At 35.9% G+C, this 821,553-nt stretch overlaps 2 protein-coding genes across 17 annotated transcripts; one reads left to right on the top strand and one right to left on the bottom strand.

Annotated features, from left to right (window-relative positions):
• Positions 1 to 23,121: 23,121 nt before the first annotated feature.
• Positions 23,122 to 196,003, bottom strand: DPH6 (diphthamine biosynthesis 6). 4 transcript variants are annotated; one of them, XM_021098213.2, is made up of 9 exons: positions 195,926 to 196,003; positions 191,748 to 191,842; positions 185,059 to 185,252; positions 108,183 to 108,256; positions 103,948 to 104,066; positions 70,271 to 70,332; positions 37,535 to 37,629; positions 26,545 to 26,632; positions 23,122 to 24,947 (listed from the first exon to the last, which is right to left on the bottom strand). In XM_021098213.2, exons 1-9 carry the CDS (start codon positions 195,946 to 195,948, stop codon positions 24,894 to 24,896), a joined length of 804 nt encoding a protein of 267 aa, XP_020953872.1. In that variant the 5' UTR covers positions 195,949 to 196,003; the 3' UTR covers positions 23,122 to 24,893. The 4 variants fall into 4 exon arrangements, 2 of the variants coding, with proteins under 2 accessions (XP_020953872.1, XP_084831263.1); XR_014814563.1 differs by lacking the exon at positions 37,535 to 37,629; XM_084975137.1 differs by lacking the exon at positions 191,748 to 191,842.
• LOC102166428 (uncharacterized) lies at positions 195,458 to 727,351 on the top strand. Of its 13 annotated transcripts, none has more exons than XR_014814706.1 (10): positions 195,458 to 196,834; positions 203,673 to 203,757; positions 228,998 to 229,100; positions 493,121 to 493,221; positions 494,479 to 494,575; positions 524,282 to 524,535; positions 626,145 to 626,227; positions 629,186 to 629,294; positions 634,018 to 634,069; positions 726,008 to 727,351. XR_014814706.1 is itself a non-coding variant. In XM_084975226.1 (6 exons), the coding sequence occupies exons 2-6, from the start codon at positions 524,514 to 524,516 to the stop codon at positions 541,335 to 541,337; spliced, it is 306 nt and encodes a 101-aa protein (XP_084831352.1). In that variant the 5' UTR covers positions 501,152 to 501,543; positions 524,282 to 524,513; the 3' UTR covers positions 541,338 to 543,000. The 13 variants fall into 13 exon arrangements, 1 of the variants encoding a protein (XP_084831352.1); XR_014814720.1 differs by lacking the exons at positions 195,458 to 196,834; positions 203,673 to 203,757; positions 228,998 to 229,100; ... (4 more) ...; positions 634,018 to 634,069; positions 726,008 to 727,351 and adding exons at positions 501,467 to 501,543; positions 507,435 to 507,514; positions 526,087 to 526,156; ... (4 more) ...; positions 540,248 to 540,345; positions 541,266 to 543,000; XR_002345579.2 differs by lacking the exons at positions 195,458 to 196,834; positions 203,673 to 203,757; positions 228,998 to 229,100; ... (4 more) ...; positions 634,018 to 634,069; positions 726,008 to 727,351 and adding exons at positions 501,410 to 501,543; positions 507,435 to 507,514; positions 526,087 to 526,156; ... (3 more) ...; positions 540,248 to 540,345; positions 541,266 to 543,000.
• The last annotated feature ends 94,202 nt before the right edge of the window (positions 727,352 to 821,553 follow it).

The raw sequence follows: 821,553 nt of genomic DNA, 5'->3' as shown, positions 1-821,553 counted from the left end.
GTAGTTCTATGTATAGTTTTATAAGGTACCTCCATACTGTTCTCCATAGTGGTTGTACGAGCTTACGTTCACACCAACAATGTAGTGTGAGGGTACTACATAAAAATCATATATAAAAAGGAGGGTTCCCTTTCCTCCACACCCCCCTCCCCAGCATTTGTCATTTGTGGTCTTATTAATGATGGCTACTCTGACTGGGGTGAGGTGGTATCTCCCAGTAGTTTTGATTTGTGTTTCTCTAATAATCAGTGATGTTGAGTATTTTTTTTTCATGTGCTTGTTGCCCATCTGTATATCTTCCTTGGAGAAATGTCTATTCAGGTCTTTTGCCCATTTTTCAATTGGATTTTGGCTTTTTTTGCTGTTGAGTTGTATAAATTGTTTGTATATTTTAGAGAATAAGTCCTTGTCAGCTGAATCATTTGAAACTATTTTCTCCCATTCTGTAAGTTGTTTTTTGGTTTCCTTTGCTGTGCAAAATCTTGTCAGTTTGATTAGGTCCCATTGGTTTATTTTTGCTCTTATTTCTGTTGCTTTGGGAGACTGACCTGAGAAAACATTTGTAAGATTGATGTCACAGAATGTTTTACTATGTTCTCTTCCAGGAGTTTGATGGTGTCTTGTCTTATATTTAAGTCTTTAAGCCATTTTGAGTTTATTTTCATGTATGGTGTGAGGGTGTGTTCTAGTTTCATTGATTTGCATACAGCCATCCATGTTTCCCAGCAATAGTTGCTGAAAAGATTGTCTTTTCCCCATTTTATGGTCTTGCTTCCTTTGTCAAAGATTAATTGACCCTAGGTGTCTGGGTTTATTTCTGGGTTCTCTATTCTGTTCCATTGGTCTGTCTGTCTGTTTTGGTTCCAGGACCACACTGTCTTGATGACTGTGGCTTTGTAATATTGCCTGAATTCTGGGAGAGTTATGCCTCCTGCTTAGTTTTTGTTCCTCAGAATTGCTTTGGCAATTCTGGGTCTTTTGTGGTTCCATATACATTTTTGGATTGTTTGTTCTAGTTCTGTGAAAAATGTCATGGGTAATTTGATAGGATTGCATTGCATCTGTAGATTGCTTTGGGTAGTATGGCCATTTTTACAATATTAATTTTTCCAACCCAGTATCATGGAATACTTTTCCATTTCTTTACATCTTCTCTAATTTCCTTGATTAATGTTTTATAGTTCTCAGCATATAAGGCCTTTGCCTCCTTGGTCAGGTGTATTCCCAGGTATTTGATTTTTGGGGGTGCAATTTTGAAAGGTATTGTATTCCTTTTCTAATATTTCATTGTTAGTATATAGAAATGCAACTGATTTCTGAATGTTAGTCTTATATCCTGCTACTTTACTGAATTTGTTGGTCAGTTCAAGTAGTTTTTGGGTTGAGTCCTTGGGGTTTTCTATGTATATAGTATCATGTCATCTGTATATAGTGACAGTTTTACCTCTTCTTATTTGGATGCCTTTTATTTCTTTTGTTTGTCTGATTGCTGTGGCTAGGACTTCCAGTACTGTGTTGAATAACAGTGATGAGAGTGGACATCATTGTCTTGTTCTAGATTTTAGTGGGAAGGCTTTCAGCTTTTCTTCATTGAGTATTATATTTGCTGTGGGTTTGTCATAAATGGCTTTGATTATGTTAAGGTATGTACCCTTTATACCTATTTTTGGAAGCGTTTTTAAAATGAATGGATGTTGGACGTTGTCAAATGCTTTTTCTGCATCTGTTGAGATGATCATGTGGTTTTTGACTTTTGTTACAGAATGGCATCACAGAATGTCTTTGGGAGTGTTCCTTCTTCTTCAACCTTTTGAAAAAGTTTAAGGAGGATGGGTATAAGTTCTTCTTTATACGTTTGTTAGAATTTACCTGTGAAGCCATCTGGTCCTGGACTTTTATTGGTAGGGAGTGTTTTTATGACATATTCCATTTCATTTCTAGTGATTGGTCTGTTCAGTTGATCTATTTCTTCTTGATTCAGTTTTGGCAGGCTGTAAGTCTCAAGAAAGTTGTCCATTTCTTCTAGGTTGTCAAATTTGTTAGCATACAATTATTCATAGTATTCTCTCATGCTTTTTTTGTATTTCTGTAGTATATGTTGTGACTTCTCCTTTTTCATTTCTTATTTTGTTTATTTGGGTTTTTTCTCTCCTCTTCTTGGTGATTCTAGCCAGAGGTTTGTCAATTTTGTTTACCTTTTCAAAGAACCAGCTCTTGGTTTGATTGATTTTTTTCTATTGTTTTTTTTGAATCTCTATTTTATTGATTTCCCTTCTGACCTTTATTATTTCCTTCCTTCTACTGCTTTTAGGTTTTGTTTGTTCTTCTTTTTCTAATTTACTGAGGTGGTGAGTTAAGTTGTTGATTTGAGATTTTTATCCTTTTTTTGAGGAAGGCCTGTATTGCTATGAATTTCCCTCTGAGCACTGCTTTTGCAGCATCCCATAAATTTTTAGTGGTTGTATCTTCATTATCATTTGCCTTGAGGTATTTTTTAATTTCCTTCCTGATTTTCTCATTGACCTGTTGGTTTTCTAGTAGCATGTTGTTTAGTCTGTAGTCATTTTTTTCTCATTTCTTTTCCTGTGGTTGATTTCTAGTTCATGCCATTGTGGTCAGAGAAGATACCTGAAGTAATTTCTATACTTTTAAATTTGTTGAGGTTAGCTTTGTGCCCCAGTATGTGATCAATTCTTGAGAATGTTCCAGGTGCACTTGAGAAGAATGTATATTCTGATTTTTTTTTGGATGTAATATCCTGAAAATGTCAATTAAGTTTAACTTTTCTATTGTGCCATTTAGGATCTATGTTGCCTTACTGATTTTCTGTCTAGAGGATCTGTCCATTGATGCGAGTGGGGTGTTAAAGTCTCCTACTATGATTGTATTCCCTTCAATTTCTCCTTAACAAACAAAAGCTAAAAGAGTACAGCAATACTAAACCCATTCTAAAAGAATACTGAAAGGGCTTCTCTAAATTAAAAAAAAAGAGTAAGAAGAATTGGGATGGAGGAAACCACAATTGGAAAGCAATCACTTAAATAAGCCAGCATACAGATCTAAACATGAAGATGCTAAAAAAAAAAAAGACTTCAAACTCATACAATCTGGGGAAGGAAAGTAAGAAAATATAGATTCTTTTTTAAATTTTAATGATGTGTTTGAGCCTATATGACTATCAGGCTAAAGCAAGCAGATAAAGGAAGGGGTTAACATACTTAAAAAACAGGACAACCACAAATCAAAACCGAACATTACATTCATAAAAACTGAAACGTACTCAAGCATAAAACAAATGGAAACAATCCAACTAAAAAAAAAAAAAAAAGAAAGAAATGAAGAGAAACAAAGAATCAACTGGAAAACAAGGTTTAAAATGGTACTAAATACATGTCTATCAATAACCACCCTAAATGTCAATGGACCGAATGTTCCAATCAAAAGACACAGAGTGGCAGATTGGATAAAAAAGCAAAAACCAATCTGCTGTCTACCAGAAACTCACTTTAGGGTAAAGGACACATACAGATTGAAAGGGAGGGTATGGGAAAAGATATTTCATGCCAATGGACAAGACAGGAAAGCTGGAGTTGCAATACTCATATCAGACAAAATAGACTTTAAAATGAAGGCCATAAAGAAAGACACAGAAGGACACTATTTAATGGTTAAAGGAACCATTCAAGAAGATGTGATTTGTATTTTTTATTTCTGCAAATGTCATTGGGATTTTGACAGGAATTGCACTGAGTCTGTGAACTGCTATGGGTAGCATGAGCAATACAACAACATCAAGTCTTCCAATCTTTGAACATAGAATGTCTTTTCATTTTATTTTTATTTTTATTTTTTTTCCCCAGCAATGTTTTGTAGTTCTCAGCTATAAGTGTTCCATATTCTTGTAAGGTTAATTCCTAGGTATTTTATTCTTTTTGAGACTCTTGTAAATGGGACTGTTAATTTCCCTTCTGATTATTTATTATTGGTGCATAGCAATGCAACTAGTTTTGTGTGTTGATTTTGCATCTTGAAACTTTGCTGAATTTGTTCATCAGCTTTAACAATATTTTTTTTTTTTGTGTGTGTGGAATCCTTATGGTGTTCTACATATAAGATCATGTTATCTGCCAAAAGAGAAACATTTACTTCTTCCTTTATGATTTGAATGCCTTTTATTTTTTCTTCTTGACTAATTGGTGTGGTTAGAACTTCTAGTGCTGGATTGAATAGAAGTGGTGAGAGAGGGTATAGTTGCTTTGTTCCTAATCTTAGGGGGAAAGCTGTCAGATTTTTATCACTGAGTACAGATATAGTTTTAGGCTTTCAACGATGGGTTTTATTATATTGCAGTAATTTGCTTGTATTCCTAGTTTGTTGAGTGCCTTTATTGTAAAAAAGTGTTGAATTCTGTCAAATGTTTTTTCTGCATTAATTATTCATGTGGTTTTGTCCATCATTCTATTAATGTGGCATATTGTATGACTGATTTTCATATGTTGAATCATCTTTGCATTACATGGAGAAATCTCACTGGGCATAGTGTATAATTCTTTTAATGTATTATTGAGTTTGCTTGTGGTTTGTTGAGGATTTTCAACATTCATTAGGGATATTGGATTGTAGTTTCCTCTTCTTGTAGTATCTGACTGATTTTCCTTTCGTGCAGTATCTTTGCCAGAGTATTGCTGGCCACATAAAATGGATTTGGAAGTGTTCCCTTCTTTTCACTTTTTTGGAAGAGTCTGAGAAAAATTGGTGTTAGTTCTTTAAATGTTTGATATAATTCTTCAGTGAAGCCATCTGGTCCTATGCTTTTCTGTGTTGGGAGGTTTCTGATTACTGATTCATTCTCCTTACTAGTTATAGGTGTGCTTAGATTTAAAATTTCTTCATGATTCAGTCTTGACAGTTGTACATTTCTAGGAATTTACCTGTTACTTGTAGGTTATCCAATTTTGGGCAGATAATTGTTCATAATAGTCTCTTATGTTTATTATTTCTGTGACACTAGCTGCAACATATTTTCTATTATTTTTATATTTGTTATTGGAGCCTTCTATTTCTTATTAGTCTAGCTAAAGATTTGTCCATTTTGTTGATCTTTTCAAATATCCAGCTTTTAGTTTTGCTGTTTTTTCCTATAATTCTTTGGTTCTTTATTTCTGCTTTAACATTTATTTCCTTTTCCTAGTTCCTTAAAATGTAAAATTAGATTGTTGACTTGACGTCTTCTGTTATTTTTTTCCCCAATCATCTAAATTTTTGAGGTAATATTAGTTTATAGCATTATATGTTTCACATGTACAATATATTTCAATTTTTATATACATTAAAGTGTGCTCACCACCAAAAATTTAGTTTCCACCCTCACCATCAAGTGGCCTCCTTCACCCATTTCACACACACACCTTTCCTTCTTTTAAGTACTACTCTTCACTGTATCTCGGTGTTAGATTTTGATTAATTTAAATTATTTTAAAATTTTATTTCACTATTTTAAAAATATACTCCCCAGCTGAGTGAAATTATATGGTATTTGTATTTCTACATCCGATTTAATTCATTTAGCATGATACCCTCAAGGTCCATCCATGTTGTTGTATGTGGCAAGATGTGGTATATATACCACATCTTTATTCACTCACCCATTGGTGATCACATAGACTGTTTCCCTATCTTGGCTATTGTAAATAATGCTGCTGTCAACATAGAGGTGCATATATCTTTTTGAATTACTGTTTCTATATTGTTTGCATAAATACCAGAATAGAATAGGTGGGTCATATGATAGATCTATTGTTATTTTTTTGAGTGATCTTCATATTGTTTTCCATGGTGGCTGCACCAATTCACATTTCCACCAAGAGTATGTGAGGATTCCTTTTCCTTTGCATCCTTATCAACATTTGTTATTTCTTTCCATTATGATAACAGCCATTCAAATAAGGTTGTGAGTTTGATTTGCATTTCCCTAATAATTAGGGATGTTCAATATCTTTTCATGTGCCTGTTGGCCATCTGTATGGCTTCTTTGGAAAAAATTCTACTCAGCTTCTCTGCCTATTTTTGAATGGGTTTTTATGGTTGAGAATTGTATAAGTTCTTTATATATTTTGGATATTAATTGTTTATCAGATATGTGATTTAAAAATATCTTCTCCTGGGAGGTCCCTTTGTGGCTCAGCAGTTAATGAACCTGACTAGGATCCCTGAGGATATGGGTTCGATCCATGGCCTTGCTCAGGGAGTTAAGGATTTGGCATTACCATGAACTGTGGTACAGGTTGCAGATGTGGCTCGGATCCTGTGTTGCTGTGGCTGTGGAGTAGGCTGGCAGCTGTAGCTCTGATTAGATCCCTGATCTGGGAACTTCCATATGCTGCAGGTGCAGCCCTAAAAAGCAAAAATAAATAAACAAACAAACAAAATATCTTCTCCCATTAACTAAGTTGTCTGTTTTGTTAATAGTTTTCTTTGCTATATAGAATATTTTTAGTTTGCTGTCCTATTTTCTTTTACCTTTGCTTTTGTTTTCCTTGCCTGAGGAGACATATCAAGAAAAGTACCATTCAGACTGATGTCAAAAAGCATACTGCCTATGTTTACATGTAGGAGTTTTATAGTTTGGGGTTTTAAACTCAAATTTTTAACACATTTTGAGTTAATTTTTGTGTATGGAGTGAGATAACATTCTATATTCATTTTTTTTTGTACATGGCTGTCCAATTTTTCCAACACTACAAAAGAGACTATCCTTTCTATATTGTTCTTTGTTCCTCTGTCATAAATTGTTTGTATGTGTGTGGATTTCTTCCTGGGCTCTCAAGTCTGTTCCACTGATATATCTGTTTTTCTGCTAACTCCTGCTGTTTTAATTATTATAACTTTGTAATATAGTCTGAAAACAGGGTGTGTGATACTTTAAGCTTTGCTCTTTTTTTCTCAGGGTTGCTTTGGTTATTCAGAGTCTTTTGTATTTCCACTGAAATTTTAGCATTTTTTTGTTCTGTGGAATGTCCCTGAGATTTTGATAAGTTACATTGGATCTGTACACTGCTTTAAGTAATGTTCCTGGGATTTTGGAAAATGTCCCTGGGATTTTGATAGAGATTACATTGGATCTGTACAGTGCTTTAACTAATATGAACATTTTAACAATGTTAATTCTTCCAATCCATAAGCTTGGAATATTTTCCCATTTCCTTGTGTCTTCAATTTCTTTCAACAACGTCATAGTTTTCAGTGTGCAGACCTTTCACCTCTTTGGTTAAGTTTATTCCTAGGTATTTTACTTTTTTCATTGCAATTATAAATGAGATTTAATTTCCTTTCCTGCTAGCTCACACTTAGTGAGCTAGCAGATTCTTGCACATTGATTTGTATCCTGAAACTCAGCATATTTTTTAATTATTTCTAATAACTTTTTGGCATGGGGTTTTCTATATATAAAAATCATGGCATTTTCAAATAGTTTTACTTCCTTTTCAATTTATATGCCTTTCATCTCTTTTTCTCATCTAATTTCTTTGGCTAGGACTTCCTATACTATGTTGAATCAGAATGATGAAAGTGGGGATCCTTGTCTTAGAGGGAAAGCTTTCAGTTTTTCACCATTAAATATGATTTTAGTTGTGGGTTAGTCACTTATGGCCATTATTATGTTGAGGTATGGTTTTTCTGTATCCATTTTATTGAGATGTTGAATCTCTTTCAAATGCCTTTTCTGCTTCTATTGAGGAGATCATATGGTTTTTATTCTTTATTTTGTTAATGCAGTTTACAATTGCATGATTTGCAGATGTTGAACCATCCTAGCATCCCTAGAATAAATTGCACTTGATCAAAGTATACGATTCTTTAATATACTGCTGTATTCAGTTTTCTGATACTTAGTTCAGGATTTTTGCATCTATGTTCATTAGAGATATTGACATAATTTTCACTTCTTGTGTTGTCCTTGTCTAGTTTTGGTATTGGTATTTGGTATTGGGGTAATTTTGATCTCATAAGATCTGTTAGTGAGCATTCCTTCTTGTTCAACTTTATGGAAGAGTTTGAGAAGGATTCATCTTCTTTAAACGTTTTGTAGTATTCACCTGTAAAGTCATCTGGTCCAGGACTTTTGGTCTTATGAGACTTTTGATTAATATTTCAATCTCTTTACTAGTGATCAGGCTATTCATATGTTACATTTCATCATGATTCAGTCTTAGACAGCTGTATGATTCTAAGAATTTGTCCCATTTCTTTTAGGTTGTCCAATTTGTTGGCATATAGCTAATCAAAATATTATTTCATGTTTCTTTGTATTTCTGAGTATCCATTGCTATTTCTCCTTTCTGATTTTTTACGATTTTTACTTTTTTCTGTTATAGTTGATGTATAGTGTTCTGTCAATTTCTGCTGTACAGCAAAGCGACCCAGTCATATATACACATATTCTTTTTCTCATATTATCCTCAATCATGTACAAAGGAAGTGACTATGTAATTCCCCCAGTGCTATGCAGCAGGATCTCACTGTCTACCCATTCCAAAGGCAATAGTTTGCATCTATTAACCCCAAACTCCCAGTCCATCCCACTCCCTTCCCTTCTCCTTCTTTATGATTTTAATTATCACAGCCTTCTTTCTTTTTTTCTTAGTCTAGCTAAAGGTTGTCAATTATTTTTATCTCTTCAAAGATGTTTAATTAGTTTCATTAATATTTTGTCTTTTTAGTCTTTATTTATTTCCACTCTAATCTTTATTATTTCCTTCCTTCTACTGAATTTGGGCTTCCTTAGTTCTTCTTTTTCTAGTTTCTTTAGTTGTAAGAATAGATTGTTTATATTTGAGATTTTTCTTGTTTCTTGAGGTAGGTTTGTATTGCTATAAACTTCCTTCTTAGAACTGTTGCCACTGCATTCCATAGATTTTGTTATATTGCATTTTTATTTTCATTTGGTTTCAGATACTTTTTTATTTCTTACTTGAATTTTACATTGACCCAATAGTTGCTCAGTAGTATGCTGTTTAGTCTTCATATATTTATGATTTTTCCAGGTTCATTCTTGTGGTTGATTTCTAGTTTCATATAATTGTGATGAAAAAAGATGCTTGATATGATTTCAAATCTTCTTAAATGTATCAAGACTTGTTTTCTGTCAAACATATGGTCTACTCTTGAGAACATTCCCTGTGAACTTGTGAAGAATGTGTATTCTGCTGCACTTGGATCTGACGTTTGGTACATATCTATCAAATCAATCAAGTCTACTATTTACTTTAAGGCCAATATTTCCTTGTTGACTTTCTGTCTGGATAATCTGTCAGTCCCGTACTATTATTGCTGATGTCAATTTCTCCCCTTAGGTGGGTAAAGTAATTGCTTTATGTAGCTTGGTGTTCCTATGTTGGGTGCATATACTAATAACTGTTACATCTTCTTGATGAAATGTGCCCTTTATAATTATATAATTACATCTTTATCATTTATTATTTTTAATTGCTCAAACTATTTTGTCTGATATGAGTACAGCTACAACTGCTTTCTTTTGACTGCCACTTGTTTGGATTATCATCTTCAATCCCTTCACTTTGAGCTTATGTTTGTTTTTAGAGATAAAATAAGTCTCTTGTAGGAAGTATGTCTTAGGGTATTTTAAAAAATTCATTCAGCCTCTCTGGATCTTCAATTTCTTTCATCAGTGTCTTACAGTTTTCAGAGTACAGGTCTTTTACTTCCTTAGGTGGTTTATTCCTTTTGATGTGATAGGAAATGGGATGGTTTCCTTAATTTCTCTTTCTAATCTTTCATTGTTAGTGCATAAAAATACAACAGATTTGTGTAGTAGTTTTGCAGTCAGCAACTTTATCAAATTCCTTGATGAGCTTTAGTAGTTTTTTGGTAGTGTCTTTAGGATCTTCTATGTATAACATTATGTCATCTGCAAAGAGTGACAGTTTTACTTTTTTTTCCCCAAATTGGATTCCTTTTTTTTTCTTTTTCCTCTCTGATTGCATTGGCTAGGACATCCAAAACTATGTTGAATAAAAGTGGCAAGAATAGGCATCATTCTTTTGTCCCTGATCTTAGAGGAAATGCTTTCAGCTTTTCACCACTGAGTATGGTGTTAGATGTGGATCTGTCATATATGGCCTTTATTATGTTGAGGTATGTTCCCTCTATGCCCACTTTCTGGAGATCTTTTAATCATGAATGGGCACTGAATTTTATAAAAAGCTTTTTCTGCATCTATTGAGATGATTCATATGTTTTTATTGTTCATTTTGTTAATGTGATGTATCACACTGATTGATTTGCAGATACTGAAAATTCTCTGCATCCCTGGGATAAATCCCACTTAATTATTGTGTATGATTCTTTTAAGGTACTGTTGGAATTGGTTTGCTAGTATTTTGTTTAGGATTTCTGCATATATGTTCATGTGATATTGCCCTGTAATTGTGTGTGTGTGTGTGTGTGTGTGTGATATCTTTGTATGATTTTGGTACCAGGGTGATGGTGGTCTCAGAAAGAGTTTGGGAGTATTGCTTCCTCTGCAATTTTTGGAATAGTTTCAGAAAGTCAGACTCCTCTTTTTTTATGTTTCATTTCTCTGCTTTGGATTTATGTTTTATGGTTATCATGAGGTCTGTATAAAACATCTCATAAATAGTTATTTTTCTGTTGATAGCATCTTAATTTTCCTATGCAGATTTTGTCTTTTGCCTCTTTTTAATTTTTTTCTTGCCTCGAATCATTCCTGTTTGTATTGTAAATTTGTTTTCAAATTGAGGTAGTTATAGATTTTTTTAACTGCTTTTTTTCCCTTTAATCTTTATGCAATATGAAGTGTTTAAAATTTTTTCTGATATAGAGTTGCAATTTTCTGACTCTATATCATTTTCATAAAAATTTTGGATACTTTTGTCTTTTTTTTTTTTTTTCTGGGAGAGGAGCTTCCGTCAACATTTCTTGTAAGGCAGGTTTAATATTGGTGAACCCTCTCAGCTTGTATTTGCCTGGGACTTTATTTCTCCTTCATATTTGCAGGATACTATAACTGCAGGATAGAGTATTCCTGGTTGACAGTTTTTATTTTTCAGTATTTTGAATATCATTCCACTCTGTTCTGGCCTGTGGAGTTTCTGCTGACATATTTACTGATAACTTTATGGGGGTTCCTTTGTATGTTATCATCCTTTTCTTCCTAGCTGCCTTTTAAAACTATTTTTCATTGACTTTTGACAATTTTGATATAATGTATTTTGGAGAGGTCTTTTTGGGTTGAGGTCTTAGTTGTTCTCTAAATTCATGGGCTTGTATATCCAGTTCCTTCCGTAGGTTTGGGAATTTCCAGGTTATTTTAAAAAAAGCCTCTGTCTCCCCTCTCCTGTCTTCTTCTGGGATATCCATTACCTTCTGGCACTCTTCCTAAAAGAGCCAGATCACTTAAGTAGAATTTTCTTAAATATTTAAAGATACGATCATATTTCTAATTCTACATATATCCTTTCTAGATTTCTGTTTTTCAGATAATTCTGTCTTCCATGGTCTGATCTACTTACAATGTTTCTTTTATTTTTATTTTTTTTAATTTAGTGATTTTTATTTTTTCCATTATAGCTGGTTTATAGTGTTCTGTCAATTTTCTACTGTACAGCAAAGTGATCCAGTCACACATACATATATACATACTTTTTCTCATATTATCCTCCATCATGCTCCATCATAAATGACTAGATACAGTTTCCAATGCTATACAACAGGATCTCATTGCTTATCCATTCCAAAGGCAATAGTTTGCATCTATTAACCCCACATTCCCAGTCTATCCCACTCCCGCCCCCTCCCCTTTGGCAACCATAAATCTGCTATTCAAGTCCATGAGTTTCTTTTCTGTGGAAAGGTTCATTTGTACCATATTTTAGATTCCAGATATAAGTGATATCATATGGTATGTCTTTCTCTTTCTGACTTGCTTCACTTAGTATGAGAGTCTCTAGTTCCATCCATGTTGCTGGAAATGGCATTATTTTTTCTTTTTGATGGCTGAGTAGTATTCCATTATGTATATATACCACATCTTCTTAACCCATTCATTTGTCAATGGACATTTGAGTTGTGTCCATGTCTTGGCTATTGTGAATAGCACTGTGATGAACATATGGGTGCATATGTCTTTTTCAAGGAAAGTTTATGCCCAAGAGTGTGATCGCCCAAGAGTGCGATTTCTGGGTCATACGGTAGTTCTAGGTATAGTTTTCTGAGATACCCCCATGCTGTTTTCCATAGTTTTCTAATTTACGTTCCTACTAACAGTGTAGGAGGGTTCCCTTTTCTCCACACCCTCTCCAGCATTTGTTATTTGTAGGCTTATTAATGATGGCCATTCTGACTGGTGTGAGGTGGTACATCATAGTAGTTTTGATTTGCATTTCTCTAATAATCAGTGATGCTGAGCATTTTTTTCATGTGGTTGTTGGTTGGCCATCTGTATATCTTCTTTGGAGAAATGTCTATCCAGGTCTTTTGCCCATTTTTCAATTGGATTTTGGCTTTTTTGCTGTTGAGTTGTGTAAGTTGTCTGTATATTTTAGAGATTAAGCCCTTGTCATTTGCATCATCTGAAACTATTTTGTCCCATTCTGTAAGTTGTCCTTTTGTTTGTTTGTTAATGGTTTATTTTCCTGTGCAAAAGCTTGTCAGTTTGATTAGGTCCCATTGGTTTATTTTTGCTTTTTTTTTTCTGTTGCCTTGGGAGACTGACCTGAGAAAACATTTGTAAGATTGATGTCAGAGAATGTTTTGCCTATGTTGTCTTCTAGGAGTTTGATGTTGTCTTGTCTTATGTTTAAGTCTTTAAGCTATTTTGAGTTTACTTTTGTGCATGGTGTGAGGGTATGTTCCAGTTTCACTGATTTACATGCAGCTGTCTAGTTTTCCCAGAACCACTTGCTAAAAAGATGTCTTTTTCTCATTTTATATTCTTGTCTCCTTTGTTGAAATTTAAGTGATTGTAGGTGTCTGAGTTTATTTATGGGTTCTCTATTCTGTTCCATTGGTCTGTATGTCTGTTTTGGTACTGTCTTGATCACTGTGGCTTTGTAATATTGCCTGAAGTCTGGGAGAGTTATGCCTCCTGCTTAGTTTTTATTCCTCAGGATTGCTTTGGCGATTCTGGGTCTTTTATGGTTCCATATAAATTTTTGGATTGTTTGTTCTGGTTATGTGAAAAAAAAGGGAGAAATCACAATGGATACCACACTAATATAAAAAGCCAAAAAAGAATACTATGGACAGGTATATGCCAACAAATTTAAAACCCAGAAGAAATGGACAACTTTCTCGAGACTTATAGCCCGCCAAATCCAAATCAAGAAGAAATAGATTAACTGAACTGACCAATTACTAGAAATGAAATTGAATATGCAATAAAAACACTTCCTACAAACAAAGTCCAGGACCAGATGGCTTTACAGTTGAATTTTACCAAACATACAAAGAGGAACTTATACCCATCCTCCTTAAACTTTTTCAAAAGGTTGAAGAAGAAGGAACATTCCCAAAGACAATCTATGACACCACCATCGCTGTAATATCAAAACCAGACAAAGATACTACCAAAAAAAGAAAATTGTAGGCCAATATCTTTAATGAACATAGATGCAACAATTCTCAAAAAAATTTTAGCCAATCGAATCGAAAAACATATGAAAAAGATCATACACCACAACCAAGTGGGATTCATCCCAGGTTCACAAGGATGGTTCAACATACACAAATAAATCAATGTTAACAAAAGAAAAGTCAAAAATCCCATGATTATCTCAATATATGCAGAAAAAACATCTGACAAAGCCCAATATCCATTCATGATAAAAACTCTTCCCAATGTGGGTATAGAGGGAACATATCTTAACCATAATCAAAGCCATTTATGACAAACCCACAGCAAATATAAGTCAATGGAGAAAAGCCGAAAGCCTTACTACTAAAATCTGGAACAAGACAGGGACTCCTACTCTTACCACTTTTAGTCAACATAGTATTGGAAGTCCCAGGCACAGCAATCAGACAAACAAAAGAAATAAAAGGTACCCAAATTGGTAGATAAGAAGTGAAATTGTCACTCTATGCAGATGACGTGATACTATATAGAGAAAATCCTAAGGACTCCACACAAAAACTACTCTAACTGATGAATGAATTAATCAAAATAGCAGGATACAAGAGTAACATTCAGAAATCCAGTGCATTTCTGTATACTAACAATGAAATATTAGAAAAGCAATACAAAAATACAATACCTTTTAAAATTGCACCCCACAAATTTACATACCTGGGAATAAATCTGACCAAGGACACAAAAGACTTATATGATGAGAACTATAAAATATTAATCAAGGAGATTAAAGAGGATTCAAAGAAATGGACAGATATTTTATGTTCTTGGATTGGAAAAATTAATATTGTAAAAATGGCCATGCTACTCAAAGCAATCTACAGATTCAGTGCAATCCCTAGTAAATTATCCAGTGCTTTCAAATGCATTTTCGTCTCCTTTATTGAGTTTTTCAGCTCCAGACTTTTTGTTTGCTTCTTTTTCAGTTTCACTTTCTTTGGTAAAGTGTTCTTTCTGTTCATTAATTTTATTCCTGAGCTCATTGAACTTTTTGAGTTTTCCTATGAATACACGAGTTTCTTCATGACAGTTATTTTGAATTGTTTATCAGTTACTTTGAAATAGTCCATGACTTTACTCTTGGTTTCTGGAGCAGTGTCTTTCTTTGTGTGCTAAGAGTGTTATTGTGATTCTTTACAGTGCTTGAAGATGTGGTCCACATTTGAAGTAGCGAATACCTTTCTTCTTTAACCCCCCCTTTTTTTTTCTTCCTTCACAATAAAGGATTTAACAGGTTAGATATTAGAGGTCTTTCTTTTGTTTTTCAGTAGGTGGTGTTAAAGCACAAGTTTTTTGGTTTCTCTCACTTGAGCTGCCTCTGGTTGTATTTTAGAGATGGCACTATCTACCCTCCACTGCCATTCAGAAGTACTGCCCAGTGTCCTTTTTCACTGCTGATTATTGGTACCTTGCTGCTGCTCATGCTGCTGCTGGCAATACTTGAGTCATTGGGATGGCAGGTGCTACTCCAGTGTCAGACATCTCTTGAGTCATAGGCTCAACTGATGTATTGAGAGTAGGCTGGATTGGGGAGAATTGTGGGTACCTCTGCTGTGTCTTGAATTGTGCAGTTGGTGTCACTGTTGCAGGTGGGAGGCAAGGTGGGGGTAAGCTGTGAGTGCATCTATGGCTGGAGAGTTGGGGTTACAGGCCCTGCACTGCTCTTGCCCACCTGTGGTCACAAGTACTGCTGTGGTCGGGAGGCCAGAGTTGTGTGTGCTCCACCACCTCCCTCTCCCAACCTTCCCCACTGGGTTGCTACTAAGTTCTCTAGGGCTGCAGGTTCAGCTGTTGTGGCTGAGGATCAAGGATCACAAGCACTCCTCTGCTGTTCCCTTGGTTGTTGCCTCCTCTATGTGCTTGGGCCCACCTACCTTTCAGTGTACAGATGAGTAAATTTCTCCAGTGTTCTGCTCTGTTGGGTAGAGCCACCTCTGTTGAGTTGCGAATATTCTACTGGCTGTAGATTAAAGGGGAGTGACAAAGGTTGTGTCTCACACCACCATAATTCTGACATCAGTCTCTCTTGTTTTAGTGTATTGTGTTTACTGGTATAAATTTCCCTCTTGATATTGCTTTTGTTTCATTTCATAATTTTTGGTATGTTCTTCTTTCACATTCATTTGTCTCAATATATTTTCTAACTTCTCTTGTGATTCTTTTCTTTGACCCATTGGTTGTTCAGGAGTGTGTTTTTAATTTCAACATTATTTGTGGATTTTCTAGTTTTCTTTGTTACTGATTTCAAGTTCGATTCCATTCTGGTTAGAAAAGATATGTGGTATGATTTCAATCTTCTTAAATTTGTTACAAAGAGATCATGGCCTAACAAGTGATGTACCCTGGAGAATGTTCCTTGTATGCTTGAGAAGAATGTATATTTTGTTGTTCTAGGTAGAGTATTATTTTAATGTTTTTTAGGTCCAATTAGTCTATAGTATTGTTCAAGTCCTCTTTTTTTTTTAAATCAACATTGGTCTGTTTGATTTCCACATTACTGAAGATGAAATATCAAAATCTCTATCATTACTGTGTTACTATCTAGTTCTCATTTCAATTCTGTCAGTATTTGCTTCACATATCCAGGGGCCCTGCTGTTAGTTGTTTATTTATTTATAGTTGTTATACCTCATGGTGAGCTGACTCTTTAATCATTTTATAATTCCTTCTTTGTGAAAGTTTTTTTATTTAAAATCTATTTATCTGATTAAGTCTGGCCACTCCTGTCCTCTGTTGGTTACCATTTTCATGGGATATATTTTTTTCATCCTTTCACATTCAGCCTATGTATAACTTTATATCTAAGGTGTGTTTCTTATAAGTGGCATATTGTTGTGTCTTTTAAGAAAATCCATTTAATCACTCTATGTCTTGTGGTTTTCTGTGAGAACTGTCCGAGATGTAGATGTAATTTTTGGTGTGTTTGTAGGGGGAGGTGAGCTCCATGTCCTCCTGCTTTATCACCTTGATCTCCACCTCCAACTCTACTTCTTTTGATTGGAAATTTAATCTATTTAAATTTAAAGCAATTACCAGTAGAGAAGGATTCACTATTGCCACTTTGTTGTTTATGTGTCCTAGTCTTCTAGTTATTTTGTCACTCTTCCCTCCTTTGTAGCTGTCCTCTGTATTTTGTTGATTTTTTGTAGTTACACACTTTGACTCCTTCCTCATTTTCTTTTGTGACTCCTCCATAGATATTTTCTTTGTGGTTACCAAGGGGATTGCATCAAACATCTATAACATCTATTTTAAACTGACAATGACAACATTAATTGCATATGAAACTCTACTCTTACATTTCCTCCCTCCTACTTTATGTTATTGATGTCACAAACTGTATCTTTGAATATTCTGTGTCCTATAACATAGTTTTAAATAGTTACTTTGCATTATTTATAACATTCTATACCAGAATTAGAAGTAATTTATACAACACCATTACAATATCACAAAACTATATATACATATGTCTATATATTTACCTTTATCAGAGAGTTTTACATTTTCAAATGCTTTAATATTGGTATCTAGCGTGTCCCTTCCTGCCTCCCAACTTGAAGAATCCTCTTTAGCAATATTCATAAGAAAGGCAAGTCTAGAACTCTCTCAGTTTTTCCTTAGGGAAGGCCTTTTCTCCTTCTTAAAAATATTTTCCTTAGTAAAACGTTGGAGTAAAACAAAAATAAATGAGAAATTTTCAAACAAAAATTTAGAAAAATTATTACTAGCAGATACACCAAAACAAAATAAAGGATATTAAGGTCTTAACATAAATTCTATTAACTAGAGTTAAATATTTGTTTCTTTCTTGAGGATAAAAATTATAGTGAAATAAATAAACCATACATGCACTATCAGTAAGTTTTGACAAATGCATTACTGTTATCCTGAAAGTACTTTTAATTTTTGAAGGACATCTTTACTGGCTACAAATACTAGGATGAGAGTTCTGAACCATTATCTTTGAAATTATTGCACTTTTCCTATTGTATCTCTCCTCTCTGACATTTTAATTAGATGTATAGACCTTTTCACTTTTTATTTCTCAAGCCCTAATATGTATTTTTGTGACTTTGTTTCTCTTTATGCTTCATTCTGAATATTTTCTTTTGACCTGTCTTCCAATTCACTGAAACACTCTTTGGCTGTATCTATAGGCTTCCAGCAAAATTCTTAGCCCTTCCCTATCCAAGGTCTAAATCTATCTGAATCCCAAGTCACATCAATAAAGTTTATAAGATCAGGTTTTAAAACCTGCTAAATGCCTTATCAGATCAGTTCCCTCTTATCAGATCAGTTTTCTGCTCTTTAGCTTGAGGGCAAAGATGAGGAAAGGCTAGAGTAGGGTAGGAAAGTTGTGCTGAAACAAATGCTGATGAATAAAAGTCATCCTTTCTCTTTCTTTTGACTACTATAAGGAAATATTTTTGAGGTGGTATAGAGACTGTGGTAGCATATCTCCATGGAGGAGATTTTCGAATTTGTACATGTTGCTATGAGCTATGAGAATAAATTCCCATGCACAACATAATCAAGAGGCTAGTCATCCAAATATCCAAAATATATGCATATATATTTTTCCCTAAGATTCATTGCTTAGACTTTACTATGGGATCAACTAGACTTCAACCTATATTATGGGTACCATTTTCCCTAAAGTTATGTGCAAAGTTTTAAAGGGCTTTAGTGTGTCTCTTTCTACCAAGACTACTAAAATGTTGTAGAATGATATTTAAATACTTGGAGTTCCCATTGTGGTGTGGTGGAAACGGGACTATGTATCCATGGAATCTGACTAGTATCCATGAGGATGTAGGTTCGATTCCTGGCCTTGCTTGGTGGGTTGGGGATCTGGTGTAGCCCTTGAGCTGTGGTGCAGGTTGCAGATGCAGCTCGGATCCCACAAGGTTGTGGCTGTGATGTAGGCAGGCAGCTGTACCTCTGATTTGACCCCTAGCCTGGGAACCTCCATATGCTGTGGGTGTGGCCCATAAAATAAAATAATAAAATAAAAAAATATATGCTCATTGTAAAAAGTCACAATTAGAGCTATACAAAGAATTAAGCTTCTCTGTGTATTTTCCTTTCATATTCCCTTTCCCAAAAGAAATCAATAGCAATAGTCTGGAGATTATACACTCAAATCTTACTCTTATTCAAATATAATTAAATATATAAGCTACCTACCTGCACGACTAAATTTTAGAAAAACAAGATCATATCCCACATATTACTTTTCACCTTTATATTATGGCCATAACTTCAGTTCTGATTAGCCAAACAAGTGATATCTGTTATTGTAATAATAATGCTGGAGATAAAGATTATCCATAATAACTTCAATTTAAAGTTAGAATTAGAATTATGCTATACTTTGCATGAATCCATGTAGGTTTAACAGTTTTGTTTTGTTTTGTTTTTTGTCCTTTTTAGGGCTGCACCCATGGCATATGGAGGTTCCCAGGCTAGAGGTCTAATTGGAACTGTGCCTGACAGCCTATGCCACAGCCACAGCAATGCAGGATCCGAGCCCCATCTGCAACCTACACCACAGATCACGGCAACACTGGATCCTTAACCCAGTGAGCGAGGCCAGGGATTGAACCCGCAACCTCATGGTTCCTAGTTGGATTTGTTTCTGCTGCGCCATGATGGGAACTCCAAGTTAAACAGTTTTTTAAATAGAGTAGGTGCTCACAGGAATTTGTTGAAGAGAAAAATAAAAGCATAGGGATCATTTGATGTTATAATTTTTTCAATACATTTGATAAGATTTCCTAAATAAAGCAAAATAAAATGAAACAGCACAGAATGGACTATGAAATTATGATGTATTGAAAAGTTAAAACTTCTATGAATATAAAACATTCTAATTATAGAAAATATATAATTGTTCCAAGGATTATTTAAACAAAAACCGAAATTAAGTACCAAGTGATAGTAGGGTTCATTAGTAAAATTAGGCTAAATTTCTGTGAAATTTGTCTCTGTATAAAAGCAATGGCTTTTCCAATAATTAATTTGAAATATTATTTCTCATAAAGCTGTTTGAAAAATCTAGAACAACTACACAAGGAAGAAAGAGCTTCTGAATTGTTAAAAGTCTTGATTCTTCTGTTAAAGGTTATGCATTTTAATAGGATCTTTTGGCTGATTTATGTAAAGCTTTGTATTTTTCATTTTCTCAAGCCTGTCGTGGTAGTGATGTATGGTATATTTTAGCATCAAGTTTGCCATAAGCAATAAACTCAGAGCCCCAAAAGAAATTTTAATATATTTCCCCATTTTTAACCTGGAGCTTTCCATTATTCAGTTATTTTGTTTGGGATCCCATGTTAAGTTGATATAATTTTTACATTGAAATAAACAATTTAAGATTTTAACTTAAAGGTAAAATTTAAACAGATTAATTATTTAATATGAAAATTTCAGGGTCATTGTAAACAATGTGAAAATCTTAGTGATAACTTAAATTTTACACTAACAACCTCTTCTAAAGGTTGTATTTTATATTCTAGTTTGGAGCATTTTTCTCTAAGAAGATGAAAGAAAAATAAAAAAGAAAGTGACTCTTGTTAATTGGTATACAACATCAAATGGAAGCATGTTTATAAAATTCTGTAAGAAGGAAAAAATGAAGTATGAAAATAATAATTAGTTTACTTCAAAAATTCTTATTACAGAACTAGTAGCTGTTACAGGGGGTATGAAGATGACAAAGGAGTCTTTAAGAAATTTACAACCTTGTAGAAATAGTAAGTTAAGTCCTTAACTATAACACAAACTGCCTAAGTTAATCATCACAAGAAAGGAAGAAACAAAGTGTTAGTATGGTTCATCTGGTGTGGGTAGGTGTATAAGAGTATTTGAATTCGATCTGGCCTCATAAGCAGTATGTAAACAGAGAAGAAAGGGAGGAATAAAGTAAGACAGATAAGAAAGAATAAGCAAAGGCAAGGGAAGAGAGAAGCAAGAAAGAGAACAAGAGAGAACAAAGGTATATGTGGGGGAGTCCAGGGAGCAAGACCAAAAAAGGATGTTATGGCAACATGTCATATGGCCCTCAATTCATGTATCCATCTTATTTATTGAGAGAACAATGTAGCACCATTCGTGCAGAGAAACAACAACTAGAAAGAAAGAAAACCTAATAAGGCAGGTGAGTAGAATATGGAGAGAATAAAGCACGGAGTTCACTTAAGAAAGTTACACCTGGTCCAAGAGTTTGGGCAAGATATAAGTTTAACTAGAGAGATGGGCACAGAGATGGAATAATATACAAGACATTAAAACTAGCTTGTAAAGGACTAGTTAACCAACTGAATGTTCCTGGTAATGGAAAGACAACTGTGAGAAATGATTCATTTTTCCTGTGCCTGAGTTTCTAGTGGGAAAACAGACATGTTATATAACAAAAATAAGGAAAAAGTGTACTTGGATAGGAAAATGAGCTCAAAGTTTTTACATAATGAGTTTGACACAGATTGGCTATCACGTCCAGCAGCCAATCAGAAAATAGGGATCTGGAGTTAAGGAGAAAAAAAAAAAATTAGTAGAAAGACCAGAAAGTGTCTTGAGAATTATCTACATAGAGGTAAAAAGTAGACATGTGGGAAAAGACAAAAATCTTAGAGAGGGAAAATATTGAACAAAGAATAAAATGCAGCAATAAAGGCAAACTGAGGTATATATACATGTTGAAGGTCATAAGCAAAGAAGATACTGAAGGAGACAGAAGAAATCTTGAGAAAGGAGAAGAAAAAATCAGAATAATACAATGACATATACACACTATAAGAAAAATTTTCAAGGAGATGGTGGCCATTATCAGAGAAAATGATTAATGATTATGAAGACTGAGAAAAGACCAATAGCAATTTGTCAAAGTAATTGAGGTCAAGCTAGATTGAAGATGTGTAATAAAGTTAATGGAAACTAAGGGATTTTAGGGAACAGATACAGATTTTCAGAGTGGTATTCGAGGCATACATTCGAAGCCTCACTATTATTTGGGGTAGAGTGTTAATTAATTTGTTAATAGGAGTTTGAAATGACAATATGATTTTGATAAAATATGTGGAAGAATATCTGTCATTTTTTGGCCTCTAGCATTTATTCATCTTTCTTTTGTTTTTTTTTTTTTTTTTTTCTCCCTAGAATCCCCTTTTCTACTACTTGGGTAGGTACAGGAGTAAAGCTGGTGACTTGGCTAATGCTTTACCCAAGCCATCGAGATGTAACAGGATTTCTGCGAAAGGAACTCTTACTATTTCCCTCTGGATTCAAACTAAGAATGCCACCCCATAGCCTTATTTGTAGAAAAAGAAAAGAAAAGAAAAAAGTCCTTAAGGAGGTCCCATTTAATAAATTAAGTTAAAATGATGAGGATAAAAAGGATGTCTAAATATATACAAATATACCTATACACATAAAACTCTGATGAAAGAAATCAAAGAACCAAATAGAGAGATATTCTATGATTATGGATAGGAAGTTTCAATATTGTTGAGATGTCAGTTCTTTCCAACTTGATCTATAGATTCAATGTGATCCCACTGAAAATCTTAGCATGTTACTTTGCGGATGATAAAAAACGGATTCAAATGTTTATATGGAAAGGTAAAAGAACAGAATAGCAGCACAGTATTGAATGACAAGAACAAATTTGGAATCTGACATTATCTGACTTTAAGACATACTATAAAGTTACAGTAATTAAGACATTGTGGTGCTGGCAAAGGAATAGACAAATAGATCAATGGAACAGAATACAGAACCCAGAAACAGGTCTACATAAATACAGTCAACTGATCTTTGACAAAGGGAGTAAGGCAATATAATGGAGAAAAGATAGTCTTTTTAACAAATAGTGCTAGAACCACTAGATATCCACACATAAAAAAATGAATCCTGACAAAGGCCGCATACCCCTTTACAAAAACTAACTCAAATTGAATTACAGACCCAAATGTAAAAAGGCAAAACGATAAAATTCCTAGAAGGTAAAATAGGAGAAAATCTTGATGACCTTGGGTTTAGTGATGACTTTTAGATATAATACCAAAGGTATGATCCAAGAAAAAAATAAGTTGGATTTCATTAAAATTAAAAACTTCTGCTCTGTGAAAGGCACTACCAAGAGAATAGACAAGCCATAAATTGGATGAAAATATTTGCAGAAGACATAGCTGATAAAGAACTATTTCCAAAATATAGAGAAAACACTTAAAACTCAATATTAAAAAAACAGTTTGAATAAAAAATCAGCAGACATTGGAACAGATCTCTCACCAAATATGAAATAGAGATGGCAAATAAATATATGAAAAGATGTTCTACACCATATGTCATCAGAGAAATGCAAATTAAAACAGCAGTGATATACCTTTACACACCTTATTAGAATGATGAATGCCCAAAACACTGATAACACCAAAAGCTGGCAAGGATGTGGAGCAATAGGAATCTTTATTCACTGTTGGTGGGAATGCAAAATGGCACAGCCATTTGGAAGACAGTTTGGTGGTTTCTTGTAAACTTAAACGTACTCTTATCATATAATCCAGCAATCATACTCTTTGGAATTTATCCAAAAGAGCTGAAAACGCCACACAAAAACATGCACATGGATGTATTACAGAAGCTTTATTCACAATTGCTAAAATTTAGATGCAACCAAGATTTCCTTTAGTATGTGAATGGATAAATAATGTTATATTCAGATAATGGAATATTATTAAGCACTTAAAAATGCATGTAAAGGCATGCAGGAATGTTAAATGGATATTACTAAGTGAAAGAAGCCAATTTAAAAATGACAACATACTGAATTATTCTAACTATATAACCTTCTGGAAAAGGCAAAAATATGGAGATAATAAAAAGATCAGTGATTTTCAGGGGCTGGATGGAGTAATAAACATGGAAAGGTGGAGCATGGAAAATATGGGGGTAGTGAAAATATTTTGCATGATACCATAATGATGGATACATGTCATGCATAGAATGTACAAAACCAAGAGTGAACGGTAATATAAACTATGAACTCTAAGTGATTATGATCTGCCATGTAGGTAATTACAATTGTAACAAATGTTCCCCTTTGGCAAGGCATATTGATAATGAGGGACACCACACATGTGTGGGGGTGAGGAGTAGTTGGCAAATTTCTGTACCCACCCTCCAATTTTTCTGTGAACCTAAAACTAAAAAAATAAAGTCTTAATTTGAAAAAAAAAAAAGAAATATGCTATCAAACCATGAAAAGATATGAAAGAACCTAAATGTATAAAAATTAGTAACTTAAAGAAGGCAACCCGAAAAGGCAACATACTGAATAAGTCCAACTTCATGATATTCTGGAAAAGGCAAAACATGAGAGATTGCCAGAGGTTAAGAGAAAAAAGAAGGATGAGTAGGAAGAGGATGGAGGGTTTTTAGAGCAGTGAAGCTATTCTGTATGATACTCAAATGGTGGATACAAGTCATTATATGTTTGTCCAAACCCACAGCATGTACACCACCAAGAGTAAATTGTCACATAACTACGGACTTTGGGTGATAATGGCATGTCAGTAAAAATTCATTAACTGTAACAAATATTCTGTTGTGGTATGGGATGTTGATAGTGGCGGTGGGGGCGGGGAGGGGGGGAATTGTGCATGTGTAGGAACTCTCTGTATCTTCTGCTGAGTGTTTCTGTGAACTGAAAAATTAGTCTAAAGTCAGCATAGGTAATACTGAAAAGTTGCATTTTCAATCAGTTATAAAATAACCAGTAAGAGTTAATGGTATTTTTCCTGACTGTCCAACGATGTTGAAACAATGAATATATTCAAAATAAAAATGGTGACACTCAGTAGAATAAACCTGATTGGCTAAATATAGTGATTTCTTTTCATCCTCATTTTCAAATGCCTCTGCAACATATTATTGGCTGAGATGAGAGCAGCAGAAAAGAGAAAAATAAACTGGTATGATGAAAGCAAAGAAATATTACAGAAATAAGTACTGTAGATGAAGTAAAAGGGGAAAAAAAGGAACAGATCACAGAGATCATGGATAGGATGCATTAACCAATTAATCAATGGCTCTTCTGATAAATATACATATTTATAAGAATGAAAAAGTAATGAGAAAAAGTGGAACATGATAATTGAGAACTGTTATGTAATTTTTAAAATATAGAAATAGCTTAGTAAACAAAGTTCAACAATACTTTTCAAGACTTATGTATATAATTAGATGTTCTGCAGTTGTCAGGTACTGGGGACACCTAAAAAAAAAAAAAAAAAGGAAAAGCACCATATTTACTTAGTGTCAGTGAGTTATGCACCTTAAAGAAGTAATAACATTGCTTTCTGAAAGAGGGCAAATGGACAGTGAAAATCAATGAAATACCAAAGCAGTGAATAATGAGCTATTTAGGTAGAGTTGAACATATAATGGCCAATGTATCTAAATCAGAATTTGGTGGTTTTGATTTTTCTGTGTGTGCACATGACAGCAGAGGTAGCAGGGACGTAGAAGAAAGAGGCTCCTTTCAGTGGGTCTGAAAGATGTCTGGATAATATAGCTTCATTCTCTTGAGGGTTACCAGCTTTTTGGTAAAAGGTCATCAATAGTCATCTTCCAGCCCAATTCAATGATCTATTTCAATCCTATCTATCTTAATTTTTTCTGGATAAATGACATCAAATATTATTTTCTACCTTTGGAAACCCACTGTGAGATTTCTGGGGCTCCCATTTGTTTTCGTCCTTAGCCAATCCTCAATTCTCTTGATGCTTTTTTCTTTGTTTTTGTTTTTTTGCCTTTTCTTGAGCCGCTCCTGCGGCATATGGAGGTTCCCAGACTAGGGGTCTAATCGGAGCTGTAGCTGCCAGCCTATGCCAGAGCCACAGCAACGTGGGATCCGAGCCGCGTCTGCAACCTATACCACAGCTCACGGCAACGCCGGATTGTTAACCCACTGAGCAAGGGCAGGGATCGAACCCGCAACCTCATGGTTCCTAGTCGGATTCGTTAACCACTGCGCCACGACAGGAACTCCTCTCTTGATTCTTAATATTTTCTATCATGCACATAACTATGAGAGTGCTTCATGTCTCTGTGAGAGAACACCAAAGATGCAGAAGACTTCTTCCAATCCTTTACATCTCAAGGAGCAGACTTTTAATCAAAGGGTCTAATCCAGACTTTAACTATTCTGCAAAACATTTTAAAATTGACATTCCACTGTATCTTGACAGTCAATGTATTTAAAGGAAATTCTTTATTACACTTTTGCTTTACTTTCCATCTTTTATTTGTATGTTTGTTTCCTTGTATATTTCTGGATAAGCTTTTATTTCTCCTTTTCTCCTCCTTTCAAACTTTGTATAATAAAATTTACAGTTTCTCCTCAAACCTTTCCCCTAATGCTAATGCCCAATAACCTAATTCTTAATTTACTAGATGATTTAATATTTGATATACACTGTCCTGTATTTTCCTCAATTAATGTATATATCATTCCCTTTTCAAATAAATGATCAACCTCAGAAATACTGAGGCTACTTCCACAGTATGCAAAAGTTCCCGGGACAGGGATCAAACTCATGCCATAGCAGGGACCTGAGCCACAGCAGTGACAATGGTGGATATTTAACCCACTGAGTTACCAGGAAACACCTGTAATATCTTTTATATCATAGAGAGCTCTTAAAACTATAAACATTTGCAAAATTCTTAGTAATTAGCTGAGAATCTGAAAAAAAATCACTACTGATAAAATTCTTTACCCTTTCATCTGTTATAGAACTACATACACAGAGACAATGCACATATCTCAACTTTCTCTTTAAATCATTGTCAATCTCAAATTTACTTGCCTTGTCCTCCAAGTGCAATTCTAAAAAGCGTAGGTAAGCCACAGGTGCAAATGCATCAGCTGAATGTATGACTACTTCTGATGAATCCCTGAAATAGAAAAATTTATCATACATTTATCTACTATGCAAGATGTTTCGTGGCAAATTACTCCTTCTAGTGACTACAGGAGACCAAAAATCCTCATTTTTGAATTTATTTCTACTAGTATACTACTGTATACATATTTACTACATAATTAGTGATTAACATCTATTTTTAATAACCCAGTATTTAATTGGGAGAAGGACTGAGGATACAAAACTTTCAGGAACAAGTAAAGAAGCTTTTCATCTTTATCAGGACACATAGTTCAACTTTCAGGTTCACTCAAAGCTCTGAATGATTTTAAAACCTGAAACTTCTACTCAATTTCGTTTTCACAAATTTGGTTGGTATGGGCTAACCATTAAACAATAGTGCTTTATCTTCATTATCCTTTTCATTTTTAAGAGGTAATTCATTCAGGGTTTCACACAAAATCTCAATTATCCTTCACAAAAGCACTACTTGTGATGGTTTTAAGCTCTAGATGAACTCTTCACACTGCAATATCATTGCTATTAAAATTGATTGTCTGACATGGTAATTACCATATTCAGGTGAAATAGTAAGAACTGCTTGTGGCACCATATGGATATATGTAAAATAGCTCAACTTTTATCAAAGATACCCTGTAAAGCACATATGAATAACTAAAATTATGTGTGAAGTTCTAATAACTAATTATCTTTTATTGTTGTTTATTAAGAAAGCAAGAGTGTTTTTGCATTTTAACTGAAGTTCTAAAAGCAGAAATTCCTCATATGTCTTTAATGCCTCAGGAACTAGTTCCAATGTTTATATTAATACACTGTTAGCATTCTAACCATTGCAGTACAGCAAAATAAATTCTTATTTGACTCTTTGCCACTAATGCAAAATATTTTTGAATCTTTTTTTTTTTGTAATACAAAGTTATTTAGTGGCAATAGAAGAAATCTCAAAATACTTGGATCTGACTATTAAATTTTCATGGGTAAAATCTGTTTACTTTCCATTTGAAAGATCAGAGATAGAGAAGAAAAGTTTGATGATAAAAAATATTAACTATTCATGAACCTTTAGTATCAAATATGCAGCTTGTTAGTGCTTTTAAAAAATAACATTTAAAAGGGCTTCTAAGACATTTAAAGAAAAGTAACACATTATAATAGAAATAGAATCATTAAAGAGACAGGATCATGAAAGAAAGTAATAACCTGCCTTCATAGACTACATAAGCCAAAAGATGCCTCCAGGTATAATGAGTAAGAGGGAGGGAAAGAGAAAGTAAAGAGGAGATCCTCTTGCTTTCTACCACCTGCCTCTCTGCTCTGTTAGCCCTAGTCTAGGCATCTTGTCTATTTACTTCAGAGTTGTCTGTTTTGGCCCTATCTTAGCTCATTAATTGATTCAGTTTCTAATTCCTGTGTACAATCTCATTCTTACATTAAATTCCAATCTCTCTGTTGCCAATCCCAGCTTTGGAAACTGACCTTGAGCCTTCATTACGCCTAATCTAGGCAGCTTGGTCCTGATATCCTTGACCATGGGTACACCAAACCTAGACTTAACCTGAGCCCATGATATATCAGTAGAAAGGAAGGGTGTTTCAGGCCCTTCCTTCTCGTGCCAGTTATCCCCACTAACAGAAGGTTGACAGTGAATAGCTCGGTTAATTGATAAAATTACTGCATTCTAAATCAAGACTGTTTTCCAGAGAAAACGTATAATATCCCGAGCACTAAATGAAGAGGAGTATGATTTTTATGGATTCTATTAATCTGTAATTTCTAATTGACTAACATCATTTCATTCACTTATACAAAGCCAGAGCCAACTGGGAGACTAGGTATAAAATGAACAGCTTTTAGCTTCAAATAGAATGATGCCACTATTGCTTTTCTTTTCTTTCATAAACTATCACCTGAAACTCAAAATTTTCCAGGGTTTCTGGTTTCTGTCTGTTTCATGGATTCCTCTGAAACCTAGAGCAGGACCTGCTGGAATACCCTCAGAGCAACCCAGAAAATTAAGAACAAATGTACCATAGCAAAAATGCTTTCCAGTTGGCCCTCCTCCTCTTTCCCCTATTAATAAAGTAATCAGTGTGGTCTGTACCTCTTATACAACTGAGGTTTCTCTGCAGTCAAATCTGGATCCCACGTTCCCTTACATTGCTGTGTTAGGCCTACCCCTAGTACAACGTCAAAAGAGTAGCTGGTTAAGTCTGGTCTGAGTCTGAGTCTCTCTTCCCTGATTCTAGGTTGCCAAGGTATGAGGTCAGGTCACTTCAAAAAACCGCTATTTTCTCTTGAGATTCAGTCATGGTCTTGGTTCCTACTCCCCTCTAAAAGACAACTGCACAGATACTCCCTGTGGATTCATACTTATCCTTACAGATATCTCTGTCATTTCTGTGAATCCTTGCCTGATATCCTCAGACAGTGCTAATTTTCTGATTTATGTGCTTTGGTAATGCATTTATACCCCTTTCATAGCATCCACTATATTATAGTGTTTATTATATAGGGCTTAATAATAATTATATTATATATATATTATAATTATTATACTATAACATATAGGGTTTGTGTGCTTGTCTTCCTTCTTAGAGAGGGACCAAGTTTTGTTTATCTTTGTCTGCCCATCCTTCCACACTCCACCCCTGGCTCAGTACAGAGTACACTGCCTTGTATTCATTCATTTGTTGAAAAAACAAATAACTGTACAGTTTAAGTTTGTTAAGTTACGCTTATATACTAACTATTGATACGATCACAAACCCACACTGATTTTTCAATTACCTATTTTCATACAAATATATACATTCTCATACATGCATACATGTATATGTATACATGAACATATGCACACATATATACCCCAATAACACCATACAGCATCTCAAGAATAATAAAAATGAAAATAAAAATTAAGACTTGTATAGATTTAAATACAAGGAAAATAGTTCATAAATTTTAATAAATTCCCAAGTGATACAGAAAAGATATGAGAAAGTACTTGATTCACCCTTACTGCAAAATGCCACATTATGATGCTCTGGGCTTCGTTATGTCTTGAAATTCAGGTAGGAAATAGAAGTAAGCGGGAAAATGAATGCATAGTGTTTTAATCATAGAATGTAGTTCTTCCTTTCATCTCTCCTTCCTTCCCATTGTTCACCCCTCCTTCCTTCCTATTGTCACTGCCGCATGTGACAACTCTGTAGAAGTAATATATTAATACTGAAAATTCAAATGAAAATATGAGATGGAATCAAATAATGACATTACAAATGTGTTCATTAACAGAGAGAAGAAAATTATCACTTTCAGTAATACAACATTGGGATTTTAGTTCTTACTTTTTTTCCTCAAAATATTGGCCATGTGAGTGGTTCTTACTTATGACATACATATACATACAGACTCCAAAGTAAGAAGTGAAAAGAAAGTAGGATTTTTATTTGAGGACATACAATTTAAAGTCTAGGCTGTAATTTCTTTATTAAAGCTCCTCAGGGAAAAAAATCCTCATTTTCTGATCTAAAAATTTGTATCTAAAAGTGACTAGACACATTATTAATTGATGAGAAACTGAACTGTAAAATATTCTAGTCAGATATTTTAAAAATTATTTCCAGAAAAAGAATATTATACCAATCTCTCCTACAAGATTTTTAAAATATTAATTGGAATTTGGCACAAAATGTTATCACATAATAAACTTCTAGAACCATCCTAATTTGTCTAAATTATTTCTTATACAAAACATATTTAATGTGTTTTTGAAAAAATCCCTAATTATAATCATATCATTTTATATGCAAAAGTTAATTTTTTCTCCTCAGTCTCTTTCTTATCAAAACATTTTTGAATCAGACATTTAAAAGGCAACTCCTTAATAATTAGTTGTGTGCCTATTGTGGAAGACTGCTACTATATCAATTATAATCAGAGAAATTATTAAACTTGTCCTCAAAATAAGTTCTACCTTACAGGATCCAGTACGGTTTTTTTTTTTTTTTTTTTTTTTTTTTGGAATGCAGAAGTTCCCAGGCCAGGAATGGAACCTGTACCACAATAGTGACCCAAGCCATAGCAGTGACAACGCCAGATCCTTTTCCACTGAGCCACTGGGGAACTCCCAGGGTCCAATATGATTAATAGTCAATTGTTAGCGAGTGGTTACAGGGTCTAAACTTATCTTTTAAGTGTATTACATGAAAAAGTATCTCTAAATAAAATACTTCAATTTACATATAGTTTTAGAATGTGCCATGCATTTCATTCATATCACCACATTTAGTGCTTATCGGATAGGCATGATAAGGACATTTTCTATTTTAAAGAGGTAGAAAGATCTTGTATATAGTATTGACATTCTTTTTATATTCAACTAGGAGATGTTCCAACCTATAAGCTCTAATTATAACCTAAAAAAGGAACACATAAAAGTGAAATAGGATATGTAAAAGTAAACAATAAATGAAAAATTAATTCAACGATATTTAACAATCCTTTATTAGCACCTACTGTGTTCCCCGAGAATTCAGGTATGAGAGCAAGCACTTGAGGTGATAACAACCAAAGCCTTTAAAAAGGGAACAATTTAGCAAAGTGGGGAGAAATAGGAAGACATCAAGAGAAAAGAATTCAAACAAGAAAGTTGTGCAGCTGAGGCAAGGTAGAGCCTATGAAGAAAAAAGCAAAGAATATGCTTAAGCATCAGAATTAGATTCATGATTAGCTGATAGATGAATTAAGAAAGAAAAATGCATCTATTAACCCCAAGCTCAAAAATAATTTCATTGAGGAAATAACAATTAAAAAAAATAAAAATAAGAAAGAAAAGTGCTTCCATGTCTATTCTCAAGGTATGCAAGTACAGTATTGCTGATTTGCTGCTCCATTCTTTTTTTTTTTTTTGTCTTTTTAGGGGTGCATCTATAGCATATGGAAGTTCCCAGGCTAGGGATCTAATCAGATCTGCAGCTGCCAGCCTACGCCACAGCCGCAGCAATGCCAGATCAGAGTGTACCTGTGATCTATGCTGCAGCTTGTGAAAACACTGGATTCTTAACCCACTGAGCTAGGCCAGGGATTGAACCTGCCTCCTCATGGTTACCAGTAGGGTTCTTAACATGCTGAGCCACAATGGGAACCCTGCCTCTCCATTCCTTTTTATTTTTTTAATAGTTGATTTACAATGTTCTGTCAATTTCTTTTTTTTTTTTTTTTTTTTTGTCTTTTTTAGGACCATACCCACAGCATATGGAGGTTCCCAGGCTAGGGGTCTAATTGGAGCTGTAGTCGCCGGCCTGCACCACAGCCACAGCAATGCCAGAGCCAAGCCACATCTGTGACCTACACCACAGCTTACGGCAACACCGGAACCTTAACACACTGAGCGAGGCCAGGGATCGAACCCTCAACCTCTTGGTTCCTAGTCGGATTTGCTAACCACTGAGCCACGATGGGAGCTCCATGTTCTGTCAATTTCTGTTGTAGAGCAAAGTGTCCCATTCACACACACACACACACACACACACTCTCTTTTTCTCACATTATCTTCTATCATGTTCCATCACAAGTAACTAGATATAGTTCCCTGTGCTATACAGAAGGATCTCATTGCTTACCCACTTCAAATGCAACAGTATGTATCTACTAACCCCAAACTCCCAGTCCACTCCCTCCCCCTCTCCCTTGGCAAGCACAAGTCTGTTCTCCATGTCCATGAGTTTGTTTCTTTTCTGTATGTAGGTTCATTTGTCCATATATTAGATTCCAGATATAAGTGATACAATATATTTGTCTTTCTCTTTCTGACTTACTCCATTTAGTATGAGAGTCTCTAGTTCATCCATGTTGCTGCAAATGGCATTATTTTGTTCTCTTTTATGGCTGGGTGGTATTCCATTGTGTACATATGTACTACATCTTCTTAATCCTTTCATTTGTCGATGGACATTTAGGTTGTTTCCATGTCTTGGCTATTGTCAATAGTGCTGCAATGAATATACGGGTGCATATGTCTTTTTCAAGGAAAGCTCTGCCTGGATATATGCCCAGGAGTGGGAATGTTGGGTCATACGGTTTTCTATATTTAGTTTTCTAAGGTACCACCATACTGTTGTCCATTGTGGTTGTACTAATCTACATTCTCACCAACTGTAGAAGGGTTCCCTTTTCTTCACACCCTCTCCAGCATTTGCTATTTGTAAACTTACTAATGATGGCCATTCTGACTGCTGTGAAATGGTATCTCATTGTAGTTTTGATTTGCATTTCTCTAATAATTAGTGATGTTGAGCATTTACTTATATGCCTGTTGGCCATCTGTATATCTTTGAAGAAATGTCTACTCAGGTCTTCTGCTCCATTTTTCTTTTTTTTTCTTTGCTGTTGAATTGTGTAAATTGTATATTTTGGAGATTAAGCCCTCACCAGATGCATCAGTCATACCATGAAACTATTTTTTCCCATTCCATAGGCTTGTTTGTTTGTTTTTGTTTTTTGGATGGTTTCCTTTGCTGTGCAAAATCTTGTCAGTTTGATTAGGTCCCACTGGTTTATTTTTGGTTTCATTTCTATTGCTTTGGGAGACTGACCTAAGAAATTATTTGTAAGGTTGATGTCAGTGAATGTTTTGCCTATGTTCTCTTCTAGGAGTCTGATGGTGTCTTATGTTTAAGTCTTTAAGCCATTTTGAGTTTATTTTTGTGCGTGATGTGATGATGTTTTCTAATTTCATTGATTTACATGCAGCTGTCCAGTTTTCCCAGCACCACTCACTAAAAAGACTGTCTTTTTCCATTTTATGTTCTTGCCTTCTTTGTCAAAGATTAATTGATCATAGGTGTCTGCATTTATTTCTGGGTTCTCTATTCTGTTCCATTGGCCTGTATGTCTGTCTTGTATCTGTACTACACTGTCTTAATTACTGCAGCTTTGTAATACTGTCTGAGGTTTGGGAGAGTTATGCTTCCTGCTTGCTTTTTTCCCTCAGGGTTGCTTTGGCAATTCTGGCTCTTTTATGGTTTCATATAAATTTTTTGGATTGTTTGTTCTAGCTCTGTGAAAAATGTCATGGGTAATTTGATTGGGATTGCACTGAATCTGTAGAGTGCTTTGGGTAGTACGGCTATTTTAACAATATTAATTCTTCCAATCCAGGAGCATGGAATATCTCTCAATTTCTTTGAATCCTTTTTATTTCCTTGATTAATGTTTTATAGTTATCAGCATATAAGTCTTTCACCTCCTTGGTCAGGTTTATTCCTAGGTATTTAATATTTTGAGGTGCAATTTTAAAAGGTATTGTATTTCTATATTCCTTTTCTGTCATTGTTAGTACATACAGAAATGCACTGGATTTCTGAATGTTAATCTTGTATCCTACTACTTTGCTGAATTTGTTAATCAGTTCAAGTAGTTTTTGTGTGGATTCCTTAGGGTTTTCTATATATAGTATTATGCCATCTGCATCCAGTGACAATTTTACCCCTTCTCTTCCAATTTGGATATCTTTTATTTCTTTTGTTTGTCTGATTGCTGTGGCTAGGACTTCTAACAGTATGTTGAATAAAAGTGGTGAGAGTAGGAATCCCTGTCTTGTTCCAGATCTTAGGGGGAAGGCTTTCAGCTTTTCTCCGTTGAGTATTATATTTGCTGTGGGTTTGTCATAAATGGCTTTGAATATGTTAAGGTATGTTCTCTCTATACCCACTTTGGAAAGAGTTTTTATCATGAATGGATGTTGGTCTTTTTCAAATGCTTTTTCTGCATCTATTGAGATGATCATGTGGTTTTTGACTCTTTTGTTAATGAGGTGTATAATGTTGACTGATTTGCATATGTTGAACCATCCTTGTGAACATTGGATGAATCCCACCTGGTCATGGTAATAATCATTTTTATATGTTGTTGGATTCTGTTAGCTAAAATTTTGTTGAGAATTTTTACATCTATATGCATCAAAGATACTGGCCTGTAATTTTCTTTTTTTGGTAGTATCTTTGGTTTTGGTATCTTAACCAAAAGATAGAATCTTTGGAATCTCATAGAATCTTTCATTCTATGGTGGCTTCATAGAATGTCTTTAGGAGTGTTCCTTCTTCTTCAATGTTTTGGAAGTTTGAGAAGGGTGAGTAAGTTCTTTGTATGTTTGGTAGAATTCATCTGGTTTGGTAAAGACCTCTGGTCCTGGCCTTTTGTTTGCAGGGAGTGTTTTTATTACATATTCAATTTCATTTCTGGTGATTAGTCTGTTCAGTTGATCCATTTCTTTTTGATTCTGTTTTGGTGGGCTGTATGTCTCTAGAAAAGTTGTCCATTTCTTCTGGTTGTCAAATCTGTTGGCATATAATTGTTCATAGTGTTCTCATGTTTTTTGTATTTCTCCAATATCTGGTGAGACTTCTCCTTTTTCATTTCTTATTCTGTTTGAGTTTTTTCTCCCCTCTTCTTTGTGAGTCTGGCCAGTGGTTTGTCAGTATTGTTTACTCTCTCAAAGAACCAGCTTTTGGTTTTATGGATTTTTTTTCTATTGCTTTTTAATCTATTTTATTGATTTCCTCTCTGATCTTTATGATTTTCTTCCTTCTGCTGACTTTTGTTTTTTTTGTTCTTTTTCTAATTCTTTTAGGTGATAGGTTAAGTTGTTGATTTGAGGTTTTTCTTTTCTGAGGAAGGCCTGTATCCTTATGAACTTCTCTCTAAGTACTGCTTTTTGGCATCCCATAGATTTTGAATGGTTGTGTTTTCATTTTCATTTGTCTCAGGTATTTTTAATTTCCCTTTTGATTTCCTTGTTGACCCATTTGTTCTTTAGTAGAATGTTATTTAGTCCTCATGTAGCCAGTTTTTTTCTCATTTCTTTTCTTGTGTTTGGTCTCTGGTTTCATGCCATTGTGGTCACTGAAGAGACTTGAAATAATTTCTAAACTCTTAAATTTGTTGAGGCTAGTTTTATGCCCCAGTATGTGGTCAATACTTGAGAATTTTCCATGCGTACTTGAAAAGAATGTATATTCTGATTTTTTTTGGATATAATGTCCTGAAAATGTCAATGAAGTCTAACTTTTCTATTGCGTCATTTAGGATCTCTGTAGCCTTACTGATTTTCTGTCTAGAGGATCTGTCCATTGATGTCTGTTAGTGCTTTTTGTATGTAGTTGGGTGCATATATACTGACTATTGTAAAGAACTCCTACAGAGCAGAGTGGCAGCTCGTAGAGTTCCAGCCACATAGTTTTCCCCAATAAATGACTACCCAGTTCAACTGCACAGCTCACTTTGGCACTGTGAGGACTCTACTACACCTTCCTGGACATCCCTCTCTTCAACAGCATGACTGAGTCCCATCACACCATTGTCCTAGTCAGGCTTAGGTTTCCTTGTCTACAAAATAATAAGGTTAAAGGTTCACTTTTCAGGTCTAAAATACCATGCTAAACGAACCTTGTTATGGAGTATAAAGCAGTACATGTCTTATAATTCTATGTTATTCATAAAGACTTCTGGGTATTCCAAGACCTCAAATTGTCAAATAAATAGGAAAAGTATTACTCTTTGGCATTTTTTCTGTTATTACACATTTCTGCCTAATTTGCTTACTTCCATATTAACAAGTAAATATACTTCAAGTCTCCCATTATACTATAATTTCACCCTAGCATGCAAGTGCTTTTCTTGAATCACCAAATAGCATTATTTCATTGAAGTAATATCAAATGCACAGTTCATTCATGATTTATTTTGTGATCACTGAAGCCAGAAGAAATAGCTCATTTAGAAACTTATTCTTGTGACTCTTATTGTCTACCATCTTGTGCCATAATTATATACAGATGTGTCTTCCCTATTACTCCTTTGGAGGCAGGAACTGCATTTCAACACCAATGGTGCCCAGTAGAATGCTTCAGACATAACAGGTTCCTGATAAATATTTGCCAAATAAATTATTATTATGTTGATGATCATTCATGGAAAAGAAGTTAGAAGAAATGAAAGATGCAAGAGTGAGTGAATATTGGATATGGTAATAAAAAGGCCTTGGTCATGTTTCCCAAGATACATGTATTTTTTTTAGAAAATTCACCTAGATTTGTCTTGACTTCTTAAAATATTCCTTCCCTCATTATTAACATGTACAAAGAAGTCACCTCTCAATGCTGAAAATACTAAAGCTGTCCATTCAATACAAGATTCTAATCTTTCATCAGATGAGGTTTCTGAAATCAAGCATAAGTCTGACAGTCTTTTCAAGAAGCTTAAGAACTTGGGAAAAGCAGATAAAGTGCTCTCTTAGCATATGAGAAGGGTGACATAAATTAGATGAGAATGCAACAAAATGAAGAAAGTTCTTGTTTTTTTACCGCATAAATTTTAACAATTTATGGCAGAGAAACCACACTATTCACCATAAATGTAATTCATTTAAAAACAAAGTTTATACGTAAAAATAACCCCAAATAATTGAAGAGAAATGTTTAGTATTACCATTCTAAGTTGTTAAAGTCAAGAAAAAGGAAAAAAGAGGATGGAGTTAATGGAACCCACAGGCTACTGATGTGGCAGTTTATCAAATGTAGCTGTAATGAAAGATAAATAATACAGGCAATTCACACTTCATGAAAGGATAAAAGTGTCAGTGTGTAGGTACCAGTTTTACTGCAGGCCATAATCAGCAAGTAAACGAAAGTGCAATGTCTAAAAAGTTTATAGGCTTCTATGAAGGCCTCGTCTTGTCAGGTATTGATTTAGGTATTCAGACGACTTCACTGGTATTAAACAAATTGAGTATTTGTGAACTTAGAGGACATGTTCTATTTCTCCCAACAAAAGTTGCCTCCAGCTTAATGCTAAGTTGTTTCCATCACTTAAATTTAAGGAAGGGGAAGAAAATGCTGAAATGATATCTTACACAATTATTTTCTTCTTAAATAGAGGGCAATCCAAAGTGAATGTTTCATACTCTCCACCTTCTCCACAAACATGGACTCCATACTTCTTAGAAAGCTGAAAATGGGGGGGAGGGAAGCAATAAAGAAACAGGAATCTTAATATTAGACAGCAGAAATGCTTACTTAACTTATTTTGTCCTAAAAAATATCCATGCAAGAAACTTTAATTCCAAAATAGATTGTGAGCTACAGGAAAATAATTTTATATATCTGCTTAAAATATGTGTTTAAAACCATTTGAAAAATGTTATCATAAGGCATAGTATTTTTAATAATCCCCAAACACAAAAAGAGGTATGAGACCAACATTTTTGTAAATAAAGAGAAAATTTATTAAAAAAAAGATGACTATCTTTTAGTTTAGAAATGATGCTATTTTTAGACTCAAAAAAAGGCTAAGGAGGAAAGATACTAAGTCATTTTGTAGTAAATGAGAATACATGCAGAATATATGCAAATTGTGCTTTCCCCTGCCCTTTGAAGGAAGGGGGGGAAATGCTATGTTTAAAGCATTTTTCAGAGACACAGAGAATGTAATCCAAGGCTGTTTCTTGGGCCTGTGAACAAAAAGAAGTCATAAACATGGTTATTATACTGTAGACTATTATTAGTAGACAAGTTCCAAGGGTATGGAGAACTAAGGAAGTCCTAGCACTGCAGACAGGCCTTAGGATGGTCTAACTCCAGGGGATAGCTTATATTGTTGTCTGAGTAAACCTGACATTAAAGAACAAATGAATGAAGGAAGATTAAAAAAAAAAAAAAAAAAGCCTGTGCTTAGAATTAAAGATAAGCTATATTATTTAAATGCTACTGATACTGAGAGGAAAAGAGTCATTTATTTGGTTGGCACATGGCTGGAATCACTGGTGAGGAGCACGCTCACTGGCCATGTCACAGGATCTTTCTGCTCTTATGTCAAGGTTTTATCACTATGATTCCATCTCCTTCATTCTGAATTTCACAGCTCTCCCTGCTTTTAGCATCTCCTGGCCCAAAGGAAGAGTGAGTTTACTGATGCTCTCTGTAACTCCCATGCTCTCTGTTACTCCCATGTTACTTAGACTGTGGCCTAAGTCTTCAGTTTTACCTGCATAGTTATGCATTTATTTATTTGATTATTTTTGTGGTTGTGCTACCATTATGAATCCATTACACTTCAACTATTGACTATGTGCCCTTGGGGACCTAAAGCATGGATCTATGAAAATTCTACTACCTCCTCTAAGGATCAGTAGTAATGAATAACCTGTAAAGTCAAACAGCAAGAAAAGTGAGGGAAAGAAAACTGAGTGGCATTTTCTGTAATGGCTTACAAGAGCAAAGTAGATAAATTTTCACCTTAGTAGGTTATGAAGTAGGGAATCGGCAAGGCAGAATTACAGCATCAGGTTCTTATGGGAGCAGACAACAGGCACAGACTACTTCACTGTGGTAAACCGAATTAAATTAATATCTGCCTTGCAATAAAAATGCAGGAATAGTAATAACAGCATGTGGATTTTGGGGTACTTCCTTGTTCTGACCAATCCCCTCTTTACTCATCTCTCTTTTACTGGTATTCCCATTCTAGCAACTTCTACCAAGCTAACCTTTTAATCTCACCTTTATGGTCAGTCTTTTTTGTTGTAATATACTTTATCAATTATTAGCTATCATTTATTAGTAAGTGTTTTACAAAATTTCTGTAATTCACCACAAAATAACTGGATTTTGTATTAAAGCTGGCACGTCTGTCATTCTACTGAAGTAGTTTTATTAGTCCCTAGTAAAAATAATGTAAGCTGCTATGTTAAACCAATATATACTATCATTATACAAAGACTGCCAGGGCTAGGGAATCTAAAATTTGGATATATCCAGTGATATTTTTAGTTCACATAAAATATTTCTATAATATTCATTCAATCAGTTCTTCAGCAAATATTTACTGAACAATGATTATTAGGCAGAGCTTGCTAGAAGAAAAAGATCCAAAAGTAAACAAGACAATGTCCTTGGCCTCTTAAAGCTGACTAAATATGCTGCACCCTGTATTTTAACACTACAGTATGATGAAACAGTGATGCTTCTTATATAAATAAAATGTGCAGTCTCTTCTCTCCTTCTATTACTGATTCACTGGCATAGACACAGATTACACGTCAAGAAACTTAGGTAAATCACAATATTGTAGATCAAGTATACGTCAATAAAATAAAGGAAGAAAGAAAAAGAAAAGAAAAGAAAAGAAAAGAAAAGAAAAGAAAGAAAGAAAGAAAGAAAGAAAGAAAGAAAGAAAGAAAGAAAGAAAGAAAAAGTTGGCTAAAGAGCTCAATGGTTTTTATAGCTGATGAACAAGAAGCAGTCTATGAATTCCTAGAATATCTTTTGCAGCCCCTCTAAACTTGACTAGCTTGAAGTTCTAGTAGACAAAAGCATTCAGAAAATTCCGCTTTTATTGGCTGACTTTAGCCAGTTCCAAGGCCCTTAGAAGTCCAGAGAGAACCTCCTCAAAAGTAAAGACTATGCCAGCCACTTTCTTTAATGAATCTTCAGCTAAGGCATAGTACCTTATTAGAAATCAATATTTTGGTAGCACAAAAGCATGGCTGTATGTATGTGATAAAAAGGGTCAGTTTATGTAAGTAGAGAATCCATATGAGCACATTCCAGAGACATATCTGTGGTACAGAACATTCAGTTTACTCTCTGGAACCTGTAGGTCAATGTTGCTCATATCTACACTATTCACAGAAAGTAGCAGTTTTATTCTAACGTGTCTCGGGTCTGTGTCTGGGATTTTCAACTCAAAATTGGCATTAATGTATGTCAACACTTAATCACTCCGAACACAATTTTTTGTAGTTCATGTTGATAAGTTTATCTATTGGTATCATTGTAATTGAAAATACTAAATAGGTAACAGTTTTTTTTTTTAAGGTTTAAAATTATCATTGATTCTTTCCATAGCTTAAGTATATAAAGTAGCAATCTATATTAAAAAATAAAAATTATTTTTATATTGATTTCTGCCCACTGAGGTCTAATGTCCATTAATGATTAAAACATATTTAATAGTTTCAGTTAGTATGTAAAAAGTGGAAGTAGACAGTTGTTACCATCACAAAGTATGTAAACCATGCTTTTGTGTTTTACATACAGATTGCTGAGAATGCAGTCTGGATGAACCAAACTGCAGATCAAGGTGAGCCTTTCCTAGATGAAGATCCATGGCAACTTTCCTAATGGGAGAACAGAGTAGAAGCAAACTTCCACAGATGAGAGACATCTATCAGTGTATGTAGAAAGCAGTTAAACTCTTATGGCCATCTGTGGACCTCTGTGATGGATTATTAGAGTTTTGAGGAGATCCAGGGAGTCTGTACAGCCTGACACTTCTTTTTCACAGGATCTTAATCAAATGCACACAGTGGCCACATGCAGAAGGCTGGGGCCAGGGCAGAAGAAGGGGGAGTGATCCCTTTGAGAACACCTGCCCGTCAAGTCTTTTCTATTGAATTTTCACTATACCAAAGACTGTAGACAGGAGAGGGAAAACTGTGCACTTTCAGCCAAAACTTGGAAAGCCAGAGAGGAGACAGGGAAAGGCTGAGAGAAGTAAGTTCTTGAAAAGGCACACAACACTGGTGGCAGGACTTTAAAGCAGGGGAACGAGGTGGGAGGAAAAGGGAGAGAAGGATCACTAGACTTACTGAAGCATTTATCTTGCTCTCAAAATATTTCAGACAAGTAGCAAACTGAAACAAAATGCAACTCAAACAAGACCCAGCTCAATTTTTGCAGATTAGACTAAAGAGAATAAATATCCAAACTAGCTGTCACATAGAGAAAGGAATGCATCTTTTATGGAGTAAATTTTATTTATTTCAGTCTCTACTGTTCTTTTTCATTCAATATCAATCATGAAATATATAAAATAGATGAAAAGTGAAAAAGTAGAAAATTTCATCTATAATCAAGAGGAAAACAAAACAGAAACAGACCCACACATTAACCAAATTTTTCTTTTTTTTTTCTTTCTTTCTTTTTTTTTTTTTTCTGCTGCCCCTGCAGCATATGGAAGTTCCCAAGCTAGGGGTAAAATTGGAGCTGCATCTGCTAGCCTATGTATGCCACAGCCACAGCCACAGGGGTTCCCAGCCAAGCTGCGACCTACACCATAGCTCAGCAACTCTGGATCCCTAACTCACTGAGTGAGGACAAGGATCAAACCTGCATTCTCATGGATACTAGTCAGGTTTGTAACCTGCTTAGCCACAGTGGGAACTCCCAACCAAATACAGAACTCAATAGACAAGGACTTTAAACATAACTGCTATAAGTACGTTAAAGATTTAGTGAAAAGCATGGACAAAATTTATGAACAGAGAGTAATTTTAGCAGAGTTGAAAAACCAGGGATACAGATCAAGGTTCATATTCTAGCTCTAATACCTTTTGGGGAAAGGACCTGAATGAACTGCTTAACTTATCTGAATTTCCATTTTCCTAGGTAATACCTAAACCTGAGGTGAAGGGGAGGGGGGGAGAGTTGTATTAAAAGAGATAATGCATACAAAGCTCTTGACCTAGTGCCTAGCACAGAAAGTATTCAACACGTACTATCTTTTCTCTGTTAGATTAATTTGCCCCTCTCTTGGGTCTTCTACTCTTTTACCTACATACTCCCTTCTGTGAGAATCATGACCCCTACTATGTCTACTATTTCTACTACAAATTGTTCTCAGAGTAAAATCCCTAGTAATCAACTCCTCTCCCATATATTAGCCCCACCCAAATGCTTACTGAGTGTCTTACTTGGGAGCATTGTTGTTTTAAATTCTACATGAATAAAATAACTTTCTTGATTGTTCCTCAAAACCTTCTCTCCCTGCTCAATTCCCTATTTCTGTAATAGTTCAATCAAGCTTGAACTATTACAGTGTTTAACTCCTTCCTTTCCTTCTGTCACATAGGCTATATTTACAATTTTTCATTAATTCATTTATTGAATCAATATATAGTCACTCAGCACTTAATAAATACCAGATCCTATGCTATACATGAGGCATATGGCAGTGAATGAGACAAAGTACACACTCCTGTCTATTCTAACATCCTTCCTGAGCACTCTGTACTTGAACTATTACAATCAACTCGTGTATTACATCCCCCAATTTACCCTACATGTTATTAACATGCCAACTTTCCTTAACAATATATGACATGGCACTCATCTACTCAAAAACTTTTGCTATCTGACCACTGTCTATTTAATAAAAATCAAGCTCTGTAAACTGACAATCAAAGACTTTGGCCATTTGGTCCCATCCATCACAAGAATACAAAGACAAAAGGTAATACAACAGGTAAAATAAAGTAACATAAAGATTCAAAAGAATCTTGACTAGCTTAAAAAAAAAAAATCCCCAAGACTAAATCTTATGAGGTAAAATATAAAGTGATAAACACAAATCACAACATGTAGTATCCTTCTCTTCAACATATAGAAATCACTGCCTTTGGGACTGTCCTATGCTGCCCTGTGACATATTTCTGTTTGTGTCACTGTGTATCTCTTGAACTTAAATGTTTCCTCTGAGACATAAAGTTTCTAAATTTCTTAGACCCTCTTGTAGTTCTTTCCTAGCAGTATATGGCACACAGTACTCAGTGATCAACTGGCTGTCTTCTACACGGTCCACACAGTCTGCGTACTCCTAGAAAAGGGTCTAACTGGCACGTACTGACATGTCTAGTTTCAGACAGAAAGAAAGCCACTCCCAAAGAGAATTATCAAGTAAAAGGGAGAATTATCAAGTTACTGGTTTCTTCTTCTATAACCTTAGAAATAGGATAAAAATTCCATATTTGGGGAACTCTAAAACAGTGAATAAAATTCACACCTGTTTTTCTTACCTCATTACCTACTGACTCGGTGATGTAACTATTTTTCTCTCTGCCTTTAACCATTTGGGGAATGTAATATAGAAAAAGATTCAGATCAGATGGCCACTGGATAAGATTAACACACCTGCTATTTCTTCTGACATCAGCCAACAGGTGCCATCTTTGAATAAATTCAAAGATACAAAGCTACTACAATAGATAAAATAAAATTTAAAAAGGACCTTGACCAGTTGAAAATAAATATGTTGCGGTTTTCTAAACAGTTAAATTATCTTTAATAAAACAATAGAATCAGTTTCTACATATTTCATAATATAATTTTCCCTGTATAAAAGCATGTTCCTTGCTTCATATTTATCTAAATTTTACTATGTTCTCTTTTGGATAAAATTTTTAGGGAAGATGAAAATTAGTTTTCCAACTAACCATTGTTAAGCTTTTTAAAAAAACATTTTGAGGAGAGAGGATTAAGATGGCAGAATAGAAGGACTGGAGCTTAACTTCTCTCCTAAAAACAACAAAATTCAAAACTAAAGCCTAAGCAATCTCCACTCAAATGGACCAGAAACCTTAAAAAAGATACCCTACTCCAGAGGACAAAGAGGAGGCCACATCAAGAGGTAGGAGGGGCAATTGTGCAATATAAACAACCCCATACCTCCAGGCTCCACAGGCTGAAAACTAACTGGTTTACAGAGACTCACTTACAGGAGTGAGAGTTCTGAGCCCCACATCAAACCCTCACATGTGGGGATCTGGCACTGGGTGAAAGAGCCCCTGGAGCATCTGGCATTAAAGACTAGTGGGGCTTGTGCACAGGAGCTCCATAGGACTGGGGGAAATGGAGACCCTATTCTTAAAAGGCACATACGGACATTCATGTGCGCTGGATTCCAGGGCAGAGCGAGGTCTCCAAAGAAACCTGGGTCAAACCTGACTGCAGTTCTTGGAGGACATCCTGGGAAAACAGGGGTGAATGTGGCTTGTTGTGAGGGAAGCACACTGAAAGCAAAGCTCTCGGGAATATTCAGCAGCTGCTTCTCTCTGGAGGTGGCCATTTTGGGAAAATCTGGCCCCACCCCCATCAGTCAGTGCTGAGAAGCCCCAGGCCAAACAACAACCCAGGGGGGGAATCACAGCCCCACCCCTCAGTAAACAGGCTACCTAAAGACCCCTCAGGCACACAGCTGCCTCTAATCCCATCCAGAGACTAAGCCCCACCCACCAGAGGGACTAGAATCAGCTCCACCTACCAGTGGGCAGGCATCAGCCCCCCCCAATCAGGAAGTGTACAGCAAGCCCCCATACTGACTTCAGCTACAAGGGGGGCAGACACCAGAAGTAAGAGAGGCTATAACTCTATTATCTGTAAAAAGGCCACCACACCAAAAACCTATAAAAATGAAAAGACAGAGAACTATAAGTCAGATGAGGGAGAAAGGAAAAACCCCAGAAAATCAGCTAAGTGATGAGGAGATTCTCAGCATCCAGGAAAAAGACTAGATTGTTGATGCTAAAGATGATGTAAGACATTGGAAATAAACGGGAGGCAAAGATGGATAACTTACAGGAAACAGTGACCAAAGAGATATAAGATATAAAACTTAAATAAGAAGAGATACAAAATACAATAACTTAAATAAAAAATTCACTAGAAGCAGCTAACAGCAGAATACAGGAGGCAGAAGAATGAATAAGTGAGGTGGAGGACAGATTAGTGGAAATTACGGATGCAGAACAGAAAAGAGAAAAAAGATTGAAAACAAATGAAGAGAGTCTCAGAGAACTCTGGGACAACGTGAAACGCACCAGCACCAACATCCGTATTATAGGGGTGCCAGAAGGAGAAGAGAGAGAGAAGGGGACAGAAAAAATATTCCAAGAGATAACAGCCGAAAACTTCCCTCACATGGGAAAGGAACCATTCACTCAAATCCAGGAAGCACAACGAGTACCATATAAAATAAACCCAAGGAGGAATACACCGAGACACATATTAATCAAACTAACCAAAATTAAAGACAACGAAAATCTTGAAAGCAGCTAGGGAAAAGAAACAAGTAACATACAAGGGAACCCCAATAAGGTTATCAGCAGATTTTTCAGCAGAAACTCTGCAGGCCAGAAGGGAGTGGCATGATATATTTAATGTGATGAAAGGAAAAAACCTCCAACCAAGATTACTCTGCCCAGCAAGGCTCTCATTCAGATTTGAAGGAGAAATCAAAACCTTCACAGATAAGCAAAAGTTGAGAGAATTCAGCAACACTAAACCAGCCTTACAACAAATACTAAAGAAACTACTCTAGGTAGAAAAAAAAAGCCCGCAACAGGAAACAAAAATTCCACAAATGACAAGGCTCACCAGTAAAGCTATGTAATCATCCATGTACAATTATACCACCAAAATCATAAATCATGAGAAGAGGTGGGTACAAATGCAGGATACTGGAGATGAATTTGCAATTAAGAGACCAACAACTTAAAACAATTTCATATACATGTAGACTTGTATATCAAAACTTCAGAATAACTGGAAACCAAAAATCTACAATTGATACACAAACAAGGAATCTCTGAAGAAATATATCTCATAGTATATAAGTGCATAATCCACCATGAAGGGGGTCATTTGACATCATTCTTGGAATGCTAAAGTCTTCTTAGATCTGATTCTGATTTCCTCTCCATTAAAGAATTTATGATAATTATAAATTAATTAAAATATTAATTAAATAATGCAACTGTACAATTAAATAATACAGTTCTACAACTGTATTATCAATAACCATTTGTCTCCATGGTACAATGTAAGGTCTATAATGTCTTGTTTATCACATCACCTAGAATGGTGTAATGCCTATACTGAAGAATCAATAAGATGTAACAAATTGTGAGGACATATTTATACAGTTACACTGTTTTTTAACCAATTTATGCATTTTATATTTTACTTATTTTCATAGGGTATATTATTTTTGTTATTCTTACCAGTTAAGTTATTCTTTTTATTATGCTATATAAATATTTAATGGTAAAAAAAAAAAACTCCTATTAAAAAGGAAAAAGATCAACAACTAGTTGAAAAACAGGAAACAACTGACTAGGAATTCCACAAAAATAAAAAGGACAAGCCCTCAACATATGAAAAATAAATAAATAAATACATTTTGAATAGACATGGCTGACTTGGGTTAAGAATGCCTTGGAGTCTGAGCATTTAAAAAGTGAATTCCTAGTAAATCAAAAGGAAATTACTTATATGCTTCTATTTTTTTCTGGCACACTTCTTCATATAGATAAATATTCCTAATCATTGGAATTCAGTTACTGATTATTGAACTGAAAGATTACAGGCACAGGATTTCCCTGTTTAATTTTTAATCCCTTTAAAAGACTAATTACCATAATTATGAGAATTTATTATTAAATCATGATTTTTCTTCTTTTAAATCTGCCTCATGTGCTGTTACTCATCTTAAAATTGGAAAAAGAAGTGAAATTACCCTTCCCTCACACCTCCTACCACCTAGAGAAAAACATGAGGTTTATAAAGCTTATCACAATTTCATTTTATAAATATATTTAACATACAGAATAATTTCTTGCTGCATCTATTCATTCATAACACTTATTAAATAAGTATTTATTGAATTCTACTATGAGTATACTATATACGTATAATTCAAACTATAGGTTTGGCATTGTTTTAAGTGCTGGGGATAACAACAGGAGCAGACATAAATTCTGCATAAAACACTTTAATATCTTGAGGTACAAACAGCATGTTAAACAAGCAGTTATAACAAAGGGTATTGATTGTTTTGATGGATGCATGAGATGCTGTTTGAGTGTAAAGCAGGGGGCCTAAAGCAGCAGTTAACCAGGAAAGTCTGGGGGGGTGGGGAGTAAGGAGGCAGGAGAGAAGAAAAAACTGTTCCAAAAGGAATAGCATGTGTTAAGTCCCAGAGCATGTGATAGGTACTCAAAGTAAGTTTGGCATAGCTGAAGCTTAGTTAGATGAATAATAGTGGAGAAATAAGGCTGGAAAACTAGAAAGAAGACAGATGTTATGGGGCTTCATAGTCATACTAAGTTATTATCCTAAGGTTAATGAGAACCCATGGGGATGTTTTAAACAGAAAGCTGATCTGATCTCATTTGTCTTGTAGAAACATCATGCTGGCTGCACAATGGAGAATGGGCTGGAAGGGGTAAGTCATAAAGCAGAAAGAACTGAGAAGGTACTGGAAGAATCTAGGCAGGAGGTAAAGATTTCCTGGACTGTGGAAGCAGTAGTGAGTATGGAGAAGAGAGGGTAGATATTTTGAGAGATATTTTAGGAGGCTGAAATAAGTGATTGAATGGAAAAATGAGGAAAGTTTAAAAAATTAAGAAAAATTCATGCATTGGGAAACTGGATGGATGCTGGTTGTGTTTACTAGTATCTCAGTATAAGCAGCAATCTGCTAGGTCAGAGTCTAATGACCTTTCTTTTTTCAAATTTTATGTGGCATATGATACCATGTATGTTTCAAATTTTTGTGATTATTTTCCTTAGGATTCAGGTTACTGCATTTTCTAAGCTATTGTTAGGCTTCTCTGACTCCTTTCCCTCCTATTGCTCCTAAATTATAAATATCCTTCATGATTTTCTCTAATATATTTTTCTCTACAAATTTATTCCTTCAGATAGCTTATATACTCCATGGCTTTAACCATCATTTTTATGTTATTCTGCTGCTGTGCATATTAACAACATCATTGTTAAGACAATTTGTTTTATGCCTTAAAGTTAAGAAAAGGATAAAATTATTTAATCTTCAAAATGACTTTTAAGAATAAAAAAAGAGTATAGGTTCTGAAATCAGATAGACTTAAAGAATAAATTCCAGTTCTGCAACTTCCCAGCTCTGTGACGTTAGAAAAGTAACTCACCCTCTTATTTCTCATCTGCAAAATGTACATATTAATAGTAGCAACCTCATAGAATTGTTAGAGGGTTACATAAAATCATGCATAAAAAGTACTTAGCACAGAGTATGGTACTTAGTAAGCACTTAGTAAATACACAGCTTAACTGTAAGTGTAATAAAGCGCATATTGTTGGGAGGCACAGTGAAAGCAACATTGCATAATTGACTAAAAGCAATAGCTTTGGAAACAGATGGTCCTTGGTTCAAATTCTACCTCTGTGATCTTATGTAGGATTTGAACCAAGGCTGTCTGTTTCTAGCTATCCGATCTTAGGTCAGGTAAACTCTTGGAGCCTCAGATTACTGATCTATACAATGAAGATGACAACAGTACCTACCTTCTAGGGATGCTGAGGTAGTTTTTAGTAATAAAACCATATTTTAAAAAAGCCTAATATACTGCCTAGCATATAATATATACTCAATGAAACAGCTACTAATTTTATTTTTTTCTCTTTTCCAGAAGGGAAAACTAGATTGATTTGCAAAAGTTATGTAGCTTAAAACTAAACAAAACCAGAATTTAAGGTTGTGTCTGGACTTTGAGAAATAATACACCTTATTAGTCTTTAGCCTGAATATCTCAATTTTGTGTCAGCCTCATTCCAGTTTTCATTTGCCAAAATATGTGCTTCCAATTTCCCCAATCATTCTGTATGGATTAATCTGTGAGTCTTCCTTTTCCAGCTTCTGGCAATTTGGTACCAATTTCTTTTTCTTTCTTAAATCAAAATCTTTCTTTCAGTTTTGTTCTCTCTCTCCGTCCCTACAGTCAGCAGTTTTGCGATCCAAGCCCTCATACTTGTTTCCTGTAACAGTACCTTGGACTCTTTTTCATCTCCAATTTCTTCTACTCTCAATTCTCTACTCTCTGACTGCTGTCAGACTAAATTTCCTGAGATACCTTTTAATAATACAATCCTTGTTAATGAGCCTTCTGTATCTTATTATTCCTTTTATTTTGTCTTTTTAGGGCCACACCCCCGACATATGGAGGTTCCCAGGCTAGGGGTCGAATCAGAGCTACAGCTGCTGGCCTATGCCACAGCCATGCAGGATCCGAGCTGAGTCTGTGACCTATACCACAGCTTGAGGCAATGCTGGATTCTTAACCCAATAATCGACACCAGGGATCGAACCTGTGTCTTCATGGATAGTAGTCAGATTTGTTTATGCTGAGCCATGACGGGAATTCCCTTATTATTTCTTATCTCAAATCACTTGGTACCTCTCTCAAGACTCCTTATGATTGGGTCTTAAATTCCCCACCTCATCTATTTCTTATTAACCTGCTAATACCAGCTCTTAATTTCATGTAAACCAAGCTTCTCATTGTCCCTGCAAGTCTTCCTGCCAAGGAATCTTCTTTATATTGATTCAGTTTGTTGCCACCATTTGTGTAAACTTCATCCATCTTTCAAACCACTTTAAGTGCTAACACTTCCATGACATCACCTTCAGGTACTCAAGGTCACCTTCCATCTTTTAGCTCCAAATTTCATTTACAGTAAATACCAATTTGGTTTTACTTGATCCAAGTTATTAGGGTCCCTACTCACTTACAAAACTAAATTCCATGAAAAATGCCAAGTCTTTGACTTCTTTTGTACCCCTTATAGAGGTCAACATACAACTGGGCACATAAGAAGTCCTTACAAATACTTATCATTCAATTCTATTAGTAGCACATGACATTAGCAGTTACGAGTTCTTCTACAATACATACTTAGAAAAATGTGAGGGACATTGAAGGTCATGTATTGGAATAGCCACTAACTATGGAGGACCTTCATCTCTTTACCTTCACCTCTTCTCTGACTGCTACAGTTAATAGGCACAACTGCCAGGTCAAATTCCTTAAAGTATACGTTTAAGGATTTTACTTCCTAAATTTTTTTTTAATTAAAAGTTTTAAGTTCTCTAAAACTTTGTGTTACTCCTCATTGTTTAAATAGTTAAATCCTTACTTCAGTATTCAAAATCTCTCTCTCTATGGCTTCAACTTCTTTTTTCAGCTTCCTACCCCAGAATTCAAAATATACTCTGAACAACCTAGCCAGTCAAAAATCCTATCCATTTTTTTAAAGTACAGTTTGGCTGTCAATTTATCTCTGAGTTTACTCAGAATTCTCTCAACATATTTTTTTTCTTTGAAATTATATGGTACACATTTTTTACTTTCTTAGACTACATTTTCATAATTTACTTATTTTTATCAAAGTATAGTTGATTTATAATGTGCCAATTTTTACTGTAGAGCAAAGTGATTTAACTATATGTTAAATAGTTAAACATATAGTTAACTATTGTGTGTGTGTGTGTGTGTGTGTGTGTGTGTGTGTGCATGTATACACACACACACACATATTCTTTTTTTAATATTATTTTCGATCATGGTCTATTCCAGGAGACTGGATATAGTTCTGTGATGTATACAATAGGACCTTATTGTATATCCATTCTAAATGTAATAGTTTGCATCTACCAACCCAGCTTCCTATCTATCTCACTCATAATTTATACTTATAATAGTCACTGTATATCTCAACCATAAAATTTTACATATCCTTCCAACTCAGTTATGTTCAAAATTCAACATCTCCTGTCAAGGATTTCTGCCTCCTCTTGACTTTTTAAGGTTGGTTAAAGGTGTTCTTTTTCATAGAGTTAGCAGTGCAGGGAGCAAGGCTTAAAATTTTATCTCTTTTACCCACACCATCAAATCAACCTTAGTGAAATTCTCTTCCTCTTTTGCTTTTTAAGTGATAGGTAGCTGGGACGGTAAATTGTTCTTTTGTCAAACCCATAAGGAAGACAAGGTAACTCAATAAAATGGAGCTTGAAACAGAGCTTTAAGTTTGAAATCAGCATTACACTTATCCTGCTTTAGCTCTCATAGCACCCAGCTGAGTGGTATGCTCTTTAGTCAATACATGTCGGCTTACCTTTGACTCAAGCTAGAAGTCAGATTTCCCAATTCTATGTGAACAGTCCTAGAAAAAGCAACCAAATCTATATACTCACAATTGTTATATTACATGGTTTCACTCTACCATTTGGCAGACAACTTTGATTTAGATCATCTTAAGAAAGCTCTCAATTAAAGTGTAACTGCTGCTGGTAAAGACAGTGGATTGAATTCATGCATTGACCCCCACCCCCTTATAAAATCTTCAGAGGAGGTATTTCATAAAAAAATATAAACTTAAAAAAGTGGAGAACAGCAGGAAGGAAGTAACAGTGACAATGAAATTAAGAATCAAGAACACTGGGTCCTAGGCCAACAGTGGAAAATGTAGAGGACCAACCCAATTAACACAGTAAAATAACTCCTTCCTCTAAAATGAAAAGGGAAGGTATTGGTGGCAATGGTACTTCTGGAAGTGAAATGGGAATGAAAAAGACACCAAAATAAGAAGGGTTGATTGGCAGCCACAGCCCAAGATCCCTTGCCTCTAGACTGGCAACTGCCTCTCCTCCATCCTGGCAGAACTTTGAAGATTTAATCTCTGCAGAGGGTGAAATAAAGGAAGTAGCCGAGAGAAATGAGACGGCTGAGGGCACAGGTACTATAATAAAAAGAGGGATTCTGTTAATGTATGAACACAAGATTCTGAGGTCTCCAGCCATTTTCCTTATTCAACTCTCAGAAAGACAAACAAACAAAACACACACACACACAAACCCCTGCAGCATGTCTGCAATTTTGAGAGGAAACTGGAGAATCCTTTTCTTTGGAATCTATCCAGCTCAGATTAAATGACCAAGCTATACTTCCCTACAATGAAACTCAAGGTCACAAAGCCCTATCCATACTTTTTACAATAAAAAGTTTAGGTCCCTCCTCTTAAGTATGAGCAGAACACCGAAGATTAGCAGAAACATCTTTAAAATAAACGTTAGAGGCCAAAGTAAACAATGGAGAAAACAGACTATGCTGAACAGAAGAAAAATTATAATAAGGATAAGGTATTATAGATTTAAAATAAGAACATTCGGAGAGGAAGAGGACAAGATGGCGGAGGAGTAGGGGGACACGCTCGCCCTCTCCCACAAACACAACCAAAAAAGCACATCTACAGAATAAATGACTCGCACAGAACAGCAACCAATCGCTGGCAGAGGAACCTAAACTCCAATAACGGCAAGAAGTTCGTGACATTATTGGGCAGAACGGGAGAAAAGAGGAGAGTGAGAGAAGGTGAATCCGAGCGAGACGGGCGCTCCCGAAAGGGAACTGCGGAGGAGAAAGGGATCCCGCACCCTGGAAAGTCACCTACCGGGCGAAAGATCAAATGAACCGGAGGAATCTCCAGATGCAGAGAAGAGTGTAGCAGTAAGTTGGAGTACGGAAAAGCCGATCAAGAACCCAACGGACCATCTGAACTACGGGCACAGTCACCAAAAATTGAGACGCCTGGGTGGGGGCTGGGCACCGAGACCTCGCCTCCGAAGGTTAATCCCTGAGAAAGGGCCAGGCAACGCCTGGGTGGGGGCTGGGCACCGAGACCTCGAGACCTCGGCTCCAGAGATTAGTCCCCGGGTTAGGGGGGTGGGGCAGAGCAGAAACTGCTTGGGAGGTCTAGAAACCATTTGACGGGGCAGAGACTGCCTGGGAGACTAGAAAACAAAGCTGTCGCAGAGGAAGGGAGCAATACTCTAGGAGCGGGGAAGTGGAAAGCCGCATCAGAGGGAACCTGGGAGAAGAGCCTGGTCTGCGCCCGTGTTGGGGAGGGGAGAGAAGAAGGGGTGGGTCCCCATAGAATACCCCCCACACCACAGCAAGCTTACAGGCCCGCTAGCTAGCTGAAAGCTGTGCTTCCCAGTGCATCCCCTCCCCCCACCCCCGCCACGCCCTACGCTCTCAGGGACCTGGGGCTGCCTGCCATCCAGGAGGGCTGGCCTCAACAATTGCCTGAAGCCTACCACCGCAGGGGCTGTCCCTGCACAGGCCTGCTTGCCCTTTGGAGGGGCTACACTTCCACAGAGCAGCACCAAACAGCACCAGCCCCCGAGAAAAGGCCTGCAGCCCAGAAAAGCTAGAACAAGCTTAGCCAGGCTGTGAATAGATTGGCCTAATTCTTGGACGGTTTTTCTGAGTCGGGTTGCCCGGGGGAGGAGCCTCTTGGGTTTCCAACGGCCCTGCTACCTGCCCAAGCCCCCAGGGGATGCTCTAGTGGACCAGCTGCATAGGACTGCCAGCTCCAGGCAGGACCCCCTGCAGCCCAGAAAAGCTGCAACAAGCCTGGCCAAGTCGGGAAAAGATCTCAGATGGTTTTTCTGAGTTGGGCTGCCCTGGGGAGAAGACTCTTGGGTCTCCAACGGCCCTGCTACCCGCCCAAGCCCCCAGGGGGTGCCCCACTCCTGTGAAATAACTGCTCAGCATCACCAGCCCCCTGGAAGAGCCCCTGCAGCCCAGAAAAGCTGCAACAAGCTCGGCCAGACTGTGAAAAGATCCGCCTACATTCTAAGGCTGTCCTTCTGAGTTGGGCTGCCCTAGGGAAGAGCCTCTTAGGTTCTCAGTGACCCAGATAGCTGCTCCAGCCCCCAGGGGGTGATGCACCCCTGAAGAGCAGCTGCCCAACACCACCAACCCCCTGCAAGAACCCCACAGCCTAAAAACACCAGAGCAAGCTCTGCATGACTAAGTGAAATCTGCTACCATCGTGGGGTGGACCTCCCAGTCCTGTCTGCCCTCAGGAAGTCCTCCTTTGCTTCAAAGAAACACTGTTAGCCCCATCAACACTCCAGAAAAGCCACACTGCCTCAAAAAAGATTGACCAACAACGCCAGCCCTCAGGAAATATTCCACGGCAGTGACAAGGCAAACACTGCCCGATAACGGAGAGTACAACTCCCTCAGGAGAAAGAAAACAACAAGCAAGATGAATAAGCTGAGAAACCACCCCCAGTCAAACCAACAGGAGAACTCACCTAAAACAGTCAACAATGAAACAGATCTCTGCAGTCAGACAGACCTGGAGTTCAAAAGAGAAATAATGAAAATACTGAAGGAATTAAGAGAAGATATGAACAGTAATGCAGATACCCTCAGAAAGGAACTAGAAAATATAAGGAGGAGCCAAGAAAAACTAGAACATTCATTTGCAGAGATGCAAACTGAACTAGGGGCAGTAAAAACCAGAATGAATAATGCAGAAGAACGAATCAGTGATATGGAAGATAGAATAATGGAAATCACTCAATCTGGTCAACAGACAGAAAACCGAATCAAAAAACTGGAAAACAATATAAGAGACCTATGGGATAATATAAAGCGGGCCAATCTACGCATAATAGGAATTCCAGAAGGAGTAGAAAAAGATAAGGGGATGGAAAATATATTTGAAGAAAATATCGATGGAAACTTCCCAAATCTAAAGGATACTGGGTTCAAGATACAAGAAGCACAGAGGGCCCCAAACAAACTGAACCCAAACAGACCCACACCAAGACACATCATAATAAAAATGGCAAAAGTTAGTGATAAAGAGAGGATCCTAAAGGCAGCAAGAGAAAAACAGAATGTTACCTACAAGGGAACCCCCATAAGAATATCAGCTGATTTCTCTACAGAAACACTACAGGCCAGGAGGGAATGGCAAGGGATATTTAAAGTGCTAAAAGGAAAAAATATGCAACCTAGACTACTCTATCCAGCAAGAATATCATTTAAAATAGAAGGGGAAATAAAAATTTTTTCCTACACACAAAAATTTAAAGAATACAGCAACACAAAACCCAGGTTAAAGGAAATATTGAAAGGGCTTCTCTAAACCAAAAAGAAAGGAAGGAAAGGGAAGAAAAAAGAAAAGGAAAAAAAAAAAAAGAAGAAGAAGAGGAAGAACTAGGACTGAGGAAACCGCAATCAGAGAGCAGTCACTCAAATAAGCCAGCATACAGATTTAATCATGAACATGCTTCAAACAAAATAAAATTAAAAAGAAAAAAATAAAAAAGAGTCATCAAAACCATAAAATGTGGGCAAGGGATGTTAGGAGGTAAATAACCCTTTTTGTTTGTATGTATGTCTCTCTTCTTAATTTTAATATAGTAATGAAGTGTTTGAACTTACAGGACCATCAGGCTAAAACACACAATTATGGGAAGGGGTTAGCATACTTAAAAAACAGGGCAACCACAAGCCAAAACCAAATACTGCATTTGCAAAAAATGAAAAAAAAAATACACTCAAGCAGATAATAACAGGAGACCATCCAACCAAAAAAAAAAAAAAAAAAAAAAAAAGAAGGGAAGAATGGAGAACCATAGAATCAACTGGAACACGAGGTTCAAATGGCAATAAATAATCATCTATCAATTATCACCTTAAATGTCAATGGACTGAATGCCCCAATCAAAAGACACATAGTGGCTGAGTGGATAAAAAGGCAAAAACCTTCAATATGCTGCCTACAAGAAACTCACCTTAGGACAAAAGATACATATAGATTGAAAGTGAAAGGCTGGGGAAAAATATTTCACGTCAATAGACATGACAGAAAAGCAGGAGTCGCAACGCTCATATCAGACAAAATAGACTTTAAAACAAAAGACATAAAGAAAGACAAAGAAGGACACTATTTGATGATTAAGGGATCCATCCAAGGAGAGGATGTTACTATTGTCAACATATATGCCCCAAATACAGGAGCACCCAGATACATACAACAAATATTAACAGACATAAAGGGAGATATTGATGAGAATACAATCATAGTAGGAGACCTTAATACCCCCCTCACATCAATGGACAGATCCTCTAGACAGAAAACCAATAAAGCAACAGAGATCCTAAAGGAAACAATAGAAAAGTTAGACTTCATTGATATCTTCAGGACACTACATCCAAAAACATCAGAATACACATTCTTCTCAAATGCTCATGGAACATTCTCAAGAATCAACCACATATTGGGACACAAAGCGAATCTCAATAAATTTAGGAGCGTAGAAATTATCTCAAGTATCTTCTCTGACCACAATGCCATGAAATTAGAAATCAACCATGGGAAAAGCAAAGAGAAAAAACCTACTCCATGGAGACTAAACAACATGCTACTAAAAAACCAATGGGTCAATGAGGAAATCAAGAAGAAAATTAAAAACTACCTTGAAACAAATGATAATGAAGACACAACCTCTCAAAATCTATGGGATGCTGCGAAAGCAGTGCTCAGAAGGAAATTTATAGCAATACAGGCCTTTCTCAAAAAAGAAGAAAGATCCCAAAGTGACAACTTAACCCTCCACCTAAACGAATTAGAAAAACAAGAACAAAAAAAGTCCTAAAGTCAGCAGAAGGAAGGAAATTATAAAGATCAAAGAAGAAATCAATAAAATAGAGACTCAAAAAACAACAGAGAAAATTAATAAAACCAAGAGCTGGTTCTTTGAAAAGGTCAACAAAATTGACAAACCCCTGGCCAGACTCACTAAAAAGAGGAGAGAAAGAACCCAAATAACCAAAATTATAAATGAAAAAGGAGAAATCACAACGGATACAGCAGAAATACAAAAAACCATAAGAGAATACTATGAACAACTATACGGCAACAAGTTTGACAATCTGGAAGAAATGGACAATTTTCTAGAATCTTACAGCTTGCCAAAACTGAATCAAGCAGAAACAGACCAACTGAACAGACCGATCACTAGAAATGAAATTGAAGAGGTCATAAAATCACTCCCTACAAATAAAAGTCCAGGACCAGATGGCTTCACAGGTGAATTTTATCAAACATATAAAGAGGAATTGGTGCCCATCCTCCTTAAACTCTTTCAAAAGGTTGAAGAAGGAATACTCCCAAAGACATTCTATGATGCCACCCTCACCCTCATTCCAAAACCAGGCAGAGATACCACCAAAAAAGAAAACTATCGCCCAATATCATTGATGAATATAGGTGCAAAAATTCTCAACAAAATCTTAGCCAACTGAATCCAACAACATACCAAAAAAATTATACACCATGACCAGGTTGGGTTCATCCCAGGTTCACAAGGATGGTTCAACATACGCAAATCAATCAGCATCATACACCACATTAACAAAAAAAATAGTCAAAAATCATATGATCATCTCAATAGACGCAGAAAAAGCATTTGACAAAGTTCAACATCCATTCATGATCAAGACCCTCGCCAAAGTGGGTATAGAGGGAACATTCCTGAATATCATCAAAGCCATTTATGAGAAACCCACAGCAAATATAATACTCAATGGGGAAAAACTGAAAGCCTTCTCACTCAAATCTGGAACAAGACAGGGATGCCCACTCTCACCACTGCTCTTCAACATCGTTTTGGAAGTCTTAGCCACAGCAATTAGACAAACAAAAGAAATCAAAGGCATCCATATAGGAAGAGAAGAGATCAAACTGTCACTGTATGCAGATGATATGATACTATACCTAGAAAACCCTAAGGACTCAACCCCAAAACTCCTTGAACTGATTAATAAATTCAGCAAAGTGGCAGGATATAAGATTAACATTCAGAAGTCAGTTGCATTTCTGTATACCAGCAATGAAACATTAGAAAAGGAATACAAAAATACGATACCCTTTAAAATTGTACCTCACAAAATCAAATACCTCGGAATACACCTGACCAAAGAGGTAAAGGACCTATATGCCGAGAACTATAAAACTTTAATCAAAGAAATCAAAGAAGATGTAAAGAAATGGAAAGATATTCCATGTTCCTGGATTGGGAAAATCAATATTGTAAAAATGGCCATTCCACCCAAAGCAATCTACAGATTCAATGCAATCCCTATCAAATTACCCATGACATTTTTCACAGAATTAGAACAAACAATCCAAACATTTATATGGAACCACAAAAGACCCAGAATCGCCAAAGCAATCCTGAGAAACAAAAACCAAGCAGGAGGCATAACTCTCCCAGACTTCAAGAAATACTACAAAGCCACAGTCATCAAAACAGTGTGGTACTGGTATCAAAACAGACAGACAGACCAATGGAACAGAATAGAGAATCCGGAAATAAACCCTGACACCTATGGTCAATTAATCTTTGACAAGGGAGGCAAGAACATCAAATGGGAAAAGGAAAGTCTATTCAGCAAGCATTGCTGGGAAACCTGGACAGCTGCATGCAAAGCAATGAAACTAGAACACACCCTCACACCATGCACAAAAATAAACTCCAAATGGCTGAAAGACTTAAATATACGACAGGACACCATCAAACTCCTAGAAAAAAACATAGGCAAAACACTCTCTGACATCAACATCATGAATACTTTCTCAGGGCAGTCTCCCAAAGCAATAGAAATTAGAGCAAAAATAAACCCATGGGACCTCATCAAACTGAAAAGCTTTTGCACAGCAAAGGAAACCAAAAAGAAAACAAAAAGACAACTTACAGAATGGGAGAAAACAGTTTCAAATGATGCAACTGACAAGGGCTTAATCTCTAGAATATATAAGCAACTTATACAACTCAACAGCAAAAAAACCAATCAATCAATGGAAAAATGGGCAAAAGACCTGAATAGACATTTCTCCAAAGAAGACAGACAGATGGCCAACAAACACATGAAAAAATGCTCAACATCGCTGATTATAAGAGAAATGCAAATCAAAACTACCATGAGATACCACCTCACACCAGTCAGAATGGCCATCATTAATAAATCCACAAATAACAAGTGCTGGAGGGGCTGTGGAGAAAAGGGAACCCTCCTGCACCTCTGGTGGGAATGTCAACTGGTACAGCCACTATGGAGAACAGTTTGGAGATACCTTAGAAATCTATACATAGAACTTCCATATGACCCCGCAATCCCACTCTTGGGCATCTATCCGGACAAAACTCTACTTAAAAGAGACACATGCACCCTCATGTTCATTGCAGCACTATTCACAATAGCCAGGACATGGAAACAACCCAAATGTCCATCGACAGATGACTGGATTGGAAGATGTGGTATATATACACAATGGAATACTACTCAGCCATAAAAAAGGATGACATAATGCCATTTGCAGCAACATGGATGGAACTAGAGAATCTCATCCTGAGTGAAATGAGCCAGAAAGACAAAGGCAAATACCATATGATATCACTTATAACTGGAATCTAATATCCAGCACAAATGAACATCTCCTCAGAAAAGAAAATCATGGACTTGGAGAAGAGACTTGTGTTTGCCTGATGGGAGGGGGAGGGAGTGGGAGGGATCGGGAGCTTGGGCTTATCAGACACAACCTAGAATAGATTTACAAGGAGATCCTGCTGAATAGCATTGAGAACTTTGTCTAGATACTCATGTTGCAACAGAAGAAAGGGTGGGGGAAAAAACTGTAATTGCAATGTATACATGTAAGGATAACCTGACCCCCTTGCTGTACAGTGGGAAAATAAAAAAAATAAAAAAAAAAGAACATTCGGAGAACCAAAAATAAACTTTTGGAAATTAAAAATAAATTATGAAAAAATTCAATTGAAAAGTCTGAAGGTCGAATTAAGAAATTATCCCAGAAACAGCAAAAATGATGTGAGGTAAAAATTAAAAGAGAAAAGTTATAAATTTAAGAAATGTCTAAATAATAGAAATTGGAAGAAGCAAAAACAAAGGGGAGGCAAACACCAGTGAAATAATCCAGGAGAATTTCCCAGAGCTGAAATTTTCAAACTGAAAATACTACCTCGCTCAGCACAATGGATAAAAACATGCAAACCCAAGACATTGCATGTAAAACTTAACAATTTGTAGGGCAAAAGAAATATCTTATGTACTCTTACAGAGACAAGATGGAGGGAGAAATAATAAGGTTGCATACAAATAGTCAGGAATCAGAATGACTCTGGGCTTCTCAAGTTACAAGGGAATGAAGCAATACTATCAAGATCCAGAAGGAAAAATACTCAAAAAAAATAGAATTTACGATTTGCTAAAGAACTGATGAAATGTGAGAAAAAAAAAAACATTTATAGATACAGTGTCTCAAAACACTTATTTCCTATGGACCCTTTCTCAAAAATCTTAGAGAATGTGCTTCACAAAAATGAGAATAAAATGGATAAACAAGAAGACTCTAGATCAAGGAAACAAGGGCTCCAACACAGAAGGAAAGTTAAGGTATCTCCAGGATTATGGGGAGATGACAGGATGACAGCCTTGTAAAGGCATAAAAGGAAACTAGCCCAGATTACACACACCAGGTCAGAGGGCCATGGAAAGGACTTCAGGTAGAGGAAGCTGAAAAAAATACTTAATATGTTTGAACATGTGGCTAAGAGACTAGAAAACTGGCAATGAGTATAATAGCATTGAATTAATGACTAGTACATAGAATACTAAATAAATGAAGAAAACAAGATAATTATTAATTCAAATTAAAAACAATTTTTATAAACAGGAATGTTTATTACCTCACTCAGCTGTGTTTTGGATTTTCATAGTTATCATAATTTAAACAGTGACTATTCAGCCAACTGATATTGCAATATAAGAGCATGGGAAGATGGAAGGAAAGAAAGAATATATATATGTGATGGAGGCAAAAGAGTAAAGACAGCTAAATCTGCATAATCTAGAGTGAGAAGTCAATAAATAATATTCAAATTGGGAGAGATCATGAAGTAGTAATACCAAGACAGGGAGATAAAAATCAAATAATCAACTATAAGAGATAAAAGATGCTAAAATGAGTGAGAGGCAGGAAAGACTCAGAGGATTGTTTCTGTAGCAAAAGTTGAAGAACCATTTGAGGTTATTACTTTGACAAACATTTAAAAATATCACAAAACCAGGAAGATTCTTAACATTTAAAGAACTGCCCAAAACTTTAAAAATTTGATTTAATTTTCATATTAAAATTCATCTCCTTTTTTGAAAAATGACAAAATAATCACGGGGGAAATCACAAAAGATAAAATTATTTTATTTTATTTTATTTTTGCTTTTTTAGGGCCACACTCGAGGCACATGGAGGTTCCCAGGCTAGTGGTTGAATCAGAGCAGTAGCTGCTGGCCTACATCACAGCCACAGCAATGTAGGATCCGAGCCACGCCTGCGACCTACACCACAGCTCACAGCAACCCCGGATCCTTAACCCACTGAGCGAGGTCGAGGATCGAACCTGTAACCTCATGGTTCCTAGTCAGGATTCGTTTCCACTGCACCATGACGGGAACTCCAAGACAAATAATTTTAGAATCCATCGTTCACTTATCAGAATATAACTTTAGGTACCTGCAGAAATTTAAGAAGCAATAGCTAAAATGATTCTATAATTAAAGTAACAAATATATAAGCCCTGAAGTTGTATCTTTTGACCCAGAAACTACATTACTAGAAATTTATCTAAAGAAAACAATAATCGGAACTGCGGAACTACACAGAAGATTTATTAGGAAATATAATCACATTATTAAAAATAATTTTAAAATAAATAACATTATTTATAGTAGTTTAGAAACAGCAAACATTCCTAATAAGAGATAACATTAAATTTGTCAGGCTATATGTATATTCATTTGTAGAACAGGAATAGGATGGAATTTACACAGCCATTAAGTAATATATTTTCGGGAGTTCCCACAGTGGCTCTGTGGTTAAGAACCCAACATAGTCTCTGTGAGAATGAGGGTTCAATCCCTGGCCTCGCTCAGTGGGTTAAAGATCTAGTGTTGCCACAAGCTACAACGTTGGGTGAAGATGCTGCTCAGATCTGGTGTTGCCATGGCTGTGGCGTAGGCCTCAGTTGCAGCTCCAATTTGACCCCTAGCCTGGGAACTTTCAAGTGCCGCAGGTGCAGCCATAAAAAGAAAACAAAAAACAAAAACAAAACAAATTAATGTATTTTCAAGCAAATTCGGTTATGTGGGAAAATAAACACAGCATAATAGAAGGAAAAAGGAGACAAACTGTAGATTTAGCTGAACCAAATTATGACAATAAAATATATACAAGACACAAAACTGTGTGTACAACAAACTCCCAGGAAATAAAACATTATGGAATGTACCAACATGTTAGCAGTGTGCACCATGGGGCAGAAGAACTAGGCTCTTTGCTTTCCTTTACTTTATTATATCTCAAATTTTCAGCAATGGGTATTCTCATGTTGTTTATAAAGAATTCCCATTTATTGACCAGTTGGGAGAGGGAAGGGGGAGGGGCAATATATGAGCAGGGAATTAAGAGGTACAAACTATTATGTATTATAAAAGCTACAGGGATATTTTGTACAACACAGGGAATACAGTCAATATTTAATAATAATTAAATGGAATATAATCTTTCAAAATTGTGAACCACTATATAGTACACCTATAATTTATATAATATTGTACATATCCCCATTTTTTTTTAATTTCAGGCAAATATATGAAAGTATTCAATGTGAATCTTTTGCTTATGTCCTTGCAAATGTATATCTATTTTGTGTACCTATAGTTTTATTTCAATATTGCTTTTATTTATTTAGCACCTTGCCATCAACACACACACTGAATATATTTTTTTAACTGTAGAACTGAACTTTGTAAAGTATACCCATCACATTTTAATTAAAAACTTTCCCAGGAATGGATACCCACATTGCCTCCAAAAATTCCAACACTATCAAAAATAACCCTGCAAATACTATTCTAGCTGTGTCCTTTATGGACTGCCAGGAGAAGTGGTACAGCAAGGAGAGTAGGGGTATTTAAAGGTAATACAATAATGACCTGAATGTTAGTACCAGTCCACATTCTTAAAGGGGCTCTATAAATCTCTAGCTATCGACAATTGGCATTATGCTGCTTCCTCATTTTTGCCAAAGTGGTACAAGTAATATCCCACTGTTGCTTTAATTTGTATTTCTCTCATACTAAATCATTTTGAGCATCTCTTCAGATCTGTGTTAGGTTTTAGACATTCTCTTCTGTATAGTGATTCTACATAGCTTTGACCATTATTCTGCTAGGTCTGCTGTCTCACATGTTGATATAGGCCAATTAAAAATCCCTTAAGAGTTTTAAATATGATCCCACGTACAGTGTTTATCCAGTTCTCTGTGTATTTTGCAAAGGAGAAAAGTTTCAGAATTCTTTAGTAATGGCAAATTTTACTCATAATAGTAAACATTATTAACATTTATTGAGCACTTATATGTGCCAGACACTGAATTAAGCACCTTAAATATCATTTCACTGTTATTACTTCCTTTTTATATACACATAACTAACTAGATCAATGTTGCAGGTAAGCAGTTCAGTCAGGATTCCCACCTGGGGTCCTGGGTACTGAAGTAACTCACTGACTGCTATCTCACACTGCCCATGTGATCTGAATGAACTATGAAAGACTCCTGCCCAAAGATATCATCTTCTCTCTACAGCCTCTGCCACCAACTTCTCTGTAATCTCAGAGATAAATATTAATTCCTAAAAGAGAAACCATTATAATATGCAAAAATTCCCTTACTTAAAAATATTAACCCTTGGATATGGCAATGAAGAATTAATACACTAGCGAAACTGACATTATAGTAGTTAACAAGTCATGTCAACACATTATATAAGGGGTATGAAAGAAGTGGCTTGGATGATTTGAGGCAGAATGGATTCCTTTACCTAATGTTTTTCTCTCCCACTCCTGCAAGTTCAAAGGTTGTCTATTTTCACTCCATCTTTTGGATTCCTTGACTATTCATTAGAGTTGTGTCAACAAGTTGGAAAATGAATATATGGTTGATTTTTAATCTCACTTAATGAGGTTAATCACATTATTTATAAAGATATTAAGGGACTCCTTAATATCTGATTAGTCTTAGACAATGATGCAGAGAGCCCTAGACAACAAGTTGAAAAAAAAATAAAACATACTTTCTAAGTGCAGAAAGAAGATAGAATTTGACAGATGACTCATTCACTTTTACATTAGAATCACTGTACTCTGGGTACATTAGGCAACTGACTGAGTCTCCTTTATGAGCATATGCAAGAATTAAAAGGGAAAAAAAGCTGGGCCGTCTGAATAAAACTGTAGATTCTGTCAGATAACTGTTGTGAATGATGTGAGAAAAAATTTCTAACTGTGTAAAACTGATTAAGTATTCACTTTACAGAGAGCTCATGTACACACACATTAGACTATGGAGAAGCCAGACAAAAAGACATTTAGATTGCTTGCATAATTTCCTATAACTATCAGGAAACAGAATGCCCATTGAAAGTGTACAATTAGCCATTAATATTCATCCTTCTCTTTAAGTATAATTTCAAAACCATTCTGAGAAGCTACTTATCAAAATTAGCAAAAACAATAACAGCAAGGTCCCAAATTCTCTTCAAACATTGCTTCTGTTCTTTCCTTTCTCTCCTCCACTCTTGCAACTCCAATTACATGTATCATAAACTTCTCTTCCTTACATCTCATATTCTCTTGTCTATTTTCCATTCTATTCTCTCTGTGCTTCAGTTTGGATACTTTTACATCATCCTACCTTCCAGTTCTTTAACTGTCTATACAAATGTATCTAATCTACTGTTAAACACATGTATTGTGCTCTTAGTTTCACAATACAAATTTCAGTTAAATTTATTTTTAAATTCCAGAACTCCATTTAATTCTTTTAAATAGATTCCAAATACCCCCTAAAATAGTTATCTCCTTACCCAATTCCATAGTCATTTTAAAGTCTAAATCTGATAATTTGATTATATAGATATCCTCTGAGACAGTATCTATTGTGTGTTTTTCTCTGTTTTAGTTATCTTCTCAGGTCTCCTGAAATGCCTGGTTATTTTGGATGGCCTGAAGAAAACTGTCTGTAAACTATTTTAAATCTGAGGCTCTGAATCATGTTAACTTTCTTGAGAGAGAAATAAGCAGTAAGAGGGAGGATCAGAACTACAACTATAAATGTAATAAAATTCATTGAGTTAAAAAAAAGTAGGATCAGATCACTTTAATTCAATCTAGGATTGATATGATTCAAACTTGGACACAAGCAATTTGCAAGGGATGCACTACTTCCAGTCTATCTTTACTCCTAAGTTTAGTCCATTTAGGAATCCATCTGAAAACCTGGAGGCTTATGCAGGTCCAATCCACTTTGGTTTGCCCTGAATTTCAATGTTTGTCTCCCCAGCCCTATGAAGCTGCTGAAAGTCCTAGTCAGATTCTTAGCTGGAGTCTTTTCCTCAGCTTCTTGGGGTCTCTGTAGCACTTTTAAATTAGTAAATGTCTTGAGGGGAAAAGGGGCAATGTTCAGGGCTTTCATCCTCTCTGGAATTCTGGCCCCTCAAATTATTTCAGATTTTGTAATTCTCTAATGCCTTCCAACATTAATTTGTTTTAATTTCAGACCACTTTTTTTAAAAACAGTTGGATTTTATTTTATTTTTTAAAAAATTTTTTATTGTTATTTCCCCAATATGATTTTTTTTTTCTACAGTATAGCATGGTGACCCAGTTACATATACATGTATACATTCTTTTTTCTTTTTTCTCCCATTATCATGCTCCATCATAAGTGACTAGACATAGTTCTCAGTGCTACACAGCAGGATCTCATGCAAACTATTGCTTTTGTAATGGATTAGCACACCACTTTTCTAGTTATCTGAATTGGGGGAGTTGAACTGAGAGAAGTTATTCAACCATAGCTGGAAATGAATGTCTTAATATCTATTTAACTTAAAATTAAAATGAAAAACTCTTATACCATCTGAATTGGCATGTCTATTCTAGAATTTTATCCTACAAATAAACTCATAAAAGCCCAAAGATATACGTACAATAATGCCTATCCTAGCATTATTTTTAATAGAAAAATACATGAAAGAATCAATAAAGAATAAACTTTGTCAATAAAGAACAGGTTCAATATATTCTAGGGTATCCATGTAATAGAACACAATGATGTGGAAACCAATGACCTGAAGTTTCATGTGTTAAAATGGAAGATGGAGAATAATATGCATAGTATCCTCCTACTAGGTTAAAATGGACAGACACATGCACACATATTTACATATGCAAAAGATGTTTTTGAAGAGCTACATTAGAAGAGAAAAGAGTTGTTCTGGGAAAGGATAGAAAAACTGAAACCTGGAGACAGTGGAAGACTTTTCACTATCTTACTGTGTTTGAATTTATGGTTTAACGTACTACATGTCTTAGGAAAAGGCAGTTCAAAGAAGGCTTATTTAAGAAAGACAACCTCACAGTATTAAACTCTGAGTTTAGACGTTAAGGGAAGACTGAATTTAGTCAAGTGCTGGAGAGAGAGAAAGCATCCAGAGAAAGGGAGCAGACAGGTAGATGTGAGGGAAATCAACAATTCAAAACTGATAAAGGAGAGGGCAGATGTAGGATATATATCTTACAGGCTTCATTTTCCTCATGGACAGACTGTGCTAAGTTTAAATTTACTCTGAGACAATGGAGAGCAACTCAAAAGTTTCTAATGAAAGTGTGACATGACCAGATTTGCATTTCATATATATCATGATGGCAACACTGTGGACAATGGATGGACAGGGGGCAAGCAGGGAGGAGGAGAAAATATTTCAGGCAGAAGAAAGTTCTAAGGAGAAAAAGGGTAAATAAAGTGTGCTTAAGTAATAAAGAGGCTTATGTGACTCTGGTTCAGTGAGTCAGAGACTGGTTGAAAATGAGCCTGAAAAAGGTTGATACGATGTTGATCATATAAGGTCTCAAAGGGTGTAATCTCACAGGAGTTATTAAATGATATTGTAATTGAAATGAGAAACCCATTTAAACTTTAAATGGAGTAGTGGTGTATTTGATTTATACTTAAAAAAAAAGTCACTCCAGCATCTACAGGAATAGTAAGTCGTAAGAGGGCAATGGCAGAAGTGAGCAGACCAGTTAGTTAGGGGCTGATATAGTATTCCAGGTAAGAGATGATCATGGTATGGTGGTAGCAACAGACAGTGAGACGTGCTTGGATTTGGAATATATTTAGGAGATAGAACAGACAAGATCATGTTGATGGGTTGGACTGAGAAACTGAGAGAGAAAAGTATAAATAATTTGGATTTTAGCCTGTAGTCAAAAGGGACTTTGAAAGTTTTGAAATGAGTGACACAGTTACAGTTGAATATATTAGAACAATGATCTTGAGGCAGTAAGCAAAATGAATTCTTTGAGAAATAGAATGGAAGGGAGAGGCAAATTTGGAGGTATCAGTAATACTCCAGGCCTGAAGTGACAGGCATCTGAATTACGGTGATGACAAAATAAATGGCTGAAGTGATGGATATAAAGGCTATAATCAGGTTTGTAGAGATTTAATTTGCAGTGCCTTTTGGCACTGGAGTTTAGCAGAGAAATCTGGGCTGGAAATATCTGGGAGTCATCAGAACAGAACTGGTAACTAAAGCCATGTGAATGACTGAGATCAGCCAGGAAAAGTTGGTAGACTAAAAATGGAACCTAGACTAGGAACTAGCAAAAGAGACTAAGAGTGACCAGAACCAAAGGGGAAAATTAGGCAAGTGTGGCATCACGGGTGTCAGTACAAGCACTTCAAGAAGAAATATTTGTAACTGTCCCATAAGGACTGAGATCTGCTGGGTTTGGTAAAAATGGAGGTGATAGGTGATTGAGATCAGAGCTGTATGCACTCAGAGAAGGAAAAATAATCCAGATGCTAGGTACATGAGGCATCTGAGATATGAGGAAGTACTGACTATGAATAGAGACAATACTTCTGAAAGTTTTGGTTTTGAAGCAAAGAAGAAAGAGAAATGCCTAGAGAAATTACTAGAGCAGAGGGAAGGAATATTTAGGATGGGAGAGATGGTAGCATGTTTCAACTGCAATGTGAAGGAGACCATAAAGAGAGAGAGGAGGAAGATATTGGAGGGGGTGGGTTGATTGCAAGGTTTCTAAGAAGACAGATGTTAATGGGATCCAGAGCACAGAGAGTGGATTAGCCACACACAGGAAGGAGCACACTTTCCCAGGCACAGCAAGCAAGCATAGGTGTGGGTGTACGTCGGTTGGAAGGAGTGGTGCTCAGAGGTAGAGGAATTTCTAAGATGAAGATTTCTATTTCCTCTGTGAAGAAAGAAACAAATGTAAAGGGATTTGAAACTTGAGGAGAATAGAGGAGGAATAAAATGGTCATTATGGAGAACAGGTAGAGAATTTTTCTAGCGGAATGCAAGGCTGTCAGGTCATGGGAGGAACTTGAAGTTGAATAAGAAATTTCTGCTTATCTGTGTTTAAACATCCTATGATAATAACCAGGTGAATTCACAATTAACATCATGACAACCCTAAAACTTCACTTGCCTTTTCTTTGTTTCTTTCTTTTTTTCAAGCTAGGGGTCGAATCAGAGCTGTAGTTACTGGTCTATGCCACAGCCACAGCAACACAGGATCCGAGCCACGTCTGTGACCTATACCACTGCTCACAACAATGCCAGATCTTTAACCTACATAGCAAGGCTAGGGATCAAACCTGAGATCTCATGAATGCTAGTCAGATTTGTTTCTGCTGAGCCACAATGGGAACTCCTTTACTTGTCTTTTCTACAAAGATTTCTCTACATGCTTGAAATCTTAATTCACAGCTTCAAATTTTAGAAGCAGCTAAGAAATGCTCTTTCACCAAAGCTCCAGTCTCTTATTTCTGAAGTTTTCTTTCTTTCACCTTCATAAATTTAATTTCATTATTTATCTATACTTTGTGCAGAAGAAAAATTTAGTCTGATGGCACTGAATAGATATGAACATAGATATGTTGGCTATAGAACAAACTGCTATTAGAAGAGTCCTATCAGAGGGGCACAAATCCCTCTAACCATGTCCATTGGATAGACTTAAATAAATGACACCAAACTATCTAGAAATCAAATATAACTTCTCACAAATATATAATCATTTCATTTTTATTTTACTCTACTATTTCTCTGGCACATATTAGATTCTCACTAATGCTTAATAAAGAAGAAATTAATACTTTAGTGATTCTGAAGCATTTGGTACATATTGATAAACCATAAAACAATTAAATATAAATGTCTGAAACAAAATGTGAAATCTAAAGTTTACTAAGAGTTCATATCATAGCAATATGATGGTTTTAACAATGTCCAGAGATAATTCTGATGAATTAAGAGCATGAGGGAGAAAAATAACTTAATAGAGGAATTTACTTCTTTCATAGAAGTAGAGTAATTTTCTTTTTTCCACCATGACTGCAAAATAAAAAAAAACCTGAACAATTATACTATTTTAGTTAATTCAGCACGGCCATACTATTCATAACATTCAACCCCAACTCTAATAAAATACACTGAAGTTAATAGAAAAGAGTAAAAATAACAAAATCTTTCTTTAATCTTTAGAACACATTTAGGATTTGACAATAAGGGTTAAACAGTTATAACTTGAAGCTTGGGATCATTTCTTTACTGTTCTGCAAGTTAATTTCCTAACTGGTAAAAGAGAAGGGGTTAGATTAGATAATCTCTAAAGGAAGTCTCCACTCACATTTCTGATCACAGAGACTATCAGGTACTGCAGAAGTATAATACTTTACAATGTCCATTTTAATAAAAGTAAACTTTTTGACAGAACAATTTCCTTTTAGGTATAGCTTACTTACTCTTTTCGTGAGTTCAACAAGCTGGTCATAACATTCATAACTAATTTTAAGGCTATTCTCATATCCATTAGAGGTTTAATTTTTGCATAAAATTAAATCATCAATGTATCTGAGTTTTTCTAGAAACTGATTCTATAACCATCCTCACCATGGCACTGTTTTTTTTTTTTTTTCTCCAAATGCCTATATTTTGAGAAATAATAGCATAAATTCTTACCTCTAAGAGATAAGGCTCCATTTGATCCAGGGTTTTTCCAAGATGCTTATCTGGATCTAAACCTGTCAAGAAAGGTTAATTTTTTTTAGGTAAGTATTAAATTGGATGTTTAAAAACACATTATTCTACCTTTGGCTCATCCTGGCCTAGGAAACCAGTGTGTGTATATTTTAAATTGTTTTGATCCTAAAGCAAAATGTACTTTGCTCCTACTTTCTTTCTTATTTCCCTTGGGTAACTCGTTTCCCTTGTTCCTGAAAAATAAGTTTCATTCCAACTTATTCAATGGCACTTTATCAATTACCAGATGCACTGTTTTGATTCCTTTTTCATTTTTGAGAAATTGTAATTAGGATGGAAAAAAAAAGTGCCATTATGTAACTAAAATCCTTGGTGTTTTAATTATTATGCTTTGTTTTGTTTTATTTTGTTTTCTTGGTCATGCCCTCAGCATATGGAAGTTCCTAGGGCAGGGATCAAATCCAAGCTGCAGCTACAACCTATACCACAGCTGTGGGAACACTGGATCCTTAACCCACCGTGCTGGGCAGAGGCCTAAACCTGCACCTGAGCAGTGACCCAAGCTGCCAGAGAGACAACACTGGACCATTAACCTGCTGTGCCACGCAGGAACTCCATATTATGTGTTTTTATTTTAACCCATGAATAACAAAATTTTCTCACTTACCTCTATCTTATCTAGTTTCAAATGTCTTATTTGGAAAATAAAAGTAGAAAAGAGAAGAATAGACTGCATGCCTATATAATTAATTCACTTAATAACATATGGACATAAACAGTTATATTACCAAGTTAAATAACATTGCATTTCTATGATCACTTGTGTGATAATGCATTTTTTTCCAAGAAATGACAGAAATACTCCAAAAAATCATTATAGTACCAACAGCATGTGTTCAGCTAATAGAATAGTAGAATTTATGCGGGTGATGAAGTACAGGACTTCAGGAACTGAAGCTGTGGACTTCAGGAACTCTCCCCACATTCCAAAACTGACTTGCCAGGAAAAAAATCACATGCCACAAGTCAGCTATGAAATGAATGAATTCATTTTAGATATTTACAACTATAATTATGTATTAGCTTAGGTTCATTTAAATAAACTTATTTATTATTGGTTTAAAACCATTTAGCTTATTAATTATATAGAAGCTGAGTAATAATTTTCTGCTTCTATCAGATGCCTTTTCTGGTAACATGATATTTCTTACAATCACATAAGGAATAATAAAAGGGAAGTCAGGTAAAGATTAAGGATTCTTTTAGTACTAAGTTAATCAAACCCAAAGCAAACAGCTCATACTAGCAGCACTAGGTAGATTATTTGAGTCAGGTCTCTTCACAGCAATATTATTCTCACAGTATATTCACTAAAATCAAAATTTCAGTTGGCTGGGTAAACACAGAGATGAAGCAATCATGGACTTTGTCCAGTTCTTTTATCCCTGTCAACCTGTCCTGTTTACCTGAGTGGTAAACTCTTTTAGTTTTTTTATGTCTGATGATGTTCTATTTTGCTATCACTACCATGTAAGAGTTCAGTTGCAATATATTCCTTCTTTCAGAATCAGTTATTTCTAATGAGATTTATTCTGTCAGTCTAATAGTCTAGTCTGTGCTACACTGTACAATTTTTACTTTATTCAATGACATTCTGTAATTTTAACACAAGGTATCTAAGGGTATGTTTATTTTTATTTATACTGCACAGCACCAGATATGCATTTTCAATTCCAAAACTCATATCTTTCTTACAGTTTAGAAAATTTTCAGCCATTAAATCTATAAATACTGCTTTCTGCCCTTTCTTCTATTTTTCTTCCTGAAACATCAATTACACACATATTGCAATTTCTCAACCTATCGTCCATACTTTTAAATTGCTCTTTCAATTTTTTTTCCTCTGTATCTTTCTGTGTTGTCTTCTGAATAAATTATTTTTTTCTGCTTCATGCATTCTTCAACTTCATTCACTTGGATTTTATTCTGCACATTGAGTATTTTGTTTTCTAAATGACTCTGTCTCACTGCCAAAATTTCTAATTGGTTACTTTTCACATCATACTGTTGCTGTTTCATTTTGAGTTATTAATTTTTCTAATTGATTGTTTTTTCTTTAAAAGATATTTTGTTTTTCTTTAGCTCTTTGAGGTTCTCCTTCATAGGGGGCACCTTCAGTCTCCTTTTCCACAGGATTATGATCTCCTAGTTGCTTTTGTCTGTTTCCTGATACTTTGTGTTATAGCCCCATAGCTTTAGTCCTGTACTGTTTTGTATGTCCATTCATTTCTATTTCACAAAGATCTTTATAATGTTTTCCAGCACAGCTATGTCTTTCATAGTTTTCCTTCACATATTCATCTATTACCGCCACGTTTTATAGTGAAAATTTGGAAAACTCAAAACAAGAATGTAAAAGGCCAGCATGGCAGGAAGCCACTTTTTAGCCTCCCTCCCAATTCCTTGATTCTCCTATGTGATGGTCCCACAACACAAACCACACATACCACCTCAACACTTAGCAGTAGGCTCATCATTAAAATCACTTTAAAAGTCTCTTATGATTGAATCTAAGAATTTAAATTTTGGATTTGGTTGGCTAAAATTTTGTTGAGAATTTTTGTGCCTATATTCATCAAAGATATTGGCCTATAATTTTCTTTTTCTACAACCAGGTGGGATTCATCCCAGGTTCACAAGGATGGTTCAACATACACAAATCAATCAACATTATACACCACATTAACAAAAGAGTCAAAAACCACATGATCATCTCAATAGATGCAGAAAAAGCATTTGACAAAGTCCAACATTCACTCATGATAAAAACTCTTACCAAAGTAGGTATAGAGGGAACATATCTTAACATAATCAAAGACATTTATGACAAACTCGCAGCAAATATAACTCTCAGTGGAGAAAAGCTGAAAGCCTTCCCACTAAAATCTGGAACACGACAAGGATGTCTACTCTAACCACTTTTATTCAACATACTCTTAGAAGTCCTAGCCACAGCAATCAGACAAACAAAAGAAATAAAAGGTATCCAAATTGGAAGAGAAGAGGTAAAACTGTCACTCTATGCAGATGACATGATACTATAAATAGAAAACCCTAAGGAGTCCACACAAAAACTACTCGAACTGATCAACAAATTCAGTAAAGTAGCAGAATACAAGATTAACATTCTGAAATTGGTAGCATTTCTGTATACTAATAATGAGATATTGGAAAAAGAATATAAAAATACAACACCTCTTAAAATCACACCCCCAAAATTAAATACCTGGGAATAAACCTGACCAAGGAGGTGAAAGACTTAGATGCTGAGAACTATAAAACACTAATCAAGGAAAATTAAGAGGATTCAAAGAAATGGAAAGATGTTCCATGATCCTGGGTTGGAAAAATTAAAGTCATAAAAATGGCCATACTACCCAAAGCAATCTACAGATTCAGTGCAATCCCTACTAAACTACCCATGGCATTTTTCACAGAACTAGAACAAACAATCCCAAAATGTATATGGAACCATAAAAGACCCAGAATTGCCAAAGCAATCCTGAGGAACAAAAACCAAGCAGGAGGCATAACTCTCCCAGACTTCAGGCAATATTAAAAGTCATAGTGATCAAGACAGTGTGGTACTAGTACCAAAACAGAACATACAGATCAATGGAACAAAATAGAGAACCCAAAAATAAAACCTAGACATTTACTGTCAATTAATCTTTGACAAAGGAGGCAAGAACATCAAATGGGGAAAAGACAGTCTTTTCAGCAAGTGATGCTGGGAAAACTGGAGAGCCTTATGTAAATCAATGAAACTGGAACATACCCTCACAACATGCACAAAGATAAACTCAAAATGGCTTAAAGACTTAAACAGAAGACAAGATGCCATCAAACTCCTAGAAGAGAACATAGGCAAAACATTCACTGACATCAACCTTACAAATGCTTTCTCAGGTCAGTCTCCCAAGGCAACAGAAAAAAAACAAAACAAAAATAAACAAATGGGACCTAATCAAACTGACAAGCTTTTTGCACAGCAAAGGAAACCATAAAAAAATCCAAAAAGACAACCTATGGAATAGGAGAAAATAGTTTCAGATGATGCAAATGACAAGGGCTAATCCCTAAAATATACAAACAACTTATACAACTCAACAGCAAAAAAGCCAAAAACCATTTGAAAAATGGGCAGAAGATCTGCATAGAGATTTCTCCAAAAAAAGATATACAGATTGCCAATAACTATATGAAAAAATGCTCAGCATCACTGATTATTAGAGAAATGCAAGTCAAAACTACTATGAGGTACCACTTTACACTGGTCAGAATGGCCATCATTAATAAGTCCACAAATAACAAACGCTGGAGAGGGGGTGAAGAAAGGGAAGCCTCCTACACTGCTGGTGGCAATGTAAATTGGTACATCCACTATGGAAAACAGTAGGGAAGTACCTCGGAAAATATATTAACTACCGTATGACCCAGAAATCCCACTCTTGGGCATATATCTGGACAAAATCTCCTTGAAAAAGACACATACACACATATGTTCATTGTAGCACTATTCACAATAGCCAAGACATGGAAACAACCTAAATGTCCATCCATGGATGAATGGATTAAGAAGATGTGGTATATATACACAATGGAATACTACTCATCCATAAAAAAGAACAAAACAATGCCATTTGAAGCAACATGGATGGAACTAGAGATTCCAATACTAAGTGGAATAAGTCAGAAAGAGAAAGCCAAATACCATATGATATCACTTATATCTGCAATCTAATAATATGGCACAAATGAACCTTTCCACGGAAAAGAAACTCATGGACTTGTAGAACAGACTTGGGATTGCCGAGAGAGAGAAGAAAGAAGTGGAATGGACTGGGAATGTAGGGTTAATAAGATGCAAACTATTGCCTTTGGAATGGATAAGAAATGAGATCCTTCTGTATAGCACTGGGAACTATATCTAGTCACTTATGATGAAACATGATGGAGGATAATATGAGAAAAAGAATGTATATATGTATATGTGACTAGGTCACTTTGCTGTACAGTAGAAAATTGACAGAACACTATAAACCAGCTATAATGGAAAAAAAATCATTTAAATAAAAGAAAAAGAAAAAAAAGAATTTATGTTTTGTGTTCTATTAAAAGTGTCTGGGATAAAATAAATGCCTTTTTAAAAAGACCTTTATTTTAAGGTCCACTGAGGTACATGGAATGACTGGCCAAAGCAGACCTGCTACACAGCACAGAGAACTCTACCCAGTATTCTGTGATAATCTATGTGGGAAAAGAATCTGAGAGAGAATGGAAATACGTATTTTTATGACTGGGTCACTGTGTTGTAGAGCAGAAATTATCATAACCTTGTAAATAACTATACTTCAATAAAACTTAAAAAAAAAAGTCATGAAAGGGAAATTAAGAGCATGTGGTTTTTATAGTTAGGCACTGAAAGATCAAACTGATGATATTCTCATCTTTCTTGCAGTCCTTTAATTAATTGCAGAGTCATCAGGCTCCAGTTCTGAACTGTTACAGTAAAAAAAATAGCTGTTATATCTCCTTTCAAAAATGGCTGCATTCCATGACGGTTAAAGTAATTTCTCTTGCCTTTGGGTAAAAGAGTCAATAAAATATGTAAACATAAACCACACTGGGACAACTTTTTCATATGAATCTGTATGCATCACAGAGGTATACTCTAGTATAAATTAGTTAATCATTTCAAGATTTTTGTGTATTCATATAAGTATTTTAAATTTATTTATTTATTTCAGGAATGAGCACTGAAAGTTCTATGAAACTTAAACAGTTAAAATAAACCAAAATTTAAAACTTTATGGAAGATTTTTTTTTTCTTTTTAGAGTCACACCTGCAGCATACAGAAGTTCCCAAGGAGGGGTCCAATAGTAGCTGCAGCTGTTGGCATACGCCACAACTACAGCAATATGGGACCCAAGCTGTGTCTGCAACCTACACAACAGCGCACTGCAACGCCAGATCCTTAACCCACTGAACAGGGCCAGGGACTGAACCAGCATTCTCATGGATCCTAGTCAGGTTCACTACCATTGAACCATGGTGGGAACTCCAAGGAATATTTTTCAATTATTCTTCTGAAAAAACATGATAGCTCTTTTCACCAGGAGATTATTGTAGAACTATAAAATAGCTAACAGAGATACATTTCTTTTTTTCTCATGTAAATGAGAAATGATGTCAATGATGACATAAGTTGCTTGTATCAGTGTTTATAATTCGTTAATGGTTGTGACCCACACACGAAGTCATACAAGTTGGGATTTGTACCAGGCTTTGTGAGGGTAGTAGATGCTATTATGATTCATGGTCTGATAGTAGATATTTCACACAGGGCAGATGAATCAGTAACAATGTTTCATATATACATAATAATATATGATTTTGACAGACTCTTAAAATCAAGGAAATGCCCAGACCAGACCCGAGAAATAAACAATTTTGACATATTGCATTTTTTTTTTTTTTTTGTCTTGCCATTTCTTGGGCCACTCCTGCAGCATATGGAGATTACCAGGCTAGGGGTCGAATCGGAGCTATAGCTGCTAGCCTATTCCAGAGCCACAGCAACTCAGGATCCAAGCCACGTCTGCAACCTACACCACAGTTCACGGCAATGCTGGATCCTTAACCCACTGAGCAAGGCCAGGGATTGAACCTGCAACCTCATGGTTCCTAGTCAGATTCGTTAAGCACTGCGCCATGACAGGAATTCTGACACATTGTAAATTTATAAAAGGTTATGTCTGGTGATTTTGGTAGGCTTATCTGGCACAAATAATGATTTAGGAGTTCTTTTACCTCATCAGATGATACTATTTAAACAGATTATAATTCTTTTTAAGAGTTATAGAAAAAGTATCCAATAGATACTTTTCTAGATTCAATGTAACAGCTGACATATTCTTCTGAATAAATCTTTAAATCAACTACTTTATAAGATAAAGACTTCTGTCAGGCTAACATGTTCCATTGTCCTTGGGAATGACTACTGAAGTCCTTTTCTACTGATGCCTTGCTGGTTATTGTCTGAGTGAAGTCTAGCTTTGGTTCCATTTTTCTGTTCATTAGAAAGTGAAAAGTCATTGGGGACCTCATGATTTTGCCCATAAGATGTGCATTTCAAATTGTTTTTATAAAATATTTTCTTGGGTAAGATCCAGAGATCCCTAGCAATTCAAGCTTCTGTCCTTGAGAAATCAATGGCCTAAAGTCACCCTGATCACTGAGATGTCTTCTAAATTGGTTGAGACTTACATGTGGGATGTTCTTAGTCAGGGATGTAGTAGGAAGATTATTCATCCTACCTTAGAATATATTCAGATATGGAACTTTCCTCAAGAAATTTTTTACTGCCTGAAACACTGATGATTCCATAAATATTAAACTATGCAAATGAAAATTCTTTGTAACTTATTTTTATAAATATAATGATTGAATGTTTAATTTCTTACACATTTTTTCACAAGTTTCTTCATTTAGAAACATCTTAGCATTGTATGTACCATCTTTATGAGATTTACTTTAATTTCTCTAGATGGAACAAGAAAATTATTAAGATAATTTTGGAAAAAGGCTCTGGAGAAACAGATCACTTTATCATTAAAAAAGAAGAATAAAAAACTGTTAGTTTATCTATAATTATAAAGCCCAAAGATATCAGTCTTTATCTCATGTATAAGTTTTGGTATTTTCTAACTAGATGATATGCATGGAGATTTCTGACACAGGATCCTTCATAACTGATAGTGGTAGATCAGGGTCAGATCTGCAACAATAAACTATATTTATCATTGGATTTATGCTGTAAGCAGTTCAAAGAGAAATATTTTAAACAACAAAGTCAACGTTTGAGTTAAAATTTAACACAAAGCTTAGATAACATAAATAACTCCTCAGTTTAATTTACTTGTTTTATCAGCAAGAATCCACTTGTATTTCTAAGCACCACTAAAGAAATATGCTAATATACCAATATATTTGCTCTCAAATGATTCTATTATATAGAATAGAACCATTTTAGAGTATATGAATATATAACAATACTGCAGTAATTTTAAAAACCATCTTATATATTCATTCTATTCTCAATTTTTAAGCAGTAGCCATTTAACCTGCAAATGCAGCCAGTCCAAAGACATAATCTTCTCTTTCTTTAAATAAATCCTAGTATCTAGACCCAATACAATTTCAGAATAATTTGAAAATCTCTCTCCTAATCTTTGTAATGTCATCATTCCCATTTTATTTTATATAAAACTGCATTATGTTAAAATCCTTTGAGGGACTGTGAAAAGCCTATGAAAAAGCCACAATGGTTCATGGGTTTCTTCAATGCAATTCAACTTTATCTAAAAGCGTCAATCTATTCTAGTCTTTGAAAAAGATGTTTCTTTTTTAGATTCATTTGATTTAGGTATCTGCTCTCTACTGAAACCTGGGTCATGAATGGATGTAAACTGTACTTCACCAAAACCCCAACAGTCTGTTCAATTTACCTCCTGAATCAGTCAATTGTGAACTGTGAGCCTCAATGTATCAAGCTCTCTTATAAAAACTTTTTTAATCCTTGAGATGGCTACATTTATTAATGTTGATATAAATATCAATAACAAGAACATCAATATTATTAAAGAAGATTATTACAATCCATAGGACCCAGGATGATGTTATATTTAAAGTACATTTTAACTCAAATACATAGATCAGTTACTAACAAAATTTTCTCCAAAGTGCAGGAAAAATTTACTATAAATCCTGACACCTAACCATTTAATCATGTCTTCTAGACATTCCTTGATGGAAGCTGGGTGAATGAATAAACCCACAACAAGACCTAGGCACTGGATAACTCCATGCAGAATTAAGAAATTAATTAGGAGGAAGAACCATAATTTGCAGAGCTGACATCTATTTTACTTTACTTGCATGTATCAATGGGAAGCAATTACAATTCAATTAAAATATTCAATTTTATTACTTTACTGACTGACCTTGAAGTTAATGCCTGTTTTATTTAATTGCATCATCTATGAATAAATGTTAACCCTACAATGTTATGCCCCATTATTTTCAATGCATTTTTCAACTTCTCAACTGAATTATATCAGTCAATTTATTGTCTACTGTCATGAAAGCAAGTGGAGGTTTATTTCTTCGCGACAGCCCAATATATGATATGAGAGAAACATCACAAAATGTTTGATAATGCTATTTTTAACAAAGTCAAGTAAAATGAATTGTGTTCTCATCTCAACTTTTGTAGCCTAGACTTTTACTATAAAATCAGTAGGTGATATTAGAAAGGTATAATCACTCTGAGAAGCAATTTCTAGTCTGCCTATAATTCTTGATAAATTTCAGTACAGACAGGAATGGAGCATCCTGTGTATCTTCAAAAGTTAAACACACACACATACTCTACTAATCTCTTCTTATTTTTACCAGGCTCACTGGCCATCACGAGTGGACTTCATTTAAAAAGCTCTAATGTTTTGTTGGCAAATATAATTTTTTTTTTTGTCCCAGGATTCCAACTGAGCACATCATTATCTTACAACTGAACATTTCATAAATAAAATAGCTATTATTCATTTCAAAAAGAACAATAAGAAAGATGGATTATATGATATCTAAGGTAAAAATTAGCTTTTGTATCTTGAAATTTGCCTATTTGGGGAAGGATCTTATTTCAATTTCCAGATTTTCCATTTCTATATTTAGATCACTAAAAACTATCTTAGAGGCTATGTTAGGACTCATTTCAACATGTAACTTCTTTCTAAAATCTATGAACTGGTATTCTTCTTCAGTGTGAGTAACATAAAGGACACCCAGACACTTTATGGATTCACTTTTTAGATTCATGGTACCCATGAAATAAGTGATCAATAAATCATATTAAGTATAATTATGCAGTTAATGATAATCAATACTTGCTGATGATAGTCCAAATAATTCTTTCTTCTACCTTTAACAATTCTATAATTTTAATACATAAAAAATGAATAAAAAGTAAAAAGGTATGCAATTCAAACAAATAAATTTTTTAAGGAGTATTTGAAATATTTATTTTAGAAATACCTCTTAATCTTTTCTATTAGTTTTCAACATGATGAGTACTGGAAACTAAAAGAAGCCTGAAATGAGTAGGGATTGTTTTCAGAGTGAAAGCTGAGGTTAAAAAAGTAGACAAAAGCCAATCCCAGAGGACCTTGTTTCATTTTAAAGAGTTTATACTCAAAATGGATTAAAGACCTAGATATAAGACCAGATACCTTAAAACTTTTAGAGGAAAACATAGGTCAAACACTCTCTGACATAAATGACAGCAACATCTTCTCAGATCCACCTCTTAGAGTAATGACAGTAAAAACAAAAATAAACAAATGGGACCTAATTAAACTTAAAGTTTCTGCACAGCAAAGGAAACCCTAAACAAAATGAAAAGACAATGCACAGAATGGGAGAAAATCTTTGCAAATGAAGCAACTGACAAGGGATTAATCTCCAAAATTTATAAACACCTTCTGCAGCTCAATACCAAAAAAACAAACAACCCCATCCAAAAATGGGCAGAAGATCTAAACAGACAATTCTCCAAAGAAGACATATGGATGGCCAAAAAACACATGAAAAGATGATCAACATCACTTATCATTAGAGAAATGCAAATCAAAACCATGATGAGGCACCACCTTACCCCAGCCAGAATGGCCATCATCAAAACGTCTAAAAACAAGAAGTGCTGGAGAGAGTGTGGAGAGAAAGAAACCCTATTACACTATTGGTGAGATTGTAAATTGGTGCAACCACTGTGGAAAGCAGTATGGAGATTCTTCAGAGAACTAAAAACAGAGCTACCATTTGACCCAGCAATCCCACTCCTGGGCATCTATCCAGAGAAAACCATGACTCACAAAGACACATGTATACCAATGTTCATTGCAGCACTGTTTGCAATAGCCAAGACATGGAAACAACCTAAATGTCCATCAACAGAAGAGAGGATAAAGAAGATGTGGTATTATTCAGCCAGTAAAAGGAATTAAAAGGAATGAAATAACGGCATTCTTAGCAACATGGATAGACCTAGAAATTATCATGCTAAGTGAAGTCAGTCAGATAATGAGACACCAACATCAAATGCTATCACTGACATGTGGAATCTGAAAAAAGGACAGCATGAACTTCTTTGCAGAACAGATACTGACTCACAGACTTTGAAAAACTCATGGTTTCCAAATGAGACAGGTTGGGGGTGGGGGATGCGCTGGGGTTGTGGGATGGCAATCCTATAAAATTGGGTTGTGATGATCACTGTACAACTATAAATGTAAAAAATTCATTGAGCTATATACATATATATTGAGCTTTTACACATATATAAAAGAGTTTATACTAGAATGTAAGGTCACAGAGAAGACAGAAATTCTAATCAGAGGAATGACATGATACAGTTTAACCTTTAGAAAGAACACTCTAGCTTTCTTTCTAATTCCCTGGCAGCAAACAAGATCGCAATAAGGCAAATAAAGGGACGGCTGCAAGAATTAGTGAGACAGGATGTAACAGACAAAAGCAATAGGTATGGAAGAGGACAGATTTGAGAGCAACGTATAGTAGGTAGAATATTGAGTTCTTGCTGATGAACTGGGTATGGCGAACACAGGAAAAGAGGAGGCAAGAATGATCTGCAGGTTTCTGATGTGAACAAATGAAAAGATGGTGGCACCAAACACCACTTACTTCAGATATGGAACAGAACATAGGAAAGTTGGGGAGGGAAAATACAAGCAAATTCACTTTCAGACATGTGTTTGAAGTTTCAGGGAATCACCCAAGAAGAGATATTCAACTGGCAATTAGGTATATGGAGTTAAAACCTCATGTGGAAGTCTGGGCTGGAGATACTAATATAGAAATAGAAGACATGAGATGAAATCACTCAAGAAGAATTTGTAAAGTAAGAAGACAAAATACAGGCAAGAGCTTTGAAGAATATCAACATTAATGGACACTATAATCAGATTGAAGAATATCAAACATTAATGGACTCCATAATCAGAGAGCTTTCCAAAATGAAAATCTGATCACCTTCATTTAAAAATCCTTATACTTCTGGGCAAGATGGTTACATGAGCACGGGCATCCAATTCTTCCCTTTTATTCCTGTGATGGTTAATTTTATGTGTCAACCTGAGTGAGCCATAAGGTGCCCAGATGAAACAGTTTCTGGGTGTGTCTGTGAGAATGTTTGTGGATGAGACTGGCAGTTGAACCAGTGGTTTCATTAAACTGTTCCCTCCAATGTGGGTAGGTATCGATCAATCTGTTAGGGCCTGAGTAAAGGTGCAGAGCAAAGAGGAACACACTCCTTTATTCCTGCCTCACTGCTTGAACTGGGAATCTCATCTCAATCTTCTCCTGCTTTCAGACTGGGATAGACATCATTGACTCCCTGGTTCGGAGGCCTTTGAACTGGGACTGAATTATACTACTGGGTTTCCTGGGTTTCCAATTTACAGACAACAGACTGTGGGACTTAGCCTCCATAACAGGTACCTCAGTTCTTCTTAACACACCTTCTTTTCTATCATGGCAGTTCTGTTTCTCTGAGAAACCCTGATTAATACATGCCCCCTCTCCATTCCAAACTCCACTGAATGAAAAGATCACTGACTAAAGTAAGAAGAAAATATCAAGATTGAAAACTAACCAAAACTTTAATTTTGCCTGTGTGAGTGAAATTAGAATCAAATTCAGAAGAAAGTCTGTCCAGAGACTTTTCTAGTGTGAGAATAACTTGCTAGAAAAAGAAGTACAAGGGACCCCAGAGAACTCTGATTATTGTCCACACCTTAGATCCTGCATCATGAGATGCAACACCTCACCTGGTTCCTATGTAAAATTATACTAACTTTGACCTATAAAGATTTCTACACATTTGCCTACATATGTTTGAGACATCAACCTATACAGTAGTTATCTATCTGAAAGAAATTTTGTCAGAGATAAGCCCCACAAACTTTATAACATATTCTTGCTCTGAGCAGTTTTAATATATAAATGTTGGTCCCTAAGCTAAGGTAGGAAAGTCTTACTTTCCAACAATGGCAAATACAGAATGATGTTGGTATTCTTTACACACAAATATTTGCTTGGGTGGTCAAGTTATGAAATAGTCTTACCATTAAATGGACAAACAGAAAAAGACTCAAGGACTTATCTTTCCAGAGGAGTTTTCAGTTAATTGTTACATATTATGATATTTTAGTGTAAGCCGCCTGACACAGACCTAAAGGGTACTACAGAGGGATAATGGCACATGTTAAAGTAAGATCTTATTTATTTGTGAATATTACATTTTGTGTATTTTGAAGAATAAGGAGAATTGGTAGAGATTGGTAGAGGTAGACAAATAGGTTTTAGAATTATAGTATGGTACATATTTCTTAGAAGGCTATATGTATGTATATGTGTATATACATATATATACACACATATACATGTACATACATATACATATATGTATATATATGTGTATACACAAAGTAGCTTGGGATGGATAGAATCTTAATGTATTCAAAAATTCAAAACATATATCCATAGTAGCAACAAACAGTTATATGCATAAGTTATTTTTAGAGCAGCCTGTCCTACCTAGCAAAGGAAAAGTGCTAGTGATGAAATCAGCATTTATTTCCTCTGCTGTTATAATCTGTGACTTCCTTTTTCAGGCTGAGCAAAAGGCACTCTACTCAGAGATGCGTGGCTGTGGGACTTGCAGTATTTGTATTATTTGAAACTTATGGAAAGATTACTCTGCATATACTGAAAATTTGACATTGGAGCCTTTATCTTTTTTCCCCTCAATTTAAAATGGTAGGTATTTATAACACACTTGGGAGATTTAAAAGTTTTAACTTTTGATATTTCAATATCTGCATTTAAAAATTCTGGTCTAAAGTGCTTTGTATAAAAGTAAAAATATATTCCTAACAGCAATTAACTGTACCTGAATGCACATTAAGTAACCTTTTTTAAACAAAATAATTATTTGAACAAAGTTCAGGTGTAAAAAAGTGTTCTGTTAACCACAGAATATGAAAGAATAATGCAAATTGCTTTTAACCTTTACTGTTCACATTTTCTTCTAGGAAGGCTATTGCAATGAATGATGTTAATTATGTCCATTATTATCCAAATGAATGACAGAAAAGCACAATGTGAAGGAGGAATAATTAACATGCCTTATCTTGGCTTATTTGGGCAGATATAAAAGAGGAAACAGATTAATGTAACATATAGGAATTACCACAGGTGAGTATGTATAGGAGTGGAACTCAGCAATAGGGAGGCCTGAACAATTAAAGCTTGTTTTCTAATTAGTATGAGCATCTCTTAATGTTAACCCATTAGGGGTGAAACTACTAAAAGTATATGTTAAAAATGTAAAGAAATAAATGTTTAGTATCTGGAGGCCCAGGTCCACATGAGGACTCACCACCCAGGCAGGGAGAACCTGCAGCTGCTCTGGCAGCAGCCCCAGACACTGACAGGCTCCTGCAGGAGACCGAGGGCCAGAGGAGAATTCAGCAGCCCTGCAGGGAGAGCCTGCACTGACTGCTCCAGCACCCCCTACACTAGGTCCTGCACTGGCTCTCAAAAGAGCTCCAGGCCAATTTCCAAAGCCATCTTCCCCAAGGTCACCTCTGCCCCTGCAAGCGCCCTCCCCATCAGCTCCCCAAAAACCCCATCCACCTGCTCCCCCTCCTGAAATTTACTCTCCTCTCCCTCTTGTGATTTGTCTTTGGATGTTTGCTCATTTCCTGTTCTTCTTCCATATTATTTATGGTATACTTTATGTTTTAAGAATAAAATTAGAAAGTTGGGGAAAAAAAATGCTTAGCAACTGTCTAAGAGGTAAGTGAGGGAGTTTAAAAACTATCCAGGATGCTTGAAAGTCAGAAAGACAGCAGCAATGTGAGATATATACAGTATAACCATTATTTGAAAGGTCAAAAGAGAAAGCTGTGGATAGTTTGAAAGGAAAAAACCTGGAAATAATTCCATTGAATCATTTATGAATAGATTAAAAGTATCTAGAATATTTTTTAACACTTGCCTTTATTTCTGAATTAAATTTCAAATATATTTGTCAGGGAAAAAATAATTTGAAAATTAAAGGATAAAAAGTAAGATGAGGACTAGACAGGCAACATGAGTGGTTGGACTAACTGCTGAATTTCTTTCCATCAATGACTTGCAATGAGGACAAGTAAGAGGATAAGAAACAGCAGAGAAGTTTAATCAGTTTTATTTGGCATTGACCTTTGCTGTACAAGATACTGGGGAAAGGACTATTCCAAGGGCACTTTCTGAGAAAATCAGTGGGGCAGTAGCAGAGAGCAATCTCCTAGGAGGAAATAATATAGCAACTTGAGAAAATCCACTGTAATAAATCACCATGACCAGATGGTGTTCAACTGAGAGTTTCTGAAGGAAATAAAGTGTGAAATGGCTGAGCTACAGATGAGGATATGCAATGTATTCAGAAAACCAGTGACTGTTTCCAAATATTGCAATCTTTCTAATATGGTAGCTTTTCTGTAAGAAAGAAAAACAATCAAATTAAGATTTATAGAATTACAGACCAGTGGCTCTCTTGGTGATAATGGAGAAAGTGATAGAGTCTAATTAAGAATAGCTTCCTTCAACATCAGGATAAGGTTAACCTGCCAAGGTCAAATCACCCACTGAGTCTATAAAGAGAACACTGTTTCTCTCCATCCTATTAAACTTATCTGGAAATGTCAATAAAATACTAGATAGAAGTAAACCAGTAAATGTAATTTATTTGGGAATTACATGACGCTTTTAACAAGGTCACATGAAACTACTGGGGAAAATAAATAAGCACAGTCTTTGGGAGGAGAAGCCACATGAGAAACTTCTGTCATTAACTGTAAAACTTGCTAAGTAATGAAAACAAAGTTTCAGGGACAATTTCTCTTTTTTCCCCTAACAGAGTGTTACCTCTTCCAGACACATACAGATCACCTTCAATTAAAAAAAAAAAATTTCATAATAGACAAGATGAAGAGTAATAGTAGGAAAGGAAAGTGTGCTTCCAAATCAAGAAAAAACAACTAAGAGGGCAATAGGCAATGGCAAAACAACCACATTTTTTACCTAGAAAATGGAATCTGAAAGGCATAAATGTGTTTAAATTTCTCATCACTGTGCCCTGTGCAAGCATCAGATTTTAATGAAAACTAGGAAGCAATAAATTAGACTGATTTTTATATATTCAAATGAAGGCTGTCACCTTCAAAGTGGTCACCTTTGCATATTACATATGCTTAGTCCAGCAGTATATATTTGCCCTTAATCCATTTCCAAAGTTCTCTCTATAGAACTGCCTTTCGAGCCAGTGGCATATTGTTCTGAAGTTAACCAGTGGTGGCAAACCTTCACCCTTGCACAGTGGTGCCAGAAGCCACGAGGGAAGGATGGAATTTTCCCCCAGAAGCAACCTTAACTAGCCCAATTCTACAACTTCAGACAACTTCTGTTGCAGCATGAAGGAGTAGTAGTATTATATAGGAAAGAGGAAGGGCATGCAGCAGAAGCTTGGAAAAAGCCACACAAGGGCCTGTGGCAACCTCCAATGCCACTAATTGAGAGCTCCAAATGTTAGAAAGTTCTGATACCAAACCAAGGCTCATTTGCTATATATATCTTCTACTTCCTCTTAGAATTCTTTTCTGAAGCCACAGAGAGTACCAGTAGCTTTTCAAATACTGTGGATTGCTATAAAAATCCCCATTCTCCTTGGCCCAGTAACCTGCTGCCTTCACTTCAGGCTAAATATATATAGCTCCTTTAAATAGTCCTCCTACGACACCATTTCTTGCCCTTTCAATGTTCTCTGGTCACTCTCTACTCACTGACTTATGGATGTTTCTGTGTCCTATTTTAAGCAATCTTTCCCTTGTTTAAAAAAAAGAAAAAAGAAAAGCAATTTCTGTTCCTTAAAAGAAATACAGAAAACACAAAAAGAGAATTTAAATTTTTCACATTAACACTTTCTGGAGATATCTGCTGCTAATCCATTATCATCTTTATTTTCAGAGTTTTTTCCTAGGAATATCTTTTGCCTAGGCATAAGATCAATTATTTATCCTGCCTTTTTTCTTAGATTACTATAGCTAAAACCTTCTTAAATGAAGGTATTATAACAAAACACAATATTTCACATTAACTGTGTTAATGCAACCCCTCAGATCTCCTTAGCTGCTTTAGCACTTACAATGTACCACTGCCATATATAAGATTTTCCTCTCAAGACCTAGTGTTAAGTGGTATCTCACCTATTCCATGTTTCGAAATTGATTTGAGGGATTAACATTCAGAACTCTTTATTATTTACCTCTATTACATTTTACGTGGTCAGATTTAGTCTCTACTTCCAGCCAATTAATATGAATATTCTATCATTCAAAGTATTGGTGATCTCAAGAATCCCTGTGTCATCTACAAATTTAATTGGCATGCCATTCAAATGCTCATTCAAATAATTGTTTAAAAGAATGAAAGGGCAGGATAAAGAAAGAATGATGTGATACATCAATATGGGTCTTCCTACATATTGACACTGACCTACTATCAATTTCATACTAGCTTTATTTGTTTAACTAAATATGAATTTATTATTAAGTCATTTGTTTTATCTTTAGTGACTGATACATATTCTTAAAAAAACACACTCTGGTGTCCTGATAACAAAGATACCTTTGAAAAACTTTAAGTTAAATTATGTATTAAATATGAACATAATTCAATATTGAAAGGCTTTCTATAATGAAAAAAAATCTATCCTTAAGGTGAATAATATTTGGTGAATGCTATTTTATCATAACTGAATATGGGTATATAGTTTTTATGAGTTAGGAGTGGCAAATTTAGAATAGCAATTAAATGGGGAATGAGATTCCAGGAGACTATTAACAGAAGAGCTAAAACTAGTCTTTGGGAGGAAAAAAAAGAGGAAAAGGTTAATTTGTTAATGGGGATCTGGGTCTTAGAACAATGTTAAACCTTTTTAACTTGTAAAGATTGAATTGAAAAAGAAATTATCAAAATATAATAGTTGCTTGTTCAAATATATGTTGTTTCAGTGAACCTTGAACTTCTTCAGTGAAAGTAAACAGAATGAAGGAGAATAAAAGACGGAAGTAGTCTGACTTTATGCTAATGCTCCTGAATTAGGGACATGGATAGAAGAGCTGCATATCATCAGCTACATTCACTTTTCCCGACAGGAGTCTACAAAGTAGTAATACATTCATTGCTGCTTGGTTTATAAAGTGCATGTAGTTATTTACCTCAAAGATAAATATACAACCTGTGCTTTAACTTTTTTGCTAGTTGCTATGCTAAACAACCTTCATACTTTAAAAAAATGGAATTACTGAAGCACAGCTGAATGGCCCCAGAGCACACAGGCTCCATTATATTTGCATACATCTAATTACTCCTGCCTAAGGCAGATGAGAAATTTATTCTTATAAGAGCTTTCTTTATCTGGTAGCCAAAAAATAAATGAAATAAAATCAGTGATTTTCAATCTAATCACTATCTAAAACTATTTGTAGTATTGGCTCTTTAAGACCTGATAAAGATGGGCTTTGTGAAATAACCACTATAATTATGTTTTTAACGGCTTAATAAAAACATTTTCTCTGAGAAAAATTAGTGTTAGTTATCATCAATATCAATTATGAATTCATCTTTTATCCTTCAAATTAAACATTTGAGTCACTTAAAAGCATGGTTATTCTGAAATTGTGATACTGTTCCAATATCCCCAAACATAAAACTATATCTGATCTGAAATATCTTTAACAAAGCAAATGAAAATGTGAGTTTAACAAGTACAGCATAGGAAGCCAAAAAGCCCCAAGATTTAACCACAGTTTAGACACTGACTTTTCTGAACCTGTCAAAAAAAGAAAAATGTATCTCCTAGCTCCACTGAAAACCACAGGCTCTAATTGTCTTGCTTATATTCCATCTGTTGCATGGAAAACTTCCAGGGATTTTTAGAGGTGGAGATAAGAAAGAGAGGTGTATGGGATTTATTCTGCAGCACAGTTACACAATACCTAAGTTTCTCTTTCGCATAACAAGGAAATGAAACAGAAAATGAAATATACAAGAAAACCAAAGAAATAAGTAAGTTACTTACAAAAGGAGAAAATTCAAATTATCTATAAACTTGTGTTGGCTTTCATATGTTAAGGCAAAAGAAAGACAATCTGAGCTGAAGAAAAAGAAAAAATTTTAAAAACACATACAATTCCTGAAACAGGTACTGAAAACATTATTCTACCTGAATGAATTAAGAAGGAAAAAAATTAAGTGGTCAAGAATACGGAAGTTTTAACAAAAATAGTTGGCGTCAAAAACTAAAACAAAGTCAGTATATAATTGTATCAAAAAAGTTTTCATAAATCAGATTATTATATGCAAAGGTAAAATTTGTTTTTGAGATTGAAACAACATATTTGTGTGTATGTATAACTAATAATAATTAGTAATAATAACAATAATAATATGGGCTCAAACTTCGTGGGGCTTAGGACTTGGGGTGGGAAGATGCTGGGGGGAAACAGAAAATGACTGCTATTGCTATGGATTTCCCTTGGTGGGGGGACAAAAATGTTCTAAAATTTGATTATGATGATGGTTGCACACCTCTGTGAATATACTGAAAAAACATTGAATTGCACACTTTAAATGGGTAAATTGCATGGTGTGTTAATTATATCTCCATAAAAGTGTTAAAAAGTAGTTACACTATTTAATAGTTACATGCTCAGACAAAACAGATAAAGAAATCTTAAAAAATGGGAAGTGAAATTCAGGAAAGCACATATAAAAATTATTTTAAACCGTTCTCAATAATCACATTGATGGTGGTGGTATTAGCACTGTTATTCCAAGACTTTCATACATTGTTAAAATTTTAATATCTATACTTATTAATATGCTGAATGCCAACATGTGCTTCCCAGAGCAGGACAGGTTATTTTTACCACTTACATACAGTACATAGATAGTACCATTTTGGCTCTTTGCACAGGTTCTTATCCCAGGAGCAAGGTGATAAGAAATAGATGTAATCTTTCAAGTAACTGCATCTATTGTAGGTAAGGAGTACTCTCCCCAAATAAATCTGAATATTGGGAAAAAAGAGACAGGCTTTTCCTCTCCCCATCTGAGAGCTTCTTTGGAAAGGTAAAGGGAAAGACTTGGGTCTTCACATTTTGGAACATAAAAAATGTCTCTCTGGGGAGAAATAAAACTAATGTCCACAGCTTTACAACTCAGAGATATCTCCAGGGGTCTGGTCTCATCCCCACCCCTGAAGTGTAAACACAGACCTCCAGAGAAGTAAATTCCTCTGGAGTCCTCTCTGTCTATTCCATCATATATTAAATTCTAATGCTTGTCTTTTAGCCTAGGTTCTAAGTTTCTGTAAAATTTGCTCAGAAAGCCCTAATTGTACAGAAACACAAATACACAGTTTCTCTACAACCCTACATATATAATATGGGACAAAATAAATGAGAAATTGAGATAAACCAAAAGACTAGATTGTCAAGTCAAACAAATCTGAGACCTTATTCAGTCTCAATCTTTAGTGATAATTTAAGAAATAGAAATAAACAGCCCAGTAAATCAAGCAGAGGTCCAGGACCAACAGAACAGCTTTCCATGTCCTTCGCTGTCACACTGGTTATGCTCTAGCACAGGCTAGCAGAAAAGGTCAATTAAGAATTATAGCACCATTCTCCATTTCTTGCCCAACAAAAACAACTTTTCTCATGCACATTCACAGGGTAGTGATCAGAGATTACTGTTCAAATAGGCTGTGGATTTCGTTTGGTTTGAGAATTTAACTATATCCCAGATACCACAGTATAGGATTTAACTGTCACTGGCTTCTACATGTCATTGTACAACATGCTCTCTTCAGGTCAGCGTGGTATTGTTCCTTTACCTGTCCAATCTCAACCATGTACCATGGGAAAGATGAATCCCCTTTATATTTGCGGTACCTGGGCCAATAGAAAACAATTACAGAGGGCATACTGTCTAGTAACAGCCTACCATAATCTAGGCTAAAGACAGCCTTCCCATAAATTGGCATCCTTCGCTTGGCTTCAGATACCCCTGGTCATTGATATTTAAAAATAGCAACTTTCATATTGATTAGAATATTCAGTAGTCTTTCCTGGGTAAGTATTCAGGCCCTCTTCATACACTGTTGACTGATACAATGTTCCATGAAAGTAAATATTCTATTAGTCCAGTCATTTAAAGCTTTGTTTTCCCTCCAGGGCTAGTTCTAGATGCAGCCAGTCTCCTGGAAAAGTGCTCCCTCTAGTGTTTATATTTGGACTAGCAAGTCCTTTTCATCATGATGAGCTTTCAGGAACATTATGTTATTTTGGCCTGATGTACCAGGACCAAAAATCCTTATAGAACATCTGGCACAGCATAGACAATAGTAATGAAGCCACAACATGTGCTATTACCATGGTACATAAGTGACATTTGCACAATTTAGGAAAATGGTTTGCACAGCACACAAAACATTAATATAAGTCCCATGAGATTACCAAGTGGTATATTATACCAAATATTTGGTTCTGCCTGGGTGTCATAGGTTTTTCATAAATGTACTCTGCATACCTCCAGAGAGGAGTTATCAGTAACATCAACTCATTATATCTCTACCAAATCCATCTCCCTCAAGGTGTGATGTTCCAGTTTCCTTAAATGAAGTCTATTACATTCATATATTTGGTATTTGAAGGATTAGATCAAGCTATGGAAGGCAGTAAAAATTTGCTTTCCATTACACCTAGGTAAATGTCTTAGCAATATATTGTTTTGCTTTATGCTCAGAAAGAGCGCAAAAGCTCTACTTTTCTGAATCCTACACCTACATAATTCATTACCAATGGTCAATTTATTAATAAATAATAAACCAATAACTGAGTGGTAACTGCAGTAAACCACCCCTACACTGAATCATCAGTTGGAACTCTGTCATTTTGTTGCTTCAAATTATCCAGCTAAACTCTTCAGGAAGAGCTCATATATCAGCAACTTCCCTGCTCTGCAGAAAAGACATCCAGAGTTTTCTCTCAACATTAGGTTTTGTTTTGTTTTGTTTTGTTTTCTAAAACATTACCCTTTATTTGGAATTTTTTACTTTAAAACACATGTTTAACTCAATAATTACCATCATCAGTTAAATAGTCAGCATCAGATCTGAGAGGGATGCCTAAGAGTGTTATCCTCCAGCTCAGAGACTCTGGCATGGAGGTCACATGATTGTGCCCCTCCTATAGAATGGGAGTACTTTTCCATCTCCTCTGATTCCCTCCATTTCCATTTATTACCTGTTTTGACCTATCCCCATTCCCCTATGACTGGCCTTTCTGGCTCAGTAGATGTATTATAAACCCACAGGGGCAGTAAAAATAGCAGCCTTGTTAACACTTCTCCGACTCACTCCCAGGCTATTACAAGATTTGACAGATAAAGAATCACAGCCCCGTGTTTACAGATAGGCTAGATATGCCGCATGCACACACACACACACACACACACATATATATTTTGTCTTTTTAGGGCCACACCCACAGCATATGGAGGTTCCTATGCTAGGGGTCCAAATGGAGCTGCAGCTGCTGGCCTACACCACAGGTACAGCAATGTGGGATCTGAGCTGCGTCTGCAACCTACACCATAGCTTATGGCAACGCCAGATCCTTAACCCACTGAGCAGGGCCAGTGATTGAACTCGCATCCTCATGGATGCCAGTCGGGTTTGTTAACCGCTGAGCCACGATGGGAACTCCAAGGCTTTAATTTACCTACATAGGTGAAGCTCTGACAGACCTCCAAGAGTCTGTAAGAATATGCATTGTCAAATTTAGTGAGACTAATACTGTGTTTGTGCATTGATAACACTTTCTTTCAGTACACATAACTTTAAACTCAGAACTGGGACCAACAGATCAGGCAAAACAGAAGAAAAATTTTGTGAAATAAGAAAAATATATTAAAAATGCAGAGTTCTGTACTTGCATTGCCCCCCATTGCCTCATTCCTACCTCCCAATCCTAGAAAACTTGCCAGTAGAGTCTTGGCATTGCTTCCTTTTGTAGCCTTTGTTAGCATTTGTAAAATAATTCAATGAATTAAGTTAGCCATTAAATCTTTTTTTTCTTATCAACCATTTAAACTAACTAGTGCATCAACTCTCCATTCCAATTTTCAACGACATTGCTGCTGTTAGGGTGTTAACAAATGTAGTAGGTCCATGAGATATTTCTTGTCCATTTCTGAGTATTTACAGCAGTGAAATGTATGCAATGGTCAGAATATTCTGGTTGCTCCCATCTCTAGCTGTATTTCCCAGTGTTGCTTCCTTAACAAGTTAAATAAAGCTGAGCATAAAAGAGGCAACCTAGTCAACACTCAGTTGTAGTCTCTTGGGGTCTCTGGTAAAGGTTCAATATAATCTACTTGCCAGCTAATATGCCCGTCCCTTGTATTTGGAAATGTTATTCACTGTCATGATTATTTTTATTTTAAAACTTAGTTTTATAATAAAATTTACCAATTTTAAGTTTCAATACACATTTACTGGCATGTAACCATCACCACTCCAAGTGTTGGAGAGCCATGGAGAAAGAGCGAGGGAGAAAAGGAGGGCCTTTTGGCTTTGGGAGAGTCTTCAAGGCACAACTAATGGGAGGGCATCCAGCCCTGCAACAAAACCTCCTCAGGGCCACCCCATCCCCAGTCCTCCCAGAAAGGCTGACCCTTTCAGTTTGCTCCTTAAACAGTATTAACCCTGAAGTGCTCATGGGCATTGTTGTCTCTGTTGCCCCACCTTCCCTCGAAATAGGTCCAGAGTTGGCAGTGGACAGGTGAAATCCTAGCTTCAACACACTTCTGGCTCTACCCCCCACCCCTGAGGGAAGGGGTCCATCAGAAAGCAGCTTATCCCATGATACACAATCTCTTCTTGTCCACACAAGGACTCTTAAGTAGAAATTAGCCTTTCCCTTTTTATAGAATATTAAAAGTGATAATACCACCTATGGAAAAAAATGGGAAAAAATGATATAGAACATTTCCACCACTCTAAAAAGTTCATGAGAGACTTGTAGGCTACCCCTTTTCCTGCTTTGCAGTCAGTTTTTCTCCCACTCTCACCATCTGTCAACTAGTTATTTACTGTGTCTGTATACTTTTCTACTTTTAAAATGTCATATAAATGGAATTATATAATAGGAGCTTTACTTGTACCCCATAACTGTAATGTGCTGCAGTTTTATTTTCATTCAGTACAAATACTTTCTTCTTTGACTAGTAAGTTACTTAGAAGTATATCGGTTAATTTCAAAATGTGGGAGATTCTCCAGATGTACCTGTTAATTTTTGTATATTCAGAGAATATACTTTGTCTGATTTCAGTATATTTCTTTTATGATTCACAATACGGTTTATCTTGATGAATGGTCCATGTGCACTTGAATGTGCATTTTGCTACTAATGGGGAAATGTTAAGGGGAAAGGAGGTTACATTGATTGATAGTGTTGTTCAACTATTCTATAGCCACAGTCATTTTCTACTTGGTTTAGATATTACTGGAAAAAAAATGTTTCAAGCTCCATGTATATTTGTGGATTTGTCCATTTCCCCCTATATAGTTTCATGTTGTGTATCTTAAGGCATTGTTCATAGTCTTAGATCTTTAGACTGCTCGATAAATTGACCACTTTACCCTCATGAAATGCCCCCTCTTTATCCTTAATGGTATTTCTTGTTCTAAAGACTATTTTGTCTGATATTAATATAACCATCTCAGCTTTCTTTGAATTAGTGTTACCATGAAATATCTTTTTCCATGCTTTTACTCTTAACCTATCAATGTATGTACGTATGTATGTATGTATGTATTTGCTTTTTAGGCTGCATCCCACTGCATATGGAGGCTCCCAGGCTAGGGGTCGAATCAGAGCTACAGCTGCTGGCCTACATCGCAGCCACAACAATGCAGGATCCGAGTTGCCTCTGAGACCTACACCATAGCTCATGGCAATGCCAAATTCTTAACCCACTGAGCAAGGCCAGGGATCGAACTCGCAACCTCATGGCTCTTAGTTGGATTCGTTTCTGATGTTTACAACAGGAACTCCCTATCAATGTCTTTAAAATTAAGGTTATTTATAGACAGCTTATGGTTGGGCTTTTGGTTTTGTTTTTTAATTGAACCTGTAAACCTCTCCCTTTTAATTGAAGGTGTTTAGATAATTTACATTTAATGTAATTACTGAAATGACTGGGTTTAAATCTACCATCTTACTTTTTATTTTCTGTTTCATCTGTTCTATGTTTGTTTTTTTTTCCCTTTCTTGCCTTTCTTTGGATTATTTTACAATATTCAATTTACTCTCCACCATTGGCCTATTACCTATATACTTGTTTTATTTTTTAGTAGTTCTTTATGGTTTACAATTTTCATCTGTAAGTTATCAGTCTACTGTTAAACAGCATTCTACCATCTTGCATAATTTAAGGATCTTACACACTGTACTCTCATTTCACTGTTCTTTCCCCCTCGTGATATTTGTGCTACTACAGGACAGTCTCTGAAGCAAAATCTGTTGACGTTTTTATCTTTGCTTTCTGTACAGAATTAATTTTTTCACATTGGCTGCTTTTAATATTTTCCCTTTACCACTCTTTTTGGCAATTCAATTACACTGTGCTTTGTAATTTTCCTTATGTTTCTTCTGCTTGGGATTCACTGAAATTTTGGATCTTTGGATTTACAGTTTTCATTAAATTGGAAAATCTTTTGCCTATTACTTCTTCAAATATTCTCCCGATCCCCATTCCGAGGACTTTAAACCTAGTTTAGTCTGCTTGTTATAGTCTCATGGCTCACTGATACTGTTAATTAATTTAGTCCTTTTATTTCCCCTCTGTGCTTCATTTTGACAGTTCTATTTGTCTACAAATTCACTCATTTTTTTCTGCAATGTCTAACTGCTATGCATTATTCATTTGGATAAGGTGTTTCTGAAATTATATTTGAGTTTTTTATATTTTTATTTCTTTCCTTATCATAATCATGTTTTCCTCTAGTTTTTTTGAGCATAATGATCATATTATAAGAGCTGTTTTAACTTCCTTGCACGTTAATTCCACATCTGAGTCTATCAGCACTGATTTTCCCAGTATTAAAAGTTCTTGCTTCTTTGTATCTCTGGTAACTTAGATACAGGGCATTATGAATTTTATATTATTATATACTATATTTTATTCTTTTCCTTTAAATAGTTTTGGATTTTTTTTTTTCCTGGAATGAGCTGAGTTATTTAAAATCAGTTTGATCCTTTTGAGGCTTGCTTTTAAATTTTGATACATCAGGTTCATAGCAGCCTTTAGTCAAAGGCTCATGACTACCAAGGTGATACCAGTCTGGAGGCCTGACCTGATATTTCATGTACGATAAGATTTTTCTACTGATGACAACATGGATGTTTCTAGTCTTATATAAACTATGGAAATTGTCCAGCCTTCCCTGCTTTTTGATTATTCAAATGGAGGCAGTTCCCTTTCACACATATGCAGATCCATACTAAGCCAAAGACCCGAAGGAACCCTTATATAAGTATATAGAGGTTTCTCTCCATGAAAGAAGAGACCACTTCTTTCTAGTATTCTGTCCCAGAAAATCTCAACCTTTGGCCTCTCTGAATTCTGATCTCTGCCTCCTCAATTCAGTGAAACTGCCTGGGTTCTTTCCCCCTGTGCTGTAGTGTAGAAATTACCTCTAGGCAGTTAGCTAAGACAACTGTAGCACTCCCTTTATCTAATTTCCTTCTTTAAGGGATTATAATTACTTGTTTTTGCTCAGATCTCCAGATTTCTTTATGGTTGTTCTATGAATAAGGGTGAATAGGATTCCTAAATGAGGAATATGTTTTAGCCTAAATCCAAAAAATCCTGCTGGCCTCTGAGATTCTTGCTTATTAGTGAAGTCCGTGGGATGTATTAACTTAATTCTCACATCTTGAGGAATGTTCTATGGTTGCTTCAGCCCTTTAATTCTCAGATACTTCAAAGACTGAGAATTTTTAATTTTAGCTAGATTTGTCATCCAGCCTATATATTATCTATATTTTTCATATAGATATTACAGTTCTTAACTTCTCTTGAGTTTCTTCTTCTAAAGAGGCCATTTTCATGCACTAACTTGGTCAGCATTTATGTTTTTTAAGTCCAAGTCTTACCTCACTGGATTACAATGGTGAATTCAAATACTACAATAAATGTATACTGAGTTTCAGTCCATGAGAATAGAACTCGCTGTACATGGCTGGACTTTGAAACTGGAATGGTAAAGTAGGTGTTGGTCATGGCTATAATGGTATACTGGTCCCCCTGGTCCTTTTGCATTTCCTGTTTATAGTCTTAAGGTATTTCTATAGCAATTGAAAGAACTACCTTGCATAATTCTTGATAGTATATCATTAACCACCAGGAACTAGCCAGAGTAGACTAGTAAAAATGAGCAGTGATCTTCTATTGACCTCCTGGAATCTTTATTGCTTAATGTTTATTACTAAGAAGGTCTTTGGCAATTGCAAAGGTTTCCATTTAGAATGGCCAGTTCAAAATAAATGAAGGGCCAGACTTAGTAGAGATGTGCCCTGTAAAAAGGGTAAGGGCAACATACACTACTCACACATAATATTCATATCCATTACACATTCAAGTAAAGGTGAAAGGAGCACAGAAGAAGCTCAAGAGTTATTTATTTATTTTTTTTCCAGTTCTTAACCTTAGTGCTACTTTGGTTTTCTCCACTATAGCATTCCTATATATCACACATTTCACCCTTCAGTGTATAATTCCTGTCTTTCATAGGGATTGCATAGGATACTGAGACCATATCTAACAATCCTAAGAAGTCTTGCATTCCATCTCATCAGTATATGTGGCCTAAGACTCCTCCTGGGGATTGGGCAAACAGATCTGACTTTTCAGTATTTTTCAGATTCTATGGCTTTAACTGAGAGAATAAATTCAGCCTCCTGTTTATTTTCAATTGTAAATAATGATCCTTATAATTGGGCTGAATTCTACCAGGCTAAAATAGACAGAATGAATTTGCTAAAGCAATTTAAAAGGTGATGCCAGAATGTGTCTCCTATCTTCTAAAACTTTAATAATGCTTTATTAAATCCTTAGTGGAAATTCTACCATTTCCGATTTTGTCATCCTGTTTTGTTTTGTTTTGTTTTGTTTTTTTCCAGAAGTCACCCAAAATCATTCCACCTGGTTAAGCCAGTTATCTGTTCTCCTATCTTTTCATTTCTCCCCCTTTTGCCTCCTTTCTTTTGGATGGCTTGGAAGTTTTTTCACTATGCAGCCCTATGCATGGTAACTAAGCCGGCAGATCTTTACTACCCCTCTGGACAGTCTCTTGGCTTCCCAAGAGGAAGGTTTTCATGACCTACTTCCATGACATCATTTGTGCAAGTGGCATCAAATTATGTCTCCCTCTGGTCATAATAATGCCAGTCTAGGGTTTACTGTAACTTGTACCATTTCTATTATTGCTTTGGAAGGAGTATTCCTCTTGTTCAGGGGATGGGGTGAAGCACTTACTTCTCTCAGAAGAAGACGCCAAATCCCAATCATAATGCACTATAGCAGGTTAGTTGTCATACCACTCAGAAGCATACAGAATGGACTGTCATATCATACATTTGCTCAGCCTAAATAATCCTTTACATTCAACAATGTCTAGGATATTGATGTGGGCTCCTGATTGTTAAGTCTAATAACCCATGCCAATAACTATTCCCCAGGCTTCTGCTGATATTTTCTAAAAGGAACCCTAACTCTTAAATAGAATACTCTTAGCATTGAGTAGTCACCTGACTTTGGTCTCCAACTACCTGTATGGCATTTCTACTGATCAATATGGTTAATCTGCAAGCAAATATATCTTTCAAGAAGCAGAAGGTTTTCCAGTGATGGGTAAATAGAGTCTCAAGCTTTTTCTCCAATTACCATTTCTTTTTCTGTTGTTTTTAAAGGTTCCTGCTTTTACCAGGGCTGCTAACAATAGTTAAATTCTCACTGTCATTTTCTGTCCTCTTTTTTTCTTGCCAAAAAGTGGGGCTAAAAAACAAAATCCCACTGACTAGGCCAATTTGCAATAACAAAAGACTGTATTGTCAAATCAGACTCATACAAACCAGAAACCTTAGCTAGTATCAAATGTTACTGATAATATCAAGGATACAAGCAATCAAACGGTTAAGTGTAAAGCAGGGAGAGGGCCAGGACATCAGTGTAGCTCTCCAGTATAGCTTTTCTGGTCACCTGCTCTGAACCAGGTTAACATGTAAGTGATACAAACTACACATAATCAATGCATGTAGTTTATACCATTAACAGAGAAAATAGCTACCTCAGTCATAAAATGTCTCGATTTCATATTCAGATAGTAACATAACTTATATGATATGTTCCAGGGAGCCATGCTCCCAAAACCCAAAGATTCCAGGCCTGTTTACTAAAATCAATCGGAGCAGCCAGATACAGCCTGCTAAAAGCAGTTCAAAGATAAGGATTCTTCCCCACTAGGAAATATCATTAGTGATTTTGTTTTATTTATTTTTGCCATGAAGTCTATAATTAATGTTTATAAGGAGGATTATATGGGCTCTTCCTTCTTTTTTTCTAGGGGACTTATCCCACTTACTGGAAAAATTGTATTACAGACCTGCTACTTGATCTTTTCATTCCCAGTAATTATGGGGTTTTCTAATCAATAAATCTCCTATGTACTTGAGAATCAAGAATAATTCTGCACTGAGGAAAAAAGCAAGCACAGATGGAAGACAGAATTATTACAGTACTTACAGAGTCCTGAATTTGATTTCAAACTGCCATAAACTCATGAGGCTTTACATATACACACACACATATATCATTTCCCATTTAAAAAAAAAAAGGCTTCTTGAAAAAATGGATATTCTAAGTCTGGGGCAGAAAATGTGTAAGGTGATATTGTATGTTCATAGTATGACTATTTATATTATAATGGCATCAAACTAGAATCTACCTACATGCCATCAAAGATAAAATGGACAGTTAAACTGGTTTATTCCTACAATGGAACACTACACTATAATGAGAAATGAGCAAACTATTGCTCCATTCAATGATGTGAGTGAATCTCATAAGCACAATGCTGAGTCAAAGAAGTCAGACACAATAGGGCATATACTGTATGATTCAACCATATAAAATTCAAAAACTGGAAAAATGAATCTACAGTATTAAGTATCAGAAGAGCTGTTACCTTTGGGAGGGCACATATTGACCAGGGAGATATTAGCAATGTTCTATATCTAGATTTGGGTATTGATGACATAGATATGTTCACTTTTTGAAAATTAAGGTTGAACACAAGAATTTGTGTGCTTTTTTGTATTTATGTTCTACTTCAATAAAAGGCTACTTAAAAACAAAACGTGAGGCAAATCCACATTTATTGACATGGAGAAAAATCTCCAAGTCATATTGTTGAGGGAAAAAAAGTAAGTTGCCTATCAATACACAGCATTAAGATACTATTCATATAATATTTAAAACCCGTAAAACAGTCACAGTATTTCCAGATCATAGAATCATAGTGGAAATATTATGGTTGTTTTATGAGTTTTCAAATATTACATATACACATATTTAAAAAAATGATTATAAAGATGATCAGTATCACTCTGGTGGGTATCTGCTCCTCTCCTGTCAACCATGAAAAATGAATCTACAGCATTAAGTATCAGAAGAGCTGTTATCTTCGGGAGGGCACATATTGACCAGGGAGATGTGATAGGCAACTTACTTTTTTTCCCTCAACAATGTGACTTGGAGATTTTTCTCCATGTCAATAAATGTAGACGGGAGATGAGCAGATTGAACACACATGAAATCTTTTTTGTATCCGTGAAAATTTAGCATTATATGGCAAGAACATTTTCATGTAATACTCATATAACTAAAAATAAATATTTCTAAAAGGAGGGACTGTTCTTAAACACAATGTGGAAATAGTTCTTTAAAAAAATCTAAAAACCAGACACTTTTTTAAACACTTAGCCCTTAATGTGAAAATTTCACAAGTTCACTTATGCCTGTAAGACACCAAGGCTATGCAGCACAATTATCAGAATATGTTTTTATACATCCATGTAGAATAGAATCAACCCTTAAATAAGACCATTCTATAATCTAATGGGCCATAAAACTTTGCTGACCCGTCTCCCCATGGAAAGGTCCTATTGACCCATATTTTTTTTGCCTAAAACATTTTCTGAAAAAAAAATTTTTTTTCTTTTTAGGGCCACACAGGTGGCATATGGAAGTTCTCAGGGTAGGGGTCACACAGGAGCTGCAGCTGCTGGCCGACACCACAGTCACAGCCACAGCAACACCAGATTCGAGCCACATCTATGACCTACACTACAGCTTGCAGCAAAACCAAATCGTTAACCCACTGAGCGAGGCCAGGGATCAGACCCACATCCTCAAAGACACCATGTTGGGTTCTTAACCCACTGAACCACAACAGGAACTCCCTCTGAAAATTTTAAAGTGTGTATGTGTTGGGAGAAGCTTGGAATCCTATATCACAACATTTATGTTTGTATCTTTAGAAGGTCACTCAACAAATATTTCTTTAATAGTGTTCTTGAGAGTAACTTTCATCTTTGTACATCTAGGCAATCAATATTAAAATCAGATCTATACTTTTGTCATTGGGATGTCAAGGACAAATTAATTCAGTTTTATACTTTACTCAAAAGTTGGATAGCCATCAATCCTTACATAGAGGTACACACACATCCATACACACAAATGAAAAGACTAGCAATACCAGCTATATACTGTAAATAATAAAGGCTGTAATAAGGTCATTGTTAATGATATTCTGTTATTCTGTCTTTCTAATTAGGCAGGTTCTCTCAGCATTCCTAGTCTATTCTATCTTCTAGTAGTAAACGGATAGAATGTACTGTCCAGTGAAGTGTCACATGAACTGCCTTCAGAAGTACGCCATCTTATAAAACCTAAGAACGTGAGCAACAAAGAGAGAGGGAGAGCATATTCTGTATACATTCATATAGAAACTCATATGACAAATATATCTATAGTGAGAACTTTCATCATTTAATTTCTTTTTTTTTTTTTTTCATCTTTTTAGGGCCGCATCCACAGCATATGGAGGTTCCAGGCTAGGGGTCCAATTGAAGCTGTGGCCTCCGGCCTATGCCACAGCCCCAGCAACACAGAATCCAAGCCACATCTGCGACCTACACCACAGCTCATGGCAACAGAGGATCCTTAACCCACTGAGTGAGGCCAAGGATGGAATCCGTGTCCTCATGGATGGTAGTTGGGTTTGCTAACCACTGAGCCACGATGGGACCTCTGAGAGCTTCAACCTTTTCTCAAAAATGAGACCACAACACTACTTCAATCTTTTTAACAGCTAAGATCAACTGTATGTTTTCTAAATAAGGCTTGCCACTAAAGAAGACAGTAATATTTTTTTGTTTACCAAGAAAAAATATTATGGAATCTTTCTTTTAATGTTATTTAAAATGTGAATTTATCTGTAAAACCGTTCATAGCTTTTGAGACCTTGTTATTTCAGAGATCAGCAAGGTAAACACTCTCAAATGAGGTATATGATTTAGGCTTTGAGAACCCCAAGGGTCCAGGGCACTTACTGTGATAGGTTCATGAAATAAATGAACTGGGCTCAAATCCCATGGTTTCTCAAAAATGGATATAATTATTAAAATTCAAAACAAGAAATTAAATGTGTTTGTATGTAATATTCATATTTGAATCATATTACTATCTGCCTGTAGTATCTATACTAATTGATCAAATGACATTTTCTCAAACATAAAGTTTTCTCCATCCTTGTCATAACTCCCCTGCCCTGCTTATTTCTGATACCATAAACAAAGCCAACCATTTATTTTAGCATTATTCAAAATATGTCAAAAAATACAAGGAAAATATCACGTGTTGTACCTAATACAGATTTTTTAAAGTGTCAAAAAAAATCAGCCTATATTTCCTATTTTCTATGAACTTGAATTCCATGTACTATAAAAAGAACTTAAGTCGACGGACCACAATATAATACTAGTTTTAGAGGTAGTAATATATATTTTTTAAAAAATTATAACAGGCTCACTATTAATCACTTTGGTAAATGATCAAAAGCCCATTTTAAAACTTTTCCTTACTTAATTTCTTCAGCTTGTAATTCCATATTTTTATATTCTAAGTCTAGCTTCCTTTCGTGCTGTAATTGCTTATTAGTGAACTCAGATGATCTGCATGGTAAGAGACAGCTTCTTTGAATGTCTGGCTACATACCTAGAGCTGCTACTTTGATGATGATTGCTTGAATGTTAGATGATATCATCTCTCGGAGCAAATCTTCCTGGTTTCTCTGCCAAAGGTAAGCTAAAGGCTGGAGATTAAGCCTTTTACACCTATAAAAAAAAAATCAGATGATATTTTAATATTCTATACTTGGATCCATAGCAATTCCTTTGATTTTAAACATACTGCTTCTCTCAAGAATTTTAGCATATAAAATGTTTTAAAAATGTTTTGCATAATGAAGTTTATATATACAACATAAACATATTTAATTTCCATGGGCTATGCATAAACAGATAAAAATGAAATCTCCAGGCAGATTAGAAATATTAATTTTAGTAAGGATCTAAGTTTAGAAATCTATGCAAAAAAGCTTCCGAATGCTAATGGATGATTATTCTTATTTTTAGAACTTCCTTGGGATCACAATTGTGAAGTATGCTCAAAAGAGACAATCAAATTTATCCTAATAAAATATATACTGATTAAATTTTTTATACCTATGGCTACACGGACAACTCTTATCTACTAACTTAGAAAGTTTTTAAAAGAATTTGACTTTGGGGGGGGAGATAAACTAGGAGTATGGGATTAACAGATACAAACTACTACACATAAAATAGGCAACAAGGATTTACTGTATAGCACAGGAAACTATATTCAACAATTTATAAAAACCTATCAAAGAAAATAATCTGAAAAAAAAAATATAACTGAATCACTTTGCTGTATACCTAAAACTAACACAATATTGTAAGTCGACTATAATTTAAAAAAAAAGAGAAAAAAAGGTGAAATAAAGATATTTTAAAACAATCAAAGGAATTAAGAATAATGACAGGAGTTCCCATCGTGGCACAGAAGAAATGACTAGGAACCATGAGGTTGTGGGTTCGAGCCCTGGCCTTGCTCAGTGGGCTAGGGATCCGGTGTTGCTGTGAGCTGTGATGTAGGTCACAGATGTGGCTCGGATCTGGCATTGCTGTGGCTGTGACTAGGCCGGCAGCTAGTAGCTCAATTAGACCCCTGGCCTGGGAACCTTCATATGCCACGGGTGTGGCCCTAAAAAGACAAAAAAAAAAAAAAAAAAGAATAAATATAATGACAGTGACAGCAAAAATAAAGAATTTAACTCTGAGTGAAAAAAAAATATTAAGAACAAAAAGTACATATACTGAGCACCTACTATGTTGCAGGCACTGAACTACATATTTTACAACATGGTGCTGTAGAAAGAATGTGGATTCCAGAGTCCAGACAAACTGGGTTTGAAACCCCTTGTACACTCACTAGCTGTGTGACCTTGAGAAGTTAACTAAGCCCTAACATCTTTAGTTTCCTAGTTTCATACACAGGAACGAAAGTATTTCCTTTCACAGTTCTTGAGAGATTAAAAGATTAGTAAGTGAAGTCATCCTTTATCCCCCTTTCTTCACATCCTACATTCAATTTACCACAATGTGGAACATGATCACTCTGCACCAAGTTCTCTCCTCACTTCTTTACATTTCCAGTCCTTCTCTTTTAAAATTGGTTTTTGGTATAGTAGCCAGTGTGATCCATTTAATAACTAAAGCAGATCATGGGATTCCTCTGCTCAGAGATCATGGGATCTCCCTCCCCATCACTCGTGAAATAGACCTGCATGGATCTTGCCCTGGTTGGCGCTCAGGCCTCATCTCCTGCTAGTCTTCCCACACTCCAAAATGCCAGCCCTAGCCCGCTCACTCCTGCCTAACATACTAGTCATGTTCCTACCTTCTTTGCTTACTTTACGCCTGTGCTTGAACCGTCACTTTCTCAGGAAGTACTGTAACTGATTAGTTGATTAAAAGTGATGTAGATTAATTGATTAATCAATAAAAAGTAATGTAGATAGAGAATGTAGTAGAATGCCCGGATAAAATAGGTTTCAATAAATTGTAGTCAGAGCCAAGTGACTTGCTCAAGTAGCTAAGATCAGATTTCAAGTAAAAAAATATAGCTCTATACCCCATCATCAGTAAGGTTTCCTGGCTAACTATTCCAGCACACACTGAACTCAGAAAATCTCAACACTTATTAAATGTACCACATGTTTGGTCACTTGCTCATATATGGTCTTAGAAATATCACTCTTTTTTTTTCATGCACATATACCCTTTCAAAGAAATCAAAGTCTTCCTTAGAGACTGGTTTATGTAATTTTCCTTCGTACAATGTCCCAAGCATCTAAAACAATGTTGAGGCAGTTAATAAATATAAAAATAAAATTAAAACTACACGTGACACAAGCATTGCAGTTTTCTTCTGTCCTGTTACCAGTATTTAATACCTAATAACCAGCCCGTCTCTTTAACCTTTTTTAGCTAAGTTTCTTTTTTTTGAAAAAAACTTTACTACTTTCTGATCTTATTGCAAAATTCTCAGTTGCTGTTTTGATATCCACGACCTTTTGACTATTTGTAGACTAATGTCATAACTTTTTTACCTATTTAAAATTTCTAACAGTTTGTAATATCATCGCCGAAATGAGCTTCTTTTGTAAATCACTGTTATCTTTGAGCCATCTATTAAATGCTTTACATCTTGAAAATATAATGATGCAACATAAGCTACAAATTGAAAATTGGCTAATTAAAAACTGAGTCTGTAGACCCGTGGACATCCAATAACACTGCTTTAAAATTTTCAAGGGTAAAATTATTGCAGATATGTTTGATAGCATATAATCTGGGCATCTTAAACCATGTCTTGAAGTGTACCTGAGATCGAATTTTGAGAAATAGCCTGCATCGGTCTATGAGTATTGTATAGGCCCTTCTTCCTTATAGATAGAAGACAGCTTCCTAATCAGGACCCATTTTAACTTGGCTCATTAAAGTTTTCACAAATAGATGTCAGCCCTATCTACGGTGTAGCTACCCATTAAACCATGTAGGTGTGAACATATTCAAAAACAGATTTTTAAACAAAATAATTCTCAGAGAATATGACTTAAAATTTTATGAAAATAATAATGTTTTTAACATACAGCTTGAGGAATATGTAATCCATCTCCATCTGTAAAAGCAGTTGTTCTTAAATACAGGCAGACAGAATGTAAAGAAAACTTTTTCAAAATACACATGTTTGACCTCTTCCCCCACTTCCACCTGTACTCTCCATTCTCCAGAGATTCTGACGGTTCACCAAATAAGAGATCATCACATTTCTTTTCACTTAATTATGCTTTGCATTGTTTTCCCTTCATTTATTTTAAAAATTCTGTATACTTAACTGCCTTAAATTCATTGTGGAATCCGAGAGAAAATAAATGGAATAAAAAATAAAACAAGTTTTTAAGTCTATAAATATGCAAGTTTTTAATGAGAAAGTCATTGTGAATGTTTCTGTCAAGAATATGAAATTATTACATAAATACAGTTTTCATCTTATTTCCATTTATCCTTTTGAATAGCAAAATCATTTATTTCCAAGTCAAGCTGTACTCAGGATTAAAGGTGGAGTCCTTATTTTCTTTTTTGCTAACATAATTATATGTAAAGTCTCCATACAATATTTTATTTATCCAAATAAATTAAAACAAAAATTAAATTCACTCAGGGGGTGTTTTGCCAAGCCAACATTAAGTAATCATTATTATCATTTGACCTTATATTTTTAGGGTAGATCAAAGGAGTTGACTGTTGTGGTATTTGTAGATGCAGACAATGTTTTACTAGTACTGTGTTGCTTGGGAGTTGGGAGAAGTGGGAGGAGCAACAATCTAAAAATTCTTGAAATTTGAATGGCTTTTTATAGAGGTATTCCAATCTTATGAATACTTTTAGTCAAGACCTGAATTCTAAGTACCAAAGAAGAAGAGATTTATGTTTTTTTCTTTAAAATATTATTGCATTCCTTCTATTAGCTCTGGATTTTTATTACAAATGACAATGAGTTAAAAGATATTAAAAGGGTGTACTGATTCAAATAAGGAAAAGCTGAAAATAATGCTAATCTTTGTTTCAATTTTTTTATTATAAACAATTTATTTTTCCACATGGTAAGTTTTCTCATGTGTTGACGTAAGGATAGAAAAAAGTAAAAGTGCAACATTTTTTATTTAAGGAAATACATTTAACTTCATGGAGCAGGTAGAATACCATATCTATTTATTATTTGGATATAATTATTAATTTTTTATTTACTCACACTCTCAAAATACATAATTTAAAAATGCAAACAAATTAATGTTTTCTTACACATTTTCTACTCGAACACGCTGGTAGTCAGAGAGTATAGCTCCTACTGATATTCCCTCTACTTCTTCTTTTTCCTGAAAATAAAGAAAACATACAAGTTTAAAAAATAAATAAGCATATGGCTCTGCATCATGTTCTGAAAATTATAAATGAACTGTGTTTCATCTAGAAAACCACCTTGAAACAAACAGAATAATTTAACGAAAATGCAATCCACATTCAGGAAAAAGAAAAGTATATTAAAAATATACTTTTAATATTTAAGCTCTCAGCTCTGGGGGGGGGGGTAATAATTATTCTTTTGACCAAAAATCCAAGTAACTAGAGATCATTTTCCATGGAAAAGATAAAGGCAGCACTTTTAAAAAGGTTTTCTCACTTTAAAGGCTCACTGACGTTTGATGGAAATTTCTGAGAAATCTCTAAGGACAAAGTTTTCCCAGGGTTGCCTAACTTAAAAAAAAAAAAAAAAAAAAGCAATGGCATAAGTAAATTAAAGAACACAATGATTTTAATCTGTATTTTAGAAAGAAAAAATGATTGCCATAGGTGCATCCAGGAAGCCAAGATGATAGAGGTATTTCCTGTCTAACAGTATAGCATTGTGGATAAAAAAAACCTAGGATGGGAAGGAAGCAATGATTATTATCAACAGAGAAACAACTGAGAACATCAAGCAGTATATCCAGCAAAGTACCCTAGGGATGAGGACTAGTCTATCCAGCATACCCATTAATGACATGGAAGAGAATGTAAATTAAAACATGATCAAGTTTGCAAATGATACAAAACTAGGATGGATTAAAAAGAAAATAACAGGAAATCAATCAAGTATGTAGATGGATATGGACAACTTGGGGATCTGGAAGGACAGATCTAAGATGAGATTTAATGTAAAGAAATGTAAAATAATACACTTAGGGGAGAAAGATACCCAATACAGGTATAATTTAAGGAACTGTTATCTAGAACACAGATAGGAAAAAAGTGATTTGGGGGGGTAATTACCGATAACAAGCGAAACAGAAATTCTCTCAACAGACACATAGAAAAGTCATCCTAGCAAATGGAGTACAGAAGTAACTATTTCAGAGCAGAGAGATGACATCATTATTAACACTTTGGTCTTTCCAAACTTGGAAACCTAGAAAGAACAATAGTTGTTCTTTTCGAAAATTTTTTATTGGGGGATAGTTGATTTACAATGCTATATTAGCTTCAGGTTTACAGCAAAGTGAATTGGTTATACACATACATACATCCATTCTTTTTTCCTGTAAGGGTTATTACAGAGCACTGAGTAGAACTCCCTATGCTATACAGTAGGTCCCTGCTAGTCACTTATTCTATACATAGTAGTATGTAGTGTTTCACATAAAAACAAATTTAGTAATTTGAGTTATTCTAAAATAACCCCTAATGTTCTAAAATGATGCCATAATAAACAAAAATGCACAAAAGGAATCTCCCATTTATTTGAAGATAAAGCCAATTTAAAAGTTCCACTCTAAAATGACGAAGAAATATCTGCCCAAACCTCCTCAAAGTAAAATGATTCTATCTATTAGACAAGGATTCCAGGAAAAGAGCTATTTATTTTGCTTTCCTATTTTAGCAACTTTGTGAGAATGTTTGCTTGTAACCTTTCTCTAACCTTCCTAGTCATTTTCTTTTCATAAAAGTCATTGTATTAGGACACCATCAAACTCCTAGAAGAAAACATAGGCAAAACACTCTCTGACATCAACATCATGAATATTTTCTCAGGTCAGTCTCCCAAAGCAACAGAAATTAGAGCAAAAATAAACCAATGGGACCTCAAAGGAAACCCAAAAGAAAACAAAAAGACAACTTACAGAATGGGAGAAAACAGTTTCAAATGATGCAACCGACAAGGGCTTAATCTCTAGAATATATAAACAACTTATACAACCCAGCAGCAAAAAAACCAATCAATCAATGGAAAAATGGGCAAAAGACCTGAATAGACTGTTCTCCAAAGAAGATATACAGATGGCCAGCAAACACATGAAAAAATGCTCAACATCGCTGATTATAAGAGAAATGCAAATCAAAACTACCATGAGATATCACCTCACACCAGTCAGAATGGCCATCATTAACAAATCCACAAATAACAAGTGCTGGAGGGGGTGTGGAAAAAAGGGAACCCTCCTACACTGTTGGTGGGAATGTAAACTGGTGCAGCCACTATGGAGAACAGTTTGGAGATACCTTAGAAATCTATACATAGAACTTCCATATGACCCCGCAATCCCACTCTTGGGCATCTATCCGGACAAAACTCTACTTAAAAGAGACACGTGCACCCGCATGTTCAGTGCAGCACTATTCACAATATCCAGGACATGGAAACAACCCAAATGTCCATCGACAGATGATTGGATTCAGAAGATGTGGTATATATACACAATGGAATACTACTCAGCCATAAAAAAGAATGACATAATGCCATTTGCAGCAACATGGATGGAACTAGAGAATCTCATCCTGAGTGAAATGAGCCAGAAAGACAAAGGCAAATACCATATGATATCACTTATAACTGGAATCTAATATCCAGCACAAATGAACATCTCCTCAGAAAAGAAAATCATGGACTTGGAGAAAAGACTTGTGTTTGCCTGATGGGAGGGGGAGGGAGTGGGAGGGATCGGGAGCTTGGGCTTATCAGACACAACTTAGAATAGATTTACAAAGAGATCCTGCTGAATAGCATTGAGAACTTTGTCTAGATACTCATGTTGCAACAGAAGAAAGGGTGGGGGAAAAAATATAATTGTAATGTATACATGTAAGGATAACCTGACCCCCTTGCTGTACAGTGGGAAAAAAAAAAAAGTCATTGTATTATTAAAAAAGTCAAGGTATAACACTCCTCATTAAATGCAAATATGGCAGAGATCATTGAGTAGTGAATGATTTACCAAAGATCAAAATTTTGGTTATATTCTTACACGATATATTGCTTATCTGAAGTTCTGCCAAAACATAAGGTACTAAATATGTGTGTGTGTTTCACTACAGATCATAAAAACAGGCCCTGTTCTGTGACCCACATCATTTGGGGAAAAAGTCAGAAAATTAGCAATAGTAGCAAAATCAAAGCAATGAAAATATTAGGAGAAAAACAAAGAGAATGATTAGCAGAATAAAAGATATCATACCAAGGCAGCATAAAGACACAGCAAAATAAATCATGTTGTGCCATACCTAAAATAAAAATAAAGATGCTGCAGAAAATAGTTAATACAGAATCTGAGACCCAGAAATTTGGCTAGATTTGAAAAAACTTTCTCTGAGTCCATCCCATGCCCATGAAGCAACCTCCAATCTCTAATTTAGGTTGCCTTGTTACTTTTAACCCCAGAAAGATTACACTAATCTATAAAAACAAGCATTTTTATCCACTTAAAAATGATCTATGTTATAAATTAACAAATTGTCATTCTAGCTTATACATTAGACTTAAATGGATTTGGTCTATACTAGTTTAGAGAGCCTGATAACTTCTGGGCACATGGTCAAAATCAAGTCTCTAGACTGGAGAGCTATACCACAGTACTCACCAAAATAATAGCAATACAAGCTTAACCAGCCATGTAAACTCTTCTAACAATAATACCAACATTCTTTAGTTGTTCACTTAATATTAAAATACACAACAAAAATGTTTTATATGACCATACAAGGTGCCAGTTTCTATAAATAAAATTATCCTTACTGTTAGCAGATTCAGGCATCAAAACTAAGTGATAAAGAAAGTGACATGAAAAGGAAAAGCTAGAGAAAGTTTTACAGAAGAGGTGACTGTAGGGCCTAATGTTCAATGATATACTGGATTTTGTTGATAAAGGAAAGAAAGGTAGTAGGGAACAATTCAGAGTGAAGAATATGAACCACAAGACCACAAAATAAAGTGTTTGGCATCTTAAGGGATGGTCAGCAGTGTGGGGCAGGTGCAGATGAAAGCATACATCGAGACATGGAAGAAAACAAGGCTGGAAAAGTAAATTGGGATCAGGTTGTTCAGAAATGTAGCCTATACCCTGAAGGTAATAGACAGCCCTTGCCTGTAGAAATATTTTTTCCAATCAACTCTATTTGTGGTACAATTCACGTGCATTAACTGCATCCATTTAAACTGCACAATTTGATGAGACAAATGCACACACAAGTAAAACTGCCACCACAATCAAGATACAAATCATTTGGATGACTCCCCAACAATACCTTGCACCTCTCTGCAGCCCAGCCCTTCCCCATCACTCTTGGCTTTAGGCAACTACCGATCTGTTTTATGTCATTATACATTAGTTTACATTTTCTGGAAGGTTATATAAATAACATCCCACAATATGTATTCTTTGTTTCTAGCTTCTTTCACTCAGTATAATGATTTTGAGATTCATCTATGTTACATGTGTATACATAGTTCATTCCTTTTATTCCATTTTAATCCATTGTATGGATATGCCACATTTGTTTATCCTTTCACTTGTTGATGGCTATTTGGGCTGATTCCAGTTTGCGGTTCTTGTGAACAAAGCTATGAATTTTACTTTATGTCTTTGTGTGAATACATATTTTCACTTTTCTTGAGTTACTAAAGAATTTAAGAAGTGAGATATGATCATATTTAAAAGTAAAAAGATAAACCTGGTGACAGTGTGCAGGATTGACTAGAGTAGAGAAAGAGAAGAAGGGGCCTAATCAGAAAAAACTGAAGAATGGTGATAAAAGGACAAATTCCAAAAATGATTTGGAGACAAAATTAGTAGGACTTGTGAACAGAGTGAAGTCCACATAAAGGGTGGGACGAATGACTATACTTTAAGTGACTACATAACCGAGAAAGGAAATATATGTCTTAAAAGAAAATAGTGTATTTAGCATTGTATATGTTGTATTCTATTTGTTTGCTAGGTATCTGAAGTAGATAAGACCAACAGTTGAAGTGAGAGTTTTAACTAAAGAAACAACACCCCACCCCCAGGGCTGAGGAGGCAGCTAGTGTCTGACTGCAGCTTTGCTGGCCCCATACCACCCTTCTTATAATCTTATAGCAACTATGTACCTTATGTCCTTACTAGCAGCCCTGCTAACCAGTGCTCCAAGCATTGTTTATCAGTTTCACTTCTGTAATCTTGTTTGCTCAGCTTCTTAGGCAGGAACTCTGTCTGCTCAGGGAAGGGGGTGGGCCGGGACTATTTGCACAGAAAACCTTAAAACCCAGAAGTCTGTGTTGTATAAAAACTACCCACAACAAAGACCTGGTACTGACTCTGGAGGCGAGTCCTCTGAGCCAGTACTGGTGCTGAATAAACCTGCCTATTGTGCATCTCTGAGTGCCACTGATCTTCTACTGCCACGGTTTCTGCAACATAGGTATACTGAATACAGTCATTCCTCCATATTCATGGGTTCTGCATTCATGCATTCAACCAACAGTGGATCAAAATATTTTTAAAAAATTTCCAGCAAGTTCCAAAGAGCAAAACTTAAATTTGCTGGAGTTCCTGTTGTAGCTTAGCAGGTTAAAAACCCAACATAGTGTCCATGAGGATGTGGGTTCAATCCCTGGTCTTGCTCAGTGAGTTAAGGATCTGTGTTGCCATAAGCTGTAGTATAGGTCACAGATGCAGCTCAGCTCTGGCGTTGCTGTGGCTGTGGAGTAGGCCAATAGCTGCAGCTCTGATTCTATCTCTTAGCCCAGAAAGTCCATATGCAGCAGGTGTGGCCGTAAACAAACAAACAAAAACAAACAAGCAAAAAAACCAAAAAACTTGAATTTGCTGCATACCATCATCATCTATAGAGCATTTACATTGTATTAGGTATTTATATGCAACCCAGAGGGGATTTAAGGTATGAGAGAATATTCACAGGTTATATGCGAATACTACACCCTTGTAAATACAACGACCAGATTAGTCAAGCAGATTAGTCAATGACCAATAACAAGCTTATTTGTTGCTTAGGTCACTCTTTTCCTCAATTCTGTCAATATGAAACACATCTGGAAGACTGCTGGGGTAAGCTAGTCCAGGCAGCTATCTGACCTACATCACCAATCCTAACAATTGAGAGGTCACTTGCAAAAACAGACACTCAGAAACTGGTACAAACACAGATTCATTATTACTATTTCTACACCTAATGTATGCAAAAGGACAGTTATATCAAGGATTTATTCAGAAAGAATAAATATATCAATTTATCAACACTCTGTTTAAGAATCCAAGATCTGAATACAGATGGTCAACCATGCTTCTCAGAATACATTTTCCATTTCTAAACACCAGAAATAGACCAAAATGTAATAATGCTTATTTATGAACAGTAATTCATTTTTGCTATTTTATTTCCAATCTTACACTTCTTTAAATATTTTTATAATGTGTATTACTTTTTTAATTAGAGGAAAAGATATTAAAAATCCATGTAGGCATAGATATACTCATCTCTTATCCTGGTAAACTGATTAGCTGGCAGTCAAAATTATTAATGTATTTATTATACAGTAATTTATAAAGGCCTATTGTGTGACAGATGCTATACAACAAGGAAGGGCAAAACACATTTGAAAATATCACAGTTGCTAGCCTTAAGAAATTAAAACCTAGTGGTGGGGGATATGGGAGAATGGACATATAGAGAAATTAAATAAAATAAGTGACCTAAGTTCATACAAGGTATAATGGACCACAAAGTAAAGAATGCTTGCCTGGTGGCGGGAGGGAGGGATCACACCAGAAAATACTTTAAAAAAATTATATTCCAAATACTAAACAGTTAGAAATGTTGATTCTTTGCCCTTCTTGACTACATAGGTAACATCCCCTACTAACTGTCTTTCTAGATCTTCTTTTACGTAGCATTTATGTACAAAATCCACCAAACATTTTTTCTCAAAGAAACAATTTTGATTCTAAAAAAAGAAACAGGAGTTCCTGTTGTGGCTCAGTGGTTAAGAACCCGCCATAGTGTCCATCAGGATGCAGTTCAATCCCTGGCCTTGCCTAGTGGGTTAAGGATCTGGTGTTGTCGCAAGTTATGGCATGGGTTGCAGATGCAGTTCAGATTCAGTGTTGCTGTGACTGTGGCTCAAGCCTCAGCTACAGTTTTGATTTGAACCCTAGTGTGGGAACTTCCATGTGCTGTAGGTGAGGCTATAAAAAAGAAAAATAAGTAAGTAAATACATAAATAAAAATTTAAAAAAATGAAGAAATATACACATTACCTAACAAATCTACATAATGCTCATTGTTACCTCCATTTGGAATCTGATTGTGTGGTTGAATCTTTCATAATAAACAGCCATCAACAGGGGCCTAATATGCCGTTTGTCCTATTCTAATCACCAAAAGAAGTATGAACATGGACTTGCCCATAAGAGTTTATAACTTAGCCCTAAAGCCTTATTAGCTACTAAGTTCTATCCTTAAAATTAATACCCTAAGGGATCAGGAACATAGATGCACCAGGAAAGAAATGGATTCTACTATGAAGGTACCTGACGTGGCCTCATTCACATCAAAGTTCTAGCATGTAACAGTGAAAAGTCGCCCAATATAGAGACTGGGATCATGAAGGCATTTGGCCATAAGGTAATAGTGATAATTACAAGTTTAGAAGATGGGTTTGAAGGTAGAAATCTAGACCCAAATTAAATTTATTCACTTGATATTCACTTGTCTTCATACTGAGAAGTTGATTCACAAAGCCAACAACATAAACTTTTTAAATAACTTTTAAAATGCAACTTATATAAATTAGGATTATTATTGTTTTATGTTTTTAAACATTTTCAGCTTTATTGAGATATAATTGACAAATAAAACTGTAAGATCTTTAAAATGTGCAATGTGATGAAAACAAGCTGTTCTTTTTTTTTTTTACAAATGAAAACTAGGCGTACTTATTCCAAAGATGAGAAAATAGTCAGCTTGCATTTATCAAGAATATTATTTTCTTTGAAAAATGCCTCAGTTACCAGTATTATTCTGTTAATGAGTTCCTGCCTTTGAGAAAAAAATGATCTGCTGAATTTAAAGTGTTTTTCATCTGAAAGGCATTCTAATATTTTTAACATGAACCATTCATTAAAGAAGCACACTTGCATTATAGCTCTCAAGTAGCGATATTTGGACTTCTGGCAACATGACATTATTAAATAAGAAACATTTGTGAATGCCAATGATATTCTGGGGACTGGATAATTAAACAAGAAATGTATATGTCCAGTAATGCGCTAGATGCTTTTCCCTTAAACTTCCAATTCTTCATTGTAGTAGAATCACACAAGTCCAGGTTAATAAAAATACTATTTCATATAAATACTATTCTATATGAAATAATTCTGAAAGTGACACTTAGAATTCCCAGTGATATATTCAGGCATCCGATTAAAATTTTTTTTGACTTGTTATTGTTTTTCTTAGCATCATCGATAAGAAACATTTCTAAAATGGGAAATGATCACCATCTGGAGTTCTCCCATTAAACAGTAAGCTCATGACAGAGTATTAGGTCACTAATTTGTAGCATTATTGTCTCCCTTTCTCAATTAAATAGGGAAAAGGTTGTTAAAGGCAGGAAATTAAACAACAAAGATATTGGAGGAAATCATACTCATTTTTCATTTATTTGCATTTTAACTAATGTTTCTTTTACTTTTGAACCTCTCTCTTACTTGCAACAGTGCAATACTTCCAGTTTTGAATAAATCAGAAATGAAACTGAAGTCTAGAATTACAATTTTTTTGTTTGTGTGTTTTTAGTTTCCCAAGAATATTCATCTTGCTAACAAGACAAGGTGACATTTTGATGACTTTCTGTGAAACACTTTAACAACAACAAAATAAATAAAGGATTAAGTTGTTAATTTTCCTTGGAAGACTAATGAAACAATCAAGAAGTATTAATTTCTAAACAAACCAGTTTGGTAACAAGTGTTTAATCTGTTTAAAAGATGCTTTCTGAGCTCATTTTCTAAGCTCATAAGAACACTTCCTTCAATCAGCTAAAGACAACTTTGAGAATGCTACACATAAATGGAGACTATTATATTTTGTATTTTTTTTTAATTATTTCAGATTTATTGAGGAATAATTGACAGGTAAAATTGTAAAATATTTAAAATGTTCAACATGATGATTTGATATACACACTATTGAGAAAGGATTCCATCACCTCACATATTTACTTTTTCTTTCTTTTTTTGTGAAATTGTTTAAATTCTATATTCAAAACAAATTTCAACTTTACAAAACAGTATTTTCAACTATAGCTGCCATGTTATATATTAGATCCTCCGACCTTATTCATCTTCTAACTGAAAGTTTGCACCCTTTTGCCAACCTCTCCCTGTTTCCCACATCACCCAGCCCTTGGCAACCACCTTTCCCTTCTGTTTCTATGAGCTCATCTCTTTAAAAAAAATTTTTTTTTGAAGATTCCACATCTAAGTGATACTACGTAGTATTTGTTGCCTTTCTCTGGCTTATATTTATCATGCATTCCAAGTTCATCCATGATGTTACAAATGGCAAGATTTCCTTTTTTTAAAAAAAAACTAAGGCTGAATAATGTTCCATTATATTAATATACCACACTTTTTTTTATCCATTCATGTATCAACACCACTTTGGTTGTTTCTATATCTTGGCTATTGTGAATTTATTTATTTACTTACTTATTATTGATTTAGCTGTAATGAACATTTGAGACATGAAAGTACAGATATCTTTCAGAGATAATGATTTAACTTTCTTTGGATATATACCCAGAAGCAGAACTGCTGGATATGGTAGTTCTATATTTAATTTCTTAAGATAACTCCATATTGTTTTTCATAGTGGCTGTTCAATACACGTTCCCATCAACACTATACAAGGTTTCTCTATTCTCCACATCCTTGCCAGCATTTGTTATCTTCTTTTTGATAACAGACATCCTAACAGATATGAAGTGATATCTCACAGTGGTTTCGTTTTGTATTTCCCTGATAACTAGTGATTTTGAGCACCTTTTCATGTACTTACTGGCCATTCATATGTCTTCTTTGGAAAAATGTCTATCCAGGTCCTTTGCCTTTTTAAAACTGGGTTATTTGGGTTTTGTTGTTGTTTGGTTGGCTGGTGTTTTGTTTTTTCTTTGGTTGTATGAGCTCTTTGTACATTTTGAATATTAATTCCTTATCATATATGTAGTTTGCATAAATTTCCTCCCATCACATAGGATGCCTTTTATTTTGTTGATGGTTTCCGAGGTTGTATTTAAGCTTTTTAGCTTTATGTAGTCCCACTTGTTTATTTTTGCTTTTGGTGTCAAGTCCAAAACATCATTGCCAAGACCAACGACTAGTTTACCCCTTATATCTTCCTCTAAAAATCTTACATTAAAGCCTTTAGCACATTTTTTGAGTTGATTTTTATGTATGGTGTAAGATAGGGGGCCCGTTTCATTTTTTTTTTTTTCCCACAGTATAGCTATAAAGGCATTGCCTTTGTGTATTCTTTTTTTTTCTTTATTACTCAAATGAATTTATCACATTTGTAGTTGTAAAATGATCAACACAATCCAATTTCACAGGATTTCCATCCCACAGCCCAAGCACAACCCCCCATCCCTCAAACTGTCTCCTCCGGAGACCATAAGTTTTTCAATGTCTGTGAGTCAGCATCTGTTCTGCAAAGAAGTTCAGTCTGTCCTTTTTTGATTCCACATGTCAGTGAAAGCATTTGATATTGGTGTCTCATTGTATGGCTGACTTCACTTAGCATGATAATTTCTACGTCCATCCATGTTGCTAAAAATTCTGGTATTTAGTTCATTTTAATGGCTGAGTAATATTCCATTGTGTATATGTACCACATCTTTTTGATCCACTCCTATGTTGATGGACATTTAGGTTGTGTTCATTCTCTTGCATACGGCTAACTAGTTTTCCCATCACCATTTACTGAAGAGACTATCCTTTCCCCATTGTATATTCATTGTCAAAAATTAATTTGCCATATATGTGTGGGTTTATTTCTAAGCTCTCTAATCGGTCTACGGATCTATGTGTCTGTTTTTATGCCAATATTAAACTGTTTTGATTATTATGGCTTTATAATAAAGTTTGCCTCCATTTTTGTCCTTCTTTCTCAAGACTGCTTTAGCTATTTGGGATTTTTTATGGTTCCATACAAATTTTAGAATTGTTTTTCTATTTCGATGAGAAATGTTACTGGAATTTTGATAAGACTGGACTAAATCTATAAATTGCTTTGGGTAGTGTGGACATTTTAACAATATTAATCCTTCCAGTTGATGAACACTGAATGTTAAGTACATTAATACTGTTGTGCAATTGGCTTTACATTTTTAAGTGATTATGCAGGAATACTAATCAGAAAGTATAGAAAGTAAAGAAATATAAGTAAGAAATGATAAAGGTCTAAAGTAAGACAGTGGTTATGATGATGACAAGGAGAAGGCAGATTTGTGATATAAGGAAAGATCAATAGATTTTGGAGATATGTGGCCAAGAAAGAAATCCAGAATGCTCTCAAGTTTTTGGCTCGGTCACTTGACGGAAAGAAATGTTATTAATTTTATAAGAAATACACAAATTTGGGGAGGAATATGGTGAGTACTATTTTGGACATTAAGCCTTACATGTTTTTGGCCATTCTATGAGAGCTGTCCAGCAGACAGCTGGGTATGGAGTTCAAAAAATAGACAAAATTGGGAGTTCCCATCATGGCTCAGTAGTTAACGAATCTGACTAGGAACCATGAGGCTGCAGGTTTGATCCCTGGCCTGGCTCAGTGGGGTAAGGATCTGGCGTTGCCGTTAGCTGTGGTGTAGGTTGCAGATGTGGCTTGGATCTGGTGTTACTGTGGCTCTGGCATAGGCCAGTGGCTACAGCTCCGATTCAACCCCAAGCCTGGGAACCTCCATATGCCGAGGGTGTGGCCCTAGAAAAGACAAAACAAACAAAAAACAGATAAAATTGGGTGATGCAAACGTGCACACCAGTGGAGAGAGAAAAAAGGGTCTTTTAAAGAAAACTAAGGGAGAAACAGATGGAAAACCAGGAGGGAAGAATATCACAGAAGCCAAGGTTAAAGAAGTAAAATCTGTAATTTCCTAAAGAAGTCAAAGAAAGGAAAGGCTAGGAGTGAGAAAGAATAAAATATGTCCACTGGATTTCATTCTTACTGACTTTAACAAGAGAAGTTTTAATGCACAATATTGATGTGAACTGAACTGACACAGGATAAGAGAATGGCCAATGAGAAAGAAAATAAATATAAATATTCCAAAGAGACCTGTTGTAGAGAGATGCTACAATTGCTAGAAGGGAAGGTAGGATTAAGGAGGAATGCATATGTTTAGAATCACAAGTTCACAAAACATACTAGTGGCACTACCATGAAAATAATTTGAAATACCATTTGCCAGTTCAGTCTTACTTCTACAGAAACATGATCCAAGTCAAGAATGACACAACCATAAGAAAATGTTTGTAGGGCGTTCCCATTGTGGCGCAGTGGTTAACGAATCCGACTAGGAACCATGAGGTTGTGGGTTCGGTCCCTTCCCTTGCTCAGTGGGTTGGGGATCCGGCGTTGCCGTGAGCTGTGGTGTAGGTTGCAGACGCGGCTCGGATCCCAAGTTGCTGTGGCTCTGGTGTAGGCCGGTGGCTACAGCTCCAATTAGACCCTAGTCTGGGAACCTCCATATGCCGCAGGAGCGGCCCTAGAAATGGCAAAAAGACAAAAAAAAAAAAAAAAGAACATGTTTGTAGCTTCTTCCTTTTTTAAATTTTTTTTGTCTTTTTGCCTTTTCTAGGGTCGCACCTATGGCATATGAAGGTTCCCAGGCTAGGGGTCCAATCAGAACTGTTGCTGCTGGCCTACGCCAGAGCCACAGCAACACCAGATCTGAGCCTTGTCTGAGACCTACACCACAGCTCACGGCAACGCCAGATCCTTACCCTACTGAATGAGGCCAGTGATCGAACCCGCAACCTCAGGGTTCCTAGTCAGATTCATTTCTGCTGTGCCATGACAGAAACTCCCTATGTAGTAGCTTCATAATCTCTAAAAGAATGAGTAACCTCCAAAAAAGTCAAACAAAAGAAGAGAAAGCTCCTTACTTTTATCTCAATAATTATACTCTCAGAAGAAAAAGGTTTTAAAAAGTTTATAACTTTTCTCTAAAAAACAGGTCCAAAATTAAAGTTATTACAATTAGAAGCTGTGATTTATGGTCAAAAGAATAGATGATCTGAAATGTTATCAAGGAAGCTAATAAGGTCAATTACTAAAAAAAGAAAGAAAGAAAAAAAATGGGAAAAGAGAGATTACAGCTTTACAACATAACCATACCAAAATCTTGTACAAATCTCAACTCTCATAAGCATAGTTTCTTTATAAAATATAGAAGGTAATATCCAATTCATAGGGTCATGTGAGGCAACTAAAATAATATATGGGAAAATGCTCAAATAATCATAAAAGGCAATACAAATACTACTTATTTCCCCATTAACTTCCTTTATATTCTCATGTCTCTATATTTGTCACTAATATTACCCAAGTTCAAAATATACAAATAACCTTAGACTCTCCACTCTATGTGGGTGCTTACCTGGAGCCAGACAGACATTGAGACTAGAAAGACTCCCCATACCCAGGCACTAGGTATGGAAAATTAGGCATTTCACTACAGTACTACTCGTGCAGATCCTCTTAGCTTTCCCTGGGATAATATCAATGGAGCCATCACTATTCTCTCCACTTCTAATATCTTCTCCCTCCAGTTCATCCAATTAACAGATTTATCTTCCTAAAAGCAATCCCTTCACATTTCCCTAGCAGCCAAATACATTTCTCTCTCTAATCTACATTTATTTACATAAATCCTTTACATAAGTATCTACTATTTAGACTGAAAAATAGTACTAATGTCCTATCTCCATGCCTTTGTTCTCACTCTTCTTGGCATTTGCAATTTTTTACTAATCCTCTGGTCCCAATCTCCACTAAGTACAATTCTACTCATTCTTCACAATCCATGAAGCTTTGCCTGATCCCACTGATCAGAGGCGATCTTTTTTTTTTTCCCTCCTAAGGGCCACACCTGTGGCATATGAAAGTCCCCAAGCTAGGGGTATAATTGGAGCTGTAGCTGCAGCCTACACCACAGCCACAACAATGCCAGATCTGAGCTGCCAGATCCACAGCTCATGGCAATGCCCAATCCTTAACCCACGGAGCTGGAGCTAGGGATTGCACCGGAGTGCAGTCCGGTTCGTCACCACTGAGCCAGCACGGGAACTCCAAAGGTGATCTATTCTGCCTTTAAACTCTTTATACTTTTTACTTTGTACATTTCTTGAGGCACTTTAAATATGTTTATACAATATAGTGTCTTACATTCAATCATGAAAAAAGTACGTCAGAATTTAGTCATTTCCACAGATCCTACAATGATAAAAGTTAAGGGATGACTAATTTATTTAGCAATATTAAAGTCACACCTTATAAAAATTAGCACTTCGATGACTGTACAAAGTAAAGTGAAAAAAAAAAAAAAGAAACCACTCTAAGACTTTAAAGAAAAGTACAGGGAATTGATTATACAGGTTACAGAACTGAGAAGCCAAACAGAGCACAGCAAGGGATCCTAGGGACCAGCAATGGCAGAAAGCAGTTACTATCCCTAGGCTGAAGGGACAAAGTAGTTTTCCAGATCCCAGGAGTCAAGGACACTGGTAGAAGCTTGAACCTCAACGGACCTGTCCAATAGGAGCTGAAGCAGGAAGTGAGGCAGCAGAGACTACTCAGGCAAAGAAAAAGGGAGCAACCAAGGATTCTCGCTTCCTTCTGACCTTCAGTCTTCCCAGTGGCTCCCACTGGCCAAGTCCAAGTGAAGGCCAGATAATGGGAGCTCTCGAAGCCCATGAAGTCCCCCTGGGATATCAAGCAGTGCTTGGAAGGGGCAAAAAATGGATACGAAGACAGAGACCCAGGACCTGTAAAATGATCTTAATGGTAATCATTTAAGAAATTCTTTTTAAAAAGAAAAAAACTACTTATGAAAGTAAAATATCAAAACATCAACAAAAGACAAATCCCAACAGCTTTTCTTTTTTTTTTTTTTTTTACTCAGTAAATTATTCAACATACAGTTGAGTTCCTATATGTTCTGCATTAGAGATAAAGCAATACACAGGCAGACATCATCCTTAATGACCTAACCATCTAGCATAGGCTTTCTAGAATAATCAACCTTAATAAATAAGATGCAGTGATATATCACAAAGTTTGGTGGTTTCCAGCATCACTACGTAAATGGTTATGAACTGTGGGCTACCAGCTCTATTTGAAATGTTCTTTTCTTCTGGTTCTCTTATGTACCAATCCCAAAACTAAGAGAAGCAACTTTAACTGACTATACCCCATATGGAAACTTAGGAGGAATAGTCTTTCAGCTACTCGGTTTCAACTATAGAATGCTTTGCCAAAAGTCAAGGATAGCAAGATAATCCATATTTATAAATGCTAATTAATCAACACCATGTAGATCACTCAACAAACAGGAGTCTTCTCATTTTCACATGAAGTCTGGTAATAATCCTGGGAAAGAAAAGTCACGATGCCAGCTTTAAAAATGAAGCATGTGCTATGATTTTCATAAGTTCACCAAATAAATCAGAGGCATCATTATCAGGAAAAGGACTCAGGCATTAAGGAAATGAAAATAAAATTCTTGATCAGTAAGAACATAATCTCTGCATTAGAAAAAACTCAGTTCCTCCAGTGTTTCTTCTTTACTCTCATGCTACTACCACACTTAACAGCACTTCTGACACCAGATGTGGGTGGAACGTTGTCCCATTTTAAGCAATTCTGCAATACCTGCTGAGTGTCCTATACATTTAATGCATCCCTGACACTATCTACCTGGAAATAGCATTAGATCCCATGGGTTAAGGGCTCAGTCCCCTAAGACTGCCCCACACTTCCTTCAGATGCCACCCACAAATAGTTGGTCCCCACATTTCTCACAACTTCTGTCCGATTTGGCTAAAGATCAGAGGTCCCTGTGAACACTCTGAACATTTTGAATTTTGAACCAGGTGAATGCATTGCCTAGTCAATCAATAAATAAAATTAACAGTAACGTCAATGGCAAAATCCTCTGAATCGTTTTGCCCTTAGCAAATTTGGCAGGAAACTGATTTCTAAACCAAGTTAATTTTTCCCCTTTCTTTCAGAGAGAGAAAAATTCAAGGGAAAAATTCCAATTAGCCCTGATCTACATATTATTGCCTGAAGTGCTGTTACAACTTCAGAGTCACTAGGTTTAAAACTCTAGCAGAATGTTTCCACATAAACATATGGAATTACACAAAGGCGAAGCAAATGTTGAGGACCAGTTACATTCTTAACTCTTCTTTGCCCTTGATAAACTCAAACTGGAAAGAAAAAAAAAAAAAAAAGCACCAACAGGCATAACATCAAAATTTCAACGCAGAGTCTGTAGTTTTTAGAATTCTTTTAAGGTTAACCTGCCAATGGTCTGCACATGGTTAGGCTAATTAAGTCAAAACACAGATCTATTTGCCAATTTTTCTTGGTAGATCATCTATTAGTTATTCATTTTAGCATCCCTGAGGAAAAAGAATGCTGACCATCAGCCAAACAGTGTTTCTCTCAAATCATACTGGAATACTATATAAACGTGAAGAGTTAAAATAATTAAAGATTTTCTAATGTTTAGCATTAGCCATCCAGAAGCCAATATTCTCTACTTAATGAATATTAGCTCCATAACTGCAGTAGAAAATAATAAATGCATGAATGAAGATATCTGATGTCAAGAGCTGGGACGTAGGAGTTTCTATCATGGCACAGTAGAAACGAATCCGACTAAGAATCAAGAGGTTGTGGGTTTGATCCCTGGCCTTGCTCAGTGGGTTAAGGATCTGGCACTGCCATGATCTGTGGTGTAAGTCTCAGACACAGCTTGGGTCCCGTGTTGCTGTGGCTGTGGCATAGGCTGGCAGCTGTAGCTGCAATTCGACCCCTAGCTCGGGAACCTCCATATGCCGCAGATGCGGCCCTAAAAAGCAAAAAAAAAAAAAAAAAAAAAAAAAAAGAATTGGGACATAAAGGCTCAGTTCTACGAAGGGAATAGTTAGAATACTGCCTCTCATGCTATCTGCTCACACTTTAGAGAACTGAAAAGAAGCTTAAACATCTACCACCATTCTTGATTTTTCTCTATCCTTCCAGATTTATCCCTACATCTGGATAATGAAGTACTGCAACAGCAGACTTAACATGTTATCCTGGTTCTAGCTGCCAAACATTAAGTACTGCATAGGATAAGGATAGGATGGAGAGTGAAAGTCAAACAAGACATAGAGATGGTCTTTTATAAGTCTTCTTTCCGTACATACATCCATACATAGGTTGTTAGCGTGACTTGCTAGTTTTAGAGTCAGTATCAGCTGTATGGCAGCTTTGGAAATAAACCCAAAGACCAGCAATGGTTTCAGAAGCTTTAGATATCAATGTTTATTTAGCTTCTCTGAACTCTGCAACTGCAGGCCCTTGGAAATCATAAACCTGGAGAACATAATCAGAAACAGTATTCTAAACTTGCCAACGTCTTTTCAGACTGAGTACTGACTAAGATGACATCCAACTACAATTAAAGAGAATGTTAACACTATTGCGGACATGTTGATTAAGCTCAATTATGTATTTCTTAGGTCAAGTCTTTGATATTCTGTGGTCAGTTATATAAGAGAAAACCTTTTTTTTTAACACATTTGCTGAAAAATGGAATTTTAAAGTTGTTTTGAAGCATTTTGTATTTTGCCAGAGTTGTGTACATGTTAACATTTTAATAGTGTTAATTTCTGGACACAAAGCATCAGAGTAACCTGAAATTAATATAGAAAATACTGGATAAAAAAGACAGTCAAAAAAAGAGCGGTAAGAGTGGTAGAGCAAAAATTATAACATGAACCAAAAAAGAAACTGGGAAGAATATTAAACAGCAATATAAGCCACAGTTTCTGCCCTCAAGAAGCTTACATGTAGCTGGAGAAAAAGATATAGGAATAGAGAATGAATAGTACAAAACAGTAAATGAAAAGAATGAAATAAAAATTTTTATAAAACAAAACATCACTGCAAATAGCTTTAAAAAGGGTTCATAAGATGTGAAAAGATTTAGGATAAGAGAAGCCTTAGTAATTTTTAATAAAAAAGTTTTAAAAATATATAGCCATTTTTAATTATAAAAATAATTAGACGATTAATAAAACTAAGAAATATTTCTAACTGAATGAGTTCCTATGACAGAAATAGTGTCTTACCGGGTATGTATTTTTGCTAATCACTAACATGGGTCTTTAGCCAAGATTCCTAATTTCTCTAGATCTCAGTTTCCTCACCAGTAAATAAGAAGTTTAGGCTTTTTGTGGGTCTATTACCCTGATATACAGTAGCTGAACTAATAAATATTGTTGTGCCTAAAGTGAGGATGATGAAATAAAAAATGATCTGAGAAGGCGGAATGTGACTTGGTCCTGTTGTGTTAAATCAAATAAATGAAACAGTTTTACTTTTTCTAAAGCATGTTATCAAAGAAATTAGTACAAATAAGTGATAGGAATGATTTTTAATTCTCAAATACAAGAAAATTAGAACACATCGATTTAAACACAATCTAAAAATCTTGTTTTTCTGAAAGTCTACACAGAAGCACAAAGATTGGGCTTTTTTTCTGGTTGATGATTTTAGTTTATTCCTAATAAACTATGTTCAATGTACAGAAGAAAAATTAAATTACATTAAAATTTGTGACTACAAAATCTGTCCTATGGTATCACTTAAGAGGTGAAACTTCTTTAAAACAAGGTCCTATGATTAATCAGGTACAGGAGAGACTGACTTTAGATTGACTTCCACTTACTAGTAACAATGAATATTACAGAGAAATCTCAATGCATTAGCCTTCAGAGGACTCATTATAGAACAGTTAAAGAACATTAAGTATTAAGAAAAATAATCTAGGAACTATAGATAGCAAAAGACCATGCAGATTTCCAGTTAATAAAGCTTTTCATTTTTTATAACATTTTCTTTCCATGGAAACTATGAAACTTTTCTGTTCTAAAAAAGAACACAATACGAGACTTTCAAAAACTAAACCAAACAAAACAAAATAAAAACAAATACATTTGTGAACTGTGACAAAAGACATTTAGAGGTAGTACAATACTTTATTATAGCTACAAAGATAATACTTCTTAATTATAGGTTTTATTTTTCATACAAGCTGAAATGATTATGTTATTTTCATTTTTATTATACCCTATGCATATCATTAATGAAAGTGGGGAAAAACCCTGGAGGCTTACTGCTAGATTAAAATGTACAATTATACAGTAACTATATATCAAAGCATAACATTTATTGTCTAAATTACATAAAATTTTAAATAAATCTTTTTTTAGATTTTTTGTTTGTTTGTTTTGCTAAGGGATCTTTGTTGGGGGGTAGTTTTCCTCTTAAATATTAACGTGGAGTTCCTATAACTTTGTTATACAGTATGAAGTATTTTTCCAAGTACAAAAATAAATCATATTATGAGGTGTTAAGAACTATATAGCAAACAAAGGCACAGCAAAGCCCCCACAGCATCAGTGTACTCCATCAATCCAGCATATTCATTCATTACAGTAGTGCCATCATAAACAGGGACAGTAGTGATGCATTGATTCCCGGTAATGTATTACTTTTAAACATTAGACCAATGTAATATTTTATAAACTTACATAGTGATTTTATTCATTTAGAAATTTCATTACCTCATCACAGCCTAAAATGAGATTTCTGAACATTCAAAGTAGATTCATTGTCTCTCTGCAAAATGTTTTCACTGGCCAACTAACCAATTGTTTAAATTGGTGTGACTATATGAGTTTTCTTCAATTTCACATTCTCACTTCTTATCTAGCCATCTTAGGGTTCAGCAAAAAGAAAATTAGTGATAATGCTTTCGATTTAATTAGTATATTACATGCACTTTAATTATTAGTGGGAAATGTTATATTAATGAATGTAAAAGTTAGCAGTAAATTACCTTGTAGCTATTATCAATTTCCCAAGCTACTGCTCCTTAAGATAACCCTCTCCCTATGGTCCTTCCGGTAATTTTTCTTTGCCTGATAAACATGATGATTAAATAGCACACAGAGCAAACCTTTGATACTTTTTAAATTAAATCCATGCCCAGCCTAAGGGCTGTGTCTGATTTCAACTAAATGTGTCAGTTAATCAGATAAAAAATTATCAGTAACTCAAAGAAACAGCAGCCTTAGGCTTCATCAGTGCCAGGGAAAGCTGAACAAAATAAGACATTCAGACAATATCACATTATGTGTAAAGGTTACTGATAAGCCTATAACTAAACAGAACTGCTTACCACTGTAACGATGTCGGTCTGGAAAGAACTGTTATAGTCAACATTCAAATTACTCTAAATTTTTTAGTAAAAAAAAAAAGTAATTTAGAGAGAAGACTAGGGATAGTTTGCCCACACATGAAAAAACAAATGTGTACATACTCATATATAAACACACCCATATAAAGATGGTAAAAATATGCAGTGGATTAGGGAAATTCTTAAAACTACATACTCAGATTTTACTGAAAAAGTGCTTAGTATTACCAATACTACTTCTAGGACCTCAAAAATTATACCAAGTAAACCAAATATTTAATGGTTAAAGGAAGGTATATACGAATTCAAGGTCATTCATCCAAACAGTTCTACCTAGTGCCTAAAATGATGCAATTTCACCAATTTTTAATAAAAATCTGGAGTAGATTAAACTATAGCAAGATCCTAAACTAATTAGGAAAGCAGACCATTTTTTAACCTGTAACAATGAACACCAGAGTCATTTGCAATATTACCAATTAAAATAATACATATCATCAGGGACCTGAGCATTTTAATAAGAGGATTTAAAAGCTCTTATGATTATTATTAGATAGGCTAGAAAACACTTAAACTTTCAGAACATATTATGATTTGCAAAGCATTCTCAGATTCCTAATTAAGATTGCTTTAACTATAGAAGAGGGCTATCTTATAAACTGATATATAAGTAACAAGTGCAAGGAAGAAACTAAATCTGAAAAGAATGGAAAATTATCTTTGAAAGACATAATAGGCAGTAGCTATGAAAAATCCATTTATAAGACAGAGCAGGAATCTCAAACCCTCTGACAAAGAAAATTTCAAATTAATACCCCATCATCTTTATTCTCCTCTTCCACTACGATCTGATAATATATTGAACTTCAACGAGATTCTCATACTCTTTATCAAATGCAGCTTCTCAGTAAGCAGACCATTGATAGGAGGAGGACTGGGCCAATTCTATACAAATACAAGCTACTAAGTATCAGAGGCCTATACATATTAAAGTTATTCAACAGAATTTCAAATTTACTGCCCATGTGCATATAGGATCATTGTATCTAAAAGTTTTACTTCTTAGTGCATTTAAAAGCTTTCAGACCCTCTGAAATCACTGTTTTTGTTAAGAATTATCTGAAATGCCAAGGAAGTGGTTTTGTTTTCTTAATTGCTATAAGCAGCAATGTATATATACCTTTCAGGAAACACTCTGACGATGGGAGTCCATCAAGGACTAACACTGCTTAAAACCAGGTTAAAGCTTGCCCATGACGTTTGCACATTTCAGAGTTCACCAAAGAGCAGCTGAAAAATTATCTTAGGGTTACAAGATGAAATTCAAACTGGTCACCAAGAGGTGACTTAATTTAGTTGCTTCTAGCAATCCCCAGGGCTTTTGGTCTCCTCTCATACCACAGGGTTTATTAATGCATGCTCCCTCTGACCTCTGCACATCTCTTGTTAATGGTCACAACACTGTCCCTCTGAATGCTCCACAACATCAAATCTATGCAAGAACACTAACAGTTTGTTTAAATAAAAAACAAAAATGATTCATAATATTAAAAATTCTAACTGAAAAGAAAATTATTCAAAGCTTTAGTTGAGACTATAACTACAATACTAGGTCCATCCTCTAAAAGTAACTACAAGGAAAATAAGAATAATGTCATTTATTAAAATAATATATTTATTATTGTTCTCACCACAATTTGTTATATTTTCAAATGTATTTTCCTGAATACTGAAAAAACTACACTTGAAAAAAATTACTCTAATGATAAAATTATCAGGAATGGCAACATCATAAATACCTTTTTGCAACCTTCTTTTAAATAATAAATCTAAGCAACAACCATCAATAGCTGCTAATGAGAGAGAGAATGTTATATCTCCTGATGGAAGAACAAAACCATTTGTTCTTTAAAAATAAATAAATAAATAAAACCTGAATTAAATGAAGCTAGTTTAGTGTTTTGTAATGACAGAAATGTTTTATCTGCACTGTCCAAAATGGTAACTACTTAGCCACAAGCAGCTACTGGATATCTGAAATGTGGCTAATGAGACTGAAGGAGTAATTTTAAAATTTTACTTAGTACAAATTAATGAAAAATTTAATTTATTTAATGACATGTAGCTAATTGCTACCATATTGGGCAGTACAGCTTTAGATCCAACAATCGGTATACAGGAAATCATACAGAACAAAGAATCATACTGCACTACACTGTGGGTATCTTGTCAGTCTGAGGGAAATTACTGGACAAGTGACCTAGTTTATTCAACAAAAAAGTTAGAAGACAGAGAAAACCTAGATTGCAAGAGACTTAAAATACATATCAACCAATTACAATGCAAAAAAAACTTACTCGAATCCTGATTTAAACAAAATGACAATGTAATATATTTATTAAACAACTGAAAATCTGAATATTGACTGGATGTATAATGAATTAAGAAATTATGATGGGTTATTTTATTTTATTTGCCTGTTTTGTTGTTGTTGTTTTAGGGTTTTAGGGCATATGGAGGTTCCCAGGCCAGGGGCCAAATCAGAGCTGTAGCTGCCGGCCTACACCACAGGCTCACAGCATCACAGGATCCTTAACCCACTGAGCAAGGCCAGGGATTGAACCCATATCCTCATGGATCTTAGTCAGGTTCGTTAACCACTGAGCCATGATGGGAACTCCATGAGTTCTTTTAATGTGTGATTGTGGTATTACCATTATACTTAAAAAGAAAATCCTACCTCTTAGAGAAAGATGCTGAAATATTTGTGAATGATATGTGATATTTGGTGTTCACTTCAAATAATCATGGAAGGAGGTTAAGTAAGTGGGTATATAACTGAAACGAGATAGGTTATTGGCTTAATTGCTGTTGAAGCTTTTCAACAGCTACCATCATATTTATTACTTTATTTTACCTTAACTTCTTTTTAAATGTTTAAATTTTTTAAAAATGAAAAAACATTACAAAAAGTTTAAAAAAGAGAAAATAAGGCATGATGGACTTGCTATCAGCAAATCCTGTCCCCTACAAAAAGCAATGCTAACCTGGACAAACTGTCAGAAACAACTATCTCAGGGATCCAGAAATTGATTTTATAAATACATACACCAAATTAAGAAGCAGTTATACATAAAAAAACTATTGAACTTTGGGAGTCTGTGGCATTCCTGCCTGGAACTGCTCTCACATCAAGGTGAGGAAAGCTGTGAAAATCGGTAGTTTTATTGCTGGAGGAGACTGACTAGATTTGGAGTGGGACATGGAAAAATCCCCATGCCCAGTAGCATTGTCAGTTACAACTGTGATCTCCCTGACAAATGAAGTCAGAAGACCAGTGACTCAGATAGCCTGAGGTTGCAATTTTGGTTGGGTTAAGCAATGGATCTTCAAACTAGTCAGACATTTAACAGGGAAACTCAGAAAATGAAACAGCACAGAACAAATTGATAAATTCTGTACACAAATATGCAGGAAACACCAGAGAGGACCAAAGCCAGGTACACAGTTCTGTCAATGGTAAGCCTATGCAGAAAGGACAAAAGAGGGAGCAGTACCTGATTATCAAAACATTCTAAATTTGCTATAAAACCAAGAAATCAAGATAACGGTACTGGTACTGAAGTAAGAATAGGCACATAGGTCAATGAAAGATAACTGAGAGTCTAGAAATAAACCTTCACCTTTATGGCCAATTGATTTTTGACGAAGTTTACAAGGCAACTAAATGGAAGAAAGAATAGTTTTCATCAACAAATGGCACTGAGACAACTGGCTATCTATATGCAAATGATTTATCTAAATCCTTTCCTCACACCATATAGAAAAAAATATATTGCACCATAGACTTCAAGGTAAAAGGTAACATTAAACACAAGAAAACACAAAAAGAAGTTACCATTGTTTCTCAGCGGGTTACAAACCCCACTAGTATCCATGAGGATGCAGGTTAGATCCCTGGCCTTGCTCAGTGGGTTAAGGGTCCGACATAGCCATGGGCTATGGTGTAGGCTGACAGCTGCAGCTCTTACTTGACCCCCAAGCCTGGGAACTTCCAAATGCTGCAGGTGTGGCCCTAAAAAGCAAACACTGCACACACAAAACACACAAGAGAATACCTAATGGTCTTGGCTTAAAAAACACCACCAAAACACAATTCATAAATGAAAAAAAAAAAAGACAAATTAGATGTCTTCAAATTTAAAAAATTCACATTTCAAAAAATACCATTAAAAAGATAAAAAGTCATGGATTAAGAGAAAATATTTGCAAATCATATATCTGATAAAAGACTGGCATACAGAATATAGGAAGAATTCTTACAACTGAATAAAAGAATTCAAATAACTTAAATAAAAAATGAGCACTACCAAAGAGAACATTAATGGCTAATAAGGCCATAAAAGATGCTTAGCATCTTTAATCATTAGGGAAGTTCAACTTAAAACAATAAGATTCCAGTACACACTCACTAGGATGTCTGAAATCAAAATGACTACAAATGAGATGAGAATGTGAAGAAACTAAAACCCTCAGTCACTGCAGGTAGGAATTTAAAGTTGTACAGTCATACTGAAAAGAGTTTGGTAGTTTCTTAAAAAGCTAAAGATATTTATCATATAACCCAGCAATTCCATTCCTGGTATCTAGGCATGAGAAATGAAAACACATCTCCACACAACTTACATGTGAATATTTATAGCATCCTTATATATACTGCCAAAACCAGAAACAATTCAATTTTCCATTAATTGGTGAATGAATAAACAAAATGTGACATATCTTTTAATGGAATACTATTTACCAATAAAAAGGAATGGAAATACTGATATATGTACAAGATAGATAAATCTAAAAAACATTATGCTAAGAGAAAGAAACCAGATAAAGAAGACTACATACGAGATGATTTCATTTATCTTAAATGTTTAGAAGCAGCAAATTCATACAGACAGAAAGTAGAGAAATGGTTGCCTTGAGTTGAGGTATGGGAACAAGGACTGACTGCAAATGGCACAGGAAAACTGGCTGGGGTAAAATATTCTAAAGCTTGACTGTGATTAACTGCACAACTCTATGAATTTACTAAAATCATTGAACTATATACTTACAATGGGTATTTTATAGCATGCTACAAATTATACCTCACTATCACTATAAAATATAAATAACTGACAAGGAAGAGGGGTAAGGAGATATAAATGAAACAAGTTTGGCACTATCATGATAACTTTTAAAGCTGATTGTATTAGTTATCTATTGCTGCATAAGAAATTACCTTAAAATAATCGGCTTATTTCACAGATTTTGTGCTTCAGGAATCTAAGTACAGCTTAGCTGGACATCTCTGGTGCAAAGTCTCTCATGAGGTTACAGTCATTATGTCAGCCAGGGATGTGATGTCATCTGAAGACTCGACTAGGCAAGATCTGCTTCCAAACTCGCTCATACCATTGTTGGCAAAATTCAATTCCTTGTGGACTGTTAGACTGAGGGTGTGAGTTTCTCACTGGCTGTTAACCAGACGCCTCCATTAGTTTCTGGTCATGTGAGCTTCAGGGGGAAGCTCAAACATGGCAGTTAACTTCCCTCAGAGTGATTAAGCAAAGGAGCAGGAAAGAAGGCACACAAGATAAAAAAACAAATAGTCTTTTTGTAACCTCATCTTAGTGTGATATCCCAATACTTCTGTGGTGTTCTGTTGGTTAAAAGTAACTAGGTCCAGAACACATACGAAGGGAGAAGATTACAAAAGGGCCTGAACACTAGAAAGGAGATATCATTGGGGATGCTCTTAGAGGCTGCCAAACACCATAGGGGATGGGTAATTGGGTTAGTTACGCTATTCCTTCTGCTTTTGCATATGTTTGAAATTTTTCCTAAGAAAAAGTTCAAAAGGAGAGAGAAACTATTATATGCAGAAACTGAATGCAAATAAACATTTCTCTTTATCTCTTTTTTCAATGGCTACACCTGTCGCATATGAAAGTTCCTGGGCCAGGGACTGAATCCAGGCCACTGCTGTGACCTATACCATAACTATGGCAACACTGGATCCTTTAACCCACTGCACTGGGCCAGGGATTGAACCCTCACCTCCACAGCAATCCTAGCTGCTGCAGTCAGGTTCTTAACCTACTGCACCACTGTGGGAACTCCAGCATTTCTTATGTTTAACAAAATTTCAGAAGTTTCTATAAAGCAGCAAAATAATGAAAATGTCACTAAATGAAAAAATAAAAGGATTATTTTAACATTCATTGACCACTTACCACATCAGACACTGTTCTAAACATTAACATGTATTAATGGAACTTAATTTTCACAACAATCCTCTGTAGTAGGTATTACTAATAACCCAATTTTAAAGATGAAAAAAACTGGAGTTCCTGGTGTGGCGTAGTGGAAACGAATCCGACTAGGAACCATGAGGTTGTGGGTTCGATCCCTGGCCTCAATCAGTGGGTTAAGGATCTGGCGTTGCTGTGAGCTGTGGTGTAGGTCACAGACACGGCTCAGATCTGGCGTTGCTGTGGCTGCAGCGTAGGCTGTCAGCTGTAGCTCCAATTGGATCCCTACCCTGGAAACCTCCATATGCCATGGGTGTGGCCCTAAAAAGCAAAAAAAAAGAAAGAACAAATGAACTGAGGCACAAAGAGTTAAATAATCTGTCCAAGGTCATATAGCTATTAAGTAGTAGAGCCAAAAAGTTCCATGGGTGGCAGGGAGCAGGATGCGGAATGAATGGCATGTGGGGAATGCTTCAAAAGTTTAGAATTAGGAATTCTTGGAGAAGGGGATTAAGTTTTCTGTGTTGCTATGTGCTGTCTTATTAATGTTTAAATAATTACTACACAACTCATGTGTTGGGATATGTTATTATGTCAAAATAAGTAAATGGTCTTACTATCCCTTGTCAACCCCTTCACAAGTCGAGGTCCTTATGAAGACAAGTTTATTCTATGGTTCACCCTCTGCTCAAATATCAGCATGAATTATTTTCAGATGTAAGCAATCTTTAGAAGCCAATGTAATTTCTCATTTATACATATCACAAGTGTGGCCAGCTGTTCTTTTCAATTCTCTTTTGTTCTAACAAATCATACCCCTTCATCAGTATCTGATCAGCTGGCAGGGCAAGACTTCCTTTTCCCATTCTTCATTCTTCCTCTGCCAAAATCAAATGTCTAACACCTGTTTGGATAGAATACTTCTGAAGTTAAGAAGTAATTTCATATATGTATTATCTTATTTGATCCTTCTCACAATGAGCCTGTAGTGAATGTGACAGTTTATGGTATTGCTTGATTTAGATTATAGAGTTTTGATGAATAGGTGGTGAATTCAAAAGTCACAACCAGAGTTGTGAGGCCTGCTTGTGAGGCCAGGGCCCTTCCTAGTACCCACTATCCTTCCCCAAATGGTTTTGAACTTTAGGAGACCACAAATCACTAGTTAGCGTAAGTAGTTAAATATTAGTTTGAAAAGAACAAAAAAAGGAATTATATATTATGTAAAATAAAGTTATATGGGGCTATAAAAGAGATCAAAATGATGAGGAAAGTATATCATAATCAGGAAAATAAAACTAAAAAATTTAGTTGAGGGCCATAAACATTTTAATTCTGAAATAATGAGATTTGAATTTTATTAAACTCTCTAAAAATACAAAAATATAAGAATGATACTGCAACTGTGTGCATAGCAAGCTATACAATCACCTAGCACTTTGCAATTCAGTCAATGAATACAGTAAATATGTAGATGTCTGTTTGGCATCTCTTTTGTGCATAACAGCACAGCTATTTTTTTTTCAAGATGACTTGGTCCCTGTGGCAATAACTAATTTGGTTCAAAAATGGACACTCCAAGATGGACAGTAGTCTGCTTCTCAGAAATCTGAAACTGAAACTTGAAGATTTCAATCTCAGGCTAAGATGCTTGAAAAAAGAGTTATAACCTTGGAAACTACGAGCAGTCATGTTTTCTACCACATCAGCTGGGGATCTGAGAAAAGCAGTCTATTCAGAGAAAATACAGTGGATACTTAAAGAGAAGTACAAATAGGAGATAAGAGTTTTAAAAGTGCTCCAATCCCTTGTTCTAGTTTCATTAAGTTCCTTTCTGTCTTTAAAACATTTTTTCCTAGTTTAAACTAGATTAACTTGGTGTCTGTCACTTATAACCACAGATCCAACTAATACATTACATAAAAAGAATATGATGCATATTAATAAATATTAACTAGAATTACAACCAAAACTTATCCACTAAACTTTTATAGGAAAGAGCTTTTATCTTTCTCATGTTTATATTATAGTAAAAATAGAGTAAGATCTTTTTTATCTCCATAATAAAATATTAAATATAAAAACCATTTTTTGGAGCAATATATCAAAACTATTAAATGTTTTGCTTTGAGGGAATTGAAAACAAGTTCTAGACCTTCATGTGTGATTCTATTTGTCTAATAACGCATTTTTTTTTTTAAGAATATCAGCAAAGGTTATCTGGGTTATGGGATTACAAAGTGTTTTAAAATGAATTAAAAATCTTACAATGATTACTTTTGAAAAGTAGGGAAAAAAGCAATAAACTATTTTTGGCAAACAAACAATTAGACAAAACTACTGAAAATGCATAAACCCTGAAGCAATGCCCTTCATGCAGAAAGGGCACCTAAATTTAAAGACAACACCCAAGGCTAAAAGAAGACTGGCATTTAGCTCTGTATTTGTACTGAATCTACACTGGGATCACTGGCCCTTTTCAACTGCACCTCAATTCTTGGGTTAATCTGCACTTCACTAAGTAAAGTCTGAGATTTCTGTGGCTCCCTTTTTAGTCCCTCTTAAAGAAAAACATATCCTCAAAACAGAAAAGGAGTTCCCATGATGGTGCAGCAAAAAACGAATCCAAGTAGGAACCATGAGGCTATGGATTTGATCCCTGGCCTAGCTCAGTGCCTTAAGGATTTGGTGTTTCCGTGAGCTGTGGTGTAGGTTACAGCTTGGATCCTGCGTTGCTGAGGCTGTGGTGTAGGCTGGCAGCTATAGCTCTGATTAGATCCCTAGCCTGGGAACCTCCATGTGTGGCAGATGTAGCCCTAAACAGCAAAACAAAACAAAACAAAAAAGAAGACAGCCTGATTTGTTAATCATAAAGAGAGATTTGTAGTAGATAAAATGAATGTGGAATATAACTAATAAATGAACTATGTTCCATCACTATAAAATACTTTGTCTATCTGGCCAAAAAAGGAAAAAAAATTATAAATAATATGTATGAGACCACATAGAGCCATAAAATGATGGCAATCTGTTGTGCCAACATTTCATTTTCGTTAAGTCCAGGAATAAAAGGATATTTTTTTCTTGTAATAAATTCTTGTGTGCCTCTTCATTCATACTATTTTATTTAGAATTTTTCTTTTCTGAGATAGCCTCCTGGGACATGCATCTCATTTTAATGAGGGTCCCTGAGAGACTTGAGCATACAGTATTTACTTCAGTACAATGTCAACAACATATTGCAGAACATTTCATCTAAAATAATAATAGAAAATGTTGAGCCATCTTTCCATTTGGAAAAATATATCTGGAAGAATGTGATGTCTGACGAAATCCACACTGCTTAAACACACTGTGCCATTTCAGCTTGCTTTGGGAATTTAAAGATACATATATGTTTTTTTCCTTTTTTAAAGAACGAAAGAATGAAGACAGATATAAGGCTATCTAAAATTAGGGAAGAGAAAATTAATGGATTTCAATACACAGTGCCTGGCACAGAGTAAATAAGAATGCCATAAGGTTAGTTGACTACTTGGCTTGGTCAACAATAAATTGACTGGATTTGTAGATAAAGAAAATTTTTCTACAAAGTAAACCATTACTGAAATTAATGTCCTAAGCCAAGTTTTTTCAAGTTCTTCCTATAATCACTTTCTCAGTGGCATTTTCATTTAATCATCTGAATTGCCATAGTCAACATCAAACATGAGGCCAGTGAGGGAAGATAATTAATTCACCTATTATGTTATTCATGTTTTTCATTCAGACCTGAGAATATCTGCCAGGTAACAAATGAAAATTGTTTATCAGACGGGTACTAGAAGGTAATCATAAAATTTCCCTCCCTCTTTATCAGTAATAGTAATCTATACAGATAGATTTTTCTAAGATTTAGAAACATTTTTCTTACTAAGGATTAGTTCCACTGGCCTCCACTGACTGACATTTTTAAGTCTGAGAGTATTATTAACAATCACTGAGGTGTTAAATGAGTGCATACTCTTGCTAAGGGTTTTATATGTATTTTTTATTTAATCTTCATTATAACTTCATAAGGAATGTTCCTTTATTTTTTTATTTTACTAACTTGCTCAAGAACATACAACCCCTAGTGCAGGTTGGCTCCAGAGTCTGGGCTTGTAACTACACTGAAGGATCAGGACAAAGGTACAGAAAGAAATGAATAACGAATTCCATTGTTTTGGTTTATTAATCACAAGACAGAACTTTACAAACATAGATCCAAATGTGTAAATTACTTTTTTCTGATTTTTAGTGTCACCTTATCTATCTGTCTGTCTGTCTGTCTGTCTATCTACCTTTTTAGGGCTGCACCTGCGGCAGGCATATGGAGGTTCCCAGGCTAGGAGTCCTATCGGAGCTACAGCTGCTGGCCTATGCCACAGCAACACAGGATCTGAGCTTCGTCTGCGACCTACACCACAGCTCACAACAACGCCAGATCCTTAACCCACTGAGCGAGGCCAGGGATTGAACCCGTAACTTCATGGTTCCTAGTCAGATTCATCTCCACTGCACCATGATGGGAACTCCTAGTGTCACCTTTCACATTAAAAAAAAAAAAAAAAAAAGATGGTTCTATTTCCTATCTTAGGAAGGCCCCTAATTTTTATGTTCTTTATTCAAGAGAGATGGATTCATGCTGATCTACCAACATTCTTTCATCTGCAGTCTAGACAAAACATGTGACATGGTTTGGTGTAGGAAGGGGAGAGTTAGGGTGAAAGTTAGACAAATGGTTTAGGAATAACAGGAAGGACAGGAACTATGTTCCAAATACCTGTACAGGGACAAAAAAATGAAGTTATAATATTGCAAACTCTTGTATTTCAGATGAGAGTATTTTAATACGATTTTTTGTTTCTCCTGCTGTATTTTTTGAGTCTGAAGTTAAAATGTACTATTACTCATTATTTTAAGATGCTATTTTAAAATTAAAGATTTCTATACCATCATAACATAACATAGCCTTCCAAAGAAAGCTCTGAAGCCAAATGCCTGTGTTCAAATCATGATTCCATCATTTATTACCTGTTTGGCCTAGCAAAAGTTACTTATCTTCCTGTGCCTCGGTCTCTTTATCTGTAAAAAGTAAGGATAAAATAGTATGAGAGTTGGAGTTCCCGTTGTGGTGCAGCAGAAACGAATCTGACTAGGAACCATGAGGTTGTGGGTTCGATCTCTGGCCTTGCTCAGTGGGTTAAGGAGCCAACATTGCCGTGAGCTGTGGTGTAGGTCACAGATGTGGCTCAGATCTGATGTTGCCATGGCTGTGGAGTAGGCCCACGGCTACAGCTCCAATCAGACCCTTAGCCTGGGAACCTCCATATGCTGCGGGTGCAGCCCTAAAAAGACAAAAGACAAAAGACAAAAAAAAAAAAAAAAAAGAAAGAAAGAAAAAAAGTATGAGAGTTAATGTAAGGACTATACTAATAGATGTGAATCGCTTAGAAGAGTACCTGCATTTTTAATTGCTCAAAATATATTATCTTTAGTTATTACTACTAATAAACTATTATTAGGACTACCATCACGACTACCCCTTTCATCCATCTATTTCTGAATGACATACATTTTAATGATTTTCAGATATCTCCAAATGATAGCAATTAGTGCAATGAACAGTTTAGCCTTTTGCATATACTCACTATTTTGGAGCACCAAACTATAAAATACCAAACTACAAAAGACCAAAGCAAAGAAACCTGAGCAGTTACTTCCATTATTGACTGAAAATAAACTGGATGACAACTATGGTTGGAAAAACTAAAAAAAAAAAAAAAAAGAAAAAGAAAAAGAAAAAGAAAACAAAGAAAAGAAAGGTGAAATACTCAAGTACTGATGATTATAAACACCTGAATCTTTAGAAATATTAGATGGCTGAATTTTTAACTTTTTCAATGAAATGTTATACTTCAAATAAGAAATTTCTCTTTTCCATCATTCTCAATATCAAAATTATCCATCAATAAATTCTACCAGCTTTTCTCCATTACAGCAACAATTAACATTCACAGAGTCTAAGAGCTTCAAGGTTGGCTCATGATAAAAAAACAAAACAAAACAAAACAAACCACTAATACATGAGCAATAGAAAGAAAGTTACCATAATTTGATAAAAGTGTCTACAAAAAGCCCACAGCAAGTATTTACTTAAAGGTTAAATACTAAAGGCTTTGACTCAGAAATTGGGAATAAAACTGCCATTATTCACAGGTGATATGGTTATGTACAAAATCCAAAACAGTTAACAGAAATACTATTAGATTAATAAGTGAGTTAAGATCACTATGTAATCAAAGTCAATATTCAAAATTAAATTTTTGTGTTTATATGTCAGCAACAAATAATTTGATACCATTGGGTTATGGGCTGATATGTGTCTCCACAAAATTCATGTTCAAGTCCTAAACCCCAATACCTCAGAATGTAACTGTATTTGGAGATAGAAACTTTCAAGAAATAATTATGGTAAAATAAGGTCATATGGGGGGATCCTACTCCAATATGACTATGTCTTTATAAGAAGTAGATTAGGTCACAGATATACTCACAGACACAGGGAAGACCATATGAAGAAAAGGGGAGAAGAGGGCTATCTGTAAGTCAATGAAAGAGGCCACAGAATGAAACCAACCCTTTAGATACCTTGATCGTCTACTTCTGGCCTCCAGAACTGTGAGGAAATAAATTTCTGTTGTTTCAGCCACTCACTCTACAGTATTTTGTTTTGGCTTTACTAACAAACCAATACATACCAGTACTAGAATAAAAAACACTCAGACATAAATCTAAAAAAAGATGTGACTGACTTCTACACAAAAAAACTTCAAAAAACTGAGAGGAATTAAAGAAGACCCCAAAAGAGTTCCCGTTGTGGCTCAGTGGCTAACGAATCCGACTAGGAACCATGAGGTTGCAGGTTCGATCCCTGGCCTCACTCAGTGGGTTAAGGATCCGGTGTTGCTGTGAGCTATGGTATAGGTCGCAGACCCAGCTTGGATTTGGCATTGCTGTGGCTCTGGTGGTCTGGCGGTGGCTACAGCTCTGATTAGACCCCTAGCCTGGGAACCTCCACATGCCGTGGGTGCGGCCCTAGAAAAGGCAAAAAGACAAAAAAATAAAAAATTAAAATTAAAATCAAAATGAAAAAAAAATAAAGATGACCCCAAAAAAGGGAAGGATATACTAAATTCATAGATGAGACTCAATAGTGTATTATTGATGCCAAATCTCTTCAAATTAATTTATAGGTTCAGTATAAGCCCAATAAAAACCCCAGCAGATTATATTTGTAGAAACTGGCAATCTGATGTAAAATAGCTGAAAACAGCCATAGTACTCTTAAAAAAGAACAAAGTTGGAGAAATTACACTACCAGATAGCAGACACTATAAAGCTGCAACAATTTTAAAAGTGTTCTAATGGCACAAGAAGAAACAAATGAACTAATGGAAGAAAACAGGGAATTCAGAAACAGATCTACATATTTAAGATCACTTGATTTATGTCAGAGATGACAATGTACTATGTGAGGTATTTTCAATATAAAATACTGAGACAAACAGATGTCCATTTGGGACCAAAAAAAATGAATCTTTACCCTAAGTTTATACCATACTCAAATCAATCTCAAGTGTATATCTAAATGTGTATGTAGACAATAGCCTCTAAAAGACAATAAAGAAGAATACTTTCATGACTTTGGGGTAGGTAAAGATTCTATAAACAAGGAATAAAAAATGCCTTATTTAATCATAAAGCAAAAAAGTTATCATTTGAATTTTATTTATTTATTTTGGTCTTTTTGCCTTTTCTTGAGCCGCTCCCTCCGCACATGGAGGTTCCCAGGCTAGGGGTCGAATCGGAGCTGTAGCCACCGGCCTACACCAGAGCCACAGCAACGCAGGATCCAAGCAGCGTCTGCGACCCACACCACAGCTCATGGCAACGCTGGATCCTTAGCCCACTGAGCAAGGCCAGGGATCAAACCCACAACCTCATGGTTCCTAGTCAGATTTGTTAACCACTGCACCATGACGGGAACACCATCATTTGATCTTTTTTTTAACCACAAGAGTAGAAGATATTTTTCTACTGTAGAATGAAAGATATTTGTAATACATCAACCTAACAAAGAATTTATGTCAAAAATATGAAGACCTCCTAAAACAATATAAGAGAATAGAGAATCAAATAGAAAAACTGTCAACAGACTTGACACTCAAAAAGAATATTAAAATTGACAAAAATACATAAAAATTTCAATCAGCTAAGAAACGCAAATTAAAAAAATTAAAATCCTTATACGGTCTAAAAGAAGAAATTGTGAAATGTTTTCTCATTTAATAAACATAAAATTCGGAGTTCCCATCGTGGCGCAGGGATTAACGAATCCGACTAGGAACCATGAGGTTGCAGGTTCGATTCCTGGACTTGCTCAGTGGGTTAAGGATCCGGCATTGCCATGAGCTGTGGTGCAGGTCTCAGACGCGGCTTGGATCCCTCATTGCTGTGGCTCTGGTGTAGGCTGGCGGCTACAGCTCCGATTCGACCCCTAGCCTGGGAACCTCCATATGCCGTGGGAGTGGCCCAAGAAATGGCAAAAAGACCCAAATAAAATAAAATAAAAAAACCATGAAATTCACCTAAAAAATCATAACGCATAATATTATGTAACACCAGAATAACTAACATTTATTTTTTTAAAAAGTGGCAATGCCATGTGCTGACAAGGATGTGGAGCAACTGGACCTCAAACATTATTGGTAGGAGTATAAACTGTTAAAAAAATTTTGGAAAACTATATGGTAGTATCTACTAAAACCAAACACATGCATACTCTATAACCTAGAAATTTGATTCCTATATGCATTTCTAATAGAAATGGGTTCCACAAGCACACCAAAAAATATCTATAAAATATTCGTATCAGCACTTTACATACTAGCCCCATACTGAACGAGCCCAAATGAGTATTCATAGCAGAATGAATAAAGAAAACATGGTATATTTATACATTGGGATACTATGCTGCAATAGAAGTGCTCAAGTTACTGCTCTGTGCAAATACAGAAATATCCCATAGGCATGAAATGGATCAAAAGGAGCCAGGCATACATTCATAAATATTATGATTCCAATTATGTATGTTTAACAATAGATAAAAATACCCACAATAATTGAAGCTAGGACAGTGGTTGTCTTTAGTGAAGTGAGAGTGGTAACTGGGAGTGGGTATAACAGAATTACTAAGGTGCTATTTTGTTTAAAACTTTGGAGCCTTAAAATATTCACTGAAGTGAACCACTATGGAGAACAGAATGGAGGTACCTTAGAAAACTATACATAAAACTACCCAAACAAATTTTAAGCCAATTTTTAAATTTTAGTATAATGCACATACAGAAAGTGTATCGAAGTAGAGAGCTTGATGAATACTTAGAAATAAAACAAACTATGTAGCTAATACCCAGTTCTACCTATTTCTTCCACCTCTTCACATATCACTCTCAACTTTCACTGCAGCCTCACTAGCTTTCTCTCAGACTAATAGTATTGACCAGCTGCTCTCCTGCCTGCTAGGGGCCTTTCTCATGCATGCCCATCTGTGGGATGGAAACACTCTTTCTTCCCAGCACTTATTCAGATACTGTTCAAATGGAGAGACTTCTTGCATTCAAACCTCACTTTAAGAAAGCCTTTCCTAATCTCTAACCAGTTTACATTCCTTCTCATGGACACCTGTACTTCTCCTTTGTAGCACTTGTCATGTCTACAATTTTATGTTTTAGATGGTTTATTTGATTAATGTCTGTACATACTAATAACTAATTGTGTAATTAATTGGTAATTAACATAGACATTAATTACTAGACTCTAAGCAGATGCTCACCATTACACTTTTAGTGAGCACTGGGCCTCTCACACAGTAAGTACTCATTGAGTATTTGTTAAAGATATGAATAAAAAGAAATTTACAATAAAGAAAGAAAATAAAAAGAAATAACAATAACATATCATGGAACCAGTAAACAGGTATTAATGAGCTTTCCCGTATACAGCAATTTTTATTTTTGCTGTTGTCCAGTACTGAATTTACAAACATTTACATATTTTGGAAACCATCACTGATACAAAGAACATTTTCTAGTAGAGCTGAAATCAAGTCTATTCTCTAAAATGGGTTCCTTTTTCATATAGCAAGTTTTCTTACTCTAGGGAGGGTACTCCTAAGTTTTTTTTAACCATATCCATAGTCAAAAGTTGAGAAAGTAGAACTCCATAACATAGCTAACTATTGATAGTAAAAATAAAAACAAAGCCAGAAAAAAACCCTCAAAAGGCCTGTTTTTAAATCAGTCTCTATATTCTAAGGGGTGGGGGGGAGAAGGAGGGTAAAGAAAAAGAATACTAATAACCCTGCTAATCTATAAAAATTTTAATCAACTCTCAATACGATGGAAAGAAAAAGATGGCTCAAAATCATAGTTCAAAGTAATAAAACCAAAACACAAAACTGATCATATTCAAACTTATTCAGTTAACATTATCCGATGTTACTCCAAAGTCATTTACTGAAAGTACAAGTTATTAAAAAAGATTACTATTCTACTGCCATTACCTAATAGTACAAACATAATATTAATATAACATTTTAGAAATGCCAAATACCATATGGAAGGAAGATAACAGGCCAAAAGATTGCCATCTTTTAAAGTGGATTGCTATTGTTGACTGGTATAGACCTGCATTCTTTTTTTAATATAAGAAAGAAGCTTGTGCAACATTAGTTCATTACTCTGCAAACCATCCTCTTCACTTGCTATAGGTTGAGCAGACAAGACTCAAGCCCAGCACCATACATGATCATAATTTCTCTCTCTGGAGTTTAGAGATGTCCCTCAGTTCAGAAGTTAAAAGACCCTCGCCCTTTTAATGCTATCACAAATGTCTTTCTAACCATGCTCTTGGACGTTATAATTCACAAAGAGACTTGTCCCAAATATACCTAGAATGATAAAATGTTTAAAATAAAAAATCAGCAACAAAAAAACCCTGTCAGTCTCGGATCCTTCGTTTTTAATCGTAGTCATGAGCTTATATGAGTACTGGTTTCTCTCTTCCCTATCCTTCATTCACCCCTTCCTCCCCACTCTTAAGTTTTAAAAATTAAAATCAATTCTTGGGAGAAAATGAGAGAATTTTCTTATTCCTTGCCTACCATAAGAAACAGATTTTTTGCATAGGCTGTCACATAGCTAGATAAGTATAAGGTTAAAATTATTCAGACATTATCTACTCATTTCCCTCACTCCATCCCACATATCCCCACTTCCCAGGAAATGTAGTTAAGAACTGGCCACCAGTGGGAAGTACATGCTTCATTGTTGATAAGAATGGGCCATCCTACTGTGGGAGTAAATATAATTTGATCCTTAATGATTCCTATATAATTTCAAACAAGAGACATTTCCTAATATGTTGTAACTTTTTTTTCACAATGCCAATTCTAGCACTCCAATTAATGTAGTTGACATTATTCCATTTTTGCTATGTTCCCTTTTAGTCTCAATTCATATAGCTGTTTTTACATAGGTGTTGATAAAGTATATGTGTAACTTTCTATCTTGTTATATCATGTATTTTTATGTTTTAATATATAGGCTTTAGCACTTAATATTTAATGGGCTATCCCATTGGGCTATTCAATGGGATTCATTAAATATACTACACAAAGTATCCCTTTTAATTGAATAATTTATTTAACCATTCCCATAATGTTGTACCTCTTAGAGCAGCAAGTTCTAATACTTTGCTCTTTCCTGAGAAAGCCACTCTACACTTATCTGTTTCCCTAAATTGTCTCTTGCCAGTTCTAGAATACTAAATATAGAACAACAACCTTGTTCATTCTTCTCATACTCCTTTCCAATTCCCTTTACTCTTGACAAATTTTCTCTTGAGATACTATGACCAGAATCAAATGAAACAGTCTAAGGGTAGGATTTTAAGTTAGGATCCTCTCTCCCTTCCTCCCTCCCTCCCCTTTTTCTTCTTCACTCCCTCCTTCCCCACCTCTCAAGTTCTTTCTCTGATAATTACGAGACCTAACTTACCTTTTTGGTTACAAATGCATTTTAGGCTGATGTGTGTACGTACCTCCTCTGTTCCAGCCTACCAAATTTGGACCTAATGCCAATGTTACTAATGGCACAGAATGTAGAAATAGCTCTTTCCCCCATCTTATGCCCGTGGAAATGCTGGAAAAGGTTTAGATTTGAAAAAGCAATTTTTCCACTGTGTGTTTTAGGAGGAAAGGATAGATAAATAGGAAAGCATTAGAGAGGTGGTCTGCTGGCTATTGCTATAGGGATAGAGGCCCTGGGATCCTAATGTCATTAGCACGGTTGTCATAGCCAAAATCATTGTATCAATAAGTCAACTTGTTTAAGTATTTAAGAGAAGAACTAGTCACAGCAGCAAAGGGAAATCACAGGTTCATGGGTCTAGTAGATGCTTGCTCCATCACTTTCTGGCCACTGTTTATTTGGTGGGCATAGGTACAGGGGTATCATGCTGGTGAGCTTCTCATTTAACTCAGGAAAGTACCTTGCCAATAGCTACAGCAGGGTCAAAAGAAGCAGGAATAAGGTTCTTGGAAGTAACATATCCATAACAACCACCTTGCTAGAGGGACCATTCAGTCTTTTGAATGTTAACGAGGTCACAGACTATAATGTAGCTTGCTTTCTGCAGTGTGAAGAGCTCAAGAAGTTGAAATGAGAGATGAAGCTAATAATTTTAAGAAAGTTGCCATATTTTTCTAGGTTCATCCCTATTGCGAATAAGAGGACTATTTTGGTCCTATCATTTAAGTAAGTCCTCTATTTTCTAGGATAACACATTTATCAGTATATAAATGTGTCACAATATAATTAAAATCCTAATCACTCCACATGATGCTGATGGATCTTACCCTAGGAAGACAACGATGGGCTCTCCCTTGATCGGAAGCTTCCTATTCTTAGTCCTGAACCTTACACTTTCCATGAGTTGAATCATATTGTTACAGTCAATCAACAGATCACTGAGAGTTATACTCTCCACCTTGCAAACGTTTTCAGCATACTAACAAGGAGTTCAATATGATCCAAGTCAATTTAATTTGATACTCACTACCTTTTCTCAGAAGTGTTTCTGCTGGCAATGCAACCCAGTGATCAAGGAGAATGACAGTGCTAGGGCTATTTTTATGAACAAGTATACACTGATTTGGGGATCCTTGTCATGATTTAAATAATAACATCATTCTACAAGCAGTGTTTGTTATTTTACTACATACTTGTTCACATGAAGGCAAAAACTACTATTGCTTTGTTCCCTGGCATTTACTTATTCATTTAACAAACAACAGGGGTATCCAAATATGGACAAGGCACTATGTCTACTAAAATCTGGTATCTTCCAGCATTTTGTTTCTGTTAGGAATAAACTGCAAACCAACAGATTTTAACATGTGCTTTCTTTTCATGATTATTTTTCACGTTAAATGAGTGTAAATTGTATGAATTTCTCCATTCAAATGATTATTCTTTTATTTCTTCTTTTTTTCCCTGTTTCATTGGCCATTCACCTTTCAAAAGATATTTCCCCTAATTCCATAATGACAATCAATAATAATAATGATGACAAGATATGGAAAAACATTAGAAACTTCCTTTCACACTTATGTCACTTTCTGTTGAAAAGCACACCTCTTATCTTGTTTTTTGTTTTTTGTTTTTACTTTTTAGCAAAGCAACTCTCATGAATGCCAGAGCAGACCTCTTATTACCATGAGTATTTAGCTTAATCAAAAACACAATTAGTCTTCCAAATTGCTAACATAGGTCAATTTCTAACAAGTGTAACTTTTCCTGAAATCTTCATCATGTTTCTCATAAAAGATAAAAAACATAGCAAAGTCAGTTGCATATGCCAACTTTTCTTCAATTTCCTGGTGAAAAATAAAGGTTGTTCCATAGAGAGAAAAAATTTTAGGAACCAGGTAGACCTGGGTACTGGAAAGTCAGTCTAGTTGTTTGTTTCTTTGCTTTTTAATAAGTAGATTAAGTACATGCCTGAAAAGTTAACCCTAAAATAAAACTCTTAACATATTTTTGTTTCTTCATTAAGAAACTTCAAAAACTCGGGGGGTTCCCATCGTGGCGCAATGGAAATGAATCCGATTAGGAACCATGAGGTTGTGGGTTTGATCTCTGGCCTTGCTCAGTGGGTTAAGGATCCAGCATTGCTGTGAACTGTGGTGTACGTTGCAGATGCAGCTCGGATCTGGTGTTGCTGTGGCTGTGGCACAGGCTGGCAGCTACAGCTCTGATTCGACCCCTAGCCTGGGAACTTCCATTTGCCGTGGGTGCGACCCTAAAAATACACACACACAAAAAAAGAAAAAAACTTCAGAAACTCAAGTTATTACATTTATCTTCTGGAGAAAAAGTAGGAAGTCATTCTAATTTCAGTTTTGTTAATACACTTTAAAGGGTGACTGTATTTTAAAACAGTTCTCAGAAATTTCCTAACCAATATAAAAAGGACTATTTAATGGGTCAAAGAATTTAAGCCAGACCTTAACTCATCCATTTATGTTTAGCAAGGAATATTTCTAAGGTCAGTTCAATCCTTACAAATAGGCAGCAAATATTCTTCATTTTCACCTATCATTTGAAAAATAATAGAATTATAATGCTTTAATTTTAGTAACTGGAAAACAATAAAAACAATGGCTTTAAAATGCTCATTTAGGGGTTCCTGTCATGGCTCAGTGGTTAACGAATCTGACTATAAACCATGAGGTTGTAGGTTTGATCCCTGGCCTTGCTCTACTGGGTTGGGGATCCAGCATTGCTGTGAGCTATGGTGTAGGTCACAGATGTGGCTCGGATCTGGTGTTGCTGTGGCTCTAGCATAGGCTGGCAGCTACAACTCCGATTAGACCCCTAGTCTAGGAACCTCCATATGCCGTGGGTGCAGCCCTGAAAAGACGAAAAAAAAAAAAAAAAAAAAAAAGCTCATTTAGAGGAAAAACTTATTCCTTCAAAGTCTTTTTATGCAAAATGACAATTTTAAATGATTTTAGAGTTCTTTATATAATTAAGATATAGCTAATTACATTGGCACTGAGCTACCATATGAATCTGAATAAATGAAGTATTTCATACTGATCAGTGAAAGAGGATAGAAAGCCCAGAGATAAACCCATGTACCTATGGCCAACTAATCTATGACAAAGGAGGCAAGCTATAAAATGGAGAAAAGACAGTCTCTTCAATAAGGGCTCTTGGGAAAAGTGTGCTGGATAGCTACCATATAAAAGAATGAAATTAGAACATCTTCTAACATCATATGCAAAAATAAATTCAAAATGGATTAAAGACCTAATTGTAAGGCTAGATACTAAAAACTCCTAGAGGAAAAGAGGCAGAACACTCTTTGACATAAATCGCAGCAGTATCCTTTTTGATCCACCTCCTACAGTAATGAAAATAAAAACAAAAATAATCAAATGGGGCCTAAATTAAACTTAAAAGTTTTTGCAAAGCAAAGGAAACCATAAAAACAAAACAAAACAAAAAAGACAACCCAAAGAATGGGAGAAAATCTTTGCAAACAAGGCAACTGACAAGGGATTAATCTCCAAAATATAAACTCATAGATTTCAAAATCAAACTCACAGTCACTAAAGTGGAAACCCTGGTGGGGAGAGATTAGGAGGATAGGATTAACATATATATACTACTGCATATAAAATAGATAACTAACAAGGACCTACTGTAATACATAGGAAAATCTACTCAATAGTCTGTAATAACTTACATGGGGAAAAAAGAATGGATATATGTATATGTATAACCAATTCACTTTGCTGTACACCTGAAACTTATATAACATTGTAAGTCAACTATACTCCAACGAAATTAAACAAAACACAACAAAACTATTAAATATTAAATAGATAAATAAAACATTTTGTGAGTGGAAAATGATTAAATTTGGGAGATAGGTCTATGGAGATTCATAACACTATTCTTTCTACTTTTATACAATGTCTGAAATTTTCCTCATCTGAAAGTTAAAAAAAAAGAAAAATTATGCATTAAATAGACATCCTAGTGAGAGGAAACAAACAAAATACCACCAGAATCTCTATATTACTATTTCCAACCACTGTTCTCCTATTGACAAGTAATCCCCCATTTGGTTTGGTTTTTTTCTATTGGTGAATCTATTGGTTCATTTCCCAACAGCTAAAGAATAGTAAATAGTTGACACTGGGATATTTATTTGTCTTTTTAATATAAAATAAACTAAGTGATAATATTTTAAAAATATTCTCAATTATTAAAAATGGGAAAACTCATTAATAAATTAAATATAGGGTAACTATTTAAAAAGTAATATTTGAAAAATGAAAAAGCTAATTGAGGAATTCCCACTGTGGTGCAATGGGATCAGTGGCATCTTGGGAGCACTGGGACGTATGTTCGATCCCCAGCCCGGCACAGTGGGTTTAGGAACCTGAATTGCCGCAGCTGCAGCTTAGTTTGCAACTGTGGCTCGGATCTGACCCTGGCTCCAGATGACTCCATATGCTGCGGGGTGGGCAAAAAAGAGAAAAATAAAAAAAACAACTAGCTTTGCTCTTGTTCCAAGATGTCATCTTAAATAGAAAACTAAAGGACAGCACAAAGAGGGCAAGTTCTTTCCCACAATGTAACTGTTCATCCCTTGGGTGAGCATATTTACTAAATGATTTGATTATTAATTATATGCTAATGACCACTACCATCAATCTATCCTGTTCTTATATTTCCCTATTTAGTTTCACTAGCACCTATTTTGAGATACCTTGATCTCAATATATTCAAGACTTAGCCTCAACCTTTTTTGTCTTCATGTTTCCTCTTAGAAGGAAGTTTTTTCCTAATTTCCTCTATGCTGCTACAAAATAAAAATCTATAAATTTTGTTTTTTAACTTTTGAATCTTCAATGACTCTTCATTACCCACAGAATAGGATCGCCAAACTCTTTAGCAAGGCACACAAGGCTCTTCATAACCTCCTCCAAAATTACCTTCTCACCTCTACTCCTGCAATTACTTATACATATCCCTTTCTCATCACTTGAAAAGTAAGTGCCATGCTTTGTCACATCCCACGCTGCACAAAGAATGTTCTCTCAAGTTTGGGAAGCATTCTTTTCTCTCTCTTGATGAATCATTACTCATCCGTATTTCCCCAACTGCCCATCCTGCACCTTCCCCAGGTAAAGTTAATCTCTCTCTACTATATTCCAAAAATATTTGTTTAAAAAAGTAACTGTCATCTCAATATGATAATATTGTACCGTAAACAGTAATACAGACTATGAGCTCTTAAGAGAACTGGGACATTCTCTTATTGACGTTTGTAACCAGTACCCAGAATAGTCATTCAGAATATACTTAATGAAGAGTTGTAGGTCTTCTTTACTATTCAAAAATCAATGTGCTCTGGACATGGGAAGATAAATGAATACATCATAGGAGACTTCATAATCTTAATTAATTATTTGACCATAAAATACCTAAAAACTTAAGAATATGCAAAGAATATTTTTGTTTAATAGTAATACAGGTATAGACCTCCGAAATGCCAGTGAACAAAGAACTCGACCATCTACACAAGCAATCTTAAGTAAATAATAAAATACATAGAGACAAAAAGAGGTCAGAAATGTTAGGCCTATATCCAAGCCATAAAACTTGACCACGAATAGCCATCAGAGTATTAATAATATTACAAAATATCCATATGAACCAAACAAACTCTGAAGTTTTAGTCTCAGTTTTTCCTGCTATTCTTATTCCTACACGTAAAAAATATTTTGGCACTGGTATGACACACCATGGCATTTACTAAATGGTTTATTAAATTACACTTATATATCACAAAGGCATACGTTTACAAACCCAACAAATATAATGGTAAGATGAACTGCAGCTGCCTCACTCAGCCTTAAGTGAGGGAAGTCCACCACACAGTTTTGCTTTTAAGAGTAGAGGTAAACTGCCTTAACTAGATCTTTAAAGAAAAATTCAACCAGAAAAATTCAAGGTTTTAAATGGTGGTTTCCTCTGCAGCCATTTCCTCTTAATTCTAGTGAGAAAAAAATGCAAAGGTTACAAAATATGGTGATGAGAGGAATGCATAGTAGCATAAACAGAGCAATGAGGAAATACCAAGAACAGTTTAGTTACCTAAGCTATAATGATGAAGTCAATTAAATGCCTTATTTCTTTAAAAACTGCTGAGTATATTACTGAATTTCTTCCTAATTTATATTAAAGTCTAATATCAACATTATTTGATTGCATTTAATACTGGGAGTAGTCTTGGGTGATTCTGATCCTAAAGTTACTGCCTTGCTTATACACTAAGGTTCACACATGGGCTAGTCTAAAGTTCAGAGTTCAAAATAATTCAACTTTTAATGCATATAATGAAAAATTACACCTAAGTCACTCACTAGGACACAAAAGCAACATTAATATTGCTGTTGTAGACTAAACAAAAGCAGGAGTCGGCAGTCTTTAAAACTTTTACTGTTTTTCTAGCCTCCAACAGGAAAAGCATTTTAGAAATATAGGGCTCATTAAAGAAGCCCTTTAAACTACTGTTGGAACGCAGGATTTCTGCCTTATAGGTGGAACTCTAAGCAGAGATTTAATGATCATTCTTATTTACACTTGTCAGTATTTTAAAATTTTATTCTCTACAGAGAACAGCTGATGTTTGACATCGCGAGTTCATTATTAAAACCAGAGTATGTCAAGCCCAAGACACGACAAGAGAAATAAAACTTTGATTTCATGTACAGTTTACTTTTTTCTCCTTCATCACCAAGTTTATATTTTTATCTTACAATTTATGGCCAAAAAATAAAATGAATTAAAATTAAATAATTTTTAAAAATCTAACGCAAATACTAAATCACCAAAATACCACAACAAAAGCAAATCTCTAGGAATGCTTAAACAAAAATTCTGGAGCTTAAAAAAGAGCTATTTACAAGCTTTCCTGCATTAACAAAAGGGCAGGTAATAATGATGGCTTGTATGACAATATTGTCTTTGTTAGTTTAGCCCCAACAGAACTAAAGATTTCCTGATTACAACTTGGTAATCTAAGTCAACTGAAAAGATTTCTGGAGAAGGGAAACAAAGAGGAGTCTGAGTGCTAGCATTTAAGTGGAATATATTACCTAGGTTTACTCTTCAGTGTGGGACACTGTAAATAAGAGGGGCTCCTACTTTGACAGCCCATGCTAGGTCATGACCTGAACTCACTGGACGGGTGTAAAAGAGAAAGTTCTGCTGGAGTCTCAGATTTGCATGCTTCTCTGCTTCACCTTCAGGATCCTGTAATCACACAGGGCCTTACAATGAAGTGTTCACTCTGTACTGTATCTCATTGTCAAGATTTTTAAACAGTTGCTTTTTTATTGTAATGAGCCAATTATGAGCCAGTCACTCAAGCAGTCATTAACAATAGATTTTTTTAATTGCATTTTTAATGAATTTTATTTTGGATAAAAGCCCTTAAAAGTACCTATGGCAAAGGGTAATCATACAATGAATTAACAGCAAAATCTGTTTAATAATGACTTGTCTTTTATTTACTACAACAAAATAAATTCCAGTGAGAACACTAAAAAATTGACAGTGTCAGGGAAAAAAGGTTGCAGGGTGGGAGGAGTTGCATTCTACACTGCTTAAAAATAAAAAGGAAAACGTGCCTTTTTTTTGCATTTAGCTATCTTCTTGTTCTTTCCTAATTTTAAAGTACAAATAAAACATTATCTTATCAACATAGGCCTTGCTCTATATTTAAAAAATAATTTGTTATTAATATTTTATCCATAAGATATTAATAATGATTAACATAACTGTAAAACAAGATAAACTGAAAAGAGAAAAAAGGCAGATTTAAAGTACTCATTTGAAATTTAATGTATTCATTTCCAGAGATGAATATATGCTTAAGGTGTTAAAAGTTAAAACTGTTGTTTATACAAAACACCATAGTGGGAAAAATCTTTATTCATCCCCAAATACTTTCTATGAATGTATGATTGGAAATGTCCTTGTTGAAAATAAAAAATATCTTAATAAAAATGTGAATGTGCATAGTTTGTGATCAGTTAGATACATAAACATATTTTTTAAGGTTGACTGTTGAAATCTCATAAATCTTAATCATAATTAAGAGCTTGCTAGCCAGTGTGATTTAATAAATCATTAATTAGGAAGTTTTAAAGATGCACAGTGACACTAGAATAATCCTGTCCTTGGAGATTATACATGTCATACTAAAATTTTTTAATCCATTAAAATCACTCATTGGTGCAAAGGGAAAAATTTTATATATATATATATATATATATATATATATATATATATGCATATGTATACATATATGTGTGTATATATGTGTGTATATATACATATATGTCAAATAATTCCCAGAAAAACTGTCACTATACACTGTGATTTTTGTTAAGAAAATAAAAACTTTTTTGAATGCTCAAGGTTTTAAAAACCTTGTATTTTCTGCCTCAAGAATGGGCTAACTGAAAGCATGAAGCTCTGCAGCCTCTGGTTAATTAATCTGCCGGCTGAATGACAGCGCGCCTAGGGGCACAGCGCTGGCATCCCACACAGGGTCCCAATGTGCTTTAAGCTTTGGATAGCTACATTCTGCACGCCAAGACTTTGCCCAACAAATAGCAGCGAGGCCTTCAGACCCTTTCTTCTTCTGTCTGAGACATTCCATTTAATTAATGTAATCCCTCTTTATCTTGAAGTTTTAATAAATTTAGGTGAGGCAAAACCAACACATCTATGGCACTGAATGCAGTAACTAGTTGCTCTAACACTTTTCTTAGGTACTCTTAAAAGCTTCTTCACAAGGCATAAAGAGAATGAAAGCAAAATACGTTATAACATGTTCAGAAATTTTCAAAACATGCTACTTGATTAAATATAAATATATATATATATATTTGTACAACCCACTGTTTAAGAATTCAATTAAATGAATCTAGTTATTTCCATTTCACTGGGCTCAAAGATTTTATGTTATAAAAATATAAATCATAACCCACCCTAAAACACTTTGAAAATTACTAGTACCTAATCTTGAGCAAGGTAAGGCTATTTTTTTTTTTTTTTTTAGCAACAGGATACAAAGGACAGTCTCCTAATCCCTTTTACTGCCAGAACAAAACATCTTTCAAATCAAGATAAAATCGCTGCATCATGAATGTTAATATCATTCTGAGAAAAATAATACCTTATGACTAGAAAAGCCCATCCCTTTAGGGAGAAATGTTGTGTTAAAGTGGATTATTCTTTTAGTAGTGTAATAGAATGGCTTCTACCTAGTCCCAGATGGAAAATCAAAATCTGCATTTAAATGGAAATATTTTAAAACAGATAGGACAAAAGGCTAAAACCATAAGGAATACCTCCTTCCTTATATTTAAAAAATCCAAAATGAGAACTTTTCTGTATGTTACAGCTTTAAGATTTTGTTTGTACGCTTATTTCATTTTTATGAAGAGTTTGCAGTACAACATTACTTTACAGTTTTGTGATTAAGACATACTATTTGTGGCTATTATATCAAATTCACAAATTGGATCAAGAAGTGGGCCTGTATAATTTTTACTATTACAAGAAACAGATTCATGGTTAAGGTTTATGTAGAGTTAAGAATGAGTCTTCTATTTTCTTCCTATTTTTAGCCATGCTGTTTTATATGTAATTCTTACAAGGCAATAGCAGTTTGTTGAAATCAAATAAAATCTAAGTTTCTTCGGCACTGACTCAAATCACCACCATGTTTAGAGTAAAAAGAAAGCAAAATGCTAGGCAATATTATAACAACTGCTCTTTGCGACCTGAAAGATTATTTTCGGTTCTTCAATAGTTGGGGCAATTTTCTTAAATCCTGAAGGAGCCTGACAGCACTGCACATTTCTTAATGCTTGCATTTACTTTTACATTATAAAACAATAAAACAGCAGGATAATGTTCATGCAGTTTAGAGACTTGTAACATTACCACAAATAATTCTACTGTATTATGGCAAAACATAAGCTTTTTAAATGTAGGCTGACTAAAGAAAGGGCAATCTATATTCATTGAAAATACATAGACAAATAAGATTGGAAATATAACTTAAATGTTGTACCTCGTTCTAAAATAATCTTTGAAGAGAGCTGAAAAAGCAAAATCCATGCTGAGTGAAATTTTTTGTCATAAATTAAAATACAATTAATTTCAAGTGCAGTGCTTATTGGCAAGAGAAAGGATTTCCACCTTTCTTTATCTGAATTTATAACAGAGTACATGGCTTCTGCCATATCGGAAACCAACCAATTTAGGAAATTTGATCATTTTCCTCAACAGTGTTGTAAGCCAAGATACTCTACAATTACCAGCTTCAAAGATGCAGATGTTTTGATGGTAGTCATGTTTGACTACTGGACTGCAAATAATGGGCCATATCATCTCCTTTCTAAAATCAGCCCATCAGTTCTGATGCATCCTTACTACTAGACACTGCAAGCTTTTGTACAGGAAACTGTGTGGACCTCTTTATTTAAAAAACATAAAAGACATCTTATTCAAAACCCTAATGGGAACAACAACTCTTATATATGTACTGGGTGGTTTTCTCACTTTGAACAGGTAATTCATTTCAATTCAGCTGTCCATAATTCTCCTAGTGATAACCATAGGAATGAAAAGGACACAAGCATTTCTCTATAGTAACCTAATTCTCATTTACACTAGAGCCTCTGTGTTTACTTCAAATTCCCCAACCCTCTCCCTCACTCCCAAACCTCCTGGCAGAAAAATTTTCAACTATCAGTGAAAGATAATACATCATAAAATCTAATTATCAGAAATAAACCTTGATACATGTCATCTATTAGTGTACACTAAGTAGTAAACTAAATTAGAGAAGCTGTATATGGGGCCATCACAGAAGATCCAAGACTCATGGATCTTTTAAATCACCATGTTTTACAACCACCTAAATTTAGAGAATAATTAGCAAATTACATTTTAAAAGAAAATGTATACCCTAGTTGCTGCTGTGGCGCAGTGGGTTAAGAATCCTACTGTAACAGCTAGGGTTGCTGCAGAGGTGTGTCGATCCCCATCCCAGCACAGTGGGTTAAAGGATCTGGCATTGTTGCAGCTGCAGCTTGGATTCAATCCCTAGCCTAGGAACTTCCATATATCAAGAGTGCAGCCATAACAAAAGAAAGAAGAAAAAAAAAAAAAAAAAAAAGAAAGAAAGAAATGTATTTCCCCCCATCTTTGGAGATATTAGACTCTTACGGCTAATGTGTGGAAAACTGACTTTTAATCTTTTAAATATTCCTGTTCTAAATAAATGATACTCTCACTTAGCAGAGAACCAGAGTCTAAAACCTCACTATTCTAAGTATGGTTTCAGACCAGCAGCAATGGCACCACCTGGGCATTTGTGAGAAAAATCTTGGGCTCTACCCAGACCAGTAGCATCAGAATGTGAATTCTTAGTAAGAGGCCCAGATAATTCACCCGCAGTTTGAGAACCTCTGGTCTAAGTTTTACTGGTTCCACCATTTATTCCTCAGTGAGAGACAAAAATAGTGAAGAACAGAATAGCTTATATTCATAAAAGAACATAAACATTACAGATGACTACACTTTAATAATGACAAAGAAAACAAGGAAAAAGTGTAAGTGAAACTCTAGAACATGAAATCTTTATTTTTACCACTTGAAAATTTACTTATATGCACATGTGCATGAACAGACACATGTGAGAGGCAAACAGGAAGAGAGAAAGGAAAGGCAGAATGAGAACAAGAGGAAAAAGAAGAGGAAGAGAACGGAACTAGGAGAGTGTACAGAACATATATGTAGATATGCTCAGAGATGAAAAAGAGAAGAGACAAAGTGAGAACCCAGCAGCTTGGAGAAGAGCACCAATGCTTCTTAACCACATTCCCATACACTCTCTCTTACCCATGCCCAAGACAGTGTGGTGAGAACATTTTTCATCTCAGTAACAGGAAATTATCAAGAAATAAGCATTAAAAAACAAAATATATCACAGAAATCAGTACTCCCTAATTTTATTAAACAGTATGAGTAAACATGAAAATAACTAGTTCTAAGAAAGCAGAGACCAATAGCACAAGATAGTTATAATATCTAAAAAGCATACAGTTATAATACTTTTTATGTAGTGTATATAGTTATAATTCTAAAAAGGTGATTTATATTCTTTTTCCAAAGCCTAAATCATCTAGAAATAGCTACCATAAAATAAACGTTATTTGTTTTATTCTTATAAATTAGCACACTATTGTTATTGTTATATCACTATATTAAGTCCACTAACTAAATTCAGAACAGTAGCACTATGGTTTTGATTGTTCTAATGATATAATAAAAATAGCTAACATTAACAACAAATTCAAAAAAAAAATCTATAGGATATTTAGTAAACATAAAGTGATGGTTTAAACCTGCAGAGTGTGATGTTTACCTAAAATATTATATTTGATATTAAATATATGTATAACCCCAAATAATCTATGATTAATCCAATATATCATTTATTTAATGAGAAAATTAGAAATCTTTTCTAAATACTGTCAAATTTAATGATACCAGTGGAAAATAAATCAGTTTATATCAAGGAAGACATAGTGGCTAGTTAGAAAACAACCTTACTAGAAAAAAATGAACTGTAATTAATATTCATTGTACCTGCTTAAAAATAATACATATGTGTCTATATCTGTATCTGTATTCATCCACATGGCACATTATTAGTATACAGTATACTAAAATTCAGCTCATTTTGCAGCTGATCATCTATTGAATATATACCCATTAAATCACTGGCAACTGACTTCTGACATAATAGAGGAAAAAAATCACCTTATATCTTGCATTTCAGAACTGAGTTGCCCTAATGCATCTCTCTTTGGTTTTGTTCCAAGAAAAAAAAATGCAGTCAATGATGGGCAGAATGCTACTCCCAGCTTGTATTCACTAAATGCCAAGAACTGTAAAAAATAGGATTCCAAATTGGAAGTTTCAGATGCTTATTAAACAAAGACTTAAAATTTCCAAATATAAATAAAACATGCATTGAACGGGTATATTATTTATGGAAATCAACTAGGCAATATATATTAGTGGCTTTAAAAATAATCATATACTTTGATCCATTAATTCTATGTCTGAAAATCAATCCTAAGGAATTAATTTTTTTTAATGTCGACAATAATGGATGTACCCACATCAAAGTGCGATTATTTATAGTAAAAATTAGATCCAACCTAATTTACAAAATTAAGGAATCATTAAGGAAATTATTATACAGCCACATGATGGAATATTAAGTAGCCATTAAATTATGTTCATAAAGAGATTTTAATGACATGAAAAAATGCTCCTGATATTTTAAGTTAAAAAAAGCAGTGTATAAAGTTACACACGTATGTCTATGTGTGTTAAATATATGTGTGGGAAATATATCAAAATGTTAACTCTGAATGACTGATTTTTAAGTAAGATCATTTTTACACTTTTGTGTAATGTCTTTAATTTAAAAATCAATTGTTTTAAGTATCATAGAAAAGTAATAACGTAGATAAAAAACAAGGTATGAAGAACAAGAGTGAGGACACTGCAAGGTTACACTGAAGCTATTCCACTGAAGAAAAAGTGTGTGTCTGCAAGAGGAGGATGAAGAACCTAGTGTCAGAGGAAAGAAGCTCTTTCTTCTGACTACCTGAGAAGTAAAAGACACGTGAAACAAACAGTTAAGCATAAAAACAATAAAAACTAAAGTAAAAGCATGTAGAAAAGTCAGATGTATTAGAATCTAATACTGGACAAAGAAAGCAAAGGGGATATCATTGATGCCAATGTAACTTTTACCATACAAAAGTATCAAAGAGTTGCAGCAAATAAGAAGAAAAGTTATAACAATACTTAATTTTAGAATGATTATTCTGTCTTGTGCTGAATGCAAAGAAAAAACTAGTTACTATGAAATCATTACAAAATAAATTTCTACACCCTCATTTTGTTTTTCTACAAAGTTGATAGCTAAAGGACTGCTTTTTCATTTCTTTTGCAGTTAAAATACAACTTTAAACTGTCCAGATAACAAAAATTATATACTGAAACATGTACAATCCACAGGCTGTATCATTTATAAAACAATATTTTAGCTACTATGTTAATTAGTAACAGTAAGTTGTAACTTAACTAGTTTTCCCTTAACTTATCTTGGCTATAAATGCTTCATACATAATCATTTTCATTTCAGATTGCTCAATTGAGCAACTGATCCCAAGTCAATAAAAACATGAGGTAAAGAGTAGTCACACTAAATCCACTACATAAAATAGAGAATTCAATGAATGCACTGACTTTATACACAGTAGGGAATTGGCAATTATTAATGAACCATAAAGCAGAAAGCATCAACTTAAGTTTGACATCTTATAACTCTGTGAAATCTTCACAAACTAGTTTAGTTTTACCTACTATATATCATTGCTTTTTTCTAAAACATACACAAGTAACAGTCTGAGGAGAAACTATGAATGCACAATAGCATAAAGAAGAAATCAAGGTACTCAAAGCTGAAGCTTATAAAATTTCTACTTAAGTACAAATGCTCAAGAAAACAAGGGCCCTTGACATGAACCCAAAATTAAGCTTTATATTACCTAGTCTTTGACAGAATCTAATCTATGATAGCCCTCAAAAATATCTGAAATTAATGTAATGATATTTCCATAAATAAGGGAGAAAGGTGGTTTCCAGCTTTCCAAGTCAACTAATTTAATACAGTAAATCATTTGTAATTAATGGGATACACTGAATCAGAAGTTTAACTAACTTTAGTACTAAATCACACTTCACTTTGGCAAAACTAGTACTGTGCTGGAAGTATTAAAAAAAATGTTAATATGTATTATCTGCTCTCCACTGGGGAGGACTGGCACAGGGAAGAAACCTATAGAGTCTAAGAGTCTAAGACTAAATTGGTTAAACTACTAAATTATTTCAAACTATTCATCAAAATTATAAAATAAATCAAGAATCATAATTACCACACAGGCCCAAATAGAGCAATATTGAGCCTTTAAGACCACAGGATTTTTAGAAGAAAGTCAGTGACAATTGAGAGATAAGGACGGACAAATGCTGTCATGAAACAACTTACTATAAGGATTATGAAATATTTTTTAAAAAGCAATGAATTCATCACAAATCATAATTTTGATGAATAGAGAGCTATAACTTTCTTAAGACCCAAACTGCTAAATCCTTAAGATGGGCACTGTGCCTTAATCATCTCCATCTCTAGCAACTAGAAAAAAATCTGGGAAAAAACAAGGGAAAAAAAAAAAGTATGTCAATGTCCTACAGCTCATATAGCATGGGTAAACATTATTAACAATGGTTTACATAGTAGGTGACTTATCGTTGCGCCTCTTGCATTCAGCATTTAATGAAGCTCAAAGAAAAAGCATATAGAATAAAATCATCTGAAGAAGTTCCACCCACACTGTTTTTCTCATATAAACTTTTCACATTCCAGTGATGTGTCCATTTTCTGTCTGCAAAGCTTTCCCAGTTAAGAATTTTTACTAGGTGGGCACCTGAAAGACTCTTTAGAAAAACTGAACCCTGGAAAATTTTCAATTAATTCCTGCAGAATCGAGCTAAAGCAAAGTAAAAAACAGATATATTGAAATGCATAAGCTTTGATACCATATTCACCAATGCCAAAGTAACTGGTATCTGAAGCTCTAGATGAAAGAAAATTAAAGACAATCGAAGAAGCAGCAGAACCTGTACCACATTATACCTGAAGGTGCAGAAGATCTCCAAAAACCAGACCAACAGATAAATCATGACAGATGTAATGATCCTAAGGTAGTTAAGTATGACCAATGCTCTATTGCTCCAATGCAAAAAAAAAAAAAAAAAAAAAAAACCAAAACCAAAACAACAACCCCCCCTGTCCAAAAAACATAGAAACTTTATATCTAGTGAATAATGATGATGATGTAATAGTTAACATTCATCAAGGCTTCCTTTATGTTATACTTTACTGTCCCATGAAATTTCAAGACAATCTTATAAATATAGGTACTATCACTTAGCACCACTTCACAAATGTGAATGCTTAAGTGTACAAAAGTGAACCAACCAAGGTCACAGAGCTACCATGTGGAAGAGCCCCAAACACAGATAAGCCTGACTCCAGTCCCCACTTATCTCTTGGAAACAAAACCCCAACATTTCTTGTTACACACAACTTTGGTTTCCTAAAATATATGCACTTATGAAAATAACAGTGGCCATCATTACAGTAAAAGATAAAAATACATAGTGTAACAGGGGCTCTCAACTTCTTTTTGGTTTCCAGACACTGACAAGTGCAACATATTATCCCTCATCACAACCCAGTGATGGAGTCGAGGGGGAAATACCAACTAGCTAATCCTGACATACCCTCCCTGAGAATTCCACAGTATACATACCCACATCTTTATTGGTAAGCAATACTACTCATGGCTCCACCCAAATCTTGCTTGTGGATCCAAAAGATTCTTAAAATGTACAAAAATTTTTGTCACATTTCTCTCATGCAAGGCTCACATTAAAAAAAAATGTCATCACATACTTTGATATCAACTTACAGTAAAGAAAACTGAATTAATAAAAAGATAATAAATGCTATTTTTTCCTCAGGCTCAACTGACTTCATTCAGCAGTAGTAATGATCGCCTCTCACATTCTACCACCTTGAAGAAATTTAAAGAAGGCATTTTTTAAGAGGACTGCTATAAAATTATCATTGACATTTTAATTAAAAAAAGAAATGTATGTAGAATAAACAGGACATTTCCTCTAACAGTCTGCAGTGGCTGCTCCACTGCTTCTTTGTATGGTCTGGGTAAATTATACAGGCTCTCACTAGACAGAGCAGCTGTATTTCACTGTCTTCAGTAATGTAATCTACATTTATCATTATTTTAATTAAGTGGATTCTTAATTTGGTACTTTCGTTGCAAAGAAAAAATACCTTACCCATTTTTTTTGGTAGACAGCATCTTGTCAGTCTTGTAAACCAGAATTTAATTTTAAACATGTTCCCTACTGCAACTGGCCCTTATTTTAAAAAGAACTACCATATTTGGTTTATTAAGAGCTTGTTCATTTTCTATCTATAGGCTTAAAATGTTGGTTCCTTCTTAAAAATGATTTAAAAAGATGGTTTTACAGTTCTTAAAATTTAACCCAAGTGACATACTAAGAACAATATATGGTTTATGATAATATTAAATTCAAGGTTATTCAAAATGAATATGAAGCACAAATAATCTTATAAGAAAAACACTGCTTTACAGAATAAGGAAACTTAATTCAGTAGTTCTTTATGAAAGATTATTTTTATCCTTGGGTTATTTGAAATGTCTGAATCTTTAGCTAAATCCATTGCTGTGGATAACAGCAGTTTTTAATTGTCTTAGAGACAAGTTCTGAATTTTTAAAATTTATCTCCCATTATTATTTGTAATTACTTCAAAGACTAAATTAATGGATTAGTCTTGAGGTGTGCTTGTTTTAAATGGTTCACAGAGAAACAATTACTGTAATATTACATTACCGCATTAAATTGTATATTTTAATACATATGGTATCTCAAATCTTACATATCAATTTAAAAAGGCCTGATGTTAAAATTATTTTGTATTCAGCATACATTAATTGAGCATCTTTTATGTGCCAGCTAGAGAATTAAGTGTTTTGCATTCAAATCAAAGGACAACAAAGCTTATGCACAAAAAATGTATATACACATACATATATATACATTATGGTATAGTACCAACTGGTTTTTAAACTTTGTTCCTTCAAAGGGGAGGGACTTTAGTCTCTCAAGTCCACTTCAACCAGAAAAGCTCAACTTTCATCTATTTTTACAGGTCTTTTTTTGTAGCTGGGCAAAGAAAGCAAAAACCGCTAACCTAGAAAATAAAATGAGGACTCTAGACTACCACTAAGAACACAGGTAAGTGAAAAGTATCCTAAGTGTTCCCAGATACACTGCGGAAAAAAAAATTCAAAGACTCCCTTTTTTTCTGAGTTTCATTTATTATCAGTTTTCACATGCTGCCAAATATTGGTTTGTGGGTAAGTGAGTACTAAAGTAAGGTTTATAAACACGACCTATTTAAAACTTTAGAGATGAGGTCTGCAGGGAATGGAAAGTTAATGCACATCTCACTGTCAGTCCACATTACCAAGGAATGCTGTACTAGCTTTCAGATTCACCTAAATCATCAGAAGTTATAAGATCAGAATACTTAAAAAATCTATAACACATTAAATATGTTTACATTTATATTAAAAACTTTCCCATATAAAAAGTGCCATTTACCTTCGCACTGTGATTTTTGTACTAACGTTACCATATCATCTATAAAGACTGGACAGTTAATACACATTATATCTTTCAGCCCTCACAAAACCCTCTAAAGATAAGCTATTTTTACTCCTATTTGACAGATGAGAAAGATGGCTCAGAGGTTAAGATATGTGTTCAATATTACATAGTGAATACAAGGAGAAACTAAGATTTGAGCCCATGCTCTTTTTACTAAAATACTTTCAGAAGCAAAACAAACTTAGTTCATGGAATTTTTTTTCTTCTAATCATAGCTAAATATGATGCCTGCTTTTATTACCATTTAATAGCTTCACATAAAGTTGTTTAACAATGAAAAATTTAGCTATCAATGCATATGATCAAATAGGTAACCATAATAGAGAGAAAGGAAAATCTAAAATTTAAATCAATGCTAATGAATGACAAATACTTTAGGCATTGTGTAACTCTCTTAGTTTGAATTTAAATAATGTCATGTACAAAGCCTGGGTTACCCAATTCAGGAACAAGTAAAAGTTAAGTTCTAGGCAGCCCACTCAGGCTTTAATTAAATAGAAGAAATGAGTACAAAGGAACTAAATTATTTTTAAAAATACTCCTATTGGAACTCAACTTCAAAAAGATATTTCATGAAGAGACAGTACAACTTGTAAGATTCCTTCTATCTCAAATTACTCTGATGAATGTCTGATAAAACTTGAGATTTACCACTGAGTAACAACAAGAAGTAGACAATAATTCTAAATGAAAACTCAGAATGGTCTTTTGTTTGCTTTGTTTAAAGTAAAGCCACTAGTGAAAAACAAGAATGTCTGCTTAGGAAAAAGGAATTTCTTGTCTGAACAAAAATTAAATTTAAATATCCTGCTTCTTACCTGAATATTCCAAATCATCTCCACTGATCTACTGTTACCTAAAAGACTACAGAGGGCACTGTTGCATTAGCTTTGATGCTTTACAATAGAAGTCTAGAAAAACATCTATAATGTGAAATTTCTTTAAGGGGTCGAATGCATGAAAATCTACTAAGCCTAATAAAGGGAAAAAAACCAAAATGTATGTTTTTCTAAAACAGGCTGGACTTCAATGGGGCAAAAAACTTAACAAAAACAACTGTCAAATTGAGAAAACTGCATTGCACACATTTTGCATTTCCCTTTGTAGTGCTTTCATGAGAAAGGTAACTAATCATAGCACTTCCTTATCCAATGGAAACAGCACCCCATTGCAGAATCCTCTTCACAATCAATAGGAAAATGAATGTGGCACCTCAAGCAATCCTTCCATAATTCTATCAACAGAAAGAATGCAGTCTGTTTGCATACTTTTGTCTAAAAGGCCAATTCCATTTGTCCCCTCTTTGGGAAAAATGACAGCTACAGATCAATCACTCTCAACATGAAAGTAAACACACTGCAAAAAAAAACCAAAACAAAACAAAAAGGATTAAAATTGAAATCCTCACCTCTTTTAAACAAAAGTTTCCAACACATAAAAACTCAAACTCAAAGCAAAATAGAAAAAAGTTTTTCCTCAGAGATATGAGTTTTGTGCTATTGTGCAATAATAGTTCCGGGATATAAAGTAAATAAGTTACATACAATAATAATGACAAATCTTATAATTACATATAGACAGCATTCAATTAAGCTTTCACATGTTTTCTATTCTCTCACATCGTTTCTGAAACTAAATTCAATTTTAAGTACAGTCCAAAAGTCTTTTTAAATATATATGCTGTAATGTATTACAATAAGACTACAAAATACAGAACCTTCTTTTTACACTACCACCTAATTTTTTCCACTTGTTTATTCACCAAAAATTAAAATTTGACACTATAAATAATATAAAAGTAAAAGGAAAATTAAATTCTTTCATTTTCATAATTTAAAAATAATGTCCTCAATTGCTGAACCTCTATAGAAACACTAACATTATCTATAAGAATTAAAAAATCATGACCAGGCAACTAGAGATAATATGTAAAATGAGAAATACATTAATGCATATCAAATCACAACACCACATCACATGGTAGATGAATCAACATTAATACAGGTACCATCATAAAACTAAGGCCTTTAATAAAGAATCCTAAATTTCCCAGAAAAACAGTGTACAATTCATTTTGTCACTCTCAAACTTCCAGAGAGATTAGCACCTTCTCTGAAATCAAAGTGCAGAACTGTGAAAGTGCTAAAAATTCTTCAATAATATGTCAACCTACTCATAAATCAAAAAGAGGGGAAGGGGCTTCAGATGGTATGTAGATTTCATTTTATTACAAAAGCCCCAGTTTAACAAGTTATTTTCAGCCAATAAAAGTCAAAAGTAAAGCATTTTTAAAGTAGCCAGCACCGACTCTAAGGCTTTAACTTATTAACTTAACCAAAATGCTACTTGAGTATTGCTCCCTTAAATTATTAATTTATGAGTTTTGCTTAGTCTCCTCCTGAGGCAAGGCAGTTTGTAGGTATGTTGAGTGCATGTAAATAAACAGAAAGCTTTTATAATAGTCTAATAATACACTAAACATAATAAAACAACCCTTTTTAATGAACATTGAATGCACAATCCTATGAACCAAGTTTATATAAATGGGCTCTATAATTTAAAGAAACTGTAAGATCCTCTAGGAAGTAAATGCACAAAACCAGAAAAATTAAACACAAGCCTGTATCTTTTCATTGATCTGACAAATGCATACAACAGAATCAAAGTGCTGCTATGACAAGAAAGAGTATGTCACATGCAATTTCAAAGAAATCTAAGACAAATGTCATGAACTGTGAGAAAATGTATTTGCAATATTGCTTTTCATCTACCATAGGATGACTGCAAAAGAAAGAAAAGCAGGTAATGTCTTTAATATTCAGGATGTTTAGATATTTTAGTTTACTCTTATAGAAAGAAACATAGCATATTAAAATCAATTTTGGTTAACTCTAATTTATGCAAAGCTTGATTGTGAGCAATAGCTGCTAAAAGGATGCAGCATTGTTGATTCATATACAAGCATTTTACTTAACGACATTGGATAATAGCAGTGCTCCTAAAGGAGTATAAAAAGCAAAGTGATTAGCAGTCATTACTGTTAATTAGTGCTCACATTACACTCCTTGGGATGGATCTCCTTTAAGCTAAATACATGGAAAGTTTATTTTTGAAGGACTGCCAAACCTTGCCTAGGTAACTATTGGGATAAGCCGTCAACTACCAGTAAGCAAAATAAAAAACAGGGACAGATCAGCATCCAATTAGTATGTCTAAGTTTTTAAACAGGAAAAGGGTTGAGGGGAATGAGTAAAACTGGAAACTCATACTTCACATTCTGCAATCTCACTGATAAAAGGAGGAAATGTGTGTTTATCAAACTTGCTGTGAGTGCACAGTTCATTTGGAGTCTTGTAAACAATCGCCTGGCTGCTCACTTCCAAATGCATGTGAAAATCTAGGAGATTCAGAGCATCATATTCAGCAAGCAAGGTCACTCAAGTGATGCCCTGGAAATGGGAAATTAGGAAAACGTGGCAATCAGAGGTTTAGGGCTAACCAGAAAAAGCCCTGAGGCTGGTTTACCATCTTTCACCACCAGTCAGGCTATCTCTGCCTATTCAGTACTAACACAACAGTACTGCAAGAGAATGAAATGAATTCCACACACCTAACTGGGACACTGGCTTTCTTGTTTAGCAAATGATAGGCATTTGCCACAGAAGGAAAAAAAAAATAAAAAACAAAAAACCAAAGACAAAAACAAACCTTAAAACACAGCTTTCAAGAACCAGCTCTGAAAGAAAAGAAAAACAGGCTCCCAGCGAACCTTCAGAAAAGGACCTGAGAATGGCAACATCCTGTTGATTATCAGGTTTCCTTTACTCCTATATCATTCTGTACATTTTAAAATGGAAGCCAAATCTTCAACAAAGAAGCTTCAGAAGAAAGAAATGCTGATTAGAGGGAAAAATCAAAAATTCAAATGTGCAAAAATTATACAAATGCTCTTAATACTTTCTATATACAGACTTGAAATATACCCTTCAGATATTTTTCTATGCACAAATTTGTACAAATACATTGACAAAATTGTAATTTATACCATACAGAGTATTTGGTAATCCATTTCCTTCTCTTAATATAAGATATATATAGATGTATTTCTGCAACTTCAATTTTGATGCTATGCAGTATTCCATTATATGGATACACCATAATTTGGTTTGCTAGTCACTTCTAAATCTGAGCACCACTTTATTTTCTTAGAATATAGCCCTTGAAGTGAGCAGGGTGGATAAAGAGAGTATATTTTTGTTAACTGATGAGTTCTGCCAAATTACCCTGAGATAGGCTAAACCAATTTATAGGGCTGCTGCAAGCACATAAACCTACCGTGCTCATTCCTGCAAAACCAATATCATTTCTTAATCCTGCCCAAATGATGTCTGCATTTTTGAGTGGGTGAGGTTGAATATTTTTTGGCTATTTGAATTTATTTCTCTGTGAAATGCCTGTTCATACCCTTAGCCCATTTCTCTACTTGGAGGCCAGCTTTTAACATCCCCAAAATAGTGACAGATTCCTCATCAGATGCTACTTTAGGGGATCACTAGAAAAAGGTTATTTTAAAGAAGAGATGGTAATCGCATGGACAGTAAAAGACTCTAGTAGGATTGGTAACTGAGCAAGTAACTATTTAATAACATATTCAATTATAGAAGACAACTTCTTAATCTACACAAAAAGAAAATTAGAACTGAACTGGTTTTGCAAATATTATTTCAGTGAAGCTATCTTTGCTTTCCATAAATGGAAAATCTATTACACCAAACTGGCATCATCAGCAATGTTTTTTGTTGTTATCTTTTTTACTTTTCTGTTATTTCAAGAAACAATTTGAACACAAAAAATTTAAAGTATCTTATTAGCTACTTTGATAAGTCAAGGAAGGAGACTGTAATTATAAATGATAGACAAGTTCCTCATGCTATTATCTTGGATCAAGGACTAAATTAAAATGTGTCATTCTTGAGAAAAGTACTAAGTATAAGGGAAAAAATGAAAAATGTCCTCCTTCCAAAAAATCCATTCAATTTAGGGACTTTTCTCACAGAAGTAAGTCACTGACAAAGCAGCCAAATATACTAATTCCTAATTCATCTTCAGAATCAGGTTTAGATTAGAATGTAATGTCAAGCAACAGATTGTCTTTTATTTTTCAGACAAACAACAACCTAAAAACTTGAATAGCTGTTACCTATAACAGTGCTTCTCAATCTATGTTAAAGATCAATGTTTTCTTTTTAATTTCCAAAACTTTCAAGATTGAAACTTTATTACACTGAAAATGAGCTTATAAAAAATTGAAAAGATAAAAAACACAAAGCCAAATTTTTATTATTAGAGTCAATAAATATAAAATTACTCTTATATGACTATAAAAGTATCTAAATACTTATTTTTAATTTCTATAAACAGTTGACCTTAGTCAACAGTAAACACTTCTTAGACCAGCAGCAGCCCCAGACCTTATCCTGGGTAGCAATAATCTAAAACTGTACTGAGAGCTTCAAAATAAGGTCTCAGATCATTTTAATCAATGACTTCATAACCCCATTTCCCCTTATCAAACCACACGCCTGCCCCTATGTCTCACTGTTAATTCATATATGTCTTATTGGTCTACATATGTTACTATATATGTTGTTATATGGTAATATCTGCATGAATTAACATACATGTAATGCTGGGAGGTAGCAGAACACAGTGACTAAAAGTACATATTCTACTTTCTAGCTGTAACTTTGAATACAGAGGAATCCTAACCTCATTATCTCAATAACTTACCTGCAAAACATGGATACTACACTGGGGATAAATTAGAATATAATATGTAGAGCTCAGGACAGTGCCTGGCAGATAGAGCTACATAAACAATAGCAATTATAAGTAAAATAAGACAAAAAATAATTGAAAAGGAGCTTCCGCTGGGATGCAATGGGTTAAGAATCCGACTGCAGCAGCTCAGGTGGCTGTGGAGGTGTGGGTTCAATCCCTGGCCCAGTGTAGTGGGTTAAAATGCATTGCCCTGGCTGTGGCTCAGATTCAGTCCCTGCCTGGAAACTTCCATATGCCATGCGTGGGCCTTAAAAAAAAGAATTGATAAAAAAGGTCACATGGTTTTGGGCTTCCTAACAATCAATACAAAGAGGAAAGAAAAGTGAATCGCATGATCTAGAGTTGTTCATACAGTAAAAACTGTGTAATAGTTATATTATAAAGACCAAGTCCTGAGAGATATTTCACCCTTGGATCATTATAAAGTTGAATATGTAATATGGTGAAAGTCCTCAACAGCATCCCTAGGGCAAATATACAACAATAAATTCTGCGCATCTCTTATGGACAAGGAACTGTGATGAGCACTGCAGAGTATCCAAAAATGAAAAACATACAAGTTGTTGCTTGGAGAATTTATAAACTAACAAGGAAGATAGATTCATATGAAAATTATGATGTAAAACAAGGCATAATGTCATAACGACCTAAGAGAGAAACTAAACACAAATTCAAAAAAAGAAAGCTACATTTGCAGAAATCAGGAATATTGCCTTTTGTATCCCTATTATTTTCTCCTTCAACATAAAATCCAAAGGCCTATTAAGAACCACCCAGAACACATACAGGGTCCAGCCTGCTGGCTCATCTCTGTTCCTTATTTCTTAACTGAAATTATAAGATGCCCACTTTTTACTCTATTACCTTTGAGATCTTAACATCTTTCTGGAGAGATGCGTGACATCCTCCTCTGCTCTCAGGTGCTGCATTCATGCTACTCTCCTCACTCTTTGGAAGCCATAGAAGCCCCCCCTGACCTCATAGCACATAGCATGGTATGTGTTACAGGCTCAGAGCACAATGGATTCCTACCCTGAGTAGTCATGAGTACCTCCAGGCTACAAGGCTTTCTGAAATTGATGGCTACAACAGTAGTTCTTAATCTTTTGAATAGAACAGACTGCTACGAGACTATGATAAAAATTTGGACCTCTCCCCAGAAAAATTTACATTCACAAAAAATTTGCACATAATTTCAGAGTTCAAAAACACCTCTCCCTTCTAGAATAAGAAATCCTGTCTTTAAGTATCACATTATACTGCACTGAAGTTCACTAGACTGATTCCTGTGATCAAGTCCAGGTTATACTACCACTCAAAATCAGTAGAACTTGGGTGAGGGCTAAGGAAGTCACAAAAACGACTGTGAGATCAATAAAAATTATTAAAGGAGCAAATTTGTGAAAGACTTGAAAAGGGAAGAACACATTTTGTACCAAGTGATAATGATTTTTCCTCCTCTCCTCATCTCCCTGCAAAATTCCTATAAGGGAAAGAATCCACAAGAGAACTGTCCTTAAAACAGGCCACAGATCATTTCAGTGGTTCTAAAACTAATCTTATAGTAGGTAGCAAAGAAATCTGCACAAGAAAGGGAAATAAATGTTTGATAAATAGTTTCTGATTTGTCTTTATTTTTATAGAAATCTCTAAGGATCAATAGTAGCTGAATTTTGTCAAGGATAGATAGACTTCATTTTGTTTAATAAGTTTAATTTAACAACTGTTGCTCATTGAGCGCCTACTGTGTGCAAGTACACCAAGGGTCCATATGACTCAGCACTGCAGCTTTTATGGGTGAGGGTGGTATAAATCTGCTGGCATTGACAGGTAAATGCTCTTACATACAGTAGTGCATACAACAGTCCCATTTTACTGCCTCTGGACATTCAAAGAGCCATTTTTAAGATCTCTTAATTCTTCGTATGCTATTTCAAAAGTTTAAATACTCTATTAATAAGAACCTTTGTCATCTTTGGCTTCACTTCTTTATCATCTTTTGAAACAATCCATGCCTCAGTTTACTAACACAGGAAACTAGAAAGAAAGCATTAATTCCACATGTTTCTTGGAAGGCTGAATTATTTGAATGAAAGAGCCTAAACAAGACTCAGGAGGAACAAAAATAGGTAGGCAACAAATGGAGAAGAATAAATTCTATCCAATATATAATATCAACTTGCCCCCTTTAAAACCTCTTTCACAATTTGACTGATTACCATTACTTTTCTTCTCTACATTAACGTACGAATAAAGTCAAGAGGAATTACACTCATCTCAATGCCAATTTGCAGCTACTACTTAATATTAATATACTAATGGAAATTGTATGCTATGAAAACTTGACTTTATTTAGCTTTCCTGGATTATTTTGGAAGCTAGGTAATAATTAGGAGAAAAAAGATCTGAGACTGATGTGAAGTTGGCAGGCTTTAAAAACAAAATCCAACTTATATGGCATCCTTTTTTTCTAGTAACCCTAAAAAGGCTCTCATATATCTTTTCACATTTCTCAAAACAGATAAATAAGATAAAAGGAAGATATATCCAAATTTTACAGATGGAAAAACTCAATTCCAGAGGAGAATAGCTGAACACAAAGCCTGCATTATTCAAGGGTTGTAGAGTCCCCTAAAAAATAAAAAAGAATACAATCCTTGCCCCTTAAAGTAATTATAATCTTTAAACAAAAACTCACAACAAAAACAAAATGCATAACAAAACAAAAGCAGGAGCACGGTATAGTATATCAAGACAGATTAAGTACTACAAGAAAAATACAATGTTATATGAAGCTTCCAGGGAGAAAGATACAATCACTGGGGGAAGAGCAAGGATGATATCAAGAAGCAGAAGCTAAAAGAAGGAATTGGAGAGGAAAGGTTACTTCTGACTAAAATACAGCACTATGCAGGAAAGACGTGGACTATGTGGGGAAGAATGAGTTCTGAGAGTAGTCTAGTGCAGGTAGAACACAGATTCCATGTGGGGGAATACTGGGAAAATATGAAAGATCAGATGAAGTCATATTTCAAAGCACATAGGGGTTAGAGAATAAACAACAAAGATTACTGATGAAGAGACGAGTGTGATTGGATCTACACTCTAGAAAGACTAACCTGGCAGGAGTTTCTAGAATATAATATATAAGTATGAGAGACAGGAGAAAGACCATGATAATTTGAATCTCATCTATATGCACTCAGTTATGTTTAAAGTATTAATATTTTACATTGTGCTTTCCTCTAGGTGCTTACAGAGTTAAGAAATAAAGGTAAAATATTTTAGTTGATGTGCACTACATTTAACTCTATGAAGAAAATGGAAAAGGGCCATTAGGACTAACATTTATTAAGAGTTACTCTTGGGAGTTGCCGTCATGGCTCAGTGGTTAATGAATCTGACTAGGAACCATGAGGTTGCGGGTTCGATCCCTGGCCTTGCTCAGTGGGTTAAGGATCCGGCATTGCCATGAGTTGTGGTGTAGGTCGCAGACACAGCTCATATCCCGCATTGCTGTGGCTCTGGTGTAGGCTGGCAGAGCTCTGATTAGACCCCTTGCCTGGGAACATCCACATGCCGCAGGAGTGGGCATAGAAAAGGCAAAAAGACACACACACACACACACACACACACACACACACACACGAGTTAATCTCGATTAAATGAACCCAGATTGATATGAAGCATCTTCCCTTACTATCCTATACCATATTAAAGAGATGACAAAGCTGGCAAAATTGAGAATCACAATATTTATAACACTTAGCTATCATAATATACTTTGATTATCAACATTGCCCAGTGAAAGCTGAGTAAATTAGACATGGAACTGTTAGTCTACGTAAGGTTATCTTACATAGACTCCTTGTCCCTTTCTATTTAAATATCACCATCAAGTCCTATTAAAATACTTCTTCAATGTAAGCAATTCAAGTTTCCCACTGCTACTCCCCCAGTTCAGGTCCTTAGAACCTTTCAGCTAGTCTAGTATCGCACTTTTCAATGTGAACTCCTCACCTCAGAATTCCACTTCTCTAATCCATTTCTTACATTATGAGTGGTTCAACCTAATGTCCTTGAAGCTTCCTTCAACTACAGAATTCTATGTCATTTCTTTCGCAAAATCCTTCAAAGTAGTGGCTTTCAAATTTGTTTGACCACAACAATTTGTCTAATACCAAGAAATATATGCATATTTATATATATATATATCCTAGCATATATATTATATATTTGTATACATACACATTTCACAAAATAATAATTAATGCTACAATGTACACTGCATTTTGATATTTTCTATTTTAGTCTAGCCTCTTTTATTTAAAGAAAAGAATGTGATCACTAAACTGAGTGTGGAAAATACCTAAGTTGCCTTAGGGAACTCTTCACTGCCTGAACAATCCTTAGTCTAAAATTTAAGATAGTCTCTATTTTAGCCTTAATCTACCTTTGCAGACTTATTTTCCAGTACTCCTTCAACTCTGAGCTCTAGACAAATTGAGCCACAATTTCCCTAATATATCTCAGGATTCCCTGCTTCCATGACTTTGACTAAGCTGCACCCTTAATCTGCAACATTTTCTTAGTCATTCCCTATATCTGCCTTTGTCAAAATCCAAACAGCCTTTACGGATATCAAATGCAACTTCCCCTTTAAGGCCTCTCCTGACCCCCCCAACATAAGGGACTTCTTTTTCTCTTCTGAATCCCCAGAGCTCTTTAAATGTACACTCTAATGGCAACTCTACTTTATATTAGTTTCATTGTGTAAGTGTCTTATCTCGTCAGGGTCTGTGAAGGCAGAGATTATGTCTTATATATCTTTTTACTCTCCAACAGAGGTACAATATAAGCATCCAATTAATGTGTGCAAAATCGCTAAGGACATAAGAAAAGTCTCTAAATGGTAGCAGTGTAGGTTAAAGTTAAGAAAAGTCAAGATCAACTAATACATACTTTGGATTCACTCAACTTTTTCTTACATGTCACAGAATAAGACCCTATTAAATCATTTCTTACCAATTAAAAAAAAAAAAAACCCTCTAGGAGTTGCCGTTGTGGCTCAGCAGTAATGAACCCAACTAGTATCCATGAGGACGCATGTTTGATTACCGGCCTCACTCAGTGGCTTAGATCCTGCATTGCTGTGGCCTGGTGTACGCCGGCAACTACAGCTCCAATTTGACCCCTAGCCTGGGAACTTCCATATGTCATAGGTGCAGCCCTAAAAAGACAAACAAGGTGTAGCCCTAAAAAGACAAACAAAACAAACAAACAAAAACAAACAAAAAACCCAACCAAACAAAAAAACCCTCTAATATTTATTGACATTATCATTGAATGTATGGCTATTTTATGACTTAGGCACTACAAATTTGCTGAATGAAGATGTTCCCAATATAAAAAGCAAAGTTGACCTAAAAAGATGAGTTCAAGACCTATCCATAATGTTGAGTGACTACCAATAAAATTCTGTTACAAAAATGTAAGTGAAACAGTAAAGGAATAAGATATTTCATACTTCTATATCTTTGCAATGTGATTTCAGTCATTTAATAGAGAACATAACAAAGACAAGGTAAACTACAGGTCTACAAATGAAATAAAGACTGCAGGACAGAAACGTACATCTAGCATGTTAGACAACAAAACTCCAAGAGTATACATCAACAAAAAGTTTCTTAAAGAAAAAATAAATAGCATAGTCAGGAAAAAGTAAAAAGGTCAATAGGATACAAACACCAGAGGCTGAAAATCATAAAAGAAATTTGAAAGACAAGTCAAACATACCCAACACACTTTAAAATATATAGAGTAGATGATAAGATAGAAATCTATAGTTCATAGAAGAAAGGAATACAAAAACATAAAAGTAAGCCAATTGGTAAATTTATAGAGAGGCAATGAATCAGGCAAAAGATAAAAAGAAGAGTATATATGTGCATGTGTAATTTACACACACAATCACTGATACTAAGTGGAGAAAGTTCAAGGTTGAGGAGACAGAATGATGGTTTTGCTAGAATGAGAGAGTCACATTTTCCTGTCTTAGGGGAAATCTATAGATGAAGACTCTAGACCTGTGATAAGTTTACACACTGTAATAACTGACAAGTATGATCCAACATTTTATTTCTAGACAGATCATCTATCAAGTGCTTTCTCATGCATGTTTGACTTTATCATCTGAAAGGGCCAAAGATGGCACAGCCTTAATAAAGCTGCACCTGGGAGTCAAAATGACACTGGTCTGTGCTAATTCCAACTCTTCCTGTTTGGAGTCCAGAATCAAGACTAGCAAAGTGTTTCTTGTGCCAAGGGACTAGGCTTAATGACCAAAATCTTGGGAAGTGACAGGGCTTGAGGCAAGCTGTGCAATGCTAAAGAGCCAGGAGCAATCTGCACAGGGCTATGTGCCTATGTAATTATAGCACTATGGGTCCTCTTTGCGAATCTTAAGGCCATCTTATGTGTTCTTCCCACTGAACACCCTTTGGATTTGCCTCTAGCCACCCAAAGAGCTGGAGTTTGGTTCCTCAGATCCAAAGTGAAAAGAGATCCACAAAGTAATTTTCCACCATAACAGGCAGGTTTTCTGAGATACCAAAAATAGCTTGAAAAAGTGTCTGTTCAGCCTTTTTATAAAATACTCTGCAGCTGGAAATTATACTTGGTACACTTAGTGATGATACTGCCAAATCTGACAGGATATCCTATCTTGAAAAGTTTTACTAGGATGCCCATTCTATTTCAGCTTTTAAATGAAAAAATAAAAATAAAATGAATTTTCCAATGGTTTTACATCACATTTTGTAACACTGTTATGGTTCCCTACATTAGGAAAATAATTATATTAATTTTTTTTAAAATTTTGGACTAATTTGTTCAATGATCCTTTAAAAGCCATCCGCATTGCAGGAACACAGCTACACACTAGAGAAATAAAAGTGAAGAGCACTGACAATGTCTCTAAGGGTCTCACTGTCTAGCAAGAGACAATCATATAAACAATCCTAGTAATGTCCTGAGAAGCACAGCAAAGGTATGGACAAGCTGCCAAGGAAGAGACAGGAAGGCAAATTAGAGCTTATTGTATAGGAGGATATGAAATAAGAAGGGGTTCTTCAGGAGAATCAAGAGATAAAGGCACAGAAAAGTATAGGGAAAGACTTCCAATATGGAAAAGCAATCTTCTAGAAACTGATAATTAGTCATTGTAACTTGAACCCAGAAGCTTGTGTGGGAACGGCAGTTAGGACTGCAAGGGCCTCTTCTTAAAAGAGTTTTCTTTTAAGAATGTGTTTGAACTTTATCTTAAGGATGGGTTACTTAAGTATTTTATGCAAGTCAGCTGATGACAATGTGGTAGAAAGGCCAGAGGGTGCACAAGGCAATATTGAAGGCAAGTGCCTGAGTCAGAAGACTCTTGTACACGCCAGATGAAAAACAAGTTACAGTGGGAATGAAGTCAAAGGATTGATTTCAGAAGTCAGAGAAGTAATATCAAAAGGTCCCAGGAATCCAATGGCTGTGGCTGATGTGAAAGGGAACCGAGAAAAAGTGGAATCTGGTAGTGAGGTAGACTTAGGTGATGGGGTAAGTGATGATGTTTTTAAGTAAGAGGGAAATATAGGAAAACGAGTAAGTTTGTGCAGAAGCTTAAAGATGAATAAGTATTGAACCTGTTGAGTTTACCATGCATGTAGGATATTAAGGTAGAGAAATCATAAGCAACTGAATACATAGGTCATAGAGTATAAGCTCACTGTTATGGCTCCAATGGTCAACTATTTTTGAAAAAACCCAAGAAGGAAAGAAAGGGAGGAGGAGAGAAAAGAAGGGGGTAGAGGGAGGAGAAAGATACTGAAAGAACTATCTAGAATGGTTCTCAAGTTTTTAAAGAACCCATTTATTTTCAGAAAATCTGTTACTCTTAACCCCCTGCCTCAGTTCACCATTCTAACAGCAACAGCCTGCTTTATATTTGGAGATCCACCCTTCCAACAGTGGGTTATGTTCTTCCTGCAGAAGCATAGTAATTGTGGTCCCAGTAATAATGACTCAGTCTGTCACTCCAGGAATGGTACACAATCTAGACCTGTCCAAATAAAATCGCCTTCTCCTACAACAACTGGCTCATGGATAATATAATTCAGTCCACTGAGTGACAATGAGACATAACTGGATTTTCCTTGGAGTTATTTAAGAGTGGACTTTTCCTACTAGATATGGACTAGGAAGAATGTAACTGTGCGCCATCTTCTAATCACAAGGGTCTAGACTGAGAATAGAATCAACAGAAAGTAAAGAGATAGGAATAGAGGTAAAAATAGGCTCTGATTTTATAGTTTCTGTCCTGTATCCAATCTACTTGAAGACAAATTTATCTTTAGGTTACACTCCATAAATTCTCTTTTTATTCAAATCAGTTTGAACATGACGTTCTACTCCTTATAATTAAAAGAATTCCAACCAATACAAAGAGTAAAGCAGCAACACATGTTTTAGGAAATATTGAATTAAAATCTGTTTTTTTAAAAATCAGTTATTCACAAGCCTTTCTATCAAGAGCAAATACTCTTTTCTTTTTTTTAAGGCCACATCGCAGCACACATGGAGGTTCCTGGGCTAAGGGGTAAACCTGAGCTATAGCCATTGGCCCATGCCACAGCCACAGCAATGCCAGATCCGAGCTGCCATGTCTGTGACCTATACCACAGCTCACAGCCACACCAGATCCTTAACCCACTGAGCTAGGCCAGGGATCAAACCTACATCCTCATGGATGCTAGTCAGCAGATTTGTTTCCACTAAGCCATGACGGGAATTCCATAAATATTCTATTTTAAAAAGGAAAAAGAAGTATTCATGAATTGTTGTATTCAAATTGTAATATAGGTGTCCACTAAGTAATTTGACACCATCAAAAGATACAATGCCTAATGAGAAAAGGAACAAGGAAAGAAGAAAAGTACCAAAGATTAGAAGAGGAAAACTAAAACTGGATATTCGATTTAGGGAAGAATATTAAATGAATTCCATTAGAATCAAATTAACACAAATTTCTGGTTCAAAAGATTTCATTAAAACAAAAACAGTTATAACCTCCACAAAGAAAACAGGGGGGAGACACTCATGGGACAGGGATTTCAATGAGTTTCTTAAGTCAGAAAACAGATGAAGAAGAAACAATGTCTGATAAATCAACAAAGGAAGCTGTAAACTACTGTCTGTATGGAAGAGAAGAAAGCCAAGAAGGAAACCAAATGAGGCCAAATTATCCTGAACTCCAGGTATAACAACTATGAAATGTGAGGGTAGAAAAACTCTACAATCAAAGGCATTCAGTCAGCTTTCCTCCTGCCTTATTCTTAGAAATGAACAAGCAACCATGGCATATGAAAAAAGTCTACAACATGAAAGAGGAAAAAAAAAAAAAAAACGAGAAAAAAGACCCCAAAGAAAACATTAATACTTTAGGGAACAAAAGATAATGTTTAAAATCTCTAATAAATATTTTAAGATGGATAAAGGGATGCCAAATCTATAGGAGAAACAGATTATAAGGAAGGAATAATTAATAAACAAGTAAGGTTCTTGGCTAATGAAAATGAGATTGCTAAAATTAAAAAAAAAATTCAACATGAAAGCAGGGCATTTAAAAAGGAAACTGCATAGAATGTACAAGATATTAGAGATGAAATATATGTGAGAAAATACAAGAGACATGGAAATCCAATCTAGAAGGTCTAATGTCTGATCAATGAGAGTACCAACAGAAGGGAATAAAGAAATTCAAGGGGAGAAAATTATCAAACAAATAACGGAAGAGGATTTTGCTGAGCCATCCTCACATTGCAATTCTATTGGCTTACCATTCTTTGTCAAATTTGACAGTAGGTTCTCCTCTTGAAAGAGAAAGAAAAGGAAGGAAGGAAAGAAAAAAAGAAGGAAAGAAAGAAAAGAAAATCACAGCAGTTCTAAGTCTCACATCCACAAATCACTGCACAAGAGAAAGAACTTATCTTCTGCCAATGATCCATCATCTCAGGCTTCAATCTACTTGGTACAAGACAGGTGAACAAAACCACTCCTGACAAATCTCTACGGCCAGAAGAATACCATGTTTGACTGGCTTTCACCTGGATTAATGCCATCCCTAAACTATCATTAAGAGAAAAAGGACAGAGATATGCTGTTACTAAATAGGAAATTGCAGAAAGGATACAGAAGAAATAATCTTCAAGGTCCAAAGCAATGTTGTGACATTCCAGCATATCAAACATAAAGACACAATCATAAAAGATAACAGATAAGAAAAATGAGTCAGCTAAAAAGGAACAAATATCACATCACCATCAAACTTCTCATCAACAAAATGTTAGAGGACCATGGAGCAATGCCTTCAATGATTTGAGGAAAAATGACCTTCTAAAATTTTTAATTCAACCAATATATCAATCAAATATGAGGTTAGAATAAGAACATTTTCAAAATGCAAGGATTTGAAAGTAACTTCTCTAAGGAAATTTCTTAATGATGGATTCCATTGAAATTAGGGAATAAACCAAGAAAGGAGAATATCACAACCAATAAGTGGCTCCAAGCCAGTGGAGAAAGAAAGAATACATGATCCTTAAATATATTCTCTATAAGGATATGGTGTTTTCATATACCCTTCAGTAACTTTTGCATTGCTTTATGTGACTTAAAAGGAAAAAACCACCGAATCTGAAAATTACTCCATTTTGGAAAAATACAAATTATTTATATATCAAACTAATCCAGATGAGAACCAAAATGATATTTTAATATTAAAGAAATTCTAAATAATAGAGATTAGCTATATGAAAACCAGATATTTTGCTAACAGCTTGATATATATACATTTAAATAAAAAATGCAGTTCCATCTTTTTCTTAGAATAAGTGAAGACTAACTTGAAGAATTATAGCTTTTCTCGATTCCTTTTATAATTACTCAGCTTGATTTTATATATACACACACACATACACATATATATATACACACACACACACATACTTGTCACAATCACCTGATAATCTATGGGACATAAAACTAATTTCTATTAGTTTTCATGACTTCTATAAAAGTTAGGAAACTTTTAATTCTGTAAATTCTCCAAGTCTTTCCTACTTCTTTTTGGCAATTAGTCAATTAAAATCTTTACAAAAATGAGTATCTCCCACTCAAAACATAGCTCTAATATTTTGGGGGGAAAAGTCACAAAAACAAGACTGACAAATGTGAAAATCACAAAATTGCAACCTGTTATAAATAGATGTTTTAAAATGAAAATGAATCTAAATGCTTTCAATTCTTCTTCACTAATATTCAAAAGATTAGAAAATGCAGTTCCATTTTTTTCTTAGAATCAAGTGAAGAGTAACTTGAAGAATTATAGCTTTTCAGGATTCGCTTTTTTCCATAATTACTCAATTATTCATTAGAATATGTAAGACCTCTATTGGAATCTTTGCACCAGTGTTTCATAAATGGATTTAACTATAAAAGCCTGGTTATACAATCTCTTCCATAAAAGCAATATATTTCCGATATTTATGTCCTTAAAATATCCTATAGTAAAATTAATATTTTTGCACAGGAAAAGAAGGAACTATTTAGTCTCAGACAACTTGATAACATCTCTTTCAGTTATAGTTATAATTATCATGTACGAACTTCCAAAGCAGAAGTTGTCAAGATTTAACATTAGCATTAATTTATGTCATAACTGATGGTTACTATAAAGATAATGGCAAAGCATCCATTTCTCCAAAGACAGCATGGATCGAAAGGGAAATTTCTTCTTAATTACTACTAATCAGCCCATTTTTAATTAAATTGATTAGTAATTTATTATCTTCCCCTTTCTCGGAAGGCTGTTATTATCACATAGTTTCTCCAAGGATATCAGTTATCAGTGATTTTTAAGCAATCCAATTACCTCTAGTTTTGAGTCCCACCATTTTGTAATATTGGTTTATACTAAAAATACCTAGTTATCTTTGCGCCTTGAGAAAGAAATTTTAAAAATGCAGAATTTGCACTCAGTATTTCACACCTCAAGGTGAACACTGTCAAGGTCTTAGTTGGCTACATGGACAGAAGTGAAACGTCTTTTATGCCTTCCCCTTTGTTTGATAATCAAAATAGTTGTTATTAGTATGTATATTTCCAGAGGAAAGAAACCAGGTCCCTGTGATTTCCTTTGAAAAGTATCTACTTCTTATACCATCCATAACTAAACAGTGAATAATGGAATTATTCTAAGTGTTTTCCCTATTAGTTTTTTTTAAAAAAGGATAAATAGAAATATTTTCATATACAAAATAGGAAATATTTTCAAATTTAAAAGAACTGAAGAGCTTCACATATTTTTTAAAATCAAAATCCTTAATTAATATTAAGCTTTGATCAGCATCAAATTTAGAGTATAGCATCAAAGCAGCTATTTAGGACTAGAAAATTTTTCATGAGAGGAGCTCATAACATAATTTTTCAGAAGCTAAACTTCTCTAAAGAATGAGAAAATAAAATGTAATGTCCTTTGGTAGAAGAAGGGACAGAGATCTTCTTTACTTTCCTTCTTAAAAAATGTTAAGACATCAAAAAAAATATTGGTTTAAATTTTCTCTGGTTCATTAGCTATACCTTATATGAATTACCTGTAGCTACTGGTAAAATTCATATTTAAGAATACTCAACTGTATTCAAATAGTTGACTATCAATGAGAATGAAAAGATAATTGCTTAATATAAAAGGAACTCCATTAATTAACATCTACTGAGTATAGTACCTACTAGATCTATGAGCCCCATACCTTCTCTCCTAAGTTTTCCGTCTAGAGAAATTAACAATAGCTGCCCTAGTCTTATATACGGGGACTTAAGTATTTAATTCATAACTCTTTCACTAACTTAAAGCAAGGCTCATCAGTCTCTCCCTTTCTTTAGATCTATTTAAATTTCACTATATCAGAAAGGTCTTCCTTGACCACCCTCTGCCATCACTCATTATTGCCTTGACTCTGCATCATCCTTCTTCACAGTACCCTTCGCCACCACCAAGCATATAATTTGTTTCTTTATTGTCTGCCTCCTTCCACTGGAAAGTAAGCTCGAAAAGAACAGGACTTTGTTGGATCTGTTCACTGTCTTATTCCCAGTGCCTAGAACTATATACTACAGGCACATTCTACAGGCACATAGTAAGCAAACAAAAGTATTTGCTAAATACATGATTGAAAGGTCATCAGCTCCAAAATCCCAAGGAAAAGAAAACTTAGTTAAATATCATTTGACAACCATGAGCACCAAATTTCATCAAAAGTGCTATTTTAGAGTACTGTTTAATATGAAAGCATAGTAACAATTTTCTATTCACAAAGACAAAATAGCCTTACGAAGGATAGTGGGCTACTGGCAGTTGTAAATTATAAATTACACACTAAATTCAGTAAATGTAATTAGTCACTATGCATACCTTAACAAGTTTCAAAAGCTCATAGAGATCTTCAACCTCATCACCTTCACATCTGGTATACACTTGTCCTGTATCCACGCTCTTTCCTCTTATGGTGCGGCGATACAGGGGAAGAGACATTGCTTCTGCATACAAGTCAATGGCGTGATGGCCCACTGTCTGATACATGTAGCTATCCAGTTCATCTGACTCCACTGCAACAATTAAAGTGGAAATAAATAGTAAAACAGAGTGAAGGAGAGTGGACTTGAAAGTATAGGTTTTATTGCTTGTGGAGAAATCAACACATAACTTAAAAGTTTACTACACTATATCTCTCTGCATTTATGAAATGAAATAAAATATATGAGTTACACATTTGTTCAAGCTGCAAGTTCACATCATCAGCTCTAATCGTCTCTATTGTTAATTATAAATACAACTACACATGAATTTTTTAAACAATATATAGAATGTTTATAGAGAAGTAATGTTAGCTATAAAGTTTGCTAAGTTTATTCAATTAAAGATTTTATTTCAGGAGTTCCCGTCATGGCTCAGCGGAAAAGAATCTGACTGGTATTCATGAGGACGCAGGTTCGATCCCTGACCCTGCTCTTTGGGTTAAGGATCCAGCATTACCATGAGCTGTGATGTAGGTCACAGTTGCGGCTCAGATCTGGTGTTGCTTTTGCTATGGCTGTGGTATAGGTGGCTACAGCTCCAATTCGACCCCTAGCCTGGGAACCACAATATGTTGCAAGCATGGTCCTAAAAATACCAAAAAAAAAAAAAAAAAAAAAAAAGATTTTATTACATAAGCGTTTTTTCAAATCATTCAAGGTTATTCACGAACTCATTCAGAGTTGTAGAAAAATTTCTTTCTTAAATATCTACTTAGTTGATAAGTAACAAATATTTGTGAGAAAAAGTTAGATAAGCTATTGATATATTTTATCATTTTACTTCAAACACATAAACATATATAAATACAAAACCATTAGAGCAGTTACAAATGTGTATAGAAACATAACTTAAACTAACAAGTAACACAATCAATGGTTGTCACAGAATTCCACAAACATCAATATGAGTAAAATATTCAAAACAAATGGGTCATAGACTTTTTGGTGATACAAATGAACTTAGAAGTACACTGGAATAGGCTTTTTTATTTTTTTATTTTTCTTTTTACAGCTGCACCTGAGGTATAAGGAATATCCCAAGTTAGGGGGCATATTGGAGCCCCAGGTGAAGCCTATGCCCAGCCATGGCAACACTGGATCCAAGCTGCATATGAGACCTACACTGCAGCTTGTGGCAATACTGGATGCTTAACCCACTGAGTGAGGTCAGGAATCAAACCAGCATCCTCACAGAGACTGTATCAGATCCTTAACCTGATGAGCCACAATGGGAACTCCCTTTTTGACTCTTTTTTTGGTGTGTCTTTTGTCTTTTGTCCATTTAGGGCTGCACCAGTGGCACATGGAGGGGTCTACTTAGAGCTGTTGCTGCTGGCCTATGCCACAGCCACAGCAACGCCAGGTCCGAGCCACATCTGCGACCTACACCACAGCTCACGACAACACCAGATCCTTGACCTGATGAGGGAGGACAGGGATCAAACCTGCAACCTCATGGTTCCTAGTCGGATTCATCTTCGCTGTGCCACGACAGGGACTCCCCTTTTTGACTTTTTAACATAATATTTTAGGAAAAAAAATAGTGAATATACAAAAAGATTATTTGCAAAGATATTCATCACATTATTGTTTACAATAGATTGAAAATTATGGTATATTCACATAATGAAATACTATTCAGCAATTAATATAATTTTGAAGAGCATTTTCCAAAGTATGTTTTGCAGAATAGAAACCCAATGAGATAAACAGGTATTGTATGAAAAAAAAAGTCAATTCGATTTATAAAAAAATGAGGATTAACCATGTTAAACAGGTGTCTTTGCTGTGATTCTTCCTAGGCTAATGTGCTTTAAGGTGCTCAAATATAGGGAGAATGTATTTCTTAAATTTCTCTCTCCACAGAACACTTATATTTCATACAGTATTTGTGTCCCAAAGATAATATCTAGAAAATGCTAGGGTAGAATAATACTGAATGACCGGGAAAATGCCCACAATGGTATTAAGTTTTTAAAAAGTTAAAAAACAATGTTTTACATACATGTACGTATATGTGTATACATGCATATAGGACAAGCAGGTCTAGGCTTTCCATTGAATGTGAAAGTATTCTATCAAAAAGCATGAAAAATGGTGTTGGAAGGGCCCCTTCAATAATCAAAACTGCAACAATACGCCTTCAGATTTGGGCTCACTAGGTTCAAATTTAGACTTGATCTTTAAATGTATTAGTTTTAAAGGCTATTGATACAATCAAATTCATATAGTTAAAGAACTTGAGTTTATCAGCATGAAACCTCCTAATATTGGCATGACAATAAAAACATTTTACTGACTACAAAAACCTAGAAGACAATTTCCCTTTAAGGCTCCATTTAGTCCCAACCACAATGTAACTTTTATTAATGGAAGCTACATAGCAACAATGGTATGAGATCAAATAAAACCAAGAGGCTCCACTGTTGCCTGAAGCAACCTCAATTAATAGGCCACAAAAGTTCCTACTACAAATTTAAAGATATGGCTTTGTGAATTTTATGACAAGTTCACATTTGTCCCCTTTAATGGGGATAAATTCATTTCCAGACTAACACTGAAAATTCAGGGCTGTGAATTTACTTTAACCAACTTTATACTGGAGTCATCTCTACCAGTCATTTTTCATCAAGGTTCCTTTACAACATGTTTGAGGGAAAAGATGTCAATCAATGAATCATTCAATAAATACCAATTTCCTGCTGACTTTAAATCAAGATTAAGCTAAACCTTCTCCATCTACCAACCCACAGACAACTATTTTCTTCCATTACAATTATAGTTTTAGCTGATTTTTCCCAGCTTTTATTTTGTAATATTACAGTTCCACTTACTAGTAAAGTCTTTCTCACTAATTATTCTAAATAAATATCTCCATCCCACTATTTGGCATAATGTAAAGATATACCTTGTTTGTCATCTTCCTTACCCTGCTAATGAACCTTAAGCACATGGAATATTATAAACACCAGTCCCCAACTTACAATGGTTCAATGCAAGATTTTTTGACTTTGCAAAGGTGCAAAAGCAATATGCATTCAGCAGAAACTGTATTTCAAATTTTGAATTTTCATCTTCTCCCAGCCTAGTGAGACATGGTTAATACTCTTTGTGATGCTGGGCAATGTCAGGGAGCCACAGATCCCAGTCAGCCACACAATCGTGAGGGTAAACAACAAATACACTCACAACCCACACAACCATTCTGTTTTTCATGTCCACACACCATAGTATTCAATAAACTACATGAGATACTCAACACTTTATTATAAAATATCCTTTGTGTTATATGATTTTGCCCAACTATAGGGCAATATAAGTGTTCTAGACACAGTTTAGGTAGGCTAGGCTAGGCTAAGCTATGATAATCAGTAGGTTAGGATTATTAAATGAATTTTTGACTTAGGATATTTTCAAGTTATATATTTCAACAAAAACCCACTGTAAGTCAAGGATGATCTGTACATTAATGATACACTGCAAAGTAACCGTAATAATTCATGCATGAAATCTGAAAATAAGACAGAAATGCCAGGAAGAGAACTTATATCATGTACACATTATATAAACAATCTACTTTTTAAATACTAAAACTTCTAAAGATAGAAAGTTTAAAAAACTCACTTGCCTGTCTGGCCACAAGGAATAAGAGAAATTCTTTCCTTTGGTAATAGAACACAATCCTGCAAGGAAATTCTGCTTCTTCTTTTATAATACAGAAGTTACAGTATAGTCCCTATTCATCCTTAGTCAAATAATTTTCTCTCGGAGTTCCCATCATAGCTCAGTGAAAATGAATCTGACTAGTATCCATAAGGATGCAGGTTAGATTCCTGGCCTCCCTCAATGGGTTAAGGTTCCAGTGTTGCCCCGAGCTGTGGTGTAGGTTACAATGCAGCTTGGATCCTGGGAACCTCCATACGCCTTTGGTGCAGCCCTAAAAAGACAAAAAAGAAAAAAAGAAAATGGTTTTAGGAGTTCCTGACGTGGCTCAGTGGTTAATGAACCTAACTAGTATCCAAGAGGACATAGGTTCAATCCCTGGCTTTGCTCAGTGGGTTAAGGATCCAGCATAGCTGTGAGCTGTTGTACAGGCCACAGATGTGGCTCTGATCCTGCATGGCTGTGGCCAGCAGGTACAGCTCCGATTTGACCCCTAGCCTGGAAACCTTCATATGCCCTGGGTATGGCTGTTAAAAAAAAACGAAACAAGAATTTTCTCTTTATTAAAGTCAGAAATAGGAGTTCAGAGAGTTCCTGCTGTGGTGCAGTGGAAACAAATCCAACTGGTATCCATGAGGATGTGGATCCAATCCCTGCCCTCACTCAGTGGGTGGGGGATTTGGTGTTGCCATGAGCTATGAATGTAGGTCACAGATGTGGCTTGGATCTGGCATTGCTGTGGTGCAGGCTGGCAGCTGTAGCTCCAATTTTACCCCTAGCCTGGGAACTTGCATATGCGGTCGGCGAGGCCCCAAAAAAGCTAAAAGAAATAGGTCATATTTTAAACACACCAGTTCTAAAAAGCTGTTATTATTCAACATCAGAAATCCAGTACAAAATCCTAAAGCATGTGTTTACGTCGGTCCTCTATAGGATCTCTACAGGACCTGTTCTATTTCATCCTATAAAATATTTCTAATCTCTATCTTTCCACTTCACTTCCAGCATTCCTTGGGTCTTAATCACAGAAGGAAAGAAAATGCAAATATCTGACTGAAATAATTATTTGCTATTCCAGGGCTTATGCTAGTTAGTTCATTATTCATCTGTCCGTCAATAAACCTTGAGTGAATGCCTACCAGAGGCACGGAGTTGTCCCAAGTACTGAGGAGCAATTAAAGGAACACAGAAGATATGACCTCTTTTCTCAAGTAGCTTACACTTTGAGGATTTAAAAACAAAACAAAAAAAGACAAAATGAATAAAATATAATTGTAAAATGATATAAAAGTAGAAATTCAACAGACTGGAAGCACTGAAGAAGAAAGGAAGAGAGAAAGAAAGAAAATATTTAGTGCTAAATTCAAATTTAATTGAATTTACTGGGTGCCTACTTTATGCCAGGAAATATGATTAGCATTTTCATATACAATACTCCTTTAATTCATCCTAAAATAACGGTACAGCAAAAGTATGGAAACTTGAAAGGAGTTGAATAAAGAGGATGACAAAAAAAATTTGTACCAGAAAAGTAGTAATAAAGTTAGGCACGTGTTCATCCCCACTTATTACATTTTAGCAGTTAATACCTATGGTTTTATGGGTATAATAAGAATATAAAAAATAAATAAGTGAATATTCTTCTTTCTTTCTTTTAATTTTTTCTCCTTTTATGACCACATCTACAGCATATGGAAGTTCTCTGGCCAGGGATTAAATTTGAGCCACGGCCATGACCTACATTGCAGCTGCAGCAATGTCAGATACTTTAACCCATTGTGCAGGGCCAGGGATGGAACCCACCCCTTTGCAATGACCTGAGCCTCTGCAATCGGATTCTTAATCCACTGTGCTATGGTGGGAACTCCTTTATTTTTCTCTTGTTAAAAGTCTAATAGGGAAAAGGAATATATATACGTATAATTATGTGTGGTGATGGACATTAAGTAAACTTATTGTAGTAATCATATGACAATATTATATCAAATCAATATGTCATACACCTAAAACCAATAGAATGCTACATATCAATTATACATCAAAAAGAAAAGATATTGTTGTTGGCTGAGTCATGTCACTCTCAAACTGTTGTGTTGAAATCCTAATATCTAGCTCCTCAAAATGTGACCTTACTTGGGAATAGGGTCATTGCAGATATAACTAGTTAAGATGAGATGATAGAGTGACACCAAAGTATGATTGGTGTCCTTATTAAAAGAGGAAATTTGGACACGGACATGGACACAGAGAAAAAAAGTTCTAAATGGAGAAATTTCACCGGAAAATAAAACTGAAAAAAGTAACTAAAATAAGGACTGTGGATTACTTGTGGACATTCTTAGTAGCACAGACAAATAAAAAGTGGGAATGTATTGCTCCATGCCTCTCTCAAGTCTCATACATTTAGCTTACACCGAAAATGGCTAAACTGGATGCTTTTTAATAATAAAATTCATATATTATCATTTATTAATATATTTCTTACTTCCCAAGCTCCAAGAAGCTGTATCTTATTTACCTATAAATTGCCTACAACATTTGGAAAAGTGCTGTATTAGAACAGCAGTGCAAGAAGTAAGAGGATTCAAGTCTCAGTTCTGCAAGTTTACTCTAGCTATTTTACCTTGGACAAATTTATACAACTCTAAACTTTAGTATTTCTGTCCAATTAAACACTCTAGGAGCTCTTATAAGGATTAAAAGCTATGTAATTGAAAACATTTAGTTTAGAATGTAGCACCTAATTGGTGCTAAAGATATATAAGTTCCTTTTAGGTCTCTGCATACTGTATACAACAGAATGCAATTATAAAGTGGGAATTTCAGTCATCTAGAGAATTTGCCAATAAACATATTGGTTACCTTGGTTTTCAGCTGGTCTTAGATTTGCTAAAGCAACGATCTGATGCCCAGCAGCAATGCACTGCATCATATTGTAACAGCTGTCCTTCCCACCACTAAAAAATAAAGAAATAGATAAGGAGATAAATATCAGAGTACTGACCATTATTCAACATAGAATCATTGGCTATCAAAAGAGAACACACTATTTTTCAGAATATTTGAGGGACTATTTTAACATCAGAATGCAAAAACCATGTTAATTTCCATAGCTTATGCAACTGATTAAATGAACCTGAATACCTAAGGTTGCTACTCACAAGGGCTTATGAAATTATACGCCATTATAACAAAGACTATGCTAAATAAAAAATGGCAATTTTGGTTTGCGATAGTGGCATTGCTTAATATATAAGCAATATATATGCATTTTGCAAATAAAAAATGATTTAACTTTACTTTCCAGTTAAACACTTACTATATATACTCCTCAGATGAAATGTCTATGAAAAAGTAGAAAAGAATATCTGTTCTACTTTAAGAAATCTAACATCTAATTACTATCACCAATTAAAGAATTAGGAGTTTCCATTGTGGTGCAGTGGAAACGAATCCGACTAGTATCCTCAAGGATGCAGGTTCCATTCCTGGCCTTGCTGAGTGGGTCAGGGATCTGGTGTTGCCATTAGTGTGGTATAGGTCATAGATGCTGCTTGGATTTTGGATTTCATGTTGCTGTGGCATAGGCCCGCAGCTGTAGCTCTGATTTGACCCCTAGCCTGGGAACTTCCAACTTCCTTGTGCTGTGGGTGTGGCCCTAAAAAGAAAAAGAAGCAAACAAACAAAAAACCCAGTCCAACTAAAGAATCAATAAAGATTTAGGATCCAACCAAATTATCAAATGACAAAGTTTGATATACTTGGTGGGTTCAAATTCTGCAGCGGTTGAAAGCAAAATGCTGAATTATACTAGGAAAATTTAACATCAATACTATCAGTACTTCAACTTTTAGCTATCACTACATATGATGGCAGGATAAGGCCTGAGTCATAAATCTAGTAATCAGATTGGCAGGGACTTCTAAATTCTGGTACCAAACCTACCTAAGGTAAAGGCAAATCACTTAGTCAAGACCAGTAGTAGTTCATCTCTAACAAGGTTGAATGGCAACCTTTATACTATTTTGGTTTAATAGTCCAGTGCTTCTCACTATTCATGCTTCTTCCTTTCTTTTGTCACTGTCTCTCTTCCTTTTTCCCCCCTCCCATTTCCCTTTGCTCCAATCTTTGCTTAAGATCTGCAAATGCACTTCTACATAAAGTTTAGACCTATTCATAAGCAAAGAAACTAGAAGTCTGATTATCCTAGCAGCTGGCCCTTTTGCCTTGTATTTTAGTTTCCAACATCTGTCTGCCTCTACCATACTCTGATCAGTAACAACAGTCATTCCAGAACTTCTCCAGGGGGAAGAAGGCTGTCTCCTCGGATTCTGATACTCCCCTAAGTACATCTTCCACAACTTCCCCTATTGAAGTTTTTCCACAGGGAAAAACATCTAATTCTTTAGAATATTTAGAATATTAAAGATTAAAGGGTATCATCCACAATCAGAACTTGGCCTTGGAGTTCCCGTCGTGGCGCAGTGGTTAACGAATCCAACTAGGAACCATGAGGTTGCGGGTTCGGTCCCTGCCCTTGCTCAGTGGGTTAAAGATCCTGCGTTGCCGTGAGCTGTGGTGTAGGTTGCAGACTTGGCTCGGATCCCGTGTTGCTGTGGCTCTGGTGTAGGCCGGTGGCTACAGCTCTGATTGGACCTCTAGCCTGGGAATCTCCATATGCCGCGGAAGCAGCCCAAGAAATAGCAAAAAGACCAAAAAAAAAAAAAAAAGAACTTGGCCTTCTATTTTAAAATATGCTATCATTTCAAATAGAATTGTAAAATAGTATTTCCCCAGTTGTGTTTTGTGGCACACTAATGTCCAATTAATACTCTAAGAGCAAAAGGTTTTCAAATAGCTTTGTAAAATGCTGAGCATGTTACCTTTTAGAACATCACAAAGTACATAAGCATGTTAGGTAAGACATCCTACAAAAGATCAGAATTTTAGTTCCTGGAGTTCCCATCGTGGCTCAGTGGTTAACGAATCTGACTAGGAACCATGAGGTTGTGGGTTCCATCCCTGGCCTTGTTCAGTGGGTTAAGGATCAGGCATTGCCATGACCTGTGATGTAGGTTGCAGATGCTGTTTGGATCCCACGTTGCTGTGGCTCTGGCGTAGGCCAGTGGCTACAGCTCCAATTCGACCCCTAGCCTGGGAACCTCCATATGCCATGGGAGCAGCCCTAGAAAAGACAAAAAAAAAAAAAAAAAGAATTTTAGTGCCCAATTCTGAGATACTAAGCTAAGTTAGTCCATGTGCTTGGGTTTACATGCTTCATTATAAAACTAGAGAATGGCCTAACTAATTCTTTTAAATTCAATGATTCAATCTTTTGTGTATTAGGAAAATAATGCCCTTCATGGTCTAAGGATATGTAAGAATCTTGGTTTCACTCACTCTCTAGAACACACACGCTTATCCCATCTCTAGTACACACACATACACACACTACATATGTATATTGTAAACAGATTCGCTGTATTGGGTTTAATTCCAAATACATTCAAGTGTATATGAATACAAATATATATGTATTATGTATGCATTCATAAGTATGTATTGTTATGTATTCCTACTTACAGCATGTCTTTCAACAATTTATAAAGATCTAACATTAAAGCAAGAATTTTCCAACACTGCTTTTAAATAATTTGCTTTTTTATTATAAAAGTAATGCATGCACATTCAGAGTATTTAGTGCAATGGATTATACCAATCTTCCTCTCTCTTTTCCGCCAACATTTCTGAGATTTTTAGTTAGGTGTCTTAGTTTAATGGTTAAACTTTTGGCAAATTGCATGTGAATGCGAATTACTCATATCCTGGATTGCCTTTTATCCTTGTTTATCTACATTAAATAAAGTCCATAATGGTCAAAGCTTAATCATTCACTTTACAGAAGAAATTTAGTTAATAAAAATAATTCTCTTGACTCTAAAGTCTAGAATCCTAACCATGGCACTGAGGTAAAATAAACGTGAATATACTATAACTGCAGAAGGAATTAGCATGTTATATCAAGAGTTCTTAACAGGAAACACTATTGTCAGCCAGTATTAATCACCTAGGGCACAGAATAAAAACTTTCATTAAATCTTCAATGGGCTTACAAAAGAAAACACATGATTCCATGCATCACTCTATACAGATCCAAATCTCATCAAACAAATATTTAAGTAGTCTAAATTCCCTTCTGCATGTTATTTTGTTTCCTTTTGCTTGGGTTTACAGATTGAGAATGGAGACACTGAAACTGACCTTTGGTTGTGATAGAACTTTCTTTAGACACCTAAATATGATGGGTTACTATAGATTTCAAATTCCTTTCGGAATATGGGGTATGTTACCACTAGGTCACTCTAAAACAATGAGTGCCCAAAGCAACTGCAACTGGATTTGGGATAAAACGGGTAGAAGTCCCTTTATTCTTGAGCACCAAGGTAAAAATACATCCCTGTCCTAAGCAGCCCAGTCACTACTGGGATGGCAGGCGAGGGAGAGGTGGTCTTTTGTGGGAGAGGGCAGGGCTGGTGACAACCTAGGGAACAAGGCAGGGACTGCAGGGAACTAGACAAGAGGATGAAGAAGGCGAGAAAAGGGAAGGGTGACTGAGTGAGTGGCCTTAAGTAGAGCCTCTCAAACTTCACAGCCCATTACGGCTTTTAAAAATCCGACTCCGGACCGGGTCAGAGGAATTAGGCCAGGCCTCTGGCAGTGAAACCCAGGCATCAGCAGTTTTAAACTGAGGCCACTGTGAACGTAAGTTTGGGGGCCAGAAGACCAGAGGCAGTGACCAGCAGAGAGGAGGAGCGCCAGCCAGGGACCCGGGAATTAGCCGGGCCGGGGAAAGCCCGAAGGCTCCGCCTCTTCCTGCGGCCGGGAGGAGACGCCGAGAGCCCGACATGAGGCTCCTCCAGGGACAGCCGGGGTACGGCGGCGGCGGCGGCGGCGGGAGTAGCAGCGGCAGCAGCTCTAGCACCTCAGCAGGAAAGGACAAGAAACTGTCAGGGAGGAGGAAGGCACCAGTTCCGTGTTACCTGATCAGAGCCGCGACCCTCATGGTCGGCGCAGTGCGCGTGCGTGCGGCAGGCGCAGGCGGGAGCCGGGAAGTCGCCCCGCCCTGACGCGCGCGGGGCCTCGCCCGGGTGTCCGCTCCGCCGCCTGTCAGACAATCGGCTCTGCGGCCCCTGCGGCCGCCGCCAGGACACCTGGGTGTCCAGGATGCCCCACCTTGGCGCCTTGTCCCTGTGGCAGGGACGTCCTGGCCTAGAAAAGAAGACTGTTTAGGCGCGGTCTAACCACCTAACTGAGGGCACTGAAGCTGCCCGGGATGGGTAGGGCCCGCGTCGCAGAGCCCAGGTTGGGGATCAGGGTTTGTTTGGTAGGAGAAAGTTCCAAGTCGCTCACACTGCCAGTTGAAGCTCTTGTGGACTTGCAGAGGGAGAGGAAGTTTGTCCTTACTTTCTCAGCCTCCCACAGCACAGGACCTGCATCCTTTAGGTTTTTAGTTTTTGTCTCCTGAGTTCCCGCAGAACTACTTCTGGGGCTTCTCTCAGGATCGTTGGGCTCCCTGTGGTTTGAGTTCTTTGGTGATAAAGATGCTCAGAAGCGGATTGAAGCTCATCACCAAAGGGCAGTGGCCTTACAGAAAGAAAATCCAACTTCTAAATTGATTCACCAGGTATCCATTGAGTGTCTTTCCTGTACCCGGCAGTGTTTTAGGCTCCTGGGATACGTCTGTGAATAAAACTGGCGCTCCCATGGTGGCTCAGCCGTAAGGAGCCGGAATAGTATCCATGAGGACTTGGGTTCTATCCCTGGCCTCTCTCAGTAGGTTAAGGGCCCAGCGTTCCTGTGGCATAATGCCAACAGCTGCAGCTTGGATTAGACCGCTAACCTGGGAACTTCCTTATGTCATACCTGTGACCCTAAAAGAAAAAAAAAAAGTAAGAATTACTTCCCTCAAGGAGTTTATATTGGAGTGGGGAGAGCAGACAATGTACAGCTTAAAAAAACAAACAAAAAAAAAACAAATGCATGGTACTTTTTTTTTTTTTTAAAGTGCTGTAAGAAAAATAGAGCTTGAGAGGAATCAGGAAGGAGGCGGAAGGAGAAGTTGCCAACTTGAAAGAGGAGAGGCAGCTGCGTTGGTGTTCTCTAGGCAGAATAAAAACTAGAACCAAGGCCTTTGGTGCAGTATGTGTTTGTGGAGGAAAAAAGTCTGTGGTGGGTGTGGCTGAAGCAGAGCAGACAAGGCCCAGAGTGACTGAAAAAAAATGCACAACGTTAAAGTTGTGAGTTAAGATTTATTGGGAGCAAAATGAGGACTAAGCCTGGGAGATAACATTTCAGATGGCTCTGAGAATGTCTCTAAAGTGGTAGGGTGGAATGTTAGTATATATGTGATTTTGGTGAAGGGAGGAGGGGAGGGGGTACATGTAACCAGGCACACATTTTGCAGAAGGTTGCTGTTAGTCTCCTGAAGGTTACTGCTAGTCTGAGGAGTAGATGTCATGGTGAAGGATTTTAGTGCTTTTTTAAATATGAGGAGATTCAGGAATTGGGCTCAGAAAATCTTCTCCTGACAATATCTAACTCTGAATATCCGTTCTGCCAGTTTTCTCAGAGCACAGAGTGTCTCACTCCTGATCTCTACCCTGAGCTCTTTCAGGGGGTGTTGAGGGTCAGCAGATGCAGGGACTCAGGATGTAATCCTTGTAGTAGAGGCAGATGGCAACTGCTGTTCTCCATTTCACACAGTGATGGAGGGAGGATGATCATATAGGTGTTATTACCAACCCTTCCAGACAGACTCCAACCAGGGTCCTCTTGTCTGATTTGGTTCAGAAACAAAAGAAAGTTTAATTCTTTTTATTTTTTTGCTTTTTAGGGCTGCACCCGAGGCATATGGAGGTTCCCAGGCTCAGGGTCTAATCAGAGCTACAGCTGCCAGCCACAGCCACAGCCATAGCAATGCAGGATCCGAGCCTCATATGCGACACCACAGCTCTCGGCAACACAGGATCCTTAACCCATTGAGTGAGGCCAAGGATCGAACCCACAATGTCATGGTCCCTAGTCAGATTCGTTTCTGCCGCACCATGAAGGGAACTCTGGGAAAGGTTAATTCTTTGATGGAAGAGTAGAAGGTATGAGTTCTTTGGCTCCAGAGGACAGGCTTTTCCCAACAGGCCGTGGGTGGGCAGGTCTGCTTTATAGGGTTCTTGTCAGCAGGAAGGGGCACAGCTGTTTTGCTCAGAACACTTCAGGCTTAAGTGCCAGGCACAGCATCTCTGTACCCAGTATGCTGCCCCATCTTGAATTGAGGTGTCCTGTGAAGTGCTTCTGCACACAACTTGACCAAGTCGGGTTGTACTCTGGGAACTGTAATACCATGTATTAGGTTCAAGGCCTCTGCCCACGACCCCTATAGGGAAGTGTAACTAGACAAAGCACAAAAGAAGAAGTCAGACCTTATCATCTAGATTCCATCTTATATTTCCAGGGAACCCCAGAAAGAGCTTTGCCAGTGACATAGGCTCTTATTGGCACATTAATGACTTTGCCTCTTACCTTGAGTGAAGTGAGTGGCCATTGCAGGACTTTAAAACTTTGAAAGAATGACATTTGCCGTCTTGAGAATACACCTATTAGGAGGCTTTTGCAATAATCCAGGAGAGAAATGATGGAGCGTGGAATCAGGATGATAATAGCAATTTTGGTGATAAGTGGGAAAATTCCAGCTCTATTTTGAAAGTAGAGCTAATAGAGTGACATGGATTAAATATGGGATGTGAGAGGAAGAAATCTCTGAAGAACGATGCTAGTGTCATGAATTAAATAAATAAATACATGTAAGGAACTTAGACTTGTACCCAGTATATAACATTCAATTTTGTTATACTAGAATGTTCTTATTAACTCTACTACTCTTAGTATGGGTAACTAGAGCAGTGACAGACTGCAGACCAGTTTCAGCATCTAAAATACAATTTTAAAGTTCTATAATAGTGGTATTTACCATTTCGAGTCAAATATTTAAGGAGCCTGCAATCTAGTTAGGGATGACAGATACAAGTGTTTGGAACATGTCATCCCCAAATATGCCATTTTGGTATACTGATTATTTTAAGTTGAGGGCACTTGAGAAATAGCATATGCAAGAAGGGCACTCTGACCTTATTATTTTTGAAAGCAGGAGATAAAACTCCCATGTAAAAAGTGCCCTTCCTGTACTTGGTGGGGAAAAAAACATTTTCGTTGCCAGAGGTGGAAAGTGGAGAATCAAGGCCAAAAGAAATCTGAGTGAACAGAACTTGTTAAAATACAAATCATTATCCTTGTTTCATGTCTCCACATAGTTTATTTACTTTTCCACAATTACCTCTCTTGTTCCAACCTACTGTAGAAGCATGTAGGTTCTGCCATCTTTGACAGGGTCAGGGGGAGGGGAGGACTTTATTCTATTGTGAAGTCTCCCATTTCCATGTAAGACATTTTAGTAAAACTCGTATGCCTTTTTCCTATTAATCTGTTATATGTGAGTTTGATTCTTGGCCAGAGAATTTACAAGTGTGGAGGAAGATGATACCAGATTACCCAGTGTCATGAAAAGCCAAAATGAGTAATTTCAACACCAGTGTGTTTAAGAAAATGCTTTAATTTATTTTGAAACACATATATCAATCCTGAACATAGTAACACACTAACATTGAAACTTGATGAAGTGTTTTTAAAAGGACTGGCGGGAGTTCCCATTGTGGCTCAGCAGGTTATGAAACCAGCTAGTATCCATATGTGGGTTTGATATCTGACCTGGCTCAGTGAGTTAAGGATCCGGCATTGCTGTGAGCTCTGGTGTAGGTTGCATATGCAGCTTGGATGCTGTGTTGCTGTGGCTGTGGGGCAGGCTGGTAGCTACAGCCCTGATTCGACCCCCAGCCTAGGAGTTTCCATATGCCACAGGGGCGGCCCCCCCAAAAAAAAGAAAAGTAAAAAAGGACTTGTAAGTTAATAAGGAAAACCTGTTTTTAAGTAGGAATGAACATTTGTTGATAATAATTTGCCCAAACTTCAAGAAAATTTGGCTTAGCAAGATCCCTGTTCTACATCACTAGTGTAAAGGCAACTGCAGCCCAGTCAATGTCAACAAGTCAATAGATTTCATAGCAAATAGTCTAAAGTAATTCCTTTTATAATGTATTGAAATGACTTGCCTAAGATTCACCTCTCAAAGGCATTCTGAGTTTCCTTCAATCTCAAATGGTTATAGATGACTATGGATTAGTTTGTAGAGCCAACAAAATAGGTGAGTGGAAAATCAGCCTCAAAAAATCTCAGTCACTTGCCAGTTTACTTAGGGGAAACTCTTCATAGCCAAACACTGTTGCTGGTAATAAAAAGTTGCAAGCTGTCACTGAATTCTGCTTCCTTGGCAGCACATCTCAATGATAGATGGAGATGATTGATAAAGATTCAGATAATCAAATTTAAGACTCTGCAGGTAGTTACTTCTCGACATCTTGAAAGGATTAACATCTCAAGCCAGTGCATCTCCCTGAATCATGCCATGTAGGGAGTTATCAGATAGTTTCCTGGTGAGGATTTAGGAAAAAAGGAATTAAATAATTATTTGGAGCATCAATTTAAGGGCATCATTATATGAGTGTCTGATGCATTTATTTTAATAATGACAACTTATATGGACAAGGCACTCTTCTAAATGTTTTATGGTGTCGTGACATTTAAATATCACAGCAAACCTATGAAGTAAGATACATTGTTATTCCTGTTTGCAGATGAGAAAACTGAGCACAAAGAAGTTAAATAATCTGCCTGTATTAGTCATTTGGGGCTGATTTCACGAAGTACTCTAATCTGGGTGATTTAAGCAACAGATATTTCTTAATAGTTCTGGAGGCTGGGAAGTCTGAGATCAGAATACTGATATGATCAGATTCTGGTGAGAATTCTCTTCCTGGCTTGTAGATGGGTGTATCCCCAGGGTGGAGAAAGTTTTCTTACAAGAGTACTAATCCCATTCATGAGGGTCCAAAGTCATTTCCTAATTACCTCCCAAAGGCCTCACCTCCAAATACCATGATACTGGGGATTAGAGCTTCAACATAAGAATTTTGGGGTGACACAAACTTTCAGTCTATAGCTCAGTCTTAAATCCTAGAACAAATAAGTGACAGAACAGAGATTCAAACCTAGGCAGCCTAGCTCTAAAGTCTATGCTCTTAACCACTATACTATATCTGCCACTGAATATCATATTTCAGATTTTCTAAGAGATTGTATAGAGATCTTCATTTTAGTTAACTCCTTTTTTGATATCGGAGTCTAATTTTTAAAATTGTTATTACTGTGCATAGCAAATGAAATGTACCTGCTTATTATTAATTTCATAATTTATCTTTAGAGAATAACCTTTATTCCTTTACTCAACTGGTATTTATTGATTGCCTATGATATTTATTTATCAAAATTTTATTTTATTTTTATTACATTTATTTATTTATTTATTTATGTCCTTTTACCTTTTCTAGGGCCACTCCTGTGGCATGTGGAGGTTTCCAGGTTAGGGGTCGAATCAGAGTTGTAGCCCCCTGCCTAAGCCAGAGGCACAGCAATGCAGGGTCCGAACCATGTCCGAGACCCACACCACAGCTCACGGCAACGCCGGATCCTTAACCCACTGAGCAAGGCCAGGGATCAAACCCACAACCTCACGGTTCCTAGTCGGATTTGTTAACCACTGCGCCACGACAGGAACTCCTGCATTTATTTTAGTTATAGAAAATGGTACCATTTATATTAGAAGCTTTTGAATATTTTAATAAAATGCGTTTATAAATATAAACTATGAATTAAATTTCATTTCCCTTTTTTTTTTTTTTTTTGCCTTTTTTTCTTGGCCCACTCCCGCGGCATGTGGAGGTTGCCAGGCTAGGGGTCTAATTGGAGCTGTAGCTGCTGGCCTACGCCAGAGCCACAGCAACGTGGGATCCGAGCCGCGTCTGCAACCTACACCATAGCTCACGGCAATGCCGGATCCTTGACCCACTGAGTGAGGCCAGAGATCGAACTCGCAGCCTCATGGTTCCTAGTCAGATTCGTTAACCATTGTGCCAAGACAGGAACTCCTAAATTTCATTTCTTTATGAAAATTCAAAACAGAAAGGTGAAGAAAACTAAATTAGATCTGGATAATTTGAGTTATGCAATATTTAATATTCAACAAATTTGGCTAATTTGAAAAAAATCTGGATAAATTTCCTTTATCATTCAAGATAAATTAATGATTGAACAAGTTCATGCATTTATCACATTTGAAGTCTAGTCCTTTTTGTCATAATCAGAAGGAAACAGTACTCATTTTTCTTGGCTAAACATTTTGTATACAGCATTACTTTTTTTAAAAAAAGCCATAAATGCTGGACTCTTGGGCATGGCAAGCCTAGTGAGGGTAAGCTGATAGCTAGCTGTGTATTCCCTGATTTCAGTGGCACTTGAGCTCAGCATCCCTTCTCAGTGGAAATGTGGGAGAGTAGAGATCTCTTAAAGCCATGGAGTGAACAATGTACACCTCTCCTGGGATGAATGTTTCCCCGCATCTAGAACATGAGAGAGGGCTGGGAGCCCAGAGCCACCTGTTGCCCTGGTCCAGCCAGTCTCCTCCAGAAGAAGCCTTGCCAAAGTCAGGTCAAGAGTAGGGGCAGATCCTATGGCAAAGAGCAGCTTTGTCCCCATTCTCTGCTGGAGCTACTTCCTCCTTATTCTTTGCTGCTTTTCAAATCATGTAAATATATGCCATGTCAGTGGCCAAATGGGCTGGTGGTGGCAGAGAAGAAGGCTGAGATAAGAGAAGATGAGGGATGTGGTGAAGGATCACACATCCAGTCTGCCAGGAAATGTGTCACAGGGACCTCCTCAAAAAACAGGGATGGGCCCTGCATTTCCTATGTTAAACACCTGATTTGATATCAGAGAGATACAGCTCTTGTGCTGTCCCAGAAGTGAGTTCCAAAAGATGGCACCTCCTTGATCTTAGAATCCAGCCTCCAGATTAATAAAAATTACCATGTCCTTGAACATCAGTGCAGATGACTCAAATGTTTATCAAAATTTTAAATGCTTATACTCCTACAGAAATATTCTGCAGTTGTGTATGTGCAAAAATGTACCAGAATGTCTGCTGCAGCATTATTTGCAAAATGGAAATATCAAGACAGGGACTTTAAAATCACCATATGTTACCTATAACATTATTTATTATTATATTTTATTGTTATATAATTATTTTTCATTCATTTATTGAACTGTTCTTGTATTTAGTAGCTACTTACTATACATTTATTGACATGTGTATATGTAATTAACCTAAATTTCATCAACAGAACTAGTTAAATAAATTATGGTGCTTCCACACAGTAAAATAATGTGTAACAGTTAAAGAAAAATGAAAAAATTTTAAGACATATTTTCAAGTATAAAAAGCAAGTTGCAGAAGATGTTTTGTGTCAAAGGAAAATTAAACATATTTACATAAATATATGAGTAAGTATTAAAGGCTCTTTAATGATATATATTAAATTATTAACATGATACTGCTTATGAGAAAAATGGGACATGGGATTTCTCCTTTTGCTTCACATGTCTGTATTGTTTGACTTTTTGATAAATATGTATATGCATTACCTGTACATTTTAAAAGGCTAGCAATTTAGCTCCATTAACAAGTCAATGAAATAAAATAACATATGATATCTTAACTTTCAGGTTAGCAGAGATTATGATGAAGGTAAAGACCAATGTTGGCAAGAACACGGGGAAAGGAACAATCTCATGCTTAGTTGCTGGAGAAGTAAGTACAACTTTTTTGGAGGGCAGTTTGGGACTACATATCAAATCTTTCACATGCATACACTCTGACTAAGCATTCACATCATTAGGGGTTTATGTTAAGGAGATACTTGGAGAATAGTACAGAGAATGTTCTTAGTGATGTTGTTTATAATATTGAAAAACAGAAAATAAGTTAATATCAATAATTAGGGGATTGGTTAAATAATTATGTCATGGTAAATGTAGCACAGTACATCTCTACAAAATTATGAAATAATTATAAAAGGGACACCCTTATTTGTTAGTATGTAAATATAACCATGAGTTGCAATATGATTGTATTAACATACAAAGAATACTCACACACACACATATATATCGGCACATATATGGGAGACAGTGCAGAATCAAGGTTAAGTACTTGTACTCTAGAGTCAGACTCCCTCATTTGACTGTCAGAACTGCCACTTAGTAAGCTTTGTAATCTGAGACAATGTACTGAAGAATTCTTTGTTTTAGTTTTGTTATCTTTAATGTGGGGTTAAAATATGATCCACACAGGATTGTTGTAAGAAATAAATTGTTTATTATAATAACATAGTCTATTTTAATTTTATGTAAAAAGACCTGGAAAAACATGTTAATGGCAGTAGTCTTTGGGAGGTAAAACTGAATGGATATTTTTTTCTTTCTTATGTACACCCGTCTATATCAGTTAATTTTCCAAAATTAACACATATATTTGTAAATAAAGTAGATATTTGGAAGAATGGATGATTGGTCGAATGGAAGGAAGGAAAGAAGGAAGGGAGGGAAACAGGATACCTGATTGCTTTAGGCTAGGTCTCAGAGGTAGGCAATACTTTGATGAAGTTATAGAAAAGTATAGGCTCTAGTCTTTCCCATTCTTCCAGTGTAGATAAGGCTGTAGGGAAATGATGAAAGCTACATAGCATCATGGAAGACTCATGAATAAACCAGAGTGTATATAAGTCAGTTGATTTTTTTTTTTTTTTTTTTTTTTTTTTTGGTCAGAAGGAAAGGCAAATTGGAGATAAATCCTTTTCTTGAAACATTTCTGACAAATTAAAACCACAGTAAGATACCAGCACATACCCACTAAAATAGAATAGTGGCCATAGTAAAGACTGGTAATACTAAGTGTTAACAAGGATATGGAGCAACTAAAACTCTAGGATATTGTTACTAGGAGTGTAAAAATGGCACAGCCTCTGTTTAAAACAGTTTGGCTGTGCCACATAAAATTGAATACATTTTACCTTATAACCCAGCAATTCCACTCCTACTTTTTACTTCAGATAAATAAACACATATATCCATGCAATGGTATATTTGAATATTCATAGCAGCATTATTTATAACAGCTAAAAACATAAAGTCACTCATATTTCCAACTGATGAATAAGTAAACAAATTATGGTATGTGCATACCATAGAATATTGGTATATTGTTCAACAATATACACAGAAACATGGATGAATTTTACAAGCATGCTAAAGGAAATGAAGTCAAACTCAAAAGACTACATTTTGTATGATTCCATTTTTATGAAATACTAGAAAAGGCAAAGCTACCTGCATAGAAAGGGTATCAGCATTGCTTGGAGTCAGGAATGAGAAAAGGTTCATCAAGTGCAAAAGACTTAAGGAGAATTTTTAGGGTGAAGGAACTGTTTTACATCTTGATAGTAGAAGTGATTATGCAATGGTATGCAATTACCAGAATTCATCAAACTGTATACTTAGAATAGGTAAAATTTATTGCATGCCATTAATACCTTAATTAACAAAGCAGTTATTGTTAAAGATGGAGCCTGTTTTTATTATTTGATAAATGGTATAATTTTATCAATTCTGGTTCTCAAAATATAAATGTATGTTTGAGTATTTGTATCTAGAATTAAACTTTGAAGGAGATTAGTATATCTACATCCTTTGGTAGGGCATCTTTTTACTTTCATTCTTTTTCCCAAACAATGGGAGTTCTAAAATTTCTATATAAAAAATGTTTTAGGAGTGGCTATATAGTTTAAAATGAAGGCAAGGGGACTTGTCTTAAAACTGCATTTGTATATTAAGCACAGTCTTATTCAAGTTGTGAGTTTATTTGAGGGGAGCATTAGAGATTATTGGGAGGCTAAAGCCTCCAAAACCATCTTAAGTGGCATTTGCATTTTCAAATACTGTATTGATTTCAGTGAGGCACTGGTCAGTTATAAATATCTGAAATAAAATTTGCATTACACATTAATATTATCAGCAACATATTTTAAAACTTTGCCTTAAGGGTTTACTTCTGCAGGCAGCTAATTTCTTCATTGTTCTGTTTTCCTCTATTTAGTTTCAAATAGGGAGAGATAATAATACCATATTCTTTATTTCTAAATTTTGGTAATCATTACGTTGAGACTCTATATCTCTTAGTTTTCATGCATATATTCAATAATTCAAAATGCAATAACAATTCAGTTTTTATCCTATGCCTTTGTAATGGACTTCAGATGATATCAAGATTGAAAGTTATGACAGTATTTTCCTGAAATTAGAATGTATGTTTTGGAGTCAGGCAAGCCTGGGTTTGAATTCTGGTTCTGAGATATTTATTTTTAATTTCAGTAATATGTTTTTCCTTCATCTGAGAAATAGGGGTATCCATATTTACTTTATGATGTAAGTTAAATATATGTGTATAAAAGTTCCCATTGTGGCTCAACAGGTTAAGGACCTGATGTTGTCTCTGTGAGGATGCGGGTTTGATCCCTGGCCTCGCTCGTTGAGTTAAGGATCTAGCATTACCACAAGCTACAGCACTGGTCCCAGATGCAGCTAGGATTCAGTGTTATTGTGGCTGTGGCATAACCCTCAGCTGCAGGTCTGATTCGACCCCTAGCCCAGAAACTTAAAAAAAAAAAGTATATACACACACGCACACACACCAGTCATAGTTAACTACTATGCCAAAAAGGAGTTAAGAGAGACTCATATAAGAATACTGTACTCCTTCAAAGAAAGGCAGAAAAAAAGAGGAGAATGGGGAAAATTAGACAGAAACAAATATCAAGATGGTGGATTTAAATCCAATAATATCAATTATCACATTAAACGTCAATGTCTAAATACCTAAAATGCAGGTTGAAAGACTGGACAAGAAGGGAAGATCGAACTAGATCATATTTACAAGATACTTTAAATGTGAAGAGGCAGACAGGTTAAAAATAAAAGGATGAAAAATATAAACATGTACCACGCAAACACTGGGTGTGAAAAACTGGGGTGACTATGCATAATCAGACAATGTAGATTTCAAAGCAAGGAATAAAATGAGTCTCACTCCCTCCTCAGACCTCCAGTCCTCCAGATCCCTTCTTGTGAGGCAACACATTACCCATTGTTCTGTATCTTTCCAGAATGAATTTATGAATATGTAAACATATATCACGTTTATTTTTCACCAGGGGGAGCATACTATATTCACTGCTGTGTACTTTGTTTTTCCAAATATATCTAGGGCATTGTTTTGAATCACTATATATAGCTCTATCTCATTCTTTTTAACTACAGCATAGTAAAGAATAAAGTTTTTTTTTTTTTTTAAGGTCTCTATCAAGAACACCAGGGTATTCAAATTCTAGCCAATATGACTGGGTGAAACCCCTCTAAAATAAGATTGGAATGTAATTAATTTAAAGAATGCCAGACACCTGCATCTTCAGCACATTCAAAACTAGGATCACTATCTTAACACGTCACACTCCTACACCATTAACCTAACTCACAATTTATTGTTTTTTGAGGATATCACCTTCCACCTATTTGGTCTCCAAGGTAATTCCTAACTTCTCCCTCTCCCTTATCCTCCCCAAAAGTGCAACCAAGTCTTAGAGATTCTACTCTCAAGATGTCTCAGTAAGTGGGAGATGTATATAAAATTATTCTTATAGTTCATTGCTACCTATTCCATGTATTAGAAATAAGACTAATATTTCAATCTCCATTACCAGAGGTTTTGTCTATAAAATTGCCTCATAGAAGAAATTTAGAGTTATTCAAAGTGACAAATTGATATCTTTAACTTTATTTAAAATGTTTCTTTATAGATTCATTCTCTATAATTTTATACATTGTTCTTATTTAGGAAAATGTTTCTGGTCTAGTGGGATATGTAGTGTTGTTTAACTATAATGGGGATTTATGGATCATCTTTTTTTCTGGACTAATGCCAAGTACTTTAACAAGTTCTGTTTCATATATCCTAGTAATATCCTTTTGAAATAGGAAGAAAATATTTTCGTTTCACTTTATTAATGAAAGAACAGAAACATAGATATATCAGTTAATTAGTGTTTGCCTACACAGTGTGTTAATTAGGGTCTAGAACCCAGGTTTCCTGACTCTCAAGCCAGATTTTAAGTTTCAGGATCATAAAACTGTCACCTCTGCAATTTTTAAAAAGTGATAGCATATACTATCACACATTCTCAATTTCTAGAGCTAAGTAATAATCCATTAAAGAAAGAAAAAAAAAAGGTATTCCTTCAAATCTCACTGGAAAAAGACATTTCTCAAGAAATGTAGAGAATACACATTCAGCCACTGATTCTCTTCATCAAAAACTTCTCTGTAAGATGAGATTAAAATGTGATGACATCAGACTCAATGTTACACTTATTTTTAGTCCTTTAAATTATTGTCCAAACATATAAATGCCCTAGACTCTAAATCAATCATTTGAAACTGGTCAGCTACAGCTTTGAAAATATTGGGAGCATCATAAACATCACGCCCATCTGTCACTTCTCTTTCATCATGGAACATATACAGCCTGTAATCATTCATAGCAATATCTCATGGTTCTGGTAAAAGTTCATGAATAACCTTCTCTGTCCAGCTGTGTATTTCTGAGTAATTAGATGAATTCAAAAATCCAACAAATTAAATTCTAAATGGTGACTCAATGGCAACAGGAAGAGTTGAATAAACGAGTTTGTTTAAATGGAAAACTAACATTTCTCTGAAGTAGAGCAATTTGCAAGAAGAACTAAAAAAAAAAGAAGCCTATGAAAAGAGAATTTAAACTTGGAAAATTTTTATTGCAGTTATAGTAGTATGTTAGAATTGGATTGAGCAACATTTTAACTATGGCCATTTTCTTTTTGAGATTTCATTTCATCAATAAGATGTTTGCACATTTTATAGAACCAAATAGATTAAATTTCTATTGTGTTTAGCAATGTATATTTTGGATTATGAGTGTGCATAAGTCTAATATTTTTTTCATTTCTTATTTCTATATCTGGGTATGTACATATACATGGAGAATAAGTGATATTTTAGAACTATTTGTGAGGAAGGAGAACATATAGTTGGTGTGATTGAACTTATCTACAGTTAAAAAAGTATGTCAGAAATGAAATAGGATTAAGCAAGCAAAATTTACTATATAAGCATTGATGTAATCAAAAGAATGGGAGATGTTTGTTGATAAATAATAGGCAGAGCTTCTGTTGTGGCTCAGTAGCTTAAAAAACTGACTAGTTTCCATGAAGATGTGGAAGTCCCTGGCCTTGATCAGTGAATTAAGGATTTGGCATTATCGCAAGCTGCTGTGTAGGTTCCAGATGTGGATCTGATGCGGTGTTGCTCTTGCTATAGAGTAGGCTAGCAGCTGCAACTCTCATTCCACCCATAGCCCAGGAACTTCCATATGCCCAGGTTCAGCCCTAAACATAAATAAATAAATAAATGGCAATGAATTCCTAAAATTATTCATTGCACAATTGGTATTATAATTCTAGAAATTAGACAAAAACATTCTTCTGTATCTCCTTACAAATACTGATTTTAATTTTTCCACATATAATTTTTATTTTTAATCTATGTACAAACATAATTTTAACACAGTTGTTATTTTGAATGGATGTAATTTTGTGTTCTGAATTTGAAAAATTAATGCTTTTTTTACAGAGAAGACATTCTTTGAAAAAGTATAGTGGATGTTAATTTGATTTAATACTTCAAAATATTGATAATAAAAAAGGAAGAATTGTTCTCTAAAATCTCCTCCAGTGTTTCGTTTGTTTGTTTGTTTGTTTGTCTTTTTAGGGCTGCACTCGAGGCATATGGAGTTTCCCAGGATACCTCTAGCTGCTGGCCTACGCCACAGCCACAGCAATGCCAGATCCAAGCCATTCCTGCAGTCTAAACCACAGATCACAGCAATGACAGATCCTTAACCCACTGAGTGAGGCCAGGGAATGAACATGCATCCTCATAGGTGCTAGTCAGATTCATTTCCACTGAGCCACGATGGGAACTTCTCCTCCAGCGTTTTTAGAAATAAAAGGTGAAGATATAAATTAACGAAGAACAAATAATTAACCTACCTGATTTGTTTATAGGATTTTTTTTTTCTTTTTCTTCATCACTGAGTCCTTTTTATCTCTCAGGAAAAAGGAAATGTGTATGTCTTTAATTCTACCCTCTTTCAAAATGCACAGCAACTATTGTCCAATCAGTTGAAATATTCTAATGCTATTAGTGCAGCATACTAATGGGTAGATGGATCAGAACATTTTGCCCATGTAAGTTAGATCTAGTTAAAAACACAACGTTAATTTTATATCTTATGGAAAAGACTTTTGCTTCCTAAGACTTATCAAGACTTTTCAGGATTGCATGCTTACTGTCTATTGGCAAGATCCCATCTGATAGCTGTAATAGCTTTTATTACTATTCACCAAATGTTCTATTTTTCTTCTCAAAAGAAGTCCCTCTGCCCAAAGATCACATGATTTATTTTAGCCAATTAAATGAGCAGAGGTGACAGAAGTCACTTCTGGCAAGGACTTTTAAAAGCTGAACCTGGTTCACTGGTTATTTTTCACCTGCCAAGAGATTGGTAATGAGACTTGTCATTGCTCTACCAGTGTAGGTCCTGACACAAAGCCCCTAGCTTTCTGGTGTTAAACAATTTATGTAATTGAGAAGTAAACCTTTGTTGTTGCAAACCACGGAGATTTTAGAGGTCACTGAGATTCAGAATCCACTGAGTTATCTCAGGGAGGAGTTAATCCTGCCAGTTTGTATGGGCAGCGACTTGGCAAGTGTGTAGAAATAGCTTCTAAGGAGTATTAGGTCAAAGAGAATTCACTATGAAATTGAATTAGGCAAAATTTACATTTTTCTAACATATACAGAAATAGCAATTTTTTTCTCTTAAAGTCACTTTTCAAGATTCTCAAATAATTTTAGTTCATAGACCTCTTTGATAGAAAGATGCAGAAGACTCAAAATATCGTTACATACATATTCCCTTTATACCTTGGCTATATGACCTTTAACATGTTATACAGCATGTTTAATGAATCTGACTAGTATCCACAAGGATGCGGGTTCGATCCCTGGCCCTGCATGTGAGCTGTGAGCTGTGGTGTAGATTGCAGATGCTGCTCAGATCTGGTGTTGCTTTAACTGTAGTATAGGCCAGCAGCTGCAGCTCCAGTTTGACCCCTAGCCTGGGAACTTCCATGTGCTGAGGGTGCAGCCCTTAAAAAAAAAGCCATGTCATACAACAAACCCTCCTGTACATTGCAGGCTAGGTAACATATCCCTCTGTCTTTCCCACCTGTGATTTCCAGTCATAATACGTTAAATATCTATATTCCCTACTACCTTGTCAATTTAATGAGGGTAAAGAATGTCCTATTCTGTTGTACCAGTAAAGGTAATAGCAGGAAACTTGGGATTTGAAGGAAGTTGAATGATTTTTTAGGGTTGAGGCTAAGATAAAGGAATCACCAAGGGACCTTGAGATTCCCAGAAACTAGCAACACCAGGAAGATAATAGTACCCATAAGTCTGAAGAGACAAGGGAAGAAGACGGTGTCAATGGACCTTCTTAGATACTGGAGTGATGGAGGAAGTATCTCTCAATAGCAGTTGCAGCGATAGAAGGATACAGTCAATACTATAATAGTGCACAAAGAAAGGGAAATCTTTTTGTGCATCTGCTTTGCCATCTCCTACCAGTGCCTCCCACTGGCTGAATTTCACAGAAAGAGAATAAGGAAGCATGGGGATGCAGTTCACAGAGAAGAACCCCTTGCGGCACAGAAAAGGCAAAGAATGAAGGAATGGCCTTGAGAGGGCAAACAGAAGAAACTACACACCTCCTTATTGTTATATTTCCAGTTCCTGTTGTTTGTTTGCCTGGTGTAAAGCTCTTCAAGATAGTTAATGGATGAAAGGCTGAATAACAGACATTAAAAGCAAAGTAATTAATCTGGATGTTAAGATCAGGCTGCATTTCTTCTTTTTTTTTTAAGGAAATTAGTTTACTTCAACAAGTTGTCACTGAATATTGTTATGAGAGCCTTTTAGCTATTGATATTAAATACTTTGAAATTCTATGAAGAATACAAAGAAGTAAAATAATTGGGGAAGCAATTGTGGGAGAGATTGTATTGGTATGCAAAAAATGAGGTGACTCAATTTGAACAAGTTTATTGAGTAGGTAATTAAGTGAAGAAGATGAGTCAGAAAATGTATTCTGTGACATGCAGTTACAACACAATTACTCAAATTATCACTGGTATTCATATTGGGTGGAGTGTCAGCTAGGGCAAGACATTAGGAGATCACATGGTTGTGGAATTTGATCACTATGGCAACAATGATGATTAAAGATTGTGGGATGGGCTCTTTGTTGTAAAGCTTATAAAAAAGAAAAAAAAAAAAAAACAAGCTTAGTGCTTGAACTCAAACCAAAGCATGAAGAGAATATCAGAAACTTTTTGTGGAAGTTTTAAACAAGATTTCCTAACCAAGGGTCTACATTTCTTTTCTAGGGTGGAGGCACTTGTTGGGAAGAAGTGAAAACTATTAATTGAGATTAGGGCATCTGGGCAGGCATAGACAAGGCTGAGAACTTAGAACCTCACATTCCTTTGAAGCTGCCTTGAGAATGGAAGCTGTTCTCTCCCACTGTCTGAGGAAACCCGTCTTTCCTTGCAGAGAAACTTTTCAGTAACTTCACTTAGGGCGTTTGCCTCTCAAAGGGGTACCTGTTCCCCTCAAGACACACCTACCCCATTTACCATGCCTTATTGACCATGGAGCCTAATGAGAATTGAATCCTAACATAACCCTGAGAATCAGCATAACCCTGAGAGAAAATTGCAAGGTCTGCTCTGGGAGATCATCCTACCAATTTATAGTAAGCAAGAATCTGGCAAGTATCAATTAGTTTGCACTCTAAAGGGATTAGATCCAGGTGAATGAATTGTAAGATTTAATTGGCCGCTGGTTCTCAAAATGTGGTCATTGGACCTGCCAGCATCAGCATCACCTAAGAGCCTGTTAGAAATGCAAATCTCCTAGACTGCCATCCTAGACCTAATGAATCAGAAACTTTAGAGCATGGAGCCTGGAAATATTTTTTTAACAAATCATCCAGATGATTCTGGTGCATGGAGAACCATTGGAATATGCTAAATGTATATGTGCAAGCTCTGCTAGAATTTGAGATTTTAGAATTTTACCATTTTAGCTAGAAAAATTGAGAATGAGTCTAACAGTTGGCTAGAAAATGAAAACCTGGACTCAACAGTTGTCTGTGGTCAATAAGTTTGAAATTACAGAACTACCCTGATGTAGTGTAGAAAAGGAAGCTTGATGGCTTAGAGAAATAATATTACAACAAATTTAAGATATGCAGTTGGTTCCACACCCTCTCATCTTCTTTACTCCAAAACATTCTGGAGGATATACCCTTCAATCCGAATACATTAAAATGCAATGATTAAAGGAAGAGCAGCATCCTTGAAACCCTCTGTGGTGACATCCCTAACAGATGATGATGGATTTGAGAGATGTTGCCATGAAAATGAACTATCTGACTTGAATAGAAAAAAAAAAATGGAATCCCAATGTAGTAGAGTCAAATGACTGCTCTTAATTGTCAGAGACAATGTGGGCACAATTATCCTAATATCCTTCTTAATAATACTAATATCTTTTGGGGCACAGTTTATAGAGTGGTAATCAGAGCACAGACATGTGCCAATGACTAATTGATTATAAAGACACTGGGAGTTAAATAGATGGGCAACATTCTAAGATGTTTCTGATATATATGAAATAAAAAGCAGTTTAAGTTGTTGTAGTGAGAATTACCCACATACCCAGTTCCAAGACTTTAGCCAGTTCACAGAGCTGAAGCCTTTTAATTAAGGAGCAGGCCAGGTCCATTTGGGGAAGAATGTAGCCTGCAGTATGGCCACAAATGTCATCCATAGATTTTCCAGCTGAACCCATGGTTACTTACCAGGATGATTTTTACTGGGGAAAGGAAATCCCCTGTCCTCCTGGAGATTTTTAGACATTAACTCTGAGGTAATGCCAATCTTTATGATACAAAACACTATCATAGCTCAGGGGTCAGAGTATGGATGTATAGAGGTCAAGTGATAAATGAAGTCCTGACTTCATTTAATGACAATGGCTTCAAGAAGTCCACAGACCCATTCTGTGATTATATCCACAGTTTCTGAGTATATTAAAAAAAAAAAAAATAGACCTTTTGTATCAGCTGAGGCATCAACTTAGAAACAACTGCCAGTGAGTTTAGATTGCTCTTCTCTAGAATTAATATATGCCTTAAACTAAAATTAGATATATAGTGTCACTTCCCTGATATCCAGAATGTCGAGATTCAGGAGTTGAAGAATCAAAGTGGGATTTACCTCTCTTACTCTTATATTTCATATTTAATTCAATTAAATGTTTAGAAAATTTAGAAATCCCAGTTTCCAAGGCAGAACAATTTCTGATGGCAACATAGTCATTGTTCCATTAAATTAAGAGTTGTGGCAATCCTTTGGCTATGTTGGGCTTCCCATGCTGAGGAACCAAAAGGAAGACCTTACTCTACTGGCTAAGATAATTGTCATGGGGAATTGGGTTACTGTGACACAATAGAGGCAAGAAGAACATGTGTGGAGCTCAGGGGTTTCATGGAAAAACCCCTTACAGTTCCATAAGAATGGTCCATGGGAAACTATGGAATCTCAAGCCAGCACCACTTAGAATTTTAAATTTTGAAAATAAAGGTTTAGATCACACCACCAGGTAAAAACCCCAATCAGAATAATACAGGGAAGAAGTGATGGATATAATTTTAGTACTCATGACCAGCTACAGAAGCAGGTATCATAGTGGCTGTATCTTATATTGTTTTCATTTTCTGCATTTCTCTGCTACTGAATATAAAAAGTTTTGATGGGAGGTTACTTACAATTTAAGTTTCAGGAATAAACTGAAATCACTCCATGTTTATAGAATAGCTGATGGGAATTAGAGTCACTTTTATGTGTGTGGGGTAAGTTTCTTCTTGTGATAGAGGGGCAAAAATGAATGCTATGAGGCAAAAGTTGTGAGCTGAGTTGGTTTTTTTCTGTCCTCCCTCTTTCCATCTATTGGTTGTCTATTCTTGCACAACAAATTTTCCCCAAACCCAGCATCTTAAAACAACAATCTTTTATTATTTCATAATTTTTATGGGTCAGAAATCCAGATGTGGCTTAGCTAGATCCTTCAACTCATGTTCTCTTGGAGGACCAAAGCCCATCCAAAATCTTGTCTGATGAAGAATTTACTTCGAAACTCACTCACATGGCTATCGGCAAGATTCAGTTCCTTGGGGTTGTTGGACTGAGGGCCTCAGTTCCCTGTTAGGCTGGAGGCTTTTCTCATTTCTCTGCCATGTGGGACCTCTATAGGGCAGCTCATAAGATGCAGCTGGCTTCCCATAGAGTAAGAAAGTGAGAGAGCAAGAAAAATGTTCAATATGGAAGTCCAAGATGGAAGCCAGGATGGAATCATATCTTGGAAGTAACTTTCCAACCTTTTTGTCTTATTCAGAAGTATGTGACTATGTCCAGCCTCCCTTCAGGCAGAGAATACAAGGGAATGGATATCCAGAGGCAGTGATCATTGGGAGCCACCTTAGAGGTTGCTTCTTTGCCCTATTATGTCCTGATATGGATCGCAGTTAGACTTCATCACTCAGACTCTTACCCCCTGGCTTTCTGTTAGGTTTTACTAATGGGAGAGACAGATAGAAGAATGAGAAGGGAAGGAGAAGTTGAACTATTTCTTTTCCTGCTTTCTTTCTGACTTCGTGCTGTTTCGGGCAGTGGCTGTACTCTTCTGCCTTATAATTCTCTTGGCTAGCTCCAGACCCTACTAAGTACTGGTAACACCATTTCCTCCCCTTCTGCTTTTAGGTTTAGGAATAATTCAGACTCTCCACAATTGCCAGTCCCTGAATACCTCAACATTCTTTGCTGATATCTTCAATTCTGCATATACATCTATAAGTGTTCCTTTCATTACATTCTTTTGTTTTCCTAATAACACCTTGAATAATATACATGTCATAAGGGATGAGAATATGTATTATTATTTCTTTAGTCCTAGTGCTGAACATGGTAGGCATTTAATCAGTGTTGGATGATTAAGTGGATGAGTGGATGGGTAGATGGGTAGATGGGTGAACCTAGTTTGAGTAAACAAAAGAAAGGAAAGTCAAAATATTTTTAATTATATGAAATTTCTTCACTGACACAGAGACATTAGGTCTTTTATGTTTTGTCAGAGACTATAACAGAGAAAATAGTTAAATGATCTCTAAGGAAAAATGTAATTTTAAAGAAGTAATTTGTTTTTCTTTTGATAGTGGGAGAAAAAAAGAAACATTTAACTCAAGTCTATAGTAATGTAAGGATTTTTTTAAGAGGATTACCAAATTAGGGAGGCAAAATGCATACTAAAGTGGCTTAATATTAAATAACCATAACCAAAGGGTATGGTTATTTTTATATGATACCTAAACAATTAACATTATTCTAGGTAAATATGTCTTTTTTTTTTTTTTTTTTGTCTTTTTGAAGGCCGCACTAGTAGCATATGGAGGTTCCCAGGCTAGGGATCTAATCGGAGCTATAGCTGCCAGCCTACACCACAGCCACAGTAAAGCCAGATCTGAGCCGAGTCTGTGACCTACACCACAGCTTATGGCAACACTGGATCCCTAACCCACTGAGCAAGGCCAGGGATCAAACCTGCAACCTCATCGTTCCTAGTTGGATTGTTTCCACTGTGCCACAACGGGAACTCCTAAATGTGCCTTAAAAAAAATTTTTTTTTGTCCACACCTGTGGCATATGGAGAGGGTCCCAGGCTAGGGATCCAATTAGATCTGTAGCTGCCGGCCTATGCCACAGCCACAAAGCCACAGCAACGCAGGATCCGAGCTGTGTCTGAGATCTACACCACAGCTCACAGCAACGCTGGATCCTTAACCCACTGAGCGAGGCCAGGGATTGAACGTGCATCCTCATGGATGCTAGTCGGGTTCGTTAACCACTGAGCCACGATGGGAGTTCCCATCTTAAAAAACCGTTTAACAGTGATTTTTAAATTTATGTTGATAATCGAAGGCAATTACAGTGATGTTTAAAAATATTTAAGAGTTTTAAGCACAAAATACTTCACAACAAACCATACTGTGTTCTAAATATTAGTACAATTTGTAGATAACTTTGACCTATTAAAGAAAACAACTAAAAGTTGACTGTTAGATAACTTCATTCTGCAAGATGTAATATTGTGGAAATCTGGCATTTTCACAATTTACTTTGTCAAGGTAAAATATATTCTCTGAGATTTTGGCTTGTATCCTTTAGGTACCATATTAAGAAATACCCTTAGAACTCTGGTTTAGAATTTCCCTTTCAATATATGCAAAATTCTAAAGACCATTTTCTTTCTGTATTGTAGTAGTCATGTATATAATCTTCAAAAATTGACTTGTTCATTATTTCCCTGACCTGCTTCACCTCAGGAGGCATATATTTGAATGGTAATTCATATATTAACGGTAAATTCATAGTCTTTATTACTGCTGAAGCCCACATGATTACTTGCCATGGACAAGAGAATAAGGGAATATTAGCAAGGCTGGTATAGAGATGATAAAGAACAAAATTTATAGGTAGAATCCAGCCAACTCAAAAGCATTTTATTAGTGGGAAATCTTTTTTTTTTTAATGTATTTTATATAGCCCAACTACCTAGCTAAGTTATGTTTTAAAAAAATCTCTAGGAGTACCTTTTCTTGTCTTAATTGGCAATTTTATTGGCATAGTGTTGACAATAGTCCTCATTAATACAACATTCATTGAACTTAAAGAAACCTAAGACGGTATGCTGCAGGGTGTAAAAATATCTCAAACAACTCTGCACCTTCCTCCCAACATTTGAAATCAGTAAAATCAAAAATTTGAGAGAAATTAATAAAGTGACAGAAACCAATAATGTTCAGAAAGAAATTCTAACACTAAAAAAACCCTCAACTTCTTAAGTACATCCTCTTTTTCATTTCAAACACACACATGCACAGACCTACATATATCTTAATATCAGCATATTCAAAGATATACTCTATTTTTCAGACCTGAACTACCTTAGTAGTTCCCCAAAGAGGCCCAAGGTCTAGAAAATTGTTCAGTTAATAGAGAACCAAAAACTCTTTTAACTAAAAATATTTATAATCAACCTACCAAGTGGGTAATAAAATATGTGCCTGAATGTGAAACAAGCAAAAGAAAAACATGACAAATCCATTTATTTCTTAAAAATCAAAACATTATATTGAGAAATCTGTTCCTTACTCACCTGCCAAGTTCTAAGATTAGAAATCTTTGTTTTCACTGCAACAGTTGATGCTACTGAAAACTGCTAAGTCACTTGAGGAACCTGTTCCCTGTTCTATTTCAGATGTTTCTTCTTTAATGACTTTTTAATCCAAAAGCTTTACAGATAACCCTCAACTTAGAATCATAACAAAAATGCTCTTAGGTCTTTCCCTTCTCTTATGTGTGTATATGTCTATAATTCTCCAAATTTATTAAACTAAGTGCTGTCCTGCAGGTTGAAATAAATCTATAAATGCAATGTGTGTCTCAATTGTCTAATTGTCTCATGGATTTCTACCATTGTTTTAATTAGCTTCTGGACTTCATGACTGGAAACTATAGTTTCTCCTCTTAATATCATCTGTTCTCAGTATTGTTCATAGTCTTAAAAATTAAATCAATTTTTCCTATAGGTTTCATTTGAAAATGACTTGACCAATCGCCACTGCCATTTAGTCCACATTTAAGACACTACTTCTTTATGCATAATATTATCATGGAACATTTATTTCTTTGTTTGCTATAGAGAGAAATATAATACACCACTAATAGTATCATGGGTTAGGGTTAAGAAGTGCTTAAAGGCCAGACTCTACTGAGAACCATTCTTATTCTATATGATGTAGTGCATGAAACTCTCACCATCAGTGGCACTTTATTTAGTTAAGTTGAATGGGCCAGGACAATTATATAATCTGATAGTATTACAGGGAAGTACTCTAATAACATAATAAATCATGCATGTTTGGTATAATTCAAAACCTATCTAAACAAAGTAAAATCCATAATTCTTGCCTGTGAATTTGGGGCCAAACTTGACTTTTTACTAACTCTTTGAATTCTACAATTTTTCCATTATTTGAGGTGGATTCTTCAAAACTCCAGAAAGAAATAAAAAGAATCTTCTTTTTCCTAACACATCATTACATAGCTGAGGTTTAGAGAAAGCTCCAAAGGTTGAGGAATTTGTGTAAAATATCTTGAAGGACAGAGCTGCTTTTGTTCACTTTCCCTGCTTCTGCTACAAAGAAAAACAGGAACATGAGTGACCTATAAGGATAAGGGAAACAGATTTCCATGTATAAACCTATAAGGGGCCATTGAAAACAAGGGTATGAAAAGAAGTTTTAAAAGTTATAAGGAACACATTCAAAGAAGACTTTCAAATGAAAACAAGTAATTAATGAGTTGGGTAACAACAGAAATTGAGCATACGCCAAGGCCTGCCAAGGTCTGCTATCTATCTTATACCTCTTTGGTGAGAGAAATTGCTTTCTTTTACTATGTAACTCTATCCTGAACTTCATGACCTTTAGAAAAAAGACAGGTGTGTAGGAAATAAAATTAGGATTATCATTGCTGGTAGCAAAATGAGAGACTAGTGGGTTTATTATTTAGAAACCATTCTAAGTAGAATACCAAAGCAAAGAAATTAAAACTTTTGAAAATAACTTTGATACAAAGAACACGTTGTAGCAGCAAATCTATAAATTGCATAATGTTCTGGAATAACTACACAATAATATGAAATGATAGTTTAGGGAGTTTGCTTTTAGATGTAGATACTTAATCTGGATAATTTAAAGAAGTAGTTGTGACCTTGAACAAATTCGATAATCTCCTTTGTGTGCCTCAGTTTCCCAATCCTTAAATTGGAAATAACAAAGAACCTATCTCATAATTTTTTGTTGCTACTAACCTGTATAATATATTTAAAATATTTAGAGCTATGCCTGACACAGAGTAAGCACTCAGTAAATATTACTACCATGCCATTAAAAATATAGACTTTTGTTTAAATATGTGAATAAGTGCTTCAATTCTTCAGTGTACCTTAAAAAGACAGGTTTTGCACAAATGCCTGTAATAGGCTGAATAATATCCCCTGAAGATATCCAGGTAAGTCCCAATCTCTGGAACCTATGAGTGTTACTTTACATGGCAAAAACATCTTAGCCGATATGACTAAGGTTCTTGAGATGGTGAGATTTTCCTGAATTATCTAGCTGGGCTTTAAATAGAATCACAAGGGTTTAAATAGAATCACATGAGAGAGAGGCAGAAGGAGATCTATGTACAGAAGAAAGCAAAGTACTTTTCTGGCTTTGAAGATAGAGGAAGGAGCCATAAACCAAAGAATGCAAGGAATACAGCTCTTGAACCTGGAAAAAGTGAGGAAACAGATTACTCCCTTGAGTCTCCAGAGGGAGCAAGACCTTCCAGACATCTTGATTTTAACCCAGTGAAACTGATTTTAGACATTTGTACTCTAGAACTATAAAAAAATAAATTTTGTTGTTTTAAGTCACTAAGTTTGGGGTAGTTTGTTATATCAGCAGCAGGAAACTAATACAGTGTTTCATCATCTTTTCTTTTGCTATTTTTTTATTGGAGTGTAGTTAACAATGTTGTATTAGTTTCAGGGGTACAGCAAAGTGATTCAGTTATAAATAGATAGATAGATAGATAGATAGATAGATAGATAGATAGATAGATTGATTGATTTCCCTATGCGATGCAGTAAATCTTTGTTAGTAATCTATTTTATATACAGTGGTGTGTACATGCCAATCCCATCCCACTAAATTATCCCTCTCCCACAGTTTCCCCTTTGGTAACAGTTTGATTTCAAAATCTGTAAGTTTGTTTCTGTTTTATAAATAAGTTGTTTTGCATCATTTGTGATTTAAAAAATGGTCTCATTTTATCTGTAATGAGATTACAATGCTCCAAGTCCAGATTGCATTTAGAACCAGGAATTTCAGTCCTTTTTGCAGAGCCCCCCCCCATCGAATGTTTCTGATAATTTGAGTTTCCATTCACTGCCTGAGAGCAACAAATCAGACGTGCCTCTAGCTGGACTTCAACACTGTTGGCCCCTTATAAAGTGTTGGTATCTATTGGTCCCAGAGGCCCTTCCTCTGCTGTTTGCAATACTTCTGAGACAGGCTCCACCCTGCTTTGTTATCCTCTGAGCAGATACATACTGAAGCTTCAAGAGAAAAGATGGATTCTTGAAATGACCAGGCAGAGAGTGTTCTTCTTTCATGTTCTTCCTTCTATGTTACACTTAGTTAGGGTGTGTTCCATAGCAGATAACTGGCCACAAGATGGCCTCCCGGAGATTTTATGTTTTTTAGATCTTTTGATTCTCCCCTGGGCATAATCCCTTGTACTGACATTGATGAATCCAGAAGAATAGTGGCAAGTAAAATTTAGATAAACCCATAGTCAACCAATCCAACAAGTATTAATTGGGAGATACCAGCTCTATTTAGGAGAGCTTCTTAATCTATTGAAGATTACATCAAGAAAGAACTCTGATCTTCTAGGAATTATCCCACTATGTCATTGACTAAGACACAGCATTTGGCCCAATCTCAGTCTCTTCTCTGCATGAAAGAGAATTCACCAAATTTGTAGATGTTTTTCCTTAGAACCTACCATACTGCAAATTCTTCAGAATATGTGATCTTTATGAGCCTGGAAGCTACAAACCAGTAAACTGTCTTAAAAAACACTTGATTACCAGAAAAAAAAAAAAAAAAAGGTTTATCCTCTGACAAAGTTTTCACATGACTTTATTCACTGAGTTAAGTATCTTACTGGGGATCAGCCAGATCATTCATTTGATGATAAATGATTGTCCATCTAAACCCATTAATTAAAATATACAGTACTGGATTTTATTCTGTGAAGAACATCTCTATTACCTGCTGATTGGTCAAATAGAAATAGTACCCCACGATTTAAGTGGTTCTTTTTTTTTTTTTTTTTTTTTTTTTTTTTTGTCTTTTTACCATTTCTTGGGCTGCTCCTGCGTCATATGGAGGTTCCCAGGCTAGGGGTCCAATCGGAGCTGTAGCTGCCAGCCTACGCCAGAGCCACAGCAGCCTACACCACAGCTCATGACAACGCCAGATCCTTAACCCGCTGAGCAAGGCCAGAGGGATTGAACCCGCAACCTCATGGTTCCTAACCACTGCGCCACGATGGGAACTCCTAAGTGGTTCTTAACTTTTGAGGATGGTACACTTATTCCATAGCAATGAATGTATGCAAAACCCACAAAATGTGGTATACAAGAAATACCAAGAAGTTTTGTGGTCTAGGAATCCCAGGTTAAGAGCTCTTAAGACACAAAGAATTTCAAACATGAAGCAGCATTTCAGACATTTCTGTGACAACACAGAACTTAGGTCACCACTTGGATTTTTGTTCTATAACATTGAGTTGCTAAGAGTCAGTTGGATTGTATGTCTTTAATGCATTTAAATGGTAGGGTTGGCCAAAATATGTTATATTTGATTTGGTGTTACAAATAGGTTTTTACTGAAAATTTTCTATTTATATAGGATAATGTATTAGTTTGCTAGTGCTGCCATAAGAAAATACCATGGACTGGGTGGCTTACACACAGAAATTTATTTTGTCACAGTTATGGAGGCTGAAAGTCCAAGATCAAGGTGTTGGAAGTGTTGGTTTCCTCTGAGGCCTTTCTTTGGTTGCAGATAGTTGATTTCTTGTGGACCTTTCTTATGATTGTCCCTCTGTGAGTTCACGTCTCAAGTGTCTTTTCATGTGTCCAAATTTTCTCTTCTTAGGACATGAGTCAGTTTGGATTAGGATACCCATATGACCACATTTAACCCTTATGACTTTTTTAAAGAACTTATTTCTCATACAGTCACTTTCTGAGGTATTGGGGAAGGGGACTAGGGCTTCAGTTCAGGCCATAACATAGTATCTGAATTTATTGCCTTTATTTGCCACTAAAAGTATTACTTCAAATTCCATATTTTCATAGTTCAGTTATCCCTCAGAAACATTACATTACGTAGAAATTTTACCTCATTTTCTTAGGGTAACCCGATGTCAATAAAACTGGTAATGGTTAATCTGTGGCCCAAAGAAAACAACCACAGACAAAAGGCTTTATAAAGAGAAAATAGCATAACTGGAGTTTGAAAAGCTTTTCTTGATCTTAAATGTCATCACAGAATAAGGAATGCCATAATTAATATGTAGTTTTGAAAATATTTATAATATTTGTTTGTCTTGTTTGCTTTTTATGTAGAAGAACTGATATACAAGTTGTTCTTGGCAATTTAAAGACTATCGAATTATCTTTTAATTCTCACCACACTACTGATTTTCCTATGTTGCAAATGTATCAATAATATATTTGCAAATCTGCCAGCTGAGGTTAGAAATTGCAAGGGAGGAAGAATTGGTGGATTTATATTACAATAGGCTAAAAGAGCAAACATTAGACATTTATTAAGAAATAGTATGTTTATTGTTAACTTTTGCTATTAAACGAACCTTCCCAAATAAAATATCTTATATTGGTGCACATGCAGAAATGACAAAAGATGACTACAAAGAGGTAAAAATTATACAACTGAAGCATGGACACAAATCCAAAGCAAATAAAATTAATATTGGATATTAAAATGGTAAATATTTAAGCAATAAATCTTAGAATCTCAAGGTTATCAGTAGGTCAGCTTTCACATTTGTGAAAAAGGTATCAAAAAGAGACCAGTCTATTTAGTTCTTTTCCATTACCAAAAATCTTTTTTTACAAAGAGGAAATCATTATTTTGTGAGAATTGGATCTTTTTTTTTCTTTCCATTTTCCAATGTGCAACCAGTTTTGAGTAATATTAAAGGCATTTAAACCCACAAAAATCAACAAAATTTTAACTCTATTGCACAATATGTCAGATGAACAACGGAAATAATTGCTGTCAGTTTGTACTTTTTTGACCAATAATTCTCTGTATTTCCTGCAAGTAACTTGAGTGATGCAAATGACCTTATTTTTACAGCATGCTTTTATTAAATAGTTTATTATTTTGGCAGACTAATAAAGATTTTGGTATTTGCTTTTATTTGCAATAATATTACCACCACATAAAAAAGGATTTTATGTTCTTTTTGAGGAACAAGGAGGATAAAAGTGGTGATGGATAGCGCAACTGAGGCATCAGCAATGAGCTGGAAATGAGACACATAAATATGAAAGCAGAGCTAAGAAAATAGAACTGCACCCTTGGCCTTTCTTAAAAGAACATGCACACTTCATGGTTCATTCACACTGTTACAGAAACTCCTTTTGTTTCCAATGAATCAAGGAATGCACGTAAAGTCTGAAACACTATTCTTACTCATAGCTGACTGACTCCTATTTAATTAGACTCATTCCAGGGAAATATTTCCAAGCTTTCTGAGGATATTTTGATTTGAGGAAAAAAATAGTCAATTTACTGAAAAGTTGGTGGCTGGAAGGGCTGAAAGAGAATCAAAACAGGTTTACTAATTTTATCATTATTTAGCACAGCATAGAAATGAAAGCATTTCACACTGTAGCATCTTAGGGTCGATTGAGCAATTGAATAGTATTAAAGGATATTTGATGTAGGTGGCTAGGCAACTGAATGTGCCGTTAAGGACAAATAATATTATATATATAAACATTGGGCAGACCACTTTAAAACGAAGTTTTAGGAATTATATTATTATTTCTTGCCAGTGATGGTATGTGTTTATTCAAAAATTAGAATTGTTTTCATGTTTCATGTTTTCAGATTTAATGTCAGTATGTAAATTTTGTGTCAAATATTACATATTTATTGTCACCAGAGTATGTTTAGCATTAATTTTATCTTCCTCCATTAATTACTTGTTTCCTTGTAGCAGCATTTAATTGTTGTCATGAATGAAAGTAGATTGTGATAAAGAAAGGAAGGGAAGGTAAATCTCTTTCATTTTCAGGGCCAGAACCTGAATTGGCAGCTCTTAGCTCAGTAATATTCAAACGTGGAAGTATTTTTCTTTGCACATGAAAGTGCAGCCAGTAGATGAAAGTAGGGAGAAGTAATATATTGTGAGCTGAGAAATCCACTGCTTCATTATCGGCATAATTCTTCGGATCTTACAGAGGGAGAAAGCTCTACCATTTGGACTCTTGTCGCAAAGGCTTACAATAGACATGATTCTGACAAGAGGTTGGTGGTAGCTGAACAGACTTAACAATTAATAGTATGCCAAGGCTGAGTTCAGAGAATTGCTTTACCCAATGCCAATCATTCATTCCTGGCAGTAGCACTTCACATCTTTCCTGGGATGCCATCCAACCACAGTGGCATCTAAAATATATCGAGCAGTGTTACAGTTGGAGGTGAAATTGAAATTTGCGCCAAACAGAAGTGACAAATTCACATGGCTGAGTGTTGCCTAGCAATCAGGTCCAAGGGGGATGTGGCAATTCTGCCTTTACCAAAAGGGGTGTATAAGGAGGGAAAAAGAAACTTCTGCATTAGAGCTTAGGCGGACTCACAAGTAGGGCCAGGTATTTGAGAGACTTCATTTCACTTCCGGAAATTAAGGAGGTAGGAATTTAAGTGACATAGGGAAAGGAGGGCAGCAGCTGAAGTTGGTAGGATAAGCAGCTTTCAAGTTGGAGGCTCTCAGCAATTAACCTGGGGGAGGGGGAGAGCAGCAAGATGCCAAGATGCCAGACTTGCTGCAAAAATTCATGGCAATTGGCCATCCTGCTGCCTTTTGACTGCAGGCCTCTGATACACCTCTGTTCAGCTGACACTTGGCAGCTGGGTGGCCCCAGGGTAAAGAGAGCAAATGGTGACTTTCTCTTCCCAGAAATCCACCTGGGAGCAAAGCTCCCGCTGGGCAGCCAGACTCAAGAGATTAGTGGAATGAATGGAACCCTCAAACTGAAATTCCTGTCTTAAACCCTCCTTTACTCTTTCTTTTGGGTTTCCCAATCCACCTATTTTGTATTGGTCTCTCCTTTATCTTGGGGAATGCTACTCAAACTTCCCCTACCCTATCCTCTAAAGTGTGAAGTGATTATCAATCAATGATCAATATACAGCAAGTGGGTATAGCAAAATACAAACTCTGGGGAAAATGACACAGTTCTTGCTTCATAAAATTGTCTCAGGTCACGACCTGAGAAATTCTGTGCAAATAATCTTGTCTTGGATTTTCCACCCCTCCATATTTAGAAGAAGCATGAACCTGGAAACTTGTAGTGTAGATTTAACTGTTTAGTAGAGGAATTCATGGAGGTATTGTAGCCACCACACCAGAGATTGTTTTCCTCTTTAGCTATGTTTTTGTTGTCCTCTCTCTCTTGAACTGTTAGAGCCTCATTAACCTGCTGAGACTAGTCTTCACAGCCCTGCATGAGAGAAGAGCTCAATCAAGACTGGGATCCTGGATACCATTATTTCCTAGAGTGGTGTGCCCTAAACCATAGGCTAACTCTGGATCTCAGGCCTAAGTGAGTCCCCATTCCCAAGGATGCAAAATTTCAATACTCTGTCTAGGGATTTGGCTGGATTTGTACATAACATGTTGTTTTTTCAAAGAGGCTATAAATTCCTAAAAGCAGGAGCCCTTCTAAGTAGGACGACATAAGATAAAACGGTGAAAATGTAAAGTGCTATACAATTGTAAGGTATTTTTGTTATTCCTATTATGCATAGCACGCTGTTGGTCTTGCAACAGATGTTTAATAAGCGCTGGTGGATCAATGAATGGACTAAAATCACAGATGAATTGATAGTGATATGAGTGTATAAAACTGATATATACATTTAAGAGATTTTATAGATCATAAAGCTGGCTAATAATAATAATAACAACTAAACTTTTGGACTTCTCATTTTGAGTCATCCTAAATTCTTTACAATAATTAACTCATTTAATTACCACCACAACAATATGAGGCAGATAGTATGATTCTCATTTAAAATGAGAGGGTTGTTGCACAGAAAGCTTAATCAATTTTCTCAAATTGTTAGTAAGTGAGAGGAGAATTACTTTCTAACTGGGCTTCAGAAATAACCTCCATCAATGGAGGTTTTATATATATATATATAATTAGTATATATATTCATATATATGGAAATGTAAAATTTGGATCTATTCTATGTAGTTTCTGTAAGCATGAATAATTAAAGCAGAGTGTAGCCAGTACACTCCTGGTAGAGTGCAGCCAGAATAGGGCACTTCAAAAATTTTCAAAAATTACCACCTCGGAATCCCTGGAAACCCTGAATAGGTTAACTTATATGGCAAAGGGGAATTAAGGTTGCAGATGAGATTATGATTGCTTATCATAAGACTTTGATCCAAGGAAAGATCATCCTGGATTGATCAGGTGTCCTAATGTAATCACAAGGAAATACTGAAATACTGGAAAGGCAAAAGTGTCCACATTAGGGAGGCAGTTCTCTGTGAGGACATGACTGGCCATTACTAGCTTTGAAGATAGAAGGGGGCTATGATCCAAGGAATGCACACATTCTCTAGAAACTGAAAAAGGCAAGAAATTGGACTTTCCTCTGTCCATACATTGATTTTAATACAATGAGACCCATTTCAGACTTATAACCTCCAAAACCATAGAATAATACCTTCATGTTGTTTGAGTCATTAGGTTTGTGGTAATTTGTTACAGCAGAAACAGGAAACTAATACAGCCTTCAAATTCCAGTGTTAGGGAATGAATTTTGATTCCTTGCTAATCCAATACTGGAGTTTATTGACATTAACTTCCAAGAGTCAAAAATTAAAAGACTTGACCTAACTTAGATTCATTATTAGTTTTGTTTTCATTTGAACTATGTACAAGGAAAATAGTTCCACATAACATTCTATAATTCTGAATACTTCTTATTTTCTCTAACCAATGTCTATTTTTATTTCATTTTTTTGTCTTTTTTTTTTTTTTCAGGGCTGCACCCACAGTATATAGAGATTCCCGGGCTAGAGGTCTAATTGGAGCTCTAGCTGCCAGCCTATGCCACAGCCACAGTAATGCCAGATCTGAGCCACGTCTGCAACCTACACCACAGCTGAGGGCAATGCCGGATCCTTAACTCATGGAGCAAGGCCAGGGACTGAACCTGCATCCTCGTGAATACTAGCCAAATTCATTTCCACTGAGCCATGATGGGATCTCCTATTTTTATTTCATTTTAAGCATATTATAATCATTAAAATTTTAGACATATAGGCAACCAAATTTACCCAGAAAAGAAAGACATCATATCCTGTGGTCCATGATTTAAACTTTTCTGCTGTGTTGCTTGACCTTTCCTGCTCTATTTGTCTTTCTTCTTCTTTCCCATCTACCTTCACCTGTTCTTTGTTTAACTCTTAAAATAACGATCTCCTTAAACTGATAGTTCTCTGGCTAAAGAGCCATAAGGATGCATCCTTTTTTTTTTTTTTTTTTTTTTTTTTTTTTTTTTTTTGGAGTCTCAGTATTCTAATATTTCCACTTCTCTTTTTTCCTCAACAACAACAAAAACAATAATAATAGATGGAATTTATTAAGCACTTACTATGTGCCAATATTGTGATAATATTGTTTTACATGCATTAAATCATTTAATCCTCATAAAACTCTAGGAGGTAAGTACTCTTGTTATTTCTGTTTTTCAGATAAGAAAAGGGAGACATAGAAAGGATTAGAAACTTACCTTAAGTACTTTAACTCAAAAGTGGAAGAGCTGGGATACAAATCCAGAGAAGTGTTCACCTTAAGGTAAGTGATCTTAACCTTACATTCTGCTGCCTTCTTGCTTATGTTCATCCTGGGAGTAGCAACTAGAATCCCTCCTAGGCAAAAACTACCTGAATTATGCACAGTGCTTAAGGTAATAAAAGATAAAAGTGTTAAGTGTTCTGTCCTCAAGAGAGCCCTAGGTGGTTAAGAAATAAACAGAGTAAAAACAGGAGAGGTGAGAAATCCAGGCAGGTGATGTATGTACAAAAGCCAAGGTTCTCCATGTCAGAAAGTAGACCCTGGAAATATCAAGGAAGAGCCTTTGGATTTTTTAGTTTTATATTCTGAGCAACTTAGTACCAAGCTCAATGTACAGTGAATATTCCCAGTGATTTTATACCCAGGCTTATTGGAACACGAGGGAAGTGATGATAATATTGGAAAGTCCATGTGTTTTACAGTTAATATCTCAAAATATAAAAAAAAATTATCCATCTATAGTGATAGGTTTACATAGACTATTTAAAAAGATGATTTTCTTGGCTGTTGGCTTGAATTCTACAAGTATAATACTATTATATCCTGGTTACTTCATGATGATTAGAAGCTTTGATTAACTGATGTATTTCTGTAGTACAATAGGAAACCAAATATTGCTTAAAATAAATTTCATTTGCTAAACAAAGTATATCTAAACACAAGGGCCGTGGAGTATCATGAATTATAAAAGCTTGACTTAATTGTGAAAAAGCTGAGGACCATAATGTGTACTCAAATGTTAATTAAAAGTGGAGTGAAGGAGTTCCCTTCATGGCTCAGCAGTTAAAGAACATGACTGGCATCCATGAGGATGTGGGTTCGATCCCTGGCTTTCTTCAGTGGGTTAAGGATCACGCTTTCCCATGAGCTGTGGTGTAGGTCACAGACATGGCTCAGATCCCACATTGCTGTGGCTGTGGTGTAGGCTGGTGGCTACAGCTTGGATTTGACCCCTGGCCTGGGAACCTCCATATGCCACGAGTGCAACCCTAAAATAGCAAAAAAAAAAAAAAAAAAAAAAAGAAAAAGAAAAAAAAAATTTGTATGAATAGGTTCAAATTTTGTGTCTCCAAATATCCCCAGTTATAATCTAATGCTTCTATTAACAGATTAATGAATTAATTCTTCTAGTCATCATACTTTAGTGCTAGTTGTCTTAATCAGATGACATGTAACTGAGATCTGGCCATAAAAGGGATGCAAATTTTAACCTGAGGGAAGACAGATTTTCTGGTAAGGGCTACACAAGTTTCTCTAGTAGGAAGTATTAAGGGGCCAATTTTTTTTGGGCTAGTGGTGAAGGTGTAAAAGAGGATAACACAAAAAGAAGAAAAATTATGGATAGAAGAGTGATACAGCTAGAGACAAAGATTGTCTATTACATAGTTTGTTTATTCCTGGAACTTTCAAATAAAACAAGACCAATTAATGAATGATTTCTGGGCCTCTACTTTAAAGGACTGTGCTATACAAAATATGATTCTTGATCTTTGACCTCAAGGGGAAATGTTAAGCATAGGGCTGGCACTAGGATGAGGAGAATAAGGCATCTAAGCATATGAAAATGTAAATAATGATATAAAATAAATCATAATTTCATTCAACAAAATAGTGGAAATCATGAGGTAGTACCAACAGGATTAACTTGAGGCAGGAAATGATGCAAAGTTTGGGGGAGGGAGCCATCATTAAGGCCTGAAATCAAGAGTTACAGAACCAGAGTACTGGGTTTGCAGGGGGCATCAATCTGATTTGCCCTGTATTCCTAGACATGTGCCACCCTGAATTACTTTTACAGAATTAACCTTTTCCACTCTCTTTTCTCTGAATAAATAGAAAAGAGCAACTGAAGCTCAAGGGACCCTCTTTTCTTCTCATGACAGCCCTAAGATCTCAATCTAGTTAGCAAATGCTGTGGCACTAATTAGAGTGCTGGGCCCATAGATCCACTCAATAACTACCTGCTAATTGTATGGTAAAGCATAAAAACACATTTAACTTGGATAAGATCTCATCAAATGTGACTCTATCATGTCTTAGCAGTATGAGCTTGGGTTAGTTACATACTGTTTTTATTTTCCTTATCTGTATAATGGGACTGCTATCTTCTGCAGCAAAATGTCAACCTCTTAACTGAAATAACATGTAAATGTATATGATACTTATTAGACACACAAATGTTCATTATATGTTTGAAAGGTGACCATATTGCTATAAACAGATAGAGGCTGACCCCTGTCATTGAGGAAAATTGTGTGGCATTTAGAAACTGGGTCCTGTTATCTTCAGTTTTCTTACCTACAAAATGAAGGACTTAAAAGGATTTGGAAGGGTACTGAAATTCTAATGGTCTTTGTTTCTGAGAAGAAAGATGTTGGTCAACCACCTAATCAAATCTTTCTATGCTCCAAAGCACTTATTCAATGTTGAAAAAAAAAAAAAAAAAAAGAATGACAAGAAGCTCACCACTAATAAAAAGACAAGATAACATCTCTCTTCTCCTTGGGCATATGCTTCTCTCTTGGATATGTATCAGTTGGTGCCAGTTGATGATGTTATTATTTGGCTGGCAAAAACAAAAGCAAAAGTAGTGAGCATTTTTTTGAGCCACATTATTCAATTTAATAAGAAACTACATCTTTTTCAGGGATTCTTCCTACTAATTTGGTATCAAACTGTCTTTTCTTGATACAAATGTGATAAAGGATAATAATTATTTATTCAAATTACCTTTCATGGTAAAGTGAAAGTTGGCAACTTTATATCATTTTCCTAGTTTTTTCAATTATTGATTAATTTTTAGGTTCATAAAATTTGAAAGTCTAGAAATCACTGACCTATAGCACCAATCAATAAATAGTTTTTATTCTTATCATTAGCATCTACATTATCATAAACAAGTTGAGAGGAAACTTTCTGAAAGGAATATATGATTATTATTGAAAATTACCAAGTTTTTAAAGCCTCACTTGCCTCTCTCAGCATCAAAGCCTGAACCCTCCCCGCTAGCCTCCCACCCCCACTCTGAGGAGGACAAGATGTGAGAAGAAAGAAGGAGGCAAGAGTCAGATTTTTTTCTGCTCCTGTGGGATCCTGCTGACTGAAATATTTACAAGTATGGAAATGGCACAGAGGAAGTCCACTTACTGCTGGAGAAGAAAGGTCGGAATTGGGCTTGTAGCATCCTCAGTGAGCCAGCTCAGAAGGCTTCTTTGCCCTGACCTAGCTCCAGGCAAGTAGCTATCAGGCCTGTTTGGGGTAAGCGATACAAAGAAGATAAAACACCAACAGCAGTTTTAAAGTCAGAACTGCTGCTTGAGTTGCCACACTCCCAGCAGAATAATACAGCCATGTTTTGGAGGATTTTCATGAGATGAAATTTTAACAGGTATATTAGAAAGACTGAGGGAAGTAACTCTATAAAAGTTTAAAGTCCGTGCATAGTGGTAGATTTTAAATCCATAGTCAAGGCTTTGTTTTGACTACCATCTGACTTTCAAAGACATTTCTATTGTAAATTAATAAACTTTTATAATGACGAGATATTTTCTGGCTTAAGAAATCAATCATGAAATTGGTAATCTATAAATAATTTATAAACATAAAACTGCTATTGTTGCTACTGTTTTTTCTATTTATCAGCAATATTTTTCATATTCTTATTGTCCATTGAATTTGACTTGAATAGTAATGTTTATTTGCATATGTTTTTGCATGTGCCAACTTTGAGTGTTAGGGTGAGTTATATCAGACCTCCTATTTAGAAATATTGACATTAAGTAAAGACAAACAAAGGGAACCAAGGAATTGACTCCGAGAGTTCACTAGATTAATCTGTTATCAGAACCAGGAACATATATTTAGAATTTGCCTTTCTCAAACTATATCAAGCCCCATCTATAGTTCTAGATAACTTTTTTAGCCTGAACATATATTCGTATATGAGGGAATATGGCAAATAACCCCATGCCAATCAATGACAGGAACAGCTGAGATGACACAAATAGACTCAACAACATCAATGATAATGTATATTCCCTGTAGATAGAACAATCTCTCCCACATAGTGGTAATATTTGGTCCTTAGCTAATATTTGATATTTTACTTCTCAGGAGAGCGTCCCATCCTCTGATCTCTCTTCTGAGTTGGGAATTACTAGTTGCTCATGCTGTGATTCTGTTTATCTGTTAGAGAAGACAGGAAGGGGTTTCACCTCTTTCGCATTTTTATACATCATTTGTGACTGAATAACCTATATTAAAGTGATTAAAATTTGTATCGGACACCATTCATGCATACACCCATCTTCTTCAGGTTTATTCTGACTCTGTGTTTGTGTTTAGTAGTGTTGATAGGGAAGATAATAAGTACATCCAGGTATATTTTGACAAAACACATTAATGTCATAAAATAACATTTGATACTTTTCTATTTTAAGCCAAAAAAGATCATTCATCACTTAATCTATTAAAGCTGAATTGACTTGAGAATATGTTTATTTCCTTTTAAAAAGAATTGTATTGGCATATAGTTGACTTAAAATGTTTCAGATATACAGCAAAATGAATCAGTTATACATGTACATACATACATTCTTTTTCCCTGTATAGGACACAGACTACTGAGTAGATTTCCCTGTGCTATACATTAGATCCTTGTTATCTTTTTTATATACAGTAGTTTGTCTATGTTATTCCCATCTTCCTAATTTATCCTTCCCCACCACGTTTTCCCCTATGGTAACCATAGGTTTGATTTTGAAATCTGAGTTTATTTTTATTTTATAACTAAGTTCTTTTGTATCATTTTCATTAGATTCCACATTAAGTGATATCATATGATATTTTTCTCTCTCCCACTTCACTTAGTATGATAATCTCTAGGTCCATCCATGTTGCTACAAATGTCATTATTTCATTCTTTTTATGGCTGTTTCATTGTATATATGTACCATATATTCTGTATATGTTCCTCTGCTGATGCACATTTAAATTACTTCCATATCTTGGTTATTGTAAATAGTGCTGCAATGAATGTTGAGGTGCATGTATCTTTTTGAATTATTTGGTTTTCCCTGAATATATGCCCAGGAGTGGGATTTCTGGATCATATGGCAGCTCTATATTTAGTTTTTAAAGGAACTTCCATACTGTTCTCCATAGTGGTTGCACCAATTTCTATGCCGACCAATAGTGTATGTGGGTTCCCTTTCTCTGCACCCTCTCCAAAAATTTATTGTTTGTAGACTTTTTGATGATAGCCATTCTGACCAGCATGTTTATTTTCTTTAACTGTTTTATTTTGTATTTTGATTTTGAACATCATTCTTAACTTCTTCTCACATCCTTGTATACCTGTAATTTTTAAAGATACTCTTTCCAATCAGGGTGAATCTCCAGGTACATGTGAGTGAAGGGTGAGGAAATGTGGCACACACTGCCTTAAAACCTCTCTTGCTGTTAGACTTGCTGCAAAATACTTTATAGTATGACACTTGAATCACATCATTGAAAAAGTTCAAACACAGAAAATTTTAAATATTATTCCCAAAAACTATAGTCTAGAGAATATTTATGACCTCATGCTACCTCCAGAACACAGGATGGACATAGTTATTCATGTATGGCTCCCTGACTGCAGAATTGGGTTTTTATTTCTAGACTTTCAGACAATCAATTTCAGAGGGTGAACATGTAACTTACTTCTAAATTAATTTCCTTGGAAATCAATATGTGTTATATGGGAAAGTAGATGAATATATAGACCACACTAATATGCGGGATTTAAATAGACCACTCTAAGAACAAGCCAGATGTTTATACGTAGGGATGTGTGTGTGCGTGTGTGTGTGTGTGTCTGTGTGTGTCTGTGTATACATGCACATGTTTAATAGTCTATTAAAAAAGAACCCTTAGGCCTATATTCAAACAAAAGTGCACAATTTCATATTTTGTATTCATGCACAATTCTGACATTACTGACACTTTGGAATAGTGTAGGATAGTTCACCAAATAGGAAAATTAATTTCACTCCACCCTTAGTATGCTCATGGAAGCTATAGAATTCATTCTAAGCATATTGCCAATAGACAAACAAACAAACAGCATGTGTATCCTGTTAGATCTTAATCACAGCAGGGAGCCGAGCCAATGGAAATATACTGCATTCAGTCTTAAGCAGTCTCAGTTGTACTCAGAATTACTCATGTATGCCTGGGTTCTACTCAAGTTCTTTATAATTTACACAGGGTTATTATACACTATGCTTCTTCCCAAATCAGCTGTCTCCATAAGAGGCTCGGGCATTATGGAGCCAGGGAACACTCAGGATAAGTCCAAGAATGCTGTGTCTATGGGGGAAAAGGCAAAGTAAAAATCACTCCCTGCATAAATGCACAAAGAATTTGGGTATCTAAACATGAGGTGCTCCTGAAATACCACTTAAAAAAAGTCTAATGGCTGGTCTAAAGAAGTATGTGACTGGCAGTTTGGAGTAGAAAATTTAAGCTATCATGAAGTTGGGGGTCCTGGCTAGTTAAATCTTTTGCAGGTCTATTGCTTCTCCAAACATTCCTCACAGTATCTAACACACAAATATACTTTGTTGAGCATCAGCAAGGGTTTTACTCCCACCCCTACTGCATTATTCAGAGTAATATAAGAATTAAGGTCAATGAAAGGGAAAAAAGTAAACCCTAAGTGTCTAAAAGTTCTTTGTTCAGATAAGATTATTTTTTTAATTTGGAAACTGCAGCATTCATTCATGGGTACCCTGCTTTTAAATTTAAATATGACTCTAATAATATTTTCCATTTAAAAAACTATATTCTTGGGGAATTCCCGTCGTGGCGCAGTGGTTAATGAATCCGACTAGGAACCATGAGGTTGCGGGTTGGGTCCCTGCCCTTGCTCAGTGGGTTAAGGATCCGGCGTTGCTGTGAGCTGTGGTGTAGGTTGCAGACGCGGCTCGGATCCCGCGTTGCTGTGGCTCTGGCGTGGGCTGGTGGCTGCAGCTCTGATTCGACCCCTAGCCTGGGAACCTCCATATGCCGCGGGAGCAGCCCAAGAAATAGCAAAAAGACAAAAAAAAAAAAAAAAAAACCAACTATATTCTTGAACCTATATAGAAGGGATGATTTGAATTCTATATGATACCAGGCTAACCAGTTAAAAAGTGAAATTTTCAGTTAATGTTATTCCAATCAATAAGCATGTTTCTTAGAAAATGAGATATTTCTATGGAAATTAGATATATACTCTAATAACAGATAGATTTTATATATTTTGTTCATTATTCTATTGCTAGTGACTAGACCATAGCAGACATTCAATATGTATTTGTTGAATGGGGGAAAGAAATCAATGGTTTGTGACATGTCAGAGAAAGACCACAGCTGTGTTTATTACAGTGGAGTTTATTTCTCTAAGTGGGTGTGCTCAGAAATTCAGATGATAAGAATTGAAATGTTTTAATAAAGGATATACTAATATCTGTTCTGATATGATATTTGTATATGGTCAGAACAGGGTCAAAGTAGTCTGTTAGGGATGTATTTGGCTATAGATAACAGAAAAACCGCCACAGTGGTCCTAATAGATGAGGCTTTGTCTTCTGCATCAGGAAGTTTGGGAGTAGGCAGTACAGGGTATGTGTGGCAACGCAATAATGCTACTAGGAACCTCAATTCTTTTCATCTTTTTGTTCTGCCAAACATAGTTTGTAGGCTCTTGCTCCCAGGCTTGAGTCTTATGATTCCAAGAAAGATGCTTGCTGCCATGTCTTATGCTAATATTTCATCGACAAAAAGGAAAGGTAGAGTGACTCGGTAGTCAGGCATGGATGGTGACTGCATTAGGAAGCAATAGCTTTCCCATCAATCCCAGCAGATGTCTGCTTACCTGCCATAGGACTGTGTCATGTGATTAGGATGCCATGGAGGCTGGGGAAGCAAGTGATTTTAACTGGACAGTTTGTTACATCTCCAAAAAGCCAGGATCCTATACACAAAGCAGAAGTGAGGAAATATACTGGGTAGGCATCTAGCCATGTGTGCCCCAGGGCTGGAGTGAAGAAATTAGTTTAATTTTCATAACATAAAATCTGAGCAGCGTGCCTCTGATTTCACCCTTTTAAAAATAAAAACAGACTAGAGCAGTTTTATGGGGCAACAGTTTTAGTGGAACTTTTGTTTTTAAATGATTGAGCTAATTCAGACCTTGTTGCTTTCATAAATAGCTTAATAGGTGAAATTTTCTTGATGGGTTTTCATCATTTATGGCCTAGGGGAAAAAAAATACTGCCTTTCTACTGCCCTGAACTTAGGGTCTTCTATTCTCTGGATCAATTTCTTCCTTATTTCTCCTTTCAAAACTATTTTCTTTAAATACCTCTCTGAGAAGGAGTATTATAAAAAATCTGTACCAAAATGTGAATGTTGGACAGTGTCTTTCTATTTTGTCCCATTTGGGGGCTAGTTGAAGTTTAATGGGATAATTGCCTAAAAGGCAATCTCCATTTTCAGAAATCACTGAAAAAGTAGCCAATAGAGACATTTTTGAATAGAAGAATCTTAACTTTAGCTATGTGGTTACCCGTAAGGACAATTTGTCTCTCTATAGAACTCTGTTTTTATTTACCAAGAGTGGTATAAAAATAATAATAATCTTTCTTCAATACTTGTCAGTGCACCAATGGAACAACAATCCCTTTAGCAGATGACCTCTGTGAATCATGTAATTCTATGGCTCTTTGGTCATAGAGATATAAGCAATTTGATAGTAGTCAGGAGCTGGAGATGCTCAAATCTTTAATAAGGTTCTGGCCCTTTCCTTGGATTCATTACTTTTATATTAGGACAAAACTTTAATTAATATAATGTAGGGAAGCGTTTGGCAAAAAGGTACAGTATAAACTGATCCTCTGTCAATTTAAGAAAACTAGCGGAAGGGGAGGGGATAAGTTACTCATGACTAAAACAATGAAGGCTGTTGTTACAGGTGTTCATGAATGTTGTATGTGCATCCAGAAAGTCTTTACAGTGTTCAAAACAATTTGTCTTCACCTGCAAATCACATGGTCTTATCACGTATTTACTGCTCACCACCCCACTTGCTCCTATAATTTTCCTCTTCTGCCTGCAGGCTTAACGTTCTTGGCAAAGAAGAAGGCTTAAGGGAAATATTCATTGACTTTGTGTTGAAGCAGTGTTGTTTCTGCATGGGAGCCAGCTCAAGGAGTGTAATACAGATCCCAGAACAACGTCCTTGATTTTACAAGAAGGGCTCTGAGGGACCCCCTATGCCACAATAATATAAGTAGTAACTCATTCTAAGGTTTCACAGAAATGCACACCACCCTCCCCTATTCATATTGCTCAAAGACTTGCCCTTTGAGAATCAGAATCTGGGCTCTAGGTGTGTGTGGGTAAGAGACAACCGAAGGGGCATTTCCTCTGCTGTTACTTGCTCTAGGACACCCTCTCATCTCTGTCCCTTTTGTCTACTGTGCAGGCCTCCTTCTGAGGCTGTGTGGGGTTTTCCTCTCTGTTGGACCATATAATGGCCCCAAACTTTCTGCCCTAGGATAGGGGTAGGGGATAAGAATGTATAGAATAAATGCAAAAATGGATCTTTTTCAATAATTGTCAAGAGACAAGAAATGACAAGGAATGTTAGAGAAGAATTTCTTTGCTCACACATGGAGCACATCATCCCTGATTGTTCAAAATAAACCTCTCAGTCTCAGAGAATCTTATCCCTCAGGAACACCACAAGACCAGTCCCAATTAGCAGAATGTAATTACTTCAGTGGGAATCATATACTTAATGATGAACTTCTCCTCCCGAATGGCGTGAGCTCTTGAATAATTTAGAAGGAAAGAATAATATGAGGGACCTTAGAGTTAGAGGATGTTTGTGCCTGTGCTTATGCACATGCATGCTGTAAGAGAGGGCTAGTGCTAGAGAAGTTTAACCATCTTTAACATGGAAGAGAATTGATATTTTCAAGCTATAAAAAGCTCATTTAAATACATAAAATGAAAGTAAGATTCCAAATAGATAAATGGACTAGAATTTTTGAGGCAACTTATTCAGGAAAAAATAAAACCAGAAAATAAGGAAAATGTTCACCTTCAGGAGAATCCAAAATATGCAAATTAAAACAAGGGCCATTTTATATCTATTAAAGAAAATAAAACTTTAAAAAATGATATTATGTAAGGCTAGTGAGATTGTGGAGAAGCCAGTATTTATATTTATTGCAGGCTACAATGTAAAACTTTCAGAAACAAATTTGATCATCTTATTGTATCAAAAGCCTTGAAAAACATTTTGATCCTAAGAAATAAATCAATAAAGGTAAAAGCAACATGAACTGAGAGTAATTGTTATATTTTCTGTAATAACAAAAATTAGAGATGAATATTTTAAAAAAGCATAATAGTTACAAATTTAAAAATAATAGTGCACAGGAATGTAATGTATCTTTTACATTATAATGGATGATTAAAATATGCTACACTAAGATACAGGAAATAAAAAATTCAAAAATTTAAGTTACACTACAGATATAGCTATGTAAAATATGTAAATGTCTATGTGTGCAAACACTGGAAAGAAATTGATGTAATAGTATCAATGTGTTAGCATGGTATGATTTTCAGGTATTCTTAATCTAAAATTTGTTTTAATATGATAAAAATTTTTAAAAATCTGTAATGAATTTATTGAGTAGCTTCAACTTGTTAGGGATAAAGATGAATTAGATTTCTTTCTCAGATAATTCTATACTATGCAGACCTCTCCAAGTTCTGCTAAAGTACTACTGCCAATCCTATGACTTTACAGTCTTTTCAGTTATCAGAATAAACTCAGTCCTATGTGTTTTGCAACTTCAGTCTCACATTCAATTCAAAACTTTCCCATTCTCCCTCCAGCTACAGTTAAGTTTATTTATTTAATTTTACTATTATAGATGATTTACAATATTCTGTCAATTTCTGCTGTACAGCAAACTGTCCCAGTTGTATAATTATATACATTCTTTTTTTCACATTACCCTCCATCATATTCCATCACAAGTGATCAGATATAGTTCCCTGTGCTATACAGCAGGATCTCATTGCTTATCCATTCCAAATGCAGTAGTTTGCATCTACTAAGCCCAAACTCCCAGTCCATCGCACTGCCTCCCTGTCCCCCTTGGCAACACAAATCTGTTCTCCATGTCCATGAGTTTGTTTCTTTTCTGTAGATAGATTCATTTTTGCCATATATTAGATTCAGATATAAGTGATATCATATGGCATTTGTCTTTCTCTTTCTGACTTACTTCACTTAGTATGAGAGCCTCTAGTTCTATCCATGTTGCTGCAAATGGCATTATTTTGTTCCATTATTATGGCTGAGCAGTATTCCATTGTGTATATGTACCACTTCTTCTTAATCCATTCATCTCTTGTTGGACATTTAGGTTGTTGTTTCCATGTCTTGGCTCTTGTGAATAGCGCTGCAATGAACATAGGGGTGCATGTATATTTTTGAATGAAAGTTTTGACTGGCTATACACCCAGGGGTGGTATTGCTGGATCCTATGGTAGTTCTACCTTTAGTTGCCTGAGGTACCTCCATACTGTTTTCCATAGTGGTTGTACCAATTTACATTCCCACCAACTGTGTATGAGGGTTCCCTTTTCTCTACACCCTCTCCAGCATTTGTTACTTATAGACTTACTAATGATGGCCATTCTGACAGGTGTGAGGTAGTACCTCACTGCAGTTTTGATTTTCATTTCTCTGATAACTAGTGATGTCAAGCATTTTTTTCATGTGGTTGTCGGCCATCTGTATGTCTTCTTTGGAGAAATGTTTATTTAGGTCTTCTGCACATTTTTAAATTGGGTTGTTTATTTTTTTGCTGTTGAATTGTGTGAGTTATTTGTATATCTGGAGATTAAGCCCTTATCTGTTGTATCATTTGAAACTATTTTCTCCCCTTCCATTGGTGTCCTTTTTTTTTTTTTTTTTATGATTTCCTTTGGTGTGCAAAAGCTTGTCAATTTGATCAGGTCCCATTGGTTTATTTTTGTTTTTGTTTCTATTGCCCTGGGAGACTGACCTAAGAAAACATTTTTATGGTTGATGTCAGAGAATGTTTGGCCTATGTTCTTTTCTAGGAGGTTTATAGTGTCCTGTCTTATGTTTAAGTCTAAGCCATTTTGAGTTTTTTTGTGCATGGTGTGAGGGTGTGTTCTAGTTTCATTGATTTACATGCAGTTGTCTGGTTTTCCCAGTCCCACATGCTGAAGAGACTATATTTTTCCCATTTTGTATTCCTGCTTCCTTTGTCAAAGATTAATTAACCATAGATGTCTGGGTTTATTTCTGGGTTCTCTACTCTGTTCCATTGGTCTGTATGTCTATTTTTGTACCAGTACCACACTGTGTTGATTACTGTAGCTTTGTAATAATTATATGAAGTCTGGGAGAGTTATGCTTCCTGCTTGCTTTTTTTTTTTCCCCCTCAAGATTGCTTTGGCAGTTCTGGGTCTTTTATCATTCCATATAATTTTTTTGGATTGTTTGTCATAGTTCTGTGAAAAATGTCATAGTAATTTGATAACAGTTGCATTGAATCTGTATATTGCTTTGGACACTATGGCCATTTTAACAATATTAATTCTCCCAGTCCAGGAGAATGGGATATCTTTCCATTTCTTTGAATCCTCTTTAATTTCCTTGATTAATGTTTTATAGTTCTCAGCATATAAGTCTTTCACCTCCTTGGTCAGGTTTATTCCTTGCTGTTTAATTTTTGGTGTGTGATTTCAAAAGGTATTGCATTTTTGTATTCCTTTTCTAATATTTCAATGTCAGTTCTGTAATGCAACTGATTTACGAGTGTTAATCTTGTGTCCTGCTTCATTGCTGAATTCCTTGGTCAGTTGGAGCAGTTTTTGTGTAGGGTCCTTAGGGTTTTCTTTGTATAGTATCATGTCATCTGCATAGGGTGACAATTTTAACTCTTCTCTTTCAAATTGGATCAAATTGGATACATTTTCTTTCCTTCCTCCCTCCTTCCTTCCTTCCTTCCTTCCTTCCTTCCTTCCTTCCTTCTTTCCTTCCTTCCTTCCTTTTTCTCTTTGCCAGGGCTGTAACCATGGCACATGGAGTTTCCCAGGCTAGGGGTCGAATCAGAGCTATAGCTGTTGGCCTATGCCACAGCCACAGCAACACCATACACCGTATTCAAGCCATGCTTGCAACCTATTTCCTCTGAGCCACGATGGGAATTCCTTTTTTTTTTTCTCATTTTATTTCTTTTGTTTGTCTGAGTACTATGTCTAGGACTTCCAATACTATGCTGAATAAAAGTGGTGAGAGTGGGCATCTTTATTTTGTTCCAGATTTTAGTGGGAAGGCTTTCAGCTTCTCTCTATTGAGTATTATATTGGCTGTGAGTTTGTCATAAATGGCTTTTATTATGTTATATTCCCTCTATACCCACATTGGTAAGAGTTTTGTATCATAAATGGTTGTTGGATTTTGTCAAATGTTTTTTCTGCATCTATTGAGATGATCATGTGCTTTTTGACTTTACTTTTGTTAATGTGGTGTATGACTTGGAATGAATATTGAAGCATCTTGTGAACTTGGGATGACTCCCACTTTGTCATGGCATATGAGCTTTTTTATATGATGTTGGATTCAGTTGGCTAAAATTTTGTTGAGAATTTTTGCATCTGTATTCATTGAAGAATGGCCTGTAATTTTCTTTTTTGGTAGTATCTTTTCTGGTATTAATATTAGGATGATGGTGGTTTCATAGAATGCCTTTGGGAATGTACCTTCTTCAATCTTTTGGAAAAATTTAAGAGGAATGGGTATAAGGTCTTCTTTGTATGTTTGGTAGAATTAACTTGTGAAGACATCTGGTCCTGGGATTTTGTTTGAAGAGAGTGTTTTTATTACATATTCAATTTCATTTCTAGTGATTGTTTTCCCGTCTAGTGATGATGTAGTTCTTCTTCGTTTAGTTTTGGCAGGCTGTATCTTTCTAGAAAGTTGCCCATTTCTTTTAGGTTGTCAAATTTGATGACATGTAGTTGTTCATAGTACTCTCTTATGTTTTTTGTATTTCTGCAGTGTCCATTGAGATTTCTACTTTTTTATTTATTATTTTGTTTTTTTGAGTTCTTGCTCTCCTCGTCTTGGTGAGTCTGGCCAGAGGTTAGTCAATTTTGTTTATACTTTCAAAGAAGCAGCTCTTGGTTTTATTGATTTTTTTCTATTGTTTTTTGAATCTCTATTTTATAGATTTCCTCTCTGTTCTTTATGATTTCCTTCCTTCTGCTGACCTTAGGTTTCGTTTGTTCTTCTTTTTCTAATTCTTTTAGCTGGTGGGTTAAGTTGTCAAATTGAGATTTTTCTTCTTTTTTGAGGAAGGCCTGTATCTCTATGAACTTCCCTCTAAGAACTGCTTTTGTGGCATCACATAGATTTTGAGTGATTGTGCTTTCATTATCATTTGCCTCAAGGTATTTTTTAATTTCCCTTTTAGTTTCCCATTTAAATTTATTTTTATTTTTATTTTTTTTTAGTAGAATGTTGTTTAGTTTCCATGTAGTCAGTTTCTCTCATTTTCCTTCCTGTGATTGATTTCTGTTTTCATGCCACTGGGGTCAGAGAAGATACTTGAAATAACTTCTATACACTTAAATTTGTTGAGGTTAGTTTTGTGCCCCAGTATGTGGTCAATCCTTGAGAATGTTCCATGTGCACTTGAAAAGAATGTATATTCTGTTTTTTGGGATGTAATGACCTGAAAATGTCAATGAAGTCTAACTTTTCTATTGTGTCATTTAGGGTCTCTCTTGCCTCATTGATTTTCTGTCTACAGGATCTGTCCATTGATATGAGTGTGGTGGTAAAGTCCCCTCCTGTTATTGTATTCCCACCAATTCCTCCTTTTATATCTGTTAGTATTTGTTGTATGTATTTGTATGCTCCAATATCAGGAGCATATATGTTGATGATTGTAATTTCCTCTTCTTGAATTGATCCTTTTATCATTAAATAGTGTCCTTCTTTGTCTTTCTTTATGCCTTCATTTTAAGGTCTATTTTGTAGGAGTATTGCAACTCCCACTTTCTCTCTTTTATATTCACATGAAATATCTTTTTCCATCTCTTCACTTTCAATTTATGTGTCCTTTGGTCTAAGGAGAGTCTCTTGTAGGCAATATATTGTAGGCTCTTGTTTGTTTATCCAGTCTGCCACACTATGTCTTTTGATTGGAGCATTTGGTCCATTGACATTTAAGGTGATTATTGATAAATATGTATTTATTTCCATTTTAAGCCTTGTTTTCCAGTTAATTCCATGTTTCTCCTTTGTTCCTTTCTTTTTTTGGTTGGATGATTTCCTTTTATTTTATGCTTGTGCCCTCTTCTTTTCAGTTTTGTGAATGTAATGTTTAGTTTTGATTTGTGGTTGCCCTGTTTTTCAAGTATGTTAACCCCTTTCTATATATGCTTGCTTTAGCCTGTTAGTCATATAGACTCAAACATGTTCTAGAAAAAAAAGAGTCTAGATTTTCTTAACTTCCTTCCCTGTATTTTATGATTTTGATGTCATTTTTTAATATCTTCATGTTTATCCTTTTGCTGTTTCTTGTGTTTATCATCACTTTTACAATAGCGTCCCCCCCCCCGCCCCCCCTGCCATGCTTTAGTTCTGTAAACTGGCTTATTTAAGTGATTGCTTTCCAGTTGTAATTTCCTCCATCCTATTTCTTCTTCCTTCTTTTTAATTTGAGCATCCCTTTCAGTATCTCTTTTAGAATGGGTTTAGTATTGTTGTACTCTTTCAGTTTTTGTTTGTTGGAGAAATTCTTTATTTCTCCTATTTTAAATGATATCCTTGCTGTGTAGTGTATTCTAGGGTACAGATTTTTCCCTTTTAGGACTTTGAATTCATCTTGCCACTCCCTTCTGGCCTGTAGTGTTTCTATAGAGAAATCAGCTGATAGCCTTGTGGGATTCACTTATAATTAATTCTTTGTTTTTCTCTTGCTGCCTTTAAAATCATCTTTTTATCTTTAACTTTTGCCATTTTTATTATAATATGTCTTGGTATGGGCCTGTTTAGGTTCAACGTGTTTGGGGCCCTCTGTGCTTTCTATTTCTTGATACCTTTTCCTTTAGATTTGGAAAGTTTTTAGCCATAATTTCTTCAAATATATTTGCAATCCCTTTTTCTTTTTCTTCTCCTTCCGGAGTCTCTATTATGTATAGATTGGCCCACTTTGTATTATCCTATAGATCTCTTATATTGCTTTCATTTTTTTTTTAAATTTGATTTTCTGTCTGCTGTCCTGATTGGGTGATTTACATTATTCTATCTTCCAAATCACCAGTTCATTCCTCTGCATTATTCATTCTTCTCCTTAGTATCTTTAACTCAGCTTCCATCTCTGCAAATGGATTTTCTAATATTTCTTGTTTCCTCCTTATATTTTCTATTTACTTTCTAAAGCAATCTGCATTATTGTTCATATCTGCTCTTAATTCCTTCATATTTACCCTTAATTCCTTCAGTATTTCCACTATCTCCTCTTTGAACTTGGTGTCTCTTAGATTTCAGAGGTCTGTTTAATTGTTTACTCCTTCAGGTGAATTCTCCTCTTGCCTTCCTCAGAAATGGTGCCTTGCTTGTTCTGCAGACTAAGACCTCCTCCTAGGTTCCCTCAGCTGTGGTACTGTGTTCCCCAGCCCTTGGTGCACTGGTCTCTAGGCCCCTCCGACTGTTTCCTCACCGTCAACCCTAGTCCTCTCCCAGAACTGATCTCTGGAGTCTCAGAGCCTAGCTATGGACTGTATGTTTATCCTTAGTCCTTGCTATGGACTGTATGTTTATCCTTAGTCAGAATTCATGGATGAAACCTAAACCCCCACTGTACTGGTATTTGGAGGTGGGTACTTTGAGAGGTATAGATAAGGTCATGAGGATGGAGTTTTCATTATGAGATTAGTGCCCTTACAGGAAGAGACTTGCTTCATGTAGGAGTACGGTGATAAGGTGATTGTACAGCAAGAAAAATGTTCTCATCAGAACCCAACCATGCTTGTGCCTTGAAGTTGGATTTTCTGAGAAATAAAGTTTTGTTGTTTAAGTCTGCCAGTCAATATTATTCTGTTATATATAGCAGCCCAAAATGACTGATACATGACTCATTTTCCTTCCCACTTTCCTGCATTCCTATTCTGATGGACATGGCTTCTTCTCTTATATGTTTCCCTTCAACAGGTTATTTTCCATCTAATACTGACTATCATTCTCCTTTGGTTTCTTGGAGGGCCCTGGGAATGCCCACTCCATATTTTCCCAGAATGGAAGATTCAGGTTGGCTTTAATCTTTCCTTCAAGGTCAATCTTTCTTACAAGTCACCCACCCTATAGCTTCTTACTGCCAGGTCCCCTTAGTTAGGAGACAGCCTTCTTGGATTGATACCAGCAAGATAGTTCAAGCCAGCAATTCTACTCAGGGCCTACATAGGAAATTGTGGATCATAGTCCATGCTTAACAGTGGAATGCAAGCTGTTTCACTACCTCTTTTGCATAATATATTCCTCTTTTCCTTTATCCACATTTAGTATCAGACATTCTGCTGGCCTAGTAACCTGGACATTTTAAAATAAATTATTAGTAATTGCCATCTTAGTCAGGGGCAGGACTGTTCAGACAGTCATTGAGAGTAATTCTCCTGGAGCCTTCCTCTCTCTATGTTGGCTAGAAGTATGCCATCTCTACTCTTCCTTGGGAAGGCAATAGCCCTGATTTTCAAATTTATAACTCTTACACTCTCTAGAAAAGCCACATCCCATTTCCGAAACCAAATCTTTCTCTCATATTCATGGTGATGATGGTGGTGAAGGTGAGCTTTTTCATTATGTTGAAAGAGTGCCTCTCTATATGCCCTACAGGGAAGATGACGCTGCTCCACTTACTGGCATTCCTTTGTACTTAGAAGATGCAGTATTTAGATGCCAGTTCTGGCATTCAGCATTTAATACCATTTAAACACAGGGAATTATCATTATAGCTTGAATGTGGCTAGCTTATAGGATCAGGGAAATAAACAAGATGCCCTATTACTAGTAAGTTCAGTTAATGCCATTGATATTTGTTGACTGAACTATTAGATGCTTTTTGAAAAATATCAGGAGCAATCACTTAAAATGGTTCAGAAAGGATTCTTAAATCACTCTAGCACAATCACATAGATGTTTTAATTTCAGGGTTACTGCCATAGAGTTATATCTGCTAAAATTTTTTCTTTCATCAAAATAACTTTTTTTATACATCTTCTACCTGAGTTAAAATAGTTGCTATTATGGGTAGAGGAAGGAGATTGGAATAAAGAGAACAGGAGTGATAGAGCCAATGGGGAGATGGGACTTCTAAAGTAAACTTTACTTGCTTTATATTTTGCAAGGGTAGCACCAGCACTCACATGATAATCATCAGGAATTCTGTGTTTCCTTCTGAAATCTATGAGTGCTTATTAAATAACAGGCAGGAGATCCTGTTGTGGCTCAGTGGTAATGAACCAGACTTGTATGCATGAGGACACGGGTTCAATCCCTGGCCCTGCTCAGTGGGTGAAGGATCTGTCATTTCTATGAGCTGCAGTACAGATTGCAAATGGGGCTTGGATCCTGCACTACTGTGGCTGTGTTGTAGGCCAGCTGCGGCAGCTTCAATTTGACCCCTAGCCTGGGAACTTCCATATGCCACAGGTGCAGTCCTAGAAAGCCAAAACCAACCAACCAAACAGAAAAACCTCACAGACCATTGATTAAAGGGCCTGATGGCACAAATTCTGTCTTGTCAGTTAAATGTGTCAGTATTGCCTAATGTGAAAATGATGTGGATACTTCTATTTTGAATCTTTTCTTGAATTAGAAAAAAATGGTACAGGGAGTTCCCTTGTGGCACAGCAGGTTAAGTATCTGGCATTGTCACTGCGGCAACCCCAGCTCACTGCTGTGGCACAGGTTCAATCCCTCACCCAGGAACGTGCACATGCTGCAGGTGTGGCCCCTGCAAGAAAATGGTACAACTTCAAAACAATCAATTTTTCAGAGCTAAAAATGGAAAAACTAATTAGGGTTGATGGGAGAGAGAGGGAGAGAGTGAGGTAAGAGAGAGGAAAGGAGAGTATCTTTTACTGTTCCTATTTATAAACTTTTGAAAGTTAGAAAATGTCATGGAAACCTAAGTCTTTGGGATACTTTTGAATTTAACCCAAAATAATATTCTAGTGAAGTTATTTATCTAGATTCCAACAGATACTGTCCATTTTTTTTTCTCATGGATTTTGCTTGAAATGTGCATCATATTTTTAAATTGACCAATTTGACATAGTAGTTTAAAATACAACATGTCCCTTAAGACTCAACATCTTTGAAAACGGGAAGCTTGAGGTTGAAATAGCTTAAGGCAGAGTTCAAAAGATGGCCTATATTAATATCAGTAAGCTTGTTTTGCTTTTGATCATGCACAGACAGAAAATCATGTCTCAGAGGTGAAATCGTTGAGCATTATCAACGTACTTCTCCATTGTTCTTATATTTTACAGTGAAAGCTGCTGATGATTCTTTATTTAGAACTATGTGTTCTGTTTTACTAGACTATCTTTAAAATAACATGTAATTGGATATAATAGACTCAGTAAAATGTAAAAAATTACATGCTAGGCAAATCTATAGTAGCTACTATGATAAATTGATTCTGGAAAGATTAGAGCTTAAGGGTCTGTTGACTATAATTTTGGACTACACATGATGCCCACCTCCCCAGAAACAATAGCCAAAAAGCATATTTAAACATAAGCTTCAAATGAGCCAAGTGAATGAAAATTTCCTTTCTTGAAAATTATATTGTCTCAGTTATGTATGTTACCACAATTAGCATTTAGCTACAAATTGGTTTGTTTTCTATTTAACTCTCTATATATGTATAAACGTATGTATATGCAAGGCTTTCCTATTATATTTCTTTTCTATTTCTACTCTGATCATTTTTTTTTTTTGTCTTTTTAGGGCCGCACCCACAGCATATGGAGGTTCCCAGGCTACGGGTCCAATCAGAGCCTATGCCACAGCCATAGCAATGCCAGATCTGAGCCACATCTACAACCTACAGCACAGCTCATGGCAACTCTGGATCCTTCACCCACTGAGCAGGGACAGGGATCAAACCTGCAACCACATGGCTCCTAGTTGGATTCATTTCCACTGTGCCACAATGGGAACTCCCTCTGTGATCACTTTGTATCATAACAACAACAAAAAGAAAGACTATGGAAGATAAACCCCTAGACTATAAGATAAATCTCTTCTTGTATTGTTTTGTTTATTTGTGTTGTATCTTTAACTTGGTACAACATTTGGATTCTGGATTTGTCCTTTCTGCAAACTTGTGATATCTTGTTAAAACTTTGCTAAACTTCTGGTATTCAGGCTTCTCTCCTAGTTTCAGCCTTACCTGCCTTGTATTGCTAACCCCATACCTTAGAGTAACAAGTAACAACTTAGCAGCTAATTGATGAGGGATAAATATCTGTAGTCTTACTCATGCTTTTTTTTTACTGGGAATCAGAAGTCTAGAAGTAGCAGGCAGAAGACTGGAAGTAGCTCAATTTTGTCAAAATGATTTGAGTTGAATCATGATAAATGAAATCTGATATTTTCCCACTTCCTACATGGTTAGGAATTTTGGTTTTCAAAATGTATTGAATTTAAATAGAAGAACCAATGAAAATCACATCTATGTCTCTGAGAACACTGATTAATGATCTAGGTTCTTGAAAATCCAGTTCCAATCTGTGTTACTAAAGAAAGTTGCTAATATTAGATTTTTTCCTATTTCAAGAAATGTCCAGAAATTCCAGACTTTTATAAGTTGGAGTCTTCTTTGAACCACATTTACAATATGTTTTACATGGTCACTGCATGAATTCTCCGTTCCTTTAACATATTCAATAATTTATTACTTTTTGTGTTTTTCTTTTGACACAGATCAAAGAGCTATAATCATTTCATATGATTTGGGCCTAAAATATAATGGAAAAAAGGAGTGAAAATAGTCACTGTATCAAATTACTTTACAAAAGGTGTTCTGTATAACACCTTATTCCATCCAACACGCTTCTCCATAAAAGAATGATCTTGTTATACAAATGTATAATGAATATTTGTTCTACAATAAAATGCTTCTGCTAATCTCCTAAATAATCACTATCACTTCACAAAAGACTTGTTTGCTAATTATAATAATGCCATAGATGTGTTCATTTTAACTGCTTCATCCTTCCATCAAACACCAATTACACATCATATTTCCTAAAGTTTTCATTCCTTTCTTACCAAGGCCAGTTCAGCCAGAGAAAAAGATACAAATATCTAAACTTTGATAATCACCATCACTAAACCCAAGCAATTATGGTAGCTAAAGCTCAAAATGGTGTGGATATTACATAGCATCTCCCACATTTCCTGACCACAAAACATTTTTTTTCCCCTCACAAGCTAACTCAGATGAGGAAACCTATCAGATTCTTTTCATTTTCACCACCTGCAGATGGCAAATTAAATTTCAAGTAAGATGCCATTATGAAGCAATTGGAAGGCCTCAAGAAGTTGTTTTATTTTTTTTATAAGGCTTCTATACTATAGCAACCTGGCAACGGAGGCAAGAGTCCATTATAATTCTGTGTGTGTGTGTGTATATAATTTTACGGCCCTTAATTCTGTGTGTGTGTGTGTGAGAGAGAGAGAGAGAGAGAGTGTATAATTTTATGGTCCATGGAAAGAAATGGGCAAAGATATTATATGATTCTTTCCATCAAAAGTCAAAATATAACACCTCTCTGCAATCTCAAAACTACTCATACTTTCTATGAATAGTTAAAATACAATCATTCATCTGGATTGATAGAAAACAATTTAAAAGATTAATGCTGGAAAACAGACCCTATTCTCTTTTAGTACTTGAAATAAATGGGATGGAGGAAATATACCGAGGCACAAAAATTGTATTTTATCAAAGACGACCACAGCTACCTACTTGGAGATAGGCATGAATCTATCACTCTGGAGCCTTTTTTCACTCCTAATATTTTAGAATCCCGAATTCCTGAGCAGAAGAAGGCAACTGTGATAAGAATCTTAGCATTCTGTAACTACTCTTAGATATTGCTCCCATTTGTTATAGCATTTAAAATTTTTGTTTTTACCTTTTTGGGGGGCTGCACCCATGGCATAGGAGTTCATGGGCCAGGTATTGAGCCTGCATCACAGTAGCAGTCTAAGCCACAGCAGTGACAATGCCAGATCCTAAACCTTTGATACACTGAGCTACCAGGAAACTCCTGTTTTTATCTTTTAAATATAAATTACTGGTTATTGTTAATTTTCTTTGCCAATAGTTATTTGTGTTTATTGAAATTGTATTGGTTTTTGTCCTCATACCTTTTGCAGCACACGTTCCTTTGTGGTTCATTTTCTTTTTTGCTGAAGTGCATGCCTTATTAATGTTTATGGTGAGGATCTGTGGGTAGCAAATTCTTAAGTTTGTAGGTCTTATTATGTGTTTACTTTGCCCTCATTCTGAAGTAACAGTTAAGCAATATAAAATATTCTAAATTGACCTCTTTTTTCCTCAACAGTTTGTAGGTGTTGTTCCATTGTTTTTTGATTTCTGTTGCTTTAGATGAGGTACTATTATCAATCCATTTTCATTCCTTTGTGTGTAAAATCTTTTCCATAGCAAATTCTAAGTTAGCTTTTAAATTTTTTGATATTTTACAGTTTAACATGGGCTTTGGTGTGGATTTATTTTTGTTTTCTTTTTATTTTGGATGCATTCTCTAATTCATGTTTTTCTTCAGTTCTGAAAAATTCCCTTCAAATATTTCTTCAAATATTGCTTCTCTTTCATACTCTTTTATTTTTCTGGGACTTTTTTAGATGAATGAAAATTACTTCCTGTTAAAAAAAAAGCTCATTGTCGGAATTCCCTGGTGGCTTAGTGATTAAGGACTTGGTGTTGTTACTGCTATGGTGTGGATTTAATCCCTGGCCTGTGAACTTCTACATGCTACAGGAGCAGCCTAAAATAAAATAAAAAGCTCATTGTCTCTGGGATACTGGGTGACTTCTTTACCCCTTTTCCTACTCTCACTAATTCTCTCTTTAATTGTATCTAATATAGTTCAACCATTACATTTTTCATTGTAATAGGTATATTTCTACTATTTCTAATCAATCATTTTTGATATAAATAATTTCTTCCTTTTTCATAATTAATTTCTAAATAGAAGTTATTAACTCACATATCTCTATGATCATTTAAAATATACCCATTCTAAAGTCTATCAATCTTTCCTATGAAATTAATTTCATATGAAATAACTTTATGCCCTGATTGTTGTTTTATGTTATTTTTACCCTTATTGGTAGATTTCTTCATATGTTTGGAAATTGTTTTACAAGTTTATTTTGTATGAGAAATTGTTTGTTCTCTCTCACTCTTGGCTTACTGCCTTCTTTGTTTAGAAAATTTGAAGGCTCTTCCACCTGTATCCCTCTTAGCAAATATTTGCGTATTCTTCTATGGTTTATAAGCTTTTTAATATTTACTTTGGAGTTATGTGACTAGTTCTGCAAATAGCTTGTGAGTGAAAGTAACGTGTCACTCCTAGTGCATACGTAAGGGTGTATATGGGATAGCCACTTTTTCTATCTTATTGATGGTGTAAGGAACATTGAATTGGCAAAGATGCTAGATGGATCATCCCAGATTCCATGTCACTGTTGGAGGACAGCTGCCAAGGAGAATCACTTGACCTGCATTGGAGTGTGATGTGAACATGGAATAAAACTTTACCATGTCATCTAAATCTGGCAATATTTTAGGTTAATTTGTTATTGCAACATAACTTAGCCCTAACTGATGTACCACAGGCCACCCTACACTCTGCTCCAGCATCTGATCCAGAACCAGGTTATGAAATGATGGTTCAAATTTCCTAGCCTGTTATGATATTTGAGGTATTTGAGATTAGTCCCCCAAGCTAGCAGGCAGGCTTCAGTTCTTATTAAAAGGCTGGTCTCTATATTCCCAATTCCTTAGGCCCAAGGCCTTCTTTAATCCCAGGCAGCAACCAGCATAAATTCTTTAACCTCTGGCTACAGGTTGTGACTCTGACCCTGGTTCCTCATATAGAGTACCTTTATGCTTTTAAAGCTGAACTACCTACTGTCACTCTGCTTCTAGATCTGATACCCAGCAAGCCAGGAAATTTAGCCCCCTTACCATTCTAAATTCTCATTCATTGAAATGCTTATCTTTAAAAAGAAATATGCCCATTTTTTTGTGTTCTTTTTCATACTTACTATATATTTGTAATTGAGGGGTATGTCAAGTCATGGATTTACTAGCTTGACTAAGAAAACTTTCAGAATGCAGTTCTTTAATCTAGAGTTTTAAGATTAGCATCACGAAAAAACATAGTGGTTTGTATAGGCCTTCTCAAAGCCCTTTGCGGGTAGGAGAATGTGTAGTTGTTTCCAGCCATGTCTTCTTGAATCATCATGGGCTTTATGAAGTTCTTGGCTTTTGGTATGCATTCACTATCAATTGTCCATTTCACACTCTCACAACTTTTATGATGCTTTTTAGAGATATTTTGGAAGCTATGTTAGAGGAAATAAACTAGGCTAGTGAGTCTCAAATTTAAATAATATATGGTCTTCTTTTGAAGACCTTGAAGGTGACTGACATTATTATTATTATTTATTAATTTACTTAGATACATACAAACATAAAACTAGATACATCCCTCTTATGATTAGAACTTAGACCCAACTATAAACAAAAATAAATTTATAAATTAAGTATAATTAAACTATAAAACCAATAAAATTCAGAGTAATACATTTATTTTAATGTGATAGATGATGTTGCTTTGCTGAAACCAAATTGATGCTTGTAATATGAATATAGTTATGAACATAGTAATGACCATGAGATGCCCTGTATCAGATGGATCACAGTGGAAAACGAAAGGCATTTACTTTAGGAGTATTTGAAGAGGGTTTAATAAAAGAAATACATACAAAGGTGTAAAGAGGCTTAGAAGAAACTAAAGATGGTTGAGTGTATTAGTAGTGAAGAGCCATTAACCCCGTGAAACTGTAGAGGCAAATGAAGAAGTAATGATTAGAGCCTAGAGAGAGGGACAGCAGTTATAGGAGAACAACTTAGAGAAGTTATGCTCTTTTTTATGCTCTTTTTTAGAGGGATACAGTGAGTTTGTTAGACTCCATAAGGGAGAAAGCCATCAAAATAAATATCCTGACTTTACTCTTCTCACTCTGTAGCCTCCTGCTATTAACTCGCGTTTGCCGAACCCAGAGAACAGGGAAGCCTCTGATGAAGGTTATGGGCACAGAACAGAATGGAGCAGGGTAGAGCAAGTGGTCTGGAGAGGTAAAGAAAAATATCTATTCAAATTCCCTGGAGTTCAGTATGTCCTATCTGGGACTATGTGATAATATAGTTCTTTCATAATATTTAAAAAGAATTCAAATGAGTAAAAACCATTTGCCTTTTCCTTGGCATGAATGCAGATTTGCATCTGAAGTACCCCTTTTTTTCTTATTAGTCCATGACAATTTAAATTGTGATTAGTACCAACACAATGATAAACAGAAGGAAGGCATAAGCACTGAAATTTGTGGCGACATTTAATTAAAATATGGTCATTTAGCTGAACCTAATGTGTGATTTTAAATCATCACCAAAATGAATATACAATATTTTTAAATGATAAAAACAAATAAGCAAATAATAGCAACAATAAAATCCTCAAAAAGAACTTCAAATTGTACCTAAAGATCCACTTAGTTCAGGGACCTCATTTGAGAATCATTGAGCTAAGCCATTTCATGTTACAATCTGGGTAATGTCTCCATATTCCAAAGCAACCTATACGTATCTGCTAGAAAAATTTACTGAAGCTCTGCTGTGATAATACTATTTTCTTTGTAAAAAAAACCTTTAAGGGTACCTCATTTTCTACAGAATTAAGTGGAATTCAAAGCCTCTGCTTTCTTTTCAAGCTTTATGTTCATGACTGTACCCTTAGATATAGCATATACTGTAGCCAAATTAGTATCCTGGCCTGAGCATATCCTATATTTTTCTGCTTTCTTTTCTCTATATGTGTTTTTTTTCCCTCTTGTAATGCCAGCTGCTTTATTTCTGATTTTAAAATCATAAACATCTAAGTTCATTTCAAATTCTGCCTCTTCTATGAAGACTGAGCTAATACCAAGGATCAGATTGTCAAATCAGACACACAAATCAGAGATATTATCCAGTATCAAGCTTTTCAACAAATTTCAAGAATACAAGCCCTCAAAAGGCACAGGGAAGGTAGAGAGAAGGCTGGGACATCCAAGATTTCCCACGTCCTTTTTTGGGCAGATGTGCTCTACAGTCCAGAATAATAGATGAGATCTCTAAATAGGACAGCAGGTCATCTCACACAGTGGAAAGTATTTAAGTTAGTAAACATCTCCATGTCATGCTCCAGAGAACTCGTCACATTCTGCAAGGATCCGTGCATCATAAATCCATGGATTATAGGCTTGTTGACCATAAGCAATCCTGAACCAGAGATGTTCTGCATCATTAGTCTATTTTCCCAAAATTCCAGTAATCATATTTTCAAGAATATTAGACCGAGCCACTGCCTTTTCCTTTTTCTAGAAGCATCCCTATGGGTAATTGAGAAAGAAATGAATCACTGGCCAACTGCTTTAATTCTTTTCTCCATAAACACTTTCCCGATTGCTTCAACCTTCTATAATCTTTCTTTTCTTCTCTTTGTGACTCTATTATGGCATTATTTTTCTGCTTTGTATTATACTTATATAAAATCTGTCCCCTCTTTCAACTCAGCAGAAAGGACATAATTTATTCATTTTGGGGTCACTAACAGTACTTTACAAAATGCCTTGCACATAACTGTTTTACATTTAATAAATGTTGAATGAAATTAGGAGAAAGATAATTTTCTAGCCGCATTATTTTCCACAAATACTACTGTTAGATCCAGGACAGTGAAGAGGAATAAAACCAAAATCAGTTGAGTCTAAATATCTGCTTGTGTAGATAACTTAATAAAAACCCCACAGAATTATGCAAAATTATGCAGTGGGAGAAGTTGTTCTCATGGTCTTTCCTTCTTCCTGAGCACCATTTCCCTCTCAGGTGCCTATATCTGAATCTCGTTTGAGGGACAGACCTTGCCCAGGTGAGATGCTGGTTAGAAGAGTGTTTTACTGTTACAAGGGAAAGTCTTGGGGATATTATCTAGAAATTCACCCTTGGAGTATCAGAGTCAATGGTAGGAAAAATAAGTGCAATAATGGAGCCATGCTTGGAGGCAGGGACATTGAAAAGTAGTCAATCAATGCATCAACTGGAAGGATAAGGCAGAGACGTTAGCCAGGGGAACACAATGAGGAAGAGAGAGGACAGGAAAATGTTCAATATCCGGGTCTGAAATACTGGAGTATCTTTGGCTTCATTGCTTCTACGTGGGTCTTCAAGAGCTTTACTGGGTTAAGGGCAAAGACTTAGGATAGAGGATAGAACTGACCTAACAGTGTTCTTACGCTCTTTCTGACTCATATGAAATGAGTCAGAAAGGGTTAAGGATCCAGGGTTGTCATCACTTCTGCATGCCACAGGCCAAAAAATAAAAACGAAATAAAATATCTTCTGGAGTCCCCGCTATGGCACAGTGAGTTAAGAATCTGACTTCAGTGGCTGTGGTTGCTGTAGAGGCGAGAGTTCATTCCCTGGCAGGTGCAGCCATAATTTTTTAAAAAAAGTATATAAATAAAAAATCTTCCTTCTAAGTAATACACACATATGCCTAGAATCTTAAGTATTAGGATAAAAGGATGAAGGGCATATTTCTGTTTTGGGGTTGAAGAGAATTGGGGCAATAGGAACTTTCCTAACGTTACTTAAATTACTTGGCTGGATGGTATCATGTGATACTTCTCTTATTGCCTTCTTAACATTGAGAACTTATAGTTGTTTCTAAACCTAACCTCTACAATTGGTAATGAAATAACAATTTTCATGCTATTTTTCCCTGCAGAGAGAAAAAGTCCAAAGCTATACTTACTTAATTCAAGTTTTTGTTGTTTGTATAACTGTGTTTTTCCTTATCTGTTTTTAAACAGTGTACTTCTTGGAGGTTTTACTATTTTTCTGTTACTGTGTAACAAATTACCACAAACTTAATGGATTAAGGCAATACCCATTTATCTCCTTCAGTGTCTGTGGGCTAGGAGTCTGAATATGACTTAACAGAGCCCTTGGTTTAGGTTCTCTTAAGGCTACAATCAAGGTGTTGGATTGGATTGGGTTCTCACTAGAGTCATCTCGCCGGCGGAAGGATCTATTTCTGTGCTCTTTAGGTTGTGGGTGGCTTTATTTCTTAGCAGCGATAGGATTCATGTCAGCTTGTGTCTTCAAAGCCTGAAACAGAGAGTGAGAAATCAACAAGTTGGGTTCTGTGCTAGTATGTGATCACATACATGTCATCACATATATTCTATCACATTTGCCATATTCCACTCAATAGAGGCAAGTCACTGGGCCCGTCCATACTCAAGCAGATACAATTACACAACTATGTGACTACCAGGAGATGAGGATCTTGGAGAGCAGCATTAGGGTCTTTCTGCTCAGAGGTATAATGCTGTTTGTAAAGATTCAAAGTTCACATCAGTCTATGGCGGTATAGTGGCAATGACTCTATTATTGGTGAAGGTCATGGAAGTTCAGGGCCAGATATCAGAGATTTCTGCTAGGGCTCTAAGGAAGAAAGAGCAGCTTAACGTTAGAGACTTTCTCCAGCAATGTTCAATTTGATGTGTGTCATATATGCTGATAAAATGTTTTATAACCAGGTACTACATTTTCATCCTATACATCTCATAATCTTGTAGTTCTTAAATTTTATATTCCCTCCACAATGTTTTGGTGACTTAATGTGTCTATGTCCTCTGCTGAGATTTAGACATATGAAGTAGGTGGTTAAAGTATCTTGGCCTTTTTATATTCTGAAATCATAGAAAGGAAAATAATCACCCTGGTAACTTTTGACTATTTGGGGTTTTGTAACTATTAAAGCTAGAAGAGGAAGTTTGTTGCTGCTTGTTAATATTTAAGAATTTTATACATCCAGAAAAGGACCATGTAGGAAGACACACAGTTGTTTCTTCACTACATCAAGAACTTTTCATGGTTATCTTGTTTATCTCAAGTCTATTAAAAAATATGGGGATAAAGGGCCTAGAAAGAACTTCCAACTTAGGCATTTACTATGGGAATCATTTCAAGGATCTGCTTTTCAGACCTGCTTCAAAGAATATACTGTCCCATCTCATTGCTGAGAGGAAATGTGCCCTGTAGGAAGAAAGAGCAGTACCTTTCCAGGTGCTTGTTGGCCATTTGTGTATCTTATCTGAAGATACTCTATAGACTTTTATGTTCATTTCTCTTTCTTTCTTTTTTTTTGTCTTTTTAGGGCCACACCCTCGGCAAATGGAAGTTCCCAGGCTAGGGGTCAAATCAGAGCTGCAGCTGCCAGCCTATGCCACAGCCACAGCAATGTGGGATCCAAACTTCATCTGAGACCTACACCACAGCTCACTGCAATGCCAGATCCGAGCCACATCTGCAACCTACACCACAGGTTACAGCTATATTGATCCTTAACCCACTGAGCAGGACCAGGGATTGAACCCAGGTCCTGATGGATACTAATTGGGTTCATTAGCACTGAGCAACAATGGGAACTCGTATGTTCCTTTCTTATCTCTCCTCTGAGACTGCAAGTTTCTTGAGGACAGGGTTTGTGTTATTAATCTTTTAATCTCTCAGGGGTCCTATTGGATTGGTTTGAGCAGACTAGGTGCTCAAAAAATGCTTATAGACCTAAATTTAGTAGTCCTAACAAAATATTATATTGCCTGAGTCAACCCTGAGGTGAAGTCCTCATACCATGTAATTTCTTACTCAGGACATCAGTAAACTTTGTTAATAAGTCATTTGGGTCTTTCGTGGCATCCGAACTGTTGACCAAGTGCTCCTTAAAATATTTTCTCCCTCTGACTTTAGGACACCACTCTGCCCTAGCTTTGCTTCCTGGTTCCCTATTAGAAACACTCTTCTTTGTGGGTTCCTCTCTGATGAACATGTAAAAATGAGTATTCCCTAGGCATCTGTTCTTGGTGCTCTCTTTTTACCAATACCAGTTCCAGACCCTAAGGGGAAGGGTCAATGTCTTGAAGAAAAAGGGAAGGATATGGCTGAGTTCCAAGAAGGTGATCAGAAAAAAAGTGGAACTGACTATCTGGAATGGATGATGACACCATCTGTTTTCGTAGTCTTACTTTGGGCAGTGTAGTACTTGATGTTTAAGCAGGGGGGAAAAAAACACAAAAACCTACCACCTTTATATTTTTCATTTAATAAATTACCCAAATCTGGAAATTATCTTTCCAACTATTTTAATTTTGGCATTTTTTTTCCCTTTGAGACTTGGTTCTTGCAGATTTCTTAACTGGAATAGAACTTGAAAAATATTAGTGATACTATTTCTCCTGCTTAAAGACTGGGATATATTAGTATTGCAAGCTTATAGGTACTATAGCTGCTTTGCCAAATGCAGTGTTATAGAGAGTACCTGGAGAGCCTAGAAATGTTTGCATAAAGAGCAAACATTTTAGATGTTTCTTGATTTTTATTATCTATTTCAGCTATATTCTGGGTAAAGAGGTGGACAAAAGAAATCAAGAAGTGGAATAAAAGAAACATGTGGAACAACTTTGTTTATAATCCTTTACTTTCAGAGTGGGCGTGAAGGAGATTGCCATCGTGGTAACTAAAATGTAGATTCAGAAATTTACCCTTAACAGCATATGTTTAGGGTCCTCAAGCTAATGTTTTACTTTTGAGTTGAGAGTCCAGGACAGCATCTTTTTGAGCAACATTCTCCAACCAGGAGCAGAAGAGTAGAACTGTTAGAACATTCCCAAGTACCTTCCTCCATGACTTTTAGACCATTTTATAAAATAGAATTTTTGTGCTAAAAGAAACTAAGAGAATAAAATCAAACCTCTTTAGCCCAATCTTGGATCTCATAAGTTTCAATCCCACAGCTTTCTCATGGTTATTAAGTTGTTAATGGGACAGCTGTGGCTTGAACAAGGTCCCCACTCCTTGTCCAATGTTCTTTCCTTTTACCTGGTATTCAATATTCTCCCTTGCAAAACCTCTTCTGAAGAAATGGAATGAAGCTAGTTTAAAATGGCTGCTTGCCAATTTTTTTCTCATGTGAACTTCTTTTCTATTCTTTCACTACAGTAAGCTCCTCTGATGAAAAGAATCATAGAATATTAGTATTGGAAGAGATGTTTGTGGATCCTAATCTCCTTATCTTACAACTATAAAAACCAAGGCTTGGTGAGTCAACCTGCCTGAGGCCACATAGACATTGGTAAAACCAGGATCTGAGGTTAGTGACTTGAGGGGAGCTTCATAACCTTGGAAGAGCCATCTCTTTTTCTGATCTATGTAGGTACTGGTTGAACATATTAAGGCTGTTAATTAAAATTAAAGATAAGGAAGACTTAGGACTCCAGATTCCATGAGACACAGCTATTCTAATATACCATGTAGAGGTATTAGAAAATTTGTGAGGAAAGAAAATAGCAAAAATTTAAAGAAACAAAGTTGTAAATAAAAATCAATTAAACGGAGCTTAAAATGAAATTCCAGAGATAGTAAAGAATAATTTGTGCTTTTAACAATTATGGGTTTGTTCATTAGCAGCTTTCCTGATGTTAAAGACTGGTGTCAAATATTTTTTTTTCCTCTAGAAAATACAAAGATACCACCTTGTTCTAAGGCTCCAAGCCATTCCCTGTGGACTGTTCTTGGCCTCTGCTGTCACAGACTATAACCAGGAAAAGAAAATTGACATACAGAAAGAAAAACCTTAACAGCTAGAGCTTTAATTTACTTACATGGGAAAAAGTATTTCAGTTTCTGAGATTTCTCCTGGGTTGCTTGATTCGGAGGTGGGAAGAGAAGCCAGAGGAAAAATCACCAAAAAAGCTTTTAAAAGAAACACTATAAAAAGAGCAAATCCTGAGAATTGTGTTTAATAACAGCAATGATGAATTTCCTGGCAGTCTGTACTGAGCAGTTAAAGACCAACCAGCATGTGAAAGAGGCTGAATTAGAGTGGTCTGGAGCAGCCTAATAAAGAGTGCCAGAAGATTTATTCCCTCATATGTATAATTTTGAGATATGAATGACTCTATATTTAAGAAATGTGTTACAACCATCACATTAATTTTTACTAAGGGCTTCTAGTTTGACTGAAATCAGGGTCTGAAAAATGGAAGAACAGTGCTTTGAGTCACCAAGTTAGTGCCCTACAGAATATTTTAAAATTATTTAACACACATCATCTCAGTGTCAACAACTCATCACAGATAAACTATCTAATTAACAGAACCCTTCATAGTATTTGATAACTGAGTCTTGGCTCAGTTTTTATACCAGAAGGGCAATCCTTGATAAGTAGAAATTATAAAAGCAGATTTTAAAAGCATTAATTCGGAAATAAAATCAAATTGGTCTCAAATTAACCCCCTATTGGTATTTAAACTTATTTAAAACCACTTGGCTTAAGATAACATTTGGAGAAGCTGTCTTTGACCGGAGTCAGGCTTTGTCTAGACTGTCAGCCTCTGTATTTTGATTCCCTTTGTTGTATAGCAGCCTCCCCATGCCCAGAGTAATTGATATGGGTCCTGAGCTAGGGACAGATGAGTTTATCCTGTCATTGAAGCCCTTCACAAGATGCCTTAATTATTAGGGTTAATTCGAGGATTTGTGCTCTGTGTTCTACTTAGGAAGCTTGATTGTTTTCTCTTTCTAATTCCATGTTGGCAACATTTCCAATGACAAATCCAATAAAGAATTAGTAATTTGGCTCCCTGTGGTTGTGGAAAAAGGACAGCAAGAATGAGCAACAACAATAGTTTCTGTTTGTATAGTTTTTTTTTTTTTAAATGCTAGAAAGTTATTGTTACAGTTTAGGGACAAAGACTCATGAAAAAGTAGGAAGGAATTTGAATTTCTATAAAGATGATAAATTTTGATTTTTTGATCTCTGCTGATAACTAATATCCATTTTGCAACTAAATGAGAAATTGTAGTTCCCAATGGAGAGATTGGAAGTAAAGAAAAAGTAAGATATTTCTATTAAAAAATGCTCTCCCTATGTTTAGAAAACAAGGTGACAAGGAGGAAAAGCCACAGTTAAATTGTGGTTGTTGTAATCAGATAAATCAGGTTACCAAACTCTTATACATATTTGGTGGCAGTGAATTTTTGGCTAAGAATCTATTCTTATATTTCTTTGGGACCACATGTTTAATTAAGATTTGCTAAATCTCATCCTGCATAATAGTTGGAATGGCAGAGGTATCAATATATTACCATGGTAGTGTGCTTTTCAAGACTGCAAACAATATGTACTGCTTGCTTCCATTTTGGTGTTATGGATGGGTCAGTACATAAATGGTTGATATCCAAGAATCAGTTGTAATTATCTCTGGTGGTGCAACATTTTTTATTTTCTTTTTTTGTGTGTATGTTTAGCTTTATTTTCTAAAATGAGCATGTATTACTTTTGTAATAATAATTATTTTTAAAGTCCCTTCTTTTTGATATTCCTTCAGATGCATACATCCTGATTTCTAACATTCATTTGGGGGAAATTAGGGTATAAAATAAAAACAAACTCTCGTTCTTGCTATTGCGCTGGTTATTTCATTCTTGCTATTGCACTGGTTTCTAGGGTTGATTATTAACTAGATTTTACCCTATGCCTAGAAATCATTATTCAGACAGATCAGATAGATATGGAACATATTCTTGTTACCCAGAAGAATCTTATTTCTTATACACATAAATTCAAAAAGTTTAACAACTTTTACTCATCTCCCTTCATACTAACTACTCTTTGCTTATAAGTAGACTGACAAAGAGGAAACTGTAGCATTATAGTTTTTCAATATTACATTAACGTAGTACAACTTAGCATGGGGACAGAGGGATATAGATTGTGTTTGTATAGGAATTTTCTGGACGTTCAGCTTGTGAATGGGCACTTGCTTTGCAAATGGACTTTGATGTCACTATTGGGAGCTTCACAGAGTAGCCCCTTGAAGAAAAATTTAAATCTTCTAGATTATCTTCTTGTGGTTTGGCTTATTTTACCTTTTGAGTGGCAATTTATCTTAAGATGAGATTTCACAACCTCATTTGAAGGCCAACTATCAAAAACTAGGTTTATTTTTTACCCTAAAATTCTCATATTCATTTTTCCATTCTTTTAATTTACTTTATCTGTGTCCAGATCATTGCATGGAGATCATTCATGCATAGCAAGCCAATCCCTTAATCGATCTTTCATATAGGCCTAGTTTCCTTATTTCCTTTAGGAAAAAAAAATAGATTTTTTTTAAATGACTGCACCTGCAGCATATGGAAGTTCCTGAGCCACGGATTGAAAAAGAGCCACAGCTTCTGTGGCAATGCCAGAACCCTTAACCAACTGTGCTTGGCAGGGATCAAACCCACGCCTCTGCAGCAACATGCCACTGCAGTTGGACTTTCAACCCACAGCACCACAGTGGGAACTCCTATGTATTTTTAAATTGAAGTATGGTTGATGTATAATATTATATAAATTATAGGTGTACAATATAGTGATTCACAATTTTTAAAGATTATATTCCATTTATAATTTTATGAAATATTGTCTATATTCCCTTTATTGTAAATATATCATTAGTGTTTTTCTATATAATAGTTTGCATCTCTTTTTCCCCCATTATACCTTTTTTTAAAATGATTTTTAGTTTTTCCATCATAGCTGGTTTACAGCGTTCTGTCAATTTTCTACTGTACAGCAAAGTGACCCAGTCGCATACATATATACATTCTTTTTCTCATGTTATCATGCTCCATCATAAGTGACTGGATATAGTTCCCAGTGCTATACAGCAGTATAATAGTTTGTATCTCTAAGTCCCTTTCCCTTATATTACCCTTTCCTTCTACCCTTTCCCTACTGGTAACCACTAGTTTGTTCTCTATAACTATGATTCTGCTTCTTCTTTGTTATATTCACTAGTTTGTTGTATTTTTAAAATTCCACCTATAAGTGATATCGTGTAGTACTTGTCTTTCTCTTTCTAAGTTATTTAACTTAGCATAATTCCCTCCAAGTCCATCCATGTTACTGCATATGGCAAAATTTTGTTCTTTTTAATGGCTAAGTAGTATTCCATTGTGTGTGTGTGTGTGTGTGTGTGTGTGTGTGTGTGTGTGTGTGTATCACATCTTCTTTATCCGTTCATCTGTTGATGGACACTTAGGTTGCTTTCATACCTTGAAAATTATAAAAAATGCTTTTATGAACATTGTGGTGCATGTATCTTTTTAAATTAGTGTTTTTGTGTTTCTTTGGATATATACTCTGATATTCCTTTCCTAGGTTATATAGTAGTTCTATTTTTAGTTTTTTGAAAAATCTCCATACTGTTTTCTATAGTAGCTGCCCCAATTTACATTCCTACCAACAGTGTATGAGGGCCTAAGGAGGTAAAAGAGCTGTACTCAGAAAACTATAAGACACTGAGGGAAAAAAGTGAAGATGGCACAAACAGATAGAAAGATATACTGTGCTCTTAATTGGAAGAATTAATATTGTTAAGATGACTATACAACTCAAGGTAATCTGCAGATACAATGCAATCTCTATCAAAATACTAATGGTGTTTTCACAGAACTAAAACAAATAATCCTAAATTTTGTATGGAAACACAGAAGACCCTGAATTGCCAAAACAATCTTGATAAACAACAGAGCTAGAGGAATGATGCTCCCTGACTTCAGACTTTACTGCAAAGCTACAGTAATCAAAACAGTATGGTTCTGGCACAAAAACAGACAAAAAGATCAGTGGAACAGAATAGAGAGCCAGAAATAAATCCATACACTCAAAGAAGGCAATTCATCTTCAACAAAAGAGGGAAGAATATACAATGGAGAAAAGACAGTCTTCCAATAAGTTGTGCTGAGAAAACTGGACAGCTACATGTAAAAGAATGAAATTAGAATATTCTCTAACACCATATACAAAAATAAACTTAAAATGGATTAAACACCTAAATGTAAGAATGGAAACCATAGAACTCCTAAAACAAAACATAGGCAGAATACTCTTTGACATAAATTGTAGCAATATTTTTTGAATCTATCTCCTAAAGCAAAGGAAATAAAAGCAAAAATAAACAAATTAAACCTAATTAAACCTAAAATTTTTTTCAAGTAAAGGAAACTGTAAACAAAACATAAAGACCAGCTATGGAATGGGAGAAAATACTTGCAAATATATGACAAATAAGGGGTTAATATCTAAACTATAAAACAACTCATACAATTGACATCAAAAAAAAACCCAAACAACCCAATTTATAACTGGGCATAAGACCTGAATAGGCATTTTTCCAAAGAGGAAATGTAGATGACCAACAGGCACATGAAAAGATGTTCAGCACTGCTGATGATCAGGAAAAGGTGAATCAAAACTACAATGAGATACCACCTCAATACTTGTCAGAATGGCTATCATCAAAAAGAACCCAAGTAACAGATGTTGGCAAGGATGTGGAAAAGAAAATATACATCTTTTATTTCTCCATGTGGCTCTTCTGTGGTCCATGGAAAAGCCGTGAATATGGCATACTAAAAATCTCAAGTTTTTATTTTTGAGAATTCAAGGCAGTTAATTCTCATTAGTATTTGTTCGAAATGACATGTGGAACCTCATCTTTGGAGATACTGATTTTGTAGGTCTAGAGTAAGACACAAGCTTGTCCTTATGTTTTTTTAACAGTGCCTTTTGAAGACTTTTTTTTTTTAACAAAGTGTAATTTACCAATTTTTTATAGCCTTTAATTTTTGAGTTATTTAGGAAAGCTTATTTGATCTAAGGTGATCAAACTTCTCTAGAAGTTTCATAATTTTAGCTTTTACATTTGGGTCTGTTATCCATTTTGAGTCAGTTTTTGTATATAGACTAAGTGTCCAGAGTTGTAGTCTTTTTTTTTTTTTTTAACATGTGAATATTTGATCTATAATTGTCTTAGTACATTGGAAATAAAACTTTCTGCATTGAATTGCCTTGGCACTTTTATCAAATATCAACATATCACATATATATTGGTCTATTTCTGGACATCTATGCTGGTAATAGATGTTCATTTTTGAACCAGTATCTTAATTATTACAGGTTAATTACAAGTCTTAAAATCAGATAGTCTAACAACTTTTTTATTTTGAAAATATTAGGTCCCTTGCATTTCCATATACATTTAGAGTTAATTTATCAATTTCTGAAAAAAAATTATTGCATTTTAAATAGGATTGCATTGCATCTATAAGTTAATTTGGGGAAAACTGACATTTGAACAATATTGATTTTTTAAATCCTTGAGTGTAGTATATGAGTATTTATTTAAGGCATCTTTACTATCTTTTAATAATATTTTATAATTTTCAGTATATCTTATATGTATTTTAAATTTGTCCCTTTTCGTATTTCATATTTTAATTTGAATAATTTTCTTTATTTTTATATTTCTTTTAGTTGTTTCTCTCCACACATTTATTGAGGTATGAGTACAACAAAATGCACATAGGTAATGTATACAGTTTGATCAGTTTTGACTTATTTATACACTTATGAAAGTATCACAATTAAGACAAAAAATTTTCATCACCTTTCAGAATTTCCTCATGCCCTTTGCAGTTGATCCTTTTCCCTACCCAGAGCCCCAGACAACTATTAACCTCCCTTCTGTCATTATAGATTAGTGTGTATGCTTTAAAATTATATGTAAACTGAATCAGCCAATATTATTCTCTTCTGATTTCTTTCACAAAACATAATGATTTCAAGATTTATCTATGTTGTTGCATATATGAATAATTTATTTCACTTTATCACTGAATAGTAGTCTATTGTATGGATGCACCAGAATTTGTTTCTTTCTTCACCCATTGATGGGCATCAGGTTGTTTCCAGTTTGCATTTATTTCATCACAAATAAAGCTGTGATGAACATTTATGTACAAGTCTCTGTATGGACATACGCTGTTGTTTCTCTTGGGTAAATACCTAGAAGTGGAATGACTTGGTTGTATGTCGTGTGACTGTACAATTTTTAAAGAAACTGCCTAATTTCATTTTTGTGATTTCAGATTCCGATTGTTTGATACTAGTATATAGAAATGCAATTTTTTTCAGTTTGCTAGTGTGTAGAAAAACAACTGATTTTGCATTGTATTATATGGCTTTCCTATACTCATTTATTCTGTAATTTTTTGGTAGATTCCTTTGGGTTTCTAAGGAAATGATTGTGCTGTCTGCAAACATAGACAGTCTTACTTCTTTCTCAATTTGTATGCCTTTTATTTTTCTTGCCTGATTGCCCTGTCTAGGATCTCCACTGTGTTACTGAATGACAATGGTAAGAATGATCATAATAATTTTTTTTCTGGTGTTTGCATCAAGTTATGATGGTCTCATTGTTTGAGTTGGAAGGAATTCTCTCCTCTTCTACTTTTGGGAAAAGTTTCTGTGGAATTGGTTCATTTTCAAATGTTTTGTAGAATTCACCAGAGAAGCCATCTGAGCCTGAAATTTTCTTTGTAGGATGTTTTAAAGTTATAAACTAATTTTTTTCTAATAAATATAGGAACATTCAACTTATCTATTTCTACTTTAGTAAGTTTTGGTAGTTCATGTCATTCAAGGAAATTGCCCATTTTATCTTAGTTATCAAATTATTTGGCATAGTTATTCATAAAATTTCCTTATTAGTCTCTTGCCTATAGAGTCAATAGTGATGTCCTATTTCTCATTTATAATAATGTAAGGTGTCTTCTCTTTTTTTTTCCTGATCAGTGTGACTAAAGGTTTATTAATTTTCTTGTTCTTTTCAAAGAAGCAGCTTTTGATTTCCTTGGTTTTTCTCTAGTGTTTTTCTGTTTATATTTTATTGCTTTCTGCTCTGATCTTTATGGTATTCTTTCTTCTCCTTACTTGAGTTTAATTTTCTCTTCTTTTTCTAATTTCTTAAGGTAGAAGCTTAGCTCATTTATTGAATGTCTTATATATTCTTCCTAAGTACTTAATGCTGTAAACTTTCATCTAAGCACTGTTTCACAAATCTTGTCATATTGCATTTCAATTTTCATACAGTTACAATTATTTTCTAATTAATTTTGTGATTTTTCTGTGACCTAGGATTTATTGTCTGTGTGTCATTTAACTTAAAATATTTGAGGATTTTCCAGATATTATTTTTAAAATTGATTTCTAATTTAAATTAGTGTAATCAGAGAATATACTGTGAATGTTTTTCATCTTTTAAATTTCATTGACTCTGAAGAAACACAACAGTCTATCTTCCTAAATGGTTTATGTGCACATGAAAAGAATAGGCATTCTGCCTTTAGTTTTATCAGATTTTGCTTCATGTACTTTCTTTTTTCTTTTTTTAAATTACTTAATGAATTTTATTACATTTATAGGTGTACAACAATCATCACAACCAAATTTTACAGCATTTCCATCCCAAACCCTCAGTGCATCCCTCCAGCCCCAAGCTGTCTCATTTGAAAACCGTAAGTTTTTCAAAGTCTTTGAGTCAGTATCTGTTCTGCAAAGAAGTTCATGCTGTCCTTTTTTCAGATTCCACATGTCAGTGATAGCATTTGATGTTGATATCTCATTGTATGGCTGACTTCACTCAGCATGCTAATTTCTAAGTCCATCCATGTTGCTAAGAATGCCGGCATTTCATTCTTTTTAATGGCTGAGTAATATTCTATTGTGTATATGTACCACATTTTCTGGATCCACTCCTCTGTTGATGGACATTTAGGTTGTTTCCATGTCTTGGCTATTGAAAATAGTGCTGCAATGAACACTGGTGTACATGTGTCTTTGCAAGTCATGGTTTTCTCTGGATAGATGCCCAGGAGTGGGATTGCTGGATCAAATGGTAGTTCTATTTTTAGTTTTCTGAGGAAATCTACATCCTGTTTTCCACCATGGTTGCACCAATTTACAATCCCACCAACAGTGTACTAGGGTTCCTTTTTCTCCACACCCTCTCTAGCACTTCTTGTTTTTAGACGTTTTGATGATGGCCATTCTGGCTGGGATAAGGTGGTACCTCATAGTGGTTTTGATTTGCATTTCTCTGATGATGAGTGATGTTGATCATCTTTTCATGTGCTTTTTGGCCATCCATATGTCTTCTTTGGAGAATTGTCTGTTTAGATCTTCTGCCTATTTTTTGATGGGGTATCTTTTGGTATTGAACAGTAGGAAGTATTTATAAATTTTGGAGATTAATCCCTTGTCAGTTGCTTCATTTGCAAAGATTTTCTCCCATTCTGTGCATTGTCTTTTCATTTTGTTTAGGGTTTCCTTTGCTGTGCAGAAACTTTGAGTTTAATTAGGTCCCATTTGTTTATTTTTGTTTTTACTGTCATTACTCTAAGAGGTGGATCTAAGAAGATGTTGCTGTCGTTTATGCTGAGAGTGTTTGGCCCATGTTTTCCTCTAAGAGTTTTATAGTATCTGGTCTTATATCTAGGTATTTAATCCATTTGGAGTTTATTTTTGTGTATGGTGTTAGGAAGTGATCCAATTTCATTCTTTTACATGCTCATGTACTTTAAATCTATGATATTAAGTACAAAAGCAGGATAATTAATGCCCTTTGAAAAATCGACCACATCATCATCATGAATTTCCTTCTCTATTCCTGGTAATAGTCATTGTTCTGAAGTCTATTCTCTCTAATATCTTTATAATCACTTCTGCTTTCTTTGATAAATGTTTTCATGCTATATTTTGTATGTTTTTACTTTTAACATATTTTAATTTTATATATCAAGTGAGTTTCCTTAATATGGTATAAAGTTTGGCACTGTTTATTTTTCATGTAATTTAACAATGTATGCCTTTTATTTAGAATATTTGGAAATTAATTTAAATACTTTATTTTTAGGTTATTTTAAATTGCATTGTTTTCTTTGGTTAACTATTTTACAAATTTATTGGAGTATAATAGACGCACAGTAAATTGTACATATTTAAAGTATATAATTTGATCATTTTGACTTATATATTTACACATGAAACCATCTCAGTAGTCAAATAATAATTTTTTCCATTGAGCCATTATATTATATGACTGTAAACTATTTTACAAATATTTGTATGGTTAGATTTAAATCTGCCATCTTGTTATTTTGGCTTTATTTACATTATCTGTTCTTTGTTCATTTTTTCTCTATTACATTTTCTTTTTCTTTTTCTTTGGCCACTTGCATGGCATGTGGAAGCTCCCAGGGCAGGGATCAAACCCATGCCACAGCAGTGACCCAAGCTGCTACAGTCATTTCTACATCCTCAACCTGCTGTGCCACCAGACAACTCCTCTATTATATTTTCTAGTCAGAACAGCTTTTTATAATAATTCTATTTATTCCTATTATTAGCATGTTAGCTGTATGTCTTTATTTCATTTGCTGTATGGTTGGTGTACAGTTCACATTATATACTTTTAATTTATCACAGTCTATTTTCAAATAATGTAATATCATTTGTTATATAACATAAGAAACTTATAATCATGTATATTTATTTTGTCCCTCACAGTCTTTGTGCTATATTTATAGTGAGTTATACTTCCAAATTTACAAGCCCCATAATTTGTGTTTTTTATTTTTGCCTTAAGGAGAGAAAAAAATATCTTTTTTTTCCAGTTATTTTATTATTATTATTATTATTTTAATAGTTATTTCCCTAATACAATTTTTTTCTACCGTACAGCATGGTGACCCAGTTATACATACATGTACACATTCTATTTTTGCACATTATCATGCTCCGTCATAAGTGACTAGACATAGTTCCCAGCACTGCACAGCAGGATCTCATTGCTAATCCATTCCCAAGGCAATAGTTTGTATCTATTAACCTCAAGCTCCCCAACCACCCCACTCTCTCCCCCTCCCCCTTGGCAACCACAAATCTATTCTGCAAGTCCGTGATATTCTTTTCTGTGGAAAGGTTCATTTGTGCCTTATGTTGGATTCCAGATGTAAGCAATATCATACAGTATTCATCTTTCTCTTTCTGACTTACTTCACTCAGTATGAGAGTCTCTAGTTCCATCCATGTTGCTACAAATGGCATTATTTCATTCTTTTTTATGGCTGAGTAGTATTCTATTATATATATATAGCACATATTCCTAATCCAATCATCTGTCGATGAGCATTTGGATTGTTTCCATGTCTTAGCTATTGTGAATAGAGCTGCAATGAACATGTGGGTGCATGTGTCTTTTTTAAGGAAAGTTTTGTCTGGATGTGTGCCCAAGAGTGGGATTGCTGGGTCATTTATATATTGCCACATACTTATTTTTCCTGTGATCTTCATTTCTGTGAGTAGGTCTACTTTTCCATCTAGGTTTATTTACCTTTTGCCTGAAACATTTCCTTTAGTATTTATTTATTTATTTATTTGTAGTTCTAGTCTGCTGGGAATAAACTCATTCTAAAAGAGATTTTGCTGGGTATAGAATTCTAGGTTGATAATTTATTTCTGTTTGTTTATTTTTACTTTAATGATATTCTATTATCTTCTGGCTTGCCTCACATTATATATTATGAGGAATCTAATGCATTCTTTTCCCCTTTGTATGTAGCATGTCTTTTTTCCCCTCTGGCTGCTTTTAAGACTCCCCCCCACCCCTATCCCATCTGAAGTTTACATCAATTTTATTATGATATATTTTTATGTAGTTTGTTTGTTTCTTCTACTTGGTTTTTGGTGAGCTTCTTGGATTTATGCATTTATACTTTTTATTTATCAAATTTGGAATATTTTAAGCCTTTATTATTTCAAATATTACACTCTCCCCCAATTCTAGGATGTCAGTTATCCTTATCCAAGGCTTCTTCTTATTTTCCTACAATCCACTGATGTGCTTTTATATTTTATTTCACTCTTTTTTTTCTCCATATGTTTCATTTTGTATAGTTTATATTAGTATATTTATAAGCTCATTGACTTTTTCTTTTGTAAATCTTGTTCTGGTTTTAACCTTATTTTGGTATCATTTTTATTTTATATATTTTATTTCTCATCCTTAGAAGTTTAGTTGTTCTTTTTGATTTTCCATTTCTCTCCCCCAAATATTCATGCTTTGCTATAGTTTCTTTAACATGTGGAGTATATATATATTTTTTTCAACTGTTTCAACATTCTAGTTTTTAAACTAATTCTAATCTCTGCATAATTTTGATATGTTTCTAATAATTCATTTTCCTCTTACTTTTAGGTCATCTTTTCTTGCTTTGCATGTTTGGATGCTAGCTAGGATTTTAGATTCTTGTTTTTTGGATTTTTTAGGGAGAGATACTTTGAATATTTGGGAGCTTGGTTTTGATATAAAGTTGAGTTACTTTGATCCAATTTTATCCTTTGGAATTTTCCTTGAAGATTTGTTGACATGGGTCCAGACATTCTTTAGTCCAGGTTAATTTGCTATCATTATTAATGCAGTACACTTCTGAAGACTATACACCATGTCTCATATATTAGGAAGTTTTAATACTCTGGTGAGAATGGAACCTATTTCTGGACCAGTTTAACCTTCAAGGATTGCTTCATCTCCTCTTTTCTAGTGGTTTCTTTCCTGGCCTTACACTTATATTCAGATCAGTATCCAGCCAACCACACAAGAGGAATTTTTCTGGAACTCTTCTGCATTCTTTCTCTCAGTGGTATCCTCCTCCTTCTTTGGTTCTTTGCTCTCAAAATTGTACCCACTTGAGTCTACCTAAACTCTGAATTTTTTCTCTGAAACTCAGGAAAAATGTAGTCCCTTTTTGGTGTCCTCACCTTGTGTTGTGACCTGGAAAATCTCTTCAAATAGTGTGCTCAGGTACTACTTGTTGGGGTCAAATATATGTTTCTACTCTCTCAGGGATCACTGTCTAGTGCTTACTGTTGTCTAGTGTCTCCTTTGTTCTATCTCTTTTTTCTTTTTTAAAAAATTATTTACTGATACAGAGTAAATCAAGTCCTAAGACTTTATCAGGGCTGGGCATAGTATGTTTTAAATGCAAAAAATGGGATTTTTATTGTATAGAAGGGCATATCACAAAACTCAAGGGAAAGAATACAACCAAGATTTATGAATACGGAATTATAACCTTCAGCTCCCAGGCAATACATTCTTACCCTATCTGTTATCTCTGCATCTCTATGTCAGTCTCTGTGGCCTGGCTTTCTCTGTTTGTCCATGCTGTGTGGTTAAATGTGTCTACTCCACAGTTGCTGAATTTACATATTATTATTTCATTCACTTGTAGAAACTTCTTCTTGGACTATTTTCCTTTACAAAATGAATTTATTTGCAAAACAATTTGAGATTACCCGAAAATATATTAAATATTATTTTAACAATATTATTTTATCTGTATTTGATAATATGCTTAATGCTATTAAATCTTGATATATTTAGACAGTGCATGGTAGTTAAGAATACTAATTTGAATTCACTACTTGATATAGCAGTATAGCTAGTATCAAAATATTCTCTACATTTTTTTAAACCATTGCATAATCTTTTTTTTTTTTTTTCGGTCTTTTTGCCTTTCCTAGGGCTGCACCAGTGTGGCACATGGAGGTTCCCAGGCTAGGAGTCTAATTGGAGCTGTAGCCACTGGCCTACGCCAGAGACGCAGCAATGCAGGATCTGAGCCACGTCTGCAGCCTACACCACAGCTCAGGGGAATGCCGGATCCTTAACCCACTGAACAAGGCCAGGGATTGAACCTGCAAACTCATGGTTCCTAGTTAGATTTGTTAACTACTTAGCCATGACAGGAACTCCAACCATCGCATAATCTTAAGTCCCACTCACTTTTAAAAATTGTTGTTATGGTTATGTTGATCTACTCATAATGATGTCTATTTGTCTTGAATGATGACAGCTGATTTGGAACTATGTGTCTAGAAATAATTAAAAATTTCCTGCCATTGTCTATTATTTTATATTCATCTCTTCTCAATTTTGTATTCCATTATCTGACTGACATTATTAAAGCTTTTCTGGAAGTCATCATATCTTTTCAACTTTGTGTCAGCCAAATTGTTTGGTGCAATAATTTTTACATTTGAACAGTTTATTAAATATATAGCATATAAACTGTCTTTGCAGTAAATTTTCCCATCATTTAATACCTACTACCGACCATTTTCCAGAACAAAACAGATACTGTTTTTTTCTCTTCAACAAATTAAGAACTTTTTGGACCAAAACTGAAAGTTTTTAATTTTATATCTTCAGTGGACTTAGCAATACAATGTAGAAGGGATACCATTGGCTTAAGAATCAGTGTAAAATTGCATCATTAAAGGGTTTTGAATGAAAGTGAGTGACAAGTTGTGTTCAGCATGTAGCAGTTGTTCAAAATATTGGTTGAACAAATAAATGAATAAATATTAAATGTAATGTGAGCTATCCTCATTCATAAGTTAACTATAAATCTCATTGAATTGGGAATAGTTCATCTGCCAATATTCTGCAACAAAATATGTGATTATACTATTATACAAGCTGGCTGTCTTTCATAATTTTTTCCAATTTATGAAGCATCCTGCTTTTGGATTTTAAAAATAATTAGTAGAGTTCCCATTGTAGCTCAGCGGGTTAAGAATCTGACAGTACCCATGAGGATGTAGGTTGGATCCCTGGCCTCACTCAGTGGGTTAAGGATCTGGTGTTGCTGTGATCTGTGGCATAGGTTATAGGCACAGCTTGGATCCTAAGTTGCTGTGGCTGTGGCATAGGCTGGCAGCTGCAGCTCTGATTGGACCCCTAGCCTGGGAACTTCCATATGCTGTAGGTGTGGCCCTAAAAAGAAATAATAATAATAATAATTTGTAGATGCTCCTTTAAAACAGCACACATTGTTGATTTTATACCTTCCTGGACTGTTTGAATTTTATTTTTACCTTGTATATATCTTTATTTCTAAAAAATAAAATTCTTATTAAACATTGAAAAATGATAAAGTCAAAATGAAAAGTGATTTCTCAGATTTAACACCAAAAAAAAAAGCCCCACAATCCAAAACAAGAAGAATTGATAAATTGGACCTTATCAAAATTTAAAAGTTTTACTCTGCCAAAGACTCTGTTAAGAGGATGAAAGACAAACTCTAGAGTTGGAGAAAATATCTGCAAACCATATATGTGATAAAGAACTTGTATAAAGAATCTATAAAGAACTTTCAAAACTCAATTCTAATAAAGCAAATAATACCACTAGAAAATGGATGCAATACAAGAGCAGACATTTCACTGAGGATAAACATATGGGCAAATAAACACATGAAAAGTTGTTCACCATTATTAACTATTAGGGAAGGGCAAATTAAAACCACAGTGAAATATCATGGACCTCTTTCATAGTGGCTATGGTAAAAAATAAGGATAACACCAAATTTTGACCGTGATGTAGAGAGACTGGTTCACTAATACATTTCTGGTACAAATTTCAAATAGTACAGCCACTCTTGTAAGGAGTGTAGCTTTATACAAAACCACCTCAGAATCCAGTTTACCCTGTGCTGTCCAGCTTCTCCCTTGGAAAAAAGTCCTATTTCTCTTTTTTCCCTGCCCCCCACTGGTCACCACCTTTTTATTCCCTGTCCTCACTTTACTCCCCTCAGGATCCTACCCTATTTGAAAAGACAAAAGCTCTGCCTACATAGAAGACTTTTTTATTTTAACCAAAGTTACTGTCATTTACAGTGAGTTTGGGGAAAAAAAAACAAAAAATAAAAATGGCTTTCCCAGTCCTTGCATCAACGGGGGAAAAAAAAAAAGAGAGAGAGAGAGTAGCAATTCTTACCAAGCTAAATGTGCTTACCCTATAACCAGGTGAATGCACTCTTAGGCATTTATCCAAGAGATATGAAAATATAATCCACACAAAAAACTGTAGACGAATATTCAAAGCAGATATGGTGTAATAACCCCAAATTAGAAATAACTCAAATGTCCTTCAGTGGATGAATGGTTAAACAAACCATGGTACATGTTTCCTATGGAACACTACTCAGCAATCAAAAGAGGAGAACTGTGGTTACATCCCTTGGATGAATTTCAAGGGAATTATACTAAGTGAAAAAAAGCCACTCTCAAAAGTTTATATATTAGATGACTTCATTTATATAAAACAGACCTGAAATGACAAAATTATGGAAATGGAGAACAGATGAATGGTTTCCAGGGGCTAGGGAGGGGAACTGTAATAAACATTATTGTGGTTATAAAAGGTAGCACCAAGAAGCCTCATGATGAAGCCTCATGAGTGCATTTGTGTCTAGTGAAATCTGAGTAGGATTAGTCAATTGTATCACTGTCAATTTACTTGTGATATCGTACTCTAGTTATGCAAGATGTTAACCATTAAGAGAAACTGGCTGAAAGGTATTTGGGACCTCTTTGTATTATTTCTTAGCAGCGCATGTGAATCTATAATTATCTCAAAATAAAACCTTAGGAAATGATTATTCACTACCATTATCAATTCACTACTGTTGTCTGTATTCATCATTTTTGCAGACAGGAGTCTGAAGAATGGTATCAAGTGTCTGATTGGATCAGGTTAGAAAGTGCTGGGAAATCTGCTGAAAAAGGGGATTTACTGTCAACCCTGATGCCGAGATGAGAGGCTGCAGTATCTGGTCCAATTGGAGGACATGATTAAGTGGTAGTATTCGTGATGTAGGTCCAGGTTAAGCAGAGGGCACTGATAGAAGCTTGGGTTCCAGACTTTCTAAAAGCAGAGGATGAGATGGAATTTAGAGTATTTATCAGGGATTGAATCCTATGATAGGAAGGTGAAGGACTGGGTAATAGGGCTCTGGAGGGAGCAGTGCTTTTCTGAGTCATCCTAAGCTGTAGCCAGTGGCCTTACTCAGTCATCAAATGTAGACAATCCTCAGTGGGCATGACCTCAGGTGAAGTGGCTCTCCGCAACTGAGGCAGATCCCGAAAAACCTGGCAGCTTCAGGCTCTCTGCTAATTGCATGCCCCATAGGTAAGCACCACATCCTGCCTGAAGGGAGGATTCAGGCAGTGTACCTCTGTGTTGGCACAGTTGGCATACTAGACCCAGGTCAATGACTGAGTTAATACTGAACTCAGGAAAAAATATTAAAAAAAAAAATGGAACTTAGAGAATGAGACTGGGAACACACATGGAATTCTTCTTAACACAATTGGCTGTAACTTTATCTAAGAAAAGGAGTGATGCTGGGAGGCATTGGCCTTTCTTTGCAAGTTGAGGAGGATATGCAATGTGGCATAGACTTTGGTTTTTTAGGTCTTGCCTTTTAAAAAATATCCCATTCTGGATAGTGTTTGCAATTGTTGGATTATTAAGCAATACCAGTTTAAATGATGTAAAGGCTTTTATTATTAGAATGGATATGTTGGTTTTGCAGAAAAAATGTTTCAACCCATGCACTTCCTGAAGAGGCAGCCTGCTCCCAATCTGTTAGTTGGATGAAATATTGATAAAATCTCACCTTCCATTTGAACAATGTGATATTTTACAGATATGAGGAATTCCTCTTTATCCTTCACTTAGAACTCTTCCAGTGCATTCATAAGAAAGTGGTTAGAACTGGCATGTAACTCAGGAAAGCCCTTTTTCAAAGGAGCCTCTTAGCATTTCCTTATTCCTGCTGAATGAAACATGAAAAAAGCTATTGTTACATTTCTTATGGAGTTCCCCAATGCCTCTTATAAATGAGCCATATTTAGTTTTAAACAAATTTTCTGAAGTAAACAGTATATTTCCCTGATTTTCATCTCTCTTGGTGAGCTTCCAAAAAACTTGGAAGTGAATTAGTGTGCAATTTGCATCCAAATCTTAGCCAAGGGGATGTGGTTTATTATAATGCATGGTCCTTCTAATTATTGAACAGCTCAAGAAAACTCGGCCCAGTGTGCATCTGTTCTTGCTTGACCACACTGCCAAACATAATTTGGCAAGCACAGAAATGTACATTGAGCAGACCTACAGCCTAATTTGCATTAGAGTTTGTGGTAATTATATGAAAGCTATAACTGAGTGAGCTTGTCCTCTCTTTAGATCACTTCATTTCTGAAAAATAAACAATAAGCAAACTCCCAAAGAATTTCCCTTTTTTGTGTCTTTGAGGTTTCTCAATGTGATTTAATCATTGCCCAAGTGTTAGTTCTACTTAGACGTGAAGAAAAAACCTCTTTCCCACATATTTCACGCAGGCTTTCTTTTATTATCCTTGATATCTATGGGTTGACTTCAAGCGCATGTTTCAATATGTATTTGATATCTCTGCTCAAGAGAGTGAATTAGGCTACTGCTGGTCAGATGTCTACATTATATGGAAATTTGTATCCAAGAATCAGTAAATAGATTCATCCTCTAATTTTTTTAAGGAGTTATAAGTAACCATAGCAACAGCTATAAACTAGAAATCACAAAGTTCCTGTTGAATTATCTTTGTTGGGCAACCTTAAATAAATCAGAAGATTTCTCTGAGTCTCATTTTCCTTATCGTAAAATGGGAATATTGATGCCTGCTTTATCCACATTACATAGTTGATGTGGGTGCCAACTGGAAGGAAAAAAAAAAAAACATTTAAAAGTGTTTTGGTGTGAAAGTTATAAAATACAAAGTTAAAATGATGTTATTATTAATAGGTACATACTAATGCATACCCAGAACCTCTAGCCCATAATGTGGCATACTGTAAGACCTACCTACCCTCAGAGACCATCAGGGAATCTGAAGCTTTAGCCAAGGATGGGGGTTCTGGGAGTTGAGTGATTATAGCCTAAGTGCTCTAGAAGCTGCATGGTCCAATGTGGTAGCCACTAGCTACATGTAGCTATTGAATACCTGAAATGTAACGAGTACAAGGTGAGATATAAGTGTAAACTGCACACAAGATTTCTTAGTACTAAAAAAATGCAAAAAAATCATTAATATTTTATGACGATTGTTTTCAGTATGTTGGGTTAAATACAAGGTATTACAAAATTAATTGTCTCTGCTTCTTTTTACTTTTTAACTGTAGTCACTAGAGGTTGGAAATTTCCTATGTGGCTCACTTATATCCTCTTAGACAGTGCTACTCTAGGGTATGGAGCTATGGGATATGTGAATTACATCCAGGGCTAAAGCCAGACTTGGGAACTAAACAAGCAATTGAAACATAAAGCAAGAATAAAGCAAGAGGACAGTGGCTAGGGACACCAAGCCAGAGCTAGTGGATTTGAAAGAAATGGAGCTTAGAGATATTGGTGTTTTTTTGGAACATGTATTGGAATTGTGGTTATGTAAAGCCCTTGGTCTTGTTTGTGGGTGGAGAGGGAGCTGTGAAGGGCACCAACCAGCTCAGATGTACTAGTATTATTCTTCAAAAACAATTATGTTTAGTAAAACCACAGCAGTTGAGAAACTTCAGGGAATACATGATTTTTTGTGTTAGAGTATTCTGGTGATTTTAGTGATTATGCTTTAAATATCAAAGCTAAGACAAAATGTGAAGCATTTTATATGGAAATGTTTCTTTAAATATATTAGAAACTTTTTGCCTTCTTGTACAGAGTATACTGAATATAATTTTTGTGACATCCTACTTATACAAGGTAATCATCTTGGATGTAAATTATAGTTTTCTACAATATATTAAAGATACACACAATGCTGTGGGGTTCAAATTGTAGATAGCTGCTTGCCCCAACAGTAAATGGTCCCAGGTGGGAATATGGTTCAAGTTGTCTCTTATATTTCTTTACATCCCCTCTTGTTATAAGACCACTGAATTGCACATTCTTGCACTCTCAATGTGTCTCCAAATAGCAATCTTCACACCCTAATTTATTGTATCCAATTGACAGTGGGACTGGAAATTGCAAAAAAAAAAAAAAAGTCTCTTTTGAACTGTAGAGAAAGCAAGTGTAAATATGTTCTGAGGGTTCTCACCTACATGTAAGTTATGGTGATGGATTTTGTGACATTTTGCTTAATCACAGGCATTGTTTTTGTTTCAATGTTATATATTATGATCCAAGATTGCCTGATAACTAAAATTTCAAATAGCTGAAATATAAATGTAATAAATTTCATTATGACACAGAATCAGAAATAATAGATCCACTCTGGCTTGGCAAATAGGAAGGCATCTCTTTGTGTTGGGAAGAAGCTCAACACTTTAAGCTTGTTGAGATCCAACACTAAACTATCTTTTCCAGAGCACCAAACTCATGGATCAATTTAGAACTCAGGTGTCTTCTATTACTTCACATACTATTTCTTATCATGGAAGTCTGTGCAAAGAGAGGAGATGGGGGTAGAAATAATGGCAAAATAACTTTGCCAAATGCTTAGTAATGTTACTTGTAAACTTATTTAGACCATAGTACTCTGTTAAGACTAATAATGTGAACTATATAAAATACCCATATTAAACATGAATTAATACATATAAGAGTAAGAAGTCATATTTCTAGTTAGGTCAGTGGTCTTGGATGGTTTTTTTTAATCTATTTTATCATATTTTTATTTTTAATTGTATGTTTATTGAGCATAAAGGCACTTCATTTAAACCTTATGATAACCAAAAATATAGGTTCAGCTACTGAAGACTAACTTGCAACATGTACAAAAAATGTTTCAATGCCCTGGTTTCTCTCTGTCTATAAAACTTGAATTTGTTGGGAGCTGCACATGCCCCAATTTACAGTCAGTAATCGTTGAGTCTGAAAGGGCAGCTGGTTTGTTATCTGTAGGAGACACCCCTTTATTGTTTAGCCACCAAGGGCTCTGATCCTGTGAGGTAACAGTTCAGACATAATCCCAGGAAGCAGTGCAACTTCTTAAGGGGTTAAGGGCACAAGAGACTGGCACTAACCTTGTTTTGGTCATATGACAGCCGTACCATATTTCCTTTCTGTTCTACACTCCTCTGTAGTCGTCTGTGACGTAGGAAAGGTATTAATATCTGCTCCCTGGCACCAAGTTAGAGTAACTATTATTATTGTTGTATTTTGGCCCAGTGACAGTTCTTAAGCAAACTTGAGAAAAGAAACATGAATTTTTATTTATAGTTTTTGCTTCTGAAACAGAGAAGTATACATGTTTATTTGATATTGGGTTTTAAAGTAATTCAGCCAAGAATAAGGTGTTCAACTTTACAGAAAGACGTCTATGGCCTTGAGGAAAAGCAATGACAGCATACGTAATGAGAAACCCCACAAAGAGCTGACAAAATTTCACACTAGAAAAACAGACTATTAATTTGACAAATATTATAGCTACATATTCATGTACCAACAAAGACACATCTAGGCAGACGGATATGGTGTAAATACAAGCAATCTAGCACTTTTTTAAAGGACTATTATTAGATTAGTAGAAATGGTCAATAAACCATCATTTTTTATTTTCCCCTAATATTACCATCAATGTTAAAGAAATAGAGGCTCCAAAATTGAAAAGGAAATAATTCACCCCAAATCAAGTGAAAAAATTACTAAATTGCTTTAGATATATTGTTGGAATATTCCTTAAATTAAAACTTATTATCATTGCTAGCATTGTTAATTTAATAATTGTCCAGTGCCTTCTATAAGTGTTTTTTCTTGTTTAATTTTTATAGTGCCTCCTTTAGTATCCCCACTGTACAGATGAAGAAGTCGAGTCACAAAAAGGCTTAATAAATTGTTTTAGGTTACCTAGCTAATAAGAGGCAGAGGTCAATTTTGAACACAGACACACTGAACACAGACACATTTGAACACAGAGGCAGAGGTCATATTTGAACACAGACACATTGCTTTGTGTGTTTATTGAAGTATAGTTGATTTATAATGTTTCATGTGTACAGAAAAGTGATTCAGTTATACATACATGTATATATACTTAAATAATCTTTTTCAGATTATTTTATCATAAGTTATTATAAGATATTGAACACGGTTCCCTATGCTGTACAGTAGGTCCTTGTTGTTTACCTATTTTGTGTATAGTAAAATGTATATGTTAATCCAAAATTCCCAATTTATCCCCTCCCTCCTTACCACTTTGGTAACTGTAAGTTTTTTTTCTATGTCTGTTAGTCTATTTCTGTTTTATGAATAAGTTCATTTGTATCTTTTTTTTTTTTTTTAGATGCCATGTATAGCTAATATCATTTGCCTCAATTACTTTGTCTCAATTACTTCACTCATTGTGGTAATCTCTAGGTCAGTCCATGGTGCTGCTAACAGCATTATTTCATTCTTTTTTATGGCTGAGTAATATATACCACATCTTCTTTTTTTTTTTTTTTTTTTTTTTTTTGTCTTTTTGCTATTTCTTGGGCTGCTCCCGCGGCATATGGAGGTTCCCAGGCTAGGGGTCGAATTGGAGCTGTAGCCACCGGCCTACGCCAGAGCCACAGCAACGCGGGATCTGAGCGGCGTCTGCAACCTACACCACAGCTCACGGCAACACCGGATTGTTAACCCACTGAGCAAGGGCAGGGACCGAACCTGCAAGCTCATGGTTCCTAGTCGGATTCGTTAACCACTGCGCCACGACGGGAACTCCATATACCACATCTTCTTTATCCATTCCTCTGTTTATGGACATTTAAGTTGCTTCCATGTCTTGGCTATTGTGAATAGTGCTGCTGTGAACATTGGGATGCATATATTTTTTTGAATTATGGTTTTCTCTGTATATATACCCAGGAGTGGGATTTCTAAATGAGGGCAGAACAATTTTGACAGTTATTTTAGCTTAAACAATCAGTGGTGATCAGGTTATTGATAAAGACTCATTAGTGATCATTGTATTAATTATTCTACTTTATAGAACACACAGACTGATCAGTTTTATCCAAATTGTCCATAAAATCTTTCTCAAAGCCATTAAATACCTATATGTAGAATAATTCAAATCATTTTTTGTATTGTCATTGATTTTCATAGAAAGCACACCCTCAAATCTATATAAGAACAAGTTCTGTCTAAAATAGGGAACTTCCTGAAGATCATTTTTTTAATGAGCTCTCTGTGGGGTCTATATTAGTTGTGCCAGATTTCTCTTTTAATTTGATGTGTTAGTCTATTCAGGCTGCTGTAATAAACTAACCATAGACTAAGTGTCTTATAAACAATGAAAATGTATTTCTTGTAGTTCTAGAAGTCTGAGATTAGGGTGCCAGCACAGTTGGGTTCTAGGGAGGACCCTCTTCCAGGCTGCAGACTTGCCAACTTCTCATTGTATCCTCACATGGCAAAGAGCAGAGAAGAGAAGCAAAATTCTCTGGTGACTCCTAAAGGATACTCTTCCCTTTCATGAAGGCTCCACCCTCATGACCTCATCTAATCTTAATTACCTCCCAAAGGCACTACATCCTAATGTCATCAACTTGAGGCTGGGATAAGGGTTTCAACATAGGAGTTTTTGGAGGGTACAAGAACAGTCATTCCATAACAGTTGAGCATAACTAATTCATCTATCAGAGTCTAATTCTAAATGTCCCAACAAATAACCAAATTCTTTAACATTATCACAGTAAATAACCTATGTGAAAGCATTTTTAAAATAACTCTGTATAAGTAGTTATAATTTTATTTTGAACCCCTATTTTCCTTGGCCACATAATCCATACGTAAAAGTGGCTGTTTTAATTTAAGGCTTCCATATCTGTCCACTCAGACTCTCAAATCCCTATTAGGAAATATTTATCTTTCTGTTCAGTAAGGCATGTAGTATGCCACCAGATAGCAAAAGGTCTGATGGTGGTGTGAGGGCCTGAGATTTGGAGAAAGTAAGAGCTATCCTTGCCTGGAACTCTGTAAAGTATAGTAAATTTCTGGAGAGTAAAGACTTGGATCTTACTTAACTAGGTATTCTCAGCATAAATGTTTGTAGAATTGAATTCTTTGCAGTGACTCCATTGGTGTGGGGTGGCAGGGAGGAAGAGAATCTATGCATTAAACATGGTATCCCAGCCTGGCCACTGCCCTAGCTTTCATTCTTCTATCCTGCACAAACTAAGGAGTTCTGTTTTGGTTCAGAGTGAGGTGTTTTTGTTCCATTAGAATACTGTAAAAACCCATTATCTGAATGCAGGTAACTATGGTGCAGTGAGCTTGCTAAATAATTCCAATTGTTCTTTCATATGTAATTCGTCAGAACCCCCGCCCTGATTTTCAGCAATATGGTGCAAAGAAGCATCCAGGTTTATCAAGTTCTAGGGAATATCAAGTAAGGATCTCATAGTTGTATGAGGTAAATATGAGTTAAAAATTACAATCTCTACTAATATTTCTATAAATAATAATACTTTCTATTTCTCTATTTAAATTTATGTTAAAGATGTATATTTTTTAAATTAATGGAAGTTCTAAATTTATTTATGGTGTATTAATATGATCCCTATGACATCATTTTTATATTTACTCTTTTGTCTCTTATATACAGTGTTTTATGGTACCATAAAACCTTTACCAGAGAAACATAGTGAAGTCTAGATTACTTAAGGTCAAATTCTATTCATAGCCCTATAAGTGTTTAGAAAATTGAGATGAAAGAGGCTGAAGTTTTGGATTTGATATCGCTCAGCAATACCCTGCAATAAAATCAACTTTCCTTTGTGAAGTCCAAAAGTAAACACTAATACTCGAATCTTATACTGATTCTAATATCAAAGTAATATTTAGACTGGGCTTGAGGCTAGAGGGGAAGGAGAAAGAGGAAAGCTTCTTTATACACAGACTGTAACACTCTAGCATTTCACACATTTGTAGAAAGACTTATTTAATCCACCTTGTCATGTGCTAACATTTAATAAACACCTCATTCCTCTCCAGGTATTTTTAACAGTGAGCTGTAGAATAGTAAATCCCTGGCCAGTTAACAGTATTGAAATGACCAAACAACTTCCTCTCTTGAAAAATAAGGTAAATAGAAAAATATTTCTATTTTAGTATGATTTTTTTCATTCTGTCAACTATATACATGTTTATACCTGCAATGTACATTGCTTGCTATGAGGGAACCACACATTTTTTTTTGTGATGATAATAATGCTTCTATGACATTATGCATATGGATCTATTTGAATGACATATAATTCGTTACTCTCTTTCATTGGTTAATATTTTTATAAGATTTTTTTTCTCCCTAGACCAATGCAAAATGCGCCACTCTGTGCATAGCACATATCCACAAGGAATGATAATACTTTATAAATTTTCTGGCTAATGTGTTATCTACAGTGAATATCCACCTTGTCTGACAAACACCATCTCAGCTCAGAAAGCCACGTTCAATCAGTCTATCAGATCTGACGCTGGTGGTATCCATGCAGCCCTTCCCAGCACACACCCTGCCTTTAAAGGCCTTCCCATCCCTGTTATTGGTCTCACAGATGATAGAGTATGACACTCCATAAACAATGAGCTAGGCCTTTTGTAGGCTGCTTTGCTTTTCTTGGCTTCAAACTGCCACTGAATGTCAAATCAATTTGGCTCTCATTAGAACAGCTTTATATGTGCAAATGTATTTGGGTCTGGTTGCCACTTTTTTTCCCTATTTTTTCCCTCTTTTCCATTCCTTCTCTTCTCTTCAAGATGATGTAATTTTTCTCTAATCCATGCCAACACCTGTTTCTTTAAAAGAGAGAGAAGAGAAAAAAAAAAGAGAGGAAGAGAGAAGAGAAAGAAGAGTGAAAGAAAAAGCTGTGTGCTGCTCTTTATCACAATCAGCATGAACACCAGGCTGGCACATTAGGGCTCAAGTTTCCCCAGAACAAAGAGAAAAGGCCTTGTTGCCATGATATTGTACATCACAGAGCCCAGATAAAGTCAGGAGTCTATGTAAACCTTGGTTCCTGATGTCTGGAGAGACGACTGTCTAGATAGAGCAAGGTGTGTAAGCTGGTTTTATTGATAAGTGATGAAGCCAGCAATAAATCTGATGCATTTCTTAAGGAAGTCTGAGCCTGAGCACCATGTTTGATGGAAGACTGTTTTCTGTTTGAGCTGAGAGAAAAAGAGGATTGCACCTTAGAAAATAGCATAGAGGCGGTGGGAAGCTGAATGATGAACAGACAGCTGGAGAGAGACAGATGAAAACACAAACTAGAGGTCTGATCAGTCTTTTTATGTTGACCTGTTTATGCTTTTCAGCTTTTATGAGGGTGGATTGAATCAACATTTGTAAATCAGGTAATTATTATAATTCTTAATATTGTATGATAGTCCTGAGAGATTGAGGTGTTTGAGAGTCCACAAAATGTGTCTATATGCATACTTATTTACTGAGCATCTGTTATATACACAGCTTCTAGATGCTTGGGATACATCCATGTATGGATTTTAAAATAATTCTTGTACTGGGAAGTTTATATTTTAGTGGGGGATAGAGACAATAAATAATGAGCCTAAGAAATAGCTAGGATATCATGCGAGAAAGTGATAAATTGTACCCTCAAATGCCGAGTAAGGTAAAGAAGATTGAGAATTCTTGCCTGTTTGGTTATATTTGTAATAAAGGGATCAGAGTAGATATCCTTTAGAGGATGACTTTTGAACAAAAACTTGAAGAAGGTAAAGGAGTGAACTGTCTGCAGATCTGGGGAAGAAGGCACTAGACAAAGGAAACAGCCAAAGTTTCTGATGTGGGGCAAGACTGGGAGACCTGAGGGCAATGTGGCCAGAGAATATGAGCCAGGGAAAAAATAGTAAAAGGGGCCACCAAAGGGGGAATGGAGGTGGCCCAGTAATTTAATGTCTTCTAGAACATTGGAAAGCCAAAAAGTATGTGCTTTGAGCAAGATGGAGATTTACTGGAGCATTTTGAGAAGAGGAATTCTATGATATATATGCCATGCATTTGTCTCTACAAAAACATGTTTGCTCAGATTGTGACTAGTTTCAAGTTTGTAGAATTTCTTAGGAAGCCAGAGAAGAAGAGAAAGATCAGCACACTTTGGGCCTTTGGTGGATTTCTAGGAAGTTCTGCTAATGAGGATGAAAACCAAACCTGTATCAGAACTCTCTTAGGATATCACAGTCAATATCTTGCTGGGTAAATTACTGAAGAATTAACTGAGAAATTAGAAGTGATGACCTATTTATGATCCTAGAAGTAGGAACACAGACTCAATGAAATTAAAGTTAATGTTCCTATGCAATAGACATTGCAACTAAATAGAGTTAGGTTTCTACCCCAGCTATGTTATGATCTCTGTGATGTTAGGCTACTTAATTAATATTTTTGAACCTCTGTCTCCTCCTTGTGAAATAAGAATCACGATAAAACCTCCCTCATACATTTTGTTTTCTCTTTTTGGCTGCACTCATGGCATGCAGAAGTTCCTGGGCTGGGGATAGAACCTGTGTCACAGCAGCTACCTGAGCCACTGCAGTGACAGTGCTGGATCCTTAATCCACTGCACCACAAGGGAACTCCTCATATAATTGTTTTGAGGGTTAAATTATATATCTTATGTGTGCTTGGCATAAAGTATATGCTCAACACATTGTAGTTTTTTTCCTCTGTATACTCTATGGAATTTAACAATTGACAATATTTACACGTTATTTGAGAGATGTTAGTGATCAATTTAAGCAGAGTGAGAGAAAGCACAATGAAATAGAATACATCTGATTCAAACAGACTTCCATAGTTGCCTAGGCAGATGATGAATAAAGATTCACTTACCTACACATTTCTTAGGCATCCCAAACTCTAAAAGTCACAATGCAAATCAAATATACTCGAGATACATATGGAGTTCCCATTGTGGCTCAGCAGAAATGAACCTGACGAGTATCCATGAGGACACAGTTTCGATCCCTGGCCCTGCTCAGTGGGTTAAAGGCTCCAACCAGTGTTGCTGTGAGTTGTGGTGTAGATTGCAGATGCAGCTCAGATCTGGCATTGCTGTGGCTGTGACGTAGGCCAGCAGCTGGAGCTCCAATTTGACCCCTAGGGTGGGAACTTCCATATGCCGCAGGTGTGGCCCTAACAAACAAACAAACAAAAACAACCCCCCCAAACCAAAAAAACAAATATACTAGAGATACATAAACAAAGGGGACTCCTTTTCATGGATATTTATCTGGCCACTTCATGGACTGCTATAGATTGAACTCAGCAAATATTTGTTAAATATGGTTATGTGTGCTCTGAGATAGAATAAAGCATTGTCCTTACCCGTCAGAAGATTCTGGTTTGGGGAGGAGTTCCTAGTGGGACATGATGATCTGACTGCTTTCTCTTCAAACACAGAGCTTCAACTCATTAATTTTTTTGTATTCTGAATAACAATGTTGTCATTTGTTCCTTCTAGAAATATTCCTTTTATTTTCTTATATGACAAGCAGTCACTGTTATGTAAATGAGCAGTTTATGAAGGGATGGGAAGAAACATTTCTGTTGTTATGTCAGTGTACAATTATAGGACTCATCATTCTCCAGAAGATTAATCTTTCAAGGTTAGAGTAGCTGTATTCAAAGTTGGTATTTGGATGGTGGGGGGCAAGAGTTAAGACATGATTCTATCACTGGTGGCAAAGAGCAAAACACTTTAATTCACTATTTTCTAGTAGCTACAAGCCAAAATCCTTCTCAAATTGATTTAATAAAACTAAAGAGGAAAAACGAAGTAAAACTTTTAAGGCTTGAAGACTCTTAAAAATAGTCTTCAAAGGATATAAAGAAAAAAACAGAAAAATTCCTTTAAATTCCTGGGTCCCTCAAATGAGATTTTAGTAGTGGCAAGTAAAACATATTGATTGGCACTAAAGTATAAGATCTTTGTCACCATCTGTTTCCTGATTGTGTCAGCAAGTATTTTTTCCCCATGAGAGTGTGAGAATACACCATAGCCTAAAAGTATCAAAGTGTCAATTATGCACCACATTTAAAAGTTGGAAGCCCAGTTCATGAAAGTCAGTGACAAAAGTCCTGGTTCCTGTTTCTTCCTGAAGCGAAATCCTTGCACTTCATTCATTTTGTGACCTACAAAAAGACCGATGGTTGCAGGGCTTAGCGGGGTGGGGAGCTATAACAAAAGAAGAGGGAAGAAAAGTCATCTTAAGTGAATATTTTTTTTGAAAACCTCCCCCATGCAAGTCACTTTGCTTGGATATGAAGCTATTATGAATGCTATATGCAAATTTTTAACAAGTATGGGTGACAGGGAGGAATAAATAAATGAAAGAAGATCATGAAAGGGAGAAGAGAAGGATGGGTGAATAGGCAAACATTTGGGAATTTGGGCTAGGAAAATGAAAATAAGAGGCACTGATGGAACTAGCTGAAAAATTAGGCCACAGACAATGGAAGTTGAAAAGGATGGGATCTTTCAGAAAGATTCAGAATCCATCATTTTCAGGCTGAAATAAGGCTATCCCCACCTGTCTTCCCTTTTATTTAATAAATATCCTGTTGTTTAAATTTGACTTGTGATATCTTTTTTTCCCCCTCCTATTATGATCACTGTTATTGCTAATCACAGCTGGTGCTTAACTGTTATGATTTTTCTTTGAGTTCCTATGTGTGTCACTCTGTGGTCTGGGTAGGAAGAAGAACCCCCTTCCTTTATGTGCTCTGATTACTTTTTGATGTGTCTGTAGCCAATAGTCAGTGGGGCTATTGATTTCTACTCATTCTGTTACCCAAGAATGTTGCAATAATATATTGAAGACATTCCTGTGTGACTAGAGGAGTGACCTATGCTCAGGTCAGATGGTCACAGATATCATCTGTTTGCTCAAGAGTTTCTTCCTTTTTTGGTAAATCTTGGGAAGATGTTTCTCTGGATTGGCATACATCTTTTCTTTGTTATAGACATGGGAGATTTGGGTTCCCATGGTACATTCATTTATATTAAAAGATAAACTGAAGCATGTAAAAATTGTTGAGTTTAAGCAAAAAAATCTATTCAAATTAAGCAGTGCCAAAGCAGAAGTTATTAGGAACACTTCATTGACGGGAGCTGGCGATTCATGTAGAGAAGTAATGGAAGAAAAGAGAGGAAATTATTTGATTGACTGTAGTTTGCTGTTTGTGACTTATTGTCCTTAGGTTTTGATTTTTACAGTGATGAGACATTTACATGCTTAGATTTTGGTTTGCTTAAGTAGGCCACCATGACCTTAAAGCCACCTCAGTCCAATAGCCTTCTTGTTAGTGACTAATATCAAAAGTCAGCATCAAAACACAAGAATCTGTGTTCTCAACAAGGGATGTATAGGCTTATAGAGACAGAGGACAGGCTGAAACAATCAAAGCTTGTGCCAATCAGAACAAAAACATGCCTTTCTGCTTTCTTGTACTCTCCTGGGTTAACTTGTGACGCGGCAGGAGTACCTTACCTGGTGGAAGGACCAGCTCAGTATTGCAACCAGCCATGCCTCAAGTCTGGGTCTTTAGATATAGCAGTAAACAGTCAGGACTTCCATTCAGGTTTGATTTGATAAAGTATTAGAGGCTGTCAGATATGTCTTTGGTACACTCTCAAATCATAAAATTAAATTTGCTTGTGTGTATCTAGTAACCATGAGATACATTAAGTATTGTAAGTTTGATTTGTGTTTGAATATACTGATCACATGAGGAGAGGAAAAAGTGAAGAGTCTTTTGTCAGAGAAATAGCAAAGTATCAGAGCCAAAAAACACATCATTCATTCATTTGTTCAACAAAACTTAAATCGAATACCTACTATTCGCAGGATGCCATAAAAAGCATTGGATGTATAATATTAAATGGGTTATCTGACAACTTTACTGAGGGAGAAAAAAATAAGTACAGAAATTAATAAAAACATTGTATTCTAATAATGCTATAAAGGACGAAAGCAAAGAACCTCTTCAGTGAGGGAAAGGGACAGTAGTATAAGGAGTTAAAGTAGTATACCTGAACAGAGAGCAAACTGAGACTTGAAAGATAAGATATTGATTTTTTTCCGAATATTTTTAATAGCACGTCATTGCTTCCTTAATAAAGTTAGACCTGGAGCCAAGTATCTAATAATATCTTTATTGTGTCTTTATCTTTCTCTGCTTGTCCTTATGACATATTGTACTTGGAACAGATGGGACACATTGTTTCTCATACACACCCTGTGTTTTCCTGGCTCTGCGTTTTCACTCATCATTCCCTCTGCCCACCATGTACTTCTTCAGAAAGTTTGGACACCCAAATTGGAGCAGATCCAGCTCTGATGTTATCTCCTTCAGTCCTTCTATCCTGGTGCTCTGAGCTCCCTTTTTTGTTGCTTACGTTTGTAACTTTTCGTTACTCCAGTTTTATACACTCTAGTACAACTTTTTTATTTGCAGCTCTTATTTATCTATCTCACCTAAAAATTCCATGATAATATAAAATTGCTGGTTATCGAGGAGGCATTCAATGAATATCCTCTGAATAAAAATAAATCAAATGCAACCAACTTCTGGAAGTTGAAATCACAGAAATTTTGTGTAAGAGTAAATGACATGTCTTAAATTAGTTTCCCTCTCAAAGAAAATCCTGTGACAAGGACTGGATATAAGGAGTTTTTCTTTTTCTTTTTTTTCTTTTAAGTTACCTTATGGGAGTTCCTGTCATGTCTCAGTGGGTTAAGAGCCCAACTAGTATCCATGAGGATGTGGATTTGATCCCTGGCCTCACGCAGTGGGTTAAGAATCCCTGGTGTTACTGTGAGCTGCACTGTAGGTCTTAGACATGGCTCGGATCTGGCGTCTCTGTGGCTTGTGGTATAGGCTGGCAGCTGCAGCTCTGATTCAACCCTTAGCCTAGCCTGGGAACCTCCATATGCCGCAGATTTGGCCCTAAAAAGAAAAAAAAAGTTAACTTATGAAGCATTGTGAGCGAGAAGTTAGAGATGGAAGAAAGGAAAATCAATAAAGAGTATAGGTTTGCCCTAATATTCGAAATTAGAGCATTCCTATGAAAACTTTCTAAGCAGAAATGGCATAAAGTGAAGAAGATGCAAGTACCTTAGGACACATCCTGCGAGTGGATGTATAAAATAAATCCAGATAAAGCACAGTTGCTCACAGAAGGAGTTCAAAGCTAAGGTGGCCTGATGCTGAGATGCTAAGTGAGGTTTCTGGGGGAGGAGCTTGGTGGTGCCACTCTCTCTGCTGCTCAAGGAGCCTGAAGCCTCTCTGAGGGCTCACTGCAAAACCAAGGCTGAACACTTCACAAAAGTGGAAGTCCTCCTAGTATTTCTTCTAGTTAGTGAAAATAGGTACTAACGTGGGTATTTTTGTAAAAGTAAACTATATATAAATAAGTGATTTTTCACAGTGGACAACTGGGTTCAGTCTTGTTGGGGAACTCTGAGAGACGGGGTGAAATATGATTCAGAATTTTCCCTCTGAAATGGAGGAAGGGCGAGGAGCCATCCTTTATTGGTTAGAGCTTGTTTGGGATCTGTTTAGGACTGCATTTACTCTAATTTTTTCTATCTGATATCCCTTCCCTTCCATGACTGTTGTGCTTATTCTCTAACAGCTGGACCTGACCACTTAGGGGTCTGTTTTCCTGTGGGTGGTAGGACTAAGAATAATCTCAAAGTTGTGCAAGAGCCTTATGCTCTCTGGTTTAGTCTCTTTTTTTTTTTTTTTTGGCTTTATGTTTACAAAAAACAATTCTCTATAAGGGTTATATAGCCTGCCAGTGGTAACATAGGTTGTAAAACTCCCTAAAGGGTGAGCCTAAAATTACTTAAGGAAGCCTTCCTTACTTGACACACAGAGTTCTTTAAGAAAATAGTTTTGAGAAAGTACCCATATGAATGTGTAATACTGTTTGAAGTAGAGGGGAACAGGTAATAAATGATACACTGGGCTTCCCTGGTGCTTTTTAACATCATGGGGATCCAGCCAAAGCCCTGTAATGAAGTATTTTGCAAGTATTAGAGCTTTCTTCTATTAATCCAGTGTCTATAAAGGAGTTTATGCTTGAATTCTTTTTTTTTTTTTTGTTCCTGGAAAGGAAGCTTTCAAACCTTGAATAGCATGCTTGGATGAAATGGGCAGGTGTCCATCATTTAATATCTAAAAGGTCACACAGAGAGCCTGGGGCCATCGCAGTAGATGTTATACAAACTTGTTATGCATGCTTGATCCAGTTGTCCTAAAGGAGCGTGCTTCAAAGCCTCAGAAGAGATCACTGAGAGCATTGAGATTACCAAAGCTATTGTGGTGTTGATTACATTTCAATAAGAAAGTCCCTAGCTGTGAATGGCAATGAAAGAAGTTATTGTAGATAACCTTGACAAAAGGGACTGCCTCTAGCTTTGATGTATCTATCATGCCTTAAGTCAAAAGACTTGTGCCTAACAACATATATGGAAGTCCTAGCTGTCTGCAAAGAAGGTGTGGTCCCTGAGATGGTAACTTTTGATTGATGAAGATTATGAGACTAGGAAAGTCTTTCCAAAGAATGAGAAATTTTGGTAAGGCTCACCCAGAATTGGGAAGTTAGCTATGAATGTAACACCAGAATGAAGTCACAGATAATATATTCCCTTTTGCCCCTCACTGCATTCTAAATTGCAGAAAGAGAGAAATTTTATAACTCAGAAACATGATAATGTTGTCAAAAATACATGCCGTCAGCTGCATAAATTATGACATAGGTCACATTTGTTCCTTGATTGTGTAAAAATATAATTGTTTCCATCAAGATAGGAAATGAAAACACAGAAAAACTATGGAATCTATATGCAGTTGGACTATTTACCAGTTATTAATGACCTAGGGTTGAAAGAAAGAATTGTGAGGTAGATGCCTTCCAAGTTCCATCACCCTCAGAGTTAATATTTTGTGCCTGTGTCTTAGCCCTTAGCTTTTTACTGTCTTATTCGCTCATAGCTACAATACACGAGAAGATATTTTGAGAGGCCCAGCTTTTGCCTATTTGCTACATTGGCTGAGTGACACTGACTGTAAAACCTTAATTTACTTTATGCTTCCTCTTCATATTTATGGCCAATCCACATGTGCCCATGCTCTCATCATGGAGGCATGCATAATCTAGAAGATATATTTGATTTTTTAAAAGCTTTATCCACAGACCAGCCCTACTCTTTTCATAGCCTTTCTATTCTAAAGCTTTCAAAATGAAAAAGAGACGAAAAGTTACTTGTATCGCTAAATCTTTTTAAGTTTTATTTTTTAAATGATCATACAGTAAAATGGACTTTTTTTGGTGTAAAGTTCTATGAATTTTAACACATGGTTAGATTTATGTAACAACTACTACCATTAGGAAACAGAGGAGTTCCATCGTTGCCAAAAGCCCTCTGTGCTATCCCTTTATAGTCGCATCCTCCCCTTCCTTTGGCAGCCACTGATCTGTTCACTGTAACTATAGCTTTGTCTTTTTGAAAAATGTTGTATGAATAGAATCATACAGTATGTTATTTTTTGAGACTGAGGATCTAGATAGACTAGATAATAAAGGAGAGTGAAGAGTACATTCTAGATTGTTTTCACATAGAAAGGTGGTAGGAAAGCTTCTAAGGTAATGTTATTATTGAAATAAAGTTGGTTGGGACGTGCTTCATGGAAGAGGTCAAGTGTGGAGGTTGGGTCTCAGAATCCAGGCATTTTGCTGCTCTTAAAATGGAGAGCAATATGAGCAAAACAATAGTTTTAAAAGATTAATTAGCAGAGGCATAAGAGAGGTGTTACCTGGCATGTAGTATTTGGAAGATAAAAATAATGGTTGAAGCCTCAATAACTCTGTGAAAGAGAGAAAGCAGAAGGCTGTTAGCATAGGGTCAAAGACTAAAACTTAAATGACAGCTGGAGGATGGAGAGGAAAGGGAGACCTCTAGAAGATTTAAATGAGGAATATAGAAAGCAATTACAGAGGTTAGATGAGAGCCAGTTTTTAAAAGGGAAGTAGGTGATCAAAACATTAAATGTCATACAGAATTTGAAAGGGTACAATGTAGAAGAAACTATTGATAAAATAGGAAAAATTTAGTTGCAATGGAATTATGGGGATAAAGGCCAGATTGCAATGGAGTTAAGTGGTTACGTTGATGATAAAGAAACAGAAATCAAAGCAGACTTGGTTATGAATTTGTCTCATATTTAGAAGAAATGGCAGGATCAAGTGAAGCATTTATAAGTTGAATAATAAGCATAAGCATTGAAGGCAGAGAGGGGATGTAGTGAGTAAAAACAAAAAAGCCAAGAAATTTCCCTCAAAATCCAGAGCTTATGAGGAGTTACTTTAGTCAGACTACCTTTATATATATTTTATCTGATCAGGTTCATGGGTCAAATGGACTGCCAATAGCTTCCATCTGCTCTCATCACTACCAAGTTGTCACAGAATTTACTCTCACCTATCGCAGACTCTGATTGACTTAAAAAGAGGACTCTTCATTCTGAGCAAATGAGTTAATAGTGAAGTAAACTGATAACAAATATTTACAAATGTAAGCACTTCATAAAGACTTTCATAAGGAGTTTTATTTCACCTACTAGTAACATTTAGAGTGATTGTAAAACCTGCTACTATGATAGAGCAGTATGTGAAGATTTTCCCAACCTCATTGTAAAGACAGCACTATTCTCTCCTGAAACTCAACCATGTCAATCACACAGTAGTGTCCCAAAGCATTTACCTCCAATTTTCTTGAATTGGCAAATCTCTCATAGTTGTTAGTATCTAGCAAGATGAAATTTTAAACAAGGCTTTGCTTGCAACCAAAATTGATTTCTGTAATTCTCTCTAGCGTGGCTTTTCTGACAAGGCTATTTCTAGATTACCCAGTGTTTGGACTTAGCTCATGTTGCTTATGCAACTTTAATTCTTGCCTCTAAGCTGCAACCTGGTCCCTCTGCCAATCACAGCTGGAAGCATCCTCCCATGTTATGGACCTTTTCATCAACTGGGCTCTACCAATCACTACTATCGATCCTTTACTCCTCATAAAATAAAAACAGAGATTTTGAGGGCTTCTTGACATTTTGCTCTGGTTCCCTGAAGACTTATCCAGGACACCTCTATGGATCCGCTTTACCCTGTAAGGATGATCTATTTCACAAAGACCTTACCATAACTCAAAGCAATCTTTAAAATAAACCTTGCAGGGTAGGCTAGGGCATATTGATTACCTCTCTTCTATACTCTTGTCTTGGATAGATGCCAACTAGACTCCTGTGAATTCTGGAAACTTACAACTTTCTATTAAAGAAAGATAGCGGTATGGGAGAGCTAGCACCTGGGATCCAACCAGAATTTAAAACTGTTAATTCCTGAGGCTCTACAGATACCATTTTCTTTCAGGCTGAAGTGCATGTAAATTCACCTCTTAATATTTGCAAAAGGCAAGGGTTTTGCAAAAACCCTGTAAATCCTTATTATAATCTATCTGGAATTCATACCATTTCTACTTAATCATACCTTTCTAAATTTATTGAGCAATCAAAGTGTGGCAGAGTTAATAATTAGGAACGATGTTAGTTAATTCTTTTGAGTTGATTATTGTCCACATTCCATAAAGCTCAAGGTATCCAGTGATTGTCACTGGGCTCTACTTTCATTTTTGTAGAGAGGTAATGAGCAAGGGGAAACAGACTGTCTTTGCCTGATAGAAGATGTGAGCCCCTTAGAAGATGAATGTCTATGTAGAAACAAAGTGAAATAAGACCTTTTCCATACTGGGCTCTGGGTCTAGATTTGCCTATGTGAAGATGCAAAAATCAGTCGCCAACATGGTATAATTTGCCAGCCACCTCTGCTTCCCGTTCTTCTGAAAACATTTAAGGGGGTCTGAATTTCCCAATGAAAGGTAATCTGTTTGAATTAAATATTACCTTCCTCAAGCAGGTTCTCTTGTGAGAGGTAACACTGTAAGTCAGTAACATATTAGTACAAATTAAAACATCAGATTTATCTTTTGCCATATCCAGAGTGATCTTAGCTACATGAGAGCATTGGATTTGAGGAAATGACACATAGGCAAAGGGGAAGAAGAGTTCATTCAGAGAGAGGGGAAAAGTGAGAGTAAAGGTCAACAGTTTGGTAAAATCTGCTCTGGGTTGCTTTCGCTTAGATGGTGGTGAGTGATTCTGTACTGAAATGTCACTGATCCTTTTGCAAACAAAGCATTGAAACGTTATGTCCCAGTGAGGAACAGAAAAGGGAGCGTACTCTGCTGTGTGAGGGCAGAAAGGCAAAGCAGACTTTCAAATCACTAGCATTATTTGCCTTATGTAGAGAAGAAAATTATAAATGCAAAATTAATCAGTTAGAATAAATTGTCCTATAATTTATTATTATAGTGAAAGATGTTTATTACACCTTGATTCCCTTGCTCATTACTTTGTAAAAAGTGAAATAACTGCAGGAAAAGTCTATACTATTTCAGGAAATAGAGGAAACTGTCTTTACAAAAGGCCTACTTAAGCAAGGTCACAGTTCTTGGAGGCAAAGGGGCCAGGAGAGAATAGCATCAAGAGAAAAACTATATAGTCTATACTGAAATCTGAAGGAACCGTTAGGCAGGGAATAGCTACAGGGCTTTAGTGCTCAAATTGAATTGAAGAATAAAGAATCATGCATGGATGCCAAGAAAAAAGGTCAAGTGAGGCAGGAGAAAATGAAGGATTTACTAAAGGCCAAGAGCATCTCTGAGAACTAAGAGGGAGTGGACATTTGAAAAATAAATTAGGTCAGTGGAGAATCAAGCAGTAGTGGTGTGGTAAGAGATGTGTTCTAACAACAAGGGTAGGATATAGCCAAGGAAATAAAACATTGGGAAAGTTGGATTCAAGGCTGTTTCCCAAAAGACTCTAAAATAGATGGTTAATAATAAGTGAAACAATCTGCTTCTATGAAATAGTAAATGACAGAAGAAAAGGGGAGACAGCTAAATAATTTACTGCTGCTGTATAGGAGATCACAAATGAATCCATCCTTCCAACATTTATTAGCCAAAAAAAAAAGAAAATACATGACCCAGGTTCAATATAGAGTTTAGCACACAGCAATTGGAATGAAATAATGTTTGTATTTTAAGAATTAGAATGGAGAGTTTCCATTGTGGCTCAGTGGGTTAAGGACCTGACATTGTCTCTGTGAGGATGTGGGTTTGATCCCTGGCCTGACTCAGTGGGTTAATGATCTGACATTGCTGCAAGCTGTGGTGTAGGTTGCAGATGCAGCTCAAATCCAGTGTCCCCAGGCTCTGGGAACTTCCATATGCTGTAGGTGCAGACGTTAAAAAAAAAATAAAAAGAGAGGAAAAAGAACATTAGAATGAAATCAGAACTAAAGACAGAGGAATTAAATATTACCTTCCTCAAGCAGGTTCTCTTGTGAGAGGTAACACTGTAACCTGGAGTCAGGTGAGAATATGGGTGACTAAAGAGTCTGGTTTCAGTTATGCTCAGAACAGGAAAAAGTAGAAAGCCATTGATCCTCCACTAGGAGCAAATGGAATAAGGATAACAGATAAAGCAAGGCTACTTAATTCCATTTTTTTTCCTCTCTGTCAAGAAGAGATAGACCTACCACAAGGTAAGTCTTAGGAAATAAATTTGTCTGTGAAAATGGTTAGAAAGTACTAAAATACTCTCAAGATCTAACTAGTATCCTTAGGAGGAAATGAGTTTAATTCTACGCTATGATCACATTGAATTCAATAGCCATTTTCTTATTTTGACACGACTTTAAAATTATGCATATTCTTTACAATACCTGTGTGTCGGCTATTTTTAAACTTCTTGGCCCTGACCTACAGTAAGAGATCACTTTGTATTGTATTCAAATACACACACTCACACATAACTAAAACAAAATTTTCATAAATATCTGTCTTTACCACTTGAGTTATATTTGGATCTGTTCTATTCCTTTTCTCAACAATGCAACCATGTAACCCACTAAATTGATGTCACAGCTCACCATTTCGATAGCACCCCACAGTCTGAAAACCACGGTCTAGATTATGGACAGGATATTGGCTAAATGGATTCAGTCCTGTCCTTTGTTCTTTTGTTACTCAAATTTTACATTTTGCCATATTCATTTTATTGAAAAGAGTTTTTAGTGTTTTCTTTTTCCTTTGGTGAAAAAATGTAGCTTCATGAGATTCAATTTGACCTGGCCTGATTGCACATATCTGACCTAATCCCTTAACTTCCAACAGAGTACACACTTGATTTAGGATTAATTACAAATGAAGCTAAACAGTGTTGCCTGAGATAAACTTTGCAACCAAGTGCTTTTCAAACTACTTTTAGAATCACTAAGTGAATTATTTAAACATAGAATCATATTTAAATATATCAGGAAAAAAAAGCATTTAAAGGAAATAGCTACTAAATGTTTTTAAATTGAACAACCACTCCTATGGTTCAATTTTGTTATAAATTTGGCTTTGGTTTTCTAAAATAAGCTTTCTATAGAGAACCACAAAAAATATCTACAAGAGCCCAATTATCTATACCCAGTCCCTCTCCAAAAGAAATGCTTTCAATATAATCATAAATAAGTTATAAATAATTAGACAATATGTTTTTCTAAATAATTAGACAATATGTCCTGTTTGACTAATGCACCCAACCCAACTCTAGCTTCATTTCATATTTTTTTGGTTATTTGTCATTCATAGATACCAGGGTCTCTCAAGATTGACCAAAGTTTGCTACTCCAATTTCACAGTCTATACCCTTTAGTCTGTATAGTTTGATATTGTCGTAATGTTGGGACAGTTATTTTACATTGGTTTAATGCAGGAATTTATACTTTCTTTGTACTTACCATCCTATTTTATTTTGAGGCAGGACTTTGGCCAAAGACCTATGTCTAGAATAGGCTTGAGGACAGCAACAGGAGCCAGAATTAACTTCTGAGGCCTCTAAGTTGCTATGCTTTGGTTCAAAACATTTATCTTGTAGGGAGCAGACAGTCATTTAAGTTTAAATTTCTAAAACTTCTTTCTCCAAACTTCTCTCACAGTAACTTCCAAATGTTGATATTATTATCCTACCAGGTTGTTTGACCTAATGATTCTCAAACATATTTTGTTTATTTGTATATCTTTGATCACAAAAGATCTCTATCAGGCATGACCTTTTTTATTGTTCAAGTCTTACTGTTTCTTCAACCAAATCCAATCACTTTAAAACAAAACAAAATGAAATAAAATGAAATGAAACCACATAATTGCCTATGCCAGTTCAAGGTGGTTTCTTCCACCTCTTAAGTATCTATTATCTGTATATCTTGCTTATTAGTTATGGGCACTATAAATGGTAAAGTGTTTGTTTTCCTTGTATTTTTAGGTAGCTTTTCATTTAGGCAAAATATTTGTATTTATGTAAATCATTAGTTCCACTAGCATCATTTATTCTTTGCATATTTCTCAAAATTATTCCCCGTTATGTATCAGACATTGTGCTAGGAATTAGCTTATATGGAGACATTAATATTCTACATATATTTCAAAATATGAAGTAATATATTACAGGCCAGTATCCTTATGAACATAGATGCAAAAATCCTCAATAAAATATTAGCAAACCAAAACCAATAGTACATTGAAAGGATCATATACCATTATCAAGTGGAATTTATTCCAGGTGTGAAAGATGGTTCAACATCTGCAAATCAATTAACATGGTTCATAATATTAACAAAATAAAGATAAAAATCATGTGATCATCTCAATAGATATAGAAAGAGAATTTTATGAAATTCTTTTATAAAATTATGGTAAAAACTCTCAATAAGATGAATGCAGAAGGAATGTACTTCAGTGTAATAAAGACCCTATGTGACAGACCCACAACTAACACCATACTCAACAGTAAAAAGCTGAAAGTTTTCCCTCTAAGATCAGGAACAAGTGAAGAATGTTTACTCTTGCCACTTTTATTCAACATATTGTTGGAAGTCCTAGCCGTAGCAATTAGCCAAGAATAAGGAATAAAAGGAATCCAAATTGGAAAAGAAGTAGTAAAACTCTCACTATCTGCGGGTGACATGATGCTATATAGAGAAAACCTTATAAAAATTATTAGAACTAATTAATAAATTTAGTAAATTCACAGGATATAAAATCAATATACAGAAATCTTTGGCATTGTTATACACTAATAATGAATTATCAGAAAGATAAAATAAGAAGACAGCCCTATTTACAATTGCATTGCAAAAAATAAAATACCTGGAATAAATTTAACCAAGGAGGCAAAAGACCTATACACTAGAAATTATAACACTGATGAAAGAAATTGAAGAAAACACAAATCAATGGAAAGATGGTCCATGGTTATGTATTGGAAGAATTAACATTATTAAAATTTCCAAATTGTTCAAAGCAATCTACAGAGCCAATACAATCCCTATCAAAATTCCAATGGCATATTTCACAGAACAAAAATAATTCTAAAATTTGTATGAAACCACAAAAGATCCTGAATAACCAAAACAATCTTAAGAGAGAAGAACAAAGTTGTAGTTATTATGTTCCCTGACTTTAGACTCTACTACAAAGTTACAGTAATCAAAACAGTATGGAACTGGAGTTCCTGTCATGGCACAGTGGTTAACGAATCTGACTAGAAACCATGAGCTTGCAGGTTCAATCCCTGGCCTTCCTCAGTGGGTTATGGATCCGGCATTGCTGTGAGCTGTGGTGTACGTTGCAGACGTGGCTCAGATCCCACATTGCTGTGGCTCTGGTGTAGGCTGGTGGCTACGGCTCCAGTTGGACCCCTAGCCTGGGAATCTCCATATGCCGTGGGAGTGGCCCTAGAAAAGGCAAAAAGACAAACAAACAAACAAACAAAAACAAACAAACAAAAAAAACAGTATGGAACTGGCACAGAATTAGACTCATAGACAAGTGGAACAGAATAGACACCCCAGAAATGAACCCACACACATATGGCAAGGAGGGAAGACTATACAATGACAAAAAGACAAACTCTTCAATAAATAATGTTGGGAAAACTGGACAGCTACATGGAAAAGGATCAAAGTGGATTACTTTCTCATACCATATACAAAAATAAACTCAAAACGAGTTAAAGATTTAACTGTAGGATATTAAACCACAAAACTTCTAGACTAAACCATAGTTCACTCTTTGATGTTGTTCTGTTCTTAGCAATACACACACACACATACACACACACACGTAGTGTATATGTCTTAGTCAAAGGAAACAAAAGTAGAAATTAATACATAGGACTACATCAAAGGAAAAGCCTTTTCACAGTGATGGAAAAAATCAACAAAACAAAAATGCAGAATACAGATAAGGGATTAATATCCAAAATAGGCAAAGAACTCATAACTCAGCATCAAAGCAACAAGTGGCCCAACTGAAAAATGGGAAGAGGATCTGAATAGACATTTTTACAAAGAAGACATACAGAGGGCCAACAGACACATGAAAAGATCTTCAACATTACTATTAGGAAAATGCAAATAAAACGCAACGAGATATCACCTCACACCTATCAGGATGACTTATCAAAAAAAATAAGAAATAAATATTGCAAAGGATATAGAGAAAAGGGAACTCTGGTACACTGTTTAGTGGGCCTGTGACTTGGTACAACTACTATGAAAAACAGTATGGATGTTCCTCAAAAAAATTAATAGGAGTTTGAGCTGTGGTGCAGTGGGTTAAGAATCTGACTGCAGTAGCTTGAGTTGCTGCGGAGGTGAGTGTTCGACCCCTGGCCTAGGAACTTCCATGTGCTGCAGCACGGCAATAAAAAAAAAAAATAATAGAACCACCATATGATCCAGCTATTATATTTTGGGGTATTTATCTGAAGAACACAAAACACTAATTCGAAAAGATACATGTTCCCCTTTGTGTATTGCAGCACTATTGACAGGAGCCAAGACATGAAAATAACTTAAATGTCCACCAATTGATGAATGAATAAAGAAATTATATATATATATGTGTGTGTGTGTGTATAGTGTATATATACATACACACATATGTATATATAAACAATGGAATATTAGCCATTAAAGTAATGAAATCTTGCCATTTGTGACAACATAGATGGACTTCAAGGGCATTATGCTAGACAGAGAAATACAAATACTATATGATTTCACTTACATGTGGAATCTTTAAACATAAAACAAATGAACATATGAAATAAAACAAAAACAAATTCATAGATACAGAGATCAGATTAGTGGTTACCAGAGGGGAAGGAGCTTCATGGGTGAGTGAAATGGGTAAAAGAAGTCAAATATGTGATGATGGATGGTAACTAGACTTGTAATGGTGATAATTTTTAAAAAGAAAAATATGAAGTAATATAAGAATCTTATATTCTTATGCTCATTTATGTCTCAGAAGACTCTCACAGAATGCTGGTATTTGCCAAAAATTCATTTGCTTCTCATTATTTCCTAGTCCTGTGCATTTGGGTGGAGTGTTTGACTAAATCTCATTAATAGAATATAAGTAATATGTAATTCTGGTTGGAGGCAGGAGAGAGTAGGGAGTACATTGAATCTTTGGGGCTGGAACTGAAAGACTTCAAGATGGCAGCATTGTTTGCCTTTTTCTTTTTACGGCAACTCCTGTGGCAAAAGGAAGTTCCCATGCTAGGGGGTCAAATAGGAACTGTAGCTGCTGGCCTATGCCACAGCCACAGCAATGCCAGATCTGCGTCCCATCCACAACCTGCTCTGAAGCTCACGGCAACATCAGATCCTTAACCCACTGAGCGAGGCCAGGGATGGAACCTGCATTCTCATAGATACTAGTTGGGTTCTTAACCCACTGAACCACGACAGGAACTCAGAGATGACAGAGTTTTAATTTGGAAGCAGTTTAGTACTCTGAGTTTCTACTTGGAGAGACCAGCACAGGATAGCCATACAACCTCATAATATCAGATTATGGCTTGTATGAGAAATACACCTTCAATTTGTTAAGCCACTGAGATTTGAGAAGTTGCTGAATTATAGCCTATTCCATCCTGATTATTAATGATTTTATGTGTGTGTTGATGATCAGATCATTAAAGATGTTTGAATAATATTAACCCTGACTCAATTATAGGATCCTTGAGAAAAGAGATTTTGTGTTCATGTATATCTTTTTCAGTGTCCAGACCAGTGCTATGTACATAGCAGGCCGTCAGTAAATATTCATTGGATGGATTAATAAACAATCTAAGGGTAGTTACAAGGAGAAATCATTAGGACAGAACTAGAGGAAATAACTAGTGATAAAATCTACTAATATCCAAGATACACATCCAAAGTTAGAAGCAGAATTTAGCAAAAAGAAAGAGTTTAAAGATTAGCTAATGAAAATTGTATTGAATTTGCTGAATTTCTACATTTTGAACTCACTTGGTAGTGCCTAGTAGTAAACTGTTTTCTGTGATTTATCGGTAGCAGGAGATAGGATTGAGCTAATGAGAAAATTTTGTCAGTCCTTTAGACACCTTAATCTTTTTTCTCTAAGCTACCAGGCCTCTTCCATTTGACACGGGAATTTTTCAGCTTCTTAATTATCTCTTGGGGAGTCTTCTTTCTATCTAGCCAATACTTCCCAACTCAAAGGACATCTTTTCCATAGAGTAGGTAGAATCATAGTAAACATAGTACAGGAAGGGACACATTCTCTGTTGAAAAACTAAAAATTATTTCTCTAATCATTATTGCCTTCCATTCTCTGTCATGTGATCTGGGCCAATTCTTTTCATTTGTTCTAGGGCAAACCAGCATTCCAGATCCTTGATGGAGGATGGGAATTGTGGCTAGTAGATATTTAGCTATGACATCAGGTTGGGGAAATTGTGAATGTGTTACTTAATTTTCTTGTAATAATGTAGAATGACAGGAGTTAACTCTCTAAGATAGATATGTCTATATGGCTATCTAGATATATATAGCTAGATCTATGTATAAATATCTTTCATCATTTTACCTCAGTAGTTGTAATTACTGTTGAAATTATCAGGCAGAATTAATTAAGGGCAATACACTGAAATTATAGAGCAGATATCTATATACCTGGTATGTAGACCACCCCTGCAAAAAAAAAAAAAAAAAAAAAAAAAAGAAGAGAAAGATAATCCTTGAGTAAATATTTACTACAAAAAAGAAAGTAGTATTATTGAATGATGTTCCACTTATAAGAATAAATAAGCCAGACACAAAAATGTGACAGAATTGATAACATAAAATTCAACCTCAAAACAGTTTCATTCCCTGCTTTTTACATATTCTACATAGTTTTTTACATAGTCTATTTATTATAAAATGTTATTTCTTTAAAGCTTTCTGGCAGTCCTAGAGAGGAAGCGAGGTAGATTTTATCATCTGCCGATTGGAGATATGGAATTTTCAACCTAAAATCATGATCTGCTTGCTCAGGGCCAGTCAGCTCCTCCCTGGTCAGGCAGCCCAAGCTCAGTTCTGCTGACTCCTAGTCTGGGGCTCTTTCCACTCCATCACATTTTAAGATGTATGAAGATCGTTACTCTAAGGCCAGTCATAGATATGACAGCTAGGTGTGTGTAGGGGGGGACAAACCAACAGAATTTGCCACCACGGTTCACTGACAGCCCGAGATGCCTTAATTTCTCATTCAGGGCTGCACACACTTGAGACACAAAGACGCACAGTTCAGCTCCATCCTTTTGATGTCTTTGGGTCTGGCCCTCCCAGACAATCAGGTATAGCACCCTCCCTTGCATAGTTGATGGCCTTTCCTGAAGGCTATCAAACATATCTGCTGAGACAGCACTAAATATAATGGCTGTCACCAAGCCATCTGGTACATTTGAGCTTTTTCCCCTCTAAGATACAAGTTTTCAGTTTGCACAGCACTTCAAATTCTTAATACACTTGACTAAGTCATTAATATTTCACTTTCATTACCATGTATTAATAACACAAGAATTTAGAATGATCTTGTTCATCTAACTCCTAGAAAACAAATAATTACATTCGTGCATATTGATTGTCAGATAACTGAAGATGTTTAGCCCGGAGCTATGAGAAATACACCAGCAGGCCCAGTTTTGGTTCTTAGCCATGTTCAAAGTATACTAAGCTGATATCTCTGAAACACTAGAGACAGCAGGAGAGAAGTTCTAGGAGTTAGAAGGGGGACCCCTAATGGACCCCATACTGGTCCCCCAATTCTTTAGGAGGTGGTGTCTTCAGCAAGGCGTTGGAAAACCTGAGGGATACTCAAGAGAAATGCTAAAAATTTTGTTCTGGGAGATTTGTTTGGCATTGTTTTATTTTTTTAGTGCACAAGGGTGGAAACTCTTCCCTTTCCTCCTCTTTGTCTTGATTAATGGTAAAAGGTTCTAATGGTGGAAAATTGCCTTAGACATTATTCAGTGATTCAACATTCACTCAAAGAATTGGTGTATATCTACCAAAAACTGGAGACTGGGCTAGATCATTTGTAATTTGACATGGAAAAAACCATCCTATTTCCTGCTTACTAGTAGGAGAGACCAACAATATGCAAGTGAGCTAACTTAAAAAAAAATTCCTTATGACCCCTTTTTTCCAGCTTTACTGAGATATAATTAATATATAACATTAGTTTAAGAAGTGCAGTACAATGATTTGATATAGATTTATATTGTGAAATGATTACTGCATTAAGATTTGTCAATATCCATTACCCCACATAGTTATCTTGTGTGGGTGTGTGTGTGGGGGTGTGTGGGGGAGGGTTGTGAGAACATTTAAGATCTAGTCTCTTAGTAGCTTTAAAGTATGCAATACAGTATTGTTAACTATAGTCATCATGCTGTACTTTAGGTCTCCAGAACTTATTCTTCTTATAACACTGGAGGTTTGTACCCTTTGACCAGTATTTCCCATACCCACCACCTCCCAGGACCTGGCAATCTACTCTGTTTTTTCAGTTTGGCTTTTTCAGATTCTGCATATAAATGACATAAGTATTCATCTTTCTCTGTCTGATTTATTTCACTCATCAGAATTCCCTAAAGCTTCATCCATGTTGAATAGAATTTGCTTTTTTCTTATGCCTGAATAGCATTCTATTACTTACATATATCACATCATCTTTAACTATTCATTTATTGATAGACACATAGATTGTTTCCATATCACGTCTATTGTAAACAATGCTGCAATGAATATAAGGGTGCAAATATCTCCCAGATAGTGATTTTATTTCCTTTGGGTATATACCTAGGCCCGGGGCTGCTGGATCACATGATAGTTTTATTTATAATTTTTCTCACAGAGGCTTTACAAGTTAACATTCCTACCAGTAGTACACTAGGATTCCCTTTTCTCCACATCCTCTTGTGCATTATCTTTTGTCTTTTTGATCAAAGCCATTCTAATATGTGTGAAGTGATATCTCACTATGGTTTTGATTTGCATTTCACTGATGATAGGTGAAGGTGAACACCTTTTCTTAGATCTAGAGGCCATTAGTATGGCTTCTTTGGAAAAATATCTAGTCAGGTTCTTGGCCCATTTTAAATCAGACTTTTTTTTTTTAAACTATTGAGTTGTATAAGTTCCTTATAAAATTTGGATATTAACCCTTACCAGATATACTGCATGCAAATATCTTCTCCCATTCCATAGGTTGCCTTTTTATTTTGTTGATTCTTTTGCTGTGCAGAAGCTTTTTGTTTGAGGTTATCCCATTTGCTAATTTTTGCTTTTGTTGCTTGTACTTTTGGTGTCATAACCCACCCCCTTAAAAAAACAAAACAATATAAAACCACAAACGTTTGCTAAGACCAGTGTTAAAGAGCTTTTGTCCTACATTTTGTTCTAGGAGTTTTATAGTTTTGAGCCTTACATTTAAGTCTTTAATCCATTTTGAGTTTATTTTTGTGAATGGTGTGAGGTAAGAGTCCAATTTCATTCTTTTGCATGTAATTATCCAGTTTTCCAAGCACAATTTATTTAAGAGACTATAATTTATCCATGAGTATTCTTGGTTCCCCTGTCAAATATTAATTGATTGTGTATGCATGGGCTTATTTCTGGACTTTTGATTCTGCACCATTGGTCTACATGTCTGTTTTTATGAAAGTGAGGTAACCTGATAAACAAAATTATTCCAGACTACGATAAATACTATAAAGAAAAAAACCAGGATGCTCTGATGTTTGTGTGTGTGTTTGTGTGTTAAAAGATCCCCTTTTAGATGGAGATTAGGAAGGTCTGTTGTAGAAGATGCTCAGGTTAAGATGAAGGATGAGAAGCCAGGCATATGAAGAACTAGAAGTACGTAATGGGCACAGGGAACAGCAGTGAAAGGCCCACAAGGCAGAATAGAGCTTAACTGGTTCTAGATACAAAAGAAAGACCAGACATAGAGAACAGACAGAAAATAATGTCAGGTGAGGTTCAAGAGATAGGCAAGGGGCTAGATTTTGCAAGCCTGTGTGGGCCATAAGGAGTATGGAATTTCTTCTAAGTGCAGGTTGTTAAGCAAGGGAGTAGCATGTGAGACAAGAGAAACATGGGAACAAGTTTCTGGCTTTAGTCCTCTAGTAGATGCTAATACTAACCATTAAGTTGGAGAAGCCTGGAGGAGAAGATAGGGAAGCAGAAAGCCTAGTGAATAGAGATCAGTTAGGAGGTGTTCTTTTAAATCCCAATGTTTTTAAAGTGTGTGATCCTATGTACTGATGTTCCCAGGACAATCTAATTTATGGCTGTTGTCCCACAATTAATAATTATACTAATTTTTACTAAAAAAATATCAGTTTAGGCACTAAAGCCTTTGGCATGTTAACTACCAATACTTCTCCAGTTCCTTTCCTGGCTTCATCATGTCCTTGTGGCAGAGACGAGAGGTTTTTATTTTATTTTTTTAAATTTTTATTTTTTGTCTTTTTAGGGCTGTAGCCTTGGAATATGGAAGTTCCTTGGCTAGGGGTCGAATCAGAGCTGTAGCTGCTGGCCTACACCACAGTCACAGCAATGCCAGATCTGAGCCGCATCTGAGACCTGTACCACAGCTCATGACAACGCTGATCCTTAACCCAATGAACAGGGCCAGGGATCAAACGCATGTCCTCATGGATACCAGTCATACAAGTCAAGTTTATAACCACTGAGCCACAATGGGAACTCTGAGGGGAGAGCTCTTAATCCTACTAGCTTGCTTTTCCCGCTGTTTCCTGGCCACTTCTTTCCCTCCAGAGTGGGGAGTACAGCTTAGTCCAGAAGAGGTATGCTTCCTCCTCAGGCCTTCCCATGCTGTTCACCACTGCCTGCTCCCCATTACTAACTCCCAATTAAGTTGTGAACTTTCTTCCAAATACCAGTGGGCACTGCTTCACTGTGGGGAAGTTCACTGTACCACTGTACCACACTATTTTTTTAATGGTTTTTATTTTATCCATTATAGTTGGTTTACAGGGTTCTATCAATTTTCTACTGTACACCAAAGTGACCCAGTGACACATACATATATACATTCTTTTTCTCACATTGTCCTTCATCATGCTCCATCACAAGTGACTAGATATAGCTCCCAGTGCTATACAGCAGAATTTCATTGCTTATTCATTCCAAATGCAATAGTTTGCATCTATTAACCCCAGATTCCGAGTCCATCCCACTGCTTCTCCCTCCCCCTTAGCAACCACAAGTCTGTTCTCTAAGTTCATGAGTTTCTTTTCTGTGGAAAGGTTTATTTCTGCCATATATTAGATTACTGTACCACACTTTAAACTTTCTTAACCTATTCTCTTTCAGGCAGTACAGATAAGGTTATAGACAGCAGCTGTGGTTTAGGTGGAGCACACTCCACAAGACTAGTGACAGCTGAGGTTTTTCAGGACTCTGTGCTCTAGGACACCCCCCACCCCATACAAGGAGTGTATGCCAATATTACTCTCCTTTTGGAGTCTCCAAATCAAGGCAACTTAAACAATTATTCGTGTCCTTTCTTATTCTCTGTATTGAGACCTATCTTCCTCAAACCAAGGGCATCAAAACTCAGCTTCACCACTTACAAGCCAAATCAGCCTTAAATAACTATGAGGTTTTTCATGCTCGATATTTTGTCTTCTTTCCTTTCTCTTTCATTTGTTCCTTGCTTCTTTTTTATTCATACCCTAATCCTTAAGAATATTAAGCAGATTTTCCTTCTGTAGAGCATGTGCTCTTACACTATGTTCTGCATGTGGACTTTTTCCCCCTGCCTATCACTGTCATCTGCATGCTCAATTCCTATTCATCTTTCAAGGCTAAGTGTATTGTTTTCAGGGAAACCTCCATTTTATTATTATAATATCTGTGTTTTAGATTGGGCACAGGTACAAAGATGGAAAATAAAGTACCTGAATCCTCAAGGTTTTGTCGTGGTGACATAGGGAGAAAAGGTCCTCAAGCTTCATCCACTGGCTACATGGACAGAAATAGTGACTTCTGGCCCTCAGGTGTGTGACCCGCTCTTTCTCCAAATCCATAGGAGCACTTGTCACTTGATCTACAAAGGCCGCTCAAATGCTCAAACTTTCTCTTTTGGAACTGCAAACCATAGCCTTCCCCTGAATCTGTGGAACTGGCATAGAGGATTCGCCATGTGAAAAAGCAGGCTTAGAAGGGAGGAGAATGATCTTTTTATTAAGCAGATGGTCTCTATAGATGAAGGAGTGTTAACATTAAAAGCATATGCTTGGTACCAGGGAGGGAGAAACACAAAAGAGGATCACGACGCACATGGTCTCTGTAAACAAGTAGTCTTTGTGGGAAGTTTCTTATGTGCAGAGAACAGCTTTATAGAGTGCTATGAAGAAACTTGCTTGAATAATTCTGATTTCATCTGCAAGACTGTTTACCTGACATGAATTATAATAGCACATTACCGAGAAACGACATCTGCAGAGATGATAGCTAGATGAGCTTGTGTTTACTTGTTTGGTTTTGTTTTCCAACCCATTTGATGAAATAAAAGCATTAGGAAATAGTCATGATACTCAGTTTCTGTGTTTGTAGCAGAGAAATATAACTTACATAATGTCAGCATTTGATACTTTCTATGTAGCTATCCTATATATACATAGAAGAAAACAGAAATAGATATAAAGACCATTCATACTTGTTATTTTACTGATAGAATTTCTAATTGGTGTGCTACTTTGATTTTAAAGCAGGAATCTGTATCAAAGATGGAGAGAACTGAGAAGATAGTAAAATATCCTCTTGTGAAAAATATTTTATTGCTTATGGGTTAAATTTAGCCTGGTTTATCTTGTTCTTTATTTCACTAAGTGGAAATTGATATAGAGGCCTAACTTGTATTATGATCAGATTAGTGTACCTTTCCACCTTCCTCCAAAAGAAAACAGAAGTGATAAGAAAGATGATGAGCTAAAACTATAGTGTAATGAAATGAGCACTGGATCAGGAGTTAAAAGATTTTGGTTCTGCTGTTAATTGGCTGGTGACCTTGGTTAACGTCATGTTATTACTATTGGCTTCATTTCCTAGACTTTAACAAAGAGGTTAATCTAAGTAAGGAATCACAAACTCAGATTTCTACATAGTCCAGGCTGGTATCATACATGAGTAAATGTGCCCAGGTGTAAGACAGTAGAGGGTGGTAGGGCTTGTGATGACCTAGAGAGAGCATGTTTCCTTTAAATGGGCAGCTGCTACCAAGCTCCAGAAAAATATTGCTATCTGGGAATGGAAGGATATGTGTTTCCAGAGCTTCTAACTTTTCAGTTTAGAAATTGGGATTTTGTGTAAAATAGCTCAGTTTTTCAAGGAAGGCAATTCATTCAAATTTTTTTTTAAAGTAAAGAAAAAATTCTGTTGGTCAAGTCATCGCATCAGCAGGCCACACAATGTTCCATGAGCCAAAAGTGAGGTCTCTGCACTAAAGGATTTCCAGGGTGTCTTGCAGTTTTAAAATTCGAGGATTCTAGGGTAGAAATTATAGCAAGAAGGTATTCACTTCTGTTCAAAACAGACTCTGCCATAAAAAACAAAACAAAACAAAAGATCTAAAAAGAAAAAGTGCTGCCAGAAATGTGGCATGTTAATTCAAAGATGGAGGTGCTAAGGGAGAGGCTGCATGGCTATTGCTAGGGATTTAATTGAGGGGATTTTCATACCTGAGATGTGTGTTGGAGGGGGGTATGAAAATGTGTGGTATGTATATGTGTGTGTATTTGTGTATTAATGAAAAGAATAGGAGCTAAACTAAGTTATTCCATCAGTGCTTTCTGACTCTGTGAGCCTATGATATGATTCTAGCTTTGTTCTCATTTTTACTGCCTATTTTTTTTCTCTTTTATTCCTCTCCTCTTGCTCTTATTCTTACTTATTTCTCTGTGATTTTTTTCAGGTAAGGGGCCTGGATGTTTAAAAATCTGGGTAGGAATAGAAGTGGGGCAGTTAGCTTGAAGGAATTGTAAAGAAAAAGGGGAGGAAAGTAAGGGGAGTTGAATTACCTGCAGATATTGTAGTTGGGAAAGTCTGTTATTTCAAGCTTGACTTATCTTTACTGTGGACATAAAATATGATCAGGGAGTATGATGTCAGTGCATCCACTCTCAATAATTGATATGATGAATAATCTCAACCTTCCAACACCTTCTGTATCTCCCCACATCTCAAGAAACTTCATTCATCAGCCACGTTTGAAATGTTTAAGTAATCTCAGTGATGTATGGAACCCTGACACTCCCTTGTTAGAAATTCGTGCTACTAACATTCTATCAAATTAAAAAGCCACTGAGCTCTTGTGCATAAAATTATCATAAATTACCTTCTGAAGGTTCATTGCTGTTTGGAATGTTTAATTGCTCACTCAGCTGAACTTTAACAGCTCAGTATTATTAATCAACTTGTCAAAAGGTTTTTCATTATGTAGTCTTTAGATAAAATTGGGCAAGGTACAAACTTGTGCTTAAGGTAGTCTGACTATAGCAAATCGCCCATAAATCTTGATAGAGTTTGGCATCTTTTGTTCACTAATTATGATATTTTTACAAAGGATTGTTAGGTAAACTGGGTTCATCTATAGTTTTCAACTGAGAAAATGAACTCCTTTTCAAAACAGAGAATTTTATTTACCATTTAAGAGCCAAAGAAAGCAGGTGAATAATCAATAATACTCTATGATGATCTTATAAATTACTATTGAATTATGATGAGCATGATAGATAAACTTCAAAATGTTATCTACATTTCTGTGATGGACTGTAACGTGATTTTATAATAACTTCTTAATTACAAACAGTGTTTGGAAGAATCTCTCTCCCTCTTTCTATTTCTGTGTATGTGTAATTTTTTGAACAATTGTGTAAATATCTGAAAAATTAGCATGGAATCATGTTTTTACATTAGTTATGTATTTTTACATCCGTGAAGTAAGTTTGTTTCTAGAAACCTAAGAAATAAATAACATCCACCAAAGGAAGATTCATAGCAATTGGTTGTATTTGTGGGTTATTTAGGGGTGGTTTTCAGAAGGGGTAATACTCCAAACCTACTAATAACATTGCGGTATATAAAATTTTTGCAAATGTCTGCCTCCTGTGGCCACAAAAATAAAACCTAGGATTGCATTATGATGTTGTCCCTGGAATTGAAGCTGTAGGACCACCCTATTTATGGCTAGCATACTAAAAAGACTTTTGGTATTGAAAACTAATCCTTCCTGGTTGGGAAAGAAAATGCCTTTGCCAGACGCTCTTTCATTAGAGAAATAATGTTGAGTGGGGTTTCAGTATATTTGTCTCATTACTTTTCATGTGGCAAGGAATGGAAACAAGACACCCACAGAAAAAACAATTCAGAGGCAGCTGGATCTTGAGGTGACTAAGAATTCTTCTTCCTGCCCACATCCCTCTCCACCCACCTACCCAAAGCCAGAATGACATAATTTCATTCAAAATACCAATTAGTAACATGTGGTAATATTAAAAGACAAAAATTCCATAATTTACCTTATACCTTCTCTCTTGCCATCACTGCTCACCTCATTTTCTGAGAAGAGTGGTACAGTTGGGGAAGGAAACAATTCACAAAGGTTGAGAAATATTTCACATGAATGAAAACGATGTAAATATATAGTAGGTGAAGTACTGACTGAACATTTCCACTAAAATTGGAAGACTGGTGCTGGATATAGCTCAATTGTAGAAGTGACATACATTCCTCATCATAATGATCATGGTATCAGTTATAATTGTGCTGGGCTGCAAGTAACAAAACATGTGATGAATAGTGATTGGAACAAGGTTTTATGATTCTCATATAAGAAGAAGTCAGGAGACAGGCTATTGGTGCTGTCAACTCAGTTGCTCAGATATGCTATTGAGGACTCAAGCTCTGTTTCTAGTTTTGGTTCACTATTCTTATTGTGTTGGCTTTTTGTTCACTTGCTTACTACTGCATAGTTGGGAATGGAGATTTTCACAAGTCAGTCAACTGTTTCAGCCATAAATTAATCAACTTTGTTTAGCATTCATAAATGTCACTGTTGATGACTTAATTTTTATTTCATCATTTTTTTTTTACTCTATCTCCTCTGTATTTGATAGAAAGATTTAGACTTTGAAGAAAGCTTGGAAAACAGGATCTAATGAAAGATTGAAAGAAGTTTATTCAGTATGGGTTTCTCTGGATAGATGCCCAGGAGTGGGATTGCTGAATCAAATGGTAGTTCTATTTTTAGTTTTCTGAGGAATCTCCATCCTGTTTTCCACAATGGTTGCACCAATTTACAATCCCACCAACAGTGTAATAGGGTTCCTTCTTCTCCACACCCTCTCTAGCACTTATTGTTTGTAGATGTTTTGATGATGGCCATTCTGGCTGGTGTAAGATGGTACCTCATCATGGTTTTGATTTGCATTTCTCTAATAATGAATGATGTTGAACATCTTTTCATGTGCTTTTTGGCTATCTGTATGTCTTCTTTGGAGAACCGTCTATATAGATCTTCTGCCCATTTTTTGATGAGTATCTGTCCAGAGAAAACCATGACTCTCAAAGACACATGTACTCTGATGTTCATTGCAGCACTATTTTCAATGGCCAAGACATGGAAACCTAAATGTCCATTGACAGAGGAGTGGATCAAGAAGATGTGGTACATGTACACAGTGGAATATTACTCAGCCATTAAAATGAATGAAATACCAACATTTTCAGCAACATGGATGGACCTAGAAATTATCATGCTAAGTGAAGTCAGCCATACAATGAGACAAAAACATCAAATGCTTTCACTGACATGTGGAATCTGAAAAAAGGACAGACTGAACTTCTTTGCAGAACAGATGCTGACTCATAGACATTGAAAAACTTATGGTCTCCAGAGGAGACAGTTTGGGGGTGGGGGGTTGTGCTTGGGTTGTGGAATGGAAATCCTGTGAAATTGGATTGTTATGATCATTATACAGCTACAGATGTGATAAATTCATTTGAGTAATAAAAAAAGTTTATTGAGGAAAAGTTAAAGTAGTCTTTTCTCTAAGTATAGGAAAGATGTTTAAAAATATGTTGGCCAAAAGCATTACTTATCCAATACAGGGGAAATAAAAAAAACTATTATCACATGCAGAAGAATTTATTATCAATAAGGATTTTTGAATCTTGCAGTGAGTAACTTCTTTGAAAGCTCTAAGAATATCCTACAAAATAATATATTTGAAATAATTCAAGCAAACTTGCTTTGAGTCAGGCTGCATGAAATAATCTCTTGAGGTCCCATTCAATTTGATGTCTCTCTGGTTCTGTGATGCTAAATTTTGGTATGATTGACTAGAATGCCTTAGGACTAAATTTCACTGAGTGATTCCAGTATCACATAAGAAAAAAACCTAGAAATTACCTCTTTATGCACCAGTTGCAGCAGCTGGCTTTTTTCCCCAAGCTTTGTAGTGATGCATATTGGAGAGTAGAGTGGAACTCATAGTGTAAATTTTCTTTAGTGCATGGATTATTGATTTAATAGATCATGACAATCTATTTTGTCAGATCTGCTACCACATGGGTTCTGAGTCAGCAGGCAGATGAGCTATAAAATATTTGCTGTAAAAAAGCCACTGTATAAGATGAAATTAAAGCTCAATATTGTTATAGTCAGTTTTCTGATAAGTAAGGTGATCATAACAAAGGAACCTCACCTTTGACAACCAAGAATTCAACTGGATAAAATTTTACCCTTTATATTATGCATCCTCTGAGTTAAAATTTGTCATTCAGGTGACAGAAGCAAAAGCAAAAAAACAAAACAAAATTATTACTTTACTTTGCTCTAGTGGTTCTGGCTCCTGAGTTGTAATCACCTTACTTATCCCAGGAGCCAGAACCATTAGAGGCAAAAAGAGTAATAAATTTTCTTTTTTGCTTTTGCTTCTGTCACCTGAATGACGAATTTTAACCCAGAGGAAGAAAAAACAAATTTTGGATCATTTAAGGATGTATAATATAAAGGATGAAATTATATCCAATTAGATTCTTGGTTGTCAAAGGTGAGGTTTCCTGGGAAACAGACTGATTTGGCTGTTGGTTGCAGGCCATATATTGAGTAACAAAGGAAAGGGAGACTGGACAGAAAGAAGAATCAAACTCTGATGCAGTTCCAGCCGTAGCTTCAGCTAAGTCAATGGGATCTTTAAAATAGTATATCCCCCCCAAAAAAAATAATAAAATAGTATATCCCTCTAGAGATGTCTCATATGGAAGCAAGAGGATTGAACTTTTGCACTCTTGCAATGATCGGTCATTGGATGTGGTCTCTTCATGGGTCAAGCAGTTCCCTTTGGGCAAGGGCAATTCTTGGAGAGGGTTGCAGTTGATAAAATAAATGGTTTGGTCCTCAGGGCAGTATGGGGGGAACATCACAGAATTTGGTGTAGTCCACTCCCTCTGTCTCTCAAATCTGCTGGCTTTATATAGTAAATTCAACCCACCTGGGAAAAACTACTCCATTCTAGTTGGTTTCTTTTCCTGGGGAGACTTTCAAGAGAACGAGAAACTCTAGGCCCAGGCAGGACAGGTGGTCTCAGAGCTGTACCTGATACTCATCATCTCCCTCCTTAATTATGCATTTTCTAGATTCTGTTTTACCCTTGATTAACAAATCTGCAGGTCCAGGTGGCTTGCCTGCAAGGGTGACTGAATTCTCATCTATGTGCCTATGGTCACCATGCTCTTCTCAGGCATGTCTGAAGTACTTGTCCATTTGCCATTAAAACTGGTCATTGAATTTCCATACATGCCCAATTATTCGTTTCTTATTCCTCCTTGTCCTTTTTGTGTAAAAATAGACCCACATCTTCCTGATTATCAGGGTCGGTTGTGTCTGTTAGGATGGAGACTCCTTTTTCTGTCTGCTAATCTCTTCTTCGTAGGAGCCCCAAATGACCAAGAGACAGATGACAAAGTTTAATGGGACTATGGGTGTATTCAGAAATGAAAATTCCACTTTAGAATCTGTCCTTTAGAACTTTCATACTAACTATGATGGTTTAAGATCCTGGGGAAACAGACACAAGATTTGGGGATTTGAATACAAGAGACTTACTGTGGTGATGATATCACTGTATATACAAGTATCAAATTATTATGTTGTAAACCTAAAACTAGTATTATGTCAAATTTAAAATTTTAAAAGTCAAAAACATTCCTTTTTTCTCTTCCAAATTTGAATCTAATCAGTAGTAAATGGCTTTGTTTTCTACTTCTATCTATCTATCTATCTATCTATTTTTCTATCTATTTCTATCTAACTACCTATCTCCCAGAGTATTAATTGACACCAATTATAGACTAAGACGGAAGAATGAAATTAGTGCCCATCCTTCATCCTTGCAGCACAAAATGGCCAACAACTGAAACACTTTCTCACCATGAAGGCAGAACTGTTTGGGAAAGAGTGGCCGGGCCATTACTTTTTCATCTGGGAGTACAAAACCATCCTTGTCCAGATGATGTGCAAACATCTGCTTGGGAAAAGTATACTTTGCCTAGTATACTTATTTTTTATCAGCTATATTTGAAAGAGATAATTTCTCTATAGCTTGAAAAGTAGTTTGGTCTCTACATTACCTCGCCTGTTGAAGATTTGTCCATATTCTGTTGTTAAGGCTTTACACATATGCCAAGGCCAGACATGGCTGCAGCAACCAGAACTTCTGAGTCTACTCTCAACCATGTACAGTAAGTAATATGGTGAGCCACTGTTTCTTTTCAAGCTCCTAGATCTTACTGGGTTTGGAAAGAAAACCTGTCTCAGAGATGGTGAGAAATGAATTAGGGCATGGCCAAAGGAAAGGCCTGTCATGAATGCATGGTTCTCAGAGGACTAAGCGATATTCAAGCCTTGTCCTTAAGTAAGTCTTGTAAAAATCAAAAAGCATTAAAGTAAAAATTTAGGAGCAAAATCTTGGCCACCCATGCCATTCATATTTCCCAGTGTTTCTACAAAGTAGTTTAGTGGCATCTATTAAGCTGACAAGGAACAGGTTTTATTTTACCAGGCAGAAAAATTTTCTAAGAATATCAGCAATGAAACAAGCATTGCAGAATTAAATAGCTTAAAATGAGCAGTTGGAGGGCAATGTAGAACACCTGGTAGACAGGTAAAACAGTGTGTAAAGATGTATAAGGAATCTTATGCATCTATTTAAGTAAATCCAAAACCTGGAATGGAATGAGAATTTGAGGATAAAACTCAGATATTTCATGGGCTGTGATGACAAGCATATTCAAATTTCTAAGAAAGCACAATGTCTATATTTATTATGGAACTAAGTATTGGTTACAGTTTACTGGCACTACATATTGATTAACATTTATAAATGAGAACCTATCAACTCTGAATTGTCCATGCGAATGAAATAGAAGTCTAGGCATTGATGATTTCAGACAACTAATTTAGAAAATCATGTTTAATTTTAACTAATATTTATTGAATGCCTATTTTGTTGAAGGAACTGTGCTTGGCCTATTAGCGTCTTTCTTCAGGAGGGGAATAAAACCAAGTAATCAACTAGTTGTTCATTTACCAGGTAAAATATAATGAATGCCACTGAAGGAATGCAGAAGAGGGAGAGAGTTTATCTGAAATGGCAAACTATAAAAGACTTCAGGGAGGAGATAGTGGTAGCACTTTGACAGTTAAATGAAGATTGGGGTCGGGTGGTGAGAAAATGTTCCTGGATGAGAGAATAATAGTAAAAAATGAGGGTAAGGGAGAAAGTGAGAGATACATTTGGGAAACCGGGAATAGCTTTTTTATTTTTATTTTTTGCTTGGTTTAGAAAATGCTTTCACAGTGATAAGAGTTTAGTCTGGAAAGGAAGTTGGGTGGTATTTTGAAGAGCCTTATATTTCAGGGTAAGAGATCCATGTGATGCTCTGTACCAGAGTTCCTGAACCTTGGCACTGTGTACATTTTGACACTAAGAATAAAAACCAGATAATTCTTTGTTGTCAGGGGCTATCATGTGCATCTGTCCTATGCCCTGGCCTAGTGGCTTTCTTCTCCTTATCTCCCCTTTTCTGACAATGAAAAATGTCTCCAGACTTTACCATGTTCCCTGAGGGGTGGGGGAAGGTTAGAATTGTCCTTGGTTGAAAATTACTACTGTAGACAGTAGGGATCAGGAAGATTTCACCAAACCTTCATATAATCAAAGAATATCTTCTACACATAATCTAAACTCTTCTTCCTAAATAGCTCTTGAATCTTTTCTTCTATCATTGTTGCTACTGACTTAGGAAAGGCCTGCATTGTTCCCACAGAGACCGCTACTATAGCATCCTACCATCTTTCTGCTCCAGGCCCTGCCTTCTACAAACCAACTTTCATGTCTTGTCATATCCTTTTTCAAAATACAAATATGATCAGGTCATCACTCTACATAAAGAGCTTCAAAGACTCTCCATGGTTTTCATGGTAGAATCAATTATTAACATGGATTATATGACCCATGCTACCTGTACAACCTCATCATTCCTTTCTTAGAATTGCATATTCCAGCTGTACTGGCCTGCTGAAATATTGCCATGTATTTTCCCATGGTATTCTTTCTGCCTGAAATTCTAGTCTCCATGCTTAATGGGTAACACTGACCCAATATAAAACTCAGTTCAGGTGTTATCTCATCTAAGCATCAGAACACCCTTCTACCACCATCACCCATACTCCTAACATACTTCTGTAGCCACTATACTTTGTGTTACTGTTTGACTGAGGACCAGTTATATTCTTTTATAACTCTCTGTGCATATTTTTGCCTCCTCCACTGGAATGTACTTTTCTTGAGGGCAAATACTAGTCTTATTATTTTTTGTATATCCATGGTAGACACTCAATAAATGGTTAAATAGGAAAGGAAGATGAATGTGACCATGATGTAGATGCACTACAGTGGCAAAAGCCTAGAGGTAGGGAGATGAATTCAAGGCTAATGCAGTAATACAGGAAAGAGATGATGAGGAGCTGAAGCAGAGTACAGGGAAAGGGAAATGAAAGGAGGTAGTGAATGGGAAAATATTTATGAGATATATGAGATTTAGTTAGCTAATTGTAGGAATGGGAAATAAGAGGACAAATGATGCTTTACTATTTGATGGTAGGTTGAGATGTTATTATAGGGTTTATTGAGTCCATTTCTGACATAAGGCTCAGCTGGCAAATGGAAAAATAGTCTAGAGTTAGAATAGATAGTGTACATTGAGGAGTCATTGGTAAATTACTGATGTGTTGGTATAAATGAGAATTCAAAGAAATCTTGAAAGGATGAAGAATAGATAGGGTTGAGGACCAAAATTTGTCAAATACTAAAATTTAGGAGTGCGTGAAAGAAGGACGAATGGATTAAGAACCAGAGTCAGATAGTTAGGGGCAAAAAACAGAAAGGTAAATATCAGCCTCATCACTTTGGCTTGCCTTAGGTGCTAATAGTCCAAGATTTCACTAAAGTGACATTGTGAAATCTAGTAGCAATTCTCATTACTTTTTAGAAGAAAATATTAGAAACTCAGATCCTTCTGTCAAGAGTAGCTAGTGATCTGGCTGTAAAATTTTAGGTCATTATAAGATCGTCAGCTAAAATTCAGGGCACCCAGTTACATTTAATTTCAGATAAACAACAAATATTTTTTTGTATAAGTATGTCTCAGACAATGTTTGGGACATGCTTATGATAAATATTTCTTGTCTATCTGAAATTCAAATTTAACTGGATATCCTATATTTTATTTGCTAAACCTGGCAAGCTTAGTTATTATCACTTTTAGACGCTGTGTATTTTCTTAAGAAGAAGCAATGTAGTTTTGACTCATGGTCAGTGGAAACAAATATATTCTCCAAGGAGTTGGCCTTCGCTAGGAGACTTACACATAAAAGCTTGCTGGCCTTTGGGATAATGTCTACTTTTTACTATTTTCCAGAATGAGAAGAATCTACCAACTGCCAACAACTGCTTAAATTATACGGGTTCATTAGTATCTCTTTTATGAAGGAATTCTACTCCTATCTACTAGTAAAAATGCAATCTGCCAGCTATATGATTATTTCTAGCTTCACTTAGATGGTGGTCCTTTACCTGAAGCCCTTGGAACTCTAGATGTTCCACACAGGTTTGTGGTCTTGAACAATTATTTTCTGAGGAAGAATGCATAGTTTTGATAGATTTTGAAAGGGCCCAGGATTCTAAAAAGATTAAGAATCATTTTCTCATAGAGAGCACCCTTTATATAGAGAGCACCAGATTACAAGTAAAATTTGAAATCTTTTCCTCTTGTACAACCTAGTTGGCAATTATCAAAAGATTCTTTAACTACAAACACAATCACAAGGTCTGAACATGGGGAAAAAAGTCAGACATGATTAAAGTGTTAGCTTAATAATAAGTGCAAAATGCCCTGGTTATTCCCCTCTTAAAAGAAAGAAAGAAAGTTGGAGTTTCCCGTCATGGTGCAGTGGTTAACGAATCCGACTAGGAACCATTAGGTTGTGGGTTCAATCCCTGGCCTTGTTCAGTGGGTTAAGGATCCGGCATTGCTGTGAGCTGTGGTGTAGCTCACAGACGCTGCTTGGATCCCGTGTTTTTGTGGCTCTGGCATAGGCTGGTTCTATTGCTCCGATTAGACCCCAAGCCTGGGGAACCTCCATATAGAGCGGGAGCGGCCGTAGAAAAGGCAAAAAGACAAAAAAAAAAAAAAAAAAAAAAAAAGAAGGAAAAAGAAGAAAGGAAAAGACAAGCTAAGAGGCTGAATTTTCTGGAAACAATTTCAGCATCTGTAAAAGGTCTATACTGGTTTTGAGTGTTGGTTACTCCCAGGTCTGACATGTGCCACCTTAATCAACACTTTGGAGTGGGTGTAATGGAAAACATGTTTCTCTGCCATAGTTCTAGCATAAGTTTCTGACATCAGCCAAGTGGGACAAACAGTCTGAGTCCTGTGATAGACTGCTAAATAGAGGACACTCTGCTCATGAAAGATAACCTTCATAGATACCACAGTCTTCAAATGGAAAACCCTCTCTTGGAATAGAGAAATTTGGCACCACTTTCCCCAGAAACTATGTCAAAGATCTTTAATACCAGAGAAAGTGCTTCTAATCACACTCTATTGGTTGGTCTACTGACACAAGTGCTTGGTGCTTTTCCCTCTAATCAGACTTGGGCATGGAAACAACCCAAGGTTTCCTTGGATGTTTATATTATTTCAATAGCACTTCCTTTGATTTACCTAAGGGATGTTTTGTTTTAATTAAAGTTTATGACCAAAGACGGGCTGAAAAGTATTGAAGTGGATGTACATTGTTTATGGGTTTTGAATACAATTATATCAACCATAAAAATAGACCAAACAATTTTGCTTGTCCGCCAGAAATCAATTTTTGATCACAAGATTTCAGGTCTTCATTTTGTTTTCATTTAAAATAATAAAAGGTACTCACTTATCATTAACTAGAGAAAACTGTAAGTCTGTAAAGTCTGTGACTTTGGAAACTAACATTTATTAAATTTCAATGGGGAATGCAGTAAGGAGATCTGATGTTGGTTAAATTATGGACTCTTTCCAATTAGTTGGCTCTCCCTCCAAAGCAAATGCACTAAAAATAAAATGACTTCCTTTTTGATGTCAATTATAAAGTGTGTATTTTTTCTTCTCTTTTTGTCTTTTAGGTTTTGATAAGATTTGGCAAGATAGTTGCTTATGAACCTATTTGACACCTGCCTCAGAAACCATGCCAAATGTTATAAGGTCATGATCCATTTCCTTCACACTCTCTGTGCTTTTATGTGCCAGATTCTTAAATTAGAAGCAAGAGAAATGATGTACCAGGCCATCCATTTTTGTTGTTATTGTTGTTGGGGACTTTTATTAAAACCAAATGAGCTCTCCTGAGGCAAAATATTATATTAAAATGGCTTCCAAAATATACCTATCCACTTGTTGGCAGGTCCTAGTGGTCCCTTGATGTGGAACCTTGATTTTTAGAACTCCTGGGACTTTCCCCTGTATTTGCAAAGATGTTGAGGAACACAGTAGCCCTGCTTCATGATCACCAAATTCATGTAGCATCAGCTCTATAGCTGCTTTGTGTGCTCCTCACATTCAGCAAATAGAGCAGTATGAATCAGGGTTGTGATCCTCAGTCTCAGGTCTCTCCTTGAGAACTAATGTGAGTGTTTTAACAAAGACATCAATATAGTAACAATATCACAATTTTATTTAATATACAAAAATGCCTTGCTTCGGGCAATTTTACTCTTGAAGATGAGTTTTGAAGTTGGGATTTAGAAAACAAAGTTGTTATTTGTGTATGTACAAATCATATCATGGCTTGATTTGATTCTGTTTCAAGTAGAAAATCTGGATTCCATTTCTAGTTTCATTTTTCATTATCGTAGTTCTTAGTCAAGCCATTGACAGATATAAAGTGAGGATACTAATAACTCTTTGCAAGAGAAAAAAGCTGAGGGCTTCTTCCCTGGAGGAATGCTGCTATGAATTGTTTGGGTTCATTTTGTTGACACAGTGCTAAGAGCTGTGCCAAGTTAAAGACTGACTCACACTTGAATATGGCCTTTTAAAATCCACTCACCCCTGTTCCAGAAGCTTGGTTAAGTTCCTTTTAGAGGGTGCAGGCCATCTCCTGGGTTGTCCCATGGATAATGAAGTGAGAATGAATTGTAAGACTGAGGTGTAGGGCAGCCGCTCTCTTGTTTTTGATTTTCTGCTATAGCCTACTGGCACATGTATTCTAGAGTCGTCTTTTCTTCCATTGGAATGGTAAGATCTGATAGTCAGACTTTGGCAATAGAGGCCTTTAGAATTGCTTTGACTTTGCTGTACTTAAGTTTAAGTTGCTAGGACAAAAGACGTCTTCCACATGGCCTGTATCAAAAGGCTAGTGTCCTGGAGTTCTTCTTGTGGCTAGTATCCATGAGGAAGTGGATTTGATGCCTGACCCCACTAATTGGGTTAAGGATCCAGCATTGCCGTGAATTGCAGTATAGGTCAAGACAAGGCTTGGATCTGGCATTGTTGTGGCTGTGGTGTAGGCTGCTCCGATTTTACGCCTGGCCTGGGAACTTCCATATTGCATGGGTGCAGCCCTAAAAAAAAAAAAGGCTAGAGTTCATGTCAGTGTTGGGGTTAAAGCTCCAGAAAGTAAGGTAGTAATGGATTGTCTTTGTTTCCTTGGGCATTTTTTTTTTTTTTTTTTTTTTTTTTTTAAATTCTGGGAACTTGTGGTGAGTTGGCTGGGATAGGGCAGGATTTAGGTATTTAGAATCTTATTTCTTGGCCATTTATCTCTCAATAGATAAGAATCTACTGGCATTCCATTTTGATATGATTTACGCTTATCTCACAAGGTGGTTTACAAGATTAGTTGAAATAATATATGTCAAAATATCTGCTTCAGGCACTATAAATAATTCCACAAGTATTTGTTATTTGCTATTATTTATTGCAGGCATATTGTACAGGTGTATTTCTGCTTCTTATTATTTATTACAGTATATTGTACTAGGGAGTTGACAATTGTTTATTAGTCACAGGTCAGTTCTCCAGCTTCTTTCTTCTCTTTACTGCATTCACATTTTCCATCTTACTTTTTTCCACTTCTATGCAGTTCATGTGTATATTTCATGGACTTTCAGATTCTCTTTACACTTACTCAATGACTAGTTATTACATTTTAGGGGCTCCATGGTCCCAACTACAAAAAGGTCTCTGCACTATATTTTTTGCTCTTTTTCTCTGAAGTATGATAATGTCTTTTCTCACTCCCTTTTTAACCTCTTTGTTCTTCTCACATTGCTGCATAGGGTGCACATTTCTTCTCTCTGCCTTTTAAACTCAGCCTGCCCTCCTAACACCACAGTTTCCTGCATATGTGTGGGGGGTGGGAGAGAGGTAAAAATCAATTGGGAACAATGCCAACAATTTACTCAGCACAGCCCTCCTACTTGCCTCCTATTGCTTTCTCTGCTGTCATCTCCATACCTTATTTTTCATTAGCTACTTCTGATTTCCTCAGTTTGGGATCTCCAGTATATTTTTGAAGGGTGGGCATTGCAGAGCCTTTACCTGCTGGGCCAACTCCCCATTCTCCCATTCGTTCTCCATTTAAGAGCAGAGGCTTCACTGCATTTTGAAGAGTATACTTATCTTTCAAGAACCAGTTAAATCTCTCCTTCAGTTAATGTTAATGTCTTGCTTTGCCTTCCCCAGGCATCTTGTATGTGTCTTCTCATGCCACCTCTCACTGTTTTCTGTGTATTTATGCATGGCTTTGTCTCTCCTGCTGAATTTTGAGTTGCTGAAGAGGCAACTTGGCCTTATTCATCTTTGTATAATTCAGAACAATCACATCATCCTTGTATTTGAACTGTATATATGTGAGTAGGGATGTATGTAGTTGGTTTGTCTTGAAATGCTCTTTCCTGTCTTCACACAAATACCAATGCTTCTCCCTGGAAGACTCCTCATCTTCCTTTTATCTATTTAATATTTACTCCTCCCTCTTTCCACCTAAACACTGCTACCTCAGGTATCCCCTGGATTAGATTAAAGGTCTTGGAGAAATAGTCTGTTAGCACATGTACTTAAGTCTAAATAAAATTCCATACACTTAAAATTATTTGCTCAGTATCTGTTTTCTCTGCTATATAGTAAGCTCTGTGTTGACAGAGGCAAGAAACGCCTGCCTTGTTTATCACTTTTTACATAGTGTGCCACATCTGTCAATTTATGGATTGGAATACACTCACTATTATTTTTTCCCCTTCTAATTCCTATTATTTTCAGAAGCTATCCCTTAATGTATGGAGTGGGGCTGAAATGAAATTGTAAGGATTTATGTCGCAGCTCTCCTACTTAAAAGTTGTACCCCCTTAATCTCTTTGCTTCTCAAATTCCTCATGCTTAAAACGGTCATTATAACAGTATCTACATACTGTGGTCAGGAGAGATGTGGTCAGGATTAAGAAAGAGAGTGTGTATTGCTTGGCACAGTGCCTCACACATGGAGGTGCTCAATAATCAGTAAGTATTATCACTCTCCAGCCATCTTTATGGAAGGAAGAACAGAAGAAGATAATATAGAAAATTACAAAAAATTCTCTCCTCTCTAGCTCTGGCATCTTATCTTTTCAAACCAAGCCAAGGGATCACTAGGAAATATATGCGTTAATTCATTTATGTCAGCTTTTACTCCTGGGAGGGTCCGTATTTCCATGAACAGCCTTTGTGGGACTGGAGCCTTGTGTGGGTATGGGGGATGTGAGCAAGAGTCTCCCAGAGACTGAGGAGCCATGATAAAAACATTGAGTGTCTCTTCTGCTTCATGTCTTCCCTCTGAGATCAGCTCTCCCTTGGACCTGGTCTAATGCTACTACATCAGCTCTATTATGTATCCCTGGGCCAATTAGCACCTCTTTGATTCTAGGGATACGTATTAGAGCTGATGTAGTACCATCTTTGAGAAAATTACTATAGAGGCATAAGATTCTCTCCTACAGTACTTTTTAAGAACTTTCATCCAAGTCATGCTGGGTCATTTTCATAGCTGTGGCCAACACCAATACCCTTCTGTTTCTTTATAACTTTACCCAATCAATTATGAAGGAAATTGCTCTTTGCTCTCAAAATGGCATAGGTTTCTTTCTTTTGAACAAGTTTATGAAAATGTCAGAAATTGTTAAAGGAAGTCAAAAAACAAAGAGCCACAGAGGAGAAATATGGCTTTTATGTTTAATTGACAAACAGCCTGTCATTTAGCCCAAGTGATCTGAAGTTGTGTGCATTAAGGGTAAGGGAAATTCCATGTTAATTATTCACACTTTCCTCATTTGGTCCACGTAAGAGCCCCATGATCTGGAGGGGCACTTATTTTTAGATCCATGTTGGTGATGAGTATCTTGTGACTCAGTGACTCACTCAAGGTCTTAGGCTCTAAGCTTTAAATGCCCTGATTTCCAACCCCAGCCCCACCACTTACTAGCTCTATTTATGACTTTGGGAAAGATAACTTTGTTTTTCTGTGTCTTGGTTCTTTCATCTGTAAAAGTTGGGATAACTCTTCTAACCTCAGGGTTCTTGTTAGGATCATTTAATTAGTTTTCTAAAAACTGTGACATGCATGTGGTAAGTGGTCAGTGTCAGTTATTAATACAATACACTGTAAAATAATGTCTACCTTTTAGGTTTGTAGTGAGTTATAAATGAGATAATTCATGCAAATGCTTAGACATTTCCTGGCCAAAAGAAAAAAAAAGCATTTAATAAGTGTTTGAAGTCCTTTAAATGTCATTTTTAGGTTTATTCTACTCCATCATAGTGAGGAAATAGATACTCAAATGAGTTATTGGTTGGAAACTGAAAGACAGGTTTTCACACAAATGGTAGTGAAAACTCTCAGAGTGCTTTTTAATGTCCTTTATTATCACATTTTAAAATAAACTCTTAAAGATGTAAATATCACCAGTTGGATAAATTGATAAAAAGTTATTTGGGGAGTTCCCATCATGGCTCAATGGTTAACGAACCTGACTAGTATCCATGAGGACTTGGGTTCGATCCCTGGCCTTGCTCAGTGGGTTAAGGATTGGGGTTGCTGTGAGCTGTAGTATAGGTCACACATGCAGCTTAGATTCTGCTTGCTGTGGCTGTGGTGTAGGCTGGTGACTACAGCTCTGATTAGACCCCTAGCCTGGGAAACTCCATATGCCCCGGGTGTGGCCCTAAAAATACAAAAGACAAAAAAAAAAGAAATCATTTGGCCATGAATACTACTTACAAATTCAACAACTGCCATAAAGAAATAGCAGTGTTTATTATTTTCTATCATTGTTAGGTATTATTTTGTATGTAGAAGTTTTAGAGAGCACTTGAGGACATATGAGGGAAAGGCAGCTGGTGATAACAGACTTTGTGCTTGGCAGCATTGCTTTCAACTATAGCCTTCTTCTCCCTCTTACACATTCCTGAGGTTTAGCTGCACAGGCAAATCCTGATACTAGGCTTATCCAAGAAGTAAAATATTTTAAACCACATGAAATTACTGAGTATTAAATGAACATTTTACCTTTGTCCATTTTAAACCTCCCAACTCTAAGAAACTGATTTCATAGAAGGATGCAAGGCTAGTAACAGCCCTTTCAGGTTTGGGTTAGGTTTTCAGAGCTTAAGCTCTTTGTCTGTTTAATATCAAGAAGTTATTCTGATAAGTAAATAAGGGTTTTGATTAAAGACTTAAGCTTTCAGTATTTTGGAAAGAAATTTGAAAAGCCACATTGTCCTTGTGGTCTCTGTCCCCTGCTGCTGAATAGAAATGCAGAGACAGTTTTGGGTGAAGGAGAAAAAAATTGCTTTGCCAGGCAGAGGAGGCCACAGCAGGCTAATGCCTTAAAGACCGTGCCCTCCTTTGGAGAAGAACTGGAGGGAGTTTTGCAGTCTAAAAGGAGAGAGACAGGGTTTCAGATAAGAATCAGAGTTGGGAAAAACCTGCATTCTTCTTTCTTCCAGGGAATCTTAGTCATCAAAGCTAGTGTCAGGAGACCTCAGCGAAATCCTGGTGGTGATCACCTGGGTTATGGCATCTTAACTTTCCCTAGAATAACAATACTTGGGAAAGGGCATATTGATCACAGATTAGAACAAACTAAGAAAGTTCCTGAAAAATATCCTATGTTTATAATATTGAACCCACAGGCACTTGTGCTCAGGGTGCATAATCTTTAGCTTATGGGTGGTGGTTGTTTAGGGTGCAATCAAACAAGGGAGAAGCACAAGAAAGGGCTCCAAGCTGTTCAATTTTAAAGTATTTATTTCTAAAAGAAGAATAAGGAATACAAATTTTCTCTTAGGTGTATAAGATGCCTATACCATTATGTGTATACCTTGAAGGGTAACTAGAATACTACCCCAAGGCTGTGCTATTGTTGCTTGACTGCTCCTCCCTTGTTTCTGTATCACCTCCCTTCCCTTATCCACAACCATCTGAACCTACTCCTTGGAGTTCAGGGAAGGCCATGCAGGCTGAATAAGGCCCATTTCCTAAAAACAAGAAATAGGGGACTCAGAAAGGCTTTCATGCCCAGGAGCCCTACAGGGCCCTGTTCAGTTTCACTTGCCTGAGGTGTGAGATGTGATTAAACAACAAAATAACTTACTTCACCAGTCTTAGTACCTACCCCAAAGAATAGTGATTTTGAATAGCTCTAGTAAGCCTAAGTTGCTTGGGTATGCAAAATGGGTTTAGCTACTAATTTGGATGTGCATCCTCTGCCACTCTCTAAATGTCTATGTTTTAAATTCCCAGGTTTGAAGAACATAATCTGATATCATGTCTAGTTCTGCAGTAAAATTAGAGAAGAGAACTTTCCAGCCTCTGATTTATTTTAGATTTGAGCCTGAAACATCTAGTGCAGTTGTCCATACAGACCAAATTCTTCACGTAATTGTCAAAATGCAGGCTCTCTCTGTGGTATGTTAGAAACTATTTCCAATACAATATCATCCTATTTAGAGGACATCTTTAGTACGTTCAATAGTGGCAGTCTATTTGTCTGAGAATCCAGCTGTCGAATGGAAGTTTACATGCGTCTTCTCCCCAAGGGCTTTCAGAGTAGTCAGTCTAAAGTCCAGAAAAAAAATGAAGGGTAGATTGTTCTTAGCATGCAGGAAGGAAGTTGTCAGGCGGAAAGAGGATATGGGTCTGTTTGCATGCGAGGGTCAGTATTTGCGGGCTAGATATTTCCGCTGTGTCCACACGACAAGAAAATCCTCAGTTTCCTGTGCTGGACAAATAGCAGGAAAGGGTGTGAGGGTTATTGAATGACATTATCATGTTATAGCCTCATGGGTGAGGAAAGCCTGCTTATCAAAGCTGATAGCAGTGCAGGGCCTGTTTGGGGAGGGGACCCAAGGTGCTGGAGTCACTTTGGGCGTTTTTCCTCTTGGGTACTTTGGATCATTTGGATTTTGCAGACCTAACATTCTTCCTCTCAGATAGAAGGGACTGTTCTTACTCACTGGAAAGTTACTATCAGTTCCATTATTTGCCATCTCCGATTCAGCAAACAGTTCAGGTGCAAAGGAAATAAACTGCCTGATTGGCCAAGTTTCAAAATATCAAGACCTGAAACTTGCACTGATCCCTACAACTTTCTTGTGTTTAGCCATGGATACTTATGCATCCTCAACCTTATTCAAGTTTAGATTTTATTTAGTGCAAAGCACATTTCAAGGAACCGCTGGGGCATTAGCTTAAATGAGCATGAGAATTAAAAGTATAATTCACTCTGCCACTTGAAAGATTCCAGATATAAAAGTTGTTTGTTAATTTCTAATTCTTCCAGTTGGAGAAATACACAAGCAATGTCTACATTCCTGACTTGTAAATCTATTTATATCATGATTTAGAAGTATAATAGAGCATTTATTAATTTGTCCTATAATTAATCAGTGTTTACCACTTTTTGCAATTACTCAACCCCAAATCAAGCAATTTGATATATAAAGAGTAATTGTAGATGCTTTTTTATCAGTGATGTATTTTCTATAACAAGAAGTTTTAAAATTAGCATTCTGAAAATTTTCAAAATTGGAAAACACCATGAGTAAAACAAATTGGTTAGAGTGATAATATTTGTATTTACTGAAAGGCATTCTGTTTTTAACTTAAATTCAACTGCAAACTCTCTGGTTTCCAAGCAGAAATATTTAAGTCCAATAATAAAGGAAAGGATCAAGGCTGATTTTCAAGGAGAAATCTTGTTCTAAAAATAAATAATAGGAACAATTAATCTTCTGAGATACACATCAAAGAGAATTGAATTAAATCTTTAAAGGAAATAATAAAATGACTAATAGAAAACATTGCAGAATATTAAAATGCCAATAGAAGAGACTTTCAAAAATACTCTTCAGAAAATATATCAAGTCTTTAATGACACCCTGGGGATGAGGGTTGCAGTTTATCTTGAAGTCAGGAAATCATTTATTCTCTTATGTTAATTTGGAAGTACTCTTTTCTCATATAGATTTATCAAGTAAAATGTTCTACCTGGGCCATAAGTATTTCTAAAAATCTTAAAATTAGGTTGTATAGTTTTAAAATTTATAGTATGAAGAATTACCTTGATTATAAATTTTTCAGGTAAAGTTACCCAAATTAAATACCAAATTTCTCCACTTCACCGCTGAAAATATTTTACATATAACTGGCACGAAAAATATGTACAGTTATTCGTATATGCTCCAAAATTAATCAGTTGGAGCAACCAAAATTTAAATAAATGTCTTTAGGTTTCTTGTCTTAATTTTACTGTTCTTGTTAATTGAGGAAAAAGTCTAATTCAAGGAATTAGCCTTTCAGGAAGTCAATGAGATGTTTTCTCATCACTATATCAGGACACGTGACTTTTCTGGGGCTTATGTCTTCTCACCAACGTATGGGGTTCCAGATTACTACATACGAAAGTATAGAGCTTGTTGATATACTCGGCCCTTTCCTTGGGGATGGATCCTTCCTATTTCTAGGTCTGTGGGAATTCTGGAAAGGTAATAAAAAGGAGACATAAGATGGTATAGAAGAAAAGGGCCTTCTACTCTTTCAAGTGTGTGTGTACTTTCAGAAACTGGTTCCAGAGGTTGTTTAGAGTTTCTTACTCTCGGAGTCACTGTCATAATTTTTTTCTTTTTGCTTGATTCCCAACCTCCCAGGCTCTTTCCACTTCAAACATTTTCTACACACTTCTCAGAATTATTTTGCTTTCTGAGTGCTCTGACCATGTCACTCTGCTTCTCACAGGCCCCCAGAGGCTTTTCTTCACTCTTTAGTTTGGTTGTTGACTGCCGCCTTCAAAACTCTCTCACACTATTCCCACATTACCTATGTGTCCTTCCCTCCCCAAAGTCACAGCAATATGTTGTGTGAAATGGCTAAAAGGACTTAGGAAAAAGGCTCTAGCACTTCTTTGTTAACCTGGCCATGCTGTCCCTGCTTGTTTTCACCTATTCCCCAGGTAGTTAGTTACAGGCTAAACAAGGAGCTTTGAGTCAGGGTTTGCTTGAACTACAGGCCTTCATGTGATCCAAACCTTTGTACACAAGTATAGGAATATATACGGTCGATAGACATTTTCATAAGCAATTTTTCTCTTTTTTAACTTTAATGTCTTCCCATATTGCATTCATCTGCATAACAGTAAACACATGCCCCGACAGAAAGTTGCAGGCAGGGATATTTATTTATAACAGATGGCACAAAGCAGGAGCATGATGAATTGGTGTGTGGCTCCTGAACTAGCAGGCCCATAAATAAAGTATCCTCAAAGCTACTTTGGGGATCTCGCTTGCTCAGAAGGAAGAAAGGAAAGATGATGCTCACAATTTTGTTGCCTTATATAATATAATCCCAAATATGTGCAATTTAACCACAAGCAACCATAATTTTGTAACTCTGAATATTTTCATCCAAAAATCTGTTCATAGGTAATGTTTCAGACTCATGCTATAATTATAGCAATAACAATTTTCCTTCCTTAGTTCCTTTTATGCTTATTGATCTAATGACTCAATGCATTTTAAAAAGCATATAATTGCAAACTGATAATGGTCTGAATAAGACATAGACCAATAACATTTGTTATTGTATGGTTAGCTAGAATAATGAGATTATTTCTAAAAATAGTTATCAAAGACACAAATGTTAGTCCTTGAATTTTAAATAATTTTGTTGATTTTTCTATGTACAAGGTATACTAGAATAGTAAATATAAAGGCAAAGTTCAGCAGACTTGTGAATGCAAATTAGTCACTTAAATGATTCAGAGACTAAAGCATTCAAATTTGCTCATCAACTTTAGAGTTTCATTGGCCTTGTCATTATTTTTAAAGTGTCTTGAGATTGAAATTTAACAGTTTTATCAATTCTGGCAGACATGTAGTAAGCCAAACATTTTCGGAGAATTGCATGTGTGTAATATATATAGTATATATATAGTATTATATATGTATATATATATATTTATGTGTGTGTGTGTGAGAGAGAGGAGGTATGTGTGTATATGTGCGTGTTATAAAGTAAGTCCCCCTTTATCTGCGTGGCATACCTATACCTTCCAAAACCCCTAGTGGATCCCTAAAACCAAACTGTGGATAGGAGTGACCCTTATATATGCCAAGTTTTTTCCTACATTCACATACCAAAATAAAGTTTAAATTTATAACAATAATAACTAATAATAAAATAGAACAATTATAGAAATACACTGTAAGAAAAGTTAGGTGAATGTGTGGTTTTCCTCTTTCTCAAAATATCTTGTTCTCTATTCACCCTTCTTGTAAGGAGATGATAAAATGCCTACCTGAAGAGAGAAGTGAGGTGAATGGCGTAGGCATTGTGAGGTAAAACTGGCTACTGTTGACTTTTGGACATATGACTGGTGAGGATCATTTGCAGATGAGGATTATTTGCTTCAGATAATCCTGGATCATTGAGCCATGATGATATCGATGGCTGGATATTAGGAGTGGACGAAGTCAATGATTGGGGATTTTGGGCTGGACAGAGTAGGACAGCATGAAATTTTATCATGTTACGCAGAATAATAATGCCACCTTAAAGTTTATGAATTATTTCTGGAATTTTCCATTTAATATTTTTAGACCTTAGTTGACTGTGTGTAACTGCAACTGCAGAAATTAAAACCATGGATAAGGGGGGACTACTGTACACACATGAATATGTAAACATACATAAGTATATGTATATATGCTTATATATTTTAACATTGGAAAAACTACTGCTATTTTGATAATGGAAAAAAAAAAACAACTGATATAGAGAGGTCTTAGCCAATGAGGAAATATTTCCCACTTTTTATATATATAATCTGGACTTAAAACTATGCTTATGAACAGATAATATTTACTGTTGTGTTTGAATTAGCAATTCCTTAAGTGAAACAAGTAATTTGACTCAACATCAAATTTTCTGTTTTGGCTGTTTTTTCTTTCTTTCTTTTTTTTCCTTTTCACCTTAGCACCTATGGCTATGGAAATTCCCAGGTAAGGGACTGAAGTAGAGCTGCAGCTATTGGCCTACACCACAGCCACAGCAACACTGGGTCCAAATTGCATCTGCAACCTACACCACAGCTTGCAGCAGTGCCAGATCCTTAACCCACTGAGTGAGGCCAGGGATCCAACCCACATCCTCATGGATACTTATGTCGGGTTCTTAATCTGCTGAGCCATAATGGGAACTCTTTGGCTGTTTTTTCTTCATTGAGAGAAGGAACATCAGAGGCTCACCGTCTTTATAAATTAAACAAAGTATGCTAACATCTTGTGGTATGCCAGTCCTCACAATCACAAAGTCAAATTGCTGTAAGCTCTTTTTGGATATTTATTAGAAAAATTCAGCTAGAGGCAGAAATAAAGGACAATATAACCCAATTAAATAATTGAAGAAGAAGAACAAAGTTATTACAGAAAAAAGTTTAAGACAGTTTTTAAATGGTTTCTTTATTTGTGTACTGGACAAATTATTGAATACTTGTAATGTTATATAAAGTACACTAGGTGCCTATAATACAAAGAAACATAATAAAATCTTATTGAGGAGACAGATAGGTAACTTTAATAGAATGTGGCAAAAGATATGATGGAGATGTTCAAATGGTGTTCTGGGCAGAAAAGCAACACCCAATCCAGCTCAGTGGGTACGGTGGAAAGAAGACTGTCCTCTTTTCAAATACCGCATAGAACAGGAATATGGTTAAATGCCTCTTATTGGCATTTCTTGGGAAAAATATTTTAAAAATGGTTAAGAATGATTTGCACTTTGAATTTGAATTTGATAAGCATGTAAAAATTATCTTCACTGTGTTTTTGAAACAGTTTAAAAAATCTTGAGTGCTTTAAAAAGCTTAGTACTTTTATCAGATAATGTCTTATAAAACATTTATCATAATAGCAGCCCATGGTAAGTCCTATAAAATCTAAGCTACTATGATTATTATTATTATTACTATAATTGTTACTATTGTCACCACTTCTGTGACTAATACTACATAGCCTACTGCACAGGTTTGTGGTTAGAAACAATGACATAATAGTAGAGAGGAAAGTGCCCCTATTAAACTGTAAAAATAGAAGACATTTTCATTAGTTAGGCATGTGGTCAGTTGTAAGAACCAGAGTAAACAATAGCTCCAAACAAGGTTGTGATTTTTTTGGTCTTGCATCCAACAAAAGTAACAAAGCGTTGCTTCTGGCAATGATGCAGTAGCTTTGCAATACCAGGGCCCACCTCTCTGGGGTTTTCTTTACCCTATTCTTACTGTGTTAACTCATTGGTATAAGCATGACTGTTGAACCTCCAGGCATCCTGTCTGTATTCCAAATAGGAAAAAGGAGAAAACGGTACTTTTTGATGCTTTGCCTTTTTATTCTGTAAGGAAAGTTTTTAGTCAGCAGAATTCTGCCTATCTCCACTTGTGGGAAACTGTCACGTGGCTACTTTAGTTATAAGAGAGGGTGGGAAATGGAATATTCAACTTTCTAATTTTGAGAGTAGAGGAGGAAAGGAAGAAACTTTCAAGGAATAAGTTTTGGGTGGCCTAACCTACACTGTCTGACAAAATGTTGCAATTATTATTGTGATGTATCAAAAATGCTCATTTACATTTTCATAGTCAAAATTCAAGTTCAATGTCTGGATTAACTGCATTAACTCTGATCAGGTCTCTATGAATATTTTCTTTTAATTAATTAATTAATTAATTAATTTTTTGTCTTTTTGCCTTTTCTTGGGCTGCTCCCGCGGCACATGGAGGTTCCCAGGCTAGGGGTCCAATCGGAGCTGTAGCTGCCAGTCTACGCCAGAGCCACAGCAACGCAGGATCCAAGCCGTGTCTGCAATCTGCACCACAGCTCATGGCAACGCCGGATCGTTAACCCACTGAGCAAGGGCAGGGACCAAACCCACAACCTCATGGTTCCTAGTCGGATTCGTTAACCACTGCGCCACGACGGGAACTCCTATGAATGTTTTCTTTATATAATTGTTAACTCTTTGTTAGATCAGTTACTGGGATCTTGGACAAACCATAATCTTTTTGATATACTTTATTTTTAAAGAAAAATATTAATAAAATCAACTTATTTTTTCATAAAAGAAACAGAGAATGTCCATGCATCATTTGCATTTATGCCCATATGTTATAATTTCTTAATCTGCATATCTATATGAGGTTGCTGATATTCAGCTTGATAGCCTCAAGTCTTTGCAAAATCATGAATGAAAGATTACTGGAAGCAGTGATGCCAAGTATTTGAAATGGAAGCTATCCTGGAAAATCCAGTATCTGTAGTAGTAATTGTAACTATATGTTACTTCTAGAATGGTAAAGATCCAAAAGCATATTTTGGAAAGTTTTAAAATAATTAAAATGTGTGTATGTGGTGCTTCACCATTCCCCACCCCCACCTCTATGCTAAATATGTATGATTGATACAATAAAATTAATTACAGCCCATGCTCATTGCCTATTGGTGCTGGTTAGTGGAAATTTTTTGCATTTTAGTTTGCATTTGGTGATAATCCATCACACCTAATCAATTGCTTTGTGTGTGTGGGCGTTCACCCCCCAAATAGATTATAACTCTATGATTTCTCTTTCCTGTTTGTCCCCAAATCCTACACTGATGATCCTGACCCTCCTTAACCATTACGCATGCTTCTTGCTCTTTTTTTTTTCCTCCTTGTTTTATAGTACTTTAGCTCAATGTTAGCATGATATAGAAATAGCAAATAGAAAAGTGCCAAGGGCCCCAGGATATATTTTCCTGGGAAAAGCAATCTGATATATATATATATATATATATATATATATATATTTGTGTGTATGTGTATATATCTATTTACATATATATATATATTTAGTCTCATTTGCATTCCCTTATACCAGAAAATAGCATAGTTTGAATCGACAATTGCTATTTCTAAATATTTAGCAGAGTCTCATCTTCTCTAGGCAGTAAAAAGAGTAATGACATATTCACAACTGGCCTAAAGGACATGATTTAGGGCCAAAGTTTCAAGTCAATGGATTGACTCTTATTCTCTTATCCCTTCAGCATATATTTCTCTCTTATCAGGAACTAAATTAAAAAAAAATTCTCGAAGGAAAAAGCATAATTATAACATCTTTCAGTCAGAGAGTATGTTATATATTGTCTCTAGCCACATGTGCTAGAGAAAATTACTGTTAGAAAAATCAGTAATTTTTAGGAAATGTGAAAAAAATATCCAATATCCAGTCAGTTTTGTTTCTTTACCTCATACTTTGCAAATCCATTCAAGAAGAGACCTAGACTCAAATGGATCTCCTTATTTGTAAACTCAGCAATCAAACCCAGGTAACTTGGGGAAATTCCTAAGGAACATAATTAAATTTGTAATACAGTAGTCAGTAGGACAAATCAAGTCACAGGGAAGATTAGTTGTTCTGTTTTTGCTAATATCAGAGGTAGTTGGATATTTATGTGTGACCCTGGTTAAGTCACTTACTCCTTTGAATCTCTGTTTTCCTAACATGAGATACTTGTATTTCCTTTGCTATTCTAAAAGTTTATTGAGAGAATAAAAGTGGAAATCCTTTTTAAATACAGAGTACTCTGAAAAGCACTTGGTTAAAGTCTCAAATTTCACCTTGAAAAACATGTCAAATGTTTGCCATTGTAATCTTTCAGATTATTTCCTTTAGTACCATTATTTTTCCAAATTGGTTGTATAGGTTTTTAGAAATATAATAAAGAAGACAACTTTTTTTTTTTTTTTTTTTTTTTTTTTTTTTTTTTTGGTGGTCCACATGTTTTTCTTCTGTACCTCAGTGGGATAAGTACTTAGGATTTCAGTCTAATTTGACATGCTCAGCTGTTTTTGACCTTTTTCTCGGAAACTATTCAGTCAATCCAGTGCTCTGATGGTCTGTAAGAGCATTACTCTGTATGGAACCCCCTAGGTGTAACTACTTAGAGAATTTACCTCACTGCTCTGTAATTGTCAGCTAAATTGGGAAGATTAAATTTAAAAGCAGCAAGAAAGTATGATAATAACAAGTTCAGAAGAAGTCAAAATGCTTCTGATTTTGAAAACTGTTCTAATGGAGGGAAACTCACAACACCTTTTGGAATGCTTGTGTTGCAGCTGTTTCTTGGGATATAAGCAAGGATAGGACAAATGCTACAAGAAGGTGGTTGTGAATGTGTGGTGGCAGTAGAAAAACGATATTTTTGTGATCTGAAAAGCGGTGCATGTAGGTGATTTCAGAGAAAAACAACATCAAACATGTTGCCAACCCTCCTATCCTCTACATTTGTTTATTTCCATTTTTATTTTTGGTAATTTTGCTTTGGATCTTTGGATACCTACTTTCTTTTTCTTTTTTGCATTTTAAAATCAGCTGTGATTTCTCTTTTCTCCAGAAATCCTATTGTATTAGCTATTGACATCTTGACATCCAGCATTAAATATAGAGCACAGAGATTCATCAGGTTCCACCAAACTCTACATTTCTTTAGGGAAATTACTATGATGTTATTCATTGTTACATCCCAGGATCTAGAATGGTGATTGGTGCACAGTTGTGGTGTTACATAAATTAAGTTAATCTTTATAGAATAAGTCTTCGTTAGCTCTTTGCAGGCTATTTCGATGTGAGAATAATCCATACTTGGAGTCATGAAACTCACTCCAAAGGGCAAATCGAAACTATATGTATGTAGTACACAAACAGCTAGCACTGTTTCTCTGGATTACTCATTTAAACAAGTTGTCTACTCTTACATGAGTATACAATTGACCCTGAAACAATGTGGGGGCTAGCTGGGGGCACTGACCATACGCAGTTGAAAATCCAAATATAACTCTGCAGTTGGGCCTCCATCTATGTAGTTCCACATCAGCAGATTCAACCAGCTGTAGATAGTGTGTTCACTGAAAAATATATATATGCAAGTGGACTTGTGAAGTTCAAACTCATGTTGTTTAAGGGTCAACTATATATAGATTCTTGTGCGTTTATATTTTGAAGTTTTTGTTCTAGAGTTATTTTCCAACATCACTTTTGAGTTTACCATTTCCCCTTCCACTCTGAATTAAGTACACAAGTGACATATGAGTATATTAGCAATATAAAAATATTCAAAGAGTAAGGTATGTAACTGAAAACTTGAACATCCCCTCTTACCCTGTGTTCTTCTCATGTCCATTCTTCATATTTAACAAACAAAAAATATTCATTTACATACATCTATACCTAGTCTTAGAATTTGATGTTATATAAATGAGTTCATACACACAGGAATTATTAGAAATCTTGTCTTAGAGATCATTCCATGGCACTAAATACACAGTTGCATATCAGCTAGGTATATGAGCTCTAGTGTAAGAAGACCTAGATTTGAATCCTGTCTTTGTCATTTACTGTGTAACTTTGGGCAAATTAGTGAAGTCCTGAGATCCGGTTTCCTTATTTGTAAAATAAAGATAATGACAATAGTGAGCTCAATGGGTTGTTTGTTCTGAGATTAAGTGAAATTATGCAGAGCATTAATGTTGACTTGACATTAGCTATTATATTTATCTCATGGTTTTATTGCTGGTTGGTATTCCATATAGTTTCTTCCAAGTAGTGCTTAGCTACACCTTTAAATGTCAGTGTGCAGTATACTCATTGTTCTTCAGGTTTAAATTTTGCTAATTACCATTATGGTTTAAATTTTGATTCATTATATATCTGTGCAATTTAAAATTTCCAAACTTAAGAATTTTTTGGTTTGTTCCTATTGTTTGTTTTGGTGGAGGGACTATCTTTTAATACTAGGAAGTAGCCACCTTTTGATATAAATTTTTGATTTTTCATCTTTTGTGCTTTGTAGTCAGAGATACAGTATGGTAGGTATGGTGTAGTTTCTTCAGTATTCATCGATACTTTATTTTGGGCCAAATAAGTGATTAGTTTTGTAACAGTTCCAATATAGGCTTAAAAGAAATATGCATACAACATTGTTCAGATGCAGAATTCTATATATGTTAATTATATTGCTATTCACTTTTTCTATCTTCTTACTAATTTTCAGTCTTTTTGATGAACTTCAGTGGTCCCTTAATATTAATTACAATATTGAAATTATGAATGTATAAATTTTCCGTGTAATTTAGTCAGTTTTTTTAGAATTGTTTTTATTAGGTAGGTATGGACTTGATATTTTTATAACTTTTATAACATGTTCATTTTTCATAATATATACTGATTCTGACTATTCTTATTGGTCTTAACCTCAAAATATATTTTCTCTCATGGTACGGTATTACTGGCTTTATTTTTGTTTGCACTTGCTTAGTGTGATAGTTTGATTGTATTGATCATTCCAATTAATGTCCTCTATAGATATTTATGCTCTTTGACATGACTTTATAGTTCCTCTCATGGAAAGATGGAGTCTATTTTACCACTCCTTGGATCTGGGTTGGTTTGTGACTTGCTTGGTATAATAGAATGGAGTGGAAACAATGGGATACCACTTCTAAGCCTAGGCTCTGAGAGGCCTTTTGTGCTTCTTTTCTTTCTTGGAATCTTGCAACTGCTTGCCTGCTGGATAATGAATAATCCCCTTCCTTGCCTCAACCAAGAGCTAATTTACAATTAAACCATCTTAGACCAGCAGCCTCTGGGCAACTCCCTGGCTGACTATAGATGTGCAGGTGAGCCTGGTCAAGGTCAGCTGATGCTGGCCCATATTACCACAAGTTCGCCGCTGATTTGAGAACTTGTGAGTAATTATAAATACTTATGTTTTTAAGTCATTGAACTTTTGGGTGGTTTGTTATAGAGCAATTACTAATTGATACAAACAATATGCCTTTTAAAATTTTTCCATTGTCTTTTTAGTTTTTAAATTACTAATAATATTCTTTTTAATATGCCATTTTACCAATAGTTTTCTATTTGCTCTGCTATATTTTTGAGTTTCTTTAAAAGATCTATAACTAGATATAATAAATTCAATCTGAGCATCTCTTTAGTCTATTTAATTTCATTGTGATTACTGATATCTCTGCGTGCGCATAGCATCTTTTGTGATGTCTGTTGTCCTTTTGTTTGTAATTCATTGTTTCTACTTCTTTGCTTTATATTGAATTGACAAAATCTTTATCTTTCATTTTCCCCTCTATTAGTTTGTTAGAAATACTTTCAATTTCTCTTAGTAGGTATCCTGACATTTTTAATGTACATATTTGACTAAAGAAACTCTAAAGATGCTCAATATATCTGTTTCATTTCAAGTTATATAAGATCATTAGAGTATTTTAACTTCTATTAACATCTCTACCTAACATGCTGTACAATCTTGGCTTTAGTTCCTCCATGTACATAAGTGATCGATACTTTTTTTTTTTCAGTGCCACATTTGTGGTATCAGGAAGTTCCCAGACTAGGGGTCCAATCAGAGCTGCAGCTGCTGGCCTATACCACAGCCATAGCAACACCAGATCTGAGCCACAACCTACACCACAGTTCACAGCAACACCAAATCCTTATCCCACTGAGCGAGGTCAAGGATCAAACCCTCATCCTCATGGACACTAATCAGGCTTGTTAATGCTGAGCCATGATGGGAACTCCATGATCATTACTTCTGACGGTCAGTATTTATTCAGGTTTTCTTACATATCACCATTGCTTCCTGAATTCCTTTTTTTCTTCTATGATTTCCTACTTTCTGAAGTCTAATTTTTGGTAATTCTTTAAAGAAGGATCTGTAAATGGCAAACTTTCTCATTTTGCAGTTTTACTAGGAATGAGATTAAATGTAATTTAATAAATTTTGTATATCCTGCTCAGGACTTTTGTTTCTTGAATCTGGGTATTCTTGACTTTTTTTTTTATTTTAGAAAACTCTGAGCTGTTCCATCTTTGAACACTACCTCTATTCCATTTATTGTATGTTATCCTTTAGAGGTATATTGGTAATTCCTAATCTGTCCCCTAAACTTTTATCTTTCTTTTTTGTCCTTTCTAGGGCCACACCTGTGGCATATGGAATTGGGTTCGAAGTGGAACTGCAGCAGCTGCTGCTGGCCTACACCACAGCCACAGCAACATGGGATCTGAGCTGCATCTTTAACTTATGCCACAGCTCGCAACAATGCCAGATCCTTAACCCTTAATGAGGCCAGGGATTGAACCTGCATCCTCATGGATACTAGTCAGATTCTTAACCCACTGAGCCACAACAGAAACGGAAAATATTTTTAATTGTTTTCCTTTACTCTCTATGCTGTATTCTTAATAGTTTCCCAAGATTTATGCTTTGTTCACTAATTAACTCACGTTTGTATCTAACCTTCTGATTAATTTATGTACTGAAATTTCAATGATGATGATTTTTATTCTGTAACTTCTGTTCATTTCTTTCTAAATATGCCTCTTCTTTTGCCTGTGGATTTAGTTCTTGGCTTATAGTTTCTATTCTTTCTTTACGTCTTTAACATTTTTAAATATATTTGTTTTATATTCTTATTCAAATTGTTGTTCTATTATTTTATTAGTTCTGGTTTCTCCAGAAATGAACCTTGAGAAGATTCAAGTGCAAGCGGTTTATTTGGGAGGTGAAGGAAATGTGTGGGAAACAGCTAGAACACTTCACAGAGTTATCACACCTCCCTCTCTTGCCCAGGAGCAAGGGCACTGGGATATTTACATATGAGTCATTGATTGAGGGCTGCTCTGGGGGTGTTAACTTCTTGGAACATATAGCTTGCTATGTGCAAGGACAGAGTGGCTTATGCTGCCGCTTTAGAGACAGCCCTCAGGCAGACATGCAGGTAGCTGCAGTTGGGAGTTGACAGCAAACATGAAGTGGTCAAGTCCAAAGCCGAAAGCATACTGGCAGGGCAATCAACATTTGCTACAGGCAATTAATTCTCCCATTGGTTTTGTTGCTGACTTTTGCTTAAGAGTGTTTTGTCAGTTTTAACTGTGAGCTCATCTTTAGTGGTGCTGTGTGTGTGTGTGTGTGTGTGTGTGTGTGTGTGTGTGTGTATTCTCTGGATTTAAGAAGCATCCCTCCAGAGTGGTTTTACTTTTACTTCTGCTTTGTGTCCCTAGGGAAAAAATAATTTTTAAATTAATTTCTCATTTTTAAGGGAATCCTGAATGGTAAAGGTGATAAAAATTCAGTCTCTAAATCTGTGCATGTTGCTTGAGATTTTTATTAATTTCTTTTCCCTAGTGCTCATAGATGAGCTTCCTTGTAATCTCCCTTGGGTGGTGGTCTATTTTCTTTCTGTTATCCTTTACTCTGAGGGTGTGGCTTTGAAAGTTCTGACCTTATGCTCAGTTTCAGTTTTAATACCTTGCAACATATAGGCCCAAGGACTTGTCTCCTAAGCTTTGCAACCCTAAGCCCCTGGCTGTTACCAAACTAGAAGACCCTAGCCCAGGGCAGCTGCAGAGTCAGCTCATGAGCTTACAATTAGGGCCTTTAGTTCCCTGGTTTCTGCCACCTGGGACTTCCTTTTTTTTTTTCCTTTCAAACTTAGACATGCATTAAAAATTTTGCTGTGTTTTCCCGTTATTTCTAGATGTTGGTAGCAGAATGATTTCAGATTTATCCAAGTTTGCTTTTCTTGCTGGAACTGACTATTTTGATTTTAAATATTTAAAACATGCACAGAGTTTTTAAAAGTAATATAAATATGCACGCTTATATTAAGGTATTGTGCTGTTCAAGTAAAAAGATGCCTGGGAGTCTGGGTACCCTCTCCTAATTGGGAATCTTCTACTAATGAGCTGTAGTAGTCTTAGCTATTTAAACTTTTTAAAAAACATTTTTAAATTGAAATATAGTTAATTTACAATGTTGTGTTAGTTTCAGGCTTATAGCAAAATGATTCAGTTATACATATACATATATATCTATTCTTTTCAGATTCTTTTTCATTATAGGTTATTACAAGGCATTGTATGTAGTTCTCTGTGCTATACAGTAGGCCTTTGTTATTTATATATTTTACATATAATAGTGTGTATATATTAATCCCAAACTCCTAATTTACCCCCATTCAAACTTTTTATAACCTAATCATCTAAAAAAAATTGATATTTGCTAAGGACCCTTGAAGTAATAAAATTCTATCAGCTAGTTTACAATCTGGTACACAATGCTGATACAGCCAATTTAAGAGATAGTTAATGTAATCAGTAAATTAATCTTTTGCTACCGTTTTGCTAGACAGAGTATTTTGTGGGGCAATAGAAGATGGAGTTTGTGTCTCTGCATACCTGGTGCCTAGCACTGTGCTTGCTGAGATATTTTTTGATGTGCTCCATACAGGGATTCTAATGATACAAAAATGACTCTTTTTTTTAATACTTTTCCCCTTCCTTTTGCTTCCTTGCTGTAACCCAAACCTCAAAGTTTGTCTTTAACAAAACAAACTGTTGAGAGTTACATCTATTTTCTGCTATTGACCTCTCTCCTTTTTTTCAAGGGCAAGTTCCATGAAATCATAACTTTGCATCTTCTTCCTTTTATAAACTTTTTCCATTTTCATTTATAACCAAGATTTGCCCTGTCTTCCTTCCATCGCTCAGATTTTTCTTTCTCAGTCTGTTTCATGGTTTCTCTTTTAATTCTCCACCTGAAATTTTAATGTGATTGAGGGGTATGGTTCTTCTAATGCTACATACTCTTCCCAAGTCACATGATGTGTAACCAAGGCTTCAATTACAACCTGTATGCTAGTAATTTTAAAAATGGAACTAATATATTATTATATTTATATGTCTGTCTATTTGGGCTGCTATAACAATAAATAAATAAATAAATAAATAAATAAATAAATAAATAAATAAACAACCTGGATTGCTTTTAAACAACAATTTCTTTCTCACAGTTATGGAAGCTGGAAAGTCCAAGATCATAGTGCCAGCAGGTTTGGTGGCTATTGGGGGCCTACTTCCTGGATCATAGAGAGCACCTTCTTGTTATGTCTTCCATGGTGGAAGGGGGCACGGGAGCTCCCTGGGGCCTCATTTAGAAGGGCACTAAGCCCAATCATGAGGTCAGAGCCCTCAGGACCTAATCACCTCCCCAAGGCTCTACCTCCTAATACCATAATCTTGGGGATTAGGATTTCAATATGTGAATTTGGGGGGACACAAATTTTCAGACCATATCAATGTATTTTATTTATTTTATTTGCTAGTTTCTCTCACCTCCTGAATTTAAGCCCCATGTGAACAGAGACCTTACCTACCTTGTTCACCCCTGTATCTCCAAAGCTTGAAAAAGTACCTGGCATGTAGTAGGCACTCAACTAATATTACTTGAATAAATGACCAATTTCAGTATGCAATGACTTATCAGAGCACAATGTTTGATTCTTGTCAACGGAGCAATGAAAGTATTACTAAAAAAAGGATCTAAAAAATTCAAAAGAATATCAACCAGAGATTTCAAGAAGATGGAGATAGCAGTAGCAGTGGAGTTTTTGGAATTTCCTTTAAAACATTTGTGTAAAAACAGAAAAAAATAGCAAAATAAAAACCCCATAGATAATCCTTAAGATAAAACTAGGTTATAAGTCATCTTCATGAACCCCAAAACTTGAGTGTATAGGAGGAAACCATGTACAGCCATAAGAGCCACATGCTATTAATGTCAATGAAAGTGAAGAGAAGTAATGGGGTGAGAAGAATAGAGCCTCAAAGTTGATAAAAGATGCACCCTGCAAAATGGTGGGCCAATTTAAAAACCACAGCTGAAACTGGGAGAAGTTTTGCCCATTCCAAGAGCTGAAAAGTTCAAGGGTCCCATGGCCCTGGCCTACCCTCCCCCAGATTCTCAAAACTTATGCCAGGTATCCCTTCCAGGATGGAATCCCACAGTCAGGAGAAATTGCTGGAAGTAGAATCAAAATTTAACAGAAAAAGGAAAGACAAAGCCAGTTAAATGTAGGGCATGGAAAACACCACAAAAATGTCTCAGAAGTCAAACCACCAAATTTATTTTCATTGAAGAATAATTGTCATACAATAAATCACCATATTTAAAGTGTGCAGTTGGACAAGTTTTGACATGTGAAACCATCACCACACACAAGATAGGAATATATCCATCATCTCTGAAAGTTCCCTACTGCCCCTTTGGGATCTCTCTTTCCTGCACAACTCTGCTCCCCTCCACTAATCTGCTCTCTGTCACTGTAGATTAGTTTGCATTTTCCTAGGGTTTTATATAAATTGCATTATAAATTTTGTTATCTTTTTCTTTTTTTTAACATTCAAATTTATCTGTGATGTTGCATATATATAACATTATTCTTTTTTATGCTCAGTATATTCTGTTATGTGGATATCTCAAAATTTGTTTATTTTCTCACTTGGATATTTAGGTTGTTTCCAGTTTGGGATGGTTATAAATAAAGTAGCTATGCACTTTTGCATACAAGTCTTTTCATGGACATGTGCTTTCATGTCTCTTGTGTAAATACCAGGAGGTAGAATGCCTAGATCATAGGGTAAATATGGGTTTACATTTAAAAAAAAAAAAGGTTAAAACATTTTGCATTCCTATGTAACATTGTATGAAGAGTTTCAGTTCCTCCACATCTTCACCAATATTTGGCATGATCAGTGTTTTTAATTTTAGCCCTTCTAATTTGTATATAATAGTATGTCACGGTTTAAATTGTTTTTCTCTAATAACTAATGATATCAAACTTCTTTATATCTTATCCCTCTACATGTGGAATTTTCCATCTATGTACCTTCTTGGAGAAGTGCAGCATCTATTGAATCTTTGACCATTTTTAAATTGGATTGTTTATTTTCACAGTTTTGAGTTTTAAGGGTGCTCTATATATTCTGGATGCAATTCTTTTATCATATATGTCTTTTTTTTCCTTGAATCATACACAAAAATAACATAAGAGACTGCTCTGTAAATGTCAAAAAGCTATGTAAGGGAATACTTCTAAAAGTTCAGGAAAACTAAATGCATAAATATGAGCAACAAAAAGCATTGAGTTTAGACTGTAAACAAAGTTACTATAAGAAAAAAAGGATTAGGACTTTGCCTGACATATAGTCAGGCAAATCTCTGTCCTAAATAGTATAGCTGTTTGCATTATTAATTCAAAAAGGCACATGTACCTGCATGTTCATTGCAGCTCTATTCACAATAGCCAAGACATGGCAACAACCCAAATGTCCATCAACAGATGATTGGATTAGATCATCTGTATATATACACAATAGAATTCTACTCAGCCATAAAAAAAGAATGAAATAAGGCCATTTGCAGCAACATGGATGGAAGTAGAAACTCTCATACTGAGTGAAGTAAGTCAGAAAGAGAAAGACAAATACCATATGATATCACTTATATTTGGAATCTAATATAAGACACAAATGAACCTTTCCACAGAAAAGAAAATCATGGACTTGCAGAATAGACTTGTGGTTGCCAAGGGGCAGGGGGAGGGAGTGGGGTGGTTGGGGAGCTTGGGGTAATAAATGCAGACTATTGCCTTTGGAATGGATTAGCAATGAGATCCTGCTGTGTAGCACTAGAAACTATGTCTGGTCACTTATGATGTAGCATGGGATACATGGGGGTAATGTGCGAAAATAGAATGTGTACATATATATGTAACTGGGTCACCATGCTGTAGAGTAGAAAAAAAAATTGTATTGGGGAAATAACTATTAAAAAAAAATAAGTCAGTCCAATTGCTGAAGCTTGCACTTCCATCATGTGTTTATTTCTTTGCTTTAATAATATTAAAAAGAGTATACCATCAAAGGGATGGTATATTGTTACCAACACTTCAATGAATATAATTTTATGTGATCTTTTGAAATATGATAGAGAATTGAGAGAAACTTCTCAGGAAAATGATCTACCCAATAGATTTTTAAATATAGAGAAAATAGAGAGGACCATCTCCCATGTGAGATTTTAGTGAGGAGTGTATTAGGTTGGGGGTGTTGTATTCTGCCTAGTGGTATTGGGGGCAGCACGAAATCTACTTCCCTGTTGGGGAATAGAAGAAAGGTCTTAAATAAAAGAAGGCGGAGTCATAATGGCTCACAATTTCACTTGATACAGTCATGATTCTACCCTCCAGGTGTAAAGATAAATAAGATAATACAAATGCTCGGTTCTGAAGAAGGCAAGAAATAGGGAACTTGTTACTGATAAAATGTTTATGACTCAGGAAAAAAATACAAGGAAGAAGGCAGATGGAGAAATGGAAGCCAAAAAGCAGTGTGTGTGGGGTGGGGGGAAAGGATGGCTAGAAAGAGAAGAGGGAAGAAAAAAGAACACAGAAGTTTAAAACAATCTTTTAAAGGTTTGCTCTCTCTTTTTGAAAAATTTAAAAATATTTTCAGCAAACAACATTGCTTCTCCCTTGGTTTTGTTTTGTTCAGTCTTCCTTTCTACACTGTTGTCTGTTCTTTGTTTTGCATCCTAGTTTTGCAGGGGGAATTCTGCCTAACCAGACACCAAGGGAACTGCCAGCTATGTCAATCAGCTGTCATAACTAGGGCCAGAGACCAAAAAAGAACAGCATAAGCCAAAGAGGAAGAAAAAAATAAAAAAGAGACAGAGATGGTGTGTGGGAGTATGTTGGAGCGGGGGAGGGGGGGAGGCAGAGGGAGCTTGCAGGGCTGGGAAAATACATTTTACCCATTTCTCCCAAGTCATTTCAGCTATACTTTTTTTTTTTTTCTCAGTTCTGTGGGAAATCAAGAGCAAAGGCTCAGCTTATCAGTGATTTCACTGAGCCAGGATTCAGAAAGCTGAAGGGACATCCTGTACCAAGCTCTGAAACATTGACCTCAATAGAATCCCCACCCTGAAGATTTAATGGAAAAATATTTGGCTTGTTATGTGTGGTGACTCTGAAAGATATCTAGGCTAGAGAAGACAGTAGGAAAAATTTAGAGTTAAATATTTATTTCAAATGAAAGTTTGGACAAAGCACTGTGCCTATTTCTTTAATGAAATGCAGTATGCTAAAAACTTTACCAAATCCAGCCATTTGCCTGTGTTTGGATCGGTATTGGGAGGATCATTAGACCAGCTTTTCTGCCAAACACAGTTGGATTTGCCCATGCAGAAGCCCAAATATAGACCTGGAGTTCAATGTTGTGTCTACCATGTGCCTTGTCTAATCCAGAATGGGCTTGTTCGTCATGCTTTTTCCAGACATAACATAAAACACCAGGACAACTGTAATTAACACTGAGGATACTGAATAACCTTTGGCTATAGCTATTTTGGCCCAACAGTTGAATCCAATAGAATAAGATACTTTGTTCATAACCCTAGCTGAAGTCTGATGCCTTGTGTGATTTTTTTTTTTAAGCCAAATGAGTTCTATGTCCAAGAGACCTGAGTTGCTTAAGAAAAGTGCATTCAGATTTGCTCTTTTTATGTGTAACTTATTCCAGTTGCTGGCTCCAGTTTTCACTCATTAGTAATGATGATGTGATATGATATTGATCTAGATTTAAATATGCTGGGTTTGATGGAAAATAAGAATATATAAACTCTTAATACATCATTTTTAACATTTGATATCTGTACTAAAAGATAATCCAACTCAGCTAAATAAGAAATTGGACTACATGATCTTATTATTGCTAGTAGATATTGGAACTACAACATGTATTCTTTGAGTAATCAATATATTAAAACCAATTATATGTAAAAACTTGTGAGGTTAGTTTATGTGAGGCCCACACAAATGTGAAAAATATTTCTGCTGCCAAATTTGTCTTAAAGACTTTGACTTAGCTAAAATATAGATAATAAATTAAAATGGCCATATGGCTATCTGTATATCATTACTGAAGACCACTCATTTCAGCATAGGCTAGCAGTAACACTCCTACTGTGTTTCCAGAGCCACATCCTTCGCATACTTTATCTGAAATATTTTCATCAACTTCTGGCCAAAACCACTTTTGATCTAAATAAAATACATTTTAAAATTTGTGGATATCCTAAGGAAAATTCATGTCTATTTGTGATTATTGTTTCAGGGCAAAGTTTTCTTAAACACCTATGTCCAGAGTGTTCAAAATCAAGCTAGAACAGATCAGAAAGCAGGATTTCTCTTAATATGCAGTTCATTTTGAACAAAGTTGCATTCAATATATGCATCATAACAGGAAATTGTGTGCATGCAATAATACTTTTATAGTGAGTAACATCTTGTCATTTGTCAACACATTTGTCTTTTATATCCCTGTGCAGCTAAATTTGGTTAGAAAAAGCCTATATAAAAAGACATCTATGTATTTATGTATTTCTAGTGCTCATCTCTGAAAAGTCAAAACCCATGACAACCTGGCTATTTCAAAACAAATTGACATAAAGAGATAAGGAGCACATACATAGGGAGAATATTAGCTTTTTTGTTAAACTCCAGGCTTTTCTGGGAGTTCCCGTTGTGGCTCAGTGGTTAACGAATCTGACTAGGAACCATGAGGTTACAGGTTCGATCCCTGGCCTTGCTCAGTGGGTTAAGGATCTGGCGTTGCCGTGAGTTGTGGTGTAGGTTGCAGATGCGGCTCAGATCCTGCATTGCTGTGGCTCTGGCGTAGGCTGGCGGCTGCAGCTCTGATTAGACCCTTAGCCTGGGAACCTCCATGTGCCGAGGGAGCAGCCCTGGAAAAGACAAAACAAACAAACAAACAAAAAACTCCAGGCTTTTCTAAAACTAAGTTTTTTCACCAGATTAGGTCAAAGGCCAATATGAAAATACAGTAGCTTGCAGAGATGCTATTATTGTTAAGATCCATCTTTCTGGTCCAACTTCTTAGTTGTGTTTCTGGAAGTAAATTGATTTTTAAATAAATCATACTCATTTTCATTGCAAGCAAGTAACAAAACTTCTTTGATATTCAGAACCCAATACTGTGATTTCCTGTGCTGAATTCACAAAGCAGACACAGAGTGAAGTATAGGGAGCAGCAGCAAGGAAGGATTATTGTTGAAAATGTATGGAAGGAGGAAGGTAGAGAAAACCCCTTTTTTCTTTTTTGATGGATCCTAATTGCTGTAGTAGGTTCACACTCAAATAAGAGACAAAGTTAACTAGACAAAGGGGCTTGTCCAAGGCTCGAGTTATTTTTAGCCAAATTAAAACATACACGCACAATATTAATTTCCCTCAGCCTAAAGTTGTGAAAGTTTGTGAATTAACACTTTTGCCATATTCCTCCATTGGAAGAGTTTTTACTTATATTTCAACTATTTTATTCCTTTTGTCATTCCATAAAATATTTGGAAAGTTTTTCCATAGACCAGATAAAAATGCCCTTTCACTGTTCCCTGTATGTTACCCTCTCATTTCCTGTACACACCTACTTCTTGGACAGTAGCTTGTAATGCTAGGTTCATGGCCTGACTCAAAAACTATGATTTCCAAAGATAGGAAACTTTTGAAGTGAGAGATGCTTTTATTCGCACTCTCAGAAAATATTTTTTTTTCCTTGTAATGCTGGGTAAGAAGCTGGCAGTTCAGCCTCCAATTCCAGAATGGGAGACTATGATTCATTCTTGTGCTTGTTTTTGGAGTGAACATTCAATGACCATTCTTTTCAGAAATGCATTTCCTCCATATGAACAGGAATTAGGAATAAAATTAATGACTTGCCTTAATCCTAGAGATAGCAGCATCTCTGATGAATGTTCAGAACATCCCCAGCATATTTAACCTTATAATTCCTGGGATTTTCCACAAAGTGGTACTGGTAGAAAGGAACTCGATGTTAAAGTTTCAGCATTTCCCTATAACACAGCATCCTTTTTTCCTGATGAATCTGCTCTCTAGAGGTGGCAGTTCCTGGAATAATATAAATTCCTCCTAGCAACTGAGCTGTGTGACAGGGTCAGTGTGCAGTCAAACGTCTGACCTGCTGTGCCCTCTTTTGGTTCAGGTGTATGTGTGGGGAGAACTCTGTTTAGAATTTTCTGGCTTTCTCTAGCTTAACTGCTCTTTTCATTTCTCTATAGCTGTCTTATGGGCTTTGAAGTTCTGTGTTATACTGTCCCTTGAGTACATGCAGCAGGACCTGAAGTTCATGGTTAATGTTAGCAAGGTGAACATTGTTAGCAAGGCACTCTGCAGTAAGTTCTTAGAGTCCACAGAGATGAATGGCATTCCAAGGACAGTTATGAAGACCCAAGGTCAATTTCTGCTCTGTTATCTGATCAAGCATAGACAGTTATTCAGATACTTGCCTATGTTCTTTGGTCCACACCTTTCAGTAACTTCTGAGGTTCATTGTCATTTTTCTGCATTTAATTATGGAAAAAATTCTGAAAATAAAAAGGATGTTTATCTCTTCTGTACAACAATTTCAGAAATGTTACTTATATTGTGATTAGTAAAATAACCTAGACTACAAAATTCCACGTTAGACTGTAGCTTTAAAAGGGCAGAAAGTATTAGCCATATTTGTGTCTTCCATAAGAGCAGACACACTTTGTGCACTTTAGGGGCTCAAAGCATTTTTTAAAAAAAAATTAATAGTCCATATTTAGTTTTCTCTGACAGTTCTCCTGGAAGGCTCTCAAAGTGTTTTTACCAAAACAGAATGTTTCCAAAAGCTCCAGGAGTAATAGATCAATAATAACCCCATTTCATTGAAGAGGAAATTGAGATAAAGTATGTCCAAATGACTTCAATGGGGCCGTAATGTAGAAACAAGCTAATAAATTCTAGATTTACTTTGTGGTTTTTACCTAGAGCCACATATAGTTTGATGAATGTAACCTCTTCTGGCATGAACATATGGTTATGTGGGGAAGGAGAGGGCAGATGGATGTAAAGACATTGGGAAAAGCCTAGACTGACTCATCTGGTTTAATTCTTTTTAGGAATTCAATTCAAGTTTATATTTGACACCTATTACCAAATCTGCACCATGTTACATTTTATGGGATGTGTAGAAGAGAGTTAAGATATATTCCTGACCTTCTGGAATATAAAAAATTGTCTCCAGAAGGCTTCATAAAATGCAAGCCTAATTAACTGGACAAGGTGATGAATTAATTTATCAATACTACAAAATATGTATCATTTTTATCAGAAAACATCAGGGTCTTAAGGTAAAAGAATTTGGAAAGGTGAATGATGATGGTAGAGGATAGTGAAGCCAAGTGCATCAGGCTTTGTCCAGGAGAAAAGTGCTGGAGATGGAAGTGGGTTGGGCGACTGGGAGGATCCCTGGTCAGTAGAGGTGATGTGAGGATTCTGAGAGCCTATCTTTAGTATCTTTAGGATACTAAAATAGAGCTCTGCCTCACATTCTAGCTCAGACCTGGTCCTGAGCTCCTCTATGGTAATGATGGGGGATTGGTGGAATATTAGGAGGAAATAAGATGTGGGAAGGGGGTGTGATGTTTCAGTGACCTTCTTGAAGAAATATGAAATTAGTGGTCATTTAGAAAACATCAGTCTGGTTGCAAGTATCACTTTCCCTAAAAGTGTTATTCCTGACGATGGACCATGTATGTTGATAGTCCAATGAAAATATTCAGGCTTCTCATAGATATTTTCTTCTCTTTAGACTTGTACATGAAATTAGTGAAATCAATTTTAACCACAGTCTGTTCCTTTATGCTCACATTTACTTAGGAATTCTTATTATAAAAAAAACAAATTTCTTTTATAGATATTTTATTTTAAATAACTGTCCCATGCAATTATATAAACATTGTTTGTTTTACTAATTTTTTTAGAAAAGCAAATTACTATATTAAATCACATAAATGTTAACATGTAAAAACTTGAAGTAACAATATTATTTCAAGTCTCACTTAGAGTGGGACTGCTCTGAGAAGTCAATACACTAGGAGTTATACTGCACCGAAGACTGCTGTGGGTACTTCTTAGATTTAATTACTATTTTAAAAGTTTCTAGGAGGAATCTGATTTTATCTAACTGGTCTTAAATCCAGTTTGTACTTGACCATGCTATTCCTTTGATAGATCTGAAAGATGAAAAAAAATACAGACAAGTTTGGACTCATTCTTAACACTTGGGTATGGGTTAGTCCTAGAATTAGATGGTCAGAAAAAAGAGAGAGATATCTTTTTCACATGGAAATACTGGGAAAATATTCAAGTCAGTACTTAAGCTTTAGTTAAGACTCACTGGTTGTCAGCAACAGAAAACAAGCCAATCTTCTTGGAAATTTACTGTAGGAATTCAGGAACATGTCCAAGTACCTAAAGGCAAGAATGCAGCCAGTCCTTGGAAAGGGACTGAAGGAGTACCCATGAAAACCAGCTCCAGCTATCTGCTTCAGCTGCATCTGATCAGTACACAGCTCTCACAGGGAAGTGTTCTACTTCCAATCTCAGGTTGAAGCTAACTGAACTCTCTGATAATCTGACTCCAAATTCCTGGGAGAAGTGGATTGATCCAACTTGGATCAGCCATGCAACCTTGATCTCATCACCTCTTTGTGGTAGAGTTGAGTGGGGTGAGTAGAGAACAGGAACTACTGAAGACTAGCCAGTTAGCCACCTACTCCTTTGAAGCATTTCCAAAGAGGGGTAAGTCAGTCGAGCTGGATAGATACCCAGGAGTGGTAGCACAAAGTGTGCAATGAAGTTCAGTGAATTGATGCAACAGGGTAGGGAGAAATGAAAGAAGTGAAAGATTTTTAAAAATGGCAATTAAGATAAAAGTAGCTTTTTATCAACCAGGATTAGAGACAGCCTTTCTTAAACTTCTGACTGAGAATATTGCCTCTTCTTTGCTAGTGTGGAGGTGAGCAATGCTGTGAGAATTTCGCCTCTAACTTAAAGCATTTTTTGACTAGCCATTTCTCAAAGATGCTTTTAACCTCAAATTCTACAATTCATGTTGATCTCTTGCTAACATAATATCTTATTTTTTTAGTGCCATGTTTGTTACTCAGAGAAATAGTAAGAGTATGCATTTATACCTTCTTCAGGGTAGGATTCATGTTTTTGTTTCTTTATGACCTACTTGCTTCCCAAAGGCACTGAAGGCAGTGATTAACCTGATGATTGGGCTACTTAAAGGCTATACCCTTTCTTTACTTCTCAACATCTATTATTAATTGGATAAATAAAAAGATTTTACTGAAGGAGCTTTCAGATGCCTTATAGCCCTAATGTTCTCTGATTCCAGGGTCTAAGATATTAACTTTTCCCAGTGAATGGAAAACTTTGTGACACATCAGAAACATGGGGTTTTTGTGACAATTTTAGCCTGCAGGTGTTGCTGTGGTGTAAGAATAATTAAGAGATGGAGAGGAACACATCAAACAATAGCGAGAAAAAGATGTTTTGAAGGATTCTGTTTACATCCCACATGCAAGAGTAGGTTTCCCTGCTTCAGCATCTCTCTATAAAGCACTGGGGTCAGTTTCCCGAATAGGGCAAGAACCAGTGGGTGTGTGTTCTCGCCAGCTGGACCTGGATATCTGAAAGGATGTCCTGTTTACATTTGGCACCAGAACCTAGTGATTGCACTGACTGAGTGCCCCAGAGATGAGGTGAAACTCAAAATGGGTTTTTCACACAAGTTTAAAAAATAACACTGAGCTGACCCTGTCATCATGCCACCTGGGATTGGTTTATCAAGAGGCTATATTTTAAAAGGATTCTTACTAAGAAGGGTAAAGCCATGGTATTCATGGAATGCAGTTTTGGGTGGTATGGGATATTTTCTTTATCCTTTCTCCCTCTCTTCATTTTCTTTTTTGTCCTTCAATACTTTTTTTGTTTTGTTTTGTTTTTTTTAAAGGGAAAAGGTAGAGGCAGAAGTTTGGCTGACAGCCAGACTCATTTCATGAAATGACCTATGTAGATTACCTGCACAGTGTAGTATTATTATAGCTAAGCATTGGCTAAAGAGAAGATTAACAGAGCAAGTGTATTTTAAGATCAGAAAATGTTTTCTTCCTTCTTTCCTTCCTTTTTTCTCCTTCTCTTCCTTCCTTTCTTTCTTTTTCCATCTTTTCTTTTTCTTTTTCTCTTTCTTCCCTCACTCCCTCCCTTCCTTCCTTCCTTTTTCTTTCAAAAAAAAAAAAAAAGAAAAACAATTTAAGAGATATTGTGGGAGGTAACAGTAGGAACTCAGAACTAAGAAGAACAAAGGAATAGAAACTAAAAAAAAAAGTGTGCTTGTGAAAAATCATTGAAAATCATTGTAAAAACAGAAATTCTTAAATGACTGAGTTGTTTGTCTGGCAGTTGGAATGCTGTGACTCAGAGTTGTTGTCTATTTGTTCATTGCAAATCTTTATTAAGAAAAGACCTTTTCTGGAGTTCTAGCTATGTCACAGTGGGTTAAGGATCTGGTGTCTCTGCAGCAGGTCGGCACACTACTGAGCCCTGCAGAGTAGGTTAAGGATCTGGCATTAGTGTAGGTCACAGCTGCAGCTTGGATTCAATCCCTGGCATGTGCCACGGTTGCAGCCCCCCAAAAAAAATTTAAAGAGAGAGAAGACATTTTCTTATGGCACTTTCTCAAAAGTCTCCTGCCCTTTCTGAGAGCTTGCTTTTCTGACTTTTTGGTTTATAGTTAGTACTAAATACTGCCATCTTTTACTGTTGACTACCCTTCTGCCTTAAATTGTTCTGGTATTAAATGGATGGGAAAATACATATATGGGTATGGTTTCAGGATTATAAATTCTGACTCCTCAATGAGATTGTAGGCTTCCTCAACGTAAGTCATCACAACGTTCCATTTTTTAGACATTGTAATGCCAATACAGAAATTAATCAGGGAAGAACAGAACAATGTTTTGGTCTCTCCCTCCAAATTTGCACCGCATTTCATTATTTCTTTGTTTATTCTATATTGAATGTGTATAACAAGCTTGAAATGCCCATTTATGTGTGTTTGATGATGCCAAAACTGCTCTTGCAATAAATGGAGCCAGGATTAGCAATCGAATAGCCAAGTAAATAAAGACCAGGTACTCATAACCCATCATTTATCATGAGTTTGCAAGACAACTGCATTTATTTCAATATATGAGAGAACTTGCCTAGCAATCAGGTCAGCACTGTGAATGTTTCACTGTTTTTATCTTTAGTCCCTAAACATTGTGTGTAATCAAGGAAGTGAGATGGAGTCATAAAAAACCATTATAGAGTTCTGAAAGCCCTCAATTTCATATTTACATCTTAGAACCAGCTCATTCAGACTTCATAACTCCTTAATTAGAGGCACAGTCATTTTCTGTAGGGCATTTTTTTCTACCCTCACAATACAAGCATACATTTGGTAACTAATACCAGCAATTAGCCTCATCTGCTATGTAAATGAGTGTAATTGCAATTAAATACTTTAGTAGGCCCAAAGGGAAAACATGCAATCATTACAAAGTAAGTAGGAGAGCATGGTTAAGGGGACATTTAGAAGTGTTAGCAGAAGTGCTTTTTCCCTGTGGTGTCAGAAGCATTTTCTATGGTGAATTATTTCACTGGGAGCCCTGGAACTTGACTTGCATTTCTTGTTCTAATTTCCTACAGAGGTCAGGAGAAAACTGTCCATTTTAACATTTCTAAGGGTTTATTAGTTTTGGTAAAAATCAATTTAAGAAACAGTTTCTCCTCAGCATAGATTCAGGGCTTAAAAATATCAACTTTCAGCTACTTTTGTTGTACAGGTTGGAAAAACAGCACTATCCTCTCCAAAATGATAGTTTTTAGTATCAGTATTTACTCATTAGTAGAGCTTAAGGTTGAGAATGTTGAAAGAATGCTAGCACGCATAGGAGAGAAAGATGACCTATTAGGGAGTGAAGGAAGACCAGTACTAGCCAATAGCACAAAGTGGCTTAGTGTCCAGGCTCTGCAGCCAGAGTTTGGGTCTCTGAACTTCATTAGCTGCCCATACTTCGTCAAGTCCTGCACCTATTTTCCCCATTTGTAAAATGAAAAGACATAATATGTATCTCACAGAGTTCCTGAAGATTAGATTGGGTCATGCACATAAAGCCCTTAGAATACCGCCTTGCAAAGAGTAAGTGTTCAATCAAATGTGTGTTGCAGGATCTTTAGTCCTTCCATAACTCCAGGCAAATTTTCTCCTACGTTAAGCCAGACTTTAAGGCAATGCACCTAAATGGAATAATTTTGGTCTCTAACAGGAGTGAGCTTATTGCATTTTCGGCATTATGCCATAAGACTCTTTTGAGGGACATGATCCCTGAGGAACTTACCATTACAGGCATACATTTACTCTAGGAGTGATTCACACTGTAATGCAAGGACTTCTTAATGAGAATCCAGTAAAAACTTGTGTTTTTAAATCTATGGACAGTGAGTCTGATCATATTTTTGCTTGTTATATTGGTTGCCAGGTGTCTCAGTGATAAATTTGTAGCCAGCATATCTCTAGTTATCTATATAGGCTTTCTTTTATCACAGGCTTTTGTTTCTCCCTCCTCTGGTTGCATAAACATCCATGTGCTTATTTGTAAGAAAATTTTTGCTGAGGCATATTGTAAACCACCGCAATTGTTCTTATATAATTGTGTACTACTGAACAAGTTACTTTGCTTCTTTGAGACACAGTTTCTTCATCTTTAAAACGTAAAGCTGGGCTAGGTGACTTTTATATTTTTTTTCTTGTTTCAAAATGCTAGTTCTTAATTTAAGTTCTTATTGTAGTTGTTGAAAATGATAAATGAAGAGAAGACTCATCAGGAAAAAATGATGCATGATATTATAAGAACCAAAGGATATAGGAGAATCTTTCAGATCTTCTTTAGTTATTTCTTCTTTCTCTCTCTCTACAAATTTACCCAAAGCACTTAAAGACTGAATATTTCAGTAGGTCCTTGGTTCCTTTCTAACAGTGAAGGAAAAGGCAGAAAGCTTTGTTTCTGGCAGTGGAGATGGACAAGGCATTTTAGTGACTTTCACCTATATCCCATTCAAGGGAAAAGGAACAATGAGACCTCAAAGAAAATAAGAAAAGACTATAAACCTCTTTTGCCAATTTCGACAGAAGAGAAAAATCTAGAGGTCTTATCTCCTTCTCTTGTTCACCTACCACTTAAGAGTTACGGGGGGAGCTTCAAAGGCTTAGCATTGTCCACTCTATTGAACTACGTTATCAGAGAAAAGACTGCCAGATGTTTAGCAATCAAACTTGGTACAGAACATAACTTTAATGGAAAACAGAAGGGCGTTTTGTTTCCCTCCCACTGTGCTATCTGTCTGAGAGACTTGCAGGAGCCTACTTTCCTTAACCTCTTTGAAAAGCATACACACTTTCTCAAGTGCTATAATTTGACCCAATTTGATGTAATAATAAAGTGAATCTTTGCATATGCTTGTGAAATAAGTAACTTTGCATCCTTAGGGATAGGGTTTATAAAGCCTGCGTTTTCTAGTTTTAAGACCACCTTAGAGAGCAATTAATCAAACATAAATAGGAACATTTGATATTAAAACCACTCCAAAGGAGTCAAATACTATTTTTTTCTGTTTATATCTGGTCAGTTCCTGTGAGACTTTGGATTCAATACTCTCTCTCTCTATATATATATATATATGTATAGTTGTAAGGGCCTGCTAACTTTTTAGAGGGCTAAGTGGGGTAGGAGTGTAGGAAATGTGTTTTTTAGAAAGAAGGAGAAATGCAGTTATTTCCCCTTTATTAATATGCCTTTGAAGAAAAAGAAATATCCATTATTTTTAGACTGAATTGAAAAAGATATGCTTTCAGTAGATCATTTGGATCATTTTGACAATGGGGGAGATACTGCCCAAAATACTGAGATATTATCCGAACTGGCTGAGGTGTAAAGTCACCTTATAGCTGAAGAAAACAGAAGGTGTTTAACTTTTCCAAAACATGTATTTGCTTAAGGTGGGGCTGGCTTGTTTTTAAAGGGTTTATCCCATACCCTGAAGTTTATTATTTATAAACTTATCTCACAGTAACATGCCTGTTTGTGGGCTATAAAACAACTCTAAGACATCTGGCTATAGTAGAGCCATGGATAAGTGTAAAGAAAATTTGATTTCAGTGGCTACTTTCTCCAGATGCTATGCATTCTGATTCTCTTTTATGTGCACAGCAACAAAAACATAAAATAAATGGAAATTCACATGGGAACAAATATTTTATAGATTTTGTTACTTTTTTATTTTGTTAGATTTTAACTTTCAGGTATAGTGAATCCAGGAAGAAAAAAAAAAAAACCTTGGTATGGATTGCAATTTATAAAACTGGTTTGTTGAGCAAATGTTAACTCTGTTATTTATAACAGTTTCCAGCCTCATCTCAAGTCACTTGATACTCCCCTTCCTCATCCTGCTTTTCTTATTTTCCATTGAATTTCCAGTTTTTCGTAAGCAGAAGAGACTCAAAAAAACAGTCAGTGGGTTGGACTGGATGCTACTCAAGCCTACATAGGGAAATTTTCTTTCGCAAACTTTGAGTATGCTCTGTATGCCCAACATGATTGACAAATGGTGTTTGGAAAAGGAAATTGTTCAGAAGGGAATAAAAATATCTTTGTTTATAGTCTGACTGCAAAACAAAGTGAGAAAGTTCTCAGGCCCAATTTCTAGTTCTCTAGTCCAGACAGATTGCTCAGACTGTGTTGGGCCTTACTCAGTTTCCAGTTTGTCCCTTGAGAGGCGAGCTTAGGCTCTTGAGTTTAAGGTCACCGTCCAGATGATTCTGCCCTCCATTCCTCTACATTCCTTTTAGTAACAATGCTTTCCCCGTGTAGGACTGACTGTGAGGGGTCTTAGAGTAAAGTACCCTCTGTGTAAATGTAGTTTTTCTTTTCATTCTTAAAAGTGCTTCAAAGAAAAGTCGAGCTTTTGACCTGATCTGTTTTCCCAAGTTCATGGCCATGATCCCAATTAAACAGAAGTTCCTAGGTTGAATTCCAGTCACCTATTTTAGGTATCACCTATTTTAGACACTCTAGGCAGGAGTTGGCTTTGGGAGAAGGTTTAATATCAAATACATATGTTATTTTTGAATTAATACTGTCAAATATGATATGTGTTTATTTTTCATACTCATTTTAAACAAAATCAGGACAATTTCCTGAAATTAGGTATATTTTAAAGGGGAAGGGACCTAAAGGTGGAAAAAAAAGATTAGGAATGTGATTTTTTTCATTTTAAGGAGGGGTTATTAGATATTTATTTTTAAAATCATTCTTTTAAGAAAAAATACATCTGGGATGGTACAAAAAGGAGTTGACAGTAGAAAGCTGATCACTATGAAGGGATATTTGTCTGATGAAAGAGGAATACATTTTAAGTCACCTTAGCTATATACTTTGGTATATGTTAGTTCATGGTTATAATTCTTTTTCTATGGATCAAGAGTTTACATGCCTGAAATTCATTAGTTCCTGACTGTTACTGAGACATGTCCTTTTGCTAGTATAAAAACCAAGACAGGAGTTCCCTTTGTGGCTCAGTGGTTAACAAGCCTGACTAGGATCCATGAGGATGCGTGTTTGATCCCTGGCCTCACTTAGTGGGTTAATGATCCGGTGTTGCCATGAGCTGTGGTATAGGTTGCCCAAGCAGCTTGGATCTGGCATTGCTGTGGCTGTGTGTAGGCTGGTGGCTGCAGCTCCAGTTCAGCCCCTAGCCTGGGAATTTCCATAAGCCTCTGGTGCAGCCCTAAAAAAAGCAAAAAAAAAAGACAAAGCTGAATCCTTAAACCCACTGAGTGAGGCCAGGGATCAAACCTGTGTCCTCATGTATGCCTAAAAAAAGAAAAAAAAAAATACAAAAGAAATTTCTTTTTTTTTTTTTCTTTGTCTTTTTGCCTTTTCTAGGGCTGCTCCCGAGGCATATGGAGGTTCCCAGGCTAGGGGTGTAATTGGAGCTGTAGCTACCAGCCTACACCAGAGCTGCAGCTGCGACCTACACTACAACTAACGGCAATGAGCCACAACGGGAACTCCAAAAATACAAAATAAATTTCTTAAAAATTTGTTAAAAAAAAAAAGAGAAAAACTTCTAAGTGCACAACCCATGCTTTTAGGGTTCTTTAGGATTTAGGATTTTAAACAATAAATCTTGTTTCCTTTTTTTTAAGGCCCACATCTGCAGCTAATGGAAGTTTCCAGACTTGGGGTTGAATTGCAGCTGCAGCTGCCCACCCATACCACAGCTACAGCAACATGGGATCCGAGCCTAGTCTGTGACCCACACCACAGCTCACAACAATGCCAGATCCTCAACCCACTGAACAAGGCCAGGGAAGGGACCCAAGTCCTCATGGACACTAGTCAGGTTCGTTTTCCCTGAACCACAATGGGGACTTCCAATAAATCCTGTTTCTTTGTTTGCTCTTTTGGTTATGATAACAAAAATGCTTAACTTATAGCCAAGGAGAAACTAGAGGTAAACCAAACTAAAGCTTAAGAACTTATGAATGTAGTCAACCTGAATGACCACTTTACGGTGGACTTCAATGGTTCCCAAAGAGGATGAGCTGAGAATATAGAACCAATACCAGTACTAGAAAATAAAATCAAAAGAATCTTCTCCACCCATGGGCAGGTAGCATCATCACGTTTGTACTTCAAACCACATGGTATCAGAGGCTTAGAGTTTAAAAGAAAGGAGGTTGAGTGATGGTACTAGAAGATTGTTGATGCAGGATGTATGATCTTTTCATGTAGTAGTTAACTAAAAAAGTGATTCTTAGATATTGTATTTGCTTCAAACTACAAGTGAAATTTTATAGCAAAGCAATGCATATACTAAATACTTTAACAATTCAATAGTTGCATCTTGAATTCCCACTGTGGCCCTGCTTTCATAGAGTGTCACAGAGTTGGTCTGGAGTTCTATGAGCCCAGAGACCTTGTCTGATCTTTATGAAAGGCCTTTGCTGTTTCTAGAGTATAGTAGGCCCTGAGTATATATTTGTTCAGTGGATGCAGTGGGGAATATAATGCAAAGATTTGTAAGATGAATTCTCTGCCCACAAGGAGCCTATTGATTCTAAAAGCATTCATAGAGTGCTTTACAGTTCACAAAAATCTATAGGCCTATATTATTATCTATAGTAGTCAGTGGTTCCAACTCTGGTTTGTATCACCTGGGTAGGTTTTTTGTTTTTGTTTTTGTTTTCCCTATGTGCAGATGTTTGAAAGCCAGCCTGACTCAGGGAATGGAATCTTGTTGGGAATCGGTATTAATGCTGGAGGTACAGTATCAGGATTCATCAGGTTATTCTGGCACATAGCCATAGGCTGACAGAATGTGTTCATAGTAAAGAGGTTAGGCCACTGGCTTTTGAACTAGATTGGGTTTCAAACTTGGCTCTAGACCTTTCTAGCTTTTTAACTTTAAGAATAAGTTCCCTGAGCTTCAGTTTTCTCATCCATGAAATAGGAAGAATAAAAATAACAACCATCATAGGACTGTTGGGTAGATTCAAAGAGATAACCCATATAAAATTGTGTATCCCAGGACTTGGCACAGAGTAGGGACTAGTAAACTTTGTGATTGCTAACCATCAGGGACTGGGGCTTTTTTTTTTTGTTTTTTTTAGTAGTAGACCTAGGCTGAAGAATCACATTCCCTTGGATGATACTGTCGTATCATTTTTTTCTCAGCTGTATAACCACAAAATGGTTTGAGAAGCTTGCTCCTCCTGATTCCCTGTCAGAACAAACTAGACATTTAGCAAGGTCAGAATAGAAGAGACTGGCATTTCCGATCCCCCTTGGACTTCCCTTTAGGATGAACGTACTCATGTTGTTTCAGGATTTCCAGTGAGGCCTGGACTGGAAACCAGAAGCTAAAGTTATCCCAAAGCAGTAAACTCAGGAACTACATGAAATGTTGATTTGGATCTAGTTTCAAAGGTTATCAAAGGTTCAGGAGCTGAGAAAGGAATGGAAGTTTAAGTATTGGTGGGCAGATATCATGCATTTGCCCATAGGGAAAAATTGTGCTGTAAAGAGAAAAACAGGTTTTGACTGAAGTAAGTGGCCAAGAAAGTGGGTAAGTTTAAATTAATGATAAAGTATAGTCTGAGTCTCTAAGATAAACAAAATAAGCAGCTGTAATAGAATGAAGTTTATTGGAGTGTGATAGGAAGGTCAGACGTGACAAATTGGGAGACTGGGATGTTTAGCTGGCCCTTGATTATTATATAACTAACATCCCTGCTAAATTTAAACATGAGCAGCCTTCTCTGAAGGTGTGTGGGTGGAGAGGTGAAGGGGCAGATTGAAAACAATAGTCTTTATTTTCATAATGTACTTTAATTTTAGGCCAGTGGTGGAGGAGAACTTTCAGCTTATAGTAAACTTTTTGACAGTTCTGTGTTTTTCTGAACTGAGGCTACCCTTAGCCCCATTGAACACCCCTATTTTTCTGTCAAACTACTATATCCAGTGCATTTTTCTCTGGCCTCCCTGGAAGTGGGATTGTCTCGGTCTTTCCCCTGCAGAGCACAAAACATAAACACAAGGGCATTAAAATGGAAACAGGATCTTAGTTCTCACTGTTTCACCAGGCTCCTTAGCACTGACCTCTGACCCTCATTAAGATCCCATGGAAAGTCTGGGCATCTAGGGTGTGTAGCTCACTGTGGGAATTTTTTTGTTGTTATGATTGTTGTTTTCCTCCTCCTGGATTATTTTGGCTTAACCTGGGGCTATGATGTAAAATAAGCCACTTTCAAGAGCTTTTCCTGACCTCGTTTGGGTATGGGGTTAGAGGATGGGATTTGACCACTGATGCTGTCATCTCAAAGAATCCATTTTCAAGTCTTCATCTAAAATTCATGTGAGAAAATAAAACATAGCTTTTCTTCCATTCTCTTGCATTAATGACAGATAAGTTCTTATTTTTGTACATCCATGTAGAATTATTGAAGATATTGAGGCTTCATGTTTTACTCTTTTAACCTTCTTTAAAAAAGTAGACCTCTAGATCAGATACTCTATCCCACATTTTCTTGATTTATATTGTATCACACCATACTGTCATTAAAGAAGGCATCTTTCCTGATCATTTTATGGGAAAGATCTCAGAGAAGTTAATTTTTCTTTAATAGAATTCGTTGTTCTCCCTAATCTGAAAGGCTAAAGTCCAGAAATACAATTTGAAGGAAATTTTAAATATTCTGGTTGAATGCCTAATTTATGTACCCATTTAGGAGTAACTAGTAGAGGATTTAGAAAATTTTCAATAAAAGCAGAAGTAGTCATCCACAGTGAGGTAGAATAATTCTTTCCTTTTCGGTTGGTTACCTCTTTGCATATCTCCGGGTCATAGATTTCCATTCAACAAAGGCCAAGTTTCATCTTAAGTTTTTCTCATCTATAGTAGACTTTCTCATGGCTCAGTTCCAGATAGCGTAAGAGTAACTATTATGAAAATGTTGTGCTCAGCGAGGACTTATAAATTTTCTTGTAGGTATTTTAGATTTTGTTTTTAAGAGAGCATTAACAGAAATAAATAAATAATCTTTATAGTATTTTTTCCCTTATGAAGAATTCAGTGTACTCTGTTATAAAAATTCTAGCTAGCACAGAGAATTTTTATTTTGAAATACAAAAACTGAGACTCAGGAGGGTAAGTGACCTGCCCAAGGTCACCAAATCTCATTGTATACAAAACTCAGTTTTTGGTCTCTAGTACTGTATTGTATATATAAGACAAAAGAAAAAAGCCCAATCCTTCTCTACATTGGAAAAGAAAAGAAAAACTAGGAATATATACATGTGTCCTTTCAAGTTCTCTCCATAAAAAAATCCTCTTTTCCAAGAAGCCCTCTTTTATTGGAAGTGCATGTGTGGAATGTTCCAAAACCTTCCTAATAGAGTTATTTTTTGCTTTTATTTTATTTTAGGATTTATGCTTCTAGAAGGCAGATATATATCTAATCTCTACAGTAGTCAAGACAAATGTCAAAAAGGGAAGTGAGGGGAGAGTATATAATTGCTGCATTAAACAGGCAACTGAAGGAGGCTGTGGAATAGGTCCTTGCTATGCAACACCATTCTTTCTCCCAGAAGATACATTCCCCCTTGCATTTCACTATTCCAGGACCAGAACTTTTAAAAAAGTTGCCTCTTTGAGAAAGCCTCTTTTATTGAACAGCTATCTCTGAATAAATTTCATCTCATATATTTTTTCACATCCATTCTTTAATTCTTTGATGTGTCTAGTCAGTCTTTTAATTAAATTATATACTCTTTTTTAAATTACTTTTTTTTTTTTATTCCACAGGGCCTAACATAGAGCTCCAGAAGAGTGGGCATTTTGACTGATCATAAAGTAATGTGAATAAATTACTTGACAACACAGATAAATTACTTGACAACACAGAGGATTAATACAACCCTCTGTTCTGTGTAGAGAAGGGACGGAACCAGAAGAGGAATATGTCTAGGTAGCTCAGGTATCCCCCTCAGGGAGCTTCCAATAAGAGCAGAATCTGACCTGGCAAAGCTGACTGTTAATAACAGCTCTTTGGAAATTCAAATATTTTTTAGTATATATTATATCATTTGTTTTTCACAAGAAAACCAGGAGTCTATACATACATATACATATATGGCATATGGAGGTTCCAAGGCTAGGGGCTGAGTTGGAGCTGTAGCCTCTGGCCTATATCATGGCCACAGCAACGCCTGATCCAAGCTGGTTCTGCGGCCTACACCACAGCTCACAGCAACTCAGTGGGATCCTTAACCCACTGAGCAAGTCCAGGGATCAAACACGCCTCCATATATATATATATATATATATATATATAGATAGACTCCATTTTATGGCAGAGAAAACTGTAGCTCCCACTAAACATTCACCTCTTGGGAGTACCTGCACCTTGAACCCAGTGTATTGTTTTGTTTTGTTTCCTTTTACCTGTGGGGTTCATGCTCTTTCCAACCTACCATGCTGCTTCTCTCATTCCATAAGGTTATCATTGAAATTCTCAGTTTGTGACCTGTCCTGAAGTAACAACTCTGACTCAACAGATACTTGCAAATACTGTTAACCAAGGAGCCTCTTGACTATTATATGCTCAGTAGCTTCTAGCATAATAAAGTTGTAATGCTGAAATGAGAGGCCTTAAACAACTGAAGTTGGCATGAAAAATGGCCAGCCTCATGTAGCTCAAACATTGCACTCTGAGCATGTTAAGGTCTCACGCTTCATTTGTCCAGCATGATTCTGACTTTAGCTCAAAAGGAAGTTTAGTATAAGCTTCTGGGCCAACTGACCCTCCAGAGGAAAGGTTAGAACACCCTTTATTTGTTTCTCAGAAGGAGGAGGGTACATTTAGTAGCAACTTTCTAAAGGAGCAGAAAGTCTAATATGTACAAAATTGTCAAAGAAAGATGATCTATTGATACAAAAATAGTCATTTCCAAAATGTGCTTTCCAAACAACGTGAACAATCACAAAGTATCAGTAAAACTCCAATTAAGCAATATAGAGAAACTTACTTCCAAACATCAATATCTTATCAGGTGTGGTACTTGTTTGTTTTTAAGTCTTTAATTGCAGCTATTTTAAACTTCATAGTCTCAAATCTCTTATGAAACCTAACTATTCTGACTCAGATCTTTCCATTGAACCCCACTGCATTGCCCACCCCTAGCTGCACAGACCCAATCTTCCAGATTTAGTAGAGATCATTACCATCCATAAATTTTATGTGCGTTAGAGGTAGTTTCTACCTTTTGTAATCATTATTAATATTTGATGGCCAAGGTATTATTCTCTATCGATAATTTTATAGATCATAGTTAATTTAGAAAGAAAAAATCAGAACTGTAATGCAAAGTAGTACAGCTCCACTTTAAAAAGTGACCTTGTCAAAGAGATGCATTTTTGTTTCAATTAAATTCAAAGTCAGTCAGTCCCATAGGTAATGTTAGCAATTATAAGAATACTTTGCAAAAGTAGTTAAAAAACACTCAGAGAACTTTTATGTGATGCTAGTTTTTAAAGCAAGAATGACTTTCTTCTAAAACTTCAATTCTTTATGAGATCATTTTGGAGTGTACTGTTACATAAAACATGAGGTCAGTAACTAAGGCTAATTAAATTTTAGTAGGAGCAAAAGTCACCAAAAGGTTTTTGCATTCATCCTACCAATTCTAAAACAGTGATACAATACACCATTAATAGCCTTAGAATTGCTAATTATTTCAACATGAATAGCGATATCAACGCTGTCAGTTTAATTTAATACACTCAGGAGAATTCCTGCAGAATGCATGATTTCTCTATTATTTCCTGGTTTTCAGAACCACTAAAAGCTATAAATTCTCTTTCTTTTCTTCAGAGCAAGAGATTAGTAGTCTAGACCCTCTCATGTTTTTGAGGAATGTTGCAGTTGCTATTTTCTAAAGAAATAGGAAGTGAAAACCAAACAGAAATTCAGAAAATAGAGTAGTTCAGGTTTAATCTATGATCTAGTACAAGACAAATGTTCCTAACTCCAAAGGAACTTAAAGGCTCATGCTTTCTGTTGGTTCAGTGGAGTTTCTACTTGGATTTGGGGTTGAAGTGTCTTCTTTTTGGAAAGGAGCTAAAACGAATGTCTGGAGGAATGTAAGTGAAAATAAATTATTTGATTGAATAAACTAGTAGGTTTTATTCATTAGAAACTTTACCAAGTTGAAAAAAAGAAATTATCCACTCATTTCACAAAATACTTCATTTAGAAGGCAATAGTGAACAATCACAAATTTCTCATGGGGAAAGAATGAGTTAAAATTTATTTTAAAAACAGTAATTCAATAGTAACTGAGCAAAAAGTGCTAGGATAGGCCCTAAAATCATGGAAACTCAGAATTGGACAGAATCTTCAGGATAACCTATTCAAAGTTTATAATGCATGTGATCTGTCTACAACATCCTTTAAAAATGACTAACCTATCTTGGCTTGCATATCTCTAGTGACAGGAAACTTAATACCTAATTTTCAGAACATTCTAATTGTTTAAAAATTCTTCTTTAAACTAACCATCACTGAATTTTTAATCATTTGTTAGTTTAGTGACTTGCAAAATGTGATACTCAACATGATCTTAGGCAATATATAGGAAATTGTCTTTTAACTCAACATGATCTTAGGCAATATATAGGAAATTGTCTTTTAATTTTAATAGTAATATATTTCTATATACATTCAAAAATATGCCAATGTATTAAACTTATGATTTCACAGATTATTATTGTAAGGGTGAAGTTAAGAGAAGATGAGTCTATATAAGGCTGAATTGATAAACTATTAAGTAAATGTTAAATTCATATAAATATGAATATGAACAAAGTGAAGGTGATTACAAAATGACCAAGTATGAAAAAGAGTAGGAAGCAGGGTCTATATTGTGGGACCCAAAACAGATGCCATACTCCTATATAATGACAGGCTGTACTGTCAAGAGATTAATCAAGATGGTGTGTACACATAATTTGGAGTAGAAAGAAGAGGTAGAAGGCTACTGGAATAATGAAGTGGATATAATGATGGCCTAAACCATGGTGGAGGCAGCAGAAATGTTGAGAAAGGTGTCTGTTAGTGGAGTGACATGGAAAGTGCACTGTCCTGCATCTCAAAGGACTCAGCTCTTAGTCCTACCTGTCCACTAACTATACCTCCTCTTACTTCTCCAGGCCTCTCTTTTCCTCATTTGTGTAATGGGGATGGTTTCCTATGTGATCAGCAAACTTCCTTCTAGCTTTGAAGACCTTTGATTACATAAGAATTATTATGAATGTATGGGCTTGGAAAATGAATAGAAATATGAGGGAGGGAAAGGAAAGACTCAAAGGAGGCAGAGAAGTTTAAAGAATGGGTGATGGGTCGTTTACAGATAAGAGAGTCAAGCAGGGAGAACAGTTTGGAATCAGTGGACAAGGAAGGGTTTGGATCTGTTGCAATGGAAGTGCCAATGACATCTCTTTGTGACATCTGAAAGATATCAGCTCCTTGAACATTTGGGAAAGAACAAGTCTCCAATTTCTCATTTGTAAAATAGAAGTGAAGTGATCTACAGAGATTTGGGAGCCACTTACATAATGACAGTAGGTGAAGTCTATTAAAAAAAAAAAAAGGGGGAGAAAATTAGAGTTAAGGGAGTTAACATTTTTTGAGAGGCTACTATGTGTCAGCCATGTTATTTATATCATTTCATTTAAACTTCACAAAAATCTTGTAAGGTATGTGTAATTCTCCCCATTTTACACAAAAGAAAAATGATGCTCAGCAAGGTCCAAGTTCACATAAGAATGAGTATAGATCTCAGAACCGATCCTATCTGACTTCCAAAGCTGTGTAATGCAGATCCCAAGAGGACAGAGATGTGTGAAACATAGACAGTGAGGGGAAGGAACAAGGACACTGTATTGGCTTTCTCCAGTGGGTGGAGGGAGAACCTCTTTCGTGGCAGGTGAGTGCAGCCAAAGCTGTAGAGAAGGAAAGGAGAGAACAAATTATATTAAATGTGGTAGAGAAGTTAAGCAGGGTGAAAGCTGTTAAAAATATGGGATGAGTGGCAAGGAGGCCAATGGTGCCACCTCAGAAAGATTTCTAATATATGACTGGGATGGACTTCAGATTGATAAGTATAATAGCAAATATATGCTGAACACTTACTGTGTGCCAGACACTTTTCTAAGTGATTTGCATGTATTAAGTCATTTAATCCTTGTTGAATGGACTGGGATCAGTAGGGTTTAAGACATGTTTAAATAATTTTTCTCTTTCCTAATATAGTCTGTCAATCTCATTCCCTCAGTTCTCTGTGATCATCCCTAGTCAATATATTGAACAGATTCCCTAACTTTTCTAGATCACTTTTCAGTTACTATATTAGAAACTACAGTGCATACATTAATATGATGGATACTATATTGTGGCAAAAAGAGTGAAGATCTTTCTTACGTACTGAAAAAAAAATGAAGTGGGTAGAAAGCAAGAGAGTGAATATAACTTATCAATATGTAATACAGTGAAAACATACATAAATACTTATATATATATATGTATTAAGCATTACTTGGAATATCACCAAGGAACTGTTTAAATATGTGCCCATGGGAAGGGGAAGTTTTTGGCTGGGCTAACTGTAAGAGGAAAGGAAACTTTTCACTGAATATCATTTGATTCTCTTTGACTTTAATCTGCTTGAATGTGTTACTATTGAGCTCAGTCAACTATTGCCAAAATAATGATGCATAATAACAATTATTCCCAAACTCAGGGCCATAAGCATTGACTCTCACGCTCTAGGCAAATGGTTCAGTTGAGTGGCTCTGATTCAGGCTGCAGTTGGGTAGATTGTCTATGCTGGCTCTGCTCCATTTGTCTCATTTCAGGGCCTCAGTTGGAGGGGCAGAGGCTTTCTGGGACATGTTCTTTGTGTAGTGAGGCCAGAGCTCCCAGAGGGCTGACAGAAAACACTCAGGCCTAAAGGTCTAGGCTTGGAATGTTCATATAGTCACTGACAACCCACAGGTTTAAATAAGTAGGGATGCATTCTCCTCCAAAAGGTAGAGAAGAATGAATATTGTTGAAGAATCATCTGTCCCACTGTTAAAAAAATTAAGTCCAGCTGAGTCTAATATCAAAATTTCAGTCTCCCATCTAATCCTAAAAGAGATCATGGCTAGTTTCTTTCCTTCCTTCCTTCCTCCCTCCACTCCTTTTTTTTTTCTTTCCTTTCTTGACTTCACCTACTTTCTGACTTTTACATGCTATTTCTGGCTTCTTCAAGGTTGAGTGCAAGAAAGAAGGAAAGAGCAAATTCTAAGGTGGCTAATCTTCTGTGATATAAATTAGGGTCCTGTTTATAGCTCATGGCAAGGTACTGGTTGTTTCAGGAAACATTTTATGAGTTCTTTTGAGATCCCTGGCAGGAAACTCTTGCTCAACCATTCCTTGGTACAGGCAATGTACCTTTTGCATCACCTCTCCTGGCTCCTGATTCTGATGGTACACCGGATGGTTTTCAGTCTATCCGAACTATCGGGTAGGATTCTTTCAAGTACTCAAGCTCTGCTACTATATGCCACTTAAGAGAAATAAGCAGTCCTTCCTACTGTTGATTAAAGTGTTGCATTTATTTTAGTCATTGTTCTCTGTTAATAGAGAATCATTAAATGTTTAAAGGTGAAGGACAGTTTTAGTGTCCTTAAGGTTTTCTTGAATCATTTTCTCAACTTGGCTTAATTGTAAGGAGGCACTTTGTCCCTTCAAATGCAGAGCTCCAATCACCTTTTTCCAGAGAAATCCTTACTTCTTTTCTCTCCAGTCTGTATAAGCATTTTATCACATAGGTTGGAGGTGGATGGTGGGTTAAAGAAATGAATGACAACTGGAATCATGGGTTCTAGACACAACGCTGTCACTAACTTTAGAAGGGACATGAATAAGAATCTAGTTCAACCCCATTTTTCTGAAGAAGAGGAAACTGGGGCTCATACTCTTTATATCATTTGTCCTCTTCAATGATAGTGACAAAGTTCTGCTTAAATCTGTGGTTTTTGGATCATAGTATATTTTTTTTTCCCACTGAATCAAAGCAGGAAGTCTTTCCTTATGTTTAAACAACGCTCTTTTTGTGATTTAGACCATTTCTTCTTGTTCTGGTCTTGGCAAGAGCAGATCAAGAGAACAGCTGGTCACCGTTTTTTATATGTGAGCATTATAAATAAAAAGCCTTCCAAACCCGCCCCAAGAGTTAGGATTCCTTTCAGAGTCTTAAGCCTCAGGGACTCATTTTAGTCCATTCAAACTACAAAATACTTTAGTTCTGAAGATCTTCTTCTGAAAGACCCCAATAAAGATTTCTCTTCACAGTTCATTCTTCAATTAGTCCCCTGTAGGGCAAGGAAGAGATGTGCAAGCCCGCTGAACTTGGAACTCATTATTCCTAGAGGAAGGTATATTTCAAACCTAATACTTAGATTCCAAACTCTTTCCTCCGTAGAAGTTATATTGCTTAAGTAAAATAACATTCTTAACTCTGAGTATAGAGTTCTTAAATAGGTACATATATCTTCTTTCCCCCCTATTTTTGGAAATTTAAAATTCATTAAGTTATTAACCTTTGAAAGCTTCCATCCTCCCACTTCATTGTCTGTCATCCTAAGGTCTCCCCTCCTCCTCATCACAGCCACTCTCCCAAAAGATGTATTCTCTTCCTTTCGTGCTTCTTTTCTCACACTTCCCAATATTATCGCTCTTTCTCTGCCTATCTTTGAAGTCCTGTGAATATGCATGTAGATGCCCCACATTTACACACACAATACAGATGAAAGAAAAAAATCTTCTGTCTTCTGAGAAAAATTCGAACTCTCCTCAGGTAGCGTAGATGTCTTGTTTCATATTCCTGCTTTAAAATAGAAGAGGAGCCCTGAGTCATGATCTTGCATTATGCCTCAGAGCAGGCCTTCTTAGAAGTACAATTCCTTCCCCAAAGGAAATGAGAGAGCTATTTAAAACAAGCAATCAATCCATTTAGAACTCACTACCATCTGAAGAACATTTCTTACAGTGATGAATCGAAGGAAGAGAGGCAAGGAATTTTTTAAAAATGGATTTAAAAGGAAATTTTGGACTGATCAGCATTCACTGAGTCCAAACATAGAAATTCAACTTAATTTATCATGTGGAGAAAAGATTAATCACTTGCAGAAATCTTGAAATCAGTGTGCTGCCTTCAAAGTTGTTAAATGAGAATCATTTTTAATTACCACTATCTGCTCAGTATTAAACTTTTCTACATGATTTGATTGTCTTGCTGCAGCATAAGTTGTCTTTAATTCCCCTCTTTGAATCCAGAAATCAAGTCCATAGCAACCCCCGACATTTTTTTTCAGAGGGTTCAATTTCATCCTTTCTTCCTTTGAAATGTCAGCACCACACAGGAAATGACTACTTCACATGGATGCATACTACTGCAGTAATTGGTTACCTGACAATTTCTCTTTACTTTTTGTCTTCTCTTTACTCGTTCATCTTCTTTTTACTTTTTTTTGTCCTGGCAAAAGTAATGCCATTTCCATTTGCAATATACCTACTATAGCTTCTAGTTATTTGTTAAGCCAAATCTAAACTTAGTCTTATGACTAGAGGATTGCATTTTTGTTGCTGGTTTCAGTGGAAGTTTTTTGCTACTCAGCACTCTGGGTAACATTATCTCAGTTTTGCTCTATTGCATAAAATCTACTGAAACTGTTAAAGGTGCACTGTCCTCCTCTATCCTAGGTAAAAGACTATGATCTAAACTGTTTCCCTGAGATTTGGTAGAGCCCAGAATGATAAAAAGCCTGAAAGTGACAGTTCATTCACTCCCAAGGAGATTGTTCATCTTCCTTTGTGCCCTGCACCCCCAGTGTTGCTGTGGTTCTCATCCTTACTGAGTCTATCTCTTCAACTTTCTCCATTATCCTTCTGATAATCTTCTGTTTAAATTAGAGTTGGGTCTTTGTTGATTAAATTAGAGCTGGTTTTTGTTGATTACAAACCAGAGATTTCCAATTAAGACATAATGGAATTGGCCTCAAATATTTTCCAGGGCAGTTGGTGTTCCCACTTCTGGTCAAGAGCAGGACAGGCTCTTAGGGTGCTGTAAATTTGCTCTTTGGTCTTCCTAAAATGTCTTCCTTCTTCATGCTACTACATCTTTTCATCCTTTGTGTTATTTATTCAAACTTCACGTTTCATGAAAACTAACTTTATTCAACATTACTCCAGAATTTGCTTAGCACTCATTTGCTAGTTGCCAAACCTCAAAGGTAGCTCTTCCTGCACAGAGAAAACCTTAACATTTGTATCAGGATAAGCCATCAAATGTTGAACAAATAAAAAATTGAGCCATGTGTATCCACTCCTGCACTTTCGAATGAAGTAAACCAAAGATAACTTACTGGTTAGACTAATCCTGAATCACTTTTATCAAATATAAATTTTCCGTAGGAAAACCATTATCAGAGTTCTTTCCCCTTCAAAGATCAAGAGATAAAGTTCAGCAGAGTCAGGGTCAAATCTAAGCAGATGGTCTGTGCATAAAATTTATTTTTGATTTATACCAGCAGAATAGGCTAGCAAATGATTCTGAAATCTCAACAACAAAATTTTATTTTTCACTCAAATTCCATGTCTATCCTTGGTTGCCAGGGATTTCTCTGTTATAGCCTCTCAAGGAACTGGTATGTAAATACATCATACTGATGAACGTATTTTCTTTTGCTCATACATCACTGTGAAGCAAATTACATGGCCATGCTAACTTTAGTTGGGCAGGGAAATGAAATCCCTCCATGTGCCTGGGAAAGGCATAAAAACTTGGTAAATAGTACTAATGATTATCTTAGATGCCTCACTTCTTATTTATACTTTTCTTTCCCTCACTGTGATCAGCATTCATCAGCTTAGAACTACCCATTTCAGTCTAGGCATTTTTCTAGGTTTTGCATTTGATTCAATTGAGGTATTACTAGATCTTGACCAAGACACTAATTGATAATGACAGCCTATTGAATTGATAGAGTCTTTATAGTTTACATACTGTTTCTATATAAAATATCTCCTTTGACTCTCACAACCACCCAGGGACATGTGAGGGACAAAGAGTGTTAATTCCATTTTATACATATGACTAAACTGAAGCATAAGGAAGCAAAATGCCTGACTCAAATTCTCAGTGGTAGAGCTGGGACTCAAATATCATATCTTTCCACACTAAATACATTGCCATTTTATTTTTTCTTTCCACACAACATAGTGAGCAAATAAGGCACATAGCCCCTACTGATTTCATTATCATTTAAAAGAGGATCCCCAAGAAGACAGAAATTTCTTCCAGAACCAAAGAAATTAAGCTGTACTGATAGTCAGGGCAGCTCCTCAGGGCTGCTGGAATGGAGTTATGCTGGAACTATGACTGGAGGGGGCTTTGAGACTTTGTCCTCTGTCCTTTGGTACATCACAGAGGTGGCTGCCTGCTTCTCCACCTACTTTTAGGAATAGCTTGAGGTAGGGGAACAGGGGGATATGATTGTATGTCTCATTGTCAATTGATTGAAAGGTGGGAGAGGGTCATGTTGGTGGGAGTTGCTTAAAAGGAAAGCTGATGTTGCTCCTAGAAATGAGTGGCTAAACTAACCCAAATGCATAGGTAACAGCTTCTCCCCTTCTATCAAAATAATAGCAATGCATATATTTTTAATATCCACTTTTCGAGTTGGAAAATTGGTCTAATGTGGGTAGTTTAATCACCGAGTCATTAAGAACCAGTTTGTTGCAAAAAGTTGTGTTTGTTTCATGTTCTGGAATTTTCTGTTTCAGACAGGTGTCCGGGTATCTCAGTTTTTGGATTTGAACACATTTGTCATCATCAGAGGAAAGGGAAACAGCATAACTTCGAACTTGGCTACCTCATGCCATCGTACCATTCACTTCTCTTGTCAACCTCTCAAAGGCATGGATTATATTACAGGAGTACATTGTGGATAGGACAGGAGCTTCAAGGTGACAGGAAAAGAACAGTTGATGTTTAATTGAAACTTCACTAAAAAAGCCTATAAGAGATGAAAATGTGAAATTGTCTAGCAGCATTTGCCTCTGAATATCAATCACTGCCAATCACTGATAAACTCAACCTCATGTTCCCCATTTCCCTAGGAAGTGTCATCATCTCCTGTGCATGCAGCACACTTGCAGGCAGGCCTCTTATGGCACTTGCCTACAGGAAGGTCATTACAAGGGAGAACAAATTAGGACAGCTCCCCCAGTTGCAGCAATTAACCTTCAGGAACCTGGCAGACATAGGTATATTTTAGGACTGCAGAAACCATTAACCTTCTTGTTATTTACATAAGGGAACGGCTGGAAGAACATCTGAGATCTCCTTCGTTACCTGTCTCTTCACTTCCCCCTTGTTCATCCACCCTTGCCCTGCCCAGCCCTGCCCCTCTCATACAACTTCCCTCTGTTTCCTTTGTGCCATAGCTGTCTTTGTGATGTGTAGTTTTCCCTGCTCAAATGGGGATGGTGGCAGTTGTACTTGGTGGCCATCTGTAAAGTCTCAATGTGGGTAGCCCTCAAGGAGATCACTTACACATGGTTAAGTGACCTCTTTTCTGCTCTGGTTCCACCCTGAAGACCAGTCTGGGGGGCCTTGGTGCAGGTCCTGATGCCTTCTGGCCTGGTTCCATGTGGTGACAGGTGGCACTGATGCCTGTCACACATACAGTGCCCCTGCAGGTGCCTCTTAAATGCCCATTCATCTTCTTCCCATCTTTTTTCCTCTGGCTCTCTAGAAAAAAGGAAGCCCGCCCTCTCTGCAGGTGAGAGCAAATAGCAGTTTGGTTCATTCATCATTGCCTGTGTCAGGCGCAAGCTGTGGATGAATGTTCAGAGTGTAACACAGCACTGGTCAGAGCTTATACAACATTGCCCCTTTTTCCTGTTAGCTAGAGATTTATGACTGAGAAGAAAATAATATTTACATCATTTTAAATGTTAACATTCAATAAATAGCATCTTATTTTGAGTATCTGCTAATCTGATGCCTATTAGCTAGGATAATTTACATTTGGATTCTAATGTACAAAAATAGAATCTTTGGGGTTTAATTTCATTTTCAATTAATGATGCTTTATTCTAGAAAAGCCACAGTGAAGCTCAAAGGAAAAGCATGGGATAATAGTCCTGAGTCTCTTATACCAAGTGTCACTGATGCACATTCATTTAAGAGACAGAGAAGGAAAAAAATTGATTTGATTAAACAATTAGGTGCTGTTATTTCCCTTAAAAAGAATCTCTAGGTTATTAGGCAACAATGTGAAAATCTAATCTGGCAACATGTTCATGATTGTTACAGAAAGATACCTATGAAAAAATTCTGGAGTTACCTTCGTGGTTCAGTGGAAACGAATCTGACTAGTATCCATGAGGATGCAGATTCGATCCCTGGCCACGTTTAGTGGGTTAAGGATCTGGCATTGCCCTGAGCTGTGGTGTAGGTCACAGATGCAGCTCAGATCTGGTGTTGCTGTGGTTGTGGTGTAGGCCAGCAGCTGCAGCTCCCATTCGACCCCTAGCCTGTGAACCTCCAAATGCTGCAGGTGTGGCCCTCAAAAAAAAAAAAGACAGGCAAAAAAAAAAAAAAAAAAAGAAATTCTATTCTAAGGAGACAACTGATGCAATATCTGATGTGGCTTCTGGCAAAGTGAAGAGATGCCAGGATTGCCCCAGCCTCTGAGGAAGCCTCTTTAATTTAAATGTGCATGCTGAGATGCAGCTGTGCTGATGAATGCATATTTATTGGACCTAGGTAGGAGGCAAATGTGTAACTAATTAAACTATCCCTGTGTCAGATACTCTGGCCAATATCCACTTAAAAAAAAGCATCATAGTTTAAAATGCATTTTGGAAGCAAGAAGTTACTACTCAGAACTGGTTAACAAATAATGTCTATGAAAGACTGCTAAGGTGATTTTACTAAGATTAGAAAAATAGAGTTTAGGAATGTCTTTATGTTAGAGGTGACCTTATAAAATTCATTTAATAAAGAATGCTGATCAAATATCTACCTGAGACATTTTTTTTCTTTCTATGAGATGAAAAGGATGAATTGTCTCAAAAAGGTTTAGAATGGCATGTTCATGCACATCTTGTCCACTTGTCCCCTTTACAACTGGGATATAAACTAAGCCTCTCAATTTCTCAGCTAAAAGTCCTTCCCTTGCATTCATGTTAGCCAACAAAATTTTATAATGCTAATCTTAAAAGAAATGGAACTGGTTAACGAAGAAAGTTCTTGAAATTTATTTCAACAAATCTGAACAAGTGGCCCTGGCCCAGATGGAAGCCAAGAGATGGGACTGATTAGCATCAGAAAGCTGGAATTCTGAAACATGTTAAATGATTCAACCTAGGCCTGTATTTCATCCATACTATGCACACTTTGAATTTTCATTATCCAGTGACTAAGTATCTATTGAAAGATCTAAGTTGAAGAGAACATCCAGTTTGGGGATTTCTAAGGCAGTGTAATAAATAATGCTTCTCTACCTTGCCCAGATTCTGAACTAATCAAGTGATAAATCAGCAGTAAGCTAATGGAGTACTGAAAGATCACCCTTATTACTGATAAAATTCGAACAATATTTCTTAGAGTACATTTGGAGGGGCTGGAGCTGAGTCCCAGAATCCAGTGAACTTTACTCACTAGTCATAGGCAACAGTGAACGATGGCAGGTGGGCAGGGCTGGTCCCAGGGACAAGGGGAGGGGCAGGGTCACGTCATATTTATTAATCTGATAAGTAACTCTCATGCCTTCATCTTTGCTGGTGAAATGAAAGGAGAACAAAGAGATAAGAGTTACTGTCCTTGAACTCCCCCATAAGAGGAAATAGGATGGGGAAGAACATTGCCTCCTAACAAGAGTGTCTGCATTTTAGTGGATATTGCCTGTTATAATTTTTCCTTTCAGTTGGCTAGGAAAAACATAATGCCTAAGATTTTGGGGAAGCATATTTTTTCTTTATCAACTTTGGGGCTAGTAAATGTGTGTGTGTGTGAACAGGCTTCTTTCTATGGGCTGAAGGAATTATCTTGTGGGGTGTGGAGTGGGGAAGAAGAAAGGTTTTAGGCTCATTAGAAAAATCATACAAAGTGAAAAACAAGTAGCATTCAGTTGTTGATATTCAAATAAAGATTTTGACAAATAAACTTGAAACTATGTGAGGAGAGAGTGAGAAAAAGAATCTTCTTCCCTTAGCATGGTAAGAGCCAAGCTTAGAAAATTTACTTATCCCATGTATTTATTGAACACTGTCTATGAATTAGGGACTGTTCTAAGCACTGGGAATATAGCAGTGAGTAAAATCTATTGCTAAGTCTCTACCCTTGTGGAGCTTTCATTCTAGTTGGGGCAGAGTTGGAATGTAGTGGACCTATGATGTATCTGCTCTGGTGAGGTAAATCAAAGCAGGGCCTGAATGCTAGATGTCTAGGTCAATTTAACAGTAAGAGTCAGTGGGTTACCAACAGGGCCCACTCGAGTGGGAAGAGCCCATGCATCAAGCACACCTGCTGCTGACTTCAGACCTGAAAGCTCTTACAGGGAGTAGCAACCAGGTGAAAAAGAAATGTGATAGCAGAGATGCCATCAGGTCTGAGTACTCCTTTAGTCCACTGACACAACGACCTGGTAAGCCCCTTCCCCATCATATACTCAGATACCATTGTGAGCTGGGAAGGGAGAAGGTGGCAGCATTTGCACATGCAGATTTCCAAAGGAGAGTACTTGAGTGGTCTTGATTAAGAATGAATTATTAGTGAATTGAATGTCTATACTAAAAGGAAGCTTTATATTTGAATGACTGAAATATTTTTATTTGATTTATATTTACTTATTTTTTCCTGGTAGCTGCCAATAGGGAGATTTGCCAGAGTGGTGTGGATAATTTCATGACGTTACCAGATAATGTTGCATACCAGCAAATGTAGTTGGGTACCTCACTGCTGACCCTTTGTAAAAAACTAATTTTGAGACAAAAAAAAAGAAACTTTTCCTTCTGCTTTTTGAAGCTAATGATTTTTGGTAAACTCCATATATTGCAGGGGGATGATTTGTCAGTGATTCCCACTGTACATTTCATCATAAAGGTACCAGAGTATTCGGAGGGTGGGATAGAAATGGCAATGGTCCCAGGACTTGTCACTATACATGGTTTAAGGTATAGACATTTGAGTTCCTTCTGGGAAAGCGAAGGAGGTATCCTCAGTGGGAGAGAGAGAAGGTTGCTAGGTCACAGCAGGGCTGGACTGAGGATTGCCTAAAGACTTATGCTTGTTTTATGTGACCCAGGGGTGCACTTTAATCTTTTTTGAGGTCTCTTCACTCATTCCCTTTCCTATTCTGAGTCCTATCCCTAATTTTATTACTCAGACTGCTTTTCCAAATATCAGCAAAGACCTCCAAATTATAAATCCAATGGCTTTTTCCAAAAACTCATCTGCATTTCTCCCACTGCATTCTTGTTTCTTATTTAAGACTTTGAGAATGGGAGTTCTTGTTGTGGCTCAGTGGAAACAAACCTAACGAGTATCCATTAGAATGTGGGTTCGAACCCTGTCCTTGCTCAGTGGGTTAGGAATCTGGCATTGCTGAGAGCTGCAGTGTAGATTGCAGAGGTGGCTCAGATCTGGCGTTGCTGTGTCTGTGGTATAGGCCAGCAGCTATAGCTCTAATTCAGCTCTTAGCCTGGGAGCTTTCATATACTGCAGGTGTGGCCCTTAAAAAAAAAAAAAAAAAAAAAAAAAGATTCTGAGATTGCAATGCTAGTTCTTCCTATATTTTTGAAAATTCTTTGTCAGTCTGTTGTGGGCTGAACTGTGTTCCCCTGAAATTCATGTGTTGAAGCCCTAACTCCCTGGACCTCAGAAGGTGACTGTATTTGGAGATAGGATCTTAAAAGAAGCAAATAAATTAAAATGAGGTTATTAGGATTGGCCTTAATGTAGTATAACTGATGGCCTTGTAAGAAGAGGAAATTAGGACACAGGCATGTACAGAGAGGAGACCCTGTGAAGATACAGGAAGGAGATGGTCATTTATAAGCCAACAGCAGAGGCCTCCAAAGAAACCATCCCTAGTGACACCTTGATCTCAGACTTATAGCCTCCAGAGCTGAGAGAAAATAAATTTCTGCTGTAAGCCATCCAGTCTGTTTGCTTTGTTATAGCAGCCCTGGAAAACAAATACAGTCTCTTTCACTTTTTCTCTTTATCTGCCCATCTCCAAAATGTAGACATTTTCCAAAGTTCAGTTCCTACTTTAGTCTTTATGCTTAGTGTTATTCCACACATTCAGTTATTACCTCCATAAAAATAATCCTCAAATTTATTAGGTTGAACCACATGACACAGCCATTTTTGTAGGTTAGAAGTGGTTGGCTATTGGCAATTTCATGTGGCTCACCCTGATATGTCTCTACTCTAAACTTTGATGGAGCTCTAAACATGCACATCCTTCTGCCTTTTATACATATCCACATGATTACACCATAGGAACCTCACAGGTTACACATTCAAAATGGAACTTACACTCTTCTTAGGAAATTTCTGGGCCTAAATCATTGGCCTTATTTTTGGGTTATCCTTCTCTTTTGATGTCCCATACCATGATTATCATGCGTGTGCTGTCTGCCTTCCACACCTACCTCCTTAGTACAGGCTCTTTTGGGGAAACTATTGAGAAGCCTTTAAATACTTTGCAAGTTAGAATATGGTTCCTGGACTTGAAGTATCCCCATTGTCTTGAAGCTTGTTAAAATGAAGAATCTCAGTCCTCACCCAGACTTATTCAATCAGAATTTGTATTTTTAAAGAGATCCTCAAGTGATACTTAAATGAATTAAAATTTGAAAAGGACCTTCATAGAATATGGTTGTAGCCATGGAAATTCTAACTCTCCAGAAAAATTGCATCTATTGGTAGCAGGACAGTATAAGAAAACTACTCACCATAGTCTCACGAGCATGGAGTATTATCCTTAATTTTAAAAACTCCACAGTTTTTAAGAATAAAAATTCATATATTGCTAATATTAATATTCTTTAATTACTGATGAGTTTCCGTATTAATGTTTATCCATGAATTCTCTGTATAGAGCATTTGGTAGTTGTTTTTCTTATCTAACTGTTTGTATACTTTTCTAAACTCCATTTTTATTCTTACCTTTGTTATTGCAATGCAGACAACTCCTAGGACCATTTGTTAACCTGCTGAATTTGAACTGAAGGATTCTCAGTATTCCTGACAGACATATTTTTTTCAGACATGCTTTTTAACTACATAAAATTTAAGGAATAAATTGTTTTCTTATCAAATGGTTATAGTCAGCTACACAAGTCACCAGGTCTTGCTTAATTCATGGGCACAATTTGAGGAAATTAATGGATAATGATTATTTACAATGAATGCTACAGCACTTGACACATAGGTGGAACTGGGGATGATTCTGAACGGAATTAAAGAACAGGAAATATAATAAAGTATGATCCCATTCAGTAGCCTCTTTTCTAAACCTAATAGCTGCAACACACACACACACACACACACACACACACACACACACACACACACACAGACACACACACTCAGATGCAGAGTGCTTCTGGAGAGCCAAGATGGATACCGAGACACTGATCACTAGGAATCATGCCCTTTCTTATCATTCAGAATGATTAGTCTACTGGTTGCAGCCATCTGGGCAACCTGGGAGGTGTCTTGACAAGGTTACTTAGGTCAGAGCAGGATAACAAGCAGCAGAAGAAAGAGCTATATGCTATTTAAGAAAATAAATAAACAGCCCTGATCATGCTCCTAAAGCCGGCAGCTTCACTTTGCAGTTGAGTAAGCTGTACTTGTCTTTCTTGTTTTTCTTTGTTTATGAGGATTTCTAAGTCCTTGCCTGTTGATGGTGTAATTTGCTTAGCCAGACAAGCAGGTACTGTACACAATAAGTTATTCTAAATAAAAGGGGTGATTAATCAAGGCAAATCAAACTGTGAGCCCTAGTACCACTCCTTCCTGGCCAGTCCCAGACTCCCTGCTTGTTTATTTAGTGTCACCCATAGTCTGTCATGGCTGACCTAAAACTATCAGGAACAGCCACAATGGCAGCCAAGCATAAACAAAAATCTGAACTGAAGGTGCAGAGGGACTGCCATTCCACAGATAAGATCTATTGCTGTAATAGCCCTTGATTATGAAGACCAAAGGAGAAAAAACACCAAATATACAGACACTTTTCTGTTTATTTATACATGAAGAAGGAGGGGGAAGCAAATCATTTACAAAGAGGAGGAAAAAAAAGGGAATAAGGTTTCATTACATGTCAGTGTTTCTCAGTTTATACAACAAGATTCTGTGATAGCAGGGGTTTGCTTCTGGTCTCCTTTGTTTGTGTATTGACATTTCACAATGCTTAAAAAAACTGCACACTGGGGCCAGAGATAGCAGAGAGAAAGAGGAATCAGGGCGGGAAAACCTACTAGAATGTTACCTAGGAAAAGAATAATTTTCTTTTTTTGTGAAACTATTCCAACTGAGCTATAGATTTAAGACAAAAATGAGTAGGTTGTTGGATAATCATTTCGTGTAAAATGATATGTTGGGAGATTATGCTTTTCAGATAAATAAGATCCCTTAATTACTGCAGATGTGCATGATGTATCTTTAACATGCAAGAGACAGTCTTTGGTGAAATCCTCACTTTTCCGTTTGCCATCATATTCTTTCTGCTGTGGAACCCTTTCACCTTTTCCCTCAGCTTATTTAACTGTATAAAGTTTGGGAATTACTTGGAAAGAAAGTTAGCTTGAGACGCTTCTTATCAGAATGTGATGGATATAGGTGCCAGCTTCAGAGCCAGTCTGGTCACTACCTCAAGATGAAATGTGAAAAGATTACTTTCACCCTTAAAAAGGCCCACAAGTTCTGCGAAGCAATGGAAATGGATCTCCTCATTGTTGTTTGTAGGTGCTATGCTGCTGTTGCTTATGTTCCAGGGGCCAGATTTATCCATTTAATGGAGAAGTGTGCTTGTCCTACTAGCATTCCAATTTATAAAATGTGTAAGAGGAAGGGCAAGAGGCTTCCAATAGGATACTAGTATTGAGGAATACTGCTTTATTGTTCTCTGTTGGTCAATTACGGGGACAAATGGCTGCAAGAAGTTCTCCCCAATCTATTTTCCCGCAGCCCACGCAGTATTACATTTCACTCCAAAGAGTAAAGCTCTGATGCTTTATCACATTCCAATGCTCAAAAGGGAAATTGCTGGTAAGGTACTTAACGCTAAATGCATCCATTTTGGTATACTGACATTGCCTGGGACTACAGATAAATTTCAACAAATCACATTTATACACTAAGGAATTGGGATCTCATTCTCTGAGGCACTAGTGGAAATAGAAGGCTCTGCCTAGGGAGGGTACAGAATGAGGGTTGGCGTATGAAGACACTGTGCTGAAAAGGTGAAATGTTCTATCAGCTACTGTGAAAAACCCCAACTGTGTTTACTTGCATGACTGGATGAAAATTCATTTTTCTCATCTTGGATATTTTGTGGCAAAGAAAAACATCTGGGAAAGGCTGGCATTAGACTAACATAGGGTACACAAAGAGTTATAGAAAGTCACATGGTTAGCACTAAACTAACATCCAAATTTAGATGGTATCTTCACTCCATTTTCTGCAAGCTCTCCTAAATCCATATTCCTACTTTAGAAGTCCTCTAATGAATTAGGATCCAAAGTCCCAAAGATGCTTCTCAACTGCAACACTATGTTTTTCAGAGCCTGATTACAGCCTAGCACACCATTCTCTTTCTCTGGATCCCTGTCAGTGCTTTCCATTGTGGCTCCCACTCTTTACCCTAGATGTGTTGTTTGTGCATGGCAATTATTTGTGAAAGAATGCTTCTGTACACACAGATTATTAGCTGTATTAAGTCATTGTAGGACGAGATATGATGACCAGAATCAAGTGACTTATTATCACATGCATTGGTTATGTTCTAATTTTCTTATCTGCAAAAAGGTTTTTTTCCATACAATTTTTGATTTGAGATGTAATTCACCATAAAATTCACCCTTTAAAAGTGTACAATTTAATGGGTTTTAGTATATTCACAAAATTGTATAATTGTCACCATTACCCAATTCCAGAACATGTTCATCATCCCAAAAAGAAACCCGATGCCTGTTAGCAGTCAGTCCCACTCCACCCTCTTTCCAATTCCTGGCAACTACTTTCTGTATGAATTTGCCTATTCTGCACATTTCATGTAAATGGAATTATACTACATGTGGCCTTTTGTGTCTGGCTTCTTTAATTTAGTGTCATATATTAAGGTCCATCCATGTTGCACCATGAATCAATATTTCACTCTTTTTTCTTTAAGACTTCATTTTTAAGAGCAATTTTATGTTTATAACAACATTAAGAGGGAGTTACCAATATTTTCTATTTCCTACCCCCCTACTAGCATGGCCTCCCTCTTTATCAACATCACTCACTAGAATGGTGCCTTTTTTTTAAAACCAAGGATGGACATACATTGACACATCATAATCACCCTAAGTCCATAGTTTACATTACCATTCACTCTTGGTGTTGCACATTTTATAGGTTCAAGCAAGTATGTAATAACGTATTTCCATCACTATACTATATTTATAGAGTATTTTTACTGGCCTAAAAATCCTCTGTGCTCTGCCTATGCATCTCCCCACAACCACCCCTGGAAACCGCTGCTCTAGTTTTGCCTTTTCCAGAAAGTGATATAGCTGGAATCATACAGTCACCTTTTCATATTGGCTTCTTTCACTTGGTAATATGCATTTAAGGCTCCTCTGTTTTTTTTTTTTTTTTACCATGGCTTGATAGCTCATTTCTGTTTAGTGATGAATAATATTCCTTTGTCTGAATGTACCACATTTACGTTTTGAAGGACATCATAGTTGCTTTCACGTTTTGGCAATAATCAATAAAGCTGCTATAAACATCTGTGTACAGGTTTTTGTATGGATATAGTTTCCAACTCCATTGAGTAAATACCAAGGAGTGTGATTGCTGGATCACATGGTAAGAGTATGTTTAATTTTTGCTTTTTTTTTTTGGTTTTTTAGGGTTGCACTCACGGCATATGGAAGTTCCCAGGATTGGAGCTGTAGCTGCTGGCCTACGCCACAGCCACAGCAATGTGGGATGCAAGCTGCATCTGCAGCGTACACCACAGCTCATGGCAATGCCGGATCCTTAACATACTGAGCAAGGCCAGGGATCGAACCTGTGTCCTCATGATGGATGCTGGTCAGATTCATTTCTGCCTAGCCATGACAGGAACTCCGAGTATGTTTAATTTTGTAAGAAACTTCCAAACTGTCTTCCAAAGTGGCTGTACTATCTTGCATTCTATTAGCAACAGATGAGAGTTCCTGTTGATTTACCAGCATTTGGTGTTGCTCTGTTCTGGATTTTTGCCATATTAATAGGCGTGTAGTGGTATGTCATTGTTTTAATTTGCATTTCCTCAATGACTTATAATATGGAATATATTTTCATTGCTTATTTCTATTTGTATATTTTCTTTGAAGAGGTATCTGTTAAAGACTTTGGCCCATTTTTAACTTGGGTTTTTGTTTTCTTATTGTTGAGTTTTAAAAGTCCTTTGTATATTTTGGATAATAGTCCTTTATCATATGTGTTTTGTAAATATTTTTTCCCAGTTTGTGGCTTGTCTCCTAATTCTTTTGATACTGTCTTTCACAGAAATTTTTAATTTTAACAAAGCTCAGCTTATCAGTAATTTATTGCTTAGATTGCGTCTTTGGTGTTGTATCTAAAAAGGCATTGCCATGTATAGTTTTCTAAGGTACCTCCATACTGTTCTCCATAGTGGTTGTATCAGCTTACATTTCCACCAACAGTGCAGGAGGGTTCCCTTTTCTCCACACCCCCTCAGCATTTGTTATTTGTGGCCTTATTAATGATGGCCATTCTGACTGAGGTGAGGTGGTATCTCATGGTAGTTTTGATTTGCATTTCTCTAATAATCAGTGATGTTGAGCATTTTTTCATGTGCTTGTTGGCCATCTGTATATCTTCCTTGGAGAAATGCCTTTTCAGGTCTTTTGCCCATTTTTCCATTGGGTTGTTGGCTTTTTTGCTGTTGAGTTGTATAAATTGTTTGTATATTTTAGAAATTAAGCCCTTGTCAGTTGCATTATTTGAAACTATTTAACTACCATATGACTCAGCAATCCCACTCTTGGGCATATATCTGGACAAAACTTTCCTTGAAAAAGACAGCCACATGTTCATTGCAGCACTATTCACAATAGCCAAGACATGGCAACAACCCAAATGTCCATCGACAGACAATTGGATTAGGAAGGTGTGGTATGTATACACAGTGGAATACTACTCAGCCATAAAAAAAGATCAAAATAATGCCATTTGCAGCAACATGGATGGAACTAGAGACTCTCATACTGAGTCAAGTAAGTCAGAAAGATAAAGACAAATACAAAATGATATCACTTATATCTGGAATCTAATATATAGCACAAATGAACCTTTCCACAGAAAAGAAAATCATGGACTTGGAGAATAGACTTGTGGTTGCCAAGGGGGAGGGGGAGGGAGTGGAATGGATGGGGTGCTTGGGATTAATAGATGCAACTATTGCCTTTGGAATGGATTAGCAATGAGATCCTGCTGTGTAGCACAGCGAACTATGTCTGGTCACTTATGATGGAGCCTGATAATGTGAGAAAAAAGAATGTATACATGTATGTGTAACTGGGTCACAATGCTGCATAGTAGAAAATTGATAGAGCACTGTAAGCCAGCTATAATTGAAAACAGTAAAAATCATTATATAAAAAATAAATAAATAAATACACAATAAAAAATAAAAAAATAAAAAGGCATTTCCATACCCAATGTCATATAATTTTTCTCCTATGTTATCTTCTAGTTATTGTTTTGCATTTTACATTTAGTCTGTGATCCATTTGGAGTCAATTTTTTTGTGAAGGGTATAAGAGCTGGTCTAGATTTTTTTTTTTTTTTTTTTTTTTTTTTTTGCTTGTGGATGTTGACCTGTTCCAGAACTATTTACTGAGATGATTGAAACTTTCATTGCTCCATTGCATTGCTTTTGCTCCATGGTAAAAAAATTAGTAGACTATATTTATGGGGATCTATTTCCAGGCTCTCCATTCTGTTCCATTGATCTGTCTGTTCTTTCACCAATACCACAATGTCTTCATCATTGTAGCTTTAGAGTAATTCGTAAAGTTGGATGGTGTCAGTCCTCCAACTTTGTTCTTCTGCTTCAACATTATGTTGGCTATTCAGGGTCTTTTCTCCTTTACATGAAACTTGAATCAGTTTATTAATTATTTCCTTCTTTGTATGACTGAATAACATTCCATTGTATGGATAAACTGCGTTTTGTTTATCCATTCATCAGCTGAAGGACATTTGTGCTATTTCCACTTTCTGGCTTTAAAAAAACATTTCTTTATTAAAATATAGTGGTTTACAATGTTCCTTAAATTTCTACTGTACAGTAAAGTGACCCAGCCATATATACACATATATTCTTTTGTTTTAATGATGCTGCTATGAATATTTATGTACAAGTTTTTGTTTGAACATGTTTTCAGTTCTGTTGAGACTATACTTAAAAATGTAATTCCTGAGTCTTATAGTAATTCCATGTTTGATATTTTGAGGAACTTCCAAATTGTGCTCCAAAGCAGTTAAAATGTAAATATTTATAAGCTGATAACTTTTTTTTTTTTTTGTCTTTTGTCTTTATAGGGCTACCCGTGGCATATGGAGGTTCCCAGGCAGGGGTCCGATTGGAGCTGTTGCTGCCAGCCTATGCCAAAGCCACAGCAATGCCAGATCCAAGCCGTGTCTGAGACATACACCACAGCTCTTGGCAACACCGGATCCTTAACCCAGTGGGCGAGGCCAGGGATCAAACCCGCAACCTCATGGTTCCTAGTCAGATTCATTTCCATTGTGCCATGACAGGAACTCCTATATGCTGATAACTTATAATTGACATTCAGTAACTATCCTATTTCTATCAATTTATCTATTCTTTCTTTTTACTTTAGCTCTTCTATACAAAATATTCCTTGGTTAGAGCTCTATATTATGTATTGGATAATTAGGCTGAATTTAGTTTAATTTATATACTCATTGCTTATTCCTTAAGCTTTTTCTGATGCAGTTTTTACCATGCCATCACAGTCAGTATTAGAAACAAACTAAAATACAATTATGCTGATAATTGATAATCAGTATTACACAGTCGAGTGAATATATATATATATATATAATAAGGAATATAAATTGGCACTATATATTAATTATAGTTCCTTTTATTCTTTTTTGTTTGTTTAAATAATACTCTGTTTCACTGAAAGAATTACTTGGAACCATATCCTGGGTAATGTTCTATTTTATTTAAATGTATTTATAAAAATCAAATGCATTTTAATTTACAGTAAGGAAAGAAGCCTTAAAAAAAAACCCTCATAATTAAAAGAAGGCAACTATTAACCTTGACAGTAGAATAGTAAATTAACCACTTTGGCAAAAGTGGTTAATTTGTAGCTAATTACAAATGATTAGCTAATTAATTGTTTAAGTATTAGTCTGAACTATGTTGTTGGGACAAATAAAAATTTGGGGTTAGGGAGTTCCTGTATTGTCTTAGCAGGTTATGAACCTGACTAGTATCCATGAAGATGTGGGTTCAATCCCTGGCCTCACTCAGTGGGTTAAGGATCTGGTGTTGTTGAGAGCTGTGGTGTAGGTCACAGATGTGGCTCCGATTCTGCATTGCTGTGGCTGTGGCTTAGGCCAGTAGCTGCAGCTCCAATTAGACCCCTAGCCTGAGAACTTCCATAGGCTGGCAGGTGCAGTCCTAAAAAGAAAAAAAATTTTTTTTTGGATTATAGATAACTTTTCAAATCTGATGGTAATTGAGAACTTTTTCAGAGATAAGGACAAATATTGGAAATAAATCCTATAGTGTGTTTTTCTAGTACAGGAGAAATCACTCTTTATTCTGGATCTTGATTGTATAATCATGCTATATTTTTTAATAAATGAAGAATGGGTTGGGGGAGAAAATAATAGTCTGGATTACCTGCTAAAGTTCAGAAGTTGCCTTTCTCCTAGCTTTATACTTAGGTTCCATTTTTTTCAGCTCTCCCAGTTTACACAAGTTTAGATGTTCTATTCTTGTATACCATTTGTGATGAGAATGGGATTAAAGATCCATGAGAAACTGAATGAGAAAAGCGAAAAAAATCCTCTAGGAGAGAATATGAAGTGCATTTTAGAAAATATTAAGTTTAAAAAAATCAATAACTAAATATTTCTAAAGGTAAGTAACATTAGACAGGAAACAAACAAGCACCGTTATGGTCAGTAGTCAAATTAGAGACTCTTTCCCTAGCAAGGGCCTATGGCATCAGGGAAACCAACAAAAATTTTGTTAAGATGTTGAAATTGCTATTCATTTAGGAGAGTGTCTCATATAAAAGATGTACTACACTGTTTGAGACCACATAACCCCACTCAGCTGGAGAGTTACTTGCAAATCTAAAAGGCTGATGTGCTTTTGTGAAGTAGCAGATCAATCTGAGTGTAGCAAAATAGCACTTTAGACCTACATAGCAAGTTTAGGACAGGTAACAAAACCTTCTAGAGAAAAGCTTGCAAGTTATGTATTTAAAAATGATTAATAGTTTTTTCCAATTTTAAAAAGGCCTTCATTGTTCTGGTTGTATAATGTTGAGATTTATAAAAATAATGTCATCATTATTTCTGTTTCAGAGATGAAGTTTCTACACAGAACCACATTAGAATATTACTTGTTTTTATTATGAGTCACAGCAGCAAGTATCAGACAGCAATTCTAGTAAGCTTAATTTGGCAAGAAGAATACATTATAAAGATACAGGGATGCCTCATGGAATCCAGTAGTGAGTAGGAATTTGGGATTAGAAGAGTTGAAACAAAGGACTAGTTTCTTCTGCATGAGAAGTGGAATCTCTTTCTCACTTTTCTAAGTATACATCTTATAGGTCAAGACACTCCTAAAAAGACTACCTTTCAGTTCTAAATTCAATTTCTGAAAGAAGGGAGTCTGTTAGGCTGAGATTGAGGCAAGCACACATTCTTGGTTCAATCAACCATGGCCAAGGGGATGTAGTTATAAATAAAATGGCTGCTGATATATCTACCATCGCAGATGAGGGGGCAGTGGAGGTAGAATGCCTGGCAGTGTAATGTAGCATGTTGTGTGTGATATGGGCAGAAATTGATCCAGGTATGTAGCAGCTAGAACTAATTTCAAGTCACATAGAATGAGAGTGTAAACAGAAAAGCATTTGTCCCTCTCTTCAGCAACAGTAGCTATATTGTATTACTGTTCCAAAAAACTCTACATGTGGTTATTATACAAAGAAAACATATTGACTTATATGTACTTTTTTTCAAAGTACAAATCAAAGGATGCATTCTTAAGGGAGAGCATGGTGGACATTGTTTACCAATCTTTTGAATACATACTCCAACCAGAGGGAAAATCAATTGCTTTTTAGTTGTCTGTATTAAAAGTCTTGTGAGGTCTTCAACAAAGAGCTGTCAGTTCAAGAAATTTCAGAGCCAAATAAGTATTCAAGGGCAATGTATAAAAGTGCAACTGAACACAGCAATTGGGAGGTTGCCAGAGTGACTACTGAAACACTTACAATGTACAATGTTGTCTTTTCCTTATACCCTTGAGGAGTAAATAAAACTCACATAGACTTTGTTATTAACATAGATGCTTTAGAGGTATCCAATATTTATCCAATATTCTATAAATACTCAGATAAAAAGCCATAGTAGTATGTTAACTGTTTTCTTTGGAAGTTTTGCTTTGGAATTTTTATATTTAAAAAAAATAAAAAAGAAGTTCCAATTTCCCTTCTTTTATCCATTTTGCCTCTAATTTTATATGTATACATTCACCTATATGCCATTTTCATCACATAATTCTCTATCTGCAAAAACAAAGACATAAAAGGAAACTAAAACCCCAAATCTAGACATATATGGCTTTACAACAAGATATATTAAGAGATGCTTGCTGCTAATTCTTAAAGAAATATATATATATATATATATATTTTATTTTAGTAGGCAGAAACTTCAAAGAAGTAAGTGATGGATCCCCTTAATTTAGGGAACAGAAAATGTCTTCATGAAAGAAGGTGAATTTAAAATTGTAAGAGGAAGAAATTATGGGATAAGGAAATATCAATCAAAGTCACTGGATGGGAGGGAGTAGTGGAAACAAAATTGCTTAAGTCAATATTGTGGCAGAGATATTGCTAGGAGGTATAGAACTATTTTAAATTGCTAATAAGAGTGAATATTTAACTGGAATATAGAGTATATAGAGTACAAGCTGTTGTAATTTTGCATAGCAGTATGGGATCTTAAAAATGTCTACGTAAGCTGAAACCATGCAAAGCCATCTTAATAATCAATGGAAAAATTACAATTGTTCAGTGACTTTTAAAAAATTATTGTTAAAAGAGTAAAAACTGTGTTGTTGTCAGTTATATAGGGAAATTAAAACATCAATAACATTTAAAACACTGTAATCAAAGACATGGGGACATTGATAATTAAAGTCCATTATTGTTTTTGTAAAAAAACCTATCAAGAATAGTTTTAATTGTACTTGTTATTTTCCTAACTATAATTTATGATAGACAATGAAAATTTTGTATGCATTGCCATACTCTCATACTCCTTCCTAAGCTTCGATTAGTTTCCAATATTTTATTCTCCGTGCTTTCAATGTCGTGAAATATTTCTGAGAGCTTCTTTAATGTTGAAGTTGTTAGCCAGCTTCATTTCCTCTGAGACATTTTCATCCTTTTTGTCAAAACCACTTTCCTTATTTATGTTGATAAGTTCACCTTCACTAAGTTCCTTTGGCTGTATATCCTGAGTCTCTCAAACGATAGCCCTGTCAACAATACCATGGTCAGCTATTTCTTCCATAACTCTATTTACATTGGATTAGAATTTCACTTCTGACGTTATCACTTTTCATTTCTTTGCCAGCACTTTATATTTGTTGGCCAATTCCCTCTTTGAATTATCCGTTTTTGCAAAATGGTATGTGAGTTTGTAACTGGGAAACGAAACAATTGCATGCTCCCCTGTCGGTGCTGGAACTGAATATCCGATGTTCAGTAGCCAATCACTGGCAGACTTTGAAAGAAGTGATATGATTGGTCAGTGGTCATGATACAAGTCTGTTATTTACGTTGTGGTTTACGGATTGAAGACCTCAGTGTGAAGTTTGTAATTATACTGTGGTAACTGAAATCTGAGCCATTTTGTTGGGGGACTGGTATAACAGCTTAACTGGGGTAACTGAAATTCGTGCTAGTACTGCACAAAGTGAGGATTGCCTGTATAGGCATATAGCTTCCAGAAATTAAAGTAAGGACAGAAAAAGGCTATTGGTAATGTCTTTTTAAAAAATGAAGGTGAAATTCACATAACACACAAGTAATCATTTTCAAGTGACGAGTTCAGTGGCATTAATATGTTGTTCAACTACTACTTGTCTCAACTTGCAGAACTTTTTCATCACATCAACAGCCCACCCCCCACAATATCCTGTACCTATTCAGTAATTGCTCCCCATTTTCCGTCCCCAATTTTCTGGTAAAAACCAATTTATTTTCTGTCTTTGTGGATTTGCCTATCTGAATATATTATATAAAATAAATCATATAGTATGTTACCTTTGTATCTGATTTCATTCACTGAGCATAAAGATATTCAGAGATCATCCAAGTTGTAGCGTGTATTAGCATTTTATTCCTTTTCATGGCTTGACCATTGTATGGATAAACCTCCATTTGTTCTTGCATTCATCTATAGGCATTTGGGTTGTCCTACTTTTTGACTATTTTCACGTTTTGGATAATGCTGCTACATACATTTAAAAACATGTTTCTTGGAGTTCCCGTCATGGCGCAGTGGTTAAGAAATCTGACTAGGAACCATGAGGTTGCAGGTTTGATCCCTGGCCTTGCTCAGTGGGTTAAGGATCTGGCGCTGTCTTGAGCTGTGGTGTAGGCCGGCAGCTGCAGCTCCAATTAGACCCTTAGCCTGGGTACCTCCATATGCTGTGGGAACAGCCCTAGAAAAGTCAAAAAGACAAAAACAAAAACAAAAACCCATGTTTCTCTGTGGACATATGTTTTCATTTCTCTTGAGGTGGAATTGTTGGGTCATCTGGTAATTCTATGTTTAAATTTTTGAGGAGATGCCTCAAAAGGCATGTCTGTACATATCTTGTGGTGCACCTATGTATGCATTTCTTTGGGATGGAACCAGTGGATCTTCGGGTTTGTAGAAGCTCAGCTTTAATAGATGAGGCTGAACAGTTTCCCAGTGCAATTGTACCAATTTATACTCCCAGCAGTGGTGTATGAGAGTTCCAGTTCTTCCATAATCTTGTCAACATATATTATTGTCAGGCTTTATAATTTTAGCAGTTTGAGGTGGGTATGTTGTGATATACTGTGGTTTTACTTTGCATTTCCCTGATTATTAATGATAATAAACACTCTTTCACAGGAAATTTTCTATTTGCATAGCCTCTTATTAAGTACCTACTCAAATCTTTTCCTGTTTCTCTGTTCAGATATCTGTCTTTTATAAATTGATTTATGGATATTGTTTATTATTCTAGAAATGAGTCCTTTGTTGATCATATGTATCGTGAATATTTTCTGCCATTATGTGGCTCGCCTTTTTCACTCTTAACGGTATTTCTGATGAAAAGAAGTTTCTAATTTTAATATCTTTCAAGTCATTAATCATTTCCTTTATGATATGTTTTTTTGTGTCCTAAGAAATTTTTGCCTTATTCCAAGCCAGTGGAAGTATTTCCTATCTCGTCTTCTAGAAGCTTAATTTCATTTCATTTTTAGACCTATAGTCTAACTGGAATTAATTTTAGTATATAATATGAGGTATGGATGTCAAGATGAGTTTTTGCCCATATAGATCTTTGACTCCAAAGACCATCTTTTTCCTTATCACACTAAGGCACTACCTTTGTCATAAAGTAGGTGCCTTTATGTATGTGTAGATCTGCTGTTGCTCTCTTTTGTTCAATTGGTCTTTTTTATTATTTTGCCAGTACCATGCTATCTTAAATATTGTAGTTGTATTATAAATTTACATATCTAGTTTTATAAATCCTTCAATTTAGTTCTTCATCTTCAAGATTGTCTTGGCCACTTTTGACACTTTGCAGGTCCATATACATCTTGGAATTTTTTTGTTGATTTTTACACACATGCATACTATGTAATCCCAAACAACAAAACAAAAATGACCGCCTCACTTGGTTGAGTTTTGATTCACTCTAGAGATCAATATCAGGAAGATTAAAATCTTTAGAACATTGAGTCTTCCAATCCACAGCTATAACATATTCCTCCACTACTGAGGTCTTAGTAATGTTTTATAGTTTTCTGTTAGAGGTCTTGCACAAGCTTTTGTTAGGTATATTCCTAGGTATTTTACGGTTTTAATGCTACTGTAATTGACATTTAAAAATTTTTGTATTTGATTGTTTTTGTTTATATGTAATTAATTTTTGTACATTGCTGTTGTATCCAGTGACCTTGCTAAATTTTTTGATTCTGAGAACATATTTGTAGATTATTCAACCAATCATGTCATCTTTGAATGATGAATTCTCAAGTCTTAAAAACTCTTTATTAGTTTTTGCCCTCACCAGGACCTCCAACATAGTGTTCAACCGAACTAGGGATTGCAAACATAATTATCTTGTTCCTCATCTCAGGAAAGAGGTATTGGTGATTGTGTGCCATACAAGTCATCCATACAGTCTCCCCAGAGTCCCTATACTCAGCTAACTGCCCCCCAACTCTACTCACATTTTCACCTCTAAGGATTTCAGTATTGCTCTTTCCTGCACATTTAAGGTATATAAGTATACAGAATGCCAGTTAGAATGGAGTGATATTTGAAGTTACAAATGTCTTCTTATGAAATATGGAGTTGTTGACTAAAAAAAAAGAAAAGCATACTGTCCAAGTCAAGGTGGAAAAAGTAATGGCTTGCATAATTAGTCCTCAGGCTGGTGAAAGGGAGGGAGGAAAGGAACGCTGGATGTGATTGCTGTTACCACCATGTCCTTATATATGCAAACATCAGAGGTCACTAGGCTCATGTAGGCTTAGCTCTGTGCTTTTGAGAATGGCTTCCAGTGAGAACTATCTGATATATATGAAACTTGTAACATTTACACTGTCTGCAGGTTGAAGGGCTAATCCTGTCTTCACCTTGGGTCCATTCCCTGCATTTTGTTGCCCATTACCATCCTTCTTGCCTCTAGGAATACTCCTGCAACCTTTAGTACTGAGCCTAGAGGAGATTCCCAGAATGCCTTGACACCCTGGCTATTTCACACTTGTTTACCTTGGAGAGTCTGGAGAATTGCCGACTTTGTGGAATTTGCCGAGGAGTCAGACCAGAGAGAGCAGAGGCGAAAGACAAGGAGAAAAGGACCATTTTGTTAAAGATCTTAAATGCTAAGCTGAGACCTTTAGACTTAATTGCTTATATGGTGGAGAGCCACTGAAAGCTTTTGATCAGATGAATGAAATGATCAAAGCTATATTTTAGAAAAATCAATCCCACGGTGGTGGGAAAGCCTGTTGGGAAGGGAAAAGATTTATTTAGAAAATGATTTTAAGAATCCAGCTGGAAATTAATGAGGGCCTGACCCATGACTGTGGGTATGGGTAGGAAAAAAGGAAAATAGGAGAAACACGGTGCCAGTTCCTAGCCCAGTCCTCTGTCCACAATGGTTACTCATTAAATGCTGAGGCATCCGGTAGATCCAGGACCACAGCACAGTTCAATAGCTCTGTTTCCAATAGTAAAAGAATGCTTATTAGATTATCCTATCACTGTTCTCCATCCTACTATGAGGCCATATGTAGCTGGTGCATTCTTGGCAACTTTACAGGACAGAGTTGCTGCCTTGTGTACATCTGTATCCAATATAGACGGCACAGGGTCTTTTATTTTCATTTCCTGGTATAGGGTTCTTGACACTTTCTCCCCAGCTCCCCCTACCCCTGCTCCTCCCATTCATTATTCAGGGTTTGCCTGAAGCATTAAGACCAGAGGGAGAAATCCTAGGAATAGATAGTGTGAGAGCACCAACATATAAAACTAAGATGGTTGGCTGTGACTAAGTTTTCTATTATAGGATGCACTCCATTGCACTTTGGAAAAAAAAATTGTCATGCTGAGCTGCTCTTTTCGAAACTCAATGCTTACTGAACTCAATGTTCAGTCCTCTCAGCCAATTTCTAATGTCTCCGTAACGAATAAAACAGGTGCAACTAAAAGCACCCAGGGATTAGACTCACCTGGAAATCTTGCTGCCAGAGGAAAATCTTGAAGAAATGGGTCATAAGGCAAGGTAAGGGAGATCTTTGGCCTAGCAAGCAGCTTAGTGCAAGGAGAGAGAAGGGAAGCTATCTAATAAGAACAGGCGTGTGTATCTGATGCCAAACATTTGGAAGACTCAGAGGGTCTACAGTGTATAAGTGACATTATCTGGTTGGGAAGTTTCCATAATGAAAATGTAAATGTTGCTACTGCGAAACCCATGAGACTCTACAGAACCAGCAGATGTGAGTCCTTAAATGAGCCAGGCCTCCAGACCTCAGGCTGTTATGAGGCATGGAGATCAGTTAAATTGGAGGAGGATAAGTGTGTTAAGTGCAAAATCTTTAGAGCATTTGGTAATATCACAGTTTGGGAAGGCATATAGATGTTCAATAATTACTGTTGATTCTTGCAGTACAAGATAGACTGTCAAGTTTTGCCTTAGATTTACTTTTATAGATAAAATTCCTGCTGTTACCATGGGTTACCAAGAGTTAGAATGGACTCTTGGTTAAAACACTTCATTAAAATAGAAGTTTGGGTAAGGAACTAATTCCCATATGCTGTAATTTCCTCAACTTTAGAAATTATTTTTCATTTACTTAGTTCCATTTTAAAGTGTCTTGAAGTCTCTCTGCCTAGTTATCATCTTTGAACTTAGGGAGCTGGGTTCTGTGGCAGTAGGCTATATAGATAAAGAAAAGTCTTCAAGATAAATGATTATAATTTAGACTTGACATCTTAGTCACAAGTCTTTCCTGGTGAGGTTTCCACTTGACTTTATTTTGGATTATAATACCTAACTTACTGCACATAACAAACACTTGCAGTAATGACTGCTGTTATTGTCCTCATTTCACTCTGAAGAAAATGACAGTCAGTGGATTTGAAAAGTTGCCTGAGATCATTTGGCTACTGAGTGATAGGGCCATGATCCTTTGACTCCAAATCCCTGCTCTTTCAATTTTACTATGACATTATGAGAATTAACTGTTCATTTTTTCATTTCTTGCTTTTTCTGCTTTGAAGCAATTCATGTTTCTTTTGTCCCCAGTAGTATCTATTTTTCCTTCCAATGGGATTTTATATTCCTCCAGAACAAGAAGAATGTTTTTAAATTTCTTGAATCAAGGGACATCATACCTCTAAGACTTTAGCAGAAGTTTTTAGGGAGCTGTACTCTCTTTTAGCTCTTTCTCTATGTCTCTCTTCTTGGTCAATCAATTAATACTCATTTATTTGGTGATTGTCTCATTCCTTTTATCATGAATCCATTGACTTCTGATGTATGAGACTGTTATTCTGAAAGTGACTCAAGGACACAAAGGATTATCCTCATAGGCATATATAAATTATACATACCTTTGATATAAATGGTCTACATAGCCTTGACAGCCAGTTCATACATGTGGGCATAATCCTTCAACACCATGTAGTAGAAAATAGTAACAAAAAGGAGGAAGACCACATGAACTTGACTTGTTATTGATGGATTTAAAAAAAAAAATCTGTGGTCAGCCAGAATCATATTTTTTCTATGTTAGCATTTCTTCTTGAGTCCAGAAGCCAAACTTTTGGGCAGCCTAATGGCTTTTGGCTACATTGTGATTGTGAATCTCATGGTCTGCTGACCCCTAATGTGCAGAGCAGTCAAACACAAAGAATATGGAATCTCTCCTTATCTATTTGGACTAGCTGTGTGGCCATTCTTTCCCTCAATGTCTCAATTGTAATATAGGAATATTACTAACACAGTTCACAGAATTGTTTCATAGGCTGCTGAAAAATGGAGTATCAGACATTAGCAAAGCTAGATGGCTTTCATATTAATGAAATTATGGGAAGCAGAGAAATAGCAATGCAAACTCTCACCATACCTACATACTCAGGCTACAGCTGCTGATGCTCATTTCTCACTGGATTTTATTTCTCCATTCTGTTTACGTGTTGTACAAATTTATGTGCTTACATTTTTCACATGCAGTTTGATAATACTAGAAAGAAATGATTTATTGAATGTCTTATTATCAGTGGGGGGGGGGGCTTGTACTTTCCATAACTTCTCTCTGTATTTAGAGTCTATAAGCATATAAAATATCTGCCCAGACTGAAGTTCAGAATATGGGATCTCAGTCAGTTTTGAAGTGTGAATTAGTACAGATTTTCAAAACCAGTGGAATTCTGTGTTTAGTAAGATTGGGGTCTGAATTATAGTAATGTCTAGTTCAAAATAGCGTGCTTTAACATTAACAGGTTATGGCTACATCTTTACAAAAATATTCTAATGGGTAAATGGCATCACTTCTACTGGGAGGGTCTGGTGGCTTTTCAACTGTGCTGGCTTTTATTCAATTATGCAGGTGTATCACCACCATTTGCAGCATCATCATATACCTCAATGGTTTTATGATAGATAAATATATATTTACCTGAAGAGAGAGAATAGGAACAACTTCATTTTATTATTTCAGAAAGATTAAGTTTTTAAGAAATTGTATTTTCTTTTATGGAAGGATTTAAGGATATCGTGTGTTCTAGAGTGCTCTGCTCTGTTTACTAACTTTGCCATATGAAAATTAAGTCAGATTAGTATTAGTAGAGCTTAGTTTTTATTTATTTATTTTTTTGGTTTCAGATTAAAATAGCACTTTGTCATTTTTGATCCATTTTACAGAAGAGTAAGAAAGTAGGATCTAAAAATTTGGAGTGGATAAGCATTGAGATCCTGCTATATAGCACGGGGAACTCTATCTAGTCATTTATGATGGAGCGTGGAGGAGGATAATGTGAGAAAAAGAATGTATATATGTATGTGTGACCGGGTCACTTTGCTATACAGTGGAAAATTGACAGAACATTGTAAACAAGCTATAATGGAAAAAAATAAAAATCAGTTAAAAAATTTAGGAAGTCACTTGATAGAGATGAATTATTTAAGTGTGAGTTTTTATAATCAAGTATGAAAATTCTTCTCCTATGTATATGTTTACTATTTAATGTTTTCTATGTACAAGCCACTCTAAAAATGTCTGAGATACCAAGAGGAGTAAAAACATTTCCTCTCTCCTTTGTGCGAAAGGAGGCTGTCTCTTGAAGATTTGGCTCCTTTTCCTTCAAAGAACGTAAATGTTGCTGAATAATGGGGTCCTTCCTCAGTCTCTTTCTGATGGGATATTAACTCCTATGGGGAGGAAAAAAAGTGCAATGAAAGACAGAAGACAGAAGAAGTGCAAACAAAGAGAGGAAGCTCAAAAAGTAGTGAGAGTGGAATAGCAACATTTGGACATGGGTTCTCCATTCCTGAAAGTTATCCACAAGGCAGCCTGTGGTCAAAGGTGCCATGGCTAATGGCCTGAGAGAACTGCTGTGAAGCTAAACTCTCAAGTGCCCAGGAGCTATGTAGAAGAGAGTCAGAACCTGCCCCAAATAGAGGCCAAAGGAGGATTCATCCTGTCAGGATATTGTCTGGTCTTTACAGAAAGGGAATCAGTAATATTTTGGGGCTGAATCTATGCTTACCTGGTCTTTGGACTCTTGGGGAATACGATTATTTGGGCCCCAGAAGACCAGGAGACTTAGAATCCCTAACTGGACCTTGGGTCCAATCAAGGGAGAGATGTTGTGGTGCCTGTACTTTATGGCTGGACTCAGGTACTTCAAACCATCCACAGCCAGAGTGAGCAAGGAGTGGACATCCCTGGTATACATTTCTTAATTAATAATATGGAAATGTTGTAAAGGAGATTTCCAGCTTATTTTGCTGATCTTACATTAATGCATGATTTTTCCTTCATCCATGTTTTATTTGGCTATGTATTAAGGTTATTATTTAAATTAAAATTTGTTCATAATAGTCATGTTACTTTTGGTATTCTCTCCCCTCCTTCTTTCCAACATTAAAATTATAATTATAAATATTCATAATTCAGTTCTTATAATCATCTATGTCAGGTAGAATATTGACTATAGTTCTTTCTTTTTTTCATTAAGAAGTTATCATCCAATTGTTGTTTTATTTTTTATGCAAGAATGTTAAGAACAACTTACATACAAAGTATGCCCTTTTGGTTGCATTCTTAATATTTACCATGCATTCAAAAATCCATGTTTTAAAACATGTTAACAAATTTAGAATTATATTAGAATCTAATATGTTCTTGTTTTATAAACAATAGTAATGGAAGAATGGCAATGAATAGAATGGCTACCTTGGTCATAATGATAAAATATTACTGAAAGGGATTTTAAATTTCTTAATAATTTGATAACTACTAAAATATCATTCTTCAGTTTCACTAGGAAACATTCTGAAAGGCAACATTTCATTTCATCTTAGAATCAAGAGACACCCAAGGTACCTTCCATTCTCTTCCTATGCTCCTTTCTCCAATTTTATTTATTCCTTAAAAACTGCTGTTTCCATATCAATGTTATTTTGAACTCTTACAGAGACTTTCTCCTTCAGCTCTACTGCCATGGTCCATATTCTCAGGCCTCTCTCACTAACAGTGACTAGCATATTGCTAATGGCATCAGGCCATCTCTCCTCCTCTTCTCTGTCCTGCACCCCCCTGTTGCTGCAGATTGCATGGAGAGATAGTGAAGTAGAAATGGAAGAGTAAAAACCTACAGCATCATCATTTTTCAGCTAAGTCAGTGAAAGCCTTACTAATCCATGAGCTCTTCCATATATTATCCTTAGGGCTAGAAATTCTTTGACAAAATTATCTTTGGCCTCTTTGTAAAACCGCTATAAAAAAATGAAGAGCTAAATGTTCATCATCCTTCATGGGCTGTTATTTTCAACTTATGGTACTGCTATCCAATCAAGGCAGGATAGCTGCCAAAGAGATATTTGTTTCTGTTAATAGATTGACCTTTCCTTAAATTGCCCCTCTGAGGAGAAATACCAGACCTGAAGCAAACCCAAAGTGTTGCCAGAAAATAAAGCCTGACTCAGGGTGATTAAATGCATCCGATTCCAATTCATTGTCCCACCTCTAGGTCCATTCTCCTTTAACTCCTCCCTTCCTGCCATATCGGACAAATAACATATATAAGAATATGAATAATTCTTTTTAAAATTAAAATATAGTTGATTTACAGTGTTGTGCCAAATTCTGCTCTATAGCAAACTGACTCAGTTATACATATATATATCCGTTCTTTTTTTAATATTATTTTCCATCATGGTCTATCCCAGGAAATTGGATATAGTTAGTTCCCTGTGCTATACAGTAGGACCTTGTTGTTTATCCATTCTAAATGTAATACTTTGCATCTGCTAACCCCAAACTCCCAGTCCACCCCACTCCCTCCTCTCTCCTCCTTGGCAACCACAAGTTGGTTCTCTGTGAATCTGTTTCTGTTCATAGAGAGGTTCATTTGAGCCATATTTTAGATTCCACATATAAGTGATATCATATGGTACTTTTTTGTTTCTTTGTTTGTTTTGATTTTTAGGGCCACACCTGCAGCATATGGGAGTTCCCAGGCTAGGGGTCGAATCTGAGCTGCAGGTGTCAGCCTACTCCACAGCCACAGCAATGTAAGATCCAAGCTTGTCTGCAACCTTCACCACAGCTCACAGCAATACTGGATCCTTAACCCACTGAGCGAGGCCAGGGATCAAACCCACATCCTCATGGATACTAGTTGGACTTATAACCCACTGAGCCACAATGGGAACTCTTATCGTATGGTATTTGTCTTTCTCTTTCTGACTTAGTGTGAGAATGTCTAGTTGCATCCATATTGCTGCAAATGGCATTATTTCACTCTTTTTTACGGCTTAGTGTTTCATTGTATATATGTATACTACATCTGTAGATGGACATTTAGGTTGTTTCCATTTTTTTTTTTTTTTTTTTTTTTTTTTTTTTTTTTTAGGGCTGCACTGTGGCATATGGAGGTTCCCAGGCTAGGGGTCCAATCGGAGCTGTGGCTGCCGGCCTATACCACAGCCACAGCAATGCAAGATCCTAGCTGCATCTGCACCCTACACCACAGCTCACGGCAACGCTGAATCCTTAACCCACTTTGCGAGGCCAGGAATCGAACCCTCAACCTCATGGTTACTAGTCAGATTTGTTTCTGCTGCACCACAACAGAATACTCCTAGGTTGTTTCCACGTCTTGGCTATTGTGAATAGTGGTGCTTTGAACATGGAGGTGCATGTAACTTTTTGAATTATGGTTTTGTCCAGATATATGCCCAGGAGTGGGATTGTAGGATCATATGGTAATTCTATTTTTAGTTTTCTGAGGAATCTCTAGACTGTTTTCTGTGGTGGTTGTACCAATTTGAATAATTCTTAATCTCTTACTTTCATTCTTCTACCAGCAAGTGAAATTAGTCACAAACATACCCATCTCTCATCTACCCCTAATACCGTCATCCTGGCCAAGCAAAAATCATCTCTCTCTTGGATTTCTGAATTGACTTCCTAATCCATTCTCATGCTTGTCTCCAGTCTATTCTATACATGGAATAGCCAGCATGATTTTTGTCCCCCCTGCTTGGAATTTCCCAAAAGTTTCTCATTGATTTTGGAATGAAAATCTTAACTCCTTATTGCAGTCAAAAGATCCATGGACGATTTGAGCTCTGCATACTTTTCCACCCCTTTCAATTTAATTGAGTGTCTGATATCTGCTAGGTATTATTCTAAGTGATAGAGATACAGCTTCTTAGATAGACAAGATTGCACCTCAAAAAAAAAAAATATGTACCAGGAGATGAAAACATACCATAAACAGCAAGTCGCAAAGAATAAATATGATGTTCGAGAATGATCAGGTCTCTTTTTGGGTTGACACATGTAGGAAGTCCTCATCTAAAAGGTGGCATTTAAGTGAAAATCTGAAAGACAAAATGGAACATATTATACAGATACCAGAAGAAAGAGCAAAGGAACGATATTGGAGGGTTTTATGTAGGCTAGGTATGTGAACTATTTTACATTTTTAAAAGATGACTCTGGCTACTGTGAGGAGAATGGAATTGAAGGAAGCCAGGAAGAAGCAGGTATCCCAGTTAGGAAGCTATAGCAGTGGTCCAGCCAAGAGATAATTGTAAGTTGAACTGGGATGGTGAATGGACAAGGAGTGATGACTCAGAATAATGTGTCCAAGCTAACAGGACTAGTTGAGTGAATGGGTGTGAGGGCCAAAAGGAATTCAGTGCAACTCCTATCTTTTCATCTCGGACAATGGATGGAGGCAATATAACAGAGATAGACAGAAGGGGGTGGTTATGAAAACAAAGATCCTTCCTTTTGGACCCCTGGACTTACCACACACGTGTTCCTGGTACACACACACACTTAAGTTTCTTCTAAAAATATTTTGTTTGATTTCTCACTACTATAAAAACTCGAGGGCTTAGACAGATATCTTGACTTTGCTCATCACTGAATTCACACCACTTAGTAGACAATGGTACACACTAGGTATCTAATAAATTTACCCTTTGAATGATTGCATCATATAAATCATTTTTCCTGTTTATTAGTTCATATGAGTATTCATAAATTGTCTGATTTCAGTAGAATAGACTCATCAAAATTTATGTGTCTTTCTTGGTTTATACATGGATAGAAAGTTTTAATGGATTATCAGTTTCTTCAGGAGATAGGCTACCCTTTGCCCATCTTTGAACACCCAGTGCCTAGCTCAGGGTGCATGGAAAAGGCATTTTACTTTTCTCTGTAAGCCTCTGTTTCATAATCTATAAGACAGATATAAACACCACCCCTACTTTAAAGAGTTGCTGTGAAAATTATGGAGTTCCCTGTTGGCTCAGTGGGTTAAGGATCTGGCATTGTCACTGCTGTGGCTCAAGTTCAATCCCTGGCTCTGGAGTTTCTACATGCCGCAGGCACAGCCAAAAAAAAAAACAAAAAACAAAAAACAAAAAAGGAAATGAGATAGTCTAATCTATAAATATAAAGCACATGGCACAGTTTTGAGTATATTGAACTGAACATAATGATTGTTATTGTTATTATTATTATTTGCCTTTTTAGGGCCACACCACAGCATATGGAAGTTACCAAGCTAGAGGTCAAATCAGAGCTGTAGCTGCTGGCCTGCACCACAGCCACAGCAATGCAGGATCCCAGCTGTGTCTGCAATGTACACCACAGCTAATGGCAAAGCTGAATCCTTAAACCTACTGAGTGAGGCGAGGGATCGAACCTATGTACTCATGGATGCTAGTCAGATTCGTTTCCACTGAACTATGATGGGAACTCCATTATTGTTATATTAATATTCATTGCTGAAAGAATAGGAAGTTTGTCAAATCCAGGTACCTTAGAGAAGACCAAGCATGCCACTATCCATTCTTATTATTCATAAATAGATAATTGTTAGGTTAATATTAAAAATCGGTATTCCAACCAATATTTTACAGTAGTATGCTCTTCCAAGGTAATCTTTAGAACTGGTGTTTAAGTGAATTATCTTAATGATTCTTTCTATGATTTGAACAGATTTAATTAAAGGACAACCTTCTTAAGGTTTATTCTTAAAAAGGATTTTGGTGTATTATTAGGCTTTTAGCAATTCTAATGTAAAAAGAGAAAAAATTTTGACTCCTCAGGTATGCGCATGCAATGGCAAGCTATACCTAACAAGTAAATTAAAAATACCATTGAACATTAGATAAATATCTTTTTATTTTTTATAAGAAAAACACATCAAACTTCCATATAGCAGGTTGCTATTGTGAAGTACTTGATTTTCCTTAGTAAACATTTATTGTTTGATGATGCTCTGTCACCATGAGGTAAAGCATCAATATGCTTAAGGACCTAGCATTGTGAAAACACATATTTTTAATATCTAAAAGGTTTGTGCAATTATAAACAAGACAGTGCACCCAATATTGAATCATGCTTCATGAGAAAAAAGATGCTCAATTTACTTGACCTACTTTCATCTTCATGTTTAGGAAACAGGGTCTAAGAAGTAAACAAAGTAGTTGTGTCTCATGTAGGAGATGATTATTGTTTGAATTTATGATTCATGCCTTGAGCAAAATTTTGTTTGTGGCCTCATTTGCAACCATAATTTACAACTTTACCAGGGATATGCTGTGTATTTGGGAGGTAATATATCAGACTTGCTTTGTACTGGAACAGTTTTCTAGCTCTGGGTATAGTATTTTCTGTGTTTCTGTTAGCTATAAAATTTCTAGGCATAACATTTATTGTAGCAAATATGGAAATTTTTAAAAATTGTATTCCCCTTAGGAATGTCTTATTGTATTTATATTCTTATTATAGCTAAATCCAACTAGTGTTTAAAGAAGTTGTTAATCCTGCAAATATCTGGTTGCAAAAGAAGAATCAACCTTTTCAGATTTTGTGAAAATAAGGATTGGCTTATTTTTGCATCTTGTGTACCTCTCATCTAAGAAACTAATAAACAAAATATGATTCAAACAGTTTGTGTGTGCCCTTCAAATCTAGATATTTTGTTTCCTATTGCAGAAAATAGAGATTCCTCCAAGTTTTTTCCCTCATCAAGCTTTTAGGAGAGTTTTTCTTGACATAAAGGTGAGTAGACTGAGAATATGGTGAATGTTATTGGTAGGCTCAGCAGGGTAAAGAGAAGTAGGATAATACCTTTAGTCAGGATTCTGGGACTTCAAAACAGAATTAAATGTAGGCTCAAGAATCATTTCAGCACTATTACATACTTCTTTTCTTTCCCCAGTAATTATTCATTCAGCTTTTATAACTAACCACAGTGATTTTCTTAGAACAAAGGAGAGCATGGCAACAATAGCTTTAAAAATGACGAAGTTTAAATGCCCAAGGTCAGAGTGTAACATTTTGATTTCCATAAGTATTTCAAATGCTACAGGCTTTATGTAATAATTTTAATGTGAAAAATATGCAGGCCACGCTTCAGTGCTCTTTGCATATACTGCAAAGAGGGAAAAAAACCTTAAAAATTGCTTAGCTTTAATTGAGCAAAAGGATTCACATGTGATCTGAACTTGTGGCTCATAATTCCTCTAGACAGCCTCGGTTGCCGTGTGATGATCCTAATTAAATTATGTAACGGCACTGAACTATCTAAGCCAGAGGGCCTGTGCTTTTATATCACCTGGCTATTTAACTCTTTGCGGGATTCTGAGCTTGGGGCTCTGGTCTTCTACGGGGATTTTCTGTGTTTTTCATTGTTAAGGGTCGAAAAACACAGTATTGATGGGATCCGCTTTGAAAGTTTTTGCCTGTAGGTGGCAGCATTGTAAGGTTTTGGAAGATGAGCTCTGTCTTTGCCTGTGAAGCCTTTCCCCGAGCCTCAATAACCGCACCCCTCAGCCCCACCCCCACCTCATCAGCCAAGCTAACATCGTTACACACTCATGTCAGGTAAAACTAAAATGGAGAGAAATGCCATAGCCAAAAAATTATGCTTTGTTCACGTTGGTCTGTATTTCATTATATCTCTGATAATATGGTACGTTTGTAATTCTGACCTGAGATTCAGCTAAAGGAGGCTTCTCTGTAGTACAACGTTAACCCGTTGCAAACCATACACATTCAAGATAGGCATTTTACCAAAGATAGGAAGGGAAATTACATTTTGGGTGAATAATTAAGTATGCCTGTCTTAATCACTTGGAAACAAGTCAGAAAGTTTCAAAAATGCATATGAAAACCACCTCATGAGATTCCCACAGCAACCTTAAGCGTTCTGGCAAAGGTTGCTCTTTCTTTCATCCTTTTCTCTGTGCTTGGCCACCTGTTTCAGTCTAGTTAAGTTCCAAAATTACTTTTGCGATTTGGCGAGAGTAGAGAAGAAACAGAGATTTACCAAATTTGATATATCTGATTTGAAAGTCATGATTCATGTGTCTTTTAATAATGTATTGCTTTATGCAATACTAATATTGTTTGAGTATATAAATCAAAGCATGATAAATAATAAATGCAAATATACAGATACTAGCAGAGATTTCATCGACTGTAATGTTTTTTTTATAAAACCCACAGAGACCTTGCAGTTTTATCTTGTGCATGTCTCCTATATGAAAGTTATACTTGAAAAACTTCTCTAGGTGATTATGGAAACAGTGTAGTATAAGGACATTGGTATCAGACCTTGTATGAAGTCTTTTGTTAATGGAATCCTTAGAGAAATCGTTTCTGAGGTCAAGATTGACAAAATTGTTTAAGTATTATTGAAAATATAAAACAAAATTGTTTCCTCAATAAATATAATTAGCTGTATATACTGCAGTTTCAAGAGCAAGCACTGATACTGGGACCAGCTCTTTAAATAAAATAGGACCTCTGTGGTCTCTGGAGGGAACATGCATAAAGCAAAGTAAATGATTTTCTGTCAACACTAAGTAGACAGGTGCTTACATTGAACAGCATTCTAATATGTCTCTGAATATTTATGTCTTCTTTTTCAAATGCATTGCCCATGAATGTCACAGCTGTCAAACGTCTGTACACAAGAAGATAAAAAATGAAATTAATAAAAGGCAGATCAACATTGCATTTGTTTGGAACACTTTTCTTCCCTGCTTCTTTCCCTTTCCTATCTTTCTTTTCTTTTTTTCTTTAAAAAAAAAAAAACTCACCTGTTTTTTAGGATTTGGGCACATCTGCATTTTCTAAAAGGCCAAAGGAAATATGAGTTGACTAGTTGTATTTCGAGCTAGCACCAGGGCCTGTCTCAGCATTTAAACACCAAAATAATCAATGGAATTAATGACCAAGAGAACCAGGGTCTGAGGATTTTTCTAGCCATTTCCGCTGTCCATGTGCTTGGTTTGTGTGGGTGCCACAAACGAGATTCTGACAGGTTGTCACTGCCCCAACCTGAAACTCAAGTTTGTGAGGTGAGAGGCTCTTAAATCTTTCTGCTTCTCTAGCCCAGAGTTTTAGCTCCACAGTTAGTGCCAAAACAAGCCATCATGTACCCTCAGAATTATAGAGGAACTCGGTTTTCAGAGCAGAGATGACTAAATAAAGTTGGTGGTGGATCAAAGCAATGGAAAAAGGGCCATTTAGTCGTCAGATCCCTGCCTTTCGGCTTCTCGTGGTTACTGAAAGGGCCATGTGCATGAAGAGTGTACGTTGGGAGTTGGGATGAACTCAGCAGTCATTTGACAAGCTTTATTTATTACAATGCAGCAAATTTTGATGCATCTGGTTATTATTATTACTAACTAATCCTCAGCAAAAAAATATCCTCCCCCAGCTATTTCTGTATCCACCCTGAATTGTCTGAACAAACCATTTGGTCACAGGAAAGAACGTAATTTAAATGCTGACCCAGGAATTTAAGCTTAGGAACTTTCTGCCTGTGTTTTGTCTTTGATGAGAACTGTTCTAAACAAAAACTCTCCAAATGGTCAAATAGTTGTTGTAAAAGCCTCAGTTTACTAAGACTTAAAATTTATTGTTCAAATTTTGGTGACCTAATTGGTGTTTTATTGATAACCACAGATATGAACCAGATGTAATAAATCTTGGTTTAACTCAGATTTGATTTTGAGAACATGCTGATTGCCCTAATTTTGTTATATTTATAAAAGAAAAAAAAAGTAACTGCAATGTAAACCATGGACTTTGGGTGATTATGATGTGCCAGTCAGTTGTTCACCAGTTTTAACAAATGCACCATTTCGTGGAGGATGTTGACAGTTGGGGTGGCTAAGTATGTGTGGGCACAGGGAATAGTTGAGACATCTCTGTGCCTTTCCTTTAATTTTACTATGAGCCTAAAACTGTTCTAAAATATAAAGTCTTATTCAAAAAAACACACATATATTCAGTTCTAATTTGAAGAGATTCACTGGACTCTTTTAAGAAAATTTCAGTTCAGCTAGCAGTCTGATTAAACAAATATTTGAGTATATTTATATTTGGAATTCTACAGATTGTATATGGCTCAGTTCACGTGCCTTTGGTTGGAATTGTGCTATTGCTATGGATCACTTCAACATGATATCCACCTATTTCAAATCAGTAATATAACCTTATATCAGCAAAACTGGGACTGATCCTATTGGCATGAGTTGTAAAAATTTTTCTTTGGAGGTTATGGCTGAATTTTGCTCCATCTCTGCCCATTGAAACCCTACTCCTTTTTTAAGATCCAATACAATCAGCACATTTTCCACCAAGCCCTCCCTGATTCTCTTTAGATAGAAGTAGCTTTTCTCTCCTTTCTTTTTACTTAGCATTTTGTATGTATTTTATTTAAAGTAATTATTATATTTGCTTTGGGTTCTGATAGTTGTTTATGTGTTTACCTCTCCCAATATATCATGAGTTCTTTGAAAACAGGGGATTTGTTTGTTGTAAAATTTGTGTTTTCACAGTTCTAGTACTTTTGTTTGCAGATTACTTATAAATGTTGGGGTTTTCAGTGTTGATTGACTCTTTGTGGTTGTTTGTTTTGTTTATCAGTTTGTATTGTTGGAATGGGTTACTTGGTAGGAAAAAAAAGGCATATAGCTATAAAATATCATCTAAATACTTACTATTGAAAGTCTTCTAGGGCATTTCACAACATGGACATAGAATATCTCAAAAATATGCAACCATTATAGCAGTTCACTCTTAAGTTCACGTTTCAAATAGGTTGCATCTGTTTCCAATCAGGTAACTGAATGATTAGCAGGAGAAAACATATGATTAGAAAGCATGCAACCCTTGCTGATATGTATTATTTTTAAAACTCTCCAAAGCTAAGGTCAATAAAGAAATAGTACATGCAGCAAGAAGAGCTAGATTAGAGGAAGGGTTTCAGCTGTAAACCCTTTTGTGAGCTGCTGTAAAAACAGAACTAATTTAACTGATGGGTTGAGGTATTTGGGACTGACATGCAAACCAAGGAATGTGAAAATAGATGAGAAGAATGGTAACTACTAAAATTATGAGAGCGGTAGTTGAAGGGAAAAATGTTTACTGAGTAGAAAGTTACTGAACAGATGATTTCATTCTTTTTTATAGAGCCGTATTTTAACTCAAAGAAAGCTAGTAAGAATAATGGGGAAAAGCCCCATGTTTGATAAAACAAACTGGGACTATTACAAACAGGAAATGTTGGAAAGCCCCTTTTTTACTTTCATTATTAATAAGAAAAGTGATTTTTTAAAGTATTACACCATTTTAAGATCATACTTACCTCTTGGCTTTATCACACTCCATTTTTGAACAGTTTTTACACCCTTGAGCTTGAAGTTCACAAAAGAAAAGAACAAAAAACTCCATTCTCTACTACTGATTTGAACCAGATACACTTCAAAACGGCATGCTGTCCTTCAGTTGATTACTCTTCTGAATTCTATCAGATGTCCCCTTCTCTGCGAGATACAGACAGCTTGCAAGGTAGAAAGGAATGATGAAACTTGCATTTAGTGACTTGCTTTTTGAAGTGATTTGGCATATTTTTCCAGGGTTTATTACAGAGACTAGCTATACTTTTCTGTAGACCATCCTTACCCAGTATAGTTGAGGCTTACTTGCTTAACAGATCTTAATGTCTGAGAACACTAGTATACCTACAAGGTGATTCTGATAAGAAGAGAAATTTGACTTGATGTGAAAGTCCATTATACACACAATGCCTTATAATACTGGGTTTATTATTATTACTATTAAAAGTTCCAGCTTCAAAGGAACTTGAAGCCATGGGGCTCTTACCCCTGGGAAATTCTCAGAAATCTTAGAGGGCATGGACCTTCCAAGGGACATAGGGCAGGGACCTTGAGCCTAAATGTAAAGGACAGAATGACCTCATCTGACACTGGGTTTAATTTTTTTCCCATTTTTTTTCTTTTGAATATTCATAAGCCTACAATTTAACTACATGCTTAGTTAATTAACATAATCTGAACAATTACAAATCATAGTAATTGTTTTCCTGAAGCCTACACTTCTGATCAAATCCAAAGGCTTGATAACCAAAGCTTATAGGAATTTTTAACACAAAATTTGCAATATGGGTCTATTTTCTCTATGAAATGCCACTATGTCATTTTAGAATCCTAGTGTCTAATTAAAAAAATAAAATAAAAAAACAAAAAACCCCCTAAGAACAGGCACTTATTGATTAGCATTATTTTCATCCCAAATTGTTTCTATTGCAATTTTTGCCAATTAAGCTTCTTGTCCATGTTTTAATAGAATAGTTGATCATTTCCTATAGGGCTTTCATTAGCTTTGAAGATCATTTATGTTAGTCCTTAACCTTCAGTGCTCTGGCCCCAAACATTTCCATGCTCCTTGATCTTTCCCCAGGGATCTTATAACTTATCACAAATCCTCTGAATCCATAAAATCTTATAATCCAGAAACTGTTATATTTCTTTTCTTTTCTCACTTGTAGGAATAAAGAGGCTAAGAAATGCTTATTTTAAAAGTTGGGCTAAGACAGAGCATGTGATATTTTTAATTTCACCATTAAATTTGTGAGTTTTCCTCATAGTTTATTTTAGGCTCAATACATTCAATAAAACCTCTTTTTAAACATTCAGACTACAAATTTATGTCAATCAATTTACACCCTGCAAAATAGACCAACTCACCACTCAGATCAATTTCTAAGCACATAGGAATCTAAGCAAGCACTCATCTTTATAGGACAACTTAGTTTAAGCAATTAACAATCAAGTCCTATACACATAAACACACTATAATTAACTGTTTAATAGTGGAAGCTTGCTTTTCAGATTTTTCCCTTTGAGCATAGTCAAGGTGAATTACTTGATTTTTCCATCACTAAATGCTATAGCAGCTCAGTCTTTTGCAAGTCTCCAGTCTCCACATATTTTCCTATACCCACTATATTTGACAGTAAAACTGCCAAGCTCCATTATTTCCAACTGGCAGCAATTTAATACATAGTTGAGTCAGTTATTTAGCTAAATAAATTGCTTAAAGTTAACTCTATTTGTAAGACCACAAGGTGTTTCTAAAATGTGCTGCCCTTTTATATCATAAACCTGGATTAGGTTTACAACCCCATTTCCCCTCAGCAGTTTATAAATCAAACAAAGAACATAGAACAATGCATAAAAATCCCTGTGAAACCACCCTCAGAGTTTTTGTTAATGACAAAAGCATACTGGGAACTGGATTTACTCTGCATGATCAAGAATAAAAGTTTGGTTTAAAGTATCCAGAGTTTGTAAGGGTTATCCAAGCTCCTTTAAGAGTGATCAACTTTAAAACTAGAATGTTGTGAAGCCACAAGCCATCTGTTCAATGCTTTAACCTACGAAAATGGCAGGCCATGCTAAAAAGCTTTGGGCATGCTCTTCCATCTCCTTTGCTCCTACCCATTAACAAAGAAACTGCAGAATGTTCTCAAAAATACATGAGAGAATAAATATTGACTGACTTATGATGTCTCTCTACAGGTACTCATTAAGTATAAATGAGCAAACACATATACACACAAACACACAAAAATGCACAATGCTCACAATGAGCACCATGTAATCTGACCCAGCTGTAACACTTTCCTTTTCCAGTTAATCAGCTAGGTTTTTGAACTGGATTAAATGAAGCCACTGGTTCCACTGAAGATATATTTAAAAGAATAGAAGGGAGCTAAAGATTGGGCCATTTTCTCTAAAAGTCCAATGACTAACTCTCTTTTAAAAGTGAACATACTTCATTTTTATGACTTACTTCAAGATCTATGTTTACATAGAAAGAAGACTATAACAGTTCAATCTGCAAAAAGTAGACCCCATAGGTTAGAAACACATGCCATATTTAAATGCATATGATTTTATTTAGATTTAGAAATCTAAATTTTAGAAACATCGGTATGTTTTTGGGGAATGGTTTTATTTGCCAAGTGACATCCTTAGTGCTCTGCAGAGCAGGGCGTGGTATCCTCAGCTGGCTATTTTCTGAAAGGATAAGGAATACAGGGTAGATAAGCTGTAGCTAGCAAGGTAATGTCAACTTCTACATATCTGCATTAATAGAAGGGGAATAATTGCAAAGCATTTGTATTTATCTCTGGAGGGACATTTTTATATTCATTTACATTTGAATATGATCATATTGCCCTATTGTGAGAATGGAAGTTGCTTTCATCCTGCTTTTACTCACCAGAGCACAGAAAGTTCACTACTTTCTCAATGTGCCTGCCCGCCCCATCACTTCTGTACCCTCTTCCACTTCTTGCAGGGAGAGACTAATGTCTGGTAGACTGAGATCCAATTTTGAAATATCTGCATAATTTATTTCTTAAGTTCAAATTCAGGAGCACCGACTTTTGAGAAATGGAGGTTGATCAAGCAAAAATGATGGTTTGGAGGCAGGACGAATTCCTCAGGAAAAAGAAGCCTGGAAGACCAGCTTCAAGCTTTATTTCCTAGGGTATTGTAAAGCCCTCTATTCCACTGCAGGCCACTCTTGACTGTAAATTAGTTCTTAGGTAAGTCAAAAGAGATCATGAAAATTCACTAGTGAGGTTAAGCCCCAAAAGCCACTTAGGGTGTTGTTTCAATTTTAGCTTCTACTGGTGAGAGCTGAAACATTTGTGGAAGACATCAACAAAGCAGAGAAACATCCATAGCTATCAAGGGCATACAAAGAGGAACAAAAACAATTATTTTCGGAGCCAACTTTTACTTATAGGAGAAAAGAAAATATATACAACATTAAATGAAAATATACAAAATACAAAATGTAGATTAATTAATGATCTTAATTTTTCAGTATGCTTATCAAACTGCCATTAAGTAAGCCACATAGAGCACTGTGATTTATTATTTTTTTGCTTATCTTGACTATTCTTGAAGAGTTAAAGTGCAAAATTGTCAGAAATCAAGCAAACAGGAAGCAGTAGGCTATCTGAAGAATCCATGAGTTTACTCTATCAAAAAATGCTTGAAAGCAATGCTTAAGACAAACATTAAAACAAAGCAAGATTTAAAACACAGAGAGCAAAACAAAACCCAACTGCATAAAAACTTCAGCTTATGAATTACCTCACTGCCTAGAAAGGATAAAGTTAGCATAGGAAGGAAAATGTTACATGAAGTACATGCTAAAGAGACATCTGATTGAAATAACTGGACATTATAGTACTGATGTACTCTGGACCTCAGCATACTGAATCAGTTTTATTTGTTAAAATTTATTGAATCTGAATTGTATAATATTTACGTACAGTAAACCAATCCCCTAAGAAGATAAATGTGACAATCTTAACTAGGAGCTAGAAGGAGAGGTGACTACATTTTGATTTTAATACGAGTTCTCCTTCTTGGTCTTCTATCTCTGGATCACTTGTTGATTTGTCCTTGTTTTTCCGTTTTTGTAGTGATGTACTGATTCCATAGAATTCTCTATCTTTGTAATTGTTCAAAGTTCATAGTTTACAACATGATAACTTGTGTTTGCATATATTTCTATAGGTTATTTTCTTTCACTTCTAATTTGCTATTGCACAAATTCTTGATAGAAGTCTTGAACTCCTCTAATTTCTGTACATATGCCTACCACCTTTGCCCTTAAATGTTTTACCCTCTCTGTGTGTTGCTCTAGTGAGAAGGGATTTATATAAAGCGCTATCTCCTCCACAAAGTAGAAACTCTCAGGAATGGGTGCCTTAGTTAAAAGCCCTTTACATCACATATATTATAATATAGTTTTCATTCTTTTCTGTCCATTGGTTGGGTTATAATTCCTTGCCATTTAACTATTTTGTGGGTTCATGAGTAAATCACGATAATTCATAAACTTAATAAATTTTATTGAACACCAACTGTTAGTGAGTAGGCCAAACCATAAACTCAGGTTTCTGATTCTGAAGCCATCCACTGGACTATATCTTGCTTGCCATGGATTTACACTCTGGAGTACAGGATACACACCATTTGAAATAGAAGACAATCCTTTATGGAATCAGATTCCCATATTGTTTTAACAGATTCTGGGCATTTTAATTTCATAGCCAAGATCCATCAATTTGCTAGAGCATATGTTCCAGGGAACTTGTTGCTGAGACAGGGAAGTTTGCTTTAAAAGGTGATGTTAGTTTTGAGAATGGGTTGATATTTGTTTTATTGTTTGTTTGTCTTACTGATCACTTGCATGGCATGTTTTGATTTAATTGTGCTAAGAATTTCTTTTTTTTTTAAAAGTCTGCCTAAGGGCAATAGGGATGGGTTCATGGAGAGATACAAATTGAAAAATAATAAATTCAGAGCATATTTGGTTTGTTATTGCCCTTTGGAAAATAGCTGAAAGAATGTCTTACTTTTCTAATATCATTTACATATTAGAAATGACATCAATCTATAGAAATAAATACATCATATCTCAGTTTTAATTTATAGCAGAAATGTTCTACAATATTGAAAATACTGAAATCTTAAGGCTTCAAAGGAATATGCAAGTAAAACTTTTAAGGTTCATATTTCAGTTACATACACATAATCCTGACTTTTGATGCCAACCCAAGGTCACTTCTTCCTTATCTAGAATCACCTTCAATCATTTTAAATATTTTGCAAATCTTTGCTATGGCAAATATGTATTTCTCAAAATTTTGAATTATTCATGTTATTAAAATATGCTTGATTTATAATATTGTATTAGTTTCAGGTATACAGCCCAGTGACTCAGATTTTTTGCAGACTATATTCCATTTTAGGTTATTTTTTATTTTTCTTTTTTTCTTTTTTAAGGCCACATCTGCAGCATTTGGAAGTTCCCAGCCTAGGTGTTGATTCAAAGCTGCAGCTGCTGGCCTGTGCCACAGCCACAGCAACACAGGATCTGAGCCACATCTGTGATCTACACTGCAGGTTGCAGCAACACTGGATCCTTAACCCACTAAGTGAGGTCAGGTATCGAACCCTCATCCTCATGAACACTGTGTTGAGTTCTTATCCTGATGAGCCACAATGGGAAGTCCTCATTATAGGTTTTTACAAGATATTTCTTAAAAATTTTGCTCTTGAAAAATTTTGTGGTATTGATTCAGTGCTTGCATTCTTACCTGGAAATTTTTTTTTTTTTTTTTTTGGTCTTTTTGCCATTTCTTGGGCTGCTCCCATGACATATGGAGGTTCCCAGGCTAATCGGAATCTAATCGGAGCTATAGCTGCCAGCCTACGCCAGAGCCACAGCAATGCAGGATCCGAGCCGCGTCTGCAACCTACACCACAGCTCACGGCAACGCCGGATCGTCAACTCATTGAGCAAGGCCAGGGATCGAATTCTGCAACCTCATGGTTCCTAGTCGGATTCGTTAACCACTGCGCCACGAAGGGAACTCCTTTACCTGGAAATTTTGATAAGTTAGTGTTACTCAACATGTTGAAGAAAGACTTGCTAGGAAGTAAAAGGAATAGACTGTTAATTAGCACTTACCATGTGCCTGCCATTGTGCTAGGCAGTTTACTATTATTATCCCACGTAGTCCTTGTAATAGCCTCTTTTTTCAATGAATGGAAACTAAAAGTGCATTTGCTATCATGTGGAATATTTACAAATATTTTTTATCTAAAAAATGTGTCCTTAGACTTAAAAGCTTTGGGAAATCATAATCGTATTCATGCTCATTTATCATATGAGCTTACAAAATTACTAGACAGTTGGCAATATGTTGGTAAACTAGTCCTGCCCCCTACGTGAGTTTTATTACGTTTTTAACCTCTTATCTTGTTTTTAGTAGTGCCAAAATTTAGTTTGCTTAGCCAATGAATTCAAGCTACCTCATTTCAAAATTTATAACTCAAAAGCAAATGATAAAATGATTCTACCTATTGCAATTTATATGCTGTGATTCTCAAAGTGCAGCTCAGGGACCCCTTGGAGCCCTCAAAATCTTTTCAGTATATCTTCAAGGATGAAGCTATTTTCATAAGGACACTATAATGTTATTTGCCTTTTTCGCACTCATTCTCTCATGAATATAAAGCTTTCCAGATGCCACATGACTTGTGCTACTGTCATTGATCTGACAAATAATAGATTTATTTATTTATTTTTTTGCTTGTGAATTCTTACGCTTAATGGAGTTTCCTAAGGTAGGCTTTTGGGAGTATAAATACATGTGTGGTTTTAGACATTAACTCCATTTGTTCTCAATTACTTCTCTCTTGCTTTTACAATTATTTTTGACTATGCCTCCTGTAATCTCTGTAACTCATTATTATCCAATAAGTTGTTACTTTTAAATGCTGAAATTCTCCTTGCAACCACACAGACGCACAAGAATTAAGTGCAGCCTGTGTCTTGTTTTGCAATATTAGGAAAAATAATTATATAAATGTGTATTTTATTTAATTTTCACTTGGTATTTAGTAATATTCATTCTAAAATCTTAAAATTAATTTATTTTTTATTTTACTGGCTTAAAAAAAGTAGAGTAGAAGACTTGCCTTCTCAGTATAGTTGTGAGCTTTGTCTGACTTTGCCAAAAAAGAATAAAACCTCATGGAAGGAAAGATTTACTTCAAAAAAGTTGGGAAGAACATAAAAAAGAAAATGAAATATAATACAAATCATCTTATCTTTGGGTTTATATTAGAAATTTACCTTATTGTATCTTATGCATTAGAATATTTTTTAGTAAGATATCAGTTATGTTTTAGCATTCTTTTGTGATAGTAAATGTAGATGTTATGTGCTCTTTAAAAGGCAAAAATTGTTCATTACAATTTTTTTAAACTAGAAATGAAAAATGAGTCATCTTACAGGGTAAGTTGTTGTACTGTCTCGACTGGAGAAGTATATCCAATAGCTTATATGGTTTACAGTACTGAATCCTGCTGGAAAAAAAAATCAGTAAAGAAGAAAAGTCATAGCAGTACCAACTGACTCATTGAATTAAAGATTTAGTTGTAAATCTGAAGGTTGGTTAATATCTTGTGTGCAGATTTTGCTTTTTGCCTTACAAAAGAGTGACTTGATAGTCCATGGCTGGACTTGCTGTTTTGCTTATGTTTTTCTGGTCTCAGTACCAACAAATAAGCAAAGATCTTTTGGGGTATGTGTGTGTGTGTGTGTGTGCGCGCGCGTGTGTGTGTGCGTGTGTGTGAATTCTTGGCAAACAAACAAGTACTGCTGAAATATTCAAAGTACTTTAAAAAGAGGTGTTTTCAATCTCACATTTTGTCCCAGACCAACATTTTTTTGGTTATTTGCACTGACGGTGCAAAAACTTTGCTGGATAAAACTGTTAGTGCCTTAGCAGGAATCAAGACAGTGTCATCCAACTGTACTGGTAGTCATTGTATTCATTATCAACACACACTCTCAGTAAAATAAATACCAATTTCATTTAAGAATGTCCTTCGTGAAGCAATAATAGTCATTAATTTATTAAATCTCTTCTTGGAGTGTATATATATTTTAGTAATCCATGAGAAATATGCATAAAGCACTTTTGTTTCATGTCTAAGTATAGGTTATCTTGAGGAAAAACAGGTGTAATTATTGTATGATTTTGGAAAACTCATATGCTTCACAATGAAGTAATACTTTTCCAATATTAAAAGTTTTTTCTTTATAAGTTTGATGGTGACATAATTCAATGTTATGTTTTGATATTGTACAATAAAATGTGACATTTGGAAGATTTGTACAATTTGATGGGATCATATTTTTTAAATGGCTAGCTTATGGTGTTCCAAAATCATGTATGAGTAAAAGACACATCTAAATGCAAGCTAGACCAGTGTATTTTAATGGAAAGAATATGAAAAGCTTATTGATAAGTTTAAGGTTCTATATTGCCACCAACCTTTAAGTACCTATTAATTCGTCAAGTTTTGATGTATTATCAAATAAAAATATCCATAATTATCTGAAAAGACAATTATATTATTCATTTTTCTATCTACATGACTGTGTGAAGCTGGATTTTCTTCATGAACTACATCAATAAAACATATCACAACAGATTGAATGCAGAAGCAAATATGAGAATCTAGCCTCTTTTATTAAGTGAGATATCAAAAAATATGTGAAAATGCCATTTTTCTCACTAAAGTGTTTGAGAGTTGCTGTTAGATAGAAGCAAAATGAATTTTTGCTGGGATATAAAACACATCCTCCTCAGCACCATATTACTCGGGGCCTCTTCAAGAAATAGATGACACCTAAGTGGGGTGACAGAAGAGAGTTTACAAACAGACCATTTCAATAGATATGGAAAAAATTAAGGGAAACCAACTAAAGATAGTGAAGCATCCTGGGGCCAGCAGAGGCAAGGTGCCATTACTATTAAGCTTGAAGGAGCAAGAAGATGGATTATTTCCCAGAATCTGGAGTGAGAATGGTAGTTGCAGCTATAGAATGATCAATAAGAGCTATAAAATTTTGCGGAGAAATTCAGTCTCTGCCAATTTGCATTCCAGTTGGAAGAGAATCTGGGCAGTAAATACCCCAGTTTCTCTTTTTCCACCTCTGATCAAATACTGCTGTGTCCCATTGTCTGAGCACAACTGGGGCTCTGCTGGTACAGTCCATAGAGGTCAGGATGTAAAGGAGGTAGAGAAGATGGCAGGTGGATGTGAAGATGGGCAAGAATTATCCAAAGTAATTATTGTTAGCAGAAACAGCAATAGGATATAGAGTCTATTATGGAATTATGAAACATAAAAACACATTCTTTGCCCTTAAAGATCTTACTCACTTTTTATATTTGGCTTGTATTAATTTTTTTTGAAACTTAAGTACGCTGTATCCATATTTTACTGTTTTTTCCACTAATGTTCAAGTTTTACTCTAAAAGAGTATTTGAATATGTAAATGCATGGGGGATGAGACAGTATAAGAAAATAACGTTGAGAACAGTAAGCATGAAAGATATGAATAGATATGGAAAAGTGAGTGTGAAGGCTCTTAATATTTTTTATACTTTCTCCTCCCACAGTAATTATATGTTTTTAGTCTTAAATTTCTTTGATATACAAAGAGCTGTAGAAAATGTATACAACTTGATGATTTTAGAGGTAAGTTGTATTAGTTTCTAATTGGTATAAATTTGCTAACATCAGTAATGCTGGGGAGTTAGAGAGAGAGATGAGAAATGGGTGGGTTCGTGTTAGGAAAGATTACACAGTAAGTATAGACATGAGTAAGATAAAAGAGAAGAGAAATCTCTCCAGGTGGAAGGGACTATTCTATGGGGTAGGAATCATGTGAATGATAAATAGAGAAAGGGCTGACTGGAATGAGGATTGTGAGGGATGGAGAGAGAAGAGACAGATGTTTATATATTAAGGCAAGCCCAAATTATGAAATTCTTTGAATGACAGAAGATTGAACATGACTGGCAAGAAACAGAACCATCAGCCTTGGCTAACCTGGCATAAGCATGCCAGCACAGCTTGTCATAGCATGAGAAGGATGTAATTATGGGAAGACATTCCTACAGGCTACTAGAGTGGACTATGGCCACTTTTTGTGGGGAGGACGTGGCCACTTGTAGAAAGAGCAGTGCATCCGCCATCATGCATTCCTGTCTCCTGGCAGATTTTTCACTGTTGGCTGGGTTGATCACATAACTAGGGGAGAGTCTTTGAAGCCAGAAAGACATCAGGGAGCTGTGTGCATTTGCTTGTCTCCTTTCTTTAGACATCCTTCACAGAACTTACTTGTGAGTTCAGTAGTGAACCAAAGAAAAAGCAAAGTTAATTTTAGTCTGAATTGTCTGTCCTGCTGATCTTCAAGCTCAGAAGTGACTTTTGGTATGTCCTAGATCAGTCAGTCACCCAGGACCTCAGGTACACATTTGGCTTGAAAGTGTTTTCAAGCCTGGTCTTTGGGAAAGGAAATTCTCAAAAGGAAAAAGTACTGACAGTCTCTCATAAATTTAGACAAAAAACCCTTAGATAGATTTGGCAAAAACTGGTCTGTGACACAGAGGCAGTTTGCTTATTCATCTCTGACAAACAGTGAGAATATAGCATTATTTGCATGAATTAAAAATACAAGTCCATTGTAAGTGAGACTGCATTTTATGTGAGGAAAGAACAAGTGAAGGCATGTGAGAACAGAAGGAAAAGGGGCTGTGACCTTATCCTCAGTAGGGAAACTTTTCTTTTTTAATGCAATATTCCTGCAATAATCCTTTGTAGACTTTAGGGAAAAAAACAAAAACTAACAGCTCATTTTAAAGAATTAATGATACTACAATTTCATGGAAGTCATGTGTTTCACCTGGTAATGAAAAATGTTTATCGAAGAATCTGCCTCCCTTGCTCATGAAAATAAATAAAATGTCAGATATTTGGCAGATATATTTATTACTTTACACATTGTAAATAAACAGAAATTGCATTTTCAATCACTTCTTTTTTCAACTTAAAGAAGAGAGACATTGTTGAAGTGATAAGCAATACCATGGCTTTTGTGTTTGAAACATTGTGATTTGTAATGTTAGGAGTTAATGATCAAAAAAATTATTATTAGAGTATAGTTGATTTATAATGTGTTAGTTTTGGGTGTACACCAAAGTAACTCAGTTATATATAGATTCTTTTTTCAGATTGTTTTCCCGTATAGGTTGTTATAAAATATTGAGTATGGTTCCTTATGCTGTATGGTAGGTCTTTGTTGGTTATCTATTTTACATGTGGTAGTGTGTATATGTTAATCCCAAACTCCTAATTTATTACCCCCCCACACACTTCCCTTTTGGTAAACATAAGTTTGCTTTTGAAATCTGAGTCTGTTTCTGTTTTGTAAATAAGTTCATTTGTAACATATTTAAATTAGATTACTCATATAAGTGTTATCATATGATATTTGTCTGACTTACTTCACTTAGTATGATAATCTCTAGATCCATCTATGTTGCTGCAAATGACATTATTTCATACCTTTTAATGGCCCAGTAATATTCCATTGCATATATGTACCACATCTTTTATCCATTCCTCTGTCGATTGACATTTTAAGTTGCTTCCATGTCTTGGCTATTGTGAATAGTGCTATAATGGACATTGGGGTGCATGTTTCTTTTCAAATTATGGTTTTCTCTGGATATATGCCCAGGAGTGGGATTGCTGGTAATTCTGTTTTTAGTTTCATAAGGAACCTCCACACTGTTCTGCATAGTGGTTGTACCAATTCACATTCCCACCAATGGTGTAGGAGTGTTCTCTTTTCTCCACACTCTTCCCAGCATTTGTTATTTGTAGATTTTTTGATGATGGTCATTCTGACTGGTGTGACGTGATACCTCATTGTAGTTCTTGATTTGCACTTCTCTAATATTTAGTGATGTTGAGCATCTTTTCATGTACTTTTTGGCCATCTATCTGTATTCTTTGGAGAAATGTCTATTTAGATCTGCCCATGTTTTAATTGGGTTGTTTGTTTTTTGTTTTTTTTTTTTTTTTTGGTGTAGAGCTACACGAGCTGTTTGTATATTTTGAAGATTGGTATCTTAGTCACTTCATCTGCAAATATTTTCTCCCATTCTGTGGATTGCTTTTTCATTTTATTTATGCCAGACCCTCAGGCTGGGGAACCTGAAGTGGGGCTCAGAACTCTCACTCCTATGGGAGAATCTCTGTGATACAATTATTTTCCAGTTTGTGGGTTGCCCACCTGGCAGGTGTGGGATTTGATTTATATTGCAAAAGCGCCCCTCCTAGTATCTTGTTGTGGCTTCTTCTTTGTCTTTGGATGTAAAATATCTTTTTGGTAGGCTTTAGTCTCTTTTGTTGATGGCTGCTCAGCAGTTAGTTGTGATTTTGGTGTTTTTATGAGAGGAGGTAAGCTCATGTTCTCCTATCCTGCCTTCTTGTCCAGATTCAAGGGGTTGTTTTTAGTTTGGGTGTTAGTGGCCCATTTCCTCAGCATATGTTGGTTGTTATCCTATTGATATGGTGTGGGTAAGGAGGTCCCAGCATGGCAGAGACAGCACTTGGTGCCTGCACAGCATCTCATAAAGCCTGCACACTCTTGGGACTGTGGGGGAAGTGCCTAGGGCCTGCTCACTGGTCTTGTAGTGGCGGCTGTGGCCTGTCTGGAGCCCATGATGGTGGGGGCATCTCATGCCTACCCCTAGAGCTCCTGTTGCTTGAGAGTGTTCACAAGGGAAGAAGCTCTTATGGGGGTCCTGCCCATCTCTCGCATACCCAGAAAAGGTGCTTTGCCTTCCTGGCAGGCCCAGGCTTCTCCTCAGTGCACACTCGGTTGTCACAGTCTGGCCTCTTCAAGGTGTCTCCGCATAGCCAACCCCAGTCTTCTCATTGGATCTGACCTCTGAAGCCTGAACCCAGCCCCACCTGCACTTGTGGAAGAAATTCCTAGGCCGGGAAGTCTGGAATGCAGGGCCCACCTCTGTGCAGTTTACTCTTCACTTCGCCTTTCTTAGACTGGTTGCTGCATTCTCCTTCTAGGCTCTGAAGTGCCCCCTCTGTCCTGGCTGTTCTCCCTGCCTGTGGGAGGACTTCCCAGGGTGCAGGAACCTTTCCTTTTTTACTTCTCCCTCTCTGGGGCTCAGGCTTCTTCCTGATTCCCTTTTCTCTCTCTTTTTTTCTTTTTGTCCTGACCAATTATGGGGGTTTCTGCTGGTATTCAGTAGATGTCCTATGTGAATCTTTCTACTTGTAGATATATTTATAATGTTTTTGTGGGAGGAGGTAAGCTTCATGTTGGTTGTCCTACACCTTTGCCATCTTGATCCTGTCCTCATATGTTTTATTTTATTTTATTTTATTTTATTTTATTTATTTTATTTTATTTTATTTTATTTTATTTTATTTTATTTTTTTGTCTTTTTAGGGCTGCACCTGAGGCCAGTGGAGTTTCCCAGGCTAGGGATGGAAACGGAGTTGTAGCCGCCAGCATATGCCACAACCACAGCACACTAGATCTGAGCTCTCCATCTGCAACCTACACTATAGCTCATGGAAACGTCGGATCCTTAACCCACTGGGCAAGGCCAGAGATCGAGCCTGCAATCCTCATGGATACTAGTCAGATTTGTTTCCCCTGAGCCACAATGGAAACGCCCATATCTTTTATTAATGTGATTTTTTTGTTTTGCTTTGGAGACCATGTGTTCTGTGTTCACTGAGGATTTTGCACTTAGGTAAAAAACTAGCTCTTCTATTTTGGGCAACACAGCAGGCCTGTAAGAAGCAGGATGTGTCATTTTGTGATGATGAATAAAAGGAATGGAAATTAATTACATAATCCAATTCAATAAATTGAATGTAAGAGGAATGACCAGAAGTTAATTAGTAAACTATAAGAATTAGTATAATCTAAATGTCTCCCTACATATGAAACCAGTAAATAACATAGCATATAAATGAAAAGCACAGACCCTAACTAGAGTGGCCACCGAAGTTGTAAGAAAGACTTTGAGGCTGATAAATGATGATCTTATACAAAGATTTGTAAGAGACCTGATCTGTGTTAGGATGAAGAATAAGACAGGTAAAATGTGTCTCCTGTTACCAAAGAAACTTCATTTGATGATACTTTGCAAATCATTTGAGGATCATAAGAAATTCTTACTGGTGTTTGAACGACACTCAGTGGGAGCTTTCTTGACAGGAATGCAGATGGTATTCTTATGTTATGCAGATTTCATAAGTCTCAGGGAAGTTAGACTTTACCCAAGTGTCTAGTTTGTTAGCTCCAAACATTGCATCTCAGACCTTGTAAAGATGCTTCAAATCTTTTTTTATGGTTGCAAAGACTTTTTAAAACTCGATAAACTAACAGAACTTGTTTTGAGAGCCCTCACAGGTAACTTAAAATTTCTGTCTCCATGATGCATTTCTGAAGGTGGAAGCAATTGAAGAAATGACTAGGGCAACATTCTAGATTGTAAATATTTCTCTTTCTTTTTGTGGCTTACTTTTCCCCAATTAGGACAGCTGAAGGTGTATCTGCTGTTAACAGTTAAAGGTGTAGGAAAAAAAGAGTAAGTTATAAACATATCATTTTTCTCCTTACCAAGCTTAAGAATCATGGATTTGATATGCTAATAAACCTCAAGAAACAGTATCAATTAGTTAAATAAAACATGATGGGAAAAAAGTGTCAATGTAGAATTGGTCCGCTGATCAGTTGACATGGTTGGATAGTCAGTAGTTGTAAAATACTAGTCATGGGATATATCATACACTTTTAAGACTCTAAGTAAATGTTTTATAGAACTTTAGAGCCATTAAATGGGTGGGGGCCGGGAGAAGGCAGAGAAAAAACAAAGGTCATAAAACCATTTTGTTGTGTTGGAAAATATCTTAAACTAAAAAAGCAGGAGCTTTTATAATAATAGCAAATATTCACTGAGTGATTTTTATGTAGCAGGCAGTAAGAGATAGATTAACTCCTTTAATCCTCAATCTTTTGAGATAGGAATTATTATTATAATTCTCACTTAAAGAAGTCTTCTGCATAGAGTGTGAAATCTTTTGAAGACAATCAACTAGTGACTGGTAGAGCAGAGATTTGAACTCAGATTTGAACCTTGGAGCCCACTTTCATAGTCATTATGCTAAGATTATTAGAAAACAAGGAAAGCTGAAAAAAGTTTTTAATTCATCCCAATTTTGCTGATTTATAGAAACCCAGACTAAAAAAGCACTAGGAGAGAGAAATTCTAGACATTTTAGATGGATTTTAGAGTATAGTTATTAGTTGTAGACATTCTTAGGACCTGGAAAAGATCAAAATGAAGAAAAAAAAAGGAAATTCAAGTAAATAATAAGGAGGAATGTTATAGCTAAGAAGATACCGTTTAATATGAAAACACACTGCTATTCGACTCAGTTTTTCAATTTAATTTCTTGTAAGATTTCCTTTCTTGTAGAAAAGTCATGGAAAGCAAAGAAAAAATGAAAGTTATGTAAATTTACTTAAGCTATATTTACTTAATAGCCCTCTTCTCTTCCATAATATATAAACTAAGGGTTAATTCTCTCTATGTTACTGTACGTATATGAATAGTAAGAATATATTTATAACTGGGCAGAGCAATTTGAATCTTTCATGTTTAAGAATAAGATAGACAAAATTGCTGGTGAAAAAAGTGCCATATTATCAAAGACAACATTGAAGTTTGACTTTTTTTTTTTTGCTTTTTAGGGCCATACCCATGGCATATGGAGGTTCCCAGGATAGGGGTCTAATTGGAGGTACAGCTTCCAGCCTACACCACAGCCACAGCAATGCCAGATCCTTAACCCACTGAGCGAGGATCAAACCTGCAAGCTCATGGCTCCTAGTTGGATTCATTTATGCTGCACCACAATTTTGGAACTCCTGACTTTATCAGAAGTGATGTAATGCTTTAGTTTCTCACAAGGGCTATAAATAATTATACTAATTGCATACATTATTATTAATTATAGTAATAATAGCTACTATTTATGGAATATTTGTCAGTCTAAAACACTATGTGAGGTGATTTACATAAATGCTCATAAACAACTGCCAATAATCCCATGTGTTAGGAATATTCAAATCATTTTACAGATGAGGAAACTGAGACAATGAAATAAACTAATTTGTCTATTTCTGAATGCATTAACCTATATCATTTGCATTCCATCTATTCTACTTGAGCAACACTGTTGAATTTACTGTCCTCACATACTTCATAACCCTATAATGAAGTTATTATAGTGATAGCTCTTTCTTAAATTCCAAAGCAAGATTTGCTGAGATTAAGTAAAATGAATTGTAATTGTTCTCAAAGAATTACTTAAGATAATCAGTGATGATCTGTTAAAAGAACATTCTCCACCAAAGAGCTATGTTAGACCAACTTTTCCCTCATAATGATCTTATTACTGGTGTATACAATTATGTTCTAATTTTCTTTTTTCTCTAGATTCTAGCTATAGAAGGAAAAAGAGGGACTCCATCTACTGTTTTAGCTACTTCAAATCAAAACTAAATTCCTGAACAAAAATTTCAGTCCCTTAGAGGAAAAATTAGCAATAATAGGATTTTCAAAAATTAGTTGTCTTTTATTGCTATCCATAATTGAGTGTTCACCCTGATACATAGACACAAAGGAAACCACTTTTAATGTGGCAGCACTGAAGCACAAACACCATACTATTTTTCTTATTTTCTTGACTCTGTCAGCAGGTGATGTGACATGTGTGTTAAAGGGCTGATGTTTTTCTTGTGGGTGGAGACCCAGCCAGTTTTGATTGGAGTGGTGGGTGGGGAGCATCATGCTTTGCCTTCTGTTAATGTTGATAACTTAACACTGACAAATGATCACATTATCATTAATCGGGGTGTTTGATATGGGGACCTGCATATTCATCATGTAGACATTAGCTTTAAACTAGAGACATTCCTAAATAATCATATAGATCAGGTTTAGAGGAGGGGTAGAAATGACATGGATATATGAGTAGTAAATTTAAATTACCCTTCTAACTTGAAAATCATTTCATTGATTTGGAAAGAAGACCACAAACTTCATCCAGTTATTCATGAGCTGAAGTGAAATAATGAGAATGGAAATGAAGAAGTACCTCCCTTCCCAACCCCATGCCCGGCTCTGTGGTATCTATCATTAATATTCATACTTGTTTTAAAGAAAATTATCTTTATTCCAGTGCATTTTACTACTTATTGAACATGTAAGAGACATCAGCTAGCTTTTAATGTGGTTATGGGCTACATAGAATCCCTAAGTCAAATAATTAAATGATGGCTCTTTCAGTATTGCCCAAACATAGTTGATGGCTCTGTGTATTCTCATAGCATATATAAATGATGCAGGGTGATATTAAAAGCATGAAGCAGACTGCCTGTGTTTGTGTCCCGAAACTACTACATACAGAGCCTGAGACCTTGGGCAAGTTTCTCCATCTTTAAATTATAGTACCTACCTCGTAGGGATTCATGAGGTTTAAACAAGTTAATACATGTAAATTCCTGTGCCTTGCATCGTGTAATGGTTAATAAAGGCAACCTGTTTTATTTTAGATACGTCCTTCACAATGTTAGTTATTCTTCACTGACAAGAAGTCATTTAGTAAATAGGCTGATGTCCTATCTAATGCATAACCAATTAAGGTCCCTCCTCAACCTACCTATCTAATCATTATGGGTACTCTACTTGCTGAACTATCAGATAGAGAGTCCTGTATACTGTTTTTAAGTTGAAAATGTTTTTTACCAAAGCCAACTTGATAACATGAAAAGTCCCCAAACTCTTTGTTAGTTATGAGGAGCTAATCTGATTTTCAACTGGATAGATGACTGGAATTTGTATGGCAAGGTGTGTAATGAATTTATTTAGTCAGGGCATACTTACTGACACTGACTATGTGTTAGGCACAGTTCTGGGGAGTTGGGGATGTGCAGGTAAATAAGACAAAGAAAGTCTCTCTTCTCCAGGCTGGGGGTGGGAAGGGGCAGACAATAAATGTAAAAGATGACTAAAAAAGAAGATTGGCATGTAGTGATAATTTTCTGTTATTGAGAATGAAAGAAAATACTGAGGGAGTAAGAGTGATTGAGTAGCCATTTATATAAGGTGGTCAGAAAGAGTCTTTCTGAAAAAATGACACTTGAACTGAGCCTTGAGTGACAGGACAAACTCGGGAAAATATAGATGGAGAGAAGGGACCTTCCCAGCAAATGGGCTGGCTAGTGCAGAAATTCTGCTCAGGATGGGACTTAGACTGTATAAAGAGTTTAAAAAGGGCTGGGAGCAAAAGGGAGGGTGAGGTTAAAGATGAATGCAGAGGCTTTTTAAAACCATCTTAAGAGTTTGGATTTTATTTTAAATGCAGTGGGAAACTACTGGAGAATTCTAATAAAGCAGAGATATTTTAAACATGTCTCCCTGGCTGCTATGTGGAAAATAGATCATAGAAGTCAAGAATGTCAGACTCTTTTAGTTAAACCTAAGCTGTCTTGGGTAAAAGGAGATCTACTGAGTAATGAAAACCCAGGAAGGGTTGGAGAGCCAGAGATGCAGCTGGGTCCATGTAGGCACAATGGAAAACCAGAGTCTTAGACACTACCAAGACCCTTTTCCTCCATCTTCTTACCCTAGATGTCTTGTATAAACTTTATTTTTTCTTAATTCGGATGGAACTGTTTCTTTCTTTGAGGCGACATGGCTGCAGACAACGTCTAAGTTTTAATATTTTATAGCTTCCATTATCAGACTTGATTAAACTGATCTCCCAGTAACAAATTTAAATACCTCAGGGTAGGACTCTTAATTGGCCATTCCTGAATTAAACAACTAAAGTTGGGAATGAGCTCACAAGTCTCACCATACAGATGCTGAAGAATAGAGGAAGTAGGTCATCAGTGCATATCTAAGGGGAGGTGGAAGGGAAGGAACTGAGCAAACAATTCCATACTGTCAGTACCAAAAGAAAGATATTCTTAGGAGAAGGTGGAGAGAAAGGTGAGTTTACTGAGGTATTACCTACTCCAGGTGCTGGTAGTACAGCAGTCAACAAAACAGATTAAAATCCCTGTCCTCATGGAGGTTCCATTCTAGATCCAGTTCTATTTATGGCATCACTGAACTGTGCTCCTTGCTGTTCTAGCAGCTGGGAACATACAAAGGAAGCAGAACAGCCAGTGCCTCTCCATCTTGATGGAACTTGGCATCCACTGAAGTATAAAAGGAGAAGAGAAAGGTCTAGGATACTCTAGTTGTACACAGCTCTCAAGGATAAAAATGAAGAGGAAGGCAATTCTGGAAGTTGATTCACTGCCCTCCCATTCCTAGGACCTTATCCCCATTGTAAATAGTATGGCATGAGGAAAGTGCAATGGGCAGAAACTGCCATAGTGATGGCACCCTACCTGCCCCTTGGTAGCACATACCAAGCTAAGACCTGAGCAGTGTGCCTCAGCCTTTATGCCAGCTTTGCCTCTCAGGCTTTACTTTAAAAGTGCCATGATGCAGGAAGTCCCTCTGCTATAGTCAACCTATTATGAATCTCCTCTCTTAGTCTAAGCATTGCATTTGTAAAACCACACGTTCTGGGTTTAATGCACCAGGGTGTTCACTGCCACATCTGTCAATCAGTTTCAATCACTTGCCAATCAGGTAATAGAACCAGAAGCCGAGAATCTGCCCAGGGCAGGAAAAGATCTAATGGGCTTGTCTGTCAAATGCATCTTAATCCTCTGGCTTAGTGAAATGTTTTGAGTCAACTAATAACCACAGAATGAATGACTCAACTTTTTTTCAGTTTTGGAAAAAAGAAAAAAGAAAAGAAAAGTAATTGATATAAAAATGTACTCTAATAGAATGAATGTCTATGTATTAGATTGACAGAGCTTCGTGGTTTATGTACACTTATTAAACTAATTGAAGGATTAGACAATTGAGCCTAAGGCTGTATTTGTTTTGGTCAAGAGAATTGTGTATTTGAGCTTCAGTGGTATGCTGACTATGCTTGTGTGGAAATGAGAATGACCAACTAGTGTTTTTAAATGTCTTTTTTTTTTTTTTCTCAGCAAAAAACTAAATAGAGAAATAAATGTTGATGAGGTCAGATTTATGGGTTTGAATTCTGTATGGGCCAATGATTTCACTCTATTCCAGTACCATTGACCTTTGCTACTTGTGGCAGTTGTCAATTTGTTGCCTCTAGCTCCAAATCTACCCCCATTGACTGACTTGCAAATATAGAGATGAGCCCTTCAACTATTTTCGTTTTTCCTGCTGTACCATGTTAAGTTTTGCCCATAGAAGCCACTGACAAGACACTGCAGGAGGAAAGGATGTTTCTTCCTGGTACTTTTGTGCTTCTTTTGGCAGGATCCTCTAGCACAGAGGTCTTTAGCACCCACTTTCTATACTCAGGGCCATTTTCATGAACATGTAATCTGTGCAGAAACCCAGGGCCCTATGGTTGGTTTGTGCTCTGCTGTTGCCATCTTGAAATTCTTTTTTTTTTTTTTTTTTTTTTGGTCTTTTTGCTATTTCTTGGGCTGCTCCCGCTGCACATGGAAGTTCCCAGGCTAGGGCTCGAATCGGAGCTGTAGCCACCGGCCTGCGCCAGAGCCACAGCAACGCGGGATCCGAGCCGCGTCTGCAACCTACACCACAGCTCACGGCAACGCCGGATCGTCAACCCACTGAGCAAGGGCAGGGATCGAACCCACAACCTCATGGTTCCTAGTCGGATTCGTTAACCACTGCGTCATGACGGGAACTCTGCCATCTTGAAATTCTTAATACTTTTTGAACAAGAGGTTCCACATTTTCTTTTTGAAGTAGGTCCTGCAAATTATGTAGCCAGTCAGTCAGGGTAACTTTCCCAGTACAAGTCTCCTGCAGCACCCAGTTCCAGCAGGCTGCTGTGATCAACAGCACACAGTGGCCAACAACTTCCTGCCACACCCTCGGATGCAGTTTAATAGCAGATCCCTTCCTGTGAAGAGCTTTCCTCAGCACCCTAGACCCGAAGTGTTTTCTGGTCCCATTCTTCTATGACCTTCCTTTTGTGTGAGGATATTGAGTCCTCTCTCAGTACTGGCCTTGACAAACCTGGTGTCAGACTCATCGTGGGGGAAGAGGGGAGAGTTGACGTGAATAAGGGACCCTGAGGACTTCAGGGGACATCAAGCAGTCCCCAAGGAGGGACAAAAGAGCAATTGGAAAAACAAAGGAAGGAAGCAGAAAGAATGCTTTGGGGATCAGAAGTGATTGGGAATTGATAGTAGGAACGCCTGGGGGAAACCATCAGAGCTGCATAAAGCATTTTGGACACTGCTTCTTGTGATGTCAGCTTCCATTGAGGCTATGATAGCCTAACTTTCAAAGACAAAACAGACCAATCATCTACCTTAACAAGACCCTCATATACAGACAGCAGAATAGACCCTTCTTGCTTGTCTGTTTCTCTTTCCCTCTTCCCTTCCTCCATGCCTGGGACAAGTAAATGCTGTTTGTTCCACCTTCAGTGATAGGTGACAGCATCATATAAAAGCCATAGATGCTCCAATGAACTGAAACAAAATGCTGATTACTGAAGAACTAATCACTTTCTGTGATTTATGATTCCTTTGGTTCTAACATGTCGCCTTGTATTTTCTTTTTTTTTTTTTTTTTTTTTTTTATATTTTAGAGATTAAGCCCTTGTCAGTTACATTGTTTGCAACTATTTTCTCCCATTCCATAGGTTGTCTTTTTTTTGTCTTTTTTTTGCTATTTCTTGGGCCGCTCCCGCGGCATGTGGAGGTTCCCAGGCTAGGGGTCGAATCGGAGCTGCAGCCACCAGCCTACACCAGAGCCACAGCAACGCTGGATCTGAGCCGCGTCTGCAACCTACACCACAGCTCACGGCAACACCAGATTGTTAACCCACTGAGCAAGGCCAGGGATCGAACCTGCAACCTCATGGTTCCTAGTGGGATTCGTTAACCACTGCACCACGACGGGAACTCCCTGACTTGTATTTTCTATTTGTATTTGCTGAGTTTGATGGCCCCAGGTTTTCAAAATAGATACAAATCTCAATCCCTTGTAGCTCGTTTCCCCTCCATAAAAATGTTGTGAGAGGAGTTTCCATTGTGGCTCAGTGGAAACGAATCTAGCTAGCATCCAGGAGGACACAGCTTTGATCCCTGGCCTCTTGCGGTGGGTTAGGATCCAGCATTGCTGTGAGCTGTGGTGTAGGTTGCAGACATGGCTTGGATCTGGCATTGCTGTGGCTGTGGTGTAGGCATGTAGCTACAGCTCCAATTCAACCTCTAACTTCCATGTACCATGGGTGCAGCCCTAAAATAAGACAAAAAATGTGGTGAGAAATAGTTTCATATGCACTGGAAACTTCTTAGGAGCATTAGCAAATAAGCGCCATTATTATGTAGCAGTACAGAGTGACCAGTTTTATATCAAACTGTAATCTGAGGCTGTATAAATTTGCTTTTTTTTTTTGTATTTTCTTGTTGTAAATGATAGTGTTATTACAGAATTTCTGGAATTTAAAGTTTGCAACATGAACACAGTTTTATGCTAAATACATTTAAAATTGGATAAATATCTAAAGTGGATTTCTACTTTTAAATTGATTTTCATGTTCTCTTCAAAAAGTGACAGAAATAAAGATAATTAAACAAATTAAGTGATAAGAAAAAATTTAAAAAGTAGGCACAAATGAAATTGAACATACTTAAAATATATTGTGATTAGCTAGAAAGGTTAAATAAGTAATTTCATATTTAGTGTCCATGATTCTTTCTAATTTTGGAGTATTTTGAAACAAATATTAGAAATATAATAAAAATAATATTGTTTGATAAACACTATATTTTAGTTCATTTTTCCAGCTCTATGCCTTATATTTTTAGTTGTACTATACCTTTTTCCAATCCTGAAATATTCTCAAGCATTATCTTTTTTTTTTTTTGTCTATTTTTTGCCATTTCTTGGGCCGCTCCCATGGCATATGGAGGTTCCCAGGCTAGGGGTTGAATCGGAGCTGTAGCTGCCAGCCTACGCCACAGCCACAGCAACATGGGATCCGAGCCGCGTCTGCAGCCTACACCACAGCTCACGGCAACACCGGATCCTTAACTCATTGAGCAAGGCCAGGGATCGAATTCTGCAACCTCATGGTTCCTAGTCAGATTCATTAACCCCTGAGCCACGACGGGAACTCCAAGCATTATCTTTTTTTAAATTTCATTTTTCTGCCATGCCACTAATGTCTTATGCTGGAATTTATATTAAATATATGTCGAAGCCTCAGAAGGTAATTTCCTTCTCTCTTAACTATTGTTACATATTGTTTATTCCCTTTATCCTTTGTGCTGCATTCTGGGGCAGTTTCTTAGTACTTTCTTCTTATTTACCCATTCTTCTTCAACTATGTTCAATTTAGAGTTTGATTTGTGAGATTTTAGATTTAAATTATTTTATATAGTTTTTCATTTTCTGGATTTTTAAAAAATTGAAGTATCATTGATTTATAGTGTGTCATAGTTTCTGGTGTACACAGCAAAGTGATTCAATATATATATATATTTACATATATATTTATTTATATATTTATGGTTGCAGTATGTGTGTGTATATATATATATGCATATATATATATATATATACACTGTAAAGTTATTGCAAGGTAATAACAAGTTTCTTGGATTTTTAATTGATTCTTTTTTTAATCTATCTGAACTCATATATTTTTTTTTATGATTTAAGTAACTTCCAGATTGTGGTGGTATTATTTTCATTTCATCTGGAGCAAATTAATCCCCCAAATAGATTTTGTTGGCTGTGGCCTGACTCTCTTCCTTCTTCACTTGCTTTCTCTTTTACTCCCTCCCTCCTTTCCTCCTTCTTTTAAGCCTTTTTTGATATGCTTGCCTTATGGTTGTCTCCCATGTTCTCCAGTTCAAATCTAGGGCTTCAACTAATAACTCAGGTCTGGTACCCCACAGTGCCATTAGATATTTCTTCAATTCTGTCTCCAAATCACTTGATGAGTTGGACTAGATCTAGATTGCAACAGTCTTACTCCGTATAAGAGGAAGCTACAGTCAGTAGCAGTATTATTCAGATTCTTTTCCTGAGTGGGGTTTGGTAATACAGGAGGTTCCCTACAGGGAAGGAGAGGGTCCTGCTAAGCACTTGTTCTTAAGCAGCGAGCCTCCTTTTGGCCTCCTTTCTCCCAAGGATGCATTTTAGTTCCTATTTCTCTGCAGAGGTTTAACAAAATTGTATTTAGAGGGTGCCTTAAGTCATGGATTTGAATGGCAGTCTTGACCATTAGTTTTGAGTTCTTGAGTATTATTCTTCTAGCATGTGTGTGAATGTGTGTGTGGTTTTATCCAAGGTTTGGGGTAAGTGGTATAATAATGGATTTAAAATTGAATTTAATCCACAAGTAGTATATTTCAATCACCCAAGAATCATTTAGTCAACACATACTATGAATTAAGTAGAACACTAAGTAGAAGAATAAGATAGCGGTCCCTTCTCAATGCTCTCTTAGGCCAGGAGTATAGGCAAAATAATCTCCCTGTCCTTGACTTTGCTGCAAGTTTTACCTATGCTATTACTACTTAATTATGAGATTTTTAGGAATTACTATGGTTCAGGTGGTTCAATAAATAAATGCATTTTCATTGGACATTCTGTTCTTATCAGGTCTGTTATATCAGTTACTTAAGGATATGAGAGGGAAAGGCCACATGTGCACGTCAAAAGATTCCATGGATTTGGTCGGCATGACTGAAAGAGTTCAGCTTTTTCTCATAAGTTCCAAAAAAAAAAAAAAAAAAAAAAGAGAAAAGAAAAAATCAGCATAGCGTGTTTAAAAAAAATGTTATATATTTTATTACATAGATTTAATTATATGTAAATTACAGTGATTTACAATGTTCCTTCAACTTTTGCTGTATAGCAATGTGGCCGAGCTACCCATACATGACCATTTTTTTCATTTTCCATCAGGTTCTTATCCAAGAGACTGTACACAGTTCCCTGTGCTGTATAGTAGGACCCCATCACCCATCTGCATCTACCAACCCCAAACTCCCCGTCAGTACCCCTCTCTGCTCCCTCTGCCCTGGCAAACACAAGTCTGCCCTCTATGTCCATTATCTGTTTTTGTCTTGTTGATAGATCATTTTTGTCATTTTTAGACTCCACATGTAAGTGATATCATATGGTGTTTGATTTTCACTTTCTGACTTACTTCACTTAGTATGAGAGTCTCTAGTTGCAGCCATGTTGCTGCAAATGGCATTATTTTGTTTGGTTTATGGCTGAATAGTATTCCATTGTTTATATATACCACATCTTCTTAATCCATCCCTCTGTTGATGGACATTTAGGTTGTCTCCATGTCTTGGCTATTGTGAATAGTGCTGCAGTGAACACAGGGTGCATATATCTTTTTCAATGAAAGTTTTGTCTGAGAATATGCTTATGAAAATAACTAAAACTTTGAAACTCTAGTTTTTTCTTTAAAGAAATCATACCTAACCAGGATTAGTAAGAACTGCCAAGATTAGCTTTATTAGTAATAAATAGTGAGTCAGAAAGGAGAAGTGCCATCAGGAGGACTGGCAGCTGCAACCAACATGTGCTGTTTTTACCTATTTTTATCTTTTACTTGTATTGTTTTTGTAAAGTAAAGCAGAAAGCAGAAAGGAAAAGAAAAATGAAGTATAGCAAAAGACTTGGAGAAAGGAAATGGTTGCAGAGAAAGGAATTATTCCATAAAACAAAAAGCAGAGAGGTTTACTTAGGATAAGGAAGAAAATAAGACAGGAGATCAAGAAGAAAATAAAATCAGACTGGGAAAAAACAAATTGTCCTTTCCTTCACGTGAATGGAATGTTGTACATACAATCTCCTCCTTTAACTTGCTAGTCACCATCATATATATTCAAGAGAAAATATACTACAAAACATCCACCTACTTTTCAATAGAAGCAGAAGAATAGCTCCCCAATAAACTCATCTCTCATTCTCCCTGTTCCTGCAACAAGATTCATTCTCTTAGGAATAGAAATTATGGAATCTAAGAGTAAGACAATAATCTGGAAAAAGAGTAAGGAGATAAAGGGCAAAATTTTCTTTTGTTTGCAAATCTAGTGTATTAATTGCATTCCTGGGAGACTTTCTGGACAGAGCCGCTGGTAAACAAATTAGATATAAACCGAAGGCGAGGGCACTAGGGTCACTGTGGTGAGGGAACATCAAGTGACAGGCACTGGGACCCCCGATGCATGGCTTGCAGAGCAGATGTTCACAAGGATGCAGTGATTATTGAACTGGTAATAAAAAAGCATCAGCTTACAGGCAGCCACGATGGATGCTGGTAATTATAAAGCATCCCCTGGGAGGAAAATGACACAAGTCAGCCACAACTCCGCAATCACCGGGGCATAATTAAAGCTCCAGTAACAGTTGTTAATAGGGTGCAAATAAAACAGGGGGAAAATTTGAACACAACCTTCCCCCCCCCTTTTTTTAAAGAGATGGCAAAGGGCAATGTAATTACAGGGATAGCAGATTTTATAATTTTGCTCCATATCATGAAACAAAGGGTTGGGGCTATTAAGCGGTCATTGATATTTAAAGTATGGAAATCCAGATACACCTATATATATATATACACCAAAGGGAAAAAAAGTGTGTTTGCTCTTTGAATATGTAGTATGTGGGGGAGAACAGATTTTTTAAACAGAATGTTTATATTCTAATTTTCAAAATGGTAGAAATACAAATATGTAAAGAAAACGGAATACATGTAAATATTTGGCCATTTCATCCTTTCCGGAAGATCTGTAGTGGTATAATGTGCCAAGCTATATGATACTGTTGGTTAAAATGGTTTAGATATTGTTAAATAAAGTCAGCAAATCACTTACAGTGTTGAAAGTGTCACTTCTTCACAGAATGCTGCCAGCCACTCCCTAACCTAAAACATCAAGCAAAACAGGGCTCATTTTCCATGGGCTAAATCACTGAAGCTATTTGCCAGAATTACTCCTAAGAAAAATACATCTATACCCATTGCAACCCAGTTGCCTGGGCAATTGGGCAACTAACTATGCATCTGGATGTGCATTACCAATTAGGCCTATATATAGAGAAGCAGATGGGGAGTAGGATGAAAAGGAAGGGAACTCTCTTAAGTTCCTATCTAGCCAGTTTTCCATTCATGGATATTTAAAAGTTTAGGTTTAAAGGGCTGGTAAATGTAGAAAACACACTCTACCTCCCTCACTAAACTTCATGTGAGAAGTATATGAATACCCATGTGTGTCGTGTTTCAATAAATTGTAGCAAATGGGGAAAAAGGGAATAGCAATTTTCAGTAGAAGTCCCATTTATGGATTTTAACATGATCGCAATTAGCTACCAAAGTCTTTCTCTTGCTTTCTTTTGGTATTTGGAAAGCTGGCCACTTAAAACATAACTAAATGCTGACTGATGTATTCAGTATGGAATGTATAAAGAATAAATTATATTTCCAATATGAACATAGATTCCTAGAACTGAAAAGGACAGTTTATGGCCCTGATTATCCTTAAATACCTACTGTTTGCAAGACACTCATAAACATGAAATGTTCTAGGAGACAGTATCTGCCCCATACTGTCAACATAGACACAGGAAAAGTTAACAGATCAAAAAATGTGAAGTCCATGACGTCTTTTGGACTCCTAGGTCATGGAAAAATAATAAAAACTTCAGGAGAAACTTCTGTTATTAGGAGAAAGATTCAGTGGCACAGGACATACTATCCCAGGACTAAGATATTAAGAAATGTGAATATTTTGGCTTTGGAGGGGACTGGGCTTCCTTTAAATGAGAATTAGTTTCTCAAGGAGTATAAAATGCAGAACCATAGAGCCTTTCCTGAAAGGAGAGAACGTAGAGGAATAGCGGAGAGAGAAAAGGCAAAAATCCTATCTTCACCTGAGGGAGAGAACAGGAAAGAGTGTTCTGCAGGTGGCTCAGGATTCTGTTAGAAAAGGGGAGGTTGTAATCAAATAAGTGGGGAATACTGTTTGCTGTATCTCCCTCTTGGAGATTCACAATCACATTACCCTATTAAATGCTCTGAAAAATCCCGCCTTGAGACTATATATCAAACTGGTTATATGTACAGCTTGGCTGAGGTAAATGGTGTTAGTTTGAACCTCAGCCCTGCTAAAAACTAGGCAAGTTACTTAACCAATCGAAATAGTAATTAAGATATCCTTTCACTTGTGTTCCTCAACTACAAAATAGAGAGGATTGGAGGACCCACGTCTGGGTTGTTGTGAAGATTAATACAGCATTTCATGTAAAGTATTTAGCACAGTTCCAGGTGCCTAGGAGATGCTCAAAATATCTTAGACATTGTTAGAATTAATATATATTATGTAATTAATGTCAACCTATTTAGCTTTATTTACTTCAGTATTTTCTTTCCTTTGACTATGGAACTATCTTTTAAAACGCATCCTCAAAAACTTGAAGATATACTAGGTTTTTTTTTTTTTTTCAATACACAGGTTTGAAACACTGGACCTGTGAGGGAATCATATGGTCCAAAGGAGGTGCTTATGACTTATTTCTCCTACTGCCCTGAAGTTACTCATGTTTGATATGGAGAACAGGGCTCAGGATGGGAAGGTTAGCAGCTCTGGGGCATCAGAAGGATGACCAGAAGAAGGCAAGGTGAGGAAGGTGTAATATTGAGGCAGCAGACCTTTTAACCTGTTTGTTTTTGTCCTTATTAGCAATAATTGAACAATGAGTATCCTAATGGACTGAGGTTTTAATTGTAAAGTTACCGCTGTCTATCTATGCCTGTATCTTAAAACTTAATCAATACATTATCTAAGGACATTCCCTTCCTTATCTTTATATTCTTAATAATTTCCCCAAGGCTTCAAATAAAGCTTTCAAACCCATTCCTTAGATGAGGAAACAACAGGTGAATCTTCCATTTTCCTTCAGTCTGCTCTTGTCCTTCAGGAGCCTCCAAGTCTACTCTTTTTTTTTTTTTTCTTATTTAAATCTCTCTTCTCTTTTACCTAAGGTACAGAAATGTAGAAGGAAGAAAATGTGAACAGAGAAGTTGATTGGGGCGGAGGCACAAGGGGAAGTGAGAAGGTTTTCCAAGATAGGTGAAATACAATCATGGTCTTTCATTATTCTTGATTCCAAAACAAATGAAAATAAAAGCAATCTAACATAGCTTATTCCAGAACTTCCCAGGAGGGTGATAGAATTTAGTGACAAGTTGGAACGAATGTGCTAATGTGTCAAAGAAAATCTCCTTGGAAGACTATTGTATAAATGTAAACTATCTTTAGTATATTTGATATAAATTCAGGGATTTTTGTCCCCTTTTTAAAAGCAAGTTTTAAACAGCATTTTCAAGTACTATACATAAGTCAGTATTTAACAGTCTGTTTAGATTTAAATAGTCCTGGGATAAAATATATTAATTTTAGGGCTTTAGATATTTTATAACAGTTATAGTTTCTCCTAGATAATGGACAATTCTATAAATTTCTTTTGTTTTGTTTCCACAGTAATTCAACATAGAGCAGACTGTTTTGACATCAAGACATAAGAGCTAGACATAAAAGAAGAGAAAATATAGATTAGATTATTTTCAATTTTTTTAAGTGTTTCAAGAAGTGTTCTTACAGATTTTTTCTCTCATTGTCTACAATTTCAAGCACTCAATGTGCTTAGGATTCTTGCCAAAAAATTTAACCAAATTTGTTTTGGATTTCTGATAGGACATCTTTGTGGCAGATTTATTTTTAATTTTTTCTCTGGGGATTTGTGCTTTATTTAGGAGAATTATATGTACCCCTCTGTAATGTTACTAATCTCCAGGTTCATAATATGAAAAAAATCTTTGCTTGTTCTTGAAAAAGCTGAAAGAAAAATGATAACCAATTCTATCTTATACTAGTGAATCTTTATAAATTGTACCGTATTTTTCTATTTAGTGGGGTAATTAGTGTTCACTCCTTTTTGGTCAATACAGTTAATAATCATGTTCTATATTTCAGTGAACACAGAAGGTACTGAGGATGTAATAATAATTAGTACAGTCCCAACAACTTCAAGAAACTAAAAGTCTTTATCATGTTAAGAAAACCCACTATTGTGCCATTTGCACTATTGTGATGGCCTGGACAAGATGCTATGGGAGCAGGCATACTAAGGAAGTCTTTCTAGAAAAGCTCCTGTTTAAATAGAATCTTAAAGGATTAACTGGAAATACAGGAGTGAGTTGTACATAGGAGTGATAAGGATTATGCCTTAGTTCCTTCCTTGGTTATTTTCCCTTTTCTCAGTATTTTTACTTCCTACGTCACCTCCTCTAGTTACATGACTATCAATTTCACTTATATTCACATGATTACTACATTTATTATTTAGCTCTGACCTTTCTCCTAAATTCTAGATTCATATCTAATGGCTTATCTAATATTGCACCTGAATATTTAACACCACATTTGATATGTTTAAAATAAAGCTTTTAACCACCTGCCCATCAATTTGTTCTTCCTCTGATGTTCCATGTCTCACAAAATGGCACCACATCTTACTCAATTCTTAGATATTTCTTTTGCACCTTACTTGCAATCTCTCAGCAAATTCCATGAGCTTTACTTTCAAATTATGTTGTGAATCTGACCACTTGTTGCTACTGCTCTGCCCAAGTCATTTCTTTTCTGGATATTGTAAGAGACTCCAAAATTGTCTCTTTGTTTCTCTTCTCATCCAGCTCCTGCAGCAGGCAGATTGCTTCTTTTGAATCATAAACCAGATTATGTCACCCTGACTTCCAGTGGCATCCTATTATAGAATAAAATCTAAAGTCCTGAGCATGGCTTCTAAACCAGCACATGATCTTTAGCATATCTAACTCTCTTACCTGTTTTAGCTACACTGGCCTTCCTGCTGTTTGTCCAACATAGATGCCAGATCTTTAACCATTGCATTTGTCTCTCCCTACTTGAAAGGTCCTTGCCCCTAGAGTTCACAGGGCTGATTTCCTCTTATAAGCTACATCCTTGGAGAGATCTCTGTTTAGCAAATTTCTCTCCAAAATCTCTCTGAGACTAATTTGTTTGCAAAATAAATGTCATTAAAACTCACTTATTTCCATGGGTGAAGCAAAGAATACTCATTTGACCATCTAGGCTCTTTTAAATCTGCTTTGCTAGAACTTTCATAAGAAACCTCACACTGAACTCTGAAAAGCCTCTGGAGGCCAAGAAGCCAAGCCAAGTAGTTGACATCAGATTTTTTTTTTTTTTTTTTGAGTGAATCCCTTTCTTCTTGAGGTCGCCCAAATATTCCGAGGTTCCTACACCTGCAAAGAAGTGACCTTCCTTACTTGGTTAGGCAGCTGGGAACCCTGTATGCAATGTTCCAGGCCATTTTTCTATGAAGCCATATTGGGCTATAGGGTCAACCTTAGTGCCTTAAAGCTGTCTGCCGTATCTGATTTGATGCACATCATTCTGAAATATGACATTCCAGTGAAAATCTTGATAATATAACTAATGTTTCCAATTATGTCTTATTAGAACAGATTCTTATTTAACTTATGCAAATAAGATATTGCCATGAAAAATGAGAATGTTTAGAGTTTTCAAATTCTAGAGGGATTAAGTAGGGAGAAAAAGTAATTATTTTTGTTCACAAAGTTATACTTTACCAAATTTCTCTAGGTCATTGTTAGCTTAAGAGAAATAAAAAATATTTTCTTAAATCTAGAAAAACAACATATGAAAGAATGAGCAGTTTTAACCAGAAAGTTATAAAAACTATAATCATCCTTACCAGTTCATTTAGCCCCATATTATTATTTCTTATTTTGCTTGAATGCAGATTTTCCATTTGTTGTGGAAATTTTTACCCAGTTTAGTTTTATAATCTTAAAGTTAACAGAAATTTGTGCTTTCCAAAGTCCTTTCTACCTTCTTGAAGATGAAGAATTTTTGTAGGATACATTTACAAAAGGATCAAACAATAACTATAAATGACAAAGGGCTTAAAAGTGGCCATGATTAAAGATCTGATGAGAATTTGTACTAATGCAATTGACAAAGCAATTCGGTTCTTTCTATGACACACACAACATTTTGGCATAACTAAAATTACAAGTGACTACATTGTACTAGGACATCTGATTTCTAGGAATTTCATACTGTTTCTAGAATGTCTACATGTCTTAAAAAATCAAGAAGTCTTAGTATTACTTCTTATTTGACAATGCTGCCCATGTAATTTAACATATCAAATAAGCCTAATTAGTTTAACATTTATTTTCTTTTTTTTTAAATCAAGAGAGAAAACAAATATTTTGAGATGTTCCAGAAGCCCTCTGGAAAAAACCCAAAGTTAGCTTGAGGTTGAAAATACTTTATTTAGAATTTAATTTGGGGGAATTTATCATAAATATCAAAAGTTCCAGACACATGGCTAAATAAGGATCATAGATTATTATAAAACAAAACAATTATCTATTGAACCAAAGTGACAATAAAAGACTTCAAAGGCAACTACAGAAGGTTGTGAGCAAAACTTGACTATTTTAATACGGAGATGATTCAGTTTTTTTTAAGTAATCAAATATCTGATTAAGACAACATGAAGTACAGGAAATTATTTTGATAAGACCCAAAATCTGCTTTCTAGGCAGATTATTTAAAAGGTAAAGAAATAAACCTTTCATAATATCTTATCATGAGCAGGTCAATAGCCCAATAAACTTTGTTCTTTTAGCAGATAAAAGAAAATCAGTTTTAGTTTCACATAAGTAAACTACTGACATTAAAGCTTATTTTTCAAACCCTTATGGTAACAGTTCAATTTTTAGCCAACTTGATCATACAAGGTAAAATCCTCTTTTTCTTGCTCTCTTCCCAACTTTCTGTATCACTTTGTCCTTTATGTTCCTCTTTCCAATTCAGAAATAACCACTTCTACTTTAGGAAAAATTTCCTCTTTTTTCTCTGAACAAAATGTGTCCCCATACTTCATACTTTTTCTTATCCCAAACAGTTCTATTTCCCTCTACACAGAGTTATTTTGCTTATTATTTCTAATAGGTTTAATTACACATGTTAATTAGAACTCTTAATCCTTAGAAACTTTAATTTCTAGTTATAACTACAGAGTTATATAAACTGTCTGATACACCTGTATTCTTTATATTAGTCAATTTTTGAATACATTTCACAATTTCTAGAAACATATGTCCTTTCAAAAAGTACTACAGTCTCTCAATGTGGCACAAGACATGTTTACTAGCAACCCAAATATCTTTGGTTTCCTTATAATAAGAAGCAAAAAGTATATAAACCCAAGTTCAGTAATTAATGTTTAATTATGGTGTATTATTTGTAAATTATATGGATAATTAATGAATTTCCATCATTTAACTTAGTAAAACTCAAAGATTTTAAGTTACCAAAAATATGTGGGGAAACTAATTACACAATCCATAAAATATAGTTATTGTTGAAAAGTTTACCTAAAAACTTGTTTCTCAGATATATCTATCAAATTTACTTATTCCCAATATTTATGTTTACAATGCTCCCAAAAACTTCATGAGAAATTAGACAATATCAGTCCTAATTCTAAGTTATTTTATTCTTCTTGAAAATTTTTGTAACAGAGTGAACCTGGATTTATTTGACTAATAAACCTAGGTAGAATAAAAGTTGTATGTCTATATTATATTTAATGTTGATAACTCTAAGGACATGTCTGTTTTAATTAAACAAACTTAAACCAGCTTTTGTTTACTAAAGATTATCTAAGGTTGAAACTGCACAACTTGGATTGGGACTTGAACCCACAGACTAAAACTCAAACTCAGCCAAAACCCATATTGGGACTTGAACCCACTGTCTTTTGATTCAAATCACACACCTGGTTTCAGGATTTAGTTAAGTTCAGGTTCTTTATGTTTATGTACAGAAGGGATTGAGTAAGAGGCAAAGTGATAGGTAAGAAGGAGGTTTATTGAGAGAGATGGACAGACTGTGGGCCATATTAGAAGGCCAGAGTAGCCTGGGAGATCCACATTCCATAGACAGAAAATGATCTGTCTCAAAGATGAAAGAGTGGCTCCAAAATATGGGTGGTTAGTTTTTATGGGCTGGGTAATTTCATAGGTTAAGGAATGGGAGGATTATTACAGCTGTTTCAGGGAAAGGGTGGAGATGTCTAGGAATGGACCACCGCCTACTTTTTGGCTTTTCATGGTTGGCCTTGGAACTGTCATGGTGCCTGTGGGCATGTCATTTAGCATGCTAATGCATTACAATGAGCATATAATGAAGTTCAAGGTCCATTGAAAGTGCCATCATCCATTATCTTGGACCTGGTTGGTTCTAACCAGTCTTTGTCCTATCTTCAACAGTGATATCATGCTTTTAATTTTTATTTATTTACTTTTTGGCTCTACCCATGGCATATGGAAAATCCTGGGCCAAGGATCTAATCTAAGAAGCATCTGCAGCCACACACAGCTGCAGCAACACCAGATAACACCAGATCCTTAACCAACTGTGTCAAACTGACACACTGGGATAGAACTGGCAATGCCATAGAGAGAAGCTGGATTATTAATCCACTGCACTGCAGCTAGAACTCCTGTCAATCTGTTGGGGACATGGCTCGGATCATCTTGGAGAATGAGTCACATGAACACGGAGAGATCTCAACAAGTCTTTTTACTTCTGCAGAAGGGAGCGGGTACTCAAAAAGCACGTGCAAAGAAGAAAAGACCCTCCTATTTATCCCTAACACAGATGAAGTACCTGTCCCCTTCCCATTGGTCAGGTCAGGGTGCACATTCTTCTCGTTTGGCTAATTTGAAACAAATTGTTACTGGGAGAAGAGGGAAAGAGGAGGGGGGGATCACAGGAAGGCGTTTCAGCCAAAACCAGAGCAAAATGGAGTAACCAAGATTTCCTTTGATAGAAAAGACAGTATGTTACTTTCCACAATTCTTTTAATGGATGTGCCCTACCCCCTTTCCTCTTGCTTCAAGATCATATGAGCTTCAAAAATTTTGGGGTTAGTTTCTATATTTCTGAGTTTTAGGAATTTAATTCTTTTTTTTTTTTTTTTGTCTTTTTACCTTTTCTAGGGCCACTTCCCATGGCATATGGAGGTTCCCAGGCTAGGGGTCTAATTGGAGCTGTAGCCGACAGCCTACACCAGAGCCACATCTGCAACCTACACCACAGCTCATGGCAATGCCGGATCCTTAATCCACTGAGAAAAGCCAGGGACTGAACCTGAAATCTCATGGTTCTTAGTTGGATTCATTAACCACTGTGCCACGACGGGAACTCCAGGAATTTAATTCTTAAGCATTTAATTTTAATTCAGTTAAATAGACCTTATTACAATTTAATTTGGGGAATACCATATGGAGATAGAAAAATATCTGTGAATGGCCACTTATCTTTCTAACTCCTCTTTAAATGTGGTTGGTTCTTCTGAAAGGGGGAGGTAAAGGGAATTTATAATTTATAAAAACTGCTGCTGGAGTTCCTGTCATAGTTCAGTGGTAACCAACCTGACTAGGGTCCATGAAGATGCAGTTTTGATCCCCGGCCTCACTCAATGGGTAAGCACCAGCATTGCCGGGAGCTGTGGTATAGGTCACAGATGCAGCTCCGATCTGGTGTTGGTTGCTCTGGCTGTGGCTGTGGCCAACAGCTCTAGCTGTGATTTGACCCCTAGCCTGGGAACTTCCATACGCCATGGGTATGGCCCTAAAGAGCAAAATAAAAAACAAAAAACAAAACTGCTGCTGTCCAGAAGACATGAATTCTTTGTGGTGGGGGTCCAGGATACATCTATAAAGGACATTGCACAGGAAGGCCTGAAGCTGGCAGAGCCTGATTACAGATCTTTGGAAAGTAGGAGTGATCTCAGGTGGGTGTGGGGTGGCCATGGTGTGTGGTGGCTTAAAGCATGATCTCAGTTCTCCAACCAGGAATTGAACCAGGGCCATAGTCATGAAAGCGCTGAATCTTAACCACTAGACCACTAGGGATTAGTGACTAGGAACGGGGCATTAGCTTTTGTCTCCTTTGAGGAAAGAATTCAGCAAAGAAACAAAAAGTAGTGAGACAAGCAAAGTGTTAATTAGGAGAGAAGTTATGTGTAGAGCAAACATGGGTAGGCTCAGGGAGACAGAAAGACAGAGAGAGAGAGCTGCACACTTTTGGGGTGGTTTACATCACTTATACGGTGCAGTTCTTCTGGGTTTCACCTGGCCCATCTTCTTGCTTTGTTTGGCTCTGAGTCCATATTTGGTCTGACTCAGGGCCCTCCCCATACCCAAAAGATATGTGGGTAGTATCTTTTAGCCAAGATGGATTCCAGTATGAGGGAACTTCACAGGAACATATAAAGGTATAGCACCCCTCCCCTGAGGATCCTTTTTGTGCATGTGTAAAAAGGGGGGGGCCCTCCTTGACCTCAAGAATGAGAACTATGTGGTCTATTTATCTTTTACCTAAGCAGGGATTAGCCCTTCTCTGTTCCTGTTGTTCCCATTGTCTTGAGTGTCCACAGGAGACAGTCTAGCTGCTTATCCTATTCCTATTATTATATTTAATTTTCAAGTGTAAAAAGGAGGCTAGTTGTAAATGTCTAATCTAAGGTCCATCTATCTCTTGCTTTAGGAAGACGTGTAAGGAACAGTAAAGCAAGCCCTACCACCTGTCCTAGGTGCTTCTGCTAAACTTATTTCCTGGCTTTCAGTATTTACATAAGTAACCAGTATACCCTGGACTTAGAGATCAGGGTGGAATTCCCTCTGTAAATCTTATAAGTAGAGGGAAGTCAAAACAGGCAGCTGGGTGTTTAAGGGATTTCCTGGGGAAGTTGGAGGAGTTTGGGGGTCTAAAGAAATTTGCTGATGCAATGGGGCTAGATTTTGATGGAGAGGGAGGAGGTTAGACCAGGGGCTCAGAGATTCAAAATCTCTTCAAGACGTCTGATACAGGGATATGGGGTTAAAGGGTTATATGAGAAGATGGAGAAGGGGAATTTACATAGGGTGTAGATTTGAATTATTCTAGGTCTAATTTTTGTTCTTTCCTCTTATTAAGGGAGTCTTCAAGCTAGCCATTGTATCCTTTTGTATCCATTTTTCAACTTGATCTTTCCATAGGTACTAATAAGACAATTGTTTTGAATGAGAGTTCTCTAAAATTTTAAAAAAATATAGCTAATTCAAAGACTCTACCATCTGACCATTATCGAGTAGGATCTTATATTAATCTTAATAGTGACTCAAACCAACAAGCATTTTTATGATTTGACCATGGACACAAGAGGCATCCACAGGAGAGTACAAAAGATGCAGCCCTCACAAGATCCAGAAAGTTTCCTTCCAGAGTTAGTTAGCTTAAGAAAGCAAAGACCTTTGTTGTCACAAGCAATAAGAATGATGTAGTGCAAATAGTGTCTCTGGCTTTCCATGAAAATGCAGGACACATCAAAGATTGAGATAACGAAGGTCCTTTATGGACTGTAACCCCTCATGATAAACTCCCCTGAAAACTGGCAAAGTTGAACACAGGAAACACTGCTTATTAGATCCACACTCTACTCAGCTGTCCACAAGATGCATTCTCCAGTTGGAGGATACTGTAGAGAATATTCTCACTGTTTCCAAATCGAATTTAGGGCTGCTCATCTGCCATGGAGCAAAGCCAGTCTACTGACACTGGGTTGTGGTGAAGGGGAAGTACAGGGCCCCAAGCAGGGAGAATGAGTAGCTTGTGCTCAAAAGACCCAGATGCCCCAATGGCTTTCAGGGAAGGATTTTAAAAGGCAACATTTGAGGTGAGGGTTGTAGCTTATGGACTTTTCTTCTGACAGGTTGGTGGTGAGGGAACAGGAAGGTGTTTCAGGAATCTTAATCATCAACCTCTGGTTCCAACCACTCTGGGGTCTCTATGCTTGTGGTCAGAATGTAGTTATCACCCTCCACCAGGGTGAGGATCTTAGTGTCTGCAGAACAACTCAAAGATATGCATTAGACTGTTATATGTATCCTTTGAGAAGGAACAAGGACTCTGTTTTATTGCCGAACTATTGTTTAGGCTATCATTGCTTTTCTTGATTAACTGCTTTTCCTTTGTTTCTGCATTCTCTCACTTTTCTAATTAGTAACTGCCTGAGTCTGCTCTTTGGAACTCAAGGAAGGCCTAGGAAACTAAAGCCTTTTTCTACAAGTGAGACAGGGGACATGGAGGGGCTTTTGTTCCTGGGAGGGCCCCATAGTGTCCTGCTTGATTTCAACTAGTCATAAAGCTGAGCTCTCAGGACATAGAGCAAGATGATAGAGACAAAAGAAGGCAATGTCCATCTCATGGACAAAGGGAAGAATAGAAAACAATAGTACCAAAGTTTGCTATACCCAAGAAACTAGTTTCCACAAATATTTTCTTCTGATAATCTATCTTTAAAAAAGGAAAAGGGGACCTGAAAGACTGATGTGGTAAGAATTTTTACCTTCTTTTGGATTTTGTGAGAGGTCCTGGGATGTCTCAGCTGCGGCAGTCCTGGATCAAGCAGTGCCCAGCCAGTGAAGGTCCCTTAATGGTCACCAATGTAAGCCTGGACATTTTTTTCCTTCTTTCTTTCTAAGTTCCTTGGCCGGTCTAATACTCAGACTGATATAAGACAGATTAACAGGAGAAAACAAATGTAATTAGATATGTATGGGAGCCTCATATAAATCTAAGACTCAGAAGGTAGCCAGGTCATTGAAGCTTATATAATATCCTGAGCTAAGGAACCAGGTAGGGGCCTCGGAATACAAAGGAGAGGAAGGCCATTCACAGGAGGCAGAGGAAAAGTTTAGAAAACAAAGGTCACCTGTTATGCAGATACATTTCTTAGATAAAAATGTATCTCTGGTAATAGCTCTCTTTCTGGTATAGGCCCCTTTCCAATGTAAGTGTAGGCAGTTGAGTGGCATTGTAAAGGGCTTTTCCTGAACCTGCTGGGGTTTTGATAGCCTTTAGCTTATAATAATCCTCCAGCTAAAGTGGCATATTTGAAAACTTATTCCCTTTCATACACAGACACACATTTATATTTAAATATATATTTCCAGCTTTATTATATATGTAATGTATAATGTGTGTATATAGTATTAATATATAGTAGTAATAATTATACAATAAATAGTATTCATATATTTTATATATAATTAATATATATTATTAGTATGTTAGAAAGTACTACTTCTCTTCATAGTAATGATCAAATACTATGAGAATTTGTAGGATGAATTTAAGTTGGAGAGTCAAAGAGGGGAGAAAGCATTTGAGTCCTAAATTGATCAGCAGGATATTGATACAGCAGGGGCAAATGCATGCAAGTGGAAGGGTGCAGGATATATTTGGGAAAACATGTTCTTAGCTGGGCATTCATAATCTTAGAGTTCTTATTTTATTATTTATTTATTTTTTTATTTGTGCTTTTTAGGGCTGCACCCACGGCATATGGAGCTTCTGAGGCTAGGGGTCAAATCAGAGCTACAGCTGCCAGCCTACACCAGAGCCACAGCAATGCAGGATCCGAGCCGTGTCAGTGACCTACACCACAGCTCACAGCAATGCTGGATCCTTAACCTGCTGAGCAAGGCCAGGGATAGAACTGGAAACCTCATGTTTCCTAGTGGGATTCATTTCTGCTGCACCATGACGGGAACTCCTAAAAGTTCTTATTTTAACAATTGAACTTATGCTGCACTCTTTTCTCTTAATTCACTTTTTCCTTGCATGTCAATGAAAATAAAAGTAGTTTCAATGTATCTTATGGCATCATTATGTGGCAAAAGGCTATGCTTTTATTTAGCCCATATGTGTTTGAAATTCAGGATTGTTGTATGGTTAGGAAAATATTTTTCTTTCTTTTCTGTCCTTCTCTGATGTCAAGGGTCATTCACATTTTTTGCAATAGGATTTAAACCAACAGTAGTTTACTAGTAACTTTGCCAATCTCAGGCAGACTCAAAGCCACACTCAAGATAATGACTTCTGGTATGACCTGAAACGTTCTCTTGCAGGAAATATCTCTCCCCACTCCTCTTTTTGCCGTTCTAGGGGCCAGCATTTTGAGTTACTGCTTTCTTTAACATTAATTATTCCCTACGTCATTGCCATAACAATCAACAAGGGAAGTTGCTTAATATGCATCTGATTCAATAATGTGCCCAGAAATGTGAATGTTTAATATGAGGGAAAAAAATAATTTTCCTCTATACTTCTAGTTTCTTGGCTGAGAGGGCCCTGTGATAAAAGTCAGATTAACATAAGAAAAAAAAAAAGACAAACAGTTGTAATAACACATATACCTCCCGTATACATGGGAGAGACCCAGGGAAACTGAGTAACTCCCCCCAAATACCCACGCCACCGTCTTAAATATCTTCTCCAGCTAAAGACAAAAGATGTTGGAGGAAGTGGTGAAATGGAGCAGGGCCCTGTGGGGCTCCTGGACACAAAAGCCTTTCTGTGTCCCCCATTTCTTATTTTTAGGGAATATGTTTCAGCCTCCATTACTTTCCCTGAGTTCCAAAGGACCTTTGCTAATCAGGAAAGGGAGGAGATGCAGAGACCAAGGGGGAGCATTCAAGAAACAATAATGCAGCTTTGGGGCAGGGTCCTGGTCCCTCAAGGAACATAGATAACAATATCTTTGAGTTCTTCTGCAGAACTAAAACTCTTAACAAATGGAAGGTGTTAATGAAGCATTGGAAAGAAGACTACCAGACCACTGAATACCAGCTTTGAAAACAATGCAAGCTTGCCTTTACCCTGATCCTTATCTATGGCCCTATTCTTCACTCCCCAAAATATAAAAGCACCTCCCAATCTCTCCTAAGGGGGGGGCACAGTCTTTTAAGTTATTAGCCTGCTGTGACCCTTCTTTGCCTGCCAAAGCAATAAAACTAATTTTTTTTTTTATCCTTTGCCCCAAACTCTTGTCTTTGCATTTGTATTTGGAACTGGCAGACAGAGGCCGAGTTCTGGCAACAGCAGAGAGAGAAGAGGCAGGTTATGGAAGATAAACAAGGGTATGGTTATTATGCAGATTTGTCCCTGCCCTCTCCATTAATAAGAGTTTCTAGAAATTTGGTCATCCTCCTCTTCTGGTATAGTGAGGGAGACACTCTTAAAAATGGAGATTTCCCTTACGGATTGTCTCTTACTAAAGGGTAACTTCTACTCAGTTTTCAGAGCTTCTCCTGTGTCTGCTGTTTCTTAATCATCCCACAATAATCCTTGGCAGAGCATACTTTGGGGTGACAGATTCTGCTCGCCTTTATTAGCATTGCATAGGATCCATGAATGAAACTTCAAGAAACACTGCCTTGAACGGCAAGCAATTTAAGAGGGTAGTGATTCACATAAGTTAAGGTGAATTCACTTAATTTAATAGTTCTCTTTCTAATAGCAGTTTAAAAATGAGCTAGCATTTAATAAATAAGGGGAAGGAGTGAGGAATAGAGCCTCATCCTAAATAGTTGTGCATTGATAAAGTGAAAGCCCATGTTGGAACATTAGGCATCTACAAACAAAAGCATGTATGGACAATTTTTGTTAGGAAGTGGAGGCACAAACATGAATGCGCACCAAAGATGCTCTTATTAGTTCCTGATTTTCTCTTTTTTTTGGCTAATTTCTGCCAATATCTCTGTTTGAGCTATTTCATGGGACTTTTATCTTATTTATACTGCACATAGTTTAAATCATTTGGGAATGTGCTAAAGAAACCTTGAAAATTGAATGACAGTATTTTGGTATTAGAACATTATAACGTGGAATTTTTTCTCTTCAGTCTACCAAAAGCCAAGTGGATTTGGAAAAGAGACTGTGTTTCTCCACAATGTATATATATTTTTATGGTCAAGTCTATACAATTGTTGAAAATGTCCTTAAGACTCATCATACCTTGTTTTTTTAAAATGATATTTCTATTTCTCTCTGCTTGTGGCATAATAACTACATAAACACATGCATGCCTCTTAAGACCTAGTTGCTACACTTTGGCAGCCCTGCTTGTCAGAAAGACTTATTCACTAGTCTCCATCAGTTTGAGCATTAAGAATAATGTCTTCAGCTTGACCAGCAAGCTATTTTATTGTCTAACTAAATGTTTAATCTCGGCAGAAGCTCTTCATAACTCCTACTTCATAGCAGCACCAGTGACACTTCTTATTTTAACAGTGTCAAATTATGCCCAATTTATTTTGTTTGATTTCCTTGTTGTGAACGGTTATGTGTTCTCCAAACCTTCTTTCTGCAAGTTAACCCACAGCAGGGAGACACTTGTCACAAGGTGACTTTACTAGCAGTACTTTCTCCTCAGTGATAGAATTGGCTCACCTGCCAGCTTCAAATGGCTTCCCCCAAACATATAATGGCTGCCTCCCACCGAGATCTGAAGCAACCTTCTACATCTTGGAATCTGGCCAAAATGACACTGCTGAGATACACAACCAGGAACCTTGTTATGTTTTCTGATGTGGAAATGGGACAGTGGAACAGTGAACAAATCTCCCTAATGTGCGACTCTCCTTCTTGGTGGATACGTGTTAGAATCTTACATTTTAAATAGAAAAAAAAGTTCTGCATTGAATTTAAGGGTTAAAAATAAGGATATAATGTTATAAAAGGAGATCTAAATAAATGAGCAGCCAATTTGTAGAAATCTGAATAAAAGCCCTTAAAACGTATGACAGCGTTACCATCTAGTAGCTTATAGCTATTCTTTGTAGCCTTGGGATTTTTTGTTCGGTTATATTACAAAATATTTAGAACTGAAAAAAGATAATTTATTAATTTCTTGTCTTCAGGGAGATGATATGCTCTAAAAATATAGTATCTGTAAGTATTGTAGGGGAAGAAAAATAATTTCCCCTTTACCCTTCTATGTTTTTGGCTGAGACACTCCTATAATAAAAAGACAGTTTAATAGGATACAAATTAACAAAAAGTTTAATAACATGTATACTTCCTGTACACCCAGGAAAGATACCCAGGAAAACTGAGTAAATTCCCTAAATGGCCCAAGCCACCATCTTATATATCACTTCCAGAAAAAGGCAAAAGATTTAGGGTGGGGATGGGATGAGGGTTGGGGGAGGTATGAGAGGTTACTAGGAAAAGCACAGTGAACAAGAGTAAGGTTTTTATGCAAATTTAAGTCCTCCATAAGAGTTTCTAGAGATTTAAAGTCATCCTTCTCTTTCCACAGCAGAGAGAGAGAGAGACACCCTAAAAAAAAAAAAAAAATGGAGATTTTTCTTATAAATATAAATGTCTCTTGCGAAAGAATAACTTCTATTTGGTTTTCAGAGGGTCTCAAATGTCTGCTAGTTCTTAAAAATAATCAGCCTAAAATAAGCCTTATACAAAAGGCATATATTTTGAGGTGGCAAATTCTGCTCGCCTTCAGTATTTTATTTTGACTTACTGTAGTTTATTGTGTTGAAATCACTATGGGTTAATTCTCCATGACTGGAATTTCTTTTGACAAGAGGTTCTAGAATCTGAGTTTTAGAGAGTTAGTTCTTCTCTATTTGGTTTCTTTACTTTCTCAATAGTGATGATTTTCAGTTTGTTCGAGGCAAATTATAGTGATATGCATGCATAGTTCCCATTAGTGTCAATAGGAATTACACGCAGTGACGGAAGAATAGACCCCATATGTTTATGAGAAATGAATGATTTGAAGCATCTGTGAAACATTCTTAAAGGCATCTCTATCACTGCATGCAATCACAGCAAGTTTTCTTTTAAAAAAATATGAGTTCCCTTTATTATGTAGACTTTAAGGAGCTTACCACTATAAATAAACTGTGACTAAACAAAAAAACCTAGAGTGAGACACTTCTATAGATGGCAAAGTAACTTTAAAATATGGGCATCCTATTTCAAAAAATAATGTTTCTTTTGTGCTGCTTTCTCTGTTTATGTGTTTTAATACAGTAGAAGCATTTTTATTATACAAAATGCTACTCAGAGATTATAGTCATGCTTGGCAGATAGTCTTAAAAATTTATATTTTGAAATAATTTTAGTTTTGTAGAAAAGTTGCAAAAGTGGTATAGAGAGTTCTGTATACCTTCTGTCCAGTTTCCCCTATTGCTAGCCTTTTATGTAATCATGGTGCACTTGTAAAAATTAAAAAAAAATTACTTAGGCTCAATGTATTTAATAGACTTTATTCAGAATTTGCCATGTCCTTTTTCTGTTCTAGTGTCAAATCCAGGTTACTGTTGTACATTTAAGACTTTTAAGCCTTCATTTAATCCTCAGGGAAGTTTCTCAAGCTGTTTTTTATACTTCGTGGCATTGACAGTTTGGGGGAGTACTGATCAGGTATTCTGTAGTTTCCCTCAATGTGAATTTATCTGATGTTTTCATATGGTTAGACTGGGATTATGTTTCCTTTGGGAGACCACCATAAAAGGGAAGTGCCCTTTTCATCACATCAGGGAGTACATGATATCAGCATGACTTGGCAATAGTGGTATTAACCTTGATCACTTGATTAAGGTGATTTCTAGGTTTCTCCAGTGTAAAAGCTATTCTTTTCCTTTTCTATACTCAAATCATTAGCAATGAGTCACTAAGTACAACCTACCTTATAGAGGAGGGAAATTAAGCCCCACCTTCCATCAGGAGGAATATTTACTTTTATTATTTAGGTTTCTTCCGTAAAGCGTTATTGCTTTTTATTTATCTATATATCTATTTATTTATTCAACCATATGTTTATATCAACAGTGCCTCAAGGGTATTTGTTCTATTCTTTTGGTTATAACTCAATACTATGGTTTTTAATGTTGGTACTCAAATAACAATAGATTTGACCAATGAGGGCTCTTTTAGGTTGGCTCCTATGTCCTTTTGACATATTTCCTTTTTTTTTAATTTCTAAAATTTTGAATATTTCCTTATTTGGTGCTACAGTATGCTCCAGCTTCATCTTGTATTTTCTGTATTCTACTTCTAGAATAAGCCATTTCTCTGGAGAAATGAATCCTTTTAATGAAAAGTAATGCTTAGGAAACAAGACTGAATGCTGAGTGTGCTCAATGCTACCAGGGTGTCATTACATCTATATTCTCTAGTAGAAAGTGCTAGGAAATGTTTTCATGTATATTAACATACACTCACATATCCATATTTCTGTATCTATCTATCCCTTGCTATGTTAAAATAAACATGAATGTATACTGACATTTGTGATTATATTCCAGCACACCAGTGTTCATTTAAATCAGCCACCCCTCTGCTACTTATTTATTTGTAATTTCTTTTCCTTACAATGAGAGCTTATTCCCTCCTGTCTACAGTTTACTTACTTATTTGTTGAAATCTAGCATATATATAAAGTAGTTTCAGAATTGCTAATCCATTGCCTTGTGAGAAAAAAAGTATCAATTAAGGTACAATGTTACATGTTCAGATTTCATTTTATTATCAAGTAAATAGCCTTTTACTATTTTATTAGTTCTTTTTTCTTTCCTACTTTTTCTCTGTACTTTAGAATTTAATTGAATGTTTTTTATAATTCCATTTTATTTCTATTTATTTACTACTTATACCTTTAAAATTTTTAGTGGTTTCTACAGGATTTTTAATACAAATTTTAAATTATATAATTACAACTTCAAATATTATTGTACTGATTCATGTTTATTCCTAGGACTTTATAACAATATTTTCCTAATTCCCCTTTCTCATCCTTTGTGCCATTGTTGTCATACATTTTAGTTTTTTATGTAATATAAACATACAAAGTGTCATCATTATTGATTTGAAGAATTCCTTAACTTTTATAACAAAAGAAAAAATAAAATATATTTAACCTTATTTATTCAATTTCTATGTTCTTTATTTCTTGTGTAGATTAAAGTTTCTGACCAATATCATATTTCTTCTTCCTGAACAACTTTTTTTTAACATTTCTTTTGGAGAAAGTCTGATAAAAATGGGTTCCCTCAGTGTTTTATTTTGCCTTATGAGAAATTCTTTAGTTGCCCTTAACTTTTAAAGGATATTTTCTCTGAGCATAGAATTCTAGGTTGACAGGTTTTTTTAAGTATTTTAAATGTAAAACTTCCTAGTCTTCTTTTTTGCTTTTTTCTTAACCAATGGAAATTTTCTGCATTTCTTATCCTAGTTACTTTATAGATAATGTTGTCTCAACCTCTGACTGCCTTTAAGATTTTTCTTTTTATCTTTGCTTTTGAGTAGTTTGTATATGGCATGTCTGGATGTGTTTTAATTTTAAGTGTTTTACCATGTTTGGTATTTTCTGAGCTTCTTAGATTTGTGATTTGATGTCACTAATTTTGAAAATTCTTGGCTATTGTGTCTTCATATTTTTGCTTGTTCCATTTACTGCCTTGCTTCTTCCTTCTGACATTTCAATTATCTATATGTTTGACCATTTGAAATCATCTCATAGACTTTGGATTCTTAGCTCTTTGATTTTTTCTTTCATTCTTTTTTTTTTTCTTTGTGTTTATGTTTGGTAATTTCTTCTGTTAAAATCAGTGACATTTTTTTAACTTCACTGATTTTTTTTTTTCTCTTGGCTATATCAAGTTTACTTTTGAGATCATCAAATAAATTCTTTATCTCTGTTATTGTACATTTGATTTATATCAATTTTTTTTACTTAATTCATTCTTATATAGGCACATTTAAGACATACTGAAAATTCAGTTCTAGGCCACTGCAATAAAGCATATATTGCAATAAAGCAAGTCACACAATATTTTTGGTTTCCTAGTGCATTTAAGAGTTATGTTTACACAGTATACTGCAGCCTATTTAGTGTGCAACTGGATTATGCTTAAAAAATGTTACAAACCTTAATTTAAAAACATTAACAAAATTGCTAAAATATGCTCACCATCATCTGACAATGCATGGTTGTCACAAACCTTCAATTTGCAAAAAAAAAAAAAAAAAAAAAAAAATGCAATAAAGGAAAGTGCAATGAAATGAGGTATACCTGTAGTTTCTACCTCTCTGCAAAGATTACCTATCTGATCTTGCATGTTAATCTATTTTTTTCCATTAGAGCCTTTAATATATTAGTCATTGATATTTTATATTCCCTGCCAAACATGCAATCATATTTGAGTTTGCTTCTGTTGATCACATTGTCTCTTTTGTGAGTTTTTTTTTCCTTTTTTTATACTTCATAATTTATTATTGAAAGCAAACTATGTTGAATAGGACAGTTAGGACTGAGATATATGTTTTTTGTATATTAATGAAATTAATACAAAAATATATATGCCATTTAATTTCATTCTTTTACATATAGCTGCCTCCATTTTATGCTTAGAGATGAACATGCCTTTCCTTGGGACTTTTGTGAGGGTGTTTGTGTTTGTCTAGTGAGGCTTGGGCTATGGATGGAGTTTGTTATTGCTATGGTTACCCTCAGTGCACAAATTTCTCTCTGTGAGCTCTTTTGCTAGTTTTGCACTTGACTTTGGCTCTTTCCTTTTTCTGTTTCCCAGAGACAGTCCGTTCCTGCTGCTTCCTCATCTTATTTCACTGTTATTTTTTCTGCACACTTAGTATGGTGGTGGAGCATGTGTAAGGGAGACATTCTCTGATACTTTGAGTGAATCTTAATGTTAGAGAGCCCCAGAAGAAATGTAGGCCCAGAAAACATTCATACACATTCCCTCAAATGAGAGCTTCTCCCTGAGCCTTCTCTTACTTTGGTTGCACTGGGATTCTAGTGTCTTCTGTTTACAGCAGTTTTCATGTTCTTCCCATTGCCTACTGCGGCTTTTGCTTCTCACAGGAAATGGCTTTGGGAAGATTTCCACAGTTATTTATGTTCTTTCCCTCAGTGGCATCGTGAGACAAGATTACCTAAGACAAGATTACCTTTAGACTTTTCTTTTGAGCTTCCTAGATTGAAAACCTCCAAGAGGATACAAACCCCTCTATGTCTGTAACCCCAAGGTTTTGTACTTTCAAACCAGCTTGCACTAAGGCTTTAGCATTTCTTAGACATTTTCTAGCTTAATCTTCTTACTAGTTTTGGAGGTGTCCTTCCAAGGTAAGCAAAGTTCTGTTCCCATTTCCTCCTGCAAGCACCTATCCAACTCTAGGTTTGATGTTAGTTGTCCTGCAACCTCAGTGCTCTGATGAGCTCAAGAAGAGGCATTAATGCAGTTTGTTCAGGTTTTTGTTGTTTTGTTGTAAAGGCAGAAAAAACTTTCTTTCCAGCTTTCCACATCCCCGACTTGGAACTGGAAGCCTCATTTTAAACTTCCAGTCATATGTGGTCTTAAAAGATCAAAAAGGTCCAATTCATGTTCAATTAGTCAAACAATATTGTGCAAATAGTCAAAATGGAAGTGTAGGACAAAATATAATACATGGATAGAGCATTTTGCCCCTAGAGTCAATGAGTTTGATATTGTGTAAGTGCTTCATTTGCTTGCTTCTTTAAAATTCCATGTTTTAAAGAGAGAAATCTCTTACTCCCTCTTTCTCTCCCTGTCTCTCTCATTCTCTCCTTCATTTTATTATTTGCAGTACAGAGAGTAGAAAATTTAGAGACAAAAATGTCATGCCATGAGGGTTTGGGCAGAATAAGGTTGGCCTACTACAGATTCCAAGAGAAAGTGGCCTGACGCAGACTGGTGAAGGGGTCTAGGACCATGTGGTCTCCTGACCTGGCTTAACTGATAGAGATAAAGGTCTACCAGGATTACAGAGGACTGGTCAGCTTTTTAGGAAGGGGTTGGAGGGAACAGAGCTTGTGAAAGAGGCAGGAAACACTCTGTCTAGAACATTGCAAACCCAGGGATTTTGTCTGTGCAAGTGTCGGTGAAATCCCATGTTTCTACTCAAGTTCTGGGCTTTCCTGGAAGGTCTTGAGCATATCCTGGCTAAAATAAACTTCTGTGGCGTAGTTGATCATGCTGCTTCAATTCTGCAGTTCCTTGGCATGCTCTTCTTCTGTCAGGAAGACAATTTATTCATACTTAGTACCTGACAGCCACGATGATATATAGGAAGCATGGTTTCCTGAGCCTTTCTTTTTAGACCTTGGGCCAGATTCTTAGATCCAAATTTTAGAAGTTTCACCAGAAACTTTTTGGAAGGGTGGAAATTTGGCCCCTAAATGGATGCTTCAATGAATCTTTCTCTCTCTTGTGTCATCTCTTGCTAAGGAAATATGTTATCTAACATTGACTTACTTGTTTGAAATGCAGACAAAAGGCTAAAAGAAATAAACATCTTTCTTTGTATATTCTTTATTTGGCCTTTGTTTTAACTAATTGTCTTGACTGTAACCACAGCCTTTTTGTTTTGTTTTGCTTTTTGCTTTTTGTTTTTTAGGGCTTCACCTGTGGCATATGGAAGTTCCTGGGCTAGGGGGTCAAATCAGAGCTGTAGCTGCCAACTTACACCACAGCCACAGCAATGGCAGATCCAAGCCATGTCTTCAACCTACACTGCAGCTCATGGCAATGCTGGATCCTTTAATCCACTGAGTGATGCCAGGGATCAAACCTGCATCCTTATGGATATTAGTCAAGTTCTTAACCCACTGAGCCACAATGGGCTCTCCCCATAGGGGCCATTCCTGTTACTACTTAAGCTGCTTCTTGGCTGACTGGTGGCTCTTTTGGATGTATTTGTGGAAACTATCCTCATCTGTGCTGCTGAATCTGTGTGGTCTATTTATTGTTTGTGGTAGATCTACTCTAATTGGTTTACTTGGTCACAGAAAGTATGCAGATCACTTCTCTTTGCATTCCCAGTTGACCATCCTCCTGCTACTATTTTGTGGTATTTTCATTAGATTTCCTTAGATTATCATTTTGAACTTTGATGTCTTCCTTGATAGAAGATTCATTGTGTCCTATAACAGAGACTGCTAGCTGTTTGCTAAAATCTGTATTTTTTCTTCTTTCCAGTTACATGACTGTAATTCATGCTCCTTTGAGGTTAGGAAAAGCCATTTGATTGGGTTCTTGTGAGTGAAAAGTGAAAAGTGATCAGTTCCCATTTCTGAGCCAAGGTTTTAAGAAGTAGGTATCCATCCTCCATGCTCTCTTGCCCTTTTCTGCAAATGCCCAAGAGGGCTTAAAGGACTCTGGGGCCATAAAGTGGGAGAAACCCTGGCCCTGAATCATCACAAGGCAGGGAGTCACTTGCCTTAAACTGGCATGTGAGTAAGAATTGAACTGCTATTTTGTATGAGACATTTTCATTTTGTTTGTTTCCCCCCCTCTATTTTAGCCTACCCTAACATATATCCTTTAAGATGGTTATTGTCTTGTGAGTCATGATCTTCTGCTCCTGTGAGCCAGATTTCTTAGAAGTGCTGTTTGAGAAGATAACATTTCACCATTCCAAGAACTGGGGAAAAAAGAAAACTAAACAGGTCAGTTTTACTTTGTGGCATATATTATAGGGATTTGGCTTTCCTTGTCTTTGACACATTAACTAATTGCTTTTATTTTATAGTAATTACTTTCATTAAGGATATGTTTCTATAGATTTTTAACTTGTGTGCTTGCTATCACCCATTCATATATTTCCCTTTAGCACTATTGCAGTTGAAGTTTTCTATGGCAAAACATCAAATGTAGAGTACTTAAACACTTTTCTTTTCTTTCCCTTCCCTGTCTTTTTTCTTTCTTCCTTCCTTCCTTTCTCTTTCTTTCTTTCCTTCTTTCCTCTTTCTTTCTTTCCTTCTTTCCTTCTTTCTTTCTTTCCTTCCTTCTTTCTTTCTTTCTTTCTTTCTTTCTTTCTTTCTTTCTTTCTTTCTTTCTTTCTTTCTTTCTTTCTTTCCTTCCTTCCTTCCTTCCTTCCTTCCTTTTTTCTTTCCCTTCCTTCCTTTCTTTCTTTCTTTCTTTCTTTCTTTCTTTCTTTCTTTCTTTCTTTCTTTCTTTCTTTCTTTCTTTCTTTTTCTTTTGTTCATCCTTCCTTCCTTCCTTCCTTTTTTTGGGCTGTACCTGTGGCATATGGAGGTTCCCAGGCTAGAGGTCAAATTGGAGCTGCAGCTGCCAGCCTACACCACACCCAGAGCAATGCAGGATCCAAAAGCATCTGTGACCTACACCACAGTTCACCACAACACCAGATCCTGAACCCACCAACCCACCGAGTGAGGCCAGGGATCGAACCTGTGTCCTCATGAATACTACTCAGATTTGTTTCCATTGAGCCATGATGGGAACTCTACTTAAACACTTTTTATGTCTTTCTCAGTTATTTACACCAAGCCTGAAGGAGGGGAACAAAATTTAAACATCAAAAGTAGTCTCATGATAATTCCCTTATCAAGGTCCAAGAGACTGATGAAGAGAAAGCAACCTGACCACAGCCACTGACATGGATCACAGTTCTACACTTAGGATATTGCAGGTGGAATCCCTTCCATGTCACCCCAGGGAATTGCACAGAGTACTTGTCTTTGCTCCTAAAAGCAATCAGTAAGTTTGGGAAATGCTAAATATTACACTCCCTCTTGGAATGTCACCAGGTACTTTAACACATTAAGTTCTGAAAGAGACATTCTGAAGCTAAAAACTGCTTAACTTTCTATGGCCCATTCCCATGTTAATACAAACAAAACTTAGTTGTGTTAACAACTATTAATGTCTCTTTAAAATTTTTATGTTTCAATTTAAATATATTCTTATAAACTGCATAACACTGGGTTTTCTTTTGTAGACCCAATTTGTTAGTTTTTTAATCTTTAATGGGAGATTCAGGTTATCTAGAGTAACGACCAATTCATTGATTTTATGCCTCTCATCTCACATTATGTGTGTATGTTTCTCCCTTTATTTTCTTTCCTTTAGTTTTGCTGGTTTGATTCAGTTTCCATTTATTCTATTTTTTTTTTACCATGGTTAATTTGGAACTCTCTATCTCTTTTGTTTTGTTTGGGGCCACACCTGTGGCACATGGAAGTTCCCAGGTTAGGGGTTGAAATGGAGCTATAGCTGCTAGCCTGCATCGCAGCTCATAGCAATGTCACATCCTTAACTCACTGAGCAAGGCCAGTGATCCAACCGGCATCCTCATGGATCCTAATTAAGTTCTTTACCACTGAGTCACAATGCAAACTCCTGGAACTTCTTTTCTGATTTTCCATTTAATTCATGGTTATGTTCCCTCCCCCCTCTCATATGCAGACAAATCGTTTTTTTTACTATTATTTGGGAAAAAGATACCATGTTATTCAGCAAGATGCTCTATTTCCTTTGGTTCTGTTCTACTCCAGAGAAATAAAACTGTTGAGATAATTTTGGTTCTCTCATCTTTCCCTCCCCCTATCCCAACCCAAATTTTAGAACATTATTTCCTCCTGCTCTTACCCTTACCTAGATTTCTAAGTTTTACTTAGTGTAATATTTTTGGATCCTAACTATATTTAAAACTTTCTTTGCTGTATGCTTCCTCATTTCAAAAGACATAAAAACCACTCAAATTGCATATTCCTGTTATCCTACAGTATCAATCCTCTATTTACTATCTACCTATTTATCTATTTTTTGAATTTTATTATTCACTGTGGTTCCTTCTTATCTTCATTTTTTCCTCACTATAAAGTCTGATTTTTGGCTCATTTTTACTTGATTAGAGTCTTTATTTATTTATTGTTGATATAGGTTGATTACCCTTTGATTTATTATAGTCTAAAATTATCTTCCATCTTGATGTGTGACTGATTTTTTTCCATCAGTAATCTCTAGTTGACACTCCACCATTTTGTGGCTTTACATGTTGCAAATGAGAAGTCTGATGACTGTCTGAATTAATATTTATTTAATGGTAATCTCTTTTCCATCTTGATGTATGATTTCTTTACTTAGATTTCTATATATTTTTCTGAATGTGCCATATTCCATTTAAAAGGCAAAAAATGGTAAGCTACCTAGCAATAAACAAAACAATAAACATGTAAGATCTACATAGAGGAAACAACATGATGCCAATAGAAATTCTAAAATGCTATAACTAGAAAAGAAGTTTTTAGTATTACATAGAAAGACTTAATATGTTATAGGTACCAATTATTTCTAAAATAATCTATACAGTTAATGGAATCCAAATAATTTCTTGGCAACTAGGTAAACTGATTTAAAAGATATTTTGGAAGAATAAATATGCGTGAACAGTCAGGTAAATTCATAGTAGAAAAGTAATGAGGAGATCTGTCTTGACATCTGATCTCTACAAGATGTCAGAATCTATTATAATGCTACTATATTGAAAATTATTAGGCATTGAAATGAATTTACACATAGATAAATGGAACAGAACAAATATTCAGAAATGTCTCAAAACATAACAACCATGAGAAAGGTAATATTGCATATGGATGGGGAGAAGGTGACTTATTCCATGAGAGGTATTGGGACAATGAGATAAATATCTTTAAAAATTGTTCATTTCTTTCCAGCTTTCTGTAAAAAAATACATTTCATATAGATCAAATATTAAAGTTAAAAGTTGAAACTATGAAGTTATTAGAAGAAAGTAAAGATTTAAAAAATCTCATAGAGGGGAAAGCCCTTTTAAATGTGACAGATAATTTACATAATTTAGGAAGAGATAATTTAGAAAAAAAGTAAGGTTTTTTAAAATGATTTTTATTTTTTTCCAGTATGGTTGGTTTACAGTGTTCTGTCAATTTCTACTGTACAGCAAAGTGACCCAGTCACACACATACATATACATTCTTTTTCTCACATTATCCTCTATCATGTTCCATCATAAGTGACTAGATATAGTTCCCAGTGCTACATAGCAGGATCGCATTGCTTATCCACTCCAAATGCAATTGTTTGCATCTAATAAGCCCAGAATCCCAGAACATTCCCTTCCCCCCACCTCTCCAGCAACCACAAGTCTGTTCTCCAAGTCCATGAGTTTCTTTTCTGTGGAAAGGTTCATTTGTGCCATATGTTAGAAATCCAGATATAAGTGATATCATATGGTATTTGTCTTTTTCTTTCTGACTTACTTCACTCAGTATGAGAGTCTCCAGTTCCATCCATATTGCTGCAAATGTCATTGTTTTGTTCTTTTTTTACGGATGAGTAGTATTCCATTACATATATGTACCACATCTTCTAATCCATTCGTCTGTCAATGGACATTTGGGTATTTTCCATGTCTTGGCTATTGTGAATAGAGCTGCAATGAACATGTGGGTGAATGTATTTTTTTCAAGGAAAGTTTTGTCCGGATATGTGCCCGAGAGTTGGATTGCTGGTTCATGTGGGAGTCTGTGTATAGTTTTCTGAGGTAACTCCATACTGTTTTCCATAGTAGTTGTACCAATTTAAATTCCCACCAACAGTTCAGGAGGGTTATTTGTGGACTTATGAATCATGGCCATTCTGACTGGTGTGAGGTGGTACCTCAGAATAGTTTTGATTTGCATTTCTCTAATAATTAGTGATGTTGAGCATTTTTTCATGTGCGTGTTGGCCATCTGTATATTTTCTTTGGAGAAATGTCTATTCAGGTCTTTTGCCCGTTTTTCCATTGGGTTGTTGGCTTTTTTGCTTTTAAGTTGTATAAGTTGTTTGTGTATTTTAGAGATTAAGCCCTTGTCAATTGCCTCATTTGAAACTATTTTCTCCCATTCTGAAGGTTGTCTTTTTTTTTTTTTTTATGGTTTCCTTTACTGTGCAAAAGCTTATCAGTTTGATTAGGTCCCATTGGTCTACTTTTCCTTTTATTTCTGTTGTCTTGGGAGTGTGACCTAAGAAAACATTTGTAAGGTTGATGTCAGAGAATGTCCTGCCTATGTCTCTTCTAGGAGTCTGATGGTGTCTTGTCTTATGTTTAAGTTTTTAAGCCATTTTGAGTTTGTTTTTGTGCATGGTGTGAAGGTATGTTCCAGTTTCACTGGTTTATGTGTGGCTGTCCAGTTTTCCCAGTACCACCTGCTGAAGGGACTGTCTTTTTCCCATTTTATATTCTTCCCTCTTTTGTTGAAGATTAATTGTCCATAGATGTCTGGGTTTATTTCTGGGTTCTCTATTCTGTTCCATTGGTCTGTATGTCTGTTTTGGTACCAGTACCACACTGTCTTAATTACCATAGCTTTGTAATATTGCCTGAAGTTTGGGAGAGTTATGCTTTGTTTTTTTCCCCCTCTAGATTGTTTTGGCAATTCTGGGTCTTTTATGGTTCCATATAAATTTTTGGCTTGTTTGTGCTAGTTCTATGAAAAATGTCATGGGTAATTTGATAGGGATTGCATTGAATCTGTAGATTTCTTTGGGTAGTATGGCCATTTTTACAATGTTAATTCTTCCAACCCAGGATCATGGAATATCTTTCCCTTTCCTTGAATCCTCTTTTAATTTCCTTTATTAGCATTTTATAGTTCTCAGAATATAAGTCTTTAACCTCCTTGGTCAGGTTTATTCCTAGGCATTTAATTTTTTGTGGTGTGATTTTCAAAGGTATTGTATTTTTGTATTCCTTTAGAAATCTAAGTAAGTTGATAAATTTGTGTTAAAATGTGCATGGGAAAGTGTCATTAACACATACAAAGGAGAAATAATAAATTGTGAAAAAATAATTTGTAACGCATTATAGAAAAGGTAATGTTCTTTTTTTTGTTGTTCTTCTTATGACCACACCTACAGCACATGGAAGTTCCCTGGCTAGGGGTCAAATTGGATCTGTAGCTGCCAGCCAGATCTGAGGTTCACCTGTGACCTCTGCTGCAGCTTGTGGCAACATTGGATCCTTAACCCACTGAGGGAGGCCAGGGATCAAACCTTCATCCTCATGGGTACTAGTTTCTCTCTTAACACACTGAGCTACAATGGGAACTCATAATGTTCTTAATATGTAAGAAATTCATCTAATTAATGAAAAATTACCAGCAAGTCAGTAGAAGAATGAGACAAACCATGAAAAATTTGTAGAAAAGATTATCCAACCAGGTCTTTAAAATAAATTTAAAAGCTCAATATCATTAACAATGGTAGAAATACTATTAAACTTGCAACAAGAAACCGCATATAAAGTTTTAGATATACTGGTGACTGTATGGGAATAGAGACTCTTGTACATCATTTTTGTATGAATCTAAATTGATAAAATTTCTATGATGGGCATTTTGGTATGAAGTACTCTGCATGATAAATTACTAAGTAAAAAAAGAAGATAAAGAGTAGAGTATATAGTGTTATATATACATGCATGTATCATATATTTGCTTGTGTAGTGCATAAAATCTCCTTGGAACTAATACATCAGAAACTATTAAAGTTGTTGCCTCCAGGAGGAGAAATTTGGTGGTTGAAGAAGAGAAGTCAAAGGGTGTATTAGTTTGCTAAGGCTGCCATAACAAAATGCCACACATAGGATGGCTTAAACAATAGAAACTTTATTTTCTCAGAGTTATGAGGCTGCAAATCCAAGATCAAAGTGTTGGCCAGCCTTGATTTCTTCTGAGTTCTCTCTCCATGCTTATAAATGGCCACCTTCTTGTATTGGCATATGGTCTTTCTCTTGTGAGTGCACATCCCTAGTTTCTTTTTGTGTATCCAAATTAACTTTTCTTAGAAGCACATCAGTCCAGTTGGATTAAGACCTACCCAAATAACCACATTTTAGCTTAATCATCTCTTTAAAGACCCTATCTCCAAATAGTCATGTTCTGTGGTATTAGGGATTAAAGCTTCAACATATCAATTTTGAGGGGGGCCATGATTTAGCCCATAACAAGGGGTAACTTACTTTTCACTATAATCTCTTTTATCCTTTCTTAATTGTGTATAATTTGATTTTATACCTTATAGAAATTAAATAACTTCAAAAAACTGCTATGGATGAAATCTTTATTTTTATTTTTTTAATTTTTTTTTTTTTTTATGGCCATACCTGTGGCATATGGAGGTTCCCAGGCCAGGGATCCAATCGGAACTGTAGCCGTCGGCCTATGCCAGAGCCACACAAACTCAGGATCTGAGCCATGTCTGCAACCTATACCACAGCTCACGGCAATGCCAGATCCCTAACCAACTGGGATCAAATCCATAACCCCATGGTTCCTAGTCAGATTTGTTTCTGCTGTGCCATGTGAGGAACTCCCTGGACCAAATCTTTTATGTGTTCCAAAGTTCATATGTTGAAAATCCAATCTCCAATGTGATGATATTTGGAGACAGGGCCTTTGGAAGGAAATTAGGTCTTGAGTGAAGTCCTCAAGTGATAGGATTAGTGTCCTTATATGAAGAGATGAGAGAGCCTGCTTCTTTTCTCTTTTTTGGCCTTGTGAGTTTACAATGAGAAGGCTATCTATATGTTAGGAAACAGGCCCTCACCAGACACTGGATCTACACTGGACTTCCTGAATGCCTTGATCCCAGACTTCCCAAACTCCAGAACCTTGAGAAATAAATACTTGTTATTTAAGCCACCTGGTCTATGGTATTTTTATTATAGTAGCCCAAATTAATAAACTGACTGAGGTAATGACATTGTAATAAAAGATGTTAGGCTAAAAGTTTGACTTTCTATTGGCCCAGTGGAAGAGGGCTTCATACAATTTGGTATGACAGTTAATTTGAATCTTAAAATAAACTTAATTCAGGTGAATGTCACTTTATGTGAAAATTTGCTTGAATTCATAAAAATGATTATTTACTTTATAAAGTATTTATCATTGAATCCTATTAAATGGAAAGTTTTCAATATGATTCACGTTGCAGACATTTTCAGAAGTATTTTATTGCATAGAGTTACACCTGAACATTTTTATTAATTTAACAGTTTAATACTGCCGAAGTAATATAACAAAATTTTCATGTAGAACAATTTTCATTCTTTGACATTATTCTCCTTTGAGTTACATAGGTTATGCATCTGTTTAACAGAGAAATTCACACTTACATTCAGATAGAATTTAAAATGGAATGAGTGGAAATACTCCTAATGCAGTAGCTATAAAAAGGCAGTTGTATGTATTACTCACAGATATTGCATAGTTACTGTGATCATCTAATGACTATGTGCTTCCTCTGAGGTTTTAAAGAACAGTGTGAGCAGTCATCTTTCTGGTTTAAGTATAGTCATGTGTAGAGGCAAGGGACTATTTGGGTTGCTCTTAGGATCCTATCTGCCTTGTGATTACCATAGCAACAGTTGTAAAGAGAACACAAAAGCTACAACTTCTGAAAAACTTGATACAAGTTTGGAATTTTTGTAAAGATGGATATGAAACACATTTTGTCTACTAAAGTCATTTCTTTTTTAAGGTAAATATGAGACTACACTAAATGCCCTGGTGGCCTAGTGGTAAGGATTGGCATTCTCACTGCTGTGGCTTGGTCTTGATCTCTGGCCTGGGAACTTCTGCGTGCCACAGGTATGGCCAAAAAAACAAACTCCCCCCAAAACCATGATTCATTAATTGTTGATTTTCATGATAGTTCTTAAAAAATATACTACACACTACTATCTCAAGAAATTAGAGAGATGTTTATGCTCTTTAGACCTTATAATATATCAAGCCATGAACTAACTAGCATTTTTCACTGAGAATGTATTCACTGGGAATAGTTTGTGAAAGAAGTGGTCTGCAAATGTTCTTTGTAGTTCTGTGATAATTAGGGTGGCTATCTGTAGAAACTTTCAGTTGTAACTAAATAAATAAGTTTCTCTTAAGGGATGGGGTAACTCTTTGTCCTGAAGGAGGCTATAGCTTTTGCATTTAAATGCTCTCCCCTTATAGTTTTTGAGTAATGACTTTCATAGAGATTCTTTACAAACATATAAATATGGGCCATCTCTCCCTCAACTCTGTGGCCCTTGCTTTGTACTTGATAAGTACATAGGTATATACCAGAGAAGGAAGCTTAATTAAGTATTTTGATGGTAGACATGAATTTGCATTTAACTTGACGAGCTAGAAAAAGCTGCCAGAATTCTAGACTTAAAAAGAAAATATTAAGTACAAGTAAGATCACAAATTACTGATGCTTTTAGTATATGTTTACTCCATCTTGGAGTGTCTAGTGATAGATCCTTCCTTTTGGGAAAATTATACATCCTTCCCCAAATAATTGAAATCATACTAAATGTCAGGAATCCCGCTAGAAAGATAAATTCGAGTCTCACTAAATGACATCACCACAATTATTAAATTGTAGCTGTTCCACAAGGTTACTACCATACTCAAATCATGCATTAACCACTATTTTGGAATACAGTTTATCATGTTTAAGTAGATCACATTTCTGGGATTCTACAAGTGAGAATAATTTATAAGATCAAACACTTCAAGACAATGCACCTGGCCATTGGTGCATCATGGAGGAGGCTCACGTTAACAAGAAATACTCTTGTTGCTATACTATAATTTCTGATGTGTCTCCTCAGCCAAAAGACATAAAAGAGTGATATTTTTGAAACAATGTGTGCCTAGATTAGGTAGTGACCATTTGTTCCTACAAAAGTAGTATTTTTCCATCTGCTGGCTAACAGCTTATGAATACAAACAGCAGATTTCTCAAATGCCTGTTTAAAAGTTTAAGTATACTATCTATGGCATCATTTTATTCACCTATAGGTATGGCTATCTGAGGCTGCCTATTGTAGAAAAAAAAGGCAAAAACTGGAATGACCCATTCTATCAGCTTGTGTGTGTGTGTGTGTGTGTGTGTGTGTCTGTAGACGTGTAATTTTTTCTTCTTTTCAGTGTTCCTTTGTTTTCCCTTTGGCTTTGTTTCTTTACCCTCTGGGAACCATGACTGTACCCTTCTCTTCCTGCTTTCAGGTCTAGCTTAGGTATCTGGTTTCTACCATGATTATATCATCTGCTATTGGTCTTATATTGGGGTCTGTCTGTGCCCCCTTCTTTCCTACCAACACTCAGTGTAGACCTCATCGATTGCCCAGGGACACACAAGCTTTAGGCTAAGTTATAAAACCACAGAAGCTACCATAGCTCAGTCCTGCTAGCAAAAGCGTTATTTAACCTTATATAGACTTTGGAGGGCTGAAGATAATTTAAATTTGGAAAATTCATCATCTTTAATCTCTGCAAAAGTGAGAAAAATTTAGTCTTTCCAGGAGTCCCTGTGATTGAAGGAATGGTCTTGGAAGGAGATTTAAGTTTCCTTTCTTTCAAACTTTGTGATCTTCAGCAAACTTTTCCTTATGAGAACTGGCATAACACAAACTTTAAGGAGGCTGGCAGGCACGTAATTGGTGTGAGTTGAATGGGTTCCTGCTTTTAGAGGCATTATCTTATCTCACCCTTCTAAGGTGCACATTTGATCTCATTTTTACTAATAAGGAAATGGAAGCTCATAGAAATTTATGTGATATATCTAAAGTCACAGCTATTACATGACAGCTCAGGAGTTCCAATCTGGGTCTGGATTTGTATCCATGAATCCTTTCTATTACATTAAAGCTGTCTGTGAGAGTGCAAAATGAAAGCAAAAAGACAACAAACAAAACTTTATTTAAAGATACCAAAGGGTAACTATGATATGAACAACTTAGCAGAGTTAGCAAGAAATTTACTTTTTGACGAAGACTCTACTAAAAGTGCACCTGTCCAAAGGATTATTTGATATTACACCTAATCAGCTGAGAAAGTATGTTTTGAACTTTCCTTAAAACTGTAAAGTTTCAAATAAGATTTTAAGATAACAAGCTACTCTTCAAGTATTTCTTATGTCAAATTCTTGGCAAAGAGCTATATTCAGCTGCTGCAGTACAAAGGTCTAGCAGTTGCAGCAGTTTTTGAACATTCTGACTCTACTGTGTTAAGCCTGGTCTCTCTCCTTCCAACCAGTAAGGTTAATCTGGCAAACTCTTATGGTAGCAATATTCTATTAGACACTCTCAAAGCTCAGCATGCAAAGAAACATTTTGGGATTGAATTGTCTGATTTGGGTGTACATGAGATTCAATGAAGTTGATTTTCCTAGTCATAACAAGATTGCTTTTTCAGAAAAAGAACTTTGAGCTGGGCTAATTTGGTACCTCTATTCCTCAAATATTTTTTTACCAAAGAAGATAGTAACGCTTAGATTTTCCCTTTTCCTTTTGTATAATTAGCTGTGTTTGAAGTGGATTTTAATGTTGTTTTTACCAAGTTTCCGCCTTCAGACAGCAGTTTTCATCACCAGGTTGGAGTCCTCGTTCAGCATTTTTAGAGCAGTCAGGGGTGAGGCCTTCCTGCTCCCATAGCCCCATTAATAAATGGAGAGCTGGCTCTGCAGCCACTGGCCGAGGCTCCCAGCACAGCCACCCATCACAGCCCAGTAGTAAATCAGCCCTGCGTGTTTTCCTAATTTTAGGTTTGGTCTGACTTAATCCATCTAATAGGAAAAACATCTGGTCTGGTTTTACTTTTAATCTGTTCTTTACATCAGGAACCTTATCGCCCTGGGACCAAGCAGTAACAAGAGGTCGGTTCTTGTACCCGGGCATGGCTGTGCATGGTCCATGCCTAATAAGGGCCTGCTTTACATTTATACTCTCCATTCCTTTATAGGCCTTCGTTAACAATAAAGCATTGACAACACAATCAGTTTGGGGTTGTAAATTCCCCAATTAGTGAAAAACCTGTGTTGTGACACATCTTGGGCAAGGGGAGCTGGATACATTATCTGGGGTAAAGAAGTGGTTGAAGTTATTTTTCAGTGATAAATTTGCAAATATCTGACTATTTAACAGTCTTTCCACTAAGAATAAATATTCTAAAATATTGCATATGAGTTGAAATTTATTTTCATATGGTTGTATGGGGGCATACAAAATATTTTTTTTAAAAATGGGGGCATATAAAATATTTTTAAAAAATGTATGGAAAATATCTTAGAGGAAGCAATAAAATATTATCATATGGAGTCAGTTTAGTTTCTGTTTATATTAGTCATACAAGATAGGACAGCCTATTTAACCTTTTTGAAATGACCATAAAATGACTTCATTTAAACATTTTTAACTACAGTTAGAAGCAGTTTTGGATTTTAGAATTCACTTCAATGAAAAGGGACCAGGGGTCATTTGGTTTCCCAAATAGCATTTTCCACTTACTTTGCTTTCCTGCTGACATTCATCTCTGATTATTTTTTCCACTCCTAGCTCTCCTCTTCCTGATACCCTAACTTCCAGAGCTCTTTCTCTCTCTCTCTTTTTGTTTTTGAGGTAACTTTTGAAATAGTGTGAAGATGGATTTTCTGATTGAGCTGAGATCAATTGTTGCAAAAATGCCTATTTCTTCACTGCGCGTTCTACTCCTATGAATTGGTTAGAAAATCACGGACAACATGAAGTAACAGGGGACTGTATAGGAATTAACTTTAAATAGCCCCAGGCCTAAAAGCTCTTCCCCAAATCTACAGTATGTTAGGGGACTTTCACTCCCCAAAGTAATGTAGCTGTTTATGCACTCCTGCCTCTGAGTTCCTTTTAACTGGGGCCCGAGGAGGAGTGCATAAGCAACATTACTTCAGCAAGCAGGAATTAATTATTGAAATCAATTATTGCATCTTTCCGATGACTGCAGTCAGTCCTTAGCGAGTTGACATAAAAAATACTTGTCTCAATGGCTGTCTCTGTGAAAAGAGATTGAAATAAATCAAAACGAAAAGGGACTGACTTTAGACTTGGTTCCATTCCATCTCTTAGGATTTCTCAAAAACTTTGCTAGTTGGGAGTTAAAAATAGAAAGATTTTTAACTCTTTTCTTCCATGGATGGAGAATTACATTTCTTACATAGTAAAAGGATTTTTTTCTCATAATGTAGAGAGTTGTTTTGAATTTCTGTCATGGGTGATTATTAAAACTGATTTGAAAGTGACTCTAGCCTTGCCAGTGTTGGTGCTGTTTGAAGGCTAAACTGGTATCTCTTGAATTTGCTGACTGTATTCCTGGCCTCCTAAACTTGGCCAGGCATGCCTTCTTCCTTTTAATTTGTTTATTTTGGAAACATTGAGAATTTACTTGGCAGGAGCTCCCTAATAGGAAAGGTTGTTTACCATTAGCAGATGTTTTAATATATAGGAATAAAATGGGTGAACATTCAAAGGGAGTGTTTCACAGGGTTCTCTGGAACAGAGGGTCACCTTATGAGTAGGAACAGTTAAATTCCAGTAATTTCAGGTTGGATCATCGACTTTTTTAAATCATGAAACCAACTCATCATCTATGAGAAACTGATTTGCAAGAGGTTTCTAACTGGAGATAGTATGATTCTTAGAAAATAAATGAAGATAGAGACCAAGACTGGAATACATACTTATTCATTTATTTCCCTGTGCAAATTTACTACTCAATAGCAGGCAAAATTTGAGGACCCAACAAGCTTGAAGTTCCGTTGATATCTGAAAAGACAAACAAAAGGAAGTGCTATTGAGGCAAATTTTGAAGACAGGGAGAAATTTTCCCTTCGAATAGAAAGGATTCCCCTGGATCAGGAGGAGGAGGAGAGATACAGAATAGTAATGAGTAGAGATGTCACTAACCTCCTGGGAGGTGAGTCCAGCAGGATGATCCACTGCTGGACGATCCACTGCTCAAGGAAACTTTGTGGACAGGAAACAAGAGCAGGTCTATCATGAACTATGTGATTGCCAGCCATCACTTCCTTTCCTATGTTCCTACTAACCCTGTATTTGCAAAGTATCCTGGGACTATGTATTCTCCTGTGACCCAAACAACCTTGAGGAAGAGAAGTAGGAGCCTCCCAAATTAGTGAGATTCAGTTTTCTAACTCAGCAGAATCAAGAGGTAGGGCTTGAGAGAGAAAGGAAATTGGCTTATAGAAAAATGAGATAGTGCATATTTCTTGCACCTTGAATTTATGAGTTGTGATTTCTCCTGTTGTAAATTCCATCCTTCATTCATAACCATTCAGACTATCCCCAGATCTCTGCAGGTCTGCACTGGCCTATGGCTTATCTCCCTTCCAGTGTCCTTCTTTAAGAGCTCACTGTTAGCAGAGACTGTGGCACCTAAAAATTATTGCTATGTAATCTGGATTCTTAATAGAAATTCCAGGAAGCTCAATTCTGGGCAGCATATGTGAATTGAAGGGAAATAAATATTCCTTTTGAGGGTCAAGAGGAGTCATGAGTAATTTAATGTTGGCACATTTCCTTGTCTCTGGTCCTCTCTGGAGCCCATGACAATGACTAGGAATGAGTCTCTGCCTCTTGTATCAGAACCTATGTAGGAATGTATGACTTCCTGTTCTCTCTCTCAGTTGTACAATTACCAAATGGGCATTTCAGTAACTTTTCCTGCTTTCTTTGTTAGACCTTAATAGTTTATTAGGCCAAATGATAATGTAGTAATATAATTAGCCAAATGATAGATATAGTAATACAAAATATTGAATAAAGTGGGAGAGAGTCTGAGTGAAGAGAGAAGATGAGTGATATGTATGGGCTGACTTCAGAAATAAACCTCAATAAAGCCACCACTGGAATATTAGCATCAGAGAATGGATATAAGAGTCTAGGTATCAAGGTCAGAACCCACAGCAAGATAACATTTCTAAGTCTGTACATTTGAGTTCTGACATATGATATTATTCAATTACTAGTCATTGTTTCATTTTATTACACTAATTTTTTTCCCCAAAATTGCCTATTAAAATCAGAACTGTTGCTAAGTTTTTCTTTATTAAGGAGTATACATTTTTCTTTTGTTTGGAACTTCAGTATTTTATTGGTATCTTGCTCAAGCTCTTAAGAAACAGAACTTGAGACAGGAATTTGGGTGCTTATTTTTTGAGTGGATGTTCTTGTAAGAATAAAGGGGAGGAAGTAGGAGACGGTAAAAAAAATGGGATCTAGGCAAGGTTGTGGTTCACAGCCTGATTCCCCAGGGAGTTCCGAAGCATAAATGGCACCCTAGATTTGGTGTCTCACAATGAAGTAAGGACCTGTCCTTATGTACTTCCGTGTGAGTTCCAAGGCTGGGGGTTGTTCACTCATCTGATATGTGTGTGTTTGTGTGTGTATATACAATTTCCCAGGTGAAGTGGCTCTCCTTAGGTAAAAGGCTATTCTCCAACACTCACAGCATCTGGACAGTGTACCAACAGCGTTCACTTTGTTTAGCATTCTTCATTTCTAGTATCCATAATATTTTTAAAAACTTTATAAATTTAAAATGTTTAATTTAGCATTAAATTAATATTATTTTTAACATCAATAATTTAACATCTTTCCTATTTAATATATGAAATATGCATTTCATATTCTAATACTTTGTTAGAGTTAACTTTTTTAGCATCTCAATGAATTATTTTTGATGAGTATTTGAATTTTGGAGTGTTCTTAAGCAATATAAATATTAGTAAATGCTAATGTTGAATTACTTTATAGCAAGGGCTGCTAGAAATAAATTACATGTCTATATGTCTATATTTCCTTACCCATTCCTATTCACTCAGAAAATATTAATAGGATAGGTGCTTTCAACAAATTTTTTTTATTTTGTTTTCCCCAAACTATTCCAGTGAATTAAATAATTTATTTTTAAAATTTTTGTCTTTTTATGGCTGCATCAGAGGCATATGGAAGTTCCCAGGCTAAGGGTCGAATCGGATCTGTAGTCATTGGCCTACGCCGCAGCCACAGCAATGCTGGATCCTTAACCCATGGAGTGAGACAAGGGATCGAAACCATGTCTCATGGATACTAGTTGGGCTCGTTTCCACTGAGTCACAACAGGAACTTCTGAAGTAATAATCTATTAAGTGATAGAATAAGTTGAGCAAGTATAACTGGTATTCATAAAATAGAGAGCAATGGCAGTATTATATGTACACTATTTGGAACTGCCTTTTTCCATTTGGGGATTTATAAATGGTTAGGATGCTTTATAAATGGTTAGGATGCTTCAAATTTCTTACAAAAGTCTTCACTGAATTGGTGAAATGAATTTTTTTTTTAATTCTTTATAAGACCACACAAAAAAATGGATTTTAATCTATCACTCAGTGTTAAGAAAGGAGGGGGAAAATGTTTTGATTATAAGAGGTCATAAGCCAGCATGAACACCTAACTCGGTTCTTCTCTGCTTTCCCCTTAATGGGTCGTTTGGACTTGCGAAAGGCAACAAGAAGCTCTTCAGATTGAAATTGATCATTTTCTCTTCTAACAATGACCATGTGAAAATCTTTGTACTTCAGATCCTGTTACTATGAATTTAAACCATTTGCAGAAGGATTAATTCCACGTTGTGAGGGTTAATGTTTCCTTACTGGCTGACTAGGAACCATTTGAAGAGTTTGAAACTTGTTATTTTCACATTGTTACAGTACATATGTCTCCAGAGTGTGGGGGCTTCATAAACAACACATTTTGATCTGAGCAGATGTACTGCATCTCTAGAGGTTAGGAAGTTCATTATTACATTCAGCCCACCTAACATCCATTTGTTAGACTCCATTAGGTATATTAAAGCACAATTTGAGATGTCTGAATAAAAAGTTTATTCAGTGATCAGCAGAGTATTCACATCTCCTCCAGATGAAGAAAAGTTTAGTCTCAATAGCAATGGCCACATGCAAGTGATGAATATTTATACTATTGACTACTCTTTGGGTACTACTGAAGATTTCACTGGTTCCTAAAATAAATGTCTTCTAGCAGCACTTAAAAATCATAATCTTAACCACTTTTATATTCGAGGGAGGGAATAATGCTTTCATCCTTTTAGGGTAGAAAGGAAATATGGAAGCAGACAAGAGGGTTACATGATATTCTTATATGCTTTTGATTCATGTTTTACCTGTGTGGTCATTCTGCTCTAGCAGAAATTACTCTGTTCTTCCAGGAAAAAAAATTCTACTTTAGAATTAGCTGGGGAGCAAATGATATCTTTTAAAGCAAAAGGCTTAAAGAGGAAATTATGAAATATATTAAATTCTCTCAAGTGAAATATGACTCTTAGGATGTGAATCAATTTTTAGTTGAGAGGTAGTGAATGGAGGTTAAATCATGAATTCACACTTTCCCTTGTGATCATCAAATCAGCACTCTTAAATTATCTTCTTTAAGGCTCAGAGTCACTTGTTGTTTTATGCTTCTCCCATGTTCCTGGTGCTAGCATATTAATGGTCTTTGCCATTCGTGGAGTAGCAAGCTGCCAGATCAATAAGTGTGCTTAGCTGCTTGCCATTAAAATTGATCTGTACTATCCTTCCGATTGACGTCACATCCAGCTGTAAATATCGTCAAGTAAGCTGTCAGCTCATTTTCATTATGAGTGTTTTTCATTTCAAAAGATAGACTTCAGTAGGATAGCATGTTAGGATTTTTCTTCATTATTTCTGACATTTCCCCAATAGCATCAAGCACATTTTTAAAGGAAAATTGGGATTGGCCAAGAACTTTTAAAAGGAAGGGAGACTAACAACAACAACAGCAACAACAACAAGCAAACAAAAAAGACAACTAAAGAGAATGAACATTAGACATGTCTATGAAAATTGAAAGTAGCAAGATATGGATGTTCTCATTCACATGTGAACCAGTCCCAGGAGGCCTTTATGATGTCTAGGTTTACATAAAGAACTTATAGTGTTATATTCTTGAAAAGATGTATTTCCAGCAGAGTTTACTATTGAGACTTCAAAGATGTATTTGTTTATGTGATAATTGACCAAAAATTCTTCCTGAGAAAAATTCTGGTATTATCTATAAATCATCTTGAGAATTAGTGTCAAATTGTGGCAAGAGCACCTACTTGGATGTCCATCAATGTGAAAATCCTGGAAAGGTCGTAATTTTTCTAGTGGAAAGTCAAATTTACCATGTTAGTTAGGTTTTTGAATAATATTCCTTTCTCTGTCCTCATCTAGCAATATGGAGCATTAATCCCTAGGTCTTTGTCTGCCATCCACCTCCCTCTGAAAGTCTGAGAAGAGAAGCAATATTTATTATAAAGGATTTAAAGGTCACTTATTCCTCTAGGAATTATAAATTGATACAAATATAGTAGAATATATGTGTGTGTATATAGGCATACATATATAGTATATCATAAACAAACATATTAATATATTGGGGGTGATATGCACACAGAACTTTGGAGAGAATTTTTAAATTATCATACAGTCTGATTATTACATATTTGAACTGTATTAGTTCCACTTCCCAGAATTATCATTACTCAATCATTTTTTACATTAAAACTCATTTTTAAATTGAAAAGTATTACAGGAGACATTTCTATAAAATTCATAACTAAATTCATTGCAAAATAATTAAGATTATAATCTGGATCACTCCATATATGCTACCTGAAGTTTCTACTAAGATATATCTGTTAGAGTTCGATGCTAAGCAAACTTTGTTTTTTATGAGAATTTGGAATCTTCTCCTTTGTTGATAAGTAGAATTATCACTTTACATAAACTATTTCAAATCCTTGGTGAGAAGAAGCAGGATATAAGTAATCATAAATGAATAAAATATTGTTTATTAGGGTGCCAGTTTATTGTTGTCTTAAAAACTTGTCAACTGTCAGCAAAATTGAAAACCATGAATTATTCACTTCAAGAAAGTCCATATTCTCTTTGACAGAATGTACAGAATTTGTAGTACTAATAATGGCCTATGCGGTGAATGCCTACTTGGCAATAGAGGCTAGACTATTTACTGTATTTTTGCTAATCTTTCCAACCACCTTGCAAATAGAGACAATGTAACCCCATTTTTCTGAGAGTGAGCATTTGAATGATTTATTTATGGTCACCTACCTGGTAGGTGATAGAGCTACTGCCCAAATGCCACACGCGAAGTGAAGAGATAAACCCTGTAGAGTGTTGGTTGCAGAGTCTGGTGTACTTTGTTTTCTTGGGTGCCAATACCTGGCAAAAAGTAAATGCCAAAGCATGTCTAATACATAATTAATGTAACAAATGAGTAAATGAATTGTGAGTAATATAACAAATAGCAAAAGTCATATAATGGCTATTATAATACCTCAATTATAAAATATTTGGGCTCATCAACATTTATATTTCTATTACATGTAGTATTTAAAGTGATAAGAACCTATTACTTCACAAGCATTTCATTGGTAATTCCATGTAAATTACTTCACTGAATTTACAAAATGTCTGTGAGGTAGATGTCTAGGAAGCCAGCTTCAGAAATCATGAAGTAACTAGCTGGAGATGGTGAGTTACAGAGTTGGGATTTAAATCTCTAACTGTAGAGCTCATAATCATATAAAACTTTGCTATTAAATGAATTTTATTTCATGGGTCTTTTATTTAATTTTAAAGCGTAGGTTCCAAATTTTATAAATCTGCTTGCTCACAGCTAGATATCAACTTAGTTGATCACTCTTTATTTCTGGAGAAACTTCTTCACTTAGTTTCAAGGACATCCTGTTCCTTCAGATTTCTCTCTACCTCACTGGTCAATTTATCTGTCCTTTTTTTGGTCCCTCCTCTTTTCTTCAAGGAGCAGAATGCTGGTGTGATACAGTGCTTAGTCCCTGTTTCTTTTCAACTCTCTGTTAACACTCACTTCCTTGGTGATATTCAGTATCACGGCATTAAATACAATTTTCATCACTATTTCATACGTTTCTTTTTTGATATCTGCTAGAGATCGCAAACTCAACATGCCGAAATCATAACTTTCCCCCTAAACTTGTACTGTCTCAGCTTATTCCCTTTCAGTTGAAGGCAATGCCATCCTCCCAAGTCCTCAGTCCAAAATACCTTGGCATCATGGTGTCATCCTCTCTTTCTCTTTCATATCCCACATTCACTACATTAGCAAATCCTGTTGACATTGCCATCTAAATATATTTAGAGTTGAATCATTGGATTTGTATCTATTGTCTCTATTAATAGCACCCTGATTTAAACCTTGATTATTTCTCTTAATGAGTTATCACAATCTCCTCCTAATTGATTATTCTGCTTCTACCCTGGCCCCTGACCATCAGTAGAGCAGCCATGACGATCCTTTGGAAACATAAGTAACATCTCAGAGTTCCTGTTGTGGCTCAGTGGTAACAAACCCAACTAGTATCCATGAGATGTGGGTTCGATCCCTGGCCTCGCTCAGTGGGTTAAGGATCCAGCATTGCCATGAGCTGTGGTGTAGGTTGCAGACTTGGCTCAGATCCGGCATTGCTGCGGCATAGGCCAACAGCTGAAGCTCTGATTTGACCCTAGCCTGGGAACTTCCATATGCCACAGGTGTGCCTCTGAAAAAAAAATAAATGTAACATCTCATCAGTTCTCTTCCTTCATATCAAATAATTGTTTCTATTTTATGCACGTGTAGCTTTACATGTCCTTGCCCTTCATATCCTCTTTGAATTACTTTTTACTACTCTCATCTACCTTGCTATTCCTTGAATATGCCAGACAGGTAGTCATTTCAGAACCTTTTATTCATTTCAGAACTTTTTTCTGCCTGTCTCTTCTATCTTGGATAAGAACATTCCAAATGTGAATTTCTCAATGAGGTGGTATATACCTTGATCACCCTATTTAAAATTGAAACTTTGTCTTAATTCCTCATACCCTGATCTACTTTTTCTTTTTTCACTAACTTGTTTCTAATATATTAACTGTTTCTTATACTTTTTTGTTTACTTTTTATGTCAATTTTTTGCTAGAATATAAACTTATCAAGGGCAGAAGTGCTTTAAAAAATGTTATGTATATATCCCAGTCTCCTGGGACAGTGTATGAATCATACTATATGGATAATAAATAGTTGTTAAATTATGACTGCTAGCCTGGGAACCTCCATATGCTGTGGGTGTGGCCCTAAAAAGCCAAAAAAAAAAAAGTTGTTAAATTAGTAAAGTAATTCACTTTATGAATTACAGTCAATTTTTGAAGGTTCTAAATGGTCATTGTTAACTATCCTACGACAAATTGCAACTGACTTGTGAGTATAGGCAAGTTACTATAGGCGGGTTCATATTATACTCTGTTTTTAAGGTTAAATCATAGATTTTTCTGATGTAATGCAGTATGTTTTTTTGACCAAAGAAGTCCCTAATCCTGTTAAGGGCACACAGAGGCATGCCTTTTTTTTTTTTTTTTTTTTTTTCCATTTGACATTTTGCCACTTTATTCATTGATCATCTAACAAAGATCTAATAAAGTGCAGCATTGGTTATTACAGATGGTTTCTGCTTATGTTTTAGGAGGCAACACCATGGTTGAACACAGACAGCAAGGGCAAATATCATTTCTCTTACTGGCATTAATTTTCAATACCTTACCTCTGGAAAGATATTGTCTAAAAGTGTGGATATTAGTAAGTGTATTTTTTTTGGAAATCAGAGGCTTATATACATCTGATTTTAATTTTCACTTTGGATTATTTTATGTCAATCCTAACTGATAGGTTATAATTGACACATGATCCTTCATTGGTCATTAGGAAACCTCCTGATTATTTTTCTTTTGTGTGTGTTTGTGTAGGCAAAGAAATATTAAACACATTTTTAATAAAAACATCTTTCCATAACACAAATATTTTCATTTCATTATATTATCAGTTTTTGTCTGCCTATATGTATATTTTTCATATTTGAATTTGTAAAATTTGTTTGCATTTAATGTTTTTTTTCTCCAAATATAACCTTCATTGTTTAGCCAACCATCTATGTGCTCAGTACTAAAGCATTGAGTTTTATAAATGTTGGAATCCAGTAACTAGAGGGGAACCCATAAAAAAGGGTACAACTCTTTCTTTTAACATAGGCTTCTTCAATTTGACGTATTTATCTCCTGTTAGATATCTGAGTGAATTTCCTCTTTAATCAGGAACAGAAAATGAAGTGATTAGATTTGTGATGAATGTTAAGTATACCATGCTACAAATCACTTTTCTAGATCTAAAACATAAAGCAGTAAAATCTTAGTATTTTCCAGAATTTCATTTCCTATTTTTAAGGAAAACATTTGCATTTAATTGATTGTTTTTATTGCTATTAGTTTGCTTTTTTCAAAACCAACAGGTACTCTCTTACAATGAGTTGCTTAATTTTCTTCTGTCTTGATTAACAATTTAGATTGTCTTGGGTTTTCAATCTGTTTTGTGAGTTTAACCCTCCTTCCCAAGTTCTATATTCATTTTGCCAGGTTGATTTAATTCACTCTCAATTAATTAATTTACAATTAATTAATTAATCCCCCTTGACAACTGCCTTAGTGGCATCACAACTCATATTAATGACGGTGTGCTTGTTCTAATTAAAATCAATATGTAGTGCCTAATGACATAGTCTTATCTACTAGAAATACTGAAGTACTAGATGAAAAACATTCTGTTTTTAGACCAAGATCCATATGACCCAATACCATTCAATAGTAAAATTGCAATAGAAATACTTATTTTGTATATTAAAATATAATATTATTAAGATCATTTATATGCCAGTCACTATATACCCTAGTAATCAACACAAATGTCTGGACATTGAAATGACATTGACTTTTAAAATCAGATAAATTATTACCCCTCCACACATGTTATTCACTTTAGATTTCTGGGATATATAATGTATTTATTCAGATGCTATCTATTTTTCTAGACTTACCATGAGATAAATTCTAACTCTGTTGCAAATATTGCTAAATTTTTAGAGTAAGGGCTTCATCTTAAAAGACTCTTTAGTTCCATTTGTGAATCTGACACTGACCTAAAGTAACATATTAAGAGGAGATGATGTTACTTCTGTATCCATCCCTGCTGGAGCACATTGATAAAAATTTATGGTGTGCTAGTATAAGAATTAAGCTATAGTCTTCTCCCAATTAAAGGGTTGCCAGTTTATTATACTCTGTATGGCAGGGAAAGCAGAGAGAGCTCATTTGATACTAGATGAAATTTGGCATAGAATTTAATATAGTGTGGGCTTTGTCTAACTAATGATTATGGCCATAATTTTAAAAAGATGTTTCAGATTATATGCATTAGGCTGAAGGGAAGCTTTGCCTTCCTGTGATGACCAAAAGGTCAAAAATATGTTTCAACAACCCAGTTTTCTAAAACCATGTTATTCTGTGCTTGTTTCTCTGACCCACATTCCTTGGTCAGCCTTATGATTTCTCCTTTTTCTCTTTGACTATTTACATCATGTAAAAAATTAGCATCTTCAGATACCATCACAGTCTAAATAAAGCCAAGCTATTAATATTAAAACAGTGCTTAATCTATGCAAATATCTGTGTGGAAAGCTATATAAAATCAAAGAAGTTCCTGCTCTTGGAGAGTTAACACATACATTTTTTTCTTAATGTCTAGTTCTCCCTTCTCAACAGTCAGAAATGATCAATTTTTATTTTTTAATATCCCATTTATCTTTACTTTTATTCAAATCCTTTCACTTTAGCTTCTTTTTGAAGATTCTTATTATTTTATTTGTATTAACTCGCCGCAATATTTTACTCCCAAATTTAGAAGAGTTTCTTTTTAGTCCTTTAGTTTATTCTCTAATGAACCATTGAGCAACGTAACCCCTATCTCATATCTTATGTGGAATAGTGAAAGCTTACTTCAGGAGAAATGCAAAACAAACAAACACTAGTTCTGTAATGTATCTGTGAGATGCAATTCAAATTATTTAGCCCCTGGGAATCACTGGTTATACAATATAAAATAAAGCACCTTTCAAGGGAATAACCTAACATGAGCATTTCTCCTTATCAATGCCAATATTAATCTTTGTTTGAAACCTATATGGAGGGTAATTCTAGTAAATCTGGTAACCAGGGTAGTTTGTGCATTCAATGACATGTACTAAAATAGCAAATCAACATTTTAAGTTTAGAAGACTCTTGGGCTTTCTGTTTTTAATCAGCCTATTGATTCTCTTGCCCAATTGCCTCTACCACCAAACACAGGCACACAAGTCTGGCATACACTATTCATTATCAAACCCAGCCACTAACATTGACTTTTCACTTGTATACATTAAGGCACTTTGGGATCTATCATGAGGTGTGAAGAATGATTGTTGAGATCACTGATCTGGTACTATTCTTCATTGTACAAACAATATCCATAAGGCAATGTGACCATTCACCTCTCCTCTGTGTCATTTTAACCTAGACCCATAGATGACTACATTTTAAATACTTAAAAAAAAAATACGACAGACTAAATAATTTAAGAAATACAAAATAGTGTTCAGTTTTAAATGAAATGTCTTCCCACCCTGTTTGAGTTCCTACTCCCAAAAGAAAACATGTTCTTTGTTTATGTGTCTTTCCATATTCATTACACTGTCTTTACATATCTCTATCTATGGTTCTACCTTCCTTTAAAAAATACATATAGTGACAGTTTTGTTTTTTGTCTTTTCTAGGACTGCTCCCGTGGCATATGGTGGTTCTCAGGCTAGGGGTCCAATCAGAGCTGTAGACACTGGCCTATGCCAGAGCCACAGCAACATGGGATCTGAGCTGTGTCTTCGACCCATACCACAGCTCACGGCAATGCCAGATCCTCAACCCATTGAGCAAGGCCAGGGATCGAACCCGCAACCTCATGGTTCCTAGTCAGATTCATTAACCACTGCACCACAACGGGAACTCCTTATAGTGACAGTTTATATAGATGATTACAAAGTGACTTTTGTACACTAAAAATATCGGTTGAATAATTCCAATTAATTTATGTAGGCACTCCCCCTCAAGGAAGTGAAGTATGATTTTTCTACTTCTTAAGTGTGACATGCTCATGGGACCTTTTTTCTAAAAGGTACAGTATGGAAAGGGAGAAAAAGAGGAACTTACAGTGGAGAAAACTGGGAAACACTACTTTAGTCAGGTGATCCAGGTTAAGTGATAAAGTCATGTTGATAAGTCATCAGTAATCAGTGCTGTAGATAGCATGTACCCTAGATATCATGTGATAAGAATGATATACCTCTATAGTCTTCCTTCCCATCCCTCATCCTTCTCTGGTCATGAGAAACACAACAGACAAACCCAAATTAAAGGGCATTGTGCGCAACACCTGACCAATACTCCTCAACACAGACAAGGCCATCAAAAACTAGAGAAATCTGAGAAATTTTCACAGTCTAGAGAAGCCTGAGGAGACTTTAAATATAATGCGATATCCAATGGGGTCCTACTGAACAGCACAGGGAACTGTGTGATTGTGTCACTTAGCTTTACAACAGAAATTGAAGAGACGTAAATCAACTATACTTTAAAATAAATAAGTGCTGTCTTGGATGGGGTCATAGAACTGAAAAAGGACATTAGATAAAAAATAAGGAAATCTAAATAAAGTATGGATCTTAGTTATTACTAATCTACCATTATTGGTATTGGTTATTATAAACTTATTGTCGTACTTGGGTATGGGGAATATGGGAACTTTCTTTACATTCTTGCAACTTTTCTGTAGTTCTAAAATTATTCTAAAATGCAAAGAATATATATATATATAGTTATTTAAATTTTTTGAGGGTATAGTTGACTTAGAATGTTGTGGTAATTTCATGTACAAAGCAAAGTGAATCAGTTCTTTTTCAGATTTTTTTCCCATATAGGTTATTATAGAATATTGAATAGATTTCTTTGTGTTATACAGTAGGTCTTTGTTAGCTATCTATTTTTTATATGGTAAGGTATATATGTCAATCCCAAACTCCTAATTTATCCCTCCCTGCCACGCTTTCCCTTTTGTAAGCATAGGTTTGATTTTAGAATCTGTGTGTCTGTTTCTATTTTGTGAATAAGTTCTTCTGTATCATTTTTTATTAAATTCCACATATAAGTGATATTATATGATATTAATCATTCTCTGTCTGACAGTTCATTTAGTATAGTAATCTCTAAGTCTATCCATGTAGCTGCAAATGGCATTATTTCATTCTTTTTTTATGGCTGAGTGATATGCCGTAGTATGTATATAGGCATATATATATGAATCAGTTTATTGTACACCTGAAACTAACACAACAATTGTAAATCAACTATATATCAATAATGATTTTTAAAAAGCCACACACATAGGAGTTCCCACTGTGGCACAGTGGGTTAAGGATCTGACTGCAGCACTGGAGGCTCAGGTTTGATCCTCGGCCCAGTGCAGTGGGATGAAGGATCCAGAATTGCTGCAGCTGTGTCATAGGTCTTAGCCATGGTTCAGATTTAATCCCTGGCCTAGCAACTTCCATATGCTGCAGGTGGAGCCATAAAAAAAAAATAAAGCCACACACACACAAAATAGTTTGTTGATTGTTGAAAAAGTATCCTTTGTGCATAGATGTATTTTTATTGTTGTTTACTATCATAAGCTACCTGGTATAAGAATTTACATATTTCAGATATGGTTTAGCTTTTGGAAATAAATTATAATTTTAGATAGATTGTATGAGATATTCAAAATTACTTTGTAGACATTCTCTTCACATCTTCAATTTTATATAGTATATGACTAAATAAATGTAAGGCTGCTTCATTTAAAACAAAGTTACTAGAAAATAAAATGTGAATAATTTCCACAGCTAAAAGTGTTCTGCATTCATATTACTCTTGGACTATATAGAATTTAACATTTTCATCAATGACGAAGTAGATTTCATGCAGTTCTCCTGAGGTGAACATAACTTAATTGGATTCTAAGCCTGGATAATAGGTTAAAGTTACAAGAGAACAAAATAATACACATACTTGGAAAAGATTGGCTGGATTTAATCATAGCTATAGAATTAACTGTGTGTTACTAGATATAGTAATTTGACCCCTAATCAACAATACACAGTATTTTACAATAATGTGCAAATTTGGCGTATGTAACTAACACTACTTAACAGATATTCAGGGTAGGGCTAAGGCGACTTCTGAACAGGAGCACAGAGCTTATCAGGTTAATCAGACAGACAGAGGTGGTCCTGGAAGCCAGGCCTGCTCAAAATACCAGCTATAGAAGTACGAGAATATATAGTGAGGCAGATAGAAAATGGTATTTAGAGAGAGGAAAAGAGTCAGAGTTGGGAAGGTTCAGCAAGAAATAACCTTGAAATTCATTAAATTGGTAGAAGAGGCCATAGGAACCAATATGAATGTCAACATCTGGACCATTTGCCAGGAGTGCCTATTTTCATATCTTTGTACCTTGTAAATGCTTCTCCCTTTACCTGGAACACTCTTCTTTTCCATTTTCATTAACTCCAATTTGATCTTTACACGTCAGTTCTGATATTAAATATTAGGCAGTGGGGGAAGGTGGCTAACTCTCCAGGTTGAGTTAGGTGTCCCTCCTTTTTGACTTCATGGTGCCCTGAACTTCCTGTCTAATGGAGAAAGATCCATTGGCCTGACCATTGTTTCTGTTATCTGTGAGTCTCTTGCCATCATTTGGCATGGACTCTAGTCTTTTTTGTTATTTGAATCTCTGTATGTTCCATCCTTACTGCAATGTATAATCAAAGTAAATATTCAACCTGTACTTACAGAATAGAAGGATTGGCAAAAATGAGGCAGGGTGCACAGATTGAGGGCTTTCAAGTATTTGACAGGGTATCAACAGAGAAGGACCTAGACTCCAATATTTGGTGATTCAGTGCAGACATCATGAGCCATGAGGCAAACCTTAATTAACACCCTGCATTATTCAGATCCCAACACTTAACCTATACACAATCTGCAAACACACAACCAAAAGCAGATTTTAGAAAACTGAAAGGAACTAGTGACACAAAAATGACAATTCGTAGGGAAATAAGACTCAAGAAAAAAGAACAAAGGAATTGACACTTTGTTTCTTTAGCAGTCTGAATTAGAAGGCAATTTAATTAAAATCTTCATGGAGACAAGGAATTTCCATTTGAACCAAAGACAGAAGAGAAAACGAACACAAACTTAAATACAAGAAAAAATTACCGAACAGTTACAATTGTTTATCATTAAGATACATTTAGGGAAGTGATCATACAACTGTATTCTTGAGATATATATATATATATATATTTTAATCTACTGGAGTTAATTTATACCTAAGCCTATATAAAGTTGAGTGAGTTAAATGATTGCAAAATGCTTTGTCCAGTGCTAAGATTCAATGATTTCAGTGCTGAGAGTTCATTTCCACTTCTAACATTCATCCTGGAGATGTGTGATTCTCAAAGTAAACTTTAAGATAAAGCATTACAGTTAGGATCTTCCCAAATGATCTCCTCTAAGTTGTTCTACACACTTGAGCCTCTGATGGTCATGAATCATGGCTAATCTCTTAGAAACATATTTCTTCAGATAACATCAGTTTCTCTTAAAATATGGAGAGTAAAGAAGGACTGCACTTCTGTATGCTTCTGCTGAGAATGGATGTAGACATTTACTTGAGACAGAAGAAGTTAAGATCAGTTGGGGTTGGTATCTGGTTTATAAACAGGTGGTTCTTCGTACAAAACCCCAGCTGACCCAAAGCAGCATCTGGCTTGTTCCTTGTGGTAATTATGTGCTTAGACAAAACTCCCCTTATATTTTCTTTTAGTCATATTTGCAAGGTATTGCCAAACCAGATAAAATCTACTTTCTTTGTCAGCCTGGTAACTTATTCTTCAATAGTAGTTTAAAACAATCTCTGAAAATTTAATACATAGTAATACTAATGCCATGAGACTATTTATTTCAGGTGTTATTTAACTAGTTATGAAAGCACTTGAGTTTTACAACAGTGAAATAAGTTCTGTTATTATGCTGTTTCAAGGGCTGTGAAGCCTTTCCTAAGCAGCTGAAGAAGAGATACTCCCCTTCTTCCTCCCGTTTACTTCTGCACTTAAATCTCTGGGAAAAAATACTCCAAAAGACCTAAAAACAAAAGGCAAGATGAGCACATTCAAGTTTTCTTTTAACCTTGTAGCTCTGATATGCAAGTAGCAAATTTTCACTTGAAAAATAATCCCTCACAACCACTACCCCCTCCTTGTAATGGGAAAAGAAAAAAAAAAAAAAAAGGCCCAAGGCAAACATAATCAACTATTCTAGGAAAAATTTAAAATATGTATGCAGCCATAGGGAATTCCAGTATTTGAGTGGAAATACACAGTTCCAACTGCAAGATGCTGTTAGGGTTACAGTGCTCTGGCCACTTAGACTGAACGTGAAAAAAGGCATTAATTAAGTAATAACGATCAAGGTATGGGGCATTTCCTGGGGATTAATGACCAGCTGGGGAAGTTGATAGCCCACAGTGCAGCCAAGGGCCATTAACCCCAGCTGGTCATCAATTCCTAGGCCCTGTGTTATAGTCATTATTGCTATCATAAGCCAAAAATGAAAAGCAAATAGGTCTATGGATTACTTTTATGGATGATGCAGTTTCAATTGGTATCTACAGGGCATTCCTGGAGAATGAATGCAGTGTCTGTGAGCCAATCAGGTGCTTCGACATTCCATTCTACTTAGGATGCTGCCTGGGAGGAATGGAGGGCGAATGAGGTAGGCAGCCAACGGTTGAAAAGTTTTAAGTCTCTGTTGACACTTGAGAGCTATTGAAACCATAAATACCACATGGAGGAAGATTCAGAGAAAGGAAAGAAAATGTGCTATGTAGGTAGGTGTGCGTGTTTTCTTGTGGGTGCCCCAGTTTGGTGCCTTTATTGTGAAGTGGCAAAAAAAAAAAATCATTGAATGGTAATGAGACTCCTAGAAGACAGAACGTGCCAATTTGCAGAAGGAAAAGAGAGAGATGAAAGGACAATGTTCTCTATTGAAAAAAAAATACACATACATTAAAAATAAAGAATATGAGGCACTGTCAACCTACAGTGATCAGATTGGACAGATAGAAATTAATTATATTTGGTTTAAGAAGCTGTTTCTGCAGCCTTGGTCAATTTTAAAAAGCACATTAGAAGATATCTCAAACTGACTTTCCAATTACCATGGATGGCAGCAAAGTGCATTGAAACAAAACTCATTTTAAATGGGTAAATGCATTCCATGCTGACTGACAATATTTTAAAAATTCATAAATTTAGTCACTGGTCAAGCTGTTTTGAAGGTGATTCTGAGGAGAGTTGACTTTTGCTAAAGGAGAACAATATTAATGGGAGCCCTTCACTGTCCAATTAATAATTTCAAATAAGAAGCTGCTGTGGGACAGTGTGTTCCTGCCGTAAGATGCCAGGGGTTAAGAAATGTTGAACTGAAAAATAATTTTGTACCAGAATTTCACTTTTAGTTTTTAAAGAATTTTACAAAGCTAATGCCAATATTTTCCTAATACTTTATAGTGGTTCGAGAGATGTGTTTTCTAATAGATATATATAAGAAATGAAGAAATTGGGCATTAGGCAATGCCTACTTGTCTACTATGAACAAGCCCTGAAAAATCAAACTTTTTCAGTGAAGATGAACAGCTTGCAGAACAAAATAAAATGTGTCCACACACACACACATTCACACAGATACCCATCCCACTCCATCAGAAGCAAAGGTTAAAGCTAGGCTGAAGGAAGATTAACAAAAACTCAAAGACAATAAAGTGTTTCTGTGGCTGAGTGGTAAATAATAAAAGCATACCTTATTAAATACAAATGGCATTACTTTGTTTCTACGCCATGGTTTTATCAGCATCATTTTTTATCTGTGATGGCAGAACATTTCAAATAGGGGGATTCATTTTATTTTTAACATGGATATGGTTTTAAACTCAAAGCATAGATTACAGTCTATGTTTCTCTGACTCCCCAGTATGCAGAGAAGAATCAGCCAACTGACAGTAATCCCTGAATGTTGAAATTCTCTTCAGTTCATCTAATATTCTTCACATGTTCCTGGGTGATTAAAGGTGGGTAGGAGAAATTCACAAACTTGTTTGTATCATCTACCTATTCATAATATAATATATCTGAGCAAAATAAATCATGTTACATGATTTATTTTTAACTTTTCAACTTTACTCTCCTCCAAAATGTTGTTTACTCTCAGGGTTTCAGATTTCCATTTAAGTGGATGACTTCCAAATCTCCATTTTCAGCACTAATCTCTCACTCAAACGTCAGTACTCAATTTATAACAAGCTTCAGGACCTCTATATCTTATGGTCTTGCTGACTCCTGCTTTCCAATAGCTCACCAACTGAAACTGGCACATTTCCTATACCCCCTCTCTCTTTTCAAAATCTCACTCTTGGTGTCTAGAACTGCAGTTTTTCCATTCATCCAGGCTAAAGACCTTGCAGTTATCCTCAGTATGCTTCTCCATCATTCCACATAACCAGATTGTCACCAAATCCTAATAGGTCTTCATATGCAGAGTACTTCATACCTTTCCTTAGACGCCTTCATTTTATCTTCCCTACTTCCATTGTCATTAGATGAATGGGCTGATATACGTGAAGGGAGCTTTCTTTTGGCTGGGCATGCTTGTCAACATTTCAATCAGCTAACTTGGATGAAGTATAGAAATCACTATCAGATAGGAAGATGGCAGGAGTCTGAAAGGAACAGGGCGTATTTTGCATAAAAGGGTCAGAATCTATGGGATGTAGATTCACCACCCCCTTACTTGATAATCTCCTCATTGAAGTATAGCTGATTTATAAGGTTGTGATAACTTTTGCTGTACAATAAATTGATTCAGTCATACATACACACATATCCATTTTCTTCCAGATTCTTTTCCCACATAAATTATCACAGAATATTGGGTAGAATTCTCTGTGCTATACAGCAGGTCCCCATTGGCCAGTCATTCCATATACCACAGTCTGCATATGCCAATCCCCAACCCCCAGTCCATCCCTCCCACCCACACCCTACTGTCCCCTTTGGTAATCATAAGTTTTTCAGAGTCTGTGAGTCTGTTTCTGTTCTATAAGTAAATTCATTTGTATCTTTTTTTTTCTTTTAGATTCCACATAAAGTGGTATCATGTGATGTTTGTCTCTCACTGGCTGACTTACTTCCCTTGGTATGATAGTTTCTACGGTCATGCATGTTGCTGCAAATGGCATTATTTAATTCTTTTTTATGGACTCATTTGTTCATTAGTTGTCAGAGCCCACTTTATTTTATTGTCATAATTATTTCCTGCATACATACCTTTCTAGTGGTTTTACCTGTCTAGTTCTTGAAGACGTTTGAATTTTCCACCTCTGATTTGAAAGATTTCTTCCATTTGTGAGATTTTAGGCTTCTCTCCCTCAACATAAAAATCTCTTCTTTATGTACATAGTCCACTATCCTTATTGGTTCCGTTGTCATTTTCTTCATCTGGGGCAGCACTTCCTCCCTATCTATGCTTTTAAAAGATATTATGAAGCCTAAATTCTATAAGAACTCATCCTTATTTTCAGTCCCAAATCTTTCAGAGATTATTGTCCAATGTGCCACCAATAAAATAGCACTTTCATTCTTCAATATAGAACTAAGCAATTTGAACGTAAAGCAAAGAAGAGAGACTGCCTTGGAGGATCTAGTAAAGTATGAGACAACTGGGCCTTATAACTGAAGCTTTGAATTGGGCAGACTTATCCATTTTGTCCTGGGTGGTAAGACATAGGCAGAAGCAAACTTGAGCTCTCTGCAGCAAGGATTGTTCACAAGAGGAAGAAGAACAGAGTAGAACTATACATTCTCAGTGGTCCTTTCCAAGCTAAACTGTAAGAAAAAGGTAGTCTTCCTCCCTAAGGGTAGGGTGAAACCCAGAATTACAGTTTTTTGGCTGTGCTTACAGCATACAGAGTTTTCCAGGCCAGGAGTCAAACTTACATTGCAGCAATGGCCCAAGCCACTGCAGTGACAACATCAGATCCTTAACCTGCTAGGCCACCGGGGAACTCCAGACATACACTTTTTCAATTTCCTTCATAGGAAGGAAGCATAAGGCATAGAAAAGATATGTTTTCCATTAACATTGGTATTTTTTTTGCTAATTACCTTATATGTGTAGTTCTAATTTCCCCAGAAGATAAGATGTTTGAGAGCAGGCACTTGCCATATTTTCTTTAACTCAAAGTGCCTAGCACTGAGAAAAGACTTTATAAATTCTAAATACCATAACATGATATAAAGAGCAATGAATAAGAAGTCTAGAGACTGGAGTTATAGTCCTATCTTGGCCAATGTGAGATCTTAATGTCTCCAGGCCTCAATTTCTTTTCTGTGAAATGGGGGGATTGAAAAAGAGTATGATCCAGGAGGGAGTCATAGACGTAAAAGCCATCAATGTGGTTGAAATAGAGTACATTAATTGGTTACAAGAGTGTGTTCAGAAGTTAAAATGAAACAAAATGTAGTTATTCACTGATCTTGGAGAACTGACCTGCCATAATTGAATTTAATATTAGTGAAAGAACTTGAATATCTACGTAAGCATCTGATGACATAAATGTCTTTTCCACAGTTAGTTCCCATATGCAGGTGCCTAGAGCTGCCTCCCTGATTCTTCCTGGACAGAGTAGTACACTCCATACTTATCTTTTTCCGTCTTATCTTTAAAATATTAATGTTCTAATCTTGGCAAAGTGTTCTGGAGGATAAGGATTTGGTAACCTAATTCACACAAAGGTAAGGGGTTCATATTATGTATCCATTCATAGCAGAATTATAGGAAAGTGTTATACTCTGGGTGGGAAGAAATTTGGACATGAACTCTTCCCAGCATTTCTCATACAATATTCCATAGGTTATCTGTTCAGTCTATGCACACTTATAAAGCAAATTCAGCCTCTGTTTGAGAGAGATGATGAACGTGCATGTGCGTGGGGTGGGGTTGTATGTCATGCACCATAAAGGCAGGCTGACAGGGAGGTCCATGTCTGGCTATTCCACATAAAAGTGGATTATCCTGAGAAATATCTTGACGTGTATAAATCTGCTTTGATTCTCAAGGGATGAACTAGATAACTTAGTAGGTTTTTTTTTTTTTTTTTTTTTTTTTTGTCTGTCTCTATTTCCTGAGATCTTTTCTAAAAAAAAATGGGGGTCTCACATGTTGGAACAATTATCCAAGAATATTTCATCCCTGAGAAAAATATAACCCCTGAGTTTCTGCCAAAGTCAATGAGATCTATGGCAGCTTGCCTTCTGCACACAGACCTTGCACATTAACACTTTAAGGACGTGAGCAGGGAGCATGGTTCACTGTCTCTTGTAGCTCACTAGTGAATGAAGGAGCTCACTTGTGCTACAGGACCTCAAGGAAGGTGCCCTATGGCACCTGAGGATGTTTTTATTACAAATTCCATGCTAAATGGGCTCATTCTGTTTTTAGGGTTGCCAGTCATTTGCTGTAAACATCATTTCTTTGCATGTAACTGACAACTTAAAATATTTGAGGCAGTCTTTAAAGTCAGAGTATACAGTGACACAGATCACCAGTATATTCTCTCTACTTCCTGATTGCAAAGTTAACTCCACTTCCCAGCCCTGCTTTGCAGGTAGGTGTAGCCATGAAACTGTTTCTGTCAAAGGGATGTGAACAGAAAGGACATAGCCACTTCTGGGCCTGCCCCATTAAAGCTTCCCCACTTCTGACTCTTCGTCTTCTTTTCCCTTTCCAGTTAGCTAGAATGAAGTTAGCCCCCAGGGTGACACTGGGAGCCACGTGTTGAAGACAGCAACACCTGATTCTCTGGCTCATCTCTTAATGGGATCTACCCAACTAGACACTCCACAAGACTATTATGAGAGTGAGACATTACCTTTTACTGTGTTAGGTAACTGATATTTGCAGCTTTATCTCTTATAGTGGTTAACATTGTCTTGATCAGTACAATTAGGATCACATTAATTTTCCTAAAGGTCATTATTATATTGAATGCTTTTTAGCGTGGACAGTATGCTATTTTGGTATGTTAAAATCATGTCTGATGGGAAATTACATTCTTTAACTAGGGGGTTTTACTTTCTTGCATATCCAGCCTCTACTAACTCAACATTTTCCGATTCTGCCTAATCTTACCTTAGCTTATACTGACACCATTCACCTTCCCACTTTATTCTTTCTTCCTTTGCTTCTTCCCTTCATTTTTCAACTCTTTTGTCTCTCTTTTCTCACTTGGCACGTTCATTCATTCATTCAGCTAGTATTAACCACATATCTGTTACATATTAGATGTTTGCTGGGTACTGAGTTGATGGTGGTAAGGAAACAGACTTGGTTCTTCTTTTAGCTCATGGAGTCTTTGGTGGGATGTGGGAGATTGAAAATAAACAGAGAAATAACCAGATAAATTCATAGTTATAAATTATGATCAGTATTATGAAGGAAATAAATATGATCCAGGGATGCACAGTAATGATGGAGGGGTGCAGAGAACCCTGACTAGAGAGGATTATCACAGAAGGTTCTCAGGAAGTGCTATTTCAGCTGTGAACTGAGGAAAGTAGAAAATTAAGTGAAAAATTAAGGGAAGAAGCCCTCCAGTGTGTGCAGTGGCCCTCAGGCAGGAAAGTATTTTTCAGGTTGAAAGAATTGAAGGAAGCCACTGTGATTGCAGCTCTGTGGATAACGGGGAGAACTTCATTGAAAAGATGAAATTAGAGGGTATATGGAGTTGTACAGGGTTTCAAGTATTATGGGAAGGAGTGTGGCATTTATCAGAAGTGTGATGAAAAACTATTGAAATATTTTGAGTAAAAAAGTAAATTAGTGTTTTAAAAATGCTCTAGCTTTTGTGTAGAAAATAGATGGTAGAGTGCCCGTAAAGAATGATAATCAGCAAGGAGAGTTTCATGGTTGTCCAGGTGAAACGCAATGGAATTGGGACTGGAAGAAGAGGCAGGGGGATTAACAGAGGTCAATGTATTTGCAGCACTATTTTAAATGTCCATGTGACATCCAAGTTGAGATGTTAAACAGGAATTTAGATAACATGAATCTGAAGATCAGAGGAAGGTTTGTGCTTCAAATATAAATTTGGGAGTTGTATGTAGGGTACAGTATTTTAGTCACAGACAAGAGTAAAAGACCCAAGGCCTCTATTTACACTCGCAGTGTGCTTTTTGGGTTGAAAGTTCTTATAAAGGGAAGTAGGATACTAAAATGTCATTCAAACATGACAGTAATCAACTCACAACAATAAGAAATATATTTCCAAGTGGTTCTCAGAGAAGGTGATACCTGCATCAAGGAATCTGCATTCCCCTTTCAGTTGTAAAGGTGCCAGGTTTACAAAAAAAAAAAAAAAAGAAAAAGTTGATATGGAGGTTTGTAACCTTTTACACTAGTGAATTTCCCGAAGGGCAAAGGGATTGGATTTGAAAGGAAATAGGTAGGAACCAGGAAGTTGCTTGTTGGACAATGACAACCCTCAGTTTAACCTTAGTCTATGCTATGGGTTGAGTCAACCCCACCCCAGTGACAGTCAAGAATGAATTTTGGAGGGAGAGCCCTGGCTGGGTGATGGTCTGCTTTGGTGCCAGGTCTCAAGTGTGGAGATCCATGCGTGTGACCACCTGTGAGACTCATCACCTGATGTGCCCTGAGGTAAAGATCCAGTGGAAAGGGTATGCCTGGCTAAAATGTGAACTGAACCCTCTCTCCTTTCCCAGGCAATTAAAGAGCCTCGTTGCACACTTGGAGACACTGTTCACACAGGCGATTCTTCTGCTATTAGAGAAGCAGATTGACTCCATTTTGATCATCCTGCCCTCGTCTGCTTGGCAAGCGCAGTGTGATGTCCATATGCTCTATTGTTCCCGTCAGCAGGGCGCTAACATTTCTTTTGCTGCTGCTCTCACTTCTGTGGGGGATGTTTTTTTAGCCCCCTTTTCAATGTTGCCAACACATACATATATATTTTTAAAACATAGCACTTATTCTGGAGCTGCAGAAGGTGTGAGCGCTGTGTCCTCTAGCCATGGTACTGCATTTTCATTCAAACTCGGCTCCCTGCCTTCAAATGCAGCGTAGATTAATTTTCCAAAGAGGTACAGATCACCAGTAAGTGGCAGTAGCCTGGCTTAAAGACAGGCTGCACTTACACTTCAGAGGCAACTGCCTGGAACTGGGAAAGGGTTGCAGCCAAACGGAATTTATTAGCGGGATCTATAGAATGTGTTTGAAGAGCTACGGTGGTGTGAGCCGGCAGGCACACAGGTTGGCCCACCATCACACAAAGTCAAACAGGCCAACTGCTCAGGGGATTCAGACTGGCATGCCTTGTCAGCATTTCTTTATTTCCTCCTGCAGAGAGACACAAATGGAACAAATTTTCAGTCCCAGTGACTTATGCTTCTTGTTCAGTTTCCCTTCTTCCTTAGAGCTTCCTTCTATGTTCTCAGCCCCCACCTTGGCGTCTCTTCCCCAGATGGTGCTAAGGAAGCAATTGTTTCTTTAGTGGTTCCAGCTGATTCCCTCCCTGCCAGTACCTGGATTTCCTGTTGGGCTGGATTTTTAGTGGGGGAGAATTTTTCTCAGTTCCTCAAGTAAGGGTTTTAAACTCCATATTCAATGAGAGGGCTGTGGAATTTGGCTTCTTTACAAGAACTAATCAATGTAAAGTGGGGGCTACACTGCACCTGATTTTCCCGGAGACCCCCACAGGAATGGGAAAGATCATTTCTTCTTCTTGGGGGTATGGAGCATTCAAAACCCATTTTAGAATGTTGATTTAGTCCTTCCAGATGACTTCTTTGCAGAACACCTTCCTGATAGGGATCATTCAAACTCCACTGGAGATAGCACGATGTGGGCGGGAAGCAGACCGCCTTGGCAGCCAAACTCATGTGGACTCAGATGTTAGCTCCATCTTTACTGACTGGGTGACCTCGGGAAAGCCAGCCTCAGTTTCCCTCTCAGCCAACTGAGGTAAGAATCTGGTGGTGTGACTCAGAATTTGGGGAGTGGGGCAGGAGAACCATCTGATATTGTAGTGATAGGTCTTCCTGTGGGATAACTGTCCTGGTTTGTCAACATTTTAGATTTTTGTCATGAAGGAAATCTTGTAATTTGAACAATTTCAAAACAAATAGACTTAAAATCTTTTCTCCCCACACAACAGCCAATTTTATGCGAACACATTTCACAGCCTATTCCTTTTTTGACAAAAATCTGAACCCTCTGTATTTAGTCAAGGTAGATAGGAATTGCCCTCCAATTCTCTCCTCCCTCCCCAACAGCCCTCAGCATCAGGATTAAGTCAGGTAATGTTGTTACATGTCTGGAAGTCAATTTGAACTATTTGAGATTTAAGTGACTAAACTGACTTCTTATCTCAATTTGCCTCCACATTCAATTTTGAATACCAAACTCTCAAAAGTAGTTTAAACTTTCTCATTTGACAACATGGATATTGTAATTATCAGTAGTTATTCTGAAACTGCTACTGTTAACTGTTGTTGATAAAGCATCTCTGTAAGTGTGGTGGGGAGTTTTTTCCATTCCCTTTCATAATTTGGGTAAATTTTATCTGAGTGTGAAGAAGCTCACAGCAGTAGTTTAAAAGAGAACCACAATGTCTGGTCATTCCCACCAGACAGATCTCTGCCATATGAATATTTAGGGAGCCCCAAAGAGTCCATTAAAAACAAAGTTGAACTCTACCTATTTATAGATTACCTCTTTTTGTAATTACACTATGTTTCAGCAACTAATGAGAATGAAACTTCTTAACAAAAACAACTGACTTTCCATAACATGAATTAAAGGAGAAATTAAGGTCAATTCTGTTTCAAATAACTGTCTCTAAAGGGAAAAAAAAAAATCTCTTCATTAATCAAAAGCATCCAGATCTACTTCCCCCTCTTAATCCAGGTATATAGAAACTCCTAACACTTGTGACCAATCTCTGTCTGCTCTAATGGATATTTGGAACCTTTATTGATTTGGGTAAATTTGCTTCTTCTAAGGTCAATAATGATAAATGAGTCATGTTCTGCATGAAGTGACTTGGTACTTTGAATTAAATGATTGTAATTATCTGTAGTTATTCTGTAACTGCTACTGTTACTGCTGTTGACAGAACATCCATGTAATTGTGATGGGAATTTTTTTCTCTGCTCTTTAATAATTTGGGTGAATGTTATCTGCATGTGGAAAGGCTCTCGGCAGAGGCTTTAAAGGGAGGCAAGACAGGGTGGGGCTTCTTCCCATGTACTTCTGTCCTCATTTGCCACATTTCCACTCTTCTCTCTCTGGTTTGGTGTAGATCCCAGCCGGCCACCCAAACCCGATATCTGGGGACTTTGCGGAAAGGACCAAGTCACATGCTGCCACCTAATGCCTTTCTAGGGAGTGAAGTCAATCAGACTCAGAACCCAGAGAAGAAAGGTTAACCACCCACTGTGTTTCCTAGATCATCCTAATAGGGTATCTGTTTGGAAGTGATCACCCACCCTGTGGTGTTAAACATTCACTGGCGAAAAGAAAACCCTGCCTGCCCACAGCCCTTGCTGTGCTTCCACCTGCAGGCGCAGTTTGAAGGGAGTCGTCTATGTACTAAGCCCTTCGTTCTGCCTCTGCCATGCAGGACAAATTACAGCAGGCGCTAATGGAATGTGTGTGCTCAGCTGACCTCTGGCTCCAGGGCTTTCTTTGCCCATCAGCACTTTAGCCTCCAGGTGAGGACAGTCTAAAGGCAATTTAGTATGGAATTATAAGGAAGAAATTTCCACTTCATACCCTCCAGTTACATCCTTCTCCTCTTAACCAAGGGCCTAGAGATTTGTGTTTTAACATGCATAAAGCAAATGTTAAGCTTTTAAAATATTTTAAGGGAAAAACACGAGGATGAGCAGAAGTATTTTTTCTTTCTGTGCCTCAGCTTCAATCCTAGTAAAATGAAGTTGAATGAAATGACTGCCTTTTGAAGATCTCTGGTTTCTCTACCCTAGGATTCTGGGACAATGGGGTTTTTAGAGAAAGGGTGGAGATATTACCTTGGAATGCAAATGTGTATTAGAAATATTTTCATTATGGACCCTCCAATCCAGCACCAAGTAGGGTGGTGGGAGTTCCACTTTTAGTTGTTAACGTTCTTGAAGCTTAGGAAAGACAGACAAACCTTGCTGGGATGAGGAAGCAGTTTGCTATAAAGGAAATGAAGACAGAGAAAAGAACTCACTGGGCTAGGCCCTATGCATGCCAGAAGACCTGGAGAAATAAATGCCTTTATAAACAGCAATTTAAAGCAGAATATTAAATAGGAGAGCAGGACATAACTTGTGCTTCCAGGAAAATAGAAGGCATAGATGCTAAGAGCTTGCTGGAGTTTAAGTGATAGAATGAAAAAGAGGAAATGGATGAAAGCAGAAGCAGTAGAACTGGGGAAAGAGGCTTAATGTTGAAAGTCTTTGTAAAGAGAGCTTTATAACTTGATGCAAATTGCATAACTAGACAGGAGCAGAGCAGGTAGCGGATGCCATTGTCCGACATGCTGTTCCTGCTAGTTATGCAATTTGCATCAAGTTATAAAGCTCTCCCTGCTGAGCTGATGTTGATGGAGCAGCTGTGAATGGGGACGGGGCACTTTGAACTGGATGCCTCCCTGACTTGAGGGTCCTTCCTGGTGAAAAGGGAGCAGTAAGGATTAGTCTTAGAGTCCAGAGACTCATTCCTTTCCTCATTCCCCCTGTATCCCCTAACCTTTCAAGACTAGAGGGCCCCAGCTGAATCCATTCCCATTTGTTTGTACCCTATTTGGGGAGTGGCTGGTAAGACATTTTCACTTGGCTCTCATTTTCCATGTAAGTCTGAGACTTCCGCCAAAATGTGTGTTGTTGTTTTTTTCCTGTGAGAATAGGGGAGTGGTGGGCCATCTTCACCACCCCAGCCTATATGTGCTGATGAAAAAAAGGAAAACCTGTAAATAATTTAGGTCATCTTTATGCATTTCTGGCTCTCTCAGATGAGGAAGGCATTTGTGGCTATCTCCATTGGTCTTATTTCTGTGGGTATTGGTAATGAGGTGGAAGCCAGAGAGAGGACAGCCCTGCTCAGTCACAGCGTGGCTGCGAAAGCAGCAAAATGAGAAAAGCCATTGAGAAAAAATGGCACACCATGATAGGGCCACTGCTCCCTTCTCCATCTTTTACTGCACAAACCCGACATTGCAGTAAAACTAGCAAAAATGGATGAACTTGTAGCAGGTGTTAGCACTTGTAGCCATCTAATTTCAGCTTAAACTCCTCAGTCCCCTGAGAATGTAGTTATGGAGACGGAGGGGAAAGTGAGAGCATTCCTGTTTAAAGTCTGGAATCAGAGGTTTTGGCTAAAGGCCAAAACCTTTAACCCGATTAACTCCTCTCTGAAACAGGAGAACATCAAGAAGAGACTGAATCTACTATATTTTACAGATAAACCAAGTGGAGGGTCTGGTTCAAATAGTGAACCTGTTAAGAAAGAAGAGAATTAGCTCTAATGGACTGTTCTTTTTCTTTCTGCATATGAACTGTATCAGCTGCAGCCCTAATCCAACATCTGTCTGCCAGATAATGTGCACAGCTGTATGTGGGTCATTATTGGTTGAGGAACAAAATATCACATGGTAGGTGCTGCGCACTTCAGATGAATTGAAAGGAAATCTGTTGGAGGAGGCAGCAAACGCAGCCTTGTATTTCAGTTTGGACTTTATAGTTATTTTTCTTTGAGTGCCCATTTTGCAGAGAAGTTTACCTTAAAAACAGAGTACTGGGGTAGACATTAGGACAGCCCACTCATTCGCTTGCCAGGGGGTTTGTTCTTCATCAGCTCTTGTTGCAACAAAATACTACATCCATTGCATCATCTGTGCCTTGACTCTCCTGCGAATATTCCAACTTGAGGAGTGTAGGCAGAGCTGGGTCATCTGTGGCCTTGGTAGACATCAACTTAAGTCAGACAAGGAAGTGATGCTTAACAGAAAACAAATATTCACTGTTATTGTCTTCCTACCTTATTATTAAAGAGGCACTTCGTAGACAACTGGGACTCTCTGGCTTGTTGGCTGTTAACTTTTATTCCTCCTACCAACCTGTGGAGGTCTCTTCTGCTTCTTTTTCCTTCTTCCTTCCTCTCTCCCTGATCCAGGCCTCCATCCTAATATGGACACTTCAAAGGAAAAGGATATAGTAATTATTAAAATTCACTTAAAGTGAAGGAATAGAAAATATGTTATAGATCAGATATTTTCAAATGGTGAGAAGGAAAAATGCCTGTTTCTGGATACACCCCAGGGAAAACGAAGCATGTTATCTGGTATCAATGGACACACCCCAGGGAAAATGAAGCATGTTATCTGGTATCAACCCCTAATAGCCACAAATATCCTAAGAATCACTTAATTGAGCCCACTGGCCATCCCTGTTCAACAGGCGTCTTGTGATGAAATAATGTGTAATAATACATCTTCCTTCTAGAAGGAGTTCCTTCTTGACTTGTGCAGGTCAGGGATAGGGGCACAGGGAAGATGGAGAAGGGTGAGGTGGGTCATGTTGCAGCTGCACTGAATTCCTGGGCCAAGATGAGGCTGAAAGACTGGGGAGGGGGAGATATTTCACAGCCAGTTTAGTGCTCAAACCCTGAGAAGCCCTTTCACTGTAGATAAATGAGAAAGGAAAGGATGAACTAGCTCAGCAAATGGAGAAGCCACAGTTATAAACACTAGGGGCCCTGAGCTATCCCATGGAAATACTTAACTTTTGTACCTTTGTGTTGGCTTGTAACCTTTCATTAGAAACAAAAATGCCATGGGATCAGTACATAGCTATTTATAGGCTGTGATCCAACAGCTTTTCATATCATTGTAGAGAGTTATAGACTCCTCTGTGGAGCAGTCATTTTTGATGAGGTTATCAAAAAGCTCTAGTTACACCAATCAAGCAAAAACAAACAAACAAACAAAACTCTAATGGATAATCTCTAAAGCAAAGAGTACTAACTGAGAATGTGGGATCCTACATTTTCTGTCTTCTGTAAAGTAGGGTTTCCCTTTAAGGAATTAGGTCACGAGTTGAAATTATTATTGGCAAAACTGGCTGATGGAAATGAAAGGATTCATTTTCTTCAAAAATCAAATATCTCGTGTTTGTTTTTAAAAAAAATGCTAGGAACTACAGCCTCTATCCTTCCTTTCATGAACACTAATGGGAAGAGAAGTGTTAAGAAAAGTTATCCTCAGCAAATGATCAGTTGCTGAATTATGAAATTAGAGAAATTGGAAGCAGCTCTGGCTCTGGGTCTATTTCCCCTTTCCCACACCAAAATGGAATCTTAAATGAAAAATTGCAGCATCTCCACCCTGTAATGAAATGTGCAGAAGAAATGAAAAATGCATTACTTTACCCCATGTGTATGTACTACATCATTACACCACTGAGAATGTTTCACTAATGATACAGAACATATGGGGGTCTTACATAATGAACTACAAGGAGGTACATTAAAAATATAGATGAGTTTAATTTAATATATTTATTTAATTGATTACAAAAAAACCTTTTTATCAGGCAGTTTCATAAGACGTCTATAGATGGCTGTTATTCCCATTGGTGGCATCCAGGCTCTGTTATTGTGAAGTTTACACCAGCATGAGTAGAAAGTGATCTAGTTAGCCACGATGAAGGCTACCCTGAGGTCCAAATTCTTTCTTGTTTTAATGATTTAGGTTGTGAATTCATTCTGTTCATATCTTCTTTTTCAGTGTTTGTTCTAACTCTGGGCAACATTCTCTGGTTCAGTTTAACATGCTCCCATTAGTGATAATCATTTCACTTCTCCCTTAGGTTCTCGGCCTTTACTCTCCTCTCTCCAACAAAAAAAGAGTTGGGAACATTCCAAAAGTTGCCATCCTGGTGCCACAGAGGTATGAAAATACAATCTGATAGAGGATATTGATGCTTCCCCCCTCTTTTTCAGCTGCCCTGTGGCATATGTAGTTCCCGGGCCAGGAATCAGCTTTGGGCATTAATGCTTTTTAATACAGGATATACTTAGATTTTATATCCTTTAGGAAGTAGGAAGTAGTTTGGCTTATGGGTAGTGTTGGATGGTCAATGTATTGAAGTTAAATGACTCAGATTTTCATTGGACCTAGTTTATCATTAGGTTTTCAGAATTGGTGTTCAGCTTCATTTGTGCAGTGTAACCTCAGTCTATAGTATTTCAACAGAGTGAAACTTTAGGGTTTTAAAGAGGAAGGGAAAAACTTATTTTATTTCATTTTATTTTGTACAGTTCTGATTTTTGTACAAGGGTATTCACATTTAGCAACAGGTTGGAATAATTCAGAAACCTCGTCTTAGCTTAAAACTCAGACTAAAACTCAATTTTCTGTTATGATAATTTTATATAACCCCTGTTACATCTCAATTTATGGAAATAATTAGAGCAAATTAGATCGCAGGAAAGTTTAATTAGCCAGGCATAGTTTTGAATTAAATTTCATTTTCTGTGAAAATTAGAAAAGCCTGAGTACTTTGTTCTTCATTATATGATGATTTAGCATCATACATCAATGACATCCTGGGCAAATGAGGGTGGGCCAGTGGCCTGGAGGGTGAGGTATCCGCTGACCCAGAACTGGAGATGATGCCACGAAAGCTGAACAGTCAAGAGAGAGAAGCATTGCAAATGGAGACCCAACTACTTCCAGTGCACTGAACTCCACACTAAAATTTCCTGCACTCAATTATGCATTTGTGATTTTCACATTACTTGAGAAGCTATTTTTTGTTTGTTTTTTCTTTTAAATCAGCCTCTTTTCCTGTATCATACCTGCTGGAAGTCATAGGATAGTGTTTGTATCTGAATATTAGCACTAAAAAATTTAAGCATGGGTATTATAATTTATACATGAAAAAGTAACTTTTCTGATTTTACATTCACTATTGTGCTTTAATTATTCTAGCATTCATATTATGGAGTTTTCCACAAAAGCAATACATATAAAAAGTGGCTTAATATTTACTTTGGACACATGCAGATTTGCCAAATCTTTTACTAATGATTAAGGCCTTGAATTAAAATGTATTTAGTCATAGTTTCTTAATTTGGATTAAGGTAGGTAATTAAGGTCTGCCTGTAAAGCCTGGCTCAAATGTACACTTTTTTTTTTTTTTTTTTTTGTCTTTTTGCCATTTCTTGGGTCGCTCCCGCAGCATTTGGAGGTTCCAGGCTAGGGGTCTAATCGGAGCTGTAGCTGCCAGCCTACGCCAGAGCCACAGCAACGCGGGATCCGAGCTGCGTCTGTGACTCACACCACACTTCACGGCAATGCCGGATCGTTAACCCACTGAGCAAGGGCAGGGATCGAACCCGCAACCTCATGGTTACTAGTCGGATTCATTAACCGCTGCGCCACAACGGGAACTCCAAATGTACACTTTTTTAAGAAGCCTCCCTAAATCCTCAGTCAGTTTGTCTTCCTTACTCTTTTAATGCCCTCTCCTCGTCTGCCTTGATTCAAGGTTACTTATGATTTAAAGTTACTTAAAAGGCAGAGATTTTTTATCACTCATCTTTGCATTTGCCACCGAACTTAGCACAGGGTTTGCCTGTAGTATGTACTCAGTAAATATTTATTTTACTGATCATCAATGTGAAGAGTTATTTATTATGCAGACCACATGGTTTTGAACACATTTTTGTGCAGTGAACACCTTTGAATTTCTTCTCTCAGTGTGGCAGCAAGGAGAGCAATGACCAACTTGGTAACTCATACTGAAGCAGCCACCAGCTCAGAATCCACATGTTCACCACCACCCATTTCCCCTGACATTTCTATCCATTTCACTCAGATAACAATTCCACTGTGGAAAGCAGGAATCACACTAGCCCAAAATCACATTAAACCAATATTTTGTATCATCAGTGGAATACCATCAAACATGGAATTTGGCAGATCATACATATCAACCATGAAATTAAATTAGACTTCCCTGAATATGGTGGGTCATTCTAGAAACTTCTTGCAAAGGAGAAGTTTAAACATATCGTAAAGATTTACTCACCACACAAATAACTACATTCATTTGTTTACAACTTTCTCTCAAATTAAGAAAATGAATCTTTTACTTTGATTTTAATTTGACCAAGAATAATTTTTTTCTATCTCTTTTCTGTAATCACTGTAGCATAAAATTCTAACCATGGCCACTTGTTTCCATCAAAATACACAACATTTCTATTTTTTTTAAACTGCCTTTTTTTGACCCATTTCACCTATTTCTCCCATCCTAACCCACATCCCCAACCTCTGGTATCCACTAATCTATTCTCTGTGTCAATGAGCTTTTTTGTTGTTGTTTGTTTTGTTTTGTTTTGTTTTTAAGTTCTACCTATAAGAGGGATCATACAGCATTTGCCTCTCTGTCTGACAGATTTCAGTTAACGTTGTGCCCTGAAGTCCATTCATATTGTGACAAATGGCAAGATTTCATTCTTTTAATGGCTGAATAATATTCTATTGTGTTACATATGTCACAGTTTCTTTATCCATTCATCCACTGATGGACTTTTTTACCATGGCTTGGCTATAGCAAATAATGCTGCAATGAATACCGTGGGCATATATCTTTTTTGGGTTAGCATTTGAGTTTTCTTTGGATAAAATGCCAGAAGTGGAACTGCTGAATCATATAGTTCTGTTGTTATTTTTATTTCTTGAGGAAACTTTATACTGTTTTCCATAGTGGCTACAGCAATTTATATTCTCAACAGCAGTGTACAAGTGTTTTCTTTTTACCACGTCCTTGCCAATACGTTTTTTCTTATCTTTTTGATAATAGCCATTCTGACATGTGTGTGATGATTTCTTATTGTGGTTTTGATTTGCATTTCCTTGATGTTTAGTGATGTTGAGCACCCTTTCATATACCTGCTGGCTATCTGTATGTCCTCTTTGGAAAATGTCTATTCAGATTGTCTGCCCATTTTTGTATGACTGCTTTTTTTTTTTTTCCTGCTGAGTTATACAAAGTTCTTTATATATTTTGTATATTAGCTTCTTGTTAGACATATGATTTGTAAATATTTTGTTTCATTTTAATAGGCTGCCTTTTTTTTTTCCTTTACTGTGAAGAAGCTATTAATTTTGATACAGTCGCATTTGTTTATTTTTGCTTTTGTTGCTTTTGCTTTTGGTGCGCATCCAAAAAATCATCACTAAGATCTATGTCAAGGAGATTCCACCTATGTTTTTCCTATGTTTTTATAGTTTTAAGTCTCATGTTCAAGTTTTTAATTCACTTTGATTTAATTTTGGGGTATAGTGTAAGATAGTGGTCCAATTTCATTCTTTTGCATGTGGCTGTCCAGTGTTTCCAATAACATTTATTGAAGATACTGTCCCTTCCCATTTGTGTATTCTTGCTTTTTTTTTTTTAATCACAAACTAATTGATGAAATGTTCATGTGTTTATTTCTGGGCTTTCTATTTTGTTCCATTGATCTATGTGTCTGGCTTTATGCCATTTTCATACTATTTATGGTAGCTTTGTAATATAGTATGAACTCTGGGAGTGTGATATAGTTTGAATTCAGGGAGTGCCTCTATCTAGCTTTGATATTTTTCAAGATTCCTTTGGCTCTTTGGGGTCTTTTCTGATTCCATATAAATTTTAATATTATTTGTTCTGTTTCTGGAACAAATGGTATTGGAATATTGATAGAGATTGCATCGAATCTATAAATTACTTTGGGCAGTATGGACAGCTCAGAAATATTGGTTCTTCCAACCCATTAACCCATGTAATTGTATATCTTCCATTTCTTTCTGTATTCTTCAATTTCTTTCACTAATGTATTATAGTTTTCAACATATAGGCCTATTAACTTTTTGGTGAAATTTTATTCTTTTTGATACAATTATAAATGGCATCATTTTCTTAATTTCTATTTCTGATAGCTCATTATACTTGTATAGAAATGCACCAGATTTTTATTTATTGATTTTGTATTTTGTGACATTACTGAATTTATTAGTTCTAATAGTTTTTTAATTGAGTCTTTAGGGTTTTCTATATATACTATCATATCATCTGCAATTAGTGACAGTTTTACTTTTTCTTTCCAATTTTCATCCTTTTACTCCTTTTTCTTACTTTATTGCTCTGGTTAGGACTTCTAATACCATGTTTATAAAAGTAGTGAAAGTGGTTATCCTTGTTTGTTCCTGATTTTAGAGGAAAAGCTTTCAACTTTTCACCATTGAGCATGATGTTAGCCAAGAGCTTGCCATATATATGTCTTTTATTGTCTTGAGGTGTGTTTCGTCAATACCCATTTTGTTGAGAGTTTCATCCTACACAGATGTTGAATTTTGCCAAATGATTTTTCTGCATTTATTGAGTGAATCATATAATTTTTGTCCTTCATTTTGTTAATGTGGTATGTCACAAGGATTGATTTGCATATGCTGACCATTCTTGCCTCCCTGGGATAAATTCTATTTGATTATGGTGTATGATCCTTTTAAATGTATTGCTGAATTTGATTTTCTAACATTTGTTGAAAATATTTTACTTTATGTTGATCAGGGATGTTAGTCTGCAGTTTTCTTTTCTTGTAGCATTCTTGCTGGGTTTTGGTGTCAGGGTAATGCTGGCCTTGTAAAATGAGTTTAGAATTGTTACCTCTTCTATTTTTTGGAAAAGCTTAAGTAAGCTTGGTATTAATTCTTCTTTAAATGTTGGGTAGGATCACCAGTGAAGCCATTTGTTCTTATTGTTGAGAGGTTTTTGATTACCAACTTAATCTCCTTACTAGTAATTAGTCTGTTCAGATTTTCTGTTTCATAATGATTCAGTCATTGTAGGTTATATATGTTTCTAGGAATTTTATCCACTTATTTTAGGTTGTCAGATGTCCTGGCATATAATTGTGCAGGGTAGTCTCTGATATTTTGTTTTTCTGTGGTATCATTGTAATGTCTCCTCTTTCATTTCTGGTTTTATTTGAGTCTGCTCACTCTTTTTTCCCTTGGTGAGGTTAGCTAATGGCTTGTCAGTTTTATTTCTCTTTTCAAAGAAACAATGCTTTGTTTCGTTGGACTTCTCTAAATCTTTTTGGGCTCTATTTCATTTCTGAGTGTATTATTTAATTTACTCTCTATATATTAGTCTTCTGTAATATTTATTTCCTTCCTTCTACTAACTTTGGGCTTTGTTCTTTTTCTAGTTGCTTGAGGTATAAACTTAGGCTGTTTGAGAGTTTTTTTCTTGTTTCTTGAAGTAAGCATTTATTGCTATGAACAATAAATTGTTCCCTTTTAGAATAGCTTTTGGTAAATTCTAAAAATTTTTGTGCATTTTCATTTGTCTCAAAATATTTTAAGAATTCTCTTTGATTTCTTCTTTGGCCCATTGGTTGTTCAGTTGTATCTTGTTTAATCTCCATATATTTTTTTCTTTAATCACAGTTACGTAAAATTCCAACTGTGGCCACTGGTTCCCATCAAAACATATATTTTATGGTATCTGAGGAACAAGATTTAATTTTAGATAACAGTTAATAATATATGATATTTAATTAATGAAAATGTCATTGTCAGAGTAATAGAGAGAGATTGTAGTATAACTGATTGTCTTTTATCAAACATGAGAAAAACAGAGGCTTAGAGATTTGCCAAAGGTCACAGCACAGGGATAGTGTAATGTCAGACACGTGTCTTTTTCTTCTGTTGTTAGGGCATGAGCCATGCCATATGTCTGTGTCTCCATCATCTGAAACTATTTTACCATTATAATGTCTTCGGCAGAATCCTGAGTATCCCACCAAATATATTTCTTTTGTCTCTGAAATATTTGTAGACTTATATTTGAACATTGTCTGATATCATAGGAATTTGAAATGCATCAAATAAAATGAAAGCACTTCTTATTCTATCGAGAGGCTTGTTGAACTTGTCACACATTTAGTAAGAAGAATTTGTAGTCTAAACAACCCCTCCTACTTTACCCAAAATGTGGAATTTTGACAAAATATCATTAAATTGTATACTGTAAATGGGTGATATGGATTTATGGTAGGTAAATTATATTCAAATAAAGGTGTTAAAAAATAAGTACACTTCCTGGATGGTTGTGAGGAAACATTAGCAAATGAACATAAATTGTTTAATAAGTCACCCAGATTTAGCTATTCAGAGTAAGTGTCATTTTAGACCAAAGGTAAATGCTGGAAGAGAATTTATAACTTTTCTGGTTGCCAAAATTAGAGGCCCCAGAGAAGTTGTGTAATTTGGCCAATATCTCACTGAGAGATAAAGGCAAAGGCAAAATTTGAAGCTCATTATCCTAAAGAGATGAGAGCAAAAGTTGTAACTTTAAGTTCTTATGAGTTCATGGTATTTTTTTGAGTCTATATTTATAAAGTTTATTATCGCTTAGTCATATTGTAGTCTTATGTTTAAAACAGTCAGATCACTTAGTACTGGCCCCAGAACCTAAAAGTACCTAGGTAGAAAAAGACTGGGTCTAAATAAATATTTCGGGGTGAAAAGAAACAAAATAATTCCTTCTCCTTTTCTTGGTTCTTGTTTAATTAACCTTAACATTTACGTCCTTTGTTCTAAGTTATTTCAAGTCTTTTTGGGGAATGAGTATAAGCAAATTTTAAATTTCAGAAATTGAAATTATTAGTCATAACCTTGGTGGTTTTTTTAAGAAAATTTTGGAGTTGACCTATAATATTGTATTAGTATTGTATTAGTTTCAGGTGTACAGCAAAATTAATCAGTTATACATATACATATATCCATTCTTTTTCCCACATAGTTTATTATAAACTGAGTAGATTTCCATGTATGATATAGCAGTTTCTTATTAATTACCTATTTTACACATTAGTGTGTAATGTTATTCCAATCCTCCTAACTTTTCCCTCCCCCCTCGATTTCCCCTATGGCATCCATAAGTTTGGTTTTGAAGCCTTTGAATTTGTTTCTATTTCATAAATAAGTTCTTTTATATTATTTTTATTATATTCCACATATAAGTATCATATGATATTTATCTTTGTCTGACTTACTTCACTCAGTATGATAATCTTTAAGTCCATCCATGATGCTGCAAATAGCATTATTTTGTTCTTTTTAATGGCCGGGTAATATTCCATTGAACATATGTACCACATCTTTTTTATCCATTCCTCTGTTGATGGATATTTAGGTTACTTCCATGCCTCGGCTATTGTGAATAGTGCTGCAACAAACTCTAGGGTGCATGTATCTTTTCAAATTATCATTTTCTCCAGATATATGCCCAGGAGTGGGATTTCTGGAAACCTTTGTGCTACATTGTCCACTGTGTTGATTTTCTCTGAAATTGATTGTTGCATGTCTTTAATATTATTAAGACTGAATTGAAGACAGGTGAAAAGCTACCTATATTATAGAAGCCATATTTGAATAAAAGTCTTTGAACTTTTATCTGTAAACTAAAATAGATAACTGTACTTAATAGTAAGTACCCATTTCATTGCACCATATTATGAATTAATTCACTATAAGAGAAACAAACTTTTTAAACTTTTATTTCTATCTGTAGGTCTAATTTAAATTTAAGAAATATGGGCTTCATATTTGCAGCCAAATGAACTTCATATTTGCAATAAGAAAGATGTGCTTCATTATTTGAAACAATAACCCATGTTTTACTGAGAGACATAAAAGAAGATTGAAATTAATGGAGAGATACAACATGTTTTCACGTAGAAAGAGAATTCTTCGAAATCTAACTTCTTCCTAATTTCTAGGTTTAATTCAATTATACTTTAGATCCTAGCAAGTTTTTTTCTCTACATTTATTTTTTAAAATTTGACCTGAAAATGTAAAAGAGTGAGATGAGACAAGAAAATAAAGAAGGGGTGGCAGCTATCAGAGGCAAAATTATATATATTTTTAAAAAACATGATAAGAGCTATAATAAAATATGTACTAGCATATGGATCAATGGAACTGAAAATGGAAATCAGAGGACAAAAGCACTATATGTATGCTAGAATTTAAGTGAAATGCATCCTCGGAATTTGCTTTTGATAGCAGGAGAATAAATATTATGTCTTTTAGACTCTGCCCAACATTGTCTCCCCTCCTGCTTATAGAGTTGTTGGTGGGAAATTAATTTAACTAAGGAATTTAATACACAAATGTTGAAGCCATTTTAAAGACAATCTTTCATTCTAAAGCTCTCCTTGTTCTTTGTAAAGCTAAGGTCGTGGGGCCGAGTTAGACTTACTCTTTGGTTAGGAATGCTGTCAGAAGAAGTGGACCCTTAGATAAGTATTGGAGTGTAAATAATTGATTTGGGAGGTAATGCTAGGAAATACTGGCAGGGGAAGAGAAGTAAGACAGAGAGGGAAGGCAGCAAAGGAAGCTTTTGTTCTCTACCACCTAAACACTGTGGGCAAGTGGAGCCTGATCTTGCTGGTGAAATCTGGGAGCTGGTATAAAACATGAACCTAGACTCATCTGCTATAACTCACCAAGGATAAGAGAACTTGGGTGTTTACACAACAAATTCCTTCAGTTATTTTTTGAGGGGCGTTGGATTGGGAAAGGGGCAGACATTAATCTCTGGGTATCTCCAACCTTCTGCTCTCATGGACCAAACTTTGGTGGCCAAATCATGCTTCAGGCAATAAATACAGGTGCTGGCAGTTGAGAAGTCAGGCCAGTAAGCTCTGAAGTGCTAAGGGCAAAGGAATATAGATGAAGAATAACAAGCAGTAAATGATACAAAAGCCAGTACTCTGGGCATTTACTTTGCACAGTAAAGTTTTTAGTTTTCATGTGATAACTTGATAACTTGAACTGAAAAAAAGGTGGTGAAGGATGGTTGATAATTGCTGAGCCCAGGAAAGACATATGACAGGTGAAAGAACTCAGTAGGAAGAAAGCAGCTTGGCATCTGGCCAATCTAAGGCGACATCTTTGTGACAGTGATTGGAGGGTGCCACTGTGAAATTTTAGACACAATGATGTTTTATAATGAATCTTAGGGTGTTTCCCCTTCCATGTTATACTTTCAATTATCTCCAAACTTTCAGTAAAAATCTGTTATGCATAACAGCCTTGTGTTAGCAGTGCCTTGGGAAATAAAGATGAAGGGATTGTGTCCATGCTGAGAATGAAGCTGTGCAGAGTGGTGATGAGATGGTTAGAAATGGTTGACAATTCAGCGAGTTGGGTATGAGAGGTGAGATTCCAGAGAGTGTAACTCTCCACAGGAATCCCTGGAAACATTGGGGATACTGCTAGTAATCGTGTCACTTTATGTAAATTTTATTTTGAAAAATAATCCCAGAAAGCTATAGGACTTGATGGTGTATTTACTTAAAATTTTAATTTATTGCTTGTTATAAATTTTTGTATTAGTTTTGATATTTTTAAATATTATATCAAAAGATTATTTGATTATTGAGGTTTTCTTAGTGCCCCCTTAAATTTTGCCTAACAGATAAGTCCCTCACTCATCTCAGCCAAGTCTAGGTCTCGACTTCAGGTTACTTAGGTCATCTATAAAAGACAGCATTATGCATTACTAGGGAAAGGAAATGGTGGGGGACAGACTGATTTAAGTATTTAAAAAAAATACCCTAGTTCATTGTAGAAAATAAATTTAAAGTGTTAAATAAAAGTGAAAACATAAGAGAGTAATATTAAGTCTCAGGATATAGAATTCCTATACATACAACAAAGGAAAAAAACTACAAAGAAAAATAGGCGTAATTTAACTGCATAAAAACTTAGAACTTTTATTTGTTTCAAAAAACATGAAAAATAGACAAAGAAGGAAGTTTACAATATTTTGGCTGCAGCATATGGAGGTTCCCAGGCTAGGGGTTGAATCGGACATACAGCTGCCGGCCTACACCACAGCCACAGCAATGTGGGATCTGAGCCACATCTGGCCTACACCAAAGCTCATAGCAATGCCGGATCCTTAACCCACTGATTGAGGCCAGGGATTGAAACTGCAAACTCATGGTTCCTAGGCAGATTCGTTTCCACTGCGTCGCAATTGGAACTCCAACAATATTTTGAAAGGCCTAAATCATCAATTTGTTAACATGATTTTAGAAAAGTAATTTTGAAGTTTGAATGAAGATCCTTAAAACTGTCTGTACCCATTACAAAGAATCCATCCTTACAAAACAGTCAGAAATTTGGCCAATGGCTTATATATAAATATAGTGTTATGTAGGGTTGGTTATCAGCAATAACATAAATTCTTGAAAGAATCCAAGTATCAAACAATACAAAGATCATTGAAGAAATCACAGCAAAGTGATAGAATGAAAGAGTATGCAAATATAAAAAGTGTGTTTTTAAAGACTATTTAATATGATCTTGAGCTACAGCAGTGGGTCCCTATGGCTGCGGATGGCATAGCAGAGGACATAGGTTTGAGTTGATTGTGATCATTGCAACAGAGGCCCTCTTCCAAAATTTCCTGGATTTTAAATCTTAAGTTTTGTGCAATATTGTGAAGGAGGGGAACTAAAAGATAACTTAAATTGTATTTCTATCAAACCCTGGGGAGTAGATTTGATTTAGAAGAAAGAAATATATGTCACTCAGGATATGTAATCTCTAAGTGATGGGATTATGAATGATTTTCATTTTCTTGTTTATACTCTTCAGTATTATATTTCAGAATGTATTCTTGGAGCAAAGGATTTTTATATCTCAGCTTACCACTTTTGCATATTTTCCAGATGTTTAAGAAAAACTTCTTTCAAATAAATGTTATAATTTTGTGCTATAGGGAAATAGAGGCTTCAAAAATGGAATTATCAGACTATTTTTCATATTTTAATAGTAGACAGCCATATATGTGTAAAAGGGTATGAGATGGCAGAAGTATATTCTGTACTACAGCAAAGAAATGTCAAGACAAATGCTCCTTGGAGTGAATTTAAAGATAGTTGACTAAAGATCATTTTCTGCATTTCTAATATGTTCAGTATCCACTCATCTCTGCATGAAGTCATAGGATATAGCAGGAGGTGCACTGAACTGGGTATCAGGGGACTGAAGATCTAGGACTCGTTCTATCACTCTTGGCCAAGAGAACTTGGCCACAGTTCACCCACTTTTGGTGATTCTAAAAGGAAGACTTTTCCATAGACATTTATTGATTTGGGGTTGCAAATATTCAAATATCTCTTTGAAATAATTGAACATATGAATCTTGATTTAGTAAAATTTTAGGTAGAGTTCATCTTTGGATCTGCCCATTTAGAGCTTATAAAATGCATGCCAACCAGTGGTTATATTTTATTCAGTCCCTGATATCTTTGAATCTTGGACAAAAATGGTCTCAAGAGATCCAAACTCAGTATCTGAAAGAGCAACTTTTTTTTCCCAGGAAAATTGGAAATAATATCCTATTAGAGGAAGATACTTTACACCCTATCTACCTATCTCTCTCTCTCTCTATCCAACTATCTATGATATATATAATCTTTACATAAACTTTTCATGTAAAGAAGAATGATGGTATTTTTTTTGATTGATGATATTTTAATGAGCATTTTAATTCTAGACATGCTGTGCCCTCAGAAACTGACAGCAAATGTACTATATGAATAACAATGAATCTAGTCAGCACAGTACCATCATATCATTTGCTCAATGGGAGTATCCAGTGCTATATACCACTGGTGTTTAAATCCTTCTTCCTTAAAGGAGGTGACATCATGCAAGAAATTCAAATCCAGTATTAAATGATTCTTTTTTTCTTTTAATTAAAAAGGAAGATATCCTCGCTGCTTTCCCCCTTATGAATTGCTTTTTATCTTGGCCTCCTGACTCAAAAAACTCAGTGAATCATTGGGTACTGTTCGCTATTTGACTCAAAGCTATGTTGATGGCCAGACTCATATATTTCCCCCTATTTACAAAATAAGAAGGAGGAGAAGAAAAAGAAAGGAGACTTTAAAAATCTTATTGAAAAACCATAGCTTTGTTTGGGCATAAAGAACCTAGAACCTTGAGCTAAGGAAAAGGGGAGTGGCCTGGGTGGCGTATTTTGGATCTGATGCCACCTTTCAAGTGGCTTTCATTTTCATGCCTGGGAGACAGGCGTCTTTTAAAAAAAGCTGGCTATTGCATATAAAGTTTAGAGAACTGAGTATTGTCTACTAGAGCAACAAGATTTACGAGAGACGTCTGGCTCAATTGCATTAGCGAAAAAAATTATTTCAAAAAAATCGCTTCTCTGCCTTTTAAAATGAAAACCATCTGCAATGAAAAATTTTAAATGATAAATCTCCTTTCATGCTGCTACTGATAAATGGTTAGTTTTCTTCCTCTTTTTGGAGAAGGCAGAATGGGAATATAGGAGTATGTGGTATTTGTGTATCTAGAACTTTTAGTAAATATCTGTGTATTCTTTTTCTAGAATTTTTAATAAGATTTTAAATTGTTGACTATTATTATTATTATTTGGTGTTATAAAAGCTATTATTTGGAAACTCCAGACTCTAACTTTTTGTAGTTGAAGTTCAGTAACATTTGACCTTTCTTACCTATGAAGAAAATCCTATTCTGTCTCAAATTCATATGTTTTCAAATCCATATGGTATATTTGAGACAAGATCTATTCAATGAAATATTTTAAATTAGTCAATTTATGCGTTTATATTTATGTTTAATGTTAAACATTCAATGATTGATGCTTTTGACAATAAAGTACACTTCATTTTGATAAAAATCTATACATTCTAGCATTTATACAAAATGTAAAAGAAATAAGTAACTCTGTAGTCACTGCTTTCTTTTTTCTCCAATTCCAGTGCTCACACACATGGGTGTGAAGAAACCCACGGAGAAAGAGGGTAGTGACTAAAGTAATAAAGCTGCATGGTAACATTTTTCTTTTTCTTTCTTTCTTTCTTTCTTTCTTTCTTTCTTTCTTTCTTTCTTTCTTTCTTTCTTTCTTTCTTCTCTGCTATAAAAGGATTTTGGTAAGCATATGCATTGTTTCATTCTATCCACATCCTGACAAAGGTTGAGAATCTAATAAATGGCAATGACTGAATTCACATAAAATCATTCTCTATATTCTATGACTCCTAGTTTATTAATCTAGAGAGCACTGAGTCTATCTGGCAGTAGTGAGTAGAACTATCACTAATGGTGGTGTTTCTTCCTCTCCTCAAATATACCAGCATCCAGGCTTCTTTGGAAACATGCGAGTTTAATTGGAAATTCTGGTGCCTACTTTACCAGTCATAAACTAGGTAATTGTTTCCTAATGCAACCTGGCAGTGCCACTGAGGACAGTTTATACAGAGCTGCCATCCTGAGGTATTCTAAACAAGTGACAAATCATTAACAGCAAGTCTCTGGATCTCCGTGAGTGAGCTCTGTGGCTGCTCTGGAGGGAAACAAGACCAGAGGGGAGCGAGGGAGATCTGAGTAGGCAGAAGCCGCTGCATTAATGACTGGAATGCCAGCACTGTGTACCCGGGATGACTGCAGCATCTTCACTTTCACCTTCTTCTCAGAGGTGTTGCTATGGGTACCATTTCAAAGTTGTCACAGGAAAAAAGAGCAGAAGGTAGACTGATGAACAATATAAGGAGGTAAAGGATATGCAAGAGCATAGCAATATGAAGACATCCTTCCCATACAAACATGTTTGTTACAATACTTGGATAGGGACCCATTAAATATGGAGGATGGCAGACAGGAGAGTTGGCTGAATTGTCAACAAATGACAAATAAAAGGTGATTTTGAACTATTTTATGCCCTCAATTATCTGTAAGATAATCATCGAACTGGACCTTTATCACTCAGGTTACAGTCTTTTGTCACTAAAGTAATTTATGAGACCCTGGGTATTGTATGCATGTGTGGCATGTGCATGTTTTTGTGGTATGGAAAGACTTGGGAAAGCTGTTCATTATTTTAAAGGCTATGTTTTTCTGCACTTTTTTCAAACTTCTGCTCCCTTGTATGATCAGAGATTCTGTGAAAGTACCAACTCTCTAGCATTCTGATTCTGAAATTAAATGATGCTATAACCTTCCATCCTGCAAAATGTTAATCATCATTAGCCTAATTCTCTATTTCTCTCTTTTGCACTTTAGCCTTTGAGCAAAAGTCAGGAAAAAAATTATTAAGAGCATTTTAACAAATTGCAGGATTTCAGTGATTATGTCACAGTTGTCAGATTCCTTCCTAGCAGAGTTGGAAAAGTGACATTTTCTTAGTCTCCCAAGTTTATTCAACTTATTAAAATAGCATAAACAGTGTTGAGGTGGAAAACAGGTTTTCCTACAAACCTTTATTATTGTGTTATAATCTTGGTGTCCAATCATGTATATATTTATAGGGGACATTATTAAAATTACTCTGGTGGAAACACAGAGCAAGTTCCCCTCAAAGTTTGTTTGGAAACAAGTTTATATTTATGGGTCATGTGGCATTCAGCCTTTCCAGACTGGTTTGAATAATTTCTGTAGAGATACAGGTAGGTTTTTTTGTTATTTTGTTTTTATTGTCTTCCCTTTTCATTTATTTATTTATTTATTTTTTACTTTTGCTCTCCTACTTTAAAATCATGGTAGTTGTTCAGGATGTCAACCAAAATAACATTCATAATCTGAAACCACTGCCCATTATTTTCACACATATATCATATAACTGTCATTGGAAACTAAATTCTGAGGTGATTTGACCAAGCTCTTGGGAGTCTATCACAGATGCTTTTCTACAAAAAATATGTTTTTACTAAAATCATACAAAAGGACCCTTGGCTCTGACCCTACTGCATATTTATTTTTTGTAGGCATCAATTTACTCAGGCAAAGAAACAGGAGAAGTTCTTAGAGAAAGATGAGGTCCTAACTTTTAGACACTCCTCTTTTTTTCTGGCTCTAACTTAAGGTCTAGATCTGTTAGAACTAGAAACAGATATTTATGGGAAAATGAAATTGAATTTGACTGAGTAGTGAGAGCTAAGACAGATTAGAAAATATAGAGTAGATCTAGTATTTATTCATTAAATTTGTTCATTTATTCGACATTTAGAAAACAGCTATCATTCACAAGATACTGTACTTGGCAGAGATAAGCGAAAACAAATAAAAGACCTCTTTCATGGAGCTTACATCTAGAGGATGCAGTCTTTGTTTATTTTTTGGCCACATTGGTGGGTGGCATGCAGAAGTTCCTGGCCAGGGATCCAACCCCCACCCCTGCAGTAACCAGAGCCTCTGCAGTGAGAACACTGGATTCTTATCCTGCTGGGCCACCAGGGAACTCCTAGGATGTGGTCTTTAAGTAGCTTATTTTATAGTGCTGTGAGTAGTATGAAATGAGATGTCTAGAAATGGGTGAGATAGTGAGGGATATAATTCACAGAAGGGTTTCCAGAGTATCAAAGAAAAATAATTCTTTAATTTTCAATGCTTTTTGGATATATAAAAAAAACAACAACAACTTGAAGTATTAAACACCACAAGAACACATTGAAGCTTGTAGGTATTACATGTTTACCACCAGGCAGGGTAAAATGGGACCAATGTAAGGAATGTGGTTGGGAAAACCTTGAGATAGACCTCAAAATCTGGGACTTCTTTACCTACATTTACTATTTCCTTGAAAAGAAAATGTTCTTTGATGAAAGTCACTAATTATTCCTATGAATTGTGCCATTATGGCAAGTAAACATTAAGAGGCTCTTATAGTCATTCCTGGGTTTGTCTTGTATGATATGGACATTTTCTGTAACAGAATCCCTTAAAGTTAATTATCATCTTTTATTACAAGGGTCATAATAATTTTCCTTCCAACTATGATGTGAAGTTGCATTTAATCCAATAAGAATAATATTAGGAAGTGACTGTTTTGAAAAGACTGTTAGTTAATTTAAAATCTTTTTTGTTTTTGAATTTTTCTCACTTCCCCAGAGTTGAAAGTTGTCTGGAGATAGGAGAAACATCTGGGCTAATACAAAGTTACTAGCTCAGCACTTGTATTTATTGAACAATTAATAATGCCACCTGTCATTATTAGTGACAATAAAAGTAGTGCATGTTAAATCTTGCAAAATAGCTGGAGGCCATCAAGTCATCTTCCTTAATACCACAATTTTAGTAAATTTTAGAAAATGACCCAGCTGATTTAAAAGTTGAATTGAACATATTTAACAACCTCCAAATATATTACAAGATGATTATAAATTGCTTGGGGATTTTTTTATACTCAAAAAAAGGGTCAGTTTTTACTACAATGTAAAATTTAGAGCCTTTATTGAAATATGTCTTCAAGAAAGCTGCTAAAAATTTTTATGAAACCATTAAATATACAAACACTTGTAAAGGACAGTGAATCTCTATATACATGCATATGTATATGTATGAGTGTGTGTATGTATATTTATACGTATTTATATAAAGCATGCGTGAATACACGCTCTTATATTTATCTATACATATGTCTGCCCCTGCATCTGGAAGAATATATTTGTGTTGGTATAGAGTTGGTCCAGTGTTCATAACCAAATGCAAATTTTGACTCTTCGAAGCACATTTTCATATTTGCATCTCTTCCTTTCTCAGTAGTTCTGCCAGTTGGTGTATTTCTTTGCTTATTTCCACTTTTTCTTCCTCTGCAGCATCCCCCATGAAGTGGCGCTGAAAGATCACGTTAGCACAGTTCCATGATGTGAAATACCACAAGTCTGCAATTTTTCGGTCTTGAGAGCATCGCTGGGTTGAGAGGATGGAAATCTTTCAGTAATTATACCAGTTTGTATTCGTCTCACATTTGGGACCAAATACAAATCCGATCCACTCTTTCTCACTGTGAATATTCATAAAAAACAAAGTGCCAATTCTGGGCTAATCATGTATGGAACCAAACATGTTGGTGAGTCCTAAGTATATACTGTATGTATGTATACATGTGAATATATATATTTATATACTCTAAATTTGCTTGTGTCCTCCTCTGTGCAATTTGTTTGTTTAGTATAGGGGTTGCTGTTATAATGTGTTAATAAGCTGCTGAAAGCTTGGCACCTATTACTTGAAATGACAGCTATGTTAGAAGCCTATTAACACTCATAGCAGCAGCTCTGCAGCTACTAGAAATGAATTTCAAAGAAGGTAAATGAACAAAAGCAATTTATATCTCCAAGGAAAGCAAATACCATGCCCAGAACCATATATATACTTTGGAAATGTACAGTATATAAAATGAAAAAAAAAAAAAAACAAACAAACCTCTTCCAGTTAAAGAAACAGCGGAAGAGAACTTTGGCGAAAGGAAAACTGCCTAAAAGATTTCCAAACAACCTTGAAGACATAAATGTTAAAGATAACTTCCTCTCTTTGTTTCTATTGTATTTAAATTAGAACCTTGTCAAACTTAGTTATAGGAATAGAACAGGACAGGTAGAGGAAATTCACTTTTCTTTCAGTGAGAAAAATTTAAATCATCTGGATTTAGCCCAAACTTTTTCTTAGTCTCTGAACTTAGAAGGACACCATTTGCTATTGTTCTCTGAGGCAGGGCACTTTATGAGTCAGTTCACCCTGTCTTTGAACTATTTTAATTACTTTTGACTGTCTCTGAAATTTTACAAAACGGCTAAAAGTCCTGGGTAAACCTTAGCTATGATAAAAAAAAAATGGTAATTTAGATTGGGAGTAGTTTTTTGTTTTTGTTTTTTTTCAATGATATAGGCTGTGTGTGTGTGTATGTGTGTGTGTGTGTGTTTGTGTGTGTGTGTGTGTGTGTGTTGGGAAGGTTGTATGCTGATATTGGAGAGAGGACAGTTCCATAATTTTAGGCTAAACTTGGATTAAACTATTAATTTTTAAGGCCCTTGCTTTTGAAATCAAGTGAGAGGAAAAACATCAAAAGACTTTTACATTTCAAGTTATGAACAGAAATTAGATATTTCAGACTGCTTTCAGAGTTTGTATAAAACTAGCAACCAAAAGATCTAATAGGCAGTGTCATCACTAGAATAATTTACATTATTACCTTTGTCTCTAGTTATTGCATTGCCTTTAACATTTAGTAGCACTGTCTTTGAATTTATAGCACCATCTTTGTATCATCTGTGCATTGATCCTCTGCCTTCTAAAAAAAAGTCTTGAAGAGTCTTTGGGAGTGATTGAAAGTGGGTGTATACTTTAAAAATCTGTATGAATGTAAACTCAAAACCATTCTCATGTGTGTGTGTCTATGCGCATGCATGTGCACACATGTATGAGCCCTAATAAGTTTGGGACAGATTACTTACTGTAATGTCAGGGGAAAGAGGTAAGAGGAAAGGCAATTATTTGTCATTGAGACTCAAGGCAAAATATACTTTGAATATTGTCCAAATGGTACTTCAGTTTTCCAGACAAGGAGACACTAACTAGAAATGCTCTTATGTTCCATTAACTAAAATTTATGTTTACCTAGCCCTTCTGTACATCAACAGTACAATGACAACTGACACTCATTTTGATTATCCTAAAGGGACTCAAATGAGGTAAATTTTTGCTTTTCAAATTATCTAATAGTTTAATTATGCTCAGTATTGTTTGTATAAAGTGATTTAAAAAAATAGATTCTAACATCTTAAAAATATATAATTCATGTATGACAGATAGTAATTCTTATTATTTAGAGTAGCTGAATAACCCAAGAACCCTACTCTAAGTCTAGTAGAGAACAGGCCAAACTTTTTTTTTAGTTGATTTTTTTTTTTTTTTTTGTATAATTGACTTACATTGTTGTGCCATTTTCTGCTGTGTAGCAAAGTGACCCAGTCATACAAAATTATAACTTCCGTTTCTAATAATATGTTCCATCATGGTCCATGCCAAAAATTGGATATAATTCCCTATGCAGTAGGACCTCCTTATTACCCATTCTAAATCTAATAGTTTGCATCTACTAACCCCAAGCTCCCAGTCCATCCCACTCCCTCCGCCCTCCCCCTTGGCAACCACAAGTGTGGAGAATAAGCAAAATTTAAATGAAGCTGCATGTATTGGAATTTTCTAAAGACATATTCAGAAATGCCAATTACCAGTTGTTTGTGAGCTGTCCAATATTATAATGTTCTGAAATTATCTATGAAATAGAATCTGGTCATTCAAACAATAGCAAAAAAACAAAGGCTATGTAACATTAACATTTCCAATGGTAAGTATTAATTTTATTCTTTTACTTTTTAAAATGATAAGATTTTATTAAAAATATAATATATATACAGAAAAATTTATGAAGCAAAGGTGTATAGTTTAATGATTTACCATGCAGGAAACACCCAGGTGGCCATCTCTCAGGTGAAGAAGTATCTATTGCAGCATCTCAGCAGCTTTCTAACCACTGCCTTCCACCTGCCTCCCATCACAGTAACCACCATCCTTCTTTTCATTTAGTTTTATCACCTAAAGTCAAAGTGTGGTTGTTATCTGCTTTTAAGACTTATCTGCTTTTAATTAATTAATTTATTTTTTTGCTTTTTAAGGCTGTCCCCAAGGCATATGGAGATTCCCAGGTTAGAAGTCAGATTGGAGCTGTAGCCCCAGCCTACACCAGAGCCACAACAACATCAGATCCAAGCCACATCTTCTACCACCACAGCTCACAGAAACACGGGATCCTTAACCCACTGAGCAAGGCCATGGATCGAAAATGCATCCTCATGGATGTTAGTCAAATTCCTTTCTGCTGAGCCATGACAGCAAACTTATTTGTTTTTTAAACTTTTAAACTTTTTAAACTTATATAGATCAAATCATACAGTATGCATTCTTCTGTATCTGATTCCTTATGAAGTTCCATGTTGCAGGAGCTGTGTAATATTTTATTGAATGAATGGATATTTGGGTAGTTTTCAATTTTGAACAATTTCAAATGCTACCTTAAACCTTTCATGTATTTCCCTGTACACATGTGCCTGAATTTTTGTTGACATCATCCATGAGAGGAATTGCTGAGAGATAGGGTATATAAATGCTCAATTTTGGAAGATAATGGCCATCTGTTTTATAAAGTGGCTGTGCCAATTACTCTGCACTTCTATTAGAGAGTCTCAATTTCTCTAATTTTATTATCATTAGTTATTCATCATCTTTTAGAATAATAGTCATTCTTATGATGTCTTATTGTGGTTTTAATTTCCTCTTCCCTCATTAGTAATGGGGTTGAACTCTCTTTCATATATGTATTGGTTTACTTTTTGTGAGTGGCTGTCTTTATTGATTTGTCCCAATTTTCATTTTTTAAGTGTTTTGTAAAGGAGCACTTTATTAGTCATATGTTCCATATATTTGACTGTGTGGTTTATCTTTTTATCCTCTAATTAGTATATTTTGCTGAACAGGTAATCTATTCAAATTTTTTAAAATATGGTCGCTTTTTTCTAGATATTATATTTAATCTAAATTTTCAAATTTATTGGCATAACATTGTTAATATCTGTAGCATCCATAGAGAAGCCACTTTTTAATATTAATATTGGTTATTTATGCCTACCATTCTTTTAATTTTATTAGTTTTATTAGGGTTTATCTATTTTATTAATCTTAAAAAAAATTTTTGTTCATATTCCTTACTGTATGTTTGTTCAATTTGCAATTTTTCTTCTTTTCTTTATGTACTTCTATCTGTTCACTTTGGGTTAAATTTCGGTCCCCTTTATAATTTAAACGATGGATGCATACTTCATTGAGTTTTAGTTTTTCTTTTTTTGTAATATATGCATTTAAAGCTATAAATTCTGCTTACAGATAACTTTAGCAGCATTCCATAAGTTTTAATAATTCATAGTTTCATTATCATTTAGTTCAAAATATTTTCTATTTTATAATTTGATTTACGAGTTAAAGTCTATTGCTTAATTTCAAACATATACAATTTTCTAAATTTTTTTTACTTATTTCTAGTTTATTTTCATTTATATCAGAGCACATATTCTGTATGATTTCATTTTTTTGAAATTTGTTAAAATTGATTTATAGCTCAAGAAAGGATCACTTTTGGGAAAATTTCACATCTGCCTGAAAGGAATATATATTCTGAAATGACAGCCATGTTTTATATGTTTCAAACATGTTTTTTAATGATTATATTGTTAAATATTTCTATAAGATTTCTAATTTTATTTATTTATTTAAAATTTATTTTCATTTTTATTTTTTTGCTTTTTAGGGCTGCACCCACAGCATATGGAGGTTCCCAGACTAGGGGTTGTATCAGAGCTACAGCTGCTGGCCTAAGCCATAGCCATAGCAACACAGAATCTGAGTCACGTCTGCAACCTACACCACAGCTCACAGCAACACTAATCCTTAACCCACTGAGCAAAGCCAGAGATCGAACCCACTACCTCATGGCTACTAGTGAGATTAGTTTCCACTGCACTACCATGGGAACTCCCAATTTCTATTTTTGTCTGATGTTTTATCTGTTACAAAGAAAAATCTTTCATTATAATTGTCAATTTGTCAATTTGTCTGTTTGTTGTCAATTTTTATTTTATCTGAGGCCACATTTATAATTGCTATAAATTTCTGCTGAATTACACCTCTCATCATTATAGGGTCCCTCTAGGTCCATTCATGTTGTTGCAAATGGCAAGATTTCATTCTTTTTATGGCTGAGTAATATTCTATTGTGTGTGTATATATATCACATCCTTTTAGGCCAGTTATCTGTTGCTGGGCACTTGGGTTGTTTCCCTGTCTTGGCTGTTGTAAATAGCACAATGAACAATAGGGTATGTGTATCTTTTCAAATTAGAGTCTTTGATTTGTCTTCCAGATATATACCCAGAAGTGGGATTACTAGATAATATGGCTGCTGCTCTATTTTTAGGGTTTTTAAAATTTTTTTTAAGGAAACTCCATGCTGTTTTCCGTAGTGGCTGTACCAATTTACATTCCCACCAACAGTATACCAAGCTTCCCTTTTCTCCACACCATTACCAGCATTTATTAATGTAGATTTTTGATGATAGCCATTCTGACCAGTGTGAAAAAACACCTCATTGTGGTTTTGCACTTCTCCAATAATTAGCAATGCTGACATATTTCATGTGTCCACTGACCATATATACATCTTTTTTTGAAAAGCATCTTTAGGTCGTCTTCCCATTTTTTGATTCAGCTGTTTGTTTTTTTGATATTGGGTTGTATGTGCTGTTTGTATATTTTGGAAATTAAACACTTGTCAGTTGGATCTCTTGCAAATATTTTCTCCCATTCTGTAGGTTGTCTTTTATTTGTTGATGGTTTACTTTGTATTCTTTTTAATCATCTGACAATCTCAGTCTTTAATTGAAGCATTTGGTTCACTCATATTTGATGTATTTATTGATATATTTGGCTTAAATCTACTATTGTTTCAAGTGGTTTCTATTTTTGCTGTTAGCTCTGTGTTCCTTCTTTCTCCTTGCTATTTTCTTTTGGAGTGATTACTTTTCATAATTTTACTTTTATTCTGTTGGCATAGAAGTTATAAATTCATATATTGTCCTTTTGATTATTATTAATCAGTGTTCCTATGATCTTCTTGAATAATTTAGTTTCATTCCCCTTCTCCTTCTCCTATATATACATATACATGAAAATTTAGTTATTTTTACAGTCAATATTTGTTAATATTTACTATAGTATTTATGTTTTGTAGACTTCCATTTTTCTCTTAGTTTCCAGCCTTCCACCTAAGATGATTCTCCTCTTATGAGGAAAAACCTAAAGTATGAATTATTGTGGATCTATAGGTGACAAATTCTCTTAGTATGTCTGCACTGTCTTTGTATAGCTCTTATTCTAGGGAAATAATTTTTATTCTAGAAGAATATTTAAAGAAAACTGGACTCTAAGTTGACAGCATCTTTTTTTTTTTTTTTTCCTATTCTTAAAGATACTGTTGCGTTATCATCTGGCTTCCATTGTTTTTGTTGGGAAATAGGCTATAATCTACATCTGTCAGTGGTTTTGCTATTATATCTCTTAGGATAGTTTTCTTTATTTATTTTTGCGGGGTTCATACTGTTTCTTTAATCTACATCTTGGTATTTTTCATCAGTTTTAGAATAGTCTTAAGCCATTATGTCTTCAAATGGTGACCTTGCTTCATTCTCTTTCTTCTCTTTCTCAGACTTTTATCTATATATTTCAAACTGTAGATCATTTAACAATATCTTCTATATGTAAAGAGATCTGCAGGAGTTAAACTGAGCCCCTGTAAGTCTGTTTCTATTTTAGTTTTGACTATTTTTAAAGTTAATGGTATTTTTGTCTCTCAATGTCCCCGGTTAGTTTTTGTTTTGTAGGTGAAAAATTGTTTACAGAAATAGTACGATACCTAGGATGATATCTTCTCCTAGATAAGCTTTATTTGCTTCTTCCAGATGCCTGGAGAATATTTTGTAGGAATTTGCACTCAGGGAAGTTAATCTAACATCTGGCATTGAGAGTTTTTAAAGCTGACCTACAGCCATTCTAAGGTATAATCTAATTCTAGTTTACACTTGGTCTTACAGTACAGTGAGTGTTTTTAGATCCTAACCCAAAGCAGGGGGAGTTCATAGAGCCTCTTTCCTTGGAGTCCCCTGGACTCTGATCTTGGTCCCTCATACTTAAGAGGCTTCCCTTTCTTAAACTAACAGATGCTTGGAAAAGCAACCCTCAAAATGCATTTGTCTCCCGGGTCTCTGTTCTCCCCTAAATCATCTTCAACTAATAATTCGTTGCTACTTTGTTAGCTCACCTATGTATTTAAACACACACACACTTTTTTTTTTTTTTTTAAGGGCTATATCCGTGGCATATGGACATTCGCAGGCTAGGAGTCTAATCAGAGCTACAGTTGCCAGCCTACACCACAGCCACAGCAAAGCCAGATCTGATAAGTGTCTGTGACCTACACCAAAGTTCATGGCAACGCTGGATCCTTAACCCACTGAGAGAGGCCAGGGATCGAACCTGCACCTCATGTTTCCTAGTCAGATTCATCTCCACTGGGCCACAACAAGAACTCTCTTAAACATATATTTTTTGATGTGCATTTTATTTAGCCTTCCAGAATTCCTCAGGGGGCATTAATCTGAATTACCTAGTGTGTTATTATCCAAAGTGGAAGTACTCTCCTTACATTTGTTCTAAATCTTTCTTTTATAAGTTTGAATAGTTTATTGGTTAGAATTTTGATTAAATTTTATGGAAATTATTGATTACTTACACAAAATAAACTGGAGCATATATGTCAATATTTTATATCTTGTTGATCTAAGTCTTACTATAATGCGTATCTTCCCTCGGGTTCAGAAGCAGAAATTCTGACACAGATACTTATAAATGTTTTTTATTGAGAAGTGTTCCTGGGAAACACAGATAGGGGGTGAGAAAAGAAAGGATGCAAGATCCAAGAATTGTGACTTTGGCTTCATCATGCAGAGGAGCTCCGAAGATCATATTGGTCACACCTCAGGAGAATTCCAGGTTGGGGCAAAAGAGGCTTGAGTATTTTGACCCCTGTACTTCTCAGTCATTATTTAAGAGATGTTCCCAAGGTGACATAAATCCCCATACTTCCTGTTCTTCATTTGCAGATGCAGAGACTGACTGCAATGAAAACACACTTGAAGCTAGTGTGCATGGGATTAGTAAAGGAATCTAAGTAGGTATGGAAAGAGAAATGACAGAGGCTATGATCACCTTTAAAGGTCTGTCTTAATCTATGTCCATGAATGTAATTTAGGGAGCCCACAAACTTCAATGGGAAGAAAATATACTTGCATTTTTACTAATCTCTAATATAATTTAGCATTTTCTTTAATTATGAGAGGAGTAATATTATCAGTATGTGTAAAACAGTACATGTCCCTAGCATGTTAGGACATAGCACATAATTTAAAAATTATTCAATATATTTCATTTTTTAAAAATGTATGAAATAAAGAATATTAAAATTAAGTTGAAAATTAGTATCTGAACTAGCCACATTTCTTAAGTGAAAATTCTGAATTTGACTAGAATGTGAACATGTTGCTATACTCTCTGATCATCCATTATGGAGTTAAGAATATAATACTGATCTCTTTTACTAGTCAAAGATATGATAAGGATTAATTTCAGAAGACAGCCACCTCCAGAGACCTGGTTAATGTTGTATAAAAATTATCATTACTAATATGGAGTATTTCCCTTATAATAATTATGTATAAAGAGGCCCTACATTAAGTTTTTTATAGTCACATTCTAGGATTGTTATAGAAGAATGGATTAGAGGGTGTATCTCAGTGACTTTCAGCTCTTATTTTCTAAGATTCCTTAGATTTTCTAGCCAACTCCATGGTTACAAATACCTAGGAAGAGAAAGAAAGGAGAGAATCATTTAAAAAAACTTGCTCTGACATATAATCAAGCACTTTTATTTAACTTTTACATTGCATTTTAAAGAAAAACTTTTTAGACAATTAATATTTTTCTAAGATTAATACCTATACAGAGAAAGGATGTCATCCACAGCACTGTAGGGCAAAAATGTTGTCTAGAACCAAAAGTTAAAACAAACCAAAAACCCCACTAAAATTCCCTTGTCTCTGCTGAGCCAAATATCAACCCCAAAGTCAGAGATTATGAATCCTTTTGAATCTTATTCTAACCTTATTTGTGGAATATAGTTTTACATCAGGAAAGTGAGCTATCTTGGATCTTCCCAGAGGCAATTTCAATACCGAAGAGCCCAAGCCTAATGTTATAGGCAAGTTGGGTAGTTACAGTGGTTTGGCACCATGAAAAAGCAGTACAAATAGGCTATTAAGTATTTTTGATTTATTCTATTTCCTTCCTGATGTGAAAGATACCTGCCTCTTTTATGGAAAGTCAACTTTTTCTTTAAAGTGGCTTCTTCCAGCTTGATGATCTTTTGAAAACTGTGAAAAGATTCTCAGAAACTTGGAAGTTCTGTGAAGACTCATCCTTACTGATTTATCTTTCACCTCAACTTCATGTTTATTTGGGGTTAATATGTACCTTCTTTGAAAGACTGTTCAATTCCAGTCATTTCCTGAATTGAGTAACTAAATCTCAATTACATTCCTAGCAGACTCTCATTTCTTCCTGTACTTTGTGTATTCTTCTCTGGGCCGGGAGCTTCTTCGTATATCAAAGGCAGCTTTTTGTAGAGAAGGGAGACATGCAGAGGCAGAGGAGCCTGGAACCTGACCTTGTGTTATTGCCTTTGCTTGAGAAACCTGAGAAGTTAAAAACACTTACTAAATAATTCCCTTTAAATCAGAAGAAAAATGATTTTTTTTACAGTTAACAGTTAGATGCATGATGATTAATGTTTTCAACCTTGAGGGCAAACTCTGCCTGTTGAGTATGAATTTTTTATTTCTGTGTTTCAAGTGAAAAATATCCTGGGGTCCTTTTGAATTTCAAACAATTAGTCCAAATTCAAAATGTATTAGGTTAATTATATATTTTTAATCTAATTTTAATATTCTTTGACTGTGAAATTGATAAGCTAGCATTTATTTGCTCTTAAAATCTTTCAAAGTTTATAACAATTTTTATCCCTTTTAAGTGGCATTAATGCTTAATGATAAAAGCCTGACCTAAGGAGGAGATAATATTTAAGAGCTATATCAACCCATTGGGCCGGGATGTAAACTGTCTATCTGGTCTGCTTTCTTCCCCTGAGTATGTATTATATGTTCTGGAATTTAGTGTGGCGCTTCCTCCTCTGGGGGACAATTGACTCAGACAAAAGTGAAAGAGTAGGCAGATGTGAATGCCATCATTAGTTGTAACATTTGTTTCATAGACAAAGGGACTAATTTATATGGTCTTTGTATAGGGGAATAAGAGGTAACCATCTATTTTCCCTGATAGGAACATAGGAGACAGACCTGTGTTATGATCCCAGCTCATCTATGTTACTCTGGGTGAGAATAAATTTCTTCAGCTGTTAAATGTAGAAAATAAAACTTACCTTAATATGTGCACATCTTTTTAAAAAATGGAAGGGTATACAATAAATTGTTAATGGTAGTTATCTTAGGGAGATGATTGTATTTGTCTTTTACCTTAGATTAAAATAAATTAAACAAAAAATATATATAACAGTCTTATAGGACTATTTTAAGGTGTGTTCTCAAAAAAAGGTTTTTATCGAAAAGGCATCTTATGTGAAATTTTGTTATGTAAATATATGTATCTGGAGCTGCTCTGCTGGCCTTGTCTTCCTTCTTCAAGTGGCCCCTCAAGCATCTCCATGAAGCCCTGGGCTCCAGGGAATAGAGATAGAAATCAGATTTTATATGGGTTAATGGAGACCACTGAAATAAAGGGTCTTGAACCAAGCTAGCTATGTAGTATTTATTCAAGTAATGCTAGATATTAATGTCGTTGTTAGCAGTTGTTTTTAGATTTCATTCTGAGAGAAAGAAGTATAATTTACAAGAGGGAAAATGAGATAACATGCTCTTTCCTAGAAGAGCATTTAGCAATTCCCAGACTGTATCCTGGAAATGCTTTAATTGGTGAGTCCATATAGATGGTCCAGACTTTCTGTGTTGAGCCTTCTAGTGGTCAACCAGTGTCATTGGTTTAGGATTACATAGTTTTACTTTTTCCAGTTGAAACCAGTAAAAGAATATGAGGGTGACTGAAGTGTAGCCAGCTGAGGTGTGGCAAGCTTGTTCATGTTGCTTCTTCCCATGGGGGCTACCTAATTACCCACCCCCCCCGCCCCTGCCCTTAAAAGCTGAGCCTTGCCCTGTCTCTGAGGATGATACTTGACTTTTGGCATAAGTATAAAGAAGGTCTAGCTCACCATTTGGTGATTCAGCGTAAGTCACTGTTATTTTTAAAACTTTCCCTCAGTTCTGAAAACCAGGCCTCCCACTGTGTGCTAGAGCTGATTTGAATTGGCTTATGAAAGTCAGTCGTTCACTTTTGAGGAATTTTGCAAGCTAGTGGATGTCACATAGATAGCTTGAAATCAGCCATGTTGGAAATATTTACACTACAGAAATTGGCAAACTGTAAAAAACAGAGCTTTCCCCTGGAGAGTCAGTTGAGTATCTATCAGAATATCACAAGTTTAGGAACTAGCCACCAACTCATGCTCCAGTTCTCATAACTGGATCTTTATTCCCTAGACCGAGTTCCTGCCTTCGAGTCACATAAAGATTTGTATCTTTTATTCTCATCAGACTTCCCTCCAATGGCAGGAGTTTGATCTTATATTCCATCTCTAAGCTAGGACCCTACTCCCCATTACCTGCTCACAGATCTCTCCCAAGGCCTGTCTAGTTAAGATTTATGGGATAATATCACCATTACAGTAGTCACCCCTCACTTGCATTTTCACTTTCTGTGGTTTCATTTATCCACAATCACAGTCTGAAAGTATTAAATAGAAAATTCCAGAAATCATAAGTTTAAAAATCACATGCTGTTCTGAGTAGCATGATGAAGTCTTGCCCTGTCCCACTCTGTCCTGCTTGGGAGGTCGGTCATCCTTGCTACCCACTGTTAGTCACTAAGTAGCTAAGTTATCTGATCTGCTGTTGTGATATCCCAGTGCTTGTGTTCAAGTAATTCTTTATTTTACTTAATAATGGCCTCAAGGTGCAAGAGCAGCGATGCTGGCAATTCCCCTATTCTCTTACTGTGCCTATTTTATAAATTAAACTTTATCATAGGTATGTATAGGATAAAATATTGTACACAGAAAGCTTGAGACCATGTGCATTTTAAACAACTAGAGGTCTGTAACATATGCCCCATAGATGGGGGGGGGCTGTTGTACCTAGATTTGCTTATCTCACTGGTATGTCTTGAACCACCATCTTACATTCCTTATTATGTGTTATTCAACCCCTTAGGGCTTGTCCTAATGTCCACTTATTAACTTCCTCTTTAATTCATGTGTTTTTATCTCATCATCTGAAATTCCTTCTGGTCTGTTGTTCCAGGTCTCCTTTGTCCTAGTCTGCCTCAATTAAGTGAACTAATTAAATAGTCTTTCTATAGAATTAAAAAAAAGTTTTGAATATACTCCTCCTAGAAATCATTTCCCGTATTATGAGGCTTTAAATTATTTAAATGTAATTTGTTAGTGGTTTTAATTTTAAAACCTAATTTGGCATTTTAATAAATAATAACATTTAATATCCATAATGAGGGTTCACCATATACAAAGTATTTAATTTCTTAACACAGCACCTATATTTTCTCATAAAATAACTAACATTAATTGTTGCTGTCTATGTCCCAGACATGGTTCTGAGTACTTTACATGTATTAATTCACTTAATCCTACAGAATTCCTGTGAGACATGTACCATTATCATCTTCATTTCACAAATGAGGAAATTGAGATAGAAACCATGGAGCTAATAAATGACAAGGTGATGGTCTGAACCAGAACCATCTGTCTCCAGAGTCATACTCTTAACCATTCTATTATCTTACCTCTTCCTAAAATGAAGTACAAATCTGTTGTTTATGAGAACCTCCATATTCTCTTATTGTTAATGTTGTCAGTTCACCCTACACAGGGGAGAAATGAGGAAGGTACACCCTTACAAAAGATCATCAGTCTGAAAATTCCCTCTTATACTTAAGGACAGTTGGGGAAATGACTTAATAGATTGACTACTGAACTGCATAGAATCACAAGTTAAGAAGTAAATATACTACTTTGCTTTCTGTTCCTTCGTTTTAGTTTTTTTCTTCAGTTATAGCAATATTCAATGCGGCCGGCTATAGCAGATGTGGAAATTAGGGAAGGAGTTGTATGCTGACTTAAGCAAAAGAAAATCTAAAAAATTCAATATAAAATGCATATGTATAAACATGTTAAAATTATTTTTATTTTATTTGAGCATAAAATTAAATATATAATATATAAATTAAATATATAAATATGTGTTTCTTAAAATGTTCATACTCTCTGATAGAACTGAGGTTCTGGAGCATCATTAAAACTAGGATAATTCTGAAACATTTTCTGTAGTGATATTTTTGCCATTTATCCTCAGAAAAATAACACCAAATTGTACCTATCCAGGCCATAACATTTAGCATATTGAATAGGAAATAATGAAACTGAATTGCAGCAAGACAAGGATGAAGATTCAATAGTTCTTAATCCTAGGGTATTTTCTGGAATGTTTACAGGAGAAAATACAACCTAGCAGATTGAAACTACATTTAAAGAATCAACTACATTTAAAAAACTTCTTTAGGGCTACAAGTCTAGCAAAGAACTGAGTGATTTACCGACTATTCCTAATTCTAATTCTCAGTCTCACTCATAGGGTGAGAGTCTCAGGGTAGAACCTAGAAAGCAGAAAGGGGTGGATAGTATAGGAACACTTTTTTTCTCTCTCTCTCTCTTTTTCCTATTTTAGGGCTGCACCTGTGGCATACAGAGGCTCCCAGGCTAGGGATTGAATCAGAGCTGTAGCTGTAGGCCCATACCACAGCCACAGCAATGTAGGATCCAAGCAGCTTCTGTGACCTACACCACTGCTAGGGCAATGACAGATCCTCAACCCACTGAGTGAGGCCAAGGATCGAACCCGCATCCTCATGGATTCTAGTCGGATTTGTTAACCACTGAGCCATGAAGGGAACTCCCAGGAACTTTTGTAAATGTCAGTTCATGTGTAGGGGTTGTATCCTCCTTGGGGCTTTCATCACAGCTCCTTATCAGTGGAATTCACGGAGAAAAATGTGTGAAGACCATGGAAGCACATTAGACAGCCAATTGGAGTCCCTAAAATGTGATTTCCACTTTGGAGTCTAAGCAAGTGATAGACCCTCAGTAAGCCTTGGCTTGGTTTACTATGTTAACCCATTTTCTTATAGCCTATTGCTATAACAGAAGAATAACAGGAGAGAGTTTGTTGTTTCTTTTCCTGAATATTATCAATGGGAGAAATGGTTGGGCCTCTTAGGGATATACTTGGATTTATTCTGTCTGGCCCAAAAAATACAATTATCATCAGTTTCATCAATTTCCAGATGAAGAAACAGAGATTCAAATGATGTAAATGATAGGCATATATAGCTGGTATATGGTCAGTTTGAACTACAGACCTCGTACATTGTTCCAAGTATTTAAATAGTGCTTTCAGCCCATATTTGTCAAATTTTTACAGAAAAATATTTTGTAGAAAATATTTATCTATAATACTCATGCTTAATTAACATCTGTTGAATTGAATGAGAATGAGGGAAAAACCCTGGCAAGCATTCATAGCAGAGGCAAATCTTTTGTGCTTTTCCTTTCTGTCTTCAGCTGGCACTTCCACTCTCTTCACTGCTCTCTGATCTGGTGGCTGGGGCCACTGCTTATCTCCTAGATGCACAATGTCTCCTGCTTTAGTTTTCTACTTGCTCTGCTCAGCACCTGCAACACCCAGTTCCCCATCTGTGCTTCGATTTCCTCTCCTCTTCTCAAGATAAGGTACTCCTCCCCTGCCCTAGACCCTCAATGAAAAAGTCAGATAAACTGATCCTTGCTGCTCTCTATCTATAAGGTATTAAGCAATACCTAAATCAAGTTAAATTAAGTATTTCCTTAAGGAAATACTTCCCAGGCTATAGAAGTACCTGACAGGAGCTCCATTTTCAGTCAGGGATACTTTGGTGTGTTCAAATCCAATAGTCAGAGGCTTAATCCACTTATACATAAGGCCAGCCCTGAACATTGGGATTTATTTAAATACCCTCCAGGGACACTCAAGCCATCAGTGCTGCACACAGAGAGATTCAAACCAAGCACACATACTGACATTTTCCCACCCATGCTTCCCTAGATGCTCATAATATTTAAGGCCAAGTGGATGTCAGGAACCCCCATGAGAATGGAGCAGCTCCTCTGTGAGTCTGCTTAATGGAGCAACTGGCATTTCTTAGTCTGCCAGAGGAGTGGTGAATGCAGTGACTTTGCAAAGTCTCTAGGGGTTTCTGTTAGCTTGGAGCCCCATAGAGGAGTCTGTTCAGATCAGATCCAAACCGCCTAAGAAATCAAGTACGCGGAAGACTGGACTCTCTTCTTTCTGCCTCATCTCTCAGCTGCAAATCTCTATCTTCTTTGCAAGGGGCAGCAAACAAAGAACTGCCACCACTTATAGCTTAGTATCAACATTTTCACAGGCACTTTCTCCTTTGACCCTTACAAGTATTAGTTCTCTCTCTCTCTCTCTTTTTTTTTTTTTTTAGGCCTGAGATTATTCTAGGACTTTTCCAAGGCCACCTAGGTACAGGTAGGACAGAGCTATTTACTAAGATTTTAATTCATGTTTTGTTCTCATTTTTGGCAACCTCACCTTGAAATGGTAACCTGGCCTTTTTGTTCTCTATCCCTTTGTGATGGAGTAAAAATCAAAGTAGCCCAGCTTTGGTTTCTAATCTTTGTTTTCTTTGGAGGTTGTGGGGTGGGGTGGGGGGTAGTGTTATTCTAGGGAAATAGCAATGAGAGCCTTGAAGGGGAGGAGAATTGTTGCTGCTGTGAGTATGAAGGGGAAGGAAGATTTTCCCAAAGGAAGCAAGAGTGATCCAAGATAACTTGGATTGGTATTTTCAATTCTTCACAGAGCCTTGGGGTGGAAGCAGGGCATCAGGAGGAAATGAATGTGTGACTCACCTAAAGAGGCTGGTTCCCAGGCTCCACAAAGATTTCCAGCCCAAGAAGGTAGGCACATGCCTCCCTCTTAGGGAACAACATGGGCTTGGACAGAGACCATGTCAGGGGTGATCAAAGATCAGAGAGACCACCATAAATGTCTACTTATATAAAATTTCAAAACACTGATGTCATCCTGGACTGGGAGAGATATACTCTAACAACTGGGATTAGATTTGATGGGACAGTATTACTGACCTTGGATCCGGTCTAAGGACCTGAGTTTGCTGAAGTAGAGATTTCAGAATGGCAAATTTGGTTGTATTTCCATAGCACTTACTTCTCACAGAATTTACATTTAGATGGATATCAGTGGGGAAGATCCAGTTGTGCCATTATTATTTATACTTGTGGCAAAAGAGAATCCAGACCCTGTCTCTTTTTGGATTTTTTCAGTATTTTAGTCTCTGGCCATGAATCACATTTTGTAACTGGATGACTTGATCAGTCAGCTAGTATCAGCAATCTAGGATGCCCGTGTGGGCAAGGCTAAGGCACAAATGGAGCTCATGAAAAGAAGTTGATGGCTTTCTTTGGTGGGAATAATGACATAAAACACACTGGAGGAGACTGCAGGGATTGCTTAAAAATCAAGTGCTTATTAGATTTTCCAACTCCTTGAACAACTTCTGATACATTCTAGACAGTGCCTTCTACATATACTCCCTGCCTTTTGATGATAAAACATAATTTTATTGTTATGGTGCTTCATAGCAGAAAAATGTTCATGATTCTGTGTTTCAATAAAAATCTTTGATCCCTAACTTAAATTAAGCTGAGGCTAAGAACTAGCCTACATTTTACATATGGTATTTGGTCAGTATACTAAAACAAAACAAAACAAAAGCAGAGGGGTTAAATAGGAAGTCTCTCTTACATGCTAATCTCTCATCTCCTTTTTCTCCTTGTCTTCTCTCTTCAATATACAGACCTCAGAGAAACACTGCAGAACCACAAATTACTGTGGGGTGCAACTCCTGCTTAATAATGACATCCCGTAAGTTAGCAAAAATCTGCCAACATCTGCAAGCTCCTCTACAGAGTTGTGAGCCAAAGTTAAAAATCATGTGTGACAGTGCTGTGGAAGACACAATTGATTCCAGTCTGATTGTGTCAGTTCCAAACAGAGACAATATTGATGATGCTGAACAGTAATCTTATTGGGCTTGGACCCAACTGCACATTGGTCTTTGTCAACTCATTATTCCTCTATCAGAGGGATCTCCGCAGATTGATCTTGCCAGCACTTCTTGATGTGTCTCACAAATCACTGTTCTCCTGTTGGCAGACAGATTTGAGTATTGCACAGTAATTGCTGGGCTTTTTCCCCCTCTCTCCCTGCCTTACTCCCTGCTAGGAGACAGCAACTACATATCACAAGTCATTGTCATATGAAAGACCAAAATATACTAACAAGATAGGGTACGAAGGTGTGCAGTTCTGGTGATGCCAAGAGCTTTGGCCATACCACTGATGTTTTTTGATTGGCAAAATAAAGTATTAAATCTCTTTTTCCCTTTTAGACAGTTAATTAGAGAGATTCCAGAACTTTTCATAAGTCTTCAGCATCACCTGTAGGAAAGTTCAGCTCTATAGTCCAAGGGTCTAGTTTGGAAGATAAATGTTGTCTCTGCATTTTTTAGCAAGTTTGAAAAGTGTATTGTCTCATAAGTTATGTTGGGTGGGAAGAGTAAGGTGATAAATATAACATTTTGAACTAATGACACAATTTGACATTCCCCTCTAGATGTAATGGCCTTCAAAAATTAGTTATTAACCTAATTAATCAATAAGATACCAAATACAAGTGGATTTCTGGTGTTCCCAGGTAGATTTGTCAGGCTAAAATCAGGCCTTTGTAATGGTGCCACAGTTAATATTCTTCCTGGATCAGAGCCTCTGACAGGCAATGTGTATCCATATATTTGTTGGATTTTGTATCTAATTGGAGGGGAGCAGCACCAAGGATGATATGGGATCGTGTAGCTTCAGAGTGTGCGTTTGGCATTACATATGTCCTCAATCATAAGGATTTGTCTGGTCTGGGAATTCGTAATGTTCTGAATTAGCAATAGAAATTTAAGTTCCAAACTTTTAAGCAGTCATTGCACAAAGGGCTCATAAGTTTATATCTTTTGTAGTTTAAACAGCAAGAACTGCTTATGTGATCTTAACACATGTGGGAGATGAACACTGAGGCTGCCGGCGAAGTTTGCTACTTTCCTTCTGGACTCCCTTTAACTTTTACACTTTCCCTACTCAGACCTGTATTTTATAAAGAGTCACCAAAAAGATAGCTCTTCTACAAGCTTACTGCAGGTGAAAATTGAATGGAATTAACTTTTTGGATAGGGTATTATGGGGGGTGGGTCCTGATAATGATATCTGTGAAATTAGCTGAATCCCCATTATGACTTCTTTGCTGTCTGTCACTTCTGGAGTTGGTAGTGTTCTTTTGGCAAGAACCATTCCTATACAACAAACTTCATGATGAAGGCATTTGGTGATGCACTGACTTTGTTTGGAAGAGCTAAGGGTTGTCCTTGCACTCTATTCCTCACACAGTTGCACAGTTGTTCCCTGCTCCTCCTTTATGCCAAAAAAACTGTAGTTCACTGAGAGTTTGTGTGATGAATCCGCCTAGTAAAACTCAGTTTTCCTTTATTGATTTGACTCTACTTACTTTGCACATCTCTCTTGGGTTGGAGGAGGTAATTGAGTGTTAGGGTTTGGACTTCTCCTGCTGGGGTATCAGGCAGCATAGGGAGGTAAAAATAAACATACAATGGTTAATTGGGTCCACATATGAAGCTTAATTATTCCAAAAGAACATGAAAGCAAGAATTATCTCAGAGGACTGACAGTGCAGATGATGGAGAGTTGACTGTTTAGAATCCATTTGACACCACAATCAGAGTCACCAGAGATGAAGGTGAAAGAAAATGCACATTTTTCTTCCCCTTCTTTGAAGGATATTTTTATATTGATGAAAGCTGCACAGCCTGATCACCATGGTCAACCGTGAAGATACTCTGAAATGAGAAGGACACCTCAAGTGTTCCTCTTCATTCTTGGTTTTAGAGAGTCCTGGTGTTGCTGAGCTGACTGTATTCATGAAGGAACACCAGATTGAGAAAAGTGTGTCTTATTTTTTTACCATTGACTCGTCATAAAAGAACAAAGTATCTTTTTCTCTCCAACTTCAAAAATTGGCAGAGTTCACCACATAAAGAAAGCATGCTCACTCTGAGCAGCAGTAGCTATCATTATTGGAATACACTGGTGATAATGTTTTGTGGTTTGAATGTGCAAGTATCATCATATATCATCACTAAAAGAAAATCAGAAAGCAAATGAAAATGTAACCAAATAGCAGCAAAAAGTCCATACCTAAAATACTATTTTCTTTTTGCCTATTTTGTCATTTTATTTATATATTTGAGGGGTTGAATTTTATTTTTTGTTTCTGGCATTTCCTCACAACTTATTTGGGTCATCTATATGAAGTGGATAATAGATGTTTATACAGAATTCTTGAAGATGAGAAAATCCAGGATCAGAGGAAGTCAGGGGAGGGGTCTTGGTATGATTTTCTTAGGCGTGGTATTGATGCTGTCATGTTGCAGTTGAGGCTATCAGATGACTTAGCAGTTGCTTGTGGCTTTCAAAGTTCTAAGAAATAAAATACAATAAGACTTCTTATGCTTAGGAAATTTAATGCTGGCTTTCATCTTGTTCCAAGATGCTATTTTAAATCTCAAACTAAAGGATAGCACAAAGATTCTATATTTCTCCAAAAAATCCAGAAAGCCCTGTTAAATACCTTTCTTGAACCCCACTAAACTAGTGAGTCCCTCAGTACTTTCCTTCCAGATTGGAGATGTCTTATTAGCAGTTTGGCCTGAATACCAAAAAGGTGTAACATTCTTGATTTGAAGCCTACACTTCTTATGTTAGGTAGGTATCAGTACTAACTTCATGGGTATGTGACCCGGTGCAGTCAGCTTCATGCTCTGCTGCTGCCATCTTGAGATTCTTAATTTTTGAGCAAAGAACCCCATATTTTCCTTTTTTAAATAAATTTTATTGGGGTATAGTTAACATAGAAAATTATGTTAGTTTCACCTTGAACTGATTAATAAATTCAGCAAAGTGGCAGGATATAAGATTAACATTCAGAAGTCAGTTGCATTTCTGTATACCAGCAATGAAACATTATAAAAGGAATACAAAAATACGATACCCTTTAAAATTGTACCTCACAAAATCAAATACCTCAGAATACACCTGACCAAGGAGGTAAAGGACCTATATGCCAAGAACTATAAAACTTTAATCAAAGAAATCAAAGAAGATGTAAAGAAATGGAAAGATATTCCATGTTCCTGGATTGGAAAAATCAATATTGTGAAAATGGCCATACTACCCAAAGCAATCTACAGATTCAATGCAATCCCTATCAAATTACCCATGACATTTTTCACAGAACTAGAACAAACAATCCAAACATTTATATGGAACAACAAAAGACCCAGAATCACCAAAGCAATCCTGAGAAACAAAAACCAAGCAGGAGGTATAACTCTCCCAGACTTCAAGAAATACTACAAAGCCACAGTCATCAAAACAGTGTGGTACTGGTATCAAAACAGACAGACAGACCAATGGAACAGAATAGAGAACCCAGAAATAAACCCTGACACCTATGGTCAATTAATCTTTGACAAGGGAGGCAAGAACATTAAATGGGAAAAGGAAAGTCTATTCAGCAAGCATTGCTGGGAAACCTGGACAGCTGTATGCAAAGCAATGAAACTAGAACACACCCTCACACCATGCACAAAAATAAACTCCAAATGGCTGAAAGACTTAAATATACGACAGGACACCATCAAACTCCTAGAAGAAAACATAGGCAAAACACTCTCTGACATCAACATCATGAATATTTTCTCAGGTCAGTCTCCCAAAGCAATAGAAATTAGAGCAAAAATAAACCCATGGGACCTCATCAAACTGAAAAGCTTTTGCACAGCAAAGGAAACCCAAAAGAAAACAAAAAGACAACTTACAGAATGGGAGAAAATAGTTTCAAATGATGCAACGGACAAGGGCTTAATCTCTAGAATATATAAGCAACTTATACAACTCAATAGCAAAAAAACCTATCAATCGATGGAAAAATGGGCAAAAGACCTGAATAGACATGTCTCCAAAGAAGATATACAGATGGCCAACAAACACATGAAAAAATGCTCAACATCGCTGATTATAAGAGAAATGCAAATCAAAACTACCATGAGATACCACCTCACACCAGTCAGAATGGCCATCATTAATAAATCCACAAATAACAAGTGCTGGAGGGGCTGTGGAGAAAAGGGAACCCTCCTGCACTGCTGGTGGGAATGTCAACTGGTACAGCCACTATGGAGAACAGTTTGGAGATACCTTAGAAATCTATACATAGAACTTCCATATGACCCTGCAATCCCACTCTTGGGCATCTGTCCGGACAAAGCTCTACTTAAAAGAGACACATGCACCCTCATGTTCATTGCAGCACTATTCACAATAGCCAGGATATGGAAACAACCCAAATGTCCATCGACAGATGATTGGATTCGGAAGAGGTGGTATATATACACAATGGAATACTACTCAGCCATAAAAAAGGATGACATAATGCCATTTGCAGCAACATGGATGGAACTAGAGAATCTCATCCTGAGTGACATGAGCCAGAAAGACAAAGACAAATACCATATGATATCACTTATAACTGGAATCTAATATCCAGCACAAATGAACATCTCCTCAGAAAAGAAAATCCTGGACTTGGAGAAGAGACTTGTGGTTGCCTGATGGGAGGGGGAGGGAGTGGGAGGGATCGGGAGCTTGGGCTTATCAGACACAACCTAGAATAGATATACAAGGAGATCCTGCTGAATAGCATTGAGAACTATGTCTAGATACTCATGTTGCAACAGAAGAAAGGGTGGGGGAAAAACTGTAATTGCAATGCATACATGTAAGGATAACCTGACCCCCTTGCTGTACAGTGGGAAAATAAAAAAAAAATTAAAAAAAAAGAAAATTATGTTAGTTTCAGGTTACAGCAAAGTGAATCAATTATATATATACATATATCCATTCTTTTTCAGATTCTTTTCCCATATAGGTTATTATACAGTATTGAGTAAATTACCTTGTGCTATACAGTAGGTCCTTGTTACCTATCTATTTTGTGTATAGTAGTGTATATATGTCAATCTCAACCTCCTAATTTATCCTTCCCACCCCACATTTTCCCTTTGGTAACCATCAGTTTGGTTTCAAAATCTTTGAGTCTGTTTCTGTTTTGTAAGTTCTTTTGTATCATTTTTTGTTACCCACCTTTTCCTTTTGAACTGGGCCCCACACATTATATAGTCAGTCCCATTAGGAACCTCTGATTTGCTCTCATACTACATTGCTTGCTTTCTCCTTCCATCCCTTATGAGCAGAAGGAATGTAGAGATCTGTAGGCAGAGAAACATAAGGGAGTTGTCTGGTCTTTAAGCATGTCTTGTGTTCAGCTATCCAGACCAGCACCCAGGGAGACCCAGCATCATATTCCAGCCATCATATGCTTCATCAGAATCCCTTCCCAATGCTCTTGATAATACTGTTCCAATAGGACAAGTCAACATTTTTGTCCTTTAAAGTAACAAGTGCATTTAATTTTAAATTTTATTTCCCATTAACAGGAAAGTCACTTACAAAAAATAAAAATAGTACCCCTTCCCCTTTGAAAACTATAAAACAAGTAAATCTGGTCTCATAATAATATTCCTCAGATAAAGATGAGAAGCACATTGCCAGTGCACATAGCCACCCTCCACACACAAAAAAGCCAGTTCTAATTTCTAAATCTTATCTAAAGCATCATTTGCAGAATTTGATGAAATTAATTTGATCCTTTATAATATTTGGCAGCATGACTGTCAAAACATAATTCCTTAGGGAGTATATCTAGGATGCTTTTGATAGCGTTGTCAATCCATACGATGGGACTTCAGTCTTGGCTTTGTTCAAATGAGTCATCCTTTGGAATTTTCTCCAGAATTTCTATCTGTGGTGTTATGCCCAGCTCATTGCAGAGGCTCTGAACAATTACTATTCCTACTTTGCAAATATTTGCATGATTAATTTTTTCCTGATGTGTGTGTTTTTAACCATGAGTACAAACAGCTTTTCATTTCAAACAAGTGAGGAGGCACCCTGAGGGGTAAGATCATACATTTTTATGAAGTTGCTGCTATGGAAATTCATAATTTTTACAAAAAATTTCACTTTTTTTTTCTGGGGCAAAATGGAAATTTAATACCTGTGAAAACTACTTTTCATTTTAATAAAATAAAGTGACAACAAGAATAAAACATATGTAGATTCTTATAATTTTTAGAGGGAGGTGGTGCTACTCTGTTCTCTTTGTATTTACAGAGCACCTTTTCCAACAGTAGTACCTACTTATGATTTTGAGAATTGTGTGTGCCTTTCTATTCCCACAAGAAAGAACTCTTGGGCAGCTTCACAAGTTATGAACATAATAAACCAAGGAAATAAAAGCTAGGTTATTAAATTTGAGAAAAATTCCCTGATGTGAAGAATCAATGCCAGATATTTCTGTGATAATGGGGAAATCATTAAGCCATGGAAAGCATTTGCTTTTTCAGTAATGGGGGACAAGAGAAATTTCTTTCTGCAAAATTCAAGTAAAATAAATGTATCATTTACTTTGATTATATATTTTGAGTGGCCAAGAAAATTCAAGAGTCTGTGACTTTTTAATCCAAGAGTCTTTGACCGCTTAATTCATATTAAGAGTTTTAACCTAGGTGACTAGTCTAAATGTTTGCCTGAAGGCAAGGCAGTGTTTTTTTCCCAAGGTTAGTCCTCACATAACCACCTTCAAGAAGTGCATGAGATAACTTTAGGTGCTATAGGGATGAACCCTTTTTAACTATATACATTTTTTTTTTTTTTTGTCTTTTTGCTATTTCTTTGGGCCGCTCCCGCGGCATATGGAGGTTCCCAGGCTAGGGATCGAATTGGAGCTGTAGCCACTGGCCTAAGCCAGAGCCACAGCAACGCGGGATCCAAGCCGCGTCTGCAACCTACACCACAGCTCACAGCAACGCCGGATCGTTAACCCACTAAGCAAGGGCAGGGACCGAACCCGCAACCTCATGGTTTCTAGTCGGATTCGATAACCACTGCACCACGATGGGAACTCCTATATATATTTTAATGAATAATTCAATGTATATATGCTATATGTATATGTATAAAGAAAGTTTCAGCAAATCCTGTTAGCAGTACTTTAGAAATGTCCAGAATGTCATCTCACCATCTTCACGCTATATTCATGACCCATCTACCATGATATCGCCGCTAAATTAAGACCATAGTCTCTCTCTTTTTTTTTGATTTATTTTTTATTGTTATTTCCCCCAACACACTTTTTTTTCCCCACTGTACATCATGGGGACCCAGTTACACATACACATATATATAATTTTTTCTCCCATTGTCATACTGCGTTGTAAGTATCTAGACATAGTTCTCAGTGCTACACAGCAGGATCTCATTGTTAATCCATTCCATGAGCAATAGTTTTCATCTGTTAACCATAAACTCCCAATCCCTCCCACTCCCTCCCCCTTCCCCCAGGCAACCACAAGTCTATTCTCCAAGTCTATGATTTTCTTTTCTATGGAAAAGTTCATTTGTGCTGTATATTAGATACTAGATATGAGTGATATCATACGGTATTTGTCTTTCTCTTTCTGACTTATTTCACTCAGTATGGGAGTCTCTAGTTCCATCCATGTTCCTGCAAATGGCATTATTCTGTTCTTTTTAATGGCTGAGTAGTATTCTATTGTGTATAAATACCACATCTTCCTAATCCAATTGTCTGTTGATGGACATTTGGGTTGTTTCCAGCTCTTGGCTATTGTGAATAGAACTGCAATGAACATGCGGGTGCATGTGTAAGACCATAGTCTCTTAACCAACTTCTCTGCTTCTACCCTGCCTCCTTGAAATTGATCTTCCTCATGGGAATCAGAGAGAAGCTTTAAAAACATGGGTTAGATCCTGATTTTGTGAGCTCAGAATCTTGCAGTGGCTTTCCTTCTCACTCATAATTAAAGCCAGTATCCTTAACATGGCCCACAAGCCATGCCAGATCTTTCCTTTGGCTACTTGTCTGACTTTATCTCCTACCACTCTGCTCCATCTTCCTTGCCATTTCTCCATTGTGCTGAATGTAAGTTGGTTTCAGTCCTCTGGAATTCCTTTTCATTCCCCTATCTAGAATTCTCTTTTCCAAACTATCCACATGGCTCTCTCTTCCCCTTCAATGAGTTCAAGACTTTATTCAAATTTCACCTGATTTAACCCCTTCCCTGGTGCCTTCACTCTCTATGTACTCACCATGCTTTGTGTTTCCCCATAGCTGTAATGCCCTGTAGTAGACTGAGGAAATAGCCTCTATTTATCATCCCATTCTGTATCTGCCCTCTTTGCCATGTGACTCTGTAATATTTCTCACTTTGACACTGGACTTGGCTATATGATTTACTTTAGCCAATGGTATGTTAGCAAATATGATGCAGTCTTTAAAAAGTGTGTGTTTATTACCGTTTGACTACTATCCTTATGTACTTTCTATGAATACCTGCTGGAGGAAAAGGTCCACAGAATAAGACTGAATTGCTCTATTTAACCCAGCCACAGCATTCTAGATCAGCCCACAGCTGGCTGACTTTTGGCTCTGTGAGCAAATTTAGTGACGACTAGGAGAGCTGAACAGCCAAGCCCTAAATAAATGACCCATGAACTCATGAAAGAAATACATTCTTATTATCCTTAAGACACTTAGTATTGGGGTGCCCTATTATGCTGCATTATTATGGTAAAATATAGCTCATATATTGCCTAATGACATATTACATTTTGAAATTTATCTACTCTAGAATATAAATTCCTAAGAATAAATGCCCTGTCAGTTACAATAGCCTTTAGTAGGTGATGTTTGGCACATAGAAAATCTTTATTTAATAAAAGTTTGTTGAACTCAATGCATTTTATGGATAATAGTGCTTAGGTTAAGTATAATGAAGGCAGTGCCATGACAGTCCACCTAGGCCATATGAATTGCAAGTGCAAATGTAGAATGCTCAGGAGTTTAGGGATTGAGCAATTATGATGTTGTCCTCTAATGATTAAGCTTTGGTAAACACTGCCTTAAGTTACTGGGATGTTATATAATAGCACGTTTCAAGCTTTTCTAAATAGTCAAGAGAAGTAAAGATTAGCAGATGCTTTCTGTGGAACTTTCATTGACATGTTTCCTCTAATCCTAAAATATATCAGAGAAGCAACTTAGTCATAAGATTTCCTAAAGTGCCTGATTAGTTCAGGAATATGCTATGATGACATTTTCAGAAATGTATAATCACAAAACTTTCACCACTGCTATCTAATATTAAGGGATGTGTGGTTCAAAGTAGCTCTTTGGTAAATCAACTAGGCTGGGGGATGGGGGCTACAAAAATAAAAATATATAGATCTCTCCAGTCAGGTACTATGTATAACCTGAAGCTGAGTCTCTTTCTGATCTTATTCATTGAGGTATCAGGCCCCAGGCCCCACAATCATTTACCATTGAACATTTAACTAACAATTTATAATTTGTTTAAATAATGATAATTGTCAACTACCATGCGTCCAGTTTCCAGAAATCGGAAGGATAATTGAAAGGATCTAAGTAGCACACCTAGCAGAGCTTAAGTGCAACTTCCCTCGTGTAATTTGTAAGGGAAGAGAAGAAATGACTTTCTTGGTCTTTTACCACTGTGATCAGAATTATTTTGTACCTGTTTTGCAGAGCACCATTATTTAACTTTATATGCTGTTGAGTATGACCCCACATAGACTTGTGCTACCTGATGAATTTGATATTTTGTTGTCATTGTCCAAACCAGCCAGGTGTGTCAAGATGGGCAAGTGACCGTTGCATACTTCATATCTCCCAAGTTATGTGTGGTATACATACGTGTCTAGTCCATGAGAGCTCTCCTTTGACATTTTCTTTACTATTTTAACAATTTTTATTAATTCATAGATTTATTTTAAATATCAGAGAGAATGTTTTAAAGCCTAAAATGGATTCCTGAGTTCTATGATTTATGCTTTCCTTGAATGCAAAGTGACCATATTACCTATAAATATATATCAAAAAATTATATGTAAATCATATTGATGTTTTATGAAATTTCTTCCTTTTCTATTTTATTTGTAACAAAGGTAGTGTATGTTTTTAAATTTCATGTGTTTTAGCTGCATGACAACTTTTTCTGCTTTGGAACTAGAAAAATTACAATTCAAACTCTTAACATTAATATGCATAGTGGATATCTTGGAGGGAGAAAGTTTGAGTAGGTATGTTTCCTCAATATATTTTAATTCAGAATCTATCTCCCCACCCCCAGTAGTGCATCTAGCTGAATTAATATTTTATAAAATATGCTTTGGGAAATTCTATGTAATGTATACATATTTGAATTATAGCTTTATACCTGACCAATAATAATATTTCCCCATTTAGTTAGCTAATGAATAAATTCATTATCAAGTACCTATTGTGTTTCTTTAAAAAATTCAACATTTATTGAGCACCTACTAGGTTTCTAACTCTCTTCTGGGTTTAGGAGGAGATAGATGGTCTTTGATGTTCTTTATAATTTATTTTAATATATATTTTTTATAATTTATTTTATTATGTATTTTTATATAGACATAGTATATAGACAAGTTCTGGGTAGTACTGACTGACCAAAAGCAATAATGAAACAAAGATACACAATTCAATTTATAAACTAACTAGTAAAACTAACAGAACTTATAATTTGGTGGTGAACAGTAATAAATGCAAGGCAGGGCTGGATATATTCCACCATTTCTTTTTCCCCTACCACTATCTTTCCCTTTATTCCTGATTCTTTTTCTGCCTCAATTTATTGTCATAATGCATAAATGTATGTCTCTCCACAATCTCTTGAATCAATATTTTCTTAAATATTGCGCAAAGTTAACCTGGTCATATTTACCTGGGATTTTGCCAATTTGGATCTGAGCTCACTGAGGGCAGAGATTGCAAACTAGAGCACATTATCTTGCACAAACAAGTTATCCAGTGATTATTTGGTAATTTGATTTGAGTCATCACTTCTGTATACCAGTAGTGCTCTTGACATTGAGCATTAATCCTCTTGGTGGCCCCTAAGGAAAAAAGAAGTTAAATGTTGCTGCACTAACACTAACAGAAGAGGATGGGATACAGTTCCCACTGGGAGAATATTTTAAGTGAATTTTGAAATCGGTGACCTGGCTGGAGAGAGGATATTCTTTGAGCTTGGGCTGAGATGATGTATTTGAATATATATGCTCCTCTCTATTTCTCAAGCATCTGTAACAAAGATTTAACCATGATTTAAATCTGATTCAGGTGGTGAAACATCTGGAAATCATGATGGCATTTACTGAACATCATAAAATGTTGACATATAAAGCTAAAATTGTGTAATGTACCATTTTGTGCTAAATCAGATGCCATCTTATGCTAGATTCTCCTATAGATGAAGAGTGACAGGTGCCAAATACATAAGAAAAAAACTATGAGGGAAATACTTTAAAGAAATTTGATTTTTCAAATTAATGAACTGGGAGAAAGTCTGCATTGTTCAATTTTGGTCATGAAACCTCCAAATACATCTACCAGAACCATTGTTTAAATAGCCTAGATGTGGACCCAACATAAATGTGACTTTTTAGTTAAGAGCAACTCTACAATATTATATTTCATAGGCTAAAAGATGGAAGTACTAGTCTGGATAAAATTATTCCCCATTTTTAAACTAAAAAAAAAGCAAAAAAAAAAAAAAACCAAAATTGGTTACAGCCCTGTTTCTACAGTTAGAGAATTAGAAGAATTTGGGTTAGTTTGACTCTTTTGTTTTGCACATTTCTAATCCATCTTGATATTTTGAAAAAAAAAAAAGTTATAAGGAGAACATCTGTTGCTATTCATGTCACTTTTCATCTACATCAGGTTCCACAGTAGTTTAAGAGGGCCTCTCTCCTTCTCTTTTTAAAATTGCAGTCCTTAACCAAAATTCTAAGGATTTTGCATTTGCCTTTTTCATTGAAATTATTAAAAATTATTATTTTGCATTGCCTTTTTCATTAAAATTATTAAATTACTGATATTGCTCCCTGCATTCTTTCCTATCTATCTCGGTCGATAAAACCTGTTTTCTTCCCTTTCATATTCCCCCCCAGGTAAGGACTTATTCCCTCTTCCTCTTCCTGCCTCTTCCTCTCTTCCCCCAAAGCCCTCTCTTAGTGTTTTCCATTTTCTCCTTTCCAGTTTACTTAAGGTTTATATTTCCATACTTACTGCCTCTCTGTATGCCATTCTTCATTCTCCAATCCAATGTGAGATTTCTTTTCTTTCTTTTTTCTTTCTTTTCCTTTTTTTTTTTGTCCCTTTGCTTTCAAACTTGGTAAATTTGGAATTAAATAAATTAATGTTTAGTAAAAAGCCTTTTTTCTCTTTCATTCACAAACATCTTTTGAGCACCTACTGGGGCCAGGTGATATTCCACATATTGAGGATTGGGTGGGAAAATAAAGCATTCAAGGTTCCTAGTTGAATGGAGGATACATTCTAGCATAGCAGATAGAGGAGGTTACACAATTAAGAAAATCAGTGTTATATAATGTTGTTAGATTTAGCAAGTAAATATACCAGCTGTCAGATAAATTTGAATATCAGATAAATAATTTTTTAGCATAATTTTTATGTCCTGTGCAATACTTGGGATTGAATTAAAATGTAGGAGCAATTGGGACAATTTGAGGCAGTTTGGCAGCTGTCCTTTCTCTAGAAACATACATATCCAATTTGCACCCACATGCTCATATTCACATTATTCTCTTGTGTATGATCTCTCCCTCCTATATGCCAATCTCAGCTGATTTTAGTTTGTTTATTCTCAGGTTCTGCCTTCTTTTAACATTTTCCTGCAATGATGCCAACTCACATCACTCTTCTTTTATAAATTACCTTTACAGCTACTATTCACATTATACCATTAACATGAAAATATGGGGTTGTTTTCTAATGTCTGTATCCTAGAATACATCTACAGTGCTCCGCTGCCATATTCATGAACTCTCCTGTATGTGTGTTTCCTGTACCTCCAATTTGTAAGTGGAGAAATTCAGAGCAAAGAGCCTGGAGTCAACAGTCTAGGGTTCGAATCCTGGTTCTGTTAACTTACTAGGACCTCACACAGGTTACTGATTGTGCATCCATTTCCTCATTTGTAAAAAGGGGAAAATGATAGTATCTCTCTCATAGAGTTCTTATAAATATTAAATATGACTGGATGTTGAGTACCTGCAACTTACATAGTAGATTTCCTTCCCCTTCTCTTCCTCATCCTCACTATTATGATTATTACCATATACATACACTTTCTAGCATAGTACAGATTTGGGAAAGGTTATTAACCAATGCAAAGCTTCAGTATTAAGTGGTCATTGACATGAACAATGCCTCTATAGATTTGCTAATTTCTTATGTGTACCTGCCTCTCTTTCTGGTCACAATGAACAGTTAAAAAAAAATTTGCTCTGTATTGTTTTAGCAGAAAAAGAATTTATAGGTTACATTAAATGGAGAATGAAAAAAAAAAAAAGGAACATATAAAGCACTACCATCCAAAAAAACCCCACCAAACTCTAATATGTGAATTAAATGCTATCCATACATACTTTCTCTCATCCCCTTTGAAAAGTATCTTTCCAGAGGGCAGAATCAATTTCTTTTGTAAGAGGCCATTCTCTTAAACGCAAAAGCTTTGGGTCACCTCTGAAATTATTTGATGACAATCGTGGTGCAGGCAGCCTGATGATCTGTTGTGGGGGGATTGGCGTCTACAGCAGGTTTCCATACCTGCCGTTCAGCAGGAAATTACTCATTTTATATTACGCTTTTGTAACTGATGTTTTTGATATTGTATTATTTGTCGTAGTAATTTCTGTAGCCAAGTTTGTAAATTGAATTCCACAACATACTTTCTAATGTTATGAGAAATAAAATCTTTTGGGTTGAAATAGAGTATGTTCGGTCTTGCCAAAGGAATATGAGGGAAGCCCAGCATAAAATAATATATCCCATCTGCATGAGAGATTAGTGGAACTGTAAAAATCATTATTCCTATAAGTCTATAATGTACTCACACTATTAAAAGTCTATAGTACATTTTTTGGATATGAAGATTACAAAAGAAATACCTCCAAAAGAGCCCCTTCAACAATGATGTAACTGAAGCTGAAAACTCCATTGGAATAAAACCCAAAAGTTCTTCTGAATGTGGCACTCTCTATTTGGAAAAAATAAATCTTTAGGATAAATAATAGCATGTTAGAATTAAAATGACTATAAGACCATGGCAGGAGAAGAGAATCATAATAAGCTTTTCTCCCTCCACTCTCAAAACCTGGCTTTAAAATTTTTCCCTTCTTTTCCTAGACTATGTGAACACTCAAAATTGTATCCAGAAGCAAACTGTCTTCTGGAGAGGCCTGTAAGCAGTTGCACACACACACGTACATTCACACAGATTTTGAGCTTAAATGAGCATAAAAAGTGTGTGTGTGTTTTTTTTAACAACATAAATACAGTAAAATTTGAATTACCATTATTCCCATAGTCACTTTAGGAATTTAATTACTGCATGTGACTGAATTTAAACTTTTAATTTCTATAAATTGAATTATACCTTTCTATTGCCTTCCATATTCAAGATATTTTATTATCTACTTAAACCCAGATCATAATGAGATTTGTGGACAAAGTATATTTGTCAGCAGTGTTTTACATAGTGTCATATTTAAGCTTATTCCATTTTGAGATAATTTCCCCAATTCTATTTTGAGTGATAGGGATCTATGTTGGGTGATATAAAGAGAGAGAGAGCAAAAAAAAAAAAGGCCTTACTTTCTCCAAATATCTCTCCTAAATGCCTGGATATGACATCATTTGCTTTTCCTTTCCTGGGTGCAATTCTGACTGTTAGAATAATTGAAGGCATAAATAAAGTCCTCAGGAACAATTTATATTCCCTCCAGAAACTCATGTGCATGCCATTAGGGCAGAGTGTGTGTATGGGGAGCAGGGGAGGGGCTTGGAGGAGAAATTTCCTGAAAATTCCCCTTGATTCCCATAAGGAACCGCTACTTTTTTCAGACCAATGAAGAGTTGGCCAGTAAAACATATCTAATCTAATGGATTTAGGATTTAGGAAATTCTCAGATGAGGGGGACACAGAAGGAGAGAAAGATAAGAAAAACAGAGCAGGTGCAAATGAGGAAAAGGAAGAAACTGAGGCTCAGGGAAACTAAATAACTTGGCAAAGGTACTCCCAGCTGGGAGGACTGATAATTGAACCTGGGTTAAATGACACCAGGAAGATGCTTAATATAATTCCCTAACCAGACCAAAAATAAGTTCTGTGATATATGCCAGTAGAAAAAGTATACACTTAAGATTTAATTTATAATTTATTTTAAATTCTTCATCTCCAGCTGCCTTGGGACAGAAAGCTTCATTTTCTTTCCCCCACAGCTCCCTCAGTGAGCACACTGGCTGGTCTTTTCACTGTCTTGAGGAACCTGCAGTGACCTGCCCTTGAAGTGCTGGTTTAACAACCTTTGCCCAAGCACTCTCTGGCTCTTTGTACATCTTTAATAGTTTCCTTGACGGGCTATGAAGAACTGCCAGATGACAGTTCTATTTCATTTTTGTCACTGCCTGGTGCTCCCTTTTTTTCTCTGGCTTTTTCTCAAGGGCATGATTCTATAAGTCAATGTGGCAATGTTCACGATGGGTATTGCTCTTTCAACTACTGTATATTGATGCAGTGTGAGCAAGTCACGGACGTGTCAAGATTTCAGGCCTTCAAAAAAGTAATCAAGGAGTATTTTATAAACTCTAATGTCCTTTCCATTGAAAGCAAATTGAAACTGGGGATTGGGATCTGATATTAAGGGTTTACTTTAAAACACTGCTGCCAGAGGCATAAAAAAGCCCCTTTGATTAATATACCATAGGATTTTATTCGTTTGGAAAAAGCACAAGTGATGTGTTTTTGTTCCCCAAGTTTTAAAAGAAAACATTTGTCATTCTTGCATGCTGTTCATTACTAATTGCACAATTATTTTATTATATGGCACCAAAGAATATGGTTTGAGGCTCCTTCTGCATATTCTATGTTTTAAGTAAATAATCACTTTAGTCAGAAGTTATTTATTAAATTACATGATACTTTTCCAAACATAATGGAGATGTCAAGGCTTTTTTTTTTATTAGTGCTGCATAGCAAAATAATTGAGGAATTAATAATAAATTTTTCCTTTTGCAATTTAGAATAAATAAAAACAATTACTAAGGCTTTCTTTAAGAATGTGGGATTCTTAAAATTATCTCACATAAATTTAAGCTGATGAATGTCATATGTTTCTTCAGCAAAAACAAAATGAAAATGGGTTTTCCTTGTCGTCTCTCCTGGATCAGTAGAGCTATCATACATTGCATGGATGTGCAGATTTGTTTATAATTGTTTCTATTGTTTATCTCAGTACAGATAGAGAAGGTAGATTAGCTTCAGATACTAGTAACTTCATATCTTCAAATACACTCTCCTAATCATTATTAACTTTCATATGTTATCAAATTTCAGCTTTTATAGTATGAGTAGGGAATATCTTTAAAAGCTAAATGGTACCTTTTCATGACATCACGATCAAGAAATGATTACTATGACACTTACATCCTCTCACACACTTCAAGGAACGTGATAGCAGAACAGATATGGACCTGCTTTCAAGCAGCTCACCATCTAGCAAAGGATATAATGAATGTGCATGGTTTATTAAAGTGCCAACTAAATAGTAGGCACTGGCAAAGTGATATGGTTTTTCCAAAGAAGGAATGCATCCCTATGACTTGAGAGGAAGATATGGGAGCACGAAAGGGAGACCATCAAGGGAGTGACATTTGGGCTTGAAGAATGGGTATTAACAGAAACAGCTAACGCTTACTGAGCTCTTACATTACCAGACACTCTTTGATACAAAGTCCATTTTCTTAACCACTAAACCATAGGATGTGGGTATGGAGGGACACATGTTCTTAGCAGAGGAAGCAGTATGATCGAAGGCATGAAGGAGACTGGGTGCTCTTTTTAAAATCATTTATAGATAGCAATGTAGGTTCTGGTGCATAAAGAAGGTGGAGTCACCACTTTTCCATCCCCTATGGTAAAGACTGGTTAGTGCACTTTCAGCTTATAATGAATGCTAAAAGCAATCTAAGCCCTAAAAATAATTAGACACATTTATCTTCACAATATAATGTTTTGACCATACAATCCTACATTTATTAACAAAATGTTGCTCTCTATTCTTCCAACTGTGAAATTCTAAATGTAAGCACCAAATACACAATAGAATTAGAATCATAAGGAGGACATGAGGGCTGAGTCTGGCCTCAACTTACTTCTCCAGTCTTATTCTCTTCCTCACACACCTTCTACTCTAGCCAATTAAGTTACTGTTTCCCACATGTACCCAGTCTTATCACACAACTCATTGCTTTGTGGGGCTTCTAGGACTGGCACAGGCTAGAAAGACTGGCCTGTAGCAAGTAGAGCTCTTGGAACCAGGTTTGGGGGCATGTGTCCTGATCTAGAGGATAAATTCTCAAGTCTTTGGTGGGATCTTATATTTGTATTCCATTTGTGAATTTATTGGCTCAGAACTGATTTGTAGAGATTGTGGGTCTATAAATCAACTTAGTCCAATGCTTCCTCTCAGCCCCTTTCAAGAATCATGCTCCTCCAGTTTGTGTTAGTGAACAGAACCTTTTTTATTCTACCCACCTCCAGGACAGTTCCCTTTCCAGGATTCTGCATCAATTCTCTCACCATTTCTGGTTCTCATTCTCATCCTTCACTTGCCTGCTTTTCGTTGTCTAGCTGTCCTCTTTTCTCACACTAAGATGTTCTGGGAAAGTACCCTTCTTCATGCTGCTATCATGGAGTTTATGACCCACTACTTAGAAAGTTCTCTGGATCATTCCACTCCTATGAATTTACCCAAGAGAAATGAAAACATATGTCTACATAAATTCTGCAAATGTTATGGTGACATTATTAAGAAACTACTGTTTTCCAAAGTAGCTTAAGAATTGTACATTTCTACCAGCCACAAATGTGAGTGTGTTGCCCAACTTAGCATGTCAGTTTTTGTAATTTTAGCTTTTCTATTAGGTATGTATAGTGGTATCTGATTACATCTTTCATTTGCATTTTCGTAGTGACTAATGATATTGAATCTATTTTCATGTGCTTATTTGGTATCTATATGTATTATTTGGTAAATTCTATTCTTTTTTGACTTTTAAAATTGGATTGTTAGTTTATTGAGTTGGTTACATACAGCTTTTGGCAATTATAAACAAAGCTGCTATACTTTTTTGTGTGAATGTAATTTTCAGCTGACTTGGGTAAATACCTAGGAGTGCAATTCCTGGATCAGGTCATATGGTAAGTTTGTGCTTAACTTTATAAGAAAATGCCTAATTGATTTTCAATAAGGTGGCACCATTTTTCACATCTTTGAGCAATTTATGAAAGTTCCTACTGGAATTTGTGTTGAATTGCCTTGACTCTATACCTCAGTTTGGGGAGGATTGACGTACTAACAATATTCAGTCTTCTAATCTTAAGAGTGATTTATCTCTACATTTATAATCATTGTTAGTTTTTCTTAGCACTGTTTTGTAGTTTTAAATGTATAATTCTTATACAGTTTTTACAAATTTGTCACTAAGTGTTTTACATTTTTCCTGATATTGTAAATAGTATTTTTAAATTTCCAATTGTTTGTTGCTTTCATATATAAATAAGATTTATGTTGAATAAAATATTCTATATAGAGACAAACATATTTTCTGCATAGAAAGTCTTGTTTCTTTCTAATCTGTCTGCCTTTTCTTTTTATCTTCTTTCCTTATCAGCAAGAACCTTCAGTATAATGTGAATAAAAGTGGTGAGAGGGGGAATCTGTTCCTTGTTCTTGATATTACAAGGTTTTTCACCAATAGGTATGATGCTAGATTAACAAATTGAAGAAGTCCTTTTCTATTCTAAATTTGATTGTCATTTTTATTAAGATTAGGCATGGATGTTTGACAAAGTGTTCATCAGTAAAACATGGCAATCATAACTATATCTGCAACTAATTCCTTATTCTGAAACCTACCTTGCCTGACATTAATATAGCTACTCCACTTTATTTTTATTAGATTTTCATGATAAATCTTTTTCCATTCTTTTACTTTTAACCACTCTCCAGTTTATATTTAAAGTATGATTCTTATAGATATATAGTTTCATCTTGTTTTTTCTATTCATCTGCAATCTGCCTTTTTTTTTTTTTTTGGGCCACACCCATGTCAGAGACACCGCAGTGACAATGCCAGATTCTTAACCCACTGAGCCACCAGGAAACTCCCTACTCTTTAATTGCTATATTTAGACTATTTATATTGAATGTATTCTATTGTGGTTGAGTATAAACATACTATCTTACTATTTGTTTTCTCCTTGTCCCATCTTTTTTGTCCTCTGTTCCTTTTAAAAAAAAATTTAGGCATTGCTATAAAAATGCAAATACTCTGAAAGAGATGGCAATATACTTTAATCTAGTATAGGTTTACACTTTGGAAAAGATTTATTGGTATCACATTCAAAGCAAGCACTTCTAAGAATGGTAGCTGTGTGCTGAAGAATAGAGCTTTCCCATGAGTAATTTGACCAGCTTTATAATTCAGGCTGACACAGACATTTTACTGGCCTATAGCCATTGTATGCATACTATTGTGTGTACATCCTGATAAGAAGGAGATTCAGAGAGACTTATTGGTGGGCATATCCCTTTTCGAAGTATTCAAAAACCATTGCTTTTTTAGGGGGTGGGTTGGGGAAATGAGCACATAGTGTTTTATTTTTTATTTTTATTTTTTTTTTTACTTTTTATTTTAAAATTTTTTTATATATACTGATTTTTTTTTCATTATAGATGATTTACAGTGTTTTGTCAATTTTCTACTGTCCAGCATGGTGACCCAGTTACATATACATGTATAGGTTCTTTTTTCTCACATTATCATGCTCCATCATAAGTGAATAGACATAGTTCCCAGTGCTATACTGGATCTCATTGCTTATCTGTGCCAAAGGCATTAGTCTGCATCTATTAACCCCAGTTCCCAATCCATCCTGCTCCCTCCCCCTCCCCCTTGGCAACATCAAGTCTATTCTCCAGATCCAAGATTTTCTTTTCTATGGAAAGGTTCATTTGTGCCATATATTAGATTCCAGATATAAGTGATACCATATGGTATTTTCTTTCTCTTTCTGACTTACTTCACTTAGTATGAGAGTCTCTAGTTACATCCATGTTACTGCAAATGGCATTATTTCGTTCTTTTTTATGGCTGAGTAGTATCCCATCATGTATATATACCACTTCTTCCTAATCCAATCATCCGTCAATGGACATTTAGGTTGTTTCCATGTCTTGGCTATTGTGAATAGTGCTGCAATGAATATGTAGGGGCATGTGTCTTTTTCAAGGAAAGTTTTGTCCGGATATATGCCCAAGAGTGGGATTGCTGGGTCATATGGTAGTTCTATGTATAGTTTTCTAAGGTACCTCCATACTGTTTTCCATAGTGGTTGTATCAGCTTACGTTTCCACCAACAGTGCAGGAGGGTTCTCTTTTCTCTATACCCCCTCCATCATTTGTTATTTGTGAACTTATGAATGATGGCCATTCTGACTGTTGTGAGATGGTATCTCATGGTAGTTTTGATTTGCATTTCTCTAATAATCAGTGTGTTGAGCATTTTTTCATGTGCTTTTTGGCCATCTGTGTATCTTCCTTGGAAAAATGTCTATTCAGGTCTTTTGACCACTTTTCCATTGGGTTGTTGACTTTTTCACTGTTGAGTTGTATAAATTGTTTGTATATTTTAGAGAATAAGCCCTTGTCAGTTGCATCATTTGAAAGTATTTTCTCCCATTCTGTAAGTTGTCTTTTTGTTTTCTTTTTGGTTTCCTTTGCTATAAAAAAGCTTGTCAGTTTGATTAGGTTTATTTTTGCTTTTATTTCTGTTGCTTTGGGAGACTGATCTGAGGAAACACTTGTAAGGCTGATATCAGAGAGTGTTTTGCCTATGGTCTCTTCCAGGAGTTTGATGGTGTCTTGTCTTACATTTAAGTCTTTAAAACATTTTGAGTTTATTTTTGTGCATGGTGTGAGGGTGGTGGTCTAGTTTCACTGATTTGCATACAACTGTCCAGGTTTCCCAGAAATACTTGCTGAAAAGACTGTCTTTTTCCCGTTTTATGTTCTTGCCTCCTTTGTCAAAGATTAATTGACTGTAGGTGTCTGGGTTTACTTCTGGGTTCTCTATTCTGTTCCATTGGTCTGTCTGTCTGTTTTGGTACCAGTACCACAGTGTCTTGATCACTGTGGCTTTGTAATGCTGCCTGAAGTCTAGGAGAGTTATGCCTCCTGCTTGGTTTTTGTTCCTCAGGATTGCTTTGGCAATTCTGGGTCTTTTGTGGTTCCATATAAATTTTTGAATTGTTTGTGCTAGTTCTATGAAAAATATCATGGGTAATTTGATAGGGATTGCATTTCATCTGTAGATTGCTTTGGGTAGTATAGCCCTTTTTATAATATTAATTTTTCCAACCCAGGAGCATGGAATATCTTTCCATTTCTTTACATGTTCTTTAATTTCCTTGATTAATGTTTTATAGTTCTCAGCATATAAGTCTTTCACCTCCTTGGTCAGGTTTATTCCCAGGTATTTGATTTTTTGGGGTGCAATTTTGAAAGGTATTATATTTTTGTATTCCTTTTCTAATACTTCATTGTTAGTATACAGAAATGTGACTGATTTCTGAATGTTAATCTTCTATCCTGCTACTTGCTGAATTTGTTGATCAGTTCAAGTAGTTTTTGTGTGGATTCCTTAGGGTTTTCTATATATAGTATCACGTCATCTGCATATAGTGACAGTTTTACCTCTTCTCTTCCTATTTGGATGCCTTTTATTTCTTTTGTTTGTCTGATTGTTATGGGTAGAACTTCTAATACTGTGTTGAATAACAGTGGTGAGAGTGGATATCCTTGTCTTGTTTCAGATTTTAGTGGGAAGGCTTTCAGCTTTTCTCCATTGAGTATTATATTTGCTGTGGGTTTATCATAAATGGCTTTTATTATGTTAAAGTATGTTCCCTTTATACCCACTTTGGTAAGAGTTTTTTATCATGAATGGATATTGGACTTTGTCAAATGCTTTTTCTGTATCTATTGAGCTGATCATGTGGTTTTTAAGTTTTCTTTTGTTAATGTGGTGTATGACATTGATTGATTTATGTATGTTGAACCATCCTTGTGAACCTGGGATGAATCTCACCTGGTCATGGTGTATGATCTTTTTTACATATTGTTGGATACTCTAAGCTTCATCTTTGATACATTTCATATTTATTTATTTTTTTAAATTAAGCATAAAACAGTGGTTTTGGTTAATTCATAAAATTTTAAAATAAGTTAGACCTTGGCAAATAATGGCAGAAACAAGGCTGTGTGCCTGTGCTTCTATTTACAATGCAATGACACCTTTAAATCCAGAGGTCTTCATAATTGTGTTAATTTCTTATTTATCCAAGTAGATACCAGATGTGATGAAGGGAAAAATTATCGATTGTAGCCTATCTAGACAAGAACACACATGAGGGTAGGATGAGGTTTAGTGAATTTAGAGGTGAGTTTATGTCTATGTGGTTCATCTAAACCTATGGGAGTTTGAGTGATTTTCTTAAATTTGTAAAGTGAACTGAAAATAAAACTTTGGCACTTTTTCGCCCTGCTGTTTGGCCCTGATTATAAATGAATGGTCAGTTGACACTTTCTTCAACAATTAAGAATTTTTCAAACGGATATATTAGAAAAATGAGAAAAGAGATGAATGCCAAGGTATAGGAGTAAGCTTTTTTTTTTTAAAGCAGATAATTGAATTACTCTTCCAATGAACTGTTTATAATTTTTATTCACATCTCTCATCCCTTTTCAAATTTTTTTGAGAGCCTCTCTGAGCCTCATATAGTATTGGGCATCTGCTTATGACTTAAGTGTCTTTAGATCTTTAGAAGCTCACTATTGAAATTTAATGGCACTGAGGGGACTGTGCACAAATCTTTAGTAGTGGGTTGGATGACATCATGTTTAAAGCAATATAGGGTATATAATATAGGAGGCAAAATTTTTCACTTTTCCTTTGTGTAGTAAGAGGGACATTACCTATGGCTTGCTTTTTTTCTACCTCATTTTTTGACTCTCTCTTCTATGGATGACTCACAAGCAAAAAGGAAGTGTGTAATCTGGCTAACCCATGGTTCAGCAATTCCTTTTGTTTCTGAATTATTCAGATTAATTACAGTCAGTATTCTATTCAAATATCTAATAATTATCTGACTTCTCTGACCACACAGATCCACAAAAACTTAGTATTTATCATGTAAATGATAACACTTCTTATCAAGTACTTCTTATAAGGAAGGACCCATGCCACGTCCTTCATTTATTTATTTTTTAATAAAATTTTAATTGTAGAATACTTTGGCAGTTTATAGAAAGATTAAGATAGTACAGGGAATTCTCATATACCCTGCACCCAATTCCACTTGTTAATAATTAATTATTGGTACATTGTAATGGTACATTTATCACAATTGATGAGCCAATATTGGTGCATTATGAACTAAAATTTATTCAGAGTTCCTTAAATTTCCTTCCATTTCCTTCCATTTATTCAGATTTCCTTAAATTTTGCCTAGTGTCCTTTTTCCCTTCCAGGATCCTTTCCTGAATAACACATTACATTGAATTAGTATGTCTCCCTAGGCTTCTCTTGGTATGACTATTTCTTAGACTCCTTGTTTTTGGTGATCTTGACAGTTTTAAGGAGTATGACCATGTATAGGTTGTAGAATGTTCCTCTATTGGTATTTTTCTGATGTTTCTCATGATTATATTGAAGTTACGGTTTTGGGGAGGAGTATAATAGAGGTAATGTATCATTCTCATCGTCTTAGTTCAAGGGTATATGCTGTGAGAATGACATCATTGTTAATGTTAACCTTGACCACCTGGGTGAGGTAGTGTGTGGCAGTTCTCTCAACTGTAAAGTTAAAATTTCTCTTCCTCCCAATCCCTTCCATACTGTTCTTTGGAAGGAAGTAACTGTACAGCCAATATTTAAGAAGTAAAGTGTTCTACTTCTTTGAAGGTAGAGTGTTTATATAAATTAGTTTTTCTGCATGAGGGATTGGTCTGCTCTCCCCAATTTATTTATTTATTCAATAATTTTTTGAAATCAAAATGAACTCATAAGTATTTGCTTTATACTTTTTGATTATAATCTAACACAGCTTTATTTTGTTCCAATTTTGGAAATAGGGAGCTCTATTGATTGACTCCCAGCTCCTTTTAACAGTCCCTGATTATTGTAGGTTTATTTTCCTTTTTTCTTTTTGGAGCACTAGCTTGCTTTCTGACACTACAAGATGTTTCAGCTTCATCTTGTGTATTTCCTGCCTCAGTCCTAAACTCAGCCATTTCTCTAGGATCCCTGGTTCCTTTCAATAGACAATTAGAAACCAAGAGCTGAGTGCTAGATGTGTTCATTGCTACTGGGATATTGTCAGTTTTGCCCCTCTTAGCTGACAGAGCAAGGAAAAATATGTGTAAGCTAATCTCTGTGTATACACAGATTTATAAATATTTCTATATGTAAACATCAGTGTCTATTTTAAACTAAATATGGATTTATATTGATATTTCTAACTTCAGTCCATTACATCATGGATCATTTTAGCCTCAACCTCTGGCTTATGTATAGTGGTTGCAGAATTGTTAACCCATACCTCCATGGGAAGCAATTAAATCAACTAAAATACAGTGCTTATGTGCAGTTTCTTTTGCCTTTAATCATTTAGACTCTACTCATTTCCACAAATACATAGGTGATTACCTTTCCACCTATCTCCTTCAGTAAGATAGGTCACTTTATCACATTCTCCATCTCATGCTTGGAACCTCTAATGCTCTAAATATATATATTTAGAGTTTCTATATTAATATTTACTTTTGTGCTACAGATTTCTATGGGTTTTAATAAATACATCTTATCATGTACCCACCATGACAGTCCTACAGAATAATTCAACGGGCCTAAAAAAACCACCTGCTAGCACCCCTGCACTGGACCCCTGTGGTCACTGATCTGTTTACTCTCGCTATAGTTTTGCATTTTACAAAATATCACACAATTGAGATCTTAAAGTATTTAACCTTTGCAGACTGGACGGGATTCTTTCACTTAGCAATATACATTTAAGTAATGTCTTTTTGTGGCTTGATAGATCATTCTTTTTTTTTTTTTGTATGTGAAATAATATTCCCATATATGGATGTCCCACAGTGTGCTGATCTATTTTCCTCTAAAGGACATCTTGGTTTCATCCAGTTTGGGGCAATTATGAACAAGTTTCTATAAGTGTTTATATGCAGAGTTATATGTGGACATGGTTTTCAAATCATTTGGGCCAATATATACAAGTGTGATGCTGGATTTTATGGTAAACCTATGTTTAGCTTTTTAAGAAGCTGCCAAGTTGTCTTCCAAAATGGCTGTGGCTTTTTCATTCATACTAGCCTTGTAATTTCTATTGAAAGCTGGACATGTTTTGAGTAATAGAGTTACCCAAATTGGGCCTCTGTCCACTGGTGCCAAATCGAAACACAGAGTTTTGGGTAAAGGAGAAAAATAGTTTATTGCTTTGCCAGGCAAGGGAGTCCACAGCAGGCTAATGCCTTAAAAGCTGTGCCCTCCATTGGGAAGAATTGCGAAGAGTTTTACAGTAAAAAGAAGAAAAACAGGTTTTCAGATAGGAATGGGACAAACACACATTCTTCTTTCTTCGGTGCAGTCTTAGTCCTCAAAACTGGAGTCAGGAGGTCTTGGCATAATCATGATGGTGGTCATCTTGCTTATTGCCTACAATTACAGTACTTACGAAAAGGACATATCGATCAGGCATTAGAACAACCTAGGAAAGTTTCTGAAAACATCATGTACTAATAACCTTTAACCCACAGGCTATAGCTTGCAGGTGATTGTGTTTAGGGTGCAATTAAGCCAGGGAGAAGGACAAGGAAGGACTCTAACCTGTTCAATTTTAAAGCATTGATTTCTAAAAGAAGCGCAAGGAATATACCTTTTCTCTTAGGTGTATAAGATGCCTATGTTATTATGTATATCCCTTGAGGGGGAACCAGGATCCTGCCGAAGGCTGTACTATTGTTTCTTGACTCTTCCTCCCTTATCTTTGCATCCCCTTCCTTCCCTGCTCAACTACTGTCTGAACTTGTTCCTAGGAACTCAGGGAATGTTGTGGAGGCTGAATAAGACCTGTTTCCTAAGAACAAGAAATGGGGGACACAGAAGGGGTTTTGTGCCCAGGAACTCCACAGGGCCCTGCTCGGTTACATTAGGAACTGAGGTAAATAGGATTGAGTGTGAAGCGTTATGTTAATCTGTCTAGCAGTTGGGCAATGTTAATTGCTGTGGCTATAGATGCCAGAGCCTTCAAATTTCTCCAGTGCCTTAGTTTTTGTTTCCTTTCTTGACTTTAGGCTTCCCCAAATATACTTCCCCAGAGAGAGTCTGCATCTTATAGCTCATTAGCTGTAATATATCACTATTGTATTTCAATAGGAGCCCTGTTAATGTGGTGGTCAGGTATAAGGGAAGGTAAGTGTTCTATAATCTTGTGAATAAATCTCAATCTTTTAGTGAGCCTGTGTCTCTGGGCTGTGAACTTCACATGTATTTCTCTCTGGTATTTCTTTCTCCTCCTCTCCTATTCACGTTCTTGGCATCACCACTCCTAACCTAGCTCCTTGAAGCCCTGACACCTCTAGACTTTTCTTTTTCACATTAGGTGAGGTAGGAAAGTTATTTGGGGAATATCCCCAGCTGAGATAAAGCTCTGGCAAAGTCTTCTCCCCTGGAGGGTAGGCCTTTGTTATAGAGAAGATCTGGGTTTATTTTAGAGTGATTACTCTTTTCCCAACTCCTGCCAAAGCCACAGCCATGAAGTAGGAGATTGTTCTCTGATCTTCCCCATGAGAACCTTGTGAGATTCCTGGAGATAAAACCTATGAGTGTGGAGGCCTTCCTAAGACTACATTCCCCAGGAGTTTTTCACTCTCATATTAGTCTAAAACCAGCTTTCAACAATTCATCAAAATTATCACTTAGGTATGCTTACGATTATGGCTCCAGCTGTATATGTTCCAGGTAAGCAGATCTTGGCCAACTTTCCAAAAGTATTTGTCTCTCCAGATTTGTCTTGTGACCTCAGTTCTATTATGAGTCCAAAAATTTGTTGATTTTTAATTTTTCCAGCTTTTCCTTGAGATAGGGGCAGGAATGACAATAGCTGAGTTCTTTCTAATTTGGAGCTGAAGCTAGAAGTCTTCCATCCTGGGATCTTTATATGCATTATTGTACTTGATTTTTCTCAATAAGCCAGTTGAGTACAGACATACCTGGTTTTATTATGTTTCACATTACTGTGCTTCGCAGATATTGAGTTTTTTTACAAACAAAGTTTGTGGCAACCCTACAAGTTTGTTGGCATCATTTTCCCAGTAGCATTTGTTCACGTCATATTGCCGTGTCACATTTTGGTAATTCTTGCAGTATTTCTAGCTTTTTCATTATTATATCTCTTATGGTGATCTGTGATCAGTGATTTCTAATACTGCTATTGAAAAAATGGTGTAGTTCATTGGAGGCTCAAGTGATGGTTAGCATTGTTTAGGAATAAAGTATTTTAAAATTAAGGCATATACTGTGTTAGACATAGTGATATGGTACACCCAATGGACTATAGTATATTGTCAACATAACTTTTATGTGCACTGGGAACCAAAAATTTGTATGACTCACTTTATCATGATATTACTTTATTGTAGTGGTCTGGAACCAAACTGGCAATATCTCCAAGGTGTTCCTGTAGTTACTATTATTGCTCCATTTTATATATAGAGAAAAATAAATTGACCCATTGGGTCTTAAATTTTGTAAATGAGATAAAAACTAAGATCAAAATAATATGCTATATTAGAAGGGGGGAATAAAAGATAGCTTCTTAGGAAAATGGAACTTCTGAAAATGTTGCCTATATCTGGTTTTGTCAAAACTTATATGATGGTCACCTTATAGGTAATAGCTTCTTTTAAGAATCAGTGTCGAATGATTAAAATGCAGTTTTTGTTGCTGTTTTGTTTTTAGCAGAGATTAATTATAATACGAGATTATTTTTCCTTAATTTCAGCCTAGGATAAAACTCATGTATGTTCAGTTTGCAGAGTAGTTCATTTTCATGCTATAGTCACTCACATGCCTCAAGATTGAGTCATTGGAAAAACTAGGTTGTGATGAGGTTCTTCTAGCAATCTTAAATAATGAAGTAACTTGGAATGGATTCAATATGTACCCCAAAATTCCAAATTCTGTAGTTCATTGTATTTTAATAAGCTTCATAATCTTTATGTGTGGCAATAACAATTTTTCTATATTTGAATATATATTTTTCACTCTATCAGAGGCAACACAAAAATACATGTTCATAGAATGAAATCAAGAATGTTACATTTCTATTCATTCTTATCTCTGAGTATACAGTGGTTAAATGATGAATTGAAGAGGTTAAGTGATAGTCTCACAGTTTCACTATGATGTGTATGGTAAAAGAGGACCATTAAATTGTATATCTTATTTATGGGCAAATAGAAGTGGGCCCTATGGACTGTCAAATACTGTGTGAAATATAACTGAGCCTGGTAATGCATTTTTGCTATCATTCTATTGTTTGTCTGAGCCTCAGCCGTAAGATTGTTTGCTCAATAGTTGCTCAGTAGTTTATTTGTTTTCATGGCATTTGGGGGACTTTTTTCATAATTAATGGATATATTATGCTAATGAGTGGTTTGTGCATTCTTTCTAGAGAAGGCCTTTGGTCACATGACACAGAGCCCTGGAAGCATGCCAAGCATATAGAAAAGTTCATTAATGTCAAAAGAATTGAGGAACTTAGAGGGAACAGAAAAATACAGGTGTGCTGTTGTGTGTGGGTGATGAAAGTGATGGTATTTCATGACCAGTTCTCTGAAGGAACCTGTCAGACAGCAGATAGTTGACCTCTGAATGGGCAAGGATGTGGACTTTGGGTTAAAGACCGTTTTTCTAGGCTTTGGCCTTGGGCAGAGCCATTATGTACAGTTTCTGAGATATGAATTCAGGGAAAATTTTACCTTGTAAGTATAGGTACCAAATGTAGTCATCAAGAAGGGGTTTCTGCTGCTAATTTCTGCAAGTTGACTGCCTATGTCCAGGGACATTTAAAAATGAAGGAATCAGAAGCACCATTACAGAAAGTGTAAATAGCTTCTCTACCTTTGAAGCAAGTTACATATTCAGAAGGTGCAAACAGAGGAACCAGAGTAAATAGTGTAGATTGTAATCCTAAAGTAGAGAAACATATAATACTCCTTATTGTATGGATTCCTAATCTGAGTTTCATGTGGGCACAGGGAGAAAGGGACAGTTTTCACAAACTTCTTAAAAGTATTAACAGAATTAACTATGTATGTCCATTCTGATAGAGAGGCAAGTATTTTCATCAGATTTTCCTAGGTAGATATTTATTAACCAAAAAAGTATGACTAGATACTATAAACATGTGTTTATATCCCTTGAACTGAAAGATGGTTGAAATGTCACTTTATTTTTTTAATTAATTTTTTTTTTTTGCCTTTTTGTATTTTTAGGGCTGTACCCACAGCATAAGGAGGTCCCCAGGCTAGGGTTTTAATTGGAGCTGTAGCTGCCAGCCTATGCCATAGCCATAGCAACACAGGATCTGACCCATGTCTGCGGCCTATACCACAGCTCACAGCAATGCCAGATCCTCAACCCACTGAGTGATGCTAGGGATCAAACCCACAACCTTGTGGCTCCTAGTCGGATTTGTTTCTGCGGGCCACGACGGGAACTACTGAAATATCATTTTAGAAGTAGGTAGATTTAGATTTGAACTATAGCTCTATCACTTCAAAGAACTTTTTGGTTTGCAGTTATTCTGAAGTTTTGATATAAGAGTCTATATGTAAATGAGATTGTTTTAAGTTGTTGGTCTCTTAATTGCAAGTTCATCTCCAGTGTCCTGCATTTGTACTCACCTCTTCTCATGATTTCTGATTTTGGTGGTATAATTGTGCATGGATGATTTCATATCTTTACTGTATATATACCTTCACTGGTGAGCCTTGTCATTTGTGGTATTTTTGTTTCCTGTTGCTATCTTTTCTTTTCTGCCTAGAGAAGTTCCTTTAGTATTTGTTGTAAGGCTGGTTTAGTGTTGCTGAATTCTCTTAGCTTTTTGCTTATCTGTGAAGGTTTTGATTTCTCCTTCAAATCTGAATGAGAGCCTTGCTGGGAAGAGTAATCTTGGTTGGAGGTTTTTTCCTTTCATCACATTAAGTATATCATGCCACTCCCTTCTGGCCTGCAGAGTTTCAGCTGAAAAAAATCTGCTGATAACCTTATTGGGGTTCCCTTGTATGTTGCTTGTTTCTTTTGCCTAGCTGTTTTCAAGATTTTCTCTTTGTCTTTAATTTTGGTCATTTTGATTAATATGTGTCTTGGGGTGTTCCTTCTTGAGTTTATTTTATATGGTACTCGTTGTGCTTCCTGGATTTGAGTGAGTGATTCCTTCCCCATGTTAGGGAAGTTTTTGGCTATTATTTCTTGGAATGTTTTTCTGTCCCTTTCTCTCTTCTCCTTCTGGCACCCCTATAATATGGATGTTGGTGCATTTAACATTGTCCCAGAGTTCTCTGAGACTCTCTATTTGTTTTCAATCTTTTTTCTCTTTTCTGTTCCGCATTCATAATTTCTTCTAATCTGTCCTCCACTTCACTTATTCATTCTTCTGCCTCCTGTATTCTGCTGTTAGCTGCTTCCAGTGATTTTTTTTACTTCAGTTATTGTATTTTGCATCTCTTCTTGTTTAAGTTTTATATCTTGTACCTCTTTGCTCAGTGTTTCCTGTAAGTTATCCATCTTTGCCTCCAGTTTATTTCCAATGTCTTGCATCATCTTCAGGATCAACAGTTTAAAGTCTTTTTCCTTGAGGCTGAGAATCTCCTCCTTGCTTAGCTGATTTTCTGGGGTTTTTCCTTTCTCCCTCATCTGAGTTATAGTTCTCTTTTCATTTTTATAGGTTTTTGGTGTGGTGACCTTTTTATAGATAGTAGAGTTGTAGCCTCTCTTACTTCTGGTGTCTGCCCCCCTTATGGCTGAAGTTGGTATGGGGGCTTGCTGTAGGCTTCCTGATGGGAGGGGCTGATGCCATCCCACTGGTAGGTGGAGCTGATTCTAATCCCTCTGGTGGGTGGGGTGGGATTAGAGGCAGCTGTGTGCCTGAGGGGTCTTTAGGCAGCTGTTTCCTGAGGGGTGGGGCTGTGATCCCACCTGGATTGTTGTTTGCCCTGGGGTTTCTCAGTGCTGACTGATAGGTGGGGCCAGGTTTTCCCCAAATGGCCACCTCCAGAGAAAGGCACTCTGATGAATATTCCCAAGAGCTTTGCTTCCAATATCCTTCCCTCATAACAAGCCACATTCACCCTTATTTTCCCAGGATGTCCTCTAAGAACTGCAGTCAGGTTTGACCCAGATTCCTATGGAGACTTTGCTTTGCCCTGGGACCCAGTGCACATGAAAGTCTGTGTGCACTTTTTAAGAATGAGATCTCTGTTTCCCCCAGTCCCATGGAGCTCCTGCACACAAGCCCCACTGGCCTTCAATGCCAGATGCTCCAGGGGCTCTTTCTCCCAGTGCCATATCCCCACATGTGGGAGTTTGATGTGGGGCTCAGAACTCTCACTCCTGTAGGTGAGTCTCTGTGAACCAGTTAGTTTCCAGTCTGTGGGGCTTCCCACCCGTGAGGTATGGGGTTGTTTATATTGTGAAATTGCCCCTCCTACCTCTTGATGTGGCCTCCTCTTTGTCCTCTGGAGTAGGGTATCTTTTTTAAGGTTTCCAGTACATTTGAGTGAAGATTGCTCAGCCTTTTGTTGTGAATTTTGTTGTTTTTAGGAGAGAAGTTGAGCTCCAGTCCTTCTATTCCACCATCTTAATCCCATCTCAAGAACTTTGTGTATATTAGAGTTATTGGTAAAACAGGGGCACACAATGATACCTACTTCATTGCGTTATTGTAATTCTCTAGATGAGGAATAAAAATGCAACTGTCAAACACCCAGTGGACTGCCTGAGCATGTGGGTGCTCAATAAATGTTATTTCAAAAGCAGCATTCAAGAGTTGTTATTATATCTATAATTTACTTTAAAATACTTCTGCAAAGCAGAAACACAAAAGCTAGCAACATGTATGATATATATGATATATATATATATATATAGGTACTGCTTATTTTGAGACTGTCCCATCAGAAATTCAATTTTCAGTGGTGATCATATAATAGTTTATCAGAAGTTCTGAACTCTAAAATGTGTATACAAGGACTTTGGTTATATTTACCTTTGACTAGTACCAGATGTTAGAATGAAAGCTAGAGATGAGTTTTCATTGGTGAATGTGTGGTTCCTTAATTAGTATAATGGACCGTAGAAGTAGATTTCACTGGTGAAATTAGTGGTTTCTTGATATGCAGAATGGTTGGAATATTTTAGAGATATTCCTGATTAATTTCCCTATTAATAGAAGTTAGGAACCAAGAAAATCCTTTACAACCTGTCTCCTCAGGGATGGTTCCTGAGTCTCTATCCTGTATTGAGCTGTTGGTGTTAATGTAGATTATCAGGGCTGTGAAATCCTGCCCCTAGGATACTAAACCATCTGCCTCTCCCAGCTCTCTCATACAAGGTGTGGCAGGCACATTTAGAACATAACTTATGGAATAGGCTGTTCAAACTGTTCTGTGCCTGCTTGCTAGTAAACATTTAACAAATGTCAGCACATTTGGGAGACTCTGGTCAGAAACATGTTTTTATTGAAAAGACCATGGCCATAATTATATATCCTAGCTATAATTATATACCATATCTCTTTTGACTTTTTGGTAAAAAGTCAAAAGAGATGTGGTCAACTTAGCCTAAGCTAATTTGCAGTAAGCGTCAAAGAGTAAAGCCTCCAGGCTGAGAAAAGTAGGTTCATGTACAAAGAGCCCAAGTCCTGGAATCAATGTAAAGGGAAGATAAAATAGCACCAATGGACAGGTGACAATCAGAAGGGCACAACTAACTAAGATCAAAGAAGGGAAAAGGTCTCAAATGAAGGCAAAAGTTCAGTAGGGCTGTGGGATCTGAAAATGCAGGGAAAAGGAAACAAGGAGACAGCAACAACATTGATAATCTAACACAGACCTTTATCTCATCCCCAGGGAGCCAGATACAGTCATTAATAGGGCAATACCCATTTCTTAGCATCTGCAGGTAGAGGTAAGTGAGGCAGACAGTACAGAGGGCAGCTGTTGAGAGACATATCCCAACACAGGGAATTCCACTAAAGGGTTTTATATTGTATGAATCCCTCTGTCTCCTGTTTTTCTTCCTAACCTCCTTTAAAAGTAACTTGCCTTGGAGATGTGAAGCAACTAGGATCTCACACATTGCTGATAGTACAATAGTACTGATAGTACAATAGTAGACCACTTGAAAAGCAGTTTGACCATTTCCTACAGGGTTAAAGGTGCATTTATCACACAATCCAGCATTTTTTTACTACTGGACATTCATCCAAGAGGAATGAAAGCATATGTTCATAGAAAGACTTTTATAAGAATGTACATAGTATTTTATTCATAACATTTCCAAGTGGAAAAAACTCAAATAGCCATAAACTGGTAAAAGGATAAACAAATTATGGAACATACATACAATGGAATATTACTCAAAGACCACCCCCTTCAACAAAACTATTGATAATCTGATGTATTATTTTTCCCAATGTTATAATCTATTAATATGATATCAACCTTGCAGTTTTGTGGACAGTGGGGAGAATTCCTATAAAGAAGTTAGAGGCACAGAGGAAGAAGGCAGCAGGTTGGAATTTCAGGCACAGAGACAAGTCAGTGAAGAAAATGGTTTTAGTATGGAGGCTACTCTGAAGGTTCTCTAAGAAGTCAAAAAGTGTGTCCACTCCATCTATGAAAGGTGTCAGCTTTGGACATTCAAATGATATACAAATGAGGAATTTTGTTTCCCCTGGTAACTACTCCCTCAAGAATTAGAAACTAAGCAATATTTATTGTTTTTTTCACTGTCTTCTTTACTTTTTAAAAATAATTCCTGTCTTCTTTCCCCTTTGAAAATAACTTATGCTAGGTTATTGAATAATAAAAACTGCCATTTCACGTTTTAGCTTGGCAATGGTATTTCCTTTGAGAACTCTGGTTACTGTGCCTGAAATCAGGAAAAAACCAAAGGAAAATAAATCTTTGGGGATCTGTAATGGAACCCCTAAACTTGCATGAACTTTTTTGTATGTACAGGAGTCCATTGGAAGAAATACTATACTCAAGACCAAGAATGTAGTCCCATGGCATTTGGAAGCTGAAAATTATAAGTAGGCAGTAATCAGTGGAAAAGTTTTTATTTTAGGATTTAATCAGAGGATGGTTGATTGCCAAGACTTTTAAAGAAAGCAATTTTTTTCTCTAGGTATAGGCCTTTATGTCAATAAATGATTATTGTGCATCTTAATAAGCCACAGTTGAAATTAGCAGAAGAGTTTTCTTTAACAATAGTTACAGATGAAGTTTTTCCACAAACTTGTATTTATGAATTTTTGGTGAAAATTAACTGTAAGTGCACTGTTTCCCTGAATTTACCCCCTTTCTGAAGGGTGAGAAGGGGTGACACAGGATTGCCAAAAGAAATCTCTAGTAATGGAATTAGAAACTTTTAGTATAGTATCAAAGAGAGAAAATTAGCAAGCTGTACCTTGCTATAGGTACAGGTCCTTGACCAATCCTCTGGAAGAGAGATAATACAGAGCCTTTGGTCAACTACTAGTTAATTTCAAATCAATGTCTTTCATATGATGCCTTCAGAGAAACTGGTATAATACCCAGTATTTTGCTTTCCCATCTGCCTTCCTAATGTCAGTACCAGGAGGAAAAATGGGTTGAGGGGGACAGAAATCAGGCACTGGAAGCAAAGAGACATGCTTGGACTCAGAGGACATTAGGAACACACCAGATAAAGTTCCTGAGACAATTGTCTCTATAAAAACCAGTGCTTTCTTAAGAGAATAAAGACTACAGACTGGGAGAAATTATACTAGCTTCAAGATAGCTGCTGTATATCCATTGATCTTTCCTTTGTTTTGTTCCCTTCCTTGTTTCTGGTATCACAGATACAGATATATTGTATGAAGGTCTAGGGGCCCTTTTGCACTGAGGGCATGAGGGCCTCCTTGTAGGGAAGTGAGAACTAGGAGGAACCTGGGTAACTTCCTCGAGCTGCTTTACTAGCAACAGTCTTTATTCCTTGAGCCTTTTTTGGAAAAATATGAACTTATTCCTTGTTTAGGCCTCTGTTGTTTTCTGCTTTCTGTCACAGCCAGCCAGCTATAATTCCAATGAATGCAGTTATACTGTTTTCAGTGGTTGTACCTTTTTAGACCCCCACAAGCAACAAAGAGTTTGTAATTATCAGATGTGATTTTATAATTGTCCAAAGCATTTTATAACTATGTCTTATTCTTGTCCTTAAAAACCATGTGAGAAAGATTAACAAGTCCATTAAGGTCTTCACTTCGTAGTTCAGAGGGGTAAAACCCAGGGAAATTCAATGACTTGACCAAGGTCTCATAATTTAGTATCTGGTGATGTGTAATATTATTGAGGATAAATATGGTGTCTCACAGACAAAGGCTGTGTTCCTGTGGGGCTATGTAAAGAGACATTCTCTTACCTATGATCCAGTTACCCTGACAAACCTTACCTGTCCTACTTTTGATAATTCATGCAACATTATGATAGAAAGCTATCATGAGCTGTCCTATTATTAAGCAGGGGCATATTGAATTGCATGTTAGAATGCCCACTTTGGGCATTGGCTCACACTAGGGAGAGTCATGCCAACTCAAGAAGCTAACTGGGTTACAGAGAAAGCGAGGGAATATATACATTCATTAGAGGGCACCAGCCAATTGTGTGGTCTCTTGGCACTACTTGCCAGCCAGTTTTCAGACTGTTATTGGTATCGAATCTGAAAAAGTCACGGATCCTCATGCACAGCTGGAAGGCACAGGCCTAAAGGAGTAGAATTTGAAAGGAAAAAGAAAATGACAAAATAAAAATTAAATAAAATAAAAATCCTATTTTGCTTTATTTGCATTATTTTTTTGGCCTTGACTGCCACATGTGGAACCAGGGATCAAACCCACCCTATAGCAGCGGCCGAGGCACAGCAGTGAGAATGCCAGATACTTAACCTATTGTGCCACAAGGGAATTCTGACCTAATCCTATTTTATTTTTTAAATTTTTTTAAATTTTATTTTTAGGGCCATACCTGCAGCATATTAAAGTTTCTGAGATAGGGGTTAAATCAGAGCTGCAGCTGTCAGCCTATGCCACAGCCACAGCAATGCTTGATCTGGATCTGAGCCACATCTGTGACCTATGCCACAGACTGCCACAAAACTGGATCCTTAACTCACTGAGCAAGGCCAGGAATCAAACCCGCATCCTCATGGATACTAGTCACATTCATAATCTGCTGAGCCACAAATGGGAACTCCTCTAATCCTATTTTAAACATAGTTTTTTTCTTCCTTTCTTTTTTTCTTTCTCTCTTCTCTTTCCTTTCTTCCTCTCTTTTTCTTTTCTTTTTTCTTTTTCTTTTTCTTTTTCTTTCTTTTTTTTTTTTTTTTTTGTCTTTTTGCCTTTTCTAGGCATATGGAGGTTCCCAGGCTGGGTCTAATTGGAGCTGTAGCCACCAGCCTATGCCAGAGCCACAGCAACGCGGGATATGGGCTGCATCTGCGACCTACACCACAGTTCACGGCAACACCAGATCCTTAACCCACTGAGCAAGGCCGGGGATCAAACCCACAACCTCATGGTTCCTAGTTGGATTCGTTAACCACTGCGCTATGACGGGAACTTCTCTTTTTCTTTTTTAAATTTTTTCTTACAGCTGATTTACAGTGTTCTGCCAAATTCTGCTCTACAGTAAAGTGACCAGTTGTACATAAATATGCATTCTTTTTCTCACATTATCCTCCTTCATGTTCCATCACAAGGGATTAGATATAGTTCCCTGTGGTATACAGCAGGATCTCATTGCTTATCCACTACAAGTGCTATAGTTTGCATTTACTAGCCCCAAACTCCCAGTCCATCCCACTCCCTCCCCTCCCCCTTAGCAACCACAAGTCTGTTCTCCACATCCATGAGTTTGTTGACATTTTTTTTGAAGAATTAAAACAAACAATCCAAAAATGTATATGGAACCATGAAAGACACAGAATTGCCAAAGCAATCCTGAGGAAAATAAAACAAGCAGGAGGAATAACTCTCCCAGACTTTAAACAATATTACAAAACTATAGTAATCAAGACAGTGTGGTACTGGTACCAAAACAGACATACAGACCTATGGAACAGAATAGGGAACCCAGAAATAAACCTAGACACCTATGGTCAATTAATCTTTGACAAAGGGGGAGAAAATATAAAAAGGGAAAAAGACAGTCTCCTCAGTAGGTGGTGCTAGGAAAACTGAACAGCTGCATGTAAATCAATGAAACTAGAATACACCCTCATACCATGCAGAAAAAATGAACTCAAAATGGCTTAAAGACTTAAACATAAGAGAAGACACCATAAAACTTCTAGAAGAGAACTTAGGCAAAACATTCTCTGCTATCAACCATACAAATATTTTCTTAGGTCAGTCTCTCTTTCTCTCTTCTTTCTCATTCTTTTTTTTTTTTCCCCTAAAATGAGTGACTTAGAAAAAAATTATGTGGTTTCAGAACTATTCTGGCTGCTGAGTAGGGTGGGAGAGTCTGTTCTGAGGAGTGCCTGAGGACAGAAGTAAGTTTCCTAGGAAGTGTCTGGAAGCAGCTGTTGATGGAACTTGAAATAAACCTGAAGATATGTTTCTGGCTGATGTGCCTCTAAAAAGACTTCATAAGTACATCAAAGGGCACATATGTGTCAGGGGCCACTTTGGGTTTTCATTGATGTGTGTCTGAGAGACCATGAGTTTCCAATTCCCGCCAAGAAGATATTTGCCACCGTCACCTTCTTTGTGACCCCTGATGTGAGGGGGAAAAGGCCCCTTGAGAAGAGAAGCATGATTGGTATAGGTACATGAAAAGAAGAGATTATGGGAAAAGAAGAGAGAGAGAGACAATTGTATATACTTTGGCCTCTTATGATCTGAACCCTAAATCAGGTAATTTTAAATATATTTAAAATTATGAAAATTTTCCCTCCACTACATGTGTTTGCATGTATTATGGTAAATAAAACTGCCTGTTATTAATTAAGTATTTATTTATTTTGGGGCCACTTCCATGCCACCTGGAAGTTCCTGGGTCAGGAATCAAACCAACGCGACAGAAGCCACCCAAGCTGCTATGTTGACTATACAGAATCCCTCTGTGCCACAAACTGCCCATAAACTGCCCAATTGTAAATCTATTTTCAGTACCAGTAAAAATTATAAATAGAGAAGTATACCTGTATATCAAGCTCACTCTGCTACAAGGCACAATCCAGTTCCTATAAGTACAATAAATGCCAGCAAATTTTCCAAACCAGAATTTAAATATCTGCACTTGATGTGGGAGGGCAACATACATACTTAATAAAAATTTAAAATCCAAGCCTCAGGGCTCAACAAATTTAGTTCCTGCCTACTGAATTCCTCATTGAAAATAACATACTGCATTGAAAATGGAAATTCTAAGGAAATGAAATTTCTACTGAAATTAGATAGATGGCTCTAATCCATTTAATCAACTGACGTATGACACTTGGCTCTGGTCGAACTGTAAAGGCCCCAATTTTATATGATTCTACAGCCTCTTTCTGATGGTGAGGCCATGTACAATGCCATGTGAGAGGATAGTTAAGCAGTGGGAAGAATATCCTGGATAGGGACTCTGGATACCTAATTTCCAGTTCTGATATTTCCTCTAAGTAATTTTATAGTCATGGATGATTTTTTAGCCTCAGTCTTCTTTGTTATAAAATAAGTGAATGGAAGATACTCCCTAATGTCTAGTTCAGCTTTAAATGGTCTACAATTATCTCACAGTTTACTCCACTGATGGAAATTGTTTCTGATGAGAGTATAATGATGCAATGTGATGGAGACGTTCGACATTTAACAATATCCTGATCTCCTCTTCTTCCTGGATCTTTACAGTCAAATGGGACTTGTGACTCTTTCTGATTAATGGCTCTAGATAGAATATCTCTAGGAACCAAAGAATGGAAGAGCAATGTGAGTTCTTCATTGTCTCTATTCCCCTGCCATGGAAACCTTGCAAGATGAGTGCTGAAATAACAGCCACAAGATAGAAATGATCAGATCACTAATACTTGGAAGAGAGCTGCCCTGGAGAGCCATTGAACTTGAAAGAACTTGGGAGAGTGAGAGTAAGAAATTCATTTGAGCAAGCAAGATTTTTGAGGTCTTCAACTGCAGTGTTATCTGGTCTGTAGAAAAGAACATATCATTGCCCCAGACTCAGGTGGCTCAATCAGAGGACCCATTTATTCCCATGCAGCAAATAATCCTTCACATTCAAAGCCACACAATACACAACAAAGTAGTGTCTATACCATTGAAAAAGTCATAGAGAGTAATATATAACTAGAGATATTTAATAGACCAAACAGCAATCACTCAAAAAAAATGCTTTCGTAGTAAAAGAATAATATGAAGTTCCCCCTTCCTGTATGTTTGATGGAAAAAGGGGATATGGGGATAGGAGCTCACTGAGAACATCTCTGCATCCTGAGCACTGTAGCACAGGTAGTGCTCAAGAGGTATTGTTGAATTCATACCAACTGAGTGAACACTTAGTATGGTGGAGCCTATGACTGACTTTTAAAACTGACAATACAGAAAAAGATATTGGTCCCATTCCTTACTCATAGCCTACATTTAAAAAATAGAAATTATCAGCCTCCCTGCTTTGGTGCAGTGGGTTAAGGATCCAGCTTGTCTCTGTGGAGGCACTAGTTATATCCCAGGCCCAGCATAGTGGGTTAAGGACACAGCATTGCTGCAGCTATGGTGTAGGTCTCAGCTCCAGCTTGGATTCAATCCATTGCCTGGGAATGTCCATATGCCTCAGAAATGGCCAAAAAGAAAAAAAGGAAAATAACTAAAATATATACATATATATGATTGTCATTCACACATTCACTTATTTAGTAAATATTTATTGTGTACCTGAATTTCTCAAAAGGCTATATTAAACAGTGGTGATATGGGAGTGGATAAATCCTCATGGAGTTTACATTCTAAGGCTTGGGGGCAGAATGATGTCAGGGACAGAGGGGTGATAGACATGAAATATTATGCAAATAAAAATTGTGATAAGTATTACCATGGAAAATTAGAGGATGCCTTGATAGTTTATGACTGGGGCACCCAACCAAGGCTGGTGGTCAGGAAAGGCTTCTAGTTTTGACCCAAGTCATGGCTCTTACTGTGATCATTCAGTACCTAAAAGATTTGGCTGGATTTTTCAGCCCACATGTGGAATCTTACAACTGTGGCTTTGCTTATAGCCTCAGTTGTTGCCAAGTGAAACCAAGGCAGATGTTTTTCCAGCATTTGCCTTGCTTTCACTTGGCTTGAATTTCAATGCAGCAACATTAGCCAAGCACACTATTGCAGAACTCTGGCCTTGGGATGTGGAGAAGGGTGAGAAAGGGATTCTGTCCTTCTTTACAGCAAAATTTACATATGGTTTGACTCTCTGTAACCTGGAATCCCTCCTTATGAGAGAAAGACTATCATTATAGTTGTGCAGATGAGGAAGCTAAGTATGGAAGGGTAAGCAACTTGCCTAAAGTCACACAGTTACTCTATGCTAGAGCAAAAATTTAAACTCAATCAATTTGGCTCCAGAGTGAAGGCATTTAACCACTGCTTTATGCTGTATTGCCTCTGTCAATGCTGGGTTTTATAAGAGGACAGTCATCTTACTAGAGGATCAAGTTCTGAGCTTATTATGTAGCTGAAAAGCAATGTTAGCAAAATTACTCTGAAGATTCTTAAGAAGGCCTCAATAAATCAAATGTGGTGCTTTTTTCTAACAGCTTGGGACAGATTGCTGCTTGTTTGGCTGAATACCTGATAAAGCAATTGATGCATGTTTTGGGGCCATATTGTAGAATAGTCCACATCTACAGACACTAGAATCATGTGAAATTGGTGAAAAGGTCACTTTGAGAGGGACAATAATGCTGAGACTGACTGGCAACACATGTCCTTTTCTATAGAGGACAAATAGAATTGCTTACTGTTTATAGTTTTTCTCTCCATTTGTTCTATTTCCTTTTTCTTAGCCTACATAGTTGAATCCTAGAAGTCTAACTACACTTTGGATACAATACTATTGTAAATAGATTTGTTACATTTCTTAAGCAATAGAATTGCTTTATACACAATATTTATTTCTCTCTTTCTCCCAAATTTCCCCATTTCCTACTATACACTGTAGGAAACTTGGAAAGGAGAAAGGAATATTCTTTGAATCAGGTAGGATTCAAATCATACCACTTAGGTTAGTATTTCTGAGAGGATGATTGGGATATTTAATTTTTTAAAGCAAGTTTCCAAAGTGATTCTTATCCAAAGTGATTCTTGAACGTCATCTGTGATTCTGTCCTATCCTAGTGAAAGGCTAACAGTGGGTCATTCTATCCACTGCCTTTCATTTTAGCATTTCCTGCAGTGCTATGTCGTGGTGTTTTTTCTGTGACCCTTAATGCTTGTTTCCTGATTGTCAGATCTGATGGATCTCAGTAGAGTAAATAGGTCACTTATCCAGTGCCAGAGAGAATTCCCCCAAGTTGACTTCATGCTACTCTTAGAAGAAGGAACGAGAGTAGCCAAACATTACTCCAAGCAAGATTTACCTCTGTTAACTATACTAGTATCAGTCAAGGCACATAGCTGCCAGCATCAGAAATGACTCTGTATTGAGTCCAAAGGGAATTTCCTGATTACCTGGAAAGTTCTGGGGCAAATCAGTGGGAGTCTGGAGGATCAGCTGGAAAAGCAGGCAAAAAAAGAGGAATTCTTGAGGACTGGGAACCAAGAACTGAAGCAAAGACACTGAAGCCAGAACAGGCTGGTGTTTCTCATTGTACCCCTTCAAGTTCAACCCCCAGGAAAGGTGTATAATCTGCTGAACCTGAATCAGATGCATCTTCTTGACTGTGCTGAAGCAGGGAGGGGATGGTCTGGGACACCTTAGCTCCTATAGAAGCAGTGTGTACCAATTCCCAATACAACCACACACTAGGGAAGGGGCTGCTCTCCCAAAAGGAGGCTCAGTGAGATTAGAAGCTGGGCAGCAAAAATGACTCAAGCATGGATTCCCATGCTTACCTGGGAAGCAGCCTCCTCTTTATAGGTGACCACATATCTTACTATAATTTTGGTACCACAGTCTATGCTCTTTTTCTCATCTGTGTTTAAAAAATAAGAGCTTATAGAAGAATATTGTAAGGATGATTATATGGCCTCTTTAAGTACAACACGTCCACAAAGCAAAAAGCACAACACATCCACAAAGTTTCTTTCTTTCTTTTTTTTTCTGCATATCATTCAGTTGCCTTTTTATGCTCGAGAAAATAATAATAAACTAACTAGAGAAGTTGAAATGGTCAGAAGTATGGAACAGCTTAAAGAAAGTCCTTTTTTGTTGTTACTGTTTATTTGTTTCCTCTACTGATGAACTTCTATGTGCCTGAGGACATTTATTCATTCATTTGTTATGTCTTAGGATTAAGTTGTTGAAGATGTCTGGCTGACTTGGGGAAGCAGTTTCTCCATTTCGGTCTCTTTCATCAGTCCTTTCTTGGCTGGCCATGCCTCTGCTCTAGGTTCTGTTTGAGTTTGACTTACCTACCTCTACCAGCTTGTAAAGCCTCACTTAATTGTTCATTTGTAACTTTGGAAAAACAATCTGAATCCTTCCACTGGGATTTATTCAACCAAATTGTGTCCATTAGGAGAGAAGTGTATTTACATTGCTGTTGCTGGTGTCTTCTAACTGTAGGAATCAAGTTGACATGGCCAAGAGAGCTGGATGACAGGAGAGAAGAAAGAAATATATCCTCATACATAGGTAAAGACATTGAGGGAGAAAGCAATCAGAAATGTGCAAATATTTATGAAGATATGCACTAAAAAAATATTCCTGTAATTCTGACTCAGATCCACTCTGGAAATAATTGGGGTATACATTATAACTAAAATACAAGCTATTATTTAGACGTAAAAGTTGATAATCAGCTTACAGTGTATGTAAGAAAAAATGATACTGTTATGGGAAAGGAAACCAAGGCAGAATAAAAATTTTTGATTTGGAATTGATGGCATACTAGGTAGCAGCTCTGCTAAATCAGAGACAGAGCCAGTAAAGGCAACCCATGCAGAATTCTACTGCAAGTACACACCTGCAGCCATCACTGAATGTGAGATACAACATGCCACCCTTTGAACTTCAGTACCACTTACCCCCCAAATTGAAAGAGTATTTGAAATGCTCAGCAACCTATCCTGTATACCAAGGATTACTATCTTGCCCAAACTATAGATGTCAAAAATATTGACATATGACCCAATCAACACAAACAACCTATTACCTACTTTCTGACTGATATATAACCCTGTTACATAGTTAAAAACTTCCCTCCAAATCATTTTAACGATTATCCTCCTGACTCTTCATGTATGAGAGGAAGGGTAGTCACAATTCCATTTTTACTTATCCAAGTCAAATTCTTAGCAAATTTATCCTAGATTCAAAAAATAATTGCTATTTTTCTTCTGTTTCTTCTCAGAGGGGAAAAAAAAACTTCAAGGGATGCCATGATTTCCTCTCATGATGTAGCTGGGAAATGTACAACTCAGAGCTGCTAATGCATGGAATAAGTGGACAGTCTTGCTAACTCCTATTATCATCATTGTGTCTAGCGTCTATGTCAGTTCATAACTAAAATGTCCTCCTTTGCATCCATAGTACTTTAAATATCCCAGCAGTATCTGCATTTTTATAATGCCCATCTGCACGATATCAAATCATCTTGACAAATGTTCCATGTTTCTATTTTTGTGTGTGTGTGCACGCGTGTGTGTGTGTGTGTGTGTGTGTGTGTGCGCGCGCGCGCACGCATGCATGTGTAGCTGAGAAAACCAAGAGGTTAAACAAGAACTTTTGGGGGTCACATACATGTCTAAACTTGAAGTTGTCACTGATAGCAAAAAGGTCATATAACTTGGAGAAAACCTGGGCAAAAATGAATTCAAGTAAGTCAGAAATTATTAGTCAGCTCTGTTTTATTTTCTGCCACACAATTTTACATCATTTATTTTAAATGCAAGATACTGGGGAAAAATGATTTCTATTTAATGAGATTTGATATATTCAATCTTGTGTTATTAGTGAAAATAGGATACCTTGTTAGTTGGAAAATGCATTTAAAATATAGCACTGTTTTGAATAAATTATCAGGTTGATGAGTATACAATGATAATATTGATATTATTTTATATTTGTGTAGAATGTTGTCAGTTTACAAAGCACATTTATATGCATCCCTTTGCTCAATCCTCATAATTATCTTGGTATTACTGTTCACATTTTCTGGATAGGATCTGAAAACTCAAAGAAGGTTAAGTGACAACTAATAAGTGAAAAGCAAGAGTTCAGTATCTGGTTTTCTGCCTCCAAACCCTTTTCAATAGTCACTTTTACCGAAAATAACTGAATAGAAAGATAGCCTTTGTTATCTCTTGCCTGCACTGCTTCAATGACCTCTTATCTACTGTCTCTGGCACCATCTTCATACTGCTCTTAATCTTCCCAGAGGCAATTCAAATCAGCATTCTTTCCCAACAGACCCCTCTCGGAGGTCCTTTGCCTAGAAGTTAAATTTTGAACTCACTTTGTCCTCCAGTATCCTTCACAATCAGACTTAAATTTGATCTCAACATAGTTCTTCAGTCCCTTGTCCCCACAATATAGCCCATGTTCCAGCCATACCAGCTTCTCAATTTCTTCAACATGGTGTGCTATTCCACACCCTGAGTCTTTGTACCTGTTGTTTCTTTTCCCTAGAATATCTTTCCTTTATTCTCTCCCTAGTAAATTTCTGCATATGACCTGAAAGATCAAAGATTACCTCCTAGATGAAGCCTCTCTTCCCTTCTTAAGACTCACATACATTTTACTATTGTTAATACAATGGAAAGTGGAAATCATGTGAATGAGCTATTTAAGGGTACAGACTATATCTTGTTGATCTTTGCATCCTCCTCCACCTGGGATATAGCACAGTATCTGGTATTCAATAACTACTTATAGAATTCATACATAAAGTAGCAATCATTTCTTTAATGGCAGTGAAAATACCTTCATTTATTACATATCAAAATTCTACAGAAATCTACTTCCAAGTATATATCCAAAAGAATTGGAAGCAGCATCTTAAAGAGATACGTGCATGCCTGTGTTCTTAGCAATATTATTCGCAATAAACAAAAGGAGGAGGTAATCAAATGTATAGCAAGAGATAAGTGGGTAAACAAAATGTGCTATATACCAACAAAATGGAATATTATTCAGCCTTAAAAAGGAAGGATTTTCTGACATGTGCTACAACATGGATGAACCTTGAAGACATTATACTAAGTGAAATAACCCAGTAATAAAAAGACCAATACTATGTAATCCCACTTATATGAGGTACCTAAAATAGTCAAATTCATAGAAACAGAAAGTAGAATGGTAATTGCCAAGAACTGAGGAGATAAGGAAATGAGGAGTTGTTTGATGGATGTAGAATTTCCATTTTACAAGACAAAAAAGATGGATAGTGGTTGTACAGCAGGGTGAAAATACTTAAAGCTACTGAAATGTACACTTGAAAATGGTAAAATTTTAAGTTGCATGTATTTTCCACAATTAAAAAAATAAGTTAAAAAAATCCTTTTTAGTAGCATTTCCTTCTTAGTTAAAGAAATGAATGTGCTAAAGAAATTATTTTGAATATTTCCATATATATATATATACATATATATATATGGCTATATATATACAGGGCACAGAGAAGAAGGTAACATGGAGCAAAAAACCAAATAGATAAAATATATCTACTCTCAAGAGCTGACTTTCTATTTGGAGAGAGAGAAATCAGACATATAAATTGCTAATATGATTTGAAAAATGATAAATTCCCAAAACAACCATTTATTATCACTGGAGTCCTGAGGTAGGAGAATGGAATTCAATTAGATTGACTGTAGAGCTTTTCAAGGAGGAGGTGAATGTGTAGCCTGGTTCTGAAGATTCAGTTGAGCAAGTATTGACAAAGCAGCAGGCAATGGGCTCTGGAAAGATATATAGAGAGACATAGAGGAGCTGTTTGTGAGAGGAATATACTTGCCTTACAGGAAGTACATTATTAAATTCTTTATTAAAAACTATATCAAGATAATCTCTTTTATTTAGTAAACTGAGGCATACAGATGTAAGTTAACTTATCCAAAGAGAATGTATAGTAAATGGTAAAGTCTTAAACCCACACCACCCAGCAGCAAACCCAAGTAATTACTCAATGATGTGCTGTGCTTGCCAGTCAGCTCCATAATGGAGTGGTTCTCAGTGTCTCATTTCTCTGTATATCCTCTTCCAAAGATACCATGGTTTATTGACGATTTTCAGAAACGATTTTCATTCCTATCGGAGAGCTTGGAATCCAGCTGATTGAATGTTTACAGATAACTAGAGGAAATAATTTAATAATATGAGATATTCAGTTTAGAGAAAAAAGTGTTTTGACAGTGTCTTGTCAGTCCATTTGACATAAAGATTTTGGCAAGGGAAACTATTCTGGAAAATGGTCTCTATCATCATGCTTAGTGCTCCAACTCTAGCTCCGAGGATGTTCTTCACATAGAGTATTCTTTAATGGGTTATTATTTCATGAACTTTCTTTTGCAACTTGCACAATATTTTCAAGTTTATTGGGCTGCATAAAGTCCTTCCATCAGAATTTACATAATTTTTCCCCATGATTGCAGCAGATATGTTACATTATTTTCAAATGAAAATCAAATATGGGTAATAGGAATTGAGTATGTATGATTCTTTTTTTTTCATTTTTTTATTTTTAGGGCTGCACCCTAAAAATAAAAAAAGCATATGGACGTTCCCAGCCTAGGGGTCAAATTGGAGCTACAGCCAGCAGCCTATGCCACAGCCACAGCAACTCAGGATCTGAGCTGTCTGCAACCTACACCACAGCTCACGGCAACATCTTTGGCCTACTGAGTGAGGCCAAAGATTGAACTTGCATCCTCATGGATACTAGTTGAATTTGATGCACTGTGCCACAACCAGAACTCTGGGTGTATATGATTCTGGTGGGAGGAGTAGTCAGAAAAAGCCTACTCTTCCATATTAACCCATTTGTATTAATACGAAATATGAGCAAAGACACTTCATGGTTTGGATGCTGCTTATTGACTGTGTCAGTCTACATTGTTATCTAAAGTAGAGTTAGCAAAAAGGAAAGAACAAGGTGGTGGTTATTTAATCTTCATTATGGCATAAAATAGCAAACCAGGAAGTACTTTACCATATTCAAAGCTTTTCAGTTTTCACTTTAAAAAAAAAACATGTAACTCAATAAGGTTTTTTAAGTATTGAAAACTATATGTACATGTACATTAAAAACTTTGATTAAAAAGTGAGAAAAAAGTACCCATTTTACTAGATTTCAAACTAAAAGAAATCTTTTACTATTTAAACATCACTATTTAGAAAGTAAGTATTTTGGAATCAGATCAGTGAGACGTGTAAGACAAGGAGAAGACTATTCAGGAATCTCAAAAGCCCTTTTGGACAGCAGAGCACTGACAAGATATTTCACTTCATCAGATATATATGAATTAGAGATATGAGGGTTGTGTTTTCCCCAGACTGAACAGGGGCTTACAATGTTAGGGAAAATAACTTTTGGCAAATCCTATTTGGTATTTAGGTGAAGCAGTACCATTTTTTGCCAAAAGTTTACTTTTATGGCTGAGTTTGGAATAGAATACAGAAGGACAAAAAGACCACAGTGCCTTGTATATATGTATGTGTTTTCAAGCTGGAAATGTTATAAAATCAATGACTATTTAAGATTCTTCTAGGAACAGACAGATTCATGCAAAAAGCAGTGAATAGCTTCACTGTCTTCTGGCCACATGTCTGAGTGTGCCAGAAAATCTCAGATTTTGCCTTATAAAATATAAAGACCTGATGTAAGCTTGAGAGGTAAATATGCTTCAGAAAACACTCCTCTTCAACAAAATCTGGATTTCAAGTCTCTCCCCTCAGTTCTGATCTGCTGACCATTTGTGGCACATGTGTCGCCTTCATGGGGTCAGAAAATGCAAGTAGGTTGGTGGGCCATGTGTGTAATTGATAGGTCCTACACTGCTTATTAAGATTATTACAGCTGCCCTAACTCAGTTTCCCATGTACTGTAGGTTTTCATTAGTAGAATATTGTTACTTTGACCATTTTTAAATTTAGTTTTTTTAAATAGCAATAGAATTTCCTTTTTTTTTTTTAATCTTTATTTGGGCTGTTAAATGTGATGTGGGAAGTCTTGAATTTTAAACACATCATAGTGGCAGATCAATGAGAAACCTCTGCTTATCTTGGCTATATCTATCAATGCCATAGCAACTGGTTAAGTTGGGGTGTGGGGAGAGGATAGGGAGGATCGGGTATACTGGTCATTTGGTATCAGATATAATTCCTTAACCTGAAGACCCTCTTCTCCTATAGCACCTCCCTACACATACACATGCATGCATATATCAGGAAAACAAAACCAAAAACATTTCATGTCTTAATAACATTGTCATCATGAAGATATCACTACAGGATAAAACATCTTAGAAGAATAAAATTTCCTCATGTCTACAGTATTCTATCAATAAGTCATTCTATTCATGGTGCCTACATTTTTGTCACTACTATTTCTGAGGAATAGTAAAGCAATATCCTAATATTTTTTTGGAATTCCAAGATTGAAAGCTCTAGAGATGTGTCTTCCAATTTTACCTTTGAAACTTAAGACAATATCAATTACAAAACAAATAACAATGACAATAATAAAGCCAACAAGCCTCAGTCAAAGTTTAAAGCCTCGCTGTCAACTCTTATTTTCAGTCATACCTTAGGATAGATGCAAATTCTACAAAGAGAATGTCTCATCTATGGGATGAGTGGGTTAGGCCATTTATGCTAGTGAGCCCAGAGAAATATAGAAAAATTCTAAAAGTCTGTTCCTCTTCATCTTTCTTCTCATTTTCTTATGTGCTTTAAGAAGTAATAAAGAAATGCCTACCATTTTGGCTGTGTAAATGAGTAAATAAGAACTGCTGCATCTGAAGCCTTATGATTCTCATAGGTTTTTGGCAATCCATTTTTACACTATTTCAGATGACTTCTCTCTTTTATGTTTAAGCAACCTATGCCCCAGTTCCCCAATGCAATAGACTACAGCCATCCACACACCTGTAATCAGCTCTGTTCATCATTTATTTATCTGGTGTCAGCCTATTAGAACAAGATTAGGAAGGATTCAACCTGAACACAAATTTAATTGTATATACACATACTGGTTTAAAGCCAGGCTTATGCAGACATGGGTAGGCAACTACCTATATGATGACATTATAGGATGCTTCATTTATAGGCCAGTGGCAGCCTTGATTTTTCTTTTGGTAATTATGTTTCAGGGCAAATGGCTTGAATCATAGCATTTAGATTTCTGTAACTAAAGTGGGAAATTGGGAGGGAAATGGCATGTAGGTGAGGATTGTAAGTGAACATCCCCAATGAGCTAGCACTTTCCTTCTATTATCTCATTTCACTACTCAAATAACCTTGTGAGGTAGGAATAACCTCCACTGTTCAGATGAGAAGATAAACTGAGAAAGATGAAATATCTTATCCAAAGTCACATAGCTATTGAATAGAAGTATAAAATCTGAACCCAGTTCTCTAAGCACGAAATAGTATTACGCCGCAGCCCAAAATCAGGACTATGCTTATTTTCTATATGCAGTTCTAAAAAGATTGCACTTCACTGGCAAAATATCACCAACAATATGTAAGGAACAACTCCATTTTGACTCAGTCCCTACCTGGATATACATCTTCAAACTATTTTGCAACAGAAATGCCTTGAAAAATTGATTTTTTGGGGGGGAGGGGGAGGGTCTATTTGTGTCCTACTCCCTGATGATTGCCAAAAGTTGAAGCTTAAAAATGCAAGAAGGTGATATGAACATGTTAGAACTTTACCATCGCACTTTTGTTCAAGGTAAACACACACATTTGTTTTCAGAAGAAAATTATATATTCTAGAAAGAGGATTTTTTTCTTCCCTTTTTGGTTCCTTCCCTTAAATGGCATCCTTCTGGTCTGGAGAGGCTTTTAACTTGGATACTAAAATGCAATGGTGGAAATAGAGGTGTTAAAAAAATGGCTAAATATGCCACATTGTAAAGCAGAGTTTGCTTTTGTAGATTTATTCCTATGTTAGTTGTCTTGTTGTCACTTTTAAAGTTAGGGAATTGGTTTAGGAAACACACCCAAGATTCCCAAGCATCCCTGTCAAGATTTTGCCTTTATGGTTCTTTCACTCAGCCATCTTACAGTGTTAACTCCAAAAATTTTAAGAGAAAAATCCTTCCAAACATAAGGAGAAAAAGAGACAAATCACCTCCTTGAAAATTATTTCTCAACCAATGAAATTGAGTTTTTCTTTATCTTCATCCACCGTGATCCATGATAGATAGTTAACACTGACTTCAGGAAATCCAAACCTGGAGAAGTCTTACTGGTCCGATTCAGATACTATAGCTAGAGCTAATGGTGTCTGATGATCCTATTTGCCTGGAGAAAAGAATAGCATACATAAGAGAATGTTCCTTCCACTTCATTAAATTTCTTTGCTATATATTTGAAACACAGTTTGTAAAAGCACCAAGTACCAGACAGTATATATATATATAGGCATGTTTCAAAGACAAAACAATATATGCAGAATTGAATTTGGGTAAATCATTAAGTAAGACACCAGCTTTACCTGATAAAATTTTACGCTGAACTGCTGAAAACTCCTTTCTGTAGGGAAGAGAGAAGGCTGGTAGTAACTAATTTTAAGCGAAGCACGATTTCTCAAAGGTATTAAGAATAAAAGATGTGTTTCCCCACACGACTCTCCTTTGTTACTGGTTACCCTTAAGTATTGGAACATTCAGAGGCTGATATGTGCTAAGTGAAAGGCTGCAAAAATTAAAGATTATATGACAGTACTTTGGATTGAATACTGATATGTGGGAATTTCCTTTGCCAATTTCTATATTTCTTAGATCAAGGGTAAAACTTTAATTCACCTCATACCTTTTCAGAAATTTAAACTTACCCAAGTTTTAGCTCTGCTATTACATAATCCCCTCACCCTGTTGCCCTTCATTTGCCCTTAAATAGTTCCCTCTGTTGTGGCTTTCCTTAAGTGGAATATTTCATATTAAAAGTTTTCTCTACTATTTATATCTGAAAGTCTCTCCATCAAAGCTCCATCATATACAGTTTAGAAAACTACATTAAACATGGATTTTATATAAATTCTAATATCCTTTTGTTTCTGTCACATTTAGAGTTCAAGTGAAACAACTAATCCCATTTATTTTATTATTATTATTATTTTTTTTAGGGACGCACCTGTGGCGTATGCAGGTTCCCAGGCTAGGGGTCTAGTTGGAGCAATGATAGATCTGAGCTGCGTCTGTGACCTACACCACAGCTCACAGCAGTGCTGGATTCTTAACCCACTGAGCGAGGCCAGGGATTGAACTCGCAACCTCATGGTTCCTAGTCGGATTCGTTTCCACTGCACCACGATGGGAACACCAATCCTATTGTTATAAAATGAGGCTGAGTTTCAACCAGGCTGATCTTGTTTGGAGAATATATGAAATCAGGGGCATGTCATCCCTCTGGAATACAAGTGAAGACAGGTTGGAAAAGTAGGATAACTAGAAGTCCAGTCGAATCTAGATTGTTACAAATAATGTCTATAATTGTCATAGTTCAGAGTTCAGAATAAGAGCCAAGAATAGTCAAGAAAATCCAGTCAAGAAAATCAGTTAAGAAAAGAGTAAGCATTTCAGGTAAGAGAAATTTTAATACAGGGAAATGCTGAGAAGCCAAAAAGGTGACAGTATGGTAACCCAGATAATGAGCAACAGCAAAAAAGCCACTATCATCATGAGGCCAGAGGGTTAAAGGGAAAAAAACAGCACTGGTTCCCAGGCTCTGGGGCCATATTCAGAAGCAGAAACCACTTTAGATGTGCCTGATGGTAGCTGAAACCAGTAAGGCAGGAACACCCAGAGGAGAACAGTTGGAACAATCGAGGAGGCCCTGTTGTTATCATAGATGTCATCTAAGGGAAAAGGGGAGGGAGAGAGATAGAGACAGATAGAGACAGAGCCAGAGAAATGCACTGATTTTTCCTTTTAGGCTTCCTCCAAATTCCTTCTGGGGTTGCCTATCAGCTGAACCAACTGAAAGTTGATAAGTGAGAGTGGGAAATACTTTTCTTGGGGATATGGCTAGAGTAAGAGAGGGGAGGGAATGGACCTGAGAGCAAACAGGATGATGACATCTCTGATGGGTAAATTATGAAGGTAACAGGAGATTAGAATGCAAGAATAAGAACTTGGTAGCCCAGATGTGTGATCTGATTATTCAGACAAATAGTTTCATCAGGTATGAAACAACTTTAAATGGTCATATATATAAGGGTTTACTGTACTGTAGTTTTTTTCAGGGCACTGCCTGGGTCCTAAATGGGCAATTTAGACCTTCAGTGTATGCTTCCTTCCTACCAAGGTGTGAATTGCTTATGTGCAATTTTCTGTGATTCTAGGTAGCTTCTCAAGACAGAATGGTTAGATATCAAATTCTCTTCTGAAAGTATTTAAGGCATCAAGTTCGAGTTGACAGAAATCTAGTTAATGAAGTCATTTTAGACTTTTCAATCAAAATCACTTTTTATTTACATACTATGAACTAATGTGGAATATGCGTTATGATGATATCACTAAAGAGTTAAAACATTCATTTTGATTCTTCCTCCTGTTATAAAATTATTTTTGTTTAGATTGAAGACCACAGAGTACCCTCTGTGGCTCAGTGGTTAACAAACCCAGCTAGGAACCATGAGGATGTGGGTTTGATCCCTGGCCTTGCTCAGTGGGTTAAGGATCCAGCGTTGCCATGAGCTGTGATTGTAGGTCACAGATGAGGCTCAGATCCTGCGTTGCTGTGTCTGTGGTGTAGGCTGGCAGCTGTAGCTCCGATTCAGCCTCTAGCCTGGAAACTTCCACATGCCCCAGGTGTGGCCCTAAAAAGAAAAAAAAAAAATTGAAGACCAATAATCTATTTTACATATTTTAAATGTATGTTCCTCTGACATTGAAAGACAATTCTTAAACTGGTGTTTCTTCAAGTGTTGTCCATAGATGTACATTTGAATCTACAGAGGTCAGAATCATTGAGAAAGGGCATTAGAGAGGCTAAGAAGTTCTCGTTTAACTGATAAACTCTGGCTCAAATTAAAATTTCTTGTTCGTGGTGCTTCCTAATAGGTTAATTACACTTAACCAAATAGCACACATCTTACAGAGCAGAACCATGATGATATTTCCCCTTATGCATTATTATATCTCCGTGCAGAATACAAGTTATTGTTCTGATGTGGAAAGAGCAATGGACTCAACCTTGTACCTTTTTATACCTATCACTACTGTAATTTTTATAGATATTAAAATAAGTATAAACACATCTTAATTAGGGTAAATAAAGTACCAGTGCTATTTCATTCTTCCTTATGAGAAAGTCTTGGCTATTATTCTCATATTTCCTTAAATAAATAAGGAATTTCAGTGATGTCATAAATCATCATGATCAGAATGATATATAATTTCACGATGCTTTTCACAGAAGGTAAAAAAAAAACTCAACTGAAAATGGCTTATACAAAGATATCATTATCTTTATTATCTAACAATAAGTCCTTGTATAATTGTTTTGCAGTTGGTTGACTCAGGGGCTCAGTGAAATCATTAAGGACTCACCTTCTTTCCATCTTTTTCTCTGCCATTCTCTGAATGTTAGTGTTTTCCTTAAGCTAGTTTCCTGCATTCCAAAGCAGTTTCAAGCTTATATCCTTAACGGTAAGCTTCCATTTCAATGGACAAAATGGCATCATGTGCCTATTTCTAAAACAACTGTGAAAATAAGAACGAAATTTATATGACTAATTTCAACTAAGGTTGACATGCAGTGGGCTGGGTACTAAGCTTCTTTGAAGGGCAGACACCAATAGTTGAACAAAATCAGAAGTCTGTTTGTAATAGCAGTAGTTTCAGCAGTAGTGGGAATAGTAATTTGCTTACGCTTGTATAGCATTTACAATGTGATAGCCACTGTTCCACTAATTATAGTACATTAACTTCTTCAATCACCACAATAAGGATATGAGGTAGTTAGCATTATTATCTATGATTTATAGAGATATTAAATAATTTAAGCTCACACAGTTAATTAGTGGTGACACTAAGATTGTAACCCAGGTTGTCTGGCCTCAGAGTTGGTACTTTAAAAAATTAATACCAGGCTGCCTCTGTAGAAGGGTGAATGTGAGGGGCTGAGGCATATGGCTGTTCAGTAGAAAACCGATAAGTTCTGTCACAGTGAACAGAGACTGGTACTGAACAGGCACTCAAAATATTTGTTGAATATGCGAAAAATTAAGAAAGAATGAGAAAAACTTCCATAGCCTCCAAGTCCAATGCTTTGTTTCTGATAGTCACTCAGTGGATGTTGATAGTATACAATTGTATTCTGTATGAATTAAGTAGACTATTTGGAATATGCCACAAGCTATTCTGCCACTTAATATGCCATGATAAATTAGCAGCAGCTTTCAGAGAAGGGGCAATTTTTCATGACTGGAATGAGATGGATTGACATCAGGAGTTTTATTTGGGAAGCCCCAGAAGTCCAGGAAATAGTTGTTCATAAAAATTACAACTGTGTCCTATTGTTTAAATTTGTCATTATGCAAAAAACTAGCAAGGCTTATATCCTATGCTAAGATCCTCTAAGACCTATCTGCATGATGTCTGACCAGTTTACATTATTCCTTACTTGGGTTGCCCCCTGGAAGAAGCAAACCTCATTCACTACAATTTCAAGTTCCCATAACACCTGCATACGGCAAAGGCTACATATATATATATATGTATAATAAATATGTATATAATAATATATATGTATGTGTATATATGTATAATAAATATGTATATAATAATATATATGTATGTGTATATATGTATATATATTTATGCTGCTCACATTTTTTCTTAAAAGCAGGGAGAACATGAACTGGTTTGGTCCTCTTTTACATGCAATTAGGTTCAGGTCTCATGTAAAGTTTGGCAGAGATATGAATTATCTCTTTTAATATTAAGTAGGAATTCACATGCAGTCATCCATAGCCATAGACTTGGGAATATTCTGCTCCTACTTGAAGATAGGCAATGAATAAAAATATGGATTTATAAACCAATATTAAGATTATTCTGATTAAATATAAATTAATAACCTTCTACTTCTGTTAGCAAGCCAAAGATTACTTACTGGAGATTAGATTAGAGTGAAAAAACCTATAAAAGAGAAAAACAAAAGTTCTCTTTGTGGATCAGCAGTAATGAACCCAACTAGCATCCACGAGGATTCAGGTTCTATACCTAGCCTCACTCAGTGGGTTAAGGATCCGGCATTGCCTTGAGCTGTGGTGTAGGTAGCAGATGCAGCTCGGATCCTGAGATGCTGGGGCTGTGGCATAAGCCAGTGGCTGCAGCTCCAATTTGACCCCTAGCCTGGGAACCTCCATATCCATGGGTGCAGCCCTAAAAAGACCAAAAAAAAAGAAAAAAAAAGAAAAAAAAACTTAAAAGATTGTGTATTATAAAACATCATTAAGAAATGTCTTCCTAGGACTCTAGAGCCCAAAGAATAATCTAACAATCAATGCCATCAATAACTTTCTCTATGATATTTAATGTCGATTTGAATCAATTGATTCCCAGAAAAGCCAAACCTGCTCTAAATGTGTTCTTTTAATTTATGAACAGTTAATTCATCATATCATTCCCTCTGACCCACATCAGGTGAGTGACCATTAAGTTCATAGTTTCCTAATTATTAAGAATGGGAAGGCTTCTCATAGATTGTTCAAATCTGAATTGTTATTAGTAATACAGAGATATAAGGCCTAGTTACTACCTCAGGGCTACATAGCTATTAAGTGCAGAGCATGGGGGAGAATTTTAATATCTAAGGCTCTTTCTTGACACGATATTACATAATGATTTCCTTTTCATGCCAGTTACCAGAGTTCTTGCCTGTACAACTTTCTACCATGCCTAAAATACTATCCCCCAATCCAGATTACTCGTGTGTGTGCATATGTTTAGTCTGCCTTAATTCCAGAATGCAGAAGCCTCTTAGAGGATGTGGTAGATTTTATTTTCTGAAGATGGTCACGTAATATTTCCCATTTCACATACTCGTCTACATTGTGACCTTTCCATTTCCCCACCAAGAGTTTATTTTTCCAACCTCTTTGAATGTGAATGAACCCTGTAATAGTTTTCTTCAATAGGGCAAAAAGGAAGTGGTTATGTGCCAGTTCTGCGCATGCCCCCTGGCAGCTTCTGCTTCCTGCTTTTTGCAACATTTACTGTTAAGATCTTTCCTCTCAGAACCCAGTCTCGTGTAGAGAAACTGGAGCCATGTGACAAAGGCATGTCTAAATGCTCCAGCCCAGCTAAGCTTCCTGCTAAGCTAACCCTGTGAGAGTGCCATTTTGGAAACCCAGCCCAGGTGAGTTTCAGATGACTCTGGACCCCTCGTCTGACAGATGCCTGTAAGTGCATGAGAACCTAGTGAAAACTGCCCAGATGAGACCGGTTAAGTCACAGACTTTAAGATCTACTAATTTTTATTTTAATTCTACTAAGTTTTCAAGTGGTTTGTTACATAGCAAAAGCAACTAGAATAGTTGGCACAGAAGTAAGCAGTCAGGGCTACCCATAGACTAACAACATGAAACCTCAGATGCACTCTTGCCTCTGCCAGGCAAGCCCGTCTTCAAGCCTCACTGACTCCCGCACCTACTTGCTCACCTTGACAGATCCAGCTCTCCCACTCTTCCTGTTAGTGAAACCTGTCAAGTTTGAAACTGATGGCTAGGTATGTGGATTTTCAATAGAAATTCTAGGAAACTTCGAAGTTTCTTAACATAGAAAAGGAATATATCACCATATGGGTATCTCCCTTAGGTAACAAGGGTCAACAGAGGTCATAGAGCCCATGAGCAAGTTGAATATAATGTTAACCTTTCCAGAAGGCAGAGTGAAGTTTAATATTCAACATAGTAACCATTTTAACATGGAGGGACATTGTCTTTCACCTTCTACAAGTTTCTGATATTTATACTTTTTACCTTAACAGTCTTTTATGTCTTAATTTGTCACCTTTAAATCATCCTGAAAGCACGCAGGATCTAAATTGATAATAAATAATATTAAGACTCGTCTCCTGGTGCCTATAGATCATGTATTCCCCCAAAATCAGAGGCAGACATTTACTCTTCATGTTTAGAATAGAGTTCCCAAAGCACAGAACTTGTACCAAGGGCAAACCACGAGAATTTTAAGGTAGACCAGAGGTTCCTATATCTTTAAAAGTTATGTATTTATTTCAATACATATTAGAAAAGATAAAACTAATACATCTCATATATTATTACACAGAACAAGGCTAAGTAAAAAAATAATTTAAGTAAAATGTTAATTAAAAGTATTTGCAGATATGCTCAAACCATGAAGGTAGTTAAAAAAAAAAAAAGATTTGGGAAACACTGATTTGGAATTTCTGAAAAACTGTCAGGTCTTAGGTTTCCCTTCTTTTTCCAAGGATTTTTTTTTTCTGGGTGTTATACCTTTCTGGTTTATTGATTTCCTGCCTTCTCTTTGAGTCAGCAAGCTATTACCTGCCTGCCACAGTTGGAACTCAAATCACCAACATTTTCCCTATATATCTTCAGCAAGCTTGATTCTTTTTTTTTCTATTTCATAGGAGCTTACAAGGCCAGTTCAGCAACATCTCCATAAACTAAAGAGCTACTTTCTAGAGATGCTCTTGCTTTTCAGAAGTTTCCCAGAGCTAGATAGCAAAGGGTTGGATATCCAGACATATTCAGTCCAAGAGAAAGCCATACCTGAAACACAGATGTCACTCTCTTCTCCCATCCCCTTATCTCCTCTGCTAAAGCCTCATCCCCAGATTCTTTAGATGACCTCTTGCCTCCACCTCCACTTAGAAACCACCACTATTTTCTTTGTCTCTGCATCTTCATCTACTCCCTGCCACCTTCACCTTACACATTTTTTGTTAGAGTTGGAAACTGGGTAATTAACCCTTCCTTTAAAGTCACAATTCGTATGACTCCTACAGATATATTATAATTGAAAATGATTCTGGAGACATCTTAGAAAGATAGCTTATTATGTTCTTTTATCAAGGGGGAAAATGAATTGTTTCCATTTCAGAGCCTCAAGTACGAGTGGTATTTGTGCCTCCTCAATCTTCAAATCAAAGCAGCTATCCCCTATAAGCCATATCAAGATCCACAGGCACATGTCCTAGTCTTAGATGCCTCACAGACATCCTCATTTAAGATCTTTGAATTTACCACTTGCTCTGGAGATACAGTTCTCATCAATTCTCATTTATTAGTAGGTGCTTAAAAGGAGGCACTTTCTGACATGCAATAAAAAGCAAACCTAATGAGCAAATGGCAGTGAACTTGAGGGGCACTTTAGGAGAGGGTCTATCAGTATTCATAACTCTGACACACTATAAAAGATACTTTAGTGCAACAAAAATGTGTCAGAAAAGATATTGAGTTAACTGAAGGGAGAATTTTCTGGTAAAACACATAAGAGCACCCATTTCAAGTGATCTGCAGTATTAATATATTTTCACCTTTACTGACAACTCATTTACCAAGTGTCAGATGAATGGTACTGGAGACAGGCCTGATATTAACTCCCAAATGAGGTTCTATAACAATGAAAAGTACATAAGTATTCCTCCCTAGCATCTTCTCTATAATTAATGCCCTTGGCCTCGCTTAGGCAGCTGATGCCACTCAAAAATTAGAAAAATTATCTTTGGGAATAATTCTTATCATGCTATAAATTATACCCTATAGTTTATTTTTCACACAGCTCATCTTTCACATGATACAGACAAAAGTTAGGATGTCTGTCTTCAGATTCTTAAAGCAACTTAATACCTCAAAGCACCATAAATAACATCACATTAAAAATTTTTAGTCTGTATTTTTTCTTCAAAGGAGTTTTTTTAAAGCCAATTCAGCAGAAATAAAAACCAGAACCTAAATAACAAAGTTAAGACAAGAACTATGCATATCACACCATGGAAGGAAAAATACATAATCACACTTGCACTTAATTAATATAATGATAAGCATGGTCAATAATGTAATCATTCCTTAAATCATACTGGTACACTATATATATAACATAATGGAACTCTTTTTTCCTTTTTGTCCTCTTTTCTTACTAATTCCAATTAGAACTTTCTTTTTAGTTCTTGATTTATAGCATCTGTATTTTATATTATTCTTTAAAGCACATCTATATATGAGTGCTTCACATTATGAAATTTAGTAATAATATTCACAGAAAATGGAATACAGTGCTTGGAAGCAATGTAAATAACAAACTTTTATTAAGAGCATACTGTGAGTTTTACTGCCACAGTGTTAGACTCAATTGTGAATAATTTTCTATAGGATTTCCACAGGTGATGATGTGGATTATAGAAGAGCAGAATATCTCCAAAACTATTACCTCTTTTGATCTCTGTGTCCTTTAAATGAAATTACAGTTCATGAAAGTAATTTGATTAAATACTGGATTTTCTCAAGAGAAATCTAGAGAAAAAAAAAAAGGCAATTGGGAACAAAGCAAATAATTCTATAGCATTGGCCAGAATTCAAGCCCATTTAATGAGGAAACACAAAAGACTCCAAGTTGGCCTGCACTACATTTCTACATTCACTGTAAATTTGCTGTGAAAGCCAAGGCCACTTTATCCAGAAAATTTTAAAAATAGACATAAGAAGTTCACTGGATAATTTCAGGTCAAAGTAAGTTATTCTATTTGCTTTCTAGCTAGATTTACTACTAAAGACATGTTTTATGTCATCATGAATCTTGACTTTCATCTGTAAGCTCTATTGCTAAATGTTCCAATAAAAAAAAAAAAGTAAAGCTCTCAAGGTATACAAGAAAACACTAATCTATTACTTCTAAAATTCTTTGTGATCTTACCTCATTCACCTGTTCCTTCATCTTTTTGCTCATTTATTTGTCATTCAACCATAATTTATTGAACATCTAACATGGGCCTAGTTCTCTGCGAAGGCTTGGGACTTCAAAGATGATTGAGATGTAGTTATTGCCCTTGCACGATGCATAGTCTATGAGGAAGCTCAGTGGTAAGAAGATACTCTTGATACAATGTGGTAAATATCCTGTTAATGCTCAGTCATTGTGAGTAAGGTTATGTGGGAGTGAGATAGTGGGATGAGAGGGGAGGGGAGTTGGAAGGGACAGAATTTTCAAATATGAGTAGGAAATACCATTATTTAATTGACATTCAGAAGACAAATATTATCAAGCAGAAGCAGTCTATGAACAAATACTTAGGGAAGTAGGATGAAAAGCATAGTAAAGATCAACGACAAGGAAGGAACAAATATTAAGTCTATTTTGATCTCTACAGGAAAGGCTATTGAAGATTCAATGAAATCTCTTAACTGACAATTTACCAATTAATTAAACTGTGAACTGAGGTTTCAGTTCATGGATTTATGTTTTAAGTGGCATTGGGCCATATATTAGGATACTAAATATCTAGTTGAAATTATATGCCTGGGAAACAAGATATTTCTTTCCTATATTTGTTTATTCATTTATATGTCAGGAAAATAAATTATTCTAGAGATTACAGCAGCAACCTAAGACATAGCTCAAAATCCTTGCCACCATGGATACTATATTCCAGTGGGAAAGGGTGAGGTGACCAGTAAAAACCTCAATGAGATGACGTTTATAAAGGAGGCAGGGAAGTGAGTCATGTGGATATCAAGGAAAAAGTGGATACCAACAGAAGAAGGAAGAGCAAGTGCAAAGGCCCAAAGCCAGGAACACGACTGGCAAGTTTGAGAGAAAAGAAGAGCAGTGAGGATAGAGCAGAGTGAAGGGGAGATTAGCAAGGAAGTGAAGATTACATATGATCTTGTAGGACTTTTTAATGCTCTTGCTTTTCCTCTGACTGAGACTGAAATACCACCATTGTGTTCTGAGCAGGGGCATGGTGTGATCTGACTCACTCTTTAACAGGATTACTTTGGCTGTTGTGTTGAAAACAGACTAACTGGGACAAGGACTAGAAGCAGAAAAATCAGTCAGGAGGCTATTGTGATCACCCTGGAGAAGAACGACAGTGGTTAGACAAAGTTGTAGAGGTGGAAGAAGAAAAAAGTAGTGAGATTCTGGACATTCTGAGGAAGAACTAAGAGTATTTGCTAATGAGTTAAACATAGAGCATGAGGGCAGTTGAAGAGGTAGCTGTGACTCCAAGGGTTTCAGCATGAGTAAATGGAAAGATTGCATCGCCATTAATTGAGATGCTGTGGGGAGTGAAGAAGATGGGAAACTTGCTTTTGAAAATGTTAAACTGATAAAGTATTAAACACCCAAATGGTGATGTTTAATAGTTGGCCTATGAGTTTGGAGTTCAGGTGAGACATCCAAATTAGATATATAAATTGATAGCCACCCATGGTATTTATGATGCTATTTAAAGACCTATTAACAGGATGAGATCAACAAGGCTAGTGTGGATGTAAAACAGACAAAGTCCAGAGTGGGCCCTGGGACACCCGACAGTTGAGACATCTGGAAGGTGAGAAGTAACCCAGCAGAAAATGGGAAGAAACAACTCAAGAGACAGGAGGGAACCCAGGAGAGTATAACATTCCAAAAGCAGAGTGGAGAAAGTATTCCAAGAAAGAGGAAGGGATACCTTTGTCTAATGCTGCTGATAGGTCAAGTAGGATGAGGAATGATTATTGACCTGTGGGTTTATCTATGTGAAATCCTTTGGGACTCATTAATATATAGGTGACACTAGAAGCCTGTTTGGGAAATTAACTAGTTTCAAAGATTGATGGGGTCAGCAATCAGATTACAGAGCTAAGGGTAAAAAGGAGGTGAGAACTTTGAGGCGGCTAATGATGACTACTCTTCCCAGAAACTTGATTGTAAGAAAAGAAATAGGCAGCAATCCTTGCAATTGGTTGGACACCAACATGTCAAGGAGAAACTGTATTTTGTTTTGTTTTTGTAAAGACGAGTGGGCCAGACTTTATTTCCCTGGGCTGATAAGGAGAAGCTAGGGAACAAGGAAACTTAGAGGAGAAAGAGTATGACAGACAAAGGTTCCTGTGTGATATTAGAGCCCCTTCAGCTCCTAGCCTGTATGTTCATGTTTGCCAGTGAATTGTCATGCTAGCAAATTCTTCTGTAGTCTGACACAGGCAGCAAATTTTCAGGGTACCACAGTGCATGTGGTCATCAATATATATGATGAAAAGATCTATGTAGTATGTATATACACATATGGGTAAATAAGTATGTCATTTGACATGTATATGTGTCTATGTGTAGGTATATATGAAAATATATTTGAGTGTATATATGTGTACATATTATAAACAGTATGTGTTTATAAATAAAATATAAAAATAAGCTTCCTTTCTTCCTTCTTTCTTCCTTCCTTCTTTTTGAACAGGATTACTCCTGAAGGGAGAGTATAAGAAAATCCACATTAATTGTTTTCACTAAGGAAGGGATATGCTAAATATATCCATAAAATAATATTTGGCTGAATTTGGGACCCACTAAATTTCTATGGTTCTCAAATGAAAGCTAAACTGAATTGTTTATAATCCAGTTTATACTTCTAATAAAGTAAAATACCAACAAGGATAACACAAACACTTCCATGATGAATGTCTGCAGAGACAGCAAACATATCTCTGATAATATTGCATTAAACTCAGAGTTTTATGATAAGAAACAGATTACATTTCCTTTATCATGTAGAATAAGCAATAGAATAAGCTGGGTTTCCTCCATTCAGTGGAAATAATTGAAATATAGAATGCAGTGTGTATCTTTTCCCACATGCAAAGCAAGCAAGCCAATCACAAGGGGCTTGTGTAGGTAAAATGAAGGTAATTTGAGTTTGGTTTCTAGATGTTTTATTGCTTTCAAACACAATTTTTTATCAAACCTAAAAAAATGACAAAAACCATGAACTAAAAAAAAAAAAAAAATCACCTAAAAAGCATAAAAAAAAACCCTTCACATCTTCGATGAAAGCTTGTCTTTCTTCAGATCATACTTTCTAATGCCCCAAAGTGCTAGCATAAATTGAAAATTAAACAAACTACAGCATTGTCAGAAATAATCACACACCAGGCCAGCCCTCCCACTTCTGTTCCTCTCCTACACAAAGAAACTACAGTGCTGCATTGAACAGCCCCTTAAATCTTTATTGTATTTTGCCTCTGGGGTTTGCTCATCACTGCGGGTCTAAAAGTGTCTGTTATGGTCAGAAATAATTTTAAAAAAATATTGCACCACTGAGCCAACGAGGAGTTCAAATGACTCCAAAATTGTAAACTTGTAAAATGTAAGATAGAATAAGCACTTCAGCATTTGGAATAAACTGACTACTTCACTATGTCATCCTCAGTGTTCTTGTTTTATGAAGACTAGAAATACTAAGTTGAAGCAAGAGTACCTATAAAGCCCCTGGAGGTGCTTGAGAATGGTCTCTCTTTCCTTGCCACAAAGATGAATAGCACAGTCTGGACTCTAGCTGAAAGCCTTTCTTGAAACCTGCTGCTTACTTCACAGAATGTTTTCCACACGCCTGGGTAGAGAATGGCTTGGTGAAAAACATTCTGAACTGAGAATTAGAAACCTGTGTTTTTAGACCTAACCTCATGCAGAGGGCTTTCTGATATGAGTTAAGATAATTCACTGAGTATTGCTTCTCAGTTTCTTCCTGGCAGCTGTGAGAAGAATGTTCATGATTTTATGTTTTCATATTATTGATGTTGTTGGGTCATTTGGTTGTTGTTCTTTATTTAGTTAGTATCTAAATGATGTAATGTTTGCTTTAGGAACAATATTACAGAGAATGCGAGCAGATGGCTTTGTCTACAGGTGAAATTTTTATTAAATTAATTTATACACATTTAAAAAGCAGCACATGTCTTCAGATTGGTGAGCCAAACTATTTGGAAGTTGTATATCAATCCAAATAAATAAAAATGAATATGTACAGAAAATTTAGCATAATAAAACAAAGGCCACCTTTCTTACTTTTTAAAAATTAATTTTGTATTAATTGTAAGAGAAGTTTTGACATATGCATTGATGATGTCATTCTCCTAATCTGGCTTTGGATTAGCTATCAGAATATGAGAAAAGGAATGTGTATGTATGTATGTAAGACTGGGTCACTTTGCTATATAGCCGAAATTGTTACAACATTGTAAATCTACTATAATAAAAAAGTATAAAAAATGCAGAAAAAACATAAATGCTGCTTATATTTGGATAATACTGAAAAGTATTCTGTGTATATATATATAAAATATGTATATAAGTTTTTAATATACCTACATACATATGTAGAAATATGTATATGTATTATATATATTATATACACAAATACATGAAAATACATACTTTGTATATGTATGTGTGTGTGTGTGTATGGGTGTGTGTGTGTGTATAAACACATCTATATAGAGAGAACAATAGTGAGCATAGGTCTTGGGCAGCATTTCTTGGAACATTTGGCCTTTAGCCCACAAAGGTAAAACTTATTAGAAAATATAAATTATTTGTCACCAGGGGAAATCTCTGGTAAATCTAGAAGCACATCTCACTTCCAGTTTTACATGATTAAAATTAAGCTGACATAGAGAGTTTCCGCAGTGCCACGGTGGGTTAAGAATCCAACTGCAGCAGCTCAGGTTCAGTGGCTCAGATCGCTGCAGAGGTACAGGTTCAATCTCCAGCCTGGGAACTTCCATTTGGAACTTCCATATGCCATGGATGTGGCCTTAAAGAATTAAGCTGCCCATATAGTTGGCATTTGTGAGGGAAGATATGATTTCACAACATTGGAGATTGCATATTGGAATTGGAGGGAAACAGTGCTAATATCCAATCAGAAACCATGAGCCCTGTGTCTTCAGAGATTAATGACACAGCCATGATACTCTGTTTCATTACCAGATCCCAGTACTACCTTACGCCAGTTTAGTCAAGCACTAGGACTCCTCATGCACTTATTTTAGGCCCAAGGCTGCGGCCTTTATGTAATGGAAGTTCTATGGAAGCTTTTAATTGTATCCATTGGACACATACTTTTGATTTTCTGCAGTCGTGTATATATATCCAAAGACTTGGAGGAGCCATGTAAGGACATTACAATTGTCAAAAAATGGCAACAATATTCTTATATCTTTTTCAACATCAATAAAGCTTCATTAACTATCGTTTTATTCAATGTATACTGTGTGTCAGGCACTGCAGTAGAACATTTAGAAAACATATCTCATCAACTGCTACCACTCTGTAAAATAAGCATAATTGCATGTTCTTTTCACAGATAGGAAAAGTGAAATTAAATGTAAAAAACTTTAAATATTCTGTCCAAAGTCACACAGTTTTATAAAACCAAGATTCAAATCCAGATATGTCTACTTTCAAAGTGCACGTTCTCTTAAAGAAACATTTTATTAACTTTGTATTTTGACCTAACTTGAGACATAAGAATTCCAAAAAGCATGTGAAACATCTTGTATATCTTTCACCAGCTTCCTCTGATGTTATTATCTCCCATTAACATAGATTAACTAGGGAAAACAGAAAATTAACATTCACACAATAGTATTTATTAGCCTGCAGACTTTACTCAAAGTTTGCCCATTTTCTCACTAATGCCCTTTTGCTTGTTGACAAATGCAATACAGAATTCCACCTTGCATTTGTCAGCTTCCTTAATTTTCTCCAGTATGCAATAATTAATTCCTTACTCCTTCTTTGTCTTGATACTTTTAAAAGAACTTATCTTTCTTTCTTTTTCTTTTTTTCTTTTTCTTTTTTGATAAAATGTCCTATAGTTTGGGTTTGTCTGATGTGTTCTTATAGTAAAGTTTATGCATTTTTTGGCAAGTATACTTCAGAAGTGGCGTGTCCTCAGGGTATTATACTGGGGGAACTTGATATTAATATTATGTATTACAAAGCAGAAATTTACTTTCCTACATTGTCTTTTAATTGTGTGTCAGTATTAATGAACTATGATCCAGCATTATAAATCTCACAGGTGAAAAAATTTAAACAGTTGAAAACATACCAAATTACGTCATTCAATAGGAGTCCTATTGGCTTCCAGTTCACCATGATTAATTCAAAGATTCTTTAAATCCTTAACCCAATCAGTACTGAGTCTGAGTGTGCAGATAACTGCTAGTAAATGTTTAATAATCAGATTCCTGGGAGATAAAGAGCCCTTTTTTTGGTAGCATTTTCTGTTTCTGTGGTATAAATACTCCTATTATGGTCCATTTAAGCTCTTAGAGTTATGTCACTAAACTCAGGGTGGAAGGAGATACCCACAAAATCAATTCTCAGATCGGTGCAAGCTGGCTCCAGCACAGCACTGGAATAATATCTATTTACAGATGGCATTTTTTTGATTCTAGGCTGTAGAATCAGGGGAGACAAAACAAAATATGGAATATTCAAAGAACTATAAAAGACAAATATAGTAATTTCTAGAGAGTCCTATTTAAGAAATGGGATGAAATAGTAGTAGCACTACTAATAGTGATAATAATAATCTATTGCCCTTGCTCACATCTTTAAATAGTAAAGTTATTTGATTCAAAGTCTCAAAAAAATGTCATTTTAAGTTGCCCAAATTCTAGGTGCTCTTAAAAGTAACTTCAGAAACATGGGGTGATACAGTGTTTGAACAAGAGTCAAAAAACACCCTCTGGGAGTTTCCACTGTAGCTCATCAGGTTAAGAACCTGACATAGTGTCTGTGAGGATATGGGTTTGATCCCTGGCTTCTCTCAGTGAATTATGGACCTGGCATTGCTGCAAGCTGTGGCAAAATCATAGATGTGGCTTGTATACAATGTTGCCATGGCTACAGAGTAGGCCTGCAGCTGCAGCTCCAATTCAGCCCCTAGCCCAGGAACTTCCATATGCTGCAGGTGTGGCTGTAAAAAGAGGAAAAACAAAAAAACCCAAAAAAACAACCCTCTGCTTTACCTCAATTCTGGTGGCACAATGTTTCCTTAACTTCATTCACTAGCACACCTATTGGAAATCAGTTTAGTAATACATGCCTGCCTTCCTTATTTTACTAATGAGGTCACAGCTAATCTTGTAGCAGTTATTGGCAAGAGACCAGTAAAAAACAATTTTAATTGAAAACTTTATTTTTTAAACATATTCCAGAGTACAAATTTGGCTTAAAACACTTTCTCAAAATTTACATTTTTGGATGCTACTCTGAAAGAGGAAACACTCCCACATTGGAAGACTATTTTTAGCTATTCAATTTACTAATCAAATATTAAGTATATTTTAAAAAGAACTGACAGCTAGCACTAATATCTCATACTTTTTCTATACAGATCCCAATATCCATTTAAAGGAATCAATTCCACATAGGAGTATTTTTTTTCAAACATGTCATTATCTCTATGTTGATTTAAAAGTTGTAATATTTTATGCACATTGTGAAGGGCAGAGTTCCTTGCCAAAGAGTCCACATCCTAACCTCCAAAACCTACATGGAAAAAGGATTTTGTTCAGGACCTTGAGATGGGGAGATTATCAAGAATTGTCTGTGGGCCCATAATAATCACTAAGGTCCTCATAAGTGGGATGCATGAAGGTTAGAGCCAGAAAAGAAGATGTGAGAACAATGGAAGCAGAGGTCAGAATAATGTGGCCACGAACCAAAGAATGCAGGCCTTTTCTAGAAGCTAGATAAGGCAAGGAATGAATTCTTTGATAGAGCCTCTAGAGGAACTCAGCTCTTGTGACACTTGTATTTTTAGCCCCATAAGACCCATTTTATACTTGTGACCTCCTGCACTGTAAGATAATAGACTTATGCTATTTTAAGACACTATATTGGTAGTATTTTAATAAGCATCAGTAGGAAACTCATACATATATAAAACAAAATTTTAGCTTCATTCATTTTATGAATTTTGGCCTCCATTTTCCTCATCTATCTCACCTTCCTCATTCAATATCTATGACTATTCAGGAAAAAAATGTATATTTTATTTATTGGATTGGCATTCAAAGTGAAACTGATGACTACAGCATATATCTAAAATAAATACTCCATATGAAAGCATAGCAAAGTGTATTTTCAAAATATTTGCAACTATTATTTTAATGAGGAAGAAGCCCTTACTTAGAAAAATTGCTCTCACATAATTAAAAGCTTTTTGTGTCAAAATGTGAGAGCATTTTAGATGTTTCTGCTCTGAGGGAAATAAACAAAAAAACAACCCAACTTTCTGGTTTGTGGTTTATTTGTATTGACATAGCCAGAAACTAATGCCACATAGGAAAAAAAAAGAAAGAAAGAAAGTACTTTGGTGTCAGAAATCTCTTAGCTGACACTATCTCTATGAAAGAGTAGAAATTAATAGAAGACATTATAACCCTAAAGTCCTACAAAATTTTGAATAGCTCTTTTATTTAAAATTTAAATTCTCTCATGATGTTAGATGTGTATTTCCAGGTTTGAATTCTTGGAAATTAGAAACCAGAAAATAAAATTAATCATAATGCTCTTTTCCTTCATCACAAATATAGTGGGATGGGAAAACTTTTTTAAAACTTTTTTTTTTCTGTTTAAAGAATTAAAACTTAATTTTCACTTTAGGGAGTATAAATTTGATCTAATATTTAAGTAAGTATGTAGAATAGAAAGAACCATAAGCTAGGAATCAGAAGTCCAGGTTCAAGACCTAGGTTACTATATGACCTGAGAAAACCATTTACTGGTCTCCAATATCACTCCATTTCTAGTATTACGTAGCCTAACTACCTTGCAAGAAGTGAGATACAGTAAGTTTTCTTTAAAAAAAAAGACGTTGTAGACTGCATATTATTATTCAAAAGGAAGATATAATTCAAGAAGGATTCTGGAATATCTCATAGAATTGTAATATCTGGAAGTAAAAGAGTAAAATGTCCCCAAAAAGGACTCTTTTTTTTTTTCCCATTTGGAATGATGTGTGTGTGTGTGTGTGTGTGTGTGTGTGTGTGTCTGTCTGTCTGTCTCTCTGTCTGTCCCATGCTAGTCATCACCAGCTAACAAACTTCAGAAGAACACAGATTTTCACAATAACTATAGATATTAAATTTTGGATAAATCATTTAAGCCTGTTTTTTCAAAGTTAACAAGTAATCGAGATTTACTTATTTTATTATTGATTGTAGTAGGTATTTAGACATCTTAAAAAAGTAAGCAAATTTGCTATAAGCCTCTAAGGATGTTGTTGTGCTTAGAGTTAAGGTTCAAGTTGATCTTTTTAATACCGCAACAAGCTCACACATCATTAGTCACTTAGAAGTGGCCCTAGGTCACAGTAAATGGATGGCCTAATAATCAGAGGAGATGTTTGCTATTTCCAAGTTATTGTCAGTAAGTAGAGCGAGGAGGTGACTACGATTCAATAGCTAATTTTTATTAACTAGATTTTTTTTTAACACTAATCAAGAACATAAGAAGTGGGAAGGTAAACTGGAGGCAAAATACACATAATTACAGACACATGCATGAAGACAGTAACAATCATGGTAGAAGATGTGTTCATTAAAAACACATAGCTATCATTATGTATGAGTTGTTTTGTGGTTGGAGATATTGTTTCTAGTTGTCTTAACTATGTGCATGTCACCCCAAAATGAGACTCAAAATAGTTTTAATTCTGAAGGGGACAAGAAAATATTGGTGATGGGAGTGTACAGAAAGCATGAAATAGGGATGGAGCAGAATGGACTAGTAGAGGGGCATGTCCATATAGAAATAGAAAGGACAATAAAACGTAGAAAAAATGAATGGAAATGGGAGGGCAAAGTGAGAGGGTGACAGGAAAGAAGATGGAAATACGGTCATTGCAAACAATTTTGGTGATAAGAGTTTGAGACCAAAGATACAATCAGATACAGAGCAACCCTGGCAGTATTATGCTACTATGCTTTGTCTCCAACCAGCAAACCATGATATAGAATGAACAGGTGGAAGTTACAGAATGGTACTCTGTGTGAAGCACAAACTTCATTCTTAGGAGCCTGGTTTCTCGGTCTTACATTGCTATCAGAGAAGCTAGGAAAATATGGAGAACACCACAAAATGAAAAGCAAACCCTAGCATTGGGCCAGAAACCATCTGATAATCAAAATCAAAGAAAGAATTCTCATTAAATAGAGTTCAGAAGTTCCTGTGGTGCAGCTGATTAAAGACCTGGCATTGTCACTGCTGTGGCTCAGGTCATTGCTGTGGCATGGGTTTGATCCCTCGCCTGGGAACTTCTGCATGCTATGGATATGACAAGGAAGAAAGAAAAAAGAAATAAAGAAAGAAAGAAAGAAAGAAAGAAAGAAAGAAAGAAAGAAAGAAAGAAAGAAAGAAAGAAAGGAAGGAAGGAAGGAAGGAAGGAAGGAAGGAAGGAAGGAAGGAAGGAAGGAAGGAAAGAAAGAAAGAAAAAGAAAGAAAGAAAGAAAGAAAGAAAGAAAGAAAGAAACAAAGAAACAAAGAAACAAAGAAACAAAGAAAGAAAGGGAGGGAGGGAGGGAGGGAGGGAAGGGAAGGAAGGGAAGGGAAGGAAGGGAAGGAAGGAGGGAAGAGTCCAGGAGTCCTAGGTAGGCTTGGATAGCATGGGATAAGGAAGAGAGAGACAAAAGGAAACTGTAAGACCTAGAAATTGAGACAATAAGAAACTGTTTTAATATTCTTAACTTCTATTAGGACAATGAGGTAAAAGGGAACTTGTGCATTTACTAAAAACATAAGCTATGCATTCAAATTCCAATTTTGGTCTTGGAGAGATGGGTATGGTTAGTTGGGAAAAGCATTGACTTTGGAGTAGGAAAAAACCTATGCTCATATCCCAGCACAATCATGAACTAGTTAAGTTACATCTTTTATAATACAAATTGTTAAAAGTCTAAGATTTTATTGGTTTCTTGTTACGTAAAATGAGGATATTAACAGTACCAACTTCCGAATTACTATGAGAATTAGAAGGAAACATACACAAAAAAGTCATAGTATTTATGTTGATAGTAATGTTAGCTAAATCACTATTAATATTAACTATAGAACCTTGAGAAACATCCCTGAAACTCTGCCCACCTTAGATGCCTAATGTGTAAAACGGAAGTGATGATAGATAACACATCCATCATCTAGAGAGAAGCCTAAATGAGATAATTTATGCAAGCGTCTGCCATACAGTAGTCTCACAGTAAGTAGCAGCTATTATTACTGTAAAATGCACTGGTTTCAGAATAACTCATTCCAGCTTGTTCAGATAACAAAAATATATTTAGAATGGCTAATTTATTTTTTAGTTTATAGGCTTGATGCATTTCATATCAAGAGGAAGGGATCCCACACAGACTGATAGTGATATTTATGCTTTTCTTAGGAAAAGCTCTGAAAATAAACAGCTTCTGAAAGTCATTAGACCACCAAAATTCTGTCTGTTAAATTAGCTTTAATCTTGCTTTCAATTTTCAAAATTCCATCCACCTCTTCTTAGCCTTTATCATGCCTTCTGCTAGTGAAAAGACATAAGTAGTTGTCTCTGGGAAATAGTTCTGCATATACCAAGAGTTTTAAGGGTTTAATTTCTCTGAAAGAGTAGCTAAAAAGACAAATTAAATTTATTTTAAAACACCGTCTGATTTCTACTTACCCTTGTTTCCTTCGTATTGCCATCATTTTTTTTTTTTTTCATGTACTATACAGCTGGCACCATCCTGGGTGCATAGAAGCCATGGAGTAAGTAGTTATTCATTCGGGTGTTTAGAAGTATGAGATTGAATTTTCCTCACAATGTTTACTATTTAATTGTATTCAAAGATGCACGTCAGCCATGTTTTCGCAAATAGAGATTTAGAGTATGTACTTAACCAGAAGCTACATTATTATAATTGATTTCCAAATTTTTAAAAATGCACACACAAATTCAAATGGTTATAATTAGAGCAAAATACAACCCAGTCTTCTTTATTGGGGATCCATATTGCTGTCATTATAAATGTCACTTTTCAGCACCATGTCTCTTACCAAACAGAACTCAATCTGAAATGCCAGTTCTTGTGAAAAACTTTATCCATTTGTCCAAATGGTATTTGGACAGGAAAAGAAGTTTTTCTCTTTGGGTTCATTTTCAGGTTGTTAGCCTAACCTAAAATAGAGCTTCTTTAAAAGTCTGCCCGAATGTTTACTTAAAACAGAGAAGGGACAGCTGAGTGTTGAGTGATAGTGTTACATTGAGTGAAGACACGACTGTAAATAACTCTGCAGTTTGGAAATGAATGATGCTTTTGACAGAGACGATTATGTCGTATTGACAACATTGATGTCAAACATGGAGTGAAAATATGAGATTGACTATCAGCAGTTTCTACCAGTGATCACTGGAAATAGCTTCTCTAAGATAAAGGAACAATAACAAATGCATTCCTTTTGCTCCCTCTACTTACACACTTTTCCTTCTCCCAGAGCTAGATTAGCCCAGTTCTTCTTTGGTGGAACAGGATCTAGGGTTCACACTTCATCAAAGGGGGGTCAAATACTCTTAGCCGTTTCTTTTAAAGTTAATTACTTCCAGGGCATCATTAGTCACTTTCCACCCTAAAACAAGGGAAGCCAAAATACTTCCCCCCCCACACACAAAAAAAAGTCCTGAACTTCTGTAGAAATTATTACAATTTCCACATTGGATTTGACATACCTTAAATTAGGTCTTTGTAATGAAAACCTCACATGGGGCTTTTAGCAGCCTTTAAAGTTATTGTTCATGTAACGGCTAAATACTGGCTTACATTTCTGGGGTGGAGAATATTCTGCATGGTAAATTTTCCAGGTTGGAAAAATGTCACAGATTGGAGAATCTTGATGAGGAAATAATTTCTTCCATTATCCATTTCTCCATTCCATTCTTTTGTTGTATATTAAGGCTCTTCGACAGGTATTTTTACTGAATGGACATTATACTCTTTCGTATGCACTAAAAGTGCTTTCATTCTTTAATATTCATATTTCAGAATGTCATATCAGCTTAATATTTATTAAAACTAAGATATATCATAAGAGTTTGCAGACTGTATTTACATTTGGAAGCTAAACAAATAATATAGTGTGCATAAGATCTGTGAATCACTAAGTCTGGACATGGTCAGAAGAATTTGGAGAGGAATTTGCTAGGGCATATAATATCTATATGGAAAATATTCAGCCTCTCAGAACAGTCTGAGGAGTTATAATGGGATCTTTATCTTGGCCCAAACCAGTGTTATGTTTGTCCTTCAGTTAATCCTGACATTTTAGCCTTTTTTGTTGCCATACAGCAGTGATGCAGGTTGTATATAGAAAGTACACTTCTTACAGTATGACATTTCTGTTCATGGTGGGGAGGTAGATTGGTAATTCTTGTTTTGAAAAACAAATGGGGTGACTTCACACACAGAACACAGAAAGTATACAGTATATACTGTTTAAAGCAAGTATCCCTCTATGAAATATGTGCCAGTTTTTGAAGGCTCAAAACTTAGTAATAGCTTGATGAATTCATTGTCAAGTGAAAAATAAAAGCCATCAAAGGGGAGAAGCCTAACCAAGAACACATTTTAATTAAAGAAAATAAAATAATTCATCACTATATGATAATAGTTGATACATTATTTCATTGGAAAAAAATGTTTGAAATGTCATTTTATTTTATTTTTATTTTTTGTATTTTTAAGGCCACACCTGAGGTATATGGAAGTTCCCAGGCTAGGGGTCGAATTGGAGCTGTAGCTGCCAGCCTACACCACAGCCATAGCCACATCCACGCGAGATCCCAGCCGCATCTGCGACCTACACCACAGCTCACAGCAATGCCGGATCCTCAAAACACTGAGTGAGGCCAGGAATTGAACCCGTGTCCTCATGGATACTAGTTGAGTTCGTCAACCACTGAGCCACGAAGGGAACTCCTGAAGTGTCATTTAATAATTCACCTTTACAACTGGGTTCTACAAATCTGAACGTGTATTTTTTCCACCACAGCACATTCATTTCTGCTGCATATGAGACTGATGGGGTAGAAGAAGGTAATTATTAGTGTAAAAGATTATCTACATGTTATGTATTTCTTATAGATCTAGTATATTGATTTTCATTTCTAAAATATGTATTATTAAGATTTTGTATTAGTCACTATAAAATAAATATTTTTGCAATAGACTTGTCTCATTATGCAGACACTTGAGAAACCATCCATTTGTTACTGTGGACTTCTGACTTTATCTTTGGTTCCTATGACTCAGTTCCCTTCCTCGCAAGATGATAGAATTGAACTAGCCCATGTCCAGCGTCCTTCTGGCTCTAAGACTTGATCAATCTATGATCCTAATCAGATAACTAATCTGGTAGGTATTCTCATATGAATGCTTTTTTGTTCTAAGTTGAATTTTTCATTAAGTATATTATCCTTTTTTTTAAACTTACTCTTTTGAAACAGCAAATAGAATTCCCCTCTTCACCAAGGCATTTTAAACTATTGCCTGTGTGAATTTATCTCCATTGTGTTTAAATGGTTATGTTCAACAAAGTACTAGATAATTTTATGTGCACCTCCAATGTTGGTATTTTCTTTCAACATCTTCATTGTACTCTAGTAGGTCAGAGTGAGGAGAGGTTTTATATTTATTCAGATTTAGAAAATGGGTGTATTAAAAGGCCTTGACTGGTTTTTCTCTCTCTTCTACTCTCCATTCTTTTAACTGCATTAGAGAATACTTATAGTGGGGTCCAACTGTGCTGGAATATACATTCATAAGTAGAGGATATTTTTTCTTGCCTTGTGCTCATTATATGATAGGGAAGCTGTATAGTAACAAATGAATATCCAAGTAAATTTATAATTACATTAATAATGAGAGTGAGAGGATACAAAAAAAAGTCCTAGCAGAAATGATTTATATGCTGAAATTGAAAAATGCCTGTTTTAGAAAGTGACAAGTGATCTTAAGAAGACTTTTTTTTTTCCCTTAGGGCCACAAGTGCTGCGTATGGAAGTTCCTAGCCTAGGGGTCAAATCGAAGCAAACCCTGCCAGCCATAGCAACAGCTTGCAGCAAAGCCAGATCCTTAACCCACTAAGTGGGGCCAGGGATTCAACCCTCATCCTCATGGATACTAGTCAGGTTTGTTTCTACTAAGCTGCAATGGGAACTCCCCTTAAGTGGACTCGATGAAAGAGTAGGATTTGGCTAAGTGGAAGGATTAGAGAAAGTGTACTGTTTTCAGAGGGAACAACGTGTACCAGGACCCTGAAGCAGGAAATTGTTGGTGCTTGCTACTTGGCTAATGTAATGAGATGAGTTTGGAGTAAGTCTAATTACAGGAATTTTGTATTTAAGAGTAGGGGTGACCATATAATTTATTGTCCAAAAAAGAGCCCTTTGGAGAATGAAAATGAACACTGCTAATAATTAAACTGGCGCAAACCAGGACTTCACTCAAGAAAACTCGGACAAATTGCTATCTACTTCGAGATAATATGAAGACAATTAAATCCTCCAGGCATGGGAATAATAAAATTTGATTTATGTTTTTGAAGGATCATCCTGTCTACTGTGTGCAGAGTGGATTGGAAGAAAGCAAAAATGGAAGCAAACTCTTTCAGTAGTCTAGATGTTGAATGAGATGATAAAAATTGGACACATCTGAGATAAGGTTTGGCAGTAGGATTAACAGAACTTGTTGATGGATTAAATATAGGTAGACAGAAGAAGGGGTTTGTCAAATGACTTCCAGTCTGCATTTGTATAACTGAGCAAATGGAAGTGCCACTTATTAAGATGTGGAGAATTAAAGAAGAGGCAGATTTGGACCAGAAGTGGGGGAAGTTCAAGAGATTATTTGGGGTATCCTAAATATGAGATGCCTGATGTACCTCCAAACAGAGGAAGCACATAGAAAGCTATACTTGGAATAGCAATCTGTGTTGTAGATAAAAATCCAGGGAGTATAAATATTTTGATGCTATTTATAGCATTAAATGTCTGAGATTACTGGGAAGGATATTAAAGTGATAAGAGAAGATGGCTCAGGACTGAGTTCTGAGGAACCCCCAAATTAAATGGTAGATAAAAAAGGAAGAAACAACCAAATCTTTCAAAAAATTAAGGGGAGGCATTCTGTACACTTTGAAGAAGGACTGAGAGGAATTCATCTCTTTGCCCCTCTTGCCTACCATGTTGGCCTTGATAACACATTTTTATTACTTTAGACTCTTTGCTTATCTTAACTTACAAAGTCCCTAACACTTAAGCCCTTGGACCACCTCGCAGATCAACTACTTGCACACAAATCCTCATCTCAGTCTCTGCTTTGGATCTGAGAAGGAAGAATCAAATGAATAGAAACATGACCAGGAGAGTATATTATTGCAGAAGCAAAGAGGCTATGTAAAGAGGAAGGAGTGAGAAAGGATTTTTGTATAGAAGAACTGGTTTGGTGATACAAATCATTGGCGAACCACGAAAGAGCTGGAATGGTGGGAGTATAAGCAAGAATGATGGGAAGTAATAGTGTTGAGCTTGGGTTTATTTTTTTTAATGTTACTTGAAACACTGAAAAAGATAGAATTTTGAAAGAAGGGTAGCTTCTTCCTTGTCACAGGGATGAAGGAGATGACTAGATGACTGCAGATGCAGATTTAGTCATGAGAAGGTAATATATATTATGTCATTTCTGTATTCTCAGTGATTCATGAGGTTGGGTTACCTGATGAGAACAAAAGGGGCTGGGTCAATTGGAGGAGCCTGGAGAAGGTGTTGACCAGCCACTGTGCTGATGAGTGGGAGTTCACTTTAGTCTCAGTGTTGAAAGGCCATTTGAAGCTGGTGACATGAATTAACCATGATCCCATTTTTCTCATTTTAGGATTTTTGTCCGGCAGTGAATTCTGCTCAGAGAAAATGCATTGTTGGATTCATCACTGGGATTTGCCCAGTGGGTGTGATGGAAGGAGAAAGAGCTCAGGGAATTAAGGACACTTGCAAAAAAGTTGTTGTGAAGAATGACCTTGGAATGAGAGCTCTTAGAGGAGGGATGTAATTCTTGAGGGAGTTGGTAGTTAGAAATAAAGCAATTAAGGGTAAAGAATTGGAGTTCTCTGTGAGGTCACTCTCACATTGGGAATGCTCCAGAAGAATACAAGGTGTGATAAGAGAAGAGAAGCTGAACAAATGATTTTGCCTGTGGTAGAGTTTTTGATGATGAACTCTCTTAGGTATGACATTACTCTAAATTCCTACAAATTCTGTTCTATGCTCTGATAGGGCTAGGCAAGGATAATAGACATTTTTATTTTATCTTAGAAAAGATTGCCTTTACTTTTTCCTTTTTTGTCAAAAGGCAATCCTTTGAACCAGGCTTGAATGATCACATTACCTGTTTCTGGAAAGCATCATGAACTGGATGTGCTTTTCTAAGATTCAGGGTGCCATACCTGTCTCCTGCATTACCCAGGAACTTCAGAGACAAACTAACGTGAGGAGATTCTGATACTAAAAATAAATGTCATCACTTCCTCCCAGGAATTTATAATGTCCAAACTCAGCAATATGCCAGCTGTCATTTTATGTTCTTTAGATGCCAAACTATTGGCAGCTATGTAACAATGTCATGTTGTTGTTGTTTTTCTTCTGGGCCTTGGTACATGACTGCTTGAAATGGCTTCCTTCTATTATCTCATATTCTTCCTCCAAAAAGTGTTCAAACACTATATTCTGTGTATTTCTGACCTTCCTCTTGGGTTGTTAGTTCATCCATTCTCTGGGCCTTAATGGAATTTTATACTTTAATTATTGTTTGTTGTAGTCAATTGTAATAATTTATTTACATGACTGTCTCTTTACTTGACTGTGAGGTTTTGAAGGCAGGAACATGTTTATTCATTTTTGTATTCTTAAGGCCTAGCCCAATTCCTGGCATATTTTAGGTGTTAAGCAAATATTTGTTTGTTTTTTTTTTTTTAAATTAAGACATGAACTGATGAATTCCATTCACCTTTTTATAAAGCATGCAGCCATCACTAGCAACCATCATGATATTAAATGGCACACACAATTATATGCTTGTTTACTGAATTTCATGTTGTTGACTGTCAGAAGAAAAGTGTCACCAGACACATTTTCATAATGAAGCAGATCTCTAAGCTGGCATTTTATCATTCTTGTGCTGCTGTGGACTCTGTGTGGTTTTAGGGGGTGGAGAGAAAGAGGAGATGATGCAGTACTTTCCAATTTATGAGAGGACCGAGGAGCGGGGATTAAAATGCAGAATGGCAGTCAGATGAAAAGGGCTGATGAAATCCTAAATACATCCCTCAACCCGCAGGAGGGCCCGGAGGGAGCAATCTTGGGAGGACTACAGGCCATTGAGGGGAAGAAAAAACTAGGCTTCCCACCACGAAAATAGCAAGAGATGAAATGAAACCCACTTATCAGATTTTAGAATTTTATCTGGACATAGAAAACCTTCAAATTATTTATTTATACATGGTGATATCAAGCTCTATCTACTTCCACTCCAAAGGGAACTCTTAAATAATCAAATAAAATGTTGAGGTTTCCTGCCCAAGTTATTCAAAGACAAGAGAAAAAAAAAAAAAAGACAGGGTTTTGAGATATTCTTTTTCTCATAACGTGTTTAAATGGAATATCAAAAATTATGAGTTGTTTTATTTTATTTAATATAGAAAAGGCTGACTTTTTGCTAATCCATTTCCTATGTACCAAAAAAATATACATAGATATATGTATATATTTAGTTTTACAGAAGCCTAAATACAAATACTCCCTTTTTTCTTTATGCTGCAGAAAAAATAGATGTTTGTTAAATGGGAAAAGCCTTCAAATCGATCAATTATTGCTCAAAGATAGAGTTTAAATGTTTATATATTCTAATTTACAATAAAATCTCATTTTAAGTTATTGTCTTTTATGGACAAACCCATGGCATATGGAAGTTTTCAGGCCAGGGACTAAATCCTTGCTTCAGCTGGGACCTATATAGCTGTGGCAATGCTGGATGCTTTAACCAACTGCACTGGGCTGGGGATAGAAGCTGCATCTCTGCAGCTACCCAAGGTGCTGCAGTCAGATTCTTAACTCACTGCACCACAGTGGAAACTCTTCATTTTAAATTATTTTAACCATTTATATTAGCATACATCTTAGACACTGGAATAACATTCTCTTAATAATGCCAATTTTACATTCACATCAGCTTTATTTTGACTTTAAAAATATATTTCCCTTTTAATGTAGTAGTTTAAACAGTTAAATCTGCTAATAGTTTCAAGAGAATCATGGGGTAAATGAGGGCGACAACTTATCAGAGACCATTGCCAAAACTTGGGAAGTAAATAACTCATTGGGTTAATAAGACACAAAAGTGAACTAATTATACAAATAGATTTGAATGCCCTGGTGCCCAAACAGATTTTTATTTACACATCTGTCTTTGTTTCTCCAAATTCAAGAAAGCCTAGGTTTGGAGATGAGGGAGAGGGTCCAACATGATAGCTACAGAATACCTAAGAATAACCTTACATTTAAACAAGAAGCAGAGGAAAGAAATAAAAGAGAAAGACAAAAGAAGTAGGATGTTTGTAAGGAAGGAAAGGCAAGGAAAGAATGCAACAGAAAGAGCCATACATGATTATGGTTCTAGAGTTTCAATGATCACCCCCAAACTCCAGCAAGCCTCTGCTCAGAGGGCCCCATTTTAGATGAAAGGAAAATAGAAAGTCTCCTGGTGACAATTAAATAAACACATTCATAGTATCCTTTATTTGGAATGTCAAAGAAAAAAGACAATAATGACAATGTATACCTATATAGATAGAGGCCAGGAGTTAAAAGTTAAATGACATGAGAGTTGATAGGAACAATAGCCAGGTAATCGAGGCTGAGGAGCAGAAAGTAAACCTCACATTTGAGTCCATCCATTTGGAGAAGAATGAAAAGTAAAAACAGTCAAGCACTTTGAACAGTTTCTCCCAATTCCCATATTTATAAACAGAATAGAAGTCAACTTCCTAACTTTCAAGTTGCTTCTAACAGATAAATCATTGATTTCCCTCATTTATTTGGAAATTGCTGTCTTTTTTTTTTTTTTTTTGGATTGCCATGCATTAGATATACTGTTTTTATCTTTTCCTCATGGATATTTTCTACCAATCTTGAGGGCACGGGCCTACATTTATTGCATAATTAAGCCATCCCCCAGATATTTTCTCATATCAGTTCTAGTCATCATCCTGGAAGATTTTCCATATTCATAAGGCTGAATATGGAAAATCTTCTTCAACTTCTTCTACTGTGACAGTCTTGATCTTTCCTCCTCTTCAGTCACCCAGTTCATGGCTAGAAGTGGTGTTCAACCAGTATATCCTGGCTATCGAAATAGAAAAATACCCATGTGCTGGATGCTAAACACTTTCTGCCCAGATGCTCCCTCCCCTTCTGCCATGCCCCTCCACTCCTGTGGGACAGCTCCAGAATTCCCCACAGTCCAGCAACAAAAGGGAAGATCCCTGATTGTGAGGAACACAAAGATGCTGCTCGAGCTTCAGGGGAAGCCTGACTATACCCATCATGAAATGGTTTGAATGTCACCCTGTTCACAACCATATATATAATTTTATCAACATCTGAGGCTGCTTCACCTCTGAAATGACATGAACCTAATTTTACTTGAATATCTCAATTCTGTCTTTCCATTTTTCTTACTTTTTGAATGTTCTTCCACCTCACTGATCCCAACTTCTTTTGAGTCCTCAGTTTGCTCTTGGACAAACAGCTTCTCTCCAACTTCATTTCCTTCTCTCTTAAACTTGGTCTATGACTTTAGCTCTGCCCTCTCCAACACCATCTCTTTTTATTATCTTGTCTTTCTATGACATATGCTCTATAAAATTTAAAGTAAGATCATGATCCATTTTCTTTGTACAATCATGCACACGTTGAAGAGAGCTAGAGAAAACCAAATAAGCTCACTAACCAGGAGGTGGCTTTTATAGTCCTTGGTCAACTCCCTTGTCTCTTGTTATTTATACCAAATTCTTAGCTCTCTCCTCTAGTGCCTAACCCACTTCTCAGTGTAGCCCCTTCACTTTCACCAGAGATTCTACTGCAATTGTAAATAGAAGCTTGATATTCTCTGGCAGGAATACACTCGTCTTTATATACGGCTACTTCAGGATTCTAGAATGTTGACCATTTATTTAAGTCCTTCCTTTGAGAGCCAGGTTAAGATGTTTCTCTTTATTGTCCAAAGCTAGGACTCACTCATGTCTTTTTATTCTGTTTCATCCTTTCTCATCACCTCTTAGACTCCCCTCTTATCAACAATTCTGTCCTTATTCCTCTGCACTGGGTCATTTCTCTAAGCTTGAAAATGTGTTCATGTCCCTCCCATAGTAAAAAAGAAAACCCAATCCTTTTCCACCTGATAATTCTCCTTGCTACCATGTTGTTTCTCCTTTTACACAGTTTAGTTCTTCCCTCAGCTCTTCCACCTCCTAAAAGGGACTTCACCCACATCATAGAAACCATTCTAGTTAAGGTCACTAATGTCTTTCCATTCGTCAAATACAATAGGTATTTTTTGACTTTTATTTAACCTAAGCTTTCTGAATCATGTGACACTGGTGACAACTCCCTCTGTCTTAAGCTGCTGTATACCCTTGCCCTATACTATTTTCTGCTTTCTTTCTGTATGACTATTCCTCAGCTTTATCGAGTGTATCTATCAACTAAAGTATTTGTATTCCCCTGGATTCCATTAGTTCTTATTTCTTCAAATGTTTCTCTTTCTCTGGATGATCATAACTGTAGTAAAGTTTTAACAACCATCCGTATGATATTTTCATCTGTCTATGGAATATCTCCAGCTAGCTAATGATGATGACATTAAAATTAATGATTATTAACATTTATTAACACTTTCAGGCATTGTGTTAAGGTCTTTTCTTATATTAACTGATTTACTCAAAAAATTTCCTAATTATTTTCCCCACTCTTTCATCAGAGAGGTAAAGCAACTTGTCTGTGTCACATAGAAATTAAGTGGCAAAATTAGGCTTTAAACCCAGCTATCTGATCCCAAAGGTCATGCTTTTAACCACTTTACTAAACCTGATATATCCTAAATTTAGTTTAATGAGTTTAAATTACCCATCTCCCTATATAATCCATTTCAACAAACATAATCATCTGAAGCAGAACTCAAATAGGAAATCTGAAATCATGCTAAATTCCTCCCTTCTCTAACCAGTAAGCCGCCAAGTCCTGCTAAAGTTCCGTATCTCTTTCGTACATTCTCATCTAATGGTACTTAGCTCAGTGGTCTCATTATTTCCCTGATGCCTCATTGAAGAAGCTCCCCCATTGGATCATGCACACCCTTCTAGTCTTGGTGTTGTCCAGTTTATCCCCCAGGAACTATTTATCTTCTTATAGCACGTATCTGATGACATCACTCTTTTGATAAAATGACTCCTAGTACACTGCAGCAGTTTCTTAGTGTTTTGTGTATCACCTTCCACTAGAATCACCTGGGGAGCTTGTTAGAACGAAGATTCTCAGAAATCACCCTAGGATTTCTGAATTAAAATGGATGGTGGTAGGACCTAGACTTGCACCTGATATGGAGTCTTGCTCCATGTCAGGTGCAAGCCCTTCACAATTGCTGGTGAGGATCATCTGGCTGGTTTTTTCTCCTTCCTTCTCACAGTGCTTTGTGCTTCTCTGCCTACTCTGCATGCCAGGTATGCCAAACTTTTTCAGGCCTCCCCTCAATACCAAGCTTTCTTAAGTATTGGCAGGTTCATATGCACTTTATCTTCTACCTAAAGGCTCTTTTCCCTGAATGCCTGCAAGTTGCTTTGTGTTGGTTCATCTGAATGAGTGTGGGTTGTGTCCTCATTAGACAGAAAATTTCATTTGGGACAGTGTGAGCTATTTAGTCATAGGAACTCTGTGTCCGGAAATTGCTAAAAAAAATTACCATTCCAAGTTCAGGCTGTGTGCAACACGGTGTTATAGCCTGGACAAAATAGGATTAGTGTGAATTTCACACATGTTCAGTGTGTAGGTACTTGAATCTTTTAGCAACTTCTGTGCTTCATGACTGATTCTTTGATTGTCAATTCATATAAGATTTTTGGAGGAAAATTTCATGGTATCTCTACCAACGAGCACACCAATGGAAATGAAATTCAAAAAACCATTTGGGTCATCTACAGAAAGCCTAATCAGAGAAATGTTAGAAGGGATAATTTATTTGAACTCTCTATGGTCTCTATATCAATATTTCATACTCCCTGTAACATGAATAATCAGAGAGGGATGTGAGTAATTGTGTTTGTGTGTTAGATATTGAACTAAGTAATATGCTTCACAATTTGCCTGTACATGTTTAATTCTCTTTTCACAGATGTGAAGACTGTGCTCAGAGATGTCAAACAATTTGGAAGTGTCACCGAGCTGAAAAGATATACATTTGGAATTTGAACGCAGGTATCTTTATGCCCTTTCTTCTATTTTACCTATATTGTTTTATTTTGGAATGCATGTGTATGGAGACCTTGCCTTAATAAGTAAAAGTTGGTTTAGATTTTTTTTCTGAGAAGAGCAGAAATATTAGATTGGGTTTTTCCAGTAAAAGATTATTTTAGCCAGCACATAAATTATTTCTCTAAGTTTTAGAAAACAACATTAAGGGCTATTAAAAAAAATTTCCTAGTAGATCTTTAGGCCTTCAAAATAGATAAGAGTAATAAAGTGATACACTGCCCATGACTTAGGGAGTCATTTAATGCTAATTTCCTGATTGGTGACCTGCCTGGTGATGACACAGGTGGAAAATGAAATTTGGGGGCTACAATTAAGGATTTCACCATCTCTTTCCTTCTCCCCTCCTTCCGAGTACCTTCTCTCTTCCTGTGTCCCATCTCCAGGAAACTGGGACATCTGGTTATCCATCTCATTTCCCTAACAGTTGCATGCTGACTCTGTCACCAAGCTGTGCATTTGCAAGAACAGTGGATTTTCTTTATAAGACTGATGAGGAAGAGAAAGCAGATACTGTGCATTGTTTTTAAGGTTCATCCGCTATGTGTGTGTGTATGTGTGTGTGTGTGTGTGTGTGTGTCCCTAGGTCAGGGGGAAACTATTAGGAGAGAGCCAGATCTCTTTAATGAGCCTAGAGGTAATGCAAAATTCATGTGCTTTCTCCTGCATCTGGGTGAAGCCCAGTACACAAACAGAAGGAGGGAGGTGGGTAGGGTCGGTTATTTATGATTTTTCTGGAGCAGGTACCCTGGCTGCTACTGGGCATCCTGACCCACTTGTTCATTTTTTAGGAAGAAGTGGATAATTTCAATGGGAAAAACTCAAGCATCAGATTTGCTCCTTGGAGCATTAATAAAAGGGCTCAGTTAGCTTCATCTCATTATTTTACTATGAGTATTGACTTTGGCCTAGAGTCATGTATAGATAAAATGGTGCAAGGGCTTGTCCTAAGTGATTACTCAGAATTACAAATCATTTCACGTGTAACTGAATACTGCAGTCTAGCTGGCACCCTGCCCCTTGCTTTTCCCCCCTCCCTTTTCTCTAATAGGAGCGCAAATCCAGCTTTGTCTGAAGAGGCAATTAATCTTATTCACTGAAAGCTGAATTTTAATTCACCAGCATGTGGAGGACATATTTGCCTATCACACAGAATTAGTTTAACAGAATTCAGAAAAAAAAAAAAAATATCGGAGGTCTTGGCATTCCTGGGAAGGCAAAGTATCTTGTAGGGACCTTCCTTTATTAGCTATCTGCATGCTACGGATAAGCTTCTTTTTGTAATGATAACTCTATTAGGGTAAACTGGGTTTATTTTGTATTTGAAAATGGCTGATGATATTTTATTTTATGTAAAAAAGCTCACAAGATATGTGTGTTTTGAAAGAAAATGAACATAAGGCGAGACAGATAAATTTTAGTTTTCTAGAGATTCTAAAAGGCTATTATTTTTAAGGGCTCGGTTTGGAGATGATCAGAGAAAAAAGGGGACACATAAAAATCCTAGACAGCCTACATACATCCAAATCAAATCATACACAGGGGTAAGTGCTGAAGTACAAAGTAGACTGTGCACTGGAGACTTGTGCAAAATCTGTTAGGCAAATATTGGGTTTCTATAGTGCTTCTGCTATGCTATGTTTTAACAATTTCCCCCTGAGTAAGACCCCAGCCTTTTGTCTGAGGTTTGTTTCCCATGTAGACGAAGTGTTTCTTTCTTTTTTTAAAAAATATACTTCCTGAAGCAGGTTCTTAATTCAAGAAATTTGGAGATGTGGATGCGAATATGATTTAATGCATGTTCATGCTTAGTTGGATAGCAAATTCCTGTAAGGTCAGGAAACACATGGGCTCGGTTCTTCTACTTAATATTCCTCGAAGACTACTTTAAGGTACAGGCAGATATGAAAACATGTAACTGTTTCTCTCCAGTGAACAGAGGGAATTTAATAATAGAGATGATCTTATATGCCAAATAATGATTAGTATAGCATAAATCTTAAGAATTTGCTTTAAGAGTTGAAAAGGTGCTATCGGCTTTTCTTGATTCCTTCTCTACTTATGACTGTCTCGTACCCCCTGGAATTAACCTACAAATATGGTTACTTCCATCATCTCCTCTGAGGATGTACAGTTGAATATTAAATAATGAGATGAAGACTAGGAACAATGGAACTCTTCAAAAATTGTCCTAATGTTCTAAGACTTTAAACAAACAAACAAACAAACAAACAAAAAACCTCTTGGTGGGCATGGAGTTTGAGTGGGCCAAGTGCAGGGAATCTATCAGATTACCTGTGCTTGATAGTCACCAAATGCCATGGCATAACTGTTTAAGCCCAGGCCTGTAAAGTTACAAAGTTTTATTGCCTTGTCAAACTGTTTGCAGTACTAAATCTGGTGGTTATTATTAAAGGAAACAATTTAAAAATTCAAGGTTTTCACATTATAACCAGACAATGTTGCTTTATATGGTGTCAGTGCTGTAAATGTAGATTTTTGGAGTCCACATGTAAACATTGCATTATCTATATAATGTTTAGAATTTAAATTATGCAAAATTTGGAATTTGGAGATGTGAAAGCCCAGAAAAACTTATTTGCAAATAAGCACTAGCAAATGTTTTAAAACCCAAATGATGCATCGAATGTATAGTGTTTATCCATATTTAATTTTTTGTAAGCTCTGCCACAGTATTAAGTGCTTGGAATTAGTTTGAGAGGAGAGATCCTCCTCTGTAATTCTTTTGTCTATTTTATGGTCAGATCTTCAGGGCTGCAACTCTTTGACCTAGGGAAAAAAAAATCATAGATGAGATGAAATAAATGAAAAGGCAGAGCTTTTACTATTTCTTGTTGCTACTCAGAGTATATAAAAACATTCTATTTCCATTCCTTTTCTCAGGCATAACATGAAACATCCACCCTTTAGGGGAGGTTCTGGGTGATATTCAACTTGGCTCTCTCATCTCAGCTTGGCAGGACTCATCAGTAGTGTCCTTTCCAGCACAAAGGTGAAGAAACCCTCCATCAACACTCCTCTTGGATAGAAGTCTTATTTCTCCCATCTCCTTCAAAAGACGGAAGATTCTGCTCAGAATTCTAAATGAAGCCCCAAGTAAATAGGTGTATTTCCAAGCAGAACTATTCCTTCTAAGTCTATAATCTTCTATCTGAAAAGTCCTGGACATTCCCAAAGTCTGCCTATTGGTAGTCTGTCTGTAAAGGTAAATTTAATTGAAATTGCAATGAATATAAAATGCTTGCTGCATTTAGGGCTAACTGTGTTCCAGGTATAACCTTATAAGGCAGGTTCTATTACATTCATTTACAGCTGGGGATCAGAAACCCTAACAGTTACATGTCATATAATTTCCTCAAGGTATAGAAGATCATAAGATTTGAACAAGGACCCTTGAATTCAGAGCCTATGCTTTACACTACTTTGCTATCTTGCCTTTTTATAAGCTCCAGAGAATGAATAATTTCAATGGTTTAAGAAATTAAAGCGACAAAGGGAAAAGCAGAGAAAGAACGAAAACCAGAAGAGGGATTTCTTTCCATTTCTTAAAATTTCTATATCCCATCTCTGTAAAAGGAGTAAGTGAAGATCTTCAGATGATTCCTTAAAACTTTTGCGAAGCAGCCTTAGGAGTTTAAGGCCCTCAGATAAGCATCAGCCTCTGCAGCAAGTGAAACTAGATCCCTGGGTTCAAAGTGCAGAGCAAGGAATGTTTTTTAGATTGATTTTGAGTAAAGTTAGAATGCTTTAGGTTGCAATTCATCAGAAAACTCAGAATATCCCAAACAGCATAGAATTTTTTTTTTAAATGTCAGATTTATTATAATAAGCCCGAAGGTATAATATGTTGGGATTGGGTAATCTAGAAGCTTAATTATATCACCAAGGATTGATTCAAATTCTATGCCTCTTCCCACTCTGCCATTGTTAGCATAACAACTATTTTTCTTATTGGTCTCAAGATGATCATTTAACTCCAATATCGCATCTCCATACAGCAATACTAGAGGCAGAAAAGGCAACTCTCTATATCTTGTGTATATTTGTTAAAGAAAGAAACCTTTACTAGAAGTGTCTCTAAAATATTTCCCCTTACACATAACATATAACATCGTCTACAACTTGGTTGGATGTCTACCCCAAAACCAACCACTGGTAAAGGGAATTAATATATAATCTATATATATATTTAGAGAGAGACTATATTATATATTATAGTTATATAGAGATACTGTATTATAATAATATATAATTATATATATATATAATTTCAATGAGATGAGAAAATGAGGATGGCATAAATAAGTTATTTTCTAGGAAAATAGGTATCTTTTTCCCAAAGTCCAAATAATGTTGAAATCCCAGAATCTTATTGGTTGAAAACTAGTTTGAAGAGAGGAAAAGATAGAGGCAATAAAACGTGTTCTGGATATTTAATTCGAGCATCTAATATCCTAAGATACATCCTAATTCCTGTTTCCCATATCTGTGGTGAGAGGACAAGTGGGTAATATGCTAAAGTTTAGCATCTATTTCCTCTTTCATCTTCTTAGCAAATATGTAGGGAATGCCTCCCTGTGCTATGTGCTGTCAGGTGCAGGAGTGAGGAACAATGGGAATGAGGAAAGAAAAGTACTAAACAAGTCAGGAAGGTGAATAAGACTCTAGGTGAACTTCTGGGCCTTTGTCCTGGGCAAATCAGTCAGGCTTTGATGAGATCAGGGAACTGTAAGGCAGGCACTAACATATAGTATTACTTTTTTAGGAGTTCCAACTAGAAGCAGATGGAAGGGGCTTACGTTCTTTCTTTGAATTCCACGTTGTTATCATTCCCATTATTTAGTGCTCTTACAGAGGTGGCTTTCCAGTAGTATAGATCCCCCATGATCTTTTCTTAAAGATTTTCAAGCCATGAAAGGATTGCAAAGAAAATTCCCTTTTTAGATAAATACAGCTATCATCAGCTATCTTGTTCCTTAATACATACAGGAATTCAGCCCTTCCACCAACAGAAGGTAAACCCTGCCAACTGTCTAAGCAGAACCATATTGAAAGAAGACTTAAACTGAAAAATATTTCTAAGGAGTTCTCTGGTAGCTCAACAAGTTAAGGATCCAGTGTTATCACTGTAATGGCTCAGGTCACTGCTGTGGCTCAGGTTCAAATTCTGGCCCAGGAACTTCTGCATGCTCTAGGTATGGCAAAAAAAAAAAAAAAAAAAAAAATTCTATATGAAGAACTTCTGACCTAGGGTGATGTCTAAAATGCTGCCATTTATCCAATTTATCCTCTGAACCATTTTTAAATTGTAAAAAATGCTCAAATTTTTATATTTAAATAGCTATTCAGTAAATTGCATCATGGGCCCTGAAGACAATTTTAATAGTTCCATTTTTTTGTTGTTGTTGTTGTTTTTAGTGGTATCTGTTTTGTTGGAATGAGTGAATAGCCTACGAAGGTGATTATTTTGAATAGTACTCTGTATAATTAAAAAAATGATTGAGTCGCATTTTGCCTTAGGGCGATGCTTCACATAAGGCAGATTCCCTTTCCCTCTATATCAATCCCTGGTTAATGATCCAGCTGACAGTGGTCGGAATAAAACTTATTGGAAGCCCAGCATTTGAAGAAAGGAAATATGGAGAGATGGGATATCTATCACACCATCAATAATGTTTTTTCAATAACAAAAACGAGAGTGTCGAGGGAGACTAGGAAGATGAAGAGGAAGGTAAAGATGAAGAAGGTGAAGAAGCAGTAGTAGGAAAAATAAAAAAGAGGAACATATATCCGAAATCCCAAGGAGTTTTTGTAAAAGGTACAAGAATAACCACAGATGTAAAGTCTAGATATTTGTATAAAGAGATCATACAAGAAGCACTTTTGAGAATTAGAATTGCTGACAACAGAATTTAAAATGATGTTAAACTTATTTTGAAATTGCATTGCTTCTTGTTTCATAAAATATATGCCTATAGGGACTCTGGTTAACATAGTTTGGTTGATTATTGTGTTGTTTTAACATCCTGTGGTGAAAGCAATCTGGCAAACTAACCACATTACAGGACAGATTCTAAGGAAATTTACCAAAATAAAGAAATCTATCTGCTTCAACTCTATTTGTAGTTGGTGGCCCTATAGAGAATATGATTTCAAAACACTTTTAAGAGCTTAAACTCTCTGAAACACATTGAATATTCAGCTGTCTGGTGTTTAATACTTGTTATTATCAAATTGCAAATATTAAGTATGAAGCTTTGATTTCTATTTTACACATACTGGATACAAAGTTTAATAAGATATAAATTCCTTTTCAGAGGACCTTATAGTCTGGCACGCCAAGTAAACATTTAGGCTTTTGTAAGAGGAGATGAAATCAAAAGTTATCAGAGTTTGAGTTGTGGCTCAGCTGTAAAGAACCCGACTATTATCCATGAGGAGGTGGGTTTGATCCCTTGCCTTGCTCAGTGGGTTAAGGATCTGGCGTTGCTGTGTGAGCCATGGTGTTGGTCGCAGACACACCTTAGATCTCGTGTTGCTGTGGTGTAGGCTGGCAGCTGAAGTTCCGATTCAACCCCTAGTCTGGGAACTTCCATATGCTGCAGGTATGGCCCTAAAATGACAAAAAAAAAAAAAAAAAAAAAAAAAAATGTTATGTCTTGCTGATTATTATAGATTTACTGGGTCTTAGAGATTATTTTTCTGTTAACCTAACAGTTTGAATATGGCATGTGACTCATTAATGAGACTTATGAATTCAACCCTGTAGAATTTCTCAAGTTCTCTGGCATTGATCTGAAACAACCTGACCTGAGATTGTAGTGACGATAAGTTAGGAGTGAATTATGGGCTGAGGAGTACATAAGATGTTCTCTTTAGCAATTCAATTTGACAAATTTTTTGAGCTTTACACATTATGAATGAATACTAGATCAGGTATTGGTTATCCTAGCCCAGGAAGTCATAAAGATGTTGGAGAGAGATATCTTAGGGGACACTGGGATGCAAGTATGTGGCCCAGATGATCTGAGTTAGATCATGGAGATAAAGATCTTCACTGACTAAGAAGTTACCTCCTCTTTATAGCAGACTCAGGTTCTAAATTCATGAGATCTTTGATTCCTAAAAGCCATGAAAAAAGAAAACAACCTTTACAAATTAAGAGTCTTTAAAGATAACCTATTTATTGCTCTTTGAGATGGATTACATGTTGCTTGTAAATGTGCTTTTTAAAACATTTTAGAAAAACCTAGCATAAACAGCAGATCCCTATTAAGGCATCTACACTTTGTCTTTATGAACACTGGTATTTTCTGATTTCATTGTTACTTTGGATTTTAAAATAAAATAACATGGATAAGGGGCATTAATTCTGTGCCCCAAAGTCATATTGCTCTACTGACAATATAAATTATTAACTAAATTTGGAGGGGGATATCTAAATAAATAAATTTCAAGTAATATAGAAAAACCCAAAAATATTCTCAAGAAAATATATTTAAAGATTAGTAAGATGCAAAGCATTTCAAATTAATGTCTTTTCTTCTTGTATCTTCGTCTTTCTCCTTTTCCTTAGAAGAAGGTCCAATGTCATTTCAGCCCTGAATACATTTCCTTTTGTTTTTGAGGGCTGATGACAAAACATAGGTTAAGATAGTAAATATGGTGAGAAAATAAGGTTAACTTAGGTTATTTTTGTATTTTTATTTTTGCAGAACTAAGACTGTATTCTGTGGCACTTCTGAGCTTTAAGAATATTGACTGATGGTAAGGCCCTTTTAAGAAATTAAAGGTTTTCTTTCATTCATAGCTATGAAATTCAAATATTATATATCCTTGTCGATGGTACATAGTAACTATTGAATATACATACGTTGAGTTAATTGTCTGAGTCATAATAAAAACAAAACAAAGCTCAATTTAAATGAACAATTTCCTTTTGATAAGACACAGAAGCTTTCATGTGAATGGCCGTTCTTCATTTATGTAGATGAGTACAAATTTTTCCTGTGGCACAGCTACTAGTAAATTTCTAAATGTTCTTATTTTCTCTTTATTTGACCATCTGAGTTAATTAGCCCCACCTGGCTGAGCTATAGCTCAATTGAAAGGGAATTCTGAAGATTTTTGCTTTGTAAATTTCATGTTTGATGTAAACACCCTGAGACTTTTATCAATGCAATAATTTTTCTCTTAAAAACTCACTAATATCATAACTATACTAATAAAAGCATAATGTACATTATTAGGTCTGAACTCTTGGCCATGGGTATCTGTGCACTTTAGAGATGGTCTGTGTGCAAGTGTCATAAATGACCATTTTATAGATAGATAATGTTCTTAATCCATAATTCTTTATTGCTGATGGTTATTGCATTAGATGATGACCCATAGCTATTAAGAGTCAGTTTTTAATATCACAACCATTTAGAAAGGTTAATGGACTCGGTTTTGAGACTTAACCTTTGGATGCTGCAGGTTAAGAGGTTATATTTGTGCACTAAAATGCCAGAAAATATCTACTTATTTTCATTTCTCTATGTACTTTTAGTAGTGTGGTTATGTACAGTAATAGCTATTTACCAGGCAAATGGAAAGAAAGTGTGTGACACATAAGATAACAAGTTTCTAAAGCAGTGACACTCTTTTTAAAATATACATATCATATTTGGCTTCTATTAGTTTACATTTAGACTCAGCAATTGAACTGTGAACAGATGCAACCTAAATCAGTTGAGGAATATTTATTATAGTTATTCAAACAAAAAAAAAAGATCAAGATTATGATTCACAGTTTTATTGCCTAATCTTAAAAGTTTACCCGGTTGGTAATGGGGAACTGGTCATTTAAGAAAAGCATGAATCCCTTCTGCATGATACCTAATCACAGCCCAGAATTTTCAGAGGAATAGAATATTGTGTATATGGATTCAGTCAATTTCATTTCAAAAATCTTAATGGGGGTTCCTTGTTGACATTTATCAGTTATTTTGCCTCCCATTATTCATTTTCTTCTTCTTTTTTTTTTTTTTTTTTTTTTTTTTTTTTTTTGGTCTTTTTTCCTTTTTCCTAGAGCCTCTTCCCACAGCATATGGAGGTTCCCATGCTAGGAGTCTGATCAGAGCTGTAGCTGCCGGCCTATGCCACATCCACAGCAACGCGGGCTTCAAGCCATGTCTGTGACCTAAACCATAGCTCACAGCAACGCTGGATCCTTAACCCACTGAGCAAGGCCAGGGATCGAACCCACAACCTCATGGTTCCTAGTAGGATTCGTTAACCATTGTGCCACGACAGGAACTCCCTCCATTTTCTTCTTAATATCAACCTTATTCCCTTTTATTCCATTCATTCATTACTTGTGAATAAGCTTGTGGGAAGAAAATTACAGGCACTTCCTTTCTATTTTGGAAGCAGAGGCTGAATGTATAAGGAGTAACAGTAATGGCTCCTAAGGAATTCCACCTTCTTATACCCACCTGGTGTGTCTTCCCTCCACGTTGACTTTGAGCCTGGCCATGTGACTTGTTTTGGCCAATAAGATATAAGTAAACATAGTGCCAGAAGAGGCTTGAAAAGTGCTTGTCTATCAGGTTACTTTCTTGCTTGTTCCTTTTAGAGCCCATCCACAATGGAAAAGGCCTAGGCTATGATGTATGAGGAGAGACTCCTGAACCAGTGGCTTCTTTGCAAAATTATCATCAGACATGGGAGGGAAACCATCCAGAACCAGAGAGTCCTCAGCTGATCTGCCTTGCCCCATATTCTGTTACCTAACCTCTCCTTGGCTCTGAGCTACTTGACAATTTTCTAAGAAATTGCCTTTTACTAATCAAGCCAAAATTCGTCACTAATATGACCAAGAACCCAAAATAACATAGATTCTTCAACTGGGACTTTGACAGTGCAAGAGGGTGTGGGGTGGGATAGCTTGACATTAACACACAACCACCATGAACAGATACAGATTCACTTAGGTTATGAGTGAATCATCTGCAGTCACTTAGATTTGGTTATCAAATATGCCTTACCAGGAAGTGGTTAATAGAACCAATTATGAGGCAGACAGTAGTATGAACTTAGCCACCTCTGAGTAGGAATTTGAGTTTCCACTTGTCATTTACTTTTTTAAAAAAAACAATTAATATTTAAAATTTTTTTGTTGGAGAATAGTTGGCTTACAATGTTTTGCTAGTTTCAATTGTACAACAAATGAAATCAGTTATGCATATACATATATCCCTTCTTTTTCACATTCTGTTCCCAAACAGGTTATTACAGAATATTGAGTAGAGTTCCCTGTGCTATGCAGTAGATCCTTGTTAGTTATCTATTTTATATATAGTCATGTGTATATGTTAATCCCAACTTCCTAATTTATCCCTCCCCTTTTTATGTGTGTTGTATGGAGCTCAGTCTAGAAGTTATTCAAAGAATAGTTACAATATTTGAAGACTTTGTGTCCTAAGCAACATTCTTTTTCCCAGTTTCATTGAAAATGATTGACCTAGAATATTGTATTCTCATCATCTGCTTTATGCTTTTGGTAAGTTCATGTAAAATCCATATAAAACATATGACTTATCCTAGGAGATACCACACATTAATTTTTTCCACCCATAGCTCTTCTCATAGGCTGAACTGTGTGATTATTGATACATGTGTCTGTTTTTACTAGTTTAAGGACAGTAGCTCATTGTCATTGTATTTCTTCAGTTCTAACCTAGGGTTGATTGGTGGCTAAACTAAGGCATGTGTAGATGTAGGCAATTTAGAGAAGATCCTGGCTTGTTGAGCTGGCTATCACCACAGAGAGGCAAGTAATTATGATACCATGGCCAGACACACTGCTTTATAGACAGATGATGCTCAATAAATGCTCATTGACTTGAAGTTAAGTAGTTTTCCAAATTTGGAGAATTCTAGAACAAAGGAACCCAGAGTTTTTGATATTATATAACCACTTACATGGTAAAAGAAATTCCCTTTTGATACACAGATAGGTGTATCAAAGATGAGGTGTCATGAAAAGATGGAAAAGAGATATGAAATCTAAAATCCAAGAGGAAAAAAAAGGCCTTGGATGTTAAGTAACATTTCCTTTTTCTTGCACAGGGTCATTCCACCAAAAGCTCTCACAATCTATCCAAAGACTGTAAATTTGGTGTTTTGTACATTAGAAGGTACATTCAACTGACAATGCTGGGAAATCCATTTTTACAACTTAACAATTTCTGTCAACATTTAAAAAATGTTTTCTGTATCCATTTCTTGGGAGACTCATAAAGCTGGCTTTCCTGAGTGTTCTTGGTTTCTGCTATTTTTTCATTCTTTAACTTTTTTTTTCTTTCCATTTCAAGAAAAGCTATTGGCCATTTTCTCACCTTCTTTGGCTTTGGCTCTGATGCTGGGTGGTTCCAATATAATTAGGTGAGATTTTTATAGGCCCTCAAAGGCTAACAAAATAATAAATGTAGCAGTTCAAATAATAGCAATCATAGCAGGTCAAGCCAAAAAAAAAAAAAAAATCCTTTGGACTGAAATTGACAAACCTTAATGTTATCAGAGTTTGGAAATGCAACACTGTCTTTCTTATTTTTAGCTTTTTTAAACTTTTTTTTCCTTTGTATTACACAGGGATATTTTCATTCTTTTCAACTGTTACTGATTTTTCAAATTTAAATTTTCAATGCATAGATTCTGCTTACTAAGAAAGTATCAAATATTAAGGCAAAATGAATCCTTTTCCAAAATGATCATGTTTTTTCTAGACTCTTTCAAAGGATACCTTTTCTTTATTTACTGTCTTACAAATCAAAATGTTACAAATTTCTTTGAAATGCTTTATTTGAGCTTAAAAATAATGTGTTTATTGAATAAAATTAAACTATAGAAAAGCACAAAGAAATTACAATTGTTATTTTCCTAGTGATAACTAGCATTGCCCTTCTATGGCCTTCTAGTCTTTTTTCTCTGACTGCATGTTTATGACATATATGCAACTGGAATCAAGCTTGCTGATTAAGCAGTATGAAATAAAAATTTCTTGACAGTAAACATAAGGGCTTATAAATCTTGAAGTAATAAAATTTCAAGTGTAACCCTTTTATAATTAAAACGACAGAAATCTATCAAATTTCTATCGTGTAAATGGGAGTACAGTTACTCCTTAGGTATGAATAATTCTCGCTGTTTTGATGGGAGCATGTGAAAAAAATAAGTACAGCATATATAATATGTGAGATTTCAGATGGCACTAGAAATGATGTCCTAAAATCCATTTTGATATTTTCCAAGTGACTTTAAGGCTACTTCCCTCTTGATCCTCACCTAGCATTGGTGTTCTCATGAAATTCATCTGTTACACATACAACTGGCTGAAATAAGCAAAAAAATTAAGCTCACAGCATTTTACCTTTTTAAGCATCACTTTATTCATTTTTTTTTTCATCAACAGTTAGAAATGTGGCCTCTGAAAGACAGCAAGGCATGGTTTTGTAGCATACCGTAGCCTCTTTCTGTCGCCTCCACTCAGTGCTAACTCTTTTGTTTGTACAATATTCTTTTATTCTGAGCAATATAACATTTTAGTTCTTGTAATAAATGCCTTCATGTGAAGCAGTTCAGCTAAGAGAATGTTATTAGACTGTGCTCCCAGGCAGCGCACCTCCACACGATCAATACAAAGCTGGGCCTCAGCTCATTCCCTCTTTGCTTAAATTCCCTGCAAATGTGCAAGAGAAGCAGCAGAGGGTGTCATCAATCACAGGCCACTGTGACATATGCTGAAACCTGACCAGGGCTGAGATGTTTTAATAAGGCATCCATTAAAACCCTCAAATAAATTGCAATTTGAAAACAGAACATAATACCAGCCAAGTTTTCCTCATCCATCTTGTGGCATGTCATGTAATGTAATTGCGTTGTTAATTTATCCAAGAAGTTTCTCAGTACACTGTTTCGTTGGCACTGCTTAATTTCCCTGTAGACTATTTGTGTGTGTGCGTGTGTGTGTGCGCGTGTGCGCATGTGTGCGTGTATGTGTGTGTGCGCACACGTGCATGTGACACAGGAAGCAAGAGAGTGAGCAACTGGAGGAGAAAAAAAAGACAGAATCTGTGTTTATTTCTGTGTGTTGGTGTGTCTGTGTGTCTTTTGGTTCCTTGGAGGAAAGAGTCATGTTTCTGCTTAGCCTGGCATCAGCCAGAGAGCTGGTCAGAAATTTGAAATGTTTGACGTTTTGTCAATGGCCCGTGAGCAACCCAACTCACCCTCAGAACTCTGACTTACAGCAGGGCCACCTCCTTTCCCCTCAACTTGCCACTGGTTTATGCCCTTCATTAGTGGGATCACTTGGAGTGCCTGTGGATCCTATCAATAAATATTGATGGAAGTGTTTAGGGGCTACTTAGGATCAACACAGTGACACTCAGGATGGTACCGATTTGGATTCCCTAGCTCTTAGGTATAAGCGAAAAGTTTTGACAAGTATAAGAAAAGTAGGAATTTATAAATCAATAGGAGAGAATGACAGAGTGTTTCTCTGGAATAATGTTAAAGGATTGCACTGTGTATCATATATGCATACATGTGTGTATGCATGTATTTTTAAGAGCTCAGAGGAAAGATACAGGAAGGCAAGGGTGCTTATACATTTCTTTGTCTTCTAAGCATAAATCTAGAAGTAAGTAATGCAATTCTTCATGTACGGCTGCATCAGCAGATTCCTCACCTTTATTTATTCCTCTAGGTTTTCTTAATCTGTTCTCTTCTTTCTTTAAGAGAAGCCCTTGGAAGGCACAGGGTAAGTCCACCTTACACATTCCATCTATATCAACGATGTCACAATAACCATGGTGCCAATCAAATATTGGTTTAAAACTGTCAAATGTCTTTCCTAGCCCCACTGTTTTGAAGTGATAAGTTGTTGAACTAATGACAGAGGGAAGACAGTGTGACAAAAGGGAAAAAAAAATCATCCACCAGAAATCTACTCGTGGAGCTGTTGTTTTATGATTATTAATCGAGTAAAATAGTTGCTTGAGATCCAGTTAAAAAAGTCAAATGTAAAGCATGCCAGTTAAAAAATGAATGGCCACCCTTTCTCAATAGATCCTTATGTCTTAAGTCATGTTTTAAGTTGGTCCTAAGATGAGGGTGACATTCTAATGTGCAACCTGCATACAAACTATTCTCTAAGGCTCTACCTTATCACTATGCAAACTCTTAGACAATCACTGTGTATGAAAGGTGCCAGGGAAAGCCAAATTAGTTTCTTCTTTCTGCTAATGGATGACCTTTGTGATTTGGATCAGGGGTTGAAATTCACTTAGTCAGAAAGACAGGGGAGTGGGAAAACACCTAAAATCATTTTCTCTCCCTACAGAGGAGATGTCTGGCTACCACTTGCCCAATAAATGTCAATTGGGTTATTTAAAAAAAAAATAAGCAGCCTGATTCAAAAGCATGGAATATTTGGTTCAGAGGTGCTGGGTAGTAGGAGTGAAATTGCTTAAAAATATGAAATCGAAAACCATAAAGCATTTATATATGACATAAAACTAAAGAAGCAAAACCATTAAAAATTGGACATGAGAATGGTTAGTTCTATCATAGGGACTTTGCTAACACCTCAGTATTCTACAAAGATTCCTAAAGCTTTACTGAAATTTAAGCTGATTTTATTATGCTTAGGATAAATCATGTTTGGTTTCTTATAGCTGAAAATATTTTGAGGTTTAGCTGAAATTTGTTTGGAATTGGGAGTGTAATACCCCAAGCAACATTCAAGGGATCGGAACCAACAGGAACTGGAAATATACAAAAACACTGTTTCTTTAGTTCCACGTGAGCCTGGGTTGCCAACTTTCACATGATTCTAATGTTAGCTCAAGCTTTCTGGCAGTCCCATTGTAAGCTCCATTTCACAAGCATCCTCTGCTATTTTGGCATTTTAATGTTGGCCTTACTGCTTTTTACTTCCTTGTCCAGAAATATAGTCATTTAAAAACAGTATAATTATTATTGGATGTGCATTTTTTTTAAGTTCCAGCTTGAGATGAATTCTTTCTTGCATTTAGCTACTACCCTTGCAATGCACAGAGGGAATAAAACATTAAAGACACCGAGGACATGGACCTTTAATTCCTCTTGTGTATTGCAAGGGCAAGAATGAAATGTCAGTTCCCAAGGTGATTATATAGTGCATGTTGGCAAGAATGGAATAATTGTGTCCTACCCAGGGTGCGAGAAATGTATACATGGGGAGATAAAATTGTAAGAGGACAGACAGTATAGGGTAAGCACATGTACAACACAAAAGAATTCAATTGGGTGGATGACACAGGTCTTTGGCCTTTGTGGAAATCAATGAACTGCTGTTTAGGTGTCTTTTTCAAAGCACAGGGATGTTGAAAGGATAAAGTCTTGGCTCTCTGATCCATTGAGACTTGCTCAGTTAACCCTAGGATATTTTTAAGAAAGTTGATTTGTTTTTCTGTTTGATTCCCTTTTTCTCTCGGCTTCCTTGAACTGATTTACAATTCCTGCATCTATTGCTGCCTTTAGCTATAAACGCCATTATTCAGCTACCCTTTTTGTAATTAAATTCTGCTTGAATTGCTTATAGGTCTAACCCTCCTTAACTTCTCTCTGTGACCTCCTGTTTCTAAGTTAGTTAGTGACATTGTATTGGACACACCATGAATGACCTTTCCCGGCTGCTAAAATACCCAGGTCTGAATTCAATTTGAGGTTTCAATCTTTGTACAAAACCCCCTGCAAACTTGCATGCAAATTCAAATCTTGATCCATAAAAATCTTCTAGCAATATCATTCTAATTTCAGAAGCCTAGTGAGATGAAGCCATGTGTTATGTTATAAACACCCCAACAAAAGAACTGTGATCTTACCATGTTATTTTTTCCCCCAATGTAATTTTGTAAATGTTGTTGATTCTGCCTCACCATTTGGAGACTCTTACATGTGTTACTCTTCCAAATTCCCTGCTTTAAAATTCCCTAGAGCCCCGTAAGTGCTGGGTTTCTTAAAGAAATAGGTTACCCTCACCCCTACCCCCCACACTCCCCACTCCTCCAAAAACAATCCCCATACAAAAGTGCCAATAAACTAACTCAGCCGCATACAATGATATTGTGAAGAAAACCTCAGGAGAAAACCATTTAAATTTCATGGCATAAATCTGAGCTCTTGGCCAACCTTCCCTTAGCAAGTAGCAAGCACAAGTCTCATGCTAATTCTCCACCAAACCTCGAGTTTTATGAAAGCTACATTTTATCTGTTTGGTTATTTGCAGTCACTGGAGAGTTGGAAAAGGAATATTAGCACCACTCACATTTTATTGTGGGAGTCACAGTACTTGGTTGACCCCCTTTTCAGGTCCTATTGAATTTCCTATACAAAGGAAATGAAAATGTTTTATATTTAATACAGCAGCACATAACGAGAGGCTTAGTTATTACACAGAGAGCTGCAATTTTCTGCCTTTGTTTCAGCTATTACTGTGGAGCTGAAATTTCCAAGCACATTTTTTATGATTTGTTTATTGCTGGCATTAGAGATGACAGGGAGGGGGAATGCCACCTTTATGCTACCTACTTGACAGTAAAGGGTTTTCTGTTTGTACTGACTTATTCCACAAAAGAGTGGTCCAGCTTTTTCCTGATGTCCCAGTTTCTCACAGACAGATCAATTTTAAAAATTAAAGAAAAAAAAAAGGGATCTGGCAGAAATCACAGATTGAACAGAGCACGTTTTCCTGATTTTACTCCCATGTACTCTGAGGTTACCCTGGGGAGAGAACTCCGGTTGGGCCTTTTTTTTTTTTTTTTTTTTTTTTTTTTTTTTGTCTTTTTAGGCCTGCATCCATGGCATACAGAGGTTCCCAGGCTAGGGGTCAAATCGGAGCTGTAGCTACTGCCACAGCCACAGCTCACAGCAATACCAGATCCAAGCCACATCTGCGACCTACACTACGGCTCATGGCAATGCTGGATCCTTAACCCACTGAGCAAGGCCAGGGATCGAACCTGCATCCTCATGGATACTAGTTGGGTTCGTCAACCACTAAGCCACGATAGGAACTCCCAGTTGGGCTCTTAGCATGTGCCAGGCCCTGGTGCTAAACACTTTACCTTTATTATTCAATTAATTACAATGATGAGAGTGCAATTACAGGTAGGTGTTCTTATAATTATTAGCCTCTTTCTATAGATGAGGGAACAGAGGCTTAGAGAAGTTTTCTAACTTGCCCAGTGTTGCCAACTAGGATTGGAACCTGGTCTGTCTGACCCAAGAGCCTCTTCCTCCCTCTTTTTTTGATGACAATAGTCATTGATTCTATCTTCAAAAATTTACCTTCCTTGCTGCTTGTTTGATACTTATACTGCTTTTTAAAGAAAATGATTTTATAACATACACATACCCTTCAGCTAGACAATCAATTTTGGCAATTATTTTTTCCCCTTTCTTCACACCATCCTCCCACACATGAATACATACACACACATGAGTATACCCATACACTCGTGTGTGTATTTATTTCACATGGCTAAACCATCTGAAAGTAAGTTACAGTTGTTATGATACTTCTGAAAATAAGAACATTCTTCCACTGAAACACAATGCCATTGCCACGTCATAAAAATAAACATTCAATAATGTCATCTACTATTCAATCCGTATTCAAATTTCCCCATTTTTTCCCCAAATGTCTTTTATAACTTTTACTATTTTTGACAAAGGGTCCAATCAAGGAGGAAGTTGCCCTCTTAACTACTCTACCTTATAGCCTCTCCAGAACCCTGGATGTGGAGTGAGATCTCAGGTTAAAAGAATTAACTACAAAAGCTTCTGCTTAAGTGCAGCTATTATATTGATTTATATAGTTATCATAGTAGGTTTATACATTCTAAAGGCCCTTTCCATGCTGACATTCTTGGAGCCTGTGGTGCTATGACACTGGTTATTCAAAGAGTGGAATAATAGAATGGTTTGGTGATTCCCTAAGCTATTCTATAGACATTTAGCCTCAGAATTAGTTATAGCTGCCATATTCAGCCTGATTCTTTCATGTCATTGCTTAAATGATTCTAAACTAGCCTCAGTAAATCAGTTTCTAAACAGGCAACTCCGGACACTCCAGGATTCAAAAAGTCACTATTGAGGGAGAAGAAAAGGGAGCACATGAGTAAGAAACTGGACATGAGGGAAAACTAGGGAAAGAATGTGAAGAAGAGGAAAAAAAAAAAAAGAGAGAGATCAGAATTGGCTTGATGAAATTTACAATGACAACAACATTGCAATAATGGCCAACATGTATGGCGTGCCTGATGTGCCTGAAAGAATAATGTGGGTTTTATATGTAGTATTTCATTTAATCCTCACAAATAATGTTTCAAAATAGGTTACTATTACCTCTTCACCATTTTATGGAAGAATTATTGAGTCTTACAAAGGTTAAGTATCTTGTCTAAGGTCACTGAGATAATAAAATGCAGCTGTGCTCAAACCCAAGCTAAAGAAAGAGGGTGGGAAAAGGAGGAGCTAAGGAATGGTGACATTGGTGCGGCTGAGTGGTCATCCTCTGCTCCTACTCTGCCCTCTCTTCCCACAAGTTCTTAGTCAGTATATCCCGTCTCTGGTCGAGAATCTCTTTTTTTCCCTGTGTCTGCTACCACTGCTTTCATTTGAGCCAACCCCAGCTCTTCACCAGATGCCTGCAATAACTGAACACACTCTCTGCAGCCAGCCTCTTCCTCTTCAACTGTACAAAATGGTCAGAATGCTCTTCCCGGTGATCTTTCTCAACTTGGCACTCCTTTGTTTGAAATTCTTTGACTGTTCATCACTTAGACTAGTGGTCGTTAACCCTGCCTGCGCAGGAAATCCCTGGAGAGCTTTAAGACATGTTGGTGGCCAGGCCCCCTACTCGGAGATTCTGATTTGATTATTCTGAGGAGGTGGAATTTTTCCCAGAAAAAATACAGGACACCCAGTTAAATTTGAATTTCCAGTAAACAAATACTTTTATTTTAATTATGTCCCAAGTACTGCACTGGATATACTTTATAAAAACGTACTAAAAATGTGTTTATTTAAAATACTGATTTAATTGGTTACCTTGTATTTTTATTTGCAAAATCTGGCAATGTGTTTGCATATATTGTGAGGAAGCTGAACATAAGCATTTAATAAATCTCACTAGGTATGTCATGCACAGAGTGGAAACCACTGACTTAAAGGAAAAACAATGAATAAAATAATATCTGAATGTCTTTTTTTTTTTTTTCTGAACATCTTCTTATGGCATAAAAGGTTCTTCAGATTTTGACCTCTACTTCCTTTCCATGTCTCACACCCACACCTCACCTTCATCATGCTCAATGCTATGTAGTTTATCTCCATGTCTTTGCACATACTGTCTCCCAAGCCTGAGATTTCTTTTCTGGGCTGTTTAATGAACTCAGTCATCCTTTAAGACCCAAATCTGACTTCTTTAGGTGAAGTAAATTGCATGGTCTTTTCTACACTTGCAGAGTTTTGCATCTGTATCTGCTGTTCTGGCTACTAAGAGTGCATTGTCTATCCATTTTACCAGGCACTGCGTTAGTCACTTTACCTTAATCTCAAACTCACATCAGTTTCATGCAAATTGACATGTACTATCCTTTTTTATTATTCTGAAACAATAATATATGTTAAATACAACCTTTTTTTGCCAAGATTTCTTTCTTTCCCTCCTACCCACCAGCCAACTGAACAGAATAGAACAAAACAGCTTAGACAAACAAGTGTCTCCATGGCTTCAATATTTTAAAACATGTTTATTTCTCACATCCCCAGGTACAATTTCCTACTGGCACAAAAGTTATCCTCAATAACATTTTGTATGTATCATACATTAATTTATGTAAAGCTTTGTTCAATGTAATTAAAATGTTACCATATTTGGTATTAGATATTTTGATATTTTCCCTATCCTTAACAATGTTAACATGCCATACAGTAAAATTCCATTAATTTAGATTTATAGATTATGATTTGGAAAAAGACTATGTTCTGGTTAATTCTCATACCAGAGGACTCATTTACCAGAGGACTTCTTTTGAAGTTGGAAACAGGAAGAGAGTTCATAATGTCAGCTGTTTCATAGTCCCTGGGTTAAAACTTAACATAGATTTCCATTTGAATAATGAGAGAGAAGTCCACTGAGGGAGGGAAGTCAGGTGGTCACCGTTGCCCCAAATATGTCATTCATGTTTGAGTTTCCCATTTGGAAGGCAGGTGGAAACTTCAGTGCAGGATGGTGACTTTTCCCAGCTGAGCCATGGGATTTAGAGAAGCTTCTGACAAAATTGATTTTTGATAAATTTTTGTCAACTGCTATATGACCTTGTAGCATTTTTTTATCCTCTTACAAAGCAACCCAAAGTTTGCAATGTGTCTTGGATTGTTAGTTGTAAAGGCATACTGTATTTCACTTCTTTGTAGCAGAGGGATAATGTCCTGCTTCACTGAACTTTTCCCTTGTCCTGTGTTTCCCTTTTTCATCTTGTAGTATGGCCACTTTCTTCCAGGCACTTTTAGGTAGTGTCAGAAATTATCTTTCTTGATGTTAAGCCTTTTTAACTTCTCTTGTCAGTTAAATGCCTTCTTCCTCACTAGCCAGTGACCTCCTTAAAGACAGAGACTGCCAAGTATTGTGCAACCAAAAACCAGGTTTCATATGTTTATTTGCTCAAAAACTGTCACGTGATATTTGCTGGCATACAAACTGCAACTCACAAGGCTAGTTGTCATTAACTTGAAATAACAAATCAACAAATGATGACATTTAAATCATGAGAATTTGAGATATTCAACAGAATGTACCAAATAAATTCCTTAGCAAAAAGCAGATAGATCATGCATACAATTGTAAGTGGGAGTAGTCAGAATACTAGATGTGCATGCAAAAATCCTGTAGGAGTAGTGAGGCCTCTACATTCATTTTGTCTAGGGAAGTCAGATTTAGGTCTAAAAGGACAAGTGGGAACTCATCAAACTGCTCAAAGGATAATCTCAGGCTTGGGAGACAGCATGTAAAGACATAAGAGTTAGAAAATGTAAGGCTAGAGAGGTGTTGGGTGTGGACAGACAGAGGAGATGAGACTTAAAAGCAGCAGAAAACAAAGACAGGCAAATGACCAGTGGGTACATGACTAGATGCTGAACATCACTAATAATTAGCAAAATGCAAATGAGAAGCAGAAGGAGATATCACCTCACACTGTTAGAGCATTAAGGCCAGAGATGACAAGTGTTGGCAAGGAAGTAGAGAAAAGAAACACTTGTGCACTATCGGTTGGAATGTAAATTGGCATAGCCACTATGGAGAACAGCATGGAGATAACTGAAAAAAATTTTTTTGTTGTTGTCTTTTTAGGGCTGCACCTGCAACATATGGAGGTTCCCAGGCCAGGAGTCAAATTGGAGCTGCATCTGCTGGCCTATGCCGCAGACACAGCAACATGAGAAGATCTGAGCCTTATCTGTGACCTACACCACAGCTCATGGCCATGCCATATCTTTAATCCACTGAACGGGGCCAGGGAATCATACCCATGTCCTCATGGATATTGGTTGGGTTCATTACCCTGAGCCACGATGGGAGATCCTACTGAAAAAATTTTTCAAAGAACTGCCATATGATCCAACAATCCCACTTCTGGGTATATATCCAAAGGAAATGAGGACATGATCTCAAAGAGATTCTTGTACTCCCGTGTTCATTTCAGCATTATTCACAATAGTCAAGACATCAAAACAACCTGTGTTCATCAATAGATAAATGGATAAAGAAAATGTGTTGTGTATACACAAGGAAATACTGTTTAGCCATGAGAAAGAAAAATCCTGCCATTAGCGGCAACATGGATGGAACCTGAAGTCATTATGCTAAATGAATAAGTCAAAGACAAATACCATATGATATCACTTATATGTGACTCTAAAAAAATCCAAACTCATAGAAACGAAGGTAGTTACATGGGGTATTGGGGTGGGAAAAATAGGGAGATATTGGTCAAAGGATACCAGTTACAAGATTAATAAGTTCTGGGGAATCTAATGTACAGACTGGTGACTTTATCAATAGTGTATTATGTACTTGAAACGTGCTAAGGGAATAGATATCAAATGTTCTCACACATAAAGGAAATGGTAGTTATAGAACCTGATGGAGATGTTAGCTAATGCTACAGTGGTAACCATTTTGCAATATATAAATGTATCAAATCTATACATTATATGCATTAAACTTAACAGTGTTAGGTGTCTAGTATATCTCCATAAAGCCAGGGAAAAGAAGGGGGCAGAGTTAAGACTCTGAAAGATATTTTTTCTGTAATAAAGAGTTCATCTATTACTTCATTCATAATTTTTTCTATAAGCCAGTAGTTAATAGTTTTCAAAGAAAAATAAGTGATTTATTGTGATTCTTATGACAATTTTGGAAATTGCTAGGGGAGGTGTAACAATTACAAAGAAAAAGGAAAAGTTAAATTACCTTCTGATTCAATATTATAATCATGAATACTAATAACAGACCACCTCCTTCCTCACTGCCCATTCTTATCTATTTTTTCCAGTTTCATTGAGATATAATTTATGTATTGTATAATTTTAAAGATTTTTTTTGTTTTTCCCACTTTTATTGAGAAATAATTAATATATAGCACCATATAAGTTTAAGGTATACAGCATGATGATTTGACTTACATATATCATGAAATGATTACCACCATAAATTTAGTGAACTCTTATGTACCGAACATGGAGCTATAATGCAAACAACACAGAGAATATTTTATTTTCTTAGTAGATGGTCTCAGAATGTGTTTAAAAGTCTCCATTTGTTGTGACACTTTCATGATAAGCTCCTTGAGATGAACCTAAGACTTGAAAGAGCATGCTGAAAACACAAGAAATAGCTTCTAATTTCTTTTCTAAGATTAGTAGTCTCTGATAATTGTCAGGTCTTTGGTTTAAGTGAACAAAATTATGCCATTTGTGGGTATAATTTTGATCTAGATAAATGTCTCTATATAATAGAAGGGAGAGACATTCGAGGTTGGAGATTATCATGTCTGGGAAAAAAGAAAAAAGAGCCAGGTCACATGGGAAGAAGAAACTGCCCCATCTCCTATCAAAAAGAAATAAGAACAAGAGCTATGTCTGAAGTTATAAATGTGATTGGAATCCTCCTTTGTACTTCCCTAAGTCATCTTCACTCTTATACATTGCTCCCTAATAATTACATGTAGAAGCTAAAAATGAGGATAAAAGGATACCTGGTATTTGGGCGCCCAATATAGTTGTGTAGATTAGGGCAATTTACATACATAAAGCAAGCAAACATACTAGCTGTGTAACTAAGGAGATCTCTGTTTCTTAAATTTTGAGTAATGATACCTAAGACATGGGATCATTTCAAGGTTTAAAGTAGTGATAAAGTATGTATGGAAGCTAGACTGAGATTGGTATCCTATATCATGCAATAAACCATGGCTATAATTATCTATGCAAATAGACTCATCTAAATTGACTAGGTCTTAGAAACTCAAATACTGATGTCATGAGACCCTTGAAACTGGGATCCAGAGCACATACTAGTTGTGAATAGAATGAAACAGATTAGGTTCGGTGAGCCATTTTTATGTCATTATCTCCCTCTACCTCCATCAATCTTTATATGTTCTCCACTTTCATTTTTTTTTTAGACAGGAATTAAAAACTCATTTACACTAAGGTTTTAAGATACAAGTGGCTTACAAGGTTCAATGGTATCTTTCTAGGGGTTGAAAGATCATTTTATGGGTGATGAAAATAAAATGAATCTTTGATGATGGAATTTCAGGCATCAAAAGCTGAGGCAGTGGGATTGAGAGAGAAACACCTCAAGCCCTTGAAATCATACCAACCTAATACTGATAGTCCCTTAATCTACTTGTGCATGAAGTCTGCACAGTTCCTTGACTAAGATCACTTTCAGAGGGACTTAGAGTCCTAGAATCTCACAATATTCATGCAGGATACATGGGAGGCATGCCTTTCCAAAGTCTATGTGGCAGCAATTGTTTTAAAGAAATGAATTTCCTGGTCTTCAACATCCATATGAACTTTTGTCTGGTAATGGGTCAGTGGCTGATACATCATCCTGGTTCTTTTTGCATATCTCCCCTTTATTCACTGTCCTTTTACTTTATAAAAGTCATACCATTCACCAATTTGGCCCCAGGTGTAAAAAGTCCCAGTGTACCAAAAGAAGGGATCATTTTTAATACTACTTGTCTGCGAAGCCTCCTGTAACCAAAGTGCCATCTTATAAAGCATAACATTGGAAAGGGGAGGTTTGCCACAAGACGACATATTCTAATTCAAGTACATTTGTAAAGTAGGTAGCAGAGGTTATATATTCTTCCAAGAGTCTTGTCTTTTTCCTTTGCAAACTATTATCAGAGAATTAAGGATTCTCGTTGGAGAGACCCTTGGAGCAAAGCAAAGACATACTGTGAGAAATATGGAGGTATCAGCTCCATGCCCTACCTGTCTTAATAACTGCCTCCCTACCTGCTTACTTACCTACCTACGGTATCTTAGAATGAGAATTCAAGAGTGAGATATAGTAAAAAGGCAACATAACAAGAGCAGATTTTTTTTCTATTAAAAGTTAAATTTGAATTGATTGATTGGCTAGACAATGAAAACTGACTTTGCCAAGTAGATTAAATAGTGAGCATTTTCCCAAAATGGAATGCACTAAATCTTCAGCTCTAAGTTTTGACAAAAGGATATTCAAAGCATGTGATAAGATAAAAGCATTTCATTAAGAAATATACTGGCAACAATGTATTAAAATTAACCATATTTTTATTTTGCGTGTACTAGGACTCATACAAAGTGCTTCCAAGTAAGAGTAGCAGGAATAGTTAATAGTTATTTGATATTGATAAAACTTTCGTGGTACACGTCCCAGAAACTGGGGCAATGAGTGACTCTAATGACCGAGTGATACAGCCTTTAGCAAGACAAGTTGCTTCTAATTCTTTGTTTTTAGTAAAATTGAAGGAGCACCTAGTTAAGTTGCTAGCTGATAGAGCACTAGAAATACTTTTTGGTGGTAGGTAAATATATGATATTTTGCCATATAACTCAGAGGAATACCAAGATTGAGTGACAATGTTATAATAAAATTCCTTTCATTTACATCTACCTATTTGTGTACACAAGGTTTTAGAGTGTTTATAAATGAGGAAAAGAATAGAATAGGTGCTCAACTCTGTTCACTCTAGCAGTAATATTCATCCACAAACACATGAATCAAATGAAAATTAAACCAGCTCCATCCATCTCATTATGAAATGCATTTCCAATGAAATTGATCATGTATAATTATTATTTATCCAGATTTATGTCTTATTTCTGTTCTTTTGTTTACTAATACATTTGTAGTAATTGCCAATTGCTTCTAGGCCTTTTGGCTAAGATCAAATGCAATAATAGTCAAATCGAAAATATTTTTTGTAGAGACTTACACCAAAGGAAAATAAATTAATATTTTGATTTATACATTATCACAGAGAAGTAACGTAGCGCAATCAATAAAAGACCTTCTCAAATAAAATGTGTGTATTAGGATAAAATTTGGTTGGAAAATTGGAATAAACATATAATTTGAGGAGAAAAAAGAAAGCTATAAAATGCCTAACTGTTCAAGGCAATCTCATTTATGTTTTTTTTTTTTTGAAAGTAGATTGCAGTAGATTAAAATTCCAGAAGTATTTTGGATTTTGTTTTTTAAATGTTAATATTCAAAGCAAACCATAAAATTTATACTACCTGACTATCTAACTTGTTATGAAAACTTTTAGATATCAACATTAAAATGACTTTCATAATTTCAGGAATCAGGAGAGCAAAAGAAACAAAAAAAGAGCAAAAGAAGAAAAGAAAAAAATTTAAATTCAGTAAATGCAGTAAAAGGGTATAGAGATAGTTCATAAACCTTAAGTCATCTTATCCTTTTGCCCAATGAGTGAGGTTATCTAGCTACAGCCAAATCCTCACCAGCTGCCTGTAGAAGCATCTTCAGTGCCCCTTCTGCTATGAGAATGTGCAGGAAAAATATACCCAGGTAGAATTTATCAGCACATTTTTAGAGGTACCAAAAAGTGACCCCCAAAATGGTTTCTGATGCAATTATTTTACATCAGGATACAAATATCGCTAATGTAGAAGCATAGACCCCAAATGCTCACTGTTTAGAAACAGGACACATTTGAGTTTTTATGAAGATGCTTCCCCAGTTTCTTTATCATTCCTTTCCAGTGGAATCCAATGAACATGACTGATAGAAAGTTTAATGGGGATTTGGCCACTGTCCAAATATATACTAACCAAGGGAAACCTGGGACATGACACTGTGCTGACTTCACAGAAAATTCTTTGCTTCTATTAAGAATAGCTGATTTGGGAGTTAAGGATGAGCAGCTCAATTTTATCCAAATGTACTAGGACAGAGCATTTTCAAGGATACAGATGCAACTAGAAGTGGTCACTTATAAAGATTTTGGTCCAGGTATATACACTTGACCAAAGACAGATTAATGAACAAAATGACAGTAATAATTAGTATCCCTAAAAAAATAATAATAGCCATTTGAGGTCTCAGACTGTGCTTGTCCTAAGCTATCATGAATGCTGTTCTGACTGTATTATCCATACTGCCTGAGGTAATCCTCATAATAAATCAGAGATAGATTTGTACCCTTATTTTCCAAATGGGGACTTCAAGGCACAGAGAGGTTAAGTAACCTTCCAAAGGTCACCCAGCAAATAAGTGGCAGAACTGGGGTTTGGACCTATTCTGTGTGGTTCTAGAGCCTTGCACTTAACCCCTCTATGACTCATTACTTTATGAAAACCCTGCTGCCATAGACAAAGAAATTTCTACTTATCAAAGGTGGTTTTTTTAAAATATGGCAAGGGCAGATGGAGGAGGAGGTTTGGGATAGTTTGGCCCTCTGCCTAGAATTAAACATTCGCTTATTTTCTTTTGCTCTCTCCTGTTTCCAAGTGAATTGCTATACACACTCATTTTATTATTATTATTTCTATCTGACATGCTGTGCAAGAACATTGTGATTTAAAATATCTTAATAACAACCCAAAGAAAAAGACTTAAAAGTAATTTTCAGAGAGAAAACAGATGGCCACCAAGTGCAAATTCTGAATTCTTATATTTTTGTATGGGGAGTAGATGTGGTTGGTAAAAGGTTATGCTAATAAGCAAAATGTTCTTGTATTGTTATAAGCTTATTATTTAAAATCTTTTCTGAGATCTGTAAAGTTGTTTAAATAGTAACCAACATAGATTCTGGCAAAATAAACTCCAAAACTTCCTTAAGAAGATCTGATTTAGGCAGATTGTTGAGACTTGGTTAAAAACACAAAGACTGAATGTCACCAATAGGATAGAACAACGGCCATTCATTTAAGGCCTGGCTATTAGTTCATATCTGAAAATACCAAGGCACTTGTATAAACCTGGCTTCTACACTGACACTATTTTTAAATCCCTATAAACTTCCTGGGGAAAAGCTCAGTAAATAGGGCCAGGAAATTTGAATCCAGTATCCAACTCTTATGGCCTTTCTTTGTCGCCTTTGAACCCTGTCTTGCTGTCTTCCCAGTATAGCCACCCCTCCTCCTCCCCTTTTGACATCAGGCTGCAGTATTCATGCAGGTTCATGCCCTTGTTCAAGAGCCCCACTGTCCTTTTCTTCACCCTTTTCTGCATGACAACGGTTTCCTTCCGTTTTGGCTGTAGAATTAGTGATTTTGGATTAAAAAAAAAAGTCATCTTCAAAAATTCCCTACACAATTCTACAAAAAGGATTTATTCCTATTTCTGGTCTGGCCTTGTTGGTATTATCCTCCTAATCCAGCTGTAGTGATGTATTGTACTGGCTGCCTGCCACATGCAAAATTCTACCCCAGGACATCCTGTTGGAGGAAAAAGGCCAATCTGTCCAGTTTCTTAGCAGCTGGATTGACAAGCCAATACCCTAAGGATGAAAACAAGAGTGTATGTGTATATATTTAGAAACACACATACCTTCCATGTGTGCTTGTGTGTGTGTGTGTGTGTATACACACATGTACTCTAAGTTCAGATGGGCCATACACCTCTTATTTCTGTCTAAAATGAAGTTCATATGCCTCCAACCTTACTTTTTGTCCCCCTTAGTCTAAAAGGATGTGGCTCATTCTTCAATATACACTCAGAGCACAACTCAATGCTTCTATATTGCATTGACATGTTTTCACTTTGGGAATCTTTAAAGTATTAACACAGCTTCTGATTTGCAAGTGACAAGTATAAGGTTAAACACTGTGCTTTGTATTTCTGGGTCACCCCTTTACACATCATTTTATTTTTATAAGCAAGGAAAGGAAATACCAATCCAAGTGGATATCAACATAAACCTTAACCTTCCAGACCTGAAGGTTTAACATGGATTTCCCTCTACTCTGTAAAGAATATAGAAATGATTATCTGGGAGTTCCCCTTGTGGCTCAGCATAAACGAATCTGACTAGCATCCCTGAGAATGCAGGTTTGATCCCTGGCCTCGCTCAGTGGGTTAAGGATCCAGCATTGCCCTGAACTGTGGTGTATGTCACAGACGCGGCTAAGACCTGGAGTTGCTAAGATCTGGCAGCTGCAGTTCTGATTAGACCCCTAGCCTGGGAACCTCCATATGCCGTGGGTTTGGCCCTAAAAAGACAAAGGACAGAAAAAAAAAAAAAGAAAGAAAGAAAGAAAGAAATGGTTATCCATTTGTGAGTCCAGTTAGAAAGACAAAATTTAGGATGATCAAAAGAGTGAGTCAGGGAAACTTGGAGGAGGTGAGATTTGGATTTGGACATTATATCCTAGTGATATCCATCTTTTCCTAAGGCAATTATCCATAAAATTGAAAGTCTCTTATTTAATCTAAATTCTCATTTAGCTAAAATTCACTTACCCAATGTCAATCCATATGTATCTTTCCTGAAAGGCACTTCTGATCCTCCAGTGGAAGCAATATTCCCTCCTCTGTGCTATTTCTGTGCTCTATGTGGGCACACATCACTCTCTGATGTAATTTTGCCTTTCAGCGGTATTTTTCTGTATTTGACTGTGAACACCTGGAGGGTAGAAGCTATCTGCGAATCCTAGTTCTATGTCTTACTCAAAATAAATGTTTTATTAATTGATGAATTGATGGATGATTGAATATCAATACTAAGTGGAATATTTGTCACTGAAAGGGAAAAAACTGTTCTGAGACACTTTATATCAGCACTTTGACTAGGGCTTCATCTAATCACTGTTCCCCTTTAAGTGCATTTAAGACTCTGAACAACACTTCCTGAAAAAATTCATCTTTCCCTTTCTGTAAGGTTAGGAGTAAAGATTCCAAGTGACAGTTCCAAATTCCTCTCCTTTTTTTGTTATTACTTCCTAAGTATCTTGAAGAATTTTATCCCCCTTCTCAAAATTAATATATACAATGAGATGAGGACCTATAGGAAATGTTAATGGTGAGGTGAGAACTGCTGAACAAATTTTAGACAAACTGTACAGGTGGTATGAAATCCAAACTCTGTGAGTAATACTTAGAATATATCAAGTCGTCTATGTTTTCCCCACCACATATTAATAGTATATTTATATTTATCATAGCCAAAAATCTTCTAACTTATTTCTAGCTAAAACTGAAAAAAAAGAGTTTCATTAATCTTGGAGGGTTTACTTTTGAAGTGGTATATAGAGCACTCTAGCATTAAAGAACCGGATTTTAACCTAAGTTTTTGATCTGTTAAGCAATTAATTTTTTAGATTTTTGTGATATCCATGTGTATAAAACCATGCCTTTCTTTGCAATCCACTGTTTATTTATAAAATATTCCTTTCAGTTCTCCTGTATACTTGCTGCAAATGGGGGGGGAGGTAGCATGCTGGACTTCTGTTACTATTGTAATTACCACTTCTCAGAACAAATATTTCATTACTACTGATTGAAGAAGCATGTTTCACCCAATGTTATGCAGTAGTTATCTGCAAAAATTAATTACAACCTAGGTCTCCCTTCCAACAAAATACCTGAATATAGGTCATTTGACCTTCAACTGTGATTGGTAACCTCAAGTTAGTGAGCCCTTGATGAATGTGGGTACAGAACAAAGAATCAGTGATTAACTGCTGAGGGAATTAGTGAACTTACCCTGGATCATCCCAGGAGTTGCAGAAGACTCAGAATCACAAGAAACTCTTTATCTTGGAAAGAGAGAAGGGCCACACAGATAAGTACATATTTAATTGCGATGAAATAATCCCTCAAATGAACACTTGAGGTGCCTATTTTATAGCCTTGCATTTAAACATACGTCAATTCCCAGTTCCACCTCTGGCCAGTTAGGTAAACATTGAGATAGTCCTTCATTTATTCATTCAACAACAACAATAACAAAAAGGCTAATAACACCTACATTATAGACTTTTGTGGATATAAAATGAGAACTAATATGTGGATTCAACTGACACATGGTGCCAGTAATCAAGCAGGTTCTCAGTAAATGACATCCATGATTACTATAATTTTATAATATAATATTATTAATAATATTATAATATTATAAATATTATAATATTTCACCTGTGGCATTCTGACAACTTGGGTTTAAAAGATAAAATGAATCCTGACTATACTAGGTCCTTGAGAGCTTCAGAATGGAGTAAAAATTATTAAGCTTTTGAGAGAAGCTGGTTAACTGGACAAGCTAAGATGAGGTGGAAGGAGAAATACCTTTGGTTGATGGCTATTTGAGAATCTCAAGCCTCTCTTTATTTTCTATTTCTGGCATAGAATTTTAAATAATAGTAATAGTAGTTGTAATAATAGCAATGATAGTAATAATACCTTTTACTTCTTGTGTACATCCTAATCTTTGGTTTAGATGGTTTCTAATATGTGATAGAACCTACATGAAGGTAGTGTTGATACTTAGTATTTTATGAAAGAATATTAAGGTTCAAAGAGTTGGATCAGTGAGTTAATGTCATATTTAATAAGTACAGAGATAACATTTTAGTCTGGCTGTTTTGACTCAGAGCCTGTGTTTTTCCCACAATATACCACATTACCTCTGTGACTGTTATACTTCTCTCTTTACTCTGGTTGAAGGGCCCAATTCTGATACTCCTTTGCTATTTTGAGCTATGTATATGCTAGTGGACTCCAGCCAGAAGGTCAAGTTCAGCCAGGTCAAGGTCTCGTGGAGTCTCTGTCCTCTGGTCTAATCTGTTTCCAAACCCTCCCAACAACCCAAGGCTGGATTGTTCCACTGGTTTTAGTAACCTCTTGTTGGCTTCTGAATCTTGTGCCCCAGTCACTCTGATTAACTAGGCAATAGAAATTCAAGGAAAGAGGCCCTTCATCTTTTTCCCTATGGTTAGTTCCAGCTTTTTCAATGACAGAAAGCACCATCCTCGAGAGAGTGGTTCAAGATTACATTAATCTCTGTGCTGGGCCAGGAATGGCACAACAGCCTGGCCCCTCGCTCCAAGTGAGGTTTCTAGACCTTGTTTCCTTGAAATTCTCCAGGGCATGTTTCTCTAGGTCTCCAGCTCTCTGAACCCTTGGTTTCCCTGATCTTTGACTCCACTAGGCCTTGACCTATCTGAACTGCCCTGTCCTGAACTTAATTCCTGGCTATACTATACCAGAACACATGCAGCTTAACTCTTTCACTCCTAATCCATCACTCATTGACCACATAGGTCACAAATCTGAAAGTTGAAATATGCAGAATCTCAGCTCTGTCATGGTTAAGCAATTTTTGTAATTTCTTTGATATTGTAACAAAATTTTTGTGAAAATTAGGATTAAAATACATGTAAAACTGTATATGGTGACTCACAAACCTAGGCATTAGAAAAGCCAACAAAACTGTAAGATATACTTATTTTTGTAAGGTAACTTATGTATGTTTGAGATTCATTTCCAACATTTATGATAGCTAAAGCAGAATATAAAAACTGCTTGCATTTTTCCCTACAAGATTCTCATAAACATTTTCCATGCTAAGTACAAAAGGGTGTTTATTTACAAAGCATTCCATTAGTAGTCCCCTTTGTGTAAATTTTAAAAGTAGATTTGAAAAGTTAATTAAAACATATTTTATAAACATCTTTTATAACACAGCATTTACTGCAATATATGATTTTAAAACTTGGTTTCTTTAGCCATTTTAGATAACAAGACTATAAGAAGACACTAAACTCTAAGAATATGAATGTGTAGTTAAGCTGCCCTCTGAGAATCCCTGCGAGTATAGAAATTTGATGACAAATGGCTGAAGATATATTTTTTTAAATCCAATTAACCACTATTTGTGTTCAAGAATATTCATTACTGTTTACAGAGCTCCCATCGTGATTCAGCGGAAACAAATCCTACTAAGGAACCATGAGGTTCTGGGTTGGATCCCTGGCCTTGCTCAGTGGGTTAAGGATCCAGCATTGCCATGAACTGTGGTGTAGGTCGCAGACACACCTCGGATCTGGCATTGCTGTGGCTGTGGTGTAAGCTGGCAGCTGTAGCTCCCATTCAACCCCTAGCCTGGGAACCTCCATATGCCTTGGGTATGGCCCTAAAAAGACAAAATAAATAAATAAATAAATAAGTATATTCATTACTGTTTAGTAAAATAGAATAATCTAAATGTCTAACATGTATGACAATACATTTTCAAAGGAAATTTAATATCAATGATTTTTATTTTATATTTTTTGTGTTTTCCAAATTATATAACATACAGACACTGTAGATAAATATTAAAACACAGTACATAGCAATGCATGGGTTTTTTTTTGCTTTATGAATTGAGTTTTTTTTGTTTTTGTTTTCTTTTTTTTTTTTTTTTTTTTTTTTAGTTTTGAGGGTATGGCTTAGTACAAGGCCCTATAGCTGTGATCTTATGTAGAAAGTCAAAATGAAAACAAGATCTATTTAGATCAAATAGAGACTAAGTTTACTAAAAATCATCTCCATTTGTACAACAGATGTTTCATATAAAATTTCTCTACATACACATTTCAGTCCCACCTAGTTATCTGGAATTTAGCCTGAAGTCAGCCAACACTTAGAAAAAAGTTTTCAGCTAGTCTTCATTGAGTGACAAAATAGGCAAATTCTGAACAGACTTAAAAGAAGAAGAACAAGAAAAATCCAGAAGTAGTGAAGAGGCTGCATTAAGGAAAAGTGAAGGAAAAATAATCAGATGATGTGGAGCCTGGCAGAATTCACTTGTTTTAAATACAGGACATAGCCTGAACTTACAATGGTTTTGGGGAACTCCATATTGGCAGTGCTGGGCTTACTTGAATTTATGAAAGGGGTCCTTTCTGATTGCTTCCAAGAATGAGTATGACTTTAATTACTAATAATATTGTAAGCACTAAACACCAATAAACTGTAAATGTTATAAATAACACGATTCACTGAAAGAATGCATATCACTGAGAAGCCTAAATCTTAAAAAAATAAAATAAGAAAGTAACCGGAAAGAAAAAAATAAAGCAGAACATTTGTTAAAATCATTTACATTTACTTTTATAGAGGTTCTAAATCATCACCCACCCCCTTTACTTTGAAGCAGATATGACACAGAACACCATTCTATATAGTATCCTGGTTGAATTAAAGCTTAAGACTCAACTCTTAGCAACTGTGTGTCTTAAATGCCTAGTTCCTATAGCATAATGAGCATACCTCTGTTTTTATACACATGTAAAATATTAGCACATTTTGAGCACATATTTTCATCTGGAAATTTGATAGGCTTCAAGAAGAATCTGTGTGTATAGAACAAAGAATGAGTGGAGGAAAAAGGAGAGAAGGTTGAGAGGTAAGAATGAACGTATTTTTCTGGGAATTTTCACATGGAGGGTATAACATTATTTCCCTGCTGAGAAATTGTCAACTTTTTAATTTCATAAACTCTTCAGTCTATTCTAGTTGAGTTTTCCTTTGAAGGCCACCCAGAAGCTCTGACCTTGCTGGCAATGGGGAGAACAGCTGATTTAAAGACTATCGCAGAGAATTCTAAAATAACACAGCTTATGCTGTAGCATTAGGGATTCAGATCATTTAAATGGTAAAGATTACCAGACACAGGTCTGGAGTGTAAATAAGCTTTCAGACCTTCGTGTGCCTTTCAGCTCAACTTCTCTCTTCACATTAGTATTAATGAGATGCTGTTCCTAAAACAGAGAAATGTTTTTAATAGCTTGATATAAGTTGAAATGTTGTTCTTTGATTTATTTTTCTGAACACAATGATAGCGGCAGTATTGAATAATGTTTCAAAGTACAGCATCAGGGGCCAGATGACCTGGGTGCAAATCCAGTCTTGACCACTGCCTAGCTGTGTTCGGACCAGACCAATTAGCCTCTCCATGTCTCAGTTTACTTATGGAAATAAGAACGATAAAGAGAGTAAATATTTCAGAGGGGTGTTGTGCAAATGAGCTATTAAATTAATGTATTTGGAATATAGAGAGTGTTCGATAAACACTGGTGATATGATCACGTTACTGTGTTTTCCATTCTCTTCTCTGTTCACTTTCATGAAAATGTCGTTCACGAGGGTTAGAAATGCAGTCTGTGTCCACAAGGGTTTTACCTCTCTAGAAAGCGTCTTCCAGTGTTTACTTTCTCTTCAGAGTTGATCTGAGAATGAGAAAACCTGAGAGTGAGGAGATGGTTAACATTCTTAGGCTGATTTGCTTTGCCCAAAGGTAAATGGCTAGAAATTTGGGGAAGAAAAGAAAAAAAAAAAGTATGTGATTAGGTCAGAATGTCCCAAGGAACTAAGACAAAAGAAGCTGTCTTTTACTTCAGAGGAAGCTGGCAGCCATTTTTGAAGCCGGGCGCAATTTTTCCAGAAGGTATCAGGTCTCAGGAAAGCCAGTGCTGCCACCAGCGCTTAGCCAGCTCCATTGGAAAGCCCCTCTTCTGGCTCACATGTGTGAGGTTGTAGCCATCCCTGCTGGGAATCCACAGATTTTGGCCAAGAAATGAGGTTTCTAAAATTTATCTGGAGTATTTAATAATAGTTTTTTATGATATCACATTATTGTTTTCACTGTCTGTCCAGAATTTGTTTTTAAAATCTATTATATATATCATTGAGAGCAATCACAAGATAAAATGGTCTGTGTCATAAACTCAGAATCTCAGACTCTCATTTCTAGCATGTTTGGAACTGTAAAGGAAGGATGAGGAGATAGAAGCTAATAGTTCCTGGAGGGGGCGATTCTGTGCCATCTAATCCATTTAAATTCATAGCAATTCAGTAAGGGAATTGGGAGGGTCAGAGAGATTAACTGACTTGGCTGAGGCCTTCCAGCTCATAACTGGTCCAGCACATTCAGATCTTCAGGACACTGAATTCTGTTTTTCTCTCATCTTCCACTCCACTAGCCAACCCATCATCATGTCCTAAGTCCTAGACTTTCAAAAGTCACAAATCCAACTTCTCAGCACTTTCATTGTCCAAGCCTCCGTCATCTCTTGCTCAGATTATTGAAAAAGGCTCTAGTTTGGTCTCTCTGTTCTACCTTTGCCCTGTCACAGTATATTCAGCATGGAGTGCCAGAAGAATCTTATCCTGATCAGAACAAAACCCAAAGCCTTCATGCTGATCTGGAACACTAAATAACACAGCTCTCCTAAATCTCTGACTTCACCTCTTATAACTCTCTATCCTAAATGGCTGTCCTCTTTGTGTTCATTCCAACATATTCCTTTTTTTTTATAAATGGTATTTTGATTTACAGCTATGGAAATTGAAGGCTAAACCTATGAACAGTGTTATAAAGGCTTGATTTCTAGACAAATACCATATGATATCACTTATAACTGGAATCTAATATCCAGCACAAATGAACATCTCCTCAGAAAAGAAAATCATGGAGAAGAGACTTGTGGCTGCCTGATGGGAGGGGGAGGGAGTGGGAGGGATCGGGAGCTTGGGCTTATCAGACACAACTTAGAATAGATTTACAAGGAGATCCTGCTGAATAGCATTGAGAACTTTGTCTAGATACTCATGTTGCAACAGAAGAAAGGGTGGGGGAAAAAATGTAATTGTACTGTATACATGTAAGGATAACCTGACCCCCATGCTGTACAGTGGGAAAATAAAAAATAAATAAATAAATAAAGGCTTGATTTCTGATATTAGAAGAAGATGGGGGTAAAGATGATACATTTGAGTGTGGTGGGTAGAAAAAAGAATGATTTTTTCCCTACACCTTAAAAGATAAGAGCTATGGAGAATGATGGAAATGGAATCTGCTATCCTCAAGACAAAGAAAAACAGAGAGCACATTTTAATCCTTGTATTCTAAAACCATTGAGTCTACTATAAAAATGGATGACTTCTTTCTCAATTCAAGTCTGAAATCAAATGGCATCATTAAAGAGGACTGCTCTCAGCATTCTGTCTAAAATTGCATGACTTTCCATTAGTCTCAAACCTCTTACCTGCCTCATTTGTCACTGTGATTTTAACTGATGTTGCATTAACTTCCTTACTTGCTCACTTTGTCTCATCCAGGAGAACATCAACTCCATGAGGACAGGGACTTGTCTGCCTTGCTCATAATGGGTTCCCAGTACTTAGATAAGTCCCTAGCACATTGTGTTGATCAATAAGTATTTGTTGAATGAATAAATGATCTGAAAGGAATTAAGAGTGGGAAATGGGAGAGACAAGTAGAGAACCAAATACTTAATTTCATCTAGAAGAGTTAAGGGAATTATCCAAGCTTAAATTCTTGCTTATGGGCAGAACTAAGACTAAAACCTACACCTTCTCAATTCATAGTGCACTGATCTTTGTGCTGTAACAAGATATCTCAACTTATAATAATTTAGTATATTAATAGCATACAAGAGAAAACTCACAAAACTCTCTTTTGCAGTAAAAATGTCACCCTTATTTTTAATAATATATTTAAATCTGGAGGTTCATACTATGATATTTAGGATACTCAGAGTGCCATCATCATAGAACATGTCACGGAAGAATGAAACAGAAAAGGAAATAGAAAATCCATGCTCCCCCCCAAATTTTCTTCCTAAGAAACAAACATTAATGTGAATAATGTACAACATTATAGCCTGTCTATAATGGTAAGAGACTATGAAAGAGGATGTAGGGATGAATGAAGAAATTTTTATTGGTCTGGTTTTTCTCTAGAGAGAGATTAGAGTTTGATTTTCTTCATCATGACTTCTATCATCTATTGAATACTTGTTTAGCACTGAGCATGGAGCTGGATACCTGACAAGTATTTGAATCTTTTTATAGGCACAGAAACTAAAGGCTCAGAGAGTTACACAGCTGGGAGGTGACAGAACTGTATTCAGATATCTGACTACAAAGCCTTAATTCAGCCCACTATTTCATAAGGTAGAAATAACTTCTTATATGTCCCCCAAAGCACCCTGTACCATGGATACTTAAAATATTCAGAGTAAGATTCAAAGTTGGAAAGAACTTTAGAGATCATCTTTCCTAGGAAGGAATCTATGACTAACTTTTTGGAATACAACTTTATAGAATATCTTATGTCTTTAGAAGCAAAATTGGCCAGAGAACCAAAAATCCCTTCATTGTCAGTTGGTTGTTCTTTCACTACACCATAGCCCTTTTGTGTTATTGGTATGAATATGATGCTCATAAATATGTTAAATTATAGTTGGGTGCATGGGATTGTATCTTAAATGTATAAATCATTTTCATTTAGTGGCATTCCAATGCAAATCCTTTTATCTTCCATACAGATTAACCCAGAAAGTGGAAGCTTAGTCTGAATCAGAAAAAAATAAAATAAAAAAGTATACCCTCATTTCATAAACCAACTCTGTGTATAATGAGTCAAATACTACCAACATGTCTACTTATGTGTTGCACCCATATTTACCGATATACTGTACATAGGCACACACGTATAATCTGGCAATACACTCTATGTGATTTAAAGATTATGTAAATCAGAATGACAAATAAGTACACTTAAATCCTTAGGTAAAATTAACATTACAGGAGAATTGTGGTGACATTCATAAGTTCATGTTTGCTTTCCAAAAATAATCATCCTGCAGACTGTAAAAAACACTGGCCCTAACCAAAAGATTATATACCAGGTAGGGATGCCAAATGCAGTTCACACAAAGCAATTACAGTAAAAGCTGTGAGTTTTACTACTGCTTAGGGAATACTTTACACGTTTACTTTTCCTCTACCAAAGAAACTTGTGCTGAGAAACCACTGCCTTCTCTATGCAAATGGAAAATGTGTGATACCTGCAGAAAGAGTAAAAATTCAGTTTAATTTCTGTGTGAGCCTGGTCAAGTAATTTTTAAAGTCAAGATGATGTGGGGGGAAAGGAAAATAAAATAGCCTTCTCATTTCTGAACTGGCTCTCCTTAGCATTTTCTTCCTGGGATATAATCTGATTCAGAGCAGGAACATACAGTACAGTTAACATTCAACTTTAATTGCAATGAGGTGACAACAGACTGGGTAATGAGTTGTTTATGAGTTGTAGATGTGTTTACAATGAGTTGACAATGTGTTGGATAAAGTGTTCTTCTAAAGTTGTAGATCTATTTACAGTGAGCAGTGGGGGATGTTCATTAGTTGTCGATTTGTTTGTTTACATTGTTTTCGATTTGCAATTGCTATGAAACAAATTGCGTGCTGATGAAGGATGATTGTTTGTGCGCCTTAATGATTTACTGTAGTAGCTTGTCTGAAAAAGTACTTAACTCGGCCTCATCTGTCAGTTTCTACTGCAAAAGCTCCGAGTCACAATAGTTTTATTAGCATAGCACGGACCATTTGTAAGAACATTATGCATCTAAGAAATCTCAGGACTCTGCTATTCAGCCCGTTGTATTTGGGCCAGCAGACCTGAACTGAATTCTTTCTGCTTGGTACACATTTATATCTTTTAAAGTTATAACATGATTAATAGTTGGTTCTGAAATTCCCAGCTATAAAGTGTTACAAATCCTTTGAAAGGTACTACTAATTTTTAACCTTATCTTTGATCCACTAACTTCTGTAAAAACAAAAATCTTTTTAAAAAATAAGACTGATTTTTTGAAGGTTATAAGAAAGTTTTATAAAATATATTTTAACGTATTGAAGGCCAAAAAGCAATAGGAGTCTTTTTTTAAAAACTCACAATTTGCCAGCTCAATTTGCATCAATATGTATTACTTTTACATCTTGTGTATTTAATAGTTTATAGTGATAGAAAGGGAGAAATAAGAAAAGAAACTGAACTCTATCTACTTCTTTACCATCTCAAAATGCGCTTTATGTCCCCTTATACACGTATTTGACTCATGTGTATTCACATAAGGGAGCTGATGTACCTAAAGCCTCATTTATATTCCATTCATACATTATGATAAATAAAGCCATCTTTCAATAAGTTGACTGGAAAAAGTTATGAGTCAGAATTCATGGGCCAAGCCTAACTAAAAATTGATAGTCATGGAACTCCCTCCAGGCTTGGTGGGTTAAGGATCTGTTAATTGTCATTGCTGTGGCACCGGTTTCATCCTCAGCCCTGGAACTTCCACATGCTATAGTTGCTGCCAAAAAAAATAAAAATAAAAATAAAAAGAAGCTATAGTCTTCAAGGCGTTGAAAATGAAGTACTGTGGTTAATTCCTGTTTCATAAGAACAAGGAAAAAAACTAAAAAAATTAGAGTCAAAATAAGTCACTAAAATCAAGAATGACATGAGTTTAATAAATGGTAAATAATGTTTATTTCAAGTTTTCAAAGCATATAGCATATATCTTATTCACTCTACATAAGAATGCAAAGTAGTAGGTTGTTTTTATCCCCATTTTACTTATAAAGCAACTGAGACTGGAAGTCTGTTTTTATGTGAAATTTTTGATCTTTAAATGTTGGCTTTAACTTTTTTAAATATGTGGAGCAACTTCTGCTTATGGAAAATCCCCATTTTATATATAAAGCATATAATAGTAGCCTGATGACTTTTCAAAATCATGTATCTAGAAAGGACAGAAATGGATCATAAACCCAAATGTTCTGATTCTAATCTGGTGTTGTTATTGTCCCTTCCTGTTCTATTTTGTGTTTTATTATGTGCAAAGTAAAATCTCAAAACGTGAACCTAGAATTTTTTCTTGTTTGAGTCATAGAGATCTATTGTTTTATTTTTTTTTTCTCCTACTAATATATTATTTGCTATAATAAATTTACCTCCATTCAAGAGTTCTAACTTCTGGTAAAAGAAGGGAATGATGAAATCCCACAAAATTAATGTTCTCCTAAACTTTTTCTTACTCTTTATTATTGCTATTTTTTAAAAAATTTATTGGGGTATGGTTGATTTACAATGTTGTTAGTTTCAGGAATACAGCAAAGTGATTCAGTTATACATATTTCCATTCTTTTTCAGATTCTTTTTGCATATAGGTTATTATAGAATACTGAGTAGAGTTCTCTGTGCTATAAAAGTAGGTCCTCGTCAGTTATTAATTTTACATATAGTAATGTATATATGTTACTTCCAAACTCCTTATTCATCCCTTCCTCCCATGTTTCCCCTTTGGTAACCACAAGTTTTGTCTCCTAAACTCTTAACCCTCACTTTTTAGAAGCACCCCAAACAAAAAGTCTATTAAGGCTGGTTTCTCTGCTTGTCTCTGAGGATCATGTTTTGCCTCCATACCTGAAGTCAGCTTCATAGGCATGGTTTTCCATGCTCAATGAAGAAAAGGAAGACATTTTAACTGTCTAAAAACCTTATTAAAGATATAACCTAAAAGATCCTACATGCTAAATTAAACTTTTGATTTCCATATAGGGACCCTCACTTACTAGCATCATTGGTGCCAAAGGAAACAGAAGAGATTGCATTTTCCTCTTTCAATGTGCCATTTACCACTGTGAGCTTGAAAAAATAAATTCTTACTGCTTTCCAACATGCTGACCCTAAAACAAATCTGTCATTGGAATCTAAAGAAAAGGCACTGGACGAAGTGCTGAGGTGTTGCTTCCAGGGAGTCATGTTAGCATATTCATGTTGGAAAGGATTTCATCTTGGAGGCTTCTGTTCATCTACCCAGATACTTTGCAAGTAAAAATGCATGAAATTTAAACCAGCTTTTCACATGGCCATTTTTTATGGCAGGCCATTTCAGCAGTGTAACAGGGGTAGACACCTATAAATGTATAATGTGATGGATTCAATTGTAATGCAGCCTGGATACATATGGAGGTAGTGTTTGCCCTTCAGTGCAAATCCATTTTTATGTCAAAAGGAATCCATTGAAATTAATAGGGCATTATCCAAGCAATAAGTAACACTGTATATACAATGCAAAAATTTTTTGCAGGAAGACAAATTTTCTCTAAATAATGTGAAAAATAACCATGCTAAGAAATAGAAAATTAATGCATTAAGAAAGAGTAAAACATAATATTTTTAGAAGAAAATAGGCAGATAGATGACTAAGATCTTTAACCTTTATTGGAATAATATTGACCAGCAAAATGCATTCTCTAAGCTCACATTTATCTTGGACACGGACACTCAAGTTATTTTAAAAAAATATTAGTGAATGTGCCAATGTCACCATACATATTTTGATTGTACAAAGAAGTTTACTTTGCTGATCAAGACATTATTGAATTTAATCTTTTAAGAAATACTTTGATGTTCCTATCATGTCCCAAAAAACATGTTAAGCAGAGAATAGGGTAATAAGTACAAGAGACATGGCCATTATGTTCATTGTGCTACTTTTCAGTTTCTGAATCAGATTTCTAAACTCTCCTCAATGTTATTTTTAATATTGAATTATTCTTTGAGTCTCTCTCTTTTTTTTCTTTTTATGGCCACACCCATGACATAAGGAAGTTCCCAGGCTAGGGGTCAAATCAGAGATGCAGCTGCTAGCCTACACCACACGCCAGATCTGAGCCATATCTGTGATCTATGTCATAGCTCATGGCAACACCAGATCCTTAACCCACTGAGTGAAGCCAGGGATTGAACCCTCATCCTCGTGGATACTAGTCGGGTTTGTTTCCACTGAGCCATGATGGGAACTCCTATTCTTTGAGTCTCTTGACTATTTTCATATTTCACCTTCTTATGCCCAGTGTTTCTTAAAAATGATATGCTCCAATACTTTTGTTTTTCAAGTATTTTATCACTTTCTCTAAGTTTTACTGTTGTATGTGCTCAGTTTTCCTTTTCCCATCCCCAAGAAGCATTTCCTGACTGTAAGGAAGATTACATGTCCGGCCCTCAACAGGTACTTGATGCATACTAATTTCTCTACCCCAACTCCAGTATTAACTATTGGTCTCTCAATTCCTCTTGGGCTTCATGGAATTCAGTAAAGAATCATTAAAGGGAGTTGGGAACTGGGGTTATATTTACATACAGTCAATAGTTCTTCACTCCTAGTGTCAATATTAAGTCATGATAGCCACTGGTCAGATAGACTTGGAAAGATCATATCCAGGAGTCACTTGATTAAGAGAACTTGGCAAATGTCATCTATAGCAAGCAGGTGCTCAATAAAAGCAGGGCTACACACATGTCAGAATGGAAGAGGCCAGTGGCTATGGCTAAGTATTGAGTCTAGCTTTCTGTGGCATCAGAAAGAAGCAAGCAGGAAGCACAGTTCTTATCAGGAGATCCAAAACATATGAGGAAAAGCACAAAATATTAATTGGCACAAGTAAGCCAGTTTGGCATGAGACCCCGAACCTGAAAAATCAAAGAAAAGATAAACTCTCCCAATGTTCGTTGAGAAGATATCTAGTGTTTCAGAGCTAGTGGAGCATAGGGAAGGAGGAACAGAAGGAGGTGGATCCTAAATACATTCTAAGCAGTAGGACAATAGGTATAGCTGAAGCTCACTAAACATTCTTCCTTTTAAACAAATTATACAGGCTGATGGGTATAATGCCTCATTTTCTTTCTCAAAGCTGAATGAGGACTCTTTCAGAAAACATGTAAGGTGACCACCACATGGACCTCACACATGTAAGTGTCTTAGTAGGTGCTTGAGCCTTGACCTCCAGGGCAGGCACATTTAAGAATGGGGAGACTTGATATGACCATATTCCAGTCTGTTAACCTCCTGCAATTTGCTTAATCTACCATGTGTTTTTAGCTATTTTGTTCCAAGGAAATTGCTTTTAATCTCCTTTTAAACTACAAGTTTAAACCTTTTAAACCACAAAGTGTGTTGCACTAAATAGCAAATATTATTTAGAATCAATAAAACTTATTATGTACTGGATAGAGGATAAAATAGATACAGGTTTGCTTTTTTGAAAGAGCAGTTATGCCACCTGCCCTCTTGTGGTAGTGGCCCAGTGACTGAACAGCAGGACCACTGACTAATTCAACCAATGTGTGCCCTGACCACGCTCTGCTATACACAGACATGGATTTGCTCCAGCTCTCAGACTTTTCTTAACAAGGCTGTAAAAGAAGTTTATGTGACACTTCATATATTACATAGGACAAATGAAAAGAAAAATTATCCACTCCTAATGAAATAATGACGTTACACACATCCCCAAAATGTCTACAAGCAGCACACAATGTGCAAGACAGATCCTTTGCATCAGTCTGGACAAAAAGTCAAGGATGAGTCATTTTGGGAAAAGGCAACTTGTTTTTTCATCTTCAAGTCATGTTAGAAATAGTGCTTTTCCTGTTGGATGAGAATATAAGAAGTTCAGTATGTGTGAAGGAGGAGAGGCAGGATCTAGCTCAGTGTCCCTCAATGGTCAGACCATCTGTTTATGGCACAGAGCTGTGGCTTTCTAAAGTAATGCTTGAGAATTACCTGGAGATCTTGTGAACACCAGGCCTCCTCAGCACTGCCTTCAGTGAATCTGATTCAGTTGATCTGGACTCTGAGTCAAGTATCTGCATTTTTGATAAAGCCCTCAGGTGCTGTTTTAAAGTAGATGGTTTATGGACTCATATTGTAAGAAACACTAACCTGGAGTCTTGGTGGAGTTGATTTGATGTCTACCCATGAGCAGTGCAGTGCACACCCCTCACAGTGGTTAGAAGTTTTCTGAAAGTTTCACTAATGGGTGTTGGCATAGAAATGTCTCTAGGTCTCTCTTAGGAAAGGAGCCACTTGTAAGCACTCAGATCTTCCCCAAGGAGTCAACTATTAAGTTCCTTATTGAAAATGTAGAGTAAGGCTTCAAGTGATAGCAAATTTGGATTAGAGAAAGGTGTGTCATCTTCCCCTTATGATAATGGAAACCTCAACAAGTAAACTAAGAAAAGCCAACTAGATGTTTGGGGATTTTATTGTGACAAGAGTGATCTGAAGTGGAACAGGCTATTTATTTGAATTTTCCTATACCCTTTAAATATCAGCTCTCTCGATGTTAGTTTTCAGAGACTGTGACCTTTTAAGAAGTGAAAAGGCACCAAAATGCTATACACTATATTGAAGCAGTTTATCAAAATGTCACCCAACAGTTGATGCCAATTGCTAACAAGATATTGTGTTTCCGTATTTAATTGGCCAGCTTGCCTAATTATGGCTGTCTTTGGATACCTATTGATGGGCTTTTTCAGAGAAAAAAGAAAGCATCAGTTGAGTCAATTTTCATATAAATATATGAAAAAGGGAGGTAAAGTAAGGCCACACCCCCAGTGAGAATTATTGTCGATGAAATTTACCTGTTTGCATGGATTCATAATTTACAGTAACACCTCCATAACATAGCTAATGCAAACCTGGATAATTGCCAATTACCCATACTACTGTACCTTCCAAAAGTTATCTTGGCATACAACTCAGCAGAAAAATAGGAAGTACCCTGGAAATTACTCACAAAATGTGAATTCCACATGTCAGAGTCAGTGAGCTTTGGATGAACTATAAAGAGTTTTCATTATTTAGGTCTATGAAAGCAAAGGAAACAGAAATATATCCAATAATGTAAGGCAACGGAACCAGGAAATTTATAAGAAGGCCTTAATCTTTGGATTTAATTTAAAATATTGGGCTGTGTTCAAACTGTGATGTTAAAAACATTATCCCTGACTATAGGAGGGATAGGAAGAGGTCAGGAAGAATAGGATGTCAAACTTCCTGAGGTCTTTAGACAAAGGATTCTTAATGAATCCTTTCCTTAAGCTTTCCTTTTTCTTCTCTTATGTGGACATGAAAGACAAAACCTTAACTCATTCCACAATCAATGGAGAGACTGCCCAGTGCCACTTATCTTAAATACTATATTAATCTTATTTATTACCCTTAGGCTGAGGCTTTAGATAATTAAGCGGGCTTAGGTCAATACATGCTCTGTAAAAATGCTAATAAAAAATTCCAAATCACAGAGAACTAGGCATAATGATAGCGAAACTCACTGCCCTGGATGCTGTCACCAACACATTGTTCAGCTTTGGAAGAAACAGAGAAAATCAGAGGGTAGTAAGTGATGGTTGCTTCTGTCTGTGATGTTCATTAATTTTGGAACTTTCCTAGAGAGGAGGTCTGGGTATGCCTAGATTGAATGGTCCCAGTGATTTTCAGAAGGTTTACCCCCAGACCTTGTTTATACACAAGAGAGCAATATCTGCAGGGCAAGTGTGTCTTGGAGCTTTTAGGACATACCCAAAGAGTTACAAAGCTCTTGATGAAAGACCTTCTGAGTACCAGACTCCACTTAAAATATAAGACTTTGGTGTGTACTGCAAACATGTCTTAGATGACATGTATTTCAAATCCTCTTTGGATCGTGAATCACTTGAGCTTTCATGGAATAAATTGTGAGTAAGTATGTTGTGTTCCTCTAGCTTGCCAGTCAACTCTTTGATTTATCTGATTTGTTTTAGAGAAGTCAGAAGCCCAGGTGGGCTGATGGCATTTCATGTTGGGTTTAAGAACATATGATAAAAAGTCAGAAGACAAACTTGCCAAAGCTACTTGAAAATACTATAAAAGTACCATACAAGGTATCTATGAATTGATGTCTCAGGTTATTCAGGATAAACTGTTTAATCAAATGATCATCTCAATTACTGGGTAGGCTTTTTGCCCAAAAGTCATGATGAAAAAAATAATCAAGTAACATGTTAAAACCAGTTATCAAAATTCAGATTAGAAGCATAAATTGCACTGTAGTATCCTGAATATTAACATCTTGTAGTAAAACTATTTAAAATGAAAACACAAAGTAAAAAAGCAAAAAACAGAAAAGCAAAAAACCCACAGTGTGCACTGGTCAACTCCAGTGGCTGAGATACATTTGGGCTTCCACATAAATGTTGTCTTCTTGAATTGAGCAACCACAGTGACCCAGTTTGTTTTGTTTCTAAAGTATTCGTAGTGGGGAATTCCAAGAGAAAATTGAGATAAATAAGACCAGTTAAAATTGTGTAAGGTGCTAAACTCACAATATCATAACAAAATCAGCAACTGCCTGAGTACATCCTGAGAGAGGGTAGAGGCATAAAGCTTGAGCTTGAGACCATTGTAGAGTCTCTGTCACACCTTCCCTAACCCGGAGACTCTAAAGAACACACACTGAGATTTTATCTAAAACTACTTAAAAACGCCCATGGCTGCTTTGGAGATCAGCATTTTGCTTGAACCTATAATTCTTTTTTTTTTTTTTTTTAATAAACTTTGTTGGAATATAGGTGACACAATACTGTGTTAGTTTCAGGTATACAGCAAAGTGACTCAGTCATACTATATATATGGATATATATATCCATTCTTTTTCGGATTCTTTCCCCATTTAGGCTATCACAGTGTATTGAATAGATTTCCCTGAGCTATCCAATAGGTCTTGTTACTAATCAATATTGTGTACAGTGGTGTATATATTATAATTCTTTTCTTTGTTCCGCTCTATGAAGATAACTACGTTTAGGTTGCACTGTAAGAAAGAAATATTATTTATTCACTAATTCATTCATATATAAAACAATTTATAAAATTTGAAGAGTTTTATAAGTACTGTTAAAATGAGATGATCATTTACATAATTGTGATTCTAAAAATGGTGAATTTATTCAAACTAGGTTTTTGAACATGGTCTGGGTACAAAATGACAGTTCTAAAGATTCTGCATGGTGTTGCTTTTCTAAATATGTCAAAAAGAGCTAGTAGCTCACTTAATTATGTTCAGATATTCAAATTAACTATGAAAGCAGCTTTAGGATAAGCTATTAAAGTATAATGTGATAAAGAATAAAAATAGAGTAAACCTGACTTACCCACTAGAATTCCAACCTCTTGGAGACCCTGGGTGGGGAAGGGGTTCTATATAAAATGATTTCTATAGAATAGTTGTGGAGGGGGTTGTGGACTAAATTGTGTCCCCTCAAAATTACTAATTTGATATCTTCACCCCCCAGAGTGACAATTTGGAGATAAGATCTTTAAGAAGGTAACAGAGGTTAAATGATGTCATAAGGGTGGGGCTCTAATCTGATTTTGACTGGTCTACCTTATAAGAATAGAGACACCAGGGATGTGAACACACAGAAAAAAAAGACCATTGAGGACACAGACAAGTTGGCTATCTATAAGACGAGGAGAGAGGAATCAGGAGAAATTAAAACTGACTCTCGATCTTGGACCTCCATCCTGGAGAATTATGAACAAGTACATTTCAGTCTAAGCCACTCAATCTGTGGCTGTTGTAATGGCAGCCTGAACCCACTAAGATGGATTCCATGGGTAATTCCCTGCTTTCCCCTTTAATTCTGTGTGCGGTGCCTCACTCATGCCTTCCATTGTCCCCAAGGTATGTCAGTGCATCTTTGTGGATATTTGATAGCAGTTGACACTTCGGCCTTGTTTTCCTTGTCTCCACATTGACAGTTTGAATCTCAAACTCCTAAGCAGCTACCATGATGGACCAGGCTGCTTCTGTCTTCTGAGAAGACGGAAAAATGCCTTCTAACTTATGGGATACACTTGGACACCAGGGCCACAATAGGGCTTCTTGGTGCTCTGTTTGAGACACTGACTTGAGGCATGCCTTTTTATTTGCCTTATTCTAGCCAATCTCCCTCCAGAACTCTGCCCCCAAAAATCTGAATAAAACTAGAATTTTATGTTCCAACATAAGATCCATTTCAGCATTGTGTTATAAACCAAACAAAATACACTCCAAAGCATCAAAAAATATCTGATCTTTTAAAAAATTGAGATATAATTAACATATAGCATATGTACAGTATGATGTGATATTTGATATACATTGCAAAATGATCACCACAATACGTCTAGTTAAATACATCACCATCTTTCTTTTGATAAGCACTTTTAAGGTCTACTCTTTTAGAAACTTTAACATATGTAATTAGAATATTATTAATATAGTCGCCATCCTGTACATTATTTTCCCATAACTTATTTATTTTATAACTGGACTTTTGACCCCTTTCACCCAATTTGCCCACCCCCACCTTTTTTAGATTCCAATATAAGTGAAATTATGCAATATTTGTCTTTATCTGTCTGACTTTTAGCATAATGCCCTCAAGATCCATCCATGTTGTCCAAATGGCAAGATTCTATTTTTATTCTTTTTGTGGCTGAATTATAATTCTTTTTGAATTATATTCTTAGTTCATTTTCTGTATCCATTCATCTATTGATGGACCCTGGGATTATTTCCATATTTTGGCTATGATAAATAATGCTAAAATAAACATAAAGGTGCATATCTTTTTTCAAATTAATGTTTTTTTTCCCATTTGATTAAATACCCATAAGTAGAATTGCTAGATCATACAGTAGTTCTTGTTTTAGTTTTTTGAGGAAACTTCATAATGTTTTCCATAATGGCTTAGTCAATTTATAAACCTGCCAAAAGTGTATGGGGATTCCCTTTTATCCATATCCTCAATGATTGTTATTTCTTGACTTTTTGAGAATAGCCATTCTGGACAAGTATATGGTGATAATCCCCTTGTAGTTTTGATTTACATTTCCCTGATGATTAATGATGTTGACCATATTTTTGTGTTCCTGTTGGGCCACCTGTATGGCTTTTTTTTTTTTTTTTTGAAAAGTATCTATTTGTATTCTCTGATCACTTTTTAGTTGGATTATTTGATTTTTGTCCATTGAATTGTATGAGTTCTTATATATTTTGGATATTTATCTCTTATGAGATATAAAATTTACAATTTTTTCCCCATTTGGTAGTGTCCTTTTTATTTTTCTTGATGTTTTTCTTTGGGCAGAAGCCTTCTAGTTTGATGTAATCTCACATGTTATTTTTGCTTTTGTTGCCTTTTCTTCTGATGTCAAATCCAAAACACCATCACCAAGACCAATGTCAAGGAGCTTTCCATCTATGTTTCTTCTAGGAGTTTTATGGTTTCAGGTCTTTCCTTCCAGTCTTTAAATCCATTTTGAGTTAATTCTGTATATCGTGTGAAAGATGGGTTCAGTTTGATTCTTTTGCATGTGTCTGTCTAGTTTTCCCAACACCAGTTATTAAAGAAACTCTCCTTTCCTCATTGTAAATTCTCAGCTCCTGGAGTTCCCATCATGGCTCAGTGGAAACAAATCTGACTAGTATCCATGAGGACATAGGTTCAATCCCTGCCCTCACTTGGTGGGTTAAGGATCCATCATTGCTGTGAGCTGTGGTGTAGGCCACATGTATGGCTCAGAGCCTGTGTTGCTGTAGCTATGGTGTAGGCCAAGGGCTATAGCTCCAATTTGACCCTTAGCCTGGGAACCTCCCTATGTCACAGGTGTGGGCCTAAGAAGACAAAAAAAATTATTAGCTCCTTAGTCATAAATTAATTGATCATATATGTGTGGGTTTATTTCTGGGCTCTTTGTCCATTGATCTGTGTGCCTGTTTTTAAGCTAATTCCATACCTTTTCATATTATCATAGCTTTGTAATATAGTTTGAAATCTGAGAGTGCAGTGCCTCTAGTTTTGTTAAGATTTCTTTGGCTCTTTGGAGTCTTTTGTGACTATTTTGTGAATCCATACAAATATTTGGATGTTTGTTCTATTTCTGTGAAAAAATGGCATTGGAATTGTGATAGGGATTATATTAAATCTGCACATTGCTTTGGGTTAGTTTGAACATTTTAATAATATCATTACAACCCATAAACTTGTAATATTTTTTTCATTTTATATGATTTCTTCAATTTCTTTCATTGGTGTCTTACGGTTTTCAGTGTACAGCTCTTTTACCTCCTTAATTACATTGGTTCCTAGATTTTTATTCTTTTTGAAGCACTCATAAAGGAGATACTCTTAAATTTCTCGTTCTGTTAGTTTATTAGTATATAGAAATGCAACAGATTTTAGATATTGATTGTGTATCTTACAGCTTCATTGAATTTGTTGATTAGTTCAAATAGTTTTTTGGTGGAGTATTTAAGATTTTTTTATGTATAAATTCATTCACAAATAATGACAGTTTCACTTTTTCATCTCCAACTTGGATGTCTTTTATCTTTATTTTTTTTTTTTTTATGTTTTGCCTGATTTTTCTGGCTAGGAATTTCAATACTATGTTGAATAAGTTATAAGAGAGGGCATCCTCATTTGTTTCTGATCTTAGAGGAAAAGCTTTCAGCTTTTCACCTTTGAATATGATATTAGCTGTATGATTGTCATATATGGCCTTATTATATTGAGGTGTGTTCTCTCTATACCCACTTTATTGAGAGTTTATAATATAAATGGTTCTGAATTTTGTAAAATGCTTTTTCTGTATCTATTGAGATGATCATATGATTTTTATGCTTCATTTTGTTAGTGTGGTGCAGCGCACTAATTTTTTTCCCTGATGTTGAACCATTCTTGCATTCCAGGAATAAATCCCATTTTGATCATGGTGTATGATCCTTTTAACATTATTGTTCACTTCTGTTTGTTGGATTTTGTTCAGGGTTTTTGCACCTATGTTTTCTATGTTGATCAGGGGTGTTGGCCTGTAATTTTGTTTATTGTCCAGTTTTGGTATCAGGGTAATGCTGGCCTCATAAAATGAGTTTGAAAGTATTCTTTCCTGTCTTATATTTTAGAAGATTTTTAGAAGGATTGCTATTAATTCTTCTTTTAAATGTATGGAAGAATTCACCAGTGAAGCTGTCTTGTTTTGGGCTTTTGTCTGTTGGTTTGCTTTTGATTAATGACTCAATTTCCTTACTTATAATTAATATGTCCAGATTCTCTATTTCTTCATGATTCAGTCTTGGTGAGGTGTGTGTTTCTGGGAATTTATCCATATCTCCTGGAGTATTCAATTTTGGTGTATAATTAATAGTAGTCTATAGTGATCCTTTGTATTTCTGCAGTATCTGTTATAAATGTCCTAATTCATTTCTGATTGTACTTGAGTCTTCTCTGTTTTTTTCTCAGTGTCTTGTTGAAGGCTTTTCAAGTTTGTCTTTTCAAAAAGCTAACTTGTTTCATTGATTTTTTTTTTCCTATTGTCATTTCTGTCTCATTTATTTCCTGTGATTCCTATTTCCTCCTTATATTCACTTTGGGCTTTATTTGCTCTTTTTTCCCCCTAGTTTCTTGTGATGTTAAGTTAGGTTGTTTATTTGAGATTTTTCTTGTTTCTTGAGGTCAGCATTTGACACTATGAAATTGACTCAGAACTGTTTTTACTATATCCCATAAGATTTTGCATGTGCATTTCCATTTTCATTTGTTTCAAGAATTTTTTATTCTCTTTTGAATTCTTCTTTGACCTATCAGTTTTTCAGAAACATGTTTAATCTTTACATATTTGTTAATTTTCCAGTTTTCCTCTTATAATTGATATCTAGTTTTCATGCCATTATGTTGAGAAAAGACGTTTGATATGATTTCAATTTTCTTAAATGTATTAAGACTTTTTGTGGCCTAACATATGATCTATGCTGAAGAATGTTATGGGCATTTGAGAAGAATGTGTATTTGTTGCTTTTGGATGGAATGTTCATCTGTTAAATCCATCTGGTCTAATGTGTTGTTTAAGGCTGATGTTTTCCTGTTGATTTTCTATCCAGATTATCTATCCCTTGAAAGTAGGGTATTAACAGTCCCCTGCTATTATAGTATTGTAGTCTGTTTCTCCTTTTAGGCCTAATAATATTTGCTTTAATATTTAATTAAGTGCTCCTATACTGGGTGCATAATTACTTACAAATGTTACATCCTCTTGTTGAATTGATCTGTTTATTATTATGTGATTATGTAGTTAGGATGGAGGGAGCCCATCTCTTAAATCAGTCTTTGTTTTAAAGTTTATTTTGTCTAAGTATATCTACCCCAACTTTTTTTTTTTTTTGGTTTCCACTTGCATGGAATAACATTTCTATCCCTTCACTTCGTGTATGTCCTTAACATCTGAGGTAAATCTCTCTTGTGGGTGCCATATTCTTGGGTCTTCTTTTTTATCCATTTATTTACTCTATTGGAAAATATAGTGCATTTATATTTAAAGTAATTATTGATAGGTATGTACTTATTGCTGTTTTGGTCATTGTTTTCTGTTTTGTAGTCCTTTGTTACATTCTTCTTTTGCTCTCTTCCTTTGTGATTTGATGATTTTCTGTAGAGATATGCTTAGAATCCTTTCTCTTTTTTCTCTATTTATCTACTATATGTTTTTGCTTGTGATTACTCCTAATAAAGAAAAGAAGACAAAGGGGGGAAATGGCATCACAACATATACTACAAAACTTCCCAAGAATCTTTTTGACTCATTTATGTCCCAGAGCTTAATACCATGTGGCAAGTGCCTTGTGTAAAAAATGAGTTCACAAAGTAGGCCTGGGACTGCTATTTTAGAAAGACCAGGTATAAGGTTGGATGAAATCTGTGACCTTGGATTTCAGGAGGGTTCCTCTCTCCCTAACTAATAAGAATGGCTCACTATGCCTAAACTGTTTCTATAAACAGTATTGTTTATACTGAACACTTGTTTTCTTTTGAGAAGTCTGTAATTTTTTATGAGCCAGGCGGAGGGTGCCTACATGACTAATCTCCATTAAAAATCTAGGCACTGAGTTTCTAATGAGCTTGTCACTATTGATGTCACAACTTGTTGCTGGAGGAATTAAGTGACTCTGACTCCATTCAAAGAAGACTTTTAAAGCTTGTTTCTGGTTTCCTCTGGACTTTGCTTCATGTGCCTTTTCTTTTTTCTGATTTTGCTTTGTGTTTTTTCACTGTAAAAGATCATCATCATGAATACAACTACATGCTTAGTTCTTCTAGAGAATCATCAAAAGTGGGAGTAGTCTTCTGGACCCCAAACACATGCTCCAATCTCTTTTCTCATTTCCCTGTTGAAACTCCAGCTATGCTCTTCAAATTATACAATCCTTTTAAAATACAAATCAATTTACTGAATGACATCAGCAAAAAGTACTAGGGAACTCCAAACTGTCTTTCTACAAAAGTGACGATTGGGTCTTTGGAATCTAATTAAAAACAAACCACAACTAGGGCAATGCTCAATGGAGGAAGAATATCTACATTTCAGTAAAAGATTTAATTTAATTTAGCTGTTACCATCACCTACTCCCTAGCAGAATGGATGAAAAAAAAACAATGATCCAACTATACAGTGTCTATAACAGACTCACATTAGATCTAAAGACAGAAATTGGTTAAAAGTAAAAGGATGGAAAAACACAATAGCCAAAACATAATCTACTTGTTCCATTGGCCCACTATTAGTTAATGTTTTTCAAGTAATGCTGACATTGGGGTAGAAACAACCCAATGTCCATACAATAGAATATTATTCAACCATAAAAAGGAATGAAGCCATAAAAAACATGCTACAATAGGAACAAACCTTAAAAATATTATGCTAAGTGAAAGAGCCTAGACCAAGAAGGCCACATATTATATGATTCTATTTAAATGAAATACATGGAATTAGGCATATCTACAGAGACAGAAAGCTGATAAGTTGTTGCCAAGGGCTGAGGATTGGGTGAAGAATGAGGACTAACTCTTTAATTGGTATGGGTTTCATTTCAGGATGCTAAAAAAATGCTTTGGGACTAGGTGACTATGATGGTTGTACAACATCATACTAAAAGCCACTAAATTGAATATTTCAAAATGGTTAAAATGGGGAATTCTACATTATATGAATTTTATCCCAACATAAATATAAAATTTAGTTTAGCATCTCTTAGCTTCTTTCAATTCTCCTCCTCTTATAATCATGATTCATAATTGCAAATTTTGGGGAAATCAAGAATAACAGTAATAGCTAATATTTGGGGTACTTATTCTAAGACATGCATTCTTTTTGTTTTAGTCCAATCACAACAACTCTAAATAAGTAGTAATATCATCCACATTTTATAGATAATAACATTGAAACAAGGGTAGACGGTAAGTAACATCAGAACTGGGATGCAAACTACAGAAAAACTGCATTCTGAATCATTTTTTATAGTACTCTCTTCTTGGACAACGGGATAGTAATGAAATTGTGGGCATGTGTTTAATATTTTTTCACGCTATCATGCTACAGATTCCTAAGATTTGGGTCAGAGAATAATCTAAGGGATAGATGCAGGGATTTGCTAAAAGTTATCACTCCTTTTTAATACCAGAACATCTTTGGAGCAAGTCTGTCATATTTAGAGCAATCTCTTTCTATTGGTATAAATCTTTGAGGTGAATATCTTTTGACCAGTGGCTTTGAGGTCTCAATGGCCTTAGTTTAGAGGGCTGTGGTGGGAAATATTTCACTCAACTGCTGTCAAGGATCCTGTGTCTTACCTGCAAAGTTCCTGGCATTACCAGACAGGAATTTTAGAATTTTTGCTAAGTATGCAGAAACCTCCATCACATATAAAACAGATGTGTACATAAGAGAGAAAGAGTGTGTATGGGGTGGGGGATTAGGGAAAAAGTTGGGACATGGGGTAAGCAGATACAGAATTTTGACTTCTATACTCAAAAGGTAAACTTAGACACACAATCTGTAAGAAGAAATTATTCTGTTTTTTTTTTTTTTAAGACAAATGATCAAATAAGGAAAATTAAGGAAATATGTCAGGGCACAGTAAAAAGCAAGTAAGATATAGAGGCTGGTGGAGTTGGGATAGAGACTAGGCTCAGACATTTATGAGCTGCATGGCATTGAGTAGCTTAAATTCTAAGTTTCCTGGTTTATAAACAGCAAAGACCACTCGACTCTTAGGAGGGTGGAGATAAGAAATAAAAGACACTACTATATATAACATGAAAACCAACAAGGACTCACAGTATAGCACAGGGAACTGTACCAAATATCTTGTCATAATCTATAAGGGAAAAGAATTTGAAAAAGAATATATATACATATGTATAACTGAATCACTTTGCTGTACATCTGAAAGTAACACAACACTGTAAATCAGCTATACTTACATTTAAAAAAATAGCAAAACAATAGTTCAATAGAAAAACTTTTTTAAAAAGTAGAGGGGAAAAAAAGGAATAGACTCACATTCAAACACAATGCCTGGCATAAAGAAGATACTGCCTCTGGAACTGTACTTTGCAAAAATCAAACTTGACAGTAGGAGGCATCACTAGCCTAGGCCCAAGTTAGACACTTTCTCAGAGTTTGTGAGCCTAAGTACAATGCCCCATAGGGACTACTTCATTAGAGATACAATGAAATCATTTAAGGGATGCCTTATAAACAGACACAAAGTTAACTGGTGTTGAGAAGTGGGAGATCTATGCCAAAAAAAATGTGTATCTAATAAGTACTTTCAGAGGAGGAAGGTGTTACATTCAACTGGGGAATCAGGAAAGGCTTCTTGGAAGAAGTGGAGAACATAAATGGACCCAAGGTAATGCGTATAAATCGCCCCAGTTGGGGCCGCTACTTGCACAAATAAGAGATTGAGAGGCAAGGGCTTGAGTGGTTGATTTTGGCTAGAGCTGAAAATCTGTAGATGGAAATTAAAGAGGCAAAGAGGAAACACTTTTCAGAGCAAAACTTTAGAGTCTTTCCTGCTTGGCAAGTGTTCAAGCTTTATCCAGAAAGCAGGGATGAGTGTTTAGGCTATTCCTACAACAGTCTTAGGTTGTAGGAAGTTAAGAAAAGTGATGGTGAAATGGACAAAGGTCCATGAACATGGAACACTTTTTAATAAATTCAAGATTCAAATTTGGTCCTGCTCAATTAGGGTGTTATGAATCAAATTTCTGTAGGTCACAAAATTTATTTTTAAATGTGCAATGCTTGACTAAATGTATATACAGATTAGAATTCAATACATAAATTGGGTGCTGAGTTAGCACTGAACTGCCAGGACATGGAAATAGTCTCTTCCATTCCTGAATTTGTTTTTCCCTATCAAGCACATATTTCTAATTGATCTTTGCTTATTTTTATTCATGAGCCACAACTGGCACCTGTCTGAAATTCTGGCAATGTCTGTCACTTTCAATGATACAGCTGAAGTGAAACATTTACTTAGTAAAAATCTGTAGTTAACCTCTCCTCACTGCTCTGCTTCCTGAAAATATGTCCAGAGGGCAAGAGTGTTGTTCTAGGAGGCTGAAGAAAAATTGCTGATAAAGTTTAGAATTAAAATCCTCCTCTGAAGCTAATTAAAATGGTGCTTTTTTTTCTGTTTATTTTCTGTCTGTGCCACTTTCCTCCTTTGTGTTGTCCATCCTTATTACTAATTCCAGTTCCTGGAATTCTTCCTCTCTCTCTTATACACAGTTCATAAAACAACTGGTTTTTATCTTTATTTCATAGTATGACATTTGCTGACTCTGCATTCAAGTTTAGTTGGGAAAAGGGGGCTCCCTCAGCACAGACTGATGAAAAGAGGAAACAATGCAAAGTGATCTGAAGTTTGGATAATCAGGAGATTGAAACTGCCCGTAGCTGTTAGAAGGACAATGCTCTGCTTAGTTTTTGTTTGTTTGCTTTTTAGGGCCAAACCCATAGCATATGGAAGTTCCCAGGCTAGGGGTCTAATCAGAGCATAGCTGCCAGCCTATGCCATGGCCACAGAAACACAGGATCCGAGCCACATCTGCAGCCTACATCACAGCTCATGGCAATGCTGGATCCTTAACGCACTTAGTGGGGCCAGGGATGGAACCTGCATCCTCATGAATCCTAGTTGGGTTTGTTAACTGCTGAGCCACAAAGGGAATTTCAGGATGATAAGATAATGTTCGTGTGGAAGTTTCTTTTAGGTAGTTAGGAAGATATATATGGATACCTATTCTCAGTCCTGCCCTATGTGTGATAGTTCAGAACTGGAGATCTATCACATTCTATTTAGAGAGGGGAGTGACAAATGGATTTTAAACACTTATTTGAAAAGAAAAAACTAGTCATCCAAATAAAGCAATATTATTTCCTGACACATCAATTTCTGATCAATTTCTAAATATCTATCTACTGAGTGACTTCCCTACAGTGACTTTTAATCCATGGTTAGTCAACTTTGCCTCACTGCAGTGTTCCTAATTCACTGGTTCTACTGTCCCACTCTTCAGCTCATGTTTTTCAGGCATGCTAAATAATATTTACATGTTATTTAAGCAAAATAAAATTAAGTCAGTCCGCTATTAATAAAACAACATCATATTCCAGAACCACAAGTAGGAAATGACCACTGGATTATTTGTACTCATACTTTCCCCCCATTGGCTTGGAAACAGGAGAGAGTTATTTTATGAACTGCATATAAGAGAGAGGAAAAACGTTCTCTACTTGTATACAGCTCAAGAAATGAAAGCGTTAAGTCTAACAATTAGATATTACTTTTCCATCACACATAATCTCCACAAGCTTCTGTATTTTGTTTAGTGGTATATCCCCAATCCTTGGTGCGATGTCTAATGTGGAATAAACACTCATAAATTGTTGTCTGACTAACTTTCATGAATGAGTCACTGTCTGGTAGAGCACAACCACACCTGATGGTCCAGCCATCATAGTTGATGACAAAATCCATTAAAACAGAGATGGAAAATCTAGAGACTTGTAGTAAAAGGATGAGAGTGAGCCCAGTGAGTTCTGTAGTAAATTAGAAGAAATTTAGCCTGTCTTGAGAATAATAGTTACTACCTGGCCAAGATAAATTGTTGCTTTCTATATTGAAGGACAAGTGTTAACAATTTTGAATTTTCTGTAAAAGTTAGCCTTAAGGATTGCTGTGTAAAATATCCTAAAGTTTTAAGTGTTGACAACTACATTTAAAAATATTTAACTACTCTACAGGCTCATGGTATTTCTAATAAACTGGATTTTGTTGATTGTTTTCCATGGTTTTCCATGGTGTTATTTAACATACTTTGTCCTGTCTTTCCTGCTTAGTCATAGTTAGGTCTAGCGGTTTGACTGAATTCAGGTTTGACCTTTTTTTTTTTCCCAGTAAGAATGGGATGGTAATGTATATTTCTGTCAAAAGCCAAATTGTACCTGATTTTTTTCTTTATCTGATGTTTGCATTAGGGATTGAAAATGGTGATATTCTAAATCTATCATCCCTTCTTCATTTATTGGTTGAAACATTTCTATCAGGAGAAACTTTCCTTGTCACCTCAAGTAATTTTGTACAGGAAATGAAGGATAAATGCTTCTTTCTGTTTTTTATTAGTTTTCAAAATAATCAAATTAGCTGTCATATTGTCATTATGATCTAATAGATTTAAATGTGGTTTTATGTGAAGTTATCTTCATACAGTATCCCTTACTGATGTCAAAATTGTCCTATTGAGGACAGTGGGAGCCACTTTAAGTTGTTTTCTAAAGCTTTTGTTTTGGTTTGACAAATGAACTTAGTAGTCATGAGGAATTCTATTTTCTAAAGTGACGATATATTTCAGACTCAGACTACAAATCTCACTCATCCCTAAATCTCTTTTATGAGCAAATTTGAGGATCTTTTCCCATTGTTAAGCACTATTTGCATAGTATTTCTGTGAATTGCCTGTTGATAGCCAAAACTTTGTTTTTTATCTCTATGGTTGTTGATCTTTTGCTGATCTCTTTTTAGAAAATTAAAGAATTATTTTTTTCATATGTAGGCAGCCCATCAAAATGCAACAGTTTGGCCGCAAAATACAAGATAAGTCTCTCATCACAAATCTAAAAAATGACTCAAATTGTTTAAAAGTACATAGAGATCATTTAACTAAAACTATATTCCAATACAGGACTGTTCAGTAATTCTACTCCACAGAAGAAACCAGGTTTGGCCCAACCCCATCATAAAGTTCTACTGTTTGATTAATATCTAAACTAGCTTTGGATTCAAAGACTTCAACTTTGATATTTTCCTAGAAAATTCTCAAATTAGGTAAGATCCCTATGCCTGTTTCTCACTCAGCCTAAAGGTTCTGTCAGGAGCAGTTGTCCCACATTTCAGGTTTGTCAGCATACCCAAAGTAGAATGTGTTCTCAAAGATTGATTCAGGTAAGCTAAACCTGTTAGAGATTAAGTTAGAATGAAAGCTCACTCTTTTATAATGAGGGGGACTTGTACATACACACTCACATGCACACACACACATTATATATACTCACATACATTATATATAAAATCAATGAACAGAATATATTTCTATCTCCTATTTCAGTTGCAGAGTTCTAAAGAAGCTCAAAAGCAGTCAATAGGTGATTGTTTGTATCAGTCAGGGTTCCAGGAAAAAGCAGATGACACATACAAAGTGGGTCATTGAAAACCATACAGTGAAACATCTATTTAGACAGCCATGATCAGGATTTAGAAATAATGATAAGCTGAAAAAGAACCCGAGAAATCTCAACACAAAGGTAAGTATTCCCAGTATTTGACTGGAAAGTCAAAGGGAGCTAGCTGTGTCCAGAACCTGGTGAGAACTGTAGTTTTTGAAGAGAGGCCACCTAACAAGAAACCATGGTTTTTAAAGCAAAGACTGTACCCTGACCTCTCCCCGTCCTTCCCTTACTGTTCCTTTGGGTACATTTCCAACCCTACGCCAATGACTAAGGCCAGGTAGAAGTTTGAGTTAAATAAGTTCTTGACATACAAGCTGAGGAAGGTAAACACCTGGGATGCAGAGCAAGGCGGAAAATGCTGGAGACTAGATCTGGAAGGGTAAATAAAGTTTATCCAGTCCATTGAGTCAGAGCTCATGGAAATCCTAAGTGAAATTTTACTGATGACATGGAAAAGCATATAGAATGGTTCCTTCTTCAGGAAGGCTTCTTACAGATTCAGTATTCTTCTCCCTCTGACAGTGCTCACAAATGTTCATAGTCTCCAACTCATCTTTTCTTCTTTCAGACCAAGCCATTTCCATTTACCCTTTTCTTTAGACAAGTCTCAGTGTGATTGATTCTTTTCTTCTTTCTAACATCACTACATATCTGTACCAAAGTTGAGGTTGTACTCTCGTGTAAATTGGGCTTAGGCATTCTCAAGGCTGCCCAGCCACATACAACAGTCTCTTGGGCAGTTTTCTGCAGATAGTTATTATAAACATTTGTATTTTTCTCTATTTGAAAAGGTTTTACTGAAGTATAGTTGATTTACTATGTCGTGATAATTTCTGCTATACAACAAAAAGATTGTTATACATATACATGCATCCATTCTTTTTTAAAAAATTTTTTTTCCATTATAGTCAATTTACAGTGTTCTGTCAATTTCTACTACACAGCAAAGTGACTCAGTCATATATATATGATTTTTCTCACTTTATGCTCCATCATGTTCCATCACAAGTGATTAGATATAGTTCCCTATGCTATGCAGCAGGATCTCATTGCTTATCCACTGGCAATTGGTATAGTTTGCATTTACTAACCCCAAACTCCCAGTCCATCCCACTCCCTCCCCCTTGGCAACCACAAATCTGTTCTCCATGTCCATGAGTTTGTTGACATTTTTTACAGAACTAGAACAAAAAAATCCAAAAATGTATATGGAAGCATAAAAGACCCAGAATTGCTCAAGTAATCCTGAGGAAAAGAAACCAAGCAGGAGGCATAACTCTCTATCCCGGGAGACTGGATATCTTATCCACCCTAAATACAATAGTTTGCATCTATTAACCCCAACTCCCAATGCATCCCACTCCCTCCCCCTTCCCCTTGGCAACCACAAGTCTTGTTCTCCAAGTTCGTGAATTTCATCTTTCAGATTCTTTTTCCATATAGATTACCACAGAATATTGGTTAGAGTTCCCTGTGCTATACAGCTGGCCCTTGTTGGCTAATCATTCCATAAACCACAGTGTTCATCTGCCAATCTCATACTCCCAATACAATTCTCCACCTACCTGTCCACTTTGGTAACCTTAAGACTGTTTTCAAAATCTGTGAGTCTGTTTCTCTTCCGTAGGTAAGTTCATGTGCATCCATTTTTAAGATTCCACATAAAAGTTATATCATATGATGTTTGTCTTTCTCTGTCTGACTCACTTCACTTAGTATGATAATTTCTAGGTTCATCCATGTTGCTGCAAATGACATTATTTCATTTCTTTTTATGGTTGAGTAATATATACCACATCTTTATCCATTCTTCTGTTGATGAATATTTAGGTGACATAGGATATTTATGCTTCCATGTCTTGGCTATTGTAAATAGTGCTTCAATGAACATTGGGGTGCATGTATCTTTTCAAATTATGGTTTTTTCCAGATAGATGCCTAGGAGTAGGATTGCTGGATCATATTATATTTTTAATTTTAGGTTTTGAGGAACTTCCATATTGTTTTCCATAGCGATTGTACCAATTTATGATTTTCTGAAGGGATGATTTGTCCATTAGTGTAAGTGGGGTGTTAAAGTCTCCCACTATTATTGTGTTATTGTTGATTTTTCCTTTTAAAGCTATTAGCATTCACCTTTTATGTTGCGGTGCTTCTACATTAGGTGCATATATATTTACAGTTGTTATATCTTCTTGGGTTTTTTCTTTAGTCATTATGTAATGTCCTTCTTTGTTTCTTGTAATTGTCTTTATTCTAAAGACTATTTTGTCCACTGATATGAGTATTGCTACTTCAGCTTTTTATTTCCATTTGCATAGAATATATTTTTCCATTCCTCTCACATTCAGACTGTATGTGTTCCTAGAACTGAAGTAGGTCTCTTGTAGGCAGCATATATATGAGTTTTGTTTTTGTATCCATTCAGCCAGTCTATGCCTTTTGGTCAGAGCATTTAGTCCATTTTTATTTAAGGTAATTTTTGATACCTGAATAATATCCTTATTATACATTCTTATTGCCATTTTGTTAATTGTTTTGGATTTGTTTTTGTTGGTCATTTTTCTTCCCTTCCTCTTTTGTGCTCTTCTTTGGTGGTTTGCTTACTACTTTTAATGTTGTGTTCTGATTGCATTGTCTTATTTGCTTGTATACTTTTGGAGATTTTTGTTTGAGGTTACCATGAGGTTTTGATATAGAAGTCTATATGTATACTTAAAATTGTTTCAAGTTTCTGGTCTTTTAATTGCCAATGCATCTCCAGTGTCCTGCATTTGTACTCTCCTCTTATCATGATTGCTGGTTTTAATATCATATTTATGCATGGTGGTTTTCCTGTCTTTACTATATGTTTGCTTTTATCAGTGAGTCTTCTCATTTGTGATTTCCTTGTTTATAGTTGTGACTTTATTTTCTGCTAAGAGAGTCTCTTTTAGCATTTGTCGAGAAGTTGGTTTGGTGGTGCTGAATTCTCTTATCTTTAGCTTGTCTGTAAAGCTTTTTATTTCTCTGTCAAATCTGAATGAGAGCCTTGCTGGGTACAGTATTCTTGTTTACAGGTTTTTTTCCTTTCAACATTTTAAGTATATCATGCCACCCCCTTCTGACCTACAGAATTTCTGCTGAAAAATCAGCTGATAACCTTATTGGGGTTCCTTTGTATGTTATTGTTGCTTTTCTCTAGCTGCTTTCAATATTCTTTGTCTTTAATTTTGGACAGTTTGATTAATATGTGTTTTGAGGGTTTTTTTCCCCTTGGTTTTATTCAATTTGGTATTCATTGTACTTCCTGGATTAAGTGAGTAATTCCTTTCCTATGTTAGGGAAGTTTTTTGGGCTATTACCTCTTCAAATATTTTCCTCTGGCCCTTTCTTTCTCTCTTCTTCTTCTGGCTCCCCTATAATGTGAATGTTGGTGATTTAAATTTGTCCCAGTCTTCTCTTGGACTGTCCTCATTTCTTTTGATTCTTTTTTTTTCTGTTCCTGTCAGTGATTTCCACCAGTGTGTCTTCCATATCACTTGTTATTCTGCCTCCTTTATTCTGTGGTTGATTTTTTTCATTTAGATTATTTTGTCAATCAAGTTTCTTCCTTAAATTTTCTATATCTTTGTTTTAAATTTCTTGTAATTTGCTCTATTTTTTCCATTAGTTTTTTCTGAGATTTTAGATCATCTTTACTATCATTATTCTAAAGTCTTTTTCATATAGGTTGCTTATTCCACATCACATAGCTGTTTTTCTGAGTTTTCATCTTGTTCATTCATCTGGAGCATATTTCTCTGCCATTTCATTTTGTCTACATTTCTGTGTTTGTGGTCTCCTTTCTGCAGGCTGCAGGGTTGTAGTCTCTCTTGTTTCTGGTATCTGGTCCTTGGTGGGTGAAGTTGATACAAGGGCTTGTGGCAGGTTTCCTGATGGGAGCAACTAGTGCCTTCCTACTGCTGGGTGGAGCTGAGTCTTGTCCCTCTTGTAGGCTGGACCTTGGTGCTAGGTGTGATTAGAGGTGGCTGTGTGCCTGGAGAGTTTTAGGCAGCCTGTTTCCTAATGGTTAGGCTGTGTTCCCACTCTGTTCATTGTTTGGCCTGGGGCTTCTCAGCACTGCTGCAGGGATGCTGTTAGGTGGGGCAACGTTCTTCCAAAATGACAGCCTCTAGGAGAGTTCACACCAGTGATTATTCCCTGGGACTTCTGTCTCCAGTGTCCTGCCCCCACAGTGAGCCATAGCCAACTTTGCTTTCCCAGGCAATACTTCAAGACCTACAGGTAGGACTGGCCCAAATTCTTATGGACTCCCTGTTTTTACCTGAGATTCAGTGCATGTGAAACCTTCAGTGCACCCCCCAATATTGGAGTCTCTTCCCCCGCTGGCCTTCAATGCCAAATGCTCTGGGGGCTCTTCTTCCCAATGCTAGATCCCAAGGCTAGGGAGCCTAGAGTGGGGGTCAGAATTCTCCTTCCTGTGGAGAGCCTCTGTGAGATAGTAAATTTTTTTGTGTGGGTTACCCACTTGGCAAGTATGGGATTGCTTATATTTAAAAGCACCCCAACTACCATCTCACTGTTGCTTCCTCTCTGTCTTTGTAGGATATATTTTTTGGTAGCTTCCAGGCTATTTTATTGATGGTTTTTCAGCAATTAGTTGTTATTTTGGTCTTTTCATAAGAGGAGGTGAGCTCAAGTCCTTCTACTCTACCATCTTGTCCTGTCTGTCATTTTTTTTTCGTATTTTAAACTGAGATCTCTATTATTTTTATAGGTTCTAGTATTCTTCTGATGCCATCTGTCACATACTTAAAAACCACCCTCCCCCATTAAAGATAGATATGTTTATCCCATGACATAGCTTAGTTTAAAAAAGTATTGATTGAACACAGAGTAGGTGCTAGACCTTGCAAGACTGTTCTAACTAGGTACAAGATAAATAGAAGAGTTAGTAGTCTGATTGCCATGTTACAATGCTGATAGCAGCTTAAAACTATGCAAGTCAAGAATGGAAGGGATTTATTTGAAAACAGGTTTGGATTTAGGGAGAGAACACATATTTGCGAAGAAAGAAGAAAACTGCATATTCAAAAGAAACACAAAAATTAAATGTATTGAACAAAATTTACCTGAAATTTGAAAACAATTTGGCAGGCAGATAGAATAATTTAGATTTAATGTTACAAGCACAGATAATTTCAAGGAGCAAGGTTGTTCAAGGAAGATTTTCTAAAGTTAAAATCTGTGTGATTATCCTTTTTTGGATAATGGTTAGGGCCTAATATAGAGATGGGAAGAAGATATGGGTCTCTTTATTCTATCTGGTACAGAAGTGCTAATAAGAATGAGATAACAGAAAATGACAGCAGGTGTCATTGGTGGTAACAATGTAGAAAATAATAAAAAAAATTAGGAAGTGGCTGATTGCAAAGGAGGAAAATTACCAATTTTAGTTTCTGACTTATCCACCTTTAGGATTTGATAGTTAATCTAAGTGAACTTTTCAGGAGACACCTGAAGCTCTGTAATTACAAGAAGCTATGTTATCAAAGTGAGATTAGACAAAATATGGTTAATAAAGTGTTTCTTCTGAGTATATGAATTCTCTAATGTGAAAAAGAGAAGGAGTTCTGTAAATATGCTTAGGAGTTACCACCTCTCATGGCAAAGAGTAATCAGAGAATAGCAGTCAGAGAGCTAAGGTCAGGAGAGTAATATATCATTGAAGTAGGAGTGGAATGCAATGCCAAATGCCCAGAAGAAAAAATCATTGGTTTCCAAACAACAGACCATAAATATAATGTAAGCTTCCATTTTTAAAGACTGTTCACTCTTTGTTTCCTGTACTAAATACAACATTAAGATTTATTAAATATGTTACAGACACATAAACAATTAAGTCTACCCAATAATTACTCAGATGATAAATCAATCATCACAACACTCAATATGGATTTTGCATTGCAAAGTCTATGAAATATTACGTGGAAGCAATCAAATTCTCTCGAATCCCGATAAATGAATACATTTGGTTTTTTTAATAAAATTAAGGAATTTGGTATGTTAGAATTTGAGACTTTTAATGTAATTAATGATCAACAAATGAGAGCTAAAACTGGATAATATGTTCTGCTGTGGCAATTATGCAGAATGCTTCACATATTTTAGCTTGCATAAAGGCAGTTTTGATTACAGTCTGTGTACGTATGAAAGTGTGATGTGAGTGTCTGTTAGATCATAAAATGGAATATGTTAAAATTTCTTTTGTTTGTAAAAATATCTTGAAGATAAACAGTTGAAATTCCTTTCCTAGTCATTATTCAAAAATGTTTGTTTAGTATTCAACTTTTTGATGTATATAATTCAGTGTGTGTTTTGGGGGAAGTGGGTTCTTCAATAAGGTTTTCCAGAACTATGTTGCCATAAATAGCAATATAGATGTAAGAGGGATCAAACTTCCTTTGAGAACATTAAAGGCCATATCATGAAGCCAAGTGATGTTAGATTATTATTTAGCATACTAAATAAATATCCATTGTAAAATATAGTATACTGACTAGAATTGCTGCTTCAATGAAAGCAGTCTGGGAAAGTAATGAATATCATGGTCCTCAATATGGAAAATAGTCTAAATTCAAAGCTGGAATAAAACTTGCTTCCAGTCCAGCTGAATTAAGGATAGATGTATGTGCCCAAATATAAGTTATACAATTATGGAAGTAAGTCCAGTTACATGCTTCTGAATTTATTAGCTGGTAAATGTCAATCTCCTACTAGGCTTGAAAATAGATGCGGGGAAATTATACCTCAAGCTACAAAGGAAGGAGAGCTTCACATACAATATTATTGACTTTTTTTTTTCCCAAAATAAACTATGCTTTTAGAAGCATTGTTGCAATTCTTTATCTAAAGTCAGGTATTCTATTTTATAAAATATTTTGTATCTATAAAATATCTATTTTATAGATATCTGCATTCCTTATTACAACTGAAATTGATTTTTTAATTTTTATTTTGTAAATTCAAAGATAAAACTCATTTAAAAGGAATCAAATTTGTCATCTGGAAGACTGAGTATTTTTACTCACTTTTGTCTTTTTCACCTTGAAAGGAATGTGTGTTTGAAATGCCCAAGAATACAAATTGTTTTCTAATGCCCTATTTTAAGATTTTATTACTATTTTCCATTTTTCTTTGTTCTGTCCATAGTGAAAGTGCCAATTTTTATTTATAAAGCTAAACTGGCATCTTGCTGCTGTTAACGTACTTTGATATGGATAGTTTGTAAATCAGTGTGGTAATATATAAAGGAACTTAAAATCATTAATTCTCCTTGACCCAGTAATTCTAATTTTCAAAACCAGTTCTAGGAAATAATCTCAAACATACAAAATGCTTTATATGAAGATGTTTACTATAGCTCTACAGTTGTTAAAACCTCCAAAAATAACAAAATAGCCAGCAATAGAATAATTAAGAAAGCTGCTATGCATAGGTGATAGAATTGTATTAGTGATTAATCACTTTGAGTTTACATATCAGGCAGTAGCTTGGAAATTCTTATGATTTAATATTTGAATGATAAAGGCAATATAATCCAGCATCAAAATACTGTTTTGGTAGATTATTGATGGATGAGTGAATGAGTTAGTGAATGAAATGATTACAGATATTTTATACTCACTATTGCAAAGCCACTTTATCGGTAGAATTAAGCACTAATTTAAAGCATGCCAGTTGTAACCACCAAAATGAAATTTGCATAGAAACAGAATATTAAATACGTTATATGTTTTCAGTCTCCAGTAAGTTTTGGCACTATTTTATCTTGTTGACATCAAATTTTTAAAACAATTTATAAGTTTTTTAAATACTTCCTAATCAACAAAGATAAAGTCATCAATGGTATTATAATAAAATGACAATACATGATTTCCATATTATTTTTCCTTTTTGAGGCATAATTGACATATAACACCATGTTAGTTTCAAGTGTACAACATAGTGATTCAATATTTGTATAAATTTCAAAATGTATATAAATCATAGTAAGTTGAATTAGATCCATCACCATATACACACTGTTTCAAAACTTTTTTCCTGTGGTGAGAATTTAGCTACTTTAAAATATGTATTTTTTTATTAACATGTTCACTATGCAATACATTACATCCACATGTCTTATTTATTTTATAACTAGAAGTTTGTACATTTTGACGACATTTACTCATTTCTGCCACTCCCTTACTGCCCAGCCCTCACCTATGGTGACCACCAATCTGTTCTCTATATCTATGATCTTGGTTTTTAGTGTATTTTGGGTTTTTTTTCTAGATTCCACATAAAAGTGAGATCATACAGTAATGTCTTTTTCTGTCTCATTAGCATAATACCCTCAAGTTCCATTCATGTTGTTGCAAATGGCAACATTTATTTCCTTTTTAAATCTGAAAAATGTTCCATTATGTGTATATAAACCACATTTTCTTTATCTATTCATCCTTCAGTGAACATTTAGGTTGTTTCCATATCTTGCCTATTGTAAACAATGCTGCAATAAACGTGGCAGTGCATAAATCAGTTTCAGTTAGCATTTTCATATTTTTCAGAGAAATAACCAGAAGTAGAATTGCTGAATCTTAGGATAGCTTATTTTCAGTTGTTTGAGGAATCACCATACTGTTTTTCATAGTGGATGCAACAATTTATATTCCCATCAGCATTGCATAAGTGTTCATTATTTTCCACATCCTCTGCTACACTTCTCATTTCTTAGCTTTTTGATAACGGTCATTATAAAGATGTGAGATTGGACTTCCCGTGTGGCTCACACCCTAACTATTCTGCGTTGCTTCTGCAGTGGCTGTGGCTCGACCCCTAGCCTGGGAACTTCCACATGCCACAGGTGCGGCCAAAAAAAAAAAAGTGTGACATGATATCTCATTAGCTTTTGATTTTCATTTATCCTATAGTGGTAATGTTTAGCATCTTTTCATGCACCTATAGACATCTACATGTCAACATTGGAAAAATGTCTTATTAGGATCCTCTGCCCATTTTTATTCATATGGTTTGGGGTTTTTGCTATTGAGTTGTGTGAGTTCTTTATATATTTTAGATAGTAAACCCTTATCAGATACATGACTTGCAGATATTTGCTCCCATTCAGTAAGTTGCATTTTCACTTTATTGATGGTTTTCTTCACTATGTAGAAATTTACTACTTTGAAGTCCCACTTGTTTATTGTTGCTCTTTTTGCCTTTACTTTGTCAAGTCAAAAAAGTCATCAAAAGATCAATGTCAAGGAACTTACTATATTTTTTTCTAGGAATTTTACAGTTTTCAAGTCTTACATTCAAGTATTAATTCCATTTTGAGTTAGTTTTTGCATTTGGCATTTTGATATTGGTCCAATTTAATTTTATTGCATGTGGCTGTCCTGTTTCCCCACCACCACCTATTGAAGAGACTGTCATTTCCCTGTTGTATAGTCTTGGCTTCTTTGTCATAGATTAATATGTGTGAGTTTATTTTGGGGCTCTCTTTTCTGTTTCATTGATCTGTGTGTTTGTTTTTATGCCAATACCATTCTGTTTTGATTACTATAGCTTTGTAGTAGAGTTTGAAATCAGGGATTATGAGGCCTCCAACTTTGTTCTTGCTCAAGGTTGCTTTGGCTACTCAGTCTTTTTTGGTTCCTATGAATGTTGGGATTGTTTGTTCTGTTTCTATGAAAAATGTCACTGGAATTTATAGGGACTGCATTGAATCTGTAAATTGCTTTGGGTAGCATGGAGATTTTAACAATATAATTTTCCCATCCATAACCAATGAATAGATTTCAATTTGTGTATTCTTTAAATCTTTTCATCAATATCTTATAGTTTTTTTTGTGTGCAGGTCTTTCACCTCCTTGGTTAAATTTATTTCTGGGTATTTCATTATATTCAAACAATTGTAAATGGGGTAATTTTCTTATTTTTTTCTGTAAGTTGATTATTTGCAAGAGATTTTTGTGTATTAATATGGTATCTTTCAACTTTAAAGAATTTGTTTAATCTGACAGTTTTTTGATTGAGTCTTAAGGGTTTTCTAAATACAGTAACATGTCACCCACAAATAGTGACAATTTTACTTATTCCTTTTCAATTTAGATATCTATTGTTTTCCTTGTTTAATTGCTCAGGCTAGAACTTTCAATACTATGTTGGATAAAAATTATATGAGTGGGCAACCATGTCTTGATCCCAACCTTAGAGGAAAAGTTTGCAGCTTTCTATCATTGAGCATGATAATTATCCGAGGGCTTGGCTTATATGTCCTTTATTATGTTCCCTACATATCTACTCTGTTCAGTGTTTTTATCATAAATGAATTTGGAATATTTTAGAATGCTTTTTCTGCCTCTATTGAGATGATCATATGATTTTGATCCTTCATTTTGTTAATGTGGTATGCTATTCTGATATTTGGATATTGAAGCATCTTTGCATCCCTTGAATAAATCCCATTTGGTCACGGTGTATGATCCTTTTAGTGTATTTCTGAAATCAGTTTGCTAATACTCTGTTGAGGATTTTTGCCTCTGTGTTTATCTGGGATATTGACCTGTAATTTTTGTTGTTGTTGTTGTTCTCATGGTATTCTAATCTGGTTTTGTATTCAGGGTAATATTGGCCTCATAAGAGGAGATTGAAAGTGTTCTTTCCTCTTCTATTTTTTTGGAAGAGTTTAGAAAGAGTTGGTATTAATTCTTCTTTAAATGTTTGGTAGAATTTACTTAGGGAAGCCATCTGGTCCTGGGCTTTTGTTTCCTGAGAAGTATTTGATAATTGATTTAATTTCCTTGCTAGTAATCTGCTCAGATTTTCTACTTCTTCTTGATGCAATCTTGGGTAGGTTGTATGCTTCTAGGAATTTATCCATATCTTTTAGGTTATCCAATATATTGGTATATAATTGTTTATGGTAGACTCTTCTGATCCTTTGTATTTGGAGGGTAATAGTTAGACTCTCTCCTCTTTCATTTCTAACATATAGTCCTCTTTTATTTCTTGATGTGTTTAGCTAATGGTTTATCCATTTTGTTAATATTTTTAAAGAACCAGCTCTTAGTTTCTTTGATCTTTTATTTTTTTTTAGTTTCTATTTTACTTATGTCTTCTCATCTTTATTTCCATTCTTCTACTAATGTTGGTCTTTGATTTTTCTTCTTTTCCTAGTTCCTTGATAAGTTAGGTTTTTCATTTGAGATTTTTATTGTTTGAGGGGGAGGCATTTATTCCATGAACTTCCCTCTTAGAACTGCTTTTGATGCATCTTATAAGTTTTTGTATTTCAATTTATTTAAGATACTTTTTAATTTCTCTTTTTATTTGTTGACCAACTGGTTGTAGAGTAGCATGTTGTTTAATCTCCACTAATTTGTAAGTTTTCCAGTTTTCCTCTTTTAATGATTTTTTTAGTTTCATACCATGGTGGATGGAAAAGATTCTTGATATAATTTTAATCTTCTTAAATTTATTAAAACATGTTTTATGACCTAACATATGATGTATCCTGAAGAATGTTCCATGATAACTTGAAAAAAAATTGTATTCTCTTGCTTTTGGATAGAGTGTTCTCTGTGTGTTAGGTTGCTCTGTTCTAATTTGTTGTTGACTAAAAAATATATGCACAACCTAAAAGTTGAGAGTTATGTTTTATTCAGTGGACAAAACTGATTACTTTTGTCTGGGAGGCATCTCAATTAACCTTGAAAAAACTACTCCAAGGAAGCAAGGGGGGAACTAGGATGTATAGGAATTTCACAACAATGGGCAGGACAAAAGATTACTCTTAATAACAGAAAACTAGATATCTCAAGGTAAGGAATTCAGCACTTTTCAGATGGAAAAGTCTGGGCTCACTGAAATCATTCCTTTGATATGCACCTCAACTATCTGGGGCCAAAGTCCTGTGTTTTCACATCCTGAATTCCCTCAGGGCTCACCAGCCCACCCTTGAAGTGGCTGCAGTCACAGATGACTGTGAAATCCTTTGTTTACTAATATGACAAGCAACATTTTATTTCTTAGCTGTTTAAGGACAATGTTTCTTATTAATTTTCTGTCTGGATGATCTACCCATTTATAAGATGGGGCATTAAAAGTTCCTTAATTACTATTGTCTACTTCTTTAAATTCTGTTCATATTTGCTTTACATATTTTGGTGTATAAATATCCACAAATGTTACATCCTTTTGTTGAATTGATCCCTACATCATTATATAATGCCTTTTTTATTTTCACAATATTTGTTTTAAACTCTATTTTGTTTAGTATAAGTATAGCTACCACAGCTTTCTTTTGAATTTATTTGCACAAAATATGTTTTTTGTTCTTTCACTTTCAGTCTTTATGTGTCTTTACATTTAAAATTAGTCTCTTATAGGCAGCATAAAATACAGCTCTTAATTTTTTATTCTGTTTTTGTTTTGTCTTGTTTTGTTTTAATCCATTCAGTCACTCTGACTTTAGAGAATTAAGTCCATTTATATTTAAAGTAATTACTGATAGGTAAGAATACATTGTCATTTGTTAATTACTTTGTGGTTGTTTTGTAGTTCTCATGTTCCTTTCCTCATATTCTCCACCTTTGTAATTTGATGGCCTTTTTTATTTTTGTGTATTTTACTCTAGGTTTTTGCTCATGGTTACCAAGAGGCTTACATACAACAACTTAAGTGAAAGCATGCAGAACTGTGCATTTTACTTTCCTCCCCACTCCATGATTTATATTTTTGATGTCACATTTTACATCATTTTAATTTGTATATGCCTTAGCTAATAGTTGTAATTATATTTTCCCCACTTTTTTAAACTTTCATACTAGCTTTAAAAATGATTAATCCCCCATCTTTACTATGTATTTAACTTTATCAGTGAGATTTACACTTTTATATGCTTTTGTTAGTAGTTAGCATCCTTTCTTTTCATTTTTCAGGCTAATTGGAAATCCTACCTTCAGGCAACAGCTTTTAAGTGTGCTTATACATTTCTGTGGGACAACAAGCATAAGTTCCAGTGGCCACCAGAGTTGGTATTACTGGCAGCAAACAGAAAAATCAGGGTACCAGACAAGGGTATAAGCTGCTTTCTGGGAAATATTGGTGAGCTAGAGCAAAGCAGAGAAAGATTGCATCACTGGCCTTTGTCCCCTGAGATTACCTCCTTTTATCTCTAGATGTGTGCCGAACCAGAAGCCTGCCCCTCAGGCTAAAGCTTTTGGACAAGCAAATAAGCCTCTTTCATTGAAAGACTAAGGTTGTGTTTCAATTGGCTGTGTGTGTAGTTTCCTAGGGGTATTACAGTCAAGACCATCTCTCTGATTGTTATAGTCCTATGGGACCTGGAAATGCAATTTCTCCTAATCACTAGGACCATGTGATCAAGGGTGATCTCTTGGGCTGCACCTACAAAATCCAGGTCACCACACACAAAAATTGTGGCTGTGGATGTGTGTAAAAATTACCCTCCAGGCGATGCCTTCACTCTGGAGCATGACAGAGGAAGAACACAAAGATGGCACCTGTCTCCTAAAGTTTTAGGAAACTCCCTTCAAGTGCAACTGTGAATATAATCTGGTAGGCCTCGTTCACAGAAAGACTAGGCTTCTCAGACTGTTGCCTCTTGCTGTGCCCTGGGAATGGTAGACTTTTAAGAACTCTTTCTCTAACGGCTTAGAGGGTCCTGTGGGACCCTCAACTGCAAGTCTTACTGGCCACAGATCTAAAGGTGTCCTGTGCATGGCAGCCACAAATATTGGTGCCCCAGAGGAAGGAACAAGCTCCTTCCTGGGAAATGCCAGTGAGTTAGAGCAAGGCAGAGGAAGAGTGCAGTGGTGGCATTTGCCAGTCTCTATCCCCGGAGATTACTTCAATAGTCCTTTAGTGTTAAATTAGATGCCTTACCCTCAGGCCAACACTTTAAGATTATCATATAAGCCTCTTTCATATAAAATCTGGGTGCCTCAATTGGCTGCTTCTGCACTGGGCCCCAGGTAATAAGTCTGAGTTTGTGAGCCCTTTAAGAGTCATTTCTCAGTAGAGCTTTGTGTATCTCATGAATCTGAGCTTCTTTGGTTTCAAAGCTAGATGTTTTGAATGCTCTTTCAGGTGCAGACTTTAAAATTGGGAGTACCTGATGTGGGGTTCCATCCTTCGCGCATAGGGAGAAGATCTGGCTTTTGAGTTTGCTCCCAATTGTGAGTGGCTATGCTAGGGGGTGGTGTTTATAGATTATGTGTCAGTCTTTCCTATCCACTTTGATGTGGAATTTTTCTCATCGGCTTGATATGTAGAAGACATTCAGCTAGGTTTTAGGTCTTTTTCGGAGGAAATTATTCCATGTGTAGCTGTAGATTCAATGTGTCCACAGGAGGAGATGAATTCAGGATCTCTATAAGTCATATCTTAAACTGGAACCCTATTAATAAATATAACTTTTTTTTAAAGATAATTTCTTTTAATTTCCAGAGTAGTTTGGGTTTTTTTTTTTTTTCTTCCCTTTTTAGGACCACATCCATGGCATATGGAAGTTCCCTGGCTAGGGGTCAAATTGGAGATGAAGCTTTCAGCCTATGCCACAGCCACAGTAACTTAGTATCTCAGCCACATGTGCAATCTATACCACAGCTCACAGCAATGCCGGATCCTTATCCCACTGAGCAAGGCCAGGAACTGAACCAGCGTCCTCATGGATACTAGTTGGTTTCATTATCACTGAGCCATTATGGGAACTCCTCCAGGGTATTTTAAAATATTTCTTTCACATGTATTTTGCTTGTAAGATAGGCAAGTATAAAATAATTTTAATATATAAAATCTAGTGATAAACTAAAATATTTTCATTGAAGTCATTGCAACCTTACAACTAAACTCTAAATACTAGGTAGATAAGTTCATAGAGGTTGTTAAAAGTATATAAGTATAAAAGAGGGATTTGTCCCCTTACGAAGAGTTCTGTGTCACTGACTGCATGCTAAATTATATTTTGTCTTTAGTTTTTGTTAAAAGCCCTGATAGTCACTGGATGATATTTTATTGGCTTGTTATAAATAATATCTTGTCCAAGTGCTTCTCACTCTTCTGTGAGAAGCATGAACACATTTGGAAAACTGCATGTAGTTAGTCTAGGAACCCAAACAATGCCAGAATATTCTAGTTCCTAAATATTATATCTGAAAATAAATAATAGTTTCCATTAATAGTCATTTTTGCCTTTTAGCATGCTCAATATTCTAATTTAAAAGCAGTCTAACAAAATTGATTATGCATGTGACCAACTCAGAACTTCTCTTTCTTTTGGAATTATAACTAGAATAACCATATAATTTTTCAGCCAAAACAAAATACCTTTAGAGTGAATGGGGAAACTATTCATAATGATTTGGGGACAACAAATATAAACTGGGAATGTCCCAGGCAATCAAGTTCATACGGTCATCTTAATTGTAATGGTCAATATAAATAAACTTACAAAAACTTGTTAGTTTAGTGATTTTTAAAATTTTTGGTTATGTTAATCAAACTGAAATGAAAATAGAACCCTCAAGACCAATCATGTTCTAATCACAGCTCTGATTTAATTGCTTATTATTTCTTATTGTTATTATTATGATTGTGATTCCATAGGATGGCCCACAACAGTATATCAAAGGCTACTTACGAACTAATAAAAGTGTTCAAGTCAAGAGACTACAAACAGAATTAAAGAGAGTATCTTGAAACTTATCTAGTCTAATATTTTTAAGTTTTAGGCAGGAAAACAAGGACATAGGAAATCAAAGCAAATTGCCCAATGCTACAGTTCACTGATTGCAGAGCCAAGGATATACCCCAGGTATCCTGGTTTTCAGTTAACATTTATCCAATTTTTGAGCACACTAACTTTGACCCTTGAACAACTCAGAAGTTAATCCCTATATAACTTATAGTTTGCCCTCCATATCAGGAATTACTCCACATTCCTGAATTCAGCCAACCACAGATCATGTAGTACTAGAGTATTTACTAGCGAAAAATATCCCCATGTAAGTGGACCCATGCAGTTCAAACCTGCATTGTTCAAGAGTCAACTGTGCTTCAATTACTTTATACTTGCTTCATTCTTTTAAAAAATTATATTTAGGACCACTGTAGAATAGTGTAGTGTTTCTTTTAACAGACCAACAATCCCATTGAGAACCACTAGGAAAGCTATATATACAACAAACACACACACCTGTTAAGGTCATCAGAGAACTGCTGAAGCAACCAGAACAAGAGGGGAAAATGTTTACAGAGAGGAAGAACTGCAAAAATGAGCTTACATGTAGCCATTTTCCTTTGAAGGCATTTGTTGATTCTAGCACATGATGAAAACTCAAGCATCCAAATTTCATAGGATAGAGAACCACTGATGAGTCATAGAGGAATAAGGAATCTTATGAAATTGATGAGATAAAATTGGAAACTCGAGGGCTTAAGATCACAGTGAGGAGGATGTGATAGAGAACTGGGCCTGATACACAGGGTTTCCCCCTCAAGGTATTTGTAGAGTTCTGAAGCTGCAAAAGACAGGAACACATGAAATTAAGCAGAACACCTGTTAAAAAAAAAAAAAAAAAAAGAAAGCAAAGAGGAATTTTTACAGTCTTGCCTCACTACAAAAAATGAATGTCGAGTACAGGAGGAAGCCACACTTCCACCCCTGCCTCCAAGAAGGGTGGATGCTCATGAACATACCAGGTCCTAAAATGAAAGCCCACAGACAGTTACACCCTAAGAACAAGAGTGAACTAGTCTGACCTTTACTAAACACGCACTCTTGTCTTGGCTCAGTTCAGACTGATTAAGGTGATAAGCCTCTATCTGCCTAGAACAGGAAAGAATGACCTTCTATAAAAGAAAATAGTATCAGCTGAATATTTGTTTCAATGATATTCAAATATACAATATCTAGCATTCAGTCAAAAATAGTCACGTCAAGAGAGAGAACCAGGAGGTCCTGTTGTGGCTCAGCCGTAACAAACCCAAATAGTATCCAAAAGAATGTGGGTTCAATCTGTGCCCTTGCCCAGTGGGTTAAGGATCCGGCATTGCCATGAGCTGCGGCTTGGATCTGGTGTAGCTGTGGCTGTGGCCTGCAGCTTTAGCTCCAACCCCTGCCTGGGAACTTCAATATACCACAGGTGGGGCCCTAAAAAGAGAGAGAGAGCGCCATTGAACTCCCCTCCCCCCCAAGAAAAACACAAGTTTTAAAAAGGCAAGACAAACAGATCTAAATATTTATGTTAGCAAAGACTGAAGTTCCTGTCATGGCACAACAGAAACAAATCTGACTAGGAACTGTGAGGTTGCAGGTTCGATCCCTGGCCTCGCTCAGTGGGTTAAGGATCCAGCATTGCCGGGAGCTGTGGTGTAGGTTGCAGACATGGCTTTGATCTGGCATTCTGTGGCTCTGGCATAGGTTGGCAGCTGTAGCTCCTATTAGACCCCTGGCCTGGGAATCTCCATATGCCATGGCTGCGACCCTGCAAAGACAAAAAAACAATAAATAAATAAATAACTATATTAGCAAAGACTGCTGAAAGTAAGTCTCAATATATGGATCTAAGAACAGATTAAACACAGCAGAAGTCAAGATCAGTGTCTTGGTACATGGATGGATAAAAAATATCCAAACTAAAGCCCGAAGAGAAATTATAATGGAGAAATTAAAGAACATAAGATACACATAGGAACATTGAAAAATAAAGAACATATTATAATTGGAGCCCCAAAAGGATAAGAGGGAATGAGGCATATACAGTATTTGAGGAAACGGTACTTGGGACGTTTTAAAATAATTTTTAGTAACTATTAACAGCCTATTTATGTGCAAAAAAGTAATATAACACATAGCAGAAGATTAATTCTAACCATTCTAGAATGGTAAACAGCATTATAACTCCATAGGCCAAAGCCTCCTTCCAAAAGTCCCTTCTTTCTCATGTGAGAACTTTTTCATCAGGTAACCTCTGCCTGGGTGACAATCTATGGCAACCTATGTTCAGCATTACCTATCTCTTTACCCATAGGTATAAAGGATGTATCTGGTGGTCAGGTTTTAGAATCCAAAGTCACATGTGTGAGTTAAAGCACAGCTTCTGAAGGCCCTTGTTAAAAAGGCAACAAGAAAAAAAGTTAGTCTTTTCACATCTAAAACCATCAAGATTAATTTGCCAGGTATATTCTTTTATGTGGCTAGATTCATTCTCCACTCTTTTCCACTCTGCTCTGTGACCTAGAGTGTCCAAGGATTGCAGCTACAGGCTCCTACAATAAAAGTCCTCCACAGCATGGCACCACCAGAACTAGCCTTCCTTCCCACAATGCTTCTAACATGGTCTGCATTATGGAAGATCCAGCCTTTTCACTTTTCATTCTGTGTGTATGCCAGCCTTAGCTCTATCTACTCCTAAAACCCATTATATTTCAAAAATTTATATCAACCACCACCTTTTTCATAAAGTCTTATCTTATTGCCCAAATGAAAATTTTCCCTTCTACATTCTCCTTGAGGATGGTAAGGTATGGTAGGTCATAAAAACATAATTTCTGGAATCACATAGAACTTAATTTGAACCATGGCACTACCATTTGTAAACTGTACAACTATGTTAAGTGCCACATTAGCCAAAGCTTGGGGTTCCCAGGAGGAGTCAAAGGTCAAAGGAAAGTTTCCTTGAAGGAGTGCTATTTAAACTGACAATTATAGATAAAACGGAGCTGTCAAGCAAAAAAGGGAAAGATGGAGGGGCTATTTATTCATAAGTCAATACCTCTAGTAAGTGTTTAAGGTGTGATTATTACATAGAAAGAGAGCAAGTGATAACAGTAACCTAGTGAAGGATATGGATATATCCAAGAAACCATGCTAGCTTTCAAGAAGATTTGATCTGATAGAGGAGGAAAACATGTATTTAATTTTCTGGGGTTCTAGAAGGCATGTGATATATATCATCTAAGTGGCTTAGACAGTGTATTATAAGAACTCAACAACAGGAAGGCCTCCTTTGTGCCTTGGGCAACTGAGAAAATCATGATGAAAGTGATGCCCTTTGAGCTGGGTTTTAGAATAAGAGAATAACTCAATTGTGTAGTAATTTAAGAAGATTGGATTGTTGAGAAGATGAATAGAAAAGAACAACAACAACAAAAAAAAAAAAACAGGAAATTTTTTAATACTAATGAGATGTTGAAACTGAGCTCATCTCAATTCCTATAACCAGAATTTGGAATGACTTAGAAACACTGTGGAATTTAGGGCTGTTAGAACAGAACATCCTCATCATGGTGTAGGAAAAAGAAAATTAATGTGCTGATTTTTTTTCTACCTTCTACCCATGTACCACCCCATTCTGTATCCTGTGGCCTTCTCGATGCCCCAGTTGGCTGACCCCAATGGACTGCATCAGTCACTAGGCTCTCTGGCTTCTGGCTGAGATCAGCCAATGGGAAATATCAGCATGAGAAAACATCTGGGGTATTTCTTCCTGCTCCCTGCCTGCTTTGGCATCACACCTCTAGTGACTGCCATCTCCCTCGATGACTCCAGCTCTCTCTGAGCTCCAATAATACTGTTTTCCCATTTGCTACTTCAGCCATAGGGGTGTTACTGGTTTCTTCTGTTGCTGGCTTCCTCACCATTCTTCCTTTGTTCGTTTGACCCTGTCTTCACCTCCATAAAGTGCTTTCATAAGAATCTCTTCATTTGAATAATTTAGGGAATATTCTGTTGTGTACTAAAAACCAAACTCATGCAATGAAATACTAATGGGTAAACCAGAGATTTATAGAAACTAAGCCAAATTATTATTTGATAAGTATTTACTTATTTTTAAACATAGCAATAATTTTTGAGGACAAAAACCTTAGCGGTTGTCTTCATCAACTCTTCTTTTTAATTCTACGGACTACACCTGGAAATGGAGGAGACTTGGTATAAAGGACAGACATGAACAAGTGTGTGGGAAGAGGAAGTGATGGGCATCAAAGCAAACTCGTGCCCATTTCATATTTCCCTTCAGTGCTAGTTTTGGTCTTGATCTGGAGTTACTGATTTTAGAAGACACTGAGGGAGAAAATTAGGAAAATTAGAAAATAACTACCTGATACTCTGTGGATGCTGTGCTAGGTAATGCACAAAAGCAGATGATTCTATTCGATGAAGCAACACATACTCCCTTACATGTCTGTTTTATGCAATTTCTAGGATTCATATTTTCTGTGCTGTTAATCACTTAGCATTAGGTAACTCAGAAGCTCCATAACTTTTCCAAAGAGACCTATTTTAGATTGTTATATAACCTTGTCATGAGTTTGATGCTTGTGGCAGCATGAGGACCTGGTGGCAGTTTTTTCTATTTGCATTTATCTACATCCTTCACTCTGTGACAACTTCCTGAACTTGGGAAACCTCTCTAGTGACTCAGACTATGATTAGCAAAAGGCCCAGGGTCTGGGTTCTGGTCCTGCCACTGAGAAAGGTCACTTCAATCAGAGACCATCTGAGAAGCCTAGACTCTCCTGACAGTAGTAGTGCAGACCCCCAAGAAATACTGGAATAAGACTCTACCTTCTGGAATCTTCTGCATATAGTGTAAATCCCTGCTCAAGATTTCTCTGATAAAACCTGAAGCTCTGAGGGTACCTCAGGCTCAAGAAACCTCTCAGGCTGTCTCTGGACTCAGACTGTCGCCCTGGAAGCAAAAGTTGTCCTTAGGTGACTGAATAAAATGTACTCATGCATCCTCTTATCCCTGCTTTGCTTCAAAGTGGGACTGGACAAGCTGTCCTTGCTTCAATCTCTCTGGTGGCTCTAGTGTGTGTATTTCTTTCCCCGTAATCAGCCAGATTTTGATCAAATCTGAAAACCCTACATAATGTATGCCAAGCACATTTGGATTCATTTGCATATAAATCATCACAGATGACGCTTTATAAAGATTTCTAAGATGCCTCTTAATAAGCATTTTCAAACCTCTTTTATTTTTCTGTAAACACTCTCTTTAATCTCAAGCTCTGGAAGGTTTGAATTTGGTTCGAAATGGCAAACCCAGGAATTTTGAGCAGATTCTGACAGGCCTGAGTTCTCCCAGTCCTACTTTTCATCCATCAGCAATTGACTCAGAATCCCTCGGCCAGACGGATGAAGAGTCCCAGCTGTCAACTCACGTCTCCCACTGGTACTTTATACTCATTGGCTTTAAAAACAAGAGTGTTTTCATGTTTTAAATGCTCATTTACAAACTGTTTCTAATCTCTTGAGTCTCCGCAATGTTCCCACTGAGGGCTCCATGCTCCCAGGGGAATTTTCCCTGGTTTAGGAATAAATGGGAAGAAGGAGGGGTGGGAAGAACAAGCCTCTTCTGATAAGCTGTCCCAGATGACAAGCCCTTCCCCTCAGACCCATCCGCTTAGATCAGTGAACATTTCACAGGCTTAATGGTTATCTTCAAGAGAAGACCAGGCCCTTACGTAACCAAACATACAAAGAGGTATGCAACATAAAAAATGTTTCCCACAGATTTCAAGTAGGAAAAAATGTGAGTTTCCTATCTTATGCAACCCCAGAGAAATACCCTTCTCTCATTCAACTGTTCTTTAAACCACTCATTCATCTTATTGTTTCCTTACAATTAAAAAAAAAAATTCCGCCAACTCAGGCAGTGTCATTTCTCCTGTATAGTTTTCTGTATGTGTATATCCCATACATATAAACCCAGAAAAACAAATGTGCAATTTGGAAATTTGCTCTTTAGTGACATTTATTTTAGGACCTTCTGTGAATATTTGAATTCAAACAAATATGAAATTTCAGTTTTTGTAGGATCACTGTTACATGGACCTTCTATGATATATATTGTCAAGCTCTTTGGCACGTGGTCCACAAATATATATTGAATGAATAGATGCAACAATTAAAACATATCATTTTCTGATTTTAAAGTACATTTTAAATACTAGCAGAAGCGTGTTCTGTTTAGGTCTCTGAACAGGCTATAATAAGAGTAATAATAATCATTATATCTGTAAAATAAATATAAATTATTAATCATTAATAATTATTATGTAACTATTACTTTATGATCCACAAAGTTCTTACATGTACAGTCTGTTTTTACATGTGGTTTCATTTTTCACTTGAGATATTGTTTCAATTTGTTTGCAAGCTATATTAGTCTTAATGTTAAAGTCATCTCTTATTACCACGTCCATTTTGTTATTGTGGAATTATTTTTCCTCCCACCTCTGCTTCCAAAATGTAGAAGAAAGTTGACTCAGTTCATTAATTTACTACACTTTCTGGTATATGATAACATTCATATGAAATGTCTTCTCTCTTTTCAGCTGTAGTATATTGGTTAGAATACAGATCACGATGCTGTAAATATACTCAACAATAGAGTGGAACAGGGAGTTAGGAGCCTATTTTCCTCTCACATTAAGTTTGGAGATGAGCAGTCCAGAGCTGGAGGGTTCCCTGTCTCCATAGGAAATGTAGTGCTCAGGCTGCTGGATTCACTCTGCCATGGACAGGATGTGGCTTCCATCTCTGGCCCTAGGTAGCTGTTCCATCTCTTGACATTTTCCAGCCAAGAGAAACAGAGAAATGTACCTGGGATAGTGTTCAAAGTCAAAACTTCAAAGGCCACTTCTTTTTTTTAATGTAATTTTTATTTTATATTGGAATATAGTTGATTTGCAATGTTGTGTTAGTTTCAAGTGTTCAGCAAAGTGATTAAGTTTTATATATATATATATATTTATATATATATATCTCCATTCTTCATCAGATTCTTTTCCCATATAGTTATTACAGAATATTGAGTAGAGTTCCCCTGTGATAAAGTAGGTTCTTGTTGACTATCTGTTTTTTATATAGTCATATGTTTATGTTAATTCCAAGCTCTTAACTTATCCCTTCCCTCCACTTTTCCCCTTTGGTAATCATAAGTTTGTTTTTGAAGTCCATGTGTCTGTTTTTGTTTTGAAAATGAGTTTGCTTTTATCATTTTTTAGTTTTCCACATATAAGTAATACCATATGATATTTGCCTTTCTCTGTATGACTTACTTCACTTAATATGATAATCTCTAGTCCCATCCATGTTGCTGCAAATGGCATTATTTCATTCTCTTTTTAATGGCTGAGTAATATTCCATTGTACATATGGACCATATTGTTTATTCATTCTGTTGTCAATGGACTTTTAGGTTGCTTCCATGTATTGGCTCCCATAAGCAGTGAGGCAATGAATGTTGGGTGCATGCATCTTTTTGAGTTACGGTTTTCCCTGATGTATGCCCAAGAGTGAGATTGCTGGATCATATGGTAGTTCTAATTTAGTCTTTTAGGGAAACTCCATACTGTTCTCCATAGTAGTTGTAACAGTTTACATTCCCACCAACAGTGTAGGAGCGTTCCCTTTTCTCCATACCCTCTCCTGCATTTATTGTCTCTAGACTTTTTGATAATGGACATTCTGACAAGGGTGAGGTGATATCCCATTGTAGTTTTGATTTGCATTTCTCTAATAATGAGTGATGTTGAACATCTTTTCTTGCGCTTTTTGGCCATCCATTAAGGTTTTATATATATAGTATCATGTTATCATCATGTAAGGACAGTTTTACCTCTTCTCTTCCAATTTGGATACCTTTTCTTTCTCTTGAATGATTGCTGTGTCCAGGACTTGCAATATTATGTTGAATAGAAGTGGTAAATGTGGGTATCCTTGTCTTGCTCCAGATTTTAGCAGGAATTCTTTTAGCTTTTCACCATTGAGTATTATATTGGCTGTGGGTTTGTCATAGCTTTTATTATATTGAAATATGGCCCTCTATACCCACTTTGAGTTTTTATCATGAATGGTTGTTGAATTTTGTCACATGCTTTTTCTGCATTGTGAGATGATCATGCAGTTTTGTCTTTTGTTTATGTGGAGTATCACATTAATTCGCATATGTTGAACCATCCTTGTGAACTTGAGGTGAGTCCCATTTGGCTTGTGGTATGTGATCTTTTTTACGTGTTATTAGATTTGGCTAACACTTTGTTGATAATTTTTGCATCTATATCCATGAACAGTATTGGACTGTTTTTGTTTTTTGGGTTTTTTTTTTTTTTTTTGGTGGTGTCTTTTTTTTGCTATCAGGATGATGGTGGCTTCATAGAACTCATTGGGAGTATTCCCACCTCTTTAGTTTTCTGGAAGAGTTTGAGAAGAATGGAAGTAAGTTCTTCACATGTTTAGTGGAATTCAAGCTTGAAGCCATCTATACCTGTACTTTTATTTGTAGGGAGTTTTTTAAATTACAGATTCTATTTCATGCCTAGTAATCAGTCTTTTCAAGTTATCTATTTCTTCTTGATTCAATTTTTGTGAGCTGTATGTTTCTAGAAACTTGTCAGTTTATTCTAGGTTATCAAATTGGCTGGCATATAATTGTTCATAGTATCCTCTTGTGTTTTTTTTGTATTTGTGTGATGTCAGTTGTTATGTCTTCTTTTTTATTTCTTATTTTGTTTTCGGGTTCTCTCTCTTTGCTCTTTGGTGAGCCTGACCAGAGGTTTGCCAATCTTTTCTAACAGTTCTATTGTATCATTTAGGATCTCTGTTGCCTTATTAATTTTCTGTCTAGAAGATCTATTGATGTAAGTGGGGTGTTAAAGTCTCCTGCTATTATTGTATTCCCAACAATTTCTCCCTTTATGTCTGTTAGTATTTGTTTTATGTATTTGGGTACCCCTGGTGTATACATGTTGATGAATATAATATCCTCTTGTATCAATCTTTTTATCATTATATAGAATCTTTCTTTATGGCCTTTGGTTTGAAGTCTATTTTGTCTGATATGAGTATTGTGACCCCCACTTTCTTGTCATTTTCATTTGCAATAAATATCTTTTTCCATCCCATTTTCTTTTTTTTTTTTCTTCCTTTTCTTGTCTTTTTAGGTTCGCACTCATGGCATATGGAGGTTCCCAGGCTAGAGGTCTAATCTGAGCTACAGCTGCCAGCCTATGCCAGAGCCACAGCAACACCAGATCCGAGCCATCTCTGTGACCTACACCACAGCTCATGGCAATGCCAGATCCTTAACCCACTGAGTGAGGCCAGGGATTGAACCCACAACCTCATGGTTTCTAGTCAGATTCATTTCTGCTATGCCACAAATGGGAACTCCTCTATCCCATTTTCAATCTGTGTGTATTTTGCCCTAAATCGGGTCACTTATAGGCAGCATATTGTAGGCTCTTATTTTTTTTTTAATCCAATCTTCTGCTCTGTATCCTGTGACTAGAGCATTTATTCTATCTTCATTTAAGGTAATTATTGATATGTGTATATTTATTTCCATTTAAACATAATTTTCCTCTTGATTTTACATTCGTTATTTGTCCCTTTCTTTTTGGCTTTCCTTTTGTAGTTTGATGATTTTCTTTTGTATTATTCCAACAGTAGAATATTTGTTTCACCCAGTTCCATGAAGCTCTCACACTCAAGCCCTGCTGGGCTTATGTTCTCTTCTTTTTTGTTTTGGTGAACTTATTGTATGTGTTGATGTATAGTTACCCTGTTTTTTACCTTTACTCTCATAACCCTGAATTCTTTTTCAGGTAGATTGCCTGTCTTCACTTCACTTATTTGTTCTTCTGGAGTTTTATCTTGCCTCTTCATCTGGAACATATTTCTTTGCCATCTCATTTTGTTTATCTTAATGTGTTTCTAGGCTCCTTTCCACAGCCTTCAGGATTGTAGTCCTACTTGATTCTGTTGTCTCCCCCCTTGATGGGTGAGGTTGGTCCAGAGACTTGTACAGGTTTCTTGGTAGGAGAGAACAGTGCCTTCCCAATCATGGGTGGAGTTGTGTCTTGTTCCTCTAGTGGGCAGAGCCATGTCCAGGGGCATGTTTAGAGGTTTCTGTAGGCTCAGGATGACTTTAGTCAGTCTGGCTGCTGATAGGGTGGGATATTCCCCACTCTGTTCATTGTTTTGCTTGAGGTATCCCTGGAGCCTGCAGGTTGTTGTGTAGGGCCAGGTCTTAGTGCTGAAACGGTGATCTCCAGGGAAACTCACACTGTTTTATATATCCTAGGGCCTCTACCATCAGTGTCCTTGCTCCTACAGTGAAATATAGCCAACCCCTACCTCTTCAATAGACCCTCCGACACCTGCAGGTAGGTCTAGCTCACTGCTTTGATCTGGGCCCCAGTGCATATGAGAAATTATGTGCACCTTCCAACAGTAGATTATCTGTTTCACGAAGTCCTGTGAAGCTCCCACACTCAAGTCCTGCTGGCTTTCAAAGCCAAATGCTCTGGAGGCTCTTAATCCAAAGCTGGACCCCCAGGTGAGCCTGACATGGGGCTTAGAACTCTCACTCCTGTGGGAGAACCTCTGCAATATAATTATTTTCCAGTCTGTGGTTCACCCTCTAGGCAGGTATGGAATTTCATTATATCACAAAAGCATACCTCCTACCATCTTGTCATGGTTTCTCCTTTGTTTTTGGAGGTTGTATATCTTTTTTGGTAGGTTCCACCTGTTGATGGTTGTTCAGAAGTTAGTTGTCCTTTCCCCTCAAAAGGCCATTCTCTTCAAAGCTACTGTAAGAATTTATGTCATCATAAGGAAGGCCAGGAAATACAGTGTCTAGATGACTTGCCACATGCTCTGCTGAGAGTAGGGGTGATGGAAAGTTTCTGTAAAGTTTATAAAAATAAGGAACAAATGGATAATGGAAGAAAATTAGAAGTGTCTGCCACAGTTTGGTCAAACTCTGTACCTGAGGTATGTTTTCTCATCTGGGAGTCAGTATGTGCAGAGGAGGCATCTAAAAAAATATTCTAAGAGGAAGCCAAGGGCAAGAGTTTTGTCCCATATCATTTCTTCCATTGTTGAAGAAAACTTACAGGGCTAAGGATAACATGGGGTAGGCCACTGGCACATCTTTTTGTTCCGCCCCTTTCCTCTCTCAGGAAAGAGAAAGCTAAAATTTTTCAACATGAAACAACATTGTTCACCTAAAGTCTATTCAGAAAGAGCAGTGCAGTGTTAGTTGGATACAACCCTCCAGGGTCTCCAGACAAGGCAATACTAGGAGGCAGTTCCAATGGTAACACTTGCCTCAGTGGTGCACTGGCAGTATAGGCGGCCTCAGGATTAGATTGTTGGACTGGAGTTGGTATTAACAGGCATGGGGACACATGGGAAGTGTGGAGGTCTTACCTCAGCAGAGGACATTAGTAGAAAGCAACTCAATAGAAGGCACAATTGGCAGTGACAAGTCACTATAAGCCCAGCCCTAATTCCCAGAACCACCATGTTGGAAGATGGTTGATTGGAAGGAGTTACCCGGAAAGAAATTTGACCCTCAGCTATAAATCAGAGTGCAAAGTTAGTGCGATGTCATCGGAAAAGTCCAACTTTTTTAAGTTTAAACAAATTTTTATTGAAGTATGGTTGATTTATACCATTGTGTTAATTTCTGCTATGCAGCAAAGTGACTCAGTTATGCATATACATTTTTCATATTCTTTTCCATTATGGCTTATCACAGGATATTAAATATTGTTCCCTGTGCTCTGCAGTGTATACATCCTATCTATCTATCTATCTATCTATCTATCTATCTATACTAATTTGCATCTGCTAATCCCAAATTCCCAGTCCTTCCCTTCCCCACCCCCTTCCCCTTGGCAACCACAAGTCTGTTCTCTATGTCTATGTTTTTATACTCTAAAAACAGTAAAACAAATATACCCCTCTGTCTACCTACCCCAATGCTAACATGTAGTATAGCTTCTGCTTACTTTCTTCCTAGGTGTTAGTTTTACAAATCTGTAGTAATTGGGTACACAAAAATTTAAAACAGCATTTATTCAAATTGCTATTTTCATTATTTAACAGACAAAGTAAAAAATAATGCAAAGGATAAATACATTTCTGAAATTCATTTACCAGCAGTTTTTCTATAAATTACAAATATAGAACTCAGAATTGTTTCCAACATTTTTATAGAAGACAAATGAGACAAAAGCTGTTTCTCCTCTTCATATAAAAAGTCCATCAATTTTTATCTCTCAGTACACAGTAACCTTTTTTTTCAAAGTGACAAAAGATGCATCTTTATGTAAATGCTTTGAACTGCATGTAGTACAGAGAGTCAAATTAAAATTCATTCCATGCTTTCTGAAAGTACAATATTCTACCAGATGAGTTTGGGTGGAAGCAAAATGGTTCCACCCAAACCATTACAAATGGTTACATTTTGATTTTCCATCGACTTGATGTTTATATTGGGTATTCAATTGTTTTAAAGCATGACTAAAGAGTGTAAAAATGTTGTAGGAATCCATGGATCCAGAAGAATTCTCTGCTTGACTGAATTCACTGAACTACATCTATATGTATTTTCTAGACCTATTACTTTTTCTAAGCCTTGAGTGTTTGGGGATTGCAGTGATTGAGGAAAGTGGTCATTGTAAATGACAATTTTCTATTTAAAAACCTTTCAGTCAGGAAGTTCCTTTCTCTTTTAGAGGTGCAATACTCCTCAAAAATTTCAAAAGAAAGAAGAAAACATGATTTTTTCATAGGGCAATGAGATGTCTCAGGGATATATTAGTTGACTTTTATGTTTTTATTTCTCTCCTTAAAGCCAAGGAAGCGTTCTAAATCTTGACAGTACACAGGGTGGGGGAGAAAGTAAGCTTAGCAATGTGGGATAGATTCTTAGAAGTAATTGGTTTTACTTAGTGTCTAACTGAGGGAAAATACTGCAGGAGACTCAAGTTAATTGCCATTTTTTATTATTTTTTTATTTAGTATCGGCTTTACCCTTAAAATGTTTAGCCTCTTTCACTTGCCATGTCCTCCCTGGAAAATGTTGAACACACTGATCATGAAGTCAGCCTTGTCTAAGAAAGACTAAGTATTAGATTTTTCAGTTTTCTCTCTCCTCCACCTCCTCCTAAGACTCTGAGGTTCTCACATTATAATTTCAAAATTTCTCCCTTTTTCCCTTTTTTGTGCTGGCAAAACCTGCTTTTCACTTGTATTAAAACTGTCAAAACTGCCCAAAGGGAAAAAGTATATGTTTTCCCATTGGTACTGAAAAGAGTGAAGAAGCATATTTTGGCAGTTTCAGTGTAGGTGTGAAATTTTCACACAGCTCTACTAGGGAGGTACACAAGTCTGGCCCTGTTGGAGCATCTGATATTTCATGGATGGCAATTTCTTTAAAAGGTATGGCCTAGGGCTAAATTAAAAGATGGGGATTTAGACTAGAAATGATAGCATTCGGTTGAAACAATTGTCAATTATGTGAAAGATGCTGTTGCATATTTAGAAAACAAATGGTGCCCCTTCAAATTTCCCCTATGGCAAGTTTTATTGCAAAATAAAGATTTGGAGTTATACATTAAAAATGTAGTTTAGCCTATAGAACCCACACCATAACAATGCAAAATATATTAGACTGGGAGGTATTGATTTTACATGAAAGCATATCAGTTAGTGAAATGCAAAAACCAATAAAGCATCACCATAGCTGGGTAGGAGATCTCTAGACACAATTTACTTCTATACTTAAACCAATTATTGACTTTGCTGCATTTTTTTTTAAGGTATGGCATATATTCTTGGAAGGTTTTTTTTTAATCCAATCAAATCATTACCTCAATTTTGTGTCCCATATTAAACAACAGTCATATTAGAGTTGACTTTTTTTTTTTTTTTTCTTTTTAGGGTCATGGCATATGGAGGTTCCCAGGCTAGGGGTCTAATCAGAGCTACAGCCGCTGGCCTAAGCCACAGCCACAGCAATGCTAGATGGGAGCCGCGTCTGTGACCTACACCACAGCCCACGGCAACTCTGGATCCTTAACCCGCTGAACAAGGCCAGGGATCGAACCTGCAACCTCATGGTTCCTGGTCAGATTCGTTTCCTCTGTGCCATGATGGGAACTCCAGAGTTGACACATTTTGATGCCTATCATGAAAGTGCCCAAGCTGGGCTAAATTATCTGGAATTTTTTTTTCCCCAAAGATTTGGCTGCCCAAACATGAATACAAATACTGATTTTTATTTGACACACAATTTATAGTCTGGTCCGTTGATGATTTTACCTCACAATTTGTTTAACAATGGAAATCTATTGAAGTAAAATGTTTATTGCCCATCCTGATTTCATCACAATTTTAGATTATTATGTGAATGATTGAGCAGACTCACAGAAAAGTGAACTGTAATTTTTAAATCAAATAGGATTCATATTGCCAGTCCTCTATATTTATACATCAAGGATGTCTCAATACAACTGAACCATATTTTGGTGTGTTTAGTACACCTAAACATCCATGACACATACAAGAACTAGTTATTTCTATTCCTAGTAGAAGATATCTAAGAAATGCTTAGGATTTACTTAATCTCTTTTCAGTTCTTCCATATTAGATGATATTAAACCTTTTTCTCTATATTCTGTGTATGTGTGTATGTATGTGTGTATATATATATATATATCTTATAGATTCAGTGTTTGAAATATGGGAAATGTTCTCTAATGGAGGAATCTTTCAGTCTTTACTTGAATTTTTCAGGAAAAACAAGTATATTTTGCAACTATTCAAATTTTAGAAGTGGATTCTTATGATAAAATGAAATTCTTTTCCCTATGATTTTCACTTGTTAATTTTTTTCCTTGGCCTTCATTTCTTTAGGCTTAAAGCCGTTGCTTTCTTTAGTCCGTTGGCCTCAGGTCTGTAATCTCTTAGATAGGACATTTGCTAACTTTTTTCTCACCATTTTGAGTTTCATCTCAACCTTCATGTTTCCACCTTAGTAGTTTCTTTCATTTACCAACTTCTCTGTTATTAGATGCTGTTTAATGGAATTTAACACACCTATTCTGATCAATAAACCAGAGAAAATTATGGTTCAGAATTTTGACATTTCCATGAATTGTAATTTGGGTTCCCAGAATACAGTGTAGATCCTCCTGTCATTGTGCATCTCAGGATTCCCCCCACACAACCATCCAACCAACAGCTTAAGAATCAGGTGGGAAATTTCTCAAATGCTCCAAATAGCTGCACATCACTACAGATTATGACTGCTTGGATTTAGGGAACTTTTTTTGGCTGGGGAAAAATTCGAATGGGGTAGATTAATCTATGTAAACCACATAGCTCAGCTGAAATTGCTGTTCGGCATTCTAAATTGCCAGCACCATCTCCTTTCTGCACAAAAATGCACATTTCTTCCTATAATAAAGATATTTTATAATAGCAATAAGGCAACTCCAGGGTGTGTGGTTATCACGAGATAATCATACCCTAGAGGGATTATGGATACTTGGCTGTGCCTCATAACACCCCATGTGTGTGTTTATCTCATGATAACCACACTCGCTTTTGTATCTTATTGCCTAATTATCCTCTTCTAATGCAAAAATACTAATTTTTTTCTGAAACAATATGTGCAAGGATGCATTTCTAACAATCACATGAAGACATTGACAAACAATGCTGCTGTTCTTCTCTGTTCACTTCCCATAAGAAAACTGATACACAAGAGCAAAATTCTGAGTGAAAGGTGAACATTCCAGTCCATTTTTGAATGAGCTATTGCTTAAAAGGACTATGTAGAGGCCTCTGTTTTACTCATTAATGCTATAAGATAAATTACCCAGACATTTTTCTCTTTTAGACCTAAGATTTCTCAATTATGATTAAATACTGTATCATGAGCAGGAATTTCAAACCTGAAAAAAATAAAATGACGCTAAGTTCATTTACTTCCAAAAAAGTTAATGGCAGAGATTGATTTTGATTTATTGAATTATCTAATTTAATATGAATATCTGTATGGTGCCTCATCAATCCTCCACATATATTTCAACTGTCAACCTTTCAAGTTAAAAAATATATATTAAATTTCATACCTTACAAATAGTATGATTCATACAAGCCTGTCCATCTTAAATCCTTTTACTAACTTGTATAAAGTGAAATTATTGCCTACATAACTATACCCATTATGTAATATTTATTATTTTTATATTACATTATTATATAACAATTAAAGCCAGTAGTGGTTACATGTACAGATTTCCTATGAATCCGATCTCAGGAATGAACATTTTCAAGTTTTATTTTCTAAAGTTTTATTTGTGGATCTTCGAATAATTTTAAGACTCTGACAAAGCCATTAAGGACTCTTGTATTTCAGTACTTCAGTTAAATTTAAATTATTCTGAGCAAAAAGAAAATCTAGATTTTGAGGACTTTTACAGTAAAAGTAATGGTATATTATTTTTTTAACTCAGTGAATTTTATTACATTTATTGTTGTACAACCATCATCACAACCCAATTTTATAGCATTTCCATCCCAAACCCCTAGCCCATTCCCCTAATACCCCAAACCATCTCCTTTGGAAACCACACATTTTTCAAAGTCTGTGAGTCAGTATCTGTTCTGCAGAGAAGTTCATTGTATCCTTTCTTTAGATTACACAATAAATGTTAGCATCTGACATTGGTATCTCACTGTCTGACTGACTTCACTTACTGTGATAATTTCTAGGTCCATCCATGTTGCTGCAAATGCCATTATTTCTTTCCTTTTTATGGCTGAGTAATATTCCATTGTGTATACATATCACATATACTTTATCCACTCCTCTGTTAATGGACATTTAGGTTGCTTCCATGTCTTAGCTACTGTATACAGTGCTGCAATGAACATTGGAGTGCATGTATCTTTTCAAGTCATGGTTTTCTCTGAATAGATGCCCAGGAGTGGGATTGCTGGATCAAATGATAATTCTATTTTTAGTTTTTTGAGGAATCTCCATACTGTTTTCCATAGTGGTTGCACCAATTTACATTTGCACCAACAGTATAATAGGATTCTCTTTTCTCCACACCCTCTCCAGAATTTATTGTTTGTAGACTTTTTGGTAATGGTGTAAGGTAGTACCTCATAATAGTTTCAATTTGCATTTCTCTAATAATGAGTGACGTTGAACATCTTTTCATGTGTTTTTTGGCCATCTGTATGTCTTTGGAGAATTGTCTGTTTATATCTTCTCCCCATTTTTTGATGGGGTTGTTTGGGGTTTTTTTGGTATTGAGCTGCAGAAGGTGTTTGTAAATTTTGGAGATTAATTCCTTGTCAGTCGTTTCATTTGCAAATATTTTCTCCCATTCTGTGGGTTGTCTTTTTTGTTTTGTTTGGGGTTTACTTTCTTTAATTATGTCCTATTTGTTTATTTTCATTTTTATTGTCATTATTCTAAGAGGTGGATCTGACAAGATATTGCTGTCAGAGGGTTTGGCCTATGTCTTCATCTAAGAGTTTTATAGTATCTGGTCTTATATCTAGTTCTTTAATCAATTTTGAGTTTATTTTTGTAGATGGCATTAGGAAGTGTTCTAATTTCATTTTTTTACATGTAGCTCTCCGCTTTTCCCATAGCCACTTATTGAAAGGACTGTCTTTTCTCCATTGTGTATTCTTGCCTCCTTTGTCTTAGTTAACTGTAGGTGCATGGGTTTAATTCTAGGCAAGTAACAGTATATTCTTAAAAGTTATTTCATTCATGTATGTGTGTGAGTTCATGTGTGTGTGTATATATACATACTACCTATATTTTTTAATAAATACTCTTTCAGTACTTGTTTCCATAGACCATAACCATTGTTCTCAAGGCTGCTCCTTATATTTTCTTAACCTTATAAATTCAGTTTTCCTCTTCCTGCTTCTGACTTCATAAATATCACTGGGTCAAATTTGCTTCAGTTCATTAAACCTATTCTTTCTGAACTGTCTGGTTGTGGACTGCAAGACTAGCTGTTGATATGTCCTTGGAGTCCTGGTCCAAAGGTGCATGCTTGAACTTTGATTTTAGAGACTTGATACTCATCTGCATTTACTGCACAAAATCTGAATCCATAAATAACAGGTAAATATAGAAACAAATGTTCATAACTTGAGGGCAGCATTAGAGTGTTGTTAGGACTAAAAGGTGAAAAGATACTTTAGAAGTTATTACTGTATTAATAGAGGAAAAATGCAATGTTTATTTACCTCTCAATTTTCCACTGGCAGGTAATTAATGGGAAATACTATTTTACTGTTTTTAGATACAGGCAATTTTCTTAGAACTGAAAGGCATCTTTGCAATCACCTCTTTATATAACCAAGAAAATTTAACAATACAATTTATTCTATTTACTTTCACTAAAAGCCAAAAGGAAGATCTTTTAAATTAGTATAAATAATTACCTGTACCAGAAATGGTGTGAACTTGAAATTAAGCAAACTTAGCCAAAGCAAGCCTTTTTAGATTAGTTCTGGGCATTATTCTATCTTTCTTTAGCATGCAGTTGGGGAACCATAGAGTAAAATAGTTTAAATAGGTGAAAATATTGGGCAGAATTTCAAATTTTTGAATGCCCTATATTTTCATTTGACTTTGTGAATAAAATCTGCCAACATGTAGTTGAAGAAGATTCATATATTTTACTAGATATTAAGCAGTTATTATGAAGGGCTTTACTACTAGAAACTAAATAGACTCTGGATACACTAGCATAATGATACTTTAATGCATTACTGAAATATGCAAGAAAGCAAAACTTTCCCAGAACTAATGAATACATAAGAAAAACATCAGTGAACTGAACGTAGAGTAAGAGTGGCAAGATAAAATCAAATAGAAAAATAAATGCTGCCTTTGGGGTAAATGCTAATACTAGTACTGGAGTAAGGAAAGGCAACTATAACTTGGGCCCATGATTTTTTTGTGTGACAATCCAATTAATAAGAAATTAATAACAAAAAGATATATTTTTAAAAACATAATTTAGAAACTAAAAATATAGTTCACAATACCTTATGGTATAAAGAAGAAAATAGAATGAAATTGGAGACAAAAACTTAAAACTGAATGTAATTTAAAAACTATACCATGTTTGTAGAATGAAGCAAAAGTGATAATTTAAAGGATATTATAGTCCTAAATTATTACATTAAAAATGCTGAAAAATAACAAACTAAGCATCTAACATAATAAACCAGGAAAAGAACAATAAAATTAAATATGGTAGGTAGACCTCAAGCAATAGAAAACTAGAAATAGTATAAAATGAAAAAGAAAAAAAAATGAAAGAGAAAGTACTTATGAAGAAATTGTCCTTTGAAGAGGGTCCCAAGTAAAATTGATTTAAAAAAAGAAAAATTTAGATGATGCATAAAAAATATTAATAAGTGGGAAATACATGTATACAGGTTAGATTTAAATATTACTTGAGTTGTGAATCTCTTAATGACAAAAAATTTGAAAATTAGAAGACAACACATTTCTAGAAAAATGTAACTTATTACAGATGACTTGAAAAACATTAAAAAACTGTTTATTCTGTATTCATTAAAGTATTTGCAAACCAGAACCAGATGGTTTTACTGGAAAATTTTACCAATCATTCAAGGAACATACCATTTCAATCTTACATAAGCTCTTCCAGAGGACATAAAAATAGAGAGAACTATAAGTCATTAATATAAGACTGGTGTAACTCTAAAATCTCAAGATGTTCAAGGTAGGAAAATCAGAAGCCCATTTCATTCACGAATTTATATGAAAAATTCCTCAAAACATAGCAAAAAATGTATGATTACATTTATTATAGAAATTTAAGTGTGATTTAATGCTAGTAAATATACAACTATAATGTACCATATAGGCAGATTAAAGGAGAAAAATGATTTTCTTAATAAAAGCACTTTATAAAATTCAATATTAACATATTTTAATAAAATCTTTTAGCAGACTAGGCAAACAACATCTTAGTGGTGAAATATTAGAATTGCAACTTATGAGGATGGATGTTACGAACACCAATTGTTATAATTATCGTCCTAGAGTTCTCAGCCCACACAATAAAAGAAAAAAAAAAAAGGTTTGAAAAGGAAAAAACAAAACAGTTGATAAATAATTGATTAAAAAGCTTCTCAATATAGACAACTACAGAATAAATACAAAGCAATTTTTGGAAGATTAGATAGGTTGCTAGATCATTATATAAAAATCCATCACATTTGTACATAGCAGCAAAAAATAAAGTGGTTACAAAGTACAATACCAAAAACAAACATAATAACTAAAAATCTAAACATGTAAGATATGGGAGTGCCCAGAATGGCTCAGTGGTTAACAAACCCCACTAGTAACCATGAGGTTGTGGGTTCGATCCCTGGCCTCACTGAGTGGGTTAAGGATCCGGTGTTGCTGTGAGCTGTGGTATAGGTCACAGACGAGGCTCAGATCTGGCATTGTTGTGGCTGTGGCGTAGGCCAGTGGCTGTGGCATAGGCCAGCAGCTGTAGCTCCAATTCAACCCCTAGCCTGGGAACCTCCATATGCTGCGGATGCAGCCCTGAAAAGACAAAAGACAAAAAAATTAAAAAAATAAAAATGCAAGACATGAAAAATAAATACAGAAAGATAAATAGTAATACTATATTTATGGTTTAAAAAAACTCAAAAATTACTAAAATGTTTCAGTGTGATTTTTTTCTTGTTTTTTTTAGGGCCATATCCACGGTCCTAAAGCATATGAAGTTCCCAAGCTAGGGGTCAAATCAGAGCTGTAGCTGCTGTCTTACACCACAGCCATAGCAACGTGGGATCTGAGCTACACCACAGGTCATGGCAACACCAGATCCTAAACCCACTGAGCAAAGCCAGGGATCAAACCCACATCCTCATGGATACGCACCAGGTTTGTTACTGCTGAGCCATGATGGGAACTCCCTCAGTGTGATTTTTTTTTTTATCATAACCCTAACAGGAATTTTTTTTATAGGGAACTGACAAACAGGTCCTAAAATGTATAGGAAAGAACTACGACTAGAGAAAGAGAAACTGCTTCTAGTAGTTGGTAGGTACTAGTGCAGGAATAGACAAATATAAGAAGAAAAAAATGACCATAAACAGATACATCATCTATGAAAGCTTGACATACAATAAAGGTGGTGCTATATATCATGGGAAAATGAGAAACTGGATTAAATGGTGCTATGACTATTGTTAATCCATGTAGAAATATCAAAATATAGCCTTACATCATAAGATATAAGAAAATAAGCTCCAAATAGATTAGAAACTTTCAGGATCAATTTTAGGAGACTAACTTTAAAAGTCAATTGCAAAGGTTTTCTTTGGTAAGACAGACAGACATACACACGTTAGCTAAAGTTTGTATAAATTATCACAACATTATAAAGCAACTATACTTCAATAAAACTTTTTAAAAAACAATAAATTTTAATAAATACAATTACTTTATAATATTAAACATATTAAAATAAAACATAGATAAACCACAAACTGGGAGACTATGTAATCAACAAGGATTCATATCAAAACAGCTACTACAAATTAATAAAATACCCAATAGAATAATGATGTTAAAACTCACCACAATGAGGAATTTTAAAAGGAAAATGAAGTTTGGGGGCCTATTCAGTTTCAAGATCATGTTAGAAGTTGTGGGCCAATCTGACCAATAGACAGGAAATTGTTGTGGAGATGAAGAGTGTGGGAGGGAACGTTTGTTTAGCTTGGTGACCTGGGGAGGCGAGAGTGTCAGGGTGCTGAATGAGTGTTAAACCATTCTTCCTATTTCAATCTTGTCCTGCACCTGGCTCAGAGCTCTGTTGCTTCTCCCGCCCTCAAACCCCTACACTCCCAAACCTTTTCTGTAGCATTATCTCTCACTAGCCTTGCCTTCCCTCATCCCTTGTTTATAATTCATTACTTGTGGATAATAAGAATTCAACTTTACTTTTTTTTATATATAATGTGCATCATTCTCAGATGCTGTCTTTTTCTCTCCCATTAGCTCTGTCCCTGTGAGTTTGCAATGTTTTTATTTTTGTCCTTTGTTGTTGATTTGATGAAGGGTAAAGATAAATTCTTAAGTCCAATAGGCCATAATTTACTTGAAATCCTCTACTTGAAAGTTATGTCTGAATTATTGCCATCCCTGTCAGCCGAGGTCTGTAAGTTCTCTTGGTCCCAACTGTGTGCTATTACTGTGTATATTCTTTGAGGGTGAGTTTTGGCTCTAGCACTTACTAGTTATGTTAGGCAGGATAAACTATTTAATCTCTTAGCTGACATTTTCTTATCTGCAGAATGAGGCTTTATTGTGTACCTCAGAAAAATATTTTAAGAATTAACAATGTAAGTAAGGAGTTCTTGCTGTGGTGTAGTGGGTTAAGAATCCAGCTGCGGTGACTCCAGGCACTGCTAAGGCATAGGTTTGATCCATGGCCCAGCACAGTGGCTTAAAGGATACATCATTGCCACAGCTGCATCTCAGATTTAGTCCCTGGCCTTGGAACTACTGATATGCAGCAGGTGCTGCCGTAAAAATAATAATGATGATGTAAGTAAAAGTATTGGCTTTGGTAGCACACATGCATTATTTTGCCACTTTCCACCTAGTAAGTTAGTAGTAATACCTACCGTATGAATCCTTGACTGTAATCCAGCTGTATGATTTTCCTGACTTTTCTGGGCTGCTTTCACCTAAGAGAGATTATAGAGAAGACTTCTGTTTTGGCTAGAACATGACTGAGTGATCACTGAGATATTTTCCACTTGAGATTCTGATTGCAGCTTTCTCTAGGTTTTTTTCCTTTGTTTTGAGGGTTTTAACAGGAGCATGTAGCCTGAGAAAAGCTTAAATCAAGTGAAACTGATCACTCATCAATTCTTGAATCCCTCTTGGGGACCCCTCTTCAAATCATACTGAATTTGGTATTGTGGCCTGGACACCCAAGAGTTTGGTGATCTGATCTGACCTCTGTCTTGTCTCCAAAATGCTAAATGTTATATTTTTAATCCCGGCTCACTGCTTTAGTTTTTTTTTTTTTTTTTCCATAGGGGAAAAGAAGAGGAGAGCTTGGCCAAGAAGGTTTGGTCCAGCCTTGAAAGAATATGAAATCTTAGAGAGGAGGCTAGGCTAATAGTGAGAAAATAATGCTGGCATTAATCCACTTAGAATTGCACAGTACTCCCCCCACCACAATGTGGATTGGTTTAACACCCTTTGTTGGTGTTATTTGGCCATTCCGTTCAAATGCTAATGACCAGCTAGTTTAACACCCTTTATTGGTGTTATTCGGACAGTCCCTTCAAATGTGAATGAATAGCTTGCTTTGTTTCCATAGACAGGGGAGCCAAATAACTTCAGGGCCTAGAAGCAAATTATTTCTCTGGTATAGACCCACCCTGAATGATGAATTGGGCTCTATGGTGGCTGTTTCACTGAAGACTGGGATTTCCCTACCCATTGCAAACTAGGCCAAAAAGGAGCTAAACCATTTTCTCCTCATTATCACCTCATTAAGCTCCCCAAGCCAGTGCAGGGCTGGGGTAGAGGCCTGCTACAGGTAGCTTAATGAGTTTCTTATTTATAGGCCCCTGTGCTGTTATGCAAAGTTTGTTATTCCCAGGCCTAGAGTATGGCATTTTCTAAAGGGATTTGAGAAATGCAATTATCAAGCATCTTAGTATGGGCCTTACACAGCTTCTTGGCCATTTGATCGACAATAAATAAATACATTTGTTAGTTTTGTAGAATTCAAAATTATGCTGTGGTGTTTACCCCAATTTTCATCTTTTTTTTTTTTTTTTTTTCCTTCTAGCAACACAGAACATATGCTGATCCAGATGTGGAAGATGCAGATGTTTGCCAGCTTCAGAGTAAACTCCAAATTCATAGCTGTATATGGCATTCTATAGATTCCTCAAATTGATCTTGAGGAGAAAATTGTCCCCTCCCCAAAATGTTATTTAAATATTTTTCCTGCTTTATATGTGACTTGGAGGTCACATTTAATTGAGAAGTGAAAAGCAGTTCCATTTTTAGTTACCACAGAAAGATATTAAAAATTTATATAACTAATATGCAAATAAACGAATCAGTGCTCCCTACTTTGAGTTTTCAAAAAAACCCAACATACTAAACATTGAGTGCTAAACATTTACTAAGCACCAACTATGCACCTGGTATTGAGCAAGTTACTGCCAGGATATAAAAATTAAACACTCAAGTCATTGTCAGAGATTAGGAGAAATTTATCATCTGAAGAAATCCTGGCAGTTGTAACTTAGGGGTATATGGAGACATATATTTATTCAGGTATATGCATATAAATATGTATGTGCATGTATTTCTCCACAAAGATATATACTGAAGGAAATAGAGAATAATTTTAAAGCAACTAAAAACTGACCAGTAGAGAATAGGCCAAATAATAGGTACAGCATCTGTTGTCATATAAAAATAAAGAGACTTCTGTCAGAACAAACACCAGACAAATGGACCAAATTAAAGGAGGAGAGAATTTAGCTGTATTCACACTATAAACAGTTAAGCAGGCACAAATATTTCATATATTTGAATGCCTGTGCTGGATGATATGGAGTATACAGAAATGAATATTTTAAACCTTCTTCTCATCTTGTTTATGAATAAGCAGGGGTAAGGTAGGTACATGAAGACATACAATACTTTACAGAAAATAGCTCACTAAATAAAATACTAAAAGAAGTGCCAAGAGGAATCCTTCCAATTTAAAGAATAAAAGAAAGTGGAATGTAAGTGTTAGAATTTGAGTTTAGATTTCAAAGGATGGAAAGGTTTCAAAAGAGCAGTTGCTTCAATATTTCCATGTGGGACAGACTTATCAATAACATGTGATTGTAAGGAGCTTCAGTGATAAAGCTTTGTCTTAAAGCTGTATCTTCAGTACCAGTTTTCTATTTTCACCTAGGTTAGAAAATGCAGATTATATTTGAGGTGGTTAGCAGGCTAGCAGACATGGATAAAGAAGTGGTTAAATCTCACCCAACTCTTTGCTATTTCTGCACAAAAAGTTATCAGAGTTGTAAGATACAGAATTTAAGATTACAATCAGAAAATACAGATTAATTTTTCTTAGTAAGAACTTGAAGTATAAGACTAGTACATGATACATACTAAAAAATAGATTAAAGAAGAAGAAGATGAGGACTAGAGAAAAGGTGAATCAGTAATGCAGGTTAGGAACTTCAGGCTTTGCTCTATAGGCAGTAGAAAACTTTTTTTTCTCTTCTTTCAATTGTTTTGCTTTCTAAGCAATAGGACAGAATGATCAGATTGTTACTGTAGAAGTGACTTGATGGATAGACTTGCAAAGGGCAAAGATAAGGCACGGATGTCATTTAGGGGCCTATTCCATAGTCCAAGATAACATGAAAAAATGAATTTGTAGATAAAGTAGAAATAAGAAAATTAATTCAAAATTAATTCATCATAGTTTAAACATTAATTTAGTAAATTTAGTTAGAACACTTTCACTGTGAAAGGTTGTATAATTGAAGGATAACTAAAATTTCAGGCTTGGATAACTATGAGAATATTATCCTTAGTTAACAGTTGCAGAACGTGAGAAAAATCTATGGGTATTTTTGCTTTAGAATTTAGTAGTGGGAAAGATGATTAAAAACTTTTTTGGACTGTTAGGCTGGAAGTTCAGACGTCTTTTACAAAGAATATCAAACAGGCATAGAAAATTGAAACTGTAGTTTGACAAATAATTACTGCTATAGAGTAATTGGGAATATTCAGACAATGTTGAAGGAAAATAATAAATAGGAAGGTTATGTACATTGTATATGAGGAGGAAAGGGAAATCTGAAGAGAAAATAATATCAGCATTGTGAAATCAACAGTAAATTAGTTCATTTTTGCAATAATTAATGTAAGAGCAGTATTTAAGAAGAAACAGATGGTAAACAGTGTCAAACATTCTAAAAAAACCAAGTTCAATAATTGAGAAAAATTCATTGGATTTTTTTAAATAAATGATAAGAAATGAACAGTTGAGTATTAAATAGTTTTTAGCTCAGATGTATATAGGACATTTCATCCCCAAACAAGAGAATACATTCTTTTCAAGTGCACGTGGAAAAATATCCAGGATAGATAAGATGTTAGGCCACAAAACAAGCCTTAATAAATTTAATAAGATTGAAATCATATCAGGCATCTTTTCCCAACTACAGTAGTATGAAACTATAAATCAATTTGAAAAAGAAAACTAGAAAATTCACAAATATGTGGATATTAAAAAAAAGTACACCAATAACCAATGGATCAAAGAATAAATTAAAAGAGAAATTTAAAAATACCTTAACACAAATAAAAATGGAAATACAGCATACCGAAACATATGGGATGCAGAGAAAGCAATTCTAAGAGGGAAGTTCATAGTGATAAATGCCTACATCAAAAAATAAGAAAATCAAACAACCTAACTTAACATCTCAAGGAACCAGTAAAAGAAGAACAAATGAAGTGCAAAATTAGTAGAAGGAAGAAAATAAAATCAGAGTGAAGTAAATAAAATAGAGGGTAAAAAGACATTAAAGAGATCAATGAAACCAATAACTATTTCTTAGAAAAGATCAACAAAACTGACAGACCATTATCAAAAAAATCAGAAATGGGAGTTCCCGTGGTGGCGCAGTGGTTGACGAATCCGACTAGGAACCATGAGGTTGCGGGTTCGGTCCCTGCCCTTGCTCAGTGGGTTAACGATCCGGCGTTGCCGTGGGCTGTGGTGTAGGTTGCAGACGCGGCTCGGATCCCGCGTTGCTGTGGCTCTGGCGTAGGCCAGAGGCTACAGCTCCGATTGGACCCCTAGCCTGGGAACCTCCATCTGCCGCGGGAGCGGCCCAAGAAATAGCAACAAAAGACCAAAAAAAAAAAAAAAAAAAAAAAAAATCAGAAATGAAAGAGGAGTTTTTTTTTTTTTTTTTTTTTGGTCTTTTTGCCATTTCCTGGGCCGCTCCCACGGCACATGGAGGTTCCCAGGCGAGGCGTCGAATCGGAGCTGCAGCCACCAGCCTACGCCAGAGCCACAGCAACGCAGGATCCAAGCCGAGTCTGCGACCTCCAACACAGCTCACGACCTCCAACACAGCTCACGGCAACGCCGGATCGTTAACCCACTGAGCAAGGGCAGGGACCGAACCTACAACCTCATGGTTCCTAGTTGGATTCGTTAACCACTGCGCCATGACAGGAACTCTGAAAGAGGAGATTTTATACCTGATCCCATAGAAATACAAAGGATGAGAAGAGACTAAACACTTACATACCAATACATTGGACAACCTAGAAGAAATAGCTAAATTCCTAGAAAACATTCTACCAAGACTGAATCATCAAGAAACAGAAAATCTGAACAGACTGATTACTAGCAAGGAGATTGAATCAATAATAAAAAACCTTCCAATAAACAAAAGCTCAAGACCAGACGTCTTCACTGGTTAAATGTCTGGCAGAATTCAAAGGGAATTAATACAAATTCTCTTAAAACTCTTCCAAAAAATAGAACAGGAAGAACACTTTCAAATTTATTTTATGAGGCCAGCATTATCATGATACCAAAACCAGACAAGAATGCCACATACACACAAAATTTACAGGCCAATATCCCTGAGAAACAAAAAATCCTCAGTAAAATATTGGCAAACCAATTCAACAATACATTAAAAGGATCATACACCATAATCAAGTAGGATTTATCCCATGAATGAAAGAATGGTTCAACACCCACAAATTAATCAATGTGATACACCACATTAACAAAATGAAGGATAAATTACATGATCATCTCAATAGATGCAAAAAAAGCACTTGACAAAATTCAGTATCCATTTATGATAAAAAAAAATCAACAAAATGGGTATAGAGGGAACATCATAAAGGCCATATACGATAAACCCAAAGGTAACATCATACTCAATGAAAAGCTGAGAACTTCCTCTAGGATCAAGACAAGAATGCCCATTCTCACCACTTTTATTCAACTTAATATTGGAAGTACTAGATAAAACAATTATGCTAGAAAAAGAAAAGCATCCAAGTTGGAAAGGAAGAAGTGAAACTGTCAATGTTTGCAGGTGACATGAAACTATTATTCAAAATCCTAAAAACTTCATCAAAAAATTTGTTAGAACTGGAGTTCCCGTCGTGGCGCAGTGGTTAACTAATCCGACTAGGAACCATGAGGTTGCGGGTTCGGTCCCTGCCCTTGCTCAGTGGGTTGACGATCCGGCGTTGCCGTGAGCTGTGGTGTAGGTTGCAGACGCGGCTCGGATCCCGCGTTGCTGTGGCTCTGGCGTAGGCCGGAGGCTACAGCTCCGATTCGACCCCTAGCCTGGGAACCTCCATATGCCGCAGGAGCGGCCCAAGAAATAGCAACAACAACAACAACAACAACAACAACAACAACAACAAAAAAATTTGTTAGAACTAACCATTCAGTGAAGTTGCAGGATACAAAATCAATATACAGAAATCTGTGGTGTGTCTATACACTAGTAATGAATTATCAGGAAGAGAAATTAAAATGATCCCACTTACAATTGCTTCAAAAAGAATAAATTATCTAGGAATAAATTTAACTAAGGAGGTGAAAGACTTATACACTGAACCTATAAGACACTGATGAAAGAAAGTATAGAAGAAACAAAAAAGTGGAAAGATATTCTGGATTCATGGGTCAGAAGAATTAATATTGTTCAAATGTCCATGCTATCCAAAGCAATATATTGATTCAAGGCAACCTTTATCAAAATTCCAATTATATTTTTTATGCAAATAGAACATACAATCCAAAAATTGAACACAAAAGACCCTGAATAGCCAAGGCACTCTTGAGGTAGAATAACAAAGTTGGAGGCATCACCCTCCCTGATTTCAAATTCTGTAACAAAGCTGTAGTAATCAAAACAATGTAGTAATGGCATCAAAACAGACTTAGATTAATGGAACAGAATAAAGAGCCCAGAAATAAACCCACATATATATGGTAAATTACAACAAAGGAACCAAAACTATACAATGGGGAAAGAACAGTCTTTTCAATTAATGATGTTGGGGAAACTGGGCAACCACATGCAAAAAGAATAAAACTAGACCATTATCTTATAGAATACACAAAAAAATCCAAAATGCATCGAAGATTTGAACTTAATACTCGAAACCATAAAATTCATAGAAAAAAAATATAGGTGGTAATCTCCTTGACATTGGTCTTAGAGATGATTTTTTTGGACAATGAAAGGCAAAAATGCAAAAGTTAAGAGGTGGGACTACATTAAGCAAAAAAATCTTCTGTACAGCAAAATACACTATCAACAAAATCAAAAGGAAATCTGGGAGAAAATATTTGCAAATCATATATTTGATAAAGGGTTAATATCCAAAATACATAAAGAACTAATAGAATCCAGTAGTCGAAAGAAAAAAAAAAAAACTGACTAGAAATGAGTAGAGTCTGAATAGACATTTTTACAAATAAAACATCCAGACACCAATAGTTACACTAATCATCCAGGAAATACAAATCAAAACCACACTGAGATATTACCTCACACATGTTAGAATGGCTATCACTGAAAAAAACAAAAATTAAATGTTGGCAAGGATATGAAGAAAAGAGAACTCTTGCACACACTGTTAGTAGGATTTTAAGTTGGTGCAGCCACAATGGAGAACAGTTTGGAGGTTCCTCCAATAATTAAAAATAGAACTATTGATCCAGCAATTCTACTTCTGGATATTTATTAGAAGGGAATGAAAAGCAGTAACTCAAAAATATATATGTTCACACTGCAGCATTATTTACATTGCTAAGATATGGAAACAAATCTATCAATAGAGGAATGGATAAAGAAAATGTGGTACATACATACAATGGATTATTACTCAGCCATAAAAAGAAGGAAATGTTGCCTTTTATGACAACATGGATGAAATTTGAGAACATTATGTAAGTGGAATCAGATAGAGAAGGACAAATGCCATATAATCTCACTTTTATGTAAATCTTGAAAAGAAAACCTCACAACCACAGAGAACAGAATGGTGGTGGTTGGGGGCAGGGAGGGGGTGTGGAAGTGTGGGTTTGGCAAAATGAGCAGATTAAAAAGTATAAACTTCTAGTTATAAAATAAGCCATGGTGATAAAATTTAATAATATTGTATTGCATATTTATAAGTTGTTACGAGATAAAACAGGTAGAAAATGTAAGAATGATATAATGCAATCTCAAATATTACCAATTGCATTTAATGTAAATAGACCAAATATTACCCTTAAAAGAAAATTCTATCAGACTGAAAGTTTTTTTTTGTCTTTTTTTTTTTTTTTTTTTGCTATTTCTTGGGCCGCTCCCAAGGCATATGGAGGTTCCCAGGCGAGGGGTTGAATTGGAGCTGCAGCCACCTGCCTACGCCAGAGTCACAGCAACGCGGGATCCGAGCCGCGTCTGCAACCTACACCACAGCTCACGGCAACGCCGCATCGTTAACCCACTGAGCAAGGGCAGGGACCGAATCTGCAAACTCATGGTTCCTAGTTGGATTCGTTAACCACTGCTCCACGACGGGAACTCCAGACTGAAAGTTTTAACAATATGGTACTCGCAAGAAACATACCCTAAATATGAACATACAGAAAAGTCAAAAGTAAAACTATTTAAAAAATTACCAAATACTTTCTTTTGGAAAGCTACACAATTTGATATCATTCTAAGCAGAATTTAAGACAAAATATAGTACAAGAAGAGTATCAATAATGATAAAGGTCCTGGATAATCTAGGAAGATAAAACAATTCTAAATTTCTACACAAAAATAATATAGCCCTAAAAAAACCTGACAGAACTAAAGAATAAACAATTCCATAATCTTAAGAGGAAATTTTAACATAACTCAGTGATAGAACATGAAGGTAGAAAATTAATTAATAAATACAATTTTTGAATCCCAAGATTTAACAAATCTGTTCTAAATGATAGGTAGGTATAGAACTCTATACCAAACAGCTACAAAATGCACATTATTTTCAGGTGCACAGAGAATATTTCCCACAATATAGTTTTCAACACAGTATTCATATCATACAGAGTATGTTCTTTGTCCATAATTAAACTTGAAATCAATAACAAAATGCTAATTTCAAAATATCAAAATTATCTCAAAAAAAAAAAGAATGAGGAGATCCAAAAATTGTTTTTTGAAAAGATGAATAATAGTAATATTCCTCTGGAAATACAGATTTTAAAACTAAGAGGAAAAAAAATATCCTTAATAGGAATGGATAATGGGGTATTCCTCTAGATGCTAGTTATAAAGATAAGAGGATATGGTGAAAAACTTAACATCAATAAACTTGAAAAATTAGATGACTTAAATAATTATCTTAAAAAACATATTACCAAAAAGGGAAAAAGGGCAAATTAGGAAAACTATGTACTTCTGTATCTTTTAAAGAAACTGAATATTGTATTGAAAACCTCTTCACAAGAAAAGCTGCCCCAAATAGATTCACAGATAAATTTTTTCAAATATCTAAAGAAAAAAATAGTGCCAATCATACACAACTCTTCCAAGGAGAGAAAAAGAATACCTTCCAACTCATTTTATGAGAATAGCATAATTGTGCAACCAAAACCTGACAAGAACATTAAAAAACATGTTAACCATGTTAACATATTAAGGGGAAAATACCTATGATCAATAGATGCAGGAAAGTTTGTAATAAGATAAAACAAACAAATTAAATAAAATGATTTAAACACACACACACACAAACTCAGCAAGCTGAGAAAGTAAAAGGAACTTCTCTAATCTGATAGCATTTACAATTTAAAAAATAACCACACAAACCTAGAGCATTATGCTTCTATTACACACTATACTAGAGGTCCTAGCTAATGCAAAAGTCAAGAAATAGAAACTGAAGATACAGGAAGGGCAAAAACTTCTTTTCAGAAGTTCTAGTGGTGTAATCTAACAAAATTGTATACTTGAACATTGCTAAGAGAGATCTTAAATGTTCTCATTACAAAAAGAAATGTTAATTATATAAGGTGATGGAAGTATTCATTAAACCTACTTTGGTAATCATTTCACAACATATAAGGATATCAAATTAATTGTACACCTTAAACTTATGCAATGTTATATGTCAAGTATATCTCAATAAAGCTGGAAAAAACAAAATGGAATGGAAATACAGAAATTAAACTAATTATTCACCAAAAAATTATTGTTTTCCTGAAAACTCCAAAAGAACCAGTAAAATTCAACAGGATTAGCAAGAGATCTCTGGCTACATGGTGAATCAATGCCAATAATATATAAATAGTTTTCTTTTATAATAGCCACAGACATTTAGAAACTGGAACTTAACACCATTTACAAGAGCGTAAAATAAAATACTACGGATAAATCTAATAAAAAGTATACAAGTCGTCTGTACAGAAAACTATCAGATGTTACTGAGATAAAGACTAAATAAATGGGAAATACGATGCATTTGTAGATTGGATGTCAGTTTTGCCAAAATACAATTTCAATCAAAATTCCAGAAAATTTCATTGTGTAGATACTGACAATTTTAATGGAATTTTTTTTGGAAATACATAAAATTTTTATGGAAACACAAAGGACCAAGAATAACAAAAACAATCTTAAAGAAGAACATATTCAGAAGATTTCTTTTATTACATTTTTTATTTTCCCAATACATTATTTTTTTTCCTACTGCCATAAAAAAGAACAAAATAATGCCATATTCAGAAGATTTACACTACCAGATATGACTTTTAAATCTACACTAATTAGCACCATATTATTGGTACAAAATAGACAAATAGACTAATCAGAGTCCAGAAATAGACCCATAAATGTATAAGCACTTGAGTTATAGTTACTGCTGAAAAAATTTTACTAAACCATTTTTGTTCAATGTCTAAAATTGACAATCTCTTAATTACTAATGTACCTAATTTTCACATCAGTTTAAGAGATATTGTCACATTTTACTGACAAGAAAAATATGAATTTTAACATATTTTAGGGTGAATTCTCCATTCTAAACACTGATAGGACTTTACAATCTTCTCAGAACAAATCAACTTGACATGTTATTCAATTTGCATTTAATAAATTGATACTTTGATTATCACATTAGTACTACTTATATGTTAAGTGAGATTTACTGGCATGTGAAAATAAATTTAAAGAAATTCTATAGTCATAACTTAGGTGATATCTATTTTAACTTCTAGGATATTGGGAAATCTTATATAAATTTCTATGTTCACAACAAAACTTCAAAATGTTAAACTTATTTACCTCTAGGGAATGTCTAAGAGGTCAGATACTCCTAAATAACATACTTTTCACACTTAACACCATCTTGAAAACATTTGTTCTTCACAGAAACCACAAGAGTTAAGAAATAATCCTTCAACACCTAAAAAGACCACATTCCTAGCAGAGTAAAATAATTTTCAAAGGAAACGTTTAATTTTTTTCTGTAACAAGTAAAATGTACACAGCCCTGTTCCTCATGTACCTATCTGATCTTTGAATATCCTTGTGGGAAAGTCATGCAAACATGCTTGCTGAAGATTCAAAAAGTTGCTTTTTTACCCAGAGACAGAACCTCAGAATTTGATAGGCTGATAAGAGGGACAGCCTTTTGGTAGCTGTAGGTATAGCTGAGAAAGAGTGAAACAGCTATACCTACTTTAGAAAGTAGAACAGGTTTCTTTTTAGTTGAGAGTGCCAAACAGTATCCCTTTTTATCCTCCTGGTGCCTCAAGTAAAACTGAGATAATTTTGAATGTTTTCCAGCCAATAAAACATAAAAACTATACTATAAGATAGGAACAATGGGAGAAAATCTTGTATGATTTAAAGAAATCAAAGATAAACACATTAAAAATCGATATGATCATGATAAAGAATACTCTAAAAGCAGATTATTTTTTTTAAGTGTTATTTCCCCAATACAATTTTTAGGAAAACCTCACAGGAAGTCTGGAAACAGATTTAGCGGGCTATTTTTTCTGTAAGCACCCCCTCATTTTGTCTAGCCCCAGTCCAGTTGAAGTCTCAAGCTCACACCACAATGCAAACAGCGAAACATGTGCTCTGTCTCCAATTTTATCCCTGCTCTAGCACTTGCCATCAATACAGTTATTCTCTGCTTGCCCAGGGCAAAGGACTGATTCAGAAAATATGTAGAAATGAAGACATTTGTTGTTTGTTGATTTTTTGACGATGGATGTGTTGAATGGTGCAAGGTGATGCTTCATCATAGTTTTGATTTACATTTCTCTAATAATTAGTGATAAGCACATTTTCATGTGTTTTTTGGCATCTGTATGTCTTCTTCAGAGAAATGTCTATTTAGATCTTCTACCCATTTTTGATTGTGGTATATTTTTGATATTGAGCTGCATGAGTTGTTTGTATACTTTGGAGATTAATCCCTTTTCAGTCGCATCATTTGCAAATATTTTCTCCCAATCTTTGAGTTTTCTTTTCATTTTGTTTATAGTTTCTTTTGCTGTACAAAAACTACTCAGTTTAATTAGGTCCCATTTGTTTATTTTTGTTTTGATTTTTATTACTTTAGGAGGTGGATCTGAGAAGATATTGCTTTGGTTTATGGCAGAAAGTGTTCTGCCTATGTTTTCCTCTAAGAGTTTTATAGTATCCAGTCTTATATTTAGGTCTTTAATCCAATTTGAGTTTATTTTTGTGTATGGTATTAGAGAGTATTCTAATTTCATTATTTTACATATAGCTTCCACTTTTTCCAGCACCACTTATTTGAAGAAACTTTCTTTTCTCCTTTGTATATTTTTGCCTCCTTTGTCACAGATTAGTTGACCATAGGTGCATGAGTTTATTTCTGGGCTTCCTATCCTGTTCCACTGACCTATATTTCTGGTTTTGTGCCAGTACCATACTCTTAGGATGATTTTAGCTTTGTAGTATAGTTTGAAGTCAGGGAGCTTGATTCCTACAGTTCTGGTTTGTCTGCTTATTTGCTTGTTTTCCTTAGGGATTGCTTTGGTTATTTGTAGTTTTATGCATTTCCATACAAATTTAAAAATTTTTTGCTCTAGAGCTATGAAAAATGCCATTGGTAATTTGATAGGGATTACATTAAATCTGTATATTGCCTAGGGTAGTATAGTCATTTTGACCATATTAATTCTTCCAATCTAAGAGCCTGCTATATTTTTCCATCTGTTTGTATGATCTTTGATTTCCTTCATCAGAGTCGTACATTTTTCAGAGTACAGGTCTTTTTTCTCTTTAGGTAGGTTTATTCCTAAATATTTTATTCTTTTGATGTGATGGTAAATGAGATTGTTTCCCTAATTTCTCTTTATCTTTTGTTGTTAGTATATAAAAATGCAATTTCTGTGTATTAATTTTGTATCCTGTAAATTTACCAAATTCATTGAAGAGCTTAACAGCTTTCTGGTAGCATCTTTAGGATCTTCTAGGTATCATATTATGTCATCTGCAAACAGTGATAGTTTTACTTCTTCCTTTCCAATTTGGATTCCTTTTATTTCTTTTTCTTTGCTTACCATGGCTAGGACTTCCAAAACTATGTTAAATAAAAATGGCAAGAGTGGACATCCTTGTTTTGTTCCTGATCTTAGTGGGGATCTTTTCAGCTTTTCACTGTTGAGAATGATGTTAGCTATGGGTTTGTCATAGATGACCTTTATTATGTTGAGATAGATTCCCTCTATGCCCACTTTCTGGATGGTTTCTATCATAAATAGCTGTTGGATTTTATCAAAAGCTTTTTCTGCATCTATTGAGATAATTTTTTTTTATTCTTCAGTTTATTAATGTGTATCACACTGATTGATTTGTGGATATAGAAAAATCTTTGCATCCCTGAGGTAAATTTCACCTCACTATGGTGCATGATTTTAATGTATTGTTGGTTTTGATTTGCTAGTGTTTGATTGAGGATTTTTTACATCTATATTCATCACTTTTATTGGCTTATAATTTTCTCTTTTTGTGGTATCCTTGTCTGGTTTAGGTATTAGGATGATGGTGGCCTCATAGAATGAGTTTGGGAGTGTTCCTTCCTCTGCAAATTATTGTGATACTTTCAGGAGGATAGGTGTTAACTCCTCCCTAAATGTTTGACAGAATTCGCCTGTGAAGTCATCAGGCCTCAGACTTTTGTCTGTTGGAAGTTTTAACTTGTAGTTTAATTTGTTGTAAAGCTGGTTTAGTGGTGTTCAATTCATTTAGCTTTTGCTTCTCTGTGTTCTTCATCAAATCTGAATAAGAGCCTTGCTGGGTAGAGTATTCTTGGTTAGAGATTTTTTCCTTTTGTCACTTTTTTTGTGCCACTCCTTTCTGGCCTGCAGAGTTTCTACTGAAAAATAAGGTGATAACCTTGTTGGAGTTCCCTTGTATGTTATTTTTTGCTTTTCCTTAGCTGATTTCAATATTTTCTCTTTTTCTTTAATTTTGGTCATTTTGATTAATATATGTCTTGGGGTGTTCCTCCTTGGGTTTATTCTCTGCAGTACTTGTTGTACTTCCTTGACTTGAGTGAGTGATTCCTTTCCCATGTTAGGGAAGTTTTTTGCTATTATCTCTTCACATATTTTCTCTGGACCTTCTCCTTCTTCTCCTTCTGGCACCCCTGTAATGTGAATGTTGGTGCAGTTAATGCTGTCCCAGAGTTCTCTTAGACTGTCCTCATTTCTTTTTTTTTAAATTTTGTATTAAAGTATAGTTGATTTACAATGTTTTTTCAGTTTCTGCTGTATACCAAAGTAATCCAGTCACACATATAAATACATTCTTTTTTTTATACAATCTTCATCATGTTCTAACCCAAGAGATTGGACATAGTTCCCTGTGCTATATGGTATGTTCTCATTTCTTTTCATTCTTTTTTCCTTTATTCTGGTTTATGTCAGAAATATTCACCTTCCTTATTCATCCTTCTGCCTCCTATATTATGCCATTGTTTCCTTCTAGTGACTTTTTCATTTCTGTTATTGTTTTTCATCTCTGTTTTTTTAATCTTTAAATTGACTTCTTAGTTGAAAGTTTCTTGTAATTTATCCATCTTTTCCAGTTTTTTCCAAGATCTTGGATAATTTTTACTGTCATTACTCTAAAGTCTTTTTCATGCATGTTGCTTATCTCTAGTTCACTTAGCTGTTTTTCTGGGTTTTTGTCTTGTTCCTTCATCTGGCTCATATTTCTTTCCCTGTAATTTTGTATAGCTTTTTGTTTGGTCTCCTTTTTGCAGGCTACAGTTTTGTAGCTTCTCTTGCTTCTGGTGTCTGCTTCCTTCTGGGGGAAGTTGATACAGGGGCTTGTGGCTGGCTTCCTGATGGGAGGGACTAGTGCCTGCCCATTAGTAGGTGTAGCTGAGTCTTGTCCCTCTGATGGGTGGGGCCTTGTCTCTGAGTATAATTAGAGGTGGCTGTGTGCCTAGGAGGACGTTAGGTAGCTTTCTTGATGATGGATGGGCTGTGTTTCTACTCTATTTATTGTTTGGCCTGGGGCTTCTTAACCCTGATGAATGGGATCAGATTTTTCCAAAATGGCAGCCTCCAGGGGCGCTCACACTGATGATTATTCCCTGGGACCTCTGCCTCCAACATCCTGTTCCCATGGAACCATAGCCACTTTCCCAAGAGACCTCTAAGACCCACAGGTAGATCTGACCCAGATTCTTATAAAGTCCCTGATTTACCCTAGGACCCACTGCATATTGAACCCTGTGTGTACCTTCCATGAGTGGAATCTCTGTTTTCCCCCTTCCTATAAAGCTCCTTTGATTAAGACCTTCTGGCCTTCAATGCCAAATGCTCCAGGGGCTTATCCTCCCAATGCCATATCCCCACAGTGGAGAACCTGATATGGGATTTGGAACTTTCACTCCTGTGGGAGAGCATCTGTGATATAGTTATTTTCCTGTCTATGGGTCGGTCACCCACCTGGCAAGTATGGGATTGCTTATATCATGAAGGCACCCCTCCTACCATCTCAGCATTGCTTCTTCCTTGTCTTTGGATTCAGGATATCTTTTTTGTAGCTTCCAGCCTATTTTGTTGATAGCTGTTCAGCAGTTAGTTGTAATTTTGGTTATTCAGGGGGTGAGCTCAAGTCCTTCTACTCTGCCATCTTGTCTGAATATTCTATAACTTTTATAAGTATAATTTGCTTATTTATAGCAGTCCTCACAGCCAGATATTTATTTCATTTAACTCAAATTCCTTTTTAAATTTTATTTATTGTTTTGGTAAATCTAGCTTTATAATTTATTTTTATTTCTAAATGTTATTAGAATATAGTTGATTTACAAATTTGTATTAGATTCATTACAGTGAAGTAAATCAGCTATACACATACATATATCCATTCTTTTTTTCCTGTATAGGTTATCACGAACACTGAGTAGACCTCCTTGTGCCACACAGCAGGTCCTTGTTAGTTACCTATTTTACATACAGTAGTGTATATGTTAACCCCATCCTCCTAATTTATCTCTCCTCTATGGTTTGCCCTTTGGTAACCACAAATTCTATCTCAAAATCTGTGATTTTGAGTGGTATAAAAACTGGTCTGTAATTCCTATATAATTAAAAACCTTCTTATCTAATACCAGAGAGTCCAGGACTTGAACCTGTTTGAAAGAATTTTAGGCTAGAAGACTCAATTTTTAGAAAAATTAGGTAAAATTCTAGAAGTGATGTCAAAGGCTGTTATAGCATGAGCAGTTTCATGTAATGTGTGAATTAGATTGGAGGTAAAGAAAGAAAAGAGGGAGTAAGAAGGTTGAAAATGGACACAGTAGATACAACTTAGCATTTACAACTTCAGAGTTAGGAAGGCCTTGCTATAGCCCTGCTGAATCTTTGCGCTATTAATTCCTTGCATTTTACTTTTCTGTTAGCCTTTCCAGTGGAGCTATGAACAAAACAAAACAAAATAACATGCTTGCCAACAAACTAAACAGCTGTCTCTAAGATCAGAAAGCATTGGAGAAGACCCTAAAGAGTTATCTAATCCCCGAGGAAGATCTTGTATAAGTGGAAAAGTGCTCAGTACGGAAACCTTGGAAATTTCAGGCAGTGGAATTTTATTGTCAGAACTTTCAATAAAAGTGCAGCCACAGATCCTGGGAGCATTAAATAAAAATTACCAACAAGCTGTCTTACCTGTGTGCACTCCACTGAAAGGAAGGGCAAACATGAGCAAGTCACGCTTGTACATCAGTCAAAACTCTGACAGCTGCCCTGTGAAGTTTGACGAGCTGCCATGTGCTCAACTACCTAAGATACTCTTAACTGAACCATAAAAAGACAAATAAATTAGTAATCGCATCCCTCCTGTCAGTGTCCTTTTTTGTGAACTTCTCAAGCTGTTGGTTAACATTGTCTGGGATGAATTATCAATATATTCTTAGCTTTTTTATATAAGACAAGATATACTTGATTTTTTTCCAAAATGTTTTTTGAATTGATTTAAGAAAATGATACAGATATTTCCAGTTTCTGGACCTCTCTTTTTACTCCCTGCTCTGCCTCCTCTCATTAGAAAATCAAACCAATAAGATTAACATAATCTTTCTTGGAATTGACTGATCTTTTTAAATAGATCCCATGATAGACACGTGTAAAAATCAATAACAGGCTCCTCATTTGTCAAAGCTAATGACTAAACTCATTTTGAAGTTCAATAGTGGTTACTGAAGAGTGGCCACACATTATATCTCTAATCCTATAGGTCTTTCCACTCATTCTGAAAAAACAGAGAAAAGGGAGGCTTTGTTACTTGAGGCACAATAGAAAAGCTTGTGTCTCCCTCTCATTTGTATATGTTCATTTTTTTTCCTCTAAAGCATGACTGTCTTGATTGTTCAAGCTAATATGTTAAAGAAAGTAAATGAAGAATCAATCCTACAATTTGTAACACCTTCCCCCTTTTATAACCAATTCGATCGTAAGCTCCTTCAATTATAATCTTAACTCCTTGAGGTTATGGGCCATGTCTTACATATTTTTAATATCCCCAGAGAGACTAACATAGCACTTGGGTCACAGGTTAGCACAAAATAAAGATTTGGTTGAATTAAACAGAATGAAATTATCCAATATCTTGGTCCATGGCACAGCAGTTATCTCAGACCAGACATTCATATCCAGTGTAAAAAGCAAAAGTTGAGCTTTCTAGCAGACTCTTTTGACTGATGCCATGCATCACAGTGTTGTTTAAGTAGTGTTTCTTTCTGAGGTGCTCTTGCTACCTTCCACAAAACCTTTTCTTGAAATTGCAAAAGGGTGAAAACTGACAAGTTTTAACATAACACCTTCCTCTCTTTTAAATGTCCTCTGATTATAGGTGTATGCCAGCAAGAAAACATCCTAAAATCCAGAAGATATATGTGGATGAAACACATGTAGACCCTAACGAACCAAGGTTTGATTTTTTCAGGTATTATTAATAAAGGCAGTATCTTATATCTGCACAATGCTTTATGCTTTACATTGCTTCTTTACATACACCATCTCATTTTCCATCTCCCTATCAGGATACTTCTTAATATTTCTTTCATTTCCCTAGAAATTCCAAATTCTATATTCCTTATTTCATCAGTAAGTTGCCTTTTTTCTGGGCTCCCGTCCATATATTGTATTGCATGCCCACTGGACACAGCCATCTCATGGAATCAATAGGTCAGATACAATTTGAAACTCCCTAGGTAATGGATTTTAAAAACTGCTTGAGGGTGGGGGAGAGAGACAGGAGGAAAAGGAATCCAAGGAAACAATAACTGAAGTGGAGTGATACATTCATGATGGGAGCTGGAGAACTCCTGTTCTTTCTAATAGCTTCTCAGGGGAGAAGCCGCCCTTTTCCAGAAGGAGGTGTCCTGGGAATAGCAGAGCCACTGCCATTCCATTCTTTTGATGAACAGAAACCTTATCAGTACAATTCCCCTTGAGAGGTGAATGGAGAAGGAAAGAGTTTAAAGACTTTTGAAAAATGTAGGTTGCAAGGAAAGGAAAGCCCAGCACTTGGCTGGTTCATTTGGAATCTCTCTTGTGAAGGGGATGGTATTCTGCCAAATTTAGGAACCTCTCAGAGCTCACAGATCCTGACAGCTGATCTGAGCGCGTGCATGGGTTTGCTCTTGCCAGGGGAGAGAGTGAGCAATGAAGTGAAAAGGTTGTTGAATGAATTAAATCCAAAGTATAAAAACAAAACAAAACAAAAGCTTGCCTCCAACATAAATATCACAATGTGATAGTATTTTCAATTGCAGTTGTGCAATGAGGATATCAAAGCATCAGTCATTAAATGATAAGTAGCATAAATCATTTTGACCTAATAAGACAGACACCTTGCGGTTTCTAATTATTTTAGAGCTCAAACTATTGCATTGCTTTGTCTCTCTCATTGCTACAAGACTAGGAGGTTGGAAAAAATCAAGAAAGCAGGTGAAATTTATACCATCTCACATCTGGGCTTTGTGGCACTTATGAAGCAAAGATAGCTCCCCCACCCCATTTGTGGAATCTTCAGAGCCTTAATTATCTGGTGGCAGATGAAGAACGGACTAAAGCCATTCTATGTCTGACAATAGGCTGTTTATTGGGGTACCAAAAAATCTGAGTTCTTAATGAAAAGAATTTTGGCGTTATTAATGCTTGTGTGTTGTACTTTTTAAAATATATTGATTTTTTTTCCTCCCTGTGGCTTTGTCCAACAAGGGTCTGCTTCCTGCTCACAGCTCTTGGGTCACTGTGAGGCAGGGAGGACTCTGTTGTTTGTAGTCACACAGAGCCCTGGCTGATAGAGGCTTATTCCCAGGACCACCAAGTCAAGGGAAAGAGGTAAGGTGACTCACATGCTACCTGTTATTTAATGTTTCACTTGGAAGTGACACATGTTCAGCTCACGTTTTGGATACTAAAGCATGATCACACCTACCTTTTTAAGAGCCTATTAAGGTATAATGTACAATAAAATTTACCCATTTCAAGTATTCAATGATTTTTAGTAAGTTTACAGAGTTGTGCAACTTCTACCTCAATCCAATTTTAGAACACTTTCCTCACTGCTTCCGCACCCCCTGCCAAAGATCCTGCATACTCATTTGCCCTCTACCTCCATTCACCCCAGGCAACCATTTCAGTTCTCCTTGGGTTGCCATAAATTTGCTTTTTCTAGGCATTTAAGATAAACAGAATCATTAGAGAGATGACTTTTATCATCTGGCTTCTTTCACTTAGTGTAAGGTGTTTGAGGTTCATTCACAGTGTGTATCAGTAATTATTCTTTTTTTATTGCTGAGTAGTATTCTGTTGCAGTGATATTTTACATTTTGTGTATTCTTTCACCTGCAGATGGACATTTGGAGTATTTCCCCTTTTTAGCTATCATCAATAACCTTGGTATATTTTCATCAAATTATGGTGTGGAAATATTTCCCTTTTAAGAAGAAGTATTTAGGGAGTTCCCATCGTGGCGCAGTGGTTAACGAATCCGACTAGGAACCATGAGGTTGCGGGTTCGGTCCCTGCCCTTGCTCAGTGGGTTAACGATCCGGCGTTGCCGTGAGCTGTGGTGTAGGTTGCAGACGTGGCTCGGATCCCGCGTTGCTGTGGCTCTGGCGTAGGCCAGTGGCTGCGGCTCCGATTCGACCCCTAGCCTGGGAACCTCCATATGCCGCGGGAGCGGCCCAAAGAAAGAGCAAAAAGACAAAAAAAAAAAAAAAAAAAAAAAAAAAAAAAAAAAAAAGAAGAAGTATTTAATATTATAAGGTAGAGAAATATTTATTTTCCATTAATTCCTTTTGAGGAGACCATATGTTTTGAGACATGTGTGAATAAGGGTTAGGCTAGGAGTCTCTTTATACTTACCACTTTAAATCCACTGCTGTCCGATATCAAAACTTCCCACACTTAAATTAAAAAAAGAAAGATTTCCCATACAGAAACAGAAGTCAGGGAATCTGAACACTTTCCCTGGCAAGAGTCTTAGGGAGGTAATACTAGATAAGGGATAGTTGAAAAGAAAATTGGGGAAGGAAGGCAACAATAGTTGGAAACTTTCTCATGGAATATGCACTGTGATATGCATATTATACAACTAACTGTCATACTTAGAAAATCTTTCACAGCACCTATATTTTTCACTAAGCTTTGCGGAAAAGTAGATTCTTGGGAAGGAACTCCAATGGGAGCTGACTTTTACAACTGGGTGAAGAGAGTAGGCATTTTGGGTTATGTACCAAAAATCACTAGTCTATTATTCTCCTTTGCTGACAATATCCAGATTGCATTTTGGTATCCAGCGTACAATCACAGTTCTTATACTTGAGGAAGGATAACCCCACCCATATGGTACATTCTGTTTTCCTCATAGCCAAGGCTTCAATGTTAGCATGCAACCTTAGCTGGTTCGATCAGGATGAGGTTGAGGGGTGTTACTGAAATTTCAACAGCAAAACTCTTTCACATGGACTCGAATGTAGAAGAACAAAGCTTTGGTTACATCTGTGACCACGAGGGAGGGAGCCAGGCTCAAATGAAGCTTACAAATGAACGGCAGAGCACAGGGGTAACAATGTTGGGACACTGAATTGACCTTAGCTCTTCTATTTCATTTTCAAGATAGGTGATTCCATAAAGCCCTTTTAATATTTAAGCGCCTTTATAGTTTGAGTTGGAATTTATATTTCTTGCAATATAAAGATTCCAAACTGACATCTATTTGGAGTAAAACTATACACAGTACGAGGTTGTAGGAGGTAGAAGCCCTGGGACCCTGAGATTATAAATCTTAGAAATTAGCAGATATCACAGACTGGAATTGTCTGGAGCCTGAACCAATTATACCCTGAAATCCAAAGGGCAAGAAGCCCCAGCTGATAAATAGGTTACATTCATTTCTTTCCCACAGTGTTTTTGTAACTAATATGCAGTGGACAATAAAGATCTAGAAGTCTTGGTGATATCTGGGGAGTTGTACCCTTTGATCCTGGATAACAGTAGGGACCTTTTAAATGGAGAAAATCAGAATGTGCCCTAGTAAAAGGGTATGTTTTGCTTCCCTCCCCAACTCTCTGACTAAATGAATCTCCTTGTCCTCTGTTTATTGGAAGATCCTATGTATGCATCCATGACAGCACTTAACGCCTGTACACATCATGTGTTTACTTGCTTATCACCCAGCTGGACTGAGAATCCCTGAGGACAAAGATAATGCTATTACTCTATTTGTAACCTCCAGCATAGTACTAGAACAGTAATGTTGAACTCTGTAAACTTGTTCAACAAAATCAGTCTACAGGCTCATATTTTCCCTTCAAAAAACATAGTCTTTCTTATAAGGGATAGCATCATTTCATAGTGGAAAGCAAAACAATACAAAAAGCTGTGATTTGTCAAGTTGGTGTATCTCTACTATAGCTAGTAACTAGAAAATCAAATAAAATCTGAAAAACATCTTTTTGCAATCACCAGGGAGTTTCTAGGGAGTTCATAACTGGAGGGACCAAAATCTGAGATAAAAGGAGAGTTCACTGAAGTGATCCCAATAGTCTGCTTACTACTTTCCTCCTTATGACATATGCCGGTTCTTAGTACCGGACAGAAGGCTGAGAAGCTAGAAAAAATAACTGCTAAGAGGAGAAGTAGGAGCAAATATTTCACAATTATTAGTAGTTAAATCTATAAGACAAACAATTCTAAATTTTTATGCATCTAATAACATAGTATAATACACACATAGGCAAGATTCCATAGTAAAATAAAAGAGGAATATTTTATAATGATTAAGAGTTCAATCTACAAGAAGATAATTCTAAATTTTTATACATCTTAATAATATAACTTCAAAATATATAGGACAAAAAGTAAGAGGAGAAACAGAAAAGTCTACAAGCCTATAAGGAGACTATCAGTAACTGATAATCTGCAAATAGTCCATATGATTCTAGAAAATAAAATAACAGAAGTCATAGAATTAACCTGATTGACATCTATAGGGCATTGCTGAACAGTGACAGAGATACATTCTTTTCAAGTGTACATGTAACTTTTACCAAAATTGAGCATATGTCTGGCTAAGTCCTCAAAAAATGTCTAAGAATTAAAATTAGAAAGAACATGTTTTCTGACCATAGGATAGTATGTGGGGTTCCTTCAGAGGAAATTTGATTGGAGTGGACTCAAGTTGGTCACCACAGCAGTGGCTAAAACTAGAAACAGGTGAAGCAGGCTTGAGCTTTTCTATATGCAAGCAATTTTAGGTGTTGGAGGGGAATATTGCTATTTTTACATGTCAGTTAGTGGAAAAGGTTAGAATAGCTGGACTAATCAAAAAGAACATCACATACACACACACACAGACACACAGACACACACACACACACACCTGCCCTTAAAATAGTGAGAGAGCAGAGTTTAGAATGGCCCACCAAATCCCATGTATTCTATCACTCAGGTTTATCCTATTATTCAGGTTAACCCTCCATTACTCCACTTAAAGACTATAAATGAGACTCCAGGAGCTAATTTATGCTAAATATTAATAGAACTAGTGCTGGGTTCTTTTACTTCCTTCTGCCTTAAAAAAAGTGTTTGCCATCTTACCCCCAGAGACTTGGAGGATATTTTTTGAAAGGTAGGGAAAAAAAAGTCTAAATGTTACTAATTCAGAGTGTGGGCTATGCAAGTCTTCATTCTAGTTATACTTAATCAAATAACTTAATGGGGACCTGAGATTTCCCACAGAGCCCATTCAACTCTCTTTCCCAAATATCAGCTGCAAAATGAGTAATTAAAACACAAGACGAAAGAGCTGAAATAAAGGAATGTTGAATATGAGAGAAAACAGAAGTTGGTGAGAAATTCTTTGGGGGGAGGAGGTATAAAGGAAAATTTCATTTTAACTGAGTCCTAGAAGCTGACCTTGGCATATAAAGGGAAAGACCCTGGCCACAAACAAGTGCACGGGTGTTTGGATATTTATAACACCGTCAAGGAATGATGAGTCAGTGACTGTCCACTGTGGGTACAGCATAGAGTGAATAGAGAAAGGAAATGAGAAGAAGGAGATGCTGGGTATAGGTGTGACATAACTTGTAAATCTGTTTGGATGTTAGCCTGCATGTAAACAGAGCCAATAAAGGTTTTTAAGTGGGGAAGAATCATGACTGAGGCAAAAGTTCCCAGCAATAATTCTGGTCACAGTAAAGGAGGGTAATGTGAGGGGAAATTAGAATCATGGTTTATGGGTATATTTCAGAAAAGACATAAGGGTTTAAATCTGAGCAGTGACAGTGGAAATGAACAGAACGGGGGTTATTTGGGACCAAAGACATTTTGAAGGTAGGACTAAGGAATGTGGTAACTGAATAGGATGAGTGAATGAAAAAAGTCAAGAAAAATGTAGTATGGCCTCCAGGGTGGATGTTGATATCATTAGTACACATAGAGAATTCAAGAAAAGGGTGAAGCCTGAAAAAAATGTACAAGGAAGAAGTCTTATGTCATAAACCTACATGGTTACAACTGAGATGTTTTTTAGAGAATAATGGAATGATTTCTTCTAGGTAATTTTTCTCCCAAGCTTAAGCAGCAATCATTATAATGACTTTAACATTTTATGAGGTTTTTATTGGGATCTACATAGAGTTTTAGAAAGTCTGGAAATGACAGTAGACTCAGGATGGTAGAATGGAAAAGCCATTAGATTATAAATCAGAAGTCACAGTCCTCATCAGCCACCTGGTTGACCTAGAACAACTTGATTTCTACAAATATCCATTTTGTAATTCATGAGAAGAGTAAGAATGCTTTCTCTTCACTCTTCCTACTGTGTGAGGATCAGGTGAGATGATGAACTTTTGGTGAAAACTACAAAGTATAGCATAAGTGACTTAGCATTATATTGTGTTTAGTTTGATAATTAAAAATAAAACCTTTTTTTTTTTTTCTTTTTATGGCCATACCTGCAGCATATGGAAGTTCCTGGGCTAGGGGTCAAATCAGAGCTGCAGCTGCCAGCCTACACCACAGCCACAGCAACTAAGGATCTGAGCCACATCTGTGACCTAGACTGCAGCTTGTGGCAATGCCAGACACTTAACCCACTGAGCAGGGCCAGGGATTGAACCTGCATTGTCATGGAGACTATGTCTTAATCTGCCGAGCCACGATGATAACTTCTAAAAGTAAAAATTCTTGATCGAAAAGAATTTCTCAAAATATTTTCAGAGAAAGAGATTTTAAAGTGTGTTATAGGCTTTGGTCACAGTGGGAGTTCTCCCTTCCTCTTTCACTCTCTCCACCCCTTCTCTATAATTCCTGAATATAGCCAATCTCCCCCTTGCTCAAATATTAAATCTATGAGGCTACAAGCATAACATTACACATGGTATACATTATAAAAACAAATCCTGAAAGATTTGTCTGGGGCAAAATAAAAGAAACTGAAAAATTGAAGATGTCAAGCATTTTTACGTAATACGAGATATTCCCATTATTTCTTTTCCTTTTAATAAAGTTCACACTTAGTTGCTCTCTTGAAAACCAATTCTTCCTAAAGCTTCTCTCTTTATCTTTAATATGACTCTTCTCTGAAGCTCTCATTTCTATCCAGGCAACATTATTACATATCTTACAAAATCGAACATTAGAGATTAATTACATGTGAAGTACATCTGAAGGCTCTGGGGTTTCTCTGGGTAGCAATGAAGGCTACCCACTGGTGTCATAAAAGCTGCGTAAATTTAATTAAAATGTAGCTATTTCATTGGGTCTGCTATATAAGTAGGGCCTCTGGTCTTCTGTGGGAAAAAAAAAAAAAAGGAAGTTTGAAAGGAACACAATCCTCTGTGGTGAGTGATAGGCAGCTCAAGCAGCTGAACAGAGGATGGAGAAGGCTGACAAAGAGAGGGAGGTGGTTGCTTAGGGAAGAGTCGCTCCTTCCAAGTTCACCAAGCCTCTTTCCAAGCGCTTCAAGTCAGAGAAAATCCCACGTGTGCTTTTCAGCTCTCTTGGCTGTTAATTCAGAAAGCCATGGGGGCTTATAAGCACACACTAGACCACTCCATGGTGATTCATTTGGCATTTCCTTCTCCCAAATAGCTACAGGGGCCTTTCCACCCTTACTTCTCCCTGGCACTTCCCCAATATTGAATAAATTTGGGGAAAGGGTCAAATTCAACATCAAGAGTCTAACCAGGAGATCCATCCGCACAGCTTCTAAGCCTCGCTGTATGAGAAAGGGGTCAGGGGTCTAGAGTCCCTGGGAGAATAGCTTTCTCTTAAAGCCCCAGTGAATTGAGCTGTCTCTATTTTGTATACAAGAAGTAAGTAGCCATAGTGTGATCTGAAAATGGAAAGCAGACATTCTGGGGGTTCCCACTGTGGTGCAGCGGGTTAAGGATCAGGCATTGTCACTGCAGCAGCTCAGGTAACTGCTAAGGTACCGGTTCAACCCCTGGCCAGTGCAGTGGGTTAAGGAACCAGCACTGCCACAGCTGTGGTATAGGTCTCAGTTGCAACTCAGATTCAATCCCTTGCCCAAGAACTTCCACATACCTCAGGTGTAGCCAGGAAAAAGAAAAGAAAAAAAAAAAAAAGCAGCAAACATTCTATAAAATACTTCCTTAAAAGTAGCACAGGACCTGTGCTAATCTATTTGAGGACAGTGTATAATAACAGTAATAATAATTCCTAGCATTTATTTCATGTTACTATGTGCCAGGTATGTATGTCACATTTCTAGCCCTCACACTAATCCCTGAAAGAACATACCACCATACAGTAGTAAAAAGAATGAATTTTAAAGAGAGACAAATGGTTTGCATCCTGGCTCAGCTACTTTTTGGCTCTCTGAATCTCAGTTGCTTTATCAACTAATATTTGGCTGGTAAGCTCTAAGTGATGCTTAAATGGTTACACATATGTGTACACACATCATATATTCACACACACACACACCCCCTTCCCTAACACATTCTCTGGCACACAGTGTCAATGGAGTTCCATAATATTAGTTTCCATTTTCAGTAAGGTAATTTGGGTCTCAATATTACTTTTTAAAAATTCTCTAAGGATGGGGATTTGGAGATTTTTTTTTTTTAGGGCCACAACTGTGGCATATAGAGATTCTCAGGCTAGGGATCGAATCGGAGCTGTAGCCACTGGCCTACGCCACAGCCACAGCAATACCATATCCGAGTTATGTCTGTGACCCACACTGCAGCTCACAGCAACACCAGATGCTTAACCCACTAAGCAAGGCTAGGGATCAAACCTGCATCCTCATAGATGCTAATCAGATTTGTTTTCTGCTGAGCCAAGATGGGAACTCCAGATTTGGAGATTTTGTGGTTTCTCCACAGCAGTAGCTTCTACCAGTGTTTAATTAACTTTGCAATAGAGCGTTTTGTCCTATCAAGTATAAAAATATACATAATGTGAAAGAAACAGTTGTCCTATACTAGATTAAATCAGTTTATTTGGCATGCTTAGAAACCAATAGGTTTACCCTGCATTAGAACATTTCTTTATTCAAGGTGCCTTTGTGTGTATGAGTGAAAATGGGTAGAAGAAGTGAATGTCAACATTTAACCATGTCAAGGGTTCTAGTTCAAGTTGCGATGTAGAAAGATTTTGAACCCACCTCCTCCCACAGACATACTGAGTCTCCAACTACATATGGAAAAATTTCCTCTGGAAAAACCTAAAAACTAGCTAAGCAACCCCTACACATTGGGCACATGAGAAAAGAAAACAAAAAACAAAAACAAGAAACCACATTGAAGAGAGTGGGGGAGCTTATATACCACCATAACCTATGGGGAACCAAAACCCAGAGTTTCTCTCTGAGAAGTAAAGGGATTTGAATCCCATACCAGGCACCCCAACGTTTAAGCCCAGCATCTAAGAAATGAGCTCCTCAAATGTCTAGCTTTGGAAACCAAGAGCGATCACATCCATAGGACCCATGGGCTGGCAATCTGAGAAATGGCTCTGAAAGGGTCACATGTGCTCCAACTCATTCTTCCAGAGCCCAGCCTAAAAGAAACCATTGAGAGGTGCCCAGATTTCATGTGGAAGAAGCTTGTTTGCTTATCATTAAGCACTGGCCTGGCAGGCAGGCAGCTATTTTGGCCTCCTGTGAACCTTCTAGGGATGGAGGCTGGCAGGCACCATCTTGGTGCTCTCCCTCTGCTCTCTAGCACCTCCCAGAAAGGAGCTTGTGCTCTCCTCTGGCACCCTGTGGCTTCCACTGGGGACACTCCTGGATGACCTGGGTCTGGTGGCCAATGGAGTTGATACTTGCAGATCCCATAGAAGTGTAATGGAAGAGGGAGTTAAATGACACCCCCCTGTGCCCAGGGCACAGTAAGAGGTAACAGACCCAAGACCCGAGTCTTTTTGTGAAAGAGGCCTACTCATTTGTCTCCATATATCTATAATTAAACCCACTTCTAAGGACTGACTGTAATCCTTTGCAGACTCTTCCAAGGCAGACACTATCTTTGCATTTCTCGCCGCTGCACTGCAGAGAACTGTGGTGGGGGTTACATGCCTCTAGGTGGGTTTGCATTCCTGGGTCTTGTGGGGCTATAACAATCCAAGAGAGAGAATTCTTGGCCAGCTATCTCCCCTCTGGCACTGCACAGACAGCTGACTGAAACATACTCCCAGTATTTCTATGAAAGAGGCCTCTTTGCTTCTCCTAGAGCTTTGTCCTGAAGGTCAGGCTTCTGTCTTGATGCACATCTTTGGGCCTGCAGAGGGGTACTCTGGGCACAGAGGTCGGAGAGTCTATCTTTGCACCCTCAGCCTCTTTCAGCTACTTGGTATCGCCCCAAAGAGAACTCATAATCTTGTAAGGCAATGTATGCAAATGTTTAATTATGTTCTACATCTGAAACTAATATAATGTTATACATCAATGATGCCTCAATAAAAAAATAAAATTAGTACAAAACCATTTAACTAGGTAGGTCCTACCATGAAATTGCCTTTTGATAAGAATTCTTTTGTCCAGGCTATTTTTTTCCCTTTGTTCTTACAGCTGTCATCCTCAATTCTGGGAAGTCTGCATAGTCTCCTTTGTCCTCATCCATATATGTAAGACATAGAAACTCTGGTTCTATTGAAGGTCAGGAGCTGTCCAAATTCTGAAGAGTCTGGCGTGGGGACTGAAAGGTGTGGGCAAGGCTAGAAAGAGGAGGTGAGGTGGAATTTCTTTGTTTAAACTACAGCTATTGACATCCTTGTGGAAAATGATCAAATTCCTCAGAATTATTCTCTACATTTCTTAATACTCCATTCTTGGATATTACATTTTGCAAACTTTTACTGGTCTCTTTTACTCTATTGGGACCATTCCTAAGTCACCCATACCTTAAAAATTGGGGAAGGTATTTTTAGAACATCTAAGTCAACAGTGAATATCTGGGGCTTTGATTTATTTTTAGGATGACATATTTGGGACACAGAAAAGATTATAGTTATAGCTTTTCCTAAGTGAATTTGAAAACTTTAAATTGAGACTCTCTTAGTGCAAGTTAGTATATGCAGAAAGGTACAAAAAATCAGATCTTCCTTTCTCCTCCCCAAAAAGCTAATGTGTAGAAAAAATTAACTTAAAAGGACACAAACAAAATAAAGTGTCCAAAGAAAATGATTTCCATGAGTCTGTATAATTTTCCATTAGGGGCCATTCCTTTCATTTAAATAGGAATTCAAAAATGCGTAATCTAAATTTTAAAAATTATATGATTTTATTTAAAATAAAAGGTAGTAAACATCCAGCTGCCATAGTACAGTAAAATTATTCTTTGAGGTATTGCCCTGACCAAACACATAAATGATAGATAAAATATAAACATAGAGCACCAAAATACATACCAGACTAAAAAGGAAAATAACTTTGCAAAGTGAAAAATTGAAAAAAAATTCAAATCAGTGAAAAGGTCTGAACCCATAAGCTTGCTGTCCTCCAATGTAAGAATCAGGTAATGACGAGCAGAATTTAACATTCTATAAAATAAACAAGACTGCTTAAAGACAAGAATCTCTAGATCATGAAATAGGACTGGAAAAAAGTTGCTGAACATTCCTTACAGCTAAGACTTTTAACAAGCTGCAGGCCTGAAACAAAAAGATACAGACACATTCTTAAAACAAGGCAGTTGGTCAGAGAAGCCTAGCAGCCCATTGACTGAAACTGTTATCACCAACATCCTGTGGGACAGGTGCTCTTGAAGGTCACCATATACTCCCAGATGCATATGGGCTAAGGACGTAAGGCTGGATAAATACTATGCTAAAACATCTAAAACATAGATAAAGGGTGATACTAAAAACAAGTGAAATTCTTCTGACAAACCAAATAAAAAAAACAGAAGAGGATCAAATGCTGTTAATACACTTGGTATTTTGCCATCAACTCCTTGTTCTTACCACATGAGTGCACATTGATCCAATACCTTCATTTCTTTATTTTAGTTTTCCTATAGTCACTTGAAACCTGCTTTGCCCACTGGTCTGACACACTAAAAGGGATGGAGAATGAATGCCTTTGGGGCACATCCTCACATCAACAAATGGAAATTTATGCATAAATATTCTCATTCTATTCTACAGTAACTCCCAATGTTTTCCTAGTAGAAGTGACTTCTAGTTACACAGGAGGTAGTCAATTTGGTGATGCATCCTTTTATTGACTTTTTTGCTTTCGTCTCCCTTCTCCATTCTTCTGTTGGTGTTTTTTTACTTCCCAAATGAACTGGTTGCCCTCAAATTCTTTTCTCAAGGTCTGCTCCATGGAGAACCCAAACTAAGGTGGGTGCTGAGAAAGACAGCCAAAAACATCAGCAGAAGAAACATCAGTTGTCTCAAGGAAAAGTTTATATGATCAAACAGTCTAATAAAACTTTAAAATAAGTGTTTAGTGACAAAATATAAAGTATAATTTCTATTTTAAAGAGCAATAGGTTATGAAACAAAAAAAGCAGAAATGAAGCAAGACTAACAAAAATGAAACAAATCCAATTACAAATCTTGGAAAGGAGATACACAGTCTTCAAAATCAAACACTGAAGGATGTAGTAACTTGAACTGGACAAAATTGGGGAATAAATTAATGAATTAAAAGAGAAATTCACCCAGAATGCAGCATGCAAAATAAAACAGCAAAAAAGAAAGGCAGATGGAGTGGGAGATAATAAGGCAATGGGAACTAGATTGTGAATTATGCAGTCCTAGTTTTTATCTCATTATAGTTCCAAAAGAAGAGAATGGAGGAAATGACATAGAAGAAAACTCTGAAAGCATGAGAATTTCCCGCGTGTCCTAAGATCAAAAGTAAAGTCAAAGTAACAAACAGGATAAATTTGTGAATAAAAATCCAAAATAAACTTAGACACAGCTAAGTTAAATTGCAGAAAGATAAACACAATTATTTTAGAAGCCGTCAGATAGGACAGATACCCTGCAAAGGTAAGGTATTTGAACTCACAGGTCTCTCATCAAAATAATAGCAGATGATAAGGTAGAAATATCAAATTATTGAGAGTACTAATTATTTAATACTATAAAGGAAAAGTGTACATGCAAAGGCCATGAATGCCCAACACTAGCAAGATATGATATAGAGGCATAGGTTTATGGAAAAAATTTACAATCTTTGAGACATCAGTAAATATGTTCTCCCCAAAGCCCACTGTTCCATAGAGAGACTTAGGTCAAACACTTCTTGAATTATTCTAGGAGAGAAGCACTGTCTCTTTATGTTCTTACATATTTCTTAGGAAGTTGGATTAGAAGGGTCTGGTGACAGAGAACAACCAGTCAACTCCATACCAATGGGAACTTCCTGGCTGGGATGTGGCTTTGTTAGAAAGAAGCTCTTTTCAAGTTCATCTAGACACTGTTTTTTCCTTCTGTCATATCAACTCTGCTGAGCTAGCTCACTGAAAAGCAGGCACCAAGGGGAAAGAAAAGAGCCACCAAGAGCATTTATTAAGTCCATTTGTGTCTCCCCTAAAAAAAATTATACACACACACACACACGTGTATTCAAACATACAAGTACTAAGAAATACTAAGAAATTTGCCATTCATAGATCTATAGATTCATAGCATGCTAATCCAAATACCCTAAATTTCCATTCTACTGATGTTCACCTAAATATACTGATAATTTTGTTATTTTAATACATTAAGTAGCTTGCAAGAATTCTCAAATGTGAAAAGTAAGTGGAAATATAAACCAAGAGAGGCAAGCAGAGCACAGGAGCCCACATTTACACTAGGGGCTTACTAACTAAAGATAAAAATGTTGATCTTCAGTTTCCAGGTCTTCAGAGTACCTGAAGGATGGTAAACACAACTTATTACAGATGAATAAACTTAAAGAAGACATACCAGATACATAGATCTAAGACCATGAATGATATATTCTCAATGTAAAGGATGATAGAAAATAAATTAGCCTCCTTTTATCATCATGATGTGAAAACAAGTTATAAGAAAGTTGGGAATGGATGTTAAGTGCTAACCTTTTAGTTTTGCAGAACCTACACTTCAACTTATTCTTAATTACCTTCCAAATGACAGTAAAAACAACACATTCTCATTATATATAATGCAACTAGTCCTTGTATCATAAACAATCATGCCAAGCCTTAAAAAAAGAAGCCCCCCAAACAAAATTTCCAGGTCCATCCTGGGTAATGTTTTTGCCTTTTCCAATTAAATAACAATTCAATCTTGGTATCCTTTAGCTTAAAAAATGAATTATAAGTCTAATCATGAAAAATAGTTCATATAAAATATTAGGGAAATGAAAGATTTTCCTCTGGGGAAAAAAAAATTAGCTGAGTGACTCCTATACATCAGGCAAATGAGAAAAAAAAATTCACATCAAAGTGGGCAAGAGAGGTGAAGACAAAAATCTTGCCATAACCCTGTCCCCAATGCAGTGACCCACAAGGGGAACCTCAAAACCCAGATTGCCCTGAGGAGTGAAAGGGTTGAGTTCCACATTGGGTATCCCAACTTTGTTTTTGCTTTTTCTAGGGCTGCACCTGTGCATATGGAAGTTCCCAGGCTAGGGATCAAATTGGAGTTACAGCTGCCAGCCACAGCTGCAGCTGCAGCAACACAAGATCTGAACCACATCTGTGACCTACACCACAGCTCATGGCATTGTCAAATCCCTGACCCACTGATAGAGGCCAGGGATCTAAAATGCATCCTCATGGATCCTAGTCAGGTTCATTACCACTGAGCCATGACGGGAACTCTAGGCACCCCATCTTTTAAGGGTTGCAACTAAGAGGCAAGCCCCCAAAGACAACTAACTCTGAAAGCCAATGAGGCTTGTATCCACAAGACATACAAGGTTATGATGAATTGAGAAATCACTTTAGTTATAAGTTATGAGTATCCTGAGGAGCAGGATATATACAATATACAATGTATATTCTAATTAAATACACATTGAAAGGTCCACTGTAATTCTCCTCTGAGGCCTTAGAGGGTGAATGCTATCTTCACACTCTCCCTCTGCAGTGATCCAGAGTGCCAGTATCTACTGAGGAAAAAAATTATATATGTGTTTGATGCACTGGTTTTTACACTGGGTGACCCAGATTTTGTGGCTGCCACATAGAGGACACCCTTTGATAGCCTGGCTTTGATGGTCAATGGGACTTGTTTCCCATGGGATTGAAACAAATAGAGAGACAGTTAAGGGCCGGCTACCACCCACAGGACCACTGAAGACTTCAGAAGGAAACACACCCACCTCCCCCATTCTTTCTGTGAAGTAGGCATATTTGCTTTTCCTGGAGCCTCAGGCTAAGGGGTAGGCTGCTGACCTAGAACATATCCATAGTTCTACTAAGGCACTTTCCAAGGATGAAAATCAGTGAATGCCATCTCTATGTGCTCCCTCTGCCTTGCTCCCAGCCACAAGTATCTCCCTGAAAGGAATATGCAAACTTGTGCCTTGATTTTTTATGATTGACGCCCAGAAAATACTTCTAGGTCAACTAGTTTTAGTGGCTAGTAGGACTTGCAGTCTTATAGAAGTGTATATAATTTGCATATTTTAAAAGCTGTTACTGGAAGGTCTAGCTTCCAATCAGCCTGAGTCAAGCTGCTGACTGAAATCTTCTTCTTTGGAAAACTGACAAGTCTTGGCATCTCTCAACTATTAGGTACCACTAAAAATAAAATAGCCTCCTTAGAGAATCCAAAGATCTTAAAGACAACCAAGAATTAGACCAGGATGAAAAATAAGATTCATCTCCTATGCAAGATCACTCTCTCAAGAATGGGAGAAGTGACCATTTTATTTTATTTTTTGCTTTTTAGGGCCAAACCCACAGCATATGGAAGTTTCTAGGCTAGGGGTCAACTCAGAGCTACAACTGTCAGCCTATACCACAGCCACAGCAACATAGGATCCAAGCCACATCTGTGACCTACACCACAGCTCACAGTAACACGAGATCCTTAACCCACTGAGCAAGGCCAGGGATTGAACCCACAACCTCATGGTTACTAGTCAGTTTTGTTTCTGCTGTGTCACACTGGGAGCTCCAAGAAGTGACTATTTTATCTTATGCATATAAATCAACACAGAGTCAAAGAAGACAAAGTACAGAAATGTGTTCCAAAACAAACAAACAAACAAAAAGAACAGAATAGAACCTCAGAAAAAAATTCCTAATGAAATAAATGAGGAATGGGGATAAGTGATAAACCTAATAAAGAGTTAAAATAATGGTCATAAAGATGCTCACCAAGCTCAAGAAAAGGATGGATAAACACAGTGAGACTTCAACCAAGAGATAGAGAATATAAGAAGTAACCAAGTAGAAGTCACAGAGCTAAAGAATAATTGAACTGAAAAATACACTTGAAGTGTTCAACACTAGACTAGGTGAAGCAGAAGAAAGTTGCAGTAAACTAGAACACAGGCCAGTGGTCATCCAATCAGAACATCTAAAGGGAGTAAAAAATTAAGTAAAGTGAAGGTAGTTTAAGGAACATTAAACAGACCACTATTCACAGTATAGGCATTCCATATGGAGATAAGAAAGACAAGAGGACTGAACATTTTTTAAGAAGTAATGACTGAAAACTTCCCTAAACTGGGAAAGAAACAGACATCCAGAGCCAAGAAGCCCAAAGACTACAAATAAGATGTACCCAAGGGGATCTACACCAAGACATATTATAATTAAAATATCAAAGATTAAAGAAAATGAAAAAATCTTAGAAGTAGCAAGAGAAAAATAACTTTTTACATACAAGGGATCCTCCATAATATTATCAACAGATTTTTTAGGAGAAACTTTATAAGTCAAAATGGAGTAGCACAGTATATTCAAAGTTCTGGAAAAAATTACAATAAGGAATATTTCACTGGGCACAGTTGCCATTTAGAATTGAAGGAGAGATAATGTCTCATATAAGGAAGAGCTAATGAAGCTCACTACCACCAGACTACCCTTAAAAGGACTGTTAAAAGGACTTCTTTAGGATGAAACAGAGTTGTCATTAGTAGCAGGAAAACAAATGAAAATATAACTCTCACTGATAAAGATAAATTTATAATAAAATTCAGAATAATCAATCACCTTTACAAGATTAGAACGATCACTTAAAACAGTGTGAAATAAAAAGACACAAGGAGTTAAAACAAATACAATAATTTGATAAGGATATGTAAGAAAAAAGATATAAATTGTAACATTGAAAACAAAATATGAGAGAGGTAAGAAAAATGCTTTATAATGCATTCAGACTTATGTTATCAACTTAAGATAGACTATTACAAATATAAAATGCTACATGTACATCTCATGATAAGCAGAAATAAAAAAACTATAGTATATACAGATGAGATACAGTAAAAGGAATCTAAAACTATAGTATATACAGACAAGGTACAGTAAAAAGAATCCAAACTTATCAGTGACAGGAAAACAAGTCACAAAGGAAGATGAGAGAGGCAAGGAACACAAGAACCACAAAACAGCCATGATAAACAACTAACAAATGGCAATTAGTATTTACCAACCAATCATTACTTTAAATGTAAATGAACTAAATTCTCCAATCAAAAGACAGAATGACTGAAGGGATATAAAAACAAGACCCATCTATATGTTACTTCTAAGAAGTTCACTTCAGATGTAAGGACACACAGAGACTGAAAGTGAAAGGATAGAAAAAGATATCCCATGCAAATAGAAACCAAAGTGATCTGGGATGGGTATCCTGGGATCAAACAAAAGAGACTTTAAAACAAAAACTGTTATAAGGGCCAAAGAAGTCATTACATACCAGTAAGAGGATATAACATTTTAGAATATTTATGCATCCAACACAGGAGTACCTAAGTATATACTGCAAATACTCACTGACCTAAATGGATAAATAGACAGACAACTACAGTAGGGAAATGTAATGCTCCAATTTCATCACTTGGACAAAAAAAATAGTCATTTCCTTGGCCTTAAATAACATGTCAGACTAGTAGAACTTAACACATGTAAAAGAATATTCCAAAAGCAACAGAATACACACTCCTCTCAAACAACCATGGGGTACTGTCTAGTATAGGTTGAAAAAAGTCTTAATGAATTTAAGGTGATTGGAATCATAACTAGTGTCCTTCCAAACACAATGGTATGACACTAGATAGATTTCAATTATAAGAAGAAAACTGGAAAATTCACCAATATGTAGAGATTGAAACATGCTACTCAGCAACCAATTGTCAAAGAAGAAATCAAAACAGAAATTTAAAAATCTGAGACAACTGCAATGGAAATACAACATATCAAAACATGACTGTAGTAAAAGCAATCCTAAGAGGGAAATTCATAATAATAAATGCCTACTTCAAGAAATAATAAAAACATCAATGACCTAACAATGTCTGAAGAAACTAGTTAAAAAAAGTAAAAAAAAAAAGAAAAAACAAAACACACAGTTAATGGAATGAAGGAATTATAGAGTGGATCAGAAAAAATATGAGACAAAAACCACAAAAGATCAAAGACTAAGAGGTGGTTCTTTGAAAAGATAAGTATGATTGACAACCTTTAGGTAGACTCAAAAGAAAGAGAGAGAGAAGTCTCAAATAAATAAAATTTAAAATAAAATGGTAACATTACATCTGACACTATAGAAATAAAATGGATCATAATAGACTAGTGTGAACACATGTCCAACCAACTGGATAACCTAGAATAAATGGATAAACCTTAGAAAAATACAAACAACCAGCCAAATGATGAAGAAATTGAAAATCTGAACAAACAGATTACATGCAAGGAACCCCCACCACACAAAAAAAATACCATGTACCTTCATTGGTAAATTCTACAAAACATTTAAAGAAGACTCAATACCAATCCTTTTCAAAATATTTCAAAATATAGAAGAGAAAGGAATGTTCAAAATCATTTTACTAGGCCAATATTTCATACTAAAACCAGACAAGGATGCCACAGGAAGGGAAAATTACAGGCCAACACATCCCTGAAGAACATAGATATAAAAATCCTCGAAATAATAGTGAACTGAATCCAATAATATATTTAAAGAATCATACATCATCATACACCATGATTTATTTCAAGGATGCAAATATAGCTCAACACTTGAAAGGCAATTAATATTATACACGCATTAAAAATATAAAGGATAGAGGAGTTCCCATTATGGCTCAGCAGAAACAAATCTGACTAACATCCATGAGGACACAGGTTCGATCTCTGGCTTTGCTCAGTTGGTTAAGGATCTGGTTGTTGTTGTGAGCTGTGGTGTAGGCTGCAGACACAGCTCAGATCCCACATTGCTAGGAATCAATTTAACCAAATATCTGAAAGACTTGTATAGTGAAAACTGTAAGACATTAACATAAGAAACTGAAGAAGATACAAATACCTGGAAAGATACTCTAAATTCATGAATTGGAAGAATTAATATTGTTAAAATGTCCACACTATCCAAAACAAATCTACTGAGTTAATGCAATTTCTATCAAAATTCCAATAACATGTTTTTACAAAAATAGGATAATCCTCAATTCTTATGGAACCACAAAAGACCCTGAATAGTCAAGGAAATTCTGAGGTAGAAGAACAAAGCTAGCAGCATCATCCTTTCTGATTTCAAACTCTATTATAAAGCTATAGTAATCAAAACAGTATGTTATTGACATACAAACAGACACATATATCAATGGAATAGAATAAAGAGCCCAGAAATAAACTCATGGATGTGATCAATTGATTTATGACAAAGGAGCAAAGAATATATATTAGGGATATAGTCTCTTCAATAACATTGTTATAAATACTAATTTGTTGTTATCAATAAGTAATGTTTGGAAAACAGGAAAACCACATGCAAAAGAATGAAACTGAAGACTATCTCACAACACACACAAACATTAATTCAAATGGATTAGAAACTTGAATATCTTAAGCCATCAAACTCCTAGAAGCAAACATAGGTAGTAAGCTCTCAACATTGGTCTTGGTAATGATTTTTTCTATCTGACAGCAAAAGCAAAACAAACAAGTGAGACTACATTAAACTAAAAAGCTTCTGCACAACAAAGGAAACTATCAACAAAATGAGAAGGCAACTTACCAAATGGGAGAAAATATGTGCAAATCATATATCTGATAAGGGGTTAATATCAAATACATATAAAGAACTCATAAAACTCAATATGAAAAACAGTCTAATTTAAAAATGAGTGGAAGATTTGAGTAGACATTTTTCAAAAATATATATACAGATGGCCAATGGGTACATGAAAATGTGTTCAGCATCACAAATCATCAGGAAAATGCAATTTGAAACAACAATGAGATATCACCTCCCACTTCTTAGAGCGGGAGAGAAGAAATAACAAGTGTGAGGAACTGAATAAACAGAAACCCTTTTACACTGAAAGGTAGATTGTTGTAGTCACTGCAAAAAATCATATGGAGATTCCCTAAAAAATTAAAAATAGAACTACCATGTGATTCTGCAATTCCACTTCTGGGTATTCTTCTGAAGGAAATGAATACAAAACTCAAAAATATATATGCACCCCCATCTTTATTGTGGCATTATTTACAGTAACCAAGTTATTGAAACAACTTGATTATTATAAATAAATGAATAAAGAATATATGGTATATACATATCATGGGATATTTTTCAGCCATAAAAAGAAAGAAATCTTGCTATTTGCCACCACATGGATAGACCTTCACAGCATTTTAAGTGAAATAAGGCAGACAGAATAAGACAAATGTTGCATGATCTAATTTATACATAAAATCAAAAAAGAAAAAGAAAAAGCAACAAGCTCATAGATATAGAGAATAGATTGGTGGTTGCCAGAGGCAGGGGATTGAGAGTCAGTGAAATGTGTGAAGGAGGTTAAAAAGTATTATCTATCAATTATAAAAAAAGTAACCCATGGGAATGTAACATACGGCATGGTGACTTTAGTCAATAATAACTCTGTTGCATATTTGAAAGTTGCTGAAAGAATAGGTCTTAAAAGTTCTCATCATACAAATAAAATTTTGCAAGACGATAGATGTTAACTAGACCTATTGTGGTGTTCATTTTATCAAGTATACAAATATTGAACTATTATGTTTTATATTTGAAACTAATGTTAATTGTATCTCAATAAAAAAGAAAAAATACATATGGATAGAAATAAAGTATAATTAATAAATAGAAAAACTTTCAAAAGGGCTAAGATATTTTAAGGTTCTTGTATTGTCCAGGAAATGAGTAACTTTGACTTAAGTATTCTAAAAATATAGAAATTTGATCCTATATATCAATTTCCTAAAATTAGAGGATGGAGAAAATGGAATGATGTAAGTGTACTCATTCTATCCACCCCCCCCCCAAAAAAAGGCAAGGAGGAGAAGAGTAAAGAAAACAACAGTAGACCAAATTGAATGAACTTACTTTATATGACTGATAATATTCTTATCAGTCATATAAAATAAGTGACTGCATTTTCTTAAAATATTTAAATACTATTATTGTCATGTAATAAATGTTTATTATAAGGACTATTTATTTTACTATTTAAAGTCAAACAAGACTGAAAAAATTAAAAGCTAAGTGATAGTTACAGAAGGTAAATATAAAATATAAAGATATAAAATGCTTGAATATAAGCATTAAAGAGCACAGGAGACCTATAATGATCCAAAGAAACCCTTGTAGCTATGCTATATCAGACAAAATAGCCTTTAAGGCAGAAGCAAATAAAATGATAAAAGTGCATTTTTATTAAAAATATGTAAGAATTTTAAACTTTATGAAGCAAAGCATATAATACCAAAATTGGCAGAACTACAGAGGGAATCTGATAAATTCACCATCATAGTGGAACATTTTAACACACATTTCTCAGGAAGTGATGGATAAAGCAGAACTAAAAATCAGATAGAAATAAAGAATAACTGAAGAAACAAACAACTTTGATTTGGCATATATAGAGAATTATATACTACACCAGTAGAAAATAAATATTCCTTCTAAGCATATAAAACATTTATGAAAACTGATCATAAACAGAACCATAAAAAAAACTTAACAAATTTGTTTGGCCAGAGTGCAAGGAAATTTCACCTAATAAGAAAATGATACTAATAAAAAAATCCCCCCCCCAAATCCACACCATGCCTTTGAAATTAATTAGCACTTTTCTAAATAACTCATGAGTTGGAGATCATAGTTGAAGTCAAAAATCGTTCAGAATGGAATTGTACTGAAAATACTAAATACTATAATTAATGAAATTCAACCAAATTAGTACTTGTCCATAAAAGAAAAGAAAAAAGACTCAATCAATGAACTAAGCACCTAAATGAAAAAGTTAGGAAAATAATGGGGTGGGGAGGCAGGGATTAAAAGAAGGAATATTACATAGCAATAAAAAAGAGAACAAACTGCTAATGATTCACAACAAACTAGATAAATCTATAGCTATAACTTTGATGGAAAGAAATCAGGTGCAAAAGGTTATATACCATTTGATTTCATTCCATGAAGTTCCAGAACAGACAATACTAATGAGCAGTGGTAAAAATGTTGACAAGAGGCCTCCTGAGGAGGCTACTTGAGAAGGGGCACAAGAGAACTGAATTCTGTGGGATATTCTGTATCTTTATCTCGATGGTGGTTTCACTTTTGTATTCATCTGTGAAACTCATTTAGCTGTATATTTAAGATTTTCACACTTTTACCTTACACATGTTATACCTCAACAGAAAGTTTTAAGAAAACAACACAAAGTAATTTTAAACATGACTATGTAATAGAGACAATAGAGCCACATGTTATGTTTTCCTAAACATACTAGTGAAATATACAAGCATCCATGAAGATGGGTCAAGAAAAATAGGACAAATAAATAATATTTAAAAAAAGAGGGCACAACCTAGATGATGTATGGATTTAAAAGATAAAATGTGAATATTAAGAACAACTTTTTAGGAGTTTCCATCATGGCTCAGCAGAAATTAATCTGACTAGTATCCATGAGGACACAGGTTCCATCTCTGGCCTCACTCAGTGGATTAAGGATCTGGCATTGCCATGAGCTGTGGTATTGGTTTCAGAGGCCGCTCAGATCTAGCATTGCTGTGACTGTGGTGTAGGCTGGCAGCTATAGCTCCAATTTGACCCCTATCCTGGGAAACTCCACGTGTGGTGGGTGCACTCTTAAAAAAAAAAAAAATGAGAGACAGAAAAAGAATAACGTTTTAGTAGTACACTTGAGAGCATAGATGCAACTGATCAATTTGTGGGAAAACTAACTAATGAGGAAATAGAAAAGCTGAAGTAGTATAATAGATTTGCACTCAAAACTCATTTTGGCCAAATGCTATTGCCAGGCATTAAGATAAACATTCAACCAAAGCCAAGGCCAAAGTCAAATAAAATCATCACTGAATAAATTTCTGGAATACAGAATTAAACCTGAAATTTATTTGAAATATTTAATAGCAATCACAATGTGAAAGTTTCACGATTTGCTAAATAACAATCATGCTTTTCAGGGTCAGCTACTATGTATCTACTATAACCATGCTATTGTATTAATTGCTATACCAAATATATTCTTTTTTCAACTGGAATGTTTAATAATATCACAAACTTCCTTATGGCTAGCTGAATATAATAGAGGAAAGTTTTTTCATAAATTATTTTCTAATAGTAAATTTGTATGTGGAATCCAAAAGTTGGATAAGTCTTTTTTTTTAAGGAGTCCCTGTATTTTGGCCACTAAAATTGGTTATGAATCCATAGCTATTCTTTTTACATGTATTTTTATATTTTTAGCCTTCATGAACTGAAAACTTGAAGAATCTTAAATTATTTCTAAATCTACTTTTTTCAAGTTTAATTATCAGGAATATTTCTCTAGCACATTATTTTCTTTAAAATCTTTAAAATTTATTTATGTGTACATTTAAGATGACTTACAAATTAAATTTTATATGATATGGGAGTTTTTATAACATCTATAACTGATAACATTTATATTCTATTTATAATCCACTTGTTCAAGATGAGAATTAAAGCAAAAGAACTAACTTTCCAAGTTTAGGATTAAATATAATCCAACATCTATGATTCTCCCTTATGTTAATATGTAAGTTTTTAAAAGCATAACCCAGCTCAAAATAATAAAATAGCCTTATTAATATAGTAGCTGTTATTTCTCTTAATATATTTTCAGTTTATACTACTTGAATATTTATGTTGATGATGAATGCTAGGATGATTATAAAAGTTATTTTAGCATTCATCATCAATATATATATTCAAATAGTTAAAAACTAACATATAATATATTAAGAGAAAAAACATCTACTATAGTAATGTAAGTTAGAAATATATACTACCTCTAGAATTCTTATTAACATTTGTATTTAAATAGTAATCTGAATACCCAACTTGTTTATATTGTGACAGTATTACTGTCATTAGATATAGTGGAAATTGTACATGACTATATGATCATTGATCATGTGCAAATTCTGTTTGCAGAATGCTTATATAAGTGGCATTTGGCTACTAAGGCTTCCAAAATTTGAGATAAAAGCTAAAGATAAATAACAGCTTTAATCAAAGATAAAGACTGAGGTCAAATTTAGTGTGTATCTAAATGTTAGCTAAAATTGAATTACTAGCAAGACAAAAATAAACAAAAAGATTTTCAGCAAGGAAACCACCAGGCCCAGACATTTTTTTTTTTTTTTGAGAAATCTACCTAATGATAGAGGAACATATAGTTCTAAAGTTACACAATTACAGAACACAGAAAAGAGGAAAACTTTTCTATTACAAAGAGTGCTGCTGTGAATTTCTTACGCATATATCCTGATAATGGACATATACAAAAGCTTCTTTAGGATATATATTCAGGTATAGAATTTCTGAATCATGAGTTGAGAGTCATTTGCAATTCCAGTAGATATGCCAAAATTATTATGAAACTAGAATAAACTTAATGCAAAAATAGAGATATGTAAAATACATGAGTATTAGAAGAAAGAAGATGGATATCATTCACAGATAATCTGACTGTCAACATATAAAGCTCAAAGGAATCAATAAATTATTTGTTAGAATTTGTACATAGCAAATTTCTTAGCTACCAAATCAATTTCATTTCTGTTCACAAATTACAAAGAATTTAAAGTGTAATTCAAAAATAGCAACTATTTGTAAAGAGTAAAAATATAAAATACTTAAAGATAAATGCATTTGTGAACCCTATATGGACAAAAATATAAATTTTATTGAGAGAAAGTCTAAAAATAGAAATACCATATTCTGAAATTATAACATTTATTTGGAAAATTTCAATTCACCTCCAATTGATCTGTGGATTCAATTTGATCCAATTAAATTGCCAACTGTGTGTGTGTGTGTGTGTGTGTGTGTGTGTGTGTGTAAGAGAGAGAGAGAATAAGAGAGAGATTTGAAAATACTTGAAAAATGATCCAAAATTTATGAGGAAGAGTAAGAAGGAGAAAAATAGCAGTAAGAGGGACAAAAATAGCAAAAAATGTTCCTAAAGATAACTTACTAGAGAAATTTGTCTTAGCAGATATCCAACCTTAGAATAATACTGTACTATTTCAGGCAATGTGGTACTTTTGCAGAGATATACCAATTAAACAGAATGGGAAATCTGGGAAATCTGCAATAGAGACATAAATATTTGATTTATGGCAGAGTTAGTGTTGCAGGTAAGTGGAAGATGCATAAATTTTTCATTAAATGGCACTGAGACACTTGGTTATGCAAATGTAAAAAAAAAAAAACGGTGATCCCTGTGTCATTCTATAACTAAAAATCAACTACTCATGAATTAAACTTTAAATTCTGAAAGTAAAAACAATACAAATTTTAGGAAACCATAATGTAATACCTTTCTATCCTCAGGGTAGGGACATATTTTTTGAGTGAGCAAGATGCAAGAAGTGCTCAATGAAAGGAAAAGAATTGTATTTTAAACAATATGAAAATTGAGAACTTCTAGTTCATCAAATTATGCCACTAAAAAGTAAGTAGATTTAGAAGAAATATTTGTAGCACAAAAATAATCAAATCATCCAAATCCAGAATATTAAAAAAACCTAATGAATCATTAAGAAAAAGGCAATCCAGTGAACTGAAAGGCAAAAAGCTAATATGGTTTTAAAAAGATAAAAATATTCGTAAATAACTAGAAAAATATTTGATTCTGATGTGACTGAGGAGAAATTTATTTGTACTTCTGATGGAGTATAAATAGGTACAAGCAGTTTTAAAAGCATTGTGGCATATCTACTGGAATTGCAAATGACTCTCACCTGTGACTCAGAAATCCCATTCCTAAATATATATCATAAAGAAGTTTTGTACATGTCCATATCAGGACATTCACAAGAGAACTATTTGTAATAGGAAAAAAATGTGGAAATGGCCCAAATATTGCATTATATTTACACAACATGATATTATACAGTGAGAGTTCCTGTTGTAGCTCAGTGGAAAGAGATCTGAGTAGTAGCCATACAGATATGGGTTTGACCCCTGGCCTCACTCAGTGGGTCGGGAATCTGGCATTGCCATGAGCTGTGGTGTAGATAACAGGCGCAGCTCAGATCCTGCATTGCTGTGGCTGTGGTGTAGGCCAGCAGTTGCAGCTCCAGTTCGACCCTTAGCCTGGGAACTGTCATATGCCAGGAGCGTGGCCCTAAAAAAATACAAAAAAAGGAAAAAGAATACTATACAGCAGTGAAGCTATGGGCAAAAAAGGAAATAATTCATCAGGATAATGCTAAACTACAGTAAATCACAAAATATGACTGATATAAACACTCACGATGTAATGTGCATTTATAGTTATGTGAAGTTCAAAAATATACAAAAATAAATAATACATTGTGCAGGTTAGTGATATGCATGGTAAAAATCATAGAAAATGAATACATTAACACAAAAAAGTTACTTTTTGGTTGGGAGGGTTTGAAACATGGGAGGAAGATGCACAGAGTCATCCAAAAGGACACACAAAAGCCTGAAAAGAGCATTCCATACCCAATTGTTCAAAACACAGATGGAATAAAAGAAAAGATAATAAAGTTGAATCCATAATTGTTAAAACCATTTTCATGCAAAAATTATTGTAGACAAAAACATACAAACTGATAAAAAAAATATGTGTAATACCTCACAGCTAAAGGATTGGTATTTCCAGTATTTCAGGAAATTTTAAAAACAGAGGGGAAAAGAACCAAAAAGCCTACTAGACAATTAGCCAAAGATATAAGCAAGAAAAACTTTTAAAGGTATTAAAATAGTCCTTAAGTAGGGAGTTCCCGTAGTGGCTCAGTGGTTAACGAATCTGACTAGGAACCATGAGGTTGCAGGTTCAATCCCTGGCGTCGCTCTGTGGGTTAAGGATCTGGCATTGCCATGAGCTGTGGTGTAGTTTGCAGATATGGCTCGGATCCCGCGTTGCTGTGGCTCTGGTATAGGCCAGTGGCTACAGCTCCAATTAGACCCCTAGCCTAGGAACCTCCATATGCCATGGGTGAGGCCCTAGAAAAGACAAAAAAAAAAAAAAGTCCTTAAGTATATGGAAAGATATTCAACCACCCTCACGAGAGAAAGTAAATTATAATCAGGAGACAGTCAGAAGAGCAAAAATTAAAAAGTATAACAACAAATCCTATTAGAGAGGCTAAGGAGAAACAGGAACTCATCATTTGCTAGGGAAAATGTCAATTCTTCTTATGGAGGGGGATCTGGCAAGATCTACGAAAACTATTTACCTTTAACTAGGCTATGCCACTTCTAGGATTTAGCCTAAAGATACACCTCTACATTTATGTAAACTCATATGCACAAACATATTTATTAAGCATTATTTGTAATTTCAAAGCATTATGAACAATGTGAATGTTTATACATGGGAATAGTAGTTGAATAAATATGATTATACCATTTCTCAATGGAGTATTATGTAGCTGTGTAGGAAAATGAGAAATATCTGTATTACTTTATAATACTATGACAAGCAAAAACATAACAAAGAAATAAGATGTGTAAAAAAGATGAAATAAGAAAATATGTCTTTTATCTGCTCATATATGCAAAATGGAAGGGTCAATTAAAAACTAATGATACAGATGACCTATATGAAGTGGATGTATTGCCAGAGAAATGAAGGAGAGAGGTCCCTGATGGCGTAGAAATTAAGGGTTCAGTGTTTTCACTGCTGTGGCTCAGGTTACTGATGTAGCTGGGGCTGGATCCCGGACTGGGAACTTCCACAGGCCACAGTACAGCCGAAAAAGAAGGAAGGGAGGGGAGGAAGGGAGGGAGGGAAAGAAGGAAGGAAGAAAGGAAGGACAGACTAAAGGAGAGTATACATTTTTTTTGTATAGTCCTGACTTTTGGAACTGTGTTAAAAATATAACCAGCAAAAAAAATATAATCTAAAAGAATGAGGGGAAAAAAATCTCCAAGATGAAAGATAAACAGAACCAAATAGACCAAACTCAATCTCAGTTGAATAGTATAACCACAGTGAAGGGGAGAAGAGTAATATAAGTATTTTTGCAACAGTATTTGGATTATATACCCTCAAGCTAAATTCAAAAAGAATTGTAAACAAATGCTAAACTCTGATGATATTTTCTTTCCCCTACAGAAGTATGAGTAAGCGGCTTTGAAATTACTTTCTATGTAATCTAGGATTTGGTTAAATAAAGCTAAAGACAGATTTCTCGTTGTCCAAAATATGAAAAGGGAAGAAGCTGGAATGTACCTTGTATAATTAGATTGGAATTAGAGTTATCTGTATGAACTTATAATTATGTGTATGTATATACACATAATACATATATATACATATATATACATATATGAAATAAATGTGTATACACACATATATTCCATATGCATCCATGCATACACATCTACATCTATTTATCAATCTACATATGTACCATTTACCTATCCACTACATACGTAGATTGATAGAGAAATAGACATAGACGTATGTTGATGGATTCTCACACACACACATAGAAGAGAGAGGAGTATGTAGATGGATGTGTTTGCATATATGTATGTATATATGTGTATATACATACGTATAGTTCCTAACTCTCTTCACTGGGAGCCTTAGCAGCAATTTGCAAAAAGAAGGGTGCCTCATGCTCAGAGCCTTGTTTCTAAGTATCATTCTCTACTAAAGGAAGGAAGTTGTCTTTGAGGAATGGCTGACTCCAGTGTTAAGAAAGTACAAAATGAAGCTAAAATGTCACATTGAGGCAGAGAAGAGCAAATGATGGCAACATATGGGAAAAGCACAGTTAAATGCACTGAGTCTCCAGCATTTTAGAAATAGTTTAGCTATACAAATTTAAGATTCTGAAGTATTATAAGTCCAGAACATTCCCACTGTATCTCCTTCCACCCCTTACCAATGGGGCCTTGCCATGGATTTGAGATTGACAGAAGTCAGAACTGAACGAATGCAATGAACCTGGTGCAGACAGTTTCAATACTAAACATGAAAGTCAGAATTATGATTTGACACTGTGATCTGGGGACAATCCTGGAAATTATCCTTCTTAGTTATACAAAAGCACTGGTGCCTTGGCATCATTTGGGGAGTTTGTTGGTTGGGTGGTTGGTCTTGGTACAGACAGCTAACCTCTCAGTTCCCTGCACCCTCCATTGTCAGCAATAAAGCCCTCTGCTCATCCAACATGACCTCTCCCCTTTTATAGGATGTGAAATTTAAGTTACTCTATTTGTATGACTTCACATCACTAGTTCATGTCAGAGCCATAATCATAAGGAAAATCTATAAAAAATAAAAAAGGATTGCCTTCCTCACCTTGGGCCATTACCACAAGCCTTACTTGGTCACCACTTCTATCAGCACTGCTTCTTCTGTTTTGTTGCTTATGATGCAATAGAGAAAGCCACGAAGGCAGAAGGTTGCGCCAGAGCTGACAGAGGAAGGAATTTGGAGATGAGTGTGTCTTGGGCACATACATGTTTATTCTCACACATCAACTTGTAATATAACAAGTTCTACTCGTTATAGCAGAATCATGAATTTTCAAACCAGGAAACCCTGGATCAAACATTGCTCTCCCATTTATACTTGGGTGACCTTGAGGGAGTTAATTGACTTCCTTTAAGCTCACATTCTCTGTCTGCAAAGACTTTTTTTTTTGTCTTTTTGCCTTTTCTAGGGCCACTCCTGCGGCATATGGAGGTTCCCAGGCTAGGGGTCTAATCAGAGCTGTAGCCTCCGGCCTACACCGGAGCCACAGCAATGTGGGATCCAAGCCTGTCTGCGACCTACACCACAGCTCATGGCAACGCCGGATCCTTAACCCACTGAGCAAGGCCAGGGATTGAACCTACAACCTCATGGTTCCTAGTCAGATTCGTTAACCACTGCGCCACAACAGGAACCCCTGCAAAGATCTTTAATAACACTCCACTCCTCACTCCCACAAAGTGATTACTCTTTATCAGGTGCTTAGAAAAAAAGTTAATTTTCACTCTTTACGGTCCTCCTTCACCTCTCTTCCACAGCCTTGTAAAAATGTTAGCTTTGGAAATGGCTTTTTGAAGGGGGTCTAAAATGAAAGCATCAAGAATATAGCAGAAGATTTAAAACACTGAACCGGTTCCCCCACGTTTCAAGAGTTTCTGTTTGTTTTGTCTCCATGTCTCTTCCCATTTCCCTAAACCAGAATTTTTGGCCATTTGGGATTCAACAAATTTATGAACATATCCAAAATATTTCTCTTAGAAATTGTAATAGATACTGTGTTCCTTGAATATAGACTAGAAAGGGAGCTTTGTATAAGCCCCACTATTTGTGTTTCCCTAAAAATTAAGAAATTTCTAATTTATCTGAGATCTCTTTATTCATATAGCTGATCACTAATGTGGTTGGGAGGACCAGTTAAAAAAACAAAAAGCAAACAAAACAAATAAAACAACCGCTTAGGATCAGAACCCCAAATTGTATAGTACGGAAATTTCAGGAAAGAACCATTTACACAAAGACAATGCTACCTTAGTTCTCCTTATGATAATAAGATTATGTCCCTCAGCCAAGCTAATAAGTTAATACCATCAATATTTCCTCAGCTCAACATTAGATTAAGTATCTTTATCTTCCAATTAGCTGGCAATTATGTGTCTTAATATCTGACATTCTCTTGGATTTTGGTTAATCCATACAATGCCAATATTTAAAGATAAGGTCCCCGGGTCAATCAGCTAGAAACCATTCCCAGAAGTTGATGCTAATCAAATTTGTTCATGCAATTCAGTGACTATATTGCCATGATAAGTTTTAGAACAGATGTTTGACGCTGAAGAAAGCTCCTTATGGTAGAATTTAAATCCCTTTTGTTCAGTGATGCCAAAGGTTATTAAAATACACTTTTTGGGGGTGACCTAATTAAGGCACTCGATCAAAAACAATCAAAACAGCAGCGCCCTTATAGCCTTCCCAAGAATGAGGTTTCTCAGCCTCTCAATGTAGCTGTGATGAAAGCACAGCATGAGGGATGGGTAAAATTATGATCTACGCTGAGAAATTAGCCTTAAGCACTTGTTAATAAAGGCAAATAGAATTTTACAAACCAACATATAAACTTTGTGAGGTTATTTTATTACTTTCTGCACCAAGGTATAGTAGATTGATATAATTATCTCAGTGATATTCTTATTTAATTCATTTTTTAAAATCTTGGTTGATGATGGGAGGTCTAAAAATTAGAATAGATTAAATCTGGCTATTCTTTTAGCTCTAAGCTGCTTGATCCTTGATTAAATAGGTTTTTCTCCTGAAAGAAATCCAAATACCCTGCACTTCACACTCCCATGATTTTCCAAAATTAAAAAAAAATTATTATATTGATTTTCCTAGAATATTTCTGCTTTGAAGTGACTAGTGGGGAATACATTTTCTCTTTATCTCTCTCCCTCTTATTCTTTCAATGTCCAAAATTTATCATTATATTACACTAGTCATTTCATATTTTAAGTAGGTATTGAAATATTAACAACAAAACAGTTCAATTGAAATGTCTCTCTCACCTAATTAAAAACTAGAAAACTAAGGAACATTGAATAAACATATTAACATAAAGATACTAAAAGAGTATCTTTCCACAAAGGCCAGACTTTCTCCTAAAACATTTTGAGTATAGAGCTTTCGATTGGTTATGATTCCTTTTCATCTTAAACATTTCCCCAATCCATTCTCATTTAGAAATTACCAATGCCAGTAAACTTACAGGCCATGATCGTGAAGTTCATGTGTATGTTAATTTGGTTTTTGTAGGCTGACATTTCAAATAAAGTGACTTCAAGATTGGATATTACATTGTTTACTCAGAAAGCTTCCCAGTTCTATTAAAAGTTTTATTGTTGTTTTAATATGACATAATCTTTGGAAACTAGACCAAGAAGTAGATCACCCTAAAATTATTTTCAGGCTAATCAAATCTCCTTGTAGCATTTATTAATAGAAATGATGATGTCCCTTGTAGACTAATCCTTCAGACCACAGGTGAACTACAGTTTCCCTTTATGATTCACATCCTTTCAACCAGGTCTGAGAATGCTATAATAAAAAATATATACATTTCAGTGACAATCTTCATTGCCACTCCCCATAGTGAAAATGAAATTCAACTTTTCACTATACAAATATTCTCCTCCCCCACTATCTCTTTCATAGCTTTTAAACCAGAACTACTTAGCCAGAGCTATCAGAGTATATGTGAAATAGCAGTTCCAGTAGGACATCTGTAAAAAGTTAAAATAGGCTGTATCAGTTAAAGGCTGATGACCATAGGTCACGATATTTTACTTCCAGGTAGAGTTAAAGCTGATCTTTTCTTTTAAGGATATTAAGGATGCAACTGTTCATTTGTGCACCAAACAAATTCACTGCTAGCTTATATATGTTAAATGGAAATCTCAGCATAAAGAGGAAATCAATATCATTAGTAAAAACAAATTTTGTAAAAAAAAAAAAAAAATCTTGTAGATGAGCTGTAGCTTTAAAAACATACCACTGCCTATTTCAAAAAGGGACCTTCCTGAGATCAGACACCTATTAAAACCCAGAAATGTTAGACATCTGTTGCTGTGTTGCATGAAGGCAAAGACAGAGATATATTAGTACCATATGTGAAGAAATAGGATTCCAAAATCCAGCTTTGCTGGCATTTCCCAAAATGAGTTGCCAGTTTTATAGAATAAATAAAATCAATGATAAATGGCTTTTAAAAAGAGAGAAAGAAACCTCGTCTTTAAAATTAAGCAATCCTCTATCAAAAAATCATATATCTTGATATAGGCAACATGTTATCAGTTTTTTGTTTTTTGTTTTTTTTACAAGTGGCTCCTTGAAGCTGACCACAAGTACAACATAGATTCAAAGAGAAGTATGTGAGGAAACTTTTTGTAAAAAACAACTCCTGGGTCAGATGCTTGAAGGTGGGAGGAGGTGGGCACAAAAGCTGAAATTTGGATATCATTTCATTTGATGTTATATTAGCAGTTCCTCATCTGTTGTAAGCTCAAGGGTGACCACAATTTACCTCACGGGGCCACAGTTTACCCTGTGGTGCCCCCTTACAGCCCAATAGATCATTACCGCACTGTCATGGTGACTCTGCCTGAGACTCTGCTTGATATCAGTTTGGATTGTGCCTGAGAGTTTGGTGGCTGCTAAAAAAAAAAAAAAAGAAAAAAAGAAAAAAAAAAAGAAAGCTTTCTAATGACCAAAAGAAAGCCCCAAGGTCTGAGGAATGGGATTCATTCTTCTGACAAAATCACTACTTCACCAGTTCTTTCTGGACACAGCAGGGACAATATCCACCTTCCCATTCACAAGTTGGGGGGTGGGGTGGAGGTCACATTAAGTAATGAGAATCAGATCCTCTCAGGACAAAAAAGCAAAACAACAGTTGAATTATCCTGGCAGTGGTCAAAATGAGGAAGTAGCTATGGCACTATCTAATTTAGGAGAGCTCACTAACCTTGTAAAGCATTGATTAATCTAACTAATCTTGTGTAATCACATTGTTTCTGAAGTAATAACTAAGCCTATCTTTAAGAAAGGAGAGGGTGGCTTCCTTAATCAGTTTATAGCTATAATTTCCAAACAGGAAAATAGTCTTAAGGGGCAAATATCTCAGGGAGTGGATGCAGTAACTAGATCTAGAGTCAGTAGAAGCAAGAAGTCTATACTCATGAAATTAAAGCCGATATATTACTAAGGGACTCTTCTGGAAATGAGAAACAAAAGGAGGAATCGCTGGCTTCGTGGAGTGTGTGCAATAAGGTGCCTCTGAAGGAAAAGTGAAGGCCCCATGAGGGAGCTTATGTCCTTAGGATTGGTAATAATTCCACCTATTCCCAGGAATATGGAATATTTTCTACTGTCATTGGAGAAATTATAGGAGGACAGACTTGAAATTATCAGTAAAAGGAGCATAGACATATTATGCCTGTGCTCCAGGATCACATTCATCAGAAGATAGGAAGCATGACTAAATTCTTTTTAGTAGAAGTTCATATGGGGAAAGAAAGATAAACTGTACTTTGGGTTCAATGTGACCAAGTATATATGAAAAATGACAAAGGGAGGAGAGAGAAGTGGACCCGCTCCCCATGATTCATTTCATGTAGATTTTCTTGGAATATTCCATGAGGTACAAGTTAGCTCTTACAGGTCACACAGAGGGAACACACCTCTCAAATCTCAGGGCATATAACAGCTAAAGCTCAGTGATCACTTGGGTTAAATGTTGGCTGGACAGCTGACAATCTCTGTTCAGCAGCTCTGCTTAGAACAGTGTCTCCTTTCTGAATCTGTGTCAAAAGAGCATTTTATCTTGGGTGTATGCCTTTTCACTGCCAGAGGACTAGTAAAATCGTGCGGTGGCACTTGAGGTTTGTGCTTACATTTCATTGTCCAAGTAAGTCACACAGCTGCATCTTGAAGGCAGGCACTGGGGTCACGTGGCAATGGACAGAGATGCAGAATGCTTTCATGAGGAGGAGGAGGTGGAGTATTTGGGAACAGTAACACAATTTGCCACAATGGAAACTTTGGATGTGAATAAGAAAGGGTGATCTTGACTTTCTCGACACCTGACCAAATAAATTAAACATAATCTGTTGAGGGTAGATAGGGGCTGGGCAAATAAACAACCACAGTATCAGGCCAACTTAGAAAATAAATTCTAAAGCAAGGAAAATATCTGAGGACTCTGTAAGTAAGTTTTTCTTGCTTTTGAAAATTGTCATTCAAAGGGTATTTCTGCGAGTAAAGTTCAGATGAGTTCCAGTCATCAAGCCAGACCACTGCCTTAACCTAGTCAAGTTGAATGGTAATAACTCCACCCTCTAGCCTAGTATAATATTAAGAAATTAAAATATGTAATAAAAACTTAATTAGCTAGAACCTAATGAGTTGGAGTATTAAATGAAGTAGTATATTTTACTCTGCTCAAATTTCAGGAGAAATAAAACAAATAATAGGAAAACAAATATGTGGAAGGAGCTGACATACTGTCTTAGTTTATCAGAAATTCACCCAAATTTCCTCCATTCACACTGGACTAGATGGTGACCTAGGGGTGCTGTCAAAAAAAAAAAAAGAAAAGAAAGATAAAAAATTCTTCAGTAATCATTTTTATATTATCTTAAAAGCAAAAATTAAGTGTGGCCCTGCTTTAAAAAAAAATGAAACCACTTTTTTGGGATTGTTTTTAAGCACTAGCTTTAACAGTTAATTAGAAAATTCAAACTACTCTATTCTCCAAATTTCTAGTTAATCTAATTTTGTTTTTATACCCTTACAGGAACAGGTTAGCATATATTCATGCAAGTGTGAAGAGAATTTATTCACTTATTTACATCAGACATTTGGGCATTTAGTATTACAAAACTCTTTAAAAACTTACTGAACGTATTAGTCTCAGTTTCCTTATTTGTAAAAGAAAACTAGTTCTTGTTAGCACCAAATAATTATGCCAAGATTTAGAACTGTACCTGAAACCAATAAAATACTTGATAAATGCGGTCATTTAAAAAAAATTTATACATCCATTTAACAAGTCTTGCAACTGGGTCCTAGAGTCAACCAGGCCAATTATTGGCAGAAGTGTGACCATAATTAGATGAGCAATAAACCTGAGCTAAGAGAACTTTCTATTCTCTCTGAAATTATCTTTTCTAAAGCTCCTTTCTTGATGACATAACATTTCTTTTTTTTTTTTTTTTTGGTCTTTTTTGCTATTTCTTGGGCCGCTCCCGCGGCATATGGAGGTTCCCAGGCTAGGGGTCGAATCGGAGCTGTAGCCTCCGGCCTACGCCAGAGCCTCAGCAACGCAGGATCCGAGCCGCATCTGCAACCTACACCACAGCTCACGGCAACGCCGGATCGTTAACCCACTGAGCAAGGGCAGGGACCGAACCCACAACCTCATGGTTCCTAGTTGGATTCGTTAACCACTGCACCACGACGGGAACTCCGACATAACATTTCTTAATCTTGAGAACTGATCATTTCTCAGCCTTCAGTAAAGTGTTAAAAAAGAAAAGAATTATTAGAAAAATTTGCTAAGTAGATATAAGTAAAAACAAAGCCTTTTGTATAAATACCACTTTAAGATAGTTCTCTAGTTCCCCTCCAGGGGAACTGCTCCTGAACCCTGTATTTCAAGAGATGTTTATTTTCATTGAGAGAAAAAGTAAACTTAAGCAGCCAAGGGCAAATACATTTTAACCAAAATTTTAAGAAGCATATTTTTTATGTCTGAAGTGATTCATCTTTCTCTAATCTAGATTCAACTATTGGCCTGTGTTGACTATCTCCCTACTTCTTTATAAAGCATAATAAAAGGATTTTGAGGTGAACAGGGCATTATTCCTTCCTTCTGGAGGCTGAGAATCAGGTCTAAGGGGTAATTTAGTATGTGAGTTGCTAACTGGAGTAGAACATTAAATTATGTCCAATTCTTGGAACCTCCTACGTTCTTTCACAGCCAGTGGTGTCCCGGTTAACTTGTTTTCTAAAAACAAATAAAAAATGCCCTGGTTTATAATGTTTGCCAATATCCATGGTATAAATACTCCCAGCATGACTGATTTCAAGTTATCAACAGTTGAACAAGTGGCTCTTCAAGTTCCTGAATATTTAACAGTCCATTCCTGTGAGGCTGCACAGCACAGCTCAGCATCCTACTGCCCCCACCTCTATGCCTTCTGCCCTAACTTAGCTTAAAATTCCATTTTCCTTCTGGCCTGGCTAATTTCTATCCCAGTTTTAAACCCCAACTTATGCCATTTGCTTTAGGAAGTCTTTGCCAAATCGTCTCATTTTTAATTCTTTATTTCTCCTCCAGGACCCTGGAGTTAGCACAACACTGATCAACACCACGTTTGGAGCACTGTGTGTTTTTCCACCTTTTTCAGAGAAGTGAGAATGACTTGAGTCAGAGTCTCTGCCTTATCTCTAATTCCTCATGGCTTGGCCCATATCCTTTCTGGTTAGATTAAATCAACGTACAAATGAAAATAAACACTATGGGAAAAGTACTGCATACCCTTGGAGTTCAACTAAGAAGGAAACAAACAGCAATCAAGGAAGGTCTCAGGAACAGAAGACATTTGAGGATAGGTTTGAAAATGGGGAGAATCTCCATTAGGGGAGATTGGAAAGTGGAAAGAATGTTCCATGCAGAGAAAAGAGCATGAACACAAAGTTCAGAGATAAGACCATGGGGCATGTTCAGTGGCAAAATGAATCATCCAGTAAGGGAGGAGCATCAGTTATATGATGGAAAGGATAGTGGGAAGTCAGTATGGTTGTGGTTATAGAGTCCAGGATTCTGAAGTTTTGGTAAGGAATCTTCATTTAGTTTGGTAAGCAATGGGAAATTATATAATAAGATCTAAGCTTTAAAAGGACTATCTGGCAGGATAGTGAATGAGACACTGTTATAAGGAAAGAGGAGGTAGGGGTATGTATGAAAAATAAGGAAATATTAAATTAAGGGGTTTTAACAAAGAGTGTAGATTGGAGATGGTGAATTTCAGAGATGCGATATAGCTAGAAATTTTAGAACAGAGATATATCAACTTCACTTTTTCCCTTCAGATACAAATAAATAGTAAGCGGACAGGTGAAACTATAGAAACAGTGAAACTGAATCATTCCTGGGTCTTCTAATCATCTCTTTTTTTCTCTCTTTCCCTCACTCCCTCCTTCTTTTCTCTCTACCTCCCTCTATCCCTGAATTTTCCCCTCTCTCCCTCCCTCTCTTTTTCAATTTTCAAAAGCCTTAGCTCTGCATCAGAAAATAAAAATTTTCCTTTACCACAGAAATGATAGTAATAAATAATATCACTCTCTTTACTTCAAATATTTCTGCCAAAGAAAAATGAATATTCTTATTAATAAGAGAGTGATTTTTACATTTACAAATGGTATACATAACTGTCATGCTTTGCATGCCCCAAGTACTATGGAATACATTTTTCCATCAGCTCTTTAGAAGCATTATGTGAAGCAATATATCATTTATATATTGGTGAATCTAAAAATAACTTTATAAACAAAAATCACAATCAAGCATCCAACTCTAGGTTATAAAAGCCAGATGACATACTTAGTAATTCTACAGCATACCATGTAATTACAACCTCTCTCCCTTGACTTGATCACAAGCTTGCTCTTCAAAGTAAATGTATATGTTTTGTTTTAATCTCTAATGAGTAGGTCACCTCTGAATTACAAAACTCCCAAACAAGACATATTCTATCTCAACTCCCACTACATCTTTAGAGACTATCAATGTAGGCAGGCTGCCTTTCACAATATGTTCTCTTGTCAATTATTTTGATTTTCCAAGTTTAAGGTTATGGATAGCTCACAGAGAATTCATAGATGAGTTTAATGTCATTACAGAGCTAAGATGTATACCACATGGATTTTAATATATAGAGCTATATATTAAATGAAAGGACTTTAATAAATCATTAAGGCCTAAAGACTTTACACAAATCACACAACTCTGGATAAACAGAGAACTAAAGCCCCCCGGTACCTGGTAGCAGTATCATTTCTACCACCTGCTTTATTTCCAAAATAGAAAGAAAATGAGGTTCATCCTGGGTCCTCTCCTGGGCTAAACCCTCTTCAACCATTACCTTCTTCTTTACTGAGGCTACTCTGGTTCTTTATTATTATGTTTAAAAATATTTATTACTCTATGTATCATGTTACACTGAAATGATTTTTATGTGTGTGATTTACCTCAGAAATTGGGGGTTGTGTTTTTTGTTTTTGTTTTTGCTTTTGTATATCTCAATGTCCTCAATAATGCAGAGCTTAGCATGCAGTAAGCCTTCTATTGATGCTTGTCAAAATGAACTAGTGTGTGCCCACACTGAAATTTTGCTGTTTCACAATTACGTATGTATAAAACACAGCCCTTTTGTAGTCCCATGTACTCAAACTTCTAGGGAAGAAACATTAGCCATTTGTTATGAAACCATTGTGCTCATTCGTAGTCTGGAGGATACTTAAACTACAACAACACCATGTGAAGTGTGCCAATAAGCAGACGTCATCTTAATGCACAGCCCAGGTGCATAAATTTTGAGATTAATGCTGGATTCCTTTTATTATGTGAATAAGATGTCAATAGAAATGTGCCAATACTATAAAATGCAATTAAAAATGTAATTGTATGTGTCAAATTGCTACAGTAAGCTAAGGCAAGATAAAAAAAGTTTCAGTTCACAGCAGCCTATCAAAAGTCAGGTCCTAGTGCAAAGGCAATCCTGAAGGCTGTTTTTTAATCACAAGAGATGGTGGTGGAAGAATGTTTTTCAATTAGCAGGACAAGAACATCACTCTTTCAAACAGGGATGTTGACTATCAAGCCCAAGAAGAAACCCAAGGAATAAACCAGGCAGTTAATTCAGTGAAAAGATGAGTAGCTGTAAGATCAAGTATATAAAGATATCGCCTCTAAAATGGGTGTTGTAGCTTCCAGTAGGTAATATAGTAGGTAATATTTTCCCTATAATTAAGCTGACAGAGTAACTGCTTATCCTCTTCAGAAGACAGCCATACTATCCAATGGTTATTATTCAAGGGGAGGCTGAGGAGAGAAAAGAATGCTTCCTTCTGGGTACTGATTCTATATGACAGTTCATTTGTGTAAGAAATACTCATTCACTCAAGGCTGGTATTCAAATCACCATCCTTAATTATAATGGTTGGCTGCAGTGAATAATCTGTGGATGGTTTTGAGTTGTTGCCAAAGACAATATATTTCCAGGGGAGGGGGAAGTGGGGGGGGGGCAAAGAACACGCTTTATGGGAAGAGAAGCTCTTTTCCCATAAATGATGAATCAATCCATTATATTTGTGATAATCAATGCCCTGGATTCTCTTCGTGTCCTGGTGGGGGGAAGGAAAACCTTAGTGGCCAATCATTATTAATTCATTCATTGCACTAATATTAATCATGAGGAGCTAATGTGATATTAATGTGACTGCAATGTAGTCTTCAATAAGAATTTCACTCTAGAATAGAAATGGTATAGATTTTGTTTTCTAACTTAGTTACCTAACAAAGGTAACTAAAGATTTTAAGGGAAGAAGGAAACATCTGACTTGCTCGCCACTGAGGATGGAACTGGGGGAGTTTTATTGAGGCTCACCCGTGAATTTCCTGGTAGGCGCAAGGGTTGTTTGAGTCAGTCAGCACTTCTGACGTTGAAATGTTCTTCCAGGAAATACGTATTGCTGACTGCTGGGGCAGCTGTGGCAGCAGGGGCAGGTTTCTGGGAATAGAATCTAATCTCTAATGGTGCCTGTCATTTTTTGAAAGGAGTTTGAGGAGGATGAATAAGAAGGGCAATAAAGCCTGACTTCCATTCTTGGATTTGAGAACCTTTCTGGAATAATCTTAATCCAATCTCTTCAAATGTGTAATAGGACTCGCTTCTAGAGACTCTGCGTCAAAACAATCTCAAGTCAATAGATTCAGTCCTTTTATAGTCAAGGAAAATGTGATCAATGTACATTCTTGCTGGCTTAGCCCTAGTGCAGACCACCATCTTGTTGGAATAACTCAACAGCTGGGTGATCTGGCAATCTTGCGGGTACAGAAGCCAGTGAAGTCCAGTATGATCTGACTCTCTTCACTTCTCTCTTAGTGCTTATGTTAAAGGAAGCAGCTCAGAATTCCGCACATGAACCACATTGTTTCTTGCCTCCTTATTTTGCTCATGTCAACTTCTCTGCCTAAAACCCCCATCCTCTCCATGCTCAGACTAGCTTCCTCCTCATGTTTTAAAGTCCAAGTCAAGCATCCCTTCCTTCAGAAAGCCCACCCAGTTACTTCCTCCTCCTCCCTCATTTCTGTGCTCCCTGAAATTTCTGGGAACATGTCTATTGGGATACTCGTCACATAGTTCAGATGACCACTTTACCATTCTCCCACTAAACCATGAATTGCTCAATATTTAGATATTTCTTGTTCATCATCCTATCCTCAGTATTTAACCAAGTACCTGCCACATGGTGGAGAGATCAAAATGTTAAATGAATAAATACCGTAAATATATGAACAAATATATTAATGGCATGTTTGAATATAGGTCTTTTATTTTTGTTTTAAGAATTCTTTGGTCATACCAGGTATATCAGTAGGTCTTAACGCATTTCTAGGATACGTCTTCAATTTGTTCACTGTTTTACAATTCATTCAACTTTTTTCTCAGTAACTTCCAATGTCACCCTTTTTCTACTTTAGCAAAGTCTTTTCTGCCCAGTCTAACTACCTTTAATTTTATCTTTTCCCCCAAAAAAGTATTTCCTCTGTTGATTGAATTTGCATATATTTGGGAGAAAAGTCTTATACAAGTCTCTTCCTGACATAATCCATGATTTATCCATCTATAAAATGGAAAAACTAATAATAATTAGCTCTAGGACTTGTGATTACAAATAACTTGATAGATAAAAGGTGACATTATATAAAACCATGCAAACAAATGTAAGACCACTTCCTTTTCCATGCCTCTGATAGATTTAGATATACCTTAGAGCAAAGAGAGAGAGAAAATACTTTTCTCCTTTGGGTCAATGCTCTCCTAATTTCGAAGAGTATATGTATCTAACTTTCCACATGTTTATAATGGATCCTCTTTAGGCTCAACTTTGTCACCTCTAGAAAAACAAGTGGAGATCTTTGAAAGTTTTCCCCTCTACTGTCTATGAAAGTCAATAATGGTAGCACTGTCTCAGTGATGAAGGCCAGAAATCCTAGCCAGCAGTGCTTCCACTCAGTTGGTCCCCACATGGGGGCAGTCACCTAGTGTGGAGTGCCATCACCCCATTTCAAATCATCTCATTAGAGAGTTCCCATCATGGCTCAGTGGTAATGAACCTAAGGTTGTATCCATGAGGATGCAGGTTTGATCCCTGGCCTAGCTCAGTGGGTTGAGGATCCAGTGTTGCCATGAGCTCTGGCTCATGGACACGACTCAAATACCATGTTGCTGTAGCTATGACATTTACTGGCAGCTGCAGGCCCGATTCAACCCCTAGCTTGGGAACCTCCATATGCCATGGGTGCAGCCCTAAAAAGCAAAAAAAACAAAAAAACAAAAAAACAAAAACAAACCAACCCCCCCCCAAAAAAAAACAATAAAAAATTATCTCCTGAGTGTTTCCCTTTTTTCCCACCTGCAAGGCCTCTGTTTTAGCTTAGGACTTTTCAGCTTATGCAGTAGCTCCTGAATTAGCCCCTGCCCTCCATGTTTTCCTCAATTGTGTCCGCCCCACTCATAGACAGTTATTAAATATCACATAATACCCCTGCTTACAAGCCTGACTCTGTATCGAATTAACTCTGAAGTCCTTAGGCTGGTACCTATGGCCTTTTCCAACCAGCCAACAGACATACTTCCAAGTTCATTTCATGCCATTGGAAACTTGCTCTCTTTCCTCTGGTCACATGCAGAGTTAGAGCAGAGTAGTTTTTACTTTCAATGTTCTGGGAAGGCAGGAAAAAACATTTGTAGAGGGGCAATGCTTTTGCTGGGTCTTATGTGTCTAGTCTCCTTCCATTCCCCTAAGGACTCCTTGAGTCCATAATTTCCCCTATTTTGAAAATTAAACAACAGCAACAATAAACCATGGTCCAGAAGAGTTCCATTCTAGATTTCCCAAATGATGGAGGAGGCATTGTACCCAAGATCTGAGTCCGCAGCCTTTCCATGACACCCTGCTGTTTGATGATGCTTAAAAGTGTTTTTTGTCTGTACCTGTATGCCTTTCAAGGGGAACTTCTTCTTTCTGTAACATTCATGTCCCTTTTCTCCTAGTCCACCTGATAATCTAACTTTTAGTACTCACATTTCATATACTTATTTGTGAAATTTGCTTCATTTTCTTTTCTCTCCTCATGCTTCAACCATAAATATGCCCTATTGTTTATTCCATCCAATTGCAACGATCAAACTGTGCCACCTTCAATGGCAAGGAGAATATCTTACATATATTTATTTTATTTTTTACTTTTTTGCTTTTTAGGGCTGCACCTGCAGTATATGGAAGTTCCTAGGATAGGGGTCAAATTGGAGTGGCAGCTGCTGGCCTATGACGTATCTCCAGAAATGTGGGATCTGAGTAGCTAGCGTCTGTGACCTACACCACAGCTCATGGCAACACCAGATCCTTAACACACCAAGCAAGGCCAGGGATCGAACTCACATCCTCATGGACACTATGTCAAATTCTTAACCCACTGAGCCAGACCTGCCTTACTATATGCACCACCTGGTCATTCCACTCTGTTTCTGCCTTCCTTCTGCAGAACTCTTGGTCTTGGGTAAAATCCACACCACTTACCACTACTTTCACAGCTCATTTCTGATAAAGCTAGAACTTGCCTCTCTCCCAGGCCCTAACATAACCCTTCCATGGAGTTAATGAGCTGAAACTTCCAGAAAAAAGAAAGCAAGTGTGAAGTTTTGTTCAGTTGACTTCTGCTTTAGGTCTTAGAACACAACCACTGAGTGAGGTAGGCAACAAGAAAGAACTTAGCTACTTTCTTTGAATGAGAGAAAAGGAACAGAACAGGGAATAAACGTCTGATAGAGCTTATTCTTTCCCATCCCTCTCAGCTATGAAAACACAAGTTAATGTCTTAAAAATGTATCTGACCATAATTGTCTATATACTTGTTTTGGATAACACATAGTATGTCATTTTGGGAGAGAATGGCAGTATGGTGTAATAGTTTAAATATGAACTCTGGAGCCAGATTAGTTTAGGTTCAAATCCGAAATCCCTTTCCTATTATTTAACTAGCTTATCTCTCTGTGTCTTCATTTACCTATTTATAAATTGGGAATAATAATAGCACCTTCTTCATAAGGCTGTGCGACTACTAAAGTAATCAGTGTATACAAAGTTCTTAGAAAAATACCTGGCACATAGGCGTTCCGCATATGGGTTACTTAACACTTCTGTATACTGTGTTCGTTAGCTGTCTAATCCAGTAGACATATGCCTTCATCTCTTTATGGGTGACTTACACTAGATATTTTTTATCTCTGCTATCTCTTCTAAATACTAATTCAAATTTTCAAATGGAGGTTGAATATTGTTCCTAGATATTTGTGACATAAAAACTCACATGTTAAAGCCAAAACTATCATTCCATCCCCAAACTTCTATTCTCATTAACTTTGTTTTTTTCCTTTGCTATGGGTCTCAAAGCAAGTCAATAGATCTCACTGCATCTCCTCCCACCTTTCTTTTCAATATCATCATGCTAGTTGAGACTTAATTACACTAAGCCCTCAGTATCTGTGAGTTCTATGTTGAAAGACATAATCAACATATAAAGTTCCAAAAAGCAAAACTTGAAGTTGCCAATCTGGCAACTATTTATATGGCTTTGAGTATGATAAGTAACCTAGAGATGATTTAAAGTATAAAAGAGGATGTGTGCATATTATATGCAAATACTATGTTCTTTTATATCTGGAACTTGAGCATTCACATATTGTGGTATTTGAAGAGTCCTGGAACCAACCCCACATGATGGATGCAGAGGGATGACTGTATCTATGTCTATGTCAGACAAAAACAAAAACAAAAACAGAAACAAATAAACAAAAAAAAAACAGGATATGAATCTCCTGTAATTACAAAGTATTTAAAACTGAATAAAAACACAATATTATCAACATTTGTAGGATGCCATTTAAACAGTACTGAGGGGAAAATGTACAGTACTAAATGCCTATATTCAAAAAGGAGAAACTCAATTTAATGACTGCATCTTTACTTAAGAAATTATAAAAAGAGAGAGACAAAAGACTCCAAATAGCCAAAACAATCTTGAGAGAGAAGAACAGAACTGGAATAATCTAAACAATACAGTGAACTAGTGAATAAAATGAAAAAGAAGCAGACACGGATATAGAGAACAATCTAGTGGTTATCAATGGGGGGAAGGAAGGGGCAATACAGGGGAAAGGGCGAAAACTAGGTTATTATGGGATTTTACAAAATTATGTGTTTGAAAATTTTGAAAATTATAAAGCACTATAGATTTTAAAGAATATTTTATTCAATTAAAAAATTAAAATGAAAAAAAGAAAGTATAAAAGAGAAAATAAACCAAGGTAAGCAGGAAAAAAAAAGAGATAATAAAGATCAGCACAGAAATCAATTAAATAGAAAATAGAAACATCAATGAAATCAAATTCTCTTTCTGTCAGATCAATCAAATTGATAAATCTTGAGTCAAACTGAACAAGAATAAAAGAGAGAAGATACAAATGACCAATATCAAGAATGAGAGAGGCATCCTTACTACAGATTTGGCAGATATTAAAAGGATAAGGAGGGCATTGTGAACAATTCTATGACAATAAATTCAAAAATTCAGTGTAAATGAACAAATTCCTTGTAAAGCACAAACCAGCAAAGCTTCCACAGAAGAAATAGATAACCTGATTAACCTGACTACCTGTATATCCATTAAGAAACTGATTCTTCTGTTCAAAAAAATATTCTCTCAAGGAAATTTCAGGTCCAGATGGCTTCATTGGTGAATTCTATCAAATATCTAAGGAATATAAAAATACTATGTCTATACAAATTCTTCCAGAAAATTAAAGAAAAGATGATTCTCCACTTATCCTATGAGTCTAGTATTGGCCTTATATCAAAGCCAGAAAGAGAATTTACAAGGACAAAACCCTATCTATAAATATTCTTTACATAGATCTAAAATTTACTTAGATATAAAAATATTCTAAACACAAACTTAATTCAAATCCAACAGTATAAAGGGATAATGTGTCATACAGGGTAGGATTTATTTCAGGAAAGCAAGAGAGGTTTCACATTCAAAAATCAATCAATATAATTTATCATATTAACAAACTAAAAGTGAAAAACCATCTGATCTTCTTACTAGGCATAGAAAAAGCATTTGACAACATTTTGACAAAAATCCAACACTTATTTGTTATAAAAAAAAATCTCCCACCAAAACAGGAATAGAAAGCACCTTTCTCAATCTGATAAAGGACATCTACAAAAGAAAACAAAACAAAACCCTACAACCAACATCACACTTAACGGTGAGAAGCTACATGCTTTCCCCCTTAGATCAGGAATGAGATAAGAATGTCTTTTACAACTTCATCCAGCATTGTATTAGAGGTTCTAGCTAGTAAAATAAGGCAAGAAAAAGAAAAAGCATCTATATTGGGAAGGGAGAAGTAATATTGTCTTTATTCACAGATGGCATGGCCATGTATTTAGAAAATCCACTGGAATCTATGAAAAGGCTATTAGAACTAGTAAGCAACTTTAGTAAACTTGCTGTTTACAAGGTCGATATTTGAGAATCAATTTTATTTCTATGTATTAGTGCAATCAGAAATTAAAATTTTAAAATCATCATTTATAATAGAATCAAAAATATAAAATATATAGAGATAAATCCAACAAAAATGTGCATAATCTATAGTCTGAAAATTACAAAACACTGCTGACAGAAATTAAAGATGACCTAAGTAATTATAGAACTACACCTTTTCATGGATAGGAATATCACTAAGATGTCAAATATCCCCTATCTTCCTATTTGGAAGGTGCTGATTATTTTTACTGTTTTTGACTAGGATGTTCAGGTCATGAGCATGTATATATGTCAAAACTTAACCAAATTTTAGGCTTAAAATATGTGAGATTTCTTTGCAAGTCAATTATACCTTAATGGGAAATCAGAAAGACCTCTTTGATGGTTCTCCATAGCATTCATGTGATAAAATTCAAGGTTTTCAGTAGGAAAATACAGGCATTAAGTTTTTCCTAGCAACTAAATCACTACAAGGAAATCATTGCACTTCTTTGAGTATGGGTTCTTCCATCTATAGAGAATCAATGACATCTGGCTGAAATGGTTGTTGTTAGAAGTAATTATAACATCTTATTTAAAAAGCTCAGGATAGTACCTGACACCTAACTTTTAAAATTCTTTTTAAAAATAGCTTTTAAAATACTAAGATAACAAATGTGAGCACTCATTAGCTATTGCCTTAGAGATCAGTCAATGTTTAAAAAGAAAAGACCACAGAATAAAGAAACTACCGTACCCCCTTAGTTCACACTCTGCCTAGGGCTTATCTTGAGTTTGTCACTTAATAATTCTTAGAACCTTATGCTACACAATTTAAAACTGTACAGGTGTGAGTTCCTGTTGTGGCTCAATGGTAACGAACCCAACTAGTATCCATGAGGATGCAGATTGGATCCCTGGACCCCCTCAGTGGTTTAAGGATCCGGTGTTGCAGTGTGCTGCAGTGTAGGTCGCAGACACTGCTCGGATCCCATGTTGCTGTGGCTGTGGTGTAGACTGGCAGCCCCAGTTCCATTTTGACCCCTAGCCTGGGAATTTCCATATGCTGCAGGTGTAGCCCTAAAAAAGCAAATAATAATAATAATAATAATAATAATAATAATAATAATAATAAAAACATACAAATGATCACAATGGACATCATGATTTGTTAATAATAACTGAATTTTCCTAAAATTTGTGTTGGCAAATATTTGTTTACACAATTACAAACATAATATGTTAAAAGGTAACTGTTACTATTGCATTTTTAAAAAGGTATACATTTCAACCTAAAACAAATTTTATAAACCCTATATGCCATTTGAAATGTATAGCTTTCTTTTCTCGAAAGCTTAATATGTATCTCTGAACTTCAGCAGTGAGTATATCTAGCTTTGTGATCATGGGAAAATTCATAACATTTCTAGATCCCTGCTTAATTTTTGATAGAGTAAGGCTTGGATTACATGACTTCCAAGAGCTTTACCTGCTCCCAAATTGTATTGCTGGGATAATATATGATGAATTATTTGAACACTTGAGTGCAGTGAATTCATCTTTGGTGTTTTAAAGTATATTGTTGAAGGTTTAATTTTATAACTATCATTAAAATACATCTGTATTTTATCCTAACACATTATTACACACTTATGGAGGTTTTATTCTGGATAATTTGGATAAGCAGAAAATGTGGAGCTCTCAAAATTGGAGAAAGGACTGACTAGATCCACCAATACCAAAATTATAATGTCTGAAGGATACCATTATTTTAAAATAAATGTCAGAGAAAGAGCCACTACTCAATATTTTGTGATAACCTATATGAGAAAAGAATCTGAAAAAGAATGGATGTGTGTTCATGTATAACTGAATCACTGTTGTAGAGCGAAAACTATCACAACATTGTAAATCAACTATATTTTAATAAAACTTTAAAAAATGAAAAAAAATATCAGAGAGAGAGAGGCCAAAGACTGTCATGAATCAGATTAATTGTTAACTTGTTTTCTTTTGCAAGTATGTACAAATATTTAATTTTAGTAGTTTTCCAGAACTGGAATATTTACTTCAGAATACTTAGTTTTATTCTATTTTAGGTGATGGGATAAAATGTACTCATATTGTATCTGGACTTCTCAAAGCTCTATATTCTGGGTGGGTTAGAAAACTTGGAAAAAAAAGAGAACATAGTTAAGTAGAATTGATTGTGTGCGTGTGTGTGTGTATGTGTATGTGTGCGTGTGCGTGTGTCTGTGTCTGTACATGCGCACATGGGTGCATGTGTGGGTGTTACTGCCAAGATTTAAAAAGAAACATAACTGTCAATAAATGGGCAATTGTGTTGTTTGCTTGCCTCATATATAAGGTTTTATCTGTAAAACATCATTGTTCTTTGTCTACTTGCCTAATTCATGTTTGTGCATATGTGCTGGTAAACCCATATAAATATACTTTGCTGAATATAATCCTAGAGTATTCACAACAGAAAAGTTAAACATAATGGCATCTTTAATACTTTAAGGATAATGTCAGGGATGATGAACATTCCTTTTGGTAAACCAAAAAACCTCTTGTAATTTTATATATCCATATTGGTGTGTGTATGTGTGTATCTATATACACAGATATGTATATACATCTGAGAGTATTTTAAAGGAAACTTGTCAAATCACAATAGAAGTTGAAGAGAGCATTCACAAAATCTCCAAATCTCTAGATAATACCCAGAATAATTTTTTTAGAAATGGAAAAATAATTATAAAATATATTGTGTTAATAAATCAGAAAAGGCGCTTGAAATAATCTCATAAAATGTTATAGCTTAAATAATGCCCTTCATCAGTATTCTTTGTTTAACATTTTATGTTTATTGATAAATGAAGATGCATTTAAATAATTCAAAGAAAACATTAGCTGCAAGCAAGGAATTAATAATTGATAGGACTGGAAGGACTCTTTTCACTTGGGAAATAGATAATATTAGCTTAATGTGGGGCTGTAGGAACAGAGGAAATGTAATGGATCTGCCTGCTTTAAACTGATGATGGTTATTGTGGTCTAAAAGTTGCTACAAAGGCAAAAGCGGGACAGCTCGGCAAGTGCAATAGATTTCACTCATAGGAGCTGACAGTGCAAATTGCAGTCTGATGTGCCAGATTTATACATGGGAGGAGACCTAATGATCATGACATATACTAAGGAGATGAAAAAAAAATAAATGCAAGTTAACCATAATTGGAAAATGGAAAGAAAAACCCTTTGAACGTATCAAGATGATAAAAAGATTTTACTTTTCTTCTCCCTGTGTTTGAGCAGGGAGGCCAGAGAGAACATAGCTACCTCTCTTTTGACTAGAAACACCCATCATAAGGTTTGAGTTAGATTCTCAGTGCAATTCAGGCAGCAGCTGCAGCTGCCTATGCAGCAATGCCAACATATTTAGGGGTCCATGGAAGATGAACTCCCCCAGACAAAGAGACACATGTGTTGGCTATTTTCATCTCACCTATATTTGTCCTTCTCCAAATATCACAGAAAATTGTATCATACACATCTAGAGGCTCCAGAGCTCATTAATTTTGTCCCACCCTTTCCAATTCCTCCTTCATTCCCACTCTCAGAGCCAGAGAGTTATTCTTAACAGCGCCCAGGGAAAGTTCAAATTGCTCCCTGGTAAATTCATTTTTGCCATTGGGAAGGGCTCCTTAATTTCTAATCTGACATAATTTAAATATATGTCTTTAATAGTTATGTTGAACACATCTTGGTCTAAAAGAATCTCTAAATATAAACAGCCATTTCATAAAACATCCCTCAAATTTGTCATTTTTGCATTAGCATGTTAATTTCCACAAATGCAAGTTTGGAAATAGTTTCAGAGAAATTACTTCTTTGGTTAAATTTCTGCCTCCTACAAGTCAACTGATTCTGTAGCTTTCCGTTTTAGGAAGATGTAGAATTCCAAATTTTTATATATATACTCAACTTTTAAGGACATAAGAATACATTACATAATTTCTTTTGCTTAAATCTGACAGACTGATGACCTTTTTATTTCACTCCAAACCTTCACACAAAAGTCACAAAGAAAACATACAATAAAAGAAAAAAAAGAAATTATTTTCCCCCAAAGTTTTGTTTCTTCATTTAAAGAAAAAAAAAAAGTAGAATGAAGTCACAACTTGAGAGATACCCCCTACACCACACACCCCAGGTCCCAAGCAGGCAAAATAAAGGATGTAGTAAGTTAGATGAAGGGTAAAAATACCAAAATGAGGAAAGTGTGACCAACGAATGGTGTTTAAGAACTCTAGTTTGCTGCTGCTATGAACAAATATGGATTTGATATTGCTGCACATTCAACTTTCAAGAGAAACCAGAAATGTAATTTTTGTTTTTTGTGTGGCATCTCATAAGCCTGAAATGTCAAACCAAATTCAAATGAACAAATATTTCTTGGATTCGTCCACATTGTGCAGACCAACTAGTCATGTCTGCATGACCATAGATCAGGGGAATGAGTCCAGCCAGAAACTATGGGTACATCCTGAGCACTTCTTCTGTCTTCTTACTAAGGCATGGAGTTATTTCCACTAGGAAGTCTCTCTTTTGTGCAGACCAAAATCTATTGTCATCTTGATCACTCCTTTACTTTGTAAACCAGTCTTCCTATAGTCAGCATATACCAAACTATTTAGAACATCATTCTCAAAGGTGAAAAGCTGAAAGTACTTCCACTAAGATCAGGAACAAGGCAAGGATTTCCACTCTCACCACTTTTATTCAACATAGTTTTGGAAGTCCTAGCCACAGCAATTAGATGTGAAAAAGAAATAAAATTAATCCAACTTGGAAAAGAAGTAAAACTGTAACTGATTGCAGATTACATGATACTATACATGAAAAATCCCAAAGATGTAAACTGAAAATTACTAAAGTTCACCAATTAATTCAGTAAAGTTGCAAAATAACAAAATTAATATACAGAAAACTCTCACATTTCTATATACTAACAATGAAAGATCAGAATGAGAAATTAAGAATCCCATTCACCATCACAACAAAAAGAATAGAATATCTAGAATAAATACCTAAGGAGGCAAAAGACCTGTACTCTAAAAACTATAAGACAGTGTTTAAATAAATCAAAGATGATACAAACAGATGGAAAGATAGACCATGCTCTTGAATTGGAAGACGATATGATCAAAACAACTCTTCTAACCAAAGCAATCTACATATTCAACACAATCCCTATCGAATTACCAATGGAATTTTTCACAGAACTAGAACAAAACACTTTAAATTTGTATGGAAACACAAAATACCCCAAATAGCCAAAGCAATCCTGAGAAAGAAAAATGAAGCTGGAGCAATTAGGCTACCTGACTTCAGACTATACTACAAAGCTACAGCCATTGAAACAGTATGGTACTGGCACAAAAATAGAAATATAAATCGGTAGAATAGGATAATAAGCCCAAAATTAAACCCATGCACCTATGTTCAACTAATCTATGACAAAGGAGGTAAGAATATTCAATGGAAAAGAGTAAGTCTCTTCAATAAATGTGCTGGGAAAACTGGCCAGGTACATGTAACAGAATAAAATTAGAACACTAACACCATACACAAAAATAAACTCAAAAATGGATTAAAGACCTAAATATAAGCCCAGATACTATAAAACTGATGGAAGAAAACATAGGCAGAACACACTCTAACTTAAACCACAGCAATATTTTTTTGAATCCACTTCCTAGAGTAATGAAAATAAAAACAAAAATAAACAAATAGGACCTAATTAAACTTAAACTCTTTTGTACAGCAAAGGAAATCATAAGCAAACAAACAAAAAAAGGCAACCCACAGAATGGGATAAAATATTTGCAAATGAAGTAACTGACAATGGGTTAATCTTCAAAACTATACAAACAACACATCCATCTCAATATCAAAAAAAAAAACAAACAAACCAATCAAAAAATGGGCAGATCTAAATAGACATTTCTCCAAAGAAAAAATACAAATGACAAAAAAAAAAAAAACTCATGAAAAAAATGCTCAGTATCACTAAATACTAGAGAAATACAAATCAAAACTACAATGAGGTACTACCTTATGCCAGTCAGAATGGCCATCATCAAGAAGTCTACAAACAATAAATATTGGAGAGAGTTTGGAAAAAAGGGAAACCCACCAAACACTCTTGGTGGGAATGTAAATTGGTATAACCACTATGGAGAACAGTATGGAGGTTCTTCAAAAAATTAAAAATAGAACTACCATATACTCTAGCAATGCCACTCCTAGGCACCTATCCAGAGAAAAATATAATTCAAAAATATACATGCACTTCAATGTTCATAGCAGCACTATTTACAATAGCCAAGGCATAGAAGCAAGTTAAATGTCTGGCAACAGAGGAATGGATAAAGAAGCTGTGATACATACATATAATGGGATATTACTCAGACATAAAAAGCATGAAACATTGCCACTTGCAGCAGCATGGATGGACCTAGAGATTATCATATGAAGGGAAGTAAGTCAGACAGAGAAAGACAAACATCGTGTGGTATCATTTCTATGTGGAATCTAAAAAAAAGGATACAAATCAACTTATTTACCAAATAGAAACAGTCTCATAGACTTTGAAAACAAATTTATGGTTACCAAAGGGGAAAGGTGGGGGGGAGGGATGGGTAGGGGTTTAGGATGGATATATGCATATTGAAGTATATGGAATGATTGGCCAATGGGGACCTGATGTATAGCACAGGGATTTAAACCCAATATCCTGTGATAATCTATATGGGAAAATAATATGAATAAGAATGGATCTGTGAAAAACACCACAACATTGTAAATCGGATATACTTCAATAAAACTTAAAAACAAAAGGAAAAAAAGAATTTTATATGACTTGGCTTTTCCAAAATTATTCTTAAAATTAAATGTTTTACAATCATGAAGAATATGTGCTTATTGTAGAAAGTACAGAAATTACCCATAATTCCACCATTTCAAAGCAACCATTACTAGTTTAGTGTATTTTATTTTTTCATTTTCCTATACATATAAAGTTTATATTCTTTAGTAACTAAAATCATAATGTATATTTAGTTCTGTTGTAACACTATTTTCAATTTGTTATGTTACACTCCACTTAAAGTTATTATAAAATAATGACTATGTTTCTCTGTGCCCTACAATATATCTTTGATGCTTAATTATTTTATACATAGTAGTTTGTATCTCTTAATGCCATACCCTTATCTTTCCCCTCCTTCCTCTCTCCCCACTTGTAATCACTAGTTTGTTCTCTGAGAGTCAGTTTCTGTTTTGTTATATACATTCATTTTATTTTTTAGTTTCCCCATACAAGTGGTAACAGAGTATTTTCTAGATTCATGTTGTTGCAAATGGCAAAACTTCATTCTTTTTATGGTTGAGTAATATTCCATTACATATGTATATGTGTGTATATACATATACACACAAATATGTATATATACACTCATATACATATAACATCTTTATCCTTTCATTTGTTGATAGACAGTTTGCTTCTAGATGTTGGCTATTGTAAACAGTGTGATAGTGCTGCTATGAACATTGTGGGCAAGTTATCTTTTCTAATTAGTATTTTCATTTTCTTCAGATATCTAGTGGAAGTAGAGTGAAATTACTATCATAAGGTAGTTCTATTTTTTTTATAATTTTTTATTGTTACTTCCCCAATACAATTTTTTTCTACTGTGCAGCATGGTGACCCAGTTACACATATTCATGTATACATTCTTTTTTCTCCGATTATCATGGTGACTAGACATAGTTCTCAGTGCTACACAGCAGGATCTCATTGCTAATCCATTCCAAAAGAAACAGTTCTATTTTTAATTTTCTGGGGAACCTCCGTACAGCTTTCCATAGTGGCTGCACAAATTTACATTTCCACCATTGTACAAGCATTCCCTTTTCTCCACGTCCTTGCCAGTATTTGTTATTTGCGGTCTTTCTGATGATATTCATTCTGACAAGTGTGAGGTGCTGTCTCATTGTGGTTTTGATTTGCTTTTCTCTGATGATTAGTGATGTTGGGCATCTTTTCATAGGATGAATTTCTTTTTCCTTTGATATAGTTTTCCAAGATGTAAATTCTCATCTATAATGTTTCCCCTCTAGTTTTGAAATTTGCCACTCACCTCTTGACCATATAGTAATTACCTTAAGCATTAAAGAACATTTTATAAGTGTCAGTTAATTCATATTACTATACATACCTTGTAGAATGTCCATAGTCTCTGTGCTCAAAGTTGTATTTCAGATAATAGACAGAGATGCTAAATGATACTGAGTCTAAGGTTGACTCCTTTAGACTTTTAGAATTACCAAATCAGTTTTAAGTGTATTATGAAAAAAATGAAATGACCAGTTTATATTGTTATACAAAATATTTTATTTTCCAGCCTAGTTAAGTATCTTAGCTTATACTAGTAGGAAAGGAATGCGTTTGTTCCAGAACAAATGAAAAGACACAGGTAACACTAAGAAAGCCTGTGTCCAGGAGCCTCTAACTGGGTTTAAAAATTGGCAGCTGCCTAAACTAGAGTTGGCTTGGAGTAAGAGTCTATCCTAGTCTGTCCTGGCTGCTATACTCAAATACTGCAGTCTAGGTGGCTTATAAACACAGAAATTTATTTCTCACAGTTCTAGAGGCTGGAAGTCCTCATCAAATTTTTAGGATGGTCATGTTCTAGAGAAGGCCCTTTTCCAGGTTGCATATTGTCAACTTCTCAACATCTCTCTGTGACCTCACATGGTGGAAGTAGGGTTAGGGAGTAATGTGAGGTCTCTTTTATAAGCGTGTTAATCCCATTCATGAGGGATAAACCTTCATGATGTAAGCACCTCCCAAAGGTCCCACCTCTTAGTATCATCCCATCGGGCATTAGGATTTCAACATATAAATCTGGGGGAGACAAAAACATTCAGGCTATAGTAGAGCCAGAGCAGCAACAGACACAAGATGAAGTCTGAGAGGAAATCAGGTAGCCAGACCAGGCCAGGTAGCATAGAGGACTGTAGGAGGAGCAAAGTTGTGCCTATACCAGGACCCAGATACTATTCTGTATGATAACTATTATTTCCACCAATTTTTAATTTCAGCTTGTGGAGCTTTTTATCAGTTTGGCTTCTTATTTTAAGGCTGCCCTACTATTGACTATCCAGGAAAATTTATATTAAGTATGGCCTGCAGATAAAAATTTTAGAAGCCCAGACATTTGTTGTGCCTACTTATTTATGAAGCAGGCAAAGCACTTCCTGAGAACCACAGTTACAATCTGTTCTAAGAACTATCAATGCTTAAGAAGTTAGATATTAAAATGGCTTGTTAAATATTAGACAAAATGTAGTTATTGATCAAGAATATATTCAAAAATAAACTCACACATAGTCAATTTGTGACAAAGGAGAAAAGAATATAAGATGGGGAGAGAACAATTCTCTAATAAATGGTGTTGGAAATACTTGACAGTTTACTTGCAAAAAAATGAAACTGAACCACTATCTCACACTGAACACAAAAAATCAATTCACTATGAATTAATGACCTAAACATAAGACCTGAAATCATAACATTTCTAGAAGAAAACAAAGGTGGTAATCGCCTTCACAATGGTCTTTGCAGGGATATTGTAAATTTGACACTAAAACAAAGACAACAAAAGCAAAACCAGACAAGTAAGACTACTTCCAACTAAAAAGTTTTTCACAGCAAAGGAAACCATCAACAAAAAGAAAAGGTAAATACAAAATGGGAGATAACATTTGCAAATCATATATTTGATAAGGGACTTTTTTTTTATACTGTACAACATGGTGACTGAGTTACACATAAATGTATACATTCTTTTTTCTCACATCATCATGCTCCATCATAAGTGACCAGACATAGTTCCCAGTGCTACACAGCAGGATCTCATTGCTAATCCATTCCAAAGGCAGTAGTTTTCATCTATTAACCCCACGCACCCCATCCATCCCACTTCCTCCCCCTTGGCAACCACAAGTCTATTCTTCAAATCCAGGATTTTCTTTTCTGTGGAAAGGTTCATCTGTGCCATATATTAGGTTCCAGATATAAGTGATATCATATGGTATTTGTCTTTCTCTTTCTGACTTACTTCACTCAGGATGAGAGTCTCTAGTTCCATCCATGTTGCTGCCAATGGCATTACGTTGGTTTTTTTTTTTGATGGCTGAGTAGTATTCCATTGTGTATATATACCACACCTTCCTAATCCAATCATCTGTTGATGCACATTTGGGTTGTTTCCATGTCTTGGCTGTTGCGAAGAGTGCTGCAATAAACATGCTGGTGCATGTGTCTTTTTCAAGGAAAGTTTTGTCCGGATATATGCCCAAGAGTGGGATTGCTGGGTCATATGGTAGATCTATGTATAGTTTTCTAAGGTACCTCCATACTGTTCTCCATAGTGGTTGTACCAGCTTACATTCCCACCAAGAGTGCAGGAGGGTTCCCTTTTCTCCACACTCCCACCAGCATTTGTTATTTGTGGACTGATGATTGATGGCCATTCTGACTGGTGTGAGGTAGTATCTCGGGGTAGTTTTGATTTGCATTTCTCTAATAATCAATGATGTCGAGCATTTTTTCAGATGCTTGTTGGCCATCTGTATATCTTCTTTGGAGAAATGTCTGTTCAGATCTATTGCCCATTTTTCCATTGGGTTGTTGGCTTTTTTGCTGTTGAATTGTATAAGTTGCTTGCATATTTTTAGAGGTTAAGCTCTTGTTGGTTGCATCATTTGAAAGTATTTTCTCCCATTCTGTAAGTTGTCTTTTTGTTTTCTTTTTGGTTTCCTTTGCTGTGCAAAAGCTTGTCAGTTGGATTCGGTTCCATTGGTTTATTTTTGCTTTTATTTTTGTTGCTTTGGGAGACAGACCTCAGAAAACATTTATTTGTAAGGCTGATGTCAGAGACTGTTTTTCCCATGTTCTCTTCCACAAGTTTAATGGTGTCTTGTCTTATATTTAAGTCTTTAAGCCATTTTGAGTTTATTTTTGTGCATGGTGTGAAGGCGTGATCCAGTTTCATTGGTTTGCATGCAGCTGTCCAGGTTTCCCAGCAATGCTTGCTGAAAAGACTGTCTTTTTCCCATTTTATGTTCTTACTTCCTTTGTCAAAGATTAATTGACCCTAGGTGTCTTGGTTTATTTCTGGGTTCTCTGTTCTGTTCCATTGGTCTGTATGTCTATTTTGGCACCAGTACCACACTGTTTTGATGACTGTGGCTTTGTAGTATTTCTTGAAGTCTGGGAGAGTGATGCCTCCTGCTTGGTTTTTGTTCCTCAGGATTGCTTTGGCGATTCTGGGTCTTTTGTGGTTCCATATAAATGTTTGGATTGTTTGTGCTAGTTCTGTGAAAAATGTCATGGGTAATTTGATAGGGGTTGCATTGAATCTGTAGATTGCTTTGGGTAGTATGGCCATTTTGACGATATTAATTTTTCCCACCCAGGAGCATGGAATATCTTTCCATTTCTTTACATCTTCTTTAATTTCCTTGACTAATGTTTTATAGTTCTTGGCATATAAGTCTTTTACCTCCTTGGTCAGGTGTCTTCCCAGGTATTTGATTTTTTGGGGGTTCAAATTTGAAAGGTATTGTATTTTTGTCTAATACTTCATTGTTAGTATACAGAAATGTGACTGATTTCTGAATGTTAATCTTCTATCCTGCTACTTTGCTGAATTTGTTGATCAGTTCAAGTAGTTTTTGGGTTGAGTCCTTGGGGTTTTCTATATATAGTATCATGTCATCTGCATATCGTGACAGTTTTACCTCTTCTCTTCCTATTTGGATGCCTTTTATTTCTTTTGTTTGTCTGATTGCTGTGGCTAGTACTTCCAATAACAGTGGTGAGTGTGGGCCTCCTTGTCCTGCTCCAAATTTTAGTGGGAAGGGATTCATATCCAAATATATAAAGAACTGATGCAACTCAATGGCACAAAACAATTTGATTTAAAAAAAAAAAAAGGCAGAGGACCTGAACTGACATTTTCCCAGAGAAGATGAAGAGATGGCCAACAGGTACATGCAAAGATGACTGACATCATTAATCACCAGGGAAATGCAAATCAAAACCACAATGTGATATCACCTTACAACTTTGAATGGCTATTATCAAAAAGGCAAGTAATAAGTGTTGGTGAGATTGTGGAGACAAGGGAACCCTCGAGTATTATCGGTGGCAATGTAAAGTGGTACAGCCACTTTGGGAAACAGCATGAAGTTTCCTCAAAAAACTAAAACCAGGGCTACCATCTGATCCACTCCTGGGTATTTATCCTAAGAAAATGAAAATACTAACTCATAAGATATGCATCCCCATGTTCACAGCATCATTAGTTATAACAGACAATATATGGCAGTCATCTAAGTGTCTGCTAATGGATGAATGGGTAAAGAAAATATGGGATACACACACACACACACAAAGACGGTGGAATATTATTTAGCCACAATAAAGAAGGAAATATTTCTGCTAACAATAACATGGGTGGAACTTGAAGGAATTATGCTAAGTGAAATAGGTCAGAGAAAGACAAATATCATATGATCTCACTTATGAGTTGAATCTGAAAAAGAAAATCCATAACCATCACCACCACAACTAAGCTCACTGGACAACAGACTGATGGTTGCCAGGGGGGATGTGATCAGTCACAGGCTGTAATGTACAGCCTGTGACTATAGTAACACAATAATGGAAAGTTGCTAAGGGAGTAAATCGTAAAAGTTCTCATCACATGAAAAAAAAATTCTCACTATGTATGGTGACAGATGTTAACTAGACTTACTGTGGTAATTATTTCACAATATATAAAAATACTGGATCATTATGTTGTACACCTGAAACTACCATAATGCTATATTTTAATTCTATCTTAATTAAGAAAAAAGTTTATGAAGCCCTCTCAATGTCTCATGAGTGGTGGATAGTAAAAAACAGCCCCATACCTGCTTACCTCCCAAACTTCCTGATGAGAAAAGATATATCTATGATAAACAATTGGGCAACAATACAGGAAAAAATTACCTCATTAAGGTCTAATGCTTTATTCTACTCATGGGAACGTCTCTGTTACAGAGAAATTTGGTGCAAGGGAAAAAAATCATTCTAGTTTGACCTTTGTAAACATCTGAGTGTGGTGAAGCTGTAAAAATAAACTATGCCCTTTCTTCCTGGAAGCTTTCAAACTGACTGAATGTGGCTTGTTCGACAATTAATGAAATTCACATTTCTGAGATTCTCCACCTCAGAGCTCTGGCTTTGCCAGGTAGGTTAACTAACTTTTGGCATTTAGGTAGTTTTATGCAAGTCATGGAACTTTATTTCACTCAACAATCTTCAGCTATCAAATGAGTAAGCACCATCTTAAAATTTTCTATAAGAATTAAGTAAAAACAGAAGATCCAGCAAGGCCCGTTCTATGCCAGCATTTGGCACGTATAGGTACTCAAGAAGGTGTAATCATGATTGAAATTAATCTGAAAAATAGCCTTTATTTATTTATTTTTTGGGGGGCTTTCCTGGTAATGACATAGAGCTGTAGAGAATTTTGACTGTAAAGAGGCCAGAAAATGAATGCAATTCCATTTTCTTTTCTCTAAAATGGGTAGAGCTTCTGGAGACACCCAGCCCAGCCACCCCACTCTCATGTAGGAATGGCCCCACCCTGGGTGAAGAGATGGACCACACTCACCTTGGCGGCCCCCCAGACGACCCGGCCTTTGCCATTGGGGTTAGTGTTCACTGGCAGCAGCTCCTCAAGCAGGTAAGTGGGAGGGTCAGAGGAAAAGGAAGTGCGTTGTAAGCTTTTCAGGGGCTGCAGATGACCTCAATGACCACAGCTGGGAAGGGGCCTGGGCTTCACCACCAGCTCTTTCTGCTCATCCTCCTCCCCACCTGAAACCTTTCAGATTCTTTGATTTATTTAGACTATGCCTGTATCACTCTTTTCCGCCCTTTTAATAAATCTTTGAAGATGTTGCTGTTCTGATGATTAGATATTTTTAGATATTTTCAATTAAAAAAAAAAGGACTGCACCTTTTGCATGTGTGTGAAAGAGAGACACATTGTTCTTTGTGGAAAACCTGAATAGGGCAAAAAAAATGTCCTTAGAGGGCACTAACCCAGCCCCATCCTGCAGGTTCCTGGGGTTGGATGCTTATGCCCTCTACCCTGATCCGTCTCTACACCCCTCGTTAACAAAAAGGAACAATTTGAAAGGGATGTATATATAATAATATTAAACCTAGACATTAAACAAAATTAAAAACTCAAACAAGAATAATTTAGCCAAACGGTCAGCCCCATTTCACCCCATTTTCTGCCACTTCCACACTCCCTCACCCCAACATCCCTCTCCTCTCACTCTCCCTTGCACCTCTCCCCCAGTGTCTCTCACTCTCTCTGGAACCATGACTCACGTTCAGTGGCTGAAGGAGACCTCAAATGGGTGGGCTGGGTGAGGGCAGATCAGGCAGAACACCGGTAGGAATGGCTGAGGTGCGGTACATGAGGAAATGAAGTGTTAAGAAACACGCAGGCACCAAAGGCAACCAAGCGTTACTCAAGAATTACGCAAAAACCCTGGTGCAAGTCTTGTTTCATAAAAGTACTTAGCAAACAGATCAATGTATCGTTTCAAGGTATCTAAAATGTAATGTTACCAAACCAAAATTCGGTCAACTCCCTGGCATGCAGAAAAGTGAATCTACTGACAGGCTGTGGTGAAAGAAAGTGCAGGATTTATTGCAAGGCCAAGCAAGGGGGCACTAATGCTGAAAAGACCTGAACTCTGCAATGGCTTTCAAGGGAAGGTTTTTGAAGACAGTGTGAACAAAGTTTCAGGGTGTGTGATCTGCTTATGAACATTCTTCTGACAGGTTAGTGTGAGGCAATCAGGAGTCAACATTATCAACCTTCTCATCCCACCTGCTCTGTGGTCTACTGCTTTGCTTGCAGGCAGCAGGCAGTTAACTTCTTCCACCTGGTGGGAATTTCAGTCTCTGCTAAATCGCTCAAGGATGTGGCTCAGAATATTATCTACAGCCCTTGAGGAGGAACTAAGGACATTGACTTTGATGAATGGCTAAACTATTATTATTTTGTCTTGCTTGACAGTTTTCCTTTGTTTCTGCTCTTTCTCATTTCTCTGATTAAATTTGCTCTTTGGAACTTGGGAAGGCCTAGGAGTCTAAAGTTTTTCTACAAACAAAAGGCAGGCAGAAGACATGGGGAATCTGTCCCAGGAAGGCCCCATAGGTTCAGTTACAAATCCCCACCCCCAGCCTTTTTTTTTTTTCTTGCTTTTTAGGACCATACCAGCCACATATGGAAGTTCCCAGGCTAGGGGTCGATTCAGAGCTACATCTGCCAGCCTACATCACAGTCACAGAATTGTGGGATCTGAGCCGTCTTCAACCTACACCACAGCTCATGGCAATGCCGGATCCCCAACCCACTGAGTTGGGCCAACGATCAAACTGACATCTTCATGGATACTCCATTAGATTAATTTGGATTTATTTCCACTGTGCCACAATGGGAATCCCATAATCCCCCCTTTTTCTCCTCAATCTTGAAGGGGAATGATTTTGAAACAAGAAAGGGAATAGAGTTTTAGGTAGAGAGGTTAATCATAAACTTTGCAGAGCCACTCAGTTTTAGGGGAACTCAATTTCAGTAACTTTTCACATATGAATGTGTGGTAAAGACAAGGGAAAAAGAAGGCTAAAGTCAAAAGAATTCTATAATATTTTGAGTAAAATCATGATGTAGAGAATCTTATTATGAAGAGTTTCACAGTACCATTGTTCTTCATCCTCTTCAATCATAATCATTTTTTTCAGGCAACAAAAGTTAAAAATGAAAAATACAATATTTACTTATACAGTTGTCCCTCAGATACCTGCAGGGAATTGGTTCCCTAGAATACCCAAATCCAAGGATGCTCATTCCACTTACAGAAAATCGCATAGTATTTGCATTATAACCTATGCACATCCTCCTATATACTTTAACTCATCTCCAGATTACTTATAATAACTAAACAATGTAAATGTTATGTAAATAGTTGTAAATACAATATAAATGCTATGTAAGTAGTTGACAGGCTGGTAAATTCAAGTTTTGCTTTTCAGAAATTTAAGTAATTTTTTATTTTTTCTGAATATGTTCAATCCACAGTTGGTTGAATCTGTGGATGTGGAATTCACAGATACAGAGAGCTGACTATATTATTCAAGGTTACTACCAAGTACACACACACACACACACACACACACACACACACACACACACATACATTACAAAGTAAAATATTAAAAATGGTGATGAAAGCAAAAGTGAGATTAATTTATGGAATGCTCTCCATAAAGTTTTCCTTCTGCACTGGCTAGAGGGAACCCACCAGTTTTACTCTGAGTTTGCATTATAATGGAGCAAGGTAGCTTAACTACCCAGAGTTATTCTTGCCTCTCACATGTTCAGTATCACTAGAGTTTGTTTTTATACTGGAAGCTCCCAAGCAAATATCATTACCTTCCCAACACAGAACATAGTCTACAGAATTTCTATGCATTCGGTTGACATCTTTACAATGTTTAATTGAAAGTATTCTGCATCCTTTAGAAAAGCAAGGCTGAATTTAAGCCAGGTGTATGCTTAGGTGCCTGTCCAGACCGGAAGGGGAGAACTGAGCCTGGCCAGCTGGAGAGTATACACCCCATCTGCTAATCATTTTGGGACTACCTGGCCCTACGGAAATATGGGCCTGTGTGGTCAGCATTTATTTGTCAGTTCTTTCATTTCAGGGATTACTCACTTTAGCTTCTCAAATCTACTTGCTTACTGGACAATGAAACTAATTAAAAAAAATACTTAAGTACCTATAGAAGATGATGATAAGGTCAGAATCATCATCTGACCTTATCAGAATAAGAAACTGGCAGTTCTGTCCAAAAGAGAGTTGAAGTTAGAGTAAAAAAAATTTTTTTTGAAAGTATACAAATAAGTATTGGAGAGGAGATGGATAAAAGGAACCCTTGCACACATTGCTGGGACTGTGTGGAAAACAGCCACTCAAAAAAATGAAAAAAGAACTACCATATGATCCAGAAATTACACTTCTGGCTACATATCCAAAAAATGAAAATACTAATTCAAAAATATATAGATACCCCATTGTTCATAGCATTATTGCAATAGCCAAGATATGGAAGCAACCTAAGTGTCTATCAACAGACAAATGAATAAAGAAATGGCTAATGAAGATGTCTCACACACACACACACACACACACACACACACACACACACACACAGACACATGATGGAATAAGATAGAATATCATTCAGCCATAAAAAGGATGACATTTTGCAATTTGCAACAACATAAATGGGCCTAGAGGGTATTATGCTTTGTGAAATTTCTCAGAGAAAGACAAATATTGAACGTTATCATTTATACATAGAATCTAAAAAAAATAAATAAAACAAATGAATGTACATAACAAAACAGAAAAAGACTCAGAAATAGAAAACAAATTAGTGGTTACTAGTGGGAAGAGGGCAGGAGGGATGAGGAGTAGAGAATTAAGAGATATAAACTATTATGTATAAAATAAATAAGAAATTTCCACTGTGGCACAGTGGGTTAAGGATCTGACATCATCTCTGTGGTGGTGCAGATTCAATCCCTGGCCTGGCACAGTGGCTTAAGGATCCAGCATAGCCACTGGTACAGGATAGTTCGCAGCTATGGCTTGGATTCAACCCCTGGCCCAGGAACTTCCATATGCTGCAGGTGCAGCCATTAAAAAATAAATAAATAAATAAATAAATGACAAGGATATATTATACAGCACAAGGAAATATTGCCATTATTTTAGAATAATTTTAAATGAAGTATGTCTAAAAATATTGAATCTCTATATAGTACAGCCAAAACCAATATAACATTGTACATAAACTATTCCTCAAAAAATTTTAAAAGAAAATAAGATAAAAATAAAGCTGTTTCATATTAAAAATAGAAACATTTTTGAGAATGCTCCTTTCCATGACAAAATTACTAATGAGACCACAATCAAGAACATGCATTAGGAGGAAGCTTTTAAGTCTTTTAAAATGATTTCCTTTACCAGGCTTATCAAATATTTTTAGTAAAAAAAATCACAAACAGCAGATAAGAATTAATGGTTAGCACTGAAGTTCTTGGAGTATAGACCAAACTAGTTCCCCAAAAGGAAGAAAAGTCTTTGAAATATTACATTTTATCTCAAAGGTTCATGCAAAATTCATGACCTCGCTCTGTTTATTTGAATTAAAATGTCAAATTCAAAACAATGTCAAATATCCTACAAAATCTTATAATAAAACTAATGCTCTAGGAAGACCCATTGTTTTTATTCTATGGTTTCGAGGACTTGTCACCACTGCTAAATGCTTCCCTGAAGGATGAGGAGCACATTTGAGAGACAGGCAGCTGCAGAAATTCCTCCAAATCTTAGAATATCCTTTATGTAGAAGATGAGTAAGGAGGGATAGTCTTGTTCTTTCTTAGCAGATATAGAAAGTTAGACTTAAGGAAATGAAACACTTACCTCTTGCTTCTAGTTATTGATGACGCTGGACTTAAAATCCTCCTTTATTTCCACGACTCTTTCCCATTTGGAACCTCCACATTCAGCTGCCATGAAACTTCAGTTCATACTTTGTGTGAAAGCTATTATAACTTGAAGTAGCCTTCCAAATCTTGGAGACACAAAATCTATCTAAAGAATTCCAGAGAATGAGACAGTATTGTTAATGTTGATTATTTTTCAGAATGTTTTTATTATTTGTTTCTGATAGAGGAAAATCAACATATTTTATGTTAGGAATTTGATGGGCTGAGAAGTTCTTTGCCATGTATTTGTTCTGCTGGTTTTGTTCACAAATGGGAAACATAGGAATAATTCTCTCTCTCTCTCTCTCTCTCTGGTGTGTTGCAGTGGCGTGTTATAGACTTTTGACAACGGGGGATGAAAATTGGCCCTATTCTTTTAGATGACTGGAATTAAATGGAACAGTCTTTGAGACACACCAGTTCCTCCTAAAAGATGGTCTTTTGGAAGTGGCTTTTCCAAACACGTTTCCTTCTGAGAGAGTAGTGGATGGGGCAGTCCATAACCCTTTCCAGTGGGGAAGATGGATTAGTTTTGACTGACTTTGTGTAGGAAACTTGGCTCTGGTCCAGCTGGCTAGGGCATACAGCAAAGTAATTACTTGAAAGTAAAGAGGAAAGAAAATAAAAAGATAAATATTGTATCCAGTATCCTCCCTGATTACTTAGGACTCTGGTGTTTTGTTGTTGTTTTTGGCCATGCCCTTGGCATGTGGAAGTTCCCAGGCTAGGGACTGAACCTGTACCACAGCACTGACCTAAACCACTGTAGGGAAAATGCTGGATTTTAACCCATTGCACCACAAGAGAATGCCAGTTTTTGTTTTTTTTTCTTTTCTTTAATTAAAAAAAAATATCATCTTTTTTGAGTCAAAAAATAAAATTCCATAGTATCCCAGTGGAAAATTCCATCCAACTGTGGCTTGGGGTGTTAATAGTGGTGTTCTTTTTTTTTTTTTTTTTCCCTTTGAAAATCTTTATTGAAAGCATATTAATTGGTTTTGTGCCAGAGTCCCAGAATCTACACAGAGTCATGTGTAAGACAAGTGAAAGCATTAACTGCAATGGAAAATGTGAAACACAATTCATTTTTTGAAACAACTTCTTTTTAATATAAAAGCTATATTAACTCTATAATCTCTTCTATAGTGGTGAAATTCTAGATAAAAAGTTGGCAAGTAAACATATGTAAGTATAATAAATTTATACGATGTTAACTTGAAATTGTAAAATACATTTTTAATAGTTTTCAAGGGAGCAGAAGAGCAAAGAAATAGCTTAAGAGCTTAAAACATTTTAGTTACATTATCTAATTCATATAAACACCCTTGAGAATTAAATAAGATCAGGAACTATAGTTTCTAAATTATAACTAAATTATCACAAGTGAGGCAGAAAGGTTTCAAGACTTGTTCAAATCACTTATCATTGGTTTATCTAGCAGTAATCCTATCACTGGCTTATTCAAACACTACTAAGAATTTGAGAATTTGGTGGAACTTAAAAAAGAAAAGACAAGAGAGTAGACAAAATTCTTTAAATGGATTGGTTTTCTTCTCAATGGTTACCTTTCCCATAGTTCCACAGGATTAAAAGTTTTAAAGGCATTACCATATTCAAATAACTCATCCAAACTGTTTGTCCCACAAAAATACTCCTTAGAAAATGATTCTCAAGATAATACACTTTCCCATTTTTAAAATTGTTCTTCAGGAGTTCCCATCGTGGCTCAGTAGTTATGGAACCCAACTAGTATCCATGAGGATAAAGGTTCAATCCCTGGCCTTGCTCAGTGGGTCAAGGATCTGCTGTTGCCATGAGATGTGGTGTAGGTCACAGATGCAGCCAGGATCTCGCATTGCTGTGACTGTGATGTAGGCAGGAGGCTACAGCTCTATTCAACCCCCAGCATGGAAGCCTTCATATATTGCGAGTACAGCCCTAAAAAGACAAAAGACAAAAAATAAAATAAAAAATAATTTGTTCTTCATAATTCGTTGCAATCTTTCCAGCAGTGAGCTCTGTTTAGCAAGCACAAACCTGGGGAAGGACGCTACCCTACCCACAGATGTTAGACTAAGGGACTCTGTTAGGCAATAGCTATGCAAAGGGATTTGGAGGGCATACACCTGTGTTTGAACACACAACATGGCAGTTAGGTATGCTTCCGCACAGGATCTCGAATATGGGATAGAAACGGAATTTCCATACAATACTGTGCCCTCGCTGGCCAGTTTGAAAAGCTTGTGACTTTCCAAAAATCACAGTACCACTTATTATAATAGTACTGTAGAAAGATCATGCTGGGGCTGGTAGGGAAACTATTTAGCATCCAGTACAGTTTAGGCACTGACCAATTAAAATAAATGCCAGCTGAAGGAGTGTCCAAGAGGCTCCTTGCTGGTCTGGGCTTCAACCCTTAGGGTCAGGATTGTGGGAGGTCTGAGAATCTTAGAAGCAGTTGTGAAGAGATAGGGCAATCAGTGGCTATTTAGCAAGTGTATAAAGGTATTTCAATATTTTAGCGATAGTATAGCTATATCAGTTCACACCATGAAAAGCAGCCCTGGTATTATGTAGTAATATTCTTAAGAGAGTCAGTCTCCAATTTAATTAATTCAGAATCTAATTGCAGGTTTTCAATGGGAAAATGCATTCTGAATTCTATTGGCTGTTTACAAATTTCACGATGTACATATGAACTTTTGAAACACAAACTGATTTTATATTGGACAATGATGTTATATTACTATCTGTGGTCTTCTGAAGAAATATATTCTGTATTTTTTTAATATAGGTTTTATATTAGAATAGATTTAGATTCACAGAAAAGTTGCTAGGATAGCACAGTTCCATATATCCTGTACCTAGTTTCTCCTATTACTACATCTTACATTGTATGATCCATTTATCACAATTAATGAATCAATACTGCTTTAACATTATTAACCATAATCCATACTTTATTTAGATTTCTTCAATTTTTATCTAAAGTCCTTTTCCTGCTCTTCCTCTTTCTGACTCCATATTTCATTTAGTTGTCATGTCTGCTCTTGGTAGTGACAATTTCTCAGATGGTTTTGTTCAATTCTAATTAATTTTTTATTTTATATTGGAGTATAGTTGACTTATTATGTTGTATTAGTTTCCGGTGTACAGCAAAGTGACTCAGTTATATATACGCATATATCCATTATTTTTCAACTTCTTTTCCCATATAGGTTATTATGGAATATTGAGTAGAATTCCTGTAAGAGTTTGGGATTAGCAGATACACACTACTATTCATAAAACAGATAGTCAACAAGGACCTACTGTAGAGCACAAGATATATATTTTGGATAATAATTTTTCTCAAGCTCTTCACCTAGCCAAATGATAACCAAGTGTCTACATAGCCTTCTAAATGTGACTTCTACTTGTGAAGCTTTAAAAATGAGGCCTTTGTCTAGCTCTTTCAGATTTTCAAATTCCAGAATTCACTCTAACTTAGGGAATCCTCTCTGATAAATAAGATAAAGTTGTGGCTATGGTAGAGTGGACCAGCCTGATATAGAAAAAGATCAGCCACAGGCCTTGTGAGATCAGCCACAACTTCCTACTGCATTGAGGTCTGCATTCTAATGTTTAACAACTCATCCTGTCTGGACCTGCACTGTCCAATCCAGGAGCTACTGGCCATATGTCGGTATGTACATTCAAAGTTAAAAAGTTAGGTAAAATTAAATAAACTTGAAAATTTAGTTCCTTAGTCACATTAGCCCCATTTCAAGTATTCATTTGCAATATACATTCATTTGCTAACATGCTAGGCAGCACAGATAGAGTTCTATTTAATTACAGAAAGTTTGGGTTGTGATGACTGTTGTACAACTATAAATGTAATAAAATTCATTGAGTAAAAAAAAAGAAAGTTATACTGGACAGTTCTACTCTGGTCTAGAAGTTTATTGTGTCTTAATTTAATTTCCCTCAATAAAAGTCACAAACATTTCATCTTTTCCTGTCTCTAGAGAAGAGAGAAATAGTTCAGCTTATCAGTAAACAATTATTTTCAGGTTTCCAAAAATGATTATTATATGTTTTTCACTTGTGCGCTTTTAACCAAGCAATTCTATTAAAGAACCACTATGGGTTCTTTAATTCCAGCACATAGTGATATTCTAAAAATTCAAAGTTTTCTATGCCCTTTTTTTTTTACATTATAAATTTGAGAACTGCTATAATTCTCTAATTTGGATCTAATATTAAATGTCATACCATGGCTCTAGGAATTTCCCTTAGATAATTTTCAGTTAAAAATAATAAGACACTGGCTTTCTACCCACTTTTCCTACCAAGAAAATTGTTTTAATTCTTGTTAGCAATATATCAGTATAATTCTTAATCAATACTAAGATCAGGTAATTTTCTTATATTGCCCGGATGCAGATTCACTGAGAACAAGGAAAAGGCTTTTAGACTAAATTCAAGTTTTCCCCTGCTGTACTCATGGGGAGACACTTCAAATATTCTCATAGACATCAAACATCAAACTGACTGCTGTGTATTCTGTGTTGGTGCTTCAGTGATTTTACAAAAAAATTATGGCCACACCCATGGCATATGGAGGTTCCCAGGTCAGGGACTGAATCCAAGCCATAGCTGCTGCCACACCAGATCCCTTAACCCACTGTGCCAGGCTGGGCATTGAACCCACTCCTCAGTGATCTGTGCTACAGAAGTCAGATTCTTAACCCACTGTGCCACAGCGGGAACTCCCTCAGTGATTTTTTTTTTTTTTTTTTTTACTAGACTATAGTATACTACACCAAGCAGATGCAATGTAGGGAGAAAATCCCATCCCCTATTTAATCTACATGATGCCAAACTCAGGCAAAATCAATTGTTTCACTGGATTGACTGTGAAGAGGTATGATTCGAAAACCAGCAATATCCTAGTTTTCCCATTTGTATCACCAGACTTCACAGGTGACAACAGATGCCTCTTCTGCAGTGATTTTATATGTACCCTTTGGTTCCATCACTTATAGTGGAAGGAGCTGCCTCTCAAGAAAAGATTCCGTAGTTAACTCAATCCTTGTGCCCTCAGATTCTGGCAGACAGGTTTAGGGTGTGTTGCATATTAGGGTGTGTTTTAAACTTTGGCTCAATAGGGGTTGTGCTGGTGCTGGGCTAGAGAACTCTTTTGAAAGGATGTTTTTTGCTAGGCTGGTTGGCATTTGGTATGTTTGTATTGTATTGATACAGTGTTTGCATTGGCATCATGAAAGTATCCTTTCCATTTTTTAAATGTTAATAATAGGGATGCAAATTTTTTTTTATTTTTACACTGTTAGAAGAAAAGAATAAAAATGTCTGGATACTGGTAATCAATGGATGTGCTATTCCAGGGTTAAATTCCATAAGCTAATTTACCTTTAAGATATTTGAGCTTTAGTTTTTAAAAAGTTATAGCTCTTTACTGTTGGCATTAAGTCCTTTTTTTTTTTTTCTTTTCATTTTATGGCCACACTTGCAGCACATGGAAGTTCCTGAGCCAGGGGATTGATTCTGAACCTGGGATCAAACCTGCATCTGTGCAGGAACTCCAGTCACTACAATTGGATTTTTAACACACTTCTCCATGGTGAGAACTCCAAGTTCTAACTTAAATAAAAATAGGGTCATAGAAGAAAAATTATGTCAATTCTACCAACTCAAACTCTAGATAAAAGAGGGTTTCAGTTTCTTTAATTTCTGAGTTTAAAAAAAATCTATCATCTCCAAGTTTTTTTTTTTGAATTGCCAGAAAAGTTTTATTTTAATTCCTCAAGTTTCTTCTCAAGCCAAATATCAAACTATATCATACTGCTCCTGAAATACATTTTCAAAGATCTCATCAAGTCTTCCTCAATATAACTGTGTTTATAAACAGTGGTGAAAACTATTTAATCAGATGTTCCAGTATTTTGAAAAGCAAATATTTAGTTTGTGAGACTCCAAGGGGTAGATCATCGCCAACACATGCATGTCAACAGATCGATTGCTAAATTTTGATGATCTCTCTTGCTGTAATTATCATTTATAAATCTGTTTTCCATTCTTACATTATCTTATTCCTGGACCATTGTAATACACACACACACACACACACACACCAGAGTCTTTTCCCTTATAGATTATTACAAACTATTGAATAGAGTTCCCTGTGCTATGCAGTAGGTCCTTATTGTTAGTCTAGTTTATATATAGTAAGTGTGTATACATTATCCCACCTTCCTAATTTATCCCTCCCCCCACCTCCCTTTCCCCTTTGGTAACCATAGTTTGTTTTCTTTATCTGTGAGTCTCTTTCTGTTTTGCTACAAATGAACTTTTTTCCAAAACTGAGACCTTCTGCTCAAATACTGCCCAGCCACATCCTTGTTCTGTGAATTTGGACACATTACTTAATTTCTCAGAGCTTTACAAGAAAGGCTAAGAATACCTGAGGTAACATATGTGAAACACTTAGCCCTGCACCTGCCAGGAAGTAAGCTTTCAATGAATAGTAATTATCGTTATTTTAAGTATAAAGTTGGGTTTTCAGCAAGAAGGAAAGAACATACCAGATTAGGTATGTTCATAAACTACAGGGACTGAAGTGATGAGAATGTGAATAAGGAAGTTCCCGTTGTGGCTCATCAGTAACAAACCCAACTTGTATCCATGAGGATGCAGGTTCAATCCCTGGCCTCACTCAGTGGGTTAAAGGTTCTAGGTGTTGCTGTGAGCTATGGCGTAGGTCGCAGACACAGCTCGGATCCCCTATTTCTGTGGCTTAGGCTGGCAGCAACAGCTCTGACTTGACCCCTAGCCTGGGAACTTCCATATGCTGTGGATGAGGCCCTAAAAAGACAAAAAAAAAAAAAAAGAGTATGAATAAGGATTGGAAGGGTCTAGACTGACCTGAAACAAACACAAAGCATGTTGAGATGGAAGAATAATGTAAACAGAGGAACAACCCAGATATCATGTGAGGAAATTTGTATTTGTTTCAGTAAGTTCGAGTTAGATGATATAGGTTCCTAAAGAGGACAGTATTAAAGGTCTGAGAACAGGAGAGACTGAGGCTAAGAGTTCTTAGACGTGTGGTGATAATCCAGCCAGGGGATAATGAGGATGCTGATCCTGGGAACCAGAGAGGTAGAGAGGTAGTGTTCAACTTAAGTGGCACTGACAAAGAAAAACCAGTAGGAATTGGAAACTTCTGGGGCATGGGGAATATATGGATAGATCAGGTAAGACCTTTAGAGAATGGTTGCTCCAGAAATAGAAACTGGCAAACTGGGAAGCAGAATTACTTTTGCAATGGGATATGTCTTTTGCAATGGGATAGTCCATTCAGGATGCTATAAGAGAATACTATAGACTAGGCGCTTATAAAAAACAGAAATTAATTTCTTACCATTTCAGAATCTGGGAAATCTACAATCAAGATGCCAACAGATCTGGTGTCTGGTGAGAGCCCACTTCCCTCTTCAGAGGTAGCCACCTTCTTGCTGTGCCTGCAAATTTAAAAGGAAAACCAACATTCAGTGCAGAGCTGGATACTAAATTCAGCTTTAGACGATATCAGTTTCCGTTACTCTTTGGTGATGGATAATGAGTATTGCTTAGGTCTGAAATAGAGAAATCTCTAGCAGACCAGGTTTTAGGTCACTCCAAAAGAAGGGCACTGTGGGATGCGTACCAGTAACCAGCTTTGCTTACTCTAATGTCTAATTCAGATTGGCTTTACTTTTTGAGCCTTCCTATACCACAACATAGGAACTAGGTTTGCTAAAACTCCTCTCTTGAAAGTGCTTATCAGTACATTTACCAAGTCATTAACATTCATAGCACCAAGTAGCATAGTCATGGGGAGCAATAGCAATACTTCCCATATTCCCAGAGCCATAAGATGGCTTTGCTATAAAAGTAAATTTCTACCCTTAGAGCCAAACAGCCTAGAATCTTGCAATAATCATACTCACAATGGAGAAAAGGCAACCCATAGTAGGTCCTGTTGAAGCAGTGATTCTCAACTTAGGGTGATTTGGCACCCCCCCCCCCCAAGAAACTATTGGCAATGTCTGGAGACATTTTTTTTTTTTTTTTTTTTTTTGCCTTTTTGTCTTTTGTTGTTGTTGTTGTTGTTGCTATTTCTTGGGCCGCTCCCGCGGCATATGGAGGTTCCCAGGCTAGGGGTCGAATCGGAGCTGTAGCCACCGGCCTACGCCAGAGGCACAGCAACGCAGGATCCGAGCCGCGTCTGCAACCTACACCACAGCTCACGGCAACGCCGGATCGTCAACCCACTGAGCAAGGGCAGGGACCAAACCCGCAACCTCATGGCTCCTAGTCGGATTCGCCAACCACTGCGCCACGACGGGAACTCCGAGACATTTTTTTTTTAATTGTCACAGTGGGAGAAGGGTGTTACTCACCTCCAGCTGGTAGAGGCCAGGGATTCTGCTCAACTGTCTACAATGCTCAGGTTGGTCACTCACAACATAGGGTCATCTGGCCCAAAAAGTCAATAGTGCTGATGCTGAGAAAGCCTGAATTTAGAGTGACTTTCAAGGAATTTACTGTTAGGTTATGTTTCACACTTCTTTATATACTCACAGTACCTTGTAAAGTAAATATTTGTTCATTATTTGTTGATGTGTTGATTGATCCACCAAAATAAGATCCAAGTAAAATGTATTTACCCTCAAGGTTTTCCCAGGGCATAGATGCTAAGGCAGCATTTACGCTGCTTCTGGTTCTAGAAATGGGCAATGTTAAATGAAAGACCAAGGCAATATTTATTTTCTACCCTTAAGTGCAAAACCAATATTCTTGCTCCTACTTTCTTTATTCAATGGGTTTACATTGTTTAAAAAAGAAAATAAAAATGTTAATAATTTTCTTACAAAGAATGCTGTTCCCTGAACTCCACTGGTGAAAAAGAAAAAAAAAAAAAAAGAAAGAAATACATTCAGAATGTCAGTTTGCCCTTAAGTGATGTATTAGCTACAAGAAATCTCATTACAATTTGATGCCTGAATCCCTTGAAGGAAAGATTTTATATTGTGAAGGTAGCATATGTGTCATGTGATGTAAGTACTTACTTTTATTGAATAGGTAAGTATATAATAGCTAAAAGCCCCATAAATCAGCTAAATGTCCTCTCAATTTATAGAGAATATTTGATCTGAGAACATTACTGTCTGGTGAACGACGGGGAGGAAAAGGAGACACGAAATGCAATAGAGATGGATATGGGGGGTAATTCCTTTGGATTCAGAGTATCAGATTTCAAGTCAGAAACGGACAACCTGCACTGCTTCTGTACTGTCCATAGATCGCCCAGGCAATTTTAAAAATTTAAAGCTTGCATATTAGACTTGGTGAATGGGGAGTTACATGCATATAACCAAATCACTCCAGAGGGACATCCAAAAATAACGGGAGAGGATGGATGCAGCGTAGATGTATTCAGGGAAGTCATTTTTCATTGGACTTTTTATTTAAGCAAATTGAATGGTGATGAAAGAAAAAAGCAAAGATATTTGGTCAATATCTGTCAGAGAAGCTTTTAGGCAGTGGAAGGAACTGCTCTGTCTAGCAGTTAGGGAGGAAGGACAGATTTCATTAGCCCAGAGGGTGAGTGGTCATTTGCCTAGAAGTCAGAGGAATAAACTGGGTGATTTACTCTTTTCCCATAGAAGGGGCTTTGGAGGAGGGGGCAACTTCTTGCCAGCCATGGAAGTTCTTTAACCCTTTCTCCACAACTTTTTTTAAAAAATTAAGTTGATTTACAGTGCTGTGGCAATTAATGCTGTATAGCAAAGTGACCTATGTATATACAGGAAGGTAGTGTGAGAAGATGGATGTATATGTATATACACACATCTATCTTCTCACATTACCTTCCATCATGTCCTATCCCAAGAAACTGGACATAGTTCCCTGTGCTATACAGTAGGACTCTGCAATTTTTAACTTTCTAATCTGTCTAGGTTCTCATATGTTAAAAATTTCATTCTTTGGCCTTTTGTAGTTAACATCTTACTTCCCTTCTATTTTCTGCCGAATACTCGAATAAGAGTACTAAAGTTAATTCTTTCCTTTCCTTATCAACCTCCAAAACCCTCTGTAAACCTGGCTCTCGAGCCCAAGATTAATACCACTTTCTAGGCACCAGTGGTCTCTATTCAGGTAGTAGAAGCATTGCATGCCATGACTTGGAGCCTTAATCCCCAACTAACTCTATCTACACACAAGAGTCTTTTTTGCTTGTTTGTCACCTTTCTAAACCACTCTGAAGAACTGAAAAGTACTGCAAAGTCTTCTGGTTTTCCAAATTCTCTAACCACTCCTTTCTCTTACTCTGGTTTCTTTTGGATTTCCTGGCCCACAGTATCTTTTAGAGCTTAGTCCTGTGTCATCTGCTAACCCATACAAGTTCTCAAATCATTTACAAAGAATCTTCAGATCCCATGCTTGCCTTCAAGAAGTTTCTGATCTAATTAGGGAGACAAGCCTACTATGTTAAACAAAAACATGAGTCAGTGTATAAGCCAATGTAAGATCTCTGGGGAATTCTCAGAGTCTTTCACATAACAATGTCTAATAACAGTTGGATGAATGGGTGGATGGATGAGTGGATGGATGGATGAATGAGTGAATCACTGCATAAAGGGAGCCAAGCCACATTAGTCCAGAAAACCTAGGAAAGATTGCAGGAAAGTGCATAGAAGAGATTTAAATTTGTTTTGAAGTGAGAATAGAATAAGTGGTGAATTGGGAGAGAGGAAGCCTTCCAGGCAAAGGCAACGGAATAAGCAAAGCATTGGAGATAAAAATAAGAATAGATTGTTTTTAATGCACTCTCATTTATAGTTTTTTTTTTCATCTGTACAATGAGATTGATAATAGAAATCACATTATAAGAGTGTTAAATGAGTTAACATTTATAAAATGCTTCTGTAATACCAGACACAAAATGAGCATCCAATAAGTGTTTGTTATAATTATTACATTTGGAGAAAATGAGATTTAAAATTTCTATTTACAATAAAACATACCAAGTAGCTATCCACTAATATTAAAGTGTAGATAGTTTTATTATTTATTACTCTAAGGAACATTCAAAAAGCACTGAAGCATTTTAGGAAACAAGAGGATACTTCAAAATACCATGTTCTTACCTGTTGATGCTTACCTTCAATAATTTAAAGTATATATTATTTAAAAATGCTGCTCATGTAGTAACCTTTACCATGATAAATTTGGGTATTAGCTGCTTCTGAACTTTTGAACCTGTTGTGGGATTGAATCCACAACCAATACAGAAATGTTTCTTGTCATTTTATAATTCATGAAGTTAAATACCTTCTGCTTGCTATGGTTATTGAGGGAAAAGGTATTGAACTGGTAGGCCTGAGCTCCAAATGGATCTTTCATATACCCAGAAAATGTTGATTTGTGAAAGCTCTGTTGTACATCTTCTTGGGTTTATCACCGAGTAAGATTTATACCGTGGCAAAAATTGCAGTGCAGCCCAGGCCTGCCCTCTGATTCTGAGACTTCAGCTATTTGCTGGGGCCTGTTTTCTTCCTCCTATTTCTTTTTTTTCTGGATTGCTTTTCTTCACAATGAATGTAACACTTCACATCCAAAACTCAAAAAAAAAAAATTAGATTTCTTCAATGAGATTTTTTTTAATGCCAAAAGGTCCTGAAACTCACTTGGCATTAATTTATTCATTGGACAGCCTCTCTAAAAGCCATGATGCCAGGTGGTAAAAATATGAATACAACTATAACATGACTCCTGATTTCCAGGACACACTCTCTTGTGTGGCAAAGATAGAGGGATCGATTAAACAAAAATATAAAAAGAGGAGTTCCCATTGTGTCTCAGTGGGAAAAGGACCTGATGCTGTCTCCGTAAGAATCCAAGTTCAATCCCTGGTCTTGCTCAGTGGGTTAAGGATCTGGCATTGCTTCAAGCTGAGGTGTAGGACACAGATGTAGCTCGAATCCAGTGTTGCTGTGGCTGTGGCAAAGGCCACAGCCGCAGCTCTAATTTGAGCTCTAGCTCGGGAACTTCCATATGCCATAGGTGAGGCTGTAAAAAGAAGAGGTAAAAAAAAAAAAAGAATAAAAACAGCTGGGGCTGTGGGGGCTGACTGGGTTGCAGGGTACAGGGCAGGCATGCAGGGGTCTCCCTACTTCTTCTCACCCTCTAACCTGCCATGCCCGATTCTCCAGAGCTGGCTCTCCAGTGCACCAGCTAGTTAAAGTCCTGAAATTATCAAAAAAACAACAAACAGAAAAACACACAGTTAACTGCTAGAACAGACCTTGGAATTACTCACATTGGGGGAATCAGGGAAGCTCCAAGGAAAGGCTGGGATTTGAACAGATGCCAAAAATGGCAGGTGTGCAGTGGTATGTATGGAAATAGTAGGGAATGGTGAGGTCAGGAAAAAAGTGGAAAGAAACAAAGTTGTAGAGATGGGTAAGGTTGGGGTCAGGGTAGGCACATTGTAAAGGACCTTATATGCCTAGCCAAGAACTGTGAAATTTTACGAGAATATTTTTTTTTTACCAAACTGCTTCTTTCTATAGATGAAACTTTGATATCACTATGCCTGACATATTCATTCTTCAGACACTCTAAATACCTCCTAAGTTGCTGTCTGGTCAGGCCACTTAAGACTGCTGCCCTCGGAGTTCCCATTGTGGCTCAGGAGTAATGAACCTGACTAGTATCCATGAGGATGCAGGTTTGATCCTTGGCCTCGTTCAGTGGGTTAAGGATCTGGCATTGTCTTGAGCTGTGCTGTAGGTCACAGAGGCAGCTTGGATCTGGCATTGCTATGGTTATGTGTAGGCTGGCAGCTGCAGCTCTTATTCAACTGCTAGCC

The sequence above is a fragment of the Sus scrofa genome, chromosome 1 (assembly GCF_054392235.1).
Source record: "Sus scrofa isolate SSC_HxYL_T2T_F1_AM1 chromosome 1, Sscrofa_HxYL_maternal_Yorkshire_Landrace_v2.0, whole genome shotgun sequence".
Classification (NCBI taxonomy): domain Eukaryota; kingdom Metazoa; phylum Chordata; class Mammalia; order Artiodactyla; family Suidae; genus Sus; species Sus scrofa.
This window is presented reverse-complemented; position numbering and strand designations above follow the sequence as displayed.

Excerpts from the sequence above, each read along its gene's own strand:
- DPH6 (XM_021098213.2), bottom strand. The coding sequence starts at position 195,948 with ATGAGGGTCGCGGCTCTGATCAG. Across the intron at positions 191,843-195,925 it reads AGGGTCGCGGCTCTGATCAG|TGGTGGGAAGGACAGCTGTT; the intron begins GTAACACGGAAC and ends TTTATTTTTTAG. Across the intron at positions 108,257-185,058 it reads AGCTTTTGAAACTTGTTAAG|GAAAAAGAAGAAGTAGAGGG; the intron begins GTATGCATAGTG and ends CTTTATTTTCAG.
- LOC102166428 (XM_084975226.1), top strand. The coding sequence starts at position 524,514 with ATGTATGGAACCAAACATGTTG. Across the intron at positions 539,918-540,247 it reads CCAAGGCCACCTAGGTACAG|AGCCTTGGGGTGGAAGCAGG; the intron begins GTAGGACAGAGC and ends AATTCTTCACAG. Across the intron at positions 540,346-541,265 it reads AAGATTTCCAGCCCAAGAAG|ACCTCAGAGAAACACTGCAG; the intron begins GTAGGCACATGC and ends TTCAATATACAG.